We start from the raw sequence: 1046553 nt of genomic DNA on the forward strand, positions 1-1046553 counted from the left end.
TATTACACATTTTTGTAATGTGTGGATGATATGCTCTTTTACAAATCTATAGAGAAATTTACATGATGTACAGGTATACCTCTCTCATTTTACTCCGTGGAACATTTATAAGATGTAAGTGTTCGGTGCATTTTCACGTCTTCATGTACTTTTTCCATTGCCTTTACAATGGTGATGATATGCACACCTGTCTTACACCTCATCCATTTACTACACTATCCTTTTTTGTCTTTTGTGAAATTAATTGCCTTGACATACGCAATAAGGTTTGGGGCAGCCACCCATATATTGTCCCTGGCTGCAAAAGGGGTTTGATACAGCACTCGTGTGCATTGATTTGAGGTCTCAACTGAACTGACTGGAGGAGGAAAGATGGCGGCTTTATAAGCCAAAAGGTGGAAGTGATGTCATCTGGCTGGGACCAGAAGTGATGTCAGTCTGGAGTCCGGAACCAGAAGTGACTTCAATCTGGGGGTCGAAACCGGAAGTGACGTTGAATCAGGTAGGTTTTTCCATATTTGGCCTGTTGAGATAACAGAGGTAGGTTTAATACACCCTGCCACCCCCTGGCCAGGCGGGTAATTACCTCCACTTGGTCCACTCAGCTCACTCCTAGTTGCACGTGCATGACACTTTCGATTTTATTATAATTGTTTGGAGAACAGTAAAAGAATGACAATTTATGCTATAAAATTCTTCATCCAAATCTATGAAAAAAATCCTTCACCTGTTTTATATTCTTTCTTACACTCAAATTGCTATTATTAAAGTGGAGGCCTCTGCTTTGTTTTCAGCCCTTGATTGATTGCATCTTGCCTGAAGAAGGGGCCTGAATTGCCTTGAAAGTTTGCATATTGTAATCTTTTTAGTTATAACAAAAGGTGTCATTCTGCCTGACTTCTCACTATAGCCCTTGATTGAGTAATTTTAGCATTATTTTCAACACACTGTCTAATCCATTACTGATTTAATTAGTTATACTAGCCATTGTCCCTTCATATATTGTTTTTCTTTGTGTGGTCAGATTACTTACTACTGTATGTCTTGTCTTAAGAATGTATCAGAAAGTATTCTATCAATTCTTTTTGCATTTCTTGTCTTAATACATTTGATTGTTGTCTCAAGTCCTTGACTTTCTTACCCTGTCATTCAATTTTCCAAGGTACTCTTTCCAGATTTCTCCCATCTTTCTGATTCATCTTCTTGGACTAATTTGATCTGTTTCACTTTTTATGTAATATACTATACAACATCTCTAATTGCTGGCACAATCATTTATTATTATGAGTTTCTCTTCTTAGTTGTCATAGCTCAGAGTCCCTACCATAGGCTTTAGCAGGAATTCAGGGACATGTAGTATCAGGAACAAAAGTCATAAGGGAGGCAGACACAGGTGATGTAACAACTAAAAAGGTGTATTTATGGAAGATAAAACTTGAAAAGGCACACAAACACTGCAATGATAAATTAAGATGAAAAACAAACCAAAAAATGAACATTCAAAAAAATTGCATTCAATAAATGGCACACACCAAAAATAATAATAAAAAGATCAGCACCATTAGAAACTTAGTTAAATAGAACCTGCCCGATTTTCCTCACATCCCTCCTAACTTATTAACAGCTGTGTTTGGTGTACTTCCATATGTACTTAAAGTAGAGAAGGTGAAACGATTAAAAAATTAAAATTAATGATATTAGAAATAATATAGTATATCTCACAAAACACTGATCCTCTTAAGCCCCAGTACTTTGTTATAAACAAATTAAATACTTTCACCAGGATAGATTTACCTGATTTACATAAAATAATTTCTCAACTGAGACCCTCCACTTGTGTCCTTGACCCAATACCAACAAGTTTTTTTAAAGAAGTATCTGGCATGCTAATTGATAGTATTCTTAACATAGTAAACTTGTCATTAGATACGGGGGTCTTCCCAGACTATCTTAAGACTGCTGTAGTTAAACCCCTGCTCCAGAAAAATAATCTTGACTCCTTTGCTTTTCAAAATTTTAGACCCATCTCTAACCTGCCTTTCTTAAGTAAAGTTCTGGAGAAGGCAGTCATTATGCAGCTTAATGACCACCTCAATAAACATGCTATTCTTGATAAGTTTCAGTCGGGTTTCAGAACAAAACACAGTACAGAAACTGCACTCGTTAAAGTAGTAAATGACTTGTGGGTAAATGCAGACAGAGGGTGTTTATCTGTTCTCATCCTCTTAGATCTGAGTGCTGCATTTGATACCATTGATCACAATATTCTTAGAAATCACCTTAGTCAATGGGTGGGCCTCTCTGGCAGTGTCTTAAATTGGTTTGAATCCTACTTGGCAGGTAAAAAATTCTTTGTTAGTTGTGGTAATTATACATCAAAGACCCATAATATCCTATATGGTGTTCCACAAGGCTCTATCCTGGGTCAGCTGCTCTTTTCAATCTACATGCTTCCGTTAGGTCAGATTATCTCGGGGCATAATGTGAGTTACCACAGCTATGCTGATGACACGCAATTGTATTTATCAATAGCACCTGATGACCCTGACTCTGTTGTTTCACTAACACAATGTCTTACCTGTGTTTCTGAATGGATGAGTAGTAATTTTCTCAAGCTAAATAAAGAGAAAACTGAAATTTTAGTGATTGGCAATAATGGATATAATGAGGTTATTAGAAATAAACTTGATGCATTAGGATTAAAAGTCAAGACGGAGGTAAAGAATGTAGGGGTGATTATTGACTCTGACCTGAATTTTAAATCACATATTAATCAGATCACTAGAACAGTATTTAACACTTAAGATATATAGCAAAAGTTAGACCTCTTATATCATTGAAAGATGCTGAGAAATTAGTTCACGCTTTTGTTTTCAGTCGGCTAGATTATTGTAACGCACTCCTCTCAGGACTACCCAAAAATGACATCAATCGATTGCAACTAGTGCAAAATGTAGCTGCTAGAATCCTAACTAGAAAAAAAAATCCGAGCACATATCTCCAGTTTTGATGTCACTACACTGGTTACCTGTGTCATTCAGAACTGACTTTAAAATATTGCTTATGGTTTACAAAGCCTTAAATAATGTCGCTCCATCTTATATTTCGGAATGTCTGACACCTTATATTCCAAATCGTAACCTTAGATCTTCAAATGAGTGGCTGCTTATTATTCCAAGAGCTAAACTTAAAAGAAGTGGCAAGACAGCCTTCTGCTGTTGTGCACCTAAAATCTGGAATAGCCTGCCAATAGGAATTCACCAGGCTAATACTGTGGAGCACTTTAAAAAAAACTGCTAAAAACACATGACTTTAAGATGGCTTTCCCATAACTTAATTTTAGTTTAATCCTGATGCTCTGTATATTAAATTAATTATCATTACTATTCATGGTGGCTCCAAAATCCGTACTAACCCCTTCTCTCTCTTCTGTTCTTTTTCCGGTTTTCTGTGGTGGTGATCTGCGCCACCACCACCTAATCAAAGCACCATGATGTCCCTACATTAATGGATTAAAGGCCAGAAGTCCATGTGACTGTCATCATCAAGTCCTTCCATGAGAACCCTGAATACCATGAGGACTGATTGAGATCATTTATGTCAGGTAGAATGTCCAGAGGGGACTGGGCGGTCCCGTGGCCTGGATCCCCTGCAGATTTTATTTTTTCTCTCCAGCCATCTGGAGTTTTTTTTCTTTTTTCTGTCCTTCCTGGCCATCGGACCTTAGTTTTATTTTATGTTAATTAGTGTTCTCTTATTTTAATTCTTACTTTGTATTTTTTTTTTCTCTTTCTTCATCATGTAAAGCACTTTGAGCTACATTATTTGTATAAAAATATGCAACATAAATAAAGGTTATTATTATTAGTATTAAACAAACTGTGATTACCTTTACTTCACTATTGGCATGTAGACTTATCTTGCTCAAATGGAAGAATCCTAACTCTCCTATTCTAAGTCAGTGGGTAACTGATGTTATATACTATTTGAAATTGGAAAAAATCAAATTCGCACTTAGAGGACCTGTACAAAACTTTTTCAAAACCTGGCAGGATCTAATCAATAACATTTTAAAATAAGCATTTAAATCGAGGAAGCAGGTTCTCTCCCCTCTTTTACTCCATTTATCTTTATTCATTTATTATTTTATCTATTCATTTGTCTTTACTAGCTGAAAGTTTTACTCTGTTGGCCTCGCTCTCTTTCTCAGGGGTGGGGATTGATTTGTTTCTAACCTATTTTTGTAAAACTTAATTTATTTGTATGGAATATTATTTGATTTTAATAAAATCAATAAAATCAAACAAAAAAAGATCAACCCCCTTTTTAATAAGCTCTGCAGTAAAACAATACTTACCCTGCTTTCTCCCCCTATCCAAAAACTTGGGGCTAACGCAGACTTATCCTGGTAAATCAGAATACTTTTCTACTCCCTGTCGGTACATCACCCATCACCCAGCACCCAACACCCAGTACCCAGCACCCAGCACCCAGCACCCAGCACCCAGCACCTCATTTATTGCCCTTCTTCTGGTCTGAACTGAACTCTCCCGTTTCTGGCATAAAGACTGGCTTTTATCCATGATCGACCATCACCTGTCCCAAGTCCAACAGTCCTCGCGCTCCCTAGTCACACGCCTGGCCTAAATGTTATCTGTGCCGACTGCGCAGTGCACTTGCACCTACGTTGCCGGCACTCCGCAGCACCACGTCCTTCTGTATCGCCCACGATCAGCCTCCACCACACACCTGTCTGTGTACTCCGTAGGGCCACAACCTCCACAAACCATGGTGGAAACCAGAAGCACGACAGGCAGCAGGTACGCACCCCTCACCTGAGGCCCTTCACATGGAAACACGTGAAATCTGACAACCCACGGCCGCTCCACTTGTGCACCCGAGGGACAAACAGTTAAGTAAGAAAACTTTTTTTTTCTTATTCTTCATTTATTATAAGGACGCTGCATGAAAACAAACAAAAACGGATCAAATTAGTACATGGGGATGCGTTTCCTCACATGAAGTCATCGTCTCATATCCACTTTTTCCATCTTTGATGTTGACAGTCTCACATTTTCGACCCTCCTCCATTTTTATGCTGTTCCTCTGTGTTCCTTCTATCTTCTGCAATGTTAATTTCTGCACTATTGTGAATTTTGCTTTTTGTACTTTGCCATCATTGATGCACAATAAAGACTCCTACTTGTGTTGTAGATTTTAGCTCTTTATTCTTTTGTCCCTATGTTAAGTTTCTTCAGTATCAGCTTTAAAATTACCTTCACTGATTCATCTCCAGAATAATAGTCTGCTCCTGGGTAGGTGTGGGTATTTAGCGTCTTCCTTGACTAGGTTAATGTACGTCACTGAAGAAAAACAAATGTAGTGTGGCAGAATCTTTTTAAGATCTTTCTTTGAGGAGTAAGAAAGGGATTTAACAGGACATTAAACAGAATGTAAATGATTACTCATTTTTTAACGTCACTAGGGCAATACCAGATTTAGAAGCACAAACCAAATCACAAAGCCAATAATTATTTGACTTAATAGATTTTCTGAAAAGGAGGCAGAGCTGTTCCTTGTGGTGCTCCAGCATTATTTATTTCCACATTAAAGACACAGCCCTTGAGTCTCACAAACTGCAGTCTTCTCAACAGATATTCCACTATTCAGGACACCACAGGCTCATCCACCAGCTGGATGGCTGGATGGTACTGAGAGTTCTGGAGAAGTTACGCTGCTTTCAGCTTTGTTAAGATGTGACTATGTCACTCCAATCCTTGTATGATGTGCAGACATCTGTGAGTCCAAATGGTCTTTCACAAGATATCTCATATAGTTCAAGACTAGCCTCTTCAAGGTCTTCATAATGTGGGACATAAGGGCCAATGGTCTGTAAATCATTAGGTGCAGAGGTGCCTGCCTTCATTGAAAATGGAAAACAACAGGAAGTTTTCCAAAGCAGTGACACTTTATGCAGCCTTAATGACAGACTGAAAAGGTGACAGAGGACACCAAAAAGTTGGTCGGCACAGGCCTTGAGAACTCGAGGACTGACTCCATCTGCTTCTGTGGCTTTTCCTGTGTGTAGCCTCCTCAGTTGTTTCCATAGTTGGTTATCAGATGTTAATGCAGTAAGAATGATGTTGGCGGGAACAGGTCACTAAAGAAGGCTGGAGTTGAAGGGAAAGTCTATTAAAATTTTTGTTCAGGGAGTTAGATTTATTTTTTATTCCCTTCTAGTACCTGGGTCCTGAATTGCTCAAGTTCAGTAATTATGTTCAGTTAATTTCAGTCATCAGTCATGTTATGTTATTCTGAGTGACTTTGCTTCATATTTTAACTCTGTAAACTTCCTGACCTTCACTCAGATTTTTCTTCAGCATTCTTTTGTGTGGGATTTGGAGCCTCTTTGTCACCAAATTTGAATATTCACCTCTTCTCATTCAGAGATTTTTTACCTCTTTTGTAATCTGGGGCTTGTTGTTTGGAAAGCTGTGCACTGTTTTTACAATAGGTTACAATAGCGTCAGCACAAAAGTTATTATAGTCTGTGATGTAGTGACTGAGTTCCTCAGCATAGTCTCTGTTTGACTTGCACATCATTTCCCAGTGTGTCCTTTAGAAGCAGCCATTCAGAGTAGTCACCTGTGTATACAAAGACATTGATGAGGTGCTATGCTCTTTTTTGTCCACTCTGTTCTGCCAGTAAATAATTTCTGATGATGCCACCTCTATGTGGTATTAAATCTTAATCTGGGCTATTCTCAAATGTAGCTTTGAGTTGGTGGAAGCTGCCTCCATCCAAACCTCTGACTTCCTTAATGGGTTGTCACATAATAAAAAAGACAAAAACAAGCATAAAGTCTAGGGGAATTCCCTGTATAATCTCCTGGATGCAGAGTAGTCAAATGTGACTGTGTTTCCGGTCATATGTAAGATATACAGTTGACAATCTTGTACAGTTGGTAGTGTTCTTTTATATCAGGAGAGAGGAAGTTACAACAATGCAGAGGAACAGGAAATGAAATGAAAAGCAGAACAGGAAGTGATGTCTTCAAGAGGTGACGGAAGTGTTGTCATCATACAGGGACCAGAAGTGATGCCATCAGATGAGGACAGAAGTGACATCCTTGAATGAAGACGGAAATGACGTCATCATATAGAGCCCGGAGGTGATGTCATCAAAAGGGTAGTGGAATTTCCTTTGTCTGGTTTGGATGAAAAAGAATCATTATTCTTCCGTAGGTCTGTTGGAAAAGTGACAAAGGCATTCGTACTTGTTTCCAACCCTCTATCTGTTGTACTTTCACTCTCATTTGGACCTTTTGGCAGCCTCCTAAGCGCATGTGCGTGACAGGGTTTAAGAAGCAATTGAATACATTACTGTTCCGTAAATATCTGTCAGTTGGTTAAGGAATGTTCTTGCTCTGTGGATCTTTCATTGTTAATGGATGTTTTTTTTTTGTTAGGCTAGCTTTTACTGCTTTAATATCAATTGTTAATTAATGATTTTCAATACTTGAAGCTTTTTTAATAGCCCTTTACTTGTGGTGATCAACTTTTGTGACGTGTCCTGCTACATTTGTTCAAAAACAATCCCTAGACTATTGTTACCCAATTATGTTGACCTCCTTAGTAAGTTACCTTGCATGAAAGTGTCTGCTAAGCAAATAAATGTAAATGTATATGTAAGGTTCAGCCTTCAGGTGTCACATCTTCATTAGCTGTTCTTGATCCTACTCTGTTCAATGCTCGCATGGGGCTTGGTAAGGTCGTGGGGTCTAGCGGTGATGCTGTGATTTTCACGGAGTCAATGGAAGCTCTGATTGGGGCTCTCGAGAGACTCAGTGAGGAGTCTGAGTGTCTGGGCTTGTGAGTGTCCAGGATAAAAACCAAAATCCAGGCCTTTAATGGCCTCGTAAGCATAGCCATCAGCGGTGTGTCTGTCTGCGGAGAGAGTGTTGACCTTCCTATGAAGTCAGTAGATGGATTAGGAGAGCAATGGGTGTCATGAGGCCACTGGAAAGGGGTGTGTGGTGCTCCCAATATCTATGCAAATGGACAAAAGTCCAAGTCTTTAGAGTCGTGGTGCTTCCTGTTTTGCTATATGGTTACGAGGCCTGGACGCTATCCAGTGACCTGAGACAAACACTGGATTCCTTCAGTACTGTGTCTCTTTGGAGAATCCTTGGGTACCATTGGTTTAACCTTGTGTCGAATGAGCGGTTGCTCACAGAGTCTCAAATCAGGCACATTGCCTGCATTGTTAGGGAGCATCAGTTACAGCACTACAGCCCTGTGCCATGATTTCTGTAGTGTGATTCAGCATGCAGGATCCTTATGGTTGAGGACCCGAGTGGCTGGATCAGGCCAAAGGGACTCCCACATAACACCTGGATATGGCAGATAGATGGTCATTTCTGAACAGTGGGACTGGACCACATATCTGCCTGGGGGGATGTCGACCAGTATCCCGAGCTGTTTCGTTATGTGATGAGTGCGGCAATGTGCTGTACTAGTGCATGCTCCCCAACCTGACCTGAAAAGGTTGCTGTCTAATAGTAGGAGTAAGGTGGATCAGACTGTGGTCAGATGTGCACAAAGGTGCTAAAAGACATCTTTAATATTTGAATATAGTAGGTCCATTTTTTTTGTTTCTTCAGGACGAACGTGACACATACTGATGGAAATTTGTGATTGTTCCTTCCAAAGTCACATGATAGCATAGCTGCATTACTTTTCTAGAATGATGTCATGAAATTAGCAAAATCTTGGGTCAAAGCTAATGTTCAGAGACATTACCAGTGTGATCCTGCTCAATAATAAGACTTGATTTTAATCCCAATTATAATAGTAGTATTTACAGGATTACAGCCAGTGTGGCACACCCTTTTTATACCTTTAATACCCTGGCGTATCATTTTTCTTATAAATATCATTAAAATGATCTACTTTGATTAAAATACTACTCAGCATTTCTTATAAGGCTGTACTTGATATTAAGATCTATGTTATATTAAATTTGAATACCGTTCTGCATAATACTTTCAAAGTGTCACACACTGGTGTAATCTCTTGTGTTTTTTGCATTAAATACAGAACTGCTGATATTATTGAAGGGAAAGGGCATATTTTCTTATGAGCTAGTTTACTAAGAATATAGGATTATTGTTTAAATACGAATGAACATTGGTTACTTTTGGGACTGACCCTGAACTGCATTGAGCAGATTTGATAATGGATGGATAAATAGAGGAAATATATTGTTTTAAGATATTTATGCATGTTTCTCTACTGTAGAAGCTTTTACAGAAGATGGTTAATCAAAAAGATTGTCTGGTGTGTTGACCTAGATGGATGAAAAAACTGCAGAGGAGAAGAGATTCTTTATAGAAATCTGATAACTATATCAGTGAATGTTCAAAACATGAAATGAAATACTACAACATTCTAAAATTATACTTGTAAAAATACAACATGTAAATGTTTACTATACTTTTCCATCTTAATAATGTTTGTGTGTGTGTCTGTGTATCTATGTATTCGTCTGGCTGCTGGGGTTGGGCAGAAAAATTTAATAACAGGCAAAATGCCTAGAAGAAGGGCAAAACAAATCAAAAATGATAATAAAAATAGTAAATAAGGGTCTAAAAATAAGAAAATTGGTCTTAGCAGCCTATTCTGTTGATGAATGTTATATGCTGGCAACAGCAGTGTGATAGCAACTTTCTTACATCCACTCAAGCCAAGTGAACGGAATATAATAGCTTAATGTTAATGACTGATAACTTAGCATGGCTGCCAATGGATGAGAGAAAATAATGTTAAATCAATGCACATGTTGGGAAACCAAAGTCATGACACAAGTAAGCTAGAGTTGCTAAACTAAGCTAATGCAGTAGCGACAGACACCACATTTCTTCAGGAAAACACTTTAAGTGTTGTCAGGTTGATGAGTGACACTGAGAAAAAGTAGCGAAAACGGGCTGGCTCTGGAGGAAAAGGCCACCACAAGCAAAAGGGTTGGTGATATATTATTATATCAGACTAAATGGCCAAACCATGTATCAAATAAAAACCATGAGGTCTATGATGATTTCAACCCATCATAGACTGGTAACACAACTAATTTATAAGAAATACATACTCCATTTTTCCAAGACTGAAATTATTTAACACTGAAATTGAACAAACAGTAATGTAAAATTAATACTCAAACTCTTGTACACACCTAACCTCAGTCAGCTAATGCACCACTCTGTGGAAACGGGCGTACCCATGTGAACAATTGCACAGTGGACAAACGTCACACAGGGATGAAATGGGATTTAATTCCAATATTATGAAATTGGCAGAAAAGTTTGAAGTCCAGACTAATTCACTTTAGATAGCAGAACGCAAGGATCTATGCACTCATTCAGTTCACACTATCAGTATGTTATGATTGTCAATTCTTTACCAAAGCAGGTTTCTTCTCTGCACCTAACATTTCAGTATGGGCATCTGAGGTGCCTTTTCCTGGATTGTGACAGACTGGCAATTGTTTGGAGGATATTTACACCTCTCTAACATATATGACCAATATAGCAATAGAGATAATGTACATTTTAACAAAAAAGTCTTAAATTGAATTTACTCTACTTATGTAAGCAGTAGTTCATGTTACAGTATTAATAAAGTTATTGATTACTTACAAATGAACGGAGGAGCAACAAGTGATGGGAGATGCAGCACTGGACTACTGCACCAGTGTAAAGGGTCTGAATTCTAATATAAATGAGAAATTTCAGTATTGGATTTGCAGACCTTTCTGAAAAAATGTTTTCACTTTTTTATTATGGGTAACTAATTGGCAGTGGTTAATTCTTTGGACTTCAAACCCTGAGGTCGTAGGTTCAAATCCCGCTACTGACACTATGTGACCACGAGCAAATCACTTGACCCGCCTGTGCTCCAAACGGAAAAACAAAAGAAATGTAACCAAGTGTTTCGTAAATGTTGCAAGTCGCCTTGAATAAAGGTGTCAGCCAAATAAGTAAATGAAATGTAAATTGATGGGCAGAAATGGCAAATTTATCCATTTAAGATTAAATCCACAACACAATAAAGTATGCAGAAAGTGAAGTGGTCTGAATACTTTCTGAATCCACTGTATATAAGTGAATTAAGTTTAATGCATGTAAATACCAGTTGGAAGCACACTAAAATATTTTTTTCTGTTAAGTTTAGAAATGCTGCGCCACAAGAGGTATTAATCAATATTTTTATTAGTTAGTTGGCGCATTTGCAGAATATGGTCCCTACGGGCTTGGGAATCAAATTGCATTAACATAAAAATGTTAGCAGAACAATGTAAAGGTAAGGATTAATGAAAAGAAGAACAAAATAAAAATCAATATTAAACTACAAGCCAATTTTCAGGTATAAAAATCCACACTTCAGTAGACAGATGGAAGCTAAACTAGGTAGTAAATTCCTAAAAATAAAGGTCTCAATACATAGAAAATGTTCATAAATTTTAGTTTGTCATATTGGTGAGAGGGTTAGTGCTGTTCTCTCACAGTTCAAGAAGAGAACATTTGAATCCTGACCAGGTCATCATTGTCTGTGTGGAGCTTGCACCTTCTCCCCTTAATTGGGTAGACATTCTAAGATCAGCATGCATCATTAATATTTACATCTAAGCCTTTTCAACACCAGATTAGAACACCAGATTGTTATGTGACTTACAAAGAGTCACATACTGACTCAGCATAAAGGCTTGAACTGTCAACATTATGATTTCAAGTGTGGTGTCATAACCACTGTGCCATACTGCCAGAACTAAGAAACAGGATAGTCTACTTGAGTGGGCATTTCTCACATTCACACTCAATCTGCCATAGCCCTTGTTCCCCACTCCTGCAAACTCCATGATCACCTAGTGTGATTGTGAGTCGTTGATTCTTAAGTGTGCTCTGTAATGGGCTGTTGCACCACCTAGCATCAGTTGCTTTGCAGTAGTATGTACAGTTTATATGATTTCCATGTGTCTGTTTGCATTTTTTCTCTAAATATACAGCTTTCCCTTTCTCATACCAGAAACATGCATTGTAATTAAAATATAACTAACAAACTGATTAAGCTTGTAGACGATACTACACTAGGTGGAATGACAGACAACCTAGTATCAGTCATATCATTACGCATTGGATCTGAAGAGAATTCAGACTTTAGCACACTCATGGTAGATTTAATATAAATGTAAGGAAATATAAAGTAGATACATGGCATCACGCATATGCATCAGTGGATCATTCTCTGGGCTCATCAGGAGTCACAAAGGACTGTTAATATTCTTTAAACAGACAGTCTACAGAAGTTATGAAGAAGACTAGAACATTAGAATAATCTGGACAAGAACAGTCCTATCCACTTAGTGCTTCTAAAATAACGTGAAGTCTAGTTTTAAAAGTTTCTAAAGTCCTACTGTGTGCCACACTACTTGGCAACGTATCTCATGTATCTGTCATTCTCCAAATGTTTGTATTAAATTTGCCCTTAACAAGTTTCCAACTGTGTCCCAATGTTCTTGATGAACTCATTTTAAAGTCACAGCCTTGATCCAATGGACTAACTCCTTTCATAATTTTAAACACTTCATTTGTGTCTTCATTTAATGTTTTTTGCTTAAACAGAAAAGGCTCAGATCCTTTAATCTTTCCTCACAATTCTATAGGATGTTAGATTATATAGCATTATGTGTGGTGTATAAATTAAAGGAGATTATAATCACGCAAAATATACACTGCTCACAAAAATTAAAGGAACACTTTAAAGAAACACATTAGATACATCAGATCTCAATATGAAGTTGGATATCTATACAAATAACGACAGGGCAATGTCTAAGGAACAAAAGAATGCCAAGTCTTTTAATGGAAATAAAAGTTTTCTGCCTACAGAGGGCTCAATTGTGTAGACACCCTAAAATCAGAGTGAAATGAAGATGTGGCAGGCTAGTCCATTTTTTCAAAAACTTAATTTCTGCTACTCAAAATGCTTTTCAGTATCTTGTGTGGCCCCCACGAGCTTGTATGCATGCTTGACAACGTCGGGGCATGCTCCTAATGAGACGACGGATGGTGTCTTGTGGCATTTCCTCCCAGATCTGTATGAGGGCATCCCTGACCTGTTGTACAGTCTGAGGAGCAACCTGGTGGCGCCTAATGGACCGAAACATAATGTCCCACAGGTGTTCTATTGGGTTTAAGTCAGGGGATCGTGAAGGCCATTCAATTGTTTGAATTCCTTCATCCTCCAGGTACTGCCTGCATACTCTTGCCACATGAGGCCGGGCATTGTCGTGCATTAGGAGGAAACCAGAACCTACTGCACCAGCGTAGGGTCACAATGGGTCCAAGGATTTCATCCTGATACCTAATGGCAGTCAAGATGCCGTTGTCTAGCCTGTAGAGGTCTGTGAGTCGCTCCATGGATATGCCTCCAAGATCATCACTGACCCACCACCAAACCAGTCATGCCAAACGATGTTACAGGCAGCATAATATTCTCCACGGCTTCTCCTGACCCTTTCACGTCTTTCACATATACTCAGGGTGAACCTGCTCTCATCTGTGAAAAGCACAGGACGCCAGTGGTAGACCTGCCAATTCTGGTATTCTATGGCAAATGCCAATTGAGCTCCCCAGTGCTGTGCAGTGAGCACAGGGCGCAGCAGACATTTGGGCCCTCGGGCAACCCTCATGAAGTCTGTTTCTGATTGTTTGGTCATAGACATTCACACCAGTGGCCTGCTGGAGGTCATTTTGTAGGGCTCTGGCAGTGCTCATCCTGTTCCTCCTTGCCCAAAGGAGCAGATACTGGTCCTGCTGATGGGTTATGGACCTTCTATGGCCCTCTGCAGCTCTCCTAGAGTAACTGCTTGTCTCCTAGAATCTCCTCCATGCCCTTGAGACTGTGCAGGGAGACACAGCAAACCTTCTGGCAATGACACGTATTGATGTGCCATCCTGGAGAAGTTGGATCACCTGTGCAACCTCTGTAGGGTCCAGGTATCACCTAGTGCTACCAGTAGTGACACTGACTGTAGCCAAATGCAAAACTAGTGAAGAAACAGTCAGGAAAGATGAGGAGGGAAAAATGTCAGTGGCCTCCACCTGTTAAACCATTCCTGCTTTGGGGGTCATCTCATTGTTGCCCCTCTAGTGCATTTGTTGTTAATTTCATTAACACCACAGCAGCTGAAACTGATTAACAACCCCCTCTGCTACTTAACTGACCAGATTAATATCCCATAAGTTTCATTGACTTTATGCTATACTCTGATTAAAAAGTGTTCCTTTAATTCTTTTGAGCAGTATATTATTAGTGAGGCCTCACCTGGAGTACTGTGGGCAGTTTTCATCTCCTTGTTACCAGTGGGGCATAGTATGGTAGAAAAAGCCCAGAGAAGAGCAAGTAGACTGATTCTAGGACTGTGAGGTGTGAGCCACAAGGAAAGAGTGAAGGAGTTGAACCTTTATAGTCTTAACAAATGGCAATTAAGAGTGACATGATAGAGATTAACAAAATTATGCAGGTAATCAATAGGATCTCACTTTAAAATGAGTTCTTATCACTGGTTAAGGGTAAATTTTGTTCATCTGGAAAGGGAAGGGTGAATGTCTGGATTGCGGCAACTATAGGGGGATAACACTGTTCTCGGTTCTGAGTAAGGTCCTTCCTAGGGTCGGCCTCAGTAGGATCTGTGATCACTTGCTTACCTTCCAGCAAACGGAGTGGTCTAGTTTTACACCAAAAAAGTTTACCATCAACCGCATCCTGGCATTGAGGGATCTCATGGAGCACAAATGTGAATATCAGCACAATGTCTTTGTAGCCTTTGTCAGTTTTCATAAAGTGTTCAGCTCAGTTGATCCAGCTGCCTTGTGGAACATCCTGAGAATTTGGGATCCCCACAAGGTTGCTGGATATCATGGCCAGCCTTTACACTGGTACTGTGAGTGGAGGCAGAACCTCTGCATTTTTCCCAATCGTTTCTGGGGTTTTTCAGGGATGTGTAGTTACTTCTACTCTGTTCAATGTTTGCATGGACTGGATGTTGGAGCATCAATTGATGAAGAAAGATTAATTTATCTTGACTTTGCTGATGATGCTGTGATGTTCACAGAGTTAATGGAGGCTCTGTTCAGGGCTCTTGAGAGACTGAGTGAGGAGTCTGAGTGTCTGGGGTTGTGAGTGTTCTGGATAAAAACCAAGATCCAGGCCTTAAATGACCTCTTGGGCACAGCCATCAGCAGTGTGTCTGTCTGCGGAGAGAGCGTTGACCTTGTCAAGAGGTTTATTTACCTCGGCAGGGACATTCACATCTCTGGTGACTCTTCTTATGAAGTTAGCAAACGGATTGGAAGAGCATGGAGGGTCATGAGGTCGCTGGAATGGGGTGTGTGGCGCTCCCAATATCTATGCAAAAGGACAAAGGTCCAAGTCTTTAGAGTCTTGGTGCTTCCTGTCTTACTAGATGGTTGTGATACATGGACACTATCCAGTGACCTGAGGCGAACACTGAACTCCTTTGGTACTGTGTCTCTTCAGAGAACCCTTGGGTGCCACTGGTTTGACTTTGTGTTGAATGAGCGGCTCCTCATGGAGTCCTAAATGAGGTATATTACCTGCATTTTTGAAGGAGCGTCAGTTACGGCACTACAGCCATGTGGCGCGATTCCCCAAGGGTGATCTGGCTCGCAGGATCCTCATTGTTGAGGACATGAGTGGATGAACCAGGCCAAGGGTACGCCCACATAACACCTGGCTGTTGCAGATAGATAGTCATTTCTGGAGGGTAAGACCGGACCGCGTGTCTGCCTGGGGGGTTGCCAACAAGGATCCTGAGCTGTTTCATTTTGTGGTGGGAGCAGCAACATACCATACCAGTGCAGTTTCCGGACCTGACCTGACTTGACACTCTTCTTCCTCTCTGAGAAATTCTGTTCTGGGGTGAAAGAATAGAGATTCCATGTTATTGCTGAACATTTAGTCCAGGAGGAGTGATGCATATTACATAGTTTTCTTGGGGTAGTGAGCTTACTCATCGCACTAACTTGAAAGGGCTGTGGGAGTTTGTCAATCTTGTATACATTTGTTTTGCAAATTTTGAAAAAACTTACAAGCACGTACCCTTAAGTATCTTGTGGAATGTGCTTCAGGAGTATGGGCTTCAAGTATGGGCTGCTGCTAAATGCCATTCATTCCCTGTATTTGTTGAATGTTGTTTTCATATATTTGACATTGAACAGAGGTAGAGTCTATTCAATGTGGGCATTGGACTCCGCCAAGGCTTCATCTTTTCTTGTCTTCTGATCATAATTATGAGCAAAATATAGAGAGTATCCAGTTTTGGAATCTAAGGGTTGCAAATCTGCTATTGGCAGATGAAGTTGTCCTCTTGGCCTCATCAGACTGTTATCTCTGGTGTGCACTGCAACAGATTGCAACTGAGAGTGATGCAGATGGAATGAAAATTAGTACCTCCAAATATGACATCTTCTCCTGGAAAACAGTCACTTGATCTTTGGAAGTTGAGGTAAGCAGATATTCCAAAACACTATGTGGTGTCATTAATGAGGAGGATCAAGTGATCATAAGATTGACCAATAAATCAATGCAGACCAAAATTAACCTTTCGATATAGTGGACAATTAAATCCCCATGGTCACATATGGTCACAAAGTAAAGTTAGTGACCAAAAGATGTAAGAAGCCAAATTGAGGTTTCCACATGGGGTTTCTGGACACAGCCTTCATGATAGGGTGATTGACTTAACAATATGGGAAGAGTTTGGAGTTTGATTGCTGCTTCTCTGGATACAGAGGAGCCAGTTTAGGTGATTTGGGAATATCATTAAGATGTTCAATGGTGCCTTCTACACAGCAGCTGTACCAGGATTGGTCCACTGGGAAATAAATGAGGAGCAAACCTAGGGAAATGGAGGGATTGTATCTCTTGACTAGCTTTGCAACATTTGAAAATTTCCCAAAAGGATCTGGAGAAAGACACTTCATAAAGGGTGGCCTTGTCAGGCCAGCTGTATCTGCTGCCTGTGGTATACTGGAGTCCATGGCGGTGTAGATCATTCCCTCACTGATAATTGTGGAGGAGCAGGGTACAATGGAGGCATACCTTTCAGGAATTCCATTAGACACCAATGTTATTTATGGAAGATGGAAGGACAGTCAGCAGATGCAGAAGGAGGCAACTGGGACAGAAGCTGAAAATGGGAACTGCAGCTTCTGCTGTCTCTCCCTGCTGAGTGAACTGTAAGATGAGCTGGCAAGATAAAGTCAAGAAGATGTACAGGGCTTAAGTGGAAGATAGAAATAAAGGACTCGATAACTGCAAGTTTTTATCCTAGTTTTATGGAGCCAACCCAGATCGTCACATTGCCACCTCCACCCTTAGGAAAATGGCAAAATGAAGATGTAAGTATGTAGCATACTTGAGGTTAAAAATCCAGGTCTTTACATGTCATAGTTTCCTCTTCGTTTAAGAAGGAACAGTTATACAATTAAGATTTCTGTTGTTGGATTCTGATTTCTTTTGAGTTACCCAAAAATACACAAAACAAAATAAATACAAAATAAGCCCTAGCTACAAAATGTTAACTCTTAACCAACCCAGTGTAATAGTTGCACACTGGTCCAAGTGACACTGCCTAAAACCATTTCTTCTGATTCCACTCTTTGAAACCCGAGAATCAGCCTCTTGACCTCGGTTTTATAGTTCTTTGGATGGGCGTAGTCATTTATATGACTTGCTTCTGTTATCTTGTGCTAGATCACCATAATTTACAGACTAAAGGAAAATCATTTAATGTCTCAAGGTCACCAGGCCACAGTGTCAGATGCCATAGCCACATTTAAATGAATCCTCAGCTTTTTCTTTTTTAATTTAAGGGGCCAAAGCTACAGTAAAGACAATCATGCAGCTGAGCACTTAAATATGAAGTCATTTATTTCTCGATTCCTGCTACCATCTTCCTGGCTTCTTGAAAATCCCCTAAGGGGTCACTTTTAAACAGATGCCCATTTACTGTGTTGTCCTTTCACTGATTGGGCTTTATATTTGTTTTATTTTATTAGGGTTGACTCTTTTCCCGTTAATATGTAATTCAATTACTCGTTAGCTCCTTGATTTCATTCTTACATACATTTATTCACATGTTATACATGGGAATTACCAAATTGCATGAAAAATCAAAGGCTTAGATACTGAGGATGAAAACTGAAAGACCTATCAAGAAACTTTTGAAACAAAGATGAATGAATGGGCATTGAAACAAAGTGTAGTGATTAGTCTGCAGGAGTGATGCAAGTTGCTGGAGGGGCTGGTGAAGCGTGAAAATCCCTGGCATGCTGGTGTAATGTTAACTCCTCATTTTCTGCTTTTTGGATAGTCTTGATTTTTAAATAATAATTTTTTGAATGGATTTCTGTTGATTTTTCATTTTTTGCCTTTGAAATGAACTTCCCTTTTCCATTTTTTATTTACTTAATTTCTAGATGTGATTTGCACCCTGGGTACTACCTGTGTGGCACAGTGCACATGTTCTCCCTGGGTTTGTGTGTTTTTTTTTTTTTTTGATATTTCAGTATTAATCAAAAATCCTAAAGATGTGCATGTTTGCTTAATTGTGGACTTAAAAATGGAGCGTAGGAGTTTTTATCCTGGTCAGGAATGACACCTGCTATGCAGATGGTTCCTAAATTGTACCCTGTACTGCTAGAATAGAGTCTGGCTCTACTATAATGAACTGAATTATGTACAGTGGATTCACAAAGTATTCAGACCCCTTAATTTTCTACACACTTGATTGTGTTTTAGATTTAGTTTTAAACAGTGTAAATAAAAGAGAAGAACACAGAAAAATATTTGGGGTAGCCACCCTGTATACTTGGAGACTCAGATGAAATAAGCACACAAACTATCAATATGCCTTTACAGATTTGAGTCCAAAACAGAACTCATTCATTGTTAACAAAATGGTGTTTTTATAGTCGAGCAGAGGAAGTGACATCATTGGGCCCGGACCATAATTGGAAGTGATGTCACCAGACGTTACATCATCAGGCCCAGAAATGGAAGTGATGTCGACAGGCTCATACAGGATTTCCCTCGAGTGGTCGGCAGGATAAAGAGAGAAAGGGTTAGTGAACCTGCCACCTCCTGGTCTGGCATGGGATTACCATCTTTCAAGCCCTTTAGCTGCCTCCCATGTGTATGTGTGTGACATCAAATAAAGCACATTTTTACCTATCAGTCAACACTCAATAATCTATAAAGACAAAGTGAAAACATGTTTTCAGAAAGGTCTGCAAATTTATAAAAAAATAAAAAACTGAAATCTCTCGTTCATAGAAGTATTCTGATCCTTAATTCTGTACTTTGGCATCAATCACACTTTTGCAGCCAAGTTTTATTGGGTAAGTCTTCATAAGCTTTGCACACATGGATCTTCTAAAGCTCTGCTACAGTGAATGGAAAGTATCTGTAAACTGCCATCTTCAGGTCTCTCCACAGATGTTCTAAGGGGTTTCAGTCTGAGTTTTGGCTGGGCCACTCAAGGACAGTCAAATAATTGTCCCAAAGCCAACCCAGCATTGTCTTATTTGTATTCTCCAGGTTATTGTCACACTGAAAGTCTGTGGTCACATGCACCTAGAGCAGGTTTTCTTCAAGGACTTCTCTGTGATTGGCTGCATTCATCCTTCCCTTATTTCTCACCAGCCTCCTTCTCCCTGCCTCTTAGAAACACCCCACAGTATGATGTTGCCACTACCCTGGTTCACTGGAGGGATGGTATTAGGCAGGTGATGAGCAATGCCTACTCTTTGTCAGGCAGGTCTTGGAATTCTGCCCAGAGAGTTCAATTTCTGTCTCATGAGACCAGAATCCTTTAAATGCTGTTTGGTAAACTCCAAATGGTCTGTCATATGCCTTTTACTCAAGAGTGGCGTCCATCTAGCCACTCTACCATAAACACCTGATTGAATGGGGCACTGTTGAGATGGTCATCCTTCTGATCTGTTAGAGTGACAATTGGGTTCTTTGTCACCTTGCTGACCAAGGCCCTTCTTGTCCAGTTACTCAGACAGCCAACTATAGGAAGACTCCTGGTTTTCTAGAGTTCTTCCACTTTACACTTATTGAGGCCATTGCGCTCCTGGGAACACTCAAAGCTTTACAAATGGTTTGATCCCCTTGCCATAATCTATGCCTCACCATAATTTAATGACTGAAGTCTACAGAGAGTTCCTTGAACTTCATGGCTTAGTTTTTGTCCTGACATGCAGTGTGACTTGTGGACCTTCTATTCATAGCTATGTGCCGTCCTAAACGATATCCAATCCATTCAGCTTTCAGGTGGAGCCCAATCAAGGTGTAGACAAAGCAAACGGGATACACCTGACCACAACCTGGCCTGCCACAGTAAATGGCTCTGAATATTTATATGAATGAGAGAATTCACTTTTTGATTTTTTATACATTTGGAAACCTTTTTGAAAACATGTTTTCGTTGTGGATCATCGAGTGTTGATTGATGGGTAAAAATGAGGTTTATCCATTTAAAATTAAATCTACAAGATAAAGTGTGTAGAAAGTGAAGGGGCCTGAATACTTTCAGAAACTGTACTGTATGTCGAGAATTCTACCTCCTAAACTGATCTTTTTATTTTATCCATCCAATCTCTAAACCTGCTTAATCTAAATATTGAGTCGGGGGTCTGAAAACCTAGGCCTATAGAATCATATTTAAGGAAGGATCCAACACTGAGTGAGACACTAAGCCATTACAGGGAAAAATACACTCACAGAGTGCAATTTTAGATATTTTTATATTTTCAGGATGAAGGAGGAAGACCAATATCTCCATAGAAAATCCTTTGCAAACATGGAGAGAGTATGTAAACTTTGATTTGTTGAGAATTTTGTGTGCATAAACCAACAGAATGAGGAGACTTATGGCCGTTTTCATGTTTATTTTTGATTATTTACACTAAAGGAGCAGAACAGACTTCACAGAGAAGCCACTTTAGCTACATATAAAACCAGGATCTAAATACCGTAAAGCATCAATAGCTTTTTTAAATTGGAAAATTATACCATCAAAAGTTGAAAGGAACAACATAAGTTAAAAGCTTTGTGTTTGTCAAATTATTTTTAGAGTACCCCATCACAATATATAGTTTTATATAATCATACCGTACATAAGGTTTAATGATGCTCTCTTGACTAAACTGAGAGTGGCTAAGCTGGTTTACTAAAATGAGCCAAGCTGCTCATCCCTGATTTATTTGTAATTATTTTATTTCTTACATGCTAAATTTCTTTAAGGTAAATGTTAATTTTAAATATGCAATGATACATTATGTAACAGAACATTACTCAAACACTGAACATTATACATTACAGGTAAATTAACATTTAGAAAAGTCTGAAATGTATAATACATGGAATTTACAAAAGAATGGGGACTACCACTATTACTTCTGTCTTATAATTTCAAGTACGAAACTGCATACAGCATTCCAGACATGGCCTCTCAAGTGCTTTATTCAACTCAAGTATAACCTCTACTACCATGGACATCATGCGGTGTGCTACGTAACTCGGCAGACTATTAGCTTTTTTAACATGCCTCCTAATGTTATGAAGGATAGCCTCCCATACTTCAAAAAGGGTATGGGCAGACCAGGGGCCTCATTTATAGATGGTGCATTAGCACAAAAATGTTGCGTCCACCCGTTTCCATGCTCTCTTCGAGAAGTATAAAAACTAACCTTGGTGTAACGCTATGCACATGTTCACAGCAGCCTCACACCGTGTGTATACATGTTTCTGCTTGGTTTTGTAAACTGACGGCACCCAATGTCAAAGCAGTGCTACTGTTTCTGTGTGGTGTCCCTTTCTTTTTTACATTCTCATACCATGATGTAGGATTTATCGAATACACCAAAATGAATTGCATATTGTTTATAAATTTAATTCACTTGATTGTAATCATTCTGTAACATGAAACATGAAACGGCCAAACTATTCCAACTACCATAGATGTGTTAGTGTTGTTAGAAGATACTTCATATGGAAGAATTAGAAGAGAGCACATATTTATAGATATTAGATATAGATATTCTAAGTAGAGGCTTCTAAGTCGGTTTTGATTTCCAAGAGCTATCCACTTAGTGTTGTGTGCTGAACTGGTGCCAGCTTTAAAAAGGCAGACTTTGAGGATTTGTGCTCTATCTGCTCATTTCCAAGTTCTGTCCACTCTCCGGTTTTTAGCCACAGGAACTTTTCAGCATGAATTTGCTCACCAATCGGGTATTTCACAATTGTCACTAAGTTGTGCCATGCCAGCTGTATGGGATGGTACTATTCACTTGTCATCCAACTATATAAGATTTCCTTACACTGTGTCTGAACTGTGAAACATTAAAGCCCAATTCACAGCAATGTCTGATTTTCCAAATGTAATCGAAGCGGTCAACTGCATGCACATTGCTCTTGCAATGGTGCTGGACAAGTTTCATCAGCTGGGGTGAATCACCAAAAGAATGAGCAGGCATTACATCATCTACAGCAGGAGAGCCTATAAAAATAGCAACTCTGCACAGTTGTAGGTGCTTTTTCCAACTAGTGCGGCAAAAGGCAATCAGTCTTTTTAAGGATAGCTAGTCATCTCAAAGAGCCATGTAAAGAGCACAGAATCTATCTCTTGTGGCACTTGGTGCCAACGCTATTCTATATAGACTTCTGAGAATGAATTTGCTTATGTAAATAGAAAGCATAATGTGCTGCTCTATTGTCCAAAGAAAGTGTGTTGCATTGTGTAAGCATTTAGTGTACTACATAATGTGTCACACAATTGTGGCTTGCCTATTCCTGAAATGATGGTATGATGAACCTGACCCTGAACCACTGAATGACCAGCGTTACAACTTCATCTGAATATAATTAGAAGAATGTAAAAAACAGGTAATTGGTAATCAAATGCAGCATTTATTTTTAACCAATTCATTTAATTTGTGGTTCATATCAAATAGTAAAGCCCCTACTGTATATTCCTTTATTCATTGGCCACATCTCTTACAGCATCCACTATTGCATTTTATGACTCCAGAATAGCATCCATCAGCACACAGCCAGAGCGTCGTCCAGCGTTTTCCAAGGCAGAGGTGTGTGTGCAGCCAGTACCCAAAGATGTGTTGGGCACAGCAGCATCTGGAGCCACCTCCTCAGCATGGGGGTCAGCTTTTGTAATATTGTCTGAAACGGAATAAAGTAGCCTGTGACAGTAGGCTGCAACTCACATTTTCACGTCAAATTTGACATCTGACCACTTCTTTTTCATTTCAGGCACTGTGCAACTTTCTGAACTTAAATTTTCAAGTGTCTCCACCACACTGTGTCACTCCATTAATTTCCTTTTGTTGCTTTAACCACTGCTTAAGCCAATGAATAGTAAGTTTTTCCTTGATTCCACTTCAATGTGCTTTCACCATTGCCTTTTAACAAAACACTGAACAGAATGGGCTATTTATATTGATTTTCATATACAAATATGCAAAATTCTGGAAGGAGTAGGGTTAGGGCTGTAGGTGCAGGCACATGTGTTAAATTTCACATTCATTTGGTTTTATAAAGGGGAAGTGCGTGGAACTTGGAATATGCAAAGTTTTATGCATCTGGATTTTTTGTGCATACACACATTTCCAGTTTTATTAGTACGGCATGTTTTAGTGTGAACTCTATGCACAGCATTATACATGAGGCCCAGGACCTTGAATAACTTGCTCAGAAAGACCTCACTTAACCTCAGCCAGGTCCCAAATGCTACCTGCGGGTTTTAGCTAGAGCAAGCCCCAAAATCGAGGAGTTGGCAAAACGGCTAGAAATGTCCAAACAATAACAAAATTCCCACAAGAGAAGGGCTTACTGTAAACCTTCAGATTTTATGAAAAGGGCAAGGAAAGAATCTTTAAAAATTAAAGATTTATTGAAGAAAGTAGCAAAATACAGGGAAGTGTTCAAATAAGCAAAAGATGAATTTGCCTAAAAATGACAAATAAGTCCCAATTCACAGTCCAGAGGAATGATCAAGGACAGGAGACAAGAGCAATCACAAACCAGAAAATCCAACAAGAAAATAAGGCTCACAAATACTCCACTGAAAGCGAAATGATCTGTAACTCCTGAGATGACTTACGGGCTAGAAGGAGGGCCCAAGAGTTGTGACAATATCGAGACAATTTTGAGCTCTACATACAAAGAGCAAGGAACATAAGTAAATTTAAAGAGACAGTATACAATTAAGCATTAATAAACACATTTGACAGAAATACCTACAAACATAAAGGCAATAAAGACAGCAATTAAACACAAAAAATACTTAATACATGGCTTAATACATATATAAACATATTTAATAAATAACACATAGGATTCATATGAGACAGAAATTAATTAACCATGGTTGATTCATTTAGAATATTATAGGGCTAAATCAATTACACTGGACAATGAAACTGCTGTTTTCTGAACACTTTTGGATGTACAGTACCTTATGGGTTCTGGCCTTAGAATTAGATTTTCCTGTTATGTATAATTGTATTGCAAACACCCATTTTTGTGATTTCCTCTAATATCATAAGTATTCATATACAGTACAACAACTACAGCTGAAACATCTGTGGTAATCTAAAAGTAGTGGCACTGCAGCTTGGATATGCCAGGCACTATGAAAGGAGCAGCCCTGCTAAAGGGTTTCATTACAGTAAAAATAACAGGCCTCTCCATAAGCATTTGGACCCAGGGTAGAAAAGTGTGGTACATAAACCACACAATGAACAGGGAAGTTGAGGGATCTGAGACATGAATAACTGATGCCAAGATTAAAGATGTTTTTTGGGCCACAAATCAGATAGCTTATCAATGACAAGTGGTTTGAAGATCTGCTAGTGAGGCCAGAAGAAATCATACAGAAAGGCATTTAAAGATGTTGTTAAGAATTTTCTGGGCAATTACAGAGCACCAAACGATGTCCAGCTGGTAGAAAAAGATGTTTCAAGCAAACAAAACCATGAAGTTCAGCATGTTGCTAATGATTATTTTCTGTAGTCACACCTGGAATTCTGCACTGTGAATCTTGGTGCAATTAGTGACAAACACGGTGAAATGTGTAACGATGGAAAAGCAGTATTAGGGCAAGTGGAATCCATCAATGCCGGTTGACTATTGTTAAATGCTGAAATGAAAAGTATCAGATGTTGAGAACAAATGAAAACCCAGGCAAAACATTTTAGCTCAATTGACCTGATGCAATGGTGGCGCAGTGGTAGCGCTGCTGCCTCGCAGTTAGGAGACCCGGGTTCGCTTCCCGGGTCCTACATGCGTGGAGTTTGCATGTTGTCTGCGTGGGTTTCCTCCCAAAGACATGCAGGTTAGGTGGATTGGCGATTCTAAATTGGCCCTAGTGTGTGCGTGTTTGTGTGTGTCCTGCGGTGGGTTGGCACCCTGCCCAGGATTGGTTCCTGCCTTGTGCCCTGGGATTGGCTCCAGCAGACCCCCGTGACCCTGTATTTGGATTCAGCGGGTTGGAAAATGGATGGATGGATGAACTGATGCAATACATCAGTATCATTAAGATTAAACACACTAAATTCAGTAAAAGCAAAACTTGTAAATTGCTGTTTCATTCTTGGTGTAAGTGAGACATTTTCTCACATATTTTAATATTTTTATTATTTATACAGTGACATCACCACAATACCTTCTTAGATGTTTTTAATTGTGGACACTCCTATTTTGTGTTTATTTTGAAGGCCATGTTGTTGATAATGTTGATGTATGTTACTAAGTATGTGCATCATCACAGGATGTAATGCTGAGACCTACTTTTTTCACATGTTGACATGTAAAGTTTAATTTTCCAAGCATTGGATTATTTTTCAAACTGTTGCTAAATTTTAGCCTTAGTGAAGACTCAAGAATGAAGTTAGTGTTGACTCAACCTTCATGAAATGTTTTTGACTAGACATTTTTGTTCCTATACAACAATTTTGCCAACCATTTGGTACTTCCTTTTATACTATTGTGTTAATTATACCTAATATACACCTATTTCTTACATGGGAATTCTAACAATGCTATGTTCATGATTTTGAACTCTTTGTTGCCATTTTGTTTATCCTATGGGCCATTTTGTGTAGTTGTTGATATGAGGACCACTGTTTTGTATTTCTGGTTACTTTGATGCTGTGTGGTTATATCATATTTCAACTGGGTATTTTACAGGTGAGACAAAAATACTCTATATAATCACATTTTCATAGTTTTGTTTATTAATTTTCTAAAACTTCATGTGGATTTCACAAATGCATATATTGTAGGTCTGTCCAACAACACTTTCTCACCATACTGTATGATGTGAGGTTGTCCGTACCATTAGACACGGTACTGGATGAAAAGAAGCATGTGAAATTCACATTAAGTATTGAACTTTAAAGCATTAGATTGGTGAAAGATGTACTACACCTATACAGCGACCAGAGAGGATAAGTAAGGATGGCAGGCAATAGCCCAAGAAGATTTCACAATTGTCAAGGAAGACAGCACTGACATAAAAAATGTTCTGGGAACTGGCATAACACAAGCCTTTTTTTCCCCTTCAAGTTGAAAAATGGCACCTGCTGTAGGAAAATGGCAAGTTACAGACCAGCGGTCTCATTTATAAAACTTTGCATGGATTCAAGTATAAAAATATGCACACGCCAAAAAAAAAACGAAAATGTGTGTGCCAAAAAGAAATCTGATTTATAAAACCTGGTGTATGCACATTTCTGCACAATTTACTGTTTATAGATCACCTTCCAAAATATGAGCATGTGAATGCACCTTGAACACACCCTGAAGCATCCATATCTAAGAAGCATGCTAGTTAACCACATATATGAGTCACGATGCTGCAGAACTTCACTGGCTGGTAAACCAGCTTTTACCTGATTTGCTGAGACCCTACCATCTGCATTGAAGAGTATCTGGCTGTACTCCACAATTGAGATTGAAATATCATGCATGGCATTATAGCGCCTCTCCTGTACACACTGGGGGCAAGGTGTAGGGTGCCATCATCTGAGTAGGAAGCCACTATCACCTGGCAAATATAATGACATGACTGCTGTTACAATAAATAGTACAGATCATATGAAACACTGAGGGTTCCGTTAGTTACCTTACTAACAAGTCATTTATACCTATAGTACCATCATGTCTGCCAAAGTTGATTTTTCTCAAAATAAATAAATCATGGGTTGACCCAGGCCATGGAGACACAATGTATGCCAGTCACATCTTGGACGACTTGTATATTAATGGAATGTAACAGCATATGCTTAGCAAAAGCAGCTTCATTCTCGCTAGGTGCTCTTATTGCAAGATGAGTACAGTAAAGTGCTCTGATTACTTTAGGAGAACCGGACAATACTGTAAATTGCCTTTTTATTTTGGAGTGAAGCTTGGCTGAGATACTGTTGACCAGTTGGGCAGTTCCATGAGAAGTGAAAACTGAGAAATAAATTATGTAAACTGACAAATAACCAAAAAAGTTTTTTTAGTGCAAATACATAGCTTTGGCCCTCCTGAAAAGAAGCTAATATACTGTGCAGTATGTGCACCATGTTCATTGTTTTTGAGGGGTGATTTGTTTCTTATATCAGTACACATTATAGTAACGACTTGGTGGTGTTAATTATTATGCACGTGAGTCACCATTTAGCAGGTCTGCCTACATTTCCCTGCTTCATTAAGGATGCTGTCATTTCCCAGTTTCTCTAAAATGTTGTGTATGCTTGGTTTAGACTTGCCATAAATAAACGCTTGTTCCCAAGTCAAGTTTTCATTTATAAATTCTGACATTTCTGTGGGAAGTTGCAAATGCACATTTCTAGCCTTGTGTTAAAAACACAATCGGATCTTGTTATACTTAAATTAGCTTGTCTACTCAATTTAAGTGCTGTTTCACTTTCCAAATAGCTAATTTACTTTGCCCCATAATAAAGTTTGTCAAATTACATTATCTGTGTTTCTTTTTAGTTTTTTAAAACCAAACAGAAAGCCCACCCTAGTGTACACCATTTCCAATCCCAACAAGCCTCTCTATTAAATAGATAGATAGATAGATAGATAGATGTGAAAGGCACTATATGATAGATAGATAGATAGATAGATAGATAGATAGATAGATAGATGATGTGAAAGGCACTATATGATAGATAGATAGATAGATAGATAGATAGATAGATAGATAGATAGATAGATAGATAGATGTGAAAGGCACTATATGATAGATAGATAGATAGATAGATAGATAGATAGATATATAGATAATTTAATTTTAAACAGACCTTTATTAACAATTATAACATAATTGCATTTAAATTAACAGTCAAAATTAAACAACATTTAATAACACACTTTTCCTACTCATACTTTAAGACTAGACATTCATCTTCCAAGGAGCATAAAACATCATTGGGACAGCCCAAATTTCTCTAAATATATCTAATTGATTAATAAGTTTAAAATATTCAAATTCGATTCTCAATCTCTTTGAAGGAGGACCTTAAACATTAACAGAGCATCAGTAGTTTTCTGATCTTTATCTCTATTTCTTCTCGTTTTAACGTTTGCCATCTTGGCCTGGCCTAACAAAAATTGCCAAGTAAACATTGTTTTTTACAAAGTTTTGACACAGACATTCCAAAAATATAAATGAGGTTATTAAATATAATTCCCAAATCCTTGAACAATAAATCAAGAAAATGCAGCAGTGGTTGTAATCTGGTACAATACAGAAATAAATGATAAATTGTTTCTTTCTGAAGGCAGAATGGACACTGATCTGTTGTGCTGGCACCAATGGTTTTTAAAAATGAATTGGTGGCTATTGCTCCATGTAGGATCCTCCACTGCAGGTGCCCCAACTCTTTTCTCAATTGGCGGTTTATATAAAGTCCTCCATGCTGGAGATGTCGTGTCATGCAGACACAGAGTGTTCCTCCACAGGGTATCAGTCATGTCTTTCAAATACATAAAATGGGACACTTTAAGACACCAGTCATACAATTCTTTTTTTGACAAATTTTGGAACGAAATTCCATTTATGTGATTAATTGTTAAAATGGAGTTATTAGAACTGATAAAATCTTTTACATTTGGTTTAATTGTAATGATACATTCAGGAGGTTCTGCCTCATTTTATACAGATCTCCAGAGATATAATCCTCACACAGAGGACCTGCACCCAATTGCACTAAAGAGACTTTAAGTTTGTTGATTATCGACCCCCAAGACGGACAGACCTAATCCCGAGCTCATGTGCCACAGCTGCCCCAGACTTCCACTGGTTGCTGACGGATCAATAAAGTTGGCTACTTTGGTAAAGCCTTTGTTCATTAGCAGTGAGTTTAAACTAACCGAGTCAAACTCCAAGACTGGATTCCATATTACCGGTTCTTCGAGTAACCAGAAGACTGACTCCACATTAATACCCACTCTGTTTGTTTTGGTGTGCCAAATCAATAACATGTTGCGGAAAAGGTGGGCAGCACAGATAGCCAATCGCTTGATATCAATGAAAAGGAGTTGCCAATCAAAATTGAGATTTCCGACCCTGTGAAAAAGCGAATGCTAAACTCCTCCACAGTAAAGGCTGAGGGGCATACAAGAGACGCTGTAAATCTGTCAGCCTAAAAGCTTCAATTCTACTCAGAATGTCCACCAAGCCCTGACCACCTTCATCCACAGGCAGATGTATCACACTGCGTTTAACCCAATGAAGTTTGTCCCAAAAAATCAGTAATATCCCCTGAATTTCTTTTAAAGCCAAACTGGAGGATCTGCACACCTAAATTTATGCCAAAGCATTGAAGCAATTAAATTATTAATAATAGCACCCTACCCGAAAAGAGAGCTTGGCGACCACCCATTTCCATTTCTTCAGTCTCCCCTGAATTTGATCAATTAAGCCCTCCCAGTTATCAGCTGTGGCTCCAGACTTCCCAATGTAAATTCCCAGATGTTTAAATACCTTAGAGTTCCATGTTAGACCACTTGGGAGGTTTGGGGGAGGACAGTCCCAGTTGCCCATCAGAAAGGCATTACATTTGGACCAGTTGACCCTGGCAGATGACACCGTTTGAAACACCTGTAAACAGTCCTGCAGCAGGACAACATCATCAGGTTCAGTGATGACAACTGTGACATCGTCAGCATATGCCACCACCTTAAAAGATGCAGTGGGACACACAGGCAATGACAGGCCGTGAAGACATTGGCGAAGTCTGTGGAGCAGGGGCTCTATGGACAGCGAGTATAGCATACCGGAGAGTGCACACCCCTGACGAATGCCCCTTGTAACAGAAAATGGGGCTCCCAACCCTCCATTAATTTTAAAACACTAAACACATTCGTGTACATTAATTTAATATATCCTAGAAAGGTCTCACCAAAACCAAACCTCTTTAGAACTGTAAATAAATACTGGTGGTCTACCCGTCAAAGGCCTTCTCTTGATCCAGTGAGATGAGACCCGCCTTAAAACCAAAAATCTCAGAGGCAGATACCAAATCCCGCACAAAGAAAATGTTATCAAAAATACATCGTTCAGGGACACAGTATGACTGATCAAGGCCACCAAGCAGTTCATGACAGTCCTCAGACGAAGAGCCAGCGCTTTAGAAAAGATTTTATAGTCTGAGCAGAGCAGGCTGACCGTCGCCAGTTTTATGTTGCAGAGATCCCCTTTTTAGGTAAAAGAGTCAAAACTGCTCTCCGACAACTCACAGGAAGTTCTTTATCCCTGATGCTCTCCACAAACACAGTCAGGAAGTCCTTACCCATGATATCCCAAAAGGACTTGTAGAATTCGACGGGAAGTCCATCGATCCCAGGGGCTTTGTTCTGATTTAAACTCCCAAGAGCTCTAGTGAGCTCCTCCAGTGATAGTGGCAGGTCGAGCTCTTCCTTGGTGGATGGAGTCAGCTGTGGTAGGTCATTAAAGAAAATTTCTGTATTTGAAGACAAGTCCACTGTTTCTGCAGAGAATAAGTCTTTGTAAAATTTAAGGCAAATTCCGGATCTCCTCGGTCTCCGTCATTTCAGTCCCATCTGCAGTTTTCAGACAGTGAATGATTTTTGCCTGAGCAACCTTCTTCTCCAATGAAAAGAAAAACTGCGTAGGGGCGTCTATTTGGGAAATATTCTGGAATCTCCCCCTGACAATGGCGCCCTTCACCTGTTCATCCAGCAGGGACCTCAGAGAATCTTTTTTGTCTTTTAGAGACTCAAGCAAATTGGCATTAAAACCGGTTTCCAGTTTGGTTTGAATTATCCCAATGTCCTCTTCCAGTTCTTTAATGGCCATGGTGACCTTTCTAGAAGAATGTTCAGAATAAAACTGGCAAAAGAGTTTAATTTGGACCTTGGAGACGTCCCACCATTGCTTCAGAGATGAGAATTCATTTTTGCTGAGTCTCCATTTGTCCCAAAAGAGACGAAAGTGTTGAAGAAATAGAGAGTCTTTAAGAAGTTTAGTATTAAAGTGCCAGAATGATTTAAAATTACGCTCAGACCCCAAAGAGAAACGAGTGAGAGCTAAACTATGGTCTGAAAACCCTGTGGGCAGAAGACAAGAGCCCAAAATGAGGTTCAGATTGTGCCGTAAGGTATAAATCCTGTCCAGCCTTGCCATGGATAACATGCCACTGGAGGCCTTGAGCCATGTGTACTGTCTCGCCATTGGGTTCGACTCTCTCCACACATCCACAAGTTCTTGCTGATGAAGGACCGACTGCAACACCTTGACTGACCCCGGGTGAGGCTCAGCTCCATTCCTGTCCATCTCTGCATTTTCAGTGCAATTAAAATCGCCAGCTAAGAACACAACGCCCTCTGAACTGCACTCAGCTAGCACATCTTTTAACAAAAGAAAAAGAAATCTCTCTTTGCCTTCATTTGGAGCGTAGACATTTAAGAAAATAATGTTTTTCCCTGAATACGCATAACGACCTTCATGAGACGACCTTTAATTTGCTCAAAACAGTCAATGGACTCCGGAGAAACGCCTTACTGAAGAGCACTGCCACCCCTGCGCTGGCACTGGAGCCGTGGCTCAGAATCGATGTCCCACTCCAGTCCCTCTGCCACTCCGACTCATTCATTGGGTCAGTATGAGTTTCTTGAAGAAAAGTAACATCTAGTTTTTCTGTTCCAAATATTGAAAAGTACGGCTCTCTTTAAGGAGTCTCTGCAGCCGTTAACGTTCAAAGAGCCCAAAGAGAAAACAGGCATTAGAAAGAAAAGAAACGGAGCAGCAATGACAAGAAGAACTTTAACTAATGAAAAGAGAGGAGCTGGTGTGGAGCCATTATGTGCTGGAGGTGAGAGACTTTCTAACTTTACTGATAACATTCTTTAAACGATTAAACTCTTTTCTTTCCATTCCCAAAGGAACAGCATTGCGCATAACTCGCTTGGCTGAAACCAAAAAAAGTTCCAGGTCAGGAAAATGTTCTACAACATTCACCTTCCTTTTGCCTTCAAGAAAATCCAGAAAGCTCAGAATGCTTTCAGTGCTGTACTCGTTTTTCCAAGAGTGCCAGTTAAATTGTCACTTGACATACAAGAGTCACTGTCCTCACCACCCTGCTGACTCCCCTCACACTCTGGGCTAATTGTCACCTCTCTGGTACTTAGAAGACGATTCTTTAAAGACACGCCAGCCCCTCTGTCAGGTTCATTTTGTTACTTCTCTTGGCTCCTACTCCACCGTCTGAGGTTTCTTTCCTCTTTCTGGGGAGTGTCGTCCATTCTTCTTCGACATTCATTTCCTCAACAATTCCAGCTTTTTCTTCCCTAACTGCACTGCCTGAATTAGTGCCTGGTTCAGTTTCTGCCACAGCTTTGACATTTAAGAGAGGGCAAGCAGTTTCACTGTGGACTGTGGACTCAGGACTGGCCTCGGTCTGCTCATCCACCTTAGATGGCTCACAGGTAGCAGCGCAGCATTCAGACCTTCAATGTCATCCACCTCAGTTGGTGTCGTTTCAATGACAGGCTGCATAACCTCGGTCTTAGCTTGGCCCTTTTCTTCATCCTGATTTATATTCACAGTAGAGGACTTCAACTCGGCCTCGGCCGATCCATCCACTTCAGGCATTTTTGTCTCAGCTTTCTTTATTTCACTCCTTTCAACTGTGGAGCTACAACTGGGTATCTGATTATCAGAACTTCCTACAGTCGAGCTAAGAGTACCTGTGGATACCTCACAGACAACAATCTGCTGATCTTCAGCATCGGAGTCGGAGTCTTCAGACTCATCCTCTATATCTGACTCGCTCACTGCATTTGTGTTTCCACCCATAGCATGACTACAATCAGCTCTTTTACAGTCAACTGCTTTGTGCCCTGCACGGCCACATTTAAAACATTTCATTGAATCAGAAGATATAAACACAATATAATCACATCCATCTACTTTGAATTTCAGAGCAACATCTAACTCATTGTAACCTCTGTTGAGGAGCATAAAAACCTGTCTCCTAAATGAGACCACATGTTTTAATTCTGGCTGTTTACACCCCAAAGGAATCATAGTAATGTCAGAAATAATCTCGCCATACCTTCTCAATTCAGTACGTAGCAGTTCATTCTTCAAGAAAGGAGGAATATTAGAGATTATAATCCTCTTTGCAGGAGTTGAAAGCGGCAAAACAGAAATGAGGGTTCCATTAATGACTAGGCCTTCCTGAACCAGTTGGTGAACTAAGGCCTCTTCATTTAGAAATATCACGACAGCCTTATTCATTCTTGAAGCAGAAATAATGTTTTTACATCCAATTATTTTTCCAATTTCAGTAACACACTTCTCTACTGAAACTACTGGATCAACAATCAATTTGATGCCATTTCTTCTGCTAAGTTTTTCGAAGCCATGTGGCAAAAGGCCTGGCTGTATCCCTCGGGACACAGCCATCCTAGCCACTTCTTTTAAAAAAAAACACTAAATAAACTTGAAATAATGACTATATATAAATAACACAGCAAAGAATTAAGAGAAATGACTAGAAAAAGAAATAAAAGAAAAAAGGAAAAAGAAAAAGCTAAACTCAACTCACTCTCCTGCTAGCACAAAGGCCATTTCCACTCCAGACCAAAGCAATCGACACACAGAGAAACAGCAAGACAAGATAGATAGATAGATAGATAGATAGATATGAAAGGCACTATATGATAGATAGATAGATAGATAGATAGATAGATAGATAGATAGATAGATAGATAGATAGATAGATAGATAGATGAAAGGCACTATATGATAGATAGATAGATAGATAGATAGATAGATAGATAGATAGATAGATAGATAGATAGATCTTTATTGTCATTGTCACTTTTACAAAGGAACAACGAAATTGAAGGTGCAGTCGACTCAGTGTGAGGCATTAGAGTTAAAAAGACAAGAAGAGAGAAAATAATAACAAACCAAATAGTAATAAAAGTACTTTAAAAAATATACACTTGTTGACTTAAGGTCTATATTGCACATTGGGAGAATGATAATGAATACTCCAGTAGATGATTATCCTACATGTTATATATGGATTTAGTAGGATCATTCTTCATTTTAAACTTGTTTTTGGAAGTTTATTACCTTAGGAAGTTTTTCCCTACATTTTAAAATTATTATATTTAGTTCCCGTTGTTAATTATCTTATGAGTGATCTCACTGGACCCCCAGTACAAATATGGTTGTGATTTCATCTGAGTTTCTCCCTCAGTTGGATAAAAGTCAAAACAAAACTTTAGTGATAGCTTTAATTCACGTAGGTCAAGTGCTAGGTTTGTTTCGGTTTTTAAATACGTTTTTGAGTTTGACTTTGATTTTTGTTTTGACCTGGCCTGCTTGTCACTTGTGCTCTAATTTTTTACCTATCGCTTTTAACCCTTACCTGCAAGTTAGTATGATCTCCCAGTCTTCCAATTACCCACAATAATCCCTGGAGTCTTTGTCTCATAATCTAGAGTCTAAATACATACAGGGGTCTTTACGATAATTATTTATACCAAACAGAATAAAGGGCAATGCACTAACCAGATGAGTCAAGAAAACCAAGCTAAAGATTCTAAACAATCATAAAGTTTGCTAGTGACACATAAGTGAGTTAGGCGTATGCACTGATACAGCGTGTTGTCACACCCACTAAATGACAAACCACCTCAGGATCTCAGATTAGGACCAGAATGCAGTCGTGCAACAGGTGACACCTTAGCACCACACTAGTTTAGATGGAATGGAATAATCCGAGGTTTTTTACAGTGGCTGGACTGCAAATCCTGCCACCAACCTCCAAGTTTTCCCTTGCAAGTTGGAGGACCTGCTTGTAGGGCTGGATGCAGGTTAACATCATACCCAGTATGGAGCAATTGCAGGTTAAGAGTCTCGTTCAAGGGCCCAAAAGAATTGAATCACTTTTGGCATTTACGGGATTTGAAACAGCAACCTTCCTACTGCCGACACAAATCCCTAGCTTCAGGCACACCACTCCGCCCTATCCATAACACATAAGACAGTTTTTATACATAAAAGACTCTCAGCAATGGTGACTTGTATACAGTGGCATTGTCAGTCATGACCTCTGAAACAGTTACATTTGCTTATTCGGTTAATGCCTTTATCCAAGGCGACTTGCAACATTTATACTACAAACCATTACCCCTGAGCAATAGTTTCTAAATTATGGCAACAGAAACACAAAAATTATCACCAAAATACCAGTAAACAGATTGTTCTTCACTCACTCAAAATACAGAAACAATTTAGAAGTTACACTGAGGAAAAGATGCTGCTGTCTGTTGCTCTGTTACATGATAATTTTACATTCAAGGACACAGCAGTTAAGTTTTAAAAGACATCTCAACCTTCATAAATATTTATACTGATAATATGTTGGCACTTTTTTTAAATATAGATTTCCTTCAATATATGTTTTGCTCTATTTACAAGTTGAGAAATTTGTAAAACAGTAATGTGATTAATTTTGCTGATGCACATTCAATGCTCATACTAGAAATATTTTAACTAGTGAAAGAGAAAAATATTGGCAGCATTACCCAACTTTTTCATAAACTCACAGAGCTTACTGCTAAACCAACTTCACCAATGACGGGAAAGAGACCTCTTCATCAATTGGTCAGGCAAATAATTCAAAGATTTGTGTCATTCACTCTTTAGTTTATGTAAATCCATATGAAAAACATCCACCACGCAAACCTTTCCAAATGAAAACTGAAATTATCATATGCCTTGCTCTGGCTTTTGTTTTGGGATTGCCCAAATGTAGGATTTACAATGACTGCAAATCTTCTTGCTTATTTGAAGATCAACTATATTATTTCCTGCTCTACATTGTTAGCATGTTGACTAACTTTCCTCAGTTGGAAAATTCCTAGCAAACTCTCCATACATAACTCAATTGGGAAAATAACTCTTGTGTTAAGAGTTTCTTAAGAATGCTTTGAAATTGCTTCAGTTTTTTTATTTTCCAGCACCTGCTGATTCACCAGTAAGAGTAAACTCCCACATGTGATATGGAATACAAGATATGCGATAACATTCCCAAGACCACCGCATTACGACCACCAGTCTGTGCTGTTGGATCCATGCCTTCATACTTTTTTACCATATTCTGAACCTACCATCTGCAAGTCACAGCAGAAATGGATGTTTGTCCAAATAGATGATATTTGTCCACTCCTCACTTGTGCGCTTATTGTGATTTAGTACCAACTGTGGCCTCATCCTCCTCTCGCTGATATGAATGGAACACAGAATCGTCTTCTGCTGCTTTAGCCCCCATCAGTGTCAAGATCTTATGCATTGTCCTTTAAAAGAAGTCTTTGTAGAAATATTATTTGAGCTCTTGTGGCCTTTCTGTTTCTTCTCATTCCTGTCATATATTAGGCTGATGTTACGTGTATTTCATGTTTTACTGTTGCTTTTGTTAAGTTTAAATGATTATTTCTTGCGTCTTTATGTTATTTCTGTTAATTTCGTATATGATTTTGCAATATTGTTCTGTCTCTTTAAATGTAGTTATGTTTCATGTTCTTTGTGGGTGGAGCCCCAGGAGTTGGGACCAACCTGACGCCACCATTCTTGAGCCTTCCCTCCGGCTATTTATACTGAGGGAGACAGCTCAGGAGTAGGAATCATTGCTTTTTTTTGGAATAATTTAATTTTTTCCTTTTATGTTTGGATTTTCATTTTGATTTTTATTTCGCTTTGTTTCTAGGATTCTGATTACTTGACTGTGTATTGGAATTTTTCTTGAACTGGATTGCCTTTTGTAGCTCTGTTTGCTGTTTCAATCTTTTCTTTGTAATGTGATATTTTTGAGAAGAAATCTTTACTTAATAAATATTTTTTGCTTGCCCTTCAAATACATGGTGAAACTGGACGGTTATCCTTTATATTGAGGGGTTTTTGTTATACAGTAGATTTGGATATTTTTATGGTTGTTTTGCCAGCTTACCATTTCTGGGGCCTGCTCCAACTAGTAGCCAGCAAGTGTCTGAGAAGCCTGGCTGCAGTCTTGCGAGCCTCTGCTGGGCAGATCATGTAGGATTCCGGCCTGCTCTCTAGCTTCTTTTGAAGGCCTTATCTATTTTACTCTGGTGGAAACCCATGACAGTTCTTTGTTGACTTCTCTAATCAACAAGTTATTTTCACCCATGGACTGCCATTCATTGGATTACTATTGTTTACTGCTCAATTCTCTGTAAGTTCTAGAGACTGTATTGCATGAAAACCCCAGGAAGGCCACCATTTCTGAGATGATGTAACCACTACATTTGGCAACAAGAATCATACCACATATAAAATCTCTAAGATTGTTGCCCATTCTAATGTTTAGCTGAACAGCAACTAAATCTTCTTGACCATGTCTATCTGTTTTATACTGCCAGGATGACCTATTTGGAATATTTTTTGCATCTTTCCAGAGGGTTCTTTATATTGACTTTTGCCTCCATTGTTTTTTTTTTTGCCTCGTGTAAATCATTGGCTTCAAGTAATTAGCTCAGGTTTTGATTGGCTGCTTTATTGCTGCCATCATGTTCTGTCCAATTGTGCTGTTTTGATTCCTGGAGTGGGCATGTCCTCAGAGGTCATGGCAATGTCAATCACAATGCAACGGGATGAAAGGGAATACTTCTTCATCTGACTACACAAATTCCAAAGTAGCTTCAAACTATTCAAACTCTACTTTTCATCTTGTTTATCTGGTTTTGAATTTTAAGCAATCCTTCTTGATTTTGAATCGTCTCACGTTTCTTGGCTTTAGTTACTGTATTGTTGTTCTCATGATTCCGGCCCATGTTTCATTTTTGACGACATATTTTTTTTCCAGTCGTCTTCTGAAATCTTGCGCTTCTGGGCATAATATACAGTATACCATATGTTGACTTGCAGTCACTTCACTGGCTGTGTGGAGAAGCAGGCAATTTTTGTTAACAAGCAGGTGAATGTAACAAAGCAGCCACTGTGGGTATTTAGTAATTGCTTTGTGATTACTTGGGGAACCACAGTTTAACTATACAGTACAGGCAGATGAGCATGTATGGAATTTAGTTTTTCTTTCTGCAGCTTTCAGCTGGCCTTGACATACAGTAATATTATCACACTGCTCCATTTATCTGTTAATAAATAATGTAATAATTAATAATGTTAATTAATAATGTAATCCGACACTTAAATATTAAAGTTATTTAAACTAGATATGCTATATGTGTATGAAAACTTGTTACGTTTATACAGTATCTCGATATACAGTATATACTGTAAAATCTAACTTCTGTCTGTCTGTCTGTATGTCTGTCCGCCTTTCACGAGAGAACTACTTAACATGTTTAGATCAGGTTTTTTTCTATAATTTGCTTGAACATTCCGGCTGATTTTGCAACTTCTCTCATCGCACTAAGTATTATAGTTCGATTGCGGCACCGATTTATTTGCGCGAATCCGAGAGACCGGCTGTGGGCTGAGGGGAGGGGCAGGCGGGACCTCAGGAGTAGGGGGCTGGGTGGGGCCATTCTTACTTACGCGCCAGTGTCTGTTCAAGTCACTCTACCACTCACCACGTGTTGGAGGTGCCTCCGCTGAGTTACCGATACCTGTTTGTTCAGCAGACATTATCATCTAGAAATTGTTAAAGAGTAATGTTTAACGTTTTTGAGAGAGCGATCACAGCTACGTGTGTTTTAGAGGATACCTGCTCATTGGCGAAGATATCACGGCCACATGCTCTTCTCCCCACGCAGGGAATGCTCTCCCGTCAGAGCTGAACACGATTAGATACAGTGGCAATGTTTGACGTTCGAGCGTACCTACCTTCCACTTGGCCAGAGGTACCTTGCCAACTTTTTACATTTTTGGCAAAGAGATCACAGATACATTCTTGCCCCTGATAGCAAAAACAAAAATATTGTATATGAAGAAGCCCTTGGATATGAAAGCTATCGATATAAATTCTTCTCAATACAATTTATTACATTTAATTTTATTATTTTATTGATTTTTAAAGTTTGTCCTGTTTCACTACTACGTGGGCAGAGCAGCGGGGGACAGCTACTACTGTATATAAATATGTATGCATGCATGAATCTAATTGTATATGTACAGTTTAGTCACAGTTTGCTTCACCCTCCAGGGTGGAATGTGCTGGGAGCACAAAAGGAAATTACTAAAGAGGGGAATGAGAACTTTGGATTCCTCAGAGTCTGTTCTACTTGTGTTTCATAAAATGCACTGCTCACCCTCAATGAGAAACTGGATTTCCCCAAGAGAGAATCCAGCCAATGAAGGTCAGAAAAGATTAAGTCTTTGGAAAGCTCTTTAGTCTTCATTTTCACAGCTTCCCATCAGATTCACACTGTAAATGTTTATCTCTTAAGTAATTTTATCCAGAAAATATGGCAGTTATTTTAATTATTCTCTGGTGGCGGTCAATTTGTGAGGCAATTGTGTCCTTATTAGTATTTGTTTTTCACCCATATAAACATGCTACAATTACAATTGAAAACTTATGCAGTTTATTACTTTTTGTATAAAGGTAATTTGGAGTTTCAGTGCTTTTGAAATAAACTTATCACAGACCATAAATGTTAGTGTAAGAATTGTTATTCATGTAAAATTAGAAAATTAATAAATGTGTGTCTACCTTTACAAGGTGATATATATATATATATATATATATATATATATATATATATATACCCCCAACCCTAATTTATTTGTGTTCTCTCTATATTTCGATTATATGTATACTGTATATGTGTATGTTTGTATGTACGGTTAATCTTGACATTATTCATTGACTGTAGAATACCCAGAGTGTATTCCATGGAGACCCCAGTTTTATTTTCTTCAGCATCCCACCAACTGGAGCTTTCATTTTCCTCTCCTCCGTGGTCATGATCTGACCATAATGTTTATTATTCAGGTTTTGATTCCTTAGTCTTTTTCCAAATGTTTATAGCACTCTGCGCACTTAAATAAAACAGCGCCATTTAACAATAAGCAGGACTAAATCAAATCAAATTGAAGTAAACAGAAACTGGCACTCATTTCAAGGCCATATCATTTTAACCTACTGTATTTTACTGTACTTTTTAGATATCTCTTCGACTTTTGGTGTACATTTGATTGTCTCATTTCTTATTCAGTCTTTCTTTGTAACTCCACACATCCATCACAGCATTTTCATTTCTGCCACATCTAACTTCACTCCTGCACCCCTCCTTACTGTCCATATCTCAGCTCCATACATCAATGCAAACCTTATCTTTGACCCTTGCCGTGTTTCTTTGATTGCACAATAGTCCCAATACCTTCTTCCAATTGTTTCATTCACACGTCACTCTGTGGGTTATCTCTGCATCTAATTCTCCAACTTGGGATATCACTGATCCTTGATATTCAAGAATATCCACTCCATTCCTCTAACTTCCTTTCCACTTCCTCCTTGTTGGGGCTAAACAACAAAATTTGGAGAAGGCTTATGATAGGATGCCAATCCTAGAGGTCTGGAGGCATAGACGAGTGCAGAGTGTAACATGTGGGCAAAAAGAACATAAATTATAGATATCAGATGGGAGACAGGAAGCAACCTGTGAAAAGGTAGGGGTTTATGTTGAAGCAACATTTTTACCATTTAAGCAATGTGCAAATGCAACTAAAAGGCAAATAAAGTGTTAGGTTATATCGTTAAAACTGTTGAATATAAATCAAGGGACATTATGATCAGACTATATAATGCATTAGTGAGACCATATCTGGAGTATTGTGTGCAGTTATGGTCACCATGCTACAAGAAAGACAGAGCAGCACGTGAAGTAGTTCAGAGTATAGCAAGCAGGTACATCTAAGGACTTAAGGACATGTCCTACTGTTACAGACTTGGAGAATTAAACCTGTCAAGTTTCCAGCAGAGGAGACTACATGGAAACCTAATGCAGGTCTTCAAAATTCACAAAGCCATTGATAAAGAAAATCCACCAGAATTCTTTCAACATAAAGATGAATCTCATACTTGAGGACACCAGTGGAAATTAAAGGGACGTGCACTTAGGGCTGAAGCCTGGAAACATTTTTTTTACTCAAAGAGTTGTGGGAAAGAGTTGTACTCAAGGTCCAAGACATGTAGCTGGAGCATAAACCTTGACAACCTTTAAGAAGTATCTGGAAAAAAATATTAAGACAGCTTACCTATTGCTTTGTCAGATTTCTTATGTTCTTATGAAGAGGGAAAATGAAATACCACGGAAGTATGTGAACATTATCCAGGATATGTATGAGTGAGAGAGGGTGCAGGTTAGAAGTAACGTTAGGCTAATAGGCAAGATTCCAGCTTGAGTAAATCTGCACCAGGGATCTGTTATTACATTAATATAAGATATAATAATACAATATTATATGTTATTTTCTTTTATTTTTCTTTGCCTTTCTATTGTTGTTCAGCAAATATTTACATGAATGCTGAGATTTTGAACCATGAGAAATGTGACTTTCACATTGATTTTGGAAAATTTGCAACAGTTAATAAGTTGAAGTTTTATAATATCGTGATGCCATTGTGTTTGTTAATTGAATGTCGCCTTCTCAGTAAAGTCTAGCATTAGACCTTCAAAGTTATGCTCCGTTAAAGAAGGTTTCTCTTTGCTTTATATGTCAGATGTTATACTATATAACCAGATACACTACAGCTAAGATTAGGGTTGTGGGTGTGTTATCTGACTCAAATAATGATGACTGTCGAGTAAACCAACTGACATAAATATGCAATCCAATTGGCTGTTTAGTGGATCTCTTGAATTGCAGAGATCCTTCTCTGGCTTTTTGATGAGTCAACATTGGTCATTGCCACGGTGATCCATCCCAACATCCCCTGGAAGTGTGCAGTGCATAATGTCCTTTGGAACACCAGAATAAAGGTTGGCTCAGTGGTTTTCTAATTATATCATATTAATAATAATAATAATAATAATAATAATAATAATAATAATAAATTGTATTTATATTGTGCTTTATATTTAACAATCTCAAACTGCTACAAAATAAGAATAAATTAACAAACAAGATAATCTATAGAAATAATTTAACAAAATGCCTTTCTAAAAAGATACGTTTTTAGGTTTCGTTTAAATAATAAAATAATTTAAATAATATTATGATTAAATATTATTAAATATTTAAATAATATTATGATTCTTTATTTGATTATATGTAGCTGTTTTCTGTGACTGACTGGTTTTTCAAACAAATTGTTTTTCTGGCTTTAGACATTTTATTTTTTCGGGTTAGCATTCTTATTTTTTGATGTAATGTTGGCAGGGCAGTCCTTTTGGTATTAACTTCTGTTTGTTTTCTGAAAACATCTTTTTTCCTGATCGCATTACCAAATTTTCTCTGTCTTTAAATGCTTACTTAAAAGAACCATTTAAAGAGCAAGAGAGGATCAATTCTGGCACTTGGCACTAGTGTCACATTGGTGTTTTAAGTGTGATGAAAAGAAGACCTACCATCAGGTTTTAGCTGCAGAGACTACAGTGGACCAGCTTGGCCCTTCGGAGGGTTTGCTGGAGAGTCCTGAGCCTGAAATCCGGGATTGAGAGTGCCATTTGCAGCATTAGGACATGAGGGACATCATCATAGAGACTGCTACTTTTGCAGCTCCACCAGTGCTTCTTCAGCTGCTAAGGTCCATTGGCCTGAGTGCTGGCAGAGCATCTTAATTATTGTGTTGGGGAAAAGTTTTGCAGATGGAGTTGTCTCTCACCCCAGATGAGCAGTGTGAAGCAAGGCCAGTAGTAAAACAGTGGAGGCGAAGAAACGGGCTGATTGCAGAGGTGTTGCACAGCAGCAATGGAAGGAGAGTCTCAAAGCTGAGATCAGGACCTGAAATGTTTTTTGCAGTGTCAGTTCAGTGAAGGAAAACAGCATTAAGACACATCTGCGGCTCCAGAAAAGGAGGTTTGCCTGCTCACTTGAAATTGATACATCACTGCATAGATGTACAATGTTTAACACCTCTGCTGTACTACATGACAGCCATTAATGTTTGCAGTACACAATGCAATGCATATGTTTCTGTTATATGCCATTTGGCATGGGATTCGTAAAAGCAGTTTAATATTTGTGAAGTGCCATCTATTGGAATGACAAACGCAAAAAGACACAGCAGCTGGATGGGCATACAGACAGACACCCAGACCATTATCGTTTTATTAAGGTGGATTATTACTGTATGGATGAGGCATCTGTGGCAATAAAGCAATTATGTCGGTAAAGGCCTCCTTATAAAAACCTTCTGCTCAAAATGACTAAAAAAATATATTTTTTGTTCAAGCAACAAGGAAGTAAAGAATACAATTAATATGGTTTATGAGAAAAAGAAACTAAAAAGAAATCATGATCATGCTATATGCAAAAAACATTCAAAGCAGCAAAAACAGGTTACAATGTGTCTTTCTAAGGCTCTGTGATTCCCTTTGGAAATAATTTCACTGTAAAAGCTTTCATTTTTATATATGTATTTTTTATAATACACATATATTTTAATTACTTCTTATTTATATTTTCCCTTGGCACAAATCTCTCCCACCCCCAATACACTAGCTAGCACTCGCTGTGCCCATTCATGCCACCTGTATGTTGCCGCTGCGAGGCTCCTCCTCTTCAGCCTGGCGGCACGCCGGACCCGCTGTCTCGCTCAGGCACAGCTGATGGTGGCAGCAGCCTGGTGGCTTCTCTTATATCAGCGAAGGTAGCAAGAGAGAGTTTCAGGTTTCGTGCGCGGAATCTCGGGAGGCTCTGGGAGCGCGTGCTTCATTGCCTAGTAACGGCGCTCAGCGAGAATGCGCGTTTCTTCTCTTGCCCGTCTCTGGAGCCCAATTGCGGAATGCACCTGCTCACCTGTTCCTGTCCGTCCCTAACGGGACACGTTCACAGTCCCCCTCTGTCGCTATCTCTCTCTCTCTCTCTCACACACACACACACACGCACACACACACACCCACACACGCACACCTCCACCCCGCCTGCCCCAGCACCCCGGACTGAGTACGCAGGCGTGGTGAACAGTACCGCAGGCAGGGGGCGGCAACATGGCGGAGCGAGTGGTGTCGCCTTCACAACGACAACACTAGCAGCTGCACCGCTACTGGCTGACATCTCCTTGAATCCAAAAAAGGGGACAACGTATTCCGTTAATTCTTGAGATACAGAAAAAAATACCTGCAGACTGCAGAGCCTTTAACAAAAAACGCTGTGGGGAGGAGAAGGAGGACTGGAGGATTTTTTTCTTTATGATTATTCCAGAATCATCTTTTATGCCTTTTCTTACTCGGTGGTGATATTGACAAAAAAAAAAAAAAAAGAAAAGACAGAAAGAAACAAAACGGTGTCTGTATAAAGACAGGTGAGACTGTGGTCGCTCCTCTGGATTCCAGGAGGAAATGTCAACCGAGAAGCCGGTGTCGGTCCCGGGTTCGGCGGCGATCACGGATCGGGAGTCTCCTCCCCAGGGTCTTGGCCAGCAGATAGCTACTGGGGAAGTGATGGTGTCCGGTTCGGGTTCGATGGTGCTGCCTGCAGGGGTGATCAACCCCTCGGTCCCGATCCGGAATATCAAAATGAAATTCGCCGTTTTGATCGGACTGATTCAGGTCGGGGAGGTGAGCAACAGGGACATCGTCGAAACGGTGCTCAACCTGGTAAGGAACGAATCCTCTTTGGAATAACTATTAATAAAAAGACCTTAATGTGTGTGAAGCCTCTTTGCAACGCCTGTATGTTTCAGTTATTTATTACCGTTCTGTGTTTTCCCTGTTATTTGCTGTCTTTTAAGGTGACCTAAAATCCTTAAAACAAATAAGCAGCGGTGCCGGCCAAGACTGTGTTACAGTGATCAATCAGATTGAACGAGATGCTGTTGTGCGATGGCTTTTCCTTTATTCTTTTTAGCTCGGCCCTGCTTTATTTTCAATTAGAGCGAGCGCAACTTCGTATTAACATCGCACAGTTCAAAGCGGGTGGGTGTGCTTATTAACGTGTTTTCATTTGGCCCTGGAAATAAAGAGTATTAGGTGGGGTGCGTTTGGGAAAAAATGTAAATAAGATCATCATCTTAACGGTGTTTTGATACATGTTACGCTGACGTTTGAATCGGGCTGACAAAAAGTTAAAAAGACTGCGTGTACTTGCTAAGGAGAAAAGGTGAAATGTGACGGGCAAGAGTTCACTCCGAGTGGCTTCATTTTTTTTTTGCTAGTACGTGACAGCACCTGTCGTTGATTTATTTATAGGAAGATCGGTTCCGGTGTGTTGTTTTTCGGCTGCCTTCTTTTATATTCTAGTCTTTGTTCAACAGACTTTCTAGCCGAGATCCATGTACGTTCTGTGCCAGAGCGGCACATAAAGACGAAGTACATGCTGGCGATCCAACTCATTTCTAAAGGATGTGTCGAAGCTTTTATTTGCTTTTAGATTTGCTTTTAAGAATTTAAATCAAACACCGATACCCACATACGTGTAGATTCCTGACACAAGTATAAACACAATTAGAGAGTCAGAGCCGTGTACCCCATTACATTGCTTATAGTAGGTACATCAGCTCCGGCTCCACCGCAGTTTGAGATTCCATTATGCCGTATTCAGAACACCGAAACCAGACTATAACGGAAGTGAGATCCAGTCTACGGGTATTTAAAATTAAATAAATACACACAATGGGCCAAGTCTCTCACGAGATAGGTGTCAGAATTGTAAAATAAATAATCGGTCTTACAAGGGTTAAAGCTGAGGAGGCACTGCAAAATAGAAAAAAATATATAAACAGGACATTTCAGCACCCCTTTAAGAGCTAGGAGTGTGTACATTTTCCTCTGCCTTCTGATGTCGAGTAAGATGTTGCAGCGTTAAAACCCACGTAGTGCTCATAAACGTGTACAAATGGGGGGTAGCAGCGCCTTCACTGGCAGAAAACTGATCTGAATGTGAAAGCAGATTTTTTTTGTCAAGGATGCTGCTGCAGTAGTAATGTATTCCTATCCATCCAACCTCTAACAGATGGCTGAAAAATACAGTTCAGTGTAAGACACATACGCAGGCACCTGCCCCAGCCTTCGAACACTGCATGGGGCTGCTCTGGGATGAAGGGAACTGGCCCGCTAGTTACAGTGCAACCCGCCAACCGCAAGCAGTCCGCTAAGGCTGCCTGGTTATTGATTGCATTGGACCGCTCTCCAAGAAAGCTTCAATATGGGATGCATTCATTTGCTCTCAGGGACGGATGTTAATTGATAGCCATTGCATCTTATGAAGAGCAGCTTTTGAAAAATTCATGCGTCTCGGGCGATTACATGTTGACTGTCTGCACTGAGGGATTTAAAGGCGAGAGGAGGAAAATAGGTTGTGGCTAATGTATTCTTTAAATAAATTAAATGCTGTGAGCCTTGAACACGGAGCAGTTAATACACGCTGACCGCAAACCAAATGCCGCATAAGAGTGGATTACTTTATAACTTTCAGATCGGTGCTCACAATTGATAAAGTTTATGGACGTTGGTTTGCGTTGAATCTCCCGCACGTTGATGCTGAAAGAAAAGTGAGACTGGACACGCCTGATGAAGATCTGTACCCGTTAATTCATTGGCAAAATGAAACGTTTCTTTGCAAATTTGAGAAGTGACTGTGAGGACTTCTAACAATCTAAATTTGCCAAGAATCAAGGCGGTTAATTTTCAGTCAGACAACATCATTATAGCGCCTTACAAAAGACTTAGTTTAGAGCAAGCAGGTTTGTGCTGAAAATTATGAATAGCACAACAGCTTTTATTTTTCACATTTTTGTATTTTTGTTTGTGTCAGAAGTTCACATCTGTATACAATATTTGCCATTTTCTCTGTCATTGCCTGTATTTTTTGTTTCATATTTGATTTGGCTTCTGTTACTTTTTTTAAAGTAATAAAACACTGCCAACATTTTCAAATGAAGTGTTTTTGAGAATTAGTCATCACTGTCAGACTAGCATAAACCATCAGAGCCTTTTTTCTTTTTTGTGGCGTTTTCAGACAAAACAGGTCATGTCGTTGCAACCTTTTCAGAGTTATAGAGTAAATATCATGGCATTTTCTAACCTGCCTAATCCAAACCAGGGCCACGGTGGGGCTGGAGCCTATCCCAGCTACAGTCTTAAAAATAACAGCATTTTATGGTTCTTTAGTGGGTTGTGTGGTTTTTCACAGAGCTATTGTTTGACAAAGCACCATTTCATTCTAGGAAGGTTTCTTTGCATATGAAGTTGGTTCTTTCTGCTTTGAAAAACTTTCAAATATGTAGAAAATAAAACTGAAATCTTTAATGTATGGTAGAATATTAATAGATTTAGAAAACTTTATTGTATGCAGCAAGAGTCCTTTTCAAGGTTGCTGTATGGAGCCTGTTATGGATCTAAATAAATTAAAGATTTTTCTGGAACCTTAATGATGATGAGTCTTTTGGGAACCAAAAAGTGTTCCCTTGTGGCCTCACTCTGAAGAACCACTCTGGCAGCTTTATTTTTAAGAGTGTAGCATATCAGGCATAAGGCAGAAACAAACCCTGGACAAAGACACCAGTTCATTGCTGGGCAAACACACACACACATCCAACATATTATGTCTTTGGACAGTGGGAGGAAACCCATGCAGATACTGAAAGAAAACATGCGGGGGGATCCGCCGGAGGAGGACCCAGGACTCAAAACCACGTCTCCTTACTGTGAGGCAGCAGCATTACCACTGCGCCACCATACAGAGTAAATGTTGTGTTCTTGTTAATTTTATTTTATTTTTTTCATTTCTAACAGAATTAATGGAATTCAGAGCTTCTGTATTTTGGCAAAATCTTCAGCCTGTGTGAATTATTGATCACTGTAAGCCTTTATTTAAGCATCTGAGCCTTAGCTTGTTTTCAGTAGTGTTTTCCAACAAAATGAAACAAGACTTTGGCTTTACTGCAATTTTTTGAGATGTGGTGGTCAAGTTTATTAAAAACTAGTGCCCTCTTGCAGCCTCTGTCTGAAGTTTGATCCTTGTCCATCATTCCTTCAAAATTAAAATGAAATGCTGCAGAAGCCTCGTGACCCTACACTGGATAAGTGATTTAGAATAATGGATGGATGGCTGGATAGTACAGAACATCCGCATGTGATATCCCTGGTCGCACATTACTACACTACACTGACGGCAGAGTTTTCAGATCAGATTTCTGGTTCTGGTTTGTTAAAGCTTGGTTTAATATTTGGTCCTTAAGTTTTATTTTTCCAAATGTACACAGCAAAGTAGAGTATCTGAATATTTTTATTATGAGTGTTTGGCTGTTTTGGAATTACAGATCATTCATGGACTGCCTTAAAGTATTTGAGGTTTCCTTTGTTTTCTTCATAATGTATCAGTGCAGTGCAGTGCAAAGCATTCAGATAAAGCATTCAGTTTTATTACAAAGGAGTGATCACCGTGGCCTGCATAATCCTTAACAAATTAAAAAACTGCAGTGTATTAAAAGACAATTCAGGTGATGTGGTCAGAGTTTTGGCAATACAGTGATTAATCATGGACTCTCTGTAAGCGTTTGATGTTCCACAGTGCTCCCTGGGAAAAAAAAAAAAACAGACTGGTGGTACAGATCAGTTGATCAAGGCCTGCATGATATTGCGGTGGATTTGCTTACTTTTTGAGTTTTCACAATGTGTCAGATTCATGCAGAGCATTACATGTAACGTGAGTGCAGAGCTTTTTGGGAATTAATGATCACTAGTGGCCTGTATTTAGATATTCCATCGTTGTTTTGTTTCTATTATATTGTCTGACAAAATTCAGTACTGGTAGGGCATTTTCCGATCAACCATTGAAATGTTTTGTAAATTAGTGATCACTCATCACCTGATCTTTTAGCTTACATTTTACATCACTTTGTTTTGAACTGGGGCGGCACGGTGGCGCTCCTGCCTCGCAGTTAGGAGACCTGGGTTCACTTCCCGGGTCCTCCCTGCGTGGAGTTTGCATGTTCTACGTGGGTTTCCTCCCACAGTCCAAAGACATGTAAGTTAGGTGCATTGTCCCTAGTGTGTGTTTGGTGTGTGTGTGTGTGTGCCCTGTGGTGGGCTGGCGCCCTGCCCAGGGTTTGTTTCCTGTCTTGAGCCCTGTGCTGGCTGGGATTGGCTCCAGCAGACCCCCTGTGACCCAGTAGTTAGGATATAGCAGATTGGATGGATGTTTTGAACTGATATAGTACAGTGCTATAGTACTTTTGCAAATTTTTGTAATATTTATTTCATATTTTTTCTTTTAGTGATCAGGTATGCCTTGTATTTTACACATGAGATCACTGGTTTGACTTGTGAAACATTTTGCAATAGAATAGTGAAGCACTGCAGATGTCGCATGTAAAGCTTGTTTTCTGCCAGAATTAGCAGTAACACATGGCCCACATATTAGATCATTTTATTATTTTCTTGAAATTATGAATCAGTTCATTGTTCAGTACAGGGACAGAGTTTTCAGAGGAAGTGTGTTGCTTTTTTGGGAAGTTATTATCACTTTTTTCAGAATGTCAACATTTTTGACCGACTAGCCATGAATATGTTAATATGGTGAAGGCTGGCTAGAACGTTCTCTCATTGTCAATTCTTTCATTCATTTAACACATAAATACTGAGACACTGGAAGTCAGAGCCCATTCCGGCAGCATCTGATGTAAGGCAGCTGTCAGCTTAAGGATGGGATACCAGTTCATCATGCATCACATTAATTAGCTGTTCAAATGTTTCCAGTCACGGTTATCTGTATGTATTTGGTGTTTGGAAGCTGGAAATTAGTGTGCCATGTTGCCAAAGAGAAAATGTATAAACATCACAAGGACAATAGAGAGGACTGTGAGGAATATGAAGGTGCAGTTATTTGGTGAGCTCCAAATTGACACATTGTACGTGAGCGTGGGTGTGTGCACGAGAGTGCCCTTACATTTCATTTCTAGGATAGATAGTGAGCTTTTTGATTATGCTGCCTATTTGCGAGAGGCCAGGAATTCAAGTGGATTAATATGTAAAGCACAAATTATATTTAAAGGTACACACACTCCACGAGAAGAGATTCTTTTTTCTCACACAGTTTCTGGTAATTGCTTAATTCTTCCACAGAACCCACCCTCCACACAATAGGCAACACAAGAACACAATACATTAGAGAAAAATGGCAATTTTTATGTTGATTTAACTGCATGACACAAACAGCTATTAACGCACAGGAAGCCAGTTCATCGTGGGAACAACAGTGTGTGTGCGTTACCTTAGGGAAATCCATGATCACAAAAAAGATCATCATCGTGAATTCTTGGAACTTTAGGTGTGTCCAGGTCGTTTGGTTAAGGGAAAATGTCCAGAGACTGGAAAAATGGATGAATTACAACATTGTGACATACTGGAAACCAGCGAGCAGCAGGGCATACAGTATTAGCTGCTTTCTTTTGCGTATTATTAAAAATTGTTGACCCAAATGGTTACAGTTTTCCTACACTCTGTAAATATGTAAACATAGCAACAAAAATGACATATACTGTACAGTATAGTTCATTTGTATAATTGTTGAGTAATTAAATTTAATAAACACCACAGGGCTTGAATTTCAGTGTGCCTGTGATTTTAAAATCCTGGATGGTTTAACTTGATAAGTGTGAAAATTCCACTGCTCTTGCAAGACAAAAAAACTAGTACTTTATTGTTGCTCTTTTTTACATATAAGGCATGAGTTTAGAAATAAAAGAAGTTATTTGTGCATGATTTAAAAGAGTTTTTATGTCATCAATCAGGAGTGAGTTACAACCATTTTAACTTGCAGCTTCTTCCAGTTAGAGAAGGGTATATTGAGATGGTTCACTGACTTTTAAACATCATACATAAACCCTGTGTTGTTCAGTGACGGAAGGGAGGTGTTTTAATTGATGGACTTTTTAAATGATTTTAATGGAACCCATTTTTAGCTCATGTTGCTTCAATGGACTGATTGCGTGGCACTGGCTATGTGTCAAGAAGAATAAAGGGGAGCAGGTGAGCACAGAAAGGGGATTATTATTTGTTCTGAGAGGAGTTGTGTAGTGCTACTCAGTTGTGAAGTATACCAGAGAGGGAGCTGGAAGACCGTGCAGGCAGAGTTGGTTTCTGTTGAGTTTTCCAGCAAGAACAGGTCCACTGGCTGGTGCAGAGCTTCCAGAGAGAAGTTGTGCTAAAGCTTCTTGACTGATGATTTCCCCCTAGGAGAGCAGATGAGGAATGGAGAGGGATGGCTGGAACAAAGCACAAAGAGAGAGCAATGGGGCGTCCAAAGCCTAGTGGTATCTACGAGTGAGGGCAAGGCACCCAGGAGGATCTACAGTGGCTGACTGAGATGGCAGCACTGTGGGCTGCGGTGACTCGATGCAGTGGCAATCCAGGTCTGCGGGTACTGGAGAAGGTGGCAGACTTGAATGCAGCAGGCTTTGCTATGATGGGTCCAGAAGTATGTCTGGTAAAGTGGAAAGCATTTGGGAATAACTCAAATAGACTGATGGGATTTTAAATGTATTTATTTATTTAATAAATTTATTAGAGCACCTCTATGGAGAGCATTATTTTAGAGAGACACGTTTATTTATTTGGAGAATGCACTGTTTGCACAACTTGCCGCACCTTAGAAATATCTGATTGTTAATAAACCACCACTCTTCCGATTTAAAAGTCTTGCTTGTCTGCTTCAATCGTCCTGGTTCATCCCAGTCATGATTATTGATGTTGCGGATACAGTAAGGTGAGCAAGGCTATGGGTCTGGGGTATCACACCCTGATAAGTAAGCAGGCTTCACATTTATATACTGTACATGTACAGTGGGTACGGAAAGTATTCAGACTCCCTTCAATTTTTCACTCTTTGTTATATTGCAGCCATTTGCTAAAGTCATTTAAATTAATTTTTTCCCTCATTAATATACACACAGCACCCCATATTGACAGACCAAAAAAAAAAGAATTTTTGAAATTGTTGCAGATTTATTAAAAGAGAAAAACTGAAATATCACCTGGTCCTAAGTATTCAGACCCTTTGCTCAGTATTTAGTAGAAGCACCCTTTTGAGCTAATACAGCCATGAGTCTTCTTGGGAAAGATGCAACAAGTTTTTCACACCTGGATTTGGGGATCCTCTGCCATTCCTCCTTGCAGATCCTCTCCAGTTCTGTCAGGTTGGATGGTAAACGTTGGTGGACAGCCATTTTTAGGTCTCTCCAGAGATGCTCAATTGGGTTTGTGTCAGGGATCTGGCTGGGCCATTCAAGAACAGTCACAGAGTTGTTGTGAAGCCACTCCTTCGTTATTTTAGCTGTGTGCTTAGGGTCATTGTCTTGTTGGAAGGTAAACCTTCGGCCCAGTCTGAGGTCCTTAGCACTCTGGAGAAGGTTTTTGTCCAGGATATCCCTGTACTTGGCCGCATTCATCTTTCCCTCGATTGCAACCAGTCGTCCTGTCCCTGCAGCTGAAAAACACCCCACAGCATGATGCTGCCACCGCCATGCTTCACTGTGGGGACTGTATTGGATATGTGATGAGCAATGCCTGGTTGTCTCCACACATACCGCTTAGAATTAAGGCCAAAACGTTCTATCTTGGTCTCATCAGACCAGAGAATCTTATTTCTCACCATCTCAGAGTCCTTCAGGTGTCTTTTAGCAAACTCCAAGATAGAACTTTTTGGCCTTAATTCTAAGCGGTATGAGTGGAGACAACCAGGCACTTCATCACACTGAACTCCCACTGGGATGAGAGTGACTGGAATGTAGCATTCGATTACTGGTAGTTGCTGCAGTTAAGACCATCCTAGTTCAGTAGCTAATTCAGGATGGTGTAAGCAACAGTAACACATGTTCACTTATGTTTAGTGTAGGAATTCAGAACAAACAGACTGGAATTTAAATGAGGAAGTTCATTTTACAGAGGCAACCTTACAGTGGGGACAAATGTAAAGAAGGAGGGGAAAAGTTGGAAAACTAAAGCAACTTTAGTTTGCAACAATCGAAATTGTAATTAATTGACCTGTCCATTAAATCCTCCTTTTCACTGAGTGTTATCAGCTAGCTAAGTATTCCTGCATCAACCGAAGCTAACATAAATTTCACAGCAGAAAATATCATAAATCTGACAAAGTGAATTCTTGGCAAAACTGATTTGAAAAATGTGTTGTTACAAAAGCAGCTTTAAAGATTTATTGTAAGTAAAAAATTGTAAATTAAGTTACTCCAAATAATCTGAATATTTGCAATTACTATGGCACTAATATAATAATGTTTGAAGTTTTATTTTTATTGGTATTTATCTCACGTAATATTTATTTTTATGTTACTAAGCCTAACACATTTGTGAATAAATACATTTGATTCATACACATAGTAAGATAAATCAAGTAGCCCGTGATGATTGTATTATACTTTGTGGTATCCTTGCTTAAATCCTAAATTCCCCATATATTGTTATATGGCTTACCACATTTACCAGAAGCTCATTTGAGCTCTGCACTACACAAAGGTTGTTTTCACATCAATCTGAAATAAAACTGAAGCAGTAAATAATGAAAATCTACTATTCATGCATTTGCATTTTATGTTGCTGCATTTGCATTTTATGTTGATTGTAAAATTTGAAAACAATGTACATTTTGGTTATGTGTCAAATGAATACTATTGAAATGAATTATATTAATTCATTAAATATAATGTATAGGAAAAATCCTGAGGAACTTCAAAAATTCATTGTTTTTTTTTCCATTTCTTCTTCTGCGTCTTCTTTTGGCTGCTCCTGTTAGGGTTCACCACAGCGGATCATCTTCTTCCATATCTTTCTGTCCTCTGCATCTTGCTCTGTCACACTCATCACCTGCATGTTCTCTCTCACCACATCTCTAAACCTCCTCTTAGTCCTTTCTCTTTTCCTCTTGCCTGGTAGCTCTATCCTTAGCATCCTTCTCCCAGTATACAGAGGATCTCACCTCTGTATATGTCCAAACTGACACAATCTTGACTCTCTAGCTTTGCCTTCAAACTGTCCAATGTACTCTTTCCCAATCCTGTCCATCGTTGTCACATCCAATGCAAATCTTATCATCTTTAACTCTGCCACCTCCACCTTTGTCTCCTGTCTTTTTGTCAGTGCTACCATCTCCAACCCATATAACATAGTTCATCTCACTACTGTTTTTTAGACCTTCCCTTTCACTCTTACTGGTACCTGTCTGTCACTCCTGACACTCTTCTCCATCCACTACACCCTGCTTACACACTCTTCTTTACCTCTCCTCCACACTCCGTGTTACTCTGTACTGTTGATCCCAAGTATTCAAACTCATCCACCTTCGCCAGCTGTACTCCCTAAATCTTTATCATTCCTCTCACCTCCCTTTCATTCACACACATGTATTCTGTCTTGTTCCTACCGACCTTCATTCCTCTCCTCTCTAGAGCATATCTCCACCTCTCCAGGGTCTCCTCAAGAGATCAGAATGATCTCTGTAAACATCATAGTCCATTGTGACTCCTGTCTAATCTCATCTGTCAATCTGTCCATCACCATTGCAAATAAGAAAGGGTTCAGAGACGATCCCTGATGTAATCCCACCTCAACCTTAAACACGTCCATCACTCCTACCGCAGAACTCACCACTGTCTCACTTCCCTCCCACATATCCTGTACCATTCTTACGTACTTCTCTGCCACTCCCGACTTCCTCATACAATACCACAACTCCCCTTGAGGCACCCTATCATATGCTTTCGCTTGGTCCTCAAAGACACAATGCAGCTCCTTTTGGCCTTCTCCATACTTCTCCATCAACATCCTCAGAGCAAACATTGCATCTTTACTGTTTTTTTCACGGCATGAAACATATGTCTGCCCAGTATAATCACCTTCCTTCTTAAACTAGCTTTCACTACTCTTTCATATAACTTCATGCTGTGGCCTGTTAATTTTATCCTTCTGTAGTTACTACTGTACAGTTCTGCACATCACCATTATTCTTAAAACTTAAGCTCATTACTACTTGGAAAAATGTTACACATTTCAGGCTAAACCACAAACTTTAGTTAAGCTTCTAGTGAGAAGCTTGTAACTCTTTGAGTTTGTACCGGCAAAGTTCACACATGCAGCCCATTGTTCTACATCCACATCTACAGTATATCTGCATCCTAAGTCAGCCAAATTGAGGTTACTGCACAGGGTTACTGGCTGCAGTCTCCATGACAAGGTGTGGAGCTTTCAACACTGCAGAGTAGAACCACTGCTTGTCTGGATTGAAAGACGCTTTGAGATGGTTATACATACAGTTTGTCAGTGTACTAAAGAAACCTTATGTCCTTTTGTCCATTCATGGGCTGTCATTAAACTGGCAGCTGTCGTGCCTTTTTTGTTTGCCTGTTTGCTCTCATGGTGACAGTTGTTGGTTTTTGCAGCCCATCAACTCAGTCTTGAGGCACCTGTGTTTTTTGTTCTCAGTTTCTAGTAGGTCACAGCTACTGTATTTGTGCAGACTGCTGTTCTTTTTAGGCAGCTACATTTTAAATTCTAGTTTTGTCCCTGATCAAAATTCTTGTTTTCCTGGTTGAAGACATTATGGTTTCCAACATGTCTTCTTGATTTTTCACCCTTGTTTCTCCTGACCTTTATTTGTGCTTGCTCCCATAAAAATGTAGTTTTAACCCCTGCTTATTTTCTTACCCCAGTTCTGCTTACTTCTGTCTCCCAATTTTGAAATAGGTTGCACAGTGAGCATTATAAAATACTGTTCCTATTTAGTTTTTGTGCACTCCTCTGTATCATGACAGAATACAACAAGATGCATCACCTTTGGGCAGTGATAATTGGAATTTCTCCCACAGTTTAAATACACACTTAACTGTCTGGCTGACTTACAGAGTGAATGTATTGCTACAGCGTGATTATAGTAGGTAGCAGTAGTATTAGTAGTGGTGATGGTGGTCATAGTAGTCGTATTGTCACGTGTACAGAGTACAGTGAAACTCTTACTGGCATGTCTGATCAACATGCAACATGTTGCTACTCTTGAGCTCCATGTATTAAATAGAAAACCTCAGTTTTATTAATAGAGAACACAAAACAGCTTGTCTGATATACTCCTTACTGTTGGGTCTATCTATTGGGAAAACAAAACAACACTTTATCCTTGATTTGAAGCTGCTGTTTTGCCCATGGACCCAAACAGCTGGCCGTAATAGAGATAATGGTCAGTTTCATTGAGTTCAGTTTATTTTTGTATAGCGCTGTTCACTGAGTGTAGGTGCAGAGCACTGTGACATGTTCTCAGGTAAAGTGCAAGTTTATGTTTTACAAATCACAAAATGCCCTGTAAAGAACTCTCAATTTGGGCAAAAAATAAAAAATATCTGGAATTTGAAGTTGAGCTGACAGTTGCTAATCAAGGCCAGATTGAAATCCCCACAGGCCCCTGGGTAACTGACCTCCTTAACAGAGAGATGATCACACTTTCACAATGGCGGACACCAGGTTATTTAATGCAGATTGGCATTTCTCATTTTTGATTTTAGTGCATGATTTGATTACCTCCCTGATCAAACAGAAGATACTTGATCAAGATCAATTCTTCCAGCAGGGATTACGGTTGGAAGTATGTGTCGAGCTGGGTTCCACTTGAACATTTTGACTTGAGGATACTTGATGGTTTACACTATGTAACTGAAATGGTCTCTTGATATCATGTACACCCAGAATGCCCTGATGGTTGACCTGCCCCAGTTGTTATTCTAGCATAACAATAATCCTGAGGACCATACCATGCACCAGTGTCACTCTGTGTTTCAAAAAGGGGGTATACAATCAGTCATTTACATATTAAACTTCACAGATTATTTTTAATAATGGCATTCTACACAAGAGATAACTATGAAAACATTACTGCCGTATATACTTATGTACAAGTCGGATCTTGAAATCTGAAAAATTGATCATAAAATCAGACCCCGATTTATACACCTGTTCAAAAATGCGACACTTAAAGTTTTTTTTTTAACATCTTGCCTCCTCCAATCTCAAATCAGTTTCTCATACGCATCAAATTTTGTTGCAGCAGCACAGTTACCAATTTCTTTTGCCACATCAAACAACATTTACTTTAAAACCAGCTTCATATTTTCTTCTGATTGAATACTCCAACGTAGATAAAGGTCTAAGGCTCTTACGATAAAGGTGTATGAGAGTGTGAGATTAAAAAGAAAACACAAATCCTTGCAAATGTCACTTCGGAATAGTTTGGGTATTACTGTGTAGCACAATACAAAGAAACAAAAAAGCTGTGTGCTCCATGGTTACTCTCTCAGGTGGACTTTAGCATGTCATAATCTCTTGGACCAATAGCGTGGGTTTTCTGCATTTGACTTATACGACTGACATTACAAAATACCTGAAATTATACGGTAAAATTAAGTCCCGCCTTATCTGCGGGAGAAATTATCAGCGAGTATATATGGTAATTTAAATTTAGAGTATATATTTTAAACTAATTCCAGTGTATATCTCAGTATAATTTCTTTTCTCATACATGGTTTAATTAAAAGCTGAATCAAGCTACATACCACCTATTAACCAGTTTGTCCAACTATTTTTGAACCTGCATACTCCATTATAAAATCAAGACAAAAATTATTGTTACTAGTTATTACTTGAATCATGTCATTATCTTACAACAAATTATGTTGTAAACTTTATTCAAATATGTATGAATCTATACTGTATATTAGAGTAGTATATTCAGTTTAGATAAGCAGTTGCATACTTCTGCCCATTTATTATAGATAGATAGATAGATAGATAGATAGATAGATAGATAGATAGATAGATAGATAGATAGATAGATACTTTATTAATCCCAAGGGGAAATTCACATAATCCAGCAGCAGTATACTGATACAAAGAACAATATTAAATTAAATAGTAATAAAAATGAAAAAAATTAAAATAAAATTAATGTTCGCATTTACTCCCCCGGGTGGAATTGAAGAGTCGCATAGTGTGGGGGAGGAACGATCTCCTCAGTCTGTCAGTGGAGCAAGACAGTGACAAAAGTCTGTCACTGAAGCTACTCCTCTGTCTGGAGATGACACTGTTCAGTGGATGCAGTGGATTCTTCATGATTGACAGGACTTTGCTTAGTGCCCGTCACTCTGCCACAGATGTTAAACTGTCCAACTTTAATCTTACAATGGAGCCTGCCTTCTTAACAAGTTTGTCCAGGCGTGAGGCGTCTTTCATCTTTATGCTGCCACCCCAGCACACCACCGCGTAGAAGAGGGCACTCGCCACAACCGTCTGGTAGAACATCTGCAGCATCTTACTGCAGATGTTGAAGGATGCCAACCTTCTCAGAAAGTATATTCTGCTCTGAGCTTTCTTACATAGAGCATCAGTATTGGCAGTCCAGTCCAATTTGTCATCCAGCTGCACTCCCAGATATTTATAGGTCTGCACCCTCTGCACACAGTCACCTCTGATGATCACAGGGTCCATGAGGGGCCTGGGCCTCCTAAAATCCACCACCAGTTCCTTGGTCTTGCTGGTGTTAAGGTGTAAGTGGTTTGAGTTGCACCATTTAACAAAGTCTTTGATTAACTTTCTGTACTCCTCCTCCTGCCCACTCCTGATGCAGCCCACAATAGCAGTGTCATCAGCAAACTTTTGCACGTGGCAGGACTCCGAGTCATATTGGAAGTCTGATGTATATAGATTGAACAGGACCGGAGAAAGTACAGTCCCCTGCGGCGCCCCTGTATTGCTGCACACAATGTCAGACCTGCAGTTCCCAAGACGCACATATTGAGGTCTGTCTGTAAGATAGTCCACAATCCATGCCACAAGGTGTGAATCTACTCCCATCTCAGTCAGCTTATCCCTAAGGAGCAGAGGTTGGATGGAGTTGAAGGCGCTAGAGAAGTCCAAAAACATAATTCTTACAGCACCACTGCCTCTGTCCAGGTGGGAGAGGGATCGATTAATCCCCAACATTTTTGAAATGAAACATATACTTTTACTTTCAAAGAGGTTAATGCAGCTCCCCACAACAGCAGACACCCGGGTCTGAATACTGGCCCAGTGACTATGTATGTGGAGCATTGGATTATCCTAATTTCTACCTGAGTTCGCTCAGATAATCAGGTTTCCTACTACATTCCAAAGGTGTGTTCATTATGGTGTCTCAAAAGCGGACTTAGTGGATTCAACTTTTGCATCAGCTAGTCCCAGTTTGGAGTTTACATGCTTTCTCAATGTATTTGTACTCTGGTTTTCATGTTTGGTTGACGTTGTTTTCTATTACTGTTCTGAATTGTTACTTAACCAGTTGCGTTAGTGATTGTTCTGTGATGAGTTGGTTCTTGCCATGTGCCTGATGCTAGATAGATTCTGGCTCCCCAAAATTTAGGAATGAAAGAAACCGATTCCACAACTGGATGGATGATTTTAATTGATTTTGATTTGATTTTTATTGATGGATTTTGTTGATTAAAATATGGTTTGTAGATATCCACCTTAGTAAAGGATACTTTAAAGTCTGTGGGTCTGTCTGTGTGTCCTTGCGGTTTCCATGTCTCTGTTATTCTAAGAGATGGCTCACCACTAATATTTTTAGTAATAAAATGCATTGCATTTTTCATTACAACAAATGGTGCATCACAAATATTAATACTGTTTTTACAAATCCCATACCAAATAGCATTTAACAGAGACATATGTATGGAACTGCAAACATTGATGTTAATTACTTAGATTTCAACCTGTCTTAGACAGGTAGTGCAGCCAGTTATCCTTTAAAACTATAACACAAATCTGAATCGACTTACTAAAGGTTTTTCAGAAATGCCTAAATATAAAAAAGAATTGTTTCTAAGAAGAAAGAATGAAATAAGAAAATACGAACCAAAGAAAAAAAGTCATCAGTTTTTTTACCAGCTTATCCAGGTCAGAGTGCTGATGTCTGTCTCAGAAACATTTGGTACAGTGTGACCCACTGGCCCTGAGATTTGAATCCAGGACCATGGATCTGCAAGACATACTACTGCACTTCAATAAAGCTTAAAAAGTAATTTATTGTGGTGCTAAAAGCTTTGGGCTGTAAAGGTCTTAACTGTGTGACGGTCATGTATCCTGTCTGTGGCTCATTTTAAGGAAACATAAATACTGTAAACAGTTTTCTAGCAGGATGAAAACACATGGGGTTCTGTTTACTACAGAAAGGAGGTATATAATTTAAACTTGGTTGTACAGGATGTGCTTACTTATTTATTTCTAATATAATCTTTTGGGCACACAGTGCAGAAAGAACAAAGAGACTCTAAATAAAATTTTTATTTGAAAACTTGTTAAAAACATGTCATCCATAAGCCTTCGTCTGTGATTCCATCAAGGACTTCAGTGATGGCTGCTGTTAAAGTGATCCCAAACAATATAGGGACGTTTGTTTTTTCCTTTTTTAAACAGTGGAAGGAAGGTGTTTCCTTTATCCCTGGAAGTGTGGATTTTTCCCTTGTCTGGGAGCTTTTGATGCATTTTTCATGTATCATTTTATCCCTTGCTGTTAGAAGAGTGTTATATTTTCAGTGAATTTTAATTAATAAATTCAATAATTAAAAGACATAAGTTTTTTTTAATGCCTCAAGTAAACTTTTAAGACATACACTTGTGCTTCTTTGTGTAAAAGTAGGTTAAATAACTTTAATTATTCTCTTTAGTGGAAAAAAATGTACAACATAATTTAATATGATTTTTTTTTCCCTCAGGTTAAATATCAGGATATTTTGAGACTTGGAAATTAAAGCCATTTTCTCATTAGTGCATTCAGGTCTTCCTGTTTATGATTTCTATTAATATCACTAGGCACTTTTTAATTATGTTTAAACATTAAAAGTTCACACTTTATTATTCTGTGCTTGTGATCCGTCTTAAACAGTTCACTTAGCAGACCTTGATGTATATTGTGACCTCAAGAAGGAAATGGCACACTTGGGGTCTTACACTTTCGTTCCGTCCATTTTCTAAATGTACTTGATTTATTGCAGTTTAAGTAAAAAACAACAGTAACAATTTAATTTATTGCTATACTCAAAACAAATAAGTCCTTCCATAAGCTTTCTTAACCAGCTTGTTGCATTGCTGGTTATGAGTAGCCAGAACTTATCCATGCATTACATATACAACAGGAACCAATACTGGATAGGATTCTTATTATATACATTTTTCTGTATAATTTATAATAAACCTTATTATATATTTTGTTATAGTTTGTGGCACCCAGCCGGGGCGGGAGCCCGGCCGGGACGCCCAGGAGGACCAGAGGAGGGCTTGTACCTCCTTCAGAACGCGAGGGGGCGTCCGTCCTGGTTACGCTGGTGGCCTCGGGTAGGGGGCATGGAAGCCCAGCCCTGTAGGGGCCCCTGGCCACCGCCGGGCGGCGCTCCGCTGCCTGAACAGCCCTGTGGCCCAGCACTTCAGGGGACAGGGGACACCCGGACGGCTTCCACAACACAAGGGCGTGTCTGCGGAGGAAGCAGCTGGAGCCCATCAGGGTTTCCATAAAAGGGGCCACCTCCCAGCAGTCGGCGCGAGAGTCGGGAGGAAGGAAGGCAAAGCTGGCGAGAGGACAGGAGGCGGCCAGAAAAGGACTGTGTGGCCTAGACTTTGGGGGATCGGTGCTGGAGGCACTGGTGTGTGACTGCATGGTAGACTTTTGTAAATATTAGTGTAAATAAACGGTGTGTTGGGTGAAAACAAAGATGTCCGTCTGTCTGTGTCCGGGCCAGCGTTCACAAGTTCTATCAAAAATGGTTAATAAGAAAAGGTGGGCAGAATATTTGAAATAGTCTAAAGCATTACGTCGTGGGCCTCCGAACTACAACCACCGCAACTAACAATGAATGTTCTACCTGTTAAGTAAAACACACCAGTGTAAGACACTGCCTGAGAGGCCCATCCATTGTCTAAGACAATTTATAAGAATACTGTGGCCTTTGGTGTCACATGCTGCACTCAAGCATAAGAGAACTAACACTCTGTCCACATTAACCCACAAATCATTTACGACTTTAACCAGTGCATTTCCTACACTATGATTTGTTCTAAAAAACTGGCTGAAACTTATCAAGAACAGAATGTTGGCTCAAGTAATCATTTAATTGCTCAAAAATGTCTTTTTTCAATAATTTTACTTAAGAAAGACAGATTAGAAATTGGTCTAAAATTGTTAAAAACAGAGGAGATCAGATTATTTTTCTTGAGCAGAGATTTAACAGCAGCAGACTTTAAACCCTTGAATCTAATGATGAGTTCACTATGTCAAGTACACTATCAATGAGCACATCTGAGACCTCTTTAAAGAGGCCGCAGGTGGAGGGTCTCAGTTGAGAACTTATTCTACGCAGCTCAGGTAGACCTATTTGACTGAAAGAATTTAATTAGCTAAGAAGAGCATGCTGGAGTTCAACAGGATTCACTTTGGAAGGATGCATTGTATGCATATACTGTATCTAATATCATTTATATTGTGCTCAACAAATGCTACAAAAGCCCCACAAATTTTGCTAAAAGTTTACAGGAGACATTCTGTTGAATTAGCTAGGTTTAGGGAGAGCTGCAGCCAAGGGCAGGAGACCATGACACCTGTCAGGAGGCCCTGAGCAGTGGGAGGCTGTCTTGTGCGAGGCTAAAGCTGCAGCAAAAGAAATGGAAATCTCTGCAGTGTTCAAATCAGGTCGGCGTCACAAAACACCAAGACGTGTTATTGAGTCCAACAGATCTGACGCAGAAGCAGATGATCAGGAATCCCAAGATCCAAAATTAAAATTCCGAAGAGGCACGTCTCACGTTATGATGGATTCCTTAATTTCAGAATTGTCCAGTTGTTTTGAAAGCCTAAACAACATATGTTGCCTTTTTTGTCCAATTTTAAACTTGAGGACCTTCTGCACGGAGGAGATCTCAGCCTCTTGTGCAAATTTAGATGCAAAATATTCAAAGGATCTGTCACATCGTTTGAAAGATGAGGCAATTCACGTCAAGAACTCGTATGACTTAATTGTGAGGTCCAAAGGTGGGCACTGTGATCGTTCATATCATATCATGAGATACACGTACAGAAATAAAAACTTTGCAAAAGATACTGTTAGTAATTTTAATTCAGAGCTACCAGACCCTCTGTGTATCATGAGACACTACATGCGATACAATATTATATAAATTTAATTATGGTTGCGCAAAATTTCAATGTGATTGACGTTAAGCTTGAGTGTAGCAATAGGCATGTCACTTGATCAGCTTGGGGGGGCAAAATTATCATAGTACGGAGGCAGGGGGCCCAGGTGCTCAGCCGTAATTGTTAGGGGCCCAAGATTTTCTGGTGGCGGGGCTGGTTTAGGAGACAATCAATAGTTGAAAAAAATGTCTTCAAATATAGCATTATCATTTATAATTTTAGAGAAATAGGACAACTGTGTTATATTTAGTAATATGTGCCTTCAATATTTCATAGTAGACTGTTTAATTTTCCTCCATGTACGCTTCATTTTCTGGCATTTTTTCTTTATTTCAGACATTCTATGAATCTTCCAAGGTATTTTAGTGCTGGTGGATTTCTTAGCAATATTTTCTGGGGTCACTACTTCAGCAAATCAGTGCATTTGAATCAGTTTATGGCTGAAGGTGCTCCTGTCTTCAACTGAAATTACATGCATAGGTGCAGTGTCTTTGTCCATGATGGCCAGTATTTTATTAAGTATCTGTGTAAAAATCCCAACCGCCTCTCCGTAGTGAGCCAACCTTCTTCATCAGTCCATTGAATTTGCGTGAATCGTGTGCAGCAATGATGACGCATGAGCAGGATTGCTGCTTAGCAAAGCGCACCTGCTACTATAGACTGTTAGAACGTTTGTAACGGAGACCTGCGTACTTCATGGCACCTGAACAACCACATTCTCAGGGTTGGTTGTCCACTGCAGATTGTTGTCCAGATACACCCCTAGGTACTGTATGTGTTGGTTTTCACCATCTCCATTAGTGATGACATAACATTGAGCAAATCTTTCATGAGTTAATAATTTAATTTCTTATATACTGAAATGAAATAAGTCTTATTTGGAAAAATAAATAATTGTCATTAACTTGCATTTTGGCCGATTTAAATTCTTTCAGTTTTTATTATTGTAATTTTTCTATGTCTTTTTATGATTGTTTATAAAATTTATCATTACTTTGTAGATGTCCTTTTGTGTTCAGTGTGTTAACTGGAAATCTCCATTTTTTCTCTGAATGGCTGCCAGTCACATGACACAGAAGTCACATGATGTGTCATGTAGGGTTAGATGGTATACCAGTAATGAAAATGTACAGAAAAACCCAAATTTTAAAATGATACGGTTTTTAGTACAGGCAGCACACATTAGCATTCCTCTTTATACTCAGCCCCATTCCCTCGACACTCATTTTTTAGATTTCACGAAGCAAAACTACATGCTTTGATGTGATCCGGACTTCAATATGCTTGGGACTATATGGTTATCCAAAGGGAAGTGGTGTAAAGTGTGCTGCAATGGCGTGGTGCACCAGGGAGGTGAGAAATTGTGTGGCAAACCAGGGAGGATGAAGTAAGCCGGTGTGGGGGTTTGGTGTTATCTGTTATTTACTTCGGAACTGTTCTGGTGCTGGTACTGAGGTCTGAAGGTTGATCGATGTCATTACAGAAGTCAAAATACCACACTAGTGTTGTGTCATCAGGACCCTCCTAACTTTAAGATGATGACATGCTGTTGTCCTCATCCTAGTTTCAGTTCTTTTCTGAAAATAAAAGCAATCCATTGTAATTTATTATAGTTGGGAAAAAAGCATTTCTAATTACTGTTAGGTCTTCTTCTTGTTTGTGTTTCTGTCTTGCATGTTGGTTTTTGTTTTTTTTGGTTCTGTTTTACAGGTTAACTAATCCCTTGATTATGTTCTTGTGCAATGAATAATTTGTAGCCATTCCCCATATAGTAACTTGTGAAAAGTCATCATTTGATTCAAGCTTGCTTTGCTGTTATGCCTGTTTCATTTTGTTACAATAATTACATTTGCAACCTATGACATATAGAGGACTGGAGGACTCCATATGTGTACAGTCTCACGATCATAAACGTTAAACAAGAACAAGAATCAAAATGAATGTCTACAATATGGATGTTTTTTAGTTTGAAGTAGCCTATAGAAGAAAGATCATTAGATTGTAGCGAGAAGCCTTCAGAAAATGGAAATTAAATACATCTCTTTTATAATTAAATATGTTTTAGGTATATTTCTATTGCTATATTTCATACTTTATGTTACAGTTCAAATAAATCAAGCTTGCCATCTCCAGAAAAAGGACATGTTTTATAGCATGTTCCCACAGTACTATAAGAACATATGATGTCCATGCTATATTCCAGTTTTTCCATAATGTTTGCTCAGTTGGAGCTCCGGCAGGTTGCGTGTCTTTTACAGGAAGACAGGGAATGAACTCCAATGCTTTAATCTCTTAGTTGTATGGTATGCTTTAAATTTGATGCACTAAATCCTTCCTGTTACTGATCACTGCCTGGAACGGCTACAGCCTCCCCAGGTATTTCTAAATAAATGTGTGGATGGATAGCTATAGTGACTCCTAATAGAGAGGATATTTTAAAGAGTTTTTGGAATGGTACTGTATCTACATAAGTAAAGCCTGGTTGAATTAATGGATGGCAAATTTAGAACATTACTTTGACTGCAAAACACAGCAATAAATATTTATTGAAGATTGCTAAAAAAAGAGGCTTTTGTCTCTTTCAGCTTAGCCATAGTTATTTTACCAAATCGTCACTTTTTATGTCTCTATCCATCCATTTTCCTAACTTGCTTATCTGTGGGGCACTGGGAGCCTATCCCAGCAATCACAGGGCGTTTGGCAGAAACAGCATTTCACAATTATATAAATCTAACCATGAGATCTAATTTTATATTCAAAGCATTAAGTGCTGCAGTTGGAAAAAAGAATGTAAGAGGTGACCATTAGCCGTGATCACACTGGAATGAACCATCGAACACTTACATGGGTTTTTCTTTCCTTATTTTTTAGGAAATAGGAAGCTGGACATGACTAATGAAAAAGTAAACAAAGGCCTTTACAAAAGCCTGCGCCGTGCATATCTTTTAACTATCGGTACTCATTTGACAGGAGGGCTTGGTTAATTTTTCTGAAAAAATTGACATATGACAAGTGTGATTATAGCAATACAGATGGACAAAGAAAGTACAGTATATTTTCAGTGCACTAATCTGCCACTGAAATTGCAGTGAAAATCCTGCATAAGCAAAAGGTCTTTGCACTAATTATGTGGTTATCTGGCAGCTAGTCATTTTAGAGCACTTTCAAGGGAGAGGCAAGCTCATGTGCAAAAATGAGTGAGTTCAAAATACATCCATCTAACAGGACATGCCGCAAATAAGGAAAATTACAGGATAAAAAACCTTGATCGATAAAGGCCGCACTTTCATGCCCCCTTAGCTCTGTCTGGCCTTCAGTTACAGCATTAAGCCTCTGTGTTTAGATTGGTGGACCTCATTTAGCCAGCTGCCTTTTGTTGTATTATCTGGTACCTCAGTGTTTTGTAAGCCTCATAGTAAGAATGTGGCTATTGACATTTGTTTCTCGTTTTGTAATTTCATTTATTAGATTTTTTTTTTTTTTAGAACTTACATATTGAACTGCAATGATCATATAGTGGTTAGTCTTATTGCCCCATCATGTAATTTTGACACAGTGAACGTCAGTGTACATAATCACGTGCATCCCATCCAGGGTTTATTTTCAGCCATACTGTCTGGCTAGAAAATGTTTTTTTCTTATTTTAGTAGATTATTAACATATATGTTTATTTTACTCTTTACACTGTGAGACTTACCCGGACACCACCAGTTGGAAACCACATCTTTATAAAACACACATGTTTATTATTCACAAATAAACACAGGTTTCAGTCCCGAACACCACACAATGCACACAGCAATTAATCCCCAAAATAATTCTCTTCTCTATCTCAGTCCTTGGTCCCCTGTCTACTCCTGGGAGCTTCATCCTGCTCCCACTCAAGCTCCCCGACTGTAAGGAGGCATTGCCTTTTATTCCTGCCCAGATGTGCTCCAGGTGGCAGGTGATGATCTTCCGGCAGCACTTCCTGGTGTGGCGGAAATGCTGCCCTTTGCACCGGAAGCACTCCGGGCGTCCCTGGCAGGCTAATCTAATCTTGCCTGTTGTGGCGGAAGTGACAGTTCCCTGGGTCCGACGAGGCTTAAGGAGCCCCCTGGCGGTGGCCACAGGTCCCCACAGGTTAAAATCTTTTCCCTCTTCTCCCATGATCCTCTCTTAGTCCAGGACGGTTGCCCCCTTGTGGTCCAGAAGCTATGTATTGTGGAGGATGGCCGGCCGTTTATCCCAGCCAATACCCCCAAGCCGCCAGGTGGAGCCCTCCTTGCAGCATGGAGGTCCCCAGAAGACCAGCAGGGCATCATGGACAATGGAGTTTTTATGCACAGCCCTGCTGGATGCCATGGGGGCCACTAGGGGACGCTGTAGGGAGGAATAATGGATATTTTGCCTATGCCCCGGAAGCACACGTGGACAAGAGGAATGACGTGCTTCTGGGGTGAAGAAAAGAACTTGTACCTGACCCGGAAGTGATTGAGAGTCACATGGACTGGGAAAGGAGAACACTTCCGGGTCAGGAGATACAAAAGGACTGTGGGAGCTCCCAGATGGCGAGCTGAGCTGGGTGGAAGGGTGGCAATGCGTCTGGGAGCTGGAGGATTGTTTATTAGTGATTATTGTGTTTGTTTATGAGTATTCTGGAGGAGAGAGTGTTTTGTACACTGTGGCTGAAGAATAAAGTCAATTTGAGGACTTTTACCTGGTGTCTGGAGTCGTGGACAGGGGTTCAAGGGAGCGAGAGCACCCCCTATCTACCAAACTATCTATCTATCTATCTATCACTTTGAAATATAACATTTTTGAAACAGAACCTTAAGGTATTTAACAATATGTGTGCTAAGTGTCTGTTCATTCAGTTGTTTTCTAGTCACTGTTGTTCTTGATCCTTTAATGAGACCCCCAAAGTACATTTCCAGTTGGCTGCCATAGCTTTCCATTTGTATTCTGACTTCTGGGCCTGATGCTCCTTCTCCACTCATAAGCTATATTAGCTGTGTACTTATATTTCACTACATAGTCACTACTGTATAACTTTTTCATAACGTGTCAATTTAAACATGTTATCCTATCAGCATAAGCCATGTCACTTTATTTTATTTTTACTTTAATATTATGTCACTTTAGTGTCTCGTCACTTTAATGCTATATGTACCACCTGTCACTTTGGTAGTAATATTATTTGCACAGTTCCAATTGCACTGGCTTTATTGTATAAAACATCTACATTACCTGTATTGGACTGTAAGATGACAACTCCAGTGCACTGTGATTGCATTTGAATACTTGTACCTACTTAATGTTATTTGTATAGTGTGTACTTAAGTGTTTGTATGTAACTTGGTATAATCCTTGGCTAGTGGTATTTAAATTTTCCTCTGGATCAATAAAGCATCTATCTATCTATCTATCTATCTATCTATCTATCTATCTATCTATCTATCTATCTATCTATCTATCTATCTATCTATCTATCTATCGTCACATATACACATCGCCTTATTAGCTTAGATCAGGTATGCAATGCTACTTTGGATTTAGAGGAGTGCTGGGGTCCAAGCCATATAAAGATTGCTCCGGCTTGCTACAGGAGTTCTAGCTGCACTATTAATAAGGAACGTTTCATGCTTTTGGATTAATTTGTGTTCATCATTGCAATGTTTGCTTCACTCATTCTGTGTAGTGACATTGGATCTTCTCACAAACCTACAAGTCTATGGTTATCTTTGTTTCGATTCATATGGAAGGGGAGAACTTCCTTCAGAGTGAGCTAGAGCTCAAATTGGTGTTAATAAAAGAGAATGTTGTGAAGTTAGACTGGTTACTGGATCTTTCTAATGAGAATGAAATAGGGCAGACAAGAACTTGGTTAGCTTAAGGCAAAACTGGTTAAAATTGGAATTAATACAAAAACAATCGCTAAAGGGTGTGGGAAATCAAGGCAATAGTTAAAACAATAAACAAAGAAAATTCTGACTCATTGGCTTTGTAACTAGCTTAAATCTTAAATGCTCTATCAAAAGTGAATAGTCATGAACGACTGATGTGTAACTGGTTATAGAAACAGCTAAACACAGGACAATATTAACATCTTCTAATGCAGATGGATCATCCTAATGACCTGTATACCTTTTAGGTAAAATTATTTATTTCATTTATTTAGTCAGCAAGTAGGCTTTTTTCCAAGTATGCTGTACAGACCAAGTGTAACTCTGTGTACATGAATTATGTATAAGGAAATACCATGAGCTGTTTTTGAATATGCATATTTAAATGCAGAATCATGAAAACATAAATCAGAAAGGTGCAACTGTTTTTGCAGAATGAATATGGAGACTAACTAGACATTATTTACTGTATTCATTTATGCATCACAATGAAAATTGTGATGTTTTTTCCTTACGGTACTTTCAACCCAATTTAGTTAATTGTAAGTAGAAAGACTACACAGGTGGCAAGATGTATTTTCAGTATGTTAAAAAAATAGAGAAAACTACTATAGTATTTGCTGTATAAAAATCATGCTATTTTTATCAGCATGTTTTTTAATTGTATTTTTACATAATTAAAACATAAACACTTATAATGTTTCTGAATTGCAATCTGAAATTAACAAAGAACAATATCTACAAGCTGCCATAGAGAGAAATAAGAAAGTTTCTGACACACTGGGACTTCATCCCAGTGACACACAGCCTCTCAAGGTTTTCTTATCCCATTAATACGGCAATGAGAAAATAAAGTACTCTGCAGATTCTGGTGCACAGTATAACTACATATATGAAGGAAATACAAACAGGACTTTTGGTGCTCATTACAATCTGATGATAGTCTAGTAATTCCCCCATAACATTTTAAAGCAAAATAGGAGAGTTTATACCCATCATTGCTTGATAGAAACTGAAATTGTGTCATGTACATGCTAGAACTTATCTCTAAAACCCTAATAAAAGGACGCATCTCTGTGTTTCTGTCTGTGTGTCTGTCTGGTTGCTATGTCTTTGCTCTCCAATACATGGCACATCACAAACATTAACAATATTTTTTTGAATCATGTACCAAATGGTGTGTAACAGGGATATAGCAACCTGACAGACACTCTACACTGTACTCCAAAGGTTGACTCCAAATTCAATGTTCATCACTTGGATTTTAACCCATCTTAATAATAATAATATTACAACCCTGATTCCAAAAAAGGTGAGATACTGTGTAAAATGTAAATAAAAACAGAATGCAACGATTTGCAAATCTCATAAACCCATATTTTATTCACAACAGAACATAGAAAACATAAAATGTTTAAGCTGAGAAAATGTACCATTTTAAGAAAAGAGTAAGGTCATTTTGAATTTCATGGTAGCAACACGTCTCAAAAAAGTTGGGACAGGGCAGTGTTTACCACTGTGTAGCATCTCCTGTACTTTTAACAACAGTCTGTAAACATCTGTTAACTGAGGAGACCAGTTGCTGAACTTTTGGAAGAAGAATGTTTTCCCATTCTTGTTTGATACAGGATTCTATCTGCTCAATGGTCCTGGGTTTTTTTTTTTTGTCATACTTTAGTCTGGAGGATGCTGTGTTCATGTTTTCCAAAAAGAATTTAAAATTTCGATTCATCTGACCACAGAACAGTTTTCGACTTTGCCTCAATTCATTTTGAATGAGCTTTGGCCCAAAGAAAATGGCTGCATTTCTGGATCATGATCATGTATGGCTTCTTCTTTGCATGAAAGAGCTTTAAACTTGCATTTAAACCTGCTCAAAGACAATGATTTCTGGAAGTGTTCCTGACTCCATGCAGTGATTTCCATGACATAATTAGCTCTGTTTTAATGCAGTGCCACCTGAGGGCCTGAAGATCACCAGCATCCAATTCTGATTTTCAGCCTTGTCCCTTGTGTACCTAGATTTTTCCAGATTTTTGGAATCTTTTGACGATATTCTGTAGAGTAGATGACGAGTCTTAACAATTTTACACTGATGAACATTATTCTGAAATTGATTCACAATTTGTAGATGCAGTTTTTTTCAGATTGGTGAACCTTTGCCCATCTTTACCTCTGAGAGACTCTGCCTATCTAAGATGCTCTTTTTATACCCAATCAAGTTACTGACCTGTTGCTGTTCCTCCAGCTGTTTCTTTTTAGTACTACTTACTTTACCAGCCTTTTGTTGCCCCCATCTGAATTTTTATGAGATGTGTTGCTGCCATCAAATTCAAAGTGAGCTAATATTTTTCATGAAATAATAAAATGTTTCACTTTCGGCATTTGATATGTTTTCTCTGTTCTGTTGTGAGTAAAATATTGGTTTATAAAATTTGCATTTCATTGAATTCTGTTTTTATATACAGACTTTTAAAAAAGTCCCAGTTTTTTTTGCAATTGGGGTTATAATAATAATAATACATTTTATTTATATAGAGCCTTTCCCATGCGCAAGGCACTTATTAGGTAGTATATTTATAGTACATACAGGAGTGGGAAAAAGTAGGTTTACAGTTGTTCATATGGAAAAAGACACACAGGTTATGATTGTTAACTTTATTATCTCAAAAGAATGTCACAATGGCACAGTACACTTAGGTACAATCTTGTAAGTGCTCAAATTGCTGGCGTTAATTATGTACACATTCTTATAGTCAACTTGCTAATAACAATAATAATAATAATAAGAAGAAGACAAATAATTCAAGTAAATAATACACTAATTAATAAATAAATAGTAATATAGGAATAAACTGTGTTTTGTGTACTCACAATAATAATCATATTTTTGCCCACCCCTGTTATATAGGGTGGTCCAGATCTAATTATATAACATTTATTGCAATGCAGGAAAACAATACAAGACAAAGGAATTGCTGTTCGATTGACAACCGTCTACCCGCCATTTTGGAATGCAGGGCAGGTGCTGCCATCTGTCTGCAACAAAAATATTTTTTTGTGAATTCTCTATGTAATAAACTTAATAAGTTATAGCATAATGAAAACTGAATAATTACAGATGGACCACCCTGTATATAGTGACAAAACGTCCATTTGTCTGGTGTCCATGCTCTTGCCTGGGCATATACCGTCCAGAGTCCACAAGAGGGTAAGAATGTTTGATGAACAAAGATGTGGCCAGCATAAGGCAGTAAACCATGCGACTTACATCAGTCCATCCAGGTATCACGTCGTCCAGTGTCCACAAAAGGGCTGTAATGTCTGTTGAAGAAAGGCAACAAGAAACACCAAGCAAGAGGAATGTAAGGGCTAGAAGGTCCGAAGAAAAAAATTCAACAAGACGCACAAAGAAAGAGGGATGTAAGGCATATTTGGTGAACAGATGTTCTGAAGTACAGAGTACAACTAAAACAGACAGATGTACTATTGTATGCTTAAACCCAATTTAATAAATTGGTGTTTCGCTGTGCTAGTTAATTACTATTTAATATGATTAACAACATTCACTGTAGTGAGTTGCTGAGGAAAACATACAAGATTACACCAGAGAACATGAAAAAGACTTGACTACAAAGCTAGAAATTAATTGAAATAGACAATGAGCAGCACAGTGAAACATGTTGAAGCTAGGAGTCAAGGAGTTAATGCTAAAAGAAAAGGGCTTTTACCTTAAATTCATGGATCCTCGTGGACAGACCTTGGTAGAGAGGTTAAAACCCACAGCTTAAGGTCTTTGCAATGTCATCTGTTTGTATTTAAGGAGCTACATTAAAAGCATTATTGGATTGATGTTGAGACATACAATATGTGTGTTTTTGTATATGTTTTTTTAAGCAGAAGTTAATGGATGTTTTTAATCCAGTTCAGGGATACATAATCTGCATTTTGTAGTTGTTGCTTCCTGTTGATACTTGGTGAGGACGTGGCAGTTAACAAAAGTGAGAAAGATGTTCCTTAGTGGATGCATTGTGTGATTTTGGGCTATACAAAAATAAATTGTATTGTATTGTATACATTGCCAAAAGGGGAATACTGAGAACCATAATAAAAGTAGGTGATATCATGGCAGGTTAGAAATGAAGAAGAAGCTATGATTTGATTAGGATGTAATCTTGAACAAGATAGTTAGTGTACATTTGTCCTTTTTTGATCACCTTAAAATGTGGTAGGATCAATTGTTTTCCTGGGATATATTATATGGAAAGATCAGAACTCCCTATTTATAGTCAAACATTCAGATATTCCGCATAGTTTGTCAGTCTTTGGCTGAGATATTCACTAAACTCATTTTACTGTAAGCAGCCAATCCAGACGAGACATATTGTGTTTTACATCAAGGTAGGCCAGATGGGCAGTGCCTGTTTGAATGTTATGTCAATGAACAAAGCTGAACAAAGGTTAGGAGGGTAACCTCACACACTGACACATTTGTGGAGCAGCAGTAAGGAACATTTCTGAAGAGTGGGGTTTCTGCTTCAGTATGAAAGGTCAGTTGTCCTTTTTCATCATACTCTCATAAAAGTTGGCAGGAAATCTTGAAACCATTGAATCCTTAAAGAAAGACTAGAACTCCATGCAGGCTTGGGCAGATTTCTGGCAGGTCAGGTCAGGTTGGGGAGCATGCACTGGTACAGCGCATTGCCGCACCCATCAGATGACGAAACAGCTTGGGATCCTGGTTGGCAAGCCCCTAGGCAGACACACGGTCTAGTTCACCCCTTTGGAAATGACCATCAATTTGCAACAGCCAGGTCTGGTCTAGCCACTCGGGTCAGCAATGAGAATCACCCACCAGGAATTGCTCCACACGGCCGTTGTGCCATAACTGATGTTCTGTCACAATGCGGATAATGTGACTCATTTGGGACTCCATGAGCAACTTCTCGTTTGACAGAAAGTTACACCAGCGGTACCCAAGCATTCTCCAAAGACACACTGTACCAAAGGAGTCCAGTCTTCGTCTCAGGTCACTGTATAGCGTCCATGTCTTGCTACAATATAGCAAAACAGAAAGCACCAGGAATCTAAAAACTTGGACCTTAGTCCTTTTACAAAGATATCAGCAGTGCCAAACACCCCTTTCCAGCGACCTCATGACCCCATATGCTCTCCTAGTTCGTCTACTGAATTCAGAGGAAGATTCACCATGAATGTCACTGCCAAGGTAAGTACTGTAAACCTCTTGACAAGGTTGACACTCTCTTTGCAGACAGGCGCACAGCTGAAGGCTGTGCCAAAGAGGTGATTAAAGACTTGGATTTGTTTTTTATCCAGGACAATCAAACTCCTCACTCAGTATCTCGAGAGCCATGATCAGAGACTCCATTGACTCCATGAAGATCACAGCATTGTTGGCATAGTCAAGATCAGTGAATCTTTCTTCACTAACAGTTGCCTCACAGCCACTGGATCCCAATCCATACAAGCATTGAACAGATTAGTAGCAAGAACACACCCTTGATGAACCCCAGGATCAACTGGGATAAACGCAGAGGTTCTGACTCCACTCTGCACAGCACTCAAGTGTACCAGTGTATAGGCCAGCCATGATATCCAGCAGCTTCGGGCAGATCCCATTAAGTCTCAGGATGTCCCACAGGGCAAATTGGTCAGCGGAGTCAAACACTTTACGAAAATTGACAAATGGCCGCAAAGAAACTCTGCTGATATTTGAGTTTGTGTTCAATGGGAACCCTCAGTGCCAGGATGCGGTCGAATGTAGACTTCTTATCTTTGTGGCAGATAAATATGAGTAAATGTAACATATTACACATAGGAAGTAAAAATGTTAGGTTTGAGTACACAATAGGAGGCGTGAAAATTGTAAGTACTTTTTATAAGAAGGATTAGGAGTCGAAGTGGACATGTCACTGTGAACTTTCAGACAATGTTCAGATGCCATTAAGAAGGCTAACAGAATGTGAGGTTATATAGTGCCTTGATGTGTGGAGTACAAGTCAAAGGATGTTATGTTCAAACTTTATAAAACAGTGGTGAGACCTCATCTGGAGTATTGTGTACAGTTGTGGCCTGCCGGCTACAAAAAGGACATAGCAGCGCTGGAAAAATTCTGGAGAGAAGTGCCGCTCCATCCAATTCATGGTCGTGGGGCAAGCAAACCTATTCCAACAGAATGGAGTGCCAAACAGAAATCAACTGGGTGCTAGTCCATCACAAAGAAACTGGCAGCTGTAAACTTAAAAACTTAGAAGGTGAACATATGGTAAAATGATGCTAGAGTTATTAGTCTGCCCACTGCTGCAGTATAAATTAAGCACACTATACACACACACACATGGCATGACAGTAAGTACACTAGAAGGTTCTGAAGTGTACATGCTGCAATATGTTCACTATGACTTCAGCTGGCAGGTTTGAAGAGACACAGGCACACATTTGTTGCCGGAAGCAGTGGATACCAACATCCCCCCTTATGCAGTCTTTACACAAAGGCCCTGCTGATATACCTACACACTACTTAGCTTTTAGTCCTTTATATTGTAAGCAGCACTTTGTTTGAACCTCACCCAAAGATTTACATGTCAGTTTAAATGTCTTTACCAGCTTAAGAGTATGCAGCATGGTATGTCCCCTTTGATGGACCGCTGTCACTCTTTGCTTCTAAACGGTGACAAATGCTTCTGGGACCTGGAAGAGGCTCATTCAAGATAGGCTTTGAATCCTTTATTTTAATTTTAGCTCTTTGCGTTATTTCATTACTCTGTATTTTCTCATGAAATCAGTTTAAGAGAAATTTTATCAGGCATGAATTCATTTGTATGCTTAACATAAAATTCCCTGGTGGAGTTGCTTAATCCAGTTTAGACAGTCATGGGGTTGTACCCTATTAGCGGCATCAGATACAAAGTAGCAACCCACCCTAACACAAGGCCAGATTTCAACCTAACACAAAGATATTTGGAATGTATAAGGAAACAGAAATACCCCATGCAGACAAGGGCAGAATGTGCAAACTCATGCAGACTGCAACTGGGTGCATGATTTGAACTCAGGAAATGGATCAGTCAGGAAGCAACTCTAGCCATTGTAACACCACTCTACTCCCGATTAATGTATTTTTAGCCAATTGCTCAGTTAAATTCATTGGAGGACAGCATGGTGGCACTGCTATCTCACAATAAGGAGACGTGTCCTGGGTGCTCCCTGTCTATATGTTCTCCTCATGTTTGTGTCAGGTGATCCAGTTTCCTCCCAGAGTCCAAAGATATGCAGTTTAGGTGAACTGGCAATGATAAATATGACAGTGTGTGTTTTTGTGTTTGCCCTGCAATGGGCTGGCACCCCGTCCAAGGGTTGTTCAAGCCTTATGCCCGATGCTTGCTGGAATTGGCCCCAGCTGCTCCACAACCCTGCCCTGGATAAGTAGGTTTGAAAGATGGATGGAGGGAACTTCTAAGACTGGTGCTTTGTCCTTTTGTTTTAGGCAATATGCTGTGTCTAAAGACATGCATGGGTTTATTTTCATAAAACCCATAATGATTCAGTCAATTGAAATAATTTTTTAGAGTGTCTTACAAAGTGATTGCCATCACAACACACATTGCAAAAAAGAACTCAAAGAAAAGCAGCACAAGCTAAAAATGTAAATTAAGATTAATGACTCTGCAGATCAAATATGCCACTCCTCAATCTGCTCATTAGTGGTTCTGGGTGCATTGTTATGGTTTCTGTGGATTTTCCATTGAATAACAGCAGGTCACCTGATTCAGTTTATCTTCTGAACCCTGTCGGATTTTCCCACAAGAGACATAGATAGATAGATAGATAGATAGATAGATAGATAGATAGATAGATAGATAGATAGATAGATAGATAGATAGATAGATAGATAGTGTAGCAGATAGAGGCGTGGTCCACCTCTAACACCCTCAGGTACCACTCTGAACTCCTGGGTCATACGGCACAAAAGAGCCCATAAGCCCCCCCACAGCGACTCCTGGTGGCCCCCAAGGTATCCAGCAGGGCTGTGTATAAAAACTACAAAGTCCATGAGGCCCAGCTGGACCTTGGGGCACTATCCTGCTGTCAGGAGAGCTCCTCCTGGTGGGCTGGGGGTGAGGACCGGCATGAATAGCTGGCAGTCCTCCACAATAGATAGATAGATAAATATTTTATTAATTACAAGGGGAAATTCACATAATACAGCAGCAGTATACTGATACAAAAAAAAATAAATTTATTAAATAGAAATAAAAATGCATGTACATAAGAGAATGCTAAGGATTTTGAGGCTTTAAGATTTTTTTGGATCACAATTACTGTGCAATTTTTGCAAAATTATGTAGTGCACTAAAAAACTCAATCATTTAGTGTGGAAGTTTGCAATTGTTTGTAGCCAGATAAATAAATTCCTATGGTAAGAAATAGTGCATTTGAATGATGATTAGCCAGTGCTAGTCATTCTGTCAGTGATTTTTTAAAATTCATTTTAGGAGAAATTGTATCATGGGTCACATTCTGGCACAGTGGTAGTGCTTCTGGATTACGACTTCACAGACCTGAGCACAAGTTATGACTCTGTACAGTCCACATGTTCTCACCCATGTCCATGTAGATGTTCTCCAGCATTCCACAGATGTGACGGTTTGATTGTTGTTCAGCTTTTACACAATGTGTTTCAGCATTGTAGGATATGAGCATATATTTGACAAATAAGGCAGTAATCAGTAAGACCCTTTTTAAAAGGCCAGAGGTAGATGTCTGCCATAAAGAAAAACACAGAAGGTTGGTTTCTGTCAGAATGCTGTGGGTTATGTTAAGTATTAGCAGTTTTACCCAGCCTCACCTGGGAAATTTCTTAAGACAATGCAAGTTAGGCATAGTGCTGTCAGTTAATTGGATGTTTCAGATGCTGTGTGTAAGTAACTGAGCACTTTTCAATATAACAATTTTTTTAGTTTATTTTTTTTACACTTTTTGACTCTAGAAAGTTTTTTTTTTTTAACTCTTGAAAAGATCTTGAACTGTACTGAAACCTAAAACCAAACCCTGACTGAAGACTGTTAGAGGAGGATCAAGATCAGCACTTCCTGGCGCAGCTAATTTGTGAAAGATAAAAAGTGAAGCTGTAATAATGGCGATATGTTATAGTTAATCTCTTAATTTGAGCTTAATGTTTCCTATCATTGTTTCATAACTGCCTTGGTGAGTTTCTCCACATTAACTGAACTATGCAAAGAGTTTCCATTTTCACTCTAACATATGGATTGCTTTTGTTCCATATGTACTTAAAAATTGGAATTTCTTATCACTAATTACTCATTTAGTTGACATTGATCCACTGTCTCATTCATGTCCCTCCACAACTGTAACAGGTGATATAAATATCTGTTTTTCTACAGTGTCTTTTTGTCCATGTTGTAAAAAATTACAGTAACTAATTCTTGGACAAATGTGTTTCATTTATGTTATTACTTGAGCTCCATATTTAATGTAAAATGTAGCTTTTCTCCTACAGTATTGTGATGTATTTTAGCTTTCACATTTATTTTAGGGAAGCAGGCTCTGACTCTATTTCTGGCTAAAATATTTGCTTTTTCAGTAGTCCAGTGTTGCCAAATTAGGAACTTAAAATATTTGTGAATTGTTGTTCAGTTTAATGGCACAAATAATATATAATAACCATTGTCTGTCTCCTCAACCCAACTATGTAATTCAGCGGCCATATTGTTGAATCACTGAATTGCTATATTACATTGTTCTGTTCCTCAGACCTTTACAGGCTGTCTGATTTTTAAAGAACAATTCATTTTAAATCGGCACACAATGATATCGGAGGCATTCATCTTTCCTTATGTGCATGAGCTGGAAAGTGGCGAGTACAACTGGGAGTCATTCTGGTTATCTAATGCACTCCCCAAAAGCATTCCCCTCTTTTCTTAAATATTCCACCATGTTTATGATCACCTTTTCTTTTAGCTTCAGGCAGAAGCTTCACACATGGTGCATGCTTCCTGAGATAAGTCTAATATGCTTTCCTTCCTGATTTAAATGGCTATTCACAGTAGGAATCCTGTTGGTTTAATTTAAGTCCAGTCAGTCCAGTCTGAACCCGCAGTTTCTAATTTAAGCTCTTTAGCTCTATTATAGTGGCTGCAGAGATTTTCCTTTGTTTTTGCATTCCAGAAAATCCAAAACATGCCTCTCAAGGGAAAAATGTATTGTATCCTGTTGACCCTGAGACGCATGTAACTGGTGATTCAGAGCCACACCTACTGTGCGTGAAGCTTCTGAAGAGGTGCTGTGGGAGTTCAAGCTGAAGCTAGTGGGCTCATCTGTCTTTCCAGTACACAGCATTTACTTTTTGATTTAGTTTACTGTCCAGACAGGCTCAGACTGATTCACAATCAGTGGGTGCTAGGGCCTGACCCTGGACGAATAGCCACACTCGGTAACAAACACCGGGGCAAGTTAGAGATGGCAGTCATCTTGGGATGTTGTTCTGTTACAGTCCAAAAAATGCTGAGCCAAGATAGAGGCACATACAAGCACTTGACTCAAATCACAGGCAATGATAGCACCGACATTGGAGCCTATTGTTATGTTGTTCCAAAGAGGGCGAAAACTATAGTATTTTATTTTAAAATGCATGATGTTTTGGTAGAATTTAACTTTCTTAATGTGATTAGATGCACACTAGGCTACATAATAGCTGCTCAAGTGTACCTAATGTGTACCTTTATATACTGTATAGACTAGGGGGCTTACCCCCAGCTCGCTTCGCTTGCCAACCCCCCCTTTCCTGCGCTACGTACCAGCCACTTTGCATCTCTGCCACTGTGAAGAGGGGGGCTGAACACACCCCAAGGAGATGTAGTCCCTCCTCCAAAACCCCATCTTAAATGGTTAATACAATGGGAAACAAATAGTTTATTTTTTACCTCCTCTTTGCCCAATCAGCTGCTGGCTTGCTGCTGCTCCCGTGCCATGTGATCTGCATCTTGTACTGTGTTTTGAACATTTAAAAGCCGTTACAGCGGCTGTCCTACTCTTTGTCTTTTATTTCCGGCACTGGGCATGGTTAAATCTTTTGGCACAAAGTCTCTTCTCGTGGGACGTGAGTTCTTGATAATTTTTAGTTTATGATTTAAAAATGGAATAAGAATCTGAAAATCTAACAACATCACATTGAAATTCGATAAATTCTGAAAATAGTGATACCAAAAATATATTTGTAGGTTTTAAAATAAGCCCAATTTAAAGCGTGACAATAAACGTGACATAAAAAGTCACATAAAATTGTTGCACAAAATAGTTGCACTTTTAGGCTTAGGATTTTATATATAGAGAGTAGATGTCATTATCTGATGCTGTATTTAATGTTTGGCATTGTATTCATTGTCTGTTACTTGTATTGTACTACTGTCACTGCTCTGTGGGAGACATACAAGTGAACTTGTCATTGTACTGTGACAATAAAATTGAATTTGATGTTGAGCTTGAGCTTGTACTGAATGAATTTGTGACAGAGCACTGCACAGGGATACTACAGTAACTCTTCTACAGTTGTTTCATTTATTCAAAACTCTTCACTTTCTGCACAGTTTATCGCAATTCAGATTTAATTTTAAATGGATGTGTTTGCAATTTTTGCCGATCAGTCTACACTCAATAACCCATAATGACAAGGCAAAAAATGTTTTCCGAAAGTTGTTCAAGTTTATTAAAAATCAAAAATCTCTCATCCATGTAAATATTCTAACCATTAATTTATTATCTGGTAGAATCCACTTTGTGACAATTATAACTTTTTAAAGGACCCTTTATAGTCCATGTACCTTGACATGGGTCCAGTTTTTGCTTGCCACAGCCTAGTTATCACATTAACAAATGACTCTTTCAATAGAAAATTAAAAAGTAAAATGAAAAGCATCGGTAACAAAATATTAAACATTTCAGAAGAATGTAACAGCACATTCTGTTTTTGTGCGTGCGCTAGGGTTCTCCTTTCGTGCAAGTTTTATTGGAGTGCTTGATACATACTTATCTATGTTTTACAAAGAAATTGTTCATAATTAACTAAAGTCAGTTTGCATTTGCTACAAATTTAATTACAGAGCTACCATTCTGATTTAAGGTTTGGCAATTCAAAATGCTAAGTATTATTCTGAATGGATTGTTATTCCTGGGCTGGAAAATAAGGTTTTTAGATGTTTATGGGTTCTCTCTGAGTGGTACAGTATCTGCTTGCCAGTATTATTTAAAATTCCTGACATGTTTCAACAAAAATATCTAGAGTAAGCAAAAACCAAATGCCAAACAATGTGGTTCTTTGCTTAATCTCGCAGCTTTTTCATTGCTGGGTTGCATTAAAGTCGCTGATATTCATGGAAATTAAAAGAAAAATAAGATTTGGTTTGGAATTAAAACATGCTGTGTAGCCAGTGGCAATGGAGATAGCTTAGCTAACATTGCCTGAAATAGTGGAGGGTTTAGTGCAAACCAGAAGTAGGTAAGTATCTTAAACTCTTACATAAGACACAAATTAAAGAAAGAAATCTGAGTTGAACTTCATCCAGCATACAGTATATAAACTGTGAAAAGAGAATGAAAAACAATACATCAAAGTGATGGGGCTTCTGCCAGAGTCCCTGTTTAATTTCAGCTAGCAAAGTAATAAACTAGCAAGTTGGTAAAGCAGCTTTTGGTGATTTGTTTCTTTTCTCTTCACTTTCAAGATGTTGTATACAAGGGTGGTCAAAGATGTGATAGCCCACTTCAGGTCTGTACCATCCTTTAATTTTGGATGACACAAATATCTGTTCTCCTCCTTGGCTTGACTAAAAGTATATGGCCACTATCAATACAATGACTGGCTTGTCCAATCTCCTGCAATGCAAAATTCTGTTTCCCATGCAACAAAACACTTTGATTTGCCTCCCCCATAATGTCCTGCTGTGTTCTGAACACTTTGGACACTTTTGTTCTCCACCAGTCAAGTCTTCTTCCAGCTCACTTCCCAACTTTAAGATCAAGGGGTCAATGTCTGGGAGTGCTGCTTAAAAGTCCACAACAATGTTTCTCCTGGCAGTCTGTGGGGTAACTTCAATGTCAGTCCTATGGCCGTCTTCACAGAGCTCCTTCTAGCTAACCCAGGTGGCCAGTTGCTAGTGGGCCCTGTATCCATATGTTCCTTGTCCTATAAAATGGATTAGGAATACTCGCTTACTCCATTTGTAAAACTCCAGGTGAGATTTCATGGACTAGTGCTCTAAGGCAGCCGTTTACTGAAGTAACATTTGATGTGAATCTCCAGTTAGCTTTGTTGGCTCCTCTTTTAAAATAAATTGTCAACAGGCTCTAACTTCACAAAAAGTCCAGTAGGGTAACCTGTTAATACATACATAGAAAATATAAAGTTATATATGTCACATAAACAAAACATCATTCATTCTGCTGTGTTTCTGTACATGACATAAGGAAGATTTTTTATCAGTTTAGATCAGGTGTCCCAAATACGGTGTACTTACCACGTAATTATACATATAAGTACAGAGTAACTTGGTGTTATTACTTTGTACTTAATGTGTATTACAGTGTAATGGTATAATTAACTACACAATTATATATATATATATATATATATATATATATATATATATATATATATATATATATATATATATATATATATATATACAGTGGTACCTCGGTATACATCAGTTCCAGATCCTTTGACTTATACCAAACACAACTTATACCAAACAAATTTTTCCCATAATAAATAAAAGGAAAATGATTAATCTGTTACCATGAAAAAAAAAAATCCTACTGTTATTGGCATATTATATATTGATGGGGTTGTATAAAATAATTTAAACACTGCTTAATACTAAAATACATCAATACAAAAGCAATTAGATGAAATAAATGAAAATTTAACCACACTTTCCTTTTTAATAAAGTCTTTGTTTTTCACAATCATAGATACCGTTGTTCTCGGCGTATGGTATGCAGCAGCCATGTCCCGGATACGCATGCCACCTTCATAACAGCAATCAACAATCAATTCAAATTTACACGAAAAACACAAAATTCACGTAGAGTTATAGCACGCACTGTTAGGCTTGGGAATTTATATATATTTGAGGAGATGACTGGGGGAGAGGTCAACAGCAGTACCTCCCCTGGGACATGAGAGGGCAGTCTCCCTGTTTTGCATCGAGACCACGGGTTTGGAGCTGGGAAGCTCCACCTTGCTGGAACTTGTAGCCACTGACAGGGGGCACCTGGACAGCTCCCAAACTTTGGTCTGCAGCACTTCCACCACACCGGAAAGTGCTGCCAGAAGAGGATCTGGGTTCCTGTGCAGCACTTCTGCTACACCCTGAAGAAAATAAACATTTGTGTGTGTTTTTGACTTCTGTGTGTCCCGTGTCTATCTGTGTTGAGGCTGATCTCTCCACAATATATATTATAAAAACACTTGCATAACGATTACATTTGAGTACTTTATTATACTGTTACACTGTATTACACAGTAAGTACAAGGTAATAACACCTAGCTACTCTGTACTTGTACAGGTAATTACATGGTAAGTACAGCATATCTGAGATAACTAATCTAAAGTGATATCACATTTTTTAATGAGTTAATGTCCATCAGGTATCTGGGTTGGTTGGAACTTCATGGAATGTTTTAAAAACATGTAGTATCCAACAAGCTGACATCTTCAGTGATATCGTTAGCATTTCACTGTGTCTTTAGGACAATAATTATCCTAAGAAAATAAATGTGGACTGTCTGAATGACTACAGACCAGTGACGCTCATTCCAGTCATGATAAAGTGCTTTGAGAAACTAGTTCTGGGACACATTAAATAAAATATTCTAGATAGTCTGCAGCATCTCCATTCAGCATAGCTAATGTGTTTTCTGTTATTCAGTGCAGCAGTGGGTGGATCATCATGATGGCCTGAACACACTTACATTATGATAGAATATATTTTTGTTAGTAGAATATATTTAGTTCTTGTGACACATTAACATTACAGTATAATTGTGCTATAAGATACTGTACATCTACTACATTAAATCAATCATAGAAGACAACACATTACATTGATTGCACAGATAAGATATGTACAAAATGGAGGGTAAAAATGTAAATATATGATTGCAGTGGACTAAATTTAAATGTTGCCATGTATTTAAATATTTTACTTCAAAGGACTTTCAAAAACAGATACAGTTGTGCTTGAAAGTTTGTGAACCCTTTAGAATTTTCTATATTTCTGCATAAATATGACCTGAAACATCATCAGATTTTCACTCAAGTCCTAAAAGTAGATAAAGAGAAACCAGTTAAACAAATGAGACAAAAATATTATACTTGGTCATTTATTTATTAAGGAAAATGACTGAATATTACATATTTATGAGTGGCAAAAGTACAGTATGTGAACCTTTGCTTTTAGTATCTGGTGTGACCCCCCTTTGCAACAATAACTGCAACTAAACGTTTCTGGGAACTTTTGATCATTCCTGCTCATCGGTTTGGAGAAATTTTAGCCCATTCCTGAACAGCTTCAACTGTTGGATGTTGGTGGGTTTCTTCACATTAACTGCTTGCTTCAGGTCCTTCCACAACATTTCGATTGGATTAAGGTCAGAAATTTGACTTGGCCATTCCAAAACATTAACTTTATTCTTCTTCAACCATTCTTTGGTAGAACGACTTGTGTGCTTAGGGTCGTTGTCTTGCTGCATGACCCACCTTCTCTTGAGATTCAGTTCATGGACAGATGTCCTGACATTTTCCTTTAGAATTCTCTAATATAATTCAGAATTCATTGTTCCATCAATGAAGGCAAGCTATCCTGGCCCAGATGCAGCAAAACAGGCCCAAACCATGATACTACCACCACCATGTTTCACAGATGGGATAAGATTCTTATGCTGGAATGCAGTGTTTTCCTTTCTCCAAACATAATGCTTTTCATTTAAACCAAAAACTTCTATTTTGGTCTCATCCGTCCACAAAACATTCTTCCAATAGCCTTCTGGTTTGTCCACGTGATCTTTAGCAAACTGCAGACGAGCAGCAATTTTTTTTTTGGAGAGCAGTGGCTTTCTCTTGCAACCCTGCCATGCACACCATTGTTGTTCAGTGTTCTCCTGATGGTGGACTCATGAACATGAACATTAGCCAATGTGAGAGAGGCCTTCAGTTGCTCAGAAGTTACTCTTGGGTCCTTTGTGACCTCGCCGACTATTACACGCCTTGCTCTTGGAGTGATCTTTGTTGGTCGACCACTCCTGGGGAGGGTAACAATGGCCTTGAATTTCCTCCATTTGTACACAATCTGTCTGACTGTGGATTGGTGGAGTCCAAACTCTTTAGAGATGGTTTTGTAACCTTTTCCAGCCTGATGAGCATCAACAACTCTTTCTGAGGTCCTCAGAAATCTCCTTTGTTTGTGCCATGATACACTTCCACAAACATGTGTTGTGAAGAGCAGACTTTGATAGATCCTTGTTCTTTAAATAACACAGGGTGCCCACTCACACCTGATTGTCATCCCATTGATTGAAAACACCGGACTTGAATTTCACCTTCAAACTAACTGCTAATACTAGAGGTTCACATACTTTTGCCACTCACAAATATGTAATATTTAATAATTTTCCTCAATAAATAAATGACCAAGTATAATATTTTTGTCTCATTTGTTTAACTGGTTTCTCTTTATCTACTTTTAGGACCTGAGTGAAAATCTGATGATGTTTTAGGTCATATTTCTGCAGAAATATAGAAAATTCTAAAGGGTTCACAAACTTTCAAGCAGAACTGTATCTCCATAGTGTGGATGTTTGTTTGTTACACAATGGGGTGGTTGCCTAAAACTTGAAAGTATACCTTATGTGGGCGCCTAAGTTTAGCATTAGACTGAAACACACAGACACACTCGGGGAGCAGCAGCAGCACTGCCTTGTTTCACTGACTGTGCTGTTGTTCCAAACTTGCAGGGCAAAGTGTAGCCTTCAAACTAAAGTGTCCTGTGACATTCAGTGGCCCTTTTAGTGTAATGCAGGAATGTTAAGATGTATTTGTAATCTCTGTGCTTATGTGCCTTTGCTTGTCGTTTCTCCACGTTATTAAACTAATGTACTATCAGTAAAATGCATGCGTGGCTGCTTAATCGAATGTTTGCTCTCGGAGTATGCATTCTTTATTTACAAGTGTTTTATGTGTTGCTTGCATTGTACTGGGTTTCTATTTCTTTGAAAGGTGGAAGTAATTAAATAGGAATAGAAAATGCCACTTGCTCAGTTTTATCTTGACCCGATTGATGTGCATACTTTGTTCTGTTAGCAATTAATTGAACTTAATATTGAATATTTGCATAGTAAAAATGCAATGATAACAATAATAATAATAATAATAATAATACTTTTTTCTGATGCTTAAGAACTCTGTACAAAGACATTTCTATGACAAAGCATTGAGAGAAATGTCCTCATCAACTTTCTATACTTGGTCTCTTGCTCTTAATATTTTCTCAGTTATTTTCCCTGCCTATTATGTTGGGAGGTTGAACAGAATTTTAAAATCCTTGGGGGGTCATCTTGGAAAAAGTTTGAAACACACTACTTTAGGGTGCAGTTATTTTTGCAGAAGAAAACGTGAGAGCAGGTGTAAGAAAGCTGCCATTAGAGAAGATGCAGTGAGTAATTAAAAAGTAAATCGGTTATTAATACCTAGAGAAATATGCGATTCCAGCCTTACAATTACCATAGCTTCTTCTGTTTTTCTTTGAAATGTGTCTTTGAAGCCCTATGAAAGAGCACAAACAGAAAGCTCAGAGGAGCTATGATCAAGGGATGTGACGTGTTCTATAATCTCCATACTTCCTGTAAGAAATGCAGTAAAATTGATTTTTGACTGGCAAAAGGCCTTTGCTTTTATTCTGAATTTACCAGAGGGACCACATACATTGGTATTGTCTGGTGCCGTCTTTTCAAGTCATGCAGCATCTCCTGTTACAGTTCAAAGTGCCTGGTTGAAAATGTAGCTCTCCTCTGTAAAGTGAGCTGCGAACAAGAAATTATGATGAGAAGGTGAGATTTACTGTATAAGTGCTTAAAACCTGTGATGTGCTGTGGAAAGGCTTACCTGTTTGTTAACCTATATTCATGAGCAATACAGTGACAATGTCAGCAGCTTATAATTTTTACTTATTTAGCTCACAAAGGGCAAAACTGTTATTGTTTTTGTGAAGAAAGCAGACTATACTAGTTCTGCTTGTTCTTGAAATGGAGAAGATATTTTTTCTGTATTCTAAAAGCTGTCTGTTTAATTGTAAAATAATTTTAAGCAGACATACCAGTATGTGCATATCATGCCTTTGAGAGATTATCGGAGTTCTGTGTCAATGCTACGAGACACTTTGGGAAGGGAGAAATAAACTAGCATGGCCTTCTTTTCTAACCCATTGTCTTCTGAGAATTCTCTTTGGCTTGGCAAGAACAAAATCGAAAAGCCTGCAGGTCATCAAATAATGGCCGGGTCATTGAGGTATGGCAGAGTGTGATATTGCTTTTTTGAAACAGACAAAGATCTTTTGGGAGTCTCAGAAATATTCACTGCAATTCATAGATGAACAAAATCACGGTGATACTGAGCTCTTAAAAAATAACAGCCATACTGCAAATGTGAAGTTTATTCCTTTAGGGTTTGCGATTCAGTCTAGAAATGGTACAGCATTTTGGTAGAAATTAAACTGACACAGTAATATGATGTTTACAGGTTTGTATTTTAAGTCATCTTCTGATCTATTGTAGAAGATAATACATTACAGTTTATTTTTATATTGCCCAAAATCACACAAAAAGTGCCGCAATGGGCTTTAATAGGCCTTGCCTCTTGACAGCCCCCCAGGTTGTCTCTCTAAGAAGACAAGGAAAAGAAATGGAAGAAACCTTGGGACAGGCAGCTTTCCTGTGGGGGTTGAGAGAGAGAGAGTCCTGCAGAGAAACACTTACCAAACTTGTCTGAGGCACTTCCTCCCCAAAATACAGTGGAACCTCGGTTTCCGAACGTCTCGGAACATGTACAAATCGGTTTACGACCAAAAAGTTCGCCAAACTGTTGCATCTGTTCATGACCAGACACTCGGTATACGAACAAGCCAGTTTCCCTTTCGGTTTGTGTGCACCGATGATTTCCGCACATGTTCAGGCTCTCCCTGTGCAGCGAGCTAGAGACACACACACACACGCGCGAGAGTGAGACACACACACACACACGCACACGAGAAAGACACACACATACACGCACATGCGAGAGAGACACATGCGCACGCGCGCGCGAGAGAGAGACAGCTGGACGCATAAGGCCGAGAAGGCAGTTGGGCCTGTTTTTAAAGAGACAGATCTGAGCATTGTTTTAACCTCCTTGTATTTAATGAAGACTTTATTTCTGTTTACAGCGATCGGTTCGTAGCTTGCATTGTTTTCTTGGTGGTTTATTAAATTACGGATTTTTCAAATGTTCATTTTTTCCCTGTGCTTAAAACGCATTAAAAAAACTGTTTTTAGCGAGCGGTTCGCAGCGATATATCGCAAACTCTTGCGGTGTTTGTTGTCTCTGTTGTTCAAGGTTTTTCTCAGTGTTATTCAATGTTTTTACATTTAGTTTACTATTACACTGTGCATTCTATGGTATAATTAACTATATTTGTGCTTAAAAATCTTTAAAAAAATATATTTAGATACAGTTTGTATGGTTTGGAACGAATTAATTGTATTTACATACAATCATATGGGGGAAATTACTTCGGTTCACAAAGAAATCGGTTTACGACCAGAGTTTTGGAACGAATTATGGTCATGAACCGAGGTTCCACTGTACTCGTAAAATTACAGAGAGACTCAGTCCTAAAAGGGGAGAAGGGCTTCTTTAACCATTGCTGTTATTATCAATACTGGAACACTAATATTACATTGCTTTGCCTAAGTTACAAATAAAGACATACAAAATATTTATCAACTTGTATGCAAAATTTCATATCACAACACTCATTAAATACACTTCATTTGCTCATTAATGAATTTGTTTTTTCTTGTATTTTTGTTTAGCACTGTATTTTTAAGAAATACAATGTATTTGCATTGCCTTCTTTATTGCTGACAGTTTCATTTATTTTCATTTATTTTTTTTACTCAAATAGAGAGGAATGTTTCTGCCAAAATTAAACAAATAAATACATAAATGAATAACTGAATAAATAATAATTATGAGAGCAAATTATTAAACAGGTCCTGAAAATATTGCGTGTTTTGTTGCTTATTTCTTTAATGATTTTTTTATATATATATTTCAATGACAGCATATGCAGCATGAAATAACCTTGAAAAGAAAGCTGTCATTGCTGTTGCAAAAAAAAATTGTTTTGTACTATTTGTAATTTAAGACTAATTAAGCTGAAACTGGTAAAGTTTGTTTTAACCATTATATAATAAAGAAGGAATAAATAAATATATCTAATGAGAACACAGTACTACACAACTATTTGCTAAAAAATAATAATAACAATAATTATTATCCTGTGGCTGTAACTGGATTACTTGTTTGGAAAATGGATGGAGGAATACTCCAGAATATCATTCTCCTCATCATCCTCAGCAACATCATCATCACCCTCAGTGAACTGCTGCCATGTTCAGGGTGGTTCTTAGCTGGTGTCCAAAGCTGACTAGAGTGGTGTCAGTCAGCTTAACTCTCAGAATGATTAAGCAAATTTGAAAATGAATGGATGGATTATAATGGTAATAATAAATAATAATAACACATCGTTGGCTAATGCGAAGGCCACAGGAAGCTGTCTGGTGTAGAGTTTTGCAGCATCCACAGGTAGTAAAGAGTAGTTCAAGCTAGTTACTTTTTTCTAATAACAATATCTCAAGAAAATGTGATTAAAATTCCCTTTGTTAGCTTGTGCAGTGGGCTGGTGCCTGTCCGGGGTTTGTTTCCTGCCTTACATCCTGTGTTAGCTGGGATTGGCTCCAGCAGACCCCCGTGACCCTGTAGTTAGGATATAGCGGGTTGGATAATGGATGGATTGGAGTGTTAGGTTAGCAATTAAAAGTATAAAGAGGAGTACTGTTTTTGTATATGCTCTGATAAGAGTTATCATTGGCTGTTTTGTTATGAGCTTTTTATGGTTTGTAGGTTGAGGAGACAACAGGAAAAGCGCACAAAAATGCAGCATTTGCTGTATAATCAGCAGTAAGAAGCCATATTTTTGATATGTGGATTCTCAAGTAAGATTAATTAGGAAAATATAAGGACCCTCAAAAAAAGAGTATTTGGAGAAATATAAATACTTGGTGTTGATATCTGTTTTTTTTTAGTGACCCCTTGTGTTAAACCTGAGTTAAACATTCTGTTGCTTTTTTGTTTTTCACTTGTTTTGCCTTGTTTTCCTTTTTGCCTCATAGTGTAAAATGCTACTTTTGAAATGTGTCGTTTGGGGCTAGTTTGCTATAGGATACAAGGTTTGACTTTTGACGTTACACAGCATAAAATATTTATTTCAGAGCAGTTCAGTATACAGTAGTTCTTTTGAGTCTGACTCAAATGAGAATACACACCTGAAGACATCCCTTTTAAAGTGCGTAGTGAATAGTGGCGAATTCGTGTGCTTCAAAGGCTACAACCACATGGCCGCCCAGTTTCTCCAGTTTGCACATTTTAAACCACCACCAGGGTTTTATGGAGAGAGCAAAAGGTACCGAACAAAAAACATGACGATTAAAAAAATAAAATGATAAACTTGCTGTTAACCATTCAGTGTTTTAGTAAGACTATAGTACTTCAAAAAAGTAACAAGCATAAACTGTGGATATACAGGTAAAAGGCCTATGGAGGCTTAGGAGTTAATTAGCTGCCATATACAGTGTAAGATGCACAATTAAAAGGCCCTCAAACTCTCATAAAATGCAAGCTGTGTTGTTGGGCTTTTTCCGAGAATGTGGCTTAATATGCAGTGAATTTTATAATGGAGCTGTTGAGATGATGGCCCTAGTGTGATTACATTCTGGCAGGCCTTCCTTGTGGAGTTTACACATTCTTCCCACATCCTTGTGGTTTTGCTCCCACAGTCCAAAGACATGCTGTTAGGTTGATTGTTAATTTTAAGCTGGTCCGGCTCAAGTAAGGTGAATATGTCTTCTGATGGATTCCTGTCGTGCACTCACTGTTTTCTAAACTGAATCTGCCCTCCTGTGATCATTTACTGAGAACATGACTTCAGAATGAATAAGACAGGATGGAGGCTGTCGTGGGTGAAAAGACCCTTGTGAGTTCACTGCTATTTGGAAATTTTGACATAATAATGATTTAAAACAGGTTGCCAGTTAAACAGCAAAATAAAAAATCTTCACCTACAATATAGAAGAGACTTGTAAAACACCATATTTAAACATTAAATTCTACCACATGGAGGTAACATATATTTTAGTACCTTACAGTTTGTAGCTACGATGACACTCATTCATTATTAATAAGCATTGATTTAATTTTCAAGTTAGTTATTCTTTAATGTTCCTATTGCTGCAGTGTCGAAAAAGAATGTAAACCTGGCCACATCTGTATGTGTGGGGCAGCTAGCAGTGGTGCTATAAAATTCAGGATCTCTTACCCTGTTGCTTTTAATGGAGTATTAAGGATTTCCTACCCTGCGCCTGATGATAAGCCCCAGTTGACCCAACAGTGAATTAAATGTTTTCAGAAATAATTGGATAACAAGAAAAACTTTTTCACATTGGTGCTATTATATTCATATGTTGACATTAATCTGCATCCAGCCCGGCAAGCAGGTCCTCCAACTTACAGGGAAAACTTGGAGGTTGATGGCAGGATTGGCACTCCAGCCACTGTTTTAAAAAAAGAAAAGAAAAAAACTTACACTGTTCCATTGTGGTACTGAGGTGTCACCCGCTGCACTCAGGTCCCGATCCAGATGGCGTGTCGTGTGGTGGGTGCGGCAACGGCTATCAGCGCATGCCACCAATCTTACTTTAGGTCATGGCTCAAATCATTCAGATATTTTTGTTTTTATGCTAGCTTTCATATTGGTTTTGTACTTTTACACTTCAGAGTCTAAATGATGTCAACAAATCCCTTTAACAAATTACTAATTAATATCATAATGTGATCATTTTAATCTGATCTATAGCACTGAACTCTACCCCTTTTCACATAAGGGCTCATTGTTCAATTCAACATAGCCAACATCCCAAATAGTTTTTATCTCATTTTTGAAGAGTTCTAAAATGTGCTTAAACTTTTACTAGTTTAAATTTCTTTTAAAAGTGTATCAAATGTCTAAATTAAATGAATAGCACCTGTGGCAAGGAGTTTTACTATTTAATGCCTTGTTCTAATTCTGATTCTAATTCCTATGATAGATGCTTACAATTACATTTCACATTGCAGATATCTGGAATTCCGTTTTGAGTAATTAATCTTTAAACTGCACATATCTATAATTACATTTTGGCTTGTCAGAATTAGCATTGCAGATATTTTTCATGTAACATAACATTCCCAAACTGATTTCATCCTGTTGAAGGTCACAGTGAGTCAGATCTTATTGCTGCAGCATTGGATGCAAAGCAGTAGAAATGCCTGTTGTGGGATCGGCACAACTGTTCCATGGGACTTTGATTCTGCCACTGCAGGACATTTGAGAATGAGAATTTGTGGCTGGACTTGAAAAAGACTCGTCACTCACAACCCCATACAACCTTTCAGAGCTTTAAAAGTTTAGCAAAGACAAAGAATCAGCAAAAATGTCAGAATTCGGATATGTAGAGCTGATAGAGAGTGACACCTGTGCCCACTGACTCAAGGCTGTCAATGCTGCCATCTACTATATATGGACTTGAAGGGCAGAATGCTTATGCAATCAGTTATTTTGTGTTTTATATTTGTAATTCATTTAAACCACTTTTCCGAAATTTGTTTTCCCTTTCACATTAAATGGTATTTTTTCTGTTCAGCAGTCTCAAAAAAGCCAAATGGAATACACCATGATTCAGTGTTGTTATAATAATAATAACATGTAAAAACATCCAAAGGGTTGAATACTTTATTCTTATAGGCACTTAACTTGTTTAAGGTTAACTGGTAGCTATAGAAGCTATTAAGATGTTGAATATTTGCAAAACTGTAACATTTTGAACGAACACAATCACTTGCAGATTTAAACTCCAAATATTTTTCTTTCAGTAAACAAAAATTTAAACCTCTTGTACTTTTTATGGTGGTGCAGTGGTAGCGCTGCTGCCTCACAGTAAGGAGAACTGGGTTCGCTTCCCGGGTCCTCCTTGCGTGAAGTTTGCATGTTCTCCCCATGTCCAAAGACATGCAGGTTGGGTACATTGGTGATCCTAAATCGTCCCTAGTGTGTGCTTGGTATGTGGGTGTGTGTGTGCCCTGCGGTGGGCTGGCTGGGACTGGCTCCAGCAGACTCCCATGACCCTGTGTTAGGATATAGCGGATTGGAAACTGACTGTATTTTTTACTTTAAAAAGAAATTCTAGTCAGAGACAAACTGAGACAAGTTCAAGGAAGTGTCATCTGTGCATATCAGAGTTGGGTAAAGAAACAGAAATGTGTCTCGTAGCAGTCTGGTCTGTTTTAGGAATTATACATCAATAATTGAAACAGAAGTCTCCGTCTGAGCTTTCTATTTTTTTAAACCTGTTTGACATGCCAGGTGTAGAAAGCTGCATGTCTTTTTTTTCTCCATCTCACCTACTTTTAACTAGGCATGAAATGCTTTCATCAGTCTGGAGAGTACAGAAGCAAATGTGCATGTCACCAATTCTAGATGCTAAGCAGCTTCTTCATTATTGTAGTAAGTTTTGCAGTAGCTGGTCAGTTCACTGTAAAAAATGCCATAATTAATATTAAAAAGAGTCGGGTCACTCTTTCTGAAAACAATGTATAATTTTAATTTAGTGAATTCTCATGTTTTATTTGAAGCCAATATTCATTCGATTCATTTACACATTTCAGTTCTGGAATATGGTGATTATCGGATCCTCAGGCTGATTAAAAAAATCAATTTTTAAATGAAAAAAAAAATCTGACATTCCAATCAACAAAATGTAAATGTGTGCATAAACTATTAGAACAGTAGCACAATCTAGACGAGAACAAGCCATTCATCCCAATAAAGCTTGCCAGTCCTATCCACTTAATTCTTGTAAAAAACATCAATTGGAGTTTTGAAAATCCCTAACTTCTTAATGTCTACCTCACTACTTGGTAGCTTGTTCCAAGTGCCCGTGGTTCTCTATGTAAAGAAAACTTCCTATCAAAATTTACCCTAACCAAGTTTCCAACTGTCCATCCAGAAAACGTACTTCCTGCTTAATTTCTTAACAGTTGATAATTGGTGAAAGGGACTAGACCGTAATTATCTCTTTAGAATTTAACAAACTGTTTTCTTTCACGTAACTAATGCTAATATAAAAATAAATTGATATATACTCACTGAGAAATTTATTAGGAACTCTCTACTAATACTGGGTAGGCCTCCTTGTCCTCTCAAAACAGCCTCCATTCTTCATGACTTGGATTCCACAACATTTTGAATTCTGGTTCATGTTGACTTGATTGCATCACGCAGTTTCAGCAGATTTGTCAGCACCGCATTCATGCTGTGAATTTCTTCCACATCCCAAAGGTTTTCTGTTGGATTCAGATCCGGTGACTGGGAAGGCCACTGAAGAATACTGAACTCATTGTCACATTCATGAAATCAGTTTGAGACAACTTTTGCTTTGTGACAAGGTGCATTGACATGCCTTTAATAGATAGGTAAGTTGTGGCCAAGGAGCGATGCACACGATTACCAACAATACACAAATTGACTGTAGCACTCAAGTGATGATTAATTGGTATTAACAGGCCAAAAGTGTTCCAAGGAAACATTCCCAACTGTCTTACACAAAGCAGGTTGAATCAGTGTGCCTTAGCAGAAATTGAGATTCATCACACCAGGCCATATTTTTCCACTCATCAACTGTCCAGTTTTGGTGAGCATGTGCCCACTGCGGCTTCAGCTTTCTGTTCTTGGCTGACAAGAGTGGAACACGGAGTGTAATATTCAGCTGCTGTAGCCCATCCACCTCAAGATTCAACTTCTTGTGCACTCTGAGATGCTTTTACACACCACAGTTGTACAGAGTGGTTATATAAGTTACCATAGCCAGTCAGGCCATTCTCCTCTGACCTCTCGCACAAACAAGACATGTCTATCCACAGAACTGATGCTCATTTGATAATATTTAGATTTTGATACCATTCTGAGTAAACTATAGAGAATGTTGTGTGTGAAAGTCCCAGGAGAACAGCAGTTACATCAGTACTCAAACCAGTTGTCTGGCATCAATAATCATGCCACAGTCAGAATCACAGAGAACGAGGAATTAGCCCAATATTCTCATGTTTACTGGAGTTTTCTTCCAAGTTCTCTGGTTTTTATCTTGTATTCCAGATAAGTACAGAATTTTGACTATAAACTGATGAATTATGTGTATGTGCAATGTGGTCCAACCACAGTTGGTTTTTGCTCAGTGATGCTAGAATAGTCTTTGGCTTGGACAAGTGGGTACTGAAGTTACATGGATGGTTTGTCACATGTTGTCATTATATTCCATAATACTGAAAGTGTGTCAAATGCAGGAAATGGCAAACAGTGCTTCTGCCACCCCCCAATTCTAACAGTGTACACTTTTCACATAGCGGTGATCAGAGAAGTAGTAGACTCTGTGTCATCTGTGGGGATAAAAGGGTTTACAGCTTTATGCTCAGAAAGAAGAAACACAAAAGTATGTGTTTAAAAATACATATACATTGTGTTCTAACAGGTACTGACACACCAGCTCAGACACACAAAGGATAATAATAAATAACAAAAATAGCCCTAAGGCCCTTCCTTTGACTGATTCTGGATGTTCACCCTCATCCTCTGTAGTTCCCATAGCAACTTAAGACTTCACATACTTAAGAATAAATTCTGGGATCTCAGACATAGTCACTGAATATTACTCACTTGAATGCAAACATTGAACACACTTAACATGAATTGGTCCCTTACAGATTTTGATTATACAATTCCCCTATTATGAATAAAGTAAAGTGTAATTTAAGAGACACTAAATCATTTTGATTGGCAGTATTATAGGTTTAATCTTGTCAAAACCACGTTGTGTGAAAAATGTCCACATGAACACTGGAAAAGGAACTCAGCCTGTTTAACTTGCCATCGTCATTTGTCCATGTTGGGAACAAATGGTAGGGGCTATGCACCTTGTTTTAGAACCCGATGTTTTTGTGGCGCATTTTTTTGTGTTTACTTATTTTTTTCAATTTTACCTTCACATTGCTCCTTTAACCCTTCATGGTGCTCTGAAGTATTGTATTGAAATTCACCATTAAATGAAAATTCAATGAAAGTCACTTTATAAAGGTTGGCAATACTATATACTGTTGGCAAACAGTAAAATAGCAACTGATTAAAAATAATTTACATAACTCTTGCAGTTTCTTTATTTTATATAAAGGTCAAATTCTGTTAGAATGAAGTGCTCGGGACTGCAAAAAGTAATATCTTATAATGGGGATTTCTTTATAATGGATTTGGAATACAGTGTCAGCACATTCTCCAAACCTTTCCACAAGTACAGTCGACAAAGCTGACTGCAGAATGCCAAACTCGATGTCTATTTTCTTCTTGCTAGCATCAAGAAAACTTTTTCTGTAAATGTAAATTCTTTGAGTTATGTAAATGGAATTCCTTGGTGGCCATAGCATGCAAACAATATTATTAGACTTCGAGGTCCAAGAGGAGGAGGCCTCCTCAGTTCCCAGAACATGTGTTTGCACACCCCTTAATATTCATAAATGTCACTCCATGGGTGACGTCACCTAATGGATTGACCAGCTATCTCTGTATGCCATCTATTCTTTTGTGAGTCAACCTTTTTTGTTAAACCTGGAGAAGTTTTGCATTAAAAATAATGATAAAAGTTTCTAATAAATAAGGTCACAACCATTGGATGGTTAAATTTATGAGCAAAAAACATTCAAAGACTCATTTAAATGCAACACTTTTTTATTTAAAAAGATTATTGTGTACAGGTGTTTGTAGTGTAAACTCTTGTTGAATTTATGAAACATGTTGAAAACTAGTTGATAAGTATGAACACAAGGGAACCTCAGCAGTCAGCATTTCTGCTGAATTGTGACCTAAAAATGAATCCTTAACCTGATCAACGTGCTCAGAGAAGTCAAACCATACCTTGAGAAACCCAGAAATAAGAACCAGAATCTAGCTGTGGGGAATCTCCAGAGTTTCACAAGTAGAGATGAAGTCAAATTTGATTGACAGTTACCCCGTCCCTAGACATACCCACAGTGCCACCGGTCTGCAGCCCGCTCCGATGTAGAGTATGATGACTATGAAATAAACCAAGGGTCCTAAATGTGCAGTCTAATTGGCTGTTCAGCGGAACTCCTGAATTGCGATTTTTGGGCCAAGTACAGAAGAAATGCCTAAGTGTTGCTGTTTTTTTAATGTAAAATGGCTTTGTTGTATTGAGTTTTGCAGATAAAATGGACTTTGCTGCAATCAGGCTTTTTAACATTAGTTAAATGAAATTTTGATGCACACACTATGCAATGCGAAATATGTAGAGAGAAAAAGTGCCTACAGAGGCATCAGTCAACTTAGCATACCAGGAAAGGTTTACACCAAATTGCTACAGCAACAACTTAAACAGCATGTGGAAAATGTTATGTCAGAAGAACAAGCGGCATTCAGAATGAAAAGAAGTACTATAGACCAACTGTTTGTGGTCCGACAGCTAGCAGAAAAATTTTGTGAACAAAATCGCACACTATGTAATAATTTCATCAATTTCAAGCAGGCGTTTGACAGAGTGTGGCAGGAGGGGCTATGGCATATACTCAGAACAAATGGTATACCGGAACATTTGATCCAACTACTAGAAGACCTATACAGTAAATCATTTAGTGCAGTTCGTTTGGTTGCTGAACTAACAGAATGGTTTCCTAGTGTCAGTAGGAGTGAGACAAGGCTACAACTTGTCCCCATACCTATTCAACCTACTACTGGAAGCGGTCATCCAGAAGGCTATGAAAGGAACTGAAGCAGGTGTAAAGATCAATGGTGAAATGGTAAATAACCTTAGATTTGCTGACGACATCGATCACATCCCTGAGTCAGATGAACAGTTGCAATTGCTCACTGACAAAATTGACACCACTAGCAGGAGACATGGGCTACTCATCATTAAGTGAAAAACAAAAACAATGACAATAAGTAAGTCAAATGCACAACAACTGAAAATACAGCTTGGAGGAGAAGATCTAGAACAGGTGAAAGAATTTGTCTACCTGGGAGGCCTGATATCCCAAGAAGGAAGTTGTACATTGGATATCAAGAGAAGATTCAGACTAGCTTCCACAGTATTTACAAAACTAAACAAATTGTGGAAATCCAAGAATATAAGTATTAGTACAAAAGTAACAATGTATGAAGCATTGGTTATTTCAGCTTTGTTGTACGGATCAGAATGCTGGTGCCTAAGAAAGGAAGATGAAAGAAGAATAGAAGTCGCAGAAATGCACTGGCTGCATAGGCTTCTTAAAGTAACTAGAATGCACAGAATAAGAAACAAAGACGTAAGAAAGAGACTATAGCGGAACAAACGGTAAGTGAACGAATTCGCAAGTGACGACTCCTGTGGTTTGGACATGTCAACGGAATAGATGGAAGATGACTACCACAAAGAGTCTTGCATTGTGACATAACAGGAAGAAGATCTGAAAATGCTGGGTTGATAACAACATTGAAGACCTTGAATCACGGCACATTAGTCTGCAGCAAGCAGTTGATTTAACAACAGAGAGGACTAGATGGCGACATTTGGTGACCTCATCATAGGCGACAAACCGATGGAAGGGAAAGAAAAAAAAAACAAAGGAAATTGGTGACATTTTAATGATGATTTTGTTAAAATGGAATTTGATATGTATATATAATGTCTACCCTGTCCAACACTGATTCCTGCCTTGCAACAAATGCTCAAATTAAATGCTTCACAACCCTGTATAGGGGTAGTAAGATTTTGGATGGCTGGTCGGCTGTTAATGTAAAATGTATGTTAAAATATGAATTATTATATAAAATGAGTATGAATACAAGGGTGGAGTGACAATGCAATATACAAATCAGAAAACTAACAAGTGTATAAATTCTGTGAGGATCTCATTTAATTTTAAAAGTGCTCATGGCAAGCTGAAAAATACAGTGTAATATATTAAGCAGACATAAAGGGAAATGGAAATACCAGAATTTTATTTTATTTTTTTATTTCTGATTTACAATAAAAATTGTCATTTGCATCAACATTGTGCTACATTAACACTTGGATTTTCTGATAGCTCACATAGAGATGAGGCACAAAGAGACTAAATGAATTTTACCCACAACTCATAAAAGCGGCTTTCTCTTGTTCAGTACAGCTGCAAGCTAACTATAGTACATGAAATGAAAAACAAGGATTAAGACAGATAAGAATGGAATCTTGGTGGTGAAAACAGTTCAGTAAGGTTGAAGCCTGAGCTAACCACTTCTTTAGAAAATGTTTATTAATGCTGCCTTAGATCGTGTGGTATTTGAGTAGGTTAAATGTTAGATTTGGGGGAGATTGTCTTTTATATATGAGAACATGGCCTTTGCTTTCTCTTATTTAATGAAACACTTGGTCTTGAAAAATTGTGAGATTTTGTTTTTTTACATATTGTAATGCCAAGTCAAATTCCTAAACATTATGTTGTTATAAAAGAAAATGTCATTCACACATTGAAGGTAGATGAAACAATTGTAAAACGCAGCAGTCTTTATGGAATCATTCAGTTTATATAAGAAAACAGCCTTTCTTAGCCATAGTCAGGGTGAAATCAGAAATTATAATTGATTGTCCTGTGGGTTTACCAGCTGTTTTTCAGAAATGAATGGCTAAATTTAAAGTCAGTGGGACTACCTGCTGTCTTCTTCTTCTTTTTAAATTTTTTTTTTATTATGGTAACACTTTAGTTTAGGTACTGTAAAAATACATCTAGTGTATTACTCGTTGACTTTAACAAAGGCTTCTCTTAGTCTTAATTACGGTTATAAAGCATCAGTAAATGTGTTATTCATCTCTGTGCTGTGTGGCGTATTGACATGATGGTAAAATGACTTGTTAATGTGAAGGATTCACTGGTGTTATAGTAAAGTATGCAATATCAAGAGAAACATGTCTCACTGAAGTCAATTCTGACTGCTCTGAAGTGAAGTTATTTTAGTAGGCCACATTGCACAGATGAATAAACATTTTACTGATGCTTTGTCTGTGTCATTAAGACCAAAAGAAGCCATTGTTAAGGTCTTGTTACATAAGAGTAATAGATGCATTTTTAAAGTACCTAAACTAAAGTGTTACCCAAAGTTTTTTATGCAACAGGCTTCTATAGCAGCAACACTGAACAAACACTAAGCAATGTCAAAATGTCCATAGAAAAATCTCCATTTTAGGTTGAGTTCTTTCCTTTACAGCTAAGTTGTGCCAGCGTAATATGTTTAATACCAACCTTGTTAGCTTTATTATTTTTAAAGGCAAAGAAAAAATGAGGGAGACCAGATAAGAAAATCTGAAAAAGAATAAAGAATTATTTAGAGAATAAATATTTTTTTTTATTTTACAGTACCTCCAACTCCTTTTCATAATTGTACAATATAAAATCTTCTTGTCTGCTTCCACACCTCCCACATACAGTAGTTTTATCCACTCTCCTCCCGACACTGACTTTTTTTATGCTGGACCCATAAGTACTTCCGGTGCTGACACTTTGGATCCAGGAAGTGCTTACGGGTCAGGCAGAAGTTCTTTAAAGTGGAGATGGTCTGTTCCTGTAGCTCCCCCTGGTGGGACCACTGGGCCACAATAGGGCTGTCTCACCAGACTGCAACTCCCAGCCTGCCCTGCTGGTATCCATGTAGACACCATAGCCCAGGAAGACTGACATCTATTGTATTGGGGAAGCAAATAGTTCATGTGATTAGTCTCCCCCTATCCTTTCATTAAAATGGCCTCCTGGCTGAGAAAGGAGCTTTGTACCACCCCAGCTGGATTGCCAGCCCATACCTGGTGTCCTTGACAGTAGGAACTTGGCACTTTTGGAGAGCATAAGTTGTAAATTGGGTCGGGGCGAAACTCATTAAAGATCATTTTAAAAGAGGTATATACAGTAGATCTTATGGGCAACTGTATACTGAATAAACTGGCGATTTGAATTTTTCAAGCAGTTTTTGATCTCTTTAAAGATTGAATCCCAGTTCAAGGTGGAAGAGGAGTACAGATCTAAATCCCACTCAACTGAGATATCAAGAGGCTCTTTGCTGACATCCTGGAGATGTGTGTGCAGCTCTGAATCAGGTTTTAATTCAGAACTGGTTGTTGAAATAAAATTGAAAAATGAATGAAATGAGAGGTGATAGAGAGATGACACATATTTTGAAGACAGACTGAGCTGTAGGTAAAAGAAAAAAGCGCATTAAGGTAGTGCAAATTTAGAGGAAAGATTGCGGGTTGACTCCCCGGAAAAATTGTAGCGTGTATGAATGCCCAAAGCAGACCACCACAGATATGAGATGAGATGCCCACTGATTTTAAGAGTTTTATTATGAAAGGTAGGTGTCTGTGAAACACTATTTCCTTACAAAATCCAATCATGCCTCGAACCTGATGTCTTCCAGAGCCTCAAGCAGGTAATATGTGGTAGCTACAGACTTCATGCGTTTCTTGTGACAAATCTATAATATCAACTCCGATTTAGGTGCCCCAATGTATCCTTAAAAAATCTATTTTATATGTGACTAATTGCCTACTACTTTGCACTGACCAGATGTCTGAGTCAATCACGTGACTGGCCGTTCATTGGTGCACTCTTTTTTAATTGTATTTTCTATGGCTTATCTACATTCTCCAAATTTGAGATTAAAGATAAAAGTGATCAATTTTGGAGGGAGTATTCCTTTAGCTATTAGCTGACCAGGCAAGCTTGTTGGACTGAAATGCTCCCTTTGTTTGCAGACCTCAAATATTTTAAGGTTGTCCGGGCGGCTGAGTTATAATGTGCATTCAAATGAAATAAGTGTTTAAAAATTACCAAGCTGCACAATATGGGCTCTTCTACTAAGAACAACAGTTATTTAGAGGCACATAAATATAAGATGGATATTGCTGAGCACAGATCATTTGCTTTTACTTTTTGTTTTACAGAGTAAGCTCCAGAATTTCTTAGTACCACAAATCCCCAGGTGGATATTAGTGTTAGGGCTCAAAGAGTGGGAAGCCATGTGGAGCGGTACACATAAGACAATACTATCTGTTGATAAGCATTATTAAACAAATGGAGTTACGTGTGAAACTGTCCCACAGGACTGAACAACTGTACATTTTATTTAGTAATCTCGACAGCATTTCCAATTTGTAAGTGAAGAGACTAAGCACCAAATCCAGATTTTCAAAATGCTTATCAAAGGAAATGCTAGAAACCCAGCGATGATTTGAAATGCTTTTAGTGTCCCCTTGTACTGTAATGTTTAAATCGAGTCCTAACATCCTTTGGTATTGGGTTAGCTCTTTTCCAGACACTTCCTGGCAAAATGAATTGTTAAAACTGTCAGTGGTCATTTAAAAACCTCCCTTGTGTAAAGGAAGAATAGATTTGTTCAAACACTTCTGTGGGGACGAGGATGTGTTGAAATATGGTCTGTCTAATGGCATATTCACACATCCATATGGGAACCAGAGGCCAATTAAATGCCTGAATAGCAAAAACTCTTAACCCTTGCCTTGCCAGGTTCATGCCAGACAACTGAACTCTTAATATTTTTTTTTAGGATCAGGTTTATTCATGAGGGCATTTGGTGCTTCCATGTGTGGGAGCGAGAAAGACAGTGAAGAAAGTGGAGTGTGACAGAGAGTTAATGAAGAATGCTTTACTATGGAACTTAATTGGCTTTCATTCAGTTAATTAAATCTCTCTGCTACTTTTTAATTATGTAATTGCAAGTACTTTATTGTCCTGGTGCATTTCAGCAATGTATTTTAATATTATAGAAACGAATACAAGTGACGCCATCAGTGAAAAATGAATACATTTATTGCTGAGTTAATTACCCAGAAAGTGGCATACAATTTTGATTATTTATCCCATAGATTCACCAAAGCACTCATTTTACCAGTATGTGTTCTAAAAGGACGCAACAATCATCCCAAAAGTGCAGATGAATCTGAGCCTGTCGGGCAATCAAATTACAAGAAAAATTAAAAGTGATCCAATCAACTATGCAAAAATATTGAAATGCAATAAAACATTTTTTTCTTCATGTTCAGTTATTACTAACTGAAATACCCAGTGTTGCCAGGGAGGAAAATAAAGTGTTTTTTTTTTAAATTGTTTGAGAAAAACATAATTTTAAAAAAACACAACTTTAAAAATAAATGAACAAACAATGAAGACTCACTAATGTCCTTGTCTTGCGGTCTTGTATGTATGTTATCATCCAGATGATGCTTGGAACTGGCCAACTCTATTTAATTTGAAAAGCAACAGGGGCGTGGTGCTGTTCAAACATAAAGAATGCTGGCAGTCGCCTGCTATATACTAACTGTAAGCCCGTGTTGTTAAAAGCACAGGATCCCAAAAACTATTGAAATCGTCAGAACTACTCTGGGCATCCCTCTGCTATGAAGATTCATGTTGCCGCCATGCTCGCATCGTTTGTGCATTACCAGCTAAGCGACTGTCTTTCTTAGGATGTTTCTTTTTGCTGGTGTGCTGGCCTCGCTTATGTATCCTCAGAGCTGGAGCCCTCACCCCGACTCTACGTCTCACTTCTGGGCCGGACAGACACACATACTTCCAAGCGTAGAACTCTATTTAATTTCAAAAGCAGCAGGGGTGCGGTGGTGGCGCTCAAACATAAAGAATGCTGGCAGTCACCTCCTTCGCCCTCTGGTGGTCGTTCCGAGTGTCTGGATGATAACATGCATACAAAACCGTAAGATCACCCCCCACCCTATCAAGAAGGGGGTGGGTTAGGGTTGATTCCACCCTACAGTATTTTTAGTCGACCAATGAGAAACATGTGTACCAAGTTTTGTGAAAATCTCTCCAGCCATTTGGACGTGATGCTGGAACATACATACATACACACATTGACTTATATATATATATTTACAGATTTATATAGAAACTTCTGCATTGTTAGCAAAAGGATTTGATCATAATGCACTACTGAGCAAGTTTGACGCACTATGACTTTGACTTCTGTTGCATTCCTCCAAATCTGTTTAACTGTGTATGTCAAAATGTCCTGTGAGGCCGGCTGGCTAATTCTCTGATCCAGCTTCACTTGTGCTCTCATACTGTCCTATGGATTTGCTCAAGGACCTAGGTAAGTAAATAGGAGAAAGTTCCATGTGGAGTGAGCTCATCAGCAGGGTCCCTCAGGGGTCTGTCCTTGAATCATTACTTTTTCTTATTTATATTAAAGTCATTAATATGAAATTCACAGACAACAGTAAAATTGGAGGAATCACAGACACTGAGGTGGCAGTAAAAACAACTCAGAAAGATACAGACAAGCTTCAGACCTGGGCGAACACTTGGAAAATGCAGTGTGATGCAGAAAAGTGCAAAGTGAGCAAAAGTATCACCAATCTTCAGGAAGAATCCTCTGAAAAGGATGTAGTGGTATATGTTGACACAATGTTTTCGGCAACTAAGCAATGTGTAGAAGAGATTAATAAGGCAAATAAAATGTTAGGTTATATCATTTTGTATAAATTGAAAACCTATACTGTATATAAACAGAAGAGGCAGTCTTAGTAAGAAAGGCTGTGGAGTAACCTTTTGATGTATGGATGAAAAGTGTCTCTAATTAAATGATGCAAGTGCTAATGTCCTTGAGTGAAGTAGGGACAAGGGTGACAGTACAGGGTGGCTGAGGTCTTAAGTAATGCTGTTTTGCTTATCTAAGGCAGCTTTTGCATTATGTCCTGCACAAAAAGGGGGGTATGCCAGTAACATTCTGTGTCAACATCACCAACATCTGTAATGCTTTTGTGGTTCTCAGCAGAGCAGGTGGCAAACAGCCAATGAAAATATAGTTTATTGTGAATAAGCTGGTGCTCATAGATGGAGATTTTTAAGTCTTTCTCTGATTGCTAAAGTCTTTGAGTCTTCTGATAATAGTTGAGATATGCTGTGTCTTACTGACACTCTTTCCACAAACTTGTGTAACCAGGTAGCTAATCTGTCTGTACAGCTTTCATTTTCTTGTTTCAAGCCACTGATATGAAGTTTATTATATTGTAATAAGCCTTAACAATTGTTGATTTTGTCATCACTTAATATTAGCAGTCTCAAACATTCTTCAAATTTAACTTTTAATCACATTGCTAAAGTCCATCCATCCATCTTCCAACCCGCTGAATCCGAATACAGGGTCACGGGGGTCTGCTGGAGCCAATCCCAGCCAACACAGGGCACAAGGCAGGAACCGATCCTGGGCAGGGTGCCAACCCACCACAGGACACACACAAACACACCAAGCACACACTAGGGCCAATTTAGAATCGCCAATCCACCTAACCTGCATGTCTTTGGATTGTGGGAGGAAACCAGAGCGCCCGGAGGAAACCCACGCAGACACGGGGAGAACATGCAAACTCCACGCAGGGAGGACCCAGGAAGCGAACCCGGGTCTCCTAACTGCGAGGCAGCAGCGCTACCACTGTGCCACCCCATTGCTAAAGTCAGGTTGAGTAATTCATTAAGTGATTTAATAAGAAAATAGTGTCTCATCATAATTATTACTCTGATTATCTAGGCCTTATTAGAACTTATTTACATTTGTATCATAAAATTGTAAGCGTCAAAACAAACTACAATAATATTTGGGAAAGACACCTTATGATGCCTTAACTCCTCACAGTTCTGTTAAAATAGGAACTAAATCACTTAATGTTGTATGTTTGTAATGTGCATTTTTGTTCTGGCTGCTTTTTTATGTGTTGGGTGCATTATTTTCACTTCATGTCACAAAGTTAGTGTTCTGTAAATTGGTCTAGTATGAGTAAAATGAGTTAAAAAGTAATTATTTATTGATACTATCCTTAAAATCTCCTAATCCAGCTGCCCACCAATCCAGTTTTCAAGTCCCTTAAGTCATTTCTGAGTCAGTGGAGATTTCGAGCCAAGCCCAGCAGCCTCACCTGTAAAGTAGGACTCAAACCTCAACATTCTGCTAGTCTATCATATAGCAAATTCTATCCACTGTATCATATTACCGCAAATTGGAGTCACCGATTAACCTAATAATGCTCATCTTTGGAACGTGGAAAAAAAAAATTGACAATCTAGGTAAAAACTCACACAGACACAAAGAGAATAGCAACACCAATCTGAACAATTAAGTCTAGTTGACCATAACTGAAATGAATACAGAAAACTTGGATGATGGCCAGGGCTGTGCCATCTGCTCACCAGCCATTTTCAGAGCAATTTAAACAACACATTTATTAGAATATATTGCAGAATCATCCCTTCTGCCCTAATTCTTTTTAAAACCTAAAACAAAATATGTCGCCCTTGAAATATAATTTTATTTGCTAATTCTGTAAAGCTTTTAAGTGGAGTCAGATGATTACCAGATTAATTGAAGTATATACAATCATGCAAATGTTTTTAACATTTTAACACACATAAAAATTGCTAAATTACCTGTTAGTTTTGATGTTAAGTTTTTAGTTTTTTCCCCCCAATTTTCTGGATTTCAAAAATGTATGTTAAAGCCAGATTATTTAGTTTGTATTAATTAATATGTCACAAAGCCTCTTTTGACTAACTTAATAAAGCCCAGTCATGTTTTGAATGGATTTGGAAATACAGAGATTGTCCCTGTAGTGTCAAAGACGTGAACCTACTCTGCAAGGGACAGTAGAACAACTCAGAGCACATCCAAAATCTGCAAGTGCCCTCCCTCTCTGAATTGAATCACCATTTTGCGTTGCTGATTTTTTTTTCCTAATACATTCAAGAACAAGGACTCCCAGTGATGGTTTCTGGCTTTCACTGTAACCATTATCAGATGTCATTTTATTAATTGAAATTTGATATTTGTGTCTTAATTTAATGTGCAAAGACCAAAATAAGAGACTAAAATATGTATTGGTAGTATGACTTTTAATACCTTCCATTCCATTCTACTTTATTTAATTCACTTTTTAAATCCTGCGATTTTATGTTTTTATGCTTTGTTTATAGAAGTTGCAAATTTAACGTTTGCTTGCAAGCAATAAATCATTTTACAATAATGCATTGAATGTATAGTCATTCATCCATTAATTTCAAAAGTATCAAGAATGAATTAACAGATATGATCATCGTGAGTTCCTCCTGTAATGGACGACACACATGGGATGGGTCTTGATCCTTTACATAGCTGGAAGGCTACAATAGTGAGGGGGTTAGTTTGAAACAAAGACATTCCCTGCCCTAGTCAGTAGATTGGCAAAGGATGCCATTGTGCTAGAGGATAATTTGGCACAACGGCTGGAATGGACAAAAGGCCTCCTCCACGACCAGAGGTAAACGTAAAGATGGTACCGGGGAGATAACATGTTCGGACTATTTACTCCCTGACATGATAGCTGCCAGCATCCTAGGATTAGGATACTCAAATGGATACCAACAGGGCATACTGGGAGCTGTAGTCCCATGGGGTGGGCCTGTCAGGCTCCCAGGGTTTCATCAGGCTGTACTGCAGGGATTAGGAATCCCTGCTTTGTGGGGCTTCTGCATGACCTGGAAGTGCTTTCTGTGCACTGGAAATACTCCCGGGTTTTGCATAATGGGAATCACTTTGCCTCATCCATGCTAGTCGGAGTCAGGTGAAAGAGGGACAAAACTCACCTGGGAGGAGTGGAGAAAGATAGAGAATATATTTGTGTTTATGCAATGTTTGAGGCATCTCAGTAAGTTATTTGTTGTACTAAACCCACTATTTGACCCCAGACTTGTGCCTGATTGGTTGTGTCTGGGGTTTGGGGATGCTGCAACACCCCCTAGTTGTCACAGTCCATAACAGCAGTGTAATGCATACCCCATAACATTTAATAACATCTCAAACCCACAGTGTAGAGTCTCAAGCCAAGGAAGCAGCCTTGGACAGGGTGTTTAAGGATTACAGGACTTGCTCACTCACACACCCCACACTCTCACTGGGCCAGTTTGGAATTTCCAGTCAACACAACCTCCACATTTTTGACAATTTAGGATAAAATCCCAAGAATCTGGTGGAAAATCCTTGCAAACACACAGATGACATACAAACTCTACACACACAATGACTGAGAGTAGGATGAACCAAATATGCTAGATCTGTGAGGTAGCACTTCTGATCACTGCCCCACCATGCTGAATGTAATACTTGCTACTTTGCTACATTTCTTAAAAACATAATACATCACAATATAAAGCAAAAAGTAACATCAATTAGGCAAGATTTTATTTATTAATTAAAATTTGCATGTGATCATTGAGAGAATCATTTGGATCAGCAGTTATTGTGTTTTCTCCTTGCCTAAATTTTCAAAACACTGATATAAATTAGAGATAAAATCAACACTGTTTATTTTTAACATTGATGATATCCACAAACTATAAAAGGGCACAATGAGTGCGGGTGATGCACATAGACATCGCTTAAGCAGCATCTTCTGAAACACAACCACTTACTGTACATGCAGTGTCTGGAAAGGCAGGGCAATTGTAAATACACTCAGGTCAGCATTTAAATAAGTAGAATTCATGATTGAGTGATTATTGATTTATCAATAAACTGAGCACACCATTTGTTATATTAAACTAGTTTAAAGCCCATCAGTTAACGAGGATGATTTGTATTCGGAAAATCATCTAGCTTGCAAAGCAGACAGTAGTGACATGTTGCCTGTTGATTAGCACATGCAAGTAAGAATTTCACTGAACTCTGCAAACGTGACGAGCACCCTGTAAAACTTTAAAGCTTTCCTAGTGTCTCTTTAATGACAGTGATATGCTTACAGGTATGTTTATCAGAAATGAATAATTTGGCAGTGGAGCAGAGAGGGACTTCATTACCCTTACCACTGTAGTTTATGTGATCGTACACCCTCCTTTTGTATAGTTGGAACTGGTGATTTCTGGGAGATAGGGGCTCAAAAACGTGTGAATACATTCCACAACTTTGGCTAACACACATACACACACAGAGACACACACAAAAATAAAATGAAAGAGAGGGGAGATACACATACAGCAAAATTATAGTTTGACATGGTACTGTATTCCAGTAACAGTAAAATACAAAACTCAAGTTTGTGCTATATACCTAGGCCTACCTCTAAATTTAAAAAAAAAAAAAATTGTAGCTGCGGCATTAGCGTCACTGATTTTCTGCTGTTTTTCTTGGTATACCTTACTTGCAAACAACCGCAGCAGGCAGATGTCTTGAACAAAACATATCCAATAATACAACTTTTTCTTGTAGAGTCACCACTTTCATCTGTCTCTTGGACATACTTTCAGATCTGCTAGAAGGATCCATGAGTTTTGGATCCATGATTACTTTATTGCATTACATAAAATGCAAAATGTTGTGAGAAAAGCAAGACAGAATGATCATTGCACAAGCAAATCATGTAGGTGAGGCCATCTCCAGTAACAAAGGTCCCCCAGATAGTGTGTGAAGTTCCACAGTTCTTAAGTGATCTGTAACACTTTACAAAAATTGACTTATAATAAACTTGTGTGTATATTTATGGTAGTAAATTATAAAATGATTAATATTACATATATTGTATGTATTTATGACTTACTAGACCTTTTTAGTTTTCTTTACATTTTCTAGCTGATGCACGTTGTCTGCAGTTTTCCTCAGTAGATCTCAAAACTCACAAAATCATGTCCATTTAACTATTGTTGACAATCCCACAAATAGGTGGATCCACGAATCGTAAACCTTCAAATCACAGTGCCGACTGTAGTCTGTTGTCTAAACTTTAGCCCATACACCATTTTAATAGTTTTTGAGTGTGGTTTTGCAGAAGTCAAATGATAATCAGATGGTCTTCTGTTAATGCCGTTTTGTGAGGCTAGAAGTTGCCTCCATGTTGGAATCCTAGAAGTTGTATAGATACAAAGTTAGCTTTCCAAACCATAAAAGTCATTTAGGCTTTGTGTTTATTACAAACCAGTTAGGTCTTAGATGCACTGTATGAGGACTGATAAACTACAAGAGTTACTGCTCAGCTGGATTTTAGTGAAAAAAAAAAATCAGCTCCCATAGTGAATAGTTATTTTTAGTAAACTAATCATCGTCATTTGTTTCTGTTTTATTTCCACATTAGTATACAGGAATAAATTGAAATCTGTTTGTTGACATTTGGAGGCTCTTACATATACCCACAGGGGTTCTTGCAAGTTATTTTTATTTATATTTTTAAGTATAAAAACATCAGTACCTTTTACTTTAAAAACACATATAAATGTCATTTCAATGTTTTGAATATTTTTCATGTTTTGTAAAAATCATATTTATTTATTCATTATTCCCTAATATCAGGGGTGAGTTTCTCAAAAGCACTGTTGCCCTAAGAATGTCATAAAGTATAATTTATTACGAATGAATTAATGAATGAAAAAATGGCAGTCAGCCCAGTGTCCAAATAGCAATGTTGCATTTAAATATTGCAATTTTAAAAACAGATCCATAACTTTTGAAAAAAAGAATAGACAAGAATGAGAAAATAAAGGGATGTTAGCCACCCGCCATTCCATTTAATGCAAAACTGAAAACTGGCAATTAAGAAAAGTTCCATCAATAATTATTGAAAACAGTGCGCATCCTTTTGCTCCTTATTATTCAGTGTCTTGTTTGGTCTTAATGCTGACTTTCCGGCAATTCTGTTCTTTAAGTATCCAGTGGGGCAGGAAAGGCAGGATCTCTGGGTTTGAAGCAGAAGTAACATCTGTGTGTTGCATCCTTCCAGGCTGTGGGTGAAAGAAGAGATTCCAATAGCAACCGTGTTTCCCCAGTGTGGTGGTGATGCTGCCAATGGCATTGAGTGTGCCAACTTATATTATAGAATTGTTGCTTACCTAAGCCTACACTGGCCAAGTCAGGCACAAGGCAGAAGTCATTTCTGGATTAAACACCACTACATTGCAGGGCAAATAAATATACACATCAGGTCATTTCAGTTGTGAAAGGAAACTGAAAGACCTGGAGACTGTGACAAGAATGACACTTAGACATCATAAAGGTTTGACCAGCCACCCATATGATGTGCCTTAGTTGCAAAAAAGGTATTTTAAAGGTTGTGAGTTTTTCATTTGACTGAGTCCAAAACAGAACTGCAATATTGATTCAAAATGGCGGCTTTAAAGGCCAGTGGAGGAAGTCACGTCATCGGAGCCAGAACTGGAAGTGACATCATCAGAAGCGGGACCAGAAGTGATGTCATCAGAGACAGTACCGGAAGTGACATCATCAAAATCGGGGCAGAAAGTGATGTCATGAACAGCCCCGGAAGCGGAAGTGATGTCATCAAAGGTGCCGGAACCCTGTGGGATTTCCCAAGAATGGTCTGCAAGGGATCAAGAAAGACAGTTAGTGCACCCCGCCGCCCCCTGGTTGGACGTGGAATTGCCATTATTCAGGCCCTTTAGTTGACTCCTATTCGCACATGTGTGACGAGACACACAGACAAAACAAATACAGGCAAAGTTCACAGAATTCAAACATGGCAGGATTGATGCCTATTTTCCTGGAGCTGTAGGGCAGCATCGCTAATTACACTATGGGATTAAGATTTAAAATTAGTAGTGAATTTCTGAGAATATTATAGATGTCTTTATATGTAGTTAATATGTAACACGTTAGTTCTAACTTCACTATAAAAAATGAGATGATAGTGTAATTTTAAACATACTTTTTCATTAACCTCTAACAGCATGCTGAATTGTGTCGTGGCTTTAATTCATCAGGCTCTTTTACTGCAAGTTTAACCATATCCTAATTCAAATCTGCCTATAAAATTATATAATAAATTAAATTAATAATAAGTCAGATAATAATAAATACATTGTACTTTAGTTCATCATTAAATGTCCCTGAATAGAAATGAACAACGTTCAGTTTAATTACTTTGTTTTTATTGCACTCTTTACTGACTGTAAGCTCAGGGTGCAATTACAGGTTTATATCTATAAAATGACAAGTTTTACACAAACCCAGATTAAGAGCCTTACAAGCCCCTGGGTGACTTAGCTCCGTCACAGAGAGTTGATCAGACGTTTATTACTATAGTGCAATGACAGCCAGTAGTTTAATGCTTCATAGTATTTCCTACTTTTGCTCTGATGTGGTTTAGGTCCCCTTGGTCATTTCGACACTCACAGTCTAAATCTTACTTATCCAGATGGACTGTATCTTCTCCAGGGTAACTACTTGACTTAACTTAAGTTGACTTAAATAAAGTGCTGGCTTATATCTGACATTTAATTTCTGTTCTTCTTTAGTTGATATCACTTATTTCAGAATTATTGATAAGATGATATAATTTTCAGTTTTATACTGAATCAGATCTGTATTTTTAGATTTGCTTTCTATCATAATGCACCATGCTTATGACATGGACAACTTTATTGGTACCCCCTCCACAAAAAATAGAAGAGCTCACAATCATGTCTGGTATAACTTGAAACTGACAAAAGTAATTGGCACCCATCATTGTTTTTTTGCACATTTAACAAAAATCATATTCCACACCCTTTAGATGCAATCACTGCAAATCAGTGATTCCTGGAGCTCTCAATGAGACTTCTGCACCTGTCCACAGGTAGTTTGTCCCACTCGTCCTGAGAAAACCTCTTCAGCTGTGTCAGGTTTGAAGGGGGCCTTCTCCAGATGGCATATTTCAGTTCTTTCCATAGATGTTCATTAGCATTCAAATCAGGGCTCACAGAAGGCTACTTCAGAATAGTCCAATGTTTTGTTCTTAGCCATTCTTGTGTCCTTCTAGCTGTGTGTTTTGGGTGATTATATTGGAGGATCCATGACCTGCGACTGAGACAGAGCCTTCTGACACATGGCAATATGTTTCGCTCCAGAATGTCTTAATAATCTTGACATTTCATTGTTCCTGGCACAGACTCAAGTCACCCCGTGCCAAACACAGAAAAGCAGCCCCAAAACATAACAGAGCCTCCTCCATGTTTCACAGTAGGTATGGTATTCTTTTCTTTGAAAGCTTCATTTTTTGTCTGTGTACATAGAACTGATGTGACTTGCTAAAAAGCTCCAGCTTTGTTGCATCGGTCCAAAGGACATTCTCCCAGAATCATTGTGGCTTGTCAGTGTATTTTTTTTTTCAGTAGTGGAGTCCTCCTGGGTCTTCTTCCATTGACCCCACTGTCACTCAAAAAATGATGGATAATGCAATCAGATACTGCTGGACCTTGACTTTCGAGTTCAACTTATTGCTCTTTTGAATTTGTCCTTGGCTTCTTGTCTACCATTCTCATTATGCTTCTGTCCATTCTGGGGTCGATGGCTACAGTCCCATGGGCCTTAAACTTCTTGATAGTATTTGCAGTTGTTGTTGCAGGAAAATCAAGCTGCTTGGAGGTGGTCTTATAGCCTTTGCCTAGTTTGTTTCTGATCTCCTTAGATGACTCTCTCCTTTGCTTTCTAGTGAGGTTAGTAGTCAGGATAATGTAAATAGTAAGGTGGAAAAATTTTATACTAAGATGAGAGCTGCTGCTGACATAGTTGCACCTGAAAAGACAGTTAAAAAATCTTCTAGCATTGCTATACCATGGAAGACACAAATAGTGTCTGATTTAAAGAGAACATGCCGTAGAGCTAAGCGTAAATGGAGAAAAACTAAACTAACTATCCACTATGAGATATTGAAGGTTAAAATAACAGAATACAATAACACAGTCCGTCTTGAGAGGCACTGCTATTTCTCTAAGAATATAAATAACAATGCTAGTAATCCCAGAGTCTTATTCTCTACAATTGATCGTCTGTTAAACCCAGGTAACACAAAGGAATGCCTCCAAAATACTTCCAGTGAAACCTGTGAGCCTATTACTGTATTTTTCAATCAAAAAATTAATGATATTAGAAATAACATAGTATATCTCCTCAACACTGTGGATCCTCCTGAGCCCCTGTACTCTGCTATAAACAAATTAAATTCTTTCACCAGGATAGATTTACCTGATTTACATAGAATAATTTCTCAACTGAGACCCTCCACCTGCGTCCTTGACCCAATACTAACAAGTTTTTTTAAAGAAGTATCAGGTGTGCTAATTGACAATATTCTTGACATAGTAAACTCGTCATTAGATACGGGGGTCTTCCCAGACTGTCTTAAGACTGTTGTAGTTAAACCCCTACTCAAGAAAAATAATTTTGACCCCCACTGCTTTTGAAAATTTTAGACCTATTTCTAACTTGCCTTTCTTAAGTAAAATTCTAGAGAAAGCAGTCATGATGCAGCTAAATGACCACCTCAATAAACATGCGATTCTTGATAAGTTTCAGTCAGGTTTTAGAGCAAATCACAGTACCGAAACTGCACTCGTTAGTAAATGAATTGCAGGTGAATGCAGACAGAGGCCGTTTATCTGTTCTCATCCTCTGAGATCTGAGTGCTTCATTTTACACCATTGATCACAACATTCTTAGAAATCGCTTTAGTCTGTGGGTGGGCCTCTCTGGCAGTGTCTTAAATTGGTTTGAATCCTACCTGGCAGGTAGAAAATTCTTTGTTAGTTGTGGTAATTACAACTCAAAGACACATGATATCCAATATGGTGTTCCACAAGGTTCTATCCTGGGGCCGCTGCTCTTTTCAATCTACATGCTTCTGTTAGGTCAGATTATCTCGGGGCATAACATGACTTACCACAGCTATGCTGATGACACGCAGCTGTATTTATCAATAGCACCTGATGACCCCGACTCTGTTGTTTCACTAACACAATGTCTTACTTGTGTTTCTAAATGAATGAGTAGTAATTTTCTCAAGCTAAATACAGAGAAACCTGAAATTTTAGTGATTGGAAATAATGGATATTATGAGGTTATTAGAAATAAACTTGATGCACTAGGATTAAAAGTCAAGACGGAAGTAAAGAACTTAGGGGTAACTGTTGACTGTAACCTGAATTTTAAATCGAATATTAATCAGATCACTAGGACAGCATTTTTTCGCTTAAGAAACATAGCAAAAGTTAGACCTCTTATATCATTGAAAGATGCTGAGAAATTAGTTCACGCTTTCGTTTTCAGTAGACTAGATTACTGTAACGCTCTCTTCTCAGGACTACCCAAAAAAGACATAAATCGTTTGCAACGAGTGCAGAATGCAGCTGCTAGAATCCTAACTAGGAAAAGAAAATCTGAGCACATTTCTCCAGTTTTGATGTCACTACACTCTTTACCTGTGTCTTTCAGAATTGACTTTAAAATACTGCTTATGGTTTACAAAGCCTTAAATAATCTCGCTCCATCTTATATATCGGAATGCCTGACACGTTATATTCCAAATCGTAACCTTAGATCCTCAAATGAGTGTCTGCTTAGAATTCCAAGAGCAAAACTTAAAACAAGTGATGAGGCGGCCTTCTGCTGTTATGCACATAAAATCTGGAATAGCCTGCCAATAGGAATTCGCCAGACTAATACAGTGGAGCACTTTAATAAACTGCTAAAAACACATTACTTTAACATGGCCTTCTCATAACTTCATTTTAATTTAATCCTGATACCCTGTATATTCAATTTATTATCATAACTATTCATGTTGACTCTAAAATCCGTACTAACCCCTACTCTCTCTTTTGCTTCTTTCTGTTTGACCTACGCCACCACCACCTAATCAAAGCACCATGATGTTCCTACATTGATTGATTAAAAGCCAGAAGTCTACATGACCATCATCATCTAGCCCTTCCATGAGAACCCTAAATACAAACAGGACTGTTTCATTTACTGTATGTTAGGTAGAATGCCCAGAGGGGGCTGGGCGGTCTCATGGTCTGGAACCCCTGCAGATTTTATTTTTTTCTCTCCAGCCTTCTGGAGTTTTTTTGTTTTTTTCTGTCCTCCTTGGCCATTGGACGTTTTTTTCTCTTTTCTTCATCATGTAAAACACTTTGAGCTACATTATTTGTATGAAAATGTGCTATATGAATAAATGTTGTTGTTGTTTCTCTGCTCCATGTTCAGTGTGGGACACACAATGATGCCAAACAGCAGAGTGACGATGTTTCTCCATTTAAAGAGGCTGAATATATATGTGTGATACTAATTATAGAAAACAGCTACTTTGAGAAATCACCCTAATTCAGTTATTTAGGTATCTAGGGGAACCAACAAATGCGTTCAGGCTTTTTTTGGAATTTCTTTGTAGATAAGCAATACTTGATCTCTTGTCACACTTACCTTGCTTTACTCAATGTAGGTATAAAGAGGACAATTTCCTTTCATTTGATCATTTTTCAGGAGACATACAACACTTTTTCAATGTGCTGTGAAGGATACAAACAGATTTGTCCATCTCTGTGTATTTGATGCTAGTCTGAATGCTCATCTTATTTTTTTAATGAAGGAAAAGCTGTCTGATAAGGACTTGTCAATATTGTATATCTTGATTTGCACAGATCTGTACAACGCATTTTAGAGGCCTCCTGTGGAATATTGGAAACAAATGTTTGTCTCTGCACTACAAAAAAGTGAAGCATGGCTAAAGAAAGTCAAGATAGGCCGAGTAGATTTTTTACAGTTGGCAGATTATGAGCTACAGTAAAAGATTCAAGGAGAAAATTGTGTTTTTCAGTTTAAGCAAGCAGAAGTTAAAAGGAGATTTGACACAAGTTTTCAGAATTGTGAAGAGAATTATTATGATGCTTACCCTGGTTTACATTAAAATGAGTTCTTCAATAAAAACATTGGAACAAAAATGAAAACTGTTTAAGGGAGAACTTTAAACAAATCCAAAATGTTTCTTCAAACAGAGGGACATACTTATTTCCAGAGTAGTGTGGTAGGTAGTAATTCTTTGGTGGTCATTAGAGAGCAACTTGATTACATTTTACAGAATTTAAATGGAGGTTTGGAGCTTGTTTTATGCTGATTGACCAGTTTTAGTCATTCTAGTTAACTGCACTTCATATTTTTAATATAAGAAAATATGAACTCTTTCACCTACTTCTGTTTCACTATATAGAACTACTGAGATCCAACCATTCATCAGTTTACTGAACTACCATCTGTCCATTTGTTCCTCCAGGGTTGTGATGGAGGTAGAACCGATTCGAACATCATCAGGCACAAGGCAGGAAGCAGTCCTTGATAAGGTGAACAGTCCATTAGAGGGCACAGTGGCACACACACGTAGCCAGTTAACCTAACGTGAAAGTATTTGGTGTGTTGGAGAAAAACTGCATGCAGACATGGGGAGAATTTACTCATCCTATTTAATTCCAGGTTTGGGTTTCAAGAATGTAAGACAGGAATCAAACCTATCAAAACACACATTTGTTTACTGAGACCCTAACATGAAAGTCTTAGGAACGAAAAGATTCATCAGGCTTAGTTTAAATCATGTGGTTTATGCATTAGTAATTTGTTTAGAGAATTACTGAAACAACAGAAGATCTTTATCTTGTCTTGTACATTATTACCTGAAATGACTTTGTCTAATGCTGCCTGTCCTGACTCATTCTTCTAAGGCATATTTAGTCATTTCATGTGGCATTTTATTTTTCATAGCATTCCCAACCCCACTTTATCTAATTCAGGCTGAAGGCTTTTATGGCAGCATCGGACACAAAACACGGAACAACTTTGAAAAATGTGCCTGCTCTTGGAGGGGCCCACTAAAACAAACACCCATGCTGACACAGGTCTGATTTAAAATCTTTAGACCTCTACAATTCTCTAGAAAAAAACCACACAGACATGGAGAGTATGGGGGAATGTCCCCATAGATGTAGGAGGCTCTCGATCTGTGAGGCAGCAGTGCTAACTGCGACTCCCTATTTTACAATAAACCAAAAATTCAGATTCACAACTCAATGTACCCTACCTTATATCATGATGCTTCAAGGCAGGAGTGCCTCGTGTTTAAGCTAATTATTCATTTAAGCAGTAATAGAGGGGTTTGTGTGCATAAAACACATGCCTTGTGTCCCATTGGTGTCTGTTAGCAAAGGATAAAAAATGTGTTGTTGAGTTTTACTTGTTTATGACCGATGATTTTATTTTAAGATGTATAATCTTCATGTCTTTATTGTGAAAGTTGGGGCATATTTTATGTGGAAACAAGGTTTGGGAGTTTGTAGTGATGTCAAAAACTGAACTGGTAGATGAAAAAACAACATGCATCTTTATCTTGAGCATCTTTGTAAATGTGTCACCAAGTAAATATGGACAACAGGAAAAGGCTAAGTGAGGATACCCGTGTTTACTATTTGAGTGCGGTGTATTCTTATCATTTCTCTTTGTTATAATACAAAGATTAACATCAGCATGCCAAACTTGCATTGTTCATTAGAAATGTCTGTTAGGATGAGTCTGCCCACCCACATATGATCATGAACAGCCTTTGTTGGGAAGTCCCTGCAATGAAATTGTTTTTGTTGTGCCTCTTGAAACAGTATAGAGTTGATGTGTCTTCATGGCAGCCATTCATGCTAGTGAAAGAATGAGACTTAACTGCTGTTACTTGTCCTAGGAACTCCAGTTTCTGTATTACATCTTGCCTGAAGAAGGGGCCTGAGTTGCCTTGAAAGCCTGCATATTGTAATCTTTTTAGTTAGCCAATAAAAGGTGTCATTTTGCTTGACTTCTCACTAGCAAAAAACCTAAAATGCTCCTGATATTTTGTTAGGCATAATGAGTAATTTACTATCATAACCTTCCTCCCTTGCAGATTCTTAATTCTTGGTGCTACAACTTTCTGATTATTATTATTAATGCTAAAAATGAGCTTCAGTGGCATTAATGCTAGTTTTGACATGAGCTATGGTTCTTAAATGCCCATTTAGTGTTGTTCATTAATCATATGTCCCGTTCATATTCACATCATTTCTTTGTTTATTGATTTTGAATTTAAGATGGTTCTAATGACATTATATTTACCAAGCAGCGTAGTGAACCTACCTGTTCATTTGCAGTTCGGGCCTTGCTGAAAGATGCAGCCTCCAGATTTCATCCTGGAGTATCTGGCATTTTAGGGAGATATAATCCAACAGTGCAAGTAGTAAAGTCACCTACATCAACAGCATCATCTTGTTTATGCTGATGAGGAGTGGCAACATATTGGGGGTACCCTGTCTGCAGAGCCCTCTTACATCTGCTCCCAGACCAGTGTTTTGGAACATAATAATACACAGGTAAATAAATACCAAAACTGAGTGTTATGATATTGTAGTGTTTTTATTTTATTCCAAGTATAATTTTGAAATTGTGAACATAATTGCTATGGATGGAGGGGTTTTGACATTCAATTAGCTATTATTTTTTTACTTTCCGTTCTATTTTGACATAGTTACAATTATTTAATGTCTTATATTGTTTAGTTTTTCATGGGTGTTTCCATTTTGGGAGCCTTTGTTTGTGGCTTCATTCCAAGATGTAGAGCCCACTTTACTGCTCACATCCAGTTTAATGTACACAAAACTGCACCTACATTTTCCAGTTAAATTCAATACATGAAGGACATTGGCACCTACTCCTGGAGCCATGCCCAGGAATCATGTTTTTTGATAAGCAAGTAGTGACTGGATGAATGGCATAGCTCATTTAGGCTCAGCTGAAAAGCTTCATGGAACTACACCACCAGCATGGTCTAGGGTGAGGGTTGGATACAGTGCCAGTGGGGTGACAGGCAAGAGTGGCATGGTTCAGGCATACTATACCTTGATGGAATTAGAACACATTTTGATAGAAAGCTTTGCATCCAGTTTGAACTCAGTTTGATGTGCAGATTATTTCATTATGCACACATACAGGAAGGTAGATGAATCTGATCTTTTGAAAGGTGCACCACGTGAAAGCACTACAACTTGCAAAATTAATTCATGAGTGAAGGAAGTGGCCATAAATCAACAGTGAGTTTGGTATATTGAATCAGCTGTGTAGTTTTTTCATACAGAACATTTTCACAGAGTGGAGCGTTGTGCAACTTGCACAAAACTGTGTATCTCAGGAGGTGTGTTTACATGCGTTCATAGAAACGTGGCTTCAAAAATGTCATGTAAAACCTTATTCTGGTTAGAGTAATTGAGTTTATGGCCTCTGAGATACCTGATTAACAGTGGTAGATTTCTCCACAAATAGTCCAATTATGTGGCCATGTAAACCATTAACCGGGTTTTTGTTATTGATTTTTTTAGTCTGAGCATGTCTGTTGACTTCTGCCACGTCACTTTGTAACTGGATCTTGGACTTCTTGTTAGAAAGACAACAGACAGTACATGTTGGCACTAAGAAATCGCACATCATCAAACCAAGCACTTGGGGGGCACCTCAGGGCTGCATGCCCACTCCATTGCTCTTTACTCTGCTAACACACGACTGTACTGACAAATCCAGGAAAAATCAACTCATTAAGTTTGCTAATGATACAACAGTAGTAGGACTCATCAGTAATGAAGATGAAACCTCTTACAGAACAGAGAATGCCATAAATGTCATTGATAAATGCTTTGTTCAGTTGTTGATCATGAGAGCTATAGCTAATCCTGGGAACAATGGGCACAAGGTAGTAACCAGTCCTGAGTGGGATACCAGTTCCTTGCAGAGTACACTCACACACACTTAGTCCATAAAATGGCAAATTACAGTAAGCAGTTACCTTAATATGTTTGTCTTTGCGATACATGAGTAAAAACTGAAGTAGACAAATCCTTGTAAACATGGAAAAAATGAGCCAGAATTTGTGCCCAGTTCACTGGAGCTGTGAGGCAATAAGGCCTACTACTACTGCATTACCCTAACCCGAACCTGGTTAAACCAAATTGTTATTGAATGATCCTTCCTCTGGTGCTCTCTCTGGAGACAAATATGTCATATACCTCTTTCTAAGCTGTGTAGTATTTTCTTTTTCATAGTTTCGTTCAAAATCCAGAATTGTTGAATTAAGTTCTTAAAGAAGCTACATTTAATATGACCATTATGGTTTTTAAATTGCATACCCTTACCTGCCCAGTCTGCTCCCGTGCTCAACAACAGTGCAAAGTTTGGCCAAAATTCCTAATGCTGAATAACATTATGGAATAATGGATAGCTCTGCTACCTCACAGGTCCAAAGTCCTTGGTTTGGGTGCAACATCCATGTTTTCTTTGTGTTTATACGGGCTTTCAAAGATGTATAAGTTGGGGTAGCGAAACTGGGTGTGTGTCTGCAAGAGTGTCCCTGAAGTGAGCTTGTCCCTTGTCCAGGATGGTTGATGCTTTGTGTCTGATCCTCCTAGGATAGACTCAAGATTCACAATTGCACAGAATTGTATAAATCAGATTCAGTGAATAAATTAAAATCCATCCATCCATTTTCTAACCCGCTGAATCCGAATACAGGGTCACGGGGGTCTGCTGGAGCCAATCCCAGCCAACACAGGGCACAAGGCAGGAACCAATCCTGGGCAGGGTGCCAACCCACCGCAGGACACACACAAACACACCCACACACTATGGCCAATTTAGAATCGCCAATCCACCTAACCTGCATGTCTTTGGATTGTGGGAGCAAACCGAGCGCCGGAGGAAACCCACGCAGACACGGGAGAACAAACTCCACGCAGGGAGGACCCGGGAAGCGAACCTGGGTCTCCTAACTACCACTGCGCCACCGTGCGCCCATAAATTAAAATGTCTGACATAATTCCAACGGTATGTATTTCGACTGTGTTTACAGGTGCTTGATAGACAAAGTGTTAATAGACAGTGGATAACTAACAGAAAAGCACACCTCATTGGTGTGCAGCAGACGTAATTCAGACATCCAAAATAAGTCATCATTACTGGTGTAACAGCAATTTTGTGGGTTTACTTAATTAACCTGTTGCTTCCTAGACATGTAAAAAATCTTTATATTTTATACTTTATAGTGTATACTTTCTTACAGAGGCCATTTCAAGCAAGTAACTTTAAGCAACCTGTGGTGTTCGATGCAGGCAGTGTAGTGGTTAAAGCTTTTGAAATTTCAAAAATATCCCTACTGACTCTGTGTGACCATGAGCAGGTCACCTGACCTGTCTGTGCTCCAACTGGAAAACCACAAGAAATGTAATTAATTGTAATGTTGTGAGTTGCCTTGGATAAAGACATCAGCCAAATAAGTTAACGGTCTCAATGCCATGGCGCTTTTATCGTCTCAAGCTCTGTCAAAGCCTGCATTTTTATACCGTGTGATGTTCTCCACAGCCTTATTTACATGCTGGTGCAATTTTTCCATCAAACTATAAATTGCACAATGAAAAATGGCTAACTCTCCTTGCCATTTAATCTGATTCTTCAAATCTATAGTATCACATCATCATATTCCTTATTTATACTGAGAGAGTCATTATAACATGGCAAAGTAATTGCTAATAAAATGAAACACTACTAAAATAGATGAGTTAATTACAAACTGGAGTAAATTGCATTGAATTTTAAAAAGCAAGCTGCTTTGTCTTTAATGCTAAGCTAAAAGACATAAAGGTAAATAAATGCATGCAAATAATACACTTAACAAATAAGGCAGTGAAAAGGTCACATAAAAAATGGCACTAATGAAGAAATGCAGTATAGATTTCAAAATGAACCATGAGGTGTCTTGAATCCGCTTGTGAATTCTGGCCTGGGTGGATGACGGGTACGATGCTAACTAGTTCGTTTTCAGTTTTTGTGGATTATGAAAAATAGGTTAGACTTAACAAGTAGCAGTGCTTGTGCTTAGCATGTATACCATCACTGTCTCATCAACCCAGCTGCCATCGTCTTTCAAACAGCCATCGCAGGTAGCCTTTAAATGACATCATCACAGAGGACCTAACGACTTGTGCGTGCTTGTCTCTTTCAGGATTTGGAAAGAAATTGCAGTTCTTGGATAAGCAGCTGAGACTATCTCTGTCTCTCTGGTGTTGTTCACTCAGAGCTCTTATTTTTTAACATGGCCAACTGGCTTGTGTGCAGGCCCTAAAACCTAAGTAGCATTTCTTCTATGGTTGAGTTAACATTGCACTGTCTACTCTAAACTGATTATGTAATACTAAAAATCTGTGGTTGTGCATGAAAATAATTAATTTCTTAACTGGAAAAAATGTTCAGAATATGATAACAAGAGGTTTAATTTCTTCTCAGGAATATTATGTTATAGTGGAGTTTTCTGGAATGCGCTTTGATATAAATTAAAGTAAGTATGGGTAAGTTAGGTCATAGGCGGCAGACCACTTTAAAAGTCTGTGACCATCAATTTTACACAGTAGCACTTAGAGTCTGCACACCTTTTATTAATCATAGTGATCGTTTATCTCAGTTTCCCGCAAAGAGAATTACAATTAATAATGAACTGTAGTGCGGAGAAAATGAACGTTAGCTGGCTGTTATACAAGGTTCGGATAAAGACTGAAATAATTAAGAAAGATATTTTCAATGGAAATAAAAAGAAAGCAAGGTGAAGCCTTTAATAACAGAAATAGAGTTCATTTAATGAACGCCTGAACGTGTACAAAATCCACTTGAGAACTGAGCCATGAAATTAGCCCATTAAGATTTTGCATTAAATGTTTTATTTTGTTTTAGTTGTTTTGATATCCTGTCTACACTTTCTTCTTATATAATACACTACCGTGGATGTCCTTTGGTCTGTCATGGATTTTAAATCACCTGTAGATCGCAAACCGTTTGACCTATTGACTTGAAATTTGGTACACATATACTATGTAACATCTACTATCTGCTTTCAGGGTCACGATTGACCTCCAAGGTTATTCCTTTTTTTATTTTTATTTTATTTTATAGTAGAATCAACTCTCTGCAGTGGCCAGCAGGGGCGCCGTGCGGCCGTTCTCATTCCCTACCACCTTTGCCGTCAATTCTCCTACCTCTTCATATCTTAAATCATTCTTGAGGCAGATTGAAGACTTAAGTGCCAGCTTAAGTGAAAAATTAAGAAAACATACTAAGTAATTGCAACACAAACACTGGCTTAATCAGTTTTAATGCAAAAAGAAGCCGACGAAAGAAGAGAAGAAGCGGACCGCTAGGGTGGAAAAAAGAAGAGCTGCTCAGGAAGCAGCAAGCACATCAGCCTCTGAGCAAATGAATGCTAAACGTATAGAGAAAGAGAATGAAAACTGGGAATGCTCAAGCCAAGTGTATTCACTGCACGTTGTTGTGCCATGCGCTGTTACTAGTATGTAAAATTTCACAAGAACTTGTTGAAAACGTGAAGGACAAGTGTTTTCATTTTCTTAATATACACTTAAGTGAAGCTATGACTGTTCACATTTAGCAAGTAGCCTAATAATTGAAACGGGCATAGTGATTACTGCTGCCTCCTCACATATTCACTAAGTTCGCATACTGTACTTTGTCATTATCTGCGCACCGTTATGGGGATGGACTGGAGTCCTGATCATGGTTTGTTTCCAGCCTTCTGCTCTGTGTTGTCATGCACTGCGTAGAGATATGTACCCTCTTACATTTGCTTTATTTCCTGTGAAGTATAATCATCTATTTATGTCGCTGTATGCTGTAACAGGATGGCAGGCTGTGAAAGGACACATGATACACACTTGAGGGGGTGGACCCACATTTGTCCATATTACAGGAACGGATGTCAAATTACTAAGTCCTCCGAAGCTCTTCCAGCATTATTATTGCTCAGTGGTCCCTGGGATGTTGTGATGCAGTTACGTAAAGTGTACCCTGGAAGTAATCACTCACAGTGGGTATTGGAGTGACAGCAGAAGGTTCATTAGTGGAGTGCAGTGTAAGTGGGATCTGGCTCTGTATAATATTAATTAAAATATTGGGGCTGCGCCAGAGGTAGCTTTGGCAAGATGGTACCAGGACTTGAAGAGGGCACTCTAGCATAGATGTAACGGCATGGTGTTGCCATTCTGAAATGCCTCTTCACAGCTGAGTACATAGCCACCATAAAGGGATGCCCCTGATTAGCGGTGCTGTTCACATATCTTGCCGCATTCCAGAATTGCTCTACTTGTATCAAGGGGACTGATGTGTACCTGTATGAGCTCTCTGTGACTGGCATGGAAAAGCTGAGTAAACATTAGAAAAAGTGTATTAATGTTCATGATGGAGATCAAGTTGAAAAATGTAATTTACTTAGTTGTATGGCTGTTTCTCTTAATAAGTCAGGCTCAAAACTTTTTGATAGGGTGGATTTCAGTCCATATTCTAAGAACATCTGCAGCTTGATCTCCATGCTTGCCCAGGTGTATGAATACTATTAAATTATGTAAGGTAAGGGGACGATGATCCATTTAGAATATTAGATGTAAGAAGAAAATTTTTTAATTGCTTGTGAAATTAATTGGAAAATAGTAAAGCGATTTAAGAAAGACCAATTGGTCCCACCACTATACCCTTAAGGATCTGATGTGCACTACTATGCCTGGAGGTTTTCATTCTACCCTTTCTCTTAATTAGTGACCAGTTTTTGATGACATGACAGGGTAATATCGATTTGCTTTGATGAACATGAAGTATCCAACCAGAAAAAAGTAGCTGATATGCTAGCGTAATTCTTAAGCATAGGTAATTGAATCCACCTTAATAAAAGTTCTGTTTATTTGTGCATCTGTGTGTCCATCCAGTTGCTATGTCTCTGTCATTCAAACAGATCCCAAACATTTGTAGTAATATGATACATTGAATTTGTCATTCCAACTGATGTTGCACCACAAACATTATTGCTGCCTTTGTAAAACACATGCCAAATGACAATCAACTGATACATATGCTTGCATTGCATTTTTCTTTCCAACACATGACACATCAGAAACATTTGTAGTAATGCATTTAATTATTAGAAATGTTTGTGGTGTGCAATTTGTTAGAAGGACAAATGCAAATACTACATTCATTACAAAATATATTTTAATAGTATAGAGCGCTGCAAACATTTACACAGTGAATGAGTTGATTACTCAGATTTGAACCTGTCTTGTGCTATAATAGAAGAGTATCAAAGGCTGCTCTAAAATCTAAAAGCATAATGATGGTGACATTTCCTTCACTGAAGGAGATTCAAATTATTATAAACAACAGTTAAAGCAGTTTCTCTGCTGTGATTGAAGATGATATTCTTAGTCCTAAAAATTGTCACATGGAACCATAAACCATTCTGAGAGTACTATGAGCAAGACTTTAATAAGCGCTGTATGAGACAACAGATCAACGCAAGACACGTATACACTGGGACCACTAGTGACTTACTGCTACTGTCCCCTTCTGCACCTCGTTTCCTTCCACTGTCCAAATATTAATAACTTTATGCATATTGTTTATCACATATAATGTTTACAGTATATTTTTAAATTTGAAACTGTTGTATATTTACCAATGAATATTGCTATTTTTTAATGATTTGATTTGCAGAACTACGTCAATGTATTCAACATGTCGCCTGTAGCAGGTGCTGCAACATAGATTTTTTTATTGGAAAATATAAGCAGATAAGAATTTCATTTATATTGAAGTCTTCCATAATCTGACTAATATGCTGTTGGGATTTGGGCTGAAACCAGAGTATCAAGTGAAAACTAAAATGGGAGACTGGAAAAATTTGCAAACTCCACACAGAAAACAAGCACGATGGGAGTAAATGTCTTTGCTGGTTTTTGTTTTTAATGTATAATGCATGAGGAAGATTGTAGATTTTTTGAATAACTTGTTATTATGGGATATATTGTGTTTATCATTGGTAAAAGTGAAAACTCCAAAAAAGAGTGATCTTTTTACAGATTTTGCAAATCTGTTGTGTAGAACTAAGAACATAAGAAATTTGACAAAGGAGAGGAGACCATTCTGTCTATTAGACTCGTTTGTTTAGCTAATAGTTAAGCTGTCCCAGTATCTCCTCCAGGTTCTTCCTAAGGGTTGTCAGGGTTTCTGCTTCAACTACATGTCTTGGTAGTTTGTTCCGCAATTCTAATTTTGCAAGAAGAACATGGTTGGACACTTGCTAATGGCAGATTTCTAGAAATGTTAGGAGGTTTTTCTTTGCACAAAGAACGATAGACAAATGGAGTAAATTTCCAAGTATTGTAGTGGTGAGTAGGACTTTAGGGGCCTTCAGAGCTCGATGTGACATTATTATGGACAATCTAGGTTGGGGTCTTCAACTCTGTTCCTGGAGGACTACTGTAGCTGCAAGTTTTCATAATACTTTTCTTAATTAGTGACATGTTTTTGCTGCTAATTAACTCTTTAGCCTTAAATTTAATTGACTTGCTATGTAAGACTCAGACCCTTTAATTTTTTCTTTTTCCCTTAATTAGCAGCCAAACAATAATGAGATACAAATGAGCCAACACATGACTCGTGTCCATCATTCAGTATCTGAAAATCAAGAAAGATGAAGGTCTCAGTAATGTTGATCTGCTTAGGTCCAAAAAACATTTTGACGATATTCTTGGAAAAAAGAAAACCAACAGTTTTGTAAATGTCAGCTATGGCAGAATGAGAGCATCAACATGCCATGGAATTAAATAATGGGTTTAATTAAAAACAAGAATCAGTTTCTAATTAAGAAACTGGCTGGTCATCTGTTGGCTCTCCTCACATCTCGTATCTGTTCGGGTGTCGTTTAAGGAAAAAATGAAGCAATTCAGAGGGCTGAATCTTAAAAAACAAGTCAGGTAAAATGAAGGATAAAGAAGACCACTAATTAAGAAAAGGGTTAGAACAAAAACCTGCAACTACAGTAGCGCTTCAGGACCGGAGCTGGAGACCCCTGATTTAGGTACATACTGTAGGATGGTTGAGCTTCTTGGGTTGAGTGGCCTGTTCTCGGCACAATTGTTTTATTGTTCTATAAAACCAGAAGCATGTGTTGAATAACATATGCTATTACAAGGAGTTGTTTTCAATGACAATCATTGTTTTATCATTCCTGTTTGTGCCGCATTATTTTTTTGTTCTTGTTCACTTCTGCCCATCCCCAGTTTTGCCAAAGAAGTATGCTCTGAAATCTGTAAATTAATTAAAGTTTTCCAGCATTTTTAAAGTTTTCAAAAAGAAGGTCTGTAGTTGAGGCTCTGATGACTAAATGGGTCATCTAACAAAAAGAAATTTCTGTATAAAAATTAGATTTCGATGATGCAGAAAGCAGAACTGATGGTTTTTTAGACATCATCTGTCTTAGAGGCAGCACCCACTATGTCAGTGTGAGCTTAAACATGTGAGAGCAATTTATAACAATTTCCATACACTCAGATATTTAAAGAAAAAATGTTAAGTTCAAAACATATAATACAGAAAATGAAATAATTTTCAAGTAAAAATGCTTTATATTTAACAAACAAAAAAAAAAAAAATGAAAACTGTTAGTTTAATTGATGCTATATAGCACTGTCTTTACCATGCTATTTAGGGGGAAAAGTGATTTTGTAATATTCAGTGACCTTCTTGTGAACAAAACTCACTTGTTGCTTGAAATATTGTTACTGCATAGAAGTCTTGTTAGCCTTGATAATTTTTTCTATACAATTGTTTAGGTGTATTAAGATAAAAACTCATACAGACAAAGTTCAAACTCTTCTCAGACAGCGATCTGACGTCAATTTTAATTGAATTCAAGGTTAAATGTGTGTGCATGGTTTGATTTGACTGTATATGTTTTATTTTGTACTTTAGTTGAGTTTGCTGCAAGAACTGTACTGATGATGCACTCTGTTGTTAATGGTTCCTTTGTCCATCTGTTTTCTAAAACTACTTGCTCCAGCTCAGGGTCTATCCATTATGGACAGCACAAGCACATGCAATTTTGCCATATAAAATAAAGACTGATGCATACATTTAAATATGAAACACAGTTGTTGCTTTTCCAATGCCGTCATTTTGTTGTTTGTATAAAACAATTTATTTATGAATGAGGATGATGCAAAATGTTGCATGATTAGAACATCCGCTTGGAATTTGATTTCTAGATCTATTTATGGATGAGGATAGGCAGACAGCGAACAGATCATGTAAGGTAACACTGCGGTGGTCTGTTTTTCAGTGGGCATGCACTACCTGAAAAGAGTTTATTTTATCATGGAACCTGCTGCCTCACAGTAAGGAGACCTGGGTTCACTTTCCGGGTCCTCCCTGCGTGGAGTTTGCATGTTCTCCCCGTGTCTGCGTGGGTTTCCTCCCACAGTCCAAAGACATGCAGGTTATCCTAAATTGTCCCTGGTGTGTGCTTGGTGTGTGGGTGTGTGTGTGCCCTGTGGTGGTCTGGCACCCTGCCAGGAGTTTGTTCCTGTCTTGCACCCTGTGTTGGCAGGGATTGGCTCCAGCAGACCCCTGTGACCCTGTGTTAGGATATAGCAGGTTGGAAAATGACTGACTGACTGACTGACCTTTGCAAATTGCTGAAAACTTCCAGACGCTAACCTTAAAATTGGTGACAGAAGTATCAAACACTTAAACGTTGCACAAAAAAACCTTTACTAGACTTGAGGCAGACATCACTTAAGGCTTAAGAAGGCAGCACATCATCCGAACATCACGGTCAACGGTGACTTTCAAACTTGTCGTTGAGTTCTTAAGTCTTAAGCTGGGTCCAGAGAAATAGACATAAGGCAACATAGATTCATGAATTTAAACAAGACAGTAGTCAAATGTTAAACTATTGTGACAGACTGCAGCAACTTTTTAATGCACCAAACCATACAATACGCTGTGTGCCCCTTTACCCTTCTTCTCTTGATTCCTAGGCAGATATAACTTTATTTGTCCCCAGGGAAAAATGGCCTTTTACAGAAACTCTTTAAGTAAATACATACATAAATAGGTAGATAAGTAAATAAATAAATAAATACATATACACACACACTTTGGTTTGAACACATGCTGGAGTTACTATAAAGCAAGAAAAATTCAAAAGAAAGAAAAGTTAGAATTTGGCAGTCCCTGTCCCAGTGAGGCATTATGCAGATGTATTGCTGTTGGTATAAAGGCCCCTGATGTGTTTCTTGATACATTTCTGCTAAGTGATTCATTGGCTGAAAGTCTTTAGTGCTTGTGTGTCAGAGAAAAGATGTGGAGTATTGTTCGTAAAGGCACTCGGTTTTGTTTTAATTCCTTCATTTGGTATGACTTCCAAGGAGCCCCCTTTTTTGTTCCTAGAACATGTTGGTAAGATCTTGGACATATAAATGATTGGTTAACATTCAGGTCTATCTTGTATTTTCATTTGCTTCTAAAGGTTTATATTTGAAAATAGCCTTAGCATATAGGTTCGCTGTAAGGCAAAATATCTTTAGGTTAGAAACAAGAGTACTCTCTTTGAATCGAGTCATATGACAGACTGAAGACCAGGAGGACCATTAGGTTTATATGGTGGAAAGGAAGGAAGAGGCAGGTTGTCAAGGGGAAGTAACGTCATCTCGGGGCGGTCTTATGGTGAAACCGGAAGTGAAGTTCTTAAGTGTTTCTGCAAGAAGGTATTAGTGCACATAATCAGTCCCATGCGGTGCTTCAACAATAACTAGACCCTGCTACTGACTCCCATGCGCCTGTGTGTGACATATATATATATATATATATTGTCACAGGCGGCTTGGGGTGGAGCCCAGCCGGGACACCCAGGAGGACCGGAGGAGGGCTTGTACCTCCTCCAGACCGTGAGGGGGCGACCGCCCTGGTTGTATTGGGGGCCACGGGTAGAGGGCTTGCAAGCCCAGCCCTGTAGGGGCCCTTGGCCACCGCCAGGCGGCGCCCCAGTGCCTGAAGAAGGGGAAGAGGACCAGGAACACCCAGAGGACTTCCGGCTGCACAGTTGGTGCTTCCGCCACACGGGGGTGTGTCGGAGGAAGCTCCTCAGGAAGCACCTGGAGCCCATCCGGGCATACATAAAAGGGGCCCGCCTCCCTCCAGTCGACAGCAAGAGTCGGGTGGAAGTGGACGGAGCTCGGAGGAGAGGAGTGGAGGCGGTCTGAGGACTGTGCAAGACATTGTAGTGCGGCCAGGACTGTAAGAGGTGATTGTTGCTGCGGCACTGGGTTTGTGCACTTTTGTATATATAGAGTTTGTAAATAAACACGTGTGTGGAGAAACAACATGTCTGCCTGTCTGTGTCCGGGCTGTACCCCACAATATATATATATATATATATATATATATATATATACACAGTATCTTTATATATATGTCCTACTTTAGATAGATAGATAGATAGATAGATAGATAGATACTTTATTAATACTATAGTATGGAACAGAACAGTCTGTGCATATGTTAATAAAGCAAAATTATCATGTTGCATTAGCCAAGTAAATCATAAATCACCATAACAATTTGATTATTGGATTATATTTGTGAAAGGTGTTGGAGGTCAAATCATTTCCACCACTTCTTCACTGTGGAATCCTAAACAAGTTACTTCACCTGTTGTTGGCACCTTTCTATTGTCGGAGATGGCTGGGGTGGCGACCCGGCCGGGACCCCTAGGAAGACCGGAGGAGGGCTTACGCCTTCCCCAGACCATGTGGCGGTGACCGCCCTGGTTCCTTTGGGGGCCACGGGTACAGAGCTTAGAAGCTCAACCCTGTAGGGGCCAGTGGTCACCGCCAGGGGGCGCCCCTGTGCCTTTGCAGCCCTGGACCTCGGCACTTCCGCCACACCCGGGAGGGCCTTGGGGGAGAAGACTGGGAACACCCGGAGTGCTTCCGGGTACGCAGCCGGCACTTCCGCCAGACTGGGGTGTGTTGGTGGGAGATTGCTGGGAACCACCTGGAGCACATCCGGGTGTGTATAAAAGGGGCCGCCTCCCTTCATATGATGGCAAGAGTCGGGAGTGGAGTGGATGGAGCTCTGGAGGAGAGAAAGAGGCGGCCTGAAGAAGTGAGGCACTGTGTTGTGGCCAGGACTTGTACAATGTACAATGACATCTGTAGCCGCATGATTCCTCTGAACAAATAATAAACATTCAAAAAATAAATAAGAAATAAAAAGTATACTTAGCATGCAATATACAGTATGAATACAATCATACATACTATATACAACAGATATTTGCAAGCTTTATATATTTATACACATTCACTATTATGTTGTAGTATTCAAATTCTTATTATTGACTGTTTGGCAACCTTACAACTAGTGGTTAGAAACTGTTCCTGAATCTTCTGGTGTGAGTGCTAATGGTCATCCCATGGAGCTGGAAAATCAGCTGTAACACTTTAGTTTAGGTATTGCAAAAATGTGTCTATTACTCATTTCCTCTTATGTAACAAGGCTGTAAGAAAGGCTTCTTTTGGTCTTCATAGCACTTATAAAACATCAGTGGATGGTTTATCCATCCCTGTGCAGTGTGCCTTATTAACACGCTGGTAAAATGACTTGTTAATATGAAGGATTCACAGGTCTTATACTAAACATGTAATATCAAAAGTAATGTGTCCTAGTTAAGCTCCATTAGACCTCTCCAAAGTTAAATTTTGTTGATTGGTCACATTGCAGAGATGAAAAAACTCTTTCCTGATGCTTTGTAAATGTGATGATGACCCAAAGAAGTCTTTGGTAAGATCTTGTTCCCTAATAGCTAATACCTAAACTAAAGTTTTACCAAGCAGCACAGAATGGTTATTATACTGATTACATTTCTGAGGCAGCCAGTATGGCATATGTCATGAATAGAAGGCAGTGTCAGTAATATTCTGTGCCACCTTCACCACCCTCTGCAGTAGTTTACGATCTTCAGCCAAGCAGAATTGTAACCTGTGAGGATCAAAATGTACTCCACTGTGCAAGGTCAGCTGCCCTCAGATGTCTAAGAACGTAGAGATGCTGGTAAACTTTTTTGCATGAGCCAAAATGTGTGTCAGTGATAGTCACTCCAAGAATGTATAGCTGCTTACCTTTTCAACTGCATTGTCTCTGAATATAGTTATAGATGTCATTGTGGCCTGCTTTTTGAAGTTATTGACCAGCTCCTTGGTTTTGCTGACATTAATGGTGAGGTTGTTGTTCTGGTACCAGAGCCAGCAGGCAGACCTGTTCTCTGTAAGCTGTCTCATAATTGTTGAATTTTTTTTTTTTCATTTTGTGACACTTCATATCTTTTTATATGTTGTCATAATATAATGAAATTGATTGCATGTGACTATTGGTGTGACTTATCAGATATTAAATTGAATAACAGGCAATAAAAGCAACTTCAACCAAGCAAAAACAAATATTTGAAAGATAGAACAACTGGTATCCTAATGCATTTGTAGGTATAATAATAGTGTTAATGATTGGCTGTAGCATTATGACCTGAGGATAAAACTGCACCTGAATCTAGAGGTGTGAGTGCCATTGGTTTGGAATTGAGGTGGGAGAGAAAAGTGACTGTGCAGTTAGCTGAAGTCTATTTACCAATACTTGTATTATTGCTAAATCAGTATCTGTTGTAGATGTCCTAGACAGAAAGGTGCTATGTACCTTTAATAATCTGTGCTGACTTCACCTTCCTCCGCAGTGCTTTGACAACCCTGGTTTAGTCGATCCACCTTGCATCTTTTTAAGATGGTGAGCGCAGAAGAAAACATCCAGGTATTCCTCAAACATCTGAGGAAGTAAAGGCATTGGTGAGCCTTCTTGATGATGGATGGCCAAGATGTATTGTGCATACCCTAGACCATTGTTTAAAGTGAGACCAGATTTAAAGCTCTCCATAGCATCCCTTGTGAAGTAGATAGGGATGTAGTCTGCCTCCTGAAATCTTTGACCGGCTCTCTCTTGCTCCATCAACTCAACAAGATAAACCTCTTCTATGTTAGCAGTCTTGTCATTGATGGTGATGGTGGTGTCATCAGGACATCTGTCACATTTTTGCAAGTCATTACTCTTACGTTTCTACTTTTTTGCATCATTGAAATTTACTTCAACCGTACAATTTTGAACTTTGAGTTTTCAGAGAATATAGATGTTTTAGGAATCCCTGGACATGGCTTGTCCCTCAGTTTGAATGAAACTTGGTGCAATGATTATCACTGTAAAGTGTTTGAAGCCTACTGCTTTTGAATAAACTTGCTCCAATAGATTTTACTCTACGGAGATAGTAGTTGTTTGTACCCCAACTGGGGGATATCATTTATTTCAAGCAAACTATCATTCTTCCATTGCATTGCGCAAAATAAAATATTGGTTGTCAATATTTGACTGAGAAAATCACAGCTTTATGTAGAGAAAATCATATGTTAGACATATCCAGTTTTTCTCAACTTGGTTTACTGCATTTGTTTCAGTAATCTCAATTCAAATACTGTCACTTACAATCCTTCATTTGTGGTATTCATCTCCACTGATCATTCAGTTACCACTCAGTTAGGTGATTAAGAAAACTGATAGTTATATTAATATCTATTGACATATTTGCAAATACTTATCCACTCTCATGATGTTTATGTGACGAACAGAATTTTGATTTTTTTTAACATCTCACAGCCATGAAAAGAATTTCTCACAGTATTTACTTTATCTGTTTTTCCATTCTAATTCTGTTCCTTTATAAAATCTTGTAAACTTACACCCTTTTTGTAGGAACAAAATCAGCTGTCATTGTGCCGCTAGCAGTGCTGTAATCTGAAGAACTGATTGAATTTTCTCAAGAGGCCTGACAGGCGTATTTTTATGTCTCAATCAAATGTGTGAGCTTTTTCTGCATTGAAGTGTACTTGTAAACACATTCAACAGTTTGACTTTGGTAGTGTTGGCTTAAAAAGAGGTGTATGTTGGTGGGGGCAATTGGTCCTTGTGGGTTGTAGATACTGCTATTTACTGAAATTTATGAGCAAAATTAAGCCTGTAATTAAACTCCCTCCTTAACGTGATTCCATGTTTTAGTGTTATGTTTTATAGCAGATAATTCCGGAGGTGTCTTTGGTTTCCTTGAGAAAACTGGTTTAATTTTACCATTGTTATGTTACGTCACACTATTGGTTTTTAAATGTGATTTATACTTTTAGCTAGGCCGTAGCCTGATGTGCATCTCCTTAAAAATATGACTACGTGCTGCATTGCTGTGGACCATATCCAGACCCCTACAGTTGGTAACTACATAGCATGGAATCCCCACTTTGTCTCATTATGTTCACCTGGAAAAAATTCACCATCTTCAGTGACACAATCTTTTCATCTTTGTAGGTCAAGGCAAATTGTTAGCTGTGCGTGGTTTTTCAATTAAGGTCCAGTAAGATTTTCTCGGTGGTGGTTGCCATGATTTCTTGCCTATAGAATGTAAACTGAAAATGGATCATTTGCTTTTCCTGTGTGCTAAGTAGCATTCAGACTTGTGTCTGCAGCATGGCATGATGCAGAAGTAGAAAGTACTTCTGATGGCAAACCTATGGTGTTGGCTCGATGCAGGAGTATAAATCAGCCTTTATGGTGCTGTAGTGCTATCATTGATGGTGTCAAGGATTCATTTTCCTGTGTCTAATTCACATGCTGCTTCTTTGGAGTTTTCACGTTCTCGTATAGTACGCTTGTTTTTCTCCCACATCTTAAAGATAGGTTAATTGTCACTTCCAAATTGGTCCTGCCTGAGCCACATTGTTATGGAATCGTTCCTCTCATGCATCTGATTTTGCTGGAATAGCTTCTGGCTTTTCCTTTGACCCTGAATTTGATCAAGTCACTTTAAAAATATTATATTGTGTAATTTAAAAGTTTCTTACAAAAAATGACAGGCATGTTTACTAATGCTAACGTAATCATTATTTCCTGGTACTGACATCTGTTTTGGCCAATCGGAATGAAATAAAACTATGTCATTATCGGAGTTTTACACTGTATTATTCACTACATGCTTTCACAAAAATCTTAAACACTGTCACTGATGTGTTTTAACTGTATGCTTGGCCAGGCAGTATGGCCTGGTGACTAAAGCACTGACCTTCAAGCCACAAAGTTGCTGGTTTAGTCAGAACCTCTGATTTGTTTGGTGATCCTGAAGAAGTTAGTCATTCTGATTGTCTTTCAGTTGTGAAGTCTGAATTAGCATTAGCAACCCTGATTCGAGTTTTTCTTAACAAAATGTAATGACTAGAATTGTTGTGTCATGTATTTGTAATTTTAAAATGTGTGCTTCAATATAAATATTTAAAGTCTAAATAATCTTAACTGTAATAGAAATTTGTCATTTTTCAGCATTTGATAGAGGACCACAAAGGGCTAGACACCTATTAAAGAATTAAAAACCAAAATTCACATCATATTCTGAATCGCTGACCTTGTCTAAACCTATACCCCATTTGATTGTGTCTGAAATTTGTCATTTTTAACCTTCTGAGAATGGATCTTAGCAGTAAAGGACCACCGATAAAGAATCAAATATCAAAAATACTATCATATTCATGATCACCAACCTTGGAATAGTGTAAATGACGTTGCACTCATACATATATTACCGATCTTCATTTTTTTTGAAGCTTTGTGCAAAGGAGTAACTTTGCCCTCCTTAATCCCATTAAGGGGAGAACCCCTGGAATCAGTTGATGTTGCATGCACAACTTCAAGAACCTTCTGATCATTTTTGCACCTATTGGTTTACATTTTATCATAAGGGTGTAATTTCCTGCACAAAAATATGGCCCAAAAATGGCTTAAAATTAGGGGTTTAGAGGGCCAAAAATTGCAAAATTGGACATCAAGACAAGTCAAATGGTATGTCATATATTGGAGTTTTCTTGTACCAGCGGGTCAAGAAAATCTGAAGTGATTTCAGAGCTTTCATAAGTAATTCTTATTAGCCATGCCATTTGTGAAATCTGGAGAAAGTTAAGAATTAAAATTTTGGTTTAGAATGTATGAATATATATATATATACAGTAATCCCTCGCTATATCGCGCTTTGACTTTCGCGGCTTCACTCTATCGCGGATTTTAAATGTAAGCACATCTTAAATATATATCACAGATTTTTCGCTGGTTCGCCGCTTTCTGCTGACAATGGGTCTTTTAATTTAGGTTACATGCTTCCTCAGTTTGATTGCCCAGTTGATTTCATACAAGGGATGCTATTGGCGGTTGGCTTAGAAGCTACCCAATCAGAGCATGTATTACATATTAACTAAAACTCCTCAATGCTATAAGATATGCTTCCCGCGCGGTGCTTGTTTGCTTCTCTCTATCTTTCTCACTCTCTCTGCCTGATGGAGGGGATGTGAGCAGAGGGGCTGTATGCACAGAGGACACAGACGCTCCTCTACAAAATGCCGCTTTATCGCGGTGCTTCTGTATACTTAAAAGCACGTATTGATTTTTTGATTGTTTGCTTTTCTTTGCGAGCGCTCTCTGACATTCTCTGCTCCTGACGGCGCTCCTTTATGACGGCGCTCCTTTGAAGATGATATGTTTGCTTTCTTTTAATTGTGACAAAGAACTGTCATCTCTGTCTTGTACGTTTGACTAAAGGGTGTTATTTCATGTCTAGAGGGCTCTAATAATGTTAACAGGGTGGGAGAGTTTATAAGGGCTTAAAATATATAAAAAATAACCATACAAACATATGGTTTCTACTTCGCGGATTTTCACCTATCGCGGGGGGGTCTGGAACGCAACCCCCGCGATCGAGGAGGGATTACTGTGTATATATATATATGATGAAGCATTGTCTTCCGCAAAGATTTGTAAGTTGTTTTTGTCACCTCATTATTTTTGGCCATAGATTGAGTGACACAACACAATACGAATAATCAGTGTGTTGAAATTTGTGCTGAGCTGCTTAGCTAAACTACAGAGCAGAGCGCTTCAGATTTCAGAAAAATATCATAAAGAAGAGTGTGTCTGAGATTTAGTTGGAACCCCATCCAAGGTTGGCTCCCAATGCTCTTGCCTAAAGCTGACCAGATTTGGCCCATACTCATCCCATAAATGGGTTATATATGTTTGAATATTGAAGATGAATGGCATCATGAAGGACCTAATATAGGAGTTTAAATAGCCAGTACTGCCATCTAAAAAACTTTAACAGGGTGCAAGGACATCATTTGTTTTTAAAGTGGATGTTTTTAGAAACTACAATTGATTTTTTACCTGTTAGCTTTTCACTAGCAGAGGGTGAGGACACTTAGATTGTCCTCCCAGTCTGCTGGTGATTGAATGAGGTGAAGCTCCTGAGAGGCTCACCAGCGTCTCACAGTAAATGTCTACCGTGACTGTAAAGGTGGTCTGTCTTTGTATTAATTGTAACAATAGTAAAGCCATAATTCATTATTTCTTGAACCTGGTTGATCTGCTTCTAGAGTAGAACCATTTTTTTTTTGTCTTTATTATCTTTTGTAACAGTTACGCATGTCATCACTTAATATCCACCCACCTTTTTTCAAAACCTGCTTACTCCACTTATAGAATCATAATGGACCACAGGCTTATATCTGGGACATCAGGAACTAAAGAGAGATGGGGTCCCTGTTCACTGAACGACATATTTATGGGCACAGACTGGGACAATTTACAGCCACTTTAGTCTTTGGTATGTGGGAGGAAAGCTTGGAGAAACATCTGTTCAGAGCCATAGTAAAATGCGCACTCCACATCCAAAATTCTAGCCCAGTTCCCTTAATCTGTCAGACAGGGCTGCTTACCAGTGCACCAGCCTGCCACTCACTAGTCAGTCAGTCATTTTCTAACTCGCATAGTCATGAACATTGTTGTGGGAGGGGCGGTGTTTGCTGGAACCTATCTGAGACAGCATAGGGCACTAGGCAGGAACAAACCCTGGACAGGGGACCACTCCATTACAGGGTGAACTCACAGTACACATGTGTGCACACACACACCCACCCACACACACACACAGACACAGACACACTCAACCACACTCTAGGGTCAGTCCACCTAACCTGTATGTGGAAGGCAGCTTGAGGAAACCCACAGAAACACAACAACAACAACATTTATTTCTATAGCACATTTTCATACAAACAGTAGCTCAAAGTGCTTTACATAATAAAGAATAGAAAAATAAAAGACACAATAAGAAAACAAAATAAATCAACATTAATTAACATCGAATAAGAGTAAGGTTCAATGGCCAGGGGGGACTGAAAAAACAAAAAAACTCCAGACGGCTCGAGAAAAAATAAAATCTGTACGAATTCCAGACGATGAGACCACCCAGTCCCCTCTGGGCATTCTACCTAACATAAATGAAACAGTCCTCTTTGGATTTAGGGTTCTCACAGAAGGGCTTGATGAAGATGGTCACATAGACTTCTGCCTTTAAATCCGTCCATCGTTGTTGGAGCATCATGAAATGAAACACGGGGAGAACTTGCAAACTCCATGCAGGGACTGCCCAGGACACAAATCCTGGTCTCATTACTGTGAGGCAGCAGTGCTACCACTTACCCATCATGCCACCCCCACTCGCTAGTCTATAAGCTAAATGTTTCAGTACAGCATCAGAGCCATTTTTCTCTCTTATGAGTTTTATTTAAAGTATTGCAGTACTTAACACAAGATTATTATGCACATTAATGTTTAACCTACTACTCTATTAGTAATTTTTTTTTTTGGTGGTGCTAGCATTGCAGGCTGCACGTGACCATGCATAATTGGCTCACATTAGGATAAAGGGGTTGCTATAATGTCTTTTAACTATACAGTATGTGCAAATATACACAATGATCTGCACTTATAAATGTAATAGTGCTATATAAGAATACATTAAACTGAATTTAATATACAGTATATGAAAATCTACTTTAGCAAAATAATTTGAGTTATTCATTTACATTATTATCATAATTATGCACAAATTTCAATGCATTCATTTAGATCCATTTAATGTAAAATGCCCCCTTGTAAAAATGGCAGTACTACCATTTCATTAATACACTTAATTTTAATCCAGCAAATCTAAGAATGGGCATTAATATGCAGGCAGCAAGCAGTATCTGACACATCAAACGGGTCAGGACATTTTCACAGTATTAACATAAAAATTTGCAGTTTCAAACTGTCCAGAAAGTCTGCAAACCAAAGAGCGGTTAAGTTCCACATGATTAATTACCAAAAGAGCTCTACAAGAACCATGACCAAGGGCTCCATGGCAACATGATTTGCGGTGACAAATTGGCTCATACATTTTCACCGCGCCATCATAATGGTGTGCAAATAACATCGACTTGAGGAGCATGTCTATAGTTTTATAATTAGCAAGGCTTTGACTCAGCAGTCTTTTCCAGTTGTACACTACTGGTGCCATTAGGCAAGGACCCATGGATCAGACAGATTTAGAGAGACAAAGTCTTGAAACTCCTGCAGACAGAATGGGCATACATGTGAGCATTACTTTTCTTTCTGCTTTTTTACCGTTTGACAGTTTCTGGCATAGGTTAATTAAGCGCAGAGTGTGGAGTTCTGTTAAAAAGTGTCTACCCCCTTCCTGACTTAATTTCTGACAGGGGTCCCCAATCAACATCTGATATTAGGTAAACAACAAAAAAGTCCTATTTCTAACATCTGTCTAATGGATATATCTAAAAGATATGTCTATTTAATATTTATCTACTTAAATTTGGGTAGAGACATTCCATGTCAAGAAGAAATCGGGAAGAGAGCAGATTATTTTCCCAGTACTAATATGATTGTGACATTATGTACATTGTAGTAGGTGCTTTATGGATGGTTTTAGCATCAAGCTGTGTGTTTGCCATACATTCTTAATGTATATTTCTGATGAAGTTTGCTGTATATCAGCAGATGCCAGAGTTCAGACGATATATATCATTTGCACTGTAGGTTTTTTATTTTTTATTGTTAATCGATTGGAAATTTTTTTCTTCCTTTGGAGTTTCTCGTCTGAATGACGTTTTTACTGGAAGTAAGGCACATCAATCAGTGTTTTTCCAGGATTGTACCTGATGCCGCCATTATGGTGTCCACATCCTTGCAATCTTAAAATTAAAATTAAGTTGGTTTAGCCGATGCTTGAATGGAATGTACAAATCTTTAAGGTGTTCTGCTTAGTACTCTAAAACAACTAATAGTCTACCAGTGCTAAATAAAAGTATGCCCTTCAATTTTGGAAATGATATTTGCACTTTATTGTATCACAGGTAGAGTTTTAGGCATGAATGTAAGAACATTCCAATGTAAAAATTACCTTTTGCTAATAGAGTGTGCTGACGGGGTAGGCAATGTCCCTTTAATCTAAACTGGAATTAGTGGGCTTCAGAATGGTATTTGTTAGAATATATCTGCTTCTTCTAATTTTGGAATCTTTTCTTTACAAGGCGATGTCAAAAGTGTAAACCTACTTATTTGCATCATTTGCCACAGTTGTACTAAACTAAAATTTAGAGCCCTACATTGTTTGCTTGCCCATCATTCTTCATTCACTTTTTATAAGTAAACCTGAGGCTAGGAATTTACTGTACATGGCAGAGTTTATTAGTCTAAAATGGAAGTGCAGTGAGATTATTGGGACAATTGGAAAATATGTGAAGGGCCTCCAACTCCACAAATCTTCTGTACAGGGTGGTCCAGATCTAATTATGCAGATCCAGATCGTCTGGATGACTTTAAATTTAGGCGGGGATGATTCCAGTTCAGCACGAATACGATTCTTCATGTTGTGAGTTCGCACACTTCTCGATGGTTTGGGATTTTTCAGGTGATTTTCTGTGTGATAAACTTAATAAGCTATAGCGTAAAGAAAATTGCATAATTAGATCCGGACCACCCTATATTTATGAACTCTTCTCTGTGTGCCCAGAATGCAACAACTATACACTCATTTCAATTTTTTTACGTTTTAAATTCAGCAGTTTAGTTCATTTACAGTTTAAAAACAGCAAATGAACAAAGAATATTGAGATCCAGTAGAAGGACTGCAAGATCCTGGAATACTGGGGTGTCAACCCAGTCATCCCCATTTAATCCAACAAAGGGAAGTAAAGGAAAAATGGCCGCTAAGGGCATAAAAATAACAGAAAAGTCTAAAACGGAAAGAAAAGCCGTCAGGCTTGGCATTTTGTTCTCTTTGGATTACCAGATTTGAGCTCTGTTACGCAGTGTGTTTTGTTCAAAAAGGAATGCCTCCTTTCGGTGGCTGTGGGATTTATAGATTGGGGACCAGAAGGAGCAGAGTCAGTTGCCCTCAGTGGGCATCTTCTTAATGGTGTGGAGGAAATAGACGAAGAGAAAGTTAGTGACAGTGCCCCCTCTCGATCTGGGGTGGTACTACATTCCACACATGAGCCTGGAGAGAGTTATCCTCAGGGGGCATGTGTAACAATAAAAAAATTCAACAAAAACAAAATTCAGAACTCAAATAATGAGCTGCTTGGCTTCCTAATGAATTTCAGGTTATGGTTTCATATTTGTGGTATGAGTGCATAGACAAGTGTTAAAGTGTGCAGACAATGTTATTTAACAGTCAAATACCTAAAACTACTTCTACTGTTCAGCAGCAAAAGTGAAGACAGATAAAGGCAAAATAAAGTGTTGTGGCTTTGCTTTAAGACATTTCTTTTGGAATCAATTACTGCTCAGCCTTTACCTTCATGTACACGTACAAGGGGGTAGACACACATGGAAAAGCGGTGCTTGTTCTCAGACCCACAGCTATCAGCCTGATCCTTCCAAACAAGTGTCTGAAGGACTAAACACTGGAAACAAAAATTAAGGCATAGGAAGGCAGCACATAATCCAGTTCAACATTAACTAACAATTTAAAATCCCCACAATATACTATATATACTATACTATAATATAATATACACTATGTCGCAAAGTGTAGCTATTTATAATCTTTTAACCTCTCACCATTGATACATTCAGTCCATGAACTAAAGGTGCCCAGAATGTAGTTTGGTGCCCATTCCCACAACATGGTGTATCCCAGACCTGCTTGTTCTAATTCATGTTAATGGGGGGTTAGCGCCTATTCCAGCAGCACTTGCTACAAGGTGGCAAAACAGAGCTGGTGGAACATCATTGTATTGAGTGTCTGCTCACACACACATGCACAGATAGGCAAATTTGGAATTTCTGTTAACCAAACTACATTTCTATGAAAATGTATGAAAAACTAGAGAACTTGGAGGAAACCCCAAACAGCTACAGGAGGATCTCTGCGGGCTCCTCACAGATAACATCCAGATTCTAAATTATATTGCTACCCTTTATGCTACCCTTATCAAGTTCAAGTTCAATAAATCTCCGAGCCTCTACTGAAAACATGGACTTCGGCAAGTTTACTGTCTGGATCTTCAGCGGTGCCCAGCTGACATGCCTTGTAGAAAATCAACAACAACAACAACAACATTTATTTATATAGCACATTTTCATACAAACAGTAGCTCAAGGTGCTTTACATAATAAAGAATAGAAAAATAAAAGACACAATAAGAAAACAAAATAAATCAACATTAATTAACATCGAATAAGAGTAAGGTTCAATGGCCAGAGGGAACAGAAAAAACAAAAAAACTCCAGACGGCTGGAGAAAAAATAAAATCTGTAGGGATTCCAGACCATGAGACCGCCCAGTCCCCTCTGGGCATTCTACCTAACATAAATGAAACAGTCCTCTTTGGATTTAGGGTTCTCACGGAATGGCTTGATGAAGATGGTCACGTAGACTTTTAATCCATCCATCATTGTTGGAGCATCATGAAGCTTTGAGTAGGTGGAGGTGGCGCAGGCCACCACCACAAAGAAACCGGAAAAAGAAACAGAAAAGAGAGTAGGGGTCAGTACTTTTGGTCAATGTCCAAAAGCTAAAAGGCAATCCACTGGTAATCAGACAGCTTTCAAATAACCAGCATCCTATCCAAAATTTTAATCCTATTCAGATTTTTTTAACAAAAATCCGCTGTAAAAGTAATGTAGTTGCATTATGCACTGTGCTTCTGGGCGGCACGGTGGCGTGGAGTTTGCATGTTCTCCCCGTGTCTGCGTGGGTTTCCTCCGGGTGCTCCGGTTTCCTCCCACAGTCCAAAGACATGCAGGTTAGGTGCATTGGCGATCCTAAAATTGTCCCTAGTATGTGCTTTGTGTGTTTGTTTGTGCTCTGTGGTGGGCTGGCGCCCTGCCCAGGATTTGTTCCTGCCTTGCACCCTGTGCTGGCTGGGATTGGCTGCAGCGGACCCCTGTGACCCTATGTTAGGATATAGCAGGTTAGACAATAACTGACTGACTGACTGTGCTTCTGTCTGTAACTAGAAAATTCTGAGCTAGAACTGTTACTTAAAAAAATGTGTTTGCCTGATAATTCAGCTTTATCTGTTTGAATGTTTACACTTGTCAAGTTCATTGTTTTATAGCTTAAAAAATCATTGTCATCCTGTTTCTGACTTTACGTTAAACGCATTTTCTAATACAATCTAAACATTTTCAAATGTGCACATAAATACAAGCAAAATGTGTATATAAATGTGTATAGCAAAATAAGTCTGCAAATCATTTAACTAGAAACTGCAACGACATATTTATTAAGAATTAATGGATTATATTTATGCTTGCTACAGAAGATTTTGTATAAAACACATGACCGTTATGGCTTTTTACTATATCTTATTCACAGAGACATGCACCAGGTGTTCTTTAACACTTACAGTATACAAACTTAAGAGGCATATGAAGAATAAAATATCAAATTCATCACAGTAGACTAGTAAGTTTACTTTCTAATTCTGCATAGCATTAAAAAGTATGCCTTTGTGTCCATGAATCATCAGTTCGTATAACAAGGTAGGAATGTTTCAGAGCTCCATTGAATAACCCCGGCAGCAGACTCTAGCGTGACGTATGTGCTACAAAGGGCAATGCCGTGCTGCAGACTGCCAGGTTGTTAACAACTTGAGCAATGAAGCGTGACAGCGTTTTAGATTTTTTTTTGTATATCTTTGTTGGAAGTATTTTATATTTGGTTTAAATGACATGTTTTTGTTTACAGTTTTGAGACTGGAAACTAGAGGTAGCAGTTTGAGTTTCTCATTTTATCTCATGGGTCATTCACCAGGCCACGTACAATTGCAGAAGATCACATGGGCCCTTAAGACATAAAAAGAAAAATAAATGATCTGTTTGTAGCTTAAGCCATCATCAGAGTTTCAGATAAGGTGTGATATTTAAACAGTCCAGTCCTGCACATTAGGTTGATGTTCTACATTCTCCTCCGTTTGCACTTTAGTTTCAATTATAGAACTAATTTGCCAGTTTTACTGAATAACAAATCATATACTAAAATTGTATTTTTTGTGATACTTTTATGTCAAAGTACCAAAATTTCAAATGAATGTAACATTGTTTTATGTTAGACAAAAAGTAAAGAGGAAGAACACTAAATTTGCTTTTTTGCTTAAGTACTCCATCCATCAATCCATGTGTTACGAAAAACTTTCAACTTTTTGTCTGTCCGTGGATCCAACTTTGGGGGAGGCTGGAGCCTAACCCAGCAACCATCAGGCAAGGTAGAAATAATCCTTGGCCAGGGTGCCAATCCATTGCAGAGTGAACACTCTAACATACAAGCATAATATCTTCTCATTTAATACGCTACCGTGGCTGTCCGTTTGTCTGTCCAGGATTTTAAATCACCTGTAGCTCGCAAACTATTTGAACTATTGACCTGAAATTTAGTACACATGTACTAGGTGACGTCTGCTATCCGCTTTCGGGGTGATGATTGACCTCCAAAGTTATTTCTCTTTTTATTATTATTTTATTTTATGGTAGAATTAACTCTCGGCAGCAGCCAGTGCCGTGCTGTGCATGTGTACGGGCGCCGTTCTCATCCCTACCACCTTTGACATCACTTCCCCTACCTCTTCATATCTTGAATCATTCTTGAGGCAGATTGAAGACTTAAGTGCCAGCTTAAGTGAAAAATTAAGGAAAACGTACTAAGTAATTGCTACTCAAACACTGACTTAATCAGTTTTACCGTGAAAAGATGCCGACGAAAGAAGAGAAGAACCGGACTGCTAGAGTGGAGAAAAGAAGAGCTGCTCAGGAAGCAGCAAGCGCATCAACCTCTGAGCAAACGAATGCTAAACGTACAGAGGAAGAGGATGAAAACTATGAAGGCTCAAGTTAAGTGTATTCACTGCATGTTATCATGCAGTGCGTCGTTACTGGTATATATATATATTTAAAAATCAAAATAGATAGATAGATAGATAGATAGATAGATAGATAGATAGATAGATAGATAGATAGATACTTTACTAATCCCAAGGGGAAATTCACATAATCCAGCAGCAGTATACTGATATAAAAAACAATATTAACTTAAAGAGTAATAAAAATGCATGTAAAAACAGACAATAACTTTGAGTAATGTTACGTAATGTAATGTCCGGGTGGAACTGAAGAGTCGCATAGTGTGGTGGAGGGACGATCTCCTCAGTCTGTCAGTGGAGCAGTACAGTGACAGCAGCCTGGAGATGACACTGTTCAGTGGATGCAGTGGATTCTCCATGATTGACAGGAGTTTGCTTAATGCCTGTCGCTCTGCCACAGATGTTAAACTGTCCAACTTTACTCCTACAATAGAGCCTGCCTTCCTAACAAGTTTGTCCAGGTGTGAGGCGTCTTTCATCTTTACGCTGCCTCTCCAGCACACCACCGCGTAGAAGAGGGCACTCGCCACAATCGTCTGGTAGAACATCTGCAGCATCGCATCTTATTGCAGATGTTGAAGGACGCCAACCTTCTAAGAAAGTATAATATCAAGATAATATCATATTAGGCTTCAAGTATTAGGGTAATGTTGTATCATGGAGTCACTGGCAATTCCTAATTGTGCTATTCTACACTACATTCATAGTCACTTAAACTGACATTCATACACTGCTCAATTCAGTTCTGAGGCCATGGGGAGCTGGCGCTTATTCCTGTAGCACTGTGCACAAGACGTAAACCAATTCTAAATGAGTTTCCAGGCCATCATATGGCACATTCTTTCATTGAGAGTCATCAGTTAACATAAAAATTTTGGAGATGTGGGGGGAAAAACTGGAATACCTAGAGAAAAAATCATGCAGACATCAAGCGTATCACTCCACTCCCTTGCTGCCCCTAAACAGACATTTCAGATTGGAAATTTTGGATTTGTTCTTGGTCATGGACAGCTATAGTATAAGTAAACAGTAACACACAATAGAAAAAAAAGGATACATGAAAGAAAAATGGCTGGAAAAGACCCAGGGAGACCAAATAATCTAAAAATGTTAAAAAAAACAATGAAAGAGGTGATATGACCCAGACAAAAATAAATATTTATATACCAAAATGAAGGCTGCTGTGTGAATCTACCGGTGTGTTTGTACTGAACTCCTCAAATGTCGACTGAAATGTAAGATAGAGTTTTTTTGTTTTCTCTAAGAGAACAGATTTTTACATTATTTATTTATGTGTTATGTTGCCTAGGCTGCAGTCTAGTTTTCTCACTGCCAGTTCACATTTCAAGTAAGATATAAAAAAGAAGACATTACTCGATAATAGAAGCATTCTGTTATACTGTGAATTCACCTTCATTTTATTTACAGTATTAAACATTCTGAGGAGCTTTTTTATTATAAATAACGTTAAAATTATCTTTATGAAAAAAAGAAAACACTTGTAATTATTTTACCATTGTGTTAAGAGGCCGTTTATTTACTAAGGTAAATTTGTTGCAGAAATAAAAGGTAATTAATGTTTTGTATATCTATTCTTAGGAGATTGTATAGGAATTATTATCATTAGTGACTCATTTATGATTTGCTTTGAGGATGATCTTTAACATGAAATGGAGTTTTGTGCTGTACTCCTTGTTCACCTGTGACAATGTGACCAGACCCAGCTCTCAATCCATCCTAAAATCTGTTGATGGTTACTGGTCTGATCCCTTTCTTAATGTCAGAAAAAAAAGAAGCTGGTCATAGACTTTATAAGTCAGGCCATGCTGAGGGGAAGCTCAGAAGTCTTGCTTTTTTAGAAGTCATCATCACAGGTGATCGAAAGTGGGCATGATACATTTTAGCCTTTATCAAGGAGGTTTACCAAAGCATTTACTTCCTCAGATGTCTCCACCTGTGCACAGTAATGATAAGGCATCAGCGTTCAACCTCATTCTAAGGGGCTAAATGTGTTTTATATCTATGAATTTTCATCACAGGCTGGATAAGTGAAATGCCCTGGCTGATAAAAGTCAAGTAGTTTACGTCCAGTGGCTTAGCATCTAGGCCTGATACACACTGGGCAGAATTAAGTTTAGTCGCAGTACTGTAGCCATATCAAATATTCAAAAAAATTTTCACTCTTTTCATGCATTTGGAGGTCAGTTTGTTCTTGAATTATTTAACACAACTTAACATTGCAGTTCATGTCACGGTCACAGCAGGACAAGAGCCTATCTTGGCAGCACTAAGCATAAAGCTGGAATTAAACCCAGAATGTGACTGTCCATCATAGGGCCCACTTAGGCCCCTGCTTTCTGGAGTGTATGACTTGCTCCTTGACATCTGTCCATCTTCTGAACCTGCTTCTTCAGATATAGGGTTGATGTGAGCTGTAGCCTACCCCAGCAGCTTTGGGCAAAAAGCACCTGTCAGCCTGGATGAATACAGTGTATGGATGTATTTTTTTTAATACTGAATTTTCATACAGTATCTGTAAGCTAATCAAGCATGCTGTATTTCCACGTTTTGTCCATTCTCATGTCCAGAAACACCTCCTTTATTAATACCACCCACTTTCCACGCCACTTTGGTCCTGGGTAAGGTTATAGAAAGCCATAGCCTATCCTGACAACAAAAAGAAAATGCAAACAGGTATTCGACCCTAGCTGAAATCCATTGTGTTACTGTAAATGTTCTACTCACTGTCACAGCAGGAAAGTTCATAGCCTCCAGAAGACATCATAGGTGTCTGTGGGACATGGGAGGAAACCCAATCAAATGTAAGAGGACTTTCTTAACTTCACATACAGTAGAAGACTTACTAGCTGGCAATTAAACCAGGTTCAGTTGCTGTTTGGTGGCAGTGCCATCTGCTGTGCCAGCAAGCAGTCATGCAATAGTACCATATACAAAAATTGTTTTAAAGTCTATCATCCATATAAAGAACTGTGAAGATGTAACATCGTATCCATTAAAGCTCACTGTCTGCAAGCTAAATAATAATAATAATAATAATAATAATAATTCTTTACATGTATCTGAAAGAAAGACTTGTGAAAGAAGAGCAGATGCAGTAGTCATCATCCTGAACATTAAGTAGTAGATTTTTATTTTGTACATAATTTATTATTCCTATATAGGAATAATCCAATCCAATGGGTGGCGCTAGTGGCGGCAGATTTCTCTTTATTTGTGTGCTCCTTCCTTTCTTAATTACACATTTCCTCTACTTGTTGCTGCACTCCTTGGCAGAATTTCATATGACCTTGAAGTGCGTATCTCGCTTCCTCAAAGAAATGTAGTCAATGTGAGTCATCTGAAATTGGATTAAGTGGGTTCAGGAAATGGATGGCCTGAGTCATGTGGAAATTGTTTTGCTTTGCAGAACTATTGTATAATCCACTCATGCATTAACCAAGAACGTTTTTTCTTAGAAAATAATTTCTAAACGATTACATTGTGGAGCAGGTGCTTCATTGTTAATCACATCCATTTTTATTTTGTTTTGTAAATGCTTTTAGGCCATTTATTGAAAAAAAAAAAGATTTTAATATACCTGCATGGGTTAAAATATTTCCTGGTATGTTTCAACTTGAACATGCCCTTCAAAGTGGGCAGCATGGTGTGTCTCTAGAGCATAGGTTCCCAACCTTTATTCGGTCAAAGAGTGATTCGATAGCGCCCTCCTTGGATGAATTATACTATATATTGAAAAACCAGGACAGATTTTTTAAATTCTTTTATTAGAAGATATTAACAATATTGTGGGTGGAGTTTGCATGTTCTCCCCGTATCTGTGTGGGTTTCCTCAGGGTACTCCGGTTTCCTCCCACAAAGACATGCAGGTTAGGTGCATTGGCGATTCTAAATTGTCCCTAGTGTGTGCTTGGTGTGTGTTTGTGTGCATGCCCTGCGGTGGGCTGGCACCCCTGCCCAGGTTTGTTTCCTGCCTTGTGCCCTGTGTTGGCTGGAATTGGCTCCAGCTGACCCTCGTGACCCTGTAGTTAGAATATAGCGGGTTGGATAATGGATGGATGGATGGATATTAACAATATTGGTGTATTGCTCAAAGTATGATTAAAAAATATATTATTAAAAATTTATGTAATATTATTAGTGAGAGGGATGAACTTGGTGTGATGACACTAATTTTTCAATGTTTGGTGCCATTTTTGTCATCAGCAATCTTAAATCACCGTATTCCACTATTGACAATCTGTTTCTTTTCTTTGTTAATAGATTGTTGACCATACTTGATCTTCTTTCAGCTAAATATGATGATGGGAGACTTGTAGATCGTCTAATTCGTGCTGCCATCAGGGAAAAGTAGTGTTTCTTCCCAATGAAGAGGCATATCCGCGAGAAATAAAACATTTGTTGTTTGGTGAAAGTGAAATCCACATACGCAAGCAAACGAGACGCAAAGTTGCTGGCACGTAGCGCAGGCTGGGTGGGTTGGCGAGTAAAGCAAGCAGGGGGCGAAGCCCCCTAGTTTTTAATAAGTGGGTCCACTTAAGTTTTCCTTTGAATGTGATCTGTAGGTACCACACTGTAATTTTAGGTTTACACTTGCTCTGATGGAATTCTGAAAAAATCTGGTATTGATAAAAAAACTTCTCACATATGTATAGTAATGTTCAAAAAACCTGTAAAAATATGCATAGATTCGGTCCTCTGCACGTGTGTTAATCTTGTAAGGACTTGCATGATCTGAGAATGCATGACTTGTGCAAACTTGTAAATATAATATACCAATACGTACTATTTAATATGGACGGGTCTTTCTTAATGGACATTTTGAATAATTGGTTGAAACATGCATTCGATGATTTATAGTATTAATCAAACTTTTCAGCGTATTCTTGCGAGTATTGCCCAAGGGGGTGACGGCTGGTCCCCAACACCCCTTAATATGTTTTGAACCAGAAACGCCCCCTTAGATTTCTTCAGTGCCCACCGGTGGGTGGTACCGCCCCCGTTGGGAACCTTAGCTTTAGAGTCCTCAACTTTAATTGTGTCCTAGTCACTATCTGTGCAGTGCATGCATGTTCATTTTGTGCGTATGTGTTTTCTTTTTTCTGTGGGTTTCCACCCTCTCTCCATAGACTGGCTTATTGTGTTAAGGAGGCTGAGAATAGCTTAGCAAATATTAGCTGGAGTTTGGTTCTTGTCTTACGGAATAAAAGTTCTGAGTTTTGCTTGATTGGCACAATGATTCATTTGTATAACAATATCATGTTATAGTTTCAATAAAAAAAGTATTCAGTCATGCAGGGCACCTTGTAAATGCCTCAGTTCTAAAAGGAAGATACAGTTGGAGGACTTGGATGTGTGGTTTTCTGAGAAGCGTGGAAAACTTCTTGGAGATTATGACGCTACAACACATACAGTATTTGACATGATTGTGAAAATGTGATTTTTATAAAACTTTTTACAGCGCTTTGTACTGTAGTGTCATACTTTCAAGAACAATGGCTCTATTTTCTGTATTTTAATACACATAATGAAAAGAAAGTAAAGGTTGGCTTGAAACTGTATAACCAGTTTTTGTAGTTATTCTACATATTGTTTAAAAGCAAAGAAATCAGTTCTGTGAAATGAGTCACCAAACAAAAATATGTCTTTGTACCGTAACACTTTTACTTTCAAGAGGGCACTCTGCATATTTGCCATTTGCTAAGGATTAAAGTAGCTTACAGTGTCCTGCAACTGTGTAATATTTTACATTTCCCCTTAACTTAGTACTTGATTTTATTAATTTCATATCTGCTGATTAATATGTTTTTTTTTTAATTTGTTGTTTATACATAGTAAACAATCTTCTTTATCCTCAAACAGTTCTAATCTTCTGCCAAATAGCTTTATTTAAACATTAAATTAAACACCGTAGCTCATGTTATTATTTTTTAAATGCTGTTCATTATGGAAGATTATTTGTGTCAAAATTAAATGCAATCCAATGTTCTAAGTACTGTACATTGAAATGCAATACATAAGTAAGTGAGCTATTTAATTTTGGCACGGTTTTATCGTGTCATAATTAAAAACATATCAACCAAATGATTGATTGCTGTTCAGTACAGCACTCCGTTTTCAGGTCAGTTTAAAATGCAATACAAAAGTGCATTGTGTTTTAATTCATGTCCACAGATCGCTTGTCAAAACTAAAAGCAAAGCAGACATATGGTATTTTGCTAAGTGGCAGCTCTGTATGTATTGTATTTCGATTCAAGACCACGCTTTAATTGTGCCAAAACTAAAAGTAATCAAATGACCAATCAGCGACAGAATGTGGGGCAAGGGGCATCAACAACTGGAGAAAGAGCCATTCCAGTCATCACTGTGTTAAACTTGGAAAGAAGATTAACAGGGATCCGTTAAGGCAGGGAGAGGATCCACCATCTTATTGAAAGGGTGGAAGATGGCGATCTAAATGACGTTTTCAGTCTGTGTTGTGTGTTGAAAGAAGGGAAAAACTATACAATGTCTGATTATCACAGTGAATTTGAATAAAAATCTACAAAGAAAACAAGCTCAGTGAGACTAAAAAATGTTTCACTATATTCAGTATTTAGTTAAAACCGTTAACAATCCACAGCTTGAAAATGTAACTGCATTGCATAATTTAACATGTATAAAAAGAAAACAGCTCTAAACAATTTAACACAAGAGTAAACTTTTTCAGCATGACCTATAATGTACTTTTTGCCATTTCAGTTAATCACTCCACAGTCTATATTCACTAAATGTATATTTACTGGCAGAATGCTGAAATATTTAGAAGCGGCTCTTTACCCAACTGTTGACACCCTTTGCCCCACCTTTTGACACTAATTGGTCATTTGATTCCTTTTAGTTTTGGATTAAAGCGTTGTCTCAAATCAAAACACAATACACTAAGCGAAATGCAACACGTCTGCTTTTGTTTAGTTATGATGTGCGATCTATGAACATGAAATAAAATTTAATGTGCTTTTTTATTGCATTTTAAACTGACAATTACAATTGTATGGCACAGTGAAAAGCAAACGATAAAACTGTCCCACTTGCATATTTTCCATTTCATCATCATTAACACGCTGGAATTGGCACGAATAATCCTCCGTAGTTAATGGAACATGGTGGACTGCTTCCATGAATATCGGAGTAATGGATATTGCCTTCAGGGTGTTTTCATAGGATTAACAGAAATAAGGAGTATACCAGGTAAGCTGATTTTTGATGAGACATACAAGTAAGGATTTCACTAGCACTGAAGTCTGCACTCGTGACAATACTCCGACTACTGCTACTAATAGTAGTGGAGCTGTTCTTTATATTGCTACCACTACTGCTGCTTTCCCAAACAACATCTCAACCAGGAAAGGAAGAGCAGGCTTCAGTGTAAGCAGCACAAGTGTTTGCCCAGTTTAGGGCTGAGGTAGGTAGGGGACTTGTCAGTGTGTGCCTTTTATGATGATTAAGTCACCTGGAATTATGATTTTTGTAAATCTTGTCCCAGCCATAGCAGAACAGGCCTTATGTATAGCTGTTTTATTGTATCAGGCCTTCATGATGAAAAATTATCACAATTCTGACATTTTTGCCAGCAATCCATACTCATGATGTTCATTGTGCCATATTTCTCCAGTCTGTAGAAAACAACTTTAACCTTGGTCCTGGGTTCTTTATACTCAGTGATTAGCTGATACTGATGTGATGGTCACTTTATCATGAATCTCTAGGAGAGAGCAGAGTGGTTGTTTCCTCTTCAGTAGTTTAAATCCAAAAAAGGCCTGCCTGTTTTGTCTTATTATGGGGCATGATTTCGAAATGGGATTATTAATTTATTAAATTATTAGTTTATCAGAAAGCGCATACCCACTTTGTTGAAATCCTGCTATTAAACTCTCACTTTCTCAAATGTTTGTCGCCTACATGGTAGCCCACATGCAACTGACCAATTAGATGTGTGGGTTTGGCGGTGGAGGTGGACCGCAGTTCTTTTGTATTATTAAGAAAAATTTTTTAGTGGCTGCGATAGCTGGTGCTCTGTTATAAACTGTTGAAAAGTTTTATTATGTTAAGAGTTTGAAAAAAAGCATGTGCAAAACTGGACTGTTTCCTGTGTCTAATGCAAGTCATCAGTACCGGGTCATTGATTCGAGAGCTAATGAAAAAAGATATGGTGATAATGTACTCGGCAGCACGGTGGCGCAGTGGTAGCGCTGCTGCCTCGCAGTTAGGAGACCCGGGTTCGCTTCCCGGGTCCTCCCTGCGTGGAGTTTGCATGTTCTCCCCGTGTCTGCGTGGGTTTCCTCCGGGCACTCCGGTTTCCTCCCACAATCCAAAGACATGCAGGTCAGGCGGATTGGCAATTCTAAATTGGCCCTAGTGTGTGCTTGGTGTGTGGGTGTGTTTGTGTGTGTCCTGCGGTGGGTTGGCACCCTGCCCAGGACTGGTTCCTGCCCTGTGTTGGCTGGGATTGGCTCCAGCAGACCCCCGTGACCCTGTATTCGGATTCAGCGGGTTAGAAGATGGATGGATGGATGATAATGTACTCCCACATTTTTCACAAAAATATATTAAAAATAAACAGATTGGAGGATTAAAGTATTCCTGTTTAGCAAAAGGGTATCTCAGTAATGCACATCTTTGCCTAGTTTCACATCGAGTACAAAAGCCTGAAATAAATGGATCTGTATAAGAAAATGAATATAACTCAGGATGGCTTCTCATTAAGTGAAGAAGTGCACTCACAGCTTCCTTGGAGTTGTGCTCCACTGCTCAATATAAGTAATTCTTTTTGCAGCTGTTTTAAAGTCCATTTTCCTTGTTGTCTTTGCTGTGTGGCAACATATTTGGCATGTTGAGTTGTGACCTGTAAGGGGCGCTCTTGAGTAGCCAATGAACGCCAGATAAACAACAATGAAGCCTGAAATATAAAAGGGTGATTATCAGTAGTATAGGTAGGGGAGATAATTGAACAAGGAGGAAGGACACAAATAGATAAAAACTATTATCTGCCCAACACATACAAACTAATTAGTAATGTAGTTCTCTGTTTATATGGCAGGGTGGCTACAAGACCTACTGGCACAAGATGCCTCAAAGATTTCTCCCTCCTTCACCTTCCTTACTTCTAGTACTGGCCTCACTTCCTCCAGCTTGCAGAACCCTTCTGTAGCTTCTAGCCAACTCCAACGCCTTATTGGCAAAGGGGGCTTTTAAGTCCTGGGCAAGAACCTCTTCTGAGACTGTCCTAGGAATAACGTCTAGGCCAAGATTGATCAGTAGAACTCATCTCTCTTCTTTAAGGCAATCCTTAAATCACCTGCCTAACACACTGGAGAGCAGGATGCAACATACAAAATAATAGGACTTCCTACTTGACCTAGTATATTAGGGGATTCCTTTTCTATTAAAATGATGCCTCTCTAGTCCTTACATGGCCAACTGACCATCTAACTCTTGTTGTAAACCCTCCTGTAAACACCTACAACCTGATCCTGGACAGGTCTCCTTGCATACAGCATTTACATATTTCTAATACTTCATCCATCTCTCCATGTTCTGAATCCTTTCATCAGCCCCACACGATCAGACTAGTGATGAACTGTGCAGTCCCTTTGGCCTCATTTCTAAAGCTTGTGTATACACAAAAAGAGGCTCGAAAAGTGTGTACGCAACATCGCACGCAAATGTCGGGATTTATAAAAGAAAGCTTGACGCGAAAGCTTGCATATATTTACAGCAACTCTGACCCATAACTACGCAAATTTTCAGAGAAACTGAGAGATGACAATTCCCTTGATCAAGTAAGGAAATACAGCCAACCCAGCTAAATGATAATTCATATCACAGGGCCATTACTATAATGTTGATGTAACGTGAAAAGTGATCATGTTGTGCAGACTCTATTTTAGTTCCCCTGTAAAATGGCCAATGTTGCATATTTTCTCTAAAGAAAATTATTGCTTTTTCATCAGTTTATATCGACTACCTGTTGTCACTTCTCAGAGAACTGGTTGACAGGTCTGGGACAATCTCCATCAAGCTTCACTCTGTCATGCCAGCTGTTCTGGATGCCATTAACCCACTGATCCAGTTTTTGTTTGGTGTGGGGAAAAAGACCAACAACCTGTTTTTACCAGCATAAAAAGGCAAATCTGTAGCACTTTACTGCAATCATATTGCAATAGGGGCACCTAGCGAGAATGAAGCTGCTTTTGTTAACCGTAGAACAGTGACATTCCAATGACACACAAGTTATCCAAGATGTGTATGATAAAAATCTTGCCTCAGTGTCAATCTGTGATTCATTTAATTTGTGGCAAAGTAGCTTTGGCAGAGGGCGGCACAGTGGCACAGTAGGTAGTGCTGCTGCCTCGCAGTTAGGTTCGCTTCCCGGGTCCTCCCTGCGTGGAGTTTGCATGTTCTCTGCGTGGGTTTCCTCTCACAGTCCAAAGACATTCAGGTTAGGTGCATTGTGTGTGCCCTGCCCAGGGTTTGTTTCCTGTGTTGGCTGGGATTGGCTCCAGCAGACCCCTGTGACCCTGTAGTTAGGATACAGCGGGATGGATAGTTTTGGCAGATGTGTGATGGTGCTGTACTCTTTGGCTGGCTTGTTGGTAAGGTAACTGGCTCAGCACTCTGTGTTTCATATGGCCTGTACTATTCATTGTAACAGCAATCACATCATCACATGTGCCAGGTAATAGCAGCTAACCCCCTCAGATGATGCTGTCTAACACCTTTCTTGGACCCCCGTAATGCAAAGGAGAGGCGCTATAATGCTGTGCATGATCTTCTGCATAGCATCATATATTATATTGTGGAACACAACCAGATATTCTTGAATGCAGTTAGTGGGGTCTCAGCACATCAGGAGGGAGATGCTGCTCTACCAGCCAATGAAGTTCTGCAGCTTTGTGATTACATTTGTATGAGGTTGTCAAGCATGCTCCATATATGGATGTTTCATGGCGTTGTTCAAGGCTTGCTCACATACACATATTTACAAGGTGATTAGGATATAAACAGTAAATTGTGTAGAAATGTGAATAATGCAGATTTTATTAATCTGATTTTTTTTGGTGTATGCATTGTAATGTTTTTTTACAATGCACACATTTTCCCATACAAGTTTTATAAATGAGACCCCTGGAGCAAAGTTTTATGAACAGATGATACAAAGATAAACCTTGACCAAAGTGCTGCAAAGGCAAAAAAAAAAAAAAATCTTTGAAAGGAACAAACTGCTCAGCTGCCAAAGCACATCACAGTGAAACCTGAAGGAGGTCGTGTTATGACTTGAGTATGCTTCACTGTATCTTGAATTGTCTCAGTAATCTTTATTGATGATGGCACTGATAACTGGATCAAAAGAATGACCTGAACAGCGTGCAGACACAGCCAGTCTATCTGTGTTCAAGAAAATCCATCTAATCTTGATTGCTCATATGTCATCATGCAACTGGATAATGTCCCAAAACACACTGCTGCAGTACAGGAGCTTATTGAAGAAAAACGTATCTTAGACTGAAAATATCAATCTCAAAATTTAGAATATGGCAAACTGCAGTGAATAAGAAGCAAGGGTTATGGAAAGCAGGTGAAAAGAGTAATCTAAGAGTTTGGAGGTGCTGGTTATGTGTGTGTGTTGCTTTGATATACAGGTAGTAGTAGTTTTGTAATTTGAATGAAGTACCATGAAATTCATACTTGCATGTGACCAAGCTAAATTATCTAGTAGTGTTGCACATCTGAAATGGGAATGGAACAATGAACTGGTATTATCGCAAAACATTCAAATAGGTCTGTGCAGAAATACCAGTAGGTAAAAAATTACATCACCTGCTTTGTCTCATATTTTCTGATTTTTAAAACAGACAGCATATTCACAATGATGAGCGTGGGCCTCATACGTAGTTTGTGTTGTGTTGGTATTTTAACAATTTCGATGACCTGGAAATCTTTCATGATGTGATGCCACTTTTCTTTTTTTTGATATTATAGAAAGTTTCCAATCTAATTTGAGTTTTATATCTAAAGTATGACCGCTGTATTCTGAGAAGTGCAGATGACATATTGCTCCTGCAATTATAGTACTGAAATAGATGAACCAGCAGAATGTATATACAGTATATTATTATCTGCGTGTTTCCTCAGCCGACATATAAAATTCCAGTTACCAACTGTAAGCCAAGTCCTCATTAGGCTAAAGTATCACATGCTTTACATACTGTGTGTAAAACTGGTGGAAACAGCTCAGTTTCTATAAAGATTTAAAGATTAGCAATGAATCCATGTAATGTATATTAGTTTTTTTTTGCTTTAACCAAAGAACAATGGTTTTTAAACAAAAGAACAATAGTCTTTAAGCATTGATTAAATTATGTATTTCTGTTATATTTTAACAGTTTTTTTATTTTTACAGAAAAGAAAAAAATGTCTTCTAACTTTCATAATGTGCTTTGTGAAGAATGTGCTTTCACTCGATGTATTTTTATTCTTGTGTTTTTTTTTCAAGAGAAGGGCAAATTATAAATAGCTGAAACAGGTTAACCTACTTCTTCATTATCGCAGAGAAGGAAGAAAATGGACAATGTAGATGGTTGGATGTTAGGTGGCACTATTGCCCCTTTTTAAACCCAACAGACAGACGTTCTGGACACTGGTTAAAAACACCAAGAAGTATTTTATTATTTCTTCTTCACATACAGTGCCTCCAAAGCATCACAGCCACGATAAGTTCAGCAATAAAGCACAATATTCTTCTCCTCTGCACCTCTCAGCAAGCATTGTCCACCTCCTCCCGACTCAGGCTTGTCCGCTGGATCTTCAGCAGTCCTTTATATAGTGCCCAACCTTGAAGTGCTTCTGTTCTTCCTTCCACGTGGCTTGCCAGCAGTTCCAGGTCAGATGAAGAACTCAAATTCTTTAGTCAGCCCGGAAGTACTTTGGATCTCCTGTCCACGTGATCCATTAGTACTTCCGAGCTATGGGGAAAGAATAACTCCTCCGGTCCTTTGATAGCTCCCCCTGGCGACAAACACGGCACCCATTAGGGCTGTGAAACTGACCTGCTAGTCCCAGTATACCCTGTGGTGATCCGGGCACCGCTATACCCAGGGAGAGCTACCATCTAGCATCTTGGGGGAGGCAGTGTCCAAAAGTCACTGCCTTCCCCTATCTTTTCCTTCTCGGACAAGTGGCCAGCCTCTCTCTTGCTCTCTCTCTCTCATGTGTGTGTGTGTCTCTCTCTCTCTCGTGTGTGTGTGTGTCTCTCTCTCTCTCGTGTGTGTGTGTGTCTCTCTCTCTCTCGTGTGTGTGTCTCTCTCTCTCTCGTGTGTGTGTGTGTCTCTCTCTCTCTCGTGTGTGTGTCTCTCTCTCTCTCTCACTCGTGTGTGTGTGTGTCTCTCTCTCTCTCGTGTGTGTGTGTCTCTCTCTCTCGTGTGTGTGTGTGTCTCTCTCTCTCTCGTGTAAATGTTCAGAGACGTTCGTGAACTGAGGTTCCACTGTACAGTCACATACTGAGAGCTTGTTTTTCATATTCTGACATACTGTTTGTTTTTGAAAAGCTCAGTTTTCCTTGAAATCTGCTGATTTACTTTACAACAAAAGTTGCAATACCGCCCTTGTTTAAATCACTTGGTGTTGATGGCCTTTTAGATGCCAGGTTTGCAGTACTCACATTTAACTTTATGTGAATTTTGAGGATCAATTACAGTAGTCAAAGACCACCAGGAGATGCTATCCTTAGCCATTGTGGATCATCTAGCATATTAAAGGTTTACAGAATAAGATATAATTAATTTACGAAGCTCTCAGATTAATAATGTAAAGAAATTCTTCCGCACAAAAATGCATACATCAACACTACACAAAGCATGCAGACACAAACTACACAACACTCAATCTACAACTTTAAACACAAGCATGGACCCAGAAACCATTGCATGGCAGACATCCTCATGAACTTGGTCAGCCTTTTGTGGATGAGATTGTGTCAAATAACTGGGTACGGTATGGTGATATGATTGGCAGGACAGAAAATTTTATGATAGCCATACATGATAAAGCTATAAACATGCAAAACTTTCCATTCCTGGGTCCAGGATGACACTCAACTTTGTTTTGGAGTATTTTGGCTCATGTTTGTACTTAAAAGTGTTGGAAGAAAATAAAAACCTTTTAATTTGAACACAGAATTATATTTGGTAACATTGTGTCTGAGGTTTAGGTGGGGTTCAGTGGCACCCCGTTGTGGTCACAACATATACAGACTACGTAAAACTGCCCTATGTTTTGTCCTTTACCCAAAACAGGCAGTAGCAACAGCGTTATCACAAAAAATATTTTGAATCATAAAAATTATTATTATTATTATTATTATTATTATTATTATTATTATTATTATTATTATTATTATTATATGATTTTGCTATCACAGGAAGATTTATATTTAAATCACAACCTGAAATGTTTACCTCACCGATCTCACTTTCTGGTATCAATTTCAAATAAAATGAAACAACAACCTTTTATTTTATTTTCTTGTTATGCAGCCCAGGGCTATTAGTTAGTAGCATTTGTTTCAACAACAGCAGCCAGAAAATTGGGTGCCAGCCCACCCACTCACTAGATAATCGACCCCCAGATCCTACGCACGTATGCTTTATTTTATAAATGTTGAGCAATGATGCTGACATTACATCTCAGACATCAGAACTGTATCTTCATATGTTACAAGCTAACATTGCGCCTCTCTGCTCTTGTCAGTTTCTGATTACTTCAGTAGATTAATAGAAAAGTAGACCCATTTACAGAATTCGCTTCCTCTGTATGGACCACATTAGGGTCAAATGCTGTATGCTCATTGTCTTAGATTTTAAACACTCTAGCCAGTCAGAAAGCCACAGGCTTCCCAGTAGGGGAAGTCTAACTTTTTACAAGAGATGCTGAACTTTACACAACAAAGCATTGATCTGGTTCAGCGGCTTCACACACTTTTATCAGTCATCGACAGACAGATTACAAAATGCTTTAAAAATAAACTATGTGTAGTTTTGCATTACAAGTTATCTTTGGAATGTTAATTTACTGTATAATTTTAAAAGGCAAGCACTGGAAAAGGAGAAAAGGAGAGAAGAATATTCCCTTTTTTAAAAGCAGATGGCCAGTCTGTGTACGGGTTATAAAGGAATTATTTCTAATTAAATGTGATGCACATCTGCTGTAGAAGGCTTACACTTATTGTTGTGATTGATGGTGTCTGTCTGCTGAGTGCTAGTGTGTGTTGCATAATAATTAATTTCTATGATTCAACTCATCTAACAAAATGATTTAAGGAATTTTAATAAATAAATGACCAAGATGTATATATTTGTTACAGAGTTAATATATCTTTTTTTAAATTCACTGTATTTAATTAATTGTCTAACACAATAGAAATGTCCACAAGGCAGGAGCCGAGCATGGTCGTACACATTCTTCTGCAAAGTTTAGGGCAACCAGACCCCTGGAAGCTGGTGGAGTGAAGTGCAAACCTACACAAATAAGGATGAAAAGAACAAACACCGTATCATCAGCACCATAACAAAGAGAATGTCAGGGTAGTTTTTGGTGCCAGCCTTAAATTTCAAAAGTTTAATTTATACAGCAACCTCTGTCTGAAAGTTTAGAAGTGCAGATTGACATATGCTTAGTCTTGATGCATTTACTTTTGATTCAATGGCTGTTGGCGGTCTTTCAAATAGCATTGATACTGGTTAGCTGGAACAGTAATTGAGCTACAATGGGGGGAGAGATAGACTAAAAAATTGTTGGTTGGATGGATGGATGGCTGGAGACCATTTTATCTGACATATACTCCCCATTTGCTTTAAGAAGCCTTAACATCAGCACCTCAACTCATTGTTGTATTTAGTCATTTTCTTTTTAGTTTATAATGCTTATTGATGTCAAAGTATCTACAGATGTTGGAGTAGCCCACCTAGTGACATGAATAATGAAAAACACAGTAGGTTCCTAAAGCCAAGGTTACATTATAGGATTTCTAGTCGGAGGGGATGTTAAACTTGACAACTGCAGTTTCTGATCTCTTTGCCTGAGCTTGCCATATTACACAATTAGCAATTGCATGGTACTGGTATGTCAAGTGGGATGACTGCATTACGACTTTCCAGCACATTTGCTGACAACCAGTGCTGTACTTCCTGACTCAACTGATGCCTGTGCGAAGCTTGACATTTATGTTGTATTCAACTACAATCTCTACGCCTTTTTCTTTTTTTTCTGTTATTGTGCGGTACATAAATCATGCAACATCAGACAATCAAGTTATTTTCTTTTTGTTAGGTCCAAAACACCTGTGTTCCTTATTTGTTGTAGCTCCATAGTATGCACCATGTTTTCGGGTGGGAGTTCATTGCTTTGACCGAGTTGCTAAGTATGTCAAACTACACGACCACAGGTCATGGTAGTGAACCTCACTATGTAAACCAAGTATGCAATTCAGAATCACTGTAAAATGTGACATGGCCATAAGGAGGACTGAGTGTCTAACTGCTCAGTACAAATGGATATTTATTGATTTCTTTAAATTGTAATTAATCAGACAGTACGTAGTGACAGCATGCAAAGCTTTCATTTCTAGTAAACTCCAATATCTATTTATAAACTGCATCCCACAATCTCCCTACTCATTCATATTTTGGATGCTGCATTAGGTTTTTTATTGCTGCAGAAAAGTGAGTCAACTACTTTTCATTAAAATGTCACTAGAAATAAATTGCCAACCTGGGTTAGTACCTACGTTGCAAAAAGTAAAACACTGTGCAAAAATGAAAAGTGCTTTGCAGTTTATGAGACTGCATCATAGGCGATGGTTGGGGTTATGCACGAAAGACAACCATGAAGGTGAGCTTACCAACTGTAGCACCGGTCTCTTGATTAGAGCCTTGTGTCCCTTTTTTGGATCATTCACGACTTTTGTTTTTGTTTTGACAATTTGGTGCCTTAGTGGTTGGCACTGATCCCTCACAGTTCCTTAGTCCCGAGTTCAAATTCTGGCTCCGGTACTATGTGTGTGGAGTTTCTCTATTCTTTCTGTGTCAGGTGGATTTTCTCTAGGTACTCCTGTTTTACTCCTCGTCCCAAAGATGTACTTATTAGGTTTTCTGCTTTCTTTCAAAGAGCCTGTCAGAGGGGACTGGGCGGTCTCTTGGTCTGGAACCCCTACAGATTTTATTTTTTTCTCCAGCCTTTGGAGTTTTTTTTTGTTTTTTCTGTCCACCCTGGCCATCGGACCTTACTCTTATTCTATGTTAATTAATGTTGACTTATGTTTATTTTTTATTGTGTCTTCTATTTTTCTATTCATTTTGTAAAGCACTTTGAGCTACATTTTTTTGTATGAATATGTGCTATATAAATAAATGTTGATTGATTGATTGATTGATTGATTATGGAGTGTATGCTTGCATGTTACCAGTGTGAGAAGCTGCCCTTTCCATGTACAGTAATTATTTTGATTCTTCCACTAAAAGTGACTAGGATAGGTCTTAAGCTCTGTGTGCCTCAACTAGATTAAGTAGATTTGAAAAAAATATATTGATTTTGTTGTGGGCTAAAGGGTAGTAAAGTGGTGAGTTCTACAGCCTCAGACTTTTTTTAGAACATTAGAACACTCCAGACGAGAACAAGCCATTCAGCCCAACAAAGCTCGCCAGTCCTATCCACTTGTTTCCTCCAAGAAAACATCAAGTCGAGTTTTGAAAGTCCCTAACATCTTACTGTCTACCACACTACTTGGTAGCTTATTCCAAGTGTCTATCGTTCTTTGTGTAAAGAAAAACTTCCTAATGTTTGTGCGAAATTTACCCTTAACAAGTTTCCAACTGTGTCCCCGTGTTCTTGATGGACTCATTTTAAAATAACAAGTCTCGATCCACTGTACTAATTCCCTTCATAATTTTAAACACTTCAATCATGTCACCTCTTAATCTTCTTTTGCTTAAACTGTATAGGCTCAGCGCTTTTAATCTTTCCTCATAATTCAAACTCTGTAGACCTGGAATCAGCCTAGTCGCTCTTCTCTGGACCTTTTCTAGTGCTGCTATGTCCTTTTTGTAGCCTGGAGACCAAAACTGCACCCAGTACTCCAGATGAGGCCTCACCAGTGCATTATAAAGGTTGAGCAGAACCTCCTTGGACTTGTACTCCACAGATCGTGCTATATAACCTAACATCCTGTTAGCCTTCATAATGGCTTCTGAACACTGTTAGGAAGTTGATAGCTTAGAGTCCACTATGACTCCTAAATCCTTCTCATAAGGTGTACTCTCGATTTTCCAACCGCCCATTGTGTATTCAAACCTAACATTTTTACTTCCTATGTGTAATACTTTACATTTACTGACATTAAATTTCATCTGCCACAAATCTGCCCAAGCCTGTATGCTATCCAAGTCCTTCTGTAATGATATAACGGATTCCAAATTATCTGCTAATCCACCTTGGTTTCATCTGCATCATCTGCAAACTTAACCAGCTTGTTACTTATATTCCTATCTAAATCATTTATATATATTAAAAATAGCAATGGCCCTAGCACTGACCCCTGTGGAACACCACTCTTAACATCGGCCAGTTCTGAAGAGGTTCCTCGCACCATCACCCTCTGCTTCCTGTGTCTGAGCCAATCCTGCACTCATCTAAAAACATCACCCTGAACTCCCACTTCTTTTAATTTGATGCCCAACCTCTCATGTGGCACCTTATCAAATGCTTTCTGAAAGTCCAGATAAATAATATCATAAGCTCCACTTTGATCGCACCCTGTTGTTGCCTCTTCATAGAATTCCAACATATTAGTAAAACATGACCTCCCTCTTCTGAACCCATGCTGACTGTTCAGAATAACTCCTGTCCTTGCCATGTGTTGCTCAGTCTTATCCTTAATAATTCCTTCCATTAATTTTCCTGTGATGCATGTTAAGCTTACTGGCCTATAGTTGCTTGGATCTGCCCTGTCACCCTTTTTATATAATGGGATGAGATTTACCATTTTACAGTCCTTCGGAATCTCTCCAGTGCTCAGTGACTTCCCGAGACATGGGTTTGACATGCCTGAATATTCTTCCTATGTTTGAACGACTTTCTCCAGGCACCCTGGTTTTCCTCACATATTCCAAAGACAGGCACTTGAGGTTGATTGGTGGCTCTAATTGTCCTGGTATAAGTGAGTTTCAGAATGTGCATGAGTGTGCCATATAAACTGGGTCATGACTTGTACTAGGTGCTCCTACTATTCCTGTAATGGAAAATGTGAAAGAATGGATAGACGAGTTATTAAAATAATTACTTCCCTCAAAATATGTTATTCTAATATATTTAACGTGTCTTTTAGTATAACTAGGGCTATATTCACACTACTATGTTTTCATTTTAAACTGCTGTTTTTAAAAAGAAACGATATCTGTCCACGCTAGCATTTTCACATCATTTGCAAAAGAATTTTTATCCACACTGAAATAACTGAGAAACACATATGATATACAGTAGTTGTCCGCCTACCTTGGGCATGTGTACAGTATAGATGTCTTAAACCGGGCACATACTGTTCCATATTGAGCCGATTTTAAACCTGATTTGAAGTCAGCAACTGATTTTCTGAGCCCACTTAACTTTCAGTTTCATCAGCCATTGTTTCACATGTAATATGAGTGGGTTTGCAATGCCTCATTGCATCTTATATTGGGCTGTCGTACAATTAGAGGAATTTCTGCCATGTCAGGAATAAAAGGAAGGCTGTCTTGTAGTGTGATTTTCTGATGTTGTTATTAAATTTCCCAAAGTTCATTGTGCAGCAACCGCAGTGAGTATGCATTGTGCAGATATACTCTGAGCACCCAAGGCATGGCATGTCAATCGGACCGATCATGCTCAGCCAGTTTGAGCACATTTATGACTGGCAATCATACAGTGTGAGGAGTCTCTTGACCATTATTTCTAAAAATCACACAGTGTATACCTGGCATGATCTAAAGCCGGCAATCTCTAGCGGGATATTCATACTTCTGGTTAAAGGTTTTGTTGCAAAACTGAAGAGATGGGTAAATCATTTGCATTTTGTGCGTGTGTACAGCATTGAAATGGTATAAAGCACAATTCAGAAGCGTACAGGTAAGTGCCATGAAAATCAAATCTTCTACTCCTGCTATATTGGAATATGTTTTTCTTACTTGAAGGGTGACCAGTCAGGGAATGAGATGTCGTAATGAGTAGAATCCAATCAGGGAAGAGCCATGTAATGAGCAAAAACCAACCAGAGTGCGATTGAAATCAGCATTTTCAAAAATCTTCATTTTCGTCTCTACACACTGCAACACTGCACTGGCATTTTCAAAATTATTTGTTTTCATGGAATGAAAATGGCAGCGCAGTGTGGACAAATGGTGAAAACGGAGACAAATGTCTGTGTTTTTAAAGGAAAGCATAGGGACCTAGTGATTGTAAATTGTAAGTGTGTGTGTGCTTGTGTGCTTGGGCCTCTCATTGACCCTATTCCAATGCAGGACTGCTTCCTAGTCTTATGAATAACGAAACAAGGATGGGTATTAATACCCTACTTCACTATATTAACATAATTGTGAATGGATCTTGTGGATAGCACATTAAATTGAAAAATGACCTTCAGTTATTGTCTGAAATGTAATAATATCTGCGTCTAAGACAGACATTTTCCTCATTTACCTTAAGTAGAATGTTTACCCTGAACGATACCGTTTCTCACACCATTACTTTTACATTGCACATAGAATCTTGTGGCAACTTTTTTTTTACAGTATTTTAAATTTTTATTGCTGCAAATGCTTTACAGATCACTCCACTGCCTGGCTGCTTCTTTTTGCTGTGTTAAATGATGCCATAAGTAATGTTATCTGTGTGGGTTTGTTGATTTTTTGTACTTTGACAATTTTCATTTGCATTCATGGGACTAAGTTATTAAAACCTTTAAGATTATTTAAAGAGGAATTAAATGGTAATATTTGATAGCATTATAATTACTTAGACATACTTGGATGAATAAAAGTGTAACTGCCCTTTATCATTTCTTTGTCCAGATGTATCTGTGTCTGAATGTAATTGCTACTGTTACACTAAATTTTTAAACTGTTATATAATTATGGCCTCCTGATTATATAACCAATGAACTGCTAATCTTCAGTAAGGCGCTTTTTCCTCTCTGCCCTTTGGGATGACAGCCAAACTAAATATTTAAACTAAAGGGTTAGTAAAGCAGTCTTGTTTACATAGGGAAATCTTTGTGGTAAACAGTATAATGGCAGGCCTTCATGACGGATCCACGCAGCGATTTTGAAGAATGCAACAGTGAAGGGGGTGGAGTCAGAGGCATCAGCCAGCTGATGACATTATTGTGTCTTTGTGAAGCCTGATCAAAGCAAGGTCAAAAAGTTCATTCAGTCGGCACTGAAACGCACACCCGAATAGGACGCAAGGCAGCCTTTTGTCTGTGTTTAATAAGCGTGAGGTGCATGCAGCTGACAGCAGAAGCAGGTGGAAAGTCTATCAGTTTGTAATTAGAAAGAGAATAAAGACATCAGTTTAAAGGTTCTGTGTGTGTGTATATAATGTGTTATGATTTGGGACATGCTACTTTAAGAACAAATTCAAATTCAAGGTTTATATCACTTTGGGATATAGATGGGCATTTTTGCCTTGTATTCATAAGAGAGATGTTTCCCTTGGTATTAATGAAAAAAATGATTACATGTTAAAAATGCAGAATACCTGATGATTCAGTAACTAATTTTTTTTTTTGCGTTATTTATCAGATTTTGTTTTGTGTGTATGTGGCTTTTTTTCTGCTGTTATCTAACGGAAAGCTAAGTACAACAGTGATGCTGAAAGAAGCATGTTATAATGCGCTACATGTACATTTTCACTGATAAAAATGGTAGCCATTAAACTAGTAGGGTTCCACCTATGTTACTAAGAAACAAAAATACGCAATGCAGTGAACTAAGGATCACAGATACTGCTCGGTATAGAACTGTGTAAACACTGCTTGGTCTGCTAAATCCTATTTCCCACTAAATTATGCTGAAGTGACAATCAGACAAGAAAAAAACCTATTAGTCCATGAATTCATCCTGCCGGATGTGAACACTGTACACTGGTAGTTGCAGCATATTGGTGAGGAGTATGTATTTTTTTCTTTTTGGTGTACGTACAGCAACATTTGAATCTACAGGTTTTCTTAACGTCTTTGCCAGTCAGTTTCTGTCTTTATAATAGCAGTGAATCAATTTGCTATTTTCCTCTTTCAAAAAAGTAATACCGTTTGGTTTATAGCCTGGCAGGTCCTAGAATAGCTTCAAGAACACAATTGTGAAGTTGCATTGCCTTATTAGACAGCTCTGTTCCCAGACTCATACAGTGCCTTGCTAGGTAAATCAGTTGTCAGTGATTAATAGCCAATCTCATTAAATCTGTTCGTAATAAACACAAGCTGATCAGTCTGTGAAGTACGTAGGCTGGGAACAACACTAGTTCCGCACTTACATACTCCTGCTATCTAGTTAGCTTTCATGCATGCCCCTTGTGAAAGATTGCTTCAAATAAAAAATGCATTGTTCAAAAAAACAACAAATAGTGCAGCTTCTCCTGTTAAGAAATAAAATTTTTTAATTCTGCCTTTATAAATTATACTAGCTGTGTTAAGTGGCTTTGCCGAAAAATTTGCTTAGACAATGGACCTCGGTTATAGTGCCATCAGTTAATCTGATAATAATAATAATAATAATAATAATAATAATAATAATAATAATACATTTTATTTATATAGCGCCTTTCTCATGCTCAAGGCAATTACAGAATATAAAAAAGAACAGCAGGGTATACAGTATATAGCATTGCACTAAACCAAATAAATAAATAAAGAAGATTAAGACAGTAAATTCAGAGAAAGCCTACCAGACAACAGAATTGATGGTTTAGCACACACACACACACACACACACACACACAGGTTACATGAGCATCTTGACAGAGAGGTAAACTGAGAGAAGAGTAATAAAGTCAAGTAGAGCCAAAAGCCTTCCTGAACAGATGAGTTTGGAGTTGTTTTTTAAAAGAATTCATGGAGTCAGCTGACCTGATTAATTTCGGTAGGTCATCCCAGAGTCTGGGCGCCATACAGCTGAAGGCCCTGCTGTCACCCATGGAGCGTAGATTAGTGTGGGGCACAACAAGATTGCCAGAATCGGAGGACCTTAGTGGGCGGGCAGGCACATAGTGATGGAGAAGGTCACTGATGTAGTTTTGCGTGAGGTTATTTAAGGCTTTGTAGGTTATTAGTAGGATTTTATATTCGATTCTGTAAGACACAGGGAGCCAGTGAAGATGGAGCAAGATGGGTGTGATGTGCTCACTGCTGCTGGTTCGAGTAAGGACTCTTACAGCTGAGTTTTGAATAAGCTGGAGCTGTGATATAAGATTAGAAGGGGCACCTGCCAGCAGTGAGTTACAATAATCGATGTGGGATGTGATAAAAGCATGGAGAAGTTTCTCAGCATTAGAAAAGGAGAGGAAGGAGCGAACACGGGATATGTTACAGAGGTGAAAGTAAGAAAGTTTCTTAATGTGAATTATGTGGGCGGAATAAGAGAGGGAGGAATCAAAAATGACACCAAGATTCTTTGCTGTAGAGGCAGGTCTGATGAGATCATCGCTAGGATGGACTGGGAAGGAGCTCATTTTATTAAGTTGCATTTTAGTTCCAATTTGCAGGAGTTCAGTTTTGTTGCAGTTTAATTTTAAAGAGTTCTGCTCCATCCAGGTTTTAATTTCACTAAGGCAGGTTGTGTGCTGAGAAAACTCTGATGAAGTTCCACTTTTAACATTGAAGTAGAGTTCAGTATCATCTGCATAAAATGATAACCCAGTCCATAGCTACGAATAATATGGCCAAGGGGAAGCATACAGATACAGAAGAGAAGAGGGCAGAGGACAGAGCCCTGAAGAACTCCTTGTGTGACTGGCGCCGAGCTGGATCTGCTGTTGCCAAGACTAACAAACTCTTGCCTATCAGTCAGATAGGACTTGAACCACTGGAGGGCAGTGCCAGAGATACCCAGCATGTTCTCCATTCTGGACAGTAGAATGTCATGTCTGACCTGAGTGTCAAATGCTTCACTGATGCATCTGAAGTACTACATAAACTAAGTACTTTTCCGTATACAATATTTGTATTTTTTATACAGGGGCTAATATTATTAGGTCAGTGAATCTCCTTACTCTTGAACATGTTATATACAGTTGCATTTGAGTAAAATATCCATCCATCCATTTTCCAACCCATCCATCCATTTTCTAACCCGCTGAATCCGAATACAGGGTCACGGGGGTCTGCTGGAACCAATCCCAGCCAACACAGGGCACAAGGCAGGAACCAATCCCGGGCAGGGTGCCAACCCACCACAGGACACACACAAACACACCAAGCACACACTAGGGCCAATTTAGAATCGCCAATCTACCTAACCTGCATGTCTTTGGACTGTGGGAGGAAACTGGAGCACCAGGAGGAAACCCACGCAGACACGGGGAGAACATGCAAACTCCAGGCAGGGAGGACCCGGGAAGCGAACCTGAGTAAAATATTCCTTTTATAAATTAATTCATGCTTGTCCTACATGCTAACTTTGGCTTTTGTTGATGGCCAGTGCAAAATACAGTTTTACAAGAAATTGTATTATTTTTAATTGAAACAGGTAACTGGTAGTAATAATTTCCCCTTGGGGTTAATAAAGTATCTATCTATCTATCTATCTATCTATCTATCTATCTATCTATCTATCTATCTATCTATCTATCTATCTAAGTATAGTTTCTCCTGTAGGACATCCCTTAAAAATGATAGCTTCGATCAGATTTGAATGTAACAAAATTTGGAGGGTTTAGATGAAAAGCAACATAGACATTGACACAGGGCTAGTTTATGGAAACAGCATCTTACTTCAGAGAAAATGGGGAACTAGGAATTGCAACCAATACAAACTAAAATAAACCCCAAATTAAATTAGAAAATCCAAAAAGAATGGAAATTCAAGTAAAAAGTACTGCAGACCACAAATCTAACTTTGCAATGTATCACAAAAGTCAATAATTTGTTTTCAATTGCATTGCTACTTGTGTGTTCACCTGGGGTGTGGGAGGATTCAGTACTATAGCATTATTATTTGTGTTATTATTAGATGTTTAATAAGATAACAAAACAGAAAGAATAGTTGGGCCACCTGAAGGTGTGCTCCATATATTGAAAGAAGAAAAAGATGTTAGTTGTGGTAAAAAAAAAACCAAAACAATAAAACTACATAGGATGATCTTGATGATCAATTTTTAGTTACTTCTGGTGCACTGAGACAGCACCCAGATGTGAGTTCCACAAGTGAATGCTGACCTTTGGTGTGACTATCCTTTAAATTTAGTCCTGGGAGGAAGAGGCAGGACTTCCTTTAGACTACTGGAGGAAGTGATGTCAGTGTTCCATGGTGGGTTCAGTCCTGAAGGCAAAAGAGGAGAAGGTGTTATTGACAGTACCTTCTGCTTTATGTGAATTATGCTTGTCTACAATAGAATGATGAGTTGTGGCTGTGTGACCTGCATGTGTAGTGTGCATCAAGTTCACAATTCTGCTGGAAAAGAACAGAAAATGTAGCTGTGTGATACAAGCAAAAAGCATGATCACCTAGTGCCTTTAAGGGGAGATCCTTTTAGGCCCCACCAGAACTTTGAATGGCCAGATATGTCAGAATTCCTTCTAACAGGTTACCTGGAAGTGCTGCTGGCCTTGGGTTTAAAAGCCCCATACAAATTAGTAGTCTGAGAAGCTTAAATTGGAAGGCAGTAGTGGACAGGATTTCAGTAGTGTGTAGAAAGAAGGCCAGATGTGAAAAAAAGAGCCTGGTTACTTGAAGGAAAGTGAGCAGGTGCTTAAGGCAAGGAGTGAGTTAGCAGACCACCTATACCATCGGACAGATTGGAACTTTATTGTCTAGGAGGGTAATCAGGCTTCAGTGTTTGCCATTTTACCCACTTGTATAATATTGCCTTTTCTTTTGGTGTAGTTATTCCTTTTTGTATTAATAAGAGGATTGTTGTTACAAATATAGAGGTTGGGAACTGGACCAGTCACCCAACCAGACAGACAGATTGAATTCATTCAGTAAGACCTTGAGTGAAACTATGGTTTGGCAGCTTGCTTATTTTTAACTTGTTCTTCTCATACTTGTATCTATGTATCTCTTTTTTATCTTGATGTTTGTATATTAAATCATTATTTTTTAGCATTCTAGTCTCCCTGACATTATTTTGTGTTTGTTGACAGCTTGAGAGTGCCACTGTCTGCTATAATCTATAAATGCATGTGTAGAATATTGTATTAGTATCTGACTTGGAGATGTAGAGCTTGACTGTGTCGATATTATATAGATGAAAGAATACATTTTGACACAAAATGAAATGTTATATTTCAGGTTTTGTAATATGATGTACAAGCAAAAGAAGTAAAAGTTTTGAAATTGTGTGAGATAACAGTAATAATTGGGTAAAAGGAAAATCTGTTGGGTCTTCAGATGAAATCAGACAATTTTAACTGTGTGAGAGCATGTTATACCTTTGTTAATTTGTTAAATATTAGGATGTGTTTGGGAAATTTATAGAAGATCTCAAATAAAGTCATCCTAAACATGTAACAATAAAAGACTGAAAATTGATTTGTAAGTAAATAATTGCATGTTCAAAGTGAAATTTATAATGTTTCACTCACTTAGATGTGCTAGTGAAAAGCCTTGTGTCATGGTAGTGTACTCTGCTGACTAGAGTGTAGTCAATGTCAATGCCTTTGATCAATGTCAGTAAATATCATTTCCATGGCAAAGGAGCTTTAAAATGCATATCTTTGGAGTTTGATGGATAAATGAATGGCACTATAAGCATAAACTGTACCTCTTGAGAGCTAGATTCCTAATGAAAAAGCAGATTTTTGCTTTTCAAATTATATTTATGAAATGCCAGAAATACATGAACCCCTTTCTTACATTTACCATTCACCAATAAATGACTGGGTTCAAATCATTTTGTGAATCTTCCTCAGCTGCCCTGAGGAACTCAGTTTGTCCGGTTCCCATATTATGACCATTGTCCATCTCAGTAATCTAATGCTTATGCTAATTTTTATGGTGCTTTATAAGATAAAGATAAATTAATCCCAAATTGAGCTGTTGTCATTACTGAATATCCTTTTAAAGTATTGCAATCTTCAGACGTCTTTAAAATTGAAAATTTTGCTATATTAGTTATAATCATTAGGCAACATGGCTTACCTGAAATTTTAATTGTGTTTTTTTAGGTTGTTCATTTCCAGTGCAGAAGCATCAGCTATCAGCATACTTCTTCCTTAATTTGTCAATGTGTTTTTGCAGAATACATCTAGCCATTCATTTTCTTGGCGTACTGTTTTTTATTGGGAAGCCAAAATTGGTCCCAACTGCATCATTTGCAAGAGCTTCACTAAACTGGAGAATTCACTGTTCTGTCAGCCTTTCTATAAAAGCAGAAAAGATAACAAAATAGTTAATCATTTACAGTGAGCCTATAGGCCAGTGCATGGACAGTCTGATGTATATGATCCTAAGCTGCATTATGTTGGTTTTAGAATTTTATTTTTAATGTTATGTTATGTTGGGATTTTTTTCATACAGGAAGTTTACAAACATATTAAAAATGTTTTTAATCACCATTGTGGAGTCATGTATTATGGTGACGTCTTTAAATTCGATAAAGCTCAATTACATTGTTATTAAACTTCTTTATGTGGTTCAACAGCATACATATCGTTAATGAAGCACAGTCAATCATGCTCTGAATTAGTTTCTCTCCAAACAAAGCTTGAAATAATTGATATGCCTTTGCATATCAATTTGATATTTTGCATCTTTAATGTTTGTTTTGAGTGGGGTAGTGGCACAGTAGTTAGCAATGCTACGTCATGGATCCAGAATCTTGAATTGAAATTCCAGTTCCCTGTCCAAGTAATCTGTTATACTTATGCCTTTGTGACTTTTTCTTCAGATGTTTCAGTTTTCTTCCCATATCTCAAACATAGGTGTTTTGGTTATTTGGCATTTCTGTATTAAGCCTGCACTGGGCCCCTTCAACTGCCATCCTGTCCGGAGCTGGTCCCCAACCTGCCCGCAGTGCTTCTGGGATAGGCTCTGGCCCTTACAACCTTGAATTGAATTAAGCAGGTTATATTACTTTCTTTGAAATGTGTTGTTTGCTATCATACTTATCATAAAGCATAGGGATGGCAATGTGTTGTGTAGTACCAGAAAAGAGGAAGTGGAGAGGAAGTTGGAAGAATGAAAAAGGGCTTTGAAAGATGTAGCATTAAAGATAAATAAGTAAGAAGATCATGGAACATATGAGGTTTAACACTAGAATTACCAGAGCCTATAAAAAATCTTGTATATTTGTCCCATCTTAAATCGCTTTGCACCTCTCCATCAGCGTGTTTTGTCTTTTAAATATGTTGATAACCAGCAAGCAGCAAGCAGCCTGCTATCACAACCCTCACCGGCGCACAGTTTTCTCAGCTCAAGTCTGTTTACCTGCGTGTAAGTTGCTTGGAGTTGTATAAAGTGAGAAATCAAGCAAAATCTCACCTTTTATAAATACTATATCGTTATTTGGAACACATGCATTTCATGTGTATTCCGTGTCTACAAGGATCTATGTAAACACATCATTAACACAGAAACGTTTTTCATGTTTTAGTCATAATTGACAAAATGTAGACATGAAGTGTATACTGTAATGTGTGAAGCCTGATTTCCAAGTATCAAAGAAACACTTTCACAAAAGGTACAAAAATAACAGAACAAGTGTGCTTCTATTCAAGAATATAACTGCAGAAAAAGAACCTGCGTTAGGGTGCAACATTGACACGCCTTTGCTATGACTGCTTCGGTGGCACAGTGGTATCAAATGTTGACTGCTAATCAAAACTTCACAGGTTCGATCCTGGATAAGTCTGTTTTGATAATTGAGCTGCCCTTATTCTTATTATTTTAGAATAAAAACATACATTTGCTTTCAGTCTGTAACAGCCGGTGTAAATCTATGATATTTGTAAAGGTTAGCTTTGGTTTTTTTTTTTTCAGTTTTATTCTCTCAGTCGCGTTCATGATCCCACACACCCCCCTCGCATTTGACACAGCTGTTTTCACATAAAGTGAAATTTCTAAGTAAGTAAATAAAAATCTACGTAAGTAAATAAACCATGGTCAATAGGTAAATAGCATTCAATCTGGCTCTTAAGTAAGTAACATATAAATGTTAATGTTTTGGGCATATGCACCGTCCTTACATACACCGTCCTTTGTATGTAAATGCCAGATTGAATGTTATTTACCTTGAGTTATTTACATACTTCCTACAGTGTAAAGTCACAAGTAGAGTGCAGAGGGCATGCTCAAAAAATGTGTGTAATGCCACGAAAAGTGCCTGCTGACACTTTAGTACGCAAGCAATGGTACGAGAATGCAGTTATACTTTTTTTGGGGGCACATACACCGCCCAGATCTAAACACTAGCTTGTAGAGTTGCTTGCATACTGAAAAGTATATAGCTGCAGGTGGAAGCTGCCTTCGCTGTACTTTGTATATAAGAGCCAGATTGAATGTCATTTACCTATTTACTTTTATTTGTTTACTTACTTCCTACAGTGTAAAGTCACAAGTAGAGTGCAGAGCTTCCCATGTACATATACAAAGTACAGTGATGGCAAAAGTGCATCTTTGCTCCGATGTAGAACAGTCGTCATGATCTGATTTCATCTCTGTTATAGCGCGTCTTTATGTGAAAACAGCTGTTTCAAATGCGAGGGGGGTAAGTGGGATTGTGAACGTGACTGAGAGAATAAAACTGAATAAAAATAAAAAAAAAATCTAACCTTTACGAGTATCATACATTTTTACACCAACTGTTACAGACTGAAATCAAATGTATGTTTTTATTTTAAAATAGTAAGAATAAGAGCAGTTCACTTCTCAAAACAAACTCGTCCGGGATTGAACCTGTGAAGTTTTGATTACCAGTCAACAGTTGATACCATTGTGCCCTGAAGCAGTCGTAGCAAATGCGTGTCAATGTCGCACCCTAACACTGGTTCTTTTTCTGCAGTTATATTCTTGAATAGAAAGAAGCACACTTGTTCTGTTATTTTTGTACCTTTTGTGAAAGTGTTTCTTTGATATTTGGAAATCAGGCTTCACACATTATACACTTCATGTCTACATTTTGTCAATTATTACTAAAACATGAAAAACGTTTCTGTTTTAACGATGTGTAAACTGTACATAGATTGTTGTAGACATGGAACACACATGAAATGCATGTGTTCCAAATAACGGTGTAGTATTTATAAAAGGTGTGATTTTGCTTGATTTCTCACTCTATACAACTCCAAGCAACTGACACGCAGGTAAACAGACTTGAGCTGAGAAAACTGTGCGCCGGTGAGGGATGTGATAGCAGGCTGCTTGCTGCTTATCAAGACATTTAAAGGACAAAAGATGCTGATGGAGAGGTGCGAAGCAATTTAAGGTGGGACGGATCTACGAGTTTTTTCGTAGGCTCTAGTAACTCTAGTGTTCATGATGATCAGGATTCAGAAATTAGGCTGCAGGGAGGGTTATTGAGAATAGTGGATAAATTTAAATATCTAGGATCAGTGCTAGGCCAAGATGGACAACTAGATGAAGAGACAACCCATAAAGTCTGGTGTGGATGAAAATATAAGAACAAGGTATCAGGAGTATTGTGTAACGAATTAAGGCAAGATTTTAAAGACAGTGGTAAGACCAACAATGATGCTTGGAACTGAGACATGGTTAGTAAAAAGATCAGCACAGGAGAAAATGTTAGATGTGGATCAAATGAGAATGTTGAGACAGATGTATGGAGTTACGTAAAAGAACAGAATAAGAAATGAAATAATCAGAGGTACAACAAAGGAAAGAAATATCTAAGGAAGTAAAGAAAAGCAGGTTGAACTGGTACATACATGTGATGAGGAGAGACAATGAATATGTGGGTGAAAGAGTGATGGGAGTGGAAGTACAGGGAAAGAGAAACTGAGTGAGGTCAAAGAGGAAGTGGATGGATAAAGTAAAAGAAGATCTGAAGCAAAAGGACTTGACTGGTGTGTACGTGTAGGACCAAGCCATTTGGAGAAGATTTATCAAGATCATCAACCCCACATAAAAGTGGCAAAAGATGAAGAGGAAGAAGAAGTTGTCATATTTTTCAGAAATACTTTTTATATACCATTAGATCATGTGGACTTCACTCAGACTTGCTGACAAGTTTCCAGCTTAAAATTATTTCTTAAAACTTGAAGGGCAATCTAGCTCTGCCCGCACTGTGACTCCTTGTGGATTTCAGGTCTACTGCATTTGTCACTCAGCCACTCATGCCTGCTCAAGTGACAAAAGTCTTGATTTGATTTACAAAATGCAGGTCATGTGGAATTTTGCGGTCTCTTTCTTCTTCTCACACTGACCTTTTCTGCCACTATTGACTTCGCCATTTTATAAAAATAATATTTCCTTGTTTGACTAATTTAATGAATGGCTTCAGTTTTGTATAATAATGCAAATGTTGCTGCACATACACTGATAGTGCATTGGTCATCTGAAAATAAGCAAAGACTAGTCTGTCAGCAGAGACCAGCTGCAAAAGTGAGGAGAGCAGTAATGTAATTCACAATAATGAGCTTAAGGGGATCATTAATTCTGTTATTCCACTGTCTGTGTTGTTTAATCATTAAATATGCACAAGGAGAGCAGGGGGTTGTTGATTATGCATAATGTCTCTTGAATATACGTTGAATTCTCGGGCTCGGCCAATGTACATTGATGTCAGGCACTGAAGTCTTTTTATTACGCCGCAGCCTGACTCATTCTGGGCATAATAAATACGGCAGCTTTCTCCACAGTCCCCACCCCTCCACCTCCCCCTTTCCTAATCTCTGTGTGATGCTGGTTACTGGTAAATCCAGCCTAATCTTTTTTTTTTCTATTTTTCCCTGACAGATGAAAGCCATTTAACATGCTATGAGAGTTCTCCTTTCAGTTGAATTGTGAAGTAGATCAGGGGTTAATATGTTAACACATTTGCTGTATAAGTAATTTGTTTTTGCCAAGTGCCATTCTCATTAATCGGCTCAAACTCAGATGCCCTGCTAAATAGCACAACCTGCCAAATGCTGGTATAGGTCAGCATTCTTTCTACTCTATAGCCATTGTAACCATGGATGTTCTTTTGGATTTTATCATTTGGTAGGGAGTGGGTACCCTAATTAATAAACCTCAGTGATACACAAAAGATGTGAGGACAGTTTTAATAAATGTTAACATTTTCCCTTGATAAGGAACATATTAATACAGAAAAGCTTTACATTTCCTTTAAAATCATCAAGCAAAATTGAATTCTAAAGGTATTCACAGCAATCAAGGTGAACAACAAAAGTTAATGTGTATTGGAGCCGACTTCAGATATTCTTGTCCGGGGGATGTTGACTAAAATATTTTATTACTTAGCTTTATGGTGGCTTTATTATTTACCTAAGGAAAATTTAACTTGATTATACAAACCATTATGGCTAAGAAGATAATAGCTCTATTAGATTTTTTTAGGGTCTGCTTTCCCTGTTAGAGGACATTAGAGACTACCCTTGTGGTCAGTTCTGTTGGGATGGGATGTCAGTCAATTACAGGTGACATTCATTCACAAATCCATACTTTCTAATACCATAACTAAAGTATAAATCTAATTAGTTATGTTTTTGGGAGGATACAGGAATATCCAGAGAAAAGTCTCATGGAAATGGGAAAAACATACAACTTCCAAAGAGACAGCGACCAGACGATGACTCCAGCCCTGGCTCCTGTGTTTAATTGGCCGCAGTGATAACTGCTGTGCCACCATCCTTTATCTACATAATAAATGTCAATTATGTAATGCATTTTTGTAATTTGTGTTTTTTTTATGCAGTTGTGTCACAGAGAGAAGTGGGCTGAGAAAATATTGAATGTAGTAGTTCATCATAAATGGAGGAGTTATATATACATCTTCATGCCCTGTAGTCAAGCTTCTGGTTTACTTAGTAGTCTGTGCTGGTGCCTTTTTTGCATATACATGCAAAATCCAAATTATGGAAATTGTTATAGAAAACACACAAAAAAGAAATAATTTGCATTAAAGCTGAAATTATTTTGGTGTGTTCTATGTGGTTAATTCGAAACATCTTCCTTATCCAGTTTTGAGACATTTTGGTAATCACCTAATGAAATATTTGCAGTTTAAGTTTATCCATCCATTACCTGTGTCCACTCTCCCCAACTTGGTTTTGTGTGGGCCGGAGCCTGTATTGGTAGTATTTAATGCAAAGCAGGAAACAGGCCATCATGAGGCACATTCACTCCCACAACGCCAGTTCAGAGTCGACAGTTAGCCATGTCCAGTGGGATCAATTAGACTTCTACCAGTTAATTATGGCTATGTGTCTCTGGATAACAGTACTGACTACCGGGAAATTACATTTATTTGGTTTCATCATTGCTCTAACTTGCTATGAAGACTTTTTTAAAATTGTATTTAGCATATACCTGTCCAGAACTCAACAATTTAGTAAAGATGTTTTCCTGTTGCAGCTTGATTGTGTTCAGTAGTGCCAGTTGTTCAAACCACATTTGTGTAATAAAACAATGTTAGAGAACACAGGACAGGGGTCTACTCACTATAGTGTTCTCACAACGCTCTGGGCCCAGAGCTCAGTGAAGAAAGCTATATGAAAATAAACTGAATTGAATTAAATTGTTTTTTGTATATTGTTTTTAAAATGGGTATGTTCATATAATCATGGAATAAAGATTAGAGCCCATTTGATGTACAAACATTACTAGCTCAAGTCAAATCAGGACAGTATTACTAGATACTCATTTACATTTAATACTTGGTATTGTCTTCACTCTTTATAGCAAATGTGGACCACCCAGGCTGGCACTGCCACATGAACCCAACACAAACAAGCATGGAACACAAGTTCAAGGCACACACTGATTTTTTTATTTTCTTTTTAACTTATGGGAAATGCCTTCCCCCATTTCCCACAAGTACAACACAGTCTCAGCACAAGCACAGCACACAACCAATTCTCTTCTGTCTCTTTCTCTTCCACTCCTCTGGTCAAGCTTCGTCTTCCTCCTCCCGACTCTGGATCCCCGAGTAGTGGCTTCTGGCTCCTTTTATAAGGCACCTGGAAGTGCTCCAGGTGCCTGATGACTCATTTCTGGCAGCACTTCCAGGTGTGGCAGAAAAACTGCCCATAAGGACTCAACAGCTCCTGAAGCAGCACCCCCTGGCGACGCCTGCAGATCCCAACAGGGCTGCACCAAACTCCAACTCTCATGAAGCCCTGTGGGAGTCCGAGGCACCTCTGTAATCCAGGGGGGTTAACATCTAGCATCCCAGGGGAGGTAACGTTCTGGCCATGCTTGCTCCTCCGGTCCTCCCAGTTTGGAGGCATCCAGGCTGGGCAAGGGCCCTGGCCGCATGCTACACATATAAAATACTGCATCTGAAAGACCCAGTGTGGTATTATATATCATATTTTATACAGTAAGTTTCTTCTCTGAGAATCACACTTCTGTCTATAAGTAAGAAACTATAGGTGCACATCGTCCTGGCCAGATCCCACACCATGCTATCAGATGAGTTCAGCTTATCCAGAACATAGAAGGTCGTATTGTGTATGATCTTCCTTGCTTTTCACATGCTACACTGCAATTAAACTCCCTCCTCTGGCTGCCAATAGCAGCATGTAATGGGAGTACCACAGCATTGCTATCTTTGTAGGATAACAAGTTATCTGACCCTGTGAATTCCAAGTTAATTGTCATATCTTGTGCATGTGTCATATCTTACTTATCCACTCTTTTCAACAGCTCTCACTACAGGCTAACATCTGAGTCCTGATCATCATTAAACCTCATATATTCTGCCATCTTTCTATTTATCTTCAATCTTCTGTCTACCAAAGCCCTTCTCCATTCTTGCAACTTCCTCTCTATTTCCTCTTTTCATTGTCATCAGCAAAAAGCCTGCACCACCATTTATCCCATGACTCAATAAAATCCATAAACAAATTAAATAGGTAAGGACTTAAAGAAGATCCCTGGTGCAGATCTACTCTAACTGGGATCTTGCCTATTACTTCAAGACTGCTTTTTAACCTGAGTCCTCACTCCGTCATGCATATCCTAGACAATCCTCACATACTTCTCTGGTATTCCTTTCTCTCTCATAAACCTCCAGACCTCTTGACATGGCACTCTATTTTATTTATCTACAGTAAGCTTAAACACAATCATTTTTAACAGACAAAGTAGGACACGGGTACAACTGTGGTGACCCAGGATATCTGGCAGCCTGTCCTCTCCTGGACATTCTAAAGTGTTATAAAAGATTGTGTAAGGCAGTCTAATAAGAAGACTCTTAGGCTTCTAATTTCTCTGGTGTCTTCCTGTGGGAAGGAGCAGGAGAATGGCAGCATAGTACAACAGGATACCAAGAAAGAAACAGAACAGAAAATTTGTCACTAAAGGTTTACTATTATTATTATCATGCTTAGATTTTTTGTAACAGATTTCCAAACACAGAGGACTAACAATGGAAATGCAATACGTACAGCTAATCAGCAGCTCAAATCGAGGTACACTAAACTAAAGCAGCGAGTCTTCTGCCTTGAATTAAAAACTGAAACCTATTAGGCATTTCTAACATCAGCAGGCAGATCATTCTCTTGTTTTCATTTTATTAATCCTTAGCATCTTTAGTACACCAACATCCTGAGATCATAATGCGCGTTTCAGTTTGTATGAATGATAGGTTCATTTTAAGAACAAAATAGAAAAAAAAGTAAGCACCCTGTGCTGGGTTGGCACCCTGCCCAGGGTTTGTTTCCTGCCTTGTGCCCTGTGTTGGCTGGGATTGGCTCCAGCAGACCCCTGTGACCCTGTAGTTAAGATATAGCGGGTTGGATAATGGATGGATGGAAGTAAGCACCAGTGACAGATGTGTAAGGCGAGAACTTCAGTTCATGACTTCAGTATACAGGACAGAGAAGAACATCTGGACCAGACATCATCTTTACACAGATATATATTTTCTGTGCTAGTCAGTGTGCTTGCTATTTCAGACATATTTTAATTTGTCACTCCAGCATGCAAAATTTCCAGATCTGTTTAAAATGACCACAGTAATGTCGTTTTGAAAGACTTCTGAGTTATGCTGCCTTGATAACGGAGCTATTGCTTTGACATTAGTCAGAGATAATTTTTTGGATCCAAATAGTCAAGTGGAGGGAACAGTGTATATATATTTGCAAATGGAGAAAATTAATCACATATCTTAAAATAGTTTTTTATTCCTAAGCTTTTAACAACCTACCAGGTGTCATCATCAGAGGAGAAAACATACAGGAATAAAAGGCAAAATATAGCAAAGAAGGGGGAACAATAAGGTGGGGTTCAGAGGGTGTTGGTCATAAAGTCTCTTTTATTATTTAGGTGTCCTTCTTTTTGAGTCTGCATGTGCTGGATTCGTGTCCAAATGAGCTTGTATGCTCTGTAAACGTAATGCCAATGTATGAAATTTATGGCACTATATAAAATATTGATTGATAGAATTGAAAGAAAACCAAATGTAGATTAGTGTCTTTGTGATACAGATAGGTATTATTCATGCAGGGACTTCCATGACTTAAGACACCTTGTCCACTTTAATTCGCCTAATTTTCTTAAATAATGCGATGACTTAAGTTGGATTAAACTGACAGCTGACTAAAGGAATTTATAGTGTAATCACAGACAAAATTAAGCCACAAACAAAAACCAGGATATTAGGATCAGAACTCACCTCATCTAGAGGGCTATTTACAGAAAAGAATGAATCTTCCTTGAAAGAAATTAAAAAATTAAAGTTAAAATGAATGCATAGCAGTTAACAATACTATTAAGCTTATTAACTTTAACTGTTAGTTAAAGAAGAGTTCACTTCATGAAGTTAATTGCCTAGAATGAAAGCAATAGTACTTAGTAAAATTTACAGTTGGAATTAAAAATACTGTGGTAGCAGGCTTTTAGTTTATTTCTTGTACCTTTGATATTCAAGGTCACTATATTCTGTTCAATGTATTTGTTATTATGCAGCACTCTTCACAGTGCTAGAGAGCTCTTTAAAGGATAGCTTCATAGCCATGAATATGTTTTGCTTGGTCTGAACAGTCCCTCTTTTCAACCAAGTAGCATTTCTTGTTGCTAACTTTTCAGGAAGCACTCTTTTCAATAAAAATGGTTAAAGTTCGGAAATACACTGTATATGTATAATTATATTTTACTACTTTTGCACCAGCTTAGGCTCTTTTTTGAACTTTTTTCCAGTATCTGTTATCAGAACCATCTGTTCCTAATGATTTAATAACAAGAAAATTTTGCCAGATCAGTAATTTAAAGTTACTATCCCATGAGTCCCAATGGGATGACACACAGAAGAGTGTCCCGAAGCGAGAGCGCCACGTTTGTGGATGATAGTCTCTCCATTGTTGGGGCAACCACAGGTTCCCAACAGTGTAGTGGCTCGCCGTAAAAGCAAATCCGATCCAACCGCCGTCACACTATAACTGCTTATCGTCGATGGGTGATGCAAGGAACATTATAAATGCAGGGAACAATATTACTTGACCACTAACCTGGTCACGACTTTGCCTGATTGCTGTGTCTCTCTCTGTATAGGAGAGTGGTAGACCCCACTACAATAAATAATTGTGCTGTTCCTGTTTCAAGCTGAATTAAGGACTGAGACTCAGCATCATGTTTTGGGGTGCAAGATAGGGACTCACACGCCACAGTTTATATCAGTCTTGTGTTCTTAATATATGCAAATAGCGCAGTTTGTGTATGATTCTTTGTAAGGTAAAAGTGGGTTTGATGGATATTTTCAATGTTGATAATCCTTTAGTGCCCATCATCTTGTGACATCAGTCTGCCGTATCAGAGAAAAAAACCAAAGAGCTGCCCAACAGCAGACAACTCCAGCCAATAAATTCAATAAGATTGTGCCTGTATTCACAATCATTATAGATTGGCCAGTGATTGCGCCCTTAACAACCTAAATTGTCTAGTCAGGATCTAAATGTGAACACCTAACAATAAAATGTTAATGTCCCAGCAGATGGCTAGAGACACAATTAACCACTAAACACATGTCTGCTTAAATTTGCCAAAGTAGCAATTTTATATTTAGAGGACTAATTATTGCAGATAAATACACATGCAGAGGTGTCCATGGATGGCCTGTTGCAGGGTCCAGTGCATTTTGTAGCAGCATGGAGGGAAATTAGCCTGTTTTTCCCACCTCTCTCACTGTCCATCTCCAACAGCTTTTTCTTTAGATGGATAATAGAGCTTCCTGCTAAGACCAACCTTAAAGAAGAGAAATGACTTTTTAAAGAAACCATGAGTCTTTTTAATACTAGTGGGATACCCGACACTGCCTGGGGTTTGATAAAGTGCGGGTGCAGTCAGTAAATAAGTTTCCCAGGGGATTAAATCTTTGTCCCAAACCAATTTTTTACTGACTTTCCATGGGAGGTCACTTTGCATACCTGTATCATATTCTAAAAATGCACTTTCTAATAAAACACATGTGCAGAATTCTGTGTTAAGTTTGGTGGAAATAAGTCCAACAGTGTGGAAACAAGATACAATTGAAGATCATCCTTTTATCTGTCCATTTACAGTATAAAGGAATTCAGAGTCCTATGAAGCTTAACAGCTGTAAGCACAAGGCAAGAACCAGCCCTGGTCACAGCAGCACTCCTTTGTAAGGTACACTCACACATAACCATGATGATTATTCACACTTATATGCAACCTAATCTGCAGGATTGGAGAGGATAGTCGTCTCCAACACAGACAGACTGAGCAAACTCCACACAAACAGTGACCGGTCTGGAATTTGACAAATTATTTTCTGGACTTTGGAGAGCACAGTGCTCACTGGGGTGTCCATTCTCTCAGTGGTTAATTGAACGCTTCAGATTTAGTCAGTATGATTGAGTTTTGGTGTATGCATGGAAGTGTAGACTGGCACCACATTTAGGGTTGGTTCCTGGAAAAATCCAATTAAGAAAATGAATGGATATAATTTTAAGCAGGATTATACATCAGCAATAATTTTAAAATGCATATATACACTGCGTGAAAACAGTTCTGCTTCATTAACACTCATTTGACATTGAGCTTCACACAGGAAATAGAAAGATTTGTTAATCAACTGCATGAATTTATTTGGGAATTGCTATTTTTGTGTTTAGTAGTTTATTGCATTTAAATTTAATTGGATGCATCCTTAAGCAAAAGATATATCCAAAAACTGTTAATAACTACCTTGGTAAACTGGATAATCAAGTTTGTAAGCTTTTATTACTTGGCCTCAAAGTGGTCCCAGATTAGTTGCATGTGATATAGTGGACTGCAGCAGCTATTAATAATTGAATGGATGGATATTTTTTCCTACCATTGATGCAAAGAAGGTTATTTTACAACTTAAGTAATTTTTGTTTAGTGTGCAGGGCATGGTAGATGGCAGGTGTCACGTGTGCTTGGGTGTAGAGGTTATTAAGAGTCCTGGGAATAAAAACACATATTTCTATTTAGAGTGTAGCCCATGTATTTGCCCAAGAGGAGTACATTCTCGGTGGATGTTTTTTTTTTTTTTATTAACAAACACATCTGACCTTTTCTTGCCGTCATATTTATTTCTTGTACTATGTGCAAAGAGTTTATCATATTGCTAAACGAGATGCTGCTGTGACATTCTGCAGAAGGTTTCAGTGATGAGGACAAAGCAAATATACAACTTTCTCTTACTGATCATTTAAATAAATATACATACAGTGAATGTACTTTTTTATTACTTTTTATTTTTAAAGCAGTGAATATAGTGGACTGACGTATAATGCAACATTTAGGACGTGGGCATTAATCATTATTTCTTTGCTTTACAGAACTCATGTAGAGGTCTTTCCTTTCCTCTGCCATCCCAGTGCATGTTCTTCCACTAGCACTTCCGTACTTTCTAATGATCCTGTTATTTAAGAAATAGACAAGTCTTTTTTTTTTTCCTGGCTTGAAAGAATAGATTTTAAGTTGGTATGACACATGGTATGGATATGCCAAGTAGCATATTTAAGGAGTGTAAATGTTGGGCTAATCTTGCCACGTGCAGACATTCTGGTGTAATGGTTAAGGCACTGAACCTAAAACTTCAAGACTGTCAATTGATTTCCCTTTTTTATTTTCAATATGGCCCTAAGCAAGTTAGCTCACTCCGCTGTGCAACGTTTCTTCAAAATCTATGTGTATAATTGCAATGTAACCTGTTATTGCACTGTAAGTCACTTTGAATAAAGGCACCGACCGAGTATAAAATAATACTAGAGACTCACGAGCAGCAATAACCTCTCCTGGTAGCACTGGGTGCAAAGCAGAGAACAGCTTTTCAGTAGTCTTTTGCATGCTTTTATACAAATTGACAGTTAATTTAGAGTCCATTTAGACTCACCATTGATCCAGACTGCATGTTTTTGAAACCCAAGCAGTCAGAGGAACGTCCTTAGACACAAAAGGAATATTTAAACTACGCACAAATTGAGACTGGATAGAACTGGATTTTCAGCATGTTCTTTCAAATATGAAGCGGCACTGCTAACAACTACACCACCACATGGAAAGATATTCTGAAGTGAAAAGAAGCAGCAAACCTCAGGATTGAACTGAGATCTGAAGAGAAGATGAATTAGCCTAGTCAGGCATTTTACAGTGTGGAATATAGGGTAATTTCCAAGGATCCAAACTGTGCTACTACTTAAAGAATTACACTTCTGTGCATTTAGTTTGTCAAATTGCTGGATAATGGAATGTAACTGATGGCAAACGTAAAACAAGATATGACCGGGTAATAAAGTGCGTATCTTTTAATGTGTTTTGTAAGTTTTAATTTCATCATATGTTTCTAATATTTATTTTATGGGTGTACAATTATTAGTATCGTTGCAGCCATCTGTGTGCTATAAGCCTTGCATTGATTTAAGCTGAGCTGGGGTATGCTTGACATTTTTACAACCATTTGCTGCCGTTTGCCAATAACACCACCTCCTCCTTTTTCACTTTTTAGACTTTTAAAATGGTAATAAATGAACATTATGCAAATTCATGCTGTATGCTATACTCTGTATGCTGCTGAGGAGTTTTGGAGAAGAAGAGCATATAATTATCATTTTGTAAATTTTCTTTCAAAGTGGGGAAAAAAAAAACACAGTAAGGAGTGCTGATTTAATTTTTTTACAGTTGTCATCAGTGTAAATTTGTAAAGAGAAAATATCTTTGACAAAAGAAAATTTCTTTACAGTAGCTCAGTCCCATCAGCCCAAGTTAAACTTAAATAATAAAAATTTTAATATGTACAAGTTGTTACGATTTGCTTAACGATCACACAAGCCTGGTTACACTCAATTGTGTGTGTGTGTCTATTTAAGTGCAATTTAGTGGCAAAATTACAAATGAAAAATAAATGTACAGTTCTTGAGATTTTACTAAATATGTGTTAAAAGAAAACAAACAGGTAAAATTAGATTGAACAATGAACGCTTGAAAGCATTATGCATAGCACTAAAATAAAATGAAGTCAGCCTGTGGTGAGAAAGAGCAAATGGCCCCAAGAGTGAGTTTGAAATCAGCTCAGGAAAGGTTTTTGTCTGGAAGACACTGGGTATTAAATCACTTAGAGATCTTTGCATCCTACAAACAATGACACTTCAAATGTAACTTTCCAGCAACACATTTCCTTCATTACCTTCAAATTAGAAACTTTGTTAAACAAAACCTGCCCAATTTTCCTCACTTCCCACCTATCTCTATGCCGGTAAAAATGTTGATCAGTCTTGAGGACTCAGACAGCATCTCTGTAATATATAAAAACATTTTACAGTCCCACCCTTTCAAAGATCCAAGAGGACAGTGGGAAAAGGATCTCTAACTCAACATCTCAGAAAGGGAGTGGAAGGTAGCAATGCAATGAATTCACTCAAGCTCCATATGCGCAAAGCATAAAATTATTCAACTTAAAATCATATATCGAACACATCTGTCTCATTTAAAATTGTCCAAAATGTTGCCAGGGTGAGATCCAACCTGTGAACGCTGCAATCAAACGCTGGCCTCACTGGGTCACATGTTTTGGGCCTGCACCAAATTAACATCATTCTGGACCAAAATCTTTAAATTGCCTCTCAGACAGCCTTGGGGTCCCAATCCCTCCTAGTCCACTAACAGCTGTGTTTGGTGTGCTTCCAGAGGGGCTTAAAGTGGAGAAGGACAAACAAACTGTGATTGCCTTCACTACACTATTGGCATGTAGGCTTATCTTGCTCAATTGGAAGAATCCTAACTCTCCTGTTCTAAGTCAGTGGGTAACTGATGTTATATACTATTTGAAATTGGAAAAAATCAAATTCTCACATAGAGGATCTGTGCAAAACATTTTCAAAACCTGGCAGGATCTAATCAATAACAATTTAGTATAAGCATTTTAATTGAGAAAGCAAATTCTCTCCCTTCTTTTTTATTTACACTATTTATTTGTATTCATTTATTAATTTATCTATTTACTTATTTTTACTAGCTTAAAGTTTTACTGTGCTGGCCAACTCTCCTTCTCATAGGTGGGGGTAGATTTGTTTCAAACCAAGTCTTGTAAAACTTTGAGTTTGATTTTATTTAAAGAAAAAAAGGGAAAGGTTTTACTGAATCCCTCTACAATTCAATTTCCTGTTTTATCATTATTTAAAAAAAATAGTAAAAAGAGTTTTTTCATGCTTTATTATAAACCTGATGAAGGCTCAATAATGAATTGTGCTTCTATTTCCTTTTTTATTTTTGGAACATGCAATTAACATTCATCTACTGTACACCGGCATAGAGAGCTGTCCTTGGTGCTGAAAGTGTAACTGTTTCAAGGCGAGCTTACCTTGGTGTATTAGTTTAAGGTTTTTCTACATTTTGTTACAGCTAAATATTTTATACACAAGATACACTATCACACACTAATTGCCACCAGGGTATCCCTTGTTCCCTTCATCATGATTTATATTGTATAGAATATATGAATTGAGAAAATTGTTGATGTTTATACATATAAATCCACTCAGTTTCTCTAAGTGAGGTTTAGGTGTCTCCCATTGAGATGTCATTTTTGGGCATTTCTCTTGAGCTGTCCTTTGTAGGATACGAAGGTTGATTTTACAGTTGAGGAGGAGCAAAGCCTCAGTATGAGGCACTGAGCACCACCTTTAATGTTTGTCAACCACGCTAGGACCAGAGAACGCTGTGACTGTAATATCCATTCATTTCCTTAAACATTCAAATGTTGTACAGGGCTGTCCAGCAGGAAATGCAGAACAACAAATGACATTAATATTGGCATTTTAATTATTATGTATAAGTGTGCAGTATTGGTTTGAGTAATGTAATTATTTCCCTTGTTAGAGTCTATTTAATTTGTGTCACCAAGGCATTTTTCTTGTTCTTAACATTAGACTAAGGTTGGTCTGCCTTATTTTTATTTCTCCATCAGGGATTAAACTGCATTATTTATGCAAATCTGCATCAACTCTGATATTATTTTCCCCCTGCTTTGTCTTTTTCCTTATGAATGAATTGGAGCAGTGCAGATTTCCAGATGGCATGTCACTGTTGCTTATGCTGGTATTGCCTAATTGACACTTGCAGACACAAAATGAAATGCACTTGAGACCTTTGTCTGATTTAATCTATTGCCAAGAACAAATCAGGTATAAAACATATTTTAGATTGTGCACTAAGTATTAACATGTTTTATTAATATGTTTAAAATGTTATATTTGTACATTTTTTTCTTCTCATGCCCTAATAAGAAAAGCATTTTTGTGTGTTCTTAAAGATTGCATTACTTAAAACTATTGATTTTGTACAGATGAGGGTTTAATTTGTGTTCATTACAGAAAATTGTCACTTCAGTACAAATGTGAGAGGACAAATGCAGAGGTGCAGAAAAAGTGCAGCAGACATAAATGAAAAAACAAACTGCTTCAAAGTAAATGGATCAGGAGAAGGTTATTACTTTGAATGCATGTTTAAAAGGTTCTTAAAAGAAGGCAAACTGATTTCACTTGAAGCATAGCAAGCTTTAATAAGTTAAGATTCCCTGTCCAACTACCCTGACATGACAATCAGTAGCATTGTCAAACCAGTATAAGGGATGATTTATTAAACTTGAAAAATATGCTACAGATGTACTGCAGTAATAAATGTATTACTGGAATTAGCTGATTGATTGCTTTATAATAATACAGTAATCTCTTAATTCATTTTCAAAACCAGATGAATTTCATTCACTATTGATTCTTGCATCACTAGAGAAAAAAGCTGAAAGACTTCTTTAAATTATGGAAACCCATTTCTTTAATAAGTATATATATATATATATATATATATATATATATATATATTGATTTGACATCTACAATACACATTTACATTATTACTACGTTGCTGGTTGCCTTTACTCCCTTTTTTCTTTAAATGAGTTGTACCTTTCATTAATGTGGTAGCAGTGATTAGAAATTGTCTCATACCGCGTTATTTTGCTCATTTCACTTGCTGCATTTGCAGGTTGTTCAGACCCTATGTTATTTACAAGTGTTTTACCTGGAATCATTAGCTAATCTCACTGTATGAAGCCATGTTTCTTCTCCCTGTCAAAATGCTTGATTTCTTTTATTGCACTCTGTCTGCACTACACAAGAATATAATTTACAGAACATTTTACATTTGGTTCCCTAGTCACTTGAAGCGATTATTGATTTCTAGTGCATGTCTAGGGCTCTTTGAATGAATGTTCTTTATGTTAGGCAGGCATAATATCTATAAATATCTACTGTATATATGGGTAGCAGGTCCAGCAATGGAAGTGATATTATGGTCCTTCTGGAGTATCCTCCTCCATTCTAAGGTTAGAGAAGTAAAAGAAACAAATTTTAGTAATGTTTGTATGTAAACAACAAGGTTTCCAGTTCAGTTCATGATCCTGAGGAAGTCACAAAACCTGACTGTGCTCCAAATATTAAAGCTATTCTCTGAACAGTTGCAGCGTATCCTGAGATAAAGACTGTTTTGTCATATACAGCACTACAGTAGGTACCCTGTTTTCTCCGTTATATTCTTTATTATGTAGACTTTACCAGAATGTCTCTACCTTGATTTAGTTTTATTGCTTTTTTTTTTTTTTTTAACTAATTTGTATAGTAAATGGATTTATTTTGTAATGGAATTGGGGGTTTTGTGGTCAAGGATTCCATCTCCTGTCATTATTTGCTTGATTTTCCTAATAGGTTAGGTTTTTATTTATTTATGTTTTTTAATGCCTTGAATGCCATTGTAGGTCCTTCGAATGCCACTATTCTGAGTAACTGTCATTAGGTTCTTTACTGCGTTTCTAGGGGCATGGTCTCAGAGGTCTTCACCAGTTTGTAATTGGCATGACAAGATAAAAGTTTGGCTGGAGGTTCTCTTCCTTATCCGATCTAAGGATACCAAAGAAAACTAGGAAAAAAAGAAAAAAAAACCTATGCTAATGTACTACTTGCACGTTTTGTTCAGTTTTCACCTCTTCACTTGTACCTTTTGACTATGAATTTTGCTTCACGCTTAGGCTTTGGTGGCTATTTTTGATCTCTTGGCTTTGACCCTTTTTGCTGTCTTTATGTGCATCTCCTGGTTTTTCAGGAACGTTTACCAGGCAGCTTGCTGTCAGGACGGCCTCAAATCTGATACACTTACCACTCTTGTCAGGTACAGCATTTCAGCTGTTTCACTCCCCTTTACTTCTTTATCTATTACCTCAGGCAATTAGATAGATTAAAGGCGTAAACAGGAGAAAGAGCTACACTTGTACTACAGACAATACATTTTATGATAACTGGTGCCTAACAAGCAATTACAATGTAGGCCGTGCTACCTGATAATGATACATGCGTAGTTTCAGGTGGCCCAATCTATATTTTTAAAAGCTAACTACCATTGACTCATTCATCACGAAATCACCCGAACCATGAGGACTTGGGACATGAAATTTGGAATGTAGGTTACCCTTGGCCCATAGGTGCTCACTAAGAAATTGTTTTAACAGTTTGTCATGGTCCAAGCGCGTAATTTCCTATAGATTTTTAGACCCGTTTGTATGTCAGTCCGCTTTTCACGAGAGAGCTACTTAACAGATTTAGATCGGGTTTTTTTCTATAATTTGCTTGAACATTCCGTTGATTTTGCGACTTTTTCATCCTGCTAAGTATCATAGTTCGCTTGCGGTACCAATTTATTAGTGCGAATCCGAGAGAGACTCATCACATGGCGGGGCCCTCCTCACTCACACGTCTGCCTCGGGGCGTAACCTTAACTCCGCTTAGTTAGTGAACGAGAGAACTACTTAACGGATTTACATCTTTTTTTTTTATATAATTTACTTGAACATTCCGGTTGATTTTGCAACTTCTCTCATTGCGCTAAGAATCATAGTTCGCTTGCAGGAGCGATATATTCGTGCTAATCAGAGATAGACGCTGCAGGAGTAGAGAGTTGTGACTGTCCTGTTTCACTAATACGCGGGTGAAGACGTGGGGGATGGCTAGTAACTTATAGTTGCATTTGAGTCTTCCTGGTCAGCTGATCATCTGCACATGCCCAGATAGCCTGTCCGTCTCAGTATGGCTGCTGAGAGAGAATTGTCTTCTCTTCATTGAGGAATGGCAAGAGAGAGCATGCCTTTGTAAGCCTCCTCCTTTATTGTCCCTCTGCAGCTCCTAACAAATGCACACCTTCTTGGACTATTTCACCAGTGGAATAGCTCAGGCACAAGAGTCTAATTTTATTTCTTGGCAGCATTTTTCAAACAAACGAAGAAAGGAAATGCAAGGCACTGAATAATAAAACTAATCCTGTCTGTCACAGGTGGCCAACAATTCAGTCATAAAGCACTAGCATTCCTAAGGCTTTTGAATTAAGAAAATCACAAGGGCTTACTTAAAACAAGCTGCTTCTTTCTTTAAGTCGTTATTAATTATTAAATGGAAATTTACAAACAAATATGAAAATTTAAAATATTAATATCCACAACAAACACATAACCTAAATATGCTAAAAATAATACAAATTCAGATCTGTCATATTTAATGGTGAGTTCACAACCAAATTTTATTATTCATGTAATCACTTTTATCGCCAAGAAGCTGTAGCAACTGCGCGCAGGTTTGTTTTTTTATATCAGTTAGCGGTGTTTCTTCTCTCACTTGCACACAGGCACTAGCCATTTAACAGGTCGCAATACCACTGGTGCAACAGTTCCAAGTATACAGTATGTGCAATGGTCTAAGATAAAGCTAGTTTCCTTTGTTGTCCACAGAGAGATGTGGTTCTGTTTCAACTAATTAATTTTTACTGCCTGAGAATTTATAGGAGCATAATTTTAATGATCCTCTTCAATTCTTCATCTTGTATGTGGGATTATATTAATTTCCCATTTGTACTTTTCATACACTATGTCCGTTATACGATTCACAAATAACTATCACTGCCAAATTGCCTGGATTTTCTGGTGTGGTTTTGTTTGCAAGTGCGCCAGATATTGTAACATACGTTTTTTTAACCATCTCATCTCAGTTTCTGGAATCACTTTTCCTGGTGAGGGTCAGAGTGGCATCAGGCCATGCTGGTTAGCCCATACTTCCTGTCTCCTGCTACATATTCCAGCTCTTCCTGGAGAATTCCCAGGTGTTGCTAAGCCAGAGTCTCCGCCCAGTGGGGTGTGCCTAGGGCAGTTCTAAGAGGGGCCAGCCAAGGGGGCATTCTTTAAACTTGCCAAAACCACTTCAACTAGCTCTTCTCGATTCAGAGGAGCAGGGCCTCTACTTTAAGACTCTCCCAAATCACTGAGCTTGTCACCCTATGATGTAATGATAAATGAGAAGCCACATTTCTGCTGCTTGTACTTGTAATCTACTACTTTCTGTCATTATTCATGGCTCATGATCATAGGTGAGGACAGTGATGTAGATTGGCCAGTAAACCGAGGGTTTTGTCTTTAGACTCACCTACAGCTTCAACACCATGGAATGTTACAATATCTACAGCAGAGTTCTCAAACTCTGGTCCTGGAGGGCCGCAGTGGCTGCAGGTTTTCATTCGAACCCTTTTATTATTTAGTGACCTGTTTTTGCTGCTAATTAACTTCTTTTGAATTAATTTTAATTGACTTGAGATTTGTTCCCCTGAGTTTCTTCTTTGTTCCTCTGAATTGCTTCATTTCTTTCCTTAAATGGCACCCAAACAGAAATGAAATGTAAAGTGAGTGAGGTAACAGAAGATCAGCTAAGTCAGAACGTCAAACTCTAACCAATTTCACTCCAACCAGTTGTTTAATTAGGCGCTGATTCTTGTTGTTAATTAAACCTGTTGCATGGCTTGTTGCTGCTCTCACTGTGCAATAGCAGACATTTCTGAATTTGTTAATTTTATCTTTTCTAAGAGGACTAGAGGACTATTTCATTTATGTTAGGTATAATGCCCAGAGGGGACTGGGCGGTCACGTGGCCTGGAACCCCTGCAGATTTTATTTTTTTCTCCAGCCGTCTGGAGTTTTTTTTGTTTTTTCTGTCCACCCTGGCCATCGGACCTTACTCCTTTTCTATGTTAACTAATGTGGTCTTATTTTTTTTTCTTCATTATGTAAAGCACTTTGAGCTACTTTTTGTATGGAAATGTGCTATATAAATAAATGTTGTTGTTGTTATTGTAAGAGCACTGTGAAAATGTTTTGTGGACCTGAGCAGATATTGTAGGATGGACACAGTTTGCTGGTCATCTTTTGTTTCATTTTGTATCTCACTATTGTTTGGCAGCTAATTAAGGAAAAAAAAAACAATTAAAGGGGTCTGAATCTTAAGGGTAAGTCCATCCATCTATCCATTTTCTAACCCGCTGAATCCGAAATACAGGGTCACGGGGGTCTGCTGGAGCCAATCCCAGCCAACACAGGGCACAAGGCAGGAACCAATCCCGGGCAGGGTGCCAACCCACTACAGGACACACACACACAACACACCCACACACCAGGGTCAATTTAGAATTGCCAATCCACCTAACCTGCATGTCTTTGGATTGTGGGAGGAAACCGGAGCGCCCGGAGGAAACCCACGCAGAGAACATGCAAACTCCACGCAGGGAGGACCTGGGAAGCGAACCCGGGTCTCCTAACTGCAAGGCAGCAGCGCTACTACTGCGCCACCGTGCCGCCCTAAGGGTAAGTCCATAACAATTAAATCAAAAGAAGTAAATTAGCAGCAAAAACAGGTGGCTAATTAGGAAAAGGGTTACAATGAAAACCTGCAGCCACTGCAGCCCTCCAGGACCGGAGTTTGAGAATTCTGGTCTACAGAATAGCTTTCACCACTCCAATCCACTTGTCAGTCTTACATTCCCTTTTTCCGTCACTTGTGAACAAGATTCCAAGACACTTGAACTCCTCCACTAAGGGCAATTGTTTCCCTCTAACCTTGAGAGTATGCAATCTACTCTTTTTCAAGACAGGATGGAAAATATGGAGAGAAACAATGTTGATTCCATCCTGGCTGTGGGACAGTAGACCAGCTCTTTTCCCTCCTAGTTGCTGGATGGTAAATGTGAGTATGATAACCCAGTCTACGTGTGTCTTGTAGGTTTGGCAAACGTATAAGTTCCCCGGCATGTGTTGTGGTAGGTGCTGCAGAAATATGGGGTAAAAAAGCTACTCTTGCATGGTATTCATTCCCAAGTATGAATGCAGAGAGAGCTGCCTCTGGATTTCTTGGCATTAAGTTGAATTCATTCACCATGCGTGTCATGCTCCATCAAGGCTTTGTCTTGTCACCGCTCCTGTTTGTGGTTTTCATGGTAAGGATATCAAGACGCAGGTGAGGATGTGAGGGTGTCCAGTTGGGGAGGCTAGGGGTGACATTGTTGCTTTATGTAAATGATGCTGTCCTCTTTGCCTTATCTGACTGTGACTTTCAGGATGCACTTGATTGTGAAGCAGCAGGAATGAGAATCAGGACCTATAGGCCTATGTCAGAAGTCATTTTTTAATTAATAAATTGCAACCATAAAATACACTCACCTAAAGGATTATTAGGAACACCATACTTATACAGTGTTTGACCCCCTTTCGCCTTCAGAACTGCCTTAATTCTACGTGGCATTGATTCAACAAGGTGCTGAAAGCATTCTTTAGAAATGTTGGCCCATATTGATAGGATAGCATCTTGCAGTTGATGGAGATTTGTGGGATGCACATCCAGGGCACGAAGCTCCCGTTCCACCACATCCCAAAGATGCTCTATTGGGTTGAGATCTGGTGACTGTGGGGGCCATTTTAGTACAGTGAACTCATTGTCATGTTCAAGAAACCAATTTGAAATGATTCGAGCTTTGTGACATGGTGCATTATCCTGCTGGAAGTAGCCATCAGAGGATGGGTACATGGTGGTCATGAAGAGATGGACATGGTCAGAAACAATGCTCAGGTAGCCCGTGGCATTTAAACGATGCCCAATTGGCACTAAGGGGCCTAAAGTGTGCCAAGAAAACATCCCCACACCATTACACCACCACCACCAGCCTGCACAGTGGTAACAAGGCATGATGGATCCATGTTCTCATTCTGTTTATGCAAAATTCTGACTCTACCATTTGAATGTCTCAACAGAAATCGAGACTCATCAGACCAGGCAACATTTTTCCAGTCTTCAACTGTCCAATTTTATTGAGCTTGTGCATATTGTAGCCTCTTTTTCCTATTTGTAGTGGAGATGAGTGGTACCCGGTGGGGTCTTCTGCTGTTGTAGCCCATCCGCCTCAAGGTTGTGTGTGTTGTGGCTTCACAAATGCTTTGCTGCATACCTCGGTTGTAACGAGTGGTTATTTCAGTCAAAGTTGCTCTTCTATCAGCTTGAATCAGTCGGCCCATTCTCCTCTGACCTCTAGCATCAACAAGGCATTTTCACCCACAGGACTGCCGCATACTGGATGTTTTTCCCTTTTCACACCATTCTTTGTAAACCCTAGAAACGGTTGTGCGTGAAAATCCCAGTAACTGAGCAGATTGTGAAATACTCAGACCGGCCCGTCTGGCACCAACAACCATGCCACGCTCAAAATTGCTTAAATCACCTTTCTTTCCAATTCTGACATTCAGTTTGGAGTTCAGGAGATTGTCTTGACCAGGACCACACCCCTAAATGCATTGAAGCAACTGCCATGTGATTGGTTGATTAGATAATTGCATTAATGAGAAATTGAACAGGTGTTCCTAATAATCCTTTAGGTGAGTGTATAATCATAATGCTGTGCATTTTACTCCATGGCTGAAGTCGCCAATCTAAAATATTTTGGGGACTGTTGGTTTATATTGTTCACCCGGGATGCTAGAAAGGATTCTGGATCTGAGTCTGGAAGCATCTTCTGGGTGCTGTTAATAATAAAGGTGTTCTGCCAAATGGCAGCTTTGTAAAGTGAGTTTCAGAGTTGGCACGAGGGAAGTATGAGTGTAGCGTAGCCAGAGAGAGAGAGTGAGAGAGGGGGGCAGATGTAGGGGGTTTTCTGTCTGAGCACCGCTTTTGTAAGTTAGGCAAATGTGGGGAGCAAAATCAACCTGAGTGTCAAGGCAAATACCAGAAAAGAGAGGTGCACATTAGGGCAAGTTTTCTCTTTGTTTTTCTGTGCTGCTTTGTGATCACCATGTAATTGTCTCCCTCGTGTGTTTTGTTTGGTGTATTTGGACTGTTATTCTGAACAAAGTCAAATATGTTTGTCTGTACAGTATGTGCATGTGTGTTTTAATTAATTATTAAATGATATACACATTTGTCTTTTTGGAGAATACGTGTACTTTAAAAGGAATGAAATACTGGCACAGTTTACACAATAATTGCCATGATTAGTTTAAGTAAATAGGAAATTAAACTGTAGTTATCTTTAGCTCAACTTGTGTTGAGAAATCATTATTGAACAATTACTGAGGATTCTACTGTGTACGGCTGATGAAGCTACAGGGGGGCCTGGAACTATCAGCATGCTCCTTTTTTAATGAAAAAGATGTAATAACATGCTTGCATCATGATTAAATCAGTGCTGAACATGACTTGTTAGCATATCAGAATAAATTACAGTTAGATCATCATATTCATGCCAAACGCATTTCTCCTAGTTTTTACAATGTTGGCAAATTTAGAATAGATGCAGACATTTATATCCAATAACAGCTTAGAGACATTTGCCTAATGCAGTATAGTTTTTCTATGGTGGCATAGTGGCATAATGGGTTGCTACTTCACAGCACCAGGGATCTGAACTCAGGCTTGTGATGAAGCACATCAGGGGTCTGTGGTGGTGCACGGTTTAAAACAAATAACAGTGGTGCTCAGATTTTGTGTGTCTGTAGGTGCAAGCAGGGGGAAAGCTCTGTGCCTACAGAGTGTATGATGGGGAAATTGGCAGATTGCTCATTCACATGCAGGCGCAATCAGCACAGCCATTACTTAATGATGCTCTGTGGGTCATTAGTTAAAGCGCCTGCACTGTTAAAGGGTTAAAGGAGCTCTAAGTAGGATTAAAGAGAGAGGACTGAATCAGGTGAGATTCAGTGTGATTGGAAGGCATCAAAGTGGTCAGGGAAATCCCTTGGAGTAGCGTAGAAAGGGCTGATCTAAGGTTCGACTGAGTTGTACTCGCTGAACAGTGGAAAGTAAGGGCTCATGCTCAGAACGTGGACGCGCACACATCATGGCTGCCTCGTGTTCCCAGCATTCATTTGACGCGTCCTCTGAGCAGGTCCTCAGAAATTAATACGACGCGTGCGCAAGTTGCATTACCAGCAAAAAGCCGGGGGGTGCAGTGTGATAAAAGTTGGAATGTGACATTAGAGTCTGTTTACTATCTACATGTGATAGAAAGCCGCTTTGTGGATCCAACGAGATCGATGTGCACGCTTCGATGTTTAATGAATGGTTCGATGTAGTGAAGCAAAATGCCAACATACAGATGCATTTGTGGTGCTTTTATACTCAAGCATGGCATATTCCCGATCGTAATGACACGATATATTTTAAAAGTCTCACATACTGTACCATGTTTTGTGCCATCTTTTTTTTTCTGGGGCTTCCTCCTGACCTCACAGAAGCGGCAAACATCAATGGATCACCACACAGAACACATTAAATGTATGACATTCCAACTGTCTGCACATTTAGAATCCTTAGATTTATACTTGATATCACTTTCATGATGAAATGCATTAAAGTATGTATGTTATATTTTACAGATATATCATTCATTTCATTTAAATAATGAATACTTTAATGATTACACACATGGGGGTGCCATGGTGGCGGAGCGGTAGCGCTGCTGTCTCGCAGGGAGTCACGTCACTGGTATTCTCTGCCTGGAGTTTGCATTTTTTCGTGCTGGGTTTCCACAGTGTGCTCCGGTTTCCTTCCAAAGATATGCAGATTTGGTGACACTAAAATGACGCCAGCGTGTCTGTGTGCTTGTAATCACCTTGTGATGACCTGATGCCCATCTAGGGATTGTTTCTGCCTCGTGCCCAATTCTAGCTGGAATGGATTGATGGATTTAATCATTAAACATCCATTTCAGAAATATTGCGGTAAGGTGTCATCGGAATTTAATGGTCGTTCCAGGCAATTAACAACACAGTGAAGCCGAGCCTGTTCTCACTGTGATGGTATCTCGCACTGCCACCTTGTGGATTTACGTAAAGAACACACGCAAATATAAACAGTAAAACACTTGCGCATGTCTCCACGTAGGTTCACTGAAGCTTAGCCACAGTGACTAGTGGATACTGGGTCACCTCTTTTTGGAAGAGCCTTCCTCCACGATTGCTCAGTTTGGCTTGGTGGCCTGCTCTAGGAAGAGTAATCATTTTTTCCAAACTTCTTCCAATTAAGAAATTTGAAGGCAGCTATGCTCATGGGAACCTTCAGTGTTGCTGGATAACTTTTGTAGCCTTCCCCAGGTCTGTGCCATTACACAATCCTGTCTCTGAGCTCTGCGGGCAACCTCATGACTTTGTGGGGCCTCATATAGATTGGCATGTGCCTTTCCTAGTCATGTGCAGTCAAACTGAATTGACCAGAAGTGGACTCCAAACAAGGTCACAAGAAACATCTCAGTAATGATCAATAGGACAGGACGCAATTTAGTCATAGCAAAGGTTCTGAATACTTTTGTAAATGTGATATTTCAGTTTTTTATTTTTAATAAATTTGCAATTTTTTTCTAAAATCCTGTTTTCTCTTATTTATTCTGGGATATTGAGTGTTGTTTGATAGGGTTAAAAAAATAAATTATTTAGCACAAGGCAACATAACAAAATGTGAAAAGTGAAGGAGTCTGAATATCACTTTCTGAATTTACTGTATATTGCTTTAAAACTAATAATGGTTGTATTAAATAATTTAAATATTTATAAATGATAACTTAATGAAACTTTTTATTTTTGCTTAAAAACACTAGGTTAGATTTTGAAGGGCCTAATTAAAAAGAACTGTTTACTTCTGTTGTATTTCTCCATCTAAATAAAATGATTGCCTTTGCTCAGATTTCCATTTCATTTAATTTAGGGAGTCATTCAGCAGTAATCAATTATTATTGACCTTTTATTCCCTGTGGAGCCCAACAGAAGCACAGTTCTTATGTTAATTCTGCATGCTTACGTTTTGTTTGAATGTCTTCTGCTGCTGTGTAATCTGTGCCGTCCTAATGTTGACTGAAGTTGTTCTTTTGGGATTTTACATTAGTAAATGTGAGTGGGTGCTGCAATGGAGTCCCTTGCAAAGCTTGCTCCTGCTTTCTTTCTAATAAATTTAGCATATAGTCACCTGTAAGTGACATCAGAAAACGGATGGATTTTACCCTTGGATGATCAAAAGTTTAACTTAGGCTTTTTACAATTTTTTTATCATTTTCTCTTTTATTATGGATTCATTTAACAAAAAATATCCATCCATTTCCCCATCATTCTACTCCCGTTAATGAATGAAAGCCGACTTCCCTGCATTGTATGAATGTGTAGACAGTGTTAACTGCCTCGTTTTATGTTGAAGTGCTTTAGCTTACAGACCTCATTTATAAGATTAGCTGTGTCTAATTTCTATTAGTGATTTCATATTTGCTAGTGGATCATTAGATATTTTTCAGCTTTGTATTCACAATATAATGTCTATGATATTACTGGCAAAGCTGAGTTGTTGAATATTTTTTCTCATAATAGTGGTTTCTGTGTCCCTGTATAAAATCACAAGAAGTAATTGTGGTAAACACACTATCTCAGAGTTAAACTAGGATAATCTAGTTGAATAATAAAAATAAATATATCATGTTTATTTTAAAATAGCAGTGCTCAGCCATTCACATATAGTAAGATGTAGGACTACAACAGTTTCATTTGTTTGCAGTGGCAGAATACTGACTAGTCATTGATGTTGACACGTCAAGAATATGATCACCTTAAAGTGATGCCAGAACTATTGGGGCTTCAACCTGCAAAGTACATTTTACTGATTACCACCTTCATTTTTAAAATACTCTAATATGTGCACTTGTATAGCAGTAAAGGCACACTCAAACTCCTTAGCTTTACAAAGTGATAGATTTAATAGCCTATTCAATTGTTGCATTTAGACTCCAATTTACATTTTGTCCAGGATGTTTCTATAGCAGAAGAGGATACTAAATAAAAATAAGGCATAAGAGATGAGTTCTAAAAGTCAAATATTCTTTGGTACTAACTACTAGTTTAATCGTGCTTTACAAATGTGTTAGTGGCATTATTCCTTGCATAATTAATAATAATAGTTACATTTATATACAGTAGTGCTTTTCTGACCTGCGCAAAGCACTTTACATAGACAGTGGGGAAGAACTTCAGCCACCACCAAAGTGAGGCAGCCACTTGAGTGATTTGGTGACAGCCATTCTTGCACCAGTATGCTCACCACACATTAGCTAGTAAGCAGTAAGAGAGATGGTTAGCCAGTTAGAGGCAGGGACATGGATGAGGCTGTGGTGGGCAGTTTAGCCAGGACATCGGCCACACCCTACTCTTTTCAAAAGATACCCAGGGATCTTTTATCCTACTTTCTCTGCTCTTCTTTTTCTAATTTTCTGTTTTGGTGATCTGTGCCACCACCACCACCTGATCAAGGCACCATGCAGTCCTTACATTGTTGGATTGAAGGCCAGATTTCCACATGACCATCGTCACCTAATTCTTCCGTGTGAAGCCTGAAAACCATGAGGACTGATTTTGGTCATTGATGGTAGGTAGTATGCCCAGTGGGGGCTGGGTGGTCTTGTGGCCTTGGAACCCCTGCAGATGTTGTTTTTTTTTTTTTCCTCCAGCTCTCTCTCTCTTTTTTCTGTCCTCCCTGGCCATCGGATCTTACTTTATTCTTTGTTACTTAGTATTGTCTAATCTTATTTTCATATTTTTCTTTTTTCTTTCTTCATCCTGTAAAGCACTTTGAGCTACATCATTTGAGCGAAAATGTGCTGTATAAATAAATATCGTTGTTTTATGACCACAGAAAGTCAGGACCTCGGTTTTACTGTACATCTCATGCAAAGGTCTCAAAGGATGGCACAATTTTTTCAACACAGTGTCCCTCACCCTCTCATTGGGATCCACACACACACACCACAGGGTAGGAGCCCCCTGCTGACCTCACTCGCACCTTTCCCAGCAGTAACATAACCTTTTCCTAGATGCTGTCCCATCCCAGTACTGTCAGGGCCCAAATATGTTTAGCTTCAGGTGGATTACCAGTTCTGAAGTGCAGGTAGTATAGCTGCAGATGTGAATGTAAACCATTTTCAAAATAAAGTCATGCCTTAGTTTGTTAAGCTGCAGCAGCAGCACTTTGGGACAGTGATTAGGACTTCTGCCTTACCAACACTTTGTCCTGGGTTTACATTCCACCCTTGGTCATTAACTGTGTGCAGTTTCCATGCTCTCCGTTTGTTTGTGTGGGTTTTCCTCCCACATTCACTATGGATGTATTTACTTGGTTAAGGTCCCAAGAGGGCCTTTCAATAGACTGGTTGCCCTGTCCAGATTGACTTCCTGCTTTTCACTAAATGTTGCTGGCCTAAGTTCAAGTGGTCCATGACTTGAATTGGCTGACCCTGTCTATTTTTCTGCATGCCTAGCCGAGTACTTTTTAAATAAATTGATTAATAGAAAAGGCAATTTTGTTGCAGATATCATCCTAAGAAAATGCAGATTAATGTCCAAATAGAAATTTCCATCTGAGATAGTAGTGAAAAGTCAAGCAAAATGGCACCATTTATTGGCTAACTAAAAAGTTTACAATATGCAGGCTTTCGAGGCAACTTCTTTAGTGAACTTACAGTTTGTGGGGTGGGGCCGATTTATTTCATAGTCCCTAAAGTTAAAATTAGATTGAGTGCCGTAACTTAAATTTGCCTGAAGAAGGGGCCTGAGTTGCCTTGAAAGCCTGCACATTGTAAACTTTTTAGTTAGCCAATAAAAGGTGTCATTTTGCTTGACTTCTCACTACATTCATAATGGCTAACACAGTACAACACCCTAGTACTACATCTGAGATAGTGGAATTCATGGTTTTCTGTTATATTAATAGTCTCATCCCTCAGAGGAGTCAATACATTGTGAAAAAGTGTACTTAAATGAAAATGATCTTATTATGAAATACAGTGTTATCATTTTATTTTGGTTCAATAATGTTTATAGATACCTTACTTTTATTAATTGCATTTTTATTTCAAAATTCCCTTGCTTTTAATGTCAGCTTTTATATCACAATGCTCTTTTTAAGAATGAAACATTTCTGAATGACTCTTTTAACACCAGCACTATTTATTTCAAAATGTATCTTTTCGTGATGGTTTTATCACTTGCCAATCAAGACACAGTCCCACAGGCTAAAAGTGTTTTTACGGTTAATTTTTTTGCTGTCGATTTGCGTTCCAAAGATCGGTAGCGCTACTTGCATTCCAAGTAGTTGGCATAGCTACTTTTCCTAGAGAGGATAAATAGCAGCCACATTCCCTAAATGTTCCTTGTTCTTGGCAGATTGTAGACAGATAAACAGAGAAAGCGAAGCAAAAGTGAGAATGTGGTGATCACAGATACCTGTAGCATACTTTACGTTAACTCATTTTTTCCGGAAGGCATTCAACTTACGCTGACATTCTGCCCCTTTCAGTTTTATTGCCCTTGTCCAGATGGCCAGGATGATTCGATGTTTTGCTAAGGGTTTTCTTGTAGTATTGTATTTGTGTATTATATTCTGCTTTATTGTATCTTATTATATTTCAAAGCTTTTAATATCATGTATTTATCCTTTGTTTGGAGTTTTATACGAATATTACTTGTATCCAATGTTGGATATGCTGTTGTTCATTCTGAATTTCAGTGAAGTGCTTTGAGCTTGGGGTAGGTGCTATACTGTATATATATAAAATGTATTACTACTATTATAATAATTTTTATTGTTATTATTATTATCTATAGTCTGTTACTGTCTAAATGTTTTACCAGTTTGAATGTACAGTAAGTAGCACCAAAGATCTATATCAGTCTTAAAACAATTAGGATATGGTAATTGACAGGAAATGACTAACCTATAGGGACGGGTTCAGCCTGTTGATTTTGATTGACAAGTGACAAAACCATCTTGAAATGACACAATTGGAAATACTATAGTGCCTGCAGTAAATGGGCCATTGGGAAATGTGCCATTGACCAATAATAACGGTATATATAAAAGAGACAATTTTGAAGTAACTGCAATAATTACATTTAAGATATTTATAAAAATAAAACAAAGACATAACTATAGGATGAGGAAGTGGTAAAAATGGCAGAGGGGTACATTTAAGTAATACTACAAAAAATACAAAGCATCCTATTTCCACTTCAGTTTAAATACATGCAAATTATAATGTAATAAAGGCTAATTTTTGTCATATTAAATATTGTAATTGAATAGCATATTAATTACTTCAGAAGTATGCGTAGTCTTTTGCATATATTTTTTGAGACGGTTTCGCTGTGAAACTCGTGGTACGAAGGCAATAAAGATCAAAATCATGTGACTTAAACACAGTCAAAGTGGTTACAGCTACGAAAGACAAATTGTGTGAAATCGAAGTGCAAAGCGTCGTCTGTGTACTTTTTGGTATTTGAAATTTCATTTCAGAAAATATCATTTAAAAAAGAAAAAGAGACACTTATTTGATTTTCTACTTAATAGGGAAAAATGAAAAATGCAAAACAATTACTGTTTTCCTTTTGTTATTTTGCACATCAGAAAAGAAAAATGCAAGAAACGAGAATGAGAAAACGCCCTTTATTTATTTTGCCTGAACCGTAAGTTTTTGTAGGTCAACAACCTGGTCAGGTAACGCACCACTTGCAGCAAACACTGGTCACTGGTGTGTCGACTGGACAATCATCATGACGTTGGAACAGTACTTAGATGTGATTTTAGAGATGTCAAAACAAGGCCTGTCATCGAAAATTATATCTGAGCATCTGTCATATGAACACGGAGAAGCAAGAAGGTTTTCTGCGAGAAATGTTAGAAAGTTTTGTGCTTAGCAAATCTCGGGCTGTCAGCTCTCTGACACACATTTGGAAATAGAGGTGACAAACTTCAAGGCCGTCGATCGATATGTTGTGAGGAGGACTGTTCGCACGTGTCATCAAAAATCGCGCAGAAGTACTTCCGGTTTCAGACAATGAAAATGTGTCTGTTTTGTTGTTTTTGAGCTATTACACTTTCATTATTTGAATCGCAAATAAATCCAGAGAAGTATGTGTCATTTTAAGTTTATGACTGCTGTTTGTTACCATAGAATTAAAAAATACCTTATTTTACCTCATTTTATTCTTTAACCAAAAATCAAAATCTGAAAATTCCTTTCATTTTCGTTTTTTCGTTTTTGCTTCTAAAATGAAATTTCAAATACTAAAAAGTATACGGACCCTGTGGTGCCAGTGTTTATTTGTGATTTAATTTTAATTTTTGCAGCTGCAATCGTGTTCAGGCTGAAAATGAAATTGCCAATTTTGTTATTTCATTTTAATTTTTGCAGCACTCTTGCACGTAGACTTTAATGAATGACTAAAGAAAGAGTTCATTTTCATTTAAAGTTTTAATTTTCACTTCCTTTTTCGCAGAAAATAGCTCCCATACAGTATATAGTCATTGTTTCTTTGATCAGTTGACTTATGGTAAGTTTACCACGCAGGTTAATGCTTGCTGTCGGAATTTTAATACTTCAATGTTATGGCGACCTCTGCTGGTCTCTTTTATAACGCCCGACTTGAGCATGAGACTCTCTCCGCCTGCAACCAGTGCGTCTCAGTACAGAGAGAGGCTCCCAGCTAACTTGAATTTATATTGTCCGTGCTTGACCAAATTGCAAGTAGTAATTTTGAACAGCACTGTATCTTCAGTTTTAAACATGACAAATTTTTACATTAAGAAAAACACAGAAAAGGTCTTCCGACGGGAAAGCTGTTGGCTGGTTTATTCATTGTAGAGTATGTTTGCACTGTGTTTATTAACATTTTTATGCAATTAAATAGCTGTTTGTTCATTTAGCACATAACTATGATAAATTAGAATGTAAGAGTCCTCTGTATTACGTTTATGCTGGTTTAAAGATTTCAAATGCAGTATAGCCCTAATATACAGAGATGTACTGTATTATATACAGTTTGCTTTCTGGCATATGAACATATGGAATTTTTACCAGGCTGTACCATAATTTTATGAACATCGTATGGAATATCTTTTTTGTGCAATTCATTCCACATTTTCTTTGAGTAAAGGCTCTTAATGAAACAGCTGCTTAGTTTCCAAAGATATTTTGAGTGAGTAGACTGTATTTGGAATTATAGGGCAGGAAGTGTTAGTGAAACATAAGTTGTATGGCACCTTTACTTAGGTTATCGGATGCCATTTTTCCCATGTCCCATGTTCCTGCTGCTCTCTGGTTGATGAAGTACCTCCATTTTCCTCAAGAATATGGTTTTGTGCACTCCAATGCACTTGAGTATGTGTCCGTCTGGTGTTCTGTATGAACATTTTATTGATGGAGTTTCTAAAACTTGGTTTAGGTCACCACATAGTCTTTTCATTTGTGAAAACTGAGTTTCTGTAGTTTCTGAGAGTAAAACACACTCCTTGGTTTAAGGATGACTAGTATTGCAATTTATAGCACTTACACTTTTTAGGTAAGTAAGACAGAAGTTTGGGGTGGGATATTTACCCTCACTAATAGTGCTGTGTAACATGTTGATTAGCACACACAGCAATGCAGCAATAATCATCCTGTAAACCATTACTACAATAAGGCTGTGCTCTTTTATGGAATAGTGAGCCGAATGTCACACAGTATTACAATTACAAACATCTGATACAGTATACAGATTTATTTATGTTTTTATTATTTTTTATTTTAATTATTCTCTTCATTTTGAATGCACATTGGAGTAGCAGGTCATGCTTCTGCTTAAAATCCTGGATTGGAATCCTGTGTCCAGGCCCTTATCTGTGGAGAGTTTATACACTCTTTGCCATGCCTCTGGGAGTTTTTCCTCCTGCTGTTATGGTTTTCCTTCCACAAATTTGTGGATGTGCAGTTCATTGGCCTGCGTGAGTGTACTGTTTATATGAATGAACCCTGCAGTGGACTGACACTCTAGCTCTCCCATTAACATTAAATGGATTAAGTGGATTCAAAAATGAAATGTTATTATCACATTTGTTACATAATATAGACTTATTATTTTACAGTTAATTGTAAATTATATTGCAATTGTACTTTATAGATATTGATTAATTATTAATTGTTTAACAGTTTGTAGTTAACATCTAGGCCTAAATTAACAAAACAAAATAATAACAAAAATAAGTGGAACAAACTGACTCTTACAAACAGTGACTGGGAAATTCCTATTAGAAAAATCAAAAAGTAGACTGATGCTCATGGGAGATAGGCGATCCTTATCCAGTTTGTCTCCCAGCTTCATGTGAGCTGGAGTAGACTTTGTCTTTGATAAGAGCAATTATAGATAGCGAAATCCAAGACACTTATTCAAGATACAGTGGAACTGAAGTAATTTCCCCCATAGGATTGTATATAAATACAATTAATCTGTTCCAGACTGTACGAACTGTATGTAAATATATATTTTTAAAGATTTTTAAGCACAAATATATTTAATAATACCATAGAATGCACAACGTAATAGTAAACTAAATGTAAAAACATTGAATAACACTGAGAAAACCTTGAACAACAGAGAAAACTAACACTGCAAGAGTTTGCACTATAGCGCTATGAACCGCTCGCTAAAAACACTTTTTTTAATGAGTTTTAAGCACAGAGAAAAAAAATAACATTTGGAAAATCCGTAATTTAATAAACTGGCTTACTCTTATACCGAGTGTGTGGTTGTGAACAGATGCAAAAGTTTGGCAAACTTTTTGGTCGTAAACCGATTTGTATGTGTTCCTAGACGCTCGTGAACCGAGGTTCCACTGTAATTAACTTTGAACTAGTAATCCTTGTTTGTCATGCTATCGGAGAGTGGCAAAGTATTGTATGTTGGTCGAACTTGCACGTAAGAATGTGTTTGTACTGTATTTGGTGCAAGTGACAATTGAGATGAACTTGAAATATTATTTTTAAAAACACTAATGCACACAGTATAATAGACTTTTAAGTGCAAACCAATGCACACAATGTAATAAACTTTGAACTAAAATACTCGTTTGTCATGACACTGTAGATTGGTGACATAACTAAGAATTTCACTGAAATTTATACATGTGAAAAACCCGTGGTAAACATGCATATATATTATCAATAAATGGATAATACCAGTGGCTCTACACACAGTTGACCTGATTCACAAAAATACTATATGACAACTTACATTACAGAAGGGGCGGCATGGTGGTGTAGCGGAAGCACTGCTGCCTCGCAGTTAGGAGACCCCGAGTTCGCTTCCTGGGTCCTCCCTGCGTGGAGTTTGCATGTTCTTCCATGTTCTGTGTGGGTTTCCTCTGGGTGCTCCGGTTTCCTCCCACAGTCCAAAGACATGAAGGTTAGGTGCATTGGTGATCCTAAATTGTCCCTAGTTTGTGCTTGGTGTGTGGGTGTGTGTGTGTCCTGCGGTGGGCTGGCACCCTGCCCAGGATTTGTTCCTGCCTTGTGCAGCTCCAGCAGACCCCCGTGACCCTGTGTTAGGATATAGCGGGTTGGAAAATGACTGACTGACTGACATTACAGAAGGAACACAAGGGCAGAAATTAAATCAATTTCTGTCTCCCTGCAAACAAAACTCACACTTGAAGTTAGGTAGGCAGAAAATGTCTCTGCTATATCGTTTTTCCCCAAAAGCCCAGTGTTTTTTCTTTTACCTCATCAGCCACCAATTGTGAAGTGGTGTTTTGAGTGTGTCTGTCCATGAGGTCCACCTTTGGGAAGAGAAATGCTGTTAAGTAGACTAACTAAACTAGGCTTAAGTTAGGCTGTGAAAAGTATGTTCTGCTAGAAGATGTGTGGCTAATGGCAAACAAGTGTGCCCTCGACTAAAGAGTGTCCCCTACTGTGAGAGGATAATGTTAATGGCCACTTGTAAACCTAATCTAGGATTTAGTTAATCTTGCAGAATTTTTACAGTTCAATAGTCATTCAGGTGATCAAGCAGAGGAGAACTGCATGCGAAATGAAAGGTAAAAAGCATTTTTTTAACAAAGGATTGTTGGTATCTAAAAGAAACTACTTAGTCATGTGGCTGAAGCCGAGCCCCTCGTGGCTTTTCACAAGTGCTTAGATGAAATACTTATCATTTCACAGACCTAATTAGCCTGATGGAAATGACCACATTTGTACATTTTTATATGTTCTTATTCTTTTTTTAAGCTTGTCATAATTGCCACAAAAATAATAAACAAAATCTGCTTGCATTCATAAGATCTGATGCTTTGGCTGTTTGTTATTTTTTAGTTACATGTTAAAAATAAGGACTAAGATATAAGAACATAGAGTTAGCATTATTTTAAAAGCTAGCAATTTTTTGCTGAGAGTTGCAATTAAATAGCCTAATTGTCTAGTGTCTAGTCATGTGCATCAATATCCACAGCATTTCTCAGCAGACTCAAAGCAGTCATTGTATGATTACGTGTACTTCTACCAGAGTGCTATTTCAACAAAACAAGTGAATTATGCACCTTGGGTCAATGCGGTTGTAACAGGTCATTGAGAATTCTCCTTGACACTTTTATAACAATAAACTGGAGGCAGCTGTCATCGTTTTAAGTGAGTCATCAATTGCCTCTCCATGTGCCTTGTGTCCAAGACCTCAGAGTATAAAGGCTTTTTTTCTGAAATATTTATCTTTTTTTAACTTTAAGTGTCTATTTTCTGTAGAAATGATAGACAGTTGAGTTTTTTTTCTGGTGCTTTTTAGTTCTGTTTGCAGTTTTCACTATGCCTTTTTTATATGTTGTTGGTAGCGTCTTAGATAATTTTGTCTTTATTTCTTATAGTATACTGGCTAATTAGTTTTATCTTCTGTGAAGAGAAGAGTGCTTTATGAAGATGCATTTTTACTCTATACTGTTCATTTCTTTGATGTATTTCTGTTCGTTTGATGGGCAGCTTCACTGACAAACTTTGCAGTGTAGCAATTTTAAATCTTTCCTCCTTCAACACTTTGAAGAAATAATAGTTATTTATATAGTTTTATTTTCTCTTTTTGCCAAAACCAAATCAAGCTTAGAAGATTAAATAGCAAAAAAGTTAACTATTTAACGGTCAAATAATATATGAAGTTTATTCACTTTATCTCCATTCATGCAGTTTTTTTGACCTTATGTTTTCCCATACAATGCCTTTGGGAAAAAGAACCTACTCTCAACCTACTCTGGGTGAGATGTCACACCCTTACGGAAAATACCAACTTCAACCAGCTTAGCTAGTTCAGAGTTCGCTACTAACTTAACATGCACATCTTTAGGATGGTTTGTGCAATCCTCGATGAAGAGTGTTTGACAAAGATCTGTACAGTACTCAGTAGTTGAATTGTGAACTTTAGAATGTGATTGGATATTTGGAGTAAATTACATGAATTACCTATTATTCGATTAGCGTTTACACCCTGTGGTGGGCTGGCACCCTGCCCAGGGTTTGTTTCCTGCCTTGTGCCCTGTGTTGGCTGGGATTGGCTCCAGCAGACCCCCGTGACCCTGTAGTTAAGATATAGCGGGTTGAATAATGGATGGATGGATGGATAGATTAGCATTTAATAAAGTTCATTAAACAAAACCCACATCAAAACGTAGGTAAAATACCCATATAGTGCAAGTTAATTTTAGGATCATTCTGTACATTTTTGTAAAATCCAAAAGAAACAAGCCTCCAAATAGAAATTAATAATAGAACATTACTAGGGCACTTCCTTTATTCCTGCCATTGACAACAGACTTTTATTTTACTTTTTCCTGTGGTGCAATTAAAAGTTAAATAACATAGTTTAAAATTATTTATTGAATTAATTACCAGTGACGATGGTGGTCATCCAAGGTTTTTTAAATTAAAAGATTATTTCAAAATGAGCAAAAGTTAATCCCAAAGAAAGAGCAATCCTTTGAAATATATCTGATATCTTAATTAAAATCCTTTCATAAACTAATTTAAGAAATGATTTATGGATTTTAAAATGAGCTAGATTTGTGAACTAACATGGTATTAATTATTTTATTTAAAGAAATCAAACAGTATTTTTGACTATTATGATACTACATAAAATGTCTGCTCATATTGCTTAAGAATCCTTTTGGAATTTGAACTTGCTTCAGTAACCATAATTTTAAATGTGTTTGAATCATTATATCATTCTCCATCTCTCCATTTCCTAACATTCTTATCCACTTTAAGGTTGCCAGGGTAAAGGCCCTATGACAGAACCATTTGGCTAAAAGTGAGAACTAGCTGGATTAAGTTTGGTATTTTTCAAGTCAAGATTATTTATTCACATTCTTGGTATATTCGTTTGCCATATGTACTGACGTTCTAAAGTGATGCATAGTTTATAAGTTTAAAATAAAAACGATCCTTTGTCGCTGTTGTATTTTATCATTCATTTTAAATGTATCTGGTTTCAAATTATTTACAAAAGCTTTAAAATTTACCGAATCCTTAAATGTTTTTGAGCATTCATTACCAAGAGTAATTATTGACATTAAATGCTGATGCCCAGATGTGAATTGCTATCTTTGTTCTGTAGAAAATTAGAAAATAATACATGAAAATGTCACACTTATGATCACCTATATTCTTTCACTATATGGAAATATATTTCTTTATTTTGCAAAGATACTGCCTGCTGCCGCTAGATTGATTATACAAGCGTGTGCTTCAGTGAGAGAATATTGAACAGGCATGTAGCATGCAGTAAAGTGACAAAAACTGAACAGACATTATAGACATTCATTTAACTTAATAATCTTCCTTGTGCCGCAGGGTAGTTGTAGCCTTTACCAGCAATTCGGGTGCAAGACACGATCAATCCTTCGCAGTGTGAACACACACACACACTGACCATTTTAGCAATGCTAGTCCACCTAATCTGCATTTATTTGGACTGTGGAAGGAAACTGGAGCACCCATGGAGGGCAGGCAGATCCTAGTCTCCTTCAGAGGTGCTATCACTGTGCCACTTTGATTCTCGCTAATGTGGCACACTCATACGGGGGACATTTCAGAATGGTCAATCTGGCACACACTAAATGTATACTGACGATGGCCATGTTTTTGAAGTGTCAAGTAAAGACACAGAAGACATATTGGATTGTTTAGAAAATTGTCTGGGTCAATCCTCACCTCCCTACCATAATTTACCAATACTCATCTCCTAGTCATAATTCAAAAGACTGATTATTTATGTGATATGCTAAATTGAGTTTATTCAGGTGTTTCTGGAAGTGTGCTTAATAGTCAATGCTTTAAGGTGGAGTGGTATATTGCAAATTTAATAAAGCTGTATTACACTATTGTATAATGACCAGAGGCCGATTTGTAGCAGGGATTGCCAAGGATCACCAAAAGTTAAGTTACTATCTTAGATTCCCAGTGTCAAAGTAGTTATAAAAATCTACATACTGTATCAATATGTAGCATAGAACATTTTATAAAGGCATTGTGCTGTACATCATCTATCAATGCTATTTCACAGCTCTTGCATTCTGGTTCAGCTCCTGGCTGGACCAATTTTTTTAAAGAGAATTGGGACATTTATTCTCCAGAGATTTGCCAGGACATTGAAATAGTGGGATTGTCCTGGTAAATGTTAGAATGTTTGCATGCTTAAAAGTTGAAACATTTCTAATTTTGACTGAATGTAGATATCATAACCACAGCCACCTTTGACCTCACTACTGCATGGTTTAAATTTGTATCATAAAAACCAGGCTGATCTTAAGTGACTTATTCTTTACACACAAGTCTGAAGTTTCCTTTTGTTTTCATACCATATAATTACTAATATCTTTCTAAAATTGCAGTATTTGTGTTATGTTTAATACCTGTTCTAATTAAATGGCAAAGTAATTCATTTTATTTTCTAAATGAATGTTATAAAGCTTGTATAATCTGTACTTATTTTTGTCTAGTTTATTTTAATATAAATGACATTCCTAGTACATTATCTCCCACTTTAAAAAGCAGAGCATTTTGCATAAGGAGTAAACGTACTAATTTGCGATTGACCAATTTGTTGTAGTGTTCATGATTAGAATGTATTTAAAATGATTTGTGTTCTATCTATCGCCCTAGTACTTAAGTTTCTGGATAGTAGTCATTAGTGATGTGTCCCAGTATGAGAAGTGAAGATTTACATGTCTACTGTTTGTTTATTGCCATACTGAGTAGCCTTTGTTTTAATCAACAGACATGTCCTTTCATTTACTTCAACTCAAAAGTGTTCCTTTCATCGAAGCAAAACTGTGCAGTTTGCTATATTATTGAAATGTTCATTCTGGTAAAAACTGTCATATTCAACATTTTGTGTTAAGTGTGCAAAGCAAAATTTGTTTTTTATAATCTGAAAGAAATGGTGAGTGGTGTACAAATACCATATAGAGTATGAGCATTGACTACCATTTATTCAGTGTGTCTTTCAGCGGAAAAAAGTCATTTTGGTTGATGACAAACGGATTCTATCTGACAGCATCCCTGACATTCCTCTAAGAATGTTAAAACCCTTTATATCACTTGCTTTGTTTTAAAGGTACTACTGAAATTAGTTATGCTTTAACCTTTTACAGAGATTTTGTAGTTTATTGTAATAATTTTTTAAAGTAATTATTTCATAATTCATTCCTGGGCATTAAATTTACAAGTAGGATTCAACAATAGCAGCCAGGGACCTGGCAGGAGATGTCTGCAGGTAACATGAACACTAATGGATTAGATAATGAAAATACACAACAATGGAAAATGGAATATGAAATGTTGCCGCCTACTTCATTATATTTTACTTTATTATATATTTGGCTGATGCCTTTATCGATTGTAATTTACAAGATCAAAATACAGGAGAATTGTTTATACTAGTAGAAATGAAACATTTGGCCAAATCTGAATGCATCTGTGGAGGTTTGATGGCAACCTGTAAGATTTCCCTGTTCTGTCCTCTGACCACTCAATCAAATATTCAGTGCCGTTCGTTCTGATTTAGTGCATTTTTCAGTGGACCTGCTTGGAACAACCCATAAAATGAAATACAGTGACAAATGTAAAAACATAAAATGCTAAGTTTTACTCATATATAATAAAAAGAATAAATGCAAATGTAAGAAATATAAAAAATAAAATATTCATATAACTACTGCATATAAATAGATATTTGAAGTTTCTTAATATGTGTCTTATAGCCACTGGGGTCGGGAAATGTCAAAATCTAAAGTACATAATTTATGAAAATTGACCACCCACCGTTTCTCAGAAGAGTTTGGTGTATGGCACTGTGCTTAATCGTTAACAGATCATGAAATTGAAATGATGCTGTACTTTGTCTATCAGGCCTCACTATGAATTATATTTGTTTCCCTTGTTATTACAGCACCTTATTTTTTACAATATTGAATTAATCTGCTGAGGAACCTAAATTGTCAGACTCTTGCTTGATTACACGGGTTTGTTGCTCACTGAAATGGTGCCAGTTATTATATCTTACAGAGTTCTAGTTTTTTTTTTTTTACTAATATAACATTTTGGTTTTTTTGACTCTTGTCTCCTCTTTTAGTCAACCGACATCTGACTTAATTTGGATGTGCTGTTTTTTCCCCAATCGTTAGCCTGGTTTTTCACATGGTATCTACCTGTCGGATTAAACAAAGTGGCTGTGTTTAAGGGTCAAGAACAAAAAGGAAAACTCAGTGTCTAGTGCTAATGAGAAAGTGTCATGGAGAAAAGCTCTCTCTTTCTTTAGAAAAGGCAGTCTCGGAGTCCAGATGGGAATGCAGAAAAACATTTTTATTACACTACAATGTAACAAAGACACTTGATTATGGAGCAAGTGCATTGGCTTATATTACATTTCTTATCTTCTATACAAAATTCTTTCCTCCTTCTAGTCCTTCCAACCATTACCTAAAGTCCTAACCCACCATTACCTAATATTCCTGGCCACCATTACCTAATGCTCATCACCTGGCCTTATGTCCATTATCTGAGCGAAACTTGCCAAGACTGCTCCTTACCCTGTGCCAGGCGACTGAGACTTGTTTATCGATCAGTTTCCATCATGAAGTCAGAATCGGGAGGAAACACACATAATATACTGGGGCTCACAAACAAAAGTTATTTGATGCACAGACATCTCTTAAGGCTAAATAGGCAGCTGCAAACCTCAGACAATGGCACAAAGTTTTCCTATAGAACACGCTTTCCTTGGCTTGTCATCGCCTCATGATGGTGTCTGAGCAGGCAGGCAGAGGCCCAGCCGCTGCAAGTGAAAAGAAGTGCCATTGAGCTGATAAGCACAGGCAGCTTTCTAGCTGTTCAGAGAAATAAAAATACAGACACAAGCTTTTAATTTTATTAATACTCATATAACCTAGAGCTAACTAATTATAGCATATTTTACATTAACTTGACTAAAAAGCTTTAACACTCAAAAAAGCATTAATATGTATATTTAGATTTGCCATATATATATTTTTCTAGAGTAATGGGCTCTCAAGGTTAAAATCTCAGCAGCTGCATTTCTTCGAACAATGGTCTGTTTAGCTCTCTCAGAGTACACAGTGTCCTTGAATTGTCATTATCTTACTGAAGTTTTAAACTTAAAGACAGGCCACTTGTAAGCAAAAAGTCAGCAGCCTTTATGTTAACAAAATAAATAGGGGCTTTAAAGCTACTTAAAATAAAAATATAAGCATAATATAAGATTAAAAGCACATTGATCCCTAAATTTATGTTTTCTGTAAAAGGACATCGATGATGAGCTACTTTTTAAGGCAGTTTGTGAGGGCAAAAGGCTTTGGGTTGGAAGTCTAATTAGTCCCATGTTTGTCAAATTACTTTTGTTCATTTAGCTATCAAAATTACAGTTCTTTACCCACAATTCTTGTAACTGGATCATTGGTGGATTATGAGTAACTTGTTCAATGTCACATTCCCTCTTCAGCACACTGCCTTTGTCATGGAATAGAGGCTAATATGGTCAAGTGTTATTCAGTATTGTCCAGTTCCCCACATTTCTTTCTTGTAAATTAATTGAATTAACATAACTCAATTAACTTTTCACTACAAAACGCTTATTTTAAAAGAAAGAGAGACAGCCACTTAGCAAAATGTTAACCCAATTCTGCTGCTTGTTCATGTTTTTAAAAGGCTGTGGTTGATTTTGAGCATGACAAATCTGCAAAGGTTAGGTAGAAAGTTAACAGAAATGTTTTTTATATATATGGGCTTCTCGAAAATACTGTAAGTACACGCTTGGAGATGGTCCAAGAAAGCAATCTTTTAAGGAAATGGCTACAATCTGATGCCAATGAGAAGAGAAGGGTATTTTGTTTATGTCTTCTTTTTTTAAAGTACTTTTTGAATTCAGCCTAACACAATAACTTTTTAAAAGGAAAGAGAAGTAAAGGACACTCCAAGTAAAATGGTGCTATTGAACAGATTAGTGTGCAAATTGTTAATAGTGAATTGCTGTGAACTGCCAGTATTCCATCCCTGAGTGGATCTGAACTTTCATTGAGGACCTACTGTCACTTGATGAAGACATTTGTATAAAAAGCAAAATTCTGCATGCTAAAAGCAGACAGCAAAGAGGCTGATCTGCTAGATCATTTATAAGAAAAGTAAATGTATTCATGTGAAAAATAGCCAATTTCCCTAGCTTATCAACAAAATGTAATGAGATCTGCCTTTCGGAGGGTGTTGTATAGCAGCGTTTCTCAACCTTTAAGTATTTGGGACCCGATTTAATCGTACACCCCTAACGTTTTTTTGAAAGGAGCCCACTAATACCAATTTGTTCTTTTTTAATTAATGACATATCATAGATGCATATTTTATTATACCTACTTAACTTTTATCGACACTTACCTCTTTAATTAACTATTTATTTTTCTAGTATCAGAATGTAGTTTAAGTTAATTTGTTTTGGTTTCAATAGATGTATTTTGTTTGTTTTCTTTTTTTCACATTTTCGCGCCCCACAGTTTGACAACCACTGTTGTATATCGTTAGTCGTCAGGGATTATGAATGACAGTATCCATGGGCAGAGCCTTTAGTCTGTTTTCTAAATTAACTTGGGTTCCAGCTTTCAGGAAGCCACAGCCCGATCTCTTATTGACAGAAATAAACCCAGAACCCAGTCTATAATACATCCATACTAGACAACTTGAAGTATTACTCCTGGTTTGACAGCTAAGTCTTTGAATTCCATGAGTCTCTAGAGAAAAATAAAGGATGTTTACTCTAAGATAAGACATTAACAGCAGTGCTCAAAGAGAACAATCACACATAACCACTGTACCTAAGTTGGAGATACACCTCATATATGATCATACTTATAAAGTCAACTTGTTTAATTGCTGGCATAAAAAATATGGCTAGATCCTCCTGTGAGGTGCTGATGGTTTATAATATTAGTAGTAATATCAAATTTGAGCCTTTTAACTTCCTTCTTTCTTCTTTCAATTGTGGGGTTTCAGGGAGTAAGACTTTTGTATTCCAACAGCATAAGGCATAATGTGACAATGAATATTGAACAGTACAGTAGTTAATAAAAGTGCACACTTGTGCATACACAGTTCACCAATTAACCTAACTAGCTCATCTTTGGAATATGTCAGGAATGAAGAATGTGCAACATATTTACAGGTAATGAAAGAGTTGTTGGGCAGCTTCATTAAATGCTTGTATCACCACACTTTGTATTTTGGTAACCAAGCTGTATTATTTTTTATAATGTTTAATCTGACATTTTTTGTTGCCCTTGTAAGAACGCTAAGGGTCGTTATCGCCCCTTAAACCCAACTGACAGATTCATAGACACAGGGTAAAAGCACCAAGAAGTATTCTTTAATTATTTCTTCTTACACAGTGCCTTCAAAGCACCACAGCCACAATAAACAAAATTAAAATAATATCCAAACTCAACTCTTCTCTCCTTCACCCTTCCCAGCAAGCTCTGTCACACTCCTCCCGACTCCAGCTTGCCTGCTGGGTCTTCAGCAGTCCTTTATATAGTACCCGATCCAGAAGTGTTTCTGTTCTTCCTTCCACATGACTTGCCAGCACTTCCAGGTCAGATGGAGAACTCAAATTCTTTAGTCATTTGAGCTCCCAACAGGGCTGTGAAACCGAACTGCAAGTCCCAGGATGCCCTGCGGGAATCTGTGGCACCGCTATAACGTCCATCTAACGTCTTGGGGGAGGCAGTGTCCAAAAGTTGCTGCCTAATCCCATCTTTTCCTTCTTGGAGCGTCTCGACCGGGTTGAGCTGCTGGCTGTCCATCACACCCTCTATTGTGACTTAATGAAAATATAAGGAAATTGAGGTTAGAGGTGGGAAGACAAATAAAACATACATTAGGCAGTTAATTGTATCAGTGTTTTTTTTTTTTTTGCATATTATAGATTTATTCTTTTGGTTTATTTGTGGAAGATACTTGCAGTTCCACCATGTTTAATCACATTGTGCAAAAAATATATACTGAAAACAGTCACTTCTTGTCCATGCAAAAAGCACAAGATACAGAGACATAAACTTTTAATGGACAGCTTTAATACAAACATTGCCTTGCATGTGTTTAAATGAAAACTACATATCTGCCATGTTTACGTTTCTGTTTTAGAAAGATCTGGAGATAAAGAGTGCATCAGTAAAACACATTTTTATTGACAGTTGAAATGAAAATATTCTCTGTTGTATTTAAGATAACTTATTTGTCCACCAGCTGGTTATGTAATATTTCCATAAAGCTATATTTTATAGCTTTTTGATGCTTCATTGTCTGTTAAATAAAGTTCTATCATTTGTAGTATATACTGTGCATATTAATATATGAATAATGATAATGTTTGATAATAATTAAAGCCCTTCATTCATGCATGCCGACCGAACTTTTTTGTTTTAATGTATTATTTGTTTCTGTGAAGCTAACTAACTTTAATGTACCTTTATGGTAGTCACTTGATCATCCATCCATCAATCCTTCCGTTTTCTAATGTTCCTATTCAATTTAGGGTCACAGAGAGCTCAGACCTATCCTAGCATCATTAGGTTTAAGCCAGGGACCATCACTTCTACCGACCTTTATTTTATGTACCTTTGTTGCAGCATTCACAACGCAATTTACAGTTTAGAAGACAACAGTGTAGTACATTACAGATGTAGCAGACACACAACACATTATATATACCAGTAACGGCTCACTGAGTGATAAAGTGCACTGAATACACTTGACTTGTGCATTCCTAGCTTTCATCCTCTTTCTCAGTACGTTTAGCATTTGTTTGCTCAGAGGTTGATGTGCTTGCTGCTTCCTGAGCAGCTCTTCTTTTCTGCACTCTAGTGGTCCGCTTCTTCTCTTCTTTCATCAGCATCTTTTCGCGTTAAAACTGATTAAGTCATTGTTTGTGTTGCAATTACTTAGTATGTTTTCTTTAATTTTTCATTTAAGTTGGCACTCAAGTCTTCAATCTGCCTCAAGAATGATTTAAGATATGAAGAAGTAGGGGAAGTGATGGTGAAGGTGGTAGAGATGAAGTGACGGTGAAGGTGGTAGAGATGAGAACTGTGCCCATACGCATGTGCTGCATGGCCGCCCTGCTGGCCGCTGCCGAGAGTTGATTCTACAATAAAATAAAATACAAATAAAAAGAGAAATAACCTTGGAGGTCAATCATCACCGGATAGAAGACGTCACATAGTATATGTGTACCAAATTTCAGATCAATGGGTCAAACGGTTAGTGATATAAAATCCTGGACAAAGAGCCACGGTAGTGTATTATATGTAAAATGACATATTTATTATATGGATACTGTAGGACCATGCTTGTGCTTGCCAGCAACAGTTCAATTTATTCTTACTTGTTTGAATTGCTTTATTAGGTAGATCATTGTTCTTCTGAAGCTGCTCATTTTGTATTCTGGAATGACAGCTTATACTGTTGGTGACTCATTTTCTTGCTGCAACTTGTTCACACTGTTAACTTTCTCCCTTCTATATATGTATATATACATAAAATATTTCACCATATCTATTTAAGTATTGGATTTAACTGATAGGCTATTACTACTTAATAAACAGTTTAGCTTACACTATATTGCTAGCATGCCTAACACACTATAACACAATCGGAAAAGGTTGTCCTATTTCACTTAAAATAAAAAAAAATCACTGTAAAGGGACAATTTAGTTGTTTTTTTTAGGACAGAGTAAGCATTTATTAAAGTTGTCATCAATTAATGGAACGTGTTGACCCTGTTTTGGTCTTTTTTATATTCCAGTATCTCTAAGTGATTGCCTTATACTAAAATGTGTACTTTCTCTGATCTTCTTTTGGGAGGTGATGGAGTAATTATGCAGTAAGCACTTAATAGTCATTCACTTTAGTGATTTTAAAAAACACAAACTTCAAGGTGGTGGTTTGTAACTTAAACTGGCTGTGGTTCTCTTTAACACATACGGTTGGGCAAACCTGTCACTGAAATTCACAAGTAAACAGATTTTTAGTATGTGTAGGTTAAAATCAGATATACTCTCATGGTACTGGGAGAGAAAAAATATTAAAATAAGTTGAGGATTTTTTATCAAAATAAACTGAAGGAATATCACAGAAAATAAAAATATCCATTCATCTTATTTTCTAAATCTACTTCTTAGAGCCTACTTGTCAGCATCGCTTAATCAAGATCATTTGAGCATCCATAAATAAACACAGTAGGTTGTACTGAATTGCAGACGCACGTTCACAGATAAAATAATGTATGTTACAGTTGACATGCAGTCTTGTATATACAGTATCAAGTTTCTTCCATGATTGATATCATTGCTTAGGAGTATTTAATGGAGGCATACATTTGTGTCCATTAACCAAAGAGGAGGCAGAGTGCAAAAATGCTTTGGGAGGCACTGCTGAACAGTATTTTAGTGGTTCCCCTCACTTGATTTGTTGATGGATCTGCTCATCTTTTATAGTGTTAAAATGGTAAGTTCTGCTTTTAGTTGTTGCCTGTGTGTAATTTTCAAATTCTGCTAATTTGTGTGTAGTTTCACTCTATGCAAGTTCAATCAACTGGAAATTGTAGATTGCTCTTATGTCAGTCTGAGTGTGGGTGTGTGTGAGAGTGGGCCCTTCAATGCAATGGTGCTCTGTCTTAAATTCAAGTGATGTTATGCTCAAATTATGAGGTGTGGCAGAAAAGTAATGAGACTAATTTTTTATTTACCAAAGTTTTTATTTTTTTCAAACATCAATGTTATCCCCTTCAAAGTAGTTCCCTTGGGCAGCTACACACCGATGGAGACGTTGTTCCCACTGTTGGTAGCAGCGCTGGAAGTCTTCAACCGGTATGGTCTTCAGCATGTCCGTTACACTCTTTTGGATGTTTTCTAAAGTCCCAAAATGACGTCCTTTGAGGACATTTTTCAGTTCAGGAAAAAGGAAAAAGTCACACGGACCGAGGTCAGGTGAATAAGGGGGCTGGGGAACCACAGGAATGCCTTTTGAGGTCAAAAATTCTGTTATGGAGAGGACAGTTTTTCGGCACCATTTTGGCACAGACCTTTCGCATGTGCAAATGTTCAGTCAAAATTTGGTGAACGGTAAATCTGTTCCAATTTAATTGTTCACTCAACATTCTTAATGTTAAACGACGGTCTGATCTCACAAGAGTGTTCACACGCTCGATGTTTTCATTGGTTTTCGAAGTTGAAGTCCTCCCTGAACGGTGTTCATCTTCAACGTGTTTTCTGCCTTCCAAAAATGATTTGTGCCAGCGAAAAACTTGAGCTCGGGATAAAGAATGTTCCCCATAGGCCTGTTTTAACTTTTCAAACGTCACACTTGCCGTTTAATGGTACAACGTTGCTCCAAATTCCCGTTCCATTTTGCGTGACGCACAACCAAAAACACAACTTCGCTAGTAGCAGTCACAAAAATCAACGTAGTTAACGGAAGGAGTTGAAACTCGCACTGAGCTATGGGAGGGTACTGATACACGTGCTCTATCAAGGACAACAGCGCAGCGTTGCCAGATCTCTTGCAGTGTTGCCAGTCTCATTACTTTTCTGCCACACCTCGTATATAATGCACTTCTAAGGTCACATCTGGAGTATTGTGTGAAGTTTTGATCACCACGGTACAAGAAAGACATCACAGCACTTGAAGCTGTGCAGAGGAGTGCATCTCATGACATAAGGACATGACCAACTCTGAGAGATTTAGAGAATTAAACCTGTTTTGTCTTGAGCAGAGGGGATTGCAATGGGACCTATAGCAGGTATTTAAAATCCTAAAGGTCGTTGATAAAGTAGATCCAACAACATTCTTTCAGAATAAGGGTGAATCACATATTTGAGGACATCAGGGCAAATTAAGGGGACGTGCATTTAAAACTGAAGCCAGCAAGCCTTTCTTTACACAAAGAGTTGTGGGACTCTAAGTGAAGCTACCAATACATGAGGTTAAAGCAGAAACCTTTAAGAAAAATCTGGATGAGATAGTGGGACAATTTAGCTACTAGCTAAACAAACAGGCTTGATGGACTGATTATTGTCTTCTTGTTTGTCAATTTTCATAGATTATTTTTTCCTGGGTTTTGCTCTCTGCTGCAGGGATAACTTCTTGTTCTTCTGTAACTCAAAATTTGATTATGGGATTTGAGAATGTTATTTTGCATTGTGTATCTGAATTACCGATATTACCAGTAATAGAATAATTGTTCTTGATAGGCTGAAATGGTTTTTAAAATGTACATTGGAAAATATGTTACTCAAAGATTACATTTTATTGTGTGAGCATCACAGTGTAAAATAAGGCTTTGCCGAATACGACATGAGTTCAGAATGAGCAATCTATTAGTGAAATATCAGTAAGACGTCAACACTGTGCAAGACTGAAATTACCCTTATTGTCTGTGTAATTAACACTCAAAAATGGGATTACTTCTCTTAAGTAATGAATTCCATTTCTGACATCACTAGATGAAATTATGGAGAAATGCATTCAAGATGGAAAACAAGATACATTTCATGACATCAAGAAAGGTTATAGATAACCACAGGAGTCAAACAGCTGAAGTAGTACTCTGACAGATTTGAAGAAAATATTTGATTGAGACAGTGTGGAAACACAGCTATTAGCTTCACAGATATTCTTTACAGAAAACATTCTCTTCTTGCTATAAAAATTTAGTTTGTAATATATTGCAGTAATTTATCCATAACCGAACTTGCCTTTTCAGCAATATTGTAATGCTACAAAGCTGGCATTTGCTAAGTACATTTAGTTACTTGACATATTACCTTCATTCCACCATGACACAGTCCTCACTCCAATAATTATTTTTTTGCCACTTTGCAAAAGTTGTCTGTTGTGAAAATAAGAACATTGATGACTTATGGAGGAAATGCTAGGAATTATCAGCCTGCTGCAGAAATAAATCATCAGTGACAAAAACGGAGCATTTCACAATTCCTTTGGGATTCATTTTACTGACGATTTTCCACTCCTTGTCCACAAACCCTCATACAAAGCAGAGGTTGCTCTTAAGGCATAAAGCCTCTCGCCGTAAATCACATTGAGAACATTTTCTCAATTAGCATACATGCTGAACTTTAGATCTTGAATCAAGTTAGGCTAATTGTGTAGCAAACTGTAGATAACAAATCTAAACTCAACTCTTTATTTTGTCAGACAATGTTTACAGCCCTACTGATTAAGTACCTTAAAGGTTTAACAATTAGTATGGACTTCTGTGTGTTTTGTTTATGCTTTAGAACTATTTTTCAGTAAGAATGTTAAAATAATTTTATTGTTAAGAGTAATGTTGAAATTCATTTACAATTTCTATCAAAATTAGCTAGTTTTCAAAGTGTAAAAGTACATACATTTCCTTTGCTTTGCCATTCATTGAATTTATAACTCAACGTCTGAAACATCATATTTGTCAAAGACACCATTATTATTTATTTCAATGGTACTTGTATAGTTAACTTTATTTGAAGATACAAATACAGTTGAGTACTTTTTGAAAAGAATATTTGAAAAAATACATTTCAAATGTAAGAAATAATTTGAATAGGGCAGCAGAGTTGTTGTTGCCTCAGTGTGCCATAGGACTAGTAGAAGGAAAATAATTCAACTTGCAATCCAATGTATAAGATCTGTGGCTTGCTTTGTCTTGAGCTAAGTGATTCCAAAGGTCTTTTCACTGTTTTATATGCAACATTGCAGGATAGGTTTAGGTCACTTTTTTTCAGCAGGTCATTGAATTCACAAATTACTTTAAAAGTATCTCTTCTTATTTGCTACTGTTTAGCTTCTTTTTTCGCTGATGAAACAGATATGATATGTTCATTGAGAATAAGTAAACTCTTCTCTTTTTAACTCTGTTATGGTTTGGGTTTACCCGCACTTTCAGCGGATGGATGCAGCTGGTACATAGCTGCTGACTTGTTTGCATGTGATGGCTGATTTACACTTTTTTATCATCAGTTTTTTTACTGGTAAAATGAAAAAGTAATACAGTAAAAGCAAACCAGTAAGGGACGAAAACAAACACTACCCAACTGGCTAATTCATACTTTTATGTTCAGGTGTATGTTGTGTTTTCCATTGATTTCATTATTGTTACTCATATGCATTTATGTATTTATTTTTAATTGCTGCTACACTTTGCAGGCTAAAACATATTTTGTTACTGCCAGTCTCTTTTTCATGTACAATAAGGCACTATAAGTCTCTATGTATTTTATAAAAATAGAACATTTTAATGTATTACACTTCAAATTTCAATGATTAGTGTGTTATTTATTAGCAGACACTTTTATCCAGCGTGACTTAAAAAGGATAGCGATTAGCGATAGTGATTTATAAAGTAAAGGCAAAGTTAACAGATGACAGCAAAACCTGAAAGTAAAACACAAGAAACTTATTAGCACATTTAGTACCAAAGCCAGATTAAAACTACCAGTCTTAACACATAACGTGCAATAAGTCAGTTCATCCACAGATCCAGAAGTATAGAGACAGCTAAAACATTCCAAGATGTACTGGAAAGACGCACCTTGTCACGTTCAGTCGGAAGCTGCACTCCATCAGGTGAATATGAATGCAATGCTCAGCCATGTGATTTTTTTTTTAAAGGTAAATAGACATGGTAGGTTACAGTGAAATTATTTAACTATTCTAAATGAATAAAATGTTTTTGGTTTTTTTTTTTTAGAATTTTTTTTTTTTTTACTGTAACCTGTTCTCTATTTCTCTTTTAATAATATTAAAAGAAGGCTGTTCTATACACATGTGGTTATTGAGATAATTAAGCAATTAACATCCAGTCATATATGAAATTGTTGGATAGCCCAGTTGCTTATTGTATTGACTATTAGAACTAAAAGAATGCATTTTAACTTCTTTTACATTTAAGGGAGAGTTTTGGAACACATTAGCTATGTAGCAGCTAACAACTTCTCAAACGTGCTCATTGTTCTGAAGTAACACAATGATCTTCTGAGAAATGAGCAATGAGAAGTCAAGCAAAATGTGAGCAAAAAGCAATATGGTCAAAGATGTCATTTGTTGGACTTCATTTTGAACAAGTGGACAAACACATGAGGGGGGCATGTGAAAAAGTCTGACTAGGGCACTAGTGCCACTGTTATAATGTAGTGTGAATATTCTTGCCATGGCTCAGGCTTTCAGATACCTTAACTGTTTAAACTGAATGGCAATACATTCAAAATCTTGTACACAGTATTTATCCCACGTTTAAGCATTTCTCTCCTGTTAATAATTACATTTTTCTGAATAACAATGAGTCTGAACCCAATGCACTTGAGTGGGTAATGAATGGTTTGAAGGGCATAATCTATCTATCTATATCTATATCTATATATATATATATATATATATATATATATATATATATATATATATATATATAAAGCCAAATACCACTGACTCACTCATCACAAAATTTCCTGAACCATGAGGACTTGGGACTTGAAATTTGGAATGTAGGTTACCCTTGGCCCATAGGTGCTCGCTAAGAAACGGTTTTAAAAATTTTGTGGTCCAAGCGCGAAATTTCTTATAGTTTTTTTAGACCTGTTTGTATGTCTGTCCACTTTTCACAAGAGAATTACTTAACGGATATAGAACGGGTTTTTTTCTATAATTTGCTTGAATATTCCGTTGATTTGGTGACTTTGTCATCGCGCCAAGTATCATAGTTTGCTTGCCGTACCGATTTATTAGCAAGAATCCAAGAGTGACTCATCCGGCTGCGGGGAGGGGGGGCGGGGCCCTCTTCACTCACGTGTCTGCTTTGGGGTGTAACTGTAATTCTGCTTAGTTAGCACCACACTAAGAATCATAGTTCGTTTGCAGGAGCAATATATTTGCGCTAATCCTCAACAGAGGCTGCGGGCCGAGGTTTGTAGTGACATCAGCAGTAGAGAACTGGGAGGGGGCCCTTCTCACTGTCCTATTTCGCTAATACAGGGGTGAAGCCGCAGGGGATGGCTAGTAACAATATAATGGATGTTCTAGTCACGTGTGTCATATCAGTACTAACATAAGGAGAATCTTAGTTCTAATTAACCACTTTTAGACATTCATTAGATTTTGATATCAGGATGTTAAGTTCATGCATTTCACAGCTTGTGAATAAGTGCTACATGAAATCTGGTAGCCCTGAGAGATTTTGGAACGACACCTGAGTTTTTTTTCTACCCCTATCAGCAAAACACATAATTTCTCCTGGAAAAATGGGTTATACTAAGCTACACGTCAGCAATACTGGTGTCTTGTGCTTGCCAAAGGTCTTATTAAGACAGTTTACATAATTAGGGCTTAAAGTTTTATGGCAACATGTTGGGTTTCTGGTAAATAGACTAAGCACATAATATTCGCTAGCCATTTTTTTAAAGCAGCAACAGCCCTATAAATTTACTAACACAGGTTTTTATTTTGAAAATATTTTAATCCGTCATTTAGTAGTATTCTCACAGTTACCAAATGATATGAGAACACTGCAGTCTGTGAACAAGTCAGCAGTAAAAACACTTTCCGTGAATTGCTGTAAACGTACTGTGAGCATAATTCCAAATGTCCACTAGTAAAGGAATCAAAGTTGATTAAGAACAGAGAAGACACAAGTGCAGTAGAATGAGATGTTAAAAGTAAATAGTGATGGCCTTGGTTGAAGGAAAAGGGAAGGTGAAAGACAACACCTTGACGCTTGGTGTCACAAATTAAATTAACCTAGTGCTTATTTCTGTACAGAGTGGAGTTTCCACTTGTGTTTTTCTTACTTTCTTGTGTTCAAGTAAATTTCTGATTAGTCTTTTGAGAGATTGCTATTGATTTGCTGTTTGGTTTTCCCAACAAGCAATTAAAGATAAGTTGAATTTTCTTGCGAAGCTGAAATGCAAATTAAACATATTAGGTATGTATCAAATAGTTTCAATTACTATTTCACCACAAATAAGAAATTTATGATTGTATTTTTTTTGTTGTATATTTTATTGCATAAGGTGAAAGGTAAAATTACCTCATTATGTGGAAATTTTAGGTAGCACTTTTTTCTATGAATCATAATGTAAGGAACTGCCACTTTGTGGGCTGTTCACATGAAATCTCCCATTGGGAGATTTTTCATTTTCAATCGCTCTAGCAGCATCTGAATGCAAGATTTGGAACAAGCAGAAAGCAAACCTAATGTTAAGTTACACTTAACATTGTAACACAAATGAACGGGGCAGCTGTCTGTACCCCAATTCCCCAATTCCAGGAGTGACAGCCAACAAATCAGTTGGGTCTATGATGGGACCATGTCAGTATATGCAACCAGAAGACCTGTATTCTCATATTTATTGTGGAGAGTAACCTGTTACTCACAATAACTCATCCACTCATTGACTTGTATAAAATCTTTATTTTTTATATATATAATGGTAAAATAAGTGGAAAAACAAATACTCTGCACTTCAGTTGTTTATCTATGCTAATAAAAGGCAAAGCCCTCACTGACTCACTCACTCACTCACTGACTCACTCACTGACTCACTCACTGACTCATCACTAATTCTCCAACTTCCCGTGTAGGTAGAAGGCTGAAATTTGGCAGGCTCATTCCTTGCAGCTTACTTACAAAAGCTGGGCAGGTTTCATTTCGAAATTCTACGTATAACGGTCATAGCAGTCAACAATCTCCGCCATGTTGAACTTTCTTATTTATGGCCCCATCTTCATGAAATTTGGTAGGCGGCTTTCCTGCTCTAACCGAAACCAATGTACGTACTTATTTCGCCACTGTCTCGCCATATTGAACTTTCCAACGTCACTAATTCTCCAAATTCCTGTGTAGGTAGAAGGCTGAAATTTGGTACTTATTTCAGTGGTATGATGCCACTGTCGGCCGCCATATTAAACTTTTCAACAGTCTTTGTTACTTATGGGCCCATCTTCAAGAAATTTAGTACACGGGTTCCCAACGCTAACTGAATCCTACATATATACGTACATAGCCTGCAGCTCAGTCACAGGGTGAGGCAGCATTGGGTCCCCCATCCCAACGCCTCCCACTTTGTTGGCTGCCTGTCTATATAAGGCCGTCCATCGCTCCAGTCTCTACATTCCCTTCCTTGCTTCACCATGGAATTCACGTCTACCTGCTGATAACTACAACATTTTTATTTAATCCACGGCTTCTCCACTGTTTTATTGTTCATTTATTACGATTATAGTTATTGTGTAGGTATTTTAGACTTACTTTACATTGTTCAGGTACCCATTTCCTTTATCATTCCAACCATACCCGCATTAACATGTCTATCGAGATGATCACCATCGATCAAAGAACTGTCACTTACTGAGTGGTTTCCATGCCCGGAGATGGCACCTATCTTTTCCATTCTCTGTGTTACATATTGCACGGCCATATCAGGCTCACTCTTAATATCTGGAGAAACATTGTGTCTTATGTATTGAACGACTGGGACAGGTTCAAGGTGTGGACTGATGACGGTACAGGAGATAATTATACTACACAGGAGCACTAGAAGAGTGAAATGCTTAAGCCCTTCACCTATGGATCTGCATGTGAGTTGATGGCTGCCACTGAATTGTTCTGTTGTCGCTTTCAAGTGTACCGAAATGGCCAAATATTTTACACCTTTGGACAACCGCCAATGCCTCTTAAACATCTTAGATTCACAGGTGACGATTTCAGTAGTGGACACTTTGATGTTTATGAATGTTTAAACTCTCAAATGATGGATGTGAAGTTATCAATGAAACTGGTTGTATACATACAACGCTTGACAGATGCCGAATCTCACTTTAACACAAGTCCTACAAATACTGTCGTAATTGAAACAAACCATGAAACTCAAACCGATTATGACAGCAGCAATCCAAGCTGTGAGATTTGAAACAAGATTACTGTTCACATGGCCAACTGTACGTTGCATGCTCAAGAGTAAGCTCAGTGCACAGCTTGGTCATGTTACAACCGGAGGGCCGAACTCACAATGTGGTATACAAAGAGATCCTTAACAAATAATTATTGGTATATTTTCCCTCAGTTTAAAAAGGTTTAATTTTCTTCTTAATAAAACTTTTAAGGCAGTAGTTCGCCGTGGGTATTTTGATATATATATATATATATATAGATAGAGAGAGAGATAGATATATAGATATACAGATAGATAGATATAGATATATATATATACTGTATATATAATGTGTGTGTGTGTGTATGTATGTATGTATGTGTGTATATATATATATATATATATATATATATATATATATATATATATATATATGACAGCAACACTCACAACAGTGACAAAACAATTACATTGACAATCAGGTTACGTTATTTTCAAGATGTTTCCTTTTCTTTTCATTACTTCTTTAACACACTACTTCTCCGCTGTGAAGCGGGTATTTTGCTATATATATTTATATATATATATATATATATATATATATAAGGGTAAAACCAAACACTATAAAGTTGTTTATAATTTTGAGTAACAGGAAAATATTAAAATTTTCTTTTTATTTTAGTTATTACTCTATTTACTGTAAATATTCATTTGTCATTGCAAAAGGAAGCACTTGAAATATATTCATTGGATGTGTTCTTTGAAATGTGTTATGTGCTTAAATTGTGTGACAAAAGGAAACACTTGAAATGTGTTCATTGTTTACAATATGTATGTAATATATCATACATAAATACTAATTCTAAGCTTCAGGCTTCAGGCTCTGGGATTTACTTGCTTTACCCCTGCTTGAGTGTTTTCTTTAGCTTCCTATTTATCTGTATATAAGTGCAATGTTTGGTGATCGTCATTGCACACAAATTCAGCAGCTGGATCAGCCTTTTGAAATGTAACAATATTTTTGAAAAATATTATTCATGTTTTAAAGTATATGTTGTACTTTTTAAAATTTTGATTGAATTTTGTTTTGACGTTGATTTTAATGTACGTAATATTTCATATTCAGAAGTATCACAGCACAACTTTAATGACTAATTTGGGTAACTTTGTGCACAACCTTCAGCTAATGTAGAGAGGCAAGGAGTTACTGAGCTACTGGCTGCTTTGAAATTCAATTCAATGTATACACCATCAGTTTGGTTTAGCAAGCTAAAGCATGCCATCTGCTCTCTCTCGGTACATCCACTCTGCATCCTTCATTAGCAACTCCAATTTCAAACATCTGATTCCAAAGGAAACAGAAGGTCTCAAATGGATAAAACCACAGCAGAAATATATGATTTGGATTCATGGCTTTACGATCCCAGTCAACCAAGATGAAGTCTATGTGAAATGACAGTGAATGGTACAACAGCCTTTTATGAAGTATTTATTCAGTTCAAGTTACTCATTTATAGTCCTGTTTTCTTTTGTAGTCTTTACTGATTTCAAGGTCAGAGTGCCTACACATGCCGTATATACTCTTGGATAAGTCGAGTCTTGAAACCTGAAAAATTGATCATAAAATCAGACCCCGACTTGTTTTTTTACTTCCTCCAATCTTGGACCAGACTTTCAGACACATCTAATTTTGTTGCAGCAGTGCAGTTACCAATTTCTTTCGCTACTTCAATGACTTTTAATTTTAAACCAGCTTCATATTTTCTTCTGATCGATAGATAAGGGATGCTCTTACAATAAAGGTGTATGAGGGTGTGAGATACAAAAAACACAAAACAGTGCAAACATCGCTTCGGAATAGTTTGGATATCACCGTGTGTTCACAGTAGGAACAATAGAGAGAAAAAAAAAAGGCAGTGTGCTCCGTGGTTACTTTGTCAGGTGGGCGTTAGCATATCATATTCTCTTGTTCTAATAGCGTGAGTTTTCCGCATTTGACTTATACGACTGACATTATAAAATATGGGAAATTATATGGTAAAAGTTAGGACACTGAAGGAATGGCTGCCTGAAAATGAGGCTTTGCAGTCATGATGTGAATAATAAATTAAAAATCAGCTATTTCAAATATTTATATCCATTGGCAACACTACTATTGTCTTGGTTGAATTTCTAAATCAGTTTAATGGTATATTGATAAAAAAGATGTAATTTTCTGTTAATTTCTCGATGTGTCCAGACTTTTGACAGGTAGTGTGTATACATACATATTATACACATTTACTGTATATGTGTTTGTGTGTGCATTTATTTATATATTTATATTTATGAGATTAATGTATATGCAGTGTATACTGTTACTACATTTATATCAATATCTAGGAAGTGTGATCAAAAGGTTTTGAGCCTGAGCCTGAAAGTGGTACTTAATGAGGCTGACTTTGTCAGTAATTCCTGTGCACTAAAACAAGTGAATCCATTTTTCTAGCATTTTTAATTTATAGTGCATGTTTCTTATTTCAGATCTAAATCTAGATGTATGCTAAAAAATGCAAAATCAAGTATTGTGTTATCACTGAATTTCTAACTATAAAGAATAATATGCCTTTAGAGACCCATTTTCACTTATTCAGTATTTGTTCCAGGACCCATCAGCACCTTCATATCTTTAAGCCAAGAGATGAGCTGCAGAATTGTACTGCAGCAGGACATCTTTCTAATATACCCCAGTACCTAGCTACCCTTCAACATTGAGGAAAATAATTTGTAGTCACCATGGAGCAATACATAATGGAAAATTGTTATGGACAAGCAAAAGTACCTGAGGGTTATTGTAAGGCTGACAAAGCCAGGAGTTAATTAAGCAGCAAACTGCTGTGATCAGAACAGAACAAGCAGGGGTCAGAATACTAAAAAAGCCAAACAAAACCAAGTGATCAGAAATCAAAAATCACATGCAGCAGAGAGACTGTAATAAGAACACAAAACCTTTTGGGTCTGCTTGTTTGAAAACTAGCTACAGCTAAGAATATAAAAGGCTTACGTATAAACCAAGGGATAACATAGTATGCCATCTTCACCATATGTATTCCATAATTTCACATTGAATCACGAACTACTGGTTTATGGAAGTTGATTGTAAGTGAAAGATCATTTGTAGTACAGCAACAGTGGGCAGGTAAATGATATTTTTAACAACTATTTTCATTTTATATGAAAACTACTGAAAAATGGAGACCCATGGTCCTAAAATAAAAGGCAAATAAAGACCTAGTTAAAGATAAGGAGCTATTGATATTTTTTTTTTGTTTTCTAAACAGTTACTTTGAGTATTTAACAATTTTCTTCTTTTTCGCAATTTGTATCCTGGACTTTGAATTGCATGCCTATAAGCTTGCTGTCTGTTCATCTGCTGCTCTATAGTCAGGATTACTTCTTGCTTGGCTATATGCTTCGAACGATCAGGTATATGATATGATGATTACATGCATTTCTCTTTCTTTGTCTTTCTTGGAATCTGTATCTCGCACTTGATGCTTAGATGATGGAATCACTCTTCTTCTTCTTCTTCTGCCAATGTTCTTCAAAACGTAATTGACCTCTGTGATTTCTTTGATGCTCAGCAGATGCCTCTGCTTTTCTTTCTTTTAACACCATGCCATCTGGTTTGGCGGTTACTTTGTTGTAATAAACCCAACAACACAGGCTACTTTACCAAGGTTTGTGCGTCCTAAAATTTTTTGAACCTCCAGAATGTATCAGGTCATACACTTTTGATCAAGACCAGGATCCATGCCCAAGTAGTTTGCGGGTAATTGTGTGACTGATGGACAAACCTTTTATATACATAGATAGATGGATGGAATCATTTTATTTACTACACAGAAGCACACATTATAATTGCAGGAATGCAGTAAAAAGAATATTCTATTCTACTGAACATGGTGCTGTTTTGTCTTGGCAGAGCAATATTTTACTCTACTTTCCCCTTTTGTATTATTAATATGTAGCCTTTATCAGAATGCCTCAAATGTCACAGACTTACCACTGTTTTGAAGGTATTATAGTATATAACATCTCCCCACATTCCCTTCTACATTTATAACCTCAGGCAATTAGGTGTAGTAAAAGACAAGCAGGAGTTAAGTTACACTTTAAATAATGTATTATTGATAATATTCATAAATAATATGCAAATACATTTGAATATTGGCAACCATGCAACCTGATAAACAGTGATGTGTAGTTTCAGGCTGCACACAGACTTGTTAGTTACTTAAAATGTCTCTAGTTAAGGCATCATTTGTGGTCAGCTTTCTTCAGAACAGGCTGCATTGCCTGTCTCAATATGGATGCCGAGCTGTGCTCTTCATTGTGTTGTCCTTTTCAGTTCATGGTGTGCGATGGTCTTTCATCAGTTTAGTGAGAGAGAGAGGGTGAGGTAAAGCAAGCAAATTTATAGGTTTTCTGTCCAACCCCTAGAGCCAATACAGCATTGTGGTACTTAAACGCTTTTGATACAATCCAGTTCCGAACAGCCATATTTCAGAACAATGGGGAAATAGAACACCTTCACACCTGACATCCCCCAAAATCATATGTTAAGGTAAAGATTGGCAGTTAGGCAGCTTGGTTTTCCTGTTGGGGTTGAGAGACTTCAGATAAACATTTACCACTTAGCACTTCCCCCAAAATTCACTTTCCTCACCAATTCCTGGGGGGGCATGAATGCTTCTCAATAATGTAACATTAACATTACATTGCTTTGCCTAAGATACAAATAAAGACATACAAAATATTTATCAACTTGTATGCAAAATTTCATATCACAACAGATGCAATATTTAGTTTTCTCTATTTCATTTTTCACTGTGGTTCAGGTTTTTTCTGGAAATACATTCAGTATTCAGTATACATTCATGACTCAGGATTTTTAATCACTAAATGCCTGTACTGACCAAACTTGCTTTATATAAAATAGTGAGGCATCTTTTTAAATGATTACAATGGAATATAAAATTCTTCCTGAACTTCCATAGGCAAAATGAATATTATATGTATACTTGTAATAGCCCATATTTAAGAGAATTCTGTTAAAATTGTCTTATGCTTAAAAACAGAGTAATATTAATAATACAGTGAATGACTCTGTAATGGATATAAATGCAGTTTTCGAAAATTGATGGATAGCCTGGTACCTGGTTTATTAATTTTGATGGATATACAAAACATTATTAATACTATTTGTGATTTGTTCTTGTACAGCATAATGCATATTGAAAGTCACCAAACATGCTGCTCTAGTAGTGATGGTGTAACTGCCATCAAAATTTGTTTAACTTTACATAACAACATTACTGTAGAATATAGGATGTTTGACAAATGAGAGGGGAACATTCACTCCATCAAGCCTGGTTAGTTGACTAATAGCTTAGTTGTTTTATTTCAATTATATTACTAGGTAGTTTGTTTTAAACTTTGCATTAAGAAGTGTTTCCTGGCTTCAGTCTTATATATAGTTTCCCTTCATTTCAGTTAATGTTTTAGAGTACATTCAATGTCTATTTCAAAGAATTTTCCTGTATCAATTTTATTGACACTAATTTGATTTTGAATATTCAAACACGGTCCCCACACAACATACCCTACTTAGGACTAAGGAGTAATGATTCATTTTCTATAGTAAAGATGGACAAGGTACTGCTGTTATACTTTCCATGCATAATGTCTGATATGTTTTCAACAATTTTTACAATACAATGTAACATTTTACTTGCCTTTTTAATTGATTTGCTTTGGGTGATGAGAATGTTGCATCAATGCAAACCTATATATTCTTTTCAGAAATTGATTCCTGCAAAACAATTTACCCATTTTGTATTTACGATTATTGGTACTTTTGCCTACATCTAGTACTTCACATTTTTTAACATAAAACCACAGTGTTCACTCATTTTAAAGTTTTTTTTTTTCCAGGGATTTTTAATTTGTTTTTCCTGGTATCTGTGCTCACTGTCTCTACAACTTCATTTTATGTGATTTTCATTCTTTGTAACTTGAAGATTACTGGTTTGAGCCTCAGGTGCTGAGATTTCTTGGATTGAGAGAATGTTTATTTCATGTGAGAATGTCATGTTATTTTTTTATAAATAATTACAGGTAAACATCATCCACCATTAATTGTATCTTCCCAGACAAATCGACATTATAGCCCCATTCAGGTCATTTTTAAAAGTGCAGGTACAGTGCTTATAAAAAATGTATTCACCCCATTTGGAAGTTTTCACTTTTAATTTTTATACAACATTGAATCACAGTAGATTTCATTTTTTTTAAATCAGTCAACCAAAAAAGACGCTTTAGTATTACAGTGAATGTAAATTCTTACAATGTGATCTAAATTAATTACAAATCTAAAATACAAAATAATTGAACTCACAATCATTCACCCATCAAGTCAGTATTTAGTAGATGTGTGTTTGGCAGCCACAACGGCCTTGTCTTTGTGAACATCATCTTTGCACATCTGGACACTGATATTCTTCTCCATTTTTCTTTGCAAAACTGCTCAGGCTCTTGTCAGGTTGCAAGAGGATCATAAGTGAACAGCCTTTTACAACTCCAGATTCAAATTCTCATTTGGACTGAGATGTGGATTCTGACTCAGTTACTCCATGACATAAACATTGTTGTTTTTAAGCCATTCCTGTGTAACTGTGTAACTTACCTTGGCAGCAACATTCATGTCTCTGTTGACTCTTCCTATGAAGTCAGTAGATGAATTGGGAGCGCATGGGGGTCATGAGGTCACTGGAAAGGGGTGTGTGGCACTTCTGATTTCTATACAAAAGGACGAAGGTCCAAGTCTTTAGAGTCATGGTGCTTCCTGTCTTTCTATATGGTTGCAAAACATTTCTCTCTTGCTGGAAAACAAATCTTCCAAGGTGCAGGTTTCTTGCAGACTTTTACCTGCAGCATTTCCATATATGCATTCATTTTACGCTCAACCCTCACAAGCCTTCCAGGAGTTGCTGCCATCAACTTGCTTTGTTATGGGGATGGTAGTGTTTGGCTTTTGCCAAACATAGTATTTAGTTTGATGGCCTTTTCCAGCTGACTTCTGACTACTGGCAAATTCACTGTGTGTTTTTCTCGTTGCCATTTGCCATTAATGCTGCGACTGGTGAAGCACTCAGGCAACAGTCTTACCAGTCTCAGCCACTGCAACTTGTGCTTTCTTTAGACTTCTCCTAAGTCTATTACCCAGCTAATCATTTTCTTGCACAAGTTTTTTTGTGAAAGGCCTAATCTACACAGATATATACAAGGAGGCTGGACGACCTGGAAGGGAGTCGTCAGCCGGAACATCAGTTGGTCGGATCTGTGGAGGATCCCACAGGCAAGGGTCAGCTTCCTGATTCGTGCAACTTACGACACGCTTCCCTGTCCTCGCAACCTCAACCAGTGGTTTGGGAATGAGGAAAGCTGCGCACTGCAATGCGCCCAATGCAAGTCTCCAGCACATCTTGTCAGGCTGCAAGATCGCACTTTCCCAGGGGCGCTACAGATGGCGCCACGACCAGGTCCTGAGGAAACTGGCTGAGGTTCTGGAGGGGCGTCGACAGGACAGCACAGGACCACCACTATCAGAGGACTGTACCAGCTTCGTCACGGAAGGGGGGGGACAAAGTTACACCAGGCCAAGAGAGATGTCGAGGCCTTTTTCCCCCGACCAAGAGTGGAACATGAGGGTTGACCTCAACAAACAGCTGAGGTTCCCCACGGAGATAACAACTACATCTCTCCGCCCTGATATTGTGGTGTGGTCCACCAAAGTAAGATCGGTGCACCTCATTGAGCTGACCGTTCCATCTGAAGGGGAGATAGAGGCCGCCTTCGAGCGCAAGAAGGCCAAGTACTCCGAGCTGGCTGAGGAGTGCAGGGAGGCCGGCTGGAAGACCACCATCTACCCAGTGGAGGTGGGATGCCGAGGGTATGTGGGGCTGTCAACCACACGCCTCCTGAGGGACGCAGGGGTGACTGGAAGGAACCTAAGAAAGGCCATTAAAGATCTGGCAGAAGAGGCAGAGAAAGGCAGCTTTTGGCTCTGGTTGAGGAGAAAGGACAGGAGCAAAGAACAAATAACCCCAATAACAGCTGCAGGGTGTGACAGGGAGACGTCCCTGTCACTGCTCCGCCACCAGGAGGCATTCTAGCGATTAAAGGAGCGAAACGTTGGTGAATGGTGGTTCCTAGCTGAAGACCCTGCAGCTGACCCCTGGGCACCGGAGGAGGTGCGACAGGCAGCAATGCCAAGCAGGTTATACCACCTACCTGTACATCGACAACTTTGCCATACTCTTTCCATTTCTTAATGACTAATGTAACTTTATTCCGAGGGATATTCGGTGACTTGATATTTTCTTGACTCCATCTCCTGCTTTTCAATCACCTTTTTTGTGCAGTTGCTTATCTCCACAGGCTGGACCCTCTAGGTCAGTGTTCCCCAAACTCGGTCCTGGGGACCCCCTGGGGCTGCAGGTTTTTGTTCCAACCAGATTCCTAATCAGTGACAACATCTGATAGCACTGAGCTTATTTAATTAGCTGGTATTATTGCTCTTATTCTACATTCAGAAAAGCACAGCAGTATGATTTTTATATTTATAAGACATTTAGAAATATTTCTAATTTTGCTATAGATTTAAATGCTTAACTCTCTTTTGTTGATTTCATTATATTTTGACATTTCTCTGTGCAGTTTTCCCCCTTCGTTGTATCTTATTAATGACAATTAAAAACGAGCAGAGCAGACACGCTGGCAAACAACACTGAATAATCAAAGGCTTCAAGTACTTTAGCATCAGACCCACTAATTAGTAAATAATGGATTAATTAAAAAATTAGAACATCTAGAAAAGTAGAATGAAAATCAAGATGAAAAAAGAGAAAAATATATTATTCCCATATAACTGTTTGGTACATTTTATATATATATATATAGGTTGGATAATGGATGGATGGATGGATGGATGGACAAGTGATGAGCAGTGCCTGGTTGTCTCCACACATACCGCTTAGAATTAAGGCCAAAAAGTTCTATCTTGGTCTCATCAGACCAGAGAATTTTATTTCTCACCATCTCAGAGTCCTTCGGGTGTCTTTTAGCAAACTCCATGCAGGCTGTCATGTGTCTTGCCTCTCCTCAGTGTGTGGAGACAACCAGGCATTGCTCATCACTTGTCCAATATAGTCCCCACAGTGAAGCATGGCGGTGGCAGCATCATGCTGTGGGGGTGTTTTTCAGCTGCAGGGACAGGACGACTGGTTGCAATCGAGGGAAAGATGAATGCGGCCAAGTACAGGAATATCCTGGACAAAAATCTTCTCCAGAGTGCTAAGGACCTCAGACTGGGCCGAAGGTTTACCTTCCAACAAGACAATGACCCTAAGCACACAGCTAAAATAACGAAGGAGTGGCTTCACAACAACTGTTCTTGACTGTTCTTGAATGGCCCAGCCAGATCCCTGACTTAAACCCAATTGAGCATCTCCGGAGAGACCTAAAAATGGCTGTCCACCAACGTTTACCATCCAACCTGACAGAACTGGAGAGGATCTGCAAGGAGGAATGGCAGAGGATCCCCAAATCCAGGTGTGAAAAACTTGTTGCATCTTTCCCAAGAAGACTCATGGCTGTATTAGCTCAAAAGGGTGCTTCTACTAAATACTGAGCAAAGGGTCTGAATACTTAGGACCATGTGATATTTTTCTTTTTTAATAAATCTGCAACAATTTCAAAAATTCTTTTTTTTTGTCTGTTAATATGGGGTGCTGTGTGTACATTAATGAGGAAAAAAATTAATTTAAATGATTTTAGCAAATGGCTGCAATATAACAAAGAGTGAAAAATTGAAGGGGGTCTGAATACTTCTACTGAATATATATATATTTTTACCAAACTTAGTTTTCTAATTTCTATATTGTCCCCAAAACACAAAACTTGGGAAATAACACATCACATAATTACCCCAGGAGTTCAATTAATAACAGAATCTGGTTGGAACAAAAACCTGCAGCCCCAGGGGGTCCTCAGGACTGAGTTTGGGAAGCACTGGTCTAGGTACTGGTGCCTGTATACTTCAGTCAACTGACACTGAAACTGAGAAAGGGGATCTTCATTGAACTGAAACTAATTCTTTGTGTTAGTGGGGATTCAAATGTGTCATATTCAAGGAGGTAAATGCTTATTGGGAACCTTTTTTGTGTTTTACATTTGTAAATCATTTAGACCACTTTGCAGAGATCTGCTTTCACTAAAAGTCTTTTTCTGTTGATTAGTTTGAAAAAGTCAAATTCAATTCACTGTGATTTAATGTGATTCAATAAAATGTAAAAACTTACAGGCGGGGTGAATACTTTATATAGGCACTGTAAGTTATACAATAACCATCTTGTTCCACTTGTGGCAGAGTGATGCTCATTACCTTAAATATACTTTCATTCCAAAAATGAAATATTAGGTCTGGACTAGTGTTGATCTCTGTGCAACATCTACATAAAAAGCTCTGTATAACTTTTCTTCATTATGCACTTTTTTTTTCCCCATTTTCCTTTTAAAATGTCTTATTTAAAATGATCTGTAATCTTTCCCTTGTACTTAATAGTCTTCGGTATAACTCTGTCTACAAATATAAGTAAATAATATTGTACACCTTTACTGTATTTATTGCTCTAACAACATTTGACATTGAAAATAAATGAAAATAGCAGTAATGTTATTTTTTCCGGGCTACAGATGTTGTTTGGTTGTTTCTCTGTCTGTTGGGATTGTTAGTGTTAGGGCTGGGATTCAGGCAGTACTAAGGGACAAGCCAGACCAGGTACTGAGTGAGAAGCAGATCACCTTTATGCTGTTTTTTTTTTAACCTTTTCAAAGAAAAGCACTAAATTTGAACAGAAATCATTTTGATTTATGCATACAGAGTGTGGATCTTTTTTTACCTTGTTGACAAACAATTTCAGTTGCATAAGAGATGACAAAATGAAAGTAATCATCTTAAGATTGAGATGTGTAATTATATACATTGAGTTTTCCATGTAAACAAAACAGAAAATATTCATTTCACTTCAAGGGATAAAAGAAACTGACTGACATTTAATATGTTTATTAATTAGGTTAGGTTGATTGTTGATTCCTAATTGACTCCACACAGGTGCTTGTGTATATTAGTCTGCCCTTTCTTTAATAGTCCTCTGTGATGTCCAGGGATGTTTCCTGCCTTGTGTCCAGTGTTGCTCCAGCTTCACTTTGACCGCGAATTTATGGGTATGAGAATGTAATGCTATGTACTTTTATTTTCTAAATTATTAGGCTTCTTTTGTGTAGTGTTTTATTAAACCCTGTCTAATGAAGCAAACTAAATGATTTTGGTGATTAAAACAACATTACATTATATTGTAACATTCATTATATTACTTTACAATATACAGTGCACCTGGAAAGTATTCACAGCGCATCACTTTTTCCACATTTTGTTATGTTTCAATCCAAAATGGATTAAATTCATTTTTTTCCTCAGAATTTTACACACAACACCCCATAATGACAACGTGAAAAAAATTTACTTGAGGGTTTTGCAAATTTATTAAAAATAAAAAAATTGAGAAAGCACATGTACATAAGTGTTCAAGGCCTTTACCATGAAGCTCCAAAATTGAGCTCAGGTGCATCCTGTTTCCCCTGATCATCCTTGAGATGTTTCTGCAGCTTAATTGGAGTCCACCTGTGGTAAATTCAGTTGATGTGACATGATTTGGAAAGGCACACACCTGTCTATATAAGGTCCCACAGTTGACAGTTCATGTCAGAGCACAAACCAAGCATGAAGTCAAAGGAATTGTCTGTAGACCTCTGAGACAGAATTGTCTCGAGACACAAATCTGGGGAAGGTTACAGAAAAATTTCTGCTGCTTTGAAGGTCCCAATGAGCACAGTGGCCTCCATCATTCGTAAAGAGAAGAAGTTCAAAACCACCAGGACTCTTCCTAGAGCTGACTGGCCATCTAAACTGAGCTATCGGGGGAGAAGGGCTTTAGTCAGGGAGGTGACCAAGAACCCAATGGTCACTCTGTCAGAGCTCCAGAGGTCCTCTGTGGAGAGAGGAGAACCTTCCAGATGGACAACCATCTCTGCAGCAATCCACCAGTCAGGCCTGTATGGTAGTGGCCAGACGGAAGCCACTCCTTCATAAAAGGCACATGGCAGCCCGTCTGGAGTTTGCCAAAAGGCACCTGAAGGACTCTCAGACCATGAGGAACAAAATTCTCTGGTCTGATGAGACAAAGATCGAACTCTTTGGTGTGAATGCCAGGAGTCACGTTTGGAGTAAACCAGACACCGCTCATCACCAGGCCAATACCATCCCTACAATGAACCATGGTGGTGGCTGCATCATGCTGTGGGGATGTTTTTCAGCTGCAGGAACTGGGAGACTAGTCAGGATAAAGGGAAAGATGACTGCAGCAATGTACAGAGGCATCCTGGATGAAAACCTGCTCCAGAGTGCTCTTGACCTCAGACTGGGGCGACGGTTCATCTTTCAGCAGGACAACGACCCTAAGCACACAGCCAAGATATCAAAGGAGTGGCTTCAGGACAACTCTGTGAATGTCCTTGAGTGGCCCAACCAGAACCCAGACTTGAATCCGATTGAACATCTCTGGAGAGATCTTAAAATGGCTGTGCACCGACGCTTCCCATCCAACCTGATGGAGCTTGAGAGGTGCTGCAAAGAGGAATGGGCAAAACTGGCCAAGGATAGGTGTGCCAAGCTTGTGGCATCATATTCAAAAAGACTTGAGGCTGTAATTGCTACCAAAGGTGCATCGACAAAGTACTGTGCAAAGGCTGTGAATACTTATGTACATGTGATTTTTCTCAGTTTTTTTATTTTTAATAAATTTGCAAAAACCTCAAGTAAATGTTTTTCACGTTGTCATTATGGGGTGTTGTGTGTAAAATTCTGAGGAGAAAAATGAATTTAATCCATTTTGGAATAAGGCTGTAACATAACAAAATGTAGAAAAAGTGATGCGCTGTGAATACTTTCCGGATGCACTGTATTGTTTGTTGTGACGCTACACTTAAATGCAGATAAAAAAAATCACAGTAACAATACAGCTAGAAATTGATTAAAGCAGATTTTAAGATGTCCACGTTTATTTTCTCTCACTCGGAAAATGAAAATAATTGACATGCGGGACCTCCCCTTAACATGAAGCCCCATTTCCGGATGGCAGAATCTCCTTGACAGAGATAACATTTGTACATGAAAGCAATGCCTGCAGGTGCTAGTTTCACTTGACTGTCAGTTGAAAAAGGTTTGCTTTTTGATTTGACGGAGACCTAAACAACATCTTATCACATGGGGACATATGCTTGATCTGTATAAAATGTAAATTTGTGATGATAAAGTAGAGAACAGAAAATGAATCATGAACAGCATAAGAAACAATTGTTTCTGTATTGGGAAAGATAAAATATATTATAGATCTATTTGATAAGAAAAAGAACTGCAATCTGAAAACATATTTCATATCTGCTCAGCCTATAAGTGTGTACATGCACCTGAAATGTTTAATACAGAATTGTGCAAAATTCTTAGGCCACCCAAGAAAATGCTTTTTAAGGCAAATAATGTGGGCAACAAATTTGTATTTGCTCGTGAAAATACTGTGCAACATTAAATAAAACATTAACATTAATATAATGGCAAGTCGCAAGAATGTGTTCAGTATTTTGCTTGGCCTCTCTTGGAATACAGAACTGAAGCATTACTCTTTGGCTAACTGAGGCTAAATCTGAAAAGATATGCTATAACTGTTTTGTTTTTTTGTTTGTTTTTTTTTTTACTTTGGATGTTTTTTTTTTCTTTTCTTTATCTAAGTGATCCCACACAACTTCAGCTATGTTGAGGTTTGGATTCTGAGGTGGTCTAATATTGTTAGTGTTCTGTCTGCAGACAATCACTATAGGTAGGTCTTAATTGTGTTCGCAGATGTGTGGTTTGTGATTTGGCACAATATCCTGTTAGACAAAACCATTCGATGAATAATAGACTGGGATAAAGGGTCAACATGGTCAAAAGCAATGCTTAGGTGTGCTGTGGTATTTAAATGATATTCATTTGACATTAGAGGCCAGGAAAATATTCCCCAGTTTATTGCACTACAGCCACTAGCCTGTATCATTGATACTAATTAGGATATAGTATATCCATATTCCAACTTTACCATTTGCATGTTGCCGAAAAGATCAAACCAAAGACATAGCCTCTTGGATCACTTGTCTTGTCCATTGTGGTATTTGGTGTAAACCTCTAGAGCATATCTGCATCCACATGGTTGGCATCTTATATATAAACGTTTACGCGTGGAAGTGTGTGTGTCTTTCTGTCCGGCCCGGAAGTGCGAGGCTACAGCATGAAGCTCAAAGAGCCGGCAAGGTGGCCCTAAGTTAACGTGTCAGAAGAAGAAAGAAGGACGAGGCTACAACATGCAGCTGAAAGAAAGCGACTCCATCTCCAAAGTGAGACTGCCGAGGAAAGATAAATAAGAGAGAAACCTGCTTAGCCGCTGATAGACAAGTGGGGAGAGGACGTCTGCAAAACAAAACCACCGACTTTGCATTTCAGTTTTTTTTCGGACGGTTTCAATAGTTTCTAGGAGCCCGGGCTTTTTACAGCACAGGCTTACACAGCTAGTATTCTATAAATACCTCAGAAGTAAATTCTTTGGCTTTTGAAGGACTGGTGGGAGACTTCCATCCATCCATCCGACCCTCTATATCCTAACTACAGTGTCACGGGTGTCTGCTGGAGACAATCCCAGCCAACACAGGGTGCAAGGCAGGAAACAAACCCCAGGCCGGGTGCCAGCCCACCGGGGCACACACACAAAGACTCACCCACACACTAGGGACAATTTAGGATTGCCAATGCACCTAGCCTGCATGTCTTTGGACTGTGTCCCAGAGGAAACCCATGCAGTCAAGGGGAGAACATGCAAACTCCACGTAGGGAGGACCCAGGTCTCCTAACTGCGAGGCAGCAGCACTACCCACCGTGCCACCGTACCATCCATGGTGGGAGACTTAAACAACCTTTTAATGTCGTGGGTTTTTTATTTGAATGAATCATTCTTTTTGCTATTTATGAATCTTTGGCATCAGTCTGGATTTTGTAAGACATAAGGGAACTTCTTTTACTGTATGGATATTAAGGCAGTTAAGTTGTTTCATTTTAAGTGATTTATTTTTAATACATTTAATTCAAGGTACATTCTTCAATAGCCCCATCCAACCATATAGTACCTAAAGTCTGCGAAATTAATTAATTTTCCTCATGATAGGTTCCTCATGATAGTTATTAATTGTGAGCCAAATTGTAAAATCTCTGTGAATGAAGGACGCATATGGCATATAAAAGTATCCCTTGTTGTTTTTCTTCCTTAAACTAATCTGACTGCACATACAGTATGAATAAGGATAAATTTACTTTAGGGTGGTAAAGTTTATTGTAATGAACTGAAAAATCCAAGAAGGTTAATGTGTGACTGTAATTGATGGTGTAGAGAGGACTGTAATTATAATTACTACTCCACTGGTCAGATTGTGCTGTAAATATAAGAAGTGTTAAAATGTAAACAAATGTACTTGCAGGATGCACAAAAGATAATTACTGGTATAGAAACATTTCAAAATTCAGTTTGTTATAGAAAGCTTGAGTTGATATAATTAAATTATACAATGGGTAACTCCTCTTACATCCTTGTGATTTATTTCCATCAAGGAGTTCAGTAGGTTGACCAACTTATTTTGGTTCTTTCCTTCCCTCTCTCATTTTGGTATTCTAACTCGTGTTCACACACACAATTTCTAGATTCTCTGTTTAACACTAGAATTTCTGAAAAACTTGTAATTCCGTCCCACCTTAAACTGCTTCTTAAATCCCTTCACACCTATCCGCCAGCGTCCTCCATCCATCCATTTTCTAACCCGCTGAATCCGAATACAGGGTCGCGGGGGCTCTGGAGCCAATCCCAGCCAACACAGGGCACAAGGCAGGAACCAATCCTGGGCAGGGTGCCAAAAGAGCCGCCTTTGTCTTCTAAATGTGCTGATAAAGAGAAGCCGGCTATTCCATCCCCACCAATTTAGAACGTGCACGAACTTCTCTCAGCTCATGCCTTGATTGAGTATCTGGGAGTGAAGTGGAGTTTTAGAGTGAAATAATAGATCGTTGTTTGGAACACGCATTTCTCTACATCTGTGTCAACACATTGTTAAAACAGAAACTTTTTTATATTCTAGTTAGATGACAAAATGTAGGGTAGAAACATTTTTCTGCACTTTTATTCAAACTCTTTGTAAAGGTTAGCTTTTTTTTTTATTCACTTTTCACTCTCTCATCAGAATCAATCCATACAACCCCATCTGACACGGCTGTTTTCACTGCTATAGCTCTGCAGTGTACCACGATGCATACTAACGCCACCCGGTTCTCCTGGCGAAGCTGCCTTCTTGTATCTCACCGTACTTGCTTTTCTTTTTATTCAGTTTTATTGAGTGTTCCTGCCAGTCCCCATGTTGCTGTATGCTTTTGCACCCAGGACATGCAGAAGAAAGAATGGTAAAGACCAGTCGCGCTATATGCAATCATCAGTTCAAACACAGGAACACACACAGGAACAATAAAAAGAAAATTCTAGATGCAATCATCTCTGTTTAACCTCTCTGTGCTATGGTTTCTATTACACTGAATGAGCACCTGACACTGTACTTTCTTCCCTGGGGAAATCAGAGAATTTGTTCCTGCATAAATTCACACCCGATCTGGCGCTGTTCGTTTTCTATTGCATTAGTGCGATTATATTTTCACATATATTGTCTTTCTTTCAGGTGTGTAATAGAAACCACAGCAAGTGTGTACACTGCTTCTTAGGGATGGAAAAAGTGCACTTGAATAAAAGTGCACTTTTGTTATTTTACACCAATATATGTTCCTGTGTTTGAGCGACACGGGCAGATGGGGAGTTCTGATGATTGCATAAACTTGGTCTTTACCATTCTGCATGTCCTGGGTGCAAAGAAAAAGCATACAGCAACATGCGGGGACTGGCAGGAACACTCAATAAAACTGAATAAAAGAAAAGCAAGTGGCGGTGAGATCGAAGAAGGCAGCTTGCCAGCGTTTGTGTGTCAGAACCGGGGGGGGCGTTAGTATGCATCGTGGTACATGCAGAGCAGCTCTTTAGTGATGTCAGATGGGGTTGTATGGATTGATTCTGAGCGCGACAGACCTTTGATCATAAATTGCACCGGCTGTTACAGACTGTCAAATGTATGTTTTATTCTAAAACAGTAAGACTAAGAACAGTTTACTTCTCAAAGGGAGGCCTCGAACCCGTGACCCCAAGCGGGGCTGATCTGAACCACGGAGTCAGTTATAGTAAACTGGTGTCCATGTTAAGGCGGCTTTTCTTTCTGCAGTTATATGTTTGAATAAAGGTGCAATTGTGTTATTCTTGTGAAAATGTTTCTTTGCTATTTGGACTTCAGGCTTCATACATTATATAGTTTATGCCTACATTTTGTCATCTACTACTAGAATATAAAAAAAGTTTCTGTTTTAACAATGTGTTGACACAGATTACTGTAGAAACGGAACAGACATGATGCGTGTGTTCCGATCTATTACACTCTAAAACTCCACTTCACTCCCAGATACTCAATCAAGGCATGAGCTGAGAAAGTTCGTGCACGTTCTAAATGGGGGATGGAATAGCCGGCTACTTTATCAGCACATTTAGAGAACAAATGGCGGAGAGGTGTGAAGATTTAAGAAGCAGTTTAAGGTGGGACGGAATTACATAAGGCTCTGGTAATTCTAGTGTTAAAGAAAATTGTGTAATATTCGTCTTATCTACAGTCTACATTCAAGTTTAGGGTAGGTTAAGTTTTTCAGTTTTCTCAAAACTTGCTTATTTAGCTTTTTGTTATGTGGCTGCTCCCTAAGTGTATCCACTCGATTCTTTCAGATGCTTTGTTGTAAGTGGTTCCTTCCCTGGAATGACTAATGTTTAGAGTCCTTGGCTGGTATATCAAAGTGAATTTCCCCATAAGAAATAATAGAAACTCAGATGATTTGTTCCACAACCCATAACTATTCATATAAAATGGTAAAAATACATAAAACATATTAACCTGCACTTTACCTTTAAAAAGAATCATGACTAGTGTGTGTGAGTTTCTAAACTCTTGTGGGATTCCACCCAACGGGATGACACGCGGAAGAGCGTCCCAAAGCAATCGCAGTCTCCCAGCGTTGTAGCAGTTTACCGTATAAGCACATCCAAAAAAATCGCAGACATGTCATAAGCGCCTGCTTTCGATGGGTGATACAAGGAACATTATAAAGATCCCGCTACAATAAATAACAGCGCTGTTGCTGTTTCAAGCTGAATAAAGCTGGTGTTGTTAAAGTACTGAGACTCAGCTTCGTGTTTTGGAGTGCAAGATGGGGACTCGCACTTCACAGCACACACATGCGCGTGCGCACACACACACAATCACAATGCTGTAGTAAACAGTATACTCTCGTACGGATGTTGACTGTATGTGTGAGGCACACAGACTCAGATGGAGAATAGGAGACGATTGCCCTCAAGAGAAGAGAGACAGGAAGAGAAAGAGAGAGAGAGACACGAGAGAGAGACGTGCGCGCGAGTGAGCGAGAGAGATAAGGAGAGAGAGACGATCAGTTGTGATCACATGAAGCTCAGCAGACAAAGTGTATCCATACTACTCGTATTATAAGACATCGCTCGTTTATCAAGTCAAAATGTATTAAAAAATTTAGTTCGTCTTGCAAAACACTAGGAAACCAAATTACTTGTAAACCGAGGTTCCACTGTACTGCATTATCATAAATCAAAATTCCCCCGTCCACACACTCTAAGAGCAGAATAACATACAGTAAAACAATTGAAAGTAATAGGAGACCTCTCAGTCCATGAAGCTCGTTTGGTTATCTTATGGCTAGGTTTTCCCAGTATCACAATTAAACACAATTTAAAAGATGGCATGTTTATCCACTTTAGTTGCATTACTTATTTTGTCACAGATTCACATGTCCCACTCCTTAGGCTTTGAAAAACTGTGTTTGAAAACTGTATATTTTAAATTACTGTTATGCTAAGTGTAGTGCAGGCTGCAGTGGTCAATTATCTTGTAAGTATAATGTTTCAAAGTTTTTTTTTCCAGAAGATAATTTAATTAGTTTTTAAGCTTGTAAAATGTGCAGTAAGCTGCATGATGATGAGATTAAATGTATTTTATGTGCTGTACTTATTTTTTTTATTTCTGATGCTAGGTATTTGAAAAATTACCCCTATAATTATAACAAAATACAAAGTCACTTGTCTTCCTTTCACTAATAAATTTGTATGCAACTAGAAGGATAAATATTATTGAAAGTGTGAATTGCTTTACTTGCATATGTTAGAAATAATCTGTTCACTCAATCAATTAATCCACATCTTCAGAAGCTTAAATGTAGCTTCAGATGTTTATTGTTGGTCAGGACTCTTCAGTCCACCAACAGGCTAATAAGACCTAAGACCTGTAAGATGTCCGTTTCTGAAAGTACCCACTCTGATGTAATTATCCATTTGCTTTTCATTTCTTTTTCTAACCTGTTTATTTCTATTACCTTTTGTAAGAAATGTTCAGTTCTATTGGTAATCTATTAGAATATTCTTCACTTCACAAAAACAGTGATTGCCCCATGACCTGGCCCTGGAGAAGCAGGTTCAGAAAATGGGTACATTGATTGTTGGAAAATAGAGAGATGTGATTTTTGAAAAACCTGTTTTGTTTTGCTATTTTTACCCCGCGATTGAGTTTAGGAATTCCAGTACCCTTACAACCCAAGGAAAGACAATTTATATGCTTTATTGAGTCGAATAACAGATTTAAGCTGTGAAAGCACAATTACAAAGGTTTCTCTAATCACCAATTAGTATTTACCCATGATTAATTATGAGTCAGCTTAGAGTGTTTACCATTAGGACACTAGAATAATGGCCGCAGAAAATGAGGCTTTTCAGTCATATGTGATTAATAAATTATATATCAAACAGCAACAGCTATTTGCAACATTATTTATGGCTTAGCTCAATTTTTAGATCAATTTAATAGTACCTTGATAAAAAGTATCAATATCTGTTAAAAAAAAAAGGTGAAAATATCTGGGTGGTTCCACAACTTTGAATACTAGTGTAAAGATAGATAGATATATAGATAGATACTTTATTAATCCCAAGGGGAAATTCACATACTCTAGAAGCAGCATACTGATAAAAATAAACAATATTAAATTAAAGAATGATAAAAATGCAGGTATAACAGACAGACATAATTTTGTATAATATTACCATTTAACCCCCCGGGTGGAATTGAAGAGTCGCATAGTGTTGGGGGGAACGATCTCCTCAGTCTGTCAGTGGAACAGGACAGTGACAGCAGTCTGTCGCTGAAGGTGCTCCTCTGTTTGGAGATGATCCTGTTCAGTGAATGCAGTGGATTCTCCATGATTGACAGGAGCCTACTCAGCGCCCCTCGCTCTGCCACGGATGTCAAACTGTCCAGCTCCATGTCTACAATACAGCCTGCCTTCCTCACCAGTTTGTCCAGGCGTGAGGCATCCTTCTTCTTTATGCTGTCTCCCCAACACACCACCGCTTTCTTACACAGAGCATCAGTCCAATTTTTATTCTGAGATTTTAAATTGTGTAGATGTTATTTGTACTTGTTCTGCAACAGTCATTTTGATTTCAAGCCTTCATGATTGTTTTTCTTTCTATTCTTTCTGGTTAATTTCATGACACCATTTTGATGATTTGATTTGATTTTTCTTTCTTGGTTGTGGTTCCTACCCGAGTCTCATGACTCGTGATGTCATTGTCCTGGGATTTAAAGATTGTGTTCACTGTGTCTAAGATTTTAGATACTGAAAGAATATCGGTCAATCAATCAATCAACATTTATTTATATAGCACATATTCATACAAAAAAATGTAGCTCAAAGTGCTTTACAAAATGAATAGAGTAATAGAAGACACAATAAAAGATAAACATAAGTCAACATTAATTAACATAGAATAAGAGTAAGGTCCGATGGCCAGGGTGGACAGAAAAAACAAAAAAAACTCCAAAAGCTGGAGAAAAAAATAAAATCTGTAGGGGTTCCAGACCAAGAGACCCCAGTCCCTCTGGGCATTCTACCTAACATAAATCATCATATTTTCATGGAAGGACCTGATGATGATGGTCACGTAGACTTCTGGCTTTCAGTCCATCATTGTTGGAGCATCATGATGCTTTGAGTAGGTGGTGGCGCAGGCCGCCACCACAAAGAAACCGGAAAAAGAAACAGAAGAGAGAGTAGGGGTCAGTACGGATTTTAGAGCCACCATGAATAGTTATTATGAAGAATTGAACATACAGAGTATCAGGATTATGTTAAAGTGAAGTTATAAAAAGGCCATGTTAAAGTAATGTGTTTTCAGCAGTGTTTTAAATTGCTCTACTGTATTTGCCTGGCGAATTCCTATCGGCAGGCTATTCCAGATTTTAGGTGCATAGCAGCAGAAGGCCGCCTCACCACTTCTTTTAAGTTTAGCTTTTGGAATTATAAGGAGACACTCATTTGAAGATCTAAGGTTACGATTTGGAATATAACGTGTCAGGCATTCCGATATATAAGATGGAGCGAGATTATTTAAGGCTTTATAAACCGTAAGCAGTATTTTAAAGTCAATCCTGAATGACACAGGCAACCAGTGTAGTGACATCAAAACTGGAGAAATGTGTTCGGATTTTCTTTTCCCAGTTAGGATTCTAGCAGCTGCATTCTGCACTCGTTGCAAATGATTTATGTCTTTTTTGGGTAGTCCTGAGAGGAGTGCGTTACAGTAATCTAGTCTACTGAAAACAAAAGCGTGAATTAATTTCTCAGCATCTTTCAATGATATAAGAGGTCTAACTTTAGCTATGTTTCTTAAATGAAAAAATGCTGTCCTAGTGCTAGTGTGCTAGTGCACTAGTGTGCTCGGTGCTAGAATTGTGGATTTAAGTACTTAAGGCTTTGATTTTAAAATGGTATTTTTACATTATATTGTATTAAGCCTGCGGTGGGTTGGCACCCTGCCCGGGATTGGTTCCTGCCTTGTGCCCTGTGTTGGCTGGGATTGGCTCCAGCAGACCCCCGTGACCCTGTATTCGGATTCAGCGGGTTAGAAAATGGATGGATGGATGTATTAAGCTTGATAGTTGTGTATATAGACGGCACGGTGGTGCAGTGGGTAGCGCTGCTGCCCCGTAGTTAGGAGACCTGGGTTCGCTTCCCGGGTTTTCCCTACGTGGAGTTTACATGTTCTCCCCATGTCTGCGTGGGTTTCCTCCGGGTGCTCCAGTTTTCTCCCACAGTCCAAAGACATGCAAGTTAGGTGCATTGGTGATCCTAATTTGTCCCTTGTGTGTGTGTGTGTGCCCTGCAGTGGGATGGCGTCCTGACCGGGGTTTGTTTCCTGTCTTGCGCCCTGTGTAGGCTGGGATTGGCTTCGGCAACCCTGTGACCCTGTAGTTAGGATATAGCAGGTTGGATGATGGATGGATATATGTATTCATACATACTGTACATACACTTGCTGAACAAATTATTTGAGGCACTTGTGCACCTGATTATCAATGCAATCATCTAATCAGCCAACCATATGGCAGCAGGGCAGAGCATAAAATCATGCAGATACAGGTCAGAAGATTCAGATAATGTTCACGTCAAGCATCAGAGTTGGGGAATAAATGTGATCTCAGTCACTTCAACTGTAGCATGATAGTTGGTGCCAGATGAGCTAGTTTGAGTATCTCAGTAATTTCTGATCTCCTAGGATTTTCACACACAAAAGTCTGAAGAGTTTACTCAGAATGTTGCAAAAAACATCCACGGTGTGGCAGATCTGCAGACAGAAATGCATTGTTGATGCGAGAGGTCACTGGAGAATAGCCAGACTGGTTTTAGCTGATAGAAAGGCTATGTTCACTCAGATTACCTCTCAGTACAATATGGTGAGCAGAAAAGCATCTTAGAATACAAAACACCTTCAGCCTAGAGGTGGATGGGTTACAATAGCAGAAGAACACGTCATGTTCCATTTCTGTCAGCCAAGAACTGAAAGCCGAGTCTGAATTGGGCACAGTCTCGCCAAAACTGGACAGTTGAAGTCTGGAAAAACATAACCCGGGTCTATTGAATCTTGGTTCCTACTGAGGCCTACAGATGGCAAAACAACTCAAATCAATTCAGTTTAACTGCATTTTGTCAACAGTCCAGGCAGGGAATGTTTCCTTGGCACAGTTTCGGCCCGTTAGTATCAATCAATCATTGCTTAAATGCCAAGTTCATCCCTTCTAATTGCTACTTCCAGCTTGATAATGCACCATGTCTCATAGCAAAAGTCATTTCAAACTGGTTTCATGAACATGACAATGAGTTCAGTGTTCTTCAGTGGCCATTCCAGTCTCAGGATCTAAATTAACAGAATACCTTTTGAATGTGGTAGAATGGGAGATTCATATTATGAATGTGCAGCTTGCAGATGTTCAGAAACTGTGTGATACAATCATGTCAATATGGCACATAATTTTAAAGTAACGTTTCCAACTTCTTGCTGAATCCATGGTATGAAAAATTGAGGCTGTTTTGAGAGCAAAAGGAGGCCCTATCCAGTATTAGTGGGAAGTGGGCATTTAGGGTGATTTTTTTGGGTGCAGAATTGGCACAGAAATAGGAAGCAGAGGGTGATGGTGTGAGGAACTTTATCAGAATTGGCCGATGTTAAGAGTGGTGTTCCACAGGGGTCAGTGCTAGGGCCGCTGCTATTTTTAATATATCTAAGTGATTTAGATAGGAATATAAGTAACAAGCTGGTTAAGTTTGCAGATGATACCAAGATAGACGGATTGGCAGATAATCTAGAATCTGTTAAATCATTACAGAGGGTTAGGTTATGTAGCACAGTATGTAGAGTACAAGTCCAAGGAGGTTCTGCTCAAGCTTTATAATGCACTAGTGAGGCCTCATCTGGAGTACTGGGTGCAGTTTTGGTGTCCAGGCTACAAAAAGGACATAGCAGCGCTAGAAATGTTCCAGAGAAGAGTGACTAGAGCTACAGGGGATGAATTATGAAGAAAGATTAAAAGAGCTGAGCCTTTTCAGTTTAAGGAAAAGAAGATTCAGAGGTGACTTGATTGAAGTGCTTATAATTATGAAGGGAATTAGTACAGTGGATATTATTTTAAAATGAGTTAATCAAGAACAAGGAACACAGTTGGCAACCTGTTAAGGGTAAATTTCGCATATAAGAATTAGGAAATTATTCTTTACACAAAGAACCATAGACACTTGGAATAAGCTACCAAGTAGTGTGATAGACAGTAAGACGTTAGGGACTTTCAAAACTCGACTTGATGTTTTTTAGAAATATTAAGAGGATAGGACTGTATATTTGGAATATAGCATACTACATTTGTATAGTACTGTATAACACATACAGAAATAAAATAATTTTATAACTTCTATTATAATTATTGAACAGTTAGATACAAAGATAACAGTAATAGTAGTCATTAGTGACAGAATCACATTCTAGGCAAACTCTGTTAAGCATATACTGTATAGTGCCTCTTTGTGAAAGATTCAAAAATTTTTGTATAATACGTTATCTCTGAAATAAATCCGGTTTTGTGTTTCAAATTATCACCTGATTTTAATTCTTGAGTGTTCCATCTGCTATACTGATCATATTGCTTATTGGTATTTGAAACAGTTCAAATTCTTCTGGTGAAACTGTAATGTCAGCTCAGTCTATAAAAAGCAATAAGTGCATGATCTTTTACTGTTAGTACTATACAGTTTAGTAACCCAAAGTTTATTTCTAAGCATATATATGTTTTAATAATGTTCAAAAAATAGGCATGGGCTAAATTGTTCTCTCAAGATTGATGAAAGAAATAGAAGCATACGTAAAATAACAACTATATTCTTGATAAGAATGGCAAAGGTGAAAAGGTGACATAGCAGTGCAGATGTTAGCACCAGATTTCTGGGTACAATTCAGGTTTTAGTCTTCACATGTTGTTCCAGTGTCTGTGTTAGATTTCAAATCAGTTTTTGGATTTCTTTCATATCTCAGAGAAATACATTTTAGGTTTTAGGTACTATTTCTGAATTGTCCTGCTTTAGGTTTGACTGTGTGCACGAGTGTCTTATCTAATGACAGGTTCAAATCTTCCATGTCATGCTGGTATATATTAGGCTCTGACTGGCCTTACCTCAGCCAATTCACTCGAGGTGCTGTCAGTTGAAGTACAGTGATTACACAGAATTTGTGATCTGGAGTGCTCTTTGATAGGTCCGGTGGTTTTAATAATAATAATAATTCATTACATTTATATAGCGCTTTTTTATCAGTTACTCAAAGCGCTCAGCAATATCCCCCTCACTGCTGTTCTAGACAAATTGCTTTCATTAAATGGATTGATAGTATTTTTAGTTTGTTCCCTATTCCATTTTCTTCAAACTGTTTACACTATTAGAGAATCCTAAAGAATCAAAGCCCCCTTCATTTAAAAAATGTGTCCTGTAGTGTTACATGTAGTATTAAAAACAATCCAAAAAAGTGTTAATTATTCTCAGTGGAATCTTTACCAGATCATGCTATTTAATTATTGTCACCTTGTTCAGAATATATGCAGTAATTAAAATGATTTATTTTCATACTTAGTTGTATCTTATATAATTCTTTGGGTAGAATGGGCAAGCCCAAGTTCTGACCATGGCACCTATATATCAGTTGTTTTTAAGCAGTTGTATTTTGTGCAGATTATTTTAGAACATTTATACATTATGGAACCTGCTTTGCGCAATTTATTTTTGCACCATCAGCCAAAAGGCAGAACTAATCATGGAAAATGTGCCAGTCCATCACGGTGCCATACCCACACTAGTTCAATTAAGAATTATTAGTTTACCTAACATACATCTTTGGAATGTGAGTCCAAAAACCACAAAACCAAGAAGAAAACATGTTCTTTGTGGAGAGGAAGTGCTTATACCAGCTTACAAATATATAATGAAATAACTAGATAAAAATCCTAAAGGCTGTGGATCACAGATTTTCCATGACAGTTTGTGTTTATTGATGTTTGATTAACTCTGATGTATTTAGTTGTGTATAACGCTGACCTGGATTCTGCAAAAAAAAAACAAGACCTACATATTGGATGTGTGCTGCCTAATTTATTATAGTGCATTTCTGGTAATTGATTATATGTCACCATTTCCCTGTTGTACCCTGCAGATCATCTATGTGTTTCAGGCCATGTGATACCATGCATAATGGTGCAGCTTATCATTTTATGCAGGTAATTTTAAACTAAAGAGTATATAGCTCAGGTATCTGTTTTGTTGTTAATTATTTTGTCCCTGTATCTCCCTCTACAGCAACTACAGTGGTCAATAATCAAATGTTTATCATGACTATGTAGCCAATGCTTATGCCAATGTATAATTATTTTGATTTTTTTTTTCTTGCTAATGTTCCTCTAACAACCTTTATATTTACAGAGAATATAGGCCTTAACTAAATGTATGAAAAAAATGTCCTTTATTATGTAAGGTGTTTGTAAGCATGTACAGTATGCTGGAAATTTATCTCAGTAGTTTAATACTATAGAATGGATTCCTTATGCTTTAATAATAGTTTGGAAAGTTTCAAGTTAATTAAGGAGTACAAAGACAATTTAGTACCTGTGTTTTGAACTGATTTGATGCAGCATTTCTTAATTTTACTTTACAGTGAGAAGTTAAGCAAAATGACACCTTTTATTGGCTAACTAAACAGATTACAATATGCAAGCTTTTGAGGCAATTGAGGTCCCTTCTTTAGGCAGGTTGCAATCAGATTTTACTTGTAATTTACTTTTTCTAATTGTGCAATAATGAGCCTCATAGTAATTATGTCAACATTACTTGAATAACCTATCAAATAGCACACCAGATCACAAAGTGGAAAAATATATACATTCCTTTAAATAAACTGCTCAAAATAATTAAAGGAACACTTTGAAAACACATCAGATCTCAATGGGAATAAGAAATCCTCCTGGATATCTATACTGATATAGACTGGGTAATGTGTTAGGAACGAATGGATGCCACATCATTTGATGGAAATGAAAATGATCAACCTACAGAGCCCTGAATTCAAAGACGCCCCAAAAATCAGAGTGAAAAAATTATGTGGCCGGCTAGTCCATTTTGCCAAAATTTAATTGCAGCAACTCAAAATTGTACGCAGCACTTTGTATGGCCCCTGTGTTCTTGTATACATGCCTGACAACATCGGTGCATGCTTCTAATGAGATGACAGATGATGTTGTGGGGGATCTCCTCCCAGATCTGGATCAGGGCATCACTGAGCTTCTGGACAGTCTGAGGTGCAATCTGGTGGCATTGGATGGACCAAAACATAATGTCCCAGAGGTGTTCTATTGGATTTAGGTCAGGAAAGTGTGGTGGCCAGTCAATGGTATCAATTCCTTCATCCTCCAGGAACTGCCTGCATACTCTCACCACATGAGGCCAGGAATTGTCGTGCACCAGGAGCCACTGTACCAGCATAGGATCTGACAATGGGTCCAAGGATTTCATCCTGATACCTAATGGCAGCCAAGGTGCCTTTGTCAAGCCTGTAGCGGTCTGTGTGACCCTCCATGGATATGCCTCCCCAGACAATCATTAACCCACCACCAAACTGCTCATGGTTTTCTCAGTTTTATTCAATGTTTTTACATTTAGTTTACTATTACACTGTGCATTCTACGGTATAATTAACTATTTTTATCTTAAAAATGTTTAAAAAAATATATTTACATATAGCTCGTACGGTCTGGAACGGATTAATTGTATTTACATACAATTCTATGGGGAAATTACTTTGGGTCACGACCAAATCGGGTTACGACCAGAGTTTTGGAATGAATTACAATTGTGACCCGAGGTTCCACTGTACCATAGTTCGCTTGCGGTACCAATGTATTTGTGTAAATCCAAGACCGGGGGGGCAGGGCCTTCCTCATTCACTCGCCAGCCTCTGTTTGAGCTGGTCTACTTCTCGCCACGTGTTGGAGCGTACCCTGCCTCCGCTTAGCTAGTGATACCTGTTTGTTCAACAGACATTATCTACAGATTGTTAAGGAGTAACGTTTGACGTTTTTGAGAGAGAGATCACAGCTACATGTGTTTTAGAGGGTAGCTGCTGATTGCCAGAGATATCACGGCCATGTGGGAAACGCACTCCTGGCAGAGCTGAACATGATCAGATATACAGTAGTACAGTAGTGCCAACGTCTATTGATTTTTAAAGTTTCTCCTGTTTCATTCCTATGTGGGCTCAGCCACGGGGTACAGCTAGTTTATGTATATATATATATATGTATTTATACAAAAATCAATGCTGTAGTAAATCATAATAGGGGCCAAACTGGGATGTCCAGTGGTTTTGCATATTTTTATTATGTTTGAAAGTTTGTTGTACAGTATGTATGAGCCTTTGAAAAGATGATGCATTGTGTTCATGTTCCTTTTAGTTTAAAGTTATATACAGCCAAGACTGTATCATTTCTTCTTACACAATCAGTAATGTCCTAGAAATTTTAATCTTTTTTTTAAAAATTAGTAGGAAACAGCATAAGCAGAGCACTTTGTCATATTACAGTATGTTTGTGTGTACTAAGCTAGGTAATATTTAATAGAATTTATAACTTTTTTATTAGACTTCTTAGCCTTTACTCTTCAGAAGCACCCTTTTCATCACCTACAGAGAGGTCAATCAATATCAGTCTTATTCATTTTGCAAAGGAAAAAGAAAGATACGTCTACATTAAATTAGTATTAGTTAAATAAAAAAAAAAAATCTTTGAAACTGACTCATTTTGCTGTTAAACCCTATGAACAATGTTTTTGTCTTTATTTTTAACAGTATAATTACCCATACTGAATGTAATTTTGCATTTTCAGTGACATCAAAACACAAACATCTTCACTGGTTTTAATCAGGAGACTTATTTTTAATTTCATTTGAATTATGTATGTACAGAAATGTGTTTCATAACTCCACAATAATCTCATGATAGCCAGAAAATGTGTGTTTGCTTTATTTTTTATTTAGAGTTGATGTAGGTGGTGCAGTGTTTCACTGTGCTATCGGAACAATCTAGTCATTGTCTGGATGGAATCAACACATTCTCCCTTTTAATGTCTCCCAAAACACCTTTTGATGTCCCCAAAGATAAAGTTAATTGGCGATTCCAAGTTCTCCATCTTTGAATGTGTGTGTGTGTGTGTCTGAGTAGGTGCTACAATAAGCTGCTATAGTGTGCTGGCTTGGTTACTGCCTTCCATCCAGCGCTTGTAGCATTGGCTAAAGTCCACTAAGTTTCTAAAGTGAAGTCTTTTTCAAGAATGTATTTAAAATTGAAAATTTCTGTACTTGAGAATAATCTAGACTATTTCACATATGAAGACTATTGCTTTGTTAAGTGATTTATAATTCATTCAAAAACATAGATCCTCTTTTAAAGCAAAGTTAATTTCTGAATGATAATTCTATTGTGAATGTGATAAATGATATAAATAATGCCTGACATTTTTCAATCTTAATTTTATATAGCTCTTGATTTTATATTCATAGCATTTATTATCAAAAAGTGCTTTACAGAATTATCAAGATTACAGTACCATATCATGTAAGAAATTAGCATTACTTGGGGCACTTACTTCTGAATTAAGGGCCAGTGTGACTTGTGCAAAGCTCTCTCAGTAATTTAATCTCTTATTAAAATGTCTATAACGGCCCTCAGCTTTATATTCTTAGGCACTGTTTTTCTAACTTTCTGTCATATGCTCAATGTAATTATGTAACTAGAAAAATACTGCTTTTTTGTAGTATGTGAAGTTATCTTTGTATTGAATGCTGCAACCCTGGTTTTGACTTGAAGGCCCTACAGTGATGTGTACACAGTTGGGAGTGTGCGTGCAAGTGCAGCCTAATGGGGCTTGAATGTCATCATCCATTTTTAAATCATGTGTCTGCACTTCCAATTTGAGGTTTTCCCAGTTGAGACCATATGGTACACAACGGCAAAGAGCTATAAAAGTCCAGTACTATTTGCTTCCATAAATGTACCAGCAGTAATTACAAAATAAGGAAAGGAGATCCATATTTGGAATGCATTGTTCACAAAATATTGCGCTACATATTGGTTTTCACTCACCACTGAGGAAGACCTTGCTCAATCCACCAGTAATATACTTATATTTCAAAGAAGTGCAACATGGTAGGTACTGTAGCACTGCTATCTGATATGCAGTGTGCAGTTTGAGTCATGTAGTGTGTGTAGTTTGAGTATTCTTTCCAGGTTTTTGTGGGTTGTCCTTTTTCACCTCCTTGTGCTAAACTCGAGGTATTGCCATTTCAGTTTAAGGAGTTCATAGCCAACTATATTTTGTCGGATGATGTCAAAGTCAGATCACAATGATGTGATGCCAAACAAGTGCACCAAAACCCTTTTTGTTTGACTGATTTTTTGTGGCATGTTTTGCTAGTCATTAACAAAAGCAGAACAGACATTTTTAGCTGTAAGTTATTGTTTATGTCAGAGAAGTCTAATAGGAAAATTCTGGTATGGCCCCACCAGGCGTTTCATACCAAATGGATTGATGCAAATTACTATAAAACGAGAGAAAAATTAATATAGAAGATCTGAAATATGTTGGGTATTGATTAAATAGAATGAGAATTTAGAGTCCTTTTGCATCTAGTTCAGGGATGTTTCCTGCCTCTCACCTAGTGCTGCATAGATGAGCCCTGTTCGGCTGCACCCCTGAATTGGATTAAATAGGTTTAATAAGGAAATGAGATGAGATTTTGCAGTGAAGTATTTTAAATTAAGTGACAGGAACCTCTTTAGTAAGAGAGGAACATTTTACACATTTTTTGTAAACTAAAATATTTGTTTGTAAATTAAACATTTTAAAAAAACTTTATTTTTTAAAGTCATTTTGTTTCTGTATGTCTCAGAAGACATGGCTAAAAAGACTGTCTTACAGTATATATTCATCTGGCAAGTTTTACAGGATATTGTTTTGATCAAGTCCTCTTTTCCTGTAAATCAGAATGTAATCTTGGTATTTTCAGTTTGAAGCAATCATGGTTAAGGTAGGGTTGCCAACTCAGTTCTGTAAAAATCCTCTACACCCAAATGATGACCGAACATAAACAGTGGTAAACATAAAAGAGATTAAATATACCTTTAATAACTGTGTAGGCCATGTGTGACAAGGTTTTTTTTCACAACAACATACTTCTGTCATTTTAATGCTTCTTTGATTTTGTATTGATCAAACTTGTTATTTACTAATTCTGTTAATGTAGCCATGTAAATATTTACTTATAGCCTAACACACCATTTGACCTTTTTTGTTTTACACAAAGCTTGAAAAGTTCACCCTTCACTATTCTAAATCAAAGTTTAAGATTTGTGGATTATCCTTTTTGTTCACTTTCAATAATTCTTAGCTTGCTTTCTTATAATACCTTAAATTTTTAAAGATTAGAAATGTCGAGAAAGATATCAAGATGAGTGTTTTGAGCATCTTTATCCACAGCCCTCTTGTCTAATACAGAGGCTATTTCAGTCTATATTAATGTTTTCATTTCACATCACTTATGGTTTTCTTAATTGAATGCATTAAAACAAGAGGTTTCCTAGTGAAATTCCTGCACAGAGAAGATCCATCCATCCATCCATCCATTTTCTAACCCGCTGAATCCAAATACAGGGTCACGGGGGTCTGCTGGAGCCAATCCCAGCCAACACAGGGCACAAGGCAGGAACCAATCCCAGGCAGGGTGCCAACCCACTGCAGGACACACACAAACACATCCACACACCAAGCACACACTAGGGCCAATTTAGAATCGCCAATCCACCTAACCTGCATGTCTTTGGATTGTGGGAGGAAACCGGCGCCGGAGGAAACCCACGCAGACACGGGGAGAACATGCAAACTCCATGCAGGGAGGACCCGGGAAGCGAACCCAGGTCTCCTAACTGCGAGGCAACAGAGAAGATGAAATGTAAAAAATAAATTGAATTTAAACATAGTTTGCAAATAATCTTATCTACTTCAAAAAAAAATTTATTCAAATTCTGCAGGAATTATGTAAATTATTCTGTACTGTAATACAGCCATGAAATACAAAAGTAAAGTCAAAAAGAGCTGTTTTGCAAATATATACAATTTAAAATACTTTTTTTGATAGAACAGGAATTATACTATGTATATTAAAATAGAATATATCCTGATCTCTATTTTTCCTTTACTGTACCTTATTTTCCATATATACTTCTTGTTGTCACTTTCTATTTGAAGAAGACCTCTCTGTTGATCAAAGTTCTGCATATGACATTTGGAAAAGAAATTGTACCTGAAGCTTTGCCAACACCATTGAAACTGACAGCTGTTCCTTTGGTCAGTGTGCAGATGCTACTTGTAACTAAAGACATGTTTACAATAAGTATTACTGATAGGAATTTAAAAAATACTGTATAAAAGAGTAATTAAGAATAATCTTGAGTTATTTTGCATCTGTATATTTCTTGTTGGACGGGGCAGTGAGTAACACTGCTGCCTCGCAGTTAGGAGACCTGGGTTCGCTTCCCAGGTCCTTCCTGCGTGGAGTTTGCATGTTCTCCCTGTGTCTGCGTGACTTTCCTCCAGGTGCTCCGGTTTCCTCCCACAGTCCAAAGACATGCAGGTTAGGTGCATTGGTGATCCTAATTTGTCCCTTGTGTGTGTGTGTGTGTGTGTGCCCTGCGGTGGGATGGCGTCCTGACCGGGGTTTGTTTCCTGTCTTGCGCCCTGTGTTGGCTGGGATTGGCTCCAGCAGACCCCCGTGACCCTGTAGTTAGGATATAGCGGGTTGGATAATGGATGGATGGATGGATATTTCTTGTCTCTTCCACCCCCCTTTTTAATGAACATTTTGTTGGTTTAGAATACAATGACTTAGTTGAGAGCTGCATGGATCAGGCCTCCCTCCCCATACAGAACACCCTTGAGTTTACACAACACAGTATAGTTAAATCATATTGAGAATTTAGAACAAAACCTGCCTATAAATAGTTGTTGTTATTATATACTGAATGTTATCATTACATTATTTATTATCTGCTTATTTTCTTGAAAGTAAAAAATATTGCACTAAAATAACATGCTAGTATTACATAAATAAAATGATTAATTCAAGCAATAGTATAGTTCAAAGCCACAGCCTATAAAATAATTTCCATTTTGTATTTGAAAATTTCCTACTCCTGCTCTGTTCAGTGATTGCATGCTCTGGGTGTTGGGCAAGGTTGTGGGGCATCTGTTGGTGAAGAAGGATTCACTGATCTTGACTTTGTCAACGATGCTGTGATCTTCGTGGAGTCAATGGAGGAGGCTTTGATCAGGGCTCTTAAGAGACTGAGCGAGGAGTCTGAGTGTCTGGGCTTGCAAGTGTCCTAGATAAAAACCAAGATCCAGGCCTTTAATGACCTCTTGGGCACAGCCATCAGCAGTGTGTCTATCTGAGGAGAGAGTGTCGACCTTGTCGAGAGGTTTACTTACCTCGGCAGTGACATTCATGTGTCTGGTGCCTCTTCCTATGAAGTCAATAGACGGTTTAGGAGAGCATGGGGGGGGTTATGAGGTCGCTGGAAAGGGGTGTGTGGCGCTCCCGATATCTATGCAAAAGGATGAAGGTCCAAGTCTTTAAAGTCCTGGTGCTTCCTGTCTTGCAATATGTTTGCGAGACATGGATGCTATTCAGTGACCTGAGATGAAGACTGGACTCCTTAGGTACTGTGTCTCTTTAAAGAATCCTTGGGTACCGCTGGTTTGACTTTGTGTTGCTCATGGAGTTCCATATGAAGCACATTACCTGCATTGTGAGGGAGCGTCAGTTACAGCACTACAGCCATTTGGTGCAATTCCCCGCTTGTAAGATCCTCATTATTTAGGACCGGAGTGACTTGACCAGGCAAAGGGGACACTCACATAATACCTGTCTGCGGCAGATAGAGGGTCATTTCCGGAGGGTGGGACTGGACCGCGTGTTTGCCTAGGGGGTTGCCAACCAGGATCCCAAGCTGTTTTGTTGTGTGGTGGCTGTGGCAACGTACTGTTCTGGTGCATTCTACCCAACCTGACCTGACCTGATCTGACCTGTATTTGAATAGACTTGACAATGACAAGGGAACTATAGTGGAGGAGCTACAATTTGAAGATGTCTGGGGCTTGATCCCTATGCCTTTGTCTCAGTTTGAGTTTGTTTAGTAGCGCGTGGCACTACTTAAGAACATCATTATAATGCACTGTTTATTCTTGGTACAGTACAGAGTGTGTGTAATGTAAACCAAAGAAACATATACTTTATATGGGGACCATATTTAGTATGATTTTTATTAAGCTTTTTCAACATTTTCAAAGAAGCATTTTGCAGAGAAAATATGATTGACATCATTTTCATTTGATAGGTTGTGAGATATTATCTTGTTAGGTGATCATCGTGTCTCTAGAATGTCTTTTATGAATGACTTCAGTGATTTTAATCCTGGCAATCACAGTGCTGAAGAGCAGAGAAAGCTTACACAGTTTTATACAAATGAAACTCTAGCTATGAGTTGAACCAGGGCCTAAGGACTGGGTGGCAGTATCACTACTTGCTGTGTGACCCTATTTATATTTACTTATTTCATTTTGGTCATTCGTCCATATTTTATACCTGCCTTATAAAGCGTATTTTGAGTGATGGGATGTTTGGGGCAGAGAGTTATTTTTATTGCGAGGTTTCTCTGATAGGACTTTTGTAGCAGCAGATGAGCTTCAATGTGAAAATTGTATTTTAATAGCCCGGATTTCCTCTAATTACAGTGGAAAGTGGTTAGCTTAAAAAAATAAGTGTCTTTACAGCATGTTTTAAAACTGTTATTGCATATTTGTTATGATTCAATACAACTGTAACATCTACCTTTTATTTAACACAAATGCATATTTAAAAATGTACATTTCATTAACTTTTAAATCTTAATACAGTATAAGCCAGTCCTTTTGGTTTTAGAAGCTGGGATTTCTCTAAAAACATTCTATGACAAGATTTTTTTTGCATGAAAACCTTTGTTAAATAGAAGCATTTAATCGTACAGGCTGCTTGATGGCACTTCCAAATAGGAAACTTTTACCCATCTATTCATTTCTTTCTTATCTGATTATTCCGGTGCAGGTTCACTAGCAAATGGAGCCTTACTATTAGGCGGACAGAAACTTTAATTGGGACTCCAGTTCACTTAAGAGCACATTTACTCATCTGTTCTCACTAACACATCCCTGGCCAGCATTAGTTATGAGAATCCACACATGAACCAAAAATTCCATTCTGTTATCCTTATTGTATTTGGATATGTACTGTGTCAAATGGTAAAAATTATAAGATAAATGAATACATAGCAATGAGAATTGCATTACTGTTGTTTAATTCTGATTGGCCATTTGTTAAAAGTGAAGGCCAGATGGTGTGCATTTTGGAGGCAGCCATTTGTACTAAGCCAGTGACCCACCTATTAGGATCATCACAGCTGATCATTTCATAACAGAATGATGTTTTTTAGCTTTAACAATATTTATCATATTTTGATTGTATATTTAAATTAATAGGAAAATTAGCAACAAAAGTATTGTTTATCACATTTCTTGTTTCTCAAGAACTGTTGTAAGAATGTAATTTCTTTAGACCCTTTATGCTCCAGACTTCACATCTGCCTTCTCATTACAATTTTACCTTAGAGGTTAATGTAACATACTTTTGTAATATCTTGTACATTTAGGATATGAACATGTGTTGTCAATCTTTTTTTTTGGACCTACATTTGTTGGAAAAATCCATGACTGTATGATTGTAATGTTTATTTAAATGTTTTATGTATTGTGAGCAGAGTGAATGCACTGACATGATTCTTGTTTTGTAAACCTAGATAGATAGATACTTTATTAATCCCATGGGGAAATTCACAATGAACCTACACCTAAACTAAAATGAAGAATGTGGTATACAAGTGAATATTTTTGTTGAATAAATCAACAGGATGACACTCTTGTTTCTATTCTGAGGTGTACAGGCAAAATGTTAATATGGTTACCTGCTATTGTCATGTACTGATTCAGAGACGCTATGGTGGATAAGGGGGGCAGAGGTAGGAAGCTGCTTGCATGGAGGAAGCTATAAAGTTGCTGTTTGATTTAAAATAACCAAAATATACAGACAATTGCATAAAATGTAACCCGTATTTACTCTGCATTTAACAGAGGAAAAGAAAGCCTCGTGTCTTAGAAATCATGTGTATATTTATCAGAAACCTCTGTACACTTTCACCCACAAATATGTCTAGCTGTTTTTCTGTGTTGTTAAGAGAGTAGCAGTTAAGCCAGTAGCAAACTATACATCTGCTTATGGTGTGCATGCAGCTTGTCAGATGTTGTAGGAATAACAAAAAACATGTTCAGTGGCTTGGTGGGCTTTACCATATATATTTTTATAGATGACAATTGTTTTCACTTCTTGAAGGTTCATTTTTTGGATTTTTAATGAATGTTTTCAGGTATTTTGGTTTCCAACATCCACTTTATGTTTTATTTTGATATTTTAAACATTTGAACCTTTTCCAGCTAATCTACTTTTGATTGTAATACAAAAATATTTTAGCTTCTGCTTTATTAGATATGATTTAAGTCTGCAGATGACCTTGATCTTGTCCAAAACAGCATTGCAGCACAGTGTATATACAGTAATCTTCTCCACAGCTGCAGTTCAAAAGCACTGATTTTTCTTTTGCTGTCCTATTTCGATGCTCCAGATTTCCAGCCATACTGTATATCTAGGATAAATATTGCTTTTGCTATTTTTACTATTTCTTCATTTATTGCTCTCAGCTTTTTGTATTATGACTTATATCAATGTGCTACTTTAAGCCCAAGAAAAAAAAATCTTAAGCAATCTTGTTTTTATCTGCCCTCATTGGGTTGATCTTTCTACATTACATAATTTTGGATCTTATTTTAAGTGTGCACTAGGCCATAATTTGAACTTCCTTTGTCTTTTCAATTATTCTTTTGTTTCTGCTGTTGAAATAATGACATTGGTATTTTTATAGTATGACTGACAATTTTGGTCCCAGTTTCTCTTTTCTTAATTTCCGTCATCTTCATAATATACTCAGCATACTAGGTAAACAGACAAGACTTAAAAAAACACAGGAAGGCATTGTGGTTAGTGCAGACCTCAGAATAGTTGTTGCCTTCCTCAAGCTGTTAATTTCTTCCAATGTCATTTTTTGTCTGCGTTTTACAAAGACATTTAAGTAATGCTGTTTTGCACCAGTGAAGTGGACAATTGTGGGAAACTGTACATGTATACATGAATTTTTCTTGAGGTAGAACGTTCCCCATCTATGGTCAGTTTTTGCTTTGCTCTTTTCTCCATAAAGTAATCAGCATCACACAATAAAGGAGATAAACCATTAAAATACAGAATATTGCTATAAATTTATAGTGTAGAGTAAACAAAGATCATATTGTGGTATTTTTCTCTTTTTTCAAGATCTAGATACCACAGAGAATTTATTAATGTTAAATATTTATATGGTGTCGCAGATGGCTGGGGGGAGCGAACCGGCTGGGACGCCCAGGAGGACTAGAGAAGGGCTTACACCTCCCCCAGACCATGTGGGGGTGACCGCCCTGGTGCCGTTGTCACCGCCAGGGGGCGCCCCAATGCCTTTGGAGCCCTGGAACTCAGCACTTCCACCACACCCGGAAGTGCTGGGGGGAAGAGGAGCAGGGACACCCGGAGTGCTTCCGGGGATGCAGCCGGCACTTCCGACACACTGAAGAGTGCCGGTGGAAGATTGCCGGGAAGCACCTGGAGCACATCCGGGTGTGTATAAAAGGGGCTGCCTCGCTTCATACGATGACTAGAGTCGGGTGGAAGAGGACGAGGTCTCTGGAGGAGGCAAGGAGGCGACATGAAGAGGAAGAAGGCATTGTGTGGTGGCCAGGACTTTGGGATTTGTGTGCTGCACTGTACATAGTTGCAAAATTGTAATTAAACGTGTTGTGGGTGACATGAACGTGTCCGCCTATCTGCGTCCAGGTCATCTTCCACAACGGATATGCAGAAGGTACAGGTCTGAAAAAGAGAAATTTGAATTGATGTTCACTGGTGCTTTGCTAACATGGTGGTTACTACTATTGTACTGCTTCACAGCTCAGAAGATCTAAGTTTGAATCCCAACTCAGACAATGTAATGTGTAATGAATAGATTTTCCTTCCTACATCTCAGTGTTTACAAACTGCAGCTAAAAGATCAGTAGGTTATATTAACTGGGAGATCTAAATTAGCTTGACTTGAGTGTAAGAGTGTATGTGTTTGTGTGTGTGTGTGCACTGGTATATATACTTTTAAAATGTGTGTGTGTGAGGAAGTATGTTCAGCAGGGACTGATACCAATGAAAATGAATAATCAAATGAATGCCCAGTAGTTGATATCAACCTGCTTCTGTGCTGTATGGTAAAAATCAGAGACCTTTTATAACGACATTGACATGCGGGTAGTTGCACTAAGAAATGGAGACGGTATTTTGTTGCCATTTCTTTTGACTAGTGGCAACATTTTCATCCAAAGATTAATGACAGGGAAACAATTTGTTGGTGGCTGCCATATTTATCAACATCATCGTGGTGGGTGTTTCTGAAGCAGAGACATGTGATACACATCCATTCCACTGATCTGCTGTTGCTTGATCAGCTTGCAGACACAGCAGGACAGCAGGTGGATTGTAACCTACTTTTATAGACAATCTCGCTAAATCACTGAAGGCGGCTCTTTAAATCACAGTGCGCTGGTCTGACTTTACTAAAGATTCTCCAGGTGATGTGTACCATTATTTACAAAGCTGTCACTTTCTCTGAGTTCTAAAAATAAAGATGTTCAAGACAAAGAAGCACAGTGTTTGCCATTTCATTTCTTTTCAGTTCTTTCAGTTGTCAGTCTTTATTATAAGCTAGCGTGTGATAGTTCTTTCTCAGACATGGAGTGATGCTTGTTTGATTGCAGCCAATTTGTTATTGGTTGTGTCTTTAACAAAAATCTTTCACTATTACAACCTATAGAAATGAATTAGTATGAACTAAGCGATAGACCTTTGGTGTATATCACCAGAACTGATGTTCTGTATTATAATCCAAAAGACATGTTGGGTCATTGCTTCGTACAGGGGATTTCAAATCTAGCCTTAGAATTTTGATTTACTCTTCCTTAGGCATGTATGCCAGGTTAGTTAGTAATTTTGTGTTGGCTCCATGTGGGTGTTTCACAAGTGCACCCTGTGACACGTTGGTGACTTGTTCAGGGTTGTCTCGTACATTGCACCAGATGCTTTTGGGATATGCTTCAGTCCCCACAAACTTGAATTGCATTAAGCATGTTTGAGATTGCTATTCTGTTTTATGTGTTGGTAGCATTCAACCTTCGTCTTATTATTTTTTTAAACAGTAACAATTATGATATAGTGAAAAATAAAACCATAAAATGTATTTTTATGGTGGAAAGTCCAGGGACGCACCCAGCCTTGATCCGACCCGCGCACACTGAAAAACAGAGACAAAAACAAAGCAAACCGGTAATCAAACAACAATTAAAGAATGTAATGAACACAAATGAAATAAATGAAAACAACAATACCAACCCTGTTCCCCTTACGGCGACTATACATTAAATACACAAAGCACAAACAAAACACACACAGCAAAGTCCATGAAAAATGGCAACGGATGAATGATGATAGTTAGATTGTGAGTAAATTCTTTGACAGCATTATGTGGTACAAAAGATCTTAAGGTACCCGGTTTTTATGTTTTATTTAAAATATTTTATTAGCATAATTTATTTTCCCTCTTCATTTTAGGACACTGCTCTACTTCCTACCTTCCCATGCAAAAGTAAAACAGCAAAAATACAGTCCTCCTTTGGGTATACAAAACGTGAAAAATGGATTTTGATATTTTTGAGCTGTTTAGCTTTTAGAGGACAATTGATCTGCAGTATATCTCATAAGCATGGTCCCCATTGTTGCTTAATAAAACATATACAGTATGATGAAAGAAAGGTAAAACAAAGTCTAGGTTGAAATATTTAACTTTACTCAATCAAAATTAAAAATGGTACCTTGTGTGTGATGCAGCAAACAGTACATGAAGTCAGTTTATGTCCTAGATTATGAAAGGGGAGAAACTTGATGCACTCAAGCCACTGACTATTAAAGCAGTAAACATAATGACAGTGTGTCTTGATAGAAGTGGGGATCTGGAGGATGAGAGCAGGGCTCTACACTTCACTTGTTGGAGCTGCCTAATAGTAGAAGCAATAATAACAGCAGAGTCAGTAACCAAACTCAATTTACAGAGGTCCTGCTATACATCTGAAACCAAAATATGCATGACTGGTTGTTTTGTCTTAATAGAATAATATTTTACTCTAGTTTTACCTTTTGTATTATTAATATTTAGCCTTTGTCAGAATGCCTCAAATCTCACAGACTTAGCACTGTGTATAAGGTATTATAGTATATAACTTCTCCCCACCTTCCCTTCTACATTTATAACCTCAGGCAATTAGGTGTAGTTAAAGACAAGCAGGAGTTAAGTTACACTTTAAATAATGTATTATTGATAATATTCATAAATAATAACAATATGCAAAGTACAACTGAATATTGACAACCATACAACCTGATACATGGCGAAGTGTAGTTTCAGGCTGCACACAGACTTGTTAGTTACTTAAAATGTCTCTAGTTAAGGATCATTTTGTGGTCAGCTTTCTTCAGAACAGGCTGCATGCCTGTCTCAATATGGCCTCCGAGCTGTGCTCTTCGTTGTGTTGTCCTTTTCAGTTCATGGTGTGTGATGGTCTTTCATCAGTTTGGTAAGAGAGAGAGAGGGTGAGGTAAAGCATGCACATGTATAGGTTTTCTGTCCAACCCCTACAGCCAATAGGGGGTCATAGTATTTAAAAGCTTTTGATACAAACAAACTCCAAACAGCCATACTTCAGACCAATGGGGCAGAGAACACCTTCACACCTGCCCTCCAAACCATATGTTAAGGTAAAGCTTGACAGTTTGGCAGCCTGGCTTACCTGTGGGGGTTGACTGAGAGTCCAGCAGAGAAATGTTAGCCAAACTTATCTGAGGCACTTCTCTCAACCCTGTCGTAAAATTAAAAGGGGGAAGGAGTTCTTAAACCATCAAATCATTGCTGTTATTATCTATAATGTAACACTAATATTACATTGCTTTGTCTAAGTTACAACTAAAGACACACAAAATATTTATCAACTTGTATGCAAAATTTCACATCACAACACTGGCTTAAGCCTGAAAAAGTACAGAGGGCTTCAAGTTAGAGATATCAGTGTTGAAACAAAAAAAAAAAAACATGTGAGAGCATACCAATCAAAAGACTTGAGAGTGAGAGTCATCAGCTTTAAATGTAAATGTTTCATACAAACGAGTGGAGAGAATGACAAGTAAATGTGTGCCCCAGAAAGGCATCTGAAGTGCATGCGTGCAGAGAAAAATCAGACACAAGCTCTTCTGCAAGTAGTAACTCATAATTTAAGTCTAAATGCCTTGATTCATTGTAGCTTGGGAAAGCTACTCTGTTGTTTAATTCACCTAAGTCTTTTACTGTATCATGAGTTTTTGACTACTGTCCACAAAAATGCCTGTTATGTAACTCCACCTGGTATAAAACTCATAGCAACCTTGATGCCTGGGCAAGCTGGTGCATGACTGTTCTAACTGTCTGTATACTTGTCTTAAAAAGGAATAGACATGATTTCCCAAGTACAACACATTGTAGTGCATAAGCCTTGCTGAATCCCTTTGCCTCCATGACAATTTTCATGTTGAAAGAAAATCTAGCTTTCTTATGTATTTATTACACGTAATTTGGGATGTGAGGTCATTCTATATTAATGGAGAAATCACTAAGTCATGAGTGCTGTATCTGATGTAGAGGTTTCATCCAGGATCTCTGGTTTTTATGAGTGATTTATTATTTGATTTAGTGTCTTTATTTTTTTTCATAATGTTCTTTTTCTGACTTGTGTATTCCTGTTTATTGGCTAAGTAGGTATTAGGAGGGCTGTATATATTATGTCCCATTAATCTTAGACCCCTTGCAGTAAACCTGGTCCATGATGCAGACTTTTTCCTAAGCACCTAGTCCATAAAATACTTCATGATAAATGTTAAAACACTGTTTGTTTTTATTTAATTTTTTATTTAAGTTTCTCTTCCTCCTCCTCCTCCTCCATCAAACTCGTTCAGGTTAGTGGGCCCATTTCTCAGCTTTCCAAGTCTGAATAGGGAGGCTGGGAGGGCTCATGGTTTGGACAGCTTGACGCTTAAAATGTTTTCCAAATTTTGGAGCAAATTATCCACCCCACTCTTTGGTATGTTAAGAGAGGCCGTTTCTAGCAGGCATTTAAACTCAGTAACTGATATGGCTGTCCTCACTTTAGTTTTGAAACAAGATGAAGTCCCTCCTCTCTGTCAGAACTATAGACTTTGCTGTCCCTTATTGATGCAAAATTGATGGCACACTGGCTTCATATGATCTTCTAAAAATTAATTAATCTAAGGCAAACTGTTTTTATTTTTTTCACTTCTAAGTTGCAACAATGTGCATAGACTGCTACATATTACTGATGCAGCCCTGTCCTTCTCCCACTATGTGGCTGTCCTTTCTCTTGATATGGAAAAGACTTCAAATGAATTGGTCATTTTTATGGGTGGTTATTAATTGGAAGGCCTTTGTGGTGATGTATATTAATCTGATCAAAACTTTATACTCCTCCAGTAAATCTGTCATTAGGCCCACTGCTTTCTCATACCATTAATTTATGTGATTGTGTTAAGGATTTTTTGCCTCTACTGTAAAATGGTATACTTCTATCTTTTGCGACTGTGTCCTCAGATTGGTGGCAGCCATTGAATTTTCATCTCTAGGGAGTCTGCCTTCATGGGGTTCTGTTTGGCAGTTTGTGATTTATGACTTTTCAGTTCCTCCAGTCTCTTACCAGAGCACTTTGTTTCTTTCATTTACACCCTCAATCATTTCTTGGTGCAAGTGACATCTCTTGATTTGAACCTTTTCTTTTGCACCTACTTTTTGACCCAAATGAAACCTGCTTCTACTCTTTAATCTAACAGTGGACCTAAAATCTTTATTATCTGTCTTCTCCTTGCAAAATATCTTCATGCATGTCAGATTTCACTCTTGAAACCCAAACTACTTGTTCGTCCAGGTTAAAATAATTCATATACGTTGCATTACCCTCCAAGCGTATGTTATCTAATGAGTCTCTCTCCTGATTCACATATTTCTTCCTTTGTTTTACTAAACACACTCCTACAAATGTTCTGGCACTGCCATCCAGTCTTCTTTTTCTTATTCCCAAACTCCAGTTCTGTTGGACACTTGTCTGTATTGAATTTCCATGGAGTACTCTGGTTTTCTATCCACATCCCCAAAGATGTGCTATTTAGAATAATTGGCAGTTCCAAATGGGTCCAGTGTGAATGTGGATGTGTGCATGAGTTGCCCATATGATGGACTGACACCTGGTCTAGGACTGCTTATTTAAAATTAACTAAATCTAAAATGTTCTTTCAGACAGATATATTTGAGAAAAAACAAACAAACAAAAAAAAAAAAACAGAAATGTCTCTTACTGTGATTCTTGTTTAGTTACATTTGAATAAAAAAAACAAAGGCTGTTTAAAAAAAGATTATATATTTAACCTTGTTATTATTATTCTTTTTTTTTTGACAGCTTGTTGGAGGAGAATTTGATTTAGAGATGAATTTTATTATCCAGGATGCTGAAAGTATAGCTTGCATGGTAGAACTACTGGAACACTGTGATGTTACTTGTCAGGCTGAAATCTGGAGTATGTTCACAGCTATTTTACGGAAAAGTGTTAGAAATCTGCAAACAAGTACAGAAGTTGGCCTTATAGAACAAGTGCTACTGAAAATGAGCACAGTTGACGACATGATAGCAGGTATGCCTCATTATCTAATTATTTTTTACCAACTCTTTTTATATTGACAACATTTCAGAAATTTTCTAAATTAACAATTGTATTAACAAACAAAAAAAAAACAGTAAATAAATATTGGTTGAAACAAGTTAAGTAAATGTTTAATTGTAATTGTAACTGCTTCTTTGAAAATAATTTTTAAATATGTTTTGTTGTTTTATTAATGTTTTGTAGTATTCTTGCAAATATTATATTAATTTCACAAGCAACTATTATTTGTAGTATTTAAAACTATGAAGTTGTTTAAGAAGTTTATTTGTTAGTCAACAGTTTCGACATATGTATTATTGCACATAACATGTTGATGTATTTCTTGTCTCTCGGCATAGATATGAGATCTGTGTAAGAAGGTCTGAGGATCTGGGGCCTCATTTATAATGCTGTGCGTAGACAAAAACAGAAATGTGCATACGCACATTCCACACACTTTCTCTTTATAAATCCAAATCAACATGAATTTTAACGCACATACACACACCTACAGCCCCACCCTGATTCCTCCCAAAATTTTGTATATTTGAATATGCAAATTAATATAAATAGTCCCTTCTGTTCAGTGCTTTGTTAAAAGACAATGGTAAATGCATGTGTAAAAAAGAACAAGTTCATCGAATGTGAAGTGGAGGTCCTACTCAGTAAAGTGGAGGCAAGGAAAATCATAGTATTTGGTGGCTTAGGCAGTGGTGTGAGCACCTAAAGGAAATTGATGGAATGACACGCAAAAGTTCAGAAAGTCAAACAGTGCCGAAATAAAAAAGAAGTGGTCAGATGTCAAAGTCCACGTGAAAAGGGGAGTGTTTGAGTGTCATATGGAAATGTATTGAGGTGGAGTGGTGGCTCTGAGGCTAGAGATCTGCACTGGCAGTCGAAAGGTTGCCAGTTCAAATCCCGTAAATGCCCAAAGGGACTCTGCTCTGTTGGGCCCTTAACCTGCAATTGCTGAGCGCTTTGAGTAGTGAGAAAAGCACTATATAAATGCAAAGAATTATTATTAGGGCCACAGAGAAGAAAAAAAAAACAATAGGGACACAGTGAAATCTCACCTTTAATCTCGAAATTTCCACTTTAATCTCACAATTTATTTTGTCATTATAGTAGAACGTCGTAAACTTCATATTTAGGTTGATGTTTAATTTACTAGAGTTTCTCAAATCCTGTCACAACTAAAGTAGAATGTTAAATGCTTTGTACTCTATATGTTCCCTGACCCAGTCATTAATTGTTACGTTCTTCTTAAATGGGCTTTCTCAATGCTGACAAGAGTGCGCAGACAGCACACAGAATATATTACATTCAAGATATTACAGCTCTCTGAACATTTTAGAATACTAAGATGTACTTAATATCATTTTCATGATAAAATGTATTATAGCATGTATTAAATGTTGGGGAGTGGTGGTGGAGATGAGCTGGTGCCCCATCGACAAATTGTTCCTGCCGCCTGCAAAATACTGGCTGGGACTTGCATGACCCTTGGTGGAATAATTTATTGTGTCAGTACTGTGTCTGTCAAATGTACCAACCCCCAATTCCTGTCCTGTTTTCTTTCTCCACATAACCAATTGCCACACAATAAGTGCCTGTAACAAATGTAAAACCAGTTGTTTGCTTAAAATGCTGATTCTTCAAAAATTTTAAGGAATTAGAAAATCTTTGTTATATATGTTTAACACTAGAATCCCTGAAGCCTACGAAAAAAGTCGTAATTCCAGGCCGCCTTAAATTCCTTCTTCCTCTTCATCAGTGTCTCTGTTTTGCAAATGTGTCAATCAGCACAGGCAGCAAGCAGCCTGCTATCCCATCCCCCAGTGACGCAGCTGAAATTCTCTCAGCTCAAGTCTGTTTATCTGGGTGTGAGGTGTCTTGAATGGTATAGGGTGAATAATATATCATTATTTGAAATACATACATTTCATGTAAGTTCCATGTCTACAACTATCTGGGTTAATGTAGGATGACAGGAAATGTGAATGATGAACATATAACTTAAACATAAACTTTTTCATGTTGTAGTAAAATTTGTTAAAATGTTGATGTGAAATGTATAATGTGTGAAGACTGAAGTTAAAATATCAAATACTTTCACAAAAGATATAACAAAACAAGTGTGCCTTTATTCAGGAAATTAAAAAAGAAAAAGGAATGATTCAATTTACATGTTGTTGTCAATATGTAAAAACCGAAGTCTGTTTATCAATTACATGAGTGGGTTAAAGGTAAGAATGGCTGCTTCTAAATCAAGAGGTTGCAGGTTCAATCCTGGGTCTTCCCTGCATTTTCTGTTTTGAGTAGTAAGCTTCTATTAATCTATACTAATAAAAGGCAAAGCCCTCACTGACTAACTGACTGACTGACTGACTGACTCATCACTAATTCTCCAACTACCTACTTGTAGGTAGAAGGCTGAAATTTGGCAGGCTCATTCCTTATAGCTTACTTACAAAAGTTGGGCAGGTTTCATTTCGAAATTCTACGCATAATGGTCATAACTGGAACCTATTTTTTCGTCCATATACTATAATAGACTCATGCTCGATGCCCGTCCACGTAATTTAGTGCCTGCCCATATAAGGCCTTCCGTCAGCGGCAATCCAATAGAAACACTGCCGCTAAATATTCACAGGTGAAGGACTGTGCTTATGCAGAGGAAGATGAGATGGTCAGGGTAGTGTTTGGTACAAACTCAGCGAAACTGCGAGAGAAACTTTTAAGTGCCGGGTTTTAGCTAACATTAAATACAGCCGTGGGGTGGAAAAAGTCAATATCCTGCTAAAGGAAGACAGTGTAAAAAAAAAACCCGTGCATGCAGTTTGTCACGTCTCAGATAAAGAGGAAGACGAGCTGTTTATTGATGCAGTAAGAAACGAATCAATGAATGAAACCTGTTATCTTTACAATGATTGACAAACACTGAATGTAACTTGAACACAACACATCCTACAAATACGAACCTGATTGAAAGAAATAATGATAATCAAATCCTTGATGACAGCAACACTCATAACACTCACAAAACAATTACTGTATATTGAAAATCATGTTACGTTATTTTTAAAATGTTCCCTTTTCTTTTTCATAACTTCTTTAACACACTACTTCTCCGCTGCGAAGCGCGGGTATATATATATGTGTATATATATACCTCGATCTACATATTCTCAAATAGACAAATCACGCCGTGGCGCCGACGTCCGAGGGGGTGCACTGAGTGTGTACGTGCACTTCCCAATTTATTTTACCCTCGCATCCCCTTGGTTTGAGACGTATGAAAAAATATTTGAAGAAAATATTGAAGCTTTATGAATAATGAATACTTTTTGTTTTGGTAAAGCCATACTCAGTGTATTCATTAGATGAATGGTAAATAAGTAAGAGCGAGGCGGAGGGTGACTTATTGAGGCACGCAGGCGAAACCACAATAGCACGCGGGCTCGATGCGTCGGTGCGCGTCAACTCGATCTGAATTGCCCGATCACATTCGAAAAAATATATCTTTTCAAGTTCTATTTAGTCGACACAAATATCTTTGGCTGGAATGTAAGGCGAATTTACTCTTTACATTTGTATGGTGAAGAAAAATTTATGCAATGATGCCTACATTTAACTTACATTCCTACCAAAGATATTTCTGTCGACTAAATAAAAATTCCTTCTATTTAAAATTTAAATAGAACTTGAACAGATACGATAGTTCGTACTATCCACACAGACTTGCACGTAAGAGCGGGAGTCATCCGTTTTAACAAACAGCGTATTACACTGATACGAAATAGCCTGCCCATTTAATTATTTAGGAATGGGTAAATAAATTTTTGTACAAATAATGTTTTTCATTTTTCTTGGTTGATAGATTATGGCACCCCCAGCAACAGTTGCTCACACTCCAAGAGTTATGTGCCCATAAGTAACAAAGACTGTTGAAAAGTCCAATATGGTGGCCGACAGTGGCATCATACCACCGAAATAAGTACCTTCTACCTACACGGGAATTTGGAGAATTAGTGACGTTGGAAAGTTCAATATGGCGGCTGACAGTGACGTCATACCACCGAAATAAGTACGTACATTGGTTTCGGTTAGCGCAGGGAAGCCGCCTACCAAATTTCGTGAAGATGGGGCCATAAATAAGAAAGTTCAACATGATGGACGTTGTTGACCGTTATGCGTAGAATTTCGAAACTAAACCTGCTTAACTTTTGTAAGTCAGCCGTAAGGAATGAGCCTTCCAAATTTCAGCCTTCTACCTACACAGGAAGTTGGAGAATTAGTGACGTTGGAAAGTTCAATATGGCGGCTGACAGTGGCGTCATACCACCGAAATAAGTATTTACATTGGTTTCGGTTAGCGCAGGAAGGCCGTCTACCAAATTTCGTGAAGATGGGGCCATAAATAAGAAAGTTCAACATGGCGGACGTTGTTGACCGTTATGACCGTTATGCGTAGAATTTCGAAATGAAACCAGCTTAACTTTTGTAAGTAAGCTGTAAGGAATGAGCCTGTGAAATTTCAGCCTTCTACCTACACGGGAAGTTGGAGAATTAGTGATGTTTTGAAAATTCAATATGGCGGCCGACAGTGGCATCATACCACCGAAATAAGTACGTACATGGGTTTCGGTTAGCGCAGGGAAGCCGCGTACCAAATTTCATGAAGATGGGGCCATAAATAAGACAGTTCAACATGGCGGATGTTGTCGACCGTTATGACCGTTATGACCGTTACGCGTACAATTTCGAAATAAAACGTGCTTAACTTTTGTAAGTAAGCTGTAAGGAATAAGCCTGAAAAATTCAAGTTACATTCCGTGTTTGTCAATCATTGTAAAGATAACAGGTTTCATTCATCGATTCGATTCTTACTGCATCAATAAACAGCTCGTCTTCCTCTTTATCTGAGACGTGACACACTGCATGCACGGGTTTTTTTTTACACTGTCTTCCTTTAGCGGGATATTGACTTTTTCCACCCCACGGCTGTATTTAATGTTAGCTAAGATCCGGCACTTAAAAGTTTCTCTCGCAGTTTCGCTGAGTTTGTGCCAAACACCACCCTGACCATCTCATCTTCCTCTGCATAAGCACAGTCCTTCACCCGTGAAAATTTAGCGGCAGTGTTTCTATTGGATTGCCGCTGACGAAAGGCCTTATATGGGCAGGCACTAAATTACATGGGAGGCAGGCATCGAGCATAAGTCTATTATAGTATATGGACGAAAAAATAGGTTTCAGTTATGACCATTACGCGTAGAATTTCAAAATGAAACCTGCCCAGCTTTTGTAAGTAAGCTGTAAGGAACGAGCCTGCCAAATTTCAGCCTTCTACCTACATGGGAAGTTGGAGAATTAGTGATGAGTGAGTGAGTGAGTGAGTGAGTGAGTGAGTGAGTGAGTGAGTGAGTGAGTGAGTGAGTGAGTAAGTGAGTCAGTGAGGGCTTTGCCTTTTATTAGTATAGATTTACCCTATACAACTCCAGGCACCTCACACGCAGATAAAAAGACTTGAGTTGGGAGAACTTTTTGCCCGAGTTAAGCTCCACCAGATCCTGGATGGGATAGTAGGCTACTTGCTGCTTGTGCTGATCAACACATTTACAAAACAAAAGATGCTGATGGAAAGGTGCAAAGGAATTTAAGGTTGCCCGGGATTATGAGTTTTTTTTCATAGGCTTCAGATATTCTAGTGTTAAATGAAGTTAACAATTTATCTATAAAATGTAATATACATACTTTAATGCATTTCATCATAAAAATATAAAGTATACAGCACACAGGTCCAAGAGAATAGCTCTTAGAAATCTAAATTGACTAAGAAGCTAGTCTTAATCATCTGTAAATATGCATTTTCTTCAATTGAATTGACATGAATTCCTTTATTGTCATTGTATGGGACAATGAGATTCAATATGCAACTCCTCCATAAACTTATTTTCCTATAAAATGCTAAAAAAATAATATGATAAAAAACAATGAAAAATATACAATATGAAAATACAATATACATGTACATATAGTGCAGATGGTTCATAAAGTGGCTCAGGTTGTGCAATATTACAGTTGTTGTGCAAGTTTACAGTGTGGTAATTGTAAACAAATAGTTCTACCAAGAGAATTTGATGTACTGTTTGAGTACGTTTATAGCTCTTGGGGTGAAACTGTTTCTGATCCTTGTGGTCCGTGCAGAAAAGGCTGTGAAATGTTTCCTAGATGGGAGAAGATCAAATAGACTGGTTGGGTGATTGTAATCCATGCAGATACGGGTGGCTTTCCTGAGGCAGTGTGTACTATAAATGTCCTCCAGGGCTAGAAGTTGTATCCTGATAATCCTCTGCACTCTCGGCACAACCTGCTGTAGAACTTTCCGCTGTAGATGTCACACATAGATACAATGGGTTAAAATACTCTCAGTTGTGCATTACGAGTAACAACACTAAAGCAACTATGGTATTTGGAATAGTATTGTCATTCCATACAAAATGTTATTGTTACAGAATGATTACAATCAAATGTCTTAAATTTGTAAACGATATACAATTATTTTCGGTTTATTTCAAAAAGCCCACATCATGGATGTGAATATAAAAAAGTAAGGGAGACCACAAAGAAACAGTAGCCCAGTTTAACTGTGGGTGCTGCCCTTTTGAAAAAAAACAAGCAGCAAAATTGCATATGCGTTATCTGAGGTTGCTGTCAAAATGTGTGTGGCTTATGTCAAGTTTAGTTTTTATACATTTCAAAGTGAGTTTGAAAACATTTATACATGAGCCCCCAGGTTTCCAGAGGGGCAAAATTTCTATCAAAATATTGATAAAAAAAAAAAAAAATTGTTTAAAATTATCTTTACATGTCTTATGACTGTAATTCTCAAATATGGTCTGATGATCTCATATCTTCTTACAGCAGTGTTTGTAGGTATTTCTGAAATTGATTAGATTTTCTGGATATTGTGATTTTCCTATACTCCATTGTGAGCATGTTGACTAATTTTTCTTATTGGGAAGAATTCTAATGGATCCTCCAGATTCAGTGGGAGAACAATATCTTATATTACCTAAAACTAGAAAAATTTCAGATTTAATTTAAAAATAATCTGGCAAAAAATTCATTGTCATGAGAACATGGGAAATGTGCTGTATAAAATTATTATTATTATAACTTCTAGTATTTTTGGTAAACTCTTATTGTTTTAGATAATATTAGGATGTATAGCACATGTTTTATTATTATTATTAATTAGTTCCATGTTTGGAGTACGGGTGGGGCTTTTAGTGTGGTTTGACATTAACAAATCCTAACTGTTTCTGTGATATATGGGATTTTTTTTTTTTTTTGCATTTTAAGTTTTTATTTATAGAGGCGTGTGCTTGTTATATCATTATAACACTTTACAGTGCATAATTTATAAAAATAAATAAAAATCAAAAATTGCATGAAATTGGCAAAGGGTAGAGCTCATGGATCCAGGATCATACATCGAAACAAGAGTTGTATTTTATCTATGCATCCATCCATCTGTCTTTTTTCAGGTTCATGGGGCATGAAGAACAAGGAAAAATGTAGCCCATGATTCAATGTTATACTTGCACTTTATGACTATTATTAGTTGTCCCCTTTTGAATTGTGTAATTTGTTTTGTTTTTTTATTTTTATAAAATAAAGAAATCTTCTGTTTTCTAACATGCCTGTCCTAGTGAGGGTCACTGGGAGCCAATGCCTGTCCAGACTGTACACCGTCCAAAATATGCTCATTTGTTAATCCATGAAAGGCACTAGATTTCAAATTAGGAGCTTACTGGTTCTGTCCTTTCCTTTAAAGCATTGTAACACTGTTACTGTGCTTGTAAATTGACACTATTCTTGTAAATCTCCTTGTATTGGGGTATCTAAATACAAAATCATTCATAATATAAAGGTGCAAACAGTTACATATTATCAGCATCTTACAATAGGACAAATTTAAGCCTTACTTCAGAATTTCGCTTGAGTACTTACTAAGGCATGGAACAGTCAAGTCAAGTCAAGTTGGGGAGTATGCACTGGTACAGTGCATTGCCACACTCACTACATGACGAAACAACTTGAGATCCCGGTTGGCAACCCCACAGGCAGACACGCAGTCCAGCTCCATCCTCCGGAAGTGACCCTCTATCTTCCTCAGCCAGGTGTATGGAACAGTGCACAACTATAAAGAACAAGCAGATATCTCAGTTCTTCATACTTTTATGTGTAAATGCCTCAAACCCTTCTTGGGTGTAGCCAAGACTCATATAGCAAAATGCTGTTTTGTAACTGTTATAGGGAAATTAAAGATGCCTGTTCACTTGCCTGATAAGACATGCTACAAGTAGTGTGTACAGAAAGAGGTGATGTCAGCAGAACAAGGCCTGTCCTACATCTCTATGTCCATTTGTGGACATATGTTTAATTAAAAGAGAGAGTCTACAGACAGAAGTGGACTCAGGACTCACGATCCCCTCTGATGTAACCTCTTTTAGAGGAACGTAACATGTTGGACTTAGTCAAGTTTTCATTGAGTAGCAGGATAAAGGCAAATATTCCCAAATAACTGAAGATGAGACCAGAAAGATAGACATTTTACTACTGAGAAAAAGTTTGTTTTATTTTTGATTTATGATTCTGCTTGTATTTCACTTTATAAATAGAAAAGAAGAAAAAAATATGCCAAATAGATTGTATGTTTTAGTGTTGGATTGATACTAAAATTTTGACATCGGTACAATGCCATCTTTCGCACCTCAGTACCGATACCAAAATGATAATGAAGCAAATGCATCACTGAGTGCTCCTGACCCACCGACCCTGCTATTATCATCCGACATGTACCCCTGCCCTACATCACCTCCCTCAGTTTTAAGCCTGTTAGGGACACCTTTTGTTTTTTAAGTCCCTTCCTGACCCAACTAACTTGCCCTTTTCAGTGTCATGCCCTGAAGCATGCTGCTCCTTCCCACTCTCTCTCTGTTCTCTCGTACTACTATATGCTGCTCTTGTGTGTCACACTGTTTTGCTGTGCTGTTATTCCAGTCCGGCAAATTCTTATTCTCTCTGCCTTTCCAGCTACTCCAGGACGAGTTCTCTCCCATCGTGAAACTTCCAACAACTAACCCTGGACTCTTAACAATCCTTCCACTTTTATCCACCAGCCTCTCCTCCTCTCTGTCCCCCAAAAATCAGTGTGATACTTCATTTGCATAACCCCGCCCTTCAGAAAGTGTGCTGCTCAACCGCTGTAACATCTACATGTCCTCCTGACTTCCTAGCCTGTTCAATACAACATGTTTAGTATCTGAAATATTATAAAACAAGAGTGTTTTAAAGAAATGTAAAAAGTGGGAAAATTAATGAAACTTAAATGTGGAACAAAAACTTCCAAATGTCCTTGAAATCTAATAAATATTATTTATGTGAATTATGCAATAATTTAAAACATGTTTTCAATGCACAGATTTATTGTTTTTATTATATCATTTTACATCTTTTCAGTTTTATACCCCTGGAAGACATCTGGATGACCAGGGGATATAAATTCTTGGATCGATTCAATGTGTTGCATCCTTTGGTGCTCCGTACTTCTAAAATTTTTATTTTTATGCTGTATTAAGGATTTGTTCTGTTCTGTGTATTGTATTGTATTGACCCCCTTCTTTTGACACCCACTGCATGCCCAACCTACCTGGAAAGGGGTCTCTCTTTGAACTGCCTTTCCCAAGGTTTCTTCCATTTTTCCCTACAAGGTTTTTTTTTGGGAGTTCAATCAATCAATCAACATTTATTTATATAGCACATATTCATACAAATAAATGTAGCTCAAAGTGCTTTATAAAATGAATAGAAAAATAGAAGACACAATAAAAAATAAACATAAGTCAACATTAATTAACATAGAATAAGTAAGGTCCGATGGCCAGGGTGGACAGAAAAACAAAAAAACTCCAAAGGCTGGAGAAAAAAATAAAATCTGTAGGGGTTCCAGACCAAGAGACCGCCCAGTCCCTTCTGGGCAATCTACCTAACATAAGTCAAACAGTCCTCTTTGTATTTAGGGTTTTCATCGAAGGACCTGATGATGATGGTCACGTATTTTCACGAGTTTTTCCTTGTCTTCTCAGAGAGTCAAGGCTGGGGGGCAGTCAAGAGGCAGGGCCTGTTAAAGCCCATTGCGGCACTCCTTGTGTGATTTTGGGCTATACAAAAATAAACTGTAACAAAGCTTGTAACACCATTTGCAAACAAGCGTTGTAAATCTTTAGCTTTTTCGTTTCATTATATTATCTCAATTTGACTGCCATTTTAAACAATACGTTGGGCGCGACTAGTTTTCTCAACCGTTTACATGTCATTTTTTTTGGAAAGGGGGGTTAATAATGGATTGTCAACTATGTTACAAAGCTCAGCTAGTGTGATTTGGGTTTCTGCTAGGCACATAAATTTGCGATGAATCGTCACATCTACTCTGTGCCATCCTTGCCCCTCATAAAGCAATCTCAGTCACATTTTCATGTAGTAAGATTAACTAATTTTGAATAATGCTGGTATAGTAATGTTTTAAAACTTATTGGTTATGTGGTACTTTTTTTTAAATGGGTATGCCGTGCAACACTAGTGTGTCTTCGTCCCCATATTAAGTAAACAATCCCTGTATTTCAGGGACTGTGTATCTTTTGAATATGATAAATATTTGTAAGGGTAGCTGTTTCATACATGGGTCACTTAATTCTTCCCATTTGCTGTAATGGAAGATGAGCGCAAATGCATGTAAACTAAGAACTGTTATATTGTGCATTGCAAAAGTAGGTCTTATCTAGTTAAATAAAATTCTTGACTTTATTGCATTTTTTCACTTGCTGAAATGAGGCTGAAGAGCTAAAAAAACAAAACAAATATAAAACAAGGGCAGAATCAGCTGTGCATATCGAGCTGTTTTATACCCATTTTGCATCTGCCATTTTCAGCATTAAGTGAGTAAGAAAGCCAGGGAGTGTGCACAGTGAGAGGTCAAGAATGAAAGAAAGAGACAGCAAACAGGTGAAAACATGCTACACATTTGAAACCCTACCTACCAACATTTAGGCATCAACCAACTGAATAAACTTAAAACATGGAATAACCAACAAAGCTTTTCAGTAACACTAGCAGATCTTCCAGAGGCATAGTGTGGTCCTTGACATCTTTCAGTGCTCAGCAGAATACCTAAAAATAAGTTGAAAATAAAATATGCCAATTTTGAGCCGCTGCAATATGACATTAAGTTCATAATTCGAAGTAAATGTTTACATATTTCTAATTCTTAATGATCTAAAATTCCTTAATCATGATGAATGCACAGCTGTTTACTTCACATTGTTAATTAGCAGTTGGTTAAGAAAACAAGAAGCAATTAAATACTGTAAATGCAGCTATTTAAGGCCAAAAGAAGCAATTAGGGGTTACAAATCATAACAACTGTGTTAACCAAAATGAAAGACAGAAATGTTGGTTGAGGAATTATTCTCTAACAGCAATAAGTGGCTGAAATTTAGAAACCAGTCTGGACAAAAATTCCTGCAGCCATAGCAATCCTCTAGTTCTGAACTTAAGTTCTCCTGGTGATGACTCTCTTATATAGAAGTGGTTAATATAAGGTATCATTTAAGGCATCGTGGGCACAACTTTTTTGTAAGTAGTCCTTTTTTCTCTTAAGATCACAGCATTCTTATAAACTGCCTTAAACATTTGGCTTTTCTGACAGTATTTTAAACTGGTTTCATTCGTACATAGCAGTGAAAAAAATCCTTTGTTTGTCTTGGTGGTGCCCTGCAGTGGGCTGGCGCCCTGCCCAGGGTTTGTTCCCTGCCTTATGCCCTGTGCTGGCTTGGATTGGCTCCAGCAGACCCTCGTGACCCTGTAGTTAGGATATAGCGGGTTGGATAATGGATGGATGGATGTCTTGGTGGACTGTATGTTAAAAATGCATGACATTACATATAATGTGCCTTCAGGATCAGTTCTAGGCTCTTAGTCATTCTCACTTTACATGGTCCCATTAGGCTATATCACTTTTAAATGGTAGTTACGCAGCTGGCACATACTGTAGCCATACACAGGGATGGTGCCAGATGACAACTAAATTTCTTCAACTAAAATAGAAACTGTTCAAATCAAAAGTAAAGAATCTAGGGGTTGATAATGGAATGTACATTTTAATTCACATATTAAACATGTTATTAAGAAGTTTTTTTTTTATTCAAGAAACATAGCATTAATTTGATCTTTAATATTGTTGTTGTTATGCACTTCTATTCGAACTACTGTGAAAAAAATTAAAATAGGAATGCTGTTTGTTCAAAATACAGCACAAGGAATCTTAATGAGAATTTGAAGAGGAAAACTGAACACATTTCACCTTTATTAACAATCATTATATTGGCTTTCTGTTTCTTGCATGACAGAGTTTAAAATGCTTTCATTTATCTACAAGGTTCGCCACCATTTTTCAGCTCCTGTATTTCATAATGCATGTCAAAAAATTGTAAGATCTTCATACACTGGCTTGCTTAATGTTTAAGGGTGAAGAATAAAAGAACTGGTGAAGAGGTGTTTTGCTTTTATGCCTGTAAAGTCTGGACTCATTTATCAATAAAGATATGTGATACCAGCACTGCTGAACATTTAAAAAAACTGCTTAAAGCACATTTTTTTATTATGGCCTCTTCATATATATTCATAGTACATCTATTGCAAAACCTTAAAACTAACACTCTACTGCATAATTCCATATTTTACATTTTGCATTTGTTCAGAAGTGTGATGGTTTTCATAAAATAGAAGTATGTGATGGTTCCAGACATTTGCAAATATTTTTCCAATATGCTGATCCAGTAACTTCCTTTGTCTTTGTTTCGTCATTCCAGTAGTCTATGGTGGTCTCTGTGCCACAACTACCTGACAAAGTACTCTGTAGCCTATTTGATGTTGTGAATTTTGAATGTGAATTTCCCCTTGGGATTAATAAAGTATCTATCTATCTATCTATCTATCTATCTATCTATCTATCTATCTATCTATCTATCTATCTATCTATCTATCTATCTATCTATCTATCTATCATATAGTGCTATTATCTAGTGCCTTATCTATCTATCTATCTATCTATCTATCTATCTATCTATCTATCTATCTATCTATCTATCTACTATGATGATACATGCAGCTTCAAATCTTCTGTTGCTTTTCATCATATGTGGATAATACAGAATTGCTTTATTGCACTTAGGCACAGTAGTATGCCAAGATGGGAAAGGTGGTCTTACAAACTTGGGGTTCTTCCATTTTACCTCTTTTATAACTTTTCTTTGCTACACATAGAGAAGCATGCTGCTGATAGATAGCATTGGGTCTTCCATATGTTTGTATTTGATACTACACATTTTTTGTTGCTGCACTGTACATTTATTATCAGCAAGTGACACGCTACATTTCCTACATTTTATTTTATGGCATTGTAGTGGTATTCAAAGGGCTATGTCTGATTAAAAACTCATTTCATTCATACATACTGTACATGTTAAACATAAGAAAATAACTATGAAATCTTTACAATTTGGGCAGCTATTCCATTAATTAAAAAATGTGAACAGCTAGTATTTTATCACAACACAGAAGTTTTCCTTAATAAGAATATCAGTTCAAAAGAGCAGGACCACTTTCAATTTTAAAAAGAGAAAAAGTCTTAAAGGTCTATTGTCATACTTCATTTACTAAGACAATTGTGGGAGCAAAACAGATATTTAGGTTCTTAATTCAGAAATTGCTTACTTTGTTGACAAGTCTGCAATCAGTTTGTATTCCCATGGTGTCAGTGGCAGATCTTTCCTATGGGATGTTAAGAGACTTTACCACAGAGATAATTTAGCTTTCTGCCCTTTACATCTTTCCAAATTTGTATAATGAGCCAATGAGCAGTAAGACTGCAGACATGTATTTAAGGTATGTTGCTATGGCCACAAGACAAACAGCTTCTGACATTTAAGAACAATATAAGTAGGTGAAAAAACAGTAAGTTATATCTCTAAGTAACTTTGAGATAACAATCTTCTCAGCAAGTCTACAAAACCATGTGGATGTAAGAGATGGGGAAAAAAGTAACGGGAAAGAGGCAATAACTGAATATTCCTTTTTTCTTGGTGTGTTGATCACATATTAGTTTGCTTTTAATGTTTAGTTTCACATCTTAGGTAAAATTCAATTCTGTTAGGCTGTGGTTCTTTTGACCTATATTTTACTTTCATAGACATTTGGATGTTTTCTTTATGATTTCAATATAAACTTCTCAACAGCCATGTTTTACAAAGGCCTAATTTCTGTGCTAAAAGTATGTCTTTTTGAAAAGTGATAGAGGCATATCTCTTATATTGCTGTGGCAAATTATACTGATATCTGAGGCTTATATTTCTTTTCTTTTATTTTTCTATTACCAGTCAATCACTGTATTTTATGTTGAATGCACTGGTTTGGGGCAAGAGGTGTTGGCATTAGGAGCTGATTCTGGACAGAAATGGGGCTTCACAAGATGTCGACATTAGGACAAAAATAAGTAAAGTTCGCAAAGAATGATGTGTGTCATTGTCCTAGAAGTTGAGATAGAGTAATAAAATATATGTCCCAAACGGTCCCTTGAAAGTAGTTTGTTCAGGTGATAGAGACATATAAATGACAGTATAGATCACTGAAGAATGTAATACGAATATCCCATCTTCTTATGTGGTACCAAGTGGGTCCCATATAGTCTGATTAGGAAGCTACTGTAAATTATATTAGATAGGCTACTTGTGTTTACCTGACCCTTTAAATATGAGCTAATTCTCAGCTCTGTCGGTACACCTAGTACATTGGAGGAAACACTTGAAACATGAGCCTGGGTTTCCGGGTGATGTTCCTGACCCAGGTCTAGTCTGCCTTTTTATACCATTTGTTGATCATTCTGGCTTTAGAAGCACTTTGAGAATGCGCTCTACTACTATGTTCAAAAGTATTATTTAAAAATTATTCCAATATGTTAAAAATCCATGATCTTTTAATCCTCTAGTTCTTACTCAAACTTTAAGCGTGTTCTGTGGCAAAATGAACATTATAATAATTTTATCTTATTATCTTATAAGTTTAGGAGTGACTCAGTGGTTAGCTCTGCTGCCTCAGGGATTCAGCTTCAAGTATTTGAATCCCATTCTGTCTTTGTAAAGTTTACTAATTTACCCTGACTTGGGGATGTGGGTTTTCCTCCATGTGCTTTAGTTTTCAACTCACACCCGTAAAGACATGTGTGTTAGGTTATTTGGTGTTTTAGAGCTGGCTGAGTGTCAGTGTTGGTGTGTATTTATTTATTTATTTATTTATAAAGCAGTTTAAAAACAACATGAAGGCTGACCAAATTGCTGTACAATAAAAAAAGAAAACCCAAAATATCAGACACACAAAACCAAAGGGTAAACAGAAACACATAAACACATAAGAACTGAAGAGATTCTTAATAAAAAGTATACAGATAGCCAACATATCATACTGGGTTAAAAGCCAGAGAGTAAAAATGTGTTTTTAAATAGAATTTAAAGTAAGCTAGCGAAGGAGCCTGCCTAACGTGCAAATCGTTCCAGAGTTTTGGGGCTGCAAATGAAAAAGCTCGATCACCTCGGAGTTTGCATCGTGCCTTGGGAACACGTAAAAGCATCTGGTCTGCTGACCTGAGAGAGCGAGACGGTACATAGGGTGCAGCACTTCTGACAAATAAAGTGGAGCACAACCATTAAAAGATTTAAAAACAAATACAAGGATCTTAAAATGGATTCGAAAACGAAATGGAAGCCAGTGAAGGGAAGCCAAAATCGGGGTAACATGCTCATGCTTTCTTATGCCAGTTAAAAATCGAGCAACAGTGTTTTTCATCAGCTGTAGGTGAGCAATGGAGGCCTGGCTAATTCCAAAAAGAAGCACATTGCAGTAATCTAGACGAGATGTTATAAAAGCATGTATCACTGTTTCAAGGTTGTGCTTAGACAAGACAGGCTTGATTTTTGACAGCTGCCTAAACTGGAAAAAGCAAGATTTTACCACTGCGTTCACATGGCTATCAAGTTTGAAAGTGGAATCCATTTTCACACCTAAATTTCTGATTATGGATTTCTCAAATTGAGCCACATTGGAAAGGTCAATGCAGGGGATCCAGCTGGTGCTATTGGGTCTAAATAGCATGACTTCTGTCTTGTTCTCATTAAAATGTAGAACATTTAATGCCATCCAACTCCTTATGTCAATAAGGTAATCAAGCAGGGGCTGAACAGAACATGGAATGTATGTGAATGGGCCCTAGATGGACAAATGCTCCGTTCAGGACAGTTTCCAGCCGTGTGTTGGATGGTGCCAGAATAGGCCTCATAACTCTGACCTGCAGTTGGCAAGTTTGATAATACTATCTTATGATTTAGTCAAAACTGCACAAGATGTTTAACACTAGAATTACCAGAGCCTACGAAAAAACTCTTAATTCCGTCCCACCTTAAACTGCTTCTTAAATCCCTTCACACCTCTCCGCCAGCGTCCTTTGTCTTCTAAATATATCTTGATAAACAGAAGCTAGGAGCAGAAGGCTATTCCATCCCCCCACCAATTTAGAACGTGCACGAACTTCAGCTTGATTGAGTATCTGGGAGTGCAGTGGAGTTTTAGAGTGGAAATAATAGATCGTTATTTGAAACACACGCATTTCATGTCTGTTCCGTTTCTACAGTAATCTGTATCAACACATTGTTAAAACAGAAACGTTTTTTATATTCTAGTAGTAGATGACAAAATGTAGGCATAAACTATATAGTGTATGAAGCCTGAAGTCCAAATAGCAAAGAAATATTTTCACAAGAATAACACAATTGCGCTTTCACATGTATTGTCTCTTTCTTTCAGGTGTGTAATAGAAACCACAGCATAGAGAGAAGTGTGTACATTGCTTCTTACAGGAAAAGGCGATGGAAAAAGTGCACTTGAATAAAAGTGCACTTTTGTTATACTTTTACACCAATATATGTTCCTGTGTTTGAACGACACAGGCAGATGGGGAGTGTCTGATGATTGCATATAGCGCCGAAGTTACTGCTTTTTACCATTCTTTCCTCTGCATGTCCCGGAGTACAAAAGAAACAGCATACAGCAACATGCGGGGACTGGCAGGAACACTCAATAAAACTGGAAAAAAAAGAAAATCAAGTGACGGTGAGATACGAAGAAGGCAGCTTCGCCAGCGTCTGTGTGTCAGAACCGGGTGGGGGGGGGCGTTAGTATGCATCGTGGTACAACGCAGAGCTATAGCGCGTCTTTAGTGAAAACAGCCGTGTCAGATGGGGTTTTATGGATTGATTCTGAACACGACTGAGAGAATGAAAAGTGAATAGAAAAAAAAAAGCTAACCTTTACAAGGATCATAAATTGCACCGGCTTTTACAGACTGAAATCAAATGTATGCTTTTATTCTAAAATAGTAAGACTAAGAGCAGTTTACTTCTCAAAACAGAGGGGCGCAGGATCCAACTAGTGACCTCTTGATTCCCAAGTGGGAGCTGAGTCTATTGAACCACGGAGGCAGTTACAATAAACTGCTGTCAATGTCGCATGTTAAGGCGGCTTTTTGTTTCTGCACTTATATTTTGGAATAAAAGCGCAATTGTGTTATTCTTGTGAAAATGTTTCTTTGCTATTTGGACTTCAGGCTTCATACACTATATAGTTTATGCCTACATTTTGTCATCTACTACTAGAATATAAAAAACGTTTCTGTTTTACAATGTGTTTACACAGATTACTGTAGAAACTGAACAGACATGAAATGCGTGTGTTCCAAACAACGATCTATTATTTCCACTCTAAAACTCTACTTCACTCCCAGATACTCAATCAAGGCATGAGCTGAGAGAAGTTCGTGCACATTCTAAATTGGTAGGGGGATGGAATAGCCGGCTGCTCCTAGCTTCTCTTTATCAGCACATTTAGAAGACAAAGGGCGCTGGCGGAGAGGTGTGAAGAATTTAAGAAGCGATTTAAGGTGGGGCGTATTTACGAGTTTTTTCGAAGGCTCTGGTAATTCTAGTGTTAAGGATTTACAGTATAATCTAATCTCACTTCAGAGTTAAATGAGATACAATGTGAAAGCAATCCATTGCTTGAATAATTCACACTGTTTTCATTTAATCTATCTTATTCACTACATGCATTTTGTCACATGTTACTTGTGTCCTGTTGTGTTTAATTTAGAGATATTTTTTAGAATAAATTATTCCTTGACTAGTTTGTATTTTAACACTTGTCTTTGAAATAAAACCAGTCAAATGTGCTTATTTGACCAGAAGAATTCAATATTCTGACTTAAAAAGTGCAATTTGTTCATTCTGTGCCCACACACCTTATCCAAGTTCAGCAAACACTTACAGTGTAAGAAAAATTACAGAAAGAAAACAATACAAAATGATTTCATAGGTTTACTTTGAGTGGAAAACGTGTCAGCTATGTAACAGCCTTCTACATGCAACGCAGGTTAATCCTTCAAATAATAATCTTTCCAATTTGGACGCTTTTGAAAATTATTTTGTATTTTTTCTGTAATAGAATGTTATGAGAACTGCATCTAAAATTGATTGCTGTAAAACACTATTATGCATATGTATTCATAGCATAGAAGGTCAGTGGCTAACATTTAATGGAAGGCTTACTTTTTTATCACTGTAACATCACCACTTGCATGGAATTTGAGTTGATGAAGCTCATATTATTTAAGCAATAAACTAAGGCAACTTAATTTATAATTCTACAACAGCCCAGAAACATCCAGTGCAACCAAAGTGGTTATTCATGCATGCATATTCATTAGATTATTACAGAAAACTGTTAAGGTCAAATGCAGTGAATACACAAATGAAGAGGTAATGACCACTGATTTTAGAAGTTATACAGACCAGCTGTGCTAGCTGCTTCGTGTCAGTGGCAGAGTGAGTGACATAAAATACCAGGCTGTGATGGACACAGTCAAAATACTTTCAATAACAAACGGTTGAAAAAGTCATTGCGGCATTACATTCCTCAAAAAGACCATTTCTTTGGTCAGCTTTCTTGACCCTAATAGATGTGTTCATCTTCACTGTGAGAGTGTAGGTCCAGAAACTTGAACTTCTCCACTACCTCTACCACTGTTGATATGCAAACCTACTGAAAATAATTTAAAAAGCAAGTAGGTTACTGATTTTTAATGTAAAGACTGTGCCTAAGCCAGAATTTGTCCATTTTTTTCTCCTCACCCATTTTGGCATACTTTGCAAGATGTTGTCTGGTGGTTATACTAGCTGAGTACTGGTACTTTTTGACATTTTAAGATGACATTAAGTGTGTAAATAAGGTTTATAACTATTGTCTCCTCTTTTATTCTTTGTTCATTTTGAATACTGTAGCAGTTGACACAACACCAGACTCATAACCAGAACATCATTTCCAGAATCGTTCTTTGGCTAGTATAGTGCTTCATGTAATGAAAGCATTGTATTAGCAGCTGTCAAAAATATCCAAATCTATGTGAATAAAGATTTGTTTACACCCAGTGAAGCCAGTGAAAATGCTTAGCACTCTTTTTGTTTGGTCAACTACTAAAAAAATCTTTGTAACATTTAAAAATGCATGAAAAACACAACATGTAAAATATAACAAACCCACATTTTTATTTCAGGGTTAACACCAAAATGGTCTAGGCTAAAAAATTAAAGTATACTTAATTGTTTTTTGAAGTTCAGGAAGAACAAAAAGTTGGTTGGAATGAAAACCTGTAACCATTGGGGGTCACGGTATACTAATCTTGAAAATACCTTTTTTTAATGAACAGGAAGCCTAGAGGCTGTTTTCTAGACCAAGTCATTTTTCTTCTTTTATTTCATTGATTTTAGAATTTCATTACAACTAATACATTAAAAATCTGTAAGACATACAGTACCATATGTTATGCAGTTCAGACCTTTAACTTCAGGTTAAGGGATTCACAAACACTGGAGCAACCAGAGGTAGTTCTAGCTTTGTGTTCGTAAAGCAATTCCTGACCATACAATGGATTTTAGACTTTAGCCAGAAATAAAAGAGAGAAAGAGAGAGAGAGAGAAACAAAAAAGAGACGTGAAATGGGATATGCAGGGGTTATCATCTATGCCATAGAGGCTGCATCGATTTTGTTTTTGGCTGTTTATTTTCACTTTCTATTTTCTCTTGTTCACTCTATATGTGCCTGTACTTTGTTTTTAATAAATGCACTAATTTTTGTGTACTTTAGGTTTATTTGGCATTTAGGTTTAGGGTTGCCCTATCCTATTACAGTATTGCAAATTGTTTCTGTTTCATTTATTGCACTATTAATTACATTAATAATATATACAACATTTTTGATTCAGTTTATAAACAGTACATATTTCCAGGAAAAAAAGCTCCTAAGCATGACTAATGCAGTTTTGTTTTGCTAAGGGGAATGTCAATCAGAAATCACCATAGAACAGGATACCAATCATTCACACACTTATACAGGTTTGCGAAATACCTCTGTGCATACAACAAGGCATTGCCAAAGTGGGAATTGAGTAGCACACAAGAGCTTCTCTGTAGAAAAGAATAGACTTAATTGGGAAACAGAAAGCTAACTGCACCCACCCATACATATTTCTTTGAGTGGCTGAACTACACTACACCTCTACTCAGGGCCGGATTAAGACGAAATTGGGCCTGATGCTGCAGTGCAAAAAAGGCCTATTTTTTCTCGGCATTGGTACATGTGCATTCCACACTCACCGTACATGCGCACTCAGACCAACCAAGGAGCCTTAATTGCTTGCGACGCAACCAGCCAGCATTTATTGAACATGAATAATAATAATGACGTAGTATTGTAATAACTCGAGATTAACATCAAACTATGTAACATCAACATTCAATAGCAATTGTCTGAAAAGTGCACTTAATGCAGAAAACCTAACAATGAAATGCACAAAATTTTGCAATTCTCTTACGAAACAGAGTAAGAAAACATTGGGTCAAAGTGACTCAGTTCAGGCTCTTGAGGGTAAAAATTTGTCCACGATTTAAATTTCATAATAGACCAGAATCCTGTCGAAGATTTAAAAATTCTAAACATCCATGCCAGGCCCGCGGGCCGGCTTACCTTTACAGATAACCATTTAAATAGCTATCAATTTTTACTGCTCAACTAACTTTCAGGGCGAAAAATTTACTACTTGGCACTTACCGAACAATAATAAAGTGGCAAGAATCCCCAAGATATTGCAAAAAACGCAGCTGAATTACTAAGTAAACTGTTTAACATAAAATTGATAGCATTAACTTGAATCTTCGATTAACAATAAGCACAACAACGTTATAGTTACGTCACAGCGAAGAGAACAATAGTAACTGTATAATAAGTAATGCTGTGTCTAGGCGTCCCAAAGTCAGACTCCAAATTTCATTCTAAGAATTATTTTGAGGTTAATTTGGAAAAGGAAAACTGTTCAGCTTCTGGAAAATTCTCATCTGGGCCTATTTCTGGAATTGGCCTAATGCTGCAGCATCAATAGCACCCACCTTAATCCGGCCCTGGCTCTACTAACATTTTAACATTTTTCTTTCTGTGCTTCTTCTGATACCGAGAAGTAGTAATTAATACTGAAGTGATATATCTGCGGACTCCTTCTAAATCAAACAGCCACCTAAAAGGACAATCATTTTAGGTTTATAACTACAAGTTGAACTAAATGGACGTGAACTGAGACCCAATAAGAAGATACTATACATTCCTTTTCTCTTTATTCTATTGGGAGTCAGCAATTTTCTTAGCTCTGGAAGCTACTTTTTATGTACTCGTGGAGCCAGACACCATGCACTAGTTTTCAGATCTACTCTTCAAAGTTTTATTCTAGAGACTGATCCCACTCTAGGAATACTGAGAAGAATCCTTACTTCAAAAGGATAACCTTGACGTATACACTCTTGTGCTAGAAAGAGTCATGCTTTTCCTTGTGAGTTTAACACTTGGAGCATGCTGAGAAAGACAGTGCCACACCATGGACATGGACAAATAACCATTTTTAAAGACAGCACATGTACTCCACTGTAAGCAAAGCTCTTCCCTTGAACAAGCAACCACAACATAAACCTCCACCCAGCACCGGGCTTAATTCACAAAGGCTTAGTTATACAAAGAATTTTATTTGTGCCAGGTTAAATTAGAAATATAAGTACCAAGTAAATGGCATACTTACAACATTTTTTTTTTCTTATGTTTGATTAGTTCTGAGTAATAAGCTCATGTTTAACGGTCAGGGAAATTTCTAGCTTTTACATGCTTTTAACTAATTTGTATCGCACCCTAGTAATTTAGCCATCTCTCATTCATGCTAACTAAATGCATTTTGTCATTGAGCCAAATTCAATATAAAAATGTATTTTCTCTTTAAAAAAAATAAATCTCAGTTACTTCTTGGTTGCTGCATGGAACAGAACATTCTTTGTGCATTCCAGCGGTCAATAACGACTTTATGCCCCCTGTCTGCAAGATAAGTTGGCTAACAGAGTCTAACAAGTTATATGTTGCACAATTTGTTGTGATTGAATGCTGCAGTTTTCATTTGAACTTCGCAGTGGTGAGATAGCTAACTGCTGACAGTTATTCAGATGGTTGTGGTCATACATGTAAATTATTTTTATAAAAAATAAATGCTACCCTTAATATGGTTAATAAGAAAACACTGTTCTGTGATACCACACTGATTTTTCATTCATATTTCATACTCCCACTATCCTCTGTTTAGATGCTTTTGTCTATGTGGAATTTTCTTCCCATTTGCGTTATGTGATTTGCAACAGTAAACGGGCCCCTGTGTGAAATTGTATGTGTGTGCCCTGCACTGAACTGGGACTCTGTGAAGGGTGTTTTCTGACTTGTGCTCTCTGTGGCTGGGATAGGCTTTGACCCCCTGTGACCCAGAATTAAATAGATTTGAGAATGTATGGAAACCTCTCACAAGACCATGTAAATCTATGTATATTTTATTTATAAGTATTGCCTTATTTGAAGTGATTCCTTTCAACTTCATCATCAAAATAAAATTCAGCAAAATCCCACCAGTATTAAATCTTTTTAAAACTTCTAGCCAAGTCAGACAAGCTTCTCTGCTCTTCATACTCCCTTTTATGCTTTCCTAGAAATATATGTGGCTTGAATGGGAAGTTTTCTTCCTGGGCCAGGCTGGGTTCTTTTTTCCTCCTGGTACCGTTCTTTGGGTCTCTCTTGTTTGATGGATTTCTAGTTCCATACATTCAGAAAAGCAGAGCAATTTCTATGAGATCTGGAGTTTTAAACCTCCCTTTCAGGGGTTAACTCTGTGCTCATATAGACTGAGTGAGCTGTGTAGAGTGATATGTGTATATGATGATTGCATAATTTGTCATATGATGTTAATATTACATTATATTTCCCAGCAAGTGGTTGAACATAACTATATTACAACACAGTGAAATCTTGTCTAGTTACCTGCCAACTAACAGCTGTGTGGTTTCAGTATCTCATCCTTATATGACAGCAGGATGCTGACTTGCATTGCTTGACTGGCCTGTTTGCACAAGACTATCACCACCCAATGTGTAAAAAGTATTCCTTTTTTATTTTTAATGTAATTTTTAGTGTTTGCAAATAATGTATATCTTGTTATTTAGGTATAATTCACCTGCTAGATTTGCACCTAGAGAACATCCTAGAGAAAAGTAGTGAGTTATACAGCATGGCTGTATATCAAGCATGAAAACTTTTTTTACCATTCAGTCCTTTCTTTAAATAAAAGATGTTCGCCTATCCTGTTCCACAGAGAATCATGATTATAACAAATTGTTTGTATACCACAAAACTAAAATGAAAATTTAAATATAGCATGTTTTTAATTCTTTTGCTGCTGTCATCATTGAGGACATGCAACCACTTATTTTAGTGGAAGGTACAGTCACCAAAAGCATGCTGTCAGAATTGAAGCCAGAATATAAGCTGCCCTGTCGCTTCTAAATAACTAGCGTTTTCTTTCAAAAATGTAGGAATAGGCGAAGGCTATTGTGCATTTATTAGTTGAGAAGGCTGAGGGTATCCCTACCCTACAGATAAGTGGGTGACATTGACTACAAATACTATGATTCAGAATTTGGGATACATTGTTTCATATTAAAAACTGCTGCCAAATTGTTTATGTGACATGAGATGAAAAGTAAGTAGAAAATTCTACATCTTGATCCACATCCTGTTTATGTCACAGGCAGTGTCCATAATATTAAAATATGTCTTGCAGTCAATGTACACTTTCAAAGTTACGTAACAGTTTGTAGTGCAGGCTTCAGCCAGCTTTTTCATTGCCAGTAAAATTGATGATCACTAGAAAAATGTCCTCCTCATCAGTTCACAATAATGGCAATGATGTTCAACTTAATTAACACTTGTTGTTTTCAGATAAAATTTAGAAAGCAAACTTGCCAAATGTTGGTAAGGCTGAAGGATAATTCATTCTGGAATGCAGTGCAACTGGTTTCCGTAATCTTTGTTAAGTCTCTTCTTTTTCACTTAGAAAGCCTTGTGTGCTTTTGAAAGCCTAACAAAATGGGACAATACTCACTCTGTCCCACATAGCATGGCAAATTCTAACATTATAATTTCCATAACAATATACAGGTGCCGGTCATAAAATTAGAATATCATGACAAAGTTGATTTATTTCAGTAATTCCATTCAAAAAGTGAAACTTGTATATTAGATTCATTCATTACACACAGACTGATGTATTTCAAATGTTTATTTCTTTTAATTTTGATGATTATAACTGACAACTAATGAAAGACCCAAATTCAGTATCTCGGAAAATTAGAATATTGTGAAAAGGTTCAATATTGAAGACACCTGGTGCCACACTCTAATCAGCTAATTAACTCAAAACACCTGCAAAAGCCTTTAAATGGTCTCTCAGTCTAGTTCTGTAGGCAACACAATCATGGGGAAGACTGCTGACTTGACAGTTGTCCAAAAGACGACCATTGACACCTTGCACAAGGAGGGCAAGACACAAAAGGTCATTGCTAAAGAGGCTGGCTGTTCACAGAGCTCTGTGTCCAAGCACATTAATAGAGAGGCGAAGGGAAGGACAAGATGTGGTAGAAAAAGTGTACAAGCAATAGGGATAACCGCACCCTGGAGAGGATTGTGAAACAAAACCCATTCAAAACTGTGGGGGAGATTCACAAAGAGTGGACTGCAGCTGGAGTCAGTGCTTCAAGAACCACCAGGCACAGACGTATGCAAGACATGGGTTTCAACTGTCGCATTCCTTGTGTCAAGCCACTCTTGAACAAGAGACAGCGTCAGAAGCGTCTTGCCTGGGCTAAAGACAAAACTGCTGCTAAGTGGTCAGAGTTATGTTCTCTGATGAAAGTAAATTTTGCATTTCCTTTGGAAATCAAGGTCCCAGAGTCTGGAGGAAGAGAGAAAAGGAACAGAATCCATATTGCTTGAGGTCCAGGGTAAAGTTTCCACAGTCAGTGATGGTTTGGGGTGCCATGTCATCTGCTGGTGTTGGTCCATTGTGTTTTCTGAGGTCCAAGGTCAACGCAGCCGTCTACCAGGAAGTTTTAGAGCACTTCATGCTTCCTGCTGCTGACAAACTTTATGGAGATGCAGATTTCATTTTCCAACAGGACCTGGCACCTGCACAAAGTGCCAAAACTACCAGTACCTGGTTTAAGGACCATGGTATCCCTGTTCTTGATTGGCCAGCAAACTCGCCTGACCTTAACCCCATAGAAAATCTATGGGGTATTGTGAAGAGGAAGATGCAATACGCCAGACCCAACAATTCAGAAGAGCTGAAGGCCACTATCAGAGCAACATGGGCTCTCATAACACCTGAGCAGTGCCACAGACTGATCGACTCCATGCCACGCCGCATTGCTGCAGTAATCCAGGCCAAAGGAGCCCCAACTAAATATTGAGTGCTGTACATGCTCATACTTTTCATGTTCATACCTTTCAGCTGGCCAACATTTCTAAAAATCCTTTTTTTTGCATTGGTCCTAATTGATATTCTAATTTTCTGAGATACTGAATTTGGGACTTTCATTAGTTGTCAGTTATAATCATCAAAATTAAAAGAAATAAACATTTGAATTACATCAGTCTGAGTGTAGTTAGTGAATCTAATATACAAGTTTCATTTTTTGAATGGAATTACTGAAATAAATCAACTTTGTCATGCTATTCTAATTTTATGACCGGCACCTGTATATATGGTATAATAAAACTTGTCAGCAAAGTGCAATACATTCCCACCCTTTTAATTGTTGAAAAGCAATCATGATTTGCCATAAACCAAAAAAAAGATAAAGTTCATATTTTTAATTGCATTTTTTACTCACCAGACTACCAAGATGTAATTCATTTTACTGCTTTTGGCCACAGTGTGCTTCCTCCTGTCTTCTAACTGGACTGCGTATACATGAGATCAATTGACAATAACATAATACTTGTGGAAACTTCAAGTCTATGTGGTGGATTACATTTTACAATTTATTTTTTCTTTTCAGACTGTTTTAAGGTGTCTTACTGTTGAGGCGGCACGGTGGTGCAGTAGGTAGCGCTGGCGCTTTTGAGTTGGAAGACCCGGGTTCACTTCCCGGGTTCTCCAAACATGGAGTTTGCATGTTTTCCCCGTGTCTGCGTGGGTTTCCTCCGGGTACTCCAGTTTCCTCCCACAGTCCAAAGACATGCAGTTTAGGTGCATTGGCGATTCTAAATTGTCCCTAGAGTGTGCGTGGTGTGTGTGTGTGTGTGCGTTCCCTGCGATGGGCTGGCGCCCTGCCCGGGGTTTGTTTCCTGCCTTGCTCCCTGTGTTGGCTGGGATTGGCTCCAGCAGACCCCCGTGACCCTGTAGTTGGGATATAGCGGGTTGGATAATGGATGGATGGATCTTACTGTTGACTTGCTAAGCTGATTAGCAAAAGCTTGTAGTAATTAAGTATGAAGGAAAATGATGACTAGCTAATACTTTTCTGTAGAAAGTAAGAGATTCTACTGTGTTGCTTTTATTTTATGATGTTATGATCCATTCATCTTTCATTTTCAACCTTGTTTATCCAGTTCCAGGTCATCACAAGTCTTAATCACAAGCTCACACTCTCTTATACAAGTCTAGTTTAGCCACCAATATACTCTGTCTTTCCTTAATATGATTGTGAAACAGTGTTTGCTACAAGTAGGGTTAATTTGGTTGCGACCATCATTTAATGTGAAGAGGTTTAAGTGGCTTACCTCAGGGTACAGTAACTAAATGCTCAAAAACTCTTCTGTCCTCCTCCAGACTGATCAATATTTCTTCTGCCATAGAGTGTAGGTGGGAGGTTAAGGGAAACTGGACAGGTTTTGTTTACCAAAGTTTCTAATTTGAAGGTAGTGAAAGACATGTGTTGCTGGAAAGTTAAATTTAGAGTGTAATTGTCCGTAGGATGTGAAGACTTTGTCTATATACAGATCTCTAAGTGATTTAATCCCTAATGTTTTTCCAAACATTAAAAACTGTGTACCTTTATGTGCAGATGCGTCTCGCCCCAATTACTTCACCAACTCTTCGCAACTGTGTGAGTGCGCCCACGAAGAACGAGGTTGCCAATGGATTATTTTATTCAATCAATCAATCAATCAACATTTATTTATATAGCACATATTCATACAAAAAAAATGTAGCTCAAAGTGCTTTACAAAATGAATAGAGAAATAGAAGACACAATAAAAGATAAACATAAGTCAACATTAATTAACATAGACTAAGAGTAAGGTCCGATGGCCAGGGTGGACAGAAAAAACAAAAAAAAACTCCAAAGGCTGGAGAAAAAAATAAAATCTGTAGGGGTTCCAGACCAAGAGACCGCCCAGTCCCCTCTGGGCAATCTACCTAACATAAATCAAACAGTCCTCTTTGTATTTAGGGTTTTCATGGAAGGACCTGATGATGATGGTCACGTAGACTTCTGGCTTTCAGTCCATCAATGTTGGTGCATCATGATGCTTTGAGTAGGTGGTGGTGGCGCAGGCCACCACCACAAAGAAACTGGAAAAAGAAACAGAAGAGAGAGTAGGGGTCAGTACGGATTTTAGAGCCACCATGAATAGTTATTATGAAGAATTGAACATACAGAGTATCAGTATTAAGTTAAAGTGAAGTTATAAAAAGGCCATGTTAAAGTAATGTGTTTTCAGCAGTTTTTAAAGTGCTCTACTGTATTTGCCTGGCGAATTCCTATTGGCAGGCTATTCCAGATTTTGGGTGCATAACAGCAGAAGGCCGCCTCACCACTTCTTTTAAGTTTTGTTCTTGGAATTCTAAGGAGACACTCATTTGAAGATCTAAGGATACGATTTGGAATATAACGTGTCAGGCATTCCGATATATAAAATGGAGTGAGATTATTTAAGGCTTTATAAACCATAAGCAGAATTTTAAAGTCAATCCTGAATGACACAGGCAACCAGTGTAGTGACATCAAAACTGGAGAAATGTGTTCAGATTTTCTTTTCCCAGTTAGGATTCTAGCAGCTGCATTCTGCACTCGTTGCAAATGATTTATGTCTTTTTTGGGTAGTCCTGAGAGGAGTGCGTTACAGTAATCTAGTCTACTGAAAACAAAAGCGTGAATTAATTTCTCAGCATCTTTCAATGATATAAGAGGTCTAACTTTAGCTATGTTTCTTAAGTAAAAAAATACTGTCCTAGTGGTCTGATGAATATGCGATTTAAGATTCAGATTACAGTCAACGGTTACCCCTAAATTTTTTACTTCCGTCTTAACTCTTAATCCTAGTGCATCAAGTTTATTTCTGATAACCTCGCTGAATCCATTATTGCCAATTACCAAAATTTCATTTTTCTCTTTATTTAGTTTGAGAAAATTACTATTCATCCATTCAGAAATACCAGTAAGACATTGTGTTAGTGTATCGAAAGAGTCGGATTCATCAGGTGCTATAGATAAGTACAGCTGTGTGTCATCAGCATAGCTGTGGTAGCTCATTAAAACAGCCACGTTTTTTTTTTTTTGATCCATGGACCCACTATCTGTTCTGAAATAAGCAAGTTTAGAAATTGAAAGAAAGTAATTCCTGATTTACAGTGCTTTTGCTCATATAATTGTTTGTAAAGTACATAAAATAATACATTGAATTGAACCTAAAACAGCTAATAATATGATTTTCAATCCTGACTGGTGAAGTGTTTGCAAAAATGTTACAAAAGTATATGCAGTAGTACAGTGAATTTCATACTTAAATATACAGTATGACCAGCATGCAACATGATGCCATTCTTTGGCACCATGTTCGTTATTACTACTGGTGATTGCTACTTTTAATTTAGATTTGGATCCTGTCTTGTAACTGATTTACAAGCCTTATCAGTGGATAGTATACAGTATGTACCAAGATCATAGTTCTGTTGTATATTTCGTCATTCTGAAAAAACAGAAAATAATTTTAGTGGATAATGTTTTATAAACTGTAACCTGGAGTAAACACTTACTTTGAAGCAAAATAAAACATGCTAATATACTCATGAAAAATGAAATTGTTATTATTGCTATTAATTTTAATATTAACATCCAGGTGTTATGCTATTAACATCCAGATTAGATGTTAGTGTGCCCTGTTGTCTAAGGTTGATCTTGTTCATGAAGTTGCAGAGAGAGAAAACTTCTTGACCTTTAACTGGATTAAGTAGATTTGATAAGTTAACATGGTGGTTAACATGAGAAAAGTAAGCAAAAATATAAAGTAGGGTTAAGTGTGCCACCTTGTGATGACTGCTTTTAATTCAATCCAGTTTTTTTAAACAGTGAAAAATGATTTCCATATTTGACTGTCTTGCTAAATCAAGCCTCTTGTTTTCATGGTTCTGCACTCTATTTTTTTAATGTAGGATGTGGTTTAAGTGAACATCTTTATAAAATTCTATGTTGGATGCTTTGCCGTTTGAAGCCTTTTGAAGCAGCAACATAATAATAAAGCTATACAACAGCCAAAGGCACACCCTGTGCACAGGCATTGATAAACTGAGCCAGTACTATTAGCACTCAGCTGTCTCTTTTTTAATTCATTTTTTAAATGTGTTTTCCAGATCTTTTGGTTGACATGTTGGGAGTTCTTGCCAGCTATAGCATTACTGTCAAGGAACTCAAACTCTTATTCAGCATGTTGCGAGGAGAAAATGGAATCTGGGTAAGAACATTTAAATGAACAACTGTATCAAATGTCACTGCTGTTCAATGGATTAGAAGTTTAGCAATGCATGATGCTAGAGACAAATGCCCTCTTGAGGGCCATAAACTAAATTTGTTTGCATTGCTTGATAATTGATTTGTTGTATTAAGGTGATAGAGGTAATTGACAGAGAATTGATTAACAGGTATCTGGGGAATGCTGCTTTTGCAAATGCATGATTGTGTAAAATGTATTTCTTCTACTTCTAACAACTGTTTAATTCTTTTTGTCTGTTAGCCAAGGCATGCAGTCAAATTGTTGTCAGTTTTGAATCAAATGCCTCAAAGGCATGGGCCAGACACCTTTTTCAATTTCCCTGGACGCAGTGCAGCAGTAAGTTTGAACTGAATTCTTATACATATCCTTTTATGTAGCAGCTACTTCATTTTTTCATAAATATGTGGACATTCAGGCAGCCCTCTTTGAAATCTAACTTCTCTTTAGTGCTTATAGCAATATTTGAATAGAAATTCTCCTTTTATCCCATATTATCATAAATATTATGTGAACGAATTTCCAGGAATCCCATGATACAATATTAATCCCAATAAAATACCACATTGCTGTTTTTAAGTTTTGCAATATTCTAAGTAAAGAGATTCAGCTGTAAATTATATTTTTAATTTGGGAGTAAATATTTTGTATGTTTGAAGTAAATTCTGAAATCATAATCATACAGACACAATTTGTCACTTTATTTACCTAATAGGAAAAACTACCCTTATTTCTATTTCATTTTGGCAGAGAATTTCCAAGCTATCAGCACTGGAAGTACTGTTATGGTATTTAAAACACATAATGTTGCCTTGACTATTCTTAGTTCATGGTGATGCTTTGTGAGGGGACACTTATGTTACACTACATCTGACATTGAGTAATTTAGATTGAAATGTTTTATGTTTAGCATATCTCTTCAATACACATGAATATGCTTTTATAATTCTTGCTGGTACATACAAGTCTGTGGATATTAAGACGCTAATAACCTAACACTACTTTTCTTGTGAGATTACATATCTTGCTTAACTTGAAAACTGCGTAGTCCATCTTAAATACCTCAGTGAGAAAGTGACATAATATATTATTTAAACCTACGAAAGAAATTTACAAGGAATGGTCCAGGATTTTTTCAGTATCTGGCAAAAAGCCTAAAATGCATATGCTTAGAATTTGTAAATGGTACTGAAGGAAAGCCCACATTGACAAGTTTAGAACATGTGGTCTTCACACAAAGATTACTTGATTCAATATTCGAACCCAGATTCTAGCACTGATAACCATTGTCCATGCAATTGTAAGAAAGGCGCTATATTGCGCCCGACCTGGCACAGACTTGACACAGGAGGCACGTATAAAACAAAAGACTTTTATTTTTCTTCAGCTGGAGGGCACGTCTTCCCCGTAATCCCTCCAGCCACAACACAGTCCCAAGCACTAATCACTGAGTCACCACACTCCTCTCTTTCACCACCACTCCTCCACAGCTTTGTCCTCCTTCCACCCGACTCTGGCCAATGAGTGCTGGTTTCTGGCTCCCTTTTATCAGGCACCTGCAAGTGCTCCAGGTGGTTGACTGCTGGCCTCCAGCTGCACTTACAGGTGCGGCGAAACCAGTGCCCAAAAGGGGCCAGTCGTTCCTGGTGCAGCACCCCCTGGCGACGCCTGCAGAACCCCACAGAGCTGCAGAGAACTCCAATCCCCATGAACCCCTGGGGGAGTCCGAGGCACCGCTGCAACCCAGGGATGCTGTCATCTTATGTCCAGGGGGAGATACTGGGCTTCCCACCCTTGTCCGCCTGGCAGATGTGGTGAAGGGGCGTCCCGGCCAGGCATGGGCCCCGGCCATCTGCCACACAATGCATTAAATGCTTTGATTAAACAAGAAATGGTTGTGTCTCTTAGCAAGTGCAAATATGTTTTATTAGCAAGAGTTCTGTAGTGTTTAATTACTATTGTTTATTTCCAAAATGGAGATTCAAGCAATGGATAGGTAAATACATCATTTTACAGTTGGGGTCTGTAATATGAGTTATTAGAGCTGCAGTCTCCAATATTTAAGGATCTGTTGTCTGGCTTTGATTCTTGTCTTAGTCACTTTTCTTTGTGAAATGTATAGTTATCATATGTTCTGCATTAGTGTTATCCTGAGTTTTAACCCTCATTTCAAATGACAGGCACGTTAGATTCTACTATTGTGAAATCTGGTGGTCCTATTCTTGATTTACTTAAGCCATATATCAGAGAGAAGGAGAGTGGAGGCAGATGGGATATGATAGTTCATAAAAATTATGGAATGTAACATCTAGTGTGCTGTCCAGCCTGCAATCTAATGCTTCTAAAACAAACCCTCGCCTGTGACTCTGAAATGGTTTTTGTTAGTGCTCTTGAAAATCCAATATAATAATTAGGCTGTCAATATAACAATTCTTTAAATAAATGTAACTTTGGTGGTCATTTACTGTATACTTAGAAGTAAGTTCAGTTTTTGCATTAGAGCTCTTATTTTTTTTTTAATTTTCACAATTTTCTACTAAAAGACTTGTTTAAAGTAAGTATGTCTTTTATTCAGACTAAAAAAATGATGGAGAAAAGTGAGAAAGTATAAAATATTGCCTATTAACAAAATGTGCTAAGAGGACACCTCTAGTACCAGAGCTAAATTTATGTTTTTCAATTTCAGGCTATTGCATTGCCTCCCATTGCTAAGTGGCCTTACCAAAATGGCTTTACTCTCAACACATGGTTTCGAATGGATCCCTTGAATAACATCAATGTAGACAAGGACAAGCCCTACCTTTACTGGTGAGTATAGCCTTTTACCTTTTAATGTTACTGTATTTATATGCCATTCTGTGATTTACTGAGAACATTGATGTTATATAATAAAATCAACCGGAACAGATTTGTTTATTTAAATTTGATTTACATTTTGATGTAGATGCCATGCAATATCAGCCATATTATGAATAAAAAAGATATAAAACACACAAAGAGTTACATATCAGTCTCACACAAAGATGAAAGAAAAGTATTTATAAAGTCAATCTAAATAAAAAAGAAATGCTATTAAGAGAAAGAAGTGGACTTTTGGTTTGAGGATGTATTATTATTACTATAATAATATTAGGAAGTGTGATAACTCCAGATAAGAGTTTTCAGTAATAAGCCTAGAATTGCACAGGTGAAAATATTTGTGTTGTGATGAAGAATAAAAAACAGGCATACTATCCCATAAAAAATCTAAAATTTCCATAATGGCATGCCAACTGTACCATTCTATAAAGGGGATTTCTTTTCCTTATCCTCATCCTTCTAGTTCCAAAAAATTAATGAAATGCTACATTTCCAAAAAAAAAGAGATCCTTTACCAGATTAAGGCTGTTTGAGAATATTTTTATATACAGATATTCTAAACGTGTTTAGTTAATCTACAAACATCTTATTTTCAGGAATGAGAAAGTTATAGCTTAGGTACTTTCACAGAAAAGTTGTCAGTTTGTTTTAGATCCTATCACTAGTAATACTACACAGTATGAAGGTCGACTCACATCTGCCTTACTTGAACAGCATGTTCTCTTGTCTTTCCCATGTTGAAGAGTGGCTTAGAGCAATAGGACCCTGTGTCACATCATATTTATACCCCAGGGACAAAGGAAGTCATCCATCCATCCATCCATTTCCTAACCCGCTGAATCCGAACAGGGTCACGGGGGCCTGCTGGAGCCAATCCCAGCCAACACAGGGCACAAGGCAGGAACCAATCCTGGGCAGGGTGCCAACCCACCGCAGGACACACACAAACACACCCACACACCAAGCACACACTAGGGCTAATTTAGAATCGCCAATCCACCTAACCTGCATGTCTTTGGATTGTGGGAGGAAACCGGAGCGCCCGGAGGAAACCCACGCAGACACGGGGAGAACATGCAAACTCCACGCAGGGAGGATCCGGGAAGCGAACCCAGGTCTCCTAACTGCAAGGCAGCAGCGCCACCACTGCGCCACCGTGCCGCCCGAAGGAAATCATTAATGACTAATTAAAAGTTCCAATTTACTCTGATAAACTAGAAATTAAATAAATGCTTCAATTACATATATTTTATAGGAATTGTTAGGGGTGCCAATAATTGTGGCACACATGATTTCTTAATGTGGTATTTTTTTCCCAATAAATACATGTATTTCAATTAAAGGCTGGATTTTTTATCATTTTTGTGTTGTGAGCCTATATTTTTTGGGAAAAAAAAGAATTTATTAGAAGCCTAAGAACACATCTTAACCAGGGGTGCCGATAATTGTGGGAGGTGCTGTATGCACAGTGAAACTTTGAAAACTGCTTAAGCAAAAGAAACTCAATATGTGCATTTTTACCTGATAAGGTTAAGTTTCGACCATCCCTGATCAATTCACCTTTACAGAGCCAAAATTCAAAGCATGTATCACAGCCATCTTTTTGTGCATTCCTTAATGCTTTGAATTTCACCAGAGACAAGTTAGAAGACCATTGGTACGCTGGGCCAATATTGCCAGATACTATAATTAAACTGCTCCATTGTGTCTCAACTCTTCTACTCCTTTCGGCTGCTCCTGTTAGGGATTGCCACAGCAGATCATCTTGTTCCATGTCTTTCTTTCCTCTACATCTTGTTCTGTTACACCCATCACCTGCATGTTCTCTCTCAGAACATCCATAAACCTCCTCCTATGCCTTCCTCTTTTTCTCTTGTCTGGCAGCTCTATCCTTAGCATCCTTCCCCCAATATACCCAGCATCTCTCCTCTGCACATGTCCAAACCAACGCAATCTCGCCTCTCTGACTTTGTCTCCCAACCATCCAACTTGAGCTGACCCTCTAATGTTCTCATTTCTAATCCTTTCCATCTTCATCACACCCAGTGCAAATCTTAGCATCTTTAACTCTGCCCCCTCCAGCTCTGTCTCCTGCTTTCTGGTCAGTGCCACCGTCTCCAACCCATATAACATAGCTGGTCTCACTACCGTCCTGTAGACCTTCCCTTTCACTCTTGCTGATACCCGTCTGTCACAAATTACTCCTGACACACTTCTCTACCCATTCCACCCTGCCTGTACTCTCTATTTCACCTCTCTTCCATAATCCCTATTACTCTGTACTGTTGATCCCAAGTAGTTAAACTCATCCACCTTCGCCAACTCTACTCCCTGCATCCTCACCATTCCACTGACCTCCCTCTCATTTACACACATGTATTCTGTCTTGTTCCTACTGACCTTCATTCCTCTCCTCTCTAGAGCATATCTCCACCTCTTCAGGGTCTCCTCAACCTGCTCCCTACTATCGCTACAGATCACAATGTCATCAGCAAACATCATAGTCCAGCGAGGACTCCTGTCTAATCTCGTCTGTCAACCTGTCTGTCACCATTGCAAATAAGAAAGGACTCAGATCTGATCCCTGATGTAATCCCACCTCCATGATGAATACATCCGTCGCTCCTACCGCAGATCTCACTACTGTCACACTTCCCTCGTACATATCCTGTACAACTCTTACGTACTTCTCTGACATTCCTGACTTCCTCATACAATACCACAGCTTCTCTCGAGGCACCCTGTCATATGCTTTCTCCAGGTCCACAAAGACGCAATGCAACTCCTTCTGACCTAAAGTTCTCCATCAACTTCCTCTGAGCAAACATTGTATCTGTGGTGTTCTTTCTTGGCATGAAACCATACTGCTCACTAATCATCACCTCACTTCTTAACCTAGCTTCCACTACCCTTTCCCATAACTTCATGCTGTGGCACATCAATTTTATCCCCTGAAGTTACTACAATCCAGCACATCCCCCTTATTCTGAAATATTGGCACCAGTACACTTCTTTTCCACTCCTCAGGCATCCTCTCACTTTGCAAGATTCCATTAAAGAATCTGGTTAAAAACTCCACTGCCATCTCTCCTAAACACATCCATGCTTCCATATATATGTCATCTGGACCAATGGCCTTTCCATTTTTCATCCTCTTCATAGCTGTCCTTACTTCCTCCTTGCTAATCCGTTGCTCTTCCTGATTCACTATCTCCACATCATCCAACCTCTTCTCTCTCGTTCTCTTCATTCATCAGCCTCTCAAAGTGTTCTTTCCATCTGCTCAACACACTCTTCTCGCTTGTGAGTACATTTCCATCCTTTATCACCCTAACCTGCTGCACATCTTTCTAGCCAATCGGTACAGGTCCTTTTCTCCCTCCTTAGTGTCCAACCTCTCATACAACTCATCATACGCCTTTTCTTTAGCCTTCGTCACCTCTCTCTTCACCTTGCCTTATCTCCTTGTACTCTTGTCTACTTTCTGCATCTCTCTGACTATCCCACTTCTTCTTTGCCATCCTCTTCCTCTGTATACTCTCCTGTATTTCCTCATTCCACCACCAGGTTTCCTTTTCCTCCTTCCTCTTTCCAGATGTCATGCCAAGCACCCTTCTTGCTGTCACCCTTACTACATCTGCTGTAGTTTCCCAGCTGTCTGGTAACTCTTCACTGCCACCCAGTGCCTGTCTCACCTCCTCCCTAAACTCAACGTTGCAGTCTTCCTTTTTCAACTTCCATCATTTGATCCTTGGCTGTGCCCTCACTCTCTTCCTCTTCTTGATCTCCAACGTCATCCTACAGACCACCATCCTATGCTGCTTAACTACACTTTCCCCTGCCACCACTTTGCAGTCTTCAATCTCCTTCAGATCAACTCTTCTGCATAGGATGTAATCTACCTGTGTGCATCTTCCTCCACTCTTGTACGTAACCCTATGTTCCTCCCTCTTCTTAAAATACGTATTCACCACCGCCATGTCCATCCTTTTGGCAAAATCCACTATCCCCTGACCTTCTTCATTCCTTTCCTTGACACCATACCTACCCATCACCTCCTCATCTCCACTGTTCCCTTCACCAACATGCCCATTGAAATCCGCTCCAATCACCACTTTCTGTCCCTTGGGTACACTGTTCATCACTTCATCCAACTCACTCCAAAAATCTTCTTTCTCACCCATTGCACACCCAACTTGCGGTGCATATGCACTAACAACATTCATCATCACACCTTCAGTTTCCAGCCTCATAATCATTACTCTGTCTGACACTCTTTTCACCTCCAAAACACTCTTGACATACTGTTCCTCCAGAATAACTGCTACCCCATTTTTCCTCCCATCCACACTATGATAGAACAATTTGAATCCACCTCAAATCCATCTGGCCTTACTCCCTTTCCATTTAGTCTCTTGCACACACAATATATCAACCTTCCTTCTCTCCATCATATCTGCTAACTCTCTCCCCTTACCAGTCATACTGCCAACATTCAAAGTTTCTACCCTCAGTTCCACTCTCTTTACTTTCCTCCTCTCCTCCTGCCTCCGGACACGTCTCCCCCTCTTCTTCTCCTTCTTCTTCTTCGGCCAACAGCAGCCCAATTTCTGCCAGCACCCTGTTGACTAACAGTACTGGAGATGGTCGTTGTTAACCCAGGGCTCGAACGATCCGGTATGGAAATTACAAAAAAATTATAATAAAGTAAAAAAGAACAAAAACACAAACAAATATCATACAGTATATGCTCACATACAAGTTGAGTCTTGAAACCCAAAAAATCAATCATAAAATCGGACACCGATTTATATGCCTGTTCAAAAATGCGACACTAATTTTAAATTTTTTTAACATCTTCTTGCCTCCTCCAATCTTGCATCAGTTTCTACGATGCATCGAGTTTTGTTGCAGCAGCGCAGTTACCAATTTCTTTCGCTACTTCAACAAAGTTTAAATTAAAACCAGCTTCATATTTTCTTCTGATCGAACGCACCATCATAGATAAAGGATGCTCTTACGATAAAGGTGTATAATACAAAAAATATAAATTAATACAAACATTGCTTCAGAATAGTTCAGGTATTACCATGTGGTCATGTAGGCACAATAGAGAGACAGAGAGAGAGGTTAGGAGCACACACTGATACAGTGCATTGCCGCACCTACATAGAAAAAAAAAGGCAGTGTGCTTCATGGTTACTCTCTCAGGTGGGCGTTAGCATATCATAATCTCTTGAACCAATAGCTTGAGTTTTTAGCATTCGACTTATACAACTGACATCATAAAATACTTGAAATTATACAGTAAAATCAAGTCCCGACTTATCTGTGGGAGAACTTAAACACGAGTATATACGGTACTTGAAATCACACATCAGTGCAATACAGACTTTCAGTTGGTAGTACTGATACTGTAAAAAAAAACTAGTACTGTTGCATTTTCAGCATTTTCGTGTCAACTTGCTACCAAAGTATCAGTTCCTATGATATCCCTAGTTGTCCGTAATCTTGTTATATATACTGTATCAAAAAATCTCTGCATAGAAACCCATTTTCTTTACAATCTGATATTTAATCCATTCCATAGTATTTCTGTTTTAATTTAACTATGTTCAGTAACTTTTAGTGTGGTTGCATTAGTGACTGCTGTGGAAGAATTCTTAAGGATTCTTGTGTATTTTGCTAGGCTGGCTATTGTTTTAGTCTTTCTTCCATTTACCTAATAAGAATGATGTAACTTAAGTAAAAGTTTCTCTGTTTTGCTTGTGGTCAGTAGAATTCTATTTGTAATTGAAGTATTTTTTGTAGAGAATAACAGTAGATAATCTTGAGTAGTCACCATCCACTTTGGAAATTTAAGTGATTAATTTTGGTGTCCTCTTTATTTGAAGTTTGTTTTTGTGTGAAATGTGTTAGAATATTTGTCCCTCAAGTACACTTAAAGTGTTAGAATAAAATCAGTTAAATTGTCTTTCACAAAGTGAAAATCTTTAAAAGTAACTTTAAAGTAACAAGAGCATTCACAACTATCCCCAGTATGCAAGCAATTCTTTTTATTAATGATAACTATTAGCTATGAAATATAGCTACTGTATAATAGCTGGATACTAGAAATTGATTAAAAATGAAAGAAAAGTTTAGTTGATAGATAAATGAATTTTGTAGTAATAATGCCCACCAGAGCATATACAAACTAGTGGGGTCATTTCCAGACCTACTCCCTCATCTACTTTGTTTCATTCTCCCTTTCCTAGATTCATTTTTCCTGTTTTTTTAACTTTGCAGCAATTGTAATCTGCCTCACAGTTTCACTTGTCTTTAGTTCATATTAATTTTTGAACTTAATGCCAGTTTTTTGATTACTTTTGTCTGCTTATTATTATTCTTTAATGTGACTTTATCCTAGCTTGTGAGTGCCATTTTGTGCATGATTATTTGTGCAAAGAATAGACAACTGAATTGGACAGAGTTTTAAAAATGTTTTGATGACAAAAATAATTTCAACTTGTATTCAAGTATTAATTCCATGTGTTTCTTTTTCAGCTTTCGAACAAGCAAAGGAGTTGGCTACTCAGCACATTTTGTTGGCAACTGTTTAATAGTCACTTCATTAAAATCGAAAGGGAAAGGTTTTCAGCATTGTGTGAAGTACGACTTTCAACCTCAGAAAGTAAGATTTTTGTATCTCCAGTTTAAACATTCTGCATGTTACTGTAATATGTAATGTTATTGTGAGTCACTCTTCTGATAGTAGTGAAAATATTTCATAATTAATAGACATTTACATTACTGTATACATTGTCTTAGTACCTGTGAGATAAAGGTTAAGCAGCACCAAATTCTGATCTTATCACAGATCTTGGAATTCATCAAAGCGCCTCACCTAAAGTATTTGTATCTTGGAGTGAATACACAGTCACAAATACAGACAAAGGCAGTCTGTTGTAAAAGGATGCCTTGGTTTTTAATTATAGTATCAATTGGTATCAACACACTATAAAATGTTATAGTGCATTACCGGCTTTAGGGCCATAGAAGTAGCTGCAGTATGGTACAGTTTTTATTCTGTTTGAAGAGACACTACAGGTACAATTAAAATTAAAAGTAAAATGAAAAAAGTTTTTTTTTAGTTTTTTGAGTTAAGTTACCCATTTTTAAAGTATTATTTATCACTTAAATTGTAACAATGAATCTCTTCACTAATCTATCAAGTCTTATGGACCAAATATTCTCATTTGTAAAATTAGCTATTGTGACCATAAGGGACGGCACCAAGCTCCAAACCCAAGACACAGTACCACAGCACATGTTTTAGAATAAAATAAAACATATTTATTCTTCTAAGCACTTCTTCACAATCCTGTCTGGCAATCAGTCACAATAACAAGACAAATTAAACAATTCTTCCTCCTTCCTTCCTCCCGACTCTGACTCAAATGAAGTGAGGCAGAGGACATCTTTTAAGTTGGACACAGGAATGTTTATGGTGTCACACTGTGTCTTTGCAGAAGCACTTGTGGGACATATAAAAAGTAGGGAGGTCCTCCGCCAACAGTGCCATTTATCAATCCCCAGGGACCCTGATAAGGCTGTGTTCCGATTGGGTTAACATACAAGGACCATTACCACGTAGTGTATGGGGGGGTCGAACCACTCCCGATACTCGTCTTTTCTCTATCTATCCATTAAATCCTACCAGCAGGGTACAAATTTATTTCCTTTCCCCACCAGCCAATCCACTTACGTCACTGCGCTGGCCTCCCGTCTGGGTAAAGAACTATTCTTCAGTCTGGCCATGATGCCCATTCTGCTGTTACAATATGTTAATGTAAGTTTAGTATCCCTAGTAAACATTTTCTGCAGATGTGAAATTGTGTGAGTGGTTGTTTATACAATGGGCAGAGTCGAATGGGAAATCCAGTACCATAACATTGTCAGCTTTAATTCAAAGTCATAGTCCAATGCAGTGCCCACTCTTTCGTTGTTCCCACTGCATAGATGTTTACCAGTAAGTAAAGCAATTTAAGTTAGAATATTGAGTATAGATAAAATATTTTATTACTCGTTCATTCCAGAATTTATATATAATGCTTTTTACTTTTTTCCTTTATACACAGAGTATATATATATGTGTGTGTGTGTATATATATATATATATATATATATATATATATATATATATATATATATATATATATATTAGCAAGGGTATTAGCAAGCAATAATATTATTCAAGCTGTAATTAAATGCTACTATATTTGTTTATTGTTAAATATACTGTTGCCATGTATATTACAAAATTTATATGGCAGTTCCAGTTATTTTTTAAGTTAAGCACTGTTCTTAAATACGTGCAAGGATTATTTCTAGGCGTTCGTTTTAAATTACAATAAATATCCTTCTATATAAAAGCGGTCGGGTGTCCTTCCGTCCCATGAGTGCTACACAGGCACAGAGTTTCACACACGCCCCCTCCATTTTGCAATGCACGATGGGATTTGTAGTTTCATTTTTCCAGATAAAAGATGATTTTCTACTCCAGACTGTGCGATATCTTCTTCTTTCTTATCTTACTATATAAAAGCGGTCGGGATTGTCCTTCCGTCCCGTGAGTGGAAAGCGTAGCAGTATTCCGCTTATCACAGACTTACTACTTGCAGTTTGCGGTACGAAGCGACATGATGTGAGCAGAGTTCTGGTGCTCCCATCGTTTCCTTGCTTTTGTGCGCGATGGGCTGGAAAAATAGACAAAATTATGTCTCTGGAAATAATTAATGTTGATGGAGTACAAATGCCTCACCGCGTAGTAAATATCAGGAGAGTTCAAAAGAGCGACCTCAATATAGAAAAAAAGTTTAAATTTCATCACAAAAATAACAGAAACTACGAGTATTAAAGTAATACCGCTCAAATGCAATATAACCAAATTAATGAGTTTGTATAAAATACCAAATTGATCTACATATTGAATTGCTTTAAGAAGTGGTCAACTTAAAAGTCAGTCGCCTTAAAAGGCGGGTCAGCCTAATAATATTATAATAGGTGATGTAACTTTTTATATACACTTTTTAATGCTTTCAGTCATGCAATATGGTAAAATTGTAATTTTGTTCTCTACTGTCTACCATTTTAAATTAGTGCTGTTAGTACTGTATCACAGAACCATACTGAGTTCATTTTCACTGCTTCCATTTGACAAACTGCTTATTGACGTTTTAAGTATTTGCCATCTAAAAAGTAATGTTTTATAAAAATAAATATTTTAGTTTTAACGATTCAAACAGATTGATGTACTGCAGCAAAAAGTGTAAATAAAATCAGATCTTCTTTAACTTCATAATTATTGGAGTGTTATAGAGTTTTTTCAAATTAGAGGTATAATAAACATTTGTTAATTGTATCAATTTCAACAACTATGTAAATATTAAAATAAACCATCTAGACTTCTGTATCATTATTTAAAACTGCAGAGGATAAAAGATTGCAGAATTCAAGTATAAACTAGGTATATTGTCTGTTTAAATAGGTCTCTATGTTAGTAATATAATTATAACTAAATTCATTTTTTAATATCTAGTATTAGCAGTAAATAGATGTAAATGAATCTACTGTTTATGTTTGAAATAATCTGTGGTGATAGTATCTGGCTTTGAGTCAATCCTTATATATAGTTTCCATAGGTTACGTACAGTTTTTATTTATTGTTGATTTTAACTGAACAACAGACGATAATTCTACAAGATTAGTGAGTAGCAGTTATCCATCCATTTACTGTACCCACTTTAATCATTACAGAGGAAGAGGTAGCCATCGCGTATCCCAGCTACATCTGCCAACAAGGAAGGGACTGTCAAACCTCCTTATTTGCAGACAGGAGAAACCCAACAAAAATTCATTGATAATATGTAAAATATGCACATAATTAATGGAGTGTATTTTAAGATCATAGAGCTCATGTTGTTACAATAGCAAAAGAAAGACCTTCCGGGATGAGTAAAAACTCCATGCCAAGTCCTTATTACTATTATAGTGAAATTAATACTCTTTAAATATAAAGACAGACAAAAATATTTATTAGGCACAGAGAAATAGACACAATCACAAAAAATTAATAAAAGTAGAGAACACTTGAAAAGAAAATGAACAAAATAATTCTGAATACTTGAATTAAATAATAAAAGTAAAAATCAAAAATTAATTCAAAATGGGATCCTCAAATCTCATTGTTAAATTATGAAACCTTAATTAATTCCAAATATTAATTAAAAGGGAGCAAGCAAAAGTAAATAAAAAGTTTTGAAACAACAAATTCTAAAGCATAATCCTGAAATCTTGACAACTTTTAAAAATTCTTGGTGAGATATTGAGACAACTTAGCTATTAACTAACTCATAGCTCTAGACTGAAGAACAGTTTCTTCTCACAGACATTCAGCCTCCTGAACATCTTGTCACCCCTTATCCCTACGGGTGGTCCATTTTTATAAGGTCATATCAAGTTACTGTTTGTTCTGTATTACTTTGCACAATTGATGCTGCTGTTTGTGTTTTTCTTATAACTGATGTTTTTTTTTATATATATAGATACGTTTATACTTCATAGCAACTTCAGTTCATACTGTAAACCATCTTATAATCATTGCTACTACTGCACTTGAATGTTGTAGATCTTGTCAATTGTAAATATCTTTGGAAATAATATTGATTAAATTTAATTGCCAAATTACTGTCAATATGATTTTACCGAGTTGTACAGATGGTATTCTTTTTTTTTCATTCATGTAAGTAAAATTACGCATCATGGTCTAAATATTGCACAGTGGCCCTGGGAAACGTAATTTCTTACCACTGTATAAGGTACCAAGGTATGGGTATAAATAATATGTTAATAAAACCCTCTTGACTTGACTTGATTTGCTGTTATATACAACAGTGCAAAGTCTAATTATTTAGTGCCTTGACATTTTTCTTTTTATGTTCCTAGTGCAGTGAAACGTTAATGTTTATCAAAACAATATTTTTAATTTGACTTCAGCAGCAAATACAGAATACGCTAAAAGAGTAGTTCAAAGCAGTATATGAATATTTAATTTTTGTTTACAGACATTGTAGTCATAGTGTGGTTCTTAAAATATATTCATGACAGAATTGGGTAATAAAATCTTTGACCTTTTTAGACTGAAAACTTTATAGTATGACCACCTGAAGAAAATGCTGTTCTATGAAATCCTTATGATGAGAGTGCTGATGATGAATCATTGGCAATAAAAAACTTTGTTGTGATCTTGAACTCTTCTGAAAAAAAAAAGTTTTTCATAAGTTTTACTTATATGTTTAAGTGATTTTATTATTATTATTTGTTAACATGGTTTTGCCTTTTAAAGAAGACAAAAGTACATGTTTAAATTATGCTCTTACATAGCCTTTATAACAATGCATACGACTGAGATTTTGTTTCTTTTTGGACTTGTTTAGTGTTTACAAGGATAATCGCAGATTTTCAAGTACAGTAACTATGTAGAGTTAAATACTGTATAGCTTGGAAATACAATATATGGACAGATTTAATAATAATAATTCTTTATATTTATATAGCACTTTTCTCACTGCTCAAAACCCTTTCCACGAAGGGAGTCCTCAGGAAGATTTACAGTAAAATAAATTTTTTTTCTTTTCAGTGGTACATGATCAGCATTGTTCACATCTACAACCGCTGGCGAAACAGTGAAATTCGATGTTATGTCAATGGACAGCTAGTGTCTTATGGTGATATGGCCTGGCATGTTAACACTAATGACGTAAGTACATGAATTCAATCATACTATAAAGTAATATAACAACTATCAACGTTTGAGATTCAGCTTTGCAAAAATAATGTTAATACTTGTAGCATTCCTAACTAAATCCTTCAACAGCATAAAAAATAATTTGTTTGTTTTTCTCCTTGCCTCCTTTCTAGCAGGATGTGGTATGGTTGATGTTGTTTTGTGCTGTACTTAATTAACTTAGCAGGCCAATGAAAATATGAGTTTTTCCCTTACGTAGGATCAGCCTTTTTAAAGTGAATATTTCACCTGTAATGGTAGTCTCAACTCAGCATATGAGATTACTTAGACAATAATTCCAACAATAAAAGGTATTTGTTATTTTTCAGGTTGAGTTTATTTCTTCATTTTAATTGTATATATTAATTGGCCGCACAAAATTAATAGTTAAGGATTTTTTTTTTAACTAAGAAATACCTAGTCTGCTCTTGTACTTTATATTTCAATGTAAATTCAATGTGAAAACAAAAACATTTAAACTTCCCAAATATGTACATTTTTCCAGCCAAGAATGTATACTGGAAATAATACATTTTTATAACAGTTTCTTGGCACAATTTTCTTGAGTTATGGATCCATTTCTTTATTGCTTTTCTGCTCACAGTGAGTGTCATGGATGGAGTTTTGACCAAACTAAGCATCGAATTTTATAGCATTTCCTGGGGTAATAAAAGAACTGAGAACAATGTGATTGAGTGAATAAACTCACTGATACTTGCTGACACTAGTCAGTCCATAAATACATGGGGAGAATGTGCAAACTTCATGCAGATTCAGACACTGTGAGGCAGGAATGAGAGGTCGGTGCTACCACCTGTGCTAAAGCATCTGTACCAAACTTCATCCTAATTAAAACTGAATGTGTGACTAGCAGTTCTTGTCGCTTGATTTCGCACTTTGTGCATATTCAGCCTTTCTCTCACAAGACCATTGAAGCACAAGCATACATAATAATAGCGGCAGCATGGCATAATATATTTTCCAAAATAACGCAATCATTTTTTTTTTGAGTGGCAGGAATACGCTTCTGCATAGAGAAAGACTGAGTGAGGGTAAGTGTGACTTTTATCAGTTAATACTGCTTGGCTTTCTGTAGAACAGAGACAACACTTCACATCTGTGCCTCAACATTCAATAATGTCAGTAACAGCATGTAAGCATACCCATGGCCACCAAGGGTGGTCCGTAGGAAGACAAGCAACGAAGTGAAGGGTACAGCCAATCTCCTTTTGAAATGGCCAAATCTCACAAAACTTTTTTGCTTTTTTCACTTTTCCTTTTTGAAATGATATTGATTTGTTGTTTTTCAATATTGTATATGTACAATCTTAAGACACAAATCAATCCTTTGTAACATTGTTGGGTTTAAAAAATGTACATATTTGGTAAGTTTCGATGCTTTTCTTTTTAATGTTGGACTCAGGTGGCTTTTACCTTTATTATAAAGCACAACAACAGACTAGGTATTTTTTAAAGTTTATAAAAAATGCTTCACTTTAGAACACACTTTCGTTCATGTGGCAAATTAATATATATGATGATTGTAAAGAAAAAACTAAACTTATCCTTACTGTATGCAGTTGAGTTTTTTGCTTAATTAACAGAATAGTAAAAAAGCAGTGTATTTCACCATCATTTGTGTTTACTTGCCTCTGAATTGATTTCGGGAGTGTTTGTTTATAAAACTGAATATTGCTTACCTGTATATTAGATATTGTTGATCACTGATTTTCAGAACACCAGCGTATTTGGAAGTATCTGTGAAGACATTGTGAGGCCAAAAGCAAAACTGTCCTGAAATAAAACCTAACAGAACGTTTAACACTAGAATTACCAGAACCTACGAAAAAACTTGTTGATCCGTTCCACCTTAAAACGCTTCTCACCTCTCCGTCAGCGTCTTTTGTCCTTTAAATGTGTTGATAAGTAGCAAACAGCAAGCATCCTGCTATCGCATCCCCCACCGGTGCACAGTTTTCTCAGCACAAGTCTGTTTACCTGCGTGTCAGTTGCTTAGAGTTGTATAGAGTGAAAAGGTAACAGGAAAACTGTCCTAGTTTGACCTGTTTTGAGGGTGAAAATGTTTCTACTCAGTCAATGAAAATAACAACACCATAGCGACATTCTTTTTGAATAATTCTGTACAATAAGCTAATATTTTCTCTATCTAATATATACTGTATACAGTATACAGCAGATCAATAGTTCTAGTTTCCTCTATAGCGTCTGGTGCACCGTTGAGTATACAGTAAGTAGTAAAGAACATATGTTTTACAATTCTTATACAGAAAGTATCCAAATGTCTTCTTTCTTCAGAGGAGAAAACTCTATCCAACAAACCTGTATTTATGACCCAATTCTGAAAAAAAATTGTTTTTAGCAACCTTTCATTTTGATTTAAAGCTACTTTTTTGCAGTTCATTTTAAATTATTCCTTTTTCTTATCTTTAATTTAAGAATATATATTTAAATACAATAATGTACAGAAAGGATACATGTAATTCTGTAATTACGTTTTATTGCTCCTTATGTTATTTTTGGTCAAAAATAGCAAAAGGTCTCAAACTTCCCATTAATTACTTTGTGACATTACAGAGCAAATGAACTAAGTGATTTCTTAATTTACAAAAATCGTATCAAATCCCTTGAAATGTTGTTCAGCAGATAGTGTACTGTGCACACTAAAATCAAGGCAGGTATATCGTAAAATGTAAAGCCCTGACCATAAATCTTAAAAGCATTCTTGGTTTTTAACACATATCTTAACTGATTAAATGAACTGATTTACCTCAAATACACTGAATGCATTTAGATTCTCAAAGCTTTTGGCACAGTAAGAACATAATAACATATATCAAATTCATCCGTCCACCTTCACACTTATTCAATATTAGGCCAATATTCCATTATAATGTAGCTTATCAGAGCTCACAAACACCAACCACCCTGCAGTGAATTTCTTTGTGATGTTGAAGGAAATCAAAATACCTAGGGTGGCGGGTTAGACAAAAAAAACATTCATTTCCTAAAGTAATTAATTAATTTAAAAGGTAAATTAAAACACATCTGTTCAGAAAGACATTCCTACCCTTTTTTCCAGTTCTCTTTCTCTGTCCAGGTGCTTATATAGTCGAGCCTGCACTCAAATTAATTGAGTATAACTCTTACTCTACATTATACATGTTTACAGATGTTTGAGCATTAATTTTTTGGGGAAGAGTTTGCGTAATTATATCTCCTACATCTGCAGCCTTTCCTGCAGGACATTCCAGATTTGATCAAATAGTAGCTATCTTCCGCTTGGCCAAAGATACCTTGTCAACTTTTTACATTTTTGGCAAAGAGATAACAGCTACATTCTCACCCCTGATAGCAAAACCAAAAATATTATACTGTATATCAAGAGGCAACTCGGATACAAACGCTATCAATATAAATTCTTTTTATTACTGTTATACCGTGTCTCCTGTTTATCCCTTTTAGCGACATTTTGCTCCATAAATTACTGTGTTGCTTTTAGCAAATTTTGGAAGTCATTAGTGATGCACTGTTTTTTATTAGTAAATATGTGGATTGCTTTCTTGGTTAGACAGCCATCCACAAGTTTTTTTTCATGAATCCTATCAGAAAGTTTTTAGACTCATTGAAATATTGTCTAAAGGGTATCTAAATATGTCCCAGTTAATTCAGTTAAAGCAGTCCTGCAGCTTTTCCACTGCCTTTTTAGCCTAGCATGTAATCACTTTTCTTACTGGTTACTCATGCCTTGGTGTCTGCTTGTAACCTGGCAGCAGAAATACCAACAGGTGATCACACTGTTTGGGATGGTGGCAAAGTATCAGTTGGTATGTGTTTTTATTTTGATGTAGCAGTGCTCCAATGTATCAGCAGCCATCATTAAACAGGTAACATGCCAGTAACATGTAGTATGTGCATTCCTTAAATTTGTCCCAAGCGTCAATAAATAATATTTGTTTGGAAAGGTACATATCCACTGCGGTGGGCTGGCGCCTTGCCCGGGGTTTGTTTCCTGCCTTGCGCCCTGTGTTGGCTGGGATAGGCTCCAGCAGACCCCTGTGACCCTGTAGTTGGGATATAGCGGGTTGGATAATGGATGGTTGGATGGTACATATCCATTTAATAACTATGTAAAATCTATTTCTGAAAATATGTGATGTGTTTAAATGGTAAAACTAACTATTTTAAGAAATTGAAAGTAGCGTGTAATAATCTTTGAATGGCAGCTTTGCATGATTTAGAAATTTGCAAATTGTTTGTGTAAATGAAGCCATTAGACAAGTAGAAGAGAGTGGTGAACATGGCTCTGCTAACACATGGGCTGGGTGAAAAAGTTCTATTTGTTATGTGTTTTGTTTCTCATATGAATAGACCTCAATTTATAATCTTAGTGGTGTCAGCTGTATTCCTTGATGAAATAAAAAAAAAATGTGTGCTTTTGCTTCATAGTGTCAATCACATTCACATAAAATGTATTATGTATTGTGTAGAACAACAGATTAGAAAAAATATGCGGTATATATATATATATATATATATATATATATATAAACTGCTCAAAAATTAAAGGAACACTTTGAAAACACATCAGATCTCAATGGGAAAAAGAAATCCTCCTGGATATCTATACTGATATAGACTGGGTAATGTGTTAGGAACGAAAGGATGCCACATCGTTTGATGGAAATGAAAATGATCAACCTACAGAGCCCTGAATTCAAAGATGCCCCAAAAATCAGAGTGAAAAAATTATGTGGCAGGCTAGTCCATTTTGCCAAAATTTAATTGCAGCAACTCAAAATTGTGCAGCACTTTGTATGGCCCATGTGTTCTTGTATACATGCCTGACAACATCGGTGCATGCTTCTAATGAGATGACAGATGGTGTTGTGGGGGATCTCCTCCCAGATCTGGACCAGGGCATCACTGAGCTCCTGGACAGTCTGAGGTGCAACCTGGTGGCATTGGATGGACCAAAACATAATGTCCCAGAGGTGTACTATTGGATTTAGGTCAGGAAGGTGTGGTGGCCAGTCAATGGTATCAATTCCTTCATCCTCCAGGAACTGCCTGCATACTCTCACCACATGAGGCCAGGAATTGTCATGCACCAGGAGCCACTGTACCAACATAGGGTCTGACAATGGGTCCAAGGATTTCATCCTGATACCTAATGGCAGCCAAGGTGCCTTTGTCAAGCCTGTAGCAGTCTGTGTGACCCTACATGGATATGCCTCCCCAGACAATCATTAACCCACCACCAAACTGCTCATGCTGAATGATGTTATAGGCAATAATGTTCTCCATGGCTTCTCCAGCCCCTTTCACGTCTGTCACGTGTTCAGGGTGAACCTGCTCTCATCTGTAAAAAGCACAGGGCACCAGTGGTGCATCTGCCAATTCTGGTATTCTATGGCGAATGCCAATCGAGCTGCATGCTGCTGGGCAGTGAGCTCAGGGCCCATTAGAGGACATGGGGCCCTTGGGTCACCCTCATGAAGTCTTTCTGGTTGTTTGGTCAGAGACATTCACACCAGTGGCCTGCTGGAGGTCATTTTGTAGGGCTCTGGCAGTGCTCATCCTGTTCCTCCTTGCCCAAAGAAGCAGATACTGGTCCTGCTGATGGGTTATGGACCTTCTACGGCCCTCTCCAGCTCTCCTAGAGTAACTGCTTGTCTCCTAGAATCTCCTCCATGCCCTTGAGACTGTGCAGGGAGACACAGCAAACCTTCTGGCAATGACACGTATTGATGTGCCATCCTGGAGAAGTTGGACTACCTGTGCAACCTCTGTAGTGTCCAGGTATCACCTCGTGCTACCAGTAGTGACACTGACTGTAACCAAATGCAAAACTAGTGAAGAAACAGTCAGAAAAGATAAGGAGGGAAAAATGTCAGTGGCCTCCACCTGTTAAACCATTCCTGTTTTGGGGGTCATCTCATTGTTGCCCCTCTAGTGCATCTGTTGTTAATTTCATTAAAACCACAGCAGCTGAAACTGATTAACAACCCCCTCTGCTACTTAACTGACCAGATTAATATCCCATAAGTTTCATTGACTTTATGCTATACTCTGATTAAAAGTGTTCCTTTAATTCTTTTGAGCAGTATATATATATATATATATATATATATATGTATATATATATATATATATATATATATATATATATATATATATATATATATATATATATATATATATATATATATATATATATATATATATATATATATATATATATATATATATATATATATATATGTATATGTTGTAAAAGAAACAGACAATAAGCATAAAGGTTTGGGGTTTCCGGCCCTGTATACTGTAAACAGTCGACACACATGACACAACATAACTGATGAGAATGAAAAGCATACTGTAACTGCAAGTACCTGAATGTAGCTAGTGTAATAAAAAAGTAAAAAATGTAAGCTTGCATTGTAGTACACGCACAGCCATCCTTCTAATTTTATTATGCCTTTAGACTATAGTGTAGCTGTTGCCTAATTTATTTTGTTTGTCTCGTTAGCCATAGCTTATCATAGCCATAGACTGTCACAGTGGATAGCTCAATGTGTATGACCTGTTTTCTTTGTCTTCCTTATAGAGTTATGATAAATGCTTCTTGGGCTCATCTGAGACGGCTGATGCCAACAGAGTTTTTTGTGGTCAGCTGGGAGCAGTTTATGTTTTCAGTGAAGCACTTAATCCAGCACAGATTTTTGCAATACATCAGCTAGGACCTGGATACAAGGTGGGTCAACATTCCATATTTAATGCGGTATTTTATCATTAACACTAAAGTTACAATTAATGCCATACAATCTCCTGCATTTAAGAAGTAGTGTCCTGGCTTTGAATCTCAAGGCTGTTCATTGTCTGTGTGAAATTTGCATGGTCTTTCTATGTCTGTATGTCTTTTTCTCCAAGTACTTCAGTTTTTCTCTCAAAGTACAAAGAAGTTTGTTTTTGTCAAATTCGCAATTCTGAATTTTCCCAACTTGGATGTCGCTTATGATGGACTGGTATCCCATCTAGGTTTGTTTCCAGTCCTGTAGCAGATGTTGCAGGATACGTCCTGGTTACTTGTAACTCAACAAGAATGGATTCTTGTAAGGAGAGGGTTGGGGAATTGAGAGAAACCAAGAAGAGAGTGAGATTTAGAGTGCATGATAGTAGTCAAATGTAGTGAATAAATACGAGCATTTTGTACTTGACAGGTGACTCGAGAGCCTAGGCAGCCAGAGGAGAATTTCCTTTTATTAGTCCACCAGAAAGTGTCCATTATATTTATACTGACATATTTGTTGTGTTTCAGTTGTCTGAATTTATGAGATACTTAAGTGAAAAAAATATTCATACCATTTTTATTATAATACATTTATTTTCCAAACATGGCTTCAACTGTAAATTTCTTTACCAGTTGGGATTTACTCTATATAGTAAAAAAAGGCCAATAATGCATGGATATTTACTATAAATAAAAACGAGTAAAAGTGCGATGCTAGGTCTGCTTGCTCAAGCATTAATATGTGCAATTTTACTAAACTACCTACTACTGGGAATGCTAATCACACTATATTCTACCTAGAATTTATCAGGAGGTCTAGGGATGTTACTTTTTATACTCTTTTGTAGCTTTATACTGTTGCTGCTCCTGATTTGTTTATGTCTTTTTTAAATCTTATTATGTAATTTTTTGAGGTATACTTTAAACATCTTCCTCGTATCTGTAAGTGCTATGCTTCTATGAATTGTGCGATTGCTGTTGTTCTATTGGACCCCTCCGTTAATTAACAAAGAGTAATAATTGCATGACCTGACAGTAGCATACATCTGTAATTGAAGAGCTCAGTTATAAAATCAGCTAAGTACAAAAGATACATTTTGGAGATAAATTGGAAATTCTGGGTCCGTACTTAGCAGATTTTTTAAACTAAATCCCTAAAACTATAGCGCTACACTGTTGCAATTAGCAGGTTTTGAAGCTCAAACATATTTGCGGCACATGACCAACTGCATGAAAAGTCACAATCACGTGTTCACAAAATTTTACCAAAAGGTGTAATTAGCAGATTTTGGAACTCACATCTGTAATTTTTGTCAAACACCTTTTTTTAATGACCCTTTAGTTGTGTGGGGTTTTGTAAAATCCGTGGTACAAACACGGCAGAATAATGACAAGCTGTACCTCACCCCCCTAAACAACTGGTCATTTGCTAAATGAAAGCAATTACCTTTAAAGAGTTCTAAAACATAAGTTGTTATTATATTTTTGTACATTTTCCTTTTATTTTTCTACATTATGTCGCTGCATTTTAGTTTAAAGTTGCTTGTGATTTCTACACAACTCATACTGGTTACTTGATTGATCAGATTTATTCTTTATGATGTTTTGCACTGGCAGATTTCCTTTACAAGCGTAAACCGGTAACCTCCTGAAGACTGATTAATTGAGCATGCCCATTATAATTCATTAATTCCTTTTTTACCTCTTACATAAACTGCTTGTTGTACAATTTGAGATGTATGAGTCAGACTATGTAATGGCCTTGTGTTTCCTAAAATATATTTCCATTTTACTAATTGCAGTATACAAGTGCATTTATGGTGAAAGCAGATCAGCATGTAAAGCACATATTTGTATTGTTAAGATTAACAGCATTACAGATAAATTACATCTTCAGTGTTATTGAATTCAAATTCAAATAACCTATACTATTTTAAAATAAAGAATAGCTAAGTGCAATTTAAATAGTCTCACTCTGTGAGATATTATCTTATGCTAATATTCTAAAGCAATGACAATAACATTTCTTCAAGGTTAAATAAAGGTTTTATATAAGCCTCACAATGCTATACCTTATATGTACTTAAGTAGATATTTTATGGAATTTTTATAGACTGACAGGAACTATTTGTTTTTTAATATTTTGTTTAACTGATAGAATATCCCTATTTTTATTTGAACAGTTTTTTTGTGGTCGAGATGCATCCCAACAGCATCAGGAGCAAAGCAGGAAGTGGCCTTGGGCTAGAAACCAGTGCTACACATTGCACATTCTTTTGTATCAGTTACTATCTTACTCTAACCTATAAGTTTGGAATATGGGAGAAAACACCAACACATCAAAATAAGGAAAACTTCACCTAAACAGTGACCAGTGCACATATATATATAAACCTGAACTGTGAGACAGCAGTGATAAAAAATACATAATCTCCAAACTCAGAATATACAAGCAGTTAAGCTGATGGAAAAAAAAAAAGACTTTTTGAGTTCCACAAATTATTTAATCTATGACCGGAGTAAGTGTTTAAATGTGACAGATCAATTCATTTTGCAGATTTACCTATACTTTGATAAAAAAAAAATAGTTTATGTGGCACCTAAAAAAATCTATGGCTTTCGTATTCTAAATGATTATACACTCAGATTTAGGTGTCAATGAATAGCATATTTGTTTCTTGTAACACTTAACAATGATGTGGTACTGGGAAAATCCAGCTATTAGCCAGCCAAATGAGTTTGATAGGCTAATGGTCCTTTTTTGTTTCTCCTATTTTACTCTGTTATGTTCAATATGAATATGACCATATGACACAGACATTACACCAGCATCCAGAATTTGTGATTGCCAATTTCGGCTGAATGAAATACAGTACTGCATATGACAAGGTTATTCCAGTTGCTTATGGTATCAGCTTGGTTGAGTAGAATGTCCATACATTAAGTTTACTTTTCTTGTAGACCCTTGACAACCATGTCTATTGTCAAGTAAGAGTTAAAGAAATATATATCTTTAATAAGCAAAGGGCATATTTGGATATGAGTGTCTTTTAAGGGCAGCTCATTGGTTAGACCTGCCTAATTGTAGCACCATGGATTAAGGTACCACGCTCAGCCCATTCACTTTCTGTGTGGAGTTTCTTTACATATCACAAAAATGTGCATGTTAGTTCAATTGGTACTCCTGAATTGTTTTTTATGAGTGAGTTTGGTAGTATTTGTAAATTAGTCCAGTGATTGGCTGGTATCCTGCCCAGAGTTGGTTATTAGCATAATAAAAGGATAGATATTGTCCCATAGTGATCCATTAATAGAAAACTTTAACCAATGTAATAATTCTATCCCACTCTTGCCTGTCACTTGGCTAGTACTGAACCCGATCCTTGTCCTCTTCATTGTGAGTGGTAAACCACACAGTATTTTTAGGACCAGACCTAACCAAGCTACATGGATCACTTCACTACCAGGTATTTTCATGTAAACACCACTCCCAGGACTGGCTATGGATGTGGGTACCAGGATACATTGACGTGCACAGACCTTTTAATGTGTATTGCCTAAACAGGGCAAAAGGGCTTTTTATGGGTCAAGATTTATTACATTTTTTTTCAGTCAGGATCACAATACAACATCTCCGACCAAACCCCCCACACACATCTGACGTGGTTACTTCTTATCTGAAACTGGGAGTAACTGTAGCTGTGAGTGGTGTTTTGAGACAATGGAACTGGAAATTCTCTGATCTGTAGGGATAAAAGCTGACACAGAAACGCTAGTGTGGTAGCACAGTGTTGTAGATCCACCAAACTTAATTATGCAGCCAGTTGGCTAAAGAACAGGTCTGCACCATGGAATGTTGAAGAGTTAATCATGTAGATGTAGTCTTGAAGTAGTTATACGTGTTCATAAATAGTATTATCGGTCAGTATTTAAAATAGTAAAACTCCTTATCACAAGTCTGCAGTTTAGTCATTTCCATTGTTAAATCAGCGCTGAGATAAGAATAGAGACAAGGATGGACAGCCATGTGTTCAAGCATTCTAAGTTACTGTTGAGAGTTAAGTTCTAAGCCTAAAAAAAGGATACTTGTTACACCACCATCTGCTTTCAGTCTATTAGTCATTTGATTTTCTTCACAATGATCTTCATTTCATCTCTTTCAGTCAACACTTAACTTTTATTATTGAACGCAGTCATAGTAACATAGCTTTTTTTATTGTGTTATTCTTTTTATTTTATGCTTACATTTTCAGAGTGAAAATTATTTTCCAATCTGTATAATTATTTAATGTGAATGAATTTTTCTAATAAATGGTATTAGAAATCTCATTTTTACAATGCTCTATATTCCTGCTTGTTTTCAAGTAGGGGTGCTGGCAGGTAGCCCAGATCAACTGACGTATCTAAGAACAGTAAAACTGTCTGTAAGGCATTGTCATTTGAAACAGGGGGATTTTAATTTAAGCTCACTGTAATTAACATGAAGCTATTGTGTTGGTGATGTTTCTATTCTTTTTTTTTCCTTTTTAAGCATAATTAGACTCATTATATCCTTCAGGCTATGCTTCTTCAGTAGAGGAAAAGTGGCTAGGCAATGTCATCTTTTTGATGAATAGGACAGTCAATAAAATATTGTACTTCTTTAAGCAATACAGAGGTAAACTGGCAGCACAACTCATTATATTAGTATAATAGGGAGTATATTACCCTTAAGAGAGTGTGACATGCACTCCATTTCCCTAGCACCCTGCAGGTGTCCCAACTGGGCTCTTACACGAAGACCACTGCCTCCTAGCATATGTGGGATGGACCCACTCCCAATTTCCAGCTTCCTCTGGTCCCTCCATTATTTTATACTGGTTGGGCACAAGACAATCTTTCTGCCCAGCTGGCCAATGATGTTTCTCTCTGGCCTCTTGTACAGGTAATAATTCATGTTCACTCCTGGCCAGGATGCCCATTCATATGCCACAGTATATAGATTGTATACATGTATAATTTATCCACCACAGCACCACAGATAGGCGAACCAGTAGGCTACAATGGGAACTAACTTCTTGTAATGACAAAAAAGGGAAGAGAAAGTGACATGCACATTACTATAAACATTTTTAGTATTTTAGCATCTCAGTCACATTAAGGAGACTCACTTGACTGCTCATACCGCCTGACATAATGCTTGTTGTTCTATGTGAATAGAAAATGCATTTGCATTTCAACTCATGATAAAGGTCAACTCTATCACAACTTACCTCAGTGAAATTAAAATTAAATTGACAAAACTGAACTACGGCAAATTGGCACTAAAGCTCAACTTAAGAAAACAAGCTCCTTTTCATTTATTCTTGACGGTGATCTCATCAGACCTTCTTCTGATGTAAGGAATCTTGGTGTCATTTTTGATTCTTCCCTTTCTTATTCTACCCACATAAGAAACTTTCTTACATGCACCTCTATAGCTTAATCCATGTTCTACCATTTCGCATTGTATTCTGTAGTTAACAGGGAGACACTGAAGTTGAGAGAGAATAGGTGTAGTATGTTCAGTGGATTTAGAACAGCAGGTTATTATCCTGGCAGCGGAATTTTGAAGAAGTTGTAAGCGATGGATACGTTTTTGTGGAATGCCAGATAGAATAGCATTACAGATCTATACGCAAGGTGACTCGGGCATTAACCAATACTTCAGTACTGTGTTGCGTAAGAACAGGATGAAGTCTAGAAATGTTTTGGAGATGGAAGAAGGCAGTCTGAGAAATGTTACTTTATATAGGAGGAATTATTTAATAACAATAATTATTATTATTTAATAAATGCCATTCTTAGTGTATAAATGGATATAAATAATTGCATTTAAACGGTTTGCCATGTAAATGATACTGTTTTGAAATGTTCAGAAAACCCGGTTTCCACATCTACCTGTATTAGTTTAAATGGCACTTTTGCCACTCACAATATGGTGGATGCACTGATGTAGCATGTCGACTGGGCAACACAGTGAATGCGGCGTCTGCCTATATATGTCTAAGGTAAAAATATCCAATATCAGCAACTCCAGTGTCCGCCGACGTCTTCCGTGTTCAGCCTTTCACGGACAGTGCTCCCTACCTCACCGGTTTGGCGTTCTCGAACAGTCCGTCCAACCACCAACACGCCTGTCCCGACTATTAATTCCGTGCTGGAATCTTGTCTTTTTTTTTTTTAAACTCCTCGTTTACCATGGACCACGTTGCAATCCTTGCTTTCTTTTCTCGCATCCTCCTTTTCTCATCTCTCTGACCTCTGACCCCCGCCCTTTGCTACTTTCCAAACCAATAAAATAATTTAACATAAATACCAGCATTTGCTTTTTACATTTAAAACCTTACAAATATAATTACATAACTTTTTAACAACATGTACAATAAATGTAACTGTATTAATCAAATGTATATTACACCATTTCTATTACCACCTCATAACTTGCGTTTTAAAGGGCTACAAAGATAATAAAAAAGAAAGGTAGCTTGAGGTTGAATCTGCGATTGTGACAGGCAGAGAGGTACCTGCTTGGCTCATTTGTAAAAAAAAAATGATGCAGTAGATGTTTGTTGATATTTTAACATCCTAAATCTGGACTTGAGAGAGACATGGCCAAGGACTGTTACTTGCTCAAATTTGGAACCAGGCCTTGGGTCAGCTTACGGAGCCAAGTGAAAGTGTGGAAGACAGGTTGCCTCTGACACCAGGTGAGTGGTGTGAGGCAGGGCTAGAAGTGTATGTGTGGGCACAGGAGATGATAAGTCTGTGGAGCCAGAGAGGCATCGAGGAGTGGCCAAGGAAGGAGGTAATGGGCGTTGGCATAAAAGAAACCAACAGTCCTTTTAAGGGCTTGCTACTATCAGCGCCATTTCTCTGTCTCTTGCACTCCCGGGTTACAAAAGTTTTAGAATTTTTTGTGTGCATTGCATATACAAAGTGTTAATTTTAACACTCAGTAAAAGACAGATAGAATTTTAAATATCATCTAAGGTAAGGAGCAATTCACACTGACTGTTAACTATGTTATTATTTTTCCCTTTCCATTTTTAAAACCATCATTCTAATATAAGCGTTACAAGATCTGATTAAATTTTTTCTCTTAAGTTTATATTTCTTCAGAGGCAAACACTTGAAAGATAATGCATAATGAAAGTAGTTAACTAGTTCATGAGTCACCAAACTCTAAAATTAGAAATATGAAGAAGAAAATACATGAATTCTATGCAGTCTTACTGCTACATAGACCACCAGTTCCCTACAAAAAAAGTTTAAGCTTATAATTTTTTTAGATTTAATTGAAAAAAGAATAATCAGTGTAGTTTTTTAGACTTTTTAAAAGTTTTATACATCATATATTGATTAACTAAAAATAGTGACATTTTTAGTAAAAAGAATGATATATAGCTAAAATTTAGTGAAGTATTAAATATCCACACACAAAATAACTCATAAGGTGACCTTGATAGTTTAACAATACATCAGGTCCTCTAATGATTATGTAATGGCGCTGATAAGCTTCATCATCCAGGTGATGAGACACCAGCAGTATGAGCTGGAATTCTGTCATGCAGATGAACAGGGTCAGTGCCAGCTGTAGGGAGCCTTTTAAAAACAGGAAGTCTGCCAAAGTCACGTATGACCTCCAACTTGTGCAGCAATTTATGGACAGCAAGCTACTTAAAAGAGAGATGTGAAGAAAAAGGATCCATTGGCATCCAGAATCAATAAGCACTGCAGCAGTGCACCACGCGAATATGATGAAACTAGTTTTTGCATTTTCAGTTAAGATACTAATGAAGTACATTGCTTTCTCTATCAGAAGTTTAACATTTTACTTCCTTTAATGTTACTGAAACAAGCTCTGGAAAAAGGACACCACACAGTGGACATTACAGGTATGTTAGCCTTTTCAGTTGCCTCTCTACAGCAGCATTTCCTTAACATCACACTGCTGTCTGGGCTTCAAGATATTCTCCAAAGCAATGACAATACAGAAAACCTGTGACCTATTTTTAGTCTGTGTCATTTCTTACTGTCTCTCTTTGACTAATGTCCTTGTGGCTCCAAGACCTCTCCATCTTTTTCAGATCTGTTGTCAGTTCTCTTGCTGATAACTAAAAGGAGTAAAGTGTGTGTACTTTGGTGTAGTTTCTTTGCACTTAGCTGGTCAGTAGGGCTGCAACTAATGATTATTTTGGTAGTTGACTAATCGTTCAATTTTTTTTCCCGATTAGTCACGATTATTTCATGCCTGACTATTTTGATGCCTGCGACCTGTGGTTGCACATTCTGTTCTGGGCTCCAGTGCATGTCTTACCTCATCTGCTCACGTCTGTCCACCTATGAATGTCACCCTGATGTGTCTGCATTAACACGATTAAAATTAATAACAATCAAATTAAAATAACAACCAATGAAACATATGAATTTGAAAATGATAAGATGTTTTTATATTAGTGTGACCATTAGAATAAAAAGAAAATGTACATTTAACTTAACCAAAAGTGGCCACTGGTGTGTCTTAAAGTCCAAAAGTTTAAATTAAGCTTCAATTCAAATAAAATAAAATAATAATGTACAGTTTACAAAAGATCCAGTTCATATATTCCTGATTGCAGTGCAAGAATGTGAGCATTTCGATGTGCTGTGGTGTGAGGCTGGCTCTCTTCTTTGAGACAATGTTCCCAGTTGCTGAGAAGAGACGCTCAGAGGGAGTAAAGGTAGCAGGAATACACAAGAATGATTTTGCAGACAGAGAAAGATGTTTAATTCATCACACTCTGAAGGAATAGTGTTGTAGTTTATCACATCGGGTACTATATTATGCCAAAATAAAAAAATAATGGACTAAAATATGTAACAAGGTAATTACTGCCAGCACACCGGAGACAAGTATATTCAGAAAAGTATATTTGTTGAACACCGCAACCAGCTAGAGTCATTTTCTAGTGCAATTTGGAAGCACACCGAAGCCGAGTATATGCGGCGACATATATTTGGTGACGTACATTCATTGAACTCCACAACCAGCTAAAGTTGTTTCTCAGTGCAATTTGCCAGAATGCCAGAGCTGATCAGTCAATGCCGTATATTCATTGAGCAGCCAGCTCACGACCTCAGCCGGCCCAGCAGAACTGCAGCAACACTGTCTCTGGGATTCAGCCGCTGCACTAGACAAGCCTGCAATCATCAGCGTTTACCCCTGTGTGTTTGCATGCAGCCAGTTCAAGCGCAGTTGGCTCTGTGATATACTGAATTTCATCAATAACTTCAGTTGCATATTGAACAGATACAATAGTAATAGATTGTTGCAGTACTTTTTTTTTTTATAGTTTTTTCAGTTCATTTGCATTATGTAAAATGATCAGTGTTGCTGTAATTGTGATGCTCTTTGCATGAAAAAAAATGTGTTCCATTAAAATTTCACATTTTCTTTGTGAATTGTGATGTTTACTTAAAAAGTGCAGCTAAAAAGTCTTTGGCATTCAGGGGTGCATTAACCCCCAAGTATGTGTTGGTTAACTATCATTGTCAAAACCTTGATAATATACATGATAGATAGATAGATAGATAGATAGATAGATAGATAGATAGATAGATAGATAGATAGATAGATAGAATTGAAGAGTCGAATAGTGTGGGGGAGGAACGATCTCCTCAGTCTGTCAGTGGAGCAGGACAGTGACAAAAGTCTGTCACTGAAGCTACTCCTCTGCCTGGAGATGACACTGTTCAGTGGATGCAGTGGATTCTTCATGATTGACAGGAGTTTGCTTAATGCCCGTCGCTCTGCCACAGATGTTAAACTATCTAACTTTACTCCTACAATAGAGCCTGCCTTCTTAACAAGTTTGTCAAGGCGTGAGGCGTCTTTCATCTTTACGCTGCCTCCCCAGCACACCACCGCGTAGAAGAGGGCACTCGCCACAACCGTCTGGTAGAACATCTGCAGCATCTTATTGCAAATGTTGAAGGACGCCAACCTTCTAAGAAAGTAAAGTCGGCTCTGACCTTTCTTACACAGAGCATCATTATTGGCAGACTGGTCCAATTTATCATCCAGCTGCACTCCCAGGTATTTATAGGTCTGTACCCTCTGCACACAGTCACCTTTGATGATCACAGGGTCCATGAGGGGCCTGGGCCTCCTAAAATCCACCACCATCTCCTTGGTCTTGCTGGTGTTAAGGTGTAAGTGGTTTGAGTCACACCATTTAACAAAGTCTTTGATTAGCTTCCTGTACTCCTTCTCCTGCCCACTCCTGATGCAGCCCACAATAGCAGTGTCATCAGCGAACTTTTGCACGTGGCAGGACTCCGAGTCGTATTGGAAGTCTGATGTACATAGATTGATCAGGACCGGAGAAAGTATGTACAAAATATGTACATTATAGTACAAACATCAACGTTAACACATGACACTAACTTTACTCGCTAAAACTTACCTCTCGACTGTGTGCAGTCTTGACAAACAATAACAAACGATACTGCTCCCAGACGTTCATGTAGTGCATTGCAGTTACAAAAACCAATGTGGTTCTTTGTGACTGGAGCCTCTATTGAAGGTTCTGTTTGTGACGCATCAACAATAAAAAATCCGCGTTGACGATTTTTTGTAGTCAACGTCATCAATGACGTCGACTAATCGTTGCAGCCCTACTGGTCAGTCCATTTTTCAAATCTGCTGTCAGTCCTCTTGCTGATAACTAAAAGGAGTAAAGTGTCTGTACTTTGGTGCAGTTTTTTTGCGCTTAGCTGGTCAGTCCATCATACTGCTTCTTCTCAGTTCCCTTCTGATAGAACAACCTATCCATGGTGGACACATGTAGTGTTCTCCCAGGACCCCAGAGGCCAGGCATCCCAGCTCTTTACTAAATTGTTGGGTCCTTTAAAGAAGAGACAGACCAGATGTAACAACTCCTCACAGCCACCATAGGGCATGAGGTCACCTTAGGGAATGTAATAGACTGTGCTTCCCCTTGGACAGTGCAGACAGCAGCAGTGCTACCTTGAATACATGGCCCAGTTAGGTCTTTGTAAATCTCAGTGGTGCAGGGACACAGGAGGCTGCTAGTCAGAACTCTAGTCTGGTGTTCCTGGAGCATAAATAACATTACCTTTGAACTCAGAGGTGATCTTAAGTATGCCATGCAACTAGGAATCTGTAGAAGCTGGGCAGTGGTAGTTAGTATTTCTGGTTTGAAGACTTTTTATATTTCTCAGAAAAAGTATGATGTAGTGTATGTTTTTTCTTGCCACAACTCCAATTTTTACTCCTCCTCATGTGTCCAGAAACATTTTGCAGTCATGTTTGGAAAAGCATAATAACAGAGTTGCTACCTGATTGGTCAATGGGAATTAAAATGCAAAAACAGCATGCATAAGCCATTAGCCCTCATACCTACCTGGAAAAGTCAAAAAGCTATCAGGAGACCATAAGCCACTTGGATAGGGTTGAAATGTATCTCATACAGTAGCAACATTACAACCTTCAAGAATATTCTATTGGTTCTGGGGCAAAAATACAAACTCAGAGCTTACAACTCTGGCTAAAATCAGTGTATGTTCACCCTTACAGATTGATAGATAGACAGATTTGAAGAGTGCTAGATAGACAGATGGATAGATTGCATTCTTTAATGTTTCAGAATTTTCAGTGTTCTCTCTCTCTGTTAGGAGTCCATTTACACAAATCATAATTCTCCATTAGCTGTCTCATCATTGCTGTTAATCAGTCCTTCTATGGTGGTGTCATCAACAGATTTAATGTTGGACTTAGAGCTGTGTTGGCCCAAGTAGTCAGAAGTGAAGAAAGAATACAGCATGAGGCACAGCACACAACCCTGTGGGCGTCTGCATTGAGGATTGGTGTGAAGGAAGTGATACTTCCAGTCCGCACTTTCTGAGGCTTGCCAGTAAGGAAGCTCAAAGTCAGGCTGCAGAGCGTCTTTTGGTGATCAGCCTTGACAGTACATTAAGTTTTAAATGCTGAACTGTACTCTTTCAACAGTACACTGGCATAGCAGTTTTTATTATCCAGGTGTTCCAGGATGTTATGTGTTCAGACACTGAGAAGGAGAAAGAGAATTTTTCAAATAAAACACCAGAAGAAGAGACATGAGCCAGAAATGAAACAAAGATTTGTAACCTGGACGTCAATTAAAACTTTCATCAGTCAAAAATTAAAACTTGCAAATCTTAGTTGAAAACACGTAGATTAAAAGTGGTCTAATGGGAGCACTAACTAAATGAACACACACTGTTCTATTGTTAATCTTCCACAATCCTGGATACCTAGGAAGTGCACTTTGTGACATTTATACCCCTGACCCTGACCCTGACCTAGAGCCACTAAATATAACACCAACAATGCGGCAACAGCTTCTCCACAGAAATGTCACCACCCGTTTTAAACAAAATGTTGCGGAAAAGACGACCAACTGACATCAAATCCAGAATCCATGGATTTTAAAACTAAATGTAACTACAGTATTTTGGAAATACCTCAGAAAATGTACAAAAAATGTGAAGAAAATTGAAAATAATAATGTAAAGTGCAAGCAAAATGTCATTCTCTCTGGCCCATTTGTGGTGATATGCAAATTGTAGATACTCCAAATTATATGTAATGTTTGTTTTGTGTGTACTTTATTCACAGTAGGATTGGGTGTCACTTTTACATAATAATTGACACAGTTTATTTTTGCTTTCTTTGGTAAAGGGGTAATTGTTGTATTTCTCAAGCAGGTTGGAATTATATAATATTTTAGTGAGATATTAAAGATGCCATTGAAAATGCCAGCTAATTCATCAGTACAAGTTTTAAATACATATTGACTACATACCTTATTGGTTATCAACGTTTTTAAAAAAATGCTCTTTACATTATCCACCAATCCACTGATGATGTATTGATGAATCATGCAAGACGGTTTGTTATTGCATTTTTATAGGTTTAGTTTTTAATTTGCTACATTTTACATAAATCAGCCGTTTTCTGCTTATCGTCATTCTGAGGTTTAACCTGTTTTCTGAAACAACCATATATGAACTATGCTAATGAGTATAATACATATGCAATCACAATGCTGCATAACTTCATCGCCTGGTAGAGCAGCCTAAACCTCTGACACATAGAGATACTGCCACCTGCATTCAGGTTTATTTGGCAGCCCTCCACAACTGACCATTCAAAACCATGAGTGGCATTATAATGCCTCTCCTCTGCGTTCTGAGGGTTGAGACAAAAACATAAGGCTCCAGCGTCTGAGTGGGTATCTGCAATTGCCTGGCACATGTAATGACATGATTGCTGTTACAATGAATAGTATAGGCCACTCAAAAAAAAGCTGAAGAACTTCAGCTAGTTACCTTACCAACAAGCCAGCCACTGCATACAATACCATCATGACTGCCAAAGCTACTTTGCCTTAAAATAAATAAATCATGGGTCAACCTGGGCTACCAAGTCATGATGTTTGTCATTCTCATTTTGGCATCACAGATGGTGTGTGCACTAATGGAATGTACTTGCTTACACTTCACAAAAGCAGCTTCATTCTTACTGGGTGACCTTATTGCAATAAGTGCAGTACAGATTTTTGAAATATGCTATGTTTTATGTATGTTCAAACACACCATATGAAAACTGGTTGATTATTGGCTTCCTGCACAGAGGGCATGATAGAGTGAAGCTTGGCTGAAAAATTCCTGAACTGTCGGCCACTTCCTTGAGAAGGGACAATATTTAAGCTATATAAAGTTATGAACAATCAAAAAAGCTCTTTAATGCAATTTGCAGCATTGACCCTGTAGAAAGGGAACAAAAATAGTCTGTATATCAAAAATCTCACCTTTGAGGTGTAATATGTTTGTCATGTCGCCATACATGCTAATAATTGATTGACAATATGAGTTATTATATACATGGATTGTCATTTAGATGGTTTAGCTTCATTTCCCTACTTAACAAGGCGTGCCGTCATTTTCCAATTTCTCCAAAATATCATGTATGGATTGGTCAGAGTTGCCATAAATATGTGCAAGTTGCCCTGTGAAGTCTGTGTTTCAATCCTGTTTTTGTGCATATGGAATATGTACAGTATAAATCTGACCCCAGTTGAGCAGTTTTTTGAGATGATTTTACCACTCATCATGTATGTGTTATTTTCCATAAAACAGATGCTTTTACCTAACAATTCACTCTGTTCCATATGGCAGATAGAAAAACATCTTTATGATGTTTCTGTTTCAGTGTTGCTCAAATCTTGTTTAATTTGTTATGTGGTATTTTGTTTCCTCACCTGGTACCTTCCCTATTTATTCCCATTTTCTGCACCTCTTTAGGGTTTATAAAGTTTATAGGGTCTTTATTGTCACATGTACAGAGTATAATGAAATTCTTACTTGAGTGTTCAAATCAACATGCAACATGCCATCACCCTCTGGTGCAATGATTAGTGAGTATATCTACCTAAATTCAAAATATTTGTCTCTCTTACCTGAAAAATCATAGTACATGTGTGTTGTAGAAGTATTTTACTCTATTATATAAAAAAATCTTGGGACGAGGCAAGACTTTTTCAGAGAGATGAGATGAAACATTTTCAGAGAGATAATTTTATGTCTCGCGAGACGAGACTTTGTGGCAAGAGATGAATTGAAAACCTAACAGGTCCAAGTCGGGGCGGAAATAAAAGATAAACAGTAGAAGAAGAAAAGACAAAGAGTAGAAAACAGTTTTCTACAGAAAAAAGTAGAACATTGTAAAGAGTTTCAGAAACGTTGGCGCCGTACACATGCAGAAAAGGTTAGAGATTATGAAAGTACTAAAATTCTAAACTCTCAAAAAACTGATAGTAAAAATCGCATTAGCGCTAACAAGCAGAAACAGAACAGTGAAAAGGATCGAATATATGGACATAGGTGATATGATATAGCTATTATGAGTTTAATTTAAAAAAAAAAACACAATTTAGTCAGGTTTATATTTATGATCATGAAGAAGCGATGCAATGTAGAATCGAACGAGTTAAACAATCGGATATTAGAAATTCTACAGCCAATAATAGATACAAATCCATTCATCCAAAAGTTTCGCACTTTACACAAAATTTATCTGAAAAACATGGACAAAGTAGTTTTCTTGGATTTCTATATGAATCTAAAAGATCGCGCTCGCATATATAATAAACCAACATGTGACAAATTGTCAGAGATAACAGTTTCGAAAGACGGAGATATCAAAGTCAGATTTGAAATTCATGTTTATCCAAAAGCACAGTACGATTCATCGCAAGCAGAAGATCCGGGAAATGACCAGCGCATAGGGCCTGCATGGGGGTTGGTAAGCGAAGCGAGCAAGAGGCAGAGCCCCCTAGTAATTTAACACTGAAGACACCCTAATATTTATATTAGATAGCACTGAGGATAATTTTCGGGATTCTATTGATCTCTAAAACATACCAGTTTCTTGGCTGTAAATACTGTAACTAATGCTAGAACTTCTGTATTTAACGTGTTAGAACTGAAATGCTAAATACTTGCTTCTATTAGCAGACCCCCATGACCCTGTGCTAGGATATAGTGGGTTGGAAAATGACTGACTGACTGACTTACTGCTTCTATTTGTGGCAGAGTCTAGTGATCATAAATAATAAATGTGGAACCAGACTGCAAAAACAATAAAAGCCAAAAGATTATTAAAAAACACATGTTTGTGAAGACCAACATGCAACAGTTGTCCACTCTCTGGTGCAGCAACGATAGAAGGTCATGCATACAGTATATGTCAACCTTCCTACAAGTTTTATTTGAAATATTGCTTTTCAGAGCCTTATGTGTATTTTACTGTGAGTCTAACTGTTTTTCTTGTTTGCATATTTTCCAGAGTACTTTTAAGTTTAAATCAGAAAGTGACATACACCTGGCTGAACATCACAAGCAGGTTCTTTATGATGGGAAACTTGCCAGCAGTATAGCTTTTACATACAATGCCAAGGCTACAGATGCCCAGCTTTGTCTCGAATCTTCACCAAAGGAAAATTCCTCCATTTTTGTACACTCCCCTCATGCCCTTATGCTTCAGGTTTGTATGTGATACGTTTCTCAATACAGTTAAGGCGGTACATTTAAAACTACCCAAAGATTCTCATATCTATGTTTGTAATGTGCATTAATTACATTTTATAGTTGTGCAATATTTATTCTTTTCCATTCTTCAGTTGAAATGAAAGAAAAACTATTCACCATCCTAGACGTCTGAACTTAACTTTAGTTTCTGCCCAGATTTTGTAACTGCTGAGAGCTGATTCAGTTTGGCTTCAGTAAAAGTAAATCAAAATAAAGTTTAGTAATTACTAAAATGAAGTCATTTTTATTTATACTGCACAAATATAGCTTCATGCTGGGCCAGACATTTTTCTCCTACCTCAGAGTTGCAGAATCCTGGATTCATCCTTTAACCCGTTTCTGTGTGGTCTTTGCATTTTGTAGATAAGCTTACATTTCTATTTATCATTATCATCTACTTCTGTTTCACAGGATGTAAAGGCAATAGTGACTCATTCCATTCATAGTGCAATCCACTCAATTGGTGGGATTCAGGTTCTTTTTCCATTATTTGCACAACTGGACTACCGTCAACAGAATGACAGTCAGGTTGAAACCACTGTTTGGTAAGTGAAGATTATGCTTCCTTTATTTAGTGCTCAATTTTTTATTAAGTTACAGCAAAGTTCTAAAAGTACAACAGCAGGAATACTTTTTATACTTCAGCATTTATGAAGACTTTGTTTTATTCTGTTTTGTCCAAAAGACTTTCAGCAGACTACTGTATATTACTAACCTTGTGTTAATGCAAAATACAGTATATTTATTATGTTAGTGAGTTGTACAGTAGTTAAAAAAAATTACAGAGGAATACTACCTTACAGTTGTTATATATCCATCACTCCATGTTCCATGAATGTGCTGTTTGTCTGTGTCAAAAAATAATTTGACTTTTGTGTGAAATTTACAGATAAATTTACAGTTGTTCTCTTATTTGAAAATCTTCATATAGAGTAACAGAATGCCTCCATTCTATTCGCTCCTCTCATAATTTAAAATGCTTTCACCTTCTATCCATTCAGCCTTTTTTGGGAAATCAGTTTATTCAAGCATAATTCTGCAGGTAGTCATGTCCATTTCGGCAGAATTTTATGAACACATTTGCAGGGTTTTATGAACAAACTATGAACAAAAAGTGAATGAGTTGAGATTTGACCACAAGTCCCTAGATCTGTGAGAAAGCTGCACTATTTCTGTTACCTTTTTATCTTTTTTTGTTATACTTTAGAAGGTTGTTCTCCTCTCTGGACTGTTTTGAATGTTGGTATTCTTGTTGTGATTTGAGAATAAAAACTATGTTTAGTTAAGTTCTATGTATTCTTATATATCACTCTTCACAGAATACAATATACCAGATGCAGTGCTTTATATAGCTTAGGCTAAACCAGTTTTGACATGTGCTACACAAAGCATACTGAACTCTACAGCATCTTATTACAATGATATTCCTAACATCTGATTGTGAACACAGAAATGTTCCCTAGGATACATACATCTTTCTTTTAACTCACATTTTGCAGCTCCTTACAAACTTTGCATAATTATATTTAATTATATATATAGGGTGGTCCAGATCTAATTATACAATTTTCATTACACTATAACTTAAGTTTATTACATAGAAAATCACCCGAAAAATCCTGGACCATCGAGAAGTGTGCAAACTGACGACATGAAGAATCATCGTTGCGCCGAACTGGAATCGTCCTCACATAAATCAAAGCCATTCAGACGATCTGGATCTGCATAATTAGATCTGAACCACCCTGTACATATACCAGCTGTGTAAGCCTCTGCTGTAAAAAGCATGGGGTTCTAGAAACTATTGAAATAGCCTGAAAAAAGAAAATTGAAAAAGAGAGGTCAAGTAATTGAAAGGAACTACTCTGGGCACCTCTCTCCGAGAAGGTTTTGTTTGGCCGATGTGCTAATATTGTTTGTGTATTAGTGGCGGGAGGAAAAGTAAAAGGGTATACAGTTTTGCCAATATGCTTGCCACGGTTCTGTAATAGTGGATAAGCGAGTGACTCTCTCTTTGGATGTTTCGTTTTGCAGACGTGCTGGCCTCGCTTGTGTATCCTCGGAAGCGGCGCACTTAGCACAACTCCACCTCTCACTTCCAGGCTGGACAGACAGACAGACACACTTCCATGCGTAGATGTTTATATATAAGATTGATTGATTGATTTATGCATTTGACATTATTATTTATTACAAATTAAGTTACTTCACCTCCACCATCTTATATTTGGATTAAGTGGGTCAAGAACATGGATTTAAAGTTTAATTAACTTGTTTCATGTCTGTCTATTTCTAAATTTTATTTAGCCACACTTCAAAAGAGTTTGCTGACACTAGGTATCAATGGTGTAGATCAATAGTTTTAGTTTTATGTGCATTATACTATATAAGATATTTGACAAATGAGAGGCTGTCAAAACTTGTTTGAATAGCTAATAGGTTGTATGTCCCAGTATATCATCCAGATACAAATTGAAACATTTGTTAGTAATTTTATTTATTTATTTGTGTAAAGAAGTGTTTCCTGGCTTCAGTCTTAAATGCACTTTAATAATGTGTCTTTGAGAAAATGATTCTCTATATAACTTACATATAAGAGCAACCTTAATACTGACCAAGGCGGACACTTCTTTTAGCGTATGCCACAAGAAAAAGAAATTTTCCTAAGAAAAGGAAGCCTTCACCTCTTCCCGTTTTGTCTGTGTTTAAGACAATTCTTTCCTCCGTGTACACAGTTATCATATGAAACTTGCCTGTTGTAGTTTGATGGCTGTTTTCTGTAAAGCAACTTAAGAGTTAAAACCTTTTAAAGTATAAATGTATATAAGAATACAACTTATTAATACAAATAAAGCATTCTGATTAAAGTAATATACTTTTAATTGATACTTCTCTATAAACAGCAAATAATTTTGATAGTTAAAATTCTTAGATTATTATTCAGAAATCATCACTACAAAAGTATGCTCTTATTTTTAGAAGTTTCAGGTCTGTTAGAAATGTGTTTGTCTGCGTGAGTGTGTGAAAAAGAGGGAGACGTAGAAAAGCCAGGAGTAGGACGCACACATAGACAAAGTGTAATTCGGTATAAGAATAAAAAAAATAAAAAAATAACACACTGTTTGTGTATAAAGTCCAGTTCTCCTCTTCCAAAGAGGAAAATGATATAATTAGTTTAAAGGCTCTAGTTTATTTGAAAATGAATTTGACAAAAAGTTTAGCTGCATCAGCTGTCTATTGCTATACTAAACTAAATGTTTGGCTGATCAAATAAATATTTGATCAAAAAAATAATATGGAATACCAGCCATCTAAAGCATAAGGAACTGTCCTTCTGAGAAAATTGATTAAAAGAGTAAAAAATATTACTTGTTTACTGTAGGATATTCTATTTAAATGTTTATACAATCAAAATGCTAAAATTATTCAATAGCAAGTGTAGCAAAAAAAAAAAAGTTTTAAGTCCAATTAAGGAGATGCTTTTAGGCAGCATGTGCTTCTTTTCTGCATGAATTTGTGAGTGCTTACTGTTGAACAGACTTCAGTTTTGCTCTATTTGATCTTTTATGTGTATTCATGTAATATATTAGTGTAAGCTAATTAGTGTTTAAAGGACTTGTACTTATTCCCACTGCATAAAAGTTCAGACTCTTGTTAATTATTACAGGGCTAAAGATTGTGCCTCTTAAAGATAATTGTGAGAATTCAGTGTGGAAAAGGTGTGCAGTTGGTATGCTAAAAAATATAAATTAGTTTCATATATGCAATGGATTAATCATATATTGTAGACTCATTTTATTAAGAATATACTTCAGTTCAAAATTTTTGAAATCTCATTAATCATTAAGAAATTGTTTTCTTCATTTAACCATAAAAGTAATCTTTACTTTGCGATTAATTGATTATAATTCGCTTTTTTTTTTAGTGCTACACTTTTGGCTTTCCTGGTTGAACTGTTGAAAAGTTCTGTAGCCATGCAGGAGCAAATGTTGGGTGGAAAAGGCTTCTTGGTAATTGGCTATCTCTTGGAAAAGGTATGATTTAAAAAATAATGCTTTTTTCACAAATCATTTTTCTTGGTTAAAAGAAAAAGTGCATTTTCATATTATCAGTCTGACAATTTGAAAAAAGCTAATTATGATAGATGTAGATAAATATTAATCAGTGGCATTTCTTCATTAAGGTCCAGGGAGGCATGACAGATATAACGCACAATTAAATAGCTTTCCCTCAGCTATTAAAGAGGAGAGGTTGGGAGCATGCACTGATGCAGCATATTGCCCAGAGGGGACCGGGTGGTCTCATGGTCTGGAATCCCTGCAGATTTAATTTTTTTTCTCCAGCCGTCTGGAGTTTTTTTTTTTCTGTCCTCCCTGGCCATTGGACCTTACTCTTATTCTATGTTAATTAATGTTGACTTATTTTATTTTCTTACTGTGTCTTTTATTTTTCTATTCTTCATTATGTAAAGCACTTTGAGCTACTGTTTGTATGAAAATGTGCTATACAAATGAATGTTGTTGTTGCTGCACTCACCGCACAGCAAACCACCTCAGGATCCCAAATTAGGACCTGAGCACAACCGTGCAATGGGTGACACCTCAGCACCACGCTTGTTTGTATGGAATGGAACAGTGCGAGGATTTTTACTGTGGCCAATCCTGCCACCAACCTCCTGAGTTGTTCTGCTTATTACCAATTGCTGGTATAGATCCCTAGCCTCAGAGCCACTACTCTGTCAGTCAGTTATTAAAATTATTATTAAAATGTTTATAACAACCCTCAGCATTGTCTTCTTAAGCTGTTTGTTCTGATCATTCATTATAGGCTAAATATAATTTCTTATTCAAAAAAAAATGCTGCTTTCTGTAATATGTAAAATGTTCTTTTAAGTCTCCTTCTGGTTGAGGGGCTAGCCCTATTAGCAGTGCAGTGTTCTAGGTTTGCCATTTGCTTGTTTCCCAGTCAAAGCTGGCAAAAATGCATGAAAAGTCTGGTATCAGTTTAAAAATAACCACAGTAATTTCTATCCATCCATTTTCTAACCCGCTGAATCCGAATACAGGATCACGGGGGTCTGCTGGAGCCAATCCCAGCCAACACAGGGCACAAGGCAGGAACCAATCCAGGGCAGAGTGCCAACCCACTGCAGGACACACACAAACACACCCACACACCAAGCACACACCAGGGCCAATTTAGAATGGGCAATTCACCTAACCAGCATGTCTTTGGTCTGTGGGAGGAAACCCTTGCAGACACGGGGAGAACATGCAAACTCCACGCAGGGAGGACCCGGGAAACGAACCCGGGTCCCCTAACTGCGAGGCAGCAGCGCTACCACTGCGCCACCATGCCACCCTCCACAGTAATTTATAAAAAATAAAATTAATATAATTTGGACGAATTGCAGGAGACAGTAAAGGACATGGTCAAATAAACGTGTCAAAATTCATAGTGAAAAATGAATAGTTTTAATCAACATTAAAAAGGCAAAACTAAATTGTAGTAAAAATATCAGAAGAAAAGATGAGAAACTAGAAACACTAAATATCTTATTGTCACAGGTGAAGTTTTGATATATCTGTAAACTTGAAAAACTAGGGTGTTTTCTGTGCTGACCTTTATACTGTTGCATTGGTGACGTCATGCGCTTTTGATCATCAGTGTTTAACAATTGTAACTAAAACTTCCTTCAAAATGGCATTGAGAGAGAGAGTTTAGGAGCAGGCGCTGATATAGCTCTTTGCCGCACCCACCACATGACAAACCAACTCAGGATCCCAGATTAGGACCCGAGTGCAGCCATGCAATGGGTGACACCTCAGCACCACACTAGTTCAGATGGAATGGAACTGTGTGAGGTTTTTTATGGTGGCTGGAGTGCCAATTCTGCCACCAACCCCCAGGTTTTTTTTCTTGGAGGTTGGAGGGTCTACATGCAGGGCTGGTTGCAGGTTAATGTCCTACCCAGGATGGAGTAATTGCAGGTTAAGGGTCTTGCTCAAGGGCCCAACGAAGTAGAGTCACTTTTGGCATTTACGGGATTCGAACTGACAACCTTCCAAATGCCAGTGCAAATCCCTAGCCACTCAGAGACACCACTCTGCCCGCCATTGAGGAAAGATGCAACAAAATTCCACATATACTAAAATGACTCCGTATGTATTTGAAAATGAAAGAGTACCTGCGGAAAGGACAGCCTTGTGGTGTCTAGCAAACACCTAGTGCACTGTGCACACAAAATGTGGATTCAGTAAAATCAGAACAAACTAATATCCTAGAGCTTTTAACCACTTTGAGATAAAAGTGATCGTATCACCTTTTGATCTTAAAAAACTGTCATTTTTGAGTTACATTGTGTATTGACCACAATAGCACTTTGGTACACAATGTTGACATAATCCAAACATGATGGCAAGACACAAAATAAATTATTACATGAAGTAAACCATAGCCAAACTCTACAGTATATGCAAGGAGGCTGTTTGCATAGTTTTTTTCACTTTAGAGCTGGAAAATGTTTTTTAGCACTTTATTTGTTTCCCTCTTTTTTTATCCTTTTTTACAATTTAATGACTAATTGAAGAAGAATCTAAATCAAGCAGCATCAGCTGTAAGGAAGAAATCTTGGATGAAATACGCCTACTCACTCATTTATACATTTAATATGCTTGTCCATTTTAAAGTCACACAGAACAGTATTTAACTCATAAATGGGAATCTTTGCCATTTACAAAGTAATGTAATCAAAGAGAAAATTAATATTTACAATTTTATTCGACAATATATCCCAAAAAAAATATTTTGACATTGTTCATTGTTGTCCTGGGTCACAAATAAAAAGGCTTAGCTAAGATCTGTTAAAATGTCAAATTAAAGAGCAAAAAAAAATGCACATAGACTCCATGAGCATAAACTCCAGAATATATTTTTATCCCTAAACCCAACGATCTATATGGCACATTGATCTTAGCTTACAAACTTCAGTCCTTACAGATGTTTGCACTTGATTCCATGTTTGTGTGCGTTTCCTCTGGGGATTATGTGTTTGTTTGTTATTTTTTATTGAAGGGAAACTTTGAAATGCTGTGAGAAAATAGGGATTTAGGCCAAATAATGGATCAGCTTCTCTTTTAGGGTTATTTTCTGCCAAAATAAGCATTTGCACCCAGTGATTCTGATCTGGAAGTAGTGTTTCCAAGAAGTGGATGAAATGGCTTAAAATATGCAACAAGGAAAGCCTTTTCCAATATAGTGCATGGAACAGCTTGAACACTGCTCTCCTATAACCACTGTGATCCCTCTGATCGCCCCGGGGAGCCATTGGACTTTTACCTCCCGGGCGCTTTCTCCTGGCACTGGATTCCTCCTCAATCTCCCCTCTCCATGGGACTGGAGTAGCCCGGTTGGGAGACATATCCAGCAGTAAATTAAGAAGGAGCACCTGGATCATCCGGTGGGGCATAGGGCCTGCCTCCCAGTCGAGGCCAGAATCACAGGTTGCCTGGGAGGAGTGGTGGAGCAGGAAAGTGTGGGTTTGTGTTTGACTTCTTTGTGTTTGTGTCACACAGCTGAAGAAAAATAAATATTTGTGAGTGTGAACACGTGCCTCTGCCTATTCTATGCCGGGTCGGGCGCTATAAATAGCCGGCAGGATCCCGCCCGTCCATTTGGGTCGGAACCTGCGACTCTTGCTTATAAGCTTTGCACAGCACAGCGCACTGAAGCGCGACACGCGCAGGAGCCGCAAGCCAGGTATGAAGCCGCCGAGGAGCTGCTGCAGGCGCTTTTGTCATGGGGAAGAAAAAGCCGGGCGGACACAGAGGCCAACTGGCAGACGCCGCCACGCTAGTCCGCCGCGGGTTCAATGTTTTTCCGCCGCGGGTTAGTCGGCTTGAGCCAGCGGCTATTTCTTCACAATACAAGTTTTTCAGGTCCTGTCGGAGGCGAAGGAGGGGCTGGAGAAGAAGCTCGGTATGAATGGCCGTGGACGGCGGGTGGCCAGTGAAGCCGCACCGCAGAGAGAAAGGGGCGGACGCGACGGCAGCAGTGTTGCTTAGTACTGCCTGTCAGGCGGACCCGCCCACCACACGAGGCTGCTGTGATATATTACAGTCTTGCGGCAGTCCAAAGGGACGAGGCGGTGCGGGTCCCTCCTTTCTCATAGGGGACTCAGACCGCCAGTGCGACCCAAAGGAAAAGGGGAACGGAAGAGGAAACCGGAAACCCCGCATAGAGCAGTGTATGCCTGACGGCTTGGAGCCAAGGAGGGCTGCACTGCAGAGGGCGGAACGTCACAAGCCCTCCTATGTTCCCTGCCTGCTTCCGCATGCAGAGGGGCCGTACTGATGTCTGGCGGGCTTGTCCCGAGGGACACGGGCAACGCCCCAGACCTGTTTATTCTGTTTTACAGGGCAGCCAGGAACCAGGAATGCCGATATCCTGGAGAAGACCGGCCCTCGCGGGCAGGCCGATGAGCCCCACAAGCCTCATCTGAGGGATGAACTTAGGGTACTTGAATCCCATTATAAAGAAAATCCTTAAAACTTACTGAATACAATCATTTTTCAAGCGAAAAATATTACTGACAATTAAAATTACACACATATTTCCAAACAGAGTATCCATGTTATTGTGAGAAGGTAAAAAAGCAATAAGCAAATGATTTTTGTGAGATTTGACCATTTTAAAAAAGGAGACTGGCTGTGTGCTGCACTTTGCCAGATACCCCATTTGTTTTCCTCCAAGGCTCTGGTTTAGATCCAAGGAAAAAGTCCTCGCTGCCACCTGTGCCATTAGGGGCATGGATTCACCTCAAAGTCATTGTCAAGCTCTGTTATTGGCATTATTTAATGTTGGTTCCCAGATCTAAATTGATGTCTCTGTTCTTGCAGACAACTAGAAAACAATAACTGTAAAAGGCTCACTTGAGATCACTTGTATTCTTTCACTATTTTTTCTTTATGTCGCAAAGATTGCCTGATGTCGCTAGAATGATAATGCATGTGTACTTGATTTGTAATCAAGTGACAAAAAACGAATAGAAATTAGAGGCAGCCATCCATCTTCCTAATTCACTTATACAGGGCAAGGTCACAAGGTAGCTGGCACCTATACCACACTCACACAAGCCACTTTGGCAGCTCCAAATTCACATAAGTCTAGCTCTGTACGCTATTTAAAGTAACAACACAGAATGAAATGGATTGGAGGTGGAGGATTTCAATGTTGGGTTGTCATAACTTCTGCCATGACTGCTGCTGCCAGCAGACAAGCGAGCAAGAAATATATCCTCACATCAAGAAAATAATATCAAAAATATCTGATAAAATATATTAATAGATAGATAGATAGATGGATAGATACTTTATTAATCACAAGGGGAAATTCATATAATCCAGCAGCAGCATACTGATAAAGAACAATATACTGATAAAGAACAACATTAAATTAAAAAGTGATAACAATGAAGGTATAACAGATTAATTCCAGTTTACGTTTGTTGTCATAAGCACGCCTCAGAAATGCAGAAGACAATTTTTGTTAAATTGAAACCTTTTGGTACCTTCCTTTAAAATTAACGCATGCTCGGCTTATCCATTTTGGATCTTGCAGCCCAGAGAGACCTCGACCAATCGGTTCAGGCACCCATTTCATCTGGCCTGTGTACCCACCACCAATCTCACGGCATCCACAGGCAACCACCGAGCCTTGCTCCACCCGAACAACTGCTGATCCTTGCTCCACCCAGAGCAGGCACTCTGCACTTGCACTGCTGCCATTGGCTCCACCCGGCGAGAGCACCTCCATAGCATAATGGCCACTCCTGCTCCCAAGTCAATCAATAGGACCGACCCACAGCCTCACAAACTGTGCACTATAAATTCAATTATATTGTGATTTTTATTAAGTGTGAGTGCCAGATTTTGCATTCACCAAGAGACAATAACAAACCAATTATATGACTACAAAAACCATTTTCAATTATTTTCAAACCCTCAATACCGTTATTTTCAGTAAAATCATTAACAGTACAAGCCTGCGAGTCTCACAAAGTCTCACAAGTCTAAATAAGCTGTGGAATACTTTAGCAATGGAAAATTACAAAAGTTACTGTAATTCCTTATCTCTTAAAAGTATCTAAATATGATTTTTATTTCTGTTGTAATCGGCCACAGCCACTAGAAATCGGAAAAACATAATCCTTGCAGTGCTTGCAGCTTTGTCTAGGAGAGAATAAGCCTTGTGGAGCAAATAGATAATTCGATCCTCTACTGCAGTCTTTGTCTGATAAGCAACCTGCAGTGGTTCCAGGTGGTCTACCACAAGAGGACTCATATAATCCAGGACCAGCATCTCAGAGAGTTTCTTGATGTGTTGCATAAGTGCCAGTAGCCTGTTGTCTTTAGGTGAGGAGCTGCTGGCCTCCTTTGGAACAGGAACAATGCAGGGTTTTTTCTACAGCAGTGACACTTTCAGGAGTCTTTGGGCCAGACTGAACAGGATACAGAGGATACCACAATGTTTTTCAGCACATGCCTTAAGAACTCAAGGATTGACTCCATCTGGCCCCACAGCTTTTCCTGTGTGTAGCTTGCTCAATCCCCTTACTCAGTTCCTTTTCTTGGTCTTCAGTTATAGACAGCTCAAGCTGATGGTCAGAAGCGAACTCACCAGTGATGAGCAAACTCTGCAGTGTTTGCTTCGCCATGAGTTCACAAAATCACGGAAATGTTTGCGATATTTGCCAAACTTGATGAACTGCATTAAAGTCAATGTGTGAGGACTAACTGAAGTAGATTTGACTGGATTTTAATGGTGCTGGGGAAATGTCTGCCAACTATACTGGACTGATTATTGTGGCCAAAAAGTTGACCTGAGGTGTGTGGCAGTGGTGCCAACCCCTGCAACACCATGCCTCAGTGAAATTAAACAAGAAAAAACACAGTCAGAGACATGCAGTCATATATTTCACGGAAAAAAAAATCGGAAATGCCAAAATCATAGTCAAAAGTAAGAAAAAATATGTAGGTCTTTTAAAGGCAGAAAATTCAAAGTGGCGTGTAATGATTGAAACTGTTGGCTCTACTTTTTGAAGTCACGCTGAAGGCTGTCTAAACTGTCATTTGCTGATAAAATGAAAAATAGAAACATCTTGTAAACAGTAATAAATCTTTCATTATTATTTCATAGAGTCTCCTCTGTTTATGGGGGCTCAGACTCCTACAAGGTTTGTTTTTACTCTTGCCATGCCACATGGCTAATTATTATGCATTCATAGGGTACGCACCTCCTTCTCTTCTGTTGATGTGGAATTGACCTGCACATTTAGCTACAAGCACAGATGACTCGTCCCACAGAGTCTGTAATGCAAATGATCAGCATTATATACACGGGGGCAGACCCATCAGTGTTGGATGTTACAGTTCCGGGGGACATCACACTGGCCTCGCAAAGCATTATGGTTCACTGATATTACAAAAATAAAAGATTCTCCTAAACCGGCTGAATTATCAGCAAATAATTCGATGAACAAGGGTGAATGCAAACACAGAAAATTTGTTGTGAATTAACGCTTTGTCAAAATTCACTGATCAACACTATTAGGCATTTTGTTGACATGACAGGAGTTGATGATATAGTACGGATGGCATGAGGAACGGGTTATTTGAAGAAGGAGGCAATGGGTGAGTAAATCTATATAAAGTAAAATGGTTCAGAGGGGCCGCACGGTAACACAGTGGTAGCGCTGCTGCCTCACAGTAAGGAGACCCGGGTTCGTTTCCCGGGTCCTCCCTGCGTGGAGTTTGCACGTTCTCCCCGTGTCTGCGTGGGTTTCCTCCCACAATCCAAAGACATGCAGGTTAGGTGGATTGGCAATTCTTAATTGACCCTAGTGTGTGCTTGGTGTGTGGGTGTGTGTGTGTCCTGCGGTGGGTTGGCGCCCTGCCCAGGATTGGTTCCTGCCTTGCGCCATATGTTGGCTGGGATCGGCTCCAGCAGTCCCCCGCGACCCTGTGTTCGGATTCAACGGGTTGGACAATGGATGGATGAAATGGTTCAGAGCATTAACTTTTTCCACATCCTCTTCTGGTACTTGAGCCCTGCATTGCTTGAGTCCAGTAATTGCTCCAAGTCCATTCCAGACATCTTTCATGTTATTCTGAGTGAGTTTGTTTTCTACTTAGTCTTCACTAAGCTTTATCTTCAGCACTCACTGGGTGTCCTTCAGAGCCTCTTTGTTGGTAGATTTGAATTCTCTCCTTTTCTTATTAAGAAGACTTTTTAACTCTTTAGAAATCTGGGGCTTGCTGTTTGTAAAGCTATGCACTGTCTTTGAGGGTGCCATACAGAAGTTTATATAGTCTCTGAGGTAGTGGCTGAGTCTCTCAGTATCTTCCCCATGTGACTTGTACTTCATTTCCCAGTCTGTTATTTGGAAGCAGTCATTTAGTCATTTCAGCCTTCAAGCTCCTCACTATCCTGGTGGTAACAGGTTGACTTTTAATAACTTCTGTTGGAGGGGTTTGGCAATGATATGTTCTCATATTGTTGTGTGGTAGCATTTTACTAACTTTTTAAGATAATGTTGCTTTGGCTCAAACAAGCAATTGATGTCTAAATTGAAGCTTCACCCGCCCCTCTAAATCTTTAAATATAAAGAACTTTGTCAGAGCTCAAGAAATTCTTTTTCAGTGACTATCACAACACACAAATGAAAACAAAAAGAATGCAAATTAAAAGGAGTAGCAAGCAATGTAACATAGTAATAATAATAAGTAGAAATAAAATATGTAGAAATTGTATATGAAAGTATAGTGAAAATAATGCCCAATAAACATATTTCATAAGCAGGCTATTTGTGTGAGTCCAATGATTATTAAATACACAGACCACAGTGAATATTATTGATTTTCATAGTTTCCTACATCTTGCCTGAAGGAGGGGCCTGAGTTACCTTGAAAGCTTGCATATTGTAATCTTTTTTTAGTTAGCCAATAAAAGGGGCAATTTTACTTGACTTCTCACTATATTTATAATGGCTAACCCAGCACAACATCCTACTACACTATTCAGATTATTCGTACTTTTTATCTTGTGTTTTATTACATATTTATAACAATTATTCACTTATGTTGTCTTCATTTACCAAGTATAGGACATTTTGTGTAAAATAAATAAGCATTCATTTTATTTTGTTAGATTATAGTAAAGAATTCAGTTGATTAAGTATACTATGATGAAGAGTACTTTCAAGTTCCCACATCCTTGCTTTAGAATAAGTAAAGTTAGAAAATGAATGAATGAATGAATGAATGAGTGAAATAATGAACATTCATATTTCTTGATAAGTGCATACATAGCTGAATTGACAAACCTACTAGATTTGCATAACCATCCAGAGTCTGACAACTAATTTATTCTGAATATTTTCATTTGCTAGTTTGAACTGTTTTTGCAATAATGTGAAAAAATGTGAATTTGTATGAAGTTACTGTTTTGTGTTTATTTTTAGTCATCAAGAGTGCACATAACCCGTGCAGTTCTGGAGCAGTTCCTGTCATTTGCAAAGTATCTAGATGGCCTGACACATGGTGCACCACTCCTGAAGCAACTATGTGACCATATTCTGTTTAATGCTGCTATCTGGATTCATACCCCTGCAAAGGTGAACTGAAAATTACCTAAATATGTTTGTGTTTTATATATATTGTGATGTGTACGTCATTGTTTTGCAGCCTAAAACATGAGGCTTAGTTTCATTACTTTAACAAAACCAGCTTTATTCAACTTAAAACAGGAACAGCAGGGTTATTTATTGCAGCAGGAGCACCACTCTCCTATACACATACTGTACATAGCAAACGGGCATAGTCAGTGCCAGGTCCATGGCCAAGTTATACTGTTCCCTGCATTTATAATGTCCCTTGCATCACCCACTGGCAATAGGCGCATATAGCGCAATCATGATTAGTCGTAGTTGTTTCCGCAGTGCTCTGTGGTTGCTTCGGCAATGGACAAACAGTCCTCCACAGAGGTGTCGTCCCATTTGGGTCCTAAAAGAGTTCAGAAACCTCACTATATATATACATAGTGGACCTCTACAGATGGGCACCACCGCCCCAACCCAGCACAGACAAACACAGAGTCACAACTCCAGAGCGCACAGGACATTTTTAGATTCTTTTCCCCAGTGGGCAACGCCTTCCCCATTCCACACAAGAATAACACAGTCCCACAGTCTTTTCTTCTTCTCCCTTCCATTTTCTTTCTCTCTTTTTTCTCTCCTTTACTCCTCTGGTCAAGTTTCGTCTCCTAACTCTGGCTCCTGGAGTGACTGCAGCCGGCTACTTTAATAAAGCACTTGGAAGTGCCCCAAGTACTTGATGACTTAGTTCTGGCAGCACCTCCAGGTGTGCCTGAGTGCCCACAGATCCCAACAGGACTGCACCAAACTCCAACTCCCATGAAGCCCTGCAGGGGGCTGCCATCTAACACTTGTGGGGAGGTAACATTCTTTGATTAGTCTGGCTCCCCCGGTCCTTCCAACATGGAGGCATCCTGGCCGGGCAAGGGTCCTGGCCATCCGCCACAATATATATGTCTACACCTATGCATTTCATGATATTTCTTTTTTTGTTATATGGTTCTTTTTTTATATCACTTTGAATTTCTAGACTTTACTGGAACTGAAACAATGGGCCTAACACTTCTAGGTTGCAATTCACTCTACAGTATATGAAACTGAATTTGAAATAATCACAGACTTTCTTTCTTTCTTTCTTTCTTTCTTTCTTATATGGAATGAAATGTTGTCATTTTAAATTTAAAATAAAATAAATTGTTGTTTTAACTTATTACAGTTTTACAGTTAAAACATTATCCACAATGCTACACATTCAGGACAGGTTAAGTAAAAATTACAAAGAAAGCAAAATGTTCTGTGTTTAATTGTCTTATTTGAATTTATTTCCATAAATAATGAATTATTCTATCCATTTCACCATATATTTTCTTTGGTTGTGGAATGATTCATGCACATTGATTCAGTTTAGACTCAGCTATATGTTGAGGATTTGAAAGGAACCTGTACAAAAATGTACCAACTTGCAAAGACAGTAGATCCACAAATCTAAAACACTGCACTACAGTACTGTCATATTTCATCATTCTTGTTTATTCTAATGACCCACTTTACTTTATCACAGTACTGGCTACTCTTTCTATGTACAAATTGCATTTTGTTTCAGTTAGCCAATGTGTTTAGTTTTAAACAGAACAACACTGCCATCTTGAGTATATACTGTGCAATGCACCTGAAGGAGAACTGGGATCAAGCCTAATTATTTCACCACAAAACAAATTGGGTAAATAACAAAGACTATCTGCTGTTACATAGATGTAAAAATATTTAGCATATTTAGAAAATTGAATCAGTTGGTTCATTTATTGCTAAAATGAGGAACAGGACTCATTCATTATTTCCATGTCCAGTTTCCTATCACATCCAAAAGATGAGCTTCTTAGTTTAATTAATGATCCAAACCTTTTATGAAGGGTGAATTTGTGTATATGCATGTTATTTGCTGTGTTAATGTCCCTTCCAATGATAATGTCTGTTTTTGTACATAACGCTGCCAAGATTCATGAATCCATATATTGGAAAGGTGCTTTTGCAAAATAGAGGAATGGATAAAATGTATTCAAATAAAAATGTAACCAGTTTCACTTTTTCTTCTGTATCATTTTTTTTCTATAAATCTTTCTTGTATCCTCTCGTCTTCAGGTCCAGTTGTCACTGTATACTTATCTTTCTGCTGAATTTATTGGTACTGCCACCATTTACAGTACCATCCGTAGGGTTGGCACTGTACTACAGTTGATGCATACTCTGAAATATTACTACTGGGCAATGAATCCTCTTGATAGCAGTGGCATAACGCCTAAAGGTTTAGGTGAGTTTGTGAAAATTTTAACCCTTTACTATCTTGCTGATGAATTACACAGAGTCAGAGCCAAAAGTAGCTGATATAATAATTAAATATGGAGTGTTCATTGCAGAAAATTGCAATGAGATGTTTGTCAAACATGGAGTTATCTGATTGGTAAAGCCAGAAAGCATTTGTTATCTTTGAGAGCCTGTCATTTGGATTATGCTTTGTCCATAGGCTTTGTAAGGTTGAGTCTAAACTTATCATATGAGGAAGACCTTTATTTGTGCAGACTGGCTGCTTGTATGTAATTAATGTCACAACTTATAAGGACAGTTATAATTAACAGTAGATTGAAAGACTAAATTTACACTTTTCATGGCAGCTGTAAAGATTTTGATCTTTTAGTATTGAGAAGTAATGGATTTTCATGATAGTGCATCTTTTTGGCCTCTGTTGGAAAGATGCTAAAAATATTTTTGACTTATATTTATCAGTCAGTCATTTAATGTTCCTTTTTAAGGTAAGTCAAAAAGAGGATGCTGACAAATTTTCTACCAGTCTGTTTCAGTTAAGCAATTAAGCTCAAAATGTTTCTTTCCATAGCCCTTTTCTGCTGTCAGACACAACTCCCTCTTTAAAAGAGGATTCTGGACAACTTCTCTTTTGCCTGGCTGTCTCCACAACTTATATGTACCTTATTGGGAGGGAAGTTTCTTGGCAAACATCATTTTCACTTTCATGCACAATTATATGTACACTAATTTCTGGTTGTTCAGCAAATTGCTTGTAGAGGTTATTGTAACTTTTAGAATCACTGTATGAGGCTTTGGCTACAGTAAATGCAGCCAGTATGTCCTCCAGGGGCAAACACCTTCAAACTTGGCTCTATTCAAATTAGAGCCTGGCTGAAAGTGTCTCCTGGTGCATGGCAGATGTCAAGTACGATTTAAACAACATTAAAGATGAAAAACCTCACTTTCCCAGAGGTAACAGTAATAGGAAGAGTCCAGACTGGCCAAGAACTCAATTTTGACATCTTGGACCCTGCCTCACTTTTACTCACTCACCATGTAGCTGAACTGGTTCTGCTGATATTTGGTCACACACTACAGTGGGGCCTGGAAAGACTGACTGAAGCCAAATCAGAAATGGCTAAATTGTCTAAACAAACTAACCTACAAATCAGCAGAGCTAAGGCTATACCCAGAGAAAACCTTCTGAAATACAAAGGTGCAGAAACCAAGAACAGGGTCCCACTACAACAACTTTTATTTATATAGCTCATTTTCATACAAACAGTAGCTCAAAGTGCTTTACATAATAAAGAATAGAAAAATAAAAGACACAATAAGAAAACAAAAGAACTCAACATTAATTAACATAGAATAAGAGTAAGGTCCAATGGCCAGGGGGGGCAGAAAAAGTTGTTCTAACTAGTTGTAACTTATCATCCACATCTGGAAACACTTCACAAAATTATAAAAGAGCTTCAGCCCATGGTACAGGAAGACAATAAACTGAAGGATATATTCCCAGAACCTCTCCTCCTTGCATACAGACAACCACCAAACCTCAAACAACTGATTGTCCGAATCTATGTGTGGCACAGCAGCAAGTGGCACATCTCCCTGCCTACAGAACAGGTGAGGCACCTGTGCACATATCTAATTATGCAGATCGAGATCGTCTGGATGACTTTGTTTTATGTGGGGACGATTCCAGTTCGGTGCGAAGACGATTCTTCATGTCGTCATTTTGCACATTTCTCGATGGTCTGGAATTTTTCAGGTGATTTTCTATGTAATAAACTTAATAAGTTATAGCGTAATGAAAATTGCATAATTAGATCTGGACCACCCTATACACAACAGATCAGGTAGTTATACCACATTGCCAGCAGGAGCATAAAATAAAGGGTTCATTCACATGCAAATCTCCTAATGTGGTCTACCTAATCATGTGCATAAGGTGCCCCAACACTGGACTGTATGTAGGGGAAACTGGTCAGACACTGCGCCAGCGAATGAATTCACATTGATTTCATATCAACCAGAACAGTGTTGATCTTCTGGTGGCAGCACACTTTAACAGTAATGGCCACAGCATAAAGAATCTGAGGGTTACTTTGCTTATGGGTAATTTCAAGACCCAACAGGAGCGCAGAGAATAGGAATACAAACTTATGCTTCAATTCAATACTCTACAAAATGGTCTGAATAGAGGCAAGAGTTGTATGACCAGATATGTGGACTAACAGACTGTTTGACCAGCTGACTCCATCTGAGGCCTATCTTACAGACAATGCTCTTCAGAAAAAACCTTACAGGACTTTCTCTAGTGATGGTTATCTTATCTCTACATTAGTTCACTGTTCTCTTCTTTCAGGGTTAATTCATCTAAGGTTTATTAATTTTGCTAGCATTTGAACAAAAAGGTTGTTAAGATGAAAGAAAAAAAATCACCTTGCTGTCCCAATATAAGCGAGAGTAGTTTTCAGTTTCTTTGTTACACCTTGTCTGATGAAGGGGCCTTAGCTGCCTCAAAAGCTTGCATTTGTAATCTATTTAATTAGCCAATAAAAGGTGTCATTTCACCCTACTTTCTACTGTATCAATCTATGGCTAACACGGTACAACACTCTACTATAAATAAACTAAGTCAGTCAAGTTTTTGCTGTTCAGAATTTATGACATCAGCTATGATTACGTTTAACATTGCTAAAAAAGTAACATTCATCACAAATGCTTTCACAACAAAGGTATTAGATTGTGTAGTTGCAGTGTGTTGATGCTATGCTTCAATGGGTTGCTGCAGATTTGTTGCAGCAATGATTTCCTATGTAAAAGAAAGTCCTTGTGGGGGCCCATGGGTTTACATGCCTTGCCTCTACTGTTTCCAAGCCTCTGCCCCTAAATTCTGTTTTGATGAATTCATTTAAATATAATAGCTTATAATTGTTCTATAATGTTAATGCTTCTGCCATTTCATGTCCTACTCAGCTCCTTCCATCTTTCCTAACAGCTGTTTTCACCCAGAGTCCGACAGTTAGTAGCTCATCCCTAGACTTCCTTCACTGCTGTCACACCATCTTGTAATGTGGAGATCAGAACTATACAGAATAATATTCCAGATGTGGCGTTCCTGGTGTGTTATACAGTTTAGGGATAACCTCTCTTGACTTGTACACCACTTAGCATAGCATATAGTATAGTACATTATTAGCCCTTTTCAGCTTTACTTCCTGTACGTAGAATGTTACACTTATATAATACTTTTGCCTAAATGTAAATTGTGTCAGTATCATATGTAAATATTTTACTGACTGTAGAGTATTGGCTAATTCATTCAGATTTGTGTTACTTTGCAAATGTTAGTAGGTTATTAGGTACACCTTGGAACCAGAAAAAGACAAGCATCCTGTATACGGCTGATTCCTCTCCTGTGTCTGATGCTGCTAAGGTAGATTCTGGGCCTCACAACCCTGAATTGAATTAATTGGCTATGAGGATGGTATGGTATGATTTGATATTGGTTAAACCTTTATCTAGACAACTTTTATAAAATGCAATAAATAGCTGCCCCAGCACTGAACTCCGCGGAGCCTTACCTTTAATGTCAGATAACTTTAAGCATTTCTTATACAATAATGTGTTGGTTTTTGTGCTTTTCTGCGCCTTTTTATACAATGGTATGCTGGCTCACTACCTGGCTCTTTTATGAACAAGCCTCTCACAGGTACCTCTTTAAAAGGTTTGAAAAAATCGAGGTAAAGAATATAAAATGTTCTTTTATAGTCAGATTCCTTACATTCTTTAGTCTAAAACACCAGCAAATTAAGCACAATCTTCCAGATCTAAACTTTATGCTTTGGATAGTTGGTTGTTTATTATGCCCAAGTAAGTACAGATTTACTGTATTTATGGTAGCAGACTATGGGCAAGTCAGTATATTCATTTTATTAGAACCTAATGTAGATTTTAATACTTTAAATCTTTCTAGAATGGAGACTCCTGGGTACCTCATTCGGTTTAAGTACTATGTAACTGGCAGAAAATGGACCAGTCACACAAAGAGGATCTTAAGGCACTGACCTTGACTGTCAGTGTACATTGTTTCAATTGGCCATTTTACTTGCATCTCTGGCCTGGATTGTCATTTTGATGATGATGATGATGATGATGATGGTTTTCATAACCATTTCAATGGTAAAAATGGATGTTAATAAGAAATCACCTGGGTGAAACTTGCCTTGAAAAAAATTAAACTAAAACAAAAGAAGATATTGTAGTAATTGGCTGTAAGTTGAAGCTTAAGAAAATTAAGTCCTTTTAATTCACTCAAGGCAGTATTATTATCATGCCTTCTGCAAGAAATTGTCATGTTGTTATCAATTCCTTCTTTTGTTACACAGTTCACATACACATCATTACATATGCTTCCTATTTTCATCTCCATAACGTATTTCTGTGTCTGCATCTTTCTATCTCTTTCGGATAAGATGCTGTCCATATTTTCGGCGCATTCTGCATTGAATTTTGTAAGTCTATTAACAATACCCTTTCTAACCTATTGCGTGCACTACAGCTGGTTCAAATCACTGCTGCAAGTGTTCTCACTGATACTTGCAACATACAGCAAGCAATGTCTGTTCATTTCAGTCCTTACTCACTCCTTCAGTGTCATAAGACTGAATACAAAATTCTTTTGCTCGCCTGAAAGGCTTAAAATGGCTATGCACCAAACTAAAGTCCTGTCAGCCCAATCTGGTCCACTGATACTGGCAATCATGTTGCGCCCCATAATAACCAATTCGTATGCCTTCTCTCAGTTCACCTCCTCTGTTCAGGATCACAAACTGTATTTGTTTATTATCTTGTAGTATTTATTTCTGGTTAATGCTTACTTGGTCTAGTCCAGAACTTTCTGTGTCACAAATTTACGAATTTATTTTTTTGGTGTCTAATAGTTCAGGACTAGTTTATGTTTATTGAGCATTTTCTGCGATTCAGTTTCTGTTGTGTCCTTTAAGCATGGAGAACATGCTATGAGAATAAATTGCTTTGGAAAAATCAAGTAAAGTGGTGGAAAGTGCTGAATGTAAGAAAACAAGATGTGTGCAGCCAGTGTGAGATGAGGTGCACAGATAAGGATGCAAGAATGCTTATTGACTACAGTGGCAGGTACACATTTTTCTGGCATTTGAGAAGTGGTGTAAATACTGAGGTGGGTGTAATTTTGTCTGGATAAGCGAAAAGATGGATAACAGAACAGCTACCTTAAAAATGATATGCAGTAAATTGGTTTAATGAATAGTCGTATTTATTTACAAAGCATTATTATATTAACAAACTATAATACAGTATTAAAATAATTAATTCATTCATTTAATATTGTAACAACCAGCATATACAACTCTAGGGTACTGGAGTTTTGTACAGTTTACTTGGAATCTTTGTTCCGCAGCAAATGGTGCCCTATCTTATACGCTGTTATCTGAGTTACGGAGCATACCTCCAAAACAATAAAAGAAAACTTTCCCTACCAATCATTTTATCTCCTGCCACTTACATTCTGTCTTTCTCTATATCGTATTCTCCTGACTCCATACTCAAAACTTTCTTCTGCCGCACCTTTCTTTTTTTCCTAACTTCTCCTGTCACTCATCTCCTAAGAGGTGAGTCTGGGTGTTACAGTACAGAAGCCATTCACCGAGTCTGATCACTTACACAGAATTCCACCCTTTCGGCTCCCCCATAGCTCATCACAAGCTGCCTGCACATCACAATATATTAGCAAAACATAATCTACAATAACAGAATTTAATAATGAAAATTATAGTACAGAAGAACATTAACATTAATACAAAATATCATTACTGGTTTCCATTTTTGACACGTTTTTCAATTTTGTCACCATCATATTTTATAACATTTACTGTTGTTCTTCCTACTTTGTAAATTGAAGCAATTCTTGAAGCACTTTCACCGTTTCATAATAGTTTCAGTTTTTTATGACAATTTCAAGACCACCAGCTTACGATTATCGGCCATAACAATGTACAGTAGATTAATTATAACAAAAGAAAAGAACTAAGGAACACTAGTAACACTGAGGGTACATAACTGATTTTAAAATGCGGAATGACGAGAGGTGCTGAGGAAGAACACTACACAGTAGCACAACGGAGAGTTGTTCCAATGTGCGCAGCTTGTAGCATACCACAAGGCAGTCATAGTACAGTAAGTAGGTAAGCGCTGGCGTGCTCAATTTTTTTTTTCTTTGACCCCGACAGTTACAGAGACTGATGGTGAATCAAGAGATGAAAATGAGGTTTTACTGTACTAAGATAGAGATTGCAGTTAAGGAAAGAATAGATGCTATAAGACAAAAAGTGACAGGGTGATCAATAAGAAAGCCACGAGAAACGCTGGAAGGCGTCAAGAACCTGCAGTAACTAATGGGATTTTGTAAGTGAGCCGGTGATGATAACGATGATGAACTGGTTTAATTAATATAGATATGGTTAAACTAATTGGCCAGTAATATGTTAATGCTTGCTAACTTTTAGGTATCAGGAATGCCCCCAGTATGTGTTTCCTAAAAAATCAGTTTAAGAACTCTTAAGTATGCTGCAGTAAGCAACCCACTTGGACTATTGCTGTTCTGTTTAGTGTTGATCCTATGGAGTTAGGAGACTACAGTGTAGGTAGAATTCATCTGCAAAACTTTTTACCCATACCAACCCCTTGGAAAACTTTACTAATATGCTGCAACAGCTCTGTTGTGTTTAAGAGTTACGTTTTGGAATTAGACCCATCTACTTATTTTTACATGTGTTTATGATCTAACAACTGTTTACCTTTGTAGCTTCTCACTTGGTTTTGCTTAATGGCTGAACAAGCATTTATTGGTGCTGGTCCAAAGCTTTTGAATGCATAGACTTTTAAAATTCAAGTAATAAATGTCATTCCTTTTATTCAAAATTGGCATCTTATATGTTTCTTATCTTATGCCTAATACTTCTAGAACTTGCTCCAAGTCACTGTTGGAAAAGTGGGTTAGAAAAAATGGATATATCCATGGATATATTAGTAATCTTCATATCGAACTGAATTAGGTGGACGTGCATTGAAGAATAAAGAAAAGGAAGAATTCTTCATACTTTACAAATAGTTATGGTAATCTGGAGCACATTCTTGATTAATGGACCTGCAGTGGAAACCTTAAAAGTTTAAAAGTATCTAGACGAAATACTGGAACAGCTTAACTATTAGCCAACCAACCAAACTTGAAGTTATAAATTTGTTATTGATATGTGAATATTGTAGAAAAGGAAAATTAGTTGCAACTTGTTTCACAGGCTGTAGAAACATTTTTCCCAGGTGATATGTGGATGAAATTATTAAGACCGACAAAGCTAATTTTGAATAATAATCATATTGTGTCTGTGCATATGTAACATTTTTCTTTGGGTCATAATAATTTGTTTTTTCTTCAGATGGTCCACGTCCATCACAGAAGGAAATCATTTCTCTTCGAGCTTTCATGCTGCTGTTTCTAAAACAGCTTATATTGAAGGTAAAGTCAATAATATTTTATTTTACATCTAACCATTATTCTAATGACAGTCTTTCTTCTTAATTTGTTTTGCCAATGAGAGGAAACCACAGATGATATTGTTTCAGTTTAATGTCATCGTTTAACTTTAATTACTCACTTAGCTGACTTTACCAAAATGTAAATGTATTGTTAGCTATAGACAACAGCAGATGATATATGTGATTAGCTAAATAAATGTATACTTTCCAGAATGTGTAATCTCATAAAATGTACTAAAACATGACAATAAGGTTTTTTGGTTTTGGTAAAATGTATTACTTAAACTGAAAAATCTCTTCTAAGTTCACTTGCATTTTCTAATCTTAGAATTTAAAAAGATCAGCTAAAGCTTCAGTGCTACATACATATAATATAATATAATATAATATAATATAATATAATATAATATAATATAATATAATATAATATAGTGCTATATGTTTCAGGCTTATTCATAATGCTTCTTTTTACATTTTTGACATCATTTTAATGTCAATGCAATATGGGGATTAATGTTTACTTTCCGCTCTGACAGTTGCTCTATTTAATCATCCCCTAATGAAGACAGACATTTTCATTCTTATTGTTGGTGTTATATACTTGTGGCTTTTTGACACACTTAACAAAAAGTCAACAACAGCAGCAACATTTATTTCTGTAGAACATTTTTTCAAAAAGTATATAACCCAAAGTGCTTTATAAGATGTCAAAGAAAAATAAAAAAAAAGCACATTTGAAATAAATAAGTATAAAAATGAATAAACAAAATACCAAACACAGGAAAAAAATAAGAATAAATCAATATGCACATGCATAACACATATATAAAGTAATAAATAAAGTAGAGTCCTTAATTATGGATTTATTTTAAGTTTTATGGGCATTCTAATTAACATTAAGTGTTCTTAAGTTGTTCCTATTCTTTTTGCACATTATCCCAGAAGATTAAATGCAGTGGGTCATTTCGACAGTTGGAGCATCAACATTCATTCCAACATCACAAGTGGCTCACAGTACTTTGATCAGGTGCTGGTAGCACAAAACGACACCAAAGACAACTGGAAAAAGAAACAGAGGAAAAATAGAGATTGATAATGATTGCAAGTATATGACATTTCAATAAACATATACTCTATTAAAAGTGGAAATAAAATAAGCAATGAAAAAAGCCAAATTAAACAAGTCGGTACTATCCTGGTGATTTACTATTGGTAAAGTTTTTTTGTGGAACAGCAGCCAAAGGCCACCTAAACAATTAGTGTTTGATGATCTAAGATTACACCAGGGAAAGTAAGAGGTAAGGCACTCCAAAAAGAAAAAATTGGACATGAGAGCCTATAGGCGTTGCTCCCTAGAAACCAAGTTACTTGAGCTATTCTATAACATTTTTTTTTTTTATTGAATTTATTAAAATCAAATAACATTCCATGCAAGCGAGTCAAGTTTTACAAAACTAGGCTGGAAACAAATCAACCCCACTCATGAGAGAGAGCTAGGGTAACAGAGAAAAACTTTAATAGTAGGAGAAATCTATTAATTAATTAATTTAAATAAATAAAAAAATAGAATTAAAAGGGAAGAGAATCCACTTCTTCAATTTAAATGCTTATTCTAAAATGTTATTGATTAGATCCTGCCAGGTTCTGAAGAGGTTTTGTACAGATCCTCTAAGTGAGAATCTGATTTTTTCCGATTTCAATTAATATATAACATCAGTTATCCATTGACATAAAAGAGGTGAATTAGGATTCTTCCAGTTGATTAAGGTAAGTCTATGTGCCAATAGTAAAGTAAAGCCAATGACAGTTTGTTTGTCCTTCTCTACTTTAAGCCCATCTGGAAGAACACCAAACACAGCTGCTAGTGGGTTAGGAGGGATTGTGACTCCAAGGCCGTCTGAAAGGCATTTAAAGATTTTGCTCCTAAATTATGTTAATGTGGTGCACGTCCAAAACATGTGACCCAGTGAGGCTGGAACTTGATTGCAGCGTTCACAGGTTGGATCTTGCCCTGGAAACATTATGGAAAATTTTAAATGAGATAGATGTGCTTGATATATAATTTTAAGTTGAATAATTGTATGCTTTGTGCATATGTAACTCGAGTGAATTCTGTGCATTGCTACCTTCTTCTCCTTTTTTGAAATGTTAAGAGATCATTTTCCCACTGTACTCTGGGATGTTTGAAAGAGAGGGACTTTAAAAAGTTTCTAAATTTTGCAGAAATGCTGTCTTCAAGACTGACCAATATATTTTCCAGAATAAAGGGTGGTGGGAGGTGAGGAAAATTGGGCAGGTTTTGTTTAACAAAGTTTCTAATTTTGAGGTAGTGAAGGAAATGTGTTGCTGCAAAGTCAAATTTGGAGTGTAATGTAGGATGCAATGATGATGCCTATGTCAAAAGTCAAAGTCAAAGTGAACTTTATTGTCATCTCAACCATATACAAGTATACAGATAGATGAAATTGCGAAGCTCAGGGTCCACAGTGTAACAACATGACGTGCAAATAATAAATTAAAAATAGAATTAAAATTTAAATTTAAAATTAAAACACAAACAAGAAAGTGTGCAAAGACAAGACAAAGAAGTAGCATCAATATTGGCATGTAGTTAGCAATATGAACATTGATGCAATGTATGGTATTATGCTAGATACATAAATATATTCAATAGATATGTAATATAACAAATAAATAATAAATAATCTATAAAGATAATACAGAAATTATCAGTGTATGATAATAGCTGTTTAAGACATGTTTAAACAATGACAGGTCAGAATGTATGTACAGGTCTCTAAGCGATTTAAACTCGAATGTTTTCCATTAAAACTGCGTAGGTTTGAGAGGGTGGAAAAAGGTGGTTATCGTGCAGAGGTGCCACGGATAAAAGTTTCCCTATCTTAAAGTACTTCCGTCAGTCTCTCTTAGGTTTAGACACGCTATGATTCTTCTTAAGTATTTTAGCAGTGGAAGATCATTTTAGCTTTAAAATTTTCCACCAAACTCATTAGATTGGTGGTTGTATGAAAACAAGCACTATATTTAAACACATCATTCATAATATTAGCACTATCCTAGAAACTCTTGTGGTATCAAAATAATGTTTTTAACAATACGCTGGTCTTTAGTTTTGTATCCAGTATTTCTACATCAAATAAAATGCATAAATAGTCAGATATACCAATATTCACAACCCTCCTCTCATCAATTTTTAATCCTTTTGAAATAACTAAATCCTACATGTGTCCTTCGTTATGTGTAGGCTGGCTGATGTGTTGAATAATGTTAAAAGAACACAGTAGGTAGATACAGTAAATTCTCTTCCTTTGTGGTCACACTGGTTATCTACATGAAAATCGAAATCACCTACTGTTTGTTGTTATTAAAAAACAGTGAAGGGGACAGTATTAGTAGATGTACCTTCGGGGACAATGCCAGTTATGAGTATGAGCCCACAAGGGTCTCTCTACAAGTTTTGTGCATTTGGACACTGTAACTGTCCCTTGTTCTTCTTTGCAGAACTGCTCAAGGTGTGGTAGGCTGCATGGGAACAGTGAGTGAATAGCCTTTTTCTGCCACAAATTCTTAATTGGATTGACATCTGCAGTCTGACTGAGCCACTCAAGAACATTAACACTGTGTAGCTTTGGTTTTATACATTGGGATCTTTGTCCTGTTGGAAACCAAATCTTCTGCTAAGGTGCAGATGGAGATTGCATCAGGTTTTCCTCCAAAGTTTCACTGTATTTTGCAGCATTCATTTTACCTTCTACCCTCACATACCTTCCATGGCCTGCTGCAGAAAAGCTTGCTTACGATGTGATGTTGCCGTCACCATTCTTCACAATGTGCTTCTGCCAAACATGACATTTAGTATGATGGCCAAAAAGCAAGTTTGGTCTTATCAGACCATAGAACCTTCTTCCAGCTGAGTGCCAGTCATGGGAAATTCTAGCCAAGATGTCATGAATGTGTGTGTGTTTTTTTTTTTGTTTTGTTTTTTATGGTGGCTGGTGAGGCTGTGGGAGAACAATTGTTGCATGCATAGTCTCTCCAGTCTCATTCACTGTAACTTGTAACTACCTTGCTAGTCTTCTTGAACAATCACTCAATTTCTGTGGACAGCCTGTTGTGTAATCAGATTTGCATTTGTGTCATACTCTTTTCAGTTCTTAATGAGTGATGTTACTTTATGCCAAGGGATATTTGTTGACCTGAGTAATTTTTGTGTACATTCCCAGACTTGTGCTTCTCAATGCCCCCCTTTAACTGAGTTGTTTGGACTGTAGTTTTGTGTACATTTTGTAGGTTACTTCACAATTACTGACTCACCACAAGTTGGACCTTCCAGATAAGTCATTTATACAATAGTCATTTGAAACCACTTAACTACAGACAAACGATTATCATTTAACTAGCTATGTGACTTTTAAAACCAGTTTGCTGCACCAGTGATTATTTAGGTGTCCCATATTAAAGAGGGGTGAATACTTGTGGCTGGACTTGAAAAAGGCTCTTCATTCATGATCCCCATGCAATCTGACAGTGGTACAGTTTTGCAAAGAAGAAAGGGGTCACATTGCTGTGTCCAGAAGTGCAAAGCTGATAGAGACCTGTCCACACAAGCTCACGGTTGTCAAGGTTCACAAAGGTACAACTGCTAAATACTGACTGGAAGTGGATGAATACTTCTGCGTTCAATTATTTCGTGTTCTATATTAATGATAAATTTAGACCACTTTGCAGAGATCTGTTTCACTTTGACATTAAAGGATGTTTTTCTGTTGATCAATATCAAAAAGGTTCAAATTAAATCCACTGTGATATAATGTTGTATAACAGTAAAATGTGAAACTTCCAAGGGGATAAATACTTTTCATAAGCACTGTAGCCCTTGTTTCAGAGATATTGCTTCTGGCCCTGCACTGAGCAATTAAATAAAGAAGTTTATACAAAAATGTTACTGACTTCTACCCCTGCAAGTAGACTGTTTGCTTCAGAAGCAACTGAAAATTAGATACTGGAAAAAATATAGACAGCAGTGGAGAACTGGTGGCATGGTGTCAGACATCCAGCATCCCACATATGCTCACTGTCTGTGTGAAGTTTGCATTTCCATTACATTACATTCCTAAAGATGTGTTTCATTGTTATTTGTTGTTACAAATTAGCCCCTCAGTAGTACAGGTATATGCATGAGTGGATTGTCATATAGACTGTTGATACATTTAGGGCTTGTTCCTAGCTTGCACCTAAAGTGCTGATCGGATATGTTTTCATCCCCCCTTGAACCTGAATTGGATTAACCAGGTATGACAATATTATGTTTTGTTATTTGTGGGAAACATGTTAGTTACCAGATAGTGTCCTGACATTATTTACGCAGGTTTTAGTTTAATCTATTTATTAATAAAGTAAAGAGTTACAATTTCAAAACTTTTTTGAATATACCTTTTTTCTCACTTTCTTTAACAAGGACCGTGGTGTTAAAGAAGATGAACTGCAGAGCATTTTGAACTACTTGTTGACAATGCATGAGGTAGGTTTTCACAGGTACTGTATTTGGAACACATTTTTAGCATGTGCTTCTCCGACAAGAGATACTGTATATATTCATGTTTCATTAATAAAGTGCTGTAGTTTTTGTGTATGAAACCCAGAGTTTCAGTGAAATCTTTAAATGGAGTTTGCATGTTCTTTCCTTATTCTTTAGTTCCTTTGGCTCAAAGAAATGTTTGTCAGCTTGATTGGTGATTAATAAGTTGTCCCGGTATTAGTGAATGTGTGTGTACGTGTCATTGTGCCCTTTGGTGGACTGACATTTCAACCATTCTTGGTTCCAACCTTCCCCCTTATCCTGCCACAATTTGCCTCAGGTCTCAATCTTGAAATTTTGGTTTAATCAAGTTTATTAAAAGAATGGATAGAGGAGTTCTAATGGTAAAAAAATGTGGGCACTACATGACTTGCTCCTTATTTTGAGTTTGTGAACATTATATGATATGAATTTACCAAAATGTTTGGAACATGCAATCCCAATGATGTATAAATCATTTTATCTGTAACGATATTGTATTTATTAATTTTGTTTAACATTTTAAAAATCAGAGGAGAAGAAGTAGAAACCTGTACCTCCTGTCATTCAGCTGAGATGATCTTAGCGCTAGCATTCCAACTAATGCACTGAAGGTGTTAAGTTCAAATGTTTATGTAGAAAAACTTTTTTAAATGAAGAAGGGCCTGTTTTCCAGAAAATATTTAATAGATAAAGAAGAGTCTTGAGACATTGTTATATATGAACCCAAACATAGATGTCCCTTATTTACACTTGGACAGTAGAGCCATGTCATGTGAACAGTACAGTTCTGTAATGCATGACAGGTTAGTCTCAAGACAATTGTTCCTTTTGTTATTTAATACTGGAATATATTTAAATTTTTGGACAATTTTAAATGAGATGAATGCAAGTTTTTAATTTGAATGATTGAATGCTGTGCACATATGCAGCTAGAGTGTATTCTATGCATGGCTGCATTCCACTCCTTTGTTAAGTGAAAGATCCTTTACCCATCATACCCTAAGATCTTTTAAAGGAAGACACTTTATGATGTTTTTATATATTGTTGAGATGCTGTCTGTGTCTCTTCAAGACTGAGCAGTATTACTTCCTGGAATAGAAATGGGTGGGAGGTGTGGAAAATTGGTTAGGTTCCTTTTAGTAAAATGTCTGATTTGAAAGTAGTGAAGCAATTTGAAGCATCAATATTTGAAACATAATCATTCATAAGATACAGAAACATTATCTATATCCAGTTCTCTAAGTGTTTTAATCCCAAACGTTTTCCAAAAATTAAATACTGTGTAGGTTTGATCCGGCTCACAGGATCCTCATTGTTGAGGACCCGAGTGGCTGGACAAGTTCAAGGGGAGACCCACAAAACACCTGGCTGTGGCAGATAGATGGTCATTTTCAAAGGGTTGAACTGACCTGCGTGTCTTCCTATAGGGTTGTCAGACGGGATCCTGAGCTGTTTAGTCATGTGGTGGGTGGGGAAACGTGCTGTACCAGTGCATGCTTCCCAACCTGAACTAACCTGACCGAATTTGTGAAGTATGGTGAATAGGTAGTCCCATGCAAGTTTGGCATTTTATACAGTTTGTTTGTTGTGTGCGCATCTTCCCACCTGGTAATGTATCTACACTTTTATAGATGCCACCAACTTGATCATCAGTGCTGTTGCCTTTTATGAGCAAATAACAGCTGTCATCACATTATTATTTGCTTTATGGAGCAGACTTTTTGGTTTGGCAAGTAGCTTGTTTTTCATGGAGAGTGATGTCAAGATATTGTCAACAATAACTGCTTTTTATCTTTGGCCAAGTCAGAAAGTTTTTTTTCCTTTTAGTAATTCTGGTGTGTATGTGACGGGGTTGTTTTTTTTGTTTTTTTTTGTTGTTATTAATTGAGCTTCTGTGAAAAGCTAAATTTCCTCCTTGACGCAAATATAGTTTTTGTTTTGTAAACTAAAGAGTCAAAAAACATGAGAGTCTCAAAATGCCCAATAGAAGGGGATATTACCTTTAAACCCAGGCTACTAATATGGGACAACACAGAATCATTATAAAATAAAGTATTTGTTCTTTATAGAACTTTTCTGCAATAACATGGAGCTCTGTGACACACAAAAAGAAGTAAAAAGGACTTGCCATCAAAGCCAATTTATGGCGAACAAAGTCTCAGTATGAAATCCTAATAGAACGAAATAGGTCATAAATCCAGTAAATCACTGAAGCACAAAGAACAGAAATAATCACAAGAAACACTCAAGAATTGCCAAGCACAATTGAAGGAACCACAAGGGACCATGGGATGCCCCCCTCTTTAAAGGGTTTGAGGGGATTCCTTTATGGTGGTGGACAGGTGGCCCCACCTCTTGGAGAACCACCCACAAAGCACAAGGAACATAACACAGGCATAAGGAATAAAGCAAACAATTGGCAAAAGTAACAGGGATATGTATATATATACAGTGCATCCGGAAAGTATTCACAGCGCATCACTTTTTCCACATTTTGTTATGTTACAGCCTTAGTCCAAAATGGATTAAATTCATTTTTTTCCTCAGAATTCTATACACAACACCCCATAATGACAACGTGAAAAAAGTTTACTTGAAGTTTTTGCAAATTTATTAAAAATAAAAAAATTGAGAAAGCACATGTACATAAGTGTTCACAGCCTTTGCCATGAAGCTCCAAATTGAGCTCAGGTGCATCCTGTTTCCCCTGATCATCCTTGAGATGTTTCTGCAGCTTAATTGGAGTCCACCTGTGGTAAATTCAGTAGATTGGACATGATTTGGAAAGGCACACACCTGTCTATATAAGGTCCCACAGTTGACAGTTCATGTCAGAGCACAAACCAAGCATGAAGTCAAAGGAATTGTGTGTAGACCTCCGAGACAGGATTGTCTCGAGGCACAAATCTGGGGAAGGTTACAGAAAAATTTCTGCTGCTTTGAAGGTCCCAATGAGCACAGTGGCCTCCATCATCCGTAAGTGGAAGAAGTTCAAACCACCAGGACTCTTCCTAGAGCTGGCCGGCCATCTAAACTGAGTGATCGGGGGAGAAGGGCCTTAGTCAGGGAGGTGACCCAAAATCCGATGGTCACTCTGTCAGAGGTCCTCTGTGGAGAGAGGAGAACCTTCCAGAAGGACAACCATCTCTGCAGCAATCCACCAATCAGGCCTGTATGGTACAGTGGCCAGACGGAAGCCACTCCTTAGTAAAAGGCACATGGCAGCCCACCTGGAGTTTGCCAAAAGGCACCTGAAGGACTTTCAGACCATGAGAAACAAAATTCTCTGGTCTGATGAGACAAAGATTGAACTCTTTGGTGTGAATGCCAGGCGTCACGTTTGGAGGAAACCAGGCACCGCTCATCACCAGGCCAGTACCATCCTTATAGCAAAGCATGGTGATGGCAGCATCATGCTGTGGGGATGTTTCTCAGTGGCAGGAACTGGGAGACTAGTCAGGATAAAGGGAAAGATGACTGCAGCAATGTACAGAGACATCCTGGATGAAAACCTGCTCCAGAGCGCTCTTGACCTCAGACTGGGGCGACGGTTCATCTTTCAGCAGGACAACGACCCTAAGCACACAGCCAAGATATCAAAGGAGTGGCTTCAGGACAACTCTGTGAATGTCCTTGAGTGGCCCAGCCAGAGCCCAGACTTGAATCCGATTGAACATCTCTGGAGAGATCTTAAAATGGCTGTGCACCGACGCTTCCCATCCAACCTGATGGAGCTTGAGAGGTGCTGCAAAGAGGAATGGGAGAAACTGGCCAAGGATAGGTGTGCCAAGCTTTTGGCATCATATTCAAAAAGACCTGAGGCTGTAATTGCTGCCAAAGGTGCATCGACAAAGTATTGAGCAAAGGCTGTGAATACTTATGTACATGTGATTTCTCAGTTTTTATTTTTTAATAAATTAGCAAAAACCTCAAGTAAAGTTTTTTCATGTTGTCATTATGAGGTGTTGTGTGTAGAATTCTGAGGAAAAAAAATGAATTTAATCCATTTTGGAATAAGGCTGTAACATAAAAAAATGTGGAAAAGGTGATGCGCTGTGAATACTTTCCGGATATACTGTATATATAGGGTGGTCCAGATATAATTATGCAACTTTTAATGCAATGCAGGAAAATGATACAAGACAAAAGAATTTCTGTTCAACTGACAACCATCTCCCCACCATTTTGGAACTCTCTATGTAATAAACTTAATTAGTTACATTGTAATGAAAATTGCATAATTAGATCTGGACAACCCTGTATTTATTTATATATATTTATATGTATTATAAATTCTGTTCATCTGTCTGTCTTTTCTGTTTACATCAAAAGTTGATGCCATAGCGTGTTGGATTTGCTTGATGTGTGCTGAGTGAAAGGGCACTGACATTTTACAGGAAATAGCAAATTATAACAGATAATGTAGTTCTGTACAAAATGGTGTCAACTGTCTGATATAGCAGCAAATTTTATAGTATGTTATTAGGCACTATTTAGGGAAAAAAACATATAATTTGAGTATAGATCTGCTATCAAACAAATGTTTCTGTATGTGACTCAATTTATGCACCAGTACTGAATCACATAAAGAACCAATGGTTTGATGGCTGGTATATTCATATCATATTTTACTAACTCAGAGCTAGATAGTAAATTTTTAATGACAAAAATCAATAGAGAAATGCATTCAAGGAACAAGTCAAAATCAGGACTGAAAGTCAAGCTGTTCAGTTCTCAAATTTAAATCAGGTCAGGTCAGGCTAGGGAGCATGGAGCACCCACCACACAACAAAACAGCTCAGGATCTTGGTTGGCAATCACCCAGGCAGACACGTGGCCCAGTCCCACCCTTTCCAAAATTACCATTTATCTGCCGCAGCCAGGTATTACATGAGCATCCCCTTAGCCTGGTCCATCAGCTCAGGTCCTCAACAATGAGGATACTGCAAGCTGGATCACCCTCAGGGAATTGCCGACCATAGTGCCGTAACTGACGCTCCCTCACAATTCAGGTAATGTGCCTAATTCGTTACTCCATGAGCAACCACTCAATCGACACAAAGTCAAACCAGCGGTACCCAAGGAATCCCCAAAGAGACACAGTACCGAAGGAGTCCAGTCTTTATTTCAGGTCGCTGGATAGAATCAATGTTTGCAACCATATTGCAAAACCGGAAGTACCAGGACTCAAAAGTCTTGGGCCTTCATCCTTTTGCATAGATATCGGGAGTGCCACACACCCCTTTCCAGCGACCTCATGACCCCACCATGCTCTCCCAATCCATCTACTGACATCATAGGTGGTGTCACCAGAGACATGAATGTTGCTGCCAAGGTAAGTAAACCTCTCAACAAGGTTGACACTCTCTCCTCAGACTTTGATTCCTCTGTAAGCAATTCGTGGGTCAGTAGACCATAGATGGTGTGCCACTTGCTCATAGGTTCCTCTAACAAATGCCTCCTTATCTGCCCTCAAAGCCCTCCCAGCCCTGACCTGACCTGATTTCAGCATAGAGTTTATAAACAATGATATGTGATCATCAGGGACTACCCAATTTATCCTGCCATGTGCATATAACACATTTTTTCACTTACAGTTTCTGTCTAGTAACTGAAAAATAAACACGTCTTAAAACCAATTTTACAATTATTCAAATATTATTACTAGAATAATTCAGGCTATTTTTATTTACACAAAGTCATACTTTATGTATTTTTTCATTCTAAAAAATCTTTTTTTTTTATACCAACACACTTCTTGAATCAAGTTTGTTAGAAAATGGTCATCATTTAAATTAACCAATCTGGCTAGCATTTCAACTCATATTTGAATGCTTGATACCAACGACTGGGCCTAAATTTAACTGCTTACCTTTTGATTATCTGTACAAAATACCATCTGATCACAAGGTTCAAAAACCCAAATATGGTAATATGTTATAATATCGATCACAATATTATATAACAGCAAACAGACAGATTTCTGTTTTTGCCATTCAATCTATGAGTGATTCTGTCCTCGATTAAGTTGTCACCAAAATCTCATCTTTTCATACCCAGCATTCCAGACATGTACTGTATCTGTTGTACCAATGAGCACCAAATCTGCTCACCTTTCCAGCTATAACAGTGCCTAGAAACTTTAGTACCATTTGAATTTATGACTTGTGAATGTCAGACTTTCCTGTATACTTAGTAGTGGAGTTTCCAGCAAGCCCATCAGTAAAGTTAGCAAAGCTAGCTGCAGAGTTTCAATTAACATTGGGGCATCACTGAAGTTTTCAGTGCTGACATCAGACTCGGAAACAATTCACCTGCTGAATCAGCAAGCTCTGAAAATGGATGGCGCAGGAGCGTCAGGGCCCATACCCACCTGTCGCTGGTACTGGTGGCCGCAACTCTGGAATATTTTACAATGATATTACATTACTTCTTTCTGTGCAGGATACATATGACTAGAGATGCCTAAAGAAAAAACTTTTGGTTGTCTGAGATCACCCATATATCTCACTTGAAACTGTTTGCCCTCCTTCCATCTTTTTCTTTTCTCTTATTCTGCATTCAGAAAAGCACAGTAGCATTATTTTTACATTTATGAGGCATTTAGAAGTATTTGTATTTTTGGTGAAGCTTTAAATGATTAACTCAATTTTGTTGTGATCCAGTAAATTTTTTTTTTTTTTGTGTATTTTGCTTTCTTAATTAGAACATTAGAACACTCTAGATGAGAACAGGCCATTCAGCCCAACAAAGCTCACCAGTCCTATCCACTTAATTCTTCCAAAAAAAGTTGAGTTTTGAAAGTCCCTAACGTCTAACTGTCTAACACACTACTTGGTAGCTTATTCCAAGTGACTATCGTTCTTTGTGTAAAGAAAAATGTCCTAATGTTTACCCTTAACAAGTTTCCATCTATGTCCACGTGTTCTTGATGAACTTATTTTAAAATAACAGTCTTGATACACTATACTAATTCCCTTCATAATTTTAAACACTTCAATCATGTCACCTCTTAATCTTCTTCTGCTAAAACTGTAAAGGCTCAGCTCTTTTAATCTTTCCTCATAATTCAACCCCTGTAGTCCTGGAATCAGCCTAGTCGCTCTTCTCTGGACCTTTTCTAGTGCTGCTATGTCCTTTGTTGTAGCCTGGAGACCAAAACTGCACACAGTACTCAAGATGAGGCCTCACCAGTGCATTATAAAGGTTGAGCAGAACCTCCTAACATTCTGTTAGCCTTCTTAATGGCTTCTGAACACTGTCGGGAAGTCGATAGCTTAGAGTCCACTATGACTCCTAAATCCTTCTCATAAGGTGTGCTCTTGATTTTCTGACCACCCATTGTGTATTCAAACCTAACGTTTTAACTTCCTATGTGTAATACTTCACATTTACTGACATTAAATTTTATCTGCCACAAATCTGCCCAAGCCTGTATGATATCCAAGTCCTTCTCTAATGATATAACAGATTCCAAATTATCTACTAATCCACCTGTCTTGGTATCATCTGCAAACTTAACCAGCTTGTTACTTATATTCCTATCTAAATCATTTATATATATTAAAAATAGCAGCGGCCCAAGCACTGACCCCTGTGGAGCACCACTCTTAACATCGGCCAGTTCTGATGAGGTTCCTCGCACTATCACCCACTGCTTCCTGTGTCTGAGCCAATTCTGCACCCATCTAAAAACATCACCCTGAACTCCCACTTCTTTCAGTTTAATGCCCAACCTCTCATGTGGCACCTTATCACATTATAACACTCTAAACGAGAACAGGCCATTCAGCCCAAATGCTTTCTGAAAGTCCAGATAAATAATATCATAAGCTCCACTTTGATCGTATCCTTTTGTTGCCTCTTCATAGAATTCCAGCATGTTAGTAAAACACGACCTCCCTCTTCTGAACCCATGCTGACTGTTCAGAATAACTCCTGTCCTTGCCAGATGTTGCTCAATCTTATCCTTAATAATTCCTTCCATTAATTTTCCTGTGATGCATGTTAAGCTTACTGGCCTATAGTTGCTTGGATCTGCCCTGTCATACCTTTTTATATAATGGGATGATATTTGCCTTTTTCCAGTCCTTCGGAATCTCTCCAGTGCACAGTGACTTCCTATAAATATGAGTTATGGCTTTATATATGTACTCGCTAGCCTCCTTTAGAACTCGAGGGTAAATATTATCTGTTCCTGGTGATTTGTTTGATTTCATCATATTTAATCTGGGCAGCACTTCTCTCTCTACAATTTCCAAATCTCTCAATACCTCCTTAGTAGTCGCATTTACCTCTGGGAGGTTGTCCACTTGCTCACTTGTGAACACCTCAGAAAAATGTAAGTTTAGAGCATCCGCTATTTCACTGTCTGTATCTTTTAATTCCCCTTTACTGTTTCTGAGGCACTTGACCTCCTCCTTAACTGTTCTTTTACTACTAAAATACTGAAATCTGAATCCCTTTTCTTTCGCCTTATCTACTATATTCGTCTCCAACTGTCTTACCCTCCCTGATATCCTTCTTAATGGTTGCCCTCATGTTCTCATACGCTCTACGATTTACTTTGCAGTTATTTGTCTTATATGCTTTATAAAGCAGTTTTTTTCCTTTGCAATCCATCCATCCATTATCCAACCCACTATATCCTAACTTCAGGGTCACGGGGGTCTGCTGGAGCCAATCGCAGCCAACACAGGGTGCAAGGCAGGAAACAAACCTATGCACACACACACACATACACACACACATCCCCACACACCAAGCACCTAACCTCCATATCTTTGGACTGTGGGAGGAAACCGGAGCACCTGGAGGAAGCCCACGCAGACACGGGGAGAACATGCAAACTCCACACAGGGAGGACCCGAGAAGCAAACCCAGGTCTCCTAACAGCGAGGCAGCAGCACTACCCACTACACCACCGTGCCACCTGCTTGGTATATCCTAATATAAAAATTATCTATCATTGTTGAAAGTAAATGTTATACTGTATATTACAAAATGGTATTAACAGTGGCACTCTGTAACTTCAAAATAAAACAATGTAGAGTATAATCTGTGACAGATGGCCAGGGCCCATGCCTGGCCGGGACGCCCCTTCACTACATCTGCCAGGGGGACAAGGCTTGGAAGCCCAGTATTTTCTCCTGGACGCTAGATGGCAGCACCCCTGGGTTGCAGTGTTGCCTTGGACTCCCCCAGGGCTTCATGGGGGTTGGAGTTCTGTGCAGCTCTGTGGGGTTCTGCAGGTGCCGCCAGGGGGGTGCTGCAACAGGAGCGGCTGGCCCCTTTTGGGCACTGGTTTCGCCTTACCCGGAAGTGCAACCGGATGTTAGCAATCAACCGCCTGGAGCACTTCCGGGTGCCTGATAAAAGGGAGCCAGTGACCACCACTCAGCGGCCAAAGTCAGGTGGAGGTGGACAAAGCTTGCTGAGGAGGAGTGGTGGTGGAAGCTGAAGAAAAATAAAAGTCTGGTGTGTTTTTACATGTGCCTCAGTGTCAGTCTGTGCCGGGTCGGGCGCTATATAGCGCCTTTTATTACAAATCATTAAGATATTTGACATGTTGTAAATACAGTAAGAACTATTTTATGAATAAATCCAGTAGTTTGGATAGAAAACACTATTAGAATTTTTGGAACAAAACTGCATTTTAAAGAAAGTCAATAAGAATATCTTACCAGAGAAGCAGATTTAATTTTCTAAGGATGTGTTTTTATTTTCTTCTGCTGACATTGAATTTTAAAATGTTTTATAATATTATTTTCACTTACAAATGTAAATTTGTGAGATTTTTGAAATTACAGTATATCGTATGCAAATCTTTTTTTTTCCTGAATGTAAAAAATTGCTTATGTCTATGAAAATTGAAAAAGAAAAAAAAATTCACAGACACTATTCAGATCAAATTAAATCAAAGTCAATGATAAAAAAAAACGTATTATTGTACGGCATACTAATAATATGTATTTTTATTATCTACAGGATGAAAATATTCATGATGTTTTGCAGCTTCTTGTTGCTTTAATGTCAGAGCATCCAGCATCAATGATACCGGCATTTGACCAGAGAAATGGCATAAGGTGAGATGATTGTCACAGACAGTTTATATACAGTATTTATATATATATATATATATATATATATATATATATATATATATATATATATATATATATATATATATATATTGTGAACGCTGGCCCGGCACAGACAGACGGACGACATATTTTGCACCCAACACACTTTATTTACACTATGTACAAGTTTAGTGCACTCACGCAACCCCAGTGCCTCTGCACGATTTCCCAAAGTCCAGGGCCCACAGTTCTGTGCCTTGCTTCCTGGCCGCCTCCTGTCCTCGCTCTCCAGCTCAGTCCGCTTCCTCCCGACTTCCACCAATGACTGGAGGGAGGCGCCTAAATAAGGCTCCCGGATGAGCCCCAGGTGTTCCGTCCTTAGCCACGCCCCAGCGTGGGGAAGTATCGGCTGTCTTCCTGGCAGCTCTCCGGTGCTACACAAAGTCTTCCCCGGCACTTCCTGGTGTGGCGGAAGTGCCGGGCTCCCGGATAATTAGGCACCGGGGCGCCGCCTGGCGGTGGCCACGGGTCCCTACAGGGCTGGGCTTCAAAGCCCTGTACCCGAGGCCCCTGCCTAACCAGGACGGACGCCCCACTCTGTCTGGAGGAGGCACTCGCCTCCTCCGGTCCTCAAGCGTCCCGGCCGGGCTCCAGCCCGACCGGCAACCGACGGGATAAACCGGCATCGGGCGCCGCCTGGCGGTGACCACGGGCCCCTACAGGGAAGGGCTTCCATGCCCTCAACCCGTGCCCCCAACAGAACCAGGACGGACGCCTCGCGGTCTGGAGGAGGCACAAGCCCTCCTCACGTCCTCCTGGCGCCCCGGCGGGCTCCAGCCCGGCCTATATATATATATATATATATATATATATATATATATATATATATATATATATATATATATACTGTATGTAATTCAGGGAAATACGTGATAATTAATTCACTCCATGCTATAATTATTTCTAGCACCATGGCATAGGATTTTGCTAGTTGTTTCTAACAACTTTTGCTTCAACTCACTTATTTTACTGGGTGACATAATGGTGCAGTGGTTAGTAGTGTTAGCTCCAGAGTCCTGGATTTTAATTGCACGCAGTCAGTGTCTGTGTGGAGATTGTGTGTTCTGTCTGTGTCAATGCATGTGTTTTTTTTTCTGGGTACTCCAGTTTTTCTTCCACTTCTATAAGACAGCGGGATAGGTTCTTTGCTGATTCTAAATTGGCCCTTTATAGGCTTGTGCATGAGTGAGTCCTGTGATAGATAGATAGATAGATAGATAGATAGATAGATAGATAGATAGATAGATAGATAGATAGATAGATAGATAAGCCATTATATGATAGATAGATAGATAGATAGATAGATAGATAGATAGATAGATAGATAGATAGATAGATAGATAGATAGATAGATAGATAGATAGATAGATAGATAGATACTTTATTAATCCCAAGGGGAAATTCACATACTCCAGCAGCAGCATACTGATAAAGAAACAATATTAAATGAAAGAGTGATAAAAATGCATGTAAAACAGACAATAACTTTGTATAATGTTAATGTTTACCCCCCCGGGTGGAACTGAAGAGTCGCATAGTGTGGGGGAGGAACGATCTCCTCAGTGTGTCAGTGGAGCAGGACAGTGACAAAAGTCTGTCACTGAAGCTACTCCTCTGCTGGAGATGACACTGTTCAGTGGATACAGTGGATTCTCCATGATTGACAGGAGTCTGCTCAGCACCCGTCGCTCTGCCACAGATGTCAAACTGTCCAGCTCTGTGCCTACAATAGAGCCTGCCTTCCTCACCAGTTTGTCCAGATGTGAGGCATCCTTCTTCTTTATGCTGCCTCCCCAGCACACCACCGCGTAGAAGAGGGCGCTCACCACAACCGTCTGATAGAACATCTGCAGCATCTTATTGCAGATGTTGAAGGACGCCAGCCTTCTAAGGAAGTATAATCAGCTCTGTCCTCTCTTACACAGAACATCAGTATTGGCAGTCCAGTCCAATTTATCATCCAGCTGCACTCCTAGGTATTTATAGGTCTGTACCCTCTGCACAGTCACCACTGAAAATCACGGGGTCCGGGAGGGGCCTGGGTCTCCTAAAATCCACCACCAGCTCCTTGGTTTTGCTGGTGTTCTGGTGTAAGTGGTTTGAGTCGCACCATTTAACAAAGTCCTTGATTAGGTTCCTATACTCCTCCTCCTGATGCAGCCCACGATAGCTGTGTCATCAGCGAGCTTTTGCACGTGGCAGGACTCCGAGTTGTATTAGAAGTCCGATGTATATTGGCTGAACAGGACCGGAGAAACAGCAGTCCCCTGCAGTGCTCCTGTGTTGCTGACCACAATGTCAGATCTACAGTTCCCGAGACGCACATACTGATGGATTGGTGTCCTGTCTAGATCTGTTTCTTTTCTTGCACCCTACGTTGTGGTACAAGCTTAAGCTTTCAATGGCCCTAAATTAAATTAAGTGAATCTAAGAGTATTATGTAACTTATTTTATGGTGTTGTTAATGACTTTCCTGATGTAAGTTTTATGATGATTGCCCCAATGTTGGCTCGTGTATGAGTCGGCCCTGTGATGGACTGGTGTCCAGTGTAAGGCTGTTTCTTTCCTTGTGCTAAGGCTTTGGCACAGGCTTTAGCCATCCATGATCCTAAATTAGTTTAAGTGTATCTAAGAATATTGTGTAACTTATTGTACGACATTGTTACTTACTTTGATGATCTACTTTGAAGATCTATCTGTCCCTCTTTGGAGTATAATAACCTTTTAATTTATATTATTGCTAAAAAGTAATATAAACATTGTTTGTTACCCAAAACAGCTATTGTATTAATTTCAGCATTTACACTTAATATTACTGGCTGCATGGTAGCACAATAGTTAACACTGTTAACTCACAGCTTTCGAAATTCCTGATCTGGTCATCATCTATGTGAAGTTTGCAGATTTTCTTTTATGCCCATATGTCTGTGGTTTCTCTGTAATGCCAAAGACAAATATATTTGCTTACCTAGCAACCTAAAATAGTGATTGTGCATGCTGATGGACTGCCATCCTATCTACAGTTGCTTTATGCTGTAATGCTCAATAATGTGGACAAAGGACAAGACAAGTGGTAAAGTATAAATGTTGATTTGCAAAATGGATGTAACTTACATAATCCTTCCATTTCAATTTTTTTTCTAATTTCCTTAGTTGATAAAGTTTCAGTACCATTTTGTGATGTAACCTCCTTAATTTACTGACACATAAACACCTCTGTGTTCATTGTTATTTCTGTACAGTGGTGTACTTGTGGTGAAAATGAAAGATTTATCTGTTATTTAATAGTAAAAATGGTCTCAAGTTAACACATTTATCTTTTCAATTAAGGGTTATCTACAAGTTACTGGCATCCAAGAGTGAAAGCATCCGGGTTCAAGCCCTTAAAGTGCTTGGATATTTTTTGAAGCATTTAGGTCACAAGTAAGCCTATTTTTTTGGGTGTTTTTATGATCTAAATATTTAATTTTGCTTATAGGTGTATGTAAGCATCCTTCTCATGTAATTTTACATTCTTTTTCTCTTATTTGCATTTGTAATTGTATGCGTTGTGCCTTGTATGGTTATGGAGTTCATTTGACTCACTGGGTTTTTTACATAATATTTCTTTTGAGCTGATTTTTTGCAAGAATGCTGAAATGTCTACATATACAGTATTACTAAATTCTGCCAAATTCTTCATGTTTTGACCAAGCAAGCTAATCAGACATTCTTTTTTATTTTTTATAACAATTTTATTTAGAAATTTGACTACTGTATATTTTTGTAGTTTACCTTTATATTAATAGCTGTCATATAAATTAAATTAAAATATTTGGACACTTGTCCAGATTTGCTCCTGAGAAACCTCTTTTTATGAAAAAGTTATTCGTCAATTTTTTTTATTGCATTTTTTAATAAATTTCATAATTGAATTTGTTGAACACTAAGATGACAATGTGATTACATTAATGAATATGGTGCTGTGGTTTAAGTTGCAGTGCTGATGGTTGTGACATTTCAATTTTATTTTTATTTTAGTGTTGTATTCTGTATTTCATATTTTGTTTTGTGTGCTGATACCTGCTGTCAAGTTTTTATTAGAGTCAAATATTTCCAGGGTGGCATAGGGCAGAGTAAAGTCTTTCAAAGGATTTCTGCTAGAGAGACAACTACACTGGAAGAACAAGAAATATTTCCAGCTAATGTGGAGTATAAGTGACTGTTAGTGGCCATGTTTGGTGCCCCAAAGATTAAACATGGAGAGCCCAATAAAGAGTTCAAAAAAAGGCAGCCTTTTAGGAGCCAGAGGAACTTCACAAAAGTTCATGTCAAGAACCAGATGCCATCGTATCCCTGATACTCTATTCATAGAGGCATATTGAGAAAGAGGACATTGGGGGCTGAGACAGAAGATGTCATAACAGACTAATGGCAACACAGATTGCTTAGCTATGAAAACTGGGACCAGGTAGCCTGTTCAAATGTGAGGTAGTAATTTTCCTTTTCACAACCTACAACTGAGGTACACTAAACATATTTAATATTGGGTCTTGTTAGCACTAAAAATCAGTAGTCAATAGTGCAGTTAATAAGTTGGAAACAAATGAAAAAACTATCAAATAATAAACATTTATAAAGCAATCAAAATAGATTTTACAGTAAATCTACTAAAACGTACATACAATCTTTCAAGTCCTTTAATTTTTACAACATTTCAATTTATTATAATTTAATAACCATTGCTTTATAGATTTTGACAGATAGGGGGTGCTGCCGTCCCCTTGAACCCTCAGATCAGACGCCAGACACCAGGTAAAAGTCCAATGAATTATTTTATTTGGACAAATACGTGGACAAAGCACCTCCACCTCCACTATCCAATAATAAATCAATAATCACAATACAATTCTCAATAACAATACAGTGATCCCTCGCTATATCGCGCGTCAACTTTCGCTTCTTCACTCCATCGCGGATTTTAAATGTAAGCATATCTAAATATACATCACGGATTTTTCGCTGGTTCGCGGATTTCTGCGGACAATGTGTCTTTTAATTTATGTTACATGCTTCCTCAGTTTGTTTGCCCAGTTGATTTCATACAAGGGACGCTATTGGCGGATGGCTGAGAAGCTACCCAATCAGAGCACGTATTACGTATTAAATAAAACTCCTCAATGATATACGATATGCTTCCCGCACGCTGCTTTGCACACTTCAAAGCTCTAACAGCCCGTATTGATTTTTCTTTGTTTACTTTTCTCTGTCTCTCTCACTCTCTCTGAGAAATACAGGCAGATACTTATCCATCATGCAATACCATCAGGGAGGCGTATGATTGGCCCCATTCTCTGCTCCTGACGGAGGGGGTGTGAGCAGAGGGGCTGTTTGCACAGAGGCTGTTTGCTTAGAAGATACGGACGTGCCTGTAAAAAAATGCTGAAAGGCTACCTTCACATTGATCCCTTCATTGCGCCGCTTTATCGCGGTGCTTGCATACTTAAAAGCGCAACAGCCCTATTGATTTTTGATTGTTTACTTTACTCTCCGTCTCTGACATTGTCCGCTCCTGATGGCACTCCTTTGAAGAGGAAGATATGTTTGCATTCTTTTAATTGTAAGAAAGAACTGTCATCTCTGTCTTGTCATGGAGCACAGTTTAAACTTTTGACTAAAGGGTGTTATTTCATGTCTAGAGGGCTCTAATAATGTTAAAAACGTATTTAGAAGGTCGTAAACAGATTTTCAATGCTCTAACTGCGAAAATATTAGATTTATAAATAAAGAATCCTACTTCTTGGAAATTCATTTATCTGTCTGCAGCGGATCAACCTCTATAAACAAGGGTTTACTGTATAACTGTGTGGAGAATATTTTTAAACAGTGTGGGAGAGTTTCTAAGAGCTTAAAATATATAAAAATAACCATACAAACATATGGTTTCTACTTTGCGGATTTTCACCTATCGCGGGGGGTTCTGGAACGCAACCCCCGCGATCGAGGAGGGATTACTGTAATCCTCCACACCTCCCAGCAGCTCAGACCCTTCCTCCTAACTCGGCTTACTGTTTGCATCTCCCACAGTCCTTTTATAGTCCCTGACCCGGAAGTGTTTCTCTCTGTCTGTCCATGTGACTGGCAACACTTCTGGGTCAGATGAAAGCTCCTTTTTCTTCAACTCAGAAGTACATAATTTCTTCTGTCCCCGTGACTGGGACGTACTTCTGAGCTATATGGAAAATAATCCTTAGGCCTCCCTGCAGCATCCTCTGGCGGCGCCCATGGTATCCAGCAGGGCTGTAAATAAAGACAGCATTGTCCATGATTCCCTGCTGGAATTTGGGGCACCTCCATGCTGCAGGGAGGGCTCTATCTGGCGGCCTGGGGGTATTGCCCGGGATGAACTGCCGCCTATATACCACAAGATGTATGCAGAAATATTTTTAAATATGTACCAAATAAGGAAAATTTAAATTAGATCTCAGCAGCCTCTGTTGTGCAAGATAACTAACATGCACAGTTCTTTCTTACTCTACTCCAGAAAATACCCAACTCCTCCAAAAGCTAGAGACTTCCTTGCTTAGGTTCAATTTTATACAGTGCTAGATGACAGATCTCATTAGCAGGCTTTGTCATTGTAACTTGATGTCCATGTAATCGAAGAAGTGGCCATACGTGAATGCTTTTGCTCCTCGGTCATAAGTTGTCTTGATAGTGGCTTCTGTATTACTCCATGGAGAGAGTCAAGAATGGTGTAAGTGAAAGTTAAATCTTTATCAATTTGAAGAGCTCAGGATTGTGAGAAAACAACAGGTGTGAAGAGAATGTTTTAGGGAGTTTTGAGAGGTTTGCAAGAGTACGTGTCATGCCCCATAACTGAAAGGTTTAAAACCTATAGTGAGGTACAATAGCAAGGAATATGGGAGCTTCAGGTTTTTCTTTGCTGTCAGATTATTTTGTATTCTCCCTTTGTATCACTCTCCTTTGTGCTTTTTGCCTTGATAGTAATCACACAATTAGTGATACATCTGGCTTCTTTGGTATTATTGACTGGCATGGACAGGCAAAATAATGGTACCTCTGTTTATAAAATTTGCTGTCAAATAATTCATCAAGTGACAATATGTCACTTGTTAGGGTTAAATAGCTTCTCAGGAGGCCAAGCTTAGTATCCGATAAGCATCTTTGAAGTTGTTTTAAATAGAGTTCCTAGAGTGTAATTTAGTATACGAAGGGATTAACCCAACAATATTAGGTAATGGAAGCTACAGTGTGAGACTATTCAAGAGAATAATGGTGTGAGGTCCTGCATCCTAAGATCACCGAGTACCCTTCCATTAAGTGTTTGCTGGGTCCTTGTTAAAAGGAGCCTAAAGTACAGAGATGCAGCAGCTGGTAAAGGCATAAAAAAGAGAGATCTAAAATGTTTGCTGCCAAGTGGTCCACTGCAATAGAAAGATCACCTTTAAATAGGAGGCTGGTCTCTGCTGTGTAGAATTTTCATGTTTATGATGCTTTACACACAACTTTGATTCTCTTCACATACTACAAATAATGCAGTGCTTCAGCTCAGCTCTAGCCATGTTGGCTCATACACAATGCATTTTGTTTTGTGTATGCACAGCTCTGTTCATACTTGTGACCCGACATTTGTGCGATAGACATATGACCGTCGACAAAATAACGGCGATTAAAACGCGACGTCAAAATCGCGTCGACAAAATCGCAAAAGTTTCATTAAATATGAATTACTAGTTTAAAGCATATATAATAATGTTTATTTTAGAAGTCAATATTATGAGACGCAGCATGCCATCAGCATGACACGCAGATAGTCCTTAAGATCCCGCCCTGCATATGTAGGAAGAATTGCAGCAAGACGTCTTGATAGTTGAGCATATTTAGACTTGCTGGCTGCCTGACTGCTGGTAATTCCGCTTTGAATACAACGCGTTAGGCCGTTTGCGGCATGCCATCAGCAGTTATAACCTAGCATATAATGTGTACATAATGCGCACATATGCGTCCCACTCTCTTGGCCTCTCGCGATTTTGTTGTGGCGATTTTGACGGTGCGCATTTGTTGAAAACCTGTTAGCGGGTTTGTCGGCACTCATTGGTCCGTCGCGGTTTTGTCGGGGCTCATATGTTTATCGCGCTTTTGACGGTGAACCGTGTATACTAAATGTGAGTGCCCAAACTATTACTCTTTTAATTTTGCCACCTTTATTCAGAAACATAACATATTCAGTGGGAATAGAAAGCTGTCAGCTTACCATTATGGATAAAAGTGGACATGAAGCCATTGCTTAGCAGCAGTTACACACACTTTATGCCTGTTTTTTTTATTTTTGGAGCTTCAAGAGGTGTGTTTTTTTGGTCCTGGAAAGTTCCTGGTCAAAAAAGACAAATGTTTAGGAAGAAAAGAAATTTCAGGGTGGTATTGATTAATAATATCATATGTAGCTGATATTGATGAAAAAGGACTTTAGTAGTTACTGGTTAATTATTGTTAATTCATTGGAAAGTCAAAACGTTAGAATGGTAACAGTTTTGGGTATTTAGGAATCGGAATAGCTGTTTCCAGTGACTTCAGAGCATCAAGTGTTATTTTAATTATATACAATTTTACTTTTGCAGAAGCAAGGGGTTACAAGTCCTTTAGAAATTCTCTGTAACTAGAAATTATTCTTCCCTATTTAGCCTAGTTTAAGTTTTTCTATTAGATAAGAAAATGATATACAGTATATATATTCGTTCACTGTCCTCTTCTTTGATACTGTTTGACTTTTACTTGACACCATTTTGGAGGGATACAACTCTAGGGAATATAAAGATACTTCTGTTTGCCTTAGAATAATTGTATAAAAACAAGAAAAGGGAAAATAACAATTGTGAACATTAAGAACCATTGTCTTTCGGTCCTTCAGTATACTGAGCAAGTTCCTCTTGTACATAGTACACAGAGCCATTGACCACAGCAGCTGTATGAGGCCAGGCGTTGTCCAGCCACAGGTTCAGATTTGTAGAAATTGTGAGCAAAGGACCGCTGACAGGATAAGTTGGTTTAAGGCCGGCAGCATGGAGCTTGTCTGTCACTGTCCTGTTTTTGATTTGTGTATTGTGTCTGATAGCAGTTTCAGCAGTAATTTCTTGATAGACCATTCTGATGTGTCAGTCCTGCTCTGGTGTAGATGCTTTTAGGATCCATTTGTGCCAATCAGGTTGAAATTGCTTTCTTTTACTGTGCGTTTAACCAAATCTGAATTTTTTTGTGTGTGAATTATGCACTTTGTAAAATTTGTATTTTACCAATGAGCTTGTTGGAATTCTCAGAGGCTGTACAAAGTGAAGTGATTCAATAATATAGAGAATTAAATTGAATTGAATTGGAGTGAAACCCAATCTTGGATGTGCATCTGCCCTGCCAGTCTGTTGAATATTTGCCTGCAGCCAGAACACCGGGCAGTAGCTTTATGCAAAATTACGGCAATACTGATATTTGACGTTCCTGCCCGCAGCATGCCAGGGATCATCTATCTTTTTTTTGGTGATTTTTGAGGCATTATGGAATGAACAGAAAAACGGCTAAGTTTGGCCTTTCCTCTCCTTGTGACCTATTGCTTTGAATTTAGGCCTTTTCAAAGATGACCTGATCATACAATGTTTTCTCTGGACCATGTTGGATAAAACTGCACCTAAAGAGAATTTGTGTGTTTGTCAAGTTGCAGTATCTTACTCTACATACTGTATTGCTGATCAGAAAGCTAAAATAAACTAGTAATCTTTTGAGGAAGTGTATATATATATATATATATATACAGTATATACCCTAGTTCAGTGCGGGACACTGGACCAGAGTTACAATAAATTAATGTAAAACACAATATTCATATACATAAACATATATACCAAGGCAAACAAAAATGACTCTCAAAATGAATTGGTTTGGTTTGTGGGGCATTACTAATGGGTAATATCACGACTTTACATAAGTGCCAGGTAATAAGATTAGGCTCTACTGTCATCAAAATGAATGCACATATCAATCTCCACATCAAAACTATATATAATAAAGGGAAAAAGAGCAAAATAAAATCAGTAGTATCTCTTTGCCAAATTCCCCTAGCATATTTGTTTGGTCTCCAAATCCAACCAGATCTCTATTGTAGCCTCTTTAAGGTATATTATGGAAAGACTAGCAGACCATGTGCGCTTCGCTGCAGTCACTGTAGCTGGAATAGTTATGTATCTTCATGCGACTTATAGAGCTTGTTTATATACAACATTTTTGGTTTGTCCTCCTGGAGCCAAAATATATAAATTTTCTCTATGACTAAATCGTGAACATGCTACATAAAGCATAGAAACAGGAAAAACGGCAACACCGCCAGGAACAACAGTAAATGAGATAAAGTAAAAGTCTACCAAACACTAAATGAGATAAAGTAAAAAAGGGCAACAGCGCCGGGAACAACAGTAAAAAACAACAGTAAATGAGATAAAGTAAAAGTCTACTAAACACTAAAGTACAAAAACGAAGTAGAAAGTAACAGTAAACCGCAACACCGCTGGGAACACCAGCACACCGCGTCTACTAAACACAAAGAAACACTAAGTAGAAACACTAAAGGAAAAAATACTATTCAGTAAGTACTGCGTCTAGTAAACAATAAATCAGTAAAGGAGGGAGGACTGCGGAGCTCAGCTCGGAGCGAAATGAAGTGAATGAAATGAGGTGAATGGGAGGGGAGATGATCACGTGACGCCCCCACCCGCCTTAACTCTCCATCCCTCCACAAACACACAAACACAGTCTCTCGGATCCCAACTCTCCCTTATATGTATAGATAATCTTTTCCTTGCACTTTCAAGTTGAGAACTTAATTTGAATAATGAGGAGGATGAATATTTTAATGATTATGGCCGTTGCCATTGTTTGAAACAAGGTTGAAAATAAAACACTTAAATGAGGTCACATTTAAAAGTACAGAGGTAAAGAAAAGTTTGCTGCCATATGGTGTTAGAGTCAGTACTGCAAGAGGCCTGGAAGTCAAGCCCAGTATTGCAAGTTTATTTAAAAGGCTGCCTTTTTCAGTACACAGCATTGAACATCAGTTCTAACTTTAGACATAAAGAAAATATAGTTTTCTATCCTTAGAGCATATTCAATTAAGAGGGGACTGTACTGTATATAATAAATCTGTATATTTGATAAAACAAAAAAATCTAAATGTTAGCCAGTTCATGAGAAGTAGTGAAATACCTGGCAGCAGGTATCACTTTGTCTTTTTCTTTTACCACACATTTTCCTGTTAATGCTGTTATTTCTTTTTTAAAAAAAAAATTCAATTTTGCAGACGGAAGGTTGAAATTATGCACACGCACAGTCTCTTTACCCTGCTTGGCGAAAGGTTAATGCTTCACACCAACACTGTAACGGTGACAACGTATAACACACTTTATGAGGTAGGTTTGCTTAGTATGTTTTATATTATTTGCGGAGTTTTTACTCTGTTAGCATAGTAGGCTTTTCAGAATAGTTCCAAACCTGCTTTTGCTGTGTTGAAAATGAAATTGAAGAGGGTGTCATGTTTGCTATTTATAATTTACTGTGAAGTAACTTTTTTGTATAACATGAAAACAGAGACCTAGTGTTACACTGGCTTAGCTCTTTATCTTCTTGTTCAGGTGAAAATTTGAGCTGCTACACTGAGAGTCTAACAAACCAGCCCACTTTAATTCAGCAGTTGTCTATGGGTGCTTCTGAGTGATTTTCCAGCTGGGAGAAATAATCCCTCTAGATCTATGCGACACTATTATACCGTATGTGTGAATGTGGCTAAGAATGTCTGCTGCTTATTATATGAAGTTATAGTGTGTTAAAATAAAATTAAAGCACAGAATATATATATTGATATATAGGATGAGGCAGAAAGGACGAACGTTTTTTACAAAATCACAAAATTGTTAAATTTTTCTTACAAAGAAATTTATTGAAAGACTTGAGTTCATATTGAGATAGCATTTGATAATTTGTAGAGATGGAAATGCAGGTCTAAATGCAAAATACATCTTATCGAACGATTAATGAGGCCAAGTTCAGAAGAATGCTTCCGAGCAGATCGACTTGGACTGCGCAGCAGGGCTAGTCGTACGCTTTCCACATTTTCAGGGGTATGTGCCGTTCGTGTAGCTCCCGGCGGTCTTTTGTTCAGTAGTGTACCTCGTGTATGAAGTGCTTTAACCCAACGTAGGATAGTGTTACGGGAACAGATTTATTTCTGTGGATATTGAAATGGCAACGAAACTCAAGCTGAATTGCGGTAATAGATTGGTTGTTCTTGACAAAACAGTCGTATGCAAAAACGCGGTGTTCTGTCGTCCATGGCTTCAACTAAAAAGAAAATAAAAAAATGCTAAGACTTCACTTACCTAACGCCACCTACCGCACATCTGTCACTTCAATTCTAGCCATTTCAAAGATGTCCGTCCATTCTGCCTCATCCTGCATATATATATACAGTACAGGCCAAAAGTTTGGGCACACCTTCTCATTCAAAGTGTTTTCTTTATTTTCATGACCATTTACAGCACTCCCTCACTCTCCTTCTTGGTCAAATAGCCCTTACACAGCCTGGAGGTGTGTTTGGGGTCATTGTCCTGTAGAAAAATAAATGATCGTCCAACTAACCTGACTTCTGCACAACACAACTGCTGGTCCCAACCCCATTGATAAAGCAAGAAATTCCACTAAATAACCCTGATAAGGCACACCTGTGAAGTGAAAACCATTTCAGGTGACTAACCTGTTGAAGCTCATCGAGAGAATGGCAAGAGTGTGCAAAGCAGTAATCAGAGCAAACGGTGGCTATTTTGAAGAAACTAGAATATAAAACATGTTTTCAGTTATTTCACCTTTTTTTGTTAAGTACATAACTCCACATGTGTTCATTCATAGTTTTGATGCCTTCAGTGAGAATCTACCAATGTAAATGGTCATGAAAATAAAGAAAATACATTGAATGAGGAGGTGTGTCCAAACTTTTGGTCTTTACTGTATATAAATTATATATATATATATATAAACTACTGAAATACGATTAACATTTTGATTCTCAAAGTAGGTGGTAGCTCTGCAACCACCTAGAAGGGAAGACTCAATTAATTTAGACCTAATCAGTAGTTGTGCTTTGGTATTTCAAAACCAATGGCCTTTCTTAAGAGAAGAAGATGAATGAATTAAATTGAATTAACAATATTAACAAAAATTAAAGAAATATGAATGACTGTAATGCAAACACTAGGAAAATAAAATAAGACAAGCAAAAATAAATATAATTCAATAAGGGTTAAAGGACCTTTAACATTAGAGAATACAGTCTAATTGAACAGTAAACAAAAGTAAAAATCTCAGAATACAGCCTTACCATGCATTACCAAATTAAGAAATAACTAAAAGACCAGATTCATTTGAAGATTAAAAGGCCATGGTGAAAGTCAAGGTCAAAACCTTGTGGTTAGCACTGCTGCCTCAAGATTTTAAATGACTGGGTTAGAATGAGCACCCAGTCACAGTCTGTGCAGAATTGTGTTCATTCTCTTTGTGACTGTGTGGATTTTCACTGTTTTTTCCCTTTTTCCCACTTCCCTAAGGCATACATGATTGCGTAATCGGTGTTAAAACCTAACCTAGGAAATGAGTATGTGCATGAGTGTGCCCTGTGATGCATTTATGTCCCATCCAGAGTTGATTCCTGCCTTATGCTTGATGCTGCCAGGATAGGCTTCAAATGCCATCTATTATGCATTGGGCTTAGTGGGTTAAAGAAATCTGTAGATGGATGGATAATTTGTTAATCATTTAAAGACAGTGTCTTTGCAATCAGTTCAGTTTCTCATTGCAAATTAATTTCAAAAAAATGAAATTGTTACTAGGTGTTTGTTACACAACAGTCATAAAATGAAATAAAAAAGGTTCCTAATTTAGTTGTCACCTACATATACTATATCTGTATAACCTAGAATTAGTAGTATTATCCCTTTTTTTTGTCTTTTTTGAAGATATTAACTGAGCAAGTATGCACTCAGGTTGTACATAAGCCTCACCCAGAGCCAGATTCTTCTGTAAAAATCCAGAATCCAAGTAAGTAGACCAAATGCTCACTGATGTACCTTTTTTAAATGGAGAAAGTCCTGTATCTGCAGTAGGCTCTTAATAATTAGTTGTTTGATTTAACACTACAGTAGTTTATGTGCTTATTTGTTAATGCATTTATTTATTTTAGGCTTCTTACTTTAGTAATAATGCACCAAGAGTTCTTATAGTTGGTCATTGTCTTGTTTAATTGATATGTTAATGATGGTTGATTTGTAAAGCACTTAGTGATGATGACTTTAAAAGGTGCTAGAACATACATATTGATAGATTGATCAGCACTGCTTTTTCAAAGTTTCAGAGACCTGGGCTCAGTCCCCAGCCTGCTTTCTATATTTGTGGAGTTTCCACATTCTTCCTGTGTCCTCACAGGTTTTATCTGTGTTCTCTGTTTCCATTAATTTTACAAAGAGGGACATGTAGGGGGTAATTGGTTACTCTAAATTTGCCTGCTGTGAGTGAGTGTGCGTATGTGTGTGTGTGTGTGTACCCTGCAATGAACTTGTATCACACTCAGGGTAGGTTTCTGCTTTGCACTCAGTAATACCGCATAACCCTTTATGTGATAAAACTGGATCAGAAAATGTCTAGATTGATGGATGATAAAGACTATCTTTTTAATTAGTTAATTATTTGATAAATAATGCATCAATTATCTAACTCTGTTATCCAGTTCAGTGCTGCAGAAAGCTGATGCCCATGCCAGAACCTTTTCTTTCAAGGCAGGAACCATCCCTGGATGGGGCACCATTCCATTATAGGGAACACTTACGCACAAAACCACCCTTTCTCATACTGGTCCTTTTGAAAGTTGTTAATTAATTATGACTTAATGTACTTATGTGAAAGTTTTGTTGTACTTCTTCATTGTTAATCTAGTTCAATTATAGTTAGTTTTATCTTAATTATAAACAATTTGATAATTTGTCATTTTTTAGTGATCCTTAAGGTGGTTGCAACCTTATTGAAAAATTCAACCCCAGGTGCAGAACTCATGGAAGTGCGTCGCCTATTTCTTTCTGATATGATAAAATTGTTTAGTAACAGCAGGGAGAACAGACGGTAAGTAATTCTAAATTATTTACATTTTAATCTGTTACTACATTTAACCAAAGTTACATATTGTGTCTTTGATAGTAACGTATTCAGCACAGTCCCTACATACATTAAGTGTGACACATAAATAATTAAAAAGTAACATTTTTTTCTTATGTTTGTTTTGTACAACGGAATACTGAAACCAGACTAAGAGTTCTGTCTGTTTTTGTTCTTTAACACAAGGAATAACTGTGACACAATGTGCAAGTTTATTAATCTTAATATTTTTTTTAATTAACATTAATGTTGTTTTGATTATTATGAAAAATTAGAAGAGTACTGAGTCATCCTGTACTGTGCCATTTGATTAAACAATGAAGTGGATTCACTTTTATGCATTATCTAAAAACTAATCATTGCGCAGTGGTATGCTCTGCTGTCTCATGGACTCTTGCCCAAGGTTTGTATCCCGTGCCCAGTTGCTACTAATCTTCATGAGTATACAATTGCTCTCTCTGACTGTATGGGTTTTCTTCTGCATATTCTAGTTATACTCTTCCATCCACAATGATGTAAATGTTACATTAGTTAACAAAACAAAACTAGACTTGTGAGAGAGGGTGTGTATGCATGAGTGGACCCTGTAATGGACTAGCACTCTTTCCAGGGCATGCTTATGATGCTACTGGGATCGGTTCCAGCCCAATGCATTTGGATTTGAGGATGTTGTGTTACATCATGTTTGGCTGTTTGTTTTTTGCTCAAACAATGCAACTAAAAAGCAGAACGAGTGAAAAACAGAAATTTGAATACACAATTGTAGCAGCCTGTGTCAAGCCTAAATAGTCAAATGCTATTAAAAATGAACTCTTTCTCTGCAAACCTCACCATGCAACAGTACATCTCATAGTGAGATGCCATATCTGTAATAAGGGTTCTTTTACCTTCTCTATGATTTCCTCTGTGCGCTTTTTGCCACATACTCCTTTATATAGAACTAAGCATTTTGAGAAACCATTCCATAGTCTATTCTGTTGCCGCCAGGTCCCCCACTGAGGCAAAGGAACTAAATCTGTCCCTATTACACCTATTTCACATTCTTTTTTCAAAAATCTGTTTTTTATATAAATTCTGGAGAAGCAATTTAATATAGAGTACATGTACTGCCCCATCAATATTACCACCTCCAGCATCTGTATAGATAGATAGTGTGGCATCCGGGCCAGACACAGACAGGCGGACACGTTGACGTCACCCAACACACGTTTATTATACATTATATGCAGTTCTAAGTGCACCACAAACCCCCAAAGTCCAGGCCAACTCAAACGCCTTACTCTTCAGGCCGCCTCCTTGCCTTTCCTCCCGAGCTCCGTCCTACTCCACTCCCGACTCTCGCTGCTGAATGGAGGGAGGCGGCCCCTTTTATCATCACCCGGATGTGCTCCAGGTGCTCCCCAGCAGTCTTCCACTGGCACTCCCCAGTGTGGCAGAAGTGCCGGGTGTTCCCGCTTCTCTTCCCCCCAGCACTTCCAGGTGTGGCGGAAGTGCTGAGGTCCAGGGCTCCCAAGGCATTGGGGCGCCCCCTGCCTGTGACCACGGGCCCCTACAGAGTCCCCATAGCAACCAGGGTGGTCGCCCCCATGTGGTCTGAGATGGGTGTAAGCCCCCTTCCAGTCTTCCAGGGCATCCTGTCCGGGTGGTCCCCCAGCCGCCTGCGACAATAGATCGATAGATTGATAGACACTTTTTTATCCCAAGGACGAAATCTAGCTTTCTACAGGAGCATTCACTTTTGAGTTTGCACGTTACTTTTCTAAACATATTTTGATTTTTGAGTTTGGTGCTTTCTTTGGCGTATTGTAGCAATTTCAGGTTCATGGCCCAAAACAATCTTAGTAATTGACTGAAGATTTTCAGTTTTAGGATCCTGAAAGTATGTACAGTAATGATGGGTCAGTTCACGTTACATTTGAGTGCACAATGCAATTATGAACTCATTTTTTTATGATTTTTGAAATATGCAAATCTTTTGTTGTACTATATTTTCGGTATTCTTGTATGATAGTTCAAGATGGGAAATATTTATTTAATTGCTAAATTTATCATAGTTTAAGGTACCATACACATATGCAGACACACTTGTGTGTGAAAAAATGTTTCCTTCAACAAAGATTATTATGCTTTTTGTCTGACTACACAATGTTCTCTTCAATGACACGTTTTCTAGGTGTCTTCTTCAGTGTTCTGTCTGGCAGGACTGGATGTTTTCTCTTGGTTACATAAATCCCAAAAACCCTGAAGAGCAGAAGATCACAGAAATGGTCTATAATATCTTCCGGATTCTCCTGTATCATGCAATAAAATATGAATGGGGAGGTTGGAGAGTTTGGGTTGATACACTCTCCATTGCACATTCAAAGGTATGGATACGCAAGTTGATGTTGTTATTTGTGTGTGCAGTATAAGTACACATTAGGAAAACTATGTGCAGTTTTCTATTTCAAAAATGGTACTATAAGAAATGCAGAGAAGAACAATAACACTAGCTTATTTATTTCTCCCAATATATATGTCATCCAAATGCTTTTCAAAAATGTATCAAAGTTTCCATCTCAATTATATGACTTAGCAGTTTGTTTTTGATTCCGACAATCCTTTATGTAAAGGGCACATATGAAAGTTTCTACAACTGGAAACAGTGAAAGTAAGACAAACTGTGAAGGGTAAGTTTCAAAGAAAATTTAAAAAAGCCTATTGCACATGAAACTCTAGTGTGTGGACCCAGTTACTTAAAAGCATTATTGATATATGCACCGTAATGAGCTTTATGTGGAGACGCTAGAATAATAGGATTTGACCAGCTACTGTGGGTTCATCTATTCTACTCATATATTTAGTTATATTCGTATGTGCTACCCAAGAAAACGAATGCCCTCCAAAGGAAAATAACTTATAAATGGTAATTTTAATATCCTATATAGTTTTACTGTCCATAATTCATGGATCCATTGCCATTTCTGGATTTCAAATGTAATTTACTTTGCATTTGAATTAGATTCCAATATATTATTCCATAATATATAGCCAAAAATAATGCTATTTTATAGTATCAGTTACCAAAACAAAAGTGACTTTTAATTTGTTTTGATAAATGTAGCAAAGGATACATGTATATATTTATTTAATATACAAATGCAAATTTATTAGTAAGATCCTATATGCTAATCATTTCTTTAATTATTTCACAAAGTAAATTTAAAGCAGTCCAATTTATTCTGATCACACAAGAAGATGGTATAATTAACATTCAGTTTCTCTTTAGGTACTCTTTGTAAAGCCTCTTCCCTGGCCTTTTGTTCACTGAAACAACCAGTTAGTCTGATGGGCTTAATCCACTGACTCGCTTTAGTTCTGGACAGAGAAGGCTGTATGAAGGTCTAATTCAGATCTTTTAAACTTTCAAAGGCATTAGTATTTTGCCTAGAATTCTGTCAGGTAAATTTAAATCACGTATGCAGCAACATCGGTGGAAAGTTATAACTTTTTGTTTGTTACAAAAGCTCTTGGAAATGTGAAATATAAATTATGTGTAATTTTATTATAGAGGAAACCCTGACAACTTTTTTTTTTAAATGGCAAAATGATTTATTGGGTTTAATTAAAGGGCAGCATGGTGGTGCAGTTGTAGCACTGCTGCCTTACAGTTAGGAGACCCGGGTTCGCTTCCCAGGTCCTCCATGCGTGGAGTTTGCATGTTCTCCCCGTGTCTGCGTGGGTTTCCTCCCACAGTCCAAAGACATGCAGGTTGGGTGCATCGCCTACCCTGCTTGGTGTGTATGTGTGCCCTGTGGTGGGATGGCGCCCTGCCTGGGGTTTGTTTCCTGTCTTGCTCCTTGTGTTTGCTGGAATTGGCTCCAGCAGACCCCCGTGACCCTGTAGTTAGGATATAGCGGGTTGGATAATGGATGGATGGATGGATAGCTAATTAAACATATTTGATGGACTGGATGGTCTCTCCTCATTTATAAAACAAATTATGTTTTTATATTATGTTGGAGGAGTTATGATATATTTTAAGAGTCCAAATAAATATGAAATCTGAATTAAGGAAAATGAATAGAATGCTCTTTGCTATTCTTTATATTCCAAATGAATCATTTAATGGAATTCTTGAAGGTAGTGACTGGCCAATGATTATGAAATATCTTCAAATGAAACCCTTTAATCCAGAAAATAATTCTAATATGTTATTTTATACCTTCCTACTTGTGAATATATGTATAAATACTAATTAGACGACATAGTTTCAGATCCAGTGACCTGGATTTATTCTTAGCCTGGACACTTTTTTGTGTACAGTAGTTGCAGTTTTTTCATTGCATTCATGTTGGTTTTCTACTTGGACTCCAGCTTTCCACAGCCCCATCAATACTTGCATTTTAAAGTGATTGGTGATTTTAAATTGACCCAACATTGTCAATATACAGTTGTGCACAGTGAGTTTATGCATTGCATTGCACACAATCAGTTCAGTTTATTTCTGTCTGTCATTATACCTTCCCGTTGTTGGTGACCAACTATTGCAGAAGCATGTAGTGACAATTCACAGTAGGGCACAGTGACAAATCATACTTAAATTCTTAAATGAAACCATAAACACACCAATTTTCAAATTATAATTACAAAACAGTTCATACAAACAAAAATATTATACACTAACAAGCAACGCTTATCAGTCAGAACTAATAAGAAGACAGTAGAACTGAATCGTTAGTGCATACTGATATCTATCTATCTAAGTGTACTGTTGGTATTTACTTAAAGGAGATGACTGTATGGCGTTTAACGGTTGTCCTAAAACTGTCATGAAGAAAACGGCTTTCTCTGGGCATTTCTTGTTATACATGTACTGAATGAACGGCAGCATGACCGTTGTGACTACCACTGATGAACTGAAGTTAGCACACTTTCAACTCTCATAAAAAAGGCCCAGCAGCTCATCTACTATCTTATCTATCTGAGGACAGCTTGCAATTCTCCATTGATTCTCATGAATTTTTACAGTTACACAGTGGAGTCCATTCTGTTTGGCTGCATCACATCTTTTTATAGCATCTGCTTACTTAAGATCATAAAACGCTGCAAAAGGTAGTGAAAGTGGCACAAAATATTGCCAGCACTGAGCTACATTTTCTTCAGGACATGCTGTATTCAATACTTACTGCCTTAGAAAGACCAACAGTATAAAGATCTCAGCCATCCCACACAATCGCTTTTCTCACTCCTCCTATTATCTCCTATTTTTGTTGGTATTCAAAACAACTACTGTTGTTCATAAATAAATGCGATAATACAGTTAGTGCCATGCTTGGCATCACAGTCATGCCTAAACAGAGAAAATATCACAGGATTGACCTCAGCACTTTGTAGTTCTCTGGTAATTAAAGGAATCTCTTACATAGGAGTCCGAGACCAACAGGGTACTAAGATAGGCTCCTTATGACCCTGAAATAGAAAAGACGAGTTTAGAGAATGGAGGTGTATTTGAAAATAAATACAATTTTCTTTTACATATTTTATTTTGTGCTGGCATGGTTGATCTGGCGTCCAGGGTCCAAATACGGATCACTGTCCATGTGGAATTTACATATTCACCTCATGTCTGTGTATTAGTTTCCTCCGGGTAGTGAAATGCGTGTACCATAACACTAAAAGCATTCTTGTTAGATGAACTGGCAATTCCAAAATTATCTTTTTGGATTGTGAGTGTGGGTGTTTGCATACATGGATCTTGTGATGGACTTTGTTGATCTTCCTTGCACCCGATACCACTAAAATAAGCTTTTTAACTGGCACTAAATTAAGCAGAATTGAAAATGTTATGTTTTGTTATTTGATTTTGCTTAGATGTGGCAATTTTCTCGGAACTGAAATTTATTTATTGTATATTACCATATGTTTAAAAATATGATTTGTATTATTTCTAAGGTGACTTATGAAGCCCACAAGGAGTATTTGGCAAAGATGTATGAGGAATATCAAAGGCAGGAAGAAGAAAACATGAAAAAGGGCAAAAAAGGAAATGTTAGTACTATTTCTGGCCTTTCATCTCAATCTACGGGAGTAAAAGGAGCCATTGAAATTCGAGAAATTGATGACAGCTCCCAGACACAAACTCCAGAAAGTGAGACTGACTATGCAGTGAGCACAGACACAAGGAACTTGCTTGCAGAAACCAAAGGACCAGATGATGGACTAGGGGCCTCTGAAAGGCAGTCAGCTGGTGTTCGTGTTGAGGTTCATGATCTTTTAGTAGACATCAAAGCTGAAAAAGTGGAGGCCACTGAAGTAAAACTTGATGATATGGATCTGTCTCCAGAGACATTAGGCACCACAGAAAATGGTGCTTTAGTGGAGGTAGACTCTCTCCTTGACAATGTGTATTGTGCTGCTGTAGAAAAGTTGAAGAGCAGTGTCAGTGGGAGTATAGTTTCTAAAGAAAGTGAAGACAAAAACAGCGGCCCCTTAATAACGCTTGCTGATGAGAAAGACAGCTTAACCAACAACAGTACCTCATTTCTTTTTGGGAAAGTTTCAAGCCAGGAGGAAAAACTGATTTCAGACCTGACATCTAGTGACATTGTAATGCCAAATGCCCAGGATATTCAGGTTCACACAAGTGCAGCTGATGATCTAGGACTCCTTGCGCATATGACAGGTAGTGCAGACTTAACATCTGCAGCAAATATTCTTGAGAGCAATGAATTCAAAATCCAAACCACTTTGGATGACATCAGTGCAATTACAGAAGATGAAAATCCTTCAAGAGGGGCAGAATTTTCTGATATGCCAAATACAGGTGTGGACTGTGAGCCATCTGTAATCAAAACAGCAGGCAGTATAGATGCAGTTAGCACTACTTCAGATACAGAAAGGTCTGATGATGGAAAAGACAAAGAAATCAAGAAAATACAGACCACTGCTACCACTCAAGTAAGTATTTTTAGTTGATTGAATTTGCTTCCCACTAATAAATTATTAGTTTTGTAATCTTTCACACAGCTGTTTCAGACATTGAGAGTCATGGAAGAATAATGTATAATTTATTTTTGTGTAATGTACCTTAAGTATGAGTGGCTTTATATTTTAATCATGAAAGTAACAGTGATTTGTAATATTTGTATGTTAAATATGCATAAATTAACTAATAATAGTTGTATTTCCTGATAATTTATTTATATTACAGTTAATACAACAACAGTATCAGTTTTTCTACCAGTGTCGTTCTCTTGCCTTTTTAACAACGTTCTTCAAACTTTATTTGCGTGAAAATGTTTTCATTTAGCTTTCTTCAGCTTATGGTTTTTGGAAAAAAGGTGTTTTCTTAATTAATTGCTGAAGGTCCAAATAAAGAGAAATTTGTTAGAGTAATTCAAGAATGCTGTTGGCATTATTAGTAGAGTGATGCTTATAATTTGCAATTTTTATAATGCTTTTTTTGTAGCTATAATGGCCTAACAATTAATCCCTGACAGTCTTAGGAAACTTTCAGAGTAAATCCACATTGCTTATGTATGTGAATTTCCCCTTGGGAATCTATCTATCTATCTATCTATCTATCTATCTATCTATCTATCTATCTATCTATCTATCTATCTATCTATCTATCTATCTATTGTTACATGCAGTAAATGAAGCTGCCTAGAGAACTTTTCTACTTGAGAAAGACATTTGAAAAGACAATATCCAATATGAAAGTTCTTTTCTTATTTTTGTTTGTAAATGTATAATCACAGTGCATAATGTGAATGGTTGCCCATCTGTGAAAGACACCATCAGGCTGGTACAGAAGATCTCCAAACCAGATAAAGAACCGCACAATAGAAGACAACTTTTATGAGGCAGTGTGAGAACACTAGGGCTACTAGGTACTCATATGATCTACAGTATATCTGAGCTGAGATAGCTACATTGTGTAGTATAGCAAGCAGGAGAACCAATACATAGAGTATATAGCCATCTTTATCCACATGTGTCTTTAAACTTAGAGTCCTAGATAGAGTTTGGATCAGAATCTTAATGGCAGGAGTAGAGGGCCAATGTTATGAAAAAAAGAAAGAAATGAAAGGTGAGGAAGCAAGTGCTTGGCGTTTTTTTGAAGAGGACAAGTGAGCAAGCCACGCCACAAGGTAAATAGGAATTTGTGATCTGCAATGGCAAAAGTATTTTGTTTTCTGTTCTGTTTAACTTTGTGTTTTCTCATTGTATGTTATAATAAGAAGAGCTGAATTTTTGATACAGGTGGCCTAATTTTTACTACTTTGTGTGTGAGGCTGATAACATGCAATCTCTTCTCATTATAATGAAATTGTCTTTGTATAGTTTGTTTTTAGTTCAGACTATAGTGTATATATGTGTATATATATATATATATATATATAGATATATATATATATATATATATATATATATGTATATGTATATATTTATACTATGCTATATAATATAATATATATATATACTATATACTGTATATATCTATATATACACACTCATCTGCTAGGTACACTTGCTCAACTGCTTGTTAATGCAAATATCTAATCAGCCAATCACATGACAGAAACTCAATGCATTTAGGCCTGTAGACATTGTCAAGACGACCTGCTGAAGTTCAAACTGAGTATCAGAATGGGGAAGAAAGGTGATTCAAGTGACTTTGAACGTGGCATGGTTGTTGGCCAGTTGACCTGGGATTTTTACGCATAACCATCTCTAGGGTTTACAGAGAATGGTCAGAAAAAAATATCCAGTATGTGTCAGTTTTCTGGGCGAAAATGCTTTATTTATGCAACAAGTCAGAGGAGAATGGCCAGATTTGTATTTTCTTGGCACACTTTGGGCCCCTTAGTACCAACTGTGCATTGTTTAAATGGCAAAGCCTAGTCTTGTTGCTTACCATTTCTGTCCCTTTATGACCGCCGTGTACCCATTTTCTAGTGGCTATTTCCATCAGGATGACACACCATGTCACAAACTTCACATTATCTCAGACTGTTTTTGAACATGACAATGAGTTCACTGTAAGGGCCTCCACAGTCACCAGATCTGAGTAGAGCACCGTTGGGATGTACTGGAACAGTAGATTTGCATCGTGGATGTACAGCAACTGTGTGATGCTATCATTTTAATATGGACTAGAATCTCTTCCAGCACTTTGTTAAGAGTCTATGCCACAAAGAATTACAGCAGTTCTGAAGGCAAAAGGGGATCCAATCTGCTACTAGCAAGGTTTACCCAATAAAGGGGCCAGTGAGTATACATATTGTGTATATATGTTGTGATCTGCAGGGGGGCATCAAAACCTGGTACACACATTTGCAGCTACAAGTTCAGCAACAGACGTTTTTATTTTTCTGTGGGAAACGCTTCCCTAACCGCACAGTGTACAAGCACAAAGGCATGCAGCAATGTTTTCTCTTCTTCTTCTGTCTTTCTCTCTCTCTCTCCCCCTCTGTCTTCATCCACCTCCAGTCCTCCTCCAACAAGCTTCATCCTCTCACTCCCAACACTGACTCTTGGAGCAGTGGCACGGGGCTTCTGTTATTCTGCACCTGGGATTACTTCCGGTGCCCCATTAGCATGGTCCAGAAGCACTTCTGGGTGAGATGGAAGTCTGACAAAATAGGGCTCCAAAGTCCTTTAGCACCCAATGGCAGCACCCACAAAACCCAAAAGGGCTATGCCGGACTCCAACTCCCATGAAGCCCTGTGAGAATCCAATGCACCATTGCAACCCAAGGGGGCTGCCATCTAGTGCTGTGAGGGGGATAATGCCCTCTACAGTTAAGGGCCCCAGCTGTCCGCCACACTATGTATAAATTTATACATATACATATTTATTCATATTTATTTATTGAGCTTCTGTAAAAAATCAAACTTCCCCAGGGGACAAATAAAGATCTATCTCTCTATATCTATATATGTGTGTGTATGTGTATATACACAATGACCAACACACACAGTCCCAGGTTCAAATAAATTATGTTTATTTAACAAAAGTACCTTTTCACAGACTTCTTCTCCCGGAGAACAAAATACGATTCCTTCTCTTTCTCCTTTCAAATATCACTCCTGACTAGGACACCTCTCCTTTTTAACTGACACCCAGGAGTACTTCCAGCATATGATAGGAGATACTGCCCCCAACAGTTCCCTCTAGTGTGACCCGAGGGTCTCAATAGGGTGCCCACCAGAACTTACAGTCCTACAGGCATTAAAAAGGAATCCATACCAGACGGATGCTGCCACTATTAGGGGAACACATGGCTCTCAGAGTCTCCCTCTGTCCTTCAGGTCAGGTCAGGTTGGGGAGCATGCACTGGCACAGCACATTGCCGCACCCACCACACAATGAAGCAGCTTGGGATCCTGGTTGGCAACCCCACAGGCAGACACGCAGTCCAAGTCCACCCTTTGGAAATGAGCCCTGATCAAAGCCTCCATTGACTCTGTGAAGATCACAGCATCAAAGTTGGATCTTCAGAGTAGCAACAACAAGTCTGTGGTCAGAATTCACAGACCGGGCACTTCTGTAGACCTTGCAATTTTGAAAGAGCCTCCAGCGTCTGCCCACTGCACCACCAGTATTGAAGTACCAAGTCCAACGATGCGGCTCAGGGTGCTGGAACCAGGATCCAGCGACCAGCAGCCCCTAACCTTTTGCAAAGTCACGTAAAGGAACATGGAGCCACTGACTCCACGGTCACCAGACTAATGGGGACCGAGACAATCCTCATAGTCAGCCCTGTCAGTGCCAGTGGTGGCAGTGAAGTCACCCATGACCAGAGGAGTGTCACCTTATGGGCACCCAACAACCACCGAGCAAAGTTACGAATAAAATGTCTCTTTCACTGAGACATCACTCACCATGGTCAGAGCATACACTGAGACAACAGACAAGACACCCAGAGAGTGCCATAATCTGAGTCATATAATATGCCCATTGAAAGGAGCTGATCCACTACAGCAGCAGCTGCTCCCCAAGTATGACAGCCATCAGAGCGACCAGACCAATAAAAGATGCACCTACCTACAGAGATCTGGCCAGTCCCAGGTCTGCACACCTCAGAGAGTGCTACCACTGAAATGCAGAGTTTATGCAGCTTCTCCGACAGCAGAGGAAGATGATCATCATGCTGGAGAGACAAGACATTCCACATGCCAACCCAGATGGGTCGCCTCAAATTGGGATCCTAGTGCTGCCGTGCAGCGGGTGACACCTCTGCACCATGCCAGTTCTGATCCCTGACAGGCCTGACCCCATTGGCTGTCCGATGGTTTTGACTCTTCCAGGGATGTGGCTCCCGAGGTCTTTCCCCCATCCCCTTCACAATGCGAGCAGCCTTCCTATGGGTGGCATCAGCAGAGCTACTCCTGCGGAGAGCAAGAGGGAGTCCTGTCTGTCGTCTCAGAGCTGCGTGAAGTTTTTTACGGTGACTGGAGTGCCAATCCTGCCACCAACCCCGATGATTTCCCTGCAAGTTTGTGGTCCGTTTGCAGGGCTGGATCCAGTTTAACATTACTACCCATTCCATTATAACAAACTTATCAGGAAAGCTTGCACCAACACAGATCTAATACTTGAGACATTGAAAGCTACTGCGGAAAATAGATTTTTTTCATGAACATTTTAATATAGTTTGTTGTTTAGTATTGACCCCCATGCCAGTCCCCATTCCCAATGAAAATATGAAATGAAAAGTTTATTTTTTCTTGTCCGTCACTGCAAACAACAAAGCTTAAGTAACATAAAAAAATACGAAAAAGTATGATTTTTGAATGAAGTATTCCTTTAAGCTAGGCACCAAGCCAATAATTTCCACTCCATTTTTTCCCAAAGCCTAACTTTTTTCCTCAAATGTTGCTTCTGTAGTTTAAAATGAGTTTATATATTCAGTATTTTTATATTTAGTAATTAAGAAGTAACAAAATGCCATTGCACAACAATGTGGGTGGGAAATGACACAGTTGATGGCTTACGTGTTTCATCCCACCTCTTTTAAACTTTAAAGAAAAAAAAGTATGTAAAACATTGCTGTTGGCTTTGTATCTTTGAAAACTGTTGACATTTGAAATATTTTAATGAATATCAATATTCAATATTATATACACTATTAATATTATAATGCTATTTATAATGCATTTTAGGTCACTCTAAAAATCGGCAATTTAGAGGAAATCCCTAATAAGCATTGCAGTGACACCATAGGTCAGGGGCTCAAATTTGCCTGGTACCTTTACCCATAATTGTTTGGTTGGAAGATGGTCCAATTATGCATGCCACTCTTTTCATCGATTTTTTTTTTTTGTTAAATTGTTTTTGAATTTCTATGTTATACTTTTAAATAAACATTTTCTGAAGTAGTATGTATGTAACATTTTACATAAATGCTTTGAACAAAGTATAAGAAGACATATATGTTCTATCATTCTTTCAACATAATCATATTATTAATAGAATTTTCATTAATTTAAAACCCTGTAATTGCATTTTCAATCTGTTGTGTGTGTGTGTGTCTTTAATGCATCAGGATAATATGTTCAAAGTATATTACTACAAGTAGTGTCATTTGTGTAGTGGACACATCAGACAAATTAAATTCCTGCTGTCTGCCTTCCTTTATGTCATGATAACCATTCATTTGGAAACAATGATGTGAAGTCAAAGGTTGATAGATAGAATCTAAGTCATCCATCATTTAAACTCAATTTGTGGAGTTGTGTCTTGTAGAAATATGAACCAAGTGGAAGTTAAGTTAATGCATAAAGACTGCTCCATGTGGTTTCAGATCAGTCCCATCACATTTAATTACCCATTGCCCGCAGCATTCCTGACTACCTTTATTACGAGTTTTATATGTTTGTTATTGAAGCTATTTCTTAAGTGAACCACAAACAGTTTCTTGCTTTGGTTTCACTCTGAAGTTGTTTGCAGCTAAAAGGTATTTGTTAAAGTCAAAAAATGTGGTTTAAATTCAAATAATATGATGATTTTTAATTCAAGTCACATGTTGCAGTACATACCATGCAGCATGACATTATTTTATATGGCCATTCCTTTTCTATATTATAAAGTATACAGTTTTTTTCTGAAACTATGGATGATGACTTTGCTGCCTCAGAGCTCTAGGGAGCTGAGCTCACATTTTGTACTTGTTGCTTTCTATTTTGAATTTGCACCTTCACATTCCATCCATGATAAAAAAATAAGCATAGCCTAACATTATCCTATCTCTGCAGAAAGGTGTTGTGAAAAATAAAATCAAATAAAGGAAGGTGATTAGCAGTCTGGTGTATGAAGTTCTCTTGGCTGGAGAAAAAGTTACTAAAAAAAGCTTTTACGATTAAAGGTTATTTCCTCACTGAAAGGAAAAGAAGGTAAAAAGACGTAACATTGCGGCTGTATAGCCTTCATTAGATGTGCAACTGAAAAGGAAAAAGTAGGTAAATATATAGGAAGAACAAAGCCAGGGCATGTGAAAGGAGAAAAGGTAAGGGGTAGGTGAGAAAGCTGCCATTAGAGCAAATGAAGGGAGAGATTAAAAAGTCATTATGACCTGGAGAAATACAGTGCATCCGGAAAGTATTCACAGCGCATCACTTTTTCTACATTTTGTTATTTTACAGCCTTATTCCAAAATGGATTAAATTCATTTTTTTCCTCAAAATTCTACACACAACACCCCATAATGACAACGTGAAAAAAGTTTACTTGAGGTTTTTGCAAATTTATTAAAAATAAAAAAACTGAGAAATCACATGTACCTTTGGCAGCAATTACAGCCTCAAGTCTTTTTGAATATGATGCCACAAGCTTGGCACACCTATCCTTGGCCAGTTTTGCCCATTCCTCTTTGCAGCACCTCTCAAGCTCCATCAGGTTGGATGGGAAGCGTCGGTGCACAGCCATTTTAAGATCTCTCTAGAGATGTTCAATCGGATTCAAGTTTGGGCTCTGGCTGGGCCACTCAAGGACATTCACAGAGTTGTCCTGATGCCACTCCTTTGATATCTTGGCTGTGTGCTTAGGGTCGTTGTCCTGCTGAAAGATGAACCGTCACCCCAGTCTAAGCTCAAGAGCGCTCTGGAGCAGGTTTTCATCCAGGATGTCTCTGTACATGGCTGCAGTCATCTATCCCTTTATCCTGACTAGTCTCCCAGTTCCTGCCACTGAAAAACATCCCCACAGCATGATGCTGCCACCACCATGCTTCACTGTAGGGATGGTATTGACCTTGTTATGAGCGGTGCCTGGTTTCCTCCAAACGTGACGTCTGGCATTCACACCAAAGAGTTCAATCTTTGTCACATCAGACCAGAGAATTTTGTTTCTCATGGTCTAAGAGTCCTTTAGGTGCCTTTTAGCAAACTCCAGGCGGGCTACCATGTGCCTTTTACTAAGGAGTGGCTTCGGTCTGGCCACTCTACCATACAGGCCTGATTGGTAGATTGCTGCAGAGATAGTTGTCCTTCTGGAAAGTTCTCCTCTCTCCACAGAGGACCTCTGGAGCTCTGACAGAGTGACCATTGGGTTCTTGGTCACCTCCCTGACTAAGGCCCTTCTGCCCCGTTTGCACAGTTTAGATGGCCAGCCAGCTCTAGGAAGAGTCCTGGTGGTTTTGAACTTCTTCCACTTACGCATGATGGAGGCCACTGTGCTCATTGGGACCATCAAAGCAGCAAAAATGTTTCTGTAACCTTCCCCAGATTTATGCCTTGAGACAATCCTGTCTCAGAGGTCTACAGACAATTCCTTTGACTTCATGCTTGGTTTGTGCTCTGACATGAGCTGTCAACTGTGGGACCTTATATAGACAGGTGTGTGCCTTTCCAAATCATGTCCAATCAACTGAATTTACCACAAGTGGACTCCAATTAAGCTGCAGAAACATCTCAAGGATGATCAGGAGAAACTGAGCTTCATGGCAAAGGCTGTGAATACTTACTGTATGTACATGTGCTTTCTCAATTTTTTTTATTTTTAATAAATTTGCAAAAACCTCAAGTAAACTTTTCATGTTCTCATTATGGGGTGTTGTGTGTAGAATTCTGAGGAAAAAAATGAATTTAATCCATTTTGGAATAAGGCTGTAACGTAACAAAATGTGGAAAAAGTGATGCGCTGTGAATACTTTCCGGATGCACTGTAAGTAGTCCCATTGTGAGAATGAACTTAGCTTCTTCTGTTTTTCTTTGAAAAGGGTCTTTAAAGCACAGTTAAGAGCACAAACAGAGATGTCAGTATGGTCTTGATCATGGAATGTGAACTGTTCTACAATAGGCTTTTTAAGGTCTGCAGTTTTAACAGACTGAACATACTATCTGCAACAGTCTGTTAGCTGACTCCATGTTTCACCTGTGTAGAAGGCTGGGAAATTCCTAAAAGAAATACAGCAAATACATTTTTTAGACTGGTAAGAGGCCCGTTATTAATATTGATTTTAACAGAGGAACAATTTATATTGGTATTGTTGCTGACATATTTGCAAGTGACACAGCAGCTCCTGTTACAGCTCAAACTTCCAGGTGGGTAATGTGGCTGTCACCTGTGAAGTGAGCTGTAGAGGAGAAGTTTACACAGGTTAGGTGTTTGACGGAAGGAGATCAAGGGAGGGTTAGGATAAAAGGCTCCAATTGAAGAATATCTGCTAAATAGGGACAGTTTATTTAAAGACCTGTGGTAGAGCTAGCCAAGGTAACCAAAGAGTCTGAGTTTTTGGGCTTGCGAGTGTCCTGATAAAGACCAAGATCCAGGCCTTTAATAACTTCTTGGGCACAGCCATCAGCAGTGTGTCTGTCTGCGGAGAGAGTGTCAACCTTGTTGAGAGGTTTACTTACCTTGGCAGTGACATCCATGTCTCTGGTGACTCTTCCTGTGAAGTCAGTTGACGGATTGGAAGAGCATGGGGGGTCATGAGGTCGCTGGAAAGGGGTGTATGGCGCTCCTGATATCTATGCAAAAGGACAAAGGTCCAAGTCTTTAGAGTGTTTGTGCTTCCTGTCTTGCTATATGGTTGTGAAACGCGGACGGTATCCAGTGACCTAAGACGAACACTGGACTCCTTTGGTGCTGTGTCTCTTTGAAGAATCCTTGGGTAGCGCTGGTTTGACTTTGTGTCAAATGAGCACTTGCTCACGGAGTCCCGAATGAGGCACATTACCTGCATTATGAGGTAGCATCAGTTACAGCACTACGGCCATGTGCGCAATTCCTCAAGGGTGATCCGGCTCACAGTATCCTCATTGCTGTGGACCCAAGTGTCTGGACCAGGCCAAGGGGAAGCCCACTTAACACCTGGCTTCAGCAGGTAGAGGGTCATTTCTGGAGGGTGGGATTGAACTGTGTGTCTCGCTGTGGGGTTGCCAACCGGGATCCTGAGCTGTTTCGTCGTGTGGTGGGTTTGGCAATGCGCTGTAGCAGTGCATGCTTACCAACCTGACCTGACCTGACCTGGGAGAGTTAGAGTGGAATGGTAAGACCTTTGAGAAGCTGATTTCATTATAGTTGTTCCTTTTAGAGTAAAAATTATGAGGTCTATTCCTTGCTTGATTGAGATCCCTCTCAACAACATGAGAATGGGTATCTATGATAAATGGTCCGTGGTGTGAAGCAAATTTTAAATAAATCATTGTGCCCCAAAATGTACATGCTCCTCTTGGGCTGGGTGTGTGCAAGTATGTTTTGCTCCATGGTTAATTAAAATGCTGGATGATCACTTCACATATTCATGCAGAGGCAGGCTGATCAGTCAAGTGCCTAAATGGTGCCACTGAGGGAGCAGCTCACATGTACCTAATTAGGCAGGCAAATGTAAGAGGAACCTGCATGGCAGAGAGGCTAGATGGATGAAAGAGTGGAGGTTAAAGGGGAAAGAGAGAGAAGAAGGTAGGAACAGAAGAGAGATTAAGAGAGCTTAAGGGCTGAATAGGTTCACTCCAGCTGAGCGGTTCAGGGAGTTGGAGTGACCTGTTTTTTAAGTGACTCTGCCATGTAAGTCTAGAGAGAGGCAGCAGGAGTTGGGGAGGCTTGGCTTGGGTCTTGAGACAGCCACAGGGACTTGAGCTTCAGAGACACAAGGTTTAGTGTTGGCACCCTACTGATATCCTTGGAGCAGTAGGGACCTGGACCTAGAAGAGAAGGTTGGCTATGCCTGTCAGTTAAACATCTCCTCTACTGCAAGGCTCTGTGTGGGGTCAGTAAAGGAGACATCAGTTTTAAAAAGAAGCACCTGGGACTGAGATTTTTAGAGACGATTCCTGCCATGTTTTAACAACAGTTTTATGGATTTACATATTCTGGATTTTTACCTCCACAGTTCACTTTTTTACAGATTGTTTGTTTGTTTATTTATGGGTGAAGAATACACTGCCTTATTTATTTGGACAGTCTCTGATTAGTTTTTGAGTGTTTTAAATAAAAGCACCTTTCACTTTTGCACCTACCCTTTGTCTTGAATGCATGTGTCCTCATTTGCCTGACTCATCTTGGTTATAGTATTGACGATTCAGGTGCAAGACGCTCCCCAAATACAACCAGGACCATGGACCACAACCCAGACCATCACAGTATCCTCTGTCAATGACGACGAAACTTTGCAAAAGTCACCCTCATCTTTACAAATGTACCATAGTGTAAGGAACTTTTACTAAGGTGGAGAGTTTTTAGTTTGCAGAGATGGAAGGAGCTATAGAGAAGGCAACGGTGTGGTAACTTACATGCCATATTTTCAGTATCTTTACCATTCGGGTGTTTCTTTTTTTTCCCCTCACTCTTCCCTCCTTTTTCTTCTGTTGTCTCATCAGTATTGAGATGCTGGCATCTTCCTCCTGTCAATCTTTGACCATTTAAAATCATATCTGGAGTTCATTTTCAGGCTTTTTCCTGGTTTACCTGATCCCAGGTTTCATCTTTGCTTGTCCTGTTTTGCCTGGTGGCTACATTTCTATGACTTGACAATATCCTATGGGAATCTGCCTTTGGCAGAGTGTAAGGTTACTCATAGTAATCAGCCACAAAAATCCACCACACAAGTAAAATGAAATAGAAATTTCATTACATCCACCACCAATAGATTTTTCTTCAAGAAAAAAATCTGTAAAATCTTAAGCTGCATGAATATACTGTTCGATGATTTTTACTTTCATCTTTGAGGACATTTAGGTCTTTTTAAATATTTTGCATTTTACAGATAAAACTCTTCATAAATTGAGCTTCTTACCCATTTGTTATTCTAGGCTGTCCAAGGCAGATCAGGAAGCCAGGTGGAAAGGGATCTGAGAGTTGATTTGGGTTTCAGAGGAATGCCAATGACCGAAGAACAAAGAAGACAATTTAGCCCTGGTCCTCGCACTACTATGTTTCGTATCCCTGAATTTAAGTGGTCACCAATGCACCAGAGACTTTTAACTGATTTGCTGTTTGCTTTGGAAACCGATGTTCATGTTTGGAGAAGGTAAGATTTATATAAATCTATCAGAAGAGAAACAGCATGGTTGCATTAATTCTTACACTGTTTTATCCTACATTGACTCCCAGCTTCATCCCTCTGCTTTTTAAGTTGGTAGGAGTTTTCTTTAGGGGAGGCTGTTCTACTTTTTCAGGCAACTCAGAACTGGCCCACGACAAACAGGAACATTTGTGAGCAAACAGTCAAGTGTTCTTAGTTTTGGACTGATGTCCTGATTTAGATCAGTTCCATAATACAACAATATTTGTATTAGTGGGGCATACTATGTATACCACAATAAAATTTTTAATTGAAGATGTACTGTGACATTTATTGATTGCTCATTGTATTGATTGGTTATGCATATGAACTAATCAGATCATTAGAAAATTATTTTTTTTTTATCATATCACATGTTGAAGAAAGTGATGCTTCTGCTGGGTGAAATGCATATAACTCTGCTACTGAATCAGATTCATTTGTCTTTTAAAATAAATCTATCTTATACAAATGCCAGAAATAGATTTTTAACTAATGCAAACGCAGGCAGAATCCAAATGACTCATCCTCTGATACAGGAAGTACCATAAAAGTTGCAATTTCTCTGTGTTCTCTGTGAATTTTCAGTTAATGTTATTCATCTACTCCTCTCCAGGTCAAAACCTAGTTCATCTAGGATCTGGCAAGGTTTTACCATATTAGTTATCACTGTAGTATGTGTTCATTGATGCTCTGCATGGAATTAAAATAAGAAAAAATAGGAAACAAATGTTAGAACTGACACAACTCATTTTGTTTTACAGTGCTTTATCTCCATCCATCCATCCATTTTCTAACCCGCTGAATCCGAATACAGGGTCACGGGGTCTGCTGGAGCCAATCCCAGCCAACACAGGGCACAAGGCAGGAACCAATCCTGGTGGGTGCCAACCCACCGCAGGACACACACAAACACACCAAGCACACACTAGGGCCAATTTAGAATCGCCAATCCACCTAACCTGCATGTCTTTGGATTGTGGGAGGAAACTGGAGGAAACCCACGCAGACACGGGGAGAACATGCAAACTCCACGCAGGGAGGACCCGGGAAGCGAACCCAGGTCTCCTAACTGCGAGGCAGCAGCGCTACCACTGCACCACCGTGCCGCCCCAGTGCTTTATCTTCCATGCTGAAAATATACCTCCTTATACAGTATAAGGGAGTAAAAGATTATCTATCTATCTATCTATCTATCTATCTATCTATCTATCTATCTATCTATCTATCTATCTATCTATCTATCTATCTTTAAACTGTACTATATTGTTCAGCCAAATGAGTGGAGAACATCAATCCAGACATTACAACTTTTATCAATTAAAATAAAGTTCTCACTAAAACTTAAATTTAACAAGCAAAGAGGTAGCAACCCATTAAAATTAATTTTACTTTATCATAAACATGTATGTGGAACAAACAGAACAACAAAGCCTATTTTCAAATATCAAATACTGTATTTAGGCATTTATAACATAAGGACAAACCCATAAACATAACATAATGTGTCTTGGGTTTAATGTTGAAATTTAATGTTTAAAGGATTAGACACGGAGTACAAAAGAAAGGTATGTTATAATCCTAACATTAGCCCCTACACTACATTCTAATATAAATTAAGTGAAAAATGTCTGGATTTATATGTGTTTTTAAAACATGTTAGTTGCTTTACATTTTTGTTTAATCATACATGTAGCATTAACATAATTCCAGTCAGTTTTCAGCTCTTATTATAAACCAATGACTCCACACTATTAAATAAACTGTGACACAGAATGTAATTTCTGACAAAAAGATTTTCAAAGCTGTAATATATTATACTAGCTGACATACCCAGCGTTGCCCAGGAGGAAAATAAAGTGTTTTTTTTTATTGTTTGAGATAAACATAATTAAAAAAACACAACTTTAAAAATAAAAATAAATTAACAAACAATAAAGACTCACTAATGTGCTTGTTTTGCGGTCTTGTATGTGTGTTATCATCCAGTTGACGCTCAAAACCGGCCAACTCTATTTAATTTAAAAAGCAACAGGGGCGCGGTGCTGCTTAAACATAAAGAATGCTGGCAGTCGCCTGCTAGCAGGTTGGAAAATAAAAACTTTAATTTTGCTTCTTCATCACCATGCTGAATGCTGCTAAGTGGTCAATCTGACCTTCATTCTAAATTAACATTAGATAAGGGACAAGTGCACTATAATGTATGCATGTATGAATGAGTGGAAAACATTGTTCTGCTGTTATGGACAATTTTGGATACATACTTTATTCCCTTTAGTTGTAACTTGAGTAATTGTGTTTTGTTTTTATTTTATTTTTTTCTGCACTGGAAAATTGCACCTAAACATTTTGTTGTACAATGTCTCATTGCTACAATGACAATAAAGATTTTGATTTGATTTGATTTGAAAAACCTAGGGGTTGGTGGCAGAATTGGCACTCCAGCCACCATAAAAAAACCCCACCCTGTTCCATACCATCTGAACTAGTGTGGTGCTGAGGTGTCACCCGTTGCATGGCTGCACTTGAGTAATATTCTGGGATCCTGAGTTGGTTTGTCATGTGGTGGGTGCGGCAATGGGCTCTATCAGCGTGTGCTCCTAACCCCTCTCTCTCTCTCTCTCTCTCTCTATCTATCTCTCTATCTGTCTCTCTATCTCTCTCTCTATCTCTCTCTCTATCTCTCTCTCTCTCTCTCTCTCTCTCTCTATCTCTCTCTCTCTCTCTCTCTCTCTCTCTATCTCTCTCTCTCTCTATCTCTCTCTCTTGTTGAATAATTGTGCAGGGGGAACTTGACACTGATGGTTAGGATCAAAACAAGTGAGGTGTACATTAGGCAGGGGTGGGTGTATTGAAGTCTGGATGTGTGCAGTCAGCTGGCTCTAATCTCTTTAATTGCTTTAATTGGTTAGGATCAATTACTTTTTGGTGAGAGAAAACTTTGTTCATTAAAACATTAAAATCATACATTATTATTCACCCAGGTGCTCTTTTATCCAACATTAAAATTCATTTGTACACTTGAATATAATGTCAAAAATTTGAAATGATAAAGAAATTCAGGAAGGGGGCACATACTTCTTCATATACCTGCAGTAATTAACTACTCTTTTTATGGTATACACATAGTAAAAGCTTCATTGTTTTGTTCATGTTGCGTGTTAATGACAAACCTTTTTCTATCCTGCAGAGATCATTGTTTTACAGACCTATTCAGATTTGCTCTAAATACTGTATTTGTGTTTCATCTAAACTGTTATTGCCTTCATATCTGTGTTTTTTGGATTTGGATAAATGAAGCATGTCCAGGCCGTGGAGCCAGTAATTACATCTCAAGCCTAAAGTCCCAGATTCAGGGACTGTGTTTTATGTAATGCAGAAATAAATATGATAAATTCATTGATGCCATCTGCTTTCATCCTTAATGCTAAATTGAAAGACTGACTCACATTTTATTCTTTGAACGCATTGCTTATCTATTATTTAATTAATCGATCTATTGTTTCTGAAATATGTCAACAAATTGATTACTAAAATACAGTGTTGAATTCATCCCTGGTACATTTAAGGGAAAAATTATAATGTCATTCAGTCATTATCCAACCCGCTATATCCTAACACAGGGTCACGGGGGTCTGCTGGAGCCCATCCCAGACAGCACAGGGCGCAAGGTAGTAACAAACCCCGGTCAGGGCGCCAGCCCACCGCAGAAAACTATAATGTTATAGTTTTATTTTAAAACACAGGCAAGTGTTTCATAATCATTCAAGAATTCTGGGTCCAGAGTTAGCAGTGTATTTCAGTCTCCACGCAAAATTTTCAGTTTGTTCCCCACTCCACATGTGAAAACCAGCTTCCATTGTTAAGTTGTAGTCCAGGGGTGCTAAACTTAGTTCCTAGAGTGCTGTAGTGGCTGCAAGCTTTCATTAAAGCCATTTTTTCCATTAGTAACTAATTACTAATGCTAAATAAAACATACTATGTTGCCTTAATTTTAATTGACTTGTATTTTAATTGTTTATTTTTTTCTTAAAGCAGTAGCCAATCAAGTACTAGTCTAACTTAAAAGAATTTTTCCTTTTTCCCATTCACGTCTTTCGTCCTTTCATAAAATATCTCAATAAAATATGTGAAATAAAAAAAGTAAATCCCAGCATTTGGATAGTGATCTCTGAAAAAAGAATAACTGTTTTGGAAATGTCTAGTGTGGCAGAATGGGAACACGAACAAGTCACAGCATTAAGCACCAGGTTTCAATAGGGGATTTGTTGCAGTGAAGATAATGGCTATCCTGGACTGTTTGAAACCCCTGAATTAACCTGTCATCTGTTGGCTTGCTTTATATCTATTTATTGTTTAGATGCTGGTTATGGAAAAAGCAATTAAGCAAGTCATTTATAATTAAGGCAAAATAAGTATGTTAAATTAGCCAGAGTATTTGGTTACTAATTAAGCAAGTGAATGGAATGAAAACCTGGCGCCACTATGGCCCACCAGGATCCAGGAGTTTCACACCCCTGCTTTAGTCCATCTGCATCTGTCTCATACATTCCTAAGTTTTAATGAGAAGAGGTGAGTACCTGACCACCATCTTTCATCTTGTGGGTAGTGATTTATAACAAAAAAAAAAAAAACATTTGGGCTGAGCCAGAGTGACCTTGTATACTTTTGTTTGCTTAGTTTTCATGTGTACCATAATTTGTTTTTTATTATTTACCATAATGAAAAGTGAGTTGGAGTGACTCTTGTTTGACCCAAACTCATAGTCCAACTTGTCAAGGATAATCCTACCAGGAGAAGAACCCTTTGATTACGTGGTGAACTGGCGCCTTATCCGGACTTTGATGTTGCCTTATATTCATTTCCTCTCCTTAGAAAATGTTCAAGTATAGATTCAAAGGTTTATTTTCCATTGGCATATAGTTCACTGTAATTTGATCTGAAATTGAAATCAAAATAGGTGAAATACATGTATCACAAAAAATGTATGTTATTGGTGTAATTTCTCTTTATTTTTTAACCCTTCATAAGTAAGTAAGTAGAATGGTGCAGAAGTGATTAGAGCCGCTGCCTCCTGATGCCTGATGTCAATTCTAACATTGTACTTGTCTCTATGTATTTTTTTCAGCCATTCTACCAAGTCTGTGATGGATTTTGTCAACAGTAATGAGAATATAATTTTTGTACATAATACCATTCACCTCATTTCTCAGATGGTAGACAATATAATAATTGCCTGTGGAGGAATACTACCATTGTTGTCGGCAGCAACTTCACCTTCTGTAAGTATTATCATCTGTATGTATTGATCCATAGTGCCATCTTGTGGACAAGCAGTGTCTCTGCAATTGTTAAGAAATTAAAAAAGGACACTTGGTTACAGTACAGTACACATAAAACATGTAACAATGCATTAATGTGGACTTGTCCTTTAAAATGTTCAACATATATGTTTTAAAATGTAAATAAGCACTACACTTATAAATTATATTACCGGTTATAGTATTTTCAAGTTATATGCTCTGAATCTCATAAATACTATAGCTCTAAACAAACATCAATCAGTTCACTTTACAAAATATAAACTTTTCAATATTTTCCTTCCTGAAGTACACCCCAAATGTTTTGTTAAAACATTTTATGTTAAATACAATTTACCATCTTATTGGTTGTGCATATGTGAGCCATATTTATGCATTTGTATTTTATATTGATGGTGAAAAAATAATCCTGGAGCCCACGTCTGGTAGTAAATTAAGTTTTGTGTTTTTGGTGTTGGAATATTTAATGTAATCCATTTATAAAAAATAAAAAAAAGAGTCTTTGAAGGGTTGTGCACTTACTACCTAACTAAAACAATGCAGTTCCTTTTGATTTTAATTATCTTTTTTTTTCTTGTGTTGTTGTGTTCTGTTGTTTGTTATGTCTGTTGCATGTCCAGGGTTCTAAGGTTAGTATTACTGCTGTAAGTTTCCGTTTTATTTATATATACATATATATTACTGTTTTTGGTTATAAATGTAATTGACATGCACATGATTTGACATTTACAATGTAGGCCTTGCCTTCCCTTTCAAGATGGTACGACTGTGTGTGTTTTTTCTTATTTTTTATTATTATCCTCATTATTTTTTTTCTTACTACATGGTTTAAGTCCATAAGATATATATATATATATATATATATATATATATATATATATATATATATATATATATATATATATATATATATATATATATATATATGTATGTACTGTATGTATGTATGTATGTATGTATGTGTATATATATATATATATATGTATGTATGTATGTATGTATGTATGTGTATACAGTGGAAGCTCGAGATACGAACAGCTCTGTATACGAGAAATTTAAGATACGAGGAAAGTATGAGCGAAAAATTCGGATCTAAATATGAGCATTGGCTTGCGTATCGAGCCACGAGTCAGGCTGTGGGTATGCGTGAAACGTTTCCCGATCCACCTCAACTCAGGGATTCACCCAAGCTGACGCTGCCCGCCCGTCAGCTCACTCAATGTTCCTTGTTCTCCTGTAGCGTGAGGATCTACGCGTTTGTGCACTTGTGATTTCATCATTTTTTTTGCATTTAAAGTGAAAATAATTATTTCACGAGAGAGCCTTCCTGAATCAGAGGGGGACTCTCCTTCCCCACAGTAACCCGTTTCCTCCTCCCCACCTCCCTATTGTCTCCCTCAAGCCAGCCAGGACTCTTCATAAAGGTAAACTACAGTATAAATTTTTTATCAGTGTTATTTGTTAGGAAAATTGATTTTTATGTTGATATTTTTCAGTGTTATTTGGGTGTTTATATTTTTGGAACGAATTAACTGGATTTCCATTATTTTTCAATGGGTAAGTTTGTTCTAGATACGAGAATTTCGCTATACGAGCTCAGTGCTGGAACGAATTAAACTCATATCTCGAGGTTCCACTGTATATATACAGTGCATCCGGAAAGTATTCACAGCGCATTACTTTTTCCACATTTTGTTGTGTTACAGCCTTATTCCAAAATGGATTAAATTAATTTTCTTTCTCAGAATTTTATACACAACACCCCATAATGGCAACGTGAAAAAAGTTTGAGGTATTTGCAAATTTATTAAAAATAAAAAAATTGAGAAAGCACATGTACATAAGTATTCACAGCCTTTGCCATGAAGCTCAAAATTGAGCTCAGGTGCATCCTGTTTCTCCTGATCATCCTTGAGATGTTTCTGCAGCTTAATTGGAGTCCACCTGTGGTAAATTCAGTTGATTGGACATGATTTGGAAAGGCACACTCCTGTCTATAGAAGGTCCCACAGTTGACAGTTCATGTCAGAGCACAAACCAAGCATGAAGTCAAAGGAATTGTCTGTAGACCTCTGAGACAGGATTGTCTCAAGGCATAAATCTGGGGAAGGTTGCGGAAAAATTTCTGCTGCTTTGAAGGTCCCAATGAGCACAGTGGCCTCCATCATCCGTAAGTGGAAGAAGTTTGAAACAACCAGGACTCTTCCTAGAGCTGGGCAGCCACCTAAACTGGGCGATCAGGGGAGAAGGGCCTTAGTCACGGAGGTGACCAATAACCTGATGGTCACTCTGTCAGAGCTCCAGAGGTCCTCTGTGGTGAGAGGAGAACCTTCCAGAAGGACAACTATCTTTGCAGCAATCCACCAATCAGGCCTGTATGGTAGAGTGGCCAGATTGAAGCCACTCCTTAGTAAAAGGCACATGGCAGCCCACCTGGAGTTTGCCAAAAGGCACTTGAAGGACTCTCAGACCATGAGAAATAAAATTCTCTGGTCTGATGAGACAAAGATTGAACTCTTTTGTGTTATTGCCAGGCATCACGTTTGGAGGAAACCTGGCACCGCTCATCACCAGGTCAATACCATCCCTATAGTGAAGCATGGTGGTGGCAGCATCATGCTGTGGGGATGTTTCTCAGCGGCAGGAACTGGTAGACTAGTCAGGATAAAGGGACAGATGACTGCAGCAATGTACAGAGACATCCTGGATGAAAACCTGCTCCAGAGCTCTTGACCTCAGACTGGGGCGACGGTTCATCTTTCAGCAGGACAACGACCCTAAGCACACAGCCAAGATATCAAAGGAGTGGCTTCAGGACAACTCTGTGAATGTCCTTGAGTGGCCCAGCCAGAGCCCAGACTTGAATCCGATTGAACATCTCTGGAAAGATCTTAAAATGGCTGTGCACCGACGCTTCCCATCCAACCTGATGGAGCTTGAGAGGTGCTGCAAAGAGGAATGGGAGAAACTGACTAAGGATAGGTGTGCCAAGCTTTTGGCATCATATTCAAAAAGACTTGAGGCTGTAATTGCTGCCAAATGTGCATCGACAAAGTATTGAGCAAAGGCTGTGAATACTTATGTACATGTGATTTCTCAGTTTTCTTATTTTTAATAAATTTGCAAAAACCTCAATTAAACTTTTTTCACGTTGTCATTATGGGGTGTTGTGTGTAGAATTCTGAGGAGAAAAATGAATTTAATCCATTTTGGAATAAGGCTGTAACAAAGCAAAATGTGGAAAAAGTGATGTGCTGTGAATACTTTCCGGATGCACTGTATATTTATGTATATTTATGTGTGTGTGTACAAACAGGCTTTTCAGAGCCAGTAAAACAGGTTCATCCTTCACTCTGTGGTAAGGTAGTATTTCATCATTGAATTTCATATGTATTTGTGTGATGGAGACTTAAGGTACATATTCTGCAGATAACTATCAAAATAATATATATATTGGCATTTACCTGACTCTGGATGCAAGGAGTAGAGTTGGCAAAGGTTGATGAGATTAAATACTTGGGATCAACAGTACAGAGTAATGGGGATTGTGGAAGAGAAGTGAAAAAGAGAGTGCAGACAGGGTGGAATGGGTGGAGAAGAGTGTCAGGAGTGATTTGTGACAGACTGGTATCAGCAAAAAGCTAGGTTATATGGGCTGGAGACGGTGGAACTGACCAGAAAACAGGTGACAGAGCTGGAGGTGGCAGAGTTAAAGATGTTAAAATTTGCACTGGATAAGGATGGATAGGATTAGAAATTATTACATTAGAAAATCAGCTCAAGATGGACGGTTGGGAGACAAAGTCAGAGAGTCGAGTTTGCGTTGGTTTGGACATATGCAGAGGAGAGATGCTGGGTATATTGGGAGAAGGATGCTAAGGATAGAGCTGTCAGGGAAAAGGAAAAGAGGAAGGCCTTTAAGAAGGTTGACGGATGTGGTGAGAGAGGACATGCAGGTGATGAGTGTAACAGAACAAAATGCAGAAGAAAGAAAGATAGGGAAAAAGATGTTCCGCTGTGGCAACCCCAAACGGGAGCAGACGAAAAAAAAAGAAGAAGAAGATTGGCATTTACCTCACTCTATAAAGGAATCAATCAGTGGATTTAAACCATATCAGCAGAATGTCATACCCACTACCCTTTGGCTAATTGTAAGATTTGAAGGACTTTATCCTCTGATGTGCATTTGAAAGTGTGGTAAATAGTTTATGTACATTCATTGAACTACAGTTTCCCTGATTGTGAGTTTCTTGAAAGAATTTTCCTACATAAGTTCCTACCCTGCTTTAATTTGATTAGCATTTACAGTTAAATATTTAAGGGGTGCTTGTCATGTGTCATTACATCTCAAATACGTTCATTAACATCAATGAATTTGTCCTTAATTTTAGTATGTGACTGTAAAGGTGAAGGGTGGATGATAACTTTAATCGTTCAATGACCTCATCAGTGCAGAACCACCTAATGTCAGGGCAATGCTTATGGTTTATTAATGGAGGCTATTCCTCTATTTTTTTTATTTTTACATGTTAAGTGTGAGGACTGGAATAGAATATCTTGGTTTATATTCCAAGCACAATGTTCCTGGTTTTGTTCCTGAATTTTCACTGTGTGCCCCAAAGGAAATTGCTTTACCTACCTCTACACTGATAAAAAAAAAAAAAAGAATGTCATATCCTGATCTTAAGTCTCCATTATTTAATGTATCTGTCAAATGTACATTATTAGTCCTCATTTATTTCACCTCAAATAGCCAGCAAAAGATCCATTAGACCATTTAGCCCAACATACAAATATCATCATGAAGAGATGAAGTATTAAAGTAATTTTGTAACTTATTCCTTAAATCTATGATTCACTTTGTATTGAAAACCTTTTTGTTTATCTATTTATTTGTTTCCTTGTTTTTTGTTTTTATTTTTTTAAGCTTCATTAAATCGTGCTTAATTTAGTGAAAAAGGTATAAATTATTGAATGTTGCTCCTGTGTCAAATATTAATCTTAATAAGACATAAAAACTTTGTAATTTCCCTTTGTGTTAAGAATTTTTCCTTACAGATTTGCATAGCTCATATACGTTTAGATCACAAGCCTCTGACTGGCTGTGTGACCATTAACAAATCACTTAACCTGCCATTGAATCGATTTGAAATACAGTATATCCAAGTGTGTCTGTTTGTTATAATTGAATATTGATCCTATCCTACATATAAAAGTATATGTGCTGTAAAATAATTAAACAATTGGTTTTTCTTCCATGCTTTCATTTTTGAATCTTGCTTGCTGCACTTTAGAGTTGTGGGTTGGACCACTGCCTACCCCAGTAGGCAGTGACACACGGCAAGAACCAACTTGACATACTGTACATGTAATTGAGTTGTAGGATGATACAAGAGTACCTTGGGAAGTACATGCAAGTCAAGAACAAATTTTCACATTCAGTGCAGACAGTAATTTGGCTAGACCTGGCCAATTTCAGGGCCAGGATAGTGTCTGGTTTGGTGAGATGCTGCTTCTGGGTTGAACAGGTTTGCAGAATTAGTAGAATTGTATTTTCATTAAACTATTCATTAAATATTTTTTGTTTGTCTTTTTCTGTTTTAAGTAGTGCAACTGCACTCATCCTAAAAGTGGGGTTTTGGGGCATCATGGGCACTCCAGTGGACTTTCTGCAGGCGTAGGTGCATTACCAAACTGCTGCGTGGGAGGGGCAGTGAGTGGCACGACTGAACATTGCTGTGTGGCACAGCTTAGAGGGAGCAGAGGCTCTGGCACTCTGTTGGCCCCAGTTTGTTATCAACCATCATTACCGTCAGATGCATTACGCACTGTGTTTTTGGCTATTCTCTGTGTACAGTAACCTTTTAAGCCTGCTGTTGTTGTTGTTGTTGTTGTTATTTAACAGTTAATTCTTAATTCAGGTATTCTGCTGATGCTACTGTGCACATGTGTTATTAAAAATATTGTATAAAATTACCTTTACACTATGTGTATAAGGTGTATATGCAGCATAAATAAATTTTGTGTTTAGATATGGCTCCCATCCTGTTATATATTCCAAAACATGAAAATATCCAAAATGTTTCTGATCCTGAAGTATCAAAACTGCTAGCATAATCAATTTGACTAAATTCTCTTTTCAGATATAATGAAGCACATTAACTTACAAGAGAAAAATAGTGGCTGTAAATTACAATATGAGCTGTATACTTATTTAATCATAATTACAGATGTAGTTTTTGGATTCATTGACAGTTTTCAGAATTACAAAATATCTTTATAACAAGTCTCACCTTAAGCTCCATTTGTAGCTTTACAAGTGGTATTAATCATATCTGTCTTGCTGATTTGTCTTATCTGTATTGTCTGTGATAAAAGGAGCAGAGATGGCAGTCATTGTTCAGATTTTCTTGCTGGGAAAAGTCACATAATGTGGATATACAACAAATGAAAAAATGTTCACTTTCCTTTGGACATATATTGTTTAAGACCAAACTGTTCTCTGCCCAGAGGGGACTGGGTGGTCTCATGGTCTGGAATCCCTGCAGATTTTATTTTTTTCTCCAGCCGTCTGGAGTTTTTTTTCTGTCCTCCCTGGCCATCGGACCTTACTCTTATTCTATGTTAATTAGTGTTCCCTAATTTTAATTATTTGTTTTGTCTTTTTTCTCTTTCTTCATCATGTAAAGCACTTTGAGCTACATTGTCTGTATGAAAATGTGCTATAGAAATAAATGTTGTTTTTGTTCTCAATTACACACTCCACTAATAATGAATTATTGTTAGTTTTTTTCTAAGGGTCTGTGTTTTTTTAAGTGTATTCCAATTGCTTTTTTAAATTCATTACTTTTAATTTGTAAAAAGTAGTGTGATTTGATACTGAATAATAAAAAGCCTTTAATACTTTACATTTACAAAAAGTATCCAATTACATTTGAATCTAGATCCAAAATGGGAGTTACTTTTCTCCTAAGGTTACACACAACTTATGGTCAGAAAAAGAGAAACATACCTGACAAATGGTTTCAAGTCAATGTAAAGACTAAGCCTGCTTTGTGGCTGCTCATTTCTGCTTCTAGGGTCAGCCTATTTCTGTGTTTATTGTTTGAGAAAGGATAAAGATTAACTGAACATTAGCATCTCCACAAACATTCCCCTCATCATTAATATTATATTAATGACACTAAAATGAAATGTAAAATCGGTATTGTCAACATTCGTCTTTCTTCCTCAGTAAAAAAAAAAAATTGTACTAGTCTGCCAGTTTCTCTAATTCTGAAAATGATAATACAGCAAACAAGTTTACCAAAACTAAAAATATTGCAATATTGGTGCCTCAGAACTGTGACAGAGAGAGAGAGTTTTTGCAGTCTTCTTGTGTTGGGACGATTAAGACAGTGCTTACCTGTTACAACGCACCTTTATGCAAAAAAAACGGTTAATCTTGGTGCCTTGTTCCCTAGCAGTCTCTCATGCTGGCATGCATTAACTCAAAGAGGTGGGGAGCAAGACAGTAGCCTTGGACCCCACAGATATGAATTGGCTCAGACGGTAGCCATGGAATACAAGAATAAGGTCGGGAGAGTCTGACAGTAGTGAAGACTTGTTGCCAGAGCCCTGTGAGATGGAGCAGTGCGACTGAAATGCAGCCTAGCATGATGTCGGGTTCAGGTGATGTGTAACTAATGGTCCTTTTTAAGGCCCACTCCCCTGTTCTCTGGCTGACAACGGCAGCACTAGTCTATGACTACATTGCCACAGAACTGTTTTCTATTGAATATTTTCAGTTTTATTTATAGCTATGTGACTTAAATTAAAGGCAAGCTTTAATTTGAGGCAGCATTTTATCTTTTTATTTTAAGAAGTGAACTTTTCCAGGACTGCCACAGCCCCCCCCAAGTGCAGCCTGGCTGCCTTACAGGGCTGTGGTCACCAGTTTAAAAACCATTGTTCTGTTCCTACACATTACTAACTATACCAGAATCAATGTAATTAGTAGAAATAGACATTAAGCCCGTTACAATAACAGGCGCTAGAACAGTAGTGCATAAACATTAGCAGGAACAGTCTACAGTATATTAAATGGCAAGGGGCCAAATAATAATAAAAATAAAATAGAAACATATATGACAATACAGTAAGTATAATTAATATTGCCTTAGAGTAAATCTTTGTAACAATCTGTAAAACACAATATCTGAAGATATTGAATTTAGGAAAAATTTTTTATTTTCTTACCTCATGAAATTTTTCTATACAATTTCATTATAGACAACATTTCTTGTAAATATTCTGTCTGAGTTTGGGAACAGTTTGTCTTGATCAGAACCATCTACAACCTTGACAACAACATCTAGAAAACTTCTAACTCTTGATAATGCAATATATAACTGACTGTGGCTGAATACTGGTTCTGCCAAGGTTTGCTCTTCTGAGACTTTCTCTTTTAGCGTTTTTCTGACGTTCATTTTCTTTTTCTTCAATCGATCTATTTGCTCGTATTTTTCTTTGTCTTTCAGCCTTTCTTTTGTTTACTTGTTGAGTTGACCGTTCTTCCAGGAGATGTTGCTTATAAAGGATTTGATTGTCTGTGTCTTTTGTCCAACTTGACGTGTCCTTTTTTTTGAGTGGCATGTTGTTAGTAGATAGGTCCAAAATATTTTCTGTTACAGTAACACTGGCTTGTATGTGGCTGTAATATGTGTCAATGTATTGTTTGTCTTTAATTTTCTCTCACAGTAATACTGGTTTGTATTTCCATAAAATGCCTGTAATTTTCTCTGACAGTAATACTGGCTTTGATGTCCGTAACATGACTTTAATTTTCTGTCACAACAGTGGGCAATCAGCAGAGTGTCCCCAGCAACTGATGTAATGTGCGGCGTGTAGCTGATAATCGTGTCTGTGGCGTCTCCCCAGCAAGTACTATTTAGTTCCCCAGCAAGTATTTTAATCTGTGCTGGCGTGCAGCTGATTATTGTATGTGTGGCGTCTCCCCAGCAATGGATTTTATGTGCGCGGCCGTGACTACCCAATTAGCACTCTCCCCAGCAATGGTGTCTTTAATTTCTTATTATGCGCGGCCGTGGCAGGGCCATTCACTGTTTGCCCTGTGTGTTCCAGTGTGTGTGTGTGTCCACGATGCCATGCGCATGGGCGGGGCACGGTGTGATGCAAGGCAACTTCAACAGAAGACACACACACACGGACACCTGGACGCACACAGGGGTTTTATTAAAGAGGATGATGATTAGGAAAGTAACAATCAAAGGAGAAACCTTTGAACAGCTCCACTCCTGCTTTATGTGCAATATTCTCCTCTCGTCTCTGGTCTGATTTGCCGGCTTGAAATCCAGTTTTTGTAGGTTTATCTCTGATGCTAATGTGCTGGTTTCAAAGATGGTCTTTGGTGTGGTGCTGTATCAAAGGCTTTTTTAAAGTCAATTAGGCTGTGTTCTTTGCTTTTGTCTTCTGCCCCTGCTAACTGTATAAAAATAGCTTTGTTTTTTTGTTGGTAGTTCTGATGAATACTGTATTAATGCACCCAGTGTGGATGTTACACTCATAAAATTATAATGGCTGGTGACTTTAATTGAGTTTTAAATCCACACCTGGATAGGTCTTCAGCCTTCAGGGATATCATCTAATACTGCAAAAATAATTACACGGTTTGTGATGGATCAGAACTTATCAGACGCAATGAGGTTTTTAAATCCTTACCTTAGAACATATTCCTTCTTCTCACAAATTCATCATTGTTACTCAAGAATTGATTATTTCTTCATATACAATCATTTTTCGCCCATTATCAAATCGTGTAAGTATGACACTATTGTTATCTCCAACTATGCCCCTCTGATAATGGAGCTTAACTTACTATTCCCTACACGCTCATTTTGTAGCTGGTGTCTTAACTCACTGTCATTAGCTAATGAGCACTGTAACAGAATTCTTATCTAAGCAAATTGATTATTTTCTGGAGACAAACACATCCCCAGATATCTCTGCAGGAATACTTTGGGAAACTCTTAAGGCATTTTTAAAGGACCAATTACTTCACAACTATCTCCCAAAAATAAATTGGAAGCCAAGAAGGCATCTGAGTTAATCAGCAAAATTACTGGAATAGATCTAGAATACGCTAGGTCTCCAAAATAAGGCAAATTATAGGAAAAGACAGGTTTTGCAAATCAGAATTTAACCTCTTGACTACTAAACAAACGGAACAGCTCATCTTTAAATTGCAACATCATTATTATGAACACGGAGAAAAGGCCAATAAGATTTTAGCTTAACAAATCCACATGACGTTAAGATACAAAGATCTAGCTGGAAGGATTGCGAAAGTGCTTCCTTCTGTAATATCACAAGACCAAACCAGATTTATTAAAGGCAAGCATTTATCTTCTAATCTTCAGAGTTTGTTTAATATATTCACCCATTAAATCTAACATCTCAGAGATCTTACTATATTTGTATGCAGAAAAGGCATTTGACATGATTGAATAAGATAATTGCACAAATTTGGGTTCGGCTCAAACATATGAGCGTGGATCAAACTACATTATACTAGTCCAGAAGCTTCAATTCATATTAACACTACTTCAAACTAGAACGTGGTACTTGTCAAGGATGTCCCCTATCACCATTGCTCTTTGCAATCACCATTGAGCCATTGGCTATTTATTTCATAATAAAAAGGAGATAAAAGGGATTTTCAGAGAAGGACATGAACAGAAAATATCACTATTTGCAGATGATATGGTACTGTATATATCTGACCCACAAAATTTCGTGCCAGCAGTCCTAAATGCACTGACAGATTTTCAAAAGATATCTGGACTCAAATAAAATCTAGCATACAGTACTAGACTGGACACCTTCCCATTTATTTTAGCAGATCATTAAATATCTAGGGGTAAATATCAAGCTGTTCTTCAACAATATTTTGTTGTCTGCATGGAAAAAAATAAACAAGATATGAATAGATGGTCCACCTTCACATTAGCAGGAGAAATCAGTACTGTTAAGATGAACATCCTTCCCAAGCTTCTTTTTCTATTTCAAACCATTCAATCATAGCCTCATTTAGCTGGAATTCATAACATCCACGTATCAAAGAGGGCAACTCTACAATGACCTAAAGCAGAAGAGGGCATAGCACTACCAAACTTTCAATTTTATTACTGGGCAGCAAATGCACACGCCATAAAGACCTGGACTTCGACACAAATTGATAACCATATGCAAGCCTGGTCTACAATAGAATTAAAATCTTGCAGTATTCCCTGTTCTGTGCTCCAGTAAATGCAGACTATCATCAATACACTAATAATCCAATTGCCCTTCATTCACTCAGAATATGGAATTATCTAACTCTATATTTATTTTTCTAGTATCAGAATGTAGTTTAAGTTAATTTGTTTTAGTTTCAATAGATGTATTTGTCATATTTTCTTTTTTTCACATCTTCGTGCCCCCTTTTTTGTTACTTCTCCACAGGTTGAGAACCACCGCTGTAGCCAAATCAATTTGCCAGTCTGAGCAAGCAGATTAACTTTTGCAAAATGATTATCATGTTAAGTTCATTTGGTGTTCATTTTAAAAGATGACAATGTTAAATTACATTTCTTTGTTAATATTGTTTAGTAATTATGATAGAATCTGCCCTGTTCAGTTTTCAAATCCAGGTCACTTCATGCAGACATAAGGCATATACACTGTATTAGGAAAGAGTTGTACAGCGCATGGTGGTTAGTGCTGCTGCCCTGTGAATCAGGCATCCTAGGTTTGAATCCCACACTGGTCATTCTGCAGATGTTTTGGTTTTCTCTTCACATCACCAAGTCTCGCATGTTAGATTAATTTCTGATTCTGCATGATTGTGCATTACAGTGGAGTGGGGCCCTGTATACCAGCCTTGTATTTGATGCTGTCAGTGCAGGTTCAATTTATTTAAGCAAGTTTGAGAAGGTTATGTTCATCATATTAAATGCAATTACCTTTTGATACATATATTCATAAAGTGAGGGGTCGGAAAATCGAGAGTACACCTAATGAGAAGGATTTAGGAGTCATAGTGGACTCTAAGCTATCAACTTCCTAACAGTGTTCAGAAGCCATTATGAAGGCTAACAGGATGTTAGGTTATATAGCACGATCTGTGGAGTACAAGTCCAAGGAGGTTCTGCTCAAACTTTATAATGCACTGGTGAGGCCTCATCTTGAGTACTGTGTGCAGTTTTGGTCTCCAGGCTACAAAATGGACATAGCAGCACTAGAAAAGGTCCAGAGAAGAGCAACTAGGCTGATTCCAGGTCTACAGGGGTTGAATTATGAGGAAAGATTAAAAGAGCTGAGCCTTTACAATTTAAGCAAAAGAAGATTAAGAGGTGACATGATTGAAGTGTTTAAAATTATGAAGGGAATTAGTACAGTGGATCGAGACTTGTATTTTAAAATGAGCTCATCAAGAACACGGGGACACAGTTGGAAACTTGTTAAGGGTAAATTTCGCACAAACATTAGGAAGTTTTTCTTTACACAAAGAACGATAGACACTTGGAATAAGCTACCAAGTAGTGTGGTAGACAGTAAGACGTTGGGGACTTTCAAAACTCGACTTGATGTTTTCTTGGAGGAAACAAGTGGATAGGACTGGCGAGCTTTGTTGGGCTGAATGGCCTGTTCTCGTCCAGATTGTTCTAATTCTAATTCTAATTCTAATTCTAATTCTAATTCTAAGTGCAGTACTTGGCTATTACTTTTCATCATTTTGGGAAAGTGGAGAACTCTGCTATTTTATAGCTCCAGGAAACTGGAGTCATGTCTCTGTCCTGGCCACTGATCACATTGAGTTTATATGTTCTCCCCTTTTTTAATGGGCTTTTATAAGCATCTTTGTCTCTTTTTGCATCTCTGACACATAGAAACTATATTAAGGGTGGTTTCTGCCTTACTTCAAATATTGCCACCAGCATAAGCTCTGTAATGGAATAAGGAGGTTTCAAAATTAAACTTTCTTGCCAAACACTCATATGTATCTACCTCCATCCATGAGGTCCAAGGCCTCCTTGAGTTCAGCAGAGGAGGCTGAGGTGCCTCGTCAGCTGTGAGGAGTGGAAAATGTAGATTGTCAAAATGGTTTCATGTGAGGGACAAAGTGGTTAGGAACAGGAGTTCTTTATTATTAATTTGAGAATCCATAGATGCTGAATATGATTTGCCTAACTGCAAGGATTGTGGCAAATTTGTCACACTTCCTAAGTGTTAATACAAATGGTTTACTGGGCTTAGCATCTGATGTAATAATGTGCCCTTATGTGGTGGATCAGAAACTGTGCTCTTTGAGTCAATAGAGCATCATCTTCATTTCTGACCTTAACGCTGTGTAGCCTGTGGTCTTTTGTCACTCAAAACAGGGAGTGAAGTGTTTCCAAGATGGAAAGTCTAATTTCTAATTTAGGGGACTTTGGGGTTTAATATGAAATTGGTGAGAAAAGTAAGTTATAGTGAAGTCCTGGATAAATCCTTTCAGTGCCTTTCAAATTGAACTGTAATTGCCCCCTGAGCCCAGGTTAAATGCAAGTAATCTGCCTGATTTGTTTATAAGCGTTTCACAAAAAGGCTTGTTAATGAAAGAGAAGTGTGTATATACGAGGTGTGATCAAAACGTATGGTAAATCTTGATGCAGAGCATCATCCAAGAGCAACGCAAAACAATTCAGTGCAGGTTCTGACATGTCCATCCTAGAGCCTAGTTTGTGAGAAGTTTCAACTTGTTTGATACTGTCAGTCGTTTCTGAGCCACTGTTGAGTTTGTCGTTAATATTGGATTAACATGAAATTCTGTTTCAAATTGCAAAAAGCTGCAGGAAACCCATCAGATGTTAAAATCGGTTTATGGTGACACTGCACCGACAACTAAGACTGTTTACAAATGGTTTGATCAATTTCATAATGGATCTGACTCGGTTAAAGACAAGAAAAGATCAGGATGTCCTTCAACATCAATAACTGAGGAAAATGTAGAAACGGTTTCATTCTTCATCATGACAACGCTCCTTGTCACACATCCCGGTTAGCACAACAGTTTCTGACGAATAAAAACATTACACTGTGTCAACATTCACCTTATTTGCCGGATCTGGCACCGTGTGACTTCTGGCTGTTCTTTAAATTGAAAATGACCATTAAAAGCAAACAATTTCAATCCATTGAGGACATCCAGGCAGCCATGACAGCCCAACTAAAGACACTATCGAAAGAAAACTTACAGAACTGCTTCGCAAAGTGGCAGGAGTTTTAGGATCAGTGTATTCGAAATGGAGGAGAGTATTTTGAGGCTGACTAGTAGTTGTAAATCTTTTACTGCAATAAGCGTTTCTTTTTGAAAACATTGACCGTATTTTTTGATCACACCTCATATATATGTGTGTGTGTGGGTGTGTGTGTGTGTGTGTGTATATATTCAAATCTTGATTATCAAGCAGTGAGGAAAAAAGAGAGTTCTATTAGTGAACAATAAAAAATAAATAAATAAATAAATCTTTACATTAAATTAAGGTCAGCATAAAGTTTACATGAAGAAGCAATGGAGTACACAGTGTGCTAAAGCAGCAGAGATGTCCTTTTACTGTCTGATGAATAGTTCATAGTTATAGCACTTAAGGCAGTGTCATGATTTTCTTATACAGTCAGTCCTCAACATGTGTGCGTTTAACTGCCTTTAGCCTATTTCAGCAGCATCTTGAAGCTAGCTGTATTAGCTGTTAATTGTGCTCAAAGGTTCTTCCATTAAAACACATACAGTAAATATCTTAATGTTGATGCAGCAGTTTGTTCTTGATATGTAATATGTATCCTAGTGACAAAGCAAAGACCACATTTATTATTTCTTTGTATTTAGGCAAAACAAGGAATGGTCGTGTGTTTTTTATACAGCAAACATTCTTACTGTTTCAGTTTTGATCACTTTTTGAAAAATTATGACAATCTTTAGTTATCCTGAGCATAATGGGGAGTGATTACTAATAAGATGCTTATAGGCAGGGGCATAATAGTACAGTGAGATACTTTGTTACTTTTTAAACATCAGCAGCTGATTTAGGGAGGAATGATCCCGTCTTTATATTAACTTTTCATAATGGGTTATTGGAAGAACTAAACATTAGCAAGTCAGAATTTGTTTTTTTAGTCTACTCCTTATGCACATTACTCAGTTAATAGACAGAAAAAAGAAAAGATGTTTTAAATCATCTACTGTTCCCACTTCTGTCTTCTTCAAAAGATTCACCTACTCCTGTTGAAGAGTGCAAATCCACTTTGACTAAATAAAAATGACAATGCCACATTACTGGGGGTTATATTTTTGTTGTCGAGATTTAGGGCATTTAGTTACTAAATGTTTAAAATTGCTGGAAATGTAAAGTGTCCTATCCTTGTATGCATTCAGTAGGGTGGATGATAGTAGTCAGTTATTATTATGTTAACGGTCTTTCGATTTATGTCACTTTGAATAGAGCTACTTGTCTTGTAGCCTTAGTATTTTTGGGGTGGTGGAGCATTTCAAAAGCTCTGAACTAATAAGTAATTTAAAAATTCAGAACTTCAGTTGATAGTAGTACTGTAAGCAAATGGGTGACTGAGTCTGTGACAGTTGTGTTTATTTAGGTGAGTTATGTTAGAAATTAACTAAACTTAATTAATTAAATTAATTAAAGTAATGCTTTTAAGTAGTACTTATTTTTTAGCTGTTGAATGGAACATGTCAATGAATTAATTTATTATTTGCATATAGTCAGATAAAAAATTTATTCCATGATGATTGCTTCATTCTTTATAAACCCTTACTGAAATCTTCCCAAGGCAAATGGGGGTAAACTCCCCTGTGCCTCCCAACACGGACCTGTAAGTGCTAACAAGTTTCGGCTTTAGTTAGCCATCATGTCAGTGCTACCTCTTTAGCAAACTACAACTTTATATTAGCAATAGACTAGTAGTGCACTTAAAGATAAAGGAATATTTTATAAAATATCACTTCTATAGAATGAGGATCAGCCTTATCACACAGATCCAGTGGGATTGTTATCACAACCTTCATCCTCAGTAGTTGGACTGTTAGACTGTGATGTTTAGTCAGTGCAGTAACAGCCGTACTTAAGGGCAGCATCATAATATAGGATAATATATATATATATATATATCATAATAGAGGATACTGCCAATGATTATTTTGTCTCCACATTTTAAATTTAACACTTTAAATAATAAAGATTTACTTTGCTTTGCTAAAACTAAGCTGTGGTAAAACAATAGTGTCTGTTGATGATTAACTTACAATGGTTCTGCCAATGTTAACCATATGTAATTAGAAAAATAGAAGAAGAAAACAAACGAGAATAGAATTTTTTAATACACTCAAAATTTGAGGATTTTAATTGGTACAATACTTTTAAAACTTAAAAATTTCCTGAACTCCCCGCTGTATACTGTAGGTTAATATTGTGTAAAATACTACAGCATCACAATGTTTGGTCCACAGTCTGATTCAATGAAAGGATGCATTCAGTGTGGAGGTTTTCCTGCTTTTTCTGTGTTTATGTGGATTCCTTTTGGAGGTCACATTATCTCACGTGGTTGATGGGACTCGTATATGCATACAGTATACGTTGTGAGTGAGTGAAGCTGTGTTTATAAGTCTTCAAGGATGGTTTCCACCTTATATCCTGTATTCTGTTTGACAATTTAGAAAGTACATGAATGGATATGCAAACACACTGTTTATGATGGATTTATACATGTATTTTGTGTATGTATTTATTTATACTTTATTTATAGAATCCATATATTTTTTGAGTCCACATTTTACGTTTTAGCTTTTATCAGCATCCTAAACATGTTGTGGCAGAATGTGCAACAAGCCAAGAATCAACTGTGCCTTTTAATAAGCATACTCACATCTACAGTTACTCAACTCGGATAAACTTGTCCAATGACCTAAAATGCATATCTTTTTAACTCAAGAAGAAACTAATGTACCTAGACAAAAACCACACGAACGCAGAGAGAATGAGCAAACACCACTCAGAGAGTTGCTAGGTTGGGAATCAAACGTGATATACTCTGAAGCGGTGAAGCAGAAATGCTGTGCTACTTATATTTAAAAAAATGTTTTGCTTGAGAATCAAATATTAAAAAAAAACACAACTTTTTCATTTCTGTCAAAAACTTTAGGTGTTCTTTATAGATTTTAGAGTGTTAAATCCAAATCTGGCAACTACTCTAGCTTCTGAGATATAAGGGTATATAATGAAAACAAAACACTATTTCTTAGGGAAAAGTATATTTTAAATTATTTAGACTTGAAAAAATGTAAATTGGGTGTCTGGGCTTTCCCTTAAAGATAGGGTGAGAAGCTCAGTCATCCGGGAGGGGCTCAGAGTAGAGCCGCTGCTCCTCCGCATCGAGATGAGTCAGATGAGGTGGCTCGGGCATCTGATCAGGATGCCTCCTGGACGCCTCCCTGGTGAGGTGTTCCGGGCACGTCCAACCGGGAGGAGGCCCCGGGGAAGACCCAGGACACGCTGGAGGGACTATGTCTCCCGGCTGGGGTGGGAACACCTTGGGATTCTCCCGGAAGAGCTGGAAGAAGTGGCCGGGGAGAGGGAAGTCTGGGCCTCTCTGCTTAAGCTGCTGCCCCCGTGACCCGACGCCGGATAAGCGGAAGAGTGGATGTAGGGATGAAAATGTAAATTGCACATATACAGTAGTTGTTTTAGGTACAATTATTACTTGCAAAAACGAATCACTTGGAAGTTTTCTTTTTTCTCTTATAATCCTCTAAAAGTGTCTCATGGTGAGACAACTAACAGATGTCTGCTAAATTAACTCACTTTGCATTAAAATATAATCTATATATATCATTCACTGAGGGCATGCAAGACAGTGAGCACAAGCAAGACAGAGCCCCGCCCGCCAACTCTAAGACCATGGGATACGCTCGACAGAGCCCCGCCCACCAACTCTAACCCTCCTACCGTGTCATAGGATACGCACAATAGAGCCACGCACGCCAACTGTACCCGTCCTCCGAGTCCGGCATCGCTGTCGAGGCACGCAACAACTCACCAAACACAGCCTCAGTCGCTTTCGTCTGTGCAAAAGTCCACATGCACCTCTGAGCCATGTTGACTTTACACTGCACGCAAGACAGAGAGCCATGATCGCCAATTCACAGAGCCCTGCCCGCCAACTCTAACTAAGGGCAAGCAAGACAGAGAGCCAAACAAGACAGAGAGCCACACCCGCCAACTCACAGAGCCCCGCACACCAACTCTAAGACCATGGGATACGCTCGACAGAGCCCCGTCCGCCAACTCTAACCCTCCTACCGTGTCATAGGATACGCACAATAGAGCCACGCACGCCAACTGTACCCGTCCTCCGAGTCCAGCATCGCTGTCGAGGCACGCAACAACTCACCAAACACAGCCTCAGTCGCTTTCGTCTGTGCAAAAGTCCACATGCACCTCTGAGCCATGTTGACTTTACACCGCACGCAAGACAGAGAGCCATAATCGCCAATTCACAGAGCCCTGCCCGCCAACTCTAACTAAGGGCAAGCAAGACAGAGAGCCACACAAGACAGAGAGCCACGCCCGCCAACTCACAGAGCCCCGCACACCAACTCTAAGACCATGGGATACGTACGCATTTAGTGTATAAATGGACATAAATAATTGCATGTAAACGATTCGCCAAAATCTGTTGTATATAAGCGATACTGTTTAAAATGTTATTGTTTTTTCATCAGAAAACCCGGTTTCCACATCTACCTGTATTAGTTTAAATGGCACTTTTACCACTCGCAATAGAGCAGACGCGCTGACTGGGCAACACAGTGAATGCAGCGTCTATCTATATATGTCTATGTTTTCCGTAGCCTGCTACAGGAAGGTACTCTCTCAACCATTGCCATTGGTTTCGCTCCTTGCTATTTTCGTTATACTGCGATGGTGGTTTCCTAAGCCTTTGTTATACTGAATTCCTTTCTCACCGTTTTCCGTTCCTATTCTTACACCGCTGTAGCGGCAGGCTTCGGCTAGTATAATATATATTTCCATTTGAGTGATGTCCTAGTGGAACCTCTTCTCATGTCCTTCAGGGACTGCTCCCACGTTCTCAGGGGATAAATACAAATGGGAGTACAGAAAATGGATTTCCAAAGATATAGTGCACCAAAGTGCTAGGTAGGAAGAAAAAAGGTCCTCATCTAGTTCCTCATTGTTTTCTGTCTTTGTATTACTAAGAACATTGTTATCACATGCGTTTTTTCAATAAAGGAAAAATATTTTTTACAGTTTGCTTACCTGTTACCTGGTGAAGACAATGGATGTATCAACCCAAACTTGAATATCTCTGTAAAAACATGAAAATAACAATTTTCTCTCTTCTGGACAGTACAAAGGCATCTTTCTACCCTTCTAAATATAAATTCCTGGCTATTTTGAATGAATAAGAAAAGAGATAAAAAGAAATAGAGAATAAAATGTGTAGCAAATATTTCATTTTGGGTTGTTTTAATCTTAACTAACGTTAACAACAGAGAAGACTTTCATTTTTCAATCTTAAAATATAATTCAAATAGTATTCTTAGTATTAAAAATACTATACTTAAGCCATTAAACAGAAACATATTTTTATAAAAATGAACATTTTTTTTCTTTTTCAAAACAGTGTTTTTCACTGAATCCAATATCTCAATTTCAACTCCATTTTCAGAAATGGATTCAGCACACCTAAATCTATAAAGTACATCAATTTTTTGCATAGAATAATTTTGGTTCAGACCAGTGTTATTGGAGTATTAAGCAGAAACGATAACGTCTGCACCATACGTATTTCTTAAAGCATAGGTTTGCTGTTTTTTAATTTGCAGTTGTTTTTTTCAGAAAAAATATTATACATTTATTTGCCATATTTGTAATTGACTTCTTAAGTAAAGCTTTTTAAATAAACTTTAAAAAAGGCAGTGAATGATCTTTCAGTTTAAAATGCAATCTAAATATTGTCAAATATGACACTGAGCACATCCATTTTCAAGCCAAAAATGTTCTTGAGTATCCATCTACATCCAATAAAAAGTGCATTTTTCTAATTATTTTTTAAAAATTCCATGCTTGTTCTTGTTAATTGGTGTTGTCGGATCATTGGTCCTAAATTGAAAACAAAAGCATTAAAACTAATTGAGATTGCATACTGTATATGTAGATAGCATATTCATGTAATTTTCAGGAAAGATAGATTTGGGAGGTTGTACTTTTTTAAAAGAATATAGCTGTGCACTTCACCTCATTGTCTAGCTTCCTCTATAGTGACAACATCTCCTGTATTTCAGTTTTTGTGAATTCTACAGTTGCTGTTACGTTTTGTAGAATGATTTGAGTGAGACAAATAAGCTGTCACTTTGCACTGGCAATATCAGAATCAGAATCAGAAAAACTTTATTAATCCCAAAGGAAATGGCTTATGTTACAACTTAATAACAGACAAGGGACATGTTACAGTGAGAGCAAGTATAAAGTAATCATGTAAATATAAATGAGTATCAAACTAAAGTACAGAATGTTGCATCTTAAGTTAATATTGCACATTTTGAGAACACATAAGGTTATTCTCTTGTGAAGAGCAGACAATTTATTGCACAAGAACAGATAGTATGTTGCACATTTCAAGTACTTGAAAAAATGTACCTGGATATCCAATAAAGAAAAAAAAGGCAATAACTTAAAGTGTGGGTGAGTGACCAGAAAAGGTTAAAATAGAGTCTGATGGCTGTGGGGAAGGAAGGATTTCCTGTGACATTCAGTGGAGCACTTGATGCTAGTCAGTCTACTGCTGACAACGCTCTTCTGTCCAACCACAACACTATGAAGTGGGCGATTAGCATTTTAAATAATAGACCAAAGCCTAGACAACATTCTCTGATCTGCCACAGTTTCCAAGCTGTCCAGTTTCTCTCCTACCACAGAGGAAGCCTTCTGAATTAGTTTGTTTAGTTTGTCTGCCACTTTCATGCTGCACCCCCAGCATGCCACAGCAAAGAAAATGGCACTGGCAACCACGCTGTTATAGAACATCCACAACATAGTGTTGCTGGCACTAAAAGATCTGAGGTTGCGTAGGAAATGCAGCCTACTTTGACCCTTCTTGTATATGGCCAGCAAGTTCCTGGACCAGTCTAGCTTATTGCTCATATGCACCCCTAGATACTTGTACACCTCAACGGTCTCCACCTCAAAACCCCTAATAGACAGTGAACTATGAAGAAATTGAAAGGCAGTATTACGAAAAACAACTTCAGACGTGTGTGGTTTGTGCTGTTTAGCTTCCGTATTAACATGAAAACTCCACCTTCAACAGTCACAGTGAATAGGCAGGTGAACAGGACTGTCTCCTTACCTCAGGAAAAACAGTGTCAAGAATCTACATTATGAGAAAATGTATTACGTCCAAGTATTTTTTGTTACCATGAGTATCCCTCAAAAAAATGGAAGGCATGTGTTCTGAAATTAAAAACTTTTCTGCTTCAAAGTGGATGTATTTGGTAATTTTTAAGGTTTTTGTTTTCACGTTTGGACCATCAGCTTGTTAACAACATTTTAAATCATAAGAACAAGTACATAAAATTGGATAAAAATGTTTCACTTAATGTATGCCGTGATTGGGAGTAAATAGTTTTCGCTGGAAAAATACAACACTTATTGTTTTGCTTGAGAAGTATTTACATGATTTGATAACAGTGTCAAAGATTTGTGGAAACAGCTAATAAATGTTGGAAACATTGCAGAACAGTACAGTGGCGCGGTGATTAGTGTCACTGCCTCATAGGTTGATGAACCAGTGTTCAAATTCAAGGCTGTGTGGAATATGTATCTTTTGTCCACACAAAGTTTATACATCTAATCGGGCTTCCTCCCACATCCCAAAAATGTGTATTTAGGTTAATTGGCACCAAATTTGCAATGAATTGACAAATATGATGTGTTGACTGTTTATGGGCTAGCATCTGTTCTAGGACTGGCTCCTACATTGTGCCCACCGTTAGTAGGTTTAGTCAATGGATCCACATGTTAATGAAAAAAGTAAGTTCAGAAGATGGATGAATGGGAAAAGTATCATCTTTGAACTTTTTCATTATATGTAATAATGTTATTTGTTTCCTATTTTACTTTGAAATAAGGATATTTTTTCCTTTAACCAGGGTTTTGTATTTGTTTTTCAAATGGAATCATGTATTATATTTAGTAATTTTGTTAACATTTCTTCAATTAGCTAACAAAACAACCTAAACTGGTAAAAGAACATGACTGAGAGACTTTTTAACTGCATGCTGACTTTACTGAAAAATGTTGCTTCTACATTAGAAACTACTTCTAATGAGATTTTCCTGTTATTTTAAAGACGGAGTTGGAGAATATTGAAGCAACACAAGGTATGTCGGCAGAGACAGCAGTGACCTTCCTTAGCCGGCTGATGGCTATGGTTGATGTGCTCGTATTTGCAAGCTCTCTTAATTTCAGCGAAATTGAAGCAGAAAAGAACATGTCCTCTGGAGGCTTAATGAGACAATGTCTGAGGCTTGGTATGTAAATCTTTTTAAAATATTTATTATAGTTACAGTATTATGAAATGGTAGGCTGAAAACGTTTTCATTTTTGCTTTTAAACATAATATATGTTTCACAGAGTAATATAGTTATATAAACTGCTCAAAAAAATTAAAGGAACACTTTGAAAACACATCAGATCTCAATGGGAAAAAGAAATCCTCCTGGATATCTATACTGATATAGACTGGGTAATGTGTTAGGAACGAAAGGATGCCACATCGTTTGATGGAAATGAAAATGATCAACCTACAGAGCCCTGAATTCAAAGACGCCCCAAAAATCAGAGTGAAAAAATTATGTGGCAGGCTAGTCCATTTTGCCAAAATTTAATTGCAGCAACTCAAAATTGTACGCAGCACTTTGTATGGCCCCTGTGTTCTTGTATACATGCCTGACAACATCGGTGCATGCTTCTAATGAGATGACAGATGATGTTGTGGGGGATCTCCTCCCAGATCTAGACCAGGGCATCACTGAGCTCCTGGACAGTCTGAGGTGCAGCCTGGTGGCATTGGATGGACCAAAACATAATGTCCCAGAGGTGTTCTATTGGATTTAGGTCAGGAAAGTGTGGTGGCCAGTCAATGGTATCAATTCCTTCATCCTCCAGGAACTGCCTGCATACTCTCACCACATGAGGCCAGGAATTGTCGTGCACCAGGAGCCACTGTACCAGCATAGGGTCTGACAATGGGTCCAAGGATTTCATCCTGATACCTAATGGCAGCCAAGGTGCCTTTGTCAAGCCTGTAGCGTCTGTGTGACCCTCCATGGATATGCCTCCCCAGACAATCATTAACCCACCACCAAACTGCTCATGCTGAATGATGTTACAGGCAGCATAATGTTCTCCATGGCTTCTCCAGACCCTTTCACTTCTGTCACGTGCTCAGGGTGAACCTGCTTTCATCTGTAAAAAGCACAGGGCACCAGTGGTGCATCTGCCAATTCTGGTATTCTATGGCAAATGCCAATCGAGCTGCATGCTGCTGGGCAGTGAGCTCAGGGCCCATTAGAGGACATGGGGCCCTTGGGTCACCCTCATGAAATCTTTTTGGTTGTGTGGTCAGAGACATTCACACCAGTGGCATGCTGGAGGTCATTTTGTAGGGCTCTGGCAGTGCTCATCCTGTTCCTCCTTGCCCAAAAGAGCAGATACTGGTCCTGCTGATGGGTTATGGACCTTCTATGGCCCTTTCCAGCTCTCCTAGAGTAACTGCTTGTCTCCTAGAATCTCCTCCATGCCCTTGAGACTGTGCAGGGAGACACAGCAAACCTTCTGGCAATGCCACGTATTGATGTGCCATCCTGGAGAAGTTGGACTACCTGTGCAACCTCTGTAGGGTCCAGGTATCGCCTCATGCTACCAGTAGTGACACTGACTGTAGCCAAATGCAAAACTAGTGAAGAAACAGTCAGAAAAGATGAGGAGGGAAAAATGGCAGTGGCCTCCACCTGTTAAACCATTCCTGTTTTGGGGGTCATCTCATTGTTGCCCCTCTAGTGCATCTGTTGTTAATTTCATTAACACCACAGCAGCTGAAACTGATTAACAACCCCCTCTGCTACTTAACTGACCAGATTAATATCCCATAAGTTTCATTGACTTTATGCTATACTCTGATTAAAAAGTGTTCCTTTAATTCTTTTGAGCAGTATATATATATACATGCACACATATAAATGAAGTAGGCAACCACTCATAGAAAGCCAGTATTTTGGGATTCCCAGCACCAACCACCATCCTCCCACCACAATTCTTTCTTCATACGTACACATAAAAGTATAAATACAAACATATCTAAATATTTTAACAAAGCAAAAATCCATATTTTACTCATGATGAAGTCTAAAATGAGTGGGAGAAAATATGTATTATGCAAAAATGTATGTTGGTCCTACACTACCTGTGTCATCAGTTTTAAGCTGAAAATTACTACAGAATGAATGCAACATAACTAAACTAGCATGTTGGAAAAATACCAACCATAAGCAGAGTTAGGAGCAAATTACTTTAAAGAATATGAGAAAAGAAAACGAAAGCAGAAGAAGGAGGATGCAAATTTGACATTTTAAGGGTCTTTGAAAGGTTTGTTGTAAAAACTAGGAGTGAAGATAAAAAGGTGGTGATCTCAATGCTAAGGATGCTAGTGAGGCGACTGTGCAGGCCAGCTAGTAATATTTCTTCATCACCACAGCACTTGTCCCACTGAAAATCCCTTTCCAACCCAAGTCACACACATCCCACTATCCAATTCCGCCCTGGTTCGTGCTTACAATTTGCAAAGGTCCTGAATAAATGATGTAGAAAATAGTGTTTTATGAGTTTAATGTATTCTAAATAAGGCAGCATAAAAAACTTGCCCTAAATACACTAGAAACAATAATCACCATTTGCTGTATTATATTTATTTGTCTATCTGTGTGTTCATTTCTTCTTTCTAGTCTGCTGTGTTGCTGTTCGGAACTGTCTTGAGTGTAGGCAAAGGCAGAGAGACAGGACAACAAAAAGTTCTCTGCCAAACTGCAAAACTCAGGAAAATGTGCAGTGTGCTAGTGGGGTGGTGGGTGGCAAGGTAACCTCACATTTTCACTTATTTACTATGATCTTTCTTTTGTAAAGCCTTGTTTTTCTCTTTTTATTGTATACTAGTGTTTATACTTTATTTCATGCATTTTAGTGCAATGGGCTGACATTTGCTCAACCTTCCTGGTGCTTAACAGGCCTGTTGCTCCCTACTAAACTGTATATTAATCAGTTGACAAATGAAGTAGGCATTATTTTAGCTTTATTTAAACAGTTTTAAAAGTGGCACACTGTGGTGCGGTTGCTGGTGTTGCTGCCTCACAAAATGTGGAAATGCAAAGATAATTGATAACTGTACGTTGAATTGCGTGAGAGAGTGCTTTTGTGTTTGTGAATATGACTGTGATAAATTAAACTAAACTAGTGTCATTTACAGAGTCGCCTCCTGCCTTGCATCTAGTGCTTTTTGAATGGCTGTATAATTTTATAAAGTTAGTTTGAAAATAGAAGGGATAGGAGGTAAGTGAATTACAACATTGCAGATAAGGTGGCGCAGTGTCTAGCATAGCCGCCCTATATGATCCTTGACTTAAATCACTTTCTGTATGCAGTCTGCACCTTCTCACCATGTCCCTGTGGTTTTTCTTTTGGGTATTCTGATTTTAATTCTGTATGTTTTTGATTATCTGTAAGTTTATACTGGCACTGCTTGGCTGTGAGCATGACTTGGTTCATTGATATGTTTACTCAGTGCTACTGGAATAAGGCTGTTAACTGGATAAGTAGGTTTGAGAATATTAGGTATGTTAGTATAATCAAAATAGTTTTTAAACAAATTGATTGCTTACTGATATTAGTAAAAACACAATTTTTTCGATTAGACAACCTTGGAGAATGTGCCTGGTAACCTTTCGCCCATCAAAGACCCAGACCGACTGTTACAAGATGTGGATATTAACCGTCTTCGAGCAGTTGTGTTTCGTGATGTGGTGAGTCTTTCTACAATTTCACTTTGTGCAGTCCTTAATTATTGCATTATTATGGTCTTTTAATAGTCTAGTCCACACAGGAATGCAACCATATGACCTTTGAGAAATGATTACAGTGGTCTACAAAAAAAAAACAAAAAAAATTTTTTCACTCCCGTCAAAAATGTTATTTGTTATTTATAGATGTCAGGGTGCTGAATCCAAAACTGGCAATAAAGTCGCTCTTTTATATCCAGTTTTCCAGAGATGAAGGTTTAAAATGAAAAGCGCAGTTGACATGAAAATATTATAAATTACAGTATACAAATAATTGTTTTAAATACAATTATTGTTTGCATAGTTTTTTCCTTTTACAATTCTCTGAAGGTGTTTTAAGGTGGGATGACCAACAAATGTCTGCTAACATAGACTCACTCTATTTTCAAATATATCATCTCACCATTTCCATGTGGAACCTTTCCCCATGTCCATCAGTGATGGCACTCATGTTTTCACACAAATATTCATATGTTATTTTAGGAAATGGATTTTTAGAGACATGTTGCACCCAAGTGCTAGGTAAAAAGAGAGAAGTTCCTCAACCAGTTCCTTGTAGTTTTCCACCTTGTATTCCCAAGAAAATCATGGCACTTGCTTTTTTCAGTAAAGGGAGGGTGTATATTATTTTACCATTCTCTTGTATTTGTTACCTGGTGAAGACAATGGATTCTTGCATATTTCTATGAAGAAAACATCTAAACAAATTTCTCTCTTCTGGACCTTCTCTTGTAACCTTCTAAATACAGTATAAATTCCTGTCAATTCTGAATGATTAAAGAAAGAGAAAAATTGCTAATTGAAAACACAAAATGTGTAGCAAATACTTGTTTTGGGGTTGTTTTTACCTCAAGTAAAGTTTAGACCAAGAAAGACTATAATTTAGCTCAAAATATACATTTAATAATATTGTAAGTATGAAAAACATATCAGTTATAAATACAAGATAGAAGACACTGCCCTATAGGAGGCAACCTTTGAAAACATTTTTATCATCTAAGCATTGTGCAGAAGCAATTTTATTTCCTGTTAGCTTACATTTTTGTGGTGTTCCTGAGGCTTTGTTCCTACTGCAGTCTAAAGATATTCTTTTTGTTTGATTGATTTACTCATTCTAAGTTACCCCACTGCAAGTAAATGATCATGAGCATAGCTTGTAATGGATTGCCTACCTTTTTACCTGTTTTTTTTCTACCCACCAGCCTGTCTTTGAGAAGCAATTTCATTAAAAAATAAATGGATGAATGATTTGTTTTACAATAATTATCATCCTAAAATGTAATAATTGTCAACTTGATTTTGAAAGTAAATTAATTTGATGTTGCAGTTTCTTCCATGCAAAAAAAATATAAAGGGTGAATTGTTTCATCTTACAATTGTCCGAGACAGCGCGTGACAGTACAAGAAGCATGTGGGCAAGCCTAAAGTGCTGGCCAAAGGCTGCAACCGATTGAAACAGCAGCTGCTTTCTTAGCTCCATTCCCTCACACTTCTTTTTTCTCCAATATTCTGTATTGATTCCTTATTCTTTGACCTATTGTGTGTCTCTATACTGCACTAAATTGTTCTCCATATAACTAATCTCATACGATTACTTTTACTAAGAATGAATATATATTAAGCTGAAACACAACATGATTTGACAACTAAGAACTCTGTTCAATACAGAAGGAATGTGTATAAGTGAACATAATTTGTAGATAATGGATTGGTTTACATAAGCGTGAGGGAAATAATTAGTGGTAGATGATTTTTCCTTAAACTCAATATTTTAAGGGAAGCTTGTCTGCCTGGAAACAATTACTTTGTTTGACTTTAGTCTGTATATTACAAAATGGCATATCAACTTTACAGAAACATCAAGGAAGAGCTACAATATAAATTTCAGAGCTGTAAGGTATGAACTACAATAAAGAATGTTTAAGCAATAAAAGGTAATAATAGAAGTGTTTAAAATTATGAAAACAATTAGAATAGTGGATGCCAGCTGTTTCTTTAACACTAGAATTCCTGAAGCCTACAAAAACTTGTAATCCCAGCCCACCTTAAATCCCTTCACAAATCTACCATCAGCTTCTTTTGTTTTGTAAATGTGTTGATCAGCGCAAGCAGCCTGCTGTCTCATCCCCCCACCTTGGCGGTGCTCAGCTTGTGGGCAAAAAGGTCTCCCACCTCAAGCCAAGGCTCCTTATCAGCATTTGGGGTGCCTGGAGTTGTATAGGGTAAATAATATAGGGTGGTCCAGCTCTAATTATGCAATTTTCATTACGCTATAACGTATTAAGTTTATTACATAGAAAATCACCCAAAACATCTCGACCATCGAGAAGTGTGCAAACTGATGACATGAAGAATCGTCTTCGCACCCAACTGGAATTGTCCCTGCATAAATCAAAGTCATCCAGATGTTCTGGATCTGCATAGTTAGATCTGGACCACCCTGTACAGTGTATCATTATTTGGAACACATGCATTTCATGTGTGTTCTGTGTCTACAAAGATCTGGGTAAATGTAGGATGATATGAAATGCAAGAAATGCTGAACACATACCTAAAGCAGAAACTTTTTCCATGTTATACTAATAATGACAAGAAGTGTATATTGTATGAAGACTTTAGCCTAAATATCAAATGCGCTTTTATTCAAGAATATACTGTAACCTAAGGAAAATAAAAGCATTCAATTTACATGTGGCTGTCAATGAGTTAAAAACTCAAGCTCAATGTCTATCGACAGGGAGTTTACATGTATTCTTGAATGGTGTAGAGGCAAGAACTGCTGCCTTATAACCCGAGTTCTAGACTGGGCGCTGCGTGTTTTGAGTAGTGAGCTGCTATTATTATTATTATTTCTACAATATAATAAAAACATACATTTGATTAGAGTCTGTAACACCCAGTGTAAATGTTGGCTACTTGTAAAAGTTAGCGCTTGTTTTTTTATTATTCAGTTTTAATCTCTCAGTGATGTTCACGTGGTACAATGAACTTGCCTCTCCCTCTCTGAGTTGATGCCATTTATCTCCATTCTCTACACTAGAGTAGTGCTGTGGCTGATGCCTGCTTATAATTGTTTGCTGTAGCAGCAATCACAGATACAATGTCCCGTGACTGCTATCAGACTGGATGAAGGCAGACCATATCAACAGACTGCTGCACTCTAATAGGCACCATAAAGTAAAATGGAAATTCCACCTGCAGCTAAAGTCACTTCAGAACGTGAGCAATTTGCCCCGCTAGTGTTTAGATCTGTTTCATTTTATAATATTTATACAAGAAAAAAAAACACACAGATCCAATGAGTACAAATATTTTAACATCTTACACAAAAATATATCTATATAGGTAAAGAAAAAAACAATTATAAGTATAACATATCATTTAACAACAAGAGACATGTCACACCCAATATGAAAAGTCATACAATGTTTACAAGATACAAATTACATACGAGTAAACAAAAACATGTCCAAAATCAAGACATTAAACAAAATAGATGTTACCAAAAAGATCACCATACAAATAACATAAAATAAACATAAGATTAACAATGTGAGCCACACTCATATCTAATAAGTCTATAATAATAAGGATGTATAGATTTGGCCAATGCGCTTTGAGGATTTACCTCTTCTTTGGGGCCCAGCACCAAGTAGATCCACAGTAACTTAATTCCCCAGGAATAACAGTGCACCCAAGTTTACAATTTATATTGAAACATTCTTGCCCCAAATCCTTATAAACGGATAAAATAAATCTTAACCATTCATGTGAATCAAGGAGTCCTACAACTATCTAAACGGGAGAGGATCTACTTCAGTGAACATCTATTTGTGTAGAACTCACAAATGAGAGTACATTTGTGTAATACTGCTGGTTAACTTGCTGCCTGCCCTTATAGTTGTCCTTCCAGTGACACGCTATTCTGTGCCAACCAGACAATATAAAAATTGCTTAAAAATATTTGTATAACTGCACCATTTATAGCTTTCTCAGCAAGAGTGATTCCTCTTTGTTTTTGTTATTCAACCAGTTTCTCTTGTAACATTATTTATGGTATTTTAATTAATTGTATTAAATTTAGGTCCCAGTGAAGAATCTAAACAGAGCAGTAATAAGCAATTCTTAAATGTGTATATACTTGTAGATATGTATGAATTTATATATTTAAAAATGTGTAGCAGTATTCTGTAATTGTTTTTCTTTTTTTTTTTTTAGGACGACAGCAAACAAGCTCAGTTTTTAGCACTGGCTGTTGTGTACTTTATATCTGTATTAATGGTTTCAAAGTATCGTGATATACTGGAGCCACAAAGAGAGACCGCTAGATCTGGAAGCCAGTCTGGAAGAAACATCCGACAAGAAATCAACTCCCCAACAAGTACAGGTCTGGAACTATTAGGTGGATAAACCTTTTTTGTCAGAATTATTAACAGTAGTTTACTATAAGTGATTGTAAAGTATTAATTTGAAAGTGAAACATTACATTTGTAAACCTTCTTAATACATTTTAATACGTTTTTGTTTATCATGGAGCCATAACATAGTGACAAAATGCATGTTAACTGGATATGCGATTTAGAATTTAAAGTACTCCTTACAGTGATAATATTAGTACTGCTGCTACTACTTCATCAATTTAATTCATATCTATCTTTTTCCCCTTTACTATGTTTTGCAACCTTACTATATATAATCTTACATTAAACATAAAAACTAGCCATTGTTTTTTAAAACGTATTTTAGATTTTACCCTTTTTTGTTGAAATCATTCTTGTATACCATTGGAAAAGGAGAGATGTTTTCTTATTCTGGTGTTGTATCTACTTTATTAAAACTACAGTAATAGTAATACAGTAACCAATCATCTGTGACATGTGATCTGTTTAAAAATAACATCATACAAAGGCAAATGAAAAGTCATAAAGCTACAATAAATGTCAAAAAAAAAAAAAATAATAATAATCCAGACACAAGATCAAAAGAAACTGAGTATGATTTGCTTCTATACTTCATTGAAGACTTATTATGCTGTTTACATCAGTGATCTGTCAGTGCTGATTAGCCAGGCAGTTTACCAAAGAAGAAAAGATTCATTGAATCCAGATAAAAAAAATATGGAGTGCTACTCACATAAATTGAAGCTACAAAATATTTTTGGCGGCTTAGCTAATGAGGTCACTTTGGCTAAAATGGTCATGGTGAGCTAATGTCCGTGCTATACTGGTTTTATGCAGTGGGCTGATTGACGTAATTAACTGATCAGAATGTGCTGCTGGTGAAAAGGACTATATTACAATTCAGAAAAACCTCTGTTAAGCTGAATTGACACAGGAGACTCAGGGGAATATTGGGAAAGTGATAGTAAAAAGTGATAATAAAAGATTAATAAGAGGAGTTAAGTATCCTCTTCCAAATTTGTACATTTGTATTTGTGTGTATATATATACTGTATATATAAATCAGTCCATCCATTGATTTTCTGAAGGTTTGTAACCTGATGTTATGAAAGGGAACAGACACAACAGGGGGAATTCCTAAAACTAGCAAGTGTATTTTGTCAAAATTTGGAATAAATCACAGATTCTAAGCTAAATATCTTGCAAAAGCAAAATGAGAGTTGTTTTAAAGTTATGTGAGTGTTAAAAAGTTATTTTTGGGAGAGTGGAACCTCTCATATGTTTGCAACCTTTAAAACATTTTGTAATTCTTTGTGCAAATGCTTCCAAACAATGGTGCATTCAGTGTTCAGTGTTGATTGCATTGAGATGATCAGATATGCCTGGAAGCTATTTTTTACGAATAGAATGTTGGAATGATACATTTTTGAACATACTTTTTTGTTTTCGTGCGGTTAGTCATTGATGCAGATTCATCCATCAGTAATTTCGTCAGCCACTCTTACTTTCTCAAGCACAGCAATTCTCAAATGGTAGGCAGCGATTCCCCTTGGACAGGATGAATTCAGTGTTGAAATAATTTCCTGCTTTCCCAGAATGTTAGATTATGACAGTTTAATTCCCATTATGTTCTGTATGATGTAAGATTTATCATCAGCATTTTTCTTTTATAATTAATGTACTTACTTAATTAATAGTGTTACTTTATGCAGTATTCAGTTGTGGTGCTCATTTCAGAGCTGGCTTGACTAGAATTAAGCAGGACAGTTAATGGTGGCTTATTGACGATTATAGGACTTTTCTTTTTGAGCATTTTGTAAAGCTGTTTTTAGAAGTCAGTCTTTCAACTTTTTTTTGTGTTGCAGTACTTTCTGGTGCTCCTCAAACTGGTTAATCTGGGGAGCCTTTTTATACTTTTAAAAGCCGCAGTTCACAGAGTTTCAATTTCATGCCAAGCCCTTATACATAGAGTTTGCCTGTAGGCATAGCCCATAATGCATTAATTTAGCCTTGTTTTATGAGAGGGTATCTTTTATTCAGTAATAAGGACAAAATAAAATTTGTTTGATACCAGAAGTTATACTGATGTGATTTTAGGATATAGAGAGGACTAGATTGCTAGTTATTTCTCGATATGTGAAATCATAGAACTGAAAGAGCAAGTATTTCGCTTTTTCACATGACTACATGTTTATTCATAGAATTCTCCTAGCAAATAATAATCATTCTCTAACTGAGTGTGGTTATACACATGGGTGTGCCATATGATGGACTGGTTGTAGTTGAAGATTGGTTCCTGACTAGCATTCAGTGACTTTGTTTGAAAGAAAAATATTGTATATTACAGATTAACAGCTATAGACAATTAGAAAATGTTGCAATAATACTGCTACGCAATTTCACTGATGTCTTATGGCATCATTCAAGTAAAGCCAGTGTAGGAAGCAGATAAGCATAACTCATATGACCAACACTTAAAACAATATGTGGTAATACCTGGTGATCACTTCCATGAATAATTATTGTTTATGTTATCTTTTACAATTTTTGGAAATATTATCACTCTGTTCAGCTTCTTCTATATGCCATGAATGTAAATTACTTGGACAATTATTATGGTTGATTCGGTTGGCATTTGCAGCGTTTGTGACAGCTTTGGTCTTCTGTTTTCAGGATCTTAAATGAAGTATCAGGCATCTGTCCCGTTTTCCTTTCTTAATTCGTCTTTTCTTTTGTTAAAGACAAAATGGCAGAGTACATGAGTTATACAGGATTTTTATTCACATATATTTTTTATGCAAGTCAGTGGTTTTGAATTCTACTTTTTGATGTATTTTATTCAGAAAAATGCAAACTATTATTTGTGTTTACTGAGTGCCTATAATCAATCTAAAATGTTATTCATTTGATATTTTTGTTTAATTGTCTTTTATGTTTTGCTTAATATCATGTTCATCATTTTTAACTTAGTTAATTAATATTTTTGCAAGTGATTAGATAAATTAGCCCTCAAAACCCTGAACTGAGTTAAGTAACTTTGAGAATGTTACATGATGTTAAAAATATTTGGTCTATGAAAGTTTTAAAAAAGGATATAGTGCCATCTACTGGTAAATTTTAAGAAGAAAATAAATGTATTCAGATCATAACACAAAAGATCATCAAACTAGTATTATTTAAATACTCAGCTATTAGTTTATTGATATCATATCTTTAGGCACAGAAGACACAAATAGTGGCTTAGTAAGTGATAAGGTAAAGACACTGGTTGAAGTTCATTGTTTTGCTATACAGATACAGTGTTTGAATAAATACACTTGTTATATTCCTTGTACCGTTCCCTTTTCCTTCCTTACCACAAAAAAAAAAATCTATTCCATAATTTAACCACTAATTAATTCAATTTAATTTTCCATTTATGTTTTTTTCTAACCCATTTTACCCATGTTAAGATGACAGAGAGCTGGTGTCAGTCTCAGCTGTAGTGAGCTAAAGTGAACACACACCCATGCCAGGGCAATTTAAAGTTGCCATTAAACCTAATACACATGTCTTTGGGCTATAGAAAGAAAATGTTGCTATCCAGAGGAAAACCTATACATGCGTAAAGATAACGTGCAACTCTTCATTAGCAAAACCCAGAATTTGTGAGCAGTTGCGACCACTATGCAACCTATTATTCAATATAAAATATATTTCCACTAAATATTCCCTTAATTTGTTGTTTTTTTTAATGTTGTTACATTTTGCTGTACACCAGACAACATTGTAAACACCATAGTCATGATTACAGTATTTGTACTTCTCCATTACCAATTTCTGCTGAATATCTCCGAAATAATAAGACATTTTCATGGGTTTAGGGATTGTTAAGAGTTTGGCTGTTGCTGGCGTAGACGCCTGCTCCCCATGACCCTCAACTGGATTACAAGGGTTTGAGAATGTTATGTTAAATTTCTTTATGTGCTCTCTTGCTACTGGATTACATTTTCAATTTATGAGAGCACAAAATGTAGCTCTAAAAAATCCCTTAAACATAATCTTAAACATTTCAGCAGATTCCATCATGCATTGCTGCTTGTGTGAAGCATTATTTTTCTCAGTAAACTCACCTCTTATGAAACAGCGTCTACCAATCTAAAATATGTGCTACATACATCAATTTCACCATTTTAACCTGTAAAAGAACCTTGAGAAAAAAATTAGCTCCTGGAATATGGTATATATGCATTTGCCATGCAAACTTGTGTTCTAAAATTAAAGGTTTTATATAAGTTCAAAAAATATACAGGGCCAATCCTGATTTTACAATGAATCCTATAGGGCATGGGGCTGCAACTGAAAATAAAAGCATAATAACTTAACCAAATACATCCATTTTTCAAGCCAAGACAGTTGTTGAGTATCGATCTGTGTCTTGCAATTCCACACACATTATAAAATAGCTTATACATGTTGTTTTTGAATAAAAAAACACCAATATTACAGTATAAGATTTAGCGATTTTTTGGGAAGACCAGCTGTGCGTGCTACCTCAGCACAGGTCTTCTTGCGCCTTTCACCCCCCACCGATCAACCAGAGGGGCGTGGTTTCTACACAGAAAACAAAATCACAGTAAACTGTGCCATGTGGTTGGCTTTGTTTTGATTCACTGCCATATTTACTTAACAACTCACACAAGCAAATAGAAAACGTATCCTTACGTCGAGAAAAGTAGTACCAGGAATTTCCTTTAAAATGATTATTTCCAGATCCCTTTTGTTTTTAATAGCATGCATCAGAAACACGAAAGGTGTGTTTTCATAAACTGAAACTCAAAGAGGACGTATTCATACAAGCAAATAGAAAACGTATCCTTACGTCGAGAAAAGTAGTATAAGGAATTCCCTTTAAAATGATTATTTCCAGATCCCATTTGTTTTAATAGCATGTATTGTAAACACAAAAGGTGTGTTTTCGTAAACTGAAACTCAAAGAGGACGTATTCGGTAAGTTTTTATGATTTTATATTCTATTGGAGCCCCATGCTCTAATATATAGGCTGCATATATTTTTTTTTAATTCATAGGAAAAAGCTTGACATTAAAACACTGATTTATGTGGCAAATGAATATATGGCATGTTTGTTAAAAAAAATACCAAGCTTATACTTTAATGTCAGATGCTATAAACCGAAACTTACTTAACTTACATGAACATCATTTATTTCTAGGTTTCAATAACCACAACATACAAAATACAGATTTTTAGCAATATTAAAATACGTGCATAATCCACTCAAATAACTTTTGACGTTACAAGATCAAAAATGCAAACTAATCAAATAAGCAGCAGCAATTTAAATGTCTGCATAAAGAAATATAGTGCTCAATATGTTATATGCATTCAGTTTCAAGTATTGTAAATTAAAATGTAAAGTTTAATGTGTTACCTGTGAGTGGAGACAATGTGCCCAATGGCCCTGAACGGTCTTGCTGATGACACACTGGTCACAAGAATGGAAAAAAGTTTCCTGGACAACCTTGGTAAGATGAGATAGTTCTGGTGCATGGCCCTTCCACCACACCCTACTCTGTTTGAATGGATGGCAACGTAAGGAGGACTGACTTGAGATTTGTAAACTGAGTAAAACTTGCATTCCCTTCTGTATGTGCAGCTAGTAATACTTAGCACATATATGTAATACATTTAGCACAATTTGTTTGATTTTAATGGCAGTGTTAAATCAGATGGTATTTCAATGCTCTTGTCTATTCAAATGCTCCTTTCACACAGAGTTTATCTATAAATCTCAGGTGATTACTTTGAACATTTGGACTTTCCAGAGTGCATTAATACAGTCCGCTCTGGAAAACTGTTAATTTTATGGGTTTATATCTGATAGGCCTTCTATGTTTTGTGGTTTTATATTAATTTCTTTAGTGGTTTATTTTATCCTTTTTTAGTATTAGTAAAGTCTACCTGAGATGGCATTGATGACCTAGGCTTCAGTGCCCACTTTCTGGGCTGAAACTACCAGATTCGAAAGTTGTAGACAGGAGTGAAGGCAAAGCTTAGTCTTCATGTGAATGGCATGGCGTGAGGTTAATGTTGAAAGTCAACTTCCATTCCAGGGGATGCATCTTGCTAACAGGCGAGCCTTCTGTTCCCTGAGATCAAATTGTCAGGTGAGGAGCTACTGAGTCTGTAATTCCAAAGAACCAAGTTTGTCATTGATATTCTGCAACAGTCGGACATTTTCCACTGCATTCATTCAGCTCTATTCCGTTTCCTAATCGTTTTGGCATTTACAGCCAAAGTTATGGTGATTACAGTAAGGCTCATGCTATATCATTAGTTATCTTTATTCTGTTCTTCTCTTTCTTCAAAGTCAGCTAGACTCTAGTGGCAATCCGTGCACAAAACATTTAACATCGCATAATGCATACACTCATTCCAGTGACTTACTGTGTTGTTTTTCCTGTGAATAACTAAACAGAAAAGCCACCTTCATCTTGACTTGCTCTAGGGTCCAAAAATAAAAGAATAAAAGAAAAAGAAAACACAGATAATGACATCATGGGATTTGTTCCAAAGAAGTTGTGCAGAAACCCAATGTCACTTTACATTTTTGTCTTATATTTATTGTGAGAAAAAGATATCACATTTTTAAATAAAAGTATGGCCTAATGTTTAATATATTTTAATATATAAAAAACAATACAATCATCATCATGTATTGTTTACATTGTAGCCTACTTTTATTCCTGATGTAAAACTGTCCAGGAAGGCTTTAACAGTTAACATCCAATATTTGTGTATTATTAAACATTTTATAAAAAGATTGTCTATAAGTCTTTTACTGACTATTTGCATTTTGCATGGTAGACTTTAACAAGCAATGAGACTAAGCTCCTAGTCATTCAATTGTCTTTCATTTTCTGCACCCAATTTTAATATTTTAGAATGTTTATGGGAGACATCAGGCACAAGGCAGAAACCAGTTCTGGACAGCAGACTCACTTCCTCATTTATACCAGTCAAACATTTAAGTCTAACATTTACAAATTTGGAATGTAGCAAGAAAGTGGAAAACCACTGTGGGTAGCACTGCTGCCTCGCAGTTAGGGGACCCGGGTTCGCTTCCCGGGTCTTCCCTGCATGGTGTTTGCATGTCCTCCCTGTGTCTGCATGGGTTTCCTCCCACAGTCCAGTCATGCTGGTTAGGCGCATTGGTGATCCTAAATTGTGCTTTGTGTGTGCCCTGCACCTGGCTGGTGCTCTGCCTGAGGTTTGTTTCCTTTCTTGCGTGTGTGTTGGTTGGGATTGGCTCCAGCAGACCCCCGTGACCCTGTAGTTGGGATATAGCGGGTTGGATAATTGATGGATGTAGTTTGCAAGATAGACCACATTCCACTGAAAGGAATAAAGATCTAAGTTTATATTGTCTCTAGATAGATAGATTTATGAGTTTATGAGTGCTAAACAGTTTCAATCAAATGAAAAAACAAAAGTGAAAGTATGAAGTGAAAAAAATAATCGGTCTATTTCATTATTATTGTTATTTTTATTATTATTATTATTGTTATAGCATGAGAGCACCAAGGTACAATTATTAATGCTACTATCTGGTGGACGTGAGTTTAAATCCCATGTGTGGTTGCTGTCTGAGTGGGATTCCTCCATGTTTGCATGAGTTTTTCTCCAGGTACTTTGGTTTTCTTCCCACTTCCAAAAACACATGCATATCATATTAGTTTTCAATTGTAATTTACCATAATGTGAGTGGATCCTGTGATAGACTGTTGAACTGTCCATGGCTGGTTTCTACCTTGCGCTCAATCTTGCAGGAATATGCTTTAGTCCCTGACATGGAATAAGCAGGTTTAAGAATGTTATATTAATGCATTATTATATAATCTTGGCTGTGGCTCTGTAACAGGGCTATTATACAGTACATTGTTCCTTAGTGGACCAAATTCACATAGTTGATTAGTTCTAAAGGCACTTTCTTTTTTTAATGATTGATATTTGGATGATTCTTCACTGGTGTCTTTTTTCATATTTCACTTAATAACATTAATGCAGATAATTGTGTATTGCAGATGCAAATAGGGATGCCATTCTTTAAGTGACTGGAAGATAACTGGAAAATGGTAGACTGGATTAAGTCTATTGGCTTGTCATACCACACTGGATCTGTGGAGCAAAAATGTAGACAGATTTGCAAAATGTTACATTATTTCTAACATTTTTGCCGAATTTCAGTGGTACCTGGTATCACAGTCTTTTTAGTCAAATTACCTACCTACACGATTTTGGAATGATATCTATCTATCCATCCATCCTGCTAGTCAATTCTATTTATTCATCTTATATAACAATCTTTTGTCTTATGTATTTATTTCTGCATTCCATTATTTTGTAGTTTTTCATGATTTGTTGTTGTCCATGTAAAAGACCTGCTGTTTCCAAAGTATACCAGTGCCCTCTACAGGCACAATGAAGCTAATTTAGTTTAATGGGGAAAATAAGAAACTAGAGAAGCTTAAAAATATTCCTGCATATTGAATGTTGTAATAGTACTTGTGTTAGCTTTTTTTTGTCTTTACTGTACGCTTTTTTGTTTTAATATGTGGCAAAGTGGTGCTTAGTGCCAGTGCTTCACAGATCCAGCATTCCTCAAAACACGTTGGCCAGATCTACACCTTGCATTCGGTTTTTTCTAGGATTCATGATATATATCCATCTGTTTTATCTTGGTAGAGTAATATATATATATATATTGCTCTACTTTCCCCTATTGTATTATTAATATGTAGCCTTAGAATGCCTAATCTCATAGACTTACCACTGTATATAACTTATCCCCACCTTCCCTTCTATATCTATAACCTCAGGCAATTAGATGTAGTAAAAAGACAAGCAGGAGTTTCGTTACACATAAAATAATGTATTACTGATAATATTCATAAATAATAACAAAATGCAAAGTACATTTGAATATTGGCAACCATACAACCTGATTAAATGGTGATGTGTAATTCAGGTGGCACACAGACTTGTAGTTACTTCAAATGTCTCTAGTTAAGGCATCGTTGGTGCTCAGCTTTCAGCCGCATGTCAGTTCAATATGGCTGCTGAGCTGAGCTCTTCATTGTGTTGTCTTCATCATCACAGGTTAGAAAGAGAGATGCTTCTTTCATTATATGTTGGTAAGAAAGAGAGAATGTGGCTGAGCAAGCAAATGTATAGGTTTTCTGTCCAACCCCTACGGCCAATCCAGACAGCCATATCTCAAACCAATGGGTGAAATAGAAGATCTGATCTCCTGCCCCAAAACCATATGTTAAACATCCTGGCTTCCTTGCAGGGGGTTCAAAGACTTTAGCAGAGAAATACTCATCAAACTGGTTTAAGACACATCCGCCCAAATCCTGTCATAAAATTACAAAGAGACAGTCGTAAAAATTGCAAACACAAATACCTCTAAATTACATTGGTTTGCCTAAATTATAAATAAAGACATACAAAACATTTATCAAGTTACTAGCAAAATCTCACATCACAACACCTCCATTATCCAACCCGCTATATCCTAACTACAGAGTTGCGCTGGAGCCAATCCCATCCATCCATCCATTCATTTTCCAACCCGTTGAATCCGAACACAGGGTCACGGGGGTCTGCTGGAGCCAATCCCAGCCATCACAGAGCGCAAGGCAGGAACCAATCCTGGGCAGGGCGCCAACCCACCGCAGGACACACACACCCACACTCAACAACAACAACAACATTTATTTATACAGCACATTTTCATACAAACAGTAGCTCAAAGTGCTTTACATATTAAAGAATAGAAAAATGAAAGACACAATTATAAAACAAAATAAATCAACATTAACATCGAATAAGAGTAAGGTTCAATGGCCAGGGGGACTCACACACCAAGCACACACTACGGACAATTTAGAATCGCCAATCCACCTAACCGGCATGTCTTTGGACTGTGGGAGGAAACCGGAGTACCCGGAGGAAACCCACACAGACACGGGGAGAACATGCAAACTCCACGCAGGGAGGACCCGGAAGAACCCGGCAAACTTGGCTCGGAGCCAATCCCAGTATGATATATATTTTTTGATAGTTATTATAAATAACTAGGGCTGATAGTTATTTTTAGTTGGTTGTTTTTTTATTTCTTTTTTAATTTCTTTTCTTATTGTTACTATTGTTTGCTGTATGATTATATATGTTTTATGTGTATATGTTTTGATTGTAATTTTTTTATTTGCTTTTGTACAGTAATTACAATATTTTCTCATATGGCCCATTGGCATGTGTACAACATATATTTTTAGGGTGTTAGCAAATTTTGTTGTATTACACGTGGGATATTAAATTTAGGTTTATAACTAGTTTGTGGGAACATTCTATTTCCCCATATATCAATTATTTTTTGTAAAAGTTTCTGTTTTATGCACTATACTTCATTCTATAATAACTGCTTTTACTTATTTAAAATTTAGAGTGTGAGTGGAATTATCTACTTTGACATTTTTTTCTTTTTTTCCTTTATATGCATTTAAAATACATGTCGAAACCTGTTTTGGGTTCTATTCCAGATACTTTAGTGTTGTTAGAAGACATTGCAAATAGAAGAATTAGAAGAGAGCACATATTTATAGATGATGATGACTGGCTTCTAAGTCGATTTCAATATCCAAGAGCTCTACTGTTGGCGCTGTGTGCTCAACTGGCACTATCTTTACAAAGGCAGACTTTGAGGAATTGTGCTCTACTTGCTCCTTTGCAAGTTCTGTCTACTCGCGGGTTTTTAGCTACAGGAGCTTTTCAACGTGATTTCACAATCATCACTGAGTTTCACCATGCCTCCTGTATAGGATGATATTATCCTCTTGTCATCCAAATATATAAAATGTCCTTACTGTATTGATTTTTAATAATCCTGCAATTTGTTTGCTTTAAAAACAGTCTTTACATGACTACAGAAAGTCTACAAAATTTTAGTGTGCAATTTTTTCTTTTGTTATTGAGCATTACTTCACTACTGCAGTAAGATTCCATGTATTAATTTCTCCTTATATAACATGATTGACAAATGATAAAGAAACAATCTGACATTTATTTCAGGGAAACTTTACATATTATAGGCACAACTGTGTTTTTTAGAATAAGTCAATACATCATTAAGCTCATCGGTTTATATTTCTGACTTTTAATACCACCATTAATATAATAAAATGCAAAGTTGTCTTCATCCTGTCTATCACTGCCTCATTCCTTAATAAGGCGATGCCTCTAGTCCGGCTTCTGACATCGTTTTAACATTTTTTTCTCCTTTCCTCAGCCCCCTATCCCACTGGAGCAAAAGTACAACCTCTCTACCACCCACCATTATATCTTAGATCTACAAAGGGGAGAGTTACTGGTGCCTTCACAAATAATGGTTCCCTTCTTCACTCCCCATAGACATAGAGACATCACAGTGTCAGTACAACTTCTGAAAAGGCTTTAGAGGTCACACTGACAAAAACATTTGAATCATCTAAATAATATGCAGAAGCAAAGTCCAAGAAATGCTGGTGGAATATGGAAAAAAAGCATCCATTTATTTATTTTCTAAGTTATTATCAGCGAATAAGTGAGAAAAACTAAACTTGAAAATGAGCAAAAAAAAAAAAAAAAGGCTGCCTTTACAGTGAATTATAACAATAGTGTTTTCTGGGCATTTGACAAAATTTTCCTCTTTGCAGTTATACGTAGAAATATTGCTGAACATACATACTGTTCCTGTCCACACCTTTTTCATATAATAAAGCTGAAGTTCAATCTTGTAAGTGATTGTGGTTTGTGTGGGATAGTCTCCATCTTCCTGCAGAATGTTATACTTGTAAAAGTCAGTTCAGAAAATTAACAAATGGTTAACTGGAAATTAGATGAAAACATCCATCCATTCTCCAACCCGCTGAATCCGAACACAGGGTCACGGGGGTCTGCTGGAGCCAATCCCAGCCAACACAAGGCACAAGGCAGGAACCAATCCTGGGCAGGGCGCCAACCCACCGCATAGATGAAAACATTTTGGAGTTAAACATATGTATTAGGGCAGCATGGTGGCGCAGTGGTAGCGCTGCTGCCTGGCAGTAAGGAGACCTGGGTTTGCTTCCAGGGTCCTCCCTAAGTGAAGTTTTCAAGTTCTCCCCGTGTCTGCATGGGCTTCCTTCGGGTGCTCTGGGTGCAGGTTAAGTGCATTGGCTATCCTAAATTGTCCCTAGTGTGTGTGTGTGTGTGTGTGTGTGTGTGTGTGTGTGTGTGTGTGTCCTGCGGTGGGCTGGTGCCCTGGCTGGGATTTGTTCCTGCCTTGTGCCCTGTGCTAGCTGGGATTGGCTCCAGCAGACCCCCGTGACCCTGTAGTTAGGATAAAGTGGGTTGGACAATGAATGACTGACTGACTGACTAACATATGTATTATGATCCTTAAATCAATTTGCTGTGATCCTTCACACCCTCTCCTAAGCACTTCAGGCATAAATCAAGAACTATTCTTTGATGTTGGCACTATCTATCGTTGGGCACACTAAAACCCAAACATACTCTAAAACAGGGGTCTCCAACTCCAGTTCTGGAGGGCCACAGTGGCAGCAGGTTTTCATTCTAACCCTTTTCTTAATTAGTGACCTGTTTTTGCTTCTAATTAAGTTCTTTTCAATTAATTTTATTTGACTTTCTCTTGAAGACTCAGACTCCTTAATTGTTTTTATTTTCCTTAATTAGCAGCCAAACAATAATGAGATACAAAATGAACCAAAACGTGACCAACATTGTCCATTATACAATATTTGAAAAAAAGAAAAGTGAAGGTCTTAGGAATGCTGATCTGCTCAGGTCCCCAAAACATTTTAACAGTGCTCTTAGAAAACAGAAAATCAACAATTTTAAAAAATGTGTTATTGAACAATGACAACAGCAATGAGTCATGGAATTAAAGAATGGGTTTAATTAACAACAAGAATCAGAGCCTAATTAAGCAACTGGTTGGAGTGAAATTGGTTGGACTTTGAGGCCCTGACTTATTTGGTCTTCTGTTTGTTCACTCACTTCACATTTCATTTCTCTGAGCGTGCCATTTAAGGAAAGAAATGAAGCAAATCAGAGGAACGATGAATAAATTCATTTGAACAAATCTTAAAAAGCAAGTCAATTAAAATTAATTCTAAAGAAGTTAATTAGCAAAAACAGTGCACTAATTAAACCAGGGTTTTACAGCCACTTGGGCCCTCCAGGACTGGAGTTGGGGACCCATGTTCTAACACTAGGCAGATTTAATAATGTCAGCTAAATTAACGCATATGCTTTTGGATTGTGGGAAGGAACCGGAAATATCAATGGAAAAAGATAAGAAGACACTGAAAGGAAAGGCAAACTTCACTCAAAAGAGATGAACAGATTTACCAGGAGCTGAGAGGCAGTAGTGCTATTCAAAGCACAAACTATTGAAGCCAAATAAAATTAGATAATGTGTAATAAATAAGATACTGTTGTTCTGTAAAATTAATAAGAGTAATAAATATCACAAAAAACTATTTTGTGTAAATTTACTTAATTTTGGTTAGGATTACAAGTAAGCAGTCAGAGTAGATAAACCTTCCCTGCAGATCTCCTATCAAATGTTTTTAATCACACCTTCACACTCCATTAGTATTCTGGTGTATGTTCTAGTCACTTTGTACTGTTTATGAGAATGATTTTGTATTGAAATATGATTCATCCATTAAACCAAAGGATACCTGGCAACCTTGTTAAGGGACTAACATATTATTTGAGTATTATTGAGAGTAGCAAAAGGCCAGGAGATGGTAATGAAAACTAAACATGGCCAGAGTGAGAAGCAAAGTTATAACTGGGAAGTGAAATAGAACTAAGAATTCGCAAGCCAAGGAGTAAGACAAAAATCAAAGATGAACATGAGAGTCAGGAAATCAAAAATCAACATAGCATGAAAATAGATTAACTATACCAAACTGAATGTTTTCTTATCCAACAAGGAAAAGGGAATGCTGAAATAGTTTAATATTTATAGCATCACCACCATGACCTCATTGATGTAACAAAGAATGGCATACGATTCTTCCAAGGGGCTCACATTAATAAAAACGACGTTAGCCAGAATCAACTTTTTAGGACAGAATCAAAATCAAAAGTTACACTACAAAAATGTGATCTGCAATCCCAGAAACCCAAAAATACACAAATATATGTACATAAAATCTTAATAATATTACAAATCATACTCCCTCACAATCAACAGCAATACTATTTCCCTGCTCATCAACTATGTCTTTTTAAGATATAAATATCGATCTTTTGCTATCTGGCTTCATACCAAAATAGCAACTTACTGCTTTCCTTCCTTCTAACCTCCTGCTTTACAGAATAACTTGTTGAAGAGTATAATTTTGCCCTCTGGAAAGTAATTGGGAAACCTCACAAAATAAGCATCTCTTATCAATATGTACCCATTATGATTAAGGTCACCCAGCCCAAAAAAAAAGAAAACACAGACACTAACAATATCTGTAATCTTCCATCCTAATCATAGAGCCTTTCTTGAACATTGCTTTACTACGTATCTTGGCATTATCATTCCCTAGCGGCACCTAAGGATACCCACTCCTATTATAACATGACACAAGTTTGCTCATGCACTCTCTTTTTGGGTCTGTGGACAAGATACTCTCTTCTCACAAATTTGTTCTTATTCACTAAATAGACCGAATAGTCACAGTTTGTGTTCAAATACAACTCTTTGGTTGTTTAGTATAGTTAGCCTAAGAATATTAGACTTTTGACAAACAAGAGGACACCATTTAGACAATTCTCCTTGCTTGGTTTTAACAAGCAGCTAATTTGTCCCAATATTTGATTCAGGTGCTTTTTAAAAGTTGTGAATATTTCTGGTTCAACAACATAACTCAGGAGTTTGTTTCTGATTCTCGTGTCCCTTTCTGTGAAAAAGCTAGGTCATTTTTATCGATGCATTTGACCGTTTTAAAGCCCTGTGTTAAATCCCAGGTACTGTAGCCTAAATTGCAGAAGCAGTACGAGCATTTTGTCCTTAAATTTATATTCAGGAGTTTTTACAATATAACCCGACAATTTAAATTTCCTTATTAATTGCTTCTTCATATTGACTAGTGCATCAAAGGCAACCCCTAAATAATTTGTAAGAGCTTGCTTCCTCTAACAAAGGCATAAATTATGTTTTTTTTGGCCTGTGAGTAGACTTTTGTTGCATTATATTGCATTTCCTGCTGTTTTGAATATTGTCTTTTTGAATTATGCATGAATGCATTTTTAAAAAATTGATGTTAAATTTTATCATAGTCAATTTTATTTGTTTTGCAATATTGAGTGTGTTGTGTTTTCTTTTACTGTAGAGAACCCAGCTTCATTTTCTGAAAATATTAAGGATAAAGAAAACATAACCCCCATTGAAGATCTACATATTGAGAGTTCCCTGCCACACACAGATTCAGGGATTGGAGAAGAGCAGGTCTCCAATGTACTGAATGGCACAGATCTTGAACAAAGTGCAGGCCCTGATGCCATGAGTGAGCTTCTGTCAACTTTATCATCAGAAGTGAAGAAATCACAGGACAGCTTACCAGAAAGTCCAAGTGAAATTCTAAAGCCTGCATCTTCTATATCAAGCATAAGCCAAGGTAACAAAGGAATCAATGTCAAAGAGATCCTGAAGAGCTTGGTGGCAGCTCCTGTTGAAGGACCAGAATCAGGACCTGAACCCCTACCATATCCAGACCCTTCTGTGAAAAGAGAAGCACAGGTCATTCTGCCCATGCAGTTCCACTCTTTTGACAGGTATGGCTGTTTATTGAAATACATTTGAGCATGTGCTGCTGCTTGCTATTAGTGCCAGAACATTTTAGTTTTATTTCTTGACTTGTGTTAAAAGTAATGTGTCAGTTTTCAATACAGTAATATGATCTAAGTGATATGCTTCCATGGTGTCAATTTAGATTTGCTTATTAAAGATGGACAGAATTTATACTGATGGTAACCATTATTCTGGTGAAATGAATAGCTTTGGAAAGATGGATGAGTAATAAGTCATGACTGGAAGAAAAATCGTTTAACAAGATTTACATTTCTTGTCCTGAATATTTGATGAAAAATCATCAGCAGACTGAGGCTGCAGTACCCACTCTTTCTTTATAATTTAATCTGTCATTCTTTGCAACCTATTACATTACATTTCATTGTTTTGCAACTCTTTGGTGGTTATTCCTTTTATAAAGATCTTCTGGACTCATTCAGAAGGCCTAGTTTGACAATTTCTCCAAGTAGAGCTGGAAGCTGGGAGAGCCCGCTATGTACTTGTCAGCTTCAGAATTTAATGATAAGTTGCTGATGACTGTGAAGCCAAGGTATGAGACGTTGTCATCAACCTTTAACTCTTTATTCCAAATACTGATTTTTGAGGCAGCATCCATGAAAAAACATGTTGAAGACAAGACCAGATCCATATTTAGGGTGTGTCAGAATGCCCTTATTATGAAAAGTAGCACATAGTAGCTGTCTGATGATGACCTAATGGACCTTGTTTATAGCAATTAAAAATACATGGGACTAAGTAGATTTCCATCTGACCAGATCCCTCCATCTAAGTCGAAGAACGTAAATTATAGCAATAGGAAGAACAAAATTAAAAAAGTGTTACTTAACACCAGTGTAGATGCTGAAGGCTTCAATAGTAGAACAATCATGGTTTACTACGGTCTTCATATTCTTGTGGAAAGAGCCAATGATACTAAGCAGCCATGGAGTGCATGCTATCCTTTTCAGTAACTGGAATAACCCACATCTGGTGATGAGGTCAAATGCCTTGTTCAGATCAATGAAAGCAATATGTAGTGACCTTCACTGCTCACAGCAGTCCACTTGGCGTACAGTGATCCCTCGCTATATCGTGCTTTGACTTTCGCAGCTTCACTCCATCGTGGATTTTAATGTAAGCATATTAAGCATATCTAAATATATATCACAGATTTCTGCGGACAATGGGTCTTTTAATTTATGGTACACGCTTCCTCAGTTTGTTTGCCCAGTTGATTTCACACAAGGGATGCTATTGCAAGATGTCTGATAATCTACCCAATCAGAGCACATATTACGTATTAAATAAAACTCCACAATGATATACCTGCACGGTGCTTCACACACTTAAAAGCTCTAACAGCACCTATTGATTTTTGATTGTTTGCTTTTCTCTGTCTCTCTCTCTCTGACATTCTCTGCTCCTGACGGAGGGGGTGTGACCAGAGGGGCTGTTTGCACAGAGGCTGTTTGCTTAGAAGATATGGATGCTCCTCTAAAAAATGCTGAAAGACTACCTTCACATTGATCCTTTCATTGCGGCCGCTTTATCGCGGTGCTTCTCATACTTAAAAGCCCAACAGCACGTGTTGATTTTTGATTGTTTGCTTTTTTCTCTCTCTCTCTCTGACATTCTCTTCTCCTGACGGCGCTCCTTTGAAGAGGAACATATGTTTGCATTCCTTTAATTGTGAGAAAGAACTGTCATCTTCTTGTCATGGAGCACAGTTTAAACTTTTGACTAAAGGACGTTATTTCATGTCTAGGGGGCTCTAATGTTAAAAAACGTATTTAGAAGGTCGTAAACAGGTTTTCTATGCTCCAACTGCGAAAATATTAGATTTATAAATAAAGAATCCTACTTCGTGGAAATTCATTGATCGCGGTTGAGTCTGGAACGGATTAACCACAATAAACAAAGGTTTACTGTATAACTGTGCAGAGAATATTTATAAACAGTGTGGGAGAGTTTATAAGGGCTTAAAATATATAAAAATAAACATACAAACATATGGTTTCTACTTTGCGGATTTTCACCTATCGCGGGGGGTTCTAGAACGCAACCCCCGCGATCGAGGAGGGATTACTGTACTACCAATTCCAAGTAAGCTGTTATCTTTGTTGATCACTGCAATTCAGGACAGACAAGATTTGCAAGAGTCTGAAGTCTACAGTATTGAAGAAGACTTAGACGAAGACCTTTCCCACAGTATTAAGTAGGAGGATGCTGGGATGATTATTGTGATCATTACAGTCACCTTTGTATTATTTAAGGTGATAACCTTGGCATCTTGCATATATTGCGGTACATTGTCCTATCTTCAGCAAAGACAGAGAAGCCCATAGAGTGGGTCCAGTAATTCTAGCTTCCCAATTTTTATGATTTTTGACAGTATAGAGTCATTACTGGAAGCTGCTCCATAGGCTAGTGCATTGATAGCTTTTCTAAGTGTATCCTCTGTAGGTTCTGCGTATGTTTCATTGAAGACAGGTAGGTCTGCTGTCTGCTGTCAGAGAGACTGAGAGTTCTCTAGAATACAGCTTCAGGTACTGTTGAACCCACCTCTCCATCTGTCTGTTACTATTGTTAATCACTTTATCAGGCTTTGTTTTAAAAAGAGATGTTCTCTTGATTGGGATTTCAGTTGCTTCATTGATTTCTTCAAATACTCCATAGCCTTTTCTGTGGACAGCTGAATTGCATTGCAGAGAGACGCCTAGTAATCATTTGCACAATACCTGAAGTTTAGCTGGCCCCTTCTTTGTAGTTGTGTGAAAAATACCACTTGATCCTATATACCAGGTGAAATTCTTCTTCTTTTATGGATTTTGAAAAAAAAAACCTATTTTTTGAAAAATGGCACACAAAATGGAGAAATAGTGGAAGGCCTCTAAGAGACCCATAAAACAAAGCCTCACCCAAGGCAGCCTGAACTAAAACATCATAAGCAGGCTTTGGTCACATAGGCCTAAAAAGAGGATCTGGTTTTAAAAATTCAAAAATTATCTTAAAATGTTCTAAAATATAGAGAATATGCATAAATATCAACAAGGAAGTGGAACTGTGAAAACTCCTTCTTTGAGAGACAAGTCCAATACAAAATCTTTATAAATAGTGATGTTTATTAAAATAAACTAAAAAAGAATATTATAAATAAAAATAATATCAAGGCAAAAATGCAAAGGTAAAAAGGGTTTGAGTAACAAGGAAAGCCACAGAAAGAAATCTAAATTCTCAATCTAGTATTCCAAATCCGAAAACAGTAGAAAAATAAGCAAGAAGCCAGAAAAATCAATACTCACAAGAACAGCACTCTCCGAACATTAAGGAACCACTAAACAGTCCTTTAGTCATGACACCAGAGTGGACCCACTTCTTGGGTTTACTCCTACAAACACAAGAAACAAATGAGAACATATAATACATAGTAAATAAATAAACATAATAATACTAACAAAAATATATAAATACAATAAACATTAGTGAAAGCATACATTACAATAACAAAGAAGACACAGAAAAAAACCATACAAATGCCAAAGAACAAACCCTGGTTGAGACAGCACAGTTTTATGGTATGCTAAACAACAGTGGGAAACTTACAGACACTTCTAAACATGAGAAACAAAATGTGTAAATATTTGCATGCAAAAGGAAATGAGAAATGCAAATTTGTGTTGATGTCTTAAAGGTAATGTCTTTGTATTGACTGGTACATTATGTGTTTATACCTGTGATCAACCAGCTGCTGGATATTGTAGGTCATCTACTCAGAAAGCCCTTCAGTTGGGCCGAGTTACCTGCTGCTTCAATGTACATTTTAATTTCCATGTTGTACATTTAATGAAGTGACACAGCATTACCTCAGTTAGTTAGTTCTTGTAGGCTGACTAGTACAGCATACAGTCGAATATTACTGAGCCTTCTCACCTTTTCAGGTTTAAAATTAGTTTCCTGAACACAAAGGACAACTTTTGTATGTGGTTTCTGAATGATTTATGCATACAGCACCATACATTCTCTGACTTTGTTGAGATGTTATCTTCACCCTGCACTCACTGCTACTTAAGTTATTTTCCATTTATTTGTATAATAATGCTGCTTGTAATTATGACTCTTTTCACTTGCAACTAGTATTGAGGCAGTAACTGAACGTTTGCCTTGTCCTCTCCTCTTTTTTTTAAAAATCCATAACAAAGTGTGTGTTCATTATTACCTTATTTATATCATGGTAAACAATAAGAGGCTATGATTCACTTTTAATATTCTTGCCCTCACTGCCCTAGTTACTTTACAGTTGTATTTCTCTTCCTTGCCTTACAGACTTGCTTTGCAATTTTGCTATGTTGCTCACTAGTAGGTATGTGTGTATTTGATATTGGTCACAGCAGTCTGGCGTGCTATAAGCCGCTGTCTTTATAAGCGATACCCAAGTTAAGATCATACATGAACAACTAGGTCTTTTGTTTTAATCAAATTGCTTTGTGATTAGGAAAATATTGAATGGACCAAAGACATGAAACATCTGGTAGTCCACCCCTGCATACTGTTTGTCCCTCTCAGGACACCCACATTGCACTGGGATCTGAACAACAGCTAATATCTACATCTACAATGTAAAAAGTGCTTGACCAAGGTCATGAACATATGGCCATAGAGTTCTAACTAACTATGTAGCTCTTCTGTCCTAGTGGGTGACTCCATGCAGAGAGTTCATGTGCCTAGTGCTGTCATGTTAAACATAAACTCTTTACGTTGTTTAGCCAACCTGCTATAGCAATGTCCCAGCATGGAGTGTAACACTAGGAGCCAAACGTAAGAGATTAGGTAAAGGATGAGAACTAGTGTGGCCATCCATCCAACAATGTAAGATACAGGATGCAACAGACAGGTTACAAAGGTGCAACCCCATCTAGAGCCCCCCTGCATCCCTAGAAACTCCTAAATTCAGCTATTTTCTAACATTTTCAGGGGCAATTTCGTGCAAGATCAGTGTACTGCATTTAAGTAACACTACATTCATATCCTAGGAGTTTGAAAGAAAATGGAAAGAACATGCAGACCTTTCATAGAAAATGGGTATGCTGCCATCTGTCAGTAGACGTCTTAAAGCAGTATATTGGTTTTACAAAAAAGTTAAATGTGCTCCTTGTGGAGTTTGTGTGACTATGGCCCTCTATGGACTTGTTCCACATCTTAGTTCTTGCTTTGCACTTAACATTACTGGGATAGGTCTACTTGGAATAAAAGGAAAATAGATGATGGATAGCGCTGCTGTCTCGCAGTTAGGAGACTGAGGTTTGCTTCCTGGGTCCTCCCTGCGTGGAGTTTGCATGTTCTCCCTGTGTCTGCGTGGGTTTCCTCTGGGTGCTCCGGTCTCCTCCCACAGTCCAAAGACATGCAGGTTAGGTGATTGATTGGCGATTCTGAATTGTCCTTAGTGTGTGGGTGTGTGTGTGCGCCCTGTGGTGGGCTGGCACCCTGCCCAGGGTTTGTTTCCTGCCTTGTGCCCTGTGTTGGCTGGGATTGGCTCCGGCAGACCCCCATGACCCTGTGGGTTGGATAATGGATGGATGATGGATCATTGCAGGATGTGCAGAACTAAATGCATCTGTCCATCCATCCATCCATTATCCAACCCGCTGAATCCAAACACAGGGTCACGGGGGTCTGCTGGAGCCAATCCCAGCCAACACAGGGCACAAGGCAGGAACCAATCCTGGGCAGGGTGCCAACCCACCGCAGGACACCGCAGGACACACACACCCACACACCAAGCACACCCACGGGCCAATTTAGAATCGCCAATCCACCTAACCTGCATGTCTTTGGACTGTGGGAGGAAACCCACACAGACATGGGGAGAACATGCAAACTCCACGCAGGGAGGACTCGGGAAGCGAACCCGGGTCTCCTAACTGCGAGGCAGCAGCGCTACCACTGCGCGTCACCATGCCGCCCACATGCATCTGTCTGTTTGTCAAATTTAATCACTCATTTTAGTGCTAAATCTGTTAAATAATCCAATAAAAAATGCATAAATACCTTTAGGAATATGTTGCCTGCTAAATGTTTTGGAACTGAAAAAGAAGTGAAAAGCCTCTCTAAATTCAAAGAACAGGTTGAATGAAAATTAGCTTTAACTATTAGATATAAGCCGTTTACTACTGACTCGTTATATGGATGTATGTATGGGACAAGGGATTGTAATGAATAAGAAGGTGCTTGAATATGGCATTACAGAAACATGAAAAAGCTGGTATGAAAGCAGGCCATGTATACTCTACAATTTTTAGGTGTTCCTTAGTCAGAACGCAGGTTTTTTGACTAAAAACTAAGACAAACAACAGAAAAATCATAAAAGGTTCTATGTTTTTTTATTATTTGAAGATGAAAGAATTCAAAACTATTTTTGTGGACTTTACCCTGCTGTACTAATATCAGACTAAGACATCACCAAGTTTGTGAGTTGTTTAAAAGGAGGTGACCAGAAAAGGAAAAGACTCGTCATTTCTTTCCAAGTTCCTCACTTCCCTTGACTTCTTTGTCTGCAGTTATAGGTTATGAAATGCCATGTATTGGTTAGTTAGTGACTATGGCTTCTTACTGCATAAGGTTTGTAATATATAAAGTGCATGTAACATAACATTCTCAAGTCCACTTATCTCATTCTGGGTCTTTTGGCACGTGGCACCAGACAGAAACCCTGGACACATGATCCACTTAAGCCCAAGGGAACAATTTAGAATCATCACTTAACCAAATACACATATCGCTGGCCTGAGTGAAGAAAACTGGAGAACCTTAAGAAAAATCCCCAAAGTTTTTTGCTGACATTTATGTGAATAATATGTATATACTGCATATTAAGAAAATGATCTACCCATTGCTGGCACTTTAAAATTTTATTTTTTTATATTTTTCCAAACTTAAAATTGACCATTATCTTAAATTCAAGATATTTATATCGTTACACCTGAAAAATCTTTATATAGTGTTTTTTGTGATTTGGCATGGGCGACTTGTGAATAGAATGTGATCATCTCTGTGTGTGTGTGTGTGTGTGAGCTTGTCAGGGGAAAACAATTTTATATTTGGCTTGTTAAAGCAAATCAACAAAAAGAAAAAAAGTCCCAAGTCTAATATCCATCCATTCATTGATTATCCAACCCTTAATATCCTAACTACAGGGTCACGAGGGTCTGCTGGAGCCAGTCCCAACCAACTCAGGGTGCAAGGCAGGAAACAAACCCCGGACAGGGTGCCAGCCCATCACAGGGCACACACACACACACACACACACCAAGCACACACTAGGGACAATTTTGGATCGCCAATGCACACAAGTCTAATATCCAGTACCTTAAATGGCCTTAGAACTAACATATTCTGTCTGTTAAATAAAAAAGGGGAAATAACAGTGGTATTTCAGTTTTCCTTATTGTTCAGGAGAAAGTAGGGTGAAATGACACCTTTTATTGGCTAACTGAATTGATTACAAATGCAAGCTTTCGAGGCAGCTAAGACCCCTTCATCAGGCAAGGTGTTCCTTATTGTTCATGCATTATTATATATTTAATTGCAATTATTATATATACCAATACTTTTTTCCTGAAAGTCAATTTTTAAGAGGGTGCACCTTAAATTTGAAGCCATCTTATATTGTAAGTAATATGATACTATAAATAAGCCCCTTTATTTCACACAAATCAAACATCTTATAATAGTAAAGATCTTAAGGAAGATTTCAGCTTCTACAGATCCCAACTACAGTAGATATTGCAGTCTTTTTTCCTGTTTGCACCTTGATAACAAGTGAAAAAGCTACTTTAAGTAATTTGCTTCTAAAAAATGTATAAATGTATTTGATTAATATTTTAACACAGCAGATATGCGTTCATTCTTTTTAAACTTGTTTTTGTTCACTTCTACAATTACAACTGACAGTTTAGTACTGAATCAGACAAACCAAATTTGCCACTGCAGAACCAAACTGAAAATCCCTGATAAGAACAAAACTCATTTTGTAAATTCAGTCCATCAAGCTCCACTGGTAAGCTAGTAGCTAACTATCTCATCTCAAGCTGTTTTTAAACACCATCAGTGTGCCCATTCAACTCCCTGACTTGGTTGTTAATTTTAATATCCCACAACAAATGTCTGTGTTAACAAGTGCTTCCCAGTTTCAGTTATTAGAGTGGTAACAGTTCATGCATTTATAACTAAATTGTTTTTCTCAGTCCTCAGACATCTGATACCACTACTCATTGATTTGAAACAATGAAGGTAGCATAGAGACATATCTAAAAATGAATTATGTTAGGACACTTAATATAAAATAGGCCTCTTAATTTAATTAATCATGGGAAAACATATTCATAATAATTTAAATTCATGTTATTAGGTATTGAACTTACTGCCTTTTGCAGTATTTTTATATGATCTGTGTTCAGATTACTTCATGAGCCCTATTCAGAATTGGTGTCCCACTTTGCATTCGGTACTGACCAGAAAGTATTTGTCAACCCTAGCCTGGAGTTTGTTTTTATACTAAATAATATAAATGTAAGACATTTCATTTTTCATGTTCTCCTGGTAATGTAAGCAAAAAAGTCGATGTTATTTTTTTAACAATATTTTACAGGTACACAATTGCATTTTCATTTTCTTTAAATACCTACATTGTTACCAAATTTCATAACCTTTGGTACATCTTGCTATGAACTATATCCTTTGTTTCATAAGACATTGTATATGATAACACTCCAGCATGTTGTTAATGTTCTCCCCTGTAACGTTTCTTATATTCTGCCTTTTTACATTAATTTGACAGGTTTACTTTTATTTAAAATTAGGTCAATAATTACATGATGCTGTGTAAGTGTAAACCCCTGAGTATACAGCAGCCATGCCACATGCACTTCAAGTGGGGCAGTACTTGCATGGGAAACAATCTACGAAAAGCTTAGGTTGCTGCTGGAAGAGGTGTTTTGTTGAGGCCATCATAGGCCACCTACCCTGGGATTTGTGTGTGGATCCCAATACCCAAGTGCAGTAATGGAGATACTGTGCTGTAAAAATGGATGAGATGTTAAACTGAGGTCCTGACTCTGTGGTCATAAAAGATCCCTGGGCATACTTGTACATTTGAAATATTACAGATGTACAATGTCCTTGGTTTATCACTTAAGAACAAAACATTAATGATGCCTCTAATAAAAACTAACATCAAGTAGCCAAATCTGCAGCAGATGGCAATCCATGAATTTAATGCTTGACTTCTAACTTGCAAAATGGACTGCATCAGACTGCAGGCCGCTAAAAATAATTGAAGATATGGGGCCAAGATACATCATTCAGTAAGGTCTGACAATTCTTACACATCACCTTCACTCTGGACATTTGTGTCACATGTCAAGGATTTATAGGAAAGGCACTGTGGACATTGGTTAAACACACAATTAATCAAAATTAATCAAGTGACATTTTGCGAATGATTACAATTAAAAATTGTAATTGCTTGACAGCTGTATTTTTATCATATTATGTCAAAAAATGTAGTATATAGTTTATATGCTTGTGAGCATTTTTAATTTCACAAATACAGTGAACATTAACAATGATTTTGGTGTTAAACTCCCACAGTATTTAAGACAACTACTCTTTAACTTTTATTTTCTTTTTGTTTCAACAGTTGTCTTGAAATACCTAAAGAATTCCATCTACATATTTACTTAAAGTGCTTTATTCTATTTAGGTTCGTGTAAAATTAGGAAGTAGCCCTCGGTGGAATACCAGTTCATCATGCACTCGCCCACACTCACTTGCACCAGGGACATTTACACATATACATGTCTTAGGATGCTTTGGTATTTCGGGTGAAGTAAGAAAGTCCGGGTGAAAATCTGCTAGGACATGTTGTAAACTGGAAAAACTCCACATAAATGTGTCTCTGAAGTTTGGTAAAACGGCACTGGCATACACTGCTCCCCGCTGCCACTAATAAAGAAGGCACAAGTACTTGATCTGTGTAGTGTATTAACTTGTGCATCCTCACAGTTCAATAATAATGAGGTTAAAATTATCTCTCTTTTTTAAAAAAAAATCTTGGAAGGTTTGGAAGGGAGACGATACGTCATTTTCTCGGAGACACTTTAACGTCCCGCGAGACAAGGCAATGAGACAAAAGGACAGCTGGTGCACAGGCTTTTAAATGATCGATGCGCAGCACGACAAGAAGAACACGCAGCTCGGCAGCAGCAGCAGCAAGCCAGCAGCGTGCGTTCAGCCCCCCTCTTCACAATGCGAGCGGCAGAGATGCGAAGTGGCTGGCGTGTAGCACGGCCCTTGGGTTGAGCGATTCCTTAGTTTAACAAAAAAACAATGGCGTTTATTTGACAGCAGAATGGTTACGACTTTAGCTTTTTTTACTATATCATTCATCATTCTTAGTTTCGGTACATAACTTAAAGATGACTTTTTAAGCAAGTTGATGTGCATAAGGCATCCAGTCCATTTTTGAAAACCTGTAGCAACCAAGTAGCAGACACCTTCATTGGCATCTTTAATATTTTGCTGAGAGAATCTGTGGTCCTCACCTGCTCTAATAGCACAACATTTATCCCTATGCTTAAGAAAACAGAAGTGGACTATTTGAATAGCTATAGAGTGTTGATATTCTAATCATGATGAAGTACTCTGAGACACATTCAAAAAATAATCCAGGTAGTCATGATCAGATCTAGTTTGCAAATTGTCTCACCTACTCCACAGAGGGTTGCCATATTCATTATACTCATACCATATAGATATAGCTGTGGGCAAAAGTATTGGTACCTTCCACTAATTTATAAAAAAAGAGTGACAACTTTCCATGAAGAAAGATGAAACTATAAAAAGAAGCTGGCACTTGCCATTCTTTATTCCATATTCCTTTGAGTGGAATCTTTGCTTTTGATTTAGGATTTATCTTTTTTTCTCTAATAAATCAAAAGAAAATGGCATGGACAGAATTATTGGAACTGTTAACTTCATTTTGTCACACACCTTTTTGAGGCATTAACTACAATCAAGCACTTTCTCTAGCTCTGAATGAGACTTCTTATCCCTTTAACTGGCAATTTGGCACACTGTTCTTGAGTATACTGCTCAAGTTCCTTTACGTTTGATGGGTTCCTGAGAGTTTTGGCTCTTTTAATGTTCCATTCCACTTGAAACAGGACCTATAGCTGGCCACTTCAGAACGTTCCAGTATTTTCTTTGTAAACATTCATGAGTGCTGTTAAATGTATGTTTTGGGTCATAATCCTGCAAATGGACCTTTGACCTGCAACTAAGACAGAGCTTTCTTAAATTAAACATTATGCTTTGCTCCAGATTTCCTTAATAATCTTATAATTTTTAATTGTGCCCTGGAGATATTCAAGGCATCCGGAGTCTAAGGTAGCACAGCAACCCCATAATATCAGTGAGCCTCCTTCATTTTCACATTAGGGAAACCGTTTTTTTTATTTTGGAAGCATGGGTTTGTCCTCTGTGAACACAGAGCTGCTATACCTTACCAAAAAGCACTAAGTTAGTTTTACCTGTCCAAAGAGGATTCTCCCAGAAGGACTGTGGTGTGTCAACATGCATTTTAGGAAACTCTGGTTAAGGTTTTTTTTTGTCTTGGTCTCTAAAGAAGGGATCTTCCTTGGTCTTCCACCATGCAACCCATTCAGACAGCGACAGATGGCTTGACTTGAAACAGTTGTACTTGATCTTGGACCTCACCTGGAATCTGTCTTGATGTTTTCATTGGTTCTTTCTTCACCATTTGAAATATCCTTCTGTTCAATCTGACTTCGCTTTTCCTTTTTGTAGCCATATCCAGGAAGGTTGGCTATGTTCCCAAACTTCTTGATAATATTAGCTCACAAGAACGTGAAGTATTTTGGAGACAATATTGCAGCCTTTTCCTTGACCATGCTTGTCTGGTACCTTTTCTCCTTGAACAACTGTCTGCTTTTCCTTCTCTTGTCCATGTTCACTGTGATTCACACAATAACACAACATAGCTGAGTGAGTTGTTTGTTCCAGATAGGCTAAGTGAATAATTATAAGACTTGAATCACCTGTGATAATAGTTGCAGTAATTAGTCTACTTGAGATATTGCTACAATTCAATTATACCTTTTAACTTCTAAGGGATTCCAATAATGTTGTCCATGTCGTTCTCATTTCTTTTATTTTTTTAAATAATATGTCAAGCTCTAAATACAAAGTGAAATGAAGTATAGAATAAAAATGGTAGATTACTATTGTCAGTTTCAACATGTTTCATGAAAAATTGTGAAACTCTTCTTTGTATAGCAGATGGTTATTAATACTTTTAGCAACATCAGTAATTAACTCTTTTGCCGGAGTTCTGTTTATAGACTACAGCTCAGCATTTAAAAGTGTGGTGCTGACAATGAAACTCCTCAAATTAGGACATAGTGCCACCATCTGCAGCTGGATTGTGTACATCCTAATTAATAGAGCTCATCGTGTTTGGATTGGCAGCATCACATCCTCCATGTTGACCCTTAACGTGGTGTTCCTTGTTCACCTATGACTGTGTGATGCAGATGACACCACCATCATAGAGGACTGATCACCAATAATGATGAGATGGTTTACATGAAAGAGGTTTACCTGCTGACTTAATGGTGTCAGGACAAAAGTCTCACCCTTAATGTCAGCAAAACCAAAGAGCTCTTTATAGACTTCAGGAATCAGAAGACAGACCACAGTGCTATCTACGGCAGAAAGGATGCCGTTGAAAGGGTGAGCAGTTTTTTTTACATTTCTTTGATTGAATAACATAGATGAGTTGAAATGGACACAACACTTTCAGGTGTTATCAGAAATGCTCACCAACACCTTTGTTTTAGGACAGCTCTTATTTCCCCATCTGTTCTTGGATATTTCTACAGGTACACAATGGAGTCAATCCTCAATGGCAGAATTGCATCTTGGTAAGGCATCTGCTCAGCTCAAAATATGAAGTGCTGCTGAAAGTTATGAAGATGGCACAGAATCCTAGCTGCCTTCTATTTAGGGCATATATTATCCTAGCTGGCTTAGAATGGCAAACAGTGTATTTAAAAACTTCATTCATCCTACATAGTTTATCTTTTCACTCCTTACCTCTGGAAAACAGTACAGGACCATTGGCACTTGAATGAGTAGATTCAGGGACAGTTTCTCTCTGCAGATTAGAAGTTTGCTGAAGAATGAATCAAAGATTATAAGATCATACTAACATCCATCTATCTATCTATCTATCTATCTATCTATCTATCTATCTATCTATCTATCTATCTATCTATCTATCTATCTATCTATCTGTCTGTCTGTCTGTCTGTCTGTCTGTCTGTCTGTCTGTCTGTCTGTCCAAATTATTAGGAACACCTGCTTATCCATGCACTTATCTAATCAGTTAATCATGTGGCAGCAGCTCACTGCATAAAATCATGCAGATACAGGTCACAAGTTTCAGTGTGGGTATATCTGTGACTTCTCAGCTCTTAGTATTTTCATGCATTTCAAGATATCTCAAAATAATTTCTCACTCGTTTTCATTCATCTATTATCCAACCCGCTATATCCTAACTACAGGGTCACGGGGGTCTGCCGGAGCCAATATCAGCCAACACAGGGCGCAAGGCAGGAAACAAACCCCGGGCAGGGTGCCAGCCCACCACAGGGCACACACACACACACACACACACCAAGCACACACTAGGGACAATTTTGGATCGCCAATGCACCTAACCTGCCTGTCTTTGGACTGTGGGAGGAAACCCACGCAGACACGGGGAGAACACGCAAACTCCACTCCCGGGTCTCCTTACTGCGAGGCAGCAGCGCTACCACTGTGCCATCCCACTAGTTTTCAGATTATCTCAAGTGCATTTCAAGAAATATTAGAATAGAGAAAAACATTGTTAATTTGGCTTGGAATAAAGTCAAAAGAAAATTATAAGAGAGAAAAAGGAATCAGAACTTTTTTGGACACATTTTATATGTTTACTGGATATCCAACATTATTAACCCCAAGTTTTATAGTTAAGGCTGATTTATAACACAGTCCACTATTACAGAAAGTGTAAAGCCTATGACATCTTCTTTAAAAAGGGATAGATCAAGCGATCCAAACTTAAAGAATTTGAAAAAGTGAGCCGCAATGATGTTAAATGAACATACAGTAGCCATAAGCTATCTGGTTTCTCCAATTTCTGTCTAAAGAGAAACAAAGATTATTGGTATATCTAAGTCTATGTTCAGACACCAAAAACATCAGTTTTCTGTTTTGTATTATTCAGGTGAACAGGCCCGCCGCCAGAAATATTTGGGCCAAAGACAACTGGGTACGTGTGAGCCCCTCTGCCTTCCCCCGGCTCCCCACATGCCAAAACCTTCAAATACGTATACAAAAAAAATCAAGCGTGGAGGGGCCCCCTTCCGTTAGGGCCCTGGACCAGAGTCCCGTTTGTCCCCCCTGGCGGTGGGCCTGAGTTGAAGGATATATCAGCATCCACAAGTGACCATCAGCAAGACCTGCACTCAGCAGTTACTGTGGCATATTTTATACAACAGTAAATAGTAACTAAAATTGCATTTGTAGATATAGTAATATTTACAACAGCAATGAGAACATTTCAAACTATAGGTTACCCTATAAAGTTTAATATAAAAGGCCCATAGAAAACATTCTTCTTACTGTATAGGACCTATTAAAATGCTAGTGTCGAGTCTAAGAAAGGAACCAGCCCTGCATGCAACACCAGTTTGTGTCAAAACACCAGTATTTACTCAAATATGAGTCCAATTTAGGATCAGCAATCAACCTATTCTGCATTTCTTTGAATTCTTAACAAAACAAAATTAACCTTACATAAATGGAGGAACATACTTGGGAATTTCCAACTGGAATTTGGACCCAGGGCTTAGCAGAAGTGCAGAATCACCATTTACTGTAATGCACGACACTCACTGCACCATCCAGAATAAAGCAAATGTACATATTCAGCTTGGAAAAACATGGGATACTGCTGCTGCTATACCTCAAGTAATTAATACACTTTTTTGCCATTTTGTTTAAAATCCTTGTTTGACATGCAGTTGATTATATACTCCTGACACTGAAGTATAAATGCACTCATTCATGCCCAATTTAATAGCAATAAATCCTACCTTCATGTCTTTGGGATTAGAAAGGGTAAACTCCACAAAGAATAAATGCACATTATTGCCAGTTCCTTTTTCATACTTATCTAACATGCAGTTATATTGTGGAGACTTTAACTTTTCCAAATATGGTAAAGTAAATGGCTTTTTCTGTATGTTGGAAAAAAAAATTACATTTGGAAGTTTGCTGTGTTTTCTTTTTGTTCAAATGATTTAAATCAAACGCACTGAGACATAAAAAAGGTGGAGTAGATCCTGAGATGTTAAACAATAGTGACTCCATTTTTAATACATGCAGCAACTGGAGTAGTTTTGAACGTGAATGATGAGGTGATATTGATGAAAGGAGGGGATTAAGGTCTCCAGGGCATTGATGACAGATTAAACAGAAGCGGCCCTCCAACACACAAGGCCCAGGCCTGTCGTCTTCACTGCTCAAAACCATAATGGAAGGTGGCAGCCTGAAATGAGTTGCCACGGCAAAGTGTATTATTTTTGAAATGCTTTCACACAAATCGGCAAGCACTGCATACAACTTTGTTTCATGCTTTAATGTCATCAGGAGGCACAAATTGGTGTGTCTAATTGTTTGCCACCTGCCAGCGAAATGAGCTGCCAACCCAGACAGAAGCCTTCGATTGTCTGTCAGCTTCTCAATAGATTGGGAGTGACAACATCAAAAATTTCACTTCAAACTCTGAAGCTTTGAGCTGCCTTCCTGAGACCCCTCTCTCTAGCTTTTCAAGACAAGCGAATTTTTCAATTAGTGTTCAATATAATGCTGCCTGCTGCCTCATCTCTACTTGATTGATTGCACTATGACCAATCTGAATGGATTTTTTTTTTTATTTTGGCATTTTTAGACATATGTGCATAAAATATAACAATATTTGTTTACACTTTTGAATCAACACATTTTTGCTGTTGTAACAAAACCAGATTAAAATGAAATGATACCTTAGTTACACTAAACTGCTTTTAGTTTATACAAGTTATACAAATAATTTTTTCTCAAAACTTTAAGATTTGAAAACAAAAATTTAAAATGCTGTATATAAATCTTTAGACCTCAGTATACATAAAATATGTAAAATACAGTTATTGTTAACTTCATTTACTATGTAACATTAAAGAATGCTAATTCTGCTTATTGCATGTACTTATTTGTATTTTGATATAAACATCATTTTGTCTCATTTTTTTCACTGAGATTTAAGCATATTTCTTTGCATCCCATTTTGTTAAGTCATCCTTTATATTTAGTTGCTTCATAAAAATTCTGTACCAAATAGTGAAACACTTCACTTAAATGATATTAATGCCTATTACAAAATGAATTTTTTTTGAGGTGACCACTGCTGTCATTAGGACTGCGTGTACTATAAAGCATAATAATCGTTCTCTACTTTCAAAATGTTAAATGCTATGTCAAGCTACTACACTATAATCCTCATTGTTAAAGTTATATTCTAACACCTGAAAACATATACATAACATTCCCAACCCCACTTAATCCAGACCAGGGTTATGAAAGTATCATTGTGGCAAGCAGAAACTAACTGTGGCTGGGCAGGCTCAGACAAACACCCTCATTTAGTCAAGTAAGTCCTTTTTTAGAGCCTACTGAGCTTTTGTCTGCTTCTAGCATAACTACCAGATCTCAGAGTTGCCATGTGGAAAATATCCTCCTTCTTCTTCTTTCTGGTACTCTCGTTAGGGGTTGCCACAGCGGCTCATCTTCTTCCATATCTTTCTGTCCTCCACATCTTGCTCTGTTACACCCATCACCTGCATGTCCTCTCTCACCACATCCCTAAACCTCCTCCTATGCCTTCCTCTTTTCCTCTTCCCTGACAGCTCTGTCCTTAGCATCCTTCTCCTAATATACCCAGCATCTCTCCTCTGTTCATGTCCAAACCAACGCAACCTCGCCTCTCTGACTTTGTCTCCCAACCATCCAACTTGAGTTGACCCTCTAATGTACTCATTTCTTCTTTTTTTTTTGATTTTATTGATTTTATTAAAATCACACAACATTCCATATGGATAAATGAATTTCTACAAACATAACATTGAAAACAAATCAACCCCACCCCTGAGAAAGAGAGCTAAGCCAGCAGAATAAAACTTAAAGCTAGTAAAAATAAGTAAGTAGATGAATTAATGAGTGAATAATGATAAATGAAAAAAAAAATAAAAAGGGGGAGAGATTCTGCTTCCTCAGTACGTTAAAAGCTTATCCTAAAATGTTATTGATTAGATCCTGCCAGGATTTGAAAAAGTTCTGCACAGATCCTCTAAGTGCGAATTTGATTTTTTCCAGTTTCAAACAGTATATAACATTAGTTACCCACTGACTTAGAATAGGAAGGTTAGGATTCTTCCATTTGAACAAGATAAGTCAACGTGCCAATAGTAAAGTAAAGGTAATCACAGTTTGTTTGTCCTTCTCCATTTTAAGCCCATCTGGGAGGACACCAAGCACAGCTTTTAATGGGTTAGGTGGGATTGGGACACCAAGGCTGTCTGAAAGGCATTTAAAGATTTTGGTCCACAATTATGTTCATTTGGTGCAGGTCCAGAACGTGTGGCCAGGTGAGGCTAGAAGTTGATTGCAACGTTTGCAGGTTGGATCTTGCGTTGGAAACATTTTGGACAATTTTAAGTGAGGCAGATGTGCTTGATATGTAATTTTGAGTTGAATAATTTGTGCTTTGCACATACGGAGCTCAAGAGGATTCTCTGCATTGCTACTTTCCACTCCTTTCCTGAGATATTGAGTGAGAGATCCTTTTGCCATTGTCCTGTTGGATCTTTGAAAGGGAGAGACTGTAAAATGTTTTTATATATTACAGAAATGCTGTCTGAGTCGTTTCCTCCTACAGTCCAAAGACATGCAGGTTAGGTGCATTGGCGATCCTAAATTGTCCCTAGTGTGAGCTCGGTGTGTGGGTGTGTGTGTGCCCTGCCTGGGGGTTTGTTTCCCGCCTTGTGCCATGTGTTGGCTGGGATTGGCTCCAGCAGACCCCCGTGACCCTGTATCAAGATATAGCGGGTAGGAAAATGACTGACTATCTTACAAATTGGGCAAGATCTGCTTAACAAAGTTTCTGATTCCGATTTGAATTTAGTGAAAGAAATGTCCTAATTTCTAATTTTGTCCCTCCTCGTCACACCCAAATCTTTCACTCTGCCGCCTCCAGCTCTGTCTCCTGCTTTCTGGTCAGTGCCATCGTTTCCAACCCATATAACATAGCTGGTCTCACTACTGTCCTGTAGACCTTCCGTTTTACTTTTGCTGATTCCATGTGGAAAATATCCATTCTGTAATAAATTGTAATTTTTACTTAAAAAGTAACTACTTCAAGTTAAAATCATGCAGCATCAAACCAATTGGCTTTATCATATTTACAGCATGTCATCACAATATAACACAGCAAAACAGAAAACTGATAAATTTACTTAGTCCAATAAAGGATCACATGTTCAAAGCAGTAGGCAGCCCCAATAAGTGTGCCAGTCTATCACAACATATAGTGGTTTACTGAAAGAATTACGGACTGTCCAATGTAAACAACATAGATCAGTACCACAACCGGGGGTCCATTTATCTTTTGATGAAGAACATGGCAGAATGTGTTTGCTTCCATTTTCTTAGTAGCTCTTTTTAATGTTTGTGCTTGACCATGTTTAAGGAGAGACAAAGGAAACTGTTCCCTAACTCTGAAATCCAGTAGGAATCAAGGCTGCCATTAAGCTGTTGATAATTGCTGGCAGTCTTTTTTATGTTTGGTTATAAACTGTTGCAGAAAGGACCACTGCTGCCAACAAACACTGCATCCCTTTTCTATGTTTTCATATATGTCTGGTGTGGCCCCACTCTCTGTTCCTACTTCCAAGACTCATTTTAAAGTATTTATAGTTCTGGGAGTATATAATTTTGTGAAGTGACCTCTTGGAAAATATGTTTTATAAAAGTAATAACTTTAGCCAGGCTTGGATTATTATTATTACAGCATATTATTAATGTCTCACTGTTTTGAACTTGAATTTAGTATGGAAACAAATTGTTTCAAGTTAGACTTTATGTACATAACATTCTTATACCTGCTTAATCAAAGTCATGGGTGTTCAAACTGTCTTGGAAACCCTCAGTGCACAATGAGAATCTGCCTTGCACAAGAAGAAAGTTCATTCCTGAGCACACCCCACATACATATAATCCCTTCTAAAAGCCAATTTTTAATGATCTATTCACCTAAAATGAAGATCTTTGTTGTTATGGAAGGAAAGCCTGACTATCCAATCCTAGAAACAAGGAAGGAACACACCCTGGACGGGTCACCAGTCCTTTGTAGACAAAGCAACATAACAAAAACATATCTGAGATGCAAGAGGGACACTCAAGTATTTGGAAAGACCCACACAAACACAGAGGGAATGTGGAAACCCCACAAAGATTACATCTGGGAATGGGATTTATACCCAAAATTATGTATTTATAAGGAAGCAGACATATGTCCTGTACTAAATAATTAGAAGTCAACAAATTAAAGGAGAAAATATACGGGATCCATAGCTGTACTTAAATATTACTTGGCATCTGCTACTAAGTCTTCAGGAAGAAACTGTATGACATATTAGCTTTAATTGAACTTTGAAGCTTTTCTTCTTCAGCATATATTAGTGTATACTAGCACATGTTTTCTCTTTTCAAAAATCTGTTTTAAGCTTTAGTAGTAAAGCTTAAATTAAAAATGTTATATTTTACTTACAGTATGTTTTAAATTTAAAAACAAACTACTAAGTATTCGGCATTTAGATTACATAATAAGTTAGTAGCAGTCTGCCCAACACATACATTGCTTGACATATTCTGATATTTGTACCTTACAATAAGATTTACAAATGGAAGGATTTTTATTCTGAAGAGCTTACCAATTATAGTGTGACCTCGGAAAAAAATGAAAGGTGGCAGTTGTTAGTCAGTTCAAATATATATATATTTTTTTTACCATATAATTTATAATATTCGGTTTTAAAAATAGAGCAACCATTCACTAATGAAGTAATTAAATTTAATTATTAATATTTCTCCATGAGACACAGACTTTGATTTGGCAGGTGTGAAAATTTTATGAATATTTCCTAATTCCTACAGTCTGCTGCTGTCCTACCTGTCCTCCATTCTTATCTAGAAAGAAAAACAATGGCTTCCCCTGTGACCCTGTAATAGGGAGCCCAATTTTATGAAATGGATAGCTGGAAAGATTAATAGATGAATAAATATATATACATATATAGTGGTATTCGAACCCGGGCACAAACAGGCAGACACAGAATGTCCCAAAAACACACACATTTTCTTTCTTTCTGCTCTGCACAACACGATAACAGTGCACCAATCACCAATAATAAGTCAGTCTCTTTCCTTTGGATTTCCTTCTGCCGCCTCTACTCCTCCCATCGCAAGCTCCGTCCCTCTTCCTCCCTACTCCGGCTCTCCAAATGGAGTGAGGCGGCCTCTTTTATATGTCACCTGGATGTGCTCCAGGTGCTTTCTGATCTTCTTCCTGGTGTGGCGGAAGTGCTGCTGTCCAGGGCTCCATAATTGTCTGGGCGCCCCCTGGCGGTGGCCATTGGCCCCAACAGGGATAAGCTTCCAATCTCTGTTCCCATGGCCCCCATGCAGACCAGGGTAGCTACTCTTGTTCCACTCCTGGTCCTTCTAGCCATCCGCCACAATATATATGTTCAAACTCAAAAAAAAACTGTCCGAAAACAATATAACTAAGTGTACACACCTCCAAGGTAGTTCTTTCTAGTTTCTTTTTGGTGTTAAAAACTTCCTTTTCAATTCCCAACCCAGCATCCCAGTTGGAGTGCCTCTATGCCCGTCCATAATCCACAGCACTTGAACAGCCTCATTTTGCATGGCTTTTGGGATACAGTGTCTCATGGTGATTTGCCAGATTGTTACTATATATTGTGACAGAGAGGGGATGCTTTCGCTCCCTTGAACCCCTGTCCACGTCTCCAGACACCAGGTAAAAGTCCAAATGATGACTTTATTAAATTGTCACAGTGCCCAAAGCACCCTCTCCTCCACTATACTCGTATACAATAACAATAATCACAATAAACAATCCCCCGACTCCCAGACGCGTTGCCACCCTTCCACCCAGCTCAGCTTGACGTCTGGGAGCTCTCACAGTCCTTTTATTCTCCCTGACCCGGAAGTGTTCCCAATCCCCAGTCCACGTGATTCACTTATCATTTCCGGGTCAGGCACAAGTCCTTTTTCTTCCCCCCGGAAGCATGTCGCTCTCCCTCTGATGCACTTCCGGGTTATAGGGCACAAAGACGTCTTCGGTCCTCCCTGCAGCTCCCTCTTGCGGCCCCTGTGGTACCCAGCAGGGCTGCAGATAAAAACTACAAAGTCCATGACTCCCTGCTGGTCTTCGGGGCACCTCCATACTGCAGAGAGGGCTCCATCTGGCGGCCTGGGGGTATTGGCCGGGATGACAACCGGCCAAATACCACAATATATATATAATGCAAAGTTGACTCACTCACATACTCATTAGCAAAAACACTTTTTCCCATTTAGTTAAAAAGCTGAAATTTGTCAGGATTATACATCTAGGGCAGTAGACATACGCTAAGAATGAGCATTTTGGTATATCAATATTAAGGGGTAAACCCTGACCAACTGAAAATTTAAATGCACTAAAATTTCAAAAACACATAAGACTGATTTGTTTGTGGAAAATCTAGCTGACACATGTTTTTATATTTGTCAATAATGCTGTTGCAAACAGACTATTCTTGGTACTACATCCTTATTTTGTCTCAGCCCTGAAAAGTGATCACATAGAGAAATGGGGCTCACAGCAAGTAAATAAGACGAGGTGACCTGCACAGAAAAAACAGACTGGGTGATGTACTGTGTGGAAAACGAGGGAAGCTCAAGTAAAAGGTACTTAGCGACTGAGCTGTAATTCTCAACTGCACGTCAGCCACTGTTGCTTTAGTGGCTACAGGTATTGCTTCTCTTGAAGCAAAAGTTTAATGTTAACGAAACTCAGTGAACATGTCCCACACAATCTCAAGAGAGTTGGGCCTCACACTATATATAGTTTACAGTATTAGTTCTTTTGATCCGTTATGTATAACTTTTTAATTCTGGCTTGTTTTGAACCACACTCCATCATAAAAAGTTCTTTGATTGGTTTTCTACATTTGAGACTGCTGCATCTTCTTTCCTATACCCACGAGAGGCCACTACAGTACATTTCCAGGGAGAGACCCAAACACTACACTGACAATTACCCCTTTTTGCCCTCAATTTACCGGTACTTCTCACAAAGTCCCCTCAGCATTAATTCTAATATACATTCCCATCTGCAGACTATGAAGAGAGATCTCTACTCCTGCTGTCCGCAACAGTGTACATCTACATTCACATTTACACAGCCTCCAAAATATATTAATTTGTAATAAGTTAAAATAAAACATTATTCATTGTTAAACCTTTATTGTCTGGCTACAAATATGGCAAAAAATAAGCCTGAACATACAATTAATAGCAAACACTAAAATAAATACTTGAGTGAACAACATAAAAAATGAAAATTTAACAATCTAATAACAAATTTAAAAAAAATATATATTAAAAATTCACATTTTTTCCTACCAATTATGTGTTTTGATTAAAAGGAATTCAGTTGTCTGTGAATTGAGTTTTGCAATGACTATGAATAAATCCCAGAGTCAGCCAGTAGGATAACCAGTACTTGATATACAGCAGAACGTTTTACTCGTATGCAATTGTATATACCATGTTTAAGAGTAAGACACTCGAGTCAACTAATAATTCAAATAAATACAAAAAAGTACTTACTTAGTCACATAGTACTTCTGGCAGATCCGATTAATTGATGTCACTATAATTGAGGCCCATTGTCTTAGAAAACCAACCGGGTGAAGCTGGGTAAAACAGCTAGTTAATTATATTTTATAAATAATTTCTGTCCTAGTGTTGATGCAGCTAGAAAAGAAAAACCCTAGCACTCCTCAACCCAGTAATGAAGAAAATTGGTTCAATAAATGGAGAGATGGACAGATAACATAGAAGTATTACCAGGAAGAAATATTAGGCAGGACTGTGATATAAAATACACCTGTTGACCTTTTTAGATAGAGTATTTTGTATTGATAATATAATTCTTGAAAGCTGATAGTTTGTAGGTATATTTATTTTTTGGGTTTTTTTTTTTTGTCTGCTTTTGGGACCTTTAAAATAAATTAAGAGAAAATAGACAAGAATGTATTTCTGTATAGAATAAACACATTACCGTATATACTCATGCATAACTCGGGTTTGGAAACCCGAAAAATCGATCATAAAATCAGACCCTGACTTATACACCCGTTCAAAAATGCAACAGTTTTTTTTTTTTACATCTTCTTGCTTCCTCCAATCTCACATCAGTTTCTCAGCCACGTCAAATTTTGTTGCAGCAGCGGAGTTACCAATTTCTTTCGGCACTTCAACGACCTTTAATTTAAAACCAGTTTCATATTTTCTTCTGATTGAACACTCCATCATAGATAAGAGATGCTCTTACGATATAGATATATGAGGGTGTCATATACAAAAAACACAAAACAATGCAAACGTCGCCTCGGAATAGTTCGGGTATTACCATGTGGTCACGTAGGCACAATGCATAGAAAAAAAGGCAGAGTGTTCCGTGGTTACTCACCCAGGTGGGCTTAGCATATCATAATCTCTTGGACCAATAGCGTGAGTTTTCCACATTCGACTTATACGACAGACATTATAAAATACCAGAAATTATACGGTAAAACCAACTCCTGACTTATCCACAGGAGAACTTAAACGCGAGTATATATGGTAAATAATTTTTAACCCTAAGTGTTCAGTCCTTATGGCGGTATAGACCTCATGGTAATGTCTTATCTATAGTTAGCTCTAACTGAAAATGCAGACATGCAATACTTGTTCTCGTTACTCTTCTTTGTTTCCCTGTATCCACACAATATATTGTCTTAAGTTGTAGCTTTCTCCTGTGAGACAGTGGGTGGGTTGTTATTTTTGGGATTTATAGATGACTTATTATTGGGATTTATAGATGAATTTCATTCACATTTAATTTTTAACCACTCAGAAAGCACCATGACTGTGTCACCCTTAGGCAGTTATAGAGGATGTTGCACAATTGTTGCCTTACACACCTTTTCACAGCAAAATGTTGAATAGATGTTCTTGCACCTCTAAAAGGTGATTTGTCTAATTATGTCTCTGGGAATGAGCTGTTGTGTATTTCTGGAAATTAGTGTTCATTTTAATGCTCATTGAAAGGTGGTCAAAACCTAACTCATCTCACTTTGCTAAAAATCATTGAAGCTGGAATAAAAGAGTCATTAAAGAAATGCATCTTAACAGAAGGCAATATCTTCATGGGAAAGTTCTGCCTTGCAATTTCTATGCAGCATACTCATAATTGAGTAATACGATTTAAAATTGATTAATAGTAAATTTAAATATTTTTTGTTATTGATTAAGTTAAGTTTTATACTTAAATATTCCTATTTTCTGTGGTGGGTTGGCACCCTGCCCAGGATTGGTTCCTGCCTTGTGCCCTGTGTTGGCTGGGATTGGCTCCAGCACACCCCCGTGACCCTGTATTCGGATTCAGCGGGTTAGAAAATGGATGGATATTCCTATTTTGTTGTATTCTGTTTATTTATTTTAGATTACACACACGCGTTGGAATTGAGAATTTTTAAGTTTGTGATATAAACCTATATATTATTCATGAATGTTTATGCATTGATATTTACATGATTTTTTCATATTGAATCACATACTGGGGCAGAGGTTTGAAAACACAAGACACAGTCGGAAATTTTATAAATATATTCATTGAATAAACTTGGAAGATATACAGTGAGAAATAGTGACACTTTTGTAGGCTGAAGTTCCTTACAAAAAATCAATACATTGTTGGTTGCTTAACCCCTGGACAGCAGAATGGGACACTGGTTAGCACTGCTGCCTTTTATCTCCAGAATCCTCTACTAAAGCTCTGCCATGAATCCTGTCTGTGTGGGATATGCAATGTTTTCCTGTGTGCGTATGATTTTTTTTCAGGTACTCATCCACTTAACAAGGACTGCCACATACAGTTAGCTGGTTTGCATCCTCTGTGTGTTTTTTCACCCATATCCTAAAGATATGCAGGTTCGATTTATTAAGGGGTCTGTATAGGTGTATGTATGTAAGTGAGCCCTGTCCGGCACTGGTTCCTGCCTTTTGTTCAGTGCTGTAGTGACTGAATTTGATTAAGCGGATTTAAAATATGGCCCTCCCTGTGTGGAGTTTGCATGGTTTCCCCGTGTCTGCGTGGGTTTCCTCCGGGTACTCCGGTTTTCTCCCACAGTCCAAAGACATGCAGGTTAGGTGCATTGGCGATCTTAAATTGTGCTTGGTGTGTGGGTGTCTGTGCGCCCTGCCCAGGGTTTATTTCCTGCCTTGGATAATGGTTGGACGGATTTAAAATGTTATGTTTGAATTTCTGCAACTGTTGTTGTAATAACCTTTTAAAAACATATTCGCTGTATTTTTAAAAGATAGTTTAAATCTCAGAATTTCCAAAGAAAAGTAAAAATCTCAGTATGCAATACCATAGTGAGAATTGCTTGGAGACATATCAGGCAAATAGCATTCAGAAATGCAATGAGCTGTATTACGCTGAAGAATTCTTCCTCACAAATCCTTCTGCTTGTATTTTTTAGTCAGCTTCCTTAACTGAACAGCAGTGTGAAAGCATCTTGGTCCAAATCTGTCACGTTGAATTTTGTTCCAGTATCTTTTGTGAATCACTTTTCTGATGTAATGCTTTTATTTTTTTATACTTCTTTCCTTTTTTTCTTTAACTCATTGTCCAATTGTGTTTCCTCCTACAGAAGTGTGGTTGTGCCTGTAAAGAAGCCCCCACCAGGTAGTTTGGCGGTAAACACAGTGGGTGCTGCTAGTGCAGCAGGAGGTCTTTCTGCTGGAAGCACACCAAATATATTTGCTGCAGCATCGGCAACTCCAAAAAGCATGATCAATACAACAGGTGAGACATTCTTTGCCAGTGTGTTAATCTATGAAGACCACTGAGTACACATACATTAAGTATTTAATTTCTTTTTTACCTTGAAATAACCATGTTCAAACCTTCACAGTACAGTACTTTGTTTGTGGCGTTTTCCCTAATTATGTCCACTAGGTGTCTCTGTTTATGTACTTCTGAATCATTTTTTCTGTTTAGCAGCTCATTGCACATCAGATCATGAGAGTATTGGGAACTTTCGGCTTTAGTATTCTGTTGATACGCTTAAAGATAAATGGCATTATTTGCTGAATATATAGGTAACAACTGCAACCTGCAAATCATATAAACGTTTGTTATTCATCAACAATATATGCATTTCTTTAAAAAGACTACTGTATTTTGAAAAAGCAGGCTAAATTTTGCACTTAAAAGTTTTTTTTTATTTCATTAAGAGCATTCTGGGTCTCATTATGGTATGTTTTGGTAACATAATATTTTGGAGGTTTGGCAGAATGATTTAAGCAACCAGACTTAAAGATTTTAGGTCTTTCCAAATTCATTGAGTATTTTGCTTCTTGACTTCATTTATAAGCACAGATTCGCTGTTTCTTAAACTATACAAGTTTATTGGACTGAGTGTGCTCTTCTTGTCTACGTTATTTATGTTTATTTTTCTTAATTTTATGCATTTATTTATGCTGGCTTTGTAACTTTTTTCCACATTAGTGTAGTGTATATACAGTAAACTGTATGCCTTATAAAATCACCTTCTCTCAGTCCTGTGGAGCTGTGGGCCTTAAAAGTTCTACTGCAACATAATGTGCAACCACCTTCAGCCGCCATTGAACCAAAGCATGTGTTAGTACTGTCTGATTTAGAAATGAACTGGTGAATGAAGGCTCTACTAATGTGTCATTCTTCAGTGAATGGCCACTTATTAGGTTCAGTTTTCTAAGAGTGAGTAAAGCTGTTTTAGGATGGATATAGTCAGCGCCATTTCTAACTCCATCCCCACACCTTCACACCACCATACACAGACACACAGACACACACACCATATGCTGCTAACAGAGGTTAATAACTTAATTAACTAAATATATCCATCCATCCATTTTCTAACCCGCTGAATCCGAATACAGGGTCACGGGGGTCTGCTGGAGCCAATCCCAGCCAACACAGGGCACAAGGCAGGAACCAATCCTGGGCAGGGTGCCAACCCACCGCAAGACACACACAAACACACCCACACACCAAGCACACACTAGGGACAATTTAGAATCGCCAATCCACCTAACCTGTAACTAAATATAAATACATGAAAATAGAATAAAATAATAATAATATAACAATAGAACTCTTTTGCATGTAAATCAAGTAAGTACCAAAATATACAAACTTATATAGAACAATAAAATAACAAAACAGAACCACTTTGGATGCACATAACTTATTTAGCATACTCTACAAACTTTATATTGAAGAAGGAAGTGCAACAAATCTTTTTAAAATTGGACATGCCTTAACTTACTTGCAGCAGAATCATTTATAACATTATTATATGATATATTCCTAGACACGTGTCTGTTAATGCCCATCATTTCAAGCCCATTGACAAGTTTCGCTCTGCAGAAGCTGCAGTTATGGGAGTAGTGGCTGCAATTCTGAGGGCTATCCACATATTTGGATGCATTTTATTGAAATTAGTTTCTTGTAAGAAAGTTAATGGTTCCAGTGTGGTCATGTTAGCTTTTAGGAAAGTCCAGGAAAACATATTTTTTGTGCCAGTGTTTTCCCATCAAGGTTTGACTGGTCAATGTAGCTTAGGGAATGACTTAGTGTTGTCATTTTCCAACCTGCTATATCCTAACTACAGGGCCACGGAGGTCTGCTGGAGCCAATCGCAGCCAAAGCAGGGCGCAAGGCAGGAAACAAACCCCGGGCAGGGCGCCAGCCCACCGCAGGGCACACACACACACACACACCCAGTAGGGACAATTTAGGATTGCCAATGCACCTAACCTGCATGTCTTTGGACTGTGGGAGGAAACCCACGCAGACACAGGGAGAACATGCAAATTCCATGCAGGAAGTGAACCTTACGCCACCATGCTGCCCTACTTAGTGTTGTACATTGTTCATTTATCTCTGTGTTGGAAAGTTTTTTAAATTTGGTAAGGACTCCAAATTTGCTCTGAACTTCATTTAATCTTTGAAATTTCACTTGTAATGATGCAATGGAATCATCCACAACTGTGTTGAAGAAAGAGATTCCCATTAGTTTAAGTCCATCACTAATTTGTTTATTAGGAGCCTCATATGAGAATTACTGCTTTGTTTTTCACAGCCTCTTTTGCTTCAGCACAGATTCCAAGTTCTCTCTTGCAGAGATTTGTGAAGAAGCAAAGCCAGTAATTCTATAATTAAATGAGAAGGCTTCTGTTTTTCCAGGAAGTCTACAGCAACATCCAGTTGCATGGACTCTGACTATATCAATTTGCTTGCATGATGAATTTTTGAAAGAATGTCATACCACACAATATCCATCCATCCATCATCCAACCCGCTATATCCTAACTAACGTCACGAGGGTCTTCTGGAGCCAATCCCAGCCAACACAGGAACAAATCCCTGGGCAGGACATCAGCCCACCACAAGGCACACACACACACACCAAGCACACACTAGGGACAATTTAGAATTGCCAATGCACCTAACCTGATGACTTTGGACTGTTTAAGGAAACCTACGCAGACTCCTTGTAGGGAGGACCTGGGAAGTGAACCCAGGTCTCCTTACTGCAAGGCAGCAGCACTACCACTGCGCCACCGTGCCGCCCTACCACACAACATTAATGACCAATACATCACCAGGGCCTTTTTTGGGGAGGCAGGGGAGGGACCGCTGGCACTGTGCTTGTGTAGTGGTAAGTGTGCCCTTGCGTAATGTCCCCCTGGATTATATTTATTGTTTAAAACCCCCTAGTGGTGTAGTGGCCACTGTGTCCTTGCTGCAATGCCAGTGCTCCTGCCTCCAAAATCTCCTCTCCTCAGGCTCACTCACTCACCCTTAGTACAAGACAAGCAGGCAGTTGTGATGACAGGAGGAAGCTGCCTGGACTCAGTCACTCACTGGAGTCTGGACTGCATCCGGGTTGGCTGTCACTCACCCTGTGGTGCCGTACTTGAAAAGGAAGAGGAAGAGAGTGGGACCCAGCTGTGTGTCCATCTGGCAGGCTGCATATCACGTGGGAAGATCAGGGGGTGAGTCCTGGCAGTGGGCTGAGGTGGCTCTGCCTCACTGTCACGCCCGCGGCACACAGGTAGCGAGTTGGCCGCATGTCCCACGAGATGCCTGGCACACTGCCTGCACTAGTGTATGTAACAGAACACAAACTGAGCTGTGCATAGTGCAGACGCTGCTGAGGTGCACAACATAATATTTCTTTGTGCTCCGCTCTTGTTTGTCTAAACAAAATAAAGATAAGAATCTCTACAGTGGGCTACAGTAATTCACCGATAATCAATAATAGATGACCGTGATCTTCAAGCCCTCAGACAGCACTCGAAAAAAAAATCACGATTCTTTAGTGGAAATCACTGCATGGGCTCAGGAACACTTCTGAAAAGCAGTCTCTGTGAACACAGCTAAAGTTAATACTCTACCATGCAAATAAGAAACCGCCTCCTGTGGACCCAGGCTCATTTAAGATGGACTGAGGGGAAGTGAAAAATTGTCCTATGGTCTGCCAAATCAAAATTTCAAATTGTTTCAGGAAAGCATGGACACTGCATCCTCTCAACTAAATAGGAGAGGGATAATCTGGCTTGTTGTTATTGCACAATTCCAAAGCCAACATCCCTGATGTTACAGGAGTGCATTAGTGCACATGGTATAAATCTCAGAAGGCACCATTAATGCCAAACAGTATATACAGGTTTTAGGGAAACATATGCTATCATTAATACAGTGTTTCTTTTTCAGCATGACAATACCAAACCAAATTCTTCACATATGGCAAGAGCATGGCTCCTTAATAAAAGAGTCTGGGTGTTAAACTTCCCTGCCTGCAGTCCTGTCTTGCCAACCTTTGAAAACATTTGGCGCATTATAACACAAAACAAAATACAAACAAAGGAGACCCACACTGTTATGGAGCTGAAGTCCTGTATTAGGCAAGAATGGGACAACATTTCATTTTCAAAGCTATAGCAATTGTTTTCTTCAGTTCTCAAATGTTTGCAGAGTGTTGTTAAAAGAAAAGGTGATGCAACACAGTGGTAAACATGCCCCGTACCTAACTTTTTTGAAAGGTGTTGCTGGCATCAACTTCAAACTAAGCATATAGTTTTCTAAAAACAGTACAGTTTCACAGGTTTGACATTTTATATGATTTCTTTGTATTATTTTCATTTAAATAGGCCTATAGGGTTTAAATGATTCGCAGGTCATCATTCGGAGACTTTCCAAGCTTTGTGACTTACGTCATTATCCTTTTGGAAAGCCATTTACAGATCAACATACTTCTGTTACCGATGTCTAGATATTTTTTTCATTGATGTTGCTGTTTTCATGTTTCCATGTGTCTTATAATTCCCCATCACACCACAGACAATTGTTTAATCAGTATATTTTATATGTATAATATACGTTTTTGGTGCTCAGTAGTTTATGAGTATTTTTTTCCACCAATTGGGCAAACACAACCAATAAAACATCTCATAACATTCTCAAACTTGCAAATAGGTTGAGGATTCTGGGGAACCAGAGCGGAAATGTATACGTGGCTGGAACCAACCCTGGGTTAAGTGCCCTTTGGCAGGCATACTCACACTCACACGGGCCGGTCTAGAAATACCAGTTAACCAAACCAAAATGCCTTTTACATGTCAGAAGAAAAACATTGTGGAAACTGCAAACTTAACACAGACAGTAATGAAGCACAGGATTCAAAACAGTCATTTTCAACCCATGAGGAGGGAGCACTAACTACTACTCTGCCATGCTCTTCTGGTGAAATATTTCACCTCCATTAGTGCCTAATAAAAGAGTACACAAATAATTAGTCCCAAAAAACTAGCAACTTAAACATTCAGTTCCCGTATTTTTTTATTTTTTCTGTTTAATGATGGTGGTAGGTATGTGTTTAGCATATCCAGAAAAATTGAGCACAATGAATAGACCACTAAATGAAAGAGTTAGACTTAACCAAAGGTGGTAGCACTGCTGCCTCGCAGTTAGGAGACCTGGGTTCGCTTCCAGGGGTCCTCCCTGTGTGGAGTTTGCATGTTCTCCCCGTGTCTGTGTGGGTTTCCTCCGGGTACTCCGGTTTCCTCCCACAGTCCAAAGACATGCAGGTTAGGTGCATTGGCGATTCTAAATTGCCCCTGGTGTGTGTGTGCTCTGCGGTGGGCTGGCGCCCTGCCCGGGGTTTGTTTCCTGCCTTGCGCCCTGTGTTGGCTGGGATTGGCTCTAGCAGACCCCTGTGACCCTGTAGTTAGGATATAGCAGGTTGGATAGCGGATGGATGGATTAAACCATCAAATATATTTTGTAATCTTGCTTTTCTGACTGACTTTTGGTTGTTGAAAAATATTCTATAATTTTTGCAAAGCAAAGTACCTTGAGCTGTTTTATTCAACTCCTGTTATGAACCACAGTCACCATACTTTTATGCTACAGTATGAGCGAGTGTTCATTGGTGTGCCCTTCAATAGGCTCTGATCCTGCCTAGGACTGAATTCTGCCATGTACCGCATGGTTCCAGGATAGGAATTGACACCCTGTGATTCTAAACTTGATCAGCAAATTAGAAAATGGATAAAGTGACAAAAAATGATTTATAATTCCTGAAAATACACCGTGTAATGAAGGGATTCATCTGCAGAAGAATTTAGAGAACATTTTAACCTTACATACTAAAGGAGCATAGACTAGTTCTTTCAAGAAATTTAAGACACATAAGTGGAAGTGAACAGCAATTCTATGCACTCAGTCCATGTAAAATAAACCCTATCAGATTTTAATTGTTGACCAGTTGGTCGAGCTGCCCTGTGGGACATCCTGAGACTTTGCGGGATCCCCCTGAAATTGCTGGCTGTCATAGCCGGCCTGTACACTGGTACTGTGAGTGTTGTGCAGAGTGGAGGACAAAACCTCTGCATTCTTCCCAGTTGTTTCTGGGGTTTGTCAGGGATATGTTCTGCTATCTTTTTCAGTGTTTGCATGGGCTGGGTGTTGGGCAGGGTCCAGGGGCTGTGGGGCATCTGTTAGTGAAGAAACATTCACTGATCTTCACTTTGCTGATGATGCTGTGATCTTTGCTCAGACAATGAACGCTTTGATCCATATTCTCGAGAGACTGAGTAAGGAGTGTAAGTGTTTGGGCTTGTGAGTGTCCTGGATAAAAACTAAGTCCCAGGCCTTTAATGACCTCATTGGCACAGCCATCAGCAGTGTGTCTGTCTGCAGAGAGATTGTTGACCTTGTTGAGAGGTTTACTTACCTTGGCAGTGACATTCATGTCTCTGATGACTCCTCCTATGACGTCAGTAGGAAGACTGGTAGAGCATTTGGGGTGGGGGGGGTGTGGGTCATGAGGTCACAAAAAAGGGGTGTTTGAGCTCACGATATCAATGCAAAATGACTAAGGTCCAAGTCTTTAGAGCTCTGGTACTTTCTGTTGTGCTATATGGGACAAAGACTGGACTTCTTCGGTACAGCTGGTTTGACTTTGTGTCCAATGAGCAGCTGCTCTCAGAGTCCCGAATGTGGCACATTACCTGCATTGTGAGGGAGTGTCAGTTACAGCACTACAGCCATGTGCCTCGATTCCCTGAGGGTGATCCAGCTCGCAGAATCCTCATTGTTGAGGACCCAAGCACCTGGACCAGGCCAAGGGGACACCCGCATAACACATGGATGCAGCAGATAGATGGTCATTTCTGGAAGAGTAGGACTAGGCCGTGTGCCTGCTTGGGGCGTTGCCACCGAGCTGTTCCGTCATGGGTAGGTATGGCAACAAAGCTGCCAGAGTAAGCTCCCCAACCTGACCTGACCTGAAGTTTAAATTCATTCTAATAGTGGCCTGCATATGGCCAGTCAGGCTTATTAGAGAGAAGTAGTCTGATTGTCAGTAAAAGCTTCTTGCAGAAATGCAACTTTTACAATGCTTCATAAAGTAGTACGTTGTGTGCAATTGCAACAAAAGCACATTAGCCCTGCAAGTTATTTTTGAAACCACCTTTCTATCCTTAAAAGAACAGTCTGACCATTAAAGAATTTTTGTATGTCATTCGGATGCATTAAAATAAATTTAAGTTCAGATTTATGTGTATTGATCTGAATTTCCTAGTTAGCAGATAAGGAAAGGAAACTGAAATTTCCTAAACCTAATCATTTATCTGTACTCTTTTTAATTATCATTGGGAGCAAGTGTCTCTCTCAATAGATGGAAGACATTAAACAGACGAGTGTTGTTATCTTAAATACTCCAGGACACATTTTCTTGCCTACAAGTGAAGAATATAGATTACTTAATTAAAGAAGCTGGGCAGTGGTTGCTTTTCTGTATAGTCCTTCTGTAGATGAGTCTGTCTTATAGTGCATGAATGATTAGTGACCAATGGGTCTTGTCAACAAGACTCAAGAAATGTAATCCAGACTCTTGTTTCTGTTGCTGTGTGCCAGTATGCTTTATACTAAATAACAGGAGAAGATCTTACAATTTCAGGTCAGGTTCTGCCTATTACATCAGGATCTTAAATTAAGCATACATGTGCAAAAGTTAAAGCGTGTGTAATGCAGTGTGAAGCCACACTGACGTATTCATAACAACCAAGCAAAAGAATATGTACTGAAATTAAAATATTTATGTTTCAAAAAATTCACCTGAAGTTCAACTATTGAAAGTGGTTTAAGCACTAGCTTTTTTGCTTGCGAGTGCTCGTTGGTGCCATTGGCATAAAAGCAACAGTATTCACCCATCATGTTGAGGTTGAAGTAGGCTTTATATTTTGTTTCTATAAAAAATATCTTGATGAAATCCCCTACATCACTTAAATTTGGTGGAAAAAACTTCAGATGCAAATGTAAGAAATGCATTTTCAGTGACAACTGGCAACCAGCTTTCCGGTATACTGTCAGAATGTTGTTTATGAGTTTGACATCATTTTTAATCTGCTGGTTTTTAAGAAATTTTTATACGACTGGCACAAAGGCATCCCAAGCCGCACATTGATGTGAGTTGAGGTTTGCTCTAATTGTGGTACCATGCATCAGGTTGTTGATTTGGGGTCCAGTAAAAATGCATGCCTGGTGCCATTCAACCACTGCCTCAGCCCAAAATAATGCACTATGCAGCAGCCATGAGGTATCCAGCATTTATTGTGACCTCTAATTTGACATCTACAATGATACTTTTAAGCTATTGCCGCTCTCTTTGTCAGTTTCTTGCACTGATCAAGCAGAGATTTACCACAAATGTAACAAAAATTGTCAGAATGGTTGATGCAGCTCCAACTATTAATTTTAAGTTTAAAACAGAAACACTCACCAAGAAATCCTTAGCAAGCTTTAGGAGTGTCCTGAGTCCCTCTCGCCTTATGTAGTTACTGTTGACATGTCCAGACTCTGCTACAAGCAGGCTTTCAGGAATATATTAATGCTAGTAGCAAACGGGTCTGTATATATTTGTACTTTGATTGTGATGCCATGCAACAGGATGTATAGCAAACTATGCAGCAATAGCCAAACGAGTCCTAACGTAATCATTATGCAACTTCAGATCTCGATGTGCTACACAACATATTCCACTCTTCACAGTTTTATGTGTGAAAAAATACCTTTAACTACAGTATATGTACAACATTAACCCTAAACTATCATCTATCTCTACCCCTGTATGCTTAAAGTTAAAGAAAATAGTTCACGGTGGAAGATGCATGCACGCTTACTCACTCACTCACTTCATCATAATATTAAAGACTTTCTTTCATTTCACTGCCTTATCTTCATTTGTTTAAGCTTATGATTTAACTAATTTGGCCTTCCTCTTAGGGTATGCATCACAGACTTGGAATACGTCCATCAGCAATCCTCTGGGCTTATTCTCTCTGTTATATTGTTCTTGTAGTATTGAGTTCTTTTTGTATAACACATAACTTATAAGTTGAGGTTAAAGAAAAGCTAAGCAAAATGACCCCTTTTATTGGCTAACTAAAAAGATTACAATATGCAGGCTTTCGAGGCAACTCAGGCCTCTTCTTCAGGCAAGATGTAATACAGAAACTGAAGTTCCCTGTGTTTATATCCACACACTAGGACAAGAAACAACATTGGTAAATCTTTAAATGAAAAATCTTAAATGTAAAAAATTAATAGGTTCATTTAGGCTAAGATTAATTGAACAAGAGAGAGGAGGACAATGTATGGTCAAGATCTTTGGATAAGATAACTGTTCAACAAAGTCCTTTGAGGTCTGTGATGAGTTTTTCAAACCAATATGGGTCTGTAGACAGGTTATCTGTGTCAGTCTGAGAGATGCAAACAGTCCTCGTACCTGGCTATAAAACTCTCGTCTCTATTCAAGCCATGTAGTAATGTATTAAATTTTAACATGAGTTTAACTTCCCATTCTTTTCTCTCTTGCTGTGTTTTGAAGTTGCCCATAAGCACTGTGACTTGAAAGTCCCTCTCACAGTGTCCATGGCTGTTGAAGTGGGCCGCTACAGGAACATCTGTGTTGACATATTTAATGTGTAAATTCATTCTCTGGCGGAGTGTTTGTCCAGAGTGTCATTTTGCTTGGCTTTTCTCTACATCCATAATGGCTAACACGGTACAACACCCTAGTACTACAAGTAGAGGTTAAGTAAGAATGAATTGAATTAAAATATCTACTCATAAGATTAGATGTGTTTGCCAAATAATAGCCAATGTATAAATCACAAGAGTGTAGAATAAAGTTATATCAAACAAAAATATATCTTGTTTTTTTGAACTGGCTTAACACATGCTGATATGCCTTTGGTATGTATATATATATATATATATATATATAATATGGCGAGTCTCACTAGCTGTGTTGTCAAAAATGTGTACTTTAAGGGCATTACTTAAAACATAGTTGTGATTAACTTGGACTGCAGGTGCAACAGATTCAGCATCTTCTTCCTCCTCATCATCATCAAGTTTTGTGAATGGTGCTACCAGCAAAAATCTTCCCGCTGTGCAGACTGTTGCTCCCATGCCAGAAGACACTGTTGAAAACATGAGGCAAGAGAATATTGTGTTTTTTTTCCCAGTATTTATCTTATTATCCTAAGTACAAAATTACTTCATTTTTGTGTTGTTCCTGTCAGTAAATTCTGAAAGGAAAGGATTGGCATTAAAATTAAAAATTGCATATTAGTAATCATTTTGCTTTTTGACATAACCTTTTTGAGTTAGCTCAGTAGAGAATGCATGAAAAATAATATGGCACGGCCATTATCCACCCAATTACAGTTTTGAAAGTACTTGATTTATTTGTGTGGTTATTGTGTACCAATTTGTATTTCAGTGATGTGGACCAGTGTCCACTCAGAGCTGGACTGAAATCACAAGAACTCAATTCAATTAGTCCTCTGGTTGGATTCATACCAGGTCCTGGAGGTGAAGGCCAATGTCTTAGGCAAGGAAGCTTCTAAATCACCACTTTGACGCTAATGCTTGTTTATTTAAATCAGAAAAAAACCCTTTTTTATCTGAAAGACTAATTCAGTTCTAAAGTTTGATTTCTATCTTATAGAAAAGGAAAAATTTGCACACATATAAATTTATATACAGTAACTGTAGTTTGAAACATATTCCAACCTTGTCTTGTCATGCTCCTCCTAACTCATTGCTGGTGGGAATTTTAATTTCCTTTTTTAAAGATTAAAAATAAAAATATTCAGGTTTTATGTAATATTCCTAATTGTCAGTCTCTGCTACTGTTATTATTATTAGTGTTGTTGTTATTATTATTATTAATAGTAGTAGTAATAATAGTAGTAGTAGTATTTAGGATTTATAGGTCTCCTCTGGAAAAATTTATACTGCATGTATCATGTATTATATATCTGTTATATAGTTGTTTTAACATACTGTATATCTTACTTTCTGTTTACCTTTTGTTTTTGATTTTGTTTCTGTTCTTTTCTTTTCTTTTTCTGTTGTACAGCATTACCACAAAACTTGAGCGTGCTTTGGAAAAAGTAGCACCTCTTTTAAGAGAAATCTTTGTAGACTTTGCTCCCTTCCTTTCCCGCACACTGCTTGGCAGCCACGGCCAGGAGTTGCTGATAGAAGGTACAGGTGCTGTATAGTTTGCCTTTTTTACATTTCCAATCACTGTGGAGTCTGTCTTTGTGGCTGCTGATTAATTGTACACTCATGAAGGACATGAAGGTATGCACTTTTGTGTCTTTCCAAAACATTTAGATAACTCTACTCAGGTTTATTTTAATTTAATAAACAGAGAATGTTTAGTCTTGTTTACTGTGCAGTCATTAACACCTTTTATTACATTTTTGAGTAAAGTGTAATTTCACTTTAAATTCTTTGTAGGTTTTTTGTTCTAGTGCCTATTAGTACGGAAAACTAAGTCCTTTTGTAAAAGGGGGTCAATATTTGATTTAAATGTTGCACATTAATTGTCAAAAATACCAGGTATAAACAGCACAGCTTTCTATCAAACTACCATTCTGTTTTGTTTGTGCCATATACAGTTTTTTTATGTATCTATCTATCCATACATCCATCCACATTTCTTTTCTATGATTGTACCAGTTGTCTGATTCCTCAAATTAAAGATTTCAGTTCTTTAAGTAAAAGATTCCAGGACTTACATTTGGGTCCACTGCATTATACAGTATTTTCCCGCTTTGAACTTTGGTGCTATTCTAGGTCTCCACAGAAATTTTTCTTACACTGTCAGGTGGACTTTTCCCAAAAATGTTGTAGAGAAATATAATGTGTGCTCTATATACTCATCATTTTATTATTTTGGTAGATAACCACAAATTTTCAAGTCTTAACCATCAATCACAGGCAAAGTTTAATCAAAAATATCTGATGATTCATACTAAAGCTAATGTGGCATTATGTGATTTCTTGTCATTTTGGTATGTAATACTTCCCGACTGCAGTTACTGATCATGTCTCCAGACGATTTCAATTTAAATGATGGAAAATTGCTCACCCTGTCACGTTTACCAGTGCTGAACATGCAGCATATTTGTGCTTACTTCTTTTTCTGGCAGCCAATAACATAATGCCTTACAGAACAGGCATCTAACGAAGGGTTAACCAATATGGAGCGTTCAACCACAATCTCATCCGTTTTCTTTTTTTTCCATTTTGTCATGGTATGTACAACATAAGACATCAGCCAGATTCCCTTCTGTTTCTGCGGTCCAAAATACCCACGTTCCTTATTCCTCATTGCTGTATTGTGTGCAGTGTATTTCTTGATGAGCATTGGTTGTCAGCTGTCATGTATACAGACCCAACCCTTACAGCTAAAGAGAAAACCAAACCTGTTTGATTGTGTAGATTGACAGGGCAGGTCATACAAATAGACTATCTATCTATCTATCTATCTATCTATCTATCTATCTATCTATCTATCTATCTATCTATTATATAGTGCATATCTATCATCTATCTATTATATAGTGCATATCTATCATACTGTACTGATGTTGCAATATGCTTGAGCCGTTCTATTTTGTTTCAAAACAATGTCCGCTAGTTTAAAAGACGAATGGCTTACAGCAGATTTTTTGTAATGATTCAAGAAATTCACTACACTTTGTTACAAAGAAAAAATGGCTTCGTTACTCTCTCCTGTACTTTTGATGATAGCCTTTTCTGCAGTTGCATCTAAAGTTAACATTGATCAAATATTCAATATACTGTGACAGATAGGGGGTTCCACTTAGGCCCCAAACCCTGGATACAAACATCACAAAGATAATCACAGGTACAAAACAAAGGATGTTATTTTGCCAATACCTCACAAAGATCTTTTGTCAGTTTGCACAAATACAGTTCTGAATAAATGATTCTACATTCCTTCTCTTCTCTTCTCTTCTCTCTCCATCCACCTCTCTTCCTTCCTCCTGACTCTGACTAAGTTAGAGGAGCCTGGACGACTTCCTTTTGTGTCGTACCTGGAGTTCTTCCGGTGAAAGATGCTTAGCTTCATGGAAGCACTTCAGGGTCAAGCGGAAGTCCTGAGAAATATGGATTGTGAACCCCCACAGCACCCCCTGGTGGTACCCATGGGACCCAGCAGGGCTGACTCATTGCAGTACAACTCCCATCATGCCCTGCAGGGTTCCACATGGTTACTGAGGTCCTGTGATGCTGCTATCTAGTGGATGGGAGATAAAAATATTAAAAATTAGGACATTTCCCCAATGTTCCTTTACCTTGTCCTCCTGGTCCCGTACCTTTCCCAAACATGATGCCAGATTATCCTGCCTGACACAATTCACAGATGGGATATTTTTAAATTATACTCATCCTAACCACTAAGATATAAAAAAATGTAGAATAGTAGTAAAAAAGTGTAGTAGATGATCATCACACTTGTAAATTAAACATTTGATCAGTGTCTCTTCTTCCCGAAACACATCATGCCAATAAGCAATTTAAATGAATGGAACCATATTGAAAAAAATTGAAATAATTAAATCTAAAGTAGCATTGACTGTTATTTAATATCAGTGTATGTCTGTGACAGTTAATAGTCACAGGTCACTTGTACCGATGTACAAGGAAACAGTCTAGAAGACACTATTCAAATTCCTAGTTTACATATAGTATTAAGAGACAGTAGGACTGCCATTGTTGGTAAAAATGTTGAGTTTAAAACTAAGACAGCCTACAAATGTATGTAAATAATGTTTTCATACCTGATGTCTGTAAAACTAAACAATCCCAAGTTTCTAGGGATTCATAATATGCCTAAAGGCTTTCTGCAATCATGTGTAAAAATACAATGGGATTTCAGCTGACTTTTAAGCAGTTTTAATCCAGCAAAATATAAACTTTAAAAGACAGAACATTTTTGTAACAATTGTTTTTATTACTCCTCCATTTAGATTATATACGCATTGATCATAACATAGTCAGTACTTGTTAGGGTTTGACCATTCAAGTTGTCATCTCGGACTGTGAGATTCTAAGCTATCCTGTACTCCCTTGCTGCACCTGGAATGTTTCATTATTATTAGTAAAGAAGGGGGCATCAGCCAGTCTTCAAATCTCACGATGTTAATCTTTCAAAATATTAGCCAAAAACTGTTTTTTACTTTTTAAAATACCAGATTAACATTTTCAATAACAACTTTGGTTAATCTGGGTATTTTCAAAACTTGTCCCCATTCATTCTCTGTAAGTGAAGCATTTCCTTTCTTCCATTTTATTAATGAGAAGCAGAAGAATTCAGTTAATAATTTTCTTTATGCTGACTGTTAACTGCACTCTAGTTGTAATTGGAGTATTGGATGCTGGGCTTATAAGCAAGTGTGCTTTGTAAAAATGACATACATAGATTTGATATACAGTAAGTAAGGCAACATCCATGTTTAAGGCTGTTGTTAATATAATGTTTTATCAGATATAAATGAACAGGAAATACACTTTATATAGCTATGTGATTTTGAATTTAAATCATAAAATTGAATTATTATTAATTATCTTTTATATTCTTGATCATGTAATCATGGGTGCTGTAATAAAATGATAAACAATTTTGAATGTTTTCATAGGCTAACAGTCCCAGCCTAATTTAATTGCAACTTTCTATTGTATTTATGGTCTGTCTGTATAACTGCACTTTATTGAAACTATACATTTATGCAATCACATCGCTACCATAAGTCTGTGAAATAAATATAATATATATTTAAGCTTTACTCCAAGTTTCACTAAAATGCATAATTGAAGATTATGCCTTAGGTTAAAGTAAAATATAAGTGATACAGTTTGTGTCAGAACATTTCACTGCGCATTACTTAAATAGATATTAGATAGCCCACAAAAATAATAAACATTAAATTTATTACTTGTCATTCATAACATTTAGTTTTCAGAAATTAATTAATTTCAACATAACTAAGCACAATAATGATTGTAAATGTGGAATATATTTTTACAAATGTACTAAAGTGGTAAAAAGCAGATGCTCAGTTAACATTTAAGAGAGCAGGTTGGAGCCTTGGTTAGCACTGCTGCTTCAAGAAATTAGCATCCTTGGTTTGAACCTACATGTGATCTTTGTTCATGTCGATGTTACATGTTCCCTCAATGTCTTCTGGGGTTCTCTGAGAACTCATTTTTTTCTTCCACATCTCCAGATACCTAAACATTAGGTAAATTGGTTATGCCTAACTGACCACATGCAAGTGTGATAATGATTGTGTTCATAAAATGGCACCCAGATGAAATTCATCACTCTCTGGGGGTGGTTCCTTACGTATTCTGCCTGGATAGGCTCTGGCCACTCATAGCCTTAAATTGGATTGAGCAGGTTTTACAAAAATATGTAAAAAGAAGGCAAGTATTTTAAGAACTTTCCATGTAGCCGACTCTGTTATTGCTGAAACTTTCTGAAAACATAAGATGCATTTAGTAGCTTGATTAAATACCAGACTGCAGAGTCCTAAGCGTAGATCCAGGGCCAATTTTGCACTTTTTGTGCCAATTTGGATTCTTTCCAGGGGCCTCATGTATAAACAGTGTGTACACACAAAAATGTTGCATGCGCCAAGAAGTGGGGGTCGACTTGTTCTCAGTTCTACTTTTTGTAAAAATTGCTTGATTTGTATGGAATGATTGCAATAAATTTAATAAAATTTCAAAAAAAAAAAAAATATTGCAGGTGCCTGTTTCCATGCACACATTGCAATGTATTAAAACTAAACCTGGCGTAAAGCCACGCACCTTTTCATGCCAGCTCAAACCATTGCGTATGCAAGTTTTCGTTCTCAGTTTTGCAATCTGGCAGCACCCAGTGTCAAAGCAGTGCTACTGTTTCTGTACAGTTTCCCTTTATTTTTTAGATTCACATCCCTGACGCAGCTTTATCATACACTGAATTTAACCACATATTGTTTATTAGTTTAAGGCATCTGATTGTAATCAACCTGTAACCATATAATGGTTCACGAAGTGGCAAACTAATACCATCGCTGCTTTATCATTGTTACCCTCAGTGCACCACTCACAGAATTTTAACCCACTGTATCTGAGTGCGGAATCACAGCCCTACAGCAGCTGATCGAAAAGAGAATTATTGGGATACATCATCTAGCACACGCTGCCTCAGCCATGTGCACAGTCTATTTGAACGTCTCCCATATGGCAAATGCTTCAGAGCCTTTCCTGTAGGGACCTCGTGGTTCAGAAACAGTTTCATCCCAAGAGCTAAAAACACACTCGGTCAATCCATCAAATGTTCCTGGTAGAACTGTTTGTACTTATAAGTACAATTACTTCACTGTAAACTTGCACTACATTTGTAATATTGCACAACCTGAGCGAGCCACTTATGCTTTTATATTGCATATTTTTCATTGTTTTTTTTATCGTATTATTATTATTACAGTTATTTTATCATTTTATAGGAAAATAAGTTTATGGTGAATTTGCATATTGAATCTCATTGTACCATACAATAACAATAAAGGAATTCAATTCAATTCACTAGAAGAAAGCACATACTGTATTTACATATGATGGTGACTGGCTTCTAAGTCTATTTATATTTGCAAGCGCTATCTTCTTGGAGCTCTTGATATCATATTGTAAGATGAAATGCAGTAAAGTATGTACAATACATTATACAGATACATTTTTAACTACATTTAGATAATGTATACTGTTAATATTTAAACATGTGTTCACAGTGGCGCAGCAGTAGCGATGAGCTGGTGCCCCATACAGGGATTGTTCCTGCCTCGCGCTGTATGCTTGCTGAGACTGGCGCGACACTGGATGGATTGATGGAAGGAATAATTAAACGTGTACCACAAAGATATTTTAATGTTCCTTAAAAGTTTTGAAGAATCGATGTTGTAAACTTAAAGATGGTTTTACATATATTCAAGAACTTATTGTGTGGCGATTGATTACTTAGGGAAAGAAAAGCAATTGGGGATTAGTGCGTTAGCAAGAGACTGTACTGCTGAAGTAAATTATTTTATCGAGGGTCACGCACAGTGCAGCAAGCATCTTGCGAGAGGCAGAAACAATCTCTGGAAGGGGCACCAGCTCGTTTCTACCACTGCACCACCATGCCCTCATGTTTAATACATGCTTTAATTCCTATCATCATGAAAATTATATCAAGTATACATCTTAGCATTTAAATTGTTCAGAGAGCTGTAATGTCATGAATGTAATATATTCTTTGTCCTGTCAGTGTAAGAGAAAGTCCATTTAAGAAGCAAGTAGTGATTCACACACATAGAGCATATAGAAGAACACACAGAATACGAAGCATTTCATATGCTACTTTAGTTACAATGGGTTCTGAGAAATCCTAGTAAATTAAACATTTTAAGATGCAGTTTATGACATTCTACTTTAATGACAAAATAAACTGTGTGATCAAAGTGGAAATTTCAAGATTTAAGCTGACATTTCAAACTTTTTTTGCCACTGTATTCCTATTTTTTTTTTCTTTTCTCTCTCTACCCTAATACGCTTCCGTATGACACTCAGAAGGTGAGCTACAACTTGCCTTTTCATGGCAAGTTTGTTATCTGACCATTTCTTTTTTATTTGGGGCACTGTGCGACTTTCTGAACTTGAACTTTCAAGTTTCTGCGCCACTCTATGTCACTCAATCAACTTCCTTTTGTTGTTCCTTTTTCCCCCATATGTTTTCACAGAATGCTGAACTTAAGTTTCTATTTATATTGATTTGCACATTCAAAGAGGCGTAATTCTGGGAGGGGTGACAGGCACGTGCACATGTGTTACATTTCACGCTGACTGGGATTTGTGTGGCGGAAGAACGTGGAAGTTGACGTACTCACAGAAATATGCCTCTGGATTTTTTTGTGAAAACGCACATTTCTGTTTTTGTCCGTACGTCATGTTTTAGTGTGAATTCTATGCACAGCGTTATACATAAGGCTCCTGGTGATCCAATTTTCTCCCACCTGCCAAAGGTATACTGATTAAGTTACTGGAAAATCTAATTTATTCTGTTATTACTGAGTGTATTTTTTGATGTTTTGACATCACATCCAGGGTTGAGTCCTTGAGCTTGGCAATGATAGGTGAGGCTTAGGCTCCTTCAACCATGAGTCAGAAAATTGGCCCAGAATACAGGAATTTCAGAGGATGCATACAGTATATGTGCCATATCCTACTTTCTAATCTTATAATGCATAGCTATGTTATGTGACATGTTATTCATGATCCTATTAACAGAGCCTAGATTAAAATAATATATCATTTAAAATGTCTGAAAGAGTAGAAATATGGGCAGAATGCTTTAATTTTAAATGTTAAGTTATTGGCATTATTTTAAATTTTAAGTTTATTTAAGTTGCATGGTGCATTCTGTGTACATCAGTTTGAGATGTTGTATTCATTGCCGGAGACAAGATGGAACAGAAAAAGTGCTACTGTGAAAACAGAGGGCTTAAACCGAAATGCTTAGATGTTTCTCTTGTAATTAAGAATCAAAGTTTCTTTTTTATATAGGAATCTATTCTGAACTTGGCCAGGCACACATACAACACCATTCCAAAGGCACTGTTTCAAAGAAGAAAAACAAATTTCATCTAGTCTTACTGGGTTAATTACTTGTGTTTTTTTTCTTCTTTTTACATCCATCCATCCATTTTCTAACCCGCTGAATCCAAATACAGGGTCACAGGGGTCTGCTGGAGCCAATCCCATCCAACACAGGGCACAAGGCAGGAACCAATCCTGGGCAGGGTGCCAACCCACCACAGGACACACACAAACACACCCACACCCCAAGCACACACTAGGGCCAATTTAGAATCGCCAATCCACCTAACCTGCATGTCTTTTGGATTGTGGGAGGAAACCGGAGCGCCCGGAGGAAACCCACGAGACACGGGAGAACATGCAAACTCCACGCAGGGAGGACCCGGGAAGCGAACTCGGGTCTCCTAACTGCGAGGCAGCAGTGCTACCACTGCGCCACCGTGCCACCCCCTTCTTTTTACAGATACAGTATTTCTACCCCAGGGCAAAGAAATGATACACACTTTTTTACTTTGACAACTTTACCTGTTTCATTTTGTTTTTTGAGTATGAACATGCACTACCATTAATGACAGCATTATATTGTAACTTGATGGTAATGTTATTTAATGAATGATCATAGTCAAATTTTTGTGAAAAATTACATTGCACTTTTAATAGCTTCTAGTCAGAGTTCAGCAGCCATTGTTACTCAGATTTATAGCCCTCTGCTTTCTGTTATGAGGATTACCAGTCTTACAATGGCTCTGCAGTGACCACTGGCTGCATTACCTTTACTTAGTTGTCAACATGGCCTCACACTTCCATTACTGGTTAAGTTGAGTGAGAATATTTAAATCAACTGCTAAGCTGACCTCAAGGTAAAGTACATATGCTAGATTTATTATACAGATCTCATCCTATCCCTCTTGCCTTTATGAAAACCATCCTTCCATTCTTCCATTTTCTAAACCACATAATATTCATTTTGTGTGATGGGGCCTATTGTGAAATCATTCCCTACTCATGAACAATATGAAAAATCTATACATACAGTATTATTCCGTTTCTGAACAAAATCAGTCAAAATCTCTTTAGAGTCACATTTGAGGTATTAGTATCAGGAAGTTGATTTTCTTTCTTTTATTTATTTATTTATTTAATTGACCTAAATTAGAAACAGATAACATTCCATACAGTCAAGTCAAACTTAATAAATCAAAACAAAATTCAAGTTGATTTTCTTTAAGAAATATGTAGTTGGGCTACCAGCTTGGTCAGCAGGTAGGATTGCAGTCTCACAAGATGTTAATCACAATTGATTTGTTGCGTAGGGTTATTTTACTCTTACAAATTCATTCCAGGGCACTCAGTTTTAATTTCATAGATCAAAAACAAGATTTACAGAAGCTCTTTAAATAAATAAAAAAATAAATAGGTAGATAAGTAAGTAAAAAATTAAATAAATATACACACACAATTTGGCCTGAACAAACACCAGAATGACTATAAAGCAAGAACATTAAAAAGAATGATAATAAGTTCTGACTTGGCTATCACGTTAGTATAAAGGAGCCCTGATACTGTTTTTTGACACACCTCTGACAAATAATTCTTTGGCTGACAGTACTCAGTGTGTTGTGGAGAGGATGTGCATCATTGTTCATAATGGCACTCAGTTTTGTTTTAATTCTCTCCATCACTGATAATGAAAGGGGGTCTGGAGTTCATCCTATAACTGAGCTTGCCCTTTTAATTAGCTTGTTGATTTAGTGGGCCACTTTTGAACTTGGCAAACAATGGGAAAATATTGTGGAAGAGTGTTAGATGTAGGCAAAAAGAACATAAATTATAAATACATAATGTCAAACACTGTTTTACATTGATCCAACATTCTGAACATCTTGTCAATGTGATAAAGCAATTAGAAAAGCCAATAAAATGTTACTTACATTCTGAAAACTATTAAATAAAAATTAAGGGGTGTTATACTTACACTGTATAATATAATTCTGAGACCTATTCTGTAGTATTGTGTGCAGTTCTGGTCATCACACTACAGCAAAAAACACAGCAGCACTGCAGCTTTGTGGAGGAGAGCAACCAAGGACTAAGTGATATGTCCTACTCTGACAGGCTCAGGAAATCAAACGTTTTTAGTTTCAAGCAAAAAGGGTTGCTTGGAGATCTAATTGAGGTAATCAAAAATTACTGAGACATTGATCAGGTTGATCCAGCAGAGTTGTTTTGATTGAACAGTGAATCGCTTACTTCAAGGCAGCAGTGGCAATTAAGGGGAAGTGTATGTAAAACTACCAAACTGTGTAACTAAAGTGGAAGTCTTAAAAACGTTTTAACATATATAATTTACTGCAGTAGCAAAGCAAGATATTTAACACCCAAATATTTAAATCATTATTGCAATATGCTAGTTTTGATAATAACACATAATCACAGCATCAGCTAAATGGGTTGTGATGCACTGCATTAGGTATTATTGTTTGAATTAGGCAGTTTATGTTTTTAATATCACTATTCTGCATTTCATGGAGGTTTAGGTTTAAATCTACAAATTGTCCACAGCTCTCATAAACAATTATGCAAAGGTCATGAAAAACATCCATAGAAAAAAAAAATCTCTTATCACATAATCCACATGTTAGTTGTCTAGTCATTTCTCACAACATGTGAAACACACCATTTTTTTTTTCATAAAATATTGTGCAATAGATATTTACATCAAAAAGAAGGATTACATTTCCATAATACAGAGCTTTTTGATGTGTATATTACAGCTTTAAAGCATTTCTATTACTGTCTTAGTGACAATTTTCATTTTTGTTTTTAGCAACACCTTCCATTTGAAATACTCACAAGGAAGGATAATGCATAGGGAGATATAGCAAATCAAATTATATGTTTTGATTGATTTCGAGTATTGCATTATGAGAAATAAATTCAAAATCACTTTTACCTATAGAACTACATGTTATTCAAAGTAGATTGTATACCCTCTGCTCTCCCTATCTAGAGAGCAGAGAAATAGAATAAGTTAATTTTAAAAATATCCTGAAAGATATTCAGATGTCCAAAAGATTGAAAATAGTTAAGCATGTTTAGCATGGCCAATGAAATTACTAAATAATTGCCCAGCAATAATAAAAAAACGTGATTTTATGATTGTCTTATGGTGGGTGAAGTAGGTCAAGAGCCAGAAAAGAGGTTACTGTTACTAGCAGTATATTATTATTATTATTTCGACTGTTACCAATGAGTATGCAAAAATATCTTATTGTACCTGTACTGCATGATATGTAATGTTAATATTTCCTGTTTTATGAGTTGTTTTATTAAGGTGAGGTTAGAGTATCATGAACATTGTTCATGGTAAAAGTAGTTTGTTTGCATTTGGGGCATGTTTGCATCCTTAATATATTTCATACAAGGATTTTTAAAAAGTCTGTACTTGTTTTTTATATTAATGAGTCTCAGTTTTCTGGTATAGGTGGATGCCATTTTCAAATTCAGTTCTTTCTTCTTTTTTTGGCTGCTCCCGTTAGGGTTTCCTGCAGCGGATCATCTTCCATATCTTTCTGTCCTCTTCATCTTGCTCTCTCACACTCACCACCTCCATGTCCTCTCTCATCACATCCTTAAACCTTGTCTTAGGCCTTCCTCTTTTCCTTTTGCCTGGCAACTCCTTCCCTAGCATCCTCTTCCCAATATACCCAGCGTCTCTCCTCTGCACAATTCCAAACCAATGCAATCTCGCCTCTCTAGCTTTTTCTCCATACCATCCAGCCTGAGCTGACCCTCTAATGTACTCATGTACCCAATGCAAATCTTAACATCTTTAACTCTCCTTTTTTCCACCGTCTCCAACCCATATAACATAGATAGTCTCACTACCATCCTGTAGACCTTCCCTTTCACTCTTTCTGGTACCCATCTGTTACAAATCACTCCTGAATCTTCGCCACCCACTCCCCCCTGCCTGCATTCTCTTCTTTAACTCTCTTCCACAATCCCCATTACTCTGTATTGTTGATCTCAGGTATTTAAATTCATCCACCTTCACCAATTCTACTCCCTGCATCCTCACCATTCCACTGACCTCCCTCTCATTCGCACACATGTACTTTGTATTCTGTCTTGTTCCTACTGACCTTTATTTCCCTCCTCTCTAGAGTATATCTCCACCTCTCCAGGGTCTCCTCAACCTGCTCTCCTCTATCACTACAGATCACAATGTCATCACCAAACATCATAGTCCACGGGAACTCCTGTCTAATCTCATCTATCAGCCTGACCATCAATATTGCAAATAAGAAAGGGCTCAGAGCCGATCCCTGATGTAATCCCACGTCTACCTTGAATGCATCTATCAGTCCTACCACAGACCTCACTACTGTCACACTTCCCTTGTACATATCCTGTATCACTCTTACATACTTCTCTGCCACTCCCGACTTCCTTATACAACACCATAACTCCTCTCTAGACACTTTGTCATATACTTTCTCTTAGTCCACAAAGACACAATGCAACTCCTTCTGGCCTTTTCAATACTTCTCCATCAACACCCTCAGAGCAAATATCACATCTGTAGTGCTCTTTCCCAGCATGAAACATACTGCTGCTCAATAATCATTACCTCTCTTCTTAACCTAGCTTCCACTTCTATTTCTCATAACTTCATTCTGTGGCTGATTAATTTTATCCCTCCATAGTTTCTAGAGTTCTGAACATCCCCCTTATTCTAAAAAATCAGTACCAGTACACTTCTTCTCCATCCTCAGGCATCATCTCACTTTCCAAGATTGCATTAAACAATCTGGTTATAAACTCCACTGCCATCTCTCCTAAACACCTCCATGCTTCCACAGGTATGTCATCTGGACCAATGGCCTTCCCATTCTTCATCCTCTAAATAGCCGGTCTCCTTGCTAATCATTTGCAAGATTCATTATCGCCACATCATCCAACCTTCTCCCTCTCTTTCTCTTCATCCATCAACCTCTCAAAGTACTCTTTACTGCTACTCAACACATTCTCCTCACTTGTAAGTATGTTTCCATCTTTATCCTTTATCATCCTAACCTGTTGCTCACCTTTCCCAGCTCGGCCCATCTGCTTAGCCAATCGGTACAGGTCCTTTTCTCCCTCCTTAGTGTGCAACCTTTCATACAACTCATCATACTCCTTTTCTTTAGCCTTCACCACCTCTCTCTTCACCTTATGCCTTTTCTCATTGTACTCCTTTCCACTTTCTTCATCTCTCTGACTATCCCACTTTTTCTTCGCCAACCTCTTCCTCTGTATACTTTCCTGTACTTGACTCACCAGTCATGGTATCTTGTATGTTTACCTGTTTCAGACATCCAATAGTTATTCCTGATGGCAAAAAAATATCCCCAATACAAATTATTGAAATGCCAGCACATAACCAAGAACACACTCACATTCACAGCTAGATTTAAATATAGCTTTAAATACTACTTTAGGAACGTCTTTAAAAAAATGTAAAAAAATATGTTACTGTCTGTACATGTGTCTGTCAACAGGAAACAACTCAGGTCTCAGGGGACCAATTTTGTTGAAATTTGGCACATTTATTCTACCAGGAAGTTTGTCAGAAAAGTTAAAATTTCAGTGAGATATTTCAAATGAAGTATCCCGTACCCATTTTTAAAATTTCAAAATTTAGTGAAAATAGCGAAAAATATTCTGTGTGACTCCAATTACCGATTAGTTTACTATTTTAAATTTGCCTTAAGACAGGTCACTGTAATTTGTTTATCTGTTTACTATATGTATAATAAAACACTAAGGTCTTTGTGTCCAGTTCCTCCAAATAATCTGATTGGTCAGTTTGGCCTTTGTGTGATTGGTTAGTTTGGCTTTGGTGAAGTGACAAAAGAGGAGTGTGCGTGTGAGATGTGAGATGCATGACGAGGTGTAAGGGACCTATTCTCAGATAATCACTTTCAAAGAAGTATAAAACCAAACAGTGGCAAGAAAGGTGCCTTGAAAATCTCACAAACAGGCTTTATGGGATTAACAACAACATTTATTTAAATAGCATGTTTTTGTATAAACAGTGTAGCTCAAAGTGGTTTACAAAATGAGATAAAAGGAAGTTAATATAAAACATAAGCAAGATTAGGCAGTGAGGACACTGGTGAGCAGATGTTGACAACACACACAGAAATACAGAGAGAAAGGCACCAGAAGTACACACAGGGAAAGAGATAGCAAATATTTTTTGATTATTCTATTACCTGTCTTTGACAGGTACCTTGGCTAATTTTGTATATTTTTCTTGTTTACTCATCCAATACCCGGTCCCGACAACAAATCCTCTATCCAAGTTATTCAAACACTGGGAGAGGTACTGGCGCACATATTTCTGGTACACCAGCTCACTTCTCCTACTGGTGAGGTAAGCTAATCGCAAAAGTAAAAAAAGAAAAAAAACTCAAAAAGTCACTTATTTAGAAATAATGTAAGGAGAAAGGAATAATGTAAGCATCATTCTGTAAGCATAAAGTGCACAGATATGTACTCCATATATTCATTACATTAAAAACAACCTCATGCCTGTTTTATCTGCACATTAAATCGATTAAACATTTCTAACACAATGATTTATCAGTAAAGCTCCAAACCAACAGTCCATCATTGTTCAAAGCAGTCAACAATTTTACCTTGAGTCTTCAACAGAAAATTTTAACATTCCATTGGGTAGGTCTTTCAATAATGTTATGTTTCTTATTAGTCATAGACCCATCACAAACAACAGCTAACAATAAGACATCAATCACTGGAATAGGAATCTTTTGTCAAAAAGCCTTTGTGCCATCGCAAGTGTATTTGTGCTACGATTTTAACTACATGACATCATAAAGTACTGTTAAAAAGCTTGTATTTTATGTAGTCTATTAGTATACATAATTGCATTCTATTATTGCTGTATTTAAGACCCATTTTTAAATCTACATTATAATAAAATGGAAATTCTGTGAAGCAGGCTTTATGAGAATGCACTTGACAAAGGGAGTGCCGGTCAAGTGACGTTCAGACACACCAGGATACAGAAGAAAGGTGCTGAAAGTACACATCCAAATATGATTTTAAATTTATGGCTAGTATTTAATAAAAATGTGACAACTGATAAAGAGAATAAAAATTAAAATAACAAAACTTTATTTTTCAAATCAGTTAAATTTTATGCCAAGTGTGCATTTTCTAACTTATTAATTCATTACACAGTCAGGTCTTCTTGTTCCTTGCAGTACGTAGGCCTTAGTTGATGTTTTATTGAGGGTGATGTAAGCAAAGTCTACGTTCTTTAATGCAAGCTACTTTTATTTTGACTGTCAGCATCACTCTAATAGAGTCCAAGTCTTAAATTAATTCAGGTTCAATTATGGGTGGAAAAGCAGAAAGTATCTTCTATTTTTTAAACATAACTATCAACCTCGCTATGCAGTATATATAGCATCCTGCAGTGTAATTCATCACGAAAGATTCTATATAAGTCAAACAGTTATGAACGCTTTTGTTATTACATACATTTTCTAATCACATATACTCAGTATATTTATTTTTTAGTGATTTTTAATTCTTTATTCGTCATGTATAATTTCTTGTGTTAGGAATATGTCATTTTTTGCATACTTCAACTTAACGTCCTTAAAAAATAACAACAAAAAAATATCAAATTATTACCAGATACTGGATTTTGTTGTTCTAACAGCACACAAATAACATCTTCTTAGCAGACTGTAAGCCAGTCATTTTTGTTTTTCTTTCTAACATCCATTAAAATTTACTGTGGGATCCACTAATTTGGGCTGTTTCAGGAAATAACATTGAATGTGTGCTGTCTTCAGGGCCTAGCTAAAACTTGAACTTTTATCCTGGGATCAATGAAATGCACATCTTGGGAGGACAAATTGTTATTTGTATCAAGAAGAATTGGACAAAGTGGGTTTTTTTTTTTTCCTAAATAATACTATTTAATATACATCCATGCATTTTCAAGCCTGTTTACTTCAGTCCAGAGTCATGGGGAAACTATTATATCCATCCATCCATTTTCCAACCCGCTGAATCCAAATACAGGGTCACGGGGGTCTGCTGGAGCCAATCCCAGCCAACACAGGGCACAAGGCAGGAACCAATCCAGGGCAGGGTGCCAACCCACCACAGGACACACACAAACACACCAAGCACACACTAGGGCCAATTTCGAATCGCCAATCCACCTAACCTGCATGTCTTTGGATTGTGGGAGGAAACCGAGCACCGGAGGAAACCCACGCAGACACGGGGAGAACATGCAAACTCCACGCAGGGAGGACCCGGGAAGCGAACCCGGGTCTCCTAACTGCGAGGCAGCAGCACTACCACTGCGCCACCGTGCTGCCCAAACTATTATATTCAATGGAAAAATGTGGATTATGTAACTAAGGAAATTCTGTGTGAATTATAACAGAAAAATTGCAGAATCAAACAATTCCAAACTAATTTAATCCATTTGAATGTCACATTGGGGTCAGAGTCTATCCCAGCAGCAGCCGACCCTGATTAGGGCACAATTCCATTGCATGACACACTCACAAGTACAGTTTGGAACTGCCAGTTAACCAGGCACTCATATATCGGGGCTGTGGAAGAAAAACCCACACAGATATGGAGAACTTGCAGATCCCACACGGGCAAATCTTCAGGCACTGACCTAAACCTAGGATGAGACAGCATCTCTAACTGTTACACCACCATGCCACCTGTCTTATAAAATTATAGCACTTCTCTTTAATAATAAGTGGTTATGACTCTGGTTGGTAATCTAACATTTATTTTCTTCTGTTGTTTGTGTTTCCCCTTAGTCTTATTAAACCTTTCTGATTTCAATGAAGTGGTTTATAGTTGACTATATAAATTAAGTACGCTACTTAAAGCCTTTGGTCATTAGCGTGACCTCGGACAGGAAGTGGGGGATGTTTTTTAGCAGTTGAAATGTGTTGCCATGCAAACCAGTGCGTTTACAAGTAATTATCTTCAATCCATCACCGTTCTGATTGCTGGAGGTCACGCTCTCTCTTCAACTTTCTCATGTCTGCAGACAAGTGGCCACTGGTGCAATTATGCCTGTGTAACCTTGGAACTTACACTTGGAGTAGTTTGTGGAGCATCAGTGAATACTGTATTTGTTGAAGATACTTACTTCTGATGTAATAATTAAGAGCCTGACAGACAAAAAGCCATTTACCTCATAATGCCAGACTAAATTGTCGTGTTATCTCCTTTTGTGTTTTACAGGAAGGAGTTAGGATTTGTGTTTAAATAGGATAGTGTAATGTAGAGGACACAAAAGTGTTAGAATCTTTAATTATTTAAAATAAAAGTGCCCAACATCTGCAATCTGAGCATACAGAAGTGTATTATTGAGTGTGGTACTCAGGTTTCATTACAAAACAGGCAAGTAATTTCTTGTTAAATGGTCTGTTTCTTTATATTCTAGAAATTCGGTGTACACGCCCAGAGCTTCTGAGTACAAGCAGACTAGTAATTAATTTTCTACAGCAACATCTTTCACAAATATGTGTACAATACACCATCATAGCATTTCCCTATCTAATGGTATTGTCATTTGTTCATTGAGTATCTGACAATAATTTTCATTCTAGAAAAACTATAAAGTAAACATATTTTCTGCTCCATGAACAGAAAATACATATGTTATGTTAACTTTGAAATAATTCAAGTTAGTTATTAGAACAACTCTTCATATTGTGCAGTTGAATGTTATCCTGTGATTGATGTAAGAGGCAGCTGTTTTTCTAAATTCATTTTAGTGGTAACTATTATATGATGCTGGACTAATAGTAAAAATCATCATCATCTTTAAACATATTGACAGATGTTTCTTTTCTGTACGGAGGTATTCTGAAAAACCTACAGAAGGGGTCTTTCTATTAAATTCTTTTCAGCATTCAGCCTGTCCGCTGGTAATTACTGTACCATTAATCTTTCTGATCTGGAAGCACTTGAGCTAGTGAATAGCTGATCTATTGCACTGACTGTTAGTCTAAATGAGCTTTTCACACCTGTTTCTTGTTTCATTAGTTAACTGTCTGTTTTAAGATCCAGTGCTGCAGTAAACTATTCTGTCCTTTCTGTCACTTCTGTCTCTCAGAAAAGCTTTTAAGCAGTTCTGTACAAAAATGGGCAATTATCTCATACGAGAATTCCTAATGATTTTTTTATCAAAATTTTTAATTTTAAATGATACATTTGTTTTAAAGAATTGCTTTTAATTTTTAACCCGCTTATTCCTGAACAGGGTTGCAGTGGGGTGCTGGAGCCTATCCCAGCTAGTATGGGGTGCAAGGAAGGAACAATCCCATGGACAGTGTGCCAGTCCATCGCAGGGTGAACACACGCACCCCAGCCACACATTAGGGACATTTTAGTATTGCCAATGCACCTAACCTGCATCTGGTTGTACTGTGGAACCAGAGCACCCAAATTGCTATTCATTTATTTTATTAGTGAAATGTAAAACCAAGAAGCGCCAATATCAAATATAGCCTCAGAAACAAGGACAGCTAACTGCTACACCACTGTACTATCCTAACTATCCGCCCCTGTACTACAACTACTAATTTTATCATTGTTTTAATTGTTATTCTTATTTGATCTCATTATTTGTCTTCTGTCTTTTGATACTGGACGTCAAGTGGTAATTACACACTAAGGCGTAACTCGTCCTTAGTTATAGAATATGTATTCTTGCCATAAGCATACTTTCTTTCAGTGATTCATTCAAAATATTTCTGAAAGTCCAGTGCTTCAGTAATGATTTATAATACATTTGTTTTATAATACACATCTTGATTACCATAATTTCCACTTCTTTGTTATTATTGATTTTTTCATGCTTCTTTGAGTAGTTGTTTTGGCTGTTTGATAACAGTTAATAAGTAGATATTGTTTGCTCATGTTGGACAGCGATAGCGATCGTCTCCCACATGGTTCTACAATCCTCAGTATTAAATTTTATCACTTCATCTAGGACTTGTACTTGTTTGTGCTGGTATACAAGTATATTAGTATACATTTGTCACTAGCCTCTCAACAGATCGGCCATTGGAGAAAACTACATACAGTAGATGTGTATGCTGGCATACTGGTGCCAGTATCTTGTAGGCAGATGAAATAAAATTGCTCATCTGTTCTATTTTGGCATAGAAGCATCATTTGTGGTGAAGTTGCTACTTTGAATTTGTTACTCGTCCACTGCGTAGCTATAATTCATGGTCAATACTAGCAATAATATAGCATTTAGTGATTCTTCCTCAGTCATATACAGGAGTTATTGGCTAGAATTTGAAATGTTACATGATTATATCTGTAGGTGATTTTTACAGTGGAATATTTTCAAATTACAAATGTGTTTCTTCTTCTTCATAATGAAGTTACCTTGGCTTGACTGCATGCATTCAGTACATTGAGTTGTTTGCCAAATCCACATGTCTTGATCTACGTGTAAAGTTACTTTTTATACTTTTAATGATGAAGCCTGATACTTAGTCAAGATCTTCTTTCTTTTCTATCCATCTTTGAACCTTTAATCTCTTCCAATCAAAGACTAGAAAACTGTATGTTTAAGCAGGAACTGGTAAGCTCTTGATGGATAATATTTTGTTTTTTGACCTCAGCTCAATTTTTGATATCTGATATTTAGTAGCCAGTTGAAACCTCAGACTTTCAACACACAACTAAAGTGCATATCAATAGACCTGTTACTACCCCGGTCCCAATTTAACATACTACCTTTTCTTATTTTTTGGATTTTTAATATTATGATTGTCTGAGTGTAAAATGAGCCATGTGTCTATGCAGTATAACAGAGGATTCAAGATGGTTTAGTGTATATAATTATGGAGGAATATTTCAGACAAATTAAATAAATAGCCTAACAAGCAAACAAATAAATACATATCCAAATAAGTTGAAGTACTGTGAAATGTGAGAATATATAAATATATATATAAATAAAATTAACACTGACTGCACGCTCAATTTGAAATAAACTCTGAAATGAAAACTGGCACTTTCAGTCATCAAAGTTTGATGGTGGGTTGAAGTGAATACTGTATTTTTTTTGATGAATCCCCAGTAGAACTGACAGAAAAAGTTGACCATCAAAGACCACATTTACAGCAGACACTTCAGATGCTAACTCCAATCGATGAACTCAGACTCTCTGGAATTAAATTAGCCACTTCACATAGTGTTTCTGGAAAACCCTCGTATCCAGCACGCACAGTCACAACTTTAAGCAAGCGCCTGAGCCAAAACATTTCTAAGTCAACCAAAGCAGATACAGTACATTCACTCTGCACATGACACACCAATCAAAAAGCAGTCATTTCTAGAGCCCGCCCTCTCAAATTTGATTATTGAACGTGACAGTTTTCATTACAGGACTTGTTTCATTCTGCATGTGCTGTCACTCAAATAAATACACAAAAAAAAATTTAATAAAAACGAAGGAGTAAGCAAAAAAATAATATTTTGTGGCACATTTATTCTCAAATGTTTAATTATTATTTTTTTTTTCTGAGATACTCTTCCATGTATAGTATGCACCTTGTAAAATAACAATTGAGATAGAATTTAGATAAATGAACATTGAAATCCTCTTGAAAAAAAACTCGGCTTATCTTTTCAGTATAGTTTCAGTTACAATTTCAGCAGACCATCTTTTCAGTCTTTCATTCTCTCATTGATCGCTGCATACATGAATGTATCTTTGGCCAGACTCAAAGCTGGAAGGTTTTTCAATCAGTCCATGCCTTACTTAGATTCTGCATGAATTTCTTCAAAGAGTTGATGATCAGCGTGTTAATTATTAATATTATGGCTATTTTGATATCATTTCAAACCAAGGACTTGATTGGAAAAATGGTTTCCTCTTGATCTTAAATTCACATGTGAATTAATACCACTAATATCCACCCATTCATCCATCATCCGATCCGCTATATTCTAACACAGGGTCACGGGGGTCTGCTGAAGCCAATCCCAGCCAATATAGGGCGTAAGGCAGGAAACAAACCCTGGGCAGTGCACCAGCCCACTGCAGTACCACTAATAGATAGATAGATAGATATGAATGGCACTATATGATAGATAGATAGATAGATAGATAGATAGATAGATAGATAGATAGATAGATAGATAGATACTTTATTAATCCCAAGGGGAAATTCACATAATCCAGCAGCAGTATACTGATACAAAGAAACAATATTGAATTAAATAGTAAAAAAAATGAAAAAGATTAAAATAAAATTAATGTTAGCATTTACTCCCCCGGGTGGAATTGAAGAGTCGCATAGTGTGGGGGAGGAACGATCTCCTCAGTCTGTCAGTGGAGCAGGACAGTGACAAAAGTCTGTCACTGAAGCTACTCCTCTGCCTGGAGATGATCCTGTTCAGTGGATGCAGTGGATTCTTCATGATTGACAGGAGTTTGCTTAATGCCCGTCACTCTGCCACAGATGTTCAACTGTCCAACTTTAATCATACAATAGAGCCTGCCTTCTTAACAAGTTTGTCCAGGCGTGAGGCATCTTTCATCTTAATGCTGCCTACCCAGCCCACCACCGCGTAGAAGAGGGCACTCGCCACAACCGTCTGGTAGAACATCTGCAGCATCTTACTGCAGATGTTGAAGGATGCCAACCTTCTCAGAAAGTATAGTCGGCTCTGACCTTTCTTACATAGAGCATCAGTATTGGCAGTCCATAATATGTGAAATAATTTTTTTATTATACTCTTATAGCAGTTTATGTTTTAAGATATGTTTAGTGGTTTGATGTATCAACATAATATGTTTCAGTTTTTTACATTTTTTTTTTGTTTGTTTCAAAACAAACAAAATTATAAATAATGTATTTTTAAATGTTTCTTTGCATGGGCACTGCATAGAAAACTATGAACGTTTGCAGAAAGTAAGGATTAGCTATTGTCGTGAAAGATGTACACAAAGCAACCTGCTATGTGACAACGCAAATATACTATGGTGTAGCACGGTGTCTTAATAATAACCACTAAACTTGATGCCAACAGATCATACAATTTTAAAAATAAGAATTTATATTATTATTTGTGTGTACATGATCAGGGTTTGGTAAAAATAACTTTTTCATTAATATGTTTTCGAACAGCTTTAATAAATGAGATAAAGCATTTTCTTTATGACTCTTTAAAATGTGTTCAGCATGAATTACCATCTTACAGTTAGCAGTCTGATCGATGATTTGATCATTTATGTAATATTCAAGAACAAGTGAATGAATCAGGCCTGTCAGTAGAATTGGAGAAGGGTCATTATATTATATTTGTAATCAAATACTGCCAGCAACCTTAAGTTATTTAGTATGTTCAATAGTTCAGTGATTAGTGAAAGCACAAAATAATGTATACAAAATGCATACAATATATCCACACTAATGTGCTATTTATAAAACTGTATTATTCCTCAGATATTATTGTTTGTGATTATCATCATATACTGTATGTATCTGTCTAATGTTAATATTCATTATTTGTTATCCCTTCTAGGCCTTGTTTGTATGAAATCAAGTACATCTGTCGTGGAGCTGGTGATGCTGCTTTGTTCTCAGGTAAACTTATTCATTTTTTTTCAGTTTTACTAATTAGATAATGGATAAGCCAATGGAGGTTATCACATTTAAAAAACTATATATTTTCAGGTTACGGTTGTTATTGCGTCATGCTGAATCAGCATTTTCATGTTTGAATGGCTTCTTCTGAGTTACTGAACATAATATTAGAAACAACACATATATTCTAAACCTACTGTTATTAGCAGCACTCTGCAGGTTTAATTCATGTTTTAAGAGTAGTCCTGTCTACCATTGTGGTGATATACAGTAAATGGTCAACAGCTTGAGATCAGTTTTATTCAGACACAGTATAGTTATCAGAAAAATGCCAGTTATTTTACTTTCAATCTAACTAAAAAGTGCTATTCATTCTTAACTTCTTTATTTCTGCAGTAAATCAATTCAGAATTGTATCCACAATTATTTAAGCCTCCATTCATATGAGTTGTCCAGAGTTAAATATTCAGCCAGTCTTTCTTAATCACACAATAGAAATGCTCGGTTTTAATTGCATATTTGTAATATTATGAAAGATATTTAACATACCTCTTCACAGCCCAAAGATCTTGTCGTTGGCGCTCATTAGAAAATTGTAAGTTGTCGTTTAAAGGTCTTGTCCAATTGCAGAACTGAATGAAAAAGGAATGTTCAGTTTCTTAGTTCTGTCAAGTTGCAGTTTCTTCTTTTAAAATGCAATAAGCTAGATACGAGATCGATCATTTCTCATGTAATAATCTAGCAGTGTAGGGTTCAGGGTGCATTCTCTCAAGTCCAGCAGGATCTCTTTGTGATAAAGCGTGCTGATCTGTACTTTACTATGAAGTCCCTAAACTTCACTTTTTGTTATTTTTTTTCTTATTCTGTCCAATGAACTGCTTGGTACAAAGCATGTAGTGTTAAAAGGCTCTTATTCACATGATGACTTACTGTTCTAATCACTAAGATAGCATTACTCTGGCTATCAGAGTTCCTGCCATTAAGGGCTCCAGAGATGAAATTTTGCCTCACATATTGATCAAGAGGAAAAGAATGTAATTTGAGCTGAACTCCTTTTGTCCTTCTAAAATATTGCAGTTGAATCCAAATGCAGTCAGTTATAAAAATAAATGTTTCTCGCTGTAAAGGCAATTGCTGTTTGAAAGGGGCCTTATTCCTATTAGGATAAATTGTAAAAAGTAAAAAAAAAAAACCTTCTCTATATCTATCCTGCTTGAAAATGCAAGGGCAAACCTCCTTTCTTTTTGTATTTATCTTTAAATTAGGCAGAACAAGAAGAGTGGTGTGAATGTGGCCTTCAACATTTAAATCTAAATTGATTTACCTTAAATCTTTGTTTTCCCAAATAATTTTTGTCATGTCTTTTAAGTGCATAGTATCCCCGAACAAGAATTTATGTTTTAAGTTAATATTTTTTCAACTCAATGAATGATGTACGTGTACAGTAGCAGTTTATGCTGAGTATGCGTGTGTCAGCATGAATCTGCAAAAGAACAAATAAATAGAGAAAACATTAAAGAAGGTTAGGTGTACAATGCTTGGCTCTTTAGCATTTTTCAACTGTGATGGTTCAACTGGCAACAGTTTAATGTAAACAAAAGGTCATTTAATATATAAAAGAAATAATTTGATGCATTTACGTTCCTCAAAGATGCCCATTTTTGATGCGTTGCATTTGCAGAGATGGCAAAACCTTTGTGCCTTGTGCTTTCTGGAAAGGCTCCATCTCCCCAAGTTACTACAATTCCATAAGAAAGTCTGGAAAATGACTCAATGCCACAGTTCTAATTGTTGTCTCATACATCTATGAGACAGTTCCCTGCCTGTTTGTAGTTTCTAACTATTTTTTCATTCCTGCAAGTTCTCTGCTTTTCTTCCCGCATAGTAAAGTTGCGCTGTTTTCACTTCCATACTGAACCAACAGCATTGACTATATTTTATCAGGTTTCACTCTCTCCGCTTAATTCCTCAGCAATTCTTCCATGTTCATTTCACCTTGGCTTCAACTAAACTAATGGTAGAGCTCTGTGATGTGAATATTCAAACTACTCATAAGCCATCGTGCACGTGCTTTATTGCTTTAGCTTCTATTTGTTAACAAAATGCATAATAATAATGAAGACACCTACAAGACGTAATTCTTCTCTTCATCTTTTCTCACAGGGTGGCATAGTGGTGAAGTGGGTAGCGCTGTTGCCTCACAGTTAGGAGACCTGGGTTCACTTCCCGGGTCCTAACTGCGTGGAGTTTATATGTTCTCCCTGTGTCTGCGTGGGTTTCCTCCCACTGTCCACAGACATGCAGGTTAGGCACATTGGCGATTCTAAATTGTGCGTGTGTGTGCCCTGTGGTGGCCTGGCACCCTGCCCGGGGATTGTTCCTTCCTTGTGCCCTGTGTTGGCTGGGATTGGCTCCAGCAGACCCCCGTGACCCTGTGCTAGGATATAGATGGATGGATGTATCTTTTCTCACTTCTACGTGGGGCCGATATGCTTGGTCAACCTTCTTCATACAGCTCGGCCCCACACCTCCTTGCCACTCAAGCCCTTTTCCTTGAGATCTTCTTTTACTTTATCCATCCATTTTCACTTTGACCTCACTCGCTTTCTTTTCTTGTGTATTTCCATTTGCCCACATATTCATTTTCTCTCCTCACTACAAGTCTATTCCACTTCAATCTACTTTCCCGTACTTCCTTAGATATCTCTCCTGCTTTTGTTGTACCTCTGATTGTCTCATTTTTTATTCTGCTCTTTTTTGTAATTCTACTCCTCCATCTTAACATTCTCATTTCTCCCACCTCTAACTTCTCCTGAGCTCCCTTTACTGGTCATGTCTCAGCTCCATACAGCACTGTTGGTCTTACCACTGTCTTAAAATCCTTACCTTCAACCCGATGCCTTTTTTTAAATTGCTCCATGCATACTGCACTCTATGGGTTATCTCTACATTTGATTTTCCATCTTGGAATACCACTGATCTAGATGTTTGAATGTATCCACTCTTTTTAATAGCTCTCTCTGCCCCCAACTTCTTAATTCTGATCATCATTAAACCTCATATATTTTGTCTTCTTCCTATTTATCTTCAATCATCTATCTTCCAAAGCCCTTCTTCATTCTTCCAATCTTCTCTCTGCTTCCAATTCTTTTCTTTTCTGGTGCTACACAACACAATATTTTCAGCAACAATCATGCATCAAAGGGATTGGGCTTCTATCCCATAACTCAATACATCCATAACCAGATTATAGTACTTAAAGAAGATCCCAGGTGCAGACCTACTCTAAATGGAATCTTGTCTGTTACCCAAACCCTGCTTTTAACTTCACTCACACATGCATATCTTGGACAATCCTTGCATGCTTCTCTGCTCCCCCTTTCTCTCTCATGCACCTCCAGACTTCTTGATGGTGTACTCTTTCATAAGCTTCTCCAAATCAATAAACACCATATGCAGTCCTTTCTGTTTTTCTCAGTGCTTCTCTGTGAGCTGACTGTGTCAGATGTTCCTCTTCCTGGTATAAAACTAAACTGCTCCACCCCTGTGGTGTTTGTTCCCTAAGCCTTCTCTCTATAACCCTTGCCCAATTTTTCATTCTGTTTGGCATCAGTTTTATCCCTCTATAATTTGCACAATGCTGAAAATCGTCCTTCTCCTTATGAGTAGGTACAATCACACTGTTCCTGCTCTCCTCTGGTATCCACTTCTGTTCATAGAACGTCTGCATTAAATCACACGACACATCTACTCCCTCTTCTCCTTTACTCTTCTACTCTTTTTGTATTTCATCCAGTCCTGTTGCCTTTCCATTATTCATTCTTTTCCTTTACTTCCTCCTTAATTATTCTTGGTACTAGCCCTTCGTTTAGGGCTCCATCACCAAACCCTTCCCTTGGATTTTTTTTTCATTCAGTAGCTTTTCAAAGTACCACTTCCTTCTATACTTCGTCCTGTCATGCTTACTCAAGAACAAACCTTGCTTATCTTTTTTCTGTGTTATCTAAAATCCTTTCCAGCCTTGTTCCTAGCCTTCAATATATTAAAAAAACATGCTGTCTCACTCTTTGGTCTCCAGTTTTTCATACACCTCCTCCAAATTCTTTACCTTGACTCTTGCCACTTACCTTCTTTGCCTCCTTGCTTGCCTGCCTATACATGTTTCTATCTTTTGCCTCCTTCTTTGCTTTTGTCACATCCTGCACCTCTCTGTTCCATAACCACATGGCTTTGTGCCCAGGTGGGGACCATCCTGCTGTCCTACCCAACACCTCTTCACCTCCTTTAATAAAACTTTGCTATTCTTCTCCCAATTTGATGCCAGGGAATCTTTCAAAAAGAGTAGGGTCCATCATCATTCAGGTGGATGTTTCACATTGGCTATGTCTAGATCTGTGCCTGGAGCAAAACCCAGGTTATCTGTCTCTCTTTCCCAAGCTATAGGGTGAGTGCTGTGGTGGCAGTGGTGACCTTAGGGTCCTTTAAGGTTCACCCTGCAGTTCCAGATCTCTGGTCCTAGCACTTGGTGTTGAGACTTTAACAAGTTTGGTTACCTGTTGCAGGCCATTCTCTCACATCTCTACCCCTGCTTAGCACTTCAATGAAACCCCTAAAGACTGACACCCCCGCACCTGAACCTATGAGAGCAAGCAGAAAGATATAAGAATTTAGACCAGATAAGTTTTACAGCAATTCAGCAATGATGACACAGGTTCAGTTCTTCCTCCCTATCTATCAGGATGATTTTCCTGTGTTACAAATTTCATTCCATTAAAATTATCTGGATGCTTTGCTTTGTTACTTCACTTCTGTACTACCCTTGGGCTTTCTTTCTACCATTCCTTCAAACATATGATTAAAATTTTCATGTCTTTGCATTCATAATATTCATTTACTTCTGATTACATGCATCTCAAGCTTCACACTTTTGTTTTATTTAAAAATTACTACTATGATTCAAAAATATACTAATAGTCCAAAGCATAATATCTGAGTAATCAAACACTTTTAGTTTTTCTCCAGTTCCACACAGCAAACTGAAAATGCGGGTAGTTCAGGTTTTTCAAGCCAGTTATCACAAGAAGTGACAAGATTGGTCAGGTCAGGTATTAATAGGACAACTTCAAAAAGCCCCAAGCTTCAAAAGTTGAGATTCCTGTGCAGTAAATGACCAGAATCGTACTACTGTCATCCTTGCATTCAGTCCCTTATACAATCTACAAAAGAGTCAATCACATTTTTACCAGCCAGTTTCTTTAATTTAGTGTCTGTCTCCTTTCTATATTTGGTTTATAGGCCGAGTTTTTGCCAGTGGGCCAGGGTGGTCAGGATTCCCGACAGTGGTGGTTGTAGTGGTAAAGCTCTTTGTGTATGAGTAGATTAGAAAAGCACTGTATAAATGTAATTATTTTATTTGTTATTTGGAGTTTAAATGGCATGCTAATGGACTGACTCCTGGATGTACAGAATTGAGAAAGTAAAAGTAGAACTTTTTGCATCTTATTACCATTTGCTTGTTTTCTCTAAAAATGTTTTGTTCTATTCATGTTGAAAACATTATGTTAAATGCTAGAAGGATGTCAGATTTTCTTATCTTAGCTCCTGGATAAATTTTCCATTGCCAGGGGCCCAAGTTCAAAGTATGGGCTACATTTACATGAGGTATCATATTTCAAACGTCTGCAAATATATGTCTCAGATAATTCAGTTCATATGGATAGTTGAATAACTTGCAATGAAGGTTATTCCTCAATAAGGCATTGCATCATAGAAAAAACTTGTAAGCTAATTAGTAAAAAAAAAAAAGAGTTGCTTAATTACTAATAAAAAGTAAACGTCAAATGTTATTTTATTATTTTTAAGGATGATAAAAATTGGATTCATATTAGTAGTTGGGCTAGTATTGAAATAATAAGTTTTATTATATAGGTATATTGTATACAACTTCACCAGTATAAGTTTTATTGTATATGAATTGGAACCAGAGTGCATGGAGGCACAGTAGACCTCTATTAGAATCCAGGCCTGAACATTATATCTGTGTATCTTGCACATTGTCCTTTTCTCTGTGTAGATCTTTCCAAGTGTTTGAGTTCTCTTTCTGTGTCTAAAAAATAAAGGTGCTAGTGTTTTTAGTCTGCAATGGACTATCGCGCAATCCAGGGTTGGTTCTTTTTCTTCTGCTGGATGCTGCAACCCCACACTAGTCTAAGCAGGGTCAGTAAAGCACAAATGGATTTCAAATCAATGTTTTTTATTAATATTTGTAAAGCATAAAAATAAGTCTCACTTTCTTAAAATACAATTTAGTAAAAGAAACAACTGTCTTATTTGCACATAAAGAAGCAAAGTATTCATTAATAGTTTTATCATCCATAAATGCAGATACTGCAGTTGAATGCTCTAGCAGTGCATTAAACAGTCTGGAAAAAGTCAACGCGCTTTTAAACTTAAACCAGTTGCTGTTCCCTATGTAACTGTGTTGTGTAGTGCTGCCAATTTCTATCATTGAATCTCTGCTTATGGATTATTTACTGATTGATCTAAATGAACTGATTCAAGATAAAGAGCAAGCCTGTACAGTTATGAAGCTTTATGATCATTGACACAACTATATTCATACCTATATTGATTGAGTAGTTCACAAGTTATTATCTTTCAAAAGTAATCTGTAATCTGTGGATCAGAGGACCCAGCTTTTATCACTTTATGAAATTTATTATAGTTAAAGTGATTCCTTACAGGAATTTCTTACATAGCAGATACTGGATGTACAACAGACAGATATACATAAGTGCTGCTTGCTTGAGGATGGCTGCTGTTGTCCTGTTCAAGATATTTTCATCTTGATACGATTATCCTATGCTTTATTTCATGTATGCAAAGAAAGAATTTTGTTATCTTGCACACTGTTTCTTCTTTTTTTTCTTCTTTTGATATCAGTATGGCTGAAATAAGGAAAATGCTTTTTCTATTAGGTCAAACGTGTGGCTTTGAATCCTGACAATGCTTTAATTTTAGGCTTATTCCTTGTCATATGCAATGGCATTGATTAGGAAGTAGACGTATACCTTTAACCATTCAGAGACTAGTAAACGTCCAATGCTAAATTGTTCTGGGTATTTCTGAATGTGTCCTGCAACTGCCAACTACTTGATGTCGACTATGTCTATGAGAGTGTCTGTGCCAAGAATAACTAAAAATTCAATATTTAGGCAAAAAAAATATTCTTCAAGTAAGATGAAGTCACCTGAACATTGCTGAAGGTGAATCATTCAAGACAAAAACATTGTAAGTTTTTAGAAGTGTTTTTATTTTTTATTTTTTTGTTAGCATATGACACTACTTAAAGTAGGTATATTATATGTGAAGATGTATCTTTGTATGAATAGTAGATACTGTATATAGAGGTTTTAAATGTACTTCTGCAACATTGTGAATCGTAATTATTATAAATAAAGAAAAATAATGCACAGATTATTTTTTGAATTTATTGAAAATCATCAGGCCCACTACATAAATATTTATTCTTATTATGAAACAACCCAATATTGAATTAGCAACTGATGTTAATTTCTGTTTTTAAATTTCATATTATTTTATGAAAATTTATTTTATAATTGAAGAATTTGTTTAAATGTCAGTTTTATATATAATTGTATCAAAATATAGGTGTTTTAAGATAAAAATCTGTGATTATTGTTTTGATGACAAAGGGACTATTTTGAAGTATCAGGGTTGCAGTAAGATATGCCTACATTTAAGAATTAGCATGTACTTACACTCTGTACCTTTGGCACGGAGGCAACTGTTTTAAATGGAAAAGCCGCTGACCAAAATGCATTGTTTCCAGGGTAACTAACAGAAGGGTAACTAACCCTTAGTTTCCAGGGTAACTAACAGAAGGGTAACTAACCCTTAGTTTCCAGGGTAACTAACAGAAGGGTAACTAACCATTAGTTTCCAGGGTAACTAACAGAAGGGTAACTAACCCTTAGTTTCCAGGGTAACTAACAGAAGGGTAACTAACCCTTAGTTTCCAGGGTAACTAACAGAAGGGTAACTAACCCTTAGTTTCCAGGGTAACTAACAGAAGTTTCATTCAAGAGCAACTGGCCACAATCCTCAATTTATACTTTGTAGTGAACTTACAACACATTTCTAAATTTAAATATGTTGTGTGTAGAATTAATTGATACATGTTTTCCTTGTAGACAGTTGACATGGTAAAACAATTAATAGAGTTTACAAAGAAAAGTAGTAGTTTCATATAATTACTTCCTTTTCTTCATTTTTTTTTAACCTGTTTTCACCATCATTAATAAATATATTTCATTTGCAAAATCAGCCAAACAGTTTTATGTGTTTCTCATTTTTTGATAATTAAATAATACACACTTCTATGCAGTGAAGTGTAAATATGCTATAACCTCTAATCTACAAAATTTAAGGTTGTTTGTTGTAACAGCAACAGCATAACGTAGGTAAGCACGCATTGTTCATTCTTATCGTAAATATACTTGTGCACTTACTCATACCATTCTTGAGTTACACGGAAAGGCCAATGTAATAATGCCTAATTACAAATGAATTACAGTGCAGAATCACTGCAATGAAACTCATAATGTTGCATCTTCCAAATTCTTAAAGCATGCTCCATGGCACTGGATATCCTGTGGAGTGCACTTTTATAACCCCCTTTAGCCAATGCGTAGGGGATCCAGCAGTGGAGAGGATGGCTGCTGTCAACCAATAGCATCCCACCAGCAAATGTCTCACGGGATGAAAATTCCTCCAATGATTGAATAAAGGGATCCGTTAGTAAAAACAATTGTAATCTTGACTTAATTTATATGGTTCTGCTGTATAATGTGTCCGTCCACAGCGTCTGTCACTAGACAAGTGCGTTGAGAGCTCTTTATACATAATGACAAGGATAAGTGAATCACTATTTAACAAACACGGATATCTATCAATTTCATTAAGAGGAGTTTTGGAAAACAATCGTTAATTAACAAATAATCTTAACATGAAGTTGACAAAGTACTTAGTATTACAATTCTCAGCACTATATAGTACATCTTAATAGTTTTTGTTTAGCATGCTGGAGCTAGCTCTGGCGCTCCTAATGTTTTAAATTAATGTGCAGATTTCATTCACATTACATTAATATTGTGGTAAAGCAATTGTTTTTGCAACATTGTGGTAAGGAGTTTGTGAGTATGCATTAATGTTGACAAAACATAGTACAAATGATGAAGAATTGTTACTGAAATATTCTGACTTCCCTGTTGCTTCTGCCTTTCATTTTGAGATCTTCAGCTTTTTTATTTCCTGTTGTATGTTTTAAAGATGTAGAACACGTTTTGTTACCCCCCCACAGTGAACGCTTCATTTTTATGGCACTTAGTAAACAAGGTCCACATTTGAGTACTTGAAATAGGAACACGTGGGATTTTTTAATGCGTTTTTTCAGAAAAATGATTGCAAGTTTAAATGTCTTTAATACAGAACTTTGACTAACTTTGTTTATAAACTAGAGATTTCTTCTTTTTATTAAAACATATGTATTTTCAATCCATGGATACATCCTTTTTCAGTCCCTCTTTACTGGTTCAACTAAAATCTGTCACATACTTACAACACAACACATATAGTACATAATTGAAAGTGACATTATAATTTCTGTTTTTTGTTGGTTACACATTTTTCTGTGTAAGTCAGATGTCATTAAGCTTCTGGCTTTTTCAAAGGGAGTCGTGAAATGTATTAGGTTACACTGTAAAGCACAAAAGTAAGGGTAATGGTAGAGGACTTAAAAGGTTACTTTGCCATAAAATGTCATATTCCTAAGTGTCTTCTTTTCTGTATTACTTTTTATTTATCAGTATTTTGTTAGATATTTTTGTTAGATATACATTCAAAACATAATTGTGAAGTAACTGGCTTTTTTCCTGCTTTTCTTTATATTAAATTTTCATTACGTATATGCGTCTTATTCAGATTATTTTCCCATTTGGTAAGTTTCAAAATATGAGTTGTAAGGCTTGTCGTGAAGCTCTCATTCTCGAGACCAATTCTCAGCTAAAAATTCATCCTCAGTATATGAAATGTGTGCTACTACACATGCATGCATACCTCTTTATCTTATAATACGCTTCTCAGGCATTTCTTACCTTTCTGTAAAATTGAATAGAACCATATTTCTGAAAAACATTTCAATGTATTAGTCAATTTTCCATATACTAAGCCTTTTAAAATTGTTAAAAGATCATAAATGGGAAAATGTTTTATCCACTGATACCTTAAATTTTAATGAGAGAATGTAAAGAAAGTAATTAGTATAAATGAAGCAGATGCCTGAAATGCTCTCTGGTTTTCAAATAAGTATTATTTTTTTAAGTAACAGTTAAGATCAGTTAAAAAGAAACATCTGTATTTATTTCCTATTTATCTTTTAGGTGAACTACTATTTTAAATCAATCAACCTTTCAACAATGATAGAAGTATTTTTAATGTTATTGAAATACATTAAAAAAGGAATTCACATATGTTCCTGGTTTCTTTTATTTTTAGGAATGGCAGAATTCAATACAAAAGAATGCAGGCCTTGCATTTATAGAGTTGATCAATGAAGGAAGGTAATTATTCTGACAATATTTTCGGTGTTTTCCAATGTAATATGTCAATTCGTATGTCCTTGCATTTTGCCAAAAATTCTCAGTGTTTTTTACACCTCTAATGAAGCAATTGGGTCTGAAAAAATAGATGTACTTGATCAATTGTTTTATTTATTTTACATACTATTTCATGGCATTATCAGTGACAATGTTTAAAACTGAGGACAGAGGGAGCACAGTCTGCAGATCCATCTGGTGCTCCATCTGTCAAGATGTGCCATTCCTGTTACATTAATGGCATTATCTCCGTTCTACAAAGGATCTGCATGAGCAGAGGCACTTGGTGCTGTCCAGGGTGCTGGAAATTCTATCACGCCATTGTGAAAATCTGCAGCAGGGATCCACGTATATACTGGGCTGTATAAATCTTTTTACATTTTTCACATTTCATACTAAACTCATGATAATTTACAGAGCCTTTAATGTCTGTTCCTTTTTAAAAACCCACAAATGTATTTATACATTTAATTGTACTGCTTATAGACTTCCAAAGACTGAAATAAAAGGATGACTTTTTTTTCAGGAAAGAAATGCTAATAGAAAAGCTGTAAAAAAAAAAAAAACTAAAAACAAAAAAACTAAAATAATACAGAAATGTAAAGCTGTGGTTTCTGCTCATTAAAATTTTCTGGGCTCTTATTTAAATCTGTGCAGTGCTTTAATTTGAACTGTGAGGTACACTAAACTCATTTATCTACGACTAAAAATGTAATTCAGTGAATGTCAACAATTAACAGGACATAAACAGTTGATGAATGTGCTGAAAGATTAAAATGCTCTCTGGGACATACTGAAATTATATACTGAATCATTTGTAGGGAAACAACAATGCTCTTCAGTAATTAAAACAAAGCAGGGTTAATGATGTGTAAAATTGCCTATAATCTCAACATAATAGCAATTGTATTTTAAGGAACTGAAAATTGAAATTCAGCTATCAGTGGAAAAAAGGAAATCTTCTAAATAAGTCTAGTGAGAACTTGTTAGGTTTCAAAAAGGAAAACAGCAAGCACATGTTTCCAACTATTTAGAATTACATCTCTTAATAGAAATTTAGAAACCAGAAGCTTTTTCTACCTAATGGCTTTAATATACAGTACATAATATAACAATAAGTATATATTGTAGCCCCTGAGCCCTTGATTCTAATCCTTGTCCATTCAGTTTTTATATTGAAAAAGGCATAAAGTAGGTGTTGTTTATGTACTCAGACATCCAAACACATGCTGGCTGGGGGGATTAGTAATTCTTTCTTTCTTTTTAAGATGGTCTTCACAGAACACTTTTTAGTGTGCATAATGTAATATGGTAAATTGAAATTTACTAAATAACAAATCCTTTACTAAAATTTTGTTTACTGTGACATCTGTCTATCTGTGACTGTCTCTCTGTCTGCTTTTGGAATAATAACTATGAATGGCAGATATTAACAATGAAAATAACAAATTTAACATCAGACATTCACTAAAGAAAAGTGTAGACTGTAGTTGGGCAGCCAGTTGACCTAGATATAAGGTCTATAAATCGTTTCTCAAGTCCTTGGATTCAGTGTGCACAGCTAAATATGCTCTACACATTTTTACTTATATTACCAGTATTACAAATCCTAAGAACCTGATTAAAAAATAATAATACATTAAATAAAAACTAATAATGGTAGGTGTACCTCTGTATGCAATATAATTTCAGAACAGTGTTTTCCAAAAAAGTTATTCTTATAAAAAAAAAATAATTTATTAACACAAAAGACACAAGGATAAAGAGTAAATATTGAATAGAAAGAAAGAAAGAAAGAAACTGATACATATAATGAAAACTCCAGCTGCCAACTAAGGGCTAGTTATTGTGGTGTTGGTTTTAACCTGTAAAGTACAGTGGCTTATATATGAGCCCCAAAAATGTTTTCATCTCATTTAGGAAGTTGAGTTGCTGTCCTGTATCACTGCCCACCTCTAAACTCAAAGGATCTCTCAAAATAGGACGACTTTACATACGATTCCAATGTTACTATTTAGGCTCATAGGAATTTCTGAGACTTTCCTCTTTCAGTTCCTTCTGAATATCCTCATGAATCCTTGCAATCTTGATCCAATATGCTATATATATCCATCCATCCATTATCCAACTCGCTATATCCTAACTACAGGGTTACAGGGGTCTGCTGGAGCCAATCCCAGCCACCACAGGGTGCAAGGCATGAAACAAACCCTGGGCAGGGCACCAGCCCACCGCAGTACTATATATATATATATATATATATATATATATATATATATATATATATATATATATATATATATATATATATATATATATATATATATATATATATATATATATATATATATATATATATACTAGGGAATTTGCTCCCTTCGTTCACTAAAGACCTGTGCTATGCACCATCCATTTCGTGTCTCTGCCACTCGTGTTTTAAAGAGGGGGGGCTGAAAGCATCTCAAGGAGATGCAGTCGCTCCTCTTAAACCCACTTTTAAATGGTGGGAAACACATACAGTTTTTTTTTTTTACCTCCTCTTTGTTCAATCAGCTGCTGGTTTGCTGCTGCTGTTGCCATCCTGCGTGATCTGCATTTTGCACGGTGCTTTGAACATTTAAAAATGTCTGTACAGCAGCTCTCCTACTCTTTGTCTTTTATTTCCGGCCCCGGGCATGGTTAAATCTCTTGGCACAAAGTCTCGTCTCGCGGGATGTGAGTTCTTGATATTTTTTAGTTTATAATTTAAAAATGGAATAAGAATCAGAAAATCTAACAAAATGACATTAAAGTTTGATAAATTCTGAAAAGAATGATGCCAAACATATATATGTAGGTTTTAAAATAAGCCCAATTTAAAACGTGATATAAAATTGTTGCATTCCGGAGGAGGCGTAGTCCCTCTCCTGGTTCTTCCAGGCGACCCGGCTGGATACCCACCCCAGCCACTCGCCACTATATATACATATATATTCTGTATATGTATATATATAGATATATATATATATATATATATATATATATATATATATATATATATATATATATATATATATATATATATATATATATATATATATATATATATATATATATAATGGGTAAGGCACCCTTGTTGTCTCCAGCACCATCTGTTCTCAATAACATTGTAGATTGATCCATCTGTAATCTATGTCTAGCCCTATTCTGCCACCTGGCAGTCTGGAGAATCTTTCCACATACTCTTTTAGGGGTATTATATTTATGAAGAATTTCTTTTCAGGGCACTTTAACAATGTGCAAAACACACAGCCTTCTTACAGCTTGTTACTCAAGCTACCTTCATGAACTCCTGTTATTTTAGACCTAACAGATATACAGTGCTTTAGCAGTTATTCACATCCTACTGCATTTCTGTTTATCCTGACATCACTTTACAGCCTGGCACATTGTCACTATATGTATGTACATGTGTGTCTTCCTACTGCATTTCTTATTCTTAGATAGTCGAAAAAGCACAATATAAAATAGATTTATATTAACAAAGTACAATATAAGAAGAAAAATGTCAAACTTTGAGAGTTAATGAAAGAACGTCTGGTAGCATTTCCTGAAGTACCATGTATTTCACTATAAATGTACACAATTTTGTTGAGTTTTGTCAATAAAAGTACATTACTGAGTTGAACTGAACCTTCTAATATATGACATTATATACTGTAACTCTTATACTGTTGATATAATTGAAATTTGTATTTTCAAAACAAATAGAAAAGACCTTTTACAAACATGCATGCATAAGGAAAGTTAAGGAAAGTTGAGGCCTACCTCAATTTCAACAGTCAAATGTCATGAATCAGTACTGGACAGGATAAAGGACACTTAAGCATTTACTGTATAACAGGCACATTAAATGCTATAAAAGAACCAAACAGCTTGTATTTGACTGTGAGAACAAAATATAGTCAATGTGAAAATGGAAACACAAGGAGAATGTATAAATCTTGTGCAGAAGTCACCTCATTTTGAAATGAAACCAGATTCTTGTACTGTGAAACAGTGGTGCTACTCATTGCATCTCTGTGCTGTTCATGTGTGCTTTATATTTAAATGTAATATATTATATATATATATATATATACTGTATATATATATAAAATAAATTAAATAGCATTTGATATAATTATATTTATTTTTATTATCTTTCAATTTCCATGTGAAGACTTCTTTGTCATGCTATGAAAGACCACATAGTTCGCGTGGCGAATGAGGCCGAATTCATTTTGAACAGGCAGAGAGCCGAAGATGTCCACAAACATGCAGAGTTTGAGGTAAGTTGGTTTTTAATTCTTTCTATTTAACTACTACTCTGTTTTCAGTCACTAGTCACCCAGAATTTAAAGTAAAGGCATCAGTATTGTTAGGAAACATATGGTGTTTCGGTATGGAATGTGTCCACCTTGTTAAAAGCTTTAGTAAATGTCAGACACAGTCTAAGATTACTATGCTATCACCCCTGCAAAGTTCCATAAAAAAACTTTTATAGACTTCTTGAAATGCCTTTATCAAAGAAATGAGATAAAAAACAGAAATAAAATACCTCAAAGTGCAGAATGAAAAGTGAAAATCCATTTTTAATACAATAATTATGTTTTATTTTGATTGTGATATTTGAAACATAATTTGGAGCAGAATTGCAATATTAATTAAATATAGTTTACCAATAATATTATTACAGTCATTGAAACAAAGTAATCACATTGCTGATTTTTCATTTACATTGAAGGGTAAGAGATTTATGTAAAGTAAAATTAACATAACTTTTAATTATACTATTGTGTTTGTTTTCATCTTATATTTCTGTGTAATACACTTTATAAAGTGTTAATAATAATTTATAATTCATTTTTTAATTCCATGCTACATCCATTTTCCAACCCGCTGAATCCGAACACAGGGTTACAGGGGTCTGCTGGAGCCAATCCCAGCCAACACAGGGCACAAGGCAGGAACCAATCCCAGGCAGGGCGCCAACCCACCGCAGGACACACACAAACACACACCAAGCACACACTAGGACCAATTTAGGATCGCCAATGCACCTAACCTGCATGTCTTTGTACTGTGGGAGGAAACCCACACAGACACGGGGAGAACATGCAAACTCCACACAGGGAGGACCCAGGAAGTGATCCGAGGTCTCCTAACTGCGAGGCAGCAGCACTACCACCATGCCACCCTCCATGCTACATGTGGTTTGCATTACCTTGCTTTTGTACAGATTAGTTTTCTAAGTTTGCATTTTTATGATTAAATTTATATTATGAGCTTGAATTGAAATAAAAGTTGGTTTGAAAATGGATGGACTTGTTTACGTTTTTATTAAACAGAAATATAATAATAGCCTTACTTTACTTTTAATATAGTTATGGTAAAAAATTCATAAGCCTTACAGAGATTTGTTTGAATTTAAAACATCTGAGGTTACCAATACTGTTTCCTGACATTGGCTGGTTGTAGCTAGAAACTGACTTTCAAAGTTGAACAACACTGTTTTCAGTCAGTCATTATCCAACCCGCTATATCCTAACACAGGGGTCTGCTGGAGCCAATCCCAGCCAGCACAGGAAACAAGGCAGGAAACAAACCCCGGGCAGGGCGCCAGCCCATCGCAGGGCACCCACAAATACACACATCCACACACCAAGCACATACTAGGGACAATTTAGGATCGCCAATGCACCTAACCTGTATGTCTTTGGACTGTGGGAGGAAACCCACGCAGACACGGGGAGAACATGCAAACTCCACGCAGGGAGGACCCAGGAAGCAAACCCGGGTCTCCTTACTGCGAGGCAGCAGCGCTACCCACTATGCCACTGTGCTGCCCAGTGGAGGGTTTAAGTTGAAAAAAATATTCTCAACCTATTTCAGTGAATGAGTTTAATTCTCTAAAAAGAGGATGATGGGAGTGAAAAGGATTAATTTTGAAGGGATATATTATGTTACTCATAACATCCTTTATTTTGTGTTTAAAAAATGTAGCAAAAGCATCACAAGTTTCACTGAAAGTATCCAGCAGGGATTGTATTGGCTGAAGTGGGCTTTGAAGAGCATCACCTTTTATTACTTAGAAAAATAGGACTACCTCTCAAGACAAACTGCTTTATTTCACTCAGCTATATACAGTAAACCTTTAATATTTCATAGTGTATTTTTCAATTTTTCTCCATTTACATTCAGCTTGTTCGCTTAAGATCTGCCACTCTGTGAGTTTTCCAGGGTATTTTAATGCTGGAGGATTTCTTAGCAATATTTTTAGGGACCACTATGTCAACTGTAGCTCTCACCTTTGAAAATAAAACATTCATCCTTGCTAGTTACATTGTTGACTGTGCTAGACACGCACTAGATTTAGATTGATTATTGAAAATGTTTGCAAATTTTAGACATAAGAGATGCATAAAGTAGTGTTTTTCAACAAAAGGCTACTATTTGATTCTAGATACTGGTATTTCTACGTCAAGTAGAATGCACACATGGTCAGAAGTACTGATATCCACAACCGGCCCCATGCTAGCTTTTAATTCATTTATTTGAAATGACTAAATCCAGCATGTGTTCTCCCTTATGTGTACGCTTGCTGAAGTGATCAAAAGAGTGCAAAAAGTAAAATTCTCTTGCAAATGTGTAACACTGAATATCCACCTGAAAACTGAAATCCCCTACAATTAGAAATCCATTGTAGTTCGTTTGAGAACTCCTCAATAAGGGACGCATTATATTTTGAGGGTCTATAAATGGTCAGTACGAGAGATACTCAAAAGGCACAAAAGTACCAAAAGTGGTATCTTGGCAGTCTGATCAGCTTGAGAAAACGCTTGCTAAATAGCCATCTTTTTTTTACCTTGGTGAACAAAATTGTAGTTCAGAGGTGCTGTTTCAGTTAACACTGCAACGCCGTCACTGCTGAGCCACATTTCATTCAATGTAAGAAAGTCTGTTTTCCTTTCACTAAAAGGTTTGTTAATGTAAAGTCTTATTGTTTAATGCTCTATTTTTTAGCGAACCCATATTAAAGTTCTTGGAAGTGCACAGCTGTGTCGGAATGTCAGGGTATCTTGAAATAGCAAATAAGGTTTTTGCATTTATCCCACTTTTTCTGGACCTTTTAGTAAGACTGTGGTCTGTTGTTGTTTTGCTGATATACTGCACATCAATAGGTGAAGCCACTGCAGAACAGTCATATCCTAATGCGGGTTTATATTTAACTGGACTAAAACTACACAAGTAAGTAAAAAACATTCTAAAACTCTCGATAGTAAATGAGTAGCAGTGGAGTTTTTTTCATATGAAAATTGTCATGTGGCCATACCAGAATTTTCCTTTTTTTTGTGACATGTAAAAGTTCAAGCACTGTCCAAGTCACAAACATTCAATTAAACAAAGGCATGCTGGTCCCTGGTTAGTGTCAAATGTCATCAGATCATTGGCATACACTTTGACAATATCATCATTTCTCAGAATACAGCAATATACAGTATAGGTTTTACTTTATTGGTCAAAAATTTGTTGCTCTTGTTACCTCATTTATATAGATAGACAGACAGACAGACAGACATAGATAGATAAGCCATTATATGATAGATAGATAGATAGATAGATAGATAGATAGATAGATAGATAGATAGATAGATAGATAGATAGATAGATAGATAGATAGATAGATAGATAGATAGATAGATAGATAGATAGATAGATAGATAGATAGATAGATAGAACTCTATTTGCATGACCTGCCCTGTCGATCTAGTCCTCGACTTGCTCCTGCACAATCAAACAGGTTTGGTTTTCTCTTTAGCTGTATGGGTTGGGTTTGTGTGCATGACAGCTAACAACCAATGCTCATCAAGAAATACAATGCACACAATACACCATTACACAATATTTATGTAATAATCTTAATCTTTTGTTTGACTATTTGTTTTGATTTATTTGTTTAGAATAAATAATTCAAGTAAATTTCTTTGTCAAAATTTAGAATATCAGAGAATAACATAAATCAGAAAGGTTTTCTCAGATCTGATAATAAACAAATAAATACATTTCTATAATATTTTTCCTAAATAACATTTATATTCCTTTCGCATCATGGCTTGGTTTTTGTCGTGACATGTAGTGTGAATCGTGGGCACTTAAAATGCCCAGATTTGTGCCTTTCTCAACAATATCCACTCAATTTAGTTAGCCAGTGGTAGAAGCCAATCAGGTTCTGGGCATATCTGAAGGATAATTAAAGATGAACCTGACTACAATTTAGAGTGCCACAGCTAAGGGTCTGAACACTTAAATGAATGAGAGACTTCAGTTTTTGATTTAAAATTTTTCCAACATCTTTTTACTTTGTCATTATGGGATATGTAGTGTAGATTGATGGGCAAAAATGGCGAATTATCCATTTAAAACTAAATCTACAACACAATAAAGTTCAAAAAGTGAATGGGTCAGAATACTTTTTGAATACACCATTTTTATGTGTGATATATATAGAGCTGCGGTGGGTTGGCACCCTGCCCAGGATTGGTTCCTGCCTTGTGCCCTGTGTTGGCTGGGATTGGCTCCAGCAGACCCTCGTGACCCTATTTGGATTCAGCGGGTTAGACAATGGATGGATGGATGTATATAGAGTGTAAATAGTAAGGGGAAGCAGGGAGAATGAGGGAAATGCACACATTACATTTTCCAAATGTCTGATCTTTAAAATAGTCCATTTTTAAAATTCTGTTGACCTTCTAGGTTCTCACCTCCCTCTATCTGTGTTACAGATGTTTATTGATCAAGCAATGTGTTAGGTGAGATCTAATGATAGTAGTTATATTAGCACCAGTCCCATGCTCTTGGAGATCCATGTTTCTGGCTGATTATTTTAGCTGTTTAAATTTCAATAACAGACACACAGACTTGCTTGCTTTCCTCATTGCACTTTCTCTTGAGTTCAAAGTCAGTACGCTGTAATGCAGGGTAGTGTTCTTGTATTGTGTTGCTAGGTTTGTGTCATGAGGATAAGGAAAGCTAAAATCCAAAATGACACAATAATGATTCTTGTCACTGATGCCCCCACATGCACATTCATTCTCTAATCATTTTACAGTCATTAGAAAAGAGTAACCTGTATAAATACTGGAAAGTGTTCTGCATGTTTAGAAATTCATCAGTTTATCCCATTTCTGATCAGTTGATACTTAGCTAGAGGCTTATTTTTTAATGTTACGAGTACATTAGGTCTAGAAGAGGCAAGTCATCTAATAAACAAAATATTCTCTTGAACATGAAAAACTATAACGTATGTGAGCTGCATGAGGGACCTCTTATCTTGGAAAAACAGCCATCTTCAAACATCAGCCTTATATACTATTTTCAGTGGCTCTTGACCTCAGAGATAAACTATTCAACACCAAGCAATAGACTGTCAGGAGGAAAAATACACAACCTTTAATATCATTTGTCAGGGTGAGTAGGCTGCAGATATTTTTGATAGGGCCAGCACAAGTGTTAGATCTGAAGATTTAAAGATTCAGATAAAGATGCATTCACAATTAAGTTGTTGTCAGGGTATATGCGTCATATAATTTAAAAGATAAATAACATTTGATATTTATCAGTGCATCACATGATAATCCAAGATGACAACTAAAGATTGAGTTAGCTGCTGTTTGAAGAATATGTTGTCATATAATATCTGACAGAATTCAAATATAAAAAAAGAAATTCAATTAACTTACAGCTGCTGTTAGCAAATTAGATTCTCAGTATTAGTGAAATTCCCCAAAGGCCTTACAAAAAACAATCTTATCCCATCTAAAAGTGAAGTAAAATATCCCTTCAAGATGACATGAAATCTAATTTTATCTTATAAACTGCTAGTAACATTAGAATTTTAAATGTGCCTCTTAACACCTTTTCCTGTCATCTTGATATCATTGGCTGTTTTAACCATTTACACCTTATTAGTTTTTGTGGTGTTATTTACAATCTTTTTAGGTGTTTTGACCTCCTGACCAGGTCCTCAATATGCATTCACCAGCCTCTTTATTAGGTACACCTGTTCAGCTGCTTGTTAATGCAAATATCTAATCAGCCAATCACATGGCAGCAACACAACGCTTTTAGGCATGTAGACATTGTCAAGATGACCTGCTGAAATTCAAACCGAGTCACCGAGTGACTTTGGTCTGGTTGTTGGTGCCACCCGGGCTGGTCTGAGTATTTCATAAGCTGCTGATCTACTGGGAAATTCAAACATGACCATCTCTAGGGTTCATAGAGAAAGGTCCAAAAAAAGGAAAATATCCAGTGAGTGGGAGTTCTCTGGGCAAAAATGCCTTATTGATGCCAGAGGTCACAGGAGAATGGCCAGACTGGTTTGACGTGATAGGAAAGCAACAGTAACACAAATAACTACTTGTTATAACCGAGATATGCAAAAGAGTATCTCTGAATGCACAACATGTTGAACGTTAAAGCAGATGGGCTGCAGCAGCAGGAGAAAACACAGAGTGCCACTTCTGTCAGCTAAGAACAAGCAACTGTGGCTACATTTCACACGGGCTTGCCGAAATCGGGCAATAAAAGATTGAAAAAGCATTGCCTGGTCTAAGGAGTTTTGATTTTTGCTGCAACATGGAGATGGTAGGGTCAGAATTTGACATCATCAACATGAAAGCATGGATCCATCCTGACTTCTATCAAGCGATCAGGCTGGTGGTGGTGGTATAAGGGTGTGGGGGATATTTTCTTAGCACACATTTGCCTTCTTGGTTCCAAATGCCAGAACCTACCTGAGTATTGTTGTTGACCATGTCACTAGCATGATGCTATCATGTCAATATGGACCAAAATCCATAAGGAATGTTTTCAGCACCTTGTTGAATCTTTGCCATGAATAATTACAGCGGATCTGAAGGCAAAAGGGGTTCAAACCCAGTACTAGCAAGGTGTACCTAATAAAGTGGCTAGTGAGTGTAAATAGAGCCTGGACCTCAATTGACAAAAGGTTCAAGTTTAATGAATATTTAAGTTGTTTTTACTTTTAATGTATTAAAATAATCCTTCGTTTAAATTATTGTAGTAATTTCTAACTTTTCATTAGATGTAGTACTAGGCATGGCTTCAGTTAACCTTTTTCCTGCCATTGTTTTAGTGGACACTTCCATGACTATTATACAGAAATTTTCATTTAATTGTGTTTAAAATAAACATTAAATATTTAGATTCTTCAGAAATGTTAAGAATGCAAAGAACTATCAGCCCATCAGGGCCGCATCCAGCCTTGCGTTCAGTGATGCTGGCATAGATTCTGCTTGCCCCATGACTCTGGATTAGAAGGATTTCAGTAAGTTACGTTGAATATGTTAGACTTTGTCCTTATTGGGATTTCATTAAAATAGCAAAATTGTGGAATTTAATTATATAACTAATCTAATATGCTCCATCAAGCCAAAATGACTATAATACATTTCTTTTTGGTTGAATTTCTCTGTTTTCATTTCATTTTAAAATTGAATTATAAACCAGCTATTATTTGTAGTTACAATATAAAATTAATGTCAGAATATGCAACTTACATGAAGGTATTTTGAATACATTGTATTCACATTAGGAGGGTTTCTGCAGTCATGTCTTACATTTTATTTTGGATTATGTGTTAGTCATTGATGTAGCATGTACAATGTATTATGGATTATGTATCCTACTTGTATCCCAGCTAGGATTTAACGTAAACAGGCACATCTCTGAATATATTTCAGAGATAATTCTGTCCTTGTGCAACAATTTTCTATACATTCTGCTGCTCTGGTTAAAATCCTCTAGTCCCAATTTCTTCTACGTGAGAAGAAAGATCGAACAAAATGTCAAAAAAAGGCAGGAATTGGTAACAGTTCTACTTTGTGAATAAGTTTCATTATTGTAGCCAGCTGTTCAGGCATCTGTATATATTGTGTGTAAAACACATTGTATTTCTAACCAACGCTATATTAAAATGGTGAGTAAAATGGCAATAAGGCCTGTGTCTGCCTGGACATTGTCCCAGGATTCTTTCATCTTCCTGCATCCCGAAAACATACGTATTTAGCTTTTTAGTTATTCAAAACTGTCTCTTTGTCTGTAAATATGGGAGACTTCTGGCTGTATCTGACCTTATACATGTTGTAAGAGGCAAACTACGGTTTTAGGAGACTATTTAGTCATAGACAGCCTCATTATGCTAGAAAAGATTTGCCAGAACACCAAACCAAAAGGACAATCAAAATCAGAAATACAGTTCAAAACCCTAAGAATCAGTAATATGTTTTTTGTTTTCTTTTGTTGTGTTTTACATTGTTATTTGAATAACTTGGATACTTGCTGCTGCTGCTGCTGCTGCTGTGTGTGTCTGTCTTTTTTATCATGGTTACTATGAAGTCAAGGATGAAGTGGCACATGAATCACATGTCTAGAATCCGCACAGCATCATAACAGCCATACACACAAATTATGTCTACAGTATGTGCCCAAAGGAAAACAGTAACCTTAAAATAAATCAAACTAGCAATTCATTTTGTTGTGAATGCATTTTGGAATATGTCTCTATCCTTCTGTATAGCCAGCTTATTCTAGAAATGTAATTTTCTGTGTTTATTTATTTTTACTTTTTCTTAAATCATCACAGCACTGTTATATTTTCTGTTTTTAACATGGACACTGTCATTTTGAGATCATTGTCATTAGCAGTGCATTTATCATATGTGCACTGTTTGTAAGATGGCTCAGCACTAAGCAGCCAAGCAAAACACAAAAATTACTTTGACTTAGGTAAACACTTCCAGTTATCTTAAGTGTTGTTATTTAACACTAGAATTACCAGAGCCTGCGAAAAAACTCGTAATTCCGTCCCACCTTAAATCGCTTCTTAAAATCGTTCACAGCTCTCCACCAGCGTCTTTTGTCATCTAAATGTGCTGATAAAAATCAGGCTGCAAGCAGCCGGCTATTCCATCCCCCCACCGACTTATAGTTTATGCTTACATTTTGTCATTTACTACTACAATATGAAAAACGTTTCTGTTTTAAAAATGTGTTTACACGGATTACTGCAGAAACGGAACACACGTGAAATGCGTGTGTTCCAAATAATGATCTATTATTTCCACTCTAAAACTCCACTTCACACCCAGATAATCAATCAAGGCATGAGCTGGGAGAAGTTTGTGCCCATTCTAAGTCAGTGGGGGGATGGAATAGCCGGCTGCTTGCAGCCTGATTTTTATCAGCACATTTAGATGACAAAAGACGCTGGTGGAGAGCTGTGAACGATTTTAAGAAGCGATTTAAGGTGGGACGGAATTACGAGTTTTTTCGTAGGCTCTGGTAATTCTAGTGTTAGTTCAGAGAAACAGAGATGTAAGCTAGTTTTAGAAGTGAATCTACAAAGAGACGTTAGACTTTTATGGATCAGAAATGATAATCTTCCTAAATAATACGCTACTGTGGCTGTTCGTTTGTCACCTGTAGCATGCAAACCGTTTGAACTATTGACCTGAAATTTGGTACACATGTACTACATGACGTCTACTATCCGCTTTTGGGTGACAATTGACCTCCAAAGTTATTCCTCTTTTTGTTTTTATTTTATTTTATTGTAGAAGCAACTCTCGGCAGCGGCCAGCAGGGCTGCCGTGCTGCGCGTGCATACGGGCACCGTTCTCACCCCTACCACCTTCGCCATCACTTCCCCCTACCTCTTCATATCTTAAATCATTCTTGAGGCAGATTGAAGACTTAAGTGCCAGCTTAATTGAAAAATCAAGGAAAACGTACTAAGTAATTGCAACACAAACACTGACTTAATCAGTTTTAATGCGAAAAGATGCCAACGAAAGAAGAGAAGAAGCGGGTCGCTAGGGTGGAGAAAAGAAGAGCTGCTCAGGAAGCAGCAAGCGCATCAACCTCTGAGCAAATGAATGCTAAACGTACAGAGAAAGATGATGAAAACTATGAATGCTCAAGACAAGTGTATTCACTGCACATTATTGTGCAGTCCGCCATTAATGGTATTTATATAAAAGGTGTGTTCAAAAGAATACTGGAAGTACAAGACAGGGTTGAAGCACTCAAACAGAGAAATACCTGTGGTATATCTTCCCTTTGCTAAGAGACTTTCACTGTAAGCCTCCATGTTTTATAGAGAAAGTTTAGTCACTGCGTAACATGACTGCCAATGGATACCAATACTATACCTGGCTTAAATGTTTTGCTCTTTCTCTGTTAATTCTATTGTGCTTTATGAATTATTTAGTGATTTATGTTACCAGTTATGTTTTTGTTTCATTTCTTTTTGAATTTTTTTTTATTTGGTATTTTCTTGTTTATTAATCTTTTTGTATTTTTCTTTTGTCTTCCATTTGTGTCAATATTTTGCTGTTTATATGCTGAGCTCTAGGAGCTGGGGCCTTCTGCTCCTGATATTGCAACTGCTAAGGCTGCCTGTGCTCTAGGCCTGCATAAAGGGGTTAGATGGTGTCGACAGGTAGCAAGGCTGTTCTTGTTGTGTTGCTCCTCTTTTGTGTTGTCTTGCTTTTGTCTTTGACCATTTTCATTTGTATATATATATTTTTTTTTTATGATTTCTTGTTCCCTGCGGTGGGCTGGCGCCCTGCCTGGGGTTTGTTTCCTGCCTTGCGCCCAGTGTTGGCTGGGATTGGCTCCATCGGACCACTGTGACCCTGTAGTTAGGATATAGCGGGTTGGATAATTGATGGATGGATTTCTTTCTGCAGATTTAGTATAGTTTATTTTTCACTTACTTTTCCTTTTTATTTAGTTTCACTTAGTTTTTTTTTATTTTGGAACATTTTACATTTTTTGGTTTGTTTTTTGACTCTTTATTTAATATTACATACATTAATAGTAATAAATTTGTGTATTTTGACTCTTTAATGGTTCCCCTCCCTTAAGTGTATTCCTCATATTATTTTGAGTTTTTAAGCCTAGGATTCATGCTTTCTTGAACTTGGGCCCTGAATCACAACAATAAACAAGACTGTGGCACCTTTAGAAAATAAAGCACAAAATGGGAGTTTCCTTTAAATAAAATAGAAATAAAATATCTTCCTAAAATTACTTTACAAGAAAATAAGCTAAAATACATGTGCACCGCGCTATAAAATTAATTCCTCAATGGTTAATGTCTTTGACAACATTTTGCAAATTTGTGTCTGTTTAGTTGTTTTCTATTACTGTTTCTTATGCTTAATTATTCTTCAGTGATATTATTGTTTTCACCTAGAGTCTTAGCTGTCATTTGACCTTTTGCTGCATATTTGTTTTTGAAGAATTCCTTTTGTGCCTTGATTGCTTAATCAGGTAAACATTTCAGCCCACTCTTGTGTTGATTTCTTTGACAGTCCAACTGCGCACAGTATGCTGCTGACAGGAGAGAAGAGGAGAAGATGTGTGACCATCTCATAAGTGCTGCAAAGCACAGGGATCATGTGACAGCTAATCAGCTAAAGCAGAAGATCCTAAACATTTTAACAAACAAGCACGGAGCTTGGGGTACGCTCTCTCAGAGGTAAGCTTGTGATCATATGTCGGAATAGATCATTGAATTACTGTACATGCTTTATGTAGCATCCAATATATAGAATATATTTTGAAAGATTGACAGGTTACACAGCTTTTTTGTTATGAAAATACATAGTATAAAAACAAAGCAACCTTCTGTAGTTTAAAATGTTATCAGTTAAATAAATTTAATTTTTTGTTACCCCAGTGGTTGGCAACAGTTTGACTGCTTGGTGTCCCATAAGATAAGAGATGTATACTGTAGTTTCCATCTTCTCTCTTCTTATGTTACTTTAGGCAATCACCCATTTATCCATCCATTATGTAAAACTATGTGCTTATTTTATAGCGTTTAAAATGTTGTACTTAAACCTGTAATTTGACAGCTCCGTCCTCACCTTTGATTCACTGTGTGACCCTGATAAAAATCATTTTACCTGCTTGTGTTCTAATTGTATAAAGTATACCTTTTGAATATGTAAATCACTATGGGGTTTTGTTCACGTTACAAAGGTTCTATATAAAATAAAGTAAGTTTTTTTTTTAGGATAGAGTGTGTCACCATCAAAAAAGAGGCAAATGCCTACTACTTGATGGATGGAAGGAATTTAGAAATCCTTCTTACAAATTGGTAGTTGATTTAAAAAAAAGATGTGATGTCTGCAGAGATTTATTGTATTTTGTATTTTATTATTGGTAATGCTTTCTGAATGCATATTCACCAGAACCTTTTAGTCCTTAAACTATTTGTATATCTAGAGTAGCTAAAATAAAGTGGTCCCCATAAGAAAACATTTCTAAAACTGTAAAATTAATTTAAAGAGTGTCATATTTATTGCAAAATCTAAAATACAATTTAATGGCAGTTAGATCAAATGAATAATAGTTCAGATAGCAAAAAGTAAACAGTTTGCTAGAATCTGTTATTACTATTAATTAAATTAACATCATTTTTAAAAAGACCTTCTCTACTACTAATTTCTAAATAATTGATTAAAAAATAAGGAATACGTTTTAAAATATTTTGCAGCGTTCAAATTAACCAAAAACTGAAAACAAGAAAGGCACAAAGTAATTCAGAATAATGTTTGGACATAGTAACTTAAAGCTAATTTAATTTCAAAATGAAGACTGTCATAGATAGATAGATACAGTAGATCGATAAATAGATAGATTTAGTGATTGATTATTTGCCCCAAAGGGTAAATTTAGCATATGACAGAAGCTCAGAAATATTATAACAAACAACAGCAATTCCCCCTCATAAATACATGCAAAGAATTGCAAAATAGGAGAAAACTTCTGACTTGGCTAAAGATAAGAGACCAGTCTCAGTGAGGCATTTCTCTAGGGAATCTGATTTTGCTCCCATATCCTAAGAAAGCATATGACAGGGTGCCTTGATAGGAGCTTTGGTATTGTATGAGTAAGTCGGGAGTGGCAGAGAAGTATGTAAGAGTTGTGCAGGATATGTACGAGGGAAGTGTGACAGTGGTGAGATCTGCAGTTGGAGTGATGGATGCATTCAACGTGGAGGTGGGATTACATCTGAGATCGGCTCTGAGCCCTTTCTTATTTGCAATGGTGATGGACAGGTTGACAGATGTGATTAGACAGGAGTCCACGTGGACTATGATGTTTGGTGATTACATTGTGATCAGTAGTGAGAGTAGGGAGCAGGTTAAGGAGACCCTGGAAAGGTGGCGATATGCTCTAGAGAGGAGAGGAATGAAGGTCAGTAGGAACAAGACAGAATACATGTGTGTAAATGAGAGGGAGGTCAGTGGAATGGTGAGGATGCAGGGAGTAGAGTTGGTGAAGGTGGATGAGTTTAAATACTTGGGATCAACAGTACAGAGTAATGGGATTTGTGGAAGAGAGGTGAAAAAAGAGAGTGCAGGCAGGGTGGAGAAGAGTTTCAGGAGTGATTTATGACAGACGGGTATCATCAAGAGTGAAAAGGAAGGTCTACAGGACGGTAGTGAGACCAGCTATGTTATATGGGTTAGAGATGGTGGCACTGATCAGAAAGCAAGAGACAGAGCTGAAGGTGGCAGAGTTAAAGATGCTAAGATTTGTATTGGGTGTGACGAGGATGGATAGGATTAGAAATGAGTACATTAGAGGGTCAGCTCAAGTTGGACGGTTGGGAGACAAAGTCAGAGAGGCGAGATTACATTGGTTTGGACGTGCAAAGGAGGGATGCTGGGTATATAGCATTAAGAAAAGGATGTTAAGGATAGAGCTGCCAGGCAAGAGGAAAAGAGGAAGGCCTAAGAGAAGGTTTATGGATGTGGTGAGAGAGGACATGCAGGCGATGGAGGTAACAGAGCAAGAAGAAGAGGACAGAAAGATATGGAAGAAGATGATCCACTGTGGCAACCCCTAACGGGAGCAGACGAAAAAGAAAGAAGAATCTAAACACATATTTGTAAGGTTTAATTTGTGATTCCGATTTAAACCATGTGTGAAAGTGTGCACACATTTAATTAATTCATGTTTAAGGCAATTTAAATCCCATGGCTTTATGCAGTTCCCATGCTTGACTCGTACTGAATAAGTCACATGCATATGAGTTAACTGTTGAATTGAGCAAGGACAATACTAGAGAACAGCAAAACAGTGGAAAGCGCTATTAACAGTGAAATATGCAACATAAATCTTTGTGTGTTTACAGTGTTTGTATTTGGTTTATATTTTAGAAAGAGAGATGCAGCAAAAAGGATTTAGTTTTTTTTTTTTAAATAGTTTTATATTGTATTGTTTTATTGTGTGTATGTCAATATGGTTATTCAGGTAAAAGATTTATGTGGAGGTGTGATACATTAAATATATCCTGATAGTTAAAAATATTAACCCTTGTTGTGATGCTCATTGCTTACCAGTACTTGCTGAAGAGTGCCACCTACTAGCGTACGAGTCTGGTTTGGGGCTACTGATTGTGGAATTCCTGTATTTCAATGCTGTCTTTGGCAGGGTTTCTGGTGACTAACAGAACGTTACATGTGGCTTGCTACTAGGTGCTTCTACTGATTCTTGTCATTATTTAGTGTATAATGAATATGAACATATTTTAATATGGTGCCATTCTAGCTTTGAATAGTTTAATTTTAGTATCATATAACTCACTCGGGTTTTTATACAGTTAATATAAAGCATTTGTGTAGGATGATCAACATTTTTTTGAACTTGAACCTGGAAGTGGCATCCTATGATGCTGATTTTGTAAGTTTTGTAAGTGTTGCAATGATTTTCTAGTATTTGTGGTTTATAGTGTATGCTTCCTCTTTGCAAGTCCAAATCAATATGAAGGCCAAAAAACAAAACCAGGCACCTTGCTATCATTGAATTTGTAAAGAGGGAGAAGAATACACCTTGAGAAACTCACGTAGTCAAAATGTATTAGTACCAGTTTTCTTCATACAGTATATGTTAGTAAAAATGTACACTGCAGAATCTCACCTTGTCAGGCCATCTTTTGAAGATGACCAAAGATCTTGCCAGCCTTTGGCATTGATAAAAGAAAAAAATGTGATCTCATTGGAGCAGATTGTAATGGTGAATAAAAACGTGGCAGTGTGTGAGATAGCAGACACTATCGGAGCTAGTTATGGGTTAGTTAAGTCTTTTTTCAGGAGTAATTAAAAGTGAACAAGGTATGTGTTCAGTGGGCATACAGAATGTTGACTACTTGAATCAAGCATCACTGTGTCCAATGTTCTAAAGAGACTCTCAGGCTGAAGATTTCTACCTGAGAGGAATCGAACAATTGCGTCATTACTGTGAATGGAATTTGTTTACACCACCTTGCCTACAGTTCAAATAGTGCACAAAGGTGGCGTAGAAAAGGTTTGTGATCTTTATAACAAGTGTATTAGTGTTTGCAAATGTCATTTCTTCTTCTTGCCATTTCTTCTTCCAGCGCCACCTACATGTGTGCTGCTATTTTTTCCACGTCCCAGACTTATCTCAGCCTTGAGACTCTCCAGCAACTCTTAAGAAAAGGCCAACAAGGCCATCTTGGGCACTTGGCACTTTGTAGAATCAGAAAGTTAATCTTTTGCTAGTCCTGCCCTAATAACAATGTAGTGCTGCTTGGTTCTAACCAGCATCAATCAATGGACTTTTGCTCATTTCACTGCCCCCAATGGATCCCCAATAGGCAAATGAGGCAAATAATATCCCGATACCAGCAAAATGAGGCTCCTGTGGGCACTCCGGTCTTCACGCTCCCCAGGGATGTGCTGGTGAAGATGGCCCCCTCAGACAACCCAGAGTGTTTCCTACTCTGCTTTGAATGCACGGTGACATTAATGCGCGGGGACAGGAGTACCTGGCCAGCTGTTGTGGCTCCATTTTTAACTCGTGGAGGTCCTCCAGGTCACTCCCTCCCAATAGTCTTGATCCAGAGATCCTCCTCTGCACAGCTGTGAGCCCAGTGGTTAAGGGGTGCCATGATCCGCAGAGACCCTTTCAAGCATATTGTGTAGCAGCTCAATATTGATGCAGTCCTGTCTGTGATAGACAAGAGCCTTTGTGATAAAATACTACAGAACAATGACCAGTCGCTACTAGACCTGATCCGCAGACTGGAGGGTGTACAAGCCACCTGGAAACAACTGGTTACCCAGGCCTCCCCCCGACTTTGATCTAGCCAGCACAGACTTCTAGGGTCTAGGGAAAACACCATCATAGGAACACCATAGTGTGGACTGAACACAGCTGCTTTCGCTGTGAACAACTGGGACATCTGGATCAGGAGTGCCACCTCCCACCTGACCATCGGTCAAACCTTGACCATCGGTCTAGCCCAGGTATGCGGCTCGCAAGTGTCCCCCAAGATGTTAAAGGAGGAAAATTTTAAGGTCTCTATTACATAATCCAGATGGGAAATCTCGGCACTGTTGGACTCTGGTAGTGACCTCTGCGTAGTCCACCGTGTCTTACTGCGACAGACCTCTAATAAGACCACAGAGCAAGTGCTGCATCCATAAAATATACAAGACTATATTACTCCCTGTGAAATTTATAGGTAAGAACTTTTAGATTTGGGCTTCAGATACCTCACCCTGTCCACTCTTAATAGGAAAAAGGAATGCCCTCTTCCCACTGGTTTTAGCCACCTTCAGGGCATTTCCCCCCGTAATGGATAGAGAAGGGCTTGCCGCAGACAGTCAGTCAAGGAGCTGGGTTTGAAATTGAACCCGAGTTATCCAGCAAGCTGGGGGATGAACCCTCAAGCGAGGACCCGGGACAGCCTCCCCTCTCCAGACACCCAATGTGGACCCAGACACATTCAAGCAAGCCCACGTCTCAAATAACTCTTAATATATGGAGAGAGAGGACCCAGACTTTAAAACACCACATTTCTTAATTAAGGGTGGTTTCCTGTACCGGGTGATTTCTGAATGTTTGGGTGATGGGCGTATCAAGAAACTGGTCGTGCCAAGTGGGTATAAGGGGAAGGTTTTACAAATTGCTCACAGTCATGTTTTGGGGGGCCACTTCAGCACAGAAAAGACGAGAGAACGCATTTTGAAACGTTTTTATTGGGTGAATATAGGCCAGAATATGAAGCAATTCTGTAAGGCCTGTCCTGACTGTTAAATAGTTTCTACTCACAGACCTGCCAGAGCACCCCTTGTATTAATGCCTATTTTAGATGTCCCCGTTGAGATGGTTGGATTGGACATTGTTGGCCCACTTCCCAGGTGTAAAAGTGGCTTTCAGTATATGCTTGTGTTGATCGATTATGCCATAAGATACCCAGAAGTAGCCATGCGGCAGGCGGACGCCCAGACTATTGCAAAAGCAGTCTCAGAAATGTTCATGCATATTGGTGTCCCTTGCGAGATTCTGACTGATCAGGGCACACTCTTTATGTCTCGCTTCATGAAGCAGGTATGAGAAAGTTTTGGTATTAAGCAGTTACACTCCAAAGTTTATCATCCGCAGACGAATGGCCTGACTGAATGATTTAATAAAACCCTACAACAGATGATTCAGCGGGTAGCCCATGACTATCCAACTTCTTGGGATACAGTTGTACCTTTCCTCTTGTTTGCTGTCTGAGAGGCCTCACAAGCGTCCACTGGGGTTGATTCCTTTCAGAGTATTATTTTGGCGCAGACTGTGCGGGGTGTTGGACATTTTTTGGTAAGAATGGACAGGGACTCACGAAACACCCTGTGGGGTTTGTTGACCGAGGCGTTTTGCTGCAAGAGCAGATTGTCCTCTATTGCAGTGGAACATCAGCAGCACAAGCAAAAGGCACAAAAACGTAACTATTATCAGTAAACTCCACTAGTTTAAGAAGGGGGATCATGTGGTGGTGGTGATCCCGTCCGATCCACATAAATTTCGGGCCGAATATCAAGGATCGGCAGTGATAAAATAGCTTATGTCCCAGAGTTCCTGGCCAACAAAAACCCTTACACATTTTGCATATTAGTCTTTTAAAGGAGTAGAGGCTGAGGTAGCCATTGGGGATAATTTAACTAACACCCAGAAAATGGAATAAGTGGATAAGATGGAAACCCATTATCTGGAATATTCCATGGGGAAGGGTTTGCTCAAGCCTCAAATTGCCAAGGTGGGGGAGATGCTTGCATATCCCCATCCTGAACCACAGAGGCATTTTTGTGCCTTCCTCGGGCTCACTGGGTACTAGACAGTTCATTCCCAATTTTGCACATCGGGCCGCCCCCCTCACTGACTTGTCGAGGGGCAGAAAGAATCATAATGTTGTCTGGACCAATGGCTGTAAGCCTTCTCGGACCCAAAAGCTGATTTATCCTTGTTCTCGGTTCTGCTTCTCGGACTTTTCGAAGGAATTTATTCTGTAAACAGATGGAAGCACTTTTTGTTTAGGAGAGGTACTCTCACAAAGCTTTGAGGTGGAAGAACACTGAAGAAGAAACTGCTGCCCAAAGAGCGTAATCATTCGACCATTGAAAAGGAGTCTTTAGCAATAAAATGGGTGGTGGAGGCCCTCTGTTACTTCTTCTGAGGACGATGGTTTACCCTCGTGACTGACCACGACCCACTACAATGGCTGTACAAACGGAAGGATATGAACGCCCAGCTCATTCGGTGGCCTGTTAGTTTGTAGGCTTTTGCTTTTGATGCTTGCCACCGCCCCAGGGCTGCACACACCAATGCTGACAAACTCTTATGGGACCAAAAATGGGATGACACACCAAAGCACATCCTGAAGCATGATTGCCGTGTCTGTGAAAGACTGCTTATCTGTTGCTGGGACAACTACAAGCTTGAAGCACTGCAGTGGAGTGCCGTGGAAGCAACTACGAGCTGATCGCAGTCACACTATATGTCCTGTCATCGATGGGTGATGCAAGGAACATTATAACAGTATTACTTGGCCACTAACCTGGCCCCGACCCTGCCTGTTTGTTGTGTCTGTGTATAGCAGAGTGGTAGATCCCGCTGCAATAAATAACCATGTTGTTCCCGTTTCAAGCCGAATAACGCTGGTTTTGCTAAAGTACTGAGACTCGTGTTTTGGGGTACAAGACAGGGACTCACACGTCACAACATCAAAATCCAAAATAGCCACGCACACGCTGAAAAGCAGTCCACAAAATACTGACACAATGCTGTAAAAACATACCCCTATTACATACTAGCAATGTCAACATTTCAACTTTAGGGTGAATCTTTTACTAATGTACACCACTGGAATTTAAGGGAAAGTAGATTTAGGACTGAAGACAGGAATCATTTCTATATACTAAAAGTTGTGGGAATCTGGAACAAACTACTAAGAAATGTTGAAGCAGAAATCATGTCTATTTTAAAAGATATCTGGATTAGATATTGGGACAGCTTAGCTATTAACGAAATATTTATTTAACTAATGGCTAATCAAATGAGCCTGATGGATAGAATGGTCTCCTCTCCTTTGTCGAATTTTTGTTACTGTGTTCTAAAATAAAAGTATAATAAAATAACAGAAATGGACTCTGCATAGTTCAAAACACCAGAAACATAAGTCACCTTCCTTTATTGTGATAGATTGATAAGAAAAATGATTAAACTGGTTATCTATTAAGTAGCAACATGATTAACAGGAAAGGCTAGTTATTTTTAATAGTGATTTTATTAAACTCTTAACATATCAATATAGGGTTGAAGAGAGTCATTCTTTATTCAGAGTAAAGGCCCAGATAAGACTACAAGATAGTCTATTAAATCCATTCTAGATATTTTGTTGTACAGTATATAGATCTCCATAACTAATAACCCAAATTCTGAAGCCCTGTGAAACTATCCATCCATCCATCCATTTTCTAACCCGCTGAATCCGAATAGGGTCACGGGGGTCTGCTGGAGCCAATCCCAGCCAACACAGGGCACAAGGCAGGAAACAATCCCGGGCAGGGTGCCAACCCACCGCAGGACACACACAAACACACCCACACACCAAGCACACACTAGGGCCAATTTAGAATCGCCAATCCACCTAACCTGCATGTCTTTGGATTGTGGGAGGAAACCGGAGTGCCCGGAGGAAACCCACGCAGACACGGGGAGAACATGCAAACTCCACGCAGGGAGGACCCGGGAAGTGAACCCGGGTCTCCTAACTGCGAGGCAGCAGCGCTACCACTGCGCCACCGTGCCGCCCCCTGTGAAACTACCAACAAGAAATACAAAGTATGTGCCTATCTATCGTGTGGAGCAGCTATTCTACTTAATCATTTGTACATATCACCAGCAAGCACTCCTTTTATATGTTCCTGCAAAGCATTTGTCTGTCTCAAAGCTCTGACTTCTCAAACTCCCACCATTCAAGTTCTTACCTCAAGTCATCTCTTGCCTCTTAAGTTCAACTAGCTAATGATAAGGATTTATTCCTAAAGGATGCTTCCTTAGAACTAGTTCAGGAAGCCCAGTGGATGTTCTTTCGGAGCCTGCTATAGCAGACCAAGTAATCCTGAACACAAGCTGTTATTTTATTTAATGAGGCAGTGTGTCCATACAATTGCAGCAGGAGATCATTTCTAGCACAGAGGTCCACCTTGCTCTTCATCAATAGTATGGGGAATTCTACCTAGGTATTCATCATACCACCCTACCATTCTCATAGATTTTTCTCCTTGTAGTAATTATAGCAGTAGAAATATCATCAGCTGGCAGGATTCCATCTTTTGCTCTGGTATGAATATATGTCCTAGATTTGCCAGAGGTATTTTCTATCGACAGAATCTCATGGGCTTCTATTTGAGCTTGTGACAGCTCCTTTGTGGTTACAGTCTTTAACAGAAAGTCCTTTACTATATAAACCAGGAGAAGAAGAGGATTCCAATAATTAACCAAAGGGAGTAAATTATACAAGTAGGGTTCTGTCCAGAAAAGGTCAGACGGCCAATCAAACAAAAGCAACTATAAAATTGAAGATTGGTTGTCAGATGGACAGAAAAACAGCTTCAATAAATCTTCCATTCTGTTAGTTTTGAACATCCAAATAGAAAATGACTTTCTATTTCCTCATGGCAAATACAAATTTAGAAAACACATCCCTAAGACCTTTTATCATCTCAATTGTTAGAACAGAACAGGGACAGGCCACTGAGCCCAATATCCTATTCACCTACCTTGTCCAAAATAATATCACGTCAAGATTTGAGAGTACCCAAAGTCCTGTTCTCCATCACACTGCTTGGTAATTTATTCCATGTGTCTATGCACCTTTATGTTAAACTCTGCCCTTTACAAGTTTCCAGCTGTATCCCAATGTTCTTGTTACATTATCTATTCTAACGTAACTGTCAGGATCCACTGTACTAATTCCTAAATTTAAACAAGTCAATTATGTCACTTCTTATTCTTTCTTTGCTTAAACCGAAAAAGTTCAGCTCCTTTAATTTATCCTGCCTCACTTTCACTTTTTGTGTATCTTTGCATTTTGTCATTTTTAGAATTACTGTCATTATATTTATGACATTTCTGTGCTACCATTTTATTTGTTATCCGTTTTGAGTGTTTTTCAATGGTTGCGACTGTTATGTTGCTGTTGTTGTTACTGGTAACTCCTCATTGCTGCCACATGATGACTTGAAGCTCGTTGCATACCAGTATCATATTAATCGGCAGCACATACGCCCCAGTTTTCCAAATTTCTGCATTTCGTATAAGCCTTCATGTTATTTTTTTGTTAGTTTAAAAAAAACAATATAGAGTGTTAGAACAAAATGTGAGCATCTTGACTGATCTTGTTTTCGGCTTTCACATTTTGGTTTAAATGATATCTTTGACTCTAGACCCCTGCATATTCCAGACCACATTTTTCTCTTGCATCTTCTAGTCCTTGTGCTTATAAATTTTTCTTTCTATTATTCTCAACTGTGGAAGTACAGCAGGAAGCAGTTTTAATGTACATCTTCTTAATGACTTTCACCACATAAACTGCATTTTTGTTCCATTTTATGTCCGTAATCCTGTGACTTTAACATTGCTATTATTCCATAATGTTCCCTTTCAGTGCCTAAATGATTGTAATGAGCTTTAGTAGCCTAGTTGTTTCAGCTGCTGGAATCCTGGCTATCAGCCAGTAAATGGACAATACATGTAAATTCCAGGATGTAGCTGAAGCCTCAAGCAATAATTATATTGTAAAAGAAGAAAACCTAATTAACTTTGATTTTGTATTTATAGGCAAAATATGTTATATGATTTACAAAAAAATATAGTTTAAGCATACAAATATATGAAAGTGTTTTATTGCAAACTGAACATAGTGCATTATAAATGCAGCTCTCAATGCTTAATGGTGTTTTTTTTTTATTGCAAAGAAAACTGCAATTTTTTTTCCATTCTAAATGCAGGTCTTTTTTTTACCATAGCAAACCTCCCCCATCCCAAAATGCAAATTTAATTTAATTCCAGGTTTCCAGATTTATGTTTTCAAATATTTATAGAAAACATCTGAGTGGCATTAAATTTGCATTGAAACAAAAGGTTATTGAACCGCAGTGTGCTGTAAATTATACAACAAAAGTTTCAACTTCAGAATTTAATAGTAACCTGCTGGAAAAGAAAAATGATGCAATATGCTCATGAGCTCAAGGCACTGTTGCAGATGAGCAGCTCAGTCTTATTCAATGCTACATTAACTTTTCCATTTATGCTGCTCTTGTAAAATATAAAGCCCTGAAGCATTTTGAAATAGCTGTCCGATTTTTTAAATGGGTTTGTTTCTGTTGTTCAAGTTCTTGCACAGAGCTTTACACAATATAATAATTAAAGCAATGAAAGGTCAATTTAATACAGATTCTCCTTTTAGAGTAAGACACCTCCAGAACATCAGTTTAACCTGGTTTGTTTTACAAATAATGGGGAGACATTCACATTCGTGATGAATATTTTTAATTTGCCCATTATTTGTGATCATTTTTTAATTTTTATCTTTACTTTCCATTAAACAATTAAAAAATAATAGACTTCAGCAGAATTGATGTTCTTGGATCATGCTTTATGCTTTGCCTGATGATAAATGTTCCAGTATTGAGTTGGCATCAAAAAATCAATATTTCTAAAATTGAAACAGTATAGGTTAGTATTGATCCATGAAGCTAAATCAAAACGAAAGGCTTTGTAACAGCTTTCTTGGACAGCTAGCTACCCAGTAATGGCATACTATCAATTTTAGCTTTCCACTGATAAATCAACTTGAAAATTGGATGTCAGATTTTTTTTTTCTTTTTAATACAGCAAGAGTGATTTTTCCCTGCCCTTTAACCTATGGTGACCTTTCAAATTGGGTTATAAAGTTCAGTGAAGCCACAAGGATGGAATTGTCAGAAGTGGCATTTAAATTAATTCACAAATAATTTATTAAACTCCAATATCCAGCAGTTTACTGAAGGGCTTTTCAGTAGCAAATGTGGTCATGTTAAAGTATCTTTACTATGGTGATCTTTTGAAGTTGACAGAAGACACCACAATCAATTCTAGTCTGTAAAGAGGCATTCACAGATCAGGCCCTAAAATAAGCTAATAAAAATGTTATATCCATATATTACGCAGCCCATTTTATAGTACTGTGAAATAATGAGAGTTAATACACACGTATACACATTCACTGATTAATAAAAAATGCTGGAAATGTTTCAATACCATTCAATGACGCCTAACAACTGTCATGCAAACGATCAGTCATTAGGTTATATTGCTCCTCGAACTGCACAAGCCAAAGCACTTTACAGATATGGCAAAGTGTCACTGTAAGCTACAGAATAACAGTGCAATGCAAAATGATACATACTATACATTATAAACCACAAGTAAATGCACAGTCAGAAAAGCATACAAAAGATTAGAACAAAGAGATTATACACAAATGTCAGTTATATCACAAAGAGCAGGCATGGCTGACCTAAACCTAAGCGGTTTTCAAGCTCAGCATAAATATTAACCTGATGGGACCTCTGGAACAAATTTGTGGAGAAATTAGAAGCCACACTGCTAAATGAATGTTGCACAGAAACACTTTGGAATTTAGAGAAAACCACCCGCCCAAGATTTCTGGTGTATTGTGACTTGCAATGGGGCAAGCAGTGGTGACAGTTAGTCTTTTAACATATTTTAATGTAAGCTCACTTACTCCAGTACCAGCTTACAGTAAGGAGCTGAAGCTCATCATGGCATTATAAAATACCTTAAAAAATCCAATTCTGTAAACATGTACTATATATTAATTGTGTAAAATCTGTTTTTTATTTATTTCTTTATTTCATATACTTTGCATGTCTAAATTTAATAAATATTAACTACAAAAATGTATGATGTAGAGTGACAAATGGCAAAAGATACTAGTTAAATTTAGGTAGTCCTTCATATAGTTGCTTGTCCTGTTAAAAATAATATTATTGTTTTTGAATGAATCTATGACTTTTTAATAACTTTTTTCAAAAATATGATTTATGTAATAATAATAACAATAATAATAATTAACTTGTAATTAAGCCTAATTATCTATTATTCCATTTTCTCTGTTACATACTGTACATACAAAATGCCTTCTTTGGGTGCAAAGCATGGACAAGACCAGTATGAGACACAAGTTGATTACTGGGTGCACATATGCATATCTAGATAGCCATTCTTATCTCACAATGCCGGCCACTGAGTCACCATACTCCTGTCATCTATAAGTGTGTAATTAAAAATAAACAGAATGAACCTTGAAGTCAATTTGTGGTGTTTTAGACTCAGCCTTTCTGTATGCGCTTCATTGACAGCTGACAAAGGACTGTTCATTAAGAATTGTGTGGCAGGTTCTAAGTTAACCTGACGGTATATTGATTGTAAAGTTTTTTTGTTGTATAATTACTTTTTGCTTTTTAAAGAATGCAGTGAGTATTGATCTGGATGGAAGTATTCAAGTAGCCGTTTCCCTTGACTAACAGTGAGTGTCATCTTTCACCCATGATAAATGGTAACAATCTTGCTCAGGATAATAACTTTGTGGTGGAATGAACCCTTCAGTCACCCAACTCAATCCCCTAGTGGAACATTTATATTATTGTGTGAAATATATAGAGTAGTCTTTGGAAATGATTTCTCTTTCTCTTTATTTGGTCAAGTTTACTGGAAGAAATGTTTAATCCTCATGCTTTGAATTCAAAAGCAGTTTTCTTAGAATGAATGTGTATATATATATATATATATATATATATATATATATATGTGTGTGTGTGTGTGTTTACGTAAACATGCACACCCAGACATATATATATAAACTTTACATATACATATATAAACTGTATATATATACATATATATATATATATATATATATATATATATATATATATATATATACACAAATGCATATACATACATACTGACACCTCAGGCAAGTGCCAGAGGTGCTGTTGTTCTAATCACACCTCCAAAAGATGGGAGTCTAGTCACTGTCTCTGTGCAATCTATACATTAATTTAATGACCATTTGTAATTGTATGAGTACTTTAGTTTTGCAGTCATATCCTAAAGAAATATATACATATGCATCTATATACTATATGTGCATTTCCCATTTTACTTTCTTTTTTACATTTTTCCCATATTTTTACTTTCTCTCCCTCTCTCTCTCTCTCTCTTACAGTATATATGTAAGTGTACGTGGGTGTGCATGTGTATGTGCCTGTCTGTGTGTCCATTCATTTGCTATATGTTTGTTATTCTAATAGATTGCTCATCATAAACATTAACACTTCTTTTATGAATCCCATACCAAATGGTACAGTATGTAACAAAAACTACTTTGATTACTTGAATTTCAACCTGATTTTTCTCACACACTCAAACATATGTATATATATATATATATATATATATATTGTGACGGATGGGACACCCCTGCAGCATATGATCCAGGGGGTAAGCATGGCACACACAATATCTCCCCCTGGACGCTAGATGGCAGCCTCCCTGGGTTGCAGCGGTGCCTCGGACTCACCCAGGGCTTCATGGGGGTTGGAGTGTTGTGCAGCCCTGTTGGGTTCTGCAGGCACCGCCAGGGGGTGCTGGACCCTTCTGGGCACTGGGCTTGCCACACCTGGAAGTGCAGCCGGATGTCGACAATCAAGCACCTGCAGCACTTCCAGGGGTCCAATAAAAGGAGCCAGCAACCACTACTCAGCGGCCAGAGTCAGGTGGAGGAGGACAAGGTTGCCTGGGAGGAGTGGTGGTGCGGAGGAAGATTGTGTTACTTTTGTATGTTGGTCCTTTGGGATTGTGTTGTGGCTGGGGGACATGGAGAAGATGCACCCTCCAGCTGAAGAAAAATAAAAGTTTATTTATTTTATACGTGTGCCATCCACCACAATATGTATAAACATATATATTTGTATGTTTATATGTATTTAGATAAATGACCGTGTATAAAACCGTTAATTTTCTATCTAAAACTATAAGAGGTTTGGAAAGTAAGCTAGCTTCTGCTTAATGAATTCTTGGAAGCAGCTAGTTCCACACTCCATTGGCTTTCCATTGCATTACTGATGTATTATACCATAAGATGATAAGATTTAAGGTTGTCATAAAATCCACAGGTATACTGTAACTGCTAGATTGCTGGATGGGTGTGTTTCTATATATTTTACTTTAATTTCTATATTATGAGCACAGCATTCTTTCCCATAAATTGTAATTTTTTTGAAATTTTGAAACTATATTTTTTATCATTTCCTTCTTTTAAGTCCTTGCCATATAGGTGTGGCCTTTAACAAAGCGTATTGTTTAAACATGTAATTTTTAATAGACAAACAAATCAAATAATCATAGCACATACTAATAAAATACTGTTTTTTTATTTTAGCAAAATATAGGGAAAGATCAGATATTTGTTTATTGGGTGTATCTTCCACATGCATTCTGTAAATACAAAATAGTAAATAAGAAGTGCATTCCTTTGTTCTGACTTTTCATTCAATGTTATTCCATCATTTGCTCTTGACCTACAAAAGACTTTTCCCTCAGGGAAGTCTTAACCTCACTGCCTGGCACTAATTATGGCTTGGAAAGGGTCATTTACACAATCATCAATTTAAAGCCACAGTATTGAGCTAGACATCAGTGAAGTATACCAGTTTTAAATTTTAAGAGCTTTATTTAACCATGTTTACAATCATCCTTAGAGTAATGGGCCAGGCATATTTGTGATAGACCTCCTGCCACAAATTTATTGTACTGCCAGTGAAAGAAACCATTAAAGATTCATTAAACTCCTCTAGCAGCATAAACATGACGTTAAATCAAGGCTAATAAAGGCCAGTGTAGTAGTTTGCATAATCCTAGGAGAAGACTAATAGCATTACAGTAGTTACATTCACAGATTATTTTTCAAATGAGAAAACATTGTCGGCAGCTGGAGCTTTTTCCTCTTTAAATATTTTTGATTTCTTTATATTAACAAGCTACTTTCCTTATTTAGAAAATGTTTCAAAACCTTCTACCACCATTTTTGCATAATTTGGATTATGCAGACTTTCTTTATTTTACTATAGCATAAGTAACACATTAAAAATCTTAACCTTTAATTATTTCAATCACTATTACTGAAAGATAAAGTATTCTTGTACATTATTCATGTAGAAAAGCCTTGGTGGTAAAGCAGCAAAAATGACCCAAAGGTAGTAAAGTTTTGTTAAATTGTGTTGTTCAAACTGTATCTGGCAGTAGGTTTTATATCATTTTATGACAGCTCTGAAATATTTGGATAAAGGTCATTTTCTTTGATTGTGCCCAGCTGAATAAATGTGAAAGGCTACACAAAAGCAGTGTAAGGTTTTCTTATTTCATCATAATTTTTTATTCCTTTTACACTTGAGGGAATACTGAGCAGAGAATGTGTTCCTGCCTTTGAGGCAGTGTTTTAAATGTGTTTATTTTGTGAGTCTTTGTGAATGTGTTCTTCTTTAAATGCAGAATTCTTGAGAAATGTTCCTTTCATTTCTTATACATGAATGTGGAGAAGAGTGTGGGCAGCATAATTGACCCTAATTATTGGACTGACTCCCCAAGCGTACTCTGAGAAAGATTGTAAATAGTGACATTTTAGGGTAAATTGAAGACGTGCTCTGATATAGATGTGGGTGCAAACTTTGAGATATTCCCCTACAATGAAAATGAACTCGTATACAATGACGTGATATTAAGTACTTAATTCAAAAGCATTTGATGTGATTACTGTGTGTATGGCTTTACAGGCAGTGCAGTTCAGTTTCATAGTCCTCTTGTCTGACTGCTTCATCTTTTTTAGAGGTGAGGAAGGAGACTTGCAGTCATGTTTGTGCAGGTCCAGTGAAAACTGTCAAAGGTATGCTTATCCTGCAAAAAATAAAGAACAGCTAACAAGGTGTAGTTCACCATCTTAACCTAATCTGTAGTTGTTTTTCTCAGAGCAGGATGGTTCTAAGATGTAGCAATGGGATGTGTCTATCATCACAGCATGTAAAGCTACAAATAAGTATTCATATCGAGGCCTACAATAATTTTAATTGACTTTAAATAGGGAGGAAAGATACTTGAATTTTATTCCTTATTTAAGTCATGATTTACAACATTCACAATCTCCATGGATCCTTATGATAACAATCTATATTTTTATACAGTATCATTACAGATCTGAGGATAGCCTTTAGCCTCAATTCAGCTGACAGGACACACAAATGAGCAAACTACCTGAGACTAAAATCCTGTTCTGCTGTCATGTTGATTAGGATCTCAGTTGTCGCCAGACTATAACAGGCTCATGAATCACATAATATTGCAGTATACTATTCCAAATGACTAGTGACTGGAACTCAAAATATAGAGCATATAGGCATGGTACTTAGCAGATACTTAGATAAGAAGGTACTTAGTTGGTTTTCAACCAGACTTTTAAGCAGTAAGACATGTGGTTGAAATGACTTTCACTGTTTTATGTTAAATGTTGCGACTCAAATCACTTACACCTGAACACCAGCAAAACCAAGGAGCTGGTGGTGGATTTTAGGAGGCCCAAGCCCCTCATGGACCCCATGATTATCAGAGGTGACTGTGTGCAGAGGGTGCAGACCTATAAATACCTGGGAGTGCAGCTGGATGATAAATTGGACTGGACTGCCAATACTGATGCTCTGTGTAAGAAAGGACAGAGCTGACTATACTTCCTTAGAAGGCTGGCGTCCTTCAACATCTGCAATAAGATGCTGCAGATGTTCTATCAGATGGTTGTGGTGAGCGCCCTCTTCTACGCGGTGGTGTGCTGGGGAGGCAGCATAAAGAAGAGGGACGCCTCACGCCTGGACAAACTGGTGAGGAAGGCAGGCTCTATTGTAGGCATGGAGCTGGACAGTTTGACATCCGTGACAGAGCGATGGGCACTGAACAGGCTCCTGTCAATCATGGAGAATCCACTGCACACACTGAACAGTGTCCTCTCCAGACAGAGGAGCAGCTTCAGCGACAGACTACTGTCACCATCCTGCCCCACTGACAGACTGAGGAGATCATTCCTCCGTCACTATGCGACTCTTCAATTCCACCCCTGTAAACGGTAACATTATTCAAAGTTATTGTCTGTTATACCTGCATTGTTATCACTCTTTAATTTAATATTGTTCTTATCAGTATGCTGCTGCTGGAGTATGTGAATTTCCCCTTGGGATTAATAAAGTATCTATCTATCTATCTATCTATCTATATATCTATCTATCTATCTATTGTGGTCCGTGGTACGCGAGGGGGCGTCCGTCCTGGTTATGTTGGGGGCCTCGGGTACAGGGCTTGGAAGCCCAGCCCTGTAGGGACCCGTGGCCACCGCCAGGCGGCGCCCTGGTGCCTGAGGAATCCTGGAGCCCAGCACTTCTGCCACACCAGGAAGTGCCGAGGGGAAGACGACTGGGGACACCCGGACGGCTTCCGGGTGCGCAGCTGGCACTTCCGCCACACTGGTGTGTGGCCAGGACTGATTGCCGGGAAGCAGCTGGAGCCCATCCGGGTTCCCATTTAAGGGGTCGTCTCCCTCCAGTCAGCACTGGATGTCGGGTCGAAGTGGACAGAGCTGGAGAGAGGACGGGAGGCGGTCAAGAGAGAAAGGCACAAAGGACTGTGTGGCCTGGACAATTGGGGGATTGGTGCAAGAGGCACTGGGGTTTGTGCACGTGACTTTTGTAAATAATTATTGTAATTAAAGAGTGTGTGGTGGAGCCAACGATGTCCGTCTGTCTGTGTCCGGGTCCCAGTTCACACTATCTATCTATCTATCTATCTATCTATCTATCTATCTATCTATCTATCTATCTATCTATCTATCTATCTTATTGGTGGCAGACTTGGTGGGTCCAGTCTTAAAATAACATTATTGTCCTAAGATTTTCATGCTATGCTATCTGTACATTTTGCAGAAAATGTGGAGATAAATGAAAAAGATACATTAAGTGGCAGTTTTGTGAGCAGAAACACCATTTTAATCAGACCTGTCCAAACTAACAGGAAGCAATTTACCTACTTGACCAACAATGCAGTGCCAGTGAAACACGTTCCAAAACGGCTAGGAGGACAACATGCTTCTGGTCCCGTCCATGTGGCCTAGAGGTGTTGCCCACCTGTTGTTTTTCCCTCCCTGGACTCTCTTTTTCTCTATTAGACGAGTGTCAGGCACACTTGCTGATTGCTAGGTCCTTTGACACTTAGTCTCCTAAAGAGAAATTACCTGCTTTTAAATAAGCTGTCATTATTTCTTTGCGTAGATGCCTCTATCCTTTTCCTTTCATTTCTTTTTACATAAATATTGTTTTTATGTGTTGAAATGTCTTTTTCTTAGTCTCCAAAGTGGGTAGCAGAATGATGCAGTGGTGTCTTGGAGATCCAATGCTGAGTTTGATTTGCAGGCTGGTCATTGTTTGTTTAGAGTTTGCATATTCTTCTTGTCTCTTTGTCAAATTTATCTGACATTTTGGTTTACTTCCATATCCCAAGTATGAGCTGGTTACATTGACTGTGTTAGCCCAATGTGACTAAATGTAACCTACAGTGGACTGGCATCACTTACAGGGTTGACTCTTGCCTTGCTCTCAATACTGCAAGACAGGCCCCGTAATTCCATAATTGGGTTCATTCATTGGACTGATGAACTCATCAAGAATGTATTGTTTCTGTTATGCTAGTTCAGTGTTTCCCAACCTCGGTCCTGGGGGTCCACTGGGGCTGCAGGTTTTTATTCCAACCAGATTCCTAATCAGTGACATCACCTGATAGCACTGATCTCATTTAATTAGCTGGGATTATTTTTCTTTTATTCTACACTCAGAAAAGCACAGCAGCATGATTGGTACATTTATAAGACATTTAGAAATATTTCTGCTTTTGCTATAGATTTAATTGCTTAACTTTCTTTTGTTGATTTCAATTATATTTTGCCTTTTCACTGTACAGTTTCTTCCCCTACATTGTATCTTATTAATGACAATTAAAAATGAGCAGAGCAGACACGCTGGCAAACAACACTGAATAATCAAAGGCTCCAAGTACTTTAGAGCCAGACCCACTAATTAGTAAATAATGGATTAATTAAACAATTAGAACACCTAGAAAAGTAGAATGAAAATCAAGATGAAAGTATTGTTAAAAAAAAAAAAACATTATTCCCATATAAATTATTGGTACATTTTAATATACATATATATATACTGTATTTTTTTAACAAACTTAGTTTTCTAATTTCTGTATTGTTCCCAAACCACAGAACTTGGGAAATAACACATTACTTAATTAGCCCAGGAGTCCAATTAAAAACAGAAGCTGGTTGGAATAAAAACCTGCAGCCACAGGGGGTCCCCAGGACTGCGGTTGGGAAACACGGAGGTGATATTAAACCAAAGTGACATCATACTAAAAACAAAGAAGAATCTTGGGAGATAGGTTGTCATTTATTTGTTAAAAAATTTCTTTTGCTTCTATAAAAAAGCTACATTTCTCTTTTGGGACAAATAAACTACTATCTATCTTTCTGTCTAATTTGATGTCATACCTTATATATAATATCTCATCATTTTTCTCCCGTGAATACATTACTTTTTTCACCAGATTTAGATACCTGAATGACATAAGAACAGAGTTTATAACTGCAGTTTTGGCCTTTAAGGCTCTGTTTTTACTCATCTCTGGAAAAATAAAGGACAGACAAAATTTAAGTGTAATTTAAGATATTTACATATGCACCTAAAATCTTTATTACACCATACTAGTTTTCACTAGAAACACTGCTGCTGAAACTTTACTATTTTCACTTTTATAAAATTTGATATAATATTTACCCACTGTTGCAGGATATGTTTAAGCCCTGCATCTCTGTTTCTCATTCAGGTGGCAAACCGATTGCACAAAAGACCTCAGAAGGATGTTGATGTTGATGAAAAACAGCCACTTCCCTTTTTAAATAGTTCCCACTTTGATTACAGACATTTTTTATAATTATCCTGAGATTAGACTGTTTTTGTTCAATCTTGTAATGGAGCCATTTACAAGGAATATAATGGTGCTTTATTGAATTTTTTTTTTTCTCTTCATGGGCCTTGGGAAAGATAATGAAATTCATTCTCACACAACAAATTGAGTATTGCTTAAACATATGAATTCAGAAGTTTGACTAAAAGGTTCGTCAACCCGTAATACCTGACATAATAGCAATTCCGTCCATTCACTGGCTTTAAGTGCAGACGTGTGCTCATGGTAATACATTGCTTTACAAAAGACTGATAAAGGATTAATTTAGGTAATCAATGGCATTATTTTAGCTCCGTTGAAAAGAAGAATTGACATAAAATAAGGACTACATGTGCTTGGCACTGTTTTGCATATTTTGACTCTGGCCGTGGAAACTGCTCAACTGTTTTCTTCTGTCTTATTATTTATTTATTTGTTTGTTTGTTTATTTGTATTTTTCTGTTCATATTTATGTACAATTATATTTTCATTTTGTTTTTATCTGTAAAAATGGGAAATTCAAGAACAGATAAAAAAAAACAAAACATTTTTTTTTTTCTTGTTTCACACTTTTTTCATTTAACCGTTTTTGGAATCTTCTTATTTATTATATAGTTTGGGGCATCTTTAGTATATGTAAACAATGTCAAGCCTGAGTCATAAAACAATGCTTCTATTTACGTTTTTTACCTTATTACATGCAGAGAGTGAGAAAGAAATAAGAATGTATGTTGTAAATTCTGTGAAATATATTTATAAAGCAAAGACACTACAGTTTGAAAAAATTCAGTACATTTCTGTTCAAGTTAAAAGATTCTTACCTATACAAATATTTGTTAATTGTGGTTATAATCAAGTATTCCAAAGTATTGGGAACATCATGAAACTGTGTCCATGAATGTGGCAGCTAGCACTTTTTCTCCAGGAGGTTTCACTTTAGGAAGCATTTACTAACATGCTACTAAATCAGGATGCAAATTACTCAATTAACAGCAAACATATGGTAACTATTCCATGTTTCACTAATTCTATAAATAAAGGGGCCCCTCCTGTGTGAGAGACCACGCAGCTCTGAATTTAAGGGCTTGATGTGCCCTGCAGGGCAAGATCAAGTAATTTTTTAAATGCTGTCCTTTCACTCACTTTGAATTATACCAACAAAAAGACCACATGCAGTATACTCAAATAACAGCGTTTTACAACAATTGTGTGTATAAGGGCATCTCTGAACACACCGCGCATCTGACCTTGAAACAGATGGGGTACAGCAGAAGACAGGAAGATTAGGCTACAGGGGCACATGATCACCAAAACTGGGTGATTGAAGAACGGGAAAATGTCACCTGGTGTGCTAAGTTACAATATCTGCGATAAGATGCAGATGGTGCGGCCAGATTTTGGCACTGAAAGTATGAATCCACAAACCCATCCTGACTTGTGCAGGCTGGTGCTAATTATGCAATGGTGGGAAACTAGCCTTATTCAAATGGATAGTTCCATCAGGATAATGTGCCACACCAAAAAAAGCATACTGCTTCCACAAACATGACAGTGACTTTATTTTACATTTACATTTATTTGCTTAGGAGACACTTTTTCCAAAGCCACTTCCAAACGAGGTCAACATAATCGTATAACATCAATCTGGGGACTGTTTGGGAGTAAGTATTACAGAATGGATTACTGCAAGTGAAGTGCTCAAAACAAAATATAAGCTTGTTACAATCCCAAGATTTACAAAACCTTACTAGACAGAAATTTACCAAACAAGACAGCCTTCAAATTCTTCTTCAACACATTGAGGGAGTTTTGAATGGAGGTGAGGAGCTCATTCCGCCAGTCAGGACCAACGCATGAAACGAGTCTGGACTGAGATTTGATACCATGCAGAGGTTGCATCACTATATGCTGTTCAACAGCAGACCTGAGTGGTTGAGAAGTAGCACAGGACCTCACAAGTGTCTCCATATATTTGGGTGATGACCTACTGACTGCCTTTCTCTTTCTCTCTCTCTCTACTGGCTACTCCGTAGATAAGCATCAACGATGTGAACTTAATACGTGCTGCTACAGGAAGCCAGTGCAGTGATCTGAAGAGAGGAGTGACATGAATCCATCTTGGCTAGCTGAATATTAGATGTGGCACAGTATTTTGAATCATCAGCAGCAGTTTGGTACAAATGTTGGTTCTCCAGCCAAAAGCAAAAAGTTGCAATAGTCCAAATGTGACAACATCTGAGCCTGGACTACTGCATATTGTGTCTTGCTGCATATTCTGTCAGATATGATCTGATTTTGTGGAGAGTATACACAGTGAATATTCAAGACCAGGAGATCATAGAAACATGGTCCTTGAAGGACTGCTTGTCATCAATCATCACCAAGGTTTTGTACCAGCTTGGTCAGTGTTTGGCATAATAACAACAACAACATTTATTTATATACCACATTTTAATACAAACACAGTAGCTCAAAGTGCTGTACAAAAAGTCAACGACAAAGTTACAAGAAAAGAAAAACAAATAAGATTACAATATTCAAGAATAAGTAACAAAGAAAAAAAACAAATGTATACTATGTTAAATAACAGAAAAATACCAAGTTGGAGAGTATCATCCTTATATACATTGTCATGATGTAAGTCTCTAAAGATGAGTCAGGTGATAAGGTCTGAGGGACGGGAGGACAGAAAAAAAAAACATAAAAAATCAAAATCTGCAAGGGTTCCAAAGCCAAAAGACCACCCAGCTCCCACTGAGCATTCTACCTAACACAATTGTTCTTAATTCATTCCTCTTTGTCAATGAAGTTGGTCCTGTAGACAACTGGGGCACCCGTCTTCATTCCATCATCACTGGTGCCTTGATCAGGTAGTGGTGGTGCATCTTAGTAAAGATTTCAGATCCCTGAAGAATTTGATAATTCTATGCATATATACAGTAGTCTATTAGGATTACAACTACAATGCAGCCAAATTAAAATAATGTTTTTTTAGCAGTTTTTTTCAAAATGTTCCACTTTATTAGCCTGATGAATTTCTATCAGTAAAGTATTCTAGATTTTAGATACATAACAGCAAAAGGCTGCCTCACCACTTCTTTTAAATTTGGCTCTTATAATTGTAAGCAGACCACCATTAGATGATAGATAGATAGATAGATAGATAGATAGATAGATAGATAGATAGATAGATAGATAGATAGATAGATAGATAGATAGATAGATAGATAGATAGATAGATAGATAGATAGATAGATAGATAGATAGATAGATAGATAGATACTTTAAGGCATTCTAAAATATAGGACGGAGCAAGATTATTTAAGGCTTTGTATACTAATTAGTAGTATTTTAAAGTCAATTCTGAACAACACAGGTACAGTAACCAATGTAACAATTCTAAAACTGGTGAGATGTGCTCAGATTTCTAGTTAAGATGCTGGCTGCTGCATGTTGCACTAGTTGGACCAACTGATGTCTTTCTTACATAACCCTGTAAAGAGTACATTACAATAATCTAGTCCACTAAAAACAAAAGTGTGAACTAATTTCACTGATAAGCATCTTGTAAACTTATAAGTGGTCTAAAAATGCAGTCCTAGTAATACTTTTAATATGTGACTTAAAGTTTATATGATAGTCAGTGACTACCCTTGAATTCTTTACATGTACCTTGATTTTTAAACCTAAGGGATCAAGTTTATTTCTAATACCCTTGCTATTTCCATATTTGCCAATCGCTAAGATTTGTTTTTTTCATTATTTAGTTTGACAATGTTTCTACTCATCTAATAGGAAATACTGATAAGACATTGGATCAGAGAACCAAGCGCATCAGGGTGATCGGTCACTATTAGTAAATAAAACTTTGTGTCTTCTGCATAGCTGTGGTAGCTCACTTAGTGCTTTGAGATAATCTGACTTTATGGTTGCATGTAGATTGAAAAAAGCAGGTGACCCAGAATAGATCCTTGTTGTACACCATATACAAGTAGGAGTGGGGTTAAAACTCACTTGGCCTAGTTTATGAGTGGCACACCATGGGGTTGATATTGTTGAGTCGAGTCGAGTCGCATCAGTCTCAGATGCCGAGAAGGTCTCTTTTAGCAGGCAAGCTTTCTGTTCCCTGAGATGCATCTGTCTAGCAAGGAGTTACTGAATCTGTCTCTCAAGGGTCTGGAGTTTGCCGTCAATGGGGTATCTTCCACTTCCACTTCTGCTTCACATCCAATACTGAGCTTTAATAATGTAACCAATGAACAAAGCTGAACACAAAGGGGATGTTGAATAGGTTGATGGGCTGAGATAACAAGATGGTGCATCTTTGCCAGGAAATGAGTTTTGGAGAGATACAGTTGGTTACGTTTCTTTTGTTTTCCCAAATGGAGCACAAGTAGGTGAAGCAACTTGCTCATGGTCACAAAGGGAAACATTATTATTAATATAAGGATGAAGTGCTTTCTGTTCTTCATTCTTAATCTCAGGTTTGGGATGTCTTGTGACAATGAGTTCATTTTGTAAAACACCTATAACGATACATAAGGAACACATTTTTCACAACACTTTTCACTTGATAACCAATTAAGAGTGTCCGTATAGTTATTAAACCTCTTTTTGTGGGTGATCTGTTTTATGATGTTTGATAAGTAGACCTTTAGATGTTGAATATTGTACATTCCCTTTCACATATAAAGACCTCTAAGGCCAATTTAGTAACTATACTAGCTGCTATTCAATATGTACCTAATTCAGCGTTTCTCAACCTTTAAGTATTTGCGACCTGAGTTTTCATAACAGTTTTAATCGCGCCCCCCCTGACATTTTTTTGAAATGTAGATGCATATTTTAATATACCTACTTAACTTTTATCGACATTTATCTTAACCTATATTTATTGTTCTAGTATCAGAATGTAGTTTAAGTTAATTTGTTTTGGTTTCAACAGATGTTTTTTTCATATTTTTGATTCTTGTTTTCTTTTTTTCACATCTTCGCGCCTCCCTTTTTGTTACTTCACGCCCCCCTAGGGGGGCCCGCCCTACAGGTTGAGAACCACTGACCTAATTCATTACATTACAGATGGACAACAAGGACACTTACATTAGATTCAAACTAGTCCTTCAATGTGTAGATTAAAGAGCCATGACCTTGAGGGTGCTGTGTAAGTCGATGGTTCACACAGATCTGTTTATCTTAATAATTCATAAATCTGTTAATTTTGAAAATGACCTTGATGTGTTCATAAACTGAGCTACTGTAAGAACGACTTAAATATTTTATCTATTTGGGAATAGATAGACACACAAGTATGTGATTTTTATTTGGTGTCCATTACTAAACTGCTGCTGAACTTTCCTTCTTCCAAGGCAAAAATAAGACTTTTTTCAGTAATTTAATAATTAAGTTGACAATCATATCAAAAAGGTAAAATAACAAATTAATATATTGACAAACTAAATAAATAATCTGATGTAAATTAACATATGCTTTAATTTTTGTATAATGCATTAAACACCTCATCTCTTTCTCACACCTGCTTAATTTAATTCATATTCCATGTGGCACTGGGCACGACGCAGAAATCAGCCCTGGACAGAGTACCAGTCCTTCACAGAGCCCAACCACATCCACACCCACACTTACTCTGACACAGAGGCCAAACTGGAATTCATTATCTGCAGGATGTCTTATTGAAAGCCTTAAGAAAGCACTGACACAATAAATGATATAGCTGGTGCTAAGTGCATGCGTTCTGATTTTTCTTTATTGTCTCCTTGTGTCACACTTTGTGTAGTGTTGCTGTAGCGTCACTGCATATGCACCAATTAATAACGTGTTAGATGGCATGTGATTTAAGAGTGAAGGGATACAGTCGTTTAAAGTAAGGACTTTTTATATAAACAAGTAAAATGCTTTAAGAATTATAGGTTTATTTTCCAAATCTTCAGAATAATATTTCTGTTCCTGAGTGCTGGACCCGCATTGAATGAACTTAACTTAACATCAAGTGTGCGGACACAACTGAATTGCAAACAGACAAACAATGCAACCCATTTAGTCTGGTTTGGCTAAGGTTAAATAAGTACACATGAAGCTGCCATATCGGCTTACCACACGCAAGGCAATGGCATTTTGACTACTTAGTCTCATAATCTTATACATTTAATTTTTTTTCTTTTCTTAATCTAGATTTGCTGAAGTTGAAAAGATTTAATGCTTTTAGTCTTATCTCTTACCTCCATGCCATCATGCCCCCACATGATTAATACATGCTTTAATGCATTTCATCATGAAAATGATATCAAGTATTTATCTTAACATTCTTAATGTTCAGAGAGCAGGAATATCATGAAGTGAATGTATTTTGTGCGGCAATCGCTGCCTGCGCCTCCGCAGTGCAAGAGGAAGTCAGTTTAAGAAGCGCATAGCGATTAACAACTTGGTCGGCGAACACTTAACACAAAGCATTTAATGTGCTACATTAATTTATGACAGGGTTTGAGAAAATCTAGTGAATTAAACATTCCTTTTAAGGTAAAGTTAAGTTTACGATATTCCCCTTTAATGACAAAATATACTACGAGAATAAAGTCAACAAGTCAACTTTAATCTCGACATAAACGGCGAGAATAAAGTGGAAATGTCGACTTTAATCTTGACATAAACGGTTAGAATAAGGTGGAAATGTCGAGAATAAAGTCAACATGTCGAATTTATTCTCATCATAAACATCGAAATTAAAGTGGAAATGTCGAGAATAAAGTCAACATGTAGACTTTAATCTCGACGTAAACGGCAAAAATAAAGTGAAAATGTCGAGAATAAAGTCAACATGTTGACTTTATTCTCAACATTTTATATACCCTTATCTACGATGGATTGTTCGATCAGGAAAAAATATGAAGCTGGTTTTAAATTAAAAGTCATTGAAGTGGCAAAAGAAATTGGTAACTGTTCGATGTGGCTGAGAAACTGGTGCAAGATTGGAGGAGGCAAGAAGATATTGAAAAAAAAAAATTAAGAATCGCATTTTTGAATAGCCATATAAGCTGGGGTCTGATTTTATGATCGATTTTTCGGGTTTCAAGACCCGACTTATACGTGAGTATATATGGTAGGTAAATTTTATTATCCCAGAGAGAAATTTGTTAGTTTTCTTTTATATATACAGTATATATATATACTGTATACATATACATACATATATATATATATATATATATATATATATATATATATATATATATATAATTTGAATTCTTTAGCTTGTGCTGTTTGAGCAGCCACAAATGGCTTTTGTTTACAACATTTGGTTATTTGTGAACATTTCAAAATGTATAAATATCAGCAGTTAAACAATAATTTAAGAGATGTTCATGTTACACCTGTTTTTTTATATTGACAATATGTTGCTTAGGTAGTCATTTACTTCATTTTCATGTACTACCATGAGGTCCATTTATGCACTCTTATACAGGCCCAATTTATACTCATCGGCCAACTTAGTCTGCTCATGTGTAGGATGTGGGGAGAAAACCAAAGTACAACAGTACAAGAGTTCAGTAAATCTAGTGTTATTTGTGGTAAAGTAATATTTTTCCATGAACCACATTTTTGACATTATGCAAGATATGATATAAATCCAATTTGGCTGGCAAAAGACAAAGAGACCTAACTGCTTTGACAAAACTCCCTTTGTGTACCCAGAATGTACACATGCTCTTTCCATGTCTTCATACCAGCATATTGTGGGTTTGTGAATTTCAGAAGGAGAATGCAAAATCATTTATCAATACTGCATCATATTGGATGCCAGGCTGAGAATGAATGTATGACAAAAAAAATGTGATTGATTTATTGTCATGGATGTATTGTAAACACCTCATCTTTAAAGATATTCAGCCAAAAATAGTCTTGTCTTCTGAAACAGTCCATTAACCAAAGACGTCTACCAAAGCTTGCCATGACCTGTGTAGATTAACAGACTATTCGTACTAATAGGTAAGTAAAATTGTGGTTCAAAAACATGCATCTTAACACAAACATCTGATTTTGGCAAGTTATGAATGAAATATCGCAGCTTCCAATCCGTGCCGCACTCCTGTAACCAAGAAATAAAATGACACATTTACATTAGGCTAAGGAAAACAAGCACAGGATATTGTATTCACTTAATCACTTAGCCTGGGGAGCCTCAATTCTTTTCAAGTGATGCTAATATGGGTGTCAGGAAACAGTAAACACTCCGTGATTTTATGGATTATGCTCAGCTTCACAGTTGGGCAGCCAATGGCAACCTTAATCCACTCAAGACAATGAGCCAATCATGAAATTGCTCAGGTGTTTGCACCAGGGTTGCAATAATCTCCTGTATCAGAGTGGAGGAACAAGTAAGCTTGCTCATCCTTTGAAAGAAATAGTGTCAAAAGCATACCATTACTAAAAAGACCACTTCATTAGTCTCAAATAATTTAAATAAAAATAAACCTTACTACTCTATTTAGAAAATATACCCCATAACATGTATTTGTTGTAGGGAAAGAGGCTTTTGCACTACATGTTATCATTTGCAGCTTTGGTTTGAGTATTTCATTGAGTGCAATGCAAGCTTTTCTTTCCCTTGTACGATTTTTGGTGCTCCTGTCTTAAGAAATGACACACATATTGTTTTATTAGTTTTGAAACTGGAAAGCAACACTAGAACATGTCCAGGGCCTCAAAAAATATTTCATTCAAGGTTATTTGCAAGCTTCCACTGCATGGTAAGATTTTTGCAGATGGGAGGCTTTGGAAGATACCACAGCATCTCAGTGTCATACTCAACAGACCCAAAAAACTCAATATTGCAATATATGATAATGTCATATTTTTAGCACTCATTGAATTTCCTCATTGTGGCATGAGGAAACATTAAATGACAATTCTCAGAAAGGATGTTAGGCTGCAGTGCTTTTTGTTTAGTTGTTAAAATGCACAATGATCAATAATTTGTTGATATTGTTTCAACTATCCCTAAACTGCAAAATACATGTTCAAAATTATCCAGGACGAAATGATTGAACCGTTAGTGTCCATGACTGTGAGGGATATAAAATGAAAATATGAGACCGCTGATTCAGCTGCATTCTGTCTAATGAGTGAAGTACAAGAGATAAGTGCAACATTTAAAACTGTCTATTGTTGTTTGCTACGTTCATAATAGTATGCTAGAAGAACATCTTATTGTCGTTTTTGAGTGAGGGATGTTGTATTCAGACTTCATTACCACTGAAATGTTAAAACACCTCATCTCAAAACGATTCAGCGCAGATTATCTATTGAGCCAGAGTTTTAAAGGTTACTGTATTTGTTATTACATTTATTGGGTTTTAAAGGTTACTGTTTGTTCAGGCTTTATTTCAGCTTGGGTTATTCAGATATATCCCTTATATCCACTGGTATAACAACCTCAATCGCTCTATCATACATGGCTTTCAAAATAAATGTTGTGCTGAAAGATTATTTGACTTATCTTGCTAGTGATACTGATTTTTTTCAGAATCATTATATCTGTCAGAGATACAAGCGTCAAGTCAGAAATATTTGTTAGACGTTCACTGGACATGTTGCCATGATGTCACAAGGCATGTGGTGGAAAATGAAATAGACATTTTTTACATTCTTTCAAGGATTTCTGAAAGTGACAATGACTCATTTGACCTTAAAAACAAAGCTTCATAATTTGTCGGCTTAAGCTAGCAAATATCTGATCCACCTTCTTTGGCTTTTGAAGCCAGAAATTCGCACGTTTCAACGTCAGCATGTTAATCTGTGCAGAGCAACTGACATAGTATAGGTACAGTATGTATTGATGTGCTCAAAAACCTGTTAAAAGAGTGTGTTGAATTGCTCAAATTCTGTACTGACACATCAACTCATTAGCCTTCTCCAGAACACCAAAGGACAGTTACTGCCAGCTTTGCTGACTCAGTAATTTTGTCAGCTCCCCGGCGTAAAGGTTCTGAATGTCTCATACATTCAGATGTCCTTAGTCAGGTAAAGACATTGCAGCATCCAATCTATTAAATCACTGTGAATTTTAAAAAGCGGGGACACGACAACCTTTCCTATTTGTTTTCTGGCATTCTTTACATTGAGCAGCTGCTAAAATGACCATCACCTTGCAGCACTTTGAATATGTGACTTTGAATCAGTGTGAAAACTCCGAAACAGTCTTGTAAGTTTTGTCACGCTGCAGTTCACTTAAGGTAGGGGTGTCAAACTCAATTTCATTGTCTGCCAAGAAAAACTTTTTTTTATTTTCTGTCTCACATCTGTCTTATTTGTAATATGGTAACTTAAACAGATTCATTTATATATTCACATTCATGTATTTGTTCCTGCCTTGCGCCCTGTGCTGGCTGGGGTTGGCTCCAGCAGACCCCTGTGACTCTGTGTTAGGATATAGCAGGTTTGAAAATGACTGACTGACTGACTGACATTCATGTGTACATTTTATGTAAACTATAATTATATATTATATTATTGTATAAGTATAATATATAATAAATAGGGTTATTGCTTGATGGTGGTTTCATTTTACAAACAGAATACAAGTTTTAAAATGTAAATCATATTTAATTAAGGTTGTTTACACTTTTAGAAAATACAAATCACTGAAATTCAATGCGCTTTTTTCCTTGATAACATCTTTAAAACATTAGAACAGTTTTTGACTAGAACAGACTATTCAATCCAACAAGCTCACCAATTGTGTTCTCCTAGATTCTCCAGTTGAGATTTAAAGGTCTGTGAAATTCTTCTCTCTACCACGTTATTAAGTCATTGTTTATTCCACGTGTCTGTGGTTCTTTGTATAAAATTCATTGTGAACTTAGAAGCAAAACTTAAATCCATTCTTTGGGCTAATGATAAGATAGGGTTTTTCTATAAGTTTATTAATTATTCTGGTTAAGACTAATATATTAATAATAATAATAATAATAATAATAATAATAATAATAATGATATAAAACAGGCACAATATGCATAATATAAAATTTTTAATTCAAGGAATGCCAAAGCTGTATTCTGTCCAGTTAAGGCAGCAATCAAGCCTTGGAGTATTTTTGTTCCTTGAATAGTGTCAGCATTCATAACAACACATAAACAATTTTGTAATGGCAATGTACTGTACTGGCAAAATAAAGGAAGAAACGTGTGTGTTATATATATATATATATAGTGAGACAAAAGGACAACTTCTGCACAGGGTTTTAAATGTTCGTAGCATTACGCAACATGCAGATCACGCAGCACGGCACATGCAGCAGGAGCAGCAAGCCAGCTGATTGAGCAAAGAGGAGGTAAAAAAAATTATTTGTTTCCCATTGTATCACCGTTCAAGAGGGGGTTCCAGAGGAACGACCGCATCTCTTTAGCATGCATTCTTTAGCCCACTTCTTCACAGCGTGAGTGGCAGAGATGCGAAGTGGCTGGTGTATAGCATGCCCCAGGGGGGGAGGGGGGAGCGAGCAAAGCAAGTAGGGGACAAAGCCCCCTAGTATATACAGTATATATTTATATATATATATATATATATATATAAATATATATATATATAAAATATGCACAGTATGTATCCAAAATCTGCATCAAATTAATGGTAAAATATGATAAGATGAAGAAAAGAAAAACGGTACTAAACAAAAGTAAACCTATGAATTTACACCTGAAGAAAATAAAAAAACGAGAATTTTTAGCAAAAGTGATCCTGGGATTTGGTGTACCACCTGTAAAGGGCTTGTGTAGTTCTTTAGATGATAAGACCAAATATCGCTTGTACTTGAGAAATATTATAAAACAATATAATAATGTTAATAGGAGTGGAACAGTTGTATTGAAAGCTAATGCTTGTAATTAAGATCAATATTGTTTAAAATAATTACTGTCTCCCAAAATTTGCTGTTCTTGCAAACCACCTGGTTTGCCTAAAGGGTAGAGCTGACCTTGAGTGGCAGCCAGGACTTTCAAGAATTTGTTAAAGCAAAGTACTTCTGTTTATACCTGCATTAACATACACCACAGTTGGATGTCACTTGACCACATTAAGGAATCAGGTGTAAATGCACTAGTGATGAATAACGCAGACCACATTCAGAGTTGATCAGAAACAGATAGAGGCCACTTGTAACATGAGTAGAAATGCAAATGTGTTTTCTGTCCACATACAACAACTGAGTTAGCAGCAGATGCAAAAGAATTGTGTAGGGCGATGGCAGCTGTCAGGTAAGCCATGGAAAGGTGACCACTTCTAATACCTAAGCACCTTTCAAAGTGAGTGGAGTAGAAGTAACTATGTTTGAAGTTGAGCTACCATCACTATCATCAGACTGTCACATCTTTGGCATCATACTAAAACACTAAGTTTTTTATTGCAGTGCGCCACTTTACCTTCTTGTCACTTTTACTTGTTAGGTCATTGGGAACAGTCAGTTCCAATTGTAACTACAGATTAGTAGCTGTGGTGCCATGTACTGCACAGAAAAACATAAGCGGACACAGTGCAAGTATGTATTAATGTCAAGTGTAAATGTATTCCTGCTAAATTGTATGCAGTTACATTTGATACAAGATATGACTATTAAAGGAGGTTGTTGAGAAAACTAACATTCATAGTGGAGTGTGGACCTGATGTAACATATTCTGAATATTGATAACCCAGGCTGCATTAAAAAAAAGCAAGCCTTGAGTTTTTTCACTTGACTTAAGGTGACAGTTCCAGCAGCAGAGGACTGGCGAGATTTCAATAATTGCAGTCTTTAAATGTGACTTGCCTACCGTGTGCAACTTGTTGCAAGTCTGACACTTCCTTTAGGCAATAACATGGGTCCCCTCGCCTCCCAAACAAATGCATTCCTGCAATTCTTATTGTTTTTTATGAAAAGTAACTTTAAACTTCACACGGAAAGAAAACACATGTTCACAGTTAAAAATTTGTATACCTTTTTTTGAGCTTGCTGGTGAAAGTGCTTCATTGTAAAATTTGTGTATATGTGTGAGTATGCCTTTATTGTAATAAGGTTAAAAATTTGCATGTATTCCTTGTTGTAAAAAGACATTCTAAGGAGTATATAATTATTTATTGCTGCTATTATATGTTATTTATCAGTGCTGCCTCCCTTAGGGGGAAATGCCTTCCCCAACAGCAACTGATATGACCCACTGCAGCACACACTGGATAACAAGGACTAATTTTAGAGAAGCAATTGTGTGCTATGATACCTTATTACTGATATGATTCTGGTGCATCCTTGTGTTTTTAAAAGTGCAAATCCAAGTAGCTAGCACATTCATGTCTCTGGTGACTCTTACTTTGAAGTCAGTAGACGGATTGAGAGAGCATGGGGGGTCATGAGGTCGTTGGAAAGGTGTGTGTGGCGCTCCCGGTATCTATGCAAAAGGACGAAGGTCCAAGTCTTTAGACTCCTGGTGCTTCTTGTCTTGCTATATGTGGATGCTATCCAGTGACCTGAGACGAAGACTGAACTCCTTTGGTACTGTGTCTCTCCGGAAAATCCTTGGGCACCGTTGGTTTGACTTTGTGTTGAATGAGCGGTTGCTCATGGAGTCCCGAATGAGGCACATTACCTGCATTGTGAAGGAGCGTCAGTTACAGCACTACGGCCATGTGGCACGATTCCCCAAGGGTGATCCGGGCTCGTAGGATACTCATTTTTGGGGACCGAGTGGCTGGACCAAGCCAAGTGGTCGCCCACGTAACACCTGACTGTAGCAGATAGAGGGTGGGAATTGACCATGTCTCTGCCTGGAGGGTTTCCAACCAGGATCCTGAGTTGTTTCGTCGTGTGGTGGGTGTGGCAACGTACTGTATCAGTGCATGTTCCCCAACTTGACTTGACTTGATAATGTTCTGTTTGAGATTAGAAAAATTCGGAAATAGTTGTTGAAGCAAAAAATGTAATGTGGCTTAATTCAGATATTAATTCCTTTTCAACATATGTAGGATCTATGATCTACAAAAAATAGAGTTTTGCAGACCTAGTTTTTAGTTCCTGCATAAAGCAACTTTCCTGCTAATGTTTTGTTAGATAACCCTACTTTTGCTCCATAAAGTTTGCAACATTTGATGAATTCTTTCCATTTAAAACTTACACCTAAACAACAGATGTGACAAGGGCAAACTTATTGTACATGCAAGAATTTCAGATTAATGCATCTCAGCAGAAAATGTGCTAGATAAAGATGATGTTCATCATCACCAAAGAGTGGACAAAAATCAGAACTGTTTCCTGGAATTTAAATTTATTTTTGCAATCAAGCAGTCTTCCATTAAGCTCAGGAGAGTTGCAGTAGTTGGTTGATGCATTGCTTATAAGGGCACTTGTCATTCGTTTTCTAGGTTGTTTGCTTTATAGAAATTTCTGATATCATAAAATTATGCTCTTCATTTAATACCATGAAACTATGCTCTTCATATTCTATTAATAAGAACATCTGTTTTCCTTCTTTTGTGCTCCTGGTATACTAAAAAATAATCTCCTATTAGTAATTACTATGTTTGCCTCAATTCTATTGGCAATTCTCAGGGTACTATAAGGTTACCAGAGGTTAATATCATAATATTCTGAGCAATAACATCCTTTTATTCATTTTTATTCCCACATACAGTAATCTTTACTCTGATCATAAATTGGATTAGGCATTTTTGAGAATGTTCTGGTATGTAGTGAACTTGTCCCAGAAACAAGATTGGAAGTAACCTTTTATTCTTTATTCATTAAATTATAAATCACACACAAATGCCATCTACAACAGGTGACCTGACAGCACAAAGTTTGGGAGAAAACCTGTCATTAGGGTCCTTTTGTAATAATGCAAATAGCATTCTAAAGGCATCCATCCTATTTGGGTCCTGAGCATCATGAAGAAGCTCTGCAACACACATGACCATTATAGGGTTCTGGACTAAAGAAGCGAATTTTGCGTTATATTAACTCAATCCATGGACAACTAGCAATTTCTAAAAAATGTAACATTTTCTTTGCAATTCGTAAACTTTTTTGTAAATTTATCTTTAAGACAAAGACATTGGTGGAATTGAGAAATCCCTTAGCTTATTCATCATATTAGGGGAGCAGGTGGGGATGGTGCAATCCTCGAAATACCAAGTGACCTTCGAATAAGTAGACTGGTATGTGTGGGCAATGCAGACCTGCTTTATTGTGGCTCAGAGTAGCTTGGTGTTTTTGTGTGTTTTATAACTTGCGCTCCGTAGTGACTAGTGTGCTGTTCTCCTCAGCAATCTGCAATGAGAGTAATACCAGCAGGGAATGCCAGACTCCTGAATAACTGATTAGGCAAAAAACAAGATAATGACAAAAGTTATTAAATATCTTTTGCTACCCATCCTCTCCACCACACAGTAGGCCGAAATACATTTATTTGACTTCATGTTCTATTTTGTTGTTCTGACAATTTTTGCTAGTAGCCTTTTCGATTATATTATGCTTCATCCCACCACACTTCTCTTCACTGTAGCCACTTATTACAGACGTATTAGCATAGCAACAATTATTTCCTTGTTATTAGCTGACTAAGTGCGGTGGGCTGGCGCCTTGCCCGGGGTTTGTTTCCTGCCTTGCGCCCTGTGTTGGCTGGGATTGGCTCCAGCAGACCCCGGTGATCCTGTGTTAGGATATAGTGGGATGGATAATGGATGGATGGATAGCTGACTAAGCAAATTTATAGAATTAATGGTTTCATTTCTATTTGTAAAACCTTTTGTGCCCTTATGGTATTGCTTTATCTATGGAAATTTGACCTTTATGCAAGTGTCTTGCATCATACAATTGTATAAAATGTTAGGTTTTGTATACAGATGTATTCTAATTTGCTTAAATTGTATCAAAGCCATTTGCTTCGATAACAAAAAAGTGGACTCCGGTGGATAATTTGTTTTTGTGTCAGCAAAGGCCTCTGTGTAGTAGAGCATAGGGAAGAATCATTTTCTTGAAAGCAACTGAAGAGACACAGAAATAAATACCTATAGGTGTGCATTATAAGCCAACACACTTCCTAGATTTATCATGTAGCACTTTAAAACTAAGAGCAGCAATAAATAAAAAAGAGTCTTTTACTGAAGGTTTTCATTGTCAGTGTTAGCAAATTAGCTTTTAAAATGCAGTTTCAAATCCATTTCCATGATTGATGGGCAAAGTGACTAATAAATTTTGCTAGCTTATGTGAGGCTTGACTTCCACATCTTTTTTTGTCATCGTGTACAATTGGTAAGCAGAATACAAAAGTCAGGGGAGCTAATTAATCCTACAGAATTCCATACTGATTAATAGGCTGTCATTTGTGAACTATGAAGGGCATGATTTATTGGGGCTTTGAAATTCAACTTTTGGGTTGAACATATATTCCAAGATCACATCTTATAGGAGTCTATGACAAAGGTTTGAAATATTTTAAACATTCTGTACATACAATTCTCCCCAAGTTTGTCTGTTAAATAATCCATTATTACTTTTTGTTTGGATTTTATTGGATTATTTGGGAGAATGTTGTCCCATTTACCATGACATTGAATCTAGTCTTACATGAATCATATTCAACAGTCATGCACAAATCTTGCAGTAATGTGACATAAATATGTATTTTATTGTAGCTTGTGAACACTTAAATGTTTGCTGTTATAAACAGAAGTCATTATTATTGACACTTCCTAAATTATATAAAGCCTATAGTGAACATGCATTAATTTGACTATAACCTTCTTATCGTGTCTGTATTTAATTCTAACTAGCACATTAAGAGTAAATAGTTAAAATTGTCTTTTAGATTCTAGCTTACCATGTTAAGACACTGGAAATGTTGTTAATCACAGTGTTCATCATTTTATTGTATTTTTTTCTTAGGATTTCCATTTAGAAGAATGGCTTAACAAAGAGCCTTGTGATTTCATTGACACTTAAGGGCGTCTGGTAGATGGTGCTTTTAGGCTACGATGTATAACAGGCTTGTTATGCCACTATTTATACTGAAGCTTCTATTTGTTTTTACCAAATGATTCTAAGTGCCATTAGAGGTGTTAGTTGGAGTGCAATAGGGCTGCAGGAAATATTGACCCTTTCAAAGGAAGCTATTTAGTAACGATTTATCTTATAGAGAGGTGTGGATGAGAGTGTAGGCATCTAGCTGTATAGGCATTTATATATATATATTCTAAATTTCTAATAAAAAAATATATATATATATATTTATATATATTTACTGTATATATATATATATATATATATATATATATATATATGTAGCAATTTTGCATGTGGGCAGTCAATGTCGACACAAAAAATAATTTATTCTGTACTATTTATTTTAGCTTAGTGACAAACCAGTTAGTATTCCTAGTTCACAGATCCCATTGTCACCAATAGAATTTTGTGTTTGATTTTTTTTATAATTTCTCCTCAGCCACAAGCGACTTTCTATTAGGGGTTTTAGTGTTGTAGTCATATTTGGTTTTGTGCTTAATATATTTTTAATGTTATTGAAAATTAGTAATGTTCTCCTATTATATAATGCTACTTTTATTATAGTGCCACTGCTTGGAGGGTTATTAGTTGACAGTTTTTCTGCCATTGCTATAGTAGGTAAGGTACGCTGGAGAAGCATGCAGCACTTGACATTTGTCAGCATCATGAAATGCCTGATTGTCCAAGATTGTGGATTTACCCCAGACCTTGAAACTGTCATTCTTTTGTACTAAATTACAACTCCTTTGCTTGACTATGATTTAAGATTAACAGTTTGGTTCTGGTTACTGGTGTAGTATTTATTTTTTTAAGTTATGAGGCTGTCTTGTCACCCTTAAATAAATTTTTTGCTTCATTTCTGAAATATTTGTACAAGTATTTCTTATTGTTTATTTGTTTTGTCTTTGCCCTGGTGATGCCATTTTTGCCTCTGTTTAGTTGTGCTCATTTTGTGACTGTCTTTGCTTGGCCATACTGTATCAAATCCATCCATCCATCCATTTTCCAACCTGCTGAATCCGAAACACAGGGTCACGGGGGTCTGCTGGAGCCAATCCCAGCCAACACAGGAACCAATCCCGGGCAGGGTGCCAACCCACCGCAGGGCACACACCCCCACACCAAATACACACTAGGGACAATTTAGGATGACCAATGCACCTAACCTGCATGTCTTTGGACTGTGGGAGGAAATCCACGCAGACACGGGGAGAACATGCAAACCCAGGTCTCCATACTGCGAGGCAGCAGTGCTACCACTGTGCCACCATGCCGCCCAATTGTCATTTAACCATCTATTACAGTGCATCTGGAAAGTATTCACAGCGCATCACTTTTTCCACATTTTGTTATGTTACAGCCTTATTCCAAAATGGATTTAATTCATTTTTTTTCCTCAGAATTCTACACAAAACACCCCATAATGACAATGTGAAAAAAGTTTACTTGAGGTTTTTGCAATTTTTTTAAAAATAAAAAAAACTGAGAAATCACATGTACATAAGTATTCACAGCCTGCTCAATACTTTGTCGATGGACACACACAAACACACCAAGCACACACTAGGGCCAATTTAGAATCGCCAGTCCACCTAACGTGCATGTCTTTGGAAGGAAACCCACGCAGACACGAGGAGAACATGCAAACTCCACACAGGGAGGACCCGGGAAAGCGAACCGGGTCTCCTAACTGCGAGGCAGCAGCGCTAGCACTGCACCACCGTGCCGCCCCTGTATCAAACCATATAAGCAAAGACAAATAAGGGTAAGGATACTTTCTAGTAATAATGTCAAGGAAAACAATTCAGAATAAGCATCTGGTTTGATTTTGACATTTGGAAGTATTTTGATTTATTCAAACAATGACCTTTGATAGTTTATTGAGTGTGATTCAGTCTATCCCCTTTACTACATTTTGTGGCTTTTGTTTTAATCACACTGTAAATAATCTGATGAACACCGAAAAACATGATGTCCACCTTTAATAGACTTAAGTACCATTAACATAAGGCAGTGCACAGAGGCTAATTTACTATATAGTCAAACTGGGTTGTTGCCTACGGTGATAAATGATGGACAACCGATTGCCCCCCGACCCCTACCTCCGCCCGATATAATCAAATAAATTGATGATGAATCAAGCTGGGATATCAAAGGGGATCCAACACCCTTTGAGCAAATGTCTTGGTACCTTTGTGATTGAAACTTCAAGGTGGACATCCCAAGCTCCTACCCCATTCCTCGATAAAATGTTTACGTTACATTCAATGCAAAATATGTTTATCAATTGACTGCAAGACTCCGTAATTTGACTGGGACATTTTCACTTTCGCGTAGGGCATTAAGAGAGCTGGAGTTGGCACTAAAGTAGTGCACTAAATATTATTAACAATTAAATGGTAAAAGTGATACAAATTACATTAGAGTCATCATAGGTATTATAAAGGACTGTGAAGTTATTTTCAAAAGAATTAATAAACATAGGCTAAATCTAAAATACAAGAAAGCAAAGATTTAATTTGAATATCATGATTGTGGCTGTCACAAAAACAGAGTTTTGCAGTTTAGAATTTAAAGATTTATGCTTCATTTTTCCATTTCAAAATGGTGAGTGGATGGTGAATTGACTATAATTTTTTTCATTTTAAAATTTAATAAAAGGCAAATATTCTTTCTGAAAAATGCACACATGACTAATTAAAGCTTTATGCTCTTTGACATTCATTATGTCATTTCAGGCTTTTGATATAGATGTTTACAGCATTTTTTTATTCAGCAGAATGGAAGTTTAGGATTATAATATCATAAGTTTGACTATATATATATATATATATATATATATATATATATATATATATATATATATATATATATATATATATATATATTGAATGTTGTGTTGGTAGAGAATATTTAAGGACATTTTTCAATACACAGTTACTTGTAATAGTATCATTCCACCTAGTATATCATATCTGTGCTTGTGATTTATGACTGCTTCTCAAGTAGCTCTATATGTATCAAAGAATGATGACGGTATTTATCTTTAGCCTGCATCCTGTGGTTCGTAGGACTGGCTTTCCATCAAGGATGTCTTCTGCCTGATGCTGTCTTTATGATGCCGAAATGGAAAAAAACTAATTTAGGAAACAAAATTGCATCAACAAAAATGTCTAATACAGTTTTTCAAAAAATATTTGGCCTCTTCCTAAAATTAGTTCCAGCATACCTAGGTTAAAGAACTTAAACTCCTTTTTTTCATGTGGTCATTTTTCTTTTTGCCGTAAAAACACACTTCTAACATCTATTCATCAGTTTACAAAACCCAGTTTATCCAATTATTGAGCCACAGGGCTATGAAACCTGGAATCCTCATATTCTAAGCAGGAAACAACCCATAGTGCTTTGAAGAGCACATTGAAACCCTCACCTGTACTCATGTCATGTGTGTAGGTGAGGATTGTTGTCAGTGTTTTACGTTGTTGAACTAATTGAGAATATTCTATCATCACCTTGTAGTATGACACTATGAGACATTTTCATGAGGAATTGATCGAAAGCTTATCCCTTAAATCCTTAAGTGTGTCCCATTTATTCATGCAACGTCACCTTCTTCAGCCAGCTAGTGGATTGTTGAAGGACTTACTTTATTTACACAGTCCATTCAAAGTTCAGATCCACTTTCACAAGAAATGATCAGTCCAACCCGCTGTATCCTAACACAGGGTCACGGGGGTCTGCTGGAGCCAGGGTGCAAGGCAGGAACAAACGCCAGGCAGGGTGCCAGCCTACCGCAGGGTACACACACACAAACACCAAACACACACTAGGGACATGTTAGGATCGCCAATGCACCTAACCTGCATAACTTTGGACTGTGGGAGGAAACCTACGCAGACATGGGGAGAACATGCAAACTGCACGCAGGGAGGACCCGAGAAGTGAACCCCAGGTCTCCTAACTGTGAGGCAGCAGCGCTACAACTGCGCCACCGTGCCGCCCTGTGCCAATTATCATATATCATTATTTATGCAAATCAGCAGTTGATGAATGCCACTGCAAATAAGCCTCTCCTTATGCACCACATACTGTTGTCAAACTCCTCAGTATAGAGTGCTTCAACTGGATTAATGAACAGGAGTTTCAGCTACCCCAGAAGGCAGCACATTGTGTATATCCCAAAAATATCAGTTAACTGAAAGTTTTGTCAGGAGGTCTAAAATTCCTCCTAATGTTGTGCAAGTCTGATCATGTTAGGTGGAGACTATTGCTGCTAATTGAGATTCTATCAGTTGCTAACTACAAGAGTTCCCATGATTGTGTTACTGCTGGAAGAGGTATTCGTGAGGCCAGAAGGGGACGCTTAACCTGCGGTCTGTTTATTTTGGAATTCCCACCTATTATATACTTACATAAGAATTAATATAAAAATTATGCACTTGTTATTGTGTATAATGCAAGGGATACAAGGTATACAAAGAATACAAGGTTAACATCAGAAATAGGCACCCGGCCTTAATGACCTAATAAGACAAATCAGAAAATAAGTAATTTTAAAGAAAGGGGCAGATATCTATAATTACATTATAGACACATTTCCTTCCTTTTGAATATATAAATTACTAAAAATATCGTGTCAATTTCCACTAGTCAAACGAAATTACAATTATCTCTAATTCGAATATAGGCGATTCAAGGTGTAATTTTAAATATTTAAAAACATGACTAACCAAATGTACATTTTACACCACCATCTAGAGAGGAGAGGAATGAAGGTCAATAGGAACAAAACAGAATACATGTGTGTGAATGAGAGGGAGGTCAATGGAATGGTGAGGATGCAGGGAGCAGAGTTGGCAAAGGTGAAGGAGTTTAAATACTTGGGATCAACAGTACAGAGTAATGGGGATTGTGGAGGAGAGGTGAAATAGAGAGTGCAGGCATTGTGGAATGGGTGGAGAAGAGTGTCAGGAGTGATTTGTGACAGACGGGTATCAGCAAGAATGAAAGGGAAGGTCTACAGGACAGTAGTGAGACTAGCTATGTTATATGGGTTGGAGACGGTGGCACTGACCAGAAAGCAGGAGACAGAGCTGAAGGTGGCAGAGTTAAAGATGCTAAGATTTGCACTGGATGTGAGGATGAGGATGGATAGGACTAGGAATGAGTACATTAGAGGGTCATCTCAGGTTGGACGGTTGGGAGAGAAAGCCAGAGAGGCGAGATTGCTTTGGTTTGGACATGTGCAGAGGAGAGATTCCAGTAAAGAGGTAAAGAGGAAGGCCTAAGAGGAGATTTATGGATGTAATGAGAGAGGACATGAAGGTGATGAGTGTGACAGAACAAGATCTAGAGGACAGGAAGATATGGAAGAAGAATGTTGCGACCCCTAACGGGACCAGCCAAGAATGCCATATCAGATTGTTTTAAACAGCATAACAGCGCAGAATAATACATTGAGTATCCAGTGTTGCTAGCAGTTCAATTGTAGGTGGTGCAAAATTCATGCAGCAGAATAGTGAGCTGCTTATACCGATTATTGAACAAGCTGTTCACAGCATGATTCTGCAAGAGGAATTGTACAATCTTCATTTTAGACTATTTAACTCTTAAAAATATTTCCCAAAAATCATTGGCTTCAACCATAATAAGCAGACACTGTAGCTACAGAATTATATTTACATTCTACAGTAAAATGTAGTCTCCTTTTACTGCTATTGCTGCTGTTCAGTAGAATAAGTAAGAATATTATTTGGAATAAGTCTTTTAAAATAAGTTGATCTAATTTACACCACATGGCCAAAAGTATATGGACACCAGTCTAAATGTTTGAGTTCAGACGCTTTACCACAGAATCAAGCACACAGCCATTCAATCTCCATTGACAAATGTTGGAAACAGAATGAAGAACTCAGTGACTTTAAATGTGGCACTGTCATGGGATGCCACATTTGCCACAAGTCAGTACATGAAATTTTAGCACTGCTGTATTGTGAAGTCAAAGCAGCAACTGCTCAGCCATAAATTAGGAGGCCACTCAAACTCACAGAATGATGCAGAAGTGTATAATGTGTATAAATCGACTATCATCTATTGCATCACTGATAACAGAGTACCAAGGCTGCCTCTGGAAGAACTGTATACTCTATTGGTAGTTTCATGAAATGGGTTTCCATGGCCGAGCAGCTGCACACAAACCTAAGATCACCAAGCACAATGCCAAGCACAATGCCAAGCACAATGCCAAACGTTGGCTGTAGTAGCTACTAATGGAATCTGTTGCCATGGGAACATATTCTCTTTACTATTTGGCAGCCCGATGGACAAATCTGGGTTTGGCAGAGGCCAGGAGAATGGTACATTCTGGACTGCATAGTGCATACTGTAAAGTTTGGTGGAAGGGGGATAATGGCCAGGGGCTGTCATTTGGAGTTTGGGCTAGGCCCTTTGTTCACAATGAAGGTTGATGTTAATGTTACAATATACAAAGATGTTTTAGACAATTATGCACTTCCAACTTTGAGTTTGGGAAAGACCTTTTTCTGCATAAAGCCTGGTCCAAAAAAACATGGTTTGATGAGTTTAATATAGACAAAATAAAGTGGTCTGCATAGAGACCTGACTTCAACTCTATTGAACACTCAGGGATGAATTGAAACACCAACTGTGACCCAAGGTTTCCAATCCAAAATCATTACCTCACCTTCCAAATGCTCCTTTGATTGAATGAGCACAAATTCCCACAAACAAACTCCAATATCTCATGGAAGGCTTTCTTAGAAGAGTAAAGACTGTTATAGCTTCAAGAGGGTAAAGGGGGAGGTAGACTGTGCAACACCATGTTGATGCACATGGTTTTGGAATTGGATTGTCCTACAAGCTGGTATAGTTGTGAAGGTCAGGTGTCCCCACACATTTGGCCGTATAGCGTACATCTTGTCTCCTTTCCTTCAGAAACTTCAGAAGAAGTCATTGATCTTAAACAGATTATTCAAATATGTATACAAGAATGCATAGAAGAATTAGAACTGTTTTTTTAATTGAAAATGTTAATGTGATATTTAGAAATAACATTAAATAGTCAGAAAATAATGTGCATGTAAATGCATTCATTATAGAGTGTGCCAGGATGGCCCTTCTCTATATGTTCCAGGGGAGCAAGCATGGGCTGCACAGTACCTCCCACGGACCACTTGGTGGCAGTCCCCCTGGGTGACTGTGGTGCCTCAGATTCCCACAGTACTCCGTGGGAGATGGAGTTCTCCACAGTCCTGTTGGGTGGCCACCAGGAGGTGCTGCAGAGGTTCCTGGGCCTGTCTGGACCATAGTTCAGCCACACCCGGAGGTGCAATCGGAGGCAGGTGGTCAAGCACCTGAAGCATTTCCGGGTGAGCTATAAAAGGGGCCAGCAGCCACCACTTGGGGAGCCTGAGTTGGGAGGAGGAGGACAATGTGCTGTTGAAAAGTGTAGCGTGCCTTTGGTTTGTGCTTTTGGGACAGTGTACAGCTTGTGGGAAGACATCCCCCACACGTGAAGAAAAAAAAATGTATTTGTTTTGATACCTGACGTGCCTCCGGTGTCAGTTTGTGTCAGGTCAGTGCCTATATAGCGTCTTTGTTACAAGAGTATACGTAAATCAGTGGCCAAAATCCCAGGTGATGATTTGTAATCCATTTTATTGCATAGTAAAATAGGAAAATGACTAAGACAGGTGAATAGTTTTGATAGCCTCTATAACCACAGATACTATTTGACTTTGGTGTCTGTCACATGTTTTCATTTACGGTACTTCTAGTACAAGACTACAAGAACTGGCTTATTTGTGTTGGTACTCGTATACATTTGTTGAACACTCCAAAGGATAAGGATGTAGATATTCACAAATTAATGGTGGCTTCAGACTTCCTCCGGTTATATGCTTTCTCAGCAGGAACTTGCAGTTTCACCATTGCCTCTTTTTACCTTCACAAAGTGTTTCTATGAAACCTTTACATATTTCTTAGCTTTGAGAACTCAAGAAAACTAAGGCACTTAGTAATATGATGCTGGATCTTCCAGTTAATGGTTTGCATTAGCTGCAAGCAATAAAATTAGCCAAGGTCTTTGCTAATGTTGGAATAATAATTTACGGAGATGGTTACCACATGCTGAAACTTTTTTGAGCTCTAATTCAGTGTTATTAATAATGAATAAAAATGCAATTTTCTTTCGGCTGTTTGTGGGCCTGGGGAATTATTTCAATGAATATTTCAGCACATTATTTTAATCATGGTTTCTAATACAGTATGTAAGTGGGGCAGTGTTTTATAGTTTCTGGTTTAGTCTGGAGAGACATGATGGTCATTAAACTGCACACGGTTTCCATTGAGGTTCCCCCTTTGATTTACAGGACTTGTTAAAAACACAGTAAAAAGAAGGCATGCTGAGCCATTTCTACTTGTAATTCGATGCTTTATTTGTTAATGGTCTTGTTGTGACTTATAGCCTAGGCTGTAGGTATGCTATGGCTGATGGACAATATTGAAGCTTTAAATATGTAAAATAATCTGCATAATCGCCATGACATTTTTTATGAAAGCATTGTTTGCAGGGTTCCTCACTGCTGTAGTAAAAAAAAAAAAAAAGATAAAATTCAGATTTTTCCTTGCATTTCAATCTGTACCTTATGTCTTTTCCCAGTCAGTTGCATGATTTCTGGCGCCTGGACTATTGGGAAGATGATCTGCGAAGGAGAAGGCGTTTTGTCCGCAATGCCTTTGGGTCCACCCACCCAGATGTCCTGCTGAAATCTATAGAAGACTATGGTCAGTCAGCAGCTTTATTACTCCTTCTAAACAGGTTATTGAGCATATGTAATGGAACTACTCTTAGTTAAATGTCTGATTATCGTGCTCTCTCTTCCTTTTACAGCTTTCCACTCTTAAGTGTAAAACGGCTGCGGTTAGAAATACTGACATATCTTTAAAGTACATGTTTATATGTTGATGGAAAATGGATGGTTAGGATGAATATTTTTCTTATTAGTTCCCAAAATATACTGTAGTTTTTGTTTTTATTAGAATAAGTCAACACGTCCAGGATTGCAAAATGTCAAGCTTATTGCAAGCATTTTGACATTATATATTCAGCCATTATTTAGCTCTGAAACCACTGTGAATACTACTTTATTCTTATAAAAGTAAGAGCCTGGTCAGCAGTGCATCATTAAACTTAAAAAGCTACTAGCATTCTGGAAAAGGCATTTTATGCAAGCAGAATATTTATGTAGCTGTCAATTCGTAAATTAATTATGAAGCAACATAAGGAACAAGGATTAAATAAGTGATGATGATGATGATGATGATGATACATTTGACTTATTTGTAGGCACCTTTCTAAACACTCAAGGACACCAAACAATAGACAAAACACAGATTCTAAACAAAAGTAAAATACAAAAATTGAAATTAGACAGTAGTAGTAAGTAGTAATCATTCATATATACTGAAATATTCACAAGGTCCACAGTGGTTTTCTATGCTTTATTAGCTGCGAACAGCACTGAAAAATGCCTACCAGATTCTAAAAAACTTAGCTGCACCTCTTAAAGTCAGTTTAATTTATCTAGTTTTAAACAAAATAGGACATTGATAACCCATTGTGTTATATACTGGATGCTTTAGGATTTTTCTCGTCAAGCACAATGATAAGATTGTTTATTAAGTAGTAGCACTTCTTCAGGGATTGTCTACATAGTGCGTTTACAGGATCAAGGCAGTTTGAGGAAGAAGTAAAGGTTTTATTTTAATAGAATGTAATCTCTATTAGCAGTCCCAAAAATGTGTCCCAGTGAAGTAAATGCTTGATGGCATCTCTAACAAGTAGGGTTTTGTCCCAGATACTACTGTGATTTTGGCTTAAAGTTGAAAAAGATGTGGGAAATGTCCATATTAAGATAAACCATGTATTGCACAAGACGAATGGTTATTGAGGCTGACCATTAATTACTGTATCTGAAAAGTCAGTAGATTCTTTATAGCACTCATTATTGAGCCAAGTATGCTTGTGCATTTTCATTTTTAATGTATTAACAGTAGGGCGGCATGGTGGTGCAGTGGGATTGCTGCTGCCTCGCAGTAATAATAATAATTCTTTACATTTATATAGATAGCGCTTTTCTCACTACTCAAAGCGCTCATCAATTGCAGGTTAAGGGCCTTGCTCAAGGGCCCAACAGAGCAGAGTCCCTTTTGGCATTTACGGGATTCGAACCGTCAACCTTCCGATTGCCAGTGCAGATCCCGAGCCTCAGAGCCACCACTCTGGTGGTGCAGTTGGGAGACCTGAGTTCACTTCCTGGGTCCTCCCTGCGTGGAGTTTGCATGTTCTCCCCGTGTCTGGGTGGGTTTCTTCCCACAAAGACATGCAGATTAGGTGCATTGGTGATCCTAAATTGTCCCTAGTGTGTGCTTGGTGGGTGTGTGTGCCCTGCTGGCGCCCTGCCCAGGGTTTGTTCCTGCCTTGAACCCTGCGCTAGCTGGGATTGGCTCCAGGAGACCCCCGCGACCCTGGTTAACTGACTGTATTAACAGCAAATTATCAAACACACAACAGTTTTGTACATAAATATACAAAGTACATTAAACACAGTAAAAAAGAGCAGTTGCAGTATTTTATATAAATAATTAACTACAATATTGTGATGCCTGGGATGCTTGCAGCTGGCGTGATCAACTTGAACCTGGGTTGTCAATTGTCACGTATCGAGGATGAGCAAGCACAACGAGGACTCAAACTATCAAAGGCTGGTGTAAGAAGGGCTCAGTGCTTTTATTAAAACAATTTAAAATAAAAGCAAACAGCATCCAAAGTGTGGTGCAGTTAATCTTCAATGAGTAAATAATTCATAAAAATGGTATTTGAGGAGGATAAATTTCCCATGAATAAATGTTACAAAAATGGTTCAAAATCAAAGTTTAAAACACGAGATCCGTCAGTCTTTGCTAAAAATACGCCTCAATATGTCCTTCCAATTCTGTGCCTTTACAGCTCAACTGTGTTGCAATTACTTGGTATGTTTTCTTAAATTTTTCACTTAAGCTGGCACTTAAGTCTTCTATCTGCCTCAAGAATGATTAAAGATATGAAGAGGTAGGGGAAATGACAGCGAAGGTAGGAGGGAATGAGAACGGCGCCCATACGCGCCGCACAGCCGCCCTGCTGCGCGCTGCAGAGAGTTGATTCTACAATAAAATAAAATAAAAATAAAAAGAGAAATAACCTTGGAGGTCAATCATCACCCCAAAAGCAGATAGTAGACATCACATAGTATATGTGTACCAAATTTCAGGTCAATAGGTCAAATGGTTTGCGAGCGACAGGTGATTTAAAATCCTGGACAGACAAACAAACCACGGTAACGTATTATATATAGAGATTCCAAAATGACTTATGTTCATAAGTCTCAAAAAGTGAATTATAGTAACTCCAAATCAAAATGCTCAAAACAGAGAAGACCAAAACAAAATGCTTAACAAATTCTAGAGGAGGGAATTATAAGGGAAGAGATAAAAACACAGCAGCTAAATACTTCCTAATGCCACAGCAAAAAGATGTGGCTAGTGACAGACTTTTATATTACTCATTTGAATCCAGTATCTGAGAGGACTAATCCAATGTCTTGTCCTATCCTAGTAAAATCAGAACAACTTTAAAAAGGATCAGGAAAAATTAAAAATACAAAACAAAGCATAAACAAGTCAATAGGACAATGGTGTAGGATCAGGGAAAATCAAATAATATAAAATATACAGTAATGGAATCAGAGGCAAGGTAATGATCCAGGCCAGACATTTACCTTTGGAACTGTCTATCTCTCATCTGTAGTATATAAAGTGAAAATACAAACAATCTTAAGTACTGAACTCTGAGGGACGCCATACCTAACTTTAGAAAGTAATGACAGAATACAATCTTCATATTTCATTACATACTGAAATTGATTTCATAAATATGAACTAAACTACACACTGCCTCAGAACCCAACGTACTTTTACAGCCCATCTAACAGTATAGTTTGGTCAAAAGTATCATAAGTTAGGCTTATACTGTATCTAACAGCATAATAACAACATATTATAATTGATATTTATTTAATCAGAAGATATTAGGATGTGATTGACTATACAAGTTAATGCTGTTTCTGTCTTGCAACTACTGCTAAAGCTGGAAACATTGAAAACAGCAATGCTTATCCATTTAGTGCATTTGTATTCACAGATTTACTTTATATATTTCTCATTGACAACATTACTGCTTACAATACGTGATAAAGAATCACAGTACCTACTATTTACTGCCTGTTTGAATACCTCACAGTTTATCGAGGCTACTTTAATTGTATGTCACTTTGTATAAGTGCAATTCAAATATACTGCTCAAAAAAATGAAAGGACTTACTTTTTAATCCGAGTATAGCATCAAGTCAGTGAAACTTCTGGGCTATTGATCTGGTCAGTTAAGTAGCAGAGGGGGTTGTTCATCAGTTTCAGCTGCTTTCGTGTTAATGAAATTAATAACAGGTGCCCTAGAGGGGCAACAATGAGACGACCCCCAAAACAGGAATGGTTTAACAGCTGGATGCAGGCCACTGACATTTCTCCCTCCTCGTCTTTTCTGTTCTTTCACTTGTTTTTCATTTGGCTACAGTCAGTGTCACTACTGGTAGCATAAGGCAATACCTTGACCCATAGAGGTGGCACAGGTAGTCCAACTTCTCCAGGATGGTACATCAATATGTGCCATTGCCAGAAGCTTTGCTGTGTCTCCCAGCACAGTCTCAGGGGCATGGAGGAGATTCCAAGAAACTGGCAGTTACACTAGGAGGGCTGAACAGGGCCGTAGAAGGTCCTTAACTCATCACCAGCACTGGTATCTGCTCCTTTGAGCAAGGAGGAACTGGATGAGCACTGCCAGAGCCTACAAAATGACCTCCAGCAAACCACTGATTGTGAATGCCTCTGACCAAACAATCAGAAACAGACTTCATGAGGGTGGTCTGAGGGCCCGATGTCCTCTACTGGCCCCTGCGCTCACTGCCTGGCACCGTGGAGCTCGATTGTCATTTGCCATAGTATACCAGAATTGACAGGTCCACCTCTGGTGCCCTGTGCTTTTCACAACTGAGAGCAGGTTCACCCTGAGCACATGTGACAGAAGTAAAAGAGTCTGGAGCAGCTGTGGAGAACGTTATGCTTCCTGAAACATCATTCAGCATGACGGTTTTGTGGTAGGTCAATGATGGTCTTGGGAGGCATATCCATGGAGGGACGCACAGACCTCTACAGGCTAGACAACGGCCCCTTGACTGCCATTAGGTATCAGGATGAAATCCCTGGAACCATTGTCAGACCCCATGCTGGTGCAGTGGGTCCTGGGCTCATCCTAGTGCACGACAATGCACGGCCTCATGTGGGGAGCGAATGCAGATAGTTCCTAGAGGATGAAGGAATTGATACCATTGACTAGCCCCCACGCTCGCCTGACCTAAATCCAATAGAACACCTCTGGGACATTATGTTTCGGTCCATCTGACGCCGCCAGGTTGCACCTCAGACTGTCCAGGAGCTCAGTGATGCTCTGGTTCAGATCTGGGAGGAGATCCCACAGGACACCATCCGTCATCTCATTAGGAGCAAGGACCCGACGTTGTTAGCTATGCATACAAGCACATGGGGGCCATATAAACTAGTGATTACGATTTGGAGTTGCTGCAATGAAATTTCGGCAAAATGGACTCGCCTGCCTGCCATATCAGTTTTATTTTCAGGGTGTCTTAAAATTCAGCCCTCTGTTGGTTGATAATTTTCATTTCCATCAAACGATGTGGCATCATTTCGTTCCTAACACAACACCCAGTCCATATCAGTAGAGATATCCAGCAGGATCTGATGTGTTTTCAAAGTGTTCCTTTAATTTGTTGAGCAGTTTATAATATCTCAAATAAACATATTGCCTTAAGATAGTATCTGTTGGGATTGACATTGTCTTCTCTCAATCCTAAAAGTGGATTAAGTGAATCATTTAAATTGAATGATGGATGGAGAGACAAATAGACATATTGTATACTGTAATTTGTTTTGAGAATGTTATGTTAACTTGTTAGATAATTAATGCCTACATTTCACCCTTCACTTAAATAGTATTTCTGCTTAGATGATTTAGTCTTCCTGTTTAAACAAGCTCACTCCTTTACAGAAGAGTTACTGAGCTTGAACGGGGGACTGAAGACGCACACCCAATGCTTGTTGGACATTGTTCTAGGATTGTCAGTAATCTTAGAAAGTATGGCCTTGTTTTATCATCTAACTCTAAAATCATCATTCTTTACGGCTCACTGTCCCTTATCACTTTACATAGGCTTTGGTATAGAATTTCAGACAAAAATGATAAGTACTCTAGACTGACAAAGCACACAATTTTCAGCAGCAGATTGATTTTTACCTTTGCCATGTCCTATCCAAGTAAATATTAATCAGGCTTGCCTTTTCACCTATTGAGATATGAGAATATCATATAGAAAATTTATATAGCGGCCAATTTAATTGTTGTTCTAAATTTCACAAGTATTTTTGTTGTTTTGATTATAGTTTGCAGACTAGCTTTATGACAATTGGAAGTATATTTTGGTAAGTAGTTCTTTTGAACTCCAAAGTCCTTTAGCACAGTAAACATTACAAAAGCTGTTATATAAGCAGTCCTATCAGTGTTCCTAAAGCAAAATCAAATATTATTTCACACATTTAATAGTAGGCAATGTAATAAATTATTTAGAAATCACAGTATTGAATAAATCTTGCTCCACTGACAGACTGAGGAGATCGTTCCTCCCCCACACTATGCGACTCTTCAATTCCATCCGGTGGGCTAAATGCTAACATTAATTTTATTTTAATTTTTTTTCATTTTTATTACTATTTAATTTAATATTGTTTCTTTGTATCAGTATACTGCTGCTGTATTATGTGAATTTCCCCTTGGGATAAATAAAGTATCTATCTATCTATCTATCTATCTATCTATCTATCTATCTATCTATCTATCTATCTATCTATCTATCTATCTATCTATCATATCTAGTGCCTTTCTATCTATCTATCTATCTATCTATCTATCTATCTATCTATCTATCTATCTATCTATCTATCTATCTAAATCAGCTGAGAATGGTGCATGAAAGAGGAATAAGATGGTCAAAAGACTAGAATCCTAATAATGAGAACATTTCGGCCTTTTATCAACAGCAATTCTCCATTTTGGGTTAAGCCCTCCACTGATATTGCCCCCTGGACTTCTCCATATAAACTGGAGGTGTGCATTAATAAAGAATGTGCAAGATCAGGCAAAAGTAGGTGCTGATAACAACAATCTTGAAAAGACCACACATTGTTGTCAGGAATCTGGACAAAAGCCCAACACCAGTAGAGACACCGCACAATACCTAGGTCAACTGAGGCTCAGCTGGTTTACCCCTATTGAAATGGCGCCTAAGGGGTGTAGCTTGATACTAAAATCAAACAGCAGTATTTTGAGCTAGCTTGACAGGTACCCATAGTGGGTTGGTTTACGCTTTTTGCCCAAAGCTGCCGGGATACAACAGCAACACCCAATGATTCTAAGCTTGATAGACTGTTTAGAAAATGGATGAATGAATGGATGGATGGGTAGAATAATTTTTGTATTAACATCATTTAGTTGTACCTTTGTAATGGGCAAGTGTATACTTCACAGTCAAATAAAAAACAAAGCCGTCTACCATGCCTGTTCTGAAAGGAACCGAGATAATAATGTCAGCCAGTTTTAAACGCAGCTACTTATGGCCTCCAGTGAAGGTGGTGTTGAAGAGTTTGGAATTTTTTTTTTCTTTATTAGTGAAATAATCACAGTATAAGACCATATTATGACAAAAACACCTGTCTGTAATTTTTCATGTAGAGAAACATAGCAAAAGCTATTACGCTGTCTGGTGTATGCAATAGGCCCGCGTCTTCCAAAGAAAAGTCTTTATTGCAAAAACAACAGGTGTTGCATATCTAGACAAACTTTTACAATTACTCTTTATTTAATGGATATATATAAATTGCTGAAGTAAAATTGAATTCAGATGTTAGGAAAATTATTTTTTAGCTTTGTGACTTTGTTTGTTTTAAACATTTTAATGTGTGAATGAATGAGGACAGATGGTTGTGTTAAGGCTTGCATTCCATCTGTAAAGCCCTAGTTTGGCAGAGAACTTGTTAAATGTTAAGCACATTTGCTCTTTTAAAATGCTGAATATGTTAAATGCATGGTAGTCATGTGAAAACATTTACTTCAGTCTGAAGTAAAAGTTACAGCATGTGTTTTATGCAAGCATTAATCACAATACCTCTGTAGTTTTCAACCAATTTTTACTTGAAAGTACACTTTCTGCTGACAATTATAATACTTAAAAGAAAAATAATTTCCCTGTCAGGAGCAGTCTATGCCTAATTTATTAATTTTCTTAGCCTATGTTTTTTTTTCCCATTACATTATTATTAGTAATCAGATCTAGTTCCAACAACATCATTCACAAGCTGGGATATGACTAGTCCATCATAAGGACACGGAGAACATGGAGGCTGCAAATACAGTATATAGTGTCTGGGTAGCAACTGAACTCAGACCTTTGGATCTGCGAATACAATGTGTGATATGTTTGCCTTTATTTAAATACAAGAAAACACAATGAACTTTAAAGCAGTGATACAGAACACCTTTTATTCTGCTAAAAACCTCATTAAAAATAACTGTTGCAGAGTCTTTATCATTTCAATTTCTACATGTTTTTCTCCTGCTTTGGAAAAACTTCCACCCACTTATCAGCTTTCTAATCTGCTTATTCGGTTCAGGATCAGAGGGGCTAGCACATATACAGGTAGCATTGGACATTAGCCTGGGACCAACAATGGATGCAATTTAACAGTCAAACATGCCAAACATCCAGGAAATGTTTTTTCATTATACCAGCCTACTGGCATTTCTCACGATTAGTTAACTGTTATGTACAATATAAGTAAATAAAACTCTTTTAAATTTGCTTATTGAAATGAATGGTGAGCTATCCCATGTTATGTCTTACCTTGTGTCTGATTCTGCCAGGAATGAATGGAAACATATGTAAAATGTGTGTGTGTGTGTGTGAGAAAGAGAGAGAGAGAGAAATTTTGGGGGGCAGGGGGTTTTTTGTGGACTGGTATCCCATCAGGGCTTATTACTTCATACCTGATGGTACAGGGATAGTATGTGGTCCACCAAGACGCTATATTGAAATAAGAAGTTTCAGAAAATGAATTGATCGCTGTAAAAGTAAAGTTAGGTTAACTTGAAGTTTTCAGCACCAACAGATATGATTCATAGATAGCAATACAGACAGACAGTATTAGAATGATCTCAAAAGAGCTTGGGCCACTTAAATAGCTTCCGCTGTACCAGTTACAACAACACCACTCCATAAAAAGACGAGGTAACCCATAGTTTACTCCTGAGTTTTCTGCTGTACACTGTATTCCATTTTCTGTCTTTTCTGTAACTAACAGAATGAGCCAGTGAACATGGCATTAAATTAAGGGTTTAGCTTTCTTCGGCATTTATAGCTGTAGTTACTGCTTTTACCATGAAGCTATGAATTATTTCTTCAGTAATGATCCAAATAAAAACTGACCATATACTGTAAAACTTTATATAAATGTTATTTGCTAAAGTAGAATTTGCTGCATTCACTTCAGCAGCCTGTTTGTCAATTGCAGTTGGTATTTAAAGGAGAACAGCCCAATCAATGGAATTCATTTTTGGAAATATTTCACTATTTAGTGCTGGTGTTTTAGCTTGCTATCAGGATTTTTATGTTACTGAGTTTTGCTTTTTTGTCACATTCATTTTGAATTGTCATTTAGTCAGTCATCATCCAACCCGCTATATCCTAACACAGGGTTACCGGGGTCTGCTGGAGCCAATCCCAGCCAACACAGGGTGCAAGGCAGGAACAAATCCCGGGCAGGGCGCCAGCCCACCGCAGGGCACACACCCCCACACCAAATACACACTAGGGACAATTTAGGATCGCCAATGCACCATCCTGCATGTCTTTGGACAGTGGGAGGAAACCCACGCAGACACGGGGAGAACATGCAAACCCAGGTCTCCATACTGCGAGGCAGCAGCGCTACCACTGTGCCACCATGCCGCCCAATTGTCATTTAACCATCTATTACAGTGCATCCGGAAAGTATTCACAGCGCATCACTTTTTCCACATTTTGTTATGTTACAGCCTTATTCCAAAATGGATTATTCATTTTTCTCCTCAGAATTCTACACACAACACCCCATAATGACAATGTGAAAAATGTTTACTTGAGGTTTTTGCAAATTTATTAAAAATAAGTACATAATAATGTACATAAGCATTCACAGCCTGCTCAATACTTTTTTACAGCCTCAAGTCTTTTTGAATATGATGCCACAAGCTTGGCACACCTATCCTTGGCCAGTTTCGCCCATTCCTCTTTGCAGCACCACTCAAGCTCCATCAGGTTGGATGGGAAGCGTCGGTGCACAGCCATTTTAAGATCTCTCCAGAGATGTTCAATTGGATTCAAGTCTGGGCTCTGACTGGGCCACTCAAGGACATTCACAGAGTTGTCCTGAAGCCACTCCTTTGATATCTTGGCTGTGTGCTTAGGGTCGTTGTCCTGCTGAAAGATGAACCGTCACCCCAGTCTTAGGTCAAGAGCGCTCTGGAGCAGGTTTCATCCAGGATGTCTCTGTACTTTGCTGCAGTCATCTTTCCCTTTATCCCGACTGGTCTCCCAGTTCCTGCTGCTGAAAAACATCCCCACAGCATTGGTATTGGCCTTGTAATGAGCGGTGCCTGGTTTCCTCCAATCGTGATGCCGGGCATTCACACCAAAGACTTCAATCTTTGTCTCATCAGACCAGAGAATTTTGTTTCTCATGGTCTGAGAGTCCTTCAGGTGCCTTTTGGCAAACTCCAGGCGGGCTGCCATGTGCCTTTTACTAAGGAGTGGCTTCCATTTGGCCACTCTACCATACAAGCCTGCTTGGTGGATTGCTGCAGAGATGGTTGTCCTTCTGGAAGGTTCTCCTCTCTCCACAGAGGACCTCTGGAGCTCTGACAGAGTGACCATCGGGTTCTTGGTCACCTCCCTAACTAAGGTCCTTCTCCCCCGATCGCTCAGTTTAGATGGCTGGCCAGCTCTAGGAAGAGTCCTGGTGGTTTCGAACTTCTTCCACTTACGGATGGTGGAGGCCACTGTGCTCATTGGGACCTTCAAAGCAGCAGAAATGTTTCTGTAACCTTCCCCAGATTTGTGCCTCGAGACAATCTGGTCTCGGAGGTCTACAGACAATTCCTTTGACTTCATGCTTGGTTTGTGCTCTGACATGAACTTTCAACTGTGGGACCTTCTATAGACAGGTGTGTGCCTTTCCAAATCATGTCCAATCAACTGAATTTACCACAGGTGGACTCCAATTAAGCTGCAGAAACATCTCAAGGATGATCAGGGGAAACAGGATGCACCTGAGCTCAATTTTGAGCTTCAAGGCTGTGAATACTTATGTACATCTGCTTTCTCAATTTTTTTATTTTTAAAAAAATCTGCAAAAATCTCAAGTAAACTTTTTTCACATTGTTATTATGGGGTGTTGTGTGTAGAATTCTGAGGAAAAAAATGAATTCAATCCATTTTGGAATAAGGCTGTAACATAACAAAATGTGGAAAAAGTGATGCGCTGTGAATACTTTCCGGAAGCACTGTATATCCTGTCCATAGGGGCCTTGTCTCAAAGCCACATTGCCCACACTCTTAAAGAGACAACATAACCTCATACGGTACATTCCAACTTGGGACTGTGTATCTTTAAGCGACCAGGAGATCTTAAAGCCTCGTACCAGCCCTTCCTGGTCTTCTGTGCATAACATGCTTTAATCCAGTCTACTTTTGTCTGTTATATTGGAATACCTAATTCTTGTTTGTCGAGGGCGCTCAGTCCACATACAGAGATTAGCGTCTCCTATCACTTTTAGTTGCTCTTCCCATTCCAGTTTAGGGCTCTCTGGTATGAGCTGATGCCCTTATTCTTGGCAAACTTGTACCAGCTAGGCACCCATTTGCAGGATTGAAATCTTGTGTTTGAGGCATGGTTTGGCGAAAGTGATGTATTTATTTTTGCAATGTGATTTGTAAGCGGCTTTTATAAGAAGCATCCTGAGTATGGTATATCTTCAGTATATCTTTGTTTTTCAAATATTCTGGCTAGTAAAATTGCATATGAAAACATTTCCCAAGCATAGACACCCTTGCGTATTATTGTGACAATACCCTATCACCCTGTCTCTGCTGCCTGAAGAAAACAATGGAATATTCCTGCAACTACAGTACATGCACTAAGACAGAGAAACTAGGCCCAGTCCCAAGAAGCCGTATTTATCAGTAATTCCTGCAGGTAAGGCACAACTTGCTTAGCATCTGGCTTTTCAATGACTGGGTGTGCCATTAATTTACTACTGGAAGCCCCTTATGTATCTGTACTGATTACTTATTCATTATAGTGCTTGTTTTTTTGCAGTAATGATTTGGCTAGTGCTTGTAGCTGTTTACTAATTTTTTTGTAGGTAAATTTCAGCCACTGTATCATTAGTTTGCTGTTTGTATGTTGAAATTATTTAGTTCAGGACAGCATTTAACTTAATTGTTTCGATTTGCCCTTATTCAGGCTTCACAGACCTTTCAAGATCCTAACATCTTGTGTTTTACTGTATATCACACTTTCACATTACCTGGATTTATTTTTTCAGTCTCTTTCTCCAGGTGTCTATTTGCTTTATTTAATCCATTTGGAATACTTGCAGTGCCCACCTTGTTCTGCCAAGTGTCATCTCTGTACCCACAGCTCAAGTTATGGAATTTAGTGAGTATTTTAGGAAGATGACTCATGTCAGGTCAGTGCAGTGTTTTACTGTGCAACACAACTGAAGCAGTAATATTCAGCACTATATATATTTGTACATTTATGTTTTCCTTTACATTTATTCTTAAAGTGTAGTCATATTAAGTAAGCTTAAAATAAAAAACAGCTTTTAATTTCTTAATGAGCAAAATTGTTGTTATGGGACAGTCATAAAAGTGAGCCAAAAATGCAGGGTCGTTGCATCTCAGGAAATTATTTAGTCAATGGATGGAGAATAAAGAAAGTAATTAAAATATATATGTAACAGAATTAATTGTGAATATTCTTATGCACCAACCATGTATGGTTTTACCACAAAGCTTAAATGTCCCTTTAGTTTCCCTAATAAATACAAATGCCTAAAACATACTTAACTTTTAAGCTTTAATAATTGCATTATAATTGTAATTTAACATAGACCAATTACAAAATTAATGAGCTATTTATTTTGTGGAAAACAATTAGATTTGTGATGGAAGACAGGTGAGAGAGTCCTCCGAGCTCCTTGGAGATGAGCCAAAGTCTTCTCTGCACCTGATTAGTTTAAGTATATATATCCATCAATTTATGACCTTGGAATTGACAATCCTGAATATCCTGAACTAATCTCTGTCTTGTTCACCTTAAATATTGATCAAATTTGACTTAGTTTGCCATCTTCACTTTAGAATGTGAAAATGTATTCTCAAAAATGGTTTGCCAGAATGATACAATGAGTCTAACTTCCTCTAGATATAAATTATAGAGTGCTAAATAAAAGTAGGTAACTTTCTCATACTTAATCCAAGTCAGGGCCATGGAAGGCAGAAGGCTAACTCTTCAGTATCGGGAAGCAGGAAGGAACGAGCCCTCGACATGGCACTAGTCTATTGTACATCCCACTCATACACCGATCACCACACATAGTCGCACAAAACAAATTTTGAATCGCTGGGTAACGTCACCATTGCATTTCTGAAATATCGCAGCACCAAATGGAAAACCTAACTAGACACAGGGAAATGAGTAAACTTCACACAGCCAGACAGTGGACTTGGTATTCAAACCCAGAATACTATCCTAAAATGCTAAGTGTTTTTTCTAATAATATAGTTTATAAAAATGCTTGTTAAATCCTTGGTTTAATGTTTCAGAAAAAAATACCTAAATAAGTACCAAAATGTCTCATGCTACATCATGGGTTTCACTTAATATTTATGTTATAATTAGAGGCAACAGGAAACACTGCAGTACTAGAAAAATGTCAATTTTACCCTAAACAAATTCTTACAATCATTCCTTTTTTCTTTTTTTTCCAAAGATGGTGTTTTAACTGAGTACATACAGATTCAGGGGATAATCAAAGGCAGAGTGCTAATGCATTCCTCAGTTCACTAAAGAGGAATTAATCGCTCAGTCAGTGAATCCCTGTTACTTAATTCTGGAAAGTAGGCTTTAGGGGAAAACAGTTCACTTGATGGTAATAACCTTGGAACAGGTTCACACAATATCAGCTGCTTGTACAATATAGGGAAAATTAGGATAGGCTTGAATAAGGATTACAAGATTAATGCCTTTAACATGACTGGAAGCTGGGTGAGCGAGCAACATAGAGGCGCAATTTGTTTTCAAAGGAAAGAGAAATATGAATATTATTCTCATTATATACTGTGATATGTACATTACATCTTTATTTCATTGAAGGTAAGTATTGCTTAGCATCTTATGCTTTGTGTTTTTTTTATATTATTGATTTTATTAAAATCAAATAACATCCGATACAAATAAATCAAATTTTACAAAAATAGGTTTGAAACAAATCAACCTCCACCCCTGAGAAAGAGAGCTAGGCCAGCAGAGTAAAACTGTAAGCTAGTAAAGACAAATGAATAGATAAAATAATAAATTAATAAAGATAAATGGAGTAAGAGAGAGGGGGGAGAACCTGCTTCCTGAATTTAAATGCTTATTCGAAGATGTTATTGATTAGATCCTGCTAGGTTTTGAAAAAGTTCTGCACAGATCCTCTAAGTGAGAATTTGATTTTTTTCCCTTTCTCAATAGCATATAACATCGCTGACTTAGAATAGGAAGGAGAGTTAGGATTCTTACAGTTGAGCAAGATAAGTCTACGTGCCAATAGTGAAGTAAAGGCAATCACAGTTTGTTTGTCCTTCTCCACTTTAAGCCCCTCTGTGAGCCCACCAAACATTTTGGGACCCCAAGGCTTTCTGAAAGGCGTTTAAAGATTTTTGTCCAGAATGATGTTAATTTGGTGCAGGCCCAAAACATGTGACTTAGTGAGGCTGGAACTTGATTGCAGTGTTCGCAGGTTGGATCTCGCCCTGGAAACATTTTGGACAACTTTAAACGAGACAGATGTGCTCGATATGTAATTTTAAGTTGAATGCTAGTACGGTTTGCACATATGGAGCTCAAGTGAATTCTGTACATTAGTACCTTCCACTCCTTTTCTGAGATGTTGAGTGAGAGGTCCTTTTCCCACTGGTCTCTGGGATCTTTCAAAGGAAGGGACTGTAAAATAGTTTTATATATTACAGAAATGCTGTCTGAGTCCTCCAGACTGAGCAATATTTTTTCTGGCATAGAGGGAGGTGAGAGGTGAGAAAAATCGGGCAGGTTCTGTTTAACAAAGTTTCTAATTTGAAGGTAGTGAAAGTACTAGGGCGTTGTACCGTGTTAGCCATTATGAATGCAGTGAAAAGTCATTACATCATTACATCTTGCCAGAAGAAAGGGCCTGAGTTGCCTCGAAAGCTTGCATATTGTAATCTTTTTAGTTAGCCAATAAAAGGTGTCATTTTGCAAGGTAGTGAAAGAAATGTGTTGCTGGTAAGTTAAATTTAGAATGTAATTGTTTGCAGGATGCAAAGACATTGTCTATGTACAGATCTCTAAGTGATTTAATCCTGAATGTTTTCCAGACATTAAAAACTGCATACATTTGCGAGGGTGGAAAAAAGTGGTTCTCATGCAGAGGTGGCACAGATAAAAGCTTCTTTATCTTAAAATGCTTTCTACATTGGTTCCATATTCTGAGTGAGTGAAGCACAATTAGGTTATTAGTATATTGGTGGCGACTTGTACTTTTTGGGGTACAAAGCAAGGAATATAAAGAAGTACTACAGGATTTTATTTCCATTGCAGACCAAGCCTGTGTATGTTCATCTATTTGTGTCCAGGTTTTTATAGCTTGTATGTTTGCTGCCCAGTAATAAAACTGAAAGTTGGGTAGAGCCATGCCACCTTCTGCCTTAGGTCTTTGTATGGTCGCTCTTTGGATACGTGGATGTTTGGAATTTCAAATAAAAGAGGTTACGGTTGAATATAATTTCTTAAAAATGATTTATTAATGTAAATTGGAATGTTTTGAAACAGAAAGAGAAGCTTAGGAAGGACGTTCATCTTAACAATGTTAATTCTTCCAGCTAAAGTGAGTTGAAGGGTTGACCATCTATGCAAGTCTTGCTTAATTTTTTTATACTATGGTATATACTTTTTCTTTTTTTTCAGCATTTAATAAAAAACATATTTATTTAAAGCATAAATTCTGGTTAACATCCTTGAAAAGCAATGAACAGTGAATCTTACTTGCCCAACTGGGTGCAGGGTGTACATTACTCTGCAACAATGTATTACAGCAAAGAGTGCAGAATTCAAATACCTAAACCATTGTCTTCTTATACATTAAGTAGTTTTATTTTATTACGACATTTTCCTCTACAATTACATTTTCTGAAGCAGATCATTTTAGGGCAAATGCAAAAGCAATCGATGAAAAGTAAGAATAATCCTTGGATATGATGGCATTGGACAGAAGACGTACTGTACACATTACCAAAATTAAATTACCACCTTCCCCTGAGCTTGTTAAAAGCAAAATGGCAGCTTGTGTTCATCAATAACAGATCTATTTTTTCACTGAATAAACAGTCAATGAAAGCCAGTACCTGACCTGGTAGCATTAAACACAAGTCAGGCATCAGATGTAGATAGGTTGCTCTTCAAATGCAGTGTAAAAGAAAAATATTGTTTTTTATTATTTATGTTTCATGTCCTAAAAGTGTGCCATAGAAATATAGCTTCTTTAGTCATTCACTCCTTTAATAAAGTTCTTTATGTGAGTGTTGCCAAAGACAAAAAGAGACGGAATCAGACATTGCTTTAGGATTATGGCTGAAACTCTAGCAACCAGTTCTGATCACAGATTTTATAATCAAGTTTCTAGCAAAACACTTTTGCATATTTCTTTCAGCAGACTACACATCATCATACATCAATCCATTTTGTGAATGCACTTTCTCCATTAGAAGACTGAGGTGAGATGAGTATGTTGGCAAGTTTGGACACAAGGCAGGATGAAATGCCAGTACATTCATAGGCAGACTCAGGCACACAGATAAACGTTTTCAATGAAAACACATCTTGAATGCATGTTCTTGAAGGGGCCAAATGTGCACAGGTGACCTCTTGAAAATTAAACCAGCTAAGTCTTGGAAGCTGAACTCTGGTGCAGTGATGAAGATTTTGGAGCTTCTGAAAGGTCCGTTTTTCGGTAAGGCAGAAGCATGACAGATGCCTTTGTAAGGTTATTCTAGGTTTCTTCTCTAATTGTTCTTTAACTGTATTTAGAAATGTGATAGATGTTCAAACAGGGAGTCACAGTGTTTTTCATTGCAACTCAATCCTATAACCTTACTCACTGTCAGAATTTCAAAGCCAAAACGCATTTATTTGTTATAACGACAGTGACGTACATGTCATGCAATACTTGTTGTTTTCCTATAGCAGCACTATGGTAACTGTGCCTAAAAATGATGAGACCCAGAAAATAAAACAAAACCCAAAACAACATAAAAATATTTTAGCTGTATTAAATATGTGCCCTGTGTTGGCTGGGATTGGCTCCAGCAGACCCCCGTGACCCTGTGTTAGGATATAGCGGGTTGGACAATGACCGACTGACTGTATTAAATAATAATTTCACTACAGAAAATCAATAAATATGTATTCCTCATAGTTCAAAATTCCCAAAGGTACCCACAATTTTGAAACTAGAAAGGAATGACATGAATTAAATAACTGAAACATAACACTAACTACACCACAAAACGATTCAGTTGTGGACATCAGCACTACCGCCATGCTGGTTTAAATAGGATCGGTGCGACTTCTGCTTGTTACGTGGTAGCAACAAGACATTCTTGCTAGAAACAGAGAAACTGAAATCACAAAAAAGTGAGCCATCTGAGAAAAAAAAAGCAGAAACACAAATATAATAGAAGAATAATAGTAATATTGACAAGCAAAGGAATAACTCAATGAAAGTGGAAATAAGTATAGAGTTGCAAAAAATCTATGTCATAATAGAAATTTTGCAGGAAAACCCTGAATACCTAGAGCAAGGGTTCTTAACCTGAGTTCCGTAGACCCCTAGGTGGTCCATGGATGGGTTTCAGGGGGTCCGTGAGGGTCAGATAAAAATGAACTTTTATATTCACTATACAGCCTGGTAGTGTTGATTTAGAGTAGATGTAGTAGTAGTAGTAGTAGTAGTAGATCTGTTATAATTTACACAAGAGGATTGTATTTCATAATTATAATGAGTGGCCATTACTTTTTGCATAAAAAAGGAGTGTTTTTTTAGATTGTTTACTTTAAAGTTTAATAATACTTTGTGTATGTCATTATATGTATGAGACAATCAAATCTCAATAAATAAAGAGCACTGCATTCATTGCATGCAAAGTTGTGTTTATATGAATATTTCTGGGAAGGGGGTCCATAGCTTTCATCAGATTCTTCAAGGAGTCCGTGACTCAAAAAAAGTTAAGAATCACTGACCTAGAGAAAACCCAATGGAATAACTTGTTCATTAATTGTTTGTCTCAATCATTTATTTAAATTCAAAAGATTTCACTTTTTCCATCTTCTAATTAATAAAAAGCTGTTATTCCATCCGTCCATACCCTATCTATACCCTAACTACAGGGTCACGGGGGTCTGCTGGAGCCAATCCAGCCAACACAGGGTGCAAGGCAGGAAACAGGGCACCAGCCCACACACCAAGCACACACTCGGGACAACTTAAAATCGCCACTGCACCTAACCTGCATGTCTTTGGACTGTGGGAGGAAACCGGAGCACCCGGAGGAAACGCACGCAGACACAGGGAGAACATGCAAACTCCACGCAGGGAGGACCCAGGAAGCGAACCTGGGTCTCCTAACTGCAAGGCAGCAGCGCTACCCACTGCGCCACCATGCCACCCAAGATGTTATTCATCAGAGTAAAATCTGAACACTCCGTTTTCAATCCTTGCTTCTTGTACTTTGATTAGTTTCCTATGAGACACCCTATAAAAGCTTTTACCCTCACAGAATAAGATTTTAGTAGTGCAATATCATCTTTGGTTAAAAAACATATTTAATGGTTACCCATGTTATGGGGGGACCACTCACACTATTAAAGAGCATCCTTGTGTATTCCTAGTGTATTGATGCAGGAATGTGAACCAAACAAATAGGAGTTAAATCCTGCAGCTGCAGAGGGTCAGAAGCCCCAGAGTGGTTTTATCAAGAACTGAGCTATAAGTCTTACTTTCTGACCTACTCAGTCCTACCTGAGCTAACTCATTATATAGTCAGATTTCTCAGAATACTGCCTTGACACTTCTGTCGTTAAACATTTAATATTTTCCTCTAATGTGTATTTTCAAAACTGCCAGCTTGTGTTATCCTATATGATTTGTTCTTACTGTAACAAGGACTATTGAATCTGTGGCTCTGAGCAGGAGTTCATCCATGCAGTCACTGTTGTAACAACTGAGTTTCAAAATATATATTCTTTCTGTGGGTTTATTGATATTTATGAGTTGACTCCTAAATGTTGACGACCACCCCAAAAATGTTTGACCATTTGGCATTATTTTTGAGGAAAGCAAATACATTTTTACTGAAGGGAGTGGCATTTGTACTGTTTTCTAATATTGCCAACCAGTTCGCACAGGTTAGGTTCTCATTTTTGGTTCATCCTTTCAATTGTCCAACTCTGTTTAATAAATAAATGTAGACTTATTTAGTAGAATTATTTCTGTTTGCTAAATGTAGTTGTATAAAGTGAACGTCAAAGTTCAGCATTTATCTTGATGTATTTAGATTATTATTACTTTCAATATGTCTAGGACAGAAGCATCTCTAGCTTCAGCACTTATTATGGGCTTAGACCAAGCTGCACCCACACCACCCTCCTAATAAAGCCATTACCTGATCATATATAGGGTGTCCCAAAATTCACGCAAGATTTGAATTTGGCGCCATTTGTGCGGTAAAGTGTTGCCAATGAAAAAAAAAGACAGCGTGACAGCTCACAGTTCAGAGTTATTAAAAATGGAGCGCTACACGAAAGAACAACGCGTTTTCATTGTTGAGCAATATTTTAAAAATAATGAAGGCTTGGCAGCTACAGTTCGCAATTTTCCCACAAAATATGTTCGGAATAGTGATTTAATTTCATCAACTGTGAAGAGATTAATTAAAAAATTCAGATCATGCGATTTACCACCGATGGACTTTTTTCTTTGGGGTTTTTTGAAGTCTAAGGTTTATGCCGTCAAGCCCACGACCACCCACGCCTTAAAGGAGGAAATTGAGCACTGTATCAATGAAATTTCAGGAAAATTTCGACAAAAGAGTGCATATGTGCCAGCAAAGCCGTGGATGCCATTTACCCAATATGCTATTCCATACATAACCCTATACTGTATACTTTATGAATCAATTAAAATTTACAATTTTTAATTAAAAACCTGTGTTCTCTATCAAAATTACTTCTTGCGTTAATTTTGGGACACCCTTTTAGTTCCTCTGTGGAGCTTTTCTTGGCACTGTCAACAATCAGGGTGCTGTCCCAGTGTCCCCAATGGAGTTTTCACACTGATTCAGGGGCTAGAAGTTCATTGTACCGGTAGGCAGGAAGGTTCTCATTTATCAGGGACTGGACATTTGAGATCTGGGGCTGAAGTCCCAGTAGCCTCCTCCAACTTTGCCGTTGGTCCAGGATGATTCCTAGTAATTCTGTGCAATCTACCCATGCTGAGCCTAAGTGGAAATATACAGTGCATCCGGAAAGTATTCACAGCGCATCACTTTTTCCACATTTTGTTATGTTACAGCCTTATTCCAAAATGGATTAAATTCATTTTTCCTCAGAATTCTACACACAACACCCCATAATGACAACGTGAAAAAAGTTTACTTGAGGTTTTTGCAAATTTATTAAAAATAAAAAAACTGAGAAATCACATGTACATAAGTATTCACAGCTTTTGCTCAATACTTTGTCGATGCACCTTTAGCAGCAATTACAGCCTCAAGTCTTTTTGAATATGATGCCACAAGCTTGGCACACCTATCCTTGGCCAGTTTCGCCCGTTCCTCTCTGCAGCACCTCTCAAGCTCCATCAGGTTGGGTGGGAAGCGTCGGTGCACAGCCATTTTAAGATCTCTCCAGAGATGTTCAATCGGATTCAAGTCTGGGCTCTGGCTGGGCCACTCAAGGACATTCACAGAGTTGTCCTGAAGCCACTCCTTTGATATCTTGGCTGTGTGCTTAGGGTCGTTGTCCTGCTGAAAGATGAACCGTCATCCTAGTCTGAGGTCAAGAGAGCTCTGGAGCAGGTTTTCATCCAGGATGTCTCTGTACATTGCTGCAGTCATCATTCCCTTTATCCTGACTAGTTTCCCAGTTCCTGCCGCTGAAAAGCATCCCCACAGCATGATGCTGCCACCACCATGCTTCACTGTAGGGATGGTATTGACCTGGTGATGAGCGGTGCCTGGTTTCCTCCAAACGTGACGCCTGGCATTCACACCAAAGAGTTCAATCTTTGTCTCATCAGACCAGAGAATTTTGTTTCTCATGGTCTGAGAGTCCTTCAGGTGCATTTTGGCAAACTCCAGGCGGGCTGCCATGTGCCTTTTACTAAGGAGTGGCTTCCGTCTGGCCACTCTACCATACAGGTCTGATTGGTGGATTGCTGCAGAGATGGTTGTCCTTCTGGAAGGTTCTCCTCTCTCTACAGAGGACCTCTGGAGCTCTGACAGAGTGACCATCGGGTTCTTGGTCACCTCCCTGACTAAAGCCCTTCTCCCCCAATCGCTACATTTAGATGACTGGCCAGCTCTAGGAAGAGTCCTGGTGGTTTTGAACTTCTTCCACTTATGGATGACGAAGGCCACTGTGCTTACTGGGACCTTCAAAGCAGCAGAAATTTTTCTATAACCTTCCCCGGATTTGTGTCATGAGACAATCGTGTCTCGGAGGTCAACAGACAATTCCTTTGACTTCATGCTTGGTTTGTGCTCTGACATGAACTGTCAACTGTGGGACCTTCTATGGACAGGTGTGTGCCTTTCCAAATCATGTCCAATCAACTGAATTTACCACAGGTGGACTCCAATTAAGCTGCAGAAACATCTCAAGGATGATCAGGGGAAACAGGATGCACCTGAGCTCAATTTTGAGGTTCATGGCAAAGGCTGTGAATACTTATGTACATGTGCTTTCTCAATTTTTTTATTTTTTATAAATTTGCAAAAACTTCAAGTAAAATTTTTTCACGTTGTCATTATGGGGTGTTGTGTGTAGAACTCTGAGGAATAAAATGAACTTAATCCATTTTGGAATAAGGCTGTAACATAACAAAATGTGGAAAAAGTGATGCGCTGTGAATACTTTCCGGATGCACTGTATGTCAGTTCAGACATAGAGAGAGAGAGAGAGAGAGAGAGAGAGGTTAGGAGTACACGCTGATACAGCGCATTGCCACAGCCACCACATGACAAACCAACTCTGGATCCCAGATTAGGACCCGAGTGCAGCCATGCAACAACAACAAGATTTATTTATATAGCACATTTTCATACAAATAATGTAGCTCAAAATGCTTTACGTGATGAAGAAAAGGGAAAAAAAGACAAAATAGAAATTAAAATAAGACAACACTAATTAACATAGAATAAGAGTAAGGTCCGATGGCCAGAGAGGACAGAAAAAACGAAAAAAATAACCCAAATGGCTGGAGAAAAAAAAAATCTGCAGGGGTTCTGAGGCCACAAGACCACCCAGCCCCCTCTGGGCATTCAGTCCATTAATGATCTAAATTGCCTGTCCAGCTGTAGGTCATGCTGAACCAGAGTCTGCAGCTGCAGGACTGACCACTGAGTAGAAATACGACTGCACAGCGTTGCTAGGCAGATCAGTGCCTATCGGGATTGCATCACATGCAAGATGGAAACCAACCCTTAAAAGTGGAGCCATGGTTAACATTTTTAAACAAAAAAGAAAACATCTGATAACTTCAAATATAAATTGTAATTTACATGCATAAAAAATTTAAAGTTAAAAAAATTACTTTTCAATAAGCAAAGAATGATAAACTTTAGTTTTATCTGGTTTACAAATAAACTGTTTTTGCTTCAAATATACTTTTAGAAGTGTAAAATTATTATACCTGAAACAAAATGTAAGTAATTTTGATTATCAAATATTTAATTCAGTTTCAAATATTATTTTTCAGGACATGACAATGCAATCATGAAATATATATTTTGTCTTATATATTTTGTGACACCTCAGCACCACGCTAGATGGAATGGAACAGTGTGAGGTTTTTTATGGTGGCTGGAGTGCCAATTCTGCCACCAACCCCCAGGTTTTTCCCTGCCAGTTGGAGGGCCTGCTGGCTTGGCTGGATGCAGATTAACGTCATACCCAGGATGATCAGTTCAGACTATACAAGTAAAGGCATTACAGCTTTGCTTCTGCCTTTCAGCTGCCATTAAAGTCTTTTCTTGATACATTCTAGATATCTCGGACACGAGCACCGGGAAAACAAGAAACAAACGATTTTGCATTAGGGCATGCGACATTAAGGTTTCTAACGATAGAATCACCTACCACTAATACATCACCAGGTGCTGAAGGCGAAATGGGGACGCGGAGAGGGTCAAACCGGTTCTGAGATAAAATGCTCGCCTGTGCCGATGGAGGTGCTCTGGCCTTGAACCCCCGCCTGCATAGCTGAAATCCACCGAGGTCAGCAGCGGCGTCGCTCCTACGAGACGCGGGGGTGAGGTCGGCACAATGCGGGGTTGATGTTTCGCCGGTTCCAGATGGCAAGGACGGTTTATCCAACAGCCGGGCCTTCAGATTTCTCAGGTATTTCCGTCGGGACAGGAGTTTCTGAATCTGTTCATCAAGTGCTTGGAGTTCCTCAATTACGATTTCAACGCGAGTTACCCCACTGTCGGCCATTTTCTGCTTCGTGCCCTAGGAGAAATGAGAGAGAGAGAGAGAGAGGTTAGAGCCCAGTCTTCCAGATATCCAGTGTATAGATATCCACTAATGGGTAGCAGAAGTACCAGATGCAGTAATAGTAGTCATATTTGTCACATGTACAAAGTATTTTAAAATTCTATGTGCAGCAAAACAAGTGCAGAGGATGAAAAGGTGTTTCAAGTCAAAGTTAAAAGCAGCACACCTAAAATATTTACTGTATATTTTAGTTTTTGTGTTGCTTGAATATATTCAGTTCAATTCAAAGTGCATACAAGAAGATTTTGAAATATACATTCATATACTCATAACTATGTAAACAGAAAAAAATTAAGTAACAGATGAAAAGTTCCATAGGATTTTGTTAATTAATATCCCCAGTGGTCAGTCAGGCAGTCAGTCATTTTCCAGCCTGCCATATCCTAACACAGGTGTCTGCTGGAGCCAATCCCAGCCAACACAGGGCACAAGGCAGGAACAAATCCCGAGCAGGGTGCCAGCCCACCACAGTATCCCCAGAGGTGATTATCAAAAAGTGTTCTTGTCACCTCTTCTACAAATTGGGAGCCAAATTTTCATGTGATGCCAGTGTGGTGCTGAGGTGTCACATGCTGCACGGCTGCACTCGAATCCCAATCCGGGTGGTTCGTTGTGTGGGGTGTGTGGCAACGTGCTGAGTGCAGAAGACTTTTGTGAGAATCGGACCAATTTTGATTAAATAATTCATCTTTAAAATATGAAATGAAAGTAAAATACCCAAAGAAAACACAAACACATGGAGAACCCAAAGACTTCAAATTTAAAGGAAATATCTAAAACCCAGAATTCAATGTAGACAAACACCACTAATCACGTTCCATTTTTATGCATATTATATGAAGATCAGACAATGTGTTTTATAGAAGTGTGGCTTTCAGTCTTATGATAAAAGGAATTTGATTAAGAAGTTTAACAATTAGAATTCAGTCTGCTTTATTTTTAGGTCTTTTTTTCTATTCAACAGATTTAAAATTAAAAAAATAATAATAACCTGGGGCGGCACGGTGGCGCAGTGGTAGCGCTGCTGCCTCGCAGTTAGGAGACCTGGGTTCGCTTCCCGGGTCCTCCCTGTGTGGAGTTTGCATGTTCTCCCGTGTCTGCGTGGGTTTCCTCCGGCGCTCGGTTTCCTCCCACAATCCAAAGACATGCAGGTTAGGTGGATTGGTGATTCTAAATTGGCCCTAGTGTGTGCTTGGTGTGTTTGTGTGTGTCCTGCGGTGGGTTGGCACCCTGCCCAGGATTGGTTCCTGCCTTGTGCCCTGTGTTGGCTGGGGTTGGCTCCAGCAGACCCCGTGACCCTGTGTTTGGATTCAGCGGGTTTGAAAATGGATGGATAATAACCTGGACTCATCATGTACAGTACAGGCCAAAAGTTTGGACACACCTCCTCATTCAATGCGTTTTCTTTATTTTCATGACTGAAGGCATCAAAACTATGAATGAACATATGTGGAGTTATGTACTTAACAAAAAAAGGTGAAATAACTGAAAACATGTTTTCTATTCTAGTTTCTTCAAAATAGCCACCTTTGCTCTGATTACTGCTTTGCACACTCTTGCAATTCTCTCGATGAGCTTCAACAGGTAGTCACCTGAAATGGTTTTCACTTCACAGGTGTGCCTTATCAGGGTTATTTAGTGGAATTTCTTGCTTTATCAATGGGGTTGGGACCAGCAGTTGTGTTGTGCAGAAGTCAGGTTAGTTGGACGATCATTTATTTTTCTACAGGACAATGACCCCAAACACACCTCCAGGCTGTGTAAGGGCTATTTGAACAAGAAGGAGAGTGATGGAGGCTGTAAATGGTCATGAAAATAAAGAAAACACTTTGAATGAGAAGGTGTGTCCAAACTTTTGGCCTGTACTGTATTTACTGATAAAAGCTTTCTATTGCATAAGACAACATTATTCTTACTTTTCTTTTTTACTATTTAGTGCTTACATCAGGTAATCAAAATAGCTGTGTGATAATCTGACTAATAAAAAGCATTTAAAACTTGAAAGAAACCTTTACCTTCCCATTTTACACAATCTGACCTTGAGCAATGCCTTTAAGCACTGTCTTTTGGAAATATCCTAAACCATGTTCTATTTTAAGTACTACAACTCAGTAGCAGCTGGTAATCTATTAATTCACACTTGGGACGTGTGCATTATTATCATGCCAATATCAAGCAAGGAAAAAAATACTACATGAACCTTTGTGTTTACTTTAAACAGTGTATTTATTTATTTATTTTGTCACATCTTAGTGAGGATTACGTCAAGTGCATGTTATAATATGTCAAAGGTTTACTCATTTTTCTTACACTAAGAATGTTGCCTACTAATAAGACAATGTCATCCAGTGTTTTTAAATTAGGTTTTAGCATTGTGTTTAATTGACATCAAAAATTCATCTTGGTGAAGAATAAAGAATCAATTAAAGACTGAATTGCATACATAGATTGGCTTAATTCACTTTTCAGTTCCTTTTAAATATCAGCTGAATCTATTGCTTGGCCTGTCAGCATAAAAAAGTACATTCTGATCCTTCCATCCTTTTCAATAACCTTTTGTGTTTCTTTGAGCCTGTTCACATAATCAGACTATATTGTCATCTTATTGGAATTGTGCAAGCATGAAATGGAAGTCACATTAATATTGATCCAAGCCTTTAACTGCAGTGTTTTACTTACAAGTGTCCTTGCAATACCATTTCAGGTGAAGTGTTTCTCGCTAATATATAGCATTTAAAGAAAGAGAGAGAGAGAGCTTCTTTACAAACAGCATCATGTTATGGACCATTATATCTGATTATTTCTCCTTTTTTTAAGGTTATGTTTTTTTCTTGGAAAATGATTAAATAATTGCCTGAATATATTAGATTTGTTTAATAACACATCAACAACTGTAGAGTCTAAATAGGGTGCCATAACTGCACAGGGGTTGGCTTGTTCACTTGGATATTCTCCAGGGACTCCAGACGCAGTACAGAAACAAGCAGTCAGAGTGATTTACAAACTTCTACAAGCACACTGTAAGGACATGTGTGTATGTGTGTGTTCTACTTAAAAGCTGTTGGGGTTGGTTTTGAATTCCCAGGGTGAAACTGATTTCAGAAATTGGAGATGCATTGTTTTTTTGTGTACTGAATACTCACAAGTTATTCCTCCACCAATTTTTAAACTTGCTTGTATATTCATCTAACCCACATTGCTGGGGCACCTTGTACACATGGGTTGTCTTTGAACTATTGGGAACAACCAGATAATATACTGTCCTTTATCTGTGACCCGACATTTGCGCGATAGACATATGAGAGGCAACAAAATAGCGCAGATTAAAACGCGGCGTCAATCACGCTGACAAATTTGCGAAAGTTTCATTAAATATGAATTACTAGTTTAAAGCATATATAATAATGTTTATTTTAGAAGTCAATATTATGAGACACGGCACGCAGATAGTCCTTAAGATCACGCCCTGCATATCTAGGAAGAATTACAGCAAGACGTCTTGATAGTTGAGTGTATTTAGACTTGCTGGCTGCCTGACTGCTGGTAATTCCGCTTTGTATACGACGCGTTATGCCAACCCTCGACTGAGTTATTTGTTCACAGCATGCCATCAGCAGTTATAACAGTTATAACCTAGCACATAATGTGTACATAATGCACACGTACGCGTCCTATTCTCTTGGCCATTTGTTGAAAACCAGTTTATCGGCGCTCATTTGTCCGTCACGGTTTTGTCGGCCTTCATATGTCTATCACGCTTTTGTCAGTGAACAGTCTTTACCCATCCATCCATTATCCAACCCGCTATATCTTATCTACAGGGCCTCTGGGGTCTGCTGGAGCCAATCCCAGCTAACACAGGGCACAAGGCAGGAAACAAGCCCCGGGCAGGGCGCCAGTCCACCGCAGTACTGTCTTTATTGTATGGCTAATTGTCTTTGGTTGCATACTTGTTTAGGAACTGGGATTTCTTGATCTTGTTTTCACAGCTGTTTTTGTAGTACAAATTATGAGGAAAACAACCTCTGTATGAGTGGCAAAGTGGTTAACAGTGCTAGAGTACCTGGTGGATCCAATGTCCTGGGCTAATGTCTACCTGTGTGAGGTTTTCTCAGGATATTCTTGTTTTCCTCACACATTTTAAAGATGTGCATGTTACTTAAACTGGCAGTTCTAAATTGGCCCTGCAGGTGTTTGTGTAAGTGGTCAGTGGACAGGACTGGCGTTCCAGGGCAGGCTTTGGCAAAGTGATATTCTGAATTAAACTATACAGGTCTGAGAATGTTGAGCATAACCTGTTTCTAACTTCACTTTTAATTGTCTTGTTAACTAAATTTTGTTCTAAAGCATATTCAGTGCAGATCTACTTCTAAGTCCAGCATGCTATGCAACACAAACAATACAGTCAATAATCATAAACCATTTGCTCTTCTTAATTAAATTTTTAAAATTAACAAAAGATATACATGAATATTCAATGATCCAGAGTAGTTATCCACATCACTGTTGAGAATTAGGAAACCTGGTTTATCAATTTAATATTTTTCTGTATTGAATATTTTTTTAGTCAACAAGAATTTTATGTCTACAGCTTTATTTTCATATACACATTTATATTTTAATTTGTTTATATGTTAACTGAGTAACATCACCATGTTGAAAGCCACTACAGGTTAATATAATTGTTGGGGGCTCTTGCCTCGTTACCAGGGTCTGCCCCCTGATAAACTGCCGTGCAGTTGCACATGCTGCTTTGCTCGAGAAAGGGATTCAACCAATGAAGAAGTGTCTGTAGAAAATATAGTGTTTGACATTCTGGTTTTAACTTTTGCTCTTTGTCTTGACTCAGTTTACATCTTAGTGTCAAGCTCTGGTTATTGAATAGGGTTTTATTGGTAAACTGTCTTTTGAATTTCAACTGCGACTTTAACTACGACTAAACCCTCTGGTATGAAAACTTTGTTTTGTACTTTGAAGAGTTTTTTTTCGTATTTTCATGTTTATTTCTCATTTTTATTGAATTTATTAAAAGCAAGTAACATTTCATACAATAAAGTCAAACTTAGCAAAACTAAATCCAATTCACCCCCCACCCAAGAGAAAGAGAGGAAGGCCAACAGTAAAACTTTGAGCAGAAAAGAGGGAAGAGAATCCTTTTCCCCAATATAAATGCTTATTCTAAAATGTTATTTATCAGATCATGTCAGGTTTTAAAAAAAGTCTTGAACAGATCCTCTAAGTGAGAATTAGATTTGTTCCAATATATAACATCAGTTACCCACTGACGCAAAAAAGGTGGAATAAGATTCATCCAGTTGAGCAAGATAAGTCTACATGCTAGTAGTGAAGTAAAGGCAATCACAGTTTGTTTTCCTTCTCCACTTTAAGCCCATCTGAGAGAACACCACACACAGTTGTTAGTGGGAGGAGGGATTTTGACACCCAGACTGTCTAAGAGGCATATAAAAATTTTGGTCCGGAATGATGTTAATATGGCACACATCCAAAACATACGGCCCAGTGAGGCCGGAGCTCGATTGAAACATTCACAGATTGAATCTTGTCCTGGAAACATTTTGGACAATTGTAAACGAGAGAGATATGCTTGATAAAAGATTTTAAGTTGATTTATTGTATGTTTTGCGCATGTGGAGTTTGCATGTTCTCCCCGTGTCTGCGTGGGTTTCCTCCGGGCGTTTCGGTTTCCTCCCACAGTCCAAAGACATGCAGATTAGGTGGATTGGTGATTTTAAATTGTCCCTAGTGTGAGCTTGGTTTGTGGGTATGTTTGTGTGTGTCCTGCGGTGGATTGGCACCCTGCCCGGGATTGGTTCCTGCCTTGTGCCCTGTATTGGCTGGGATTGGCTCCAGCAGACCCCCGTGACCCTGTGTTCGGATTCAGCGGGTTGGAAAATGGATGGATGTATTGGTAAGGTCAAAACCAATCAAACGTAATTAAGTAGTGATCAGAAATTTTTTAATTTTGAATCTCATCTCTGTAAATAATGATAAGATTTAATGTGTGGTTGTAATTATGAGTCTGGCCATTGACAATCTGACAGAATCCTACTGAGTTTAAGAAATAAGTAAAACATGCATCTTACTTCCACCTAAGCCCTTAGGCTGCCTCCCATGTGCATGTGTGTGACAGGAGTTAGTTGTGAATTCTGTGCATTGCTACCTTCCACTCCTTTTCTGCAATGTTGAGTAAGAGATCCTATTCATACCTTCAATTCAAAGCAGTCTGGAAAAGTAAGAGTATGTGCAATTCAGTCATTCATTCTAAAACCCACGTAACCCAATTCAGGATCATGGGAGGCCACAGCCTTTCCTGGTGACACTGGGCCTTGACAGGGCTTCAGTCTATCACTGTGCCTATTCACACACATCATAATTTACACTAGAGCCACTTTGGAAATGGCAAATAACCCAGCCTGCACATCATTGGAGATGGCTAAGGAATATCATGTGAAAACCCATGCAGGCAGAGGAAAGCCTGCAAACCCCACATGAACATTGGCAGGTTTGGGAATCAAACCTAGTATGTAGACCTTTGTAAGCACCAGCACTGTCTGCTGTAGCAGAACTTTCTGTAGTTGTGAAAGATAATAATACAAATGCTGAAATATAGTTTGAATGTAAAAGTGCATTTGAAAAACGAACAAGCTTTCCTTTGTGTGCTTTGCCATAGTTTCCTTTAAATGAAGGGGTGGAGGTGTGTTTACTATGCCCTTGGTTTCAAACAGCATAGTCGATCTTCCAGACACAAGGGTATTTTCAGCATCAGAATTAGTAAAATCAGTAGCAAAGACTATCCCTGACTTTTGAGACTAGTTAGCAGTTCCCACAAGACTGATTTTTCTAAAAGGTCATCTTTGAAATACAGAGGTCATATTTGTAAAATTAGTGTATGTTCATTTCCATGTGTCATTTATCAATGTGGATTAAACTGTCAATAATGTCTATCTCACTTGCTGTCAATCAATATAACAGAAACATCTCACTTCCAGCAGTACTAATGTAACTAAGTTAACAGAACATAATTACAGGGAAAGGAAATATGTGTGGGGTGGCATGGTGGCGCTGTGGCTAGCACTGTCACAGTTAGGAGACCCGGGTTCGCTTCCCAGGTCCACCCTGTGTGGAGTTTGCATGTTCTCCCCGTGTCTGCGTGGGTTTCCTCCGGGCGCTCCGGTTTCCTCCCACAGTCCAAAGATGTGCAGATTAGGTGGATTGGTGATTCTAAATTGTCCCTAGTGCGAGCTTGGTATGTGGGTATGTTTGTGTGTGTCCTGCGGTGGATTGGCACCCTGCCCGGGATTGGTTCCTGCCTTATGCCCTGTATTGGCTGGGATTGGCTCCAGCAGACCCCCGTGACCCTGTGTTCGGATTCAGCGGGTTGGAAAATGGATGTATTGGTAAGGTCAAAACCAATCAAACGTAATTAAGTAGTGATCAGAAATTTTTAAATTTTGAATCTCATCTCTGTAAATAATGATAAGATTTAATGTGTGGTTGTAATTATGAGTCTGGCCATTGACAATCTGACAGAATCCTACTGAGTTTAAGAAATAAGTAAAACATGCATCTTACTTCCACCTAAGCCCTTAGGCTGCCTCCCATGTGCATGTGTGTGACAGGAGTTAGCTGTGAGCAGCAGATCTAGCAAGGGAGTCTAACTTGTTCAGCCTGCACCAGCCCAGGTAAAATCTTGGTATTGAACAGAGAGGCATTTATGGATTATTGGGACAAATTTTGGACCAAATGGGTCCTGTTCCATTGTGATAGATTACGTTTAAACCACAGGGTCAATAATCTACTGGGGAGACATACTGTATAAGCAGACAAGTCAGGACTTTTTAAAATTGTGGCCAACTTCTTCTCTTCTTTCGTTGGCATCTTTTCACGTTAATACGAATTAAGTCAGTGTTTGTGTTACAATTACTTAGTACATTTTCCTTCATTTTTTACTTAAGCTGGCACTTAAGTCTTCAATCTGCCTCAAGAATGATTTAAGATATGAAGAGGTAGAGGAAGTGACAGCAAAGGTGGTAGGGATGAGAACGTTGCCCATACGCATGCGCCACATGGCCATGCAGCTTGCCACTGCCGAGAGTTGATTCTACAATAAAATAAAATAAAAATAAAGAGAGGAATAACCTTGGAGGTCACACATCACCCCGAAAGCGGATAGCAGACATCATGTAGTATATGTGTACCAAATTTCAGGTGAATAGTTCAAACGGTATACGAGCTACAGGTGATTTAAAATCCTAGGATTTAAAATCCTAGATAGACAAACGAACAGCAACGGTAGCATATTATATAGAAAGATAGTGGATTAATTATTTTAATAATTTAATAGGAGTAAAATAAATGAGGTAGAGGTATACATAGCTAAACATACTTACGATGTTCTAACATTAAAAGAAACATGGCTATATCTGAGGGATAGGGATAAGTATAACATCCATGGTTACACAATATTTAGGAAACATCGTCAAAACTGAAAATGTAGGGAGCAGCTATTTATGTAAAGGAGAAACTGAATGTGTGCCTGCTTCAAATGGGTGATGAGTCACATCTTATAAAGAATATTTTGTAGAAAACACTAGGGATAGAGGCCTAATACTAGGGAATGTTTTATAGATCCCCTATTACAGAAGATAGTTTGAATATTAAAAATGTCACATTTGTGGCAAATGACATTTAATATAAGTAAATGTAAAGTATTATTCATATGAATTACAAATGTTAACATCTGAATACTAAGTGGTTGGTTTGGAGTCATAATAAATATTTTACTTTCTACACCCAGACAGTGTATAACAGCAATTAAGAAGACTGTTAGGATGTTATGTAGCCTGCTGTGTGAGTTCATGTCAAGGGACATGATACTTAAAGCATAAATTTGGTATTTTTCAAGTTGAAGTTATTTCTTCACAATTAAAGTACATATTAACTTGCTACATGAAGTTGTATTCTAAAGTGAAGCTTTGTTGTTTGTTTTTTTTTATCAAAGCCTTAGCTTTTTGAAACAGTCAAGCCCATCTCTATGTTGTTGGTAATTTCACAATTCAGTCAACACTCAGAATTATGCAGTTTCTGTTGGGTGATATGTGCATGTACCATAAAACTATACTATGAAAATGAAAAAAAAAAAAGATCATGCAATGGAACTAAGCTTCAATGAAACGGAATGAAACACCATAGTTATAAAATGTTATAGTGAATGCTGAGAATGCGTCACAAACAAAATGACTGTGGACAGCGTTGTTGAGTGAGTACAAGTAATTAGTAACTTTCTTTGTTTCTTGTTGGTTCGTTCAAGCCAGTATTGTGATGAGGTAGTTATGAGTTCTAATTTGTAGCCCTTTAAATCAAAGTTACTTGACTCTCTACAACGTTAACAAATGCCACTGATAGTGCAGTCTTCTGTAATATTTCATCCATCCATCCATTATCCATTCATCCTGCAGCAATATCTTGGCACACAATCACCCTCCTGACATAGATGCTTTCAATTACTAAAATAACCGTAGTGTCTATGATCTTCTACATCACACCTAGTGAACGCTTGTGAGTTACTATGTGACATTTTTTCAATGATTATTGTCTAGTTGTCTGCAGAACAGAGAAAGCAATTAACATCTGGGCAGCAACAGCTGCAAGAGAGGAGTTTTCAAGGTGGAAATGATAGGATATGGTAGAGGGATTCACAATCTGGGGGCTGAAATGTTGCAGCAGAGGAAATCAAACTTTGAAGTGAAGTGCAAAGGTGATCTTCTTTTAAAATACGTGAATCACACAAAAGAGTATTTACATTTTTTATCTGAAAATTACATGATTGTCCTGTTTTACATATTTGTGTGCAATCTCAATACACTTGAAAAATAAATGTATTTGCTATGTTTTTAATGGTTTTGTTTTCTTGTTTGGACCGATGTCTCTTGGACATCATTTTAAACAACAAGACCAGGTGTCCATCCATCCATCCATCCATCCTCTTCTGCTTATCTGAGGTTGGGTCGCTGGGGCAGCAGCTTGAGCAGAGATGCCCAGACTTCCCTCTCCCCGGCCACTTCTTCTAGCTCTTCCTGGGGAATCCCGAGGCGTTCCCAGGCCAGCCGAGACATAGTCCCTCCAGCATGTCCTGGGTCTTCCCCGGGGCCTCCTCCCAGTTGGATGTGCCCAGAACCCTTCACAAGGGAAGCGTCCAGAAGGGATCCTGATCAGATGCCCGAGCCACCTCATCTGACTCCTCTCGATGCGGAGGAGTAGCGGCTCTACTCTGAGCCCCTCCTGGATGACTGAGCTTCTCACCCTATCTTTAAGGGAAAGCCCAGACACCTTGCAGAGGAAACTCATTTCAGCCGCTTGTATTTGTGATCTGGTTCTTTCGGTCACTACCCATAGCTCATGACCATAGGTGAGGGTAGGAACATAGATCGACTGGTAAAATGAGAGCTTTGCCTTATGGCTCAGCTCCTTTTTCACCACGACAGACCGATGCAGAGCCCGCATCACTGCGGACGCCGCACCGATCCACCTGCCGATCTCACAGGTGTGATATTTTTTAAATGTGTTTTAAAAATGTTTCACATTAGAACCCCATTTCTTATGGCAAATTAATATATACCATGATTGTTAAGAATAACTTCAACATGAAAAATACTGAACTTATCCTTTAAGCTACAAAGGCCTCATCTGGAGTGCTGTTTAGAGTTAGGTGTCCCATATTATAAAAATGACACAGCTGCCATAAAGATCCTGAAAAGAGTTACTAGGAAGATTCTTGGACTATGAGGTACAAACTATGAGGAAAGATTCAAGTAGTAGATCCTATTTAGTTCAAGCAAAACGAGATTAAGAGGTGACATGATTAGTGTTCAGAATTATAAGGGGATACAGTAAATCCCTGGTGTTACTTTAGAATGAGTCCTTCAACATGCAGACACAGACAGAAGCATGTTCAGTGTAAATTTCACCTAAAGAACAGATACTACATATGGAATAATTTACCAATTATGTGACTTTAGGAGCCATCAAAATTCAGCAGATGTTGTTTTTTCAAGAAATTAGGATATTATAAGATTTGTTGAGCTGATTGGCCAGTTCTTGTGAAAATTGTTCTAATATTCTAAACAATTCCTAATTTAAACTATCAGTGGTATCATCATGAATTACATATTTCATGTTAAAGAAAGCATATTTTGAAAGTTGTGACATTTATTAGTTGCTTTATATCAGTGAAATGTTTATAAATAGTAATTATTCTGTTTACTTGTTAGTCTGACTCACACACTATATGGGATAAAAATCAGACATGCAATGGCACATCAAACACGCTTCATTACATCAATTTGTTTATGGTGTAAATGATAAACGTTATACCAGAGTAAATTTTACAAGTATGAATGAGTTTTCCGATCTTACTTGTTTGGATTTGCTGTCTTGTTCTTTAGAATTATTGTGGGTGCCTAAGTCATTACTTGATAATTATCACACATGTTGAGATGATGGTGAAGTGATGGATTCTCTTTGCCATTCATAGTAGTTTGAACCTGTGTCTGTTCATTGTTAATTGTTGCTACTGTGAAAAGGAACAGACTCGACACACGTTAAAAGGTTTAGGGCAGCCTCCCTAAGAATAATAATATTCCTTGCTGCAAATGTTTTTTTTTAAATAATACAGAGGTGTTGGTAGCACTGAATCCAAGATAGAACTGACGAGGGGTGGGAAAGATGACGGCTTTAAACGATCAGACCGGAAGTGATGTAGGGTAACTGGAAGTGATGGACTTCTGACATCACTCTGTGCACCGGAACCGGAAGTGACATTCTTCTGGGCACCAGAACCGGAAGTGTCGTCACTGACTCAGATAGGTGTTCCCGCGGCTGGTCTGTAGGGATAACAGGAGAAGGTTTAGTGCACCCCGCCCTCCCCTGGCCTGGCGTGGAATTACCTTTACTTGGTCCACACAACGTCCCCCTAGTCGCACGTGTGTGACACTATTTAAGAGAGCAAACTCCGCAGATGAAATTGTCAACTATCAGATGACAATGAAAAACAAAGCCATAAATCTAATAGTGTACATCTTGAATTTTCTTTCTGACTAAAGAAGTGTGATTTAACTAACAAATAATTTAATTATTGTATACGGTGTGTAGTTAAATAGATATTTACTGATGCATACAGAAGATGCTTACTCATGACTATAGCATTCTTTATGTTTTTCATTTGCGTTTCAAGGCTTATTTTTAACCATAATAGTATGCTGTCCAGATGGTCAATTATATGAATACTGATGCAATTTCCTATGTGTTTAGGCTAAATTGACTCACTTTTCAAAAAGATAATTGCATCTGCACTCACATTTGTTCCAAGAGCTGTTTGTGTGATACTGAAGATGAAATAATGACTTTACCCTTTGTAGATACATGACCTCTGTTCAGTGCATTCGTGGTGAGATTGTACTTAAAAAGCAGTTAGACACAGTGCCATTGGACATAGATGTACAAATGCTTCAGACATACAGCTTAAATTGCCGTTGAAAACATATACTGTAATATATGAAATGCTGTATACTTAAACATTCAGGGTTCTTCACAAAATTGGTGACAAAACTGCCCTCCATTGCATGTGCAGTAAGATACGCACTGCTGAATTTTTCATTCATTTAATTTAACCGCAGACCATTTTATTGACAACTTACCAAATGGCTAAAAATCTCAATGTATTTCACCATTACTAATGTCATTTTTAGTGGTGTTTCTTTTTAGGTCTCCATACAACTCGTAGGCTTTTATTTTTTGCACAGAAATGGAACTTTTGAAAATGTACGTTCTGTTCCCAGAAAGGTGTTAAGTGATATTTACTTATGTTCTGCAAGCAGAGCAGTGTTTCTGCATTTTAGAAACCTTTGATGGACCTGTTTAAGATGAGGATGTCTTGTATCTACCCTCGTGAAGACTGTTAATTTTCGTATTGTGTGTTATGTCCAGGTTTCAGTTGTTAAAGCATAAGTGCTGCTCTGCATTTTCTGAGTGAATGACAGTGATCACCTTACATTACTAATGATTATTGGGAAAGAAGTTTCAATGTGCTTTGACTTAAATCAGAGTCTCTATGCCTCGCCCAGCCTGGCCCTGAAATGTCAAGAGAGATGCACCACAATATATAATTGGTCAAGACAAATGTTTCTTTGGGTTCTTATGCATCAGTGGAAACGTCTGGTTGGATCAGATGAGATTTGCTCCAAATGCTTAGTTGTTACGGCTGTTGCTGTTGCCTAGGGAGGAGGGCAAACTTGATATACTCCAGTGGTTTTGAATGTGTGCTCATCCTCCTGTGGATCGACTCAGCAACACGTGCCTGGTTGTGCCTATTTACGCTGCTCTAATGCTGACTTACCTTGGTCCCATGGTATGTATGAAAACTGGTACTGAATTTCTGTAAGATCTCTATGAATAATATAATGATCTTCACTGAATTTTGGAAGCTCTGGTCAGATTAGCTTCAGCAATTGATCTATTACAGGTGAACCTGTGCTCCACTCCTGAACATGGCCTGGCAGTAACATCATATTTCTGAATATTATACCTTTAATACCCTGCTATACTGTTATTTTTTGGTTTATTATTTGTGGAAGTATTAAAAATATTGTGTGTTTACAAGTGCAACAAAGACAATGTGTATCTTTGTGACCTACAGCATGTAAGTAAATATTAACTTTCACAGGGACAAATTTATGGTTACCAGTCCATTTAACATTCAGTTATCTGAGACATGGGAGACCATTGGGGTAGCTGGAAAAAAACAAATGTAGAGACGGGTAGAATGTATAAAGTGCACACATAAATAAACTGATTGGGTATTGAACACAATGCAAGGGGCAATGATAACAATTGCTTGTGAAGCCATGTATTGTAGTATTGTCATTGAGGATAAAAATAATTTTTTGTAGTAAATCGTTCTGTTCCTAGATAATGTAGGATCTATCAGAAAGCCACATGAGTATAATTACCGTGAAGTGTATTGTTTAGCAACACGGTGTGTATGAAGCAAACCCTCAGTGTGATCCATGTGCCAACACCCTTCCTTGGTGTTTTTTGGGCTACAGGATGCGGAATGACAAAGTTGAAAAGATTTCATTTTAAACTCTGCCTTATATAACCATTTCCATGTTTCACCCCAATTGCAGAATATCAGAGGAAGATTTAAATTTCTGTCCAAGTACAATGTTACACTTTTCATACACTGCTAAAACTATATTATTCAATCTGATCTGCATTCATCAAATTTCAATCTTTTTGTCAATATGAAAACCTCCCTTTGGTTTTACTAGGTTTTGTTTTCCTAGGTCTTTACTGTGAATTCCTTATTTATATCCACTGACAGTTTGCCTCACGATGATGACCTTTTACCTGCCTATCTCAAGTGAAAATGGCTTATTTTCAAGATGAACCAGACTTTGTGTACCATCTTTTGTCTTTTTGTCTGTCTCCAGTTATCTGCCACCAACTATGAATCTGATTTTGAAACCATATCACAGTTGGCTTTCATTGACCGTCAGATTCCCTAAAAATGCAAGTATGCATACAGTGTTTAAGTACCCCTGATGATAGCTAGGATGGTATGTGACAGTGATCTTAACAAGAGAAATTCAACTCTAAGGTGTATGCTCATTTTTCTCTCATTCATTACAGACGGCTTCTGCTTGCTTGGCAGTGGAACAATGTGAATAAGCAAATTCCCAAGCTCCACAAAGCCCTTAACATTAATATTTCCACAATCAACCTTAACATTCACAAACTGCTACTACTGCTTGGTTCTAACTTTAACAGCCCTCTACCACCCATCCATTTTTGGAAGTTGCTTCATGCACTACAGGGTATTAATACAAGGCAGGAATGAATGTTGAAATAGAAAACAGTGCACTCCAGTCAACACCTACACACTCATACTGGGCTAATTTACAATCATAAGTTAATGTTCTATAGCATGTACTTTCTAAAGATGTGGGATAGAATTGGATTATCTGGAGAATATTAATACAAACAATGGGAAATAGCATGCTATCTTTATAGAGACAATGACCAGGCTAGGAACTGAATCCTGGTCTCTGGAGTATTGAGGCAAAATGCTAATCAGTGTACCACCTGGGCCTTTACAGGCTTTCTGAAAAATATCACAATGCCAATAATAATCTGTTTCTGTTCTTCAGTCCCAAGAGCCTAGAGTTAGCTGCTTATAAAGCATTACAATGCCCCTCAAAGAGATATGTTGACATCATTTTCAATTTGCAGATTAAAAAATTTTAAAGAACTAGTGGGCTTTAAAAGAGATTGTTATTTTCATGGGAATTGTTTCATATGCATTATTTTCACTTTTACTTTTTAACTTTAGTGAAAACAATATTTGGAATTAACTTTTCTTCAAGATTGCATTGAATTTTGATTCCATGTTTGGACTTACATCATGACAACACAACGTATAACTGCCTGTGAGTGAATATAATTTCTCTGTAATAAATAAAATGATTTTTTTCGAATGTTTGTCCATGGTCTTTCTTCTTTGCTTAGTCGTTGACGTGTCATCTAGAATGTATTAAATTATTGTCCTGATAAAATTTATAAGAGCTGAGAGCACAGGAAGTGTGTCTGACAAAAGCATTCACATGACTGAGGTTAGATGATTGTGGTCTTGTTTGAAAATAGTGGTAAGTTAGGCGTGACTTGAAAAAATCTCATGCTAAAAGTCTCCGTATCATGGGACTTCATATCGCGTCAACGTTTTTAGAATCTTTTAATTCTTGCTGGCAACACGAAATAGACGATGTACAGGTCTCCAACTTAAAGTTTAAATCTGAACAATATATTCAATCTCTTTTCGCTGTTCCATTATTTCACCAAGTAATAATTTCCGTTTGTTTGTGCTAATGCAATCTTTCCTATCCTTTTTTGATATCCTATCCTGCTCTGCATGTGTACCGTGCCAACATTTTTAAATTCTTTACGACGTTCTACTTTGTCATCTACTCTTCGTCCTTTATTTCCAGCCCCGGGTGTGGACTCATCTTGCGGGACATACAAGTGTCTCTCTGAGAAAATCACATCTTCGTCTCCTTCCAAGATTTTTTTTAATAATAGAGAGATAACAGACAACTAAATAAAAGTAATAATATTGAATAATATAAAAGTTAGTGCAGGATGATTATTAACTCTTCTTGTTTTATTCATATTTTGTTCTGCTTTTCACATTTCTAATTATTGACTCTGTTTATTTAATGTTCTGAAATAAGATTGTTTTTCATTTTAATTACTTATTAATAATCCAAATACATATTTTTTATGTTAAGCATAGTTTGCAACAATGCAGAAACATTCCTATAATGTTCAGTGTGCTATATCTGGTGCCAGTATACAGTATATTCTCTATTGTCCCCATCATAAATTATACCTAAAGACTAATCAGATTATACAGACAGGACTAAGACACACACTGCTTACCTCTGCTATCAGGATGTCAAGATGATTCACCTCAATAAAGACTTACTGCCATCAGTAAAACTAACTAGAGGAATGAATGAATGTTCAAAACCTTCATTTTGCAGTAGTTTGCATGTGTAAAATATTTGATAACCTCCCAAAAATAACAGAGACAAGTAAGGAGGTGCTTGGGTATTTGGAAATGGTAGAGGGAATAATGCTGCTTAGATTAAATTAGCTAAGATCAAACATCTAAACAAATCACCAGGCTCATATGACATTTACCCTATAATGCTTAAGGAGGTTAGCGAATGCATACAATATATAAACTCCTGATGTATATTTTCTGTAATTTCTGCACACTTGGGAAATACTTAATCTATAAATAAATGAGATAAATTATCTCATTACACAAAAAGGGTGATCAGGCTGATCCAAGAGACCAAAGGCCAGTAAAATAAACGTGTGTCACGGTTATATTAGTGGATGCAGTTATTAAGGAAAAAAATGAGTATCACATGTCTAAAATAGGCATATCAGCTAATAGCATGAGTTCAGATAGGAGACACTGTTGTTCACTAATATGCTGGAATTATATGAGGAAGCAACAAAAGTATGATTAGAGAGGTACATATGATTTTACTTACCTTGATTTTCAGAAGGCCTCAGATTAGGTACCAAATCAAAGGCTTGTAATCAAAGTAAAATTGAGTGAAAATTCAGGGCAGTATGTACAGTATAGGTGAGTGCAAAATTTAGTTGAACTGAAGAAGCAAAGGGTTATGGTAGGAGGAACCGTTTCAGAATAAAGGAATGTCACAAGTGGTTTCAGTGCTGGGACCACTTGTCTTTTTGATTTTTTTTTGTTTTTTATTTTATTTTATTAATTTTATTGCAATCCATACAAATCAATCAAATTTTTACAAAAAGAAAAATTGAGTTAAAGAACAGATCGATCCTCACCCCTGAGAGAGAGAGCAAGCCAAACGGCGTAAAATTTAAGGCTTGTAAACATATCTAAATTAATAAGTTCTCTGTTCTTCATGAACTTATTTTAAAATATTACTGATTAGATCCTGCCATGTTTTGAAAAAAGTCTGTATGGATCCTCTAACTGAGTATTTGATTTTTTCCAATTTCAAATTATATAACACATCGATTTCCCGCTGACTTAAAAGAGGAGAGTTTGGGTTCTTCCAGTTTATCAGAATAAGTCTGCGTGCCAAAAGTGTAGTGAATGCAATCACAATTTGTTTGTCTTTCTCCACCTTAAACCCATCTGGAAGAACCCCAAACACAGCTGTTAATGGGTTGGGAGGGATTGTGAGACCAAGGCTGTCTGAGAGGTAATTAAAAATTTTTGTCCAGAATCTATATATATAATTCACTAAGGCAAGACAACCATGGAAAGCCGGTGTGGATTCACTAAGCCGCCGACAAGTGAGACATCTATGGCGCACGCAGGAAGGAGCCACGCCCACCAACTCCAAGACCATTGGATACGATGACAATTCACAGAGCCACGCCCACCAACTCGGACGCGACGACACAGAAAAACCGGCGTCATTTATATTGGTCTGTCATAGAGGTCACATGCAGCTCCGACCCACATTGACTATTAATAGAGGCATGTTTCTCGCGGAGGTGAATCGCCATATGCGGCGTGTAAAACTGTTTGCGAGGGGTATCCCATGGGATCCTTAAAACGTTCCTTTACAACTGAGGTTAAAACACAATGAAGTGAGCAGTCTTTAAAAACAAGTTTTCGGTTACGACGCCGCGACGCGTGCACTATAGCAAACTGTTTTACACGCTACATACAGCAATTCGCATCCGCGACAAACATGCATCTTCTTAGATACTCATGCACTTTGTACACACCCCCCTCCCACCGTGGTCGGGTGTCTTGGTGGATTATATATAGAAAGGCAGACAAAACCGTACAGAGCAATGAAAAGTCTACGTGAGTCACTGGTGCATCTGGACTGTACAAAGACGACAACGACTCGAGTGACGAGTTGGAGGTGGGCACATGAGCAGGCAGTGTATACTGAACGAGAAATCAGCAGACTAGCATGACGGAGGGAGCGGAGTGGATGTCCTTCTCCTCTCCTCCCGTTCCACCCTGACGGACGATTGTGTGTTGGTTTGTTCCGTGCATTGGTTAAAACCCAATGAAGGAAGCAGTCTTTAAAAACCAATAAGCCCTGTGCCTCTGTTTCATTACCGTCTCACCTGCTTCACCAATGCAGGCCCCGCAACAGGCAGCCAACCGGGTAACCAAAGTCTTTGGGTTCAGGGGGGAGTATGGTTACAAAGCTGAAACTTTAAAGGAATTGACGGAAGGGCACCACCAGGTGTGGAGCCTTTCGCTTCATTTGACACAGGAAACCTCACCCGGCCCATACACGGACAGGATTGACAGATTGATAGCTCTTTCTCGAATCTGTGGGTGGTGGTGCATGGCAGTTCTTGGTGGAGCGATTTGGCTGGTTATTTCCGAAAACGAACGAGACTCCCGCCTGCTAAATAGTTACACGACCCAACAGCAGTCGGCGTCCAAATTCTTAGAGGGACAAGTGACTTTTAGCCACGTGAGATTGAGCATTAACAGGTCTGTGCACTTGTATGTCCGGTACTGCACGCGCACTACACTGAATGGATCAACGTGTGTCTACCCGGCGTGGGTAAGCCGTTGAACCCCATTTGTGATGGAGACCGTGGCTTCCAATTGTTCCCCACGAACGAAAAATTCCCAGTACGTGCGGGTCATACGCTCGCACTGATTACGTCCCTGCCCTTTGTAAAGCCCCCCATGGTCGGGTGACTTGGTGGATTATATATAAAAAAAAAGCAGCCGGAACCGCAAAGAACAATGAAAAATCAATGTGGAAACCGACTGAGGCAGTGTTTGGAAAATTAACAGTCAACGTGACTCACAGGTGCATGTGGACTGTACACACAAGCGACTCAGGTAGGGAGTTGGGGGCGGGCACATAAGCGGGCAGTGCGTACTGAACGAGCGCCGTTTAACCCTGTCCTTCGCTTTGGAAGGAGAAAGCGCGACGGCGCTCCTCCGGTTTTCAGTCACGGACAATTGTATGTTGGTTCGTAGCGTGCATTGTTGCAATGTTACGTTTCTTGGTGGTTTATTAAATTACGGATTTTTCAAATGTTTATTTTTTCCTCTGTGCTTAAAAATCATTTAAAAAGCGGCCTGATTATGCGGCGTATGCTACGCCGCGGGTTGGCTAGTAATGTTAATTTGGTGCAGGCCCAGAACATGTGACCCAGTGAGGCTGGGATTTGGTTGCAACGTTCGCAGGTTGGATCATGCCCTGGGAACATTTTGGAGAGTTTTAGTCGAGACAGATGTGCTCGATATATAATTTTAAGTTGTATAATTGTATGCTTTGCGCATATGGAGCTCGAGTGAATTCTCTGCATTGCTACTTTCCACTCCTTTTCTGATATATTAATTGAGAGATCGTTTTCCCAGTGTCCTCTTGGATCTTTGAAAGGGAGGGATTGTAAAATGATTTTATATATTGTAGAGATATTTTTTCCAGCATGGATGAGGGTGCAAGATGAGGAAAATTTGGAAGGTTCTGTTTAACAAAGTTCCTGAATTGAAGATAGTGAAAGAAATGTGCAGCTGGAATGTTAAATTTGGAATGTAATTGTTCATAGGATGCAAAGACGTTGTCTATATAAAGATCTCTAAGCAAGTTAATTCCAGATTTTTTCCAGATATTAAAAGCTGCATATGTATGTGAAGGTTAAAAGAGATGGTTCTCTTGCAGAGGTGCCACAGATAGAAGCTTCTCCGTCTTAAAATGCTTTCTACATTGGTTCCAGATTCTAAGTGAGTGGAGCAGAATTGGGTTATTTGTATATTGCTGATAACGTGTATTTATTGGAGCAAAGAGCAAGGAATACGAAGAGGTACTGCAAGATTTTACTTCTATTGCGGTCCAGGCCTGTGTCCAGGTTCTTATTGCCTGTATATTTGTTGCCCAGTAATAAAACTGGAAGTTAGGTAGAGCCATGCTGCCTTCTGCCTTTTGTCTTTGTAGGGTCGCTCTTTTGATGCGTGGATGTTTTGAATTCCAAATAAATGAGGTTATTGTTGAATCTAATTGCCTAAAGAATGATTTATTAATGTATATTGGAATGTTATGAAGGGCGGCACAGTGGCGCAGTGGTGGCGCTGCTGCCTCGCAGTTAGGAGACCCGGGTTCGCTTCCCGAGTCCTCCCTGCGTGGAGTTTGCCTGTTCTCCCCGTGTCTGCGTGGGTTTCCTCCGGGCACTCCGGTTTCCTCCCACAATCCAAAAGACATGCAGGTTAGGTGGATTGGCGATTCTAAATTGGCCCTAGTGTGTGCTTGGTGTGTGGGTGTGTTTGTGTGTGTCCTGCGGTGGGTTGGCACCCTGCCCAGGATTGGTTCCTGCCTTGTGCCCTGTGTTGGCTGGGATTGGCTCCAGCAGACCCCCATGACCCTGTATTCGGATTCAGCGGGTTAGAAAATGGATGGATGGATGGATGGAATGTTATGAAATAAAAAAGGAGCTTAGGAAGAATATTCATCTTAACAGTGTTAATTCTTCCAGCTAGTGTGAGATGAAGGGTTGACCATCTATGCAAGTCTTGTTTAATTTTTTCCATGCAGACGGTGAAATTTTGTTGATATAGAGCTTTATGTTTACTTGTGATGTTTACCCCTAGATATTTAAACTGTTCTGCAATGATAAAAGGTAGGGTATCTAATCTAATATTATATGCTTGAGAATTTACTGGAAAAAGTAAAATTTTATTCAGATTAATTCTGAGACCAGAGATGTTTTGAAATTCTGTTAGTGCTGTTAAGACTGCAGGCACAGAATTTTCTGGGTCCGATATATACAGTAACCATATCATCTGCATATAGTGAAATTATCAGTTCCAGTCCTTCTCTGCTAATCCCCTTTATCTGATCAGTATTTCGACAATGTATTGCCAGTGGTTCAATGGCAATCGCAAACAGCAGTGGTGACAAGGGGCATCCTTGTCTAGTGCCACGTTCTAGTTTAAAGTAGTCTGAGCAAATGTTGTTGATGCAAACTGAAGCTTCTGGGTTAGTATACAGTAATTTAATCCATGCACAAATGTTCGGGCCAAACCCAAACTTCTCCAATGTAGTAAAAGGTATTTCCATTCAATCATGTCGAATGCTTTTTCTGCATCCAATGATAATAATATTTCTGGGGTGTTTGATTTAGTTGGTGAGTATATTACATTAAACAGGCATGGAAGATTTGAAGATAAGTGTCGGCCCCTAATAAATCCAGTTTGGTCTTGTGATATTACCGAGGGAGCACTTTCTCCATCCTTCTAGCTATGATTTTAGAGAGTATTTTAACGTCGTTATTCAGAAGTGAAATTGGTCTGTATGATGCACATTGTAATAAGTCCTTATTTTGTTTTGGAAAAACACTGACTATTGCTTGGCGAAAGGTTTGAGGAAAAGATTGGTTATCTCTGGCTTCTGTAAATGTTGCAAATAGGAGGGGATCTAGCTGAGCGGAGAATTTCTTGTAAAATTCTGCAGGGTAGCCATCAGGGCCTGCTGCTTTCCCGCCTTGGTGTGACTTTAAGGCATCTAGTAATTCTGATAACGCCAGTGGTTTATCAAGTTCCTCCGCACTAAAAGCGTCTATTTGTGGTATCTGTAATGTATCCAGAAATGCATTAGGTTGTGTATTGTCTTCTTTAAACTCAGTAGTATATAGGGATTTATAGTAGTCTCTGAAAGTGTGCATTATATTTTTGTGTTTGACGATTTTATCTCCGTTCGTGTTGGTGATTACGCACTTTTTGCTTGTGAATTTGTTGAGCTAAAAGCTTATTAGCTTTCTCTCCATGTTCATAATAATGATGTGTGGATTTGCAGATTAGTTGTTCAGTTTCTTTAGTTGTTAAGAGGTTTAATTCCGAATGTAGAGCCTGCCTCCTCCTATGTAGAGTCTCGCTTGGTAGTCTGGCGTGTTCTTCATCTATTTTAGTAATTTCGCTTTTTATCGCTGCTACTTTCTTGGCTTCTATGTGAATTACCTAGATAAGCATATAAACGACAAGCTGGTCTAGTCTTCAGATAATACTGAACTAGGAGGAAGATCATTTGGAATCTGATGAATTGCCACAGGCAGGATTATGGTAGATCAAATTTAATGAAAGTAAATGTAAGGTGTTACAATAGCAATAGAAGCTATGAGGAAAGATTAAGTGATTTAAATGTTTTTAGTTTAAGCAAATGGAGTGGTGACATAATTAAAGTGTTTAAAATTATGAAGGGAATTAATACAGAGGATCCCTGACGTTTCTTTAATTAAAACTATTCAACAGGAACTGAAGGATACAGTTAGAAATTTGTTAAAGTAAATTTCAGACAAATGCTCGGAAGTGTTTCTTAACACAATGAACTATAAACATGCAATAAAATACCATGTAGTGTTGTAGAGAATAAGATTTTAAGCACCTTCAGTCTGGATTACCTGTTATTTTGGAGAATCTAGGTGAATAGGATTGGTGAAATTGTTGGGATGAAGCCAGTGACAGTGACTTTCTACCTGTGCATGCTTTGCGCTGGTGTTTCATTAATTTGTATTGGGGATTTGTTTGTCAATGGCTATTGAAGGTGAAAAAGAGGAACATAAATGAAATAAGTTGGTGTAATCACAGCTATGTACAATACAATCTGTTTAAAATATCTCCAAACAATGGACCTGTCCCAACAAATTTCCTTGAAAAATAAGGGGGGCTAAGTTGTTCTCATGTGGACAGACAGACAGACAGACAGACAGACAGACAGACAGACAGACAGACAGACAGACATAGGCTATTGCAATAGGTGCTACATGTGAAAACACCTAACAAAGGATAAAGGTTGTTCCTGTTCTGAAAAAAGCAAATGAAAAGAAAGGTTAAGAGACATAATATTCCCACAGTATAACTTTTATTCATTTTTTCTCTAAGCTTCTTTTCTTTAACCATGAGTGTGACATTTGTGTTTTTTTCCTTTTGCACATACACATTGGCACAGCCCTTTGCTAACTAAAGTGTTCACTGGATAACATATAGAAGATGATTATTATTGTACATAACAATATTGAGGCATACAACAATAGGATTTGTGGATTAAGCATTACTTTGCTTTGAGCAAATCAAATCATGCCTAGAGAAACATCAAATAGATTCCTTTGCCCTCAGAATTCATTAACAGTATCATGCTTAAAACTGTGATTACCTCCTGAATGTTATCAATAAGAATGTATTTCCACGAGAAGTGCATTTAGAAATACATTTTTCATATATAAAGATTTATACATACTAAACAGACATTCAGACAAACAGGGATAGATTATATTGGGTGAATGTCTGCAACAGGCCTAACCAGAAATCATAATCAAGAGTACCTAAGGTATAATCTGAAATCCTTAATAAATATTTTTGTCTTTAAACTATTTTTATAGAGGGTATTTTCTTATTTTATTATGAGATACACAGATGGAAATTTGCTGCAACATTTATCTCTTTAATTAATGTTGTGTATGAAATGTTATCAACTGACGCACACACAGCAACTCTTCAATAGACCAGTATTCATTGACACAGAATTTGACACTAAACTCAGAATGATGTCTTAAAAAAAGTGACAGAAAAAAATAAAACCAATTCATAAAAATACATTTGAAAGAAACAAACCATAAAAATATTATCCAAGATAATCAGAATATCTTGACACTGCCTTATTTTTATGCTGTTTTGGAGTGGTGCTTTCTTTTGGCTGAAATAATTATGGACCAGATTTAGAGATCGATTTTTCAGCACACAAACTATAGTCAATGGACAGGCTAGACCAGCTTTTCAGGAGTGGGCAAAAAAGAAAAGCCAAGATACAAAGACAGAGGGTAAAAAACACTAAAAAGTCAATCTAGTTATTAATTTTAAGCTTTAGATCAAATTGCCAAGCACTGAGGCTACACATTTGATGCTGTTAGGTTAACTCTGGGAAATCCACACGTGATAGTCAGTGGTAGCCTAGCAACGGAGTACTCAGTGATATCAGGCCATGACATATTAACATACAGTTAGATATCTAGAGCATTACTTTTTATTATAACCCTTCCACACCCCAAATACTGTATTTGATTGTCAGCTTATTTTTTTTTCATCAAACCTAAATTGAAGAAATTTAAATGTAATTGAGCCCTGCTATGGTTTAAGGTTAGGTTCACTTTTCATGTATGATTTTAAAGGGGGGCTCGGCATGGTGGTGCAGTGGGTAGCACTGCTGCCTCGCAGTAAGGAGACCTGGGTTCACTTCCCGGGTTCTCCCTGCATGGAGCTTGCATGTTCAAAGACATGCAGGTTAGGGGCACTGGCGATTCTAAATTGCCCCTAGTGTGTGTGGGTGGGTGTGCCCTGCAGTGGGCTGGTGCCCTGCCCTAGGTTTGTTTCCTGCCTTGTGCCCTGTGTTGGCTCCAGCAGACCCCCGTGTCCCTATAGTTAGGATAAGGCAGGTTGGTCAATGGATGGATGGATGTATTATATTTTATAGTTTATTACTTTACTAAATATGTGATTTTCAAAACCAATTATTATTCTGTTTCAAAGCAAATTACTAAAGATATTACAGTGCAGTCTATAGCACCTATTAAGGAATTTCATAACCCTAAGTTAGAGTTTTCAAGGGCTGAACCTCTGAACAACCACTCATTACAGCATATTTAATAATGAGAGGAAATAACATAAATGACAAGAAATACCTTAAAATAAGATAATCAAAAACTACGTCATTTTGGCCAGAAAATTCAAAATTAACTGCATTCATGTAAAAAAGTTTTTCTTCCATATGTTTCACTTATTGTATATGTCACTGTCAAGATATTAAAATTAAATGTTATTTTGAAACAATTGCTCAACAGATGATGTATATTTTTTATTTTACTTTGAAAATGATATTTGCTTTTAATTGAAAATTTCATAGAGCTTCAATATGTTAGAAATCTGTCCTAATATTGCAGCAAACAAAATATTTTCTACATCAAAATAGCATAACACACAATGCTCAGAGTCACCACAGCATTACATAAAACCAAAGCAGAAGGCAGTACAACACAAAATTCAAAGTACTACATATCCAGTTTTATATTAATGCTCCCATAACCACCTCACTACTTAAAAAACAAGGGGAATTATAAAATAAAGTTTAGTAAAACTGGCATGCAAAACAGTAACAGGGACAAATCCATCAGTCTGTGCACCATCTGGCTGCTGCTTCTTTGTCTAATAGGTTTCTGTCTCCTTCCAGCCTCTTTTTCTACTTAGCTTTTCTTCATCCCTCCCATCAAGGCTTTGCCTTTATCCAATTTAAGCAGTTCCATTAGACAACCAACCTATCTCTGCAGAGTTCATCTTGCTATTTACATGGAGCTGCTGCAGCTTTTTAGAAACACAGGCAGATTCATACAACCATGTTCTTGATTACTGCACCATCGTGACTGCTTCATTTCAAGGCATTATCATCTTGGTCAAGTTTACAAGCACAAGATTAGTGAGGAAAGGACTATTCTAACTGTGCACATTTCATTCATTTCACTGTCTTTCCTATCATTTTCACATACATTTATGCCTAACTAGGCTGGCAGGTACTTTTAACAGTGCAATGAAAAAAAAATACAGTGATTTATTTGGGATTGCAGGGGGACGTGGGGGTGGTATTTATGCAAGTCAGAATGTAGGTCAAAGCGATCTGAAGATAATCTTATAAATGAAATCCAGGTTAGCATGTGAAACAGTTTCTTTTGAAGTTACAGTTTAAAAGTGTTTTAACTATACCCTTCTACAGATATTATTCCATCATGTCAAATTTGACATATTTGGCTTAGTTCTTAAAATGTTTTGGCGTGTGTTTTAGAAAGCAACCATTCACCTAGTTAAGCTTTCATTTGAATTACTATTTTTTTGCATTATATTTGAAATGTACAGTGTTCTAAGGGGAAAAAAGACGACAACATTTTTGCTCTCTGAAAAGGCTGGATCTGAATTCTGTTAAATGTGAGCTTCGTATGTGATTAAGTGAGGGTATATCAACTTTAGATTAACTATATTCTGTTTTTCTACCATTATTTTATTTAAGCATATACATGAACTATGCATTTCATTGATGTTTATCTTTTTGTGGTAACATTTGTTTAGATGCCAAGGCTATACAGTTAGTCAGTCATTATCCAATGTGCTATAGCCTAACTACAGGGTCACAGGGGGTCTGCTGGAGCCAATCCCCAGGAAGGGCGCCAGTCCACCGCAGGGCACACACTCACACATATCAAGCACACACTAGGAACAATGTAGGATCGCCAATCCACCTAACCTGCATGTCTTTGGACTGTAGGAGAAAACCCACACAGACACGGGGAGAACATGCAAACACCATGCAGGGAGGACCCGGGAGGCGAACCCAAGTCTCCTAACTGCGAGGCAGCAGCACTACCCACTGCGCCACCGTGCTGCCCCAAGGCCATATGGGTGCAGAAAAATATATTTCACTTTCTTCTATACTTCTTTCACACTTCTTTCATACCTAAGTAGTGAAATTAAAGAGGGAATGAGACTGACTAAGTCCGAACAACAGAAAAAATTGGATTTTGAAGTATTATTCTTTTTCCATTACAGAGGTTTAAATGTTGCAAACATAATAATTGCATACATGTTCCACTTTTTAAGAATATTTATCTGAAACCATAACATTTTTCAGGATAGTGAATGGTGCTTTCACCTAACCTAGAATAATTCAAATCAGCACAAGACCCTCATTATGGAGGAATATTTCGGACAAAATGAAATAATTAAATAAATGCGTAAATAAATAAAAGTACTGTGAAATGTGAGCATAAATAAATAAATGTATCATGAAATGAAGCCTTAATAAATAAATGTATCGTGAAATGATAGCATAAATAAATAAATGTGTCAGGAAATATGTTTTTCGTTGCTTATTTATTTATTTCATTTTGTCCGTAACATTCCTGCAAACCGTCGTGAAATACGGCTTAAAATAAAACTGTCACCTTCACTCGTCAAAGTTGAGAGGGTGGGCTCTAACACGCCCTCTAGTTTCTGATTGGTGAATCGACAGCACAAGAATGAATTAGAAAAATGCTTACTACTGCCGATGAAATGGATTCTGCCGAAGATACTACGTATTTCAGAGAGAATTGAAGATTTATCGGAAGAAATGACAATGTTGGCGGCCCTTTTAGACTCCGATATAGATTAAACTATTTTTGAAATTATCAAAGAACAGGTGGAACAGACTCTACTACACTCCAGTTCAGGTGACTCAGTTCCCTGCTCTGGACGTCCATCCTTTGACATTCCAGCTGAGTCAATAAATATTAGTTGGAGCTGCTTTGAGCATTCCATGTCAAAGTACCTAAACTAATACAGCCGTTGCAGTTTACCGTATATCAAACTGGCTCATTAAGCCTTGTGATCGTCTTCTCTGATACACCATATAGATCTGCAAACTGTCGTACTTTTAAACCGCATAACAGAAGGTGTTCTATTGACTCAGCTGGAATGTCAAAGGATGGACGTCCAGAGCAGGGAACTGAGTCACCTGAACTGGAGTGTAGTAGAGTCCGTTCCACCTGTTCTTTGATAATTTCAAAAATAGTTTAATCTATATCGGAGTCTAAAAGGGCCGCCAACATTGTCATTTCTTCCGATAAATCTTCAATTCTCTCTCTGAAATACGTAATATCTTCGGCAGAATCCATTTCATCGGCAGTAGTAAGCATTTTTCTAATTAACTCTTGTGCTATCGATTCACCAATCAGTAACTAGAGGGCGTGTTAGAGCCCACCCTCTCAACTTTGACAAGTGAAAGTGACAGTTTTATTTCAAGCCGTATTTCATGACGGTTTGCAGGAATGTTACGGACAAAATGAAATAAATAAATAAACAACGAAAAACATTTCGTGACACATTTATTTATTTATGCTCTCATTTCATGACATATTTATTTATTAAGGCTCTCATTTCATGACACATTTATTTATTTATGCTCACATTTCACAGTACTTTTATTTATTTACGCATTTATTTATTTATTTCATTTTGTCCGAAATATTCCTCCATACCTCATTCATGATTATTGCTAGTGCATCATTATCACAGGAGACTGACATCATAACAAAATCATAAGAGATTAGATATTCAAAAAACTGAACAATATGAAACTAATACAGTGGAAATGTTTATTTCAAATCAGGTTATCTCTTTTCCGGAAAGTAAAGGAAAGCATTTAAGTACATTTGATCTTAAATAAATATTACAAAACATAAACATGGCAACATTATTTCTAATTTTTCTCTTTTTTTCATTTTTAGCACTTGAAGTGCTGTGTTAAACTATTCTGAATTAGATCCAGGATATAGTGTAACATTTGTATGTTGTTGTAAGGCAGTTGAACGGTTTGTCTAATCAGGATTACAGTCTGTTCAGGGTGACATGATGGTTATTTTAAAAGGAGCAGTAATAATCACTCTCCAAAAGACTCCATTAATGACCTCAACCTAATGAAGAGAATCTTCAGCTTAACAGTACGTACTCTTTGCTTTTCAACCATTAAACAACTTGACACCCAGTTTCATGAGCTGCTATTGATGTCAGTTATTTCTATCTTCAAGATAATTATTTATTATAGAACTACATTAAGTATTTTTTGAAATTCTTATCTAATAGGTTATAACATAAAGCATTATTCTCAAAACTGGCTTAATCTATTTCAGGGTTGTAAGGGAGCCCATCCTAGAAACACTATGCATGAGACAAGAATAAGTCCTGGACAAGGTGCCGTTCCATTGCAAATCCCCCTAACATGCACACCTACACCCATAGTCACAGTTTTAGGGCCAGTCTGAAATAATCAATTCACCAGACATGCATATCTTTAAAGATGGAGAAGGAATAGCCCATGCAGATGTAGGAACAACATAAAAACTGCACATGGACAATGCCAAAGCATGGGATATGATCCTAGAATACTGGATCAATGCTATTGAAAAAAGCCATAATCAGTATGTTTGGTGGGATCTTCAGCCAGCCATTGTCCAACCCGCTATGTCATAACACAGGGTCACGGGGGTCTGCTGGAGCCAATCCCAGCCAGCACAGGGAGCAAGGCAGGAATATACCCCAGGTAGGGAACCAGCTCACTGCAAGGCACACACACACCAAGCACACACGGGACAATTTAGGATCGCCAATGCGCCTAACCTGCATGTCTTTGGACTGTGGGAGTAAACCGGAGTACCCAGAGGAAACCCACACAGATACAGGGAGGATCCGGGAAGTAAACCCGGGTCTCCTTACTGCGAGGCAACAGCACTACTCACTGTGTCGCCGGTGGGGTCTTTTCCTTCTGAATTCATATCAAATTCATTTTGGTTATTGTTTTCGGATAAATACATTTTAGTGTATTTCTGAATATAAATTCCATACTTGACAAAGCATAATGATATAAGTCAATAATTACAGGGACCCATTTTATCTTCACATTTGTAATTCTTTTATCAGTTTGCAAATAATATATTGCATTTGTTTTTGAGGTTCTTGAAAAATCAATTAAACCAAAGAGTTTTAGATGGGGTTTATTATAAATATTTTCCTAAGCCATGTTTTTAAAATACATTTTTGTGAAAGCGTACCTTTTACAAAGTATGGATTTTTTTTTTACCTTTTGTTCATGTGATTGTAATTTTTTCTGTGTTTTTTTTTAATTTAGGTACAGAAGAAGATGATGTCTTGAAATCAAAGAAAAGCTTCCGTAGCCAAGCAGTAGTGAACCAAAATGCAGAAGCTGAGCTCATGCTGGAAGGAGATGATGATGCTGTCAGTCTTTTACAAGAAAAGGAGATTGACAATCTGGCAGGTAACCAACCATTATTATGTTTGAGCATTATTTTTTTATCTCTTTGAGACAAACAAACTGTATTTTCAATACATTTTAGAGTGTTAATACTGTGTTGGACTCGCTTCTGTGTTTCTGTGCTCACTCTTCTTGTTAATCGTGTCTGTTATTGCAAGGGAATGAATGTCAGAGTGTTACAATGTAAAGTTTGATGTTCAAAGCTTAATGGGTTAGCAATACAGAAAAGATTCTTGTAAGTTCATAATTTGTACTTTCTCCTTACATTAAACAGAAGGTAGTATAGTAATAGATTTAAAATTTAAACAGATGTTTAAATGATGTTTTACTCATTACTGAACATGATTGAACCATTTGCTGTAGTCTGTGCCTTTGTGTGTGTGCCTCTCTGTGGTAGTTTATGATGGATCAAAATATCTTGGTTAAATCTAGGACTTCTATTGTAATCCTGAACATTACAACTATTGTTTTCTTCCAGAAGTGATTCTGAAATGTACCTTTTCAAAGTTATGCTTCAAATAAAATTGTAGAAAATGTATATATCTACACATCTTAATCCAGTGCACTTTTCCAGCTGTCTTCTATCCCGTTTAGAAACAGGGTAGGATTATGTTTTTAGGACAAATTATTTACACTGACTAAAATCCAGTGTTTTTAAATAAGCAAACAGGAACATTTAGCAAAATATTCAAAATAGTTTTTACCAATAAGTTCTAATAAAGAACTGTGAAAGTGTTACTCAGCTGCCAATGTGGTACAACAGCAGGCAGCATTGTAGAAATGAAGCAGCAGAAGTGGCACACACCAGTGGCACACACTGAATTAAAGAAATGTCATGGTCAGAAGTAGGCTTTCCAGGAAGACACAAACGTGATAAGGGAAAATCTATAAAAAGTATAACATTTTATCATATGTAAATGTCAAAAGCAAGTTTTAGTAAAATGCTGTTAGTCTTAAAGAGTATTACTCTTTATTATGGGGTATTTTTTTTCCTGTCCTTGTATTTTAAAGGGCAGCATTGTTTAATCGTAAAGCATTGTTGCCTTTAGCCCTGATGCTTCAGTGAAGCCTAACAAACCTACTTAAGTGATGCTTTATCCATTTATTCTCCTGCACATTGTGGACATTTACATCACATTTCCTCCCGTTGCATGCGTACAAATGTTGGTTTTACTCCATAGAACATAAGGTATATGTGCTGCCATAGGGAATGATCAAAGAATAGACAAAATAGTGTCTCCAGACATAATAGTTGTTACTGCTGCCTGAAATTAGGGTTTGATTCTCAGTCCAGCCACTGTCTGTGTCCACTTTGGTTTTCTCCGAGCCTTCTTTTTACCCTTCACTTCTCAAAGATATCTGTTTTACTTGGTATCTCCGTATTGGGCAGGTATGAGAATGGGTGTATGCTTACGTGACATTGTGCCCTGTGATTCATTTTTGTCCTATCTAGTACTCATTTTTTCTTTTCTTCTGATCAAGTCAAGATAAGCTGTGGAGATTTGTAAATGAAGAATTATGTGTGATTCCTGCATTCAAAACATTTTACTTGACTTCTCATTGAATCTGTAATGACTAACATGGTGCAACTCCCTACTACTACAGCTTGCTAAGGCAATCTTGCAATGTATCGTCTTGTTTGAAATATGATCGTGAACTATTAAAGCAAGCTAGAAGACTGAACGGATTATTTTTTGATAACACTGTACATTCTAGTCTCTGGATGGAGTCAAAGCTAAGCCTGTTGTTATTATACGGCTTATTTTTATATTTATAGTAGATGTGGTTTTGTTTTTGAAGTCTATGATAGAAAAACTGTTTTAAGTATTGAATTTATTTTACTAATAGAGCCAAGGAATAACCCAATGGTGCCATTAAAGACTCCAGCATCCACGACTCTTTTTTGAAATAAATATGTGTAAAAAATCATAAGTAATTATTATTTATGGGTCATTTTGCCCTGGGACACAATTACATTTTTATTCTTTATTAATGTGAATTTCATCATTAGCTTTTTGTTCTGAACCTTTGTTAACTAGTGTTTATCATCTTTTGTTTTAGCATTTTTCCTTCCCAGAATATTTACATCAAGAGGCAAGTGGTCAATAAATGTGCATTTTAACTAAACAAATGAACACTTGATGTTTTAACCTTTATTGGAAAAAATAATGAAAATATCTAATTTCAAAATCAAAAGTCTGCATTGTTTGATCATTCTGCAACCATGCAAGGCCTGTTGGTTTGATTGTGCAATCTATTCATTTTGCTGTGTAATTTAAAAAACAGGTTCCCAGACTGGGGAGAAAGATGAAAATTGGCACATATTTTTCAATCAGGATAATTAATTATAAAGGACATTTAGCTTTAAATTCCATGAAAAATCTCTGAAAATAAAAAGTACCCAGAGCTACAATATGTACAGTAAATTGGGTATGTGATATGCAGTTTGGGAACCTACAAGAAAGTGCATCATATAAAATAATAATAACAATAATAATATATTACTAACATTTTAAAATTATTTATGTATTTTCCTTAAAAATTTAAGTGATTTTGTTGTAATGGTTAAGTCATGCACATGTAAAATTTAAAATAGATAATGACAATATGAATATTTTATTTTACTTAGTTTCCCTAAACCGTTTAACAAGTGACTTGATGTGATGTTGTTAAATCATGTGCAATTGTTAACAAGTGTCTAGATGGATTTTCATGGTGTGGTCCTACCCACCACTTACCCTAAACCAGTGGTGGCGAACCAATAGCTTGCGTGCCAGAGTGGGCACGCGCGCCGTCACCCCAACACAGAGTTTGTTACTAGAAAGCCAGAGGGACGCGGGGCTGGGCTGCTCCCCTTCCCCTCTCCACGCGTGCCTGAGGACATTTCTCACATCACCCGCCCCTCTGCCCAGCAGCCTGATGGGGGCACTTCCTCCCTCCCCTGTCTGGGGTAAGGCGTAAGGGTGTGGCGCGGACGGCAGCTTGTTGAGTCTGTGACGAAGGTGATTCTTGTGGTAAGGTTGGAGGGGATGTGGTATGGTGGGTCCACAGCTCAAAATTGAAAAGGCCAGTTTTAATAGATAATCGCCGTACTCACGGCTTAGAGGAGGGCGTGGTAGTGTGGCCATAGCGGTTACGTGGAGCTTCATGATGCAGGTGGTCCTCACTTAAGTTCCCAGGTGAGGAGTCGTCCGCATCTGTAATTGTTTCCGGGAGCCGCTAATCGCCACACCTAATCCACGTCCGCATAATATATAATAGAAGTGCGAGGCGGATGGAAAGGGGAAAAAAAGAGAGAGAGAACGGGAACGAAGGTTAATGGGGAAGACCTGTGTGAAACATTTGAGAAGACAGAAGGGATGAGAAAGGAGAGCACAGTTAGCTCTGAAAATGAAATCCTTAAAGTGTGGAATTCTCTGCCAAATAATTTTAAGTCAATGAAAGCACTTGGGATTGCTTTCCTTACTTTGTTTGGATCATCTTATGCTTGTGAGCAGCTGTTTTCATCTTTGAATTATATCAAATCTGACACCAGAAACAAACTAGCAGATGACCTGAGTGCTGCATGTGTTGCTGTCAAACTTACAAAGTATGAGGCAAGGTCAGACAAATTATCAGCATGCATACAACAGCAAAAATCACATTAATTATTCAAAAGCACGCCAAATGCAAACTTTTACCTTTCATTTAAAAGTTGTTTGTATCATTGAAAGCTCTGTTATTGTGTTTTTCTTTTAAGACAAAGGATGTTAACGTATGAGTTGTTTTTTGTAAACTAAAACCTCAGTATTTAGGTAAAATTGACGTGTTGGCACTTTGCGATAAATAAGTGGGTTTTGGGTTGCAGTTTGGGCACTCGGTCTCTAAAAGGTTCACCATCACTGCTCTAGACAACATGTTTTCTTTTTGTCCCTGTTTTCTAATAGCAAGTCTGTTTCACTCTATCATCTAATAACAGAAACAGAAAATACACATAAATGTTAATTTGTAGTACGTAAACTTCTGAATCTGAATTAATTTCAGGCTATATTTGGTTGTTACTTCAGTTCTACAGCAAGCGTGTTGAGTTTTATATGGTCTTTATTTTATATCCAGTAGACATTTTTTTTGTTTTTATAATTATATGTGCATTGCGTACAATACCTTGCTTTCTTTTGGAATGAGAAATTTGTGTCTCAAAATGAGGATAGGTTGTAATTTGAATAAACAGCCTTGTTTGAAGTCTATTGTTTGAATTGTTTGGCCATGCTTCCATAAGATTACTAAAAGAATTCAGTGTCTTATATTATTCATCCATCTATTATCCAAACTACAGGGTCATGGGGGTCTGCTGGAGCCAATTCCAGCCAACACAGAGCGCAAGGCAGGAAACAAAACCTGGGCAGGGCGCCAGCCCACCGCAGGGCACACACACACACACACACAAACATACACAAAGGACAATTTAGAATTGCCAATTCACCTAACCTGCATGTCTTTGGACTGTGGGACTGTGGGAGGAAACCAGTGCACCCAGAGGAAACCCATGCAGACATGGGGAGAACATGCAAACTCCACGCAGGGAGGACTCAGGAAGCAAAACTGCGAGGTAGCAGCGCTACCCACTGTGCCACCATCCCACCCCCTTATATTATTCATCCGAAGAAAATAAATTAGCAATAATAAAGTCGGAATGTGGGTAGCACAATGGGTAGCGCTTCTGTTTTATGAATTCAGCATCTCAAACTTGAATCTCATACCTCTCATTTAGTGAAAGTTTTAAAAGAATGAATCAAGTCAAGTCAAGTTGGGGAGCATGCACCGGTATAGTGCGTTGCCATACCCACTACACGACGAAACAACTCGGGATCCCGGTTTGCCACCCCCCCCAGGCAGACACGCAGTCCAGTCCCACCCTCCAGAAATGACCCTCTATCTGCCGCAGCCAGGTGTTACGTGGGCGACCCCTTGGCCTAGTCCAGCCACTTGGGTCCCTAACAATGAGGATCTTACAAGCTGGATCACCCTCAAGGAAACGCGCCACATGGCCATAGTGCCGTAACTGACGCTCCCTCACAATGCAGATAATGTGCCTCATTCAGGACTCCATGAGCAACCGCTCATTCGACACAAAGTCAAACCAGCGGTATCCAAGGATTTTTTGAAGAGACACAGTACCGAAGGAGTCCAATCTTCATCTCAGATCATTGGATAGCATCCATGTCTCACAACCATATAGAAAGACAGGAAGCTCCAGGACTCTAAAGACTTGGACCTTCGTCCTTTTGCATAGATATCGGGAGCCCCCCATGCCCTTCCAATCCGTTTACTGACTTCATAAGCCGTTTACTGACTTCATAAGAAGAGTCGCCAGAGACATGAATGTCACTGCCAAGGTAAGTAAACCTCTCGACAAGGTCGACACTCTCTCTGCAGACAGACACACTGGTGATGGCTGTGCCCAAGAGGTCATTAAAGGCCTTTAATGACCTCTTGGCCTTTAAAAGAGCAAATCACAAAAATTTTGAAAAAAGTTATTAAATACGCAGAATAAAAGTCAAAAAGGGAAAAAAGGTTTCTTCTCTGTTTCATTACAATCTTAGCTTTCTCATTTTAAGCTTCAGTTACTCTCTATACCAGTGGTCTCCAGCTCCAGTCCTGGAGAGCTACTGTGGCTACACATTTTCATTCTAACCCTTTTCTTAATTAGTGACCAGATTTTGCTGCTCCAGGACTGGAGTTGGAGACCCCTTCTCTATCCTTAAAAGTTGTATTATTTTTCTATGGATAATTTAAATAGGCTTCACTTTAATACATTTATTATGTTCAGTACAGTTTGAAACTGTTTGCCTGCCATGCCTTACTAACTGTAAGGATTAGAAGCATGTGCGCACCCACCACACGATGAACCATCTCTTCCGAGTGCAGCACCACACTAGAACAGTGTGAGGTTTTTTATGGTAGCTGTAAGGTTGATTATAAACTGAACTCAGAATGTAGTCAGAATGACACAAAATAATTAGAATTTTCCATTTACAATTTAGCTTGTAGGGGTTATAATTGAACTTTCCATTCACTATGCACTAAAATATGGCAAATGTTTTAACATAACTAGGAAAATACTTTTATTGATTTAACATAAACTAACTAGCTGCCAAATTACCTAATGCACCTAATTGTTTATGCTGAGGGCATAGACAATTACTACAGTATTACTTAAATAAGAGCCTTAACTCATTCATAAACAATAATTGTGTATTTCTTGGAGCAGATAAATGCTTGTGTCCAGTCTGTCCAGTACACTAGTTTTGGTCTGCACACCACAGACTCTTCTGACTGCACTTTTGGCATCTGGCATTGTCTTGATGACTTGCCCCATTACCAAAGAGTTACAGGGTTTAGCTTCGTCTGCTATCAATACAGTGTCTACTGGTTCAAGATTTCTTCTTGGTGTAAGCCATTTTTGACATTCTTGAAGTAATGGTAAAAACACTTTTAATCCATCTTTTCCAAAACAAATCAGCAATATATTCAACTTGTTTCCATTGTCTTTGTGTATCCTGATCATTTTTTTAAAAAAAAGTAATGGCGGTATGACAGGTTGAGTCTTGAGTATCAGTGCTTCCAAGTCATTTGGGTCATCTGATACCTTAGTGAGGGGTCTGTTGTTGATGACAGATTCTACTTCACACATTACTGTTTGAGACTTTCATCATCTAATGTTTGTTGATTAAGTATTGAGTTTAGGACTTCTAATTTGTCATTCCCATATGCTGCCATGATGCAAAGCTGATGGTGGGCTGATAGTCCATTTAATTTCTTTCTTAATCATCATGTTGCTTATTATCTTCTGGTCAACATCTTTGATTGCTTTACGTACCAGCAAAGATTTTCCCATTATCCAAGTGCAAGACTTTCACTTGTCCTTTTCTACAAAGTAAGCAATGTATTGCATTAATGCAGGAATCAGTATCTAAACTGCATGCAAACTAAATGTATACAGCTCTTATTATTAGGGAAGTGAAAATTACTCCATACCTCTGGACGAAGATTTGCCCTCTTTTAACTTGAAAAGGTCCAAAGTAGTCAACTCCAACATTGGTAAAAGGCAAAGGAGTAGAAGATCTTCTAACAAATATGCTATTTTTTACTCACCTGTTTTTGCATGGTGTCTTCTACAAATTGTGTACTTTGAAATGATTCTTCTGATAGTTGAATAAGCCTGAAGGATCAAATATTTCTGATGCAACTGTGTTAGCATATAGTTACATCCACAATGTCCATTTTCTTTGTGGATGTGCTGCAAAATAATAGAAGCAGCATGTGAACTTTTGTGAAGAATTGCAGGGTGTTTAGCTTCCTCTGGCATAGCAGCTTTGCTGAATTTGCCTGTGACTTTTAGAATTCTAGTTTGCAGGGCTGGGTGTAGTTTGTAGATTTGGTTGTTTTTCTTTACATGATGATTTTTCTGTAAAGCTTTAATCTCTTCCGGATAAGTGTGTAATTGTGATGTATAAGCTCTGCTTCAGCTGTGTACAAGTCATTGACCACATTGTCGATTTATATTCCTTCAAATGTTCCGTGATAAGTGTTTTTGTCTTTCTGGGTCATATTCAGACTGACTGATCAAAAATTGGAATGCAGCGGCATTTCTTTGAATCTAAGATACCATGCCACTGCTTTCTTCAAATGTAGCCACTCTGAATTGTAGTCTATCAGTTCCTTTACAGTTTTAAATTTCTTTTCCAAACTTATTAAGTTTACTACACAGCCTTTAATTTCTGGATTATCTTCAGTGAGCAAGAACTTCATCAGGTCTTTTCGGCCATTCATGTTCTGGCTTTAACTGGAAGTTTGGGCCTTGAATCCATGTCTTACTTTTGAGGAAACTTCTTATAGTTGATTCTCTTGACCCTTGGTCAGCTTTATTTAAAGCAGATGTGATGTGCCTCCATTGTGAGGGTTGTAAGTGACTCTGTTGGCAACAAAGGTTTTCAAGAGAGCACTTTCGTTTTCATTGTACCTGAATACAGTGCTGCTATTAGTCCAAAAACTTGATTCTTGTAGGGGAATTTGAAGTTCACATTTTAGCACCTTATCTATTTTGATTGCCACAACAGTTGCTGTTAATTCTAACCTTGGTATGGTGGCAGGTTTCAGTGGTGCCACTCTTGATTTCCCCATTAAAAATGAGCAATGTCTCTTATGTTCTTTGTTAGTTAGAAGATAAGAAGCAGTGCCAGAGCTATCTTCAGAGGTGTCTCTAAAATGATGCATTTTTGCTGACTCTGTGTCCAAACCATGTAGGTTTGATGCACTGCTCACATTATAATCCTCAATTAGCTGAAAGTTGAACATCCAATTCTCCATTTCTGGACGTACTTAACTTCCACATCTCCACCATCTTCATCCCATCCATGTTTCTCCTTACACAGGTCTCTTAGGATACGCTTAGCAGACAGTATAACTGATGCTAAAAATCCAAGGGGGTCATATACTGAACTGACAATTAACAGAATACCACATCTTGTGGTAGGCTTATCTTGTAATTTTATCTGCAACTTGAAACTATCAGTTTAAATGCACTATTGAACATCAAGGACTTGCTCTGTTGGTAAGATATGATGGCTTAAGTCTAAGTCCTTTTGTTCAATAGTTCTGTCTTCTTCAGGCATGGACAACAAGACTGCTCTGCTGTTACTCACATATTTGGTCGAGTGAAATCCTCCTCTGAAACACAAGGCTTGAAGATCTCTTGCCAATATTATAGCTTGTTTTTCTGTTGCAACTTACTTTAGACAGTCATTCATGTAGAAATTGTGAAGCACAGTGTGAATTGCTTCTTCAGAATCTGTGTTTCTTGCATCCTCAGCTGTTTTTCACAAAGCATAAGAAGCACAACTTGGTGAGGATCTAGCTCCAAAGAGATGTATTGTCATTTTGAATTCTTCCAGTTCATCGTTCCAGTTACCTTCTGGCTACCCCAGGAAATGAAGAAGATCAGTGCTATCATCTCAAACTTTTACTTAGTGGAACATCAATTTAATATCTGCTATTCATCCTACTGGCTGCTCTCTAAATCTTGTAAGGACTCCAATGAGAGTGTTAGGTTAGGAAGTGGCAGTAGGGTCAAAAACCACTCTATTTTGTTTTCCTTTGGATGATATACTTCATGATAAGGAAATTAACATACTCCGCCTTCTCTAAGGGACAACTGTTCTGTGTGCATCTCAACAGCATATACGTTATCTAAGATAACTTTCATGAATATTTTGTAATCCTCGTGGAATTCTTGGTTCTTTTAAAGTTTTCTGTTGAGGCCAATAGCACACTATTCAGCTATGCAGCTATTGTTTGTCAGATGGCATCCATCCACCAGTTCTGCAGTCCCTGACTGACTCTTGACACATGACTGACTGTATATCATTGCAGTCTTCATTATCTGACCCCTGTAGCAGACCATTGACAATGAATCAATGCAAGAACCGTCTTCACAGCATACACACCTTCACCTCTACTGTGTATGACTCGCCATGAATCCATGGCTTTAGGGACATTTGTACCTATTAACAAGCCCACTACTGCTTCAATCTGCGATAGATGCCCATTTTTGAGGTAAGACCATTTCACAATGCCCTCTTGCCTTGGAATGTTCTCTTTTTTCACTAGGATGAAGTTTAGTTTGTAAACCTTTGGTAATTCAATGAATACATTTTCTTCAACTCCACAGACTTATAATTCTAATAGGACAGAACATTTTACTAGTTTTCATTTATTGACCTTATCAATTTCTACTGTGCTGATGTGAATCTGAGTTCTTCTTCCTTAAAGGTTTAATTGTCTTTGAAGGTCTTCTGTGCAGAATGTTACTGTAATGTCAGAATCTATAAAGGCATAGGTTTCTATAAACTTTTCACTCATTTTGGACTTGACCTTTACCACAGCTAGCACACACTCCGTAACAGCTCCAGTTGCATTGCATGTATCTCATTCCACAGAGATATCCTTCTTTTCAGTATTGTTGTCTCCTCTTTTTGAGCAGAAGATATCCTTCTTTTCAGTACTGTTGTCCTCTTTTTAATTGATGAAGCTTTATTTTCTTTGTTCATATGCATGATATCTGAATGTAGCTGAGAACATATTTAACATTTAATTTTTCTACACAGTCTTTTTCTAAAATGCCCTTACTTAAGGCACTTGAAGCATACACTTTTAGATTTCAAAAAGTCAATCCTACCTTTGTTTGCTAGTTTCTTGATCTTATTGCATTCAATAAGGGTATGACTTTCATTGCAAAATACTGTAAGCAGGGTTTACTGAATGCACAGACAGCTATTGTTGCCTTTTTAACAGAGGTGCCTTGAGTCCCCTTTTCAGCAGCAACTGTAATGTTTTTAGCAGATCTGCTTCTTCTTGGGCCACTTTTCATGCAAGATTTTTGTTTTCAGCCTTTTCCTTTTGCTTCCTGGGTATACTGTATGTCTTTGATAAGCTTTTCCATGCGGAGGATGCAAAGATATTTTAGCCTTCCAACATAGAAAGTCAATTAGGTCAGCAAGTCATGCATTCTGGTCTTGATTTTTCTCAATATCATAAACTATACTTTCTTACTTGTCTTGCAACTGGAATGGTAGCTTTGATACAATACAGTATGAATGTTTGTATTTCTGTCAAATTCTTGTCCATTCTACACTTTGGACATAATATTCATACAACTAGTAAGAAAAGTTGCATAAGTCTCTCAGACTTTATCTGAGGCCACTTCATTGCTTTGTCCAGGTATACATCATCTATCTGTATCTGGTTACCATTATAACTTTCAAGCTGCTTCCTGGCTCCTATGTAACTTTCCTCTGGTGGCAAGTCTATTCAGCTTTTAAACCTCTTAACGCACACACGTGCCGGTCCCGGGACATAACAGCGTTCAAAAATGTTACAGTAATGTGTGCATGCCCATCTGCCATGCATCTCGACACCCTACCCATCAAATGAAACTTCAAAGTCTCGTCTTTCCGATGATATAAACCATTTTGACACACAACAACCACAGCACTGACACTAAAGCCTTTTTTACAGAGAAGTACATACTTTTAAGAGTTGACTGTGCCTACCTTTGAAGACCCCCTGCAAGTCAAACATCAATATTTCCGAGCAGTATTGATCCCATTGTGTCCGTAAGGCTCCAGCGAATATAATCCAGTAAAACGATTTAGGTCCAAAACACACGATATATTCTCAAAGGGACAAAAACTCCAGAAAACGTTTCATAACTTGAGACCACCTACGTAATTTTTTTTCACTTATATTGCTCATTTTAGACGTAATTTGTTTCTGTCGGCGATAACCATGCTACCGCATGAAACACGGAAGTGTTAGCTTCGAAAGACACCTAAGTTGGCCAATTACGACGGGTCTGGGGTTGACTGGCACCTCGTATAGCCAACCAGTGTCACAGAAAGCTTTGAGAGTGACGTATAGCTCTGAACTCTGGTAGAATCTACCAGTTTGATTGGACACTGTGACTGACACTCAAAACTTACAGCCAATGAGCAGCCGAGCATTTTGATATGTAACTTGCCATACTAACTTGTAAACAAAACGATCGGAGCTGCGTGAAGGTGGCATTTGTGCCAGTCTGCAGAGTTGGTGCGTGGTTGTTTATTGTGATTTCGCCAAGTTTTTTCGCAGTTTAAATATGAATAAAAGTAGAAGTTTAAACGTAAATAAGCGTTCGATTAAATAATAGATGCATATGCGCGTTGAAAGTATTCAACCGCAGGGACATGTAATGGCGAGAGCGCGTGCGCCCTTGTGCTTTCTGCTTGCTAGTGATTGCTGCCATCAAGTGGCACATGGAAAAACGCTGTGTTGTAACAGTTTGTAAAAGAAATATATATAGTTTGTGTGCATTTTATAAAAAAAGTAAAAATAAAAATATAAATATATTTTTGGCCCATAACTTGTATTGACTATTTTTACATAGAAATGTGTATTTTTTATTGTTTTCCTTATGGAACATGAATTTCCATAACTAATAGAGTGACACTGTGTGTAGATATAGATTCCTTTAGGTGTAAGCTTTCAGTAGAGCCCTCATTGATATCTGTGGGTTGAAGCATTCAAAACTTATTACACTTTTCCATATGTTCCAAAATGTGGATAATGGTCCCTCTAAAAAGCCCCTAGACATGCCCACATAAAAACTGGTGTAAAAAATGTCATTTTTACAGGTATTCTTTTCAAATTTGAAATTTGAGTAGTCAACAAGTTATTCTGTTGGTACATAGTGTGTTTCTGTCCCCACCTACCTACTGCAGCTTTATTTTCCTTTATTTTCATAAAAAAACTTAGGCGAGAACAAAAAAATTCGTTTTTTTTGTGAGTTCTAATGTGCATAACTTTTGATCAGTCACACCTACAGTGATTCTGACTACTAAGGGTGAAACTAGAGAATGTTACCTTTACAAAGAGACCAAACATGTGTTTATACTCCAGATATATTCAATAACAGCAATGATTCTAATTTGGAGAGGTCGAATTACAAGCGATTTAGCAAAAATGATCCCGAATGATAAGGGGAGGTTTCATGTGGTGAACCTGTGTTATGTTGCACTATGTAATCTAATATATCCTTAAGGCTCTCCAACGTATTTTCTATAGCATGGTGTAACAAAAGGCACTATACCAGTGCCTGACTCGACAACGACAAACACAGGAGGCACACTTATAAAACAAATACATGTTTTTATTTTCTTTTCTTCTGCCTGTGGGCAACGTCTTCTCCATTGCCACAGGCACAACACAGTCCCAATAACACAATAGCACAATCACAATACTTCTCTTCTTTTTCTCCTCCACTCCTCTCCAACAAGCTTAGTTGCCCCCCCCCTCCCGACTCTGGCTTCCGAGTAGTGTCTGCTGGTCCCTTATACAGTATAGGTCACTTATAAGGGCTCACTTCCGGCAGCACTTCTGAGTGTGGCGGAAGAACCGCCCTCATGGGTTCAGGGACAGTTGCAGCACATCCTGGCAGCACCCCCGGATCCCAACTGAGCTGTAACAAACTCCAATTCCCATGGAGCTCTGCAGGAGTCCGAGGTATCGTTGCCATCTTCCGTTCCGGGGGAGGTGATACTCTGTCCACACTTGCTCCCCTGGTCCTTCCAAGGCAGAGGCGTCCCGGCCGGGCAGGGGTCCCAGCCATCCATGACAATGGTCAAGTGCCCAAGTAAAGCTTGCATAGGGCAACGGGTCACCTTCAAATAAAGGAACTTTTCTGTATGGCGCCTTGTTTTGTTGGTTACATACTACTTCAATAAGTGAACTCTGATTTTTATCATCTGACAAATTTCATATTTACGTTCATTAGTGTGCAAAGAACTACTGCTGCTTGCGCCATATGGCTCTGTTAAAATGCCACATTGTTTCTTCTGAACTTGATTTTTAGAAGTATTATAACTGTTTGGGATGTTGTGAATGTCACTGTGTCCTTTTAGAGCTCTCAATCTTTCACTGGATTCTGCCATGGCATCCTCTAAAGCCAACTGACCTATTTTGGCTTTTAGCTGTGCCCCTTTGGATTCTCTTTTGGCCTTAAGCTGTGTCTCTTCAGATTATCTTCTGGCCTTTAGCTATGCCTCTTCCAAATCTAGAGCCTGCTGCCTTGGTAAAGTTTCAGGGTGACTGAGTGAGCAGTGCTGCGTGCTCTGCCTCCTGCATCTTAAGAACACTAACGGAGGTTACCGATGAGTTAAATCAACTTGTTGTTTTTACAGAAACTTGAGAGGCACTGTCGGCAGAAGGGGCATCAAAAGGAATTCAGAACTCAACGGCTTTAAAAGTTTTTTTCATTTACCATATTGGAAGGCATCTCCAAGATACGTTTATTTTGAAGCACTAAAACATGCTGGCGTGTTTTCCAAACCCAGTCTATTCAATTTAGTCTTCAATTTTGCCTTGAAATGTTAAGGTTGCTTCTTTCACACTTCCTCTTAACTTAGCAAATAAAGTAACTCATCATTTAACTCAATATATTCCATTTGCACTGCAAGAAATTCTATGTTAATTAACTCATTCATTTTTTCCCAATTAGATTTATTCTTCTTGAAGTTTTCAGTGTCTTTCATCAAGTTGGATAGCTGATCATGTTGTTCCTCTATATCTTCTTAAAGCCTTGTTACTCTACTTACACTTTCATTTAACTCATTTCATTTAACTAATTTAACATTAACAGTTCTCCAGAAATTTACCTGGGCTGTGCTGGAGATGCGGGTGCCTTACTCTTGTCATGGTGATGCTCTCTCCCTGCTGTATCACGGCCTTCTGGACAGTCACTCAGACCACGGCGTGAGGATATCATTTCAATCATGCGCTAGGAATGCCAACACTTCCAAATAATAACTCCTTTTAAAGTATGTCAATTCCTTTCTCTTAATTTAGACAGTCACACAAAGGAGCGCAATATTCCCTGTTTTTTCAGGTTGTCGCCAATGTCAAACTTAAACAGGGAGTTTCAAACTTAAAGTGCAGCTGTGTCTTTTCCAGGTTTCCAAAATTGAGCAGCTACTGCTATGAGAAGGTAGGATTCAACATGAGTCAAACGCGTAACAGAAGAAATTGCTTAGTCCTATAAAGTTTGTTTTAAAAACATGTTTAGTGAAGCTTTAAAAAGAACAAATGACAAAAATTCAGAGAAAAGTTATTACGCAAAATAAAAGGCAAAAAGAGAAAAAAGGTTTCGTTACAATCTTAGTTTTTTCATGTTAAACTTCATTTATTTTCTATACTTAAAAGTTGAAAGTTGTGTTATTTTGTATCCCAAACTTACATCGGCTTCACTTCAATACGTTCAGTATGTTCAGTACATTCAGTATGGTTTGAACTTGTCCTCCATGCCTTACCAACTGCAAGGCATGTCATCAACTCAGTAGCCTGTAGTCAGAATGACAAGAAATAATTAGAGCATTCCATTTACAATTTAGCTTAATAATAATAATGATAATAAATTCTATTTATGTATATAGCACCTTACCCATGTTCAAGGTTGTAGGGGTTATAATTGAACCTTCCATTGACTATGCACTTATATATAGGCAAAATGTTTAACGTATCTAGGAAAATATTTCTATCAATTTTACATAAACCAACTAACTAGCAAATGGCTCTTATTTTAGGTTAATTGACAATTACAAATTGGCCCTTTGTTGATGTGTGAATAAGTGGGCTTTGCATTGGGCTGCTGCAGTTGATAATGTCGTATGCAGGCTTGCATTTGATACTGCTGAGACAGGCTGCTTATTATGACCCTAAATGGGATTAATCAAGTATGAAAATGTTATTTTATATTGTAGCACAACCTCATGTTTCAAGACTGCTAAGCTGCTGCAACATTACTTTCACAGATAAAAAAAAAAAACTTAATAGCCTTAGAAGTTCTTTTTTAGCTCTTCCAGTTTGCTGTCTTTTTTGTCTGCAGATTGACAGTAAGTCAGGTAAATAACAAAATAACAACTAGACCACAAAACTGAAGAATCAAAGCAAAATAGCCATTGTCTGATTGGCTACTGAGCATAATATTCAAGGGAATGAAATGTAAAATTTTGTTTAATACTGATGCCTGCATGCTACTCTTTGGACATCAGTTTGACATATCAGTAACTGACAATAATCAAAGATAATTTTATTAGTGTTAATAATGTTATTTCATATACACTAAAATCCTGACATGAATGTCTACCCAACATATATCATGTCACCTCTCTCTGGTGCCATGATTAACAATTATGAATTTAAATTCAGATCTCCATTTTAAATTCCAGAAAAGGACAGCCTTGGAACCTTTGTGGAACTTTAATAAATGAAGTGATGGTGTATGGTGAATGTTAATTTACAAAGTAAATAAAAAAAGCAGACAAGGGCTATTTAAATTGTGCATTACTGTATTTTGGTAGTCCTGCCTTGTGCCCTGTGTTGGTTGGGATTGGCTCCAGCAGACCCCCGTGACCCTGTGTTCGGATTCAGCGGGTTGGAAAATGGATGTATTTTGGTAGACTCTCTTCTTGATGACAAGCATCACAGCCTGCAACTTTACATTTAAAGTGTTACTATAAAGTTCTAAGGAACATTTTATCTGTTCCCAGATTTATGAGCATGCTGTGTACTAAAGAAAATCCTTTTTATTGACATTGATGAACAGTTCTATACACTGAACTAGTTGCTTTGGTTCTTGTGTCCAGCCTTAATGAAGATTTTTCATGAGCAAGAAGTGTGATCATCTAAGAGCCACTCAAATCAGGAACTCTGTGATTTACACTGTTTATTGGAGTCTGAGTTAGGGTCTGGACTCAATAGCAAGATGAATAGTTATTAAAGTGAATCAAATACCATCATGGTTCTTTTGGTAGTAAGAAATTGATGTGCATTAAGAAGTTGGGATGTATTATATCTGCATGATATTTATTTATTTTTTTTAAAAACTCCTTCTATTTTCCTTCTCCTCTATAAACTCTGTATACCCTTTCTAAAAAGTACTTTACATGTATATTGCCAACCAGAAGGCTAAAGTAAAATAGCAGGCAAAAGAAACTTAATATTTGGGCCACTGTCTGCACTTAAGCATATTTTATAATTAACCTGCTGAATGAATGGATGAAATGATCAATTCTACTGCACATTTTAGTACTGCCTAGTAACAATCGTGTATCAACAGAACTGCTATTTTTAATTGGTTGTATTGTGGTGTTGCCTCATGGATTCAGTGTCATAGCTTCAAATCCCAAGCTTGGTCAGCGTATGTATGAAGTTCTCCTCAAGTAAGTATGTGTTTTTTTTTTTTTTTCTAGTTATTTCTTTTTTTCTACAGTCCCAAAGACGTGCAGGTGGGATTAATTAGGTACTCTACATTGTCCCTGCTTTCAGGGCCGATTCCTGCCTAGCACGCCATGCTACTAGGATATTTCAAGCGGCTGTGGTCCTGAATTGGATTATGTAGGTTTGAAAATATTGTATTAAGCTATATTGTCAAATTATCTTATTGTTTGCTGCCAAACATGTTAGAATCTTTAGAAAATGCAAAAAAATGAGCAAACAAATGGTTTCTGCAAGGTTATATGTGGTCAAGTAAATTAGAGGTGTAACTCCATCCAGACAGCATCATCTATGTGGTGGTCCACAGTCAACTATAACAGAGACAAAGTCATGGCTCTGATAACCTAACCTCACTGCCCACCCCCTTGTGAGCATTCTACAGTATCATTAAGTACGTGCTGGAAAGTGTAATATGAAGCAGATTTGATCTGCTCAATTCCAAGGTTCCCAGTGGCGTCACTTCCTATATGTAGGATTATTAGCTTGGCCACATACCAAGCGGCACAGCAGGATACCAAGAAGAGAAACAGACGCAGGTCAGTAACAGTTCATAATGATTGCCACACTTGTAGCATATATTTGTGTAAAAAACTTAAACAGACTTGCAGTCTCAACAGCTTATCAGTACCTCTGCTTGAAGGCATGCTAGACTAAAGTAGTGAGATTTCATCCTGGATTTAGGATGCTAATGGAGATTGCATGATCGCTTGCTTGATTTTAACAAGATTAAGCCAAAACACTTCTCCCGACCCAATGAATGAGATGTACAGAGAGGCTCAACAGAGGCCATTAAGTAGTTGCGCTGCCAGGAGAAGTCCAGATGAGGTTGGGGACAGTAGAAAAATAGTTTTGTCAGTTTGTATGGTCAGCATGGCCAGATTCTTCTGGAATTAATTTAGGATGAGACATTTTGTATTTTTTTTTTTATTATTTGCTACAGTTTTTATGATGTCGATATTAAAACAGGCACGACTATCATACCTACTTTAACTCCACTTGTAAAGTATAGTTTTTTTTTTCCTCCTATTCACTTTTAGAAAATTGTTTCTCACTTTTCAAATTAAGTTTAGCGGAGATTTAGAAATTTTCTTTTTTTTCACTTTAACTGTTGTTGAAAGGACAATAAAAGTTGTCATTTTTATCCCAAATCAGTTTAGTTATGTCATCAAACATTAGTCACCAAAGTGAAAAAAGCTGTACACCACTGTGCAATGGTTCCTGAGGCTTTACATGTACTTAACATCCAACAGTCAGTCTCCCGTGACCTAAACAGCCAGTCCTGCTCTCCCAGTCCTTGTAACTGAAGGTAGCTGTATCCCAGGTGTCACCTGTACTCATCTTCTTTTCTGCCTTGTTTGCCAGTCTGCACTAATACCTAAGCTTTTATCCAGCTACTCCAGTTTCTTGAGACACCTGTCCATTTTCACAGAATAACCCCACAATTCTACTTTAGCATCCGTTTGTAGGAAAACAAGAAGTTTTTTTGAGGCGATAGATCTTTCAACAAATTAAAGGAGAAAACAATTGAAACACAGCAAAAGAAACTGAAACACAACAGATAAATTAACTGAAAGTAAAATGAAAAAAATAAATAAATAAAAATAATAGAACCTACAATGTTTTATTCTAAGCCCCAGATTAGTCTTGTACATCTGTTGTTTTGTTCTCAGTAGTGGTGTTGTTATTGGCTTCTTTTTTACAGGCTACTTGACTTTATACACCATATTATACCCATCATAGTCTCCGTTCTCCAAAATATGTGTCTATTTCTGTTGCTTTTTTAAATTCTATTCTCTGAAATTGCACAAAATGTATGTGTTTCCAGTATGGGGTGATAGCTCCCTGAGAATGGGCTCTTTTGTAATTGCGGTGTGTTACATAACCTGAATCTATATACTGTAGATATGATATAAAAAGGCAATACGCCTCCCTTAGTGATACGGCAATAAGAAATCACATAGGAGAAATAACTTAAAATGACGGCTTACGCTGCATAACAGATGAAGGAAGACAATGGCAAAAACCCAGTTAGGCCCGGTGTGTAGAGTCTGCTATTTTCGCCATTGCAGTGTAAGGATTTTCAGGATCAGATGACGTTATCTCCCATCCGTCCATCGGCTTCAAAAGGTGTGCCGGGCGATGTTCCAAGGCTTTATACTTTTTCTTCATGTGCAGGCCCACACTTTGGTGAATCATGCAATGCCAAACAAGACAAAGAAGATCCAATGTCATGCTGACTTTAACACACAAAAATAGTATACAATGGTCCTCCGTCTGACTGCCTGTTTCCCAGTTGTGTCTATCTGTCTTGTCTTGTCTTTAATGCTTGCCTAGCAGTCCTAGATGGTGAACTCCTGTGCTAAATATGGGTTTGTTTCAACAGTGCATGTGAGTAGAAAAAGGCAGCTTTATAAAATATATTTGCGCAGAGTACAGTGACGTATTAAAATTATACTGTTATTGCAGTATGAGATATACTATTGTGTCATTTGTTATAGTCTGACAGTTTCCATGTTTTCTACCATCTACTGGTGTAATATTGCTGAAAAAAGTAAGAATTTAATTACTGACAATGTTTAATGCTAAATATTTTGGATACAGATTTTGTAAACAGATCACACTCTGTACTTGTTTACCTAAACGTTTTAAGTCATGATGCACAGTGAAATGACAGATCTACAGTGGGTGGGTAATTTTTGTGACTAGGTTTTTACCCACACCAGCCCTCTTTGTATTTTCTGTCCTTACTTATGATCTATCCCTTTTCTCACCAAATTATCCAACAAACTCTATAAACTTTATATCAAAACCAAATTTTTATGACAGTGTCACTAACAGCAGTGCTATAATTTACATAAACAGAATTTAAAAATGTCCCTTCTTTAACTGAACAGTAATGATTATTTTCTGTTTTAAGGCTGTTTTTGCATTTGAAATACATTTTTATTTGAAACATACTTGGCTAAAGACAGTTATCTCACTAACAATTGCATTGACATAGGCATGGCTTTTGCAGTTACAAGATATAACTGGTAAATAAATTATTTCACTGATGTACCTACAAAATTCTATATATGGGTGTTATGTACACAATAGTATCTATACATCACATTGAAATTATGTGATAATTAAACTTTTAGAAGTGGGAACACCTAATTTGGGGTAAATATACAGGACTGTCCTGAAAAATCATGGTCATCTTGTCACCTTATAACTAATGAGAAGTTGCATCATTTTGACATTTTGTATAAGGGGATCTTACATTGTACTTCAGGCCTGTTGTGTTGGCTTGCAGGATCATCCTACCTTATTACACTGAAGGGAGTTCCCCTAAATATTTTTTTCCAGCTAAAGCACTTTCCATAACAGTGTGTTTTCTGCCCTTAAGTACATTTTGCAAGCATTTACACACTGTGCAATCCTGCCTTTTTGTGGTTCAATTAGTACAGTGGATTGAGATTGTTGCTATAAAATTACTTCAACAAGAACAACAAACTTGTTAAGTATCAATTTCGCACAAACATTATAAAGTTTTTCTTCACACAGAAAACCATAAACACATGAAATAAATGACCAAGTAGAGTGGTAGGCAGTAGGACTTTAGGGATTTTCAGAACTCAACTTGATGTTATTTTGGAAAAATGAAGTGGATCGGACTGGTGAGCTTTGTTGGGCTGAATGACCTGTTCTCATCTAAATTTCTCTAATTCTAATTTAAACCTGTGCTCACAATCTGCTTATACATGTGGTTGAGTGGTTCTTTTATTTTAATTGCTTACATTATTTTATACAGGATAAACTTACCTGAATTGTGTGGTATAGCGGGTCCGCGGCTTCCGAAAAAAAGTCGGGTTTTTTAAAATCCGTATAGCCGTGTCGTTCTCTGTGGGCGCGATTGCATGACCGCGGGGAGTTAATGAGGTGATTGGAGTGAGTCGCACCTGCACGTGTGGGTGCGGTTGTTCTTGTTTGCCTCATTGGCTACCTGCGGTGTGTAATTAAGAACTGTGCCCACGGAGGCAGAGGTGTATATATAAACGAAGGTACACCAGAGAGGGGGAGGATAAAAAAAATCGTGGAGAAAGATAAGAGAAATCGTGGAGAAAGAGAGAGAGGTCAGAAAACAGCAGTCAGGTGGTGACGATCTGGCCACCTGGAAGGTGGAAACGCCATGAGCTGGGGTCTCGCGAAGAACCGTTATTCTATTGCGCTCTAGGGGCTAGTTTGCCCAACTGAATGTACCAGTGAGTGGGGTGAGCAGGAGAGGTGTCCTCCCGAAGGATCTGAGGAGCGACTGCGGGTGCGTGAAGGATCGAGGGAGGAGAGTTGAACTCGGCGGTCTGGCAGTGACTTCCTGATGGAGGCCAAGACGGAGGTTAACTGAAGGAGCTCGTGGTTGTTGGTCTCCGCTGGCCGCGAGTAATGGAGAGCCGGGGAGAAAGAGACGGAGGTGGGCTGGAAAGTAAACGGAGAGAAAGAGACTGCGTTTTAATTGCTGCATATATTAACCTTGTGTTTTAAAGGATTTATTTACTGTTGATTTTAACCTCACTGTACACTTGATTTTAGGGATTTATTTACTGAACTTTGACACTGCACTTTTGCACTTTTTGATTTAATTATTGTTTTAAATAAAAGCACTTTATGGAATATCCCCTGGCCTTGAGAGATGTGCCCCTATTTGTCAGCTCATCTCGGTGACATTATCGACAGTGTTGGGTTCAGGGTTCCCGAACAGACGAGGAGAGCATGGAAGAGAACCCGCATCGTCACAAATTGTAGATGAGTGCATTGGCCCTATCAAAATTTTTTCTGTAGCAGAATAACATTACAACTCTTTAATAAATGTTACCAGTATTCTTTGATTAAAAAAAATATATATATATGTGAAAATAGCTTACTGTACTCAAATTTGTTTAATCAAACTTACAATCACAGGGGATAGAGCCTATGCCAGTAATACAGGGCACAGAGATTATAGCAGGATTCAACTATTCAACTACAGGGGTTAATCGTGAATCACAAACTCGCCTAACCTAAACATTTTTGGTGATGTGGGAGAAAAACATTTTCAGATACAGGCAGAACATGCAAAACTCACACAGGGTACTGAGTCTGTGACGCAGACATGCTAATTAGTGCTCTGTCATGTCACCTAAATGCAGTTTAAGGGTTTATAAGTGCGTAATCACTATATGATGCACAGTATTTTCTGCTAGCCTTTTTGAAACTAATGGAATATTGGTAATATTTAATCTCTGTATTGTTGAAAATTGTCTTAATACAGGTAAAATTCCATTACAGCGAACTACCAGGGACCTAAAAAATTTCGTTATGACAAAAATTTCGTTGTAATGAGATTCTGTATTTGTTACTATAGTGCTTTAACTTGCGCCCAGGCTTTTGCAATCATTTCAATGGCTTCTTTTGTGTTAATTTTAATCTCCTCCTGCCTACAAGTTATGCTGATGAGAATTTTTCTCAGTATTTCCTTGCAAAAATACATTTTCCCAAAGTGCAATTGCAGCGTCTGTGGAAGATTGTTTGTCCGTTGTCGGGGCAGGGCAAAAACAGGCTGCAGTGAAGTGACACAGAAGCAAATCATAAAAGTTCGGGGTCGCGCTGTAAGTCCCTGTCTTGCACCCCAAAACACGAGGCAAAGTCTCAGTACTTTAGGAAAACCAACTTTATTCAGCTTGAAACAGGAACGGCACACTTATTTATTGTAGTGTGATCTGCCACTCTGCTATACACAGACACAGCAGTCAGGCTGCATCACCCATCGATATCTTTTCTGTTTGCTTTGGCAGAGAGACGCAGCATAGCTGAGAGATGTAGAATATCTTTGAGCCAGCTGTTGCCCCGGCAACAGATAAACAGTCTTCCATAGACACGGAGATCAGATTTTGCAACGCTCTTCGCCGTGTCGTCCAGTTAGGGGAGGTCCCACGAGAGTTTACAAACCTCACATTTTCTTGAATGAGTGCCGCATTAATGGGAATGTTTCTTGAATGAGCATCTCTGAACCACATAAAAACTGCTTTTTCAACGTCTTCAAATGCAGCATTTCACATATGTTTGCAACCCGAGATTTTTCTACTTTTTTTGCCCTGTCTTTCAAGAAAGTTGACAGCGTCGATGGCAAAATTCTGAATTCACTGGCAACGTCTTTTTTTTTTTTGCCGCATTTGAGAGTTGCAAAAAGTAAATTTTTTTTTCTAATATGAACTGTTATCATTTTTTCGTGTCTGCCGTTTCTACAGGAGGGTGACAATGAGTTCAATTCCAATGGATGTTTTTTAAATGTTAATGAGCAATAAGCAAAAGGTATTGCTGAAAACTGCAGGAAACAAAAAGGGTTAAAAAAAAACGGTACGAGGAAAGTTTGAAGAAAGAAAAAAAAATGACAGTTTTTCTGTTTGGGGATCATTGTGCACAACTGAGTTGTGTCCACAGAACTAACTGCTCTGCAGATGATTCATTTCAGGCATTTCAAGGGCTTTTGGGCACTTCGTTATAATGAAAGTATCTGCCGAATGTACTTTGTAGTAATAAGATTTCTATAGACTCGCGTCATATGGGGAAACTGTCGGGACCATAAAAATACTTCATTGTAATGAAAATTTCGTTGTAAAGATATTCGTTATAACGGAATTGTACCTGTATACTTAGATGGTAAAGCATGCTAATGACATTTTTATTTCTGTAATCCACATGATGTTTGGCATCTTTTTAATACTCTTAAATGGTACTGGTATGTTACTGACAGAGGTTAGCATTTTTTTTTTAAATGTAATGTAAATTGAGTGAATGTTGTGTTACTTTTTCAGGGATTTGTGCAAGGCTTACCTCTGGAGTTTCTAGAGAGAAAGAAGAACTAGCCACTGGTTTAACATGATGAAAAACTTTGAGTTCCTAATACTGATGTTCATCCAGCTTTCTTAAATAGGCCAATCATTTTTATACTATATAACAATATATAGCATAAAAAAGTTACTCTTGAAACATTAAAGTTATAATATTAAATATTCACGCTTAGCAGTGTAACAGTGTTCAAAATAGCTTATCAATAGTGATGAGCAAACATTGCTGTGTTAGCTTTGCAAAATCTCGGAAATGTTTGTGATATTTGACGAACTTGGAGATCTGCATTAAAGTCAATGGGGAAGGACTAACTGAACTAGATTTGACTGGATTATAACGGTGCAGTCGTCTTTAAAGTGTCCCTGAGGGCTGGAGAAATGTCTGCCAACTATACTGGACTGGTTATTGTGGCCAAAAAGGTGACTTTAGCTGTGTGGCAGTGGTGCCAACCACTGCACCACCGTGCCTTTGTGATATCATAGGAGAACGACCACGTTGTGAGAGTCGCACAATCGTGTATTTTATCAAAACAAAGCAGAAATGCTGAAATCGTAGTCAAAAGTCAGAAAAAAATATGTAGGTTTTATAAAGGCCAAACTTTCAGAGTGGGTTGTCATGATTAATACCGCTGGCTCTTTCTGTTTTTTGAAGTCATGCTGAAGGCTTTCTAAACTGTATGTGCTGATGCTTTGCACTTTTTATTCTATCAAAAAGATAGAAACATCTTGTAAATAGTAGTAAATCTTATGTTATTATTATTATTTCATTGAGTCTGTTGGAGGGGATGTCAGGTTCTATAAAGGTTTGTTTTCATTCTCGCCACGCCATGTACCTAATTATTATACATGCATAGGGGCATGCACCTCCTTCTCTTAAGTTTGACGTGGGATTTGAAAATCGACCTGCACATTTGGCTATATGTGGACGAGCACAGATATGTTGTCCCACAGAGTCTGTAATGAAAATCATCAGCATTATATACCCTGGTCTCATCAATGTTGGCTGTTACAGCTCCAGAGGATGCCACACTGGCCTCACAAAGCATTATGGGGTTCTGGTATTAAAAAAAATTCTCCTTAACCGACCAAATTATCAGCAAATAATTTAATGAACACGGGCAAACTCAGCATATTTGCTGTGAATAACGCTTTGGCAAAATTCACTGATCCACAGTACTTATCAAATAAAAAATGAAACATTTACACTAGAAAGATCCACATTGGAAGTTAAAAACAAATACACATGAAATTGCTATTGAAGGTGTTTTACAGATGGAGTGGAAGGTGTGTGAATATTTCAAGTGCCATTACTGATTCTGTATCATGTAACGTGCACTGTATTCAGCCACTTCTGTCATATTTTTAAAGTAAAGTTGAATGATATTTGCTTTGTTGTGCTGGTGTGGACTTATTTGGGATGTTGCACTGTTGGCCATACCCACCAGTATTGTATCGGCTTACTCTACTGTGTATAAGTCTAGTATTATCAGGATCATTGTATTAATATTATCAGTATTCAATTGACTCCTTTCGTTTACAGTACTGATTACTTAATCCATACATACATCCATTTTCTAAACCGCTTCTCCAGGGTAGGGTCTACCACATTTGTGAAACAGGTATATCAATGGTATTTGCCACCTGTATTTTTATTATCAAGCAATGGCGTAAATGACTAATGCTTATTAAAAGGTATCATTTCACTTTCAGTCCACTTTTCCTGGTTTGCGCTCCATTCATAACATGCTGTGCTAGACTGAAATTAAATGAGAGAAGGTTTTCACAAGAAATATAAGGAAAACTTTATAATTTCTGTATTTTACACTCTTACAAATATTGAAACTACACTAATTGTCATCTTGGGAATGATACAATAAGGGCAGAATGTGTGAAAATACTGCATGTTTAGTTAACGATAGGAGCACATCTTGGAACAAAAACCCTGTAGGCACAGGGGGCCCTGAATTTTCAACAACTCTGGCTCTAGAATTGTAACAATTGCAATTAATTTCATTGTACGATTTTTATTTTATTTTATTTTATTTATAGTGGTCATTCCAAAAGAGCACTGGTTTCAGAATTTCAGCTGTTTAAATCACTTTTGTTACCAAGCTCAGTCCTATATGTTTGAGAAAATAAAGACCAGGTGTTCAGTGAAACTTCAACTTTTTCATTTTCCATCGAGAGCAGTGATATACCAGATTACATACTGTATATAAATATACAATTCCAAGCATGTCTATGTTTTCTGAACTGCTTCCAAAGACATACTGTACAGTTTTACTGTTTCCTGGACTCACCCACCCACCCAATAGCAATTCAGCATCGCCAAAGAATAAACTTGTTAACAGTGGGGTCACAGTGAAGTAAAATCTCTGTATTTATTTATTTTATAATCCAGTTGGCACATTCAAAATGATCAAATTTCAAGTAAACACACAAATGATGTAAACAGATATTTGTAAAGTTGCTTGTGTTCTGTTGAACAATATATTAAATTAGTAAGGGTTTGACATAGAGTAAGACTAAAGGAATGCTAACAATGACCTTAACATATAAGTGTCAGCAAGTAATGAGAACTCAGAAGTTGTAAGTGATTATGTTTTTTTTTTGGCTAAGACACATTGGGTTTTAGTATATACATTAGTTGCTATGCTCCTTTCCTGCACTCAAGTTTGCTAACAAATGGTGGTATCACCTCCATGTGGCGTCAAATTTCAATCCAGACTCTTTTAATGTGTACCCCTTTGATGGTGGAATGAGCTGCCCACATGCATCCAAACAGCTGACTCCCTTATTGTGTTTAAGAAGTTGTTTTGTCTTGGTAGAGTAATATTTTACTCTACTTTCCCCTTTTGTATTATTAATATGTAGCCTTTGTCAGAATGCCTCAAATCTCACAGACTTAGCACTGTTTATAAGGTATTATAGTATATAACTTCTCCCTACCTTCCCTTCTGCATCTATAACCTCAGGCATTGAGGTGTAGTAAAACACAAGCAGGAGTTACATTACAATTTAAACAATGTATTATTGATAATATTCATAAATAATAACAATATGCAAAGTACATTTGAATATTGGCAACCATACAACCTGATACATGGCGATGTGTAGTTTCAGGCGGCACACAGACTTGTTAGTTACTTAAAATGTCTTTAGTTAAGGCATCATTTTGTAGTCAGCTTTCTTCAGAACAGGCCGCATTACCTGTCTCAATATGGCTGCTGAGCTGTGCTCTTCATTGTGTTGTCCTTTTCAGTTCATGGTGTGTGATGGTCTTTCATCAGTTTAGTGAGAGAGAGAGAGGGTGGGGTAAAGCAAACAAATTTATAGGTTTTCTGTCCAGCCTCTAGAGCCAATAGGGTGTCGTGGTACTTAAAGGTTTTTGATATAAGCCAGTTCCAAACAGCCATACTTCAGACCAATGGGGGGACAGAATACCTTCACACCTGCCCTCCAAACCATATGGTAAGGTAAAGCTTGGCAGTTAGGCACCCTGGCTTTCCTGTAGGGGTTGAGAGAGACTTTAGCAGAGAAATGTTAGCCCAAGTTGTCTAAGGCACTACCACTGAACCCTGCTGTAAAATTACTCTATAAGGGGGGAAGGGGTTCTTAAACCATCAAACCACTGCAGTAATTATCTATAATGTAACACTAATATTACATTGCTTTGTCTAAGTTACAAATAAAGACATACAGAATATTTATCAACTTGTATGCAAAATTTCACATCACAACAGAAGTGTTTAAGATTTTCCTATTTTGTAGTTTAGTTAAGGTTAATTAGTCTTGTGCTTTATTAGTTGAATAATTACTTACTTAAAGGTCTAGAACAGTGGCTCTCAACTCATGTACATGAGGAGTTAACAGGTGGTACATTAGGGAGGCGGTTCTCAACCTGTGGGGCATGCCCCCCAGGGTAACAAAAAAGGGGGCGCAAAGATTTGAAAAAAAAAAAGAAAACTAAATGTTAAAATAAATGTTGATAAAAGTTAAGCAGGTATAATAAAACTTGTAGCGGTGTATCATCAGAAAAAAGTATAGGAATACATTTTATTAGGGTTTAAAAAAAAAACTTGGGTCGCAAATACTTAAAGGTTGAGAAACGCTGCATTTGGGAATACAGTAAAAAAAATTGTGAGTATCAGGCATGAACGAAAGCAAAGAGTGGGAGAGAGAAAAAGAACCTCACTGTGCAAGCAAGAGAGATGTACTTGCACTTACTCTTCAAGAAGCATAAAAATCCTGGTGTGTTTTCTTGGCAAATAAACCCTTAATTTGTGACACTTTTATCCATTTATGGGATTGGTTCAGAAACAATCATTATTGATTTTGAAGCACAATGTTGTGGCTATTCTGTCACATCATTGAACCAATAAGTTACAGTCATGCATTCAATAAAATAGTTGGAATGATGGCCAGTATTTAATAGATCACCATATATTAATAAAGTATCTATCTATCTATCTATCTATCATATCTATCTATCTATATAGTCCTGATAAAGAATGGGGTGCCACATTCATCCTCTGATTGTAATTTTCATAGCTACAGTTTAAGGTTTCATCACTCATCCATTTTATAACCAACTTATCCAGTTCAGGTTCTTTGCCTATCATGGCTACACTAAGCTAGAGGCAGACACTGTTGGACAGGGTGCCATGCTCACAACAAAAATGACTAAATGAGCTGCTCCTTATGTTCATTCCAAAATAAAATGTATTTAGGTAGTTTTTCAATACATCAACATTGCCCAGACATTTGTGAGGCCCAGCCTGCAAAGCTTTAAAGGTTAAGACAAATACTTAATCAAACTCATCAACCACTAACTTTGTGTCATTTGTTGTATTATTGATATTAAACTAATGTATGTTGCTATAACAACTAAAACGTGCCAAACATGGTAAAAGTACAAATTATATACATACTGCTCAAAAAAAATGAAAGGACCACTTTTTAATCCGAGTATAGCATCAAGTCAATTAAACTTCTAGGGTATTGATCTGGTCAATTAAGTAACAGAGGGGGTTGATAATTAGTTTCAGCTGCTTTGGTGTTCATAAAATGCACAAGTGCCCTAGAGGGGCAACGATGAGATGACCCCTAAAACAGGAATGGTTTAACAGGTTGAGGCCACTGACATTTTTCCTCCTCATGTTTTTGGACTATTTTTTCACTCGTTTTGTATTTGGCTATGGTCAGTGTCACTTCTGGTAGCATGAGGAGATACCTGAATCCTACAGAGGTTGCACAGTTAGTCCAAATTCTCCAGGGTGGCACATCAATACGTGCCATTGCCAAAAGGTTTGTCGTGTCTCCCAGAACAGTCTGAAGGAAATGGAGGAGATTCCAGGAGACAGGCAGTTACTCTAGGAGAGCTGGACAAGGCCGTAGAAGGTCCTTAATGCATAAGCAGGACCGGCATCTGCTCCTTTGGGCAAGGAGGAACAGGATGAGCACTGCCAGAGCCTACAAAATTACCTTCAGCAGGTCACTGGTGTGAATGTCTCTGACCAAACAAACAATCAGAAACAGACTTCATAAGGGTGGCCTGAAGACCCAACGTCCTCTAGTGGGCCCTGTGCTCACTGCCCGTCACCGTGGAGCTTGATTGGCATTTGCTATAGAATACCAGAATTGGCAGGTCCACCCCTGGCACCCTGTGCTTCTCACAAATGAGAGCAGGTTCACCCTGAGTACATGTGACAGATGTGAAAGGGTCTAGAGAAGTCGTGGAGAACGTTATGCTGCCTGTAACATCATTCTGTATGACCGCTTTGGTGGTGGGTCAGCGTTGGTCTCGGGAGGCATATCCATGGAGGGATAGACAGACCTCTACAGGCTAGACAATGGCACCTTGACTGCCATTAGGTATCGGGATGAAATCCTTGGATCCATTGTCAGACCCTATGCTGGTGCAGTGGGTCCTGGGTTCCTCGTGGTGCATGACAGTGCCCGGCCTCATGTGGTGAGAGTAGGCAGGCAGTTCCTGGAGGATAAAGGAATTGATACCATTAACTGGCCCCCACACTTACCTGACCTCAATCCAATAGAACACCTCTGGGACATTACGTTTCGATCCAACCGATGCCACCATGTTGCACCTCAGACTGTCCAGTGGCTCAGTGATGAATTGGTCCAGATCTGGGAGGAGATCCCCAAAGACACCATCCATCATATCGACGTTGTCAGGCATTTTGGCAAAATGGACTCAACTGCCATATCATTTTTTCACTTTGGTTTTCGGGGTGTCTCTGAATTCAGCCCTCTGTAAGCTGATAATTTTCATTTCCATCAAACGATGTGGCATCCTTTCGTTCCTAACACATTACCCAGTCCATATCAGTAGAGATATCCAGCAGGATTTTTTTCCCATTGAGATCTGATGTGTTTTCAAAGTGTTCCTTTAATTTTTTTAAGCAATTTATATTTGAATGGTATGAGAGCTGATGGGACACAACCTCCAGTTTGACATCAAATTTATTTATATAAATTCTGGATTAGTACACAGGTATAAGTAATGTCAAAGTCTGACCCGTTTTGTGAGACAGTTTGAAACAACAGAATACAGACTGTTTTACAGGATTTGTGAAATAATAATAACCTGTAAGTGACACATCTGGTTTAATATTAACATATTTTATTCACAAAGATAGCTATATTGTCAAGGATGGAAAGATTTGGAAAAATAAAGCATCAGGTGTTTGTGACATTTGAGATTTGAGTTAAACTGTCATGCTCATTAACTATTACTCTTCTGTAAATAATATTAACCAGCTGATGTCTCCTCCATATACTGGCACCAACATAAATCTAACAACAGAAAATGTCACAAACCTGACAAAGTAATTTTCTGACAAACCTGGAGTGAATTTCCCAAAAGCTTTGTAACGCTAACATAGTTGTAAACTCAATCTTCAGATCAGTTGTAATTTTTTAATGGTAACCTGAGACTCGTCACATCTATGGTAGCATGATAAATCATTTGGAATCTGCGTTTCTCCTAACCCACTCATCAATTGTAAAGTGTTCCTTAAACTTGCTAACTCTTGTGTCCAATGTAAGAACAGAGAGCGGTCTACAGGCAGAGCATAACAAACTCACATCATGACAGTTCTCTGTACAGTTACAATAGTAAAATTTATTCTTGAGATGATATAACTTTCATGATGTAATGCATTCATTAATCTAACTTGTTATATTTTATAGACACCTTCTTTATAGTTAATTTGAATTATTCCTACTGTTGATAATTACACATTTATAAGCTGATGATATTACTATTTTCTTAAATAGTTTTGAAAAATCAGTGTTCCAAAGTTCTATTTGCTTTACCTGAGCAGAGTCTTTTACTGTATTGCAGTGTTTAGAGATGTCAAAAGTGAAGAAGGGGTTGTTCTGGGGAGAGAGTACAGCTCAAATAAAGAAAACCTGCTCAGAAAAACCACCACTGAATGTTGTGTCTGTGTCTTCAACCACTACCTCACAAAGTCAACAGTCATGTGTTACTGAAGCTAAATGTTTGGTTCATAGCTGATACTCATGCATGCTCCAGGTCTCTTAGATCCTAGTTGAGGCTACCGTAAATGTTCTCTACACTGAACATCAGCAGTCCCTTTTTACGGCTATTGTGGTTAATTGACCTGAGTGTACCCATAATCTCTTCATCTACAGTTCATTTTGGCATTTTGTCAAATGTCGAGAGAATGAGTTTGTTGTATGCTAGGCACACTTGCATTACTACCATCTTTACAGAGTTACTTTGTTTTTGTCTCCAGTTTCTTATTAAAAGACTTTGCTTTCATTGTATTGTACTTGAGTTACTCACTATATATTCAAGAAATCTATTTGTATAATATATAGTCCAAAAGAGTAAGGGAATTTTTAATACACAATGGAATTTACTGAGTTAATTTAAAAATTAACTAAAAAGTAAAAGATTAAATAAATCAAATATACACGCAAACAATTTACAAACTGCCACCAAGCTATCTTGGTGCTGTTTACGTGTCTGTAAAACAGTAAGGTTAGGTTAGGGTTTGTAGAGATGTGTGTCCCCCTAAGGGGACACTGCATGGGTAAGGTTCTGTGCACACATACAAGCTCTAATAAATCTCATTCCACTTTTCTTTTTTTCTTGCTTTTAAATAACATGTCGCATTCATTTCTTCTTCAGAAAAGTGTGATTTTCATTCACTGTGTTAGTCATTTCTTCTGCGTTCATGTTAAAAATAACAGTTGTCAGATTTTGGGCTGTGTATTTTCCTCATCTCATTTGATTAATAATTGTAATGTCATATTAACTTCACATTACTTTTCACAACATTATTTCATCCCCTCTTTATGACCAAAAAATCACCATATAATGAAAGTATTGCCAATTAATTGTTTTAGTCAGCTTATGATGCTTTTTGGGTTTGAAATATGTTAACAAAGTAATATTTATATTCCCTTGTGAAGTGACTGATCAATACACTTTAGGGACACCTTTTTAATAGTAAGTTATATGTACTGCACATCCCTTGTACTGCACTGTTAATCCCAAAAAGTCATCGATTTTGTGAAACTCCTTCTGAAAAGTGTGTTGTTCTAAAAGCAATTTAAAAGAGTTTTTTTTAATGAAAATATCCTGAACTTTTTTGGCAATTGCCAATTCACATGGCAACAATATATCAGATTTTTTAGTATTGCTTTTAAAGAGTTGTTTATTTTTTTAAGTTAATAGGCATAAATTGTAAGTGAATAAATGAATTACTGGCACATAAATTTGGAAGTCCATGGTGATATGATTATTTATAAAACCTGTGTTGAAATTCCCCACAGAATCCCAACCTCCTTTGTTGTTACCCTGGGAGGAAATTCCCCTGCTCTGTCATACATGAAATTCAAGCTCTGAACTGAATATTTTTTGTAAGCTAAAAGTATAAAAATTTTAGAGTTTCTAATTTTTATCTAAAACCACACTAAAGTCTACACATTAAAAAAAATTAATTAGGTCTGTATAAGACAAATTAGAAAACACAGACATTATATCTGTAATATCTTGGTAATCCCCTTGCATATATTTTGGGAGTCAAGAGAAGTTGGGGAGCATGCACTGGTACAGTGTGTTGTCCCACCCACCACATAACAAAACAACTCGGAATCCCGGTTGGCAAACTCCCAGGCAGACACGCAGTCCAGTCCCACCGTCCGCAAATGACCCTCTATCTGCCGCAGCCAGGTGTTATGTGGCCGACCTCTTGGCCCGGTCCAACCACTCGGGTCCCAAACAATGAGGATCTTACGATCTGGATCACCCTCTGGGATTCGTTCCACATGGCCATAGTGCCATAACTGACACTCCCTCACAATGCAGGTAATGTTCCTCTTTCAGGGCTCCATGAGCAACCGCTCATTCAACACAAAGTCAAACCAACCGTACCCAAGGATTTTCCGGAGAGACAGTACCAAAGGAGTCCAGTCTTCGTCTCAGGTCACTGGATAGCATCCATGTCTCGCAACCATATAGCAAGACTTGAAGAACAAGGACTCTAAAGACTTGGTCCTTCATCCTTTTGCATAAATATCGGGAGCGCCACACACCCTTTTCCAGGGACCTCATGACCCCCCATGCTCTCCCAATCTGTCTACTGACTTCAATGGAACAGTCACCATATAATTTGGGAGGGATAATGAAATATCACCTTTAAGTTTTCATAATAAGAATTTAGTAGTTTAAGACTAAAAAAATGGTGGTACTTTATGGTGGTAAGGCAAGAAAAATGCAATACAGTAATCCCTCGCTATATCGCGCTTTGACTTTCGTGGTTTCACTCTATCGCGGATTTTAAATGTAAGCATATCTAAATATATATCAGATTTTTCGCTGGTTCGCCGCTTTCTGCGGACAATGGGTCTTTTAATTTAGGTTACATGCTTCCTCAGTTTGATTGCCCAGTTGATTTCATACAAGGGATGCTATTGGCGGTTGGCTTAAAAGCTACCCAATCAGAGCATGTATTACATATTAACTAAAACTCCTCAATGCTATAAGATATGCTTCCCGCGTGGTGCTTGTTTGCTTCTCTCTATCTTTCTCACTCTCTCTGCCTGACGGAGGGGGTGTGAGCAGAGGGGCTGTTTGCACAGAGGACACGGACGCTCTTCTACAAAATGCCGCTTTATCGCGGTGCTTCTGTATACTTAAAAGCATGTATTGATTTTTTGATTGTTTGCTTTTCTTTGCGAGCTCTCTCTCTCTCTAACATTTTCTGCTCCTGACGGCGCTCCTTTAAAGATAAGATATGTTTGCTTTCTTTTAATTGTGAGAAAGAACTGTCATCTCTGTCTTGTAATGGAGCACAGTTTAAACGTTTGACTAAAGGGTGTTATTTCATGTCTAGAGGGCTCTAATAATGTTAACAGTGTGGGAGAGTTTATAAGGGCTTAAAATATATAAAAATAACCATACAAACATATGTTTTCTACTTCGCGGATTTTCACCTATCGCGGGGATGTCTGGAACGCAACCCCCGCGATCGAGGAGGGATTACTGTATTTAAGAACCTCTGGTGTACTGGATTTTATTGTACTTATTTTTCTAACCTAGTCTTATATCACTAATATTGATTTGATTATGTTGACCTAATTTTTAAGTCACTTTGAATAAAAGCATTTTTAAATGAATAAATGTAAATGAATATAAATACAAAATACACAGTTCTTTGTGGAAATATTCTGTGATTCTGTATTCTACAATTATTAAACTACAGTATATGAAAAAACCCACATGCAGCATTTATGTAATGACTTAGCTGTGTTACTTCGCCCAGGAAATGTCCTAAGACAATGGGTGTCAGTCATAGTGCTGTTAGTTTGATGTATCAGAAGTACTTTTCTATATACAATAGTTTTTTGTTTTTTTTTATACCAGAGGTTATTATTATTATTAGTTTACTGGAGCTCCTTACTCTTGAACATGCTGCATACAACTGCCCAGGAGTAAAACATTTTTTGCAGGAGATTAAGTACTGCTTTTCCTTGTGACTGAACTTGACTTTTGTTAATTGTCATTGTAAAAAATACAATTAATTATTTTGATTTCAAGAATAATCAGATTTTGGGGGTTATGAATATACTTTCACCCTATAGCACATCTTGTAAATAAGGTAGCTTTAATCAGAATGTAATCTTGTATCGTCACATAGTTTTGTAGGGCTTAGATTAAAATCAGTACACACTGAATTGTGGTTCATTTTATTTTATTACATACAACATTGACTTTTACAGGCTGATCATTTATGTGGAACAAATAATGAATTGAATGTTTTTAGCATTTTACAGAAAAAAAACAGATGAAAAGAAATAACATTCTGAGCTCTGTACAATGTCCAAGTGCTTGAAGTGGAGCCAAATTACTAGTAGTAGTCTGTTTACTAAGCGTCTCGCGCCTTCTTCCTTTTCATTACTTTTACATAACAACATATTAGTCAGAACATGATCTGAGCGCTGTGCTACACTAACATTCAATCACGGTGAGGTTTGGGGTGGCCGTGTATGCTGATACCAGCCCACTAACAGCACGGCAGTGTCAACCTCCTGTGTGTTCTGTCTGTGGAGTACTCCTTTGCTAAACTGAACAAGCTTTTAAACTTACCAAGGCATGTCGTTGCTCCTGGTTTGTGCTCTGCCCAGGGCTTGAAGTGAGCTGGTAAGCTGCACCAGTCTTCACTTTCTGATTTGCGAACTGGAGCACAGCAGCACATCTCAATTTAACTTCTGTGGGGACACTCCAGTTCTTCACAATATAGTATAGCATACTGTATATTGTACCACTGAGGGCCCATCATCTTCCACTCTGTTGTTTAAAATATATTATATGTACTGTATGTAAGCGTGATCAACAACCCTTGGGAGTTCAACCCCCTTTTGAATTTGTATATATTTTGTACCGCATCCCAGGAGTAAGAAGAAACTGACAGGGGAGGAATACTGCATCTCATGTACCCAAGGAAGGCAACTTGCTAAGCATATCTACTATGAGCTTTGCAGAATTTTCATCCTCCCCTACACATCTGGTTGCGGCCTTCATTTGCGTAAAGTGGCAGCTCCACTTGTCTGTGCAATTCTGTCCCTTCCTTCATGGCACTCAGCAGAAAAAAAGAACATAGACCCTAAGAATAGCTCACTCATAAAACATTATTAACAGCACATATGGGCAAATAAAAAAACACTTGTCACTTTTCTTTTATTCTATAACATCACCAATTTTCAATCAAATCTGTCATGACTTGTTTTGAGTATTTTGTTTTTCTAATGAATGTGGGGTTCCATTAAATATTGATATGTCGAAATCTGAGTTCTTAATGGATGCCTACTGGCCTAGATGTACCATCCTTCCAAAGTTTAGTATTATCTAAATGGGAAATAGTGCTTTTATTGATGATTGAGTAAGTCATTCAATGTTGCATTTATATATATATATATATATATATATATATATATATATATATATATATATATAGGGTGGTCCAGATCTAATTTTGCAACTTTTAATGCAATGCAGGAAAACAATGCAAGACAAAAGAATTGTTCAAAATATCTTGTAATAAACGAAAATGGACTTACATTGAATTAATTCACTGATTTTCCATGTAATGTCCCACTTCTCCTAATTCAGTTGTGAATTCTCTATGTAATAAACTTAATAAGTTATAACATAATGAAAATTGCATAATTAGACCTGGACCACCCTGTATATACTAGGGGGTTCCCCCTGCTCGCTTCAATCGCCAGCCACTTCACGTCTGTGCTGCTCACGTTGTGAAGAGGGGGGCTAAACGCACCCCAAGGAGATGCAGTCGTTCCTCCAAAACCCGGTGATACAATGGGGAACAAATACAGTTTTTTTTTTTACCTCCTCTTTGCTCGATCAGCTGCTGGCTTGCTGTGTGATCTGCATCTCACGTGGCGCTTCAAACATTTAAAAGTCTGTACAGCACCTGTCCAACTCTTTGTCTTTTATTTCCAGCCCTGGGGCGTGGTTAAATCTCTTGGCACAAATTCTTGTCTCGCTGGATGTGAGTTCTTGATATTTTTTAGTTTATAATTTAAAAACAGAACAAGACTCTCAAAATCTAACAACATCACATTAAAATTTGATAAATTCTGAAAACAATGACACCAAACATATATATGTAGGTTTTAAAATAAGCCGATTTAAAGTGTGACAAAATGCTTAGGATTTTATATATATAAATATATATATATATATATATATATATATATATATATATATATATATATATATATATATATATATATATATATATATATATATCCATCTTAATAAAAGGATGTGTCTGTGTGTCTCTGTATCTGTGTTTCCATCTAATTGCTAAGTCACTGTCATTCCAATTGATGTCAAAAACAGCTTTTACAAATCCCATAACAAATGGCATATAACCGAGACAGCTGCATTGCAGTTGTCAATCCAACCAATGGCACATCACAAGCATTTGTAATAATGCATTGTTTTACTAAAAATGTTTGTGATGCATCATCTGTTGGAATGAGAAATGCAATGCATTTTACTATTACATGCATTATGAAGTACAGTCCAATAGATGGTGCACTGAAAACGTTAATGCTGAGTACTTTGTTACATTACTTAGATTTCAACACTTCTTAAGACTGGTAGCACAGCTGGTAAACCACTTAATCTACTAATTTGTGATAAAATGTAATTTTCTTGTATTTTTAAGCTTACAAAAGCAGGTTTTAAATAGTGTTGTAATGTGTGTTGTGAAATACTGGTGAAACAGTGTCCCGCGGGAACTCCCAATTGCACTTCACTTTGCACTGTTCTTGCTCTTCAGATATTTTACATAATGGTTACATTTGCTGTTGTGCAGTGGGAATGCAACTCGTGAAAGTGGCCAAAGGCCTGCATTGTGTAGGAACTCATAGGTTGCTGAAAATAAATTTCCTGAGGTAAGAAACTTCTTAATAATAATAATTACTAGGGGGCTTTGCCCCCTGCTTGCTTTGCCCACCAACCCCTTTCCCCCCACCCGCCAAGCACTACACGCCGTTGTGAGGAGGGGGGCTGAATGCACCCCAAGGAGACACGGTCGCTCCTCGGAAACCCTCTTAAACAGTTACACAGTGGGAAACAAATACAGTTTTTTTACCTCCTCTTTGCTCGATCAGCTGCTGACTTGCTGCTGCTCCCGTGTCGCATGATCTGAATTTCGTGTAGCGCTTCCAACATTTTATTAATAATAATAATAATACATTTTTTTTATATTGTGCTTTATATTTAACAATCTCAAAGTGCTACAAAATAAGAATAAATTAACAAACAAGATAATCTATAGAAATAATTTAACAAAATGCCTTTCTAAAAAGATAAGTTTTTAGGTTTCGTTTAAAAGCATCAGTCGACTGTGGAGCTCTCAGGCAATCAGGAAGAGAATTCCAAAGCCTTGGCGCCACCAAAGAAAAGGCCCTATCACCCATACTGCTAAGCTTAGTTCTGGGAACTTGAAGAATGTTAGTATGCACAGAGCGGAGGGTGCGTGAGGAAGTAGGAGGAATAAGCAGTTCCTGTAAATACAGGGGAGCAGATCCATAGATGCACTGATGGGTAAGGAGGGAACCCTTGTACTCAATTCTAAGTGGTACAGGGAGCCAGTGAAGGGTTTTCAATATAGGAGTTTTTAAACTATATATATATATATATATATTTTAAAGTCACTCTCTTGTCTCTCCTCTCCCCCAGACATCCTCAAACACATTCAATATTTTTTCGTTGTTCTGTTATTTCATCGAGTAATATTTTCCGTTTGTTTGCGCTAATGAGATCTTTACTATCATTTTTGTGAGACTTTCGAAGTTTCCTACTTCCATTATCTCTAACCTGCTGTAGTTAGGATATAGCGGGTTGGATAATGGATGGATAGATGCTCTGCATGTGTATCACGGGACTTGCTTCCAAAGGTTGTAAGTATGACGTGGCATGTCCATCTCGCGGGACGTGAAAGTGTCTCTCTGTCTCTCTTCAAAAGATCACGTCTCATCGCAGGAAGAAAGTCTCGTACCAAGTTTTTTTTTTAATAATAGAGAGATAATAAATAAAAATATAAATAAAATGTATCATTAATACTATTAAAATCGATTTGATAAGTAACAACTAAACCACACAAGCACTTTTTCTATGACCCCAAAGTAATGTAGTACTTAGTAGAGTGTTGTTAACCAAAGCCACTTTTATTTGCAAGTGAGAGCATTTCAAGCTGGAATGGAATTTCTGGGCTGTTTTTTTTTTTTATATATATTTTATTTTGTTTTCAAATATGAATACAGGCAACCCTTCATTCTAACTCTAATTATTGTATGATGTCAGTTAATTTAGATGTGCTACCTGAGAGTTTTTGAGATGCAGGAGTGATAAAAACAAAAAAGAGCCTGTGATTTAATATCACAAGACTACAGCCAGGATGTGTTCTAATCATGTGTCATTTGTCTACTTAGCGTAGATTTATCTCATTTTAGGACTTACTTAGGACTATAGGATTGTAAGGTTTTGTCCTATCCTGATACGTTTCATGTGGCTCTGTACATACAGCGCATATGACTGGCAGTGCACATCTTTTCGTAACAGATGGTAGCTTCCAACAAAAAACAAAAAATAAAACAAGTGGCTAAGGTTTTGATTTCACTAGTATGAACTGAACAGGATTAAAAGCACAGAGATCAAACTATACGATAACCTTTCATGAAAAGAACTCAACAAAAACCTTTAAGATTAAACTGTAGTTAGAAACCGGAAATTCTTTTATTTTTCCCTTTAAATTTAAGAAACCTGAAATTCTTTTTTGTTTTTTTACTTTAGATTTATTTTCAAAATTCATCATCGATTTGTAGTGTTTTAAAATTCAGACACCACATCCAAAAGCTCTTGTCCTTAAATAAGATGGCGACTACTGGTGTAAAGACTGGGACATGCACACTAGGAGCAGAAAGATGTCGTAAGAACACAAGAATGACATTTATGCAAATGTTGTCACAAAGGCTTCAACAAAAATAATCTATAAATATATTCATCCATTATCCAACCCGCTATATCCTAACTACAGGGTCACGGGGGTCTGCTGGAGCCAATCCCAACCAACACAGGGCACAAGGCAGGAAACAAACCGCAGACAGGGTGCCAACCCACAATAGGGCGCACACACACACACCAAGCACACACCAGGGACAATTTAGGATCACCAATGCACCTAAAAATAAGTCTCTCATACATCACTTATAAAATAAAAGTGTGGGTGCTTTTGCTAAAATGTTACTGATTGATGAAAAGTGCCCATGCTTAAATTTTACAAGGGATGTATGAGAGACTTATTTTTTACTTTATAGTACACATTCTAACTTAATATAAGCGTGGTTTTTAAAAAGTATATATATATATATATATATATATATATATATATATATATATATATATATATATATATATACAGTGGAACCTTTAGATACAATCACCTCTGTATACGAGAAATTCAAGATAAGAGGAAAGTATGAGCGAAAAATTCGGATCTAAATACGAGCATTGGCTAGCGTAACAAGCCACGAGCCAGGCTGTGGTTATGCGTCACGCGTTTCCTGATCTGCCTCGACTCAGGGATTCACCCAAGCTGACGCTGCCAGCCCGTCAGCTAACTCAGTGTTCCTTGTTCTCCCGTAGCGTGAGGATCTACGCGTTTGTGCACTTGTGATTTCATTGTTTCGCTGTAGCTGGTCACTGTATAAGCGTATCCAAAAATATCACGGACATGCAGACGGAGAAAAGGAGACGATTGCCCTCAAGAGGAGAGAGAGAGAGAGAGAGAGAAGAGGAGAGAGAGAGACGCGTGCACAAGTAAGTGAGAGAGAGAGATAAGGAGAAAGAGGTGCATGCGAGCAAGCGAGACAGATAAGGAGAGAGAGATGCGCACGAGAGAAGAACCATCAGCTCAGTTATGCTCACATGACGCTCATCAGACAAAGTATATCCATACTACTTGTATTGCAAGACATCGCTCGTTTTATCAAGTCAAAATTAATTAAAAAATTTAGCTCGTCTTGCAAAACACTCGTAAACCAAGGTTCCACTTGTATATATTATTAGTGTTATTTGTTAGGAAAATTGATTTTTATGTTGATATTTTTGGGGGTGCGGAACGGATTAACTGGATTTCCATTATTTTCAATGGGGAAGTTTGTTCTAGATGCAAGAAATTTGCTATACAAGCTCAGTGCTGGAACGAATTAAACTCGTATCTCGAGGTTCCACTGTATGTGTATATATATATATATATATATATATATATATATATATATATATATACTGCTCAAAAGAATTAAAGGAACACTTTTTAATCAGAGTATAGCATAAAGTCAATGAAACTTATGGGATATTAATCTGGTCAGTTAAGTAGCAGAGGGGTTGTTAATCAGTTTCAGCTGCTGTGGTGTTAATGAAATTAACAACAGATGCACTAGAGGGGCAACAATGAGATGACCCCCAAAACAGGAATGGTTTAACAGGTGGAGGCCACTGACATTTTTCCCTCCTCATCTTTTCTGACTGTTTCTTCACTAGTTTTGCATTTGGCTACAGTCAGTGTCACTACTGGTAGCATGAGGCGATACCTGGACCCTACAGAGGTTGCACAGGTAGTCCAACTTTCCAGGATGGCACATCAATACGTGTCATTGCCAGAAGGTTTGCTGTGTCTCCCTGCACAGTCTCAATGGCATGGAGGAGATTCTAGGAGACAAGCAGTTACTCTAGGAGAGCTGGAGAGGGCCATAGAAGGTCCATAACCCATCAGCAGGACCAGTATCTGCTCCTTTGGGCAAGGAGGAACAGGATGAGCACTGCCAGAGCCCTACAAAATGACCTCCAGCAGGCCACTGGTGTGAATGTCTCTGACCAAACAACCAGAAAGACTTCATGAGGGTGACCCAAGGGCCCCATGTCCTCTAATGGGCCCTGAGCTCACTGCCCAGCAGCATGCAGCTCGATTGGCATTTGCCATAGAATACCAGAATTGGCAGATGCACCACTGGTGCCCTGTGCTTTTTACAGTTGAGAGCAGGTTCACCCTGAGCACGTGACAGAAGTGAAAGGGTCTGGAGAAGCCATGGAGAACATTATTCTGCCTGTAACATCATTCAGCATGAGCAGTTTGGTGGTGGGTTAATGATTGTCTGGGGAGACATATCCATGGAGGGTCACACAGACCGCTACAGGCTTGACAAAGGCACCTTGGCTGCCATTAGGTATCAGGATGAAATCCTTGGACCCATTGTCAGACCCTATGCTGGTACAGTGGCTCCTGGTGCACGACAATTCCTGGCCTCATGTGGTGAGAGTATGCAGGCAGTTCCTGGAGGATGAAGGAATTGATACCATTGACTGGCCACCACACTTTCCTGACCTAAATCCAATAGAACACCTCTGGGACATTATGTTTTGGTCCATCCAATGCCACCAGGTTGCACCTCAGACTGTCCAGGAGCTCAGTGATGCCCTGGTCCAGATCTGGGAGGAGATCCCCCACAACACCATTTGTCATCTCATTAGAAGCATGCACCGATGTTGTCAGGCATGTATACAAGAACACAGGGGCCATACAAAGTGCTGCGTACAATTTTGAGTTGCTGCAATTAAATTTTGGCAAAATGGACTAGCCTGCCACATAATTTTTTCACTCTGATTTTTGGGCGTCTTTGAATTCAGGGCTCTGTAGGTTGATCATTTTCATTTCCATCAAACGATGTGGCATCCTTTCGCTCCTAACACATTACCCAGTCTATATCAGTATAGATATCCAGGAGGATTTCTTTTCCCATTGAGATCTGATGTGTTTTCAAAGTGTTCCTTTAATTTTTTGAGCAGTTTATATATATATATATATATATATATATATATATATATATATATATATATATATATATATATATATATATATATATATATATATATATATAATTTTCAACTTTTTAGTCTTGTGTTTGTTTTAGTATAATTTTGTAATTTTGTATTCAAAATTTTAACAGGGTGGCACAGTGGTAGCACTGCTGCCTCGCAGTTAGGAGATCTGGGTTCGCTTCCCAGGTCCTCCCTGCATGGAGTTTGCATGTTCTCCACGTGTCTGTGTGGGTTTCCTCCAGGTGCCTGGTTTCCACCCACAGTCCAAACGCATGCAGGTTAGGTGCATTGGCGATCCTAAATTGTCCTTGGTGTGTGCTTGGTCTGTGTGTGTGTGTACCCTGCCCGGGATTTGTTCCTGCCTTGCACCCTGTGCTGGCTGGGATTGGCTCCAGGTGACCCTGTGTTAGGATATAGTGGGTTGGACAATGACTGACTGACTGACTGACAAAATTTTAACACTTCCTTTAATATTTCTATCCGCTACTAGCGCCATCTATTGGTGAAATCTTGAACTATTTTTCATATGAAAATTTCATTTCTGAATTAATATGGATTAATTGATCAATTAGTGAAACGGATTATTGATTCATGTATTGTCAGAAGTGAGTAAGTGTGCAAAATTTCAAATCATTTTGACAATAGGAAGTGGGTTAAATAGTGATTACAAGATTTGTACCAGACAACAAAGAGGTGAAGTTAAAAGAAGTGTGGTAAAAACAAGCAAAAAATAATTTCCAGGATTCAGAGTATTTAAAAAATCTCAAATGAAGATGCTAAAATGTTATCTATACAAAACACCATATGTGTGGTATAGCCTGTAATTGTTTGTTCTATTCACGTAATAATTTTGCAGTACTTTGAGAGAGTATTACCACTACCATGACTACTACCACTGCCACTATCACTACCACTACCACTGCCACTGCCACTGTCACTATCATTATCACTACCACTACCACTACTGCCACTACTGCCTCTTCCATTCTGGCACATTGAGTGTCAATTCTCTATTCAGTTATTCCTGCCAACACAAAGATGCTTGTAAGCTCCTTGTAATCAGCTACTTAGACAATGTAATAATAAATGCGGCCCTGTTAGAGTAACATTGTAGTCTGAGTCTGGATCACATGAAAAAAAATGTAAATTCATGTCCGTCCTGTCTAATGATTTTGCTCTCTGAGGAGATCTGGTAGTCTCAGACCATTTCCTTCAAATGTGGCAGCTCCCAAAAGTTGAAACTAATTGGCACCTTTATTTGAGGTCACCGAGAATGACTGGCCATGTATTTCTCATCTTAGTTTTGTCTTTTTTATTATGTAGAGCTAGCTCACTGCAGGTTTTGGGTTGAGAAAGGTGGCAAGTCAGATATCAAATATAAATTATTTTTATGTCTTCCATATTTTACCCCCATTACTGTGACATAAGCATTCCACCATGAACAGAATGATGATTTCCTTGCTACTTAAAATTTAATAAAATCCCGATAAACAAGTGAATTATAGCTAAGACTCAAGCCTTTAGCGAAAGGCAGCATGCATTAAATATTACAGTTTCCAATGATGGTTCCCTTATTGTGGTAAGAAAAATAAACCATTTCAACAAGAAGAATAACAGTTAAAATTCTTCCTCCAGCTGGAGGGCTGTTATAGATATGTTGCAAAAAAGCGAGAATTGAATTCTATTTAAGCGATTGATGAAAAATAGCAGAGAAATCCCTCGCAATGTCTAGTAAGCTCTAATGCTGACAGTACAGTAGACACTGAATATGCATTAAATAGATTAGCCGCGTAAACGTCCTCAACGTGTAATCCCTCCTGCAGCACCCATCTGAACTTGGCATTGATCAAGAGATCAGTATTGTCAACCTGTCTATCAACAAATGTACCTTCTTTGTCTTTCAGAAAATGTACTACTTTTACTTAGTGATCAACGTTTCACAATGATGTATTTTAATAATATTCATATTTTTATGTTTATGCAGAAGATGCATGGGAGAAATCTGGAGTCGTGTTTGCAGCCACCATATTTGTAAATGCTGTGCTAAATTACAAAATGAAACTCATTCGGTTTAAGTGATTTTTTTATTAGTAATGTCATCTTTCAGACGTCTAGACCGTGTTTACTTATGCAAGCCCACAAAATTGCTCGAGTGGTCAATTTTATCTTTGTTGTTTTTCTGTTTCCACCTTTGAAATGTTATTTTCCATGCAGATATTCAAATAATCATCTGTTATAATTTTATTTTCACACCTCGTTTGTATTTCATTGTTTATTTATTTATTTATTTATTTAAAGCACTTCTGTAAAAATACAAATTTCCCTCTGGGGAACTAAAAAAGTTCTATCTATCTATCTATTGACAATATAGTGGTGCTGATATAAAGCATATTTTTGCAGGTTTATTTGTCAGAAAATAATTAATTGGCACTCCATTGTTAAATACACATAGCTGGATTTTTATATGAGCTATACACTATATAAATATGTATTGAACTGTACGCATGAATACTGTATACAGTCTGAAGGATGCCATTGCATATCTTAACATTCCAAAATTAAAGGACAGAATTGGGAAACAGATTACATCTGTGACATGGAAAACCTGTAGTATTTCATTATGCTTTATATAAACATTTTAATACTATATCCTAATTATGGGGGACTATCCCAGAAGGGATTAAAATCTAATCCTCTTTCTCTGTGGCTGCAGTGGATTAGCTGCATATTGTCTCAGCCCTTGCAGGAATCCCTCCAGGCAAAAATACAATTGCTTCTCCTGTAACATCCTTTTTCATATGGTGAAGCTTGTAATGGAAGGTTTCCAGCCGACATGTTAAATATAACCTGCCATTAGCAATGGGAATTTTATTCTCTAATAGTATAAAGTGCTTGACATATTGTAATTATAACAAAATACTCCACTTCCACGAAGCTCTTTCAGACCTGTACGGTGTGTTACTCCAGACTAGTGACCCGTATGCTTGGTTTACTGGCCCCAACCAAAGTGAGGTGTCGCCTGGCTCTAATACGCCATTCACTTTACATATTCTACAAGGGTTAAACACTTTTATCGCTGAAAAGCAGTCAATCAAACTGCCTTGGACTTTGTAATTTAAGTGTAAAAATTCATTATTGTTGGTATTGGATGTTTCACATTAAAGAGAAGACAAGCAGTCCGCATTGGGTTTTGATTTAATTAACGTGATCGAACATTAAAGTCTTCACATAGAAATAGTTTGGCCTTGGTATAATTTTAACTTTAAAAAGAGCCCGTTCAATCTGCGATAATGAAGATTACAGAATATAACTTACATTGTCAGCAAATAAACACAAAGGTGACCGTCGCATGTCTTTTTTTTTTGAGTATTTTAGGCCTGCACTCCACACTCTTAAGTGAAGAGCTCGGCTCGATCGGCCCTCTTCAAAGTGAACATATATTAATGATAAAGCCGCATCTTATTACTGGGCTTGTAGACCCCGCTTTTACATCTATTCCATTGAAATGCGTTGTTTAAATCTTTAGAGAATTACTCGGAGTGCTCAATCCGGCAAGGAACAGTGATGGAGAGGCAGAGAAAGCTGCTTTTCAGCTGCCGTCCACAAAACACAATGAAGGAGAGCCCAGGGAATTGAAACCAAAATCCACTTGTAATCTTGCAACACTATCAGACATAATTGGTTGAGCAACGTAGATTAAGATTGATGAGACATTAAAGTGGCTCTTCAGAGTTCAGGAGATCGATAAATATCCCAATTTTAAGATCTTCCCTCGTCTGTGTTCTGTGGGTTATACTAGAGCAGTGGCAGCGGCATATAAAAGATGGAGGAAAAAAACGGGAAAAAATGACATGTGACCAAAATCAGCTGACATGGGGTCAAAAAGCCTTTATTATTAATAATACAGATTTGTTTAAGCTGTGTTTAACCGTAATCAGCAAACATACACGGTCCTGTTAAATATACTGTGTATATACTGTATGTGTATATATAATTCCTTTCAACGTGATCATCCACATTTTTAGCGTTAAACATGTTTTAGTGCACTAGGAAAATAGTATTGTTTGAATTAATAATTCAGCCTATCAACGTAATTAATCTTAATCTAATTTCGGATGAGATGAATTAATTAGTATGAATTAATATCATCCGAAAAACATGGATTTGAAGAGATTTTGTTTTTATCAGCCCTGTGATCTAATACTGTAATTGCTCCCATTGGACTTATTCCATGCCGCTTTTATCGACATTAAAAAGCACTTGTATTTTTTTCAAAGAATCCTAGTAATCTGTATTTCAGTGTACAACTTTGCTAATTGAAAAGTTGAAATGCATAGATTATTTCTTTTTTTTATTAATCTTTTTGTGACAGCGAGAGACGTAATTTAAAGATTATATAATGTTATCTTATTCAATACGTAACACATATTCAACTACAAACGCAAACTGAAATGAAAAAAGATACTTTGATTAACATTATACATTAATTATAGACTATTGACATAAAAAATATAAATAAAAAATCGTTCCACGCTCAAACATAAGATTAAAATTATAATCTTCGGTCCCTTATGCTTTCATTCATAAGCTTTATATGTTATGTAATTTTTCGGATTCGACATTTTATTAATCTAGCGTTTCGTAAAGTCCCCTGCAGTTAAAACCAAAATCGCTTGTCACATAATATACTTATTTTTTTGTTTAGTCACCTGGCTTGTAACTGCGCTAAAGTTCGAGCGATTACAGCAAAACCAACCATTTCACTTTCATGCACTAAATATGGGATCCTAATTCTAAATTAGTCACCTAAAATAAAGACGTGTTTATCATACAGTCTGGAAAGAGACACAGTGTCTTGTAAAGTAACGGTTTTTTAATGAAGTCCTGAATTCATTCCTGCCGTTCGCGTGTTTCTGTTTGGTACCTGAGTAACTTACACGCACTTTATACACTCACTCAAGTCAGGAGATTTCATGGGATTTATCTTGCGCTCTCCCGTTACTTGTTATAATTTTTCTCAGTAGGCCTTTTTTAAGTAGGCCTATACCTTTCTTCACCTACCTTGCCGCACATACACAGTTGGACTTACTGTTTGCCATTATTTAATGTAATTGTATTATTATTATTTTTTCCTTATAGGACCAGTTGTCCTCAGCACACCGGCACAACTTATAGCTCCTGTTATTGTGGCTAAAGGAACTCTGTCCATCACAACTACAGAAATATATTTCGAAGTAGATGAAGATGATTCTTCTTTTAAAAAGATCGACTCCAAAGTAAGTCTTACTTTACACAATCTGTAAGTATTTGTTTTGGTACATTTTAAATATGGCCCAGGGCTTATTCTTATTCATTTTCACGAGTGGTAAATTAAAATTGGAAATAAAGGTGCAGTACGTGCGCTTCCTCCGTTTAAATAAAAAGTGAAATATGGATTCGGCAGATGATTGGCTGATTTTTCTGGTTCAGGAGATATTTTGGTGAGAGACTATTACACGATTTTCTTTTTTCTATTCGATACTTACGTATACCTTTTTGAATCAAACATGTTTTATTAGCTCTTCGATACTGTTGGGTGAATGCGTGGCGGGTCACTGAAAGAATAACAAGCCATAATGTATGGCCACAAGCGCAGACTTTTGAAAGCAAAAAGCTTTATTTTAGCTCTAATACTTGTAGGCACGTTACACGATTTAGTTGCAATGTTTGTTTTCTGAAAAACAATATATAACTAAAACATGGTGAAAGCAATACGGGATTACTGAATGGATCGTGGTTCTGCAAAATAAAATACACATAAACTGACAAATAAAAAGTAAAGATAAAAAGACGGTGTTTCTCAGGTGTATTAAAGCTTTGTAATAACCTTTGTATTTTACAGCGTAGAATATACTTTACTATAAAGGCTATACGCCTATATATTATATAATTATTTGGGTCTTTTAAAATTTGTGACTATATTTTAAAATAATCTATGTCATTTTATTCCAATGGACGTAAATCCCCCTAAAAGATGAGATGTAACTTTTTTCTGTATCTTTATTAGTATATTTGCTTCATATTTGTGATACCGAATCTGTGTAACACAGAAGATGGTCCAGAATTTAATTTACAGTTTCTATAAAGTAATGAAGAAGTACAAAACAAAAGAACACGCATAAAAGACGTGCATTACTTTATTCCAAGCATAGGATGATTGTTTTAGTCGTACATGTTTTTATCCTTTTTTGGGATTTTGCAATTAATTACATTAAGCGGTCTTCTCGTTATTTAAACAACTTCGTTCGTTCGTCTGTCCGTTTTTTAGTATAACACTGTCAATTAGTATGACTGAGGAATACCTTCTTTTCAAATGTTGTGTTTATAATCTCAATAATTTATCAAATAAGAGCTTAATTTAATTTAATTTAAATTACTGGGTAACAAATGTGTCAGTTTAGTAGTTTTTAGATTTGGTTGTTGTAGAATGTTAGGACGTGTTAGTACTTTGTCAGCTCGTGCATACTTGCTGAATATAAGCTTGCAAAGAAAAAAATACAACTATCTTAAAATATTTTAAAAAAAAACCTTCATCATACATTGTTTCAGCATTTTATGAAGTAGTCTTTATTGTTAAATTGCGACCCAGACACAGCTGACCTTGTGTTTTGCTAATGGTAAATCATTATTGGGACACTGCATATTCTTCATAATTTTTATTAGCTCTTTAAATAAAACCAGAGACAGAATTTTAAGGGAGAAAAAAATCTGAAATCACAAATATTATATTCCAGTGTATTTTAAGTGCATTTTCAAATATACTTTAATATCCAAATGTTATTGTATAGGCAGAATCAATAACAAAAAGATCGAATATATTTAAATAACCATTCAAGTATAGTTATGGAATGTTATAAAACGGAACAAACAGTACATCAGAATGTAAACTTTGTTCAAAATGAACCACTTTTAGTTGAAAGCAAAAGGGTGAATTCTACCTGTACTGTGAATAGTTTCTCATTCTAGTAGAAAGAGCCCGTAGTGTCTTTAAGGAAACGGAGTAATACTTCTATGCACGAGTCACAAAACATCAACGTTCACAACTGCAGAACACCGCAACCACAATCAATATTTACAGTATAAAAATGTACAATCTAGGTTCTGTGCAGGGCTCATATTAAAAAGGAAACATGTTAACATTAAAAAAATAAACTAAGTTTGATTTATATATATTTTTTCCATGGGCACTTTAATTCAAATAACCCAATAAAGAAGTGAACATAAATTAAATTAAAGGCAAAATGTAACTCATATGCTTTTAGTTATGTTTTTTTTCCTTTTTTGACACAAAATTATAATATATTTAGCAGTAACCTTTGTTTTAAACGCCTGAACTGGCATCGTCTTCCGAACATGAAAAATAAATCCACTTCTTACGTGGAAGTGCTTTCCTTCAAATGAACATTGTTCACATGAAACTGCCGTAAGTAAAATTTCGTCCGAGGAGTCCTTTCTTCACGCAGGCCTTTGTCTGCTTGCTCAAAGTTTTTCCAGGCTTTTAGGGTTAGTGAGGATTTCTCTCGCTAATCTCCAAGTCTGTTTGGCCGCATTTTCAAGAGCGGAATGGGGCTTTCCCTGAAATAGATCTAGATTAGGCAAAAAATAATGTGGACACCTTCTGCACTGCAAACAGGAGATCAGCTGCAACAAAATGCCATTGAGCCGATCCCCCAGACAGGATTCGTCCCAGTCCGACTCTCGTGGGTGCTTTTCACACTCGTAAGAGACCAAAGTTTTCATGTGGTAGTTATTGAGGGGCTGTCCTGGCAGCTCAAGGTGACGGTCGCGCAAAGTCTTGAGAACCGACAGGCATTTCTTCCTGCAGCCACCCATCAGGAGCCTGTTTTCGGCTTCTGCGAATTGTAAGACCCAGGCGTCGCTCTCCGCCGAGCTCTGCTTCCCATTCAATGAGTAGCACTCCTTGGATAAGAGATTAAAGCCCTCGGCCTTCACCTCTGCCACCCTGTTGGGCCCAGGCCAGGGGATGTGGGGCAGTGGCCAGTGGGCTGCACTCCTCGGCCATATTCCTGTACATTTGAAAGCCGGAGTGATTTGTACCACGTATCTGTCACGGATGCGCAGCTTCACTTCGCTGGTGTCCGCGACCATCTTTACCACGTCTCTGTAGCTGCACTTATCCACAGCCTGTGCCACCAGAGTCTGAAACCGGGACCTGATCTTTCGAGCCGAAAGATAGCCCGAAGCGGTGATGAACTCGACCCACAGAGACATGCTCCTTTTACGGCCGTCGCTCAGCTTCAAGACGGCACATCCCGGCAGAGAACCGTCGTCCACAAAGTTGAAGACCCCCATCTGGTTGAGATAGAGGACCACCTCAAATTCCGTCGGCGAGATAACCTCTAGACCTTCATAGCGGTTGTCCATCTCGTTGAGAGAGCTTATAAAACGCGGCTCCTGAACCTCGACCTCTTTTAGGACGTCCGATACCACTTTGCACACTTCGCGGATGGTCTTGGAGATGGCAGCTTTCCGAGACTGGCATTTTTCATTGTAATATTTGTTGAGATGATACACCAGCTTGGCCTGTGCCGCGATCATATTGGGGCAGAGATCCGGATTGTATACCGGAGTCTCGCAGTAAGCCGAGGGATCCAACGCGGCAGTTTGTACGGGAGCCAATTTTAGAGGAAAAGGAATAACTCCTCAAAAAGAAAAAAAGAAGAAGAAATGCAGTTCGATAGATTTATGTGCACTCACAGCACGACTACAGCAAAACCTTTAATCGTTGTCATCAGGTTTTAAAGTACTCTGGTGATACAAAATAATCCCTGTAAATTAGGGTTAGCGTGTAATAATCAAAAGTCCATTGCACAAAAAAATTTCAAATCAGACAAAGCACACCTTCCAGTAGTCAAAGAAAAAAAAATCCCTCTTCTTAATGTGTTTATGATGTAGTCAGTCAGTCACTCAGCTCCGAGTTGAGTTGTTAATCAGGAGGATGTACTGTAAAAGTGCAGGGTGCCGTGTGTGCAATACTAGAGGAGGCTGCGGCTGCTGTTGGTGTGTATAAGAGCCCCGATGCACTCGAGTGGAAATTATAAAGGCAGGGCCGGCATCGGGGGCACCCAATCGGCATCAGCAGCGTCACTCACCACACTTGGTACAAAGCTAATTAATCCACGGCTTTTATATACTAAAGGTACTGCTTCTGCGGACAGGACGAGTAGACATGAGCACGTACACTTTTGGAAATCTCTTCACTCCTTGTTTTATTTCAGATTGTTTATTTATTTATTTTTTACAAAGCAGCAACCGTAGAGTACAGTAGCTAACAGGTGAAGGCAGATACAGTAGATCCGAGATGGCACATCGATGTCGATTTGTGAAGTTTATGCCAAACGTGAAAGAACAATATGTGATGATATTTTTCACTATTATGTCTGTTTTCGTTGCTGAGTATTACCGAATGATCAGAAATAAGGAGATTAATATATCCTGTATCTTGCATAAATCTGTTTCACTCTGCAGGTAGTGCTTTTTGTTTTTTAATTGGAATGTATTTTAAACTGAAGATGACTGAGGTGAACTTTATGTAAGAAATGTCATAATTACTACAGTTAGTTAAGTTAAATAATGTAATCGGTTCATCTGTTCCGATCTAAACTGCTGGACTGCTTTTTTTTAATAAAGCGTTTCATGCTGCACATGTTATTCTGTGCTCTTATTTATATGATACAAAATGCCAGTTATTGCTCATTTGACTGATGGTAGCAAGGGTAAAACTTTCTTTCTTTCTTTTAAGCTTGAAAGCTGACATGGCAGTCTCACGTCTTGGGTAGCCGGGAGGCGATGCCCATCCCGAGCTATTAATAGTCATAATCTTGTAAAGTAGCAATAGTCTTGTGTGGCTACAGAAACAGTACATTTGTTTTGGCCAATTTTACCTATTTTAGAAATCTACTGCATGTTTGACTAGAAAAGGCATGATGTGCTTTTAATGTATGCATGTCTGCGTGCATACGTCTAGTTACATGCATTCATTTGCTATTTCTCCGTAATCGTCTCAGTTATTATTTTTTTTATCAGCTCATAATATTTTTTGCTATTATTGAGATTGAAAGAAGTGTAACGTCACCTAGTTAATATTTATCTTACTGTCCATAAAACATTTCCATGTTAGTACAAAGATGATTTATTAATGTGTTATGTTGTGTTGCCGTGTGGTTCGTTTTCATTAGTATGTTAAAGTGGTTCTATAGTAAATGTAAGAAATATCTCAGGACATTTTGAGATTTTGTGACCACAAAGTGCATTTAAAGATTGAATGAATGTCTGAAAAACACGCAACTATTAGACCGGTGATTTTTATCTATCATTCTAGAATATTTTATTTTGTCATTTTTACGCTCTAAGCACTGATTGAAACTTTCGACTTGTTTAAATTTATAAACATCCAGTGCTGCTAGTGGCCAGTGAGAAGAGCGACATTCAGAGTATTAAACGGCGGGTTGAACTTATTTAGACGGCCACATATTAACTTGCACACACAGTATATTTTATTTGCCTTTTAAATATATTGAGTATTACATGTAGTTTATTTTTTCAACTATTTACACTTTATGATTCAGTACGGTCTGTTTGCTACTAATTTAAAGGAAAGCAGCTAATTTTTGTCATTTATGTATGTGTTCTTGGTTTTAATTTATTTTCAACAAAACCACATGGGGTTAACATAATTGTCGGGTCTCTAAAGCTTTACATTTGATAAACTTAGATAATCTACAGTAGATTAAACCTGTTGTACTCGATTTCCTATTCGATTCCTGTTGTTTATTAATAGCAGCGTGCAGAGACATACGGATATCTTAATTTTAAAGAATTAATGCAGTGTTATTAATGGGAGCATAAATAAATATTTAGTCTTACTCTGAAATATACGTCTTCATCATTTTTTGTAGACTATCCGGTGTATGTGTTTGTATATATATATATATATATATATATATATATATATATATATATATATATATATATATATATATATATACACACACACACACACACAATTGAAATCATTTTTCGTTCGTACGAGTAGAAGTTTTGCAGTATTGAAGTTGACATTTCGTCGCACTTTAGAAGTTCCCTCAGAAGACTCACTAAAGAATCATTTAAGAAGTTTTCTGTTGAAAAATATATACAATTTAACTTACTGGCATTTTAAATAAACATTTTATAGTTATGATATTTATAACATGCTTGTTAGTTTGTACTAATAATAATTAGGAAAATAATATAACCTTAATGAAGGGACGAATTCATTTTTAATTGTCTTATGCATTCCTTTACTTTTATTTGCTCAGTATAATTTGTTTTAATGAGTGCATTTTTCCTTTGAGAAACATTTTTAAATACGTTTTTTTTTTCTCCTTTAAATTTCTTTTGTGACAGTTGCATAGATAAATTTAAAAATATATATCTTATTTCTGAATATGACAAAGGGGTGTTTCTCAACATTTCCATTTTTCAAGTTTTAGATATAATGTGGATTTATTTTCAGAACTGAGAAGTGCTTTGTAAATCTACTAGTGGTGTGTGAAATTCTGCGTTATCTTTTCCGGAGTAACGAGAGCATCTTAATGAAGACATTTTCGGTGATTCTTACAGTTAAGACTCTAAAAGAAGAACGTTGGTTTAATTGCAGAATCTTTAGACTTTCTTTTATTTGTTCTCTAGACTGATTTAATTTATTAGAGAGAAAATAATCCAAACTGCAGCTTGAATCATTAGAATGAGTTGTCATAAAAAAGGAAATTCCATCTTATAATCTGTACACTGTAAGTATTATGACACCCTGAAAGCGCTCTGCTATTTGTTTTGTAATCAAATAATGTAAGCATTAAGTTGTTTCTTTTAAACTGTTTTATTAAATTCAAGGAAAAACTTAACTCAGTGTTTGTTTTTAATATTTCAATATTGAAATTGTGCAAACTGAATGGGATGAAATGAAACTGATTAAATTATTTATCCATATTGGAGGAGTAAGTTTGAAGTCTGATTGAATGCATCTGATTTTGGTGGTTCTTCATATTTTTTTAATGCTCTTTTGTCTCTTATCACCTTGCCATCAGTAATAAATGTCTTTTTTTCCTCTGGAGATGTACAAGACAGATATTGGCAGACTGTTTACTTTAACTGTCAGATAATATAAACTCAAGTGCTAGGAACCTTTTTTGTGAATATAATTTGATAGTTCTGGAGGTGCCTTTTGAAAATCACATAATTACCTGTGGGGTACTGTAGAGTAATTTCACAATTTAAATTGTTTCATCTGTTAAATGTGTGTCTTACAGAGAACGACCAAAAAAGCAGGCTGTCCTAAAGGTCTGCACCATTTGTTATTGCGCTGCATTCTCATATGTAATTATTATTAAGTTTTATTAGATAGCATACAAATATTCCCGTTTTGTTTTGTTTTTTTTTTTTTAGAAAAAAATGTTCAGTTACAATAAGTTCTCTTTTCTTGAGAGTGAGATGTTAAATAAAATACAATATATGCCACATGCCTAAACTTTTTATGATTCCTATTCCTTTCTCACAGCACGCAGGCAGCTTTATTAAACCCAGACATGCTTTAGTGTCCGTAGTGTTTGGTGCCTGCCTGCCTGTTTCAGACATTGATATCAGGTAAATGTTTTTTTGCCTTGGCTTTCCTGCTGTGTGAATATTCCTTCTTCCCATACCGTGAGAGGAGTGTGATTTCTGGGGGGATTATCACCTCTTAATGAAATGCATCTGCACTGGGTCAACCTGCTCGGCACCATCAGTGCACAGACTCGCCTCGTTTTTGTCATCTTTGATATGCTGAGACGGCGAAACTCACCACCCTAACCACTAACCTTCAAAATAAAGACGAAACTTTTGACATTCAGTGTTCAGCCACATTCGCCGTCTTCCATATTTCTCTCCTTCCCTATGCTTACCTGTGATCTGTATAAAGATCCGAATTGATGCCTCCTTCTCTCTTAACCCTGAATGGATCACACCACAGCCTTTGTTCTTGTTCTGAGCCCATCTTAATATCGGGATTTTTATTTCAAAACACAGGCGAACACGGTGCTGTTATTTATTATCAACATTTCTTCAGAGTATTTTGTATTTTATGAGAAACCTGCTGAGTGTTATTTTTGCTCTTGTTTAAATTTCAATAAAAACTTGACCACATGAAACACATGCAAACACCCTGTATATTGTTTAAAAATAGTTTTTCAGCATTGAACTTTTTAAAAACAATTCTAATATTGCACTAGAAAAAGAAAACCAAGGTTTTAATTAATACAGAGCAAGATATTTTACAGTGCATGTTTAGCAGTGTTATAATATTATGTAGGGGTTCCAAATATTTTCTTTTCTTTTCTGTAGCCTCCAGTTGATATTGGCCTTGAATTTCTTTTTGTGTGAAAGCTGTATGTTGTGTTTTTATGTTTGTTTGGTGTTCATGCCCAATATGTCAGGAAACGGAAAGAAACCTCGCATCTATTTCTGCTACAAATGCAATAATAATGTGAACTTTACTGCATACCTTAGCAGTATAAAACCAAATATTGGAAAAATTATTAACAAAAACTGTATTTATCAAAATTGTTTCCATTGAGTATTCCTTCATTGAAATTATAGGACTTCTCATGGTAACTTTAATAACAGGTTATATATAGTTTTGTTGAAATTGCACTATATGATTTCACTCTAGTACTTATTGCATTAAAATACTGTCATTAAAACAAGAAGTTTAATTATATGTGCGTCTTTTGTAAAAGCTATCAAAAAACACAATTCTTAATTTTTCAATGTTTAAAAAGTTTTATTTGAGAGAAAAGTTACATCATTTGCATGTCGCAGTTATTCTGGAGCAAGGCGTGCAATTTTCCATTACTGATCCATTTTAAAAAATATGCTCCTGCATTCTTAAATATAGTTATAATAATTTAATATAGGGTGTATATGAATATTCCTATTTTTAATATCTGTTCATTTTTTTTTATTTCTTCATCAATCTCTTGCTGTCTCTCTATTCATAGACTGAGACACACACACTCATACAAAAAACAAAATAAAATAAAATCCACTCGATTTAATCAATTGAATTATTCACAGTCGTTCCACAAATATTTTTTTGTTTGTTTGTTTTTTTGCATGTACAGATTATTGGTATATTTTTGTGTTGTTTCCACGCAAACGTGTTAAGTTAGTTCAATATAATTTTTTATGGTAAATTAAACATTTTCATAAAGTTAGTCTAATATGTTACATTATGTTAACATTATGCCTTTTGCTGTTCCATGTTCAGATTTGTTAATCTTGCCCAATTCAGTCATCATTTTGCATTATACTTTTATTCAGTTTGAATGGTTAGTGTCTATTAAACCTTCCCAGGTTTTTCATTAAAAACTCGAAACAGTGCTATGATTCAGAAGCTTTAGATTTCCTCAAGTGAGCCAGTTGAACACAACTCAGAAGATACAGTACATGCCCTCACATCACACAGGCCAGCGTTTCTTAATGCCAGTCCTTGGCAGCCACTGCCCTGCTCAGGTTTACGTCTGCTCTGCCCAAAAAGACTTTTGATCCAACTCATCAGCTAATTACAATGTGGGGGCAGGCAGAGTATCCAGTCCTCCTCCTCCTCCTCCTCCTCCTCCTCCTCCTCCTCCTCCTCCTCCTCCGTCTTTATCTAAGCACCTTTTGGTTGTTGTTTAATTCCATTTGAACATGTAGTAGCAATGTGGTCAAAGCACTTTCTTTTTACTAGGTCACATTTCATTTTGACTTGACACAATGTACTCGCATTCAAGTTTAGAAATTAAAACATTCAATTCAATGCATTTGATCTGTCTTAGTATATTTCATAAAGGCTCATTCTTTTTCTTTTATTCCTTCACCGTGAATTGGATTAAGTAGGTCTGAGAATGTTATGCTTTTTATTGTGTGTGTGTATGTGTGTGTATATCTATATATATATATGTGTGTGTGTGTATCTATATATATATATGTGTGTGTGTGTGTATCTATATATGTGTGTGTGTATTTATATATGTGTGTATGTTTATATATGTGTGTGTGTGTGTTTATATGTGTGTGTGTGTATTTATATATGTGTATATATGAGTGTGTATGTGTATATATATATGTGTGTGTATCTATATATATGTGTGTGTATGTGTGTATGTTGTATATATATGTGTGTGTTTATCTATATATATATGTGTGTGTGTGTGTGTGTGTGTCTATATCTGTCTGTGTCTGTCTATGTTTGTTATCTGTTCATTTGTTTTGTTTTCCACGCTGCCAGCTTGGTTCTCCCTTGTGTGTTATCTGCTGCTCTACTGTTTAGCCGGGGGCATCTGCAGACCTTGGGCTGATCAGTATTTCAGGCAAAAGCCATATGTGTTTAAATGAAAAAAAAAAAAACCCTTTTATTTTATTTACTGGTTTAAATGGAAGGATAAGATTTATGCCTAAAAACAGAAGTAGGAAAAGTACTAAATTAATTAATTGCCTCTATTTTTGAAGCTTTTTCATTTGCCTTTCCAGTATAGAATGCTTGTCAGCTTTTCTGATAAATGACTGCATCTATTTGCATAGATTTTACATTAATACAATTTAGTTTTATTTGCGCAACATAGTTTACATAATAATGCAGAAAATTAGTAATATGGTACACGTTTTCAAAGCAGGAAGCATACACGCACCCGACAGTGATAGATCTCTCTGCCTGTATCATCAGCAAGCAGAATGGCTGTTTAGAAATGGCACTGTTAACCTCTTTTTAATTTTATAAAGGTTCACTAAATGGACTTTTATCTCTTTAATGGTAATTTTAAATGGCAAGAAATTACCTGAGATTTCAGTTTGCTATCAAATATATTCAGTGTTTATATCATTTGCTGTTATTGTTTTGTAACTCAGGTGCCTATTATAATTCAGCAATTTATTTTGAATAATTCACTTGATATATTTTATAACACTTTAATAGTATGACAATTGTTACAGTCCTGACAAAAACACATATGGTTATTTCAGGTAAAATGAAGTCTCTTTGAAACTGTGTACATGTACATAGCAATAGTAATTATAGCAAAAGTTATATTTTGACTCTGTTTTAGCATTGGAAATAAATTGACTTGAGTTTATTTATTTATTTTTAGAGAAAAGTGCACTTTCTTTGTTTTAGTCGTTGTGTATACCTAATAAATAAAAATGATTTTCAAAGGAGCCCTAAAAAGAAAATAAACGTATATATGTGGAATAATAATACTATAAGCAATAACAAAAGTAATAATTATAGTTATTTGTATAGTTATGATTATTGACAGCTCCTTACATGCTTTGTCTATTTTGTGCAGAATGAATTTATTTAAAGTGTGGGTTTCACATTACTAATCACCAATAAATGAAACCGACATATTTCTAGGCTTTCACCTTGGTGGGTCCTCTTTCGCTAAATTAAATAATAATCATGGCTTCCTTTATGTAGGGTGCAGGAAAAGAGTGAACCGGAGTGAATAACAACCCTGAGGTAAAAATGAAACCTCGTAACCCAAATAAAGGATAAAGGTTTCCTAATTGTCCCTTCTTGAGATCTGAGAGACTGGGTGCCAACTGTCACTGATTGAACTAATGATGACAAATGTCTCTCTATGCAGATTGTGGAGTGTGCTGGCTCCTTCTAGACCAGCCTGCGTGCTACACAGAGCTTTGGTAAAGCAGTATAGTTTATATACACTATTTGATTTTTCCAAGAATTTACGTAATATGGCACCATATATTGTGTTTTGAAATAGAATGTTACGTTTTTAGCTATACAGATTAAACGTCAGTGCTTTATTATTCATTCATTGACTTCATGAGATTAGTTGGTTGTTCATTTTTTAAGCAAGAGGATCCATCAGCTGGGTTGCTCTCCTGATATCATAAACACCTTTAAAAAACAGTTAAGGCGTTTCAGTCATGTAGAATTTTACTAAACTATCCATAAAGTAAAAGTTAATTTACATTCATGTAGTTTACTGATATTCACTTGTTGCCAAAGCATTTAATGAGCATTACAAAGTAATGACCAATTGGTGTGCAGTATAATTATTAAGGCGAATGACTCCGATTTCTGAATTGAATAGATGGATGGATGGATGGATTGATGAATGGTTTGACGGATGGACAGACAATAGAAAATACAAGTGCAGCCCAATACAGTGTTAATGCAATCCGGCACCATGTGCTTGCAGAAGCTGGATTGGCACATATGTGCTTTGACTTACTGATCATTTTAATTCTTACTTTGTCTTTTTTCTCTTTCTTCATCATGTAAAGCACTTTGAGCTACATTATTTTGTATGAAAATGCGTTAGATAAATAAAGGTTGTTGTTGTTGATTTTAGATTTCTAATTTTCAAATATATATTTAATTTTGGAGAATTATTTAACAGTTTATACAATGTTAATTAGATTTTGTAACCTAATTAAGAAAAGAGTATTTGTTATTAATCACAAATTGTAGTGATTTTTATTTTTTTTTATAAACTCTACGTTTTTTTTTATTTTTGTATTTTTCAACAAAGCCCATTAAATTCAGAGCTTCAGTGTTATTGCTTGATTATTCCACAGTTATTTTAGTTGCAACTAAGAATGCAGGAGTCATTAGCAAAATGTCTATTGAAGAATGCATTGTTTCTGTACTTTCTCACATTAACATCCTTCATACTGCTTTTTCCAGTATAAAAGTTGCTTTTAAACAAGTCTTTTAGATTGCATTATTTGACAGAATATTTAAATAAGGAAAGATGTGCTATTTATTTATTTATTTATTTAATTTTTAGCGACGAGGGTCTGCTAATAAAAGAGCAAAGCTGTCCCTGTTACGTACACAGATTTCCTCAATTTGTTGCATGAATGAGTTTTGAAAATGGTCCCATTTGTACAAAAGAGGTTCTTTTTCATTTGGTTTTGTCCCATCTGTGTCATCTGGTGGTTTTGCAAAAGGCGTTGCCTTTGCATGAATCAGAGTGCACCAGGCAGTTGTTTTATGGACTCTCTGTAGTGTTTACGGGAGTTCATAAGTTGCTGACTCCATTGTGTGCCAGTCCCAGCTGACACGTGTGCATTCACTACAGCATATTGAGAGGTAATTTTGACTAATGAAAATATGGACCTGGCTTGTTCATAATGTGATTTATAATCTTTCTTTATTCATTTAAATTGTTTCTTTGAATTACACTGGTGATGGCTGGAGGCTTGAGCGAGGCAGATTCAAAATAGATGATATTGTCAGCCTTTCTTAAGCAGTGGGCTTTACTGGTTTAAAATCATATTTGAGAACATGAATTTTAAAAATATTTCTTAAAAACATTTACTTATTCACAGCTTTAAACAAACCATATGTGTACGCAGTTTTATCATATAGTAATCATTTCATAAAAAGTATTTTAGAGTACTGGGGAAGGAGGTTTGTATAGGCTGTAAAATCAGTATATATGAGAAAATGTATATTATTGTCTTAATTACAGACCATTATGGTCAAACAGGTTTGGATATAACTTGAAACCTCTTTAATAAAAGTATCAATACTTCATTACATGTTTCTAATATTGGCGTCCCTGTCATTCAACACAAGTAATGAAAAATGTGGCTGTTTAATAAATGTAAGTGACCTATTAAATCATACAGTGCTTACAGCTTCATTACACACGCAATACTGTATAGTATACCTAAATAAATATAGATATGAATTCTTTACAAACCCCATAACCTTTCAGGTTAGACTTCTAATTATTACTATACTTTAAGAAATTGTGAGTTGGCTTCCTTTTGGACCCATTTCTCCTTTACTTTTTGTGGGTGTCAAAAATTAAAATATTATTCAAGAAGAAAAATATGAAGCATTTACCAAAATATATTTTCCTTTGTATACCAAAGCTTTTTGCATTTAATTACATGGTGCAATAGTGATTTAAAGTGCAATCTAGCACATCATTTTGAAAATTTGGGGGAGGGTGTGTATTCTGGATTGCTAGAGATCATAGGTTTGTGTTCTTCCTTGTTGAAATTCAGACTATTTTATTATGGTGTCAATTCTCTGGTTTTGGCAGTGCTTCTAAGGTGTCTTCACACAAAAGATCTACCACAGTGAATGAATGCTAGTGTTGACACCACCTAACAAGCAGGGATTATGCGTTTACAGAAGAAGTAATATGATAGGTCAAGTATAAGAGGCACTTCTCAAGAGCACTTCACTATATAATGAATGATTGACTAGAAAGTGAGAAGCTGCCACTCTTTGGCTTCGTTTCTGTGCTGATGCCTGCCTTACTGCTCCAAAGCTCCCTTGATCATGTTCAGCTGCTCTATTCTCAAGTGATGAATAATAGTGGAGAAAAGCTGCTTTTCTGTCTCATTTTTCTTGCTAATTTACACATTTAAGCCATTTTTGTTTGCTTATTTGCTATTCCCTTTTGTCTGAGCACTGCTATCTTTTTGCCTCAGGGCTATGAACTAATTTGAGCTTCTATAATTACTGCATGTTTTACACCTGTCTGTACATTATACACCCTCAAGTATCTAGCATTCTTATCTGCTTTTTAGTATTAAACAATGGAAAGTTCACTTAGGCAAAATCTCGCTTGTTTGCCTTCCTATCAGCAGTGTGAAGTTTGCTGTTGCCTTTCTAAAACCTTTTTGAGATTTGGAGTAACAGAGCAAGAATTTACATCTCTGGTAGTGCCATGGATTTAGCCATTTTTCGGACTCACGCACTAAGCTACTGATCATAAAATGCAATAAATAAAACGTGTGTGTGTGTGTGTGTGGAGGAGCATTATAAATATGTATGTATACACATAAAACACAGTACTATGCCCATTTTTATAATATTACAGAGAGACAGCTTTGATTTGTTTAGATTTTATTCTGTGAAACATTTATTTTAATCTCAGTTTATAGCTGACTGCTCTTTAAATGTCTATATATGCATAATCTTTTTTGGTAGGCTACGTAGATAGAATGCAAGTCTGCCTGCAAATGATTTCTGCATAAAAAAGGAAGATTTTTGAATTAATTGTGCCTGCATTTCTACTACAATCTATTCTCAGTGCAATTAGGGGTTTAACAAGGGTCAAATTAAGGCGACTTTATGCTTTTTGTTTCCTGCAATAGAAGAGGCTGTTCTGTGTGGTGTGTTAGTTGGGGGAGGTGAGCTAGGGACCGATACAAAGCTGTCATCCTCCATGTGGTGTAACCCTGAGCCCTGATGGGAGTCACAGCAGGCTAGAAACAACATTTGCTATTGTCTTGTGCACCCGGCTGTCTTGTAGGATCAGCTGGTATATTGCTGTTCGGGGGTTACAGGTGCTACCTGGGGTCTGTAATGCACAGATTTCCTTTCCTGCTTTCCCTTCCCAGCCTCCTTTTGTTGCTGCCTGATAGGGCCCTGGAAGACATGAAGTCAGAAACCTCATGAGCGCTCATTATTTCCTGAACTGATGACACTTAGCAGATTTTCTTCTCTCTCTTTACTGACAGGACATACAAAATTCAGTTGTTGCTGACTTTTGGTCTGCTTCCCTCACATTAAATTTAGCACACATTCTTCAGGGATTTTTTTTTTTTTTCTTGGTTCTGCAGTCAGTAGAAGGTTAGAATCTCGGCCTTTACTGTTACACCTGTATTGTCATAGATGCATACATGAAAAAAATATAGACATATTTATGTATTTACATGTATCTGTATTTATTTTGTAGTTTTCGTTGAAGTGCCCTGATGTGTCAGTCACTTCAGAGTGGAATGATTACACTGTGTTATTTAGGATGGTATGGTGTACAGTTAGTAGTGCTGGTGCTGCAGAAATCCATTTAAATGACAGTAGTTGTTCATGTGGAGTCTGCCTGTTCACTGTATATCTGTGGGATTTGTCCTCCTGGTACTCTGATTTTCCTCCCACATTCCTAATACCATGCAGGGTTAGGTGAAAGATGACGTTCAGACTGGCTCCTGTGTGTGTGTATGTGTGTGTGTGCATGTGCGTGTGTGTGTGTGTGTGTGTGTGTGTGCATGTGCGTGTGTGTGTGTGTGCATGTGCGTGTGTGTGTGTGTGTGTGTGTGTGCATGTGTGTGTGTGTTGTGTGTGTGTGTGTGTGTGTGTGTGTGTGTGTGTGTGTGTGTGTGTGTGTGTGTGTGTGTGCGCGTGGTGTGTGTGTGTGCATTCCCCTTCCATCCAGCGCCGTCTTCTGCGTGGCACCTGAATTGGATGAAGCGGGTTTGAGAATGTTTTATATATTTTGTATTTTATCTTCTTTTTCAAATGAGCTTAGCCGTTGATTCATTTGGCATACAGCTTGGTTACATAATTAAAATGTCCATTTATTTAACCTGCTTGATCAAATCTGAAGGTTTTTGAGCCGGCCTGACAGCATCAGAGGCACTGCAGTCGCCAACTCTGGGTGGGATGTAAGTTTATCATTTTTTATTCTGCACATATATGCACCCAACACTCATTTACACCAAGGTCAGTTAACCTTTTTTTATTTCTAGTGTGGGAGGAACATCTAAGTAGCCAAAGGAAACTCCCATACAAAAATAAAGTTTGACTTATTTTTGTCATTTACTGGGATTGGTTCCCACACTCCAAAAACGTGTAACTGATTATAAGGATAAAAAAAATCAGATCTCAGTGCTAAAATTGTTTACATATTTTTGCTACTTTTAGGATACTAGCTTGTTACGATTTGCTTGGGATGATAACGCTGAGTCAGTGCTGAGGTCTGAATAGGCAGTAAGGTCTCCGTCAAAGGCAATCCTGCCTTGCTACTGCAGTTAAACTGTTGACAATAAGGCAAAATAAAAAAATCTGTTATGTAATAGTTTATGGTGGCAAATATTAAATAAATGATAATGTTCACATAAACCTTATGAAATGACATTCATCCCTTTAAGATAAGCATGTTTTCATTTTTCACTACAAGCATCATCAAGTCTCATATTAGAAGTAAAATTAGAAAGTGCAGGGTGGCTGTGCATTTGGTTTTTTGATCACAGTCACTCATGAAAAGCCGAGGTTTAATGATTAAAAAAAAGGTGGACAGTTATATTTTGTAGCTGTCAATGAAGACAGTCAGTCAGTCAGTCATTGCCCAACCCGCTATATCCTAACACAGGGTCACGGGGGTCTGCTGGAACCAATCCCAGCCAGCACAGGGCACAAGGCAGGAACAAACCCCAGGCAGGGCGCCAGCCTACAGCAGTCATCGTTTAACACTTTATTTTATTTAGTTAATGAATAAGATTAAAAACCACAGATGACACTTCCATCAGGAAATGGTAACATTGTCCTGTGGTGTTTGCTGGTACTTTTGGATTGTTTAAGCAGGTTTTGTCCCTTCTTTGCACCTGAGGCAGCCAGGATGAGCTCTGCTTCTGTGTGACTTTATTTTGAATACATGAGCTGACAAATCAAATGGATCCTCCTAACTTTTGTGTGGCACAGTTTGCCAAAAAAAATAGTGGTAAAAAAATGATGAACGTAAGTATGACTACAGGTTACATTATTTCCTGGTTTTATTTATTGATTTACTTATTTTTGTAATAACATTGAATAATTTTATTTATCATTTTTGATTTCTTTTAGGATAATATAGTTTCATAAAATGTGAATGCCATAGTGCAGAACAGTACGGCTCCTATTAATCAGTAAACTCCTGTTTAATGTATCCTCTGTAATTTAGCCAGCGCTTGTGCAGGGTGTTCTGTAGATCCTGGGGCACTTAGAGAGCCAGCATCTGCTCAGAATCCTTCTACTTTTGACTTTAACCCCTGCTACAGGCTGTAGTGCTGCTCAGAAGAGTGCCATTGTGTTACTCTGAGCCTGCTAAATATCTTTTATTTAACCACAACACACTGAAATTCTATTTTACCTAAACTGGACACAATAATGGTTAATAGGCTCTTTAATATATTGTGAGTTTTTATAGTTTAATCCCTTTTCAAAAGCTTTCAAGAATAAAGGCTACAAATGGCCCTCAGTATTAATTGGATGTGACTTCTGTACAATAAGGGCTGAGACTCCCAGAAGCATATTTTGGAGCTTACTTTCTTTCATGATTGCAGCCCCTTGAAACAACTGCCTCAGTGCCTCTTCAGCATTCTCTCCTTATAATACAGCTTTAAAGAATATTATTAGAGTGGGTCAGGGTATGAAATAAGTAATGGATTGCTTTTTATTAATATGAAAGTTAAAGGTATATTTAATAGAAGAGTGTTTAATCAGTTAATAATACAAACATACAAGTAATCATTGTCTTTGCATGCTCCTCAAAATGAATAGTCTCAGTTTTATGGTATCTCAGTCTGTTTCATTATACAATGTACTACACAATGGAGTCCTTAAGTGATGAAACCTTCATCAGACTATTATGAAAAGTATTTATTTTAAGTAAATCATAGTTCCTAATCAGTACTGCCGATTTTTCCTTCTATGTTTCCATGTTAAGACAAACAGACCTATATAATCACCACATTTAGTCCAGTTAGTCGGATTCATTCTGAGTAGTAAAACTAGACATGTTTTCTTGAGTTCTGACTAATTTTATTATATACTGTATTCTGAACAGGGAACTGGAGAATTAAATAATTTATCATGAATACTGAAAGTATGAAAATGAAGCCAAGATTCTAAATTTACTATGGGAAATACAAAAACAATATAGTAATGCATTGTCTTACAGCATATAAGGTACAAGAAGGCGTTAAACAGATTTCATAGTCTTCATCAAATAAGTTTGCATGAAACTGGGCTTGGAGTTTTCTGAATACATCAAGATTCTTAAAACAACAGAAATGAACATGTTCAAGATGAAATGAAAGTTTGTTGTCATGTGTACAGAGTACGGTGAAATTCTTACTTGCATGTGTGACTAAATCTAACGCAGTACTATTCTAAGGGACCATGATCAGCATTTGGAAATTTATGTTGCAGAAAAATTGTAGCCTAGTAAGTGTAACTCTTCAATTGGTAGAATAATTATATTTAAATCTGTATCTTTATCTAAATACATATCAGTGAAACACTGTGTGTATGTGTGTGTGTATAACATATAAATGTTTTTAAACATCCTATATGCTTACACAGAACAGGTGAAATGTCTGGGAGCTGCTTGTATCGTATATAGAACGTCAGATACACCTTTTTCCTGTTTTTTTTTTTTTACTTTTCTTCTACTTTGCCTTTTCTCAGCCTTTTTCTACACGGCTATGAACAAAGAAAAGCTTTATTTTTATCATATCATTCCCTTAGGTATAAACATGAAAAGTCTACAGGGTTGATTAGAAACAAAATGTCACTTGCAGTTTGAGGTTTAGTGGTATGACATACTCATTTGCTGATGCAAAAGGATAAGATGAAAGAAGAGGGTTTTTTTTTATTATTCTTTTTGTTCTTTCCTTAGGTCTGCAGACCATTTGGGTTTTGCAGAAGTCAGTCAGCAGGTCATTAACCCTGAAGAAAACAGCTTGCATTAATATGCTCTAATCCGGTATAATTAGTCAAATTAGTGCTAGCCAACCAGTATGTCATGTGTTGTCAGATTTGGCAAGCATGCTAGGTTACCCTGGGTCCCTCTGGTATGCCACCTAAGGCAGTAAAACCCATGCATTTTAAAGACAGTAATGTCAGCACAACAGAGTTTTGTAGTTTGACTTAATTATGGGAATGTTTTTTTTTCTTTGCAAAACTATAAAAATATGTATCTCTATGCAGCCATATTCATAGAATTTGGCAAAGACGACTTATCAACCAACTGCCTGTTACCATTAATCCATGCAAGTATAACAAAATCTAAGGCATTTCCACCTGACTGTGGATTAGCAATAGTAAAAAGATTTAAACTATATAATTACAAGAGGATAAACTATAAATTATCCACTGCACTCAAACAGAGATTATCAGCTTCCTATGCGAGTTCCCTTTCAGCCAAAGTAACTGGGTGGTGTGTGTGTGTGTGTGTGTGTGTGTGTCGTGGGTGGGGGTGGGGTGGGGGGTTATCTAACTACAAACGGTCCTCATTAGCATAAATTTACAAGCATTCTCAATTTGACGGCATGATAAGAACCTGTTTTACCTTTGCATTAGCACGGAATGGCTTGTTGTGCTTTTGGCAATGACAGATAAGTCAGTATAATTCCACTTTATGCCGAAAATGATGCTCTAGATTCTGAATGCATCCCGAAGGTGTCACTGACAATAATCTTCAAAGAGCGTCCAGTGAAAGTGGGCTGTATGTTTGCCGGATGATATACTGCAAATGACAGGAAGAATTATGTGAGGGGAGAGAAATCTGTAACATATTATTAAGCAATTTCACGTGAATAACAGGGATAAAAGGATAATGGATGAGGGTGTCATTATTACCTTCATGTAGAGGGAAAGCAAAAGCAAAGGTAGAGAGACAAGATTAATTGAGGATAGGTGAAGCATTCATTGCTCATCAGCCCCTTATTCCACTTTCTTTTTGCTGAAATGTTTTGGATGTAAGATGTTCTGCACTGTGCTTCATGTGGCTGCCAGAGGGAGCTCACAGCACAAAGGGGTTGCTTTCTGATATTATGCACTGGCAGTCTATGAACTCCCTTAGCAAAGCTCATTACAGTGCCTGCATTCACAAGAACAAAATGCAGATCTCCATTTATTTATTTATCTATTTATTTATTGCTTCAAACAGTTGGAACCACTTATTGTTTACGATTAATATTTTATCTTATTCAAAGGGTTTTACGGTATTATTTTGAGTCTAAACTCTAATGAATATATTTAAACAGAATGGTTGACCACATTTTTAGGTGTACTTACCTAATAAAAAGTGGATGTTACATTTAGCATCTGAGGAGCCCCAACTCATCAGTACATGGACTCTGCAGATATGTGAAGTGTGCTGACTTCAATGTATCCTGTATTTGTTGCAAATGATCTAGTGGTAATGTAGCTCACTGTATCTCATCTTACAGAAGCCTGATTGATTTGAGACCTGGTGTCTGGGAAGTCCACTGCATTGAGCTGAAAAAAATTAATTTTAGGTGCTGTCATAAAAGTCAGTTCCTTACTGGCCATGATGTTCAGTCACCAACATTCCAGTGAAGCTGTGCTTACAGCGGTGGATTCAATGAGCAAGAAAACACACAATGAACACCTTCATACCCTCCCCAATAGTCTGAATGGTTGACAGTTAGTAGACGAATTGTGTTTTTGCCGTAACATAACAGCTCATGTAGGCTGGTACTCCACTGGTACTATGTGCCTGCACTTGTGCATTTTGCTGTTTGGAGTATTGGGAGATATTCCTGCATACTGGCAGTATTTGAAATCATCTGCATGCAGTACTGGCATTTCTATATTGTACTCTTTGGGGTATAGTCACTTTTTTAAGTACTCCATACAGGCAAGTCTCACAAACATCTTGGTACTATAATGCCATACATATTAACTGGTCAGTTATTTCTGTTTTCTAGCATCTTATTGTGTATGAGGGGGGGCACCATCCCCACTCTCCAATCGAAAAGGTGTCTGTCTCCTAATTTTATATGTACAAGGGGGGCAGCCCCACAAAATCTCTTATTTAAAATCTCTCAGTCTCCTATCTTATATATGCCCTCTTTAGCTGAAGACGCCAAAACACCTGCAGTATCTTCAGGTACTTCTTTTTTATCAGTTTCAACCACTGCATAACCAGATCATTCCATCAACAGGAAACATCGGGAATTGAGGTTCATTAGCCTGGCCAATATGTTTGCAGTCAGTATCCATTTTTTATTACCCTTAATTTTTTATTTAATTAACTTTATATTGGAAACTTGTATCTGAATATGAATACATTGTGGCATATTTCTTGTTTGTCAGTCTAGAAGTTCACACAGCCAGTGCATCACACTTACACCAGTCAACAGCTAACCTAACATGTGCTGTATATCTTTAGCATCTGGGATCAAACATGCAACACGTTTTTGCTGAAAGGGGTGGAAGTAAGTTGGGTTGACAGCTATGATGCTCTGTCTATGACAACATGCTGTACCTTAACCTTGTATTCTAATATTCCTCTTTCTTTACCAATGTTTTGCTCATATTTTACTCAACAAAGTATAGTCCGTCTTTTATTCTGTACAAGTCATGGTGGGTGTTTGCACCAGAATTAGCTAGGTCTATTACAGAGGATGTCTGTCATTGATAAACCTGTGATACTATTATTGATAAAAATCCTTAATGTACTCATGCATACGTCTCACTTCTATTAACTGCACACACAAACACAACCAACTGGCACCTGCTGTTAGTAACTGAGCACTCAGTTACATTTAAACAAATGATTACTTGATAAATTGGTCACTCGGTTTATATGTGTTGTGGTGCTTTGAAATCTAAGTCTAAGATGAGTTGAAATGTAAATAATCCATGTAAACCTCAGTGTTAATGTTTGCAGTGTACCATCTATTGGAATGTATTTTGTAAAACATGCAGTAATAAAATACACTGCATTTGTTATTCCAACAGATGGTGTATCACAAACATTTGTAGTAATAAAGTGCATTACCACAAATGATTGTGATGTGCCATCTGTTGGAATAACAAATGCAATACATATGTCTCCATTATATGCCATTTGGTATGGGATTTATAAACGAAGTCTTAATGTGTGTGATGTGCCGTCTTTTAGAATGACAAATGCAATTCATTTTATCACTACAGATATTTTTGATGCAATGACCTGGAGCCCTGTCCAGGACTGTTTCCTTACTGTTCTGTGCCCAGTCCTTTCAGGATAGACTCTGACCTGCCAACTCTCCAATGAATTAAATACACTTGAGAATGTTGTGTTATTTATCTTTTTGTTTGTTTATTTATCTTTTTCTTTTTTGATTTGAAACTTCTCCTATCTTCCTACCAAAACCAAAATACATTTCATTTTTTTTTTTTTGCAACAAAACATATAATAACAGTGAATCCACAATAGCTATCAGATCTCTTAAATGTCTAGTAGTACAGAGGTGTCTCTTTTACTAAGGCAGTCAACATTATTTATCTTGATGCTGTAAAAAGCAACCTACACCAGGTTTTCTATTTAATTCAGAGTCGAGATACACCTGTAGAAAACCTAACAGTTGAAACCTGTGTTTTCACTTTTCTTTTTATTTTTCTGTTTGGAGTTAACTTTTGACATTTTCTTCATTTTTCCTAATTATGTAACAACAATAAAAATAGATCAATGCAACCATACTTAAGTGTGGGAGTGTTTCTTTTGAAAAAAAAAAACACTGTTGTTTGTGTTTTATATTTTATTATAAAGTAGCTATGCAGTTTAAAGCTCTGTAAAGTATTACATGTTAATATAGTAAGTAGTTAATATGTAATCATCTTTACCACTAAAGAACAACTTCTCCTTATAGGTCTTGGCGGACATTGCACAGCATCAGTCTTATGCTCATCCGTCAAATGAATGAATATAATAATGTTATCATTGATACTGTTCTAATCATAGATTTGACTTTTCCCATTTACAACTATGTATTCAGTTTTTATATGATTGTTTTAAAAGTTCTAGTATACACTATATATTAGTACTGTCCAGAACACCTTCCTACGTTACACTCTTTTGAGATTGCTAATAAATTCTGCATTTATGTATCATCCAAATAATGCAATTCCACAAGCTGGGATTTATATTAAGGATATTACATGTAATACTGGGTGTGCTAAATTAATATATAATCTGTTTTTACCTTGGAATGAATACATTTTTTACTTTCTCATATACATAGTATAGATAAAGCATAGGAATCATAAAAAAAAAAAATTGACCTCAAGATTTTTATGAATCTTGATGTTTTAGACTTTCCTGAGTCCGAAATTACCATTTTTGAAATTCTGTCTGTCTGTGTGTCTGTTTGTAAACACAATAACTCGAAAACGCTTTGACTTAGGTCACTGAGATTTTGTAGGCCTGCTTTATATCAAACATAAGGAATCCTAGCAACTTTTCAGCCTCTTCCGGCAAACAGAAGTGGTACTTTAACTGAATACTTTCACAAACTGACAGACTGAGGAGATCGTTCCTCCCCCACACTATGCGACTCTTCAATTCCACCCGGGGGAGTAAATGCTAACATTAATTTTATTTTTATTTATTTATTTATTTATTTTCATTTTTTCATTTTTATTACTATTTAATTTAATATTGTTTCTTTGTATCAGTATACTGCTGCTGGATTATGTGAATTTCCGCTTGGGATTAATAAAGTATCTATCTATCTATCTAAACTATGGTTATAATTACAGACAGGTGATTAAAATTTTGTATAGATATTTATAATGATAAAAAGCAAACAGATAAATAATTTGAGAAAAATTACTCAACTGGAAGTAGTATTTTATTTAAACAACCATCCAAATTTTTTTTTTCATGGAAATATAAATGTGTACACAGTATTAAAAACTGCATTTAATAAAACACATATTCTTTCAATAACTATTATTAATTTTATTTTCATTTATACATCATTAGTTTAACGATAACGGGTAAACATTGAACATGCCATGTAAATATAAAGATGTAATGGGAAGAATAAGCTGCTATGTCCCCTTTGTATTCCTGGTAATATTATTTTCGCCATCATTATCATAATTAAATGTAGTTTTACCTATCGCAATTTATTGCTACAAATATTATATAATACTAACACGTTTTCTGTTTTTATAAGTCTTTTTACTTTGCACGTAATCTAGGTAATGCATATGTAATCATGAAAATATTCCACCACCATTTTTGACCTCCCTAAGTGTGAAAATATCATTTTAATATAAAGTTTGAATATAAATAGAGATAAATGATTGTATATCAATATTATCAATTAGGTATGATGAAAAACAAAGAGATATGATGTTTTAGAAATATTGCTCAACCGGAGGTGGTTCTGATGATCTTTTCCTTTATCTCAGTATACGAGAAAGTCCAGGGAAGCACACGCCCGATTTTTTATTTCATCTGCTTACCATTAGAGCCAAGATATTCCATAATTTTCTAGCCAAATATCTTAAACAGGAAGGTAATTAATTGATTTGGTAAGTGCTGTTGGAATCCTGCTAAAATTGTGATCCCATGTGAGAGAAAGAATCTAAATTGGGGAACTTTGAATTTAATCACTTTAGCTTATACCTACAATGTAAAATAAATGCATTGGTCAGGCAGTCCACTAATACACATTTTCAGGATTTCACAAGATGGTATCAGTTAGATTGCTATATGTGTACATTACAAATTTCCGAAGGTCAAAATTACATTAGGAAATGGATAAGCCACGGGTCTCCAGCTAAGTTTCAGGAGTACAGCAGTGGTGGTCGATGTTTGTCAAAACCTGTTATCTAAATAGAAGTCAATACTTACTTTTAGTAGAATGTTGATATTTTATTATTTAGGCTGTTCATGCTCTCATTCTGAAGTGTCTCTGTATTGACAGACTTGGTAACTTGTTGAATGGAGTGGATACATTTTGATCCATCTAGCTTTTGTCTGGAACTGCTTTATCCACCTTCAGAATGGAACTTCATTAGCACCAAATCTAGATATACTGGTTGAAAGGTAACAACCAACCCTGGAAAGGACACTCATTTATTACAAACCAAAATTAAAAATACACCCACAATCATAACAAACCAATTTAGAGTCAACAGTTAATCTAAATGACATGCATTTAGGGCATTGGAGGAAAAATAAGGCTGTTAAGTGCATATGGGAAAAATGTGCAAATTCCTCACATGCACCCTTGTGGACCCATAATGCAATGGCATAGACAACTCCACAACCGTGTCGTCCACTGTTTAAATATACGTTTACAGTGGTAATTCACAAGACGCAAACAGAACCAAAGTGTATACCGACTAAATAAAAGAAACCTGTCAACTTAACACACATAGTTTTATTACGAAGGATGAAACCAGAATACACTAAAAGAACCCTCAAGGACACAGAGAGATTGTGTTAAATGCCACAGTGTCCCCGCAATACAATTTTTTAGTTAAAAATTTGGAGTTAGAAGGTAGTGACATCAACCACTGATCAACTGCATCTCTGTCTTTTCATAAGGATTGTATTATTTTATTAAAACTGTTCATAAAATGTATCAAGTGCAAAAAAAATGTTGTTATTTCTGAATTCAACATTCTCAATTGAAACTTGTTGTTTTACTAATTTTAAATTTTCAGTCTGAAAGTTACATTCATTACAGTTAATGGCTCTTAAAGCTAATACTTCTAGGTGTCACATGTATTTGATCTCAGATTTTTTATGAACCATACCTTAAATTTCTTATGTAGGTTTCAGCAGAAATGAAAGTTTTTCTAACTCATTGGGTGTGTGAACATTTTCAAATAAAACACCTTAAGGCACCCACAAATCCACTAAACTTGTGCAGTTTAGAAACTTCCAACTTGTTTGGAATACACAAGTAAACAGAAGTATATGTGCCACTGACACTGGCATAGAGTACCGCTGACAACCTCATAGCTATGAACATATGATTCCAATCTGTTGACGATTTTCAAATATGTAAAGATACACTAAACAGGAGTAAGACACACAGCAAGTGCAGTGGCCTTATTAGACAGATATACTTAGCATAAGATCAAACATTGAGTAAACATTGTGTATCTGAATTAGAACTAAATTATTCAATATTACAATATGTATGTCAATTGAACAAAAAACAGAATTCAATTGACAAAAAAATGGTACATATATAATGAAAGGTTCTGTTTAATCGCCTACTTCATTTTAATGGAACATTTCTAACATTCTGCTACTATATGCTGATTCTACTATAATAGCAAAATAAGATCAGATAGGAAGATAGATTGCTTGCTTTTAAATGTTTATAAGTTGGGAGCATGTACATGATATAGATGACAAAACCACCCGACTTGAGACCTGAGTGCATACTAACAAATATAAAAAATATATATATGTGGCAAAATTTGTAGTTTTACGTAAATAGTTATGAATAAAGCATCGTAAGTAAATGTAACTAAAACTATTGTAAATAAGAAGTTATTTCTTTGTGTTGCTTTTCTATTTCACTTATGATTTTTTGTTAATTCTTTTTGCTTTGAAATTCATTAAAACTATAAAAATAAACCTAATTGTTCTGTGGAATTTCATGTGTACACATCATACACAATGCTTAAACTGTTCCAGTAGCTCCACATTTTTGGAAATATCAAAGAAAAGTAGGTATAGCTGATTCGACTCAATACGGCATATTGAAAGGTTGATGCTGTATGTGATGCTTCTAAAAAGATATCGTGTTGGACTAAGGTAAATTCATTTTTTTCTGAACTAAAAGACGTTTATGCCTTTGGGTTAATATAAGGTTGGCAAATTAGGTTTTGTCAGGCCACAGTCAATAATTAAACCTGTTTTACTCTAGTGTAGTACATCCCACATATATACTGTAGCTTCAAGAGACGAGTCACAAAGAGGAGTATTCATTGTGTTAATTAAGTAAATGGAAATTACATTTATTACAGCCTCATTGTCAGTTATCAATAAGCCATTAAAAAGTTCTAAGCCTTTCTGTGATTAACAAAGCTTATATTAGTCTATATATCCCATATTTTTTTAACAAATAAGGAAAACATAACCCTGCCCCAGAGTTAAATATAAATCACAGACATTGTGCACTTTCATTCCATGTTTACTAAGGAATGACTTATTTCTTTTGACATGTAATTATCCTTCAAAAGAAAGTGATGCATCTGTGCATACCCATAGCAATATGCATGAAATACGCTGTATCTTCTGAAATATTTTTATTGACAAATTTGACTGGACACTTAAGAAAATTATTTGTGCCTTGTACGTAATGCATATTCATCCATGTATCATGTTGGTTTGCCAAAGTGCCAGAACAGCATGGTCTTACCAGAGTGTGTCTTGATACTAAATTTATAGTGACACTGATTATGCAAATCTGTATCTTATTTTTCAATACCTGTATTAGAGAGCTGCTACTTTATTTAAGTTAAGATATGGGAATTTTTAGAGGAAATTAAAGAAAAACATCTCTCAAGAATGACTTTTAAATCTTAAAAAAGTCTTAAATGCACAGTGTTTTTTAAGTGTTGTCATATGTCAGAAATCAGATGAAATCTTCTCTTTGATATTCAATGATGCAATTTTTAAATCTGCTAAAACTGTGGAAGAGATTATAGCCTCCACTTTAAAAATATTTTCGTTTTTGCTTTCTCTCAATTTTATACTGATAGATTCTTCTTTATAAGCCAATTTTAAATATTTACATACATAAAACAGATTTATACAACTATGCATTTACACTAACAGATATATTTATTTGTACAATGTAAAGGTAGAAACCGTTGTTTTCAAAAAGCAATTCCTTAGTGATTTGAAATGTTTAAAAAAGTGTTGAAATTTAATTTGGGTACATTACAATTTATTTTAAGTGGATTTACTCTGCTAAAAAATCTTGGTCATGCTTGCTATGTTATCTTTTATTATAATACTCAATAAACAGAAGTCCTCAAGATTATACAAATTACTAGAATACATCAGAGAATCCTGTTTAGTTGTTTTTATGAAAATCTTAGCTTCCAATTTTCTAATTAGATTTAGATTAAGTGAAATACTTGAAGACGCAAACATTAATGACATCAATAGAAGGAGAAATAATGCTTCAGCTTGAGTGGTGTAGTCAAAGAGCAGGTCTTAGTAGTACATTTAGTTGAACCGGGTCCCAGTGCTGCAAATCTATGTATATTCCTTGCGAAATGGAAATGAGATTAATATTTTAAAGCCAAGGTAAAGGTTGACATGAGAAAAATTGAGTTAGTTTGCAAAAAAGAAATTTGTTTCTTTGACAGAAAATTGAGGTCAGAAGGGCTCAGCTTGTCTTCCCTCCAGATGAATTAAAGGAATCAAATAATGTAGCAATAATAATGCAGGTGTGAACAAGTCAAGTCACACTAAAATCCTCCTGAAGAATAAGATGGCCAAAAAGAGGCTGGAGTTGGTTCTTACTGTGATTTCATAGACTTTTATAACGGACATGGAATCCAGGGGTGTCACCAAATGTTACTGAATCCTACACTACTTCGCATACTGAATATTTAAATGCAGACAACATAGAGTGATGTATTTTTTTGCAGATTTCATTACATTAATTCTTCATCTCACATTCATATATTAATTCTCAAACCCTCTTTATCCATTACTGGGTTATGGGTCTCGGATAAGCAGAATCAAGTTAGCAGTCCATTATAAGGCCCATATATTCACCCACCCAGATTTGCACAGAGACAATTTACATTCACCAATTAACATACAACTCTAGGAATAATGGAGGAATGCCACAGTACCTGGAGAAAAACCCTTGCATGAACTTTAGAACATGAAATGTAAACTAATATCTAAGTTGTCCCAATAGCTCATCCAGATATGGTTTAAAGACGCAGCAATAAAATGGAAACTCCTCACAGACATCAACAGGGTACAGAAGCCCAAGGATAATAGACTCATGAGACTATAACACTTACAGTACACCATGTCACCATGCCACCCATTGTCAATGCTTTTTTTTTTTTTTAAGTAAACAAATAAGAGACAACAGAGATAGCAGAATAGCAATAGTTAGCAGAAAATGCACAGACAATACACAACAATGGCTTACAATTTTTTTTTTTTTGAAGCTGCACTTTTTGTGCAGCTGTTAATATTCCAGTTAAAGGCCCAAATGAGGCATCAGTCTATGCAAGACACGTTCACACATCTCGAATCAATCAGAATGAGTCAGTTTACACTCAGCAGTCAGCCAGACGTATAGATACTCTGGTCTCCTTATACATCTAGAAGATGCATATGTTAGGTTGATTGGCAATTCTAAATCAGGCTAGTGTGTTTAAGTGAGGCTTTGTGAGTGAGTATATGCTGTGATAGATTTGCTTCCCACCTTGCACGAACACTGCTGGGATAAGATCCAAACCATTGAAATGCTGCATGGAGAGACGTAGGCTTGGGAAACAAGTGAATAATTGAAGGTAGAATTTACATGAGCTTTCTATAATTGAAATTATCTTTCTTATTACTCTTTTCAGTAATTACTATGACCCTGTAGTTTGCTTCTTTAGCCACCTTAGTCCAGTCTGACTCCCAAAATTGTTCCACTATGCATCAGAAACATCATGGTACACACCTACATCTGTGGATTATTCCTCTCTTCAGCTTTCTCATTTCAATTTCCCTTCTGCTGTCCTTAAAAAGACTGGAATGTAAACAGTATTACAGAGTTATGTTTTCTCTTCTTTCAGTTCTTGGGATTTTTGGTAATCCAGTGACCATATGCAATATCATTAGAGACTCTCAGCGTGTGGGGATTTTCTGGTATATGAGTGAGTGAGTGTGAATGTGTACGTCTGCATGCCTTATGATGGAATGATGTCTCATATATAGTTGGTTCCAGCCTAGCACCCAGTGATTCAAGCATAAATTCAGCTTGCTTGTGATTCATTATTGAAATGATCCAGTTCTGATAACAGATTAAAGGTGTGACAGAATTAGGGTTTTCTCGCACCCTTGTACCCTCGGACCACACGTCAGACACCAGATAAAAGTCTAAATAATTATTTATTATAATAATAAAGTGCACAAAGCACGCTCCTCTCCACAATTCTCCAATAAACCAATAACAATATTAAACCAATCCTCCACTCCCAGACACTTAGCCTCCCTGCCTCCCAACTCAGCTCGTCCGTCTGGGATTTCCCACAGTCCTTTATACTGCTTAACCCAGAAGTGTTTCACCCTCTCTGTCCATGTGACCTGGAACACTTCCGGGTCAGATAAAAATTCCTTTTTCTCTTCACCCAGGAAGCACATCGTTCTTTTTGTCCACATGACTATGACGTACTTCCTGGGCGTAAGGTAAATAGTCTCTGGGCCTCCCTGCAGCGACTCCTGGCTGCCCCCATGGTATCCAGCAGGGCTGTGAATAAAGACTCCAATGTTCATAATGCCTTGCTGGTCTTCGGGTGACCTCCATACTGCTGGGATGGCCGGGATGAACAGCTGGCCATACATCACAAAGGAAAGATAAGAACACTGCAAAAAGGAGATGGAAAAAAGTAAAAGAGGTGGGGCACACCCCTGGTGACCCTGTATAATTAGAAGGAATGCACAATAAGGCAACACGGAATCAATTTCAAAGACATCTTTCCAGACATGGGAACAGAACAGAGAATAAGATGGCCGATTCCAGATTATGTAGTGGCTCAGCAGGAAGGGGTGGGTCCAGGAGGGTGGACAACGGAAGTGATGTTAGCAGTGGAGTGGATGTCAATCTTACATTCTGCAGAGGGAGAAAGAGAGATGGTGTTAGACCACAGCGACAACCACTGGTTTGGCAGGTAATGAAGCTCACCAGTGCCCTTAAGTATATTTCATGCACATGTATAGAACTAATAATCGTACACGTGTGCGGTCAAGTATCCAATGACCAGAGAACATATGCAACATCCAAGTTTCTAGCTGGTGTCACTAACGTCCTGTTATGATACAGCTAAAGATTCATCCTTGGCTCGGGCTTGTTTTCATTTACTTTAACCTTTTTGTTGATTTAATTTTTTTTTTTAATTATTTGCATACGTGGTTATTAATTATAGTTTTGTGTTCTTGTCTTGTCCAGTAATTCTTGCCTCATATTTACTTTTTTCAATATTTGTTGAGATTCATGTGTAAGCTTATTCTCTATGTTGAATGAGTTTGTAACTTAAACAGCCAGTACCAAATAATTTTGTGCATTGCATTTATATATATGAGATTAGGGACAACAGCATTGCCTAATAAAGAAGAAAGCAATTAATTGGTCGGCTTACTTGCCTAATATTCACAAAATTGCCACTGTGGTAGATAGGGGGCGCTATCGCTCCCTTGAACCCTTGTCCAATACTCCAGACACCAGATAAAAGTCCAAATGTTGACTTTATTTTTATGCAACAGTGCACAAAGCACCCTCTCCTCCACAATACTCATATAACAAACCAATAATCAATACAATAATACAATCCTCCACTCCCAGACGCATTGCCCTCCTACCACCCAGCTCAGCTCACCGTCTGGGAGCTCCCACAGTCCTTTTATATTCCCTGACCCGGAAGTGTTCCCAATCCCCAGTCCATGTGATTCTTTATCACTTCCAGGTCAGGTACAAGTCCTTTTCTTCACCCCTGAAGTACGTCACTTCTGCTATGACGCACTTCTGGGTTATAGGGCACATATGATTCTTTGCTCCTCCCTGCAGCTTCCTCTTGCGGCCCCTGTGGTATCCAGCAGGGCTGTGGATAAAAACTCCATTGTCCATGGTTCCCTGCTGGTCTTCAGGGCACCTCCATACTGCGGTGAGGGCTCCATCTGGCAACCTGGGGGTATTGGCCGGGATGACAAGCCGGCCATAGACCACACCACATACTCGTCACTCTCAAACTCCCTCTCTCTCTCTCTCTTACTGTTTTACCACTATGGCCAAAATACCTTCCTAGAAATGTAACTTTTGCCCCAACTAGCTTCCTTACTCTGTGTTTAATGGGCCACTCAAGGGGCAGGGAGCAGCTTGTAAATATAGCAACATCAGCATTGTTAAATTAATCCTTAAATTGTACTAATGAAATCACTTTCCATTTGTACACTTTAAGTATTAATTTAAAACTGCTGATTTTGTTGTAAACTCCTCCCTGCTGTTACTTCTGTAGCAATTCCCAGAGTCACTTTCAGGGTAAGGAAGCCCAGTGGAAGTACTCTGGCAGCTCCTGATAGCTCTGCAATCCTGTGTCCCAGATTATATTGAAATGATTAGGCACCTTAGTCTCTGGAGCACTTTATTTCTAAACCATGTAGTAGAGCCCTCTGCTATCACCCAGTGGTTTGGGATGCTCGCCCAGCCTTCTGCCATCTCTCTCTCTCTGTGCGTGCATGTATGTATATATACAATATACTTGTATATCTGTCAAAGTAATAGAATAAATAAAAAAAAAAAACTGATGACCTTTGCCCCATGTGTACCTTCAACTGTCCTTGTATCCTGTTGTGTCTGAACTTGTCTTTCCCAGCACTCTCTCTCTTGTGCCTATTCTGGTATAGCCTGTTTCTCAACTCGGTCTTTTTGAGGCAGCTTACTCGCATCCTGTCCACTTTTTAAATACAGCCAATAGTAGACCAAGATTACCAGTCTTTGAAGGCAATTCTCAGCGTGCCTCCTTCACCTTTACTCCTCTGTGTGTGTGTGAGTCTTTTGTGCTCAGCACTTCCCTTGCCAATGGCGTCACCAAAGTAAAACTGACCACTCAAGATATTTGGAGGGACTGGACACACACACATAGACATTAGTATTTCTTTTATATATAAAAAGCCCAGGGTCCTACAAACTATTGAAATTGTCAGAACAAAACTGAAATGTAGAGATGTCACGTAATTGAAAGAAACTACTCTGGGCATCTCTCTCCTCATTTTGCCGACGTGCTCACCTCGCTTGTGTATTAGCGTATTAGCGGTGGGAGGAAAAGTTAAATGGATACTGTTTTGCCGATGTTAGCAGTTAAGCAACTTTGTCTTTCTTCAGAGGTTTCATTTTGCTGAGGGGCTGGCCCCACTTGTGTTATTAGTGGCTAAGTGAGTTTTCTGTTTCCTCGGAGGTGGAGCCTTTACCCCGACTCAGCCTGTCACGTCTGGGCTGAACAAACGCACACACACACTTCCACACTTAGACGTTTATATATAAGATATACTGTGTATATATATATATATATATATATATACTGTGTCACAAAAACGAGACATAAACAAATAAAGGTTTGGGGCAGCCACCCGTATAATATGGTATCCCGGCTGCAAAAGTCATTTTTTTTATCAAATAACCAGCACTGAAGTGCATACAGCCTAGTCCAGAACAAGACTGAGGGAAAAGGCAAAAGGGGCAGGCGTTTAAAGGGGAAGACAGGAAGTCGGGTCATAAGGATCGGGCATGTGTTCTTCAATCATTGGATCATGCCTGGACATGACATCAGAGGGGCCGGAGCTAGTAAGGTCTACTTCCATTGGCTCGGTCCCGGAAGTGACGTCAAGAGAGCCAGGTGGAATCTCCAGGGAATGGTCTACAGGAAAGGGAGAAAAGAGTCAGTGCACTGAAGCCCTTTAGCTGCCTCCAATGCGCACGTGTGTGTGTGTATATACAGTATATATATATATATATATATATATATATATATATATATATATATATATATACTGTGTATATATATATATATATATATGTGTATATATATATATATATATATATATACTGTGTATATATATATATATATATATATATATATATGTGTATGTGTATATATATATATATACTGTGTGTATTATATATATATATATATATATATATAAATGAAAATTGTAACATGCCATTTTGCAGAAATGAAACCCAATAAATGTTCAATAGACAATATTAAGCTAGCATATTACAAATTCATCGTTCCATCCATCCATTATCCAACCCGCCATATCCTGGTCTGCTGTAGCCAATCGCAGCCAACACAGGGCGCAAGGCAGGACACAAACCCTGGGCAGGGTGCCAGGCCACCTCAGGGTGTGCACACACATACACCAGGGGCAATTTAGAATCACCAATGCACCTAACCTGCATGACTTTGAACTGTGGGAGGAAACCGGAGAACACGGGGTGAACGGAAGTGAACCTGGGTCTCCTAACTGAGAGGCAACAGCGCTACCCACTGTGCCACCGTGCCACCCATTACAAATTCATTATTTTGTTTTTAATAAACCTCTCACAGTAAACATTCCTCTACCTGCCTAATTCAATTCAGTCATGAGGGCTAGAGCCCATCTCTGCAACATTAAGGACAAGGTGGAATTTGAGTTTCAATATAGCAGCAGTCTGTTGTAGGACCACTCAAGGCACAGGCTTAGGGTTGCTAGTAATCTGTGGCAATGAAAAATGGACTTTCAGGAGGAAACCTGTGCAGACATATGAAGAAAGTGCAAACTCAACACAGATAATGAGCAGGCTTAGAATTGTATCCTAAGACACTGGATCCAGGGCTAGTAAGTACTGCCTCACCATGCCATGGTCTTTACAAACATACAAACTGCATGTCATCGTATTGTTTAATTCATTCAGATAAATGGCACTATGATGATGAGTGTTTACTATTCCATTAATCAAGATATGCAGAGAATGCTTCCTACACTTTATTTTTTTTGGCAAATGCTGGTTTTCAGTAATTAAAAACAAATTATGAACTGTTTTCTTTTTTAAAAAAAGTGTCAAAGGAAAAAGGAAATGGAATTCCAACAAAATCTTTGCAACAAACTCCACCTAAAGGTTGTTAAACCTTAAGACATTATCATGCATTTCTCTGTTAACACTGACATTATGTAAGTAGCCGGAGCTCCAGACGGCATATGTGTCACTTAGTGTTTCATTTAAAATATTTAGCTTTTTCTGCTTAGAAGGTATTGTCTGTCAAACAGAGAAACAGAAACACTATCTTATATTGAATTTCATACAAGCTCTTTGACAGGATTGAGGTAGGCTGTATAGTCTGAGTTAACGTGTAATGTTCCACGGCAGTCACTGCAACACAACAGTAGTGGTAGAAATTTGGTTTCATAAGAATCATTATTTCTAGTTTAAAACCTAATACCGCTGTTTTAGCTTATATTAGGTAATGATGGTTATTTTTTATTGTATATCCTACTGCTACAAGAGAAAACAATTTTTTATTATTTTCAGCCATTTCAAATAAACATAACAAGTTGCTTATCTTATTCTTGTAGGTAATCTTTTTTTAATCCTTACATTGTATACAACACTCTGCTTATTTATCATTCAGATAATATACCTGCTTTTGAAGTGTGAATATAATTACAATATTATTCATTTTAGTAATGTTGATTAACATTGATTAATATTAGTGATTCTTTAATGAATTACAATGAATCAACAAGAAGTAACAAAAACATCTGTGACATTTCTACTTTACTAGGATGTATTTAAAAGACATTGTATTAACAAGTCCTTGTCATGCTGAGAGGTATCTAAAAATAAAGCCGATGTAAAATTCAAACATTATTAACAATTAATACAAAATGCAAATAAACAAAGTGAAATGCTCAATGATATACTAATGCAATTTTATAAAAGACATGCTACTTTTGATTAAACAATATATATTCCTCTTTCCATCTGGTATATACCATAGGGATGATCCTTGCCTTTAATTTAAACCTTTAACTTCCCTGTAAGAGTTAAATAGGAAATCTATTTTCACTTTACCATTGAAAATGAAGAAACACTGTTTGAACTGAAGCTATTCCTTCACTTCCCATTTATATTTTTAATGCTTCCAAGACAATTTCTTGTAGGTAACTGGTTTTCTTTAAAAATATAAAAATGGCTCTGATCTGTGTTAAAATGAAATTTTCCCTTTTGTATAAAATGCATTTTATTGGATATTCTGCCACACTGTGAAGGAAGAAGGGCAAAATAAATACAAGCATCACCTGTGAGTAGCTTCTAATCATATTTGTCAAAATATTTTCAGCATCTGATGTCTTCCAGGCACAATAAAGCCTGACCCTGTCATGTCTATCTCTGCCTTTAAAAGAAGGGAAATTGCATTATCACCATGTGGGGTTTTTGTAATTTTGAACAGCATAACGCACATGTGCCAGTAGTTCCTTTTAATTACTCAGTGCAAATCTCTTATGCCACTGAAACAAAAGGCATTGCAGCCATCTTTTCTTTCCTTTTTCAACCCCATCCTGACAAGCCTAAAGAAATGTGAACGTTATTTTCTGGTGGTGTGATTAGATTGGGACTGAAGTCTCCAGCTGGCAGGCTTGTCTATGACTGGAGGCGGCCTGTCCCCAGTGCTTGTCACTCCCTGACATGCTTGACAGGATGGGGACAGCTTCACAAGACAGGTTCATTAAATGGCATTTTTTACAGCTGGGCTTCAAAAATGGGCTGTACTTTGTCAAGACCCAGGGTCTAAGGGGGGCTTTAGTTGTTAGCTTAAACCAGAGCTTTGTTGCCTTGACAAATGTGTGATCTCTGCTGTTTTAAAGTTAATATATTTTCTTTGGCCCCACCCCAATTTCTTTATACCTACGTAAGTGCCGCTGCTTATGAAATGCAGGAGCGATGGAAAGGGCTCAGGTCATGCGGTGCTCTGAGCTTCATGTAATTTCCACAATGAAAACTGCAGAATACTGTAGGGTTGATTTTACACTGATGTGGGCACACGATTAATCCCTATATAGGGTGGTCCAGATCTAATTGTGCAATTTTCATTACGCTATAACTTATTCAGTTTATTACATAGAAAATCAACCGAAAAATCCCGGACCATCGAGAAGTGTGCGAACTGACGACATGAAGAATCGTCCCACATAAATCAAAGTCATCCAGACAAACTGGATCAGCATAATTAGATCCGGACCACCCTGTAGAACTGTGATATAAAATGTAAATGGGACACTGGAGTGTTCTCACAAACTTAGAATTAAATTATGTTAGTTTTAATGGTGACAGCAACTTTTCTTAATTCACTAGTTGACATTAGTTATATAATGTACAGTATGTGACTGTAAATATAAGACAATGTGCTCGAATTATACAAGAGTTATATTCGTCCATTTACCAGATCCACTTAATTGCAATACCATGTCTTGAGTAAACGGCTGCAGAGCAGGAACCAAACCAAAATAGGACAGAATTGTTTTCGAAGCCAAACTAATGCAGGAAACTTCACGGGACAAATTTATTGTCATCTGTTATACAAATCTAAATATCCGTATGATAAGACAGAAGCCATTGGTTAGTGTTCACCCATATGTTGGCAGTATTTTAGGATCTATACGTTTTTTCTTCTTTGATTTTTATTAATTGTTGGTATATTTATTTATTTGAGCTTTTTTGAAAAATAATACTCTAAACATAAGTGAGAGTGTAAAATTAAAATCTTGACAATCAATTCAGGCAGCTATTAGGCTTTTTAATTTCATGGTCTGGCCTTTCCTTTCTTCTACCATTACCCTTTTTTCTCTCCTGTAAACTCCATTTTATGATGTTTGACCGTGTTTTCACTTTAGGTGTGATCGTAAATGTTCTTACATGTCATTTCAAAAATTCTTGAAAAAGTTGTTGCAGCACAGGTTAATGATCATCTCTCACAGATGACAACCTTATGCTTATCTGCATTGGCTTATAGTGAAGTGTGAAAAACTGTACTACATTACATTTTATTTCCACATCACTGGTAACGTCAGTCTGTCCACTGTACAGTACATGCTTACTGATGATTATAGTCAAAAATTGGAAAGGTAGCTTTTTATTAATTGTTGAAACCTGCAATGCAACTTTAGTAAAATGTGCTTGTCGTACAAAATGCATAATACATATGCACTAGATATAACTGGGTAATGTGGTGTATTTCAATTTTTCAGAATTATCTTGTTTAAATCCAGTATTATTCTTTTGTGGTGCCACAGTTAGTATAAGTATGTCTTGTTTAAAGTGAGTTTGAATTTAGATGGAAGCAGTGAAAACTTATAGGATGAAGGTAGAAATTTAAGCTGAGATGTATGTATTAATGTTCAGACTGGGATGAATCTGCACTGTCCTTCGCAGAATGGCCAACAGGGAGGACAATAAACAAGTGCAGTATATATGGACATATAAACATAAGGGAAACATGCAGTCCTTATTCTGTATGAATATATTAAATCTAAAGTGACCAGATGATAGCATAAGTTACATATGGACATCATCTTACTGTATGTTTAACTTCTGCTAGTGTAGTAGTGACCCTTGAAAGAAAGTACAAAAAATAAAATCAGTAAGCAGAATGTCACCAGTGGACAAACCTGTAAACTATTTTTCAAATTTGCAAAGTTGTTTTTGTTCTCAGTTAAAAAAACTCATTAAGCAGTTGGGTAACTTCTTTCACATATAATAACTTATGAGTTTTTCTATAGTTCCATATTCCGCACTGCTATTTACCATAGCAGTCATTGCTGTATGATTCCTGCTGAAGTTTCTCTATCTGCTTGTCTTGTTGATAAGTTAGGTTCGTGTTTGCCAACCACAGCAAAAATACATTTTCATAATGTAAACATGGCTTCTGAAACCATGACCTAAATAGCAACTGGGTGCCGATGACACTTTAGAGAGCATGAATATTTTATTGTAGGTGCAGAATATAACATCTATGTATATTTGTTCTCTACAAACAAGTCTGTATAAGCAGGATCAGAAAATGGATGAATATGTAGTGTATTCTTCTCCTTGTTTTTCATCCTTTCCCACTTCTATGTGGGTTGATGTTTTACTGTATATAAAGGGAAAAGGCAGTGTAATTGTTTGGAAATATTGGTATTTCATTTTTAAGAAAGGATACTACTATAAACTTGGAAATGAGATTTTTATTAACCTAAGCTCTTTTCCACAACATATATATTTTATCAGTCATACATATCAACAATAATCATTTTTATTTTCTGCTTTTATTTACAGTTCCATATTTGATTTTGTATCTTTAATTCACAAGAGTGGGTTTCAATCCTGTACCCAGTTGTTTTCTGTGTTACGTTTGCACATTCTTTCCATGTCATTCCACATCCTAAAGATGTATGTGTTACCAGGCAAACCTGTGTGAGACTGTGAGAGTGTGTGAGTGTGAGTGTGTGTGTGTGTGTGTGTGCTGCAATGGACCTCCTTCCTAGGACGGGTCTCTTGAAGCAAAATTGTCCCAATGTGACACAGAGTGGGCTTATACACTATGAAACAGAAGGCAGTTCCATCCAGTGTCAGATAGTGGCCTGCAGCCACAGATGCCTTGACAGGCATTATCTCTCTGTGACCCTCTACTGAATGAAGGAACTTCACAAACTTTTGCAATAAACGTTTATGTATTTCTTTTAACTTGCAGTATTTTTTTTAATGTGTATTTTGAATTTTATGGTTTTTGGGGAGTATTATTCTCTTAAATTTTACTGACGGTATTAAAAACTGATATTTCAGGATTTACCATATTTCCTGTGGCATGGTATATAAAGTAAAAACTATTACCAGTGATAAAACACACAAAACATGAAATACTAGTAAAAAGTATAAACAATACAGATTTATTAATATGTCTGATGTACAGCAAGGTATGCTTGATTTTAGATTACATTTCCAAATGGTTCAACTAAACTTAAACAAACCCCCAAACTCAGAAGAGGCCAATCTGAGCAAAGTCAAGTCACTGGTACAGTGCATTGCCGCACCCACTACACGGCAAAACAACTCGGGATCCTGGTTTGCAACCCCCCAGGCAGAGATGCGCTCCAGTGTGACCCTCCGGAAATGACCCTCCATCTGCCGCAACCCCACTAATCTGAGCAATGTTTCAAAAATCAATTCTAAAGATTCTTTTTACTTTGGCTTGGTGGGATAATACACTGCAAAAAGCCCATTGCACAATGTGTATGAATAAAATAATTATTAAAAGTGTTAGTTTATCAGAAATAAACGGAATTGTAAAAATCAGGTTGGGAATCTTAGCCATGTTTAGGAATGTTCCAAAACGAGAGACAAATACAGTATACACAAAAAGTAAAACGGAAAGTGATTCAGGAGGCTGCTTGACTTGAGGTCAAATCAAATCAAAATTTATTTATAAAGCACACTTTAAAAAACACCATAAGTGTAAACCAATGTGCTGTACAAAAAAAATCAAAAAATATAAAAAAAGTAAATCAATAATCAAACAAAAACAAAAAAATGTCATAAATACTAAAACAAATAAGTTAAAGGAACCAATTAGCAGAAAAACAGTGAATATGAAAAATTAATAAATTGATACCAGAGTTACTAATACTGTTAAAGGCAATCGAAAACAGGTATGTTTTAAGTCTTGATTTAAACATTTGGGTTGATGATGCTAGCCTAATTTTAATTGGCAGATCATTCCTTAATTTTAATGCTAGAACTACAAAGGCACGGTCACCCCTCGTCTTCATCTTAGACTTTGGCATGACCAACAATTGCTGTTGAGAGGATCGTAGGGAGCGGACGGGTATCTACGGGACCAGCAACATGGCCATATAAGATCGGGCAGCACCATTCAGTGACTTAAAACCAAAAGTAAAATTTTAAACTAAATTCTAAATTCAACTGGGAGCCAATGAAGCGAGTCCAGAATTGGGGTAATGGACACAACTTTCTGAGAACCAGTTAGAAAACAAAGCAGCTGCATTCTGAACCATTTGCAGCCGAGAAGGATGAGATTTGCTGATTCCGGAATAAGGTGAATTACAATAGTCGAGGTGCAATATAATAAAAACATGGCATACCTTCTTCAAATCTGAGTGCCCCAGGAACGGTTTGACTCTAGCAAGTAGTCAAAGCTGGAAAAAGCAACTCTTGACAATGGACGAGGTCTTTTTATTAAAATAAAGATCAGAATCAAGGATATCCCCAAGATTTTTGACGTGGGGTTTGCAAAACCCAGCTAATGAGCCGAGCTGATCCTTGACAGCCCCATCAGAAGCCATTAGTTGATGCATAATAAATAATGCTTGGATTAAAAAGTTCTGAAGCCCAACACTTGAATTATAGATGTCTTTGTTGCCTTTGTCAAACTCAAGGAGGACTAATATAATACATTCCACAAAAATATCTCTCAATTATTAAAGAAAATCCTGAGACGAGACTTTCTCTGAGATAATTTCAACTCCCGCAAGAGATAATTTCAGTACCCGCGAGACGAGACTTTTTGCCAGGAGATTTTCACAAGTCCTGCCCTGCTCTCAAACATTTACAACCACGCCCGTGGTCCACTCACTTTTCATTTGTGTGAATGGTATTGTCAGACACAGTGGTTGGAAATAAAAGACAAAGAGTAAGAGACAGTGTAGAACATCATAAAAATTTCAAAAACGTTGGCGCGATACACATGCAGAGCATTTTAGAGATTATGAAAGTACTAAAATTCGAACGTTTTAAAAAACTGATAGTAAAGATCACATTAGCTCTAACAAACAGAAATTATTACTCAGTGAAATAATGAAACAGCGAAAAGAGATTGAATATGTGGACATAGGTGATATGGCAGAAGGATGTAGTTATTTGGTTATAATCTTTAAGTTGGAGACTTGTAGATCATCTAATTCATGTTGCCATCATTGGAAAAGTAGTGTTTCTTCCCAATGAAGAGGTGTATCTGCGAGAATTAAAAGATTAGTTTGTTTGGTGAAACTGAAATCCACATACATGAGCAGCAGAGATGCAAAGTGGCTGGTGCATAGCACCCGCCTGGGGGTTGGTGAGCGAAGCAAGCAGGGGGCAGAGCCCCCTAGTCTTCCAAAAAAACATAAATGACTCAGTACAACCTTATAAAGTGTGTATGTCATTTAGCAGTTCTTCATTACTGATTTCAATGTTACTATCAGATAAGATCCAAAGCAGAACCGAGGCTAACATGCAACATGTCAGTGTCTGGAGGTCATGTAACTAGGAAGTCCAAAAGCAGCTGACTTTTCTTGGCAGTGACGATCATTACATTATGCAAAGAAATTACGTGAGGTACTACAAAAGTGACTTGACCAATTGGGTAATGGAAACAAGAACATTCAAGCAATAGCTGAAGATGGGGCAACTCACATGACCATTACAAAGATAAGGCTAGGATGTTCGTGTGGTTTTTATCAGAGTACTATGATTTACTGGCATTTTTAATTCAGGACTGCATTCTTAAATGTGTGTATGAAAGTGTAAATTTACACCGTGACTGATTGGTATCCAGTCCAGAGAGGGACACTGCCTTGTGCCCAAAACTGCTGGGATGGCCTTTGGCATCTAAAGGCGTTTTTCCACTGCATAGTACGGCACAGCACGGTTCAGTACAGCACACCTTGGTTCGGCTCAGTTCGGCTCGGTTTGCGTTTCGACTGCAGTTTAGTACCGCTTTAGAGTGGGCGGGATTATTCACGTGTCGTTATAGTTGCGCCGCCTCTACTGCCGTGACACCGTGGAACTTTTACAACAACACGCAGACAACGACAACACTTTAGCTCGACGACGCGCAAGGGTAAGCATCTAAAAAAAGCACATCACTAGCTAACTTTTATCACTGTTGCAAAGCATAAAATGAACTTAACTGCCAGTGTAACATTAAAATGCTGATTCTGTATATTACAGATCTTCCACATTTTGCAAAAAAGTCGCCGCAACAGATCATCTGTTTGGACATTTAACCGTGCTTCAGAGTGGTGGGATGTGATTGTTCCCGGTTTTACAAACACTCAGTGGCTGGAGAACTTTCGAATGTCTGAAGAAACATTCATCCACTTATGCAACAAACTGCGTCCAGCGATGGAGAATCGGGACACAAACTTCCGCGTGTGTGTACTTTTAAAGAAAAGAATAGCCAGTGACGCAGTAATGACGATTTTCTCCGGCCAATCAGTGACCAGCAGTTTACACGTCACGTTTTGGTAACGGTTCGGCGCGCTTGGAACCTCGGCTGAGGTGGTACTAAAAAAAGGACCAGGTACCAGGTACTGTTCCCAGTGGAAAACCCCCCAAAAGTGAGCTGAACTGAACCGTGTCGTGCCGTACTATGCAGTGGAAAAGCGCCATAATAGGCCCTGTAGAGTAATAACAGGGTCTAAGAAATTACAAAAAATAAATAAAAATAAAAAATTGATGCATTAACAACATACATTTTGTCAAATCATATTACTGCTATTTAAATTAAATGTTATAGTAGGTTTTCAAATAAAACTCTCTTTTAGAATTCAGAGTTAGGATTATGCCAGGTTGTGATTCTGCTCCCAGTTACCAAGTTGAATTTTGCAATTTATAATTATGTGGTGATTATTTAGTGCTTTTAATTCAATGTTTGGTGCCACTAAGCAAATGTTTAAATTAGTAGTGCAATCATTCAGATTGCCTTCTTGACTCAATAAGAGTCATTGTAAGTTAACGTGAAGCTACTATGGTAATACAGTGTTAAGGCAATCAAAGAACTTTGTCATAAGTACTTCCTGGTATATGATTCTGCATGACAATCTTATGTCAGGATAAGTGCTTTCTCCTGCAGCCCTAAATGGGTTTAACCAAGCTCAGGAATTGGGTAGATGGAATATAGAGTTGCATCTCAACGTTGAGCAGTTCATTTCAAGATCCGCGTGCATTTACCTTTTCATGTTTGTTGTTAGTTGCTGTGTCTTTAGTTTGCTGTCTCTATGACAACTGTTTGAATCAGGATGAGTAACTGTCATGTGGAGTATTCGTAGAGAAAAGTGTTAGTGATAGCAGTGTCCCACAGATAGACCATTTCAACATAATCCAATTTTAATTGAGCTCTAGAGACTTTGATGTGCTGCAGAAGGTCGGGAGGGAGCTATTCCGGGGAGAAATTAAAGCAGCCTGGCCAAGCTTCACTACTACAGGCTGTCACCATTTTAAATGAGCATTAGCATCAGATTTAACCTTCCTCTGTGGAACATCTCACTTCACATCCAGTGTTTCTTCTTGCCTCTGTTCTGTGTGAAGGTTGAAGTACTTTTATCTTTTTTAACACCTACTTGATTAAGTTTGAAAAGCATGAATCTGACCTGTGAGGCACGGGGGCCTTTGGATTGGTTTAGTTTAAGCTGCTTTTTCCCCCAGTCTGGGTTCTGGCTCTTTTAGAAAAGAGAGCAGGTTCTGAAAATGAATTAGTGCATCAATGAAAGTGAAAAGAAAGAGTTTTTATTTTTCACTTCTTGTATGTTTGATTCCCCAGCTCTTATTTTATGCATCTATCAGCTTATATGTAGTTGATGTAAACAATATTCAATATTTCAAAAGTGGCTAGTTTTCGTTTCTACAAAATAAACTTTTTGAAAGGGGCAATTATCAATCCATCTATTGATTATTAAACCTTAATGCAGTTTATAATGTTCCTAGTTGTCATTTACTTGTTTTGTGAATTTAGATGTGCACCCGCCATCTCTCCACTTCATCAATGTTCCACCAGTGTTCCAATAATACCCATTACTAGTAGAATTAATTTTCTATATTGCCAGCTAATGAAATTGTAAAATGGATGGATCACAATTCAGTGTGTATCTGTCAGTGTTTAAAGTTTTCTTCTATTTTATCTCTTTAAGATGAGGAGCCAAATCTGCATTTTTTCCATTTTGTGATGTAGTTTCATTTTCTTCAATAGCTGATTCAGTGTTCTGCTGTAAACTGGACAGTGAAACAATGGGGCCACTGCAGAACGTTAGAAGACCATTAGGCTAGCATCTTTATCAGCTCTGGAGGAAGTGCTGACAGGCACCTGAGCACTGCTACCATATAACATTATGAAAGTAAATTAATACTAGCAGACACCCGCCGTAGCATACAGCGGTGTAAGAATAGGAATGGAAAATGGTGAGAAAGGAATTCAGAAATCAAGAAGAAAGAAATACTTCTTGAAAGACGCAGTTGTGAATAGGTGGTTTGCTGGAGACGACAGATAATGAGTCGAAAGGTCTAATCTCGGAAAGAGCTTGAATTTCAGCTTCACCACCATAAACTCCAGATGTTTCCATGTATTGATAGTACTCATGACTTGTTGTGACAATTCGACTTGCGTGGGAAAGAACAACAGGAAGAACATCTCCAATTCTGTCCCAATGTGATGCAACGAAATCTACTGCCCTATGTTGTAGTGAGAATGCATTGCCTTCGTCAACCGTTTGTGTCAATAAATAACCCACTGATAGGAACAGGCAGTTGCTGGATCCCGGAATACAGATGATGTTATACAAAAACCCCTCAACAGAGAAGATACTGTCGTTCATTTTATAACAAAGGCTTAGGAAACAACCGTCGCAGTATAACGAAAATAGCAAGGAGCGAAACCAATACCAATGGTCGAGAGAGCACCTTCTGTAGCAGGCTACGGAAAAGACTCCCAGGCACAGACGTGGTCGAAGTGAAAGGTCACGCGGTCAGGCTAGATATCGGGCGGTGATGTGACACCAATGTGGTCATGAGAGAGGAGCGGAGAACGCGGTAGTGGGAAGGAGGAATATGACTTGAGAAAATCGCTGTCGGGGTGTATGGGAGGCCGCAGGCAGCGTGGGCAAGGGTTTGTAGAGGACGAATAGGAATCGAGAAATGCAGTGTGGGCGTGACCGGGTTTGAAGAGAACGCAGGACGAACCAGAAGAGAAATATATATATAAATTAATATGGTTAAGTGTTGGCAGCATCAGGTGCAAGTCAGGAGCTTAACTGGAACACACAACGAGAAAGAGCCAATTTACAGTCATGAATTAACCTACATGCTTTTACGTGTTTATCCCTTTTTCCTAGTTTAATAGGATCACCTGTATCAATTTGGGTATTTTATACTCATTTTGAATTACTGAATGTAATTCTAGTTCCCAAATTTCTCTATTCCTTTTTGTTTTAATTAGAAACTATGGAAATATTTTTGAACCGTTTCATCTATCATTTTGTAAACTTGTGGTCACTGCTATTTTGGTTTTTCATTATTAGAACTAACACACTGGTTATTATGGACATGCCCTTTGAGATCATGCTGCAACAAAATAAAAGGTTACCCATGAAAACACTTCCTCATGTCAGCAGCAGATTCAGAACCCAAATCTCGTATTACTTTTGCTAACTTTTCTTTCTTTCATTGTTAATATCATTGGCTTTGGCTCTTGTTTTTCTATCACAAATTTGTGATCTCATGTCTTGTTATTGATCTCCCAATTTTCACCCTGCTTCTGGCTTTATTCTACTCCTGGCTCACTCTCAAACCGGGCCTGTTCACAGACTTAACAGACTTAACTAGTTTTCGGTTACTTGAAAGCAAAACTGGAGTAACTTAAGAAAAACCCCAAACATTCCAGGTCCCCGCAAACACCTTCCAAGCCAGCCAAAATATCAGGCTGTAACATTACTGTAATCACTTTCCAACCAAACGTGATGCCATCCCATCATTCATTTTTTCAATCCATGCTTTAAGTTTTGGATGATTGTAATGGTTCATCAATATGCACTTTGCCTGTTTTCCTTGTGCATATCTGGGAGTTCTCTGGTTTTCCATCCACATCCAAAAATTGTGCATGTTAGTTTTGATGTTACTGGACATGGCGGTGTGTCTATACCTGATAATAAATTCATACCCCCACCTTGTGTTGCTTTTTCCTTTGTGTCCAATGTTGATGTGATAGTCTTCATTCTAGAATGATTTAGGGGCTTTAGCAAAAAAATGGATAGGATCAGTAAATGACTTGATGGATGTTTTACATTTTGCATGTAAAGTACAGGGTTTTCTTTCAGCTTATGAAATCATGCAGTTCAGTTAGCAGAAGTACAATATAGCTTATGACATCCAGCTCTGTTATCTTGGTCCCTCATTTCTAGTTGCTAGGTTACTTGAGATTGTGGCTGCAGTCAGCATGCAGCATAAAAATTTAAGATTATACTTGTTAAGAAGTGGAATGAACCTTAGCTTCAAAACAGAAATGATCTGCACATGGAAGCCCTGTTCTGACGTTTCATACATTATTGATATGAGATTGTTTCATTTGCATTGCAGGTAAATAGGCAAATTAGCTATGCATTAACTTTGTGTATGTGTGTTTTTAGAATTCTCTCTGATGGACTGTTATGTCATTCATTGCGAGCATCTTGGTACACCTGTTGCAGCAGGTAAAAGCACCCAATTCTGGCAACCCAGATAGATAAAAGGGCACAGAAAAGGATTAACTTCACATTTACAACAAAGCATTTAGTTGTTTTTATATTCAGACAATAATAGCTCATTCATAAAAAAAACAAAACACTTTAATGGAAGTAAACCAAAACAACTTGATTTCACAGAAACCAAAAGTAATACTTTAGTAAAAGTTTAAACAGCAATACTGTCTATATTAACAAAGTTGCTTTATAAAGCATTCACCTAACTCCTACTTTTTACAATGTTATTGAAGTTGTGGTGGGGGGCTGGGGGTTGTGCCCAGCCAGGACGCCGAGAAGGACCAGGAGAGGGACTATGCCTCCCCCGGACCACGAGAGGGCAGCCACCCTGGTTTGTGTGGGGGTCACAGGAAGCTCAATCCTATCGGGGCCCGTGGTCACCGCCAAAGGGTGCCCTGAAAACTTTGCAGCCCTGGACGTCAGCACTTCCACCACACCCGGAGGTGCTGGTGGAAGGATTACTGGGTAAACCCAGAGTGCTTCCAGGTGCTCATGCAGCACTTCCGCCACACCAGGAAGTGCCGCAGGAAGCTCATCAGAGGGCACCTGGAGCACGTCCAGGTGGACATAAAAGGGGCCGCCTCCCTCCAGTCATCAGCGGGAGTCGGGTGGAAGAGGACGAAGCTCAGAGTAGAGGAGAGGAGTGGAGGCGGCAAAGAGAGGATTGTTGAAGAGCCCAAACTTGAGGGTGTGTGGTGCAGGGGCACTGGGCTGTGTGTGGGACTGTAAATATGGAAAATAAACGTGTGTGGTGTTTTAAACCATCGGTGTCTGTCTGTCTGTGTCGAGGCTGATCTCCACAAGTTACAATGTGGAGAGATAACATATTGAATTGAGATTTTTGGCCTTTGGTCAATGTTACAAATTTGATTATACCCATCTTATTGAATTATGAATTTATGTATATAGTAAGAAAGGCACTATATGGGTGCCTGACCCAACACAGACTCACACCGGAGGCACATATAAAAATAAAGAAACGTTTTTTTTCTTCACCTGTGGGGAACGTTTTCCCCGTAATCCCCACAGACACAACACAGTCCCCAGTACAAATAAAACACCCAAAACACTCTTCTCCTTTGCCCAAGTCCTCCTCCTCCCGACTCTTGTCCTTGAGTGGTGGTTGCTGGCCCTTTTTATAGTTCACCCGGAAGTGCTCCAGGTGGTTGATTGCCGAATTCTGGCTGCACTTCTGGGTGTGGCGAATATGCTGCCATACGGGCCCAGGAGTCAAAATTGCAGCACCCCCTGGCGGTGCCTGCGGGACCCAACAGGGCTGCACCCAACTCCAGTTCCCATGGAGCTCTGCAGGAAACCAAGTCACCGCTCCAACCCAGGGAAGCGGTCAACTAGCGTCCAGGGGGAGGTATTGCACCGTCCGGGGCTGCTCCCCCTGAATATATAGTATTGGCTGCCACAATATGTATACTAGCTGTACCCCATGGCTGTGCCAACATAGTAATGAAACAGAACAAACTTTAAAAATCAATAAACTGCACCATATCTGATTGTGTTCAGCTCTGACGGGAGTGCGTTCCCTGCATGGGGAGAAAAACACATGGCCGTGATATCTCTGGCAATCGGCAGCTACCCTCTAAAACACACGTAGCTCTGATCTCTCTCTCAAAAATGTCAAACGTTACTCTTTAACAATCTGTAGATGATAATGTCTGTTGAACAAACAGGTATGGCTAGCTAAGCGGAGGCAGGGTATACTCCAACATGGGGCGTGAGGTAGACCGTACTGAACGGAGGCTGGCGTGTGAGTGAGGAGGGCCCCACCCCCCTGCTCTCAGCCCACAGCCACTCTCTTGGATTTGCATAAATTCATCGGTACCGCAAGCGAACTATTGTACTTAACGCGATGAGAGAAGTCGCAAAATCAACTGGAAAGTTCAGGCAAATTTTTAAAACTATTTCTTAGTGAGCACCTATGAGCCAAGGGTAACCTACATCCCAAAATTCAAGTCCCATGTCCTCATGGTTCGGGAGATTTCGTGATGAATGAGTCAGTGGTATTTGGCTTTTATATATATATAGATATGTGAATGAATATTTCCCATTGAGTTTACTATTGTACTGTATTATATACTTACTGTACATGTATTTAATTTTCTCAAGTAGCATGCTGTTAGTCTTGATGTATCAATTTATATCTTTGTGCACTGAGCAGTAAATAACCAGCATGTGTGTGCTCTCATCATGCATGCTTTTTTTGTTGTTGCCATGATGTGGTTTCTGCCCTTCTAACCCTAAGCATATAAAATGTATTATTTTGTAAGATGTCATAACTGGAAAAGCAGGAAATAGGACCTGAAGTTTCATACACTGGCTGTCTCTTATCCAGGAGTCTCTTAGTATTAAAGAGAGTAGAAACCTGAAGGTGGATGAGGTGAGTGGCCAAGACGACCAATCACAAAAGATATATGAGCCAGCTGCAGTGGCAGGAGAGTAGCCAGAACCCTTTTTGTTGCATCCTGCTAATCACAAACATGTTATAAAGTAGTCAAGATGGGAGATAGTGATCAAATCCAGCTGGCGGGCATTGGCTACTGAAAACCATGTGATTTTAACCTCTTCAAGAGCTCCATAATCAAGCGTACCTGTACGCTGTCCAAAAAGAACGTATGGATCATGATATCTGTTTGTTTTGCCTACAGGGTCTGTGATACCTTCAGAGTCTATGTTTGCTTTCAGCTGCTGAGAAAATGACTATAAGTGATTGCCAGAAATACAGTATAGCCAGACTCCTAGAAATGGCCAGGGTCTCCAGTCTGAAGCAATTCTTGCATTGGAATAAGTACAAAAGGTGCTTACTGTCAAAGTAAAGCAAATAACACCAATTAAGCCCCTATTGATACAATGTTATAGTAGGTAAACTGGCCAGCCAATTAAACTGCAAAAAATATACTGCACATATTTATTTGTTTATGAAAGACATATCTATGTAGTGTGATGGATATCCTCACTAGGTCTGCATGTGTTGCACTAGATACTCAGTTTTTTCTTCTACATCTCAAAAACATGCATGCCATTTTAAATATGGCCTAGTGTTCATGAGTGTACCTAGCGACAGACTGGCACGCTGCTGGTGGTATAGGCACCAGCTCCCCTGACCCTGAATTGTATAAAAATGGAAGATAGATAGATAGATACTTTATTAATCCCTAAGGGGTAATTCACATACTCCAGCAGCAGCATACTGATAAAACAATATTAAATTAAAGAGTGATAAAAATGCAGGTAAAACAGACAATGACTTTGCATAATGTTAACGTTTACCCCTCCGGGTGGAATTGAAGAGTCGCATAGTGTGGGGGAGGAATGATCTCCTCAGTCTGTCAGTGGAGCAGGACAGTAACAGCAGTCTGTCGCTGAAGCTGCTCCTCTGTCTGGAGATGATCCTGTGCAGTGGATGCAGTGGATTCTCCATGATTGACAGGAGCCTGCTCAGTGCCCGTTGCTCTGCCATGGATGTCAAACTGTCCAGCTCTGTGCCTACAATACAGCCTGCCTTCCTCACCAGTTTGTCCAGACGTGAGGCATCCCTCTTCTTTATGCTGCCTCCCCAGGACACCACCGCGTAGAAGAGGGCACTCGCCACAACCGTCTGACAGAACATCTGCAGCATCTTATTGCAGATGTTGAAAGACGCCAGTCTTCTAAGGAAGTATAGTCGGCTCTGTCCTCTCTTGCACAGAGCATCAGTATTGGCAGTCCAGTCCAATTTATCATCCAGCTGCACTCCCAGGTATTTATAGGTCTGTGCCCTCTGCACACAGTCACCTCTGATACTCACAGGGTTCGGGAGGGGCCTGGGCCTCCTAAAATCCACCATCAGCTCCTTGGTTTTTCTGGTGTTTATTGATTAGGTTCCTGTACTCCTCCTCCTGCCCACTCCTGATGCAGCGCACAACAGCAGTGTCATCAGCGAACATTTGCACGTGGCAGGACTCCGAGTTATATTAGAAGTCCGATGTATATAGGCTGAACAGGACCGGAGAAAGCACAGTCTCCTGTGGTGCTCCTGTGCTGCTGACCACAATGTCAGATCTGCAGTTCCCGAGACGCACATACTGAGGTCTGTTTGTAGTATGAATCTACTCCCATATCTATCAGCTTGTCACTAAGGAGCCAAGGTTGGATGGTGTTGAATGCACTAGAGAAGTCCAGAAACATAATTCTTACAGCACCACTGCCTCTGTCCAAGTGGGAGAGGGATCGGTGTAGCATATAGATGATGGCATCCTCCGCTCCCACCTTCTCCTGGTATGCGAACTGCAGAGGGTCAAGGGTGTGGCAGACCTGTAGCCTCAGGTGGTGAAGCAGCAACCAGTCCATGGTCTTCATTACATGTGACGTCAGAGCGACAGGCCAGAAGTCATTCAGCTGACTAGGACGTGATACCTTTGGGACTGGGGTGATGCAAGATGTTTTCCAAAGCCTTGGGACTCTCCCCTATTCCAGGCTCAGGTTGAAGATACGCTGTAGAGGACTCCCTAGCTCCAACGCACAGGCCTTCAGCAGTCGTGGTGATACTCCATCTGGACCTACTGCTTTGCTAGCACGAAGTCTGCTAGGCCGTCTGCTTACCTGGGCTGCTTTAATTGTGGGTGGAGGAAAACTCTCTCCTATACTGGTATCAGCAGAAGGATGGGTGGAGGATGCAGTACTCTGAGGTGAGAGTGGGTTAGGGTGGTCAAACCTGTTAAAGAAGTTGTTCATCAGGTTTGCTGTCCACAGATCTCTCTCGATGGTGGTACCCCGCTTCGAGCTGCAGCCAGTGATGATCTTCATCCCATCCCACACTTCGTTCATGCTGTTATTCTGCAAAGTTCTGCTCCAGCTTTCTCCTGTACTGCTCCGTCGCCGCTCTGAGCTGGACTCGGAGTTCCTTCTGCACGCGCTTGAGCTTATGCTGATCACCGCCTTTAAAAGCCCTTTTCTTCTGGTTCAAAAGACCCTTGATGTCACTTGTAATCCATGGCTTGTTTTTAGCACAGCAGCGTACTGTTCTTACTGGAACTACAATGTCCATACAGAAGTTGATGTAGTCAGTAGTGCAGTCAACAACCTCCTCAATGTTCTCACTATATTACCCCTGCAGGATATCCCAGTCCGTTGTTCCAAAGCAGTCTCTGAATGAGTGTGTGGTTTTAAGTAGCTCCCTCACTCTTGGTTTGTAGTGAGGCTAAAGCAGAACCAGAATGGATGGAGAAGAATGTGAAAAGCATATTTTTCAGCTTTCAAAATTAACAGACTAGATTAATAGAAAGAAACATGTTCTCACTGCTTTTAAGCATGCTGCATGATTCATTTTTTCGTTTAATGTAGATAGCTTCTTCTGGTGATGCAAATATTTAAACATTTAATCTATTTTTCAAAAATAACATATAATAACAGTATAATAATGTACTTATAGTGTATAGAATATTTCCAAGCTTTTAATAATTCAGGTTTTACAAAAACAAAGGTAATGTTGCTTTATCCAAGAAACATTTATTTCTTACTAATGCAGCCTGTCATGTAACAACTTTTAACAATACTGTCTTGAAAGAAAACACTATGAATTAACAAAAAACAAGTAACTCTACAGCAGTAGATGATCTGTTCTGTCCTGTGTGCATTATTAATTGAGACAGAGCTTTTATCACAGAAGCCACTGTTCTTTTTGTTTTCCAGGTGCTTGCATATTCTGAAGGCCTTCATGGAAAATGGATGTTCAGCGAGATCCGAGCTGTATTCTCCAGGCGGTATCTTCTCCAGAACACTGCTTTGGAAGTGTTTATGGCAAACAGAAGTATGTACTTCTAATACTGAATAAAAATTAATTCTGCATTTTTCTTAAAACTTTTTGGTCTAACATTGCTAAATTATTTTTTTTCATACATTTTCACTTACAGCATCTGTTATGTTCAACTTCCCCGATCAAGCAACAGTCAAGAAGGTTGTCTACAGCCTACCTAGAGTTGGAGTTGGCACCAGTTATGGTCTGCCCCAAGCAAGGTAACAGCTGCAATGCACCATCCCTATGAACAACATTCATATGCTTGACTTGGGTTCAAATTACAGGCCTGGTCACTGACTATGAGGAGTTTTCACATTCTCCCCATGTCTGCATGGAATTTTCTCTGTGCACTCCGGTTTTCCTCCTACATGCCAAAGACCTGTGTGTTAGGTTAAAGTACAATTCTAAATTGCCCAATGTGAATTAAAATGGGTGTATGTAAGACTGGGCCTTGTGATGGACTGGCACCTTGTACAGGATTGATTCCCAGCACCACACCCAGTGTTGCCAGAATATCCAGCAGACTCACATTAATTGAACAGAATTTTTCAAAACGTCAGTATTAATATATTGAGTATATGCTTTACAAAATTTTGTGTTTTTTCTTCTTAACTTAAAAAAGAAATTGGATGACTGGCTAGAATAAGCAGTCATACTCTTTTAACACTATCACCTGCAGGTGTGTTAAATTTACTGTTTTAATTTTTTTTGGTGTATATTTAAGATTTTCCACACTTTAGCCTTCCATCAGTTTCCATGATTGCACATTTTAAATCAATTGAAATTTCTTTTTACAACATTAAACATATTAAAATTAAATGGAAATTATATAGAAATTAAACTGCTGAACAATTTCACTTTCCTTTTATGCTATTAAATATGGGCTTTAACATCTTTTAATGCTGTTTGTACACTTAATTTATGTACAGCATAACTTGTGTTTTCAGCCCTGAGCAAAATAAAATTTCTCTGAGCATCAACTTCAACACTATGAGCAACCTGCATATAAAAGCATTCAATGAAAATTCCTAGTACTAAGCCAAATAACAATAACTTATGATGCAATGTTTTATACATGACAATCTGTAATTGTGTACTGCACATTGTAATTTGCAATGTACACCAAACCTTATAAGGAAAAAGCAAAAACCTCACCTGAAAAATGATGCATCATCAGTAGCTCCTCAACCCTGGATGGCTGCTTTGTCAGCCAAATGGAGGCACCAGTTAGGGTAGCATCTGATCATACAGGCACAGTTTAGAAGATAGTGCTTAAAACATTATAAATGTAATTAACTTTACTACATTTTATTTACAGCGCTGCTGCCTCACAGTTAGGAGACCGGGGTTCGCTTCCCGGGTCCTCCCTGCGTGGAGTTTGCAGGTTCTCCCCGAGTCTGTGTGGGTTTCCTCAGGGTGCTCCGGTTTCCTCCCACAGTCCAAAGACATGCAGGTTAGGTGCATTGGCGATTCTAAATTGTCCCTAGTGTGTGCTTGGTGTGTGTGTGTGTGTGCGTATGCCCTGCGGTGGGCTGGCGGCCTGCCCCGGGTTTGTTTCCTGCCTTGCGCCCTGTGTTGGCTGGGATTGGCTCCAGCAGACACCCGTGACACTGTAGTTAGGATGTGGCGGGTTGGATAATGGATGGATGGATGGACATTTTAATTACACTAATATGCTTAAATTGGTAATGTCATAATATTAATGAATGCTTCATTTTTAAGCCTCATAGCCTATCTTAAAACTTCTCTTGTCAATTCTTGTCCTTCATTATATATACCACACTCTCACTCTCAAGTAGGCACAGAGATGCAGGGTTCCTGTAAAATGTCTACAAGCATAGTGAGAGCAACTCAGTAGTTGGGAATGGTCACTTTTAGTCAAGCTGTTCTGGTCAAATGCTTTTATTTAGTGTTCTTTTTGGACACCGTAATTGAGCCAATACACACTGACAACTATGTAATGTGACAGCTAGCTATTTGATCATGTTATCAGGTGACTTGTGACATGCACCTCACACAAAAAATACCAACTAAGGTTTTATTTCTTAATGGGAGGAAAGGGAGGTTAGGAGCACACGCTGATACAGCGCATTGCCGCACCCACCACAAGACAAACCAACTCAGGATCCAGATTAGGACCCGAGTGCGGCCATGCAACGGGTGACACCTCAGCACCATACTCGTTCAGATGGAGTAGAACAGTGGGAGGTTTTTTTATGGTGGCTGGAATGCCAATTCTGCCACCAACCCCCAAGTTTTTCACTGCAGGTTGGAGGGCCGACATGCAGGGACGGATGCAGATTAACGTCATACCCAGGACGGAGCAAAATGTGTCCCAGTGAAGTAAATGCTTGATGGCATCTCTAACAAGTAGGGTTTTGTCCCAGATACTACTGTGATTTTGGCTTAAAGTTGAAAAAGATGTGTGAAATGTCCATATTAAGATAAACCATGTATTGCACAAGACAAATGGTTATTGAGGCTGACCATTAATTACTGTATCTGAAAAGTCAGTAGATTCTTTATAGCACTCATTATTGAGCCAAGTATGCTTGTGCATTTTCATTTTTAATGTATTAACAGTAGGGCGGCATGGTGGTGCAGTGGGATTGCTGCTGCCTCGCAGTAATAATAATAATTCTTTACATTTATATAGATAGTGCTTTTCTCACTCCTCAAAGCGCTCATCAATTGCAGGTTAAGGGCCTTGCTCAAGGACCCAACAGAGCAGTGACCCTTTTGGGGTATAGGATGAAATATCCAAATCAGCTGTTTAACTGTAACCTGTACACTTTTGTCTCAATTTCCATATTGAACCACACATACTCAACTTTAGGGATCTCTAATATCAGGCTGCTCGCTGACTGGGATCATCTTTTATTTGAATTTCTTTACTTCAATCTATTTTCCACCAATAGAGGACTTTGCAAAGTGTTGTTAATATATTGAAGAGACCACAGTTAGACATGTAATAATCACTCTAGTCCCTCAGTTATTCTTGTAATTAATAATTGGACAGAGACATCACGTTTAAGCTTTCTCTTAAAATAACCTATTTACATAATAACCAATATTAGGAAATATAAGCAATACAAATAATTATACAACCATGCAGTCTTCATTCAGTCATAGATGACATTTCCCAGATGGTCTAGTTCCTTAGTTGCAGGTTATATACAAGGGGCATTCAAATATAAACAGGAATTTGTGCGCCGCACTTTATTTATTGAATACAATAAAATGACTTACACACTGTTTTTCTAGGTAGTCTCCTGCCACTGCAATCCACTTGTTTCAGCGCTCAAGATGCTTCTTAATCCCAGAAAAGTAGAAGTCTTTTGACTGCATGTTGACCCATTCTTGTATAATAACCTCCTCGTTCAACTTGAATTTCATCCCTCCTAAAAATTCCTTAAGTGGACCGAAGACATGATAGACCCTCTCTGAATGACTTGTACCAATCATACACTGTAGTCTGAGAGAGACACTCATCCCCAAACGGATTTTTAAGTCTGGAATAAAACTAAGATGGAATGACTCCTTCATTTGTCAAACGTTTAATAATAATCCGCTGCACGACATTACTTTGTACCTCCTGCTCTGACATATTGATTACAACTGACAGGAAGCGGGGAAAGAGCAGCTAGCACTACTAATGACAACTTCAAACATGCATATGTTTGTCCAATGAGTCATGTCTACCTTGCACTCTTTATAAGAAAATAACATGAAAATTCCTGTTTATAATTGTATGCCCCTTGTATCTTTAATTGTTAAATGAAAGAAAGATTTCTTGCCAGAGAGAGCTTCTTTCCAAATTTTCAGCAGATAGTAAGCTCCGCTTAAATGTCCATGGTCCATCTAAAGTGTCAGAAAGGCAGCAACTGAACCAAACACTCCATTTTTGTAAACAAAACAGCTACTGAACTGAACTTAAAACTGAATTGAGAGAACTTTTTTGAAAACGTCAGATAAAAGACTGTCACTCTCTCTCCCTCCATCTCACCCAAATTAAGCACATACACATGACTTTGTTTTCACTAGAAGAGTGTACAGAACACTAAAATGTTACTAAAATATTATGACTCAAGCCAAGGTCGATTCCCATGGGAATCAAAAGCCACTCAAAGCTAAAAACACACTGGCTGTACAAAACATTCCATGATCCTGCTTTGCCTTTCACCGTTCCCAGAATACACTGCACTACTGTTCATCTAGATGAGTTTTAGGCTTAAGGCCTATTATGAGAAATTTGTCAGATAAAAAGTTAGAATCATCCCCCATACACTAGCACACCATGTTCAAAGGCCTGAAAGACATGTAGTCCAACATTTGCCAATTCTTTGACTTTTCTTCTCTTTGCGAATGACCCGTTAAACGTTGCATATACTGTGCTAAGCAGTATTTCTATCTCCTTCATTGAAGGCTCATTTCTTCATGCATGATCAGTACCAAGATCAAGATCTTTCTGGTGGAAAACACATTGTGGCCATATGATGTATATTATCTGTTGTATCCATACTGAAGTGAGTACATTGCATTTGCCTAACATGAGACACCATCTGAGGTTAGCTTCACCATTTTCTGCAAATCCAGTTTTATTGGATTTGCTATATGCTGATAGCAGAATAATAACACCAAACCCAGTTTTGTATGTGGTTTCGTTTTGCCATAATATAAAGAATTAGCATTTTATGCACCGTGATGTTGGGTGTGAAAGCGAGTATTTTTTACTCACAAATTGACTCCACAAATTCAAACACATAGTTTTTACTCCTAGAGCTCTCAGGAAGGCTACCATATTTTGCCAGATGATCAAGACTTTCTTGAAAACATAACATTGAAGCCTTCATTTTAATGGTTAGAAACATGTTATTAATCAAGATTTTGATCTGCTCAGAGTTTAATTTGCTCCTGTTAGCACAGTCAATGTGTTTCTTTTTTACTCAACTTGCTAAGTGACTCGCTAAGTAGCTCACTAATAGACGTTCTTTAGAAGTACTTTTGACTGTATAAAATTTTTACCACATTATTGTGACTTTTTTAAATGGTGTTAGAAATACTCATGTTTCCACTCACTCTATATTTTCTCTGGAAAATTCTTATTTTATTTTCATCAGAACAAACCCCATTAGCTGTATAGCTGATTATGTCCAACAGTTTTACTGTCTTGCCTGGCCCATCACTTCTGTCTGCCTCAACTTCATTGAGTCAATTTTATGTGAACATCAAACTGGACTTTTGTGTTCATAAGAATTACTTATGAATGTTTTTAAATCAGTACAGTTTTTGTGTTTTTTGATATCCTAAATGTACTGTATGACAGGGGTCCCCAACTCCGGTCCTGGAGGGCCCCAGTGGTTGCAGGTTTTCATTCTAACCCTTTTCTTTAGTGGTGACCTGTTTTTGCTCCTACTTAACTCCTTTTCCTTTCATTTTAATTGATTGGCTTTTGAAGACTCAGACACCTCAATTGTTTATTTTTCCTTAATTAGCAGCCAAACAATAATGAGACAAAACAAAATGAGCCCAAACAGGACCAGCAAACTGAGTCCATCACATAATATCTGAAAATCGAGAAAGATGAAGCTCTGAGAAATGCTGATCTGCTCAGGTCCCCAAAACATTTTCACAGTGCTCTTAGGAAAGAGGAAATTTGCACAATTTCAGAAATGTCTGCTATTGCACTATGAGAGTGAAAACAAGCAATGGAATTAAAGAACGGGTTTAATTAACAATAAAACTTGGCACCTAATTAAGCAGCTGGTTGGAGTGAAATTGGTTGGACTTTGAGGCCCTGACTTAGTTTGTCTTCTGTTGGCTCCCTCACTTCACATTTCATTTCTGTTTGGGTGCCACTTAAGGAAAGAAATGAAGCAATTCAGAGGAGCGATGAATGTTAACAAATCTTAAAAAAAAAGTCAATTAAACTTAATTCAAAAGAAGTTAATTAGCAGCAAAAACTAGGCCACTAATTAAGAAAAGGGTTAGAATGAAAACCTGCAGCCACAGTGGTCCTCCAGGACAGGAGTTGGGGACCCCTGCTGTATGATGTCCTGTTTGACTTGGCTTGACAGCAAACTGCTTGGGGTTCCCTCTCAATTTTTGACCCTCCACACCAAAACAATCCTCATTTGCCGACCATTTCTGGACCATATTTTGTACTTTAAATTACTCCCTTACGATAAAGAGTAAACCAACTTAAAGTTGTGCATGCCACATCAACTAGTTCCAGGGTTCACAAAAGTTTGAAAAAATGAATTTCAATAATATAGGCATGTGGAGTGTTGTTTTTTGCTATTTCAAGTTTACTGATCAGAAATGTGATAATCTTTTTGATATGTGTTTCTTTACCAGTGGTCCTAATCCTCTAAGAGCAACACTCTAAAAATGATACATTTGTATCATGGGTATGAGGGGTATAGTTTTAAATTATGTTAAGGTTAGTGACTACGAAAATGTTATTTTTGATTTTTGATCCTTTACTAGGGACCTAGTCTTTTCTGGTCCTCAATTAGGGGGAAAAACATGAAAATCAAGAATATTTACACTTTAAACATTTAAATTCAAGTTTACAATTGAATATTTCAAATATTTGATGCAGTTATTTTTGTTTATTATGTATGTCTACCTCATGAAATAAATCATTACATTTCTTATGAGCACCCCAAATTAGGGCAGTTTATGTTAATTCTGACTTTTTTTTTTTTTTTTGCATTTGAAATTTCAATTTGACTTTGTCCTTTAGAAAATTATCTTTTTGTTTTAGATGATTTTTTTAAGTCATGATACCTTCATATTTTAAAAGAAAGCAAATCTTCAAGCTTTACTTTCAAGTGTGTGTTTTAATTTTAATTCCTTGCCTGGGAAAGATTTTCATTTTTTTCCATATAGTTTTTAAGTGCATCACACTGACATTTTAAAATCTCTATGAGTGGATAATGGGTTGCTAAGAGCCCTTTCCTGGTTGCTAAGGACCACCTCCCAAGAGGTACCATGGTTTGTATCATGAAGAGTCACTTATAAATTCCAGCAGAGCACCAGCAGCCCTTTGTCCAGGATTTGACCTCTGAATAAGTGTAGTTTAGTATTTAAGTTCTGGCATTCTGCTTAATGAGTCGTACCTTTCTCATCTCGACTCTCTGTTCTCTGTCTTAGCCTTTTTGGCTCCGACGGAATAATCTTTCCCTAGTAAACAAATCTTTGTAGTTCATGTCCGACTACAATAATGGTTTAGCCCTCTGGCTTTCATAGCACATCACAGTCTTTTGAGAAGCCTGTTTTGTTTTTAGTTACTTTGTTAAAAGACACATGCATCTCATGATCTGTTGCTAATTACATCTAAGCAGTTTTTCACTCTCACTCTCTCTCTCTCTTTTTGCCAGCAGTCTGTTCAAAAGGGCTGGCTAGAGATAAAAAGGCAGGCAGTTCGCATCCATTCTGCAGTCCAGCCGAGCTGCTTTGGGTTTTACTGACTGACATAACACAATAAATCCCCCCCCCAGCAGACCAACCTCCACCCTACCCAACATAAAAATATACTGAAAAAGTTCTTAAGGACAGAAAGTTACAGATGCCTGAACAGGACAGGGAGAGAAGCCTGACCGACATAACAATCCCAAAAGCAGAGAGAAGAAACAAGAAAAGTTAGAATTAGAGTTTGAAATGAGGAACACATTTTTGCGAAACACTGGCTAATCAGCCACCATCCAAATGCACAACAGCTTACCACTTGATGACTGGTTGATTTGTGTCCCTGAATGTCCAAGCAAGACTGGACTTAAAGAAAAAAAAAGGTTTTCCACAAGTTTACAAAGATACATTCAGGAGTTATGTTACGATAATATTAGTTTGTCAATGATGGTGCTTTAATTAATATAACCTGCTGGATAAAAGTAAGGTTAAGAGTGGAGACACACAAGTGAAGGAATGTATGAGGCAAAAGCAGAATATAAGTAGAGAGAAGAGAGAACAATCAATTAGAAACATCACTTGAGAAACTAAAGACTGGAAAACAATCCCAAAACATATGATGAAACATTTTAGGGGCATGTATACAATATAAAGAAATGCATAGCGCAAAGTTTATGAGAGATGAGGTGCAGGCAGTGTATAAATTTCAACTGAACATGCCAATAGTTTGAGTTTTTAGAGAATCCAGAGGTGTTATTAAATTTAGTTTTCCATGGGATGGGTGGAGACGAAGGGAGGTCTCATAAATTAACTTTTCTTAGGAGGTCAGTCGCTCAATTTGGAAGCTTACACATTGGCAGACCATGGCATGAAAGGCACATTTGACCTGCCAATCAGTATGGAAACAATAAAAGAGTCACTCTGTATATTATTTATGTGCAACGTTGGCAGATTGACCAAAATATAGCTTTGCTTGTTTTCTGTACTTTTTCCTGTGATGTTCAGGCCCGGAAAATGGCCTGCATAGCCATGTACACTGCCTCAGAGGAAATATGTCCCCATTCCTTCCAAACGGTTCTGATGGAGCATGGGTGACATTCTAGCATGTTCCTTGTGTGGCAGGAGGCAGACACTGAAGCATTTTCTTAACTACTGTCCAATATCTTTGTGAAAAGGTGCTACCATTAGTACTCATGATCAGGTGCTCAAAATGTTTGCTAAAACCATCTCCACTGCCATTGCCCAGTGCAGGCACTACCAAAGAATACATCAGTGTATCGCATTCATTAAGAGAGAGAAGAACCTATGGGCACAGTGAAATGTCAGTAAGGTTTTTTGGGGATGCATGTAATTGGTAGCTGAAATATGACATGGAGTGACACTTCTGGTTTTTGGAGTCTATCATCATGAGCATAGTGATGACAGACATTATCGTACTTTCTGAATCAAAAAGTTAGATCTTAATAATGAAAATAATAATGTCCTAGTCAGAAGAGACATATGAAGGAAAAAGATCCATTTACCAAAAGCTGTTGGAGAACTGCCACAATAACAGGCAGTATGCACTATGTCAGCATATAGAAGTGAGCTCTAGGGGGTTTCCTGAGCCGTCCTCCTGTAAGCTACTTAGCCCCAGAGCATTACCTGTGCACACAAGAGGAAAGCTACCAGAACATTCACAGAGACAGCATGTGGGGCCTAAAGGTGGCTGTAGATTAAAGTGTTCAGTCTTTGGACATGACTACATGGACACATCTCAGTGTCCGTTCAGTCAAGGCTGGCTGCTTAGGTGAAGGTGTATGATGCTGAAAAACCTGAAACACCCAATGACCTAAGGTAACATCACTGATGATGAATCTGAGTGCATCATTCATCAGTAATGTTTGTTTTTAAGCATATGAAAATTGTTTATGGGATACATTGCAAGGAGATAATTTGAACCTGGATATTTTATAAAGGAATAACATGTCCATTGTACAGGCTAATGATCAGGACCAGGCCCTGATGATGTAAAATGCCACAATCACCAAAGCAAGCCCTGCCATTTGTGCAGACAAATAATCCACACAAGACCTTCTCAAGTCTTATAGTGATCTAAAATACTGAAATTACTGTATAGAACCACATTGGTTTTCAATTTAGAATGTAACTCTTCATTTGCAATATACTGTACTATAATGCTGTCATAGGTCATAGCTTAAATGGTAGAAAATGCAATTTTAACACCTCGATGAAAGTACAGAACTTAAAACTGACATCAGCATTTTAGTTGTTTCTCCAGTATTAATGATGTGCAATTGTCCTTGACAGATACTTTTGCAGAAGTACCGAGGAATCATTTGTTTAACTATGTAGGAAACTTTACACTATGTTCCAACAGATAAGATAAAATAACTGCTAAACATTACTTACAGTAATAGAGCAATGTCAGAAAATAAATAGATGAATGGTACATGTACAAGCATAAAAGTGCCATATATAATTAAATTAGTGAAAGGTTTACAATAGTATGACATTTTACTATGAACTATTCATAAGGAGTGATGCAAGAGTTACTATAAAGTCTTACCAGTCTGTCAGTCAGTTTTCTAAATTCAGTTTATCCTGCAAAGAGATGAAGCAAGTCTGAACCTTAGCTAGCAGTAATGGCTTTAAGGTAGGAACCAAATTTAAAAGAGACACCAGTCCTTCACCTGTACACCTACACTCACTCATTCATAAAGGACTGATTTTGAGCTGTCAGTTAACCTAACACACATATCACTGGGATGTGGGAGGAAATCAGAGTCTCTAAAGAAAATCCCATGCAGACACAGGCAGAATGTGTAAACACCACAGATACATTGGCTGTGTTGAGAATCTGACATGTGCTTATGGAGCTGTAGGACAGATTTTTTATTATTTTGAAATACAAATGACCCATTAGTTTTTCACTTTTAGTTGAAAAAAAGTTCTAACATGATCTGTTTTGATATGAACTTTACTTTCAAACAAAGCTGAAAAATGAGTTAGGGTGTGTAGTTCTGTAATATCCACTATAATTGGTAGTACATTCAAAACTTTTAATTAAGTGAATTTTGCTTTCTAGGAGAATTTCATTGGCCACTCCTCGCCAACTGTTCAAGTCCTCCAATATGACACAGCGTTGGCAAAGAAGAGAAATTTCCAACTTTGAGTACCTGATGTTCCTCAACACCATAGCTGGTACACTTTTTATTTTTTAATCTCTTGCTAATGTGTTAATATCTGCCATGGCCTTCTGCATTGTGACACTACAGTCTGTGTCTCCCTTTGGGACTCATGGGGCCCCAGTGTGACAATGGATGTTAAAGCTCTCACGTTCAATTCTATCATGAGAAGCATAACATGTCACCCTGACTGCAGGCTCATTTATTGTTTCAGAGGTCGTTTTGCTGCTCCTCTTTCTGCCATTTCCTCTGGTGACAGCATTGTCTGAAACAGAAGCTTTATTAGAGTCAACAAACCATTTTCCGAGAGTGTCTGGAAATAATAATGGGAAAATGTAATTTTCATTGCTTTGTCATTTAAGACACAAGCAACTAGACAAGAGAACAACATACTTCTACCTAGCAAGGCTATCGTCTTGCACTTGGCAGATTGAATTTACACTGCTTTTTCTCTACCTTGACTAATTACTGCTCACTTAAAAATAATGCTTTTCAAAGATTGCTATGTAATACTGTATTTCATAGATGTTATATTTTGTGAGTACCATACAAATCTTTAGCAAACTGTGCATATTGCTGTCTGTAGTTGTGTATAAATTGTTAAGACAGTTTACTATTTTCTCATAGACATGTATTTACTTTTTGCTGTATATAAGAAATTGAACATTGCTCTTTAGGAAATGACTCAGGGTGCAAAAAGTTATCCAAGAAAGGTTATTTGCATTGTGGTAATGTGAACCATCATTTTAAAAGGTTTCCCGATTTAGAAATGTATTATGTAACTACAGGGGAATAAAATTGATGAGCCACAGCATGAAGTTATGGGAAAGAGTAATGGAAGCTCGGTTAAGAAGTGAGGTGATGATTAGTGACAAGAAGGAGCACCAAAGATGCAATGTTTGCTCAGAGGATGTTGATGGAGAAGTTTAGAGAAGGCCAGAAGGAGTTGCATTGTGTCTTTGTGGACATGGAGAAAGCATATGACAGGGAGCCTAGAGAGGAGTTGTGGTATTGTATGAGGAAGTCGGGAGTGGCAGAGAAGTACGTAACAGTTGTACAGGATATGTACGAGGGAAGTGTGACAGTGGTGAGGTCTGTGGTAGGAGTGACGGATGCATTCAAGTTGGAGGCGAGATTACATCAGGGATCAGCTCTGAGCCCTTTCTTATTCACAATGGTAATGGACAGGTTGACAGATGAGATTAGACAGCAGTCTCCGTGGACTATGATGTTTGCAGATGACATTGTGATCAACAGGGAGAATAGGGAGCAGGTTGGGGAGACGCTGGAGCGGTGGAGATATGCTCTAGAGAGGAGAGGAATGAAGGTCAGTAGGAACAAGACAGAATACATATGTGTAAATGAGAGGGAGGTCAGTGGAATGGTGAGGATGCAGGGAGTAGAGTTGGCAAAGGTGGATGAGTTTAAATACTTGGGATCAACAGTACAGAGTAATGGGGATTGTGGAAGAGAGGTGAAAAAGAGAGTTCAGGCATTGTGGAATGGGTAGAGAAGAGTGTCAGGAGTAATTTGTGACAGACGGGTATTAGCAAGAGTGAAAGGGAAGGTCTACAGGACAGTAGTGAGACCAGCTATGTTATATGGGTTGGAGACGGTGGCACTGACCAGAAAGCAGCAGACAGAGCTGGAGGTGGCAGAGTTAAAGATGCTAAGATTTGCATTGGGCGTGACGAGGATGAGCAGGATTAGAAAAGAGGGTCAGCTCAAGTTGGACGGTTTGGAGACAAAGTCAGAGAGGCGAGATTGTGTTGGTTGGACATGTGCAGAGGAGAGATGCTGGGTATATTGGGAGAAGGATGCTAAGGATAGAGCTGCCAGGTAAGAGGAGAAGAAGAAGGTCTAAGAGAAGGTTTATGGATGTGGTAAGAGAGGACATGCAGGTGATGGGGGTAACAGAACAAGATGCAGAGGACAGAAAGATATGGAAGAAGATGATCCGCTGTGGCAACCCTAACGGGAGCAGCCTAAAGAAAAAGAAGAAGATTTTATCTTGTAAATGTCTTAATCACTAAAATTTTAAGCTGTTGAAGATTATTAGAAAATACTTGGAAAATTATGACACTATGATGTGAAGTTAACTGTTGAACACAGTGATTCTTACCATTCTGATGAAGATGAAATCAGTCCTTTTTCTTCCTATCTCCAGCAGTGATTATTTTGTGGTGTTAAGGGTTACGAATGGATCATTAGAAGCAGCTTTAGTTCTGGGCACCCTCAGACTTAATATTTTAACATAATAAAAGAGCAGCATAATGGCACAGTGGTGGCCTCACAACAAAGAGGCCAGGGTTCACGTCCTAGATGCTCCCTTCCTGGAGTCTTCATGTTCTTCCTGTGTCTACATGGGTTTCCTCCAGGTGGTCCACTTTCTCCCCCAGTCCAAAGACGTGAAGGTTTGGCAGATTGCCAATGCTCCTGATGAGTGTGTTTGTGTGTGTTTAGTTTTGTTCACCCTTCCAATGGCATGGCACCCTGGTTTTGGGTCATTCTTGCTTTCTACCCAATGCTGGCTGGGATAAGCTCAAGCTTCCGCTGCTCTGGATAAGAGGGTTTAAAATATGGATGGAAAGTTTGATGGATGGATGGATGGATGGATTTTGTATGTACACCTATACACTGTAACAGAATAAGATGCTTCTCGCACCCTTGTACCCTCAGACTATACGTCAGACACCAGGTAAAAGTCCAAAGATGATATTTATTATAATAATAAAGTGCACAAAGCACGCTCCTCTCCACAATTCTCCAATAACAATAAACCACAATAATAAACAATCCTCCACTCCCAGATGCTTAGCCACCCTGCCTCCCAACTCAGCTCATCGTCTGGGAGCTCCCACAGTCCTTTTATATTCCCTGACCCGGAGGTGTTCCTTCCCAACAGTCCACAAGTCCTTATTCCTTCCGGGTCAGGGTAAATAATGTTTTTTTCTCACCCCGGAAGCCCGTCGCTCTTCCTATGACGAACTTCCAGGTCATAGGGCATGAAGAACTCTTCGGTCCTCCCTGCAGCTCCCTCTCGTGGCCCCCAAGGCATCCAGCAGGGCGGTGCATAAAAACTACATGGTCCATAATGCCTTGCTGGTCTTCTGGGGACCTCCATGCTGCAAGGAGGGCTCCATCTGGCGGCTTGGGGGTATTGGCCGGGGTACATGGCCGGCCATATCTTACAACACACAATTAATTAGAATTTACTTTTAATATTGCTTCATGCAAATAGACCTAAAATATACATGAAATATTCATCCATCCATTTTCCAACCCGCTGAATCCTAACTACAGGGTCACAGGGGTCTGGTGGAGCCAATCCCAGCCAACACAGGGTGCAAGGCAGGAATCAATCCCAGGCAGGGCGCCAACCCACCCACCATGTTTTTTAAGGGTGAACATAGATTGATGGCCTAAGTTGGGCCGTTCTCACCAAAACCTTCCTTATATTTTTATCACCAAGCTTTTTCTGATTTCATTTTAATTCTTAACGTTTGTGAAATGCATCAGATACTAAACTTAGTAGAGACTTACTGAGCTATAAGAGATTTAACGTTTGTGAAATGCATCAGATACTAAACTTAGTAGAGACTTACTGAGCTATAAGGAGAGCAGACCCATCATACTGCCAAACCAACATCACCCCATATACCAGCCACATATAAGACAATTGAGCTCTTATTCACATTTCATTACTTTTTTGACAGTCCTTTAGTGTTGACTTCTTTGTTACTGTCAAGCAAGATCCAGACCTGTGCCACAGGTGCTGATGTAACAGCTTGTTTCTCAATCCAAGAGAGTCAAAAAGCAGCAAGACGGCCCTATTCACGAATGTAAAAAAATGGTACAGTTTGTGCATTTTAATTACTAATTGTCAGGAATCCTTCATGCAAAATACAACAGTACACAACAGAAAAAGTAAAGTATTTCTGTGTGCTTAACGTGGCTCTTGCTGCAATAATAGAACAAAGACATGAGATCTGCAAATACTGTATAACTCATTCCTTATTTCCGCCTAGATCCAGGGGTCTGACATTTTCACCAGTGATATATTGTACATCCTGGGGAAACTGTTGAGCCTGTTAAGCCGCTTTAATTTCTTTGCCACTAAGAGCATGCTAAGAATTATTTTATATTCTGTGATGAGCTCAACTGCAACTTTAAGGAGAAAATGAGTAATAAAATGTGAAGAAGACAACATTAAAATTCAAAGCCTGTCGTGACATTTTCAATAATTGAACTCTTATCTAGGTAAAAAAAAATCAATTTAATATATAGAAATAATTTTTCCACCATGTTCATATGATAAGGCTGAAAAAAAATAAAATTGTCAAGTAATAATTATTTAATCTAGTAATGTTTCCACTAACCAAATTCAGTTTTTGTCACTTTTACAACTCAGCTCAAAAATCCATTCAGTCCAAAAAAATTAAAGAAGAAGAAAAATTGAAATGACAGAGTGTGTGATGAGTGAGGTCTGCCAACAATTTGTGCTTTAGAAAGTAGTGTCTATGATATCACGGTCACAATCTTGTGGCTCTTTTCGTCTGCCAAAAGACACTTTGTACTGTACCTGTCAAACATCAGTCACATAAGAGGGTGCAAACTTTGTGTACTTCCTGCCTGCTTCCTCAAACATCATACTCCTATCTGTATTAGTTGTTCCATATAGGATCTCCAAGTTTCTTTGAATACAGAAGGTTGGCAACTAAATTGGGTAAATAATATTACATAACATTCTTCAATTTGCCTTATTTAATTGAGTGTCATGGACACAGGTTCCCATATCTACACCATAGCAGTATCGTGGAGTCACGCTCTGCAACACATTACATAATAGTACTTGACAGTTATTGATATTGGTAACAGGGCGGGTATTTCGACTTTTTTTTTCCGAACAAACACCCCAATGTATTTTTTATGTTAACAGCTAATACAGAAATTGGCAAAATTACTCTTTGGTGTTTTTTCCATTTTACTTTGTTTTTCACTTTCTTTCTATGCAGTTTCCTTTCTATGAATTTGTTGTGGCTCATATATTGTCAATATATGACTTATGTTGCACAATTAATACAGGTTTATCTTCTTTATGATCAATATTATTAGAAAGGCAAACTGACAAAAACTTCTGCTTGTTTTCTTCTTGGGTAAATGGAACTTTGATCACATTACCAAGCCTGTGCACAAACACAAAATGAAGGATATGTCTCTCACTTGACTACTGAGTAAATTATGGGAAAATGGTTATTGCCATTAATAGTAAATAAATAAATTATCAGCGAGGAAGGCATTAAAGGATAGAATCCTAGGTTGATCACTTACACAAGAGCAAGTCAGTGTGCATTCACACTAAGAAGAAAATGAGGTTAAAGACCACATTCATTGAGAAGGGGCATTTAACCAGGTGCTGTCAAGGATAATTGCAAAAAGAAAGAAAGAAAGAAAGAAAGAAAGAAAGAAAGAGAAAGAAAGAAAGAAAGAAAGAAAGAGTTTAAGGAATTTTTTTTTGAATTTTGAATTTAACTTTATTAATCGATACTCAACAAATCATTTACAATATTGTAAGTAAAGCAAACAAATAAAACCCCAACTCACCCAAAAAAAAGAAACAATACTTAATTCATATGTCAAATAAGAAAAGTCAACTCATTATCTTCAAGTTTACAAATTGCCTAATGAACACACCATTTTTCCTCAAAGGAATACACATTTGCAGTCATTCTATAGAATTTGTATTCCAGATACGCCCTGGCTTTTACAAGTCCATGAAATATTCTTAACATGCCACATTGTTTATTTGACTTCTCTTTCTATTTCCTGGATTTATAAATCAACAAAGAAAGAATGAAACAAACAAACAAGCAAAGTCGCTGACAGTACTAAGAGAAAAAATATGATGAATAAAGAGACATTTGTGGAAGGGCAGATACTCTAGAATCGTCTAAATCAGAACACAGGCTTGGGCAAGTATATGGCAGAAAAATTGAAAATAATAAATAAAAAAACAGCCCGAAAAATTCCAGAAGGTAAGGAAAAGAGGAACCGAACAACAGAAGTAAGCACTTAACAAAAAAAAGAGAGAGAGAGAGAAAATACAGAGAAAAGAATCACAAAAGATTAAAAACAGCAAAATAACTAGACTGAAATAAACAAAAAAGGGACCAGGGACAGAGCTCCTTTTAAATCGTGACACCTGTGAGTTGTGGATACTTCAGTTTCTGTATCCAGACAGTGAACAGACACCATTAAAAAGGCTAATAAGATGATGTTAGGATGTACATGTATAACATCCCTGATATGTAGAGTACAAGTCAAGAGAGGTTATAGTTAAGCCATTTAACAAATGAGTGAGTCCTCAACTGGAGTATTGTGTGCAGTTTTGATCTCCATATGAAAAAAGACAGGGAATCTAAAAAGAGTATAGTGAAAGGCAACTTGACTAATATCAGGACTATGAGCTATGAGGAAAGTGTGCACATTTTTTAATTTAGGCAAACAGAATTTTAAAGGTACAAAAAAAATAGTACAGTGAATCCCAACTGTTGGTTTAAAGATAAATTATTCAATAGGAACATGGGAACAAAAATGGTCACTGTAGATATTGCACAAACGTGAGAAAGTTTTTTTTTCACAAAGAGAATCATGTATACCTGGAATTGATTTCCAAGTAGGGTGGCAAACAGTAGGAGTTTGGAAACCTAGAAAACTTTCTTTACTGTTATTTTGAGCTTTGTTGTGCTGAATGGCCACTTCTCATCCACATTGTTTTAATATTCTGAAATGCTATAGTTAACAAATTGTAACTTTGCATACAAATTGAAACTGTTTTGATAGTGGAAAAAGCATCAGTCAAAGGAAAGAAGCCATGGTTTGCATCTGTAGCTCTGGAGAAGGCACTGACAGGGTGCCACAAGTGGTGGTAAGATGGGCATTGAGAAAGTTAAGTGTGAACGAGTGACTATTGTCTGCAGTGGTGTCTGTGTTATGGATACGCACAAATGATTGTCAGGACAGTAGATGTGGTAGTGGAAGTCTTAAGGTGAAGGTGGGGCAGCACAAAGGGTCCTTTCTAGTTTGTTGTATTTGTGATAATGATGAAGGTGGTGATGAGAGAAGCCCATGTAAGATTTGCCATGGAAGCTCATGCATATTGATAATCTCATATTGATACCAAAATGTGAAGAAGAATTGAAATAGAAGATACTGAAATTGAAATCATTATCATAAAAGAAAAAGGCATCAGTGCAAATGTAGGAAAGACCAAAGTGACGTGGGATCTATAGAGGCAGGAGGCATGTATACGATGGTTGCATGGCCATATGATTTGTGCCATAGGTTGTTCATAAACAATGTAGTGTTGTGAAGGGTTGTCTGAAATCTGCAAGCATATACTTTGTACAGTAAAGTTCTTTAGTGAGCTGCAGAATATTGATTTAGTGAGCATAAATTTTGATAATGGTAATGGCGTAGTTTTGGAGAAATTAGGGTAAGCCTAATAGGTGAAATTTCAAGTGCAGATTGAGGTACATGCCCAGTAGTAATGGGTACATTGAAGGAATTCCAGGAGCTGCCTGCCATTCTAACTTTTAAAGAAACATCTTTTGCATAGAAGGGAAAAGTTTATGAAAGCTGTGTGGAGTTGTAAGCTCTATGGGAGTGACACATGTCCAGTGGAGGCGGAACATGAAGCAAAGCTGGAAAGAACAGACATGAGAATGATACAAAGATGTGTGCTCAGCCAATAGAAAGGCTCGATGTGTTGTTGTGAAGAGAAACAGGAAAGGTGTGAAGCAAAATGGCAGAGGATGATTGAGTGGAGAGGTGCACCAATATGAAAGGTATAAGACTAAATGGAAACCAAAATAAACCTGGTTAGTGGTGGTACCAGATGACAGGAAAAAAAAATGGCTTTCACCTCGACAGCAGAGGGTGGAAGAGAAAACATTAGAGGAACAACTGGCAAACCTGAGTAACAGCGGCGAAAATGTCTATTAAACAGTGATGATGATATAATAACTCAAATCCTAATAACCTTGCCAGAGTTCATATCTAATCTCCTAATTGAACGTTTAGGTACTTTTTATAGAAACATGAGTAACAGACTGGATTAAACATCAAATATTCTTATAGTAATTCTTCAGTATTTGAGATTTTATCTACAAAAACAAAAAATATATATATATTTTATATTGCTTGCAGAGAAGTGATGCAGGGATTTGTGAAAGTTATTGTATGTCCTATTACTGTAACATGATTAGCCACAGCAAAGTTAATATACTGAAATATTACAGGTAGAGTTGTCTCGCTAGCAGGAGTCTAGGTTCAGTCCTCCCACAACCCAAAGATACGTATGCTAGGTTGAATGGCGCTTCTGAGCTGACCTAGTATGAGTTCAGGTGCCCTGAGGTAGCACTCCATCCATAGCTGGAGCGTGCTGCCTTTGTGCCTGGAGCTCCTGGGATAGGCTTCTGAACTGCATTAAGCGGTTTAGCAATGGGTACACTGTTTTGCCTTGTCATCTACATAATAAAGTTACGAATGCTCATTATTAACTCAAAGACTTCATTTCTACATTAATGTTTTACTGTGAATAACCAAAGTAAATGTCATATTCTATTTAAAAAAAAAGTCGATTTTGACTGCATCATTTATTAAAATGGACGGAGCAACAAAGTATTTAACTATTTGTACACGACTATTGAATAAGTATCAATGTATTAATTGTTTATTTTGAAATATTACTGGAGTGAACATAAACAAAAAGATACACAGTAATACAGTTCTGGATCAAATAAATGGTAATTTATGCAAAATCTTTGTCCTGAATTAACTCGATTAGAAAACACACTTGTCAACAGATTGCAAATGTTAGATATGCATACTTAAACAGCATATAGTTATTGCTATAAACCTTTTTACATTCATTCTAAAATGAAGTGACTGCAAGTCTAAGTATACTTGTATTGTAGATTCATAAGCAATTTCCACATTTTTCTTATTTTGCCACTCATTTAGACCTAATTTACAAAAAAAACATCTTTCACCTTTTTCTGTTGTACAAAGTGTGATTTTCACACTGAATAATTAGAAGCGCTTATATTTAGATAAAGTATCTGGATATATTATTGTCATCTAATTAGATTTTAAGCAGGGCTGAAGTATGCAGAAAAAAATCATTAAAAATTCTTTCTAATGACCTACAGATGACAAAATGTCTGTACAGTGTTGCAATCAGACAGGCAGGGGAATATCAAACTTAAAGGACTCAATGTACAGGCAGCAATGATCTAATTAAAAACAGTATTTCACTGTCATTAACATTTTCACTTGGCAAAAGCTCCTTTCATTTCTGTCAGATTTCCCCAAGCTTGCACTGAGGCTCACATAGCCTTTCTAAAGCTCATGTTATTAACCTGTTTAATTTAATTTGCCTTTGTTTTATTGATTTTCATCAAATTCCCACTTTGTCTGAAGCATATTTTTGTCATTTAGTGTATACTTTATTTTCTATGTATAGGGAGACCCTGTTGAGTTTTGAACTTATACACCTCATCCAATATTTTGTACGGAGTAATATCATCCACCCCTGTGACTGACATGTATGCTCACATAACCCACACATACAAATCCTAAGCATTTGTTCCCTCATGTCCATATTCAATAAAGTATTCTTCTCTCAATTTTCTATAATTGAAGCTCACCATAAAACTTCTGAGTCATTCCTGAAGTTTTTATCTGTAGTTAACACTTAGGACTGGGTGGGAAAAATGTCAGGACTATTGTCCCTCTAGTTCCAGAGAGCTGGGTTCAATTCTTGACCCAGTCACTCTCTGTGTAGAATTTTTATTTTGCTGGGTTTACTGTTTTTCTCCTACAATGTGAAATAGTGTGTACTGTATTACAATAATTCTTTTCAGTTAACAAGATGGAATTCAGTGTCATCCTTAGTTAGTTCCTGCCTTATGCCCAGTGGTGTCTGGATAGGCTCCAAATTACTGTGATCTAATAACAGTTTTAATTAAGATGATTGAAATTGATAGATGTTGAACTCAATCACCTTTAAAAAGAAACCTGTGGGGTTCTACTATTCCTATTTTCAATTGTTTTATACTATTTATTTTATTAGTACTTTAATTTATATACAGTATACTGTACAACAAGGTTTTAAACAATTCACTTCTCTTGTTATGCTAGTGCTATACACTGAGAACTTACACACATGTATTAAAACATATGGTATTTGTATACATTATTACCCAATTCAAGTTAAAAAAGTAAAACAGATCTGATATATATATATATATACATATGTATATAAATTACTGAATTTAATTATTCAATGGATGTAAATATAGCAGAATGATGGTGGGAAGTCCGCTATAAAAGAGTGAACCTTCCCCAGCCCTGTAGCAATTGGTAGTGAGAGGCAGCTATTGAGGCTCCAGCAGATTTGTTTGGCCCTTAGGTTACAAATGGGCCAGCAGTCTGGCAGGTTACCTGCGGCTGCCAGAAGGACATCTAAGTACACAACCCCAGGGGTTTTGTAGGGGTAGGCCTGACCCAGAGATACTTCAGAGGAGACTAGAAGTGACTTCAAAAGTCATCCAGAGATCAGGTATAAAAGTAGTCATTAGGCATTGCTTTACTGAAGTTGGAATCAGGTGGAGTGTGGATGACAGTTTACTTGGCAGGAAGAAGGAGAAGACAAGATTTGCAAGCAGGGAGATTTGTGTGAAGGGTCTTTTACATTTTTGCTTTACTGCCTCATTTGTTGTGTTGTTCCTTGAAAGTGCTGTGCCTTCTTTATTCAGTTGTAATGAAACCTTTCTTCCACTATATTTTTTGGTTTCTTTTGAGTTTGGGGGTTGCAAAAACACCCGCAAAAGAGCCATTATATACAGAGCAGTTGCTGGATCTTGTGACATTGAAGATATCAAATTGCACAATTAGGGATCTCAGAGGATGATGGGTTACCCAGCATGACTTTTCAACATTGTTTTACATTATCAAAGTATCGAGAACTGGCTGCATACAGACAGCCAGTTAAAATGTTGCTTTATGGTGCCAGTTCCTTTCATAAATGCTTTCCAGGTATGGAGAATTCAATTGCAGTCTCATCTCTTTCTTTTTGCTTTTTCCAGTTTGTCATAGCAGAATAAATGAAAGACATTGGACAGACAAACATCTCTTCTGTTTGTAAGATCCATAAAACAACAGTTTACCTTCTTCTTTTGCAGCCACAGTTTACGCTTTGTAGTTTTGGTTGATAGCTAATTGGCTCTAAGTATTGAAATACACAAAAGATTGCCTCTATGACTCAAGACAAAATCAAACCTGTTTGCTTCTGTCAGGGCACGTCACAGACTGGTCTAAGTTACTTGTGATGTCAGATTGCACAAATGGGGTTCATGGGAGCAATTACGGGAGCCCCTGACTCACTAAGATTTTGTTAATTAAGTCTACAAGTGAAGATCACTGCTAAACAGTCCTTAACTTTTATTTGACCTTGATAATTCAGATAAAAGCTTTCGCTAAGGTCTATTATCTTAATCTAAAGTTAAAACCATTTTTGTGTTTGAATTGGGTGACACAGTGGTATTTTGGAGCAATTTGTGGAGCAGTGTTTGTACCTTATCTGCATGTATGCATGTTTACTAAGACTTCCTGTTTATCGCTATAGATACAAACATCAGTTTATTTGGCCACTTTATTATCTGCCTGTGTGTGGTCCTTAGTAATACATGAATGAGATCCAGTGATTGAAATAAAGGGTTCAAAAGTGGATAAAACTGATTACATATCTGTTATCATTTGCCTTTTTTATGTACCAGGTTTGTGGTAATGAAAAACAGGAGGCATTCTGTCGGTAGTTACTGATTACTATTATTTGGAAGTGTGCTCTACCACATTGAGCAACATTTGAAGAGGATTTTGTCATTTCTTTTCTTTGATGATCAGAGTTAATTTTAATTAATCATTTTTTTCCAAGTCGGAATACTTGTTGACAAAGATTATTGTTAATCATATTATTTCAATACATACAAGGTTCTCTTAAAAAGTTTGGAACCTGACAAGTGTATTCTATGATGCTGATATTATAAGTGGACAAAGATTATTCATTAGAATGTGTGAATTAGAAATTTTAAAGTGTACTAGTATTAATTAAGACTTGCATTTTATATAGTGGATAACAAAGTAATTACAACAGCACATGAGAACATTAATAATATTTGACAAAAACAGGCAATTAAAGCTACGCTCACCAATTCTACTCACCTAATTTCTCTAAAGTAACATCACATGAAATGTCAATGTCCCTAAATCACTAATCTGTACCACACTCCTTGCTAATCTATTCCTTGTGTCTATAGTTCTCTGGGAGGAGAAAAAATCTTTCTACCATTTCTGCAAAATTCACCCTTAACATGTTTCCAGCTGTATTCGTGTTCCTGTTGAAAACATTTTAAAGTAACAGCATGGATATACTACACTACTTTCTGTCATAATTTTTAAAACTTTAATCATGTCACCTCTTAATCCTCATTTGCTTAAACTTAAATCTCTCATCATAACTAATTTCTTGCAGTTCTGGAATTGACCAGAAGTCACTCTTCTCTTGACTTTTTCTAGTGTTGCTATGTCTTCTTTGTAGCCAGAGAACCAAAACTGTATATGGTACTCCAGGTGCGGCCTCACAAATGTGTTGTAAAACTTAAGCATAACTTCCTTTGACTTGTACACCACACATCATGCTACATAACTTAACGTTCTCTTAGCTTTCTTAATGGCTTCTGAACACTGTCTGGATGTTGATAGCGACAAGTTTACTACATCTCCCAGGTCATTTTTCAGACATCCCATTTTATTTTGAAATCTAACATTTCTACTTCTAATGTTTAATGCCCTACATTTGTTTCCATTAAATTTCATCAAGCACAAATCTGCCCAAGCCTGTATTCTGTCCAAGTCTCTCTGTAATAATTCAGTTGATTATAGACTATTCTCAGTTACACCTAGCTTGGTATCATCTGCAAACTTAAACAACTTGCAAATATTTGTATCCACATCATTTATAGTCATTAAAAATACAAGTGGCTCTATGAGTAACACCTGAGGGACACCACATTTAACATCACCCATTTCTGGTTAGGTTACTCTCACCATAACTTTCTCCCGACTGTGTTTTAGCTAATCCTGTACCCATCTACACACCAGGCTCTGAACTCCCTCGTCTTTTAGTTTTTCTGAAAGCTTCTTATATGAGACCTTATCAAATGTCTTTTGAAAATCAAGATAAATCTTATCAGATGCACTTCTCTGACCTTATCCTTTTGTTGCTTCTCCATAGAATTCCAGCATGTTTTGGCTTTTCTGAACTCATGTTGACTATTCAGTAAAGCTCCTGTTCTTGTCATGTGCTGCTCAGTCTTCTCCCTAATAATTTCTTCCATTAATTTACCTGTGATGTGCGTAAATCCTACCAGCTTATCATTACTTGGATCTGCCCAGTCACATTTTTTATATAACAGGATAATATTTGCTCTTCTGCAGTCCTTAGAAGTTTCTCCAATGTGCAGTGTACTCATTAACCACCTTAAGCACTCTGGGGTAAATGTTACTGTATCTGGTTCTTTTGCTTTGCTAGATTTCAGCCATTTTAAGTCGAGCAGTATTTCTTCCTCTGCAATTTACAAATAACTTGGTTCTAGTAGTTAAAGTTACTGTTGGTAGGCCCTCCACTCCCTCATATGTGAAAACTTCAAAAAAAAAGCAAGTTTAGACAAATGACTGTTTCAGTCCTTGTAAATTTTGAATTATCCTTAGTGTTCACGATATAATTCATCATCTCATTAACTATTTTTTACTACTAAGATACTGAAAGAATCTTTTTAAGTCATCATTCACCTTATCTGTAATATTTTCCTTAACTACCTTTTAGCTTGAATGGCTAGTTATCCCATTATAAAAATAATTAAATTCCTTTAACTGAGCCATTATGGTGCAACATGCAGTTCTGTTTTGAATGTGAGTGGTGAATTTTCAGTATCATTATTATTTTTATGTTGTTTCTGAAAAAAGTACTTACTGGTCATAAAAAAAATAGAAATGAAAGAAATATGAGTTGGATCAAACAGAAGTTAATCATTTCATTTAATCAGTAAAAGCATATTGTTGAATGTGTGCATATTGCTAATTGTGTTTCTTAATTGGCCCTAGGGAGGACGTATAATGATTTAAATCAGTATCCTGTCTTCCCATGGGTGTTAACCAACTATGAGTCAGAAGAGTTGGACCTGACACTACCTGGAAACTTCAGAGACCTCTCAAAGGTATTGTACTAATCCTTTATTGAGTAATTGGGAAAAAAAAAAACTGGAATGTTTTAATTGAATCTTTTTAAAGTAAACAAAATGAACCTTTTTGATATTTATTGCTTTGTACAGTCAAGTAATTGATCCAATATATTCTCCCTATGATGTTAATTTTATTTACAGTCATTAGTTGGGTCAAAGCTGATCTGTTTTTTTAATGTAGAAATATAATAAACAAGTTATCTATTTCAGTTTGATAGGTTTAAAATAGTAGCAAGGAGATTTATTGCAAACATTACAATCCAATGTCGGATTCATAAACAAATTGTAAGCATATTAGTGAGCACCTGCAAATAACTGTTTTAATAATGCTAATTAATATCTACTAATCAGAGATCTGTTTCAAAGTAACTGTAATGTTTGCTTAAATTTAAAGATAAATAAAGAAAACAGTTTTATTAGCTCTTGAAAGTTTGCTTACATTCCCAAAATGTACTTTGTTGTACTTGAGATAAATAGTTTTGCATAAATTGTTAATCAATATTATACAGAAATTCATTTTAATAAGAAATCATTCAACTTTGTTGTTTCCCTTTACATCGTGAATGAGAACTCGTAACATAATTGGCATACTTCACATGCTGAATTTGTTTTCTTCTCTTTTCCATAATGGTGTCAGCTCTATAAAAGATGGAAGGAGCTCACAAAGGAGACTGTTTTGTTTGTTTATCTCTCTCTAATTTGCTGTTACTGGTGCTGTGTTGGTGTTTTAAATTCAAAAGATGATACAACAAAAACATTCATTATTTCAACTAACAAGCTCTTAGCATCCCTTAATACTGTACTACCTTTTCAAAGTGATTTTGGATGATGTCATGTCAGGATAATGTTGTGGAACAAAGCAGACATAACCCATTTAGTTTATTTGATGTCCAATGTTACTTAGGTATTTTGGCACAGATATTGGAACTTTAAACAGGTCATAATTTATGTGGTAGACTCCAGAATGTTAACCAGACAGAACAGATTTTATTCCCAGCATTACCTTAATCCCTTTACACAGGAAGGCTCCGGCAGACTGGTAGGAGGCAGATAATAAATGGTCGTCCATAAGAAACTCTCTCACATTATGGATGGATGGTATCTGATATGCTGAACAAACTACAATAGTTGAAGAATGTCTTCCAGACCCCTGTTTTATTTCTAAATAATTATAAATCACTTATCATTAAATATAATCTGTTTAGTTTCATTGCTTATCTGGTTTGGTTCTCTGAGAACATTCTTCTGAGTTTTCTTATATATTGCATTTGAGTTTCCCCTCACCCGTACAAAATGTGTGCCTTGAGGAAACAATGTCAGTCAAACTCTATTTCTGCTTTTATTATCATGAGTATGTAGCAGAAAGGTCACCCAGAGGACATTGAACATGCTTGTTAGAATCTGGGTTAGCGACCCTTTGAAGGAGTTAAATCCCTTTTTTTTCTGTTGTTAGTGCTTTTGGCAAACAACATACAGTAACAATGTTACAAAGGTTTTGATTTTTTCCTTTCAGTTTCCTGTTGTATATAATTTTGTGGTACCTAAACTCAACTTGTATTTGCAAATGTAAATTCTCAGTTGGAAGATGCTGCTGGACCATTTTGTTTCATACTAATTTCAGTTAACTGATTAGCCAGCATAATTGTTTGTACTAAACTACTTTTATGCTCCACGTGATTTCTAAGGTTACATATATGCCATAGACAGACGGACAGACAGGTAGATATTTCATCAATTCCAGGAGATAATTGTAGGCTTCTGTGTTAAAAAAGATTGGTAAAAGGCAGATATTTTGTAGCTAATTATCCTTGAATTTTGGAGAAATCTTAGATTTGCATTCCTCTTCACCTAACCAACAAATACATTCAGACAGTTCAGACAACAGAACAAAATAGTTGATAAACATCACTTGGATCGAGATTTTCTGATATCAGGCGAAACCATACACAGCACTGTGTTCAGAAATGGTGTTTGTTATGAATAATATTTGCGTAGGAGTCAGCAGGCACCTCCGCTTCATCTTGCCGCCCTACTGTATCTCACGTGTCTGCCTTCTGCCAGCGCTACTGCTTGACACCTTTGGCCAACAAAGCCAATGAACCTCTGAATCTGCAGCTGTGGGAATCTGAGTGGCCTGACAGAGTCGGTAGTCCGTGAAAAGCATGTTGCAGTCCCGGGCATCTCAGTGGTGTTCAGGCATTAAATTGATCTTTCATGACCATTTTGTTATTTTCTAATTGTAAAGTACCTTGCAATGATGGTTTCTTCCTGTGTTCATTGTTTCCTAGTGTTTTACAATTTTATTAACCTTATTATTATTATTATTACTTTAATAAGTGCATTTATATGGTAGTCTCTATTGAAGTATTAACCAAATTATTGTTGTAGAAGCATAATTAGAATTATTATTAACATAAGGTGTCAAAGAAACTGCTGTATTTGAAAACCTGGCCTGTATTCTCTACATTTCCTATTCTGCTCTTTACGTTTTATCTCCTGTAGTGATGATGATTACAACTACTCAAACTTTTCCACATCAGTCTTTTACAGTTAATGCAACTGTGTTTTAAACATACATTTTTCGTCTAATGGAGAGAAGTAAGTAGTGTATCAATTAGAGCTGAAAAGTGATTTTTGCCTTGCACTCCTTAGTACCAGAGATAAGCTTAAATATCCCGCAGCCTTGTATCAGTATGTGTGAGCTTGTAAATTAATTATATGTACAGTGAATTAGTAAAATAAACAACATTATATGTTTATTATAAAACAAGCAGCATAAGGTTATTTTTAAGATATTTACCACTTCACATATTCTGTAACAAGCTGCTCAACTGTCAAAGGTTTTCCCGGTACAGAAGTGTCAGAGTGGCACAGTACTGGCAATGGGCATGCAGGGTGTGGTTAGACAGTCACTGCCAAGGGGCACTATGCCTTATTTCTTAACAGTTAGGTCTAACAGGAATTGATCACAATTCCATCTCAGCAGGGTGAGTGAGAAATATTGCGGGACTAGCAAAACACTAGAAGAACTTTTTCTGACGGTTGGTAGGAGTTAAAGATTATCACATAGAACATTCTGCCAGCCTTGGAGGGCAGGTAACCTGAGAGTCATCAAATTTATCACAGCACACATACATGCACTCGTATTATCATTAATTTCATGTGTTTCTTCTTTAGTAGTATTTCCGAGTCATAAATCCACGCGTACCAATGAATGAGCCCCAATAGTTACTTAAACATAATAAAAACCCATAGATCACTCTTTCAAATTATGCGTGTTGTACATTTAGTAGTCTGACAAATGCTAGACTTATTCTCTCTACTAATGCTAGAGTTATTCTCTTTAGAACTGATTACTGTGATCATTTTCAGGCTTTATGTAGCTGTAGCAGCTCTTTTTGCAGTTGCTCCTTTCACTTCGTATCAAACTGGTTGCCCCAGTTTTCTGCTGTGCCTGGCTGATCTACAGTCTCATTTAGTTAGCTCTTGTGGAATTTGGATTGCGAAATTGGCAAGCTGTCTTTAGTCCTGACACATTGAGCAAACCTTTTTCATGTGATATGTTTGACTGACAGACCTTCGGAGCGAAGAAAAAAAAAAAAACCTCTTAACATTTTTCACAAGTTTTTTCTGTGTATAGCAGGACAGAGTTAGAACTCTGTCCCAGTCAGGAACATCTGTTCAAGCTATAAGGTAATTCTCCTATTTGCAGCTGAATATTTAATAAAAACTCATTTGGGAAACAAGGCTAACAAAGTATTTAAAATGTAAATTTTAAAGGTTTGGACATCTCATTTTTTTTCTCATGTTTTTGGTTAACTTAATAATTGCAAATAATTAAATTCACTGTAATCTGGATTCAGTTTGTACTGTTAAAACCAACTTTTCCTGACTCACATTATTACACAAAGTGCAGGGTAAGTTTCCATCTCATTTTTTGGGTAAATGAATTTTACATCGGAAATGTATTATAATCTTTTTATTTTCTTTTAATAACTTCCATCATGTAAAAATAATTAGAACAGACAGGTCATTTTAACAGCTTGTAAAATACACACCTTTTAGCCAATGGCAAAAAAATATTATTATTAAATGTGCATGAAATGCTTACTAAAGGAATCTTTACAATTTTTACCTTCTTTAAATTGTTAATTTGCTGTCAAGAAGAAAAGGAAATGATGATGCTGGAGGCTTTTTGATTTGAATGAAGCAAAGTACTGCAATGAAGTGCTAACATTGTTTTAAGGGCCCAACAAGGTCTTATGCAGAAATTCCATTTATTTGTTTAACATGACTCATTCACAAAGTTTCAACATATTATTATGGTTTGATGTCATCATATACAGTACAATATTTCATTTAACACATTTTGTGTGAATCAATGTATTTAAACACTTCCCATAGCATGAGTGAAGTAATCCAAATAAAACACAAATGCTGTCATTTTCTTTTACCTTGTTTACTGACACTTTTCTTTCAAATCTAAAAATGTATTCCCCATCTATTGTTACAGTATATGCATCAAAGTACTGCCACCTCAGAACAATACCAGGTTATACTCTCGTGCTTGGATGTTGTCCTTAATGACTCAGCACCTTCTCCTGATGGGTTACATTGGTTGTCTCTGACATGAAGGTCAGGTTAATTGCAAATTCCAAACTGGCCCGGTATGTGTGCGAGTGTGGACATGTGTAGGAGTGGACACTGTGATGGACTGGTGCCTTGTTCAGGGCTGTTTTCCTGCATTTGAACAAAGTGCTCGTAGGATTGGTTTGGTCTCCTAACCTTGAAATTCATTAAATGTTTTTAAGAAATTATATTAAGTGCATCAAATGTAAAAATATAATTTATTGAAATACTTACAAAGCCCTGTGATTCATAAAAGTAAAAATCCATTTAAATCCACATTTCCAATGTTCAGTGATGCTTAATTTACTTAAATCAATAATATTTTCAATGCCATTCTTTTCTGTGAAATACTTTTAACACCAGTGGACTCTACAATTTATCACAATTGTAAAATCCCGTTTTCAAATTGGTGGATCTTTTCAGAGAGTGTAGTTTGTTAATTATTATATACTAACAAAAGGACATTGATGGTGCTGGTTATATAAAGCCACTGCAGATGACAAAGATGAGGTGCAAGGCACCATAAACCACTGCACAGTAACATACAGATACAAATCTGTCGATCATAATTGGACATCAATTAAAAATTACATATAGAACTGAAGAGTTTCAGAACTCAGAGAAGTTGTTTACCTAACTTGTTAGAATTACCTCACAGATGGCCTACTTACTTACAGAAACTCATCATGTCATTGCATCAGATATCTGTGATTGCTGCTGTATCTTGTGAGTGACATTCCACCTGTGTAAGTCAAGAACGCCTGTAGGCAGCATCATGAAAATTCCAAGTAAGCAGTTTGTTCTTCCCTCAAAGTGTTTTTTTTTTGTCATGTGTATATTCAGAAGCATACTTATGCAATAAGATTAGACCACATTTACAAATGTTCATATAAATATATATATATTGTGGGGAACAGGCCGGACACAGACAGGTGGACACCACTGGTTTGCACCCAAACACATGTTTATTTACACAGTCCATACTTACAGTGATGCACATAACCCAGTACCCCGTAACAATCACCCTTAGTCCAGGCGCTCATAATGCCTTTCTCTCTTCAGGTTCGCCTCCACTCCTCTCCTCCAGGCTTCGTCCTCTTCCACCTGACTCTAGCTAACAAATGGAGGGAGGCGGCCCCTTTTATATCCACCCGGATGTACTCCAGGTACCTCCCGATGACCTTCTGTGCACCCGGAAGCACTCCAGGTGTCCCTGGTCTTCTTCCCCCCAGCACTTACAGGTGTGGCAGAAGTGCTGAGCACCAGGGCTCTCCAGGCATCTGGGCACCCCCTGGGGGTGGCCATGGGCCCCTATAGGGTTGAGCTTCCATGCTCCTTTCCCGTGGTCCCCATAGCCACCAGGGCGGTCTCCCCCACGTGGTCCAGAGGAGATGTAATCCCTCCTTTGGTCCTTCTGGGTGTCCCGGCTCTTTACCACCACCAGCCGCTCGCCACAGTGCCCCATCGCCAGCAAAGACCCATCGGGCTCAGCAGCCCGTCCCGCAAGAGCAGGTCTCCCACTGCGGGAAGCCGACACACTCCACTCCTGGGCCCGGTCCTGCAAAACATAAGCTGGAACAAGGGGCGGAGATGTTGCCCTGACACTGCCACTCGGCCTCTCCTTGTCTCATATACAGGCAACGCTCCCCCCTCTGACCAGCACCCCGGCACTTGTCACTCTGGCCCCCCTTCCGAGACCTCTGTGACCCCCGAGCTGGGACATCCAATGGGACTGCTTGCACCCCCGTCACTTCAGCTGACTTTGGGGTTTCCCTCTGCCTCGGCATAGGGCAGCCCTTCTCTGGACGTGAGCACCCTGCCTCATGTACTTTTTTATTAGAGGAACCTTCAGTTCCTCCTCTTTCTCTGAGACGCCGTGATGGTTTGGCTATGGGAGAGGTATAGACCCTGTCCCGTCTGCGTCCCTGTGGAGCGACGCAAGACCGCCGCTGGCTCGGGGCATAGGGCACTAGAACCCGTGGCACTCATCAGCCGGCATCCTGCCTGCCCAATCGCTCACTCCCCCCTCACCATGCGATTGGCTCCCACCGCCACGTCCACTATCAGAGCCCCCCTACTTGAATCCGATCACTTTCGTCATGGTTCCTTTCGGTGGGGCCTCCTTTTTGCTTACCGGTGCTGGTATTATTTACCTGCACTGACTCGCTGCTCCGGCCGAAGATTCCAGCATCGTGCCAATCCACCCACTGTCTCAGTATCGTCACGGATGCGGCCGTGCTCACCTCCAGCTCCTTTAATCCTTTACGGAGAGTGCGTATCATCTGGAAAAGCGACTCTGCAGGCTGAAGGTACTCCTCCAGCTCGTGCAGAGCCACCAGCAAGCACAGACAGTCAGCTGGCGGTGGACTTACCTGTCGATCAGCCACACGTGTCACCTGCCTGGCGTGGGGCCTTCCCTCCGGCCCAATTGGGTCCTTCCCCGGCACGGGACGGACATTAGTTGGTCTCGCCTTCGACCAATCATTGGTGGGCACAACACACACACTGTCCAATCTCTTGCCTGCCTCAGGGAGGGACTTCCGGTCCTCGGCCATCTTGCTTCCCCTATACCTGGTGCAAAGGCGAGCCTCTGGGCGCTCTGCAGCTGCCGCCGCCATCCGAGCTGCAGCAACACAGGTGTTATTGCTGTTGTTGTACGGCTCCAGAATTTGAATCCCGGCTCATTCGCTGTCTGTGTGGACTTTTTAATTAATAATCAAATTCTAGCAATCCATCAAATATTCCCCAAATTCTTTCCAATCTTTAAGAATTCTGCCAAAAGTTCTCAAATGATAGATTCACTGAAGCCAGTGAACAAAAAATACACTTAAGTTAAATCTTAAATCAGTGAAATCTACATGATACTAAGAAATCAGAAAACTCCAAATTATTATTTTTTTAATTATTAAGGTAATCATTCCTGAATTCTAAACTTATCTACTAAACAGTTTCAATATTACATTTATGAAATGAACTTCTACGGAAGGGCAGCACAGTGGCGCAGTGGTAGCGCTGCTGCCTCGCAGTTAGGAGACCTGGGTTTGCTTCCTGGGTACTCCCTGCGTGGAGTCTGCATGTTCTCTCCGTGTCTGCGTGGGTTTCCTCCCACAGTCCAAAGACATGCAGGTTAGGGGCACTGCCGATTCTAAATTGTCCCTAGTGTGTGCTTGGTGTGTGTGTGTATGTGGCACCCTGCGGTGGGCTGGTGCCCTGTCTGGGGTTTGTTTCCTGTCTTGTGCCCTGTGTTGGCTGGGATTGGCTCCAGCAGACCCCCATGACCCTGTGTTAGGGTTCAGCGTGTTGGTAAATGACTGACTGACTGACTTCTACTGAATTGAAAATTCAATCTTTTTCTCAAAAATTTCTCTGCAATATGCAGGTACTCTGTGACTCTTTCGGCATTCTTGTATTTCATCCATAAAAACTAACACAACTTTATCTATGCACCTTGGGAATAATGGATGATCCTGTGTTATCACACATTATTAAGAAAAATCTAATGCCTAAAGTATCCAAAAACTATGTGCATTATTACTCTGTTTCTCGAGCGTTGTAGGTATATTTATGGAAACTATAAAAATGAAAACATGCTATCTTCTGTCTCTCCTGTTATTAAGTCGAGTCTCCGCAACCTTGGGGTTATTTTTCACCAGTCCCTGACACTTGATGAATATGTAAGGTCAGTCAGCCGCTCGTGTTTCTTTCATTTAAGAAATCTTTCAAAACTAAGAAATACTGTTTCAAAATCAGAATTGGAGATGCTGGATCATTCTGTTATTTCCTCACAGCTTGATTACTGTAATGCTCTCTTTACAGGTTTGAGCAAGTCCTCTCTCTTACGCCTTCAGTTAGTCCAAAATGCAGCTGCCAGGCTCCTAACTCACACAAGCCAGAGTGATCATATCACCCCCATTTTGCACACACTGCACTGGCTCCCAGTGTTTTATAGAAATCATTTTAAAGTTTTGGTACTTACTTTCCGAGCTTTGCATAGACAAGCTCCTGAGTACCTAACCAGCCTGCTCCAACGCCATAGAGCTTGCCGGACTCTCAGATCTGGGCAACAGGGCCTTCTCGTTGTCCCACGCACTCAGCTAAAAACCCGTGGGGGTTGTGCCCATCAGTCTGTGGCACCAAGACTATGGAACAGCCTGCCTTGTGGTCTGCGTGGAGTCGAGTCAGTTGATTCTTTTAAAAAGCAACTAAAACATTTCTTTTTAAACAAGCTTTTAATCAGTGCTGAATAGTTCCAGTTTGTTTATTTATTGTTTTTATTAGTTTTCTTTATGTTTTGTTTTAACTGTTGTATTTATACTGTATTTGCTGTTCAGCGCTCTGTGACCTTTTGTCTGAAGGGCGCTATATAAATAAACTACTACTATTAGTTATAATATTAATTAATGACATAAAGCAAAAATAACAATTCAGAAAATCAATATGTATGCCTTTAGAAGGCTATTAATGTATCTAATTAAGTGGGGGACTTAAAATTGCTTTGGTTTTGGACGCCCAATACACTGATGGCTGTGATATATTGTCTACTCTACTAAAGTATTCCACACCACTCTGAATCCATCTAAAGCTTACAAGGGCTTAAGACTGTCCATCAGCATTGCAAAAATCAATATGTCCTTTGCCAGGTCACTGAGCCCAGCATTTACTATCTCTGTAGAACATTTGGGTGGTAGTTGATTATTTTCTTCATACTTCATACTTCAGTAGAAAATTGCCCCAAAAAGTAACATTTCAGAAGCTCAGCACTGCATTACCTGTCCCAGCATGTCTTCTGAAAACCACTGCTTATGGTCTTTAAAAAATGTGACTTCAAGCAGTAAACAACACTAATGGTGTAAGTCTATTACTATTACTTCTGTTCTACATGGAAGCAAGAACTTGTACCGCCTATCATTGTTACATGATAGTGCTGCCTCCAGAACTTTCCAGTTGTCAGCTTTGACAATTACATCATAAAGTCCAGCATATTTGCTGAAGTAAAGACAACCAACATTGTAGCGATGGTCCCGCAAAACTAACTCTGTTGGACAGACCACTGCATTAGAATGCCTCACTTCATTCTCTCCAAGCAAGTTCTCTATTTCTATCAGAGCCAAAGTCAGAGAGCAAGCAGTGGCAATAAAAAGTGGTTCAAAGGCACCCTTAAAATCTACCTCAAAAATGGCTATATCAGCATCGCTAGTTAGGAGACCCTAGCCATGCAATGTTGTCTGTGGTACCACCTCATTCATCAGCCATTATTAACGTGTATGCAATCATTCAGTAGAAGTTTTTCCCCCATTTTTCCTTTATTAAAGATTTGGTTACAGTTCAGGCAACATGATGGTTCATTAATAGAACTACTATGTCTGGATGCAGGGAACTGTGTTGAATTTGTGCACCAGTTTTTGGCTTTGCTTTTTTACATTCTCTCATGCCTGGTTGAGTTTTTCTCTGGATATTCTGATCTGTTCTGCTCCCAAATCCAAGCGATCTGCGTGTTTGGTTATTTGGTGAATACAGTTGGGCTGGTGTGGGTGTCTGTGAGCAGACCCTGTGATAGAAAAACATCTTATCCAGGTTTGGTTTCTACCTTGAACCTGATACTGCTGCAATTAAGTGGGTTTGATAATGTTGTGTGATGTTATGTTTTTAATTTTCCCTTGTAGTGTAATTTCCGAAGTCACACTGACTACAATCTGTGTTACTAAATGCAGCATCTCGGCTTGCCTGACATTCTGTCATTCTTTTTCAATGTACAATTGTGGTTTCATTTGAATTCCAATATGAATGAAGTCTGCTTGGTTTGTGATTTTAATTATATTTGGATCAGTGAACAGATTTGTACAACTATTCTTGGTATGCCAAACCTCAAACTTCTCTAAAGCATGCTTGTTCCACAGGCGTTATTTATCAAATCGCTGCTCTCCCCAAAAATGGCTTCCTGTTGAAGAAGTTGTTAATCTAATTTATATCCAGTACTGTATCTGGCCTTTTGTAAATATATATACAACCTGGAAGTCTCTAAATGCATATTTTCATTCAATAAGTGGCTAACATTTTAGTTGTTTTATTACAGTCCTAGAAATGTGGAATAATTTTCCTATAGTTGATTCTCAAGATTATGAAATCAATCCACTCATCCATTTTCAATCTAGTCTTAGAAGGAACAACAGGACTGGAGGCAAACTAGGAAGCAACCCTAAAAGCTTGTCATTCCATCTCTGGGCACACTCATGTACACATTGATTAATTCCAGGCCAGTTTAGAATCTTGAGGATATGAGAGGAAAATCAAACCATCTAGAAAAGAAACCGATTGCATATTTTTATCAATGCTAGAACTGATGAAACATCTTAGAATTTAGTATGGTAGTAAACCTCATTAAATGTAAATGTTGTTGTTATATAATGTCAAAAGTAGTAGTTGCATCAAAAAATGAACAGTATTCTCGGGGCTGCTTTAGGTAATTATCTGTAATTGGGTTTACAAGTGTTCTTGTTATTGCTGAGTGGTATATCATAAGGAAATTCTGATCAAGTGTCAAAATCATTCTGATATCTCCTCCAGAACTATAAGCTCAATCAATAAAAATGTTCCTGACATTTAGTTTGTGTTATCTTTTGTCGATTTATGTGTATAAATATTGTGCTCGTATACCTGATCCACTTGGTAGCCGACAATTGTGCTATTACCTTTAAAGTTAATATTTACATAACATCAAGAGAGAGCCGATCTCATCCTGCCATGCTTTTGACTGCAGCACTGCAGGGCTGGCAAATTCAAGCAGGCTGGTGTTGTAGCTGCGGAGTTAAGTCAGTCATTTCTATTGATAGTCAAGTGCAGCTTTTTCTGTAAATTTCAGTTTAATTGACAATCTCTGAATGATCCAGAGAAGGTTGTCCCTAAAGACAAACATCATTCATCCATTTATCTATCAAATCCCATTTTTAAGGTCAGGTGAGATGGCAGGAGCCAATCATAAACAGGGCATCAATATAATCAGCACAGTTAAGCCATCCATTTCTGCTTATCCAGAGCAGGATCACAGGATAACCTATCCCAGCAAGCACCAGGCACAAAGCAGAAACAAAAACACACACACACACACACACACATATATCAGGGCCAGCTTAGCCATACCACTCCACCTAACCTGCATATCTTTGGATTGTGGGAGGAAATTAGAGCACCTAAGAGAAACCCATGTGGACATCAGGAGAACATGCAAATGTCACACTGAAAGCAATCAGGACTCGAACTCCGGTCTCTTTGTGAGGCAGTAGCGCTACCACTGCACCACCATGTCACCCCTAGAAGAATCCAATCAAGTTTAATATTTCAAGATGGTTGTTCGGCAATTTTTGAAAATACTGTATATTTTGTGCATTTTGACTGTTTTTATTTATCATGTGACATATTCATGTTCAACTATAAAATTGGATGGTCACATGATACAGTAGACATATTGAAAATGTCCGAGTAGGACGTGAGAAATAATACAAAGTGTCCTACTCCCAGTCCCAGGCCACACCTGACAAAGAATGACGTCACAATTTTACGGCAACACTTGCCACAAATTGACACTCATGATAACATTTTGAAGTTTTCCAATAATAATCCAGAGGCTTCACCACTAAGAAAATATTAATAAAAAAAGAAAAGATGTTGTGCTAAGGTGCATGTAATTGTTGCCAATTGTTGAAACATCATTAATTATATTATAATGAACACCAAGATGGAAAGACCAAGATACACAAACCAAATGAGAGTAAAGCCTGATAATGGACACATTTTTCTAACAAGGAATGGTCCATAGCCATACTTCCACAAGAATTATCTATCTTCCTGATGTTGTGGCTATGGGACATGCCTTCTAAAGTAACAGTTACAGTATACTGAAACTAGTCATCGCTACTGATGTGGTGTTCACTCTCCCACTGTTCCCTACCATCTTCCAGAGTCATATGGTGTGTTGTGTCTCTCTCTATAACTTCTTCTTTCAGCTGCTCCCATTAGGGGTTGCCACAGTGGATCATCTGTCTCTCTCCATGATCCCCCCTTATTGTCTCTGCTTTGGGAGTCTCCACCTGTCTTCTTGATTCTTCTCAGATTTTTAAAGTGTAACACAAATCTTCTAAGGGTTCAGGGAATGCTTATCTCAGTCTACCTGTGTGACTTTTTTCTTGTCAATCACCAGCCTGTGTGTTGATACTGTCATATTGCTTGCTTGCAATTCACATATGTGTGTTTATTCACACTTAGAGCAATTATCTTTATGTCCATGCCAATTTGCATGAATGCAGCATTGCTTTAACATTACTTCATGTGGAGTCATGGGAAAATGGATACTCTGTTTATGTAAATGCTTGGTTATGACTATTGTTAATCAACCAGTATTTTCCTATAAATTTGACTTTTGACTAACAGACATAAAGATTTTTTCCCGGTTCCCCATGATGCTTAGTGAGGCCACATAGCGCCACTGGCAACTCAGCTCTGCACAGCTAGTTTGCATGCATAATTATTCATGAGCTGGAGCTGTGGCTCAAAACAAGCCTTAAAGGAGGCCTTTCCCTTCCCAAGAAAGAAAACACGTAACCCTGCGAAATTATAATAATAACAAAAGGTATATTACTGTTTACAAGATGTTTCTATTTTTCTGATGGAGAAAAACGTGCAAAGCATTTGTACAGGGATTGGAAACAAAAAAGGCTTTCCAGCTGTACCCGGTGCTGAGCAATTCTTTTTTTTTCCTCTGCTTATTGCAGTTTGTGGCTATTTGTTGTATTTTGTTTGTGGTTATGTTTCTTTTGTTGTTTTGTTGTTTGAGATACACTGACACAATGCTTAGTACCACTGCCTCACACCTCAGATCACATTTTTAGCCACAATTATTATTCCAGCATAGTTGACAGATGCTTCCCTAGCCCTCCACTACAATTAAAATACCATTATAAGCCAATCAAAACTAGTTCAGTTCCTCCTTACTGATTAACTTTAAGGTATTTTGCTGAGTTCAGTTCAGTTCCTAAACATTTCTGTGATTTCAGCTAATTCATAGTGAAGCAAACTCTGCATGGTTTGCTCATTACTACTTGTGACATACCCAAATTATCACTATTGTAAAGCTGCATTTTATATATAACATTGCCAGCACTTTCACTTCAGCAAACATCACATGGCTCCTCCAAATAGATGAAGAGATCATGTAATGTACAAGATTTGATACGAATATTATTCAATCTCTGTCAAATTAATATCTTTTTACTAGATCATTGTTGTCCAGCATTTCCAAAATATTCTATCTTTCCCGGGAAGTGAATGCCAATCTCTGCGTAATGCCATCTTCTGGCAGCACCTAGTGAGTTCTCAAGATCTCCTAAATCCTGGTAAAATTAAAAGTAATCTACCAAATGAAAATAAATTGCTAAAATGCCTTTACCGCTACTCCTAAGAGTAGGAACAAATTTGCATCACTCTGAAATTTTTGAGCCAGATAGGACAGTTTTCCTACGTGAGATACCTGATAAATATGGGTACAGGTCTTTAAAGATGCAAGGGAACAGCACTAGCGCTCTGTATGATTGTGCTAGTGCATTCACTATTCCTTATCATTTTACAGTGTTTAATGTATTTCCATCAATATCTATGAATTCATTAAAATTATGGTTCAGTCATTCAGTGGTCACTCATTCATTTGCAAACTCATATTCATTTTGTTAAATATGTCCTTTCAACTGTATTTTTAGAAACAATGATTTATAAATAAATCATATTTTTGACAGCTACTATAAATATTGTATTGCACCACTGTTTAAAGTGACTTAACCATTCATAAAAACATTGGAACTTCATCTTTTGTATATTGAACACGTCTCACAATGACAGCTACCTGTTATTATTTTGCATAAGTCCTGTACTATGGAGTCACCTTCTTGTCTCTCATTTTTCATTTTTAACAATGACACAGTTTATTTTTTTTATGAACTGATCCACAGTGTTTTTTGTTAGATGTCTTAACCTTATTCTGTCATTCATTTATTTTCTGAACATGCAACTGTTTGTAAAGTAAGAGAAACTGGAATATGTAGAGGGAAACCCATTTGGACTCCATGAGCTATGATAACATTTCATTCAGCACAGTTTATTTTTATGTACGGCATGACCAGATACAAGACAACAGAGCCTCACAAATTTTCTAAAATATAGTGTTAAGCACTATTATCTACAGGATAGATAGATAGATAGATAGATAGATAGATAGATAGATAGATAGATAGATAGATAGATAGATAGATAGATAGATAGATAGATAGATAGATAGATAGATAGATACTTTATTAATCCCAAGGGGAAATTCACATACTCCAGCAGCAGCATACTGATAAAAAACAACAATATTAAATTAAAGAGTGATAAAAATGCAGGTATAACAGACAATAACTTTGTATAATGTTAACGTTTACCCCCCTGGTGGAACTGAGGAGTCGCATAGTGTGGGGGAGGAACGATCTCCTCAGTCTGTCAGTGGAGCAGGACAGTGACAAAAGTCTGTTGCTGAAGCTGCTCCTCTGTTTGGAGATGATCCTGTTCAGTGGATGCAGTGGATTTTCCATTATTGACAGGAATCTGCTCAGTGTCCATCACTCCGCCACGGGTGTCAAATTGTCCAGCTCCATACTTACAATAAAGCCTGCCTTCCTCACCAGTTTGTCCAGGCATGAGGCGTCCTTTTTCTTTATGCTGCCTCCCCAGCACACCACCACATAGAAGAAGGCACTCGCCACAACCATCTGATAGAACATCTGCAGCATCTTATTGCAGATGTTGATGGACGTCAGCCTTCTAAGGAAGTATAGTCGGCTCTGTCCTGTCTTTCACAGAGCATCAGTATTGGCAGTCCAGTCTAATTTATCATCCAGCTGCACTCCCAGGTATTTATAGGTCTGTACCCTCTTCACACAGTCACCTCTGATAATCACGGGGTCCAGGAGCTCCTTGGTTTTGCTGGTGTTCAGGTGTAAGTGGTTTGAGTCGCACCATTTAACAAAGTCCTTGATTAGTTTCCTGTACTCCTCCTCCTGACCACTCCTAATGCGGCCCATAATAGCAGTGTCATCAGTGAACTTTTGCACGTAGCATGACTCCGAGTTGTATTGCAAGTCTGATGTATATTGGCTGAACTTGACCGGAGAAAGTACAGTCCCCTGCAGCACTCCTGTGTTGCTGACCACAATGTCAGACCTGCAGTTCCCGAGACGCACATACTGAGGTCTGTCTGTAAGATAGTCCACGATCCATGTCACCAGGTATGAATCTATTCCCACCTCTGTCAGCTTGTGCCTAAGGAGCAAAGGTTGGATGGTGTTGAAGGAGCTAGGGAAATCCAGAAACATACTTTTTACAGCACCACTGCCTCTGTCCAAGTGGGAGAGGGATCGGTGTAGCATATAGATGATGTCATCCTCCGCTCCCACCTTCTCGTGGTGTAAGAAATGCAGAGGGTCAAAATATATGTATGAATATAAATATATATATATATATATATTTCACTGGTCATATTTCATTAGAACAAACTCAGTTTTAATGAAATCCTCATATTAATAATAGTTTTTTTTGTGCTTGACAATTTCTTTTATAAATGTTAAAAAAACTCATTATAGTAACATCCGTTTTATCAGCAAAATTCATTACCACCAAGCCATTTTTCATAAAAAAAAGCAACAAAGCACATGTATTTCTTCTGTACTTGGCCCAAAAATCATAATTCAAGAGCTCCTTTGAACAGTAAGTTAGATTGGACATTTATGTCATTTGATTTACTCAACAGTTGTCAAACTCCTGAACGTGCAGCAGAGCTCTAGAAGGGTTATTTATAGACCTGAGACATTGTGGGTATAACTAGAAGCTAGATAACCGTCGATCAAATTTGCCTTCAGCTGTACTTACAAAGCCCAGCAGGTTCAACACAGCTAGACTCCGTGGCTTATTTTCAGGTTACTCAAGGTATGGTTTGACTTTGCTGAGCACATTGATCAGATTAAGAATTAGTTTTTTGGTTCGCCCTTCAACAAACATGCTGATTGCTGTGCATCCCTCAGGATTATGCTTTTCAAACCAGCATTCAACATTTTTTTCATTAATTCAGCAAGATTTTACCCTATGAACACCTGCATACCCTAATCTTTTTTTTTTACATTTGTTGCAATTGAATACATCTTTGAATTTTGTACTTGCAAATCTATACATCCAACAATTCTTGTTAACAAATATGACCTTCATTCTCTCAAATTTTTTATTGTGATCCATCCATCCATCCATTGTCTAACCCACTGAATCCGAACACAGGGTCACGGGGGTCTGCTGGAGCCAATCCCAGCCAACACAGTGCACAAGGCAGGAACCAATCCTGGGCAGGGTGCCAACCCACCGCAGGAAACACACAAACCAAGCACACACTAGGGCCAATTTAGAATCGCCAATCCACCTAACCTGCATGTCTTTGGATTGTGGGAGGAAACCCACACAGACACCGGGAGAACATGGGGAAGCGAACCCGGGTCTCCTAACTGCGAGGCAGCAGCGCTACCACTGCACCACCGTGCTGCCCTTTTATTGTGATCTTTTTATGTAAAACTTTTCCAGGAACAAAACAAAGGTGACTCTCAAAAGAACAGACAGCAGCCAGGGAGAGTTGGTCAATCCATTAGGTGATGTCACCTGAGGGGCGGCGTTTATGAAAGTTAAAGTGTATGCATTAAAGACACCAAGGTTTGCCATTTACAGTATGGAATTCATGCAATTTAGTTTACAGAAAAATCTGGAACTTCTCACTGACATTGATGCTAGCAGGAAGGAAACAGATATTGCCATCAAATTCGCCATTTCATAGTCTGCAAGACCGCGTTACATTTCAATTCCATTGTAATGATAGCCCCATCATAACAAATTATTTTGTCAACAGTTTTCATGTTAATTCATTTGACTTCATCGTTTCTCAGTGCTAGGATTGGCTGTGTACTCATTTTTTCTGTTGATAACCCTTCGGGATGAAATTCTTCAATAAGATTTGGACATAATACGTCTTTTTTAATTGGGAACTTAGAGTGAGGAAAACATAAAAATTTATAAGAAATGAGAGAGCAGGAACTGTGTCTGACAAAAGAATTCACACGAATGAGAGGTGAGAGGACCGTGTGCATAGTTGAATATGGTTAGAAGGAGGGCAGGACTTGAAAAAATCTCATGGCAAAAGTCTCGTCTCGCGGAACTTGAAAAAATCTCTTGGAAATAGTCCTGTCTCGTCTCATGTCAGGATTTTCTTTTATAATAGAGAGATTTAAAAAATAATGCTCCTTGTGATCACTGTGTATGATCTGGATATTAATACATTTTGTAAGGAGGTTGGGGAAGGGCTAAGCCATTTGCAAGTTTTTGTGTTAAATGGAGGCCTGAAATTTTCTCTAAGCTGAAGAAAAAGCCAAAGTCATTATAAATAAGAAGAATATTGGCTATGCTGCCGTGTTTTCAATTAACTGCTGTATACAGTAGTTTGTCAGATTGCTTGAATAGTGATACAATAAAACATTTCCATAGTCAATTTTGTTTGATGCACAGTTTAAAGTTTGGGTTGCATGATGGTGCTATGTTTAGCACAGGTACCTCACAGTAGGTCTGAATCCTGGTCTGGGCACTTGTTTTAGTTTGCTTTATTATCTTCCATATCTCAATGTCATGCATGATAGACTACATGGAGACTCTAACTTGGTCCTTTACGGTGGTGTATGTATGATTAAGGAGTGAATATTTCTGGGATAGGCTTTATTTCTGTGACCCAAAATTTGATTAAGTGATTTCAATAATGGATGGAAAATTGAATTTTATAGCTATTCTTTATCCTGCAAATTTAGAGACCACTTTAATTTTGTAGTATGTCTAAAATGGAAAGCAAATATTGTATACCTTAGAAATGTGACAACTAAAGGGCAAGTCACTGTACTGTGAAGGTTAACACTATAATTTTCTGTGGATTCAGCCAAGCCCTTGAAACCAGGAGCTGTCATTGTTGCATTACTATACCTGTCAATATCTCCCACTAAAATAACTTTATTTAAACACAAATGATTTCATCAATCAACAGTTAAACTTCATGAAAGAAATTGGTTAATGAAATAATAAAAAATATTATTTAGCCTATCTGATAAATGTGGATGAATGTCATCAGCATATATTTAAAAGTTATCATTTTATTTCTATTACAAGTGGCAAAGGTTACATAGGAAAGGAGAAAATAACTGGCCTAAAAGCAGAGCCCTAAAGGACAACCAAAACGGGAGCTTTATCTTTAGACTTTCTTACCTACTGAAGGCAATTTGAAAAGTACAAAGTGAACCAGCAATCACAAGTATCTGACAGTCCAATTAAATGCTCAGATTATAATGATCAATGGTGTGAAAATCTGATCATGAACCTAAAAGCATAATGATGTTAACATTTCCTGTGCTACCGGAGAGATAAGAAAATAATTTAAAGCATGAGTTAAGGCTCTTTCCAAAAGCCAGACTGCACTTTTTCAGGAGGGTTGTGGAAATTGTCAGTAAATAAAGCTTTAGAATGAAACAGTTAATGTCATTTATCTTTGTTAAGAACATTTCGATCTCAATCTGCTTTACCTTTTAATGTTCTAACAATGTCCATGTTGAAGGCCAATCTATTCAGTAAAGATTGCATTAATTATGCACTGTGTGGTCTGCACCACTACTTCAACAGAGTTTTTCAAGAAATTGGTCAGAATTGGGACTATCATTGTAGATTTAGTTTTAGGAATCAGTGCTGTAATTTCTTGTTCTGTTGTTATAGTATTAGATGACAGCACAGAGCGTATCAGTGCACCAAACCAGTTTAATTTCTTGTCACTTTAATTGTAATCAGTGATATGAATTTATATAAACCAAGTCATGTATAGCCTTATTCTTATCAATATTCTGGTTTTATACTTTGCTCTCGTATAACTGAAAGATGTTTAAAAAAGAAAAAGCTGATTGCATCATGCTGTGCTTTACTAGTTTATTTATGTTTTCCATAATCACATATTAAGGTAAAGGAAAATAGATAGTTTTCACATTGTGTTATTTTAGCATTATTCCATTGTTTCTGATTATGTTATTTTACATAATTCAGTCATTCCTGCAGTATTCGTTTCATTCAGTTTTAATGTTTCACATTAAATGAAACATGCTTAATTTTTTTTTAATAACAACTAGGAGCCTGAGGAAATATAAGATTTTTTTTTATAATCCCAGTCCTTGGGACCTGCTGCCCTATGCAATTTTAAATGTTCCTCCTCCAAACTCACCTTATCTGCATTATCAGCTATTTATCAATCTTGGCAATATCCAGTGCTTCTCCGCCATCTTCATCCACACTCCTTCTGATTGTTGTGTAATTCCATTTGAACACTTAACCACAAAAACATAAAATCACTTTTCTACTGACTAGGTTTCATTTGGATTCAATGCAGTGTAATCACCTGTTAAGCTCAATCGTTCAAATCTAAAATTGAATCTGTATGCTTGCTCTTAGTAAATTCGGTAGATTGTCATTACTATTTTCAATGTTATTCAGAGTTACTTCCTGCAGTGTTCCCAGTATTATATTATTCAGATGTTAGGTTGATGTTTCTCTTCATTAATTATTTAATTACCAGTAATGGCGCATTGTACGATAACGTGCAATGAATATACTTGACTTGAGCATTCCTAGTTTTCATCCTCTTTCTCTGTATGTTTAGCATTCATTTGCTCAGAGGCTGATACGCTTGCTGCTTCCTGAGCAGCTCTTCTTTTCTCCACCCTAGCGGCAAGCTTCTTCTCTTCTCTTCGTCGGCATCTTTTCGCCTGAAAACTGATTAAGTCAGTGTTTGTGTTGCAATTACGTTCAATCTTCCTCAAGAATGATTTAAGATATGAAGAGGTAGGGGAAGTGACAGTGAAGGTGGTAGGGATGGCCGACTCTACAATAATATAAAAATAAAACAAGGAATACCCTTGGAGGTCAATCATTTCCCCTGAAAGCGGATAGTAGACATCACATAGTATATGTGTACCAATTTTCAGGTCAATAGTTCAAATAGTTTGCGAGCTACAGGTGTTTCAAAATCCTGGACAGACAAACGGACAGCCACTGTAACGTATTATATAAGAAGATATTTTCGTAAAAATAATATCTTTTTGTCTGTTCATACTGTGAGAAAAGTTTGATATGCTTATAAAAAGCATAATAAGGGAAACGCTGTTTAAGGGCACTTCCCATTCTTGGTAATACATTGTTTGAAACATTTTATATTATGACTTGGCAAAGGTAGTTTTGACACAAGAAACTTGTACCATACCTCAGTTGTGAGTTTGGATGCCCCCTGTTTACAGGTACTCCCACAATTCTTCAAATGTTGTTCCAGGTCTTCTACTTTCAGCTATAGTCTAAAATCATGCCATTGGGTGAAAAGACATTTGTTGCACTGTGCGTATTCATGACTGTGTTTGTCTATGCCTTGTGATGGACTGAGAGCACATCTTAAGTGGGATAACTGGATTTAACCAATGCATAAATGAATCATTGATTAACCAAGAAAATATTATTTAATAATGTTTTCAAGATTATTTTTAATAAAACCATTTAATATGCTTTTTAAATACATTTCACGAATGCTGAATTTCATGCAGTGTCATACAGTTCCACTTGTTACTTACTTACTTACTACATGTTCTTTTCGTTTGATTGAATTGTATTTTGCTGTTGCTGACATTTTTTAAAACTTCATTTTTATAACATAAACTCAGTATTTAAAGTTTTAGAGAAGAGAGCATGAATCAAAGTCAGTTTGATATAATTTACAGTGCAAACAAAAAATATACAGTGCTGCAGTATCTTGCTAGTATATTTCTACTTCATAGGAAGCAAAGGTGACAGAAGATTTGTCTTGATTAGCCCTGATCCATTGCCTTCAATGCAGTGGTTTCCTGCACACAAAAAAGGAAAAGCCTTCCAGCTCTTTTAAAACGCCTTCATGAGCCTAAGACTGATAGATTGGCTCTCATGTGAGCCTGATATAAACCACAAGTCCAATCTTCCTCTGAAAGATCCAATCTATCTGAGTCCATTGCCCATCATCCTGACTGCATCTATTCCTCTGTGTGAAAAGAGTGTGATGCAATGCGGACCACTACCAGTTGATAAAAGTTTACTTTTTTGGATAGTTTGGTACAGTTTTCTTTTCCTTTAGGTAATTTGTGTTATTTACACATTTCTAGCACCTAGTTCTGGCAACACAGTGAATAGCATTGCAGCCTCACTGCCCAAGTCTCCAGAAGGCTATTGTGTGAACTTTGCACATTTCTGCAGGTACTCTAGTGTTCCTGTCTTGTAGGTTAGGATAAAATGGCACCTCACTCCAGATTTCTTTAGCTCCTTGCCCCCACAACTGTTGAGATAGGCTCTGCCCTCCTGCTATGCTAAATACAGTTCTTGGCTATAATAAAATGCATACATATTAGAAGAGGCTGTTTAAGGAAGTCCAATGTCATTAATTAGATTTTTTTTTTTTCTAAGGCAGCATGAATAGTATACGTCATGATTACAAGGCAACTGGATGGCAGTAATGTTCTGTGCTGCCTCCAGCACCCTCTGCAGTGCCTTATTACGATGTTTGGACTTCATAATGCACCTGTAGAAGTTTGTGAAAACAGAAGGGGAAATATGAGCTGCTGTCAGATGTGTGAGGACATAAAAGCACTGGCATGTTTATTAGCATTGGAATGAGTAACCAACAGTAGGTGCTGGCATCACATCCTGAAAATGAGCTGCTTCACAGCCAGCATCAGGGGATTCCGTAAAAATGACAGTAGCATGGCCTCCAACATTTGTGGCAAGAGCAAGCCATCCTTCTAAAGACAGCTAGTTACCTAAAAGAGTGATGCAAAGAGCAAGAGTCGCTGCCAGCGAGCACCAGCATAGCACTACAATATGTTTATTCTTACATGTTCTGTGGAGTATCAAGTTTAAGTTTTTATTTGTCATTCCAGCCATATCTAAAATACAGTGGGATGAAACTGCATTACTTTAGACCAGAAAATGTGTAAAAAGGAAAAGGGAAAAAACACAAAAAAGTAAACCAAGGCAGTGCTAAATTTAGTAAGTCCAACCAAAACTTATGTAAAATATTCAATCAAATGTTAGGCCTAAAATAAATAATTAAGTGTATAAAAACTGGCTTGATATACTGTATGCTCATATCAGAGAGTTTAGCAGTCTTATTGCCTGTGTAAAGAAGCTATTGCACATTCTGGCTGTTCTTGATTTTATGGAGTGATATCTCCTAGCAGATGGCAAGAGATTGAGCAGTTCATAACATGGGGGATGAGGAGTCTCTTACGATGCAGAAGGCTTTCTTCTTACATCTATCCTTCAAAATGTCCTCAGTGGAGGTTGAGAGAGACCCTAAAGACCTTCCTATCAGACACACTGCAGTTTCTGTACCAGGATGTGGCACTCTCAATAGTTCCCTGGTAGAAAAGTGGTGAGGATGAGAGGAAGGATTCTCACTCGGTTCAGTCTCCTAAGAAAATGCAATTTGTGCTGAGCTTTCTTGACCTGGTGTGTAGTATTGAGAGTCCGGAGGAGATCCTCAGTGATGTAGACACCCAAGAATTTTGTGCTGCTGACCCTCTCCACAGGAAAGTCACTGATATCCAATGGGGGATGTTTAGCCTTTGTTCTGAAGTCCACAATCAACTCTTTTGTCTTATTGACATTAAAGGATAGATTGTTGTCCCCACACCATCTCACTACTGTGTAAGGTGTTTCATCTTCATTACTGATAAGTCTTCTTACTGTTGTATCATCAGCAAACTTAATGAGTGCATTTGTGCTGGATATGGCAGTACAGTCATGTGTTAGCAGAGTGAAGTGGAATGGAATGAGCATGCAGCCCTGAGAGGCCCCCATGGTCAGTCAGTCTGATGGTGCGTAGTGTCCTAGTGCCAACACATACTGTCTGTTGTCTATCTGACAAGTCCAAGGTCCAGTTACAAAGTGAGGTGTTCAATCCGAGCCTAGAAAGTTTCACTATTAGCTGCTGTGGAATGAATGTGTTGAAGATTCAACTGAAGTCACTAAACAAAATGCTGGCAAAGCTGTTCTTTTTCTTCAGATGAGATAGTATGGTGTGTAGAACAAGTGTGATTGCGTAATCTGTGGACTGATTGGCATGTGATACGCAAACTGTTAAGTGGTCCAGTGAAGATGGGATGCTCGCTTTAATGTGACCCATGACTTGTCATTTCAAGCATTTCATTATAACATAGGTCAGTACCAAAGGCCAGTAGTCATTGAGGCAGGTTACAGTTGTTCTCAGAGAATGCCTAGAGGGGGCTGAGTGGTCTCGTGGCCTGGAACTCCTGCAGATTTTATATTTTGCTCCAGCTGTCTGGAGTTTTTTTGTTTTTTCTGTCCTCCCTGGCCATCAGACCTTACTTTTATTCTATGTTAATTAGTGTTCCCTTATTTTGATTCTTATTTATTTTATTTTTTTTTCTCTTTCTTCATCATGTAAAGCACTTTGAGCTGCATTATTGGTATGAAAATGTGCTATATAAATAAATGTTGTTGTTGTTCTCTTTGACGCCAGATCAATGGTGGCAGTCTTAAACTATGTAGGCACGACAGACTGCTGGAGAGTTATGTTAAAGATGTCTGTAAACACCTGTTATCTCAGCAATGCAGTCTTTTAACACCCAACCAGGTATGTTATCAGGTCCCACAGCTTTATGTGAATTGACACTGCTCAGTGTCCTCCTCACGACAGCTGTACACAGTCTAAGCACCTGCTAAACATCAGGAGAGCGGTTTCCTTCAATTGTATATAATTCAGTGCCTCAAACCTGCTGTAGAACTCAGGGATGGAGGCCTGAATCACCTGCTACATGCACCTTGGGTCTCTGTAGTCACAAAATTTTCCATCAGTTTTTCCTGGAGAGGCTCGGGAGAGGTCAGTTCTTGCCAGCCTGAGGCCTACATTGTCCCCGATCTGAAGGAAGCATCCTTGATTTTCAACCTTCTCCGGACATCTAATGTCATCCACAGCTTCTGATTCTCCTGAGTTGTGAAGGTTTTGATCACTGTGACATCACCCAGCACTTTTCTATATAGCCAAGAACAGAATCTGTGTACTCATTGATATCAGTGCAGAAATTGTTGTATGTGGCATCTCCTCTGAACATGCTCCAATAAGTGCTTGTAAAATAGTCCTGAAGTACTAAGGTTGAACCCTCTGGCCTCTGATCTGCTTTTGTAAAGTCTTACTATCTTTCAGTTCCATTTTGCATGAAAAAGAATAACAGAAACATGATCTCAGTCACCAATGTGTTTTGTTAGTTTATTTGATATTTGCGTACACCAGCTCTTCTAGCTGGAAGGTGGATAAATTGGTGGAATATATTAATATATTAATGCATTATATTAAATCTATCCAGTTTAGTTGCCATAGGATGCCAGTGAGCATCCCAATCAGCACTGTGTGCAAGACAGGAAACAATGGCAACAGTTATTTAAAAGGCACAATCACACACAAACACAAGCAGAAATGAGTCTCAGTAAGGGTGCTAAGGGAAATCCATGTCATTAAAGTGTTAGTTTACTTTTAATCTTGTAATCAGTTTTTGTTTTAACCCTGTAACTAAGTTATTGCAGTTTCAGCAGTCACGTTTAACTCCTAGGCTTATCTCATGCCTATGTATTTTTGTGGATTGATTGGTATGGGGGCGGCACGGTGGCGCAGTGGTAGCGCTGCTGCCTCGCAGTTAGGAGACCCGGGTTCGCTTCCGGGTCCTCCCTGCGTGGAGTTTGCATGTTCTCCCCGTGTCTGCGTGGGTTTCCTCCGGGCGCTCCGGTTTCCTCCCGCAGTCCAAAGACATGCAGGTTAGGTGGATTGGCGATTCTAAATTGGCCCTGTTGTGTTTATGTGTGTCCTGTGGTGGGTTGGCACCCTGCCATCCCGGGACTGATTCCTGCCCTGTGTTGGCTGGGATTGGCTCCAGCAGACCCCTGTGACCCTGTGTTCGGGTTGGAAAATGGATGGATAGATGATTGCTATGGGTAAATGTGTTTAGTGAAACAAAGCAACACCTTTCATGGCTGACTCCTTCCCCAGGCCCCATGATACAATCATAGGTTCTGCATATTTTCCAAAACATTTTCAAAGAACAAAGTTGCTTGCATGAATGCAACTGATTTTGGTAAAAAACACACAGTAATAATTCTATTATTAGAATTACACCTGTAGCAGTAAAGCACGAACAATTCAGATGCAGAACATTATTGAAGCCTTAACACTTTGAACAAGAGGTATGAGTTAACTCATATGTCATTGAGCCTGCCACGATGCAATATACAAGATGCAACTCATATTTATAGGCAATATAGAGAGAGTCAGCTTGCTGGTGAGCATTGCTGCCAGGTCTCAGTCACCTACTATAGTGCTACCATCTAGTGGACAGCAAGAGATTTTTTTTTTAAAGAAAGCAGCCAGAGGAAAATAGCATTATAAATGGACTGGACTTAATTATGTTGTCATGAGAAAGGTTTGAAGATACTGACTACAACTAGATTTGTTGAAAGATGAATATTTTGATGATAATGACAGTGATTGAGATAGTGGCAATCCATTGAATGATGTGGAACCTATAGACTCTGGTATTGATGTGGATAGTTGCCCCTAAAGTATTTCTTCATCATAAAGTACAGTACCTGACTTGTCACGACTATCAAAAGAGCGGTACTTGGACATTCTGCCACCCACCACATTGATTGCAAAAAGTCACCAACTACCAAATGTGTTACGTGCAACAAGCTTGGACAGCACAAAGAAGCATGTTATATTGTGCATCTAAGCCCGCATTCTGCATAGTGCTATGCTTCTAGATCTGTCATTCAAATGGAGACTTTTAGTCATGTTGCTGGTGAAAATAAAGTAATTAACAGTTTCTTTACATTAACATAAAACCATTGCGTTCTTATACATTTCATGACATTGTTTACAAGTTTTGATAGTATGTTATTTCTCATACAGTTTGTGCATAGACCCCTACTGCGTCCTGGTGATAAATTGTCCAGCAGTCAACGTGTTAATCACATGTTGCTTATTGAATGAACGATATGTGATGTTGCTATAACAGATATATAGTATATGATGAAAATATGCTTGTAGAAATCTTCTTCTTCTTTTGGCTGCTCTTGTTAGGGGTTGCCACAGCAGATCATCTTCTTCCATATCTTTCTGTCCTCTCCATCTTGTTCTGTTACACCCATCACCTGCATGTCCTCTCTCACCACATTCATAAACCTTCTCTTAGGCCTTCTCCTTCCCCTCTTACCTGTCATCTCTATCCCTATCATCCTTCTCCCAATATACCCAACATCTCTTCTCTGCACATGTCCAAACTAATGCAATCTCACCAATTTGAGCTGACCCTCTAATGTACTCATTTCTAATCGTATCCATCCTCGTCACACCCATGGCAAATCTTAGCATCTTTAACTCTGCTACCCCCAGCTCTGTCTCCTGCTTTTTGGTCAGTGCCATCGTCTCCATCCCATATAACATAGCTGGTCTCACTACCATCGTGTAGACCTTCCCATTCACTCTTGCTGATATCCGTCTGTCACAAATCACTCCTGACACCCATTCCACCCTACCTGCACTCTCTATTTCACCTCTCTTCCACAATCCCCATTACTCTGTACTGTTGATCCCAAGTATTTAAACTCATCCACCTTTGCCAGCTCTACTCCCTGCATCCTCACCATTCCTGTGACCTCCCCCTCGTTTATACACATGTATTCTGTCTTGTTCCTACTGACCTTCATTCCTCTCCTCTCCAGAGCATATCTTCACCTCTCCAGGGTCTCCTCAACCTGCTCCCTACTCTTTCTACAGATCACAATGTCATCTGCAAACATCATAGTCCACGGGGACTCCTGTCTAATCTTGTCTGTCAACCTGTCTATCACCATTGCGAATAAGGAAGGGCTCAGAACCAATCCCTGATATAATCCCGCCTACATTTTGAATGCATCCATCACTCCTACCGCAGACCTCACCACTGTCACACATCCCTTGTACATATCCTATACGACTCTTACGCACTTCTCTGCCACTCCCGACTTCCTCATACAATACCATAGGCTCCTCTCGAGGCACCCTGTTATATGCTTTCTCCAGGTCCACAAAGACGCAGTTCAACTCTTTCTGGCTTTCTCTAAACTTCTCCATCAATATCCTCAGAGCAAACATCACATCTGTGGTGGTGTTTCTTGGCATGAAACCATACTGCTGCTCACTAATCATCACCTTAACCTAGCTTCCACTACTCTTTTCCTATAACTTCACGCTGTGGCTCATCAATTTTATCCCCCTGTAGCTACTACAGTCCTGCACATCCCCTTTATTCTTAAAAATTACAGTACACTTCTTCTCCACTTCTCGGGCATCCTCTCACTTTCCAAGATTCCATTAAATAATCTGGTTAAAAACTTTACTGCCATCTCCCCTAAACACCACCATGCTTCCACAAGTATGTCATCTGGAACAATGGCCTAACCCTGACAAAATTTTCTCATGTATTTCTGTTATGTGGACTGTTCAAGTTCAGAAGTTTAAAGAAGTAACAGAAGATTTCCTGAAAAATACCATTCCTTGGTTTGGAAAATTAATGGATAGATGCTTTCATCAGCAACAGCAAATAACACAACTAAAAATAACATATATGTTACATGAGCATTTCATAGGTTTGTAATATATTATCAGTGTGTATATTCAACTTTAAATGTATGGTCACACAGCAACAAGACTTAAAGGACCATTAATTGATGATTACAAGGTGAGCAGACGCAGCTAACACTGATTGCCAAGTCTAAATTTGATCCAACTACAGTGTAGGTGTGTGCCCTGGTTCCTGCCTTACACTTGAAACTGGGCTTCTCCTGCTCAAATCTGTTATTAAGCTAAAGATGTTCACAAAATCAATAAACTTTCTGCATGTTAAGACATCTCTGTAGATGAAAACTGCACAAGATTTAATTTAAAATTAGTGAGTATCATTTTTTTTAAAGCGCAGTTATTGTTTAGTTTCAATAATAATATTAGGTGCTATTTTTGCAGACCTTGACGGGCTAGGAATCAAACTTCAGCTGTGACTCTGTGAGGCAGAACTGTAGCTCCATGCCACCACTCTACCTAATCTATACCACTCTGTACCTACTAACATGATTAAAACTAAATGTGCACGCTATGCAGGTGAAGTTTGTATTTATGGTGTATGTGCAGAGGCCTTGTAAGGTATGTTCAATAATGTGCCCGCACAAAAAATTAATCAGTCTACAAAGACAATGGGTACATGCATAATACTGAACACATTATTTTAAAAATCAATTTTTATATCTTTCCAAGTAAACTGAGTTTACTAAAAATGTGCCAGTTCTTTTGACTCCATATATTGAGACTTTGACTGTATACATTCAGATGCAGAGACTTTGAATCACTTGTAATGGACTGAACAGGTGAAAAAAAAAAAAGGATTACAGAGTTTAAAGATATTTTATGTGATTAGAGAGAAAGAGAAAAACTATTTTTATTTGAAACATCAATGAAGGTTTACTGAGAAATGTTTAAACCACACTGTGTTTGGTATTTCCTTCTTAAAAAATTAACTGCCTCTGAAGGTCAGGTTTCCACTCATGACAGAGTAGGGGTATCCATAAATTTCAGGACTTCTCTGTGTGCTGTGATTACGTGTCTGATATTTAAAGTAATAAACACAACACTTAGGTATTTGGTACTCAAATGCAGTTTTTTTTAATTGCTTAAAGAAATTCACATCTAATGCCTGGACAAAAGTAAAAAATTTAAAAAAATCAAAAATTCAACCCCTTATCACAATCTGGGAAGCTGTTTGAAAATAGTCCCATTATAAAATAGTTCCTTATATAAATCACAACACCAGAAATAAAACAGAACGCAGGCAGACTTCCTGCACACTCGTTTTCCAATAACATCAATCATTGTGTCACAATTATATCATTTTAGAAAAACATTTGGCTGTCCTTACCAAATTATTAAAAACTTTACACTGTTCCATGCAAAAAATTAAAAAATAATATATCGAGATTGAGATGTAGAGGATATTTTAGAATTACTCAGTTAAGCAAGATCAGTCAAAGCATTTGTAAAATAGTCTGGGGAATCATATTGAGTTTATTGTTTCATTACTGTATTTTATTCATTGTCCCCTCAAACAATGTCTTTAGAAGATTAGAAATAATTCTAAGCTTGATACTATCTGATAGATAAGTGAATATGTTCCCACAAAATGTTTTTAATTTAGGACCATTGCTAAACATCTGGCCTATATTTTGACCATTTTATCATCTTTTTTTGTCTGAAATATTTGGAAACGTTACAGATGTGGTGCATTTTTTTCTCTTGTTTTTCATGAGAATTACTATGAAATAGAGGAAAATATTGTTGATTTGATTTTTATTTCTTAAAAATTTCAAGACAGGTTTATTCACCTGATAACCTTTACCCTGGTATGCTCATATGTTTAAAAGAAGACACGTTCAGAAGCATTGAGACATTTATATTTCATATTGTCATTTGTTCATGGTCTGTAATCTTTACTGAATATAAAAAGAAGCAGTTTCCTCCTTCCTTTTTCATTTACTGATGAAATGTAAGCAATATTTGCTTGTATTAATAGGACTTGGGGTGGTTTGATGGTGCAGAGGTAGTGATGCTGCTAATAATGAGGCTGGGGTTGACATCTCGGGTCCTCCCTGAGTGGAGTTTGCAGTTTCTCCCCATGTCTGCATAGGTTTCCTCCCACAGTCCAAAGATAAGCAGGTTAGGTGGACTGGAAATACTAAATTGGCCCTATTGTTAGTGTGTATGTTCAGCTTGTGATAGATTGGCATCCTGTGCGGGGATTGTTCCTGCCTTGCACCCTGTGCTTAGTAGCTATACTCCAGTTTACCCTCAACCCTGCTCAGGATAAAGTGAGTTGGAAAAATGAATGAATGAATAATAAGACTTCTAACTGGGGTGGATTCTTTTTTGAGTTTTCATGATCCCCTCATCTTGTTTTTCTGCTGGGGACTTCCAAAGAGATAACTTTGGACTTTATTTGGTCAGTATATGTATTCATTTGACTAACTAAAGTTCCCACCTTGTGAGTATTGTTTTTTAGAATTATATTTTTTAATCATTTTCTTTTTAAAATATCTCAGCTATAGAGGCTATGAGGCAGTAGGTTTGTACAGTATATTATTGCAACGGTTTTAATTGTGATATATTATTGATACATTGAGGGAACGTATCAGTATTTTTTGCTCCATCTATAGATAGATAGATAGATAGATAGATAGATAGATAGATAGTCCATCCATCCGTCCTTTATTTGTCCCTTCTAGACATCATCTCATAGACGTTCAGCCAATATTATAGCAAATAACAACAACCCTAATCAAACAACATGTATGGCATCTCATTCCCTTCAGTTGTGAATTACTGAAAGTCACTGCTGCTGCTGCAATGATTCCAATACAAAATCCTCTGTCCTCCTTTTACTGTACTTGACCATTTAGGATAATTTTGTTTCTTATGGTGTTACTGGAGGAAAATGCATGGTATGAAACATTTCATTTGCAAACATTTTCCGATGTAAATCAAGTTCAACAGCCCACTATACAGCTCCCTACTAGCTGACAAGAGGGTTTGAGGGCTGAATTCCACACTATGCACTGTAGGTGTCTTTCTTCTTGTCACATAAAGAACTATGACAATTATGAATGCAAGAAACTACACACATAAGAGTTTATCTCAAAAGCAGGTGATGTACTAATGCATATGTTATGTGTTATAAGTGATTAATCCTAATTTTGCTGTTGATAGCTGAGATACTTAAAATCAATTTCCACAATTTAAAATATGATCAGTTTATATACAAAAAGATCCTCAAGTTTAAAGATATTTTATATATTATCCATCCATCCATTTTCTAACCCGCTGAATCCGAATACAGGGTCACGGGGGTCTGCTGGAGCGAATCCCAGCCAACACAGGGCACAAGGCAGGAACCAATCCTGGGCAGGGTGCCAACCCACTGCAGGACACACACAAACACACACACACACACACACCAAGCCCAATGCAGAATCGCCAATCCACCTAACCTGCATGTCTTTGGACTGTGGGAGGAAACCCACGCAGACACGGGGAGAACATGCAAACTCCACGCAGGGAGGACCCGGGAAGCGAACCCAGGTCTCCTAACTGCGAGGCAGCAGCGCTACCACTGCGCCACCGTGCCGCCCTTTATATATTATATAAATTTATATTATATTTTTAAAGTGGCTTTTTGTGGAGATGTTGGTAAGTTCAAACACTCCTTGGTACTGCTTATATATCTGTGATTTACAAATAGACCACAATGACTTCACAATTCACTCACACAGATGCTTATGGCAGTTTCTTTATACTGTACAGTCCAAAGTCATGTTGTTATGTTAATGACATTAGGCACCAGTTCTTGGCAGGGTCTACTCACACACCCCCATATAGGGTCAAAGTAAAACTGGCAGTAGACACATTTCAATGAAATTGGGGAAAAAATAGAGAACAAATCTCAGAAAGCATAGGATGAACATAAAAACACAGCACACAGTCAGTGACATTCAGATTCAAATGCAAGACGCTGGATGAGTGAAGCAGCAGGGTTAATCATAAAACAATGTGTATTTGATACAGTTAATAACATTAAAAAATTGTAATAATAAAAAATGATACTGAAAATGTTACACTGTTAACAGCGACCAGTGCTATCAGGACAGGTTTTAGTTCCCTGTGATGCTGACCTGGAAAAACTCGTTCTGAATCGATAACGGCTAAAGACATCAGATGCTTGTTGTTAGGTGGATTGGTGACTTTAAATTGCCCTGGTATGTCTTTGTGTGCTCAGTGATGGAGTGGTTTCACATCTATGGCTGATTCCTGTCTGGAAGGACATCTCAAAATCTGTTGGAAAAATAGTCTTTAATTGTCCAATAAAATATCTTCAATATGTTTTAAATATTTACTGTAAATGCCTTAAAGGCTTTATAGGGAAAATTAATATCAGTGTTTTAATTCGCATAACTAGTGATGGTGATGAGACTGATCACATCCAGTAAGAAGCAATGCATACAGCTAATTATTAATGTGGTTTACATAGACATTTACCTGTAATGCTATTTAGGCTCAGATTTATTGCAGTGATTCTAACATCCATCTCCCTTAATGGATTTCTGCTTATAAAACTATCAAAACACCAGGGGCAGCACTATTTTAATTATCTCGGTAATGGTATGTCATATGTTAATTGAGTGCTGAAAATCTGTTCACACTGAAATTATCTAAGTTGTTGTAAATGGTAATAACTTACTGAACTGTGAGCTCATCTTGGTCTCCATCAACTAAATGTTTATAAGGTAGAAAAAAGAAAAAAAATGTAAACATATACAGCATATTAACTACAAAGATGGCAAAACAGCATAGTATTAATATCTATATATTCTGAACATATACATATACAAATACATACATATAAAATTGGATTCATATGTTGTGTGGTCTGTTGTTTTTGTGTTTTTGCTTGATGACTTGAATGGTTTAAGAATAATTGAATAATAAAGAAAGCTGAATTCTCAGATTTTGTACAGTTGTATTGAGTATCCAGAGTGCGGATGTATTCATAGCTTTTTTTATAATTGACATTTTGGAAGTCAGTTCTGAAGTGAAGAGAATTTTATTGGGACATATGAGAGGCACAGGTGTCTCATCAAGGCTTAGTTCTTGATCTTGTGTCTGATGCTGGCAGGATATTCTCTGGCCCTCAAGTCTCTAAAGTGAATTAATGAGGGATGGATGAATGGGCAAATTTGACAGAATACTTTTATGGTCTTTTAATATTTGTGTGTGGATATTCACTGAGAAAATGATCTACTGATTCAGTTAATAAACATGGTACATTGAACACCGTGATCTATGAACGATAGAATTATTCATATCTTGATATTCATGAAAGCAAATGTGACATATTTCTGTTTATTTTCATTTTGTACTAAAAAGCTGTGAGTTTTATTTGTGTGTTTTTTTGTCAAATATTTATCAAATCGTAAACACATATGCACTTCGGCATGTCTGCATTCCAACATTAAAAAACTCTTAGAACATAACACGTTTGACAGAGCAGTGGAGGTCATTCATACCATCAATTTGTTTGTTTAGGTAATAGGTAAATTGTCTCAGTATCTCATCTACACTAGTCGCTCTTAGGCTTGGTTGTCACTGCCAATGTGGAGTTAGCACGCTCTTCACTTAACCTCAGGGCAATGTTGTTGCTTCCTACATCACAAAAGCATCCAGATTAGGTTGAATGGTGACAATTGCCTTATTCTAGTAGGAGTGGTTGGCGTGAGAGTCCTCCCAGAGGTATATTAATGGCCAGGTCACTGCTGGCTCCTGCCTTACATTCAGTATTGCCAAGCTAGCCTCTGGGCTGTTTTAGAATAAGCAGGTTCAAGAAAGGAACGAATAAACAAATACATGCAAACTTTTAAAGAGATTGGTGCATGACTTGGGATTGCCGTCTTAAGTAATACCAGCAGACGTAATTTAAGTCTTATTTGCTCTCTCAATTTTCTTCTTAAGCATATTCTAATGACAGTTACATATTAGAAGCGCCACACCTAAAGCCTACTAATAACTGGCCAGTGCTATACTAAGAAATGAGTTACATTATGTAGCATTAAACACCTATGGACTAACAAGACAAGGTGCTGGTGTGATTTTTTAAAAAATACAGAACTGAAGTAATCAGTATGACTGGTATTTCAAAAAACCTGCAGTTTAAGGGATCGAATCCCTAAATTTACAAGACTTAATGTGTTAATAACAGCTAATCACGCTCTATGAATGCACACACAATTTTGAGAGATTTGTTCTACTGTAAATGAACATACCACTGAAAAAAGTATAACATTGATGTTGTTCATTCAACGTAAATTTTCTCTTTCAAGCAACTTAAGATTAGTCATTTAGTGTTGCCGCTTGAAATATTTGGTTTCAGATCTCAATCAAATTTGTTTGTACCAAATTAAGTTATGGTGGAGGGAATAAACATAAAAATCCTATTTCATTTAACTTAATATTTTAGGTTGTTCATGTGCTGTGTTTGTGGGGCCGTTTGTATATTCTTTCAGTCGAACTTTCCAGTTTGATGGCTTTCCAACTGCCAAAAAAGAAGAACAACTTAAAAAATAGATTTACTTCAGTAAAAAAAACAAGTGAATTGCAGCCAATCACTCTAAATGATTTGCCTCAACTTAAAAATTGTGGGATCAATAAGCTAAAAAGAATTATATTGGTTCAGATTGAAAACAGTAAGTGTGAATCATCACATTTTTTTTTTCAGTCCAGTACTAAGCCGTACTTCTTAACGTAGTATGTGAAATACAAAATAAATTCTACATGAGTTTTAAGCACAAAAAAGCCTCAAACTATTCCAGTGTTGTGGAGAAGTGTCAACCCCCTGCACTCGGGTCCCAATCCAGATGCTTCATCGTGTGGTGGGTGCAGCAACGCGCTATCAGCACATGCTCCCAACCTCTCTCCCTCCTAAGCACACTTCTGTAATGTTATGGGAAAAGAGTCTGCTTGTTATGTTTGTCTTGTACACGACAACTTCTTAAACATAAAGTAGCCAAGTGTAGGGAGTAGAGTGTACGACTTTGGGGACATTCAGATCTCAGCTGGATGTTATTTTGATGAATTAGGATTGGTGGATTTTTTGGCCTAATGGCATATTCTCACTTCAGTTGTTCTAATATTCTAATTTCCAAGGGGTTTCATGGTTTTTATGCAGTTAATGTCTTGTTAGTTTCTCAAATGTGTCAAATAAAGAAAATTGGTAATGCCACAGATTTTAGCTAGAGAAATTCACAGAAAAAAAACGCAAGACCTTCACTTTGACTTAGCATACTTGTGAAGATTTGAATATTTGCAACATTAACTGAGACTCAGATACAGATTATTTCAGAATATTTCAACTGAAACTACTTTAAAGATCCTGGAAACTAATATTACAAATCCCACAGAGTCATTTTTCTCCAGACTCATTCATTAAGAAGAAAAAAATGAAGATTCCATATGAAGCAGTACAGCTTAATTACCCTGAATTCACAATACACGTGTATGTATTGTATGCGCACTCTTGAGCCGAGACCAAAAACGTTACAAATCAGTGGTGTGTATCAAAGGGATGATAAACACAACTGAAAAGGTAGAACAATAAATGACCCCCACAAAGCCTCCCCATACAACTACTATAATCGTAGCGGACCCAAGACATAAGCAAGCTAAGTGGCTTTATAGGGCCCCATGACTGCAAGGGTCTTCCATTTGCTCAGCAAGTCAAAGAAAATAGGAAGAATGTGAAGTGAAAGCTGACTAGACTCTGGAGTAATTAAACAATATCCCTCTCATCCCCAATTTAATTGTGCGGATTAACCCTGCCCCCCAGCTATTTGATCACACCAAAGGAGACAACCCACTCCTCCCCTGAATTCTCTTTTAGTGCAAATTGTTAAGAAGGGGCCTCCAAACATCCTTTAGTTTAGGGCCTCAATAAACACAAAACTGACGCTGACTGTAATGTAGAGTAGCTGATCCAATAACCCACATTACTAAATAAACACCACCGTCTCACCGTCTCATGTACTCCTCTCTACACCTTTCTCATACTTCCTTCAGCCTGCTGAGCTCTCACCAAAAGGCTTACTTCCGACTCCAGGCTCATTGACTGGTACTTCATGTATGAGCTTTTACTTCTTCTGGTTTTGTCACACTCTCTACACCAAGGGTCTCAAATAGTACATGAAAGCCTCTGGCCATAGATTTGGAGAATTTAAGATGCTCCATCTAGTGACCCCAGGTACTCCTGCACTTTTGGGTTTGGTGTCCCATAGATCAACCTTGGTGAGGCCTAGGTTGGCTGTCCTAGACGTGCCAACCATATAATGTGTCTCCACCCTGCCATGAAACTTGGAGAAATACTTACATTTTAACATGAGCTATCTGTTACCCTGCGCTGTTTACTTTGAGCTTTCTAACGCCCTCTGTCCAACTGTCAGTGCACCCTGTTGGTCATAAATGAGGTTGCTACCTGCATTCCATTCACAGTAAATTCTAGTAAGGAAATTCAGAATTTTACTTGCTAAGTCAGAACTTACAAATATTATGCCATTTGAAAATCACTATTGTTTTCCATTTTTTGTGCAGATATGCTCAGCTTGCTGATTTTATGTCCAATTCTGACAGAACAGTATGATGCTTTGAATTAGATTTATTGTGCAAAGTTAATATATTACATTCAGCACACCTTTTAATTGATTCCTCACCTCTATAATAAATATTGCAGTCACCGTAATCTTTATTATATGAAGAGATTCTAACCACTGACACTCAGCTGAGAGATGAAATGTTCAAGATTTAAAGTATTTTACTGCTGCATTCTCAGAGCCTATAACTGTATTTGGCAATAATAAAATAATCAAAAGATATGAAATGTAACTGAATACAGTATTTTGTACCTTTATTTTAACAGCCTATTGGAGCATTAAACCCAAAGCGAGCTGTCTTCTATGCTGAACGTTATGAGACGTGGGAAGATGATCAGACACCACCATACCATTATAACTCGCACTACTCCACTGCTGGATCCACGCTCGTGTGGCTTGTTAGAATTGTGAGTATACTGTGTTTAATAATGTTATTATTTGATATAACTATCCCTGAAAAGAAAGAGAGAGAGAAGAAGCAGAATAATGGTGATCTACAACTGAATGGTGATATATTTATTATGCTTATGACTTATTGTGCCAAAGTATACTTCCTGAACTGTACACAGTTGTTTAATGTCTTGAAGAAACCATAATACTTTTGCATCCATTTTTTGCATGAATCATAAACAAGAACAGTAAATAATCCAAAAGCAATTAACTTGAATTGCCAACATCAAATCAAACAGTAGCTGGCATGGTGTCTCACATATCTGCATATCACTATACTTTCTATAGCACACATGTATTTTCCCAGGGTAATCGGTTTCCTTCCACTTCCCAACGTCATGCATGATAGGTTAAATTACATCTCTGAACTGACTCGGTGTGAATGATTGTGGGTGTGTGTATCATTATGCCCTGCAATGAAAAGATGCCATTGAGATCTTGTATGCATTGAAATTAAAGCCATTAGTCATCTTGCTCTACCACAATCCAGCACTGAATCTGTTGAAACTGGCAGTTTGTTACATCATGTAACAGCTGTGGCACCACTCCTTTCCTTTTCTTTTCTTAACTATGTAAACCTATCCAGCATTGCTTAGATGTAAAAATTATTATCAGAATAGAGATGTCAAAATAACAAAAACACAAGGGATATGGCTGGAAACTTGTTAAATTCAGATTTCACACAAACAGAAAAATTTTCTTCATGCATGGAACCATAGATACATGGAATAAATAATCTAGTACTGCGATGGAGAGTAGTAGTTTTGGGACCTTCAGATCTTGAATTTATATTATTGTGGAGAATCTAGGTGAAGAGAGTGGACAAGCTTGTTGGGCTGAATGGTCAACACATTGCTTAAGCTAGGGATACATTACTATTGTTTTAACACAATTCAGATTAAGATTAGACAATTAAATTTAATGTATTGTTATTAAAACATACAACACGTCAAAAAAAAATTTGCCCCTATTTATACTCATGCAAAACCATCAAAAATGCAGTGACAATACTGCATATACCGTATATACTCATGTATAAGTCGGGTCTTGAAACCCAAAAAATCGATCATAAAATCAGACCCCGACTTATACACCAATTCAAAAATGTGACACTTATTTTATTTTTTTTCAACATCTACTTGCCTCCACCAATCTCACATCAGTTTCTTAGATGCATCGAATTTTGTTGCAGCAACGCAGTTACTGATTTGTGTCACCTTCAATGATGTTTAATTTAAAACCAGCTTCATATTTTTGTTTCATCGTGGATAATGGATGTTCTTACGATAAAGGTGTATGAGGGTGTGAGACACACAAAACAGGGCAAACGTTGCTTTGGAATAGTTCGGGTGGTTACGTAGGCACAATAGAGAGAGAGAGGGTAGGGGCATGTGCTGATACAGCACATTACCGCACTCACATAGAAAAAAGGCAGTATGCTCTTTGGTTTTTTTTCTCAGGTGGGCGTTAGCATATCATAATCTTTTGGACCAATAGTGTGAGTTTTCTGCATTTGACTCATATGACCGACATTATAAAATACCAGAAATTATACGATAAAATCAAGTCCCAACTTATCTGCGGGAGAACTTATCTGCGAGTATATACGGTAATACAGCACCATAGTGCAGTAAATGCAAATTAGCAATGGCAATAAGCGATACCAATAAATATGCAACAGTAGTGATATTGTATATAAAATATACAACATGCACCAGACAGAACAAGCAAAACTAAGAAAATACAAGTAACTGAGCTATCGAATAGTCAGTAAAATTGAATCAGTAGACCAGTCTTATTGGCAGTGTGGACTATTACATAATGAAATCTTGGTCACAGATCAAGAGGATGAATATATTAGAGTTAACAGTTTAATGACCTCACAGTAAAAACTGTTTGCCTGTCAGTATCAATTTTTCACACTCCCTGTTTTCACTTAAGAGTCATGGGGAGCCAGAATCTCAACAGCTTTGAGCATAATGCAGGAAGCAGCAAAAGACACACTGGCGCACATACACACAGTCACTTGCAACAGGCCAATTTCCATACATACATTTTCCATATTCATGTATTTTATTAAAAGGTTTTGAAAAGCTGAAGCCTATCCCAGTAATGCTGTGTGAAAGGAAGGAACCAGTCCTAGAGGGGATGCTAATATGTACAAATTGGGATTTTGGATGAAACTGGAATACCTAAAGAAAACCCATGTAGAGAATTGGCATATTGAGCACAAATAGTCATCAGGCTAAGAAAAATCCTAAACTGCTCGAGATTTGAGGTGGATGCACTAACTACTGCACATACTGCTCAGTCGTAAGCATCACACTGATACTTTATTATTATGTATCTTCATGCACAATTTATGAATATATTGATAGGCACATTACTGGGATAGACTTTGAACTAGATTAAGTAGAAGTTGTATAGAAAAAATACTCAAAAGGGTACAACAAGGTAATTATCACAAGAAGTTGTAAAATGTTCAACAGGGGTGGGGATTGGGTTGTTTTGTTTTCAATCCTATCTTTTGTAAAAATTGATCTATCTGTATGGAATGATTATAATAAAATCGATAAAAATAAAAATTAAAAAAAAATGTTCAACATTCCCAAAAAAGTATTAACAACATAACTTTCTCAAATCTGAGAATATTAATCCAATAGACAGTTTCAGGAGGATCAGAGACTATCTCAGCAGCATTGACTACAAGTTAAGATCAATCTCTGGACAGAGTACTCGTCCATTGCAGGGCAAACTGTCACACACAGGACCACCGTAGAATCCGCAGCTAACTTAATACATACTCCTTCTGAAAGAAATCTGAGCACAGACAACACCTGGCCACAATATTTGAACTATAGACCTTGAATCAAGGAGACCTCCACTGCACCATTCGAATTATCAGTAGAAAAAGAAAACTAAAACACTGCTTAAAATCGGAGCTTCAAATTATATCATGTCCGTGTTCCTTGAAAGGATTCTTAGATACTATACTGTATGTACAAACAATAAGTCAGTTTATTTAATAAATAATTTATTAAATACTATTAAGTAACATTTCTTTAATAACAAAAATAAAATTGCAAAATCTTAAAAAAGAAACATTTAAAATAATTATGCATTAAGTTCTTAATTTTCCTATAATTGCCGTTTGGTAAACTCAGTCCCATTTATTATATTATCTATTTTTCAGTTGTGTTACTAGGCAGCTCCAATTTTAAATCTAAAATCTAGATCTGAATTGGTCGCAGGCCCTTTAGTTTTCCATCACAAATGTTTATACTCATGCTTGCTTTTTTTTTTTTTCGACGGTATCAACGACAGTAAATGAGACTAAAAAAATAAACATCTTATTATAGAATTCTTTGCATGCCTGCAGCACAAATGATAATAATCCATGGCCGAAAGTGATCAATGTTTTTGCCTTTACATTGGTAGAGCACTAGACGTTGTATGATATTTTTTATTCATAAACCTCTACTCCTCTATCAACTTCACAGGTACTTCCTTTGTTTTCTCTCTACAATTGCATTTTTCCTTGAAGTAAAACAAAACGTGAGCTGCAGACTAAAGTTTACCCTAACTGCAGGCAGTACAGCCTGCTGTGATTTGAGGATGCTAGGCTCTGTTTACTCATCAAAGTAAATTCTCTATTGGATTCAATTTGAGAGATACCGAAGAGACAATAAAAAAAAAAAGCCCAATTAAAATGGTCTATGAACAGCCAAGAAACAAGCTACTTAATTCTGCTGGGGGTTTTACTGCAGCAAATGCTGCATATTTCCATAGAAACTTCATTGAGTTTAATATTATTCTTATTTTAGAAAATTTGCCATGAGTAAAATGAATTAAGAGGATGCACAGAAAGTGTGAAATATTACAGATTTTTGAAATATTACAGCATGTATCATTTAACTGCCTTCTTTTTCATGGCATGTTTTTGTATTAAAGCAATGCTTTATCTGTGGAGACATAACCACTAAACTCAGAATAGCTTCAAATAAACAAAGCATGATGAGCCTTTTTGTCACATACAGTAGTTTTATCACCTTGTCTTCTTCACTGCCTAGTTTTCCACAGCAAATCTAACAAATTCAGAAAACGGCTTTTGCTATTTAAACAGGGATGCCTAACTTTAAAAAAATATTCGGACTTATACTACGGTCATTGCATCCATCACAGGACTTTCAACTAGTATTGCCTGTTAGTGCACACGCTTACAACCCCACAATATTCACAACTTTTAGGTTTCTGCGTTATCTGTTAAAGATGCGATTTTCTAACTGTATGTGTAGATCTCCTTGTTTTTTAAATATTATATATTAGTGATTTAAAGGAACTCCTCTTATTTTATGTACTGAATGTGTATTTAATTTAGGAAATAATATTAAGTCTATAGAGAGAGTGAGAGAGGATATTTTTTTCTTTTTCCTAAACCCATTGCCTTTTCATTGCTCACAAAGTTTTAATGGATAAATAGTGCATTCAAATTGTTTTGTAGCCCACATATATTTTCCTTTGACATGAATGTTTCTTCCGTAAAGGTGTCTTACATATATCTATAAGTATATATGAATTTCTGTAATTAAACAGATGCATACACACAGTGGTCATTATATAAATAAAACATAATAAAAGCGTCCAAACAGTAACATTGCAAACATTGAAGGGAACAATAAAGTTCACGTCAGTTAGACTCACTGACTGGTAGAACCAACTGGCAGGAAAATGAACACAAGCCAGAATTCTTATATATAAGGTTTGCTTATTTCTTCCTGAGGCTGGCATGAGCACTTATTAAATTTTTCACTCTGCCCTTCCCAGCCAACAATACAGCAGCAGAAAACAGTCATGCACCTCTAATTGGGCCTCATTGAGCTTCCTGAATAGCACAGATGCAAATGGCAAGCACCCTCACTATGTTCTGCAAGAATGTACATGTTCTGAATCAAATATTCCCAAAAGTGGCATGCCTATTAAAAAACATTACTGAAAATGGGATGGTGCAGACTGCCCATTAACTCAGACCTACTTGGGCACCTGCATTCATTACTAGAGCAAATGACTCAAGAGTTTCTGCCAGAGAGCTCACACCTTGAGAAATCACACAAGGCAAGCTACTCACCAATTAGCAGTCTCAGTGCTGAATCCTTCCCATCTGATAGTCAACCACAGCAAGCTGAAAACTCCCCTCAGGTCTACCCCTGAGGTTCATCTAGCTTCATTAATTCCACATTCCTGCCTAGCATACAGATTACTTTCTCAGTAAGCGTTTAAATGAAAGGCAATATGTAACAGATGTGTAAGAACATACAATAAAAAACGGTAGTACCCCCTGACTTTGTACTGTTCATGTACAAAAATCATGTTTTTTCTGCAGTCAGCTGGCACAGTAGGCCAGAAGATAATATGAGGGTTATTCAGGCAGCACTGTGTATCGGTGTTTATGCTTAGCATTACCCAGGTAGACTAACAAAGACAGAATATCTGGTCACCAGCATTAACGTATTACAGCAACAAATGATGGACAAAAAATCTTGGATATCTTGGTAATTTATATTCCTTTGGGTCAGATATTGCTTCATATTAATGTGCTTTTTGTTTAATCCTAGGAGCCATTTACTACATTCTTTCTCAATGCAAACGAAAATAAATTTGACCATCCAGATCGCACCTTCTCTTCTATTGCAAGATCATGGCGGAATTGTCAAAGAGATACCTCAGATGTCAAGGTAAAGAAGCACATTTGTATAATTTACATAAAATACATAACTGTATTGTCTATATAAAAAACTATAAATTTTGACTCATACTTATTCCATCTATACCAATAAAAGGCAAAGCCCTCACTGACTCACTCATCGCTAATTCTCCAACTTCCTGTGTAGGTAGAAGGCTGAAATTTGCCAGGCTCATTCCTTACAGCTTACTTACAAAAGTTAAGCAGGTTTCATTTCGAAATTCTATGCGTAACGGTCATAACGGTCGACAATATCTGCCATGTTAAACTTTCTTATTTATGGACCCATCTTCATGAAATTCGGTAGGCGGCTTCCCTGCGCTAACCGAAACCGAAGTACATACTTATTTTGGTGGTATGACGCCACTGTCGTCCGCCATATTGAACTTTCCAACGTCACTAATTCTCCAACTTCCCGTGTAGGTAAAAGGCTGAAATTTGGCAGGCTCATTCCTTACAGCTTACTTACAAAAGCCATATGAGGCGGCGTTGGGTCCCCCCATTCTCACACCGCTCACGTTGTTGGCTGCCTGCCTATATAAGGCCATCCGTCGCTCTAATCTCTTCATTCCCTTCCTTGCTTCACCACGGGATTCATGTCTCCCTGCTGATAACTGCAGCCTTTTTATTTAATCCATGGCTTCTCCGCTGTTTTATTGTTCGTTTATTATGATTATAGTTATTGTGTAGGTATTTTAGATTTACTTTACATTGTTCAGGTACCCATTTCCTTTATCGTTCCAACCGTACCCCCATTAACATGTCTATCAAGGTGATCAAAGAACTGTCACTTACCGAGCGGTTTCCATGCCCGGAGATGGCACCTGCCTTTTCCATTCTCTTTGTTACATATTGCACGGCCATATCAGGCTCACTCTTGATATCCGGAGGAACATTGTGTCTTTTGTATTGAATGACTGGGACAGGTTCAAGGTGTGGACTGATGACGGTACAGGAGATAATTATACTACACAGGAGCACAATAAGAGTGAAATGCTTAAACCCTTCACCTATGGTTCTGCATGTGAGTTGATGGCTGCCGCTGAATTGTTTGGTTATCGCTTTCAAATGTACTGAAATGGCCAAATATTTTACACCTTTCGACAACCGCCAATGCCTCTTAAACATCTTAGATTGACAGGTGACGATTTCAGTAGTGGACACTTTGATGTTTATGAATGTTTAAATTTTTAAAAGCTGGATGTAAAGTTATCGATGAAACCGGTTGTATGCTTACAACGCTTGACAGATGCTGAATGTCTCTTCAACACAAGTCCTACAAATATTGTCGTAATTGAAACAAACCATGAAACTCAAACCGATTATGACAGCAGCAATCCAAGCTGTGAGATTTGAAACAAGGTTGCTTTTCACATGGCTGACTGTACGTTACATGCTCAAAAGTAAGCTCAGCGCACAGCTTGGTCATATTACAACCGGAGGGCCGAACTGACAACGTGGCATACAAAGAGATCCTTAACAAATAATTATTGGTATATTTTCCCTCAGTTTAAAAAGGTTTACTTTTCTTCTTTATAAAAATTTTAAGGCAGTACTTCACCGCTGTGAAGCGCGGGTATTTTGCTAGTATATTATAAATTAAAACTAGTGAGTGTCCTGAAATAGTTCATCATATCAAGAAATGTTCACATTCCCTGGAACACAATTCATAATAAGTATTCAAGATCCTAAGTATGTAATAAACTGTAGTGAAATAAAGTAAAGATGAAAATGAAAGTAGGTAACCAGAATGATATCCTTTGTTGACTTCAGAATTATGGGTTTTTAGTTTATCTTATTATTATGTATAATCCAGTCCTGAAAAAGGTAGCAGACAACGCAAGAGAAACACACATGCATATTCACACACTCCTATGCAGGTCCAACTTAAATGACAATACTTTTAAACTCTACATTTGTGTATTTTAAAGGCACTATATACTCTACACCTCAATGCAGTATTTATACTCTCTGTGTTTAAGCTCCAAGGATATACTGTAGTTACCATCCCAAGACAATGTGGCTTGATTTCTAGTACTTGCATCCCAAAGATGTCACATTAATTGATTATTCTAAATTAGTCAAGTGCGAGCGAGTGTGCCCATGATGGACTACAATCCCATGAAATGCTGGTTCTTATCTTACACTTAACATTTATGGTAGCAGCCCTGTAATAATTTAAAAAAGAAGAGTCAAGCAGTGAATGGCTATATCGTGCAATCCTGGTAATCCATATTAAATCTCATTTGTAAATATTAATAGAGTTTTGGTTTCATTTGTGGCTTTGCGTTAAGCCTATATCTACCGATTTCCCCTTACTCAAATACTAATTATTTTCTTTCACTGAAAATATTGAATGATATGAAATATTAATTATATTCTCTTTTTGCACGTTTATATATTTCTTCCTTGATTTGCTTTTCTTAGAAATTATAATACTTCTATTTTATAAACTTAAAATATTTCAATAGCCTAAAATATAATATAGGCCAGATTATCCTTCATAATCATTTTATTTTAGCTGTTTTGAAAAGCGAGGTTTCATTTTTTAAAGCTGTATCATTTTAAAATGGCAATCATTTCACTTTTGTACAGATACATGAATGAGCAGCAATGGGTAGAGTCTTGCAACGGTAAAAACAATTGCCTGTCCTGTGAAATGTAGCCCTACAGAATTCAATCTGGTAACTACTGGCCTAGAACACATTCCTTCAAAATGAAGTACGCTCAAGCATGTGCATTTTATAGTACATATGTTTTTAATACCAACATAGGAAACAAGAAAACAACCCTGCATCTTTAGTATATTAACACCCACAATTAACTGAACATGTTTCCTTCTGGTGTTATGACGAGTAGTCTTGTAAGGAGCACTGCAAAAATAAATTGTATGCCAATGGTTACAAAAATATTTAGATGTTGACATTAGAAGATCAATCTCATTGTGGTGCCTGCTGTAAAGCACAGGTTTTATGTCTACTGCAGCTAAATTTTGGTCTTGCTGACAAAAAGGCTTAGTGTTTAAAACAAAACCATTACAGTGTCTGCACTAAACAACATGGTCACTATGACATAAACAAGTCTCATGGGAGTGAATATACATGTACATGCTGCCATCTGAATTATTAAGCAGCATATGCAGTAGGGAAATTATTATTTTGTTCGTTTTTATTTTAAGACTAAAAATACTCTGAAGTATAACATGTGAAAGCAACCCCGTAGAATTAGGTTTTGACAAAGATCTCATTTGCAGAAATGAAACAATCTTTGCTAATTATGCAATGTTAACTAATCTGTAGTGAATCTGTCATTTTATGTTTTGACAATAACTGAACATTCTCTTTTGTTTCAATCAGGTATTTCAGAGAAAATTAAAATAATGCCTTTACCCTACTGTTAATTCAGTATTTTATCCATTCCACAATACACAGCGGGGAATGAGCATTGACCTCAAAGTGTCATATTTTTCTAGCACACCCAGTACTGGGTTTTTGTTGCCTGGAGCAATTAATAAAGCATTAATGACAAGAGCTATTTAAAATGTAGTCCTTTATATACAGACATAGCTTTTACTTGGCTGTGCCTGGGGACCTAACCAACACTACCTATTAAGATAATCAGAAATGTGCAAGAGCTGAGCAAAAATTGTACTTGAAAATCATCTGTGTTTAAAAATGTAGGTAACTATAAGAAGCAAATTATGCATTTGTTTTTCCTCCTTTACAAGATGCAAGATTCTTTTCATAAAATGTGTCTTCTTTTTATTATTTTAGATCAGTAAGAAGCAGTAAGAACATTTCTGCAGCACACTGCTGTAGCAGCATTAATATTGACCTAAGAATTAAAGGAGAAAAAAATGGTCTCATGCAATTTTAAGTCGAAATAAAACTGGTTATATCATAGATTTATATGATTGTCAAAATGTAATTTATAATTGATTATGCTGTTGCTGCTTTGTTTACTTTTACTACACAATGTCAGTAGTTAAAAATAAGCAAATTAAATATATTTTAAAAAGTACAGAGTTTAAACCTGCAAAGATGGTTATAGTTACCATAAGCAGGGCTCCGGACTGAGATGGAGCTCACGCTTCCTTTCCTCTTCTTTAGTTTACAGCGAAAGAGGGCATGGCTCTCCATGATCACAATCAAACTCAAACTCCCAGGTCACTTGGGTGTGCAGTTTCAGAGTTTCACATTCCCAGTTGGAGATGACTCTCTGCAGTTAGGGACAACATTACAAGATATCGATCAAAATATCCAAAATTGTTTGGCTGTTGGTAAACATGAAGACCCAGATAACTTGCTATTCTTACTAGTGCCATCCCTCTCTGCCATCACAAACAAATTCAAGAATCATTGACTGGTCTATTTTATATTTGCATGAACAAAGTCACAAATCACTGGCCGACTGGCGTTTCTTTTGAAATTTTTACAAACAAAAGGGAACAACCTGTCAACAGCTCTTAGTAGCTCTCTAAGGTTCAGAACCCTGAAACGTTTTCAACCCCCTAAACCACCACCACTACAATTGTGGCCCTGCATATCAATAAATACGCATGAGGTTCTGCATGACAGTGTGTGTTATATGTGTTGAATTGATTTGCTGATTTCTGAAAGACAAATATAGGATATTTCACATACTTTATATCTTATAGAATAAGAGAAACTAAGTGTTAGTTGCTTTACTTTCTAATTGTGACTGTTATATCAGACTTCTTAGTTACACATTTCATAATTTAAAATAAAAAAGGCAAATGCAATTTTTATTGTACAATATACTAGCTGAAGTTCCCAGTGTTTCTTGGGTATAAATAAACAGAGAAATTGGATAGCCTTGCCTCAGCCAAAGTGCACTTCCACTGCCTGATGGGAATTGTGATTTCCATGTTGGGGCTGGTTTTCAGGTTGCCCCCCTCCCATTAGAACCAATCTCCCTGATATGGCATATCGCCTTTACTTTAAATTGGACCAATGACAAGGCACGTGCAAAACGTGCAGACAAAGAGATAAACAAATAAACATTCTAAAGGCTTACAACTTTATTTATACGGATAAAAGCCTGTGTAACATGCATTTCACAATAGCAGTACAACATAAACAGAAAATTACATTCATTAATAAAATTCTTCATCAGTTATATAGATATTACTTTCTGGTATGGTTTTGCAGCTTAGCATGGGCTCTCATGTGGCAACCTACTTTTCAGAGCTTGTTTGACCAGATTCCAAAAGCATCCAGCCATCACTAAAAATATACAGAAATTCTCATGGAGCTACTCACAAGTTTTAGAAACATCTGTCAAAGCTAAGCGATTGGTTGAACAACAGAGGCACATAGAGCCAGACGCATGCTGCTGGGTTGGCAATTAGCAAGAAGAGCTGGGCACGACCAAAATTATTGTAGTTTATAGAATGAACAATACCTTCCTTTGATACAGAAGGCTAGGGGAAGAATCGAACACCCAAAGAGTATCTTATATAATCTACCCACATATTTCCGTCTTGGACGCAGCTGTCAAGAATCTGATAATGAGATGTCATTACCAATTTCTGATCTGTGTTTAAAATACAAATGTCTTCTCTGTAATCAGTGTCCTCATTATTGGTGGTCAAGGGCTGAGCATGTGTCTGGCCAGATACTCACAGATGAACCACAGGTAGCTCATCACACTACCTTTTGTGATGCATGGGTTGAGGATTATTGTGGGGGAAAGGGAGCTGCCAGTCTGTACATGCTGGCTAGTTTGAAGGTCTAAACTCCAGTTGCAGAGAGTACCCCTACATCTCATGCCTTGGAGGCTGGTGATCAGTCCTCAGCATAAAAGTTTAAAATGCTGAGCTATAGTCCATAAACAGTACTCTGGTATTGCCGTTTTTATTGTTCACTGTATATGCCAAACCTGACCTCCATCACTCCATTTCTGGAACCCAAATTTTGTCTGGTCACACACTGTCCCATTTTTACTATGCCAATTCAAAGTAACATTTATTAACCTTTGTAAAACTGTATTTTTGCAGTTTGTGATTTATGTAAAGTTCATTTTAAATCTTCATTTGAGAGTGTGTGTATTTGTGTGAATGTGTTGTGTAAAGGACTGTGGTCCTGTCTAGTGTTGATTCCTTCCATGACAGGCTTAGGCTTCCTGGAGCATTGTCATGGAAGATGTAGTTTTGAACTATCGTTTGATGGATGAAGGAGTCTACTATATTATTTTTTGACTGACAAATGACTAGATTTTTTTATTTCTTGCCATTTTATTACAGTTATATATGTTTTCATAAAGATTTTGGCCTCTAAAATTAAATATTTGCAGTTGATTAAGTATGAACACTTCATGAAAGTGTTAAGTATAAACTTCTGGTTCAATTCAGCCGATCGAGTCACGTTCTCCTCTTCAGGAGTTAACCTCCACCATTCCAAGTTTGCAATATGTCAGAAGAAAACCTGATTAAAAGCAAGTTTGTCTTACTGTGTTGCTCTTTATTAATCCTGGCCTCCTCCGGTGGTAATGAGTACAAGCTGTAAGAAGAATGACTGTTAGTGGGGGCGACCTTTGAAAGGAGCAAGTCACCCGGAAATGACCCTAGCTAGGCCAGTCATTTTTGAGCCTTGCTTTTTTTTCCTTTCTGTCTCTTCTTAGCAGTAGTCAAAGCAAGACACTGTTTCAGCTGCCCTCTCATACTAAATTTCTTAACAAAATGCTTGTGCATTGTCGGAAGGAATTTTTGTGTACTTTGTAAGAAAAAGATTTTGACAAAATGTCATTAAGGTGACATAGTGTAAAGTAATACAGTTAATGGAGGCTTTAGTGTTTGACTTGTTAGCCCATTATGAAACTGTTGCAAAATTAATGGATGCCAGGGGAGCTGGAGTTGAAAATGGAGCTGGCAGATTTAAAGGCTTTGTTTTGTGTTTCACAAGAGAAGAAAAAAGCAGGGAATAAATAGAAAACAAAAACCTTCACTAAAGAGGCACCGTGTATAAACAAAGAAGTGCTTTTTAAAAATACTGAAAAAATGCTACCAGGCTCCCTCATTTTTAAAATTACATACAAACACAGTAATGCTTGCTCTGAATGTTTAGCATTTTTAAAATCAAGGTCAAGTACTGCAAAAGATTTTCCTTATGTAATTTTCTCTACGTTTTCACTGCTTGAGCATAGTTTATATGTTTGCCTCAAGTCTATGTAGACATTCCCAGCTATATATCCCAAAGATGTGAATGTACGGTTGAATACTTGTTTTCCTTTAATTCACTTTCCAAAATCACTTCTTTTACAGTACAATGCCACATGGTACTGCCTTTCCTGTCAACATTAGGGGAAAGTGCCGAAGTCCATCAAGGGGCATACTCACATTTCACCATACAAGGCCAACTTAAAGTCACCACTTTAGTTATGTGTTATGAAAGTAGCCAGAAACTGGGGTACCTGCACTAAACCTGTATCAACACAGACACATTCTTGAAACTACATCAATATATTTTCCAGACTCAGATTACTTGAACCCAGAATTCTAGAGCCTTAATAATAATAGTAATAATACATTTTATTTTGGGGTATTATCGCTTTTTTGTCGCCGACACCACACAGACTGACACCAGAGGCACATATAAAACAAACAAAAACTTTTACAGTATTTTCTTCACCTGTGGGGCACGTCTTTCCCGTGAACCCCACAGGCACAACATAGTTCCAACACAAATAAAGCACCCAAATCACCACACTCTCCTTCTACTACTACTTCTTCTTCCTCCTCTCCTCTCCTTTCCTCTCCTCTCCTCCCGACTCTGGTGCCCTGAGTAGTGGCTGCAGACTCCTCTTATAGCCCACCCGGAAGTGCTGCAGGTGCTCGTTGAACTACTTCTGGTTGCACCTCCGAGTGTGGCTGCGTTCCCGCCCAAACAGGCTCATTAAGCCGTGCAGCTCTATGCAGCTCCCTCGGCGGAGGCCACGGAACCCAACCAAGATGAGTTCTGGTGTTCCATGAAAGTGGCCCCGACGCAACCCAGGGGGGCTGCCACCAAGTGTACTGGGGGACGTAGCGTGCATCCCATGGCTGCTCCCCCGGATCCAGTGTTGAAGGTGCGCCCCAGCCGGGCATGGGCCAATTTATATAACACTTTTCCCATGCTCAAGGGAATGATCATGTTTGTCGCACCATGTTGCAACTGGAAAGTGAGCCAGTATGCACTGTTGTTGATTTGCCAAGGTGGTGGTGTCTTGCTGTCTTAAGAATGGGGCTGTCAGGCTAAGATTTAGATGTCTTGCTAACAATTAATAGAGTAACCAGGTTCAAATAACAAATGTATATATGGGTTAAGCATTGAAGCAGTGCAAATCCTTCTTTGTCAGCAGAAATATCAAGTTGTAAAATGAACAAATTGTAGTAAACTATGAACCTTAATCCAGTTTGTTGTACACTTGTTATTTTTCTAACTTTAAGGTACAGTGCATAGTACATCATGGGTGAATTTCACTCATAAAAACACAAAACATTGTCCAGCAGTGAAATATGACATTGAGCAAATGTCATTCTTCCCCAGTATGCAGGGTCTGTTGTAAGCTTTTATCTTTCTTGTATAATGCTTTTCATGTGTGAAAAAGGTGTAATTAAGAAGTAATTATAAACTGGTTATCATAATCTGGATATTCTCAGGAAACTGTTCTATTCTGGAAAGTAATGGTTATTAATTTCCAAATTCATTCAAGTATTAATTAAACAAATAAGTATATTGTTCAGTTTTATCTCTTTGGAGACATTCATTCATTCTTTTTTATTGAACTTAAAGCATGTAACATTCCATACAATCAAGTCAAACTTAACAAAATTCAATTCAATTCAATCCCCACCCATGACAAAGAGAGAAAGGCCAACTGCCAGAGTAAAACGTTTGAGAGTAGTATAGAGGGAAAGGAGTTTTTCTCCCCAATATATGTGCTTATTCTAAAATATTATTGATTAGATCCTCCAAGGTTTAAAAAAAAAGTTCTGCACAGATCCTCTAAGATAGAATTAGATTTTTTCCAGTTTCAAACAGTATATAACATCAGTTACCCACTGACTTAGAAGTGGTGGGCTAAGATTCTTCCAGTTGAGCAAGATAAGTCTACGAGCTAATAGTGAAATAAAGGCAATTACAGTCTGTTTGTCCTTCTCCACCTTAATTCAATGTAGGAGTACACCAAACACAGCTGTTAATGGATTAGAAGTGATTATGACAACATGGATGTCTGATAGGCATTTAAAAATAAATCTTGATAAAAGATTTTAAGTTGAATAATTGAATGCTTTGCTCATATGGAGCTCGAGTGAATTCTGTGCATGGCTGCCTTCTACTCCATTTCTGAAATGTTGAGTAAGAGATCATTTTCCCACTGTACTTTGGGATATTTAAAATGAAGGGACTTTAAAATGGTTTTATATATTATAGAAATGCTGTCTGAATCTTCAAGACTAATCATTATCTCTTAGAAATTGGTGGAAGGTGAGGAAAATTGGGCAGATTTTGTGAGCAAAGTTTCTAATTTGGAGACAGTGAAAAAACTGTGTTGCTGGGAAACTAAATTTAGAGAGTAACTGTTCATAGAATGCAAAAGCGTTATATATATATACAAGTCTCTAAATGATTTAATCCCATTCGTTTTCCAAACATTAAAAACTGTTAAGTTTGAGAGGGTGGAAAAAGACGGTTATCATATAAAGTTGCCACAGATAAAATATTCTCCAACTTTTGCTTCCTACATTGGTTCCATATTCTGAGTGAATGAAGGACAATTCAGTTGTTAGTATATTGACGACTAGCAATATACCCGCGCTTCGCAGCGGCGAAGTACTGCCTTAAAATTTTTATTAAGAAGAAAAGTAAACCTTTTTAAACTGAGGGAAAATATACCAATAATTATTTGTAGGATCTCTTTGTATGCAAACGCTGTCAATTCGGCCCTCCGGTTTTAATATTACTCTTGAGCATGCAACGTACAGTTGGCCATATGAAAAGTAATCTTGCCTCAAGTCTCACAGCTTGGATTGCTGCTGTCATAATCGGTTTGAGTTTCATGGTTTGTTTCAATTACGTTAGTATTTGCAGGACTTGTGTTGAAGTGACATTCGGCATCTGTCAAGTGTTGTAAGCATACACCCGGTTGGAATGATAAAGGAAATGGGTACCTGAACAATGTAAACTAAGTCTAAAATACCTATGCAATAACTATAATCGTAATAAACGAACAATAAAACAGCGGAGAAGCTGTGGATTAAATAAAAAGGCTGCAGTTATCAGCAGGGAGGCGTGAATACAGTGGCGAAGCAAGGAAAGGAATGAAGAGACCGGAGCGACGGACGGCCTTATATAGGCAGGCAGCCAACAACGTGGGAGGCGTAGGGATGGGGGACCCAACGCCACCTCATATGGCGACTGAGCTACAGGCTATGGACGTATATACTGTATGTACGTAAATAGGATTCACTTAGCGTTGGGAACCCGCGTACCAAATTTCTTGAAGATGGGCCCATAGGTAACAAAGACCGTTGGAAAGTTCAATATGGCGGCCGACAGTGGCGTCATACCACCGAAATAAGTACATACATCGGTTTTGGTTAGTGCAGGGAAGCCACCTACCAAATTTTGTGAAGATGGGGCCATAAATAAGAAAGTTTAACATGGTGGACGTTGTTGACCGTTATGCGTAGAATTTCGAAATGAAACCGGCTTAACTTTTGTAAGTAACCTGTAAGGAATGAGCCTGCCAAATTTCAGCCTTCTACCTACACGGGAAGTTGAAGAATTAGTGATGAGTGAGTCAGTCAGTGAGTCAGTGAGGGCTTTGCCTTTTATTAGTATAGATGCCTTGTATTTACTGGTGTACAGAGCAAGGAATTTAAAAAGGTAGTGCAGGAATGAATTTCTATTGCAGACAAAACTAGTGTGTGTTCATCTATTTGTGTCAGTGTCCATGTTTTTATAGCTTGTATATTTGCCACCCAGTAATAAAACTGAAAATTAGGTAGAGCCATGCCACCTTCTGATTTAAGTCATTGTAGGATAACCCTTTTGATGTGTGGATATTTTGAATTCCAAATAAATGAGATTATAATTGAATCTAATTTCTTAAAAAATGATTTGTTAATGTATATGGGGATGGTTTGAAATAGAAACAGAAGCTTAGGAAGGATATTCATCTTAATAGTTTTAATTCTCCCTGCCTAAATAAGATGGAGGGTAGACCATCTATGCATGTCTTGTTTAATTTTGTTCATGCAAACAGCAAAATTTTGTTGAAAAAATGTGTATTTATTTGTGATGTTTACTGCTAGATATTTAAACTGATCTGCAATGATAAAAGGGAAAGTGTTTAATCTAATGCTGCTTGCTAGAAAATGCACTGGAAAAAGCACACTTTTGTTCAAATTAATTTTGAGTCGAGATATCTTTTGAAATTCTACTAGTACAGTTAGGGCTGCGGGCACTGAATTTTGTGGGTCTGATATATACAGTACCATATCATCTGCATATAGTGATAGTTTCTGTTCAAGGCCTCCTCTGAAAGATCCCTTTCATCTTTGATGCATTTTGAAAGTGAATAGCCAATGGCTCAATGGCGATTGTAAATAGCAGTGATGACAAGGGACATCCTTGTATAGTACCACGTTCTAGTTTGTAGTAGTCTGAGTTAGTGTTGTTAATACGAAGCTTCTGGACTGGTATATAGTAGTTTGATCCATGCACAAATATTAGGGCAAAACCCAAAGTGGTAAACAGGTAATCCCATTCAACCATATCAAATGTTTTTTCTGCATCCAAATATGGAGTGTTGGACTCTATGGATGAATATACAGTAATCCCTCCTCGATCGCGGGGGTTGTGTTCCAGAACCCCCCCACGATAGATGAAAATCAGCGAAGTAGAAACCATATGTTTGTATGGTTATTTTTATATATTTTAAGCCCTTAACTCTCCCACACTGTTAACATTATTAGAGCCCTCTAGACATGAAATAACACCCTTTAGTCAAAAGTTTAAACTGTGCTCCATGACAAGACAGAGATGACAGTTCTTTCTCACAATTAAAAGAATGCAAACATATCTTCTCTTCAAAGGAGCGCCGTCAGGAGCAGAGAATGTCAGAGAGAGTGAGATAAATGCAAACAATCAAAAAATCAATATGTGCTTTTAAGTATGCCGAGGCACAGCGATAAAGCGGCATTTTGTAGAGGACCATCCGTATCCTCTAGGCAAATGGCCCCTCTGCTCACACCCCCTCTGTCAGGTGCAGAGAATGTCAGAGAGGGTGAGAGACCAAGAAAAGCAAACAATCAAGCACCGCGTGGGAAGCATATCTTATATTGAGGAGTTTTAGTTAATATGTAATACATGCTCTGATTGGGTAGCTTCTAAGCCATCTGCTTATAGCGTCCCTTGTATGAAATCAACTGGGCAAACAAACTGAGGAAGTATGTACCATAAATTAAAAGACCCATTGTCCGCAGAAATCTGCGAACCAGTGAAAAATCTGTGATATATATTTAGATATGCTTATGTTTAAAATCCGCGATAAAGTGAAGCCGCGAACGTCGAAGCGCGATATAGCAAGGGATTACTGTATTATATTAAATACGTGTTGAAGATTGAAAGCCAAATGTCTAACGTTAATAAATGTGGTTTGGTCTTGTGATATTACTGGAGGGAACATTTTCTTAATCCTTTTACCTAGAACTTTGTAGAGTATCTTAAAATCATAATTCAGAAGTAAGATTGGTCTGTATGATGCACATTGTAATAAGTCCTTATTTTTCTTAAGAAAAATGGTAATTAATGCTTGGCAAAAAGTTTGAAGTAGATGGCAACATCTTTAAGAATTTATATTACAGTGGTTGACTGTCTTATATGCTTTTGTAGTTTACTGTTACTAATGCAATTTGGTAAAATAATTTTGTTTTAATGTTAGAACTGAACCTATTATTTTTTTCTGCAGTAGTGGTTAGGTTTTTGTGTAATATACTGAAGCAACAGCCTGTGTCACAGGAAAATGTCTTAATTTATTGACTTTATGTGAAGTATCTCATTATAATTGTACATATGTACAATGAAAGGTAGAGTGTATTTATTTATTTTTCAATTCTCGTATTTCTTTACTTTTTATAAAACACTCTGTTACTTGATTCTATTTAGCAAGGATTTCTGTGCTTTTAATAATGCAAAAATATATCTGGATGCCTCATTTCCATCATCTTTTTAATTTATTTGCCCATGAATCCACTAACTTTTAGTGCATATAAATTTACGTTGCCATTTCTCTTTCCACTGTAGTGATCCAGATCTGATCTGTATTTTTTCAAAATGACAGGAGCTGATCCCGGAGTTCTACTATCTCCCTGAGATGTTTGTGAACAGCAATGTATATAATCTAGGAGTTAGAGATGACAGAACAGTTGTATCTAATGTTGATCTCCCGCCTTGGGCTAAAAAGCCAGAAGATTTTGTCCGGATAAATCGAATGGTAAGACCAACTTTTTGTTTTTGTTCCTTAAAATTGTAAAAATGTTTTCATTTTGTGTTTATTATTAAAACAGTAATGTGCAGGAAGCATACATTTGTTTTACCTGTAGTTACAAAAAAATCCTCTTCTTTCAAGCAAAAATTTGACTTTACAAAGAAATCTCATGATGTCTAGCATATGATATTACTGGTAACAAATTGTGAACCAATGTATCCAAAAATGCATAAACTTTCTCTGTCTAGAACAATATTTACTGGAAGACATTTGCTCAAAATGTCCAGGCATTCTACAATGTTAATAACTATACCAAGTTTACTTTGGACTGACCGATTTGCGTTGGCAATATAGTGTCGACAGACTCATACCTTGACACACACAGGCACAGATATCACTCTGAAAGTTAACAAATCATCTATTCATCTATTTTTGTACTGTAAATCTACTGAAAGCATATAGTCAGAATCAGACTGCATTACAGTGCTTTTCAAATGTATAATTTTCAATCTAGAGCAAAAAATCAGCAACATTCAGTTCTGAGTTACTGCATATTGTCCACACAGTCATATCATGAAACACAGAGATGTATAGACATGGTGTTCTAAGACATCTAAAATGTGTAATTCCCTTAAAAGCTGGAAGTTAAAATTTTGTCATTGTCACAGTACTTTTCTTATAGACTGTATATGCAAACTACAATTAACAAAGAAATGCCTGTCATGGTAAATATGAAAAACACACTGCTCAAAAAATTATGGGAACACTTAAATCATACATCAGATCTCGATTTGTAATCCGTTGAGAACAAAATGAAGTAACAATGGTCAATGGAAACCAAAATCACCAATCCATTAAGGGCTGAATTCAACAACACACTGAAAGTCAAAGTCAAAAATTGAAATCACAGGCTGATCCCACTTGCATGAATTTCATCATGGCAACTCATATTGTGACTTATTAGTCTGTATGGTCACCATGTGCCTGTATGCACTCCTGACAATGTCTGGACACGCTCCTGATGATACAGCTGATTGTGTCCTGGGAGGTAACCTCCCAGACCTAGATTAGGGCATCAGTGAGCACCAGGACAGTCTTAGATGCACTGATTAATTAACATTCCAGAGCTTCTCAGTTGGATTCATGTCTGGGGAATTTGTGGGCCAATCAATGGCACTCTGGCCACATGAGGTTGGCATTGTCCTACACCAGGAGGAAACCAGGGAACACTGTACCAGTGTAAGGTCAAGTTACCATTGCCTAGCATGTGGAGGTCTATGCGACCCTCCAAGGATCTACCTCCTCAGACCATCACTGACCCACCGCCAAACCAGTCATGCTGGATGATGTTGTAGGCTGCATAACATTCACCACGGCATCTCTGTCACATGTGCTTAGTGTGAACCTATTCTCATCTGTGAAGAGAACAGGGAGCCAGTTGCAGAGCTGCCAATTGTGGTATTCTGTGGTGAATGTCTTTTGAGCTGCATGCTGATGGGCTGTGAGCACAGGTCTAACTAGAGGACATCCTACCCTCATGGAGTCCATTTCTAACAGTTTGGTCAGAAACATGTAACCAGTAGCCAGGTGGAGGTCATTTTGTAGGACTCTGGTAGTCACTCCTTCAGTTCCTCCTCACACAAAGGAGCAGATACTGGTCCGGCTATTAGGTTGATTCCCTTCTACGGCCTTGTCCAGCTCTACTTGTGTAACGGCCCATTACCTGGTATCTCCTCAGTGATTCTGAGACTGTGCTGGGAGACACAGCAAACCTTTTTGCAGCAGCACATATGAATATACCATTTTGGAGGAGCTGGACTACCTGTGCAACCTGAGTACCACCACATGCTGCCGGTAGTGACAAGGACACTAACAAAATGCAAAATAAGAGTATAATCAGTCAGGAGGGATAAGGAGAGAGCAATTGTCTGTGGCCACCACCTGCAAAACCATTGCCCCTTTATGGGAATGTCTTGCTGTTGCCTCTCCAGTGCACCTGCTGTAACTTTCAGTTGCAGCAAAGCAGGTGAAGTTGGTTTACAATTGCTTATGCTTCCTAACTGGACAGATTGATATTCCTGAAGCTTAACTGACTTGATGTTAATATGTGATGATTAAGTGTTTCCTTAATTTTTGAGCAGTGCACATTAGTCTTAAAACCACTTTGTATTGTTTATGTAGAGATTTTTTCATTCTTTCCTGGTGGAAGTATTGTATTGCAGAGAAGGCCACTATGAAGCCAAATATATTTCTACCCTCATCCTGGCAGGCAGAAGCGACATTTCAATGATTCTTCCTCATGTTAGCAGAAAAATCTGGTTATCTTTGTTTTTATAGGAACTAAGACAAAAAGATAATGTTCATTATATACCCATTTGTAAGGATGATAAAGTACAGGTTAATGAGCAGATTAGCATGGTGGTCCAGGTCTATAGAAAAAAAAAAATGACATTACAAATGGCACCACACTTCATATTGTCATTTAGCACATCAAGGTTGTGATTACTGTTGCTGATGCTAAAGTTAAGAAAATATAAGGAGTTAAATTGTTTAATTCAGTGTTTCCAAACCTCAGGCCTAGGGGGCACACTGTGGCCGTAATCAGTGACAACACCTGATAGCACTGATCTCATTTAATTAGCTGGTATTATTTTTCTTTTATTCTACCTTCAGAAAAGCACAGCAGCATGATTTTTACATTTATAAGACATTTATAAATATTTCTGCTTTTGCTTTAGATTTAAATGCTTAACTCTCTTTTGTTGATTTCATTATATTTTGCCCTTTGTGCAGTTTTTCCCCTTCTTTGTATCTTATTAATGACAATTAAAAACGAGCAAAGCAGACACCCAGGCCAACAACACTGAATAATCAAAGACTGCAATTACTTTAGCATCAGACCCACTAATTAGTAGATAATGGATTAATTAAACAATTAGAATACTTAGAAAAAGAGTGAAAATCAAGATGAAAATATTGTTAAAAAGAAAAAAATACATTATCCCACATAACTGCTTGGTACATTCTAATATATATATATATATATATATATATATATATATATATATATATATATATATATATATATATATATATATATATTTTTTTTACTAAACTTAGTTTTCTAATTTCTGTATTGTTCCCAAAACACAGAACTTGGGAAATAACACATCACTTAATTAGCCCAGGAGTCCAATTAAAAACAGAAGCTGGTTGGAACAAAAACCTGCAGCCACAGTGGGGCCACAGGAGCGAGGTTGGGTAGCACTGATCTAATTCATGTTAATATCAAAAAAGGCAACAAGATGTGCCTATCTGATTTACTGTATGTGCAAACATGGATGCAGTATTTTTATCCTTATCCCACGGCTTTGAATCTGATTAACAAAAAATATATATATTTTCATGATTTATTATAGATGAGAATTTAGACACCATGCTTTCTTCAATATGAAATGTAGTTTCACCATTCCTTTGATTGTAATAGCACATTCCAGGATTGCAGTCTTTTCCCTATCAACAAATGTAGCAACAGATGTTGCTAATTCTGTGACCCATAGAGGACATAAACCGCTTTGTTTTTTTTTTTTTGGTTTCTGTCCCTTTTGTCTTATCTACCCTGCATTAATGCTCAATCGTTAAATCTCATTTTACATTTCCTTGCAACCATTAAACCAGTTACTGATTCATGAAGAAATACTGTGCAATGTGATTTCAACTTTCTTGCAACAAAGAATGGCACAAAAGAAAAATCCTCAACTATGTAATATGGTCGTCAAGCAGACCTTCTTTATGTTCCATGAAATAATAAATAACAGATGACACAGGTTACATCAAAGGATTTTGTTATTGCTTATGATGACCCTTTATTAATAATGCTTTTAGCCTGGCTCGAACAATCTTGATGCATGTTTCAAAAGTCTATTAATAAGGAGAAGTATAAAATGCAGTGTCAGAATACAGCAGCTTAAGAGATAAAAGAAAGTATGCCACTTAATTACAAACAAGCTTGGTCTTATATATCAAAGGCATCCTAGACTATCGGGGCTTTTTTAATTTAACCATTCTTTTAAATTACTGCTAGAGTGGTAAAATATATAATGAATGACATTAACATAAAAAAAATCTTAAAACAAAACAAAAAAGCAGTGCTTGTAACTGCATTAAAATGCATTTTAATGCTTGCTTCCCTATAAATTATTGTATTTATGTGTTCCACTTACATAGTACCATGATGCTTGCTTTTTCTGTAATATCACTAATGAAATTATTGGTACAAATCCCTGCAGGTTCAGCTGAAATCTGTTTTCCAAGAACCTTGCGTGTGCCTCTGTAATAAAAGGAAATGAGAGTGGATTCTTTTTTTCTTGTCGCCTGTAATCGACTAGACACATCTCACTGACTGATTCATAAACCTCCTTAATAAAGCAGTGTGTTCAATACTAACATGATTTAAGTCTGACCTCAGTGATGTCATTGAAGGACAGCAGCAGTAAGTGTCCCTGATAATGTTACCTTAATGCTGCCTTCATCAATCATAATTTACCAGTTTAAGAAAGCCTTTCACAGATGAGCATCTGTAGTATTGCTCAGACTTTTGGTCCCAGCAGGCCTACGCTGGTACTTGGAGCCATAAATAGAACACATTCATTCAGTTACTCAGGCATGTTTAATGTATATGCAGGCTGGATATCCAGGATGAATACATTTTGTGCCTGCTGTTATTCTGACTTGTACTGTAACTTAAGATTCTCTTAAATGTAAAGATTTTCTCCCACAACCAATATCTGCAGTGCCTTTTTAAAAGACTGCAGATGTGTGTTACTTTCCTGGGTATCAGATTTAAGATTGTAGCATCCACTTTATACAGTATCCAGTCATGCACAGTGATGTGAGTTTATGCTTGAAAAATAAAACCACAGACTGTGGCAAAGGCTATATTTTATTTAAAGTAAAACAATTAGATTAAAACCGTTCATAATTATCATTAGAGAACATTGCTGGAAAAAAAAACACAAATATTGTCTCTTGTGTCTTTTTACTGTTTTATATATTCAAAATCTAGACGGGAGTTACCGCATTTGTAACAGAGTGATTAGTTCTGCTGCCTGACCGTTCCAAAGGCCTAGCTTTAAATCCCAGCATCCTGGGCACTTCTGTGTGGAGTTTACATGTTCACCCTATGTCCGTGGGGTGTTTTTCCTCCAGATCCTCTGCCTCCCATATATAAAGATACACATGTTAGGTTAACTGGTGACTCAAAATTTAACCCCATAACAGTGTTTGGGTTTGCTTTGTAATGGACCGATGCCTGAACCAGGTCGTGTTCCTGCCTTCTGCTGCAGTTCCCATAAACAGAGTCAACAGGCAAGAAAATGAATGTATTAGTGCAAGGACAAAGGTAACGTGGTCTATTGCATACTGGGGTAATATACATTTCAAATTGATCTGTTTAATGAAAAGAAAGGTACACAAGGTAAATAATAATGTGTATACGTTCCCATTTAACTCCCCTCTTCCCATCTATGTATGGAAAGTGCTTAGTTTAGTGCAGTTCCACTTAAAGTCAAAATAAGTCTCCATATATATTTGGTCTAGTTTTTCTAACCATGGTCTGGCTAAGTGGCTCTATTTGTAAGAAGATTCACATATCATTACTGGCTCACACAGAGATCCTAACCAAGTCACTCAAACCCATCAGAAAAATATTTGGCACTAGCCGACGCCCACCATAGCATACGGCGGTGTAAGAATAGGAACAGAAAACGGTGAGAAAGGAATTCAGAAATGAAGAAAGAAATACTTTTTGAAAGACGCAGTTGTGAATAGGTGTTTTGCTGGAGATGACAGATAATGAGTCGAAAGATCTAACCCTAGAAAAAGCCACGTACAACTGACTGTGGCTGAAGATGTTGGGGTTGTGTTTGAAGTAAATGACAATGGTAGCATGGAGAATCTTGGAAAGAGCTTGAATTTCAGCTTCACCACCATAAACTCTAGATGTTGCCATGTATTGATAGTACGCATGACTTGTTGTGATAACTTGACTTGCGTTGGAAAGAACAACAGGAAGAACGTCACCAAATCTGTCCCAATGTGATGCAACGAAATCTACTGCCCTATGTCGTAGTGAGAGTGCATTGCCTTTGTCAACTGATTGTGTCAAGAAATAACCCACTGATAGGAACAGGCAGTTGCTGGATCCCGGAATAGAGATGACTTTGTACAAAAACCCGTTGACAGAAGTTACTGTCGTTCATTTTATAACAAAGGCTTAGGAAACAACCATTGCAGTATAACGAAAATAGCAATGAGCGAAACCAATAGCAAGGAGCGAAACGAATGCCAATGGTCGAGAAAGTACCTTCCTGTAGCAGGCTACGGAAAAGACTCCCAGGCACGCACATGGCCGAAGTGAAAGGTCATGTGGTCAGGCTAGATATAGGGCGGGACGTGACACCAATAGGGTCATGAGAGAGGAGTGGGGAACGCGGTAGTTCGAAGGAGGAATAGAAATCGAGAAAAGTGGTGTGGGGGTGTATGGGATGCCACAGGTAGCATGGGGAAGGGTTTGGAAGAGGAGGAGTAGGAATCGAGAAACGCTGTGTGGTGGGGACCGGTTTTGAAGAGGAAGCAGGACGAACCAGAAGAGAAATATATATAAGAGATATCCAGACAGGCCATAAATAACTATTACTTAATTCCATCTGCTCAATGCACATATTCTAATTTGCGGTTGCAGACTGAAGGACAGAAGCCACCCCAGAATTGTGTTCTGGCCTAGTTATAATTAAATTTGAATTCTTCCCAGAGTAATAGCATTCTGAAGTCAACTAGTGCAAAATGTAATGTTACATTGGCTCTACAACTACAACTACATTGGATAGTAGTTTACCTAACCTATATTCACAACAATGACTGAATCCAGTCCATATCATTTATAAAACACACAAAGTCCAGCAGTGAGAGTTTCCCTTGCATAGATGTTTTCACAATTTTCCAGACATTCACTTTGACTAACATCACCAATGGGAACTTTTCTAACATTTTTGAATGTGGGATTGTATTTATTTTACTTCATTTGTGTTACAAATCTGCCCATGTGTGAATGAAGGTGTGTGAATGAATGGACTCTTATCCCAGAAGTCATATGTGGTAGATAATTGTTGATTCCATAGTGACCACATATGAATGTAGCTGTGTGCAGGTATGAACCCTTTGAAGGAGTGCCATCTTGTCAGTTGTTGAATTGTGAAGGCTTTGAGAATCATAAGCTAGCAGCTGATGCCTACTGACAGTCTGAGATATACCTTCTTGTTACTATTTACAATAGCTTACTAACAGTTGCGTTGTAGCTTTATTTCAGTTTTTTATCTTGTGTACCTGACAGTCAGTTTACACCTGAACAAACCTGTTTTCTAATCATAAACACAGTTTCAATTACTAGCCTGTTACTGGCTGCATAATGCACATAAGCCTTAGCCCCTTCTTTACTCCAGGGGTTGTTTCGTAGCATGCCTGTTGCTGTTTGCGTGCGGCACATGAAGCTCAATCCCAGAATATGTCCAGATCTGAGCACTACTCAGCACCCTTCACACCCATAGTTAAGATATACAATATATTGGACTTGAATTTTTAGTTTGATCATCTTGTAAAAGCTTAAAATACTCAAGTTATTTTATTTGATAACACTTCAGTTAGCACTACGCAAAGATGAATAACCACTTTACTGATGCTTTATAAGCATAATTAAGACCCAAAGAAGCCATTGTTAAGGTCTTGTTACTTAAGAATAAATGCAAAATAGACATGTTTTTGCAGTACCTAAACTGATGTGCTACCTTATATTTGTAAATGCCAGGAGTATACTATGCTAACAAATCTTCCAAAAGATCATTGGTTCTTTTAAATGGTGGTATAGTTGATCAAGTAAAAGGCTAAGAATGTAAAAACAAGAGTGCACTGGGTGTAATGCCATATTTTGCATGCTGTACTTATATTCCTGCAGATTATTTAGTAGTGGGTTAAGAATGTACAGTATGTGCTGTAATACTGTATACTGCACACTTAACAGTAAATTGCTGCCTTGTTTTTGGTTTATATAGTAAATCACCAAAAGTTCTAATAACAGCTGTAATCATCAATCATATTTTATAATTTAGCACTGTTCATTATATAGTGATTAGCGAGGTTGCCTCAAATCTCCTTTCACCTTGGAGAGTTGATGTCAGAGGGAGTTTATATATCCCACCATTGTCTGTTTCATCTTATTCTTCACTGGCATTGCAAAGATGTGCAAGTTAGATTCTTTTCCAGATTTAAATTGGCCCGAACTGACATTCGATCCGAGATTTGTTGCTGTCCAGTCTCCAGTTCCACATAATCCTGAAATTGGCCTTAGTGGGATCAGTAAATAGACTGATGGCTGGTCAGTAACACTTATCATGTTACTACAATTAGAATATGGATATGTAATGGTGCTTTGCAAGATTTTCGTATAAAATAACTCTTTTAGATCCCAAAATGTTTTTGTTGGTGTCAAAGCTATTGACTTTATTCTAAACAATGTGCCAGTTTTATTTAATATTTGGTTATTTAGTGGTGTAAATATTGTATGTTTTATACTTGTGTCCAAAAAAGGTCTACACAGTGGTTATGCTGTTAATGCTAACAGGTTCTGCTCTCAAGACCAACTACATACAGTTCCAAACCACAAGTATTCTTCTGCATGCACACACATTTTCCAAGTCTGACACAACAAATCTTTACAGAGTTTTCTCTCTGACATTGCTGCTGGTGCATATTGAAGTGGCTTCTCTGGGGTATTGTTTCTCTTTGTAGGACATAAACAAGACAATGGAGTGAAGCTGTGTACTCATGTTTATTAACAGATCAAAGAATGAATGCTTAAATTATCCCAATATCCAGCTATGATGCCCACACCACACCCTCCAATACCATTATTCTGTACTACCAGTTTAGCTGCCTGCTTATAGATATGACATCTCTGTTACTCTCCCTCTCTCTCTGTGTTTCTCTGTCGCTCTTGCACATGTATTCATTAAAGAAACCAGCATCAGATTTTCTTAAATATCAGTAAATCTATGCAAATTTTGTGAAATGGTATACTGTACATGTGGAGATCATGTTGTCTGTGAAGGTGTCTTGTTTATGTTTAACTATTGCATTATTCATGTCACTCAACAGACCAATGGATTAGCATTAATTTACACATTAAAATGTATGTAAATATTAATATATACATTTGCATTAGAATTAGGAATCAGGAGAAATTAATTTTATTTTGTCAATCCAAAGGCAAAGAAAATTATGAAAATGGATGCTAATATAAAAAAAGATTGATGGTAATGAAACCTTTTGTAACACCATTCATCTATCCATCTCCCCGCCAATTTGCTGGACCCTGTTAATCCAATTCTAGATTTGCAGAGAGTGAGAGCCTTTCTTTGGCAGCATTGTACAGTCAGCGGTTGATCCTGGTCGGGGTGCCATTTCAACATTGGGCTTTTGTAAAACAATCATTTGAAGTAAAAGTATAAGGACATATTTATATAAATATAGTTCCATCATGACAGATAGTTTGTTTACCTCCATTTTCAATTAGATTTTTGTGAGTTTTTAAAATCTATTTAATGTTAATTATTTTTTTAGGTAACAACCATTCTGAGTTTGTAGGTTGTGATATCAAAGTCTTCCTGGTGACATGAGGGCAGATCCCAGAGTAGATTAATTTGGACCATCACATTTGGCTTTTAATCTCAAGTATACATTTCTGTAACATGTTTAGAGAGTAAACATCACAAAAGCAGAAAAGGTATCAAAACCGACCACCCACCGCAGCCTTGTCCAGCCACAGACTTCATCAAATCCAGTATTGATATATGCTTTACTTTTATTTAATGTTGCTTTACTGCAGGCAATTTCAATTAAATTACATTTGCTCTGTCAATCCTTTTCTTTGAATATTCTTGAAATTAGTATACTGTACTACGAAATTGTTATTCACTGTAATACATTGTTGAAACTGGCAATTTTTTTGTTCAGAAAATTGAAAACTGCACATATGTATAACATCTAGGTAAACATCTACTGGATTGCCCCTTGCGATTTTAGGATATAGGTCATGCTTTAAAACAGGGATGTCATACATGGATCTAGGAGGGAGCTATAATGGCTGAAGGCTTTCATTCCAGTGATTTCCTTAATTAATATCCAATTACTGCTGCTTACTGTGTGGACTTCTTGTGCCTCCTCCTGGTGGTCAAATATTAAAACTTGATATTGAAAGTCTATAGGCAAACCCCTCTCAAATACACCCATCCATTGCAAACATTTTTCTTGTACGGTGTGCTAGTTTTTCAGTTTGAAGTAACTGTGGTTTGTGAAACACAGCAAGGCAGAGCTTGATGATCAAATATTTCATCAGTTAACACATATCACCTCATATCTGCAGAAGTAAGCCATCATTTGTTAAAAAATTAAATACATTTCTGGCCAGAAGTGATTTCTGCAAGTTCTGAATGTGACTCTGCTTTTAGACTCTAATGTAAATATAGAGTTGTGATCTATAGCAATTTAAATAAGGTTTAAATGATTTTTAAATTACAGTATATACCTGTATATAATACTCTATTTAAAAATGTATGCAGTTAAGTGACAGTTTTGATTTTTTTAACTTCTGTTCATGATCTACTTACTGTTTATCCGTTCAGCTTGACGAATTAATGAATTTTGTGTATCAATAGCTTAAAAAATGCCACTTTAATTAATACATTTTCAAGTGTGTTCTGTAATGCATAAAAATCTCAGATTACTACATACAAATAGATTATTCATAAATAATGATCACTGAGTAATGGAACTGAAACTTTCTGCTCAAAAAAATAGTTTTGCTCGCAACAACCCAGTCCTTACAATGAACATTGGTTACAGTAGTAGAAAACCACTGTGGGTCCCGCTGTGCGTCCTGCTCTGGTCAGCTAATACCAGAAACACAAGCCTGTAGCGGGCACCTAATCACTAAAACTGAACAGCTGAAAGTAAGAAAACGTTCTTCTGTTCTGATGAATCTCGGCTTCTGCTATGTCAAACATGGTCAGAATTTTAGCATGAATCCATGAATTCATCATACCAATTAAATATCATTTGAATACCAGAGACGCTAAGAGTTTCTGTAGATAATGTGCATCTTCTTACAACCATTCTGTCATTTTATATACAACAAACCCCTAAAATGAAATGAGTGAAAAGACTGCAACAGATTTGCATAACTGTAATTTGCTTTACTTAATAAAGCGAGATACAATTTTAACCTAATTCACATAAATCAATTATTGCAGACAAATACTGAATTTGGATTATATTCTCAGAAAACACAAAATACAGAAAAACACAGAAATAAACAAGCCTGAACACCAAAACTATATTGAAAATCAAAACAGTGTGAATTGATAATAACTGCTGAGGCTGGCAGCTTGTGTTTCTCTGATAAAAAGTAAAATAGCAGTCTATCCTATTGGTAAACTCCAAAGTTGGTTATATTGCACAGACGCACCAATTCCAGAATGAAAGCAACACTGAATAGCTAAAGCAGCAAGAAATGCACTCCACTGTTCCCTTCAATTATGGCAGAACTGTTTCTTTGTCAACAAATAAATGTTTTGTTTTTCCATTTGGACTCTTATTTTTCATTTTTAGCTGTTCAGGTTGAAAGGAGAAAGAATTTAACTACACCAGTCACCCTCATGGATGTATATAGTATAACAAACTATAATACCCCCTCCACATCCAGCAGTTCCTTTCTTAAATACATAGACTCAATCTTTTCTGTACATCTGTTTGTACTTTTGAATGTTTAACAGTAAAAAACAAATAATAAAGTAGGACAGATTGAACATGAAATAAACATTATGTATGGCACTACTACATATATTTCCAGCAGAATAATGCACTATATCTAATATATAAAGCAGAGTCTATGTATGTGTGTATGTATGTTTGTTTGTCCGTCATACAAATCTGCACCGGGCGTCCGATCGGCACCAAACTGGGGATGGGGCTCCTTTGTGACCAGGAGAAGGTCATGGGGTATGTTTGCTTGGGAAAAAATGTTTGTGGTGAAGCGCAGGGCACCTTTTCACCGACACAACTTTCAGCACACATCCCCATACTTATCATCGACAAGGTGGCCGCACATTGCAACAGACGTTCACATCAGTGCCATCTAGAGGCAGCTTTGGTCTCTGTGTGTTGCTCTTTACCCATGTTTCTTTAAATTGCCAAGACATGCCGGAAGTGTCCAAGTATGAGAAGGCCGACTGCTTTGATCGGGTGAAGGGCAATTGCCATATGAATGTAAAACATGAACAACCCAGTGCGCATGACCAGCTGACACACCCGCGTTTCCGAGAGTCACACTCCCACACACACTGATAGTGCTGTATTTCATTCACCAACGTCCGTTATATGCAAGTACATTTGAACAGAGACTCGCCTTAAAAAGATAGTATCCTTCCCACACCATTTCCCCCAGACACACCACTGGTTGTATGTCGCTTCTTTCTGTAGTTACTATCCCCAACATCCGTTAGATGCCAGCACGGTTCAACACAGACGCTCCTTACAAAGAGACCACCCCTCCCGGCCATTTTTCCCGGTATGGTTTCAGTGCTACTCTTTCTCACTGGCTTTCCGTATTTGTTGTGCTATTGATTTCAAATGTCTACAATTTCCAGTTTGTTTGTCTTTTGCTATGTCAATTAATAAGGCTCAAGGGCTATCACTGCAAGTTGCAAGCATCAATTTGGAAAATCCATGCTTTTCACATGGACAACTCTACGTAGCATTTTCTAGAGTGGAAAATCCTCAGAATTTGTTCATTTTCGCACCACAAGAGAAAACAAAAAATATAGTGTATCCAAATGCTCTGGAATGATCACTTATATTACCTATTATAATAAAATATGAATCAGAAAACTGTTTCTTCTATTTCTATGTTCTGTTTCTTTTATTTCGGAAATTCCCCGGTTATACATTCCCAGGCAATGGTGGGTACTCGTGCTAGTGCACTATATAATTGATGCACTATATCACAAAGTTTGCATCAAGCTGGTTCCACAAAATGATAATAATTGCATTTCACTCAATCTCAACATTTGGGGTGCATATTCACCTTTCGAAGGACAGGTAAAGTGATCAGAAGACCAGTTCATGTCATTTTAATTAGTTTAATCAGTTTTGTGAGTTTGTGTATTTTATGTTTGTAATGCTTTGCTATTGGCTTTGTTGATGGAGTTCTTTGATGATTCAAGTATAGAATCACTTTTTAAGTATGAATAACCTCAATTCCTGTTCTTAGTTAAATATTAGGTGATGCTTTCTGATAAAAAAAACAACAGTAGTCCATTACAGGTCACAATTAAGACACAACCAATTTATATTTTTGATAAGTATCTTGAATTAGTAAGATAGTAAGGCTCATGTTCAGCTTAGATGCTACTCAAGAAAGTTTGGCAATTAATGATTAAAATTTGCAAAGCTATCTATAAAATTTTAGAAACTAAAAGGAGAATAAATTTTATGTATAGACAAAATCCTCGGCATGGCCAGCTCATTGCTCCTTTTGACTTTACCTTCCTGTACACCAGTTATTAAAACTTCAGTATTTGCAAAAATGTGTACTAAATCACAATAACTGTAAAGTAAGGGTGGATGAATCCATCATAGAATGGTGCTGTGCAACAATAAATGTTTGAGCTAACCCAGTCCAGCAAGAATATCAATGAAATATAGATATTAACTAAATGACTTGAAGAAAACTTTTACAAACCCTGGGACCTCATGAAAACTCTACACAGATCTGACTGAACTAGGAAGGCACTTAACTGTGCTGTACTCAGATATAATGACAGTAAATTGAACTTACTTGAACTCATAAGCCTGCTACTACATTTGAGTCAGCATCATTAACTATTGCACAGCCATGCTGTCCATAAGCTGAGTTATACAGTACTGATAAAATAGCATTATTTGTATTATTGGATGACACACATCCTTTGTTTTAGCTGATTATGAAGAACAGTCCTTCTGACTTTGGCTGCAGAGTACAATAATGACTGCTTCTGGAATTATACAAACAAGCCCTTACTGATGCCTATAATATGTATTAATGAGTATGTATGAATACATCTAAGTGTGCTTTAGTTAATCTAGTTCTTACCTATACAATTGGGAAAACAATAATTAATGACGTGCTCCTGCTGTATGTCTGTACCTTGTCATTGCCTGTACTTGTACCTACAGTAATTAAGTACTGAATCTTCAACATTTTGCTGTTGTTGAACACTCAAGTTATTACTGTATATGTTACTATAGGTTTATTTCTTCGCATAAAATAAAATATTTAACAAACAAATGATTTATATAGTGACAGTTACCATTTAGCATATTATATAAACCTTATTAAGCACACTTATTCTTATGAGTCCAGTATGCTATGCAATAATTACAAATATTATTTGAAAAGTGAAATGCAACAAACACAAAGTAAAATGTTGAACCAAAAATTTTTTTTTTTTTATTTAAAAATGTATGTGTATAGAGTGGTTTTAAGTCTTTCAATTAAAGCCTAATTTTATACTCGGTCATTATGAAATTAATTGTGTTAAAGGTCAATTGTGATGTTTGTGTAATACAGTTATGTGTCTGTATTCAGATAAAGTGATTCATAGTTTATTTCTTGGTCGCCGTGGGTCCATAATGTACATGAAACACTATAAACCATAACATCACTGGAGTGGTTTTTGCCCTTTTTGTATTTGTATCTGTCATATATAATTTTATTTAAGAAGTTTTGGATTATGTCAAGGCTTTTTTTTTTTTGTTTCTTTACAGCATGTACTGTACTAGGTTATGCTTCATAATAACACAATTGTTATGCCCTTTAAAGAATAATTCACCTTCTGGCTATTCTGGAAATATAACCTTAATGCTGGGTAGCCTGCAGATTTGGATGGTCTTATCTGCTTTTTATGCTCATCTGTGTTTGACACGACCTTAAGAAAACAGAAGGATAGACTGTTGAAATATATCATATAATGTACAAAATTAAATAATGTTTCTCTGAAATAAAGAAATGTATAAGTAAAAGTAACTATCTTCACCTTATCTGACAATGTAACACCAGTATTCACATTACCCTTTATTTACTCTCTACAATTAAATTTCTGCAATGAGAGAGAAGTACTGTAAATTACCAGCTTCTTCTTTAATTTTAATATGGAAGATTTTGAGTGGCACAATTTAAGTGTGTGTTTCACAATTTTTGTAATGAATAAGGTGAAACAGAGTCACAAATATAAAAAATAAGCATAAGTAAATGAGCTATATTTCTGGTGATTCCTTTTTGTTATTTTGAAAACGTAGCCCTTAACCTCTTGGTATTTTACAAGAATTTGTGTTGTGAAATGTAAGACACATTTCAGTGTAGAGAAGCTCTTGTTTGTTGCCTTATACACAATAATCACATTTTTCAACCTGAAAGAATCCTAACCCACGCAGTTTAACCCAGTGGATAAGCGACATTCCATATATTATCATCAAATTAGAAACATTTAAATTTTCTCTTATAGGATAAGTCTAAAATTTTTTTTTAAACATGAAAAGAATTCATTAATATTATTTTACAATAAGTATGCTGGGCCTGTGATAGATAGATAGATAGATAGATAGATAGATAGATAGATAGATAGATAGATAGATAGATAGATAGATAGATAGATAGATAGATAGATAGATAGATAGATAGATACTTTATTAATCCTAAGGGTAAATTCACATAATCCAGCAGCAGTATACTGATACAAAAAAAAAATTCAATTAAATAGTAATAAAAATGAAAAATGAAAATAAAAAATAAAAAAACAGACAATAACTTTGAGTAATGTTAGCATTTACTCCCCCGGATGGAATTGAAGAGTCGCATAGTGTGTGGGGAGGAATGATCTCCTCAGTCTGTCACTGAAGCTACTCCTCTGTCTGGAGATGACACTGTTCAGTGGATGCAGTGGATTCTCCATGATTGACAGGAGTTTGCTTAATGCCCGTCGCTCTGCCACAGATGTTAAACTATCCAACTTTATTCCTACAATAGAGCCTGCCTTCTTAACAAGTTTGTCCAGGCGTGAGGCGTCTTTCATCTTTACGCTGCCTCCCCAGCACACCACTGCGTAGAAGAGGGCACTCACCACAACCGTCTGGTAGAACATCTGCAGCATCTTATTGCAGATGTTGAAGGATGCCAACCTTCTCAGAAAGTATAGATGTCTCACCTGTGATAATCTTCAGCCCATCCCAACATTAACTCTCTAATGTTATTAATGGTTTTATCATTACTTGAAAAAGATTTTCCCCCTTTTTACCTGTGTTTCTCTCCCTTTTCTCTTTCTTTCTGCTTTGCTTTTTTATGGTTTTTTTTTCCATTGTGTTTCTGTCATTTCTTTGTTTTTAATTTAAAGAAATGATTTTATCTGGCATGTTATTTTTATATGTTTGATTAATAGAATGCAGCTGTAATGTTCTTAATAGAAAAAAAAATGTTCAATTTCGTGTACTATTGCCGTTGTCAATACAGTACATGAATTTTGTGCTGCACTAATGCTGGACACATAAGAACAACGGCCCTGTATAAGTTCCTGGAAAACACTTAGCACTTCACTTTGGTCAGTCTTCCATAAACTACAATACAATTCTCTCCCTTAATCATGTTCTTTAAATGCTTTGTAAAACTGAAAATTAATACTTCTTCAAAGTAAAACTCAAGTTATTTATTTCTTATTAAAATGAATTTGACCTCCATATAATCCTTAAGTAAAACAAACTATCCGGTAATGTGATAAAATAACACACCCCTCTGGTACAGATCTGACAGCACTGTAAAATTCAATTTACTGAACGTCTGCATGACAACAGTGTGCATATGCAATGCAAATCAGGAAAGATTGGGTATCCATGCTCACCTCTTTGAATGTTATCTCATCTTATTTTCTCACCCTGCTTTTTCTGTGCAGGGTCAGAATGCCTTCTCTTCAAGACATTTACAAAATTTACATATCATCTCTTTAGAAACATACATGTAACAGAAGTAATGTCATTCAAGTTAAGTCAATAGTTGTAATGTAATTTGATGAATTTAAACTTAAAACACATTACAGAGCTTAATGTGACTTGATTACAGTAATGCAATACTTTGTACCCCCCCACACACACACACACACACTTTGGTGAAGATATGCAAGTGTGTCCTGTAATTGACTGGCAGGTTCAGCTCCTGCTTTTAACCCAGGCTGTGGGCCCTGTGACCCAATATTGGTATTATCAGGTTAATAAAGTAAATAGTCACTGTGATTATAAAGGCAGGACATTAATACTGTGTAAAACTAAGCCCTGTAATATACATTCATGATAGTATAGTAGTTAGTGTTGCCATTACTCAGCATCCATTATTCTTTGTATGTATGATATTTTTCTCCAGTTTCTTCCCATATAACAATAATTTGTATATTAACTTGACAGGTTTTAAGAAGTGTGTGTATGCCTATGATGGTTTGGCTAGCTGTTGTTGAGATGTTTTTTTATACTTTCAAAGTAAAAATGGATGGATGAGATTAAAATTCACCAGCTTTTGAATGCATTAGGAAACAATGATCAGAACATCATAAGAACAATAGAAAAAACTGTCTTATGAAGCATTTTTGGAATTGTGCATGACCTACAATGACATATATGCTTTTGTAAAAAACCCTTTTAAAATATAGTATGTATTGAGTTATTATGGTTTGGCTATTAAATATGAATTACTGCAATTGTTAACACATGTATTGTATTTATATCAGCAATTTAATATTTATGTCTTTTTTTGACAGGCCCTGGAAAGTGAGTTTGTTTCCTGTCAGCTACATCAATGGATTGACCTTATTTTTGGATACAAGCAACGAGGCCCAGAGGCTGTGCGTGCCCTGAATGTCTTTCACTATTTGACCTATGAGGGTTCAGTAAATTTGGACAGTGTCACAGATCCTGTTCTCAGAGAGGTAAGCATTGCCATCAGATAATGTTACTTTTAAGCCAGTACAACAAAAAAAGTTGTAATTCTATAATTATTAATAACACTGGTCTACAAAAAAAATGTTTTTTGTTTGCTATTGGGAACTTCAGACCAGCTCTCTATTAAGTATTTTACACTGATTTCATATATGAAATTGCAATTAAGCTAGCACATCAGATTTTTGAGATACACATCATTGACGTTTTGACACTTTTGAATATCAATATAATGTATCAACATGATATCTAGAGTTTGGATTCTGTCCCACCAAAATTGTTTGAATGTGTTTGTTCTGAAAACAAACCAGAAGACCATACCAGAGACACTTTAAAGCATATTTATGTCAATTTACCTCAATATAAAAGCGAGATCAGTCTGCTCAAAATTGTCTGAGACAATTGCTTGTGCGCTTGTTCTGCACATCCATCTCTCTTTGCAAGAACCAACAGTAGTCACCCATCATGCTCGGAGTAAATTGTCCTTGATATCAGTTTTCCATCACCTTTGTAGCTTGATTAAATCTTTCCCCATGCTCATCTCTGACATCGCTTAGATTTGGTGGAAAAAAGTCGAGATGAGAATGTAAAAAATGCATCTTCAGTGACATTCTGGCTCCTGTAAGCTGATACTCTTTCAGCAGGTTCTCCACACGCTCAGCATAATTCTCTGCTCTGTGACTGTCAAGAAAATTCTGGACAACCCGCACAAATGCTTCAGTTTCCTTTTGAACACATCGTCAAGCATCAGTTCATGGATTTCAGGGCCAACAAAAACACCTTCCCTAATTTTGGCTTCACTTTTCTCAAGACCAGAGTTATTTCTTAAATGCTGAAAAGCATCACCTTTACTGTCCGGTCACCCTTAGTTGTCCAAGACCTGAAACATCATAACTAAAAAATGGGATGTGCTGGATGAAAACGGTTTTCAGATTTGGAATCAGCAAGTGAAATTTGTTAAAGGACAGGTGAAAGAATCCCAGTAGCAAAATGCTTGTTGACCTGTGTAATAAAGTAAATCATGTTTTAACATCTTGATTTTTAATTGTCTTTCACTTCTTATGCTACATCTATATATCAAACTGTCTGCTTTCAGCACTTATTTATCTAATGAAGTGTCATAAAAGCTAGGGGCCTAGATTGGTGATACTGAGTGTAAGGCAAGAGCCGGCCCTGGGTGGGATACTAGTCCACTGCAAGGCACAATCATGCATAAATTCACACTTACTCATGGCATAATCCATTGTGAACGCTATGCATGCCTTGGAAGAGAATGCATTTGCATGCTGCAGGTGCAGCAGCTGAAACTGAACCATGAGAGGTGGCATCACTATCCTCATGCATCAGAATCCATCCATCCATCCATTTTCCAACCCGCTGAATCCGAACACAGGGTCACGGGGGTCTGCTGGAGCCAATCCCAGATAACACAGGGCACAAGGCAGGAACCAATCCTGGGCAGGGTGCCAACCCACCGCAGGTACATCAGAATAGAAAACATTATACAATCTATAAGGGAACTGTTTTTTGAACTATCATACATTTTCAACCACTACTTTATAAAATACCATATTTCACAGAAATGTGGAGCTTTAATAACAACAATGTAAACGATATTAATTTTTATGTATACCATACTTGGAGTGTTTATTGTAACAAAATGGTGGAACAAACTAAAATGATAATAGCTTTGTTGTTTGCTTAATCACTACTATATTTAGGGACATGTAACAATATGGATCTACTGTATTAAGTAGCATTTTGTCAAATTCATAACTCAAATTTATTATACCATATTGCATTTATAAAGCTGTTTGAACATAGGATAGGTGCTATATAAATGAAGGTTATCATCATTATTATTATTATTTACTCTATCTAGCTGACACTTTTATCCAAAGTTTCTACCACTTGTACACTAGTATTGAGTACAAACATAGAGGTTAACCCAGCAGCTAATTTTGCAGGCTAACACTGTACCTGATAGAGCAGGATATTTTGGTGACAATGATAGTCTTAGTGAATAATTCATTTCACTAGAAATGACAAGTGTCATGTTTGAACTGAAGTTCATTGTGGTGCAGTAGCAATTGCTCCTGCCTCACAAATGCAGCGTCTTGGAGAATCCAGCCCTGCCCTAATCATTGTATGTATATTGTTTAAACATTTTACTGTCATGGGAGTTTTCTCTGGTTGTTCAAGGATGTGTATTTTATGTTAATTGTTGATTGAATGTGAGGTTCTGTGTGAGTGGTACTTGTGCAATGAACTGGAACTCCAAGTGCAAAACTGTGAGAACAGGTTTTGGCTACAATGACAGGATCTCACTCAACTGTCTAACACAAAAAGCAGGCTTAGTAAAGATCACCAGTTGTACAATCATTCAACATAAGCAAACACATATCTGTGTATTTGTTTATCTATGTAAATGTTTAACCTAAATTTTATATTTAAAGTTATTACCATAAAAATATTATAGCATAAAATTCTCAAACCTGCTGAATCAAATTAAGGGTCATATGATGCTTCCAATTCTGAGCACAATGCTAGTAGTCCGTCACCAGCCAAAACAAACAAACATCCACATTCCCACTCACACAGAGCCAATTTGCAATCACTAAATAGCCTAACATGCACATCCCTGAGGACGTACCGAGCAGACATATGTGGACTTCACTCTGACAGTGACCGGGTGTGGGGATTGAACCCAAGGCAGTGGATCCATGAAGCAGCAATGGTAACCTCTGTGTCGCCATGCTGAACTTATTATATACTGCATGCATACTGAGGACTTTAATAATTGCATGAGATGAGTAGAAGGTAAATGTGTTGTATTTTGACCATTTGATCAAGTTAAATTTGAACCATTAAAACTCATCTAATTTTGTCTGTCTGCAAAAAAAATGTTACATCACTTTTTTGTATTGGTATCAGTGTACAATACAAGGAAAATAAACTAAAGGAAACAATGACAGTCATTTCATGTATAACATTGCAATGTCTAGCTAGAACTGGACAATTTTTGATTCAATATTCAAGAACGATCGATATGCAAAAGCAAATATCACAATGTTTGGTACTTTTATTTAGTTTTCTACAGCTTATTCTGTATTAAATAAAATCTACAAAATCTCCACCGATCTTTGAAAGCATGGGTACATTGACTCTGCCATGTTGCCGGTTTTAAAGAGCATGATAAATAATATAGCGAGAATGAGAAGAGGAAGAGTTTAGAGCAGGTAAGGTTAGTTCTGCTGTTTGGAAATGGTTTAGTTTTACCTAGGAAGGCAGTTCAAGCAGTTCAACATCTAAAGATTAAACACATTACTGTATATGAAGCGGCCATCTAGGCACATAGAGCGCCTGCAACATGTCCTCACACCTCGCCAGCAAATCGGGTCCCTGCTACAGATGCATTGACTTGCCATATTGCAAAACACACATTTGTCCACTTAATTTGTGCCCTAAAATACTTGTACTTTGTAAGTGGTCAGATAACTACAGTTACTACTAATTTGCACCAAAAGTAATACGCCTGTGCCGTGAAAGCCCTTACATGTCCATTTCACACTGTCTGTGCTCTGTATTGAAATGCTTCAAGCTGCAGCCTTTATAGGTTTATTTTGTGTGAATTATTCAATGTTTGTTATGAGTTGTGGAGTAAACTGCATTATTGAGAATTTCATTACATGGTTTTAACTGTGTAAATGACAGTAAACTTTTTTTATCTTATTGGTCAAATTTGTTTTCAAATACAATATTGATTAGATTAGATATTATTTGTCCCCAGTGGGAAAAAATAAAATTTTACAGAAGCACTGAAAAAAATTTAACTGCATTATTGGTCAAATTTGTTTTCAATTTGAGTTTGTACTTTTTGTTTTGTAAATGAATTGAGCTTCCTAATTACAATAATTATGGATATTCAATGTATACCACATTCATTTTGCATTAACATTTATAAATACATTGTCCTAGTGATCTTTGAATTTTTTAAGCTTGCTGGAAGAAGTCAAATATACAACCATGTTACTTTGTGAGTGGAAGCTAGTAAAAAAATAAGAAATCACCAATTAATGAATTAAAAATCTGTGTGATCTTTATAATGCCAAATTTTTATAAGGAGACTTCTCTGTTTATTAGGAATACAAGTGAAAGTAAAGTTTTGCCAGGTATTTGAACCTGAAATCTGATCAAATGTCAAGCATCTCCTTATAGGTTCTTCCCCTGTGCCTGCCCTGTTAAGTATCTATCAAAACAGTAGTGAAAGAAGAATTCAAGAATTTGTTAAGAATACTGAATGCACAATTCAAGCTACCTGGCCACAAATACAATATTTAATAGATTAGACTACTTTGTAGATGTTACTTGTTCCCAATGGGGAAAAATTTTAATTTTATAGAAGCTCTGAAAAAAATTAATGTTGGTGAATGTTAAAATAAATATACACACTCATACAAGAAAATCATGTATGTATATACGCAAATGTATAAACTAGAATCATTACAAGTGATGTAAGTCATAAAACATTTATATAATGTACACATGTGCATGTATTATGATCTGTGACTAACAAAGTAATGAATCGAGAGACTGGAAGCAACAGATGCTACCAAAGCAGGCAAGGTGTTGAATGCAAAACATACAGTGGACACTCAAAAAGCAGTAGAGGAGATATAAGGGAAAATGGTAGAATAAAAATAAGATATTTGAGCTGTTTCTTTGAAAAACAGATATTCATGAAATTGTTAACATTTTGAAGAAAAATAAAAGTTTCCCTCACTAATATTTTTATAATATTATTAGGAGAAAATATACCAGGTTTTGGTTTCTGTATAGAAAGTGTGTATGTACTTAACTATATTGTGCTGATCTTCAATCATTAACGTATTTTAAGAACATATCAAAATATAGTGAATATTGCACATTTGGTTAAAATAGCAGCAATATCAATTTAAGTCCATATCACACAGCCATATTACATCTAGCCAATAAAGTGCATGACTCGCTGAGAAAAATGTATTGTTCATGTGTGGCATATTAAACACTCTGCTTCTATGTCCTGAACTCTGTAATTCTATTTGGGGGTCACGGGGAGCCAGCAACCTCTTCCAGTAGCTTCATGCTTAAGGCAAAAAAGAAGCAAGGAAAGAATTGAGGTCCATGAAAGAACAGACCTTTGCATGCATACACATTCACTATTGATTTGTTTAATTCAGGGTTATGGGTGGCTGAAGCCTGCCCAGCAGTGCAAAGTGGCAAAACCTTCAACCGGGTGGTAGTCTACTGCGGGGACCACTCAATATACCTGCAATCAGTAACAATCAGTAACAAACTCCAACGGATATCGGACTTTCTAAACTGCAGACCTAAGCATGTGCAGATTGGTAACATCACATCTTCCACACAGGCTCTCAACACAGATACTCCTCAGGTTTGTGTGCTGAGCCCCCATCTGTACATGTTGTTCACTTAAGACTGTGTGACCAGGCACATATCCATCCCCATCATTACATTTGCTGATGACACTACCATCATAGGCCTGATCACCAACAAGTTTACAGAAAAGAGGTCTACCTACAGATTTAGAAGATAGGTTCAGAATCTGTCACACAAGTCTTTCCCTATGACAAAATCAAATCTGTTTGATTTACTCAGGGTGAGTCATAGACCAGTATGACTGTCACCATGTACACATAACGATACACTTGTACTTGGAGAACCCAGAGAAATGCTTATAGACATGGGGTGTATAAGACTTAACAAACGTGTAAACATGGCTACTGGCCGGATAATTGAAATCGGGCATCTAAAAATCTGAAGCAGCAGAACACTTGGCAACACAATTTAGTTAAATACTCAACTCTGACCCACAAGCCTGATTTGCCTATTTCCTGTTTTCTTAGCTTTGACGTCGTGCTGAATTGATTGGGAAGATTTTCCTTACTAGGATTATAGAGTAGCTCACAGGATACAGTGTGCAATCTGGTATGTAATATGGTACAGAGTAAATGTAAGAAAGTCAGTCTGATTTAAATTGTAAACACATAAGCTGAGGCAGTTAAAAAAGTGTAGAGCCTATAAGTGAAAAAAAAAATCTGATGTTTTCACTTCATTGCTTTGAAGCAAGGATGACCACAAGCTACATTCTATCAGTTGTTTCCTTCACTATGTATCTACAAAGTCAGTGGCACCTGGTGGTTGAATTTATGTAGGCTTTGGTAATTTCTGTTGCATGATAAAAAGCCAGGATGAATGTGACAAATTACTAGAAAATTAGCATGTTCCTGCCTAATTAACAGGCTCAATAAAAAGTCACATATATTTTTTAACCAGTGCAGCCTAGAATAGCTTAATTGAAAAAAGATGAACCTGCAGCAGCTGGTATGCAGAGTGTTGCAGTGCTTCAACGTTTGCAATGGTGGAAAAGAGAGAGAGAATGAGTGTGAGACGGAGAGAGAATGCCTCATGCCCCATGATATCAACCATCTGCTGTATGCAAAATAGTAATTTATATTCTGTCAGAATATAAATTGTTTTTATTTATCAAGTCACAAATATGCAAATAACAGAAATATGGTGTATTATTAACAGTTACAAAACAAAGGACAGCAACTACTCATTTTGCAAGATCCTTTAATGTACATAGTATTGCTTTTTATAAAGTACTTCATTAGAATTATTTTATAGATTTTCTTTTCGACACACTAAAATTTTTATGGTCTATATGTAATGAATCAAAGTGCTTAAATGTAATCAGTAAGTACTTTTGTTGTAATAGAGTGCTTGCATTCATGTTTTTGACCAGAACTCCAATTTTCTCTTGCTGGTTAGCCTGACTGGTGACATTTAACTGGACCAGTTTAAGTATCAGAATAGACAAGCCCATCTACTGCTGGTCATTGTGCATTACTGCTGGGACTGGCTTTCAAAATAAAATCACTGAGTCAAGTACAGTTATTTACATGTTGTACAAAAAAGATGAATTCATTTTATTCACACATTTCAATGAAAGATACTGTCTTTATACTAAACACTGTTGCTGATTTAGTGAATGTTCTCAGTGATGGACTAGCTGATTTGTTCCTGCCTTGTGCCCAGAGCTCCTAGGATATATTAAGGCATCTGTGAACTTGTATTAAAGTAAGTAGGTTCAGAAAATAATGAATGAATTAATTATCATAAAGGCAATAGCAATATCTACCTGTGTTTAATTCTTGTTCTCTTCATTGATACAATATCCCTTTCCATCCATTCTACGAACCCACAATATAAGCTGTCTGTTAAGCATGTCTGATTTCAAAAGAAATTATTGCCTGAAAAGCTAAAATTTGTCATTTACAATGAAATAAGTAGAATGAAATGATCAGAGGGTTTGTTTTTTGTTTTTGTTTTTTTTTTTTGGCAAAAGTGATCTGGCTGCAGAAAATATTTTACCTGCATAAAAATACAATTTTCCATTTTTATTACTCTTTATGAGCTGTCATTTTGAAAACTAGACAGAGAAAGGAAAATGGCATCAGGACAGTGAAAACTGAGATAAAATTAGATTCATGGCATTACAGCTTGAGCAGACGGGATTTGGAGATCAAACCAAACGAGATACGGTATGTGAGGGTGAGGGAAAAAAGCAATGAATTTTGAATGGTTGTCACCTAGAATTTTGGATTTGCTTCAGAGATGGAGTTGCCCAACTGATAACCACTCCTCTTCGGTAAGCACCCATTCTTGAGTAATAACAAAAAATGTCTTTCCTCAGAAATGTGTGGAAATGTGACGATCAGCTCCAGGGTATTGATTCATTCCTGCTTGACAAGCGAAGCGATGGCTGTGGCGTTAACCACAGCAATTATGGTATTAAAATGTCAAGAAATTAGAGGTCAGAATAATAGATAATTTTCTTCCTCATGTCAAATTAAAAAAACGACACTTCTTGACAGCCACTGCAGCTCCAGTTGAGGACATTATGACAGCTTAACTTGGCTTGTACGTGTAAGTGCTGTGATTCACGATCATTTTTATCATGACAGCTTTTTATTTTGGATGAACATGACAGAGACCTCCTCATGCAAACTCTGCTGCTTTGAGGATGTAAACAGCCAAATTATACATTATCTTTTATTTGGCCTTATGCCTCTGTTGAATGGTGAACTTATTTCACTAACATGAAGCAATATGCCAATGTATGTAGAAAATAATTAGCTCTTTTTATACCCTGGAATCCTGAGCCGCTTGTATTTGTGGTATTGTTATCTGCAGCTTTATCTTTAGAATATAAAGTCCTAATCCATATCCATGACTTAGCAGAGACTGGTCTCTTGCCTAGTTATATGCACTGGAATGTTACACATGCTAACTGATTTTATCAAACACGTTACAAAAATATTTGCTTAAAGCCTGGCATATTTTAAAGAATTTTAAAGAAAGGCATATACTGTAGCTCTAATTAGATCAGACATTTAAGTAACAGAAATGTAAAAAAAAATGTTAGGGTAATATCCTTTCATTCATTTTGTGAATACTTATATATTCTTATTATGATTACTTATATTACAATATAAGAAATTTAACCAGTTTAAAAATAAAGCAACATTATGAATTAGCATTCAATAAAAATAAAAAAAAATATTCTGTTTTCAGGTTCTCGTATCCATTTCAGGATTTTAGGGTGCCAGTGCTTTCAGCAGCACTGCCTATAAAACGGGACACCAGTGCATTGCATGGAGCACCAACACTTTTTCATATTGTACCATTGTTGTGTCACCAACTAAGCTAATCTACATTTATTTGGGATCTTGGAGGAAATTTGGAGCACCAAGAGAAATACCCCTGTGAACATGGAGAGAAACTCCAGACATACAGTGAACTATGAGGGAGCGTCGCAAACCACTGCGCCAGCATATTATTTATTGGTATTACTTGACTTTTACAAGCTGTGACCGATATGGACATGGTGATGTAAGATTATACTACACTTATGATGATAAACATATGAACGTAAGAATGCATGCTGTAAACTGAACAAAAGACGCTTATTCCACTCAGCTTGTTTAACACTAGAATGTTACACAGTTTCTATGGAAAAAAAACTAGCTTGAATATGTAGTCCCATAATTACTGATGGTCAGACAACTGTACGAGCAATTTCATATAGTAGTACGTATTAATAGTACTAATAAAAGTGCACATTTTGTGTATTTTTCTACTATAACAGTGCCAAATAAGGTGATCATTTTTGGTTTGATTAGTCAGCGGTACCCAATGTTCCTTCACAGCCAAGATTATATCTGGGTGATCACTTTGACTGAATTGTACCGGTACAGTAGCTGTCTGAGTACATGTGATTTCATTATGAACTGTCACTAGACTAAGAGATACATTGAAAAGATGTATGTGTTTACCTTTAAGGCCTGCTGTCCAGATAAAATATAGACAGAAACCTCAATTGACTTGTTTTTTCTCTAGTGATAAATGTCTGGTCTTTACTCTAACTCCTTCTGTTTTCCTGGGAGCAAAATCACCACTTTATACTTGCTTATAGGCCTCTTATCAGCAGTAAGCAAGACCTCAAGTGTACTCAATTAATTATTAAATGTAAAAACAACTTGATTTTTTGCTCAGATACAATCATCTTTGTGACATTGTGTTTTAAAATTAGAATTCTGACATTCTGATGTATAAAAGTGTTTTGACAGTTTTGAATTGTGTGGATTTAACTGTTTCCCTGGGTCTAATGGAGGAAGACGTAAATCTGGCTAAGGCTGCTGTGATCCATTCCATATGGTATTTTATGGTGTTTGAAGTGGTTGTCAGTCTGCTAATTTATTGAGACAAAAACCCTACTGAAAAAAGACCTTTTATTTTTAATATGCCATATATAGAGTATATTTTATCTTCATTTTATATGCTTCCAAATTAAAAATATATTTAAAATTCTATAAATGCTTTTAGCTTGTTTCCTGTCAATAGACTTTCCTGCAGACAAAGAAACAACCATCAGATCATCACTTTTAACCTCTCTTTATTTATAAATGTTACTGTCAATGTGTGAAATTAGGCATTTTGTATAATGCCTAGGAAATCTATAGAATGTCAAAAATGAGACATCAAAGTATGAAACGATTAAAATTTCAAATATTTCCTAGGCATTCTATGCAATGCCAAAAGGCAAACCAGCAAGTCATTCTGTGTTATGCCTAGGTATTATATCCAATGCCTAGGGAAAGTATATAGCATATTAAAGTAACACGGACATTTCATGCTTTATCTAAAACGTCATATATTCTATAGGTTTCCTAGGCACACTGTACAATACCTGCTTTTCACACATTGTCAGAAACATATATATTATCTTCTGTTATATTATTATTACTTGTTATTTGGCTGATGCCTTTATCCAAGGGGACTGACAACATTTCAGAAATACAATTAGTTATTTTTACTTTCTTGTGTTCCAATTGGAGCACAGACAGATAATGTTTCTTGGTCACACAGTGTCAGTGTTAGGATTTGAACCCACACCTCACAACCTAAAGTCCGAAGCCTTAACCACTACTCCACACTGTCATTGTATTCACCATCAAATTATCATGGCCAACTTTACTCACCCCAATGTGAGCAAGTGCTGCGTATGGGAGTGCTTTGTGTTAAACTGGCCTACCATCCAGAGTTACTTCATGGTCTCTGGCTTGCTGCTAGGATACACTCCAGTTGTGAAAGTAGGTTCAAAAAATGAATAGATGGAAGTTCTCATAATGTCTTTAACATAGTATCACTGAAAAACAGTTGATATTATTTTAATTTATTAGAAGTTTACGATTGTATGTAAAGAATATATTTGATTTTAGCTTTTGAAAAGTAACACAATAAATAGTTTAAAAGGGTCAAGTTGTAATACTTTCCTACTTGTATTGCTGTACAAATACATTTATTATAATGTCTTACAAAACATTAGTACAGAGTGTTTTATGTTACCAGCAAAGTTTCGAAAAGCAAGTTTTACATAAAATGCCTAGGAAATCTATATGGTAATATATATAACACACCTCACATACACTTATGTAGAGCAAATGACTTTTGACAGTTCTTATGACATAATAATAATAAACACTATCCCTGAACTGCAGCTCTGCTAATGGTCCTCTGCTGTTTGACAGAATGGATGAAAGTGTGGCTGGGCAGAATAACTGAGGTCTTTAAAATTGCTGTTTACCTTTCTAAGGTAGCATATTTTACACAGTATATATTCCTTAACAAAAGAAAACTGTGCCCTGGTAACATTCTGAGCTGACTACTCTCTGTAATGGTTTGTGTTCCTTTGGCAAGCAGGTGCCATATCTGGATGTAATGTAGCCACTAGGTAAGGATTACACTATGGTCCAATAGAAGCTGGTGGGGATGAATGGGGCCATCAGGCATTCTGTGGATGTTTGAGGAAGTGAAGGTGTTAGTAATCCCTCTTGATAATAGTCGATATTTGTTAGGCACACTCTAGGTATTCAGTCTTTGTGACTCCAAGAAATGTAAAGCTGCTGACCCTTTCCACAATATTTTACTGATGTGGATTTGGTTTGCCTCCTGATTCCTGTTCAAGCACTTTAGTTTTGATGGCACTAAGGGAGAGATTATAGGTTTAGTACCAATGTGTCAGAGGGAAAATACCTTAAGTCATCTCGTCATTGTTGGTGATCATCAGAATGTGACTGTGGTGGTGTAGATATCTTTGACTGCACAGTCAAAAGTGAAAAAAAAAGCACAACACGCTACTTTGTAGGATGCCTATGCTGAAAATCGGTGCAGAGGACATGACACTGCCAATCTGTATGTGCTAGAGTCTGTTAGTTACAGAGTCCAAAACTTCCAGTGTACATCATTAATGTTCTTTTCAAGAGCACAGTTATCAGTTTTGATGAAACAATGATGTTAAATGCTGAGTTGTAGTCCACAGACCAGTGGTTTCCAAATTCCAAATTTTTCTTTCAACCAGCTTCCCAATTCCCCAATCATTGTATCTCTTACTGATCTCATTGTTTGGTTAGCTGGACTCTTTTTTATTCTGCATTTAGAAAAGAGAAGTAATGTGAGATTGACATTCAGAATTTAGCAATATTTGCATTATTGGATATATACATTCTTACCTCTTTTCCATTTTCCTGTTGATTAACCTTATTAAAGTTTATCCCAATAATAACAATAAATAATAAGTGGTGTAGAAGTCACATTGCAGAATAAAAAAAGATGAAAGGGAACTAATTAAATGAGATCAGTTAGAGGTAAAATGGTTAACTGATTGTGGACTGTGCAGGTCCTCTGGACTGAACTTGGAAACCACTCCTTAAGACGGTACTCAGTGAAATTCAAGGTATATGGCATCCTCTGTGAATCAGTGGTGGTGGAGAGTATTGCTTTGAGATGAGGCAAACTATCTGGAATATTCTGTATAGTGAGGCTCAATACCATTCTTTAAAAGTTTTCATCACAATGGAAATGAATACCACTGGTTGGTATTCAGAAGTCTCTGAGACAGTTGGCTTGTTTGCAGTGTCACAGAGATGATTGTGGTACTTTTAAAGCAAGTAGAAAGCATTCATTTCTTCAAATAGGTTCCTACAAGTTTTTTTAAAATGCCCAAACACTCTAATCTTAACTGGCCGCTTTTTGGATATTCAATATTTTTTAAAATTTGTCTTATATTATCTAGAGAAAGATGAATAATGCAGTGCTGCAGCGATGTGCATAGGAGGAAATTATTTATTTCAATTAATTGATGTGTAGAAAGTTCATCTAGGAGACACAATGTGAATGTGGCTCAATAAGACTTTATTTGTTATCTTAGGCATCACTGTGCCCTTCTGTATATTATAGGCACTGTTTTGATTTGATTTGGCGAAAATGGTTCAAGGGGTTCTTTTAGAGTAAGTGGGCAAAAATCAGAGAGAAGAGGTCCGTTACTTAAATAAAATTTACTTATTCAATTATAACATATAAATACATATGAATAGGTTATAGAAATAAATATATATGCTTAAAGAGACAAACTTATACTTACAATAACATACATACAGTAACATACATCAAAAGACCCAGAGCCATCATCCTAGACCAGTAGACTGAGGGAGCCCGCATGTCAGTCTCGTCAGAGGATCAACCCCGTGCGCCTTTTATCAGATACCGGGCGGTGTGCGCCTTTCCCCACGGTTGAGCGTCCAAAGAAACTGAGGGCGGAACCTTCCCGTATATACTAATTAGGTGTCCTTGCCCAAAAGCGGCCTACGTGGAAGCAGTGTATGCAGAAGTGATCAGTTTCAGCATACCCCCCTCCTTCCATGGGACACGGTGCTATTTTTCTTCTACTCGGCCTTGAGACTAGTGCCTGATACCAGAAGACACAGTAATATGCTTACATGTGAAAAAAGCCTCTCGAAATGAAAAACAACTCCTTACATAGCCTTGGCTGTATCTTTAGAACATTCCCGGCTGTTTTTCCCGAAACATTAGTTTCTATAGCTGATTCTGCGCTGAAGCGACCAACGCCCATCTGCTCTCCTGATTCCCCCTCCCTCTCTTTATTTCACCTTTGCTTTTTACAGAGAAAAATCCTTCCATTACAGGCACTTTTGCTGAAGTGGATAAATAAAGTCAGTGTTTTATTTGACTATAAACTGGGCCAACTTGATCAAGAGGAGATATGCACAGTGTATCAATGACTGTATCTACTTCTGTCAATAATTTCATGACTCTTCTAGCAAAAAAACTTGTATAAATGCATATATCGGTTTTCACAAATTCATTATACAGTATATGCAACAAATATTTACTCAGCATTAGATACCCTGAAATTTTCAAGTCACTACTTGCCTTTAAACCACAGTACATGCTATCTAGGCCTTCAGTGGCATCAGAAATAGGACTATCACACACAACATCAAACAATGACAAAGAATGACCAGCTCATTTATCCAAATGTAACAACCCAGCACACCAAAGTCTTAACAGCACACAACCATATTATAAACACAGTTTCCTCAAATATATAGCTTAGTTTAAGTCTAGAGCAGGGGTGCCCAATGCGTTGATCGCGATCGACCGTTAGATCACAAAGAGAGTGCAGATAGATCGCATTGCATTCCAAAAAAATTTTTTTAAACATTAGTCTATCATATGTCCTCCATATGGCATTTGCCACTTGATTGACATACAGGACGGCCAGTCTGAGATCTCTTTTATTCTAAGACACTGGTCATCCCGCACACACGATCAAACACACGAGTTACTGCAAAACTCCGGCAATCGAAGTGATCTAGGTAGCCTTCCAATTGATATCGACTAAAGAAGGGATTTAAAAAGAAATCTGTTTGGGGAGGGTATGGGCTGGATGTGAAATTGGACGAGGATTTTTTTTCTCACAATGTCACAATCGAAGTGCGTTTGTCTGATCTGTCAACCTCTCATTGCTATAACAAAGAAGGAACATGTGGAAAGGCACTTTCGAACTATTCATAAAAACTACGAAACTGACTTCCTTCCAAAAAGTGATCTGAGAAAGAGGAAGGAGAGGGAACTAAAATCGCAGTTAATCGGACAGCCGTCATTTTTCACTCGGCTGAATTCAAAAGCTCCTTGACTGCATTATTCGGCTCTACTTATTTATGCGAGTCAGCCTTTTCCCACATGACAATTATTAAATCCAAATACTGTAGTGACCATAAATGTATCGAATTGTTATTGTGCCATAAAGGTTATTCAGTTATGCAAGGTACAACAACATATATTTTATGTATAAAGTATACTCAGCATATATATATATATGTATATATCTTTTTAATATAGATGGATATAGATTTTTAATGTAGATGGATCATTTCGACCTGGTTATTTTAAAAGTAGCTCACATGGCGAAAAAGTGTGGGCACCCCAAGTCTAGAGCATAAGATTCTTAACCTGGAGAGTCATAAAATGTTCAGAGACAGTGAAGCTAAGAACAGAAATCTCTATGTGTCCTTTACATTTCTTATACTGCTATTTTAGTCACTTGGATTCACTTCAGGAAACATGCTGGGACAAAAGACAGAGAGAAAAGTGTTTCATGTTCTTTCTCCAATAATAAAGTGATTATTAGCCCAAAAACACAAAAGAAACTAATACATTGAGAACAATGAAAACATCAAAGCAAAACCTTAATCAGGAGCACTATTTGAAAATAAAAAGACATTGATTTGTCATCACTGTGGCAGATGCTTAATTGATCACGTTGAACACCCATGGGATCATATAGAAATGATAATGCTATTATTATTTTTTCTAAAACATGTACTATAACATTAGACCCACATAACAAAAAGAATTTAAAGCCAGAGCTCATTGTCTAGTAAGCTTATTACTGGCACACGCAGTCAAAACCTTCTTTTTATGAGCTGCTGCCTCAAGAATAGAACATCATGAGTCTGAATCCTTTAAATCATTATGGTCCTTGTGGAGTATGTAGTGTATGTAGGTTTTGTTTTGGATTCTGTGGTTTTCCCCCACACCTCCAGAAATATAAAGATTAGGCTAATTAATGATTCCACACTGGAACTGTGTGAGGGTGAAAATGTATTAACATGAGGGTATTGTGCATGAGTGGCTGCTGTGATGAACTGGAACCCTATCCAAGACTCGTCCCTGCCTTGTTCCTGATAGATAGATAGATAGATAGATAGATAGATAGATAGATAGATAGATAGATAGATAGATAGATAGATAGATAGATAGATAGATAGATAGATAGATAGATAGATAGATAGATAGATTTTCTGTTGCAAGTTTCATTTATATAACTTTAACAAGTCGGGGGCACTCGTGACGTGCACCCATGATGTGTAGTCTTGTAGTTTGACCTTTCCAGCGATTCAGTCTGTGACTCACACTCACTACATCAACTGGTTTAATTTTGTCTTAAGTCATAGGGACAAGAGCGTGAAAGCTGACAACCAATGAATACACACCTAAAAAGTATCTTTTGCATTTAATGCAAAAGAAAATGAGTGTTTTGAACCGCAAGAACAGAAGAAAGGCTCATCTTGTAACGCCTTGTATTTTCGAGCCATGGTACAAAAAAAAAAAAACCAGCAAAGTCTTAACTCGTCATACTTGGATAGCATTTGTACAGCCCTGAAAATATGAAACTGTGCTGAAAATTTGTCATGGAGTATCGTAATTTGTAATCCAATCAAGGCAGTGTAATCGAGTAACTGCAGTTATTGAATTTGATATCCCCCTCCAACTGTAAGTCATGTAATGCACCCTCTGATTAATTGAGATTGTTTAGCTCAGTCAGCACTGTAAGAAAAATGGATCCTTCTTAAATGTCTATCAGCTACACATGCTGCAGATCTAGTGGCCATCCACCACAGATAATTGTGAAACGTAAATGTCACCTAAATGCACTAGGACAAAATTTAATAAGTTAAGCAACTTTTACAGGTCTCAAACCAGATTAGAAAGCAACATATGATAAATCGACTGAAACATTGACTGAGCCAAAATATTTAATTACAGAACATAATCTAATGTGGAGTTCTGTTTTGTTTATCCAAACTGTGTCTTTTTAACCAAAATCCACTTGCAAATATGAAAATTTTACCTTTTGATGAAACGCCTCAAGATGCTAACCAGGGCTGGGGTTTCAGCATCATCATTTAGAAATGCATAACTTCTTGTTTTTTCCACATAATCAACATATGGGATACATATGCACATGTAAAGATGTGATCTTCAACTCTTTCAAGCAAAGTGCACTTAAAGTTTCTATTGACAGAACCTTAGGCTGGTGAATAAGCAAAATATATAATGCATTGTCTGACCCTCTGCTGGTGCAGTGGATCCTGGGTTCCTCCTGGTGCACGACAATGTCTGGCTTCATGTGGCGAGAGTATGCAGGTAGATCCTGGAGGATGAAGGAATTGATACCATTGACTGGCCCCCACACTCACCTGACCTAAATCCAATAGAACACCTCTGGGACATTATGTTTCGGTTCATTCGACGCCGCCAGGTTGCACCTCAGACTGTCCAGGAGCTCAGTGATGCCCTGGTCCAGATCTGGGAGAAGATCTCCCAGGACACCATCCATCATCTCATTAGGAGCATGCACCAACGTTGTCAGGCATGCATACAAGCACATGAGGGCCATGCAAACTAGTGAGTATGATTTGGAGTTGCTGCAATTAAATTTTGGCAAAATGAACTAGCCTGCCGCATCATTTGAATTCAGCCCTCTGTAAGTTGATCATTTTAATTTCCATCAAATGATGTGGCATCCTTTCGTTCCTAACACATTAACCAGTCCATTTCAGTGTAGATATCCAGCAGGATCTTTTTTCCCCATTGAGATCTTATGTGTTTTGAAAGTGTTCCTTTAATGTTTTGAGTAGTTAATTTCATGTTGAATGAGCTTAGGATTTGGGTACTGTGAAGCAGAAGTGTAAGTGCCTTTTGGTGTCTTCCCCTGTCCTGTGCACTGAGTGTGACATTTGGACATTTATCTCAGCCAGATGGAATGTTATGTACCTATACCTTTATTTATTTACTTACTTTCTACAGTGTATAGTCACGAGTGCAGAGCTTCCCACGTACATATACAAAGTACATAGATGGCAAAAGTGCATTCTTGATCCAATGTAGAGCCATCGTCATGATTTGAGTTTACCTCTATTATAGCGCGTCAATGTGAAAACAGCAGTGCCAAATGTGGGGCGGGGTTGGGATCGTGAACGCGGCTGAGCGAATAAAAGTGAATAAAAAAAAAAAACCAAAGCCAACCTTTACAAGTATCATAAACTACACTGGCTGTTACAGACTGGAATCAAATGTATGTTTTTATTCTACAATAGTAAGAATACAAGCAGCTTACTTCTCAAAATGGACTCATCCGGGATCGAGCCCGTGAACCTTTGATTACCAGTCAACAGTTGATACCATTGCGCCACCGAAGCTGTCATAGCAAATGTGTGTCAATGTCATACCCTAACGCAGGTTTTTTTTCTTCAGTTATATTTTTGAATAAAAGCGCATTTTGTGAAAGTGTTTCTTTGATATTTGGAAATCAGGCTTCACACATTATACACTTCATGTCTACATTTTGTCAATTATTACCAAAACATGAAAAACGTTTCTGTTTTAAAAATGTGTTTACATAGATCGTTGTAGACACAGAACACACATGAAATGCATGTATTCCAAATAACGATATAGTATTTATAAAGGTGTCATTTTGCTTGACTTCTCACTCTATACAACTCTAAGCAACTCACACGCAGGTAAACAGACTTGAGCTGAGAAAACTGTGCACTTGAGAAAATTACTATTCATCCATTCTGAGATACTAGTCAGACATTGTGTTAGTGAATCGGTGGGGATGTGATAGCAGGCTGCTTGCTGTTTGCTGCTTATCCACACATTTACAGGACAAAAGACGCTGACGGAGACTTTAGTGCAAAGTATTTTAATAGATCGTTGTAGACACAGAACACACATGAAATGCATGTATTCCAAATAACGATATAGTATTTATAAAAGGTGTCATTTTGCTTGACTTCTCACTCTATACAACTCTAAGCAACTCACACGCAGGTAAACAGACTTGAGCTGAGAAAACTGTGCACCGGTGGGGGATGTGATAGCAGGCTGCTTGCTGTTTGCTGCTTATCCACACATTTACAGGACAAAAGACGCTGACGGAGAGGTGCAAAGTATTTTAAGGTGGGATGGATCGACGAGTTTTTTCATAGGCTCTGGTAATTCTAGTGTTAAAGGGCAACTGAGTACCACTTAGAAGCAAGACACTTGCTTCACTCTCACACCCTATCATATGATATGATTTCCTTGTCCTTCCATCATGCACGTCAATAAAGTCCTTATTTACTGTAGCTTTAAAAGAAAATTAATGGGCATTTTTCTATTTTGTATTTAATTTGTTTAAACGCAGAGTTGGCTTAACTTGTATGACGAAATGAGGGAAAATTTTTGAAGGTGAGATGCATCTGCTCATTCTTACTATTAGTTTGTTTTTAATCTCACAAAAGAGAAGATTAGAGTGCAAATGCTTATAGCTAAAGTGAAAATCAAGTTGTACTGGGCTGTCTTGACTATAATTTGTATAAGTTCCTGCTTTGTTTCTAACTGGATGCTGTGGAGATCCTGAAGTTCAAGTCTAATGTAGGTTATCATGTCAAATGAACATTTACTCTGCAGTGCTGATATTTTTTTTTATAGTTGTTCGTTTTAACAGCCTGTCCATTTCTGTTGTAACAAGTTTGCAAAGTTTGTAGACAATACAAACTTACTGACACAAGTCAGTCTGACGGTATGTGTTCGTCAATATTAATGCTGCAATATTGTTATTGAGATTTATTGTTGAAAGTTATGCTTTTTTAAAAATAGCTTTAACCAGTTTGAATAAACACGTATGATTAACACCATCAAGTAATGTTTTGATTATTGACATTTTAATGAAAATGTTTATATATTTCAGTCTTCTATGTTTCTTGAAAACATTTATAAATGCTGTGTACAACTCAATTTCACATTACAAAAAATATATCTTTCAAAGCAAATAACAAAGAAGCCAAAAAAAGATGCCCGCATAGTAACAACCTGAAGGTACTATGTGTGATTTAACAGAACAGTCAACCAGGAACACAGGAGAACAGAGCAGAGACATAAGGGGGCACTTTTATTATTCTGTCTTCACCCTTTGGTAGAGAACATTTCATTTTTGATTTTTGCTAGTGGATTTGTTTTGAAAATTTTTCACAATAAAATTCTATTAAAATTAATGTGCAGTATAATTAATAATTGGCATAACAGATACTGTATATTCACAGTCATAATATTAAGTGCTTTTCAGTAATATTTGTGCCTGGATTGTCCTTTCAATAGGTAATTGAGTAGTTTTAAATTTTTTTTTATGTTTTTTATATTTGTATTTAAACATATTTTACATTTCAATATGCTGAAGAAAATTTCCCTTCATTTCCAGAATGGATTATTTTGAATTAAATGTTTGTTGGGATATTATCATTGTACTCATGATTTGTGCTTTTCTTCTCATTCAAAGATACCTGAGCCTTATTTTATTAGAGATCCTCACAATTTCCTCCTTACTGCAGACTTTATAAAGGTACTGGTGTGCAATAAATCCTATAGAAGATTCAAAATGTGAAGATCTAACTGCATGTCACTGCAGGTTAACATTTCCACTCATAACCCTTACAACTGGAAATGGAAATGGTTAACTGAAGCATGTTAATAGGAAAGGCTTGTCTTTTCAATACTAACACTTGGATGAGCCTGCTACCAGAGAGTGGAGTACCCTGTGAATTTTTAGTACATTTTTCCCCCCTCTAAGTCACGGCTGAGTTAGGATTTGCTTGCATTGTCAAGTAACGCATTGACCCATCACTTTGATGCATATTGATTGTGACACCATCTCTTCTTTCCCTGCAGGCAATGGAGGCACAAATACAGAATTTTGGACAGACGCCATCTCAGTTGCTTATTGAGCCACATCCACCTCGGAGCTCTGCCATGCACCTGGTGAGCAAAAATGTGTTTTGTGGGTATATATATATACATATATACATTTTTTTATATAATTTATTTTATAAAATGATTGTAAGTTACAGATTAAAAGCATAATAGTAGAAGCAGAGTGGAGCAAGAAAATGGTTGTATGGTCAGCAACATCTGACAATTGTGGAAATCACCACACATATAGTAAACAGTATATAACACAGCTGTATTCTGTCATTCCGTTCGGTCAGGTTTCACCTCAGTTCTATATGTTAAACCTACTTTTCTTCAGAAACTACATTGCCCTGAAAATATTTTATGTCACTAACATTAAAATGATGCAGCATTTTAAATTTGCCATCTCTATCATACTTGAAAATGTTCAACCATTCTACCCAGTCAGTCAAGTAGCAATTATTTTATATAAGACCATTAGCTTAATGCACAATTACCAGGTTTTTCCAATGTGGAAAGTAAAATAGTGAATTTTAATATTTTAGTATTTTCCCTGTGGTTGTGCTGAAGTGTCACCCTCGGTACTCGGGTCCCAAGCCAGGTGGTTCATTGTGGCGGGTGTGGCAATGCGCTATCACTGCATGCTCTCAAACCCCCAAAATTGCTTAAATGCCATACATTATTTTAGTTTCATCACAAAAATATCTACTTATCATTGTACAGCACTGGTCTTTTCAGACTTTTATTATAAAAAATAAAATCTGTTACTGAAATGGTTTCATTATATTTGCCATCTGCACTAAATATGTGAAACTTACTTTTTGGCGGAGATATTTTTATATATTTAAACTAAAGTTTCATATACTTAAGTGATAAGTACTTGCTTGGCTGGATTGCCTGCCAGGTCACTAGGTGGAGTTTATATGTTCTGCTTCTATCTGTGTGAGTTTTTCACAGACAACTCAGTTTTCCAGTTACATGGGAAAGGCACCATATAAATAAAATGTATTATTATTATTATTTCAATTTCAAACAAAAGAGTGTTAGGCTGATAGGTCACTTTAACCTGGCTTTGCATAATAATCGTTCCAACAAGTGGATTATCAACAAATCCACGTTTGGTTCTTATGTTGTGTCTGGTGCAATGAGACATCATGCACCAGTACATCAGATTCAGAACAATGGTTATTTATTATAGTTGAATCAGAGAATATTACAATACATTAAAGTATACTTCTGAATGTCCATTTTTATGTACAGTTTTGAATTGTTCCACACCATCATTCAGGTAATCATGACTTTTTTGCATCAGATATCATTCAAAAAGCTAAATATAGTTTCTTATGTCACCTTCTATTGAAACATACATCTTTAATTCTGCCTAAATCAAAATGAAACTACAGCTGGTTTATGAAAAGAAGACACGTTTGTGTTTGTAGCTGCATTAGGTTGTGTGTTGACTTCAGTATCTACAGTATATGTTGTTTCCAAAATAGAGCCTTTGTCTGCTCAAGCAGATTACGCCTTTTTATCACCATGCATGCACTAAATTCTATTATAGATGCTACATTGACACATTCATTTTGTAAACATTGTGACAAGTAAGATGCAGAAATGTATTTCTGAGTATATGCACTTAAGTACAAAAATACAACAACAAAAAGCACATCCTGCATGTTAGGGGATAATTTAAATTTTGATTGAATAAAATATCAGAAAACACTGCAGTTTTCCAGTAAAGAAATTATATACCATTAAGCTAAAGATTAAAAAATGAGTTGGTAAGTCTTTATTTTAGATACTACCTAGAATGTATCAATTAGTCACATACGGTAACAAACCATTAACAAAGGCTATTGATAAAGTCATTATTTCTCTCAGTGCAATGTGACCTACTAACAGAACTTCTCTTTGTAATAGTCTGAGGTGGCTTAAGTGGGTCATAAAATGTCTCTCAATGTTGTACACTTCAGTGTGAGGCTTATTTAATGCTTAATAAGACCAAATGAGCCAAAGTAATTTTGCCAGCACATCACAAGCTCACAGTATGCCATGGTGCGTTTAGATAAATAAACTGGCCACTTTACTGGTGCTTTGTGAGTGTTACTAAGATCAGAAGCAGCTTTTGTTAAGAGCTTATTACATTGTAGGTAGTACCTACATTAAAGTGTAATCAATGAGTTTTATCATCACCAATGCAAGAGTCCAAGTTTAAAAAGTGTAAAATGTTATATAAGTGTGAAGCAATTGAGTGTCATACATTACATAAACACTTACTTACCAGTTGAGTGGCTCACAAAACCTGAAAAGTGAGTTGTTTTGTAATAGTGCAAGCTAAAAAAGTGCAGCAGCATTACTGTGTTTCTTCTGCTCTCATCGGGCAAAATACATGTCATGTAATCAGCACTGCCACAGTCCAGGGCTGCACTGAATTTGTGTTTCATCTAAAGACGTATAGCCCACCATGTATTACACATCTAAACTTCCTGCTCATTTACATTTACATCTGTGATGAATCTCATATGAATATTGTTCACATCTAAATCACTAGTGTTAAATTAACACTTAGATTGTACATACAGTATAAACCACATATTTCACCTTTTACATATACACTATGAAGGGGTTCTCTGACACTATAAGAATTCATTGAACACTGGTAATTTGGCAATGCATTTTTTCTGTATAATTTAATAAATAGTGATTGACATCATAAATGAAACATAGTTGTACCAAGAAAATCTTACAATACACTTTGTCATTAAGAGGTCATTTCAACTAAATATCACCTGCTAGGGTGAAAAGTTTGACCTGCTGATCCCAGAGTTATTCTGCTAAATTCCTGTTTTATTCTTAACAAAACAGCCTGCAGCTTTACTGCCTTGAAGTCAGATGCTGACTAATCTTTTAGCTGAGTAAACCCAAGCCTGGAAAAGTTGGACACAAGACCCTCTAATAAATGCCAGACACAGAACTGTGAGCAGTGGTACCAGTTATTTGGCAGTGTTTTTTTTTTTTGTTGGTACTGTTTTGTATCTCTGCTTGACACGTTTAAGATTACTATTTGACAATTTGGAAATAAACAATGGAATCTGATATATGAAGTGCTAAGGTAAATGTGCCTGGAAAATAATTTCAATGACCTCTATACAGTATTAGTGAAGTACTCTCACCAGAATTTTTTTTCTACATCACTGTTTCAGGCTTTAAAATAACAATGTTAATTACAATTCCTAAAAGGGATAAATAAATATAGACTTTTGTATAGACTGTTCTAAAGCATACAACTGTAAGTTTTTGCCTGAAATTATAACCTTCACATAAAACACAGGTCATTAAATGCTGCTTTATTATTGTTCCTTTTTATATTAAAAACTGTTCATCTATTTCTCAAAACATGCTTTGTCCAGAGGAGCTGGAATTGATCAGGTCTGGAGCCATGTTTAAATGGGATGTTAATCCATTAAAAAAATAAATAAATAAAAAATCTGCATCAGGTGGCTTGCTGTTTTCCACTTAAGTAAAGAAGAATGAATGTCAGATGATGCAGCAGAGTGTTTTTTGTACACAACATCAAGTCTTCAAAGCAGCTGTTTTGTAATGCATGTCTTGGAGGAATAACATTTGGGTCATTTCATTAGTCCAATGATTTGCAGAATCAAGGAGTGCTCTCACTGTACAGTTTCTTGTATTCTTCCAGAGGTGAATAATGAATTTTGTATATATTTTAAATATTTCATTTTATGTTTGTTGAACTATTCTTGCACATTGCGTGACAGTTTATTTCTATTCACTTGTGATCGATCAAACCCTACTCACACTTCCTGACTTCACCTTCTGCCAGTCCAACCCCTATTGCACCTTCTCCAGCCCGTAAATGCCGTCCCATTGTGCCTCGGGATCATCATTGCCTGTCTTTATGGCAGACATGAATCATTCCACAGCTGTTAGACTGTAGCTGACCTGCCTCTGTTCACATGTGGCCCTCCTTTTGTATGCACCTTGGTTTTACCTTGGTCCTCCACACTAATCACCTTTTCCATTCTGTCTTCCTTGTCTTTTCTTCTTCTCCCCATCCCCTTCTCTCTTCTACTCAACAGTGTTTCCTTCCACAGAGTCCCCTCATGTTTAAGGATCAGATGCAGCAGGATGTTATCATGGTACTCAAATTCCCATCCAACTCTCCTGTTACACATGTGGCAGCAAACACACTACCCCACCTCACCATCCCAGCTGTGGTAACGGTTACATGCAGTAGACTCTTTGCTGTCAATCGCTGGCACAACACAGTAGGTAGGTGGCATTGATCGAAGTTGAATGCTGATGTGTTTCAGTGGTCTCTGCATTCTTTTGATCTTCTTTGTTCCTCACTGCCTTGTATTTGTAAATTTTACCATTTCCTGTGGTAGACAATGTTACTCAAAATGAAAATAACAGCTTGCTTGCCACAATCACAAAAGCAGCTGCTCTTACATTCTTTTCATACTCGGAAATTGTTTATTCCCAGTAACCTACATTTTTAAAGGCTACATACTTGATTTTTTTGTTTTAAATTAGGTTAAAACTTATTGCAGCCTAAATGTTTCATTTGCTTTTTATGACAATGAAAATAGTTATTGAATTGTTATAATGAATAAGTATGTAAGTATAATTCATAAGTATAATTAATTTTCACATTTAAAGAAAAAAAGACTGAAGCCTACAATAAAAAAGTCATCTCAACAGCACATAATTGCAGCTGCTGTTAAAACAGCCCTGGAACGCCCATGGGTTAAGAGATGTGCTAAAAGTCCTTAAAAGAGAATAAAATGTCCAATAAAACCTTTCACAGTATCAACCTTCACTTAACTCCTTTCATCCAGTTTATGGTGGCCTTCAGCCACAGCAAATTTCCTTAAATGAATCTTTTAGTCCTGGCAGTTTACCAGTTACCATATGAACTTTATTTTTTGTACTTGTTCAGATTTGCATAAAAATGAAATATAAAGTATTTATTGTTGCTTCAATCAAAGTAATTATGATTGAATATTTTTAATGCATACAATTTAAAGGCTACTAACTCCAGAGGGTCCAGAGTGCATCCTAAAACTGCGCTTGCTCTTTAAATTTATTGGAGAATAGCAGACACAGAGGTCCCTTGAATTAGATGTGAACCCATAACAAGTCCATGAAGGTAGAAGTGAAAGGGGCCTCCAAGTTATAATTCAGTTTATTTCTGTATAACCTTCTTCTCAGATTATAGTCTCAAAGGGATTACACAAATGAATATCTATAGTGTACAAACAAGTTATTAAACCATACAACATTTACTGTATGTTCTTAAACACAGCAAAACAGAACAGATCTCAATGGTTAACATAAAAAAATCAAAATGATGTTACGTCCATTAAAATTATAATTATGATATGGTCAGTTGACAAACTAGGAAATGAAAACAAAAAGATTCCTCGAGAAAACCAATCCTTGGAGACTCCAAGGTTGTTTATAACAGAATACATTCCAAAGACCTGGGCCAACTAGCTTCCCTTCCCCTTCTACAATATTATAAGTACACTAGGGGGTTCGCTCCCTGCTCGCTTCACTCACCATCCCACCCGGCCTGCACTATGCGCCATCCACTTCTTGTTGTGAAGAGGGGGACTTAATGCACCCCAAGGAGATGCAGTTGCTCCTCCAAAACAGTGCTACAATGGGAAACAGTTTTTTTTACCTCCTCTTTGCTCAATCAGCTGCTGCTGCTGCTGTGTGGCGCTTCTTTGTCCTTTATTTCTGGCCACAGTCGTGGATATATCTCTTGGCAGAAATGTATTATTTTTTAGTTTATAATTTAAAAAAAGGAATAAGAGTCTGAAAATCTAGCAACATCACATTAAAGTTTGATAAATTCTGAAAAGAATGATACCAAACATATATATGTAGGTTTTAAATTAAGCCCAATTTAAAGCGTGACATAAAAAGTCACATAAAATCCATGCACAAAATTTTTGCATTTTTAGGTTTAGGATTTTTATATATATATATATATATATATATATATATATATATATATATATATATATATATATATATATAGAGAGAGAGAGAGAGAGAGAGAGAGAGAGAGAGAGAGAGAGAGAGAGAGAGAGAGAGAGAGAGAGTAGATGATGTTTAGGTAAATGATAAATTTAAAATTATATTAATTGCATTTTCATGCTGCTCATGCAGCTGATTTTAAATAAATACTGTTCCAAATAACATGAACACTGCAATAGCTTTTCCCATAATTGCTGCACCTTAAAACCAGACCAGACCAAAAATCACTCTTTTGAGAAGTTTGTAAAAGTGATCATTTTTTATGAATAGCTCCATTGAGAGTACTTGCTTAACAGTGTTTACAAACAAAACATGTAAGCAGGTCAAAGAATTGAATGAAGAACCTGGCGCCAATGCCAGCACTATCACTGTATTATACTTGGAGAATGAAGGAGCTCATGGGGCACTTCCTGTTATTAATGAACTCAATGTTTCAAATTCAGTGAGTGGTATGGAATGCAGTCTGATTATTTTCTCTGAACCAACTGTGTTTGTGCATGAATGACATATTTTATTAGTTCCAGCCAGTTACTATTGTGCATTCATGTTATATAATAGGTGACCACCTAATTTACAGTGGCTAAAAAACCCAGATAGCTAGGGATACTTTAAACATTGCCAAAATTGTGTGTGTTGTGGGCTTTTTAGACAATCATTTAAGCCTTTTGTATTAAATACTGCAACTGATATTGTTCTGGTTAGCGTTCAGTTAGATACCCCAGATTTAGCAAAGTGTTGTCATAAAATGAAGGGAAACTTTGATAACCAGAGTTTCAGTTTTTGCAGATGTGATGCTTTGCTGGATGATAAGCCAGATGTTTGTCCACAACAAAAAAAAAGTCAAAAAACATTACGTGAGGTCAAAATGAAACCAAAGAGGGACTCTAGGTACTGTACTTTAAAAGCAAATGTAGACCCATGAGTACTGTAGCCATCTTATACTTTCAGCTTTTAAGGGTTATTTTGTCGTTACATTTTGTTTTCAAGAACTACAACCTCACCTAAAGGAAAGCAAAGCAACAAAAGAACCTTAATCTGTCTTCATAAGCTGTCATGACCTTTCTGTGAGCGGGTTAAAGCTATTACTTTGTTACCAGTGTCACTAGCTATGAATTGAAGACAGCAAGATAACGTATATGGGAAACACCCTGCTTACAGTACAGTACATTTTGGTACAAATTTCAAATTTGGATTCAAAGAAAATTGTAAAAAGAAGAATATAAAATTAAAAGAGTATATTTGATGTCATTGTCAGGAGTTTATTTGGGCTATAATTAAACCAAACATCTGCCCCTAAATGCAATATCTCTTAATCATTTTTGGTAAGATAATTTCTTCTGATTAATTAGAAAGAAATCATGAAAAGTTTCACTAAGCCATATATTTGTTTTAGTTTGTAAACTGAATTAAACACTTTTTAATTCCTTGCACTATAGTAATTTATTTTGTGTTTTAACCACAGCACATGAAAATCTATAGTAGAAACCTTGATAATATTTATATCATGGAGCTTCTGTGCAATGATACGTTTTCTGTTTATTAGGCCTCAGAGGGGCCCCTGGATATTCTCTGGAGCAGGCTCATCACTTACCCATTGAAATGGATCCATTAATTGGTGAGTCTATTACATACTTCATTAAAGATAATCCTTGAGTATTCATATTACTTCAGATTTTACTGTGTAATCTTTAAAAATTAATTGCCATATACTGTATATAATAGAGTCTACACTTCTGCTCAATTCCTTGCCTATGTGACATATGCAAGTTTTTGCTATGTTTGTGTGGATTTCCTCCACGTAGTTTTTTTGTTTTTATGGCTATATAACTAATATGTGCATGTTAGGCTATTCAATAATTATAAATTGGCCCTCTACTATAAATTGGATACATTACAGAGGGAGGTGTGTGTGTGTGCATATGTTTGCCCTGTGATGGACTGGCACCTGATGTTGTTTCCTGAATTGGGCCCATTGTTGTCAGGATAGTCTGTGGCCACACAGTACGAAAAGACTGAACTGCTTCAATCTCAGTCTCTATTAGTGTGAATCTTCTTCTCATCCTCCTTTTTCCTTCACACCAGTTTTTTTAGTTTCCTTGTATAACCTAACAAAATGTACATTTTGTTGATCGATTATTCTTATTTAGCCTAGTTTGAGTGTGTGCTGAGATGTGTACTTCAACAAACCAATGTCCCTTCCAGGAATTGTTCTAGCAATAGTCAATTCCCCTACAACTCTGAAATGCACAAAGTTAGTTAAAAAATGGATGGATGGTTATATGTTATTACGTTAAACTGTATATCTTAACATATGGGTAGCATAGTGTCACAGTGGTAGTGCTGCTGTCTGGCAAGAAAAAGAACCAGATAAAAGTCCCAGTTGCTGAAGTTTGCATGTTCTCCCCATGTGCATGTGGCTTTCCTCCCACAGTCCAAAGAAATACAGGGTATGTGGGTTTATGGTGCCAAATTGCCTCCTAATGTATGTGTGTTTTCACCCTACAATGGTCTGATACCCTCTCTGTTCCAGTTTTGTGTCCGATGCTTCATGTGAAAGGCTAAGCTTCCCTAAAACACTGGTTTAGAAAATGTATGGATCTTAATATATGACTTCAAGTTTGTCAGTTATTTTTATATGATCCACACATTTTTAAGAAGTGTATTTTTTCAACTAGTAATTTTATTTATACTCAAATTTTATTCAGATGCTTATATTATTTTGCTTGTGTCACTGCTTGATATAAACAACGGTTGCCACAACTACTATGTCCCTCCACAACAATAGCAAGGAATCCATGTTCCTGGCAGAGTTTTGGTTTTAGGCTAATCTTCAAGTCTTCATTTGTTCAATGTGACCAATTATCGACTGTGACATTTGACTGTTTGTTCGGTGCATACTTTGTTACTGACCGAAACTGTATTATGACACTACCATTTTACACCTCCTTTTTCCTTCACTTCAATGTAAGCCTCCCAATAAAGTGAAAAAGCACATACAGCCTAGTGTGGTGTATGGCCGACCGTTTATCCCGGCCAATACCCCCAAGCCGCCAGGTGGAGCTCTCCCTGCAGCATGGAGGTGCATCATGGACATTGGAGTCTTTATCCACAGCCCTGCTGGATACCGTGGGGACCACTAGATGACGCTGCAGGGAGGAACATCGGTTATTTACCCTACGCCCCGGAAGTACGTCTGAGTCACATGGACAAGGGGAATGATGTGCTTCCAGGTTGAAGAAAAGGACTTTTTATCTGACCCGGAAGTGATAGGAGATCAAATGGACTGGGGATTGGAACACTTCTGGGTCAGGGAATATAAAAGGATTATGGAAGCTCCCAGATGGCGAGCTGAGCTGGGTGGAAGGGTGGCAACATGTCTGGGAGTGGTGGATTGTGATTATTGATTTATTATTGGGGTTATTGATGAGTATAGTGGAGAGGAGGGTGCTTTGTGCACTGTTGTTAATAAATATAGTCTACTTTTGGACTTTTGTCTGGTGTCTGGCATCTTGGACGTCTTGTCACAGTAGCTATGACCAACAGAAATGGTCTTGCCGGCCTACATACTCGCACCAACACACAGAAGCAGAAACATCTACATCATGCCAGACCAACAGGCACAGGCAAGATGCCTTAGAACAACAAAGACAATGTATAAAAAAAAAAGCGACATTATCCAAAGATCAGGAGCAGCAAGTCTTGCACCTAGACGGTGAACGAAAAATGGATTACACACACAACCTTCCTGGAGAGCAGCGGCAAACTGCCAGACAGCAAGAAACATTACAACGGAAAAACTACAGGGATTCCATAACACTGACAACTCAAAACAAGATATTCCTCTTATATTATGGCATAGGCAGTTCCACGTTCGTTTAGTATATTTTATGACCATCACCAAGTCATAACGACAAATGTTTCATAATGTCGGAGTTTATTTGACAGGCCCTGTTTTTACCCATGGCCAGCTGTACACTACATTTTCCAGAGTTACATCGAAACCCGGGTTAAATGTACAGGTACTTGCGGGTTACACACGGGAATATTTTCACTGATAATAACGTTTATTCAACAAATTGCATTTTCCAACAATTATTATAGATGTCGGTATTCTACATCACCTGATGGCCACACTTCGCACATACTGACTTACATGTGCCCTCCATTTCCTGTTAACCTGTTCATGTTACACTTTGTATTGCAGATATTCATGCTGTTGTAAGTATCTATAACAACATCCCATACTAATCATGTGACTATTGTAATATTGAGTCATCTCACAAGTCACTACTTATTAAAATTATCTACTTTCTCACTGTAGCATGTGATGTTCTTCTCTCCCTCCTCATCATTTCATGAATGCTTTTATTCTTGCGAAATTTTCGCAAGCACGATTTGCTAGTACATTTATTAAGCTAGCTTTGTTCACTAAAATGAGTATATACTTTTGTATTGGTGGTTTCATTGATTTGCTTTAACCATGGTACTGTGTAATATACATTGCAGTCTACATTAAAAAAATAATGTAACATTGCTGAAATTAATTAGATAAGTCTAGTTTAGAAAATATACAATGAAAGTAAAATTTAACATACTGTATAAGTAAACAAACCTCATTACCCAAATAAAATGATGAACATGGCACCAAGCTTACAAAAGCCGTAATTATCAATGAGATACTAGAAATCATTTGGCGAGGTTTGACAATTGCTTTACTTATAAAATGCTTTGCTTTAAATTATAAAATGTACTTCTTTTCTTTCTTTTATTACTTTAATTTATTTTAAATATGAGGCAAATGTGTTTATTTTCAAGTGCAACTTATACTTTGGCTAACTACTACACCATTTCAGCTTTGATAGTTATGTCAGGTCATTATGGAAATTTGAAAGAAAATAAGTGATAATGTATGCTCTGTCCTGGGAACTTTAGACAGCTGAATGGATTATGCATGAGAAAGATAAAGGGGCATTAGCTTATAGTACAGAAATGTGCCTCAATAACACAGGCTATGCTCCATGTGGCATAGCTTTATAATTTATCAGAGGATTTCACTAACAGTGCTACTTTTTTGTGCATTAGAGATTGTGCCTCAGTCCAACAGTAGCATTGCTGACATGCTCCCCACTCTCCTCTCCTCTAATCCTAGCTTCATTCCTTTTTCTTTTTAAAAATTTGACATTCATTCAAGCTATGCTCTAGGTCTGCTTGCAGAAATGATATACCAGTATTTGGACATCAGCTGATTAGATATTACATTTGGGGTCTCCTTTAAGTGCATATCAGACACGTAATTTTTGGTAATATTAATGTAAGTAATATGAATTAATCAGCTGAAAGATAAAAATAAAAACAAATCAAAGAGCTGTTATTAAACAAGAGCCATTTCACCGCTTGACTGAATGAATAAATATTAAATATTAATCAACATTATGTAGCTGATAGGAGTTTTGTGTTATAGCCATAGATATTATAGCCATAGATAGTTATATTACCTGCTTGTGTTATGGATCATGGATGAATAAACTGCAGATTTTGAACATAGCGCAATTTCAGGCTAGCACTCTTTTTTGTTCTTACAAAAGCACTGCTTATGAGTTTTATGTTTTCAGGATCTAAAATTGTAATGAAATATGTTATGAGTCAGCTTTTGATACTAAAAGTCACATTCATTTTATGTTTGTAACTTAATATCCAGAATTAATGATAATGGGTATTTTGTGATATGCTAACTGTTATTTTTGTTTTATAGCAAACAACTCGGGTATGAACAAAAGGCAAATTACAGACTTAGTGGACCAAAGCATCCAGATCAATACACATTGCTTTGTTGTGACTGCTGATAACCGATACATACTAGTTTGTGGATTCTGGGATAAAAGCTTTAGGGTCTACTCCACTGAGACAGGTACTGCAATAACATCACTATACCATGTCACTAACTCTTTTTAAAGTGTTGCTTATAATTTTATAAAATTGGATGTAAGAGGTTTCCAAGTATAAAAAATCAGCTCACTACTGAAACTGTATCATTATGTAGTATAAAGTGTGAATGTTCTCAAAAAAGGTGTCATTGAACCAAGCAAAGGTAAAAATATTAGTTTATCTAACATGTAATGCTTATATTCAAATATTTTGAATATATTTGCAGATAATTTATTTTATTGGTTTGTTTTTTCAAATTAAGGTGGGTAAAGTTTATGTGAGTTAGCTATATTGTTTAAGATGTAAATATCCTTAATGTAATTACTGTACCTCCTAATCAGAAAACCAGATATCTCCATTTGGGGGAATCACAACAGCAAATAAGTCAACTGAGTAAAATACATATAATAGGTAAAAAAATATGAGCGATTCATTTTTTCTTTTATTTTATTGATTTTATTGTAATCATTCCATACAAATAGATCAATTTAAAAAAAAAAAATAGGACCGAAAACAAATTAACCCCGACCCCTGAGAAAGAGAGCATGGCAAATGGAATAAAACCTAAAAATAGTAAAAATAAATAAATTGCTTAAAAGGCGGATACAGACAAATGGAGAAGGAAAAGAAACGGAGAGAGAATCTGCTTCCTCAGTGCTTTAAGAACTTATTCTAAAATGTTACTGATTAGATCCTGCCAGGTTTTGAAAAAGTTCTGCACAAATCCTCTAAGTGAGAATTTGATTTTTTCCAATTTCAAATAGTATAAAACATCGGTTACCCACTGACTTAAAAGAGGAGAGTTAGGATTCTTCCAGTTTAGCAAAATAAGTCTGCGTGCCAATAGTGTAGTAAAGGCAATCACAGTTTGTTTGTCCTTCTCCACTTTAAGCCCATCTGGAAGAACACCAAACACAGATGTTAATGGGTTAGGAGGGATTGGGACACCAAGGCTGTCTGAGAGGTAATTACAAATTTTTGTCCAGATTGATGTTAATTTGGTGCAGGCCCAAAACATGTGACCCAGTGAAGCTGGAGCTTGATTGCAGCGTTCACAGGTTGGATCTTGCCCTGGAAACACTTTGGACAACTTCAAGCGAGACAGGTGCTCGATATATAATTTTGAGTTGTATAATTGTATGCTTTGCGCATATGGAGCTTGAATGAATTCTCTGCATTGCTACCTTCCACTCCTTTTTCTGATATGTTGAATGAGAGATCCTTTTCCCATTGTCCTCTTGGATCTTTAAAAGGGAGGGACTGTAAAATAATTTTATAAATTGCAGAAATGATTTCTGTGTCATCAAGACTGAGCAATATTTTTTCCAGCATAGAGGAAGGTGGGAGATGAGGGAAATCGGGCAGGTTCTGTTTGACAAAGTTTCTAATTTGAAGATAGTGAAAGAAATGTGTTGCTGGAAAATTAAATTTGGAATGTAATTGTTCATAGGATGCAAAGATGTTGTCTATATAAAGATCTCTATGCAATTTAATCCCAAATGTTTTCCAGATATTTAAAACTACACATGTTTGCGAGGGTTGAAAAAGGTGGTTCTCGTGCAGAGGTGCCACAGATAAAAGCTTCTCCATCTTAAAATGCTTTCTACATTGGTCCCATATTCTGAGTGAGTGAAGCACAATTGGGTTACAGTATTAGTATAGCGGCGATAACTTGCATTTATTTTGGCACAGAGCAGGGAATATAGACAAGTACTGCTGGATTTTATTTCTATTGCGGACCAGGCCTGTGTATGTTCATCTATTTGTGTCCAGGTTTTTATAGCTTGTATGTTTGCTGCCCAGTAATAAAACTGAAAGTTAGGTAGAGCCATGCCACCTTCTGCCTTAGGTCTTTGTAGGGTCGCACTTTGGATACGTGCAAATAAGTCAACTGAGTAAAATACATATAATAGGTAAAATGTAAGTGATTTAGTGATATTACAAACTGGAGCCATGAAAGCAGCAGAGGCTGAAACAGATTGCCCTTCATTGTTCTTAAAGAAAAGGTTAAGTCTGGAATAAACATGGACAAAAATAAAGGAAAACGACATTATGAGCAAAATTCCTAAGCAAATCTGCAAAGACAGACAAGAATGTAAAAATTACAGATTTATAAAATTAAAATCTTATATAGCATAGCAAAACAGACCACACGCTTATGGCTCGAGGTACATAGCTAGAGAGTGCACTGAATGGTTTGTTCCTCTTTGATTAATGCAGCCTCGCTGTAAAAGGTATGCCACACAGTAAACACTGTCGAGCAACATAATTAGTTGGGAAAAGTCAGAAGCAAGCAACACTTGAGAGAAACAGCTAGAGGTGGAGTCTGGATCAATATCTGAATAAGCCAAATTTGTCAATGGCTTCCTAAGCAGAATAAAGAAACATTTTGTTTTGTAAAATGTTATTTATCATGCAGAAAATATTACAGAAATGAGACAACATTACAATATCTTGTGGACAGGAAATATACTGCTTATGAAGAAAACCAAAGTTGTATTCTAGATACATTTGCACAATTCCATAAAATAATGCTAAAATATTATTATGCATAGAAAGAATAACAAATACATCATTATGAATTATAGCTTCGAAGGAGCCAAATATCATCATCAGTACTGTCATCTTTATTATTTTAATTTAAGAAAGAAATCATACATTTGAGCAAATTGAAAAAAAAAACTGTTAAACTACTATGAGACACAAAATAACACAAACTGTATATAGATCTCTCCAGTGGCTGTTATTGTATAGATTTAATAATTCACCAGAGTAGCCTCACTTTAATCAGGTATGACATTTCAGGACATTTGAGTAGCCATTCATTAATGAAGTTGCATTCACAATTATTGAAACTGTTTTATTACATCTTAAGTAGCTTTTTAATAGTATATTAAATAGTTGTATTGCTAGAAGATTCATTCATTTGTTTTGCTGTACCATTACCATTGATAATAAATCTTCCATATTCATTGTTGTGAATGCCCCTGTATTTGAAGAATAGGTCCTTGATGTAATGTGTGCAGACTATTTTTGAAAAGACAGTACATTCGATATGGCAGTTGAAAAAGAACTAGTGTCAACTAATGCAGATCCAATCTGTAGTGGCTATTTGCCTTTGTGAAAGGTTTTATTGACAGTGACTCCAAAACCCATGATATAAAAATAAATTAGGCTTTGCAGAGAGACCAGCTGTTACACAATTATCATTATGGTTTGCCAAAAAATCTTCACTGAATTAGTGAAGTAGAACTAATAATGTATACCTTTGGCTATTATGAAAATGCCATTATTTCTTCACTTCACTAAAGCACATCAAATTTTATATGATAAATAACTCTTTTTTTGTGTTAAATAATTACATTTTTAGTAACTTTAAGTAAATCACTTTAAATTGGGCTTGAAAAAAAGCAAACTGTTTCTCCGTCCACCTGCTGCAGTCTTTTGCTTGCACAAAAAATCAAGTATTTATCAATTCATTTATGCACTTTTTTATGTGTGCAAGTTAGGACAATGCAAAACTAACTAAAAAAAGGATTTAAATAAATGTTTTCTTCTAACATGAAATAAAAATTTCAAGAGAACTTAAGAGAGATAAACTGTTGTATATAAAATATATGGAGTTAGCTTATTTAAAAAAATCATGAGAGCTGCACAGATGCTTAAACACAGCACCACAGATGATGTTAATGGATAAATAAAAAGGATTTGAAGGAGTAGAAAAAAAGTTGTAGCTGAAGACCAAATAGTTTGAAGAGAGTGGGAGAATGAGCGGTAGGAGAGCACATTGCCAGCAAGCAAGAATACGTTTGTCGTTTTGGCAGAAACTCCCTCGTCCCTAACAGCAAAAGGAAGTGCGATCACAAGAAAATAAAAGTGTCGTTTGGTTTACCTGTAAAATGAAGTCCATCAAACCCTCTAGTGATTTGGCTACAATATGTTAAACAGGATGAAATCGATATGATAATACTGCAGTATATTCAGCACTTCAATAGGAGTGTCATTTCTGTTGTGATGGAGCATTATAAACATATTAATAGTACACAACTTTAGACATTTAAACTCATGTTAAAATTCAAGAACTTGTGACAGAATTTATATTTTTGCAGTATAAATGCAGCTTTTCTGGATTCCAGACAAGACATTAATTCAGTATGGAATGCATCCAGCTCAGAGAAGAACTAATGATAAAGGAAAAATTAATTCCTTTTGACATATGGGCTTATACCTGCACTTACAGTACTAGTGTCAAAATGCCTAAGCTGGTTTTCTAATTGTTGTTTGCTCAAATGCTGCAGTTATCTCTTGATAAGGTTTAGTTAACTACCTCTCTAGCTATAGATGAAGAGAGCCAACCTGATCTTTCTGAGATTATTTAACTATGTACCTCTATTTCAAGTCCTATTTGAAATGTAGGAAGTACTTCATGACTTTGGCAAATTGTCTTCTGAAATGACAAATCTATTAGGTTGTACTCTAGAAAACTACAGGTTTTTATCTTTAATGCCAATAATAAAAGCTTCATCTCATCTCTTGAGACATTAAATAAAATGGATAACGAGAACATGATGGATTCTATTGGAAAGCAGTAGGTGTTTTTTTAGCAATGACATTAAAAAGAGAAAACAAAACACTTTAGAAATAAAACAATTAGAAATAAAAAGCTCCCATTTTATATGTTGTTAATTGCGCAATAAAACTAATCATATCTGCAGTCTATTTTAGGTCACTTAGAAATTACAAGTATTAACATTGCCTTTGAAAGATTTATTCCTTATAAAATAGCTTTCGCAACAAGATAGATTATTGAATTCTGGAATAAAGACTTTAAATACAATTTAAAATGTTAAATTATGGTGTAAAAAGTTAAAAAATTGAAAAGTTATGAAGACATGCTGATAATGTATTTGACAAATTAAAACATTTCCTTCAGTATTGTCAAGAATACATTTTAAAGCAAAAAATTAACTGTATTTTTCTAGGAACATTGATGAATTTGCAACTGAAATCTTTTAAACCCCATTTTAAAGGCACACAAAGGGCAAATTCTGCCTTCTTGTGTTTATGATAATCTGATAATACCAGATAAAGTGCATTAAAGAAAAATAATGAAAAGCATTTCATTTATTTTTTCTTTGGTGATTAGATGATTGTATTTTACCTAACGAGATGTAGACAAACTTCAGGTATGTAGTTAGAAACTCACAATTGATCTTGTATTAGGATCTCACCGAAATGTCATACCCTAATAAACTTAGACCAAATCATTCAGTATTATTTCACAATAAATGCAATTTTTTCTTCTCCTTTTTAATTTTAGGAAAACTGACACAGATTGTTTTTGGTCACTGGGATGTCGTGACATGCCTGGCACGGTCTGAATCTTACATTGGTGGTGACTGCTATATTGTGTCTGGATCAAGAGATGCCACTTTGCTTTTGTGGTACTGGAGTGGAAGACATCATATCATTGGTGATAACCCTAATAACAGTGAGTGTAAATAAAAAAGCAAATCAATTTCATATTTTGATGCATATTGGTGTATAAGTGAAAAAATAGAATAATCTAAAATAGTTCAATGAAAAAGTTTGTACAGAATTGGAAGCTGATTAATGTTGAACCCCCATCCACTGCTTTCACTACTTTACAATTGAATACATGTTTGTAAGTACAAATTTGTTGTTGCAGCATTGTTTTTCATTCAGTTGTGTATTTTATGAAAAATGCAAAGCTTAAAAGTGTCTTCATTGACCTTGACAGTATGCCATTATTTTAAATTGTAAAGCTTAAATTGTATTGCAATCCTTGTTCAGCATGTAAGCCTCAGAAATTTCATGCAGACTGCTTGAAATAATAATGCCACTTGTAATACGTTTTAAAAAGCTTTGGTGTAAAGCACTCATTGTAACGAAATCATTTGCAGCAATCTTAAATTGACCATTATGTAGTGTAGCTGTTGCATATTGTATTAAAAGTGAATGAAACTAAAACTCTAATATATAAAGTAAACTAGAAAAAAATATAAGTAGAGTAGCCTGCACATAGCAACATATATACATAAAAGCTATAAAGAAAACACACATGTGCAAACAGTAAAATAAATAAATAAACTTTTAATAATTGGTTTATAATGTAACAAAATATTCTCATTCCTACCGTATCCAATCATGGTTCATGGGGGGCCCAAACATAAAACACTGGGACGAAGAGAGGAAAAAGCCCCACCCGGACATGACACCTAGTTATCTCAAAAAACTGAACGTATCAGGAAAAATATTAACTAACCAGAGTATACATTATAAAGGCAGTTCATGAAAAAAACATTGGACAGTGCTCTAAAGCACCATGGTAGTGCAGCCTTGTGCTGAAGGTGTTCCTTCTTAAACCCAGGGTATCAGATGGTATGAGACATTGTTAATGATATCCAACACAGTACCTCTTACTAAACCACTATAGAAAACTAAAAGTGCACTTTAAATAATGCTTCTATATCATCTGAGACTTGTAATTTATTAAAAAAAACTAATTTCAAAATACAATCTTAAAGCTTCTAAGAAGATTCCCTCAAAAACTTGATGTATGCTACCATCCCACAAGTGGTACTGCAAGAGAAATGTTAATAAAAAGCTGAAATGGGTAGAATGATACACAACCACTAAAGAGAATAAAATTGATGATTTAAGTGATGCTTTTACGTTACTTGATATGCTACTAATATTAGTGAAATTGTTTTCATTTAGTGTTTCAAGGAAAAATATTAAGTTTATTTTAAAAATGTATTTTTGGGTTCATAGGACATCCATGTTTTTAAAGTTACAGTGATCTGTTTACCTAAAAAAGGTCAGTTGTTCAGTAGTGTAATAGTTGAATAAATGAAATAAATTACTTGTATCATTTTTGTATTTAGACTAAGGTGTGCTAATTATTTGATTCCATTTTCAGAAACGTCCTTCCCCTAATACATGGGCTTTGGTAGTGCATATAAACCCCCTCACAGGACAGGAGGTTTGTTGACCAGATAGCAACCAATGGGCTTAGCAAACAAAACTAACAGAGTCTGCCTCACATGCCTCTAATTCATAGTGTTGTGCTCTGCAGAGGGTGCCAACTGTATAAAAAGTTGCATTTTGTTACTTCTGAATGGCTTCACTTGTCAAAACATACCAAATTGCTTCCAGGAATTTATTGACAGTGCCTAGAATTTTCTTTCTGCCCGTGGAAAAAATATTAAATAGAAATCTAGTAGTATATACTAAAAAATGATTTAATCTAATTTACAAAGATGCATTTTCTATTAAGTGGCCATTAGGAAACGGTTCCTTCCTGGTTTAATTGGGTAAAGAGCAAGAACCAGATGAGTTAGCACTCCTGCACTTGGCACACCTATGCACACACCTACATTCACTCATCCCAGGCTAATCAAGAGTCACCAACTGTCCCACCCAGCCCCTGTCTGGGGCTGAAAGAAAGCAATAGAGACCCCACATGTACACAGGAGGAACATACAGCTGTATCTCATTTTACAATAAATATTATTAACTCATTTGAATTTCATTGACTTATTAAGACAGGTGAAGATGTAAAGTTATGCAGTTTACAATATTTGTCAATTTTGGATAAAGCAGTTTTTTAGTATAATAGTTGCTTGAATTATATCAGATGTGTACAGCAGTTAAAGTACAAAAATGATACAGGTTCATATTTAGTGTGTAGAGGTGGGGGATATTCAAATGTCAGATGTTTCAAGTAAACTGGTTTAGGTGTTAGAATTTTCTAATTAACTTCATGATAGTAAGACAGTTAATTAAGAATTTCAGCTTGGTTGCATCCAATTAGTAATATGAAGATTCGCTCTCGTTAGCAGTTTTGTAATACGGAGTCCCTAGACATTAAAAAAGCAATGCAGACACTTCATTGCATAGTTCAGGGTGACAAAAGAATTTGATTTTAGATGCATGCATTTAAATAAAAGTGTGAAAAAATAATTGTGTGCTTATTTACTAATGAGTAGATAGAATATTATTTTTTATGGCTGCAAAACATACATCCACAATTAGTAACTTATTGAAAATAGTAGCCCACTAGAGCCTTTAATTAACCCCTGCTTTTCCAAATTTTATTTATGCCAGACATTCTTTGGCAAATTTTCATATCTGAATATATAAAGTACTGACTCTTAGTTTATTTGTAGACAATATGTATACCCTTTGTTTTGTATAACAGATTCTCTTAGAATTCAGAAGGATAATAGAGTTGTTGTGACTTGGTTGAGTCATACAAGTGTTACACCTGTGAGAAGCTTCATATGCAATGGTGAAAAGAGTGTCACTCTGAGTACTACAGTCTGAGAAGACCAGTGAACCTTCTCACAACTTAATGATGGACATATTCATATAATTGAGTGTATGTGGTTCACATTGTGTGAGAGTTAAAAAATACCTAAAAAACTTAGATACAGATACAAACAGCAACATTTAAAATAAAATGTCGATAAAAAACACATTAAAAGATGAGGAAATAACATTATGCAATGTCAATAAAAGATTAAAAAAAATCAAACATTTAAGGCCTGCGCTTCAGTTTGTTCATTGTATCTATTACATACCCTAAGACTTCACATGCCAAACTTCGATTAACAAAAGCAGATGATTTCCTTGACTTTTATTGCTCCTGTATCCACATCAAAGTTGTCATCCCAAGACAGTTATTTACACTGAACCAGCCAACTTTAAAGGTAGCCAACTGACCTCATAAGGAAGAGTCTATGTGTACAATTATGATCTAAAATTGTGATAACCTTTGACATTTTGATGAAGACAGATTTTTTCAATGTAGCACTTGGTGACTTCAACAGCACAGTGATAAAAATAGTTGATAAAAAACCATTGAAAGTTCAGACACCAAAAGGCAGTTATCTGTTTGGTAACTTTTCTGACACCTTCTACTCCAAAACCAAAAAGCCAGAAGGATTGTGGTTCCCCACTATCAGAGTCTATAGTCTTACTGAAACTCAATGGAATTCCCACTTTTGGTCTACTTCTTCACAAGAGGTTGATGGTTCCCTGGTTTGACTAAAGACACCTGTGTTATGGTGTCAGATGTACTGTCCTGTTCAATCTTGCCGTGGTGATGCCTAGGCAGATGTTTGATTACAGATTAACAGTTAAAAAAGGAATCAAACCACTAACTACAGTCTGTATGTTTTCATCAAAACTATTCTGCAATACCATATTAATGAAAGTGACACTAAATTGGGTCAGCTGTAATAGACTGTCCCCAGTACATACAGAACATAGGATATTTTCTCTCCATATTTACATAGTATGTTTACAGTATAGTATATCTAATATGTAAAGCTGAATGAGTATTTGGGCGAGTGTATTTTTTTACAGTATGAAAATCCAAACCATTAAACCTATTGCCACCAAATTTTGCACAGATTCCTCATCTGTGCAATGAAACATCACAGGCTATGTTTCATTCCAAAACGTAGTTGGTGCCCTCATCCCAGACAGCGCCAAGTACCACTGCTAGTAACATGTGTATATATGTATATATACATATTGTGAACGCTGGCCCAGACACACACAGACGGACAACATAGTTCCACCCAACACACGTTTATTGTACACAATATTTACAGTTCAGTGCACTCACAAACCCCAGTGCCTCCAGCACCGATTCCCCCAATGTCCAGGCCACACAGTCCTGTGCCTCTCTTTCTCCTGGCCGCCTCCAGTCCTCACTCCAGCTCTGTCCTCTTCCACCCGACTTCCGCTACTGACTGGAGGGAGGCGGTCCCTTTTATAGGAACCCGGATTGGCTCCAGCTGCTTCCCGGCAATCTCCCACGGACACACCCCCGTGTGGCGGAAGTGCGGGCTGCGCACCCGGAAGCCATCCGGGTGTCCCCTGTCATCTTCCCCCCGGCACTTCCTGGTGTGGCGGAAATGCTGGACTCCCGGGATAATCAGGCACTGGGGCGCCGCATGTCGGTGGCCACGTGTCCCTACAGGACTGGGCTTCCAAGCCCTTTACCCGAGGCCCCCAACATAACCAGGACGGACGCCCCCTCGCGGTCTGGAGGAGGCACAAGCCCTCCTCTGGTCCTCCTGAGTGTCCCGGCCGGGGACCACAATATATATATATATATATGTATATATATATGTGTGTGTGTGTGTGTGTGTATGAATATGTATATATATATATAATATATATTTATATATATTATTTATTTTATTTCTATTAATGTTATTCATGTTAATTGTATGTTTTTCTTTAATTCTATTATTGTAAAGCACTTTGGACAGCATTTCAATGTTGTTTTAAATGTGCTATATAAATAAAGTTGCCATTGACAATGTACACAAGATTGCCCAGTAAGTTTTGCAACACAGTTTTTTATTGCTAGTAATTTATTACAGATATTGTTTCAACATGCTAACAGAATTACTCAGTGTGTTTGCTACATTGCACATTTTGAGACATAATCTCCATCAAGCTCAGCCTCCAACAAACACAAGTGTGTATGTCATTCTTGTAGTAGTTTGTATCCTGCACTCACAGCCACTTCTTCACACTTCAGGTAACACCTTCATCACTCTCAAACCTTTTCCATGAATGGCTTCATTAAGAGGCCATGGAATTGGTTAAACACTTCTTAACTGCCTGTGTTAAGAAAGAAAGAAAGAACTGCCTGTGATTGTTCATTGTTAAGAAAGAAATAGAAAGAAAGAAAGAAACAAACAAACAAACAAACAAAGACCATTTGTTTAAAATGCAGGCTTTTTTATTGAATGCAAGGATTTAAGGGGTGCCCTGTTTAAATACTTATTTTGCCAAGTATGTCAGAGAATAGCAACTTCTTTTGTTGAGAAAAATGGCAAAATATAGCCTGCAAGTAAACTGGAATGTGTCACACAGGTAAAAAAAATTATAATAAAAACATGAATCCAGATTAATCATCAGATCAAAGGCTTGATACTTAAGCAAGTGTTCCTGTTGTTGTAATTTGTTTTCAGGGATTGGTCTTTGGACATTTCTCGGTGCTTGGTGGCCATCTTATAAATTATGCCCATATTGTTACAGGTCACATGGCATGGGCATTATGTACCTAGGAACCATGCAGCATCATAGCAGCTACATACACAAAATGGTGGCACCCAAGAAAAAGAAGCACATACAAAATTGTGACATTTCCAAAAGCTATTTAAAAATGTGATTAATTAAATAAATCAAATCAAACCAAATCAAATTTTATTTGTTACATATGATACACAAGACGATATGTAGTAAAATGTTTAGTTGCTGAACTCCAAGACTGCGCATTAGAAGAAGAGTACAAAAAATAAATAAATACTCAACACTGCACATATAAAGAAAATAAAAATATAGTCCTGACATGCATGAGTAGAAAGTAGATTGTTCCTTGTGGGACATTCCAGGTGAAGTTGCATTTGCTGTTAATTTTAAGTATAGAAAGTGTTTCAAAGCTTTTGTGTATCCCCTCATCTATATGTACAGTATATAGATATGTTCTGGGGAGGCAAAGCATACATATACCTGTTCTGAAATGTATGTGTTTCATTACAAAGGTTTTGGTCAGCTTTTATTTTTTATATACACATTTCTACGCTGTGCCTAATGATCCAGTTTCCAAGAACAACTGAATTAAGCAGCTTCAAAAAACAACTTATTATTTTACGTTTGTCCTTTCATGGTGAACATAATATTATCATATAAAACATTTTACAAGGGTAGCCAAGAAGTACACAGAGACGTACTGTACAAAGTGGGCAGTAACAGTAAAAAGATAACATAATAATATTTATAAAAGGTCTTTTCATCATTCTTTGTCAATAGTTATGTTCATGTTTAAAGCAAAATGGGCAAGAAAATCAACCTTCAAGATTTAAAACTAGCATTCCTTTTAAATTTAGTTTCTAAGCAACTGTGTCACATAACCAGCCCATATCACTTAGAATAGCTTTATTTGCCCCTTGTTGCTGAGAAAGAGGGCACAATTTCCAAAGTTTTCTTTTGGAAAATCGATATGGTGCAAACTATAGATAACTGGAGTTGCATAATTTGATTATCTGACGGAATTGATGATATTTTAGGTGTTCTGGAGAGCTTTTTGTGTTTAGTCTCCATTAAGACTCTGCCAGCAGCTTTTTGGACCTTATTACTTTCCACAGCAACACCAGAGAAAAGGGAACTGAAGTTACCCAACCAACAGGTAATGAAGCCGTGAGAGATTATTTTTAGCATAATTAGAAAAGCATTATGCCTGGAGTATGTATTTAGTAAAAGAAAGAAAATTTGACAGCACTAATTTGCTGTCAAGCGTGACTTAAATAACTGCCACAAAAGCTATATGTTGCACTTTGTGATTTATCCCTATCAAATATCACGTCCCAGCTACATTAGTGCTACTGGTTTAGTTTTTTTTTTTTTTTTGTCTTTTTATCAAATCATCATCTTCTTTTGCTGGATGCTTCTAGTATCATTTTACATTATTTCTAGAAAAGGGCTTCATTCTAAGAACTATACTGTTATTTGCCTCCTATTGAAAGTCTTTGGAATTACTGTCCATAACCCATTACTATTTTGGAGGTATTGGCAAAAAGAATAAGTAAAGCTCCCTTTGTTGCCATCAATCTCTGGGAAAAAGACAGCTTCAGTAATGAGGAGTATACACTCTTTCTCCTGTGGGGATAGATCAGCCCCAGATGACCACCTCAGCATGTGTTCCAGTACCTTTTCCATATTCATATTCTGCCAATACCAGTTACTTTTCCTCATGTCACTCTGTATTTCTTGGCTACTGCATCTTTCTAAAACAGTGACACAGGAGGCTGGACGAAAGCATTAATTTTCCTTTAAAACTAACTGGTCAAGATTAGCACTATAATGCGTGTGAAATTACTTTGCACATTTATCTTTGGAATAATGTTAGAATGACATTGGTTTCACCATCTGTTATGAGGTCTTCCTTTATAAGTGTGACAAATTGCTTGATTACAAGGATACAGTGGCAACCAAGAGACGTAAAGAAAGAACAGACACCCAATTACATTTCTTAGACATTATAGTATACGCAAAACTTTAATGATACACAATATTTTATACCTCAAAATGCAACAAACAGTAATGCAGCAGCTTTTATAGGTGCATATATTCCCTAAATAATGTGTTTATGATCCCTCACAATTGTCACCTCATTCCAGAGATTTACAAATGCTTTCCACCCTGTGCCAAGACTAATATTAGTCTTCAGCATATGTATTATATGTACACTGTGAAAAGCTCCTACTTAGGTTACCATATCTGTCCATCTGTCTGTTTGCATAATGTCACTCAGTTCCCAGTGGGCCAATTTTGTTGAAATTGGGCACACTTACTCTCATGGAAATTTGTCAAAGACACTCAATTTGCACTGAGAATTCTTAAATAGAGCATGCTGTACAAATTTTAGAAATTTTTAATTCTCCCTTTGAAAAGCAAGTTTGTAAACATGTCTGTCTTAAAACACAGAAACATTCTGTGTGACACTGCATATTTACTTCAAAAGAGGTCACTTTAACTTCTGTATTTTGTATATTTTCCTATTTTACTCAATAACAGCAACTCCATCCAACAGCAAAACAGATCTCCAAATCTCCATTACCAGCTAGTCATACACCATGAGATATGCACCCTCTCACTTGTCCTGTTCTTTGTTCTTTGAGGTAAATTATCTTTAAAAGAAGTAAATAAAGTTGCATACCTAGGAATAAATGTAAGAGAAAAGGAATTAGGTAAGCATTGCTCTGTAACTTAAATGTGTACTTACTGTACACTACACTAAAAACGTCAGGACTGCATTATCTGCACAATATATCCATCCATATTCCAACCCGCTGAATCTAAACACAAGGTCACCAGGGACTGCAGAAGCCAATCCCAGCCAACACAGGAACCAATCCCGGGCAGGGTGCCAACCCACCACAGGACACACACACACACACAAGTACACACTAGGGCCAATTTAGAATCGCCAGTCCACCTAACCTGCATGTATTTGGACTGTGGGAGGAAAACCACGCAGACACGGGGAGAAAATGTAAACTCCACGCAGGGAGGACCCGGGAAGTGAACCCAGGCCTCCTTACTGCGCGGCAGCAGCGCCACCACTGCGCCACCCTGCACAATATAATGATCCAGTATTTCTCCGACACTATAATTTATTGACAACGCTCCAAAATGTTTTCCATCATGGTCTGAAACAGCTAACTGTTTTACTTTAAGACTTCAAAAGAGATTTTAACTTCCCATTGTGTGATTATTTTAAACATACAATGTTTACTACACTTGAACTAAAATTAATCATAGACCCTCCACAACCAACAGCTAACAATAAATAGATCATTAATCGCAGCCATTTTGATATCACTTGAATTGGGATCTATTATTGAACCATCACAAGCCTATTTGGGCTCCATTTTTCACTACATGACATTGATATTATAAAGTGCTGTTAAAAAAGCAGGTATTTAATGCAGTCTGCTAAAACATGTAATTGAGTTCTGTTACCACTGTTATTTTTTATTATGACTCACTGTTACAGAAATATTAACCAACAAAAATGTGATAACTGACTCTTTAATGAGATCATTCAAAATGTTTAAATAGCCTAAACATTCAAATCAGTTAACTAAATCTCTGAGTGCACCTGAATGTTATGACACGTCTTAATCATGAGCAACTCAGTTAAGTCATGTTCTAGGAAGTATTAACAAAAAATATCCAAATAAGTAAAGCAACTCCATGCTTTTCGTTAAAATTGTACTGTTTTACCCATGTAAAATTAATGTAAAGTGTATAAATATAATTCATGACAACAAATTATAAATGTAAGAAATTCAAGTTGTTAATCTATGCCATGCCTTGACAATCTAACTAAAATTTTACAACTGTATATGACGGACAGCAGTATTATATTGAGCGAAATAAGTGAAATCACTGTTAACAGGTACTAAAGAAAAACATTGTTGTCACATCATAGCAAATCCCTCATCAGTCCAACCAAGGAGGAGAAGATATGTCATAGGTATATATACCTGGAAAAAACTTTATGCAAATAAAAGTTCTGTATTCACGTGGGGAAAGTCAGATCTTTTAATTATGCATCATGCTGTTCAGATAACATATGTGACCAGCTGCATAGCCTAGGAGGAATGTGACATTTTTAATTATGAACACCAGACAAAAAGTGTAGGCTATCAGGTTTATGAAGCCATATACAGTACGTGTGATCCGTGGACTCATGTGATTGATTGATGGTGTAAGCTACTCAGTGGACCAGGTACACCAGTAGCCATACTTGGAGTAGTTCTTAATGAGTTTGTGGTCAGGTGAAACTTTCACAGTGCTATGGCAGATAACTGTGCTTAAGTCTACTTCCTGAAAACCAATAGCAATATCTTTTCCTTAAAAACAAAGCAAAGATCTGTTCAAAATTAGACATTTTACCATATCAAACATAAAAAGAATGATCAAAATGTATGAGGTATTTGTACACTAACAAATAAATAAGCAGACATAAGCCAATTTTAATAAAAATGTGATAAAAAATACATCTTTAAAAATGTATGAAATGAGAGTTGGAAATTATAGCTTTTTATTTACCAGCTTTTAAAAATAAAATTACAATGTATCATTGAATTTTTTGGCATAAGATATTTTTTATGCATCTGAAGAAAACCTGTTACATATAGAGATGATTTCTTTAGGCAGTGGTCTGTTTTGTTAGCTACTCTTGTTCAAACAGCCTATATGAAAAATATACGAAAAAAAGAAATCTGCAATATTTCCTTCAGATAATCATTTTTCTGGATCTGTCAGGTAAAGTCCAGAATCAATGAAGTTATAGGCTCAGAAGGCAGACCTTGAATAGCATGGATACCTTTTAGAATACGAAGCCTCGGTCTGAATAGAATGTGTTTCTGCAGGATCCTCTGGGGGTTGGAAGCCAGGATCAGCTCACCTTTCTGACAAAAGATTAAATCAAGCAGTCCCCAGGGGGTCCTCTCCTTCAAGCTAGTCCAATTAGACTGTGCAAATTTATTTTTACACAGAGAGATGGGTTTTTGGTGGGGACATTTTTGAGAGGTCATTTACAAAAGCAAAAAGAAGAAAAGGAAATTTAGCATAAACCTTATTATAGCTTTTTCATTGATTTCACATAGTATACTTAATTTGATGCTTCCTGTATTTTAATGAGTATGTGGTTTACACTTAATATCCACTTACAAACATCTGAAGGATGTATACAGTATATCAAGATTTTTAAAAATTACGAATAAAGACTGGTTTAGCAGTCATTTTCTGTATTTCCCATTTTCTTGCCTACTCAAAATGTAACAAATTCTCACTGTTCTGTAACATGCAGTTACAAAACAAAGTTTTGTAAAGTTTAATTACCACACTACTGAACACTTTGAGCATGGGAAGGTGCTATATAAATAAAATGTACTATTATTAATACATTTAAATTTATGAAAGATTTGTTAAAACTAGGCAGAATCTAAAAAAGTGCATACAATAATATTTTAAACTCATGTAATATATCCTATCATGTTCTGAACCCATTTTTGTTTTATAAAATCCGGAGCCTAACAAAGCTGAACAGTAGGCCATGGCAGGTCTCCCTCCTGCATGCTAACATCAACCATCAAAATGTAGTTAGTAAACCAAGTAACTTAACTTGCAGGTCTTCAGGATGTTCAGGGAAAGTTGAGAATAAGAAGCACACCAATGTTGACGTGGTACGATTGTGCACACTTACTGACCTGAACCAGAAATGACACAGCCCTTTGAAGGAGGAATGGAAATGCTAGGCCAACTTGCTTACTGTTACCTTCAAAATAAACCAGAAAGTGTTACCAGTAACACAGTTTAGTTTTGATATTGAAATCTACTTATCTCTCTATTATAAAAAAAATCCTGGGAGGGAGAAGAAACGTGATCTTCTCGGAAGACAAATTTGATGTCCCGCGAGAGACACTTTAACGTCAGGCGAAGACAATTTGACGTCCCACGAGAGACACTTTAACATCATGCGAGACAAGGCAGTGAGACCACATTTAAAACAAGTTCACGGATATCTAACCAAGCAGTTGTTGGAATGCTTTTGGTAGACAGACATAATGTGCTCCCAACTCTTAAAACGACGACAAGCAGAACACGAGCTTGCCAGCAGCAGGAAGCCAGAAGATGATACGAATGCTTCTCCTTAGCGTGCGTTCAGACTTGGTAAAATACTGTATAGAGTATATATTGTGCATATGTGGTTAAGTATGTGTCTAAATATATATATATTGTGATTATCGGCTTGATGTGCAAGGGTTTGCCAAGCAAAATCAGTGATGCAAGACATAGAAATGCCCATAACAACAGAATGTTTTTCATACTGGAAGGAAACAAGCAATGTTACCCTAGGATGATAAAGGGCAGGTGACCTAGCAGGTGCCAAGGAGACCTGTGCTTCCCCTGAGGATTTAGCAAAAAGTGAGATTACCTTCCGGCTGCAGTATACTGCCCTTTTTAAAAATAATACTGGTAAGATGCCAATTGTGCCACCCATAAGTGGCACTGCATTCTGCAAGCTGATGGATTGAGCCTATTCTGCTTCTGTTAATTGAGACAGAAGAAAAACTTTTTTGGAGAATTTCTGTTATTACAGTAAAACATGTCTCAGGGCGCAGAAACACCAGGGCCTGCTAGAGAGAATCTTAATCAGGTTTCCATCTACCTAAAGTTGTGTTGTCCAACCCCAGAAATTATTTAATATCACCTTGAGTAACAAGGTGGTGAGTGTTCTAACATATTTCTGACAATAGTTGTGATATCTGAAACTCTCCACGCTTCCATTCATTATGTTACAGCATGCCTAAACTTAGCTCCATGGAAAGCCCTTTAAAATCAACATATCTAATTTGATATCTTATCACATTTATTTTGTTTATCTATAAACCTACCTTTTGATTTGTCCATTATGAGTAGCTCTGTGATATGGCACCAAAGACTTTTTCTCTATGCCAGTGCTCACTGCATATTGTCAGTCCTCCTCTATTATAATGGCGCAAAAGTTCTTAATAGTCCTCGATATTCGCTGGATGTTTTTATTCTAGAGAACCAGAATTACACTGGCATTAATGTGTTAGCATTTAACAGGTAGTATTTACTTGGACCTAACAAATACACCATAGATGTAAGGATTATCTGAACTTAGAGATGATCTGTGTGCTCCATTATAAGGCATTTTAAATTGTGAAGGCTGACGATGCTTATGATAGAAGTAGAAACCTAAAAAGTCTAAGAGGCAAACATCTGGATGCTTAGTGCATTTGTTGGCAATATATGACATTTTAATTAAAAAGGTGATGGAATGGGTCATCCTTTAAAATTTGGAGTAGAATCAAAATAAATTTGGCATCATTGTCACATTGTTGTAGAGCAGAGAAGGAATTCCCCTTGTGCATTGATTATGCATGAGGTGATTATAACATGAGCAGGAGACTTACAGTTTAACACAAAGATTGGTTTTGTTAATGAAAAAAGGTCAATGGTTGTGCTTAGATCTGCAGGTGCACTTCCCCTTTTTGTCACCTTTTACCCCATGTTCATTCATCATGTGACAGTACAGAAAAGGTCCATCTGATTTTGACTAATCACTAGGACTCACAACATTCCACTGACACTTGTCTGTGCCTGCTGGGGATGTCCAGTAAACAGCATACGTGATTAATGTTTAAGATACTCAATTCTGTTTCTTTCATAACAGCATATGGAAGGTTCTGAATATAATGTTGTTTAGCCTTTTTAATTGTTATAACAGTTGTGATTTCTGAAAAAGCCAAATCTTCTTTAGTTTTATTTTATCTAAGCAGCATCAACCACAAGGTAGGAAGCTCAATTTAGATTTTTATATTGATCTAACATTCTCAGTGTCTACGTGATGCGCAAAAATATCTCAAAAGTCAATAAAACATTGGGTTTAATTGCATTTCTTGATACAAGGAGTTGTATTAATATGCCACTAACTAAGTCTGTATTTAAGGTGCAAATATCTTTTAGATAGTATGAGGATGATATACTGGGACAACTTAAAGATTAATAATTCAACATCAGCAGTCAGATTTTTTATGTTCTCATATTTTTATGCAGCTGTCAATGGAGCCTTTGGTCCAATAAAAAGCACATTCACCCTCACAGCCTCACCCACTCATAATTTGATCATTTAGATTTCAAGCAGACTTACCTGCACATATCTGGGAAGTTGGAAGAGGAAGAAACCCCATGCAGGCACTCAGGCCAGGATTTGAACCCATGTTATCAAAACTGTATGGCTTTGAAGCAAATTGTCATGATCCTCACCACCCAGTTACATATAAAGCAAGATTGGCCCAGAATTATCCCAGGACACATAGGAGGCCAGCACAATTGGTAAAGATGTTTGCCATAACTATAAAAAAACACTCCATTGTGCCATGATCTTCACCTGTAAAACTGACATAAAATGGTTGGTAATCCTGTGGTTCCAAGCTGGTATTCCTCAATATTTATCATCATTTTATTAAATTAAGAAAGCTAATCTTAGTTGGGATAAACTTAGCCCCTCACTGAAAAGAATACAATTACCTTGAAAATGCTCACACCTTCAACAATCTAAGTGAGTAGGATGGATGAAGTGTTGGGCAGAATAACCTGTTCTTGTCATACTTGTTCTAAAGTTCTTTATAGATAATATACGTTACATATATCTTTTTATGATATTAAATGTTCAATCCAGTTGCAATAGCATAGAGCCCAATGGTTTGGCATTTCCAATGATTCAGTGATCATTTCCAGTATTTTCAGTGAATATGAATAAGCTAATAATAGCATCATGCAAAATTCTCTTTTTCTTATAATCAAGAACATTCTTCTTGCTATCACTTGCATTCAAGGTCAGTGAAGTTTTTCCTTAACCAAAACAAAAATGTTATTGTGTCATATTCAGAAAATAAAATCCTTAGAGAGTTTTAACGCATCATCAATGTTTCTTGTATACATTTTCTGATGTTGTATTCACTGCCTGTGTGGGTACTGTGCGCCTGTCACAAGTCTGTAGTAGTCATACAATCCTAAATCGTCCCTAGTGTGTTCTAGGTGTGTGGGTGTGTGTGTGCGTGCCCTGCGGTGGGCTGGCGCCCTGCCCGGGGTTTGTTTCCTGCCTTGCGCCCTGTGTTGGCTGGGATTGGCTCCAGCAGACCCCTGTGACCCTGTAGTTAGGATATAGCGGGTTGGATAATGGATGGGTGAACATGGCAATATTGATGGTGGTATACTCTACAAAATGTACTGTTTGCTACGTTATTAGAAATTCAATGCAATGCCGTCAACCAACACTATATTACTTGACATATTTTCCCATAAATATCAAATGTTGAACTGCAAGGATAACTACAATGAGTCAGTGGGTAACTGATGTTTTATACCATTTGAAATTGAAAAAAATTGAATTCTCAGTTAGAGGATCTGTGCAGAACTCTTTTAAAACCTGGCAGGATCTAATCAATAATATTGTAGCGACCCGTGGTTGAGTCTTAAAGTTTTTAGAGCCGTACTCTGCCGTGCACCTCTTCCAAGCTGTAGGCTAGCGGACTGCCAGCGTTATGCACCCAGCTGCACCCAGCTCTTTAGGTAGCGAGCACTCGTGTCCCATACACCGCACGACTCCGAGTGTCTCGGTAATAATTGCTTCGATAGAAATCTTAGCAATACACAGCTCTGTCCTGTTGTATCTCTTTATTAGAGCAGCTAAACAAAGCTTTACTCATTTGCTTAGCCATTGCCAAGGTCATTAATGAAGCCATCTTTCTTATCGATGGTAACTATTTACATTCAAATAACCCCCGGACGGCAACAACCCAACCAACCCCACCAGTTGAGCACAGACACATACAATAATTACAACAGGAAACACAATTATATTACTTGGTTAATTTATTGTAACAATAAGCTTTTACATAAATTACCCACAATGCTATTTACATAAATTACCCATAATGCAACACGCCGCCAGCGCTGCTGCCGGGTCGCTACAATATTTTAGAATAAGCTCTTAAAGCACTGAGGAAATAATTCTCTTCGCATTTCTTTTTTTTTTGTCTTTTTTAATCTGCCTATTAAACTCATCAATTTATGTATTTTGACCAGCTTTAAGTTTTACTCCGTTGGCCATGTTCTCTTTCTCAGGGGTAGGGGTTGGGTTGATTTGTTTTCAGTCCTATTTTTTGTAAAGATTGATTTATCTGTATGGAATGATTACAATAAAATCAATAAAATTAGAAGAAAAAAAAGATATTCAAAAGTGTTAAAACGTCAATGATGTTTATTTCAAAAACATGACGTGCTAGCTTAATTCCGATTTCATATATGAAATCAGTGTAAAAAACTTAATAAAGAGCTGCTCTGAAGTTCCCAGTAGCAAACAAAAATATTTTTTGTAGACCAGTGAAATCTGTCCCCAGTCATAATATCTTTTGGTATGCAATTAGAAATTTAACACTGCTTTTTTATTATGTAAAACAAAAGTCAGTCAAATTTACTGTGTAATTAATGTGACATTGTAAATATTCAAATTAAATTGCATTAATCCAACCATCATCATTTCCCTACCTATCTCAAAGAGCTACATGATGTACTGAGATATCAAAAAAGGTTAACAAGAGGCCTGACATGTTTATTTTAAAACAGTGTTAATAAACTTTTGCCAGGCTAGGAAAAGACTTGTTCACAGACAAAAGCCTGGTTTAGTGCAATTTTCACTAAAACAAGATCTCACTTTCTAGATTACTTATGGAGGATGGGTTAGTATTCTCCCAGCTAGGTAAGAAAAGTTAACACATGAGCAATTTAGTGAAGGATGCTGTAACAGATGTTTAATTGTAATATGAAGTGCAAGAGATGTGACCTCCATTGTGGACCAGTGGTGACAATGGGCAAACTAGAAGTTTTCCAGAATAACTGGAATAATCCATTTAATGTATCTCAGAGCCACAACCAGGCTTAAAACATTTAAACACAGTGGGATTACATATCACTGGCCTATAATCTATAGTTTGTTTTTTTTTTTTTTTACCACAGAGATCGGTTTATGTATTTTATTATATAAGCCAGCCAGGGCCGTTGATTCTCTCTGTGAGATACTAAAGATGTCACTGAAAATGCCAGCTAATTGGTTTTTTAAATACATCCTGAAATTCTGCAACAGTCTAGATGCCCTTATTGATGTTACTGTGTAGGCATAAACTGAAAGATGGATGATGAGGTACTGCTAGTACTCACACAGAACACAGCCAGTTATCTCCTTTGTTATTATGTACTCCAGAAGAGAAAAAGTGGATGCAGTTGCATTAGGCCATTCACATCTACAAGCACTGCCACATTTTAGATAAATCAAAACTGCAGCTATGCTCAGTGTTCAGCTTGTGCCCTTATTGACATTTGTCAATTTGAACTGCTCCCTAAACTCATACTTGCATTTCTTTTGTTTTTGTAATGCCAGCTTTGCTGAAAGCCATAAGTAATTTTCAGATGTCATTGGTGACTCACAGATTTAATTGGAATATATGTATTGGTTTGAAAGCACTGTCTTTCACAGATAAATTCAGTGATAATGGCTGCTCTGGTTATTCATCCAGGCCACATTTGGAAGATCTAAACCTTTCCTAATTTGCTGAATCATCTTTCGGTTGCTCCCATTAGGGGGCGCCACAGTGGATCATCCATTTCCATGTTTTCCTGTTCCTCTGCAGCTTGCTGTGTCACACCCACCACCTGCATGTCCTCTCTCACCACATCCATAAACCTCCTCTTAGGCCTTCATTTTTCTTTTTACCTGGTAGCTCTATCCTTACCCAGCATCTCTTCTCTGCACATGTCCAAACCAATGTAATCTCGCCTCTCTGGCTTTGCCTCTAAACCTTCCAACCTTAGCCGACCCTCTAATATACTCATTTCAAATCCTGTCCATCACACCCAATGCAAATCTTAATATGTTTAACTCTGTCACCTCCAGCTCCTTCTCCTGTTTTTTTTTATTAGTGCTACCATCCCCAACGCATATGCAATAGCTGGTCTCATTACTGTCTTGATGACCTTCCTTTTCACTCTTGCTGGTACCCGTCTGTCACAAATCTCTCCTGACACTCTTCTTTACCCACTCCACCCTGAATGCAGTCTCTTCATCAGCTCTCTTCCACACTCCCCATTACTCTGTACTGTTGATCCCAAGTATTTAAATCAATTTGGTGAATCATAACAGTCTTAAAAGTTATTCCTGTGCCTCTTTAGTCCAGGACTGGATTGCTGTTCTTACCAACTCCTTCCACTTCTTTTTCACCCTGTAAGATTGAAAGTAGAGGTACTCAGATGTGGCCTAACTGTCCATAGTCGGTGCAAAGTAAGAGGCAGTAAGCACCTTTTATCAGGAGAAACAGATATCCAGAGTGTGGCACAGGAGACATATTGTTGATACTGTATTTATGGTACATTTTTCTTTCAGTTCCCCTGTTCAGGACCCTAGGAGCAGTAAAAAATCCCTCAAGATGAAAACATTCATATTCAGCAATGGTGAAGCAATATGCACATAGTTTTTGGAGATATGTTGGAAGCAATCACAAAAACACTTTTTCCAGCTCCAGTGCATAGTTTTTTTGAGCTAATATGAACAACTGTGTACCTTGTGTTGTTTACTTTAAAATACACACCACTTCCTTTATTTAACATAACGAATTAGTTCAGTCCTTAGAATCTCACTGACCTTATTTCTGAAAAACAAAAAACACAGAAGATTAACATTTCTTTGTGAAGCCAGTCTTGTCAGATGTCTTTCAGTTTGCTATTAAGTAACTCATTGTTCACCAGAAGAATGCTGCAGAGAGGGTCAGTTGTCATATGGCGCTTTTCCACTGCATAGTACGGCACAGCACGGTTCAGTACAGCTCACCTTGGTTCGGCTCAGTTCAGCTCGGTTTGCGTTTCGACTGCAGTTTAGTACCGCTTTAGAGTGGGCGGGATTATTCACGTGTCGTTATATGGCGCTTTTCCACTGCATTTTTTAACGTGTCCCTACACTGTTTGTAAGTCCGATGGTAGCCGTGTGCGCCCAAGAGCTTAGCGACCTCCTGAAAAACTTTTCATTCGCGTCGCCCCATCCAGCTCTCGCTGGATCCGCTCCTCGGCTACCAACGAGAGGAACGTCTGTACTTCCTCAATAGACCACGAAACAGCCATTTTTGGTTAAAACAAAATGGTGCGTCTGAACCTTTGCTGGCTGTGCTAAAAATCCAGCGGTGTCCAGTTGTGTCTCGTGTCGCAAGTTCAGTGACGCAGTAATGACAATTTTCTCTGGCCAATCAGTGACCAGCAGAGTTTACACTTCACGTTTTGGTAACGGTTCGGCGCGCTTGGAACCTCGGCTGAAATGGTACTAAAAAAAGGACCAGGTACCAGATACTGTTCCCAGTGGAAAACCCCCCAAAAGTGAGCTGAACTGAACCGTGTCGTGCCATACTATGCAGTGGAAAAGCGCCTTTAGTGTTTTGTCCTCGTTTGAATGCCCTATTTCGTCCATTTTCTAGTTCGCATAATCTAGTTGTTCCTGGTTGAGTCATGTCATTTGTATTTATGGAGAGAAGTGATGATATCAGCTATTGATTTAACTGACTAAAACTTGAACCCTGAATATTCACTCTGATGTTTAACCTTTTGATAATATCAGTACTGATTTGTTAAGTACCTACTTCAGTGCACTTTTCTTTGAAATTAGTTAAGACAGTTGTGAATATCATAACAGTATGGAAGCCATAGCTTAGCTTGTGATGTGGTAACACTGCAACTTCTATGCTAAAGCACAAAGCTGGCCCCACAGTATGTGCTTCACTGAAGACATATGCTAAGCACAGGGTTTATTTCAAAGAGTGTTTTCTTCAAATGAGAGGTTCTACTACTTGTACTCACTGCATTTTGCAGCCAACCAGAGGTATGAGTGTGAATATCAACATACGTCGAGTGTCCACCATTTTCTCAGAAAACAAATCTTGTTGGCAATTTGATTAAGACTGATTTCACCAATCACTGTTTAAGAGGAAATGGTGTTTTACTTTCATTATTTTCTTATGAGCTGAAGCACACAGCCAGTGCTTCATGTTTGCAAAAAATATACACTTCTTTACTGCTCTTTGTTTTGCACGTAAAGCTGCAACACACAAGCAGTCCTCAAACCTTTTCAATTTGACAATTTCTGTTTGATTTTTAGAGGTGATGCTTTGTGTTTGCAAAGGGGGACATTCCAGTCAGTAAATTAAGTGTCTAAGGGCAAAGCGAGAAAAACAGAATTGGGGAGAAAGACACATCAGTCTTGCAGTAACTTGGTAGGAAACTTGTGTATGTTTCCTTTTTTTCATTCAACAGGTTTTGCTGAATATGTTATATTTTTCTCGCAAAAACGTTTTTGTGTATCGTTCCTTTTTGCACACTATTATAATGTTATATTGTGTGGTTCTGGTGATAGATGGCTTAGCAGGAAAGCAGCATTTTTGGGATAAAGCCCTTGATACTGCTCTGAGATCAGTGCTGGGCAGTTACAAATAAAATGTTGTTTTGACATTTTATACCAATATCAATATTTCCTACTATCAATGAAAGAAAGACTCCACTGGGAGCATTGTGCAAACCCCTCAGGTTTAAAATAATATAATTCATATAATTCAGGTCAAGATCCTACTTAAATGACATTAATGGTCTAAAATTAAATAAATAACAAATAAAGATAATGGATATTTCTCTGATTATTAAAGAATTTAATGATACATTAAACAAGATACCAAATAATAAAGTACTAGGAGCAGATTGTTTCCCTTTGGAATTCCATAATCAGTTGCTGTCATCATTATTTTTCAGAATAGTTAAAAATGTAACCAAGCCTGCATGATTTGATCTTTAATATGAAAATGATTCATATTTCATGTTTTTGAAACCAAATAAATAAAGATCCACCCTTACCCTCTAGCTACAATGCAATATCATGAATCAATAAAGATGTAAAAATCAACAGTAAGGAAGCAGCCACTTGTATTGAATTGGTTACCTCACATATACAGAGTAAGGCGTCCATAACAGTCAGGATTTATCAAAGGAAGACATTTCCCTCTCATTATATATACGCAGGGGTTGTCTTCTTTGAAACACTGTCAATCATAAGTTCCATGTTGTCTGCTTTTTTTTCATACGCCGATGCAAGCATGTGTGTCACAACTGTGTGAATCTGTTTTTAACAAAGGTCTTTCCTACATTGAGCCACATATAATGACAGGCTTATTACCACTGAATAGATGCGTTTCAAACCTTTCCAAAGATGTATAGGTGTCTATGATAGGTCATTTGTACTATGTGTCCGAGCTGTGCATCAAAGGCAAGAAATAAACTGTTTGTGTGACAGCTTATCTTTACACACCATTATACACAAAGTTTGGATCAGTTTTGACGCTACTGCGAATGACTTAGTGCTGCGCTTGATTGTAAGTACTACTTAATATATTAACTTTGATGCATTGCAGCATTCAGTATTATAATTAAAGCATCATTGGTTTAATTACCATACCTGCACACTGTCTGTTGAATGTACTTCCTATGTTAGTTCTCTGTGCATTGCTCTTTCGAACTTCAACTTAGGGTATTTGCAACATTTCTTAGCATACTGGAAAGTATTGTTACACTGTACTTGCGCCTCTTGGAAATTACATGAGAACAATTCCCCATTCAATCAAATGTCTCTGTATAATGCCGCTTACATTAGTAGGCCACAAGCACATAAGAAAAGGGCTTAGGGCTTCCAGCAAAAGCATTGTTTCCAACTCAGTAACCCAGCACTGGAAGATGCTGGCATGAAAATGTACTGTATGTATGTAATGTAGATTATTCCAGATGTGAATGAAATACAAGAAAAAAGTAACAACAACAAAAATAAATAAATAAAAGCACACTAAACATCTTTGGGGCAACTGCAACAGAAGGCAATCTATTGTACAAAACATAAGGATTTGTTGTGTCTAGTTAACTAATTAACTATAATTTCACTTCTCAGTGTTCTTTAACATATCTTATTTTCAAATCCTGGTTTTTAGGATTTAGTGAGGACAGAGTGAAAAGCAGGGCATTTTTCATATTATTTTGCCACACCCCTCCATTTTGCATCTTAATAGACCTTTTCTTGTTAGACCTCCATTTTCAAAGTCATTGGGACATGTGCTGCATTTTCTTTCTTGTTAGGGAGCTGTCTCTACATCTCGAGACTAGGTGACTTCAAATTGTCTAATGCTTTAATGGGCTGGCACAGTCAGCGTGTAGTGCAGACACCTCACAGGCCCAAAATGCAAAGCCTTCCTCTTACCCTGATTGTTCTCTCTATGGAGTTTGCCTGCTCTTCCTATGCCTGTGTGGGTTTTCCACCCACAATTTCCAATTTGTGCACTTTAGGTTACTTGGTGATTCCAAATTGGCCCCTTATGAGTGAGTGTGTGTATGTGTTTTGTGGTAGACTGGCTCCACGATGAATCTTGAGTGGAAAAAAATGAGTTTGTACCTTTATGTGAGTGAGAAGAGCAAGCGAGCTTTTGTTTAGTACAGTAGCACACTTTTTGAATTAGAAGAGGAAAATGTTTTCTGAAAAAACACAGCAACTCTCATATTGAGAAATTTTAGAGTTTGCCCTTGCTGCTTAGTAAACCACAGGCTTTAAATCCAATTTAAGTTCATTTACTTGTAAATTTGTAAAGCCTGATAGATTTGTCTCAACTTGGTAAATGTCTCATTAACATATTATTATAATTGTAGGATATAATTATATCATGCCTTTTTTTTTGTATTACATTTTTTTGTTTATACCATGTTTATATGTCAGATGCAAATGTATTATATATATTACGGAAAAATGTTTTGTGTTATATTAGCAAACAACATATTTATGTTCAGGGATTTTATTTATTTTAGTAAAAAGCTTTATTTAAAATATTGCTTAATTGAACAGTATGCAGGGCGGCACAGTGGCACAGTGGTAGCGCTGCTGCCTCGCAGTTAGGCGACCAGGGTTCGCTTCCCGGGTCCTCCCTGCGTGGAGTTTGCATGTTCTCCCCGTGTCTGCGTGGGTTTCCTCCCACAATCCAAAGACATGCAGGTTAGGTGGATTGGCGATTCTAAATTGGCCCTAGTGTGTGCTTGGTGTTTGTGTGTGTCCTGCGGTGGGTTGGCACCCTGCCCAGGATTGGTTCCTGCCTTGCGCCCTGTGTTGGCTGGGATTGGCTCCAGCAGACCCCCGTGACCCTGTATTCGGATTCAGCGGGTTAGAAAATGGATGGATGGATGGATGAACAGTATGCATAATTTGTTAATTAACCAAATGAACAAATAACAGTCATTTATTTTAATTGTAAAGATCCTAAGAATAACACTTTTACATCGGACGTGAAGCTTACACACAGATGTTTATGGTAGAGCATAGTGTAAAAATGTTTAAAAGGAAAAAAAATATATTTTAATGACATGGAATCGGTGATTGATGCTGGCCCTAAAAATCCTGATTAAATGGCATTGGCTGCCTGTGTCAACAGTCTTTTTGCAATAACCAGGCAGCCTTGGATGTTTTTGAGTGTTGACCCATTCCTCATACTCCTTTGCTTAAAAGCGTTGGCATTTTCATGCAAGAATGTGCTCTATCTACTAAAACACTCAAGTTTAAGTTCAAGTTGTAGTCTACTGCCATACTTATAATAATGTACAGTGAATTTTTTACTTGTCTCCTCAGAATAGTGACAGTAGTTGGTGCAAACAAACGACACAGAAAAATATATAGACAGAATGCCATACACACACAGTGTATACAAATACAGTACTGCATATACATATGGATACATACATTCATATCTACAATTGATGTACTACTTATACAATGTACTGAACATGTTATTGCAAATGCCTAACCAGCAGATAGACTCAGGAATAATTTCTATGGGCACAACTGCGAATGGCTGTGTACCATTTTCAAGAAAAAAGGGGTAAGAAAACCAACTGTACACAGTGGCCAAGATCTTCAATAATCCTGTTTCCTTTCTATGGCAGCAGGTGTTATATATATATATATATATCCTGAACAGAAAGCAGCCAGGTATCAGTAATATTCTGTACCACTTCCTTTAACAATTGGCCAGTTAAATGAGTCTGTATACAGAGTCAGAGAGCAGTATGTCTTTAGCCGGCATAAAGTATGAACATTTACCACGACCAAGACTATCATTTGGCATTCTTTAAACAATTCTAGATTGTGCTCATGGTAATTTGCAAAAATGAAGTATCCCTTTTTCAGAAAAAAGGCAATTTTGAATCTCACAAAAACATGTCATGGTTTCCACTTTCCTTAATGCCACACTCTTAACCAGTAATACAGCCCTTCAGTATCAACTGGTGACGTGGCCATGTTGGAACCATCTACCACAGTGGTCCAGTTTTGAGAACACAAAATGGTCTCTCAAATACAATACCCCGCTGTGAGTATAAATTACTGTTAGGAAAAGGAACCTTATTCCTTTAGCTAAAATACATTAAAAATGGGAGAATTCTCTGTTTGTTTCTGTTAGGTTTCCTTCTAAAGTATCCGATTCTTAAGAGTAAGTACTTGTTTTTTTTTCTTGCAGGCGACTACCCAGCACCTAGAGCAGTTCTCACTGGTCACGATCACGAGGTGGTTTGTGTTTCTGTGTGTGCTGAGCTGGGCCTGGTCATCAGTGGAGCTAAAGGTCAGTACGAATACTTTTTTGAGCCGGCTATCTCATGGCCAATGCTGCTTTTAAATGAGGCCATTTTTTAATCTCCTGAGAACAGATTTAATTTCAATGTGTCAGTCACTTAGAAAAAGGGCGCCTTTTTAATTTTCTCCCTGTCTAGTCTCAACAGCTGTTCCACTTTGGAGGCATACTCTTTGATGAAACAAATCCAATTACTATTGCTTAATTTTCTCTCTATATATTTATTCACTGTTGGAAATCTTTCTGTTAACATTATCATTTTTTAACATAACTTTGATTGTTCTCTTGCTATGTTGGATATTTTTACATCTTCATTTTTGAAAATATGTTTACAGTTTATTATTGTGACAGTGTAAAAATAGTATAAAAAAAGCTTAGGAGGCAGTGTCGCAGTGGTGTCTGCAGTCTTAGTTCCTCTAACATCCCAAAGATGTGCAGCTCTGGGGTGTGCAAGAGTCTTCCCTGCGATGGACTGGAGTTCCACACAAGGCTGGTTCCTGCCTTGTGTTTAATGCTGCCAGGATAGAGGACCATTTCTCGTGATGCACAATTGGAATGAGTGGGTGGAGAAACTGATTGCTCTAATTATGCAAACGACAGTTGGAAATTGGTAGACTGGTGGCAGTGATTCCCTCAATTCCTTTCCCCAGCAGTGCCTTCTTTGTGGATTTTGCACATTCTCTGTATGGTCCCACTACTGGGTACTTGGCTTTCTGCCACTGTCCAGTGAACTGCTGCTATTTTGATAGGCAGATCTTATGTGCCTTCTTGTTATCGTGATCTGCTAACTGCTGGTAGAACTTCCTCATCATCAACTAATCAGGTGCCCTGGATTAGCACCACATGTCTCACATTGTGTTCTTAACAAATGATTAAGTGTGTATGTACAATTTGACAAGTGGCTTCTACATGAGGACCTGGCAAAGTAAAATAGGTAATGTGTTTTTTATCATCAAAGGTTACATGTATCTCATTTTAAGACTTGGTACAATAAAATTGTTTAAACCACAGAACTGAAAAGGAAATGGATTTACATTTTCATGTGATAGTATGTTTGTTTTTTTTAAATGATGCTACATATCTGTTCCGTGGCTCAGTACAGGACAATTTTAATATTCATAAAGTCACAAAGTAGAATATACAGCTGTGGTCAACATTATTGGCACCTTGCATTTTAGGTATCATGTACAATTTCTCCTGAAAAAATGTATGCGTTTATGCAATCATTTGTTTGATTGAAACAATTGTTGGCACCCACTTGAATGATTCAAATCAGTTTGATTAGAAGAACTTGATTCTCATTGCAGTGAAATTAGATTCTATTGTGATACATTTCCAGGATTCATACAAGAACGGCTAACCAATGTGTGATACCTTTAATATTTAAAAGAGTCATTTTCATTTCCAGTTCCTCGTTGACAATGTGAAAGCAAGAGAACTGTCTGATATGATCTGAAATACCATTATCACTAAACATAAAAATGAAAAAGGGTACAAGGCCATTGACCTTGGCATTCCTGTTTGTACAGTTCACAACATTAATTAATTTCATGTTCATGGAACTATTGATTAGCAGCTAGTTAACCTCCCAAGACATGGTAGAAACAGTTGATGAAAGATGTCTTTGAAGGTTGGTGCAAACTGTGGAAAAAATACCAAGTAAAGCATCCAAAGAGCTTAAAGCTGACTTAAAGAGATATGGAGTGATATTTTCTTTCCGTATCATATACCACACATTAAACACGGAAGGGTTTTATGAGCCACTGTTGAAGACCAACATAAAAAGTCATGGATGATCTAGTAATATGCACCAAGAAAATATCCCCCATACGATTACATCACCACCCCCATCAGCCCAAACCATTGATACATGGCAGGATGGATCCATGCTTTTACATTTTTGAAGCCAAATTCTGACCCTACCATCTGAATTCCATAGCAGTAGTCGAGACTTATCAAACCAGGCAATGTTTTTCTAATCTTCTGTTGTCCAATTTTGATGAGCCTGTGTGAATTGTAGCCTCAGTTGCCTGTTCTTAACTGACAAGAGGGGCACTCAGTGTTTTCTCCTGCTGCTGTAGCCCATCTGCTTCAAGGTTCAACATGTTGTGCATTCAGAGATGCTCTTCTTCATACCTTGGTTTTATCAAGTGTTTATTTGAGTTACTGCTGCCTTTCTATTAACTTAAACCAGTCTGGCCTTTCTCCTCTGACCTCTGGCATCAACAAGGTATTTTTTGCACCCAGAGAACTACCGCTCACTGGACATTTTACCTTTTCAGGTACATTCTCTGTAAACCCTAGAGATGGTTGTGCGTGAAAATCCTAGTAGATCAGCAGTTTCTGAAATACTCAGACTAGCCCATATGGCATAAGCAACTATACCACATTTAAAGCGGCATATATATATATATATATATATATATATATATATATATATATATATATATATATATATATGGTATATATATATATATATAATTGGTATTGGCAAATAAACACTGCTTAAATGTAAATATACCATCACTTATAGGTTTTCCTCATTTTTAATCAGTAAGTGCACTACGGCTTTTTTGTCAGTTAAATATACATTTACTATATTTATACTGGTGAGTTTTTTTCTTCAGTTTATCAGATAAACATTCATAATTCTTGAGGTGTAATTATACATATGGATTACCATTTTAATAATGCAGTACTTGTTCCTTATGAAAACTTACACTGTATTTGCACACAGCAACAAATAAACACAGTACAAATCTCTAAAATATCCTCAAATGTATCAGATGTTCATAAGTTGCTTATGAAGAAGACACAGACTAACAGCTTAACAGGTCAGTCAGTCAGTCAGTCAGTCAGTCATCATCCAACCCGCTATATCCTAACTATAGGGTCATGGGGGTCTGCTGGAGGCAATCGCAGCCAGCACAGGACGCAAAGCTGGAACAAATTCCAGGCAGGGCGCCAGCCCACCGCAGGGCTGCATAACAGGTTTATAAGTAAAAAACATTTTGTTATTAAGCTAACTAGACTATTGTTAACCAAGCAGCAAATTTGTTTTTCTCTTTTCTTTTTCCAATTAAAAAAAGCTTGTAGACCAAGCTCAAATGGTATTGGTTTTAATTAAAGGACAAAGTAAAAATATCTGAATTCATTAAAAGTAATTTTTCTTACATTTTGTTTAACTGCACAGGACGACATCTCATGAAATCAGAGAATTACTAGAGCATAATAGAACACAACATGCTAACCAGGTATAGGTCTAAAATCATGGGTTTCGTAGCAGGACAGTGACTTAAAACAAATATCCAAAAGCACAAAAAGAATAGTTAAAAAAGGAAGAAACTGACAGTATCAAACTTCCCAGCAGTGACTGGTGATCTTAATTTGATTGAAACCCTTTGGATGGAGCTGAAAACTGCAATTGGTAAAAGGAGTCCTTCAAACATTCAAGAGAGACTGAACAAATTTCAGCTGATGACTGGGAGACGCTACTAGCTCAAAGAAATGTTTAGAGGCTTCCATTATTGCCAGGGGTTATGTAACCAAGTGCAAGGAAAGGGGGCCTTTAATACTATCCAGGGCATATTTTCATTTTCATTTTCATTTGTGTACTTTTGTTGTATAACTTTATACATCCTTTTAAAATATTCTGATATTTCTGACCATAAGCTGGTACAATTCCAATTTCTGAAGATCTTGTATGTGATATATCTAATATGCAAAGGTGCCAGAAATGCTAAAAGCACAACCTATTACCACCTCTAGTTTATCTATATAAATTTCCTATAGTTTATCTATATAAATGTCAAAAACTCATTTAACAAAAAAGACAATTATTCCAACATTGAACTGTGAGAATTGAGACATTTTTGGAAATCATTCAATCATTAATAACCATTTTTGAAAGCACCAGGAGCAATTCAGGAGCCAGCCCTGGACAGTAGCTCAGTTCATCACAGCATATACTTGTTCAAAACAGAGTATGACGGTATGCCTGTGCAGAATTTAAACTCGGTTTTCTGGAGCTGTAAGACAGAGGTGCTAACCACTGAGACACACATCTAATAGTAATGTGATCAATTACAAATGGAAAGAGAACAAGAATTGATGATGTGTATTCCTCTCAGAGTGACAGACCATTTACAATATGTTTTTATTCATTTGAATTATCAAATTGTTATGTTTGAGGGAGAATTACTGGATATGTGAATGCTGCGTTTTCATTTTTATAGAAGGACCATGTCTAGTGCACACAATCACAGGAGACCTTCTGCGAGCGTTAGAAGGTCCAGAGAACTGTCTGTATCCAAGACTTATTTCAGTGTCCAGTGAGGGACACTGCATTATCTATTATGAGCGAGGGAGATTTTGTAACTTCAGCATCAATGGAAAACTTCTGGCTCAAATGGAGATTAGTGACTCAACAAGAGTGAGTATTCTTTCTGTTCTCTTAAATTACAGTGCATTTCATGTTAATTTTACTGTACCAAAATCGAATGTATTACTTAAATGAAAATCAAATAAATCATGTTTTCTTTATTTTAATACTAAACCTTTCTACATTATTCCGTTTAAAAATTCAGTGAGACCTAGCAGTTCCAAAAATTGTGCTTTAATGTATCTGCAAAGTTTATTTTAATCAATATATAATTGATTTTTTTTTTAAAATCAGGCTATACTTTTAAGTAGCGATGGACAGAACCTTGTAACAGGGGGTGACAATGGAGTTGTTGAAGTATGGCAAGCTTGTGACTTTAAGCAACTGTATATTTATCCTGGATGTGATGCAGGTATCAGAGCAATGGATCTGTCACATGATCAAAGGTAAGTCATGCCTGTTATGTGATATTACATTCCTGCTTAATCATATTCAGTGTTGTGTGGAGCTGTTGCCTTTTTTTAACAGTATTGGGCAGAATTCAGGAAACAGCCCTGGATGTAGTACAAGTAACACTTCAGAGCACACTCACACAAGACCAATTGAGAAACATATATTTACTGAGCCAGCACATTTTTGAGATGGGTGAGTAAAATCAGATCAACTGGAGGAAAACCAATACACACACAGGAAGAACAAGCATATGTCACTTAGGCAGTGGAATTTAAACCCGGGACTCTGAAGCTGTGGGACAGCAACACTAGATATGTCCGCACTCTTTAGATCTTCACAGTAACCCGTTAATTCGTACATATGTCAGTATCAGTGCTGTATGTACTTCTTAACTGTCACAGTTTCTGCAAGAACTGAGCTAATGCTGTGCCTTACTGGACATTGTTGACCCAATTCTGACAACTTTTTATGTGCCTTGAGTGTCAGAATTTTCACCCCAAACCTATTTTGTTATTGAGTGACTGTCATAACCTGTAACAGAAGTGATCCGAAATTGTAGAACAGATATTTCCAATGTTTTTATCAGATGTAAAGAAAGAATATCATGAACAGAGTGTAAAATCCACTAAAAATAGAGTAAAATCCACTGAGTGGATAGATAGATAGATAGATAGATAGATAGATAGATAGATAGATAGATAGATAGATAGATAGATTATATTCATGCGTGATTGTCAAAACATATCCAGAAGACACTGCAGTGTTCAGCTGTACAAAAATATGATATCTGGAACCTTTTTTACTTTTTGTACAGTCAGTGCATGCTATTAAAATTCTTAACATCTATGAGCAGAAAAGACAGTAGTTAAGTGATTTTTATGATTTGTGTGTAAACTAACCTTAATTGACTCATGACAAGGTAAAATATTTTTGAGAAGCTGTGCAAATAATAAAAATAACTTTTTAAACTGTTTATTAATTTAGGGAAATGTAGGAAAACTTACAACGTATCATTTTGAACTGATTAAATTTAGATTTCAAACACAAAAACAGGTCAAATTTGACCCAAAGACGTTGTAAGGGTTAACTCTTCTGTTTGTATTTTTTACATTGGCACCAATGACATCCTCTACACTCTTTATTAATATGAAGAAATAATCACTCCTGCCTAACCAGGGCTGTACAGGCAGAGCAGAAATTTGTTCACTCTGTACTTAGAGCCTGACATCTCCATTCACTTTTCCATGATTAATCAGTAGATTCTTAATTCACTCTGACACTGTACTTGCAGCACTGTACTAGATACACACACAGTATTAATTCCTAATAAAATTACCTATGTTTTAGTGGAGGTGCTGCCAGATGCGATACACTACATGTTTGTCATATACAAACTGCTTTCTGAAAAAAAACTGATTGTACCCTCAAATACAAATCCATCTGCCCATCCATTTGCTGAAGCCATTTAATGTAGTTTTTTAATCACAAGGTGCCAATTTCAGCTGTGTACTGTACCTAAGCTAGAAGTGTGTGAAAGAGAAACAGAAAGTTTGTTACCGTGCATAGATAAATGAAGCCCTGCCCTACTGTTTGAACTACAGCACTAAACCCCAATACCAGGGCATTTGGATGGGTCAATATTAACTCAAAAGTGCTATTTTCTGAGAAGCTGAAGTGTTTGAATCATTCAGTCTATATGTACTTGACTTGATCTGATTTTACACTTTATTGAACACAATTACATTTTAAAAAGAATAATTTTATGGAGATTTAGTGAAGTGGCACATGCATCTTCATATGATGACAGTTTTCAAACTTAGGATTCAATGCCTTCCTCGTGTATTGCGATTACATGCTGGTACTCTGGATAATGAGAGTATCTTTGATGAATAAAAGACTACAACCTGTCAGTCGCAAAAGGATTTCTCAAAATCAAAAGATGACGGCACATTTCACTGATGCTTAGAATGTATGTCAGCTTTATAAGAAACAAAGGAAAAACTAGAATCTGTGCAAAAAGTGTATGTCAGTTGCCTAGTATTATTTTATAATTCCTTTTAAAAATATACATTATAATTATCCTTTAATATATTATCATATTTTAATATATATTTATATTACTACAAATAAATTCTAATTTCATAGGCAAACTTAGCCCTAACCTTCCAGCAGAGAGCATATTTATTATATGCAAGTTTGTGAAAATATAATACTTTGGGTGATTTTAACTTTTTAAAACTATTTAAATAACTAGCACCATAATTCACATTTCCACTTTATTATCGGCTGTGGGCACATGCCCTTTATGTATTTTAGGGCTCACCTGACTGTTGCCATTTAATTTTTTAAACACATTTTTTTGAATAGCAGCATATATTTCTTAACAGCTTGAAATCACTAAAGTTGCAAATCTTTAGTTTTACAAGTACTCTGTGAAAAGCAATATATGAAATGAAGAATGGTTACTTGTTGGTCTACTAGAAGATGATCACAGCAAGACACCTTGAAGCTTTTATTGCAGTGGTGCCCCTTTCACACAAGGTACACTTTCATTGGGTACTGCACTTTTCCTTCACAAGCTAAACCATCATCCTCCAACCTGAAGGTCACAACCTGCTACGAGTTCATTGGGAAAATGACTGTACCCAAATATGCACCACATAATAGCCACATTCTCAGCTAGCCAGACTACTGACTGACTGACAATTATCTGCTGCTTCTGTGGCATATATAAGCTCAATCATTAAGTCCAACTAGATGTTTTATTTTCACATCAGGTTTTATTTTTAAGGGAGTCAGTTATCACGTTTTGCTGGTGTTTGTTTGAGAATCGTAGTCAGTCTTTGAATGTGTTGCTCAGATTTGAAGCTTAGTTTCCTGTACCCTATAATTGGTTTTCACTACTTGCATTTCACTACATAAATGTGAATTCAACATATATTAGATTTTTGATTAGAAAGGAAAGCACAACATATTCAATAGCTACATTTTGACATAGGTGCAATGTCAGAAATGAAATGTTTTATACAGTATGTAACAGAACAGTACACAATTTTACATAAAATGTTTTTGCATCTATCTACCTGAATCAGCAACTGCCTAGTGTTCTTTTATAATTTAGTTATTAAGAAATTTCCTGCATACTGTATATACTCGAGTATAAGCCAACCCGAATATAAGTCGAGGTACCTAATTGTACCTAGAAAAACTTATTGACTTGAGTATAAGCCTAGGGTGGGAAATGCAGCAGCTACTGGTAAGTTTCAATAATCAAAATAACTACCGATAAAATTACCATACCTTCATTGAGGTATCAGCTCATTAATTGAGCACACAGCCCGGAATGAGTCTCACAGAGGCTGCACAGCACCATAGAGAGCCCGCAGAAGTTCTTCTACCACCCGCAGACCAAACCAGGTACAGTGCAACCTCGGGTCACGACCGTAATTTGTTCCAAAACTCTGGTCGTAACCTGATTTGGTCGTGAACCGAAGTAATTTCCCCCATAGGATTGTATGTAAATACAATTAATCCGTTCCAGACTGTATGTAAATATATATTTTTTAAAGATTTTTAAGCACAAATATAGTTAATTATACCATAGAATGCACAGCGTAATTGTAAACTAAATTTAAAAACATTGAATAACACTGAAAAAACCTTGAACAACAGAGAAAACTAACACTGCAAGAGTTCACGCTATAGCGCTACGAACCGCTTGCTAAAAACACTTTTTTTAATGAGTTTTAAGCACAAGGAGAAAAATTAACATTTGAAAAATCCGTAATTTAATAAACCACCAAGAAAAGTAACATTCCAACAATGCACGCTACAAACCGATCGCTGTAAACAGAAGTGAAGTGGAGGTTAAAATCCAATAGAAAAAAGTCTTCATTAAATACAATGAGGTTAAAACAATGCTTGAATCTGCCTCTTTAAAAACAAGCCTGGTGCATTCTTTCTTCTCTCTCCTTTGCTCGTGTTTGTGGCTGTGTGTGTCACTCTCTCTCTCTCTTTCTCACTCCTCGCTGCACAGGGAATGCACAGGGAGAGACTGAACACGTGTGGGTTGGTGGGGGCAGTGGGACCTGACTCGAATATAAGCCAAGGGTGACGATTTTCAGCACATTTTGGGTGCCGAAAAACTTGACTTATATTCGAGTATATTTCGCATTCCTGATAAAAGGGAACTAATGTAGCTGTCTGGGAAAGCAGCAATGTGGAACGGTACTATGCAACCATTCTGTAGTGCATCCACTCTAAAGGTGAAACAAAATACAATAAAAAGTTAAAATGTCATTTTCTTAAAAAAAGGTTTGCTGAGCACATAAAAGTTCATAAAAGTTAGTAAAGTGAAACAGCATTTCCTTGTATATAAAAAGCACAGCTAACGCATCAGCCATAGAGGCTAAACACAAGCCAGTAAAACAGAAAAATTATACTTTATTTTAAATAAAAACCATTGGTGATCTGCTTCAGCTCTAATAGAAAAATACACGTAGCCAGTCATTAATACTATCTGATGATCAGCACCACTCATGTACACAGAAATCTCCATAACCCTGGTCACTGTATAGATAAGCTCTATTGGTTCCATTGCTGAGAAACGTCTCACAGCCATTTTCTCTTAGAAATATGCAAGATCGCAATAACTAACGCACAGATTCTAGATATACCAGAGTCTAGATATCCCCAACAAGAACTTCATCTTCAGAAACATTAAACATCATTTATCATTCAGTCAGTCATTGTCCAACCCGCTATATCCTAACACAGGGTCACAGGGAGCAAGGCAGGAACAAAAGCCCTGCCCAGCCCACCGCAGGGCACACACACACACAATGCACCTAACCTGCATGTCTTTGGACTGTGGGAGGAAACAGGCGCACCCGGAGGACACCCACGCAGACACAGGGAGAACATGCAAACTCCATGCAGGGAGGACAAGGAAAGTGAACACAGGTCTCCTTAAAGCGAGGCAGTAGCGCTACCACTGCATCACCGTGCCACCCATTGATCACTTATATAGCCTCAAGTTGCCACAGATTGATGTCCAGTGATCTACCAGATTGCAAATGATCCTCTGAATCAGTGTTTCTTAAACATTGGGTCACAAGATGTCTATAACTGGGCCATGCTGAGCTGTGAATTATAATTGTAGTGATGGAGAAAGGGTCGCAAACAGTTTAAGGAAAGCCTTGCGATGGGTCACCATTTGTATGGTAGAAACAAACCCCCTGGACGACAGTTGGCCATGATTCTCTATGGTGGAACCCCCCAATAAACAGACAACAGTTGGCAACAATTCTCTAAAGGGGGATAACCCACCAAACATCACCCTAGTAGGCATCATTTGGAGGAACAGCACAATGATCAGCTGTTGTTCTGTGGTAATTGTGGTACACAAGAACATGCAAAGCTGGGTCGCACGAAAAAAAAAAAGTGTAAGAACCACTTCGCTGGATAGTAATGCAGCCTCTGATTGGATGGAAACCTTTACAGTAATTTGGCAGTAGTCTACCTTCAGAGGTGAGATGCAATCTGCTGCCCAGAAAGTAGGATGGATGATTTAAACATGCAGGTTTCAAGGGAGAAGCAAATAGCACACAGAGAAGTGATGGAGATCTTTGTAAATCATTGGCCATCTGTTTTACATGTTTGCTGAAATATCTTGATACCTCAAACTGATCCTTAATGAATAATTCTTAATAAAGTGTACTGCAAGCATATCTGTACCGACACATTTGGGCTCAAAGAATTATGCAGATCTCTTAAAAAATGCAAATGTCCATTTAAGTGTCATTCATAAGTGTTTATTATCTCACTAAACATGAAAATACATTTTGTGTTGCTGTTGTTTCACTTTGTCAATACATAGGGCTTCTGCCGTATCACAAGAGGTTCCAATCAGTTTGTATTGTGCATTACAAGATACAAAAGGTTCTCAGTCCTTTTGGAAAAATTGGTAGGCCCTAGTGATAAATGTTCAACTACAAATTCTATTTGTAATTTTCTCAAAGAAATTTCTGCAAACACTATCCTGACTTGTGCCTTAAATTAACAGTTTTGATATTTCCATTGCAATCAAGAACTACTTCATCTACAAAAAGCCACCCAAAACCATGAGCCTCAACAATGACAGAACAGTATGCCGAGCTCTTTGTTCTTTAGGAACTTTCTTATGTATTTATCTTATTCGTTTCAAGTATATTCTTGACGGATAGATGACTTTATTGATCCTAGGAGTAAATAGCAGTGTTACAGCAGCTAACACACCAAAGTTTCACAGTAGACGCACAAGATGAAGCACTAGAAGAACTCAGTAAATCTCTACATACAGTATATAAAATCTAACGTCTGTCTGTTTGTATGTCTGTCCGCTTTTCACAAGAGATTTAGATTGGGTTTTTTCCTATAATTTGCTTGAATATTCAGGTTGATTCTGCGACTTCTCTCAATCACCTTAAGGATCAGAGTTCGCTTGCAGGAGCGACTTATTAGCGCAAATCTGAGAGACATGCTGTGGGCCGAGAGGAGGGGCATGGGAAGGCGGGACTTCAGGAGTAGGGAGCTGGGCGGGGCCCTCCTCACTCACGCGTCAGCCTCCGTTTGAGTCACTGTACCTCTTGCCATGTGTTGAAGTGTACCTTCCCCCCCGTAGCTAGTTGTAGTACCTGTTTGTTCATTGATTTTTAAAGTTTGTCCTTTTTCACTGCTTCGTGGGCAAAGCCGCAGGGGACATCTTGTTATTAATACAGTTCAAATCAACTAAAGCTGTCATTCAGGCGGTACAAGACATTGTTCATGATAGCCACCTTCTTTTTCTGTACCTGTAACGTCTCAGGCCAGTGTTCAGAGCAGTGCCAATCCTCCTAATGAATTTAGCATCTCCTGCACTCATGTTACCTACCACCCCGGCATACCACTGCATGTAAGACCACATAGTGACAGAAAACATTCAGAAATCCTCCACTGATACCAAAGGTCCTCAGCCACTGAAAGAAATCCATTTAATCAACTCTGGCCATTTGTCTTTAGGAGACACTTTTTATGAAGGAAGATTTTGCAACTTTTTGCATTTACCATTTGTTTAAGCTGGTGAACACACAGTAACGGGCAAAAGTGTGAGCTGCCTATTGTCAGTAGTGCCGATGTGGAAACAGGAGATGTCAGTCTTAAAAATGACAACCTCCTAAAGCTGCATTCTGCTTCCCCAAAGTCTTTTAAGCATTGTAGTTTCATAAAGGCACGGCAATCATAGAGCAGCGGCAATTAAAATATTGTCATTTGGCTCAACATATTGCTGTGAGCCTTCCTTCTCTGACAAGAATTTGAACAAATCAAAGACCAAAAGCACCTGGAGGACTTGCCTCATTAGTGAAACGTGTAATGGTAGACACCATATTACAAAGCCTTGATGAACTGAATTGAGTTCACAGCCTCTTGTTAAAAGTAAATGTAAGCTTCTGAAATATGAAGTACAGAAAACTTTTTTGTGCCTGTGGGTGATGGTTGCCTAAATAGAAATTGCCAATGGCAGCTTTCACTTTTACAAAAAGTCACTGTTCATGCCAGAAAAGTTGGACAGGCCTGACCTTTAAGGATGCAATTAGTTTTATTGATTGCTGTGAAGTGTCCTGGTATGAGTAAGTGTGGCCATGTGCTGCAGTGTTCTTTGAGATGGGCCGTGTCTGGTTTAGATTATTACTGTTGTTGCCGAGATGGGCTCTCGACTCCTGCAACACGGTAGTCAAAAACGTGAGCTCACAAAACGTATGGCTAATGGGAGTGCCAGTTGTCTCAGTTCTTTATAAAGCCTTCCTACGAATGCTAATGTTTTAAATGTCAAACTAATTTTTAAACATTGTCTTTTACAGTGGATTTTTACATTGATACTCTTCATCAGTTTTACTTTAGGCAAACACATATGTTTTCAAAATATATACACAAAGTTAAAAGGTTTTACCCTTAAAACAGCAAAAGTACAGATATCTTAAATACATAGAAAAACAAGAAATAAAGGTAAAATGTCAAAATACATTTCTTTGAAACATGGAAGCCCATTAGTTACATATATATACTTTACATTTTATTAAATTTATTAAATGCAAATAACATTCCATACAAGTAAGTAAAGCAAATTTTACAAAATTAAGTTCAAATCAAATCAACCCCACTTATGAGAGAGAGAGAGAGCTAGGCCAACAGAGTAAAACTTTAAAAGTAGGAAAAATAAGTAAATACATAAATAAAATAAGGGAAGAGAATCCACTTCCTCAATTTAAATGCGTATTCTAAAATGTTATTGATCAGATCCTGCCAGGTTTTAAAACGTTTTGCACAGATCCTCTACGTGAGAATATGATTTTTTCCAAATTCAAGTTGTATACAACATCATTTCCCCCACTGACTTAACAGAGGTGGGCTAGGATTCTTCCAGTTGAGCAAGATAAGTCTACGTGCCAATAGTGAAGTAAAAGTAATTACAGTTTGTTTGTCCTTCTCCACCATCAGTTATATTTTGCATTTTCCCAAGAATAACTCCACATACTGTAAAAATCTGAGTTCTAATGGTTAGAACATTTTGCTCTGTACAATTTCAAGGTCATCCTGAGGGTTTTGCATCTCTGGGAATATACAACCATTAGCCATTTGATTATGTATGCCTGTTCATTAAGAAAAACTACGATGTTCCCCTAAACAGCCAATTCTGTGGATGCAAGTCAATGAGTGCAGCAACTTAACATGGCCAGTTGTTTTAGTTGTTGTTTGTTTAAACAGCAGAATGTACAGAATGCTTTATATCAGAGCCCTTTGCTGTCGTATAAATGTTGGTCCCAGACATGGGGCATCTCAGGAGTACAAGAGTCACTAGAGTTTAAAGAGAATGGCGCTATAAACTAAAAAATAATCTGATGAGTTGCCGCTCTGATGACAAAAACAGTCTATTAATGACTTGGTAAAGCTAATAGAAAGGCCACAAATATTCAATTAACAGCTTTTTACAGCAATTGCGTGCAGGAGGGCATAACTAAGAACATGAAGGTGAGGCTACAGGGGCTTGTGGGCACCAAAACGGGACAAGAAAGATCACGTAATGTCCACCATTCTAAAAATTCTAATTCCTGATGTTACATGAAAATATTTGGGCCTGAATTTTTTGTAAAATGCATGAAATCTTGGATCCACTTTGCCCTGTGTAAAAAGGTACAGTCTGGTTGTGGGGAATGCTTCAGAATACCAGCCAGATATTATCTGAATGCCATTGTTTGCCAACATCCGTTCCTTTATAGTCAAAGTATTCCTTTTTTTCATATACACTGTTTCACAAGCTGGTCCCAAACACATGACAATAACTTCAGATTCATCCAAAGGTGTGTGTAGCCCCCAAATATCAATCCAACAAAACACCCTTGCAATAAAGTGGAAGGGAAAGTTGAAAGCATGACTTTGGACAAAATATCTGCAGCAACTGTATAATGCTATGGACCAAACTCCCTAAGGAATGTTGCTGGCAGCTTGTCCAGAAAAATGTGGGCTTTTCCTGTGGGAAAATGGGGTACCTCCTAAATGTGTCTAATAAAGTGGCCAATGGATGAATATAAATGTACAAGGACATCCATCCATTTTCCAACCCGCTGAATCCGAACACAGGGTCACGGAGGTCTGCTGGAGCCAATCCCAGCCAACACAGGGCACAAGGCAGGAACCAATCCTGGGCAGGGTGCCAACCCACCACAGGGCACACACACACCAGGGCCAATTTAGCATCGCCAATCCACCTAACCATTGTGTCTTTGGGAGGAAACCGGAGTGCCCGGAGAAAACCCACGCAGACATGGGGAGAACATGCAAACTCTACCACGCTACCACTGCGCCACCGTGCCGCCCACCACAAGTACAGCTCAATACAATTCAGAAAACGGAACGGTACGGAAAATGCAAATAAAAACAAAAGCAGTAATGAGTAAATAATCTTTGATCTGAAAACAATAGTCTATTATTCGATGTGGCATCTAATGAATTTTATTGTTTTTTCAAAAATAAACAATTATTTTGATTTTGATATTTGCACATTAAAAAAAGTTTGGACAAAGAATTTAATACTGTGTAACGTTGCCTTTCCTTCTCAGCAGCACTTAATAAACATTTAGGTACTGAAAACAATTTAAAAGTCACTTTGCAGACCACATGACATGTCCTTGTGAATCACAGGTGGTCTGCTCATTTCACTGTCAAGATAAAGTTTTTAACCTGGTGCACCATTGTAAACTCACCCATTAATAAACTCTCATCAATGAGGTTAAAAATCACTGCCAGCGCATGTACATTCACTCAATCAGCCACAGTGTCTGCTTGATTTCATTTTAATCTCCACGTTTTGCAGTAACCCATCATTGATGAGGTAATCCATTTTGTACACAACAGCACTGGAAAGGCAGGAAAAGCAGAATCAGCTTAAAAACATTAGATAGAATCAGAGTGTGGAGGCCGAGATTTAGTTTGAGTGAAAGTAATTCAAGTTAAATGATTACAAATATCTCTCCCTCTCTATTTATATATATATATATATATTGTAATATAGCACTATATTGCGCCCGACCCGGCACAGACTCACACAAAGGCACATGTAAAAACACAACCAAAGGTGTTATTTTTCTTTACCTGTGGGGCACGTCTTCCTTGTGAACCCCACAGGCACAACACAGTCCAAACAGCACAAGCAAAAACACAACACTCCCTACTTGCACCACCACTCCTCCCATCAAGCTTCGTTCTCCTCCTCCCGACCACTGAGTGGTGGTTGCTGGCCCCTTTTATAGCCCACCCGGAAGTGCTTCAGCTGCTTGATCACCTGTTTCCAGTTGCACTTCTGGGTGGGGCTGAAGACTCGTCCACCCGGGCACAGAGACCCATGCAGAGCCCCCTGGCAGCCACCCCAGATCCCAACAGGCATCCTGCGGGAGGTTTTGAGCTGCCCATGGTTGCACCCACGGAACAAATGATGAGGGGCATCCCGGCCATCCGCCACTATATATATATATATATATATATATATATATATATATATATATAAATATCCACTGTCCGTCTGTCTGCTTTTCATGAGAGAACTACTTAACGGATTTAGACTGGGTTTTTTTCTATAATTTGCTTCAACATTCCGGTTGATTTTGCGACTTCTGTCATCACGCTAAGTATCATAGTTCACTTGTATGAGCAATTTATTCACGGTAATCCGAGAGAGAGGCTGCAGGCCAAAGGGAGTGGGAAGTGTGATGTCAGGAGTAGGGATCTGGGCAGGGCCCTCCTCACTCACGTGCCAGCCTCCGTTCGAATCGCTGTACCTCTGGCCACGTTTTGGAGCAGACCTTGCCTCCACTTAGCTAGCGATACCTGTTTGTTTATTGATTTTTAAAGTTTGTCCTGTTTTACTACTACACGGGCAAAGCCGCGGGGGATGGCTAGTATTACATATAATTCTGCCCCGCTGTTATATATTAAAGGCAGAAGTGTCCAGTGTAGTGGGCCCAGCACCTGGTTTATTCCAACACTGGTAGTATCATTGGATATCATCATTGGTATTGCATGTGTTCAGATGTTATTATAGTTTTGTGTTAAATGACAATTCTGTGACATGTGAATCTGACTTGATGTTGGAACTGCAAATGCTTGAAGATGAATGCAACTCATTAGACTACAATGAATCAACTGGGAACTTTGAACTGGATCAGTGTGAGTGGGCCCTGCAATGGACTGGCGGGTGCCCAGTGGGTCCCGCCCTGTCATACATGTACTTCACTTTAAAACCATTCATTTCATTCTTATCCTTTTCTCAGTTTTCTTTTGTGATGTTCACTTCTAATAGAGCTTTGTTTCTTTTTCAGGACTCTGATTACTGGAATGGCTTCTGGAAGCATTGTTGCTTTTAACATTGATTTTAACCGATGGCATTATGAACATCAGAACAGATACTGAACCGTGACCAAGTAGTGAGTGCATTGGGAATGGCAGGGGCGAGCCGATAGCACAAGTACAGCAGGGAACAACCAGTGAACAAGAAAAGAAAAATGGAAACTTCAGTATCAAGCCCTCTGATCCTCGCTCCATCACGCCCAGCAATAGCAGTCCATTATAGTCCAGTACCATCCTCGCTTGTGTTCTTAATTCATGCCTAGACGCCAGCTGCTAATTGCTGTAGCTCTTATCATGTAAACTCATGAACAGTGGTTGATTCTGGCAGACATACTTCTGATTATTTATTTGGGAGAAGTGCAAACCTTCATTGAACACATTTTGGAAGAAAAAAAAAAAACATTTTGAGGGAAAAATGAACTTCTACATGCATACACAAATAAAGAAACAATCGTAAAATATTTTACACTACTCTTTTTGTTCTTATTTCAGTCATATTTTTCAAGCTGTGAAAAAAACACATTTGATACTTTGTACATCAGATGCACATCGTAAAGGGATACTTTTGTAAAAGTAAAACCTTGTATAAAAGAACAAAAAAAAAAGAAAAAAAAAAGTTTCTTATCCTGGCGTGAAGTTCCATTGTGCATGTATTGTAAATCTGGTGTATTGGTCGAACAGATGCATTACAAAGCCAAGAAAAGCTTGACGGACGGCGAGATCGAGACGTTACTTTGTCGAATGACTGTCTCGAGCGGCTTTGCTAACTTGTGCCCACCTGAGGGTACTGAAGAGTGAGTTCGGAATCTGCCCCCTTCAACAACATAACCAATGACACATCGTGTGATCAATGATTTTTACTTCCATGTAAATGTGCACTCATTTCACTGAGAACATTTTGAACCCTGATTATAAATTTTAATAATCTAACATATTATTGAGTACCTTGCTCTTTTCAAATGAAAATCTAATAAGTAAAGGCCATCTATTGTCTATCATGATTTGGTTTTGGTGGATATATATGATATTATATATGCACCGTGTAAAGGAAATTTATGTTTCTTCATTTTAGAATGATGTGAAGGTAAACGAGGGCCGCATTGGTGCTTTCCTCGCGGGTCTGGTTTGTCTGGTCATTCTCAGGCACCAGTTCTTTCTTTCCTGTAGAGTTCCACTTGGGTTTTTATTTACGAATCTTCTTGCACAGCCGGCTTATAAAACACATCCAGGGTAAATCATTTCCGATTCTTCACGTTTCTTTGTATATTTGGTGACTGTTTTGTCATAGATGTACATATTGTGTTGGTAGGGCTATGAGGCATGTAATGGGAATGTAACTTTCTCAAAAAAAAAAAATACAATCACTTGCAGACATTTATTTAAAAGTTAATTAATGGAATCTTTGTATTGGCACTTTGCACCGGATACATATCATTATTTATTGCTGTGATTACTTATTTGTCATTCACCTTGTATTAGTAAATTTTAGCACTGAATTCTTTATTCATTGTTGTTTGTATTTATAGACTATAAAATAACGGGGGAACCAATGTAATGATTAAGTTGTACAACCACAAGTCAGTAAGCAATATCATGAGTTTGTAGCTTAGAATTCGGGGGACTATTTAAGCATCTGGAACAAAAGAATAAAACTTAAAAACAGGTTAATGTCATCCAGAGATCACAGTGAAATATTTTGGATATATAAAATCCTAAAGCTATTGTAACCATGTTTTATTGCAAAGATGTAAAATATGCCAGATGTGTGTGAGCTGGAAGTTAAAACAAGAAAAATAAAATATGCAAAGAACTGTGATTGACTTTTTATTTTTCTTTGAAAGTTTGTACTACAACACGTTGAAAGACACTGCATTAGAGTATACAGTTGAGTACTTCAGTGTCAGATTTGTATGGTCCCAAGCACCATGGCTGCTCCTGTATATCCCTTATTTTAAACCTGTTTTGTTTTTTTAATTTATTCTTGTGTTTGCACAATGTGTTAATGTTTTGCTTTAATATTAAAACATGTGGCATGAATAAGGTGAAATGTATGGCACTCATTCAGCTGCTTCATGTTAAATTATGTACAAAATGGCTGCTGGGCAAGATGCCTGTACTCCTGCCTCCTTCTTTACAGTATATATTATATATAGTGAGGGATGAACCTACCTCCCAGTCTGGCCAAGAAGCCATTATTAAGGAAGGACAGCAAGCAGCACTATTCCCCTTCCGCGCCGTGACATGGACATAGAAGGATGCTGTAGCATCAACTGCACTGAGGCTGGTGTCCCATTAGTCTGGAGGGACAATTTGGTTTGACCTGGGAGACTAGAATTACAGAGCAGTGGATGATTGCTTGCTATTGAACAGAAAGCCCTCTTATACACTGTGCAGATATATCCCATCTGGTGAGCCCCAATATGGATATTCACAGGGCAGCATGGACATTGTGGTCCCATGGGGCTTCTGTCAGATTTTGACTACACCAGGACCGGTGTGGTCTTCACTTGCCCAAAACAGCTTTTCGGAGGTGACTGATTGAGCACCAGAAGTTCTCTTGGGTTGGGTGTTAAAAGAAAGCTCTCCACTTGGCACATGAGTTGGGTGAACTAGACCTGGGAGGCATAGAAAAGAAAAAGAAAAGTCATTATTACTTTATGGAAGGAGGACAGGTCACTAGCGAAGCCCTGTAATAAGGTCATTTGTTTAATAAAATACTTTATTTTTACCTGGGACTGCACCTGCAGCAATTGTGTCTAAGGTTTGGGTCATTCCTAGTGGCCGCTACATATACGAGATATAGTATATGCAGATGCTCTGCATCAGTGGATGTGTTGGTGCTTATTTTTGTGTCTAAAAAGTATAAAGCAGAACCTGAAAATGGTGGGACTTTCAACATCTAAATTCTCTCATAATCTCTAGCCTTGCAACTAAGCAAAGGGCAGTAACACATCGGGTATCTGTTCCTCATTTCTTTCTTTCACATGATCAGAGTCAGGCATGATGTGCAGTATGTATGTGGGTGTATGTGTGTGTGTGTGTGGATACACGTGGCGAGGTCTCCCGTGGTTCAAGTATATTGGTGGGTTCATCAGCCATTTGTGACACTGCAGTGTTGCCATTTTTTCCTCATTCTGTACTGTTGATTAGGACTCACAACCGGCTGTCCCTACACACACGTAGGTCCACTCAGAACGCCCCTTTCAGCACACCTTTGCTGTTGGTCGTTATGGCCCTTAAATAAAACCCTGGCGATCAAGCTGTGCACAAATTCATCTCATGATTAGCCTGTACTGTTTCATGAGATGAATGGCAATCACCCAGTGCACACCTACAGTGAGAGGATTATGTTGAACAATTTCTCCACCTGATCTTACCCAGGTGAACATCTACTGTGTTTGGTGGTCGATTGAGTTAAATGGTACAAGTCCTCAACAGCCCCTAGTTCTTTTAACGGTGTTCATTTTTGTGCAGTGATCTTGCCCGTCTGGCTTTGTTGACTGACGTCAGTGTGAATCCCACAGTGCACTTTGATAGTCAACATGTGACCCAAGAGATGTTGATCACAGCTACCACAACACATTCAGTGGCGTCACATCTGTCCTAGAGTAAAGAAAAAGTGTGACAAGGAGGGGGCAAGGAGATGGGATTTCTTAATAACAATTGTTTTGTAAACAAGAATCCCAAACCAGTATGATTTTCAAAATAAAGGTCACTCAAAAATATTGTAATTCTTGTACTAGATAGGCACCAAAATGGCAATGATGTTCTAGCAATGGTGACACAAATGGAGACGCCAAACTTATGTGGCCAACGCTGTGCCTGCTTGTGAATCCCATCTGACCTGTTCAGCCAGTTTATATCTGAACTAATCCGTATGTCCAAATGCGTGTGTCCAAGCCACCTGAATAGATGAATAACTGGTGTGAGCCAACCAAAAGAAAGAGGGACACAGAAGACACAAGAAGTTCAGAGCCGACTACAAAAAACATGGAAGCTGTCATCACAGCCCGTAACTGTGCAGCAAAGTCTTAGGGAAGGTGGGAGACTTTAACGCTGCCCAGCTGTGAAAAAAACTCATGGACAGAAATACAACAATGAACATCCGATTCAATTATTTTGATGTTCAAAAATTGGTACATTACCAAATATTTCTGAAGATATTGTATGTGACAAAATGTAAGGGTGACAAGAATATCGACCACAATGTATAGTCAGTCAAAGCCATCTACAAATATCACAGCTGACCTGTCCACACACATGGCCATGATGGAGATCCACAGCAGTCTGCACAGCCCTGAAAAAGCACTCTTGTCCCAAACATTTTTACATTTTATTGTCTCCAATTCCAAACTCACAATATACTAAAGTATGAATGCTTCCAGGTGACCTACAAGACCATTTACAAATTGTAGACCTTGGCAATGATAGTTCTACCTCCCAGAGAGCGTTCTAGGTTTGGCTAAATGTTGTGAAGGGGTTCCTCTTCACCAAGGACAAAATTCTACAATCATCCAGCACAGTTGTCTTATGTGGTTTTCCAAACCTTGTGGTGTTGCCAAGTTCACCTGTGTGCTCCTCCTTTTTAAGAATGTACCAAATGGTTGATTTGACTGCTCCTGGTGTGTCTCCCATCTCTCTAAAGGGTTTGTTTTGCTTTCTCTGCCTAATGGTGGCCTGTTTTTACTTGCATGGGCAGCTCTTTGGACCTCATGTTGAGAGTTCACAGTGACAGCTTCCAAATGCAAATTCCACACTTGGAATCAATTCCACACCTTTTACCTTCTTATAGTTAGTGTAATAATGAGGGACCTGCTCACACCTGGCTATGGAACAGCATCTCAGTCAAATGTGCAAATACTTTGGAATCCCTGAAAATGGGGGAACCATGTAAAAAAAATGGCGGCCATTCATAAACGGCTCAAACAATATTTTTGTTAAACCCCTTGAATTAAAGCTAAAAGTCTACGCTTCAATCATTTCTTGACTGCTTTGTTTCAAATTGCGTCAGAGGTCCAAATAATTATGTGCCACTCCAGATAGGCGAGTGTCATCTTTGTCAATACTTCATGATTTTATCATTTAGACAGAGCAGCAGCTCCAGCACTGACCCCAGAAGCACACCCAACCTGCACACCAGCGCCTTTTCCTTCAACTGACTCAGCCTTCTTTTCATTTGATCAGCAACCTCCAAGAAGGGGTCCTTGACCAAAGCTTTTTGGAAAGTAGGATAAGTAAAACCACATGCAGCTCTCTGATCAAAGGCTTTTTCTGCCTAATCATAGAAATCTAGAGCCACATTCAAAGTTTACTTGTTATGACTTGGAGTCCCAAAGCACAAAGTCCCAAAATGTCTTGATGCATGCTCAATAATCCAGGTAAGGAAATTCTGGAAAGTTGATTCAGTTCATTTGGACATAATTCTTTTCCAGGGAGATACGTTACATCACTCATCCAAGTGACTTCCTCAGTCTCAGTTGACTGCAGGTTTCTCCAACCTTATAAACAGTACCTTTGCATAATGACCGAAACTAGCATCATTGACTAACAATGGGCCGTGTGAACAATGATGTGCAAATTGTCCATTGATCAATGGCCATGAGTACCATTCACAGAGAGTTGGGGAATGGCTGCAATCACCGCATTGTAAGATGGTGAAAGATGTACCCTTAGGCCCCCTCCTCGGTTCTAAGATGGTCGTTCCTTTTTTATGTAAATGGCCTCCTTGACTCCTCGCTCAAACCAATGTTCCTCCCTGTCCAGGATGTGCACATCTTCATCACTGAAAGAGTGACCACTGTCCTGTAGTTGTAAATAGACTGCAGAGTCCTGGCCTGACGAGGTAGCTCTTCTGTGTTGTGCCATTCGCTTCGATGGAGCGGACTCCATAGTCTATTTACACCTACAGGACAGTGGTCACTCTTTCAGTGATGGCTGAGACTGAGGAAGTCACTTGGATGAGTGATGTAATGTATCTCCCAGGAAAAGAACTATGTCCAGATGAACTGAATCAACTTTCTAGAAAGTCCCAAAATTACTTCCAAAAAGGTCCACTAGACGGCAATTTACTGTCAAACTCTGGCTAGATATAAATACAGGATCTTAGAGATATAAGATATATTTTTTTTTGTAACAAAAGAAAGCTTTATACAGCAAAAAAGGCAAAAGGAGTTTCTTGCAAAAAAGCACACAAACTCCTAATACAGTAATCTAATAGCAAACTCAAAAAATAGAGCAGAAAAGTCACAAAAAGATGAAAATTCTGCAAAAAAAAACCCACAAGAACTCACCAACTCCATTCACAATGAACTACTAGGAACTGTAGGATTGTCTCTACATTTATAGGGCTGTGCCTTGCAGTGATAGGTAGGTGGCCCCGCCTCTTGGGGAGCCATCCACAAAACACATGGAAAGCAACACAAGCATACATACTTACATAGGCAACATCAAAAACAAAGAATAATGCCTATAATAAACACATATCAACTCAAACAAAAGAATCAAAAATGAACAAAGATGACACAATAAAGACAACTGAATCCTAGCGTTGGTGGAATTCTGGCTGAGACAACATTATTAAGACAACTTCATTTGGGAGGTGCTGCTTGGACGTTTCCCTCAATAATTGCTTACATTCATTTCCCTGTGACACACATTAAGGTAATAGCCATATTGAGCCAGCCCCAATCACCATTGTGCATAATGGGATGTTTGCTACATTCTAATGTTTACAAGTATGTCCTGCATGCAGTGATTTCTGAAAAATACATGTCAAGATCTGAGAGGTTTACAAAGTCTGCAATTAGCTAAGTGATGAAGCACCTAAAAAGTGCAACACACCTCATCAGTCACACCAGCCAAGACATAAAACACAGAAATGAAAGAAGATCAGTTCTCTGAAAGGATGACAAGATGTTTGTAACCAAACACACACACAACACACACACAATTTTTAAACTGGAAATCAGGACATACACGAGAGAAGGTAGCATTATAGGTATTAATTAACTTGGTCCAAATGACATTTTTAATCAAAACATAATTTTTATGGCACTTTCAGTTTTAGACAAACTGCTGGTCTACAATAGAACAAATATTTCAACAAATTATGTGTAAAAGGAACATCCAAAATATTAATAAGAAAGTTCAATGTTCCCTTGGATATTGAAAAAAAGTGAAAGAACCTTGTAAAGAACTGCAATATACTTCACGTCAGGGTGAAAATCAATTAGCGATTTAACCATGCCAGTGCCATTAACATCTACAGAATGAAAGAGACAGATTAGAATAATCTAAATAGAAGACAAAGGTAGTGTGAGAAGAAGAGACAAGAGACATGGCAAGGTTTGGGGCAGCCACCCGTTTAATTCGGTATCCTGGCTGCAAAAGTAAATGATTCATAATTGAGTCAAGTTTACACGACAGAGTCCAGAACAGAACTGCCTTCCAGGGAAAAGGTGTGAGGCTTTATAGGAAGTTTGGGGGAAGTGATGTCGTCCTCGGGGCCGGGACCGGAAGTGATGTGTCCCTAGTCGAGGTGGTGGCTCCTGGTGGGATTTCCTGGGAAAGGCCTGCAGGGAACTTAGAAAGAGCGTCAGTGTAAAGGGCAGATGTATTATCATTCATCTCTAAGCCCTTCAGCTGCCTCCTATGCACACGTGTGTAACAGTAGATATAATATATACACATATTAGGCTTCGGAAAGTTAATGTGTTAATTTTTGCGATTAATGTTCACCATTAATTCATTAATTTAAGTTTTTTTTTTTTTTAAACATTACGAAACAATGCAAAAATCTTAAGTGTGTAACTAATTACATACACATCCGTACCTTATTTACATACTACCTTTAATACTTTTATGAAATAAACTTTTCATGTAAAGGTTTAAAATTTTGTATTACACCTTTAACAGCGATACGCCACATGTCAATATGTAGCACTATTGTTCATTTTCTTAATTTATTCATACTGACATGGGTGCAGGGGAGTGGGAGGAAAGAGGGTGGGGAGGGGGATTTATGGCAGTCCTGGTGCAATGTTAGTGAAAACATTTTTTGCATTTTATGTTTCTGTAAGAGTATGATTCATTGTCATATCACATACGTGCTAAATATGTTATTTTCAAGTGGAAATCGAAATCAACTTAGATGCCAGTCATCATCATCTATTAATATACAGTACACTACACTCTCTTCTAATTCTTCCATTTGTGATATCATATTGTTACAGAATGATTACAACCAAGTGAGTTGATTTCTGTGTATTTGATAAATTCCACATCATTGAAGCAAATCTGAAAAAGGAAGACCACACAGAAACAGTAGCACTGCTTTGACAGTACGTGCCACCAGTTTGCAAAACCAAGCAGAAAACTGCATATGAAAGGTGAGGGGCTGCTGTGAAAATGTGCATAGCGTTACGCCAAGTTTAGTTTTTATACATCTCAAAGTGTGCATGGTTCAAACATGAGGCTTCTGGTGACTATGGGGGCCATTTGAGTACTGTGAACTCACAGTGATGTTCAAGAAACCAGTTTCAGATGACTTGACTTGGAGTATTATCATGCTGGAAATTGCCATCAGAAGATGGGTACACTGCCATCATAAAGGGATGGACATGGTGAGCAACAATACTCAGGTAGGCTGTGGAATCAGATGGCGCTTTTCCACTGCATAGTACGGCACGACACGGTTCAGTTCAGCTCACTTTTGGGGGGTTTTCCACTGGGAACAGTACCTGGTACCTGGTCCTTTTTTTAGTACCACCTCAGCCGAGGTTCCAAGCGTGCCGAACCGTTACCAAAATGTGACGTGTAAACTCTGCTGGTCACTGATTGGCCGGAGAAAATCGTCATTACTGCGTCACTGGCTATTCTTTTCTTTAAAGGTACAGACACGCGGAAGTTTCGAAAGTTCTCCAGCCACTGAGTGTTTGTAAAACCGGGAACAATCACATCCCACCACTCTGAAGCACGGTTAAATGTCCAAACAGATGGTCTGTTGCGGCGACTTTTTTGCAAAATGTGAAAGATCTGTAATATACAGAATCAGCATTTTAATGTTACACTGGAAGTTAAGTTCATTTTATGCTTTGCAACAGTGATAAAAGTTAGCTAGTGATGTGCTTTTTTTAGATGCTTAACCTTGCGCGTCATCGAGCTAAAGTGTTGTCGTTGTCTGCGTGTTGTTGTAAAAGTTCCACGGTGTCACTGCAGTAGAGGCGGCGCAACTATAACGACACGTGAATAATCCCGCCCACTCTAAAGTGGTACTAAACTGCAGTCGAAACGCAAACCGAGCTGAACTGAGCCGAACCAAGGTGAGCTGTACTGAACCGTGTCGTGCCGTACTATGCAGTGGAAAAGCGCCTTAAATGATCCTCAATTGGTACTAAGGGGCCCAAAGTGTGAAAGTATCCCCCACACCATTATACCAATACTACCACCACCACCAGCCGGAACAGCTGATACAAGGCAGGATGGATCCATGCTTTAAGACTGTCGATGCCAAATTCTGACCCTACCATCCGAATTTTGTAGCAGAAACTGAGACTCATCAAACCAGGCAACATTTTTCCAATCTTCTAATGTCTAATTTTGATGAGCCTGTGTGAATTGTAGCATCAGTTGCCTGTTCTTAGCTGACAGGAGTGGCACCTAGTGTGGTCTCCTGCTGCTGTAGCCCATCTGCTTCAAGGTTCGACATGCTGTGCATTCAGAGACGCTCCTCAGTTGTAACAAGTGCTTATTTGAGTTACTGTTGCCTTTCTATCAGCCTGGCCTTTCTCCTCTGACCTCTGGCATCAACAAGGCATTTTCGTCCAGAGAACTACCGCTCACTCGATATTTTCCCTTTTTTGGACCATTCTCTGTAAACCCCAGAGATGGTTGTGCATCCCAGTAGATCAGCAGTTTCTGAAATACTCAGACTAGCCTGCCTGACACCAACAACCATGCCACAGTCAAAGTCACTTAAATCACCTTTGTTCCCCGATATTGAAGCTCTGCTTGAACTTCAGAAGGTCGTCTTGACAATATCTGACTCATTTAAGCAAAACTGAGATGTGGCTATCAATTCTAATAATTATTTTATTTAGCTCATAATAATCAATACAAGGCCATGCCATGGACTGGGGCCCTGACCACAGCTACGTCTAGCATTGTGGTGAGTGACGCCAGCATAGTTTGTTGCCCATGAAGCTGAACTGGATTAAGCAGATCAGAGAATAACAGGATAAGAAGTAGAAGGCTAGATTCAACAAAAATACAGGCTGATCTGATGAAAATGCTCTCAAATGTAATTATTACACCCTCTGTCATTTTTGATTAACTGAATCTGAGAATGTGTACTGTATAAATTGATTTGGAAACACTTTTGATCCATAAATGAGTGAGGGAGAGAAAGGAAGGTCTTCAATTCAAAAGTGCAATCCTATGTGAGCGGGCTTCCTGTTTGTGAACTACTTTCATTTTTCTGTGGTATTTAACCTTATTTAAGCCAAACAATGCTTGCGTTTTGCAAGACTTGACACGAGCATTGCAAGATTTATTTTCCATGGACACTTTTGATATCTGCTGTCCTGCATTGATCAGAAATAATGCTTTCTCCACTCTCCATAAAAACATGAAATACATTTTTCTTGGCTATCACTACTAACCACATGGGGTAAGTAACATATAAAACAAATATATTTTGGTGGGAATTTCCAGCATTTTTCCTATAGAGTGTATCTTTTTGTTTTAAAGCCAAGTCAGCATAGAATCAGCTATCATGCTGTCATTGAATTTCTCTTCCTCCACAACAACATACCTCTTGTCTAGTCGAGGTGCACGAGGACTGGTCTGCTTCATATGCCATTGTCAAAAAATGGATTGCAGAATTCCACTGACAAAAGTTATTTTTTTACGTTGATGCAAGAGCTGTCCTACTGTATATATATCCACAATACAACATTCTGCTGTTATAGAGATTAACATAATGAAAAATCAACCAGTGATGGTGTGTTAGATAGCAGAGGCACTAGGCAGTTTTTCTGAAAAGCTGAATTCATTCTTCGCAAACATTTAAACATATCCAGAATGTGGACTCCTACAATGAAGCATCACCACATCTCTATCTCTATCAGAGAATCCTGAGCTAATAAAACTGGACCTCAGTATTAAAGAGTTTCATAACTGAAGATGAAACTTGGACCTAGAAGGCCTTTGCCATTGCCGAATCCCTAAGCCATTGATCACGTGCACATTTTATTATGATATTGAAGGTGTAGTCCAGAATGAGTCCATGCCTCAAAAGGTCTATATAATAGGGTGGGGTGATGTGACCTCAAATCAATATCACGATTAATTGAACATTTTACCTTGACTACGACTAATGAACGATTATTTGGAGGTTTTTGGTTTTTATTTGTTTGTTTTTTGCCCTCATAATTCACTGACAAGGTTTATGCTCAAATAATAAACCTAGGATTTTTTTTTCAAATGAAAGAGTGCATATCTTTGTGTGTTTCCTTTAATAATTTTAAAATCACAGAGGTGAAGTATTTATGGCTCAGTTTTTGTTGTCCTTTCACTAACGCCTTCTTTTATTCCCCCCAACTATGTTTTTGAGCACCCTCATTACCCACTCCATGCGATTGCATTTTCCGAAATAAACACACATTAAAAAATTAATTATTACTAGCTGTGTTTGGTCTTCGGGACAAAAAAACAACCTGAAGATTCCATAGCAATTTTACTATATTCATGAACTGGGAGAGTTGCCAGCTAACTCTTAAGAATTACCCAGGGCAGAGGACATGGGCCCACCTGTGTTTGCTGCCCTACATTTCCATTAACTGTCATTTTTGGAGTCCATCTGTAGCTCTGATACATCTTCAGCCATGTCAGTCCTCCTAACACAGGACAATGGTCTCTCTGTGACTGCAAGTAATCAAATCGCTACAAATGTATTCAGTGGTAGACCACCAATAGTCAAGAGCTACTAACAAAAACACTAAAAATATGCTTATAATGCCAAAAGATAAAAGATATTAACCCATCTGAAAGCTTACCTCCTTTGATACCCAGGTTGCCCACAGATGGAAAACTCCCCATGAACTCGGAACATCAATAGACAAAAACCAAGATGGACTAAGGCAAATGAGCACAGTGAACATGAACAGTGGTGCAAAAGTGCTCTGTGCTTTTAGTTTTCCGTTCAAAGTATTCAAATTAAAGTGCAGTGCAATTTTCAATAAGTAAATAATCCACAATAAAAACACACTGCTCCAATGAGGGGAGCTAAATATTGCATTTAAAAATTCACTGTTCGGTGCTTGCCTTCTTTAGAACGTTAGAACACTCTAGACGAGAACAGGCCATTCAGCCCAACAAAGCTCGCCAGTCCTATCCACTTGTTTCCTCCAAGAAAACATCAAGTCGAGTTTTGAAAGTCCCTAACGTCTTACTGTCTACCACACTACTTGGTAGCTTATTCCAAGTGTCTATCGTTCTTTGTGTAAAGAAAAACTTCCTAATGTTTGTGCGAAATTTACCCTTAACAAGTTTCCAACTGTGTCCTCGTGTTCTTGATGAACTCATTTTAAAATAACAGTCTCGATCCACTGGACTAATTCCCTTCATAATTTTAAACACTTCAATCATATCACCTCTTAATCTTCTTTTGCTTAAACTGTATAGGCTCAGCTCTTTTAATCTTTCCTCATAATTCAACCCCTGTAGTCATGGAATCAGCCTAGTCGCTCTTCTCTGGACCTTTTCTAGTGCTGCTATGTCCTTTTTGTAGCCTGGAGACCAAAACTGCACACAGTACTCAAGATGAGGCCTCACCAGTGCATTATAAAGGTTGAGCATAACTTTCTTATTCGCTTACTCAGTCTCAGCCTGCTCACCCATCTCCCTGGTAAGCTCAGCAGAGCTGAGACGCTGATGCACATGGTCATCCGACTCATTCAGGCCATCATCTCTTGCTGCTCACCAAGATGCGTTAAGCGCGACTCCATCTTCCCTATCGTCTTGGCATCTTCGGGATCCTTAGGATCCCTGAATAATGAAATTCAATATACTCCTGGAACACCCCCACACCGCTTCACCATGGGGTTTCCTCTGACCACTTTGCCCCTTTCTCTCCACACTGACCCCAACTGATTCTGCTCTCCATTATTTTCTTCCTTCGTACCTCCCCAGTTTTAGTCTTTGGCTCCAAGAAATGAAAGTGTGAAAAAAAAAATCAATCACCAAATTTAAAACTTGCTAGGATGAGACTACAAAAGCTATAAGTCCAGTGATATCATCATGGAGCTGAACTCAGAAACTGTACTATCTATTACAGCTTCTGAATTCACTGCAACCTCCAGGAATTCCAAAAGACAATTTACAGCTAAAGATAGGGCAACCATCATGCATTTTCAAAATCTAGATTCACCAAAACCATGCATCAAGAAACTGTTACCAAACATGACTGACGCAACTATTTCGACTGGCTGTGAAAGAGGTGAAGATGTCTTCATATCAAAAACTCATTTTCACCGACTTCTCTTCAATTCCCCGGTTGTCTATCTTTTGCAATGTCAACTCCACAAGGCTGAGTAGGAAATGGAAACAACCTGTTCATTTATTCACCAGAAAACTATCTAACCTAAGGCTCATTTTCATGAATTTCTGTGAGAAGATAACAAATATATTCAGAAAAATTTCTGTGATGTATGGCTATTTTGTGCGAGAAATCTTTTGATTTTGAAATCACTCATTGTTATTTGCCTGTAGGAGGGCACACTTTAAGAAACACCATTTATAAAAGTTAGATAAATTCTACCTTAAATTTAATTAGCCATGCAGGTTGGCTCCATGATGATAGCACTGGGCAGCTAGTGTTGTGTAAGATTGGAAGGGGCACTGCAATGAGGAATTCTGACATGACACAAAATTTTCAGTTTAGCTCTCTTTTATTTAGGTGAATATCAAACCAGACTGCTGCCTAACCTCCAAATTCTCAAAAGTAGTTACCTGTCTAAGGGGAACACATTCAAAGAACACTAGCCATGGAGGACTCCAGTCATCTTCTCAAGTCCACATGTTCTGATCGCTCCTTCTCCAATGCCATAGCCTCGCTCCCATCTAACTAATCCAAGTCACTGCGCAGGACATTCTTTTAAAATAACTTTGACAATAACCTTGAATGTCCAACTCTTGAGAGCTCGCTTTAGTTTCATCTGCCACAATAAAGCCTCTTCTGGCTGTCAGGTCAGGGAGCACAGATCTGGGTGATTGCGTGGGGGCAAATGCTCAACTGGCAGGATGAAGTGAGCCCAGAATGATCAGAGTATAGAATATAGGAGGTGAGCGGTCATCGCTTTACTGTGTTAGGCACAAGTGGAACAGCCTGGTGTAGTCACTGACTGGTGCCCTGTAAGTGGATCTTGTGGGTTTAGCCCTTTAATTGACTTTATCCTTTGAGTTTGCTTGTCTGTTTCCCCTACAGAAAATTATTCCACCCTTTCATAAACCATCTGTTTGTTGTGACCTTGTTTGCTGGTGGAATAGCTCATGAACAGCTGTCTATCTACAACGTACTACCAAGGATATCCTTCCTTCAGCATTCCACAATAAGGGCCCATCCATAAGATCTTATTTCATTTTAAAAACTCTGTCATTGATCTCCATTTTCAACTTTTGTCCACACTGTCCTTGTGTTTTCAACCCCTGAAAATGGAGACTTTTGAAAAGGCTATCCAAAGCCGCATACTTCTGAAAACGAAAGCTGCAGCATTGTGGTGTGGAGTGGTGGAAATGCAGTTTTTCAAAAACACAGGCTCTAATTACACTCTGATTTGTTTGTGCTTATTATGTGGCTCTTCCCCGATTGGATAGTGCTCCTTAGAATGGTCCGTTCCATGACTGGTCACCCTTTCCAGAAGAAAATCTTATTCCACCATTGCAGACACAGAAGAGCTGCTTTCCATGGCACTTGTTGTGCTGCTTGGCTGTATGCATCTAAATTGCTGCATAAATGTGCAACAGGAAAATAATTTACCGGTCGCGACAGTTTTGTGATAAATCCTATGGCCAGCAGAGATACCAACACTTCAAAGATTTCTCTACCAATGCGCACATGCCCAGTGTAGGCGAATATCTAAGTCATTTTAGTGATAAAGAATATTCTTTTATAAACATGAAAACACTAGTGTTTTTAAATGACAACATAGTAGTGTGGATATAACCAAAATGAAGCCACTGCTAATTTAATAAACCATTTGTGACCACTAGGGAGCACCTTGGAACCCTAAAAATAAGACACAACTCTCACAGACAGAATCCAAGGTTAAAATAGAGTTAATTTAATTTTATCACAGTACCTTAAATGGTAGCAGTTGTGGTCTATGGCCGACTTGTCTTCTCGGCCAATACCCCCAGGCCGCAAGATGGAGCTCTCCCTGCAGCATGGAGGTGCCCCGGATACCAGCAGGGAATCATGAACTTTGGAGTTTTCCCCTACAAACCTGCTGGATACCCCAGGGGCCAACAGAGGACACTGCAGGGAGGCATAGAGAGTCATATGTGCCCTATAACCCGGAAGTGCGTCATAGGCAGAGCGATAGCAGAAGTGACGTACTTCCGGGATGAAGAAAAGGACTTTTTATCTGACCCGGAAGTGATAAGGATTGGCACACTTCCGGATCAGGGACTTTAAAAGGACTATGACAGCTCCCAGACGGCGAGCTGAGCTGGGTGGTAGGAGGGCAACACGTCTGAGAGTGGTGGAGAGTTTATTGATTTATTATTGTGGTTTGTTTAATGAGTATAGTGGAGGAGAGGGTGCTTTGTGCACTGTTGTGTAATAATAAAGTCAATTATTGGACTTTTATTTGGTGTCTGACGTTTGATCGGCGGGTTCAAGGGAGAGATAGCGCCCCCTATCTGTCACAAGGTCTAGCATAGTGCAATAAAATAAACACTGTTTTTGTCTCCTTCCACTCCTCCTTAGCGAGTATAATCCTCTTCCTCCCAACTTTGACTTCTAGAGTGAGGCACCTCTTTTATGTTGGACCTGCAAGTACTTCTGATACCACAGCATTGCACGGTGGAAGCACTTCCGGATCATACAAAGGCTCTACAAAACAGGAAGGTCCTCTCCCAGCAGTGCCCTCAGGCAGTGCCCAAGGACCCAAACAGGACTTCCGAGCTACAAGTCTTACATTACAGGTGTCCAAACTGTGGCCCAGTCCAGAACAGCACTGCTACCTCTTGTATGGAGGAGATGAACTGTTCTTGACACCCCACCTTCTATTATGGTCTCCATTCAAGTCAGGATGCCAGTCCATCCCCTGTGGAACTCTCACAGTAGACACATGTTTTAGCTAAAAAGCACCAAATGTCTCCTTAATTACACAGGGTCCTGCATTTCAAATTTGTGAGACAGAAGGAGTAAGGCCAAGGAGTTACACACACGTAAATACTGTGTATTGTCATTGGAAGGTGCAAATCAGGTACAGGCATTAAAAGACCACAAGAAAGGGTTACAGGTATTTTAAAGGGATCATTTCTAGAAGAAGAATGGTCACAAGTAAGAAAGGAAAAGCTTATTGGAGGCTGTAGCTACCCAAAGTGTTGCGTGTGGCCATCTGCAATGATTATACTGTTAACTCTGCTCCAATGTTAAAAAGAGGCTGCTGCTTGTGAATACAGTTAATCATAAAAATAGAGCCATACTTAATAAAAGAAACGGCCAACAACGGGAGCAAGTTTTAAAGCCATGTGATGTTTCTTGCCCTCAAGCCTTATTATATTATACAGCTGTGGTTCTGAGGAAAGAATAATATAAAGTCATCCCATAACTGTGTAAGTAATGCAACTGGACAATAAGTATGGAAAGCTACCAAAAAACTCATAAGTCAGACCCTAACAGAACTAGGGAAGCCATACATTTAATGTCAAAAAGGGCAAACTGGAGCCCGGTGTGCTCAGGACTACTTAAAACAACAGCTGATGCTGGCAGTAACTCTGCCAATGACCCTTGAAAGAACATCTTTCTTGGTATATAAATGAGTGCTGCTTGCCAGACCTCCCCGACTTTGAGCTGGGAGTAGAGAATGACAACAAGTCCCTGCCAGAAAGGAAGGTCAGCCAACCTTTCTGAGAACAAAGAGGAGAGGAAAGTGCAGGTGAGACGAGAGTGTGTGTGTGTGTGTTGGTGGTGCCTGGGTCAAATAAGAAAGCAGGCAGCCATCCCTGGCAGCAAATGGAGTGAGTCCCAGCATTTAATGGGTTCCACATACCACAGACCCCCGAATACAAACTATAAACAGAGCCAGTGTTTTTTCTATACAATGTACTGGCATTGCTTTATTGTGGTTCCTGATGCCAACCAGAAGTTCATAATCTCAGTATATTTAACCACAAGTGTTTGCCACATATACCAAAGACATTTTATCAATCATCTCTCACAAAGAGCACAAATGAAACCAAAGCTGTGCCATGCAGTCTGTGCCAAGTCAGCTTCCATGAGCAGATGGTGCTCTAGCAGTGGAAGGCTAGCAGATCTGTCAGTCTCATATGGCCAGCACAGAGTGGAGAAAATGACACAAAAGTAAAGACTGTTGAGCATAAGACATCTGAAAAGCATTAAAAGGAATAATCCACCCAAACAATGATACTTTTTAGATGTATTTACCCCATGTAATTTGCAGTGGTGGCAGGGAAAAAATGTGAATGTGTTTATGCAGAACGGAAAGAAAAAAAAAAATTATGACATAACAGAAGTCAACAGGGACCAGTGTTATAGAATGAAAAAACAATATGAAAAATATCCATGGAAAAAAGAAAAAAAGAAATCCCATGTTACACGTGTCACATAATTCGCATGTCCATTATGCAGTCTCTTGCTCAAAATGTGCAAAACAAATTATTTTTAACATCTACTTCCAAATTCTCAGTGTTTACCTAAACAGAAAACCCAAAGGCTCATGGGACTGAACTTTTGACTCAAAGATATGCCTCTTAACACTAGAATTACCAGAGCCTACAAAAAAACTCATAGATCCGTCCCACCTTAAATTGCTTCCCACCTCTCCATCGGCATCTTTTGTCCTGTAAATGTGTTGATAAGCAGCAAGCAGCCTGCTATCACATCCCCCACCGCCGCACAGTTTTCTCAGCTCAAGTCCGTTTACCTGCGTGTCAGTTGCTTGGAGTTGTATAGAGTGAGAAGTCAAGCAAAATCACACCTTTTATAAATACTATATAGTTATTTGGAAAACACGCATTTCATGTGTGTTACGTGTCTACAACAATCTATGTACAGTAAACACATCGTTAAAAAATATATTTTTCATGTTTTAGTAATAATTGACAAAATGTAGACATGAAGTGTGTAATGTGTTAAGCCTGATTTCCAAATATCAAATAAACACTTTCACAAAAGGTACAAATACAACAGAACAAGTGCACTTCTATTTAAGAATATACTGTAACTGCAGAAAAAGAACCCGAGTTAGGGTGCGACATTGATATGTATTTGCTACTACCGCTTCGGTGGCGCAATGGTATCAACTGTTGACTGGTAATCAAAATTTCACGGGTTTGATCCCGGACAAGTCTGATTTGAGAAGTAAGCAGCTCTTAATCTTACTGTTTTAAAATAAATATATACATTTGATTTCAGTCTATAATAGCCGGTGTAAATGCATGACACTCGTAAAGGTTAGCTTCATTTTTTTTTTTTTTATTCAGTTTTACTCACTCAATCGCGTTCACAATCCTACCCCCAACCCCTATCTGACACTGCTGTTTTCACATAGAGATGCGCTATAGCTCCGCACTCTACTTGTGACTTTACTCTGTAGAAAGTAAGTAAATAAACCAAGGTAAATAAGTAATTAACATTCAATCTGGCTCTTATATACAAAGTACAGCGACGGCAGCTTCCACCTGCAGCTATAGACTCTTCAGTACTCAAGCAACTCTCCACTCTAGTGTTTAGATCTGGACAGTGCATGTGCCCAAAACATTAACATTTATACAGTATGTTACCCACATCTTGCCTGAAGAAGTGGCCTGAGTTGCCTTGAAAGCTTGCATATTGTAATCTTTTTAGTTAGCCATTAAAGGGGTCATTTTGCTTGACTTTTGACTATGTTACATACATAAAGATTGAATGTTACTTACCTTAATTTATTTACTTACTTCCTACAGCGTAAAGTCACAAGTTGAGTGCAGAGCTATGGCGCGTCTTTATGTGAAAACAGCAGTCATATTTTAGGATCGTGAACGCAACTAAGAGAATAAAACTGAATTAAAAAAAAACAAAAAAACAAAGCTAACCTTTACGAGTATCATACATTTACACAGGCTGTTACAGACTGAAATCAGACGTATGTTTTTATTCTAAAATAGTAAGAATAAGAGCAGCTCAGTTCTCAAAACAGACTTGCCTGGGATCAAACCCGTGAAGTTTTGATTACCAGTCAACAGTTGATACCATTGTGCCACCGAAGTGGTCATAGTAAATGCATGTCAGTGTCGCACCCTAACTCGGGTTCTTTTTCTGCAGTTATCTTCTTGAATAGAAGCACACTTGTTCTGTTATATTTGTACCTTTTGTGAAAGTGTTTATTTGATATTTGGAAATCAGGCATTATAGACTTCATGTCTACATTTTGTCAATTATTACTAAAACATGAAAAACGTTTCTGTTTTACCGATGTGTTTACTGCACACAGATTGTTGTAAACACGGAACACACATGAAATGCATGTGTTCCAAATAACGATACACTATTTATAAAAGGTGTGATTTTGCTTGATTTCTGACTCTATACAACTCCAAGCAACTGACACGCAGGTAAACAGATTTGAGCTGAGAAAACTACGCACCGGTGGGGGATGCGATAGCAGGCTGCTTGCTGCTTATCAACACATTTACAGGACAAAAGATGCCGATGGAGAGGTGCGAAGCAATTTAAGGTCGGACGGATCTATGAGTTTTTTCGTAGACTCTGGTAATTCTAGTGTTAAGAGGCGTATCTTTGAGTCAAAAGGTCAGTCCCATGAGCCTTTGGGTTTTCTGTTTAGGTAAACACTGAGAATTTGGAAGTAGATGTTAAAAATAATTTGTTTTGCACATTTTGAGCAAGAGACTGCATATTCTAGTGTTAAGGACATTCTGAAATTTAGACAAGATTCTTGACCAATGACTGATGTTTTCAAATGTATTTTTCCTTTTTTCTCTATCACCCTCTCTCTCAAACGAGACAGTTAAACTGGAGTAGCATGTTTATGTTATTTGATATTTGACACACCATACTGCACTCAGACAGCAATCAAGTATCAGTCTGGGCTTTGGCACGCTGCATTCTCTGTCCGCCTTTCCCTGCATCATTCATAATGTCGGATGTGGTTTCTCTTTTTTGCTGCCATCCATACACCTACTGTACAAACAATGAGATCCTGGTGCCTGGCATCTTATCCTTTGATACTTCACCATCTGACAAAATACTGCCATAGTGATTTAAATGCCAGGTAACAAGAGAGCCAGCTACTTGCCGCTCAAGAAAATCTAATGTCTAAATTTAAAGTGCAACTCCAGAAGTTTTGCAATCTAATGGCACTGAGGTTAAAAGGAGAAGCCACAATAACACGGAGACTGCACAACTTGAACTGCACAGTGCCGTCTGGTAGCAGCACTGACTACCATGTGGCCAGGTAGTACCCAGGGAGCACCAGGCTGGCATACAATGGAAAAAATAATTTTCTACATATAGACCCAGAGATCCTCTATTTTTAAGATATCATTTAGTTTTTGGTTTTGCTTTTATTTTTGATATAATAATAGTAGCTTTTCATTTTTTTTGTTTCAGTTTTTCACCAAATAACTAGTTTTTGATACATTAGTTTTGTAATACTCACCAAAATTGTCCAGTCGGACACTGTTGCCCTTATAGTTGTCATTGTGTATATTATTCATGTTGTACCCATCCACTAAGTAAAAACAATTTGACTGAGAGAACTCCACTTTCTCCTGATGTTGTGACAATTCATGGCTTTTAGTATAATCAAAAAATACCAGAATCACATAACAAGTCTGCTCAGATGTCAACCTGCAACAAGTTTAACCAATTATTTAAATTTTAAAAGCACTTTGTTTTGAGATTCCCTTTGTGTGCTGTAGAATCACACATATACTCTTATTTTACATTCACTTTTGATATCTCCTGATGTGGACTACACAGCATTTTTCAGTGAGTTCTTACATTGATATATTTTTTAAAATACTTTTGAAGTCACTATTTGACCTGTGTTAATAACAATAATAGTAAATGCAGAGATAATGTTTTCCATGTATATACTGCATTTCTACAAGCATACAATTAACGTTAAAATACTCAGATCATTCACTTAATAAGCAACATGCAAAATCTGGGGAGCTCCCCGTGAGCCTAAACTGAGAGGGTGTAATTAAACAACAAATGTAGGAATAAATAGATTTTGGAAACTGAGAGACTTAATGACAAACATCTAATATGCAGCTGTAAAACAATACCTTAAGTTACGCATACTCAGTTTACATACAAATGGAGAGAACACACAGACTCCATACAGACACTAATAGGCTAGCAATCAGAAATGAGCTCATGGCTCTGTGCAATAATCATAATAATAATAAGAATGAGATTCTTTATATAGCATCTTTCAAATTTTCAAAGCACTTTGCAAAAAGTCAAAAATACAATAGAAGTAAAAGCAAAGTTGACATTAATAGCACAGGATACAAACTGACATCAAACATTAGTAAATATTTGAAAGTCAAAATTTTGAATCACATTAAAAACATGCAGGTAATAAAGAAGAAAGCCGTGAACAAATAACTTTTGTACACTTACTAGGAATATAACTGTCGATGTCATAACCCCCAACGACGATTAGGGTAAGGAACAATGAATAGGATAGGAATTGACTTCATTATCAGTTTTAGAGCCACGCATGTGCTGGACAGACATTGACCATTTATTGGCTATTCGTTTGCTAGACCTTCCTCCGCACTGCTCAGATGGAGATCCCCTGTTGAAAACTTTGCAATACTGCGCCACTGCAAATATATTACGATTATTGCAGTACGTCCATTTGCTATCGATGAAGCATTTCACACACAGAGAGGTTCGTTATGACGGTGTTCATCAGTACAAATAACCTGATTAAAACTAAACGTATATAAGTAACGTCGACTCGATTCATAACATTGACTGCACGCTACGCATCTCCTTAATCTGCCACAACAATGGTACTGTCAATAAACGAGCAGCGAAGTTTAAGGATTGTTGCTTATCGTTCACCGCCAAAGGAATATCTGTGATTGACAGTCAATTGTGCCCAATGAAATCTACAGAATAAGTAATCGCACGTGATAATGTGTTGGTGGCTCTCAGCTCTAGAAGGGAAAGATGACTGATGGATGAAGACGCCAATGAATTCTACAGATTCAGATGGCAGCGGCGAGGGAGGGACAAGCACACAAAGCAATTCTCGTTCCTAACCAAATTTAGGACTGTGCGGACAGTTTTGAAATTGTACATTTAGCGGCTACCGCACACTTGCATGCACGTTATGTCCAAATACTACCGTGATGAAATTCAAAATTACAATTAGAAAAACAAGTTTCATTTTTATTTTAGTTTTAGTTAACAATACGATTATTATATTTAATTTGTTAACGACATATTTCGTTTTAGTTAACGGGAAGGAACACCACTTCGTAGACCTGGGGGGTATTTTCCGTACGTCGCTTAAATCATCCGAGATCAGATGCCTCATCTTGGATGAGTTAATGCCAGTGAAACTCATCCGGGATAAGTCGGTTTTTCAAACGCAGTGGTGTAGTAGATTAGAGTAGCTGGATCTAATCATCCGAGATTAATGTGCGCGCCCGCGCTGAGTGAAAAGCCCATATATATTGAGTCTAGAAAACATGATCAGCAAGTCTTTGATAGGCTGCAACAAAATGACAAAAGAACGGGTGCATTTTTTTCACACAAGCTGTGCGTGCATGCGTGCCTGTATGTGTTACTTGAAGGATTGCAAGAATTAATATGCACAAGGGGTAACACTGCAAAAGCAGCCCAAACCAGAAAAGACGGCTGGCAAAATGTGGCCGACAGATTAAACGCGTGTGCATTGAATTTACTGAAAGCAGAGTTTCATTTCCTATGTGTCAGATTAATTATTATTTAATATGTCATAATTCCAGATCAAACGTGAGCACAAGGAGAACATGGGGAAAGGTTAAAGTGAAGTACATGAATATACTTCAAACTAGTAAATATTGATATATAACTATTTAAAGAATTGTTGACATAAAGAATCATCTATCTATACTAATAAAAGGCAAAGCCCTCACTGACTGACTGACTGACTCATCACTAATTCTTCAACTTCCCGTGTAGGTAGAAGGCTGAATTTTGGCAGGCTCATTCCTTACAGCTTACTTACAAAAGTTAAGCAGGTTTCGTTTCAAAATTCTACGCTTAATGGTCATAACGGTCGACAACGTTCGCCATTTTGAACTTTCTTATTTATGGCCCCATCTTCACGTAATTTGGTAGGCGGCTTCCCTGCTCTAACCAAAACCAATGTATGTACTTATTTCGGTGGTATGATGCCACTGTCGGCCGCCATATTGAACTTTCCAACGTTACTAATTCTCCAACTTCCCGTGTAGGTAGAAGGCTGAAATTTGGCAGGCTCATTCCTTACAGCTTACTTACAAAAGATAAGCAGGTTTCATTTCGAAAGTCTACACATAATGGTCATAACGGTTGACAACGTCCGCCATGTTGAACTTTCTTATTTATGGCCCCATCTTCACAAAATTTAGTAGGTGGCTTCCCTGCGCTAACCAAAACCGTTGTACGTACTTATTTCAGTGGTATGATGCCACTGTCGGCCGCCATATTGAACTTTCCAACAGTCTTTGTTACTTATGGGCCCATCTTCAAGAAATTTGGTACGCAGATTCCCAGCGCTAACTGAATCCTACTTACGTACATATATACGTCCATAGCCTGCAGCTCGGTCACCGTGTGAGGCGGCATTAGGTCCCCCATCCCAACGCCTCCCACTTTGTTGGCTGCCTGCCAATATAGGGCCGTCCGTCGCTCCAGTCTCTACATTCCCTTCCTTGCTTCACCACAGTATTCTGTCTCCCTGCTGATAACTACAGCCTTTTTATTTAATCCACGGCTTCTCCGCTGTTTTATTATTTGTTTATTACGTTTATGGTTATGGTGTAGGTATTTTAGACTTACTTTACATTATTCAGGTACCCATTTCCTTTACCGTTCCAACCATACCCCAATTAACATGTCTATCGAGGTGATCACCATCGATCAAAGAACTGTCACTTACCGAATGGTTTCCATGCCCGGAGATGGCACCTATCTTTTCCATTCTCTGTGTTACATATTGCACGGCCATATCAGGCTCACTCTTGATATCTGGAGAAACATTGTGTCTTATGTATTGAATGACTAGGACAGGTTCAAGGTGTGGACTGATGACGGTACAGAAGATAATTATACTACACAGGAGCACTAGAAGAGTGAAATGATTAAGCCTAGAACCTATGGTTCTGCATGTGAGTTGATGGCTGCCGCTGAATTGTTCGGTTGTCATTTTCAAGTGTACTGAAATGGCCAAATATGTTACACCTTTGGATAACCGCCAACGCCTCTTAAACATCTTAAATTCACAAGTGACGATTTCAATAGTGGACACTTTGATGTTTATGAATGTTTAAACTCTCAAAAGCTGGATGTGAAGTTATCGATGAAACCGGTTGTATACTTACAACGTTTGACAGATGCCAAATGTCACTTTGACACAAGTCCTGCAAATACTGTCATAATTGAAACAAGCCATGAAACTCAAACCGATTATGACAGCAGCAATCCAAGCTGTGAGATCTGAAACAAGATTACTTTACACATGGCTACCTGTACGTTGCATGCTCAAGAGTAAGCTTAGCGCACAGCTTGATCATGTTACAACCGGAGGATCGAACTGTCAACGTGGCATACAAAGAGATCCTTAACAAATAATTATTGGTATATTTTCCCTCAGTTTAAAAAGGTTTACTTTTCTTCTTAATAAAGATTTTAAGGCAGTACTTTGCCGCTGCGAAGCGCGGGTATTTTGCTAGTATATAATATAAAAAAACATTAATTTTAAAGCTAATAAGAACGCAGACAAGCAAAAAACAGGTGAAGGTCTACGTGGTCCAGATCTAACCCCTGCGGAAGAGTTGGCTCTCCAACAAAATGCCCATCGCCCTGTTTCTGAGGGCATTCCAGTGGGAAGCTCCTCCTCAGAACCAGTGGCAGGATGCAGTGGTCACTTCATTTCAGTAAAAGATGGTCCTTGCATTGTCCTCAATGTGTGCCATAGGTATGTTCCATATAGCCCTCTTTTTTGTTGGGTCAGTTGCAGTGAATGTCATATCCTTAGAACCCGTGTCTGACCAACGAGATATTGACGGAGGTCAAATATTTGATGAAGACACTGTGTCTGATTATTCATCAGGAGGAGAGGTAAATTTTCCAAATAATGTTTAATCAAACTCTACTCTGATCAGTCCCATGTGCCCCAATCACATTTGGAAATCCTGGGTATTGAGAATGTTAGGTAGATTGTGAGATTCTTTACGGAACTGTGGGTGTTTTTGCCTGTGTACCTGCAATGGCATGAAACGCCTCTTTTATTGTCTGCACAGGCAGGTGTCCAAGAAACACTATGAAAACCCGAAGGAAATATTTCAGAGACAAACAGACTTTACGAATTGCCTGGCAAACTGCACTTTTAGACAGATTTTCCGCATAGCCTACAGTATATAAAAAGTGCCAATTGCAAAAAACCTCAAAGCAATGCATACTGTCTGTGTAGTTGTGAGAGCCCAACTTCACCGAGTTTGACTTCGAATATAAGGTGCTAATAAATCTTTAAGGTACAATATTCCCACCCGGCTAAAGCCGTATCTTTCGAAAATAATTTCATCCGGGAACAATAAAGGATCTTGCCGATCACGCAAACCCTCTCTCTATGAAATTCTCTTCTTATAATTTGCGTACCGATAGCAATTGGTCGCTCATTCATGAACGGGCGAAGCTATGACTGAATGAATTCCATGCACGGAAACTAAGTGTGTGAGCTAATCCCTGTTTACTGCTCCGAGCAGGGTTTGAGGATTTGGATGTGCTGCTATGACAACACATCCAGCAAGAGTTTCAAAAAACTGACAGATCCAGGATCAGGCAAAATCGTCAACTGTTATCCGGCTAAACGAGTAATCCATGTACGAAAAATACCCCCCTGTTCTTTCCACTTCTCTTTGAAACGAGGATCAAACTGTTGGCTTCCATCCATGAATTAGAAGGAACACAGGGAGTTTTTTTTTAACAGGAATGCTACTCTGTGCTAAAAATGAAAATGCAACAGAATGTCTTGTGAATGATGCACTCATGATATCAATCTGTAATTTTTTTCTAACCACGATGGCTTCTTTTAATGCAACAAATGCTACCGGAGTCTTTGCCCCTCTCTACTGGCACATAACTACATAAAAAGCTTAGACTGTAAAAACAAGCATGTACTTAAAAAAAGGTGACATATGTGTGGAATTTTAATTTAATATAAAACACTTTTTTTACAATTTATTACAAGTATGTATGAAGCCATAACAGAATGAAATATTAAATACAAAAAAAATGGAATGGATGTAACTCAAGGGTTAAATACAACTTAAAGCTGAAAGCGGAGGAGGTCTCTGCCTCATCTTAAAAAAGCTACCAATGTAATTTTCCAAGATTAGAATGAGGTGAATGTTCACCTCTCTTCCATGCTCCCCCTTACTCTGTACTGTAACGGGAAGTGCAGAAGGGAGGTGAAGAAGAGAGCGGAGCGGAGTGGGTTCAGAAGATTGTCAGGAGTGATTTGTTATAGACGGGTATCGGCAAGAGTCAAAGGAAAGGTCTACAGGTTGGTAGTGAGGCCAGCTACAGTTGGAGACGGTGGCACTGACCAAAAAACAGGAGACAGAACTGGAGGTGGTAGAGTTAAAGATGCTAAGATTTGCATTGGGTAACACAAGAATGGATAGGATTAGAAATTAGTACATTAGAGGGTCAGCTCAGGTTGGATTGGTTGGAGACAGTCAGAGAGGCAAGATTGCGTTAGTTTAGATATGTACAGAAGAGAGATGTTGGATATATTAGGAAAAGGATGCTAAGGATGGAACTGCCAGGTAAGAGGAAGGCGTAAGAGGAGGTTTATGGATGTGGTGAGAGAGGACATGCAGGTGATGGATGTAACAGAACAAGATGAAGAGGACAGGAGGTTATGAAAAAGAATGATCCGCTGTGGAGACTCCTAACGGGAGCAGCCTAAACAAGAAGAATGAGGTAAATGAGTAATGCACACACCTCCAAAAAGCAGGGATAAACTGACAGGAAAACCCATACACTTTTCCTATTAAGCGGTGCTAAGATGAATAGGACAATCCACAAAACACCCCTCTTAAGGAAACACTGTTCAGATTAATGGGAGAATCAACATGAGCCAGACATTACTATATATATATTGTGATAAAGGCGCTATATAGCGCCTGAACCGGCACAGACTACGCAGAGGCACGTGTTCACACTCAATACTTTTTTTATTTTCTTTCTTCAGCCGTGGGCACACGTCTTCCCCGTGTCCCACCGGCCCAACACAGTCCCAAGCACAAAACACACAAAAACCACTCTTTCCTGCTCCACCACTCCTCCCAGGCAACCTCGTCCTCTTCCTCCCGAGTCTGGCCTCGATTGCTGGGAGGCAGGCCCTTTTATACCCCACCCGGAAGTGTTCCAGGTGCCTGACCAGCTGGTCTTAATTGCACCTCCGGGTGGGGCTGATAAACCGTCCAGCGTGGTGGCTGGTTGTCTGCAGCACACCCTAGCGGCCACCCCATCTCCCAACCGGGCTGCTGTGGTGGACTCCATGTCCCATTGAGCCATGGGGAAGATTGAGGAGGGATCCACGGCCAGGGAGGCTGCCCCCAAGCGCCCCGGGGAAGGTACTGCAATGTCCATGATGGCTCCCCCGGGACGTATGCAGCAGAGGCGTCCCGGCCGGGTATGGGACCCGGCTGTCCGTCACAATATATATATATAGTGCCAAGGCAGTATATTGTATGCTACATTCAATTTCAGTGGCCATGGACAAGTTGTTGGTGCTTCATTAGTGTTTGGTTTCACAGTACACAGTGAATCTCATTCTGTAAAGAGGTTCAAAAAAGATATTGCATGAAGTTTAACATACTTCAGTGACTAAAACTTTGTTCTTATAGCAGTGTTGAAGTAGTTCTATAAATTTCAGTCTACTTGCGGTGTGAAGGATGTGTTTGTTGGACCACTGAAAACTTCAAGAACAAAAGAAGGAGAGAACCTCTAGACCTTCAGAACGGTGTCAGTTGACAGCATTAAAATTTCAGACTGGGCTGTTTGCTGAATTATTCATTCTGTCCTATCACCAATTTCAGGAAAATGTCATTTACACAAAATAATGTTATTTAAGAAATGGTAAATAAACTGTAAAGCCTAATTTGTTTGACTACTTTATTCCTTATCAGGGCACCATAAGTCAACTGATAATTCATTCTGTCCTTTCCAAAATCATCACATTCTTGCTCAGCTACACAAGAATGTCTTTCTCCTGGCTTTACTGAAATTTGCACTAAGTGTTTACACCGGCACTGATAGACCTTTAGAAATCTGGGAATCTGTTCCATGTTTTAATTAACATGTAGCTGTGCTACCTGTCTAAGGTGGGCTGACATCTAAGTAATAAATGTAGACCTCGGTGTGAATGTTTGCTGTACACCATGCCATGCATATGTCTCTCTTATATGCAATTTGGTATAGGATTCATAAAAGCAGTGTCAATGTTTGGGATGTACCATCTATCGGAATGACGGAGACACCGCAAGTGGACAGAGACTCAGACAGACACTTCTCCTTTTATTAGGGTGGATATATTTGCATTCCTCCTTTCTCTATTAGTAATATTCATGTAAGATAAATTCTTGAAAAGAAACAAAGACATCTATTGTTTTTTGTATGGCCATTGTCACTTTCTGTTCTGTTTAAGTACAGTACTATAATTACATTAAGCATATTATAGAAAATTGGAAAAATATTGCTTAAGAAGACAAAGCTGATAATTGATTCAAACATTTTAATAATAACTTAAACTACCAAAGGAAGCTTATTACTTGCCCACTGGTCATTAATGATACACACACGCCACTGGTGACCTCTTCTAAACACGGCACGACTGATATGTCCTAGTGCTACACATTCATGGATTATCAGTTGTCAAGTATTTTTTTTTAAAGCTATAAGGTACCAAATGTTTTTGACCTTTCAGATCCATTCTGAGCATTTAAGAGGATTGAAAATGAAAGGGGACCATTCACGCCATGACGCTCATTTGGTTAGCTAAGTTCTCCGAATATCTTGTCTAAATGCTTTTAAAAGGTTGTCAAGGCTTCTGCTTCAATTCCATGACGTTGTTCTTTGTTTTGGATTCTCACAACCCTTTGTGTAAAGAAGTGCCAACCCTCTAAAATGCACTTGCAATTAACTGGCCCCAGTGTCCTTGGGTGATTTCCTCTCTAACTGTAAGGATGAATGCATTTTCTTTCAACTGTCATCTTAAATTTCATAACTTATCTTAGGCTTTCTGCTGTACTCGTTAAAGTTAGGGGCACTCTTGACTGCTAGTTGTCACAGTGCTATCAAAAATGAGAAAATGTATCCAGATCTGACACTTCATTTAGCCCTGTGTCCATGAAAGGTGCAAAGTCTGATAAAGCTCTTGGTGCCAATCACATTGGCAGGTGCCAGTAACAGTGTCAGCTGAGAAATGATATCCACTTCTAAATTCTTAATAGAAATTGGTATCTTTCACCATTTTACATGTGCACAGACAACTCTATACTGTAAACCACTATAGGTGGACAAAATCTACTGGAGAAACACTTTAACTTAAGCAAGTATAAAATAAATATAAGACCTTAAGAGATCTGACAGACAAAAGAAGGCCATTCCGTCCATCAGGCTCTTTTAGTCAGCTTACAGCTAAGCTGCCCCATTGTCTACCCCAGATAATTTCATCATTACCTAGGATTACACATCCATCTCCATAAATGGGCAGTCCAGAGCTATAACATGATGTAAAGAAAACAATACAGAGTGTATATGTTATTAAATTCAATTTCAAAGGCTACCTATGAAAACTTACAGAATTTTATTAGCATGACATTCAATGTTTGTAACAATGCACATGAAGCCAGATCAGGGCACAGAATTGCTGATTCCATTTCCTGACAGTAAAAACATTAGAACGTTAGAACAGTCCAGAAGAGAAGAAGCCATTCCACCCAGCAAAGCTTGCCAGTCCTATCCACTTTATAATTCTTCTAAAATAACATCAAGTTGAGTTTTGAAAGTCCCTAAAGTCCTGCTGTCTACCACACTACTTGAGCCAGTACATCAGTACAGAGGAGCCTCCCAGGCAGCCTGCAGGACTGGGGACCTGAAAGGGACCTGAAATAATCCTGCTTTCTATCCACTTTCCATTTCCATTTCTGTTGACTCTAATAACAGAGCAGCAAAGTGGCTTAGTGCTTAGCAATTCGGCCTCATGGATCCAGCATGTCCTTATGTTGCATGGCATCCCGGTACTGAAAAAGTACCACATTTTTAAAGCTGTACTATAACAGGTATTATGCAAAATTCAGTACTCTTACTAAAAGAAATTATTTCTTTTATTTAATTATAAAAGAGTAAGCTCTGTGTTTTTTTTAAAAAAAAGGCACCAACAAGAGTGCAACCCGAGTTTGATTAGGTGAAAAGAAGCCTTTAAGCAGAAGTGCAATCAGCTTTCTAACACTATAAAGTCATTCAAAGTCTTAAAGCAGATGGATAAAATTGTGATAAAGTAAGACAATTGAGCAAAGGGGAGTCATTTAAAGACTCAACAATAGACTAATGTCTTTACTAAGGCCTTTTGAGGAACGAAAAGCATTTTAAGACGTGTGTATCAAACATGAAAAAGGTTAATGAGTTCGTCGAAGGCACACAGCGCTGGATAGATAAAATGTACATGTAATCTCCAGAATGACTAAATAAGCATATAATAGACTTGCTTAAAAGAAAACTTTTTAACTTTTCAAGATGGGTGGTGACCATGGTGGCCATTTTGAAGTCGGCCATTTTGAATCAAACTTTTGTTTTTTCAATAGGAAGAGGGTCATGTGACACATCAGACTTATTGGGAATTTCACAAGAAAAACAATGGTGTGCTTGGTTTTAACGTAATTTTATTCTTTCATGAGTTATTTACGAGTTTCTGACCACTTATAAAATGTGTTCAATGTGCTGCCCATTGTGCTGCCCAAAAGTTGGATCCAAAATGGCCGACTTCAAAATGGCCACCATGGTCACCACCCATCTTGAAAAGTTTCCCCCCTCACATATACTAATGTGCCACAAACAGGAAGTTAATATCACCAACCATTCCCATTTTATTAAGGTGTATCCATATAAATGGCCCACCCTGTAGTTGAAAGTAACACTACAAAGCTGGGAACATTGGTCTTGTCATTAAACAACACCTGGAGTTGGGCAGTTTATACCATTCTTCCAGACAGATCCTCTCAAGCTCTGTTAGATTGGAGGAGAAATGTGTGTAAAATGCCATCTTCAGGACTCTTCACTAATGTTCTGTGAGGTTTCAGTTCTGAGCTTTGGCTGGGACACTCATGGACATTCATTGGCTTGTCATCCTGCATTGTCTTGGCTGTATGCCTCAGGACATTGTAGTCTGAATGGTATCCCCCACCCTCCAGTCCAAGTTTGCATGCGCTATGAAGAGGACCTTCAAGGACCTCTATGTATTTGCCTGTATTCATGCTTCCCTCAGTTCTGACCAGTGAGGAGCACACCATAGCAAGATACTGCCTCCACCATGCTTCATGGTACTATTGGAATTAGACAGGTGATAAACTGTCCAAAGTGTTCAATTTTGTCTCATCAGGTCACAGTCCTGAAAATGTCATTTGGGAAATTCCAAGTGGGCAGTCATATGCCTTCTACTCACAACTAACTAACCTCTACCATAAACACCTGATTGATGTGCTGCTGAGGTGGTCATCCTTTCTACAGGTTCTCTCATGTCAGCAGAGAGCTTCTGAAGCTCTCTTAGAAAGACCACTGGGTTCTTGGCCACCTCCCAGACCAGGGCTCTTCTCCTTGTTTACTCAGTTTGGCCAGACAGGCAACTATAAGAAGAGTTCTGGTGGTTCTCTTTTTCTTCTTCTTCTGCTCTTTTACAATTATTGAGGCCACTGTGCTCCTGGGAACACTCAGAGCTTTTTAAATGGTTTGATCTCCTTGCCCTATCTATGCCTCACCACAATTTAATGACTGAAGTCTACAGAAAGTTCCTTGAACTTCATGGCTTGTTTTTTGTCATCATGCAGTGTGAATTGTGGACCTTCTATGTACAGATGTGTGCCTTTCTAAATGTTGCTTTATCTAGTTCTAGACATATTCCAAGGAGAATTCATGCAAACAGGAAGACCACAATTTGGAGTGCACAGCAAAGGGTGTGAATAATTACATTAATGGAAATTTTCACTTTTTGATTTTTAATAAATTTACAAAACTTTCTGAAAACACGTTTTCACATTGTCATTATGGGTACTGGATAGTGGACATTGATAGGTAAAAATAATTAATGTATTTATTTAAGAATAAATCAATTAAGAGTGCTGAAAAGTGATGGGGTCTGAATGGTTTCTGAATCTACTGTATGTGTTGTCATTTACGATATTATTTTATTAGATTATCTTTCATTATACAGGATGCGCCAAAATGAAGTACCACATTTCTGAAGATCACTGCGTGAGGTAGAGGCAGCTGAGTGGGTTGGGGGATCATTTGATAGGCGATCCCTTGTAGGCTTCATGCCTTGGTCCAGTGTGCTTTCTCTGTCAAGCATTCTTCAAAAACAATGAATCCATCATCACTACGCAATGCGCCTTCTGAACACACTTCAGCATTCCTCCTAATGGTGACATCTTAAATCGGAAAACAATTCTTCAGTGGGTGTCTGAATTTAGACAGACAGGCACAACATTGAACAGAAAATCTGCAGGCCATCCTCGGACTGTACAGATGCCTGAAAACCTCCAAGCTCCTCCAAGACAGATGGATGTTCAGAGCACAAACATGCTTCTGCCTTAGGTATTTCCAACATGTCTTTGAGGAGGATTTTGCATGAGGAACTTAATTTCCATCCATACAAAATGATGGTGGTGCAGGAACTTATTGAGAGAGACTGGGAGAGCCGTAGAGAGTTTTACACGAACATTCTGCAAAGCGTTCATCAAGATGCCATCGTCATGTGCAGTGAATAGGCACATTTTCCATTTGAATGGTTATGTAAATAAGCAAAACTTTCACTATTGGGCTGAAACTAACCCTCGTGAACTTCATAAGAGACCCCTGCACAGTGAGTGTGTTACAGTTTGGTGCACGTTGCAAAATTTGGCATTGTAGGCCCTTATTTTTGTGAGGAGAAGAAGCAACAGTTACCATCACTTCAGAACGTTACATTAAAATGCTAGAAAACCTTTTGCGGCCCCAACTGGAAGATGTGGATGTGGTGGATGCCTGGTTTCAACAGGATGGAGCATAGGGTGTGGAGAACCATGCAAGTTTTCTGGGGAAGCTGATCTCCCTGCGTGACGATGTTGGGTGTCCTTCACGTTTACCTGATCTCGCTCCGTGCGATTTCTTCTTGTGAGGCTCTTTCAAGTCGAAGGTATACACACACCGACCTCAAAACCTTGAAGCCCTCAAGGACGCTATTCACCACGTAAATGCCACTATTCCCCTTGAAATGGCTGAACGAGTCATGCGAGTGTTCAGACATCGTCTTAAAGAGTGTATGGCTAATGATGGCCTCCACCTTGAAGGCACCATTTTTAAAATGGTGAAACAAATCTATTTTGTATACCCTTTCTTGTGTCGTAATGAAATTTATTTTATCTTGTAGCGTTTTTGTAGAATAAACAATTGAAATGCGGTACAGTACTTCTTTTTGGCTCACTCTGTACTTATTGTATTATTAAATTAAATGTCAGATGGATAATCTTTTCTTCTCACTGTAGATTTATATGTTACCATATTTACTGGGACACGGAAAGGAGTGGGAAGACCAGGTGAAAGTCTAAGGCTGCATTAACACTGTGGGACAGATGGGAATTACAAGCTTCCAAGTGGACAGTTTCACGGGAAGAGGTAGTTCTGGAGAAAACAATTCTACCTGTGTTAACGGAGTTCTTACATAATACTGTTCACTCAATTTCAATATCTATAGTAATAAAAGGCAAAGCCCTCACTGCTGACTGACTGACTGAGTGACTGACTCACTCACTCACTGACTCATCACTAATTCTCCAAGTTCCCGTGTAAGTAGAAGGCTGAAATTTGGCAGGCTCATTCTTTACAGTTTACTTACAAAATTTGGGCAGGTTTCATTTCGAAATTCTACGCGTAATGGTCATAACTGGAAGCTATTTTTCTCCATTTACTGTAATGGAGTTGAGCTTGAAAGCCGTGGGGGGCGGAGTTTCGTGTGACATAATCACGCCTCCCACGTAATCACGTGAATTGACTGTCCACACAGTACCTAAGAAAACAAGGAAGAGCTCCAAAAAGTGCTGAAGAAAACATGCATAATACAATTGAGAAGGCAGCGAAACAATAAGAAGTGAGCGAGTCACACATAGAACCATATTCATGAGTGCAGCTACTTCGGAAACAAAGCACAGTGTAAACCTAAAGTTTAAATTAAGTTCATAGACAGGCTGCTGCTGGCGTTTGTCATGCCCACGGCTAATGCGGGATACAAGTTTAATGAGAGGACACAGGATATAAACGAGAGTTTTGATCACTTTGTAAGTAAGTTAAAATTACTGGTGAAGGGTTGTGCTTATGCAAATTCCGAGAGACTGTCTTTGTGGGGGGATTGACAGTTAAGGCGGGTGGGGGAGTCACGTCATTATCTCCCCTCCCATTCACCTCATTTCGCTGTTATGTAGATGTATATGTATATATATGTTTATGTATGTATGTATATATATGTATATATATATATATATATGACAGCAACGCTCATGACAATGTCAATCATGTTACGTTATTATTAAAATGTTTCCTTTTCTTTTCATTACTTCTTTATCACACTACTTCTCCGCTGCGAGGCGCGGGTATTTTGCTATATATATATATATATATGAATGACCTCCAAAGAGCGTGGAGACTTTTGATCATGTGAACGTGTCTGCAAAAAGTGGCGTCTCCTGCAAAAGTCGAGCAGCCGGCGCGCGAGCATAGCTGTGCCGGCCTTTGAGACGCTGACTGCGCTTCTGCCTTAAGTCAAAGTGAGCACTTTTAACTTTTTTCATCCTCCCCCTGAGCTATAGCCCAGACAATTGCAAACATGGGACCCCTTTTCTACACTGCAGCAAAATAATATTAAGGCGCTTCGCAGTTTCTTTTGCACGTATACGATTATGAGGTCGTCAGCTCAGATTATGAAGACACGCACAGGAGTGGAGGACCGACAGTGCCATCACAGCCGATTAACGGCAGGGACGTCTCACCAGTCTACACAAGACCCACTGCGACTGTCCCCAAAAGGCGCTCATATCGTCAGCGAAAACATCTCTCTACACTAAATAAAAGAAAAAGGCAACTTTCCTTTCTTTACACCTTTTTTCCTTCCCAAACCAAAGCGTTTCTCTCTTAACACTGCAGAGGACACAAAACTAATTTTCTTTAAATGCCGGTAATGCCGGTAAGGCACATTACCAGAGGCAGAAATTTGGACGTTCACATAGAAAATGTAATTTCTATACCACAGCCGTCGTGTAGCGCCTTTTAAAAGGGATCAACTACCGAAAGATGATCCATATACATTTTAGCTGCTGTTACTTACCTGTTCTGTTACACCGTCTTTAAAATGTAGGTTACCCACAACCACTACAGTACTGCTCAATGTACCTTTACTTCTTAAAACGTTAATGTTTTACTGTTTAATAACTTATAGACTACATTTAATTATTTTTCCCTTGCACTCAGTGACCAAAGCTATACACACACATATAGACACATACATATATATATACACATATATATACCTGTGTGTATGTATGTATGTATGTATGTATGTGTATATATGTAGATATGTATATAGATATGTATATATGTATATAGATATGAAGATATGTATGTGTATATGTATATATGTATATATACTGCTCAAAAGAATTAAAGGAACACTTTTTAATCAGAGTATAGCATAAAGTCAATGAAACTTATGGGATATTAATCTGGTCAGTTAAGTAGCAGAGGGGGTTGTTAATCAGTTTCAGCTGCTGTGGTGTTAATGAAATTAACAACAGATGCACTAGAGGGGCAACAATGAAATGACCCCCAAAACAGGAATGGTTTAACAGGTGGAGGCCACTGACATTTTTCCCTCCTCATCTTTTCTGACTGTTTCTTCACTAGTTTTGCATTTGGCTACAGTCAGTGTCACTACTGGTAGCATGAGGCGATACCTGGACCCTACAGAGGTTGCACAGGTAGTCCAACTTCTCCAGGATGGCACATCAATACGTGTCATTGCCAGAAGGTTTGCTGTGTCTCCCTGCACAGTCTCAAGGGCATGGAGGAGATTCTAGGAGACAAGCAGTTACTCTAGGAGAGCTGGAGAGGGCCATAGAAGGTCCATAACCCATCAGCAGGACCAGTATCTGCTCCTTTGGGCAAGGAGGAACAGGATGAGCACTGCCAGAGCCCTACAAAGTGACCTCCAGCAGGCCACTGGTGTGAATGTCTCTGACCAAACAACCAGAAAGACTTCATGAGGGTAACCCAAGGGCCCCATGTCCTCTAAGGGGCCCTGAGCTCACTGCCCAGCAGCATGCAGCTCGATTGGCATTCGCCATAGAATACCAGAATTGGCAGATGCACCACTGGTGCCCTGTGCTTTTTACAGATGAGAGCAGGTTCACCCTGAGCACGTGACAGAAGTAAAAGGGTCTGGAGAAGCCATGGAGAACATTATGCTGCCTGTAACATCATTCAGCATGAGCAGTTTGGTGGTGGGTTAATGATTGTCTGGGGAGACATATCCATGGAGGGTCACACAGACCGCTACAGGCTTGACAAAGGCACCTTGGCTGCCATTAGGTATCAGGATGAAATCCTTGGACCCATTGTCAGACCCTATGCTGGTACAGTGGCTCCTGGTGCACGACAATTCCTGGCCTCATGTGGTGAGAGTATGCAGGCAGTTCCTGGAGGATGAAGGAATTGATACCATTGACTGGCCACCACACTTTCCTGACCTAAATCCAATAGAACACCTCTGGGACATTATGTTTTGGTCCATCCAATGCCACCAGGCTGCACCTCAGACTGTCCAGGAGCTCAGTGATGCCCTGGTCCAGATCTGGGAGGAGATCCCCCACAACACCATCTGTCATCTCATTAGAAGCATGCACCGATGTTGTCAGGCATGTATACAAGAACACAGGGGCCATACAAAGTGCTGCGTACAATTTTGAGTTGCTGCAATTAAATTTTGGCAAAATGGACTAGCCTGCCACATAATTTTTTCACTCTGATTTTTGGGGCGTCTTTGAATTCAGGGCTCTGTAGGTTGATCATTTTCATTTCCATCAAACAATGTGGCATCCTTTCGTTCCTAACACATTACCCAGTCTATATCAGTATAGATATCCAGGAGGATTTCTTTTTCCCATTGAGATCTGATGTGTTTTCAAAGTGTTCCTTTAATTTTTTTGAGCAGTTTATATATATGTATATATATATATGTAGACTCAAACTGATTATGACAGCAGCAATCCAAGCTGTGAGAAAACAGTAAAAGGAGGCGTGTCAGACGTCATGGTACATCTTCTGATGCAGCTACCGAAAACAACTTCGTGACGCTGCCGCCAAATACACAAAACAATTACTTTGACAATCATGTTACATTATTTTTAAAATGTTTCCTTTTCTTTTTCATAACTTCTTTAACACACGACATCGCTGCGAAGCGCGGGTATTTTGCTATATATTTATATATATATATATATGACAGCAACACTCATAACAGTGACAAAACAATTACATTGACAATCATCTTACGTTATTTTTAAAATGTTTCCTTTTCTTTTTCTTTCCTTCTTTAACACGCTACTTCTCCGCTGCGAAGCGCGGGTATTTTGCTAGTACTTAATAAAACCAAAAATGAAACACTTAGATATTATAGTTGGCACTCATGTTGTATTTTGAGAAATCTGACAACTCATTTTCACAATATTAATTAATTAATTAAGAAGATGTGATGTCTGAAATGGTATGTCCAAAAATTCCAGTGCAGATGAAGTGTTTTATTTGTTGTCTCCTTACTGAGGAAACCTTTGAGAGACCAGCTGAACTCAATGTGCAACTTACAAATGGAGCCTCTGGAAGTTTTATTAGTGGTTCAAATAACTCAGAGAGGTTCAAATGATTCAAAAAGTGTCTGGGATAGGATATCTCTGAGCTCCGAAGACACTTATGGAGACAAGCTCATTGCCTGGGTCTGGTCTCATTCCCCATGAATGCTGATTCATTTCTGAAATGCCTTAACTTCTGATGTTCACTGGCTGCAGTTTCCCCTGCCCCTCAGTAGTCTCCATGTTTATATATTCAGTTAGATCTGCAGGGCTACAACAGACACAGTTGAGCCAATTAGATGTCCTGTGATTGTGACGCTCACACACACCAGCTAGGTTAGCCATGTCTGCACCCTTCAAAACACTGATTGAAATATACAGACTGTTCAGCCCAGCATCTGCAGTTAAGAAAAGAAAAAAAAAATTAAAGTCCTCATCGTGTAAATTATAGTGTGGCTGTCAGTAACATCCTTGACTGGTTTTGACGTGTAACTTTAGAGTTTGTAGTCAGTGGTGTGTGGCCTATGAAGTCTTCTTTCTTTGCTGTTGTTGTCATTGTTGGTTTGACATGTTTAACACATCGTCCCCTGTGCATTAATAATGGAGCTTACAGTATGTCATCTGAGTGGCTGTCCATGGGCTCCTAGCTCGGTGAAGTGGGCAAATATGCATGCAATGTTAACCCGGGTGAATGATGCAAAAATGGAAATAATGCAGATATCATATAAACTCCGTCCATCCATCCATTTTCTAACCCGTTGAATCTGAACACTGCCGGAGCCAATCCCAGCCAACACAGGGCGCAAGGCAGAAACCAATCCCGGGCAGGGCGCCAACCCACCGCAGGACACACACACCCACACCCACACACCAAACACACACTAGGGACAATTTAGAATTGCCAATCCACCTAACCTGCTTGTCTTTGACTGTGGGAGGAAACTGGAGCACCCGGAGGAAACCCACGCAGACACGGGGAGAACATGCAAACTCCATGCAGGGAGGACCCGGGAGGTGAACCCGAGTCTCCTAACTATGGGGTAGCAGCGTTACCCACTGCACCACTGTGCCGCCCTCCATCCATTATCCAACCCGCTACGTCACGGGGGTCTGCTGGAGCCAATCCCAGCCAACATGGGGTGCAAGGCAGGAAACAAACCCTGGGCAGGGCATCAGCCCACTGTAGGGCGCACACACACACACCAAGCACACACTTGGGACAATTTAGAATCGCCAATCCACCTAACCTGCATGACTTTATTTTTCTTAGCTTCACCAATACCGGTTGGCTTTGTCTTTTCTATTAGTTACTATCATTGAAGTGCTTTTAGAAGTGTGCACATGTATGTACATCTTTAATGTGTTTTTTCTTTATACACAAGCTAATCTTACATGCCCTGAGCTGTGCCCACCTGCTGGTTTTTGTGTAATTGTACTGTACATCTATTTTTTTCCCTACTGTTTAACACAATCTATAATTCTGTTTAAAACTGGTTACTCTTATTTACTGTATTATGTGTCTCCTGTTACCATTATTTATTTATTGCATTTATTTATTTATACATCATCTTATTGTCTTATTAAATAAACAAATTTCCCTAACCCTCCATCCAACTAGACATTGCAACTGTGAAACAAGAATTTCTCTCTGCTCCCGCAGTGTATGTGGCAGTAATGACGATTTCTGGATCTAATTAGACCTAATCGAATCAAAACACACCTCCCTGTTGGGTGGGACACTGGTTATCATTGCTGCTTCACAGCTGCTGATGTCTGGTCTTCTTTGGATTTTACATGAGTCCCCATTGGTACCTTTAAATGGACTGCTGCCTTTGATTGACTCTGGCCCTGACACAGATTAAAAAGGTTTTGTACATTATTTCATGTTATGTCTTTCTCTTATTTTACCTAAAAGTGAACAGTGTGCTGGTCTATAAATGGAACAACCCTACATATAAGAAGTTGAAGTTTTTGTGATTCAGATGTGCAGCCAAGTAGAGAGTTATACCAACAGAAAGCTGCAACTGAGCCACGGCTGATTCTTGACTGAAAGCAGAATAACACATTCAAGTTTTATTTAGCTTTTTCATTTGCTGTTGTTTCATAATAATTTTTATGGATCATAATTTTCAGATTTTCATACATCATCATAGTATGGATTAAGAGGTGAAATATTAAAAATTATTTTAAAGGCCTACTTAGTTTAAAACTAAAATTGCGTAATAAAATGTGAAAAGTCCCAAAGGGGAGCACATAGACGCTGGACATTAATGTCAAATGATTGAATTCAGCAGGCTTCATTGAACTCCAATGCAAGATTGAGAAACTTAACAATTCCCTACATGGACTTCGAAGGGTCTTTTTTTGCAGATGAAAGACTTTAATGTGCAGCACGCCAATTTTTCCCCTTCTCTGTTTATTATAATAGTTATACCATTCAGTAGATCAAATGGTCATACGCATCAAGGAACTAGATGGTATTGTCTATTAGCATGGCAAGTATTTTGTTTAACTTGAGTTGCTGCATACTTTTTTTAATTAATTAGTCCTCTTTCAGCTATCAAGTATTCAAAAGAAACCTTTTTCTATTATTTTTCAAAATAAATATCACTTAATACAGAGGGGTGTGTTGTTGCAGTTGCAGGAAAGCAGTGGTTTCCAATCATTTTACTGTGGAATCACACTACAATCCAATCAAGTTTTCACATTTGCACTATGGTCAGTTTTTGGTGGTTAGCCACTACATGCATTATCTGGCCCTCAGAAGCAGCTTCTTACAGTGAGTTTACAGAGCAGAGAGCTTATTAGTGACATCAGCACTCACTTTTTCTGGGCAGTACCATTACTCACTCCACCCTCCTCAGTGAAAGACCAGGGCCTCATGTATAAACGGTGCGTACGCACAAAGATGTTGCGTATGAACATTTTCATGTTCAAATCATGATGTATAAAACCTAAACTTGGCATAAAGCCACACACATTTCAATGGCAGCTCATACCCCGGCATACGCAAGTTCTGTGCTTGGTTTTGCAGACTGGCGGCACCCAGCATCAAAGCAATGCTGCTGTTCCTGTGTGGTTTATCTTTCTTTTTCAGATCCACATCCCCAACGCGGCTTTATAAATACACTGAAATTAACCGCATATTGTTTATTAGTTTAATGCATCTGATTGTAATTAACCTGTAACAATATAATAGTCAACAGAATGGCCAAACTATTCTAAACACCATAGCTGCTTTAACGTTGTTACTGCACCTTCTTCTTCTTCTTTCAGCTGCTCCCGTTAGGGTTTTCCACAGCGGATCATCTTTTTCCATATTACTCTCACTGCACCACTCTAAGTATTTATATCACTGTATCTGAGTGTAAATCACAGAAGAACAGCAGCTGATCGGAAAGAAAATTATAGGGATACAGCATCAAGCATATGCTGCCTCAGCCATGCTGCTTATTTGACCTGCTCTCATGCGAGAAATGCTTCAGAGTCTTTCCTGTATGGACCTCGCGGTTCAGAAACTGTTTCACCCCAAGAACTATAAACGCACTAAATCAGTCCATCAAGTGGTCATTGTAGAACTAGTTGTACTTATTAGTACAGTTACCTCACTGTAAACTTGCGATAGTTATAATATTGCACAACCTCCGACACTTTATAAAGCGCATATTTACATATGATGACAATATCATTTTTAAGATGAAATGCAGCAAAATATGTTTATTATATTATACAGATAAAACTTTAACTTCATTTAAATAATCTATATTGTTAATAAATAAACATGTGAGGACATGGTGTTGCAGTGCTAGCAAGGATTTGGCGCTCCATTCACAGATTATTCCTGCCTCGCGCTATATTCTTGTTGGGATTGGCGTGACACTGGATGGATAGAATAATTAAACATATACTACAAAGATATTTTAATGTTCCTTAAAAGTTTTGAAGAATCGGCGTTCTAAGCTTACAGATGGCTTAACATCTATTAAAGAGCAGATTGTGTGGCAATTGGGTATTTGGAGAAAGAAAAGCAAGGAAAGGAATTGGAGGTTAGTACGTTTTGAAAGAGACAGTACTGCTGCAATAAAGTATTTCATCGAAGGTCGCGCACAGCACAGCAAGCATCTTGCGTGAGGCAGGAACAATCACTGCGCCACCGTGTTCCCATGTTTAATAACTTCGAAATTAAAGTTGACATTTCGCGCTTTTTCCCACTGTGTGCCTATTTTTTTTTTTTCTGTACCCTAATAAGTTTTCATATGACACTCGGACGGTGGGCTATGACTTGTCTTTTCAGAGCAACTTTCATATCTGACAACTTCTTTTTAATTTTGGACACTGTGCGACTTTGTGAACTTGACCTTTCGAGTTTCTCCGACACTCTATGTCACTCGAATACTTCCTTTTCTTGTTTATACCACTTTTTAAACCACCAAATAGTACATTTTTTCTTCCTTCCACTTGGTATTCAATGAAATTCTTCTATTTACCCCTATGATTTTGCCATTGCCTTTTCACAGAACGCCGAGCTTAAGGACTATTTATATAGATTTGCATATTCAAAGAGGAGTAATTCTGGGAGGAGTTTGGGAGTGGCAGCAGACGCATGCACATGCGTTACTTTTCATGTTGACTGGGATTTATGTAGCAGGAGAACGTGGAAGTTGGTGAACGCACAGATTTATGCATCTGGATTTTTTTGTGCATACAAACTTTTCTGCTTTTGTCCATACACCATGTTATAGTGTAAATTCTTCGCACCGCGTTATGCATGAGGCCCCAGGTGACTATATCAAGAGTCCTGCTGCAGACTCACATCATGAGCTATCAGAGTTCACACCTTTGCACTGTGGTAATTAGCATTGGTCAACCATGAACCTGTGATGTCTACATCAGAAGCAACTCCTTACAGTGTGAGCTAATAGGAGAACTCCTAGATTGTCCACACAGAAACTGCTTTTGACCACTGCAAGTGAAGCTCTTCCTGGTGACGTCAGCAAAGCTCTTCACTCAGATCCTTACTGTTCTGTGCCGCACCATCATTCACTCCACCCTCCACAATGCAAATCCTGCTGACTACACAAAGTATTCTGCAGTGGTCTCCCCTGGAGACAAATAAATTCTATCTATCTATCTATCTATCTATCTATCTATCTATCTATCTATCTATCTATCTATCTATCTATCTATTATATAGTGCCTTATCTATCTATCTATCTATCTATCTATCTATCTATCTATCTATCTATCTATCTATCTATCTATCTATCTATCTATCTATCTATCTATCTATCTGTATCCATTTACAATAATAGTACTGACTAATTGTTGTATGGGGTTCAATGTTGTTTTTATGTCTTTTATGTTCATTTTGATTCATTCATTTATGTTAAAACTGTTGGTCATTTAGTTTCTCTCTATTAATGTATCCTCTTTGATGTTTTGTGTGTTTTGTGGGTAGCCCCCCAATAGGAGGGGTGCCTACCCATTCCTGTCAAGGGACAGTCCTTAGCCTTATAAAGACTAAGGAAAACCCACAATCCCTTGCAGTTCATTGTGAATGCGCTTGTAGTTTCGTGAATTTTCTTGAATTTATTCTGTGCATTTTATGATTTCTGGATATTTTGAACCCTTGCTCTGTTTTTCGACTATTCTTTAGATTTGTGTTTGTGGCTTGTTTGCCTTTGATTACCTCTGCCTTTTCAAGGATCCCCTGCTTTGCCTTTTATAAAATTGAAGAACACTGTTACACTCTGCCAAATCAAGCAGTTAAAACATTTTGTTATTGGTCTTCAATACACATGCTAATAAGATTATTTTAAAATGTGTTTAGAATGTAGGACCTCTGAGAATGACTGTGATGTTAGACCAGCTCAGCTTTGTACTTTTTATGAAGCTCAGTACAATTACTATTCTAGATGCTAATTACAAGCAATTTTTTCGATTGATCAATTGCAGAAATGAGATGGTCACAAGAAGGACTGTAGTAAAGGGAAAAGGTCAATTACACTGCTTGGATCACCAGCAGTTCTGCATTTTTTTTTCAGAGGTTTACTGTGTGAGTAGAGATACAGAGGATAGAAAACAATACAACTGTATTTTTAGAGTCATTAAATATAATAGATAAAAAGATCAATAAATTCCATCCAACAATGCACAGCAAAAATGAGTACCAGAGGTGTGTTTTTTTTAATATGAAACATTCTGGGAAGAGCAGAGCCAGGTGGTACTGCATTAAGACAAGTAACAAATCTCAGGCCAGCAATGCGCTCCTTTCTGTGTTGAGCTCATCAAGTTGTGTGCTTTAGCTAACCTGATCCCTTCACCTTAATGTATTTCAGACATGTGAGTAACCGTTGCAGGGTGAGTAACCCTCTGTTAGTCAAACAGCCTGCTTTCTTTGGAAACCTGCCAAGTTATCTGTCTTGACCATCCTGAACGAAACTGAACTGCGGTGCAGCAGGTTAAGTCTGCAATTATTCAGGCCAGGTGCCTGGGTCAGGCAGAAAATAGTAACAACAAATTGGCCAGAGAAAAGCACTTCATTCAAGAAAGCTGTTAAAAAATCCACTGTACAATATTGCGCTATGAGACTGAGGAGCTCCAGGATTTTCCATCTTTTCTTCAGCAGCAATATATTTGCAGCATCTTCAACAGACAAATGGAGTAGCAGTCACCTCAGCTCCAGAGTGTGGTGTTTGACTTCTAGTCCTGCTACTGCTTATGTGGAATTGACAGCTTCTCTCCAGGTCGATGTTAGATTAATTTCTTTATTCTAAACTGATCCAGTAAGGATTCATATGGATGTGGGCATAAGTGCATTGTGCAGTGTTTACAATTATTAGTAACTTTTTTCTTGAATTCAAATAATTTTCTTTTGAGTTCTTGTACATTTTCTATGTTCTATGGTTTTGGATTGTGCAACTTCAAGTTTCACTTTCACTTTGCTTTTAGACTTGAAGTTTTATTTTATCTTAATGGCATCTTGTTTTTTAATGGGTTCTGCCATTTTGGGACTTTGTATCAGGGCAGCAAAAATTGAGTTATACCATATACCAACCACATAAGCCAGCACAATAGTTTAGTTCTCCAAGTTTGTGGGCAAAGGACATGGATAAGATCCTTGAGGCATCGGCAAAGAGTAGCCCAAAGTGATGACAGAAGTTATTGTTGACCTGGAAGCGAATAGGTTTGGTACTGAAGAGAGAATGTTGTTGAAGACCCACAATGTCAGGAATTATAGGGCAGCCAAGATTAGGCGTTTGTAGGGAGAGCTAAAACTCATGAAGTGCTACGAGAGAAAGAGCAAGAAGGGGTATCAGAGATTAGATCTATCACTAGGAAGAAGCTTATTACCCTCGGTTGAGCTGAATGGAACAGATGGGAGGACAGAGAAACTGATTGGAAGCTGTCTGCTTCCATCTCAACTTCTTTCCATTTCACTAGACAGCTGCTTGGACAGTAGAGCAGTGTCAGTCTAGCAAGTTCCTTAAAGAAGATCAAACATCATTTGTGTTACCATGAACTGGGCTTCTATACTATCATGATACTACCATGCAAGCTATCAGCTTAGCTCAACCATAAAGATCCCAGCTGGGAAGAGATTCGAGACATAGTCAGAGCTGCCAGAACAAGCTCTATCCCAGGACAAAGTGGTATTCCATACAAGGTATACAAGTGGTGTCCAGACCTGGTCTAACAGTTGTGGATGGCCCTGAATGGGATCAAGAGGAGGAAAGTTTGGATTCTAAAGGAGGAAAAACTCAAGGAAAATCAACAAGTATAGAATAATCTTCCTATTCTGCATGCTGGGAATATTTTTTGATGTTTGACATCAATTCCGATATAGACACATCTGTGAACAAAGGAAGGACACCAGGAGTGTGAATTTGAACTGAACATACAGGGATAGTCACTTACCTGACCAGGGAGGCAAGGGAGAGCAGAGGAGCCTGGACCTCACTAACGCACGTGGATCCATTCCTCACCAGCTGGTGAAACTGGCAATAGATTTGTACCACATCCCTAGAAAGGTTAGGGATTTTTACAACATCTTCAGGGTTACAGTTACCAGCCTCAGACAATCATCACTGAGTCACAGCTACAGCATCACAGGTGGATTGTTGCCAATCCTGGAAGACATCTCCAACAATCATGCTAGATTTTCCAAGGAGGAAAAGCACTGACAACCAGGCTTGATTGATTTCATGCCCTGAACACAACTTTGACAATCATACTTAATTCATCAAGTAGGAGCACTGCTGCCACCACCACCACTGGGCCAAGCTAAATTCACGGAATGGGAGAGGAGGGTAACGGACAACTGGGACATGACAACGCAAAGGTTGGGAAACACTGGTCTACAAAAGGAATCATCACTGGACGAATTATTTCAGTGATCCTCTTTGCTCTGACCACAGATATGCTGGTCAAGTGAAGTGGAATGCAAAGGCGCCCTGACCAAGTCTGGCATTTGACAGCCTCCCATTATGGCCATCATGGATGACTGAACTATAATAACAAGATCAGTGACTGAGTGTACTTGGATTCTCCGGGGCCTGAAGATGCTCATCATTTGGGCACGAATGTGCTTCAGTCCATCTAAAGTCATCACAAATAAAACATAAAGATCCTGGAAAAGATTTTGACTGCTCTTTTAGGGAAACCACATCCATCTAGCACCTACCCAGAGTTAGAGGCATGGCTTAAGGCAGCAAACAAGTTCAAGGCTTGGATTTACCAACGTTGCATACCTCCACAGATCCTGAAGCCGCTGGAGGTAGAAGCTAGTAGCTGTAGTTAGTGTACCAGGTTCTATTCACCATGGATTAAGCCACCAAGAGGAAGATCAGCCAATACTTCTGTATATAGTTGGGTCTCCCATCAATCCTTAGTAGCATCTTTCTGTAGAGGAATAACAACAAGCTGAAGCTTCAGATCAGCAACCTGAGCAAAATGTTAATGGTTATCTGTACAAGAGATATGCTGCAGTACAGAGTCTAAAGACCTTAAGAGTTCAGGATGAGAACAGGGAAAAAGCAGAGTGAAAGAGATGTATTTAAATAGGCAGAGACATGGGGATGGCAGAAAAGACTTGTGGGAGACTGACATCTGGTAGGACAGGCTTGGGCAGCATCCCAACACCTTTATGCAGCAATGCCAAAGGTAAAGAGAAATGTCATTTAGTGAAGGATGAGGTCTAATCAGGAATGGGGGATGTCTGCACCATTAGAGTGTCTTGGATACAACAGCAAGACACACTGAGGAACATACGATTGAAAAAATAATCACATTGTCTGAGCCTTAAGCTATTGTTTTAAACTCCTGATCGAGTCTGTCTATAATATCTCCTCCTTTCCATTCAATTTTTCTTTGTTGGGGTAAGGCTGCATCACCAGCATGCCAACTGTGCCAACAAAAAGATGCACTAGAGCACATTTCACCCCAAAAGCCCTGGGAGAGGGATGGCATCAGTGGTGGTTCCATCTACAGGGTACCATCCATAGGAAGAACTATAAACTGAGAAACTCTAAACTGCAAATTGGGTGGTCTTTTGGCTTTGGAAATCGCCAGGTTCATTTTCCCCAGCGTACCTCCAAATTGGATTTTTTATTTTCATGTCCTCTCTGATCATATGACTACAATTTCTAATAAAGATGGACAATACAGTTCTCTACGGTTATAAATAATAATGGTAGTTTTTACATTCTTAGAAACTCTGTTTAGCCATCATTACTTTAAAGCACTTTGAGCTTCTTTCATGTATGCAAATGTGTTTAAGAAATAAACTTTATTGTTAAGGTTCAAGATCTCAATTAACGGGACACTGCCCCCCTGCTGTCTAATAACCTGAGAAATGTTCGAAGGGGGGGGTGGACTTCAGAGGTGGACTCACAGGTCATGGGGCCTTCACCGCATGACCTTGTTGGGCCCTATTCATTTACCAAACAAATAAAACTCAACAAAGACATTTCACTACATTTCAGTTGTAATGTTCAGCTCTCATTACTAAATGTCAGACAGACTGGTCACACCTAATATTTGGGCAATGATTATGAACATGAATTTATAAACTGCTTAAAAAAATTAAAGAGACACTTTGAAAACACATCAGATCTCAAAGGGGAAAAAAATCCTGCTGGATATCTCTACTGATATGGACTGGGTGTTGTGTTAGGAATGAAAGGATGCCACATCTTTTAATGGAAATGAAAATTATCAACCTACCGAGGGCTGAATTCAGAGACAACCTGAAAATCAAAGTGAAAAAATGATGCGGCAGGCGAGTCCATTTTGCCGAAATTTCATTACAGCAACTCCAAATCGTAATCACTAGTTTATATGGCCCCCATGTGCTTGTATGCATAGCTAACAACGTCGGGTCCTTGCTCTTAATGAGATGACGGATGGTGTCCTGGGGGATCTCCTCCCAGATCTGGACCAGAGCATCACTGAGCTCCTGGACAGTCTGAGGTGCAACCTGCTGGCATCGGATGGACCGAAAAATAATGTCCCAGAGGTGTTCTATTGGATTTAGGTCAGATGAGTGAGCGTGGGGGCCAGTCCATGGTATCAAATCCTTCATCCTCCCAGAGCTGCCTGCATACTCTTGCCACATGAGGCCGGGCATTGTCGTGCACCAGGAGGAACCCAGAACCCACTGCACCAGCATAGCTTCTGACAATGGGTCCAAGGATTTCATCCTGATACCTAATGGCAGTCAAGGTGTAATTGTCTAGCCTGTAGAGGTCTGTGTGTCCCTCCTTGGATATGTCTCCCCAGACCATCACTGACTCACCACCAAACCGGTCATGCTGAATGATGTTACAGGCAGCATAACGTTCTCTATGACTTCTCCAGAGCCTTTCACGTCTGACACATGTGCTCAGGGTGAACCTGCTCTCGTCTGTGAAAAGCACAGGGCGCAAGTGGTGGACCTGCCAATCCTGGTATTCTATGGCGAATGACAATCAAGCTCCACAGTGCCAGGAACTGACCACAGGGCCCACTAGAGGATGTCAGGCACTCAAACCACCCTCATGAAGTCTGTTTCTGATTGTTTGGTCAGAGACATTCACACCAGTGGCCTGCCTGCTGGAGGCCATTTTGTAAGCTCTGGCAGTACTCATCCTGCTCATCCTTGCCCAAAGGAGCAGATACTGGTCCTGCTGATGGGTTAAGGACCTTCTAGTGTAACTGCCTGTCTCCTGGAATCTCCTCCATGCTATTGAGACTGTGCTGGGAGTCACAGCAAACCTTATGGCAATGGCATGTATTGATGTGCCACCCTGGAGAAGTTGGACTACCTGTGCAACCAACTTCTGTAGGGTCCAGATATCACCACAGGCTACCAGTAGTGACACTGACCATAGCCAAATGAAAACATAGGGAAAAAACAGACGAGAAAGAAAAAATGTCAGTGGCCTCCATCTGTTAAACCATTCCTGTTTTGGGGGTCGTCTCATTGTTGCCCCTCTAGGGCACCTGTTGTTAATTAAATTAACACCAAAGCAGCTGAAACTGATTAACAAACCCCTCTGCTACTTATTGTAACTGACCAGATCAATAGCCCAGAGGTTTGATTGACTTGATGCTATACTCGGATTAAAAAGTGGTCCTTTCATTTTTTGAGCAGTTAATTTTCCTATATATTTCCTATAGTACTTGTTGCTTGGCAAACTAAAACACATATTTTCAAAAATATAAAAAATACAGCACTCACCATCATTATATGTGTATCATTATATGTGTATACTTTAATAACATTTCTTTTGCACAAAGCTATAGAAATCTTACATTTTGCAGGGCAAAGATTTGGATCGCTAGAATAGCCAAACTTGTTAAACGTTTGTGGGTCGTTTGACTCATTTAATTGCACTGAATGACGTCTCTCCAGTTGCATTTGAAGCAGTTAATGGTAAAAAAAAATTCCCAGGATTGGAAATGTAGCACTTTGTGTCATTCATAACAAGCATTTAAACATGAATGGAATTCTTTGCATCTTCACTGTCAACAAAACGCAGGAAATGTCACAATTCATCTTCAAAAACATCACAGTCACAGAGTAAACATCCATTTATTTTTTGATACTGACAACTTCTTTAGCACCCACAATGTTCTATACAAAAGAACCCTGAAGAAGTTAAAAATTGATTTCACATTCATGTTGTCTTGAATGTCACAAAAACCCTTTGTCATGTCCTCTTAGACTCGTCTGAAAGAGAAGCGCAGTCTGTCGAAGTCGGTGCTTCTTTGTCAACAGGGGGCAAATCATTTCTTACTTCTTTTTTGAAAGCTGAAAATGATTCCAGCACTGTACTACCATCAATACATGATTGATCATCTTTTGATTCTAGTAGCAACAATTAATTTTTTGCAACAGATAATTTACACAACAGCATCTTTACACTTCTCGAACTTTAGTACTCAGTTCTTCGCTTCAGCCTTTGCTATTCATTCTCTGCAGCAGCAGTTTCAAGTGTGTTACTTCATATTTCTTTGAAGCTTTAAAAGCCAATACTTCATGACCTCATACTAACAGTTTTGTATCCCATAACCTTTTTCTCCATTTGCTTTTTCTGAAGATGTGATTTCCACACGTCCCATTGATGTGTAGAAGAGATGGAAAGGGTGAACTTTTCGAAACAAAGTCAAACTAACTTACAGGGGTCCAGATAACACTTGAGTGTGCTAATAAACTTGTCGTTTTCGGCTTGAGATTGTCCTTCATGTGTGCCAACTTCTCTAATGTACGCATTAACTTAGCTAACTCATTTTGTATATCTGTCTGCTATTAATGACTAGCAAGACATACAAGTTCACATACCAATCAAATCATTAAAAAAAATTCAACCCAAAAGTGGGGTGCTGATGCTTGGTCTGTCTTCACTGGTGTCAGTTCATTGTGATACCCTCTAATATTGCCATCATCTGAAAAAATACAGTCCAGTCATATTGATTTAAACACTAAGTGGAGTCTCACAAGCACCCACAGCTCAGGAACATATTCAGTCATTACGTGTTATCCATAGGAGTTACACTCCTGGAAAACTCCACAGAAACAAAAACTGTGGATACTGAAACATTGATCTTATGGGATAAACGGGGTTAGGCTCTGGTGGACCCTATTCACTGTACACTTTTGTCACTCATTACCATGAACAAAATTTTGTGTTATGAAAATCAACTAAGCTCGTCATGATATGGTTGTGCTTAGGAACACTTGGAAAAACAATTTCCTTAGTACAGTGATCCTTCGCTATATCACGCTTCGACTTTCCCGGCTTCACTCTATTGCGATTTTTTTCTCATACACGCTTACGTCACTACGCATGCGCTTTCTGAGAACTTTTATCTAAGCCCTACAATGGCACCTAAACGTGCTGCTTTTTCTAAGCCTTCTGACAATAAAACTAAGCGCCAGAGGAAGATGCTTACTATCCAGGAGAAGGTGAAACTCTTGGATATGATTAAAGATGGCAATACCCTACAAAAGCCTCCTCACGCATATGAAAAGACAGCGCCAGCAACTGCCTATCAAGATGTTCTTCAGCCGCGCACCCAGACACCCACTGCCTACTCCTAGTACTTCTTCACTGGAGACAACAACACACCTGCTGAAGATACTGCACTACCTCTGAAGATTCTCCTACTGAGGTCGTGCCTTCATAGGTTAGTGGTTGTGTGCAATTAAATGTACAGTACAATAATCTACTATATAAAAGCGTTCAGGATTGTCTTTCCGTCCCGTGAGTGCAAAGCATAGCGGTATTCTGCTTATTACAGACTTACTACTTGCGGCTTGAGGTACGAAGCGACACAATGTGAACAGAGTTCTGGTGCTGTCACCGTTCCCTTGCTTTTGTGTGCGATGCGCTGGAAAAATAGACAAAATTATGTCTCTGGAAATAATTAATGTTGATGGAGTACAAATGCCTCACCACGTAGTAAATATCAGGGGAGATAGTGCTTTCTTATTCTCATCTATAGCTTATTTAGTGCATGAAACTCCGTCTTTAGCAGTATAGATTCTTCCTGATATTGTACGACTTTGGACAGGCACTTGAGGAGATAAAAACTTAGGTTTTCGGGAGATGTTATGAATGGGCACTTTGATGTTCTCATTCCCTACACTTACATGCCTGATGTACACATGGAGCGCACAAAAATTGAGGATAAAAGTCGGTCGCCTTAAAAGGCGAGTGCGCCTAGTAATATGATATTTGTAACGTCTAATATATCTTATTTTCTCTTATTTTGTCTAATATATTGGGTAATACGAGTGTAATGGTGACTAAAGGGTGTTATTTCATGTCTAGAAGGCTCTAATAATGTTAAAAAAGTATTTAGAAGGTCGTAAACAGGTTTTCTATACTCTAACTGCGAAAATATTCGATTTATAAATAAAGAATCCTACTTCGCGAAAATTCATTTATCACGGTAGTGTCTGGAACAGATTAACCGTGATAAACGAGGGTTCACTGTACTACAATTCGCTGCCATTGTCGAAATGTCATATATTTATCTAATAAACCTTGTAAAACACTCAAAACATGTGGAAAATGATCAGAACCTGGAGACTTGTTAACACAACCTGAAGATCTCATCTTTCCTTGGTGGACTTTGTGTCGTTGCTGCATGATAGGCTTCTCAGAATTATTTTTCAACCACAGTGGCCACTAATACTAGGTGCAACTAATCCATATGGGGGGTTGACACATTTTGACATAACAGCACCGTATTTTTAGCAATTTTTGGAATTTGAACGTAGGCCTGAGCTGTGTGGGGTCCCAATGTGTCACATGTCTACCAATAAAGTCACCTCAGTCTGTTTTCCTGCAGTGACTTTTACTCATTGGGAGAGCCAACTTTTCATTTCCCTTTGAAGCTAAGAAGTACACATCACTTTGAGATGAAGTTTAAGGGACCACGACACATGGAGTTACTGGCATATGACTCTTAGATATTAATTTTTGTAGAGCAAAAAAAAATAAAAAATAAAAAAAGACCACCAGATTTATATTCATTATAATTTTTTCTGAAATGTTGTGCTGAGCTCAGACTTAAAAGGAGACTCTTAAAGGTTTGCATATTGGTTTCTTGTGCTGAGCATGCAGAACACCTAAATGTTATGAATTATGCAGACAATTATATACACATACGTTCTGCATATTAATATTTGTAAATTATTAAAAGGGTCATATAAGAGCAACTTTCTAAGGTATGTGCTATACTGCATATTAATTTTCAATTGTCAAAATCAATGTGAAGAAAGATGTGCATCTTTTGAGGCAGGGCGCTGACTATGGGGGCTTTCAACATCATTATGTAAATGGGTCACCCCTCATTATTTTGTCACACCTGCATCTTGTCTCTTTAAATTATCGCCTTATGTAGATCTGTGTGGATTTCTAGGAGTGCACGATTCTCAAAGCCAGGCTGTTAATTTAAGTTCACAAGTCTTCCAGCTGACAGCTCTTTCACAGTTAGACACTTCCGCTCATTTATTTCAGGCGTAATGCGCAGCAATCCTGTGAGGTGCGCCTTTATAAATACCCACACTCCCTCTGTCCTCGATTACTTTAATATTTTATGTTGCCTCTTCTATTGTGGCGTGTTTACTTTAAGGGTCTCTCGTTTTGCAAGTTCAACAACCTTTTCCTCTTTATTTCAATTAGAAACTTCATGTTTTAAGTTTTATTCATCTTACTTGCTTTCGTCGATGTTCTTGTTTATTTAGATTTGCCTTGGACATTCTGTAGAACTCCATTGTATGTCTCACTTGTTGGCAGTGGAAACTAGAGATTTGAGACCAGAGGGTGAAGTATTGTACCATCCTGGTTGGGGTGTAGCCTGGCAGCTGATGGCAGCTGTTGAGTATGGCAGGGAGCAGCGTGGAAGTCTGCCATCAGCAAAATGATTGACGTCAGTAGGAAGAAAAGGGGTGGGACCCTGAGCAAAGGAGCTGAAAAGGGAGGAGGGGCTTTCCGGAGAGTTTGAGGGGTGTCACGAAGGGGGGAAGGGGTGGTACAAAAGAGTGAGGTGTGAGTGTGGATAAAAAAAAAAAAAGTAATGGAGCTGTTAATTTAGTGTAGGGATCCGGAGTATTTGAAGGCCTCTCTCAATTGTAAATAGTTGCTGTTCGGTTTCTTTCTTTGTTGTTTTACATTTGCACTGTTAAGAGTAAACTGTTCTTGCAACCACTTCTTTGTCTTGCTGTGTCTTCCTTCCAAACCATTTACAGGGTGGTTGCTACAGCATTCTTGATTACAGTTTTGGAATAATTTTATCTATAGAACTAACCATCACAACTAAATAAAAGAATCACAAAAACTAATATCAATACTTGTGCCTTAATACTACAAGAGAGAACTAATCCTGTTTGCATTATCTTAGAACGAAAAATACTGGGCATTCCATGATTAATATTTTAATGACTCTTTTAATATTGACACCTTATGCATTATGAAACGCATTTCCCTGACTACACAGCTTCGAAATGATCATTAATGATATTTTGTAACATAGTATTAAACTTTTTGAAAACATAAGTTTCTCATGTCATTTAATTTTATCTAATGTGGTTAGTGACATCTTTCACATCTTCTATAACTCTGTGATGGCCAGTGCGATTTTCTACACTGTGGTGTGATGGGGCTGGTAACATCACTTCAAGAGAAGCCCACCCAATCAAAAGGCTAATTAAAAAAGGGCAGGCTCAGTTATGGGACACACTCTGGACCCCCTGGATTTCGTACCAAAGGAGAGTATTAAAGCAAATGTAAGTGAACAACACTGCACATCCTCTCCATGATACAACAACACTGTGGACTTTCAGCCAACAAATCACTCAGCACAAATGTCTGAAGAAACACTTGGGGGCTCCATGATATGAACAGTAATACATTTCATGGGACTGGGACTGCTAGATCAAAACGTCCTAAAGTAACTTCTCCCAACCACCCAAGAACAGTTTAGTGACACAAAATGCCTTTTCCAGCATTATTGTACCATCGGGCTATAAGGTAAAATTGATAACTAAGTGGCTCAGGATACAAAACATCAAAATTTTGGGCCCATGGTCAGGAAACTCCCCAGACCTTAATCCCACAGAGAACTTGTGATCAATCCTCAAGAGGCGGGTGGACAAACAAAGTCTCACAAATTCTGACAAACTCCAAACATTGATTATGCAAGAAAGGGCTGCCATCTGCAAAGCTGGCCCCAGACAATTTTGGGCCCAAAGCAAACTGATACTGAGGGCCCCATAACGGGCTCGACCCCTGCAGCTAGGAGGTCCGGGGGAGAGCTCCGGCCGCCAAGCGATTTTCTGCATTCTGAGATCAGAAATGCGTTTTCCCGGCATTTACAACCATCACTTTTTGACAATTTCCGTTTGACACTGACAAGTGTACTCGTAACACACTGACAGGAGCCAAATTTGCAGGCTGTCAGCGCAGACTGTCGTACAAGGCCCTGAGTGAAGGGTATGAGTAATGGAGGTCGGGGTGGGCCCACATAAATGTCTTTAGTGACGATCGGCTTCTGACTCCTCGGAGTCAGATACAGGTTTGTGGGACTTGGATTGCGTTGCAGTATCTTCGACTAATGGAAGTTCAGTCCTGGTGCTAGTGCTGCTGCTGCTGCTGCTGCTAGAGCTATCCGTTTTCGTTAGGAAGCGTTGCAAAGCGCCTTTTTGGGTAGTGAAGAATTCATCTTTTGCTGCTTTTTCTTGAGCACCTGATTTATATTTCCTTGGCGGTGGAACTAAAGACATTTGGAATACAATAATTTCAAACTGAGGAAATTCGGCAAGGCCTAACTCGTATCTACAAGACTGTTCCTTCTAACAAAATGGAAATATATTGATATGAAGGAAAGTGATGGCTTTACGAAAAGATGGGCCCCTTTTATGCTCTGTGTTGAGAATGCAGTGCGGCGGAGTGGCCCTGACTGAAGCGTAAGTGGCCGCCTACTGAGGACAGAGACACAGATGAGCCGTGGAGGCGGCAACAGGCGCGCGGGCCTGAGTGGAGCGTAATGAAGATTGCAGTACCGAGTGGAGATGTCCACGTGGAGTAATTAGGTGATGGAATATGTTGCCCGTGAATTATATATATAAGAAATTAGTAATAGAGGTTGGAGTGAAGGAGTCTGTTGCTCCATTGGGCCCTCCACAGCAGCGTCGCATCATAGGAAAAAAAAAACCTTGGGTGCAGTGGGCCCCCTCCAGCTGTGGGCCCAAAGCGGTCGCTTCATTCGCTTCGCCCTAAGGCTGGCTCTGCCATCTGTCAGGATTTGTCCCAGAAGTTTATTGACAGCCTGCCAGGGCGAATTGCAGAGGTCTTAAAAAAGAAAGAAGGGCCAACACTGCAAATATTGACTCTTTGCATAAACTTATAATGTAATTGTCAATAAAAGCCTTTGAAACTTATGAAATGCTTGTAATTATACTTCAGTTTGCCACAGAAACATCTGACAAAAAGATCAAAAAACACTGAAGGAGTAAACCAAACCAAATCAAACCAATATTTGTGTCTTTTGGCCACAACTGTACATTCGTGACTACGAGTATCTCTGAAGTTGAAAATCTTGTGATGCTAGTCAGGGTGTTTCTAGGATTTACAGGTATTAGGGTCTTAGCCCCCTCTTACATGGGATTCTACAAATATATTTAATAGAAGATATGGGGGGATTCCCTTTGGGGTTTTGCATGCAACATTTGTACACTACTGTAAAATTGACCAGGGTCTGGGCACATTAGTTAATATATTGATAATGGACAGAAGATTGTGAGCTTAATGCAATAGTTCAGGGACTCACATTTCTGAAGCACCTCTTTCTGACGCCACTGGTGTGATTGCTAATGGCCCTGAGTGAAGGACGGAGAAGAGCAGGACTATACAGGATGGCTGAAGTCATTAATTCTTATTGGCCAAAGCACATGCCCTTCAGTACATATCATGCACCTGAAGCTAAACATGTTTGGGCCCAGGCTAGTACTTGAATGGGAGACCATCTAGGAGAAGATTGGGTTGCTGCTGGAAGAGATGTTGGTGAGGCCAGTAGGGGGTGCTAATCTGTGATCTGGAGGTGGATTCCAATGCCCCAGTGCAGTGATGGGGATACGGTGCTACAAAAATGGCACTGGCTCTGTGGTAATTAATGATCTCTGGGTATCTTTGTAAAAGTCCTGGCTAAATTGCCCACTAATGCCTAAATATTGTGGCCCGCTAATCATCCTCTGTTTCTAATTGGCTAACTGTCTCTCACCCCTTCACCGCCTAACAGTAAATATGTAGTGAGTGTGAGTGTACTGGTGCATTAATGGCAGCCATTGTATCCTCCAGGTGGATTCTACACATTGGTGGTGGCTGAAGAGTTTCCCTCTAATGTGCTTTGAGTTTCTTAAAAAGCGCTACATGAATGCAATGACTTCTTCTTCTTCTTAGGTCAGCTCCTACAAGGTAGTGTGCGTTTCATAAGTCCTAAACAGAAAAGAGCTTTTTGCCAGTAATATTCTCTTTTTAAATTTATTTCAAATAATTTTTGATGTTTTCAATTACTTCTATTCTCCCATCATTCAATGCCTACCACAGAGAACCGCTTTTTCATTTATTGCACTGCGATTCTGTCTTTGGAAAATGTTCTTCAGTGTTTTCAAGTCAACCACAATTTTTGTTTCAGTTTTTCTTTGAACTGTCAAACATTTTGAGCAATAGAAGAAACCTCCAAATAACTGGCTAGAAAACCTGCAATGTCCCCCCATTGCGGCCTTTACACTTAAAGGAAAGATCAATCATACTGTGCTGATTTACTTTTGTTTAGTTAGCATTGACGTTCAAGCTTGGATACGACACCAATGAGAGCTGCACGACTCCTGTGCCATTTTTGAGGGGATGTTCAAGTATTACAGAGCCTGATGATTAAAATCCATAATTGTGAAATATAAATGACATAATCTAAAATCCAGATTAGTGGATTGACCAGCTTTTTTTTAACAAACTACATCTCAGTTTTCTTTTGGTTGTATCAAGTTGGCTGTTCAGCTGGTCTGTCAATTGACAGCAATGAGAAAAGACGAGCACGCCAGTGCATTAATCACCCTTGCCACAATTACGCAGACAGGCCCTCTAAAGCACATTACATTAAGTTTATGATGAGAACTGTCAAAAGCATGCAACATCTGACATTTTTACTTTGTGGTTTTCTGGCTTGTTCTGTTACATTACCTTCACGCTTGAATACAATAAACATCTCACGCTGCCTGCTATGGGTTGTGGTGGCACCCCACCCTAACTGGATTTGTGCTGAGTTTAAATGCCAGAGTACCACACAGATAAAAGAAAGACATGTAAAATGAAATATTTATATTGGGCAAGACAGAGGCTAAGAGATACTTTAAAAATTAAATAGAAATACAGGTTATTGTGAAATGACTGTAAATGATTCAGTTTGTATTTAATGGAACACGAATAAAATCTGCACATTAGAAGATAAGCAACAGAACCCTAAACAAATATTTGTAAAATCCAAAATGAAAGAAAGAGTAGCAGTGTGAGACCCAACTGGCTTACCCCATGTGGCTTGTCCGCTGTCTCGTGGCACTCGAAGAGCTCTCAATGTTGTCCTAAATTCTTTCTGTAATCCCTACCGCTGTTTCCACCCATTGTGGACGGATAACAATTCTGAGTTATCCAACCTAGGCAGGTATTTTGGATTCTTGTTATTCTTCATCCCGTTGACTGCTGATGATAGCTGCAGAACCTTGTGCTGATGAGCTTACAGTATACTCTCCATATTCCATTTAGATAGATAGATAGATAGATAGATAGTTACTTTATTAATCCCAAGGGGAAATTCACATAATCCAGCAGCAGTATACTGATACAAAGAAACAATATTAAATTAAATAGTAATAAAAATGAAAAGAATTAAAATAAAATTAATGTTCGCATTTACTCCCCCGGGTGGAATTGAAGAGTCGCATAGTGTGGGGGAGAAACGATCTCCTCAGTCTGTCAGTGGAGCAAGACAGTGACAAAAGTCTGTCACTGAAGCTACTCCTCTGTCTGGAGATGACACTGTTCAGTGGATGCAGTGGATTCTTCATGATTGACAGGAGTTTGCTTAATGCCCGTCGCTCTGCTACAGACGTTAAACTGTCCAACTTTAATCCTACAATGGAGCCTGCCTTCTTAACAAGTTTGTCCAGGCGTGAGGCGTCTTTCATTTTTATGCTGCCACCCCAGCACACCACCACGTAGAAGAGGGCACTCGCCACAACCGTCTGGTAGAACATCTGCAGCATCTTACTGCAGATGTTGAAGGATGCCAACCTTCTCAGAAAGTATAGTCTGCTCTGAGCTTTCTTACATAGAGCATCAGTATTGGTAGTCCAGTCCAATTTGTCATCCAGCTGCACTCCCAGATATTTAAAGGTCTGCACCCTCTGCACACAGTCACCTCTGATGATCACAGGGTCCATGAGGGGCCTGGGCCTCCTAAAATCCACCACTAGCTCCTTGGTCTTGCTGGTGTTAAGGTGTAAGTGGTTTGAGTCGCACCATTTAACAAAGTCTTTGATTAGCTTTCTGTACTCCTCCTCCTGCCCACTCCTGATGCAGCCCACAATAGCAGTGTCATCAGCGAACTTTTGCACGTGGCAGGACTCCGAGTCATATTGGAAGTCTGATGTATATAGACTGAACAGGACCGGAGAAAGTACAGTCCCCTGCCCCTGTTATAATTTATAACATTTGGTCATAAAGGCAAATCCACTGCACAGCATTGGTTTGAAGAACGGTGGTGGAAGCGTTGCAGTACCCGACTAGACGTTTTGACTCTTCGAATCTCTACCAGCTGCACCCTGTTTTTTTGCTGATGGACCAGGGGTCTCATTTATAAAGCTTTCACCTACATCCAAACATTGGGATTTATAAAAGGAATCTTGACGGTGCAACATACACTTATTTACGGTAAGTCTGACCTATGTGAGTGCAACATTTTGGAGAAACTGGGACATGTCGACACCCTTACTCAAGTAGGGAAATGCAGGCAAAGCACCTAAATGATGATTCGCACAAATAATAATTCATATCACTGAGCCATTATTACAATGTGTGTTGACGTGACAAACCTAATACATGATACAGACTGTATTTTATTTCCCTTTTAAAAGTGCCAATGGTACATATTCACACTTAAGAACTTTATTGTTTTTCTTGTCAGTTTATATCGATTACATGTTGTCACATTTCGAGGAACTGGCTGACAGGTCAGGAATATCTCAACATATGCATTTTCCTGTTTTTTAGTTTTATAAATGAGGCCCCTGGAAAGAATTCTAACTTGGCAGATATGTGGAGGATGGAATTTAATGTAATTTAAATGTAAAGTCCATCCATCCATCCATCATCAAATCCGCTATATCCTAACTATAGGTTCACAGGGGTCTGCTGGAGCCAATCCCAGCCAACACAGGGCACAAGGCAGGAACAAATCCCCGAGCAGGGCGCCAACCCACTGCAGGGCACACACACCCACACAGCAAGCACAATTTAGGATCGCCAATGCACCTAACCTGTACGTCTTTGGACTGTGGGAGGAAACCCACACATACACGGGGAGAACATGCAAACTCCATGCAGGGAAGAACCTAGGTCTCCTAACTGCGAGGCAGCAGCGCTACCCACTGTGCCACCATGCCGCCCTAAATGTAAAGTCTATATTTTTAAAGCTATGGAGTTTCCATTAGTGTTGTATGACAGTGAGAGCTGGACTATCATTAAAGCTGAACACAAAAGAATCAACACTTTTAAACTTTAAGGCTGGAGAAAATAAAGCTGAGAGTTATTTGCACAGCAAGCAGACCCAATAAGTGAATATCTGAAGAAATAAAACTGGAGTCCACAGTGGAAGGCTTGACTTTTAAAGAAAAACACAAATACTTTGGCCACGTAATGAGAAGACTGGATTCCTTGGAAAAGAATCTCATGTTGGAGAAAATTGAATGTAAAAGGAGAAGAGGAAGAGAGAAACTACAACAGATAGAATGCATTAAAAGAAAAAGCATATGACCTATAAGGACCAGAAAAACATTTTCAGATAGAAACACCATCAAGTCGAGAAAAGTCAGATTAAACAACAGCAAAAATGTAAAGTGTTACCAGGAAACATAAATGTTAGATACAATTACACAATGGAGGTCCTTAACCTTGAAAATCACCAATATTAAAGCTCAGCTCTGTTTCCATAATAGTGAAGCCTCATCTTTGCTAGAGATGTAGAGATTGCTTCTTCTTAATTGGTCCAAGATGAATAATGACAAATGGCATACCTCCACCTGAAAAAGTCCAGTGGTGTGAAATAAGAGTCTCTTCCTGTCCATCAGTCTGGAGACCCCATGTTCAAAGCAAAATGATCTGACTGACATCACTGAGGTTTGGTACCACACTTGTTCTTGTGAGTGTTCTTGACAACACTTGTTTTGTTTTATTTTTAGTTGTTCTTGTGAGGCCCCGCGGTGGGCTGGCGCCCTGTCCAGGGTTTGTTTCCTGCCTTGCGCCCTGTGTTGGCTGGGATTGGCTCCAGCAGACCCCTGTGACCCTGTAGTTAGGATACAGCGGGTTGGATAATGGATGGATGGATGTTCTTGTGAGTGTTGTTGTGCAAGCTCTGCATTTTGGGACTCCATATGCATAACTACTTGGCCCACATTACACTTACCGTATTCTTCAGGCGGTTCGTGGCCTTCCCTTCGAGTTTAAGTATATAATTTGCATTCTTGCACAACTGTAATGTTGTCATTAGCAATGAGCAATACAATCTATTCGCATACAGTTTTGCAAAACTGACACTAAAATGTGTTTCACAGGTGATTTAGCTTTTGAGAGACTCAAAACTAATTAAAAAAGCTTTAAAGGTTTTTTGGGGGGTGGAAAATAAGGAATATTGCTCCCTAATGCCTTGTTCACGCTGTTGTGTTTACCTGTGTCATTTTCTGGGGCTGTGTAAAAAATATGCAATTCTGTGCCACTCCAATATATTAAATTCTATTTATGACTTTTGTTCACATTGTCAAGTGCAATGCTTTTTTAGAAAATGTAACAATACAATTTATTTTTGTATAGCTCAAAATCACACCAGAAGTGCCACAATGGGCTTTAACAGACCCTGCCTTTTGACAGCCCCCCAGCCATGACTATCCAAGAAGACAAGAAAAAACTTCCAAAAAAATCCTTGTAGGAGAGACCCCTTTCCAGGTAGGTTGGGCGTGCAGTTGGTGTCAAAAAAAGGGAGTGAATACAATACAATACACAGATCAGAACACAAGTAATCCTCAATATAATATACAATTCAACAGTAGATGATATCACATAATAAGATTTGGAATTGTTTTTTTTTTTTTTTTTATTTATTTATTAATTTTATTACAATCAATACATAGCAATCAAGTTTTACAAAAAAAAAAATTATGCTAAGAACAGATCGATCCCCACCCTTGAGAGAGAGAGCAAGCCAAAGCGGTGTAAAATTTAAGGCTTTTAAAAATACCTAAATCAACAAATTCTCTGTGCTTTATAAAATCATTTCAAAATATTACTGATTAGATCCTGCCATGTTTTGAAAAAAGTCTGCACAGATCCTCTAACTGAGTATTTGATTTTTCCAATTTTAAATAATATAACACATCAGTTTCCCACTGACTTAAAGAGGAGAGTTTGGGTTCTTCCAGTTTATCAGAATAAGTCTGCGTGCCAACAGTGTAGTGAATGCAATCACAATTTGTTTGTCTTTCTCCACTTTAAGACCCTCTGGAAGAACCCCAAACACAGCTGTTAATGGGTTAGGAGGGATTGTGAGTCCAAGACTGTCTGAGAGGTAATTAAAATTTTTGTCCAGAATAATGTTAATTTGGAGCAGGCCCAGAACATGTGACCTAGTGAGGCTGGGGCTTGGTTGCAGCGTTCGCAGGTTGGATCATGCCCTGGAAACATTTTGAGAGTTTTAGTGAGACAGATGTGCTCGATATATAATTTTGAGTTGTATAATTGTATGCTTTGCATATGGAGCTTGAGTGAATTCTCTGCATTGCTACTTTCCACTCCTTTTCTGATATATTAATTGAGAGGTCATTTTCCCAGTGTCCTCTTGGATCTTTGAAAGGAAGGGATTGTAAAAGGATTTTATATATTGTAGAGATGGAGTCTAACTCCTTGAAATTGAGCAATAATTTTTCCAGCGTGGATGAGGGTGCAAGATGAGGAAAATCTGGAAGGTTCTGTTTAACAAAGTTCCTGATTTGAAGATAGTGAAAGAAATTTGTAGCTGGAATGTTAAATTTGGAATGTAATTGTTCATAGGATGCAAAGGCGTTGTCTATATAAAGATCTCTAAGCAAGTTAATTCCAAATTTTTCCAGATATTAAAAACTGCATATGTTTGTGAGGGTTGAAAGAGGTGGTTCTTTTGCAGGGTGCCACAGAAAGAAGCTTCTCCGTCTTAAAATGCTTTCTACATTGGTTCCAGATTCTAAGTGAGTGGAGCACAATTGGGTTATTAGTGTATTGCCGATAGCGTGTGTTTATTGGAGCACAAAGCAAGGAATACAAAGAAGTACTGCAGGATTTTACTTCTATTGCGGTCCATGCCTGTGTATGTTCTTCTATTTGTGTCCAGGTTCTTATCGACTGTATATTTGCGCCCAGTAATAAAACTGGAAGTTAGGTAGAGCCATGCCGCCTTCTGCCTTTTGTCTTTGTAGGGTCGCTCTTTTGATGCGTGGATGTTTAGAATTCCAAATAAATGAGGTTATTGTTGAATCTAATTGCTTAAAGAACGATTTATTAATGTATATTGGTATGTTTTGAAATAAAAAGGAGCTTAGGAAGAATATTCATCTTAACAGTGTTAATTCTTCCAGCTAGTGTGAGATGAAGGGTTGACCATCTATGCAAGTCTTGTTTAATTTTTTCCATACAGGCACGAAATTTTTTGATAAAGAGCTTTATGTTTACTTGTGATGTTTACGAGGTATTTAAACTGTTCTGCAATGATAAAAGGAAGGGTGTCTAATCTAATATTATATGCTTGCGAATTCACGGAAAGAGTACACTTTTATTCAGATTAATTCTGAGACCAGAGAGCTTTTGAAATTCTGTGAGTGCTGCTAAGACTGCAGGCACAGAATTTTCTGGGTCCGATATATACAGTACCATGTCATCTGCATATAATGAGATTTTCTGTTCCAGTCCTTCTCTGCTAATCCCCTTTATCTGATCAGTATTTCGACAATGTATTGCCAGTGGTTCAATGGCAATTGCAAACAGCAGTGGTGACAAAGGGCATCCTTGTCTTGTGCCACGTTCTAGTTTAAAGTAGTCTGAGCAAATGTTATTGATGCAAACTGAAGCTTCTGGGTTAGTATACAGTAATTTAATCCATGCACAAATGTTGGGCCAAACCCAAACTTCTCCAAAATAGTAAAAGGTATTTCCATTCAATCATGTCGAATGCTTTTCTGCATCCAATGATAATAATATTTCTGGGGTGTTTGATTTAGTTGGTGAGTATATTACATTAAACAGGCGAAGATTTGAAGATAAGTGTCGGCCCCTAATAAATCCAGTTTGGTCTTGTGATATTATGAGGGAGCACTTTCTCCATCCTTCTAGCTATGATTTTAGAGAGTATTTTAACGTCGTTATTCAGAAGTGAAATTGGTCTGTATGATGCACATTGTAATAAGTCCTTATTTTGTTTTGGAAAGACAGTGATTAGTGCTTGGCGAAAGGTTTGTGGAAGAGATTGGTTATCTCTGGCTTCTGTAAATGTTGCTAATAGGAGGGAGCTAGCTGAGCGGAGAATTTCTTGTAAAACTCTGCAGGGTAGCCATCAGGGCCTGCTGCTTTTCCACCTTGGGTGACTTTATAGCATCCAGTAATTCTGATAATGACAGAGGTTTATCGAGCTCCTCCACACTAATAGCGTCAATTTGTGGTATCTGTAATTTATCCAGAAATGCATTAGATTGTATATTGTCTTCTTTAAACTCAGTAGTATATAGGGATTTATAGTAGTCTCTAAAAGTGCACATTATATTTTTGTGTTCGATGATTTTATCTCCATTAGTGTTAGTAATTACGAGATTGCGTTGCACTTCTTGCTTGTGAATTTGTTGCTAAAAGCTTATTAGCTTTCTCTCCATGTTCATAATAATGATGTCTGGATTTGTAAATTAGTTGTTCGGTTTCTTTAGTTGTCAAGAGGTTTAATTCTGAATGTAGAGCCTGCCTCCTCTTATGTAGAGTCTCGCTTGGTAGTCTGGCATGTTCTTCATCTATTTTAGTAATTTCGCTTTTTATCTCTGCTACTTTCTTAGCGGATTTATTTCTGTGGGAAAGATATGAGATAATCTGTCCTCTTAAGAAGGCCTTAAGAGTTTCCCAGAGTATTCCTACAGAGATCTCAGGGGATGTATTTGTCTCTAGAAAGAATTCAATTTGTTTGGATATAAATTCAGTACAATTCTCGTCAGCTAATAGAAGCGGATTGAGGCGCCATCTCTTGGGGTGAGTGTATGGGGCTTAGTAATTTCAGCTCCAAGATCATCGGAGCATGGTCTGAAATAACAATAGCATCGTATTTACAAGATTTAATCTTAGGCAAGAAGTTATTATCTATAAAGAAGTAATCAATCCTTGAGTAGCAATGATGTACTGGTGAGTAGAAAGAATATGTTCTTGAATTTGGGTTTAAAAACCTCCAGGGATCTGATAAGTTGTGATCAGTTAAAAACTTTGTAATTATCTTTGCGGTGTTAGTTGCCGTTCCCCCTGTGGAGGAAGTCTTATCTAAAAGTGGATTTAGAACACAATTAAAGTCCCCAGCCATTATAAGTTTATGAGTGTTCAGATTGGGAATGGATGCAAATAAATTTTGTATAAATTCCTTATCATCAACATTAGGTGCATAAACATTTATCAAAATCATTTTACAGTTAGATAAGTCTCCCATGACCATCACATATCTCCCTTCAGGATCCAATACTACATCTGATGCTACAAATGGTACTGTTCTATGTATGAGAATTCCCACCCCTCTAGTTTTCTTTGTAAAACTAGAATGGAACATTTGGCCAGACCAGTCTTTTGCAGCCGGAACTGATCCTTACTTAGTAAGTGGGTTTCCTGTAAAAATACTATTTTAGCATTTAGACCTGTTAGGTGAGAAAGTACTTTCTTTCTCTTTAATTCGTGATTCAGGCCTTTAACATTCCAGCTTACGAAGTTAACTGTCCCATCATGGAGACACTGATTCTGAGTTTTTGGTGTCATATTATAGTCTTAACTGGAAGTGAAATAGTTTAGGTCTTAATTTCCTATTCCCCCAAGAGTTGTTGCCATGCATCTTATTATTACGTTGATAGTTATAATTATAATCCTCAATATAATATACAATTCAACAGTAGATGATATCACATAATAAGATTTGGAATTGTTTAGAGTCTTGGAGACCTTGGAGAAAGTCGTCACCCTTAAACTCCACTCTCATTCCTAGCTGAGGATCTGCACACTTCCTGTTATCCTGTAAAATCCCTTGTGCGTGAATCGGCTCCTTCCTCTCTACTTTTCTTGACATTTTTGAAATATGAGGATAAAATCTTTGACATCTCTTTCATATATTCTAACATGTAAACCATTATTTCATTGTCAAATTTCCATCCATCCATTACCCAACCCGCTATATCCTAACTAAAGGGTCCAATCCCAGCCAACATAGGGTGCAAGGTAAGAAACAAACCCTGGGCAGGGCGCCAGCCCACACACACACACACACACCAGGAACAATTTAAAATCGCCAATCCACCAAACCTGCATGTCATTGGACTGTGGGAGGAAACCCACATGCAAATTCCACACAGGAAGGACCCAGGAAGCAAACCCCAGTCTCCTAACTGCGAGGCAGTTGTGCTACCCACTGCGCCACTGTGCCGCCTCATTCTCAAATTTACCATCGTTAATGATTTAAGTTCCACAATTTTTGTGATGATCCAATTTTATTGACAAAAGTGGTTTTACTTCCGTTGGACATAGTTAATTTTATGCAATAAAAATTCCTTCAAGTCTTTTGTTACCTTAATGAGCATTTCAGTGTCAGATTCAATATTGACTGGATGCTGTAAACATGTAATTATCCTATAGTGTGCCTACAGAGCATGGTTTTATGATACTGTCAAAAAGATATGGACATAGAGGAGATGTGGATTTTACCTTGATGATCTTAAATTATTCTTGCGGCAGATTGAAGACTAAGTGTCAGCTTAAGTGAAAAATTATGGAAACATACTAAGTAACTGTAACATCAAACACTGACTAAATTAGTTTTAATTCAAAAAGCTGCTGATGAAAGAAGAGAAGAAGTGGGCCGCTATGGTGGAGAAAAGAAGAGCTGCTCAGGAAGCAGCAAGCGCATTAACCTCTAAACAAACAAATGTTAAACGTACAGAGAAAGAGTAGGAAAACTAGGAATGCTCAAGTCAAGTGTATTCACTGCACGTTATGCACGTCATGCAGTGCGCCATTACTGGTATACTCTAAAATATGCTTACATTAGACGGTGTGAGAAGTTAGTCACTACACTTACTAAAAGCACATCAATGATCATTTTGAAAATAACACCCTTAATATTGCTCTTTGGGAATGATAGGTTCTGTGTCTTTCTCTGTAAAAGTGAATGGAGTGAAACATCACAGTACTACAGTGCTGTGAATTTTCTGTTATTCAAGCAGAAATGTGTATGTGTACCTGGAAGAAGAACACTTTGGGTCAAAGGTTAATCATTAACATTGCACTCATGTTTGCAGATGTGAGCCTGTCAGCCTGATGTTGAACTGCTCCAAACAGATAGAACATCCTACTAACAAATCTGGAACACCCAAGCAGGTAGCAAGGACATACTGGGAAGAATTAGAGAATGTATCTCTTCAGAATGGAGTGAACCTTCTCCTCAGCAAAACTTTCTCCTGTATCTTGAAAAAGGTGAGAGATGCAGAGCCCACACCGTATTAACGGTAACTGCAAGGAGCTGTGGCCAAAAGGTTGTTGTTGCCTCTAAACATGGCAACCCTAGGACCCACTGATGGACCCCAGTGGTAACAGAGGCTGTCAAGTTGAAGAAAGAGGCCTTCTGTGCAATACTAGCAAGAGGGTCTCAAGATCGGATTGATGCTTACAGGCAGGCACAACTACCTTGCAGAGTGATATTCTCCACTTGGTTACATCAGACATTTATTTCTAGTGTACACTGGAATGATTCACTGCTGACTGGGATGTGGACTGGATGAGAATTAGCCCCTCACACAATAGGAGCTCACAGTTCTTCTCTTATATGTAACTACTTGTTCCCTGCAGGTGATGGATAAGTAGCTGCCCCAGGTGGAGAAGTTCAAATATCTTCAAGTCTTATTCATGAGTGAGGTTTCTGTTTCTTTTCCCGGTTTTCTGTGGTGGCGATCTGCGCCATCACCACCTAATCACAGCACCGTGATGTCCTACATTGATGGATTAAAAGCCAGAAGTATACATGACCATCATCATCAAGCCCTTCAAAGAGAACCCTAAATACAAAGAGGACTGTTCATTTATGTCAGAGGGGACTGGGTGGTCCTGTGGCCTGGAACCCGTGCAGATTTTACTTTTTCTCTCCAGCCGTCTGGAGTTTTTGTTGTTTTTTCTGTCCTCCCTGGCCATCGGACGTTACTCTTATTCTGTGTTAGTGTTGTCTTATTTTAATTCTTACTTTGTCTTTTATTTCTTTTTTCTTTATCATGTAAAGCACTTTGAGCTATATTATTTGTATGAAAATGTGCTATATAAATAAATGTTGTTGTTGTTGTTGATCATGAGATGTCCAATAAATCAATGCAGCAGCAACAGTTTTACAAATATTGTAGAGGACCATGATGGAGAATGAATCTGTGTGCATCCCCGTCCTCACCTATGTGCATGAGCTCTGATGGTGACTGAGAGAACGAGATCACGAGCACAAGCAGAAAGGTGAAACCAGTGGGATATTAGTGGGCTCACTCACCATGTTAGAGTAAGTATGGGATGGCATCAGAGTAGGACTGCTGGTTCACCAGAATTCGGATAGACAGTTGAGGTTGTTCCATATAGTTAGGATGCCCCTTGATGACTCCCTTGAAAGATTCGCCAGGCACTGCCCAATAGAACCAGACCAGTGGGCTAAACCAGGACACACTAGAGGGATTACCTATAAAATGTTTGATTCTGCTGGGTACATCTGAGTATTCCCAAGAATGGCTCAAAAAATGTACTAAGGCTACGGAGACCTGGTTAGTCCAGCTCAGTGTTTTGTTAGCATGACCTTCTCATTGAAAAACAGGATGAAAAGAATAATGATGATAAACTTTAATGTACCAGAAAATGACCAACATATTTACATATTGAGACACACTGAAATAATCAAGCTAGCTTAATGCATCCAGCTAGCTTGAAAATCATTTTCTACTTCTCAAGTTTAGGCATAAAACGTACGATTAGAGGCTGACCATACAGTACTCACTCGTTTCTTCTGTTCTTTAGCTAATCAGTTAGAATACTACAGGGATGACATCTGTTGGTAATTGTGAAGTACTGCATGTACTGGATTTTATTATTATTTTGCTTTCTCCCCCCTCTGAGTGCACCAGATGAGCTTGTAGATAGTTGATAATTAGATCAATGGAAGCTGCCTATATAAAATGGCTGGTCATGTCTTCATGGTTCCTGAAAGGTGGTCTCAGAACATCCTTCAATGGCCGTAACTTGTTACTACTTGTTACTAAATGTAACTTTATTACATTTCATCATCTGGCATATTTAGACTGCTCTGAAAAAATGTCTTAGTAGAAAGCTCTGCTTGATATTGAATTATTGCAAAAGGAAAAAAGAACAGCAGCAAATATAACTCGCTCAATCAATTTAAAAAAATAGCACAGAAAGAGATGTACAGATTGTACTAACAAATTGTTGGCCACTTCTTTACCTACTTTTGACATTTCAGGATCGGTGCAATAGCCTTTCATTTTCACCAAAGGACTAAAGCCACTGCTTTATGTCAGTTGCCATTTACATTATTAATGACTACAATTGACGGCTGTTTATTAAGTGCGTGTGAGTGTGAGTGAGTGAGGAGTTAGGAGGCCCCAGTTTCAAGCTCACCAACGCTGAAACACGAGGCTGACAGTTATGACAGGAATAATTTGACCCTGAAGGAGTGATGATGATTTTCTGAAGGTTCTGTCTACGCGCCGCTGTAGCTAACCATTGATTTGAAAGCCTGATGGAGGTAATCGCTGGAAACATTTGTCAGATTATCCTTATCCAATTCTATCTTTTTTATTTTAAACAATCAGATATACTGCAACACAGTTTGTATTTGGAGGGGAGGGAGAGAGAACGCAATGCTTCCCAGATGAGCCAATTAGTAGACATACCATATAAAATGTATATTGTTTACGTAAAAAAAAATGATGTTAGAAACATTTGACCTAACTGCAATACTAAACCACAAATGATAAACATCTGCCTCGGTACACACAGCGCTCTCCTCCAGCCTTAGATCATTATTCAGAAGCAGATGTTAATTCCAAATAAACCTGTAGAGGCTGTCAGCTATTGCTTAAGTAGGTGCAGAAAGTTCAAGCATGGATGCACAGAGTTGTGTCAAAAATGGAGTTTTAGGAATAGATTTGCAGAGTGCAGGGAGAGATAATAGGGTATAAATCAGGTAAAACATTTATATTATATAATGTTATCTTGCCATATCAAAGATTTAGGAAAATGGTGAATTAAAATGGATTTTAGATCAGAAAGAAAGCAACAACTGAACATTACAATTGTGTTTTGTATAAAGCAAATGTACACTTGTGTATATTAAATATTGTAAGCCTAATGCATTTAGAAACATAAACTATACATTGTCGGAGATGCCTATGGTGGCGACCCGGCTGGAACGCCCAGGAGGACCGGAAGAGGGCTTATGTCCACCTCAGACCATGTGGGGGCGACCACCCTGGTTCCTTTGGGGGCCACAGATATAGAGCTTTGAAGCTCTACCCTGTAGGGGCCCGTGGTCACCGCCAGAGGGACCCCCTGTGCCTAGAGAGCCCTGAACCTCAGCACTTCCGCCACACCCGGAAGTGCTGGGGGAAGAGGATCGGGGACACCTGGAGTGATTTCGGGTACACAGCAGGTGGTCACTGGAGGACACCTGGAGCACATCCCGGTGCATAAAAAAGGGGCCGCCTCCCTTCAGACAACGGCTGGAGTTTGGAGGAGAAGACAAGGTCTTGGAGGAGAGGCCTGAAGAAAGAGAAGGCACTGTGTTGTGGCCAGGACTATGGGGACTTTTGGGGGTTGTTGTGTGCACCTTGTAAATATGGATTGTGTGAATAAACGTGTGTTGGGAGACATTAATGTGTCCGCCTGTCTGTGTCCGGGCCGGCTTCCACAACATGTAATAACTTATAATAAATATTCCAAAGAAGTGAAAATATAGCATTCAGAAAGCATAACCCTAACCCTTTCACTTTTTTCACATTTATTTCTTCCCATCACTAAACAACACTCAATATCCCAGAATTACATAGTGAAAATGGGATTTTAGAAATTTTTATAAAATTTATTGAAAATAAAAAAAAAACTGAAACTTCTCATTGCCACCAGTATTTAGACCCTTTGCTATGACACTTGAAATGTGGCTATTGTCCATTGTTGAGATGTTACTACACCTTTTATGGAGTCCTTCTGTGGTCAATTGGATTGATTAGACAAGATTAGAAAAGGCACACACCTGCCTAGAGAAGGTCCCACTGTGTGTCAGAGGCAAAAAACAAGCCGTGGGGTCAAAGGAATTGTCTGCTGAGGGTAGAGACAGGATTGTGTCGAGGGACAGATCTGGGGAAGGCTACAAAAAACAAAATTCTGCAGCATTTTAAAGTCCCCAAGACCTTGTATAAGGAAAACATTTGGAACAACATCCCACCAAACTGAGCATTTGTGAGAGTAGAGCCTTTGTGAGACAGGTGACCAGGAACCTGATGGGAGATCCAGAGAACCTGCGTGGAGATGGGAAAAACTGCCAGAAGAACAATCATCACTATAATACTTCACTGATCTGGAGTTTATGACGGATTAGACACATGTAAAGGACACACTCAGTAAAAGACACATGGACGCCCGCTTGGTGTTTGCAAACAGGAACCTGAAGGACTCTTGGATGGTGAAAAGCAAGATTTTCTGGTTAGATGAAACCAAGGCTGAACTGGTGCCAATTCTAAGAGTCACGTCTGGTGGAAATCAGCCAACCCTCATCACCACATAGTGGTGGCAGCTCCATCCTGTGGGTTACTTTTCAGCAGCAGGGGCTGGGAAACTAGACAGGGCTGAAGAAAAGCTGAATGCAGCAGAAGACAGAGATATCCTTAAAGAAAACCTGAATCAAAGTGCCCTGAACCTCAGCCTAGCTGGGCTGATATTTTACCTTCATGAACAATGACCATAAACACAAAGCAAAGACAATGCAGGGGTAGCTCAGGGACAACTCTGCTTGGAAATGTATTCCATGTGTCTATGGTTCTTTGTGTGAAGAAAAACGTTCTAACATGTGTGTGAAATCTACCCTAAGTTTCCAAACATGTCCCTGAGTTCTTCTTGAAGAATTCACAGTATTTTAAAGTAACAACTGGAATCCAATGGACTAATTCCTTTCATATTTTTAAACTCTGACCATATCACCTCTTAAACTATGGCTAAGATGGAGAAATTTTTAACAAAAAGACAGTCCTCAGCAATACTCTCTTTCTGTCCAGTCAGTTAATGGCATGGCTTGGTTAATATGTCAGAAGAGGAGTTAGGTTTGGGGGTCTTCCAGTTCTGGATCTTCCAAACTAATGGAAGAAAAGACAAATGGTCAAGAGACTGTACAACCACAAAATCTTTCCTAAAATCATTCCACAAAACCAAAGATGTATATTTCATTTTGGTCATTACATATTCAAAGCAAAATTTTATCAAATGAGAATGTCTGAACAGAGGCAGAGGAAGACTCAAAATCAGAAGTCACCAAGGTGGGAACCAACAACATTTTTCCTAAATCCCGTTACAAAGTGTTTGCTTACAAACACACTTCTTAATATGACAGGAGGATTGTGTTAGTTGCTCTTGTACTTTGGAAGAAAAGCTCATGTTGCCTGAAGTGGCAGTATGTCCAGTTTCAAACAGACTCAGGCTTTCATACTAAATGGCTTCCATTTATGACGTTACATATCTTTACACGTGTGTTATATTAACACCCATGTGCAATCTGTGAGACATTGTCAAGACTGGGCATTGCAAGCAGTTAAACACAAACAGAACCGAGGAAGGAGATAAGCCAAAAGCTCATATCCAGTTGACGAATACTGTGAAAAAATGACACAAAAATGTGCAAAAGGTGCAGGACAGTGAACCACAAGAACACCTTGATTCATTCTCATTTGCTGTTGACAGGAAGCGGACATTAGGTTTTTTGTGTAGTCGTCTACCTTTGGTGCCTCATCCTGCCTTTGTGTGTTGCTGGACAATGAAGGCATGCAAGGAAACCCCAAGACACTGAGGACTACTGTTTCCATAAAAAGTCGTGATGTTTAGCAATCAGGTTTGTCATGGTTTATTGTTTACTTTATCAGTGTATGCTTTGGCTTTGTAAATTTTTGCCTGTCGTAGGATTTTTTTTCTTTCTCATATACTGGGAAAGTATCTGAATTGTCCAAAAATTCGATTTCGAGATTTTGATGAATCTCGACCTTTTAAACCTCCCTGAATCATAAAATACAATTTTTGGAATTATGTCTGTGTGTCTGTCTGTGTGTGTAAACACGATAACTTGAGTACGCTTTTCAGGTCAACCAATTTACGTTCAAGTACAGCAATCCCTCGCTATATCGCGCTTTGACTTTCGCGGCTTCACTCTATCGCGGATTTTATATGTAAGCATAACTAAATATATAACGCAGATATTTAGCTGCTTCGCGGGTTCTGCGGACAATGTGTCTTTTTACTTCTTGTACATGCTTCCTCATTTGGTTTGCCCAGTTGATTTCATACAAGGGAAGCTACTGGCGGATGACTGAGAAGCTAACCAATCAGAGCATGCAGTTAAGTTCCTGTGTGCTGAATGCAGTGTTAACCAGGAAGTCTCGTCTCGCTCATTCAGCATCAACGTGTTTCGCTGTGTAAAGAGTTAACTTTTGGGCTCTTTTGTGTTTATCTTTCTGCATAGTCAAGCCCTTCATTATGGCTCCAAAACGATCTGCTCCTGCTACTGCTTCAGGGGCTGTGCTCAAGCGCCAACGGAAGATGTTAACGATTGCTGAAAAGGTAAACGTTTTGGATTTGTTGAAGGAAGGGAAAAGCTACACCGCTGTAGGATGCCATTACAGCATCAATGAGGCTATGATTCTTTTTATTTAAAAAGTAGGAAAAGAATATAAGATCTACGGCCACAGTGTCCTTTTAACCAGGGTGGAAAACGATTTGTAAGTGGATGTAATAAGGCAGTAGTCTGGGTGGAATCTGCTTTAGGGATTTAGATTGAAGAAGAACAACGGGGGTGCTACACAATCGCCTGAAGAGGCTCCTTTAGAAGGGCTATAACACTCTCCTTTGTTGTGCAGTAAAATTAAACTCATCGTTATCGGACAAGTCATCGTGTCATTTTGGTGAGTAACCATAATTAATTTTCTACTTACAGTACTTAGTACATGTATGTATGTTTAGTGTCACTGTACACACATTTACTGTATACAATTTTTCTTGCATTGTACGTATTTATTGCTGGTGTCTATCGTAATGTCTGTAACATATGTGATATTGGAGACACTCGATATCTTTAAAATAATATTTAGGTTTTACTGTATATAAACAGTGTGTTTACATACATAATTTCAATGAATCTTACCTACTGTAATACCTAAGAGAATACAAAGGGATTATGCTGTATAACTGTGCGGGGAATATTAATAAACAGTGTGGGAGAGTTTATAAGGGCTTAAAATATATAAAAATAACCAAACAAACATATGGTTTCTACTTCGTGGATTTTCACCTATCGCTTGGTTCTGGAACGCAACCCCCACGATCGAGGAGGGATCACTGTATTAGGTACAAAACATAGATTTCTATCAACTTTTGAGCTATTTCCGATAACCAGAAGTGGTACATGTTTTATTCATGCAGCTGCAGAGTCTGATTTATTCAACTTTACTTTTCATGATAATTGTTTAATATATTAGTAATTTGATTTGATGTGTTGTTGAGGGTTGAGGGTCTTGCAGTTTACTCCTCAAATATCCATCCCCATATCTGAGTATATCAGAAAGTCAAGGGGAGACCCAATTTTTTTGCTTCTGGACATTACACTTTTTCTTTGTCTCCATCTGTCTTCTGGCCATCTGTTAGCTCTTGACCTTTCTTTTGCATTCAGGGCAATAAATTGATAATTGACCTAATTTAGACTTGTCTATTTCATACTCCTTTGGCAGATTGAGGCCTACCATACATGCGTTTGGAACCAGCCCTTAGAATGCTGATGCAGTTATAAGCATGACAAAGTGCCAGAGACTGAGTCCATCCATCCTGTCCTGCATCCTCAACATTGTTAGTGTTACCCAGCTACTCATTAAAGTGGGTGTGGTCACAGCAAAGCAAGTGTGAAAGAAAGAGTGTGGGCGGGGTCCAAAACAAACCCAACAGTGGGCAGGACCTCAAAAAAAAAACAACAACAACAAGAGCACAGAGCGCACAGAAGACCAAAGGATGGAACTGCAAAGCACAGCACATCACTGCAGGGAGAAAAACTCAAAAGACGCAAGAGTCACAATCTGACAGATGAGCCTGAGGCGGAGGGGATTAATTCAATTTTGAGCAGAGTGGGTGAGGCTGGCGGCTGTTGTTTTATGGTATTACAGTATGCCTGGATCTTAAACAATAGGCAACTGGTAAGGAGGCCGATAGAGACAGATTATGGGGATTAGATAAGCTCAGTGTACATAAGCACCACGTAGGATTTCCTAGAGGATCGTTACAATGTGCTCTTATTTACATTTTGCATTTAAATATATAAATAGAATTACACATTAAGATTCACTGGTGTTTTCCACTCCAGTTGTCATTATCTGCAGAAATTCACATTAAATTATTGTAAGACTTGTGACTTAATTGCCATAATGTAGAAATGCAAGAAGCAATCCCATTGGCCTATGTGGAGAATAACACTTAACGAGAAATGTGGCTGCACTGTTATTATTATGTCCCTTCTACACTGTGAAGAAGCAAAACTAATTATAAGCTCTTTGAAAATCAGATGGTGTTCGCCTTTTTGGACTCGGTTAAGGCACTGTACTTTCTGTAATACTTAGCATTTTTTCATCTAAATGGCAAGACGTTTAGAACTTATAAATATTTAATGATATTATCTGAGGAAAGACATTTCAGTTCACATTTTCTGCCCCCCTTTTGATCCTCAAGAAAGATATGCCCGTGTCTCTACCTAATTATAGATGACAGTGAACAAGCCTACCGGTTCAGGGAATATTACCAGGCTCCATTAGGAGGTTGAACAGGCCAGAATGAAAATAATCACAGTTCGTGAGCAGGCCAACCTGCATGTAATGGCAGCACATCTCAAATGAGACACAAGCATAATGTTCAGCAAAGAAGAGAAAACCTGATTTAGAGCAGGCGGTGCAGACGCACTGTGCTGCCTCTTAATTCTGCAATCCGCTTCATGTAATGAAGATAGCAGATAAAAATGTAAGTAAAACACTTAACTGCCCCCATGCCAGTAAGAACCCATTTTTTTAATTACTTTTCATGCAATAAACGCATGATAAATAAACATTTTAAAAATAAAACTGTGTGCAGTTATAATTTATTTAAAATATCTAAAAGTGCTGCATTTTATGTACCGATGGTGTGGTGGTGCAGAGGTTTGTGCTGCAATCTGTGCACAGTGACTTCCTTATATACCTTTATGGGTCTTCATGTGGGTGGCCTCATGTCACAAAGCTCCTTCCTAAAGATGTGCGAGTCTGCCCCACCGTGACTCGGTGCCAGTGAGTGATGGGCTTTACCACACGAAACACCCTATGCAGCACATGTTAGCCAATACTTTCTGCTAGAGCTTCTCAACACTGTTTTTCTTTCCTTTTCTTTTTCCTTTGCTTTTTGTAACAGAATGAAAACAAACAATGAACCAGATAACCTGGGAAGGTACGTCCTATCATTCACAAAATCTGACTAACACAATTCAGGGACGCCGGAGTCAGAGCCTCTCTTGGTTGTAGTGGGTAGGACACCAGTCTATCATTGTGCCTACTCATGAAGACCCCAGTGCAAAAGCAAAACTTGGAATCACCAAGTGGCCCATCTTGCATGTGTAGGCTTGATATTGGAGAGTAGAGAGAGCATGCAAACTCCACACGGAAAATGACTGGGCACTGTAGGGCAGACTGGCATTACTCATTTTGCTTTGCTTTTGCTTAAGAAGCAGCTGCCAGATCCCCTTTTCATTGACGTTTAACCTCACTTTGAGGGTCAGTTCTCTCCTTATGGACCTCTCTTTAGGTCTCATCATATAACACTGATCAATCACAAGTAGACATTTCTCCATAATGCTCCATCAAAACAGATGCTTAGTGAACAAAGAGCCATAAGTAAAAGATTGAAACTCAGATGGACAAAACTTTGCACCAATTGTCAACCAAAAGGTTGGGCTTGAGTTCTCCAAAGAAACCAATGACAAAACATCAAGTCCTTCATTTATAAACCATAACAAGCACCAGGTCTGCACTCTGTATACTCAATGCTCTTGGCCTGGGTAAACCTCTGCTCCATTGCAGGACACCTGTTGTCTAGGGTGTGGTGTTAACAAAGGGTGAAGAGATTTAATTTACTCTGAAGCGCAATGTAGTGCTGATGCTGGACTGTAAGAGTGGAAGACCATCTATACAGGAGTGAGACAAGAGTGCCACAAGTCCAAACCTTTACAAAGTAAAGTAAGTTACACGAGCAACAGAGACCCATGTAAAGCCACGCTTACTAAAAATGGGAGTTGGCAGATTACCAGCAGACATAAATGGTAAGCTAGCAAAAAAGAGGACCATAGTGTGTGAAACACTGGAAAAAACTGCAACCAAAGGTGCAACTAATGGAGACCTCCTGAACAAACAAAAGAAAAAGCACACTGAAGATCCTTCCAAGTGTCCTAGAAAAAGCCAGCCCAGAAGAACTGGAATAAGGCATCAGCTACACCCAAAGTCAACAGGAACCAACGTACCAGTACACCGACTTTCATTCTGTGAACTATTGATTGTAACTCAGCAGTGACGATAAAAGCCTGCTAATGTATTCTTGGTGTGACTGTAACTGAAAGATAACAACCTTTGTGAAGGATCTGTTTTTAGCTGTTATAGGTTTCTGTTCATAAATTCAGTAGGAACGTTCAGAGCAGCTTCACTCTCTCTGACACACACACACACAGACACACAGTGCAGACCAGCTGTGAGCAAATCAACATCACTGATGTGATGCGGACACTGCAAACTTAATAATTAGCTAAGCACTTATCCATGTTGACCATATTAAAAGGTTTCATAAGTTAGGTGACCTTTTCTATTGGTCAGAAAAGATCAAACTAAGTTGACGTGGATTTTAGATATCTGTACATATATATCTATGTACACTTGCACATATTCATCTTCTGTTATAATCATTTTATTAATTAATTGTATTATTTGGTTTACTGCAGCAATAGTGTTTGGATTATTTGTTGAAGAGTACTCTACCAGTCTTTCCGAAACAAACAGTGAAACTGAATGTTATTTCATTTAGTTTTTTACCATTCATAAATAGTTTTGGTGTCTTGGCTAGAAGATACAGCAGAGACCCTTTCACACATCCTACAGCCCCACTCCGGATCAAAAACTGGCCCACAACTTTTGTTGAGACACCAACCAACCTTGCATGTTCACAGAAGCCCCTCTTACTGATGTGTCACTAAAGGTTTGCAGTATACTGACCGACCTAAAAGCACAATCTGTGCAGATGATGCGCTGTCCCCCTCGTTGTTTCTATGATACTCTCACATCTGCTTCATCCTCATGACTCCCACCAGCTCTGCTCTGATGCACTGCAGATGCCACGCCAGGCTGAATCTGATAAGAATAGCAGAATGCCTGGGTGAGAACCACATGTACAGAGTGAGGTGTTAGTCCCAAGAAAACTGCAATTTCTGCTTGCTAGCTAATGTAAGCTCCACTCCACATAGGTTTGAAAGATGGTGTCCTTGTAAAATAAAGTGTGAAAAAGTCAAGATGATTGACCACATTACACTAGATAATAATAAAATCATGGTTTTGACTTGTTTGACACTCCACATGTATACCACGTCTATAAACTTTCAGCTTACCCTTCACCACGGTGGTGCTTGCTTAATGAATTATTTAAAACGTCTCTTATTTAGAGTAGTCTGATGAGTTGTCTCGCTTGCGCTCCGTCATAATTAGTCACGGTGAACTGGCTGCAGAGGTGACCACTTCTTCACAATGACTCTCTGCAGTCCCTGCTAGTTTTTCTTACCAGTTGCTACCTCCTGATAAAGTAATTTATTTTTTCTCCTTATTTTTCCACCCCCTCTCTTTCTGTTTCATTAAAGACGGTCTCACTGTCTCTCCTCTCATCTGTCTTACTGTCTTAGGTGTCTCATGGGTTAGGAGGATCACATGATTACAGGTGTACTGAGTGAAGGCCATTCATGTCGCGTCACATCAGGTTTCTCTCCTTCTCCCCCTTCCTTTTCAGAGTTTTCGGCCTGAAAACATGGTCCATAGAGAGTGTGGCCCACCATCAGGTCTGGTCAGGTTGGGGAGCATGCACTGGTACAGCTTGTTGCCGCATACAGCCACACAATGAAACAGCTCGGGATCTCAGTTGGCAACCCCCCAGGCAGACACGTGGTCCAGTCTCACCCGGAAATGACCATCTATCTGCCGCAGCCAAGTGTTATGTGGGCATCCCCTGGACCTAGTCCAGCTGCTTGGGTCCTCAACAATAAGAATTCTGTAAGCTGGATCACCCACAGGGAATCACGCCACATGACCATAGTGCCGTAACTGACGCTCCCTCACAATACAGGTAATGTGCCTCACTCTGGACTCTGTTTGCAACTGCTTGTTCAACACAAAGTCAAACCAGTGTTACCCAAGGATTCTCCGAAGAGACACAGTACCGAAGGAGTGCAGTCATTTCAGGTCTCTGCATAACGTTCATGTCTCGCAACCATATAGCAAAACAGGAACTAACAAGACTCAAAGACTTGGCCCTTCGTCCTTCTGCAAAGATATCAGGAGCGCCACACATCCCTTTCCAGCGACCTCATGACCTCCCATGCTCTCCCAATCTGTCTACTGGCTTCATTGGAAGAGTCACCAGAGACATGAATGCTGAGGTAAGTATCAATGATCCTGCAATCCCGAAGGCCGGTGCTGGGTCTGTAAGGTGACATTCTGCCCTCTGTGCCTTCATGGCACCCCACATTGCATAAATAGTGGACTCAGAAACTATTCAGACCCTGTCACTTTCTGCACACTTTATTATTGTGTTGTAGATTTAATTTTAAATGGATGCCTTTGGGGCGGCATGGTGGTGCAGTGGTAGCGCTACTGCCTTGCAGTTAGGAGACCTGGGTTTGCTATGTTCTCCCCGTGTCTGCGTGGGTTTCCTCCATCCACTCCAGTTTCCTCCCACAATCCAAAGACATGCAGGTTAGGTGGATTGGCGATTCTAAATTGGCCTTGGTGTGTTTGTGTGTGTCCTGCGGTGGGTTGGCACCCTGCCCAGGATTGGTTCCTGCCTTGTGCCCTGTGTTGGCTGGGATTGACTCCAGCAGATCCCTGTGTTCGGATTCAGCAGGCTAGAAAATGGATGGATGGATGCCTTTGCCATTTTTACTCATCAATCTATACTAATAACTCATAATGACAAAGTGAACACAGGTTTTCAGAAAGGTTTGCAATGTTAATAAAGCTCAAAAACCGAAATCTCTTTTTCATAATATAACCTTAAGTCAGTGCTTTCTAGAAGCCACTTTAACAGCCTTTCCAGCTTCAACTCTTCTCAGTGCAACTCTTCTCTTGTACAGTCAGTACAAGCTGTGCACACCTGGATATTTGTAGTTCATTCCATTCTTCCTGGCAGATCCTCTCAAGTCTCTTTAGATTGGATGGGAAGCGTCTATAAACTGCCATCTTCAGGTCTCTCCACTGATGTTCTATAAGGATTAATTCTGGGCTTTGGTTGGCCAGATTGGTCAGTTCAATTCTGACCAGTTTCCCTGCCACTGAAAAGCAGACCCATAGTACGATGCTGATGCTTCACCACAGAGATTGTATTAGGCCAGTAATGAGCAGTGCCTGGTCTTTACCAAACATAGTGCTTGGAGTTCTGTTCAAAAAGTTTCATTGTTGTCTCCTTACATTAGAGAATCTTTTTCTTCAGACTCTCAGAGCTCTTTAAAAGTAATTTGGCAAATGTCAAGTGAGAGTTAGCCACTCATGATTGATGTATCTGTTCAGATGGTCATCAGGTTCTCCCACATCTCAGAAGAAGACTTCTAAAGAACCATTAGAGTGACCACTGGGTTCTTGGCCACATACCAGACCAAGAACTTTTTTTACCTGGTTACTCACTTTCTGTAAACAGACTTTCAGTTTGTCATTATGGGTTATTGAGTGTAGATTGATGGGTGAAAATTAAATTCACAACACAATAACCTGTGCAGAAAGTGAAGGGGTCTGAATATGTTCTGAATTCACTGTATTGCACTTTATTAATCTTTTAATTTAGGATTAGGAAAATTTGATGAAAATTTGAAGATGTTAGTGAGAAAACCCAGACACAGGGGATGCACAAACCAGTGTTTTACTTCATGCTGGTCCCAAACCCAGATAAATGGGGAGGGTTATGTCATGGAGGGCATTAAATTTTGCCAGATCAATATGCAGACAACAATACAGAATTCCATAAACGATCAGTTAAGGCCTAGGTTAACAACATATGCTGGTGCTGGGTGCTGGTGGAAATTGGGCTACTGTTGGCTGAAGAAGGAGAAGAAGAGGTGGAAAGCATGTCCAGAGGCAAAAGGAGAGGAGGAAGATAAAAAGAGCGGAAGTGAAGGTAGGAACTTTGAATGTTGGCAGAAGAATTGAAGAGTTGACTGGAAAAATCATTGTTCCAGATGCATGGAGGTGTTTAGGGGAGATGGCAGTGGAGTTTTTAACCAGATGGTTTAATGCAATCTTGGAAAGTGAGAGGATGCCTGAGGAGTGGAGAAGAAGTGTACTGGTACTGAATTTTTAAGAATAAAGGGGGATGTGCAGGACTGCAGTAACTACAGGGGAATACAATTGATGAGCCACAGCATGAAGTTATAGGAAAAGAGTAGTGGAAGCTAAGTTAAGAGGTGAGGTGATAATCAGCGAGCAACAGTATGGTTACATGCCAGGAAAGAGCACCACAGATGTGATATTTGCTCTGAGGGTGTAGATGGAGAAGTATAGAGAAGGCCAGAAGGAGATGCATTGTGTCTTTGTGGACCTGAAGAAAGCATATGACAGGGAGCCTAGAGAGAAGTTGTGGTGTTGTGTGAGGAAGTCAGGAGTGGCAGAGAAGTACGTAAGAGTTGTACAGGATATGTACGAGAGAAGTGTGACAGTAGTGAGATCTGCGGTAGGAGTGACGGATGCATTCAAGGTGGAGACAGGATTACATCAGGGATCGGCTCACCTATATGCAATGGTGATGTTCAGGCTGACGGACGAGATTAGACAGGAGTCACCGTGGACTATGATGTTTGCTGATGACATTGTGATCTATAGTGATAGTAGGGAGCAGGTTGAGGAGACCCTGGAGAGGTGGCGATATGCTCTAGAGAGGAGAGGAATGAAGGTCAGTAGGAACAAGACAGAATACATGTGTGTAAATGAGAGGGAGGTCAGTGGAATGGTGAGGATGCAGGGAGTAGAGTTGGCGAAGATGGATGAGTTTAAATACTTGGGTTCAACAGTACAGAGTAATGGGGATTGTGGGAGAGAAGTATAAAAGAGTGCAGGCAGGGTGGAATGGGTGTAGAAGAATGTCAGGAGTGATTTGTGACAGACAGTTGTGAGATCAGCTATGTTATATGGGTTGGAGATGGTGGTGCTGACCAAAATACACGAGACAGAGGTGGAGGAGATAGAGTTAAAGATGCTAAGATTTGCATCGGGTGTGACGAGGATGCAGGGGAATAGAGACGAGTATAGTAGAGGGTCATCTCATGTTGGACGGTTAGGAGACAAAGTCAGAGAAACGAGATTGCGTTGGTTTGGACATGTGCAGAGGAGAGATGCTGAGTATATTGGGAGAAGGATACTAAGGATGGAGCTCCAGGTAAGAGAAGAAGAAGAAGGCCTAAGAGGATGTTTATGGATGTGTGAATACACCACTATGATTACTACAGACAAGAGCATTAAACATTAACTGTGGAGAGCAGTATTAGAATTCAAAATACAGCTCTGGAAATAAAAGAGTTCATAAATCTGTCACTGTTGAGTCTTGGGACTAAAAATCTGGAACAGACTTGAAGACATACCGAGGAGGGCTGCCTTAAGACGGAATACTGAGGACCTGCTAGTGATGCAGCTCAGTGCGACAGGACTGTGCAGAACAAAGATGATGCGGAAACGGTTGTTGTTCTTAATCCTAAGATTCCATTACCAACATATTAAAACAGATGTATCAATATATTCAATAAAAACTCATAAAGAGGCACATCACACTTTCATCTACTTATCTTATCTTATTAAGGATAAGATTGAGCAACACATGGCAAGGACAGGAGTTATTCTGAGCAGTCAGCATGGGTTCAGAAGAGGGAGGTCGTGTTTTACTAACATGCTGGAATTCTATGAGGAGGCAGCAACAGAGTGCGATCAAAGTGGAGCTTATGATATTATTGATCTGGACTTTCAGAAAGCATTTGATAAGGTGCAACATGAGAGGTTGGGTATCAGATTAAAAGAAGTGGAATTCAGGGTGATGTTTTTAGATGGGTGCAGAATTGGCTCAGACACAGGAAGCAGAGGGTGATGGTGCGAGGAACCTCTTCAGAACTGGCCGATGTTAAGAGTGGTGTTCCACAGGGGTCAGTGCTAGGGCCGCTGCTATTGTTAATAAATATAAATAATTTAGATAGGAATATAAGTAACAAGCTGGTTACATTTACAGATGATACCAAGATAGGTGGATTAGCAGATAATTTGGAATCATTACAGAAGGACTTGTATAGCATACAGGCTTGGGCAGATTTGTGGCAGATGAAATTTAATGTCAGTAAATGTAAAGTATTACACATAGGAAGTAAAAATGTTAGGTTTGAATACACAAAGGGTGGTCAGAAAATCGAAAGCACACCTTATGAGAAGGATTTAGGAGTCATAGAGGACTCTAAGCTATCAACTTCCCGACAGTGTTCAGAAGACATTAAGAAGGCTAACAGAATGTTAGGTTATATAGCGCTCTGATCTGTGGAGTACAAGTCCAAGGAGGTTATGCTCAACCTTTATAATGCACTGGTGAGGCCTCATCTGGAGTACTGGGTGCAGTTTTGGTCTCCAGGCTACAACAAAGGACATAGCAGCACTAGAAAAGGTCCAGAGAAGAGCGACTAGGCTGATTCCAGGACTACAGGGGTTGAATTATGAGGAAAGATTAAAAGAGCTGAGCCTTTACAGTTTAAGCAGAAGAAGATTAAGAGGTGACATGATTGAAGTGTTTAAAATTATGAAGGGAATTAGTACAGTGGATCGAGACTGTGACTTTAAAATGAGTTCATCAAGAACACGGGGACACAGCTGGAAACTTGTTAAGGGTAAATTTCGCACAAACATTAGGAAGTTTTTCTTTATACAAAGAATGATAGACACTTGGAATAAGCTACCAAGTAGTGTGGTAGACAGTAAGACGTTAGGGATTTTCAAAACTCGACTTGATGTTTTTTAGAATAAACAAGTGGATAGGACTGGCGAGCTTTGTTGGGCTGAATGGCCTGTTCTCATCTAGAGTGTTCTAATGTTCTAATTTGAATGAATAGTTACTTCTGCTTCTTGTTACTGATTTGACCTGCTATGTACTCTCATCAAAGGGCAACAGGGCTGGCTTTAGTGGTGACGACATCCACTAGTTGGTACACCGGAGCCATAACTGGACAGAATTAATGTTTTCATACAAACTAAACAATTCATCATTAAATGGGCACCAGAAAAAGATACAATCTACAATTTTAAACAGAAGGCAACAGATTTTCTCCCCTCCAAGTCCTCTCCCCAAGAATAAGATTTTATATGTATTTCTTACCCCCATGTGGTTTCTACTCAGTGGCTGAGGAAAAATGTAATCTCATGGACACAACAAATATTCTGATAGAACAAAAGTCTATGTTGACCAACATACGTTCCTTCTGTGACATAAGCCCCATCAAGTCCAGTTGTATCCCCACAAAAAAATAAAATGCTACTTTTTTTGCTAAAATATTGTTAAAGAAATACTGCACAAACAGGAAACAAATTCAAATAAAATTGTTAATTTTGAGCTGAAAAAATGTAATGTGAGATTCTGTTTTTGGTGGAGTATTTCTTTAAGTATTAGGAATTTAACACAGCTGTGGTAATTTGAGTAAACTTTCCTTTTTTATTTTATTTTATATTATTACCAGTAATGGCGGACTGCACAATAATGTACAGTGAGTACACTTGACTTGAGCATTCCTAGTTTTTATTCTCTTTCTCTGTATGTTTAGCATTCATTTGCTCAGAGGTTGATGCGCTTGCTGCTTCCTGAGCAGCTCTTCTTTTCTCCACCCTAGCAGCCTGCTTCTTCTCTTTTTCGTTGGCATCTTTTCGCGTTAAAACTGATTAGATCAGTTTTTGTATTGCAATTATTTAGTACATTTTCCTTAATTTTTCACTTAAGCTGGCACTTAAGTCTTCAATCTGCCTCAAGAATGATTTAAGATATGAAGAGGTAGGGGAAGTGATGGCAAAGGTGGTAGAGATGAGAATGACGCCCATACACATGCGCCACAAGGCCGCCCTGCTGGATACTGCCGAGAGTTGATTCTACAATAAAATAAAATAAAAATAAAAAGAGGAATAACCTTGGAGGTCACACATCACCCCAAAAGCAGACAGTAGACGTCACGTAGTATATGTGTACCAAATTTCAGGTGAATAGTTCAAACGGTTTGCAAGCTACAGGTGATTTAAAATCCCGGACAGACAAACGGACAGCCACAGTAGCGTATTATTTATGAAGATACGAAGTGAGGTAACGCCAGCGCTAACTCAGTAAATGGCAGGGGAAACAATCAGCCATTCTGCGAGGGCAGTCGTCAGCCTGGTGTCGTCTCTTCATCTTTCAGATGAATTGTTGGAGTTTTTGCTGCTCTGCGCCTAAAGCTCACCCTTATGTTTCTGCTTGGCTTCCAACTTGAATGTGAACACCAGAAAAGCCAGGACAATGCTACTGCACTTTTGTACAATTAAATAATGTAAAATCCAGATTGTGAAAACAGACGGCACCTGAAAAAGTACCATGCCAATACTATAAAATAGATAAAATGAATGTTAAATATGTGCAAAAAAGAGAATGTGTAAAAATAATGCAAAACTATCTGGCCAATAAATATAAACAGAAGGAAAAAGAGAGATCTGTAAAATCGGCAAAGAGCTCCAAGGAAGTTTGGAGAAGAAAGTGTTGTCTGTGAGCAGAGCTTGTGAGAGTCATCTGCTTGTGAGCTCACATCCTCAAAGGCTGTCTGTCAACTCAAAAAGTGGCCAACAATTAAAGCCCACAGTGTCAGGTCTTCAATGAAAAAGGGGCCCCCGACAACAACACCACAAAATGAAACCACGTTTGACTGTAAAGGAAAGCTGGGAGTGAGCGCTCAATAGGACACGAAAAAAGAAAGCAGTTTGTTCCTTAAGGCCGTGTAGGTAAAATGCCTTAAACGCAGCATAAAGCATGAATACTACTACAATGGGTCTATTGTTCAGCATTTACCCATCTTTTTCTAGTGTTAAACAAATGATTTCAATTATTTTGAAAGTAAATATATGGGTCTTGTATGGGATTTTACATTTTTGGGACTTATTTATGTTAACACACCCCTTCACTCAGAAAATTGAATAATAAATGGCTTGGCACAATGCTGTCTATAATCCTTTATTGAATGGAGTCTTTTAAGAGTAGCTAGCCTTCCTGTCTGCAGGAAGAGAAAAAAGCTAACAGTAATTAAAATCAATGAGGAAAAGCAGAGGAACAAATTAAGGACACGACTGTCATGTCTAAACAAATATCAGAATATAAATTCTAAGTGTAGGAAGGTCACCGACTTGGATGGTAGCTCTGTTTAGTCTAAAGGTTACCAAATGAAGTCATCACAGACTCAGTAATCAGGTGTGTGTGTTTGTGTCACGTATATTGTCACTACAATCGTGTACAAAAGTATGTGCACCCTTTGAAATGTTTTTTTTTTTTCATTTTTAACCTAGGTGGGCATATCTAGATCTGACCTTCATTTAAAGCTTCTGTAGATTATTAAGGGGATATAGAGTAACAAACAAGGATGGAGTGGTGGCTCTCTGGCTAAAGGATCTCGCCTGGTAACTTGAAGGCTGTTGGTTTGAATCCTGACAGTGACTGAAGGAATGCTATTCTGCTGGGCCCTTGAGCAAGGCCCTTAACCTACAGTCGCTCCAGAGGTGCTGTGTAAATTAGCTAACCCTGTGCCCTGACCCCAAAAAAAAAAACTCTCGGGAGAGCAAGTTGAGGTATGTGAAAAATGACAGTCTTAATACAATAAATTGTAGATTGTGAACAAAGGATTAAAATCATTGAATCAAGTCCTGTTCATATTTTGTTGTCCATTGTATAATTTAAATCAACAACTATAAATTTCAGATATGGAAAAAGTAAATCCACCCCTCCAGTTATTATGTCAAATAACTAAAATTTGAAATCAGGGGCAGCTGATTAAAACATCATTAGAGAGGATCTTGCCTGGGGAAATAGGACTATCAACCTACTGTATGCAAATGTTAAAGACACATACAGCGCCACCCTACTGCCTGTGCTTGGGAAAGCAGATCATAACCTGGTTCTTCTTCAGCCTCACTACAAACCAAGAGTGAGGGAGCTACCTACAACCACACACTCATTCAGGAAGTGGTCCCCTGAGGCAGAGCAGGAACTACAGACTGGGATATCCTGCAGGGGTCACATAGTGAGAACATTAAGGAGGTTGTTGACTGCACTACTGACTACATTAACTTCTGTATGGACATTGTAGTTCCAGTTAAAACAGTACGCTCCTATGCTAAAAACAAGTCATGGATTACAAGTGACATCAAGGCCTTTTGAACCAGAAGAAAAGGGCTTTTAAAGACGGTGATCAGCATGAGCTCAAGCGCGTGCAGAAGGAACTCTGAGTCCAGCTCAGGGCGGCGAAGGAGCAGTACAGGAGAAAGCTGGAGCAGAAGTTCCAGAATAACAGCATGAAGGAAGTGTAGGATGGGATGAAGATTATCACTGGCTGCAGCTCGAAGCAGAGTGCCACCATCGAGAGAGACGTGGAGAGAGCAAACCAGATGAACAACTTCTTTAACAGGTTTGACCACCCTAACCCACTCTCACCTCAGAGTACTGCACCCTCCACCCATCCTTCTGCTGATAACAGCATAGGTGAGACATCCCCACCCACAATTACAACAGCCCAATTAAGCAGAGAGCTGAGGAGACTTTGTGCCAGTAAAGCAGTGGGTCCAGATGGTGTATCGCCACGACTGCTGAAGGCCTGTGAGTTGGAACTGGGGAGTCCTCTACAGCGCATCTTCAATCTGAGCCTGGAACAGGGGAGAGTCCCGAGGCTTTGGAAAACATCTTGTATCACCCCAGTCCCAAAGGTATCATGTCCTAGTGAGCTGAATGACTTCCGGCCTGTTGCTCTAATGTCACATGTGATGAAGACCATGGAGCGGCTGCTGCTTCACCACCGCTCTTCCGCTATGCCCTCGACCCTCTGCATTTCTCATACCAGGACAAGGTGGGAGCGGAGGATGCCATCATCTATATGCTACACCGATCCCTTTCCCACTTGGACAGAGGCAGTGGTGCTGTAAGAATTATGTTGCTGGAATTCTCTAATGTCTTCAACACCATCCAAACTTGGCTGTTTAGTGACAAGCTGATAGAGATGGAAGTAGATTCATACCTGGTGGCATGGATCGTGGACTATCTTAAAGACAGACCTCAGTATGTGCGTCTCGGGAACTGCAGGTCTGACATTGTAGTCAGCAGCACAGGTGCGCCACAGGGGACTGTACTTTCTCCGGTCCAGTTCAGCCTATATACATCAGACTTCCAATACAACTTGTCCTGCCATGTGCAAAAGTTTGCTGACGACATTTCTATTGTGGGCTGCATTAACAGTGGGCAGGAGGAGGAGTATAGGAACCTAACCAAGAACTTTGTTAAATGGTGCGACTCAAACCACTTAAACCTGAACACCAGCAAGACCAAGGAGCTGGTGGTGGATTTTAGGAGGCCCAGGCCCCTCATGGACCCCGTGATCACCAGAGGTGACTGTGTGCAGAGGGTACAGATCTATAAATATGTGGGAGTGCAGCTGGATGACAAATTGGACTGGACTGCTAATACTGATGCTCTGTGTAAGAAAAGTCAGAGCCGACTATACTTCCTTAGAAGGCTGGCGTCCTTCAACATCTGCAATAAGATGCTGCAGATGTTCTATCAGAGGGTTGTGGCGAGCGCACTCTTCTACGTGGTGGTGTGCTGAAGAGGCAGCATAAAGAAGAGGGTCACCTCACACCTGGACAAACTGGTGAGGAAGGTAGGCTCTATTGTAGGCACGGAGTTGGACAGTTTGACATCTGTGGCAGAGTGACGGGCGCTGAGCAGGCTCCTGTCAATCATGGAGGATCCACTGCATCCACTGAAGATTATCATCTCCAGACAGAGGAGCAGCTTCAGTGACAGACTGCTGTCACTATCCTGCTCCACTGACAGACTGAGGAGATCGTTCCTCCTCCACACTATGCGACTCTTCAATTCCACCTGGGGGGGATAAATGTTAACATTATGCAAAGTTATTGTCTGTTTTACCTGCATTGTTATCACTCTTTAATTTAATAGTGTTCTTTATCAGTATGCTGCTGCTGGAGTACGTGAGTTTCCCCTTGGGATTATTAAAGTATCTATCTATCTATCTATCTATCTATCTATCTATCTATCTATCTATCTATCTATCTATCTATCTATCTATCTATCTATCTATCTATCTATCTATCTATCTGTCTGAACCCGACTTATTTTAACCTCAGATGTTTTGGTTTTGTTTGGCTTGCTCTTTGTTGTTGAAGTATGTGTCACCCCCATGCCTAGACTGAACAAGCTCGGTGAGGCCTTCAGAAAGAACGTTATAGATGGCCATGAGTCTTTAAGAGACTTAAAAAGATCTCCAAAAAGTTAAAACCAACCATTCTGTTGTCCAGAAGATCATGAAGAAGTGCAGATGATTTCAAACCAACTGCCAACTTGTCCAGGCCTGGCCACCCCAGCAATTTCAGCCCGAGAGAAGACCACAAGATGATGAATCACTAAGAACTCCAGAATTTCATCATGGGATCTCCAAGTAGCTCTAGCCATTGTTGATATCAAAGTGCATTAGAATGCATGCAGTTTGATCTGTATGGGACATGTGCCAGGAGGAAAACTCTCTAGAAAGAAGATCAGGGCAAGGCTAAAATCTGCCCATGAGCACCTAGGCAAAGAGATGTGCTCTGGACAGATGAAACAAAAATAGATCTATTTGAGCTACAGAACAAGAAGATGTGTTTTGGAGAAAACTAAAGATAACATTTGTAAAGCTGTAAATCAAGGTGGTGGAAATGTACTGGTTTGGGGTTGATTTGCTGCCTGGCCAACTCTTCACCACATAATCCACTATGAATTCTTCATTGTACCAGAACTAGCTTGAGGATAATATGAGTCTATCTGTCAGAAGATTAAAGGTTTGCCAAAAGCGGACATGGCAAAATGACAATGACCCTAAACATAGAGGTAAATCCATCAAAGAATGGCTGAAAAGAAAGAAATGTAAGATTCTGGAATGGCCAAGTCAAAGTTCAGATCTGAATCCCATCATCCCATGTATGCAAACGTTAAAGACACATACAGCGCCACCCGACGGCCTGCGCTTGGGAAAGCAGATCATAACTTGGTTCTGCTTCAGCCTCACTACAAACCAAGAGTGAGGGAGCTACCTACAACTACACGCTCATTCAGGAAGTGGTCCCCTGAGGCAGAGCAGGAACTACAGACTGGGATATCCTGCAGGGGTCACATAGTGAGAACATTAAGGAGGTTGTTGACTGCACTACTGACTACATTAACTTCTGTATGGACATTGTAGTTCCAGTTAAAACAGTACGCCCCTATGCTAACAACAAGTCATGGATTACAAGTGACATCAAGGGCCTTTTGAACCAGAAGAAAAGGGCTTTTAAAGGCGGTGATTACCATGAGCTCAAGCGCATGCAGAAGGAACTCCGAGTCCAGCTCAGGATGGTGAAGGAGCAGTACAGGAGAAAGGTGGAGCAGAAGTTCCAGAATAACAGCATGAAGGAAGTGTAGGATGGGATGAAGATTATCACTGGCTGCAGCTCGAAGCAGAGTGCCACCATCGAGAGAGACGTGGAGAGAGTAAACCAGATGAACAACTTCGTTAACAAGTTTGACCACCCTAACCCACTCTCACCTCAGAGTACTGTACCCTCCACCCATCCTTCTGCTGATACCAGCATAGGTGAGACATCCCCACCCACAATTACAGCAGCCCAATTGAGCAGAGAGCTGAGGATAATCCATAATCCACTATGAATTCTTCATTGTACCAGAACTAGCTTGAGGATAATATGAGTCTATCTGTCAGAAGATTAAAGGTTTGCCAAAAGCGGACATGGCAAAATGACAATGACCCTAAACATAGAGGTAAATCCATCAAAGAATGGCTGAAAAGAAAGAAATGTAAGATTCTGGAATGGCCAAGTCAAAGTTCAGATCTGAATCCCATCAAGATGATGAAAATGGGGTTTGAAATGGGCTGTGCACCAAGGACACTCCTCAGACATCACACAGGTGTATGAATTGTCCATGGAGGAGTGGGAAGAACCTTTACTAAGCTGACGTTAGAGACCCACTAGACAATTAGAGGATACGCAGAGTTTTAGAGCCAAGTGGTCTTATTTTTTCCATAGATGGAAAAGGCTTATTGGTTAATTTGTCCCTTGAATAAATTATTGCAATTCAATTTTTTTTTCAATTACTTCAATTTTATCTAAAGGTACTGTTTAAATGAAGACCAAATCTTGATATGTTCACATAGGTTAAAAAAGAAAAAAAATTTCTTGACCTTTTCACAAACATACTGTATGCACATACCGCATATACCCGGGCCAATAATGGAAAGTTAAAAAATGCACAGTTTGGAATGCCATGATATAATGTGATAACAATGGGAGTGATGATGTTGTGTTCAAGCTCAGTAGAACCCCCTGTGATGACACAGAATACAGCAAAGGCTCTGCCACCAGCAGGTGATGCTCATAGTTGTTTACCACCAGTGATGCTTTGGACATACACATTCTCGAGGGTCCTCACTGATTTGGAGAAGAGACACTGCAAAGGTGTCCAGGGACTGATGTAAGGGATGCAGTCATCCTGAGAAGTCAGCCATAAAATCAGGCAATGCACTGTGTGTATGTGTGTGTGTGTGACACAGAGAAAGACAGACAGGGGATCAAACATTGCAACAGCAGCACTTACGAGACTCGCTCCTCTGCTTAAATCCATTCGCATGGACTGCAGTGTGTCTCAGGTTGAATCCAGATTTGGATTGGACAACAGATTTAGGGAAAGTGGGCATAGATGGTGTGGCCCCTGACCCTAAGTGAACAATCTGAGGTGGTACTGGTGATATAAAAAAGGTCAGCAGGGGATCCATCAGGAAAAGGAATCCCCTTGGAAACTTACATGTCTTCACTCCTGCTTTGGTGGTCTAAAGGTGTTTATTGTCAAGGGCTACTGCTTAAATGATTGGACTCTCAATCCTAAGATGGTCCTAACGTATCCACACTGCCACTCTGAGGAGAAAAGATAAATTACACATACAGTGACAAAACAAAGCTTACCAATTACAACAACATTTATTTATATAGTACATTTTCATACAAACAATGTATCTCAAAGTGCTTTACAAGATGAAATAAAAAAGAAATTAATATAAAACACAAACAAGTAAGATTAGGCAATGATATTATACAGTATGCAACAAAGAAAAAACTTAGCCAGGGTGACAGATAAAACAAAATAAAACTCCAGTTAGGCTGGAGAAAAATACAAAATCTGCAGGGGTCCCAAGGCCAAAAGACCGCTCAGCTCCCACTGGGATTTCTAACTAACATAGATGGTCTAAATCAGTCCTCAAGGTTTATGGGCTTCACCTGGAAGAATTTGACGATGATGGTCATGTGGACATCTGAGACACCTGCCATTCACTCTATAAATGCAGGGGGCAGCATGGTACCTTGATCAGGTGGTGGTAGAACAGATTGCCACCACAAATGAACCTGAATTACAGTAAATAAAATGAAAATGACATCATTTAGTGTAACTGCAAACAGAAGATACACAAATATTGACAAACTACCTTGCTATATAATCTAGCATAGCACAACATTCTTGCTCCCACTTAATCCAAGGCAGGGTCGTGATGGGCTGGACTCCACCATAAGGCCACTGGATGATAGCCAGGAAACAGCCCATGGATAAGATAAGTGTTGCAGAGCCCCTCTAGGTGCCGGGCAGCAATCAGCTTTTAAATCATCCCTCAAATGATTATATTACACCGCTTATAAATGCTATTGAAGGAATACAAACTAGCGAATGTCGAGTTCAAAATGCCACTGCCTTTTATTTTTGTTTAACATGCTGTAATGTGATAATAAAAGCAGTAAAAATATGAGGGAAATCATAAAGATCGGCCTTCCTTTTCAGGAAGAGGACGTTTCAAATGTCAATCAGTGTTTATTACCTGGAATGTTTTTCGATGAGCATAGATTCAATTAAGTAAATGTGGCATCTCCCTTAAAAGTTCACCTCCAGTCATAATGGTGCATAAAGTAAAAAAAAGCACAAGGGGCCCTCAGAATGTCAATATGAAATTGCAGCTCGTGAACGTGCAATGATCATTTTTCATGACTCACAGCTCTCTGTCCTTCTAAGATCTTTTTGCATTTCTGCAAAAAGCAAACACACACATTCCAAACACATCAGACCACCACACACGTACAAAGAAAAAAAGCATCAGCAGCCTTGCAAAGACCTTTAAGACCTGATTGCTCCATCCAAAGTAAAAACTGAGGCTATACAGTATGTTGCATTGCCTTGTTACTCATTATTATTTAGATAAAAAAGATTAGTTGATTAAAGATTATGTTTAGAATTATACTGAGGTATGAAATTAAATATGATGTCAGCTATTTTTAAATGTGTGTGATGGATGATGTGATCCAGACCTGAGCACTATGCTGCGTTTACCTGCAGGTTGGAGTAAAGAGCCTGTGATGGGTCCTTGCGAGCAGTTAAAGAACACAAGAGACTGTGTTGGGTACTTTAGAGAATACACTGCGCTTTGGGCATTACTGGTTAAGGATTGCCACCTGATTTCCATTCTCACCATTTTTACCTTTTTGTTGCATTCTTTTTGATGAAGAAGAATGACTACTGAACCAGGAATGAGACAGCACTTGAGGTAATCAAAGCAACTGAAATAATCATATTGACAGGCCTGCATTGCCTCGTGGCCACAGATCATGTGACACCAGTGCATCCAGAGAACACCAATGAATTAAAATGAATTTAACGTCGCTGCTCTTCAAAGCCGACATTCTTTTTTTTTATTCCAGTTTGGTCTGATCGTAAAGGTTTTTGCAAGGAACTTTTACATTATTTAAGTTAAAGTTCTAAAAATGACAGTTAAAAGGACATGGAAATACCACTTGCATAGCAATGGCATTAAAATCAAAGATGTTTAAGATCATACCATAAGTGTATTGTATTTGGACTGTACTGTAGTATCATAAGATATCTCATTTTTTACCTTTTCTACACTGCTGCTGGGGGGTTCGCTTTGTTCTGGACATGCTCATTTTCTTGGCGTGTCTCTTAGAGAGGCAAAATGGCCGGGGAGTTGGGGGGAGGCAATGTTATTTATTATTTATCCTTTCTACCCCAATAGTTGTAAGTGCCAACATATCAATAGGCCCCATAGCAGATGGCAATAACATGAAATCTAGGTTAAAGCTATCATATGTAACAATGGACTACCTCAACTTATGGCTAAATAACAGCAAAAGTTCAGAAGCAATGCCTCAACGACCAAACCATGAATTTTGCGAACAGGAATGTCAAAGGTCTCAATCATGAAAAAAGTATTCTCTCACCTAACAGATCTAAATGCCAAGATAGTATTTTTACAGGAGGCTTACTTAATAAGTCAAGACCAGCTTCAGCTGCAAAGAGATTGGATTGGCCAAATTTTTCTCTTAGGGGTATGGGAATCTTAATACATAGAACAATTCTATTTGAAGTATCAGACATACAGTCTGAATCTGAAGGGTGATATGTCATTGTGATGGGCAATGTCTATGCATCTAACGTGGATTATAGAGATTTCATCCAAAATTATAATGGATGGAAACTTTAATTGTGTTTTAAATCCAGACTTGGATAGATCTTCAGCTACAGTGGCGGCAACATCTAATACTACACAAATAATTACACAGTTTGTAATGGATCAAAACTGATCATACCCATGGTGATTTTTAGGTCCAAACCTAAGAGCATCTTCCATTTTCTGTCCAGTACATGACTGTTATTCTAGAATTGATTTTATTTCATAGACAACAGTTTTTGCCCACTATCAAATCTTTCAGGTACAATGCTATTGTTATCTCGACCATGCCCCTCTGATCATGGAGCTTAAATCACTATGCCCTACACACCCATCTTGCAGCTGATGTCTTAACCCCCTGTTATTAGCTGATGAAAGCTGTACAGAATTTATATCCAAGCAAATTGATTATTTTGTTGAGACAAACTCATCCTCAGGTGTCCTCTGTAGAAATACTCTGGGTAACTCTGAAGGCAATATTAAGAGGACAGATTATTTCACCTCTTTCTCACAAAAATAAATTGGAAGCCAAGAAAGTATCTGAGTTAATCAGTGAAATTACCAGAATAGATCTAGATTATGCCAGGTATCCAAATGAAGCACTTAATCGGAAAAGACAGGTTTTGCAATCAGAATTTAACTTCTTGACAACTAAAGAAACAGAACAGCTCATCTTTAAATTGTGACATCATTATTATGAACATGGAGAGAAGGCTGACAAGATTTTAGCCCAAAAAATTCACAAACAGGAAGTCTGCAATGCAATAACAGTAATTACTAACACAGACAGCGATAAAAGCATTAACCATAAAAAAATAACCCAAACATTTAGAGAGTACTATAAGTCTTTAAATTCTACTCAGTTTAAAGAACATGCAATCTAATGAGTTTCTTGATTCATTACAGATACCAGAGCTAAATAATTTTAGTGCAATAGAACTGGATAAACCTCTGACACTCTCAGAACTACTAGATGTCATAAACTCACTTTACAGAGGAAAAGCAACAGGACCTGACATCTACCCAATGAAATTTAGCTCCACTATTAGTTAGCTCCACTATTATTAGCAACATTTACAAGAGCAAGAGACAACAAAATTCTACCTCAAACTTTTCGCAAAGCATTAATTACCACCTTTCCTAACAAACATAACAAGTTACTACAATGTACATCATACAGACCAGTCTTACTTATGAATAATGACATGAAGATACTCTTGAAAGTGAAAAAGTGCTCCCTTCAGTAATATCACAAGACCAAACCAGATTTATTAAAGGCAGACACTTAGCTTCTAATCTTCAACGCTTGTTTAATGTAATATTTTCACCTATTAAATCCTCAGACAACCTGTTCACCACACTGCACAAATTTGGGTTCATCCCAAACATATGCGCATGGATCAAACAACTCTGTACCAGCCCAGAAGCCTGTTGATATTAACATTATTTCAGACCAGAACGTGGCACTCGACAAGGATGCCCCTTATCACCTTTGCTGTTTGCACTCTCCATTGAGCCATTGGCTGTTTACTTTCAAAATGCATCAGAGATAAAGGAGATTATTAGAGAAGAGATTAGACTTGAATAGAAAATATCACTATATGCAGATGATGTAGTACTGTATATAGCTGGCCCACAAAATTCCATGTCAGCAGTCCTAAAAGCACTAGCAGATTTTCAAAAGATATCTGGACTCGAAATTAATTTGAATAAAATTATGCTTTTTCCATTGAATTCTCTATCTAACTCATAATACTAGACAGGACAATTTCCCATTCATCATAGCAGATCAGTTTAAATACCTAGGGGTAAATATCACAAATAAATACAATATAAAGCATTATTTCAATAAAGATTTGCTGTCTGCATGGAAAAATTAAACAAGACATGAATAGATAGTCTTCCCTCCACCTTACATTAGCAGGGAGAATCAAGATGAACATCCTTCAAGGTGAACATTCTTCCCAGGCTTATTTTTCTATTTCAAAGCATCCCTGTACACATTAACTCATCATTTATTAAAAAGTTAGATTTAATCATAACCTAATTTATTTACAATTCAAAACATTCACACATCCAAAGGGCAACTCTACAATGACCTAAAGCAGAAGGGGGCATGGCGCTACCTAACTTTCAATTTTATTACTGGACAGCAATTATACAAGCCATGAAGACCCAGCATTGACACAAATCAATGAATATACACATGCCCGGTGTGTAACAGAATTAAAATCTGTGAGTACTTCTTTATACTCCAAACTCTGTGCCCCAGTAAATACAAACTATCGTCAATATACAGATAATCCAATTGCCCTTCAAAATATGGAACCAATGTAGGAAGTACTTTAAGACAGAGAAGCTTTTATCTGTTGCACTTGTACTTGATAACAATCTTTTTACAACGTCTTACAATATACACAGTATTTAATTTTTTGAAAATGCCCGGGATTGAAACAGTTAAGAGTCTTGTATAAGATAATGTCTTTGCAACCTACAGACAATTATGCTTCAAATTTAACTTCTCATCAACACAATTTCTCCACTACTTTAAAATTAGAAACTTTGCTTAATGGAACCTGCTCAATTTTCCTCACATCCCACCTATTTCTAATCCAGAAGAAATATTGATTAGTCTTGCAGACTCAGATAGCATCTCTATAATATATAAAAACATTTTAAAGCCCCTTCCTTTTAAAGATCGTAGGGCACAGTGGGGAAAAGGCCTTTCATTTTTCAGAAATGGAGTGGAAGGCAGCCATGCATAGAATACACACGAGCTCCATATGTGCAAAGCATTCAATCATTCAACTTAAAACCTTTAATCAAGTGCATTTATCTCATTTTCAATTTTTCTAATTGTATCCAGGGCAAGATTGAACCTGTGAACATTACAAGTGAGCTCCAGCCTCACTGGGCCACATGTTATGGGCGTGAATAAAATTAACATCGTTTTGGACAAAACTCTTTGACTGCCTCTCAGACAGCCTTGGTATAACAATCACTCCAAACCCATAAACAGCAGTGTGTGGTGGACTCCCAGGGGGTCTTAAAGCGAAGAAGGACAAACAAATCGTAATTGCCTTTACTACTAGCACTTACCTTGCTCAACTAGAAGAATCCCCCTTCTCCACTTTTAAGTCAGTGGGTAACTGATGTTCTGTACTATTTGAAATTGGAAAAAATCCAATTCTTACTTAGAGATTTATCCAAAACCTTTTTTTTTTTTAATACAACAGGATCTAATCAATAACATCTTAGAAAAAGCTTTTATTTCTGCTTTTAAAGATTTTCAGGGTTTCCTTTGTTTGCTGGCACTCTCTCTTGGGTTGGGGCTGAATTTTGGTTTGTTAAGTTTGACTTGATTGTATGGAATGTTACTTCAAATTAAAATCAGTAAAACCATATATAGATATCAAATCAAACTGCTATGTAGAAAAAAGTTTGATAAGATTATTAATGCATATTTATAATCAGTTTTCTGAAAGTGGAAAAAATAAAATAGTAATAAGTGAATCATACATTTTTTAGCCAATGTTAAAGTTTTCTTCTACTTTCTGCAAATTATATCATTATAACATTACGTTTACTTGGCACATGCTGATGCCCCAGGTGACTGACATAAGATAAGTATGTTATGGTTCAGCTACGGTTATTATCTTGGGTTAAGTCTATTGTTCAATGAATTTGCCTTTCTTTTAATATAATTTCAATTCTTTTCTTATTAATTATGCTTTTTTGTTTTAATGTTTTATTCTGTACTCGTATGTGTTTTGTTTATTTACTATGGTGTTACCTTCACTATCTGCGGTACATCCAGACAGTGTCCAGAAGTTGTCAGGAAGGCTAACAGAATGTCAGGTTATATAGCGCCCTGATGTGTACAGTACAAGTCCAAGGAGGTTCTGCTCAAGCTTTATAACATACTGGTGAGGCCTCGTCTGGAGTACTGTGTGCAGTTTTGGTGTCCAGGCTACAAAAAGGACATAGTGATAGAAAAGGTCATGCTGGATGATCTGCATGTCACAATGTGTGACGATCATTTAAAAGCTTGTACAGAAGCTGCTGCTGCCGTGCTGCGTGATCTGCATGTCACGATGTGCGACGATCATTTAAAAGCCTGTACAGCAGCTGTCCTTTTGTCTCACTTCCTTGGCTCGTGGGACATTAAAGTGTCTCCAAGAAATTGTTTGTAAGTAGAGCGTGATGTGCAAGTAGTCTTGCAGGATTTCAATGTGTCTCTCGATCACGTCTCGATTCAGATTTTTTTTCTTATATAATAGATAGATATATTTATGTATATATTGGCAGAAATATCAGTAGAAAATACAACAATAAAAAGGAAATCCAGCCTCCCTGGCGTAGCGATAAGAAGGGTACCGATCCTTCTAATAAGCCCCATTGATGCCTACACAGTACAGCCACCAGTGTTAAATTAACATGAAAGTGCATGTATACATTTTATACACATTTAAGGGATTCTTTTACACTGTCTGAGTTAATTTCGCACTGGCAGTTTGGCTTTGTGGATCGCTTCTTTTTTTACTTTGGATTGCATTAGTGCGATGATGTTTTCTGATTGTTACTATTCAGGTTATAAAATGATTTCTTCAAAATGTCACATACTGTATATTTGTTTCTTTCTTTTTTGCCTGGTGCTGTGTTGACTTCTTGCACCAGAAGGCGTGAGCTTATTCAGTGTGGCAGGAGCACGCAGGTGGCCGGTTGCTTGTACTATAACAAGCTTGACCTGGCAGCGATCAACGCGCACGTACTGTGCAAGGCATGCACAGGGTCCACTAAGAAAAGAAGAGTGTTCATGGCTCACCTTGCAGAGGAACTTCGTCGTCGCTTCTTACAAGAAAAGGTGATGGATAAAGCAAAAGAGGATGCAACATCGACAAGCTTCTGTTCCAATAACGCTGCTTCCCCAGCCCCTTCAGTGCAATAGGAACCACAGCACAGAGAGAAATGTGTACATTGCAAAAGGTACACATGTCGTAAATGTTGAAAGGACGGTCCCTGCGTGTGTGTGAACTGTTAACATTTGAATCTGGTGATTGCATATAGAGCAGAACGGATCTCTCTGTACTATTCTTTTCTCTGCATGTCCTGGAGTACAAAAGAAACAGTAATGTGCACCGAAATGTAGTGGTTTGTTGTATCGTGATCGTGACTGAGAGAATAAAAGTGAAAGAAAACGCTAACTTTTACAAGTACTATAAATTTACACCGGCTGTTACAGACACAAATCAAATGTATGTTTTTATTGTATAATATTAACAATAAGAGCAGCTCACGACTCAAAACGGTAAATGTGTGGGGGAGATGGTTTCGAACTCACAACCTCAGGATTTTAAGTCGGCAGATCTAACAGCTGCACTACGGAAGCTGTCGTATTATACTTGTACCTTTTGTGAAGCTTTTGTTTGATAACTGGCCATCAGTCTTCACACATTATACAGTGCATTTCTACATTTTGTCATTTATTACTAAAACATGAAAAACGTTTGTTTTAACGATGTGTTTACATAGATTGTTGTAGACACAAAACACACATTAAATTATTTCCCCTTACAATTCTGGGTAGCTCACTCCCAGATAATCAATCAAGGCTGGAACTGGGAGAACTTCATGCCCGTTCTGAGGCTTTATGGGGGTTTTGGTATAGCAGGCTGCTTGCTGCTGGGGCTTATCAACACATTTAGTGTTGGAGTGTGCTGTCCTTGCAGTCCTGACTAGAGGAGAAATCTGAAAGCCAGGGATGAAATGAATTCCAACTGTGTTCCCAACCAGGCAGAATGTCACAATCTTTAATGAATCTGGTGACACTGTAGAGTATTTTCATGAGTGTACCCTACGTTATGATGAGTGTACAGTCCAAGGCTAGCTTCAGACACATTTTTGTACAGTGAGTTACATAATTAACACTATAATAAACATTAAACATATTGAGTTCTGCAATGCTTAAAGCATTCCTGTTACAATGTTCATCATGTCTTCATGTTTTGGTTGACTGGATATACTTGCTTATACATTGTGTTTTTAATCCTCCCTCAGAGGATTTATGACTCTTTGGTCTTAATGATAGTTGGCTTTCAAAAAATTGGACTAAGCAGTAGGATTTGTGTTTTAGGTCTGATCAGTTTTCTGCATTTGACTTTAATTTTCTTAGGTCCCCTTCGGTTTTTGGTTTCTCGGTTTTGTTTGGCTTCAACAGTTATCCTGACCTTTGCTCTTCTCAGCTTTTGCCGCTTTGGTCATCTCCTTGTTTATTTGTAGTCACAGTAATCCTTGGGCATGTTTATGTGTTCTTAAGACCCTAGAAAGTGAGAAAGTCCAATGCAGAAAACTCACTTACACTTTCAGCTGATTTGAAGTCTCCACTTAACATAACATGGATGTCTTTGGGTGGTAAGAAGAAACCAGAGCATCCAGAGGAGGCTGTAAACACAGAGTGACAGAGACAATGATACATGACACTGACAGGGACCCAGCTGGATCCTAACCCTGACACCACAGTGTCATTCACTTCTCCACCAAGCTGCTCTAATGGTGGAGACTTCTTCTGTATGTGCATTCATTTGACAATAGTCTCTCTAAATGGTGAAAGCTCACAACCGTTTGTAGTAGAATTTAAATTGTGATCGAACTGTGCTGTTTTCACTCACACTGATTTATTACACTCTGCAAAGAACACAGTGGGTTGAGGACATGGATGGATGTCAAGTCATGTCAAAATGTATTTAAATTCTGCAACCGGGCACACATGCACAGAGAGATGACCACAGTGCAACATACAGTACAGTGACATACAATGCACAGAAAATAATGTGGGATAATACAGAGCAAGAGATTACACGAAGTAAAACTACAAAAAAAGAAAATGTATATACTGAATATTCTTAGTTGTCCTCAGATGTGGACAAATTAATTGGTACTCTTGCAGCTCAAAAAAAAAAGTCCTGAAATGTGATTAAATGAAAAGCAATTGTATCCTTTACACGTGCATGCCATTGATATGTCATCGAGTAAAGCAAAGCAAGTGTGAAAAGCGATAAACTAGTGCTTATTCTACAAAGATATTCTAATAAGGCCCGGACACATTTGCTGGTACTGCTAGATCATAAATAATTGGATTTAAGTGACTTTTGAAACTGGCTGTTTTCTTTAATTAGTATCTCACATGTCTCGAATTGTGCAATCAGACATTCAGTCTCTTTAAATGAGGAAAAGTCGTCCCTCTGATGTTTGGGATCGTCGTGTGTCCCACACTGAACATGGAGCAGAGAAAGCAAAGGAGAGAGTCGTCTGAGGAGATCAGAAAGAAAATTCTAGACGAGTATGTTAAAGGCAAAGGCTGTAAGACCATCTGTAAGCAGCTTGATAACTGTGACAACTGCAAATATTATTAAGAAGTTTAAGGACCATGTGACTGTAAACAACCTCCAAGAACGCATCTACAAAAGGAAAATCAACTCCAGAAGGGGCAGAAGGATATTGAGAATGGTAGAGAAAAAGTCAAGGACAACTTCAGAAGAGATACAAGCTGAACTCCAAGGTTAAGGTCTATCAGCTGTCACAAAAATGAGACATAAACAGATAAAGGTTTGGGGCAGCCACCCGTATAATATGGTATCCCGGCTGCAAAAGTCGTTTTTATCAGATAACCAGCACTGAAGTGCATACAACTGAGTCCAGAACAAGACTGAGGGAAAAGGGGCAGGCTTTTTAAAGGGGAAGACAGGAAGTGAGGTCATAAGGATCGGGCACGTGTTCTTCATTCATTGGATCAAACCCGGACGTGACATCAGAGGGGCCGGAGTTGGTAAGGTCTACTTCCATTGGCTCGGTCCCGGAAGTGACGTCAAGAGAGCCAGGTGGAATCTGCCAGGAATGGTCTACAGGAAAGGTAGAAAAAGAGTCAGTGCACTCTGCCACATCCCAGCATTCCTCAGAACTGCCTTCACTCAAGCCCTTTAGCTGCCTCCCATGCGCACGTGTGTGACAGAGCATATGATCCCATTATCCATCACTTTCTGAGTGACAGTGGGCTCAATGGAAGAAGACATATCAGCTCTATGCCCAGAGACAAAAAATGAAGCTTTCAAAGGAACTACTACTGTGAAACATGGAGGAGGCTCGGTTATGTTTTGGGGTTGCTTTGCTGTAACTGGTATGGGGTGTCTTGAGTGTGTGCAAGAAACAATGAAATGTCAAGACTATTAAGACATTCTGGAGAAAAATATATTGTCCTGTGTCAGAAAGCTCTGTCTCAGTCACAGGTCATGGATCCTCCAACAATGTTAATGACCCAAAAGGCACAGCTGAAAGCACCCAAGAATGGCTAAGAACAAAGCATTGGACTATTCTGAAGTGGCCTTCTGTGAGCCCTGATTTGAATCCAATCAACCATCTATGGAAAGAACTGAGACATGCAGTCTGGAGAAGACCCCTTCAAACCTGATAGCTGGAGCAGTTTGCTCAGGACAAGTGGGCCAAACGATCTGTGGATCTCATGGAGAGCTCCATGAATCGCTGGTTTGCAATAATTGCATTTAAAAGGTGTGGAAGAAAATATTATGCTTAAGAGTCTATTCAGTTTTGTCCAAACCATTTTCCTTTGTGTTATTATTTGCAATATTCTATTGAAAACTCTAAAGCAAAGTCTGACTTTGTTAAATATGGAGTAAACAATGATGGGTGCCAATTACCTTTTTCAGTTTCGAGTCATTTTGGAGACAATTGTAGGTACTTCTTTTCTCGTGGAGGGGATACCAACAAATTTGTCCATGTCTGTAAAATCACAAAGCTAACCAGGGCCTGACATTTGTATTTATTAAGCAGTATGAAGCTTTAGCACACACTGGTAGGACGTGAATAGTTGCTTTGATACCATATACCAGATTGTGAAACAACCCATGTAACGCATGTGGTCTTTCAAAATTCTGTAGGCACAATGAATACAGCATTTGTGAAAGATGTCCAGCTGGGAAGGTAGAGAGACTCCGATCCCCGTCTCAGTCGCCCTCACTCTCCTGGAGAGTATTTCCGTCAGAGACATTGCAGTTTCCGATGCACACAGTAATGCAGTTGGACAGGACCCTTCCTTCCATTAGTGCCCCTGTAGAAAGTAGTGCCGATGGACACGGGGAGATTGGTGTTCTTTAGTCTACGAAGAAAATGCATTTGCTGCCATGGCTTCTTGGCTAAAGTGGTGGTATTTAGGGACCCAGTAAATTCTAACTTTGTGTCCTATTAAAGGAACGGAATTAATGCCAAGCCTGCATCTCAGCAACGTTAATGTATAAGAGAAGCACAATGGGTCACTTGCGTCAGTCAGTTATTATTATTACGTATTCTTCACATTTGTGGCCCATGTAAGACTCAACACTCTTGTTCTGACTTTCATTCTGCTGGTATGGCATTAGCCCTGAGACTTTCAAGTCCCCTTGGTTTTCTGTGTCACATTTTAATGTAAGACAGTGAAGTGCAGTACAGACATCTTTGCCATGAAATGCGCTTTGTACAGCACAGGCAGTTTGTGACACAGCCGGACGTTTAATGAACATCATAAACTGTGCATCTGAAATTCATGCACACTACTGGCTTTTCCTAAAGATTTATTTATTGCTTCTTCCTTTGTTAAATGCATAATGAATTTTAGATGGATGACTGCAACAAAGGAAAAAGACAACAAGGAGTGATGTAATATTTTTTTATTGAATCATTTATTGAAACTCTAATGGGAGCAAAATGCAATTAAATATTAAGAGGAAAGAATGAGGTACTTACTTATATGCAGAAATCAATTCTAGAAGACATTTAAAGCAACTCAGCCAGCTTGGAAATCAAGCAGGTGCAAAACGGGCGTCTCTGGAAGGGCAGCATTTAATTGTAAGGATCCAAACTGGAGAGAAGGCCTTGAGCCAGCATTGTGCTTAAAAGCTTAATGAAGTCCACCATAAGGAAGACGAATGCGCGGCTGTCAGCAAGAAGGTCGAATTCGAGCCACATAAGCACATTTGAACGAAGCGCAGGGTGAGGCTGGTTTATTTTTCCATAGTGCTCTATAATTGTTAACCTTGCAGAGCACTTTGTGTCTAAATGCTTCATTAGACTCTTTAGTTAAACAAGAAAAAAATCGCCCCGAGGAAAAATCTGAAACACCTTGTTCAACATTTCTAATTCCGAGGCTGGTCTTTTAGCCAATTATGTGTAATTGAGCCTCGATATAAGCTGCAATTTAAGACTCCCCAGTTCCATGCACTTCTCGAAATATTACGTTATTGAAAAAGGCTCTCGTTTTTCTTGCCATGAACTTTTTTAAATACTCAGAATTCCTTTAACAGGGGTCTTAAAAATCAGTGGAGTGAAAGTGGCTGCATGTTCCTTGACTGTCACTGGATCCTGGTTCCAGCTCCCTGAGCCGCATTGTTGGACTTGGTACTCCAATACTGGTGGTGTAGTGAAGGAGATCGATTGAATCCTCGTAGGCAGACGCTAGAGGCTCTAACAAAACTGCAGGATCTACAGAAGTGCCCAGTTTGTGAATTCGGACCACAGTCTCGTTTGTACTCTGAAGATCCAGCTTAGGTCCAATGGGCTACCACCTAGTAGGAAAATGAAGCTGGACATGGCCAGACTCCAAGATCAGGCTGTTTCTAATGAGTTTACACACATTTTGTGTGAGGAACCTACCGACTTGGGAGTGACTGCTGATCCTACTGTGATGTGGGAGACCTTCAATGACAAGACCCTGAAGGTTGCTGAGGTTTGTGCTAGTGTTACCAGTGTTTCCAGTAGGAGGTGTTTCATCTCACAGGACACCCTGGATATCTTCGAGAGGAGTCGCAGTGCAAGGCTTGATGACAACTCTGGTTTGTACTGGGAACCTGAGAATTACAGCTGCTAGTGCTCTGCGGACAGATAAGGAGGTGTTTGTTAGAGGAATCTGTGGGCAGATGACACCATTTATGGTCTAATGACCCACATTCTGCTTACAGAAGAATGAAAGCATTACGCACATCTGAATCTGTTCCTTGGAGAAGTTGCAATCAGGAGGGCTTATGGAACAGTCCTTACAAGTGACAATGCAGTTGTGACCTGCTGGGCTGGCCTCTTTGAGTAGCTTTTAAAGCTGAACATCTGGCTAGGACTTTGGATATCTCTGGGTTCACACTTCTTGAGGCTGATCCTATTAGCCGTGAAACACCAAATCTCACTAAGATTGAACATGTGGTGAACTGGCTGAGGGTAGGGAAGGCTGCAGGGATCTGTGGTATCCAGAGTGAACATTTCCAGGCTGGTGGTAAGGCTGTCCCCCTGGCATTGCAAGCAATATTTGCTTCCATTTGGGTGCTTGAGGATAATGTGAGGCCATCTGTCAGAAGATTGAAGCTCAACCAAAAGTGGACCTAAACCTAGCAGCAAATCCACAAGGAATGGCTGAAAATGAAGAAGCAGGGAGTCATGGAATGGCCAAGTCAAAGCTCAGATCTGAATTCCATTGAGATGCTGTAGGAGTTGTGCATGCAAGATTCCCTTCAAACACCACACAGCTTTAAGAACTCTGCATGGAGGTGTGGGAAGAGCTTCCACCCAGCTGAACTCAGAGTCTGACAGACAGGTGTGGGGGACGCCGAGTTGCTGTTATGGTCGAGGGCGTCTTTTGTCTTTTCTGCAGTCGGAAATGGCATCTCTGCTAAATTTTTCATTGATAAATTATTGTAAAGTCAAATGTTCATTGTCTTTTTCTTCACAATTTCATCACCCTTCTCTAAAGATACTGTTTAAGTTGAGATCAAACCTTGCTGTTTCATTAATTCTGAAAGTAGTGACAAGATGGCAATCAGATCCAGACGCAGGCGTGCTTTGTTTTCATTAAACTGTTTATTCACAGGTTTGGTTTTTTATCTGCAGTATGCACCACGTTAAGTCAGAAGACTTCTACTGTAAAGCAATGACATTTTACATGACTGAACTTACACGTTTCCCTCTAATGTGCTGTTAAGAGTTAAAGGATCTATTGTCGTCTACAATGTGAATAAATAGAAAATAAAATGTCTACTGGTGTATTTTTCATTGGTGTTTGCAATCAATAATGAGTAGTCTAACGTAACAATCTGCTTGATAAACTAGGTAAATATTCAACAGAAAAACTACATATTAGCACTTCCTTTGTATAGATCTGAGGCTTTTGTGCATTACGAGTAAAAAGACCAAGTCACCTATGCCACCAAGGGGAGTATTAAAAAGAGCTACTTGTCATACGGTTTATCACTGAATTACTGATAAGGAGATCATTCCTTTAATAATGTTGCTAATGTAAGACAGAATTTTAATTTGACCTGTTTTTGTTTTTTTACTGAATTTGGTTACAGAAATGACGTGGACTACTAATGTGCAATGGGAAATAGTAAAACAACAGCATAAATGTCCTAATCTAAAGCATATTAATTGTAAAAGCTGTGTGTGTTTGTGTGTGAGAGCCTGGAAAAGCAAAGCCAGAGAGCAAAGCAGCAGATTACACCAAAAAATGACATGCCATTGTGCTTCTCCTGTTAACCCTTTGAGAACTGCCTGCACTTCGAGTCCTTCATGCTGATATTTTAAAACAAGTCTTAATACAAATATACAGTACACAGTAAATCATGTACAATTATATAAATATATATATATGTATATATTGAGTGGGTATGTACAGTATATTGCTAGGTTACCGTATTATGAGACTGGTGCCTTTTGCTTTCCTGATATGAAGCCATCGGGACCTTACTAAGCGTTCTTCTTAAGACAAAGTGTCTTAAAAAGCAGTTGAAGTAAAGAGAGGCTCGAGAACTGACGTAAAGGAGGCTGTATTCGGGAGTTAGTTCAGGGTGTCGGCTACATTATCTCGCACAGTGCACATTTTGCATTCACCCACTTATTGCAGGTGAATACGAGCTACAGCTTGGCTTATGCAAAGCCTCCCACTGAGCAGACAGTCAAAGAAAATGAAAGGAGAAACACCCAGATACTTTGTACAGTGAAGGTGCCGATGGCTGCATTTCACTGATGGAGCGTGCAGGCTTCTCAACAGTCAGGAAAGCAAATGGGCACTTCACTTTAACGTAAAACAGATTCTTCAGAATCTTATAAAAAAAAAGCACAGAAAAGAGTGGCCATAAAGAAAGAGGGTGGCACATGGCGATACTTGAGCAAGCACATCCATCCACTCATCCAGCCTAGGCTCAATGTTACACAGTTGCCGTCCACTT

At 37.8% G+C, this 1046553-nt stretch overlaps 2 protein-coding genes across 16 annotated transcripts; one reads left to right on the forward strand and one right to left on the reverse strand.

Annotated features, from left to right (window-relative positions):
* The first annotated feature begins 44420 nt into the window (after positions 1 to 44420).
* Positions 44421 to 938555, forward strand: nbeaa (neurobeachin a). 15 transcript variants are annotated; one of them, XM_039745777.1, is made up of 59 exons: positions 44421 to 45387; positions 276260 to 276491; positions 306773 to 306873; positions 307153 to 307248; positions 309596 to 309717; positions 316315 to 316441; positions 321449 to 321568; positions 328224 to 328370; positions 344317 to 344514; positions 344970 to 345103; positions 348484 to 348592; positions 358078 to 358230; positions 360349 to 360517; positions 367995 to 368074; positions 373574 to 373636; positions 383664 to 383761; positions 387149 to 387241; positions 395160 to 395268; positions 397864 to 397945; positions 398896 to 399019; positions 401226 to 401418; positions 404987 to 405991; positions 417293 to 417510; positions 422672 to 422825; positions 423485 to 423508; positions 445329 to 445509; positions 447982 to 448112; positions 448945 to 449052; positions 453307 to 453490; positions 468930 to 469371; positions 495596 to 495750; positions 505875 to 506001; positions 506288 to 506398; positions 506930 to 507063; positions 529132 to 529193; positions 539769 to 539833; positions 544071 to 544179; positions 555292 to 555458; positions 602171 to 602295; positions 656220 to 656366; positions 704175 to 704311; positions 757616 to 757733; positions 757837 to 757939; positions 768223 to 768338; positions 782549 to 782661; positions 820062 to 820202; positions 825858 to 825977; positions 839333 to 839485; positions 857422 to 857589; positions 877695 to 877757; positions 878084 to 878173; positions 882205 to 882397; positions 885720 to 885791; positions 889929 to 890084; positions 895422 to 895592; positions 919879 to 919980; positions 924225 to 924421; positions 924665 to 924816; positions 936712 to 938555. In XM_039745777.1, exons 1-59 carry the CDS (start codon positions 45130 to 45132, stop codon positions 936800 to 936802), a joined length of 8913 nt encoding a protein of 2970 aa, XP_039601711.1. In that variant the 5' UTR covers positions 44421 to 45129; the 3' UTR covers positions 936803 to 938555. The 15 variants fall into 15 exon arrangements, with proteins under 15 accessions (XP_039601711.1, XP_039601712.1, XP_039601715.1 ...); XM_039745778.1 differs by having other exon boundaries at positions 506930 to 507057; XM_039745781.1 differs by having other exon boundaries at positions 453307 to 453475.
* On the reverse strand, positions 705314 to 708404 carry mab21l1 (mab-21-like 1). Its single transcript, XM_039745794.1, has one exon. The coding sequence runs from the start codon at positions 707631 to 707633 to the stop codon at positions 706554 to 706556; it is 1080 nt and encodes a 359-aa protein (XP_039601728.1). The 5' UTR covers positions 707634 to 708404; the 3' UTR covers positions 705314 to 706553.
* Positions 938556 to 1046553: the final 107998 nt, after the last annotated feature.

Source organism: Polypterus senegalus, chromosome 2, assembly GCF_016835505.1.
Source record: "Polypterus senegalus isolate Bchr_013 chromosome 2, ASM1683550v1, whole genome shotgun sequence".
In the NCBI taxonomy this organism is placed as follows: Eukaryota; Metazoa; Chordata; class Cladistia; order Polypteriformes; family Polypteridae; genus Polypterus; species Polypterus senegalus.

Excerpts from the sequence above, each read along its gene's own strand:
- nbeaa (XM_039745777.1), top strand. The coding sequence starts at position 45,130 with ATGTCAACCGAGAAGCCGGTGTCGGTCCCGGGTTCGGCGGCGATCACG. Across the intron at positions 309,718-316,314 it reads GACAAGCCCTACCTTTACTG|CTTTCGAACAAGCAAAGGAG; the intron begins GTGAGTATAGCC and ends TTTCTTTTTCAG. Across the intron at positions 602,296-656,219 it reads GAAATCTATAGAAGACTATG|GTACAGAAGAAGATGATGTC; the intron begins GTCAGTCAGCAG and ends TTTTTAATTTAG.
- mab21l1 (XM_039745794.1), bottom strand. The coding sequence starts at position 707,633 with ATGATCGCGGCACAGGCCAAGCTGGTGTATCATCTCAACAAATATTAC.